Genomic DNA, 1,058,916 nt, shown 5'->3' on the forward strand with positions numbered 1-1,058,916 from the left:
TTTTTGATTTAAGTACCAAAGTACCCTGCTACCTAAAGTCCAAATAGTTAAAGATAAGGGTGGGCACGCCTACAAAGCCCTCCTAGAATTCTACAATCAGTTCTATGTGCCTTTGGCTACAATTAAATCCCTCTTTGGATAACATAGCATGAATAGACTAGTTGGAAACAGCAGGAATCTATAGCCTTCTGCTTTTTTTTTTTCCTTTTCTGAAAAATGGATAGCCTGGTTGGGAAACAGGTGGCAGTTTGCTACTGGTGTGTCTGTCTCTTCTGTAATTATCTTATTTTGGCAGAAGCTCTCTAGGGCACATCAGGTTATTAAAATAGCCAGTGATGAACCATGAATGGTCTCTCTCAAATCATTCTTTGATTTCCATAAAGCAGAAATGGGAAACATCCAGCCTGTCTGTATAAGGCCCACAAAATCATTTGCTAAGGCAACTGCAGACAATGAGCTGAAAGGAAGGTACAACAATCTCCCACTGCTTGAGTGCTATAAGCTGATAATTTTGTATGGCCTATGAATGATATTTTTAAAATTCAAATGTCCCTTGGTAGAAAAAAAGTTTCCTCACCCCTGCCATAAAGGACTTAGAAAGAATACTTACACAGGAGACAGACTTCTGAAAATATAAACTTTTCCTGTTGTAATGGGTTGTTTTTCTGCAAAATTCTTTTCATTTGCTTGTCAATTACCACATTCCCATAAGGGTAAATTTATAACTAGAAATGAAGTATTTACAAAACTGCTTAGAGGGTCATGGATTTAGAGCTAGAAGAAATCTTATAGGTTATTAAGTTCAACTACCTCATTCCACAAATGAGGAAACAGAGGCACAGAAAAGTAATACAACAAAATCTAAAGCAATATTTGAACCTAAATTTCCTTTCAAATTTTACCTCCAATATTTAATACCTGCTCAAAAAAGGAGTGAAAACACCATAAAAAGAAGGTGGTCCCTGACATCTCAGGAAGGGAGATGAAAACACCAAAGGAAATAGAAAATCAAATCAGATTAGTGGGTTCCTAAAGGGGTTCACTTGAAACAGGTACACATAAATCCATCAATATGGGAGGCATTATACATAAATACATAAAATACATAAGCACATAGCAATATAACACAGGCTAGTAGTAATGTAACAAATAACATGAATCAACATGAGAATTTATACATGTCCATAAGTCCTAGAAATAGTCCAAAAGGAACCCATTGTCCATTAGCTCATGTGCCAGGAATCTAATAATTCCTGTAAGCTTTGAAGTAAACAATTTTTCATAACATGAATCAACATACAGAATTATACGTCCATAAGTCCTAAAAATAGTCCCAAAGGAATCCATTGTCCATTAGATCATGTGCCAGGAATCCAATAATTCCTGTAAGCTCTGAAGTACTGCAATAGTCTCATCAACAATTTTTCATCTCAAGGGAACAGATGGACAAGTCATACAATTTTCTTGAGTCTCTCTTTCCTCATCTATAAAATGAAGAAGTTGGAGAAAATGATCCTTTATAACTCTCAATTTATACTTCTATGATTTGTTATTATAGAATGCTTCAGAAAGTCTCACTTAAAGTTTGGGGTATGTGACTTACTCACTGACACATATCAAGCTAGTTAATCTCTCTTTGCCTCTGTATCTTCAACTAAAAAGCGAGGGATTTGGAAGAAACATCTGCAAAATATTTTCCAGTTCAGTGATCGATGATTCTATAAAGCTAGGACTTGCTATGTCTAGAAGTGGAAAATTAAGATGCGAAATATATGTACAAAAATGCTTGGCTACCCACCAAGTCACAAAGTGTCTCAGAACTTCTAGACTTCTAGAGCCCAAAAGTAATTCCTCAAAAAAGTCTTTGGCACTGAGCTACCCTGAGAACCCAGGAATAATGCACACAGCTGAGAACTTAACAATATTTACAACCTAGCAAGCTGCCGATGGTTATAGTACATGTGGTATTGCAGGCACATGCCCACTCATGCTGATCTCTATCATTTCAAGTTTCTTTGCATCTCACAGACATTTTATATTTTCTCAATTAGCATAGACTCAAAATTGTACAATCCAGATAAGCCACATCTGGCAGGGCTCTTTTATTTTTGTTCCCAAAATTTGAATGAACTTATAAAGAGACCCGGGTAAGCACATAATCTCACTAGTACAAATTAGGAGAAGAAGGGAGAAGGGAGGAATTTATGACCAAGGAAGAACTAGAGAACATTATGAAGAGCAAAACAGACAACTTTGATTACATTAAATTAATTTTTTTTGCACAAACAAAATCTACAGAGATAAGATTAAAAGGGAAGTAAAAGGCTAGGGGGAAAAAATTTACAACCAGTATTTCTGATAAAGGTTTCATTTCTAAAATAAATATAAAGAACTGTGTCAAATTTGTAGGAAGATAAATAGTTCCCCAATTGATAAATGGTCAAAGGACATGAACAGTTTTTAGAGGACAAAATTAAAGCTATCTATAGTCATATGAAAAAATGTTCTAAATCACTATTGATTAGAGAAATGCAAATTAAAACAACTCTGAGATACCACTTCATACCTCTCAGATTGACTAAGATGACAGGAAAAAATAATGATAAATGTTGGTGGGGATGTGGGAAAACTGGGACACTAATGCATTGTTAGTGGAGTTGTGAAATGATCCAACCATTCTGGAAAGAAATCTGAAATGATGCCCAAAGGGCTATAAAACTGTGCATACCTTTTGACCTAGCAATGTCATTACTGGGTCTGTATCCCAAGGAAATCATAAAGGAGAGAAAGAGACCCACATGTGCAAACATGCTTATAGGAGTTCTTTGTGTAGTAGCAGAGAAATGAAAAATGAGTAGATGCCCATCAACTGGAGAATGGCTGAAAAAGTTGTGGTATATGAAGGCAATGAAATATTTTTGTTCTATAAAAAAATGATGAACAAGTTGATTTTAGAAAGGCCTAGAAAGATTTACACAAACTGATACTGAGCAAAACAAACAAAAATAGGAATACATTTAACACAATAGCAGCAATAATGTGTGATGATCAACTATAGAAGACTTGGTTCTTCTCAGTGGTTCAATGATCCAAGGCAATCCCAATAGACTTTGGATAGAAAATGTCATCTGCAAACAGAAAAAAAACTATGAGATTGAATGTATATCAATATACGCTATGTTCACTTCTTTTTTCTGTTTTTTCTTCCTTTCCCATAGTTTTTCCCTTTTGTTCTGATTTTTCTCTGCCAACATGATTCATAAAGCAATATGTATTAAAAATAAATTAATTAATTTAAAAAAAAACAATGTAAGTAGGAACCATATGTTTTCCCACCCTAATTCTCCACCCTTTCTATATTTCCTATTTCAAAACTCACTCTGGGGGTAAACACAGTCCCTACATATCAAGATCCCCCAAAATATCTTCAAACCACTTTTACTGTTCATACTCTCTCAGTATCCACAGAATCATGCTCATTATTATTCTTCTATTCTCATAGTAATATTATATTTTTATTTTCCACAGCCACTCAATAACAGAAGCATAGATGGCCAGTGATTGCCTCTGACAACTTCTTAACAGATCTGGAAGAATTAACAACTTACATTCCTAAATATAAGGCCCCTACAGAGTCTGTAATATAATTATGCACTTTTTTGAATTAGATTTATGATTTATTGGTATAGGAAATTTCTATAAATGCAGATCTGTATGTATCTATAATAGATGAAGGGAACAAAGTTCAGAGAGATTAAGTAACTAGCCAAAAGTCACACAAGTAATAAATAGTACCAAATCAGAGATTCAAAGCTAGAGCCTTTGATTCCAATCTGACCCTCTTTCCACTGCCCTAATTTCTATGATAGATTTTTCACCCTCATATTCAGCCCCCAGTACAACTCTGACAACCGTATCTATAGCATGGGACCATTTAAGAACACACACACAAAAAAAAAAACCACACATGGTAAATTTCAAAAAACATTTCACCCAAAAACAGTTAATATTTTTTAAAGGTGGTATGGAAAGCTTCAAATATGCAGAATGTTTGTTGATTCAGAATGACATTTTTGAGGATACAAGATAGCTGAGATTTTTACCATAGTATATAATGGCTAGAATGATGGACCTGGCATCAGGAAAACCCAAGTTCAAATTTAGCCTCAGAAACTTATTTATGTGGCCTTTGGCAAGACCCAAACTGCCTCAGTTTTCTCATCTGTATATGGGGATAATGGGAACAGCTAGATAGTAAAGTGGATAGAGTGCCAGACCTGAAGTCAGGAGGATCCAAGTTCAGATGTGGTCTCATATATTTACTAGCTCTGTAATCTTGAGTAGGTCACTTAATCCTTTTTTTGCCTCAGTTTCCTTGCCTATAAAATGAACTAGAGAAAAGAAGTAGCAAAACTACTCCATCAGTTTTGCCAAGAAAATCCCAGTTGGTATCACAAAGATTCAGACTCTATTGAAAAACTAAACAACCACTACTAACAACAACAAAATGGAGATAATAGGTCTTACCTCCCAGGTTTTTTAGAATTATTAAATGAATAAAGGATTAAGCTCTTTGCAAACTTAAAATGCTATGTAAATGCTAGCTATTATATTAGTAGTAGTGATCATAATAATTAATCACACAGTACAGATTTAAAAACCAAGAAAAATTTCATAAAAAAGCTCTGAAGAATAAATGAGTTGGATAAGCAAAATGAAGAGTATCAGGAATATATGAACTGAGGAGGGAATAAGGATGGAATATTGACTTTGCAATCTGAAATTTTTATCAGTTCAGGAAAATTCCCAACAAGTCTTCAGAGTTTTGTTGAGCCTGGTCCAACAGAAATTTTATTTGACTTCAACAGTTTGCCATCTTGATTCTATATCCTACCAGCTATGGCAAGTTAAACTGTCTTTATTTTTTGTCAAAATATTTGAGAATATTGCTTCTTGATATTTCGACCTAAATAATGCAAACTCCAAGGAACTGTATATGTTTGGTGGGGGACCAAAAAGAAAAAAATAATAATCAGCCATTCAAGGTTAAAGTGGGACACCTGTTGGGTCTTCTTATTCCTACTACATCCTGTCTCTTACCCTGGGCAGGAACCAGACTGAGCAAAGCAGGTAAAGAGACAAGCAAATTGCTACTACTGAGCTTTGCAGGGAAGTAACAGCTGTCAAGTAGAGCAAGACAGGTAGGAGTGGATGAATAATGTCTGGCCCAGCATTGAATGGGTGGGTGTGCTGAAAATGAAAATTAGGTAAGTTGGAGAGGGACAGCAGGCAGGCGGGGCAGAGATCTGAGCCAGAGCCAAATAAGCAATCAGCAATAATTAAAATATTCCAACTTCAGCAACAGATATAGGGTTCTTAAGGACCCTCTTTGCTAATAATTAAATTATAAGTTTGCTTTTAATTCGTAGTAAAATTGACTGTGTATTAGAGGAAGACCTTACCTGTTAACAAAGAATATGGAGAGGAAAAAATCTGATTTTAGTGGCGTGCATAAGCAAAGATGGTGGTATGTTTGGACTAAGAAAAGTAATAGAGTTGGGTGATATCCAAAGCAATTGCAGTAATTTAAAATACAAAATTGTCTAGATATATCTAGCCAAGTAGATGAGATACAAAACAGATAAGTTACAAATGCAGTCTTACATAGGTAGAAAGAGGCAAGTGTGAAGATAAATTGCAGGAAGAGTCTTTATGGAGAGAGAGTAGTTGTGTGTGTAATTATTTAAGTAAAGACTTATTTTTTTTTCCCTCTTCACATAATTAAGAGGTTTATCAATACGATTTTCCAGTTAAGACAAGGACTTCAATGAAGACAAAAGATAGGGCTACAAGGGAGCAGGAAAAGATGGTTAAGAAAACAAATGGACTAAATAACTTAGGAAGATACATTTTCAGCCACTGTACAAGAAATCTTTTAAGTAAACATAGGCCACTTTAATCAAGACAATGGAAATAAACAAGAAAAGGAAGACCATATTGCATAATTGATTGCAACATCTAATTTTAGATCCAGAAGGGATCTTTGGGGAAAAAAAATCTTGTTTAACTCTTTTATTCCCAAATAAGTAAAGGCCTTAAGAAGTCAAATGAGCAGCAACTACAAACCAAATAGGCCATTTCCTGGTCTGTCCTATCTACCATAACAAAATTTAGAATTTCTCAATTGGAAAAGACCCTAAAAAAAGACCTAAAGAAGATTAGATTGGGGGGAGGGGGATGACTAGTATAATGCTCCTGGTAAAATAGTCATCCACACTAAATGTGAAGACCTCTAATGAAAGGTCTTGTTCACTTGAAGCTTAGGAAAAAGTATTGGACTGACTTAGGAAAGGTTTATATCAACACCCTGCAAGTTAAGTGTTATCCAAATTTTACAGTTTTAGAAACTAAGACAAAGTGAGTTTAGTGACTTGCCCTGGATCAACTAAGCTAACGGATATCTGAGACTGGATTTAAACTTCTTGACCATAGGCCCAGTGCTCTGTGGACCATATTACCAAGCACAATCTATTTTTCTATTATTCCCATATTAGTCATGTTGTGAAAGAAGAAATTGAAAAGGAAAAAAAAATACTAAAAAAAGTGAAAAAAGTATGCTTCAATCCACATTCAGTAGTTCATTTTCTGGATATGGATAGAATTTTCTATCATTTGTTTTCCAGAATTGTCTTGAATCATTGTATTGCTGAGAACTAAGTTAATCAGAGTTAATCATTGCACAATGTCACTTACTATTTACAATGTTCTCCTGGTTCTGCTCACTTCATTCAGCATCAGTTCATATAAATCTTTTTTTTTTTTTTTTTTGAAATCCATCTGCTCACTATTTCTTACAACACAATAGTATTCCCTTACATTCATATATCACAACTTGTGCAGTCATTCTCCAATTGATGGGCATCTTCCTCAGTTTCCAATCCTTTGCCACCACAAAAAGAGCCACCACCACCACCACCACCTTTTTACAGTCTCTTTGGGATAAAGATTTAGTTGTAATATTGCTAGATCAAAGAGTATGCACAGTTCAAGATTGGATCACCTCACAACTACATTAACCATGCATTAGTGTTTCAATTTTCCCATATCCCCTTCAACATTTGTCATTTACCTTTTCTGTTGTATTAGCCAATCTGAAAGGTGTAAGGTAGTATCTCAGAGTAGTTTTAATTTGCATTTCTCTAAATCAATAGAGATCTAGAGCATTTTTTCATATGACTATAGAGACTAGGACAACTTATTAATGATCATTTGGGAAAAGGATTCAAAATGACTAAAATAAGAGGAAAGGACATACATTTAAAAAAATAACTCGAAGGTATTAGCTTCACCCATTAAATTACCTTGGTAAAGTATTAACATTGTCAGGGCTGTAAGAAAGTGGGTGTGCCAATTTACTGCTGATAGAATTACGAATTTGTCCAATTTTTTGTTCCACATTTTTTGTTCTATTTTTGTTCCACACTTTCCCATTTTTGCACTATTGCTTATGCTGTTATCTCTGTGTAGTATACTCCTCCTTTAACTCAATTAATTTTTCATGACTGTATTTGGGGGTTTCTTGGCAAAGATACTGAAGTGGTTTGCCATTTCTTTCTCCATTTCCTTTGGCAGATGAAGTGGCAAACAGGCTTAAATGACTTGCCTAAGGTCACACAACTAGTAAGTGTGTGAGACTACATTTGAACCCAGAAAGATAAGATTTCCTGACTCCAGGTCTGGTGCTCTATTCGACTTTGCCACCTAGCTTCTCCCCTTTAACTCTTACTGATCTTTTAAAACTAAACCACAATGATATCATCTCCAGAAAGTTTTTTTTCTTTGATCCTCTTTTCTTCTATTCATAATGAAACACATAAATAAACACAATTCATGCAATACTTTCCAGTATACTTACTTATATATAGTTAGGTAGATAAAGAGCTAGAGTCAGGAAGACCTAAATACAAATCCTGCCTCAGATACCTACTAGTTGTGTGACATTGGACGAATCATTTAACCACTGAGTCTTAGTTTCTTCAGCTGTAAAATGAGGATAATAGCACCTCACAGTTGAGAGGATCAAATGAAATAACTATACAAAATTGTTATAAGTATTTCATAAATGCTAAAAATTATTTTTGCTAGCAATGTGAGAGATAGATGATTGGTTTAGCTTCTATGCCTTACTCCTCTCTACTAATCTTAGAGATAGTGGAAGCAGTTTCAGAATTAAGAAACTGAGACTATGAATTTTGTTAGTTGTTAGTTTTGTTAGTTTTGAGAAAGCACATACAACATGATGAGAATTAGATAAGAATTATATTCTTGGAACAAAAAAAACAAGAGTTTTTATGGTGTGCTAAACTAGAGTAATGTATTTGACAGAGAGACTCAGGTTTCCTGATCAAAAAATATATATATATATATATATTTCAAAAGATAAACTCATCCTTGAAAACACTAGGTGTGACTATAAATTTGATAATGAGTAGGACAGGCCTCTTTCATCTTTCCTCTCAAATTTGTAAGTCAAAATCAGCGAAAGCAAGGATTTCCAAAGGAGGCTAGCAAAGGCTGGGGCTCTCAGACCTCTTGCCAACTATATGCCTCACCTCTCATACATGGAAGGGCATTTTTCTCTACCAATAAGGAAAGAATCCCCTTAACAATGAGTTTGGGAATAAGGGCTAGATGTATGTATTGATGTGTATATACATACTAGTTCTTGAGAGAAAAGCTGGGAAATTCTCCCTTCTCCTCCCCACCTTGGACTTATGTTACTTCTATGGCTAAGGCAAGGGCTCCTGCTTTTCTAAAAGAGCTATAAAGACAATGCTTTTGTCTTTGAAATGAGGGTATATGTCAAAGTCTTTTTTTTGATACAGAAAAAAAACACTATAGTGAAAAACTTTAGCAGAAAAGAAAAACTGACAACAAAACCAACAGGATCATCACTGGAAGCAGCTGGCAAAGACATCTCTAATAGAAGAGCATTTGATTGTGACTATGAACCCAGCAGGTAGGATCCAGCCAACCAAGAATCCATCAGAGCAGTCTTTTGAAGACAACACAAAAGGTCAGGATTAGTGGGGAGCAGCATCAAATAACAATACTCAATAGTGTTAGAGACATGTGTCACCCTTATGTATGTATCCTAACCACAAATGTTCCCCTACATATTGTATCTCTCTAGGCATCCTCTCTTCCCATTGGTGGCTTATGTATTTGCAGCAGAGTATGCCCCAGGCTTGTGGAGGAGGGGAAGATATCTTATTGTTATGCAGTCTTACTATGCTATTTCATTAAATAATCTTGCTTTGGACTGAGAATATCTTCTGAATAAGTATTGAACACATTTGTAGGTTCAAAGGGATAACTAAAAAAAAGTGCTTGACAAATATGGAGTAAACTTTTTTTTTTGGGGGGGGGGGAGAAATCCACATTACAAGATGTAGCAGTCCCCCTGGTCCAACATCTTACATTACATTGTAATTATTTGTAGTTATAGAGCTAATAAACTCTATATCCTCATCTGTACAAAATATGTTGTGAATACAAGTTTTGAATCTAACCTTTGGAATAATTTAAGAATTATCTGATGCAATTTTAAAAAGAAAATTTATACTTTGTCCCAAACAAAAACAAAAAATTCAGCCCTTGGTTTAGTTATCTCAAAAAGCAGCCTCTGGTTTTAAATATACATATATGGATACATATATAAACACACATACAGTTTGTAGCAGCTCTTTTTGTAGTGGCAAAGAATGGAAAATGAGTAGATGCCCATCAATTGGGGAATAGCTGAATAAGTTATAGTATGTGAAAGTAATGGAGTATTATTGTTCTATTAAAATGATGAACAAGTTGATTTTAGGAAGGCCTGAAAAGATCTACATGAACTGAGGCTGAGGGAAACAAGTAGAACCAGGAACACATTGTACACAATAACAGCAAGATTATTCCATGATCAACTATGAAAGACTTGGTTCTTCTTAGTAGTTTAGTGACCCAAGGCAATCCCAATAAGCTTTGGATAGAAAATGCCATTTGCATCCAGAAAAAGAACTGTGGAGATAAAATGTACATCAACACATGCTATGTTCACCTTTTTTTCCTGGATTTTTTTTTTCTTCTGTCATGGTTATCCCCTTTTTTTTCTGATTTTTCTCTCCCAACATGATTCATAAAGAAATATGTATTTTAAAAGTTAATATAAATGTAATATGTAGAAAAACAAAAACACACACATGTATATTTGCATATGTGTATATGTATATATGTATAAAATTTGTGAAAAGTTTCAGTCCCCTTTCTATATGCTATATACATGCAGAAATAGAAATACTCCTACTCAATTCAAAAAAAGGACTCTCTAAAGATAGGGGGAAAATTAAGAAGAAAAAAAGTGCTTTTAGTATAACTGTTTATGAAATTTACATCATTGGTAAAAAGATCCGTTATCTAAGGGCAAATTAATTAGATGCATCTTTAAATAAGGAACCCATACTGTCACTGGAATATCCTTGCTCTTTGGAGAAAACAGTCTGTACTATTCAAAGATTTTGAATCTGACTAGTTGCTTATTATAGCATAGTAATGGGGAATCAAATCTGATGAGAGTAGGAAAGGAACAATTTCTCTGGGCTGATCTAGCAGGGTTTAAGTAGGATTCAAACTTACTTCATTAGACTAAACAAAGTTCTTCAAATTCAAAATACTGGTCAAGGGGGAAAAGTAAAAGATAAGGACTAAAATAAGCAAATAATATGGAAAGACTAACTCCTGGCATAGTTGCATAAAATTGTTGTCAAATAGAGATAATAGAGATAGAGATTATTCCCATTTTAGAGGAGATAAAATTGAGACTCAGGAAAGTTAAATGACTTTCTCCAGTCATTTAATCTTGAATGCCTATGAGTCAGTTCTCCCACTACACTTCTATTTAGTACTTACACGTCTGTATTTAACTAATTTATAAAAACTACAAAATAACAGGAAAGAAATCTCTACAGCAGCAAATTCTCAATAACTTCCAGCAAGAAAAATCATCAAAGACTCAGTCCTCTGAAGGACTTATCAAGACAAAGTAAGTAAAGTTATAGACTTAGGAGCTAAAGAAGGGAGAAAGAAAAGAAAAAAAATCAAGAATCTCTAAAGCAATAGGAGGGGGGAAAATTTGGAGAGTTATAATGAGATAGTCAAATGGACTCATGTCTTAACATGTAATTTTGGTAAGTGGTCCACAAAACAAGGACTTTAAAAAGACTATTTTTTTTTTTTTTGCTTCATTGAACAAAGAGTTAAGCTGCACATGGGACAACTAGGAAACATCTGTTCCCTACCCCCTTCTGTGTTAGATTAGCATGCTTATGACACATGTGCACTAAGCCGCTAAATGTCTTTGGCTTCTTTAGTATTTTCTCTCCACTTCTTTAGTCAGTGTGGTATCTCTAGGTTAGCATGACATAGTACTAGCTAAAAGAGGGAGAAAAGAAATAATTGGGGAGGATGAGAAGTGTCAGAATCCTTGATACAATGCATTGCCCAACTTCATTCAAGAAATTACAGATACTATCTCTTATGGGAAGGCTTTCCTGACTTTTAGTTATTCCCTCTCCTCAAATTATTTTCTATTTACAGTACTTATATATGTACAAATTATATCCCCCCACAATAGAATAGAAGCTCAAAAACAAGGAGCATTTCATTAATATCAATAATAGTAACAATAATAACTAGCATAGATATAATGCTTTTAAAGGTTTGCAAAGAACTTTATGATCTCAGTTGAATTTCATATTACCCAAGAAGATGAAAAAAAAAAATCAAGGCTGAGAAGTTAAATGATTTTCCACCAACTAGGTGAGCTACAAAAACATTTTTAAGCCCTGACTAATTGTTTGGCACTATGCTAAGAGCAAAAAGAACAGTCTTTGACCTCAATGAGCTTACATCTACTGGAGAAGATGAAACTTCTAGAACTAGAAATTGCAGGAAAGTATGCCATCAGAAGCACAGCTAAAAGAAGAAAAAGGGAGGTAGCCCTGAGTCTATGGTCCAAATGGAGCCTTCCTCCCTCAGGAATTCACAAATGGAAAAAGTAGGCCATTGTGGTAAAGTTCCAGTGTGAAAGGGCATCATTCATGTGTCTTTTTTTTTTTTCTGAAAACATACCTTTCCTCACTTATTCAGCAAAATATTTCATCATAGTTATATACCATGTCATCACATCAGGCACCGGAGGAAATTCTGGATTTGAATTCAGATTTATACTCTCCAAGTCCAGGACTCTATCCACTATGCCACCTAAATGTCCTTTGTCTTTGAATCCCCAACCAGTAGATTGGTGCTCTGAATGCGGTAGTGAATTAATAAATGTTTATTGGGTTATTTATTGAGTTATTGAATTCCCCAGGACTGTACCTGAGACTAGAACACCACAAAACAAAATGCTGTTTGTGTTCAATTGTTTTCATGTATTGAGACACTGATGCTGGACAGTGAAAAAGACTAAACTTTGGAGTCAGAAGACCTCAGTTCAAATCCTGACTTATTCTTAATTCTTGTGTAAGTTTAGACACTAGACCTCCATTTGTTTCCTCAACTGTAAAATTCAGGGGGTTGGACAAGATAGGGAAAAAATATATATATATGAAAGATTTTAAGAAGTAAAAAGCACCAAAGAACTTTTTTTTAAGTTAAAATTTGAATGGATGTTAGATATTAGAAAGACAACTGCTTCATTTTACAAGAAAAATGATAGATTTGATCAAATTTAACCAATTAATTAATGGAAGAACTGAGAATGAATTCCAAATCTCCTGGATCCCAAATCTATTTTATTTCCTCTATCATTTATGTTGATTTTTTTAATCAATAAGCATTTATTAAGCTCTTATAAAATCAATAAGCCTTTATACTGCTCTTTAGTGGATGGTTTCTCAAGTTGTCATGAATGCACAAAGTCATCCCTTGTGTATTTTAAGTTCTATTATTGAGGCTCTCAGGACTTAGCCAAGCTGATCTTCACATCATACATACATTCCATTAATATCTCTTACTAGGTAGGATTTGCTAGAACTCTACTAGTAAAATAGATCACATACCTTAAACTCCATGTCATAATAAGACCCTTCAGAAGTACCACAGTGAGGTTAGATTGTTGGTAGTCAGTATCAAATGAATAAAGTGTCAAGCATGGAAAGAAATCTTATTGAAGGGCACAGGAGTAAATGAATGACATTATGATATATGAAGGAATATTATTTTGCTGCAAGAAGTGAGGAAAGACGTTTCAGAAAAACCTGGGAAGACACATGAATGATGCAAAATGAAAAAAGCAGAACCAAGGATGCAATTTATATACTAATCACATTTAGAGAAAAATCAACTTTGAAATACTTAGAAACTCTGATTAACCATACTTCTAAAGTACTCATGAAAAAAAACATATTATCCATATTCACAAAGAAGATTGAAGGATATATTATTTTTCTTTTTTCTTTTCTTAAAAACATAGCTGATGAGAACATTTGTTTTCCATAACTATGTATATTTATAATGGCTTTTTTTTTTTTTTTGCTTTCTCAATAGAGAACAAAATAAAGAAGAAAATTTGGAACTGAAAATGAAATAAATTTGAATATTTAGAAAGAATGGAAAGGATGAAAGTTGAGATTAGCAGGAAGAGAGGGAAAGAGAATTTCAAGTATCTTTTCCCAGTGTATACTCTATACCCATTCTGAGTTAGAAAGAAATGAATGCTTAGCATGAAGAAGAAAAGACTTCAAGGTAGGAAGCAATATAATTGCCTTCAAAAGTTTTAATTTGTCATGTGCAACAATAACTACATTCGTTTTGCTTAACCCAAGAGGGCAAAATTAGGAGCAATGGGTAGAAATTACAGCAATATAAATTCTGGCTCAACGAAAAGAAAAATTACCTTTTAATTAGTGCTGTCCCCAAAAAGTTAAATGGACTATTTTAGAAGTAAATAAATTTCTGTCTACTAGATGCATAGCAGCATAGACAGGATTATGATTTGGGCAGCAGTAAAATTAAAATATCCTCTGGACTATATGATCAATTCCCATCCTAAGATTGCATTTATTTTGCCCTTCAAAACCAAGCTGTAACTTTTTTTGAAAATAGTAGGCACATACTAAGCATTTCCTGATCACTAATCATTATTCCAAAGGAATTTATATTGGTATGTGATATGTGGATCAGTATATATCCTATGAAGCTTAATACTCAAGAATGTATTCCATAGAACTATTGATTCATGGGAGGTCAAGCTATGGGTAAAGACAGATATATCTATGCTGAAGACCTTGAATAAGGCAAAAGGGTATAAAATGTCAACATCATTGATAATGTCTCCTGCATCTTTTACAATCCAGCTAGCAATAAATGTGACTTCCAATTATTTTTCTGACTCTAATAATCATCATTATGCTTTAATACCCATTACATATCTAAAAACATCTATTTGGACTGTTCTACAATTTTGAACTGAAAGAACCACATCTAAATTTTTTAGGTTATGATGTCACAATGGGATTTTATTGGCCCTGGGACAATGCTCACATTGACAAGATAGTCAAATGATATAAAGGCACAATCCGCAGGGATGGGGGAGGAAACATATTCATCTACTACCCACTTTATTTTCTTCTCCATTTATTATGAAAAGCAAGTATATCTGCTGAAAATTGAGTTTAGCAAAATTTCTAATTTTTTTCTTCTATCAAACTTACGATGAATCATGAAGCACAATAAGTTGTGACATTTTCAGTTCTACCATCAAGACTGACTGACAATTGCGCTTTCCTATTATATCAACCCTTTTTTTTCCCACCCAATGTAAAAATGACTCCATTTGTAATAGCTGTAGGGGAGTTAGACCCTGACACCTCAGGGATAATTAACAATTATGTTTCAAATGGGAGGAAAGTCAGTATTACTGAGGGAGATAAATAGGAAAGTAAAATTTTCTGAAAGAGCAGGAGGAGGTGGCAAGTATTTTATAGAGCTGTTAAGAGCTTTTTAATGGTTTCAAGAAGAATGGTACATCATAGAGCATCTTTTAATACCAAAAAAAAAAATCCTTTGTTACTAGAAAGAATCAAAATGGTCACTAGACAGTGGATTTTTTCAGGAGTCTATTCACTGTTCCAAAAACTACTGCTATTTAAAAATTGCATTTGTCATACGATTCCACCATTATGAGAGCTGAAGTCATTCAAACACACTCAAATGCAAATTGACCAAACAATTCAGAGTTATCTAATATTTGGCAATCTTTCCCAACTTCTCAAAAAGAACACTCTCTCACCAGTTAGAGGTTGTTTCCTATAGATAATACCAGAACAATTTGAAAGTAAATGAGATTATTTCTTTAACCTGCTACTTTTAGAGCAAAGTAATCTGAGTTATATTCACTAGCTTTTCTACACACTAGTCCCCTACAGGAAAAGGAAAACAAAAATGTTTGGTAGTTTTGTGAGTTTGTTTTTATCTTTTAAAAATTAACAAATATTAACAAGCAAGCCTCTGAAACAAGGAGATACTCACCACTTACTTCATAGATTAGTAGTCAAAATTTATTCCCCTGGATCTTCCTATAATCTTGTTCAAAATATCTAAAAAATTTTAGGTGTGTTTACTTTAATATATCCAAATTGTTCATCCAGAATAAAACTGAAGAGGAAGTTTCTCAATTTTCTATTTTTATTTTTGCTCACACCATAATATTAATTTCTGTTGTATGGAATTAAGACACACTGCAAGAAAATCAGAAGACTAAGGATGTGATTGTTATTCAAAAGTTCCATATTATTTGAATGATATTTAGAAAAGGTTCCCATGTCAGTAACTATTATATACTCTTTGAGGATGACTGCCTTAAGAAAAGTATGTGGCTTCTTGCATAATATGTTTTAAGTAGAACTTGCTCCATTGCATTTTCTGCAAAAGTTTGCCATGATATCATTATCCTTTCCTCTCTGTCTGGAATTCCTATCTTTAGTTAACTCTCCTGGATGAAACAATAAATGACAAAAGAACATTGCCCACAGAAGAAGACTAGTAAATTGTACCCTTTACCAAGGCTCTCCCTTTAGCATATTAGCAAGATTAGTTTATCAGAATGTTGGTTGACATGTTTGACAGAATATTGATCCTGTGGGAAGTAACTACCAAAAAAAAAAGTTAATTCATTGTAGAATGAGAATGGTAAGGAAGCAGTCAGCTACCATTACTCTTACTTTAGAGTTTCTCATACACACACACTATATATACACACATATATATATATACATACATATATACATATACATATATACACATACATATACACACACACATACACACATATATATATAACTTTCCAAAGTGCTTGAAATTGATATACTATTTCAATGACAAAGTCTTGTACACCCAACTCTTATTTTCTTGACCTTGTAGCCTTTTGGCTACTTAGTTTATCTCTTGTAACAGAACCCTCTTTCATACTTTCATTCAATTAGGCTTTGAGGAGGACTCCAATTAAATCTTAAACCTAGCTATATTGTCAAGGGAAGTTATATGGATAGAGCAGAGAGCCTTAGTTGGTCTTATGTTTTTGGTTCACTTTGCAGAAACAAATGTTTCTTTTTTCTTTTTTTTTTTTTTTTAATTTTAGGGGGCTAGTTGGTAGAATTGAGAGAGAACTAGGTCTTTGTTAGGAAAAGTTTAGAGACCTCAGATTCTTATTAGCTACATGGCCCCAGGCCACTTAACTTCTTTGCCTCAATTTTTAAATCTGTAAAATGGGTACAATAATAGTGTATACCCTCAGGGTCATTATGAAGATTAAATAAGATAATAACGGAAGTTCTTAGCACAGTGCATTGTAAATATAAAATAAATTCTAATTATTCACCTACTAGCTATAATCTACAGCTTAGTTAGGGGTCCTCAAACTATGGCTGTGGGCCAGATGGGGCAGCTGAGGACATTTATCCTCCTCACCCAGGGCTATGAAGTTTCCCCACAAAACAAAGTTTTTGTTTTTATTATAGTCCGGCCCTCTTTGAGGACCCCTGGAACTTAGATTAAGTCATTCAATCCCATAAGAACAGCATCACTGCATTTTAAATGACATTCATTAAACACATTCATAAAAACATTTGGGATGTTTAAATCACACTACAAAACATTTGCACAGCACAGGGAAAAAACAAAACACTTTATGATTACCAGTCTTTGAACATGACTTTGAAATACCATATTTTTCTTTGGCTTACAGATTTCAAAAATTTGTCAGGTTGCAACTAAATCTTGACACTTTTCTAAACATTTTGTGAGCATTTGACAATGTTCTTTTATTTTGACATTAGGTCTGATCTCTATAGCTAACATTTATAACTTCCAGAAGAGAGAGAGAGAGAAGAAGAAGAAGAAGAAGAAGAAGAAGAAGAAGAAGAAGAAGAAGAAGAAGAAGAAGAAGAAGAAAGAAGAAGAAGAAGAAGAAGAAGAAGAAGAAGAAGAAGAAGAAGAAGAAGAAGAAGAAGAAGAAGAAGAAGAAGAAGAAGAAGAAGAAGAAGAAGAAGAAGAAGAAGAAGAAGAAGAAGAAGAAGAAGAAGAAGAAGAAGAAGAAGAAGAAGAAGAAGAAGAAGAAGAAGAAGAAGAAGAAGAAGAAGAAGAAGAAGAAGAAGAAGAAGAAGAAGAAGAAGAAGAAGAAGAAGAAGAAGAAGAAGAAGAAGAAGAAGAAGAAGAAGAAGAAGAAGAAGAAGAAGAAGAAGAAGAAGAAGAAGAAGAAGAAGAAGAAGAAGAAGAAGGAAGAAAGAAGAAGAAGAAGAAGAAAGAAGAAGAAGAAGAAGAAGAAGAAGAAGAAGAAGAAGAAGAAGAAGAAGAAGAAGAAGAAAAAAAGAAGAAGAAGAAGAAGAAGAAGAAGAAGAAGAAGAAGAAGAAGAAAAGAAGAAGAAAAGAAGAAGAAGAAGAAGAAGAGGAAGAAGAAAGAGGAGGAGGAGGAGGAGGAGAAGGAGGAGGAGGAAGGAGAGAGAGAGAGAGAGAGAGAAAGAGATGGCATAACATAAATTAGCTGTTGCAACTATAAGCCTAGAAAAAAAAATCAAAGATGATCTGAGGGATCATAATAATCCTCTTGGTAAAAAACAAATGTAACCTTTGTGCCAGAAACTTTCATGAGCAGTGGATATAGTTTGCAGAATTTTTAACTTCTTTGGCTCATAAACCACTTCCATTCCCTGGAAATTTGGGGAAATTGCTCCCTGCTTGCTGACACTCACTATACTGACACTAATTCCCCTTGCAAGCCAACTGTTCACAGTATTAAAGAATAGAATTTTTACTGAAATCAAATGAAAACCAAATAGAATACTTAGAAAACAAGTAGAAACCTAATAACTAGCAATCCTCAATTCAATATATACTTAATGAGCACTTACTGTGTCCTAAATACAATATTAAGAAAAGGAGGTTTTTTTTTCCCCCCTGAGGCAATTGGGGTTAAGTGACTTTTCAGGGTCACACAGCTAGGAAGTGTTAAGTGTCTGAGGCCAGAGATGTTTTTAAAAAAGGCAAAAGATTGTAAATTCCTTGAAGGCAAGAACTATCTGAGACAATATGCACACACACACACACACACAAACACACACAAAGCAAGCAAGATATAGGATAAATAGGAAATAATTAAGAGCTCTCCCCAAAATTTAAGCAATAGCAGCAGTCTCTTCCAGTCCAAAATCTACAAGTTCCTTATTCTTTATGGTTCTTAATAGCTTCTAGCAGATATGACTGAATTTCTTGATACCTCAAAAGAAAGCCAAAAGAACTCTGAGGGAAAAAAAGAAAAAAAAGAAACACACACACACACACACACACACACACACACACACACACAAAACTTTATGATAATGGTCATGGATTAAAACACCAAAAAAAGAAAAGTCTCAAAGTATTGTCCTATTTTTGGCAGATGATATGTGCTTATTTATTGACTTAAGGACTGACTGTATCATAGCTCTAGTGATAAAGTTCTAGACCAGGGACTTGTTCTTAAATAGGTTTTTCATTTTATTCTACTCTTGCCATACCACAGCTTACCTAAGAGTACCATACATTGTATTAATAAAACTAATTAATTTAGACTGGTCCTCTAAAAACTAAGAAACTTTTTTTGAAGCCAACTCCCACAAGAATGTGTGCCAACAGTTTGAAGTTAATTCTACTGTCAACTTTAATGCTTTTAAGGGATGTTGCTAAGATCAAACTACTACAGATATAAGGCATGCCCCTAAAATATAGCCTTTATGGCAAAGAATCTAATGAAACAGAAGGCTTAAATATGACTACTGTTTTTTTTTTTCTATTTCTTGAATCCATCCCCAATATCTAGGGAAAATCTACATCAAGTTAAATGGAACTGGGAAGTCACAAGACCTCTACAAAGGGGAGGAAGAATATCATCATAGAAGCTTACATCAATGGCAGAAAAAAAAAGATCTTCCATAAACTTCAGAGGAGTAAAGAAAGAGGAGAAGCAAAAAATATAACAAACCTGATGCTAAAATGTTGGGACCAAAATCAACCATGTAATATTGTCATGCTTTTCTCTGAGGGCATTAGTGAACCAGCTTCTGTTGCATAGTTCACTGTTTGTTCATACCCACTCTGTAATTCTCCATTGTTCTTTGACTCTCAACCTCAATTTTTGGGACATTAGAATATCTCACTGTTGATAGCCATGTGAAAGAAGGAGTTTTACATACATGCATACATACATATATGCTTGTTCACATACAAATGCACATACATATACACACACATTATTGGTTGACAGTCACAGAATGTAATCATACATGATAAAGTTTTAATACTTTAAAAAGTTTCATCCACATACTTTAAAAAAATGATATTCAAACACCCAAGTCAAAAAGGGAACAAAATGATTGGCTAAAAACAGAATAACTATTATTAAATATTATTACTAGTTATATTATTAATATATAATACAAAATATTAAATATTATCATTACTATCTACTACATTATATTTAGTACTAATTATTTAATACTATTAGTCTGGGAGTATCTAAAGTCGCTTTAATAACTAAAAATGTTAAGTAACTAAAGCCTGAGGAGCTCAAGGCAGTCAAAGATCAGAATAATTAAGAAAGAAGACACCAGAAAGGAAGGGAAGATAATAATTTGTGAGTTGTCCTCCTTTTCTCCCCATTCCCTGCATCATGATTCTTGGGATTTTATCAGCAAAAAAGGACATCCAATGTAATAGTTCAAGATTTCACTGGTCTGAAAGAGCAGATATAGACCCTCCAGACAAATAGAGAGTCAACCTGAGAGAGGAAGCAGCTTCAAGGAATATAACTGGCAATGGAGAGTCAATTCCTGGAGATAAGCAGACTCTAAAAACCTAGTGCAAGTTCTGTAGAAAGAGGGAAAAGGACTTCTAGTCATTTTAGCATCAGGAGTTGTGAGTAGCTTTTCACACATGTATCCTACAGAGATATGTGTCTCCCTAAAATTGTACTTTCAATTTGAAGCCACTCCTTCTGAGGATGCTTTGTGTACTTGTGAAACAACATTTCTCAGTTTAGAGAAAGAGCATTTGTAACCACTGTCCTTATTATACCATCTTAGTAAATGCATTTTCTGAGCAAATTGTTTCAATTGGTATAACTTAATGGGAAGCACACTAAAAGAAGCTTATGAGATATACTGTTAGAAGTTTAAATCTACATTTTACCACTTAGACACTAAGGTAGAAGCTGTTTCTGGGTACCTAACCAATGAGTATGACTCCAGATTAGAGAATGGGTAAAATCTAAATAGAGCTCTGAAGGCTCTTTTCTTTAAACTAAGACAGTTGATCAGACTGTAATTTCTATGATGACATTCTTTTTTCAACAGATTTTAGTATCAAAGGATTTAGAGTCATACGAGCCCTGGAACATCATATAATCAAGCCTCCTGATATTACAAGACAAAGAAATTTTAACCTAGGGAAATTAAGTGATTAGGTTGGCAATCACAACTACAAACCCACACCCTCCTACCATTCGATATCTAGCATTTTTTCCCCATACTAATGTTTTCAACTGGTCATATACACTGAATAACCAAATATCAAAGAGAAGATTATTATAACTAAGGCCAAGAAAGATGTTTCTATAGTTCCCTTATGCTATATATAATTATTCTGTGATAGTATTGTAAATGACATACTAACTTACAAAAAAACCACATATTTGAAGATGGCTCTATCTGAATTAAACAAGCAGAGAAAATAAGTACATTTTTAAAACAATCATAAAAACAGCTAAATCCAACAACCTCGTTTTGCAGATGGGGAAACAGCCCCAAAAATCAAATAATTGATTTGGCATACCCAAAATCTAAATCCAGTTAGGTGGCAGAGTGGATAACATGATGGACCTAGGGTCAGGAAGAATCATCTTCATGAGTGCAACTCTGCCCTGAGTCATTTACTAGGTGTGTGAACCTCGGAAAGTCACTTAACTCCATTTGCCTCAATTCCTCATTTGTAAAATGAGCTGGAGAAAGAAATGGCAAACCACTCCAGTATCTTCACCAAAAAAAAAAAAAAAAAAAAAAAAATCCCAAAAATGTGGTCATGAAGAATCAGATATGGCTGGAAAATGATTGAGAAACAAATCCAGTCATTTACTTCCATTTCCAATGTGTTTCCTCTATGACATGTTGCTCCTGCTCAAAAACTGTCTAATTTATCACAAATTCAAGTTACATATGTGTGTGTATGTTCCTCAGTTCCAATATATAGACATAATAGCTAAAATTAATCTTTATCTGAATCTTTTTTGAATAACAACATATAAAATGTAAATAGATTCCCTCAATTGTTAGTACACTCCTGTCACCAAAAGTATTTTGTATATACTTAATAGCAAGCATAGCAATTAAATAGCTCTTTAAGATTTACAAAGTGCCATATTAATATCATCTCATCTTATACTCAACAACCCTGGAAGATAGGTGCTACTATTGTCCCTATTTTATAGATATGGAAACTGAGATAAATGTTAAGTGACTTGCTTTTCAGCCACTTAATACTCATGTGAGCTTGAACAAGATGCAAACTCCCAGAGCTTTAGTTTCTTTAACTGTAAAATTACAGGTTTGGGTCAGGTAGCTGCCTCTGGTCCCTTCTAGGTCTAGCTTGGATTTTATCATTCCTTGTGATCTCTTTTTATAGCAGAGGTTCTTAGTCTTTTGCATGTAATGGACCCCCTTTGGCATCACTTCTTAGAAATTTTTTTTTTCCAATTCACAATTAAAGGAAATGCTAATTCACAGTTAGAGACTAGTGGAAATAAATGGATATTTTTTACCTATATTAACAGGGAATCCCTGAAATCTATCCAGACCTTTTGACCTCATAAGCCCCAAAGTCAACACGTCCTGCACAATAGAATGCAAGCTCCCTGCGGACAAAGACTTTGATTTTTGTGTTTCTCCCGTGCCCAGCACACAGCATACACTTAATAACTGCTTATAGGCTGAAGGCTAATTTTTTTAAAGGATCATTAGCTGTTGGGCCTCCTAGACATTTAGTACCAATTCCAGAAACAAGCTTGAAATTCAACTAATGCACTTAATAGACTCTAAATAGCAATCATTTGTCAGGACAAGAGCAATGAATTAACGGCATTAAGCAGTCACCAGATTTATATATACATTAATGCTCTAATTTATAAAAAACAAATTTGTATGCTAAGAAAAAAAGTGAAAGGTTCTTCTTAATTTGTTGTCATGATCTCATTTACCTTTTTAGTATTTGTTTTATTCCATAAAATTAATTGTTTTCCTTTTTGTTCCGTGTTTTCCCTGATTTGCATGAAGGGAAGACAGCTGTGCTCTTCTAGGTCCTGAAAGACAAAGTAGAATAGAGTTGACTGAAATGCTGACTAATGGTTTAGTGCTGGTAAGTGCCGCAATTTCCCCACACAACTCTGTCAAAGAAACCAGAATCCTGGCGGAGAGGCAGATCTTGCTAATCTCCTGAGCAGACTGACAATTTGTGCTAAATTGTATCAGATTTAGCGATCTGGGCAAATGCCCACCAAGGACCAAGTTCAACTCACCTGGCTTCTTTCAGTAATGGAGACATGCAAGTACAGATGCTCTGGTCTCCAAAAGAGATGAGAAGTGAAATCGACATTTTCCTACATCCCACATTTCTAAAACATTATTGGAGGGATGAGGCAAAGTGACACGGAGAAGAGACAGTGAAGGGATTGAATTTTGGACAAAATTAAGATTATCCATCCATGTCTCTAAAGTTTTTGTCCAATTTAAAAATAATTTTGTCACCTCTTGTCCTGTGTAAATTAAAGTGTCACTCTCATTTGAGCCTTACAACAATCCTACAAAAAAGATATCATTTATATTAAACCCATCCTATGAAGAAAGAAACTGAGGCTTACTCATTCAACAAATATTTATTTTATATTTTATATAGGTATGCTCAGAGTGGGACAAAGATAAGCAGGCAATGGTATTACCATAATCAATTCCACAGCTAAACACACACACACACACACACACACACACACACACACACACATACATATACACACACACACACACTAGGATAAGTTAACCATTTCTATATGGTCCAATTTTTCTGGTTTTCTTAGTACATAGAGTTGTTCATATTTGTTAATGATTTTCTGGTTCACGATGAAAAATGCAAGTTTTAAGCCTTTATTTTGACCCAGGTACTCGGCAAAAGTTAAAGAAACAAAAATAAAAATTAAATAGTTCCTGTCCTCAAAGAACTTATATTTTGTTAAGGAGAAACAATACAAATTTAACATTCAGTTAGCATGCACACACACATACACACATGTAAAATCAGTAAAGAGAATAGATATAAATAGAGATCATGAATAGAGAAGTTCACACAAGGGGAATGAGTAAGAAAAGGCATACACTTAAGGAATACTTGTAGCCAAGACATTTGAAAGGAAAGATAGTCATATCTCTGATGCTACAGGAGTACTAATGTCCTCAGTCTGCTGGAAATGATGTGGTTCTCTCATGTCTGTTGAAACATTGCTGCATTATCACTGCAGGTCATTATGTGATAAGACCAACAATTGTCTTATATATGTTTATTGGTTTCCCATTAAGAGGTAGAGAGACTTTGGGGGCATGATTTGGGACATCATCATTGGCTTGGCTTCCTTTCTGTTTTTAGAAGCACAAGAACCCCAGCTTTCAGAGAGTTTTTATCAGAGGTTTTAAAATAATTTCCATTGGTGGAGAAGAGGTCTTTCTCAACTAGTACAGCCAGTTGCTATGATGAATATGGAGGAAATTAGGAAAAGCATTTTATCTAAATTAGTATCTTTTTAAATTTCAAGAATTGTACTCTTTTCAACTTTATTCTATATAAAGCTTTTTTTAAATTGTAGGATATAGTTAAGTACCCCAATGCATTTTAATCCTAAACCTGAATCACTGTAAGCAAGGTATAAGCTATAATACATTGGTTGTATTCCAACACCCCCACTTTTTGATTCAGCAAAAATCCTCAATAGTTGTGTGCGGTGCAGGAACCATGGAGAATGTCTTCTTTCTCCAGGGATAAGAAGCCAACAATAAATAAATATTCTCTTTCTAGAAGATTTAGAACTTGAACTCAAGTGTCAAGTTATTCCCCAGGGCAAATTTCAAGCTAATACTGCCTCAGAAATCTCTTTTCTCTGCTGAGAGAGTAGTTTCAGGATCATGCTATCCAGAGAATTCAATGTCTTTCCTCCAAATATATAGAAGGTTATTGTTCAGTTGTATCAGACTCTTCATGACCCATTTGGGGTTTTCTTGGCAAAAATACTAGAATAGTTGCCATCTCCTTCTCTGACTTATTTTTATAGATGAAGACCTGAGGCATTAAATAGGGTTGTCTTGCCCAGGGTCACAGAACTGGTAAGTTTCTAAGGCAAGATTTGAACTCAGGAAAAGGAGGGTTCCTAATTCCAAGACCAATGCTCTATGCATTGTACCATCTAGTTATACTACATTGAAATTTAGAATTCTGGAGACAAAAGACCTAGAATTGCCCTCTCCAGTTACATGTAGGCATATTTCTACAGCTTCATATTTCTGCTATAAGATGCCTTTGCAAATATAAATGCAGATGGTAGATAAAATGTCTTTGACAGAGACTAGCAAGAAGGCCATTTTGTAGGAACTAAAGAGGTATGAGTGGCAGTAAAGTGCAATAAGCTTTAAAGGTAAGCTGAAGCCAGTGTGGAGGGCTTTTAATGCCAGAGAAATTTGTGTTTTAGCCTAGAGGCAATGGAAAACTATGGAAGTTTAAGTCACCTGTCCAAGGCCATACATTTAGAAGTCTTGAATTTGAACCAGCACCTGCAGTACTTTAGTCAGGCTGCCACTCAGAAAAGATCACAAGACTCTACTGTATGTTAAATATTCATTCAACACTTTTCTATATGGCAACAGCAACTGAATGATTCTCATCTGTCTTAAAAACTGAATTGTTATTCATTTGACTGTTTAGTGTTTACATATTAAAAACTGAAAAAGCCCAAAGGAACCAAAACCGTCCACTCAGTGACCCTCTCCAGACACAGTTTGTCTCATAAGGTTTTTGGTGGGTAAAAAATTGCTATTTCCACTTAATAAATTGGTCAAATGAAGCAATTGGGTGAAATATTCTAAATTTGCTCCACTTTAGAAGTATAGCTAAGACTAATGGGTCTAAAATAAACTCCAACTGCTGGTTACCACTCCCATATCTTCTAGAAAAGGCACAAATCATTTTGCCCTTTAGCCCATTCAAATATTGACATGACTTACTTGGGAACTGAATAAATTACCTACATGAGAAACTTGATGAGGCTAAAATTATTGATCAGTTTCAGAATTAGAAGGCAGAATGGTGCTTTCCCCCCTGTGTCTTTAGCACTGATATGTCCCAGGAAAATAGTGAACTTTCACTTGCTGCCAGCAGTTAAGGATTTTGTGAGCACCTCTCTAATTATACTCTAAGATGCATATATGCAAAATGACCTCTTCTGACCACATCAGAAGCACCTGTCTCATTTTCAACCTCCTACTTCTTTAAAGAAACATTTATGAGAAGAAGTATACATCTTCATGGTCCCTCAATGTATCTCAGGAAACTGACAGGGTATAGCATCTTCTATTCTTTTTTTTGTTTTTGTTTTGTTTTTTGTCCCAATCCCAACTCCTCCAATCCTCTTTCAAGACTCCAATATAAAAGTCAACTGATGGCATTTAGTTTTCAGCCCAGAATCTGGTCTGTTATGATCTGAAATTGGATTTTTCCCTGCCATGTGAAAATCCCATGGGATTCTATTGCTACATCACTTGAGCATATGTTAAAACACCAGCAGCCAAGGATTGAGATAGTAAGAGTAGCAGAAGCAATCTTTCTTGGAATATATGCATCAAACAAAGCCACGAAGCCAAACTATTCTTGGCTACTGGTTATATAGAGATCTATTCTTTGTTAAAATATATGGCATAAGGTTTAGTGTGCACCCAGACTGCTTCCTTATGTACAGATGGAGAGGTATTTTGTCAGCATTTGAGATGTGTTTTTAAAATGTGACCATATATTATATATTTAAAATATGATCAGATATTCTATATATGCTTGCATTTTCATTCTGACCAGAAATATGCAAATTGTATGTTCATCCAAGGAAACAGAGAGGCAAACATTGTACATGGAGATTGGAACACTTTAGGTATTTTAGGCATAATGCTAGCAAAATAAAATCTCTTTTTAGAGAAGCATAAGAGATTGTAGGGAGTTTTGCAAAGTGAGTATGCTTGGCGAATGGAACTCATAGTGTATAGATGATTCTTTGGACCACTTAACTTAAAAAGAGGCAAATGGGGAAAGTAATCTCAGTTGAGGATATTGTTCAGTTTTTCCACTTGTGTCTAACTCTATGATTACATTTGGGGTTTTCTTGGCAAGAATTCTGGTTTGTCATTTCTTTCTCTAGCTCATTTTAAAGATAAGGAAAGTGAAGCAAACAGGGTTAAGTGGGATTTGCCTAGGATGACACAACTAAGCATCTAAGATCAGATTTGAACTCAGAAAGATGATTCTAGGTCTGACATTCTATCCACTTAACTACATAACTGCCCTAGGTGCAGGGTGGGAGGAGTATGGGGGGAGGATAAAATATAGGAACTCATCAGTACGATTCTAAAGTGTCATCAAAATACTTTCATTCCAAAAATGTTCACTTTCCTGTAGTAAAAGACAGTTTCTACTCTAAAGTCTCCTGATCAAATATATTTCTTTCATATATTATCTTTTAAACACTGGGAGTCATGCAAATTTTCAATCCCGAAGGAGTAGTAGCAATAAAATAATTTCTGCAAAGTTAACAACGGTTGACAAATTGATCATACTGCTCTACCCATTTCTGATTATCTTGGAGAGGACAGGAAAAGATAAGAATGTTGAGTGGGTCATGGTGCCAGTAGAGAGACAGAAGGGGAAGATTCTGGCATGATTTTAATTCAGAAGCAGGTGAGTGGTACAAAATCTTAAGAAAGAAAATGGATTTCTTCTAGCCCCTCAAACTTTGAAGCAGATAAATAAGTGGAGAAGCATTTACAGCTTTCTTACAGCATTCTCATAAACACCCTCTACAGATTTCACCTGTCTCTCTCCTATCCCCAGGTTTCTAGATCTCCCTAAATGTCCTTTTCTCTCATCAGAATGTAAGTTTGTCAAAGGTATTTTTTTGCTTGTATTTCTATCCTCAATCTTCAACACAGTTCCTGACACATAGTGAATACACAAAAGCTTTTTTTTCTCTACATTTCTAACTATCTATCTAGGCTAACCTGAAAACACTTGTGAGCAATATAATGTTAACAGACAGAAAGTAAGCTTCATCATCCAAGATGGCCTAGATTCAAGTCTCTGACTTACAATGGCAATGACCTAGGTCATGGCAACTTCTCAAAGATTTCAAATTCTCAGTGCCCTCAAAAACAAGTTATAAAAGTTGCTGACCTGTATCAAAAAAGAGATTTTCACCACCTAGGTGCTCCCTATATCAAGGAAATCACAGGCACAGCACTCCCCATCTCCATCCCGAAAGTTAGATTATTTGTTGGCTACAAGATGGATACATTAATTTCATAAGGTGTTTAAATGAAAATAAAATACTCTTTATATCTTAGAGTACTTAATATGTTAACATGTGCCAACTCAACTCTGATCTATCAAAGACAGTAGCAGCCTTCTAACCCCCGCCATATCCCACAAAGAAACCCTACTATAAAATGCCTAACAAGCAGTTAGATCTTTCACTGAAAAAATCTCCAATGATCACAGCATAGTGTTTTCACTTTTGCTGTTTATTTGTTTGCTGGGTTTTTTTCCCTTGTTTTTTCCCCCTTTTGATGTGATTTTTCTTGTGCAACATGATAAATGTGGAAATATGTTTAGAAGAATTGCACATGTTTAAATTATATTGGATTACTAGCTGTCTATGGGGAGGAAGAGGGAGAAAAATTTGGAACATAAGTTTTTGCAAGGATGAATGTTGAAAACTATCTTTGCAGGTATTTTGAAAAAATAAAAAGCTATTATTATTTAAAAGTCAGGGGTGAGGGGAAGAGAGAAAAATCTCCAATGAAGGAAAAAAACTCTGTCATTTCAGGCAGCCGATTCTCTTTTAGAATAGTTCTAATTATTTTTAGGAAGCTTTTCCTGGCAGCAAACCTGAATTTTACTTTTTGCCATTTTTACCCATTGCCTCCCATTCTGCTCTTTGGAGTCAGACAAAACAAGTCTCATTGTTGACCCACATGACAGCTCTTCAGTACTTAATGACTTAGAAGCTATCATGTTCCTGTGTCTTCAACTAATCCCTGTCATATGGTCTTCAGAGCCACCACCATTCTGCTTGAATGTTGCATACCAATATCTTTCCTAAACTGTAGATCCCAGATCTGAACACAATCCTACAGATATGACAAGGGTAGAGAGAGAGAGATCATCACCATATTACTAGCATCTGTGCTTATGTCTTATTGCAGGCCAGCATCTAAATGATTTTCTTCACTGCTACAATCACTGACTCATATTAAACCTTCAGTCTACTAAGATCTTCATATCTTTTCTAGACATAGGCTACATGTATGGCTACATATATTTTCCATCTTATGTTTGATATTATGAATCCAAGTATAAGAATTTACATTTTCCCCAGTTAAATTTTGTTAGATTAGGATAAATGCTTTAGTCCAGTGGTATCAATCAAACTGAAATGGAAATAGAGGCAATAAAACTTATATAAGAATCTTTCTTGGCTGCATATCTACTTAGAAAACCCCATATTGACATGTTATTTGTATTGTGTTTTTTTAGTTAAATAGTTCCCAATTATATTTTAATTTGATTCCATTATGGCCACAATGATCAGTGAACAGAGTAGCCTGTCAAGAAAATGGTATATGTTGTCATCTAGTAGAGTATCTATACCTCAGTGTTTAATGTCATTTGGCAATTTTATAAGCATGCTACCTTACTTAATCTAAGTAATTGATAAAAATTATTAAAAAGCTCAGAACCAAAGATGAATCCTTGGGATGATTATTAGAGGCTTGCCTCCAAGTTGAGATGGAACCATTCTAACCAATTCTGAATCTATTTAACTCTATATAGTGTCATCTATTGCATTTCACTTCATTTTATCCCAAAAATAGCAGGAGATATTTTATTAAATGCCTCTCTTAAATCCAGATAAACTAAATCTATAGCATGTCTTTTTTTCGAGATGTAATAATCCTGTAAAAAAAAAAAAGGAAATAAGTTTATTCTGGTATGACTCATTATTGATATATCTATGATTACTGTTTGCTTTTGTAAATGTTCACCAGTATTGTCTAACCTCTGTAATAGTACATTTTGGTATTTCTCTGGTAATCAAAATCTAACATTTTCTTTAGCAAGAAGACAAGACCAAAAGAAAGATAAAATGTTTTCAGATTCTAATGAGTTGTGTTCTATAAATTAATTATAGGTCTCAGGAAGCATACTCAAAACTAATAGAACTTTCCAACAGGTTTTTTAGAGTCTGAAGGTTGAATATATAAGGAGCCTATCATTCTAAAAGAGTGTAAACTTAATCTCTCAGCTCTAAGTGGGAAAAAAAAAAAAAAGGAAATGGTTAATCACTCTGTTGGAGAGAAGAGGACTCCTCCGGAAGGCAAGTGGGTGGCAATAGCAACAATAACTCATGAGAGGAAGAAAGGCAAAATTGAGATGTGTTGCTGACATTTCCAGCAGAAAGCAGTGGAGATTCAATGCCTCATCAAGAGTAGTAGCAGTATTGTGCCCAGTAGAGAGCAATGTTAATGACTTCCACAAAAGACATTGGTGGCCTTTAGAGGTATGGATTATGCTTCTGAGTAAGTGCCCTGGCCACATGTGTTAACTCTATAAGAATATCCGAACAAGCATATATCCCTGGTAATCATTAGTTGAATGTGCTCCCTAGTCCTATGGATGTTCAATATTCTTAATGATGGAGGGAAAGGTTTATGAGATACATGAATTTTTCCTTTTCTTATTAAACCATTTTGTAAAATATATTTGCTTTGAACTAATCTTGTCTTGGCTAACTTGTAAAAAGTGAAAACATTAATAGAAGCTTATAAGCAATGGTCTTGAATGGATACAGACTCAGAGTGCCTTGAGCATCACATGTGAAAAGGGCTGCTTTGGGTGATATAATTTTCAATGTTTGAAAACTTTTAAGATGGAAGAGGGATTTTAGAAAGAAACTACTTAGACCCAGAAGCAGAACTATAAACCAAAAGCAGAAATTTCAGAGGTAGTTTTAGGTGTGGAGTAGATAAAAATTTCCTAAAATTTAGGGTAATCCAAAAATGAAATGGACATTTTTAGGATATATTTTTTTCCTTTAAGAAAAACCCTTTGAGGCAACTAGATGGTGCAGTGGATAGAGCACCAGCCCTGAATTCAAGAGGACCTGAGTTCAAATCAGGTCTCAGACACTTAATACTTCCTAGCTGTGTGACCCTGGGCAAGTCACTTAACCCCAATTGCCTGGGGGGGGGGGGGAACGGGAGGAGAAGAAAAACCTTTTATGTGAAGACTTCATGACCACTTATTTGGGTTGTTATAGAGGGAATTCTCCTTCAATCAAGTACATATTAGATTAAAAAGACTCTGCAGTCCCTTCCAAGTAAAATTCTGTAAATCTAGGTCTAGTACAAGCAAGGAAACAAATCTATCTTATACCTCTCTATTAGATATATCTACTGACCCATAGTTTCTCTGAAGAATTTATAATGTAGAGTTTGTATTAAAAAAAAAAAAAAAAAAGATCAGAACAGTAATTCAGCTCTTCAAGTTTAATGACCTGTGTGAAGATAATATAAGAGAGAAAAGATCTTGCACCCAAAAAATTTTAATTCAAGATTGAATTTCAAGGGAGCATACTCAGCAATTAGATATACCATTTACCCATTGAGCATTTCCAAATAATTCTATGAACTATGTTTCTGAGGACTAAACCTATATCCATAAAAGTTAATGTTGAATAATAATAACTAATAACCATATAAAATCAAAGAGCACCTAAATATTTAACAAAATACATTTGACATATTTTAAGGAATAAAATATGAGGCTTTTCAAGTATATATTAGGGGTAAATGCCAAATTGGTGTCCTTACCAATGCCCAAGGTTAAAAGACAATAGCATGAGTAATGTGAAAGCCAATATGTCCCATCATTATGGCGGATAAAGTAAAGGGGATAATCCTCACAATTAGATAATATAGCTTTTTCATAGTTATATAAGTGGTTTTTTTTTTTTTTATTTTGGATATCAATCTATGGTAAGCATAAGCTGAAATAGTAATGGGGCAAGTAAACCAAATAAATAGCATTGTGTTATTTAATCTCAAAAAAGGTTTAATGACCTTTATCTGATTATAAAAACATTGCAAGCAACTGTATTAAATAAATAGGACATTTTAAAAACTGCTAACTGGTAAGCAGCTTGAAAATATCCAAATTAATGTGTTTTTTAAATCAAATTTAACAGTCTCTGTAGTAATATTAAAAGGAAAAGATGGATATGACAAAGACATTGCCAAATATCTACAATTAGAAGAAGAGGTAATGAGAAGCTCAGAATAACAACCAGTAAAGCAAATTGCAAAATGAACGTTAAACATGCATCAAACTTTAGTCATTGCTTGTTCCAGATGCGTTAGTATTGGACCAATAAACATGAGAAATATTACAATATGCTTTTAGCTTCTTTGCACGCTGTCCTCATTCAATAAACAAAACCCTTTTGCCTCCAAGATAAAATAGAAAATCATCAGCCATTTAAAAGCCCTCCACAATATGAGTTCTAGCTCCCTTATCAAGCTGAATTCATGCTACCTCTCCATACAACACCAGATATTCCAATCAAACTGGTCTACTAATTATTTTCACTACAGATAAGTCACTCCCAATAGCACCTTTGCTCAAGTGATCCCCACCTTTCCAATGCTACCCCTTCCCCATCCACTCAGCCCTACCTTATTTCCTTAAAAAAAAACAGCTGGAGGGGGGAAGTTGGGGAGGAGAATTCAATTGCTGCCTCCCTCAGGAGAAGGCTTGCTTCCCCATTTCCCAAGCTGCTATCATTTATTCTGCATGCAAATTGTTTTGTATTTCTTTATGAAAATATGTCCCCCTCTCCTACCACCTGGTAGAATATAATAAGCCCTTTGAGGACAGGAATTCTTTTATTTTTGTCTTTGTACACTCAATACTTTACACATAACTGGCATTTAAAAATTGAATTTGAGAAAATTAGTTTTTCTAGAATTAGTCATTTTCATGCATAATAGGAGTTAAATTGCATTTAACAAAACTAGTTTTTTCTAGTTGGTCATTTTTGGTCATTTTTTGGTCATTTTTCCTGAATGTGCTACAGTCATATGCTAGCAGGGTCCTCAATTGTTATTTACTAAAACTTGTGAAAAAAAATCCATCCAAAAATGGCCCCTATTGAGACATTTTGTCCTTTTCCCTTTTTATCCTTTCTTCTTTTCTTCTGCAAGAGTCATATTTACCAGATAAATCTTATATTATAATTATTGTCCACATTTGGTGGAGGGAAAAGGATGGAAGATAATCTTGTTTGTCTCTCCTGAATGATTGTCTCTTTGATCTTAGATATGCTTAGACATTCAGGTAGAGAATAGATTAACTGCTTTTATCAGGTATTTTAGGAGAGGCTCTTGTTAATGAAAGCATTTACAAAGTACTTTAAAGTTTGCAAATCACTTTATATAGATAACTCATTTGATCCTCACAACAACCAGTGCTTAGCACAGTATCTGTCACATAGTAGGTGCTTAGTAAATGTTTATTAATTGAAAAAAGCGAATGCTGGTATGATCCTCATTTTAAAGATGAGAAAACACTGAATTCAGTAACTTACCTAAGGAGTGTTTGATGTACAATTCAAAATCAAAGTCTTCTTGACTATTCCCATGCACAGAGTTATTTCATCTATAATCAAATGAGTTAATATATTCAAAGAGTTTTGTAAACCTTAAAGTATCACATAATCACTATTACTTTTGTTGTCATATGGTTGATAATATATACAATAAAATACTAGGCATGAAGTTCATAAGCAGGCTTCCTACTAAAGGGAACTTTAGTCAGAGATAAAATTAATCCATCTGGCCCCATAGTGAGCCAGATGCCCATGATGCTGGGTAGGTAATTTAGACTTATGACAACCCCCTCTAAGTAATGAATTTTTACATTTTTTGCATGTTTAGAAAGGCTGCAAGAATTAATACTATCATGAAGTCAGGTAGCATGGCATGTAGTTGTTGTTCAGTCATTTTCGATTGTATTTAACTCCTCATGACTCCATTTAGGATTTTCTTGGCAAGATACTAAAATAGTTTGCCATTTCCTTTTCCAATTCATTTTACAGATGAGAAAATTGAGGCAAACAGGGTTAAGTGGCTTGCCTAGTCGCCTATTTAGTAAATATCTGAGACCAGATTTTAACAAAGGTCCTTGTGACTTCAGGCCCAACACCCTATCCACTGTGCCACCTAGCTGCCCATGCTATCATACCCATGATCACATCAAGTACGTAGAGTGAAGGACTGCAATCATTTCTATCTCTAGCAGACTGTGACAAAGGAGAGGCTCTCAACACAAAAGATGGGGAAAAACATTCTGCCATTTCCAAGGAAAGAGCAGGCTCATAAATTTTCTTCTGATTAGTTGGAAAGTAGGGAAGAGGCTTTGCCTCAGAACAATGAACTTAGAGGGTACGAGTAGTCCTCCAGTAGTCTAGAAATAAGAGAACCAGCAGCTACTTAACAAAACTAAACAGCTAAAATAGAATGCTGCCAAATACAGTGAGTGGGAAAGTACTTGTATCACCATATCCAGACACTGATGTCTACATGAGTGGTCCCATCATGGATTTGGCACAGTGGATGTTTTAAACCTCCAATTAGGAAGGCCAGAGTTCAAGTCTAATCTAAGGTACTTACTAGCTATGTGATGCTGGGCAGGTTACTTATTTCTGCCTCAGTTTGCTCAATTACAAAATTAAGATAATAACAGCATCTTCCTTCCAGGGTCACTGCAATGATTGAATGAGATATTATCTGTAAAGTGCCTAGCAAAGTGCCAGGATCATAGTAGACACTTCCTTCCCCTTCTATTCTGGTACTGAGTTTTTCATCTATAAAATAAAGAAATTGGACTAGAAAGTCTCCTTTGTCCCTTCCAGCTCAATCTATGATCTTTCATTCATAGCACACCTAAAGGACATCTTATCATCACCATGCACACATTCGTTGCAACCCCTCCTAGTTGGTCAACTTAATATTTCAGCCAGGAAAAGCCATCTCCATTATATTCTGGGCAGTGTAGAAATAAATCACTGCACTGAGTGGAGTGAGTAGGATCATATATTGATATGAGAAAATTAAGGCATTCCCCCAGTACAACAATCTACATCCAGTCCTCAAGTAACAAATGTCAGATTCCTAACATATCTCCCACCTCCTCCTTCCAGAAAAGTAGAAAAGATCTTAACAGAATAATAACAATAAGCAAAGAAGAAACAGCAAACCTCAGGCTTACCTGAATTGCTACCTCCTCTGATGACTGTTGCTGCTTTATCACTGCTGGTGCCTGGAGCTTTGTCCACTCTTCATAGGTCCCCCTCCCATCTGCTACTGTCTATAAACTAGGATAACACTATCCCATTCACCTTTACTGTAAGGCAATTGTCCATTTCACCTCTGACCCAGCTACTTGCAGGTATTATTAACTCAGTTACTATTTTCTGGAGAAATCAGTTAAATAGTTAATTTACTAAGCAAAGGTAGAAATAAACCTAAGATTATCTTATATTTGGTCACCCAGTCACACCTGCTTTCTCCTAGCTCTTTTCTTCTAAAAGCAACCCTCAAGTCTTAAGAAATCTTATAGGGATGGTAGTCTTTACATAATCTCCACCTAAATGGCCTGTACCTGGTTTTCAGTTAAGGCTGTGAGGGTGAAAGATAATTACCTCAAACTGTTTTGAGTCCACATCATAGTGTCCTAAAATACTTGGGAAATAAAAGAGTTATCCTTGCTGGAAATCATCAAATAAAGGTTGTATGATCACATGAAAGTGGTACCATAGATGACATCTGTGTTTAGAAATAGGATGAACTAAATAACCTCTGAGGTTCCTTCCAACACAGAAATTCTGTGATACTTTATTCTGATGATTACAAAGGGTTAAATTAAAAATGGCTTATGATGAACTGGAGAGTTCAGGTATATTTTCTCAAGTTGAGAAATGAAGTGCAAATGAGAGCAGCTGATTGAGGCAAAAAAATGCAGAGTCTAAGATAAGGAAATTGTAGTATGTTTATTATAGATCATAGGATAATAGATTCAGGGGGAAGAAGCCTCAGAGACGATATAGTTTTCATTTTATAGATGCAGAAAGGGAGGGCCATTAGATATGAATTAACGTGTCCCAAGTGACCACAGGTGTAGTAAGTAGCAAAGGAGGGGAGGGTGGGACTAGGGAAATAGTGCAGATTCACAGAAGGGATATAAAAACTGATTTCTGGATCAAGACCTAAAGGGAGAAAAACAAGTATGAGCATACAATAGGATTTCATTGTACTGTAAAAACTGATAACAAGTTTCAGAAGAAATTGAGATTTATGTTAACTGATGGAAAATGATCAAATGAACAAGGAGAACAATTTCTATTATAACAAAAACTTTGTAAAGTTTCAGAACTCTGATCAACACAGCCTGCCTCGAGTGTCTCCTCATTCCAATCCATCCTTCATTCAGATAACTAAAATGTAGTGTTTTTTCCTAAAATGTAAATTCAATTATCTCATTCTCCTTCTCAGTAAATCTATTGTCTTCCTATTGCCTCCAGGAGTAAATATAAAATGATCTGCTTGATATTCAAAGTCCTTCATACCCTCCTACCTCTCCAGTCTTTTTTACACCTAACTCCCCAACTCATACTCTTGGATCCAGTGACATCAGTCTCCTAGCTATCCCAATAACAATACAATCCATGTCTTGAATCAAGGGCGTATTCTCTGACTGTCCCAGATGCATGGAAACTTCTCCTCAACTCTGAGTGTAGGCTGGCTTCCTTTAATTCCTAACTAAAATCTCACTTTCCACAAGTACCTCCACACAAACCTTCTTAATTCTAGTTCCTTCCCTCTTTTAATTATTTCCTATTTATAGCTCATTATGTACATATTTGTCTGCATCTTGCCACCCCCTTCAGAATATAAACTCTTTGGGAATAAGAACTATATTTTGACCTTTTTGTATCCCCACAGTGTTACCACAACGATGAGTACATAGTAAGCACTTAATAAGTGTTTATTGATTGAATGACCCATGAAGAAACCTGCTACATACCTCCTGACAGACGATGGAGTCAAGATCAGAATGAGACATTTATTTATTTACATGAATAATGCAATAATTTTTTTAATTTAATGATGCATATTTGTGACAAGGGTTTTGCTGGGGTTTTGTTTTTTAGTGGGGAGGCGAGGCAAAAGGGAGAGAAAATAAATTTTTGTCCATTAAGAAAGAAAAAATTAAATTAAATAATCAATGATTTTTTAAGTCTAAAAAGAGATACTGTACTTTTAAACTTAGATAATTCTTAACCATAACTTAAACCAATCCAACCTTTAGATAATAAAAGATAAAGATTGTTATGTTATTATGAAGATTGTTGTTAGCAAAGGGATCTAGGTCCTTTACACAACTTTCAAAAATGTAACTAAATAATTGTTGTAAATTTGGAAGATTTGTGGTGGCTTTGGCAACCTTGGTGATGGATATTGTGAGAAAATGTTGGTCTAAACCTGTGATTGGTACAGGGAACTCACAGTGAGGAGATTAACTCTACCAAAGCAGTTCAGTAACTAATCTGCAATTTATAGTCTTAAGGAATTGCCCTCAGATCACTGAATATCATAAAATTTCTCTATTTTAATGTCATGTGAATTTAATCAACAGTACTCAGTTACCAGGTGATCTGATAATTTCTAGGCTTCTTTCTGATAGACTATGAATGGCATTTTCTTAAGATGGTCCTTGCAGAATCTATACTCTACATTCTTGAATCTGTAAAAAGTATTAGAGTAAGCCTCTGCAATTGGAGCAGAGATTTGTATAGTTGAACTGATCTGTAAATATTAAGGAGCATGCATTTCCTGTGTTCTCCTGACCCTCTTAGTAAAAGCTCTCAGTGTATTATGGATAGCATTGATATTTAATGATGCTCTTTTAATTTCTGTGACCTGCAGTTAAGTTCACAAGCTAAGACGTCATCACTGACTTCTCTATGTAACATTTCCTTGTAACAGCTCATATTTCCATAATACTACAATATTTAAAAATACTTTCTTCATAACAATGCAAATAGTAGTGTAACTATTAACTACTAACAGACAATAGTGAAATTATTGTTGCCATTGTACAGATGAAGAAACTGAAACTCAGAGAAGCTATATGATTTTCCCATAGTCAAAGCTAGAGTTAAACCCAAATATTGCTTTTTCCAAAATTTGAAACTATTTAAATATTAGCTGATATTAAGGACTTCATCTAAAGAATCCCTAAAATTTCAGTACTGAGACAGAAGACACAGTATATGCTAGCAGTAATGTTCTCATGAGGCTTTTCATTTAAAGTAACAATTATAAAGCAATAATTGATGATGTGAAAGATGTCCTTTCAAAAGCCACACAAATTCATTGGATAGTTTATTTTTTATATAAAGCAGGAATCATTAGAGATAATATTGTGGCATATATAGTCCCACAGGCTGCTAGAAAAGCAGTATGTTTCTATCCTTTTTGTTTCAAAATAGAAGTACAGTCTCTCTACCTAAGAATTAGAGAAAAGAGATTGTCAAATCAGTTTTTACTGTGCCCTTAAATAACCCTTTTTGAACATAGAATATTTTTAAGTTCTAAGGAAAAAGTGGAAAGCTTTATGTTTGCTTGTTTTAAATCAATTGTCTATTAAAATATTTGACGAGCAGATGACATTATCTGCAATTATCTGACTTTGCCAGAGGGACAGACTCATTGAAAGAAGGAATGAGCAGGGTGAGTATTGTAACAGGTGAGAAGTAAGCTTTTAACCAAATGAACTTAATTACTGCAGAAATTAGTCTGAGATCACTACAATGTAACTATGATAATTCAAAAAGTATGTACGAAATACTGAGTACCTCAAAAGGAATTATCATACAATATTTCACCACAAGCATATACAGACAAGCTTTTCTCTACAAATTCATCATAGCCTACCCTTTACAACAGCAAGTTAGACATTCAGACTAGAAATATAGTGTGTAGGGATTTTGCTTTGGTTTGCTCTGTTTGTGGACAGGCAATATGTGATAACATCCCTTCCAGGAGCTTTATTGTACCTTCAAATATGAGGAAAGTCAGAGAATATTATACTGGATTTGCAAAATATTATATACGATTTCAATTTCCCAACCAACATCGAAGAGACTTCTAGAAAGAGGGGCAATGACAGAAAGTCAGTCAACAGGTGGGCCTGGGTTTTTTATTCCCAGTTTCATTAGTCATTCCTTGTATTATTTTAATCTCTCAAATATCACCTAAAAAAGCTTTCAGGGATATATATATATATATATATATATATATATATATATATATATATTAAGTTCCACTGTAGAATGCTAGTTCAGAATAAGTTCCTCATTTAGTAGGTACCACTCTATGAACACCATGAAAAGGAGAATGGTTTTCTATAGGGCAAACCAATAGAAATATGGCACATGTGAATTGCTTCAACTTTACCTTAATACAAAAGGCAATTCATGAGAGAAAAATGTAGCAACCATACCAGCCATGTGTAACCAATGCTTTGTACCGGGCTAAGATACTGCACTGTTATTTTTTTTTATAGTAAGCTTATTTTTAATACACATTGCTTTATGAATCATATTGGGAGAGAAAGATCAGAGCAAAAAGAAAAAAACATAGGAGAGATGAAAAAAGAAGTGAACATAGCATGTGTTGATTTACATTCAGTCTCCTTAGTTCTTTTTCTAGATGCAGATGGCATTTTCTGTCCAAAGTCTATTGGGATTGCATTGGACCACTGAACCACTGAGAAGAACCAGGCCTTTCATAGTCAATCATTGCCCATTCTTGCTGTTACTGTGTACAATGTATTCCTGGTTCTGTTTGTTTTGCTCAGCATCAGTTCATGTAAATTTTGCTAGGCCTTTCTAAAACCAGCTTGTTCATCATTTTTTATAGAACAATAATATTCTATTACCTTCATGTACCACAGCTTGTTCAGCCATTCCTCAACTGACGATGATTTATTCCATTCCAATTCTTTGCTACCACAAAAAGAGCTGCTACAAACATTTTTGCACGTATGAGTCTTTTTTCCTTCTTGTATGATTTCCTTGAGATATAGACCCAGTAATGGCACTGCTGGATCAAAAAAATAATCAAAAATTATAGCCCTTTGGGCATAGTTTCAGAATTGTTCTCTAGAATGGTTGGATTATTTCACAACTCCACCAACAATGCATTAATTGTACCAGTTTTCCCATATCCCCTCCAACATTTATCATTATCTTTTTTTGTCATCTTAGCCAATCTGAGAAGTGTGAAGTGGTACCTCAGAATTGTTTTAATTTGCATTTCTCTAATTAATAGTGATTTAGAACATTTTTTTCATATAACTATAAATGACTTTAATTTCATCATCTGAAAATTGTTCATATCCTTTGACATCAATTAGGGAATCACTTGTCTTCTTATAAATTTGACAGTTCTTTATATATTTTAGAAATGAGACCTTTATCAGAAATACTAGCTATAAAGATTTTTTTCCCTAGTTTTATCCTTCCCTTTTAGTCTTGTTTCTGTTGGCTTTGTTTGTGCAAAATCTTTTTAATTTAATGTAATTAAAGTTGTTCACTTTGCCCTTTATAATGTTTTCTAGTTCTTCTTTAGTCATAAATCCCTCTCTTCTCAAGAGATCTGATAGGTAAATTATCCCTTCTTTTCCTAATTTGTTTATGGTATCATCCTTCATGCCCAATCATATATCCATTTTGGTCTTATTTTGGGATGGCGTGTGAGATGTAGGTCTGTGCTGAGTTTCTGATATTATTTTCCAACTTTTATCAAATAGTGAGTTCTTATTCCAGAAATTGGAATTTGGGGGTTTAGACTGCTATAGGCCTTGCTTATTCATGTCATGTGTATCTAATCTGATCCACCACTCAAATTCTTAGCCAGTACCAAATGATTTTGATGACTGATGCTTTATAATATAGTTTTAAGTTTGGTACTGCTAAGCCACCATCCTTTTTTTTTTTTCATTAATTTCCTTGATATTATTGACCTTTTGTTCTTCTAGACGAATTTTATTTTTTTTTCTAGTTCTATAAAATATTGTTTGGCAGTTTGGATATTGTATTATTTCAAAATCAACTCTATGTATTTCTCAAAAAAAGTGAATTAGTCTTAATTCACATTATTTTTCAAATTCAGTAAAAGCTATACAGCACTTTGTAGGAAGAAGTAAATGTGTTGGGAAAATAATATAATGAAGTTGGTGCTACAGTCTTCAAAGGAATTAGATTCATTATTCTATGCCTTGGTAGCTGAAAAATAGCTGGAATCTTCCTTTCCTCACCTAGTTGACAATTACAGATACAATGCTAAGAGAATATATGACAAATTTTGAGTATCCTATGACCTACCAAAGTATTTGTTTGGGAAAATATAAATGACAAATAGACTCTTAGATTAATAGCTACCATATTGGTAATGTACAAATCACTCTTAACAGCCACTATTACTTTAGTAAAGAGATGCTTGCTAACTGCTCTTTAATTAAGTACACTTAATGACCTTAAGGGGATTAGTAGTCTTGTCTGATAATCAATAAGCATGGCAAGATTGCTGCCTCATAAACTGGGGCAAGAGAACTAAATTAATCTGCAAAGATTACTTTTACTTAGTTCCTTGTGTTTCTTATAGATTGTTTTCATCTGACTCTTTGAAACATAATAAAACATGAGAAAATAGTTACTTGTTTGACTGGTGATGCTCATTTTAAAAAACATGATTAAATAACAAACCATACAAGAAGGTTCATGGGATAAATAATAGCCTTCCTCCTATAAATCACTGGCTCAAATAATGTCCAAATGAGATTCTTAGCTGCTCTATGTGAATAAATTGACTGACATAGAATGGTTAATGGAGTATATATACACAGCCAAATCTTGACTATATGCAAGTGAACTGTCCATTTTGTGAATTATCTATCATAAACATTTAATCCCAAGCCAGTTTGCTTGGGACAGTAAGTATTCTTCTGGAATGCTTCTTTGGTGGTCACTTTGTACTCAGAGAATAATGACAGTAGTGGAAATTATAGTTGAGCAGTAACAAAGCAGAGCGGAGACAAAACTTTCAGCAGAGCAAGTTTGGGAGTGACTATGAGGCTAACTGAACAACATCTGGCAGAGCTTTCATGTCTAACTGAGCAACATCCAGCAGAGACTATAAGGCCAGAGGCCAAGGGAGAGTTGTGTCTTCACGTGTTTTCCATGTCCACCCATGTGGTTGTGTCTCTCTAGGAGCTCCACTCTTATTACAGATATTGCCTATAGTTATGGGAGAGTGCCCTATGTTTATGAAGAAAAGGTTTTACTTCTTCTTTTCTTACTATAACATTTCAGCAGACGTACTTTGAACTGAATTTGTCTTCTAGATAATTCTTGAAATACCTGTGTGCCATTAGCTTTGATTTTAAGAGTCCTTTGTTCTGCCACCGGCCTTCAATGAGCTCTCCTTTGAAGTTTATAGCATCAAATCCAACCATTCTGGAGAGTAGTTTGGAATTATGCTCAAAAAGTTATCAAACTGTGCATACCCTTTGATCCAGCAGTGTTACTACTGGGCTTATATCCCAAAGAGATCATAAAGAAGGGAAAGGGACCTATATGTGCATGAATGTTTGTGGCAGCCCTCTTTGTAGTGGCTAGAAACTGGAAACTGAGTGGATGCCCATCAGTTGGAGAATGGCTGAATAAATTGTGGTATGTGAATATTATGGAATATTATTGTTCTGTAAGAAATGACCAACAGGATGATTTCAGAAAGGCCTGGAGAGACTTACACGAACTGATGCTGAGTGAAATGAGCAGGACCAGGAGATCATTATATACTTCAACAACAATACTATGTAATGACCAGTTCTGATGGACCTGGCCATCCTCAGCAATGAGATCAACCAAATCATTTCCAATGGAGCAGTAATGAACTGAACCAGCTACGCCCAGAGAAAGAACCCTGGGAGATGACTAAAAACCATTACATTGAATTCCCAATCCCTATATTTATGCCCACCTGCATTTTTGATTTCCTTCACAAGCTAATTGTACAATATTTCAGAGTCTGATTCTTTTTATACAGCAAAATAACGGTTTGGTCATGTATACTTATTGTGTATCTAATTTATATTTTAATATATTTAACATCTACTGGTCATCCTGCCATCTGGGGGAGGGGGTAGGGGATAAGAGGTGAAAAATTGGAACAAGAGGTTTGGCAGTTGTTAATGCTGTAAAGTTACCCATACATATAACCTGTAAATAAAAGGCTATTAAATAAAATAAATAAATAAAAAGAAGTTTATAACATCAAATTAGGTTACCTTCCTCTAATTCTTTCTCACTCAAAGTAATTTTCTGTCTCAATAACCTAGAATCTGGATGAGTCTTTTTTCCATTTCATCTCTTGTCACCCACCCTCCTTAGGAGTTTGTTGGAATTTCAATAGTCACATGGATAATTTTGCTAATATCATAGCCTCAATTATCATGACTTCTGTCTTTTCTATTTCACCAACCTAATATCTCACCATCATTTAAAATTGCCATCTTCAAGAACTCTGAAACTCTATTTAATAGCCATCATTTCTTATATTTCTAGTTCTGGAACTGGACTCAAGAAAATGGGGTTCAAATCCTACTTCTGGCATTTACTAGTATAATGCCGGAGAAGCTGAGGCAAGATAGAGATTAGAGAGTTTTTTTATATTTTATTTATTGGAGAGCTTAATTGATTGGCTGGATTGGGCTCTCGTCTCAAACTATCCAGTAGCCAATGTGAGTTTCCCATGAAATATATATGGCTCTAAGCTCAGGTAGATAGACAAAGGCCAGAACAGAGTCAGAACACTGAGAGCAGGAATTTCCAGGCAGGGACCATCAGTTTGGTTCTGACAGATTGGGGGGTAGGACCATAAATTCTTATTGATTGGGAGTTAAGGAGGTGTCCAACCAGAGCTAGAAACTCTAGAGAAATAGAGGTAGAGGATGTCAATTAGGTATCTGAGATAGAACATCTTGGAGTCTTATCTTTTGGAATGTCAAATCTACACAGTCCTAATTATCTCAGTCCTAATGGTCAGGAAAAAAAAAAAGGGGAGGGGGGTTACAACCAGGAGGATTGAAGCAGAACAATTCAAGAAACTGAGGCAGGACAATTTAGGGAAACTGAGCCAGAACAATTTAGGGAAACCGAGGCAGGACAATAAAAAGGAACTGTGACATAACACTAGCTCTGTAACTGTGGGCAAAGCACTTAACTTCTTTGAGACTTAGTTTCTTTGTCTGTCAGATAAGAATAATAATATCTTTTGTACCCACTTTGCAGTGTTGTTGTAAAGTTAAAGAACAATAAGATATGTAAAGGTCTTTGCAAAATTTAGAATACTGTATTTCTTTTATTAACATTACTTTTTTAGAAAAAAAAAATGTCCATCTCTGCTACTCCTTGACTTTCCTGCTCTTTACCCTTGTTATGACCTGTATTCATTAGGTCTATATTTTTTATCCCAATCTAGACACTGTCTTCTGACTTTGCTCCCCTTTCCAATATAGTTTTAATGTAATGATCAGTCATTTCAGCCTTCTTCTAACACTGAATACACTGAATCTTTACCTCTTGTCCCTCTGTCACCCATACCATGATAAACTCCAACTCTGAGTAAACTACACTGTCTCATCACCTCTTATTTGTACAGTCTTCTCTCTTTGATTCCCTATTAGTTTCTCTCACACAGCAGATGTGGTAAATGGCCTCCCCTATACTCAAATCCTCAACTCCAGCTTTTCTTTCAGCAAATAACTTTGTTTCCTATTTTAATGTGGGAGGTTTTTCTTGGTTTTCCCAGGACTTAGCATAGTGCTTTGCACATAATTGGTGCTTAACACATAGTTGTTGATTGAACTTACTGAAAAGTTCATGGTTATCGAATGGGAGCTCCCTGAAATTTCCCTCTTGAAACTTCAAAAGCTCTTTCTGTCTTCACTTATCTTCCTTTCCTTTCCTCTAGTCTTAGAACAGGGTTCTCAAAATGTGTTTCAGGAATACTTCGTCACCCCCAAAACCCTTTAGAATATCTGTGAAGTCAAAACTATTTTCATAATAATATTAAGATACTTTATTTTCTAATAACTATCTTTATCTATTGATATGCCTATCTATCTTTACATAAATAAGAGTCCTTGGGAGGGGTTATCAATCATTTTTAAGAGGATAAAAGGGTCCTCAAAAAGTATGAAAACTGCTGAATCAGAGGTTGAGATAAGATCTCCTTGCCAAAAAATTCTATACCAATGCCCTTGATTTTAATATATCTCTCTTTTAGAACCTCAGACTTATTCATCCCTTCTCTCTCATTTATCTGCAATGTTTCCCTCTATATTGGCTCTTTCCTTTCTGTCTACACACATACCCATGTATTTCCATGCTAAATATAATAATAAAAATCCAACAAAGCAAACATTAAAAACCAAATCCTTCTGCTGACTTTGCTATTTCCTAAATCTTATTCTATTTCTCCCTTTCTTTTCATTTTATTCATGAATTTATTCATTCATTAAAAATGTATTAAGTGACTAATAATAATGATAATGAATAATTTATTAGTGAGTGCTAGATGCTAGGAATGCAAAGTCAAAAACTAAACAATCCCTGCCCTTCTGGTGCTTACATTTTATTGGGAGGAAATAATATGTATGCATATTGGTAAAAAGATGATAAATATATACAAGATAAAAGCAACGTAATTAGAAGAAGAATAGTTGCAAAATGAGAGGAGGAAGACAAAAATCAAGATAAGCTTCCAGCAGGAGATAGCTTTTGAGCTATTTTAAAAGAATCTAGGGATTCTAATGTAAAAGGCCTAGATGATGAGGAAATACATTCCAGGAATCTAGGATAGCTTGTGTAAAAGCTTAGAATAAAGATGTCCACTTTTAAAAAATCACTCATCCTTCAATTGCTTGGTATCTGACTACCAATCTCAAAATTAGATCAAAATTGCTCTCTCCAAAATTACTAATGAACTCATCACAGAATCCACCCCACCCCCCTTTTTTTTTTTTACAATTCTCATTTTCTTTAACTTCTCTGCAAAACTTAACATAATTGGCCACTTGATCATCTTAAAATTGCTTACAACCCCCATGGAGTCCACAAACACCTATTATACATTTAATCTGTTTGGTCCCTTCCTGTTTCCTTTCCTGCCTTTCTATTCCTCATCTTTTTAAATATATATATAGGGAATCTATATATATTTATATATATAGATATCTTGACCTTCCTTGACCTTCCTCTCTTCTACCTCGGAAGTCTATCTTTCACTCTGAGAGCTTCCATTTTCACCTCTTTGTAAATGACCCTCAAATCTATATATCTAGCCTTAAACTTTCCCTTGAGGTCCAGTCTCATATTTCACTGCCTGCTGCTCCATCTGGATACATTGTCACTCCTCGAATTAAATATATTCTTTTAAAAACTGAACTTATTTAGGAGAAGAAGTCTGTAATTTATTCTTTAGATCTTCTTTACACTTATTAAATGCATACCTCAAAATGGTCTTCTTCCTAAAACCTGAAGATACTTCTGACTTCTCTTGTTTTAGTGTTGAAATTATACTTTTCACCTAGTCTTAAATTTCCCATCTTTCCTTGTCCACTAGTTTATTTTCTGCTTATAAGCATAGCTCTGCCTCAAAAAAAAAAAAAAAGAATTCTTCACTTTATCCTGCCATATGCACAAGTTCCAATACTATATGTTCCTTTACTTTCAAAACTAAACTCTGGGAGGAAAATTATAACTATTGCTTCCATTCTGCTCACTTTCAACTTGTTGTAAATAAACGGGTTTTTTTTCACTTAACTGAAATTGAATTCTTTTCAAGATTAACAGTGACCTATTAATTGACAAATCAGATGTCATGTCAGTTTTCTTGATTATTTTATAGCATTTAATGTTGTTGACCACTCCATCCTCCTAGACACACTATTATCTGGGTTTTCATGATGCTTAGCTTTCCTGGTTCTCTTCCCACCTGTTTCAATGTTACACCTCACATATATTTGCCAGACCTTCTTCACTGTCCTACCTCCTATGTGTTTATTACCTCCAAGCTCGTCTTGGACTTATTTTCTTTTTTTTTTTTTCATAAACTTTTTCTCCTGATGATTTCATTATCTCTCAAAGTTCCATTATCACTTCTATGCAAATGATTGAGAACTATATATACAGTCTCTTTGCTGAACTCTAGTCTATCATCATCACCCATTTATTGTACATTTCAGATTAGATGTTCCATAGGCATCTAAAACTTAACATGTCCAAACAGATCTCCTCTCTTTATAGCTCTCCTATTTCTCTTGAGGGTAGCCACCATCTTTCTAGTCACTCAAGTTCACAAGTTCAGTTCTTCCCTGGATCCCCCTGGACTTCCCTGGACTTCCCTGGACCTTTAACAATCAAATGACCAAGTCTTGTCCATTCAACCACCATAATTTATCTCACATTCAACCCCTTTTCCTCTATTATCATAATCACTATTCTACTTTAAGTCCTCATTATCTCTTGCTTAGATATATATATAATATACATATATATATATATATATATTTTTTTTTTAATTTTGGTTTTTCTGCCTCCAAGCTCTTTCTTTGCTAATCCATTTTCCACTGTATATTAGGAAGAATGATGAATTTGAAGAAAGACATAAATTTGAATTAAAATTCTTCTACTTTATACTTGCATGACCTTTGTCTAGTTATTTCATTTCTTTGGGCCTTCATGCCCACATCAGTAACATTAGAAGGTTAGATTAAATGACCTCTAAAGTTCTTTCCAACTCTCATCTACAATCCTATGATCAATGAATCTTTAACACTCATTTTTCTACTATGAATACCTGAAATTTGATACTGTTCTTTGCCAGCATATGACAGCTGGTTTTGTCTTAGGCATCTTTGAAATGTCTCTTTTGTCTACATTGTTTTCAGTACTTACTATAATAGTAATGGTTTGGGGAGTAGCATCCTGAAGACAGTTTTTATCCCAGGGGAGTAATATTATAATCCAACTACTGACATTCTCCACCCCAAAAAGTAGATAATGTGCCATTAGTGATCCTATCCTGCCAATTCAGCTTTAAGATAACCTATAGAAAGGACTATTAAGACTACCAAAAAAACTCCATTATCATATGCCAAGTTTTCAGAGGAAGAAATTTCTACTGCACAAAGAACAATCAACTTGATGCCAAGTTGGCATTGCATCCTGTCTACATTTCTCCCAAAATAAGCACTAGTCTATTAACAATTTGTATCTATGATGACACGCTAACTCTTGCTGGACAATCATTATTATTTTAACTGATCTGTTTTTCTGAATGTCTGAGAACTAGAATAGAAAACCAGAAAATTGACCTAAGTTTCCATTAAACTTTTCTATCAAGCTTTGTAAGTCAGAAGATTTCACATATGTTTTTACATATATGAAATGTCACATGTGTTTTTACATATTTAAAATGTTCAGTAGATCCCAGGGATAATTTGTTGAGGTGGAAAAACTGAGAAATAGAGGATTTAATTGACTTCCTCAAGATTACATAATAGCCCTACAGTGATCTTATTGTGAAAACATAGTGACTTTCAAAAATACATTGTCTTGTGTTCCATGCAAATACTATAGACTTTATTTATTTATTTATTTATTTTTTGGTACTATGGACTTTAAAAATAGAAAAAAAAAAGATTTTTTTTTTTTTTTAAAGAAACTGTCTTTTTGGATCTTCTTGTGCTTGCAATAAGTCCTATTTTCTACAGGGATTCCTAATTTCTCACAAAATGTGAGAAGCTTCCCAGATCTTGAAATCATCATCAATAGGATAATAGGAGAAAAAAAGAGTTTCCTGAGAAAGACAGGGAATGGAACACTACTACTACAAGCTGGCCTGCTTGGTTAACCTTCTGAGAATTATTGAATCATAGAATCACAGATTTCAGAATTGAAAGAGGCCTTAGAAGCTATCTAATCCAACCCATATGTGAAAAGGAATCCTTGTGCAACATATATTAACAGTCATTTATATTAGACCTAAGCTCTCCTTTCAGAAATTTCTTTACACACACACACACACACACACACACACACACACACACACACATACTTGTGCAATAATCTGCTTTTTCTGGTAAGATATATAGAGTATGATCAATCCCCATTGTTGTTTTGTCATTTTTCATTAATGTTCAACTCTTCATTACCCCATTTGAAGTGTTCTTGGCAAAAACATTTCAGTGCTTTACCATTTCCTTCTCCAGCTCTTTTTAGAGAAACTGAGGTTTATTGCTCGGCTAATAAGCATATAAGACCAGATTTAAACTCAGAAAGGTGAAACTCTCCGCTCTCAGGCCTGACACTATCCACAGCATGATCCAGCTGCTAGATTTCCCCAATTTAACTGATAGACCTAGGGAAGGCTTTTCTACTCATTCATGACTGAGGGTCTGGTATTATGTAGTGATGAAAAACCTTCTAATCAACTGTAAAAGTAAGAACAGATGGTTCCAGCCTAGCTAAGCAAGAAATGAATCTACATATAAAAGGCTTGATGTGTTAATATGTCAGTCTCTTTTTTCCTGCCTACTAATGAATGAGGCAAGACTATTTTGACCTGCTGGGTTGGTGGGGAAAAAACAGCCAATCATATTCTCTCTCCTCATTGCCAAGTGTCCATAAGCACATGTCACCTCTGTTTTATTGTGTATTTCTTCTTTCCTGATCTTAGATGAATGATTATTTCAATATAGATGTTACTAAGCGATCTTATGGATTCAGATCTAGAGATCTGTTCAGAGGTCCCTTCAATAAATCAAGCAATAAACATTTATTAAGTACCTACTCTGTGCCAGAAGCTATGCTAAGCACTGGAGATACACTGGAGATTACCCTCAATGAATCTACAATCCAATGGGGGAGGCAACATGCAAACAAATATATACAAAGGTATGCAAAGCAAGTTATACATAGGATAAATAGAAAGGAGGCACTAGAATTGAGAGATTGGAAAAGACTTCTTGTAAAAGAATTTTAGTTTGGACTTAAAGGATGACAGGAAGGTCAATAGGCAGAAAGGAAGAGGGAGAATATCCTAGGCATGGGGAACAGTTAGACAACACATCTAGAATTGAGAGATGGAGTGTCTTGTTTTGGGGACTGCCAAAAGGTCAGTGTCACTGGCTCAAAAAATACATGTCAAGGAATATTATGTAAGAACTGGAAAGTAGGAAGAAGTTTGGTTTTGAAGAGCTTTGATGCCAAACCATTCAAAGAGCATTTTATGTTTAATCCTGGAGGCAAAAGGGAGCAGTGACAAGACTGTAATAGTACCTGCTAGAGATATAAAGAACAACATCAAAGGAATTACCTGAAGACTGGTGAAAATATAGAGAGAAATGTTGTCTTGGACTGTATAAAGGCCCTAACTCTTAGACCCCAGCAGAAAGCTATATTCTCCTACCTAAATAGAATATCATGTGTAGTCCATGAACAGAGAGAAGGACTTCCAATAATCAGGAGTTTTGAATTTGTCTCTTTGCCTTTGGAGGATACCTTATATGTTGGCCCCTTTGTGATTCTTTGCTCTCATTTACATATAATCTTTACTGGAGAGATGCTTCACTTTACTCTAATATGAGAATAGGCTAAATCATCTTGACCTGGTATAACCTTTATCTGCCCCAGTGTCTTAGAATTATCCTCAAATTAAAAGTTAACTACTCTTTGGAAACCTCAAGCTGTAAATGCAGGTGCCTAGTTGTGGAAATGATCCCAGAGCAGGTATATAATTTTCCCCAATAGAAAATAAGTTTTTTGAGGTCAGAGATTATTTCATTTGTGTGTGTGTGTGTGTGTGTGTGTGTGTGTGTGTGTATGTGTGTGTGTATGTCCAGCACTTAGCATAGTGTTTAGTCTATTAAAAGTATTTTATAAAGGCTTGTTTAATTAAACTGAACATTATCTTCTAAGAAGCAAAGGGTTATCCTACTAAAAACCACAACTGGCACACAATAAGAGCTTAATAAATGCTTGTTGACTGACCGACAGCAGCATCTACACTGGCAAAATCATGAATTCTTAAAGCATTGGACTCACTATGAAATAGGCATTATTATGTCCACTTGGCAACCTCCAAATCAAACAACTGTGCAAATTCCAAATACAATTAAAGTCAAATCTCAATTATTCAATTTAATTCAACTCAATAGGCTGAGCATGAACAAATCTACAGATAATACAAGCAGCTCATTTTAACCATAAGGTTAAATAGAGCTAGTAACTAATAGCAAACTGAGCTAACAGAACTGGTAGTTGATTCCTACAGTAGTTTACATTTTGCTAGTTGTAAACATGTGTGCAAAACAGCAAGTATCCATATAGATATAGCTACATGTATAAGTAGGAGAAATAGAGAGGATTAGAAAATACATAAATTTCTTATTTATATAATTTAATTCGCCCATCTGAACAGGTCTGATCTTATTGGTCAACAAAGGCAGCATGATCTAAAGGAAAGAACAATGGATTTGCAATCCTCTGATTTGGGTTTGAAGGGAAAAGAAAAGAGTACAAGTATTTATTAAGCACATGCCCATGTATCAGTTGCTTTCCTAAGGGATTTACAAATATCTCATTTGTTCTTCATAACAATCCTAGGAGAGAGGAAGTATCATCATACTAATTTTCCAGGTGAAGAAACTGAAACAGGCAGAATCTAGTCAGTGTCTGAAGCTGGATAGATTTCCTGTCCAAGTGCCTATCCACTGCACCACCTTGCTGCCTGGAATTACTACCTATTTGACTATAGATACTTGATCTTCTTTGAACCCTAGTTTCTTCATTTGTAAAATGAAGGGGTTGGACAAGATCTCAGAGTTCTTGTCAATTCTAAAAGGACAAAGTACAATTTTGGAAGTACCAAAAAGACCAATTATCCCAAAATATATATTCATCCTTCTAGTCTCCTTGGGTCAAATGATACCCCAAATACCTACAATTATTTTGGGTTAAGGCATTGTCTCCAGCAGAACTTTGCTTAATTTTTTAAAAATAACACTCATTGACTAATCAGCATGTTTTAATTTATCAACAGAAAACAGGACACAGGAACTGGACATAGGACAATTCAATTTTTAGAGAGAGATGGAAAGAATCAGAAAATGGAAAACTGCTCAGAGGGTCTATAAAAGTAGAGAATGAAACAGGGCAGCTACAATCACTGAAGACCCAGAAGAGAAAGTTCTTCCCAGCAAAGTATTTGGAATTGTCAAATGGTTCCATATCAAAATAAATGTGGTTTTATCAATGGGAAAGACATCAAAGAAGAAATGTTATCATCTGCATGTCTTAGCTTCTGAAAACCATTGGGCCTTTCCAATGAACTTGCAACTGAAATTTTCTACATGGATTGTATTCCCTCTTAAAATGTGAGTTCCCTGAGAGCAGACACAATCTCTGTTTTTTTCTCTTTAGATTCACTGAGCGTAGCACAGTGTACTACATGCAGTTAGTACTTTATGAATGCTTTTTCTTTCTTCTTTTTTTTTTTTCCTGAGGCAATTGGGATTAGTGACTTGCCTAGGGTCACACAGCTAAGAAGTATTAAGTGTTTGAGGGCAGATTTGAACTCAGGTCCTCCTGACTTCAGGGCTGGTGCTCTATCCACTGTGCCCACCTAGCTGCCCCATTTATGCTTTTTCAATCATTCATTCATTCATTTCTTTTTTTTTTCTTTTTTCTGGTAGTAAGTTTCTTTTTATTAATATACATTGCTTTATGAATCATGCTGGGAGAGAAAAATCAGAGTAAAAGTGAAAAACCATAGGAAAGATTAAAAAAAAAAGTGAATAATACTCTATAACCATATTCTTGGAAAATGGCCCTTCCCACTATCCTGTGCTGGCTCGATAATTGGTGTATACAGAGAACTGTAGGAGGGACTATGGGATGGAGTAAGACTAGCCAGGGTAAAACTAGCCAGGGTCACTTCTGGGCGGGAGATGAAGAAGGAATGTCGTGGAGATTCTGTGTCCATTCAATTCACTCCTACCTCTAAAGACCAAGAATAAAGACCAAGGAGTTTTGCTTATCCTGACTCTGGCTGATTCTTTTTTTTATTTATTTTTTTTTTATTATTTTTTTTAATAGCCTTTTATTTACAGGTTATATGCATGGGTAACTTTACAGCATTAACAATTGCCAAACCTCTTGTTCCAATTTTTCACCTCTTACCCCCCCACCCCCTCCCCTAGATGTCAGGATGACCAGTAGATGTTAAATATATTAAAATATAACTTAGATACACAATAAGTATACATGACCAAAACATTATTTTGCTGTACAAAAAGAATCAGACTCTGAATTATTGTACAATTAGCTTGTGAAGGAAATCAAAAATGCAGGTGTGCATAAATATAGGGATTGGGAATTCAATGTAATGGTTTTTAGTCATCTCCCAGAGTTCTTTTTCTGGGTATAGCTAGTTCAGTTCATTACTGCTCCATTAGAAATGATTTGGTTGATCTCGTTGCTGAGGATGGCCTGATCCATCAGAACTGGTCATCATCTAGTATTGTTGTTGAAGTATATAATGATCTCCTGGTCCTGCTCATTTCACTCAGCATCAGTTCGTGTAAGTCTCTCCAGGCCTTTCTGAAATCATCCTGTTGGTCATTTCTTACAGAACAGTAATATTCCATAATTTTCATATACCACAATTTATTCAGCCATTCTCCAACTGATGGACATCCATTCAGTTTCCAGTTTCTAGCCACTACAAAAAGGGCTGCCACAAACATTCGTGCACATACAGGTCCCTTTCCCTTCTTTATAATCTCTTTGGGATATAATCCCAGTAGTAACACTGCTGGATCAAAGGGTATGCACAGTTTGATAACTTTTTGAGCATAGTTCCAAACTACTCTCCAAAATGGTTGGATTCGTTCACAACTCCACCAACAATGCATCAATGTCCCAGTTTTCCCGCATCCCCTCCAACAATCATCATTATTTTTTCCTGTCATCTTAGCCAATCTGACAGGTGTGTAGTGGTATCTTAGAGTTGTCTTAATTTGCATTTCTCTGATTAATAATGACTTGGAGCATCTTTTCATATGACTAGAAATAGTTTCAATTTCTTCATCTGAGAATTGTCTGTTCATATCCTTTGACCATTTTTCAATTGGAGAATGGCTTGATTTTTTATAAATTAGAGTTAATTCTCTATATTTTGGAAATGAGGCCTTTATCAGAACCTTTGACTGTAAAAATATTTTCCCAGTTTATTGCTTCCCTTCTAATCTTATCTGCATTAGTTTTGTTTGTACAAAAACTTTTCAGTTTGGTATAATCGAAATTTTCTATTTTGTGATCAGTAATGATCTCTAGTTCTGCTTTGGTCATAAAGACCTTCCCCTTCCACAGGTCTGAGAGGTAAACTATCCTGTGTTCCTCTAATTTATTAATAATTTCATTCTTTATGCCTAGGTCATGAACCCATTTTGACCTTATCTTGGTGTACGGTGTTAAGTATGGATCAATGCCTAGTTTCTGCCATATTAGTTTCCAATTTTCCCGACTCTGGCTGATTCTAAGGTATCCAGGGTGCTAACTCGGTCTTCACATTTGGTGCCCAACGTATGTACCAAGGACCCTAATCTCACTAAAGAAGTCCCCAGTGATCAGGAAATAGGGTGAGTATTTTAATAGACAAACAGGGAACTTACTTTGTTAAGGGCTAAACTAAAAACCTTTTCTAGCTGAAATGGGGCAGATATTAGGAAAAGATTCTCTCCTGGCCCCAGCCCCACCCTCACCCCAAAGAGGCGCTCAAGAGACAAGGCTTAATTATAACTTGGTTGCAGATCACTAGACTCTTGGGTACATTAGAACACATATCCCCTTGGTTCTTAAATAGGGCTAGATAATTGGAAGCTGGTAGGAGATCAACTATGTGAATAATGATAAAGGTCCTCATTCAATTTCCAAGGAAACATTCTGTATATAAAACATAATACAATTGGCCTTAAAGAATCCTGTAAGTTATAGAAAAAAGAAAAAATTTAAGAACAGCCAGATGAGGAAGTGTGAGGAAAAAGAAGAAGACAAAGAACAGATTAATAGTGATATCACTGGAGGGCATGAGGAGTTAAGTGAGGATGAAGGGCATGGCGAAGGGCATGGTGATGCTCACTCTCACAAAGCAGCTTCAACCCCACCTAAACAGGAACTGGTTCTTTACATGCCCCCATCAACTTCACCTTCCAAGATGGAGGGAGGAGGAGTAGGGGAGAGGCAGTGAGTGATACCACCAGCACTTCCCCACCCCCACCCCCCAGCAATCACCCCCTCCTATGATTTGATTGCAGAAGGCAGTACTTAAAGTCACAGAAGAAGGGCTGGATTTAGCTGATTTGAAAGTAGGAATGTATCCTGTGATTCAACAGTTTGACTCTTCAGGTCAAGAAAGTAGAAGATATGTTCCTTTTGACATAGAAATCCTCAAAGACCTGAAAAAGGCTTGCACTCTTTTGGGGGCTACATCAGCTCATGTTAAGATGTTGTTACAGAATTTGGCTTATAAAGTCTTAACCCCTAGTGACTGGAAATCTATAACAAGGACATGCTTAGCACATGGACAAAACTTGTTGTGGCTTTCTGAATATAGTGAGCTCTATAGGATACAAGCCCAACAAAATAGTCATAGTGGAGTTAATCTTCCAATCACCTGTAACCAACTAACAGGTATAGGTTCTTATGCAGAAATTCCAGTACAGATTAATTACCCCATAGCAGCATATGAGCAAATTGCTGCTGCTGCTATCAAAGCATGGACTTTTCTCCCCAGTAAAAACAACAAGGGTGATGCCTTCACAAAAATAGCACAAGGGCCAAATGAACCCTTTGCTGATTTTGTGGGACATTTGCAGATAGCTGTCATACGAACTAATGGTGAAAATGCAGTAATGGACATTATGATAAGGCAACTTGCTAAAGAAAATGCTAATGAGGTTTGTAGAAGAATTATACTAGGACTGCGCAAGGATGCTCCTTTAAAGGAGATCATAAGACGCTGTGCCACAGTGGGCACAAATGCCTTTTATAGCCAGGCTATGATGCAGACTTCCCAAGATCCGAACATGGGAAGACAGGGTCTCTTTTGGCAAAGGACTTCCAAGGATACTCGTCAATGCTTCTAATGTGGTAAAGTAGGGCATCTGAAAGCTCAATGTTGGCATAGAGATAGAGTGAGAAAACAGGGTGGGAGAACAAGACCCAATACCCCATGTCCAAAATGCAACAGAGGCTTCCATTGGGCATCAGAATGTAGACTGATTCAGGGAAATGGGATGAGGGGCCCAGCCTCAGGGCCCAACACAAAAAATACTTGGGGCATGACGGCAGCATCATGGATACCCAGAGAGTGCCTAGAAGTTCAGTACCCAGACATGACCAACCAGCCAGAAAGCAATCTGATGGGAGAAGGGGATTACAATAGGGGAGAATAGAGTTATATGCAGTGGGACAACTGAGATACAACCTGAAGAGGTGAAATCTGGATCCCTTGCCTCCAGGCACAGTAGGGTTGATCATTTCACCTCCTGAGTGTACTTACAAAACAGTGTCCATCCACACACTGATGCGGAAAATTGGGGAAGGTGTAGATAACATCCCAGTCACTAATACAGGTAGGCAATGTGTGACTTATCAATCAGGAGAAGTAGTAGCATCAGGTTTACTGATACAGACTCCCAATAAGCAATCTGGTGATAGTTGCCCAGATTCTGGCTCCAAGCAACAAAATCCAGGAATATACTTGACAGCAGCTGTGACAGCTGACTGACCTATGCTCACTATCTATATAAATGGCATACTATTAGAAGGATTGGTAGACACTGGTGCAGAGTCATTAGAGGTGCCAACTGGCCCAGTCACTGGCCAAAAATTAAGGCAGACACCTACATGTCTGGTGTAGGAGGATCAATAGCAGCTGAAGTTAGTGCTACCCCTTTGAGATGGATACCTGAAGGTGAAACAGGAGTTTTTACTCCTTTTATAGTTGAAAAAATCCCCATCAATCTGTGGGGAAAAGACATTTTACAACAATTAGCATTAAAAATGAGTACTTCATTTTTTTGTTTGTTTGTTTTTTAAGCAGGGCTGCTGTTGAAGGCCTGCCAACACTTTTACCTGTTCCTATCCAATGGAAAACTAATACACCAGTGTGGATAGAACAGTGGCCCTTAGGTAGCAATAAAATTCAGGCCTTATTAGATATAGTACAGGAGCAACTTGACCAAAGACACTTAAAATCTTCTCTAAGTCCTTGGAATTCTCCAGTATTTATTGTAAGAAAGAAATCTGGAAAATGGAGGATGTTGACTGATTTAAGAAAGGTAAATGAACAGATAGAAACTATGGGAACTCTTCAGCCTGGGCTTCCATCTCCTACTCAATTGCCTAGAGTATGGTCTCTTTGGGTTATAGACATTAAGGATTTTTTCTATTCTATTCCTCTAGATAAGGAGGATATGAAAAGATTTGCCTTTTCAGTGCCCAGCGTTAACTTAGCTGAGCCTTATAAAAGATATGAATGGACAGTTTTACCACAGAGAATGAAAAACAGTCCTACTATGTGTCAAATGTATGTTGCTGCTGCTCTTACTCCAGTAAGAAAAGCATTTCCAAAAGTAATGTTATTACATTACATGGATGATATATTGGGATGTACACCTGAGGAACAAATGTCAGAAGCATGTCTACAAAAGACCATGGAAACACTAAGGAACTACAAATTGCAAATAGCTCCAGAAAAAAATTCAAAGACATGCTCCTTTTCAATATTTAGGATATGAAATATACCCTAAGGTGCTTACAGTACAAAAATTTTCCTTAAGAACAGAGAAGCTAAACACCTTAAATCACTTTCAGAAATTCATAGGAGATATTCAATGGATGCGTCCAGTGTTAGGCTTGACTACCTATCAATTACAACCATTATATGACATTTTAAGGAGAGACAGTGCTTTAAACTCACCATGCCAGCTTACAAAAGAAGCTCAAGAGGCTTTGAGAGAAGTTGAACTGGCTTTATCCAATGTGGTTGAAAGAGTCTCTCAAAAAGCTTTGGAAATATCAGTTTTTGTTACACAAGAGGCACCCACAGCAGTCCTTCATCAAGGAGACAATGTGATAGAGTCATCTCTAGCACAACCAGAACAAAGCCTTACTCCTTACCCAGTGCTTGTGGCTAGGATTTTTATAAGACCTGACAAGATATACACTTTTTATACTAATGCACAAATTAATGTATGCTGTGAAATCATCCCAGAGTGGCAAATTTTATTAGCCATGGCTCCAAAGTGTACACACAGGTCTCCATTAAAGATAACCAGATTATTACATAATTGGTAATGGATTCTTGAAGAAAAGGTTTCTAAAGTTGGTCTTAAAGGACCAACTATCTTTACAAATGCATCCAAACATAATATTTGTGCTGTATACTCTCGTGACTTAACTATAAAGAGAGTAGTCAGAACTCCTTTTCAGTCCACTCAGCAGAATGAATTGTATGCAATCATTTTAGCTCTCTCTTATTATCAAGGATATATAAATATAATATCTGATTCGACTTTATTCAGTAGGTGTGGTACAAAGAATTGCCACAGCCCAAATAAAATTTGTAGCCTCTAATATATATCAGCTCTTTAAGGAACTTTAAGAGCAAGTGAGAAAGCATCCAGGTAAGATTTATATCTTGCATGTCCACTCTCAAAGTGGACTTCCAGGCTCTACTTTTCTTGGTAATTCAAAGGCAGATAAGCCCCTAAATATGCTGGCCAATACTCCTTTATTTCAGGAAGTCCAAGAATATCATTTTAAATATCATCAGGCTGCTTGAACTTTATGTTTAAAATTTGGAATAACAAGAGAGGAAGCTAAGAGCATAGTAAAAGCCTGTACAGCTTGCCTTCCTTTCCATGCTCCTACACTGCCTCCAGGGAAGAACCCTTGTGGTTTGAGAATTTGGCATTGAAATTTGGCAAGTGGATGTGACCCATTATAAATCTTTTGGTCGTCTGTCTTTTATCTATGTTGTGGTAGACACTTTTTCAGGATTCACTTTTGCAATACCAGCAGCAAAAGAGACAGCCCAAGTGGTCACTGAATTCCTTATACAAGCATTTGCAATTGGGGTTGGGCCACAGGCAATAAAAACAGACAATGGACCTGCATATATTTCTAAACATTTTGCACACTTTTGTGTACAGTATAAGATTTTACAAACCACTGGCATACCTTTTAATCCTCAAGGACAGGCAATAGTAGAGGAGAAACAGAGACATTAAGACCTTCCTCCAAAAACAAAAGAAAGGGGGAGCCACAGATAACTCCAAAGAACTAAATTAGCTCTTTATACTATTAACTTCTTGATTTTTGACAAAGATGCACTGGCTCCAGCAGACAGGTTTTATAACCCACCGGAAAGGCAGTATCCAGTGCGAGTGGCTCCACTATCTTTAGATAATAACCAGGTGGTGTAGAGAGATCCAAGAAGTGGTGAATGGAAGGGACCAGATAGGTTAACTGCTTGGGGGAGAGGGTTAGCTTGTATCTTCACAGATGGAGAAGGAATCAGATGGGTGCCAATGAGCCATATTTGGCTTGTCCATTGGAGACAGAGAAGACCCTTGAAATGAAGGAGAAGACCCAAGAAACATTGGGTGGTTTTGTTGCTGACTGTACCCACCACTGAAAGAGCATGGCAGTTATGGAGTTTGACATGGACGTCAAAAATTGTTGGACTTCAAAACCCTCAGGAATCATTGGATTCTCTGAGAAATGATAAGACTGTTGCAGGACTTCAAAATCTGATGAAATCATTAAATTCCTTAATACATAAAAAGACTGTTGCAGAACTTCAAAAACTTGCTGGGATCATTGGATTCCCTGACACGTGAAGCAATAGACAATAGATTGGTTTTGGACTATCTCTTGGCTGCTGAAGAAGGCGTATGTGTGACTGTTGGTTATATACCCTCCTTCTAGGACTTTTGCAAATCTCTTATAATACCATATTGATTTATATTGTTTGTTATACCACTACTTGCATGTACTATTCATTTTTGTTACACTATGGGGAGGGTCACCACTAATAGCTTGTGCGTTGTTGCTATGTGCTTGTAATATATGCTGATGGGTTTGTGCATACCTGTTTCTTTTCTTTTTTTTTTTTAACTTTTTATTGACAGAACCCATGCCTGGGTAGTTTTTTTTTTTTACAACATTATCCCTTGCATTCACTTCTGTTCTGACTTCTCCCCTCCCTCCCTTCACCCCCTCCCCCAGATGGCAAGCAATCCTATATAAGTTAAATATGTCACAGTGTATCCTAGATACAATATATGTATGCAGAACCAAACAGTTCACTTGTTGCACAGGAAGAATTGGATTCAGAAGGTAAAAATAACCTGGGAAGAAAGACAAAAATGCAAGCAGTTTGCATTCATTTCCCAGTGTTCTTTCTTTGGGTGTAGCTGCTTCTGTCCATCCTTGATCAATTGAAACTGAGTTAGATCTTCTATTTGTCGAAGAAATCCACTTCCATCAGAATACATCCTCATACAGTATCATTGTTGAAGTATATAATGATCTCCTGGTTCTGCTCATTTCACTCAGCATCAGTTCATGTAAGTCTCTCCAAGCCTCTCTGTATTCATCCTGCTGGTCATTTCTTACAGAACAATAATATTCCATAACATTCATATACCACAATTTACCCAACCATTCTCCAATTGATGGGCATCCATTCATTTTCCAGCTCCTAGCCACTACAAACAGGGCTGACACAAACATTTTGGCACATACAGGTCCCTTTCCCTTCTTTAGTATCTCTTTGGGGTATAAGCCCAGTAAAAACACTGCTGGATCAAAGGGTAGTACATACCTGTTTCTAATAAGACCCTTCAGCCCAGAAACCCACTAGCAATCCCCAGTTCCCTTTGGCACTTTTCATCTCCCTTCCTGAGATGTCAGGGAGGTTCATCTTCTTTTTAGTGCTTTCACCTCCTTTCCTGAGAAGTTGGGGGGGGCACGATCACCTCCTTTTTGGTATTTTCACCTCCTTTTCCAAGAAGTCAGGGAGGGTGTGATCCCCTCCTTTTTAGGGTTCTCACCTCCCCGAGAAGTCAGGGATGGTATGACCATCTGTGTTCTAAAACAAAAGAAAGTGGGAGATGTAAAGGGCCAAAACTCTTGAATTAATACACTGAGGTTGGACAACCAAGCACTTAAGGCTAATTACCAATTGGACAATATTCTATAAGCATATGCTTGGAAAATGTCCCTTCCCACTATCCTGTGCTGGCTTGATAATTGGTGTATACAGAGAATTGTAGGAGGGACTAGGGAATTGAGTAAGACTAGCCAGGGTCACTTCTGGGTGGGAGATGAAGAAGGAAGGTCGTGGAGATTCTGTGTCCATCCAATTCACTCCTACCTCTAAAGACCAAGAATAAAGACCAAGGACTTTTTCTTTTCCTGACTCTGGCTGATTCTAAGGTATCCAGGGTGCTAACTTGGTTTTCATAATAGCATGTGTTTATTTATATTCAGTATCCTTAGATCTTTTTCTGGATGCAGATGGCATTTTCTGTCCAGTCTATTGGGATTGTTTCAGATCACTGAACCACTGGAAAGAAACAAGCCTTTCACAGTTGATCATCACACATTTTTGCTGTTATTGTGTACAATGTATTCCTTGTTCTGATTGTTTCACTCATTATCAATTAATGTAAATCTGTTAAGGCCTTTCTATAATCAGTTTGTTCATCATTTTTTATAAAAACAATAATATTTCATTACCTTCATGTACTACAGCTTGTTCAGCCATTCCCCAATCGATGAGCATCCACTCCTTTTCCAATTCTTTGCTACCACAAAAAAGAACTGCTACAAACATTTTTTGCACATGTGAGTCCTTTTCTCTCCTTTATGATTTGTTTGGCACCACTGAGTCAAAGAGTATGCCCAGTTGTATAGCTCTTTGGGGATAGTTTCAGATTGTTCTCCAGAATGGTTGGATTTTTCCACAACTCCACTAACAACGCATTAGTTTCCCCCTCCCCCATCATTTACCATTACCTTTTCCTATCAGCTAATCTGAAAAGTGTGAGATGGTACCTCAGAGTTGTTTTAATTTGCATTTCTTTAAACATTAATGATTTAGAGCATTTTTTTCTTACAACCATAAATGGCTTTAATTTTATCGTCTGGAAATTGTCTATTCATACCCTTTGACGATTTATCAATTGGGTAATGACTTGTAATCCTATAAATTTCACACAGTTCTTTATATATTTTAGAAATGAGACCTTTATCAGAAAGACTGATAAAGATTTTTTCCCCAGCTTTGTACTTCCCATTTTAACTTGTTTCTGTTGGTTTTGTTTGTGCAAAAACTTTCTAATTTAATGTAATCAAAGTTGTCCATTTTGCCTTTTATAATGTTTTCTAGTTGCTCTGGTCATAAATTTCTCCCTTTTCCAAAGATCTGATAGGTAAATTATTCCTTGTTCTCCTAATGTGTTTATGGTATCATTTTTTATGTCCAAATCATGTATCAATTTGGACTTTATTTTGAGATGTGGTGTGAAATGTAGGTCTATGCCTGCTTTCTGACATATTATTTTCTAGTTTTCCCAGCATTTTTTGTCAAATAGTGAATTTGCATTCCAGAAGCTGGAATTTGGGGATTTATCAGACACGAGGTAGCTATAGGCCTTGATTATTGTGTCATGTATATCTAATCTATTCCACTGATCCACCACTCTTTCTTAGCTAGTACCAAATGGTTTTGGTAATTATTGTTTTATAATATGGTTTTAGGTTTGGTACTGCTAAGCCACCATTCTTTGCTTTTTTTTTTTTTCATTAATTGCCTTGATATTCTTGACCCTTTTGTTCTTTCAGATGAATTTTGATATTATTTTTTCTAGTTCTATAAAATAATGTTTTGGCAGTTTATTTGGTATAGCACTAAACAAGTAGATCAAGTTAAGCAGAATTGTCATGTTTATTACGTTAGTTCAGCCTAGCCATGAATAATTGATATTTTTCCAATTGTTAAGATGTGATTTTATGTGTGTAAGAAGTGTTTTGTAATTGTGTTCATATAGTTCTTGGGTTTGTTTTGGCAGGTACACTCCCAAGTATTTTATTTTATCTACAGTAATTTTAAATGGAATTTCTCTTTCTATATCTTGTTGATGGGCTTTGTCAGCAATATGTAGAAAAGCTAATGATTTCTGTGGGTTTATTTTATATCCTGCAACTTTGCTAAAGCAATCAATTGTTTCTAGTAGGCTTTTGGATGATTTTCTTGTATTGTGATTTGAAAAGTATACCCCTGTATATACTTTTGTTCTTTTTCCACCCAGTCCTTAGTTGTATTTTTTTTACCCACCCACCTACTACTTTATCTCCTATCACTCCTCCCCCTTGTCTTGTGTTTTTTTTAACCAACCCCATCCACTTCCTTATCTCCTATCACCCTTCTCCCCTTCTCTTAGTAGTGTTTTTTTTTTTTAACCTACTCTACCCACTGCCTTATCTTCTATCAACTCATCCCCCCTTCTCTTACCTTTTTCCCTAGTGGTTCCACCCTTACTTCTATCTTGTTCCTCCCTTTTCTTTTCCTTTTTCTCCTCCTACTTCTTTATAGAATCAGATTAAATGTCTATACCCAATTGAATGATTAAATTATTCCCTGTTAGTGCCAAAACTGATGAGATTAAGCTTCATACAATGCTCATCCCCCTTCTTTCTTTTCCTCCATTGAAATAGGTCTTTTGAGGCCCTTGGTGTGAATTAATTGTCCTATTATATCTCCCCTTTCCTCTTTTTCTAGTACAGACATTTTTCTGTACCATATTATCTTTTTTCCTTGATGTCATCACATCAAAGTCCCCTCACAACCATACCCTAAGTCCATGTGATATCCCCCCCTCTGTCTGCCTCAATGTCAGATGCACTTCTCAAGAGTTATAGATATCATTTTTGCATTTATGGATGTAAATAGTTTAACCTTTAATTATATATTTTCCCCTGTTTACCTTTCTATGATTCTCGAGTCCTGTCTTTGTAGATTAAATTTTCTGTTTTGTTTTTTTTTCAATAGAAATCATTGAAAGTCTCTTACTTCATTGAAGCTCTATCTCCTCCCTAAAAGATGATGCAGAATCTTGCAGGGTAATTAATTCTTGGTTGTAACCCCAGGTCCTTTATCTTCCAGAATATGGTATTCCAGGCCCTCTGACTTTTTATTGTAACTACTGCCAGATCCTGGGTAATGCTGACTGTTACTCCTTAATATTTGAGTTTTTTCTAGAGAACCAGCCCTGAAGTCAGGAGGACCTGAGTTCAAATCTGACCTCAGACACTTAACAGTTCCTAGTTATGTGATCCTGGGCAAATCACTTAACCCCAATTGCCTCAGCCAAAAAGAAAAAAAAAAAAGATTTTTTTAAACGGCAACTTGTAGTAATTTTTCCTTGAAATTGTAGATTTAGAGTTTTTCAACAATGTTCCTTGGGGTTTTCTTTGTGGGAGCTCTTTCCAGAGGTGATAGATGGATTCTTTCAATGAGTATTTCCTCCTCTGTTTCTAGAACACTGGGGCAATTTTCCTTAATGACATTTTGCAGAAAACCATCCAGGCTCTCATTTTGGTCATGGCCTTCAGATAGGCCAATAATTTTTTTTTTTTCTTTGCTGAGGCAGTTGGGCTTAAGTGACTTGCCCAGGGTCACACAGCTAGGAAGTGTGACAGCAAGAATCAGTCAAACAAACTAAAAAGAATGAAAAAATGGAAGAAAATGTGAGTTTTTCCTTCCAATTTTCCTTTTCTAGTTTTTTAATATGTGATTTTCTTCATTTATCTTTTCTATCTCTTTTTCCATTTAGTTCATTCTACTGTTTAAGTAATTGTTTTCTTCATACTATTTTTTCCTTCCTTTTCCAAGCTCTTGACTCTCTATTATTTCTTTTCTCATTTTTTCTATCTCTTTTATTTGTCTTTTAAAGTCTTTTATGAGCATTTCCAAGAAGACTCTTTGGGTTTGAGACCAATTTATCTCACTCTTTGAGATTTCCTCTGTGGACATTCTGTCTTCATCTGAATATGTGTATTGGTCTGCCCTGTCACCATAGTAGCTTTTTATGGTCAAGGTTCTTTTTTGTTTCCTGCTCATTTTCTTCCTTTTCTTTGGTATTTCTTCTTCTTCTTCTTCTTCTTTTTTTTTTTTTTTTTTTACACTTTTAAGATAGAGCTCTGCTCCTGGAGTAGAGGGCACTGTGTCAAGCTTCCTGTGCAGCTGAGTCTTAACTTTGAGTATAGGGGCCCCTTGTGTTTGTAAGGGGTAGCTTTGCCTGTTCTGTTCAGGAAACAGTAAGGTTTCCCAGAGTTTGCCTTCTGATTTGCTCCTCTACTGAGCCAGAACTGAGGGTCTTAATTACTAATTTGCTGTGATTAAGGCCCTCTCACCACTTTTCCCCAGAGTCTGTCTGACCTGGGATAAGCACCCTTTTCATGCCAGTGAGACTGACCTTTGTTGAAGTTTTTCAGTCTACCTCGAGCTAGAGAGTGGTTTCATTCTAACATATTCTTTTCAGAGGGTTGGCTTCCCGACTTTATCCCACCATCTTGACTCCACCCTCAGAACTCCCTAATGGACATTTTTTTTCCCTCATTCATTCATGAGGGTATCAAAGTTGGCATTTAAAAAGTCTTATAAAAATGGCCTTCACATTTGAACCACACACACACACACAAAAATCACTAACTCAAAACTTTCCCTAAATAATTAATCATGCATGGGGGCCATGATTTTTTAAATTAGAAACAAACAAGCCTTCCTTAGAATTGCATCAGGATTGGTTTTTTTTATTATTATTTTTAACTTTTTAGTGATAAGATTCCTTTCCCAATCCACTAAAAAATCCTTTCTCATCATTTCCCTAAATTCTCATTGCTTCTTGTTTCCTACCGACAGGATTGTGTAAGTGAAGTAAGTGTGAAGGAAAAGTAAGTGATGACCATGGTAGCCTGGGGCATGTTAGGAAAATCAGCCTGATCCCTATTTTCCCCTTGAGTGTATTGGCAAAGTACCTGGGAACCAAGCTGGTGGGCCTTCTGCCATGGATTATCAACAGAGGGACAAGCTTATGAAACTCTCAGCAAAGAATATTCGTTTTACCCTTTTATGGCCCACAAAATGCCAGGAGAGTTTCCAAGTAAGAGCAATCACTGTTAAAGAAAATAGGACATAAAATAAACTGTTATTACCTGCAAAACAGTTGTATTTCCTTTCCTTTCCTGAGAAGCACATAAACCCTCTGTATAGTCTGACATGAGGAAACATAATAGAACTTTTATTTCTGTAAGTGCTAGGTATTGAGACTTTAAAGGTGAATTCTGCAAAAAATGTAAAAAAAAATTATTTTTATTCAGAATTTATCAATTTGATCCCTATGATCACTGAGCCATAGAGTTAGAAGAGTTCTCTAGAGGCTATCTGAGCCCCTCCCCTGCCTCAGGTTGTTCAATACCTAAAGAGTCTACAACAAATGGTGACCTGCCCTATTTTTTAAGGATCTCCAGGGGAAAAAAGCCCCAACAGCCTCCCCTCTGTAACCTCTTCCAATCCTGAATAATCCTTATAGATGAAAAATTCTTCATGTCAAATTCTCTCTTTCAAAAAGTTCAGAAAAAAGATAGTATGATCCCAGAGCTTGAGCCTCTAAAAAGGAAGACAGCTCCAGAGAGATGGCAGGCTCTCAAAAAATGAAATTCTGATGTTCATTGCAAATGATCCCATGGAGCAAGAAAAAGGCAAATCATCTAAAGAGACTGGTGCAGTTGAATGGGGAGTTCCCCAATGACCTCAGCTTAAAAGGGAACATGTACAAAAGTTAGAAAGAGGGGCACATAGTCCAGGAAGAAGAGAATAGAGAGACATATCTGTAAAGATAATGTCAGGAAGGCTAAAGACCATAATAAACTGCTGTTAGTACAAAAAGTTAAGGACAAAAAGGATTTTGTTCAATAAGCACAGAGGTGGAACATTTAGTCCTTGACCATTAAGTTACATAGCCATCCTTCTTGGGGTGTGCTGGAACCAGCTCGAACTATGTTGTAGCAACTTACTGTTAAATTGTCATTGTGAGTATTTGTCGTTGAGTCTTTTTTTAGTTGTGTCTAATTCTTCATGAGTTCATTTGGGATTTTCGTGGTAGAGATACTGTACTGGTTTTCCATTTCCTTTTATAGCTCATTTTACAAGTGAGGAGTTAAGGCAAATGGTGTTGTGATCTTCCCAGAGTCACATGGAAAGTGTCTCAGGTTGGATTTGAACTCATGAGTCTCTCTGCCGTCAGGTCCAGGGCTTTAAGCACTGAGCTACTAACCAGTTCTTGTGAGCATTTAAATTTCAGAAATCAACAGCAATATAAATCAAGACTTGGTTTCCATCATGCCCTCATTCAGCTGTTTGGCAATGAGGCCTTGTTTCTGGGAATTCAATATTTAGGAGTTTAGTTCCTGGGGCACTAGAGACTAGCTAGGGACTATAGATTGTTATCAAGTGCCTTTTGTTTTAAGGGTCTAGAATGGGAAGGTGAGTTCAACCTAGCCCCCAAGGACTAATCACCACCTGGTTCCTCATCAATAATGGGGTTCTAAGACTAATATCTAAATGGGGTGTCTAAAACTACTGTTCCATTGTGTCTGTAGGAGTCAAAAGGCTTATACCGATTCAATCTTCAATTTATCATGGTTCCCAGAGAGTGGATTACTCCTATCAACTGGAAATTTTTTTTATCCCATAACTGGCAGATTAGAAGCTCCCTTTATCCCTATGCTTCAGAGTCAGTGTCAGCTGATGGAAAAATGCTCTCTCCTTCCTTTTTCTTCCTGAATTCTCATCCTCATTCATCTCATCCCTACTCCTCCACAGTCCATAACCTCCTCTACTGATCCATTCCATTGTGCCTTCTGAAATCTTCAATCAGCTGTTAACTAACTCCATTTATCCTGAATCTCCTCTCTTCACATACATAGGAAAGGTCATAGAATCATAGTTTTAGAGCTTGAGGGGAAATTAGAGGTCATTTAGTCTAACTCCTTCATTTTCCAGACTAGATTCCCAGGAGTGGTTAAGTAGTAGTTAAAGATAGAGGCAGTATTTGAACTCACATGCTCTACCTCTAAATCTTGTATTCTTTCCTTTGCACCCTGTTCCCTCCTCAATCTTAATCATTTTACGAGAATAAAAACCTGGCCAGACACATTCATGCACCACTAATGGAGCTGGAAACTGATAAAATTATACTAGATAGCAATTGGAAACAATTCCCACAAAGCCATAAAACTGCATACATTTTAACTCATTGATATCATTATTAGAAATATTACTCTAAAAAGATTAATGAAAGAAGAAAAGTAGCCACATGTACAAAAACATTTAGAGAGAGAGAGAGAGAGAGAGAGAGAGAGTGTGTGTGTGTGTGTGTGTGTGTGTGTGTGTGTGTGTTTTAGGAAAAAACTTAGAAAATTTGGGAGGTGCTCATCTGAGAAATGGCTGAAAAATGTTATATGATGGTAATGGAATATTTTTTGTACTATAAGAGATGACAAAATAGGTTTCGGAAAAACTGGGAATACTTGTATAAACTAATGTAGATTGAGAAGACCTGAACCTGAACATTTTATAAATTAACAAAAACATTGCAAAGACAGATAACTTTGAGAGATTTAAGAACTTTGATTGAAGCTATGACCAACTATAATTCCATGATACTGATGATACAACATCTACTGATATACGTGATAAACTCAAGGCTCAGATTGAGACTTTTTTCCCTTTTCTCCCTTAAGACATGAAATAATTTGTTTTGCTTAACTATGGATATTTATTCAAAGGATTTGCTTTTTTCTTTCTTTTCAGCTTGGGGGGGGAAGAAGGAAGATAAAAATAAGGTAAATTTTTATTAATTGAAAAAATAAAATTTAATTTAAAAAGACATGAATTAAAGAAAAATGAAGCAGAAAAGAATAATTTATAAAACAATAACACTATAAAGAAAAAAGACTTTGAAAGATTTAGAACTCTTATCATTAGCAAGCAATTGATAAGAGTTCATTATAATGAATGAAGCATTATCTCAAAGGACCAATAATGAAACTTGCTATGCAACAACAGAAGTGATAGATTCAAAGTGCAGAATGGGACATCTATTTCTGCACATGTCCAATAAGGGAACTTGCTTTGCTTTATTATGTATATTTGTTTTCCTTTCCCCCCCTTTTTTCCCTCTTGTAAGAATCTCTTCTTACTTCAACAGAAGTGAAGTATTCTCACATCTTGGGGCCTCTTCCTCTGATTCACCACTTCCTCCCAGAACCTGCATTTTAAGGATACCCAAACCAGCCATGTTTTCATTTCTCTCTAGGCTGCTTTCCCACACAATTTGGGCTTTCTCTACCACATCTTTTACTTTAATTTCTTTAACAATTACCTTTCTCCTTCCTCCTTGTCTTCCCTCACTAAAATGTAAATTCCTTGTGGACAGGGACTTGCTGTTTGAATTTCTATTCTCATTTTACCATAGTACCTGAAATATAGCAAGCACTTAATAAATGCTTTCTAACTTGACTTGAGTTGACTTTGTTCATTTTGGGTGGAGGGAGTGGGAAATATAAACTCAAAAAAATCCATTCATTAGTTAATATTAATATAATAATAAATAATAATTAATTTTTTTAATTTATAAAAATTTTAAAGAGCAGAAAACTGGGGCATCTAGGTGGTGCAGTGGATAGAGCACCAGCTCCGAAGTCAGGAGGACCTGAGTTCAAATCCGATCTCAGACACTTAACATTTCCTAGCTATGTGACCATGGGCAAGTCACTTAATCCCAATTGTCTCAGGAAAAAAAAAGGAGCAGAAAACTTCCATTCCTTAAAAATCACTATATGCCTAGTTTCTCTAGAACTGGGAATCTCTTTCTCATGACACCTGAAGTTCTGATCCTAGGAACAGAGCAGATATGCCTTTTTCTGCAGACTGTTCTTTTCCAAGTATTATTCAGGAATCTCTCTTCTTTTGCCTTTCTCTCCATCATCTTTATTATCCTATCCAATGATTTAGCATCATTATTGACGACCTAGGTCATGTCTCCTCCTTTCACAAGAAGTTCAGTACCATGTCCAGAATCTTTCTCTCCACCAGAAACCTGCATTCATTATTGATGACCTCAATGGAGATGAAAACTCTGAACTTCAATTCATCAACCTAAATAATAATGACAAAGAGAAATAATTTCATTTCAATGATCCAGAATTTTGAAATTCCCTCTCTGACCCAAACTCCTATTTTTTCCATCTTACCTTCTGTCTCACCCTGCTAAATCCATAGTATTCTTAGTCCTTATAATGACCTCCAGTTTATTAACCTCTCCTTATTCTTCCAAGTCATTATTTCTATTCTTGTTTTTCACTTTCTTCATAGTCTTGACCAATTTAGTCACACATAAGCCAGCTACCCTTGAATCCTCTGTCCCTTATGACCAGTCAGATTTATAGATCAATGGACCTTTGACTGGGATCTTTGGATCCCTTTTGACTTGGGAGCTGTCCCCAAGAAGAATGAGTTAGATTAGGCTTATGGAAAGATCAAGCTTGTTGGGATGAAACCCAACCGTTTTGCTGGCCCATAAAAGTGAGCCATGATGGGGAGTTTCTGAAAATGGCATTTTGTATGTTACAGTTTAACATATACAGCTATCCCTTCTACATCGTACTTTCCCCATCACATTTTTGATGTGTTACAGGTCAGTTTAAAAAAAAAAATTAAATGGGAATTTTGGAGGAGTTTTGAAGAGGTTGCAGATGACACAGTAAAAGCTTAGAAACTCAGAAATGCATAAAATATATGTATAGTACCACATAAAATAAAAGTATTTTATCTTTGAATACCATAATAATTTGTTCTTATTCTCTGGTATGAAAGGAAGGCCAAAAAAATGTTAGTTGTATTTTCCAATTCACAGGCAAGGAGGGCACCCCTAACCCTGATGATATGAAAAGAATGACTGTAAATGGAGTATGTTTAATGAGGTCAAGTAAAAATACAGTTGTTTAGAATCCCACAAATATAGGATAATACATCTGAGTTGTCTATTATAGCTAGATTTCCCCCTATATTTCTTATCTAATAAAACTTTAGAGGCTGACTGTTCTGAATGCTAATCCTTATCCCTCCTCTCCCAATTCATAGATTAGCAGTTCAAATACTGGATCTGTTACTTATTAGAAGTATGACCCAGACCACTAAAACTCTCTGGGTCTTAGTTTCCTCATCAGTGAAATTAGGAGGCCATACTAGAGGACTTGGGAAGTCCCTTTCAGACCTAAATATATGATGATAGAATATCTCTGGGCACTGGATTTTTAGATCAGAGATGGCAACATACAGGAATAGTCTCTTGAAGATTTCCTCCCTGAATTTCAGTCAATCTCTGCAACAGGAAAGAAACTTCCTTTTACAGTAGCAGAGAAGCCAGAAGGTTTGAGCAGAAAAGAGCATGAGATCCTGATTAGCAAACATCTCAGAGGCAGTGGGGGACAGGACATTGAATTTAGGGCACCAGTCAAGAATTGTTGTGCCCACAATACATGCTGACTAACTCTTTTAATGAATCAAATCCACCTCTTCCTCGCATTATTAGAAAGTGGAAAGTTTGTGAAAGATCTTCAATGCCTGTCTCTTTCAAATCCAAAATGGGATAATATCAAGCATTTTGATACATAGTATTTTAAGGTCTGCAAAGCACTCTTTTGATTCTAAAACAGTCGTGGGAAATCAATGCTATTATTGCCCTATTTATAACTAATGAAACTGAGTCCTAGTGGTCATGTGACTTGCTTGTGGCTGAGATATGATTTGAATGCAATTTCTTGATGTCACAGGAACCATAAAACATGATCTTCCAACTTAAAAGTGGCAGAGAAAACTGAGATCACAATAATTTTTGAATTTCTGAAAAAAAATTAGTACTCAAGAATCTTACATTTTGTTGATGGTCAAATAAATATATAGGTTTCACATGTGCAAAAATGTTTGTAGCAGCCTTTTTAGTGGTGTCAAGAAACTGGAAACTGAATGGATGTCCATCAGTTGGGGAACTGCTGAATAAGTTATAGTACATGAATTTAATGGAATGTTATTGTTCTATAAGAAATGATCAGCAGGATGATTTCAGAAAGGCTGGGGAGATTTACATGACCCGATGCTAAGTAAAGTGAGTAGAACCAAGAAAACATTGTACAAAATAACATCAAAATTATATGATGATCAGCTGTGATGGATCTTTTCAGCAATGAAGTGATTAAGGCCAATTCCAATAGACTTGTGATGGAGAAAGCCTTCTGCATCCAGAGAAAGGACTATGGGAACTGAATATGGATCATAACATAGTATTTTCACCTTTTGTTGTGGTGGTGGTGATTTGATTGCTTTCTTATTTTTTTCTCCTTTTTCGTCTGATTTTTCTTATACAGAATGATAAATGTAGAAATATTTTTAGAAGAATTGAACATTTAACTTATATAGAACTATTTGAAATCTAAGAGAAAGGGAAGTTGGGGAGGGGAAGGTGAAAAATTTGAAACACAAGGGTTTGCAAAGGTGAATGTTGAAAATTATCTTGGCATATATTTTGAAAAATAAAAAGCTACTATAAAAAATATATCTATTGATAACCTACCCTTTCTAAATTCTTATCTTTCTAGACTTCTCTGTAGCATTTGACATCTCCTCCAAAATACATTCTCTTCTCTTTTTGTGATAGTATTCCTTAGTTCTCTATCTATCTGTCTTGCCTCTCTCCTCAATCTTCTTTGAAAAATTATCATCCATCTCTGACTTCATAACTTATCATAGCTCTATCTAAATCTCTGTCCTGGGCCCTCTTTTCTTCTTTCCCTATATATGCTTTCTTAGTTACTCTCTAAGTTACTTAACAATCATCATTTCTATGCAGAAATATTTCTATAGTCCCAAAACAATACATTTAGCCTTAATATCTCTCTAGAACTCTAGCTCTATACCATTAAATGTCTAGAGACATTTCCAACTAGAAGTCCCAAAGGTATCTCATTATCTTTTCCACCAAGTTATCCTATTTGTCCCTAATGCCATTATTTCTATCATGGCCACCAACATACTTTCTGGCACTATCTCATTCTTATCCCTACTTCCATTATTTCATACCCATTTCCTTTTCTCCATTCACAGGAACAACTACTGAGTTTAGGCCCTTTTTAAAATTAAAGCTTTTTATTTTCAAAAAATATACATGGATAATTTTCGCATTCACCCTTACAAAATCTTGTGTTCTATTTTTTTCCCTCCCTTCTCCCCATCCCCTCCCTTAGATGGCAAATGATCCAATATATGTTAAACATGTGCAATTATTCTATACATATTTCCACAAATATTATGCTACACAAGAAAAATCAGATCAAAAAGGAAAAAAAATAAGAAAACAAAATGCAAGCAACAACAACAAAAAGAGTGAAAATACTATGTTATGGTCCACGTTCAGTTCTCATTGTCCTCTCTCTGGATGCAGATGGCTTTCTTCATTACAAGATCACTGAAAGTAGCCTGAATCATCTCATTGTTGACAAGAGCTATGTCCAGTAGAATTAATCATCATATAATCTTGCTGTAGCTGTGTATAATGATCTCCTGATTCTGCTCATTTCATCTGGCATCAGTTCATGCCAGTCTCTCCAGGCCTCTGAAATTATCCTGCTGATCATTTCTTATAGAAAAATAATATTCCATAACATTCACATACCACAACTTATTCAACCATTCTCCAATTTATGGGCATTCACTCAGTTTCTAGTTTCTTGCTATTACAAAAAGGGCTGCCAAAAACATTTTTGCATATGTGGGTCCCTTTCCCTCCTTTATGATGTCTTTAGAATACAAGTCCAATAGAAACACTGCTAGATTAAAGGTTATGCACTGTTTGATAGCCCTTTTGGCCTAGTTCCAAATTGCTCTTCAGAATGGTTGAATCAGTTCACAACTCCACCAACAATGTGTTAATGCCCCAGTTTCTCACATCCCCTCCAACATTCGTCATTATCTTTTCTGTCTTCTTAGCCAATCTGAGAGATGTGTAGTGGAACCTCAGAGTTGTCTTAATTTACATTTCTCTGATCAATAGTGATTTAGAGGACCTTTTCATATGACTAGAAAAGGTTTTAATTTCTTCATCTGAAAATTGTCTGTTCATATACTTCAACCATTTAACAATTGTAGAATGGCTTGAATTCTTATAAATTTGAGTCAATTCTCTATATATTTTATAAATAAGACCTTTATCAGAACCCTTGAATGTTAAAAAAAAACAACAACAAAAAAACTCCCAATATTGCTTCCCTTCTAATCTTGTCTGCATTGGTTTTGTTTGTTAAAAAAATTAGCTTAATATAATCAAAATTATCTATTTTGCATTCATTAATGTACTTGAGTTCTTCTTTGGCCACAAATTCCTTCCTTCTTCACATATCTGAGAGGTAAATTATCCTTTGTTCTTCTAATTTGTTTATAATATCAGTCTTTATGTCTAAATCATAAACCCATTTCAATCTTATCTTGGAATAGGGTCCTCACTATCTTTTGAAAAGAATATTGTAATAGTTTGGGAATTATTCTCTCTCCCTTTTGTCTCTTCCTTATTCACTCTGACTTCCACACAGCTACTGAATGATATTTCTAAAACATTGATGTGACCTTGTCATGTCCCTGCTCAAATAAAAATGCGTGTTTATCTTTTGAAGTCCTTCACTGACTGACTCCAGCTTAACTTTTCAGGTTTATTGCATAAAACCCATGGTCTCTAATCTATATAGACAAATTCACAAGGTACATGTTATAAGCAAGGTCATGCAATCATTTTTAGAGCTAGAAGGGACATTAGTGTTTTTGTAGTTCAACCCCTTCATTCTACAAATGAGGAAAATGGGCCCCAGGGAGGTTAAGTTGCTAAATATCATACAAATAGTACGTGATTGAATTGGAATTTGAATCCAGTTGATTGACTTAAAATCCACTACTATTCCATTATATCATACGTTCTGCCAAGGTTTGAACTAGAGATAGAAGAAGAAGGAAGAGGAGAATGGAAGGGAAAGAAAAGAAAGGGAAGAGGAATAAGAAGAGGGAGATGAACAATAACAAGAAAAAGAAGCATATTTGACTTAATAGGTATCTGAAATTTGATAGGATGGGATTCATCACTAGAATATGGCTCTGGAGAATCATCTACATTTTTTAAAAGAAAAAGGATCTGAAAAAAGAGATTGGAAGAATTGTGGTTAGCATTAAATATTTAAAAGTTATGATTACATATACACAAAATGCCCTAATGTAAAGCCTTATCAAGAATTAAGGGTTTCAAAGGTTATATGATGATAGAGAGCCCAGTAGGAGGAGACTGTACCAACTTTCTGAAGACCAAAGTATAAAGAGACTTGTCATCATTAAGCTGGCCACATAGTGAGAAAATTTTTGGTCATAGAAACCCATGCTACAAAAATACTGATGTTTTCCACATTGGTAGTAATTGAGAAACTGATTACAATTCCTGAAAGTTCCAAATCTCTACTCCATTTGCAGAGAGTAAATTCTAGAAGCTGTTATATACTGACCTTTAGGACATTTCTTTTCTTTCCTCAAGTAATTCAGTGGTTGGCTATAATCTTTCCTCTCCAACTCTTTCCCTCATACTACGGAACTTCAATATATGTATTAATATTTCCTCAAATCCTCTTCTCAATCCCTCAACTTATTTCCCATGATCTATTTCTATATCTCACCTCATCTGTGTGCAGTTATGCACACTTGATCCTATCATCACTCAAAAATGGAGTGCTTCCATCTTCATGAATTCTAAAATTTTCTTATCTGATCACAACATGTCATCATTCTACCCTTCCCACCATTGGGAGTTTAAGGTCTTTCATAACTTGCCTTTCCCTTTCCCCTTCACCATTTTTAGTCTTTTTGCATTTTACTCACCTTCATATATTGTGAAATCTAATCATGCTATCTTCCTCCTGTTCCTTTAACAAGGTACTCCAATTATAGACGGCAAGCATTTTTAATGGCTGTTTCCCTTGCCTGGAATTATTTTATTCCTTATCTCTACCTCTTAATTTCCTTAACTTCCTTCAAATCCTTCCTTTAAGACTTTATTTTCTATAAGAAACCTTTTTCTTTTTTTCCCTCCTCTGAAGATTATTTCTATTTTATCCTGTCTATGTCATGTTTGTATTATTCAGATCGTCTCTTCAATCAATTGTAAACTCCATGGGAGACAGTTTCTCTTGCCTTCATTTGTATCCCTAGAACTTAACACAATGCCTGGCAAGTAACAGGTGCTTAATTGATATTTATTAACTGACTGACTTTACCAAGTTTTTCCCAATTGAAGTCATGAGTATTTGGAAGAAGCTGAAATTCAAACTATCATTGGAAAAATAGGAAGCTGAGTATTCACCAGAACTAAAGGCTACTAAGACTATCTTTTATGTTTATTTCTGTTATAAATAAGTGATTTTACATTCCATTGTCATTTGTTTTTCTTTATATCAGTCAATTAAACACTTTGAAAATGAGCTAATTAGATATAGTTCCCATAGTTTTAATATCTGGGGTAGGGCCAAAGTAAACCAAAGAAGAATATTAATTTTTGAGAATGTTGTGAAAGTAATCTAGTCCTACAATTAGATGTTAAGACCTGACACTTAGGTTACAATGAAGTATAAAGTGCAACTACACCTGTATCTGGTTGAAGTAGGCAACTACGTGGCATAAAGGTCAAAACGCTGAGTTGAAGTTAGAAAAGTACAAGATTGAATCCTGCCCCAAAGATTTGCTGTGACCCTTTGCAAGTCACAATTTCTCTGGGCTGCAGTTGCTTGAATATAAAATGGAAATAATAATTGCACTTACCTTAAAGCATAGCTGTGATAATCACATAGAGTAATATATATGAAGCATTTGGCAAGCCTCAATTAACTATCTTAAAATTCTAGTTATTAGAATGGAAGAGATCAGGTAGTTGATGAAATTGATGTACTTGTAGGAAAGAGTTATAACAGGTATTAAGATGCAGTAAAAGAATGAACCAAAGAATAAAGATATGGTATCTTTGGGGGAAAGCCAGTTTCAGGGGTCCCAGAAGATGTAGTGGAAGAGAAAAAGTTCAAGGCTGAGAGTATGTTAATGATAAAATAATGTTTCCACTGGGTACAATGAGAGAAACAAGCTAAATGCAATGGGATTAAAGGGAAGCAAGTTGAAAGGGACAAAAAAAATTTTGAACTGATTCTTTAAGCATCTTATTATATGACATAGTTTGAAGCTTTATCCTTCTTGTCTCCCTCCAGACATGGCCAATTCTTCTGTATGGTACTGTAGAATGATTCTTTATCTTCTGTTTTCTCCTTCCCTTTTTTTTTAACTTTAATTTCTCTCCTTTGTTGCCTTATCCTGTTTTTAAGGGCTTGGGTTCTCCTTTCCTATATTTAAAAATCTCCTTAAATCAATGTCAAAGAAACCCTAATTTTAATTTAAAAAATAATTTTATATTTTTTTCAGAGTTTGGAGGTCTTCTTTCTTGGGAGAAGAAAATTTTAAAATCCCATTAATGAATGTCATTGGTTGTGTTTTAAAAACATGCTCCCCCCCCCAAGACTGGGAAAGTGCTTGTTTTCTGCAATGTATTAAAAGCCATTCCTTTTGGGGTAAGTAACCTAACCCTTCATCTCTTTACCTGAATGAGTTTGAATGGACACAGATAAAGTGCCAGACCAAGACTTCACTGCTTTCAAGAAAATGTTTCCTGCTTTTTTGCCTAAATGAAATGAATGTAAACTCTCTGCTGGAGGGAGGAAGGAAGGAAGGAATAAAAAGAGGAAGAGAAAGAAAGGAGGGGAACAAGTTAGCTTCATGGATCTGGCACAAAGCAAATAGAAGCAGTACAGATGGTACCCAACTCCTATAACTGAAGAAACCTCTCTGGAACTGAGGAACTTGAGGCTGAATATGGTTTGGTGAAGATCCTATGTTGATTTTTGTGAAACTTCATAACAAAGTAGTGGAGGCTCTATGACTGAAGTGGAAGAATGGGATGCAAAGATTCTCACAATATTCAAAGAGCTCATCTATCCATCCCTCTGTCTATTTATGTTTCTTACTCCACAAAAGATTTTTTTGGATTGTTCTTGATTGAAGGGTGAAGGGAATAGTATAAAAAAAAAGGTGCAGCATAGAGTACCAAAAGTTACATAGCGTGACATAGATGAAGAGCCAGCAAAAAAAGACTAAATAGGAGTTTCTAGCCAAGAAGAAGGAAAAAAAGAGAACAATGCCTTGAACCTAGAGAGAAGAGAGTAGCTAGAAGGAGAAGGTAGTCAACAGTCATATGTTGCAGAGAGGTCAGGTCCAGAAGGATGAGGACTGAGGAGTCTATTGGATTTTAAGGAGACAATTAAGAAGTCACTGGTAACTTTGCAGAGAGAAGTTTCAGTTGAATAATGAAGTCAGGATCCAGATTAAAGGGAATTTAGATGAGTGAAAGAAGAGGAAATAGAAACAGTGATTGAAAGCAGCTTTTCCAAATTATTTGACTAAGAAAAGGAAAAGACATATAGGATAATCACTTGTGAGATGGTAAGGGCTAATGAGGATTATTTAAGGATAAGGAAGACTTGGGCATGTTTGTAGTGAGTAAATTGGGAGGAATCAGGAAACTGGAGAAAGTTGAAGAGAAAGTAATTTCAATTCAGTAATGAGATTGTAAACCACATTATAAGGAAATGAGAACAGAGGAAGCAGATGCAACATTAAACAACTTTTTTAAAAAAGTTTCTGAAAGAGAAAAGGAATGTAGCTTGAGGAGATGGTAGAGACAAATGAGGGTTTTTTAGGATCTTGAAGATCTGGGCATTTTTGTAGGCAGCAAGAAGGAGCCTATAGATAGAAAGAGATTGAAAATTAGAGAGAAATGGTATTAATAGTAGGCAAAATCTGTTAAAAATGGCAGGGGATGAAATAAAGAATACAAATGTGGGAGTTATTTAATTGAAGAATCATGCTTTGATCCAACCATTCTGAAGAACAATTTGGAATTATGACCAAAGGTCTATAAAATTGTGCATACTTTTTTTTTTTTCTTGCTAAGGCAATTGGGGTTAAGTGACTTGCCCAGGGTCACACAGTTAGGAAGTATTAATTGATCTGAGGTCAAATTTGAACTCGGGTCCTCCTGAATTCAGGGCTGGTGCTCTATCCACTGCACCCCCTAGCTGCCCTGAAACTATGCATACTTTGACCCAGCAGTAACAACTACCCAGGTCTGTATCCCAAGGAAAACATAAAGGAGGGAAAAGGACTCACATGTGGAAAAAATGTAGCCGCTCTTTTTGTGGTAGCAAAGAATTGAAAAGTGAGATGCCCATCAATTGGGGAATGGCTAAACAAGTTGTGGTATATGAAGAAAATGAAATATTATCGTTCTATAAAAAATGATAAACAAGCTGGTTTTAGAAAAGCCTGGAAAGATTTACATGAATTGATGCTGAGCAAAACAAGCAGAACCAGGAATACATTTTACAGAATAACAATAAGAATATGTGATGGTCAATTATGAAAGACTTGGATTTTCTCAGTGATACAGTGATCCAAAATAATCCCAATAGACTTTGGATAAGAAAATGCCATGTGCATCCAGAAAAAGAACTATGGAGATTGAATGTGTAAATCAACACATGCTATGTTCACTTCTTTTTTTCTTTCTTTCTTTCCTCTCTCTTCCATGTTTTTCCCCTTTTCTTCTGATTTTTGTCTTTTAGTGTTATTCAGAAAGCAATGCATATTAAAAACAAATAAATAAAAGAAGTTAAAAAAAAAAAAAAGAATCACGCTTCCTTTGAAGCCAGAGTATAAAAAAAGGAGAAAATGGGGGAGAAAGCAAGAGGAGGGTTTAAGGGTTTCGAGGTAGAAATTAATAAAAAAAAAATGTTAACCGAGAGGAAGCTAGTTGGCAAAATACATAGAGTATTGAACTTGGAATCAGGAAAACGAGGATTCAGATCCTGATTTGTATATTTCCTAGCTATGAAACTCTCAGCAAATTACTTAATAATTTGTTTCATTTTCCTCAATTATAAAATGGAGCTAATAATATCACCTGCCTCCCAGACAAAATGAGATAGTATTTGTAAACTGCTGCATAAATATTAGCTATTATTATTATTATTTTCTTGGGAAAGAATGAGGCAGGATTCTCTACTGAGAGGGAAAGGAGCTTGTGTGGAACAGAGGGATCAAATGCAGGGCTCATGTTCATATCAGTCTTAATGGGGTCAAGCAAGATTAAAATATTAAAATGATGTTGTAAATATCCAAATAGCTGTTGGCAGTAAAAAGGTTCCTCACTCTTGGACTAAACAATAACAATATAAGAGAAGGGGATGAAGAGGGGAGGGACAGAAAAAGTTTTTGAACTGGGTAGGACCTTTTGGTGAAAAAGACGAAGAATGGCCTGGATCTAAGAAATTACAACTGGGAACAAGTTATACCTATTCCTTCTCCTTGTCCAGCACATAAGAAAAGAAAGAATAATTAACAAATGGGCATCTAGTTATTGAAAAGATAGCCAAGGAAGCTTTGTCTTCTTTAGCAACATAGGTTTCATTAAGAGCCAAAAGATGAAAGAATCATGGAAGGAAGGAGTTTAAAGTGAAGGGAAGTTTATTGGCATACAATGAAATTCTAAAGGGTAATTTTCAGAAAAAGTGATGATCCCATTGTATTCTGTCACAATCAGAAAACATCTAAAATATTTTGTTAAATTCTGGGCAAGACACTAATAAAATAGTATCCAGAGATGAGCAAAGAAGAAGGTAAAGACCTTAAAGTTCAGGTGAAAGAGAAACTTATCTTGCATAGAAAAGCCATAAGGATGGAAATAATAGTTGCCTTTACTGCAACAGTACTAATGACATGGAAGAGGGTTAAGATTTTATTTTCGCTATGAATATGTTTATAAAATGAATAAAAATTAGACTTACCATTAGGAAACATTTCCTAATAATTAGAGTTATCACAAAGTGAAATGGGCTGCCAAGAATGATAGTGGCTTGCTTCTTCGAAAAAGATTGGGTAACTACTTATTTTGAAAAAGGGGTCCATTTTTAGCCATGGTTTTTGGATGAGATGATTCTATTATATTGTTCAAATAATAAAAATAATTTCCATCTTTGGTTATATTTAACAAAGATTTACTTCTTTGGTATAAACCTTCATTTAAAAGGACAGTTCATTCTTATTTTTAGGAAGGTAATAAATATTTGCAAAAGTGGCCATTTCTACTTTAGTCTTTCTTGATGGTCACAGGATCCCAGCTCCAGACTTGAAAGGGAAGTTAGATATAATCTATTCATCATTCCTTTCATTATACACCTGAGGAAACTGAGACCCAGAGATTTAGTGACTTGCCAAAAGTCATAAGTGTCTGGGCCGTATTTGGACTAAGGTCCTCTGAAACTGAATACAGCTGGTATACATTAAGACAAAATTGCAAAAAGCTCCCTGATCTGAATCTAGTACATGTTTAAAATAGATTAGAAAATGCAAGTGGCCTCATCCACAAAGTATTTTCTTCTCTTAAAAACAATGTTGAAGTATTCAGTAGAGGAATGAGTCTAACCAGAGATTACTCAAGTCATATTGCCAGTTACACTTTCTCATTCTGTGACAAGAGCCTAGCAGGGGTTTTATTGCTGTTGTTTGAGAGGAATACATTTCAACCCAATCTCAATTTAAAATTTTAGGAACAATTTATGCCCCTACTTTCTCATGCCCAAAGTTCTGTATATTTCTCTCCAAATCTGTAGTGTCATGGGACATTATTTTTTTTTTTTAAGTTTGTAAAACCAGTGGAAGAGTTCATTATTCACTTAGCTCGTCTCTAATGAAGGAGGGAATTCCAATGCTGTTAGGCCATGAGTTTAGTGTGTAAATCTCCTTCCTGGTACCATAGTCATGAAAATATTCCTGCAGCTATGTTGTCATCTATTGTCATTTTTCTGCTAATAAACAAATTTGAGCTAGCCAGGAATCTTGAATTTTGAGCCTAGTTGTTTATTTCAAATATACTCCAGAGAAATAATAATACAGTGCTGCTTTGAATTTAATTTAAACGGGAACAGGCAAAACAAATCTCTATGGAGGACATTTGACAATAATAAAATATTTCTCCCAGCGGGTGAGCTGGTAGCAATTGTATTGTTGCCATCGGAGCTCACGTTTCAGCAGGTCATTACCATCATAACAAGCCCTTGGACCAACTGGCATGGACATGCAACATTGAGCTCCTGATGGGCACATTATTTCAGACCTTTAACTTCATGGAGAACAAGACAAATACCCCTGGGAAAGGAGGATTATATTTTGAAATTCCTTTCTTTTCTATTTTGCTTAATAAGATGCTATGTGTAATCAATCCACAACTACTTGTTTTTGTGTTGTTTCTCCCCATACTACCAAGAACCATCAGAAACTCGATGTGGGAAGTTTAATCCTTTAGAAATATTGATGAAAATGTAGGACTTTGAAAACTGTTGAACTTCTGAAAACACTGCACTTATGATCAAAGCATAAAACTTTTAAAAAGTCCAATTTTTTTAGGGATTTGAACCAATATCAGTTGGGAGTGGGGAGAAACATGAGATACAAAAAAGATGTCTAGTGAATGGAAAAATAAAATGCATCTCTAAAGGACAAGACTGAGCAAAACATTTCACTTTAAGCCCCCAAAAGAGCAACATATTCAGCGAGAGTCACTACAGAAAATGATTCAAATTTACTAAGATCTGTGCTCAAGCTTGCAGGGAAAGGGATTTTTAGCCATTCCCATACTGCCTTCAAAGAGCTGTCAACGGCCAAGTGAAAGGGAAAAGGTTGGGGACTGAGAAGATGAGGGGGGTGGACAGGGTGAAGAGTGAAAAAAAAAAATCACTTGCTATTCTGCAGACCACGTCTGTGAGCTGGCATCTCTGTTTTTATTTGGGATATAACCAGAAGATGCAGCTTGGGAATCATGAAATAAAATGTGCTTTGTTGGGGGAGGGGAAAGCGGAGGTCAGTAAAGTGGAGGGCAGTATTTCACTGGATTTGTGATTTTGAGTGTTCAACTTTTTTTTTTTGGCCTTTTTCTTATAGTTCAATAAGTAGGGACAGTTATATGGATAACCCCCCCCTTTTTTTTTCTAACATACTTGTATTTGTAAGCAACCCCAGCTATTAAGATTACCAATTTAGAAACCAGTAAAGAAAATTAAAAAAAAAAAACTTAAGCATCTTAGAAAGTAGACTATTGTTTATACTTGGCAAACTTCAATATGCTAAGTCTTCAGAACCAGTTCTTTCAATGATGCTTTCCCCCTCAGTCTGAGGCTGCAGTGATCCCTTCTGCTTTACTGGGAAAACTCTGAACAATACCTCTGTATTTAAGAAGAAAGATTCAGCTAGACAAAGTTTGATAAACTGTCAGTGGCATTCTTGCCGGGGAAAAATTGGGATTTCATTTGAAGATTTCATGCATGATTGCCCTTTTTAGAGTTGTCTATCATACTTTTTATTTGAGGTCTTCTCAAGTACCAGTAAAATATCAAAGGCAAGAACTGTTACCTTCTATATCATACTTTAGTTTTGCTGTTCAAAACAAAGCGAAATAGAAGGGAAGGGGGGAAAAACACAATACACTAAGTTGTCTCGGTAGCTAGCAGGCTTTAGTGATTTAGGTAATTTCAAGTCCCTGAATGCCACTCAGTTTAGTACTCTTTGTGTCATCAGCTTTCTTCTCCAGAGAACCAGCTGCCACTGAAAGGTGAGAAATATACTGGGCAAGTACAATGACAAAATACTATCAAGATAGGCTAAAAAGGCAAGGAAAGCACACATTAGCACTTCTGTGATGGCTCCAGAAGGGTCCACTGGAAGAACAGCTTGACCCCAAGCAGCAAGGGCTTCGACCTTTCCAAACGAAGAAGGCAAGGAGGGGGATGGAGGGGGAGTGAGGACCAGTAACTGTGGCTTTAAGCTGAGCTATTTAACCCTTTGAAATTCGAGGACAGCTCCCAATCGTAATGAACAGCTATCTATAGGGCTTGTTCCGACTCCCCATTCAGAAATGCTGGCCAGACAGCCATCTCTAGCCTATCTACAAAGCACGTGTGGGTTTGCTGACAAGCTAAACTCAAGGGTGGGGGCTGGGGGATTTTAATTGTTAATGGAGGGAAATAATAGGTATCTCTAGCAGTTTTAATATGATCTTAAAATAGGAGGAAAGTTTTCTGTTATGACATTGACAGAGGCGATGATTTTGAGTAATGCAGGTTGATGTGGAGATGCTTTAAGATTAAATAAGAGCTATATAAAGGCTTGTCAGAATGAATTCTAATGTGCCAGGAGACATTTTGCATACTCTTAAATATGCAAAATGTCTTATGGCACCCTGGAATTCATTCTGACAAGCCTTTATATAGCTCTTATTTATACTCCTACTTTATTTTAAGGGGACAGGTACCCTGAGCTACTCTTTGAATTAAAGTAACAAAAAGCAATGTTTATTGATTTGGTTCTTTTGTATAAAAAAAAGAAAGAAAGAAAGAAAGAAAAAGAAAACAAGACACAAGAGCAACCAAAAGTGGAAGCTTGTTTAATATTGCTCTACCATCATCCTGAAAGGCATAATAATTTGAGTTACACATCTGAACTGATTGGAGTTACAGAATCATATCTCCTTTTTGCATTTAACAATATATACAATATAAAATAAATACATTTACACAAATGGACATTTTTTGGAGCACACGGTATGATACACATCACAAAAATATACAATTGATTGCTTTACAGATGTGAAGCCCATCTACAGCTATAGACATGGTTTTTTGTTTTTGTTTCATTTTGTTTTTAACTACTGGCTATTATGCAACTCCTGGATTATTATAAGCAGTTTAAATTTTTTGTCCTTTTACGATCTTTGCACATAAGACTGCCATAAAATGTTATCCTAGGCAGGTAAACAGAGACGCTTAAATAATTAAAATACAATCACCGACACCCATTTCCTCTTCTATAAGAAAAATAGCAGTTTTAAATTTTTTATATCTTTTATGTTATCATTTAAATGCAAAATAGTGGAATAAATACAACAATCTGATCTGATTGAAACACAAGTGTAACTTCTGGGAGTCACACAATCATATTGCTTTAAATAAGAAAAAAAAATAACTGAATCAAACATAGAAATCAAAATCATCATGGCTAAAACATACACTTTAAAAACTCTCCCAAACTTCACATTCAGTAAGTGGTCTTGATTGAACCTTGAAAAAACTGTCCTCCAGCATGGTTTAAGATGAGCTTTTACCCTACAAGTCCACATGGTTCTTTTGACCAATTTTGCTTCGGAATCTTGAGACAGTTGTCCTTTTGTACGGCCAGAAGTCACTGAAAAAGAAAACTAAAATTTGCACTGTACTCCTTTAATACATCTCTATCTCTTAGGTTGTTTGGCTTTTGACTCTGAAGCCCAGGTTCTTTAATGTGATACAGTGAAAACAATGTTTATATATTAGCTATATTACATATATATTGTAGTATATATATGTAGTTGAATAGTAGTTAACTTAAAACCAGCACAATTCTTCTGGAAAATAAACATTATTATTATTATTATTATTATTCTTTTGTTAAACACTTATAATATATATATATATATAAATAATCTTATAGAATCAGCACCTTTTTTTCCCAGGAGTTGTACTTTTTTTTTAAATCTGTTATTTTAAAAGGGATGTGCCAATTTCTGAACTCCTATCACAGCTATAAATTTCAAGTTATTGACCATCTGAATGAATTGCTAATGATGATTTATCTAGAATCACACTAAGTCACTTCTCTACTGAGAAACCACAATCTACAATATAGTCCCATATAGCTAATGATAGATACACAGTATTTCTAGCACAAGGCTGATGAACATCAGCCCCACGGTATTTTGTTTAAAGCACACGAAGTAGCAATAGTTTTGGAAACTTGTCCGCACCAAAAAGTTTTGCAACAACACAGAGTGAGTTAATAACAACATCTGAGAGATGATTGAGTAAAAGCCATATTTACAGCATTTAAAAATTAGACTTATCTATATTCTTGAAATATTCAAAGTTTTATTTCTAAGCTATACATTGGTATTCTATAATAAACTGTTACAGAAATTATTCCTTGTTTTGAAAATATTATGATTTCGATGTGTATCTGTTCATAATGAATACTTGTTTGGAGTTTCAATCTCTTAATTATTATTAGGAAGAACCTTATTACCAGTAAGGAATAGAATATACTACTGTAATCTCCTGAGGAATTGTACATCCAATATTGTCTCTAATTCTACCCTGTGTCTAAAAGCACACACCACAAGAATCCAAACACCACAAGAAGAACAAGACAACAGTCTTTGAATGCAACATAAAAATTCAGAAAAGCACAGCAAACATGAAACATTGAAAAGCTGAACTACATTTCTTTTGTTTGTTAGGATTACAATTTTAATTACATCTGTGTACATAGAATAAGAATGTTCACATAATACAGGGAGCAGCTACTAACACTGGTACATTGGTATAGCATTGGATGGAGGTTATTGTTTATTGGTTATTTAGCGACTGTAGTTTTCTGGGGGCATCTAATTGATTTATACATTAGATTACACCTCTTTAACAGTCTTGAACCTGACTGACTTTCATGCTGTGACAATACTGGTTGAAAAGCATGTAGTCTTATTTTGCTATTGGTAAAAGAAAACTGCCATCGAAATCAAGTCCCAAAAAACAAAATTTTAAATGAATAAACTCATACGAGTCTAATTTTGGAATTTGGTCAGGTGTTTGCTATCATTATCAATTTCTGCAAATTTTGGCATTTAACTTATTGCCTCTAACAAATATTGGCTCACAGCTCCTTCTATGAAATGTTCTTAACTTTGCAAACAAGCAGTATTTCATTTCTTTGTCACTGTTATAGTTAGAAGTCAAATGACAACTCTACCTCTCAGGTACAGATATGCTCTTCTAACAGTTCTAGAGATGTGTGGGGTATTCGGACTATTCAGAGCCCCTGTAGGTGTAATCTAATCCCTTGTGCAAGTGAACATTTAGCTATACTGGAGCTCTTGTTAAGAAATTGGATATTTGGGACCAGACTGGCACACAACATAAATTGCATCCGTGATAATATGCACCTTCCCTTCAACTATTGCTTGAATAAGATAAATTTCCACATTATTAAATGGCTGAAAAGTGGTAAAGCTGGTACAAAAAAATCTCCATTTGTAAGAAGAAACAAAACATTTTAAAAAAATCTTCCTTCAGGATTCATTTGTCCTTCATTATTGTTCATCATTGTTCAAAGCCAGCACAAAAATGCAGTATTTTTCTTTCTCTTTAGTATTGCATGAATGAATAAAGCTTAAACTATTCCCTGAAAAAGTTACATAGTAGCTAAACCTAACAAATTGGAAGACTTGAAAAAACAATTAAGGAATCAAATGGCTGTAACTGATCTAGATGGAAATGCAATGGTAAGAAGCAGCCGATGCCACGTTGCTTAAGTCGCCTAATTAGAGACTGCTCCTATGAAATCTAATACTGCATTGAGTCAATTCATTGTGTTATATTTTACTGTTAGGTACGATGGTTCTCTCTTTGATTCCTTTGTCACTGGGGACATAATGGTTCATAATAAGTTCACTGGCATCCATATTATGGATCTCCATCCTTTGGCAGGGCCGGCTTCCATCTCTTCAATTAGAGACCTCTTTTTTTAAAAAGTTCAGTGGAAGGAAGGAAGGAAGGAAGTTAGGAAGAAAGGATAGAAGGAGGAAAGGTTGATGAGACAGAAGTAAGGAGAGAAGAGAAAAGAGGAGAAGAAGGAAAATGGAAGAAAGGGATGCGAGTAGGAAAGGAAGGAACAAAGAAAGGAGGGGAAGAAAGTGAACATCAGGATAAGAGATAAAGTAGAGAGACTGCATCAAAAGATACAGAGGAAGTTGAAAGCTGCATCACAGTCTTGCTGCTAAATGATCAGTGCAGTCATTTTGTTGTTGTTGTCATTAAAGTTTCTTTGTCATTAATTTTCCGGTTTATTTTCCCCTTTTCAGCGTGCATGATGGGAAGGCCTAGGGTGCTTTTAGTCAAACCTTGGCCTCCAGCATTTCCAAAAAAAGTTTGTGCATAGGGACTTTGCCTTCCAATTTGATGTTGTAGAAATGTTGCACAGCCTTGGTAGAGGTTTGCCTCAGAAGCGGGAGAGTCATCAGCATCTTGCCAGCCCGACGGGGGTCTTCCATGTGTTGACCAGCTTCATAATCCTGAAGAGCCTCATGTAAGACATCTTGGAGTTTTTGCACTGCTTCAACATCTTCTATGTGCATTGAATCTGTAAAACAAAGATGTAAAACATGTTTTTATCAGAATACTAGCAGAAAAGTATTACACTTTAGTTGATCAAAAATATTAATAGGCTATAAATTATGACTGTTCCATTACTTTCAAATCAACTTTACAATTAGACATTTAAAGAAATGTCTAAAACTGACAAATAACAGATAATTTCAAATACTGCTATGTGGAGGGAGGAAGGGTAAGAGAGGAGACTTAATAATTGCGTCTTTCATTCATAAATTGTTTCCTTAAAGAATCAAACAAATGTTTAAATGTGACTATAATCCATTGGTCCCACAAGTATTTATTATGAGTGAGAGATGCTTTTCAGAATACAGTGTGTGCTATAGGGAAAGGTCACTTATCTGGGAAACAGAGAGCCTGAATTCTGCCCTAGTTTTGCTACTAACATGATGTGTAATCTATAAAAGTCACTTTATTCTGGAGTGTCCCTATCTGGAAAATGAGGGCATTGGACTAGATGATTGGGGGAAAAAATCCTTCCAGCTCTAAGTTTCTATGAGATTTTTATATATTTTTATAAAAAAGTATAAGACTCAGTCTATTTTGATTCCAATTGAAAGTTAGCCCAGTACATAGGAAAGAACACTAACTGTGGAGGCAGAGGTGTTGTAAGATTCCACTTCTGGCTTTGATGCTAACTAGCTACATATTGGCAAATACATCATTTGACTTTCTCTGGAACTATATACTCTTGGGTAAAATGGAGATAATAATATTTGCACTACAGAACCCAGAGATTTGCAGTGAGGAGAGTACTTGACAAGGGTTATGAACATCATTAAGAAGTGATTCTGATCTGAGATAAGGATAAACACTAAAGTTGTGACACTTGTTCATAAACTTATAGAAATCACAATAGAATACCAGGGTCAATAGTACTTTTAACAACTGGCTAATATTATCAGCATCCTACATCACAAAGGGAAACGGTATCATCTTTTAGAGAAAACTTCCTTAGTATCTCAAAAATCCAGTTACAGCAAAAGAAGGGTTAAAAAGGTTGGCTCAATGATCACTCTCAAAAGAAATGTGCAAATGGAAGGGGGAAAAAAATAAAAGTTACAGCTCCGGCTCTAAAACAGACACTTAATTATATACAAGTTTGAATCATTTAGCACGTTTTATTGATTCTGATGACAGTTTATCTGTTAATTACACATAATGGAGTCCTCTGGGGATTCTACATGTTTAATAATTCTGGTTCTTGGTGAATGCAGGCCCTAAGATATATGCAGTTAGTCAAATCCTGCACACAATTCAAAGAATAGAATGTTCAAAAATGGCAATCTTTAGTTTTCAGAAGATCAGTGCTTTTTAAAAGTATAATAAGTAGTCTAATTAAACAAAAGGAAAAGGTGTGCCACTACAATTTTTTTACAGTCTAATTTTCCTCTGTGCCTTGTTCTTTATAATATCATCTTTTCCCTTTTGGTCACACTATTGATAAAGCAGTAACAATTCACATTAGGCAGTCATGGATGAATTCCCTAATAGGGTTCTAAATAATGTGTAAGTGTTGTATGAACTTTTTAAAAAGAAAGTTCTGCAAGATAAGGCAGTGTGCTCATAAGCTTTTCCTGACATAAGGTTTCTGCAAATCTATGAAGGAATGCTTCTATGACAAAGTTAGACAAGCTAAGGTGGTGAATGTCAGTATATTCTGCACCATACACAAATCTTTATTTCTTATACAAGCTTCTCTTTTTTCATTCTCTTTTATACACTTTCATCTACCTTATCTTGGCTAATTTTTTTTAAACTTCCCACCCACTACTTAAAGGAAGAAAAAAAAAAAAAACACCCTTGTAACAAGTATGCATTGTTAAAGAAAATAGATGTTTTACTTGGTGATGTTGTCTAGACTATTTCAGAGGCCAGCAGGTGAAATTCACCAGGCACTATTAAACCCAAAATTGGTCCTTAAGACCTTTCTAACCCCTAAGAATGCAAAAGAAACTTTAAAAAAAAATTATAACTGTTTAAAAAGATATAGATAAAAATAAAACTAAGGGGGACTGAGAACTCTAGAACACTAAATTCTGTGACTTGATGGATCAGATACTTTTGTTTAGAGTTGAAAGTATCCTTAGAGGTCATCTGTCCAAACTTTAACATGATACATGCATGCACATTCTCAATAACAATTCTAGTCAATGAGCATTACTTTTTGGATACTTTGGGTAAAAGGCAACTTAGTCTCTCATTAACAGTCTGATCTCAGCTTTGACAGAGTTCCAATAGTTCAAAAGTCAAAAAAAAAAAAAAAAAAAAAAAAAAAAAAAAAAAAAGATCCCTCCTTACATTAAGCCAAGATTTGCCTCCCTGTAATTTCCACACTTCAGGTATGAAACCTCAAAGAATTAGTTTAATTCCTCTGCCACATTGACAGCCCCTCAAATATTTGAAGACAGCCTTCCCACCCCCGCCTCAGTTCCCACCCTTACCCTAAGCCTTTTCTTTCCCCAGTCTTCTTATTCCCTAGGAGATATATTGTAGTATGTCATAGGAAATGAGGCGAGAACAAACAGCAGAGAGATACGCTCACAAATAGCAATTAAGACTTCAAACTATTCTTTAAAGGCTATGATTTAGCTTGAAAGATTTTAAAATGATTTAATCAAATTACTGTGATAATTTAACTTCCCATTTACAGAAAAGATTCTAACTCATTTCAGCTATACCCATTCTTGATTCTGCTAATACTTAAATGCAAACTCACTAAATCTGCAAGATTTAATTAGACTATGATTCAGCTGACAGGCTGCTGGGGAAAATATTAATCTCCATTAGGGATCCTGGTTCAAGTTCTAGTTTTGTAGTTTTGTTCTTTGGGCTAAGATTAAAGGTTTGTGCAGAATCAATAAGAAATAAAAGTAGCTATTTTTAAAAATAGAGTTTCTGTATGCAGTGATGGTGACCAGGCTGAATTTAGCACATCTACTGTAGAGACTGTGAGGCAAAGATAAAAATGTAAAAGGAATGAGATTTACTTGAAAAAAAAAATACATGTAGTTATTCAGATTTTAGGATCACAAAAGATAAAGACTAAGCAAGTTTTCAAGTTCAATCTCCTCATTTTACACAGGGAAAATGAGAAGAATGGTTCAAAGGGACTTGCCCAAAGTCAAAGTGTTAAGGGCCAGAGTCAGAAATCAAACCCAAGACCTCAGATTTCAGATCTAGCACTCTTTGCATTTTGCCACAGGGCTTCCTGATCTTGACAGTGGCTGACCTCCCTTGAGAACTCAGAAAATCAACTAAACATATTGTTCTTAAAATATCTTGAATCTCTCTCTTCATCTATTTCATGTTTTTTTTTTTTTCCTTTTAAAGGAACGTGTTAAACGTGTAACAAAATTAGAAAACAATAAACAATATTAGAAGACTAGTTTTTTGTTATTATTTTTCATTCTGGAGGTTTTTTTTTTAAATCCTTCTGGACACAGCTATAAGAGATAAATTTAATTTACAATTTGAGACTTTAAATCCACTCAAATAACAATTACAGAATTATTATGTGCCAGGAATTGAAGATAAAAAGTATCCTCACTGGATTATATATATATATATTTTTAGACAGGAGGGACTGTTATTTTGTTTTCTTTTGGCATGATTAGGGGGTGTTTGCTTTGTATCCTCAGCAATTAGTAAAGTAGCTGTTTTAAAAATTTTTGGTAAAGAATTGAAAAAGAAAATAAAAGAAGGGGCGGCTAGGTGGCACAGTGGATAGAGCACCAGCTCTGAAGTCAGGAGGATCTGAGTTCAAATGTGACTCAGACACTTAATACTTCCTAGCTGTGTGAGTCACTTAACCCCAATTGCTTCAGCAGTGGGGGGAAAAAAAGAAAAAAAGAAAATCCAACAGAGTGAGCTTCCATTCCAAATTCTTTCATAATGCTAAAATCATCAGGAAAGACCAATAAGTTTTTAATATATGTATAACATATAATTATATGTAACTGATTATAAAAAGAAACATAAATAATTGCATTAGATAACAGTAAGATCTCTTCTAGCTCTAATATGTTATGTATTTATGAGCAAGATAAATATCCATCACTAGACAATCATTAAAAAGGGGGGGAGGGGTTAAGTAGGGGTATATGAAAAGATTTCAGGGAATCTATGAATGTTGATAAGGAAAAACAACTTTATGTCCTTTGTAATTCTATATTTTATTTTATGTATTTATAACTATTCCTCTGAGAAGGATTCATAGACTTTGCCAGCCTACCCAAGAGATCTACAATACACAAACACACACACACACACACACACACACACACACACACACACACACAGTTAAGAATTCCTCCTTTATTTAGGAGGTTGCACACTTACTGCAATGATGCTACATTTATTTGAAACACTACTTGGATCCTTTCTTTGTCTAGGTTTCAGTGCTAACGACTATTTATCCTTTGAGGACATGCAATTTTTCAGAAGCAGCAAAAAAGGATCATTCAAAACCAAACAAGACAAATACTGGTTTAATTCCTCTATTCCCCTTCTTTCAAGGCTTTCCTCAAATTTGCAAGTCTTCAAGAAAGATGATGTTAAAATCATCTATAGTGGTTTTGTTCTAAAAGCTCTTTCATATGTTCTTCTAAATGTCAATGGCTTCACCTGTATGTTTATTTCCTTGAGTACTGTCTGAGCCATACAATAAGCTTCCTGAAGGTAAGGTAGAATTCTAGCGACAGATTATAAAACTTTTTTGATAGGCCACAAGTAGCAAAAATCATCAGTTGTTTTGAAAGGTAGCTATGTGACATGTTAGTTGCTATTATAGGATACAAAATGACTTGGGGGAGGAGGAGAGAAGGATAGTAAATTTCTTGAGACAACATATTTCAAGTCTCAAAACAACATGGTAATGAAACAATTTTTAATTATTATGTCAAAAGAAAAACACTTAGGAAGTAGGATTATAAAGGAAGTAAAGCTTATTTGATCTAAAGATGAAACAATAGGAACAACTTGTTAGGATGAAAGACTATTTATAAGTACCTTGATATATAAACATTCCAAATTCTGGAAGGTGATTTAAAGGTTAAAAAAATAATTAAATAAAAATAAAATTAAAAAAAAGAAGAAGAAGTAATTCCTCTTCTGACAGGTAAGGAGAATTGAGCCTTCAAAAATTTTACTGCAGTGATACAATTTGAATAACTTGGTTTCCTCTTTTTAGTAAAATAATCTGAAACAACTGCTAGTCTGGAGTTCCATGGACTCTAAAATAATTGGATAGGGAGATGGGTCAAATTCTTTTAAAATAACCAGGTCAGAAGATGAAGGCACTACACTCCTATTTTGATGATTATTTGTGATGTAGTAGCTGAAGTTGAACTCTCAAAGGCTAGGTTTGCAGAACTCAAGCTCAGGCAAGCTTTGCCAAGCAAAAAAGGCTTCAAAAATAGGGTTGGCGATAGACTCAACTGTCAAAAGATGGATATGGCTATGCTTGAAGAAGCTTGTCACTAGGTGGGCCAGAAGATGAGGAATTTTGGCATTCCTGCAACTCTTAATAAGCATTTAACTAAGGTAAAACTAAGGGGTTGCAATCTATGCTTATATTTTGGAAGCATTCAAATATACACCACCAAAGACTTTTGATACTTTTCATGCTTCAGAAGGTATGCCAGGGGACCAGATTATTTAACCTAGAATGGCTTCAAATACTTATCCTGAAACAAATTCCATGTTTGCTCACTGAGGATCTTTAAACAAGTTTTAAGAGCTTTATTATTACCACTTTGGTCATAGGGTGATGAATTTGGGGAGCTAACCACTCAATGATAACTACAGAGTTATCTCACAGGAGAAAGAGAAGATGTATTTCCATTATTTAAAGAAAAATTTTTTTTTAATCACAAAGGACAAATCAATTTTTTTCCCCCAGGGAAAAAAAAAGATAATAAAAAAGACAGATAGACTGAAGTGGGGAAAGAGTTCAGGTATGGAGACCAATTAGGAAGGTAGTCCAATAGTACAAGGGAGATATGAACTAAGAAGATGGCTGTGTGAGTAGTGAAAATAGGCTGAGACATAAGACAGGTTGTGAGGGCAGAACTGGAAAATCTGGCAACTGATTGGATCGATGAGATGAAATGATATAGAATCATGGATAAAGATAAGATTAAAAACATAGGAGACTCAAGAATAATGATGTGCTTGATAGAAATAGGGACATTTTGGTATAGAAGTATGTTGAGGAAGAAAGGTTATGAATTAGTTTTTGGACACATTGAGTTTGAGGTTTCTTTAGTACATCTAGCTTGAAATGTCCAATAAGTAGTAAGAGATATGGAACAAGATAAAGAAGGGATTTAAATGCATGGAAGCTGATAGAAGGAAGGAGAGAAGAGAAAGGGGGAGGGAAAGAGGGAGGGAACGAGAGAGAGAGAGAGAGAGAGAGAGAGAGAGAGAATATAGATGGAAGAGAGTAGAGGACTAACCCTTAGGGAGTGTCTACAATTAAGGGATATTATATTGAAGATATAAATAATGACCCAGCCAAAGGAAAATGAGGATAAACAGGAAGAGAACCACATAATCTTTCTCTCTTTCTATTCTCATAAACTCATAGAAATTTAGAGTCAGAAATAGCTTTATATAGCAATCCTCTCATTTTATCAAGATAGAAAATTAAAATCAGGTTATTTACCTCTATTACCACCAGTAACGTTAATAAATTACATTCATGTAATAGTATAAAGCCTATAGAGAACATTGCAAATATTTCATTTCAAAAAAAAATTTTAGGCAACCCTTCAAGTTAGGTTGCAAAATTAAAATTATCCCCATTTTATGATTGAGAGTAACTAATAAAATTTTCAACTTCTTAGCTGTGTGCTTTGGAGGCTATTGAGGCTTAAATCAAGTAAACTTGCCATGGGCACAACAAACTAAATATCAAGCTAGCATATTTATTTTCAATTCAAATAAACCAATATAATATTTTAGTACTTGATGAGAGAGGATATTTGCTGAGATTTATTACAGTGCTAACTCAAAGCTTCTACATAACTGTGTAGAAGAGTGAATAGGGTGTTGGGCCAAGAGTCAGAAAGACTGAATTTCCTAAATTTGAATCTAGCCTCATACACTTACTAGCTTTTTGATACTGAGTAAATCACTTAACCTTGTTTGCCTCAGTTTCCTCATCTGTCAAGTGAACTGCAGAAAGAAATGGCAAACCACTCCAATACTTTTGTCGAGAAAACCTCAAATGAAGTCATGAAGAGTCAGACATGACTGAAATGATTGAACATTAGTAAGATATGCAAAGCACTTTCACATTATCCATTATCACATTTGATTTTCATAATATTTCTGTGTGAAAAATAACCATTATTATCTCCTTTTTATAGATGAGGAAAGTGAGATCCAGAGATATGACTAATGTATCCACAGATAACATCTAACAAGAAGAACATGAACCAAGTCCTTCAACTCTTAAAGATTAAATACTACTCTATTTTCTCTTCTCCATAAAATAGGTGCTCAAAAACATTTGTTGAATGAATTTTGGCATCATTCAGGTAATAATTGTTCAGAAGGCTATTTACATAGAGGAGAATAACAGGATGTAGCAACTAAAATACTTAAGAGACATGGTATGAAGGCTCTGCAAAAGCCATCTTAGTGTATCCTTCTCATTTGAAAGTTTTCTTTCTAACAAATTTGTAGCAAGTTTTCTTCTAACAAAAATAAAATCATGGTCAGGGGACTTTCAAAGTTGTCTTAATATGTGGAAAATAAGGTAGGAGCTTATAATAGACTGGTTCCTTAGCTCTAAACCTACAGATACATTTCCAACCAGGTCCCAGTTTTGTAAGTAAACATGTACTCATGCATTCATATAGGAAAGAAATGTGGCTACAGAAAATATGGCAGCCATTATCAGGGAGCCAATTCCCTGTTTCCCAAGCATAAACACAGCATTTATTATTATTGAACAAAGCCAGATGTTTAAAATAAGCTGATAATTTAGATGAATGCCATATTAGGAAGTAATGGCTGTAAACATGCTACAGCCATATAGGGAAAGCTAAAATGCCTGTTTAAATTGTAACATAGGTCTTTTATATATAAATTCTCTTCTATTCTCTCTAAATACTAACATGACTTTAAAGAATTTTAATACAAGCATGAAAAAGCTTTAAAAAATTACACTGGAGCTCTAAGTAAGGTTAAATCTATAACTTTGTATTGCCTGAATAAGGGAAGAGAAAATGGAAGGGCAGAAAAATTCACTGACACAAATAATCAATAGAAAACCCTTTTTTGTATATAGTTTGCCTAAATCTAAAAACTACCTACACAATCTTTAAACTGTATACAAAGGTTGGAATTCATTTGAGGTTTAAATGTACTTTTTAAAAAATAATATTCAGTCTTGCAAAAAAAAAAAAAAGAGAGAAAGAATTGAAAAGATTTCTTAACCTAAAAATGCTGTATTTTTTTTTAAGTTAACTAGTTCTCAAAATAAAGATTTATTACAATAAATATGTCTAAAAATGAGACAACAAGCCTTTTAAAATTGAGTCTTATGGATTTTAGGATTTAGAGACTAAAATTAACAAATATCATTTTTAAATGCTGCACACAGAAGTCACATCACTTAATATATTAATATTCTCTGATAATATAGTTTGCAAAAATATTCCTATTTTTTTTAAAATAAAGTTACAGTCTTGTTTAGCATTATCCATAATTATTACATTTTCAAGGTAACTTTGTACAGTAAGAATATAATATTAAGTATCCCTTCTTAGTTTGAACTTATAACCTCTAGAAATGTTACAAATTTAAGCAATTTTATAATTATAAGATGTAAAAAGCTTCCCAGAGCAGACCTTTGGCAGTCTGCATCTTGAACATATATCAACTAAGAACCTTTATAACATGGGAAGTTCAGAGTAGGCCCAATCAACTTTAACAGAATACATGGAACAGTAGATTCCAAAAGGTGTTGTACCCTGTCTTTTTTTTTTTTTTTTTTTTCTTTTAAGAAATATATTATATTCAATTTTTATTGAGAGTTAGGAAAGAGGGACACTGTGAGGCCATGTTCCCAATTAAAAGTGCAAAATGCTAAACTCCATTACAAAGACAGATAGGAAAGTACAACTTCATTGTTGAAAACAATTTCCCTTCTATCAGTCCAAGGATTCATGCATCAATATTGTAGATGAACTGTTAATTACAAAATCAATTAAAATTATTTCTAAAAACAGTCACGCGTCCCTGGTTCTCAGGGGGGCAATTTGGGCAGAAGGTCTCATCTCACTAGGACCGCGCCAAATCACAAAGTCGTCATCCACAAGTAAGCAAAAGCAATCTGGTTTTTCATTTTTCAGCGCGGCTGAGCCCAGCCTGAGATTGATCGTCACATATGGCCCCAGAAAACAAACTGTCAATACCTTGAATGCTGCAGAATTTGAACAAATAGCCGTCCGCCCATTCAAGCCACTCATTGCATCCCATTTAACAGATTTTATTGACAGTTTCCTTCTTGTAATTAAAGGGAAAACTACTGGCCAGCAACCAAGATAAAGTTCAAAGATAGGGTCAAAACAAAAGCAGATGGAGGGGCACGGTGTGACTGTCAATGGTACATAGCATCAGAGCATGTTATTGACACACAGGTATCTAATGATCGGCACGTCATTAAAGAGGGATCTATCCTGAACTTTATGCAAATGCTAAAAGGGACTTAAGACCACAATAAAGCATTAGGGGAGACACAAAAGAAAAAACAACAAAGCATCAACGATTTTTACTTATCAGACATTGCTTCCTGCTTCAGCACTTTTAAGTTTAAATGTAGAAAAAAAAATTCTTTCTGTAGTTCTTAACCCTTTCTGCATAAGTAGCACCTTTCAGAGAAATATACCAAAAGAATACATGATTTTTCAAGCTTGTTTTTTGTTTAATTTTAAAATGTTTAAAACTCCATTTCCAACAAAATGGCAAATGTGAGAATAATACATCATTTTTTTCCTATGGCAAACAGTCAATACGCAGGCAAACAACCACATATACACATTATATGGGTGGATTATGAAACATGTGATCATGGGAGTAGTAGTGGGATATTAAAAGATTATCTAGTCCAACTAACATTTTATAGGAATTGTAAAATTAAAAAATGAGGAAGAAATTGAAAGCCCAGAGATTAAAGTGACTATACCAGGATCATAGAACTAAGAAGCAGAATGAGGATTTGGAACCATTTCTTTTGACTCCAAAAACACTGTTTTTTGCATTGCACCATACTGCTTTGTGAGCAGACAAAGCTAGGTTTGTACTTATTCTTGAAAATATCTGCTTGATGCGGCATCTAAAAACATTTTTGCTTTGCAACTCCCCAAGTCTTTCTGGAAACAGTATGCACTTTAAAACTGTCCTCTAAGTAGACAAAACAGCAAATTTTGTCTAGAAGTTGAATTTTCCATTCCTAGTTTCTTCACAATTTCCCCAGCTAATTGGAGCAAAACTATGCAGAAGGAGCGAAGGGAGAGGGGGGGAAGGTGTGGGTGACATATATGAAAAATGTAGCAACAATTATGCCATTCTGCCAACCTGAATTAGCAAGCGCTATAGCTTTGAGGGTGACAAACTCTTCTTTCTCCAGCTTCATGCTCTTGTATTTCTTTACCAGCTGCAGGATGGCATTGTTGAGGTCAAGGAGGCCTGCTAATTTGGACTGATCTTCATCCATAATATAATCTTCTGCATAGACAAGTTCATCCTCAAAAGAAAGTGATCGGTATACAACACCAAGGATTAAAATCTCCATCCAAGCACTTTGCAGAAGGCTCATCTGATCAGCCAGAGACAAAGTAGAGAAACCTAAATGGGAAAATGAGCAGAGAAAGTTACTTAACCATGTTCATACAGGTCCATAACTTTGTTATGCAATATTAATTTCATATGCTATGATGATTTTACTTCAATACATTATGCAATTAAAAAAACCTTTACATTTTAATACAAAACTTTTGAAATAGCAAAGTAAAATTTACTAGCCAGTTTATAGACACAGCAGATGGGAGGGATATGTAATAGAAAGAAAAAAAATTTTTTTTTCATATTTTCATATGAATAGAGGATCCCCTTAGATCTTCAAATAAAAGGATGTTTCAGGGACACTTGATTCTTGGCCAGGAAACCTGACACAGCTTTCTCTGAAGCCTCATTTCTCAAAACCTCTAAATTCTATAGCTACTGAAAGTAATATGAAAGAAGGGAAGGAGCAGTATCAGCTGTCTGGAGGGTTACAGTTAGGGTTAGAGTTAGGAAGGAGGGTGGGGAGGAGAGAAAAGTATTTTGGTTCAAACAACTCCGTAAAGGTTGAAATTAGGGAAAAGAAGCCATATTGCCCTGGCAATTTTATTCATGCTAATAATGATTATGAAATAATTAATTCTGGGTCTCTATAGTGTAAATTATGGGCAGCTAACTGGCACAGTGGATAGAGGGCTGAGTCTTCATGTCAGGAAGATTCATTTTCTTGAGTTCAAATCCAGACTTACAACTATGTGACTGTTTAGCTCAGTTCCTAATCTGTCAAATGGCAAGAAGAAAATGGCAAACCATTCTAGCATCTTTGCCAAGAAAACCCTAAATATGATCACGAAGAGTCAGATATGACAGCAAAACAACTAAATAGCAACAACATTATTACTTGACACATTTTTTAAATAAAAAATACTATTCTGATAATTGTTTAAAATAAAGTGTTTAAAATGACAGTATATAAGAATCTAAAGTAGTTTCTCTGATCTGAAATATCTGAGCTTCCTCTATTCTCTACTTCACATTTGTTCAAGTTGACACAAACTTGTTGCTTTTCAAATAAAGTGAGAATACATAAAAAATTTATTTAAACTGGATAGAATAAAATAACAGACTTAAGAATAAGAAGCCTATTGTTGACAGTAATTATATTTTAGGAGGAATACATATAAAGATTTTTAGAGAAGATAATTTGATCAATAATCAGATGCTAGAATCCTAGAATAGATATGTTCCGCTTTAAATGCCACTGTTATATATGATGTTTTCAGGAATTTGACAGTAAATAGCACTGTATATTGCAGATATAATAGAATTAAAAAAAAAAACAACAGAATATTACAACAATGAAAATGCATTTAACTCCTTTTTCTTGACACTTTCCAAGAAAATCACGACAGAAATAACCCTATGGATCCTTCATTTGCCACCAAGTTAATATTTCTTGCCAATGCTCTTTTTTTATATGAAATTGGTAGTATCCTCAGTGATTTATAGAACAATAGGCAAAAACAAATGATTTCTTGGCTGTAGTGAAAAGCCTAGCTGTTTGCCCTTGGCACCATTAACCATAAGTACTTAATAAAAGCATCAAAGGGGATTAGTCAAGCTTTTCTTAAGAGGAGGTCTTAAGGCATGTATAGAGCTTTTATTTGCTTGTTTATGAAGCTTATGTGTGCTTTGACAAGGAACTTTCTCAATTGGTTGAGTGCGTCCAATTTTCTTTTCTTTTAATTTGGGGTCATCCCTACTCCAATAAATTAATATATCCGACCTTTTAACCACTATTTTTAAGAGAGGAGTCTTCAAACAGACTGTTTTAAACAGGGATTCAATGCACAGGTACATTTCCCTCTCTGAAACTGACCTAATACCACTTGGTTTCATTTTTCACTGATTGCCAGACTCATAAAAGGTAACTCATTCCCATCTATCACCCACCAAAAAACATTCTTAAGGTTCATCCAATATCTAAGAGTAGGAAAAGAGCAAGAAGGTTAAAGGCAGTGCGTATTTTGATTAAGTGGCAAGAGAATAGATGATCCACAAGGTTATAAACATGAATAGAAATTTACATCGTCTTCCTTTTCATTGTCCCAAGAACCAGATTTCCCGCAGCAGCAGATGGACAGAATGTAGCCTGCAGCACCTTCTTGTGACAGCCCTATTCTCCCTCCCAGACACTGCTGTTAGTAAATAGATTTACACATTCTCCAATCTCCACACATCTTTCTGCCGAATAATTAAAAGCAGGATGATTAGTTTATTGAGTGGAAGGAGGAACTTTTTTATTGAGGTCCATCCACGATTTTATCAGGGCCAGCACTTTTACGGTTGTCAGGAGGGTGCAGGCATCCAATTTTTCTTATCTGCCTGATTAATACAAACGCTGTTTCAGGACGCATTAATTAACAGATACAAATCTACGTTCTCATGGAAGGATCAATACAGAGAAGAAAAGAGGCATCAATGTGAATTTAGTGCTGATGATGGAGAAGGCACTCTATTGACATTTACGTGCATGGAAACTTTAAAGTTGCACTCCAGCCTCTTTGTCCCTGTGATTTACAAATTAACAATTTTTCAGCTATAACAATGTTTCACACATTTCTGTTGGGTTTAATTAAGCAAAAAGCAATAAAATCAGTTTTGATTTTTTTTTTTAAGGTGAACCTATAATGTCTAGTGTCAATAGCTGTTTTTCTCTGCTCCTGAAAACTTAGAAGTTTCCCTTTTGCTGCTCTCCTACCGCCTCCTATTCCTCTCTGACAAAATCAAACAAAAAAAAAAAAAAGAGGAGGTGTATAGGAGGAGGAGGAGAAGACGACGAAGAAGGGAGAGGGGAGAAGGGGAAGAAGAAGGAGGAGGAACTTTTGCAAACACAAAACTTCCCAGAAAGAGCACTAAGTATTTCTGTGCCTGACTAAATAAAAGTCTATAGGTTAAATACTCTTTGGTTGGAAATAATATAATCTTAAACTTTCATTTTAACCCTTTAACATCATGCCTCTGGGAGTAAGAATATGTTACAGACAGCACTCCTAACTGTCAAAAGATGATTTAGGGGTACATAATGGGCCTACCTAGCAATAAAAAAGACCTTTTGCTTAAACAATTGCTACATGCCTCTGTCACTAGAGAGGTTAAAAATGTATATGAGTTTTGATTCTAAATTTGTAGCTCTTTTTCCATTATTTTGCACAAATTGGTATATTTGATTTCAAGTAAAAGGAGAGATTAAATAACCTTCTTGTGAACAGAGCTAGTGAACAGACAGACAAGCTAGAAGCCTGCAGTATAGAGAAGAATGTACTTCTTAAGTTCTGTCAGTTGTATTCTTACTGTTCCTCAGAAAATGTGACTATTTTGACCAAAGATAAATGTTTCAAGAATGTTAATTACACAGGACATATTTCACAACATCTGATAGTAGATCAGAGGTAACAGGCTACAAAGTTCAAGAACATGATCACCTAAAATATTTGCTTTCTATGAATAAAAAACCAAGTGCTTTTTTGTGGCAATGGCTGAATTTTATATTTTGCACAGTACCCTATCTTAATCTTTGGCCTGTGACAGGTTATAGTTTTAAATGTTCAACTGTATTACAGTTTTTAAACAATTTTAAAACACACTGATATTGTGGCACATTTCTTCTTCCCCAGCAATGGACCATTCCATGCATATTGGTGACAACTCTGATCTCTCTTCATCTCCTTCCTAGAGTCAGTGCCATTTAATGTATCTCAGGCATTTTGCTACCAGAATGACTCTGTACCTTGACCTGCAGTTAAATAGCATGTTTATCTGCAATACAGTGTGCTCCAAATAAACCAGATGACAGTTGGGAATAACGTCATTTGGAGGGATTGAAAAGCTTCTCAAGAGTCAGGTACCCCTGAGGTAATAAGCTTGAAGGAGGCATGTTTTGTGCCAACCCTTCTACCATCTTCTAGTAGAAGCTCATGAGCTTGACAGTGATGCCATGGGCATTTGTCAAATACATTTTTTTTTAGCCTGGCAAACTGATGCACTTTGCAGTCAACTTACAAAAAAGGCTAAGCATTTGAAAGTGTGAAGGGCAAAAAATATCTGACGGCTAGTCTTCAAAAATACACTTTCATTTCAGAAAGCATAAATGTTTATTTCCTGAGCTGAGTGTTGACAGAAATAGGCTGCAGTGGAGGCATATGAGTTTAACCCCTGCTAGGCATTCATTCTTTGTTGCTTTCTTGAACTAGAGTGCCAGCATTTTAAATCTTCAGGGTGTCTGCTAATATCATTTAATCATGCATTGATTTGCCCATTCACAGTTTTTTAAAACTCTAGTTTCTCTGTTCCACTAAAAATTGACACTTTCCAACAAATAGCATATCATACTAGAATTTTAATTATGCTGTAATGACTCACGAAGATCACTAACGAAGTGCATTGAGAGAGAGAGAGAGAGAGAGAGAGAGAAAGAGAGAGAGAGCGAGCGCTGATTGAACATGATTCTTTAAATAAACCCCATCCAAATAAACCTGATGTTTATAAGAGTTTGAAAGAAAAGACAATGGCATTGCAGTCTGTTCATAGCTACTGTGACATACTCTGATTCAAATGGACTTAAAGGTTCTTCAAACCCTAGTTCCAGATTCAGCCTGCCTTTCAAAGCCCGTTGCTCTTTTCAAATATCAGGTGATGTACCACTTCTGGTCTCTTTCACATAGTGCAAAGTTGTGGACTAAGAAGGACATAACATTTATTTTCCTGAAGACTCTTCCTTTCCCTTTCCTTCATTAAAATGGACTTCATGGATTCCAAGTCACTAGGGACTAGAGTTAAGCAGCTGCAGATGGTCAAGTGCCAAAATGAGAGCTGCAAGAATATACACAGTGATATGAAAAGTATTTTATATCTAAAAGAACAACATCCAGAGTCAATGACTATTCCAACATAAATTATTTTTGCTCTTGAGCATTTGTGACATACCACCCAAGCCACTCCTTGAATCTTCATTCTCCCAATCTGACTAATCTGACTATCTAGATTTCATGCATTTAGATTATGCATTTATAACTTACAATTGGATTGTGTCAAATGTAAGCAGAACTGATAAAAATGAGAAGCTGTTACCTTTTAAGATAATGTGGCCCGCATATGGGCCATTTGTTGATCTTATGAGAAATTTGTTGCTCTCCTGATTTAAGGATAAACTATTCCAAATGAGCTTTATTTGCATGTTGCAGTGTATTTTAAAGTTTAAAACAGGAGCTACCAATTGTGTGATATTGATTCAATATGAATTTTAAAAGATTGAAAATTAGAAACCAAATTTGAAAACACAAAAATGAAAGTGGATGAACTGACCAATTTCTCAATGCTGTTTATAGTCAACAGATGAGAGAGAGAGAAGTGCACTAAGTGACAGTAGTCACAGAACTGGATCTGATCTTGAATCCAAGTTCTGGAATGAGCTCAAATCTAATCTCAGATACTATCTGATCCTGGACAAGTCACTTAAACTCTTTCTGCCTCATTTTTTTCATATGGAAAATAGGAATCATAACAGCACTTATCTTCCAGGGTTGTTGTGAGAATAAAATGAATTCTCTGTAAAGCAATTATCATCTATGACATTAGATAGAAGGGAAAGGAAGGGAAGGAGGGGAGAGGGGAAGGAAGGGGAAAAAAATTTGGTTGGTCTTTCCTTCATTGCTACTACAACAGTGAGTATCACAGGGCTGTGTAAAGTATCTTGTATTCTGTTCTAGGAGGAAAGTTTCTAAATGACAACAAAGTTTTTCTCTCTTATAGGTGACTTGGGAACCAAATTATGAAAAAATTTAAGCTTAGGAGAGAGGAAAATTCTTACTCAGTTACATTTTTAACACTAAAATCTATCTCTATTGCTCACTGTAGTTCTCCTTCCCTCTTCTCTATCTTTTACTTTGCTTCTTCCTTTCTTCTTGCTTAAACTATGTAAGTTTACTTCCTACCTTCTCTGCTCATCTGAAAGGTGAGAAATTGGAGATAAGGAGACACAAGTTTATATTCCAGCTCTGGCACTTACTACCTCTTTGGAAAGTTTCCTAAACTCATGAGTCTGAATCTCCTCATCAGTAAAATAAATAAATTTATAAAATTTATATAAATTTATATATATATATATAAATATAATATATAATATATAAAAATTTTATAAAATTTATAAAAAAGCTATAAATTTATAAAATAAAAAAGCAATATTTAGAGAATTATTGGGGAGAAAAATGGGAATTTTTTTAAGATGGTATGATTCTTAGCCTAGTTGCCAGTGTATAACATTTTAGGAAAAGATGAATACTGAACATATAATAATAAAAGTTTTAAAATCACACTGATGAGATGAATAAGTATACTTAAATCAATTAGACCTAAGTTTTGATATCAGAAAGAAGATTAATGCAAAATGACAATGTAGTAAAGTGGAAAGATTCTTAGACTGGGAGCCAGCAGATATGGTTCTATCTTTGATTATACAAGGCCAATATAATATGGACACCCATGAGTAACTCTGGAAATCTGGTACCAATTTCTACTTATCTGGATATTTAAAATTACATGAACATGCTAAAGATCTATGACTTCTTATTGAAGGATTGTTAATATGGGAAACGACTTCTATCACTGTAGATTGTAACCCACCTATTTGTGACTTAGTAGGTTAGTGGTGGGCAATTGCTAGAGTAATGGAGAGATTAAATGACTTGCCCAGGGACATGAAGCAGTTAAATATCAGAGGGAAAAAAATGAATTTTTTTTCAGAAAAACAATGTTACAGAAACATCCCATCCACTGTGATTTAAATTGGAGCATTGTAGTTTAGGAAATTTAGTGAAAAACAAAACATACAAAACCAAAAATGATTATTACCATCATTTAAACTATTCATATTTTCACTATGTCTATTATGCACTGCTTACTTCAGTTACTAAGATGTTGTTTTATGTTTTTAATAAGTTGTATATTGTTCCAAGGATATTTCATGTATATGTATATGAGGGTGTATTATGTGTATATATCCCAAAGATATATCCCCAAAAGAATTATAAGATCAGTTCAAACTTTTACTTACTTTCTGTGGTCATTCTGTCTTGCCTTCAAACATATTTCCCACAAAAATTTGAAGTCCGTTTCCCCCCCCACTCCCCTTGCTGATTCCCATCTATATTTCTTAGTAGAATCCATTGCATTAAGGTCAAAACAAATCGTTTGCTTACTGACTAACTAAAAGGGAAAGAGGAAACATAGGTTGGAAATCAAAAACCATATGGGAGCAAAAACGAAAGAACTCTGAACACAGATAGTATAAAAAACTCACTCCTCCTTTACAAATATAAGTTATATAATGGTTATGCCAAAGGCTTTGCACAACAAACAGCCTTTTTCCTATCCCTACCAATTCCAACTTTGATCTTCATAATGAAAGTCAACAATTTAATCATATAACCCAGCTGGTTTTCTCTTAAGACTTACAAATACACATTCCCAAAAGATTTTTGGTAATGTCTGAAAAAAGTGGCTTTTTAAAACTATTTAGAAGTGTCTAAAATTAATTTCTCCCAAATGTTTTTTCAATTTGACACTATTTTGACAGTATATGCATTCATTTTCTCTAATCAAATTTTTTTTTTCATGAATGGAGCCCAGGGAAAAGTGAATTTTATTGTGCTGACATTTACTCCTTGCATTGAGTAATACAAATCCACCATCTACAAAACATAAATTTGGTTTGAATGAATGTATGAATACACACACACACACACACACACACACACACACATACACACGAGATATACCTTTTAACCTAGTACTCTCTCTCTATATATAAAATACAAAATGCAAATGCCTTTGTTTTAAAAGAAATATTAATTATTAAATTGCTGGTTGTGATATTTTTCACACCAATCTCAAAGAACAAAAACAGGGTGAGCCAAGCAAGCAGACTGAGAAATTTCTATCACAATTATTCTTACCTATGAACTAACATCAGATAAATGGTATAGCAATAAAAAGGCATTCACAATGAGTATCCATTTTGATTCATTAAGAACAATGGATAACTAAGCAAATACTCACTTGATAGAAGTATTTATTTTCAACACTGGATTCATTCCGTAATAGTAAATAAGTGTGGTGCTTGGCAATTTTAGAGCAGCAAATGAGACATTTACAAAAAGCAAAGATGGTGCTTGTCTGTTCTGACCTTTTACTGCAGCTGTGCAAAAAGGTGTTAATGTAATTTAAATGCCATTTAGACATGTTTGAGGTTTTTTAAAACTGGTTTGTATATACAACTTTCACATAATAATCTTTAAAGGAATGATTTCTACCTGTCATGTGTTTACAAGCATAGTTATCTTCCCATGACATTATTGCATCTGAGCAAATCAGAACATGCTTTATTCTAAGAGAAATCAAGTAAAACCTATTAACATGAAACTGAAGAGATCTCATTTATCTTGAGTTTTTCTTTTTTTTAATGAAAGATGGATATACAGAAATGTGGATGTTGAGAGGCTTTTTTTTGGGGGGGGGATGTATATCTAAAATCATTCAAATTACTAATATGGGAATAAATATAGAAAAGTATAATTTATACCTTTTTAGGACCAAATAAATGATTTTTGCAGACTTTTGAAAAATCAGTTTGCAAGATAATCATTGTGGCTATCCACAGATGGCCAAAAGGGATTCAAATACTCTGCTTTACCATGACCTGAACCTAAAGAATACAGTAAAACTGGTTTTAAGGCTAAAAAACTGAGGATTCAATAAATGCCGGAATTTCCGGCTTCAAAAGAATACCAAAATAATGGCAGGGATAAAAGGTAAATTTGTTTCATGGATAAAAATTACCACATTTTAAAAATGTTACTATTTTTACACTCCTAGTAGCAAATTGACTCATTTATGCTTTATTTGTTTCTTCTTTCCACCTATTTAGAGATGGTTCACTTCTACGAGTTTACTCTATACTCTACAGAGTATAGAAAATACTGTATAATTAAAGAATTCCTATTGGAAAAAAAGAAATTGTTTTCTATTGCCAATACCTGAAGAGGTTCATGTTACAGTATTGGGAGCCTTTCAAAGCTTTAAAATTCTAGCATGAGCTAAATTAAGAGCAAGCCACAATATATAAATGATATGCTTTAATTAATAATTTAATTAATTATGTTGGAAGAAATTTAAAAAGAAATGTTTCCCCACTCCTGATATATTCTCACTGAAGGTTAGGCTTACTATCCAATGATAGTACTTATATGACTACATAATGGAATTTGATCCTAAAGTAACTCAAGTGGCTGTAAACGGAGAGAGAAAGAATTGTTTGCATTCATATCTCAAAGAGTTAAATGCCTTTGGAATCTGTAGGCAAAGGCAGTTTCACTCAGAAGGCTGAGAAATAAACATATATAGTTAGGAAGAGACTAATTCAGGTACCAGTTGAACATGAATCATTTCATTGTATTTTAGCTACAGGCTTTGAACTTATGTACAAATCTCTTTGTAGAACAAAGTACTAAGAACTCATAGCCTCACATGTGATACTGTGTAAATGATCTGAAGAAATATTATCAGTGCTCCTTGGTATCTCTTGTGTGTTTTGGGGGAGTTAATAATCAAAGGTCTGGAGGGCCAATTGGAATAGTAACCCACTGGCAACTTATTAATTAGTTTAGAATGAACTGCCTGGAAACCAAATGATCATTTCAAATCTACCTCAGAAGTTCACTGATGTAGATGCAAACTTTACTCAGAATGAGACATAAAAGTACATAATTATAAGGACGAATGAATTACACATACTTTATTTTACAAAATAAAAAAAATAATTTTTTGATCGATCTGGGAGCCATTACTCCACAATTCCATTTAACTGATCCATTCAGCATAAATTTTATTCATTCCAATATTAGGTTGTATTTCAAATCATTTCAATGTCAACTTTTGTGTTGACAATAATGTCATAATAATAATGATAATAATAATATCAATAATAAAAAAACAACCTATTCAGGAATATTGAATCCCAAGTCTAGTAGCTGTGCTTGTTGGCTCATATAGTGATAAATCACTACTATCTGGCACTGGCTTGTCCGACAGTCATTTTCCTCACTTAGGAGGGAAGGAATTTCTTGCTTTTAATTTTTCTTTCTCATACTACTACTCTCTCCACCCCCAACCGATCTTTCCATCTGTCAAAGTAAAAACAAACCACCACAATGAAAACCCTAAAAAATTTCCCGAATATACAAATGCAGCCAGTGCCAAAAATGTATTAATGAATTGTCTGCTTTGATTTCCCACATATGTATACAAACAGTTATCTAGATACATGTATTTATCTGTCTTAAGCCTGTGCCTCCTACTCTACAAGCTCTCCATTTAAATGTACAAGTAGGGAACAAGTATGGTAGCTCTCTGAAAAACCTCTTCTAGCCATCACTCACTTTGCTATCCAAATGGAAAGATTATATCCCAGAGAAGTACCTGTCTCTTTAATTTTCTAGCTTTGATATATTCTAAAGGAGTAGGGATTTCCTTAACTAGTTTGCCCCGCAACTTTATGATTATATTTCCTGACCCTTACATAACGGAAATCCTATAAATAAATTTACATATTACAAAAGATTGTGCTGTTCTCACATTGGTGAAAAGAAATCAGCAAATGAAGAGACATCTGTCATCTCCCATGCATGAATTTATTCAGAAGTTGCAATGTTTCCTAACTCAGTTTGAGCAGCATTAAGACTACCTCTGGAGGCAGTGTCTTAAGTCTGCAACAGTCCAAAAGGAAAAAAAAAAAAAGCTGCCTGATTCTAATACACCTAATTAGCCATCGGCAGACTCTTAATTGCATACATTAGGATGATTCCATAGTGGAGATTAATTCTAAATATACCCAAGCAGCTGGTTAAGATGCCATGGATTACAGTGTGGACTGTACTTTTCCACTTAATTAGATATCAAAATTAAGCAGCAACAAGCATTTTGACATAACGGGGATCAAGCCGCTGCTTGGCATCCCAGAGCTGCACTAAAGTGACCGCTAAACAGAGCCGCACAGATGGAGAGATATTAAATGCCGCACTGGAAAGTAATTTCAAATAATAAAATATCAATATTTACATTTTAATTACCCCTACTGAGAGCCTCTCTGTCATTTTCACTATTGCCGACGCAGCAAGGGGTAGTGGAATGACATTGCGGCTCTGGCTGCAATGACTATTTTGTTTCCATTAAAGAATGACAAGTGTTTTAGAGGCAGTGACACTCAGTGTGTGAACAAGAATGACAGCAGATCAGAAAATTCCTATTAAGGGAATAAATGCTTCAACAAGAAAATTTACTCTGAGTAGCAGCTCCTCCTTGAAGAACATAATCCTTTCCAAATTTTCTGCTGAAAGTTTAATAAGGGATGCCCATGGGAAGTTTTAGACTCTGATGAAATATTAAGATTTGTAAAATGGTATATGATGATTGCCAATTTAAAAACAATAATGTTTAACGTGACCAAACATCTAGGACACACACACACACACACACACACACACACACGCGCGCGCGATGTTTAGGAAATATTATTACTGTTACTGTGATATCAACAGTATCATTTAAATTTCTTTGAAACACATATTGTTAGAAAATCTGCACCTAAAATAATAAAAATGGGTTTATTTTTATTATATTTTCATTATTTTTATTGCATTTGGCATAATAAATATTGCTCACTCCATCTGGATCTCACTATTCTAGACATGAGAAACTGTGCCAAGAACTGATGGCAATTTCTACATATATGTGTGGACAGGTCCATAATATATTCTCTTCTGATATTGTATCTGTTACTACTCAATAGTGTCTCCTACCTTTACCCACCAAATTTAAGTATTCTTTATCAGATTTGAGTGTGTGGTTATGAAAATAAAAGGGGGATGGGATAGGAAGGGCATATATTGCATCTGACATATTGCATTCACAAAGAAAATAAATGAAAACAGTAAAAGTCTTTCTTTGGGGATGACTGCCAAAGTGAAAAGATCTTGAAATAATTTTAATGCCTCAAGATATGAGAGAGTGCATAAGAGAAACTTCTTGGTCAGTGTACTATACTGTGCAGTTAAGTGATCCCCCTATCTCATAGCCCGCGTTTATTTAATGTGTAGAGATGAACAACCATAAACATGACAAATGGCTATAGCAAGAGACTGAATAGAATTTTCTAAAGGTTGGGGGAGAGAGGAGGTTGATAACTGGACACTTAGCAATTTCTTTGCCAAGGAGTGTTTTTGAGAACTCAATTTTTGAAGTCAAAGTACATTCAAGAATATATGAATGTTACAATAATGCTGGTTACCTAATTAGTAGATATTTCTCTTTAAAAAGAACTATCTAGGAAGTCCTTCCTAAGCATCCCTAATGCTTTTAGGACAAGACATTTCCCCATTTCTCAGCCACTAGCACCTTTTAATTTCTGAAAGAGCTACGGTTGAAAATCTTAATTAATTGTTCCATACTGCTTCAGGATCATTATGCAATGTAATAAAGGCCGTGTAATTATGAAATTTTACAGCCATTACCAAGGCTGATGGCTCGTATTTCATCCTCAGCTGGACCCAATGGCTTTTAGGCACTCAGCTCCCCTTTGATGAACTACAGACAGATCTATCAGGCCCAAACAATATCCAGGCAAGGCGGCTATAATAGCTACCTACAGATGAAGCCATAGATAAAGATAAACTATAAATCTACACACAAATACAGGCACACTGCCTCAAGATGACAGAGGGGAGAGGATGAGGCACTTGGGAAAGGTAGCTGCTTACATGAAGGCATCGATGTGTTGGATTTCTGAAAGGATGTGAAAAACCCTTCTAAATGTCTCTTTCTTCCCGCTAGCTAAAAAATCAAATGAATGATGGAGGTAGAATGAAAATACATGGGCAAATATGTGTGTGTGTGTTGGAAATAACATTCTTTAAAGGGTAGAAATTGATCACATGTCCTAACATTAATATCTATGAAAATATGGGCAAGGGAATCTTGCACATCAACAAGTTAAGCTCTTATGAGTCCACAATTAAAAACTTTGAAGCAAAATTTCAACTCATGAGCATTTTCATCACAAGAGATAAAATGGAGAAAATCGACTCTCGAATCTAAAACAAAATGAGGAAAACACAGATGGATAAATCCATCTATCCCTAGCTATCAAGGTTTCAAGTTTGAAAGCATACTTTGCAAGATACAGAAGAATAATGGTTTCTTAAAAGTAGTAAAATTAGAATTAGTACAATGTATTTCTACCCCATCTCATCTCCTGATTTACTTAAGTACTTTTTCATAGAAAACTAAATTTAAAGAAGCAGCTAGAGATTCATTTGATAACAGTAAATGAGCCTTGTTAGCTAGTGAAACTCTTTCAGATATAGCACAAACTTCTTGAAACTATTACTTTTGGTTCTGATGCTGCCATCAACCACATGCTGTCTATATTAAAAAAATAATACCAGGTAGCCAGCTTGTAGGAGTAATTCACTTCACTGATCTATCACTGTATTTCCCTATTACACAAAGAGAAATGGAAAGTGCCATACTTCAGAAAGGCTGAGGAGAGTGGTATCTCTTAAATTGAAGGAATTAGTGATAGTGATTGGACTTGTGATCTCATTGATATAAGCCAGGGAATTCAGAATTAGATTAGGGAAAGTAAATTAAATGTTTAAAAATATCATTGGGAGTGTAGGGAGAATTTCTTTTTTTGAATGGGCTTATAATTTCATTAGAATCTATACTGGGCCTGATGAAAAAAAAATACCCTTTAAAGGTTAACATCTGATTGCAACTTAGAGTTGTATGGGTGCTGAAAGTCTGTGATTTGCTCATGTTCAAAGAACTTATGAGTCAGGGTTAGGATATGAACCCAAAATTTCCTGACTCTTGAGGTCAGCTCTCCAATTGCTATGTCATAACTGCTTTTGGGATACTGAATTGAAAAAAAAAGAATTAGAGAATTAAAAAACCTAATTTCTGGCTCTAAAATTATATCGCCATGTTCTTTTATGTACAAGGGAAATTTCCTTTAGATACTGCCTTCCATAGGCCAGGACTCTACACAGGACCCTTTTTTAAAAGATAAACTAACACAAGAAGCAATGGACTAGGAAGGAAATAATTACAAAGCAAGGAGATCAGAAAGAAGAAATAATTTTGCTATAGTATTTCTAAGCACATCCATTGACATGAAATGAAAATCTGTATGTGAATTTCCTTGGGAGGGATTTGAATACTGTTCCTCTAACTACAGTTACCTGACTCTCTTTCCTCTGACACAATTATGACTGGCTGAGGGCAGGGAACAACAGCAACAACAACAAAATTGTATATGCACACAAAAACTAATGACTCCAAAGAGAAAGAAAATGCCAAGAGGGGAAGATGTTAAAACAAAACAATACAAAAATCAATAACAAAATAACATTTTAATGTACATGATCAGGGAATTAAGGATAAAAAACAATAAGTATTATAAGGTTCTTAGCATAATGGCAAGAACTCTGAAGCCCCAAATGAGCTGAGTCTTAAAAAGAATGATACATTTTTATAGTAGCAAAAATCTGGAAGCAGAATGGGTGGCCATCATTTGAGGGACAGGGGAAAAAATGCAGTAACTGAATAAAATGGAGTATTATACCATATGAAAAACAATTAGGAAGAATTCAAAATAACTTGAGAATATTAGTGTGAACAAATGTGGAAGGAAGAATAACAAGGAGGGCAATTTATATAACAGTAATAGTAGCTATAATAGCTAACAATTAAATAATGCCTACCAGATGGCAGGGACTTTACAAATATTAAGCATTTTACAAATATTAAATTGTTTGAGCCTTACAAAAATTCTAGGAGATAGGTACTATTATTATCACCACTTTTTAGAAGAGGGATATGAAGTAAGTAGCCCAGGGTCACAGAGTCTGTAATTGCTTGAGGGTGGATTTAAATTTCAGGACTCTAATCCCATAAAGTCATCTAGTTGCCTCAATGTAGTATTACACTGGCAATTGTCAATGCTGTAAAGTTACCCACACATATAACCTGTAAATAAAAGGCTATTTAAAAAAATGTAGTATGATACTTAGTTGATTGAGAAGAGGCAGGAAGGCCACCATAAAGGAAAAATATCTCATTTTGTCTTCACAATAACCCTGGAAGGTACACACTATTATGATTCCCATTTTTTAGTTTAGGAAACTGAGGCAGAGGTTAACTGACTAGTCTGAGATCATACAACTACAAAGTGTCTAAGATCAGATTTTAACTTAGGTCTAGTTGACTCCAAGATCAGCAATCTATTCACCATGTCATATGACTATCCTATATCTCATTTCTCAAACAGCAAACTGAAAAACTTTTTAAAGTACTTAATTTCCTTTTTTATGACAGTATCTGTGGCATTTTCCTGATGTACCAATTAGTAGTACTCAAAAAATGAACAGAGTTTAGTATTTCTTGCTTTTGACTCTGAGAACATAATGCTGGACTTGGAATGTTCAGGATTCTCCTCTGACAAATGGGGATAATAATACCACCTATCTTCAAAGGTTTTTGTGGGATTTTGATGGTGTAACATTTGTAAAGCATTTAGCATAATGGCTGGCACATAGTAGGTACTATGTAAATGCTAAATATTATTGTAGTTATAATTATTGCAAGACTCAGGAGGAATAAGAATCTAATTAAGAGCAGGCAGCCAAAGAGTGTTGATTAATGGATCAAAGCTACCTTAGGGAAAAATCTCTGATGGAGTACCCTTGGGCTCTCCTTTACTCTCCTGCTCAAAATCTGAATGGTCCCTTTATCAAATCTGAATGATCCAAACATGACAAGGATGGATAATACATGGAACATTAGACTGAGAATATACAAATGCCATCAAACAATTAATAAAATGTACTGATTCTAACATGATGATATTTAATAGTGATAAATATTTAGATCTTCACTTGGGTCCAAAATACAACTCTTTCACAGATACAGAAATGATCAGTAAATAGTTCACACGAAAACAAGCAGAAAGTTTATCACTTCACAATTGAATGTGAATTAACAAGGTGGCATATCAACTAAACAGGCTAATGGAATCATCAGTCATTGAAACTAAATGGACCCTGTGCTGATCAGGAACAATCTGAAAGATGCTCTCCCAACAGAATACATGTTTAAAGGAAGAAAAGTATTTTTATATTTTACTTTGTATCTATAGTATATAGAATGAAGCCATTATACAAAATGACCATTATAAATAAAATGACTGTCGATTTTAAATTCATGCCAAATAATAAGAAGGATATTAACAAGTTAGAACATGTTTATAGCAATGGTGACCAAGATAGTGAGAAGATTTCATATGACAAAAAAGTACTATTGAAGCAAATGGAAATATTAAACCTATAGAAGAAATATCTTGGGCAGGGCTAAGAGATGGCAGCTGCCCCATTTGAAGGGTTACCATTTGAAAGAAGAATTAACACATAATTTTTTTCAAAGTTGACCATCTTTATAATATTACTATCTTTTGATAAGACTAAAGTGTAGACTGAAGCACTCACCTTCCCTTTTGCTACTCCTTTCTTTTTTGGAAGACAGAATTAAGGTAGATATTTGTTCTGCATGACTTTACAGTTTTGTAATGAATTTTGTTTTTCTGGCCTTTTTGATGGGGGAAAGAGGAGGAGGAGGTGAGAGAGAATTTTGAAGAGAAAACAAAATAAAATTTAATTTTAAGAAAATAAAAAAGATTAGACCTCAATTACTTAGGTCTAGATGGTAGAAAAGAGCAATAAATGGAAGTTGAAGAACACAAATTTCAGTGAAACATAAAGACAAGAGTTGCCCAAAGTGAAATGAAGTTGTGAGTTTCCCCTTATTGAAGGTTTTCCAATTAAACTTTATGACATTTTATCAAGGAGAATGGAGAGGGAAGTTTCTTAGATCATTAAAAGTTTAAATAGATGGTATCTGAAGTATGTTCAAACTCTGATATTCTAATATCCTCAAGTATAACTGCTAATTGGTGTAACCAATGGAATTTTCCCCAAAGAACTTTGAAGAATAGGAAGCAGTTCAAATACAGTGGTTACACTTAAGTCATTGCAATTGTCATATTCTTCAGATTTACTACATTTTATACTTTTTTTCAAATAAGTTTTTTACTTCTGGGGCATTAAAATTTCTTCATCTTATAAAATTAGGTATGGCATATAAAGCACTCTATAGACCTTAAAGAACTTTTTAAATGCAATTTGTTGTGACAGTTGTTTGCCACAAAACAAGTTGGCCTTGTTTTTATAATGGAATTTAAACATTTCCATTAGAAAAATTTAATAACAAAATTAACTGCCAAACATTGGCATTATTATTTAGTAAAAGCAAAAAGATGAATCAAACTTTTCATATTTTGTGGCTCTTTGATTTTGCATAATGATCATATGATAATCAACTTTTAGAATGTGAGGATATATTAGAGATCTAATTCTTCCCCTTTTCATAGGAGGAACTCAGGTGAAGTTGGGGAATGGTAAAGAAATCTGATAAATAATGGATGAGGCACCTGTCTGATACAGTGCATAGAGTGTCAGCCCTAGAATCAAGAAGTCTTAATTTCCTGAGTTCAAGTCTGGTCACTGACACTTACTAGCTGTGTGAACTTAGGCAAGTCACTTAACGCTATTTCCCTCAGTTTCTTTATCTGGATTCTTCATCTTCATTTGTTAAAATAAGCCGGAGAAGAAAATGGCAAACTACTTCATTATCTTTGCCAAAAAACAAACCACAAAAAAACCATATAGGATCACAAAGAGTCAAAGAGAACTTAAGAACAACATGATGGATTATATTAATTGAACAGTTCATTCTGGAAGGAAATCTTTTCTAAGAAGACTTACTTGATATTCACCATTTCTTGGGATTCTTTATTCTGTTCACAAAGTTTTCATTTGTTTAGTACATGTTACATCAACTTCCAACAGAATGTAAAATTGTCAAAGGAAAACTTTCCTTTTTGTCTTTTTATTCCTAGAACCTTACATAATGGCTGTCATAAAAATAAGCTTTAATAAACTTTCTTGTCAAAATTTATTTCCATTCATATAGAAAGAAAATTTGTATTAAAAAAATAATATATATGTGTATATATATATATATATATATATATATGGTGTGTGTGTGTGTGTGTGTGTGAGAGAGAGAGAGAGAGAGAGAGAGAAAGAGAGAGAGAGAGAGAGATATTTAGCATTTCTGGGGGTTGTGGCAGTTTTTCAACATCTTACTGTTTAAGCTCATTTTCCATGGGATTAACTAATCGGCCTATATAAAAGGATTCATAGTGGAATTTGGTACTTTTGCTAATAAATACTGAAAGACATATATACAAAAAAAAATTTAGTCAAATAAATATCACCAGTTTCTAAAGCATCACATTCCTAGAAAGAATTAAGTGAAAGAAATGTTTTTGTTTTTGTTTTTTTTAAGAATGGGACCTGAATCTTGAAAAAACAATATCCTCAAATACAGGCTAATATGAGGGGATATATAACAATATCTAAGATTTGTCACTGAAATTTTTTTTTCAAATGTACAATTCTTTAACCAAAAAAATCTACACTAAAGTTTATAATACATTATTAACTTCTTTCCACCCACCCACCCACCCCAATTTCCTGAAGAAAATTAAGTTTTCAAGTGACCTCTTTACAATCCCGAATGAATGGTATTTCCAAAAGGAATGAAATTAAGAGATTCTCTTTTGGAGTAGGCAACTCTAGTAAAAAAGATATAGTCCAATGTCTCAGGTTTTCTTCTACCCTGAAAAGCATTTATTCATTGGATTATACAAGATATTTACTAATATTTTAGCCTACAAAAATGCACAGCACTGGAAGTAATTATTAAATATATCAGTTCCTTTATCAACTTGGCAGACACAGCACCCCAAAAAGGTTTCTGATTATGATATTTTTTCGTGATATTTTAATTGTGCATCTTAACCTGGTAAATTAAAAACTACAGGGCAATCTCCCCAGATCACAGAGGAGATGCTATCAATTTACAACAAAATGTAAGAATACTCCTATCTGCTTTAATTACACCAATAATTTAACAGACAAATTCAATAAGATCATAAGAAGTGAGCAAGATGCTATCATTTAGCCAATGGTACTATCATATCCTGTATGTTGTTATACATTATTGAGTTTATTATGAAGCTCTGTTTAATTATAAGTTTGGGAAGCATATAGATAAAGAAAATTATATGGCTCCTCTAAGAAATTGGTGAACAAATTTGTGATCAGAGTCTCTATATGCTTTGGCCAAAAATGGCATGGAGAATAGATGGTAATTTTCAGGACACAAAAGAAAATATTGATGTGTGATACAGTTTCAGATTTTCATAGATTTAATGTGGTATTCCCATAAATTTCTGGATATAATTTTCAACTAATACTCCTTTCCCCCAATGCTTTAGCTATATTTGTGACTGTTAGTGAGAGAGAGAGACAGAGGGAAAGACAGACAGACAGACAGACAGAGACAGAGAGAGATGGACATAGAAGGAGGTAGAGATAGGGAATACTTTCATGTTAAAATTCTTTCTTCAATTTTTTTTAAAAAGGGAGATAGATCACTCTCAACAAAAGAAATAGAAATATATAACAACATGTATATGGAACTAATCTGAGCTACAAAGATAAATACTGAGACATAGATATGTTTTTGTCCAGATATAAATACAGTTAAAAAAAAAAAGTTCATCTCTCCCCAATTTACATCTATTATTTTGCATCTTTTATATTTGGTTAATTTCTACTATGAGAAATGATTCCCTAGACTCCAAAAAATGTATTTTCTTTCCTGTCCCAATCTTGCACTATTATTGATTCAAATTACTCTTTCTCTTCACATGTCTCAAACAGTTTCTTTTAGGATCTAGGCAGAACAACATACTTGACTATATTGCCTACAAAGTCAAATGGTTTGGTAAAAAACTTCTAATGAACTTTTTCAATTTTGTTTGTTTGTTTTTTTACTTCCCTCCCTCTACGAATCGTGTCCTTTGGACAGAGCTGCAAGACGTAGAAAAGTAGATGGATTTGCAGAGAGGAATTTGGCCCCAAATCCAATTGTGATACTAGTTGTTATGACCTTGGTTTACCAATCACTTAAATTATCTGAGCATTTATTTCCTTCTCTATACAATGAGATGTTTAGGATAGATGGATTCTAAGGTTCCTTCCTTCCAGGTCAAAAACTCTCAAATTATAATTCTCTTCTTTGCTCTTCTCTCTCCCAAACATACATTCTAAATAAGACCCAGAACCATTTGTTTTCTTGTGTAAGACAATCCTTTTTCTTCTAGGTTTCTTAAAAATGAACTCAAATTAGATATAATGATTTGTCATTTTTAAACATCATTATATCAAAATAATCATGGACCAAATGATTATGTTAAGTGAAGATAAGACTAGATGACCCAACAATGCAGGCTTCATGTTTTATACTAATTGACTTCAGATATAGGATAGATGTGTGGGAAAATAAAATATGGATGACTGTTAATAACAGAAAAGCAGAGAATTAATTTTTTTTATTCATATGGGGAAGTCCCTAGAGTGGTATATCCCTTTGGACCTTCTTTGCAAATGGTCCCTAGAATGCTGAGAAATTCTAAATAACATCCTTAGGTTCAAAGGATCAGTATAAGGCAACAGACAAAATTAAAAGTGAGGTCTTCTTGGTTTTAAATAACTCACTATTCATTAAATCTTGTTTAAGAGAGGGGAAAAAAAAGAAAAAGAACTTTTTAATAAAGAAATAGTTGCTCCTTCTTTTCCTCACAAAAGTTCTATATTACCTCTTTCATTATTGTCTTACTGTGCAGTATAAAATTATGCAATTCAATATTTTATATTCTTATGTTATAGTCTTGAAGACCAGGGTTGTTCTTATAATCCTTTGGATTCTTTAGAAGACCTTTGGATTTTGCAGAGCTCTAAACTAACACAGGCTAAATAAACATATTTTGCTTGGATTCAATCTGACTTGATTTCAAGGTTTGTTACCAGAGTAACCCTAACTCCCTGAGAAATAAGAATAGTAAGATAAAGTTAAAAAGTTTTTGTGTTCATTAGAATCTGGATACTAACAGCAAACTCTGCATCAATGTAAATTTCCAAACAGATCTCTGACATAATAGAGAACAAGAAAACAAAATAGGGAAAGAATGGACTGGGAATCCCATTTATAGGAAAAGTAACTACTGGTAAGCAGAGGAAACAAAACTAGCAATTGGGTTTTATAACTGCTGTGTATACTGGGACATCAGTTGCTACAATTCAATTCCTAGGTCCAAACTTATCTCTTATCCATATAGGTGCTCCAGAATTTCATTTGATAGCTGTGTTTCCAAAATATTTCATGAATGAAATAAAAAAAAATTTTTTTGCTATAGAATTTTCCTCTGACAATTAAACAGTAGAACTTAGCAGAGAGAAATAAAAACAGAATCATCCAATGAATTTCCTTCTTCCCTGAGCTTTATAAAGACTTTCTTTCTGTGTCCCTCCCATCTTCTGACAGTTCAGGAAAAGCAATGACTTTTCTTGGAGCCTAAACTTGGAATAGCATGTTGGCAATACATACTTAGTTGCTACCAGAATGCCAGGGCAGCACCTAATCTTGTTTTATTATCTTAATATTAATGTTTAATTGTTGCCTCTTGGTGACTTACTATTAAAATTTTGGCATGAAAACACAAGGCAGTTAAATTTCATTATTGTCATTCTTTTACAGCTCTGTTGCTTGACTAACAAGATACATTTAGATTTGTTGGGTATTCTCTTAGTCATGTTAATCAGAAAAAAATAATATTCCATTTTCCTTTGGTGATTATCTCCTAATTGTCTGGTGCTTCTAGGGCCAAGTTAAATTTTCATAAAACATTAGCTTTTGGTGCTTACAAAATGGCCAGAGGTAAAGATAAAATGGTGAATTTTTATATAAAAGATAAAGAGAAAATGAAAATACTTCCAAAAGAAAGGATTACCTCCTTTATATAAAAAGATTTCCATATCATAAAATGTTTCATGAATGAATAGCACAAACAATATTGTGAAACTATTTCATAATATAACAAAAGGTATAATCATTGTTTTCATTTTGTCCTAACAGTTAAATAAAGACAAATTATGCCTCATTTATCGACTGGTTAGCCTCAGGGAATGAGCTGTTTCATCCAAATGAATTTTTGGTCCTAGTGAAGCTTACTTATTTTTAAGTGAAATAGCATTTAAAAAAATGTTTTGATTAAAATATTTGATTAAAAAACTATATAGGATGCTTTCTTGTTTTCTAATTTAAAATATATTGAAAATAACTCTTTTTTTTCTTCCTGACTGAGAATCAGTATTATAAACATTCATAATTCCCCAAAGATTGTTAACCTTTAACAATTATTAGTAACAGATTGATTACAAAGTATTTTGCATATATGATTTCATCTTATCCTCCCAATACACTTTGGAATTACATGCTATGGGAGTAACAACAGGAACTCACCTAACCTCTCCTCCAAGAGCTCCAAATGTCTTTAAATAAATACTCTATAAATAAAACTTTAGAGCATCAGAACACCCAAAAAGACAGAGTAGAACATTTTCCAGCTGATGGCAACTTAGAAGGTCAGCAGAAAAGGTCTGTGGAACCAGGGTAGGAGTCCAAAATCCCAGTACAGTACAGTCCCCACACTGGTCCCAGCAGGTCAGCGGAAAGGGTCTGTCTGACAATAGGGTCCACTGCATGAGTCCCAGCAGGCAATCCCAGTGCAGCCCAGCCTAGTATCTGCAAAACAGGACTATGCTGCTTTAGCACACTAAAATTTACACCTACATTGAAGCAGGGACACTCCTAATAGCTCAAGGACAGAAAAGAATGCTTGTGGTCAGATTCCTAAAAGGATCTCTGAAAATAGCTGCACAAAACCCTAGAAGCTTGGGATAGCCCTCGACCCTGGAAACAGAGTCCTACTTTAACAAAGAGTTAAAAGCTGAGTAATAGGCTAGGAAAACAAGCAGACGACAACAACAAAATTCTGACCTTTGAAAGTCACTCTGCTGACAAGGAAGATCAAAACACACACTCAGAAGATGATAAAGTAAAAGCTCTTATATCCAAAGCTTCGAAGAAAAATAGGAATTGGGCTCAGGCCATAGAAGAACTGAAAAGGTATTTTGAATCAATAAGAGAAACGGGGAAAAATTAGGAAACAAATGAGAGAGGTACAAAAGGAAATACAAAAAGTTCAAAAGGGGAAGAATGCCCTAAAAGGAAAATTGGCCAATTGGGAAAGGAGATACAAAAGTTCACTAAGGAAAATATTTCCTTAAAAATTAAAATTGAACAAATGGAAGCCAATGACTATGATAAATCAAGATACAATAAAGCAAAACCAAAAAGAAGAGGAGGAGGAAGAGAAGAAGAAAAGAAGAAAGGGGAAAAAAAGTACCCACTGTTATCTACAGTTTACATTTAAGGAAACCAATGTCATGTGACTTGTCCATAGTCAATAGTTAATTTAAGTCTGAACTCAGTTCTTTCTGACTAAAAGTTCAAGATTTTATCCACTAAACTATACTTCATTCCTTATTAAAGTCATATAGATAACTGAGTGGGCAGTGGATAGAAACTGGATTTTAAGTCAAGAAGACCAGAGTTGCAATCCAAACTCAGATACTTACTAGCTAAGGGATCCTGGGCAAACCATTAACTTCTGTTTGTTGAAGTTTCCTTACCTGTACTATGTGGCTAATAATAGTACCTATTAATATATACCTATAACAACCAGGATTGTTATGAGAATCAACTAAGAAAATATTTGTAAAATGCTTAGTCCAGTTCCTAGAGTATAGCAGTAGATGTGTAAATACTTATGTCCAACAAGTCAAAGATTTAAAGGTATAAAGAACCTTAGGGGTCAAATAATAGAAATGATCTAATTTTTCAGAAGAAACTAAGTTCAAGTTGGTTAGGTGGTTGAGAGGCAAGATTAAACTCATGGACTTGGACTAAAATTCTAGGTTGTCTTCCATTACTACAAGGGGCACTGATGTCATCAAATTAGAATGACAGAAAAATGAATCATGTCTTCCCAAAAGTCAAGGGCCTCTGCTAGAAAGAATGAATATCAGGTTTTATACACAGCCAAGAGGCCATCTGTTTTTAATTGCTCAAGATTTCTTTTTTCTTTAGTGATTTTTACTCATGTACAAAATATTTGACGTTACCAAAAATGAGATGTTACTGGATTAGCATAAAATAAATTTTTGTTGTAGCAGTAGCGAGAAATATGTATACAATATATATTATCTGCTTATTTTTGACAGTATACAAAATGGATAGGACAATCAAAGTCCATCTTCTGGTCCAACTCTATACTAAGATAGGAAATGGAAGGCCAGAGAGGCAATTAAGTTATTGTCCAAGGTCACATACAGCAGTCTACTAAATGTTAGAAGTAAAATCTGAACGAGGCTTCCCCATAAAATACAACCTATACTTTTTCCATTGCATATAATGCCTTCAGGAGAACTTTTTCCCCTTCTAAAATGACTGAGAAATTATTTTAAAAATGAGACAACATTAATGCAACATGAAAAGAAAGGTATGCACATTATGTAAGTAGGTAAGTGATGTTTGAATAATGAGTGAAAATGAAATAACAAATTATATTTTATTAACTTCCTGTATAATTTAAATGAATGAATTTCAAGGTTATGACAAAATATATCCACCAATAATTGAAAATTTCCAAATTAATGCTGACATCTTTGGAGTCATTATCTGCTCTACCATACTCAAGCAAACTTTAAAAAAACACATACACAAAGAAACCATATGGAATTTTAAAATTACTTCTAAAAATATAGAGTGTATTTCCCTTGATAGGCTGGAACATTTATCACTTCTATATTTATACTTAAAAAACACATTATTGAATCAGTGGTTAAGAAGAACGGGAAAAAGCTTATATGCTCTGTTGAATAAATACATATTTATACATTTGTTAAAACACATATTGCTTACCCAATGGACTGTAATGGCTCCATCAGAGCCATTATATATAAATATGTAATTAGCCACATCATAAAAATTCCTATGAAATTTCCCAGCAAAGCTGTTACTTCAAATGTGTCACTGCCACTTCATAGAGTCTACCATCCCTGAGATAAAACTTGCTGTTTAGTTACAAGAGGTAGGAGGTACACAAGTATCGAGGGATTGCTCAATAAGTATCTATTGATCTCGCTGCTATTGATAGTACTTGTGAAACCTGGGTCTTTTCTCAGGAGTATGACTATCACATTTCTTTATTTCTTCATTTATTAGGTTTCTTAAATTGCACATTAAATTCAAAAGCCTTATGATGTAATTGATTTAGCATATCTAGTATCAAGGCAAATATTTTTTGGTTCCTAAATAAATGTTCATCAATAATATGAAGGATGGTGATAATAATTTGGTCAAAGTGGTTCCCTGGATCTGTATTTTAACATTCTTGATAAAGAGACTTGAAAAAATGAATTTTTTCTAAAGTGGTTCAAGGAAAACACACATACATACATTTAGGTTCAACTCAAGTACTATATCTTTGGGACTTTTCCTGATCAGAACTAGACTCCCTTTTATATACACACACACACACACACACACCCTTATTCAGGTTCAACTCAAGTACTACATCTTTGGGACTTTTCTTGATCAGAACTGGACTCCCTTTTTAACACCTCCCCATACCTATTCTGATTATCCTCAAAATTTCCTGGAATAATTTGTTTGGAATCTCTCCGATCATTCCCCGACTTGTTTTATGAATATTTATGTATAATTTTATATATTTCCAGCCTTTAGTAGGATGTCAACCTCTTCAAGGCAGAATTTTTGTTTTGCATTCTCACTACTTAGTAAATCACTAAGTGAACTCTTGAAAACAAAACAAAACTGAATGATGCTTATTTCTCTCAGAAAAAGATAGTATGATCCAGGTGACCTATAAGGTATTTGGAATATCGTGACTAAAAACCCATTCCAGTCACCAATGAGATGGTATGCCATTTCACTGTTATCCATTGCAGAATTTTCAAGGAAAGCTTCTCAGATCTATGCTTTGCACACTTGGATCACAACAAATGCACATACAAATGTTTCTAACCCTTGTTCAAAAAAGTTTCAAATCTTATTTTTTTTTTTTTTAAAAAAAAGGTTGTTTAAATATTGACTGAAACGTAGAGTCTCTGGCCTAAATTTAAAACCAGAATTCATTTCAATGGATGCTAATATTCCAAAGGAAGCTTCGCATGCAAGATTGCTGACATCACCCTACCTCTATGGTGCAAGTGTGTGCGATAGTACATTTCATACATTAAAGATGTAAATTATATTCTCCAAGCTGAATGCCAGGTGATTAATTCTCATAGCATAGTGATCAATTGGTGCAGATGCTCCACCTGTATTAATGTTTGTTTTTGTAAGCATTACTAGCAGGAGCACACCAATAACACAGGTGTCTGCCACAGAGCTGTGTAACATTCCTGATAGCCTGCAAACATTGAGAGCAGTAGTTAGGTTGTATGTAGTACTGCCAATTTTTTCAATTAGACCCATTATTGATTTGATGAAAAAGCAAATTAAACATACCATGGTGGTATGTAAATCGGTTAAGCAGAGCATAAGGTGGTGGTACTGAGCTTCAAAGAACACGCTATATGGTTTTCATCAGCTGTACCTCACAGGGGTCTCTGGCAATTGCTGATGCATATGGGGTTCCTTGGATTAGATATACGGGCTAGTATAGCAATCACATGGAGAGACCAGGTCTGCATTTTTAAGGCCTATGTCAGGAAGGATTGTAATAGTATACGGTTTTGGAGAGAGGAAAATGTGCTGGAAACCTAGATTAGAGGGTATAGGGAGATGGAGAGTAGTATTTGAAATGTGGCCAATCAGCAGGAGAAGTTGTTTTAATAAGGTGATTATGTATTTCAATCTGCCAATGTATTTGGAATGTGAACTGCATACAATAGATATCTGTGGGATTTAATAATCTAATTCACACTGACCACAGAAAACATCACCACTATTTCATGTACAAGGCATTTTTTCAGTAACAATGAGGAAGAAGTCACCCATCAGTTCCATGGTCACTGGGACAAAGGTATCTTATACACTAGAAAGTATGTCCAGAGGTCTGCTAACTGAGAATGAAGGCTAATTAATAAGGGCAGGCTCATTCTGCAATGTGCAATTTCTTTTAGGATATAGCACAGTATTAAGCACAAAGTAAGCACTTAATTTTTTTGTTCTACTCCTATAAGGTTTGGCATAGGATTTTCCTTTTTAAAACCTGCCTTCATTATTAGGAATCTCATTACACTTATTTTTTTTCAATGTAAATAAAGGAAATTAATGGGTCAAAAACAATTAAGCCCCAAGTAAAAGCCCTCAATCTAGTAATTTGGTTTCTAATAAGAAAGAACGAGAAGTATCTGTCAAGCTATGACCCTTTTACAGATAAGAAAGCTGAGGGTCTAAGAAGAGCAAGGATTTATACAAGGTCATATAGGTTTTAAGTAGCAGAGCCAACATTTGAACCCAGCTTTTCTGACTACAGAAGCAATTCTTATACAATACAAAAGGATGAGCAAATGAATGTTTTTGCTGGATTCTTTGGTAATGGAAACATGTCTCAGAAAAGAGGTATTATTAAGAAAGCTAGGTGTGTGGGAACATGTTTGTAGATAAGGAAAGTAAAGGAGCAGTGAGGTGTTCCAGGGAACAAAGTGCAGTTTATGGAGTCAGGAATCAGACATTTATGACCTGTGTGACCCTGGGCAAGTCACTTAACTCTAATTTGGTTCAGTTTTCTCATATGTCAAATGAATTATGGAAGGAAAGGCAAATCACCAATGAAACCCCAAATGAAATTAATTGAACAACAGAACAACAACGAAGGAAAGTACAAGAAAAATTACTACCTAGTCAAAAATAGTGAATAGAAATGAATGTAAAGAAAGAGAGCTATATTAGTTCTAGGAATAAATTTTGAGGAATTAAAAAAAAATTTAAAAGTTTAAGGAATAACTAGAAAGGCAAAATGTAAAACTTGAGAGAAAAAATAAGATTGAAGAAAATGTATCTTTATATTTCAGTTTTAATCCTATAATCCTTCCTAACATTTATAATGAAATGTAATGTAACAACTTTCAAATACAAAGTTAAATAATTATTAACAAATTCCTTCAAACCTCAAATAAAAAAATTTGAAATGCATCATTTTGTATTCTCATGGAATGTATTTTTTCAGGCCTAACCAAACATTGAAAAAATCTTGTTAGATTACCAAGAAAAAGATCACTTTGCCAGCTAATTCCCCTTATCCCCCCAAAAGCAAGCTATGAAATGGAGGGAAGCAAAAATGCTTAAAAACTAAAAATGACTCAATGGACTATTCTCCCCCCACTTTCCTGAAAGGTGAAAACTATTCTGGAGAAAAGGGAAAGGCATGGGAATAGGACAACCCCAAATTTCTGTTTTATCTGTAGAAGCCAGGAGATGGCATAGTCTATGGGCTCTAAAAATAGATGGTGAGGGTTTGCTTGGACATGCGCTTCTTGTCATAATAACAGAGAGGAAGATCCCCTTACCTCAAAGTTTGGTTGTTAGCATGGAGATGTTAGAAGTTTAAAAAAAAAAAAAAAAAAAAGCAATGTCCATTTGAAGCTTGTCTGTGAACTTTGCATGAACCGCTAGGAATAATGTAGTGTGATGACAAGCCAGTTATACCTTCCACTAAATTTGCTGTCTAGAATGAACTGAAATAGTGTTTGGTTTGTGTAATTACGTCCATCTATCTTTATATTCCAGCGGCATATCGCAAATTGAAAATACTAAAAATTGACTGTTGGTTCTGATATTTAATGATTGCCAAAGACAAGACGATGATTTATTGGTTACTTACCGATGTGACACATTTGCATCTTATTAGACGGAGATTACTATTCCTTAAAATGCGGACGAGGCCTGATCATGTCTGATGGATTGATTTGATTTGCAAATGTAATCAAACTAATAAGAGGGAAAAAATGAGCAATAATGCCTTGTTTTTCAACTGGCAATCACTCCCCTGCCAACAAGGCTGATATCCCTGACTAAGCAGCCTTTTACACAGTCTTCCTGTCGCCTCAAATAAACAAAGGGATGCTAAAAGCTTGATAAGAGGATAACAAGCAAAGTATGAATGCAACATGAAACCTACACCACCTCTGAATGTATTGTTGCAGCAGTAAACTGGGAAAAGTTAACCAGGGATAGATGTCGTATGAACTTTAGAACACCAAAAAACAAGTATAACTAGTATCAGGAAGTCCCCAGGAGACAACACAACAGTAACAGAAGAACAACTTGTTTTTAAAAGAGAAATCTTGACATTTCCTTTGAACAAAATTATTTTTAGATGTAAAAAATTGGCTTCCAGTTCACAGACATGCTGTTTATATATATATATATATATATATATATATATATATATATATATATATATATATATATATATAAAACTAACTACCTGAAATTTAATTTAATAAAAACAAAACTGAACTGATAAAGAGACAGGCAAGTAAAGAAATAATAAGCTACAGGGACAGATAGGCATTGGATGGAACACAACTGGTATTAAAAGTATTAAAAAAAACTGTTCATAAATTTGGTTTGGTTATAATATATTTGGTCTTAGAACACTCCTAGTATAATTATTTGCTATTAGAAGGGGAAAGGGGGAAGATCACAAATTGGAATGAATTTTTTAAAAAAACTAGTAGAATTCACAAAAATTTAGCTATTATGCTAAACAATTTTAGATTCAAACAAGTTCTAATAGTATCACAGATAGTTTCTTAAGGACAAAAACTTGGAATAACCTATAATCCACTAGCCTTAATTTTGATTTGTTTAAAAAAAAAAAAAGACAGTATCATGTGTCTGGAAAAGCCAAGCTGGATTCAGAGCTAATTACCATATTCAACTATCTAAAACATTTTCATAATTTGGGCTCTGCAGGCCAAAAAAATATTTGTTCATTCATATAAAAACATTTTCATGTGTGGCCAAATTTTGATTAAGTGATAACTATTCAACTTTGACTACATACAATTACATTAGAGTTTTAAATTTTAGTAAAGGTTTACTCCAGATGTTATAACATTACAATCTACCCTTGATAATTGTGCACAAACATGGATAGAATGAAGAAATTCAATTGAATAAACATTTATTAGGCAATGCGACATAGTGGAAAGAGAGTCTAATTTGGAGACAGAGGATTTGGGAAGGAGTCCCTCTGATACCACCTACTATTCATGTGAATTTGGGCAAGTCATTTAGTTTCTTCAGATTATGCTTTCCTAATCAGAAATGAAAGGAGTAGGATTAGATTATGTCTAATAATCCTCCAATTATTAGGTCCCTTCAATCCCTAAATCTAGGATCCAATGAGAGAATATGGCTACCATCCTAGGCACTGCAAATATAAAGAGGAAAAAATAATGAAATCTCTGTATTCAGGAAACATATAATTTAAAAGAGGAAAGACATACATTTATGAAAAAAGTTGGAAAAGGATGAGGAAAAACAACTTTGGCATGAGAGATTAAGAAATAGATCATTTCTAGTTTAAGAGACATCACAAAAGATGGCTGATAGGCTTTGAAGAAGGTAAAGGAGGAGACTGGATACAGAGATGAAGACGATTCCCTAGGTTAAAGTATGAATGCAGAAGGCAAGGGAAAATGAGAAGTCAATTTGCCTGGTGATCATGGACATTTCAGTGAAGTGCCAAAAATATAGTTGGAAAAGAAAGCTGGAACTATTATATGAAGGACTGTGTCAGTCTGGATAAAGAGATTTTGTTTGACAGACAATAAAGAAAGACTTGTGCTTTAAAATTTTATTTTAATTCAGATCTGCATTGTACTATGAATAAGGCATTGATGGAGAGAGGAGAGGAGGATGGAGACTGAGAAGCTAGTTAGGCAATCAACGTGGACCACAGGAGAAGTATTAAAAGCCTGAAGCAGAGTAGGGGTAATTAAGAGCATAAACAAGGAAATCGATATAAGTACTACTACAGGATTGACAGCTGATTCTATAAGGGGACTAAGGGAGAAGATCAAGGCCTTTGTACTTTGAAAAAAGATACTGTCATTAATCAAAATAGGTTAGTTAAAAGGAGAAGATGACAAATATTACACATACACACAATTTGTGTGTATGTGTAATGTGTATGTAAACTAAGAGAAATGATTCACTTTTCACAAGTGCTTATTGTGGAAGAATGAAGTTATAAAATATTAACTCACATCTAACTTCTACTCTTTGTTCATGTAAAACAGAACAATGCTAATCCTTCTACAAGATGAACTTTCAAAGACTTGTAGGTAACCAACTCCTATCAATCTTCATATCTTTAATCCATCCTTCTTGCTCCCTGGACAGTCTCTGGCTAATCAGTATCCTTTCTAAAATTTGGTACTTCAAAAAAGAGCATTATAAGATTAATATAGTAGTCACATCATTAGAAAGTACAGTTGTATTTCCCCCTTCCTATATAGCTCTTCAGAAGTAGATTCTGCTTTCATGACTATCCTATGAAATCACTAGTTATCATATTGCTAGATCACATTATTGAAATCACTCTGAATTTATCACAATTAGTATATCTTTATCTGAAAAAAAAAAAAAACAACCAAACAAAAAACACTGTCTAGATGCCCTTCTTCCATTGTCCTTTCTCCCCCTGTTTGTGAAGTAAAGTTTTCAATTCCAGATTTAAGACTTTACATTTGTATCTTTTACTATGGAATCTTATTAGATGTAGCTTTTCAAGGATTGGAAGTAATCAAGGGATTTTGAAACTGTTCCAAGGGAACACAAGCTCTCTCCCAGGTCCTGAAAAGCCAGAAAAGCTTTGAATATACAGCTAAGCTTCAACAGGTACCTCACAGGTTTTTCCCATCCTTGCGTCCCAATTCCTAAAAGATGCTCCATGAGCATCCAGAGTAATCTTCCCACAACACAATTCTGATCACTCAAGTGTTCAGCTTCCTGAACAAACACTTTCAATACTTATCCGTAAGCTACTGAATAAATGAACAAAAGATACAACACTTTCTTCTCATGAACTTAAAAAATAGCAATGGACAATTAACGATACAGAAATAAAATAACTGAACTAGAGTGTGATACAAGCCAATCAGACTAATAACAAAAGCCTGATTTTATTTACAAACTGCTGACAGCATTTATTTAAAAGGAGTCAGTTTTGCCATTAGCACCCAGATGCTCCTTTTCCCTCTCTTTCTTTTCAGCTGGTCACCATGTGCCCTGCCTCAAACGTGCTGACTGGATAAGGGAGCCCTGCACTTCAGGTAATTAATCCTTTCCTAATGTAGGTTAAACAGGTGTGAAGCCTACTTCATTCAGAGAGAAAGTAGCAGCTCTTTGGAGACACCCATGGAATTACAGTATTTAATTGGACTCAGATGACTTCCAGAAACAAGCCCAGGCTGTGCTGCTGACCTAATCATATAGGAATACAACATTTTTGCTCTAAATCTAAATGGATTTTATTATATCAGCAATCCATAGTTGTAAAATTTGACTGCTTAACCAACACACCTTGACATCCACTTTTATAAAAGATATGTTAGCTGGTTAATGGGACTCCGAATTTCAGGATTAGAATGGTTAAAAAGGATTCATTTACATATTTATTCAATAAATATGACAACTTCCCATACTTAGATATATCTGAGAAGTCAGAGATGAGTACTCCAATGGTACAAATATAGAAATCATCCATACTTCCTCATCTTGTGTTGCCCTTGTCTACATTGTTCAACCGGAGATCCATACCACTTGCTCTGGGATTCCCTGTAGAAGTCATACTAATAGAACATGTAGACTGTCCACTTGTTATCTCTCACTTCTACTACATGAATGCCACTTTCAAAACTCATACGTCTTGTTAATTTTCTTTATATGACTTCTCACATGCAAGTCAGTGGTTGAATGTCAACAGAGGGAAAAACGAATAAGGTAGTGAATATGGAATCAGGAAGATGAGTTTAAACCCAATCTTAGATACAAAAGTATCAATTGTGTTACCTTGAAAAATAATTTGTTTGACCTAGTTCCTCAATTGTAAAATGAGAAGAATAGCAACTACCTAACATGGTTGCAATGAGAATCAAAGAGAAAAATATTTGGAAAGCACTTAGAGCACAGTGCCTGGCACATAGGAAGTATTTAATAAGGTTAAAAAAAAATCACACCTGGCTTCAATAAGCAAGGAACACACAATAATGAAGGTGAATCTTGAAGACTCTTGAAGGAAGGAGATAGATGAGGAATAGTAGAACAGGTAGAGGGAATAGTATGTAAAAATGTAGACAGGCAGATGTTTGTGTATCAAATGAACAGTATGGATGAAATACACAGAGTGTGTAGAAAACAGTACAATTAAAAAGGAAACTTTGAAAGTCAAAGTTTGATCACAGAGAAGCCTAACAGACATTGTAAAGAGTTTGGATTTTATTCATCAATCAATGGTTTAAAATACCAACATTATGATTTCAATACTTTTCAAGTTAATTTCAATATACTTTACAATTTAAGCTTCCTTCTTTCTTTCTTAAGAAGCCATGGAATACAAGTCAAGTATGAAATTAATATAATAAATTCTGAACTCTTTCAGAGTTTAGATGCTTATAGAGTCTAACTTGAAAGAATTCTTACAGAGAAATATCATGGTTGTTGACTGTCTCTTAGTAAAATCCATAGTCTTGTTTTACCTTGTAAAAGAGTCTTCTCAAGTTAGCCTGGCAACCAGTGGAGCTTCTAGATCTATATACTACACAGCATAAACTGTTTAGGAAATGTAGTTGTTAAAGATGATTTCAGCAAGTTAAATGGTTATTTTATAGTATTTCCCTAATTAAGAGTCATTTAAGATGGCTGGAAATTGCCCTGAATTAGAGGAGAACAGCATGATTTTAAAGAAAATATATGCCAATAAATTCCTGGAATGCTTGGGAATATCTGGTACAGTAGTGTAAGTGCTATCTGATTTGCAAAATACCACTACTTCTATAGTCTTGGGTCAATTTTGAGGTCAGTTAGAATTGAAGCTTTCATATTAGATTTGTTGAAAATGAAGAAAAAAGGAAGAGGATAATTTTTAAAAAGTTAAAAGGAGAGAGATGGTGAGAATATATTTGGACTCATTCAGGTAATGAGATGATTTCTTACTAAATTCGCGCTAAGAAAATTGTAAGCAATCATATAGTTACCTGCATAATGCTATGCAGAATGACAACCTGTAGTTGACATCACAAAAGTTATCACCCTGAAAGTTCTCTTACAAATTAAAGAGTAAATTAAGACCATTTGATACATTTTTATTGTTGGATTTTACAAAATTATAATGGATGCCACTTGGAAATTTAAAATAGCTGGATCAAAATATAGTTATTTTTCAATTATGGTGTGTACTAGCCAAGAAGTCTTTATCATATGTAAAGTACAGCAGTAGTGACAGGGCCTGTGATTTCATAGACATAGAACTTCCTGGTATGGAAAATCTCTCTACCAAGGTACAGTTGTATCTTGGAGGTTAAGTAATATTGCAAAAGTCATAGATTCAATATATGTGAGAGGTGGACCTTGAAACCAGTTCTTCCTAACTCTGAGGCTGTCTCTCTACCCCTTACACAATACTGGCTTTATTGCCACATAGAAAATAATCTCAAAATAAGAAACAATTATCTTCAGCATCCTTGGATCAAGGATCTGTCCTATGGCACACTTTCAAAGTAATATTCAAATAGAGAGGAATTTCTCTTTTCGTTCTTCCTCCCTTTTCACAATGTTTCAGCATATAAAACATTAAAAGCCAAAAAGGTGTCAATGTCAGGAAATATTCCTATATTCAGCCTATATTTTGCTATGATTTAACCTTTTACTCCATCTGACTTGTAGCATATCATGACTTGAATATTAGCTTCCTTCTCTTTGCCCAATTCTTCAATCACACTACTCATTTATTTCTTGCATATGAAAATCATGATTTTATACCTCAGTTCCAAGTAGTGACTTATATTTTAGATTTTTAACCTGATAAGGAGGGAGGCAGAATTAGTCACTCCTCAGATATAAACAAACAAAAATCTGAAAAACTTATTTAAAAAAAATTCTGGGGTTTGAGATATGAAATAATTAAGTCAGTAAGTCATTAAAATATAATAGGTCAAGTATTAACCGCTTCTTAAAAAAAAATACAAAAAAATGCAAATGTTCTTGACTTGAAGATACTATATTGTACAGGTTGTTTTTTAAAGTAATCAGAATTGTTTTATAAGGAAGGGTGCCTGATATTTGACACCTTAACATAGATTTCCAAAAACAATACCAAATTTAGTAACAGAAGTTCTGTGTTCAGAAAACTTACTTCCCACCCCATTACCAAAATAAATCACAAGAGTATTTTCTGAAGAAAACATCTCTCCCTTGTTTAAACTGTGTATTTTCAAATTATCCTATATTATATAGAAAAATATTTCTCTGATGCTTGAAGTCTCCAGCTGCCACACAATTTATATCTCTTTCCTGTCCTCTTTGTTTTTCAGCCATTTTCCCTGAATGTCAAAGTCAATTTAGTGCATTTCACTTTGCTGAATAAATCAGAGGCGAAATCCTTGCTAAAAGTGAAAATTTGATTTGCTAAAAGGAGCTTAGGGCAACTATTAATCAATATATCCAGAGTGTCAACGCCAAGGCCATGATAGACATGCATTCATTTGGAGATTGGTTGAGGCAGATAAAGGGGGACGCAGGGGAGAAAGTGCAACCAGACCACGGGAGGGAGAGATTAGGGTTGAAGAGAGGGTCAATAAGGAGTAAAGAGGGAAAGGAAATGCACTATAATCTGTGAAAGTTGGCCTTAAATATCATAAAAAAGGAAGTTATCTCAATTCTAAATTTGGCAAAAACATTTTGATTTGAGAGTTAAATATGCATAGATTAAATAAATTGGGTTGGCTTTCAAAAAGCATTTTTCTGAGGACATAATGATGATTTAACTTAATCTAACAGTCCTGAGAGGTAGTTAAACACAAAAGAAAATCATTACATTTTGTAGATAGTATGATCAAGGCAGAAGAAAGGGGGTTTTAATCCGTATGGGTACTATTGCTTTAAACATGGGTTAGGATGCTGGGAGAAAAGTAGGATACAAAGGTGAGAGAGAGGAGGGATAGGATGGGAAAGAACTGCATAGTGCTATACAATTAACTTTATCACCAGATGATAGAGCTCATTCAGACATCTTAAAGACCACTGTCCAATAACTTGATTCAAGTTTTAAAAACATTTCTATGTGCAAGGAACTTTAAGCATTAGAGATCCAATAAAGAGGTACAGCCCCTGACTTCAAGGAGTTTTTATTCTAGCACCTTAACTGAAAATGACTTAACAAATACAATTAATTGAACTGATAATTAAATTTACTTAAAGAGGGCATAGAATACTAAATGACTAATCTGTTCTCCAGTTCTAAACTAAAGGTGCTAAAAGAGACTTGAAATCAGCACATGTTTTACAGAAAGAAAACTGTATTCTCCAGAAGATGGAGAATCTAGTTACTTTAATTCCTAAGTAAACATAAATCAATTGTTATATATTATTTCATATATCACATGGCAGAGAAAATATAAATATGACTACAGAAAAACTTCTTTGCTAAGTACATGTGTTTAATCAAATGCTTTTTTGAACACCTACTGAGTGCTAGGTTTTATACTGTTTATCTAGCTTGATTCTAATCCACACAGTTCCATGTTCACCATTCAATATATGCACAGTCTATTCCTATCACACACATACATGGGCAAATACCCTTTGCATTTGATGTATACTGCTGAAAACATTCCAAGTGATTATTTCCACCACATTCTTTATGCTTTTTCTCCATGTCATTATCACACAGAGTGGTGCTACCAGAAGTTCATGATGAGGAAAGGGCATTTTAAAAAATGACAACTCTGCAGCAAATCATGTTCTTGTTCAGTTTTAGAATGTTAAACTGCACCCAGGAGAGCTGCTTTAGAAAGGAAACCTTAAATATTGTGCTCTACAAAGAGTGTGCTGAAGCAATAATGTTTCATAAAACATTAACATTAGCACTAAAATATTCAAAACATTCCTGGATTTGCTCCATCAGAACTTACACCCTAGTGTAGCACAAGTTTTTATCCATAGTTTTTAAATAGCTTTGTCATTTCTGGTAAAATCTGAACACTTGTGATGGGAAGCTAACCAGCCACTTTTGGAAAGAATCATGTAATTTACTGTTTTTGTCTATACTTTTTTCCATGCAAAGTGGATATGAATATAACCAATATTTTTTCAAATGTGCTCATTTCTAAAGGAATAGTTAATCCAATGATGCACTTAAAAACAAACTTGGATATTTCTGGACTCCAGTAAAGAGAAGCAAATATTGTAAAATAATCTCCTCCCTCCCCTCAAGCATCAGAGATACAGTTACAGTGTAGGAATGGTGAGCAAGTATTCTCAAATAGTAATCAGACTTCAGCAGAATTTTACCTCTTAATGGACAACAGACTGTTTAATTTGTCATATTCAAAAGAGACACATGACCCTGCAGCTCTTGCAAAAATGGAAATGAAAAAATTTCCCATGTGAACTGTTTATTCCTCTAATACCTAATATTCTTTTCAAGAAAGGTATGGAGGAGGATCCATAAATATATTTAAGCCACTTATATAGGTCAGCTAATATGGGTGATGTCTTTCCAAACAGCATATGAAGCAGCATCAGCATCTGACTAAGCACCTTCAGCATTCTGCTAACGAAGTTACAGTACATAAGAATATTTTAATCTGGCACAAAGAACAATAATAGATCTGACTGCTGGGCCGATAATCTTCTTATCACACCCTGTGAAACCTAGCTCTAATATTTGACTGAGCCTCCATTACTAGGCAGCCCATTCTCAAAAGGCCAACAATGGAAAGAGAATGAAGTGCAATGTGCAAGTACCCCCATATCTACATAAAAGAGATTAGAGGCGACAGCATTCCATTTTACAGCTCAATCATATTGTGTTAGCATGCGCTTATCCGAGCGCGGACGAAATTGAAAGAGAAATAAAAAAAAGAGTCAGGCAGATAGGAACCAGAAAAGCGAGGCATGAGCAATTTCCAAGGATATAAAAGGATGCTAATGGCGGGGCCCTGTCATTCTTAAGAAGGGCTATTAGGGCACCATCATCTGTTCTTGTGCCCTTACGCTCCCCTAACTAAAGTCAAGCATTTCCTAATGCCATTTTGATCTTTTTCTTCTTGAGATAAGGCATGGTTATGTTTCATAACAACACACTTTCCATTTATTTGATTTATTAACACAAGTCAACTAATTCTATCGACTGATAAAAGTCATTCCTTCCAATACAGTCTTTTATTCAATTCTTTACTTTTTTATTTGGCAAAATCAAAATGTGGAATTTATTCCTAAGAGTTGAGAAGAGCCCTAGAATTTACCATAAAGCTGAGCTTAATTTTCTATTGAGTCACTGTTTATGAATCTAAGATAGTAGGAGTATAAGAAAAAAAGATGGAGTTTGCAGTTTTCTGAAGACTTACAGCAAAGATGTTGTACTTTATACTGAAAAAGCTCATGTGGATATTAAATAATTAAAAGTTAAGTTTTGAGCTAGTGTATTAAGTTGCAAATAGACTTAAATTATCAATCTAATCCTGTTTTATTGAGATGTGTATAAATGTATGTGTGCATGCATATAAAGATACAGATATACACACACACATGTATATGTACACACATATAAAAACTTTCAATTTTATATCCCTATATTACTTTATATTTTCTTGAACATTTGGTAATGTGCTGTTGGTCTTGAACAGTGCCTTGAACTGTCGGGTGACACATGATTATTTCTCAATTCAAGAAAGTTATCTTTTTTTCTCCTAAAAAATAGTCCATGCCATTTTAGCAAGAACTGTGGTATAACAGAAGAATTGTGGAATAAAGAATCAAGAAAGCCAGGTTACAGGCTTTTATTATTATTATTATTTTTTTAAATTCTCACATTCATGTGAGGTTGGCAAATCATTTAGTCTCTCAGGTTCTAAGTGCCTCCAACTTTCAAAATCAGGAAATATGTTATTGTGTGTCTATACTATCATTCATTTCTAATAATATGTGTTTATTTTTCAATTAAAAGGTTAATTCTTGTTTTGTTACCCTGAAATTTTATCACTCCTTTGATAACTCAGTATATATTGAAAATATACCAAAGTCTCAACTGGAGGTCATAAATCTTGAAATCTATCAATAAACTCTCACAATTCTCCAAAAGCACTAGTTTCTGGCTCAAAATCAGCAACATTTACTCATGGTGAAAGTAATTTCTATTCCCAACACCTATTACTATTTGTCAACAAGGCTTTTAGAACAGATGTATGAAAACCACAAGATACTGGAGTGAGGATCAAACAGATTTATATGTAATGAGGAAAAGTTTTAACCAAAAAAATGTATACAACACATATAATGCAAATTCATAGTTTTCTAAGTTGGTAAATGTTGTGTAAGGACCCATTTCTATTTCAATTTGACACCACAAATGAAGTAGAATATAATGCTTCCACACAAATTTTCATCATCAGAAAATTTTAAAAAATTATTATTTTTATTTTTTACTTAATTAAGAAGAAACAAACATTTCAGGATGGCTTCCTATTCTGTTTATAGAACAACAAATGATTGATTTACTTGTAGTTCTTCCATTAAATTGACTGACTTTTCAATATTTACTGACTAGGGACTGCCCTTCACAGCTTTTTGTTTCTCCCACATTTAGAACAGTGTGTGGCACATGGTAGACTCTTAATAAAGGCTTATTGACTATTAAACAGTTGGATTCTTTTGACATTATATAACTAGAACCCATAGACAAATGGTAATCTTAGCTTCTTCTGATTTCAATGTAGCTTATGAAGACTGTTGGTGCAAACTTCACCCCATTACCTTTACTCCCCAAATCTCTTCAATGTCTGTCAATTTCAAATTATTTTCCATATAGACTTTCTATAATTAGTTATAGCTTAACATTTAATAGGTTTCTCTTTTGGCACTGGGGGGCAGGGGCTCTAAAAACCCACCAAATTTCTCTTTCTTTCTTCTCTTAAAGCCACAGACATGACGTTTCAAAACAAATGCCTGAGCAGTCTTGTGGCTGAAATTTCATCCTGACTCTGCATTTAATAATCCATAAGTTGGTATCATCCAAAGAACAAACTCTCAAGCTCACCTATTTAACTACTTTTGACTTAATTTGGGGTGCTTTATTAACAAACAGTGTAAGACAAAGTAGCTGGTATAATACAGAGTGATGTTTAAATTAGTCTACAATTTGCTTGGGCTCATCTAGAACTGCACTGAACAAAGCCATTCAGAAATGTCAGCTGTGTTCCTAACCACTGTAACAAATTGTTGCCTGAATGCTGCACACCTAATGACTTCAAATTAGCTTCACTGCGATATTGCCTGACAGTTCGTTACGACTGTTAGCAACATAGCTGGCGTATCATGACCAATAAATTGGTTTCAGTGTGGGCTGGGAAAGGGACTTCCATCAATTTGATTAAAGAAATTACTGTAGCATTCAAAGCATAAAGACAAACTAGTTTAAGGAGACAGAAATAAGTTAACTGTACCAGAAAAACATGGCTCATGATTCAAAAGCTTTTTATAAACCATTTGTGGTACAAAGTTCATGGGGAAAAAGATCATTTGGGTCCAATGTTGACTATCCCTGAAATTGTAGTTTATTTGATTTTCTACTTAGGTAACAAAATGCTTTTCATGTGACAAAAACTGGGAAATTAAAATTTCTCAAATAAAGTCAGTAAAAAATTTTTAATATTTATATAATTCTTTAATAAATAATGATGTTTTTAAATATTTCGTCCATAAATTGTGATACTAATAGAAACTAAACATTTCATCATCAAACCAGAACATTGAATGAGAGAAAGTGTGTGTGTGTGTGTGTGTGTGTGTGTGTGTGTGTGAGAGAGAGAGAGAGAGAGAGAGAGAGAGAGAGAGAGAGAGAGAGAAAATACTTACTACAGATGACCCAGAGAATGAAAGAGGGTAAAATTGAGGCTATTACCAGGAAGTAGTAACTTTTTTTTTTTTTGGGGGGGGGGAGTTCAGTGATTCCAAATCCTTTATCAAAGAAATTTTTAAATATTTTGCTTTTTTGATGCATTCTACCAAACTTTTAATAGGAAAAAAAAGAAGGTATTTAATTACAATAAAATCAAGTTGGTGCAAATGTATCAGTGTTATCTTAGCAAAATGGCAAAAGCTTTCAAAGAATCATCAAAAAAGATCAGGACATTTATAACTTTTTATCTTTAAAAGAAAGCCATCAAGTACAAAGCATTTCATAAATTAATAATCACATGGTATTGCATGAGTTATGAAAGAATTATTAGAATCATATTTCTTTTTATATTGTAAAAAGTCTGAAAATGGAAATTTTGAACATGCCTGACTATTGAACTACATGAAGAAATACAGAAATCACAAGACCACAGAATCTTTTTTAAAAGCTAATAGATTCTGTTGGTTTTTTAAAAGAGTTTGAAAAGTCAAAAGTGAGGGTTTTGTCTTGTATTGTTCTTTCATTATGTGTTTTTACTGTTGTTACTAGTATTGTTCTTAATGTACCTGGAATATGCTTAGCCCATCCAATGATGACCACCAGTTCTCTGTCAGCCAGGTCACAGAGGGTAGTGAGAGCTTTGATGTCACTGTCTGGAACAGTAGGGTCAGGCATGGCATAGATCTTCTCCGGTTCAGCCACCAGCAAATGTGAGACAATCTTGTTATCTGCAGGAACGGACCAGAGCACTACAACATCACTAGTAGTATCATCCTGTTTTTTCTCAACCATAAAATATTCTATTTTCCTAAACTAACACTAAATAAGGTATTAGCTAACAAGTACTCACATTAATTTGAAAATATATTTCTTCTAAGCAGACCTTAACCTAACCCAATCAAAAATTGTGCCAATCAATAAAGAATGGAATAAAACCAATTCTTATTTTCCTTGTTGGACAAAGAGACTTTGTGTCTTATTATTTCCTGCAAATAAGTAAAAAGAAAGTGCTGTTTTATATGTGTTGTCATTATCAAAAGCCCCAATGCTGTACCAGAAAATTATAACATTTTTAAAGGAATACTCAAAATAATGCAGGTTAGAGGTGACTGCCTATAAAAATCATAGATACCAAAGTCATTAATTGTCTTAATTCCTTTAAAAAGGGCAAAGGTTATAGTACTTCTGCCTGGCTGAATAAGTGATTATATATAACCTCATCTCATGAGATGCACTAAAATAGGAGACTGGTTTTACTCTATATCATAATTCCCCACCTGATCAAATGAACACACACACATATACATAATTCCCCCCTGATCAAACAAACGAACACACACACACACACACACACACACACACACACCAGTTTTCCAAATAAAGCAAATACCACAAGGAGAGAATATTTTAAAAAATTCTTTCCTTAAATGTACATTTATTTCTTCAGTTCTGGTTTCCATTTCTATAATTCTGTTTAAGCTCTTCTTTTGTCTAATGCTTTCTCTCCTTCATATTTGTGCATCTGGAAGTTGTGATGTATGTTTTTTAAAAATCGTACATAAAATACACCAGAGCCAAATGGAAAGCATCACATCAAATGTGTTTTATTGCTTTGGGGGATGTGAGAGTTTATAGAAGGGGTTGTAAAGCCTTGCTAACTGAATAATTTCTGGCTGGCCCAATTTTCATTCCCTATGAGAACCTCAACATCTTTTCCATGTGTGGTTTACATTGAATTCAAAAGGATCAATAGATCAGTGGAAAAAAAGACACCACCTTGATATTTGATTATTACTTTCTTAACTAAAAGCCTAAACAAAACTAACATTTAAAATAAACATTTTGTTTTTGAAATAAAAAGAACAGCCATTATTTCTTTTCATTTTATTGACACATGCTTTTGCTAAAATAAAGAAAAAAAATGTGTTTTTTTTCTTTAGCTTTAACATCGTCCCTCTGTCACAGATATGAAAGACAAATTTTCCAAATTCATTATCATCTTAGTTATGATAGTGCAAATCATCATAAATATGGACATCATCAGTGTAACATTTATAGAAGAGAACACTTATGAGAAACTAGGACTGTAGTTAAGGTTGTGAAGAAACATAACTGCGTACTCTGGTTCAATTTTCTTTCTTTTTTAAAAATTCCTTTCCTTCCCCTCATAATTTAAGGAAAATATTATTCTTGCCGAGTCACAGATTTTACAAAGAGAACTGGTTGTTTTTAGATTATGTAGGGAGATACATGTATCATCAAGTATATTCAAAAAATTTCAGATTTATTTGTTTTGATAATATAATTTGAAATCTTTGGGCAGGTCATTATAATCTGTGGATTAAAGAAAAATTACCAATAAAAAGTAAAAAGTAAAGTGGATGAAAGTTGAGTACTTTCATTGCAGAGCAAAGTACTACTTGTATCAAAAGACACTTATGTTGAAGGGATAGAGAACTTGGTTTGTGTTTAAAAAGGCCCATCATTCAGAAAATTGAATAGCCATGAGCACTGTTTCTAGGTAAATCTTATTTAATGTTTCCTAATTAGAATCAATACAACCCAATTTTCATTCCTGTGCCTTTGTACTGCACAAACGATCAGTCAGGGTCTAGAAAATCTCCCAGGCTACTTTCTCAACAAAACAGATTCCCTGTCTCTTGACACTTATCTGACACAATCTGAAAATTAAGTTTTATAAATGTTTGTTACAAAAACACACTAATTGGATGAACTAAGGAAAATTAACATACAGGCCTTTAGATAATGAGTAATGATTTATTAGAAGGGTAGTTTATTTCAGACAAATGAGGCTTGCTGAAATTGCTATAAGCTTCTTAAAGGTATTGCATCCCATTACTTCCCAGGATTCTTAGCACTGCACAGTGATCCTGGGAAATTGCCTTATGATTCAAACTTTAACAAGGGCATGTGTTAATTTTTCTTTCAGAAGGGAAACTATCAGTGTTTTTTTAAGTGCATGTCAACATAAAATAAATGAGAAATAGAAAATCTGTACAACACCGACTCCAGTAAAACTGGAGTTGTAATTAAACTAAGCATTAGTGTTTTTTAGATTTTATTATATTATTAGAAAGTTTTTATTATAATGCATAAAATCTGCTTAATGTAGCCCCAGACTATATTTATAGAATATTAACAGCTTATAGAAGCTGAAGAAAAGATGCCAGATTGACAATTGAAGGCATAATCAACATAATGTTTTTTTGGAAAGGCAAAAGGAAACTATGCCATATGTTCGCTTAAGCTACAATTTCATGTAAAACTGGTAGTTTTTCTTTTGACATGGCTAAAATGCCCTTCTGCTTACAAATCGAGGTGTTTTATTTGTTCCAAAGACCTCTCCATTCTTCATAGTAATGTACACAGTAGTGACCCCTCCTGGAGACTATGAGTTTAAAGAAAATGCTGGGGAGTGAGGAAGGAAAGGAGGAAAGATGGAGATTTGTAAAAAAAAAAAAAAAGGCTTGAATGTGATTTTTGAATTGTAGAGACAAACTCCTTAGAATTGTGGATTCTGTGGACTTTGTGGATTTTGTGACTATAACAACTGAACAGGAGAATTCTATTATCAGTTTTCAAAGCATTCTATGACTGTCTGATAGGAATTCTGACTTGGCACCCTAAAATTGAAACTTGTTACACTTAAGTTATTTTTAATTAATAAAAGAAAATAGTTTGCCTTTTAGCAATGCACCAATGAACTGTAAATTGCAACCTGGAATTATAAAAGCATGGGCTCTTTTAAAATAATTCACAGTACCCATATGGGCATTTTAAATGGAACTGCCAACCTATGCTTGTTATTAGTGTGGCACATTTTTGTTTTAATCTGTTGCTAGCTACTGTGTTAACCTTCTATGTCTCCAAATTAATGAGGCCCCTAATGTATTTTCTTTGGGAGAGTTGAGCAGTAAAACTCATTTAGTTAGTGAAAACTACAAAAATGACTTTCTTGTGAAATCTGAAACTAGCAACTACAATAAGCTAATGATCACAGATTGGCTTATTTTATGTACCAGTGAAAATAAGGACAACCTGTAAATGTAAAATTTGCACTAAATAAACTGTGTATTAATAAACTTTAAAAACAAGGCGGGAAAAGGTGGGAAACTAACAAAGCTTTTGACACAAAAATTCTAATTAGCCAGATTATATCTTACATTCTTTTTGTAGCAAATCCACTGGTAATAAATGCTATAGTCCTTAAGGAAAGAGAATTCCTACTAAAGGCAGCACTGTGAGCTGATATGCTAAGTCAAAAGAAAAGCATTTGTATGCTGGGAATTCCAATATATCTGATGTACTTACATGGCTTTTTGGCTGGCTGAACCAGCTGAGGGTTCAGGTATGGGCTATTCTCTGCATCTATTCTGCGTTTGTATTTCTGGCGACCTCCACGGACTCTATCAAGACGCACCCCTAATACAAGAAAAAGAAAGATGCTGTTATACTGGTAAGGTATTTTACTCAACAAGAAAGAGTAAATGAGGAGTATCTGGGGGGTAGAGGGGAGGAGAGGGTATCTAGCACAGAGAGAGAAATGCATAGTAATAAGAGGGCTTAGAGCACAGTGGAAGTTACAGATGAAAAGGATGGAGTCAATAAGATTGTTCTGTTCCCTGAGTGGTTCCCCCCTTTAGAGAGTAATTATGATCTAGTGAACTGGATGAAAGAGAGTATAAAGTTACATTTTTAGGTATCAAAGTAAAGGTAGATCATCATTTTAGATTCTTGAAGCTGTTGTGTTCCTATAGATTAAACATTGAAATTTCTATCATCTCTGTAAACCATAGGCATAAGATAAATGCAAACAAGAAGGCAATTCAAACACATTAAGAGATATTCAGATAAATCAACCATTATCCCCTTTAATACTCCTACCAGCCAGACATTAAAAAAACAAAACCCCAAAACCTAAAAATAACACTACTAATACTGTTTACTACAAAATATAAAAAAGTATGAGGAAAAGAAACACATTATCTATATCCTGGAATAAATAATTTAAACAGACCCGTTTCTAATTCAGAATGGGAAGAAAGAGATCATAATTAACAAGGATAATGATTAAGCCTATGATTTCATTAAAATGAATCTCTTGAATGGGAGAACATTCTCAGATATTCAGTTTGGGAGATTCTTAGCAACTTGGGGACTTAGAGAATACCTTTTTTCATTGAAAGATTAAATGTTATACTCATGGTAGCATGTGAGAAGAGGTGATGCTTAAACCCTGGTCATCCTGCCTACAAAGTTGGCTCTTTATTTACTAGGTCAAAGTACACGTTTTGTCTTTCGTCAGAATGAATTAGGAAAATGAAAATCCTGGGCCGGTGAGATTTTAAAGGGAGGTGCTAAAGTAAGTGAGTTGGAAAAAAAGACATGAAAAAATAGAAGAACAACAATCTTGGACAAGTCACTTGGACTGAATTTCATCAATTGTAATTAAGGGATCAAATTAGACACTTTGTTGTTAAGTACCTTTGTAACTCTAAATACAACAATTAAGAGTTTGAAGTCATATATTCTAAATTTTACAATTGTGGCTGACTGTTTACAGTCACTGAATACAAAACCTACAGGGACTATGACCTACAAAGGCAAAGTAGGTTATTGGGATGTTTCAGAAAACAACAGATTAAACTCAGTTGAAGTAGGGAAATATATTACAAAAAACAAAACAAAACAAAAAACAACACAACTGTAATAACAATGTATGTTTCTTTCTTACTTTGGGGGTAATATTGTCATTTTTATTTGCTGGTACAACCCAGTCACGAACATTCCCATAGCAATTTAAGTCAATATCTATTATTTTATTTTCCAATTCCATAAGAAAAAAAATTTTTAAACATTTATTTCTTAAAATTCAGTTCCAAATTCTTACCCCTTTTCCTCTTCTCACTGAGAAGGCAAGCAATTTGATATGGGTTATCCAAAAACATATGTTTTTAATGAATTATCAAAGTACTGGTAGGTAATAACTGAATTGAATATCATACTTTTGTTACTTAATTAAATATCATACTTTATTAAATCCTGAGCCTTTTTTTTATTTTTTAAAATTTAATTTAATTTTATTTTTTAAATAATTATAACTTTTTATTGACAGAACCCATGCCTGGATAATTTTTTACAACATTATCCCTTGCACTCACTTTTGTTCCGACTTTTCCCCTCCCTTCCTAGGCAGGCAGTCCTATACATGTTAACTATGTCAAAGTATATCCTAGGTACAATATATGTGTGCAGAACTGAACAGTTCTCTTGTTGTACAGGAAGAATTGGATTCAGAAGGTAAAAATAACCCGGGAAGAAAAACAAAAATGCAAACAGTTTACATTCATTTCCCAGTGTTCTTTCTTTGGGTGTAGCAACTTCCGTCCATCACTGATCAGTTAAAACCGAGTTAGATCTTCTCTTTGTCAAAGAAATCCACTTCCATCAGAATACAATCCTGAACCTTTTTTTATGCAAAAACCAATGAAAACACAAAGTGTGATAGGATTTTAGAATTTAATATGACCAATTGAAAAGTTCACACTGGTCTTTTAGAGAAAGACAAATAATTTTCTGCAATCTAAATATAAAAATAATTTATATGTGCTCTAGACGTTTAGAACCCTTTGATGCTATTGTTCTCTGCTCTCCAATTACCTCCACCTGACTGGAAAATTAGACTCTACTCCTGGCTTCCTAGCTTCTAATGTGTAAATGTTTTGCTTTCCTGTGCCAGGCATGGGGTTCAAGTGCTAGTTCTTTCAGACATTTTGCAATATTCCTCTAGTTACTTTCAACTTGTTCTTCAAAAACTCCATTAAAATGTAAATTCCTTGAGTTAAGAAGTGTCCTAATTGCTTTTTTTTTCATCTAGTATTTAAGGTCTGCAAAATATTTTATAAATATATTATCTCTAATTTTATTTTATTCTATTTGAATGTGCTCTCTCTTTCTCTCTCTCTCTCTCTCTCTTTTTCTCTCTCTCTCTCTCTCTCTCTCTGTCTCTCTCTCTTCCCCCCTTCTCTCCCCAATCAACAAACATATATATATCACTTTTACCCAAATATGAAAGAAAGAAAATTTATTTGATAAAAGAGGATGTCAAGGTAAAGTCTAAATCTGTATAGTTTTCCAGGAACTAAACAGAACAAAAAAAAGTTGGTGGAGAACTGATTTTTGATTTCTGGCTCAGGTTTTTTTTGGTTTTAATCAATGACAATAGCCATCTAATTCAATCGCTGGAAAAGTGGTCTCTGAATTATAAAATGGCATAGAAATACAGTAACAACTGATAGCTCATGTGCTCCCATGTCACTTGCCAATGTCAGGAAAAAGGGAAGAACTTGCATTTTGGTTGAAATGTACTTGGCTGAAATTTGGTGAGAACAAAGACATGATGAATCCCAGAAGATGGATAGGTATGGACACAATATTCTTTATATTGTTGCTGGGAACTCTTTAATTGATGACATCATAGATCTAGTTAATTATTTGAATGTGCAAAGGTAAATTATTATTCCTAATAATAGCAATGTACTAGATGCTTGAGTAACTGTAGAAATAAAGTAGCAGTTAGTAGTAGTAGCAATAGTGGTGGCAGTTTAAAGCCATAGCACTAAATAAATAATAGTTTACTTTAAATCCTATTTCCATTTAACTTCTAGTTCTAGTTTAAAAATTGAAGTTTATTCTTAAAATTCATTCAAATCTTATAAAAACCTCAATGAAATTTAAAATTATTTTGGTTGGGATTTGGAGACAAGGGTATGAAAATATGGTTCTATTTTACAAATAATTTGGCAGTTTCCTTTTTTTTTTTTTTATTAAATTTCTTTTGCGTTTCTATTCTGAATTTAAAACTTACAAAAGAAATGTTACACATTACCAGAATAATAAATACAAGTATAAGAAGGCATAGAATTCTAGAACTAATGGATATGAGTGACCAAATAGCCATCAAAATGACCATTTTCAAATTTGGGATCTAAGCAGAAATAACCTTCCTACTATGGTTGTCATTAAATGAGAAAGAAATTTAAAAAAAAAAAAACCCGAAATCAAAAGATATCTAATATATATTTGTGGAACAACAAAGTGTATAACAAGAAAAAGGAAGGGCTGAAGTCATGTCATATGTGAGTCTTTTTTTGGGTTCAGGTGTTTTTTTTAATATACCTTGTAATCAGATTGTATTATAAACTACTTCAAGCAAAGAAGTAGGGAAAACTATCAATTATGTTCCTTCAATATGTCGGTATAAAGGACCATATTATCATAAGGATTTTTTAGGAATTAGTTCTGATGTGTTCACTAAAACTATATACATATGAAATCACAACAATCAGTTCTGTCAATTCTGTAGAAATATATCCATAAAAACTGCCATCATGTGGTCAAAATAAAGAACTTATCAGCAAAATGAGTTATGGAAATATTAAGCTTCCTTTCTATAGTTGTACTGAAAGTAATCCAAGAAGAATCCTATAAATCATAGAGTTATCATCATCTTCACTGACTTCTCACCAAACCTTGGACTTGATTTCTGGAATGGCAGGTTCAGATGTAAGTTTTTGTCTTGTGAAGTCTGGATATGGGATATCTTTTCATTTTTTGGCTATTTCCAAATCACTTCATTCATTCCATCATTCTCACCCTCCACCTTACTAAAATATATAGCTCTTCCTATGGAATGCCAGTTCTGAGTATTCTCACTTCATCTTGCCCAGAAGTTAGCCTCCACATCACTTCCTAGATAACTGCATCATATCACCTTTTCCTCAATAAGGGAAAGAAACTCTTGTTTTTTTCAAAGGTGAGTTTTTACCACTAAAACATGATTTAACTAAAGTATTTAAGTAACTTTTATTAATTAAGGGTGGATTATAAAGGTAGTAATTTTTAGATTTACTGCCTCAATAAAGTGTTTTGATTGTATATATCTAAATGTTGACATGTATTAATTGGGATCAATTTCTCTTCTTTTCTCCTATCTTCTCTCTCACCTATCACCCCAATGCACAAAGCTCAAATCATTGTATGTTTTAGAATACCCATATTGTCTGTACAAGTACACACACACACACACACACACACACAATTAGTCGCATGAATGTCAAATCTCCACATCTTCTGTGAAGACAATAGTATCAACAACATGGGCATCCATAAAAACCTCTGGCTTGTGCTTGTTACCAAGTTAAAAAAAGTTTTAAAATAAAAATTTCTCCCAAGAAAACAAGGTCCCTGAAATACTGTTTATTTATAAAAAACTAAAGTTAATTAAACTAACTGGCTATTATTCATGTGAAAAGTCATTGTTACCTTTAAAAAAGGGGGGGAAAGGAACTTTAATAGTACATATTACCAACCTAATAGAGCACTTCATATTGGTTCCTTTTTCAAGTACTACATATGCCTACATTGCCACAAGGGAAATACAAATCTTATATACTGTCAGAATTTACAAAATTGGGATAGCAAGGATAGACAGAGAGGCCAAAAAAAAAAAAAAAAAAGAATGCTGTGAGGCAAATAAACATAGAAAGTAAACTAGTTCAGCACAAGGTCTTCTTAGGTCAGCTAATTTTAACACTACAACCCCTTTTTAAGACTTTCTGCTCTAATGTACAAATTTTGATTAATTTTAGATGCTGCCAAAATTGAAAAGTAAAAATACTTCTTGATTGTCACAAATAAGTTCTCCCTTTTAATGAATTAAATAACGGTCTCCTTTAGCCAGGTTTGCTTAATTTAGAATAAAGCATATATGATGATGTTCCTGAACAAAGCTCTGTTAAGAACATTAATTAAATGGACTCTTAGGATACTTCAAGAGAAATGTAAGTGTTTATACTGAAAAGGAATTGATATCTAAATGCTTACCTCCTAGGTTATTAAATATGTAAACAGAATAAATGGTCTAAAACACAATTTGCAAAAAAAAAAAAAAATAATAATCCTATAAACACTTTGGAAAAGCAGATATCTTCTGAATACAGAGCATTAAGAGAAAGACTTTATACATAACTGTGTGGTCCCCACATGCAATAGGGGACCATGAGGGGGACCTCATTCTCAATTCTGAGAATGAGGATATGTAGTTTCTTACAATGTCCTTGAATTCTCCTGATATTTTCTGGGAGAATTATCGAGAGGATATTGAAAATCTCTGAGTAGTAGCAGAAAGAGAAGCAAGGGCAGATTAGCAATATCAAAAGCAGTAGCAGGAATTTTAGTGGCAGCCTCTGATGGGGTTTTCCTTCGGGACAATATCTTGATAGAGTGTATGAGTTTGCCCTAGACAAGTTGTGCATATTTATAGGCTACTGAGTAAAGGAATGAGTGAAAATTTTATGCATTTACACTTAACACCAGGGAGTGAATATAACATATTGCTATCATCAGGATGCTAGAAGGCAACCCAACAACTCAAGCCCTGAAAGCTACTTTTATCCCTATATCCCAAAATATAGAGCTAACCTTTTGAATATCCCCAAAGGTTTACCTCCTGGGTGACCATTTCTAAAACAGTCACTGACTTTTTAACCCCAATTCCTTCCTCTTAGCAATGTCTTATTACATTATAACAACAACAAGGACCCCTTACATTTAGAGAGAGCTGCATAATATCCAAATTTTTCACATACATTAACTCATTTTTGTATGACAGTTGGCTAACATGTTATAAATTTATTTTTACAGATGAGAGCAAGAAACATACTCTTAACTATGAAGTAATTCTGAAGATAAGAGACTGAATTTAAAGCTAAGTTGTCTGATGAAAAATTCTTGATTCTGGCTACTACATCAGGCTAAATGATTTTGTTAATTAAGAAGTAGAAGTTCTGAGACCATAGGAAGATTTCTTCTGTGAGCTAATTTTCTCTTTAGTAAAATGAGAACAAAATTTGCATTGCCCTCTTCAAAAGATAGGTGTGGGGGCAGTGATCACTTAAATGGTAAAGTTGAGCAAAAGTATGAGTTTTTATTCTTTGAAATACTTCAGCATAAACAAACTGTTATCCAGGCAACTTTGGGAGGAAAGGAGAAATCTAAACTGTGCTTAGAAAGCAGAAAATTATATGAATAAGGCTAGCATCCCCAAATATACAGTAACTACTAACACCCCTACCCCCTCAAACTAAAACACACACACACAAAGCTTGTGAAGAGATGAAATAAATTTGTCTAATAAAAGGTAAAAACAATAATTTTGGATATATCAAAATATTTAGCATTTATCTTATTTTATTCAGGTTAGAAATAAAAGTGATTTTTGGTAGGGATATAAGTCATTAGAATTGCCATAGGTTATGCTAATATTCAAAAGCTGAGAAGATCCCAAAATATCAAAGGCATTGTCAAAGGATGAGATGCAACAAGTTAGAATGAAACATAAGATCACAGGCTTTACTAATGGACCCTTAAATAATCTCAGTAATCATTTATCCTAACTACCCAATTCTGCAAATGGGAAAATAGACATCCAAAGAAATTAAATATCTCGCTCAAAGTAACTGAACTATCAGAAAAAAAAAAAAAAAAAAAAGTACAAGAACCTAGGCCTTCTTACTTTAGAGAGCGACGTATTGTCTACTAGATTAGATTCAAATTACTCAAATTACAGTTCTTAGAAGAAAAAAGATATAAAGTTCTCCTGTCCTCAAGAGAGCCAAAAGTTAAATTCCATCATGCATATAAATAACTGAAATAATGCCCATGATTCTGAGGACTCGATAGGGAAGTCATCTGTTGGCTTACAAGACATATTCTTGAAAACACTTTTATCTACATCAAAGCAAATAAGGAATGTTTTAAGCAGAAATACAAATCAATCAACAAGAGTTTCAAAATCCCTAATAATAAAGAAAACACAAATGAAAACAACTATGAGATTTCCCCCAACACTGAACAAAATGTCAATTATGATTAAACATTAGTAAAAGTAAATGTTGGAGGGGCTATGAGAAGAATAATACTTTAAAACATTGTTGATGGATCTCTAAAATGGATTGACCATTCCACAAAAGATTTTTGACTTAAAAATGTTAAAAGAACTAATCTTTATAGTAGCAGAAAATAAGTGCCCAGCAAAGATGGGATACCTGATCTAATTGTTCTCTATCAATGTAACAGAGTATTGCTACCCCCTGGTGAAAGAACAATGGGAATTCACCTAAAGATATAATAACTTACATAAAGGGAAACTCAATAACTACAAAAAAAATTAATAAAAGTGAAGGAAAAACTGAATGGGGAGAATGGTAAAGAAATGGTGATGATCTTTTTAAAAGGTAACAAAAATTTCAATGTTTCACACCAAAAAAATTAATAAGGGAAAATCTCTACTTTTGGTCTCTAAATGATTATAAGGAATGAAATTCATAAGATATTCATTTCCTTCAGAATCAGGCATTTGTATTTATAGGTTTCAAGGTAAGCAGGTAAGAGGAAAAGGCATGGCTTATTCAGGGTTACTTTTATTCTGTTAATATGATTGTACATGTATAAGTTATATTGCTTGATGTCTTGGAAAGGCAAGAGGGAGGAAGAAAAAGAATTTGAAGTCACAATCTTGTAAAATGAACACTGAAAACTATTTTCACATGTAATTGGGGGAAAAAACTATTAAGTAGGGGAAAGGAGGGGGTAGGAGCTATGACTGAAATGCTGGAGGGTTGGGGAGGTAAAAATGACAATAAAGAAAATATTTATTCTGAAAATGGCTCATGAAGAATAAAAGTTGTTCTCTCTGAAGCATGGAACCCTAATCTGTGACACATACAAATACAAATTAGGTCATCTGCAACAGGTGACAAGTTTTAATTGAATGTCTTCTGTCTGCAATTCTGACAAAAGGTGAATGGAAATAAATGAGTCTGGCAAGACAGCCCAGAGCCTTACAATACCCAATATCTCATTATTTTTAAACAGCTATCTATAAACTGATGCTGACAAGCTTTGAACCTTTTATTTCTGCTCAAGATGTGGTGGCTGTGAGGAAAAAAAGAAGAGGGATATCCAGAATGTTACATTAAACATGCAATACCAACCATTATCATCTACCCAATGTAATTAAAGGAAAGATCCTATTCAAAAGGCACTATTTCTTACTTTCATTCCTGTCCAAAAAAAAAAAAAAAAAAAAAAAAGAGCGGGGGAAGAGAGAGGTCTTGGACTACACTTGCGAAACACAAGATCTTTAAAGAAATATAAACAACCTTCCCCTTGCCTCTTTTGACCAGTAACATTTCTCATGAAATATTGGCAAAATTTTCATTGCTGGCAAGTTGCTCATCTAAACCCTCATTTTTATGGTTACTTCATTCACATGTGAAGAAAGTTATGAATTAGTTAATGCCAAGCAGAGTTATATATTAACAGAAGAAAAAGCAATCAAGTAATTCACAATTAAATGTGGCAATAACACCACTAAGGACAAAATAATAATAAAAGAAACAATATAATGCACCTCATGGGAATGTTCTGCATAACCTGAGGCATAGATATTATTTATGTAAAATAATAATTTTATGCAAAAATAATTGGATATGAAAGTAAAGAAGCAAACTTTCAAGATTCTGATTTAATTTCCTTTCATGGAGACAAATATATAGGTGTGCCTTGGTCAAAATAATATGCTTAAATAAAAATAAAAGTAAAAAAAAATGAAAAAATAAGACTAGTGAGATTAAAAATAATTTAACTTCTGCATAGTAATAACTAGATCAGAGTAGAATTTATAATAGTTCTTATAAGAATTATCTGAAGTTTCAACATGTTTGCTTTCTTGTCATAAGAAGATCAAAATAAAACTACATGATAAAAATTTGGTTTTGAGGGACTGTTAGTTTGCAACACAATACTAATATTATTTTCCAAACTGTTAATAGGACTAATTCTTTTTTTCCAAATAATTAAGGAGTAAAAATTTATGAATAAATGCTGACTTGTAAGATGTTATTGAAAAGATACCATGAAATGACTTTATAAATGAGTTATGAGAGCAAGAGAAAACTCCCCACTGGTGGCCCCAGGTATTAAGAGAACAGTTCATGAACAAAGAAGAGGATCATAGAAGGAAAAAATGGACAACTTTGATCATATAAATGTACTTTAAAAATGAAACCAATGTAGCTAAAATTAGAAGACAATTAACTAAGGAAAAAAATCTTCACAGCAAGTTCCTATTGTGAAATTTCATTTCTAAAATTGATAGGAAACTGATAGATTGAACAAATTGTGGCATAATAATATATAGTGAAGTAAAAAATGATAAAAAGTAATTTCAGAGAAAACTGGAAAGCTGATATCAAATTATGAAGTGAAGCAAAAAAACTAGAATAACACATAGAATAACAATATTAAATGAGGTAAACACTTTTGAAGGACTTTAAGAACTTGGTTCAATGCAATGACCAACCAACATTCCAGAAATCAAAGTATGAATGCATGCCACGTCTGTCAGCTATTCTTTTCCATCCTTTTACAGGCAGTTATTAATATCTTGGATTTCTTCTTTAGAAAATTGCCTGTTTATATTCCTTGATTTCATTTGTCAAGTATAGAGTATGTTTTATTCTTATAAATTTGAATCAGTTCTTCATATACCTCAGAAATGAGAATCTCATCAAACTTGCTACAACAAATTTTTGTGTCTTCTGTTCTTATCCTATCATCTGTTTTCGATGGTTTAATTATCACCTCTGTATATGATATCCAAATCTATAGATAGGTTCAGCATACTATTCTTCTTCAAGCTTCATTCTCACATTTATAACAACATCCTGCATATAATAACAGAGCTTTTTTTTTGCTACCATTTCAACTCAACGTACTCCTAAGATTCTTAGCTTAAAATCTTGTGATCCTCCAAAATTCTGTCTTTCTCCAAATGATGCTTTTCTCCCTTCTACTCAAGCTGAAAAAGTCAGTTATTTTTATATTTTCCCCCTTCATCTACCATTCTATATAATTGGTGGGTGAATCCTGGCCAAAAAATATATATAGTTCTACCTCCATGTAGTTTTATCTTTACTAACCATTAAATCAGTGAACAAGCATTTCATTAAGTGTTTACTATGTGCCAGGCAGTGTACTAAGTAGAGGAAATAGAAGAGAAATAGTGAATGCTCTCAAGGAGTTTATAGTCTCTTGGAGGAGACAAGATGCAAATAACTATGTACAAATAAAATCTACATAAAATAAATTGGAGGTTATAATCTAGATATCCTTGAGGGAATGCTCTAGGATAAAGGGGGATGAGGAAATGTTTTGTGCTAAGTGAAGGTGGGATCCTTAGCTTAGATTTGAAAGAAGCCAGGGAATTAAAACACCACATCAGTTTAGATGGGATATTGAACTGAATTCAAGATTACATGGCTAACAAATAGAGATTAAGAATAGTGTCTGTGGGTTGACATTACACTCAGTTCCAGTTTAAGGTTCAGAAGAAAGAGTGAAAAAGAAACAGAAGGGAAAATATGACAAACTGTGTGTTTCTGGTTCATCTAGCATGAAAATGAATGTAAATTTCTGAATTTCTGGGTGTAGATAGCTCTTATCATCACAAGCTCATTGGAAATGCTCTGAATCATCTCATTGTTGAAATGAGCTAAGTCCATCAGAACAGATCACTGTATAATCTTGTTGCTGTATACAATGATCTCCAGTTCTGCTCATTTCACTTAGCATCAGTTCATGTGAATCTCTCTAGGGGTCTCTGAAATAATCCTGCTGATTATTTCTTATAGAACAATAATATTCCATAACATTCATATACCATAACTTATTCAGTCGTTCTCCAACTAATGGGCACCCACTCGGTCCAGTTTCTTGCCACTACAAAAAGGGTTACTACAATTTTTTTTTTTTTTTTTTTTTGCTTATGTGGATCCCTTTCCCTTCTTTAAGATCTCTTTGTTATATAAGCCCGGTAGAAACACTGCTGGCTCAAAGAATATGCACAGTAAAACTACTTTTCTTGTGTTCTAGAAATATAAATGAGAGAATGAGTTTGAATTACTAAGGAAAAGCCAGATGCACATGGCAGATGTCCTTATGATGAGGCATTAAGGTATTATTTTAAACAAAGCATTTAACAAATACTCGTGTCACACAAGAAATTTCTTATCCTAGGAAAATCTTACTAAAAAGTTTATTCATTTTGTGTTCTGTTACATGGAGACAATGGATTATTTTTTGCAAGTCTTTTTAGTGCTATGATTCCATGAACAAATTACAGTAATTCTAGGGATCAAAATGACCTGTTACAAAGGATTTGACAACTACACTGTAAACTGGACATAAAAACCGACAAGCTTCAAAATTTAAGGGAAGATATAAACAAAAGATAGTTGTTTGGTGTTCATAAAGGACTTGCATTTCCTTCCAATTTAACTTTGCCAGATGAATTTGTCTCTTCATAGTACATACACTTAAGAAGGCAACAAATGGAAAAAAGCTCCCAGAATATAACGGCTTTCACAAATACTTGATATTTATTGTAGATTTGCAGAATAAAGAGAAAAATAGGCATAATCTCAATTGTATTTGGGGCAATTTATGTTTGATGGCCAACACCTGAGTTATGTCTACATATGCAAATCAAAATAATATATAAATAGCTATTCGATAATTAACTAGTAGCTTAACTAAATTAATTGAAATGTTTTTAAAATACCTGGTTATTTGTTAGAATTTAATAAGTTTACCTGTAAATATAACAAAAATTTCTCTCCCTCTAAAAACTATTTTATTACATTCTGTAGAAATCACTGATTTTATAAAGCTACTAAAATTTCTAGTTCAATATTTTTTGATAGTACATGTATCTAGAGAAAATAAAAATAAAAATCTCATTTTAGGATGACATTTTAATGTAATACATGTAATAATCAGAGCACAGAAACAATGGGAATCCTTGAGAAGAGCTTAGAAAAAGCCCATTTCAAAATCTACCCAAAATATTTCTTCCTCCCTTTCTCTTTCTCTCTAGCTCTTTTTCTATCTGACTGTCTCTCCACGTTTCCTAATGATGAAAAAGTGCTTTTCTGAGGACAGAAAAGAACCATATAGGAGGAAAATTAATGAAAAACTTGATAACTGACAACATAACACAATAAGAACTGCAAAATACTTTGTATGTGTAAAAACATACACATGTATGCATTTATGTATATGTACATATGATTTTATTTTGAGAAAAGATAGGAAAGAAAAAGGGGGGAGCAAAGAACAGAAAAATGAGAAAATATAAAAGCCTCTGAAGGAGATGTGTGAGAAAGTTTGTTCAAGTTCTCTAAGTATCAAATGATTTGGGGAGGGAAGGATTGGGAATGCGATAACTAATATACTTTTACAGAATTTAAACTGAGTCATCTCTTGCATATTATATTCTCATGTATTTAAATGAACATAAATGAGCTTTAAGTTTTCTGATTATTTTAGTAATTACAAAGATCAATAAAAGTCTCACTTTGAAATGTTATGTAGTAGGCCATAGGTACAGTGAAGATGTTTTAAAACTTAAAATTTTTTCCCAGGACTTACTCTTCAACAAAGGCAAGATTTGAAACATTGACACTATACTAGATACTAAAACATTATGGCATATTTTCCTGTAACAAATTCTATAAATTCTATTTTGCTAACTCTGTTTCACACATATACTGAAATTTCGTCACAAAGGCTTTCAAACTGTTCAATTGTCATTGCCAAATGTTTTCATCTATAACCAAAAACACTCTTCTTTAGTTTTAAAGCTCACTAGAAATATTTGTTCAGCCAAACGAAAGGCACTAAAATTTACTAGTAAATTCCTGATTTTTTATTGGCACTGTCAATCACTAAGTTGAAAGAAATGAATCATACTTTAGGCATGACTTAGTAATAACCACTACAATGGAAGGGCCCATGCTTTAGAATCTCAGAAATCATCAAATCCAACCCCATGATTTTACAGATGAATATGAGGTCTAGAATAGGAAAATGCCATGTACCATTTAGAGGATGAAGCACCACACTGATAGGTATATAAAAGTAGAAAATGACAATGACAGAAGATCTGAGAAATAACCAAGAGAAACAAGTTCAAATATGTCTTTTTAAAATTAATTTTGCAATATTCTGTTAGTAGGTATACTCTTGAAAGTTGCTCCTTGGCAGGAGCAACTTGAGAACATAAATCAAAGCAGCAATGGTGAAATACAAATAATGCATTCTTGTAGAATTCTATAGGGGGAGGAAAAGTTAATTGAAGATAGTTATTAAATGAAAAGAAAAAAATCCATTTAAATCTTTCTAATCCCATTAATGAATCTAGTCTTATCAAGATAGTTTTAAATGTAGAATAAACAAGATGGTTTACACTGTTTGTTTATCTTTGGGTGAATAGGTAAGATCAGTCATCCCCAATACAGTCTATAAGTAAGGTTAGTCCAAAGGGATAGGGAGCCCAAAGCTAAATGATTTCAGTCCTACATACAATTGAAGATTGTAGTTAGAGCTAATCTCTTGAGAAGAACTATTGATAATGTCATCTGAGCAAAGGAACTGATAGGAGACAAAAAATTCAATCCAGAGCAAAGAGAGACACAACATAATGTAAAAAAGAACTCAAGGAGGATGCAGGTTTAAGTTACATGACCCTTTGAACAAGAAATAAAAGTCAACTATAGACTCAAAAAGAAGTCTTCCAGACACAAATGTGTTACCTCACTCTAAGCTAAGTCTAAATTCACTCTTGCCCCAGACTATCTGTATATTTATGAAGATTAAGTGTCCCTGGATTTTTATTTACTTTTTTGTTGGGAGGTGTATATGGAGGGGCAGTGAGAGAAAGTTATGAGGAGGGCTGTTTTATATCAACGGTTTTTTTTTTTTTAAATGCTATCATTTTATACATATCCTTTCTTCTATAAATTAAGTTTGGCTAGTAATGAAATGGAGAGCATCTTCAGTGGTAGCCTAAGATTGAGATTGATAGATATTGGAATGATTTTTAGGGATGGGGCTAGAATGACAGGGAAAAGTAATTTTCTAAATTTTAATAACCTGAAAAGGGGAGAATTAGGAATATTAGTTATGGTGTGCTATATAGCTGCATAGAGCAAGAGTGTTTTAGGCAACTTCTATAGGCATGCTCAGTTTCTGTCCTGAGTATCTGCTTTGTAGGGAACTGAAACAAATGTTGAAATCAAACTCAAATCTTTTTTCTTTCAGATCAGGAATGGCAGAAAATGTGCAAGTTGAACAAGAAATACATTCTAATTTCACAATTAGATTTTAATCATCTATTAAAAAGGAAGATGTTTGGATTTCACCTAACAGCTTGTATTTATATAGATCTCCCATACATGAAGTATGTAATAGGAAAATTATAGGTCATTTGATTGTTTTAAAATACTCTTGAATATCCTAATTTTGCAGGTTCTACCTAAATCTATAGAAACCCCATGACATCCTCTTCTATTCCAGTTCAGGTACATACAGAGAAGGTCACACGTTTGATCTTACCATCACCCATAAGTGTTCCATGTTCTCTTTGAAAACTCCGAAGTTCCTTTATCCAAATATAGTTGTTTATCACTCCGTATATTCTCATACCTTACTAATCCTAAATCTATGTATTACTCTCATCATTACTTTCTATCCATCCAACTCCAGTTTTGTCACAGGTAATCATTCTTGTTTTGGCAATTCTCTCCTTCCTTCACAATTCAATTCCTTAGTGAAAGAATTAAATTCTTCACTGCCTTCTCCTCTCAAAATGCCTTGCCTTCTAATCCTATTGCTGATCATATCTCGCTAAATCTCAAACCTGACTCTATTGTTCTTATTTATGTGTTGGTGAACAGAGTTAGAAGTTAGTCAATCACTGTGAATGGGTATATCAGAAAATTTTGTTACCCAATTTCAACCTTCTACTCCTTCTCTGCTTATTTTCAAACCTCCAAAAACATCTCCTATTACTATGTTGTATGGCAAAGGATCTTGACTTTTCACTAAAAATGAAGCCATCTGTCACAAGCTGTCTCTCATCCCCTGTTCATCTCACATCCCTCTGATAATTTCCATGATGTGGTCCTTTTATTCTGTAATGAAGGTAGCCTTTTCCCATATCATGGAAAAGCATCGTATATGCACCCTGAATCCCATTCTTTCCTGTCTTCCTCCAGCAGATTGTCCCTAACTATTATTCCATCTTTCTCTTTCTAATCTTTCTAATATTTCACTATTTACTGGTTTCTGCTCAGTGACCAGAAAACATGATCATGCATCCTTACAGAATCATTCTAGATTCTATCATTCCTAATAATTAACACTTTTTCCCCTTCCCACTTAAACTTTTATGGGGAGGGGGGGTTGGAATGAGGGAGAAGGGGGAAATCCATATTCTGTTCCTACCTCTCATGACAATCTTTTAAATATTTTACTAAAATCAATTGTTTTGGGATATAATCTCAAAATACAGATTCCTTCAGACCTTAAAGTCTCCTAAATTCTTAAATCTTTCCAAATAAATACCTCTCTTAGTAGTATTGCCCATCTGGTACTTGTGAAAGAGATTTCTGAGATGCCAATTAAAACTTTACAGTTATCACTATTAAATTTCATCTTATCAGATCTTTGGGGATCTTGACTGGGTTATCTAATATATCAGCAGTTCTTCCCAGCTTTATGTCACCTACAAATTTGATAAGCAGAGTAGAGTGCCAATGGACAAATCCCTAGGATCCTGATATTTACTAATAATTAAACTATCTTTCTATTATAAAAGACTTGCTTCTTTAAACCATTTTGAAAATGTCTTTACTTTAAAAAAAGGGAAAAAAGGGAATTTGGACCATGAGGAAAGAGTTAATAATAAATGATGGATTTTTAAAACAGGCTAGATTAAGTCATTGTGAACTTCTAGTCTTATAGTTAAAAAGACGTCTATCAAATTGCTTATGAGGACAAATTTATGGAAAATATCCAAGAGTAAAGCTTTGTTCTTATTAAGATGCATGAATATGTATGTAATTTTAGCCAGACTAAATTAACCCAAAAATGAATAAATAAAAAAATAAGGACAATAATTGTTGTCAGAAGAGAAGCTTTCTGAAAACAGTTATGTACAATGATTCAAAAAGCTCTTTAATAAGATGGTTGACTATAGACCAAAAGAAATTATAAAGGGAGAAAAGGCATGAAATTTCAAATCTTTTTTTTTTTCTTCCTTCTTTGCTTCCTTTCTCACTTTTCATGGAAAAATTAAAGTGAGCAAAAAGATAAGCAAAGTATGGGGGCATAATTGAAAGAAGCCAAAAAAGTTATTATGAAAATATTATGTTAAGAATGAAATATGCCCATTTCTAATTCATGGCTCTCTATCTGAAAGGTCTCATTCCTTTTTCTTTTTCTTCCCTCCCCCATTCCCTGGTAAACACCTTAGCAATCAAGATTGGAGCTATCATGACATCATTGACTCCAATACAGGAGATTTTATAAGATCTTGATCAAACTAGGCAATATTTATTCCAAAACAGAATATTAGTGGTGATGGTAGAGGAGAAATGGAATATGATTTATGATTTCACTGATATAGGGAAATCAGAAAATAATTTTTTTCTACAAATAGAGATTAGTACAAAGAGAAACTTTTGGTTTAGGAAAAATACCAAAGCAGTAAAAGATTAAGTGGCTTGCGCAAAATCATTGCATCAAGGATAGAACTTGAACAAGGGTTTTTGGCTCAGAAGCCAGATCTCTTAAGCATTGTGCAACACTGCCTCTCATAATGGCAAATTCACAATAAATTTATTTAAAATGGAAAGGACTACTGTGGGAAAGAGAAGACTGAGAGTATATGAACATTCTTATCAATTACTGAAGGGTTCTCCTGTAAAAATAAAATTAAACTAATTCTTGCATCACTGCAAAAGTCAGAACTAAAAGAAAAAGGTGAAAGTGTCATGGTGGGAGGTATTGGCTTAACTTTCTAGCAACTGAATCTACACAGTAACAGAAGAAGCATCTTCATAAGATGGTGAGCTTGATACTGATGCTTAGCTATACTTAAACATAGGAATAAAGGATTTCTTGGATGCTAAAAAGAAGATTCCTTTTAAATTAGGAATTCTTAATGCATAAACTAGTTTTTTATTGTTTTTATTTTTTAAAAAAAATTATGGGGGCAGCTAGATGGCACAGTGGATAGAGCACCAGCCTTGAAGTCAGGAGGACCTAAGTTCAAATCTGACCTCAGATCACTTAAACACTTTCTAGCTGTGTCACCCTGGGCAAGTCACTTAACTGCAATTACCTCAGCAAAAAAAAGAGAAAAATTATGTATAATTGAATGTCAAAGAGTTGTTGCCTTGGTAAGCTTCTATATTTATTTTACGCATTTAATAACAATAAGGAGTTCATAGGCTTTATCAGTCTATCTTAGTCTTCCATGAGCTTGTGGTGTGCTAATTATTTTCTTCAACCCCCCTAAGCAAAACTTTTCTTCTTCTTACTCTTCTATTATCATCCAAAGAATATAAGGAAGAGCTGTTAATGGAATTCTGACAGTAGATGGTGAATAACCAAGTGGTCCACCCAATATTCTACCTGTAACTACTAATGATAGTTCTTTTCTGAATACTAATTTTGGCTCCCTATGCCTTCAAGTTTTGAGATCTAGTTATTGTTACCACATTATTCCCTTATGGCAGGATGTCAAAGGAAAAGGTAGGGAAAGCAAGATGCTTGGCTTAACTTCAATTTCACAACATTCCTTGGAAGGGCATGTTGGTGTTATACAATTCATACAGTTTTGATTCCTGAGATACAGTTTTTTGTTAAGTCACAAGATAATAATTATCCATGATACAATTAGATAAAGTAGAAAGGAAATAAATGAAAATTATTTAAAAGGCTAAATATTTAACGCTACCAACAATTCACAAAACAATTTTCCTCATTAATTGAAAGCTACAATAAAAAGTTACACCTCACTTTTAGAGAAAGACATATACATAAAATGAAGATAACAATAGCATCTGCCTTCCAGAGTTGTTGTAAGAACAAAATAAAATGATATTTGTAAAGTACTTCACAAATCTGAAAGTGCTATATAAATACTAGTTATCATTGATGTTGTTATTATTGTTATTCAGAGGAAGCTGATTTTTTCCTGAAATCTCTGGTATGTGGAAGTATGTATTTGAATCTATATATTTGTAAAAAACAAATGATTTACTGACTGCTTTCTTCCTTGAACAACCATAGTTTTCCATCTATTATACTAATTGGTCACTGGACTATGGTGATTGTAGAAATGAAAGCAAGGAAGGATTAATCAATAAGAATAATAATTAAGTTAAGAGAAAGGAAGGAGTAAAGGGGGCTTGTTTCCTCTACTTAGCACAGTGTTTAATAAATGTTTATTGATTGATAGAGATCCATCCTACTCCATTTAAGTCCTTCTGTAGTACCTAATCTTTTTTTGATAGGATTCATAAGAAACAATCCTAATGCAAACATATTTGTTTCACCAATATTGCTGAAGTAATAATAGGAATTTTTCTTATGAAAAGATGAGAAGGGAAAGAATTTAGTTATACATGTGTCAAGAGTTCCAAACTGACCTTCTTCCTCTACTTTCTGAAACTTGGGGAAGGAATACCATAGCAGCTATTAAAATAAATGCAATAAATTGCATGTTACTTACAAAAAGCATCAGTATGTATAAAGGGCTAAAGATAACCACATATTTACTGGGAAAAATCAAAACTGATTATTGCAGGGTCAGATCCAAAGAGGAAAATCTTGGGCTCTTAATTGTGAATCTTATTGATCTGTGACCTGTGGAATCTAAATATTTTAAAATTATCTAAAGCCAGAATTAGTGAATGAAAAGGAAAAAAAAAAAAGCAGGACCCACTTAAACCTTTCTAACTATCAAAAGAGGTTACATATAGTAGCACAGAGCCTGGCACATGGTAGACACTATTTAAATATGTAGTCTCTTCCCTTTCTTTACTAGAGGTAGTAGTAACACCATTTATTTCTAATAATTTCTAATCAAGATCTTAGAAATCAGCAAGTTCAACATTTATTCTATGCTAGGCATTAAACTTTTTTTTTTTTTACCCTTAAGGAGCTTATACTCTAAGGGGAAACAAAAAGATGTGCAGTTGCAGATAAAGTAAATCATTAAAAAAGATGAGATGAAAATGTGCAAAGGTTGGGGGAGGAAGAAGAAGCACTTAGAGAAATCAGAATAGAGATTTTAAGAGGTGAAGCTAAAGAGGGTATAAATCCTCTGCAGGGGGTTTAGAGATGGGACATTAAATATTCAGCATAAGAAATATCCCAGAAGATCAGCCTAGCTGACCACTAAACAAGCCATAACTGAAGTAGATTTTATATAATATACCTGGGACAGTACTGTGGAGTCATATTTTGACTGCAACAAGAGGTGGTATTGGGTGTCACAGGTAATAGGGACATACTGAAGTTTCCTTTCCACTTTTCAGTGAATGAACCCTATCAGTGTGCCATTCAGGTTCCTTTATTTAAATTGAACATGTCCAGATAGAATTCCTCTTTTCTTCTAACCCTTTCTAAACCACTCTTTCCCATCTTCCACTCCAGATCTCTAACTTTCCTAGTTTTGTGGAGAATATTAACAACCTTTCAAATCATACAAATTCTCATCTTTAGAACAATCCTGTTCTTTTCATTCTCCCTCACTCTACATATCCAATAAATTATGAAGCGTTTCCAATTCCACTTTCACAAGATTCCTTATATCTTGTGCATATATATTGCTTATATCACTTGAACTCAGGTTCAAGTCATCATCATGTATCATTTACCCCTAAGACCAAGTCTCCTACATCTTCCACACATCCTATGGGAAAAGGGATTTTGCTACTGTACAACTATAAGCATATCACTCCATTTTTCAGCAAGACTTCATTCTCGTCCTATTCCCTCCTCTTCCATAATCATAAAGGCCCTAAGCAGAAGATGAAAGATAATGAAGTCAAAAGGGTAGGAAAATTAAAAAAACATACTATAATAGAAATGAGAGAAGTAACCTTAGAAACCATCTAGTTCAAATAAGCAGGATGATTTCAGAAAGGTCTGGAGAAACGTATGTGATGTAAGTAGAACCAAGAGAGCATTGTACACAGCAAAAACAAGATTATATAAGGATAAATTCTGATGGACATGGCTCTTTTCAACACAAGGTGATTCAGGCCAGTTCCAATGATCTTGTGACACAAAAAGTCATCTGCACCCAGAGAGGGGACTGGGGATTGAGTGTAGATTACAACATAGTATTTTCAGTTTTTTGTTATTGTTTACTTGCATTTTGTTTTTTTCCTTTTAGAACTGATTTTTCTTGCATGGAAATATGCACAGAAGAATTTAGTTACAATTATTAAATTAGAATTTAGTTAAGAATTGCACATATTTAATATATATTGCATTACTTGGCATCTAGGGGAAGAGCTAAGGGGAAAGGGAGGGAGAAACAAATTTGGAACACAAGGTTTTCCAAGGGTGAATGTTGAAAACAATGCATATGTTTTGAAAATAAAGCTTTAAAAAAGAAAGAAATTATCTAGTTCAATGTCTTACTATGCAAATAGAGAAATTGGGGCTCAAGAGATAAAAGATTTTCTCAAGATGAAATAAGTTATAACTTGTTTCTTTTGTTTTGTTTTCTTTCTTCTTCTTTTTTTTTTAAGTCAATTGGGGTTAAATGACTTGTCCAGAGTCACATAGCTAGGAAGCGTTAAGTGTCTGAAACCAGATTTGATTTTAGATTTTCCTGGCTCTAAGACTAGTGCTCTACCCATTGCACTATTTAGCTGCCCCAAGTTGTAAGGTTTTTAAAAGTTCTGAATCACAGATAGGTTGGCTAAAACATTTAATGCTTTGTCCACAGTTACCATTATTAAACAGTTTTGTGTTTATTTTCCCATAATTTAAGTTGTGGCTTAAAGTGTGTGGGCTAATTAGCATATAAATGGAGCACACAGATCAATTTTCATAAATGCATAATACCTTAAAAGTAGATATAACCAGTGAGAGATGGGGTAAGAAAGAATGTCAAGAAGTCAGGAAAACACAAAATCCTGGAATAGAAGGCAAATCTATTCTTATCACCAGTGGCTACTTTCTTTTTAAATAAAGAACTTCTAATATTGCAATGTTTAAAAAAAAATGAAAGAAAAGAAATTAATCAGATGTAGGGCTGCCACAGAAATAAAGGGTTTTGTTCAACTGGCTCAAAATGAATAACAGTTCTTTGGCCATCTCAATTAACATATAGAGACTGTAGTGCTCCGTCTTCTTTTTCATTGTTATTTTTCAGGTCTTTGACCAAAATGGACAGTGCTTCATTGTTAATTGTGATTTTCAAAAAAGAAGAGAAAAGAAACGGGGAAATGGGCCAAATCAATTACAGTCCTTAGTGAATTCTTCAAGTCAAAGCACAACTTTAGTGTTTTAATTAAATGGAAATATAGGTCTTTTGTTTAAGGGTACTAAAAAGGCAATTCAAAACTTCCAAGGAAGATTTTTTTTGGTGGTTTTTATTGTTTTGTTTTGTTTTTTTGTACTTAAGAGCTAAAGACAGCCAATAGCAAGCATATCAATGGGTGATTTGATTTTCAAAGCAACCATAAAATTTATAAGCTACCAAGTAACAAAGATCTACTGAGTCTCCTTCATATCTATAAACCCCCTTTAAAAGTCCATTTGACAACACTTGTAAGACTAATTTTTTTATAAATGCATGCATATTAATTAAAAGGTACGCTACTGCCTCAAGTCATGTTCAAATTCTACTATGTCAGACTTCAAGAACCTATACAACCAGTAGACCCACTTTCCATTCATAAATCACATTAATGCCATCACTTGGCACAGAGCAGAAGTGCTTGGCTCTGGAGTCGGGATCCCTGTTCAAATTTGACCTCAAAAAACTTAATAACTTTATGACTCTATATGTCACATAATGATTATGTGCCTCAGCTTCTTCATCAATGAAATGGGGAAATTAATAGCACCTGCCAGGGTGATTGTGAGAATGAGATATGATAATATTTATAAAAAAGTCTAAATTACTTTATATAGGGCCTGGCACATAGAAAGTTCTATGTAAATGTTAGCAATAATAGTTTTCTCATTTAATCCTAAAAATATCCTTTGAGTTGTTATCCCATTTTAGATTCAAAGATTATTGAAACTAGTCAACTAGTCCAGAATCACATAGTTAGCAATTAAGTCTGAGGCATATGGTATTCCTCAACTAAAACTGGTTGAGAAAGTAAGAACTACCTTCTCTCTAGAGAAAACCTTACTCACACACTTAGAGCCAAACTGAAATCATGTCTCTTCCATTAAGCTTTCTCTGATCTCCTAATCTCAATGGTTCATGACCTTTTCTTCTCACTGATAATCTCTAAGAATCCATATCATATACTATTGTGCACCACAATAATCTATTGATGTATAATTAAGGCTTAATAAGACAGCAAAGATAGTGTCTTCCAATTAGTGGTTCAACAATTGGACACTGTAGCTATTTGATAAAAATGTGTGGAAATAACTTAAGTATTTGGAATAGGAGGTGGGAGCCACATTGTGAACAACATTAAATACCCAGAAGGGAAGGGAAGTTTAATAATATTAACTGTGAGGAAAATAGGAGAGAGAATGGAAAGTTTGCACAATTTCCAAACAAATCTGTAATAGTAGATATTTCAGTATCTTAGTAGGAGAGAAAATTTTGCACAGAAGCATTCCTAGATTATGCCAAATATTACCATGGGGGTTTATGAGTTCATATGGAAGGGAAAAAATGTCTTCTTCCTCTCCTCCCCATAGAGGAAAGAAATCATATTTTTTCCCCACCAATTAATGATAGAACAAATGGTAATATACCTAGGAAAATCAGAAGTGAGCAATTGGTTTGAACAGAACATTATGTTACAGTTCCCCCTTCCCCCCCCCCAAGAGTTTTGATTATAGAAAACATCATGCATTAAAAGTCTGGTAACATTACTTAGAAGATCTTACCTAATATTTAATAACTCTGCAGCCCTTATTTCTTATTAACTGTAGTCACTTTTAGAAATTGTTACAATATTTATAATAAAAACTACTCTGAAAATAGTTTAAAAAGGGAAACTTTGATGTTACATAATTATATTCAAGCATTCAATCACAATTACATTTTATTTTTCTTTCAACTTAAAAAAGATGTGTTCCAGAAATTTTTTAAAGACAGATAAAAAGAAACTGTATTATTTTAGATAGCATAGTTAGCATAAAAGTCAACTGTAATATGCATAAAATATTAATCTGTTAGAAGTGCAGTACACATATTTCTATCATACTGTAGTGCATTTTCTCTACTTTGAGAAACAAGCAAGTTTACATAAAGACTAATTAGCTGTCTAAGCACAACCAGGTGGAAAAGCTAAGTACGATCCAAGATTTTTAAGCAACATTTCTGTTCCTTTAAGCACAACTGAAGGAACCAAAATCCTTTTGAGTGTAGGGCATTCTCTGGGATGGGGATATGAGAAATTACTCAGAATAGAAACAATTTTTATTCACTAGTGGTGCTTTTAGAAAAAAAAAAAAAAGGCACCATGTTTTGAAAACAAAACTGCAAATCTCTCGAGTCATCCCAAAAGGGCAAGGAGATCACACTTTATATCCTGTTGTTTGTTTGACTGATAATGCCTATAAGTTTGAATGCAATGAATTATCAGAGATGAACAGCAATTCTACTTTCACTGCACAATGTGTATCCCATATTGCTCTGCATCATTCTTGTCTTGTACAAGTGGCACTTCCCAAGGGTCACTTGATTTACCAAGAAATCCAGATGAAGAACAACATAAAACATGATTACTCTTCTAGTTTTCCCTAAATGCTCTAGGTATTGGTCACTTTATCCTGTACATACCGCATTCCATTACTGCCCAACCTAATAAAGACTTCTGTCACTGTGATAGCTTTTCATGTTCAGAGCTCCTTTCTCCTCTCCTGATAAGACTGCCAACTCTACTCTCTGTAAATGAGCTCATGCGAACACTTTATTTTCAGCTTGTGAAAACAAAAAGGGCCTGTGCTCTGTGTCAAACCTTAGAGGGGTGGTATACTATCTTCAAAGTCAGAGCAGGTAATTTGAAAGGGTTTAAAATTGAGCCGAGAAATCTGATGAGGAATAAGGGAATTTGCCACTGAGCCATTACAATCACCTACTAGTCTAATTTTTTCCTTTTAAAGTTTCTGAACAAACTTAATAAGTAATAAAATGGCTACCTCTAAATTATTTCCTTTGTAGGCACTAAACATTTGCATTTGCTTCAGCCAAAAATGATCGCCAATATCAAATACCGGCAAGAACACTTGGGCTGAACATTTAACATGTGGGACAGATGGCTAACCCATCACAATGCAGTCAATTCAGAAATAAGTGAATCGCAGCTTAGGTTTTCTCATCCAAATAGTAACTAAATTTAATTTTTTTGCAATCAGTGGCATATGTTTGCATCTGTCTACAATATGACTTGGGCCAAATATGAACTGGCAGGTTCTAGGCAGTGGCACCCAAAGTATCATGGGTATACAAATCTTAGTATCATTTTTTTTCTGTCTGCAAAAGGCAGGGAGATACAGGTTAATTAAGAATATATCTTCCTGGATGTTTTTTGTGGTTATAAAGGTAAAGACGGATGTTAAAACTGTTAAATATTTAAAGAAACATTCCGCTATTATTTCTAGGAATTTTTTTTTACCCCAATTCCTAAAATAACAGTAACTGAAATATATCATACATATGGCAAAGTGAAACTAAGGTCATTCCCCTGTAAATATAGAGGGGAAAGAATACATTGTTCAATGTAGCAAAATATTACCCTCCTATCTCTTAAGTCTCAAATCATAAGGAATAGTAAAGAGTCAAGGAAAAGGGTGAAGGGAAGGAGAGAGAAAAAAAGAGATGCAGGCAGACAGACAGACACAAAAAGGACAAGGAACAAAAGAGATAGAGTGACCAAGAGATAAAGAAAAAGACAGGGACAGAGATAGAAACCTGCTTTGTTAAATTATACATGTGGAGTGTTAAAGCACCTAAATTGTTTAATCTTAAACATTATGGACTTACAAGGATAAGACAGTGAGTGTCCTTATCATACATATATGAATTGTGATTCTTGTAAACAGAAATATCTCTGTATACAGTTAGACTGGTATATAACAATAAGAGAAAAGTAAGAAAGTTCAAAAATTAAAGGCTGATTTTAGATAAAAATGATTTCAAAGATTAGAAATATACATAAGACATGAGAAATGTATAGTCCTCTTTAATATTTCCTTCTCTGGACATCTTCAAAATATTAGACAACTTACTCCTCAAATCTGTGCCTTACAATTTGTAGTTTCTTCTAGCCCACAGATGTTTATTTCTACAAAATTGTACTTACAAACCAGTATGACTCAACATTAGATAGTATTATAAATTATTAGCATTAAAATCCTCTTTTATTTCAATACAAAAGTCAGAAATTATTTCAATGACACCTTGAAATTTGTGAAACTAGTATATTCAATTCAAGTTAGTACAGACTAAATGTAAAATACTGGGGAAGATATGGTTCAGGTAAAACATGATTCCAGTCCTTTTGGAATTATATTCTGTGATTATACAACAAATCATTAAAAGACAAAATAGTATAAAAGGATTGAGAAAGGTTAAAACTGCACATAAGATTTAAAGGGTTAAAGCTTCATGTGCCATTCCAAATGCATACATTTCACCTACATTACCTATTTGGTAAAGAATAAGGAAGGCTTGGTATAAGAGAGTGGCATTTGAAATGATCTTTAAGGGAAGGGTAGAATTTATATTGCTAGAAGACAAAAAAAAAAAAAAAAAAAAAGGATGGGACACATCAGACAGAGAGAACAGCAGGCCTTGGGTAATTCACAATGAAAACTCAATTTCCTCATGAGTAAAATGCCATTAACAGGCTGTATAAGGCCTTGAACTACTCTACAGTGTAGGGGATTGAACTTTACTCTTTAGGCAGCAAGAAACTACTGAAGGGTTATGAAGAGACATGACAGGAACACTTCTATAAATAAAGAATATCAGTGTGAGACTGATATGAAGGCTGTTAATAGAAGTACTGAGAACAGGTAGAGGCTTGATTATTAAGTCAATAATAAGTAGAGTTTATATAGTTGTTGTTCAGTCATGTCTGACTCTTCATTAACCCTTTTACGTTTTCTTGGCAAATATATTGGCATGGTTGGCCATTTCTTTCTTCAGTTCATTTTACAGATTAGCAAAATGAGGCAAGCAGGATTAAGTGACTTGTCCATGGCCAAACTAATAAACGTCTGAGGTCAAATGTGAACTTGGCAGATGAGTCCAGGCCCACTGCATCACCTACGTGCCCAAGTTTTATATACTAGGGTTGAATTCAGTATTGAGAGATTGGGAACAATATGTAAAAGATGACAATAAGGGTGCTTGTCATCTATGCTTGCTTGAATGGTTGATCCCAAAAATATAAAAACACATTTGTTTTGCAAAAAGAAATGAGAGAAAAAAGAATGAAAGGCAAGACAAGATTTCAAACATTAAATAGTTCTTCTATTTCTAAGAAAAATACAGAGGTTACAAAGAGACTTTTTTTTTTTTTTTTTTTTTGCATATAAATAACTGGTTTGCCATATGATGGAATTTGCTTATATCAAGACCTCCAATACATTTACCATACTTTATTCCTATCATCCAGGTTAATGATCACTTGACTTTCTACCTAGCTTTGACCCAATGATCAACCATCTCAATATTATTTATGGAAGCAAATTTAGTCCCCTGATCTTCAAATGACCCCTCCACCTACTCCACTGAGATGAATTCTTTGCCCATCTATCTCCTGTGAAATCTGGTGGTTTCCATCATTTATTCTTTCAACATTTGAATGTCACATGAAGACAATGAAATCAAAATATCTGCAATAACAGTTACCTTCTATTCCCCAAAATGTGTTCGTCCTTATGAGTTTGCTATTACTGCAATTGCCTTTTGAGACACACCAAAAAGTTTGGATGTGAGGAGAAAAGGTAGGAATCACAATAAGACGATAGTGAATTGTTAAGCATATATTTCAAAATCAGATCTTCAAAAATCTGCCCATTCCTTGCCAATTCCACTTACAATCACACTAATGAAAGCCTTCATCTCTATTTGCTGAATATATATAAGGAAGCACAATTACCTATGGGGTATCAAGGCAGAAGTACATGGACAATCATTATTATAAATGAAAATTCCTCCCAGAAAGATACTTTGCATCCTGGAAGAAAAAACAAAATTGAATAAAGTAGCAACTAACTGAAGTGGAACTTCCAAGCTAATGTACTAAGTATGAAACCAAATTATACTTTGTAGGGAGAAATAATAATTTAAGGGGGCTCAAATGACAGCAGCGGTAGAAATTGCTCTACTTGAGAAAGTGCAAGACAGTTATGGCACTTGGAATGTGTGTTTTGTGCCGTGTGTGTGTGTGTGTGTGTGTGCGCGCGCATGCATGCATGTTTATTAAAGAGGGTGTGTGCTATGCTTGTCAATATTGGCTTAAATTGGGATTCTTAACATGGGGAAATAAACAATTATTTCAGCTTATGATATTTTAGCTCCACTATTACCAAACCCTAATGAATGGGTCCAAAAAACAAACAAACCGGGAAGAAGACTTATGTTTGTGATATCTAAGAACTACAGCAATAATACTTTAACTGCCTATCTTTTCTTAATTCCACCTAATTATCCATGTCACTAAGAGACTAATTTTCTGAAAGGATGTCTCTGATCATAATTCTTCTACTCAAAAACATTGAATATAACCTAAGTAATAGAAGTTCAAAACTCTTTTGTTGGGGTCTTAAAAATCTGACATATCTTTTCAAAATGATCTAAGACTAGTTCTATAATTTCCATCCAAATCAGACTATAAACATCATTTACTATATTCCCCCCCCCCCCTATGTCTTTACTTGCTAGTCAATGCACTTCCACAGGCCAAGAAATCCCACTTCCTCAAATCTCCTGACAGCCTGAAATTGGCTCTTTCTTCATATTCAGTCTTCTACAAACTCTCAACCTAGAATGATTCATTCATTATTTGAACTCCAAAGCATATTATATTATTTCTACTCTTATGCAGGATTATTTTAGTTAGTCTTGGTATATTTAATACCTAGGATTGTGACTTAACACATCTCAATTTCCTATGAACGTGTGATCTGAAAAGGGTGGGGCTAAAAAGGGAAGAAATATAACTAGTTATAATTAGATCCCAAAGATGACAGAAAATTCCATAAAACTACACAGCATTTCTCTAAGAAGAAAAAAACACAATCTCAACTAGAGAAGGCAAATAGAAAAAATGAAGAGAAAAATCAAATATTTGATCAAATAATTAATGTTAAATTCTGGCTAGAAAAAAGAAAAAAATGGTAAAAAAGAAAAAAAAAAACCTGTTCCATATAAATTCATAATTGTATTGAAACTATGATGTTTTTCATTTCCTAAGTATAGAGGAAAGAAAGGAATACATTTTTAGATATTGATATTTAGAAGTTTAATCAATTTATTTACAATTTCTAATGCACTTAATGGATTGTTTCCCATAAGTAACACTGAAAATCATCAGATCTAACCTTAATAAAATAAATCATTCCACATAATGAGGAAAAGAATCCTTTTTCGGTTTTTTACACAACTGCTATAGTTCTCGAAGTATTCCATATTTTCAGCTATTATCCCTTTCTTACAAAGAGCCCACTTAATAATGTTCATTCTAACAACCTCATTTATTTTCCAGAAAATTAACTCAGTTTCAACCCTGATTAATGATTTCATCTAAATGAATCAAATTAAAAATTGAAAATTATATTTCAAAAGTCAAAGGAAAAAAAAATTGACCATTTCCAGTTAACAAATGATCCTTTCAAATATTAAAAGATGACCATGAAGAGTGCGTGCTAGTAATGAAATCTAGCTCAGGCCTGCTGCTTATCTAGAGTTCATGGAATAAGAGGAGGAAAAAAAGGAACCCTATGCATTTTTAACACTGAAATCTCTTGGGATTGCAAACTGGCTTCCACTTAGTCGTTGCCTGTAATCAGTGTACCAAAATAATATGAGAATTTCTGTGTTAATTAAAGCTGGTAAGATTCGAGATGCACCACAGCCGAAGGGGGATTAGGAAAGCATACATACACTAATCGCTTCTGTTAACAAAACCTAAAGCGTGAAAGAATGCACTATGCCAAGATCTATTCTCTGCAAGTTGAAGGCATTACAGAAGGAAATGCAGCAACTAATTAGGGAGAAACTTCTTGCTAAATATATTATCATTTTTAAATTGACAATTCTTTTTCTCAAGGAAAATGGCATATGTGTCATTTGTATATATAACAAAAACTCTTAATAACTATAGAAGAAAGTAATTCTCCTATCTTTCTTACAATTGATGTACATCAGGGGCAAAATTCAGTAAAAGAGGAAAATAATTAGCTTTTGAATACGTTTTTAAAAAAAAACAAGAATATGTCTCATGAAATATAACTATGGCATTATCATATGTAAGTTATAGGTTGTACCCTGTTTCATATCCCAACATTCATCCAGATGTGAACTTCGGAAGAAATGGTGCCGGGGAAGGTGCATAGAGGGGCTGAGAGAGTTAGCTGCTGCAAATCTCCTAGATCATTTCCTTGAATCTGACCTAAGGTAGCATAGGGGCATTTCCTTCTGGGATAGAATAATACAAAGATTCATACTTCCATCCCAAATACAAGTTCATGCATAACCCCCGTGTGGCAATGGACAAATATAGTAGAGAAATGCAAGGTTAGAAAGAGATATCTGTTAAGTAAAGGGGAGTTCAATCATGGTTTCATCTAAAAACTTAATCCTTTACCTTCCACTTAGAGACCAAGGCTTGATTAGGCAAGTCACCTCATTGAGTCAGAAATATGGAACACATGGTGAAGCAGCAGGGAGTTTCCCAAAAAACATAAGCTCGCTCATTGTATATGATATAGTTTTATGCTGAACTTTCAGGGTGAAAGTTAATGAGTCTTTTATTAATATTACTTATAAAGATTTTAATAACAACTACAATGCTTAGTGGATAGAATAGAAAACTAATTCAAAGTAAAAAGCCAAGAATATATCTGAGGGTGATTTTATAAGTATGGATTAGTATAATGATGCTGTCTGCGTATTTTCCTTATTTCTTTTTTTAAAATTTATTGTCAAAATCTCTTATAATAGGCCATCCTTTTCCTCATTCTCTCACTCATCTACCAAATTTTTAATGGAGTAAATGGAAGAACAAATGCTAAGTAAATCTGAAGTGCCATTGAGAACACATAGGCATCCCAGGGCCGAAATACATAGATGAAGCCATGATTTTTAGGAGACATAGAAACACCAGAAGAATTTACAAAAACTTAGTCAAAAATTGAATCATAGTGGTTCCCAATAAATCATAATTTTTCTAGCACATTACCTTGACTCATGTGACCATTTACAGGGGAATTAATTAGTCTTTGACCTTAAATTAAATCAAGATATTGTGATGAAATTATCTTATATGCTTATGGTAACAAGTAGGTTACCTCTCTATTCATACTAATATAAATAGTTTGAGGACTCATTGTATAGATAAAACATCTTATGGAAATCATGGATGCAGGTTAAAGGGTAAGTAGATGACAATTCCTTTCTCATAGCCAGGAATTATACAATAGTATTTATTTGCTTTCTTTTTAGGATGAAAGAATTTCCCAGTTATAGTAAGCATAATAAAAACTTCTGAATTATAATGTTAGAGACCAATTCTAAATATTTTTGTAGTTAAGAAGACAAAATCTATAAAATGTTCTCATGCATTTTAAAACAAATAATAAGGTAGAATAGAAAAGAAATAGAATCACATCTACCTATCTATCTATATCTTGTTCAATGCTCGAAAAACATTTTTACCAAAACTCTCAACATAAATTTTCACTGTACTATAAAATAGGGATCATTCAAAGATTTTGCAAATTATGTATGTATATGTACACCCATCCCTCTCCTCCACATGACCCTCCCTCCACACACAAACATGTTGAATTAAACAACTTTGCTCTGCTTCATTTATCCCAGATTTGTATTCTATTTTTAAGTTGGCCCACCTATTTCTGGAAATTTTTCCCTATTAAGATATCCTGTTCCCCTATATTCCACTATATGCAGAAATTCTTAAGGCATTTTCTCTCATAAATTCATTAACTCTTTTCTAGACTGGCCTAATCTATTACAAGCATTTGCATTTTGCTAATGTAATGTATTATAACCAATATACTTGAGTCTCTGAAAATAAGTACTCAAAAATATCATAGAAGCCATACCTTCAGAACATAAGACATCACTTAAACTAATAATCTCATTTTGCACAAGAAAAAACTGAGACCCAGAAAGGATCCTTGCCCAGTTTCATAAAATATAAATGGAGGAACTGAGGTATTATTATTCCACATTCTGTACTCTTTCCACTAGAACATGGTGCCTCTTAATAAATGGCTGTTCACCTAACTCAATATCTTAAGACTATCTGAACAAAGGAGTCCCACAGTGAAATTCCACATTTGGGGGAATGGGGATAGGAGAGAAAATGATCAACTTTCCTATATGTTGTAGCAAAATGTTGAAGAAATATATGAATTTAAAAAAATTACTTCCTGAAATAATTATGATAGGAATATTCTGAGAAAAAGAATAAAACAAAAATGGGTCCAGTAATTTAGATGATTAAGCTGTAGAACTTCTTAAGCCAGAAGAGAATATGGATAAGATTACTTTGACCAACAAAGAGCTACATATACCAAAAAAAAAAAAATCTTTCTGTTTTCTGTTGAGGGGTTTTAGTGATAAGTGTTTAGAAAGGAAATAATAAAGCAAAGAAAAAGCATTTATTAAGTACCTATTATGCAAGAGGGACAGTACTAGATGCTGGATATGCAAAAACAAAAAATTAAAGTCTTTACTCGAGAACTTTAATTTCTTCCAGAACTCTGAAAATTTGTTCAATGAATTTTTTAAAAAGTGAGAAGCATGGACCTAGATATCTTCTATCAACCCACTCAACATATTTTCACAGAAAAATGTATGATCTTTCTAAAAAAAAAAAAAAGTGATGATTTGCTGTGGAAGCAATGAACTACATTATGTAAGTATGTAATACACATACAAAGGCTTTTCATTTTTAGTTAAGGACATTTTCATTGCAAATTAAAACGGAACATTTCCCTATGAAAGTAAACATACATTTTATTGGTCTGGTCTGGCCAATTGTTTTTAAGGACTCACCATTTTTTAAAAGCAGAGAACTAAAGGGGATAGGGAAGGTGAACAGAAAAATTCTTTCAACTCCTTTTCCCCATTTTGTTTTATGGGGTCATCAAAATGTATTGAAAAAGAAAAAAGTTTAAATTGTTATATGTAAACATGCACACACCCTCAAAAGTTCTTTTAAATGAAATTTTAGAATCAGTAAAAGCAAACAAAAACTGCCAAACCACCATAAATTTAGCCACTTTAAGAGTAAAAGTCTCTGATTCCAAAAATTAGGTTTGGCAATCAACATTATTGACAGAACAAAGGGGGAAAAAATTGATATCATGAGATATCAAATAAGGGAAGGGCTTTGCTATTTCCATCCTATTTTTTGTCATTTTTATGTGAACTGGGAGAAGACACATAACTGGGCACCAAAACATACTCAGAAAACAGAACTGAAGATTGAACTGCAGGTCTGCAAATTTATTTATTTATTTATTTATTTTGCTTCTAAGGGTATTGGTCAGATCCTTAATGTTATTTGAACATGGTTTTATGGCATGCAGTCCAATTTACTAAACAAATACCAGCTGTACTAAAACATCTGTTGGGGAAACAGGAAAAATAAACTCATAAAAGCAAATGAAGGTATTTCCTCGCTGTAGTTTCACATATATGTAAATACTAGGCATATGGGGGACTTCTTAAAAGAAATAAATCACTCCATTAGAAACCCAAGTACAGAATTTGTATACGAATGGATTATGTATTGCAGACTGGCTTATAATAGAGGATGATTTTAGAGGAACAGAATACATGTACACACATGTAGGTGTACACACACACACCCCCACACACACGAAGAAAGGCAGCAGACATACTTCCAGTAGATGAGATTAGGGAGAAATTAATGATTATCATCTGTCAGTTAAAAAGAGCAGTTCTCAAAATGTAAAAAAAAATTGTTTGTACCCATAAATGATTCTGTATGTATATGTATAGGATTATGTCTATTCACACAAGTAAATATGTAAAATTTTCTGCAAACCATGGGAAAAATAACCAGGGTATTCTACCCTATGGCACCCTACTAGTAGTATCCAACTGATTTGAAAAGGATGGATCACCTAAAAGAGTCTAATGAACATTTCACTAAAACTTTTAAGTATATGACTTAAAGGGACAGATAGTACAATGGATAGATGTACAGTGGATAGAGTGCCAGGCTTGCAGTAAGGAAGAATCATCTTATTGAGTTCAAATCTGGCCTCAAACATTTACTAGATGTATGACCCTGGGAAAGTCACTTAACCTGTTTTAGTTCCTCATCAGTAAAGGTGGAGGAGGAAATGGTAAAGCACTCTATTATGTTTGCCAAGAAAATTATAAATGGGGTGATGAACAATTGAACAACATATGACTTAAAAGAACATCTAGGGATCTATCCAAAGTATCCAGTTTAAAAAACAAGAAAAACCCACTGAATATGTTAACTTTTTTTTTTTTTAAGGCTTTGAACAAATTATTGATCTCTTTATAAAAACATAAAAGTAGATCCTTTTGTTCCTGATGATTTGGGTTATATTCTCGCTCCTATATATACTCTCTCTCCTTTCTCTTTTCACTTTTGAGATACAGAGTTTAGGTTAAAATGAAAGATATAATGCACATAAAACCAAATTCACATCAGCAGTATAAAACAAATCAGGGAGTGGTGATAAATGTCAGAGTTGGACCAGCAAAGGCAAGCAGCTAACGTGTTCTTTGAAAAAATATTTTTTTTTATCATACTTAAAAGTGAAATACCTAGCTGTTATCTTGGTGCCTGCAGAACCTCCCCATTGTAGATTCAATAATACAAGAGGCTTCTTATCAGCAGCCAGGGTGACTGATTGGAGCTGTGATATGTTTAGACAATGCACTGTATTTAACTGAATTTACAGATGCCCCAACTCAGATGTGGTAGTAAACGCCAGGGACTAATAGGAAATTAAACATGTACAATGGACTAACTCCATTTGCTCTCATACACTGTAATGTGTTTAGTTAACTTACTCAGTCACACTTTATCTTTTTCTCCATGGATTCTCTGGGATATGTTTCAAAATAGAGATAGATTAAATCTTCTTTTCAATTTTTTTCCCACAATTTTATTGCTACTTTTCCTTATTATTGGCTACTCTTTCTCTTGCAGAGATAAGCTAAACAAGATGACCCCTGGTACTCCCACCCAACCCAATTATCAGATAGTCAGCAAGTAAAGCAAGGGTGCAGAAGATTCCATGATATTAATATTAATATAACATGAGAGGAACAAAAATCAGTCACTTATTTGAAAGCAATGGTGTATTTAGCTCATTTGAAATTTAAATGTGAATTTTAATGTACCTGGTAACACATACACAGAAAGAGAGAGCTGGAGAAAGGAGAGTGTGAATAGGTCAGTTCAAGAATTATTTTAACTGCTTGTTGTTTAGTATATTTGCTAGCAAAACAGCTGTTAATAGGCATGTGTGTACAGGAATAAGCAGAACAAGTATGGCAGTGGGGGGAGGAAGAAAGATGTCATGGTCCTCCAGAATTTCCATCTAGATAACAGAGAAAGATTATTTATCATTAGATAAACTCAGATTAATCTCTAGATCTTCTAAGAATTCTTTGAAAAAGGCCACCCACAGAAGAGATTCTCATTATATAATAAAAGCACTCAATCCATAATAGTTTTATTATCCTTATAAAATATAAAAGCCTGCTATTGTTTTGAATGCAGGTAAACCAGACAGTGTATAAACAGCTGCTATTCTGCCCTTATCAAAGACAGATACATTTCCCAAAGGCCTAAGAGCTTAACTGTTATGAAATTAAAGCCTAAAAATAAAAAAAACACTGATTTAGATGTATAGGTATTGCATAAAACAATGGATGGTAAGAGCCAGGATGATAAAGTATGAGTATAATTATTCCTGCATTTCTTGTCAACATGTTTTATGTGGGACAAAAAAAGGGAGAGAACGTCTCTAGCAGATTAATTTATAAACTATTCAAATAATAAAATCAATACCATGTGTGGTGGTGATAGAAGTTAGGACAAGGTGTTTTTTTTTTTTTTAAATATAAGTTCCCAAAATGACTAAGATGTAATTGAAATGCTTACTAATGTAGAAAGTCTTCTGAATTAAGTGAGCATGAAAAAAGGGGGAAATTTTTTTTTAAAAGGTGGGGATTAAATTAAATTATAGAAAAATAAATGAACATTTTCTTAATTCTAAAAAACTAGGCTGATGTAACACATCAAAACACAGATGAAGAAAATAATGATTAAGTTAATAATAGAGCTAGGGCTTTTATGATAACTGTGAACCACTACAGAAGAATAATCCTAAACTTAGCCGATTATCAGAGCATCTAGTCCATATGGAAAGTTTGAATCTAATGATCCATTACAATGTGTTACTTCATACATATCAGAGTGGGCGGATTGAAAAGCACTGGATTTAAAACTGTGAAGACCTGTACTAAAATGCCTTTTCAGACATTTGCTTCCATTGTAAATAATATAATCTCATCAAGTCTCAGTTTCCTCATCTGTAACAAGAAGAGGTTAAATTTGATGCCATATAAGGTCCCTTTTAAGCGCTAAATTAATGATCTGATGATGATCCCATAATCAGTGTGCATAATCACAATCATCATATGCATTTTTCAAAAGTATGCTTCTTTTTTAAAAACTACAAAGAACACAGTAATGTATAAATTTGATGTAGTTTCCTTCCACAAAAACAAAAATAACTCATGCTTTAATTTTTCCTAATTTTTATGAAGTTAAAATATAGGACAGAGTGGTATCATAGCAGGTGGTTAAAAAGAGAGAAAATCTGATCATAATAAAATAATAATATAAAATAATAAATAAAATAAAATATCCATTACCTAGTGAAATGGATTTCATATTAATCAAGCTCTTCTACAATAGTGTAGTAACAATAAATGTTACTTCTCTTAATCAGTTTTGATTGGTATTTGTTATATGACAGACAAATCTTTGACCAATCTTTAATTAGTATCACTGATGAAATATTTATTCTTTTAATCTGAATTTAGAAAACCAATGGAGTCATGTTTGCATCTTTTAACAACTAAAATCTTATCTTTTATTTGCTTTCAAAATAAAATCCAGCAGATTTTTTAAAAATGTTCCCCTGAGGAGAGAAAGAAAGAAAGAAAGAAAGAAAGAAAGAAAGAAAGAAAGAAAGAAAGAAAGAAAGAAAGAAAGAAAGAAAGAAAGAAAGAAAGACCTTTGATACATTGATAGTTGCCCAGGATGTACTTCATTTTGTGCAAATATTTAATATAGACATTTGGGTCATAAATCAATTTGTCTTTTTAGGAGGATAATACAGACTTCCTCTGTCTAAAGAGAATGGTAAGATACGTTAAAATAATATAAAATATACCTAAGATTCGCTAAATCACAATATAGCCCTATCTGGTGTTTTAGGTGTACTAAAGGTGTATATTATAGTACTTCACAAGATGACACAATAGTCTTAGTGCAGTTTTAAGATTTCAGAGTCATATCACTGATAATCTTTCACCTAACACCAAACCTATCTTCCTAACTGGAAAGACCATTTATAAGCACCAATTTATAAATCCTTCAAAATCCTTTGTAAAATTCATTAACAGAAATGACCAAAGAACATTATAATAACCAAATAATTAAATTCAATTTCATAAAGCTTTAAAGAAACATATTATTAACTGGCTATTGCTTGTAATGAAAGAAGCAGGAAAAAAAATTGTTTTAGTTCACAAATTGAACAAGAAAAAATGAGGAAATAGTCTGTGCTGAAGACAAATGCCTGCCCTTTCCTTATATCCAAAAAATTCAGGTACTTATTTCTATATGATCTGATTAATGCTCTTGCCACTTCTCTTTTTGGGATCTCAGTAAATCACTGACTGAATAATTTTACATGGTAAATAGTTTGCTGCTTTCTTGTTGCCTGCAGAACAAACTGTGGATGTACTTAAGCTTTAACTAGTCTATAACTTCCTATGGATACAATGCCCATGAACAAACAAGTGGGAAGGAGAGTGGGGGCGTTATAATATGAATGCTTACACTTCAAAATAATTTTTCACACCATCTCCATGAAATTACACTTCTGTGATCAGCTTTCTTTCAGAAGATGCTTTGAAATGGCCAAACTTGAACTGATCTAGAAATAGTGTCTTTCAAGTAACAGTTTCTGAGAAGCAACAATAGATAATAAATTTACAATACTGCTTCTTGTTACTTAAAAAACAAAAGACAAAATGAATACTGGATAAATTATTTATTCCTGCGTCTTGTTCATAAAAGAATGTAAAGAAACATTCCAGATCTCAGAACTTTGCATTCACATTAATGACCCCACTCTAAATAATAAGGACTGTAAATTCTAGTGGTAGACACTAATTCTAAGAATACATACAGATGATCTTAAAATAATCCTATGAAGGGAAAAATGGAAAAAAGCATCATTGCTCATAGTATGTACAGTATCAATTCTCAGAATTTTCATCAGTAAGATAAAAGTTGAAGGAGAAATCAAGCAAAAAAAAAAAAGTATGTATTTTATATGTTATTATTTTAAATATATTTTACAAATTTAATCATCACTTAAAGGTATGACTTGTGCCAGTGTTAGTGAAAGAAATTGTTTCAAAACATCCACGCCTTCATTAATTTACCAAATAGATTTTTTTCAGGTGCTTACTAAGTATATAAAACAATTACATAAGGCACAGGAGACAAACAGAAGTAACTAAGGTAGAGAGAGTTCTCTCAAAAAGTTAAAACTTTAACATTTATTTATGCTCAAATTAGTAATTTTCAGTATTTTATAGAGTGGGGTAAAACATGTGAAATAACCAAATTTTCTTTCCTTCAGGTTCAAGAATATTGATAATGCACATTTAGATAATTTAAGGTAATATTAAAGTTTTCACATGTGAGATCTCACTTCAACTTCACAACCAGTCTTTGAGACATGTAATGTAGCAGTTATTATCTTCACTGGACAGAGCGGTAAAACTGAGTCTCAGAGAGATTAAAGGGTTTGGTCAAGTCCAACATCAGATAAATATTGGAAGGATTCAGGTCTTTTTTATTCCATATGCGGGGTTATTTTTTTTTTAAGGAATATTATAATTTACCAAGATGGTATTCTACTGTTGGCAGAATTTACCTTTTGTTTTAAGATGATGGTAGCTTGGTTTGTTACCAATGACCTACTTATATCTCTCTGCTTATGACATTCATCACCTAGTTGTTGGAGACTGCACCAAAACAGCTTTAACTGGATTAAACTGGTACAGTTCTCTAGAGAATTTCCAAATGGACAATTTAAAGCAACATATTCAGGTACAAGGGCCACCTTATCTCTCTTTTTAATGGCCATAATAAAGCTTTACACTTTTACTATGTGGTTCATCCAGTTCCTCTAAGCCAAACGCAAAGAAATGCCTTAACTTCTAAAACTCCTCATAGAAAAAGAATAACTATAAGATCTTTTAATATTCTGTGCACCAGTGTGAAGTTGGCAAGCCTCCCCTCGCCCCTAAAAAAAGTGTACCTTCGTTTATGATGAGGCAGTATCAATCTTTCATGAGAGTTACCTACATGTAGCAGAAGAAGCCAAATTCTGACTTGACCAAGTTTGGCATTAGGTTAGAAGGAAATATTTTTCAGGCTTATTTGGACTGAATCAAAATTTAACAACTCAGAATAATTTTCTTTTAAAAATTCAGAGTATTTTAGGATTGTGAATAGAACTGTTATAAGAAAATCAAATTACTCATCATCATTTCTATGAATTAATGAGGCACCAACACTGATGCAGTTTTTCATAAACAATCTAAGGTTTTATATGGAATTGCAAGGGGTCTATGGAGACACATTTTTTTGTCCTTTAGTAGCTTATTATTGAAAGAAATATAAGTTCAACTTTGATTCTGCATCTCTCCTTGTACCAAGAAATTAATATAAAGAAAATAAGTTCTACTGAAAATAGTCAATGAAAGATAAGAATGAAAACCAAATGACAAATGATGTCATTAATGGTGACAGTTTTATTCTTCTCAAAATGGATACAGTATTTTCTTTTTTCCTTCCTACTTTCCTCCCATTTTGTAAACCTATGCTTTCCATTTCTTCTTTTTTTTTCCCCCTCCTACACTTGCTTCTTGCCTGCTTTACAATGCCTCATGCCTAGAAAGACTCAGAACTCTCTTCTTTAAGGGTTATTCATGCAGATGAGATTTTTGAATGAATTATTTAAGTGACTTCTCCAGGGACAAGGAGAACTTTTAGAAATTTTTAAAGACTGTAGGTCTTTTCCTAAGACTATTCAATCTTTTGTCTCTAATTTTGATATTAATTTTAATTTAATATTTAGTTAAATATTAATTAAATAAATAAAACTTTATTAATATGTTTATAATATTTAAAAAATCTCCAAATAATATAATAATAGAGATTGAAAATTTTGTGATGAGTAACAAAGAAATAAAATATTTCAAAAATATTAATGCATCATATTTCTTTGAATTATTTTTTAGGAACTAATCAAGACAATTCATTTTTTTAAAATCCTAAACAATACAATGTATTCTGGGCAATCTAAAAACAACAAAATCACTTTTGAATGTAATTAGATTTAGACTTTATATCCATAATATGATGATGTAGAAGAAACTTCTACAAAGTATATATTTTAAAAATTCACAAACTTCTTTGGTTTCATTTTTAAGTGCATGCGATCTCTATGCTGTTCATTCAGATTTCATATCTCTCTGCATGTGTACATTTGTTTCTGCATAACATTCAATTATTTCTTTTTCATTTCACTTAAGGATACTTTAACAATGTTAATGTTTCAAAAGTAGTGACATATAATAATCTCTTCAAAAGTTCCATAGACTATAATACATCCAGTCCAAAAAAAAAAAAAAAAAAGGCATGAATAACAGGGTATGTTTCTCTCCTTCCTCCCCAGCCGCTACAGTAATAAAACATTTACTAGAGTGTGCAAAAAGACTGTACATCTGCAAGAAAGTTTCATAAAAATCACCCCCAAAAATTTGTTAGTTCTGGATACTTTTATAAACAAGATTTAAAAATATATGTATTTCAGCAAGAAGGCTGTTATGGCAAAAGTTAAAAAAAAAAAAAAGTAATACACAAAGAAATCAAATTTCAAAATTTGCTGAGGTTTACTTTTAATTAATAAACCTCTCAGACGTAGGGAACAATTTTCAGAGTACTTCCTAATTGCGGTAGGATTTTTCTAGGCACAACTGGTCAGGGACAGCTTCCCATTCTCCTGCATTATCTATCTGAAGGAAGAGCCAAGGTACTACTTCCCAAATGACATGGTGTATATACCTGTAACCAAGTCAGTAACTTAAGTGACCCTTTGTAGAATTCAAAACTCACAATGCAGAGAGTATGTCCACCCCACACTACCAATTACTTAACCACTGGAAAAGAGAAATCTGTCAGAAGTTGGAAAAAACAAACCAACCAACTTACAGAATACAGACCTGTACTCTACAATTACCTTTCAGGACAACCTGAACTGGCCCTTCAAAACCTAAATAGGATTTCAGGAGCAGATTTATACTTGCCTAACTGCTCTTAAATCTACTGAGACATACTAGATGCTCTATCCCAGACAGAGCTCTAGCTCTCCTTGTGGCTAGAGCCTGCTGAAATGAGGGTTCAACATACAATGAAAGCAACTTCAAAGGAAGCTTAAGAAAAAGTGATTTTTAAAGGAGTTTTACTTCTAGGCCCTGACTAGTTATGCTTAGGAGCCAAGGATTTCTGCATCTCAGATTTATGAACCCCAATTTATTCCTTAGAACACACCCATTCATGAAGAAATCCTTAAAAACAAAAAATCTCTCATCTCTTTCATGATTCATGATTTTGCAACACCCTCTATTTCATTGACTCCTCTTGCATTTGAGTGGCTCAGACATAACAAAGTCATCTGTCTTGTCTGTCTTCAAGTCTGTCTTGCTGTTCATCTAGTTGTCTGCTCTGCCATCTTTCTTGCTCTTCATGGGCAACAAGCCTCTTTCCTGTTCTCTCCAGTATGACTGTCATTCTCAAACAACTTTTCTCATGTTGAATAACAACATCTGTTCTCTACATATCAGTGACCAGTTCTCAATGCTGGCCAAGCTTTATGGATGGCATTATCCATCACCATGAAGGCCATCTCCATGACATAGAGCATCACCATAGAAACTACTACTATCGCCATGGCTATGGCAACTACTATCTTGGTTCCCTGGCTATCACTTTCTATTCTGGTTACTACTAATATCACCAGTTCCTTCTTGGCTATTGCTCCCAGAGGTTGTGGTGTTGATATCTTGGATCCCAATAGTTGAGTACTCTTCTGGAACACTGCTAAAGTTCCCAGGACTGGAAAAGCCCAGGATGCTCTTTCTTGGCAACTGTGACAATGGGCACTGTCAGAACTTGCATGGTTTTACTGGATTGAATTTCTTGAAATGGTATTCAAGCTCCCTGGACTGGTCTGCCTACCTGTTCCAGGAGGAAAGCCCCCAACTTTGTTTAAAATGGCATCGAAAAAACTGGTTTTTGTACAACAACTGGAAAGCTCCTTTCATTGCAATCAGAAGGTCTCCCATGGTCCCTCTAGAAGGGTTGTAGGTCTTACAATTACTCATCATGCTGTTGTTTTCCTGATCCTCAGAACCTAGTTCAATTCATTCACTGAAGCTGAGAACTCCACCACTGATGTTCCTTTCTCTCCTGAAACAAGGTAATTTTTCTCCTGAAACAAGGCATTCTGCACTGTTAAGTTCAGAAGTTTCCAAGTAACATAGTGATTGGACCTTTCCATGTTTTTGACAAGGTCGCCAGCAAAAAAACTGCTGTCCTTGGAAGTCAAGAAAATTTATATCAAACCACTTTCGCCTATCTAGTCAATTCCATGTATGGGTGTGCATGTTCTGAGTCATCTCATTTACTAATGAGAGCCTTAATTGAATGACAGTTTTAAAGGAAGGAATGTCCAAACCATAGACTGTAACATCTATAGCCATAAAAATCTGTATGCCCTTTCTCTTAAAAATCTTAAATGATCTTATTCCTATCACCTTGATCCATGTCCCTATGAAGTAACCTCAAATTGTGTCCTTTCTGCCTGAGGTAGTTAGCTAGTTCATCAAAAATAGCTTTCTTAATTCAAAGAGGACATTTCCTAAAGAAGTAACTTCTACTAAAAGGTGAGTCAGTTCTATTTATTGGGTCCAGAGTAAAGAATTTCTATAATCTGCATCATATTTTCATTTGCCTCTCCAATGTCCCCCTCTACCACTAGGAAGGGGTCAATAAGGATATCTCAAGACAGTTGTGTTTTTTGTTTTTTTTTAATATTTTACTGGAAAGTTACACTAAATAAGAGATCAGTCTATCAGGACAGACATGACTAGCTATGGATTACATCTGACATTCAAAACCTATATCAAACAATTAATTAATGAGTTTCATAAAACAAAAGCTAAGAGACTCTGGAGAATTGTAGCTTTCTTCTTCACAGGATGAATCAGTCAACCTAAGGTACAGACACCAATCTCAGCCCCTTATTGGGCCTGCTCCTGCATACTTCTTCCTCCAAAAAAAAGAATGCAGAAAATTTTATGTTTGGGGATTTTTTCAAACCCCTTATATTCTTTATAGATCTCCCCTGGATCCCATTACTTCTGATCAGCATGGGAGAAAAAGATTGACATTCTCCTACTGCCTGTATTGGCAATGACAAATATTGTCTTTCCCACATAGCACCACTAGAACATCCTGACACTGGGATGGAAAATATTCAGATTTCTGCATCAGATGCATAAGTTTCTTCTAAAATCCCAAGTGAGCAAATCTACTTCCTGGTCTGGGAAGAGCAGCAGCAGAGACCAGAATATTGAGTTTATGTCAAAGATCTATCACCTGCTAGAAGTGAAGCTGGTTACCTCTTCATGCTCATTGAGCATGGAGAATTTCTTTTTTAAATGAGGGAATGCCAATCATTGAATGATTAATAGGAGGAAGGAGATCAATGACTTTTTTGGAGGGTACAATGGTCTTTCCATCCCTGTCATGCTCCAAGTTATCTTATTCCCTTTCCTGATCATACAAGTGATAGTTTTGTTTTTGTTTTTTTGCCATGCATTGAAAATAAGCTTCTTGGTCATCTTCCTCTTCAATGTCATCTCAACTATCCTTCACACTTTTTTCTTTGCTTGTCCCCTCCCCCCCCTTTCCACTAAGTCTCTTTATGTATCAAAATGCTGGATCCTCTACTTTAGTACTTTAATACTTCCAGGAGATCATCATAACTGCCAGAGTCTGCTGACTTAGAAAAGAATTTCCAGCAATTCAATAAGAATAAGGCAAATAGACATTGCTAGTCTTCTTCCTCACCTTCAAAATAAACATTTTCTTCATCAAAATGAGTTCACTTAGATCCAGTTTTATAGAAAGAAGGGAGCTGTGGTGGAGCTGAATTCCCAAATCCTGTTAAAGAACTGACAACCACAAAGCATTATGGGAAGATCATGGGATCTTCCGTTCTTCCTTTTTTTTCTAGCAGCAAGGACAAATCCACCCAATTCAGATCTCCTCCTGGTGAACAGCTGGTTGCCCCAAAAGGCATTAGGGAACAGTTATGGGAGCTTTAGTTCTTTTTCCCTAGCAGCAATAGCAAATCTACCAAACCCAAATCCCCTCTTGTTGCCAGGGCCACCTGTGTTCCAATTCATGATGTAGATGATTTACTGAACCTCTGTAACCACAGATGAATATCATCACTTGAGATTACATGCAATTGGTCTCTGTTCTCCATCCCAGTGGATGCTTTTCCTTTTCAAGCTTCAATCACAAACAATGCCTCAGTCACAGAAGGCACTTAACCAGTTGCTGGGAAGTACAAGATGCTTTGATAAAAGAGAAGACATAGTAATTTGCAATCCCCTTTCAGATTTCTTTACTTGCCAAGAAAGTACTTTATTGATCAAGGTGTAAAAAAAATAAATAAATAAAACCTCAAGTCACTAAGTTTTTTGACAATGTCTTATGATTTCTGTCACCCTAACCCTCCTCCTCTCATCCCAAAAAGGATGTCATATTAAGGTATTGAAGGGAATAACTCTTCGCTTTACAACTGCAGGAAAACATAGCTTCAGTCTTTAGAAGCCTACGTTGTACAGGGTACACTAAATTGAGAATCTGATCTCCCTGATTCCACACCCTGCTTTGCAAAAACACACCATTTGCAGATCAAAGGGAAACAATTTATGCTTTCATCCCAGCTGACGGACGATTAAATTAAAACAGATCAGCAGTGCGGTGCATGGGCAGGTGGCACTCGAAGCCACAGTCGGCCTCAGAGCGATTAAATTGCGGCGGAGATGGAGGGCCTTCCGCTCCCATTCCCGCACTTACAGATCAAACGGTGACAAATGAGATGTTACTGCTCTTGTAAAGCAAGGCTACAATCTGTCAAAATCCAACATAATTTGTGACCCTCTGTGACATCCTCTTTTTCTTTTTTTTGACATTTGAATACAGTGATTGTACTAGAGTCAAGTCCATTTAAGTGAATATAGTCAATTCTATCTAAAGGAATAGAGCCTGTTAGCTCCAACATGGTAGCTGAATATATATCTGGTGAGTACTCCAGCGACCCTTTGTGTTAAGTGCATACCATTAACAATGAATTCTGATTTTTTCCAAGTTATATAATTTGATATCTTGACAGCCCAGACACTTAAAGCACTACTATTTGTTTTAAATGGCTTTATTTTATTGTTTAAATGTCAGTATCAAAATAAAGTAATGCATATAGTCTTGTCAGTTCCAGTACAGGGGGAAGTGTTCCTGTTGAGAAGAGTATTGAAAGAGTTTGCTCTAAAAATGGACTCAAAAGTCAATTATAATGTCTCTTGGCTGAATCCTTAAATGACTCATGAAACGTATTTATACTGCATTTTCTGTTTAACTGGTGAATTTAATAAGGTACTGAAGCATAAACAGCCAAGTGAATACAACATCTTAGTTTAAAGAAGTTGGAAGTATTGCCAAGTTAAAATGCAAAACTGTTACATCATTAAAGACAACTAAGAAAGGAAGGAATGAACCCTGGCAAAGGTGAATTATCAAAGATGATCATAAGTTAATGTTTTATATGATTCAGAGAAGTGAAAAGTTTATCAAAATCGAACCATGTATATAGATTGGTGATTAAGGGAAAGAAAACAAATAGATTCAAAGGGCTGATTTTAGAAGATAAACAAATGTATAATATTTAACATATTTGGTATTTTAGACTAAGAATTTTAAGCTTTTTACTTCAAAAACTGGTAAAGATTTTATCCCAAATCTCTGGACAACTAAAGACTTTTAATCCTGAAAATGACAATCTCTGGAGAGGAAAATCATTTAACAATACCTTTGTAATTTTGCAAGTAACATGAAAACAAAACAAAAAAAATGCATTTAAAGTTTTACAATATTTTGTGCATTTTTTGTTCTCAAGTAACTTTTCTGCTTAATTTTATAATAAAGCATATTTTTATAATACATATATAATCAACATATATGATATTTACATTTAAAATACTTTTTCCCATCTTATGAATGGAATATTACTGATTTGTTTACACAAACACATTAGTCTGCCAATCAGTTTCCAAGCCTAATCTTTCAGAAGAGTCCACTGTGAACATGAAAGCTCCTCCATACTTGGAATTGTACACTGATGTACACTAATCCACCCTTATCATGATAGACCTTATATCCTGTCCAAGCTTCATGACTTGTCATCACCCCATTATTTCCCGTGGTTTAAAAAAAAAAAAAAAAAAAAAGGAAACCATGACCAACAGACTCCAGAGTAACCTCTCAACCTTGCCTATTAAAGGCAGGGACTCAGCAATTGCTTCATATGTCATAAAGGTCATGTATTTGGCTTACGGAGGCACTTCACCCCCACAAAAAGAAGGCAAAACCCTGGGGTCATTAGGGCTCTGTCAGCAGTACATCTGAGGTGTCTCATGCAGCTGATGACTACAGAAGCTCCTACTTTGGATCCTCCACTTAACCCCAGCATATGTAGTATCACATGAACTTGGGGATATCTGTAATCACTGACAACAATACTGAACGGCATGATTATAAAATAAACTATCAACCTTATGGTCTTAACTAAGCAATTCAAATTGAAAGAAGGAAAATTGCTATTTTCTTTATTCTTTTTCCTTTTTGTTGGATCTAGGGCACATCCAGGTTTGTCTAATTTTATCAATGAACTAATATACCACAGTAAAAAAGAGTAAGATAATTACTCAATTTTTAGTTTATTTTCTCTTCACATTATTTAAAAATGTAAAATTTTTAGAAACTATTTGAACACCTGTATTTCTATTTACATGACAAATAGTCACTACAGATTATCAACTAGTCCATGTTGTAAACAGATTACTTTTTTTTTTAGAATGAGTTCAGTATGGATTCATTTTTTGGGTAAAGGCTTTTTTCTCATTTTATAGGTTGCTACAAACCACTTGATTGAATTCTCTCGCTCCTTTTTCTTCTTACTCCCTTCATTCTGATTTTGATGTCAATTCCCTACTAGAAATATAAAATATCAGACAGGTTTTCATATTTGAAAATAAACAGAAAGAAAAGGAAAGAATAAGGTCCAATAATATTAAAGTTTCCAAAATAAGAATAAATTGAGATAACCAAAATAATTCTTCCATAAAAGTTTTGTCACTACAAGGTTTTGCCTTTTAAAAATAAATAAATAAAAAAGGGAATGATACATTCCAGTTCATAGAAAACCTTTCCAAACCACTATATCATGCTCGGCAAATGACATTCTTTTTCATTATGCAAAAACTATTAAATCTAATTCTTTTTTATATTTGCCATGTAATATCAATTAATTCTTTATTTCCTTCATCCAAGCAATTTGTCTGAATGTCATTAATGGTGGTAGTTATATGTTATATTATTCATTTAACTTCCCAAAAAATGTAATATATAACAGGATATAACATAAGTACATATTAGTCAAACTATTCCCTACTTAAAAGGGGCATTAGCTTAAAAACCAAGCAAATAAACAAAACAGCATTTGATTATAGATTGATGTAACTATAAAGCATAACCAAAATATTTTCTGACATAACATAAAACTCAAGTAGTTGTATTGTGCCAAAAAATCAAAACAAAACAAAACAAAACACATAAACAAAAACAACACCCAAAACAAAACCTATCCATTTGCTTACTGCGGTTAGAAATAGTACCATGACACAAATGTTGTGAATGTCCCTCCTACTCTTAAACTAATCACAGATAAAGTAGATAAGACACCTATTAATTGCTTGTAAGTCTTCTTAAAAAAATGGGGGAAAGCATAATGAAATACAATATGGTATCGTGTAGCAGATTGAAAGTGAATTCCAGGTGGGTTCAATGTCTAGTGATGAACACATACTGTATGACTCATGACCATCAACAACATTTTGATTTCAAGAATGTTAAGTTCCTGGTCTTAGTCACAGCCATCACTTGTTACTACACAAGGAGTAATGTTATTTCCATATTTAAGTAATGCACATATGTGGAATGAAAAACTTTTTTTGAGTAAGTTTCTGCAAGTCATTTCAGCTAAATTTGAGTGGTTATTCATTTTAGGAATAGGAAAATTCTGAGACATAAAAATGATTGCAAGATTCAAAAATGTTTTAAAGAATATTCTTCATATAGCTTGAGCCAACCCTTCTAAAAGCAAAATGAAGTTAAAATGCTTATGTTGGTGAGTTAAAGATGAAGGATATTAGTTTAAATAATTGTAATGATATATCTTTTCCATCAGCTAAGAAGTATGTTTAAACTACATGCATATATTCCATGCAGTATTAATAATTGACAAAAAATATTTTACTGTCACATTTCAATATTATAGTTTTAATTTATCTTCATATATTAAACTTATAGATGCTACTGGACCATGAAATGATACATTTGTGAAGTTATGATTATATAAGAAAAGATATAATTTAAGGTAAAATAATTAAAGAGATATGGTACAAAGGGAGTCATATTAACACTTTATAAAAAGCTCTACAAAAGCTGACCATAAAATGGGACAAGTGAAGTGAGTGGGACATTCAGGTGCTGAAACTGTAACTTTTAGCTACAATTAATACAAGTTATATGCTAATCAGTCACTAGAAAACAAAACATTTGAAACTTTCATCTACTTTTTTCTTTTCAGAGCAGACATTTTTCCATTTCTTAAGGATGGCTACAGCAGTCTGAATTACTTATAAAAACAATCTTCAAAGTAGTTTTTTTCCCCTAACAAATTAATTTTCTGAAAAAATGTTGAAAAAAGAAAAAAACTAAAGGCACTAGTATGTTTTCTACCAAGACTAAAGAGTTCACAAATGGAGCAAACAGAAATAACCCAGAAATATTTACAGAAATATGGAGGAACTCCAAAAGGAAGCATTACCTGTGATAAACATAAAGTTTTTAATGACTCATAAGACAATGAAAAGTCAGTTTGACTAACCTGAACAATGACTTCACTCCAGATTCCTGATAGCCTACTAACCTATAAGACTTTAAGCTTCATCAAATAAGGAAAATGAACTCTACAAACTTATATAAGGAGTAGATATTTGTGTATGCCAAATATACATTGTGGGCATATCTTGTATCAAATTAATATTCATTTTATGTAAGTAGACTTCAAAAATTCATAAAGATGGAACTAAAAAAAAAGATGTCAAATAAGGAATATACAAGGAATTTTCTCTAAGTTTCTCAGATATAGAAGGTCAAAACAAAGATAGCTTCAACACATTATTTTTAAAGATCTCCATAAGTGAATAATAATAAGTTTAAGGATTTTCTGAGAATTGTTCCTCCCCCCCCCCCCCCCCCCCCCCCCCCCCCCCCCCCCCCCCCCCCCCCCATTATGCCATCACTATGGCCAAAAGAGAGAGAGAGAGAGAAAGAGAGAGAGAGAGAGAGAGAGAGAGAGAGAGAGAGAAGAGTATAATATATATATACACGCTATTGAAGGAAAGAGAAATGATCATTGTTCAAATTTTTTGAAATGCCTATTAAAAACATCAACCTTACTAAAGTCTAGTCTAATATTTTTTTCTTTACCTCATGCCCATTCCTTCTTATTCCCATGACTCTCTAACATAGAAGTCCTAATTATTTTATGCCTAGATGTTATTCCTTATACCCGAAATACCCTCTTTGCCCATAATTCTTGCTCCTTCTTCTAAAACTCCTTTGTACACTATTACATAATTATAACCTATCCTTTTCTAGTACTTTTTACACTGATTTCCATAGTTCTTTCACTCCCCATTTTGTGATTTCACTGATATAAGGTATTCCTAGAAGAATTTACTTTAGTCTTAAGAACTGCTTGTAATAGCACAATTTATAACTTTATTATATGAAATTCTAATATTTATCTACAAAACATAGTTTTGTGTTAGGACATTTCATATATACAGAGAGAGAGAGAGACAGAGAGAGAGAGATCCATATGCCGGATGTAATCTGGAAGATAATCTGCTAAATTCAGAATTACATGGTAGGAAGAGACTAGATTGGATGACAGGTGGTCTTTATAGACCAAATGATACTAATCTCATTGTTTATACAAAAATCCATTTCCTTAAAGTCATACACCCTCTCTGTCTCTGTCTCTGTGTCTCTCTCTCTGAAGGATATTACTAGTAACCTAAAGAGTGATGGAAAAAAACACAGTAAGTACCTTATTAAGGTGTTGACTTATCATAGGTGTATCATTAAAAAATATAAATATAAACATATATAATCGAGTAAAAAAAAAAAGAAACCGAGATAAACATGCATACAAAAGTGAAATATTAAAAGAGTCAGACCTTCAGCCAAGCAGAATGACATCTTTTCTGAAATATTTATATAAAGTTCTAAAAAAAAGGGCTGTAGGTACTGCAACACTCAGCAGAAGAGAACATACCCACAGCACTAAGATCATGGTTGCATCAAGACATCATGTTAATCTATAATAGTGAATTTATACTAAGGTGTTACTCCAATGCCTTATCAAAACAAGGAAGTGATTCTGGGTTTCTGAAGGCTATGCTACAAGAAAATATGCTAAGAAAGATTTTTATCAAATTGTATTAGAAGTATCAGGTATCTTTAGAAGTATCAGGTATCTTTCCTGTCTAAGTGACAGTTGAAAAACTCAGGAACATTAGGCTACAAGGTGAGAATTTTCTTATTGACAGGAATATAAAAAGTATGGATGTAGCTATGAAGAAAGGATTAGTTGAAGGACTGAGTAATCACACCAAAGAATGCACCAATCTTTATAATAGTGATTCAACCCAAACCAAACATCGTGACAATTTTGAGGGGAAAAAAGAATTGTAAAAAGGGAGGTGAAAAAAGACTAATTAGAAAGCTATTCTTCATCATTTACTCAACTGTCAAACCCTATGATCTAAATGTAAGCCTCCACAATTGTACTGAATCATTTCTAGTACTAGCTACACCTGCTCTTCTATCCTCCAAGTCAACATCAGTGATAGGAAAGGCAAACATCTTCTCCACTGCCATTTCTGGAGTCTCTCTACCATTATGAAAGCAACAGTTCAAGCTTAGAGTTTCACCTCTACAAAGGTATCACCTAACTTAGAATCTGGTGTCCATTATGGACCAAATTATTCTCCCTAATTCTCAAAGACTTCAGGACAGTACCTATCAATTTAACTCTACAATTTAACTATTGTGAACTAGGAAACTTCAATGTACAAGCTGATGCTTCCTTAAAAATCCTAACAGTTTCCCCATTTATTTAACTCCTCTGATTTACCCCTTCATTCTATTTTTGCCACACAAAGGGATGCATATTAATTTGACCAATAAGTATTCTGATTCTATGATTAAAAATTCCAAGACTTCTCTGTCCAAATACCTTATTTTCGTATTTAATCTTTCTATGTCACATTACTTCTAATTCTATTCTTAGTTGTACTATAATTTCTAATCCCTTGAATATTTTATATTTCCCCAGGCCATTACCACTACTGAAACCATCTTCTTCTTTTCCAATCTTCAAGTAATTCGATAATCAGTTACACTCAACATTTCTATAATTATAACTTGACTATACTTTTAAATCCTTTGTTTCCTTGTCAATTGACAAGTATAACCACATAAAACACCAATCACTATTTGATTCCTTCCATTCTACTTATCTGCTGCGGAATAACTATGGAGGAAGTCATAAAATCATAGTGTTTGGGTTCACTTAATAAACTTAATAACAATTTCTATGGTAATTATATAGTGTTTTAATATCTGCAAAATGCTTTACAATAGCATCATATTTTAATCAAAATACAAATCATAGGAAGTAGGTGCTATTATTATTCCTATTTTACAGGTGAAGAAATTGAGGTTAAGAAAGGTGAATTGACTTCCCAAGAGCTATAAAACCAATAAGTGCTTAAAAGCTGCATTTGAACTTGTCTTCCTGTTCCAAGCACAGCACTCTAGATATTGTACCATCCATCTGCCTGAAACAAAGTTATTTAACCAAAATTGCATCCTCAAAACAACAGAAGAGTTATTCTATTTCTCGCTAATTGATTGTATATCTTCTCACTAGAGTGAATATTTCATACTGGGGAGCTATATAACCTACATCATTGAAGAAAAAAGAAACAAAACAAAACCCTGAGGAGGAACAGCTAGGTTGCACAATGGATAGAGCACTAGCCCTGGAGTAAAGAGGATCTGAATTCAGATCAGACCTTAGTCACTTAGTCCTAACTGTCTATCCTCCCCCTGGAAAACAAAACAAAACAAAAACAAAAAACACCCAACCCTTGCCTCTGATAACTTTATAAGTTATGAGACCATGAATCGAACTCTTCAGTTTTTATTTGCAAGCAACTATATATGACTATGTAGTTGCTGACAAGCAACTGACTAGCTGTATTGATAAAGAGAATTTCTACAATTGGAATTGTGAATTAGATTTAACATTTGTGTGTTTTATGTTCTGTTTACTTTTAAATTATGAGAGATAACAGTACTCCTGTATTCTGCATTGGTCAGAACCCATCTAGAATAGCATAGTCTATTCTCGAAACTAACAAAGTATTATTTATGGGAGCAAAATGTATGAAAACCATATAATTTATGAGATTTCAATTATACAACTATAGCATTTTATTTACATCTAAGGATACATATCTTTGCTACTAGATTTTTAACATTTACATAGCACTTTAAGGTTTCAAAGTGATTTCCTTATATTTAATTTATATAGTTGATAGTTCAAGTATTATCATTCCACTTTAAGATGAGGGAAAAGGCTGAAAGGTTAATTAACTTGCCCAAAATCACAATGTTAACAAATTCTAGAACCAAGGCTTCAGTAGAGGCTTACCACCATCAAATCCACTGTTGCCTGCATCTCATAGAATATAGTTAGAATCAAATTTATATTCAGTGCTGATAAAAGTAGGAAAAAAAAAACATTGCATTGTAGCTAGGTATTTGTATTTATTTAAATTTGTTTCTACGTGTTTTGTCAATTTGTTGAACATACCTCCACAAACCTGGCAACCAAGTAATACTAAGTTGCAGTTTCCTCAAAATTTCTAAATTCTCAATTCCTCAATCTCCTGAAATTCTATGGCCAAATCCCACACTTCTCCTCCGACCCATATAAAAATAAATGGACATGCCCATATAAATTGGTCCTCAATTTCAACTTATGGCATTCTATCATTTCAACTCTTTCTTCTGAAGACTTCTTCACTCTTATTCTGACCTTCAATCTCACTATTCCCTACTTCTTTTTCAGACATTATCCCTGCTCTGAAATTACTTGCCACTTTTCCTAATCTTGACTAGCTAACTATATACACTATTCAAATCTCAAATCCTTCTGTCACTTTTCCTACTGGAAAACTCTTGTAAAACTCCAGCCCAGGATTATTTCCATCATCTGACTCTAGGTAGAAACCACAGCTAAATGGCACAACTGTGCTGACTGGATATACTTTATTTCAAATGATCTAACTTCAGCCTCAATTCCTACCTAATCAATTCTCTAAGTCACCATTATCTGTTCGAAACTTTCTCCTTTTTTTGAACTTCTTACCTCAATCTCTTGGCTCACTTCCTTCTTCTGCCTTCATCTTTATTGTTTATAGCATCATTTGCCATGCACTCCTTTCTCCTTTTTCTCAGTTTTCCATCTCCAACCACGTTTGTCTGTTCCTCATACCTGTAATGGACTCTATCCTCATCTCAGCCTGATGAAAACATTCTCTCTTCAAAATACATTTCAAGCATTCCTTTCTACAAGAAGTGTCTGTGATAGTGCTCTGCTCCATGTGACCTACTCAGTTATATAAATCCCTTGTGTTGTACTAATTATATTTATTCTATATATACTTACATTTATAATTATTGTTTGTCTCTTAGAGTACAAATTGTTTCACTTCTTGTATTCTTTCTTCTTTTTATAATCAAGACACTGCACAATGCCTAACATAATACATGCTGGTATGTGAATTCATCGATAGGTAATTAGTACATACATTCTTTTTACTTTCTTAAATTAAATATTTTTAATAGAAAAAAGCATGACTAACTATATCATCTCTCTTAGTTGTCTATATATGAAGAAGGATCAAGTAATTGGATTCATTTGGCCAAAATGCAGAGCACCTAATGCTCATCTGGAGGCAGTTAATGGATATTGGAAGGATAATACTTTGGGGGGAAAAAATCTTCCTGTTAAATCATTATATATATTTTTAAAAAGTTAAATGGCAACAACTTAAATTATTGCCGCTTACTGTTCTTACTACTGTGGCACAGTGGATAGAAAACTACTCCTGGAGTCAGAAAGACAAAATTTCAAACTTAGATGATTACTAGATGTATAACCCTGATAAAGTCATTTAACTTCTACTTGCCTCAATTTTCATATGCAAAATTGGAATGATAATAATTGAAGGGTTGTTGTACAGTTGCAAAAACAATTCTAACGTACTTCACAGGGTGCCTAGCACATAGTAAGTGCTATAAAAATGGACATCATTTTATTATTACTGTTGTTGTTATGTTACATGATAGGCATGATATCTATTTCTAGAAAATTTATATAAACATACAAATCCATGAGAAATGATTGCACTATTGTAGAAAGATATAATACTTTTTCAAATAAAGTCTCCAAACTATGACTTTATGAAATAATTAAGAACCTTTTCCCAATGTCCATTTTTAATCAGAAACATACATATTACATGTTTATCTTGTAAAAATACATCTTTGAAGAAACAGGGAAATATGAATGTGAAAAAGCAAATGAAAAGCCTAAAGAAAATCTTTTTTTTCTGAGTTTTAAAAAGAAAGGAAGATTAGAATCATGGAAATATCTGAACCAGATTAGTTTGGCATTTCTAAATTGCCACATACACAAAAAATGAAGGTGAAATTTAATGAAAATAACAAATAGTACCTTGGCTGTCAAGTCATTAATTACGTACTGACAACTTTGCCAATAAAAAGCACAAGTTTGCCTTTTGAGCATGCTATACTCATTTCTAATAAAACATCTTGTTCATTTTGTACTCTTGTTTTTAAGGAAGTCCTCTACTACTTCTTTCAAGTAGTGAATTAAAGGGATGTTCTAAAGGGTTAATAAAGTTGGAATAGATATAATGGATTATTTTTAACGTTATATTCAGGAACAAAAGATTTTAAGTTTTCTTTTCAGTATTATAATCAATCAATATATGGCTAAAATTTAAATATTTCCAGAATAATTTTATGTGACTTTAATAGAATATTTTTTACAAGAATACTTATTTTTTCATAACCAGATATTTGGAGGCTTAAGTCAAAGTCATCAAACTAGAATGAATGGCTGAACTTAAATGCAAAGGAAAACAATTGTAAATGACAAAAAAGATGATTTTAGAAAACTTGAGAATATTGTATGAACTGATGCAGAGTAAAGTAAGCAAAATTAGAACAATTTATACAGTAATAATATTGTAAAGATAAGTATTTTGGAAAAGACTTTTAGAATTTTTGTCAGTGCAATAAACATAATTCTGAGGACCAAACATGAAACATGCTATCTACCTCCTAATAAAGATAACTGGCTTAAGGTTAAAATGAAAAATCTTCTGTCAAGACAGAAATTTATTTTGCTCAATTATGTGTATTTGTTAGAAAGACAATGTTATTCCTATTTCCAATGAGAAAGGGGTAGGAAGCATCAAGTGGAAAAAATAGATTTTGTAAAACAAAATAAAACAAAAATTTAACAGAAGAGTGAACAGGGTTTATTTGCTTGTATTTTTAAATAATTTTAGGCAGAAATTAAAATGCAAAGGGAACTGACCAATGTGTAGAAAGCATCCTTAATTGTTTTATTCTCTCAACAACCTTCTTATAAGAATTTGAGTTTGTTTATATAACTTAAATTGATGTGGAAATGAAAGCCTATTTCATTATGAAATAAAGGAAATAGAAAAATCCACAACCATCTAAATAATTTAATAGTCTCTTTTTCTTAAGTTTTGATTTAGATGTATTACTACTTTTGCTTTATTCTCAAGATCTATTTTTTTTTTTGAGCTTAAATCACATTTGGTTCCTACCTTCTTAAATAACAGCCATATTTGTCAACTTATCCAGTTCTGGCTTAGTTATTCCATTTCTACTCTGCTCCATCTAGTGGAGTATTGATTTTTTTTTTTTTAGTGCATGCCACCCAAATAAATTAATATTCAAGTCTGCTATGCAGGGGCAAGGATTAAAATACAGGAAGATCACAAGTGTGGGCCTTTGAGATTGTTTTGGCTTTATAGTTATACCAAATTAAGTTACTTACCTCTGTACTCAGACTGGACTAAAATAGTTTGGCAGCATATTTCAAATGAATAGAAAAATGGTATTATTTAATTATAGTTTTCATATTAAACTAAATAAGAGGAAATAACTAATTGACAGGTGGTAATTCTCATTCTTTTCCTAATGAAGACAGACTTTCCTAGGTCAGCTATATATATAAAAAAAATTACCATTTTAATAATATTGAGATTCACACCCCCCCACATCAAAAACTAATTATTAGCCATTTTTTTTCTCATTATTTGTAAAATATAGGTTGAAAACATGGCAAAAAGAAAAAGAAACATGGGGGTTTTAAAACTAGGTTGTGTTTATGCTATGCTGATTAAGTTCCTACTCTAATGTCTTATTATGATTTAAGAGAGGGTAATCCAAGGAGCCTGAAAGCAAAAATGACAAAACAAAAGTTTGACCAAGATGAAAAAGTTTCAGTTATGTTTCCAACATATGTCTATATTCATAGCACATACGAGGCAACATCTGGGAAAATATATCACTAGATTACTCTCAGGTTTTGGCCACAATGATGCTATTAAATTAAAAAGATTGTGATCTACCTTAGTGAAAAGTGGAATTAGAAGGAAGAAAAAAAAAAGAAAGTAGAATTAGTGAAAATACTATACTTAAAACTAAAATACAGGCAGCTACAAAGCTCAGTGGATAGAACACTGCGTCTGGTACCAGGAAGACCCGAGTTCAAATTTGGCCTGAAATACTTACTAGCTGTATGATCTTGGGCAAGAAACATACCAATGTTTGCCCTAATCTACTGGAGGAGGAAATTGTAAACCACTATTTTTGCCAAGAAAACCCTATGGACAGCATTGTTCATAGGGTCATGAAGTTGGACATGACTGAACAAGATAATAGAAAATGCCCTAGATTTCATTTCCAATCACAGAGATTGACCAATTTTTCCCCACACATGTGATAATGGAAACACACAAGGGAACAAATTTGGTGATTCATTCCATAAAAAAATTTTGCTATTCTCCTTAGAAATTGTGTAGGTTCATCACAGACCAGAAACTATATCTGGATGTTTTCCCGTCTCACACAATGTCATACATTTAACAGTTAGATAGAGACACAGCTCAATATAATCATGCAAACATTAAAAAAGACTGTGGTGAATTTCATGAGAAAAATTAATTGCTTTGGTAGTAGGTATGCATAAAATATTCAACTTGAAAACTGATAAGGTAGTGGGTTTCACCTCAACTAAGTGTTGATTTTTCTATTTTTTTGAAGTTCGAAAAATTCATAAAAATCATTGATATGGAGATGAGAAAGAGATAGAGTATAATGCATCAATAGCATTTAAGTTGTTTGTTAATGTGATGTGATAAGGCAAATAAAAATTCCAGTAACACTGGGTCTTCCCGTGGAAGTTGAATATAATCAATAGGAATCTATGAAATATGACAATATCCAAAATGTTTTCTTATGTAGCACTCTAAAGCAGTAATGATAATATATGACCCTTTTAGACAAAGTTTAAAGTCTACAATCTATTTACTAAGTATATATGGAGAACAAGATATTATAGAAGAATTTTGAATAATTTAGGAAAAATGACTGAAGTTAATGTGCAACTGTTCCCAAAGGGACTCTTACTTCCTTAGAGAATAATACAGGCAGTGACAGAAAAAACTTTTCAATTGATAACACATCAGAAGAAAACTGAAGTGAGGATATGTATGTTGAGGACAGTGGGAAAGTTTAAGAGACAAGTGATGGACAGTAATAATGATGCAAAAAATAAAATGTTAAAAAAGTTATGAGTTAAAAAGAAATGTCAAAAATGTTTATTTCAAATATAAAGAATTTTTAAAAAAAAGAACCTAATTAATTTAACATGGTGGTAGAGAAATGGGGAATAGTACACAATACAGTTTTCTCAGTATAGTGGTAAATGTAATATGTGCTTTAAAAATGAATTGTAAACAATTGAGTTTCATATGCTACTTTTTCTCTTCTTTGTATTTCAAAATGTTCATGTTTGATAGCATATTAATTTTTACATTAAAAAAAGGAAAAATAAAACACTCAAGAGTATCTACAACTCATGGCCAAATGTAAACACCATGTAGACAATGAGTTCAGAGTTAAAATGAATTTAGCAAACTGACATTGCTCTTTGTCTAGATGGATGGCCTACTATTTCTTGTAAACTTGTAACTTGACCATGCTTATTACTATGTTCCTCTCCTAGACTCTATCATAAATGTATTTTGATTCTATTTCCATTTTATATACTAAGTCTTCTACTCTGTCTTTTTCTGATACACAAATGCTTTATCTTGGTTTCTTCACACAAAATCATGCTCTTTTAGCCACAGAAGATTTTCTGGGTTGTTACATAGGGGAGACACTGCAATTGATATAAGAAAGGATAGAGAGCAAATCTATTCTAGTCAGTACTTAGAATACTTCCTTTATTTATGTTGGAGTTATTGATAGGAGTTAACTCATTTTGCCCATGGTGTATTATAAATGCTATAATTCACAAATGCTACAATTCCCTAAATAGCCCACTTGAGTCACTGTTTCATCTGCTTCCTTATCTGCTCAATAACATTAAGAAATGAGACAAAATAAGGCTCTTATTTTTAAATGATGCAGAACTTAAGGAGAAAAACTAAAAAGTTCTCATCAAAATATGATGCATGGTTTCTGTTGCAGAGAAAACTAAATCTTGTTTTTAAATTCCCTGTAGGGTTAAGACTTAGGTGAAGAACAGAAACACATAAGGTCACTTAAATGAGGAAATCAGACCAAATTCTGCAAAGTGAAAAGATATTGGTCGATTCCAAATGCTTCCTAATCCTAATTTCCAGTGAGCTCAGTTTCTTTAATACTCACAACTATCATATCCAAAATCCTTGTGCTATTATAGATCACTTCCATTTTCAGAACCATAAGGAAAGCACTTTAGGATGACATATGTTAATGTTGAAAATATTGCTTCTTTTTTTCCCCTCTCTCTCTTTTTTAAGTATCTACTATGGTTTGTGATAAGCTGCTTCCAAAATCCTGTTCTCTTAAAATATTGGATACACATTTTCTGCATTCAATTCACACTTAGATACTTGAAGATAGAGAGTTTACAAAGCACTAATTTGATAGCAGGCACCAGTAGCTTGAAATTCTTTCTTCTGTTTACATAGAATTATTATTGATTAAATTAAGAACCTAAAACTGCCTACTTCCCTAATAAACCTTATTTTGGTATTTTTTTTTTCCCACTCTTGTATTACTAATGCTAACGCAGACACATACACACATATACATACATTAAGTCTTATAAGAAGAGGACTTTTACCCCTGCCAAATTTCAGCTGGGAACAATTTTTATGGCCAGCTAATAAACCTGCTGAAAACAGAGGTTGATAATGGAAACCCTCACGAGTCCTTAACTACAGTGTGCTCTGCTATAATAAAAAGAATTAATGCAGTCAATTTGTACCACTGTTCTCTGAACAAAAAACCCTATTCCAACCACAGTCTTTTCAACAGCTGATTGGCAGCCCTGTCCATTTCTCCTCCACAGTGTTGTCAGTAGTCTTCAACATGATAATGAGCCTGTCACCATATTCAAATAGCCCTGTGACAGCACGTTTTGTGAGCATGACGTCCACTGCAAAGGGTCTGTCAAAAAGCACCTTTCAGAAAAATGAAAAGAGAATGCTTTTCTGATGATAAACCTAATTTCTCCACAGATAAAAGAGAGAGATTTTCATCTGATTTTGTCAGTGTTGTGTTGCATTTATCTCTTCAAATGTTCCTGTTTTCTTTTTCTTAAGTCACATAAATTTAAATTTGTCAGTGAAACAAAAAAAAAAAATTAATAATGATGCAACATATTTCGAGTTCTAGGAGGATTGAGTCCATTTCAGCCTTAAATATACAAAAAAAGGATTGTTGGCTTTTCTCTCAAATTAAACTCGAAAGACAAGAGTAGAGATTTGCTTGTCACCAATAGCTTAATATACTTGAAAGAGTAGATCTCATATTCTGCTCACTTAATTCACTGGAGGCAGTTCGTTACCCAAATACAGGAAGTTTACACGCCAAGGAACTGTAGTGAAATCCTAAGATAGCACACATAATCAACAAAATGAAAATTTGAAGGAAGAATTCACAAATGTTGTTATATATAACCTTAGGGAATGGGAAAAATCATGAGTTAATGTGTCATGGGTCAAGAGGTCACTGTTAAAACCTGGTATCCATCCAGATGTCACTAACTGGGACTAAGTCAAAGAATGTCTGTTGGGTAGCTAAGATGTATTGGCTCAGGTTTTAAAAAAAAAAAATGGAAAATGACACATTATGTGGTTGAGAAATATTTTTTACTCACCTTTGTGTCATCCCTAGTATCAAGTCTCAGCACCAGTAAACAAAAAAGAAAGGCAGATTGAATTGAAATGGAAAATTCTGTTCCTGTTGTGAGAGTTGGGAAGAAAGCATGGAAATTTCTAAGGAAGGTCTTTTAGGGCATTCTTATTCAGAAAGTCTATGCACCAACTTCATTAATAATTACGTTCTTAGCCTTATACTATTGTGTTTTTTTACCAATATAGAAAGAGTTGCAACAGTTTACATCAATAGGAAACTATATATAGAAAATGATTCATAGTTTATATTGTTTGCTTTGCATGAATACTATTTCAGTTTGTCTCACCTATAATTTATGGATATTAAGAATTTCTGTTGTATAAACTCCAATAATTCATCTATAATTTAGTCTTAAAGAGCTATGTTGACCACTTTAAGCAAACTGTCCATCCTTGCATAACTAGGATATGTCAGAAACACTACTTGAGCATGATTCTTCTTGACTCCAAGGTTGGTAGGCCTATTTACTACCCTACACTGTCTCATAAGAGCCTCAGCTTCCTTAAAATGTTGAGAAAATTTTATATATAAACTTTTATATATAAACCTTCACTAACAGGGATGAGTTTTGCTAAAGTTTTTTTTTTTTTAATTATAAAGGAATGATCAGAAAAGAACCACAAGAATGACTGTGAAATGAAAGGGAGAAAAAAAATCAGGGATGTAAAAAAGAAAAAGAAAAATGTCTTAAATCAATACTAATAGGTTTTTCATTTTGTTGAACTCAGTTCTAACCTATCCCTAATCTGGAAAATTGAACTATTTCTCACCAGCTATAGCATGGGATTAAAAAAGGAAAATACTTTTAAAAATAAGGTGGGGGGGGGGGGGTAATCAGAAAAAAAAAACATAAAAATGTATATGGAGATGAAAAGGAGAGTGGATATAAGTTCTAAAACTAGTATCTATTTCATAGTTTTGGTGTTCCACTAGGTATAAATCATATTTTAGGAAATATGTATTTTATATAATTTATGTCACTGATAATTTTTATTATCTTTAATAAAAAGTATAATGTAAAATACAAAATAGGATACAGTACCTGATAACTGAAATTTATTTAAGAGGCAGAAGGATAGAGATTCTTATTTCTAAAAAGATATTTCTTCTCTACACTCTGTATTTATAATTTAAGTCAGAATAGTGATCCTTAAGTGTTTTTGAGTTTGTGAAATCCACAAGTTCCAGAAATATTTCTCAAAAGTGAAATTATCTTATTTGCTCATTATCCAAAAGACCTTGATATATAGAGAAAATTTATCTTGGATTGGAATTTTGTCTTCATTTTTTAGAAAATGATCTTAAATAAGTATGGACAATGAGGACATTGATAGATTTTTTTAAAATGCTTTCATTTTTTTTAATACAATGTATACAATAAACCTGGTATCCCTGGAGATGAGATAGTATAAAATTAAAGTTAATAAAATTAGTATTTGGGAGAATCAGGGAGGGTATAGGCACAGGAAGAATCCTACCACCATAGTGGAGGTGAAACTGAATAACAAGAGATCAGTCCTGATAGCTACATTTTCTACAGCAGTGGTGTCAAAGTCAAATACAAATGGGGTCACTAAGTTCTATGTAAAAAATCCTCTGGGCTACATATTGACTTAGAAAACCAATGTATCATATTTTTTAATATTTCCCAATTACATATTAATCTTATTTTTGGCAACACTCAAGAATATTGTCATATGCAACGAGGATTGGTATTTGACATGTGCTAGGACCCAGCTTCTTAAACCGTGGGTTGTGATCCCTTATGGGGTCTCATAACTGAAAGTGGGGGGTTGTGAAATTATGATTTATTATCAGTAAATGTTTGATTTGTATACCTATTTTTATATACCTATATACCCAGGTTCACATAAATTTTTTTTTCATTTGAAAAGAGGTTGCAAGTGGAAAAAGTTTAAATCCTGCTCTACAGTACATGAAAATGTATAGTACCATAGATAGGTTTATTTTTATTTTCAAAAATATGACTATTACAATTAACCAAAATTAGTGAAAATAAAAGTAACCAGATTAAATTAAAAAGACTACAGTTTTAAGCAAAAGAAAAAAAAAACAGACTATTAAATTCAAAATACTTAATTTGATTGATTTTTTAAAAAATAATAATTCAGCTGGAGGGAAATATCATAAGACCAATAAACAAAGCTGTAAACAGCTGGTTGTATGTAAAAAAAAAAAAAAAAATCATTCTTTAAGTGTTCAAACCATCAATTCCTCTAGGATTTTTTTAAAAATCCTGAAATCTTGAAGCTAGACCAAATAAACAAGCATACAAAGCAAATTTCTGATTCTTGAAGATTTTCATTGTCTCCAAAAGTCATTGTCACCACCCTGATTTCCTCATTAAAGCTAAGGAAATGCTGGGATGGCATTACAATGAATGCAAACCATTTGCAGCAATCTTGTGCTCCTACCATCTCCAAATGAAGGCAGGCACATTGCATAATCCAGGCAGCAAGAGCTCCTGACAGGTGGATGATTTATGCTCATAGTCAGAAGAATTGGAGAGCCTGTGGAGGAGACAGCATGAGCAAGGTGGTGGCGAGACAGATGCTCTCAGTGGGCTTGCAGGGGCTGGCAGGCTCCAGCTAGTTCAGGTGCATCCTGAACACTTTAGTACTGAATTCCTCTTGCCTAGATTCCAGCACAGAAAGACACTGTTTACAATCTTCTATGTAATATATACCATGTCGAATCTAGGCAAACTGTATACAGTTATCTGTGCATGGTAAGGACATAGTTCTCTCATGACTTCAAGAAAAGCATTTGGGCACATAATTGTGCTTATATAATTCACAAATAAAAATATGTGTAGTTTGGAAATATTTTACACTGTGCTATAAGGTGATGTCATCTGTCCTGAATTCCAGAGACTGTCATGATTTCTTAAAATTAGTATCAATATTAAAAACTGAAAAATGGGATTAGGAGAAATAGGCCTTATCAAGGACAAATTTATTCTTGTCAATAATATTAATTACCACTTACAGGCAATACATGATCCCATGTCATTTGACTTTGTTGATATATCTATATTCCTATTATTTGACATTATATAGAACATTGTTTTAAAAGATTTTTACAATCTTGTTTTCTAACTTAAGCTCTCAAGCTTTAAACTTCTTTTGTAGAACTCAGACACTCAAGAATCAATTTATGAAACTACTCAAAGAAAAATGCTCATCTAACCAATAAAGCTAAAGCATATTCACATCCAGACAGGAACCATTAAAAAGTGGTATTGGTTTGTTAACATGCTTTAAAAATGAAATTTCATAAGAAGCACCTCTTCTCTTTTAATAGTTTCCCAAAAAAAGGAAAAAATAAAAAAATAAAAGCTGTAGTATTGGTTAAAAGGTTGGTTGGGGCTAATTATAGATATTGATGACAAATCTTAAAGGACAGTTAAAGTATTAACTACCATCTTCCTGGTCAGCAGTAAATGAACAACAGAAAACACAGACCATATTTTTATGCTTAAGCAGGAAGCTGAGTTTTGAGTATCAAGGAAAGGGTTAAAATACTCCAATACAAAGGCCTCAGGTTACTTGGACAGAATATGGGACATTGCTGACTCTTAACTCCTCTGCACTTTAGCAGATAAGGTCAAAGGTGGGACTGCAGATGAGAATTAAAGACGGGTACAGCCCTTTAATCAGATAACAGCATTCAAAAGACTTGCAAATTCCCAAGAAGCCACTTTCCTGGCACTCAACTCAAATTTTTTTTCCTCCCAGAAAACAAAGAAATGAGAGAAAAATGAATAATTCTAGCTGACCAACTGTAAAAAGACCTTCAAAATTTTAAATAAATAAATGAAAATAGAAACAAATTTAAATTAAAAACAATCTACCTTAGAGAACAACTTTCACATTCTTGAAATCTTTACAAAACACTTTTTTTTTCTTCAAATTTAATTAAATGTTAGGGCTTAAAACAATTCAAAGTACTGAATTGTCCTAGCAGACTAGTTACCTAAATAACAGTTTTACTTTCTTCTTTTCTTCTGTGTTACTCTCACTACTCTTTCTATCTCTGCCTCTGGGGATTAAATAAATGTTATTGGCAGGAAATCTACTGTTTAGGGAAATTGTCAGCAGTTGTGATTATGGCTGTCTATAACAAGCAACTGAGAAAATATATATACATGAGACAGCCCATGATGCAAAGGAGAGACCCCAAGAACTGGAATCAGGTTGACTTTGTAGTTCTAATTCAACCTAAGTGGTTTGGCCCTGAAAAAAAAAAAAAAATAAAACAAAACAAAACAAAACCAAAAAAAAAAAAACCAAAAAAAAAAAAAACCCACAAACTCCTTCTGTCTCATTTTCTTCATTTATAAAATGAAGTTACCATCATTATCACATTTTTTATCCCTACTTTGTATGGTAAACACTTTGTACGGTAAACATTTTGTACAACTTAAAAGCACTTTGTAAAAGCTACCCATTATTTTTCTATATGGTCAAATCTATTGCTTCATTCAGGGTAAAATAAGCATAGGGTAGAGGTGTAGAAGCCAAGAAACATACCAGAAAAAATTCCATAAATTTATTCTTTGCTTCTCAGGATAAACTAGATGCTGACTATGAAGAAAAACTGAGGTCAATAAAAAATAAGAAATCTAAATCTAAATTGTATAGATATTAAAGAAAATTGTTATTTTTTTTTTTTAAATGATATAGCAGTTAAGATATTTAAAACAAGTCAATTTGTTTTTCTCAGTTTGGACTATATAATAAAGAACAAAGAATGAGGGAACTAGTTTTTGTAATCTTAAACTTGATTAAACTATATCTGTGAGAACTATAGCATTGGTGCCTTAATTGATTCCTAGTTTTCTGATTTAAGGATTTGAGAGAGAAGGCTGCTGACAGACTTTCCAAGGCTCCTGATATGATATTCCTATTTTACACATAGGTGATTCCCTGTAATTTTTGGCAGCTTCTGTTGACCCCGTCTGTCACCTTCAAATCTCTTGCAACTGGGCAGTGGTTTGAAGCTGGAATCACACCGAAATTATGGATCATCTCTGACCTAAGGAAGTCATGGAAAGCCAGAAATTTGAGCATGAATCAGAATAAGAGCACAGGCCTACTTGGTGCACATATACATGGAAAACATGGTAAGGAATGTTTGAAATCAAGAAGAGTTTTCTATTGGGCTTAAGATAGAAATTCCTTTTCCATAGAAGAAAGAAAACTTTAAACTGGCATGTATGAATGCATCCAATAAGAACCAGGAAAAACAAAGCCAGTACAAAATCATTATAGATAACTATTTAGTGATATTTTTTAATTAAAGGATTATGAACAGGTAGATTTCAAAGAGGAAAATGAGCATAAATAACTATATTTCAAAAATCTCAGAATCACTAACACAAAAATATGCATTTAGAATAACTTTTCTGCATTATACTGTGTGTGTATATGTAGTAATATTAATAGTAGTAGTTTTTACATTATAATAATTAGATTGTCAAGCTGACAAAAATGAAAATGTCAATTACTGCAGGACTTGTCAAGTGCTCCAACCATTCATAAAATCCATTTGAAATATATCCACTAAAACATGTACACTTTGAATTAGCTATAACACTAATAGGTATATATTTAAAGAATTCAAAAACAGAGGGGAAAATACACACATATGTGTATGTGTCAACAAGAAAGGGAAACTGGAGAATGGATGAAAAAAATTTAGGGTGTTAATCAGCCAGAATGACAGAAAATATTCAGAGAAACCTGGAAAGACTTAGATGAACTGTACAGGATGATACACAGTGAAGAGAACAGAATTAGGAAAACAATTTATATCTTTATCAGAAAATTATTTTTTTAAAAAGAATTTTGAAAGAACTATGAATTGTACATAACCAATCATAATTCGAGAAGCCTAATGATGAATCATTCTTTCCACATCTTTGCAAATAAGTGATAGCAAGAGGCTTAGAATAAGACATTTTTAGACCTACCTAATCTATGAGTATTCTGCTTGTCCTGCACTTACTTGTTTTAAAGGAAGACTTCTATTTAGGGAAAAGGGGAGTAGGTGGTGACAATGATGTCAAAACAGAGGGGGGGAAAGTGTTAATAAGTATGTAAAAATATTTATAAGAAAAAAGAATTTAGAATTGGGCAGAAATAATCAGGGAAGTTTTGCTACCACTACATGCTAAATTATACATATATATGTTTAAAAAAAACCTCATGTAACAAAATTAATTTTATATACAATTCTGCTTTTCTGTTCTCTTTGTGAATGTGTGTAATTAAATTCATATTAAAAATACATTCTGTAAATCCTCATTACCAAGCCATACTTCTTGGATACAACTGTAAAATTCCATTCATAAGTTTATTTATTTATTTTATATAAGCACTATTAGAATTTTATAATATGAATTAAAATAATTAATAATTTTATATGACTATTGCTCATCTTTTCCAAGGCTTAAAGCACATTAAAAAATTCTCAGATAAGCAAAAAAGGTTTGTTTGTTTTTTATGTGAATTGGGGGAAGTGGTGGTATGAGAAATTAAACCATGCCAATGTCGTGTTCAAAATATGGAAAATGTTTCAAAATATTTATTTATTAAATTTGAATCTCTAATTTTCCTGCCTCCAAAGGGAATCTGAGTTAAAAATTCAAAAGGTAGAATATCAAATAGTAAATAAAAATAAAATCCCCTCCAAAAGAGTTAAAAGTAATTAACTTTTTATCAATGGCTTCTCTTAATATGATCACAAGAACCCAGTAGATATACTTAAACTAACCACTACTTCTAATGCCCCATTAGTTGTTTTCCAATGTGCAAATGATTTTAGTCTCAGAGGACTGTTTAGGAGTTCAGCTGACTGCAGCACTGCCTTCTTTCAGGTTTATAGTTAAATCAATGTATCTACTGAAGCTGCTAGTTGGAGCTTGCAACTGCAAGTTGAGAGAGAAAGGACAGGACAAGGAAGCCAAGGGGGATACGTGTCTGAAGGTCAAAAACTCCTTGACTTGCCTGTCTCAGGTAGCCCACAATAAGAAACAAAATCAGGATAACTGATCTTTGTTTTCTTCCTGCGGCTCAAAAAGAAATTTTTATAGATCTTTCAATAGATCTTTCTTGGACTTTGAAACAAATCAATTTATGATATTAACAAAAAAGTTTTCCTACATGTTTGAAGGAATTTGATACTCCAAATAAAAATAGGCATCAGATAATGACCTGAAAGGAAACTGTAAAATACAGATGTTATACAATAGGTAATGTTTGTTTACTGAAGGAAGAATGCAGCACAAAAATGTGCACGGGCCAATCAAATATTACTTGAATCCATTTGTAGAATAAAACAGAAAGGATCTACAAGGGATCTTTAAGGGAGAAATTGTGGAAATTAGAATAGTATGTATATAGATCAAGAACTGAACTATTATTGCAAAGTCCTACTGATGGAACAGCAAGAAAAGAGGTTCAATGAAAAAAGGAAAATAATTTTGCAACTTGGCAACTCTCTGTTCAAAAATATAGCTTCTATCATAGAGAACAATAGAGTCTGTGTAAGAAGATTAGCATTTCATTGATCAAAATATCTGGTAAAATTTACTATTAAGCAAGTTAAATATCATTCCAGAACTATAAACAACCACAATTCAGTCTGTGGAAACACAGACCCCAAAGTCTGTTGGCACATAAAAGTCAGGTTGGCAGACACCTTAGATCTTGTTAGGAAAATGAAGAGAGAAATTCCAAAAGGAGATAAACATAAAGGGAGTGAATATTTTCCTTGTTACTGAAGATGCTTTGGCCTGGGTACAACAACTTTACTTTGATGAAATCAAAGTGTTTGGTAAAAATAAAAAATAAATTTAAAAAATTGGAATCTCAAAAGAGAATCAAGGAATCTTTGGTAAAATCCAAATAGAGGCAATTAGATAGTACCATTGATAGAATATCCTGTAATATCCTTGAGTTCAAATCTGGCCTTAGATACTTGTTAGCTGTATGAACATGAGTAAATCACTTAACTCTGTTTCCCTCAGTCCCTTATGTAAAATAAGTTACCTAAGAAAATGGCAAAACCATTCTAGCCAAGAAAATTCCAAATCATGAAGACTCAAACCAACTGAACAGTGCAATTATCTACCTGCCTGGCTAATATCCTGCTACATCCTCTATGTCTTGGGGGGAAAATCTGTCCACCCTCCATTTGAACATTTCAAGGAATATGAAAATAACAATTTCACACAAGCTTAGATAGCTTGTTAGGTAATTCTTCAGTACATTGAATTGAAATAAGCCTCCTCACAAATATAACCCACTTGTCCTAATTCAGCACTCTGCATGAAAGCCCTTTGCAGATAATCATATATCTTTCTCACTAGCAAATTTCATCAGGTAAAATGTCTATACTATATTACAATTACTCCCCAAATCATATAATTTGAATTCCCTTCATCATCTTGATGCAATTTCTATCAAGGCTAGTTGAATGACTGGTTGGGCAACTATTTGTCATCATTTTCATTAAACTGTCCTGCCCAGATCTGGATAGAATATTCTGGATGTAGTTTGAACAAGGCAGAGTGAGACTAATACAATCCTCTATAAAAGAGAGAAAGCAAAACTAATGCTACTATACTCACCAAAGGTTTTTTATTGTTGTTTAGCACTGAAAATTAAATGAGATGCTATCAAAAGCTAAATAAGAGATATCATATAAATGAGGGGTATAATAATACTAAATAATACTAAATAATAATTAGCCTTAAACTCATATTCCTCCAATAAATTCCTCAATTGGACCTAAACTTATTGCTAGAGATAGTGGAGGATTGAGAGAGGCAAAAAAAGAAGGCATTTTAGGAACAGAAGAAACAAAACAGATTGAACATCCACATCTTCATGGAGCAAGGAAACATAATTAGGAAAAAAACTAAGTCTATCGGGGTCTTAGAATTCAAAATGTTTCAGAAATCCTAATTTTCTTGATCATATTCTGTTCTGGAAAGCAGAGTGTGCTAGGCCTTCTATTTTATTAGGATGACTTCAAGACCCTAGGGTGACCTCAATTCCAAAATGAAGCAGCTCAGTCAGCTTCAGATTTGCATGTTTTCTGAAGACCAACATAGTTAAAATAAGGCTCTTCACCAGGGTATCCATGTGTAATATATTTTCCAGAGAGAGAAAACTGTCAAATACCATAAACTGAGTTGTAGAAGGTTTATACTTTTTACTGGAAGAGGGAATACTTATATACCGATAATATAATAGCTGACTTAAATACTGAAGGATAGGCATGTGAATTCTGAGAAGACACAAATGTCACTGAGAGGTGAATGATTCTATAATAAAGGTTATGGGAAAACCCAAGATGGAAAATTGTTAAGTTTGTAGTTATTATGTTGGCATGAAGTTATATAGAAAGTTTAGATTTTTTAAAAAGTCCCCAAAAGCAATGTAATAAAGATAATGATGAAAAGACTTCTAAGAATTGAGGCAAAGTCAAATAAGCAGGATTAAGAAAATAATATATGTAATAGTTTTAATATTGGAAATGGAAAGAACAAAAATAGCACAATGAAAGAAACATAATGCTACAAAATTATAATAAAAAACCTTAAAGAAAAGAAAAAAGGCGACAACTTTTCTCACTTCTCTGCAGAGATAGAAGACTGAGGAGTGGAATATTGAATATAACATGAGAAATGTCTTAATAAGCTGCTTGGCTTGGCTATGAAAATTTGTTTATTATAAAGGAAGGATGAATAAAGAGATATGAAGTTGATATAAAATATTAAGATAGCAATAGCATTTTTTTTTAAAGTAGCAAGTGAAAAAGCTTTATATCAGGAGAATTAAAGTTCAGAGATTTGGCGCTCATGCTGTGTGACCAAGAACAGGAAAGTTATGATAAGTTCTATGAGCAGAACAAAGAAATAACTTAGAGCAGAGAAAGAAGTTTTGAAAGGGGATTGATATGTGGACATTGGGCCAAGACCAAAGAGATTGTACTATGCAAGTATATAGGTTTGAACTGGAAATTGAAAACAATGTAAGAAGGCTGGCCTATTTATGCACATATGCCAAGGTGAATAAGCAACTTGAGACTGAACCCCTGGAAATTAATTAATTTATATATATCATATAAAGCTTTAGGTTTCCCACAATCTGCAGTAAAAATAGAAATGGCTTTCTGGGATTGGTCCTGGGCCCCAGTTCAACACAAAAGTGAAGAGGAGAAATTTTGATTATAACTGAATACTTACATAAGTGGATATATTGGCAGACCTGATAAAAATCTTTATAAACGTATCAGAAGATTAACTGCTACCTTGAGTATTTCTATAGTTTTTTCTTTTTTAATATTGTAAGTAAATGATGAAAATTTAATGTTAAATGTTAAAAGGAGCAAACTTGGGGGGAGTAGAAAGTTAGTTGTAGCATCTATAATATGCAACCTTAGGGACAGTTACAGTTGTTCCTGAGCGAAACATGTTAGGGATAGAAGACCAGGTCCCTGATGGGCTTTTCCAGCAGCCACCAAAGCCATGTTGCCTCTCAATGCAAGACAATCTTCTATTCACTCAAATCTGTTTTTGTTCTGAGAAGCCAAAAAAGATGGACTCCCTACTAGTGCCATCAGGCTTAGGGATTTGGCTAGCACTGGGCACCGGAGGCTTCTGCCAGCTAGTTGGCTTTGGGGAAGCCACTGACCTACTCTCCACGGTGTAACTTTTGTGAACCTGGAATCCAGCCTGCCTCTCATCGTTGGTCAACCTTGGCCAAGCCAGCTGGCTTGTTCCTTTTCAGACAACTTGCCTTAGGGAAGCTAGGTGGTGGCTTCCCAACCTACTAAGCTAGAGAGCAGCAACAAGACTATAAAATAATCTCTAAAGATATGACTAATATTTATCTTACTTGAGCTTCAGGGGTAAATAGGCTTGTGTGATATTTGATGTCCTATAAATGCAATGGAATCCCCTTTAGCTAAAATAAGACATACATCTAAATAACAGAATTGGCAAAGAATAAGGGGGAAAGGAGGTCGAGGTGAGATGGAAGGAATATAAAACTGATGAAGCACTTTACAAAATGGCCCTTATTCAAATGTAGAGCAGGACCCCTTTATATTAAATTCAAGTACTTTACAACAAATAGTAGTGCCATGTTGATATATGTGTGCATGGGTGGCCAGGAACAGGGACAAAGGGCTGCTATTTGTCTGGGGGCTCATGGGGAAAAAATGCCGTATCAAACACAGTTCTACATCTTTCAGGCCTGTCCCCATCTCCCCTGAACACTTACAAAGCTGTCATTGTACTTCCTGTGCACAAGCAAATGAGGAAACAGCTTTCTCAGTACCTTAGCAGCAACTACCACCTGTTCTCATCCCTTGAGGCTAAATATATTGAGAAAAGAAACAAAAAAAAAAATCATCATCATCATTGTCATTATCATCTGTAGAAAATCGGGAAATACATTGGTACAGAGTTAGTAAATATTCTTTCATTATTTAAAAAAATGAGGAATTAAATGTTAAATGGCAGTCTAATTAAATATGAAGGTGAATCTTTTTAACCACATTATGGTTTCAAAATATTGGGGCTTTTAAGTCATATAAACAAGAGAACAATTTAGTTCAAATAACTTTTATTGCTATGTAAGGTTACTCTGGAAATGAGACCATTTAATCCATTCCCAATGTTACAATAATTTTATTGTTTATTTGTGAAATTAAAGTTAACTGAATGACAAAGAAGCCATTGAAAACTGGGAACTCTTTCCAAAAAAAAATATTGATTATTTGCAACTATTTTATCTGCTATAATTCGGTTTCCACATTGGAGAAATAAAGAAATAAAAAAAGATGACAACCTGTGATAATTAGCAATGAGATTAAAAACTAAATTGATTAAAATGGGGATTAATATCCTCATCTGAAAAAAAAAAGGAATGAGTTTATTTTCTACAAATCTTAGATGGAATGAAGCACTTTTTGAAAGAGTGGGAAATATGCTTTGAGTGAAAGCACATTTGAGATGGCCAAGAAATCCGAGGAGTCAAGGAAAATCTAAAACTTGAAGATAAGAATTCAGAGAAGACTCAGAAAAGGAAGAGACCCAGTAGACTCTTGGGGATAAGTTAACAGATTTGTGGCTAATTCTAAAGAGGAGTAATAGAACACGTAAGTTTGACTTTAGTAATTTTATATTGGTTAGAAGAAGAAGAGATGAAACCTAGTAATTAAAATACCCTACTAGTTAGAAAGATTCTACAGCAAAAGTTATGGAAAAGATAGATGGAGTAGTCTCAATAACTAAATTCTAAATGAAAAAAAAAAAAAAAACCTAAATAAAAATTCTTAACAAAAATAATTGATTTAAGACATGTAGAATTGCCTTAAATGGCATTCAGAGAATATGAAATCAAGGACAGATAACTGCATATAAATACAAACTAGTTACGTGGTCTTATTAAAGTAAGGGGAGGATAGCCATAGAGTACTGTCCTGAAGTCAGAAGGATCTGAGTTCAAATCTGACACTTACTAGTTCAGATGCTTAACACTTACTACCTGTGTGATCCTGGGCAAGTCACTTAATTTCAACTGCTTCACCAAAAAACAAAAAAAGGTCAGGAATAGAAAAGCCTAGAGTGGTACTGGTTTTCACTGAGAATGAATAGAAACAACAATACAAACTCTCCCTCTCTCCTCTCCCCCCAGTCTCTAGTATTAAAAATTGGTTTCCTTTGTAGTCCTTTGAATTTAATTTTATGCATTAAGTACATTATTCTGAAAAGGGGTTCATAGGCTTCAAACTACCACCATTTTTCTAGTCTGTCCTACATGTTGTTTCAGTTCCAGGTTTGTGAGCTTGGCACCATACTGGGCATTTCATTCTCCCTCTGCCCTCAAATTCTGTTGACAAATCACGCCATTTCTGCTTCTACAACATGTCATTTTCTTTAGTAGTGAAAGCATGTGCTTCATGCAGATGACCTTTAGATCATTTTCAAGACCAGTCTACCCCAGAACTTCAACGCTACAATGTGTATTGGAAATTTCAAATTAGATAACCCAAGAGACATCTCAAATTTATTATTATGTTTTTTAATCAACTCCCACCCTTCCAACACCCTTCCAACCCAACATTTCTGTGTAAAGTACTGCCATTTTTCTAGTCTGTCCTGAACATCACCTTAGCTCTAATTTTGTGACCTTGATACCATACTAGATACTTTACTCTACTTCTGCCCTCAGACTCTATCTGTTGCCATTTTGCTTCTCAATATGTCTTACATACAACCCTTTATATTAACAGACCTATCACTTTAGCTCAGGCTTTCATCACCAGTGACCTAGATTATCGTGACTTCTTTCTATGAGGTCTCCTTTTCTCAACTCTCTGTCCAATCTCTATCCTCCACAGAAACGAAGTTATTTATTTTAAATGCAAACATGACTACATCACTAGCCTATTCAGAAAACTCTAAGGGTTCCTTTCTTCCACTCAGATCAATTATAAACTCCTCTGTTTAGCTTTGAAAAACAAAATATTAGGGGAAAAAAAAAACTTGGATATGATGACTAAATAGCATAGTATGTGAGCTTTCAAAAATTATGGGAAAAGGCAAAGGTGCTAGAAAATAACAGATGACTATTTCAGGAGATAGTAAGTTCTCCACCACTGAAATTCAAGTGAGAAATGAATAGCCATTCTTAGAAAACTAAAATAAGCTCAGACTTCTAAGTCTGAATAGGTGACTTGTAAATTGTCTTTCAAATGAGATTCTAGGACAACAATTTTCTGTTCCTATGTAAGACTTTTTCTATCTTACTTTGTTTTATTTCTCTAAATTCTGAGGTGAAAAATATAACAAATCTGAGCCATCTTCTGTGTGATCTATCCTTTCCAATATTGAGGACATTTCTCATGTTCTATAAATACATCCTATCACAAAGCCAAACCTCTAGAATTATGGAGATTATAGATATTAAAGCAGAGAGTCCTTTGAGGTCACCTCATGTAACTATTACACATAGCTCTGTATTATAGCAATGTCTCTAAAGGAAGGTGGGGCAGAATAAACCCTAAGAATTGAGATAAAATCTACTTGATTGAAAAAGACAAAACTTAAAAGATCAATAAAGCCTTATTATCTAGTTTGTCAAGAACTTATGACTGTTTGCCCAAGTATTCTAATGATCTCTGAAAGAATTTCATGCCCATGTCCAAGTAACATTCAGAGATCTGTCATTCCAATTTCTTCAACTGTAGGAGCTCATTGTAGCCATTCTATCAACAGAAATTTGGAATGTCAGATTAGTGCAATAGCTTCAGTAGACAAAAGGACAAAACAGCACTGAATGCTCTAACCTAAGAAATCCCAAAGAAAGTTTTATATACCCATTAAAAAGTGAGTCTTCTACAACATTCTGGGGTAGACAGGGGCTAAAAGGCATTGCTCATAAAATGACAAAGAACTTATTAATTTAAAAAGGAACAAAATAAATCTATGTGCATGAACCAATACAGAATATTATAATTGTTGTAAGACACAAAGAAATTCAGAGAATCGTGAGAAGCTCTCTATGAACTGATCCAGAGTGAAGTAAGCAAGCAACATTGCTAAAACAAACAAAAAAATATAAAACAATAAAAAGAGAACAATTAAAACTGAAAGAACAAAAGAAGGAAACTGAGCAGCATCTAATTATGACCAATTGACCTCAGAGAAAATAATCTTCTGTCTTTTTTTGCAGATATTGTAGATTATAGTAGTGAAATAATAGATACACTGTCAAAACTCATTTTCTGAATTGCTTTTCATATTTTGTTATCTGTTAAAATTTAGGGGCAAGAACCGGCTGATTGGGTATGATAAAAAAGGATCTATTTGAAAGTGAAAGTTATAAAAAATTCATTATTTTTTTAAATAAAAAATTATCATTTAGCTCTTAAAGACATCTTCATTATAACAGATATAACTCCATTTTCTGTAATTTGAAAAATGTAACACACGCAAATTGCTAAGCAATAAAGCAGGCATTGTACTTGCAATCAAAACTTTTTTATGACACATTAAAGGGCCCACTCTCACAGATGGCATAATGTCAAGAAAACCTTCTAAAAGAAGATACTCTGTTATCACTTGATAGTACAACACAGGAGCTTTGTTTAATACTCTGCATTAATGAAGGAGCTCCTTAAGGATAACATTACAATAGAGAGCACAAGAAATACCACTGAGGTCAATGCAGCTCTATTAACTGTCATCTGGCACAGAAATATTTTCCTTGAATACCATTAAAGCTTTTCCCCTTCTCTTTGTTCTGCTTTTTGAAAGCAGTAGGAACCCAAACTTCCCTCACAATAATTTCTGTTTTCTACTTAGCAGCCTAATAATATGAGGCTTGAAAAAGAAATTCACCTTGGCAATGTCTTACTCACAGATTTGTTGAAAATATTTGGTGAAGAAATCTAAGTGGGCTCATTTTTATTTTAGCTTCAAAATATGTGATCACAAACCTGTTTATTAGAAAATGTCCAATGTTCCTTGAAAAGTATTCTAAACAAAACATATTTCCTTAAACACTTTACCTACAATTCTCCTCACTGCCTTTTAGCTAGTATTTCATATTTAAAAAAAAAAAAAAAAAAGGAAAAACACACACACACACACGAAAATAAAGGAGGCATGGGCACAAGGATAGATAGAAGGAAAAGAAAGATTAGCTTCAGGCTGTCAGGGCAAATTCAGAGAACTCCCAGGACTTCCATCACTATTTATTCTGCAAGGCTTGAAGAAAAAAAGCAAAAACAAAAGCAAAAATCTGTTCAAGGGAAGGCATCCTTTAGATATAGAATACTGTTACTTGGCCACAAAAGCATAAGGAACCGATTGAGGGAATTATATCAGAATGAAAAATATAAGAAAAATATCATTCCTCCTAAAAGACTGGAAGGGGGAAAATTATGCTTTGAAACTGAATAAATCAGGTATATGTACATGTAAGTAAACTGTCTAACTCTGGAATAGATGTGGAGGGATAAGATACCTGCCCCCCCAGCCCTAACACAACCATACTACTAAACTGATTGAGAACAACAAGAAGTCTTTGAAATTCCCAATTAAATAATATGAGTTCCTATGCCATCTTCATCTGGTCTAAATCTTCTCTTTTAATCTTTTTCCATATAGTGTATACTTTTGTCAGCCTAGTCCCATTATATTAATTGTGACAGTATAAGATAGCTGATTGCTGAAATGATCTTTCCCCTTGTGTAGCAAGCTTCCTCCTCAGTTTTATACCTCATAGTCCATCTATTAGTGGTTTTCTCAAGAGCATCTATCAGTTTCTCAAGACCATCTATTATTGCATTTCATTATTTTCCACAGTGGTACCTTTTGTCTCCTCTCCACCAATAACTCCTACACAAAAAATAACCTATTCTTTACCTTAAAGTTCCATTCTAGCTACTTATAGTAGTGTAGCTAACATTTAAAAACACTTTTAAAGTTGCAAAGGAAACTCTTCAAAACAATTTTGAGAGGTATGTAGACAGAGGTAATTTTATATTTCTCATTTACACTTAGGAATCACATGAAGTGAGCTCTTCCTGATTCTACCACTGGCTAGGTTTCTTTTATTATTTGAACATCACAGATTTTTTTAGACCTTGAAGGCACTTCTTGAGCTTACCAAACTTAGTCCTCTTATTTTTCAGGTGTAAAAATTAAGGCCTAGAAGCTAAAAATGACTTGCCTAGAGACTAGAAAGTGTTTGAGTTAAGTCTCCTGTTATTTCTTACAGTCAGTCAATAAGCATTTACTAAGTGTTTAATATGTGACAGGCACTATGTTAATGTACAAACATATGGGCCCTATTCTGGAGAGCTTGTGTTCTAATAGATGTTATGTATATACTCACCATTATTCTTAATCAAATATTTCTCCTCCCTATGTCTATAAGTCTTATCCTATCTTACTTTTGCTCAAGTAAGTTATGATGAAACCCATAATGAATCTGGGGAAAACCCTGATCCTCACTGCCTGAGAATTAGATGGATATGAAGAAACAGAAGGACTTCATTCTAATATTGGAGGTATAGCAGGTATTCCTGGCACCCTACATTAGATCTTGGAATAGACTTTCCTATAAAAATCTTGTTATATATCATAGGTAATGAAGCATTAGCAACATATGGATTAGAGAGAATCTTCTCAGATGACACAAGAACCAGACCTTGTTTTCTATAAGAAAATATGTTACAGATTCCAAGTAAACAATTTGCAAAAAAAGCCTTGGCAGAAACTCATTTGTAAATCAGAGCTGCACTATACAAATAAAAATAGTATTAAGACCAAGAGTAGACCCAATACTGATTTCTCTGTATTTTCTCAAATAAAAAAATGGATTACTTCCTATTTATTTTATTTTCCATAAACCAATGGATTAAATATATATATATTTGATATATATGTTGTTATGGAGAGGTTGGCTGTCTCCATTTTTAAATTTTTACTTATGGAATATAATTATTATATTTCTCTGTATCATTTCATTTAAAAATTCCTGAGGTAGATAAATAAAGAGATAGCACATACATACAGAGAGAAAGTGGCAGAAATTTCATATAAACAATTTCATGAAACAATCTACAACTCTGACTTTTTAAACTGAAGATTCTCCTTCCCAGGTGCCACAAAGTCAATGGATAAAGAATCATAGGACACTGGTGAATTCTGGAAGAATCACTTCAGTATATAAAATACCAAAAAGATAGTTTTAAGAAACTATAAAAGTAATATTTCTTTTTTTTTTTTTGTAGTAATATTTCTATATTACATTGCCGTAGGCTAAAACAATTTTCTGATGGATTTAGCTCAGTCTGGCAAATCAATCTATTTTGGGTTAGATGGGGTGTCTGAGAATGTAGAGTAAAAGATTACCATTTCAAATGACTTGCAAATTCATAATAAACTGGCTCTACCCTCACTTTCTCATGGGAAGAGAGGCCTAAATTAAAAATACAACTCTGGTACATAGCAGGTGATTCTGTTGCTTCACTTGCAGGAGTCAAGCAAAAGGCTCAGTTGCCAAAGATCTGACCTACTACAGGTTAAATTGTAACAAGCTCAAGGAATTCTCAAAATTCTTTTTAATGAGAAAATAAAATATTAATAATTGCTTTAATAAAACTTCCCTCACTACTCTTGACATATTAACAAAATGTTGATGATATCCTTAAAAAAAAATAAATCCAGACCAGATATTTTGGCTAACTTTGATTAAAATTTGGGTTTTCATTCAAATGAACAATACCTTTGGAAAAAAACTAAACAGAATTAGTGATACCAGGTATTTTATAATTGATGGGCCTTTGATGACGTACAGAATGGTATCAACATTTGTAAACATCATTAGTATTACTTTCACACATATCCACACACATTCAAGCTTTCCTTTGCTCCAAAGTGCTTCCTCTTGAAGGGCTTATTTGGCTGTCTTTGAAACCTAAATGCTTCTATTCCATCTTTAGTACTCTCGGCTATAAATTTGTTTTTACTTTAAAAGTACAATATAAAACGTTCTAAAATAATTTGGGAACTAGTAAGAAGGTAATATGTTTTAATAATAAAAAACTCACAAAATCACAACTATATACTCAGTCATACAAATCTTTCCCTCCCAATACATGCATACATATGTGGCATTTGAACATGCTCTATAAAATCCAGAGAGAAAAAATTAAGCAAAGCTATTTTGCTATTTGAAAATAACAAGACAGATAGAAAATTTTTACTTCTTTTTCTTTTATAAGAATAAAGTACAGTTTTATGACATACCACCAATAAGTATAACTAAGGAATCCAAATCATCACATCAGGTACAGATCTTTTTTTTAAAAAACCTCTAGTTCATTACTTCTTAGACAATCTATAGGAAGCATTCTATGGGGAGGGACAGAATAGGAGAGTCAATTGGATAAGGAAAGGAATTGATACAAAGAAAACAAAACAACAAAAAAAAAGATCAATGAAATATTATTTTAAGAAATACAAAAGCAAGTAAAAAGCTCAAAACCAACCAAAACAGGGCATTTTAAAAACTACTATGCTAAATTAAATACAGTTTAAAATCTACGTAAGAGAAGCACAAGTTTTCATATACCACTCTCTTTTATGTGGTTTTCTTTCTAGAAATGTTCCTTCATATTTATTAAGTTAAAAAAAAAGGAAAATTCTAAAATTGATACTGCTGATTTACTTTTGGCATCATTAATTAGAATGCCATGCAAGATTACAAGCAGGGTTAATTAAAAATTATGAAAGAAAATAGTTTATTTTGCTATTGCAATCCAATTTTATTTTGTGGTCTAGAAATGATTTCATTTATTGGTAAAAATAATTTTTGTCTTGCCAATTTCTAGGCCTACTGTGCCATCAGGCTGTATGGACCACTGTGGTCAACGTGGGGGTTGTAGCAGCAAATTTTATTATATGCTGGTAATTGAACTGAACAGGTTTACATTTGAATAGATTTACTGCATCATGATCTCTGACATACTGCAAGGGACTGAAATCCCTCTCCATCCATAAAGATATATTTAAGACAATATTACTCTCTCCAGGTACCAAAGTCAAATTTAGTGCCAAGGGGATAGCCAAATGCAATGCAATATGTAATATAATATTTCCCTGACATTTTTTGTATAAAAGCAAAGGAATACAAAGTATTTTCCATATAATCAGTCCTAACATATGATGTCTATTTTACCATTTAAATGGAGGCAAGATTGAAAGTATAAAAATTACCTGATTATAACAGAAGTGTTCCATTCCCTTTTTAAAAAGTGAACCTACTGAAGGTTTGATAAAAGAAATTAAAAAGGTATGAATTAAATACTTCTATTTGCCTTAAGCAAACACTTTATGCAAAATCATTCATAACTTCAAACACGCTTATCAAGCTTTCAAAAGTTTAGGGAAAATGCTACAACATATTAAAGAGGGAAGAATTGTTTTAAGGGAAAAAATAATTTTCTATATTCAATATCAGAAAAGGAAAAAAAATATTTAGAGGTAGCAAATGAATAATTAAATTAGTGTTTTTCTCATACACACACACACACACACACACACACACACACACACACACACCCCTCTGAATATAACTGGAAGTAGCATCATTCCTTAAAATGTTCTCCTAAGTACTGAAAATATCACAATTTAATAACAAACATAAATTAAATAAATATAAATATTATCTTTATAAGTAAATAAATAAATTTAAGAAAGTAAACTTCTATTGATTGATTATAATTTATTCATTAGTTATATCCTCCTCCCCAATTAAAAAAAAATCTGAAAAAATATTACCAAAGTTCCTCTAAAAATCCAGTATCTAATCTTCTAAAATGGAGATAAGCTTTCTCTCTAGTACCTTTATAAGGAAACATCAAATTAAGAGAAAGGACATTTTATGCAACATATGGTTTGATGATTTAGGAGGTTTCATTTTCAAAGACTGACAATGCAAAAGCTTCCTATGGAATTACACCAAACAAATGAACAAAAAAATCTACTTGCAAGAAATGGTGGTATGTTGGCATTCTCATGACTCAAAGAGAGAATGTCACATCTCAAGGGGACTCTGAGTAGATTAATTTTGATACTGAAGAACTCGGCTTCTATAAGCTTAAAGTTCTAGCATTAAAGATGATTTTTCCTAGGAAGGATTTCAATTTGACAAACGTCAGCATCCAAAAAATACTAAGCTTAACTAATAAGCTTCCCAGAAAAAGTTTAATTCCTTTTTTTCTTACTAATTCAGATGCTGATAATCTTTCTGCCTTGTCTTATTAGTAGAACTCTTGTGTTTATGGGTATTAATGTAATATTGTAGGGGTGAAGTGAGGGTGAACTTGGTTGTTGGTTTTTTGTTTTATTTTGTTTTTGTTTGGTAATTAGTTTATTATTTGGGGAAGGCAGAAAGTGACAATAGGATTCATAATTATTACTGAAAAGGGAAAATGAAAAGTATGTTGTGTTCCTACATAATAGCTTCATGAAATTAATTTGACGAAGTGAAGGGTAATAAAAAATAAATGAAAAGGGTCTTTATTTGAATAACTAGACAGAACTTGAATTCTGGTTTCTTATATGAAGCTTATTCCTTCTAAGCAATTATTTTACATACCTATCATACAAGTCAATTGCTGTTCTGTATCAGAAAAAAAGAATTTCCTCAGTGAGTGTCCTGTAACTTAATGAAATCTCAGATCAGATCAGAGAGAACTCCTACCTCCTTCCTCCCCCCACACAGTTACATAATCAAAGTTCTACATTTTCCTTCAAAAATAAAAAAAGAACTGTTTTTGTTTTTCAGCTTGGAATTAGGAGAGATGCTAAAATTTAAATTAGCAAATAAGGAAACTACTCTAAGGAGTCAGCAAAATCCCAGGTCACATCTAGGGAAGAAGATATTCTTATTAGGTAAGAAAAGGAAGTAATTATTTATCTAGCTATGAAACATAGTATCTAACTTGCCTATCATTTTTATTACTAGGGTTTGTTTCCACCCTTGCTCTTCCTCATAACTGATGAATGTATTTATTTAAAACTTTTGTCCCAAGATCTAAATATACTGGGATGATTTTATTTTTTATTTAGAATGTGCTGATGACAAGAGTAGAATCTAAATGTAAATATAAAATAGTAACCACATACATACAAAATAATCAAGTTACATGTGGACTACAAGAAGCCAGGAATAATTTCTCTATTACCTCAGATGAGGCAGGTTCATTTTTTTTTTTTTTTTAATTAAGATTTTTTCCTTTGATTTGTTGCAGATCAAAGATCTTGTTTTTCTGAAAAAGTTATAGAGGAATTTGAGAGCATGAGACGAGAATCAAGATGAGGATTTTTCCAGATCATTTAGTTTTTTCTCAAGTTCCTCTTATTCAGAAACCAATTCAAAGAATGTTGGGGAGATGGGGATGAAGGGGAGGTGGCCAACAGCAATGGAAAGCCAAGATTAAAATATGAATTTTCATGCAAATCAGCACAAAGTAATAAAGGAAGAAAAGGCTTGATGGCATTGTCACTGGTACAAAAATAGCTCCTTTTCTGAATTTAATCTTTTGCCTGCTGGAATTTGTAAACACAGAATAATCAGAATCAATAAAGCATACCTGGTGATTTCTGTGGACTATCCCAAGTATCCTACTTGGTATTTTCCTTGAGAGAGAAAACACTTTAGTTGTGTACTATCAAAATATTCAAGAGTAAAGGGGGAGATTTTATTTATTCCCCTCCCTCCCCCCCACTATGACATTTATACTTACCACTGTACAATTTCTTCCAGTTTTCAAGAAAACTATAATGTTGTTAAACCAACCCACACTTACCCTTTTGAGTAAAAATGTAGAGCTGTGGAATGAGAAAATTCTTACCTTCCTTCAGCATGCCAACTTTTAGACACTTCATGAAACGGCAAGCCTGGCAGGATTTGCGTCTGCGTTTTGTGATTTCACATTCATTTGTGGCTGGGCAGCTGTATTCTATATTACCTGCAGCACAGTAATGGGAGAAAAAAAATGCCATGAGCCAAAATTTTGTGGGTAAAAACATCAATATCCCAGAGGAAATGCCAAGCAAACAAAAAACCCTAACACATGGAACCAAAGCCAACACTAAGACTACAAAGAATTCACTAAGAAATATAAGAGGAATAAAGAAATAAATGACACAGGGAAGACTAAGATTTGTGTTTGGTCAGAAATATGAAGTAAAAATGTAGGATGGGGGAAGATATGAGTTGAAGTTTTAAAAATAAAAATTGATATCTACTTAAAATTAATATTTTTACCATATCCATGCAAAGTCTCCTTGGCTCCTACCCCTCCAAAATCTTGAAATAGGTAATTTACATGATTAAGAGTATGAGTGTGTGTGTGTGTGTGTGTGTGTGTGTGTGTGTCCTTATTATAAAACTATTGCTTTGGTGTAGCTTTCTGGTCATTATTGACAACTAAAGCATTCTTATAATACCGGTGAGATTACTAAAGGTTTTTGAAAACATCATCAATGTAGAAATAAGATTGTTTGGAAATTAAGGAGATTCTTAGAAAAAAATCACAATCATGCTTTTTGATAATGAGTTGAATTATATATCCTGTGCTTCCAATTTATAAATCTAAATTCATATCTATAAATTTTGAAATTATAAGTAAATCAAGACAAAACTCCCAAATTCATGAAAGTTTACACACAAAAACAAATGGTTAAGAAATGCTATTTTCTACTACTTGGATTTATTTGTTACCTGTTATAGTTTAATGTATGGTTTTATATGAATTTTAGATGAATTCTCTTTGCAGTGAACATTAAAGCCTCTTCACTCAAATCTTCAATAGCATTTATTTACTTAACTCTAATAGATTTATTGATAGCATGTTCTGTAGTTCTATGTACTGCTATTTCCTTTCCCTCCTCCCTATATTCCTTTCAATGGAAACTCCTTTAGGAAGGGATTTTTCTTATTGAAACTTTTCTTCACCCTCTGGTGTTCTGTCCAAAGTAAGATGATCAATACATTGTTGTTACTCACATAAATTGTCCTTTCTGTGGCTAGCAGAGAATTCTAAATACAGCAGGCCCTCAATAAATATTTGTTCAATTGTTCCTGAGCAGTAATGCATTCAATTAATAACAATGCTATTCAACAGGACAGTTTGGGGCTACCTATAGCCCAAAGAAACTGCCTTTAAAATAAAGCATCCTTCCCTATCAACTCTGTCACATACCGCTTTAAAGGTCTCTTCTTTTTCCCTAACCCTTTCCCCCTGTTATTAAGTACATTAGTATCTTAATGAAAATGCATTCTGTTTATTGTCCTCTTGGGAAGGAGGAGGTCATCACACCAAATGCATAAATTGTCATCAGAGACAGTCCGAGCATAATTGCAATTTTGCTGCTCCGTGTTTGCAGCACTCAGGGTCCGTCAAAGTCCCCTGAAACATGCGCAGATTCAAGTAATTAGCATAGAGTCTGCCTGGGACCACAGCATTGATGAAATATTTCAGAGTTAATCACACTTTGTAAACACTGATTTATATTGACTACCTTTCTCCAGACTGATGTCTCCTCATTAAATATCACATTAGCGGATTGCAGGCCTGCACAAAGACTCAAAATGCTCTGCAGCTACTAATTCAACAGGAAGTAATACTTAAACCACTTATACCTATTGAAAATTCGTTAAGTATTCATGATAAAGAGACCTGAACAATATAACCTGAGATAAACCCATCAAAAAATCTTTTACTAAATTAACACTAACTTAAAGCATTTCACAAAACCAACTAGCTTTCAACATAATAACTGATTTTTTTTCAAAACAATACTAATAACAACCACTGTAATAAACAAAACCAACAGGTTTTACACCAGGAGGATAATGGAAGGAGTCCTCTTGGAAAATCAAATCAAAAGAAAAGGATATTTCTCTTCCTACTTTCATTCCCTTCATGATTTCTCCCACAGGGGAGTGAATGTAAAGCTAAAGATAAAAATCTATTATTTTTGCTTTATTTTGGTCAATCATTCTACAATCAAAAAATCTAGACACTTTTTGTGACCCCATTTAGGTTTTTTTTGTTTTTGTTTTTGTTTTTTGGCATAGATACTGGAGTGGTTTGATATTTTCTTGTCCAGTTCATTTTACAAATGAGCGATCAAGATACCTGAGGTAAATAGACTGGCTTGTGTAAAGTCACATAACCAGTAAGTATCTGAGTCTAGAACTGAACTTTTGAAGATGAGTCTTCCTGATTTTAGTTCAGTGCTCTATCCACTGCATCACCTAATTGCTCTGAGGTGGGTTGAGTTACACCACCAAAACATACAAGTCACACAAACTGGTGTGTGGAAAATGGTGTGTGGAAGACAAAATGTAATTGATGGCTGTAACAATCTGTTTATGAACAAAACCATTAAAACAGAACATTTTCTTAAGGGGTTAATACCTGAAAAATTAGAATGAAAAAGCATGTTTCACTTCCTCATAAAAGGCTCAAGTCCTAACATTTTTTTTTAAAAAATATGTGTTGGATATTTCTAATTGGCTATTCCATCCTTATCTCAAACTCAATATAGCTAGACATTCCACCTTTATGGCCATGACTCAACTTCCTTGAAGTCACCACATTCTTTAAATATTTTTAATAACTCTATCCCTTTCCTTTTTAATATTTTATAACATTGGCATCCTAAAGTAAGTATATTATTTTAAAGAATGCTGGACTTGCCCCATTAAGACATAGAATTTATAGAGTGAAACCAAGACTCAAAGCCACCCTTCTTGATACCTAGTCTAGTATTATTCAGTAGATACTCTTTTCCCTCACAGTTGTCATAATTGTCAATAGAAATGTGCAAAGAAGTAAATGGTTCAAGTAGCAATTGATTCTTGCTTTAAAGACAAACTTCTAAAAACTGTTTCATCATTATTGAAAGAATATATTCTAAAATTAATCATCTTTTAGTGAGGTGAGGTAGATTAATGTGGGTCTCAAAGGATCCTTTGAGTTAGATTTGAACTAGATTTGAACTCAAAGGATCAGAGTTCAAATCTAGCCAGTGATTCATTAACTGACTACCTGTACTGAGAAAGTATAGGCTGAAAAATCTCTCAGCATATACAAGTAACTTTCCCAGACTCTAATTTAGAGATAAATTGCCATGGGAGAAATATCTATTCCAGGAACTCCGGACACCTAGACAATAGCATCTTGGACTACCCATATACACATATATACCTTAAATCCAAATAAATATATCCTTATTATCTTAAACTTAGCATGCAGAGAATAATTCAACAATTTCAGAAAATAAAAATCCTTCTTATGGACATCAATTACAAAGGGTAATAAAATGCCATCTATTTTGGCTAATGAGGGACACAAAACTATAAGGTCCTACACTAAAAGCCCCAGGCTAAGTTTTTATAAAGGAGACAGATTAATTTATACAAGCAGAGGTTCAGAACTGAGATCCAATCGCTGTTCTAGCAATACTTTTCTATGTTTTCCAAACTTGAACAAGTATGTCATTTAACTTTTCCTGGCATCGGTTTCCTAATTTAGGGACCTTTCTTAAAGAAACCTTAATAGTTTTTAATGTTTTATTTTTTTTTTTTTAATTTTTGAGTATCTTTGACTTTAAGGTGTTTGCTGTTTTTTTAGACTAGCCATCTATCTAAGTCACTAATTGAGCTGGCTCTAATTTATTACAGGCTGGGGAAAACAAATAATCAAAACTTGTTACAGTTGTGTACAGAATAAAGCCAGTTATTTGTGCTGAGTAAAGTATATTAGCTGTGTAATAGAGATTTCAGTTGTTATGAGACATAAGACATTTTCTTAAAAATGTTTTTCCTTCCTTCTGGGTTCATGGCTATATTCTAAATACATGAAACTACTGAAAGGCTAAATCTCCAGATAATTGGGGAATTACTGAAAGGAAAAAGAAAATTACAAGAAGAGCTTGTTATTCTTTTATGAATCAATATTAAAGACACAAGGAATGATCATTTCAAAATTATTGGGGGAAAAATATGGAAAGTTGAATAACAGAGGACACTACAAAAATAACTTGAAAACAAATTAAAGTCAACACAAAGTCAAGGGCAAATTACCAACAAGAGAGCTAAAAGGGAAATTAAAACACACACACATACACAAAATGCCACACATGTAAGTCAAGGGTATAAGGAATATAGAGCCATGGAAAGATCTACATGAACTGATATATAGTTAAGCAACCAGAGCCAAGAATTGGTGACTACACCAATGTAAGAGGAAAGTACAATGACAGCAAAAAAAAAAAAAAAAAAAAATCAAAAGTATAACAAAATTATATAGATCAAATATGATTCAGTTGCAGATATGAGAAGATAATTTCAACCTATCCTTTTCATGTATGTGGGAAGACTCCAGGTATTAACACATTGCACATTTTTGGATTTTTCCAACTAATTGTACTGATTTCCCCCTTCCCCCCCTTTTTTTTTCATTCGTCTTAAAAGTATCATATTATTTAGGATGGCTTTTTAGGTGGGAGAGGATGTGGGATACTGAAAATAACTTTGATGGTGTAAAAAACACTAGACAACAATAAGTATATCATAAGATTCATAGAAAGGATATTTAAAATCATTACATCCTTTCAATTTTTGCAACAACCCTTTGACTGGTTACAAATGTATCCACTTTACAGATAAGGAAAGTTAGGTGCAAAGACATCTTTAAACTGTCAGAAGAAGGTCTTGAACAAGGCTTCCCAATTACTAACATCTAAATACTTGCAAATTCAATGAAGAAATGAAGTCTGTCAACAAAGGAGAAGCAGATTCATATTTGGAAATTGAAATTGTTGTCTATTTTAAATAACTAGCTTACACAAAAGAAAGCCTCTCCAATTCCCACTAATTCTCTACTCCTCAAATTAATTATTTAGATCATTTCTGGTTGGTTAAAAGATAGTTACTCAATGACTTTTTTAGATACTGTCTGGGTCTATGAAATTCTGCCCTTGAAAAATCTTCCCTGATGCTTTTTTTCTTTTTCCTGTTCAACAAGAAAATGAATTATACTAAAAATGTGCTGTCCCAAGCACCTGTGTAACATTGTTATATATACTGTGGTAACAGTTCAAATGTATTATACCCAGCGGATCACAAGATCTCTAGAGTCCACTTGCTTTTCTTGAATGTACTAAAAACTGGAGAAGAGACAAAAATATTTCCAATAGCAAATGTGGACACCTGAGTTATTAACACTGGACAGTCATTGTTCAGAGAGGTATGTGTTATTGTTCATACAATAGGCTGTCAATTTCAGCTACAGGATTTATTTGGATTATAGCTTGCCATTTTCTGGGATAAATTTGTTTGATGACACCAGGGACTGAATTGGGCAGCTACTAATGACATGACTGGAGTTTACCCAGTTTTGTCACTAAATGGCTGGGGAAGTTACCTATGCTGCACAGGGAACCAGATCAACATGGAAGCTCTGGTTTTGGTTTAGGTTTTTTAACCATCCTGACAAGAGTGATAAAGCAATTTATAATATCTCCTGGCTGCTTTTCAGAAAGGACCAGACTCTGATTACTTATTTCAGAGTCTTTTGTACAATTAGTTTGCAGGCAATATAATTTTCTCACTTACTGCTTAATAGAATCTTGCAGCTAGCTGGCGGACAGAATAACAGGGTATATGTTAAACTCTTGCCTGAAGTGCCAGTGGATAATTTGTATATTCCTTTCAGTCACTTAATGGATTTTTACAGTTTGGCACTGAAAGGACTGAATGATGTGAATTAGCAGGGATTTTCAAAATAAAAATATATGTCAAATCTTTACTCTCTATTCACATCACTCCTACCCTGAAATAATGCATACATATGGACATCATAATATTAAAGCCTATTTGAAAGCATTTGTAATATTTCCTCCAATTGTTTTAATTTTATTAATAGGGCCAAATGGCTTGAAATGACCCATGGGGCACTCCAAGTGGGGTTTATCCAATTGTTTTTCAAACATTAAGTGATTTACAAATGATGGTATTTGCTTGAGTGAACAATTATGGGTCATTAAAAACATATGGGCAATAATCTCTAGTATTTGTTTTAAATGCCCTGAAACATTAAAAAAAAAATATCTCTCCAAAGTGGTTGATTTTGCATTCTTTTCTCTTTAGAAGGGTAGTCTCTAAAACTATCATTAGAAAAAAAGAAAATTTTAATAAAATAATATGATCTCAAATCTATGTAAGACCTTGTAGAAAATTAATTATTATCATCTGTAGAATTAATTTAATTTAATTTAATAAATAAATTAATAATAAATTAATTAAATTAATCTTGTAGAAAATATTACTATAAAGATATTTTCTTAAGCAACACGTAAGAGAAAAATACATGCAATGGGGTCAGTATGAAAAGCAGTATTAATCCAAAGACCATGCAATTTCTAAGAATATTTTGGAAATCTTATTTTGAAATGACCTTCACAAAAGCTAGCTAAAAAACTAAATCAAAATATTTATATCAAATAAATCTCTTAATGGCCAAAGTAATAATCTTATCCCTCTTCAAAAATTTCAACTTCCTTCTTGTTTTCATCTTAATTATTAAATTATGCAAATGCTTAAGATCATAGATTGAAAGGGGTTTCAAAGACAATATAGTAGGAAGAGAAAAGTGAGAAACTGGGGTAGGAAGCAGAGGAAGTTGGGGGAAGATTCAATTAAAATTTCACGAACAAGATTGCATTTGAATTAAGTTAAAAATCTAAGAGATGGAGAGAAGAGAAAACATTCCTAGCTGAGGGAATAACCTGAGCTGAGAGATGGAAGATGATGTGGGGGTTACAAAAAGATTACTTTGGCTGGACTGTAAAGTTTATGATAAAAGAGTAATATTGTTGTTCATCTATCCTTTCTGAAGAAGACCAATGAGATCAAAATGTTGTGGTATATTAGTGGATGAATGGTGATGTTTTGACTTGAATATGAATTGGACTTCATTGAGGCAGAGTTGCACAAAGTCATCTCTTCGATCAACCAAATCATTTCTAATGGAGCAGTAATGAACTGAACTAGCTATGCCCAGAAAAATAACTCTGGGAGATGACTAAAAACCATTACATTAAATTCCCAATCCCTATATTTATGCACACATGCATTTTTGATTTCCTTCACAAGCTAATTGTACAATAATTCAGAGCCTGATTCTTTTTGTACAGCATACTTATTGTGTATCTAAGTTATATTTTAATATATTTAACATCTACTGGTCATCCTGCCATCTAGGGGAGGGGGTGGGGGGGAGTAAGAGGTGAAAAATTGGAACAAGAGGTTTGGCAATTGTTAATGCTGTAAAGTTACCCATGTATATATCCTGTAAATAAAAGGCTATTAAATTAAAAAAAAAAAAAAGTCATCTCTTCCAATCATAGAAATTCAGTGACAAAAGAAAAATCAGGATGACTGGCAATGGGTGGGATACAGTGGATGATCTTGGCATTTTTGATGTCTGATCAATCTATGAATGCTTCACAGAATCTGCTTCGATTGCCTTCCTGAATTCTGGGGGGGTGGGGGGGGGAAATTACATTTGCCTATTCTGGGAAGTCTTCATAAGCTTGGGACAAAACTCCCAAGTACACCAAAAGTTTGATGTACTCATTTCACTTGAGGCTCCAAGAAGCAGTAGCATACACCGAAGCCACACCCCTATGAAACTTTCTTGGCAGATGAAGAGGGATGTAATTGTAAGGAAATGTTTTTAATCCCAAACAAAGACACATGCACTTGCTGTTCTATGAAACTGGGAACTACTATAATTTATGCAGTGGGGAGAGACAGGACCATACTTTTGAAAATTTCATTTTGATAGTATGGTTAGGATGGAAGGGGAAGTCAGTGACATTTACCCAAGCAAGAGATGAAGTGGGCCTGGAGTCTCTCTATTATGAATGGATAGAGACTCCAAGATTTCTCCTAGCTCAAGAAGGGAATGGATATCAGTGTTGTCAGGGAATTAAAATCCACAATCTCAATACCTAAGCTTTGAGAAAATTAAAACTCTTTTTCTCCTAGTATGTTTCTGGCCAAATTACTATATTACTATTTATAGTGAAAAAAGTTTTGGCCTGAAGGCTTAGAAGAAGTGCAAACATTTGAGCTTCTTACAAATTTCCCTGCTTCTCTAGGAAACTAGGAAGACTAGAAAAACAGATAAAAATCCTAGCTGTAGAAATAGGAATGACTAACAAAAATTATCCTGAAAGCAGGGATTAAAAAACCATCAAATATAATCACGATCACTATTTTATATTTGCATAGCAACTTTCATTTATTTGGAGCTCTTGTACATATATACAATGTATTTAATATGTATAACATCCTTTGGTGGAAATTAAGGAGGCAAGTAATACAGAACGAATGTAAAAGTGTAACATGTTACTCTAGGAATAATGTTAGAAATGCTAAAGCAAAATTAATTTGGTGGAGAGAAAGCGAACGACAATAAAAACTTTCATTTATTATTATTATTATTGTTGCTATTCTCATTTCATGACCCTGTATATTACAAGTATTTCTATTGTATTTAGCAGATTAGAGAGGGAGTTGAAATATATAGAACTTTAGGGACATCAACAGTATCATACACCAAATAATAAAAGAGTTAGGTGTAGAATTCAGGAATACTAACTCCTAATCTAGTAGAGTATCTCCATTCTACCGTATTGGAGAACAAAAGATGGAAAGAAAAGAAACTAAAAATAAGTTCTCTACCCTGTTGAGAACTAACAGGAAACACTATCACAGCTTAACTAATCTGATTATTTTATAGTTGAAAATTATTTTTCCATTTAAAAAAAATGATGAGCTAATTAATGAATAAAGAATCATTAATGGGGGGAAAGTGTGTTAGGTATTCAAATGATGTTATTCTCTATGGTGGCTTTGTGGATGCATACCTAAAGGATTGTTAAACTAGGCACATTCCATACCAATGCCTAGGACAGATGCATTGTGACAGAAATTAATTATGAAAGGAAAGGTTAATTATTTCTCCTCCTCCTAATAAATTAAAAAAACAATGGAAGGGTATATTTGGGGAGAATTCAGAATAACACTGAAATTATTACTTTAAAAAAACTTATTTTTTTTAGTAAAAAAAAAAACACTGCATTCTTGCCTCTTTCTTCCATTATAACAAAAAATTTGAGAAAAGAAGAGGAAAAAAAATCTAGGAGAATCTCAATATGACTCCCACACACACACACACACACAAAATTGACATTCTATTACATACATGTAGAAACTGTACATCTACAAAGTTGGGAGGAAATATTTTCTCATGTCTTTTATTTGGGGTCCCACTTATTCTTTATACTTCTGCAATACTCAATTTTGACTGTTTTGTGGTTTTTATTTTTTTTCCATTTACATTCCAATAATAATTGTACATATTATGAGAAGCTAGGTGGCGCAGTGGATGGATCACCATCCCTGAAGTCAGGATGACCTGAGGTCAAATCTGGTCTCAGACACTTAAAACACTACCTAGCTGTGTGACTCTGGGCAAGTCACTTAACCCCAATTATCTCAGAAAAAAAATTGTATATATTGTTTTCCCGACTGCTTATTTCACTTTGGGTGATTTCATATAAGTTTCCCTAGCTTTCCCTGTATTCATCATATTTATTACTACTTACAATGCAGTAATATTCTATCTCATTCATGCACTACAATTTATTTAATCTAAATAGATGGGTAACTATTGATTTTGTTTCTAATTCTCTGCTACTGTAAATATTTTAATATTTATGGAATGGTTCTTTTTTTCAATAACAAATGAATTGTAGGCAGATGGGTAAAGTCTGGATCAAATACCATAGGTATTTAGAAACTTTATGTGCAAAATTCCAAATTGCTTTCCAAAATGGTTATGCCAGTACATACCACTACCCAGAAAAATATAAGTAGGATTCTTTAAGTTTTTAATGAGTAGCATGGAAGAGAAAGGTAACAGAATTTAAACTATCAAGTATTGTCATTATAAAGTATGATTAATTATTTGATATGTTAATACAAATTTTTAATTTACTTCATATACTAATTGTGGGTTTATTTGGTTATGTGACCCATGAAGGATTATATATAGAGTCTGCACTGGAAGTAAAGAATTATATCAAAATTTGCAAATATAAAGAATTAGAAGAAATCCCCAAATCATAACAAAGCATAGCTACTTTCTTCTTCACCATGAATCATTATCCTTTGAATTCTTAGGTAGAATATATAATTCTGGGATGATTTTAATGTAGATTTAGAAACTAATCAGCATTATAAACATGTATTACAGAATTGAGCGAAATTTCAACTTCATTAAAATAGATTCAGTTTACAACATACATTCTTAGGAAAATCATTTAAAATATAATAGAATGACATTAAATGGATAAATTATTGAAAACTATTCGTTTCTTTTTTAATGTCCATGAAATATCTTAGTTTTCTTTTTGGAAATTTAAACTTTAGAAATTAATCTTAGATACCATCTCATCCTGCAAGTATTGTCTATTTTTCAGTGATTTTCCTAAAAGAACTATGCAAATATTCCTTTAAAAAATAAGGGAAAATGTTAATAGGTAGGACAACAGACAAGATTTAGATTAAGTCTAAACATGAATAGGATCCTCACTTTTAAATATTAATTTTTTTGAAGTTTTAGGACACCAGTTATTTTTATTTTTTCAATAAGAAATTCCCAACCTGTTAATTTTCCCCAAACAAAAAATAATAATAATAATTCAGTCTCTTTTAAAAAGGATCATTTAGACAATCAAGATATATATATTTTTCCCTCTTCTCCATTAAAGACATTATCATGTCTTAATTCCCAGTATTGAGATACTATTGTAGTATCTCCAAAATTAATGCATGGGGGACAATGCTCCTCAAATATGTTGAAAACAGTAAGAAGTCTCTTCCATAAAATATCTTTAAGCCTTAAATTCTAGAAAAACACAAAACCTAAAACAGTCATACCAGAAATAAGTATGTAGGTATTTGAAGGACAGTAGTCTCAGGGACAAAGAATAAATAATATTAACAGATACAAGCCAATAGACATCTTCACCATTTCAAGAATGGTCTGAAATTGAACAAAAAATAAGAATAAAGGGCATTCATGAGTCAACTGTTGACTAATGTCTCTCCTGACAAGCTTTAATACTACTCTAAATGTAATTTTTTGTTATCTTATTTAATTCACAGTTATAGAATCGTCTCCTAGATAACTTTCATTTTTCTAATTAGTAGTATTTTAAAGTACTTAAATTCATAATACTATAATATTTTCTATTATGTCAAATTTTGGAAACTTTAAAACACCTGGAATGAAGTAATTTTTCCCCATTGTGAACAGAATATCTAAAAAAAAAAAATCACAACTTTTATACAAATTCTATTCAATAAGCATTAGAAGATTGATGTTATATGACAACCAATACCCTACACCAAGGCCCAGTCCTAGTTATAACCTTGAATGTCTTCAGATCTTCTAAGAGGTAGGATGATATCACAGAAAGTGGAAGATCAGAGTCAAAGAAACAAAAGGGAATTGGAAGAGAGAACCTCTAAGAGATCTCTACTAAACCTAACTATAATTTCATCTCTTTTAACGTAAGGTATTCTTATTTCTGTAGAATATTAAGCTTCTGGAGCATAAGGGCTATGTTGCTTTTGTCATTTTATACCCAGCATCTATTCCAATGTTTAGCAGATAACACTTTCTTAATAAAGGCTTGATGAAATTAATTTAGTTTTTTTAAACTCATGAAGTACAAATCACCTTTTGGCTCAAAGGCACTCAACAAAAACTGACATGAAAAAGTTGGTCATTTTCATTTTTTTATTGTTTCATTTTTTGTGGATTTACAACCAATTCTAATTGATTTAGAATCTACAAATTTTGTTAGGAATAAAGGGAAGAGGTGGTGAGGGTGTAGTTAATGGAAGCTGTAAAAGTCAGAAAAATTCTGCATTAATCTGAAAATGGACTGTATGTTTGTTACCCAAGTATTAGCCTAGCAAAATTCAGAGAAATGTAACTCCAGGATGGCTGTGAAGTGATGACTTTTTTAGCCACAGCAGCTGTCAAAGATCATATATTAAGTCATAGAGATTGGAGATCACCTCTATGATCTCTAGTAATCATAGTAATCATTGTGAAGGCAAAACATTAAATTATGTTGAAATTTCAAGTTACAATTCTGAGAGTAGTTCTTCCCACAAGCTATCACCTCAACTGCCTAAAAGAAAGATGCTGTCATAAGCCAGAAATAATTAATTACTAAGAATCTTATGAGAAAGAAACAGAATTCTAAAGCCATTTTCACTATCATCTACTCAGGTAACATTAAGGGAAAAAATAAAAAATAAAAAAGCTTGGCAACTTGAAAATACAATATACTGTCCATTCAAAAATCCAAACAAACACATTTATGAAAGTCAGTCCTGATAAAGGGTGGGAAAGGAAAAGAAGAATGAAAATCTAGTAGGAACCATTTCCTCATATGCTTCTCAATTATTCCGACATTTTGCTCCTTTGCTTGAGTTCCACAGAAGCACTATAAGCCAGTAGAGACTACAAATGTGTTAGAGCTGGCCTGTCTGACAGGTTCAGAAGAAACAGAAACAGGAAATTATCATTATTCCTTTAAAAAGAAAAAAAAAAACCCTCAAAGAAATGAAGATACTCGGCTTTCCTTTCCATGAAGAAAGATGAAGGAATAAAGTATGTTAGTTAAAATTATATGGCTTTTATTTGATTTATACCATCCAGGAAGTAAAGGAACAGGAAGGTTGGTGTACTTCCACCCTGAGCTCCTAAGGCTAATTTCCAAGTTTGCTTAATCATGCCCAACTAAGGCTTGATTAGCTTGCAACAACTTAAATTTTTAGAAATAAAAGGTATATTTTTAAAAATACAAGAGAGACTGGTGTAAAAAATACCTTTTTGAAAATATTTTTTTTCAATAAAGAACAGAAATTAGAAAGAAATAAGGAAAAAAGATGCATTAATCATAGATTAAAAAGTGAAATTAAATATTCCTTTGTCCTTTCTGATACTATCAAACACATTTACTAAATGAAAAACAGGTGTCTTCTAATGTGAAATTGTAAATGGATCCATTGGGAATTCATCTGCTTTGATAAAAGATTATTATAAATGCAATCAAAATAAGAATACAGGATTGGATAAAACAACAAAAAAGAGTAGGATTATCAACCCTTGTCTTCACCTCCCCCCCCAAAAAAAACCCCATTTTCAATAAACTTGTTAAAGTGAAACTTATGCTGATTTTGATAGTTTACTATGTCATTTGTTTCTCTACTTATTTAATTTTATATTGTATTTAGTTAGAACGAATCAGGGATATTTTACAACCAAAAAAAATGAAAAAATTAAGAACCAAAGAAGATTAAGAGCAAAATTTTACAAACACAGAAGATTCACAAAATAAATTATGATTAAGCAATGAGTGTAAAATAAGAACTATCACTGCATCAATGTCCCTAAATTTTAATTGGAGGTAATAGTTTGATAAAAATACTAAAAATGCATGCCAAATTTAATAATTTTTTTAAAATCTATAAATTTTATCAACTGTATCTGAAAGGCCACTGTGATGCAGAGTTCCTAATCCATGCCTTACTTTACTTCTAAACTCCAGGGATAGAAGTTATCCAATGAAGTATAGATTTTAATTAGTTTGCCAAAATGTGTTGTATTTTAAATATGTTAAAAATTTTGGAGTCCCCTATGCCTAGGGGAACATTTACAAAAAAAAAAAAAAAAAAAGTCTCCCTACCCCTTAGGCAAATTAGCCTCCTCCCATCTCAGTATCGACAAAAAAGATAAAAAAGTAAAAGAAATGCTGAAAGTTTATTGTGTTTTTCTTTCCATATACAAAGATCACATGCCAGTCAGCAGAGAAAAAGCAATCAAACTTTCCAAGCCAAACAGATCTCCCTCAACCTCTGGCCCGGAGGCAACTTTATCTACCATTCTAAATGTCACTTTATCTTAATTTACATAGCTACTTTTACTTTTCTGATTACCTAAGAAATTAAATGAGATGTTTACTTCAAAGGGTTCACAGATTTGTATAACAAATTGGCTTGCAATATATAAACAATGAAAAATCTAATCATTAAAGGGTAAATTGGGGGGGGGGGGGGGGGGGGGAGAACCAACTTAGTCATTGCCAGCTCAGTTTAAAGCAAAAAAAATGCAAATTAAATGCTTGGCAAATTGCAAGGGAAATATGTAATATTTTAAAATCTGAAAACTAAACTGGAATAGAAAATGGGATTAATGGTTTAGTCTAACCCTTTATAAAATACAAGATTAGTATACTCACAAATTATTTCCAGATAAATAAACTCGAGAGTAGGGTCCAAGGAAATAAATGAAGTAATCCCAATTATTCAAAATTTTGGGATATAGGATTCAGTTTAAAGAGGTAATTGGTAAAATAGCTACTACACATTTAATTTCTATTCCATTAATAATGTAGCTAGAACCAAATTTTATTTAAGGTAAAAGCTTTTAAAAATTAACCTGGAATACAGTCTAAAGAAAGTAAAAGAGTAGAAACAATACAAGTAATTATATTCATTAAAATACTTCATAAGTCCTTTTTTAAAAAGAAGTAAATTGGATTTTTATTGGTATCGATCAAAATGACTGATATTAAATCTAAAAAGAACTCTAAAAAATAACATATTTTCAATATTTTTATATTGCCTGTTGTCATTTTTCCAGTATTAGAATAAATTCTATATTAGTCTTATTTTTATTTTTTTAATGCGTACAGATTTTGGCTTCCTTATCTCTAAAATAAGGGAGGTGGAGGTGGCAGCACTATACTAGACTATGATAATAATTAAATTTTATTTTGACACGTTTAAGATTCACAAAATATTTTCTGTAGAATCTTGTGAGAGAAAGCAAAAAAAAAAAAAAAAAGTAACATTATCCCTAATTTATAGAACAGCAAACTGATGCTGAGAAAAGTTACTGACTTTACAAACAAAACACATTAGATCTGAGTTCAAATCTAGCCTCACACACTTAACACTTTCTAGTGGTGTGACCCTGGGCAAATTACTTAACTCCAATTGCCTTTAAAAAAAAAAAAAAAGTTAATGACTCAACCATGATCACATAGCAGGAAGTGGGACTATTCTAAGAGGGTGCTCTTGCTCTACAATTTTGCAATTTTTTAAAAAGATACCTTTCCTGCACTGACAATCTATCAATCTCTTTTTTAAAATCCATGTATCTGGTCCCTTTTTTATTCACAAACTCTAAATTCAAAGCCTTCTCCTCAGACACTTTACTAGCTTTGTAATGCTAGGCAACTCACTTATCCTCTCTGTGGTTCAATTTCCTGCATTGTGAAGATAAAATGAGATAATATTTGTGAAGTGTCTAGCACAATACTTGGAACAAAGTAAAGACTTAACAAATGCTTATTCACTTCCCTTTTCTGCTAATTACATGATTTAGACTAACAGTACAGGTAACAAAAGATGTCAAAAGCACCATTTAAATAACATTCAAAGTTGCTTATACAATAAAAAAAAATTTTTTGTTCAAGGAGACTGTCCAGTTTCCTGGTGGCAAGAAGATGGTCTTAAACTTTAATAGGGAATGATATCTTTGGCAAAGATCTATGGGTGGATATCCTAATTTTTAATAGGCCTTTTTTTCTGAAAAGGTAAAAATATTAAAATGATGCTGTTATGATGTGAATGAGCTATGAGCATGTATTCTTTATGATTATTTTGGCTCAATACAAGTATTCATATTTATTGAGCCAAAGAGAAAATATTAGCATTAAAAAATACATTAGATTCCAATCAGCAAATAACATTTAGTGAAGACCAACTGTATGCAAAGTACCAGGGTGTGATCATTCACTGGAGGCAAGAACATAAAATGTTTTCTACTGTTAAGAACAGATGTGACTTCAGTGCTGAAGAGGAACAACTACTGTGTAAATGGGCTGACCTGAGGAGGCATTTATCTAATCCCTTTCATAGTTGGAGCTAGGGCAAGCCCCCCTTTGGTACTTGCCTAAGTGATACATTATTTGTAAAAATAATCCGGTGATGCTGTTAATTTCAACAAATTTTTCATTTATCATCCGATTAAACTATGAGTGGAGGACTGAAGGATAAGTTTACAAATGTAGTTTCAAATTGAATATGCAAAGACGTTCAATTTAATCCTCAATATTCTTTCCCAAAGGGGTCATGCATTAAAGTGCAGTCTAGTGGGTAAACTGAGCTCTAATCATTGTATTTTTCTAATACCAAACATAATGATTATATAATAAAGACCTTAGAGATTATCTAATCCAACTAAAACATTTTTAAAAACAAATTGAAGTTAAGATATAGTCATGGTCACATAGAGACAAAGTTGAATGGCAAAACCAAGACTTCTTGACCACTTGGCTAGTGCTCATTCCATTGAATCACACTACATTTTTTCATATTTTATTAATATTTATAATATAGAAGCAGCTAGAATACCAATTGAAGCATGCTATTTTCACTTTGTTTTTTTTTTTTTTTGTTCTCATGGTTTGTGGCTTTTTGTTCTCCTTTCATGACTAATGGGGAAATATGTTTAATATGATAGTACTTATATACTATCAATACCAGATTGAATGCCATCTTGGGAAGTGAGAAAAAAATAACTGGAAATCAAAACCTTACAAAAGTAATTGCTGAAAACTGAAAGAAAAATTTGTTAAAATTGGGCGTTTTGTGTGTGTGTGTGTGTGTGTGTGTGTGTAAGGGGGGGAAAGAGACGGAGGGAGGGAGGGAGTGGGAGATAGAGAGAGAGAGTTTTTTAAAAATCCTACTTATTTGAGACTGAAGACAACTTTTATATAGAACAATGTAAAAGTATTAAATATCTGAATGAGCAAAGAAAACAATAAATTAACCTGTCTAGAAATACAGTATGTAAATGTGAAGGTCATCTAAAAAGCTCTACTCTATTGGAGCAAAAGCCTGACTTTTACTTAATTTTATATGCTGACCCATTAGAATACTTTTCCAACAACAGAAACATTAAATAAATATAATACCCTATTTAGATTGACTTTCACTGAAATCTGTGATTAATTGCCTTTCAGAACTGAAATACCACAATTAGTTTTGAAAAGAACACTTCCTATCCATATGTGTTATTTTGCCTTAAGGAGTAAGTGTTCTTTTGTAGGCCTTGAACCTGTTAAAATTTAAAAAATAAAATAAAATACTTAACAAAATGTTTGAAATAAGATAGAGATGAGAGAAGAACTAACTACATTCCCCAATGGCAAATGTCTTTGGATGTATGTGTTCTCCAATGAAGTCAATGGAATTTGCTTGGGTTTATAAAATAAGTGAACCAGGTCTTCTTTCACTAGCTCCCTCTCCAAAAGGAGGGGAAAAAAGTATTCTGTGTTTACAAAACTTCCTAGCTAAAAGGGGAATTAGACCCCAGAAAGGCTAGTTCTCAGGGGATATTTCATAATATCCAATCCCCAGAGAACATGAAGATAGTATACAGCAATCTGTCAGACAAAGTTTACTTGCAATGCTGTCTAAAGGTAGGAGAATGGACTCCAAGGACTTTAGGGTCTGTCTAATTCTTTGATGCTATCACATCCCAATGTTTAGCCACTTTTGACATTTAGAGTATTCTTGTCATTTGTTATTGTCACTATTGCCATTGACAAGAAAATAATTTTATAATCTGTTTCATAATTACCTTATTAATTATCACATTCCTCTTTCACAATTTTAATCCCTTTATTTGCCTCATTGCATTTTTTTTGGCTCTCTGTGAACTACAGAGTGATGCCTGCTGATGTAGCTAGCAGGATATCCTTAATAAAAGCTGCCCAGCTGCCAGTTATAAGTACAGCCAGTTGGGCAAGTCCACAGAACTAATCTGGACAGTGACATCTCTGTCTTCAAGTGACTAAAAGTATAATGTAAAACTGGGCATTATATACATATGTACATATATATATATATATATATATATATCTCACAAAACTTGATTCAGTTAAGTATCAGCAGTTCAAGAAAGTTAACAAATTATAGTCATCACACACAAAAAATTCAATTGTTCCATTTAACTTATTGTCAATTAAATGTCTACCAATGAACATATCACCTTTTTAAAAATTTACATTTTTACTCCTTAAAACAAATTGTGTCAAAAATGTTGGTACAAACTGGACTTGTATACCCCCCATTTTCTGATTCCCAATAAACTACAGAAGACCTATGTCTGGATTATTGGAATCCCTTAAAGACTCAGCTAAATTCTTATATTAACTCTCTGGAAAACTTTATTTGTGTATGCCTTATATCTTATTCTGTCAGAATCAACTGATATACCTTGAGAGTATGTTATCAACTTTCCAAATTAGGCACGTGTTTGTATGTGTGTGTGTGTGTGTGTAAGCAGGAAGGAGGGGAAGTATGGGTTTTCTCATGTATAATTTTATTATAATCCTTTTTTTCTCTCCAGTGAAATACTTCTGGAATTGGTGTCCTATATGACCGAGAAACTAAGTTTGGAACATAAGCAAGGGTATAATAATTATCAATTAGAACAAACAAAATACAAAGTATAACATCTTACAGAAAAAAAAAAAAAAAGGCATCATACCAAAAGATTGACCATTATATAATACTCAATATCCAGAAAAACTTGAAGTTGGTCTTTTCATTTAATATTTATTTACTTACTTATTCAATCATTTTTAAATTTATTTTGGTGGGGTGCTGTTTGAACCAATATAGCATGAATACTAGAAAATGACTCAAATAAAAGAAGTATGACAAAATTTGAAGAGTTTTAAATTTTCATATAAAACTGTCATTTAAAAAATAACTGAGAATCCCAACTTTGCCATGAATTAGTACTACTAAAAAGTAAAGTGATTTGTTATTTTTTTAAAATAATGATATTTGCTTTAACATATAAAATGGTGTTTGTTAAGCCTCAGAATCTAGAATTATAAATTTAATTATCTGGATCACATCCTCCATAGAAATCATTCTATATTGTAAGGAAGTGAAAGAAGGGAATAAGCATTTGTTAAGCACTTGCTATGTGCCAGGCACCATGCTAACCATTTCACAAATATCTCATTTAATCACTGGATAGACACATCCAGGATTGGGAAATGTCAATTTAAAATCTAAAATACAACACATTAGATCTTTTCTGCTTCTAATATAGGAAACAATCTATTTACAAAACATTGCCTGTAAAATGTTAATTCCTTGAAGGCAAGAAGTTATTTCTTTTTTGTCTGTTCTCCAATGCCCAATAGAATGTCATGCAATAAAATGTTTTTTAAATTTGCAGAAAATATTAGGAAAGTATTTGCTAAAGTTTTGAGAAAGGTACATAGTAAGCATTAGAAGTGGTAGAATTCTAAACTTCCTAGATTACTTCACAAGGAGTATAATCTAACAGATATTTGCTGAATCTGGGTGAGAGTAGTTACACTATGGAAGGTTCTTAAAGGTAAATGGACAGTAACTAAGGTACTGAAGTATATCAGGCACATATGCTTTATATCTTATAAACAAATTATCCTCAGAAAAGAATACAATAGAATAAAAAATAGATTTGTTTTTGCAATGTAATAGTCATGGTTCTATCGATATAAGGAGAAAAAAATATTTTGCACACAATTTTTACTTTCATATCACAAGAAAGTGAAATAACTAACTTAGGAAAACAGAAGACATAAAAAGAGAGGTCACGAGATGACCATGGAATTATACAAGTTTAGGTATTTATTTATATTATATTTATACAGCCAACAAAAAGACTATTTTTATGTTTGTTCAAATGTTAGTGACAGAAAATGTTCCTAACTGCTATGTCAATTTTTGTCCCATGCAAAGTTTCTTATCCTTTTCTTATGAGTTGCCAAAAAAATGAGGGTTGAGATGAGCATTTTGCTCAAGTTTTTTCTGTGCATCATTTTCCTCACTGCTAATTAAATTTAACTAATTCCTATGATCTAGTCAAGACTGTCTAATGAGCACGAAAACAGAGAAGAAATGAAAAAAGTCAGGAGAAGTTATGGGAGAATGAACAGTTCCCACCTGAGTGGACAATATGCAGATACTAACCTTGAATTGTCCTCTTGAAGAAGGCCTTGCAGGCTTCACACGAAGCTACCCCATAGTGGTACCCAGACGCAATATCACCACACACCAAACACAGTCTCTTGGGCATCGAATTTAGCATGTATTCACACTTGGTCTGTGAATCTTCTGCTATGGTGCTGGAACAATCATCATATCGTTTCCTGACAGGCCCGTTACCTCCAAGGACAGGGGCAGAAGGATACAGAGGTGGTGAGTCAAGTCCATTCTGATGGCCATTCATGGTGGAACTATAGCTCCCGCTGGCGTCTGAAGAGCCACCGGGGCTGTGATGGTTGATGCTGTCCGTTAAGGAGGCAGGGCTTGAGGGTTCCGTCTTGATATATGACGAACAGCTAGAATCAATGTGTCGATCTTTGCTTGACATTCTGCAGAGAAGCCTAAAGTATAAGGGAAAGGAGAGAGAAAATAGGGGAAAGAGAAAGAAAAGAGAAAGATGAAGAGGAGAGATACAAATACAGAAAGATAAAAGGAATAGGGAAGAGACAGACATAGTAAAGGAAGGAAGAGAAAAAAAATTCACATATTAAAGACTATGCTCTTTAAGGGTGCCTTTTAAGGGCTAAAAACATACATCATTTATTCATTAGTCAATATTTCTTGTTCAACATGAAGGTGATCTGCATAAGGCCATGACAGAGCTATATCAAGAGTCCTGACAGGAAGAGTCATTTCCACTACCCACCACCACTAAAAAAAATTCTCTCCTTCAAATCTTGTCAATTTTAAGTCAATTCTCTGAATTTAAAAATAGTGAAATGAACAGTTGGGGATTGTCAAAGTCCATTTTATTTGCAAATTTTAATTTATGGCCATTGTATTTATACTTGCACCTTTTTTTCAAGCCATAAATCATATGAGTAGAATTAAACTTTTATCTAATTGATAAGTGATTGCTTGGGTTTGTGATTATTGTTAATAACTTCCAGAATTATAACTTTCTTGACTATGGAAATATGCATTCAACTTTTTTTCTTCACAAAACAGCTTCATTTTCTGTACATTCATATATACATACATATCCACATAGGTATTCACACACATATACATAAAAACACACACATCTAATACTACAGGTGTCAGATATACCTGAGCTCATTATCAGGTCTCCAATACTCACTTACTGAGTGACCTAACAAAAGTCACTTAACCTCTGTTTGCCTCAGCCTCCTGAACTGCAAAACAGGTGTAATAAATACCACTTATTTTAGAGGGTGGTTGTTAATACTTCTACAATGCCTAGCACATAGTAGCCACTATATTAATACTTGATCTCTTCTTCATTACAATTAAATTTCTAAACAAAAAAATCAAGGTAATGCTTAAGGTATTTCCCTAAATATATTTTCCCTCCCTCCCTTTGAGTCCACAAAAATCCTTTTATAAAAGAAAATTGATGAAGTACTGCATTGAAGAATTAAATTTCAGTTAAGAGTTCCCATACCTACCTTGTCTTTAAAAACAAAACAAAACAAAAAAAATTAGCTTAAAAAGCAGCCACAGTATTTCTGTTTTATCTAGGAAAAAAAATTCAACCAAATTTCATCTTTTTATCACCCCATCCCCAATTCCTTGCTCACCAACAGGGTGAAACCAGAAAATGGATTACAACTACCTGCCTCCTCTAAGAAAAGTCTTGAAACTTTCCTTTCTCCAAACCAAACCTCATTGTCCATTGCCCAATTGCAACCAAGCACAAGACCATCATTGTCAGCTGGATGTCGATGCCCTCATCCACACCTATGCAGGAAGTATCCCAGATGTACTCCCCTGTGACCCCTGGACCTGTTAGCTTCTTGGTCAGGAACCATCTGCCTTATCACTTCTCCCAAGGTCCTTAGGGCCCTACCATCTGCCCCATTTCTTTTTCCTGCCAGAATCTAAGTATTACCTGGCCCTTCCATCTGCCATTAACTGAACATAAACAAGAGAGCTCTGTCATGTGTTGTTTCCCCCAATTAGAATGTGAGCTCTTTGAGAGTAGGAATGGTCTCACTTCTCTATTTTTATTCCAAGCATTTTAGCATACTGCTTTGCACATAGCAAGTGCATATGAATAAATGCTGCTCCATTCCATTCTTTCTACTCATCATGAACCAATGAATTTTTAAAAAGATTAGATGAAAAGATATAAGTACTCTCCATTTGCCTCCCTTTTAGAGAACTTTCAGAGAAATTAGAGTGAAAACAAGTGGTAAGTCTATAAAGAACTTAAATACTTTCCAGAAGAGGCTACAGAAGTAAAAAAACTTTAGAAAACCACTGATACAATATAACCAAAATTAAATAATACATTTTTAGCTAGAAAACTAAGATTCTGCAAGTTCATCAGTTTGGTCTTCTACTACCTCTCTCAATTTCCCACACTTTTAAAAACAAAAATCCCAGGCTCTATAATTAATGCTTACTTTGCAAATGTCAAATCTATCAGGTCTACTTGAGATGCCAAACACCATGGAAAAAATTTGCATCTCAATAAATATATATATATATATGTATGTATGTATGTATTTTTCCCCCTTCTCTTCCCTTCCCTTTTTTTCTTTTTTTTTTTTTTTGGGGGGGGGGGAAGGAGGAGGACAAGGCAAATCAGTATCATAAAGAAAAAAGTGAAATTAAAACCCATAATCATAATTTTCTTTTGCTTCCAACCACCCACTAGTGTTGTCCTTTCCTCAAGAACTAGTAGAAGAAAAAAAAATATTCCTCTTGCCAGACTGAACTAGCTCGTCCTTTCCCTTCTGCATCTGCTGCCTTGTACCCGTCACTGTTAATGAGCATTGTAATTAATAGATAGCTCTCTCTTGTCTCCCTGCTTGCACTCTGGGCTAAGCACTTTTCTCAAGTCAACGTTTGAAAGAAAGCGGGTCGGCACTGACTTACAGCAGCCCTGCGAATTCCTTTTAATTTAGAGCACTTACACCACCACTTCACTTATTACCTTATAATTACTGGACTGCTCTCACATACATTATGATCTTAGACTAGAGTTAGAAATTATTAGGGTACTAAAACATGGTTGCTCTCCTTTCCTCTCTCTGGCACTGAATTTTCCACAGCTATGATTAAAAATATCAATTAACTCTTTCACCATCTGCCCACAAGGTAGTTTTTATGGAGTGTAGTTGCTATAAGATGCTTTATCGTCAAGCGCATGATTTTTCTCTGGCCTTTCTCTTGCTGATACTCTTTTTTTTTCTCCCCTGCAAATAAAGCTCACCATTACTATGAGGAAAAAGGCTTTATCATCACATTCCTTATTCTTTGACCTAAGAACCTTGCTTATGAGTTTTCAGTCATTCAAGAAACAATTTCTTAGGAAACAAGCTCTGATATTGTATTTCTAATCCCAGAACAATTACTTGCTACAACAGACCAAGTCAACAGCTAATTACTTGTCAAAATACATGTTTTTTCCTATCCCTTGAAAAACCTCATTCAAACTTGACAGAAATCAAAATATTATCTCATAACTTTGCCATACCTAGAAGTGTCCATAAGAAATAGGGGAATATGGAGACAATAGCATCTTGAATGTTTTTTTCCTTAATCAAAGTCTAATCTGTCTTCACAGCAATTGAAGCTGAGTAAGCTGAATAACAGGCAAGTTTTTTTATTCAAACATTCATTTCTTTGTAGAGGAAGAAAACCAAAGCTTATGACGAGGGGATAAACTTTACCTTCTTGTTTTCCCAAAAAGACACATCTAAAAAGTGACCAGGAATATGGCTGTTTTTCAGCCTTCTGCTTAAAGGAAAGAGACCAAAATGGCCACCCACACCTGCTGCACATTGGCCTGTGTTGAGTCACCCTCACCAATGTTTGGAATGAAGCCGAAATGAAATCTTAGTAAGAGCATAGTTGCCTCCTAATTACTACTTAGCTCATTACACTGAAGACTTCCTAGACACCATTACATTATATCCTAAAACTACAGTAGGGTCTTAATTCTCTCCCTTTCTGTCTCTGAAAGTCTACAGCTCTATTATTCAAGCCTGAAATATTCACAACTATCTATAAATTCAATTGTCAGCTGGTGGGTTTTATTCTAGACCTCACTTCAATCTAAAATTAGAGGCACTAAAATTCACATTAACTCTAAGAGGAATGTAGTGAATAAGACTTTATTTCAAAAGAACACCTTTTTGTCAGAAAGAGCCATTTTCAAAATGATGGCTTTATCTGCAGCCAAAGAGAATAAGCCCAATTCCACAATGTGCTGTTAAGGCAGAATTTTTAGGTCACATTGGATTAATAAAAAAAAAAAAAAAAAACTAAATTTAGTTAAGGATTATGAATAGAAATAACATGTGTTGAATAAATGCAGGCAATATTTATTTTAAAGACTTGGTGTAGTTGTTTCTATTTTATTATTAAAGGAAAAATGAAAAGGAAGCAGTGAGCACTTCCTGCTTTCAAACCACTGTTTGAGGAATAGTTCACATTCATATAGTGATTTGTGATTTATAAAGCTCTTCTCTCCCAACAATCTAAGAAGGTAAGCACACTTAGGATAAGCCAAAGGAAAAGGGTGGCACTGGGCATAGTAATTAATTGCTGACATTTTATTTATTATATTAGGGGAGGGAGAGAGTGAAGAGGGAAAGGAGAGAGGGAGAAGAAGAAATAGGAAAAGGAAAATAAGGAGGGAGGAGGAAGAAGGGGGGAGAGGGAAGAGAGCTGGAGGAGAGGAAAGGGAAGGGGAAGAGGGAAAAGAGAAAGGGGAGAGAGAGGGGAGAGGAAGGAGAGAAAGGAGAAAGAGGAGAAGGGGAAGAGAGGGAAGGGGAAAGGGAACAGGGACAGGGAGGGGGAGGAAGAGAGAAAGGAAGGGGGAACAGAGAAAGTGAGGGAAAGGAGAGGGAGGGGGGAAGAGTGGGAAAGAGAAAGGGACAGGGGGAGGGGAAGAAGGAGAGGAGAGGAGAGGAAGAGAGAGGAAGGGAGAGGGAGGGGAAGGGAGAAAGAAGAGGGAGGGACACCTTTGCACACAGTGATAAAAAGATTCAAAAGAAGGCCTATAGTTCAGCTCAAATTATCCATATGTACAATTCTATTCCTGACCTATACTAAGACTAAGGCTGAGACTGAGAAACAATTAGATCTTAGACATTAGAAACAACATCATGGAGAAAGAATACAACTCATTTATCAAGAATGTTTAATTTATGAATAGTGACATGTTCTGCTTTAAGATCATTCATAATTTTCTGAATATGTCTGAACAGCCTACATTCTTCACAGAGGTAGCCCAACTTATGTAAATAGTAAATGTAAATTAAGTAATGTAAATTACTTTTATACACCAAACTTTTATCTGCAATCAAAACACAATATCTTAATTTAATAAAATGCTAACTTTCCCAATGACAAAGGGAGAATTTTTAATTTATTTACTGTCATCATTAAGAACCCTTTCATGAATTTCTTACTACATAAAAATCACCAAATAATTGTAGAAAGTTTTCATATGTATCATAAATAATCTATGGAAGAATTCTTAACTGGGAAGGTCAACTCATAAATAGAATTAGGATAATCGTTTTATGAGAGAGAGAAAGAGAGAATGTGTGTGTGTGTGTTTATGTACTGACTTCAACAAATAGCAGTGGTGATATATTAATGAAATAGATTAAAAATGTGGTTAAAGTTGTTCCTTTTCCACTTAATCCATGTAATAATAATGCATATAACTTCAGACTCTTATTTATAATCAAGTGCTTCTCATTGTATCTGTACCTGTATTGCTTTGTAAAAGAAACTAAGGCATATAGCAATAATGAAGTCAGTAGTTAATAAGCATTTATTAAATTCCAGGAATGACACTAAGCTCTAGAAATATAAAGAAAAACTGGGGCCTTGTTCATCATATTCAAACATTAGACACAATATATAATTATCTATATATGTTTAAGATATACAGTAGAAAATAAGGTCATCTCAGAGGGATGGCACTAGCAGCAGAAGAACCAGGAATGGCCTTCTCTGGAAGGAACAATTCAAGCTGAATATTTTAATTTGTCAGATAAGTTAAGGACCTAAATGAGGGAAGGATTCCAGGGACAAGATATAGATGGTGCAAATGTTTATGTGGGGAAACATAAATGAAGCATCTTTGAGGGTAAGAGGATCAAGGAGGCACTATAGGTTAGTAGACTACATATTCTGCTTACAGAGGAATAAAATATAAAAAGACTAGAAAGAAAGTCCTGTTGAAATGGGCTTTAAATGCCAAATAGAAAAGTTTAAGTTGAGGATCTTGACTATCCACCTACTACTTAAATTACTATTTAAAGCAAGAAAAACAGTGGGGATGGCAATGGTGTCATATAAAAAACAATCAGATAATTATTTTTTAGCATTTATAAAAAGATTTATAGTAGCCTGGAGGTCTGACATAGTTGGATATGATCTTTTGATTTCTACAACAAATTCTCGAATAGGGGGAAATTTAACAGTCTATCTTCCCCTTAATATACAACCCCAAAGATTATCATCCCACCAGCTCTTGTTACTGAGCTGAGTTACAATTTCAGGCAAGCCACTTTACAATGAGCATTTTCTCTTCTGTTCTAACTAATTGCACTCTAGCAAAGTGGCGAAATGTGAATCACTTAGTGGGAAAATGGGCAACAGCTGCTATTGTCAAAGAATGGTGATGCTGAAGAAAGAGAAGGCACTGAATGAAGTGTCATGTCAGAAATCAACGGTGCAACGTGTGATTTGAGAAAACATGACTACTTTACAGAGACAGGGTGTCATTATGGCATCACAGTAATACGATGCTTTGACAACTGCTTGGTCTAACATATCATCATTGCATTAAGGTACACTGGCTTAGTTGGGGAAGGAAGAGAAAGGATTTTTTCTTTTAATAAGAAATATCTTAAGGTCTGACTAGTTAACCTAATGGAACAGATCATTAATTATAAAATGGAGCATTGCTAATCCAGACCAATATACATGCATAAACCAAAATTCAAAAACAAAAAACAAGAAGTCCCAACCCTATTGTTACCTATCTAGATATAGACAGATGAGAGAGAGAGAGAGAGAGAGAAAGAGAGAGAGAGAGAGAGAGAGAGAGAGAGAGAGAGAGAGAGAGAGAGAGAGAGAAGTGAGAGAGGAACCCCAATCTAATGAGAGATATCCAGTGCAAGAAGAGATAGTCATTTGGTGACAATGCTTCCTAAATTTCAGTTCCCATTTCTTTTCACTCCACTGGACATCATTACTCTTATTTCATTAGGAAAGCAAGAAATCAGACCCCTGTTCCACCATCCATAACCCCACGCCCACAACTGGTGTCTAACACATCAACAGAAAGATTTGTATATGCAAAACTGGACAAACAGGTCAGCACTTGCTAGGGTGCAAACCCAAGCCTGAAAGCTATCCCTACTCTGCAACCAATTTAACCCCAGCTGCCTGCTTCTCTAGTGCTTACAAGTAAAATGAAGCATTTCTGATACATTTCCTTCCATACATCCAAAGAAAAGTTTCCCACGACCTGTAACTACATACCTATTAACAAAAACATGATGAACAAAGGTCTTGATGAAATTTTAAATTCATTTCAGTGATGCAATAATGACTTATAATCCCATCCCAATTTTGTGATGATGCATGGAAAGTAAGAACCCAATTTAACTAGAATCAAGACAACGAAAAAGTGGCAATCAGCCGCTGAAGAGAACTCCAGAATCTGAAACTCCACAAGAAAATCAAGTATGGTTAGAAGATCAGTCAACTTCTAATGATAATGTATGGGAAATGCCTGTGCATGCCTTTCCATGCAATTGTATACATGTGTGAAGACCCCAAAGGATCACGAGCATCCCATATTAACAACTCATAGGCTTAAACCTCCTACTGATATCCCCATTAAATTAATTTCGATACAGAGAATTGTCGTTGCTTCTATTTACATTGCATAGTGATTTCTTATGCTCCCTGGCTGATAAACTTTATTAATAGGAAAGAAATGGTCCTGTGATATCACAATGTGTTGCACATTATGATTGTTGACAGTTTCTCTATTTAAGGATTCGATCTGATGCAGAAAAGCTTAGTAGTGTAATTTATCCTTAGCTCATTTTCTTGGACCTATTTCAATTTAGGGGTGAGCATCTTATGTTTATAGCTTTAAATATTGTAAATGAGGAACTAGCAAATCAATAAAATTGTTAAATGCATAATAATACTGGGTAATTGCATACATGATGTTTTGCATAATTAACTGTCTAAAGTGTTCCTGGATATAATAGGTACTCACATAGCATGGAGTAACCTATGTCTATAAAATATATGCACTTTATATGAACTGAGAATGCACGGAAAAATCTCAGTCATCATCTAAATCGGGCTAAAGAGAGAGAGTTATCCTTTATAGGCAAGTCCAAATCAATTCTTATGGAATTACATTATAACTAACATGGTATTTCACTGATGATCACTATTATCTTGATTACATTCAAAGAATGTTATCAAAAGAAAAATACAGATTAAATTAAACAAACAACTGGCATTTAATCAATACTATTGAAGCAAATTCATACTTTTAACAAATGTGTATACATACACACCAATGCACCTATAATCAAATATTTGCTAAGCACAACCCAACTGTATGACATCTATCGATCTTGAAACACAAAACTTCAGAGTGACAAAATGAGCACGAGAATATTTCCTTTCAGTGCTATTTTTAAAAATTACTCTCTGAGATCAAAAGCTTTATAGTATAACTTATACCCTAGAGTCAACACACTTGGTCCTGAGAAATTTCTAACAGCAAAGCAGGTTGGGGGAGAATTGAAAAACTGCAGAGGAAATAAATCATCAAAATTTAAGCTTCAAACAATAAAACTAAGTCTAACATTTATTTCTTTCTGGAGATTTACTTCACAATGAGCAGAACTCCTCTACTTTCTAGAAAAGAAAAGTTCTTTGAATTCTACAAGTCTCCAATTTTCCAACAGAAATACAGATTAGTAAATTTTCTTGTATTCAGACTGTTCAGATTCCAAGAAACTCAAGAGGTGATATCTTTATTAAAAAAAAAAAAAAAAAAAAAAAAAAAAAAAAAAAAAAAAAAAAAAAAAAAAAAAAAAAAAAAAGCCTGAATGGTAGAGAAATTTTTCATATACTTTTGCATAACAGAAAAAAAAAGGAGAAAGAAAAATCCAATCCATACACGCTACCTATTAAAAACCTCATATTCAAATTAAATACTAGTTCATTCTAATTTCTTTGTTACTTCCAGCATCCCCCACCACTTCCTGTAAACACTAAGTTTATCATCAAGCCTAGATGTTCGGACTTTTACAATATTCCTTCTCTGATAGAGACATATTTATAAATATGACAAATATATGCAAGTAGAAATATTTGTCTATATCAATCTATATATGTATGTTTATATGCCATCTATAGATATGAAATATTGTCAAGATTCCAATATCATTCTGAAAAATGTATAGATACCGTATCTATAAAGTGCAAGTATGTATAGAAACACACACACACACACACACTCATTTCAATTTTCAAATGAACTATCAAGTCCCAAAATATGCAGAGTCTCCAAAATTAGATTCAAAAATACTCAAAAGAGTTTGGTTAACATTCCATTTGGAAAAACCAAGTAGATAAAGAAGATCTTGTTTATGATGTTTTGTGGTTGAATGAACAGCCCACTGAACTGAGTCATTAGTACAAATGTAATGGACAGACAGTAGAGAAAGAAAAGGAGAAGAGTCCAAAATTAACTAGAAGGATGAGGATGGACTGCACTACTTTTGAGAACTTGTAGAATGCCTTCAATGAATTCAAGTTTCTGCTTGAAACAAAACCATTTTTTTTTTTCCTATCCAAGTAAACCTAGGGATACTATATAGTAATGAATCATGAAATATAAGACTATCCAAATAAGTGATTTAACTTTCAGAGGCAAAAGGATAAAGATGATATATTCATGGTGAACATAAAGGTTATAAAATACTGATGTAAGTTTGATACAAAATGCAACTTTAAAAGACATCCCATAAATGCACTAATATAAAATAAATTAGCATGGTCATATAACAAGAGTAAAGGTTAATAAATGGAAACCCATTGCATCGCACCCAGAAATTAGGTCATATTAACAATTTATAGGAGAATAAGGCCACAGGATGAAAAGATGTTTGTTTACAATTTGCCTGTTGAAGGAAGTATCCAAAGTAAGAAAAAAATTAAAAATTAATCAATCTTTTGATTTCTTAAAGATAGCAGAATTGGGGCTGATTCATGTCATCCCAGGATATAATATATAATAATTTTGAAGACAACTGAATTGTGAATACATAAATGCCAGGAAAAGAATACAAAAACTAAAAGAAGCATATTGGGAAGAGTACAAAGAAAATTCACAGTTGAAACTAAAGGAAATCAATGTTGCACATTTCATTATTAGGCTATTACATAGGCTATTATGACATGTGTTTTCTAAAAACATTTTACTTTACAATATCAAACATCTAGAGGTAATTGTGAATATTACCTATAATACTGACCGACAATTATACTCTTGATACCTTTGACTCCACAAGCAAAATATAGAGTATAAAAATAGACTTCTAATTGTTATTTCAAAAAATTGTTATTTTTTCAATAAGGCACTAATTAGAGAGAATATACTGTTAAACATATATGCCACAATTTCCCCCAAAAGCAAATATATATGTGTGTGTGTGTGTATACACACACACGTGTAGATATATACAGTATTTATGTATTGTGTGTGTATGTATGCATATATGCACACGTGTGTATATGTAGGTATGTATGTATTCCTGTAACACCCACATGTTTGGACTTGCAACAAAGATATAAAAAAATGGAGTCTGTGAAAAAAATCAAGGATTTGCTCTGAAGCACAATGAATTTTCTCAAAACAGAATAACTTTCTATCAAATACTTGCACCGGGAAGAAAGCAGTTGTGTCACCAGAATTTAAGAATAGTATCTATATCTATATCTTGTCTCAATGTCTTAAGACCTGTCCTTGAATAAAAAGTACTGGACTAGAATTTCAGAAAACTGAATATGTCATTTAACCGCTATAAAATTAAGAGATCTCAGGATCATAGATCTAAAGCTGGAAAGGACCTCAAAAGCCATCTAGTATGACACTTCTCTTTTCAATAAGAACATGAAAATGTAAGGAGGTTAGGCAACCTTACCAAAAATTGTCAGTTTAGATTTGAACCTAGTTCCTACTCTATAGAGTAAGTTCTCTTTCCACTACAAAGACCCTTTTATTTCTAAAATTTACTATAAAGTAGAAATAGCACTGGCTCTATAATGTACATTGAAATATACTGTCATGGTCAAATAATATTCAAATTTCACTTTCATAGATTTTCCAGGTTAAGTAAGGAGCTGGATTTGCTGGTGTCTATATAAAAACCTATGCTGTCCAGTGTGATCCCACCAAAGCTGTAACTTGCTCTATAATTGCAATATAATGAAAACAACAGGAAAAACACCCAACTGGCAAACCAGTTCTAGTTCCTTCAAAAAGGGGGGGGGGTAGACATGGGGGTGATATGTGAGGAAAAAGAAATCAAAGGAAATAAGTAGGACTCCTGTGTTTCCCCAGAAATGGCCATTCTCTGTTCCTTACCCCTTTTTGGAGGGAGGTATTAGAAGGGAATGGCAATTCTCTGCAATCAGCGTTTAAGTGAATGTTTGTCCCAATGTGTTACACCATGCTGTCAGCAAACAGCAGGGAGTCGTGGAGTTGTTACTACATTTGATTTGACTGCCTAGTAGGATGCTTCATTTCTACCAACTGTTAGTTCCCAGCTCTGAGAATCTTCTCTTCACTTGTAGGTATTTTTTTCCCCTTCCTCCCATTTTCTTCTTGTTTAATGTTGGAAGCCCAAACAAGTGGGTGTGTAAATAAATGGCAAACATAACACTTGTCTACTCCATCTCAGCCAACTTGATAGTCTCACCGTGAGAAGTGTAGGAAATTGTGTTCTACAAGTCTGGTCTCTCTCTTATTGATCCTTCTACTTTAAAAGGCTGAATTTTAATTCTGATTTCTCTTATTTCGAGTATGTAGATAAAGAGACAAACACAAACCAGCTGAGGAAGTCTTTGGAAAATGACCCTAAAATTGCGAAAATCTGTCGAAGTAGAAAGAGCAATTATTTTCAAAGCTTTTATGAAGAAGAGAAAAAGGGAATTTCTACTCAATTCTTCCTGTAATACTGTCAGAAATGCTATTTAAGTATTTCCTTATAGTATATTTTCATTTTTTTTTCTTTTTTTGACAAGTTTAACCATCACTTGCAAACCTTTCTCATTACCAATAATGGTTTTGATAATTAGGATCTCATTATACTGAATCTGACAATAACTTCTAACAATGAAAGGCATCTTTGGAAAAATGAAAGCATATGCATGAGTAAAGGGGGGTGGGGGTGGGGGGAGGAGGAGATGGATTTTAGAAAGAAAATTCCTGAGAGACATTCTGAAAATTCAGGCTAAATAGAAAAGTAATTAAGACTAAAGAGCTAAAACTGTAATTAAGGAAAATTTCATTAAAGGAAGGCAGGTGAGTCTGCTTTTCTAAATATGACAAGGTGCTATATAAAAATAAAATAGAGGCTGGTTTCAGTGAGTGGAGCAGGAAAGCCATGTCTTTAACCAGATCAAATTCTTGAAATTGGCTGTCAAGACAGGATTGTTGTGATTTATACCCGTCTATCAAGTGCATGAAAGAGAGAGACAGAGAAAAGAGGCAAGCTGCTGTCGCTTCCATTCGCAAAGAACCTTTAATTTCCCCAGCACCATCTGTTACCAAATCTAATTCACATTCCCCCTTAATCTGGTTTAGTTCTGTAATACTAATTCTGCCCTGACCCTTACGAACATGGCCCTCAATAAAAAGCTTTGGTTCTTGGTTAGTAAGAAATTGAATATTATACAGTTAAGGTTCTGGCGACTTAAGTGAAGCATGCTATCCTCCATTAAAATGTATTCCTGGTAAAGGGATTTGTTTCCAGCCAATGCAGAGATATGAAATTGCTCATATTTGGGGTAAAAAAAAAAAAAAAAGTGATGATATGAAAGTAGGCTGGGGACATGAAAGCAGGAGTTGTCATAAAATACAATTGTTGTCAAGTTTAGTCACTTTCAGTACTGGCTATAAAATCACTTTGTCATGGTTTTCACATAGAGAAAGCCTGAAATTGTATTTTTGTTAAGGAAACTGAAGAAAGATGTATAATATTCTGAGAAGGAGGAGGTCAGGAAGGAAATGGGCTAAAAACTGGGTAAGTAAAAATCTGAAAAAAATATTTTTTTTCAAATGATGAAATGCACAAAAGAATGCACATTATATTATCTGGCTTTGTTGTAAATAAAAACAATTTTTAACTAACACTTTCACAGAAAATCTTTATAGTTCTTGGCTGTCATCTAATCCAATTTAAAGCAGAAGATCTTTCCACATTAGATCTAAAAATGGTCATTCATCCTTTGTTTCTTCTTCTGACCTTAGTGATATGGTTGCTGCAACTTTACAAATTTACAACTTTGCTAACTGGCAAAGCTAAATTACACTTCCTCGAAACATTCATAAAGTGGTCTTCTTTCTGCCCAGTGTAATAATTACGAAGAGCATCAAACTGATAGTATCTATTATGTTTCCTCTCACTCTTCTCTTTTCTACACTAAACAAACCATCCCCTATTTTTTCAAATAGTCCTCTTAGCAAGAGTTTCAAAACTTTCAATTTATCTCTTCATCATCCCTCTTAGAATTAGGAACCTAAAAAGAGGAAAATATGTAAGCTGGGTACCACTTGTTATAAAAACAATAAACATTTTTTAAGTTTAGTTACTTTCTCTATTATCCTTCTTGCCTACCAGTGAAAAAATAAATGGTGATTCTAAAGTACAATAAAAATAGGAAATACTTTCTTAAAATAAAAGAAATATTATACTATGTTCAAGTGCAGTCAATATTTTATTGCATTTTATTTCTCTGACAATTTTTAATTCAGGAAATTTCAATAAATACATAAGCAAGAATCAAGAGTTCTACGTAGCTATGATTTTAGTGATTCAGTCATTTAAAATACTTTCTTGCATTCTAGTTGTTTGAAAATATGTAATCATGGGGGGAAAATCACAGAAACTTGTATATGATGTGTGTATACACACATATACATACATGCATATGTACATTTGTGTACAAATACACGTGGACATATATGTGTGTATATAATCTCAGAAAATAGATACAGAAGAATCAAGGATTCACATTCCATGACATCTATCACCAAAACAGATGAGTCACTCACTAAATTAGGTCCCATATTTAGTTCCCTGGCTCAAAATATGATTTAACTTTGAGTTAACCTTTAAGCTTTTGCTGTTGTTTAATTGTTCCAGTAATGTCCAATTCTTCCTGACACAATTTTGAGCTTTCTTGGAAAAATATTAGAGTGGTTTGTCATCTCATTCTCCAGCTTATGTTACAGATGAGAAACCTGAGGTTAATAGGAGAAAGTGACTTGTCCAGGATCATACAACCCATACTCCAGGAATGGGGCCAGATTTGGACTCAAGAAGATGAGTCATCCAAGTCTAGCATTCTATCTACTGTTCCACCCTAAGTGTCCCATTCTTTAAGTTACTAACCCAGAAATATAAAAGAATAGCAAGAATCTACCCATTTACACCAATCTTAGGAAATCTGAAGAGATTATAATGGAGATACCTGGCGAGAGATACACTCCTTAAAAACAAAACAAAACAAAACAAAAAAAACACATTCAAAATAGTCATTTTATCATAAGGTGGTTCTTTTATAAAATATTTTTATATTTATAAGCAACTAGGAACTCAATTCAAAACTATTCAATATGTTAAATAAGAATCTTTTCATTCTAAGGAAGTTCACTTCAATAACCAGGATGTATTACCTTAGAAGAATCATTTCCACATCTGAGTCTCAATTGTCCTCATCTGATATACATGAAAGACTAAATTAATTTTAAGGTCTTTTGTGATGTAAATATTCAACAAATTAAAGGACTATAAAATGCCCCCTCCAAAAAAAATTGTCCATAATTAAAAGCTAGTTAGTTAAAATACAGGAAGTCAAGATATAAAGCAAAATGGAATTTAAGATTAAAACACTTCATGAATGATTTTAAGAATGCTGGATAATGGGCAGCTAGGTGGTGCAGCGGATAGAGCACCAGCCCTGAAGTCAGGAGCACCCGAGTTCAAATCCTAGCTGTGTGACTTAACCTCAAATGTCTTAGCAAAAAGGAAAAGAAAAAAAGAATGCTGGATAACTTTAAAAAAAAAAGCCTTTTCTGGAAGGTTGGATGAGTTATATGGCTTTTGTTTTTAGCAATAACTTCTTATAAAGAAACAAATCTCCAGAAATAAAAATGATGCTGGACTAGGAGATGAGGGGAGTGGGGGAAAGGAAAAGGAGAAAAATGAAAATGTAGGAAGAAAGAGTAACCAAAGTGTTTTGTGTTTGTTTTTTTTTTTTTTTTTTTTTTTTTTTTTTGCAAAGAACAGTTATGTAAAGTCCTCACTTTATAAGCCAGAGCCCAATTTCTTAAAGTGTGGGTTGCAGAATTATGATGTTACTGGTAAATATTTGATTTGTATACCTATTTTATATACCTATATACCCAGGATCATATAAAAATTTCTTGTGCAAAACAGGAACACAAGTGGAAAATATTTAAGAAAGTCTGGGTTACAACCCACAATATGAAGGCACAAGTAGGGGCAATTATGGTTTCATTTAGAGCCACAACCCTAAATATGGAGGATCTTAGACATAAAAGGTATTAAAAATTGAAACGGATGGATTAAAAGGGTATAGAATACAATATACCACTTTTCTTATAATACATTAGATATTATCTTTAAAGAAGTGGACTTCAACTTTGTCATGAACCCCCTTAGCAATAAAACTTATAAATGGATGTAAATGCAAATATATATATATATACACATATATATGTATATATATGTATATATATATATATATATATATATATATATATAATATTTTAGATTACAAAGGAAACCAATTTTTTGATTTAAATAGTTCACAGACACCTGCTTAACAAATCATGGCCTCTCACATGTCAAAATTATAGACATCAAGGAAAAATAGTCTCCTTTTTATAAATACTGAAGACAAAATATACTGACCAAAGTATTTGTCAATCAAAGAAGATTTCTAGTACAAAGTCTAGGATGGACCATAAGGAAGTAGAATACTAAATAATTTTCATAGAGCTTTCAAAATAGTTGGGATGAAAATTCCACCAAGACAAAATAAGTTTATGAAGTATGTTCAAAGGATAACCTCTTAATTAATTTGGATAGGTCACATTCAAGTGTGGAGGGTAAGAGAGAGAGTTCAAGATGATCCTTGGTGTTCTCTTCCAGCTCTCTGTCTATGATACAATAGTGCAATGATTTGTAGGTACAGGACAGAGTGGCTCCATCAGTACATAGAACTGAATAGTCACTTGGCCTGGAAAATGACTGGGACTAAACTGAATAAAAAAATGAGAGCTGATTGAACTGCTTTTGGGAAACTGAATCATCTTTTAATGATCCAAGAAAAGGCTCATATTTTTCTCGTGATGCTCCATGACTATGCATCATGTTCAAAGAATTACAAAAAGGGAATTGCAGAGGCATTATCCCTAAATATATACTCTAAGACATTACTAACAAAGAAGTGAAAGAACCATCCTGAAGGTTGTCATCAGATAGATAGATGTCCAATAATGGCAGTTCAATGATGTCAAGATAGCAAAGAACAAAATATGAACAACCAGTATATTCCACTGATAAACTACGCAATTTTTAGACAAATAAATGATGGTTAACAATGCAATGGATAGACCCTTCATATCATAAAGAGTTTGGAAAGGGCAGAAGATACACAGATAAGATAGCATGAGTGGTCTGTATGTATGTGGTAGAAGAGTACCTGTACCAATGTAGTCACACTGATTCACTGAATTATGGAAATATTATGGAAATACCAGAATGTTTAATCTATATACTACAAACAAATAAAAGACAATGTAAAAAAGTTTATCAAATTCACAACAAAATGAGACATAGATATCTATTAGCTTTGATATATATTATTTCATTCAACAATCAATTATTAAACATATACTAAAGCAATCCATTATGTAAATTGTTTTAATTAATGTTTCTGCAAAGCTGTTAGGGAAAACTTTATAAAAAAGTAATGAATGAAATATATGGTGGTATTCTATTACCTGACTATCCCATTAATCAAAACACATTCCCTATTCATAAGGAAAAAAAAAAAAAACCTCATCATGATATAAAAAAGTTAAATAATCTGGCTTTGCAAATTTAGTGATGGGACCTTGTGGAAGTGTTTTAACTTATGCAGTCTTACTTTTTCCTCATCTGTAAATTGGGAATAATACAAATTTACCAGGAGATTATAGGAAAACAAGTGTTTTGAAAACTACAAAGCATCACATAAATAAATGTGAGCTATAGTATGTATGTTCTTGTGGACATTTCTAAATCACCCAATGGATCACTTGAAGATGTTCAACATGACTCTAAAGATCAAGGTAAATTTTATTTTTATGATTGCAATCAATAATTTCCTTGGACTCCAATAAATTTTCCAGGAGTAAAATAAAATTTACATATACAAAAATGTCTTTATGTACTACTGACACATGTAACTTTCAAATGAAGAAAGCAAATATGACTTTCACCATGACTAACAAAACCAAAGCATTTAGTGAAAACAGCTATGGCAAACGAACATGCTCATATATGAAAAATGTGTAATTTGCTGCAGGTGGCTTGTTTTCCTTTATGATTTATAATGTAGGGGAAGAATAAAATTTTTTTGTTGTTGTAGGCTAAAAAGAATGAAAGCTACTTGAAAAAAATTCTATAAGCACAAGTTCATTCTTTTTTCTACTATAGTGTATTATGAAAGATAAATCTAAATATAAAAAGATTTATATTCCATCTCAAAATATGGCCTTTTTTTGTTGCATAAATAATAAAATACAAAAAGTCTATCTATCTGTACAACTTCCACCACTACATAAGTATATAACACAAAAAGGACAGTAGATTTAGCAATAGTCATGGATTGTCCAGTTAAAACAGGCAAGTGATTTGTTAGTAAATAACTAAGTTTTGGGATAATAAATGTATGTAAACCCATGGATTCATAGACTAAAAAGAAAAGATCCATCTCTGTTACAATCCTCAAAATGTCCTATCATTAATTTCCTTATTCAGGTAAAATTTCAAATACCAGTCCAAAAAAAAAAATCCCTTTAATTTAATGTTGCTTTGTGATTTGGATATTCCAGCATACTTTATAACCCGTATTTTACCCAGTCTTCATGCCTTGCTCTAGGACAAAAAAAGACCTAATTTATTCACTATTTGGAACAATTTCTTCTTCCTATTTTGCTTTGTAAATTATGAATAAGAAGGAAATGGGGAAGAGGGAGGGGAGAGTACTGCTTGATTTTTTCCCTTCTTTTTCTTTTGTTAAGATCAAATGCCTATGCCTTTTCATTGTCTTAAATACTTAAACAAACACAACCAGCACACACACAAATGTGAGCTATTCTTGTAATTCAAAGTTATTTAAACAACTGATTGTGAATTGCCACTGCATATTAACTGCATACTGAATATTAACTGCAAATTCAGAAAGAAGTTAGTATAAATGACTCTCTTTTCCAACTTCTAAAACAATAATACTCAGTTTGTATGAAGAGTAAGTTTCTTTATGTCATCTTGCAATGCCATGACTGTGCTCCAAAACAGGGGAGGTAAATTTTGTCAGGGAAGTTGTCATAAAGAATCAAAAATTATAATTTGAGAACATATATTTTTAATTGAATTTTAGTACAATCACTCTTTTAGCAAATATTAGGACATTAAACTGAAGAAGGGATAAAGTTTAAATAGTACAAAGATCATTTCTTCAAGGGACTTATAAAATCTAATGACAGATATGATTTTACACTTTGCTTATTAGAAAGGCTGTGGTATGCAACAGGCTGCAAAGTTTTCAGATTGCTCAGGGTCTTCAAGACAAATTGACTATATATGGTATATAATGGTAGGGTTTTGATCAAGAGTGACAGATCTCTGTATAAAGAAGATTAATCTGGCCAAATCTGAGTTTAAAAATTTATGCCTAAAATTATAGATTGATAATATGACTTGAACAAGGAATGATCAACCACTGACTAGCTCACATGTTCCAATAGCATTCTCCAGAGAAAGCAAGGAAGATGAAATCTTTATGGCAAGTGTTGGAAGGAATGGACAAGAGTCTATGAGATGGTGAGACATACAGAAGCTGTGATAAATTTCTTACAATGGAGTATGAGTATCAATGAGTTCACAGATCTATGTGAATCATTTGGAAGTGTGAAGGATAGATGGAAGGAGGATATGAAAAGAGACAAGAAAAAAATGGAAGCAGTCTGAAATGTCATGGGTAATATTACAGAAAAATAAGGTAGAATATTATTTCATTACACATGAGTAAAGCACCTATTTTTGTTTATTATTGTGCTGTAAATAACAATGGATGCTTAGGTGCATAAAAGAGAAACAGAAGATCAAATTGGCCTTGAAATTTAAAAAGCTAGACAACAAATTATAAAACCCCAAATTAAATACCAAATTTGAAATTCTGAAAAAATGGGAAATGAATAAAACAGAAAGTAAGAAAATACTGAATTAATAAAAAGAAAGTGTTGCTTATATGAAAAAAAAAATAAACCTTTAGTTAATTTGATTAGAAAAAGCAAAGAAGAATACAGAAAAACGCATAAAGTCATGCAAAATGAAAGAGAAGCAAGTATACAATATCCACAAAAGTATAAATAGAAAAAAAACAACATAACAAATTGAAGTTTAATGGTCCTTAATTTTATTAAATATACAAAATTTGGCACCAAAAAAGATATGAGGCAACTCTTTTATATTAATGAGGGTTTACAAGATAGGAAACTGCATATAATGCCAGACTTTTCTTTATGGCTAGTTTTGCTGAACTTTTGAAATTCCTTATTATAAGCAGTGGCCATCTGGGAGAGAATTAACTTGTGGAAATGTAAGAGGAAATGAAGGTGACATAAAAAAAACAAAAAGACATTCATAAAAATCCATACAAAAAGAATCATTAAAACTTATAGACTGATTCTTTGTAGGTGCAGTAGAAGGAAAAATTAAAGATTCTAAGAAAAGAGACTGAGCAGATTATTTCTGAAATCCACAGAAATAAGCAAGTCCAAAAAAAAAAAAAAAAGGATTGGATTTCTTTAAAAAAAAATGATGATTTTAGTCATATTGTGTTTAAGAAGCCAATGAAGCATCCAACTGAAGATACTCTGAAAGCAGAGTTCTGGACGTCTGGTGAGTGGTAAAGAACAGAGATACAGATTGTTCAAATATCTTAGCAGTAGTCATGACTCCAATTGGCAAAATCTGCCAGAAATTCTAAGGTGTAATATTTCATTCTGTAATGGCACTCTAAAAATAGCATTAGTTTACCAAATGTACTCCAGACAGAGAGGAATCTTGGGGTAGCTATTAAAAAAAAAAAAAAAAAAAAAAGTGGATCAAAAAAGATATGACTTGGCTTCAAACAAGCTCTTTCACTTACGATTGCTGTGATTTTCATTTCACTTCAACTAAATAAACATATACTAAAATCATTGCCAAATGACAAAATAATAGTATTGAAATTTTTTTAGATTAGCACTCAAAATTTAAATTCTAAAGGAATTTAAATTCTATTAATGTCATGGGTAATACTATTAATGACTTTATAAAGCACTTGATAAGTATTATTTCATTTTTATCCTCATATCTACAATGTGAGTTAAGTACTATAAAGGTTTAACAAAGTGCATAGCATGGTACCTAAAATGCTTACTAAATGCTTGTTGACTAATTTGTCAGTGGTCACACAACTCTGAGAACTGGAATGTGACCACAAACCCGTTGTCATTTAACATAACACTAAGCCATCTCTTTTGACCTTAGTTTCATTATTAAGTGTACGGGACTAGGATTCTTGATCCAAAGGAACCCTAACCTTTGTTTGGGCTCTAAGGTTCTTAGAAAAAAATGTTAGAAAGGCCTGGAGAGACTTACATGAACTGATGCTGAGTGAAATGAGCAGGACCAGGAGATCATTATTTACTTCAACAACAATACCATATGATGATCAATTCTGATGGACATGGCCATCTTCAACAATGAGATGAACCAAATCAGTTCCAATAGAGCAGTAATGAATTGAACCAGCTACACCCAGCGAAAGAACTCTGGGAAATGACTAAGAACCATTACATTGAATTCTCAATCCCTCTATTTTTGTCTGCCTGCATTTTTAAAAATTTCCTTCACAAGCTAATTGTACAATATTTCAGAGTCCGATTCTTTTTGTACAGCAAAATAATGGTTTGGACATGTATATTTATTTTGTATTTAATTTATACTTTAATATATTTAACATGTATTGGTCATCCTGCCATCTAGGGGAGGGGGTAGGAGGAAGGAGGGGAAAAACTGGAACAAAAGATTGGGCAATTGTCAATACTGTAAAAAATTACCCAAGCATATAACTTGTAAATAAAAAGCTATAAAAAAAATAAAACATGGATTTTAAGATTTTTATTCTGCAAAACAAATTACAAAATCAATGAAAAAAAAAAAGGAAAAATGTTGAAAATATAACTAAAAAAAGATTTGGAGACCAATTGCAAATTAAGCCCTACTTGGTAGTCAAAATTTTTCTTTTCCAGGTTATTCCATATTACCTGTCTTCCAGCACTGTAGTTTATAGCAATGGGGAGCCTCTAGAGTTTTTGAGCAAGACAATGTGAACATCAAACTTATACTTCAGGATTATTAATTTTGCGTCTATTTATAGGATGAACTAGAGAGGAGAGAGACTTATAGTAGAAAGATAAATTAGGAAGCTTTTGTAATAGTCCAGGTAAAAGAGGATGTGGGTCTGCTCTGTGGTGGAGGTATTAGAGAGGTAAAAGATATCTGACAAGTAGCTGCTTATGGAGAGTGGCAGATGAGGGGGAAGAGGAGTGAAGGAAACTGGTGTATGACTTTGAAGTTATGTACTGAATGAATGAATGGATAAAAGAATATTTATCAGGAACTATGATTGGAAGAATATTGATAAAGAAATTGGAGGGAAGGGAGTTGTTGGGCACAGAAGATAATGAATTCTCTTTTGAATATGAGTTTGAGATACCTACAAGACATCGAGTTTGAAATGTCCAAAATGGACTTGGTGATATAGGATTAAGAGAGATACCAGGCCAGGTGTAGATCTGGGATTTATCTGAGGAAAGCTGATAATGAAACGCATGAGATCTTAGGTACTGAGAGTATAGAGAAAAAGCCTAGCACAGAGCCTTTAGTAACATAGTTAGATGGAGGACATAGATGACAATCTAGCAAAAGAGACAGAGAAGTCTGAGAGAGTTATACAGATTACAGGATAAAATTAAGTCAGCAAAGTCAAATGCTGAAAGGAGTACTGATAAATTCAGAAACATTCTAGAAAGAATTTAGAGGGGAATTTTTTTCATTTTTATCTTTGTACCCTCAGCATTTAGTACACTGGTAGATAACAGGAATATATTTGCATTGAATTGTACTGAAATTCTAAATTGAATTGTTGTGAGTATTCCCTGCCCTGAAATAGATTGTAATGCCTTTTTTTTTTTAAAAAAAATGTTTTTATTTTTCAAAATACATGCAAAGATAGTTTTCAACATCAACCCTTGTAAAATCTTTTGTTCAATATTTTTTCCCTCCTTCCCCACCTCCCCCTTCCCCATGACAGCAAGTAATCCAATAAACTACATATGTGCAATTCTTCAAAACATATTTCTAAACACGCACAAGAAAAATGAAAGGGGAAAAAATGAAAAAGAATAAAAGCAATCAAACAAACAACAATAACCACAACGAAAAGGAAAATATTTTGTTGTAATCCACATTTAGTCTCCATAATCCTCTATTTGGATGCAGATGGCTCTTTCCATTAAAAGTCTATTGGAACTGCCTAGAATCCCCTTATTGCTGAAAAGAACAAAGTCCGTAACAGTTGATCATCACATAACCTTGTTGCTGTGCACAGTGTTTTCTTGGTTCTACTCACTTTACTTAGCATCAGTTCATGTAAGTCTCTTCAGGCCTCTCTAAAATCATCCTGCTGATCAGTTCTTGTAGAACAATAACATTCCATTACATTCATATACCACAACTTATTCAGCCACTCTCCAACTGATGGCATTCACTCAGTTTTCGATTCCTTGCCACTATGAAAAGGGCTGCCACAAACATTTTTGCACATGTGGATTCTTTTCCTTTTCTTATGATATCTTTGGGATACGGGCCCAATAGAGACACTGATAGGTCAACATTTTGATAGCTCTTTGGGTGTAGAGGGCCAGGACGCTGGAGAAGTATACTTGAAACAAGGTGGAATTGATGAGAGGATGGTTCTCTAGTTCACATACATATATATTTAGTACTTAGTATGGTGATGTAATGGTTCTCTAGTTCACACATATTCAATATGCTGTAATGATGTAATTGTAATAGGGTATTTAAAGACTGAGAAAGACTGGAAAAGAGACATTCTATGACTTCTCCATTAAGACCAGGGACTACGGGCTGATGCTGAGGACCTCCAGAAAGCTAGCCCAAACATTACATTTGGGCATAGTTCCAAATTTTTCTCCAGAATGGCTGGATCAGTTTACAACTCCACCAACAAACAGTGGGTGAGATCAATTCATAACTAAGAACAGAAGAATGATTAATCAAAAATATATACTAAGCATTTTTTGTCTAAAATACAGTATACACTAAAAACTAATGAAACATTTATCATTAGAAATTGTAGTAAGTTCCAGGAGAGGTACAACCACTATCAAAAGTTTAGCTATTATTTAAATTGTGTAGAAAGCAGTTAAAAGAGGAAAGAAACAAAGATTCAAATGGAGTTTAAAATCTCATCTGGGACCTGTATGTGCAAGAATGTTTGTGGCAGCCCTCTTTGTAGTGGCCAGAAACTGGAAACTGAGTGGATGCCCATCAATTGGAGAATGGCTGAATAAATTGTGGTATATGAATATTATGGAATATTATTGTTCTGTAAGAAACGACCAGCAGGATGATTTTAGAAAGGCCTGGAGAGACTTACATGAACTGATGCTGAGTGAAATGAGCAGGACCAGGAGATCATTATTTACTTCAACAACAATACTATATGATGATCAATTCTGATGGACGTGGCCATCCTCAACGATGAGATGAACCAAATCAGCTCCAATAGAGCAGTAATGAATTCAACCAGCTACACCCAGCGAAAGAACTCTGGGAGATGACTATGAACCACTACATAGAATTCCCAATCCCTCTATTTTTGTCCGCCTGCATTGATTTCCTTCACAGGCTAATTGTACACTATTTCAGAGTCCGACTCTTTTTGTAGAGCAAAATAACTGTATGGACATGTGTACATATATTGTATTTAACTTATACTTTAACATATTTAACATGTATTGGTCAACCTGCCATCTGGGGGAAGGGGTTGGGGGAAGGAGAGAAAAAGTTGGAACAAAAGGTTTTGCAATTGTCAGTGCTGAAAATTACCCATGCATATATCGTGCAAATAAAAAGCTATAAAAAAAAAAAAAAAAAAAAAATCTCACCTGGGCCAATTCAATTCCAAAAACCTTTTATGGAAAGTGGACAAAAGCAGTTGCAATCATCATTCCTAAGAAAGTTTAAATCTTTGAAAATTCAGATTCAAAATATGGGAAGCTGATTTGTTTGGGAAACATTTGCTTTACTTGCCAAGCAAAACTATACCATTAATAATATAAAATTCTTTTTAAATCTTATTGGATGACAGTGGCAGAAGATTATGAACAATATTGCCTCATGAAAGCAAGGAGTGATGTGGAGAATACCACTGCCTCATAGGGAGGCCGGGAGGGAGTAAAGAAGAAGGGAAGAAGGGAGGGAAAGAGGAAGGGAAGAAGAAAGGGAGTAAAGAGGGAAGGAGGGAGGGAGGGAAGAAGGGAGGAGGAGAGGGGAGAGAAGGAGGGGAAGAAGGAAAGGAAGAGAGGGAGAGAGGGAGGAAGAGAGAAGAGGAAGGAGAGAGGAGAGGAAGATCTAAAGAGAGGGAGGAAGGGAAGGAGGGAGGAAAGGAAGGGAAGAAGAGGGGAGGAGGAGGGAAGGAGAGAAGGAGGGAGGAAACATTAGGAAATACTGATATGAAAGATAAACTGGAGGAAACAGACAGACAGCTACCCATCCTTACCTAAAACATGAAGCCCAAGTCTGGTAATTAAACTGATGTGTTTGGACCATGATTATGATATAGTTTCATCTCAAATGAAAGATTTTTTGTGCTTCCAGTGACATAAGGATGATTCAGAACATATGACCTTGTCCAGAAATCATTTAAGCTGCTTTCTCCATTGATATTTAGATTTCACTATTAGCTGAGTGCTAGATTTTTTGTCATATATGTTAAAATACAATTAAAAAGAATTAAAACTAAATCTAAAAAACAAAACAAAAAACAAAAAACCACCAAGAGTTGAGAAATCATTACTGCAAAAGAACAACTTGGAGAGGAACCTGACTGTTAGATGGACTATCATTGATTTCTGCAGGAAGCATTTTTAATGTGAAATCTGTTATTTTTTTTTCTTTAAAAACTTAGTAACTATTTCAATAATTGATTTCCTATATATAATCTGTATTTTACCTGATGTTTTTAAGAATCTTATTCTGAGGTGTTTATTTATAAGGTTTACCAGATTGCCTGATGCCTAAAGGGATACATGAAATATAAAAGATGTTAAGAACCCTTATTCTACTGTGAAATGTGGAAGTAGAAAAAAAAGTTGGGAAATCAGTAAGACTAGGGTTGGGAAAAATCAGCTATCAACTAATACTATGGAGTAAAAGGGGAAAAAATGCTTTTCAAAGGCGAGACAATACAAAAACTGGAGGACTGAAAAGTGTAGAGAAAATGATTTTTATTGAGGAAACTCATTCTTTTTCATACAGTTATACCAATACTTATCAGAAAAAAATCTCCTAACTTTTTGGGCCACGTTTATCATATTCTACAGTTTCCACCCCTTTCAAAGTTTTAGGAATTTCTAAGTTTCAGTTGGTTTAGAAAGGTTTATTCCCATGGAAGGAATAATAAAATACAATATATGTTGAGAAAAAGATGGATTCTATAAAAAAGAGAAATTTCCAAATTGGCATGGTATGGGAAGCACAACATAGTCTAGTATCATGTGAAAAAACTCAAACTGAATAAATTTACTAGAGAGATGGATATACCCTTATTTCAATAGCCCATGAATGAATTTGATTTAAATCCAATTAATAAAAAAAAAAAATCTCAGGGCTATAATTAGCATTGGACAGAAAAAAATGACTACTTTTCAGAGGCAAACTTAATATCTAATGTGATAAATGTGTGGTTTCATGATGAATTTTAAAATGTGTCAAAATATTGTGAAATCAATGCTAAATCACATACCAATGACCACAGCAATATTTTACACATCCAAAGTTTATTAAACATGTGAAAAGTTATAAGGATTACTAAACTCTAATACATCTAATTCTTTTAAGTTTTTTCCCCCCCAAGTAATTTGCACACCACTGTAATACATGATGTGATATCAAGCAAATCATTTAACCTCTTGAAATTCAAGTTTCTCACCTGTAAAAGAAAGGAATAAATTGGATCTCAAGTTTAAGCTCCCTTCCAACTCAAAATGTAACATCCCTTTCTTTGTGTCGGGAAATGTTACTTCCCTTTAACCCACTCCCATGCTTCCCATTGCCAAAAGTCCCTTACCATACCCTCTTTTCCAGGGCTCCCATCCTCAGCCAAAACTCCTACTCAAGAATTCAGTTCACAGATTAGCAGCCTAAAATAACACTACCAGGTGCTTGGAACTTTATTCATTCATCTATCCATCCATCCATGGAACCTCACTAAGCTGAGGGCTGTGTGCTGAGGTCACAGTCAGCACATAAATAAGGTCACCTGCTTACTTCCCTGCACTGCTGTATCAAACACGCTGTCAAACTTAAACTGGAAGATCTACAAAAATATCTGTCATGAGAAAACAAATAATGAGTGTCAAATAATGATGTGTGATTGGTCAACTGTACAATGTACACAGGGTTGTTACCCTCCCAATTTTATTAAATATGAGAATAAAAGATTTATGTTATGGGTGATAAGGCCAAGAATGCTATGAAAGTGAAAAAATATGGCAACAGTATGCTGTATATCACCAATGGGATAATTATTTATACAAAAAGTTGGCATTTTTGGTTTCCAACATGCAGTATATGAAATTCATATATTCAAAGGAGACATCATAATAACCTGCAGGCTGGTAATGATGGATATGTTTTTAATCCAAATGACCACAATCTTCAGTCTACCTGTCACTGAAGGACAGGAAAAATTGGAATTTTCCTTTCATAATTCTTAAGTATGAAAGAGAAAAACCTAGAAGCATGATAAGTGGCTCATTCCATTGGACAAATGGACAGGCAGTAGGGAAAATGAGCATGAATAAAAGGCATCATTCCCTACCTAATGCTATTTTCACTCGTTACATTCAAAAACTGAACAACGGATTATGTTAATGTGCATTTTTTGTAGATTACAAGTTAAAATGTGACTAAAAAGGGAGACAGTGAATTCCCACCATGTGAGTTAATAAATATAGCATTAAATTAATCAAAGAGGAAAAGAAGGCTGCTATGATATTTAGCTATTGACTAAAATGTATTATATAACACAATGAAAGAAGAAGTGCTGCTGGAGTGTCTTATTGACTAAAAAACTCTCACCTATGGATTTCCTCTTTTGAGGTTTAAGGGAATTCCTATTTCTCATTTAGAGTCTATCAGAAAAGATATATGACCTGTATTTTTTAATTTATATAAATTCACTCAGTCAATCAGCCTGGGCTGAAATTTAATGGATGTATCAGTCACTGTTGGTCCAAAGAGAGAATAAGGCACTAGTTTTACTTCTTCATTTCTGCTTCTATTCTGATCCCTCCCTTTTTTCCTCTCCCCACCTCAGAGACACCCACTCCTCATGGGCAGTTTGCATTATTTGCTTTAGAGAGAAATAAAGAAATCTAAATTAAAATGGACTGGTGAAAATAGACTCTTTGCCTTCATTTTTTAAAAAAGAATCTTCATTTTCATATCATTGTTATGGCAATTTTATTACACACTCAGCAAATTTACAGTAACAAGATGTTCCCCTGACAAATTAATCACTTTCCAAGCATTTTATCATATAAATAAAATATCACCTCAAGAGGGGGAAAAAAAATCAGCTCAATTGCTGATTTAATTCATCTTTCAGGGAAAACTCCCTTGAAACAGAGCTGGGACTTGGGCAGTTCCTCTTGGAAATCAGGCTTATGTCCTTTGCTTGCCTTAAAAGGATGTCTATAAGGTTTGCTGAATGAGCACAGAAAAGAACATTCGCCTATTCACTATTGGAGTTGAAAGGTTAATAAGCATCTTGGAAAGAGCTGTAAAGTGTGGTACACAATGCAACCCTGTTGAAATGCATTCTTTATGACTATTCTTATGACTATATCTTATGATAACTATTTTAATAGCATGATCTCAATGATTAATAATAATCATGTAAATTATAGCAGTTCACAATCATATATTGCTTTAAAGTTAAATACTTGTATTATGCCCATTTTAATGTTGAGGAAACTAAGATCCATAAAAGTAACTGAATTCATCAATTTTAGTGACACACAGTCAAAAATTGGTAAGTTTCTCATATTGAATTGGAACTCAAGTCTTCCTGACTCCAAATTCAGTGTTCTATCTACAGTGTCACCTAGTGGCCACAAATGTTATCTTTTATTATCTTCACAACAAAATTGTAAAATATGTGCTATTATACCCATTTTACAGATAAGGGTGAAGCAGACAACTTTCTAAGTGTCAGAGGCTCAATGTGAACTTGGTTCATGTGGAAATCTCTATCCACTGTGAAATCTTGCTTGGTTCCTGTCTTTCCTTTACTTTCCCTTCTTCCCTACTTTTCCTCCTGAAAATGAACTGAGCAATTATTTTTTCAAAATGGATTTATACTTACTGAGGTCTCAAAAGCAAGGAGTAAGTTCAATTCAATCCCCCTCTGACTAATTCTTATTATGATTCATTTTGGGAAAAGAATTTGCCACTTGAAGAAACAAGTAATTTGGTTGCAGAAATGAAAATCTCATTCCTTGACATTTCTGTCAGTACTCCCCATGGCCAATAACTACAGGAGTGGGAAGAAAAGAGAATAGCCCTTATTTATATGTCTCTAACAGTATCCTTTACTCGTGTCAGTTTTTTGATGTATACAGGTATTCCTACTGTTAACTGCTATCAATAACAGCCCTAGGTCCTATCTTAACTTTCATATGACTAACTACTTTGCCAAAAATGGCTATATTTTAATCTATATGACTTTAAAGGAAAAGGGCCAGATGTAACATACCAAAATAAAACTGACACCTTCATGTATCACAGATTGACTATTAGAATACAATATAACAGTGTTCTGTTGTTATACATCCCTGTCATGTGACCAAAGTACAGTGTTATCCATATTTTGGGGCATTTCTAAAATGTTAACTTTACCTCCCCAAATATTAACAAATTAAAACACAAATGACTTATAATTATGGTACTTTTTCATGCTGTAGATAGGGGTAATGAAATACTTCATAGGAAGCTATTAAGAAGCAACATAGATGCTACTTTTTTCTATTTCTCCCATATAATTAATATCATAAATGCCATAAGACACTAATATTAAAAGAGCTGAACCTTCTATAAATATAGTCCTTTGACTGAAATGTCAACTATAAATTTTAAGAAGCACTAAGAATAAATTTATCTGGTAACTACAATGTGTCAAGAAGATGCAGAAAACTTTAATCATATTTTCAACTTTATGTCATTAATTTTGATTAAAATTAAATCAAGTTTACCCAAAAACTATGCAGGAGTTAAGAGGTCAACTTTCTTTAAAAGTCTCATTTCTTTCTAAGATTCTTCCATCTGACAAATTATAAAATCTTTCAACCTTCTCCAGTGTCAAATTACTGAGATAGGATCTATATTTTATTTTAAAAGTGGTTTTCCATTGCTTTCAAGCATCACATTCAATTAAACAGAAAATCAAATAAAAATACATTCAGCTTTAAGAACAGTGACTCTCTAGCCTTATGATAAAAAGGGATGAAGAGAAGAAAAATGCAAGCCACAAAAATACTGCATATTTATATCAAGAGAAAAAAATTATTACTAAGTTTTGGTTGTCATTTTCTTCAAGCAGTCTAGCCTCCCATCAAAACACAAACATGGAACACATTGTAGTATGTTACCAGCATCACAGGATAAAGTTACTGCATATTCCAGACAAAGTAGAAATGACTTGTACAAATTATTCAGTCTAAAGTGGTCTCTATTTTGATTATATCAGAAGTCCTTGTAATCAGCTAAGAAATAAAAAGACTTCTGCAAGAAGGTAAAACAAATTTTAGTAAAAAAACTTCACCAATTAAACTTAAACAAAAAGGATTTAAAATGTGTACAAAAATCACCTCTTTAATAATTCCTGATCTACATATGATGCTTTAGCAATTTTTTTTTAATTCTCTTATATTCTATTGAAAAGCAGTATGTTACAGAAAGAAAAAAATGTGGGATTTGCAATATGAGGAACTGAGTTCAAATCCAGATGCTGCTACTTACTTTGTGGGTGACTTCCAGCAAAGCATTTATAATCTGTCTGGACTTCAGTCTCCTAATCTGTAAAATGAGCAGGTTGGACCAGATGATTTGAAGTGCTTTTCAGCTTTAAATCTAGGAAATTATGAATCTAAAAATTATCATTAACATGTATATTAAATTGTACTGTGATGTAGAATAAAGAGCACGGGCTTCAAGCCAGGAAACCTTTGTTCAAATACTTAATCACCATGTGACCCCAGTCAAATCACTTAACTATTCTCTAGGTATAAGACTTTCCTTATACTATAAGGCTTATAGTATTCCCATTCCTAAGTGGAATGAAGATACTAATTCCTAAATATATATAATAATACTAGCACTATTGACCTTTTAAAGAAAAGTGCTGTGTACATTTTAAATTGTCATACAAAATGTGGAGTTATGAAAACAGTTCCAGTGCATTTTAAATGAAACACATCCCAAATGCAGTTCTTATATTTAGCAATTTCATTCTCAGCGCTTGTATCACCAGGTCTGGTTCACTGTCTGACATGTAGAAGGTGCCTAATAAAATACCTGTTGATAAACTGATTTGCACATCCTTCTAATTAAGGCATCTTTGCTGACTTTGTACTAATCTGCCTGCTAAAAATATTCAATCAGTATTACATGGCATCAAAGTGACTTGATTAAGAATTTAAAACATTTTATAAAAATGTTATTTCAGCACCAATGCTATTTCAATTCAACCTCACTAACACGAGAAACAAATCTAACCTGTACTTATGATAGAGTTCAAAGATTTTGGGGGGAGGCAGGGAGAGATCAAGGGAGTGACTGGGAATAAAAGTGAAAGGGGAAAAGGGAGAAAATGAAATTTAAGGATTTCAATTTATTTAATTCACTTACAATGCTTTTTTAAAAAAATGATAACTCATTTGAATTTTTTTTCAGAACAAAAGCTATCTATTTAGTTAAAATACATTTTTAAAAAAATCTCTACTTTTGAATAAATTATTTAATTTAAAAGAAAAGAAAGTAGATTACTGGTTACTTCAATGAATTATGGACCAAATGATGGCTAATCTATTTCAAGGAAAGGATGCAAATTTAATAACATTAAGAAGGTTTATAGCTTTAAAGTTTAGGCAAAAAAAATTGCTTTAAGGACGTGCGTGTGAAATGAATGCTAATAAGTTTAATGTGGTCTAAACTTAAATAATTTAATATTATCAAAATGTTTCTAAAGGCTTTAAAAATCTTTGAAATTAATTAATATACTTAGAATGCTAAATGCTAGGGGAAAATATCAAAAAAATCAGGAAAATAGAATTAAAGACAATTTCTTTTAAGCAAAAAAATTTAAAAAGAGCATAGCACTACATTTTAGTAGTGATAATAGAGGTTAGTTTGTAATAAATATGGGAAACTGGAAGAGAAATTGATACTTATGAACATTCATTTCTTAAAAATTTGCTTCGGAAGCCTAGAACAGATATCTTTTAAGTAAAATTAATAAGTCATCCATTCCCTCTCTCCAAATAAGTAATAGTCAAAAAGGACTTGTTTTTTAAAGTTTGGAAATTCTTAATAAATCATTCAAGTTATATTTTTGCTTTCAAGTGACAATTAGATATTTGTAATTATATTAAATAAAGCTTTCCTAGCCTACCACTACAAATAGATTTAAAAAATAAACAAATCTTTATATCCCTATTATTCAAATCTACCTTATTCATTTCTTTAAAATTCTCCTATTAAAATAATTTATCTGTGCACCTTTTTTTCCCATTTTCTGGATATTGCGTACCAATTGTGTAAGAAAGAGGAAAAAACAGCCAACACATATATATAAAATCGGACTCTTGTTTGTATAATCTTATTTCTTTCACAAAAAATGTTCTTCACATAGCATATATTTAATAAGTCCAATATTACATTTGTAAAAGTAAAATTTAAAAACCCCAATTAGATTTGTATCCAAGATCAAAAGGGAGAGAAAACAGGAAGCACAAATTGTACAAATATATATTTTAAAACCAAGTAGTTAGCCCCTCACATGAAATAGTTAAAAATTCTTGGATCACAAAGGGCACATAGTTCTTAAAAGAAATATTTTATTTCTGCTAAATTAATGCTTAAAAACATTACATTTCATCAGTTTCACTTATGTTAAAAGTCCCCAAAGATTCTCCTCCTGTAACTAGTCATATTTTATGTGCAAAGCAGGATGAGAGCTATCTAAATCTAGATAAAACTCATTGGCTTGTAATCTTCACAATGATCTATACATCTAAATCTATATGCAAATCAAATGCTTTCATGCATTAAAGCATTCCAAAGCATCCAAGACTAAGAAGGCAAAAGGTTCTACCAGTTCCTCCTCCTGTTATCTTTCTCTCTTCCCTGTCTTTATTTACACTAGCAGCCTAAATAATTCACGCAGCCTGCTTTTCAGCCGGAATGTTCTTCTGTGGAAGCCTGCAATGAGCTATTGCAGGAACCAGATGGACACATGAATGCAGCAGGTGGGGCAGATGGCAGGCCGCCCTGTCTGACGCTGCCTGCCTCGCCATGGACGGCCTTTTCCTTCCAGGTACATTATCATCATTGGAACAGAAAGCAGTATGGAGTAATTTGAGATATGAGGGGAAGAGAGGGGCCTAGAGAAATGGTTTATATAAAAGTCCTATAAGATTCATTAACATCATCTGCATCACAATTCAGTTATTAAAATCAACTTCCTTATATAACACAAAGATGCACTTTCATATTAATTAGAGGAAAAAAATATTCCTTTAATGTGGCAGAGTAAAACTCCTGAAAAAACAACTATTTCTACTCTATGCCCTGTTTTCTCAATAATCACTATTACTGAGCATAAATTTTCAATGTGGGACTCATTAAATGCATTTTTCCTTTAGCAGTAACAATATGGTTCAGGATAAGCTTTTTAAAATCTGTTGGTGTTTAAAAAAAGACTAAAATGACATAATTCAGATGCTTATAATTCTAAGTTAATTTCAAAAGAGGATCTTTTGTTGTTGTTGTTCAAAAGGGCCATAACTCTCTCATACTATAAGATATGGAAAAGTTATATGCCTCCTTAGCAATGGAAACTTCCAAGTCATGATGAGCCAAGCTGTCATAAAACTAATAATCTAGCAACACATAGGATTCATTTAAATTGAGTATAAACACTTAATTTAAAAAAAACACTTAAGATTTTTGCTATTATTCTTATTGGCACTGCTACAATGCTTTAAATATCTCCATGAATCTTTTGTGTCTAACTTTACTAATCATCTAATTATAAATGTTCAAATGCCTGAGTGGCAATAATTTTGATGATTATAAACCCATATGTCTCTCCAGAAAAGAAAAAGCTCAAAATGCCTATGTTAAAAATAATATCACAAAGGTGTTGAAGCCTATTTAAGATGAAGTTAGGAATTCAGGAGTCAAAAATTAAAGAATTTGGATACCTGTATCATAAATACTATTCTAAGATATTAGTTGAGAAATGAATTATTCTGGGGATCAAATGTTGACATATTTGGTTATAATGATTACATGCTTCATTTGGACTACCACTTATTTTAGGTCATTTATTTTAAAGGAATTTAAGCATTTCCTTCACAGTCAGACAATATGAATATGAATTCTGTGCTTGAGTTCAAATTCATTCTCTGTTCTCTGAGAAGCTTTAAAAAAAAGTCTTTAATCCTTTTTATTTTCTTTCCTGCCAGAACTGAAAACAAAATGTCTTCTATATAATAAGGTTACTAATAGTTTATGGAGGCATCCCCAAGTGTTTCATATAAGCAGTATGGCTCCATTCTATAATTAAAGGAACACCAGCACGACTACATATAACTATTTTTTGCAAGTCACCAGAATTATAACATGATACCTTGAGTCCACTAGGGATAGTTAAATAGGACCTATAATACTAAAGAACCAAGTAATCAGATTAAAACCCAAATTGAGGTTTCATGCATGATCTCAGTGGTTTTCTTTTAAATAAATGTGTTTTAAGTTTTGAGGATAAGTAGTAAAAAGTTCTACTTTCCTTTAAGGAAAAAAAAGTATATTTCATGGATTTCAAAGTTAAAAAAAAAAAAAAAAACTTTACTACCAACAATCAGAAAGCTATTTTAAATAATGAAAATCTTACAATGGTAACCTCTTAATTCCTGATTTCCTGAGCTATCCTTAAGTAATTAACCTTCAGTTTAATTAACATACACAACTAAATGCTTCTGGAAAGACCTAGATAAACAAAATAAAAAACAGACCTTTAAGTTACTAAAATCATAATTGTAGAGGTAAATGCAAATGTGGGGTCTTTATAATTCTTAATTTGTTTCTCTTACATTATCCAAGGTACTGTCAACATTGTCACCACAAAAATTTGTAGCAAAAAATTATCTGTAGCCTAAAATTTAGGAGACACTCTGAGTTATGTGACTATTCTTTTTTTAAAGCATTGTGAATCAGGCATATGGGAGGTAGGCGGCACCGTGATGGACCTGGAGTCAGGAAAAATCATCTTCCCGAGTTCAAATATGACCCCAGACACCTACTAGCTGTGTGACCATGAACAAGTTGTTCAATCCTGTTTGCCTCAGTTTCCTCATCTATAAAAAATGAGCTGGAGAACGAAATGGCATTCCAATGTCTTTGCCAAAGAAACTCCAAATGGGCACATAAAGAGATAGACATGACTGAACAATAAGAACCATGCTTATATTGATAAAGAGTCAGCAGATAGGCATAGTGATGAGTAAAAAAAATGTATACATTTGAAAATAGTGCCAAAGAATCAGAAGCAACAGAAATTCTTATCACACACACACACACACACACACACACACACACACATTTTAAAATTTGACTACCAGAGTATTTGTGACCAATTTACTGGCTTCATATTCATTTTGGGGAAACTTGCACTATTCCCATAAATCTAAAAGTGAATAATTTTGAATGTATTTCTAAGTACTATGGCACTAACACTATTTTAGAAGTAATCTAACACATGTGGATCAAAGAAAAAAGCAAAATTCATCTTTGTTTAAATGTAAGATATCTAACTTGGTGGAATTTTTGTTTATTTCTTCTTTTCTACTACCTATAATCAGAATGTGACTAAGTGCTATGGCTTCCAGAAGACTCTTCTGTAGTGTATTGTTCACACCTGCTGCTACATTGTGATGGAGGTTTACAAAAGCCTTAAAAATAATGCAATCCTTGAACATACTACCCTAATAAATCAGATAAGGTGAATTTACTGGGATAATTAATTTCCCTAATCGCTTTTTTCTTCTTTAAAGAGATCATATAATCATGGTTCCATGTTTTCCACTGAGATGACCGCTAATAAAAAATTGACTCTGCTAGTGACGTAGCTTCTTTCATTATACATATATACATATGTATGAAAACAAACAAATTTTAAAAGCTAGAATGAACTGGGTTTTATTTTGGGTATTACAGAAAATTTTGTGTGGAAAAAAAAAAATGATGCTGCTGAGTCAACTTTCAAATGAACCGATTTCTTCTTCCTTCTCAAAATGTGTCAATGGCCATTTTTTCCCCATGAAATTCATTCTTTCAAATCTCATTTTAAAATAAAAGCTATGATTGGTTTCCTTATAATTATTCTAAAAGGAGTATATAATAATACTTCTTAGGAACTGAACACAGCAATTTATATAGCCCATTGAACACTGTTTAGTAAACAAGGAAAGTACTGAGACATAGAGGGAGTGACTTCTATCTTAAGAGTCCAGGCAGTCCTTTTAAAATCAAGGCAGGGGTTCTGTTTTTAGTACACACTTTGGTTCAGTGTTAATCCTGTTTTATGTTGTTCACACCTGCTGCTGACCAGCAGCCTGCTGATGGGCTGTGGTTCATGCTGCTTAGAGCGAATCCCTCCTAACTGAGAGGCTGGACAAAAGCTACTACATACTGTACCTAACTGGAAACAAAGGCTGTATAGAATTAGGAATATGATACAAGATCCTTAAAATTTCAGTTCCAGTATATTCTGTTTACCACCTCATTTTAATTGTATACTAATACCTAGTCTTTTTATTTAAATAAAAAATGAAATTATATTTGGATATATTCCTTCTCTTGTTTTTATGCATCTTTAAAGTTGACATAAATGTAGTAGTTAAAAAAAAAAACTTTTCTAAAAACTTTTATTTACAAATCAACCATTTCTGGGTACCTCTACAAAATGAAAAGACTCATTATTGAACTATTTTAAAGTCAGATTTTCAATATATATTATTTGAAATATGGGAAAACATAAATAAATGGAAAAAATATTCTGCCATTAGTGAAAATGTGGTAAACAGGACAGTGACTTTTATGCTAAGACAGATCTCCTTTGCACTGCATGTGCCTAATAGCAAACATCAAAAGGAATGATTTGTTTTTTGATCTTAATACCAGCGATAAATCAAATTCAGTGCCACAGACAGGGGGGAAATCTACTACTAAGGGAAACGATCCAAGATTGACAGTGGTACAGTTTCAGACATTAGCTCACCCAAGTTACAGTAAATGATGCTTTCCCCAGTTACTGCCTAGTAGGGCCTTACCCTTCCCTAAATAAGAACTAAGCTCAATTATGTTTATATGGGAGTGAGCAGAAAGACTTCCCCAATTCTGATGCAATTCAAAGTCAAAAATGCATTTGACAAATGCAAAAGACATTTGCAGATGTCTTTGGTCCCTTCTTCCTATTTATCAGGCAAAGTCAATGTCCTCTCAACACAGCAGCCAAATTTTGCCTCTAGCTGGGTAGAGTTCCTACTGGCCCATACAGAAATAGCACAATGAAACACACATCTGGGAGGAACAACCTGGGACAAAACTGCATTAGCAAATAAAGGACCTGCCTTCTGTTGTCAATGAAAAAAGTTTCACATCTGTGTAAACTGCAGTGAAGCACAAATAACAGAGTAGGATTGGGGTGAGGGCAAGAAAAGAGCTAACAAATATTAAGGTCCTCTTAACAAAATAATATTAGTAAGGATGAAAAGATACGGGGTCAGCATCTAGCTTTCATCATATTTTTAACAATTAATTGCACAGTCTGAACAATTTTCAACTGCTGAATATTCTACTGATGAGTAGCTTTCCTTGAAGAAAAGTTTCAGGATAGCTTTTGTATATAGAGTCAAATTCTCATGATATCTCTGAGGGAGCCTAACTACCCCCTGACAGATGCCATGATGATGAACATCTGATCAGTGTACTAAGTCACAATTGGCTTAGCATTTTAAAGAATACATAGGATTAAAGAAAATGCATTACAAAAGGAGCTATTTAAAAAATTGAGGTACTGTTTAAGAGAATAGAACTTCCATAATTATGACAAAAAGTAACAAAGTGTCTCCATTTTTTTCACGTGGGTTTATAGATCACCAAAAAAGCAGGCATAAATTAAACTCCATGAAGAGCTCTTTCATCACTCACCTCCCTTAAACTCATGAGTTACTCAAACATCCTGGAGAAACATCCAAGTCTTGTAATGGAATTTTCTGAATCAAAATTTATAATTCTTCATTGTACAAAGACCATTCTCCTCACCATGCTCGTGCCCACCTCCCACACCCAACTAACCTCTAATTTTGGAAAAAGGGGGGAAATGACTCAACTAGGGTGTTTTTTAAAAGCTCTTCAACAATTATAATATTCTTCTTTGTACAGATATTGGGCATGTTAAGATGGCACCTCATTTTTTTTTAAAATCACAGAATTACGTCAAATTCAGGGTGGTTATTTGCTTCAGTTGTATAACACCTGAAATATTCCAAAGAGAAATGCATCATTTCTACTTAAAATTGAAGTAAACAATTTTGGGACTCACAATTTATATATATACACACAGACCTATCTCAGGTATAAAGCTTGTACAAGAACATGCTAAGTGATGAGAAATTTGACCCTTCCGGCCATTAGTCAAAATGCCCCGAAATAGGGCAAATGCATTTTTTGATAGCTAGTTGGTAAATTTGCTCAGAACAATACAATTCTGCATATTTCTAATGGAACAATTTTCAGACCACATGATAGTTTGCATGTAATTCCAGTGCCCTCATGTTAAGTGCCTTCAGACATGAAGAAATAAAAATAAAGAAGCAATGTGCCTGACCAACTCTCTACCTGCTGCCTTCTAGCACTACTTCTCAGTATGCCTACTTCTAAAGAAAGTTAAGACTATTTTATTTTGATTATACTGCTTTCCCCAGGCAGGAATTTTTATTTCAGTTTGAATCTTAAACCATTACATTTTCAGTGATGCATTTTTATGTTTACAGTTGACATCTTCATAGAAGAATGAAACCTTTGAGTAACAGCTCGAAAGCATGAAGGTTGCCTGCAGTAAGTACTTAAATTATTTTACACCTAAATGGAGCCAGTTGTTTTTAGTTAAAATTTAATAAACCTTAAACCAATGACCTTTCTTCCACAGAAAGGCCCAGAGTTGCAAAAACGAACTTTCCAATGAAATATATTTTAGCGAACTAGTGCTGAACAAAGGACTATTTAAAGCTGAATGCTTTGTCAATTTATCAGCTTGTGAACATTCTGTTCCTGAATTCCCCACTGCTGCTAGATGTATAGAACAGTGGTGCCTTAGTTAATCGAATACTATTGATTTGAGTGTGTCACAGTGATTTCATTGAGAGTAATCAATAGTAATCCAAAATCAATCAATCTGCTCTTGCACTATCATTTATCAAATCAGAATACACCAAATTATTTGCCTGAATCAAATTACAAAGAAAGGAAAATGGTAAGATAGGGAAAAAGTTAATTGCTTACAAAGAGCAATACCAATGCCATTTTAAAAGAGACGAACTTGAAAAGGATTAACAACTTGAAAAAATTAACTAGATTTTAGACAGTTCTCCAAAACTTGTCATGACCTACTTGCTTAAAAAAAAAAAAAAAAAACCTGAATATACCATTTAAGGAATTTTATATAGATTCATATGATGTGGTCTGATTAAAGGCTTAACTAGGTTCCAACATATAGGAGATGGGGATTGATGAGCTGAACATCAATTGCCTGTCACTTGTTCAGTTTAAAAAAACAAAAACAACAACAACCAAACACACACACACACACACACACACACACACACACGGAAACTAAGTTAAGAATAAGTGCATCTTCTAATACTAGATATGATAGTTAATGGAATTTAAGAGTGAAAACTGCTGAATTCCAGAGAGAACAAAATGGAACCACTTTATTAACAACAGGAGTCTTACTATTGCCTCTAAAGTTCCTTTATCAACATATTCACCTCTAATTTGTTGAAGGTAATAAATCCTTTTTTATTCATTAGTACATTTAAAAAAAAAAAAAGACTTAACTATTATTTAACCTGGGGGGAAAAGGCACAGAAGTGCCTAAAACATTTACTTTTGCTAATGTAAAAGTGTAGGCATTTTATTTCATTCCCGATAAGCTGGTGCCAGTGGAAGTGATTATTCTTTTCTTATTCAAAGCATATCAGCATTTGGAAAGCTCTCTTAATCTTATCAGGTGTATGAACAGCACAGTTACTGAAAACAGTTTGTACAGCTCCTCTCTCTTTCTGCCAAGCTATCAGATAAACCCCCAACTAACTAACTGTATTTACACACAATCAAACATAAGCGGTATCTTCCATGCAGTATAGACCTATACCAGTTTGCCACAAGTTTTCCTGCTTGACATTAACTTAACAAAAATGTCAGCAGTATCCCAACCTGACAACAATCACAAAAAAAATTATAAAGGCACTCAACTAAGGTACTCAAACAGAAATGAAAGAAAACAAATGAGATATTAACAGTAACCACTATGGAATTCAGAGTTTTCTTTTCCCATTAAGCCCACAGATATGCTTATACATATTATACAAGGGTATAATTCATATAATACACATGCAAGCACAACAAATATAAGATTTATCATGTGCTTAGCTTGGTAAAGTAGACAAAAGCAGGTCAGGATCTTCTAGTATCTTCATCAGAAAAGCCTTTCATTTACTTCTTATACTTGAATAAGCTTTTCCATATTTCAGGTGATTTTAGTAAAGAGATTAAAAGTCCCTGATAAGCAGAAATATAAGGTGGACAATGTACTGAATTCACTCAAAAAACTGCAAACAAAATGAAAAACAAAGTTGTTGTCATACACAGTAACCAATACTTAATATAGTTTTTGAAATCATTAAGAACATTCAAAATGCACTATGCATTAAAATTGGTATCTGAAATCACCGAGTGGGAGTTTTCATCTGAGGTCCCTTTCTGCGTTAGATCTATGTTCCTATGACCTGCTCAGTGAAGACTTAATTTTTTTTCTCATTTGTTTGACTATTCAACCTATAATATCAAAGAGAAAGCAAGACAAAGCAAAATATCCCAATCTAATTTAAATCAAGAAGCTTGACTTACCTTTTTTTCTTAAATTTGTTTAAATATAAAGAACGATAAGTAAGTATATTTTTATTGGTAACTTTAGTGGGTGCATTTAAGAAAGGGAAAAAACCAGGAAGTTTGAATTTCTAACTACTTAAGATTTGGTGCAAAAACTCTTCATTCTTTCCTCACACTCCCAAACTGAATACCTCTGATGGAACAGAAAAGGCCAACCACGTGGCACCACCTGAGCCGATCCCATTCTCTGGTCTAGACTCAGGAACAGAGTGAGCCACCCCCTAGATTTAAAGAACAATGAAATGAGTTAAAAGGCAAGTGTGCAAAGCCCTGCAATTCTGGTGATTGGTGCTTGTCCATCTGTGACACCTTGGTCTCATGATTGATGGGACAGGTGTCATTCATGTTAATGTAAATCACTGACAGTGTTGTTCAACCAATTTAATACAATCTAGCATCAAAATGGATATACTAACTTCCTAATAGGAAAGTGATGTGGTTTCCATAATCCTTTTATCCAGTTATCAAAAACACTAACTTCACTTCTTTGTCACTCCGGGGAATAATTAATTAAATGCAATATTTTATACCACAGACATCTGATCATGAAAGAAACTGCCAGAATTTACTAGAGATTTCTCTCACTGAATGGGAGGGAAGTAATGGACATAATTACCACAACCTATACAAATTAAAGCAAAATAGTAATTTTGGGTAAAATGCCAAATATTTGGGAATATCAGTATTTGATTTTGAACTTCAAATAATTTTCTAGAAACATGAAGAATGTCATCTCAATTCCCAGTTTTACATTTTCAGATAATTACTAGTGCTTAATTTCTATTTTTTTAAATAGATGTAATGAATATTTTCCCTTTTCTCCCCCATGCAAATATCTCAAAAATATTGCCAAGAAAACAAGCATATTACTTAAGAATATGTAACTTTTGAAAAGTATTCTAGTTCACACAATAGATACTGAAAAGAATGAAAATTACAAGTTTTGCTTTTGATCTAAAAATAACAGAAAAGAGGTGCCCCTCCCCACCCCCCAGGAGAAAAGAAGTAATAGTTTATACCTTAACAAGAAAAAAAAATATTTCAGAGAACAGTCTATAGTGTCATTTGGTTATTGTTTCAAATTATACCTTTTTTTTTTTTTTAACATAATCTTTAAGTTTCTCTCTGAAGGAGAAAAGGAAAAAAATAAGTTTGCTTTTCCCAGAAAAATGGAAAAGCCAAAATCAAATATATTTTCAAGTAGGGATGAATTGATTTTCCTGACTAATTGGGAAAAAAATTTCAAGTATACAAAAAACAAGTCACTATCACTGTTTCAAGCAGGTTTTTAAAAATCAAATTCCACTTTTAATATAGAATTAAAAATTTAGAGAATTTTGTTTACCGATTCTCATCTACTGCCATATCTGGATTCCTGGAGTTCCTGTTTTAAAGAGTAGTTGCAAAGAGGTATCCCCTAACTAAATTATGATTATTTATTACATAAATCAACTATCTAATTCTATTATAACTTTGTGATAACTTCCAATGTTTCTAGCACAAGACTAGCTAATTACTTGAAAGAAGACTGCATAAAGGAGAAGATGAGAGAGTATGCTAAATCAACACAATTGTGATACTTCTGTTGTTTCTCAGCATGGCTAACATTATTTTGTTGTTGTAGTTGGCTAGGTAAGTGCTGCCAAAACACATTACATATGGTATGTAGTTCCATTTTGATTTGTACAATTTCATTTCATTCACAGCAACATGAAAAGCCACAGAGCAATATGTATGTTAAGAGTTGACTTTTAAAGTAATAATCAAAAGAGAGAACATACATTTGTTTTTAAGTTTTTTTTCTCAGGATATAAGCCTTCTTGTAATGTAGTACCTTTTAGTGTATAATGTCTCTGCTATTCACAAACATATTTAAATTTCTTCTTTTTAAAAAAATTAGATATCACGAATATGCGTTATTTTGAAATAATTCAACACATTTGTATTTCCCTTATAGAATTGCCTGTGTTACATGATTTTTAGGCTTATGGATATATTCATATACTTATTCAACTACATAAGGATAATAAAAGAATATAACAGATTGGAAGTTTAAATAATTTGGTTGAAGCATACACTTATCTCGCTGTGATATATTACTTAATCACTCTCCAAATACACAAGATGATGTCTAAAATCACAAAAGTTCAAAAGAACTTTTAAAAACACGTTTGTCCCAAATATGAAATTATATGCACACAAACATCCACATGCAAACTAGAGCTTAACATTTTTAAATTAGGCTTTATTTCAGCTCTGTAAACTACATTTGAGAAATACTGGTAAATGTAATGTGATCATAAAAGAAAAGAAATACCTGTCACCAATTCAATGATAATATAGTTTAAATAGCTCTTAAAATTAAGAATTTCCTAGAAATGACAACTTTCTTTAAATGAATTTTAAAATATCTGAAATATGAAAACTTAAAATGAGTTTGAGTCAGTATAATGTGAGGAAATCCTTCAGACAAGAGTAAAAGATTAAGGTGTTAAATAAAGGAAGTAACTTTTACCTACTATACAGGCTCCCCCCCCAAAAAAAATTAAGAGGAACTAATATGTATCTGAATATATGTAAGTTTAATTATGCTCCAAGATTATTTTTAGGGATGTAACCCAAGATTTTAATCATATAACCCACACCACAGCATTTAAACTACTACTGCCTTTCACTTACATCTCATTATTTGACTAAATTATATCACAACAGTTACCCTCTCAAAATAAAATTCACAACTCTGAAGCCAGAAATTCCCTTTTTGGGGGTAGGGAAGGGGAGAAGAGGGAGGAAAGAAATCTTGTATGTCTTCTTTATATAAAAAATTAAAGAAGGTGGGTTTATATAAGATAATTGAAATTAATGTTTCTATGTTTTTAAAGCCTATCATGTTGTATATAAAATGTATCTTAGAAGAACGAAGAGAAAGCTAGTTCAAAAAAATGTTTCTGGGACACAGGACCCAAATCATAAAATTATGAACTTAATATCTCAATGCAATTATAATCTCGGACATGAACATATTATTGATTAATACGTGAATGAAGTAACAACAAATATTGTAAATGATTAATATAAAATAAAATCATTTCAGGATTTAATTAAGAAGTTACCTGTCTTTTGCAGTGACTGAACCGTCTGATTAAGATACATTCCATGCCTGACAAATACAGCAAAAATCTGGCATCCAATATTGAACACACACACACACACACACACACACACACTTAAAAGTAGATACATAAATACACACACACACACACACACATATATGATCCTTAAGAGCCTGAATTTTCTTTTCTCTTCATGTATATGATTTAGGAACACGTCTTCATGAGTCTGATTTGAAATATACATACTTATATGTATAGTTATATGTAGACATAGTAGAGTTAACTTGTTTGTGGTCTAAAATATGTGAATTACAAATTTATAGTAGTAAATATACATACATATTTATATACATGTGCACATAAAACAACAATCAACTCTAAAAATGCACAAAATATAAAATAACACTTAATAAGGACATCGTTAAGCTGCAGAAATTGTTAGTGTCATCCTTGCACTATCAAACATACATATAAGTATGATTGGAGACAGAGGGGCTAAATATTTCACTGTCAGAGCTTGTTGAAAACTGCAATTAATTTCTATTTCATGTGCTTTAGGACAATGATAATTTAATACAAGGACAGTGGATGTAAAAGAGGTAAAAACTGAACAAAGTGGGTTTGTGTAATCACAGAATTTCTCCAGAGAGCTGGATGGAACTGCTCATAAGCACTTATAACAGATCAACATTTTATTGTTTTTTTCTTCCATGAATTTTTCTGTGAAACAAATTCAGAACTCATCTGATTCAAAACTTCAGTTGACATAACTAAAAGCTCTTTTCTTATACTTAGAATCTGATGATAAAACTAGAAATGGCAATAATATTAATTACCTTCATAAAAATCACTTCTTCTGAAAGCCCATTTGTTTGAAATATTAAATTTTATTTACTATATGGCATATAAGCAAAATCCTAAATGTCAAAGGGTGTTGTCCTTTAACATCACAAAGAATCATTCAGGTTTATTATTATCTTATTTAGTCACTATGTTAGAAAACTGTTCAGGGTATTTTCCTAAGTGATAGCACTTGAATGCTATCTACCTTCAAAAACAATAGTCTGCTCTTTGTTTCTGGCGCTTGTTGGAATGAGGTATGGTGAAAGTACTGTTAAATAGAATCAGAGAAGTTACCTGCTCTGTTTGATGAATAGCACCATGGATCTGAAATTAATTGCAAAAATAGGACCTGGCTAATGAAAAGGTCCTTATCTTTCCTCAACATTGGAAGCACAAGTATTTTTCTGTTAGCTCAATATTTTACAAAAATTCCCAAAGAATTATTAACTAACTTAAAACAAACACTCCAAACAACAAATAAATAAACTGCCTGATATTTCTAAGGTCTGAAAAACTGGAGGTAAAAATTCAGATTTCTGATTAACTTATTTTAACCACTTTTTTTAAAGGGGGAAAATATGCTCTTCTAGACCTATTAGTATTACAAACAGACTAAGTAATAAATAGAAAACTAGTTGGAAATGTGTAAATTATAAGAAGGATTATAAATAAGCATACCAAATGCCTTTAAATTGGAATTTTTAAAAATGTTACTATATAAAAATTTTTTTAAAAATACATTCAAAATAATTAATGGATATTCACAAGGGTTTTGATAATAACATAGGTTAATTACTGCTGAAGCGCACTAAAGCTCACTCAGTAGTAAATAAAAGAGAAGCGCCATAAACACATTAAAATGAGAAACCATCACTATAAAAGGGGCTGGTCAAAAGCCTTTCTCCCCCAATCCTCACCCTTAAGAAATAAAAAACTGCCACCGCTTCAGAAGCAGGATTTTTAAAACTTTGACCCAAAAGTATCCAGGAATGCAATATACACACATACACATACACACACACAAGCACACACACAAGATGAAACACATGCACCTTATTTACCATCCAAGGAGAATACAAAATTCATTTTATTGGCTCAAGGACACTACATGACTTAATTTGTAGAGGAAAATTTGATATTATGTAATATATTTGGTCTGCTTACCTAAGCTATAGAGTTATGGAATTTGAACATTGGCTGTTTAATTCATTTATTTAAAAAAACAGTTCTGATCCTTTTTATATGTAGAATACTTGTGATATTCAATGATATAAGACACTGAACCTTGAAGCCAACTCCAGTGATATCTATTGTCATTCCCACTAATTTACAACCTTTCTTCAACACTCCAGATCCTGGAGAGGAAAAAAATGACCACTTCTTCCAAGTCCCAAAATACTATCACTTTAAGTTTGCTGGTATTTTCAATTTAAAAAAAAAAAAAAAAAAAAAAGGCAAGTTAGTTCCCGTGCCACTTTGACATTAAACTAATATAATGTCCCAGTTTGGACTCTGAGATGATTATAATTAAAAAAATAATATGACAATATCTGCTCATAGTTCTCATATCAAGTACTATCTAAATGACTTAAGGCAAGACCTTATCTATCTTTTTTTATCTAGATTGCACCCACTCTGATTCAAGCTTTATTTCTAGTTCATTTATGCATTTTTCTTCCCTTTCAGTTTAAAAAAACATCCTTGAAATATTTTTGGGCATCTGAATTTTTATATATTTTGATTTGGGAAAGAAAGGCTAGCAAAAAAGCAAGACTGACTGAGATGTAGGTAGATAAGAAAAGTGAATGAAAACAGAGTAAACATGACTAAACTTGCATGGCCCAAAGCAGTTAACTCAAATAAACAAGTTATGTTCGATTTTTTAAGGTCTTTAATTCAGCTCTCATGTATAAATTTACAAAACAATCTCACCCCTTTCCCTGTTTTACAGTATCTCACGGCCATATTTCATTGCCTCTTCCAACAGCTGGGACAGCTGTTAAAACAGTCAGTAAAATTAAGTCCGCTTTGTAATCCTGTGGTCAATGTTACATTTTAATCAGAGGTTGAAAGGGATTTCGTGTGATGAACACACTCATTTAGAATGATTAGACTGACACATGTCAAAATGAGTAGATACATTATTTTCCTGTATTATAGTGTTAACTATTATTATTATTAAAAACATAAATGGAAAACAAGGTGAAAAGTATTGCATTCTTTCATATGCCCTTTCCTAAAATCAAAGAAATTTAATAAGAGGCTAACATTTCAGGCTCCTTTAATCTAGTCATATTTTAAGTATTAAATGTCTCTCTTTTTTTAAACAAAACTCAATGTTGAAATTTTCCAGTATTTTCATTATAACTGCACAACTCTAGCTTGATTTCTGTGTATATACACGTGATGGGGGTATAGCCCAAGTACAATTACTATGAATATTAATAGCATGTATAAATTCTGTGGTTTATTAATTGAGACAGAGAGGCAGATGTGTTGCTTAGCATTAGATCTTTCTGTCTGTCCAGTGAACCACATAACCATCAGAACTGCATCCAGATAATAAATCTGAATTTTTTTAAAGATGACTTTTAATTGAGCCAAAAAAGAAAGCATGAGCTACTTTGAATCTTGCACCACAGCCAAAAGGACATGTGCCCTGATTTCATTTAACTGCATCTACTTTAAGAGGCTTATCTAAACTAATTATTCAAATTAGCTTTAAGACGATAAATTCAAGAAAACTAAGTAAAAAGACTCCCTTTTAAGGTCCCATTAAAGTTTCTTTTCTTTTGCTTATTTGTTTTTGAAAGAAAGTTCACAATATGAGCGAGCTTTTTCTGGTAATCTTTTTTTTTGCCTTTTGGGCCACTATGAAAACATTTTATACTCTCTTATTCAGTCATTCCAAGTGTGCTAAACTACAAATCACATCTTACTGGACAATCTACCTTTGTTTATTTTGTGATTTCTGAACCCTTACTATTTTAAAACTGTTTTCTTATTTTAAATTTTAAACTGAATAACCTGACCCCCCCCCAAAAAAATTCCTCTCTTTCTGATTAAGCCCAACTCTTCCAGTGTATTTTCCAGGGGCACACACCATGCACACGCGTGCACCCATACGCACGGTTATGCATATACACACACACTTATGTCTAAAATCACCAACATACAGGATTGCAACTGCAAGTCACTTTTCATCTCTGGCTTAATTACAAAGAGCAATGCAATATGCAGTCACTAAGGACAGCTAGTGGACATTTACCTATAATACACTGTCTCTTCAACATATCCTTATATTCCCCCCCACAAGCCACAGACACAGTGCTTACTAAGTGCACCCTTTTCAAAATTACAACATTCTGTATTATTATAATATGAAAGAAAAGAAATATAACAACTAACTCAATAGAAAGATGAGCCAGTGACAGCTCCTGCGATATACTAATATTTTATCCTGGCTGTGGGATGAAATTAAGTTTATGATCTGCTCATCTACACCAGAATACCTAATTTACTTCCTCATCCAACCTCTCTCCCTCCATTTACTCTCCCCCTTTGGTAATCTCAACATGAATTGGCTTGTACACAAAGATATGCATAAATACAAATTAAACTGAGGGTAAAAGCCAAAGTACTTTGCTGTATCTTGTGGAAACAATAAGTGAAATAACTCTACTCTCTCGGTATAACCCATTTGAGTGTAAAATATTAAAAGTCAGATTGTCTTTAGATTTTTTTTGGTGGTGGTGTTGGTGTTGTTAATATTCAGAATGTGTGAAAATCCCCAGTTAGTTAATGGATTGATTTGTCAGCTAAGTGCTGACTTAACGCTAACCATGCAAATAACATTATTCTCGACCTGAATTGCAGGAGGCTAGTTTTAAAATTGTTCTCTGAAGGAGAATTAGCAAATGTGCAATTTTCCCTCTAACTCTGTGAGGTACGAAATGACAGGGAGATGGAAATATCTGTCAAACTGCAAATACATAAGAGGCACTCAATAGTATAAATCATTGCTGAATATTATATTTTAAAACATTTTTTTTTCCTTGGGAAAATGGGTCCTAGTAAAAGATGCATTTTAACAGTTCAGTAAGCATTGGTGCCAAGTGCCTATTCTTAGCACCTGAATAAGAAGTGACTGTCACACAGCTGTTTTACTGACAGTTACCGAGCCTCGCCTCAAAGGTAACATTGTAGTCAGAGAACAATTCTCGACTTACTGAATTAGGAGATCGCCCTCAGCACAAAAGGCACAACACAGACACAAACAGCCACTCATGCACACAAAATACACAGATCGTTACCTGAATCAGGGTGCGAATATATATATTTGTATCTTTTCAATTTAAAAAGAAAAAAAAAAAGGTACCTACTCTTCTTCGTAGTGCAGGGAAAAAGATTCAGGAATGCAAAGTTCTACCGAATCCATGTGCGACCGGCAACCATTATTTGTGCACCCCAGCTATAAATCAAAGTTTCCTTGACAGAGCCCCGTGCAATTAACACAAATGTTCTCCTGGTGACAAGCCTATAGGCACAGCCAGTTGGGACCAAAAGCTCTCACACTCTCCTAATCAAGGACTTAAAGCCCCGATTGGAGCTTATTAATATGAAGTAGGGCTTTACATATGCAGTCCCACTGGCCCAGGCGAGCTCTAGATTGGAAGAGCTTCCGCCAATCAGAGGGGAGGAGAACCCAGGCAGCACAGATTGAGGAGAGCCAGGCAGGTAGAGAGGGTGGAGATAGAGAAAGGGGACTGAAAACAGTGGGCAGATAAGGGAGGGGTGGAGGGAAGAGAGATTTAAATGCTACAAATATTTTCTGAGAGGCTACAAAGGAACATAATTAACTTAACTCTTTAGGTACTGGAAGGTTTTTTTTTAACCTAAAGTACAGTTTGCCTGTTACCTTCAAAAAGAAGAACATGCCAGACTCACAGTTAATTTGGGGAAGAATTCTACATAAGGTAGAGAAATAAGTTTACGATGCCATTGTCTATATTCCATTACATTTTTGCCTCATTATTCAGTCTTCTACTTTCTCATTCACTTCTTTCTTATAGCTCTTTATTTTTTTTTTAATTTGTAGTGGGCATTTCAAATTTAATATTATTCTAAGATGCTTAATAACTTTGAAAAATTATAATTGTTTATTTTAGGTAGCAATGATTGCATAAGTATGATAGTATAAACAACTAAAACAAAAGAATTCATTCCTGAATTTTATATGCATATAATTTATATACTTATCACTTCCTCTTCTCTTTCTAAACATGCTCAATGCACACTTTCACAAAATGAAAATAAGCAACTAAAGAATCAATCATTTTTCCACTTGCTGAGAGTAGGGCAGGAAGAAGTGATCATAGTACTTTAAATCTAAACAAATTTAACTAGATAAGGATTGCATTGTGGAAAGTTGACATTGTTAAAATTTCAAATGTAAATATTTTTAACTTTATACTTTCTCTTTCCCTCCCCCAAAAAAATGCTTACCATCAGAGTGGGAGACAGAAGTACAGATATTATTTTGACACCAGTGCTTATTTCATGTCATGTGTATGTGCATATGTATTTGCATACATGGCACATTTCAAAATTAAGTAGGACTCTAGACCCAGCAAAATATCATCTTTTGTAACTCAGACACCTGGCCTCTCATTAAGACAAGTTAATGAATGAAGCAGTTTGAAAAGTAAGATCATTAAAGTAGATTAAGAAAACTAAAAGAATAAATAATTATGAGTTTGCTTTTGACTACTTTTTAAAACATGTAACACTAGTATCAGGAAATAATATTTATTTTTCTGGGAAGCTATATATTTTTATTATGTGACACTGGAATAGATTACAGATATTCATGGAGCAAAAAGAAAACTGCAACCTCATTGAGAATTTAACACAATTTTGTAATTAATATATGATATTCACAAAACCTTCTGAACCTGAAAGCCTTACATGATGAAAATAACAATCTTTGATATCAAAGCCAATCAATCAGTACACATGCACAGAATGTGTTAATAACAGTAAATCAGAACTCAAAGCACCCTTCATAAAATCTTCTGCTTTCTCTGTATTAAAATAGAACGACCAAGTCAAAGTCCAGAATAGAAAAAGTGACAGACATGTTTTTTTGTCCTTCCAAAGGAGAAGGCAATTTCCTTTTGCCATGCACTTAACCAGACTTAAAGTGTAGGCCTGGATACTTATATTTGGGGTCTAAATGCATGCAAGTTTCTATATCGGAACTAACATAGCAAAAACTATGTCTGTGACTACTGTATAAAAGCAGGTAGTAAAAGCTTAATTACCAGTAGCATTATGCTGTCTATATTGTTAAATGTGAACTCTGCAATTAAGATGTAAATTTGGTTGTGAGCAGTGAATTAAAAGAGCTCTGAGATGTAGAAGAAAATCCAAGCACTCTGCAGACAGCAGAAAGACAAAAAAAGAATTGCTTTTATCAAATCTAAATCAAGCTACTGAATCATTTTAAGAGTTTTTTTTAAAGTAAAAACCCTTTCAAAGGCATTTTGATTTTAAAAAAATTCCTAAAAATACCAGAACTTCATTACTAGAAACATACACATAGTAAATCATACAAATTTTGATTTCTGAGTAACCTAGAATTATCACCATTTGCTGATTCAATCGCAAATATTTTCTCGGCATGCAAACAAAAAATTTCAATGTTCAGGAATCCTTCTGATAAAAAGCAATGATCTCAAGTAGTCTCAAATACTAGGTTAAAAGGCATCTATATGTCTGTCTCCTTGCTGTATTCATATTCTTTTGCATTATCATGCTGACAGTTCCGCGTTTATTACTCCTTTGAAAGAGCTATTCTAAAGAAAAGAATCTCTACTCAAATTTATTATTACTGGCTGAAGAAACCTAAGTTATCTCATGTTTTCAGTATTTTTAAATTTACCTTTATATTCTTTATACTTACTTGTCTGCAGAAATGCCTATTTGGATTTTTGTGTGGTATATTTCCTTAAGCACACTTTTCATATTCAAGTATGAATTCCTCCATGTTACATGCACACATACACAAACACATTCTGAACACACATTTTTACCCTATTATGCCATCACGACTTTTCCACCAACCATCTTTGATCCAGGCAAGGAGCTCCCTCCACTGCAATCCCTGCTCCTTGAATGACCAGAAGTATTATATTAGACTTCATACAGTAGTGTGTTTTCTTCCCCCTGGGGCCAAAGTGTCACCTCTACGAGTCAAGGACCTAAGATTACTCCTACTGTCTTGAATTCAGTTTAACCAATTTAAATTTTAAAATACAATCTATTGCACTAAACTTCTGGGACAGGTTCCAGGACATTTCATAAAGAAACACAGTTAAGTCATCCCAAGAATCTTTCCTATTCATAAAGATTTCCCCACAATAGGGGGGTAGAGAGGTAGAAAAGGTGAAGAAATGGGTCTGTTAAGACAGATTGGGTTGATTGTATAGAGAACAATAGATTTATATTTTAATTAATCTAGCAAAAAACCATGATAGACATATCAACATTCAGGCAATCAAATCTACACATTATAAAACCTACCAAAGCAGGAATAATGGAGTCAAATAAAAGAAGCTTTCTTGACTGTCTCTCAAAGAACATTAATGAGCTAAGTCTATATCAGACCATCAGACTGTGCATATAATTATCCCTATGTAAATCTTTCAACATCTTCATCTTTAAACAAGCCAGTAACTCCTGAATGTCTAAACAACCTTATTCTTAAACCACAGCTAACCCAGGGGCCACAAGGTAAAGAAGATGCTTCCTTCACTTTAACATTTTAAAGAACAAGTACACTCCCACATATTCCCCTAGTCCCTGCAAGTAAAAAAGTAAGTTTCTTTCCATATAAATACATACCAGTTTTCTTTATTTACATACTGAGATTGTATATTTGAGTCTCTGGGTTCTCCAATCAGAATCATATCTTAATTCCTACAACCTTACAAATGAATTCTTATGTTATCTTTAAAGCTGGCCAAAAATTGCTTACTCTTCTTGAATTTTGAACGGCACTTTGAAAGAATCAAATAAATTACTATTTTCAGTTTCCTTCTCAACACTTTAAAAGGTAACTGGAATAAATTTTAAAAAGCACACAATTCAAATATATGTTTTACGACTGAATGATTAGAATTAAAATCTTTATGATTTTCATGCTACTTTTGAGTCACACGAGTTTTTATTTCATATTGTCATTTTTGTTTTTTTTTTCTGTGAAAAGCTAGATATACCTTTAAAACTATAAGAAGCATAATAAATGTTGGCTTTAAGATTGCTTCTTAAACTGGCTAAGCAGATGTTTCCCCAATTCTATAATGCTTAGAAAAGCATACTATGTATTTGTATGACTTATGTTATCTTTTATCTAGCATTGATCAGAGATAATTATTATTATAAAAAAAATTAAGTTGAGCATTAGCTAATTTTTTCTTCTCAAACCCAAACTCTAAAATATACACTTTTAACTTTCTGTAGAACATCAATCTGCCTCCTGAAAACAGTGCAGATTGTCTTCCTTCAGAAGTCAGAATGATGGAAATACACTCATTATCAAAACCTCAGCAATTCAATTGATATTTAAAGGGCTAAATTTAGGGGAATCAATGATTTTTTAAAATTTTTCAAAGTATACAAATATATTCAAAAGTCATCCTGTCCTTCCATTCTAGACCCAAATTGGGGGATGCAATTAGCTAAGGTATATTAAATTGCTAGTTGCATAGTAAATCACATCTAGCTGCCACACTTTCATTATAACCCATCAAACCCCTTTCCTATGTAAGCTTGTTCAAAGGGAGAAAACGGGGGAAAGTCTGTTACTGTCTAAAATGGCTCAGATAAACTAAAGGAAGGAATTCCATTACTCTGTTTAATTAATACAGGATTATTTTCACTTTCATTTTGTGAAGCTAATAATATGACTGCTGGAATGTCAGTAAAAATTAAATCATAAGCTAGTGTAATACCAAAGGGAAAACTTACTTTAGTTCTAGTGTATTCCCAAAAGAAATCTTGAAATCCTCAGACATTTACTCTATTAAAATAGCAAATGCACTTTTTTTAGTTGCTGCAAGATTTCAAGCATCACTATGGTTATATTTACAGAGTAAGAGTTAACAGTTTGAAATTACAGATTAATAAATGAGTTGGTTATATTGTTTCTTGAATGTTAAGCACTACAAGCTAAATGCAAAAAAACATTCAAGGTCAAGGTCCCATTTTAGACCTTTTCAGGCAGCTGTGATATTATGATAATCATGCTTAAAATATTCCTATAGAAAGAGTAAATTAGCCTTTTCACTTGAAAGATGATTATGATAAACAACAAACCTAAGAGGAGATCAAATCTCTACTTCTTTTCAAAGCAATAAGTTGTTGACTCTATCATGACTATGTTATTATTGTACAAAATTAGGAAAAATCCAATACTACTTTGATATTTTTCCCTTCCTGTTCCCAAATCTGGGAATATTTTGAACAGACAATTAAGAAAAACAGTTTTTGTGGTACATATTTAATATTCAGATAACAAATATGCTAAATTCCTCATCTAGTAATACTTAAAATACTTTTTTTTTTTAAAGTTCTCATTAATTTCCCTTAATTGGTATTAAATTTTTAAATCTTACTAACTGGAAAAAATAAAGAGAGGAAAGGTGGTTTGTTTGTTTGGTTTTTTCCTCTCCTTTGGTACTTGAACACAAGAAAAAAATTGAAGTACAAATATTCCCCCAATGAATATCAATGATCTTTACTGAGATGACATAATTACTTTATTTGTTAGTATATAATGACTAAATGAAAGGTGGGGTAGAGTGGGAATGGGAGAAGGAATATCATGTTTAAATAAATTTGCCTGCCTGAGGACAATCCTATGAAATTATTTTATCTATAGCTGACCGACTGCCCAAGAAAATCTGTGTATATGTGTGTGTGTGTGTGTATGTTTTACGAAAGAGAGGAAAGGAAGAGAGAATGAATGAGATTCCAACACATAAGCCTATCTTCTATCACTCTTAAAACATCTCCTTTCAACTTTTCTTTGCCTCTGAATTTCAATCATTAATACTATTGTTCTTATTAACTGTTTCTACCATGAGTTGATCAAAAGGAAATGATTTAATGTTTGAAGGCTAAATTTCTTCACACATTGTCAAAAGACATGAGTTTGCTGTCACATTTACTAATAATATTGCACAATAATGCAATCCTCTACAATACCAGTGGAATTGAAAGCAGGGAAAATTTACACAGAATACTTTCTAACTGTATATTAAACCCTTATGCAACTTTCCCAACAGTACTAACTAGAATAAAGTAAAGCATGAATACTTTCATGTACTAATCTTCCTTGTCATAAATGAAAGAGGTGAGTATAAATGGCAAAGGAGAAATTATAGCAGTTTTCTTGCATATCTCCATCCATTACTTCTGACTTTTTCTTCCCTTTATTAGTTATGTTTTTAGTTACTGACTACCACTTGTTTTAATGACACAACTTTTGCTGATTAAAGAACCTCTCATGGCCTGCCCAAATTTTCTCACTTTTAAGAAAGATCTCCAAATTTAAAAGATTACTGAACCTAATCGAAATACATATTTCTTTTCAGTATGGAACAAAGTGAGTTAGACATATTTTCAAGTAGAGAAAGGCAAAGGTATAGTAGGAAAGGAAAACCAATAATAATAATTATTATTATAAAAGCCAGGATGGGCAATGGATAATATTAATTATACCTATGCTTCATTGCCAAGATGTCTTTCTCTTTTTTCTTTGTTCTCATGTTCACTGATTAACAAGCAGCCACATCATACTGAACTAGCAGGTAACATTGCCTTGGAAATCTTTTCCACCTAGACTCAATGCCTGGACTATTACCTACAAGGGTTTACAGGAATGTGTTGCCCATCTGACCTGTAAATAAAAGTATGTCTGCTTATTGACTACAATGTAAAACTTTCTTAAACTAGGTATTTTAAACATGTTTCTTTTCATCAGTATTATCATTGCTAAACAATGAAAACAAAAGCCCCAAGGGGACTTGCCATATGGCATTCTCTTCTGATAACCAATTTCTACCAAGAGATCATAAATACTATAGAATTGACTTCTTTCACATATGTAATGTTTGCCCTCACTTTATGGAGGAAATGGAGCAAAGTGGAAGAGAGTTAATCAGTGGCAAAGAATTAAGCATCCATCTGCATTTTGCTCATTTTTCTTGGAAATTTCATTCTAGGAGAAACACTCTATTCAAAATCCTAGGAAACAACAGTGTAATTTATGGGAGGGAAAAGTGATTCTAACCCAAGAGATATTAAAAAAAAAAAAAAATAGAAGAGCTTTTACTCCTTTTCCATCTCTGAAAGAAAAGACCGAAGGAGAAGCCAAAGCTAATTAAAAGTATCTGAATTTAAACCAAGATCTGAGGTTATTCACTGAGGTATACCTGCCACTTCCCATGATTATTACCTTCTCTCCGCCAGGGTCTTTAACCCGTTTGTAGTTTATCAATATATGCACAACTACTTTGTATTGTTAAGCTTCCTCCAATCAAATTCTATGTTGCAGAAAAGCAAATAACATAATTAAAGACTACATTTTTTTTCAGAGCTCAGTTACCACTTGAATTAGAAAACTAAACAAATCAAAGACAATTTTCATCAGTGATGAGAAAAAAAAAAACAGATTAATTCACCCTTCACTAAATTAGAACCCTAAATATTAAAGTGGTAAATTTTAACAAAGGCTGAAGCTATTTTAACCTTTAACTATTTCTTCAGACTGCTTGCCAAGGAGCATAGCTGTTTGGGAAGATATTTGGTACAGGAAGACTTGAACCAGTATTCATACTTGCAAAAGAGTACTTATTTTCAGTTTTAAAAAAAAATTAAACAATTTCCCCTAATTCACAAATCATAGCCATACAAAAATGGAACATTTTCACACTATTGCCATTATTTTTAAAGAATCTGCCACATCCTAATTCCTGGAATTATCTAAATGATTTTATTAGTGAGAATATCAAATAATCCTGCATCAATTGGGAGGATTTGAGGGAGACAGCATTTGTGAAGGAAAATGAGCAGAGATTACAAGATAAATGTTCTGCATGTCTGTTGTACATATTTATTGTTTTAGGGTAAAGTAAACTTCCTTCTGTTAACTAGTCAATGACTTTGGAGTGTCTCATTTCATCCTCCCTAAGAATCAAATCTGAACTAAAACAGTGCTGGATTAAAACTGCCCTCAATAATCACTAAAATGTTCATACTCCCAGAATTCACATTCTAGCTCTGCTACTTACTTTTACTGTTGAGTAGTTTCAGCTCATTTTAGAAATGAGGAAACTGAGGCAAGTACAGGGTTAAGTGACTTGCTCAGAGTCATACAGCTAGTAAGTATGTGTCTGAGGCTAGATTTAAATTCAGGAAAATGAGTCTTCCTAACTTCAGGCTGGGTATGCTCTACCCACTGTACCACATAGCTACCCCATTCCCCCCACTTATTACTAGTGTGATACTGGAAAAGTCACTCTCCCTTTCTAGAGATGTTTTCTCCCATATAAAAGATTAGAAAAGAAAGAAACATTTAAATATCTACCATGTGCCAAGCACTGTGCTCAGTACTTTACAAAACGACAACTCTAAATGCCACAATTTAAAGCAACATTTTTCCATCTTCTTGCCCTTTTCAAAAATTCTTGCCGAAATTCTGACCGAAACAATGATTCAACTACAACTTCAAGTTCTGTCACTTTAATTCACTGAAGAAAGATGGGTAAACTCTCACTTCTCTTGGGGAGTTCAAGACCCTATTAACCATTTTTTTTCTGTTCTTCATTGTACTGTAGAAACAGCAGATGCAAAATAGAAGTTTAGTAGCTCTTTTGTCCCTGGTAGCTATCATAAGACAACAGTTTCTGGGTATTTACATTATTGACTTTCTTAACTGGAACATGACAGTCTTAATCCTAAGTGCTTTAAAAAAAAAAAAAAAAAAAAAAAAAGAGAAAGAAAGTTCTAGGAGATATTTGGATAGTTAAAAATCTGTCTTCACTTTTAAGTCATGCCTTAAAGCCAGTTTCGCATCTGCGTTTGTAACTCATCATTCATTTCCTTCTTGAGTCCAAATGGCTGGTCCAGTCTCCTTTGATTCTCCTTACATATTTCTCATAAATTGTATCTATTCCTTTTCTGTTGTATCTCAACTACAACAAAGGCACTGACAATTTGGCTCCCAGATCCGTGACTACTTTCTAGGAGGTTATCCTGAGGGGGTGAGGGTTGTCCATTCTAATGCTAAAAGTTCACAAGATCCCACTAATACACTTCCAGCTGTGATTATCAGTTGATATCAATTAGTTATCCAGACTTAATTAGTTTTTAGCTAATTTCTAAGTTTCTTACAACAGTATTCTATATCCTTATATGAATCACCAAGAGTTGGTAATAGTTGTCAGGTATGACAAGTCATATCCTGGATCCTTGCTCTTGGAAGAAAATATACCACCTGTTCATGTCAAGTCAATACAAGGTCTACTCAAGATCTCTCAGCAGGGAGATGCCAACACCCACAATTTGTCTCCTTTTCCTTTGATTAGTACTAGATGACCACTGTCATGGCAAAGCATGCAGATATCATTTCGCCGAACACAATCAGGTGCTTTTTCTTTAGAAGGTATAGTTCTACTATCTCTGAGAAACTACTAGAAATATTTTTTAAACTAACAATTTAATGATTCTTTTTGTTTTCAGGCTCTGGAACTTAATTTTTCATCCTCTAATTTCCTAACATTGTTTAGGACCTACCCTAGACCCTTTCAGTTTTTTTTTTTTTTTTCTGCTTTACATTCCTTGGAAGCACTTTTTTTGTATTATTTCATGGGATACATTATATTCTTCTTGATATGCAACAGTAGAAAACTGAACATTACAAAACCTCTACAAATTACACTCCCATAACCTTCCATATTTGTTGAAAATGAATTTCTTAGGGCGATTACTATTAAGCCACAAGGATTTCTTTTCTTTTTTTTTTTTTTTTTTTATGCCGAGCCTTTTTCTTTTCTTTTTTTGAAATGGGACTATTTTTTAAGAGGCAACATGACATACTTTGTATAGCCTCCTGGACTTGTGTTTAAATCCCACCTTAGCTATAAACTTGATATGTGACCATAGGCAAATGACTTCTCTGCACTTCAGTTTCCACATTAGTAAAATGTATACACCCTACTTATCTCACAGGTTTATTCTGGGGACCAAATGATATGATGTAGGTATAATAATAATAATAATAGCAACCTACTAAAGAAATGTCATTATTATTTCCCAGATCCATTTAATCTGAAATCAGTAGATTCTTGCCAAGGCTTCCCAAAACTAAATTATTTGGGAGATTTTTTTTTTTCTGAAGCAAATCTAACTTCCACCTACTTCCTTTTTATCTCTTCTCTCCTTTCATTGAGTAATCCAACAAGAATTTATAAAGCCCCTATTCTGTTCAAATTGCAATCTTTTGTCACTAAGGCTATGACAAAAACAAAATAAACTTTGTCCTCAAGGATCTTACAGTCTGCTAGAGAATACAAAATACAAGTCCTGTAAATAAATAAGAGCCAATTGAAAGATAGCCAGCACTTATACTGTGGGAATGGCTTCTAAACTGAAGGGGGAGGATGCCCTGGTACAAAAAGTATATTCCAGGCATAGGGAATGGATCAGAGTCCAGAATGTGAGGAAGAGTAGGTAGACCTATTTTTGGTGGGAATACTGGATACACTGAAGAGTATATGAAGCAAGTATGAAAAGGCAAGTTAGGATCAGATTGGACAGGGTTTTAAATGCCAAGACTAGTGAGTTCTTACTTTACATTTTTTCATTTATGAAGTAACATAAACCAGCTATTATTTTAGAAAAATTATTTTGCAAGCAAGGTAGAGAATATATCATAGATAGAAGTAGGAAACATAGAAACAAATTTAGGATGTTCCTTCAATATCCAGGTAATAGTTAATAAGGGATTGAATGAGCTAAGGCAGAAAAGCATCATGTATAGAGAGAGTGGTTTGGAAAAAAACAGTACTGTGAAAGCAAAATGGGCAAGAAGGACACTGTGGGTAGCATAGGAAAGGAAAAAATGAAACTCCTAGATTGTTCCATCTAGGAGATTTGGAGGATGGCAGTACCTTTCAACGGAAACATGGAAGGGAAGAACAGGTTTGGACAGGAATATAAAGAATTTCATTTTAGACACATTGAGTTTAAAAAGCTAAGAGAACATCGAGAGGATGATACCCATTGGGCAGTTTTTAAGGAAGCTTAGACTTTAGAGAGGAACTTGGTCAAAGTATTGCACCTTTCCCCTGCTCCTCATTTTTGTCCTGTCTTTAAACTTCAGTGAATGAGAACTGTGTCCCTCAGGTCTACCTACCTTATCTGGATATGCCATAGTTAAGACAACTGGGAAAGACAACTGGGAAAGTTCACAATTTCCCCCCACTGTATTAACAAAGATTATTAAATGAGACATTATTATCCTAATGTAATATTTTTGTGGCTAGAGCTTTCCATTACTGTCTGAGTTCCTGTTCCACTATCAGTCTCATTCTTATTGATCAAGCAGTTAGTCTTAGTCAATTATTCAATCATAATCAATATTTTAGATGTATAGACACAAATATTTGGCTAAATCTTTTAAGATTTGATTCATATTTTTTAAAATAATTTGGGAAGATAGTTCTATTTTACTCTATTTAAATGAGACATGATTGTCTTTAGTTTTCTATTGTGCTCTATCATAACTCCATCCTCATACATTCTGCTGCAAACTACAGGAACACAGATCAGAGAAAGGTAAATTAGCAGTATCCTTGACTGAGATATACATAAAGAATCAATTAAAGTGAGAGTGACCACAGACTCACTGAATGTTAGGGCTAGAAGGACTTAGCACACTACTTGATCCAAACCAAAACTCTCTTAATACAGATAAGAAATCTGAAATATTGAGAGTGACTTTAACTAAATTCAGTGATCATATGGGCCATATATTAGGCACAGGGAAGCTATAAAGGTCAAAAGAGAACAAATTTTACTCTTTAGTAATTTGTCATTGGGTATACAACAAGAATATTTGAGATCTCTGATTATTTCAATAAAATGTACTGCTATACCCACAACCATATTTAAAGTCCTGTGAACAATCTTTCTATTTATACAACACCAACAATTTCATAAACTATCTTCTAAGATTTCTGGAGAAAATTCTGTGAATATCTGTTATGAGAATAACACTATTTCCATTATCTACTCATATAATGGTAACTAATAAAATTAAAAATTAATTTAAATGTTTATTATAGTAACTATTTCTCCTCACTTAAATAAACACTATATACAAATATGTTTTGGTTTATAAGTAAAGCATCCAGACATAAGTAAAGGAAAAGGAAGGCTAAGGTTTTTTTCTTAAAGGTACTGAATCAATAAATATGAATTGACTATATTCTAGAATATTTTCCATTTTTTCTCTTTTGAATTGAAGGAATAGTTTCATATCATCAAAGATGGATTGGAGAAAGACTGGACGATATATTTGAGCATGTGTTTTCTTCAATTTTCTGAATTACAAAAATCCCAAGTAATCTCTTACCAGTATCAAAACACTGAAATTATGCTCAAAAATGTATCAGCAACCTTGAGTTGCCCAAATTAGTCTCCCTAAAGTACTCCTTCAACAATGCCTCTCTCCCTCCTTCCCCCCCTTATATAGATACACATCCACCCTTTCAGAGGAGATATGACTTTTTGTTGATACTTAGATTTCATAGTAGAATGAAGTGATCATATATACTATAGAACTTTTACTTAATTCAAACAAAGGGGTGTCTGAATATCCCAGGAGTCAGTATGTTTTAGACTTTAATTTAATTTCTCCAGTCTTCACAATTCAAATCAAATAATCTTCCCCTTTTCTGATTCCTTCAACTGAATTTTTTTTTTAACATATCAGATCTCTTACTTTAAAATTGAACACATACACACACACATACACACACACACACAGGTATGGCTCCTAAACTTATCATCTGTCCATAGTCTTATGTTTTTAGACAAAACTAAAAGTTTAGAAATATAAGCTATAACCCCGCTGTTGTTGCTAATTTTTAAGTAATTACTGTTAGGATTTATTTAGCCAGAGCTAAAACCAAATTATAACCTTTGTTAAATTCCTGGATTATCTAGAATCATCCTTGGGAAAAGAACACTTTAGATGACATTGAGATCTATTTCCTTGGTTTTGTTTCAGAGTTGACTGTGTTGGAAATTTTTACATGTGGGCCACAGGATTGAATATATAATTCTTCTATTAATTAGTAATATTAACTTACATTTACATGTCCCTTCAGTTGTATAAGACACTTGTACATTCATGGTTTCATTTTATATTTACAGCTGACTTGTGAGTACTATTATCTCCATTTACTAAAAAAGATATAAGGACAAAAATACTTAAAGTAACTTGCTCAATTAGTAATACGAGTGATAAGGTTTTTCCGAGTTCTGATTCTGAATTTTTCCCCACTATTACCAACCTGCCAAAGATGAAACCAAAATTTGTTATAAAAGATTAAGTTCATTCTAATTCTAAAGATATGATGAAAACTCCTATGAAATAAACTTTGCAAATAAGATTATAAACTAAAAATTCAGACAGGGATTGGGGTTGGACCAGCATTGCTATAGGAAACCCAAAGGAAAACCTTTGCTGGCTCTACCAATAAAGATCTGTACTTTCTTTGAATTTCATCACTTAGCACTTAAATCTCATCACATTATAATATAAATAATATACTGTGTGCATAAATATCTTGGGAAAATTCACTAATAAAAGAGTAATGTTTGCAAAAACTCTAAATGCCATGTGTACCCTTTATACAGTAAGTAAGCTATGGGATCACATTAATTCTACTGAAATCTGACTTAAAATCATGTTAAAAGTCAGTACAGAAGATAAGGAAATGCTACTCAAAAAAAAAAAAAACTGATGCCAGATTTTCACATTTTCTTAGGCTTCATGTATAATTACGCAAAAACCAAATAAATAAAGTGAACAAAAAAAAATTAAGCATAATTCATTTTCACCTCATGGTATTTTTTAACACATTACTTGACATTAATCATATGCATAGTGATTTAGAGCTTAAACTGTTTTAGGAGCAAATTTCTAATTCTGCAAGTGCATGCTAAAAATTCAATACATTATTTTAAAAATTGAATAAAGGAAGGTATGAACGCTCTTTGTGATTCTTACTTAAGCTTAAATGTAAGCTCCTAGTGGGGAGAGACCATGTCTTTAAAATTTTTATCCTATACAATACCTAACATATAATAAATAAAAATATTTGTTGAATGAAGGGACACAAAATCTCTTTATTGACCTTATTTACTCCCCACTTCAGTGTAAAGGCTTAACGCACCAACAACCTCTCCCAGTCTTGATGAATCTGTTTTCTTCTGTTGGGCTTAACTTAATATGTATTCTGAAAATGCTAATAGGCTTGGTCCTATAAAGGACTTAGTCATAAAATGAGAACCATTTCCATTCCTAATTTCTTTCTTTTCTTCTCTCTTTTTTTCTTTAAAGATTCATTCTCCTAAATCTAGCTGAGCTGGAGAATTTCAAAATAGAATAAAGCAGTTAAACTGATCCATATTTTTATTCTCTTTTCACTCTCAAACCTTCCTTCTCCCCTTTACCCCCAGTTATTAAATTAAATTTAGTATAAAAAGGGAAGAATACTCTTTCACATAGTATGTGCTATCAAACTCCTTCATTCCCCCCTCCTCCCCCCCCCCCCCCCCCCAGTTTTCCCTCTAGATTTATTTGTAAATCTGGCTACAGCCACATCTAAAGTCCTCAGTCTGATTCCTGACCTCAGTTATGTTAGTCCTTCCCTGTTGAAGAACAACCCCTTAGATCACTGACTTGCTATTATTCTATGGTTAATAGGCCTGACCTGTGCAATATTTTTTATCTGGCTACATTCCTATCTCTAAATTCTCTATTTTGAATGAATACCGATTTTGTGACATGAAGTCTGCTATATAATGAAATGCAAACAATGAAAAGGCTAAATCAGTTTACAAAAAATCTATTTGTCAAACAGTGTGGAGATGCTCCCAATTTAGTCTGGGCAGTTCATGCAGCTCTTGATAAGGGAGTTAAAAACCGAGCAGTGTCACTGAATGAAAATAAAGGCATCTACACCAGGGATGCATTTTCCTTGGCAAAGTCTTTGCTTTAACTTGTAGTTAATTAAGTGCTTCTGCGTATATGTGCTTGTGTACCTCTGTACACACACTGGCAAAATCTTGTATTCCTTAGGAATTTTCTTATAAGGGACTGCACAGTAAGAGAAAAAAAGCATCAAGATCTTCCCAAGCACAGCCCCTTATGTCACATTAGCATTTCTATGTAGTTTCATAGGCCTGACAATAAAGCAAATGGGGCTGCCTTATCTGTACAATTCTGGACAACAGAGATTTCTAAACCATACAAAGGAACAAGCTTAACATTCAACATTCAAAATGCTTCCCAGTAGAGCACCAACCATCATCGATGATATATAACTTGATAAACACCTGTCCATAAGGATGGCTGAAGGTTCAGGTTAATGACAAGGAAAAATTACCAGAACTTCAAAGGAATTGTCATTTTATTCCTTCCCTATAATAATATGCAAACCTCTTGAGGATATTTTAAGAATTTCTTTGGTAAGGTTATGGTTTAGAGGTTTAGAGGATAAAATGCCCATTAGTTGAACTGAGTTTTTAAAATCAATATACTTTAATAATTCTACAGGAAACTACTAGAAATGTAATGGTACTACCACTAAAGTCCTGAAATTTGAACTTTGGAGAGCAGTTAACAGGAAATACAATTTTACTTATATCTACATGCAAATCTAGAAGAAGAAAATGTTACCTTCTACAAACAATATTACCTGGAATCCATAGTTTCAAAAAGCTAGAACTGACCATCTAAGTATTTTAGTCTATCTGCCACCCTGAATCCTCTACTTTATTTTACATGTGAGGCTAAGTGATTTGATCAAGGTCACACAGGTAGTAAATGGCAAAAAACAGGATTTGAATCCAGATCCTGACTCCAAATCCAGAATTCTTTCTACCATACTGTAGCATCTTAAGCTGGAATATTTCCCAAGTCTTTCAAGCTTGGACCAAAATTCAGAAAAAAAAAAAAAATTAAATGGTCATCATTGTTTCATGCTTGATTGTGCATATATACCAGAACTAAATGTGAAAAATAGTTAAAATGTGTTTACATTGCCCTCTGGTGTTGGACCTACCAAGACAACAAAATCCCTACTACTACAACCTCAAAAGGAGATTCTCTCTTAAAGAAAAGGTATTAAATGGAAAATACATTTCCCAAATATGGATTTGAATTACTATTAGTTGAATTTCAAATTCCAACAAATATTGCTCCAGAGTCAAATCCTTTTTATGCCAAGTCACAAATGAATAGCATTTGTAATTTTTTAAAGAATTTTAACCTCACAAAATGCAGTTACTCTCTAAAGGTATGTAAAAGAGATGTCTCCATTTTAAGTACAATTTCTGAGTTTTCACATTTAAGAACCTGAACCTCAAATCACAGATCCAAAGTTACTGGCACAATATGTCCATCATGGTCCTTTCCAATCTCCCTAGTTTGATCCAATCCTATATAAAGACTGCTGAAAATCATCAAGTTAAGTAAATGGCAGGTCACTTAACTTATCAGGTGACTAGGAAATAAATTAAATACTCTTAATACAATATGGTATCCTTAAAATGAAACCATTAATCCCAATAGCTGTTCACAGCATAACTAAAAGGCATTCAGAAAAATGTCAGCCTTGGGAACAAAAGGATAAATGCAAAAACAATTGATGACTTTGTCAGATGTAAAGACATGGAAGGCAGTAGCCTCGATCCTGTTTCTTAGCAAGTTTTAACTATCACCATTTTGTTCTATTCGGTTCCTACCAGAGGGAATGGGTATCATCCATCAGACTTTGGAGCAAAATCATAAAGATTACTCATAATCTATTAATGGCTAATCAGAGATAGTCCAATATGCTAAGTGACATTTTAGGATCTTAAAAAAGATAGTACTCTTTAAAATATTTTACCATTTGTTTTTAAATTTTTTTTATTTCAAATTCTCTCCTTTTCTTTCTCTGTACCTATGCTTTCCCTAAGACAGTAAGCAATTTGATATAGTTCATACATGAAGATAGAATTTTTTTTAAAGCACATATCATAAGGACATCTAGCAACTTGAATCTTGAGAAGAAACTGATTTAGCATTAATTAGGGCCCAGCTTACGACAGATAATACACAGGAAATTTATTTATATAGTAAAATATAAACTATATTGGCATCTTTATGTCTTTAGGGGAATTTAATCTGGGCAACGTTCTAAACTTTTTCATAAGTTTTTTTGAGTTGTCTATAACAGGTTCAAGACTTTAAACATAAATTTGGAAAAAAAAAAAAATATATATATATAAATAAAATCAAGCCCTAGCATTTTTTTCTCATAGAAGTAAATTAAAGCATGTTGATAATTCCTTACTCCTTCTTTAAGCCCAAGTCATCTGAAAATGATATAAATGTAGACTTGAGGTCTCTCATACTTCTAACCTCTTCATTTAGATAGATCCAACTAGCTGATACTAAAATTAATCAGTATTCTCTACCACTAGCATTTTTTTTTAAAAGTAAGGGATGAGAAGCTCCAGGTTACAGTGATGATGTTAAGGGAAAGTTGGGTCACGTACTGAAAAATGTAGTATTTTTAAAAGAAATACATAAATTTTAATTCTAGATTATATGCTCCTCCATTTGTTCAACCCTTTAGCAGTCATTCTGGCACAAAGAATAGCCAGAGACACTGTGGAGAGCATCAAAAAGAAGACAGTTTCTGTCCTCATGGAATAACGTATACTTGGCGAGTCCTTCGTGAAACAATTCAAGATAAAGGTAAACTGAGGCTTCCAAATCATCTAATCAAGAAATTCTTATAAGAGACTTGTGCAGGAAAGAGCCATCTACATTAAGAAAGACAACTGAATGTGGATCAAAGCATAATATTTTTACATTGTTGTTGCTGTTTGTTTGATTTTTTTTCTTATGTTTTTTTTTCCCCCTTTTGATCTGATTCTTCTTGCATAGCATGAGAAATATGGAAATGTTTAGAAGAATTGCATATGTTTAACCTATATTGGATTGTTTGCTGTCTAAGGGAAGGGGGAGAAGAGAGGGAGGAAGAAAATTTTGGAATACAAGGTTTTGCAAAGGTGAATGCCTAAATACATCTTAGCATGCATTTCGAAAAATAAAAAGCTATTATTTTTTAAAAAGGGGAAAAAAAGAAAGACATCTTATACATATGTAAAATATATCCGTGCATAGTTATGATAGTTTACATGAATTCAGTAGTACTTTGATCATTTTGACTTCCCTAGGGAGACTTCCCATACATGAAAAATAATAAAGAACTGACTGTTTTATATCCAAAAAGCTCTTTATTAAAACATACTAAATGAAGGAATGAAATCAGGTGAGACACACATAGAAAAGTTGCTATATAGGACGTATAAAGGTTATTTGCTCATCTTACCATCTTTTTGTTTCTGGCAATACATGCTGTGTTACCTATGAGTAGTCTCTTTTTGGTTATAAATGTGTCCCATCTTCCATCTGTTTTTCTAGCAATATTTCTGGCCTACTGCCACTATAGCTACTTCAGCCTTCACGATATCATTTGACTTGGACTTCTTTCTCCATGTGAGATCAGGAATATAAACTTTTCTTCTTTGTCCAGATTTTAATTTGGGTGCTATCTTCTTAGTAAAAGCCTACATTTCTGCTCTAATTATCAGAGCTGACAGAATATACTTTGCAGGTGTCAGCGAGTCTGCAATTCTTCATGAAACTATCTTTGCAGATGTCTAAGGATTTAACACTGAGCCTCAACTTTCCTTTTGTGATCTGTATCTATGTGAAAATTTTAGTTAAGTTCCTTAGAAGTATTTGAATATTAAAAGTTAACAACCTCCATGGTTTCCCATATTATCCCATAATTTGGAAGTCCTAAATTCTCAATTTGGAATACCACTGTCATTCTGCTTCAATTTTACGTCAGTGTCTTATTCTAAAATGTAGGACTTATTTCCTCATACTTAAACAAAGAAAAGTTTAGTTTTGGCTTGCTATTGACAATAAAATTCTGTGGATATTGATGCTAAATGTTACTATTCTTATAGTTGACTTTATGTATATAGACATATTTTAATAAGAGAATAATCTCAAATTGATTAAAATATACATTTCAATAACAAGCACTAATTCAATAATAACAAAAATCACATTTACAATGGTGCTAAATAAAATGGCAAATTCTGGCATTAACAGTTTTTGCACACAAAAAATCTCTCCCTACTGCAATCTTTAAAATTTTCTAAAGTTGTTCATCTTCATAATAGCTCTTATTCTTATGAAGGAACATAAATAAACCTTAGCCTCATTAAAAGGAGATCAAAATTCACTCATCTTTTGAAAGTGCAATACCAATGTCAGATCATTTTTACTAAAAAATGCCATTAGTAGGGGCAGCTAGGTGGTGCAGTGGGTGGAACATCAGCTCTGAAGTCAGGAGGATCTGAGTTCAAATTTGGCCTCAGACACTTAACACTTCCTAGCTGTGTGATCCTGGGCAAGTCACTTAACCCCAAATGCCTCAGGGGGAAAAAATTAATTAGTACTGAAAGTTTAATATTTATCTTGTAGTAGAGATTTTTACTTGGATTTTGTCTTCAATATAGTCAAAAGAACTTGGATACCATGTTCTACAAAATCCTTGATTAGAACACTAGTGTTACAGAAGTATTGCTTCTGATGTTCCTGTCATTGAAGAACTAAAACAAAAAGGATTGCAGAACGATGAAAGGGATTATGAACCTAAAACTTGGCAAGGAAAATCTAATTTGGAAAAATGTATATAGCATGAAACAAAACTGACAAATGTTTATAGGGTTTCTCATCTTAACATAAAGTTATGTTGGTTCTCTTCTCCCTCCTCCTAAATTATGTATTATAAAAACCCTGCCTATTAAATTAAAAATCCTATCTATTAAATTCATTTTACCTCCAGTAAAGGCCTACTCCAATGAGTCATCCTATCATGGAAGTGAGCTCACACTTTCAAAGGCTCTGCCAGTGAAATACAAGTTCCAGCAGGTCCTAATAAACTAAAAAGACCAACTGTTGAAATATAGAGTAGGGCAACAGAGTTCATCCTAGCTAAACTCAGAGATGGTTTTTTTTTTTAACAGTGAATACGCTACCAGATGATGAATTTCTTAGTAACAACTTATGAAGACTGAAACAGTAATTATATGTCAGAGGAGAAAATAGCCACACTGATCACCTCATTCAGTTCTTTACTGTAAAAATGAGTAAATGGAGGGCAAAAAATATTTGTCCCAAGTCACACAGATAAATAGAAAAACCAAAACCACAGTCCAAGTCTTTTGACTTAGTCCATCATAATTTCAAGTATCTCACTTTGCATCTCATGGGTTAAATTATAATTAGATTATAAATAATGGCAAGATAGTTTTATTTGTGTTCCTCTATGAACTACAGGGACATCTCTGATCATAGCATTAGAATGGAATATAATGGTGTATCTTAAATCACAAATCTAAATTAGGGACCTGTACATTCTGAAAACAAGATTCAATTACTCTCTCCCTTCTAGCTTTAATTCCCACAAAACACATAATTGTTAATGCTTAGATGATGCTGATAAAATTCTCCAAGAAAGATACTACTGAACATAGACTTATTATTAAAACGGAGTAATTTTGTTTATATAGATTCTGCTTGACAAAACTTGGGGGATAGGCTTTTATAAGAATAGGACAGCATTAGAAGCTGTCAAATGGGCTTGATAACTCTTTTCTTTAACCTGGGAATTTACTGCCTGAATTAAGCCCTGCTTATAAGTGGGCCTGCCAAATTCCTTTAACAAGTGCCATGCTTCAGAAATCAAGTATTGTTTCCTGATGCACATGACTAAGACATTGATGGGTATGAATGTTTTCAATGCTTGAATTAAGAAATGTTGTCTATTCTTGCTAGGTCCCAGTTGATTTCCAATGTGATATGACAAATTACGTAGCAAAGTAATAAGGAAAATACAACAACCAGAAAATGCTGTAGCAAATAGCTGTTGCTACTAATTATGATAACAGCCTTATTATCTTTGTACTTTATTGAAGTATTTCTTATCCAAGTAACGCATTCTCCCATTCTCCCTCCTCCCCCACCCCCCATACTTCTTCTACTAAATTTATTGCCCAAGTCTGTCAGTTTTAACTCCATTTCTTTTCCTGGACATTCCCCTTTCTCTCCTCTAACATGGAGACCATCCTACTGAGGCTCTCTTCTCCTTATGGTTGGAATGTTGCAATAGCTTGCTGATTCTTCTCCTTATCACAATATCTCCCTATTCTAATCTACTCTCTACTCAGCTGTCAAAGCAATTCTGCTAAAATATAGGTCTGACTATGTCATTCCTACCTACACCAATAAACTTCACTGACTGTCTTATTGCCTCCGAGATAAAATATAAAATCTTATTTGCATTCAAATATGTTATATTTGAATTAAATACAATAAATATTCATTATAAAGTGTATATTATTATAAATGGTATATTTATTATAAAAGGTATATTATAAATAAAGATAATGGAAGGCCATTCATTACCTTTTCAGTTTTCCTACAGTTTATACCCCAACCCCACATGCCCTGTGATCAATGACAATGGCCTCCCTGTTCCTTGAACATGAGTACATTCAGTGGGTGCCTCCATGCCTGAAATACTCTCCCTCTTCATCTCTACCTCTTGGTTGCCTGGTTTCTTTCAAACTCCTCTCCTACAAGAAATCTTTCCCATTTTTCTCATAATTCTAGTGCATTTCTTTTATTTATTATTTCCAATTTATTTTCTATGTAGTTTGTACATAATTACTTGTACATAGTTATATTGTCTCCCCCATTAGGTAGAGATTAACTTTTACCTTTCTTTTCATCCCCAGAAGTTAGCACAGTGCCTGGCACACAGGAGGCATTTGATAAATGTTTACTGACATCAAGGCAAACACGGGACTGAATATATCAGTCATAGTTGGTGATTATATTTTGCAAATAGCACTAGATTTGGAGTTTGAAGAACTGGATTCAAATTCGCAGTCTGTTAATCACCACCGTGTGATCCTGGGCAAGTCTTTTAAACTTTCCTACTTGGTTTCCTCATTTTTAAGATGAAGGCATTGAATTAAATGGCCTCTGAAGTCCCTCGTGACTCAATCTGTATCATAAGAGGTAAGCTGTTCAAACGGCAAGAGTAGAAGATAACAGGACTGTCCATCTGTGTGCTGCCCTGCTACCCACATAATGTCATGAGAGTTAAAGGCAGGCTCCCTGGCATGCTGGGCAAACTCTCTGTCTCACAGAATGAGAGGAAAAGGAGAGGTCCCTCTTTGTACTATTAGAGAGAATCCAAACATCAATAAAATGAGGGATCTCTCAAAATTACATAGAAATGACCGATTGAACTAGGCACTAGAGATACAAGAGATGAAATGAAACACAATCCCAGCACTTAAGAGGTTCACACACAGCCTAATAGTGAAGGTAGAAGATAGAGAAGAAAGAATTAGAAAGACACAATTTAGATACCAAAGTCATGGTGAATCTTTCTTTGTTACTGCTGAAAGAAGAAAACAGAAACAGATAAGAAAGGATGCTGGGAATTAGGAGATCTAAGAAAAAGATGAAGTTTCAGATATAATCTAGCCTTGGAATCCTAGGGAAGGTCCTTATTTTTGTACCTTGGTCTCTTCTCTGAAATGATAAAATGTATAGGACTTAGAGGATCACAGATTTAGACCTGGAAAGGACCTCGCAAGTCCTGTAATCCCACAGAACTTTAGTTTTACAAATGAGAAAAAAGAGACACATAGACATAAAGAGACTTGTCTAACAACTGAAACCTTGGGCTCTTGACACCAAATTCAGGCATGATTCCACAGTTAAACCTACATGAATTCTCCTTCCAGTTCCTTGACTGCAGGATATAAATAAAACCTTTATTTAAGAACAGAAAAGGTTTTGAAGAGGGCTTCTTCAGCCAACTTTTCATAAACTATCTCATTCTTCTAGTTTTAGTTTGTCATGTTGAGGTTAGTGACCCAGAGCATGGCACGGCTGGAAAGGATGCAACTTATTAAAGAGCAGATCAGCAAGAGAAGAAAGTGGGCCACACAAACAGGAAATAATCATAAGACATGGCAGATGATTGTGGTACGCTGGGATGCACTGCATACCCTTGCAGGCAAGGACAGTGCAAAACAATGACCCATCCAATTATTTCTATGCTTATTTTTTTCTCACCCTTCAGTTGACTATTTCAGGAACAGGAAAGCACCCTCTTAAATCAAATCTCTCATCCATCCCTTTTAATTCTTTTAGGCATACTCATTTTATTCTGATCTACTTTGTTTCTGGCAGAACAGAGAACAAATCAGCAGACACAGAAGAATCCAGCAATTTGTTTATAGGGTGCTTACAGACATAGGTACTATATTCTCTCCCCTCGCTTTCCTCACCCCCAAACATTTCATAAGGTTCAATTACCCATCCCCTGTGGCAAGCTGCTAGTTAGCATCTGATGCCATCATGGGCACCAGGACAAATCAAATCCTGTTGACCACTGTTCCTCAGTTGTTTGTGTTGTCTCTCAGGTTCCACAAGTCTATACCGATGGCACCTGTTAAAGCTGCTTCAACTAAGCTGTTCTGCATTTGTCTGGCTGGATTTGGACTTCCTGGATCCCTGACTGAATACAAAGTGATTAGAAAAACCAGTGTTTGGCAACAAGCACAGTGGGGAGTACACTGTGTGTTGGTATACAAGAGCACAATGTGTTCTTCATAACATCTCTAAGGAAGCTTGCTGCTAGAATCTCTGTGCTGTTGAGATCAAAATGGTCTCCTTTGTTGTCAGCTGTTTAACAGCAGCTGTTTAATGTAATTCCAAATGATCCGCTCGAATGAAGTTGTCATTCTTGCAGTTCACTTTAATGTTTTTTTTGTTTAAAAAGCACAAGCATGTTATTCTGATTTTTTTTAAGTTATATGCATTGTTGTTGTTTTTTTTCCCTAAACAATTTTTTTTTTTTAAATCATTGTTGTCAAGAAAAGAAAACCATAATTACTAGGGGAGAGATATGTATGTGTGTGATGAGTGTGTGTGTGTGCGTGTGTATATAGTTTTAAAAGTATTAATTATCTACTTTTGCATTTTATAATAGATTACTTAAATACCAAAATGTTACTATGCCTTTATTCTCAGCCCAAAGAATCAATTAACTAATTTTCCTAAAGGGGAAAAATTTGCTCTATTCTATAACTATCCTTATTTCTATTCATGTTACATAACTGATAAATGATTTCTAATTTTCATATACTTTCTTTTCTGGAGTACTTACTCCCTATTATAATTTACCATGTTATCCTCAAACAACTTATCAAGTAAAAATAAGTATGTATTAAATATGTTATACCTTTTTAAAAATCCAAATATTAAGAAATTATCATGGTTCAAAGAAAACCCATAAAATGATTTAGTATCCCATTTCTATTTGCCAGTTATCACCATTTATTGTAATTTTAAAAAAAAGTCTGTTTGAACATGGTCAATAACGCAGGAAAAGCTCTATGAAATTTTTGCAATTTTCTTATGAACAATAGAGGGCACTAATGCTTCTAATCTGACAAAAGTATCACATCAGAAAGAACAAAATAGTAACACTATTTGTGGAATGCAATCCAGCTCATTTACGTACATATACATTTAATTTAATCTAGAATTTTTTCCTCTACTAAAGTTATCTTCATCACTTCTTTATCATTAGCTTGCATTCAATTTCCAGTTTTCAAAATACTACCTTAATACAAATTCAATTCTATAATGATGGATTAATGTTTTGGTTTGTTGTGCTTTTTCCCCTTACTCCTGACTTTTTGTACATAAGACTGTTCTCAGGGCTTTCCTTCTTGCCTTACAGTTCTTCTTCCTCATACTAATACTCTTTCAATGCAAGTCACTCTTGGTATTTGCTCTTCCTAGCCTCTTGCTTTAAAAAATTAAATTAGAAACTGTGTAGGATACAGCCACTGAATTTATATCCCAGTAGCCTTCTCACCAATGACTGTGGTTACCAAAAATCACAAATAAATGTTATTAGTCCCCCACCAAAAAGAAAATCTGCTATTGGTAACATTCTTTTACAAAAGAGATTTTGTTTTCTTTTTACTTTTAACATAACTCTGTAACAGTTTCAAATAAGATGCATCATCCATTTCCCTGATGTGCTTTCAATTAAAAAAAAAGAAAGAAAGAAAAGAGGAAAGGATTCACATAAAATATCTTAGGAAAGTGTTCTGTGTTTAACCATTTTCTCACCATAAAAGCTAAAATCACCTAATCAGAAAACACTTTATCATTTTATACTGAATGGTTCATACGAACATAAAACTCCATTTAGCACTGCTACCAGCTATCATCATCTACCCTTTTAAAATGCTTACCCATCTTCCTCATTGCTATTCAAAGAAACAGATTTATTTCTCACCCTGGATTTGGGAAATTTGGCAAGCTAGATTTAAAATGTATCCAGCACCAGCCAGTGGATAGGTTTATTCTTAGATTCCTGACATGACTGTAAGAAAATGGGGCAGTATATTTCTCTAAAACAAGAAAACTTCTTTGGAAAACAGTTCAACTCTATCTATATTAAATAACCTAAGCCCAGTAAAGTAGGGAAAAGTAAATGTAGATTCAGTCAACAAGAGTCCAGATCCTCTACTGATTAAGAGATACTTGACAAATTTGGAGGGAATTTACTTCTACCTGGACTTCCATCTTCTCATCTGTAAAATGGGATGCAGGTGTTCTATTAGATCAGGCAGCTTGTCAAAAAGCAATAGTGACTAGAGTCTACCAGGGGTCCTCAAACTACAGGCCAGATGCAATAGTTGAGGATGTTTATCCCCCTCACCCAGGGCTATGAAGTTTCTTTATTTAAAGGCCCACAAAACAAGGTTTTTGCTTTTACTATAGTCCGGCCCTCCAACAGTCTGAGGGACAGTGAACTGGCCCTCTATTTAAAAAGTCTGAGGACTCCTGGACTCTAGACAGTCAAGGGGCAAAACCTTTTGAATACAAAGACTAATATACAATTCAAGCTATTTCAAGGAGCTTATACTCCAACGAGGACACAAGTAAATAACTATATAAAGGCAATATCTAGAGAGGAGATGGAAAATAATCTCAAAATTCAGAAACTAGGAAAGAAGCCAGAAGAGCTCTATGTAGGTGAGGAAGGAGAGCATCTAAGAAAGCAGACAGTTGGTGCAATGGAAGAAAATGGACATGAGTTGTTTTGTTAGGGAATAGCTAAGGTAGGGCCATGTAACTAGATCACTGAGTACCTAAAGGATAAAGTACAGAAGGATTAGAAAGGTAGGAAAAGGTCAAATTATAAAGGATTTTAAATGTATCCTTCAGTTAAAGGGGGAACCACTAGAGTTTATTAGGGAGAGAGAGTATTGAAACATGGCAATTGTTCACAGAATGGAATGGAGATTTCAGGCAGTAAGACCAACTTTCTTTCAGAAGACTAGCATTATAAGCCAAGTGTGATGGCTTGTAACAAATGACATGATCTAGTAACAGATTGGATGATTATGAGTCTAAAATTGAGAAAGACATTGAATTGTGAGCCTGGGTGACTGGGAAAATGCCAGTACCCTCAACAGTGGTAGGAAATTTGGAAAGTGGGGGAGGACATAATGAATTCTGTTTTAGATATCTGAATTTGAGATGCCTATGGGGCATCCAGTTCAAGATGTCTAAAAGGCAATTGGTGATAAAAAACAGCTCAAGTGTGGGACTGGGGCTATATGTATAGATATGAGAACTATGTGCATATATCTTGAGCCCAGAAGAGCTGATGAAATCACCAACAGAGCTAGTATTCGGACAAGAAAATTAGGCCCAAGTCTGAACCTTGGGGACAGGAACCATCAGTGAGAGGGCCTGGAAGCTGTTTCTTAATTCAATAATTTCAATTAACTATGGAAAAGGTACCTTCACCAATACTAACAGAACAAAATACAAATAAAGGAAAGATAAAAAAGAATATTAATTGAATTTAAAATTAGCAGGGACCTTACATTCTAAACTCATTTTACAATAGGATTTGGAGAACTGTTGTTCATATCAGTCGTAGGTATGTCTAACTTCCCAGAACCCAGTTTGGGGTTTTCTTGGCACAGGTACTTGTGGTACACAGTGGTTTGCCATTTCCTTCTTCAGTTCATTTTACAAATGAAGAAACTGAGGCAAACTGAGTTAAATGACTTACTCAGGGTTGAATCCAATTTCAGGCCCAGCACTCCATCTAATGCACTATTTAACTCAGGGACTTTGTGAAGAATTAAGTCAATTCCCACCCTAGAGCTCACAGAAGTGAGGACAAACAAGAGACAACATTATTTAACCAGGAACTCAGCACCCACCCACTCTCAGGTTCCATAGGCCTTACTTCAACTAATCAAGACAACATTATAATTACTTCAGAAAAGGGTGTGTCAACAGAGTAAAACTCCACTTATCATTTTCAGCTCACCCAAGCCATCACTTCCCCCCAGAGTAGTCACAATTAGAATATAAACTGTGAAGAGGGCAGGGATCAGCTATCTCTTTTGGGGAGGGTTGCTTAATAATCAGAAATCCTAAACCTTATAAATCCTTTTTCCTCCATTCATTTACTCATGTGACTTGCCTCAGGCCCTACATCCCAGTCTTGGGATTTCAAGACCTAAAGCTTTTCCTACTTCAGGGCAGGAGGAAGGAGAGTTTCATATTCATTTGTTGTCATACTTAAGTAGATACAGTTGTGTCCTACTCTCTGTGACTCCATTTTGGGGTTTTCTAGTCAAAGTGGCTTGTCATTTATTTCTCAAGATCATTTTACAAATGAGGACACTGAGTCAAACAGGATTAAGTGACTTTCCCAGGGTCACACAACTGTCTGAGGCCAGATTTGAATTGACTTTTCCTGATTCAAGGCCCAGCATTCTATCCATTGTTCCATCTGACTGCCCCTAATTTCATTAAGGTCTTAATTTTTTTTTTCAATTATGAAAAATTGTGCTAGTCTTTTAACCATCCTAAAACACATTTGGAAATTTATGTCAGCTTCTCATGGCTTTCTTCCATTTCTCCCTGTTCCTGTGACTCCCCTTCTTATTCTCCTTTATCTTCTAGTCTACTATTTTTTTTCCTCTTTTTTTTTTGAAAGCGCTTTGTAGACTGGCTGGCATGCCTTTAGCAAAAAAGATTACTTTCCTTGGAGAAAGAGGTCATATCAAACATTTTCCTCTTCTGATTTGCTCCAGTGTATATGTGTGTGATATAAAGGGAGATGCTCAGACACTTGGGCTAGAGAAAAGATTTGGGGGTTTTCTCTCCTTTTTGGAGGAAGCAGTTTACATCTTTTGTGTTCTTCAGCAGCCAGAAGAGTTTTAGATTAGAGTCTACTTCATAAATTACAAGTCACCAGAGTGAGAGTCATTATGTAGAAAAGAGAACTACCATCTGGTCATCTACCCTCAACATGATAAAGGCTTTTCACATCATCTTTGCACAGTGGTTTAGTTAATTTCAAGGGAACCACAGCCATAAGGCTAAAGGAAATGGCTCATTTTTTTTCAATTCTAGTTATCTTGTTTGATCTTTTAAATTCTAATATAAATCCCTAAAAATATTGTTATTCCCATTTTATTGATAGACATTGAGGAACACAAGAAAAAATTTTTCTGTATACCATACAAAAAAAGGTATATTTAATTCTTGCTCAAAGAACCTTATTCTAATAGCCAGGATTTAATCCCCTTTTTTTTTCTTTTTAAGAGAATTTAAATGCATTTTTTTCTTAAAGAATCTTATCTAGTAAATTTTGAATACATCTAGTACTTCCTAAATTGGTGGCTACTTTGCAAGAATTAATTCCAACTGCCTTTAGGAGGAAAAAAAACTGTAGTAAGAGGAGTCTCTACCATAGGGGTAGAGAGCTATACCATCCAAGTCACCATCAATAAACAGAATAAATCATCTTTTTCCTACCTTTAGAAAAATTTACTAGACATTGGACAAATCAAAGGAAACAGTGTGGTAGGAATTCAATAGTATTTGGTTAGTTAGTTATCTCACAGTTATACTTTTTCCCCCCTATTGAGAACTTCTTTGGTTTGAGAATTGATTTAGTTATCTTTCCTAGATTAGAAATGAAAGGGAAAAGGGAGATGAAGTCAAAAGTTCAAAGGTGATATATTGAGATCCATGAGATCTTAAAATTATGGATACTCACTCCTGCTGCACATTGCTTTTTCATTCCATGAGGTTAGCTATTGTCAAGGATACTTCTAGATCCCCAATACAGAATTTCTTTTCCCCTTTCTCCCCTTACCACAATGTCCTGGGGTTCTTCTTGACATTTCAAGAATATTAGTGGAGGACAAAGGATCTCCATCATTTATTTCTAACTCTCATGGTTAGAGTTTCTTTTTGCAGGTGCAGATAGATTATACACAGGCTAAAACCCTAGGCCTGAAATCAAGAAGACCCAATTTCAAAAATAGATTCTAGACACTTAGATGCATGACTCTGAACAAGTCATTTAACATGCTTGACTCAATTTTTTCAACTGTAAAATGAGATTACACTACACTGCCCTTCCAGGGTTGTAGTAGGATCAAATTTGCAAAAAGCACTTAATATAAAATGTGGCACATAGTAGGTGCTATATAAATGCTCATTCATCTTTCTTTTCACTTCTCTTCTGTTCATCTCTCAACTGACATTCTTTATGTTAGATGTTTTTCTCAAAAGAAATATACTGTAACCTATTCATAGTTAACAACTGCCTCTTTTTGTCATTTGCCACAGCTTTTGCATTCTTCCATCACCACAGAAGACCTGCAAAAACTACTGGATCATGTGGGTTTCCCATTAGGCTAGTAGTTCCTATCCATCTTTAGGTAATTCTCAAGTTCAGTTTTTCAAAAACTATAACATTGTAAGATTCAACAACCATTCATCACAAGAAGAATATTGGCATTAAAAAAAACAAAAACAAAAACAAAAACAAAACAAAATAAAAAGTCTTTGTTTCAGGAGTAGATACTATGCCATTAAAAAGCACTGAATCACTTACTGTTCCTTTTGAATTCTAAACTCTGGACACTGACCATTTGCAGTTAAGGTCCAGTTAAACAATCAATACACACTTATTAAGTACTTACTCTAGGCCAGACACTGTTGGGCAATGGAGATGTAATGACATAAACACAATAGCCCACGACCTGGAGAATCTTACATTCTTTCAAAGAAAATAATATATATTTTAAAAATTCACATATGTCAAGTTAAGAATCTCTTCCTGTTCTAAACAAAATTTCTTCAAAATAAATCAAAATCATAGCAAAAATGGATATCCACAAAATTCAGTCCAATGATATTGAACTTACTTATAATGAAAAAAACTTAGGTTGATAAAATTAAAATATGATAACATTTGTTTTTGACAATCTCTTTCTATGGAGGGTCTATTTTGAACCTAAAGTGGTTATTTGATTTTTAATCACAGACCTGGTTTTATATTTATTGCCATCCTATATATGGATAGTGAATCCCAGATATTTTACGCACCATTTAAAATCTTTTTTAGCAAGGGTTAAAGGCAAATCTAAGTGCTTAAAATACAAATATTATCTTCAATACCAAAATAATTTAGGAAATGCATAAAGAATAGTACTATGGTATCAAATTACTTCTTTTAAAAAAAGGATTGAAGTATCACTGGGAAAAGAAAGGAAGTGTGTGTATATATTTTTCTACTACTTTTTTGTCTTCAAAACAGAAATAAAATCAGTCACCAATGGTCTTCCACGCAACATAAACTTAGGCTTCCTGGGTGTGCATAGCTCAGCTGTGACTACTCTCAGTATTATTACTCTGCATGGCATTTGGTTATCCCTACTATTGTTGCTTCCAGGCTTTAACTCAAAAAACCATGCTGCTTTTATTGTCATTTTTCCCCTTCTCAAATCATGAGTTTTAAAAGAAAAATTTTATTAGGATGCTTTTAAAAAAATCTACCTTCTCAAATATTCTGAAGCGTAGGAACAAAAGAAAAATCAGCTTATGCGGTTTCCTGGAGGTACCTGGCACTAATCAAATTCAAATCTCCCCTCCTAAACAAAAATATTCTTCTCTAGGAATTTCACCATCACAAAAGGTATTCTGAGAAAAGAAAATATAAACCTCCACTGCCTGCCTATTTTCCTTTATCCCCACCCAAAAAAAAAAAAAAAAATTCCACTACCTTTCCATTTGGATTTAAAGATATCTCTACTTCTTCCTCCTCTTTCAAAGGATAACTGCCATTCTTTTCTAGTTCATAGGGGTTTTGCAGCTGAAAAGGACCTTAAGAGCCCATATAGTCTGGAAGACCAGACACAGGATCTGATGAGGTCCCCTTACTCCAGAATCAATATTCTTTCTACTGACTATGCTACTTCAGATGGTCCATCATCTGTATCTATGTACATTGAAGATGAATATTTGAATTTTTTAACACATTGAAACACAAATGATATCATGTTTTCCTTCCACATACTGTAATAATTAATTTGAGACTGAATGGAAACATTCTTATGACTCTTTAAAGTTTCTTAAAATGAGATTCTACTTCTGATTTATTGATTTGATGGAGGGGGAGGTTGAATTTACAGATAATACAGAAACCTTTTCTGAGCCAATTGTTTTGAACCTTTTATCCACAAAACTTTTTTTAACCATATTTCCTGAAAAATGAGAAAAATGGTTTAGTTTGAATTCTAGAAACCTCTTCTGTCTGCTTCTGGTGGCTCTCCGATTTAGCTCCTAAAGAGTAATGAAGTGACTGAAGGTCAGAGAGGTGAAAGGAGGATTCTGGAAAGTCCACAGGGTAGATAATTAGCCTTGAATCATAGACAGATGGCCAAGACCCGTATTCACACAGTACAGATGTGGTCTTAGGAGGCTTTGTTAGGACTGTGGCAAATGTTCATATTCAATACACATTGTGCTTACAAAAAAATAACAAATGGGAGAGAATGTTTGTTAATATCAATGGCTTCCTATAACCTCAAAAATAAATACAAACTTCTCAGTCTATTATTTAAAGACCTCCACCAATTTGGCTCCTACTTTTCAGTCTTAATTTATATTATTCTCCATTCTTCCATTCCCATTAAATTGACCTCATATTTGTTTCTCACACGACATTCCCACTAAACCTCCATCTAGATACCTGCAGAAATAGTCTAATGTCTGGAATTCACTCTTCATCTCTGCCTCATGGAACGTAGAGATTCTTTCAAAGAACAACCAAGGATCACAACCAAGGTGAAACCTTTTTTTACTTGCTTCATCCCTCCTTTTACTGACCTTCCTTTCTAAAATTATTTATTGCAGTAAAAAATTGGTATTTACTACTATGCTCATGTTTGATATATATATATCAATCACCTTCCTCCCTAACTCATCATTTAACCCCCTAAAGATAATGTCCTCGCACAGAGGCAGGAACTTGTTTGTTTTTATTTCTACATCTCCAGTTACTAACATAACATGCATATACCAGGTACTTCTTACATTAAGTTATGCTGAACTGAAGCAGAAATTATAAATTGGGACTTTATGCTCCTATGAATAACTCCCATTTATGTAATGGTTTATGACATACAGATCAGTCTCTTCATAACAACCTGTTGCTATACATAGGTAATAGTATAAATATTAAAGTCCCCATTTTATAGGTGAGAAAACTAAGAAAGAAGTTATATGATTTAATTTTTTTTTTCAGTAGATGGACAATTAGAATGTTGCAAACATGGTAGGAGACCTGGTGATTTGTTTTGTTTGATTGTAAAGGAGGGAAAGGATAGTAGACTGCTGTATATCTGAAGATGAAAGTAATGATTTAAAAAAAAAAGGACACTAATATATGTTGGTAGAGTGGTGAACTGATCCAACTATCCTGTTCTAAAGGTTCAAAAAGAAAAAAAAAAGAGAGAATAGAATGTCTAAAGGGCAATCAAACTGAACATATCCTTTGATCCAGCAATATCACTACTATGTTTATATCCCCAAAAGAATTATTTTATTAATGAGCGGGGAGTTGTGATTAGGGAGGAAGGACCTACTTGTACAAAAATATTTGTAGCAGCCTTTTCTATGATAGCTAAGAATTGAAAACCAAGGGGCTGCCCATCAATTGGGGAATAGCTGAACAAGTTGTGCTATATGATTGTGATGGAATATTATTTTGCTTTAAGAAATGACAAGCAGGATAATTTCAGAAAAACTTGGAAGGACTTAAATGAACTGATGCAAAGTAGACTCAGTTTCTTCATCTTACAGATGACAGTCCTGGACTAGATGTCCCCTAAGGGCTTTCTAATTTTAAAACCTTAGGATTTTATGTATCACTATTATAGGTCTCACATGAAACTTGTGACTAGAAGAGCAGATCTCTTTCCAAGGTTCTATATCTCAGAGTAGCAATAATGCCCAAAGCACAAAATACTTGGGAAAGACCATATTATCAGCCTAAGCTTAGATATGGTAATGTACAAAGCTACATTCCTAGGTTTTGTCTCCACCCAATGATAAGACTATACATAGCTTGATTCTCAGGTAGGCCCCTTTACCTCAGGCATACTGAAAAACAAATTAAATAGTTGTTTATGTATGAACATGCATTTAGCAAAAGTCTTATATTCTTTAAATAATAATACTTCAATTTTAACACAAAAAATTTTATTAACTACCTATAATGTACAAGTACAGTGCTTTAAGTGCTGAGGATATAAAGATATATCAAGCAAAAAATTCATTCTGTTGCAAGCAAAAGAAATCGGAAATTAAATACAAAATACAAACAAATTCATTTCTAGGGAGGGGCACTAGCAACAGGAAAACCAAAAGAAGTTTTCCATAGGAAATGGCTGTGAAGTAAACTAAGGATTCTGAAGTGAGGCAGTGGTGAAGAGAAAATGTATTAAGGAAATGGGTAAAGAAAATGTATTAAGGGATGTGGAGAGAGAGTGCAAAGGGTATGGGAATAGGACAGGGAACATCAAGAATAAAATGAAACTAAATTATGAATAGTAAAGAAATGCATATAGTATAAAGAAGAGTATAAAAAAAGAGAATAGTGGAAATAATGGAAAGAGCTTTGAAAAGTCAAAAAGATTTTGTTTTATCCCAGAAGCAAGAGAATCACTTGTTTAATTTAGCAGAGGAATAACATGGTTTGGCATTTCATTGTTAAAAGTATCAATTTTCCAGATGTTTTAAAGAAGGGAAAGGATGGAACGAGAGATAGGTCAGTTGGATGGGCCACTGTGGTAACTCAGGGAAAGTTGATGAAGGCTTGGATTAGATTGGTAGTCATGTGAGTTGGGAGATGTGTGATTGTGAAGACAGATTCCATAAGACTCATTAACTAAGGAGACTGTGCTTGGTGAGGAAGAGAAGCAAGAATGAAACACAGTATTGAGGGTGGTTAACTAGGATGTCTAAAACAGAAGCATCATGAATAGAAAGAGATATTAGGAAAAGGGGAAAGATTCAAAAAAGGGTAATTAATTCTGTTTTAGACATGTTGGGTTACAGATGGTCAATAAACAGCTATTGAGTTGGATCTGGGGTTCAAAGTAAATACAGGGATAGAATATATAAATCATGGAATCAATTACATGGAAGTAGGTCACCTGTGTAGAAAAGACAGCTGAAATTTCACAATATGTGGTTTGAAAGGCCTAGAATGTGAATCACCACAGGAAGATGGAGTTTTTGGCCAACACAATTTATAAAGTCATTAACTAAAGTTTGGAGAAATTAAAATCTTCATTAGGAAGGGAATTAATCATGCAAATGAACTCAGATCCTTTGAAATATTTATGTGTAGGTCTCCCCAAAATTCATTCAAATGAAATTTGAAAAAAACACTACATCATATTGAGAATATTTAACAATGTATGTGTATTCACACAGAGCTATGGTATATACCTTATCTAAAGGGCAAAATGCTATTTAAACAGACTGATAAATTCACAGGTTTTCTATACAGTTAACTGTAGCTACATCAACAAAGAAGTTTCACTAGGCTATCTGATGATACATGGAAATTACAATTACACAGAAAATGTTAACGAAGAGAAATGTTTTCACAAGCAGAATAACCAAAGAGACTTAAATACAATTAAAAAGATATTCATTTTTGTGTATGTCTAGCACAATATAACAAATCCTTATGTGGCAGTAAAGTGGAATAGAGCCCCACTGGACCTGGATTCAGGAAGACCCAAGTTCAAAGCCCAACTTGGGACATTTACTAGCTGGGAGATCCTGGCCAACTATGTGTTCCTTTCCTTCTAAATCTACTATCTACATAGCACCTACTTTGCAGGTTTGTTTGTTGAAAGGATTAAATGACAGACATATAATTATAAAGGCAATTGTAACATATCAGGTGCATAGTAGGTGCTACATATATGTTTATTCCCCCTTCCCTTCTCCAGGAAGATTTTTCTGATCCCTATTTGTTGGAATCTTTACAAAGTGTTAAGCCACTAGAGTTGATAGAGACAATAATTATCTAATTTAGCATGGTTCAATATGATTGATTTGATCTTAGAAGGAGATATTTTGGGCCAGAACTTGAAACAAGGTACTAAGTACAATTGATAGAGACGATGCTTGTGTTCACACCTTTAGAGAGCTCATAGAAGCAAGAACTACTTAAGTACTCATTGGAGTTCACATGTTTGAGAGATTTCAGGGTTTAGAAAGAGATATCTGAATTCACACCTCTCATTGAAGCTCTTAGAGCCAGAGAGCATGCTGGGAGATATCCCCCAATCCCACTCTCGGAGAAGCTTCATAAATACAGCTCCAGTGAGCCACTCGAGTTAGTTATTTGGGAACATTCCTAGGGGTCTGAGAGGAGCACTCTGGGAGGAAGCCCACAAGCCCTATCTTCGAGGCAAGAGAAATTCTTTGCATCTTCCAACTTGGTGCTGGCTGGAGGCTGAAGAAAGCAGAGGCAGAAGCCAACGACAAAGCTGCAAGATCTCTTGGAACCAAGCGGAAGAGATAGGCCTGAACTAACCGGGCTATACTGAAGGACACAATAAAAAATCTGAACTTTTATCACCTGGCTGTGTTTTGGAAAAAGAACACAACACCTATTAATGTTAAGTCTGTCTCCATTTAATTCTGTCTCTATAGTTGTTTGCATATTGTTTCTTTTATTTGACTGTGATCCTTTGATAACAGAGATTATATTCACCTTTCTTTTTATCTCAAGTACTTACTTGGAAGTGTCTAACACATAGCAGACTTTTAAAATAAATGCTTGTTGACTTAATGTATATAAAACTAAAACTCAAGATTTCAAAACACTACATTCCAGACATGTACCCTTGAGTTCACAAACTCTAAAAAACCACAAAATCTATAGAAACTAATAAGAAATCAACTTCTATATTGATAAAATGCTGCCTGAATCAGGGGCAAGAAGTCGAGAGTATCCATGTAAGCTCCAACTCCACTATCAATTTGCTTCCTAATCTTACACATCTCCTTCTCCATCTATAAAATGTATATAATAAAACTAACTGACATTACAAGCCTAATGTGCATTGCACAGAAAGTATAATACAAATTCTCAATTCAAGCACTACTTGAATGCAATATAATTTGAATAGAATGTAATAAACAGAAAGCAGTTTGAAAATAAGTATAAATAAACCCCGAGTACTGCTAGTATTCTTCCACTAAGATCTTTTTCTGGTGTGTCCATATGATATAGCCATTGACAATGGGCTTTTTAAAGGCTCAGTCCAAAACAAAGAAAAAGCCTGGACAAGATCTAGCATGGTGAAAAGATAACAGACATTTCTCTTGTACAAGGCATGGCCTGACCAATTCCAGGGAAAAAAGTTGATGTAAGCATTTGCCCTATAGCAAGATGAGCAGCTGATATTAAATCAGAAGAGAGTTCAAATCTCATTCTTTGGCACTTAACCATGTGCCAAACATTTGGCATATATCTGAAGTCAAACAATTACTTCATCTTTCTTGTCCTCAGTTTTCTCATATTATAAAAGGGTTGGGATCTATGACTACAAAAGTTCGCTTTAAGCTACATGATCCTATAATCTCTGAAATACTGTTTACAAAATGCAAAGGTAAGCCATGGACTCTTAAAGAAAGAATTAGAAAATTATAATATGGTAGACTCTTAAAATATAGTACCTCTAAGGTTTCTGCTGTGAGCATGTTAAAATTTCCTACACTATCCTGAAAATAGTATTCCTCCTCTGTTGCCCCCAACCCTTTTTCTTGAATAAGTCTTTTTTTTCTTAACTGGTAAGACACAAATAGCAGTAATAACTCTCATTTATATAATGTTTTGTATTTTATAAAATGCTTTCTTTAAAACAGATGGCTAGAACAAATATGATTATATCCATTTTACAGATGAAGTTATTGTTACCCAAAGAGGTTAAATTAGTTTGCCCAGTTTCAAGTAGTGTTTGAGTTGGGACTTAATGGTCTTTCCACTCTGCTATGCATTTAATAAAACAGGAGCTATAACACTTTAAATCCCTCAAATCTGTATCTTTTATTCTAACACCTGTGCCCTCCAATTATTTTCTATTATCTAAAGGTGGAAACAGTACCCAACTGCACATGCCTATATTAAACATAAAAATGATTCTTGAGAATTTGAGGGTAAAGACCAACTATTACTAAACAAAATAAAGAAAAAAGACAAATGCATTTCTTATTAGGAGTATCCAAAGCCAGAAAATAATCACAAAGAAATACAAAATAGTTACAGAAATTTGGAAAGAGAAATGACCTCTTGTTTCTCATACATACATACATACACACACACACACACACACACACACACACAGGAAACTATTCCAGTTCCAACACTTCTTCATCTCTAATCAAAAGATTATCTTTGCAACTTGATAGTACTTCTTGCTTTAATCAATTCAATTATATAGTTTTATGATACAAATTTCCTTCTAATAGGAATACTCTAAATGGAATGATTTATTTGCCATGTATGTGTTTTGCTTTGAATTTTTTTTTTTTTTTTTTGCTGTTGTTACTGGTTTATTTATAAGATATCTGCTCTTAGATTAGCCCTGCTTGAGTGGCATCATAAATGGCTCCATTCCCCAGCAGTACTCTCTTTCTGATGGGAGACTGACAACCACTACTTAGAATGTCTTTCATGGTACACAATGAAGTGTAAAACTGCTATGAAAAAGCCCATGTTTCAAAACAAACCATCTCTATAATAAGCCCTTAAAACACTTTTCATTAATATATTTCTTTGTGTATAAAACAAAAGCTTAATACTACAACCATGTGCTGTGACATTTTTCTTTTAATAAATATCATTCAACTTTTCAGCTGGTCTAAATTTAATTATTTCAAATAAACTCAAAGTAAGGCACGATTAAGGTTTTCTAATACCCACTCCCTTACTGAAGCTTAAAACTATGGAGTTTTCAGCTAAAATATTGCAAGCTCCATCAAAATCCAAAGTAGAAATCCTAAATTAGTAAATATTGAATCTAACTGCTTTATATCTCAGGTATTAGCAAATACCTTTGGTCTACAGAGATACAGCTCCTTCTAATCCTTATCTGAATTTGCAATTAAGACTTCAGAGCTATAGATATCTGTACACAGCTGTGTACAGAGCTCTACTCTCTTCATATTAAATGACTGGACCCAAATCAAATCAGTCTTCAAATGCACTGAAAAGTAAATGTCCAATGTCTAACTGAACTAATAGATAACACATTTTAATACTGTTGATGTTCAGCACCAGACTCAAACTGTCAGGGAGGGTGAGAGAAACGAACAGTTTTGTTTTGTTTTGTTTTGTTTAATTCCCAAGCCTCAATGGAACTGTCATTGCATCATGGCATAAATATCAGTCCAAGCAAATATGTATTGATTATTGTCTTTTTGCAATCCAAATGTTTTTAGAATTAGATTCTTGTTCACCTCAATTAATTGTCACCTCCAATAGGATATTGTTAGAGCCTCAAAATGAAGCACTTATGGGTTTTCTTTTCCAATCTCTTGTGGGCTTCTCTCAGTTTATCGCAAATGAACAATCATGTTGGAAGGAGCTCCGTCTGTTTAATGTCATTAGCGATTGTTTCATAAAACAAACAGCCGCTCTACCATTCTGCTGCAGTTAATCTTAAATCTAAATGTGGCGGCTCTCAGGGAGGGCCTCAAACATGGTTTGTTCTAACCAATGCAGGTTTCTTAATCTACTGCAAGTCAAGGCGCTTATCTCTGCTCAGCTTGGAGCAATGATTTCTTTGTCCAAATACTAAACCAAACCCAGTTAATGTTGTGTTTCCAGTTTTTCCTGGAAAATTAAAAAAAAAAAAAGCATCAGGGGGAGGGAGGTAGGGAAAAACTACCATGGACCAAAGCCCATAGCAGTTATTGACTGCACTCTTTTACAAATATTTTCCCAATACCTACAAAGTCAAACTCTATTTCAGGTTGGCGCCCAAGAGTCGGCCCAATTGGTGAATTTGTTCGTCCTGATAAATGGCTAAACTGGCTACAGAAAACATCTTTAGAGACAAAGAAATGATAGGTAGTTGAAAAGTCATTGGCTTCAGGGAATTATAAACTCATGTATTATAAAGTTTGGACTACTTCTACATAGCAGATAAGGCACAATCCCATGGTATCAGGCTATTAATTACCACAGACAGTATGTCAGCTGTTTTTTTTTCTATCCAGGGAAGAAAAAATGAAGGTGACCTCACAGTTCCACAAGAGAACCACCCAAATTACCTTTATGGTAGATGAACAAGAGGTATAAGTCAAGTCCCTCAACTTAGTAAGCTTAGGAATAGAAAGCCTTATAATCAGACTTCTTTTCTTTGAAGTCACAGTACTCATTCTCTGTATCATCCATTTACCACAAAAGCATATACTAATTTGTGATACTATCTGTGTGGTACTTATCTCATGTATATTAATATATCATACTGTCAATTAAGCCCCACTCCAATGCCTCTGTGATTATGGAAATAATATTTATCTATCACTGGAAGACCATCTTAAGTTTCAAAGGAATCATCATGACAAGGCTGGTCAACAAGTCATACTTTTTGGCCACAGTAAACTCATAAAGATGATTATTAAATGGCTTCAATCTTCATCAGGGAAATGAGTACTTACAAAGATGAAAATATATATATTTTTAGAATTATTCAACAATCTAGAGGGTAGGAGAAGGAAGGAAAATATGTTGAATACAATTGTTTCCAGTACATATAAAAATTCAAATGAATATCACCCAGTTCAAATATTTCAACTTTCTAAAATGAAAAAAAAAAAGATAGAAAAAGGGTTGGATTTTAATAATCAATTTCTTTTTGAAGAAGAGAAAGGAAAGCAAGTAGAATAGGCCCTTTTTGTTACAGGAAAAAAAATGTATGCAATGGTTTACATAGGGATCAACAGATAGTAGCCACTTTTAGAATTACACAATATGTAAAAGCAATTAATCTTCCATTTCTATTTTTGTTCTTACATATGATTCCTTATAGTGAGGAAATTGTGGTCTTGTTCAAAGTAATAGGTAGTAAAGGCTAAAAGGAGGTTATGAATCCCAGGTCCTTTGACTCCCAGAGCAAATAATGTTCTTTCCACCAGAGCTAGTTGGTTTAAAAGAGATTATTAAATGATTTCAACTGTCATACATTTAATAAAGCAGGTATCATTAGCCAAATTTGAAAACAAATCTTCCTGAGTAGTTATGGACTCTACTCACTATTGCTTCTTCTCACAATACAGAAATACTCAAAGACAAGTAGCTATCACATCTATTCTAAATCCTCTTAACTCTAGACTAAACTTAACCAACACTACAGGATTTGGTTTTCAGTTTTGGTTCTTCTCCAGATACACTCTAGTTTGCCCAAAACTGTGCAGAGTACTCCAGAGTAATCTAGCATCTGCTATATATGCTGGGACTGTGCTCCAGGGGATATAAAGAAAAAAAAGAAAAAAGAAAAGTTTTTGGCTTCAAGGAGATTATAATTCTGTACTCATACAAGTAGAATGTCTAAAAAGTATATGCAAGGTAATGGGGGGCAGGGGAGGGAGAGAGGAGTAGTAATAACTGAAACATTCTAGAAAGCTCTCATGTAGAAAGAAGGTGGTATTTAAGCAACATTTTGAGAGAAGCTAGGGATTTTAAGAGAGGATCTGTGCACTCAATAAGCCCTGATCTTGTGAACTTACATTCAAATGGGAGAAATGACATACATGCTCATCAGGTTTGCAAAAGACAGAAAGCTGTCAGGGACAGTCAACACAGAGGCCCTAAAAAAGCTCTTGACAGACTAGTATAGTGGTCTCCAAAGCTGAAGATCCATAGAACATTAGGGACACAATAGTAACAAGGCCATAATTTGATCCCAAGGATCCACTCATGAAAGAGTAGGAAGATGGGTGACATTTTATTATTACTTCCAATCCAATAATAGGCTTTTCTTGAATCTAATTCCCCTCCTTGTAACACTAACCTCTTTCAGGCTATCACATCTCTAGCATCCCAGATTCTCAGGATTCTTAGGACTATTGACCAGATCCAATTACTCAAATCTGAGGAGGAAATTCCTGCTCCTTCCTTTCCACAGCATCCCTATATCTAATCCCAATCTTATCTCCTAACTGCTCCCACAAATCCCTCAACAGTGGGTTCTGGATTCTGGGCTCCGGGGCAAATCTAAGCCCTATTTCCCTCCCCTCCCACAGATATATATGGTTTTAAATTTATGTTGGGAAAGACTATCAGAATAAAGAAGCATGGCTAAGTAATCTTTACTCATTTATTTTCCAAACTTCCTTATTTCTTTTGAGAGCATCACTCATGATTTTTTGACTAGAAGATTGCGCTGAATCTACCAAGAAGAAATTCAACAACAGTAAATGTAAAACAACACAATTTTTATTTTTTTATGTTTTAAAATTGTAAAGTAAAAAAGGTCAAGTAAATGGGTTTTTTTTGGTTTGTTTTTAAAGCACTTCAATAAATCAAATAGTTGTTCAAGTATATGACAGGAGAAATCTGATTAGACAGAAGCTACTCTGGGGGGACTTTTCAGGAGGTTTTTTTTAATAGACTATAAGTTCAACACAAGTTTGAGAGAAGTACTCCTTAAGAATAGGAACTCTTTACAGTTGGTGTTTTACCCTCAGAAGCCGGACAGGGAACCTGTTTGCCTCAGTTTCCTCATTTGTAAAATAAACTGGAGAAGGAAATGAGAGACAACTCCACCATCTTTGTCAAAGAAACCCCAAATGGGGTCACAAAGAGTTGACAGCAAAATGACTGAACAACAAAAGCCAGTGCTTAATAAGTGCTTATTGACTGATCTTTCCAACAGCCCCAAAACATAGTTGCTTCCACATTTTATTCCAGATTTTACAGATGAGAAAACAGGCTTAGACAAACTAAGTGACTTGCCCAAAATTTTATAGCCGACTTAGTATCTGAGGTACAATTCAGGGCCAAGTTTTCCTGAAAATCACTCCAAACATTCTCCCATACCAGATTGCCTGGTGTGGATCTTCTGGGTACCTTAGTCTGGTAACACAGTCTAAGGTGGCATCACTATTTTTTAGATGCTATGTCACAAATGATGAATAATTAAATTTGCAGTGTACTAAAACCCTGAAACCTTTTAAATATGAATTGTCCTAGCACAGTTATTATGTGGCTAGATAACAGCACACAGAAATAGAAGTTTTGATATTTTTAAAAAAATTAAAGTGGGGTAGAAGGAGAATTTTGATTTGGATAATAGGTTATAGACATTCAGAGACCAAAAAGTTTAATGAGTCTGGGTGGCCAGAGATAAAGGAGCATGAGTAGAAGGAAAAGACTGAAAGGGAATTTGGAAAGGTTGATATAAAAAATAAGTTTTGCTGATTTAATTGTTTTATCTAAAACTCAGAAAAATTATTAAATGAATTGAGAATACTAGAAATCTTTACCCATTCAACCCAGCCTCTTCAATACAAACTCCTCTCCAATTCATTATTTCCTTATAGAAAGAAAAATAAGGAATACCTCCTTCCTCTTCATTATCAGTATTATATTTCCTGTACCCATGGGATTTACTTACTGCCAAGTGCTAAACCTGCCAGGATAGTCTATATTATACAATGAGAGTTTGCTGCTACATCGAACTGGAAAACAATCTGATACACTTGATGCAGAAAGTGAGTATTCTTTTCCTCTAGGTACAAGGAAGATGGAAGTGGGAACTTATTCTAATTGGGATCAGTGAAAGAATAACTAAGACTAGACATAAATTGTTAATCTTTGTTTTCTGTCAAAAAAATGAAGAAATTGTAAAGTAAAATTAATAAACAATTTTTGTGTAAGATGTTTCTCTCTTCCCATATTCTGAGGGAAACTTTAATATCCCAGAGGATTAAGACCCTGATACAAAGCAATCTCTCAATTCTATTAATGGATCTCTGAAAAATTCAAAATTTATTTTATTAATTCATTCTAAATAAGTTCACCAATTCAACAGTAACCCAGGACAAAACAGTTAATCTCCTCTTTAAAAGATTTTTATCAAGTGCTCTATCGAGTTTGGGGAATGATTTAGCTATTTAGGCAGCAAGTTTTTTGATTAGTTGATCAATGAACAAAAATATATTTAAACACCTACTAGAGTAGGTACAGGGGACTATGATGCCTGGGAATCCAAAGACAAAACCCATTGAATCCTTTGTGTTCCTTAATATATTGAAGAACTTATCAGAAAACACAACATATATACATAAGTAAATTAAGACATACACAAGTAATTGGGGACTGTGGGGATGGGAAATACCAAAAGATGGAGGAATAATGGAAAGTCTCAAGGAAGCTAGGGATTCTAGAGATAAGGCAGGATAAGGAGCTTGAATGCATCTTTGGCATAAGGACCAACAGCAAAGAGTAGAACATAAATTGTTATAAGAAAAAGTAGGTCAGTGTGCCTAAAATGCTGAATGTATGAAAAGCTATGATGTGTAATAAGCCTGGAAAGGTAAGCTGAAATCAGTGTGAAGGGTTCTGAGAGCCAATAGAATTTCTCTTTTTTATCCCAGAAGCAAGAAGGGAGACACTAGAATTTCTGAGCAGAGAATTAAAGACCATAGGTAAGACCTTTGAGTTTTGGAAGCCTCTTCTGTAGCTAAGTAAATTATGTATGGAAGGGGGTCAAGACTTTAGGCAAGAAGGCAAATCTGAATAAAAACAGCCAGCATTTCTATAGTGCTACTTATGAGGTTGACAAAGCACTTTACATGTATTGTCTCTTCTTATCCTCATAAGAATCCTTTATGTTTTTTATTATCCCCAGTTTCCAGAAGAGGAAATTGAAATAGAGAGATTGCCCAAGGTCCCCCAAGAAGTAGTTATCAAATGACAAGTTTGGCACTCTATCTACTTACTACTCTATCTTTCAAAGTTGACTTTTTTTTTTTAAATCAATAGCATTTTATCTTTTATTATTATTATTATTATTAAAGCTTTTTATTTACAAAACATATACATGGGTAATTTTCCAACATTGACCCTTTCAAAGCCTTCTGTTCCAAATTATCACTTCCTTCCCTCCACCCCCTCCCCTAGATGGCAGGAAGTCTAATACATGTTAAATGTTAAAATAGGTCAAATCCAATATATGTATACATATATTTTATACAATATACTATATACTATATATATATATATATATATATATATATATATACATATACACAGTTATCTTGCTGCACAAGAAAAATCGGATCAAGAAGGAAAAAAAAAACTGGGAAAGAAAACAGAATGCAAGCAAACAACAAAAAGACTGAGAATGCTATTCAACATTAATTTCTGTAAGATTCTGAGTACGAAATTTTTTTCTCCCTCTACTCCTTACCTTCCCCCTCTCCAACAAAGCAAACAATATATTAGTTATAAAATTTGGTTGCATAGAGAAGTTTATCAGTATAGAATTTCATTTTGGCAGACTTGCCCAGGTTCTGGACTATAGACAATGATCTCAAGTTTCCCCAGTCACCAGAAAAGAGAAACAAAACCATGTGTTTATTCCCATGCTTTTTAGCATGATATTTGCAGCAAACGCCTTCAGTGAGAACAAGCATGACATCAAGGCCATTAATTATAGTAAATTCTTCAACTTCAAAGGCTACAAGACAAAATTAAAATGGAGGGAATGTTGGTGCATGATTTTTTGTTTGCAGATGATTATTCACTCCAAAGCTCAGATGCAACAAAGTATGGATCAATTCTCTGCTGAGAATTTTGGGAATTTTGGTCTAACAATTAACACATACACACAAACAATAAACAAACAAAAAACCACAGGTATTCCATCAGCCAGCATCACAATGTCAATACATGGAACTATTGGTTACAGCAAAAAGAGAAGTTTTGAATCAAATGAAGATGGCCTAGCTGTACCAAATCTAAAACTATATTATAAAGCCGCAATCACCAAAACCATTTGGTATTGGCTAAGATATAGAGTAGTTGACCAATGGAATAGGTTAGGGTCACAGGACAAAACTGTCAATGACTATAGCAATCTAGTATTTGACAAACCCAAAGACCCCAGCTTTTGGGATAAGAATTCACAATTTGACAAAAACTGCTGGGAAAATTGGAAACTAGTATGGCAGAAATGAGGCATTGACCCACACATAATACCATACACCAAGATAAGGTCAAAATGGATTCATGAAATAGGCATAAAGAATAAGATTATAAATAAATTAGAAGAACATAGAATAGTTTACCTCTCATTCCTGTGGAGCAGGAAGGAATTTGTGACCAAAGAAGAACTAGAGAACATTATTGATCATAAAAGATAATTTTGATTATATTAAGTTAAAAAATTTTTGTACAAACAAAACTAATGCAGACAAGATTATAAGGGAAACAATAAACTGGGAAAACATTTTTATAGTCAAAGATTCTGATAAAGTCCTAATTTCCAAAATATATAGAGAATTGACTCTAATATATAAGAAATCAAGCAATTTTCCAGTTGATAAATGGTCAAAGGATACGAACAGGCAATTTTCAGAGGAAGAAATTGAAACTATTTCTAGTCATATGAAAAGATGCTCCAAATCATTATTGATCAGAGAAATGCAAATTAAGACAACTCTGAGATACCTCTACACACCTGTCATATTGGCTAGGATGACAGGAAAAGATAATACGGAATGTCGGAGGGGATGTGGGAAAACAGGGACACTAATACATTGTTAGCGGACCATTTGGAGAGCAATTTGGAACTATGTTCAAAAAGTTATCAAACTGTGCATACCCTTTGATCCAGCAGTGTTACTACTAAGCTTATATCTCAAAGAGATCTTAAAGGAGGGAAAGGGACCCACATGTGCAAAAATGTTTGTGGCGCCCCTTTTTGTAGTGTCTGGAAATTGGAAACTCAATGGATGCCCCTCAATTGGAGAATGGCTGAATAAATTGTGGTATGTGGATGTTATGGAATATTATTGTTCGGTAAGAAATGACCAACAGGATGATTTCAGAGAGGCCTAAGGAGACTTCCATGAATTGATGCTAAGTGAAATGAGCAGATCATTATACACTTCAACAATACTCTATGATGATCAAATCTGATGCAAGTAGCTCTCTTCAGTAATGAGAAGATCCAAATCAGTTCCAATTATTAAGTAATGATGAGAACCAGCTACACTCAGTGAAAGAACTATGGGAAATGAGTGTGGACCACAACATAGCATTTACACTCTGTTATTGTTTGCTTGTATCTTTATTTTCCTTCTCAAGTTATTTTTACATTCTTTCTAAATCTGATTTTTCTTGTGCAGCAAGATAACTCTATAAATATGCATACATATAGTGTATTTAACATATACTTTAACATATTTAACATGCATTGGACTGCCTGCCATCTAGGGGAGAGGGTGGGGGGAAGGAGAAAAATTGGAACAGAAGGTCAACAAGGGTCAATGATGAAAAATTACCCATGTATATGTTTGTAAATAAAAAGCTATAATAAAAAAAAAAAAATGTGTCTTCATTGAATCCCTAGAATTTTCAGAATAAAACATGTTTGCAAATAATTTAAAAAAAAAAAAAAGAGAGAGAGAGAGAAAAGTTTTGAATGCTATGGGTAAGTTCATTTACTTTGGCTGTATACTTTCCAGGGATATATACATTGATAGTGAGATTGACACACACGTTGCCAATTAGCTCAGTGTTTGGGAAGTTCTAAAGGAAAGTATGGGAGAGAAGAAGTATTAGACTGATTAACAAATTAAATGTCTACAGAGCAGTTGACTGACTTCATTGTGAAACCTGTGAAACCTGGACAGAATACCAGCCCCATGCCAACAACCTTAATCACTTCCATTTGAATTGTTCAAACTCTACTGCAAAGAATGCAACTCTGTTAGGTTGGCCACACTATTCAAATGCCAAATGTAGGCTTGCTAAAAATACTATGTTATGCAGAACTCACACAAAGCAAGCACTCATAAGGTAGTCAGAAAAAGTGATACTAAAAAAGGTGGACACTAAAGTCTCTCTTAAGAACATTACAATTGATTGTATGAAATGGGAAGCATTGGCAAGAGAATCACCTAGCATGACATGCCCTCCTCAGAGAAGGTACTATGCTCTATAAGCAAAGTGGAATTGAAATCAGTTCAGAAAAAAAAAAAAAAAAAAAAGTGAAACGCACAAAGTTAGAGAATTCACCCCAAATGTTCATTTGGACTATTTATATCCAACCGGTGCTAGAGCATTCTGAGCTCAATCTATTAGTTTGATCAGCTACAGTCGTACAAATTAACTTGACTCTAATATAGTGACATCATTTTGGTCCCCTCTGAAAATGAAGGACAACCAAGCAACAAACATTTTAAAAAATTCCATATTTGTCATGTTGCAAAGAAAAAATAGGGGAAAAGGGGAAAGAAAGAAAAGGCAAAAAAAAAAAAAAAAAGGTGTGAGGGAATTATGTGAAAATAGTATGCTTCAATGCATATTAGTCTCTATAGTTCTCTGGATGCACATGGCATTTTTCATCCCAAGTGTATTGTAATTATCTTAGATGACTGTATTGCTGAGAAGAGCTAAATCTATCACAGTTAATCATCACACAATCTTGCTGTTACTGTGTACAATGTTTTTCTGGTTCTGCTCACTTCACTCAGTTCAAACTTTCATTTAGTTCAAAGTAGACTTTTAAAGACAATTGTCACAATTCAGAGGTCCAAAACTACATTATCAGAATAGAAAAATACAGAAACTTACAAAGATTTGCCCAAATATTTTCCTGGGATTTATTTTTTTAATTTAATTTAATTTTTTTTATTAGAACTTTTTATTTTTCAAAACATATACATCCATAATTTTTCAACATAAATCCTTGCAAAACCTTGTTTTCCAATTTTTCCTTCCTTCTCCCACTCCCTCTCCTAGATAGCAAGTAGCCCAATATATGTTAAACATAGTAGAAATATATGTTAAATCCTTTTCCTGGGATTTAGAGATGCGGAAGATCTTAAAGATCATCCATCCCAAATGCTTCCTTTCACAAAAGAAGAAACTGAGACACAGGGAAGTTAAAATGCTGTCCACAGACAGCTAGAGGCAGAACCAGGTATTTATGAATCAGTACTCTAATATCTTAAACACATTGGTAACAAGTTTTGGTTTAGTTTGATTTGGTTAAGCCTAATGCTAATGTATGACTGGGAATAGTATCAGATAGAGATGCGGGAAATGGCAGAAAGGTAACAAGCAATTAGGCATATTATAAAAAGGGGAAAGTGACTCTTTGCATTCATTTTAAGTTTATCTATACTCCCTTTTATTTTTTTATTATTGAAAACAGAAAATATTTCTTATTGTTTCAAGAATATACATTATTATATTTTCTAGTTTCCAAATTTCCATTATATTTTAACTATGAAATAACAATTTTTTTATGATCCCTTTTTACATGTTTTTCCCACATCCTAGGTATTGAAATCATTTCATGATTTAAGCTGGACTCAACATGCTGAAGATAGCGCTATTGTTACAATCAAATACAGTTTTATTGATTGTTGATCTTTTTTGGCTTTTAAGCTCTTAACTTTTATATCAGCCAACAAAATAAACAAAAATTCTAACTATTTCAAAGCAGAGTAGATAGAAACGGAATGGAATAGCAAAGCAATCTTAGTAACAAGTAATCTTTTAAAGCAAACTCATCTTTCCTTGTTCTCTTCAACCAGTACATTTGTACTAACAAGAATGCACTCCCATAGAAAATTCTTCTCTACCTCCATCTTGTAAAACATTCAAAGAATCTAGATCTTATCTTATGTAAAAATAGGAACAGAAAAAAATTCTTCCACAATTCCCTTCAGCATTTATCTAGCAGATAAATACTTGTAAAGGATTTCCCCATTATTCATTCATCACAATGACAAATGCTGTGATGGTCAATCAAAAGCCATGTGGGTGAAAACTGTCCCTGAGTTTCTTCCTTTTCTTCCTATTACCTCCAATCCCCACATACATCTAATGTCCGAGATCCTTAGTGACCACTTAGTCTAGTCTTCACAATAACGTTTTCTTAGCACAATCCTGACTTTTCCTGTTTGCCAGTTTTTAAAGAGTGTAACATTTGGAGTCTGAAGAAACACAGATTTATTTAGTTCAACCCTCTCCTCTTCCTCATTTTAAAGACAAAGATGTCTAGAAAAGTGAAGTGTTGAAGTAACTGGGGGTTGGGGGAGAGAGATTTGGGATCAAAATTTTAAGAAAGGGGGAAAAGTTGTATTTATTTCAAAGTATATTGTTTGGTGTCCTTTCCTCTTCCCAGTATGGATAAAAAAATTTTTTCATCTGATTTTTCCTCTCACTTTTAACATTTCTAATTGAATAATTTAATTCATTTATTGTCTTTATTCCAAATAGGACACAGTGATTGGAATTGAGGGATCCAAAGATGAGTAAGATGTAGTACCTAACCCCCAAGGAGCTAAAGATAGATGGGCAGATAAGACAGCAAGGAAAGATAAAAAGTTCAAAATGTGATAAGCATATCAGGTAGCATAAGATGACACAATATCAAATCAAGAAAAACTGAGGAGATATAGTTTTTGAACTGTCCCTCAAAAGATCCACTGGATTTTGACAGATGGAGGTGGAATAGAAGGAATTTGATAATTTGGGGGTTTACTCTATCTTATATATTTTTTGTAGCAAAGAAAGACAGGATTCCAAAGCTTGGGCTTGACCATATGACTACATGATTTGCCTGTCCTCATTTGGGAACTCCTCAAATTTCAAATAACACTACAACCAGTCAACAGAAATTTCTTCCCAAGGATAGCCGAGATTATAACTGTTATAGTTAAGGACAATCCCAAAATGTCACACAAAAAAGTAGATAATTATTTGGTGGTTACTACAGAACAGAAAAGAATCCCTCAGTTTTTATAATTTCATGTTACCAAAAAAAAAAAAAAAAAATCTCAGAAATGACTTATTCTGAACTCTTTTTGAGGCGAGGAGGTAAAGTGATTTGCCTTATATCACACACCTGCTTAGGGATGGAGCCACTTCATAAATATTCATATTTGTTGAAAATTTTCCTTTTTTCTTTTCCTATCAGGAGATTGCTCATGTAATAGAACCTCTAGAGCTACAGGAAAACTTGAGGGTGATTTAACTGAGTAGTTCTCAAATTTTTTATGTCAAGGAACTGCTTGGTTGGGGCAGATTAGAGATTTCCTGAGGATCATAACCATTTTAAAATTAAATAACAAATTATTAATTCATTATAGAACTAAAATATTACCACTCATGATCATTTAATAATAAATAGTGCCCCCAGACACACCTATTGAAAGATTGTTGAGACTATGACCTACTGTAGTCTCAGGAAAGAATTTCTTCAAGACAAATAGTGGGCTATCTTTTTATTAAAAAGATCTTGAACCTAAGAACAAAATTCATATAGAATAATAAAAGGTTGAGAATCTTAAGGGAATTAATGAAAAAAAAAAAATCAAATGAAGATGGCCTAGCTGTACCTGATCTAAAACTATATTATAAAGCAGCAGTCACCAAAACCATTTGGTATTGGCTAAGAAAAAGATTAATTGATCAGTGGAACAGGTTAGGTTCACAAGACAGAATAGTCAACTATCGCAATCTAGTGTTTGACAAACCCAAAGATCCTAACTTTTGGGATAAGAATTCATTATTTGACAATAACTGGAAATTAGTATGGCAGAAATTAGGCATGGGCCCACACTTAACACCATATACCAAGAAAGATCAAAATGGGTCCATGATTTAGGCATAAAGAACGAGATTATAAATAAATTAGAGGAACATAGGATAGTTTATCTCTCAGACTTGTGGAGGAGGAAGAAATTTGTGACCAAAGATGAACTAGAGACCATTACTGATCACAAAATAGTAAATTTTGATTACATCAAATTAAAAAGCCTTTGTACAAATAAAACTAATGCAAACAAGATTAGAAGGGAAGCAAGAAACTGGGAAAACATCTTCACAGTTAAAGGTTCTGATAAAGGCCTCATTTCCAAAATATATAGAGAATTGACTTTAATTTATAAGAAACCAAGCCATTCTCCAATTGATAAATGGTCAAAGGATATGGACAATTTTCAGATGATGAAATTGAAACTATTACCACTCATATGAAAGAGTGCTCCAAATCACTATTGATCAGAGAAATGCAAATTAGACAACTTTGAGATACCACTACACACCTGTCAGATTGACTAAGATGACAGGGAAAAATGATGAATGTTGGAGGGGATGCAGGAAAACTGGGACACTGATGCATTGTTGGTGGAGTTGTGAACAAATCCAACCATTCTGGAGAGCAATCTGGAATTATGCCCAAAAAGTTAGCAAACTGTGCATACCCTTTGACCCAGCAGTGCTACTACTGGGCTTATATCCCAAAGAGATACTAAAGAAGGGAAAGGGACCTGTATGTGCCAAAATGTTTGTGGCAGCCCTGTTTGTAGTGGCTAGAAACTGGAAAATGAATGGATGCCCATGAATTGGAGAATGGTTGGGTAAATTGTGGTATATGAATGTTATAGAATATTATTGTTCTGTAAGAAATGACCAGCAGAATGAATACAGAGAGGCTTGGAGAGACTTAGATGAACTGATGCTAAGTGAAATGAGCAGAACCAGGAGATCATTATATACTTTAACAATGATACTGTATGAAGATGTATTCTGATGAAAGTAGATTTCTTTGACAAAGAGACCTAATTCAGTTTCAATTGATCAATGATGGACAGAAGCAGCTACACCCAAAGAAAGAACACTGGGAAATGAATGTAAACTGTTTGCATTTTTGTTTTTCTTCCCAGGTTATTTTTACCTTCTGAATCCAATTCTCCCTGTGCAACAAGAGAATTGTTTGGTTTTGCACACATATATTGTATCTAGGATACACTGCGACATATTTAATATATATAGGACTGCTTGCCATCTAGGGGAGGAGGTGGAGGGAGGGAGGGGAAAAATCAGAACAGAAGTGAGTGCAAGGGAAAATGTTGTAAAAAATTAACCCTAGCATGGATTCTGTCAATAAAAAGTTATAAAAAAAAAAAGATCTTGAACTTAGGTGAACTGATGCTAAATGAAGGGAATAGAACCAAGAGAATATTGTTCAAAACAACAAGATTATGTAATGATTATGATAAACTTGACTCTTCAATAATGAAGTGATTCCAGCCAATTTCAATAGACTTATAATGGAGAGAGCCATCTGCATCTACAGAGAGGACTAAGGGAACTGAATGTGGATCACAACATAGTATTTTCACCTTTTTTATTGTTTGATTTTTTCTCATTTTTTTTTCCTTTTTGATCTCATTTTTCTTGTACAGCACGATAAATGTGGAAATCTGTTTAGAAAAATTGCACATATTTAACCTATATTGGATGACTTGCTGTCTAAGGGAGGAAGAAGATACAAAAATATGGAACACAAGGTTTTGCAATGGTGATTGCTGGAAACTATCTTTGCATGTATTTAGAAAAAATAAACTGTGTGACTCCAGGAAAGTCACTTAACCCCAATTGCCTCAGCACCAAAAAAAGAAAAGAAAAGAAAAAGAACAAAAAAAGAGAAAAAGATATTATTAAAAAAAATAAAAGATCTTGAGTAATAAGTTCCACGATTCTCCTGGATCTTATATTCCAGGGTCTCCTGAACCTTAGGTAAAGAATTTCCCAAGGAAAATACTGATCTCTTCTCTAACAGTCTAAAGTGTTTTTTTTATTTTTTTTTTCCTCAGTGGATCCAGTATTTACTATCAATCATAAAGCCTCTGAAGATTTTTTTTTTTCACCTTGGCTAAATGCAGCTACATTGTACTACAAATCAGACTTAACAGTGTTAGAAAGCTCTAAAATAGGCTTGCTTATTAACTCAGCAAACTGTACTAAAACTCCTCTGCCAGTCTTCCTTTCAAAATCACATTTGACTCACAAATCCCTTAAAAGAATTTTTTAAAAGGCATGGGTCTTGGCCAAAATTTCAAAGACACAAATGATTTATTTCTCAACAATGAGATAAAAGTTAAGTTAAATCCTTGAACCCATTGCCTAAAATGCCATCCTGATACGATAATCATAATCTAATCATGTACAATGTTTATCTGGATTATTTTCAACAATGAGTCTCCAGTCATTGTTAGCAATGATAGCAAGATATGGAGGCTTTGTCAGAAATAGCTAGCCAATTTCCAATTTGTTTTATAATAGAAAGTGCAAGTAACTTTCAATCTTTTAATTGCTATTAGTATAGTTTTCTTAAAGAGATACAATGTAATACATATCTAAGCAGCAGTAGAAAGTCCTGCTCCTAATATTTTTATTATAGATACTATGAGAAGACTTTGGGAATCTCCTTTCTATCTAGACCTCCTCATTTTAGCAAGAAAGTTTCATGGCACTATTAATGTAGAATTAACATAAATTAATAATCAGAAAAGTTTTGTTAATTAACTATAAAGTATAAAACACTATACTGGGCACTGGATGTTGTATCCGTATCTTCGACACATTTCCTATCTTAGAGGAGTTTATCGTCAAATTGAGAAGGCAAAAAAGAGCATGTCAAAAGCCAGCAACTAAATGTATCTGGTATTCCTTTAAATATTCTATTTAGCAGCATAGGTGCAAACTGAATTTCATCATGTACTCAAAGGATATCTGCCTGAGTTACTTCAGTGTACAAAATTCTATTAAATATTTTGGAACAAATCATAGATAACAGGAGATCCCATCCCTGCCATTGAGCATCTTATAATGTAACTAATTTAGGAGGGGGAAAATGTAACTACAAGAAAGTAGTTAAGAGTTCCAAGTCAACATTTAAAGAAAGCATGATACAGTCAAGTGCCCAGAAGTGCCTACAGAATTCAAAATAAGGGAAAGACTTTTATAGGAAAGTGTAGTGCATCAAGTAAACAGAGGGAGAAAGGAAGTCAGATTTGGATTAGCAGAAGATGAAGTCCTCAGTGTTTCATAGTCTTTTAAAGAAAAACCCTAAATTTACAACTTAAAAGATAGGGAAGCAGCCATATCTTCACTGTATTTTGAAGTGGGACTCTGGTGGAGGTGAAAGATTGGTATTTTGGAGAGGAGAAATTATATGGAAACAAATAACTTTAAAAAGATAAAGACCCCATTGAATACTGCTTTTCTTTATAAATGCAATCTTCTTTACAAATTAGTTGCTCTAAGAGAACAAGGGCAGAATCACCTATTTATTCAGCATCATCAGTACAACACTCAATTTGCAATAAATGCCGAGTCAAGTGATCTTTACCCACAGCCCAAATTCCTGCACATATAAAATATAATTATCAATCAAAATGTTAAATTTTAAAAATGAAAAAAACAGCATTTTTTTTTTAAAAGGGAGACTATAACTACTGTAGTATGATGATACCAAGAAAGGTCTCCTGCAGAAGAGTTTGCATGGTTTGAAGCAAGTCAAAAATTCTAAGAGGTAGAAATGAATATCCCAAATCTAGAGAAAATTCAGGGGTTATTTGGTCCCAAAAGAAAAAGAAGGATAAGAGTATTTAAGTGACTTGCAGAAAGAGGGACAACATTTTTGTAAGGAATAAAGGAATGAAGAAATAAAAAAGCATTTTTATGTGTATATAGAGAGAGGGGATGGAGGACAGCTATAGAAGATACAAATTTCTAACTATCTTTGTTAAGCATATATGCATGTTTATTGAAGTATACATATATATATGTATACACATGTGTATATTTGTTTGTCATATGTATTCACACACATAGATAAACACTTGTACATTGAAGAAGTTCATAGTTTCTTGTGTCCTCTTTCCTATTCTTGTCTTGAAATAGTTGATTGCTAAATTCATAATAATATGTGTGTGTATATATCTATATCTATCTATATATATATATATATTTATATACCTATCTATCTATCTATCTATCTATATCATTTGTATGACTGGATGCATATGGACAACTTCTTGGCTGTTCCACAAACAAGACATTCCATCTTTCATCTCTGAGCATTCTTTCTGGCTGTCCCCCACGTTTGGAATACTCTCTCCTCTAGTACCCTGTACCTATTGATCTCTTTGGCTTCCTTTAACTAAAAACTGAAATTCCATGTTTTAATGGAAATCTTTCCCAATATGTCTTAATTCTAGAGTTTTCACTGTTAATCTTTTCTTGTTAATTTTGCATATCATTTGCCTCACATATATTTGTTTGCCCATTGTTTCCTGTTTTAGATTATAAGCTTCTTCAGGATAGGGACTGTCTTTTTGCCGTGTGCGTGTGTGTTTCAAGTATTTAATACAATACTTGACACATAAGCATTTAAATGTTTATTGATTGTGTGCATGTTTGTGTGTGTGTATGTGTGTGTGTGTGTGTGTATGTGTGAAAGAGAGATTCCTTCTATTGATATTAGGAAATTGGAAAGTTAAATGATTTGCCAAACCATGGTCATATATATATATAGCTAGTATGTGTCAGAAGTATAATTTTAACCACACCTTTTTGAATCCATAGTTTTGAACTAAATACATGTCTTCTCCTAGACACCAAGGTTAGGGCGTCTCAATCTTATTTATTAATATTAACTTAACATTATTATAGAAACCAAATGCCATTTTTAAACAATACAGAGTATAATTTATATTTTATAAACAACATATACAATTGTTCAATTGTATCTATCCATACTGAACAGATTATAATGGACCTCCTTGAATCCCTGCTACAAAGAAAACAGAGATAAAACAATAGTTCCATCTATTAAAAAAAAAGTTAACAGTATCAAAAGCTGCTTTATTACTGATTATTAATAGGAAATATTTGTCAGTGGCATCATGGTTCTAAATAATTATTACTAAGAATTATTTTTTAAATAAATAATAACATGTTTAACATTTATTCTGATTTTCCTAATCTGATCTTATGTATAAAATTAGATTACTCAACAGTTGTTGAGTAAGTATACTTAGGCACATTGTGCTATGTGAAAAAAATTCACTTTAGAAAGTAGATACATTTCCAAATTTATGTCTTAATACTCTTTTATAGAATCTATACAGAATTATCCAATAAGTCAATTATTTTGAAGAAAGGGAAGCCCTGCCCTAAGGGACTATATTATATATTCTAATGGTGTGTGAAATAGACATCTAAAGTCTTGATTCATCCTTATTTTTAACTAAATGGTATTTGAAAATATGTTCCATTCTGGCCTTAAAACAAATTCACAAAAATTTCTTTACTCATGTTTTCTATGGCTACTGAATTTTTTTATATACACTATACACCTAGAAAAACAAATAACAAAACTATAACTTGATTAGTAATTTAGGAAATAAAAGTACTGTGTCCATGTTTCCTTGTTGGTTTGTTTTTGGAGACTAAGATTTTATTTTAATTTTGTGTGTGTGTGTGGGGGGGGGGGGGTTGAGCTACAAATAATAATATTAAGTTTATACTCAAGATAGCTACTTCAATATTTCCTAGGGATATCTCCTTTCCTCTGAATTCCATAAAAAAAGTATACAATTTTGAAAAGGAAACTAGGATATCAGCTAGGAATTCTAAGTTCCAGTTTTTTTTTCTACCCCTCTCCATAGCCTAATCAAGTCATTTAATTTCTCTTTGGTTTTAGCAACAGAGTGATGAAACTGATACCTCTAATTAGAAGACCTGGGGATTATGCTTAGTTGTGTGGCAGGTCATTTCATTCCCTTACCCCACCACCACCCAAGTCTCAGTTTCCTCATTTATGAAATGGAGATTGGAAGTCAGATGAGATCATATAAGATGCTTTAACCATAATGCCTTATGCAAATATCAACTATTAATATCAATATCAGTCAAAAAAGAAAATTGTATATATACGTATATATGTATGTATTATGGCAAAAAAAAAAAAAACCAAAATCAAAATCTATTAACTACACATTTTGCTTTATAAATGAATGCACACAATTATGTCAGTCCTCATGGAAGGGAAACTGTCTGAAAATAATGAATAGATGCACACTAAGAAACCTTAATTTTTTTTTCAATTTAATATCTTTATCTATAAAATGGGTATTGTCAGCAAGATCGGTGATTAGTGTAAGGTCCCTTTTCAGCTGTTAGAATCTTAATTCCTCTCCCTATACTGCTTAAAACAACATCAGAAAATGGAAAATTCTTGTTGTAACTACTGAAATAGAATCTTGTAATCTTCCAACCTTTAAAAGCTAAAGCTTAGTAGTGTGAGGGAAACAACAACAACAACAACAACAACAAATATGTTATATGTAATGTTAGTTTGTATTTTTTTCCAAGAGTACTTTTTGTATCTAGAGAAACTCACAAATTGAGATCTGGAAGGGGCCTTAGAAATCATCAAATCAAAATTACTCTTCCCAGATTAATGGGTAAATTAAATGCCCAAGAACACACAGTAGCAAAAAATATGCAGCCTAGAGGATTCTTGCTGCTACTAAGATAGATTATGGATATGAGCACTTTTTATAGGTCAAAAAAGTCCTGCTTTAACTTGCAAAAAGTCTGGATAAAAGTCATAAGATGAAGGAATTTGACTTTTTTTTTTTTTTAAAGTAAATTAAATGGCAAAACTAAACTATGAATAACTTGCTTTGGCTTTTAAATAATGGTCAGTGCTCTTAGATTTGTGGGATGGCTGAATGTTTTCCAAGCCACTGGGATAACATAACAGGAATTTCAAAAGTTAGCACATATTCTAGGCTATTTGAATCACAAATGTCTTCTTAAGCCTAGTGAGCTTGATCTTTTAGCTTCAACACTAATTTAATTCCCACTACAGACATAATGATTTAAGTTAAGTACCATCGAACTAATCGAATCCATGGGAGTTGTGGAGACCATCAAGTGAAATATCAAAATAGACTATAGAAGAGAACTTTAGTGGATACTCAAGGGTAATAAGCATATCTTGGATGAAGATCCATCAAAGGAGATTGCCAAGGAGCCGTCATGTAGATAGAACCAAACCATGTCAAGAAAATCTAGAGAGAAGAAAGTACTCCAAAGGTGTTCAGCAGTGTCAAAGAAAACAGAAAAGTCAAGAAGAATGAGGATTGTGAAAAATCTAGCAATTAAGACACTATTAGCAACTTTGGAAGGAGCAATTTCAGTTAAATTGATGAGGACTGAGCCAGACTGCAGAGAATTTAGAAAAAGAGCAAGAGGAAAGAAAGCGGAGGCATTTGCTTGCATATGGCTTTCTCAAGTAATTGAATTACAAAAAGGGAAGCGAGAAATATGATGATAGCTAGCAAGAATGCACACATGAAGTGAGTTTTTTTTTAAAAGACTGAGGGAAACAATTTGTAAGTATCAGGAAAGCAGCTGGGAGACAGGAAGGGAATGAAAATTAAGAAGAACGAGGATGATAGAGCAATCTGCTAGAGAAGATGGGATGGAATGGGATCCCAAGTGTCTATGGGTTAACCTTGTCATGGAGAAGAGCCACCTCTTTATGTACGATGGGTGAAAGAGATAATGGGGAAGATATCTGAGTGATATGAATTAATGAAATTGGCAGAAGAGGAAGAGCTTGATAAATAGCTTCAATTTTTTCAAGGAAAGTGGTAGAGAGTTCTCGGTTTGGATGTTGGAGAAAGGAAGAACTACAGGAGGTTTAAGAAAGGAAAAAAACTTTCAAAAAACTATGACAGTGTGTGAATGGTGGACAAAGGAGAAAAGAATGGCCACACTACAAAGAAGGTCCCATTGAGATAATGGAACATAAATTTGTAGTGGATCAAGTCACCATGATTTTTCAATTTCCTCCAGCTCTATTCAACAGCATGCAAATAAAAACAAAGGCAGCTGATGAGGGAAATAATCAAAGATTGGGGCTTGTCAAGGTGTGACTGGTATAACAAGGGGACAAAGGATTTGAGTTGAAAGATGGTTTTAAAGTTGAACTAATTCACAGAGGAGTCAAGAGGAGAATTTTAAAAGTACGTAAAAGGGTGATTACATCACTAAGAATTAAGGGGAAGAGAAAGACTGCTAGTCATGGCCCAATAAAGAATAAAGGGAAAAGATGGAATGATAAAAGATCATAAACATAAAACTAAAAGGGACACTTGTGGTTGATGGAGAAGACCAAGGGTATGACCTAGGTGAACACCTGGGGTGGAATTAAATCATACAAAAGGAATGCATTTATTATTTATGAGTGGCTGATCAGTTGATCAGATTTTTTCAGGTATGTCTAATGCTTTGTGACATCATTTGAGATTTTCTTGGTAAATAAAACTAGTTTGTCATTCCCTTCTTCAGCTTATTTTACAGATAAAGAACTGAGGCAATCAGGGTTAAGTGACTTACTCAGGATTACACAACTAGTAAATGTCTAATAACGGTGTGAACTCATGAAAATGAGTGTTCCTGACTCCAGACTCAGCACTCTATCCACTTCACCACTTAATAAACTAAAGAGCTATGTCCATTATCGTATTTGAGGAAATATCAATAATGTGTATTGAAGTTCTCAAGAATAAGAGCAGAACTTGGTGAGGAAAAGAAAACATAGAGCCAGTATTGAATTCATTTTATAAGGAAGAAAAGTATTTTTGTTGGTAGATTAACAGTTACCAGAATTTTGACAGGGTGACAAAAAATAGAATGAACCTCAAGGGTGATCAATGCTTTAGAAATATCACTTTGAAAGCTGTGTGGAGGATAGATCACAAAGGGGAGAACCTTGAAGCAGGGAAACATTCAATAGGAGGCTAGGATGGGACCACTTTCTACTGTTCAGTGTCTCCCCATTAGTGCTTTTCTCTCAATGGTAACAGGAGCCAAGGCTCCTATTAGTGCTTCTCCTCAATGGTAATAGGACTCAAGGCTCAGGCAGTGCTTCCTCAGATGCAGCTACTTGGTCGCCTCTGATGAGAGGCAACTTCCAGATTACCTAAAGGGCATTAAAAAGGCCAACTCAAGGGGGGCTTAGTATCTTTAAACTAAATGGATCTTGCAAGATCAAATGAGTTAGCACAAACAGAAAACCAAACTCCTTTCCAGATGGAGCTGAGGAAAGCTTTGAAATGCAGAAATATTCTAGTTGAACATCCTTTCAATGGGGGCAAGTAGATAAAGCATATACCTGCCTTGGAATCAGGAGGACCTGAGTTCAAATTGAGCCTCAGAGAGTTAACAGTAGCTGGGCTACCCTGGGCAAGAGGGAGGAAGGAAAAAAGGAAGGGAGGAAAAGAGAGAAAGAAATTATCTTCCTTTAAGTATGCCTTTCCTCCAAAATTCCTTTTTTCTATAGAGATTCACCATCATTCTAATAACCTATAATCATCCTTGACTCTTTTTTCTTGCATCTTTCATATTCAATAAGTTATTATGGGTTACCGATTCTTCCTCAACAAAAATCTCTCATATCTTTCACCTCCTGTCTACACCTAATTCCATGATCTACATATCTTTCACTTAGACTATATCAGCCATTTTTTTTCTGCCTAGAGCCTAACACTATGTATTATATATTGTTCAAGCTTAGAAAATGAATATGCCGACTTCAGTCAAAATGAATATGTTGACTTCAATCACCTCCTCATATTAAGAAATATCAAGTACAATGGTCTGATAGAAAATTTCATGTTTTGGATATGGATAAACTGGACTCCATTCTAAAGCTGCTTAATCTAATCTTACTCTCTGATCAGAAACAAAAAACTGGTATGTCACTTATTACTCGTTCCATCTTCTATAACTTTTAATTCCAACTATTAATGAAAAATTAGGCTGGGGGGGGAGGGACAAAGGAAACCATCAGGTTGGAGATCAGAAATATTAGATGATAACTTGCCTTGTGTCAGAGGATTGTGATATGGGAAAGGTTTAGCCGCCAATAGATGTCAATGACATGGAAACACAAAATGTTGAATTACAGAGTACAGTCCAAGGTTTTGAATTGAAAAACCAATGATACTCCACATTTAATTCTCTGTTACAAAGCAGTAACATTGATATTATGCTTTTTTCTCCTTATGAACAAAAATCCTTGCATCTAACAACCTTGGATCTAGTTTGCTTCCCTGTTTGTTTTTTTTTTTTCCCCAAAATAAAGTATATCTTTCTAAATTAGTGGTTCTATTTCTAAAGGAAATTGTTTATATGAATTATATTTTTTTTCTCCCAGGAGTTTTATTTAACATTATCAGAAAGAAAGTATACTATACACTCTTCCTCTTCCTTTTCTACTTTCTATTGTTCATCTGTTCATCATACAAACGTTTAATAAGAAAAAAAGGGGTATGTAAGATACAAACACTGACCCTATCAAAGATCTAAAAATAACAATGGTAGAGAGGCAGCTTTTTAGAAAACTAGAATATATTGGTCTTAGGAAGTCCCTTACATACTAGGAGGGGAAAAAAAAGAAAGAAAGAAAAGTCGCTAAGTAAAAAAAAAAAAAAAAAAAAAAAAATTAGGAACATGGAGAAACCCAGCAAGGGATTAAAAAAATAATAATAACATCTTGCAAAAGGTAATGGAGAAATGAAGATCATGGCAGCAACTGATATCTAGGGGAAAATAGAAACATGGTCAGCAAGAAGGGTAGATAAAAAAAAAAAAAACAATAAAAGACTGTTGTGCAGTTAGAAGAGGTTCTTGGGAAACAAGTAATCATCTAAGAAATATTATAAAGGTAGGAGAGAAGAAAAAAGAAGAGAACTTCTATAAAGGCATTTGAAACTGAAGGTTCTTATGCACAGCCCATCATCTCTGAACCTTTTGAGATACATCTATCATTGCACTGGATTTATCTTCTTCTGCCTTGCCAGGTGCTACTGGCATGATCGATGGTAAGGGGCATAATTCACCAGTGTAGTTTGCCTATACAGGCTGTAATCAGCAGTGAAGTGTTTTGTGACATTTCTGTATAAAAGATGACTAACATAAATAAAATGCATTGTATGTTATGGGGTAATAGAATATAAAGCACTATAGATATACTCACCTAGCAGTAAGGGTCTGATTTAAGCCTGTGAGAGAAAGCACTTTCAGAGTCAAGGCTAAAATTTTTACCTGCAGCCCATCCCATTGCTCATATTATAGCAGACAAAGTATGGAAGCCTTCCTGATGGTTAATGAGAAACGTTCCATATATCTCTGGCCTTAAATCAAATTTCCAGGCTGCTACTTTATTTTCCTTTTTGCTTGTTTTTTACCAGATTGGGGGGGAAAAAGGAATAAAGAAAGAAAGGTCTTTTAAATCCACCATGGACTAGACTGGGCTGTTAGCAAACTCTTTTACCTAATCTCTAGAGGCAGTCAGAAACAAAGTAAGATGCCAAAGACCAGCTTAGATCCATAAAAGCAAAGTCTTCTAGGGAGTTCAGGTTGCTTCTATTATCTCTGCCACCAAAGACTCAGTCTCTAGCAGGAGAAACTTCTCATCAAGGACATTAAATAAGTGTTAACTATAACATAATAACAATGCATCAACCAAACTGTGAAGAAAAATGTCTTTGGCACTATATCTTCGCATCCCAGAGGAAATGTGATGACTTGGAGATCTTAAAATCTAAATCTTTAGGGAAAGGTCAAGTATGTTTAGGTAGAGGAGGAGTGGAAAAACGCTTTTCTGCCAAGGACCATTTGGATATTTATAGCATCATTCACAAGCCGTAAAAAATTATCAACTTATAGAACTCAAGCAGAGGGAGATTGTTGTATTTACCTTTCAGTTCATCATCTCCTGAAATTGCCTTACCAAAAGACTGCATAGCCCGTGGGCCAGACATAGGCCAATGCTCTACACTTGAGGTAGACTAACGCTCCCCAACATTTTCAGAACTCTGACACTCTACCATTGTTCATTTAATTTTCAAATATCTCTCATCTTACAAAAATAAACTTAAAATTACTATTAATGTTAATATTATTTGTTTTTATTAATTTTTAGAATTTTTTATTGTTGTTCAGTTGTTTTCAGTCATGCCCAACTTTCTGCTTACTTTTTGCGGGGTTTTCTTGGCAAAGAAACTAGAATGATTTGTCATTTCCTTCTCCAGCTCACTTTCAAATAAGGAAACTGAGGCAAATAGGGTTATGTGACTTTTCCAGCAGTCCATAGCTAAGAAGTGTCTGAGGCTGGATTTGAACCCAAGAAAATGAATCTTCCTGATATCAGGTTCAGCATTGTGTCAACTGACCCACCTAGCAGCCCAGCTTTTTAGAATTTAGCAATAGCCTTTAAGATAAACATCCTATAATGTTAGAAAACTAAGGATATGAACTATCAACGAAGTCCTTGTAAGGAAAGTACTCTAGATTTGAATTTGGAGAAACTGTTTAAATCCCCATCCTTCGGCTTATTTAACTGTGTGACCTTTGACAAGCCAAGTAACTTCTCAGGGCCTCAGTTCCCTTATTTGTAAAATGAAGAGGTAGGAAAGAATCGCTCTAAAGCTTATGCTAGCTTTATGATCTCATGACATTGTAAAGATAAAGAATTTAGGAAACACTACCTTACTTTGATAGTGTACTTTGGGCATCAACACTATTGTGGGTCTAAGAACACATCAAATAATATGAAACAAAATTTTGTTTCTATAACAGATCTATAATGTTGAACGTGCAGTGAAAGGGCTCATGAAAAATAATTGTTGCTCACATTCTACTGCCAGTGATTAAATCTTAATACATCTTGACAGTTTTAATTTTTATATAAATACCACAAGGGCCTATCATTCACATTATAGATTCCAAGCTTAACCCTATGTCATTTGAAAACAACAAAGCTGTTTTTAAAGGAGCTACTGTCAAGGTACTGACAAGTTCAAAATTGAAAATGTCCTAAAAATAAGATTTGAAGAAGAAAAAACCCAATTTTCCTCCTTGTCCTACACATTAGGTGTTATGAATGCCTCAACTCAGCTTTAAGGTCATATATTCACAGTACAAGGCAGATTTTTCATGTAATCACAGAATGTCACAGTTGGGAGGAACCTCAGAGAGAACGTCTAATCCAAGAGTCATATTTTTCAGATGAGGATATTGAGGCATTAAGGAGGCTTCTGATAATTATAAAGGAATTGTCAAAGAAAGAGCTGAAACTTCAAAGTAGGTCCCAAGTGTAGTGCTTTTCTGAAATAGTAGAATATAGGCTCCTTGAGGGAAGAGACATTTTATTTTTGTATTGTGTCTTTGTCCCCAAGCATCTGAACGGGCTTTATACAGTGTTGATGCTAAATAAATTCTGTGAAAATTGAATAAGAATTTAAAACCACGCTGCCTGCATGGTTTCTGGATTGTAGCTTCAATTACATATACATTAAATGCCTCAAGTGAACAGACAGTGTTGGCTATGTAAAGAGTAAAATTAACTTGAGGGCAGCCTCATTTACAATTGGGGATAAAATAGGCACACAAATATTAATATGGTGGGGGCAAAGAAGAAGCTTAAAGTACAATGAGAAATTTGAGAAGAGAATGTTCACTTTTTTCCCCTCTGAAAGTAGGGAAACATAATTGGGGAAGGTTTCAAGGAGAAAGTATCACTACTCAACCTTTTAAAGGAAGATATGACTAAATAAATTTGAAGCAAATTTTCCAAGAAGGAGACAATGCCAATATAAATCTACAAAACTAGAAGTAGACAAAAAAAGATGGGAAAACTGCTAGTAATCCAATATTCCTGGAACATAGAACGTACAAGGGGCAATATGGTATATTTAATTAAGAGTACAATATAGGACTAGGAGGAAGGAAGACCTAAGTTCAAATTCTGACTGTTCCCATAGGCAAGTCATTTATCCCAAACCTCAATTTCTTTACTCTAAAGTGGGAATTATACTCCACAGGTTGAATCAAAAGAGAATCCTTTCCTCTCCAGGTTTTTATGATACTTCTCCCTCCTGTTCATTTACCTATTCAAAGTTTTTAATCTTTGCTGATTCATCATCCAAGTCCCACACATTAAGTGTGAATATAAAATGTCTGGGGCTCTCTTTTATCCCTATTATCTCTCTCTTAATTACCTCATCAGCTTCCTTGGATTCAATTACCACCTTTATGCAGATGACTTACGCCCAGATCTATATTTTCAGTCCTAATCTCTCTCCTGAGTTTAAAAAACAAAACTGCCTATTGGACATTTCAAACTAGATGGCCTATAAGTAACACCACCCCAACAAGTCTAAAACAAGACTTTTTATCTTCCTCTACTCAAAAATACCATCACCATGGCAAGAGCACCATTCTTACAGAATCCAGGTTTGAGCCTTTATCATCCTCAACTTGTTATTCACTCAGCCCCTATACTATGGAAGAAGAGACATACTTTGGTGACAGATCTAGTGACTGGTAAGAGAGGGGTAAAGGTAAACCTACTGACCACCCACTCCTTCTGGGTACTCTTCGCCCCCTCTGGGTTTTCATAACATTTTTCTCTTTGTTCCCCTCCTATCAGTTTCTCTTCAATCACCTTTTCTGGCTTATCAGGCCCCTTAACTCTAAGTGCTCTTCTCCGGGATTCTTTCTGATCTTTTCTTTTCCTCCTTTTCTTCTTCAGGAACATGGGCAGTAATCTATCCCCATCCTTTAGCTGGGTAGTCACTTTGGAGACCAAGTAAATAAATCCTGGAAATTTGCCTAAGACATATAGTCTTTAGGGGTCTTGTCTATGGTCTTAGAACTAATTATCAGAGATGGGATGTTGAGGTATGTTCTTGACTTCATTCCTAGCCTTCTAGTCACTCTGCCTCTACGGAGTATTGTTATTATTTTTGTTATTATTCCCATTTTACAAATGAGGAAGCTGAAGCTTGGGAAGGATAAAGAATTTGCCTGGATATAAGGATAGTCTTTCTTAGCACTGCCTCTTAATGTGGCTACCTGGACATAGTCTTATATATATGAGGAAGAGATTATAGATTATAAAAAATAAGGAAGAAATTATGAAAATATTGAATCAGAATTTTGACAATCACAAGATATCTCAGAGATCATCAAATGTAAACAACCCATCTAAAATGAATGGCAAGAATGCCGAGAGCCAAAATAGAGAGAAAGAATGTTGGATTATGTTCTAGGCTACCTCAGATATGACTGGTGTGATTCAAGGCAAATCACTGAAGCTTCTTTATTGTCTCTCATTTATATGTAAAATATGTAAAAGAACCAATGACCTCTAAACTTCCTTGTAATTCTAAATTTAGAATTCCATGATTCTAGAAGCATGAATACTGCTCAAAATAGCAACGTTAATTTTTCTGTCCGAATTCTCCAGCAGTTTCAAGAGTAGGACCTTTTCTGAGATCATGTCCACTGCAAAAGCAAGGTTGGCTAGACTTGTGTTACAGACCAGTACAGAGATAGAAAATATGCAAATGCTGGATTTTCAAGGTCACAAGCTTTTGATTGAAACCTAAGGAAGCTGATAAGCCTAGTTTGCAGTCAGTCTCTGGGCCTTGGCTATCACCTCAAGTGACTGGAAAGAAACAGAAAATAAACTTTAATAATTAAGCTTCAAAAACATCAACCCCTGTTTCTGACTTACCCTATTTTCTCAGCTTAAAGAAAAAGAAAGCCTTTTCAAATTTCATTTTGCTCATAGTAAGACCTTTGAAAGTGAATATTCACAAACCAATTACAAAGGCCTTCATTGACTAATGAAATACTGACTACTCTTAACTATTGGTTGTGCTATCAGATATTACTTCAATCCTTTTCTGTATGTTTTTTCTGGTCCGGAGAGGGATATTTGCACTTGTTACAGGATGACTGAGTAACTCACTCATGGCATTGCCACTTATGAATAATGGCACGATTCTCTCATTCTTTGAGTGTTAAGTATTTTTTCTCTGTCTCTGCCTTTCCCTGTATATATTAATATCTAATTTCCATCTTGGTTATCAAAATGCAGGCAAACAATTCCTACTGTTGCTCAAGAGAAAGAGAAGGAGGACATTTTAGAAGCTCTGGAAGAATTAAAGTCTCAATCATGCTCTAACACATTGATTTATGTGAATCAATATGCATTTTTGCAAACTCTGTTTGCCTTAGATTTTTTTTTTTAGTTAGTTCTTAGCTACAGAATTAGGTCAGTTTCATTAGATCCTCTAATTAACTAGTTCTTTATTTAAAAGAATAGGAGTTCTGCCTTCAAGAATACTATAACATGTTGTCAATAGAGTTCAGAACAGGGCTAATGATTATCATTAACAAAAACCCATTGTGATTTTTGAGAAACTCATCTCCCTATATTTTTTCCTTTTATCAAACAGTAGAATTCTGGAATAAATTGGATTCAAATAAACATTCTTTTTTTTAAAAAAATGACTGGCTCAACTAAAGGGAGAGGAAACATAATATGGTTGAAAGTGCAAGCTAAAAATTGAAAGTGCAAAAGAAAATTTTAAAATTCCTATTAGTTAATTCCTCAGGCTTTCTCATTCTTTGTCTCAAACATTTCTGTTCCTGTCCAGCGTACTGGTTATTTGTGAAACTGCCTGAAAATAAATTGAGAATAAGGAAAACCTCTAGTTGCAAAATACTTTAAGAACTGTTGCTAAGTTTTCCATCTCTTACTCTATGATAATCTTGACTCCTTCCTTCTCCCTTCTGAAGACAACAGGCAGTATGGACATTTTGAGACCATGTGACTATGAGTAAGTCATTGAAATTCATGTGCTCCAAGCAACATTCTAAAACCACAAATTCCAGAACTGTAGTCAATTTGTGGATGTTTAGTCATTTCTTGGCAGAGACAGTGGAATTGTCTGCCACTTTCTTCTCCAGGTCATTTTACAGATGAGAAAACTGAGGCAAACAGGATTAAGGACTTGGTCAGGGTCATACATGTAATAAGTGCCTGAAGCCAGATTTGAACTCAGGAAGGTAAGTGTTCCAGACTTAGTTGTCTATTTTCAGTGGTTTCCCCCCAGATTCCCCCCCCCCCAAAAGTCCACATTTAAATTCCTTATAACAATGAAATTACAAATTCATACTAAGAAACCAAAAGCTAATGGAGTACTACAAAGACAAAACACTACTATAATGTACAAAATACTTAAATTACCATATTCAATTCTATCTCCAATTGGACTGAACTACTAATGAGCATGTATTTCATTGCCTTCAGATATTGTTTCCCATAGGCAAAATTCCTCCTTAATGCTACTACTTTCCTTCTACTGATTATATATAAATTTATCCTCTTCATATCTTGTTTATACATAGTTGTTTGCATATTGTTTCTCCCATTAGACTGGGAACTCCTTGAGAGCACGGACTAGCTTTTTGGTTTCTTTGTATATGCAGTGCTTAGCACAATGTCTGACACACAGGAGCTGTTTATAATAAATATTTGTTGACTGAGTCACTGATTAATAAACCCTATGTTGAGAGTCCACCTAACAAAAAAAAAAAAAAAAAAAAGAAAGCATTTTAGTCTTTAAATCAAATGGATAATGGGTTCAACTCACACCATATACTTACCAGCTATGCAACCACGAACAAGTCCCTTAATTTTCAGTTGCTTTCTGGAGTAGTATTCTCTTTTTTTAAAAGAATCTTATAAATAAATGTTTTTTTTTTAATATTTATATCATTTACCCATAGAGTTGTTCTGAGTGAAGAATTTTATTAACTTTAAAATGCAAAAGATTTATTGGATAGTCTTCATCATAAATTCTACCTCATTTTTTGAATCATAGCTGGCTATGTAGCCATATTTCTCCCCAAAAGGGCAATCAGAAGTCCTTTAATTTGCCTAAAAAGAATTTTGAATGTAATCTACCTTTATATTCCCTAATAGTGGTACCTTTGAAAGATTGTAGATGGTTAGTTTGTTGAAATTATAGCAAACACTTAACACTTCCTAGCTGTGTGATCCTGGGCAAGTCACTTAACCTCAATTGCCACAGCAAAAAAAAAAAAAAAAAAAAAAAAATATATATATATATATATATATATATATATATATAGGAAACATTTATTTAAATTTTAAATTGTGGAAAGCCTTGAAATCTAAGTGATATTTGGACTTCATTTGGTAAGCAAAAGGGAATCGATTGAAAACTTTATACTTTAAATTTTTTTTTTTTTGTTCTATGGTAAGTTTTATAATGTTCATATTTTAATATGGTAGTACATCTTTGTAATTTATAAGTAAATATACAAATAATGGGGGATGTACTCCAAGTGTTTCTTTTTTGCTTTATTGAGAGGGTAAGTGATCAAAAATGTTTGGAAACCACTGTTCTGCTGCACACAATTGAACCAATTATAATCTAACTAGTTTTCACTCACCAAACCTACAAATGTAATATTCAATTTGTTCTTTGTTCCATGTCTAAAGGGTTGGCAGTTCTCTTTATCATAAAGAAACTTTCTATTTCTCTATTATATTCCTCTAAGAATTCCAATCTCAATTACTTAAAAATTCCATTTCATCTAAAGCTTCCGGTTTCCTTCTTTTTTTCTCTCTCCAGTCTCACCTCAAATCTTTGTCATCCCCATTCTTCCCCCTCCCAGTTTTTTTTTGTTCACTGCTAACTTCTCTGAAATTCATGGCTACACAGTTACCCGCAATTTCAATTTTCCCTTTTCCAGGTGAAAATGAATATTTTTGTTGAGGTTTGAAAATAATTTTTTTAAGACTGCTATTCTGTGACATTATTATGAAACAATTAAATCTTGGGAGTTAACTAATGATAAAAATTTAATTTGCAGAAACACCAAGAGTGTATGATTCAAGCTTCTACCGCCATATTGGGTTAAAATCTTGAGCTCTGTCTGGTTTGGCATGAACAATAAAACACCAAGATGATACCATATGACCTAAAAACAGGAAAAGGCTAATGACTTTCCCTGAAGTGTTCCATTTTTCTTATCTTCAGAGTAAAGAATTATAAAACAGATGATTTTTATCAATATTTTACTGAATTCCCTCCACTTCAAAGAGATGAATAAGATACTGTTTGATTGCATTTTGACCTTTGCTTCCATCTTTTCTTTTCACAATGCCACATCACCCCACCCCACCCCCATAAAGCTTACCAGCTGGTTAGTCTCAGTGCTATTAGTCTGAGGATATGCTAGTATTATTTAACAATAAAAATAAAAATCACACTCAAGTGAGCACTGAATTATTCATGTGTTCTGATTTTACATAATTTGGACGTCCCTCTTTTTATTGCTATTTCGGTTTCTATCACTAAACAATTCTTTACTAGGTCCACCTTGGATTCCTGTGAACAAGGAGATAACACTTTCAAAAATATTCCCTGGAAGATGATGTTCAGAGCTGATGTCCAAATATTTACAGCCAAAGCTTAAATTATGAAAACAGCAAGGAATACCCTTCAGTGCCAGAAATGAAAATTATAGCATTAACTAGACTTTTTTCCTAAAATCAAATTTCTATGGAATTTACAAATCAGGAATGGCACATAAAGGGAACAAAATTGAACCATCAGGAGAAGAGACTCGTAAGATATACATTGTCACTCCATATTTTCATTTTATAAGCACACACAGCACCAGAGCATCATTTAAAACACAATTAAAAGAACTTAATGTGATTCAGACATTAAAAAGTTAGTAATGAGAAATGTCAGCTACCTCTGTTCAGTAATAAGAGGAAAGGGGAGGGAAGGAGCCAGCTTTGTAGTGAAGGCATCCATGTAACTGGCTCTACGGTAATCTGTATGTGGGATTGGTGTGCATGATCAGCAAAGTGTCAGATGGGCAGGATGGCTGGATCCAAGTCATTACAATATTAGGCCACTGACTGTGCTATCCAATCTCAGTCAGGATGCCCACTGAAATGGATAAGAATCCTGACTGGAGCAGAAGAGTCAGTTTTGAGAAGAGGGGAAAAAAAAAGAAACAGAAAGAGGGAAAGTGTTACCAAGCTATAAACAGTCTTTAAAAAAAAAAAAAAGCCTGTACAAGTGAGAAAAGAGTTTCCTTTTTTTTTTTTTTTTTAACACTGTTTATTATTTTGCTCATCTCCAAAATATAGCATTTAGCAAGTCATTAATGCTCGAGAGCGAATGTGTAAATGAAACCATTGTGGTAACATTCTTCAAATGTTCAGTGTAAGTGTGGGAAGAGGGGGGAAAAAACACAGATGGAGAATACTATAATGAACTGACATGTTCTATTTAAAAACTGTTTGTCAGCTGTAGTTAAGTTGACACTGTCAGCATGGCAACTAATCATAACATTTTGCATGTTTTGCCGCATGCTTGAAGCAACTACCATGGCGCTCAGATGATAGGACTGGAAGTTTAAGGGAGAGCACAATCAAGGGGACTTTTCTGATCCTGGATCCTATTAAAGTCCCCAACAATTCCAGAAGAAATTGCACTCTACACTCTGTTCCTTTGTTTCTAGGAAAGAAAACTACTAGATGCCAAAAGACTCAGGTGGATTGAAAGATACACAGTTCATCATCAATTGTTTCCCTGAACCACAGAATCACATGCTATATAGGACCTGATTTTGAGCCAGATAGAGTTAGAAAGGACTTAACATCCCTATGAACAAGGAGATAACACTTTCAAAAATATTCCCTGGAAGATGATGTTCAGAGCTGATGTCCAAATATTTACAGCCAAAGCTTAAACTATGAAAACAGCAAGGAATACCCTTCAGTGCCAGAAATGAAAAGTATAGCATTAACTAGACTTTTTTCTAAAATCAGATGTTTTTATTTCCAAGATGGTAAATACAGATATAACCTATATTAAAAAAAAAATTTCTTTGGAGGTCCTCAACAAATTTTAAGTGTTAAGGGGTCAAGGGATCAAAAATTTGAGAATTGTTCCTTAATTCTAATCTAATCTTTTACTTTCAAAAGATGAGGAAGCTGAGGCCTAGAAAACAAAGACAAGGACACAGAGGAAGTTAAGAGTAAAGTCAGGTTTCCGCTCCATAGCTCTTTTCATCTAGCCAAGATGTCTTGCAAGGTTGAAAAACCTGAATATTAATTTACTCTAGGATTGAATCACTTCTTTCTTCAGATTTTTATCACTTGCAAAATGAGTTAATCCAAGGAAATAAGAGAAATAAGAAATGAGAAATACAAGTATGGAATTAACTCAATGAAAACATTATTCAAACTTAAATATAAAATGAATGAAAAATAATCTTGAGTACCAACATCCAGGCACTTTGTGAGTTTACACAAAAATATAAATCCATCGTCTTTTATGGGATTTTCCATCTAGAGAAGATAAAAAGACACAGAGTGACAAGTGGAATGGTAGGTAACTAAGTGCTAAATGTTATATAAGGGCAAATAATAGCAGGTTAGTTGTTGTAAGAGAAGGATCACCATTTTTGGAGTCAGAAAGATCTGAATAGAAATGCTGGACCAGATATTTCTAAGTTGTAGACTCTGGGAAAGTCAAGTTTCCAATAGTATAATAGTCAAGATTATAGTGAGGATTATGAGATAACAAGTATAAAGTACTTTTTTTTTTTTTTTTAAATCTTAAAGTCTACATAATGGCAATTATTAAATAACGAATGCAAACATGGTTATGATTTTTTTAAACCAGCAAATCACAGAATTTGGTATTGAGAGGGACTCAGAGGTCATTAAGTCCAAGCCCTTTTCTCTACAGGAGAGGAAGCTGAGACCTAGAAATAGAAGGCAACTTTCTTAAGGTTCCATGGCTAATAACAAAACTGGCATTCAAACCCAGAACCTTTGACCCCAAATCTAGTGTCACTCTAACATTAAAAAAAAGAAGCTTATTTATATTAATTTCTTCATTTTGTGGATGAAGAAACTGATGGAAAGTGGGAGAACCACATCAGCTGAAATATAGACTAGGACCCAACTCTCAATAATCAGACCAGTACTCTTTCTATGAGCTGTTAGATGGCACAATGGGCTATGCACCAGGACTGGAGTTAGGTACACTCATCTTCTTGAGTTCAAACCTGGCCTCAAACACTTATTAGCTATGAAACCCTGGGTGAGTCACTTAACTATGTTTGCCTCCTCTGTAAAATGAACTGGAGAAAGAAATGGTAAATAATATCCTTTTCAAGAAAACCCTAAATGAGGTCTTGAAGAGTCAGACAAGAATGAAAAGGACCCATAAATTTTGGAGCAGCTCTTTTTGTGGTAGCAAAGAGTTGGAAAATGAGTAGATTCCCATCATTTGGAGAATGGCTGAATAAGTGATGGTATATGAAATTAACAGAATATCATTGTTGTATATTAAAAAAATGATTATCAGGCTGATTTTAGAAACGTCTGGAGGGATTTACATGAACTGATGCTGAATGAAACAAGCAGAAACTGGAAAACGTATACAGTAAGAGCAAAATAATGTGATGATCAATTATGATAGACATGGCTCTTCTCAGCAGTTCAATGATCCAAGGCAATCCTGATAAACTTTGAATGAAAATACCTATCACATCCAGAGAGAGAAATATGGAAACTGAATGTAAATCAACACGTGGTATGTTCACTTTTTCTTTTTTTTCTCTCTCACATTTTTTTCTTTTTGTTCTGATTTTTCTCTCCCAATATAATTCATAGAAATATATAAAAAAAAAATGAAAGTATGTACATAATTTTTAAAAAAAGCTTTATACATAACTGGGGGAAATGAACATTTTTTTTAAAAAAAAGAAAAAAAAATCTTTTTATGTTCTTTATTATTTCAATTAGTTCCTTTATCCCAGGACAAAAAATATTAGAAGATTTCTCCCAAACTGAAAACACAGGCCACATTTTGGGGGGAGGAGAATGGGATAAGGGAACAGAAAGTACAATCCATCCCAAAGATCATATTTAACAACAGAACATCCCAATAAAGATAAGAAAAGTCAGTTCTTAGTGAATACTGACAAAACATTTTGTCAGAATTACTTCTGATCTCTATGGTGAAAAATGGCAGATGATTTGCAAAAATTTTAGTTTCTTGCCATATCTGTCTATTCACCCTAGATTCATTTCATAATAAAAATGCAATATTAAACAATATTAGTTAATATTACTTAAATATTTAGGTCTAGAATCCTTGGTGTTAAGTGTGGGATTAAAAAGTAAGAATAAGTTTTTTGACTTTCTCACTAGTTTCTCCATGCTGCAAAGTATTCTGCCAGATTAAGGAATAGGTGGAAAGAAGAAACAGCTAGGTGCTATTTGGGAATATTGATAGCCCTCAAGGAGCTTTCAGAAACAAACATTCTAAGGAAAAGGAAGGAGAAGATAATTACTGAATCTCTCTAAATCTGAAAAGAAAGGGCAAGAATGTACACAGCCCTCTGGTGCATTTTTAAGGTTAAATAAATGCCATTTAATAATAGACTTCTTCAAGTAAAATCACTCATTCATTAAGGGTAGACTCATATAAAAGATTATGGCTTCAATCCAAATCAGAACTGATTTTTTTATATTCATTTACAAAAGTATTTCTTCAAATACTTTGCTGCAAAACCTGAGTCAATTTCATCATCATCGTCATTGTCATCCCTAACATCTAACATACATCTATGGTTTTCTAGGTACTAGGCACTGTGCTAAATTTGATCTTTACCACAACCTTGGAAGGTAGATGCTATTAATTACCCCCATTTGATAGATGAAGAAACTGAGGCAAACACAGATTTGTCCATTGGTAATACTTGTTCAATAAGAACAGTTGCTCAGTTTTAGTACATTTTTATATCATATTATATCATAGGGGGAAATACAGCAGAAAAGTGAGCCAAATATATCTTTTTTTCAAAACTATGCCTTTGCAATTTTCAAAAAACAATGTAACCTCTTGAAGAATTCCTTTGGGCTACCTACCTTCTTCCAATCTCCCTTCCTAGATTATAAACTCCTAGAGGGGCCAAGGTTATGGATTGTTTTAATTTATATTTTCCCCCTAGCAAATAGTAATCACATGATAAATTTGTTTTAAAGAAATACAAAATGACTCCAGAATTTTTTCCTAAGAATTAAGTGAAGTGGCTGGACAGTAGTACAATGGGGAGACAACACTGTGCCTGGAGTCAAAAAGATCTGAGTTCAGAATCACCTTTAGGCACTTACTAGCTCTGTGATCTTGGACAAGTTACTTAATATCTGCTTGTCTCACTCTCCTCAACTGTAAGGGTAGGGATAATAACAGGATGAAATAAGATAAATTTTTAAAAGCACTTCACATACTGTAGATGTTTAATAAATATCTATTTATTAATAATAACAATATAATCTGAATCACTTCCTGTTTTCTTTCACTGTAATAACCAGGGAATATTTTTCTATACATTGTAACTAAAGAAATAGGGAGTAAGGATTGGAAGGGAAAGAGAAAGACGAAAACATTCTGAAATGAGATCACCCTGGAAAAGCTTTTGTTATCTGGGGAGGGGAGGAGGAAAGGGGCAGCTCCCACCATTAAGAGTTCAATATAAATGTATAAGTGTCTCAGTGAGCAATTTAGAAAGGCTTGGCCCCTTGCCTCTTATGCATTCATGATTACTAACTAAACTTTCTTGGCAGCAGCAATGAACACAGGACAGCATGATAAAATAAAGTCTAGCATATATCTAAGCTTTGGAGGTTAGTAGGGTTGTGACCAATACGATGTGGGGGAAATTTTCAAAGCATAATTTTTCCCTTTTTCACAAACCCAGAATCCAAAATATTCTCAGGCGAAGTTCAGTTCCCCAGGAGAAGTAGCTTGCCCTTGCTCTAAGCAGCTGCACATCTCCCCGCAATGGCATATTTCCATGCACCATGTGAAGTATTCCATGATCTAGGAAAAAGCAAGACTCAGAAAAAACAAACATACAAAAAAATCTACAATATAAGAATACCTGCTGTGAAGTGACGGGAAATCAGGAAACGTCTTGGAAGATTTCTGGAGCGGATGAACTCTATGAATACTTTCTCAGAAGTATTCCCTTTCCTAGACTCCTCTCCTCTCCTCTTCAAAAAGGAGACTGGAAGTGACAGAGCCTATGATTTTAAAGGAAAGTGATCACCTCAGAGCCGAGAGTGTAGAAAAAGTATTTTTGTGTGGTGAGGGAAAAGATCACTTCTGGGAGAATAAAAAAGAGCTGCATAAAATTCTAACTAAAAAGATTAGTTTTCTGCTTTGTTTGTGATATACCCTGAGGCCTATGGTCATTTGTAAACAAACAATGGGATCCACCTCTTTCTTTCCAGCCTGGGGGAAGGATATTTAGTTGGAAGAAATCCCCCATCCAGGTAGCTGCCACCATTTAGATTAAAAATCTAGGAGACCAGATTCTTTTATTTTTTTCTTTTGCACCATTTTAAAAATCATTAAAATATTAAAATAGAAGAGTCTTTAAAAAATTGTAGCAAGGAGATCTTTTAGTTGTTTTTATTATTATTATTATTATAGCTTTTCATTTACAAGATATATGCATGGGTAATTTTTCAGCATTGACTCTTGCAAAATCTTCTGTTCCAACTTTTCCCCTCCTTCCCCCTATCCCCTTCCCTAGATGGCAGGTAGACCAATACATGTCTATTGAGTATAAAAAGGTGTTTAACATTTGTTGAATTTTAATTAATAATTTAATTAATAAAATGTTAAGGAACATCTTGGTTGAGTAAACAGACAGTTGGTCTCAAAACCAGGAAGTCCTGGGGTTAAGTCCTAACTGACATATATGTTCCAGAATACAGACCATATACCCATATTAGCTAATCATATACTAAGACTACATGACTTTTCAAGGAAAATAGATCTGCATTGTTTCAGAAAGTTTCCTTACCTCGGGATTCCTTATAACAATGAAATCACAGGTACAGGACCTACCTTTTGTAAACTCCTATCCTTAATTTCTGTTTATACAAAAGAGATAATATGAACTAAACAGGCCCAGAAATCAAAGAATTGGAAATTCAGAGATGGAAGGGACTTTAGGAATCTACTCCAAACCCCTCATTTTGAAGATGAGGGAACAGGTTGAGAGGTTAAGTGACTTGCTGAGAGTTCCAATGTAGGTCACTGTTGGGATCTGAATACAGATCTTGCTTACTCTAATGCTTTTTCCACCAAATAAAATAGCCTATCACAGAGATATAGTATAAAGTATACAGGAATAGTATACTATTATAGTAGACAGTATATTTTTGACAGAGATGTGAGCTCTCTAGAAAGAATTCTCTCTTTAATCCGTTTTTCATTTAGTCTGTCCACACCCTACCCAGGGCAACTAAGTTGCACAGTGGATAGAGCACCAGAACTGCAGTTAGAAAGACCTGAATTCAACTATGACCTCAGACACTAACTGTGTGACCCGGGGCAAGTCACTTAGCCCCATTTACCTCAGTTTCCTCATCTATAAAAATGACCTAGAGAAGAAAATGGCAAATTATTCTAAGTATCTTTGCCAAGAAAACTCTTAAGTAGGGTCATAAAGAGTTAGATACAACTTAGCAAACACAAACAATCAAAACAACAATAACAAAAACCTACCCAACCTCACAGTCCAATTCAAGTCCTATCCAGTTCAATGCCATATCTTCCTTGGCAACAGCCCACCCCACAAAAATCTATAAATTTCTAGGACCATCTCATTCACTACCTTGGAATATTATTTCATTTTAAATGTACTTTTTTTTTTTCGAATTAAAGTTAGGATCTTTCTGTGTTATGTACTAAGTTAGACTTGCAACAATATTTGTTGGATGAAGGAATGAATTTAGCCTAAACACTCAACCTTTTCTTGTATATATGGTATACAGTAAGAAACTAAAAGCCAAATTCTTTCAAAAAATTTTTTTAAATGCAGCATGTTGGCAGGTCTGGATAAAATAGATATCACTTTTAAGAGTTGTATTAATGTCTAAATCTCAGGGAAATTATGACAGGGAACATTCTTAGGTAACCTCGAATCCATCTCAAGCCTAGATCTCTGAAATTCTGATATTCGTAACATTCTGAGAACTAGAAGGTTATTATTTTCACATCAACAGTAGAGCTAGTCTCAATACCTACTAATTAACTGTGACTGTCCTGAGAAGTTCAGTAAGAATCTGAGGGACAACTCAAGACAAATACAGACCTAGTTTTAAATGACTATTCCAATCAGCCAATGGAGGGCTAAGGGTGAGGGGGGTGGGGAGAGGGGCAGTGCCTGGGGTTGGAGGAGAGAAGAAGGACACAGAACCAGGATGAGATGGCAGAGTGATAAAATAGGAGAAACAAAGGAAACACAGGTTTAGAACAGTAAGAAATCTTAGGGGTTACCTAGTCTCCAACTTCTTAAACAAGGTCTCTTAACTGAATGTGAGGGTCACAAAATTATGATTTAGTATCACTAAATATTTGATTTATACATCTATTTTATATACCTATATATGTGGGAGTCATATAAAAATTCCTTGGACAAAAAGGAGATTGTGAGTAGAAAGTTTTAGAAGCTCTAGTCAGGCTCAATATACCCATTTTATATGTAAGATGAAGGTTTATTAGCAGATCAAAACACAGCACAAAGTCGGGGGGTTTTTGTTGTTGTTGTTGTTTGTTTGTTTTGTTTTGTTTTCTTAGTTTAGGGGGAGTTTTTTACTGTTGCCATGTACAATAAGGGTACAGGCCAGGTGGATGTCTATAACAGAAACTACAATAACAACAATAATGATAGCTAATATTTATATAGCATCTACTGTATACTATATATTGTGCTAAACACTTTACAAATACTGTCTCAGCTGATCTTCACACTAACTCTGGGGGTTAAGTGCTATTATGTCATTCATTTTACAATTAAAGATGCTGAGGCAAACAGAAGTTTGAGAATTTAACCAAGGTCACACAATTAGTAAGCTTCTGAAACTTGATTTGAAATTTGCTTAGAACATTATTGTTCAGTTGTTTCATGATCATGACTATTCATGATCCTTTGTTTTTTAAGGGGTAGGAAGGTTTTTGGCAAAAGTACTAGAGCAATTTGCCATTTCCTTCTCCAGCCTATTTTTACAGATGAAGAAATGTAGGCAAACGAGGTAAGGAGTCCCACAACTAGTAGTGTCTGAGACCAAATCTAAATTCTGGAAGTCTTCTGGACTAGAGGTCCAGAGCTTTATCTACTATGCCACCTAGCTGCTGACCTGAAATATAAAAGGTGCTTAATATGTGTTTACTGAATTGAATTGAATTGACTCCGGATCTGATGTTCTATCCACTGTACCAACTAGCTGCCTCAGTGATTTTTGTCCCCTTTCCTTAGATTTCCTTCTGGTTCAAATTTATTTGCATTCCAAGTCAGAGAAGATCTGGAAAATATCTAAACCTAGTTAGAAAGCTAACTAGCTAAACTTGGGAGGAAAAAAAAAACTATTATTCAGCCCTAACTTAAATGAATGAATGAATGAATGAATGAATTGATAAATAAATAAAGGAAGGAAGGAAGGAGGGAGGGAAAGAAGGAAGGAAGGAAGGAGGGAAGGAAGGAAGGGAGGAGGGAAGGAAGGAGGGAGGGAGGGAAGGAAAGGGGAAGGAAGGAAGGAAGGAAGGAAGGAAGGAAGGAAGGAAGAAAGCAAGGAAGGAAGGAAGGAAGGAAGGAAGGAAGGAAGGAAGGAAGGAAGGAAGGGGAAAAAAGAAAAGACTTTATATTTGCCTGGTTATTCTGCCTGGTTTTTGCTAGCTGGGTAAGGTAGCTTTAGCACTAGCTAGTGACTGAGTTGTCAGCTTGCCTTTACCAAGGAAAGACTTTCCATATACTCTAATGTAACAGAGAGAAACTAAATTGGACAGCTAACGCTCCTAAAGAGATGAAATTCTCAAGTTGATATCAAGGAGAAGCTCAGCTACTAATTTGAAAGCCCAGCAGTAGTACACCAGCATTCATAAAAGCAGCAGCCACCCAGAGACCCTTAGCCACAAACCACCCAGCAGAAAGCTGAAACATGTTACCCCGTGAAATTCAACAAAGAACACTGTGATATCACTAAAGCATAGAAGTAACCCTTCTATATTTTACTTGCATTCTCCTATAAATGATTTCTATACATGTCCATTTTCTTGAACAATAGTGTATTGAGAAAATGTGCACTAGTCTTTTTGGGGAAATGTTAGTTGGATTTCTTTTGCTTTAAATTCTTTCCTCTGGCTGACTAGGAACAGTAAAGATGTATACTTCCATAGTTCCATAGTTCTAGGATATTTTTTCTAAGGGACTCATACAAAAGAGAGCAATGACCCAAGTGCATTTAGAAGAGCAATCTAAGGAGGCCTACTTAGGTTTAGTAACTTGCCCAGTTATATGGGTAATTAAGCAAAGAACAGCAGAGTCAATATTCTAATCCAGAACATTTATGTAAAATCCAATGCTCAATGATTCAGGATGAAATAAATGGAAAGACCACTAATCCTCCTCCAAGAAAAGGCCAAGTGTATTTGTATTTTAAATTGGGACAGTGCATAAAACTCTGGGCCTAGAGTCAGGATGGTTCATCTCTCTGAGTTCAAAACTGACCTGAGTTCAAAACTGGACTAAGACACTAGCTATGTCACCTGGGCAAGTCACTTAACTATGTTTGCCTATTTCCTCATCTGTAAACGGAGCTAGAGAAGGGAATGGCAAACTTACTCCAGTGTCTTTGTCAAGAAAACCCCAAATGGGGTCATGAATAATCAGAACTGAAGAATGACTATACTAGCATTCTGCAGAAAACAGGCACTCAAAAAAGGTTGGTAACTAATTAAACCTCTCATATTTACTACAACAGCCAAAGCCAAAGGGCCTGAGGGTAAAGGGGGAGAATTTTGTTCTCTTCAGGTAAAAGTACTATTGTGTAGATAAAACTGATTTTGAATTCCCAAATGTTTAACATTCAGAATCACACAAAAATATTTTATCTTACATTTTTTTCCTGTTCATTCTACTCTTTCTTCACCTACATTCCTATGCCTGTGCCTTATCACAGTGAGGTGATAATCGTAGGTTCCTGAAGGCTATGCCAGTGGAAGGAAACCTGGGAGGTCTTTAAGAACTGGCCCCACAATGGACTGTGTAGCTGCTGTCTATATTGGGACAGTCCCATTTGGGAAAAGTAAGTTACCTCTCTCAGTCTCAATTTCTTCATCTACACAATGAAGAGATTGAACTTAATGGCTTTTAATGTCCCTTCTATCCCAGCTTCAACTCTGCGATTCAACTCCAACAACCAATAGAGCTAAGTTTGCAAACAGACACTAATCCCTAGAAGACTGGCCCAAAAAAAGTGATAGTTTAGTCACAACTAATGAATGTCATCTTCTTAGGCACATAACTATGAAAGTGAACAAACCTGGATTTCTAGAACAATAAAGTTTTCTGTTGATTCTGCCTGCCACTCTTATTTAAAAATAACTCTTCCTTTACTCCTCAAATTTCTGAGTTCTTAGGAGAGATGAGGGAAACATCCATACCATTTAAGTCAAGTACTCTTGACACAGACAAATTGAACAGTGAAAAGACATATAAAGGAGGGGAACTTTAATAGTATGGTTTTAAGTAAGCTAAGAGAGTAAGGTTTGAAAATCTAACTATGAATTTTGCTACCATTTTTGTCACATTTGTACATGTGACCACAGGCATTTTTACCAATTAGAGAGTAAACCTGAACACTCCTAATTCCTTCCCTTCTAGTTGAACTGTCACCCTAACACCAACATTCCTACTGCAGTATTAATGTTACTCCTTCACTCAAAAATCTTTACTACTTCTCCACTGACAACCAGAGTTTAAAGTTTTTGTTCTCATTTAAGACGCTAAGAAATTTGGTTCTGACTTTTCTAACTTTATCTTTTACCTTCCATGGATTCTACACTGCAGATGAACTGGGATACTTTTTGCATCTTGTTTTTTTCTTGCCTTTTCTTCCATTTTTCTGCCTCTAGATTCAGCCCTGAGCTTCTGTCTCATATTACCAATTGCCTCCAAACATTTAGAAAAGCATGCCTCATAGCTACCTCAAGCTCACTACTGCCAAAAGAGAGGCTCTACTCCCAAACTAACTTATCATCCCAATTTCCTAACTACTATCAAGGATATCACTATCCTTCTGGGCATCTAAGCTTTTAACTTCTATTTCATCTTTAACGAAACTCTCACTCATCCTAATAAGCTGCCAAATCTTATTTTTTTTTTTTTTCTCTCCATACACACAACCACCAATCTGGGATACTACCTTGAGATCGGTGTGGCTTATCATCAATAGCTTTCTAATTGGTATCCTAGATTCAATAATCAACATAGCTATCCAAATTATCTTCCTAGTCTATAAATCTGACCATATCCAAACCCTCCTCAATAAATGTCAGCATGTCCTCATTATTTCAAGAACCTACTATAAATTCTTTTACTTGGCGTTTAAAGTTCTTCACACAATTTTGTCTCTTTCTGTCTTTATGGTCTTTGGTACATTACTAACCTTCATAGACTCTGGGCAAGTCATTTAATCTTCTTTGCCTGTTTGTAATCTGTAAAATGAGCGAGAGAAGGAAATGGCAAACTACTCCAGTATCTCTGGTAAGGAGTCACAAAGAGTAAGGCACAACTGAACAATAAAAATCATTCTTTCTTCTGACACTGCCAAAACTCTGGTCCTAGCCTTCATCAACTCAACATTTGGATCTCTGCAATAGCTACAACATGTCTGCCTGTCTCAAGTTTCTCCTCTCTCCAAGCCATCCTCCATTTAGCCACCAATATGATTTTCCTAAATCACCAGTCTGATTATGTCACCCCTCCCCTACAAGAAATAGATTCCAATAGATCCCCATTGCTTCTAGGAGCAAATATAAAATGCTGTTTAACATTCAAAGCCCTTTATCACCCAATCCCCTCCTACTTTTGCAGTCTTCTTCCACCTTATTCTTTGAACCAGTGACACTGGATTTCTGACTGTTCCTTACATAAGACATTCCATATCTACCAGAAATGGTCTCCATCGTCATCTCTACCTCCTGGCTTCCTTTATGTTCCAAATAAAATCTCATCTTTTACAGGAAACCTTTTCCAATTTCTCTTAATTCTAGTGACCTTCCTTTTCTAAATTCTTTCCTATTCATCCTGCATGTAGCTCATTTGTATGAATTAGTTTGTATGTTAGGTCCCTGATTAAACTAAAAGCTCCTTGAGGTCAGGGACTGTCTTGCCTCTTTTTAAATATCTTCAAGCACTCAACAGGTGATTAGTAAATATTTACTACTACCACTACTGCTACTACCACCACCACTATACTACTACATTGACAACATGGCAACTATTGCTGCTGCTATGAATGCTGCTGCTACTACTACTCATGGAAAGGGTGGTGCTAATGGATGATTAGCATTTATCTTACTTGCAATCCAAGCAGCTTAGTCTAGTTCTCACAGCTCCCTCTGGTGGAAACCTGGCAATACAACTGGGTGCAACAGAATGATACCTAACTCTATAGAGGTTTGAAGAAGAGGGAATGAAGAAAGGTTATAGTATTTAGTAAGGTTTTACAAAGGAAGTGCTCTCAATATTTATTTTCAGGCCTTCTCTTTGCTATTTTTTTTTCCTAAGGCAAATCTCTCTACTTGCAGAAATGATCCCATTTCATATCATCTTCTCCAGTTGACTGACTCTTCTCTCATCCCCCTTCTCTCACTTATCTTCAATTTCTCCCTGTTTACTATCTGCTTTCCTACTGCTAACAAACATGCTCCTACCTCTGCTATCCTCAAACAACCTTCACATGATCCATCTATCCCCACGAGCTTTTGTCCCATATCCCTCTTCTCTTTTGCGGCTAAATTCCTTGATAAGGCTGTCTACAATAGGCGCTTCCATTTGCTTTCTTTTTACCCTCTTAATGCTCTGTAGTGTAGTTTCTGGTATAAGGCACAGTGGACAGATCAAAGCCTCAGTTTCCTCATAAATAAAATGGAGATAATAATAGCACTTACCTCTTTGGGTTATTTTGAGGATGGAACAAGATGATATCTATAAAGCACTTAGAGCACCATTCCTGGCATAATCCAATTATGTATTTAATTTAATTTAAAAAATAATAATTTAAAATGCTTTCTCTCTAAGTTTATGGAACACTACTCTCTCCTCATTTTCCTCATCTGTCTGACTCTTTATTTTCATTCCCCTTTGCTGGATCTTTATTTAGGTTACACCAGCTAACTATGAGTGTCCCACATGGCTCTGTCTTGAAACCTCTTCCCCCTCTATATTATTTCACTTTGTGAATTCATGAATTCCCATAGATTCAATTATCATTCCTTGATTACATTTATTTATCCAGTAACCTGTCTGCTAACCTCCAGTCTCATCTCCAACCACCTACTGGACATCTCAAGTTGGATATCCCTTAAACATCTTAAACAATATGGCTAAAACTGAAGTAATCATCTTTTCCCCAAAACATTCCTCTCCTCCTAACTTCCCCATCTCTCCTGAACGTGTTACCATTCTCCCAGTCACCCATTCTGAGATTCTATGTGTTTTCCTGAACTCCTCACTCTCATTGCCAAGGTAACAGATTTTATCTCCATAACAACTCTTGCATACTTTTCTCTCTTCACTGATATTAATACTACTCTGGTACAATCCATCATCACCTCACACTTAAACTATAATTGCCTATTAGCTGATGTCTTGCACAAGTGTCTCTCCTCTTGAGTCCATCCTCCATTCAGTTATTAAAATGATTTTCCTAAAGAGTAGATCTAATCATGTCACCCCCTCTACTCAATAACCTCCAATGGCTCCCTATCCCCTGCAGGATCAAATATAAAATCATATGGTTGGAGTTCGAAACTCTTCATAATTCGGTCTCTCATAACTTTCCCAGTCTTCTTCTTTATCCTTCAATATATTCTGCAATAAAGTGATACTGCCCTACTTAAAGTATCATCTCCTGCTCTACATTTTCATTTGCTGGCCTCCATGTCTGTTATTCTCTTTCTTTCTCATTTCTATGTCCTTGTTTCCCTGATTTCTTTCTAGAGGCAACTAAAAATCTATTTTCTATAGGAAGTCTTTCCCTATTTCCATTAATTCTAGTGGCTTCCTTATGTTAATTAACTTGCAATTTGTTCTATGTCTTGCTTGTGGATAGTTGTTGGTATGTTGTCTATTCCATTAGACTGTGAGCTCCTAGAGAGAAGAAACTACAAGTTTTTGGTTTTGTGGTGTTTTTTTTTTTGTTGTTGTTTTTGTCTTTTTTTTTTTTTTTTTTTTTTTTTTTTAATGTAGGTTATGTTTACTGACTGACTGAATGACATCTTCTGGATGAGTATGTCCTAACTGACTGACCAGTTACCAGAAAAGCATATACTCAAAATCCTACTTATGCCTTCTTTTCTAGAAACCCACAGTGGAGAAAACATTATTAAGGTAGAAAGAGTCAAATATATTAGGATAAACTAGAGAAAGACAAGTAAACATAAAATAAAAGGCTAGCAAAATCTCAATCAAGAAAATAGAATTTAGCCACTAGCAATACCATAAGGATTGTATTTGCAGAGAGTGCTTCCTCAAGAAAAATACAAACTAGAAACAGTAGAAACAAGAGCATTGCAGACAATTCTATACAGCTCTATGAATTCACCCCTGACAGGACATAGAAAATTTTTCACTTGCTCATAATTTTTGGATATTGCTTATATAGATACTTCCAGAACCTTAAAATGTCATCTGGAGTAAGAGACTGAAGAAGACTGTATAAGTAGTATGAACAATAAGAATATAAGCTGTTAAATTTGTTATAACAAAGGGGAAAAGAAACATTTAAAGGGGATCTTACTGTTTTTTAAGTGCAGCGATACAAGAAAAAAAAGCATGTCTAGCAAAAGTAACAAATCCAGGTATCTAGAGATAAATGAGGTAATACTGTTTATATGCTATAGCTAAGATTAAAAAAAAAATATTACAGAAAACTTAACACTTCCCCACATAGGTGTCTGCCCAGTCAGGAACCCATTAGCATCTTGTCACAAGTGCCCCAAGCACACCTATGATATGAATTTTAAAGACAATGTTGAAACACAAAAGGCAGGCACTACCAAATAGCCAATGGCAAACTAGCATCCTCAGATACCCACTTAAGTTCTACCAGAAGCATAGGACTCTAGACTCAGAATCACCTGCAAAGAAGGTAGAGCACAAGTTTTAGGGGTAAAGAAAAAAAAATCAAAGTTGACATTGAAAAACAAGAACAAATATTTGATGTGCCAGATTTAGCCACTTAAGAAACACTCTTTCAAATAGGGAAGGTGATAAATTAGGAGAGAAAGAGAGACAGTCCTTGATGATATTATTTCAGTAATGATAAGTTACCACAGAACCTATTTTTAATGAGAAGGAAATATTTTTTTCTCACTATGAAGTGGTAGAGAAACATACTGTAAGGCCTCTGGAGAACAAGAATTCTAAGATCTCAAAACATTACAAATCTTACTATTGATTATTCTGAGACTGATATCAGTCTTGTGGATTATTCAGGATATCTGTTTTTCCTTTTGTCTCCTATTATATACAATTTGGTGATTTCATGATACATTAGTATTCCACCAGAAAAATCAGAGGGATTAAAATCAGCCAATTTACACCAATAATTCTGGTAATTGGCCACTCAACAAATATTAATTGAGTGTCTTACAATATATGCTATACTCCCTGTTACTTTAAACTAGTAAAAATTCTGTTTAGAAGAGATATACATATATGGCTAAAATCAAACTTTTGTATTATTAGTGGAATTCTATTTTCATTTATTCAGGAGAGATTCAAAGAATAATAAAACACTATTCTTCCCATAAAGAATTTTAAATTAAATAGAGGATATAAGAACGTACACAAATAAATATAACACAAGATGACATGTATTCCATTTAGCTAACTAAACATTTTAATCATATTTGTAGTTCAAGTAAGAGAAAGAGGAAACAATGGTTTCAATTACATTTTCATTTAAGAAGTAAAGAAATGGAATAGCTTCTCTATAGCTAAATGGTTTGAGATTCTCCTCAAAATGACTCCAAGATCATCTCAAGTGATAAGTTTTCAACAAGGAACAATTAGCAAAAAAAGAGCATAAAAGTTTGGTTTTCAAACAGATAGAATCAAAACAGTCAAAGTATCTTTCTCTATCAATACTGCCTCAAGTCTCAGATCTTTCAACTATCCTTGTTCAACTGCTTCTGATTTTTTGTGTGATTTCCTTCAACTTTTACTTAATACTAGCATGGATTCTACTCATCTTAGTACTATTCAGCCACATAATTATGAATTTCTCATATTTTTAACACTCTAGCTTATAGTAGGTTTATTTATGGGTAGTATCCAGTTATTAGAATATAAAGGCACAAAAGGCAAGGCCTTTATAATTCCCATTTACATAATATCCTCTATCTAGATGATTAAAAACTTGGAAGTTAGAGGTTAGGGAAAGCTAGGGGTTGAGAAAGTTAGGATACTAAAAATTTTTATATGTGATTCAATTAAGCAAACCCATATTAAGTACCTGGCAACTAGGAAGCACATTAGATAGAGGACTAGAATCAGAAAGACTCATATTTACAAGTTCAAATCTGGCCTTGAACACTTTCTAACTATGTGGCTCTGGCCAAGTCACTTAACTCTCTTTGCCTCAGTTACCTGTTAAATGAGCTGGAGAAGAAAATGGCAAAATACTTTAGTATCTATGCCATGAAAACCCCATAAAAATGGGATTACAAAGAGTCAGATACGACTGAACTATTCAGAGCGCAAGTGTAACACAGTATGCTATATACCTTGGAAATTAGATGACCTCTAAACTCCCTTCAACCATCTAAATCTTATGATACAAAATAAAGTAAGATGTACACTGACTCCAAGAATGTGCAATAAAGTGACTGACAAAGAAGACAGGACAAACAAACAAGTAACTATAATATGACAAGTGCTCAGGGCAAGTCTGAACCAGTGACATGAAAGATCCAAGGGAAGACTAACAGCAAGGAGGATCAAGAAAGAATTCATATATCCCTTTCTGTGCTATTCACCTAATAGGGAGTCAACAATTATTTAATTGTGTGCTTAATCATTGAGATTTAGACAGGATAAATTTATGGATACCCTTGAAGTGGGAGTATAGTAATAATTCACATTTTAAATTTAGAAATTGCTTTTCTCACAACAATCTGATATGTGTAATATAAGTGTTATCACCTCCTAGTCACAGATGAGTAAACTGAGGTATTCAGAGGAAAAGTGACATCCAGCATCATACTTCCGGATGCATTAAGTCAAGCCTTCCCATTCCAGAGCAATGCTATTTCTATAGTTTGCCTCTTTTTCTTAGGTACATGCAAAGCAAACCGATACTAACATTTTGCCATCATAGCACTTAAGTATTTTTAATAAACGTTTTAGTCCATTTTAAAAATAATCTTTACTTAATTTGTTTATTAGCTTTTAAGGATGTATTTCCAGTTCCTCCAAAGTATTTTTTTAACTGTTAGTATTAGTTCCACTCACACACCCTTGTAGCTCAGAGAGTTATGTGATTAATAACCCTGCCAGTCTTTCCCATTTAAAAATTCTTTCTTTAAATCCTTTCTGCCCCTCAACCCCCAATTTTTTCTGATCCTTATTTTTCTCCACTATAAAAATTACCTTTTCTCAGAACTTTCTTCCTCCGGCCAGCACTCAGTAACTTCACTACACTATATTTTTGTCCTTGGTAGCTTTTGTTGAACCAGACAATACAAAGAAGACTAAGGTAAATGAGTAAATGACCAAAGCAGTCATGTCGTTAGTAATCTGCTAGGGCTTCTCTTTCCAGCTTAAAATTAATCCACAGCTTTGAAAAAGTAGGGGAGGAAAGTATTTAAAGAAGGCTGCCCACGTTCCCACAACAAACCAGCAAAAATGGTTTCCAAGCCCTGCTTCTGCACAGCAAACGTAAGTTTTAAAAATTATTCTGTCAGCCCCATGACAATTTTATTTATTTATTTTTTTATCTAGTTTCTCAACTCTGTTTAGTTGTCTCGTCAATATCTCATTCAGGTGTAGCATGGAAAAGTCTAACAACCCTGGGCTGGCAGCCAAGCTTACCAGTGACTGACGCTCGCTTAACTGAGCAAAGATTTGCTCTGTACCAAGCGGGAACTTGACGACACGAGAACCAGTAGTGACAGCAAGGGTACAGGCTTGAATTCTAACAAAGCTGTTTCCAACTTGTGCTCAAGCAAGTGGAACTTTGGCGCTTAAACTGAATGCTAAGGGGCTTCAATCTTGGGGCTTTTTCATCATTTACCTTTCTGAATAAGCCCTGGATGTTAGAGGGAAAGCAGCACATTAGCACAGTTATATCACAAATCCTCGTGCGTTTCAAGCCTTTAAAAAGGGTCATTGCTGAGTTTTTCACGTGTATGAAGGAATGTTTAATTGCTTACTTGTGCCAGCACCACACATGGATCTGCATACCTATGCAGATGACCATATGAATATGAGGCACACACATATATAGACATACATACACAAAAACTCATTTTTAATGGCCAAAAATCAACCTAGAACATAAATCTCTTCTTTAAAATCCCAGCTTGAGAATCATTTTTTGATGATTTGATGAAAAAAAAACAAAAAACAAAAAAAACAAGAACAGAATTGAAATTTCACTTCCCTTCCACCACCCCCAAAATTCCCCCAAGATGCCCTCATATGTTGGATCAATTAACTTCTAGGCCCAAATTGTCTCATTATATTTCCCACCCCCCCCTGCAATTTTAATGAAATACAATATCTCAAATTGAGTTAATATTGTAGTACTTACAATTTTGGGATGTATAGTACAGCTGTCTATCTTTTGGGAAAAAAACAGTATGCGTTAATGTACTGTTGTCCTTCTTGTTCAGAGATAATACCACTGGTGATGTGGCTGAAGATATTAGTAAACAACAAAAAGCCCTTTCCCCATCATGCCTATGTGAAAAGGATTCTTTTAATTTGAGCTTTTTGCAGAGCCTATAGTAGTTTGTGGCTGTCTCCTGGACTTAAAGTTAGCCCAAAATTGAGGGGCTTATTATTATCCTTTCATGTGACATCAGAGATTCCGTCTGTTTGCATTTGTCTATCAAAAATTTTGAGTCATTATTCACGACACATACAATACCCAATACAATACAGATGAATAAAAAGACAAGACCTGCCTCTCACCTATACATGTAGTTAATTGTATATGGCAGAAGCTGTATTTACACAGCTAAGAGGCTTCAGAATCTGGGCTGAGAGACAGTGCATCTTGGTTTTTTAAGTACTGGACGCCTCTTACTTGGAAAAAAAGTGCTCTTTCCATTGCATCAGACACCGTGTAATAAGATATTATCAACGTATGCAAGCATCAGAAGGCCAGGCTGATCACAAGTGAAATTCTCTTAGTTGCCAGCTGAGGCTGACATGTGTTGGCGTCGTAAAGATCACACTGTACAATTTGGCCAAATTGATGGTCTCAAGCATAACCAAAGGTACAATCTGCAGAATTGGAGTGTATTTTCAGAGCTGACCTGGGAAGCTTCTTCATTGTTAGCTTACTGAAACCCTGTGGATTACAACGTCCTGCTTTCCCATTACTTAAAATAAAAAGGTAATTTTGATTAAAATAGGAGTTGGACTAGAAGCAGGTGGAAACTCCGGCACTAATAAACATGAGAACTAGAAACATGAATACGGGATGGAGTCTTTCCCAGATTAGAGCTTCCAGAGTTCATAATGCCAGCTGAGCTGCGAGATCCAAAAGAGAAAAAAGGTTGCTGGGAAGCTGCCCTTATAAGGTTCAGGTAGAACCTGAGCACAGTTAACAGGAAAATGGCTGTTTTCATGACTCTTTCTCCCATTCCTCTATGGGATTTTTGAACCTGGATGTTATAATTGAAAGCCAGTGTATTAAGCATAACGCATCAAACCACTGTTAACACCCAGCCTCCCGCAAGGCTGAATTCTAACAACTCTGTTTTCTGCCTACAGGATGTGCAAGCAAGTGGAACCGTCACCCTCACTGCATGCTAAAGGCCACAGCCTTTGTCTTCGGCAAGTTCTGTCTATTTCAGAGGCTAACATGCAGCAATTAGTCTAATTAATGTGAAACAATGAGCTGTGTTACCACTTATCAAATTGATTGTTCCCCTATCAAAACAAAACAGGCTGGCTTTTTGATGTAATTTCAAGAGATGATTTGAAATGTCATGTTGCTGCAAGCCAATTACCTTCTGACTAGAGTCACGGTCAACAGAATACATAATTAGCTGGAGTTTGGGAAGGCTGCTTACTGCTAGTATGTTAATTAACTGTCTTTTGTCATAAAACAAAAAGGTTGTAGGGAGGGTTTCGAAATAGGTCTTTTTTATTTACATTTCTTTGTGCTTATCAACGTGAGGCATGACAATGCAAAAGAAAAGGAAATTTTAATTCCACTACTTCAAATTAATACTGAGCTACAAGGTCAGGCATCTCGGGCAGACTATAGTACCAGTCAACTCCCTCTAGTTGTGTATTATGGGACTGGCTAAGTAAACAGAAGTACTTGATGAAACTCATATGGAAGAAATACTGAGCCAGACACCATAAATCCTCTCATGACATCCAAGCAGGGCTTCTTCTGCTTTTCTCTCCTTCAGTCACGGAACTCGAGACAGGCAGTGTGACTGCCGCAAGGACTAAACTCAAGTGTCCTCTTCCTATTTCAGTCTGGAAATTTGGAGAGAATAAGCCCATTGCCAAATGATATTATGATTTTTACTTCACTGTAGTATAGAGGGAGTGCATAATGAGCATCTGTGGTGCTGTAAAGAAATCCTATCTGTGAGGCCAGAGCTTCATAACTCATCTGTAGCATCCTCTCTTACATGATAAGCTGGCAATTCCACATACTCACTGGTGGGATAAATTCTGAGTTCCTTGGACCTTAATGCATTCGGTAGGTAGCCGGAATCAGTGAATCATAACTAACGATCAAGTTAATCTTAGTTTTACTCCATTTCTAATTCAGAAGCTTATTCAACTTTTAGTATGGTCTGAATCAACTACAGACACATGAGTTGGGGAAATCCATTCTCTGGAGAACCACAGGGATATGAGCATAGACATTTCTAATGGTACCTTTATACCACCTAAATCAAGAGACCTGAACCATTATTCCCACTCCTCCTTGTAAAACTTCTGCTACGTTGCAAATGCTCAAAGAACTTCTCTTCCTTTCCCCTAATGAGATATTCTTTGTGTTTTCTACATACTTGACAGTGGTCACTAAAGACAGTACAGAAAAATAGAGCATATTAAAAGGTGGGCATAGCTACTCAAATCAGCATCTCTTCTCTGTATCATCTTGGCTTCCAGTTTTCTAAAAGGCATCTCTGTCTCTGCAACATAATAACTCACTCATACCTACAGCTTGATGGTTTGCAGAACTCTTCTCACAACAACTCTGTGAGGTACATGGTACAAATATTATTATCCTCATTTTATGAATGAATTAACTGAGGGATCGTGAGAGGTCACCTAATTCAGACTTCCTTTCAACACAGAAATCCCTTCTATAAAAATTAAATGACTTTCCTTATGAATGTCAAGGCTGAGAATTGAACCAATGGATCTGATTATATAGGTACAGTGTTCTTTTTCGTTATACTATATCGCACCTGCCATATGCACTTTAAATATGTTTTCGGAATGTAGCACAAAAGATTAAATTGAGAAGGATCTCACATTTTTTTTCCCTTTGGAATTGTACTTTTTATATTCTGGTGGACATAGACAAAGGGACTAAGACAATGTAGCTATTGGGGCAAGTAGGTGGTACAACAGTTAGTTGCCTCTGCCAATAAAGAAATGTACTTTGGGAGACAGGAGATATGTGGGACTATATGTGTACATGAGTGGCTGTGTTTTACAAAGCAAATTAAGCACATTTTTCCTGAAGAATCATAGAATCTTAGAATTGGAGGAAAGATCTTTATAGGGCATCTACTTCAATCTACCTTCCAAAGTAGAAACCCTCTTTATAAAATCCCTGCTAAATGGTCATTCAGCCTGAAATGATGGGGAACTTGATGCCTATAAGATGAGCCAGCCTATTTCATGGCTGAATATTTCTAATTGTTAGAAATACTACTGTGATATAATTAATCATGGAAATTGAAGCATGAAAATTTTATCTGAAATAAAATAAACCCATAAGTCATGTGAAAACATGCATTTCTTCTGGTTTTGTCATTGACAAATCACAGGACCACTCATCTTATTTCACTGGCAAAAACAAAGCCTAATTTGAAAAAAGATGACTAAGAAAGAAGTAAGGGAAATACACCCAATAAAGTAATCCCTAAAATTTAAACTTCTAGTACCATTTAAGGTATAGGCATGAAGCACATTTAGTAGATAGATAACCAATGTGAGGATCCTAAATAGGAAATGGTTACCTCAATAGAAAGGTAATACAAATAAATATCTAACATTTAAAAATACTGATTCAAGTCTTATGTCAGCGTTTCCATTTCTTTTTTTTTCCTATAGCACTTATATTACTATTAATAATATTAGTGCCAGGGACAGCTAGATGGCACAGTGGATAGAGCACCAGCCCTGTAGTCAGGAGAATCATAGTTCAAATCCAGCCTCAGACACTTAACACTTCCAGGTGTGTGATCCTAGGCAAGTCATTTAACCTCAATTGCTTCACAAATAATAATAATAATAATAACAGTACCTTATACTTAGTACACTGAATACTTCAGAAAGCATTTTCACATACATCAATGATCCATACAAAAACTCCGTGAAAGAAGATATTATTTGTTTTGTTTTTATAGATGAGGAAAGGCATACTCAAAACAGCTTAAATAATTTACCCAAAATCACAAAGTCAAGAAGTGGAAGAGATGAGTAGCTACCTTAGTCTTCTGAATCTTAATCCAAATGGTGGGCTTACAGACACATGTGGGGTTAGAGTCCTATTTCCTATCATGAAGAGTTCATGATGAGAGTAGGCATTTTACATTTAAGCTATAGAAACTATAAAGTTCATATCTATCCCCAAATAAAATAATATATAGAAGTTACTGAAAATTACTGTTTTACTGTGGTATTAAAAATGGAAGACAAAACTTTTTATATATTAAAAGTTTTTGCTTTTTTTAACCTAAAAGTAATTGCTATTTCAGAACTTAAAAAATTTTTCTCCCCATATTCCTAATTTGACTAAAATTGGAGTTTTATTACTACATTAAGACAAAAACATAGCAGTCCCACATGCTGTGAAGGATCAGTATATCACATATAAAATTTCTTCATCTAAGAGATTAGACTATATTGTTAAGACATAGGACAGTAAAGCTAAAAAGGGGGGAAAAGAAAACATTGACGCTTAAAAACAAAAGATCTTCTATTAAAATATCAGGTCTACAAAGTTAGAAGAGTCTTAATCAACCACAAAACACCAGCTGAAAATTGTGACTAGGTATATTAGCTTTCACTAATCTCAAGTAAATTTCGTATAGAATTTAACCTCAGTGCCAGTAACAATCATCATCAAGTTTGCTTTAATAATTTTAGATATAAACTATGTGTGTCAGTTCTTATCTGAACCATTATCCAATTTAAAAAAAAAATGTGAAACAATAAATGAAAATCACAGAGAAGCAGATTTTGATTTGATATAAAAATTAATTCATAACAATTAGAGCTGTCTGTAAATGAATGAATTGTTCACGGGAAGTAATTGATTTCCCTATCAATGGAGGATAATGTCCTTTATGAGGAGAGGCTAGATGACCACTTGTCACAGATAATATAGAAGGATGATTGTTTAGGTATGAGTTGACTTGGATCAAGGATTCCCAACCTTTTTGAATATGAAAACCTCCTTTTAAGGTGAAAATAAATTTCATGAACTCTCACATGATATAGGTGTACTATTGGCAGTCATTGAAGAAAATACTGATAAAAAGCTATTTTGAGTAAAGTAATGAATGCTTTTTTGAATGAACTTGTAATTGAATAATCACAACAACCTCTGAATACATTTCAAAATAATAAAATAATGTGTGTTGAATACTTATTCAGTCTACAAAAGATACATTTGTTAAACAAAACTAAAAATGGCAATGAAATTATAGGCCTTTTGTGTATCATATGGGTCTGTGGTCCACAGGCTGGGACTTGGGGAGATGCCTTCCAATTCTGAACTTCCAGGATTCTAACACACTAAAGGTTGTGTAGTTGTTAGTTTAGAAAGTTATTTGATTCTTCTCCAACTACAAATTCTGTATAAGAAGAGGGAGAAAGGTTTCAATAGTAAATATGAGTCTGACTTAACCATAAAATAGCCTTTTATCATTATTGTCAATGTGTCTTGGGTGTCTACATTGGGAATAGTATATTGATTGGTATGAGCTAAAGGCATTTGAATTTGGTTTTTGAGAAATGCTGAGCAACTTTGCTGGGTTCATAGCATGTTCTTTTAAAAATTATTTGCTTTATTTAATTCCTTGCTATGCTATTACTCAGTCCTTTTTAATGTAAATGAAACTCAAGTTTATTTTTAAAAGCAAACTAAAATCACTTGAGATTTATTCTTCACCCCCCAAAAAAATTTCTCAGGAGAGTTGTCATTGGATTTTAAGGAAACCTGATATGTTAGTGAAGAAAACAAGTGCTAACCCAAGAGTTCTGCCACTATAAGCCCTGTCTAACAAGGTGTTGAGCACCGAAGCCCACGGGACTGTTGCTCTTCTCACTGTGAAGATGAGACAAGAGCACTCACAAAGGACACAGCAGGAATATGAAGGGACATGAAGTGAGCAATCCCAGCAGACACACTGTTGAAATGTCAGTCAGGCACTCTGCCTCCACCACCTTTCACAGAGCTAAACATCTCTTTATGTCAGAACAAATTGGGCGATCCTCAAATCTTTTTTTCTTTCCTCTGACTTCAATGCAAAGAGCATGGGGAATGAGAGAGAGAGAGGAAGAGAGGGGAGTGTGAAGAGACAGTTCAGTTCAGTTCCCATGAAAGCACTAGGACACAAATACAAGACTGAATACTGTTATTGGCAACTCTTACAATCTTATCTGAGAGGTAGGGCAGAAGCAGAAGCAGCAGACAGCTGACCAACCACACACCTTCCTTTAGTCAGATTATATGGGGTTATTTTGGGCTTCAAAAATTTTTTTAAACAAGATTCTTCAACACACACACAGACACACACACACACATCATTATCCTTGTGCAAAGGTCAGAAACATAAACGTGGCATTTACCAGTTTACCAGCCTACCATTTTCCACATCTTTTCTTGCTGCTGTCTGAAACCTGCCAACACGTTCCAGCACTTCAATTTTATTTAGCAATACCATTCATGCCTTCACTGTGGTGGATACATGCTGATGCTTCTATTTTTTAAGTTCCAAAGATAATACAAAAATATAGAAAGGATGCTAGGTATGCAGCTGGGAAAAATATGGGGAAGCAGATGTATGGAGGAAACACGAATTGCACAGATAAAAGATGGGCAACCATGGTCTACACATGATTCAGGAAGAAAAGATTGTGAGGTCATAATGGGCCACAAGTCGAATGAGAGTACTAGTGTGTCTATTAAAAAACAATAAACATGCAAAATACTAGAATGCAATAAATAGGAAGAGAAATGTATAGAAAACTAGGAATTAATTCTCTTTATCATATACAGTCCTAGTCAGAATATACTTGAATACTCTGTCCAATTTTGGAAAAGCACCGAGAGTTTTTAAAGAGAGTTAAACAATAGAAATAAGTAAAAGATGGGTTACCTAGTCTTTTAAAAGGTGAGGGGAACCCACAAAGACACATGAACTTTTATATTATTAAAAGAAGAAATTCACTATTTTGACAAAAAACAAAATGAAGTGGTATACATAGGAGGGTAGAAGTTATCAAGTAAAATGGAGTTTTTTAAAGATGTGATTTATTTAAGCAATCCCTGTTCCCCATTACAATGAATGACAATTATACTATATTTATTATAATTGGTATACACATACATATACATACACAGACATATTCACACACATATATACACACATATATGCATATATATGTATGTATATATTCTTATAATTAATAAATGATGATCAGTCACTTGCATTTGCAATAAGATTAAGACCCCATATTTTAGTTGGCATTAAGTTCAAAAAGACCCTTCCAAGAATTTAACAAAAGGTAATGCTGAATGCTTTTAGGTGAAAATAAAAATGATTACCCAACATAACTAACCAGTCTCTATCTGACCCACCAATCCTATGCAGTTTCTTGGCCATTTACTCAGGTGTGTTCATTTACAAAGAAAAGATTATTTCTGCATATTCATTATAGAAGGGACTGTTTTTTTTTTCTTTTTAAATCAATATGAGAGTGAGCAAAAATCTTTTGGGGGATTAGGATCCAATTGGTTGAATTTCAACATCAACCTGGCAATTTTACTATTAAGTCAGCAGAAGTGAGTGTTCATACAGTGTGCCACTTGCTACCCGAGAACACCAAGCAGAGGGGAAAAACACGCTAGAATAAATTGTGCATTATTTCTGGCATTAGTTAAAGGAACAGAGCATTATAAGGGGAAAAAATACAGTACCATTGATTTTTACAGGTGTTTAATACAGATAAGCTGAAAAAAGGGTTTCCATTTTAAGCCCAGTGATGGCTAAAGATGCATTCAAATATGTTCAAAAGCAATCTAAAGTCTTCTAAAGTGGTGTTTAAACTATTCAAGCAAAACGTAAATAGTTTTTGTCATATTACTGAGGAATGTAGAACAAAAACACAAGACTCACAAAGTCTGAGGAGCTGACTCTGGCACACTGCTGTCCATTGGAAAACCATGGGGATCATTAAAACAGAGGTAATACTGTTTATCCATTACATGATTACAAGTTAGTAGGAAAAACAGTAAAAGGTTGTCCTTGGACAGTAATGAGGTACAATTTTTCTAGTGGTCTCCCCAATTCCAGTCTTGAGTACAGAAATAAAAAGTAAAGAGAAATATATTTTATTGTTTAATGGAGTGTTATTGTTACATTAATAAGCCAAAAGCCCAACATCAGCTTTTAACCCTCCAGTTAATAGAAGGACTAAAGATTCCAATATTCAAGAAGAAACCATTTCAGCTTCCATCCAGCCTTAGCTTTGAATCAGTTCATTCAGGTACTTACCAACACACACACACACACACACACACACACACACACACACACAAACGCATACGCATACGCACTAGAAACAAAAAGGTTATTAAACTCATTGGTTTTTTTCTGTGGATTTTTTTCCCCTTACCCTTTATTTTCTGCACAGTTGACTTGTCAAATAGCTGCTCTGATTAGGTCATGAGATAGTCCAAAAAATCCTGACATTTTTGATCATATAGTCACTTTCCTCAATTAATTAGAACTTCAAGCAAACACACACCTGACACATACTTAAACACCTGAAGCACTGCAGTCTGCATATTTGTTAGAGGTGATTTTTTATCGCAAATAGCCCCCTCCCTGATGTTTGTACAACTTAAATATGAATTCTCTAATCCCTAAAATAGAATATGGTTTACTTAAAGGTACAATGGTCAGAAATTCAGTTCATAAACATGTATTTAGGGAGCTAGGTGATGCAGTGGATACAGTGCTGAATTTAGAATCAGGCAGATCTGAATTCAAATCTTCTCTCAGACATTTCCAAGATATTTGACCCTGGGCAATTCACTTAACCATGATTTACCTCAGTTTCTTCATCTATAAAACAAGAATAATAACTACCTACCTTGCAATGTTGTTGTGAGAATAAAATGAAATAATATTTGTAAAGCACTTTTTGAGCTTTAAAATGCAACACAAATATGAGCAATTAATGTTAAGTGCCTTCAGCAGACCATGTAATTGTATAAAGCAGCCTTATATAGACTAGAAGTTAAAAGCATGGTGTTATTTGACGAATGGTAAGAAAGATGCTGGGTAGGTAGGTGGTGCAGTGAATACAGCACTAGTCCTGGAGTCAGAAAATTTAAGTTCAAATTTGACCTCAGACACTCACTAGCTGTATGATCCTGGGCAAGTAACTTAACTCTTAACAACTGAATAAGGAAGATGCCACACACAAATCAAACCAAGTTCAGAATAATTCTAAAATATATCTTTAGTTAGCAGCTTATATTGCTGGGGGAAAAATACTCAGAGCAGGGTGGGTTTCGGGCAAAATTGGCTTATTTGTGTTCAATGATAATGAAGTAGGGTACAGGAGAGAAGGGCATAGCTAGAATATAGTTACTTGTAAAATCTGTGCTGTCCTCTAGGTATCAGACTTCAAGGTAGGGAGATAAACACAAAGGCTAATGAGACAATTGTTTCCAAATTTTCTTTCTCTGGCAGGAATAAAGTCATCATTTTGGCCTTAAAGACAGGATCTCTCAGCAATTAAATTTCCAAAACTGTAAATACATTGGGATACCTCTTTTAGGGGACAGTAGAAACATTTACCTAGAAGCTCAGCCTTTACCATAAAATGTTTCAATATTTCAGGGAATTATGATTCAATCTACAATATAGCCAAATCTATATAATGATGAACTATGTCAAAATCCAGCCATTCAGTTTAATAGACATTAAGGGACTACTGTGTTCAAAAGCCGTCATACGTGGGGTAAGAAGGGTGCTTTTCTATTCATCCTAACATTAAGTTCTATCTTGCCACACAGATTACTCACTTAATAAACAAATTCACTCAATATTCTTACTCTTATATGAAGAATGGTATCTTAGTTACATTAACTGAAATTTATTAATTTATTATGAACCTCTACCATAGCATCTGATTCACAATAAAGAGATTAAGCACACTAATTTGTCATTTATTTTCCATTGCCTGCTTTCCTGCCTGGAGCACCACTAATATCCCAAGAGCTCCTCAACCCAATTATTTTCCATTTCGTGCTGCTCACCTAAAGTAGTGCTAATGTGCCCAAAAGGCTCTGCTCCTTTGGTGACAAAAAATACAATACTTGATAGTGCACATGGCTGTTGTTATTTGCCATAGAGAAGCTCCCCAGGCCCACTGGGCTACCTCAAGTAATGAAGTCAAATTAACAGCCTGAGACCTGTGTTTATGTTGTGGGTGAAGAGAATTCTATCGTTAGAACAAGATGCAAAATTTGAAGAGTTGAACTAAATACACAAATGGGGAAGTGCTAAATCCAGTTAAATAACCAGTTATTGAAATAGTTTTCCCTTTTCTCCCCTATTCTCTTTGCATTAGCCAGTTACAATATTTTAATTCAGTGATTCATTTTTAGATTAGATGGTAAAAAGAGGCTCAATTTATTGTTCCTAAAGCCAGCAGCAACAATACTAGGTTATTTTTTTTTTTAATTTAGTCTCATAAATGAATTTGAGCTTAATCATATTATCAATCTTTAGGCAATGTTTTTGGGAGGTTTGTTTTTTTTTTTTTTGGGGGGGGGGAAGATGGTGGCTTTTTCCAAAGAAGATCAATGTTGTTTAAAGGGAGAATGCCTGATAAATCTTCTAAAGGAACAACTTTTAGCCATAAACATATCTCAACCTTATTTTTTCCAGAAAAAAATCCACATACTTTTCAAATATCTGTAGATTATTTTAGAAACACAAAAAATATTGTAGTTTTTCTTTTTTTTTAAGCCCACAAATTTACCTAGGAATTGTAAATAATTTAGAAAAAAAAAACAATTCTATGACTGTCTAGTTGGAACTCAAATCAAATATGATCAAGTTCAAGAATGAGATGCTGAAAATTAAGTCAATTTTTTGAAGTTACTCTCAATCATCATTTCCTTAAGTCCTACTGTCAATTTAATTAGGACTAGGAAGTTTAAGGTCCTGTTATCAGGAAAATGAATAGCTCCATGAATTTTTCTAGAAACACCAGTTCCACTCTTGCTTGTCGCTTCCTGCTATTTCCTGTGTGATATAGGGTGAGTTAACAATTTATTACTTGTCTCCATATTTGCAAATTGGGGAGAACAGCACCTACCTCAGAAGAAAACCATCAGAGCTGGCACCTGGGAAGGGCTTTGAGGAAGGGTATAGACTACATGCACAATCTGGCCAATCTGGAGAATGGGAACCCAGAAAAATATGCCCGGGCTAGGGCTCTGCATTCATCATCCCAAATCCACGGGGAGCTGGCACTTTCTTGTCACCTGAACTAGAAAGGTAGACCACCCGGGACTCAGAACTCTTCTGGCTTGATTGCACCTGGCAGCCCCCACACACTGCAGTTGCAACACACAGCAGTGCTTTCTCTGCCAACTGAACTCGAGACATTTGTGTACGCTTCAGTGCAGCTGGTGGAAGGAGGCTCAGATTTCCGCTGAACACAATGAAGGTACACTGTCACACGACCATTATGAAAGCACATGCTCACTTGCTAATTTCTCTAACTTAAGTGTGTAACCTATTTAAAAGTAGTCTCCCATTCTGAAAAGCTTCCTTAGGGCTAAGTTCATTTAGGGGATTGTCAAGCACATATTTACTTGCTCCCTTTTTTCCCCCTAAGAGGCTAAGGTGGAAGGGGAGGGGAAGGTGGAGAAAGTAAAAACATACTAAAACTTGCTGACAACTTGTATACCAAAAGGCAGACTTGCAAAATGTAAGGGAGCAAAACTATGAATGAATTCTGCCTTCAAATCCAGTCTTTGCTGAGGTAAAGCCAACTTGGATTTATCTTAATGCAAATGAAATGACTTTCCCACTATCATGTTTAATCTTAGGTCATCAGAACTGACTTGTTGAAAAGAGGGCAGAGGCTAAAAGATCTCACTCAACAGATCAGATTTTCCTGGGTATTGTATGGAGCATGGTTTTAAAACTTGTCATATTCGAAAGGGACCTGTATGTGCACGAATGCTTGTGGCAGCCCTTTTTGTAGTGGCTAGAAACTGGAAACTGAATGAATGTCCATCAGTTGGAGAATGGCTGAATAAATTGTGGTATATGAATAATATGGAATATTATTGTTCTTTAAGAAATGACCAACAGGATGACTTCAGAAAGGCCTGGAGAGACTTACACGAACTGATGCTGAATGAAATGAGCAGGACCAGGAGATCATTATATACTTCAACAACAATACTATATGATGACCAGTTCTGATGGACCAGGCCATCTTCAGCAACGAGATCAACCAAATCATTTCCAATGGCAATAATGAACTGAACCAGCTACACCCAGAGAAAGAACTCTGGGAGATGACTAAAAACCATTACAATGAATTCCCATTCCCTATATTTATGCCCACCTGCATTTTTGATTTCCTTCACAAGCTAATTGTACAATATTTCAGAGTCTGATTCTTTTTGTACAGCAAAATAACGGTTTGGTCATGTATACTTATTGTGTATCTAATTTATATTTTAATATATTTAACATCTACCGGTCATCCTGCCATCTGGGGGAGGGGGTGAGGGGTAAGAGGTGAAAAATTGGAACAAGAGGTTTGGCAATTGTTAATGCTGTAAAGTTACCCATACATATAACCTGTAAATAAAAGGCTATTAAATAAATTTAAAAAATAAATTAAAAAAAACTTGTCATATTCATAGATGAACATTAGGACAGATGGTCATTTGGCAGAATGTTGCCTTGATTACAGACATCTCTGATTGCCAGAAGTATGCTATGAACTAGACAGTGAATAGGGAAAATAATTTCTGTTTAATACCAAGAAAACGAAAATTTCACACTTCCACGAAAGGACTGACACTTTGTTTCTCTAAAGTATAGGTGTGAAATATACTAAATTATCTTTTCTGAAACTCTGCGCACAATTATACACAACTGCTTTCTTATTATTTGTATATTTCAAAGAAATGGGTCAGGGAAGACTGATACTAATATCTAAAAAGAGTTTAGGCACTGAAAATAGTCTGTCTAGGACAAGGCCAATCAAAAAAAGGGAAATAGGCAGCAAATCGATACAAGCAAAGATTTGTTAATAAGGACAGCAAAATACCATTGGGAAGGACTAATTAAATCAGCTGAGAGCTTTCTAACACTCCTCCTTAACATACTTATATATATGTTCCACTTAAAACTTTTCCTTGCTCTTTTCATATTTAAAACTTCCCTTTTCTAACACATTAAACTGCTGCCTTCATCTATCTGCTCAGAAAATCAGAACCTGACTTGGATGAAGCAGAAAATAGAACCGATTGTTATCAGTTATTATTTTATGAAAAGGTTTGTGAGTAAATGTGGAACTTCCATTCCTAGCTTCCAACTTTCCACCACTACCCCAGCACCCCAGCTCCTCCAAAATGAAATTGTCTAAAGAAACCATTGTTTTGAGAAAGAGTTCACATCTAAGATTAAAGGTGAGGGTTGTGGAAAAGCTAGGAAGCTGACTAAACGCTTCCTAAGGTTGAAAAATGCAGCTCTGGATGCAAATGAATTGCTAAACTCAGTCCCATGTCTTAAAATATATTTCAACAAAATAGCTAATAGATAGTACAAGTATGTGTGTGTGTGTGTGTGTGTGTGTGTGTGTGTGTGTGTGTATGATGTAATGGTGTTCTGAAAAAATGAATTAAGAACACATTGTTATCAACTCCAAGAAAATAATAGAAGCAGAAGGATTAAGTGCAAGTATATATTTCAGAACTGTAAAATGAGTTTATAGGTCTTCTAATAACAACTTTTACTGAAACCTTACATAAATAGGCTTAGATGATACAAATATTATGTGGGCTATATGGAAACTACAAGGTCCCTAATCATGTTTAGGGATTACTTGACAGAACAGAGACATTTCATTCCTATTGGGCCTAGGGATTACAGCAAAGAAACATCTAATATTCCATTTTTTAATTTCATGCATTTTTTATTTACCTTTAATGATGCTGTATATATTCATCATCCTGAAATATTAAAACAGTATGAAAAAAGTAATAAATTGGTGGAAAATTTAAGGAATGGGAATGCAACAGCACGCAAATCATACACTATCAAGTGCTTGATACACATTTAAAATTACTGCCTAGTACGGCAAAGCCAAATTCCTGGCAGATTTCTGAAGCGCAAAGTCACAATAAGAAGATCAGCAGAACAGAGTGAAATAATAGAATATTCATCCCTCTAATCCATATGCAATTCTTTAGGGCTTTTTTTTTTTTTTTTTAACAATGCATATGAGGTCTGACTGTATTCAGGATTTAAATAAGTTGTCTCTCTCCTCTATTTTGTAAAAAAAAAAAATTGTATATACAGTTATCATTTCTGCACTGCTGCACCAACGATGACAAGGTTAGCACATTTCCTCACACCTCAAATGAAACAATAGCATTTTTAAACAACAAAAGTGTTAAAAGAAATACATTTATTCATACCACTAAAACCTCCTGAAACAGCATTTTGGGGAGGAGGAAGAAGATGAAGGGTTTTGAAGTCATTCATGAAAGAATTGTAATGCTTTTTTTGTTCATCTAATTCTCAATTAACAAGTGGATACTTTAATATGATTTTGTATTTAAATAGTAGTAATAAGCGCTAGAGATTGGCATTTAATCTTTGAAGATACATGCCTTCCTTCCCAGACAGATGTGATTGTCTATCGGGCATTATTAAGTACTGTATTAAGGGAGTCAGACTTGCAGAAGAATAAATCAACATCAGAAAAAGTGAACTTGGTGCCAGTAATAATGATATGGATACATGTCGGCCTGCCTGTCTGATGAACACATGAAGCTGTGGGACACTGCTTTTATTGTTCTAGATCTGGTGAGCCCAGGTTTGATGGAGATACAGAATCCCAAAAGAGCAAAGAGGACTTTGTATAAACAGATTTTGCAAGAATAACCTGATGATAATTCAGTAAAAATGATTTCTCCCCCCCCCCCCCCTTTTTCATCATCAGAATTCATTGGTTTTTAACTGAAAGGCTGGGTCAAAGGACTTGCCAGATGTGAAAGTAGACACATCCTTTCCCATCATGAATTAAAAGGACTGAAATTCTCACTTTTGTAAAAAAGTGTGAGAAAACAAATGTGTTGTAATACTTCCAAATTTTCCCTAATATGAATACATAAATGAGCTTGCCAAATCATAGCAACCCCAAGAGAAATAGTAGTGGCACTAATTGTAAAGTCAGAAACAAATATTCATTGTTACCTTCGAGGTAGGAGACAAGTGGGGATGAAGGGTGGAAAGGGACTAGTTCTCTAGGAAAGCTAGAAAAATTCAGAAGAGGAATTTTTAAAAGGTTTGCTGGGTACTAGTTTCTTTGCCAAATTTTAATAAGGTTACATATATGTATCAACATATGTAAATTAGCATTAGTATCAAACTATAACTTAATAAAATATTGAAATGAAAAACAAAACCAGTATTAGAAACATGAGTTCCAATCTGATTCTTAGACCTTAATTAAGGTATAGTTGTCTCTGCCATATGCCATTTTATTTATTTATTAATAACTAGATATTATTTAATATTTGCATATTTTTCTTTTCTTTTCTTTTTTTTTTTTTTTTTTTTTGCTGAAGCAATTGGGGTTAAGTGACTTGTCCAGAGTCACACAGCTAATTAAGGTCAAATTTGAACTCAGGTCCTCCTGATTTCAGGGCTGGTGCTCTAGCCACTTCACCAACTAGCTGCCCCATTGCATCAACTAGCTGTCCTATCTGCACATTAAAAAAAAATAATTTTATTCATTTTCTTTTTATATCGTCTTACTTTTCAAATATATTGTCCATTTCCCCCTAAAGAGAACCATTCCTTATTAATGAATAAAAAAGAGAGGTAAAGAAAAGCAATTCTACAAAAACAAAAACAAAAAAATCTTAACTGAGACAAACAATATATTCTATATTTCTCACCAAAAGTCTTATACCTTTCTAATGAGCAGAGGGATTGTCTGTACTTTTCTTCAGAGCCAAGTTTTACAGAAAGCATTGGGTTGCATTTTATTATGGTTGCTTTCTTTTAAATTACATTTTAATAGACATTGCATACCTCATTTTCCTGGTTCTACTTCTTTCACTTTGCATCTAGTTAAACTTTTCCATGCTTACTTTAAACCAAATTTTCTGAGAGAGTATGAACATATTTCTTAGTTCCCTCTAGCAAATATGATAAAACTTGAGAGGAGACTAAAACTATGAATTGATGATTGAGAGCAATAGCTTGTTAAAATAATAGCCTGATAAGGCAGCAAGAGTATATTAAAATAAGCTACCACGTTATATCTGAAATCTTTTTACATCTACTTAGGTTTGTGTTAGATCAGATAACATTCAGATCCAAATTAGGACACACTGTTCTATGACATTATTTTAGGAAAATAAGTTTTTATTCTTAAGTAAGTAGTTCTTTTAATTCTGGGAAAGCCTACAAGTAAAATTTAAGAGAGATTTCAAGATTCTTGGGTGAACCAATTTTATGTAATCAAAATTGTCTGTTTTATTTTCTGTGTTCTTTTCTATCCCTTGTTTTGTTGAGAACTCTTCTCTTCTTTATAATTGTGAAGGGATTTCCTGTCATTGTCTTCTAATATGTTTATAACATGCCCTTTAGATTTAGATTTTTTTCCTTCGTTTTTTTCACTGAGAGTCAATTAATTACTGGCAATTCTGTAACACATTAACACTTTGAAAGCGCTTTGTACATGTTATCACATCATATCCTTATCATGATTTTATGAGATAGAATTGACAAGTGAGGAAACTGAGACAGAGAAATTATGATTTGTCCAATGGTCATACAATTAGGAGGAATGGAAATCTAGATGCTTTCCAACTCAAAAACACAGCCTTTTTTCTAGTATACTGCATTAACCCTAATAAAATGTTCAGTGAAAGCTTGTTAATATTTTCAAAATATAAATATTACACAGTAGAAACCTAATATAACAGAAGTTTGGATTATATAGATTCAGATATTATTTGGGTCAAATCATAGTTAGACCACATGTTAAGTACTGTGTCTAATACTCCATTTTTTGGAGGGATATTAACAAGCCAGAGTACATTCTGAGGAGAAGGGTGACCAAAAGCACAAACAGACTAGAAATGATATCATATAATCAAAGGCTCCTACATTTAAATCTGAAAGTGACCAGTTGAATGAATTGAAGACATGTTTATTTTATATTAGAAAAGTCTTAGGGAGAGCTATATTAGTATAGTATTTGAATTGTTATCACCAGATGGGAATCAGCATGGTTTAGTAGAGAGAAAGTAGGTCTTAGACTCAAGAAAATCTTGAATCAAAATACTCCTCTGAAACACCACATGACTCTGGGCAAGTCACTTAACTTTTTAGGGTCTTAAGCAGCTTCGTAAATCTCTAAAATTGCAGAACAATTGCTAATTTGCCAAGATTTTTCTCACCAGGTGTAGCTTCCTACACCAAAGAAATTGCAGGTTTGGATCAAAAAAGAAAAGGAAGGAAAGGAAGAAAAAGAAAAGGAGGAAAGGAAAAAGAAGTGAAAGAAAAGGAAGGAAAAAAAGAGAAGGGAAGGGAAAGGAAGAAAAAGAAAGGGAAAGAAAAAGGAAGAGAGAGGAGAGGAGAGAAGAGAATAATGTAAATGAAAGATTATATCTGATTTACTTGACCCCTGAAGGCAGAAGTAGGAGGAATAGGTTAAAGTCACATACTGGCAAATTCCAACTTTAGATAAATAAAATTGTTTTATCAATTAGAAAAGTCCAAAATATGTTTTGCATGACTACACATGTATAAGGGGAGGGAGAGAATTTGGAACTCATTTTTTTAAAAATATTTTTTAAAATGTTAATTTTTTTTTTTTCATATACTGAGGGGTGGAGGAGAATTTTTTTTTTTTTAAGGAAATGTCCAGAAATGGATTGAGTTAGTACAGAGGCAGGGAGTTCTCTATTATTGAATGATCCCCTGGTTAGTAATATATCAAATGAGAGTATCTTCTCAGGTATTATGAGTGACCTCTGAATCCCTTCCAACTCAGAGATCAGATGATGCTTTATAAAAGATATCCAAATGGTATAACATGTATTCACCTCCTGACATAGAGGTAATAGATTCAAAGTGCAGAGTTAGATGTTTTCAGACACAGCCAATGTGGAAATTTATTTTGTTTGTTTATGTATATTTGTTTTAAGAGTTCACTCCCCACAACTACCATCAGTGAGTTAGGAGAAGGTGGGAAACAGAGAGAAGTGAGCAACAGAAAAAGAAAAGAAAAAGAGTCATTATAGCATTTCCAAAAGAATACACAGAACAGAACAGAAGGAAAACACAGAAAAGTAGGAAATCTTTTAAAGTTTTTTGTTAAATTTATTTTATATTTAAAAGGAAAACTAAGGATTATGTAATAGAGATTCAGAGTTTCATATAGAATGATTTTTTCTGCATTATTTTTTACATAGAAATGCATATTTTATTTGGCAATTATTTTCATAATAAGAAAAAAATAAAAGGTACCTAGCCAGATGAACATTAAGATCTGTTATAGCTTTAAATCTTTTTTCTTATGCAAGCAATCTGTAGTATGTAAACTGCTTAAATCCAGGAATTATTTTAGCTTTGTCTTTGTACCTCCAGCCTCAGGCAGTATATGGTATAGCTGGACTCAAAATTCGAAAGACAAAGACTAAAGTCCTACCTTTAACCAATGTTGTTTGTATGACTGTGGGCAAGTCACTCAGGTCTTCAGTATCCAAGGCCACTCTGAGGAAGCTTTTTTTTTCTTACTTAAGCTTACTATACCAATGAAATCACAAGTCTAGACCAAAAGGAAAAAAAAATCTTCTGAATCTAGTATTTTTATTTTTTAGTATAGTACTTTCAATCAATGTGTGTTGATTTGAATTAAGCTGAATATTGCAGAATTTCTATCATCACATATTCTCTTGTCTCAGGTTGAAATAGAGTCCCAAGAATAATCTCCATCTTGAAAATAAACTCAGTACATTCCTGCATTCTCTTCCACTTACCACTTGCCATTTAGAAGAATTCTTACATTTGGGGTCACAATCATATCAAGTCCTTAGTTTTTCAAAATGATATTTTTTCCCCAGTGAATTTCAATCTCTGTCTATGTGTAGCTAAAAAAGCCTAGCATTATAATAATCCCCTGACTCAATTCTCTCAGATTCAGCCTACATTCAGGCTACAGCACATTGCCATTTAACAAATGTCTAAGGCTTACTATTGCTAGCAGGATCAAATATAAACTTGTCTACATTGCCGTATCCAACTGGCTCCTTCCAACCTTCCCAAGCTTTTTAGACTTGATTCCCCAATTCACACACTTCAATGCAAATACAACAGCTTATTTGCTGTTCCTACCCCAGACCACTCAGGTGTTCATGTCTAGCTGTCCTCCATGTTTCCTTAATTCTGTCTCTTACTTTCTTGAACTCCTTTACGAATCAGCTCAAATTCCATTTTATACAGGATGACTCTCTGCACTAGCCTTCTCTCTGAGATTACCTTTCTTCTATGGGGAGACATCACCAAGATACTGATTTATGTCTATCCACTGGACTCAGATGACTATGGGGGGTAGGAGGGAGACTGGAGCTGATGACTTTAAACGGTCTTACTTCTCTTAAATCTAATTCACTTGCAAATCAAGATATCTCCCTCCAGAAACTATTGTTCCTCTTAAAGAACAATGGATGGATACCACCACCATCTGTTCTCTGTGTATATCTTCTATGAACATTATTATTTACATGTAGGCTTTCCCTTTAGAATGTGAGGTCCTTGAGGATAGTAACAGGGTTTTTGCCTTTCTTTTCAACCTCATGTTTTAGCATATAATGCTAAAATGCTATTAGGAACAATCTTTTTCTATACGCTCAGGAGTACATATAGCCTCCAAGCAAGGTAGATATAAGCTCTATTTCATAAAATCAGCATAATAATAGTGCTGTACTTGGGGTTGAGGGAAGGAGAAAGAATGGCTATCTAAACATGCACCTAAATGGAATTGTAGTTAAGAATAAGGACTTTGGGAGCAACCAATTATTAACCAAAATAACCAAAAACTGTCTCAGACGTAAATGGGCTGCTGCAACAGCACTACAAAATACATCAACTGGAAAATGAGCTTTGGGGTCATGGTTCTTTTTAGCAAAAAGATTACAAATCAGTAACTTTAAAAAAAATCAACATGAACTGAAAATATAAAATACATTCTTTCCCTTCCCTTCTGACTGCCAACTCTTCAAAACCCATCACCTCATATACACCTGTTGTTTCATAAAGCATTTTAGGCAGGTGTGTTGAAGGCTTATTTCAATTCATGGAGGAAATTTTCTTTCTTAGGTAAAACCAGCTGCATCTGGGTAGCATGGGAGATCAGTACATTTCTCCTTTTGTTTATATAAATGGGCCAGTGGCTTTTGAGCCACTTCAGAGCACTCAACCAAAGCAAACAAAGCACTTGAACTTTAAATATTCAACAAGAGCAGCATTTGACAAGGAGGACTTTGCTTAGCAAATCTCAAAATCATTTAGAACCTTAATGTAAGTCTTCCAGATTCTCATGTTTAAAAAAAAAAAAAGAACCACACGGTTTAGGTTCTTAAGTGTCTTACCTGATAGGAGACAAAATTCTCTAACAGTATTATTGCCACTGATTCTATGTGTGTATGTGTCAAGTGGAAAGAATCCAACTATTTATACATTGGGGGAAAGTTATTCCTTATCTCTTGAAATAGACTCATGCTTTCTGAAAGACCTCTTCATCTCAACCCACCCTTACTCCAAAAAACTAAATTTATTATAATTGCAAGAGTCAGGCAATCATAGGAAAATTAGATTCTTCTATTCCTCCCTAAATCCTACTAACTAGCACTGGATAAGGTAATTTAACAATCTTAAGCCTCATTTTCCTTATCTGAAGAATGAGAATTTTGGATTAGATCATATACTTTAGTTCTAGAGGCATATAATTCTAAAAGAGGTAACTTGGCATCGTGGACTGAGAGCTTCATACCTGGAAGGATAGCATCTACATGTTTTTATAAGTGATAAAGGGCATTCTGAGGGTAATAGTGGAATTAAGGTGACTCTTCAAAGTTTTACTTGGTATTTCATTAAAATTTTAGTCCCTCACTGATACATTGTTGGTGGAATTATGAACTGATCCAACCATTCTGGAGAGCAATCTGGAACTATGCTCAAAAAGCTATCAAACTGTGCATACCCTTTGATTCAGCAGTGTTTCTACTGGGCTTGTATCTCAAAGAGATCCTAAAGGAAGGAAAGGGACCCACATGTGCAAAAATGTCTGTGGCAGCCCTTTTTGTGGTGGCAGGAAACTGGAAACTGAATGGATGCCCATCAATTGGAGAATGACTGAATAAATTATGGTATATGAATGATGTGGAATATTATTGTTCTTTAAGAAATGACCAGAAGGATGATTTCAGAGAGGCCTGGAGAGACTTACATGAACTGATGCTTAGTGAAATGAGCAGAACCAGGAGATCATTATTCATGGCAACAAGACTATACATACGATGATCAATTCTGATAGACATGGCTCTCTTCAACAATAAGATGATTCAAATCAATTCCAATTGTTCAGTGATGAAGAGAGCCATCTATACCCAAAGAGAGGACTCTGTGAGCTGAGTGTGGACCACAGCACAGCATTTTCACTCTTTCTGTTGTTGTTTGCTTGCATTTTGTTTTCTTTCTTAGTTTTTTTCTTCTTGATCAGATTTTTCTTGTGCAGCAAGATAACTGTATAAATATATATATCCATATATTGGATTTAACATATTTAACATGTATTGGACTTCCTGCCATTTAGGGGAGAGGGTGAGGGGAAGGAGGGGATAATTTGGAACCGAAGGCTTTGCAAGAGACAATGTTGAAAAATTACCCATGCATATGTTTTATAAATAAAAAGCTTTAATTGAAAAGAAAAACAAAACAAAACAAAATAAAATTTAGTCCCTGCCACGGTGGCATTTCATCTAAATGCCTAAAAGAGAAAAACATATACTCATAGCCTTTTTCTCTTCCAAACATTTAAATTATAACTTTATTTTTACAGCTATTTCTTATATCAACTAACTGTGAAACATCATTTCAAAATGAGCATCTACTAATATACAGATACTCCATACCAGGGATACTGATGATGCTTACATAAATCCAAAAATAGAGTTTTATCAAGGCTGAGTGAACACATTTTCATCTATGAAATGAAGAAAAAAGTTAACAAACCAAAGACCACACTGAGTTTACAATACCAGTTTTCATTCAAAGTTTCATTCAGTTAATAAGCATTTATACTGAAGCACCTAGTATGTGCCCAATATTGTGCTAATCTCTGAGCATATAAAGAAAGGCAAGTACTTGCTCTCCAACAGATAAAAATCTAAAGAATGAGTCAATGTTCAAATAACTACATAAAATGAGCCTGTAATATATGCAACATTTTAAATTGGGAGTCATTTCAGAGGGAAGTCACCAATATGAAACAGAATTGGAGAACGCTTCTTTGTAAAATATAGAATTTTAGCTGGGAATGTCAGGAAACCAAGGAATCTAAGAGGCAAAGCTGAAGAGAGAGAGCATTCCAGACATACAGCACAATTACAGAAAATGTATAATGTCTGGAGATGAAGTTTCTTAGGTGAATAAAAATACTATCAAATATTTTTGATTATAAAAAAGCAATTATTTTATTCACATGTGTATTAGTCCTCAGAATAGTAAATAAAAAAGGATAACAGCAGGATATTGACTTGCTCCATCTGGACCCAATTGGGAAAAAAAAAGATAAGAATAAAGAGATAATAATTCCCTTACATGCTACTTTAAGAGTATGAAAAGCACATTCCTCACATAAATTCCAGGATGTAAGTAGTCCAAATATTCTCTCAATACTACAAATGAAACTCCACTGATGAGGAAACAAGTTCTGAGAAGTCAACTTACTCATAATCACATGGCTAGTAAGTATTTTAGCTGGGATTCACAATCCAAAGCTATTTGTGTCTTTTGTGCGAATTTCAATTCTTCCTAATAATTTCTTTATTTAGTAAGGACCTAAGGGATCAGACTAGAAGGAAATCCTGAGGTTGGTTCAAACAATTAATGACAGTAGGAAACCTATATAACATTTATTATTTACGAACATTTTAATTTATTTGATCTCACAACAATCTATGAAATAGGGAAGACAAACCACCATTAGGAACGTCACCAAGTGGAATACTATTGTTCTATAACAATTGATGAGCAGGGTGCTGTCAGAAAAACCTGAGAAAACTTTCATTAACTGATGCAAAGTGAAATAAGCAGAACCAAGAGAAGATTGTACATAGCAATAGCAATGTTATATGATGATCTACTGTGAACAACTTAGCTCTTTTCAGTATTATCAATATAATGATGCAAGGCAATTCTGAAACACTTATGATGAAAGGTGCTGTCCATCTCTAGAGAAAAAACCAGTAGAGCCTGAATGCAGATTAAAAATATTTTTTGTTTACTTCCTTTATTTTTCTTGTGATTATATTTTGTTTGTTTTTGTTTTCTTTCACAGCATGACTTACATGGAAATGTGTTTTGCTTACCTACACATGTATAATCTATGTCAAACTACTTGTCTTCTCAATGGGGTGGAAGGAGAAGAAAGGAAGGAATTTGGAACTCAGAACTGCAAAAAAAAGAATGGAAAAAATTGTTTTTATATGTTGTAGTATTCTTTTCTAAAATATAATCATTCTCTGGGAGCAGGTTTCTTGGGGGAGCTTCTGGAAGCAGCTCAGTTCAGTGTAATAATCACCTCAAATGCAGTCAGCTGTTAAAAGTTCAAATCATTTATTGTCTCTTCCAAAATAGTCTGGTTAGCTTTCTTAGAGGTCCATCTTTCTCCTTGGTTCCAAGAGCTCTTGCAGCTTGTCCTTCAGCCTCCAGCTCTTTCTGAATCTTGGTTCTGAATCTCCCCGAGTGCTTCCAGTCTGAGGTTCTGAATATTTCAACTGAATTCTGGCTCTCAATCTCCTCCACTGACTCTGGCTTTCTCAATCTCTCAGTCTCTGGTGCTTGTCCTTTTATATGCTCTTTTAGAGGTGTGAACTCAAAAGCTGATTCCTCCTCTGAGAGAGTGGGATTGTGGGTTCCCGACTTGTGAATATCCTGGACTTGTGAACACTAATGTGTGAGCTAATGTGTGAATTCTCAAAGGTGTAAACTTAAGTATATAAGCATTGTTTTCATAAATTCCAGTGAGTTAACACTTTGTAAGGATTCTAACAATATGTAATTTGGAAAAATGAAAACATTAAATTTAAAGGAACATCACCAGGTTGACCTCAGGATGATTAATTTATCAGCTACAACTCCTGAATTTCATCTCCTAAAGTACAGAAGAGATGTGTTTCCACTAATAAAATCATATTCTCTTAATTATAAAGATAATGTAGAAACTGAGATACAGAGAGATTTACTTACGCAAGATCACACAGTTAGTAAGCAGAAAAGACACATTTTGAACCCAGATCTTTATATCCAATAGAGCACATTTTCTACTGCACCACAGACAGTTCCCTGAATTATAGCTTGTTATTAATAAACTGGTTGCTAATAATAATCATTTTATATGGAAGTATGCTTTTTGTGTATAGAGAAGATCTGTGTATAGAGAAATATGTAAATACACAGGGTCAAAGCCTTATTGGTGCCTCAAGATGATTATTAGCATTAAATTCTTAAAAAACTTCACACTTGTCCCTTCGGAGGGATAGCCATGTGCATACCTGACCATAAAAATCCAGTACTGAAATTTATAAAAATGAAACTCTTCTGCCGGATTTCTCATAGGGCAGTACCTGATGCCTTGTCAAGTGTCTTACAGTGCTTTAAGCTGATTTTTTGAAAACCCTGCATTAGGAAGTGTGAACCACTGAATGATAAAATGTAGTTTTAGGCACAGATCCTGCAGGAAATAGCTTTTGAAATTCTCTGAAATACTCTCTAAGTTATAATTGGGTTTTAATGCATAAAACGGCTGAGTAATTTAAATGTTTAGAAAAGAAAACAGTCTTTCCTAGAGTTTATGAAGTGGTAAGCCTATTTCTTATAACGATTAACTGTGAATCATCATTTCAAACATGAGCATCCACAAGCATATGCTCCATACCGAGGATACTGAAGGAACGCACACATTTACCAAATTAGAGTCTCATTGTGGTAGACTCTGAACACATTTTCATCTGTGAAATGAAGATGAAAAGTAACAAACCAAAGACCACACTGACTTTACTATCCCAAAGTTTTTTGCAGAAGAACTAATTTGAAAAGATGCTCAATATTTGTCTGGGATTTGATCTTTCTTCAAGCTGGGGGTGGGAGTTGGCTAGATGGAGGGTTAGCAACCTATGAAAGGTCTGACAAAGATGACATGCAGACTAATTTTTCAGTGGCACACTCTGCTAATATTCTCCCCTCCCCAGGTTCACAGATATTGATGGCTTTCCTTAATACTTCAATGTGTATTCAATTCAACAAATATGTATTAAGCACCATCTATATGCAAGGCAGGCAATCTGCATAGCAAAAAGAACAGTAAATTCATGGCAGGTGATATAGAGAAATCAGGTGTCTGGTTTCTATCCATAACTCTACCAGTATTTAGTCAATGGCAGAGGACATGTGCAATCTGAGGTCTTCTGATTCCTAATCCATAGCTCTTTTTACTACCACTACATCACCTTTTGTCTTTTTAAATTTTGCATCACTCTAACTGGTCTTGTGACAGTGGGGCTGTCATAAGTTTGAACTGACCATACAGAGTCTCCCTGATCAATGATTACTGTAATTAAGTCTATAAGACAGTTTCAGTGGGAGAAAAAAAAGTTCTCTGGGAAGTTTGGCAGATTTAACTGAAATGATTAAAGTAAGAAATGGTTTGGGTAGTAATAATTAAGATTTACATAGCATTTGCAATACATTCTTATGTAGTTCACATGTCAGTCTTATGAAGTGTATTCATGTATTATAAAGAAGAAACTGATGCTCAAGGAATTTATGTGATTGGCTCATAATTACATAGTTATTAAGGGTCAGAGGCAGGAATTAAGTTTCTCCTGACTCCTGGTCCATCACTTCTTCTAGTTATTTTTTTTACATGCTGCCTTTCTGGTAATATCTATGTAAAATCCTGCTGAAATCCCCTTCAACTCTAGAATAAAGCAATCTGTCCCATATATACAATTTTACATATGACTGATTTGCTGACCACTGGCTGGACTATGTTCTGTCCCAGGAAGCAGCTGTGCTTCCAAAGTGAGAGATGTGTTTTTTTCTGGCATATTCACTCTGAATAATTATGCCACGGGTCTGGAATCTTTATCCTTGAGGTCATATATATAATAACATTAATTAAAAATAATTTTTCGGGGAGAATTCACCTAGATGAATAGCCTAGATTCTAAGGATAGTTCTGCTTCTTATACTAACTGCGTGACCTTAGGAAAACTACTTTATTTTTAAGTTTTCTCATAATTAACATAAAAGTTTAGATAATTTCTAAGGTCTTTTCATTCTCCAAAGTCTGTGGATCTAAGTTTATTAAGGTTTTCTGATTCATAGTTCCACTGTTACTGTTATTGGCCCTAGGCAGAATTGGAAAGTAAATTATATTTGCCTTTGGCATTCCTCATCTACTGAATCAGTGCTTCACTTCTCCTACCTCCTCTTCCCAAGTTACTTAGTGTTCTCATGGTGCCCTAGTTTCTCTTTAAGTTCGGGGTCTATAACTCTATTATTTCCAGTATCTAAATTTATAGAGTTAATTTCTCAGGATACCATATACTTCCCCAGCTGAAACTTGGAAAATAAATTTATAAATTAATTTTCAATTCTTGAGTTTGTATCTGTACATGGGGGAAGCTGGGGGGTATAGTGGACAGAGCTTTGGGCCTGTAGTCAGGAAGACATGAGTTTAAATCCAGTCTCAGATACTTAATAGTTTTGATATCCTGGGCAAGTCACTTCAGCCTGTTTGCCTCAGTTTGCTCATCTATAAAATCAACTAGAGAAGGAAATGGCAAATCAATACAGGAATTTTGCCAAGAAAACCCCAAATGAAGTCAGGAAGAGTAGATCAAGAATGCAAAGACTGGACAACAACAACAATCTGAAAATAGTTTATGTGATGATCAAGGTGTATTTGTATGCTAAAAGAGGAATCTCAATTAGAGAGTGCCATATAATAGGGTGCCTTTACCAAAGTCTCTAATTTTGGAATTTCAGACTCTGGAAGGCTGTCAGAGAAGTTATCTAAGAAGAATGTTGTTAAAAGAATGAGAAAACTGGAAAGAAAAATCATCATTCTATTTTTTAAAAAAATTATTCCTAATGTTTTGAATAATACTATATAAATGGATTAAATATATATGGATTATATAGTATTCCACACTCTGTCCATAAAAAATGCTTTTTTACAGCTGAATAAAAGCATCAGAATGTAAGTTTTCCCACTGTAGACTCTTCAAAATATCTTTAGCACAATTTCAGTACCAAATAATATGACAGGGATAATATGCATTTTATCCTTTTCCCATGTGATTTTGTTTTTTTCTTTTAGGTCTCTTTCATTCCATGCATCTTAGAAATTGCAAGCATTGGCTATGGCAATATCTATTAAAATATCTTTAAATTTTTATAGATCAATTCAATGTCTGGGTGATTATGGGCCACAGTTGAGCCTGTGATTTTAGGAAATTGTTTAATCCTCAAAAATATTTTGAGTTTTGTATTTGTAATACAACAATTTTTTAATTGTTAGTGTATGAAAGAGATTGAATTTTCAACATATAATTTTAAGAACTAGTTAGTGTCTTTGGAGTTTTTGGTGTCTGCTCAGTTTTTGTGGCCTGTAACACTTAAGGACAAACGATCTGTAATGTTTGTGCAGCAATGACCTGGTCTTGAAATTTCCATTATAAATCCTCTCGTTTTATAAACCAATCTGTATGGCTTATCATTTGCACAATGCTTTTTTGTCAACACATTATTGCTTGAATTCTTGAGTGTGTTCTCCATCATGGGTCTCTTGATTCCACTTCTGAATCTTAGCCTGAACCTAAGCTCCATTCAGAGGTAAAGTGTTTTGGGTTTTATTAGAAATATCCAGTGCCATGTACCTATTTCCAGCCATTGCTGTTACCTTAGTAAAGTGATGTTTGTTTGCATCTAAAGCATTTCTATGTTTTTAACCTATTTATCATGTACTTTGAAAATGCCTATCAATTAATTTTCTTTCTAATTTTTGATGAGGAAGTGTTAACCTTTCTATATCTAATTTAGGGTAATGAATTTGTGTTTTATTAATATTGTATGGGTTTTTGCTAGTATATTTTCAAAATCTTTTTAGACTTTTCATAGTTCTAAAAGTGCATATTAAATATTATGATTGATCTAGTAAGGGAGGAATTCTATGTTCCAACAGGCTTATCACCAGAAGATGGAAATTCTAGCCATAGGAATTTGTGAAACCATCTATTAAAGTGGAAAGAGATTGATACTATCTTGGAGGAGAAAGTATCCCTATCCCTTAAATCATAGATAGTTTGGAGCAGAGTGTCAAATATGGCCTGCAATACTCCTGTGTGCAGTTCAAACTAGATTAAAATATAAGTGGAAAATGTCTAACAAAATAAATAAAAATGTAATTAAACACAAATAATGTTAAATTTTAAAAATTAAATCAATATACTACTCACAAAGATCCTTATATGTGAATTAGTGGTCCCTATTTCTATTTGAGTTTAAAATCACTGTTTTAGTCTACTCTAGGAAAAATGTATTTCCCATTAAAAATGGCCAACTTCTAAGTTTCCCCATAGCAAAATGAATCCTGACTCTATTCTTTACTCTTAAGCTCAGTTATTATCTTAGCTCCTCCACAAAACTTTTCTTAACTGTTCTAGCCCTTATTAATAATACTCCCTCTACTGAATTCCTCTATCTCACTCTTGCTCTCTTGTGCTTTCTCATGCTTTTTCTCTCACTCTAAATCCCTATGTTTACTCCTCACTGCCATACTGTGGAACATGCAGCACACTCCCCAAGAACAATACTGTCCAGAGAGTTTAGAAATGTCTAATAGGTTGCAAATGACAGAGAGTGATTATATTTTGCACCCACACATTCTTTTTTGGATATAACTCCAAAGGATAAACTCAGATTCTTTCTGGTGTATCTCTTAGAAATGTGTAGAAAAGTTTTATATCTGCTAGAAATGAAGACTATATGATTTAGCAGTTCTTTTCTTCAGTTAGGTAAAAGTTTTAATTTTGTGGGGGTATAATTTTTTCCTTTTTTTCTAATGCTAAAATGTAAAGATTTTATTATATTTTTTCCTTCTCTTTTTTATTATAGCTTTTTATTTACAAGATATATGCATGGATAATTTTTCAGCATTGACAATTGCAAAACCTTTTGTTCCAACTTTTCCCCTCCTTCCCATCACCTCTTCCCCCAGATGGCAGGTTGACCAATACATATTAAATATGTTGAAGTATAAGTTAAATACAATATATGTATATATGTCCATACAGTTATTTTTCTCTACAAAAAGAATCAGACTTTGAAATAGTGTACAATTAGCCTGTGAAGGAAATCAAAATTGCAGGCAGACAAAAATAGAAAGATTGGGAATTCTATGTAGTGGTTCATAGTCATCTCCCAGAGTTCTTTCACTGGATGTAGCTGGTTCAGTTCATTACTGCTCTATTGGAACTGATTTGATTCAAGTCATTGCTGGAGATGGCCACGTCGATCAAAATTGATCATCATATAGTATTGTTGTTAAAGTATATAATGATCTCCTGGTCCTGCTCATTTCACTCGGCATCAGTTCATGTAAGTCTCTCCAGGCCTTTCTGAAATCATCCTGCTGGTCATTTCTTACAGAACAATAATATTCCATACTATTCATATAGGGGGTATCATTTTCTAACAGACATTTATTGAGCATCTACCACTATGCCAGACACAATTACACACACACACACCCGCAAACTGCTTCCCAAAGTAAACTTTAAGTCTCTTAAGGGCAAAACAATACTTTATGTCCATAGTTCTTAGAAAAATAATATGCAACAATCAGCAGACATCTTTAAAGGTTTTGAACAGTTAGGGACCTCAGAGACTCAAGACTGTAAAGTTCAAAGTCAGGCCATAAACACAAGGTTTCAGTTCTAGTTCCAAAGTTCAGTGACTTTGTGGACTCGGTATTCAATATAAATCAAGTATCTTTTGGAAATGACTTTTAATTTGATAAATAAAAATCCCTGAAAATATTCCAGTATACAGATTCATTTATCCAGTTCTTTTTCAAAGAACTTACTTAAGTATGTTTATTAATGTTTCCTGATATTGTCAGCAAAATTATTTGTTTATCCTCTTAGATGTGCACATATACCCAACAAATCCCTCTTCTTTACCATTTTGGTCTTCTAAAGTAGTCCTAGAAAATGACATAGGTTATTTCTTTACTAATAATTATTAGTGAATTTTTACTGATTCTCTCTCTCTCTCTATATATATATATAAAATATATAGGTATATTCTATGTTTATATCTATATGTATATCAATTTGTGATTTTTAAAGATGAGTACATTTGTATTTTTTTGCTCCAGATAATTTAATTACTGTTATCTAATAATACAGATCCCCAAAGGAGATAAATGATGACTTTATTCCTCATCATGAAGTGAAACAAAACTTTGGATTTCAAGGATCACTTTAAATAATAATCCATTTTTCAGTGAAGCTAAAAATCTACAGTGAAAAAAAAAGATCTACCCCACTTTCTCATTCTTTTACCTTTTACTTAACCTTTATAAATTCACTATTCTCTTCTACCTGTTTTCAATACCTACTACATTATAAAACTTGATGATGGTATATTTGTCATGGCCAATGAGCATCCATCAACCAGCTAATGTCTCAGTAAACATCAAAGACTACTGACATGTCTACCATTTGAAGAATTAACCTATTAGATACATAGTCAATACGTGGAAATGTGCTCCTTTTTTAGTTACATATGAATGATGCACATATATCTATACACAACTGCTGTGTATCACTGTCCTTCATTTTTTAAAGATGAAACTAGTATCAGTTCTTTGAGGTCAGGGGTGATCTCTTTTTCTTATTTGTATCCCTAGTGCCTATTAGCACAATATCTGACAAATACTAGGCAATTAATAAATGTTTATTAAATTGAATTAAAGTAAAAATTATATAACCAACTGAAAGATTCAAATATAACCAACAGTGTACATAGATAATGATTATTCTCTAGTTTTCAGCTACCTGAATAACAATACTAATTTTGTCATTTTGCTTGGGTGCACATACACACACACACACACACACACACACACACACACATATTCATCAAACACAGGAAAAACTGGTGAAGGTTCAGTACTACTTTTTTATAAATGGAACTCAAAGATTTTTATGGCATTCTAAGAGCAAATATATACACAAATTTCGACTAATGTAGAATGTAGTATTAGTGAAAGCCTTAAAAAACCATCTTTCAAAATGCAAAAAGATTCACACATGTTCTTGTGTGCACATGCTAACATGCTCCCACAAACAAACAAATACACACACAGGGTTTTTATTAACATTTTCTCTTGGCTGAAACTTTAAAAAGAAGCATTACCATGTATTCATTGCAAGATGCCATTAGGGCTCTGCTCACTTACAGTGTTACCAATTCATGGACAGATTAGAGGGCACATTAATAACATAGTTAATATGAAGTGTTTAGAGCCTTTACATCGGTGACAAATACGACTCAGCCAAATTTCCTGACCACTAGGCCACGGAGGAACAATTTGGTAGATTTCATCAACAGTTCTAATTATGTTCCTGTCAAGTCGAGAACAAAGTAATCCATAACTGGGGGGCTGTTCAGAGACAGTGGTACGGAAGAGTAATTTATGCCCAAGACACAGGGTCTTTTCTGTAGTTAGTGTGCACAACGCTTGACTAACAAGTGGGTTCAAAAAGGAATTTATTAGGGAAAACATAGCCCTCTAGCTCCAAGTGGCTTGTCAGGTGCAAGCTTATGAGGAGTTATGAGGTAATGACTTCTAGTAAGTCTTGTTTATACAAGCATCTGGAGTTCAGGCTCTTTGCAGCCTCTGAAGCTGCACATTGTAAGATGTAGGATATCAGCTCCAAGCCTCTTTCGGACCTTTTTCAATCGCTTATTTTTGAGCCATGTCTCTTGAGAGGATTTGTGGGCAGACTTTTAAATGTGACAGGAGGGAGAGAGAGATGGTGTTATGTGGTGTGACAATGGGAAGTCAACTTATGGAATAGATTGTTGTTTTTAAAAATAACATTTCATTATTAGGATAGTGTCATCATAAGAGACACAAGGATAGTTTTTTTTCCTTTAAAGAGCCTTTTATGAAGCTATAAATAATACACTAATGGGATATGCAAAGGGATTGGTGGTAGCAGTGAATTGAAATGTCGCAATGCCCCATGCTTGTTTCCTTCTGCAACTGAACTATGAGACAGACAATTGGAAAAGAGTGGGGGAAGGGAAGAGAAAGATGATGGGGGAGGGAAGATGTCATGCAATTTTGAGTGATTTTCCACTGAGATCTATATTGGGATACAGTTCCTATTCTTTCAGACAGGGTAATTTTATACATGGCATTCTTATTAGGCCTTCCAAAAGGAGAAAACTTGCTTCCTGTGCATTTAAAAGGAGAATAAAAGGGTTAAGACTGGTAATGTTCACAGTTGCCTGGTTATTAATACCAGTAAGTTGTTAATTAAAATAAAATGAAGCTTTTTAAACTTCAATATAGTATTTCAAATTATGCAAAAAACACAACTAATTGCATTATTAGAAAAAATTACATTTAAAAATAGCTTCACACAAAGAACTAAAATTATCTAATCTAAACTGGCTTCTCTAATATGTAGCTTAACAAGACAGAGCTCCGTGGGTGGGTACAGGTTTTTGTTTTTTTTGTTTTGTTTTGTTTTTTTTCCTTTCCCTTTCTATCATTCATTCAACAAAGGAAAAAAAAACTTCACTGCCAAGATTTTGGACTAGTGGAAATACATTAAGTAAAAGCAAAATTGTTTCAAATTAAAGAACAGCTGCAATTACACAATGAATGAAAGGGTTTCTCCAAGAGAAGGATTAACCAGAACCTTTGCCCTTAGCCATCATACATATTTATTGAGGGTTCATGATGTGCTAGGTACATTAAGATTAAATAAAATATTCAGATAGTTATATGCAAGATATTTCACATATGTCTATGCATATGTTTAGCTCTTGATCATCCTATATGTATATAATTAGCATGCTGTAGATTATCTGAAGTCCTGAACCCTGTCACCAAAAGGACTAATACATCTTGGACTCAATGGAAGAGCTAAGTCAGAAGGGAAGCACGGATGATTAGTACTAAGTGTGTCTGGGTAAGTGCATTAATCTATGATTAACTGGGTATACTGAACTATATTCTTCCAAAAATGATTTTCCCCTCTTTCCATTAGATCTGAGAAACAGCTAGTCATACCAGATAGAATAGTGGACTTGGAGTCTAGACATATGAATTAAAATGTCATTTTGGGCATTTAGACACCAAGTAACCCTGGGTGAGTTACTTAATCACACCAAAACTCAGTTCCTTTCTTCATAAAATGGGGATAATAGGAGTAGAGAGTTGTTGTGAGGAATAAATGAAATAACATACGCAAGTGGTTGGATCACCCGGCTTTTACTTGAACACCCACTTCTAGGAAAAGGGAATCTACTATTTTCTGAGTCGGTCCATTATTGTTTGGACAGCTCTGATTGTTAGAAATTTTGATTCAATTTCAGCATCAGTAAAATGGGAATATAACAACTGGAATAGCTACTGTCACAGAGTTATTGAGTGGTTCAAAGGAAATGACATATGAAGTGCATTTTAAAAATTTTTGTAAGAGCTAATTTTCAGCTATTATCATAAGATAATGGCATTGAGAGCTGAAAGAAGCCATCTAGCCAAAACTACCTCAATAGGTGCTAAGTTGTATGACCAAAGTAATTTCAACCTGGCTAGGGCTTGCAGCTTCAGTTTCAATTATATTTCCACTGCTCCATTTGCCTCATCAGCTGGTACCATATACATTCTTAAAGAGAAGCATTTCTGGTCAAAACGAGAACATAGAGTAAAGAATAAAGGGACATTTGTTATATACATTCCAGGGAATTCTTTCTTGCTTAGCATAACTGAAGCACACCTAAGCTGATCATGAAGTTCCTTTCATTATTAGTTTTGGCTAGGGTCCTCTGGTAGCCATAGAAAACAAGTATTATTCTCCTAATCCAGGAGAGAGAGAGACACAGGTTATATACTGAAATGTTATACTACCTGATGGTTATGTTATATAACCTTTTAAATAAACAGCAAAGGCATGATGAACATTTTGCATCTAATACCTTTGGAAATCAGAGCTGGCAAAGTAATTTGGTAATTTATCATACCTCTAGTTTATCTGTCAGGTATAAAACAGTTACATTTGCTAATAGGGTAAACTGACCCATCCATATATTATCAAAACACATCAATGTCTGCTAAGAAACAAAAGCTACCACCACTCATTATGCTTTTCATTAACTTCTTCACTGGCACCCTCACCAATATATTTTTCTGTAACACATCTGCCAAGATTTAGTAGAGGAATCAGCAATTCTGACCATTAAAAGTGACCAAAGAGTGATATTAGCAGTAAGAGCCCGAGTGCTAGAACAATGAGTCCCCTTCTGTATAGGGACAGGCTGAAGTCAGATTGTACACAAATCCCTCATTTCCCCCTTAGCTTTTATTTCTTTTTTTTTTTTTTCTGGTTAGTGTGAATCTTTTGGGGGATTCATTCAACATGTAACATGGATTTTTTTTGCATAGAATGAGGGACTTACTGAATGATTTGTTCAAAGGTGATACATAATATCTATATTTTCCTCTTCTTAGTTCCCCAGTAAAAACCAACAATTTTACAACTAAAAAATTTTAAGTGAATTTATATATATATATATATGTGTGTGTATGTGTATGTGTTATATATAACATCTCATAGAGATACTTTAAAATTATATACAGTTATATTATTCAGGCTATATGGCAATATGGGAATCTGTAGAAAACAAAAAGGGAGGAAGTTACTTTATTATAAAAAGATTAATGAAAAACCCACAACATATGATATACAAGTCTATTGCTATATGTTTTATTTCTTACACCTAATTTTTACTTTGTCCTTTTTATCTAATGATTAAGATTCATTATAATTGATGAATGTGTGTTCAGTCTTTTCTTTATGGTATTTATGTGGCATTTCAAAATTTGGGCTAATTTTTTTTATTCTCAACTTCAAATATAATTTTCTACAAAGAATAACTTCATTAGCATTCTTCATTTAGGGTTCTTTTTTTCTCCTCACATGAAATGTGAGGTAATATAAATAGGCTAAACCTGAGGTATAAGGCTAAAGACCATCCGTTAAATACAGTATGGTATAGAAGAAAGACCAGGGGATTTGAAAATCAGAAGGCTTCATTTTGAATTCCTGTCTGATACCAGCTAGCTGTTTGACCTTTGAACAAGTCACTTAATTTCTGAGACTCAGTTTCCACACCAATAAAATGGTGATAATATGCTAAGAGGTGCTATGGCATAGTAGATAGAACAACCTTGGTATCAGCATGATCTGGGTTCAAGAACCACCTCTAATATATGCTAGACATGTAAGAAAAAACAAGTCACTTAACCTTTCGGTATCCTAAGCAAACCTAAGACTCTAAGTTATAGAAAAGATAATGCATTAATTGAGTGAACTTCCATAATTAGAATTCCTTACACTTATTAAATCAAAGGCTTTGTCCAAAACATATTTATACTTATTTACCTTATAGTATTGTAAAGGCCAAATGAGAAAATGGATCTTTTTTTTTTTTTTGCAAACATTAAAACACTTTATAAATCTAAGTTATTATTAGTTCAGTTACCCAATTTCTCTCCCTCTTTCCCCCATCATCCAAGTGCCCTCAAGTGACTCAAGAGCACAAAAATGCTGGGACCTTCCTCCTAGCTGTGTAGATTCCTAGAAGAATCCTGGAGCACGTTTATGACTGACCTGACAGCATTTTGCTACCCATACTATTAAAATCACTGACTAAGCAGAGACATATTCTTAAAAAAAAGGGTTTTGACATTAGAATAATAATGCAGAAGTGCTGAGTCTCTATAATGTGGACCTATCACCCTTATTCAAACTTACCTCTCCCTACCCCCCCAACACTAACCTTCTACTTCTGTCTTGCTCAGCAACCTCCAAACACATTATACTCATTTCAGCATCCAATCCTTTGCTCCTGCTGTTCTCCAGTGAATAGAAAGTCTTGATCCTCTGATTAGACACATCTTATTCTCTTCCTTCAAGGCTCATATTAAATCTCACATCCCTACTTAGCTGTTCCTCAGGAAGTTCAGTGGTAGGATATCCTTTATTTTAGGTCTGTGGACAGAGGTCAGATGACCATTTGTAGGAGTTGTAGAAAAAATTCTTTATCAAGCACAATTGTATTAAATTTTAGCCACCAAGGTCCCCACTGGAATACTCCAATACCTACTAATGGCCACAGAGGTCTCTACTTGTTTTGAGATTCTATATATACTCCAAACTCCACTGATAATGCCTTTTAAAAATGTGTATAGTATGTGGATTTTTTCATACAATTTAATTAAGTTGTATCTTAAAGGTTCCAGAATTATTTTTAGGTATACAAATGTTGCCTCAAATAGAATATCAGCTTCTTGAAGGTAAAGACCAAGCCAAAGATTTCAAGTGTGTGTCAACAGTGTCTAGATTAATTCTAGGAACACAGTAGGTATTCAAAATATGCTGAATGATGGAATGCTATTGTTTTACAATACAATCCAAAGGGTTTAAACAGCTTATTATATTTCAACATATCCCACACTCCAACCAAAACTTTTCTTTCTGCTATTTGCCATACATATTTCTTACATTACTGCCTTCATAATACTATTTTCTATAATTTAAATTGTCTCTTCCCAACCTCCTACAAGAAACTTTTCCTGCTTATCCTTAGTCAGAATTAATTCCTTCCTACTGTCACCCATCAGAGTTTATCATTTGGACTTCATTTTCCTACAGGTAGAACCAGAAAGTGGCATGGGTTAGTCAGGTCAAAATACCACTACACTTCCCCTCAGAATTCTGGCATAAATAAGATACTGTCCATAAGAACTCCTGACCACTATTCTTGCTTTTAGCCTGTACTATAGCCATAGCCCAAAGGAGAAAGCATTGTTCATAAGAAACCTTGCAGCCACCTCATAATACTGCAGTTCCTATCTCCTCAGCAGCCACAGCTACTAAAGACTCAGGAAAGAGAGTTCAATGCTGATCAAACCTTTAAATACTCTAATATTAGAAACAAATATAGTTTTTTCAGTGGAACTGATGCTAAAGAAGATGCATTACCATCTGCTTTGCCACTGAACCCTAGGGACCAATAGGCCTTTCTATTTGACTTTCAATTGAAATTTCCTTATACATGTTTTCTTCCTTAAAAAAGGCTATGCTTTGCTTTTTCTATATGTTTCTATACATATCTCTAGCATTTAGCACAGTACTTTGTAGCCAATAAGCACTCAATAAATTTTTCTTTTTTCCTTTTCTTTTTCCTTCCTCCTCTCTCCCTTCCTTCCTTTCTCCCTCCTTTCTTTCTTTCTTTCTTTCTTTCTTTCTTTCTTTCTTTCTTTCTTTCTTTCTTTCTTTCTTTCTTTCTTTCTTTCTTTCTTTCTTCTTTTTCTTCCTTTCTCTCTCTCTTTCTTTCTCTCTCACTTTCTTTTGCTTTCTCTTTTTCCTTCTCTTTCCTCTCTTCCTTTCTCTCTTTCCTTCTTTCTCTCTTTCCTCTCCTTCCTTCCTTCTTTTCTTCCTTCCTTCCTTTCTTTGTTTCTCTCTCTCTCTCTCTTTCTCTCTTTACTCTTTCTTTTTTCTCCTTTTTACATGCATCATTAACAGGCTTGGTTTTTGCAGAGAGAGTTATCATGGCCATATGCATATCTAGTTCTTTCAGAAATAATGAATGCATATCACTGTCTTCTAGTCCTTATTTTGCAGTTCAACACTACAAGCTTTCTTTTGGCCAGTCTGTTGGTTAAAACCTCTAACAAGTAAACTTTAGGATGGGGAAATAATTCAATTGCTTTCTCACCAGTTAGTTAAAACCTACCAACAGTAAGTCATTGAATTTAACTGCACTTTTTTTTAAATTGTTTTTATTTCTGAAATCACAGGAACTATCCAACCTAGCAAAACTGTAATCACTCAGCAGGAACCTGGCGCGAGCACAATACAACCACCAGCAAGGCAGCAGAATAAAAAAAAAAAAAAAAAAAAAAGAAGGAAATCTCTCTCTTCTTACCTCTCTGTTGTTTAAAAGAGGCTCGGTGTGAATGAATCTTCCCGATAGCTACCAACAATTTCTTATTCTTTTTGAGCAATCATCAATTTCAGCATCAAGTGGTTCCAGTGGCTCTACAACTAGTAGTGGCAGCCGAGTAAGCCCAGCATGCAAACATTTTGGCTAATTTAAAACCCTTGTGCAGCTGAATCAAACATGACAAGACGATGGCAAAAAGAGAGGCTATTATCCCAAATGAGAGCTGGTGGATGGCTGAAATTGGTTTGAGTGGCAGAGACAAAAGAGGTGGAAGGAAGAGGAACAACTGAGAATGATAATCCCAGATAAAAACAGGCAGGCAGATATACCCAAGCACACACACATGCATAAATCAGAGGAGGAAAAAGCTAATGTTTCTTCTAAGTTCTATGGCGAGACAGACTGAACACACTGCTGCAATACACTTAAAATGGATACAAAATAAATTGGTACATGATAAAACATTTGCCCCATGGGTAAAAGAGATACTTAACTTACAAGAGATGTAGCCCTTTCCATAGAAAACCTAATGTTCAGAATACTAAAGCTGTCATTTTCTGCCTGAATTAATGTCCTGCTGTCTAACTCTCATTATCATGAGGTGAGAGTTGGGACAACACTGATTTAGGACAGACAAACCTCCTCTGAAAATAAGCCACTATGTGGAAATTTGTAAGGGAATCCCTCTTGCTCCACCTGGCAAGACCTGGAGAACACTGGATTTCTCTGGCTAGTGAAGATACGGATACTTTGAAAGGAAAGGGAGAATTCAAAGCCAATAGATTGGATGTGATTTTGATCCATGAACTTTGTTGGTGGCTTACAGCATGTAAGTATGTATGAGATCAGGACACAGTAAGTTTTCCTTTATAAGTTTAACAACTTAAAATCTTTTAAATTAATTTTTTTTAATAGTTATGGGTACAGATTGTCTTACAAAGGAGGTTGAGAGATCAGCATGCCTTCTGTAGTTTCTTATAGGAATAGATTAAGTACCTTGGAGTTAAAAGTTCTAAAAGACACAGATGCAACCAAAAGCTAGAATTTCTAGCACAATTTGGATTTGGGTGATAGCCATTTCCATTGTATCTTCTTCATAGGACAACTCCTGAATAAAGAATGAAATGGAGATAAGAGTCCAACTTATAACCAAAGTCACCTGTATGGTTGGTTCTTACATTACTGCTATAACTTAGTGTAATTTCTTTCCCTTGCTTTAGACACATCCTTAGCTAAGCACTCAAGTTTGCTTTAAGCCACTATGAAATAATTTTGTAGTAGTTATATTATACTCCTCTAAATTATCAATTTTTATTATTGTTCTATAAGAAATGCTAAACAGGCTGATTTGGGAAAAGTTTGGAAAGATTTACCCAGACTGATGCTGAGTGAAGTGAGCAGAACCAGAACACTGTATACAATAACAACAAAATTATGTGATGATAAACTATGATAGCCTTACCCCTTCCTTCTCAGCAATGTGATGATTCAAGATAATTCCAATGAACTTCGGATGAAAAATGCCATCAACATCCACAGAGAGAACTATCAATACTAATTGCCCATTGAAGCATGCTCTTTTCACCTTTTTTGGTTATTGTTTGTTTTTGTCTATTTTTGTGGGTTTTTTTCCCTTTGTTCTGATTCTTCTTTCACAACATGATTAATATGGAAATATGTTTAAAATGATTATATGTGTATAACCTATATCAGACTGGGATAGGGAGGTGGTAAGGGAGGGAAGGAGAAAACATGCAGAACTCAAAATCTTAAAAAATGAATGTTGAAAACTATCTTTAAATGTAACTGGAAAAATAAAATATTATTGCAGAGTCAAAACAAAGGGGAAAAAAGAAACTATCATTCTTCATCACCATCAAATGAAATAGGTCTGACAATGGTAAATGTGGATTGGAGAAGTGTGTTTAATTTATGATACATTTGGAATGTAGGCAGATTTTTATTTTCATCATCCTAAATAGCTACTATTTTTTATATATGAAGATAGTAATTGCCAAGGGAGCACATATTTTGAGTTATTTTTCCATACATAGTGATAGTTTTGCATCTTCCTTTGATAACTGTATAACTCAAGGCAAACATTGAAGAGGCAGCAGATGGAATGAGAGTTGCACTTTGTAGCAATGGAAGAAGGAGAGCTAATTGGCTTATGTGATTATAAATAAGTCATCACCTTGATATCCATAGTACTACCTAGTCACCCAGTTATCATCCAGCTCAAAGGAATATGCCCTGATGGCAACAGTGGACTAATGATAACTAGAACCAGTGGAAGAAAGTTAAAGGGACAAACATGTTAGTCAATATAACTTTCTATCAGATTGGTTCAAAATGGACTTCGATATATCATGAGGTTAAGGTTCTTATCACTGGAAATGTTCAAACAGAAGCTAAATAGCCACTTGACAGAGATATGGTAGTGGGGATTTTTATAGAGGGTTAGAGCTTAAACTATATAATTTCTAAATTGTCTTCCAGATCTGAGTCCATGATTCAAAAGTTGCATGTGATTATAAAACATTGTATTTCCTAGATGATATTATAGCATACTGGAATAATTCAGGGAAGGATGAGTTCCCTGTGGCTGATGCCTCTACCTACATTTCTATGAATTACATACATTCTCCTTACATTTGTACAAGTAATCAACAATAATTGATACAAATACAGGATATCCAAAAGTCTTGGTGCAGTTTTACAAATTTAAGTTTAATAGCTTAAAACTATACAAACACTTTTAAAACGTGTAGCACTGGAGATTTATAAAGCATTTCAAAAATTGCTATGGCTCACCTTGAGGTCAGCAGGGTGATTAATTTCTTCAAACTTAACTCTCTGATTCTCAAATAACCATATTCGAATCTGTCAGCAGGCCCTAACACAAAGTCATTCTAGTTTAGTAGCTACTAGATGCTCTATAGACTACACCAGCCTGCTCTTCAAGAACTCAAGAGTTTTCTTCATACTAGAACAAGGTACCTTGCATCACAACAAGGTGTTTGGAAGGAGATATGAAAGGGAAAAAGAAAGAGAACCTGAAAGAAACTCAATAATAGTAGCTAGCCCTCCAACAGATCAGTTAAAGGACTTCAGTATGTCTTCAAGCTTCTATTTTTTTCTATAATCTTTTAACTCCAGGGAAGAAGATGCTCAGTAATAGTCTGTTCTTGTCCTAGGGAATTCTTCAGGAATTCAATCAGGAAGGAAATTCTGCAGGGGTACACAAGTAGTTGGCAAAACAGCTGCCAACTCCATTCAAAGGGGAACTTTAACACGAAGAGAGAAGGAGCAGGAGCATGCTCTTGCCTATCCTAGAAAGCAGTAAAAAATACCTCCCCCAGGCCACAGAAAGGCCAGGTGTAAGCCTAAAACAATAGGGCAGATAGAAGATGGCAGGCTTACTTTATCATACTAGCACCTCTTAACCTCTCCACCACCCTGAAGGGGCAGATGTACCTTGCAATTTAAAAGAAATAAGAAAAGAAAAAGGCAAGCGTCTGGCATCCGACTGAAAACCTTATGGAAATCTATATGCCAGTTCATGCAGGCTCAGCAAATAAAATAAATACCATTCCTTTATTAATGTTTATGTTTTGAACGCACGAGAGAAACATCTAGGCACAGGATGGCATATATATGTCTTTTTTGTTTTGTTTTGTTTTTTTAAGGATCATCTTGTATAATAAGGATCAGTTTTAATGTCTGATTGTATTTCTCAGGGTCAAGCTAAGTATACTTCTAGGCTATTAGGTTGTTCCATGATTAAAGAAGAGAGAATTTAATTTGTCCGTGAACTTGTCACTGGTATTAGACAGAATGAATCTAGAGGAGAATTTGTACTATTTCTCCATCTCAAAAGGAGATGGAGGTATATTTAAACAAAATTCTCGGAAATAAAATGAAATCATTCTGAATGCACTAATTAGTCAAATTCAGAAACACTGTGCTATGTACTCATTCACAGTACCTTTGCTAGGGAGAGTTCTTAGCTTCCTTTTTCTTTTTTTAATCTCAAAGTTGAATTCATATCTTCTTATAGTTCGAGGGAATCCTGATTCAAAGTTCAGTAAGGCACTGCTTAAAAGGAAAGCCTGATGCAGGTCTTTAGGGCATATCATCCATCCTGTGCTTGGATGGCACTCACCACCAAGGGACCCCATTAGGAAGGAAGGGCAAACTGAAATCCTAACCCAACACTGCCTGAAATGGAGCACCAGTGTGCTGGTTGTAGCAGGCACGGATGCAATTCCATTTGTCTTCAAAGCATGAGGCGGCAATATAAGCATTCTATCAAAAACTCCACTTTGCTTTCCAACCTTGTAGTGCACTTAAGGCGAGAGAGAGATCAGCTTTCTACCTGGGGATGAAGCAGCAGCTGGAATGCCACCCAAGACTCTAATTAAAGAAATGGTGACACACTCATAACTGATCCCAGACAACAGACCATGCTGAGCCACATCATGGAGTTTTAGAACTATTGATTCAAATAGGTGTGAACAAAGTTTAAGATCCCTTACTTTGTCTCTTTGTTGGACTGGAGACATCTAAGCCCTGACACAAGAGACTTTGGTATAATTAGGGTAATTAGAGTGCTTTCACTGATGGTTTTGGCAAAAGGAGAAAAAGAAGGTTAGTGAGTTTTGGAAGCTGAATTTTTGGCTTACCTGCCAGATATTTTGAACTGTCAGGATTTCACAAGTACCCACTAAGAATTCCAACTCTGAGGCTATCTAATACATACCATGTAACAAATAAAATACCAGATCAACCATTTTATCCCTTCCCCCCCTTACCCTTAAAATTGCAAAAACTTTCTTCTTGCTTTAACATGCGCTAAGTATATTGTCAGAAGGTAGATCTAAATAATGGATATTATTTCTCCATAACTCAAATATAGGAAAGCAGTTTACAAATGAGACACATATTGACTTTGTTTACCCCATTTTACCTTTTCAACAACATCCTGTCTCCAATAATAGCAGAGGGATATGTTCAGGTTTTTTGGTTGTTGTTTTTTTTTTTTATTACCAGTCAGATAATGTTTTTAAAGCTGTGTTCTATTTTTTTTTAAAGTATGGTGAAGGTTTTGGTTGGATATTGTCTTCTAAGCACCCATAAAAAGAAAAAGATAGAAGAAATTTTATTTTATTAAAGAACAGAAGATAATTTGTCTCTAGCAATTCCATCAGCAGAAGTGTTCAGTTAGAGACTAACTTTTCCAAGGTATTAAATTAAAAGATGTTGAATTAAGTTAAACATCTCACATTGAATTGACATTTTCCTTTTTTAATGCAAGCTAAGATTGATGAAAAATACCACTTATCTACATTAAGGGTCAAAATATCTAGCAAAAGAAGCCTCTGGTTCAACACGTCAGAGCAAAGTCAGTCTTATATAATCCGGGGACCAGGACGCGGATCACATTCTGATGATCCAATTAATGGTGGGATACTCTGCAATCAGCCAGGAAGCAAGGCCCCTAACAGATTGTGGGGCTGTAACATCAATTTCTTAAGTGCATTTAAAGGATTACAAATGTTAGTCCTGGCTTGAGATTGAAACACCTATTGAGGTGCTCTGAACCACATTACTGTAATTGGGTACCTGAATTAATGCCATTTCTTCTGATGGGGAGTTGAATATATTGGAATTAAGGGTTTCTTTAGCTGTATTTCACTTCCTTATTCTTTCTTAATTTTTTTTGTTTCCTTGGAATATAAATCTGAACCTCTTTTAAAATTTAGATAGCTTTAATTACAGACCTCCCAGAACCCAAGTATTGCCCTAATTTTGTCTTACACATTGTTTGGGTGCATTCTCTTTTGTGCTTGTTATCCTAACATGCAGAGATTCCAAGATGAAAATAAAATTCTGTTCTGAAGAAAACAAGTAGAATAGGCTGGGGTAGGGGTAGGGTCAGGGAAAAAGAAGAAAAGAAGAGAAAATGAGAGAGCTCTGTCCAAACAAGGAAACCTCTATGAATGCATCAGATAGCAATTACAATGGTTTCATGCTTCTAGAAAGGTATCAACCAAGTTTGTCTCAATTAGAATTCCATGCCTTCTGAAGTCATTCCAAATAAATGTCAGGATCCTATGACAAAAGCAAAAATCCTATCTAGATATTGCATTTTATTTAATACATTCAAAGAAATCATGGATGAGGGATAAGTTTAAATTGAGGGGAGAAATATAACAGTTCTCTACATGAAATCTATTAGAATACTTAGTTTCTTTAAAAGCTCATGTGATGACTTTTATGGAAATGTTTTGCATGACTTCACATATTCCTTAGCAAGAAGAGGGGTTGGGTAGGGAGGAAAGGAGAGATTCTGGAACTCAAAGTTTTAAAAATAAATGTGATAAATTGTTTTACATATAACTGGGGAAAAATGAAACAATAAATAATAATAAATGTTCATGTAAAATATGAGCTCTTATATGAGATTGTTGATAATTTCTCCAGCTATTAATCTTTCTCTTTCCTGTCTTCATCATATGGTATTTGCAACAGATAGATTGATAGAAGGACTTAATTTCCTTCCTTCCTTCCTTCCTTCCTTCCTTCCTTCCTTCCTTCCTTCCTTCCTTCCTTCCTTCCTTTCTTCCTTCCTTCCTTCCTTTCACTGTACAATTGCAATTGGAGTTAAGTGACTTGCCTAGGATTGCACAGCTAAGAAGTGTTAAGTGTCAAATTTGAACTCAGGTCCTTCTGACTTCAGAGTTGGTGCTCTATCCACTGTACCACCTATCTGCCCCAAGACTTAATTTTCTATATATGTTATTTTCCTTTCAAAAGAAGATGGGTTCCTTGAGAACAAGAACTGTTTCCTTTTTGTCTTTGTATTCCTAGTAGGACACCTAGCACAGTGCCTGGTGCATAGTAGGTGTTTAAACATTTGCTGAATTGAATTAATTTATTAAAATGAATTTTCAAATGTCCTTTTCTCTCAAAACCCTATTATCAGGTTACTACATAAACTGTATGTCACAAGAACAAATTAAGATGAAGATCAGGATTCTGCACAAAATAGGTATGATAGTTGAATGACAATTGAAAGAATGAATAGAACTAAAAATCTGTTTTCTATACGTTTCAGCAAGAGTTGAGTCTTCTGGCAATGACTTCTTGATTTTTCGAAGTGACTCAGAAAACACTTCAATTAATATTTCTTAAAAAGCTAATAAATAGAGCTAGTTCTGTATTTTACTTTCTTTGCAAATCCTCTTGAAACAGTGGTCTGCACACAGTAGACCCAGAATAAATTTTTGTTGGCTGTTTAAGTAAATCAGGCTAAGACACTTGCTATGGTCAAACAATCAGGGCCATCATTAATAGATCTATCTATCTTAACTCTCAGCATTTGGCTTATACCAAAGTCCTTTCAATGTTAGACAATTCAACTGTAATATATGGAACATCTATCTGTTGTTTAAAACATGTAAGACAAAGGGCAGTTAATTTTTTTATTTTGATTATTCTTAGGCAAAGCTTATAACACCAATTATACTACATAAATGTATATTGTGCATTATTTTTTGAACTACAACTTTGAATTATGAAAGTTTTTAAAAGTATGTGAGGCTGTAAATGTTGCGTCTTTAAAGTTTCCAAGCAATATTTAACATTTTCATTACAAATCTATTGTAATATGGTGTTATATTCTAAATTTTACTTGTACTTAATAAACTGTACACAAGGGGGGATAGCCTATTAGCTATATATCTTCATCCTTAGCAGAGAGGGAATTTCAATATATATGCCTTAAGGGAGTTCAAAAGGTATCATGATTTAACTGGAGTAGAAAGGAAAGAGATAAATTTTAATTCTCTAATATGACTCTCTCCAGTGGAAGATGAGAAATTTTCACATTCTGTCATGTTCTCTTTCTAACGATACAAATACATCCTTTTCTTCCAACGAATCACAGATGATGGGGCTGAAATGAATCTCGTGAGTCATCTAAGTCTAACCCCCTGCATTGACGGAACAGTTTTCATTATTCTTCAGCATATTGTCTTTCTAAATTGGGCTTCTTTAGGGTTGTAAATCTACTCCATTACAAAGCTGCATTAAATTCAAGGAAAATGCTGTTCATTCAATACATCCTATCAAAAACATCTTAACTCCTCAGCTGCAGAGAGCTTAGACAATAAAAAGAGGCATCTGCTGGGTAAGAAATGCACTTGTGACCATTCTTCTCTTAGAACTCTAAAACCCAGAACACTTTCCTGAAGTTATGAAAGAGACAACCTTTCTCCCATAGCCCTATTCAATTTCTCTTCTTCCCACATTCTCCAGCAGCCACTAGCTAATGATTCAGATACTCTCTTATGACACTTTGCATGTTGTATCAATGTCTAAGTAGAAGGGACCAAGAAAATACCTAGTAACATATAGAGGACGTTTCAACCCTATGCAAGGGCCAACACATTGTCAAGCATGACTATTCACCTTCAAAAATGTGACAAGCAGAAAGAGCATGTGCAGAATGATTATGTTTCTCCACATGAAGGACAGTCAGGAGTTCTCTGACCACAGACAGTATGGATGGCAGGCTCTTCATGAGCTTTTATGACCTTACCCCGTGACCTGCAGGTTGTAGGAGCTTGGTCCTTGAGTTCAAGAGTCTTTACAAAGCTAAATGTGAGTTTCCTGGCTGTTTTTGACTCATTAGGTGGCTCTGTTCAAAATGATTTACATACAGATAATTAAAGTGTAAGCCCTAAGGACTAGTTAACTGTTTAGCAGTGTATACATATCATATAACCATTTCCATACATCTAGTTTTAAATTCATTAACAAAAATTAATTGCTACCCAGTGCTCTACATTGCACAGCATGTTGCTATGGTGCGCTTGCTAAATTACCCCTTTCTATCACTCCTCTAGCGATGTTATAGACAGTTAAACTTTGCTAGGCTGAAAATGTTGCCTACCAATTTGCAGCAAAGCTCATATTTACTATATTTAGTGTGAATCATTGACTGTACTTCAGAAAATATTTGTCTCTTTTCAGTGTGCCTCAGTAACATTCCATCAGCTTAGGAAAGAGGTCGATGCAGTTTTCTCTCTTAGAAAATATCAATGAGAAGCCTTTAATAGGTGACTTTGCCTTTGCATATGTATGGGATATATACATTTTGTTAATATAACTTACATTTTAAAGCTCTCCTAACTACACTTAATTATGTTACATTCTCTAGCTACTGGCATATTCCATGAGGACAAAATGTCTCTCTGATAACCCCTTAACTTAAAAGTGTATATCTAGATACTGATGTAGGAGGAAAATGTTCTCTTTACAATAAATATAGCTTTATGTTGAACTATGTTTCATAATTTTTCACTTGGTAAAATCTTTGTTTTCAATATTTAGCAGTTGCAAAAATAATCTTCACCCCCTGTTTCCATCATATTTTACAAATATTTACATTGTACACCTCAGGTTTGAAAAGGAGTCAGGGTGAACTAATTCATTGTTTACACTCAGAATCCTAGGTGGCCCAATCCCATAAGGGTAGTACAATGCACTGTATCTTTCGTTCTTAGTACTTATCTTAATCTTAATAACTAGCCAGACAACTGACTCCAGAGTCTGGGGCTTATCAACTGGAATTCGTCACATGCATACAACAGAAGACAAGAAATGCATTATATAACAATGCTGTACAAATCATTATCTTTCAATATTTAAAAGTATGTATTCAAAGGCTGATATGAAACTTTTTTTTCTGAACTCAGTTTAATGGTTATTAAATTTGATAGCAATTGAACAAAAATGGATTCATTTCATGTATGTGTACATATATGCAGATAGATCAAAAGGACACATCTTACGCCATTTTAGCGTCAGTTATCAGAGGCAATCTCTTTTCCAAATAGGCTTTGATATTGAAAGATTATTTGGGAGGAAAGTTGAATTTAAAAAAAATCATGTTTCTCAAATATTAGGAAATAGCCATCAAAGAAGCTGAACATGCCCTGATTTTATCTATAGGAGATTTTGACAGGATCCTTTTTAATAAAGCTTATACAGACATCAAAAGAGTGATACCACCCTAATTCTAGTCATTTCAAATCATGTCATGGCTCAAAAATAGGATGACTTCTTCAAATGTATAAAATGAAAATGCCCCTTTTGGTAATCAGGATATTTCTGATATCTCCTCCTAAAGTACAAGGACTCATTAATAGCTCTTTCTATTAGGTATGTGAAGGTACATGGTATTTTAACTTATAACTCTTAAAGTAGCTACAATTCATGTATTAGCCAATAAAGGACATTTTGTGAAGTCCACAATGAATTAAATATTTTCTAGCAAAACTTCAGATCTATTATGAGTTTATAAACTGGTACATTTATTTTGCCTACATATATACCTCTTATTGATTAAACATAATAGCCTTGTATATACTCAGTATCTCAAAAATTACAGTACATGGATATTTTTCTCTAAAACCATACTTTTCCTGATTGCATTTTTCCTTGAATTAAATAAATCACAAAGTTATTTACTAAATGGCAAGTACTGAACCTCATCTGTAAAATTAGTTGGAAAAAGTGGCAAACCACTTCATTATCTTTGCCAAGAAAATTCCAAATGGAATCATGAAGAGTTGGACATGTTTGAAATAAATGAACAACAAAATCTCAGTACCTAGGATAGTTCCTGACATATTAAGGGCTATATGCTTGTTGATTGATTGATCAATTGATTATTCACCCAAGAGAAATATAATAGAGATCAGATATCATTTGCACCAACTTCAATCTAGAAGGGAACCCTGTTGGCAGTCATCACAAGGCTTTATACCTAAAGATTTATCTGCTTCTTTGAGTGGTTGCTCAACTCTTGTAGCTAAGTACATGTCTGGTACTTATGCTCAGCATTTTGCACACAGCTCTATTTTATCCTTTGTATTTATTTAATTCATTAATTATTTTTCCCCTGGATTACTAGCATGCTAAGGAATTTCTAAAATCCTTTTTTACACTATGAACTAGATAATCCCGGACCTTTAGATTTAAATTTCCTACCTTCTCTTGCAATTTTGAAACATAAAATAAAAGCTTCATGTCAAATCAAGGAAAGGCCAACTCTGATTAAAACTAATGAGAGAATAATGACAAATCTACATTTCTCAGATTGCTCTTCCCCAAATGGTCTACATCTATCAATCACTGGTCAGAAAACTATGCTACGCCTATATGAGCAAAATGATTTAAACAAACAAACAAAAATAGCTAGTTTTTTTTTTAACCGAGTTCTACCGTTTTTAAAATGAAACAAATGATTACTGACAATTCAGGGACTGATTGAGAGTTGGCATGGCTTGGTGTCAGGAAGATTTAGATGCAAATCTCTGGGTGATTTGAAGAAAGTTGCTTAACTTCTTTGTGTCTCTTTAAAACTCTTTCTGCCTCTGTAAAATGGAGTCAATGGTCTTTCTAGTTCTGACCCCATGAGTCTGTAATTGCTAAAAAGAAAAACAAAATAAAACAATTATACAGTTTATATTTTTACTAAATTCTCCTCCATATGTTCCCACCTATATTCCCAACTACCTTCACCCAGAAGTTGTAGTTGTATAATGCAGTGACAATCATTACTGAATATTATTATTCAATTTGTAAAATATTTATTAGGAAGGTTTAAAAAATTCACCAAGGACAGGATTTTAGTCCTCTGAGCCAGTGGTGATTCTACCACATCATATAACAAGGACTCTATCAAAAAGCTGTCCAAGATATTCAGTAGCAGGATTCCTTCTGTTAAAAGGTACTACTTGTCAAAGTGTCATTCTTTTTAAAATGTTATACAGAATGCTACACACTGATAATTTAGTCTGCTTTGATAAGTGAAGATAGACAAAGTTTTCTCTCTAGTATGGATATTCATGTCGAGAAATCTAACAGTTTCATTTGGTTAGACTGGCAGAACTACTTAAGTATCTTATTTTAAGACATTATCAGATGCCTAATGCATGCCTCATTCATGAAAAAAAAAATTTGTTGCTTAAGTGATCCCTAAAAATTTTCATCTGATATAAGAGTAAGGAACATGTGATTCCCCTGTCTCCTTCCATAGAAACTGGTCTCTGGTGCTACTAAATAAGACAGCTGTTTTTCTACTTGCTAACTTTAAAGGAAAGATTTGAAGAAGCAAGTTAGAAATAGTGATGCTCATGTAGAAGTACAATTGACTATATCTGTACTTATTTCCCAAAGGTAAGGGAAAAAAACCAAAAAGGTGCTTATATATTCAATTAATCATTTGGGCCTTTAATGTTATCAGTACAATTATGCCTGCTGTATTAGTAAATCACTGGAACTTCTGATGAGATGGTTTATCAAATAGGGAATAGGCATATTTTTACAATTTGCTAGGAAATGACCATGAACAACGTATACTTTCTTACATAATAATAATATATAGTTAAACTGAATTCCTTTCTCCTATATTTTAAAGGAGGTTTTTAAATAACTTTTCCAGGTACCCCAAAAAGAAAGGGTAGCCTGTTAATTAGAAAAAAAAATGAAGTGAATCCAAATTTTTGTATTTTACAGACTTCAAAACACTATATAAATTCTACAACTACTTATCATTTTTTTTAAATTGCAGGCAATATATTATTGTCTCCCTCATGAGCTATAACTATTCTAATGATTGTTTCATATATATAAGGGTATGCTAGTAAATGTTCAACTATCAGATCTACAATAATACAATGCACTTTTTTTTTGTGGCTGACACAATTGGGGTTATGTGACTTACCCAGGGTCACACAGCCAGGAAGTGTTAAGAATCTGAGGCCAAATTTGAACTCGGGTTCTCCTGACTTCAGGGCTGGTGCTCTAACCACTACACCAACTAGCTGTCCCTAATACAATGTACTTTTAAGTTAAATTTAAATTATTAACATTTTTTCTATCATTGTCTTAAGTCTAGACAATCAAACAACAACAACAACAACAACAACAATAAATCAAGAAAGTCAAATCAATTTGTGCCATTTGCCTAATTTCAAGTATAAATGCTTACACTGAAATTTAATAATGCTTCTAGGAAGCCAGTATGAACTAGTTCCTGTACATTCTAGCATATATACATATATACATATATATATATATATATACACACACAGATTTGAAGAAGAAAATGACTACCTATTGATTATTGGTCTTAATTTGTGTTTTTCAATTTATTTGAAGTGTTTTTGTTTTTTTATTTTTTTTTTTTTAGAAATGAAAAGACCAACATAAAATAATATGGCCTCTTACTTAAGATGCATTACTAACATAACTATAATTTATGAAGAGGGGGCAAGCCTGTAGAATTGATTCTCTTTGGAGAAATCAGCATTACATAGCTATGTTTGATGGAAAATTATGCAGCATGATATATATTTACACATTATGCATTTAGTCATTTAAATAACATTTATGTACTGGTTTTTTACATTAATAATAGTTCACATATAAGGTTTGTAAAATGCTTTCTTCATAACACTCTCACACAAGGTTTTTCTCCAATATTACCCATTTTATTTTGTGTTTTATATATTTTCATTGAGTCTATTTGTATTTCCCAGCAGGCTTAATAAGAAAGGTAAAATACAATGTCTAACTAGAGGAAGCAATCTTAATTTTTTTTTAAAGCTACAATTGTTTTTTTTTTTTTTAAGTATACATGACCAAAATGTTATTTTGCTGTACAAAAAGAATCAGACTCTGAAATATTGTACAATTAGCTTGTGAAGGAAATCAAAAATGCAGGGGGACAAAAATAGAGGGATTGGGAATTCTATGTAATGGTTTTTAGTCATCTCCCAGAGTTCTTTCTCTGGGCATAGCTGGTTCAGTTCATTACTGCTCCATTGGAAATGATTTGGTTGATCTCGTTGCTGAGGATGGCCTGGTCCATCAGAACTGGTCATCATATAGTATTGTTGTTGAAGTATATAATGATCTCCTGGTCCTGCTCATTTCACTCAGCATCAGTTCGTGTAAGTCTCTCCAGGCCTTTCTGAAATTATCCTGTTGTTCATTTCTTACAGAACAGTAATATTCCATAATATTCATATACCACAATTTATTCAGCCATTCTCCAACTGATGGACATCCATTCAGTTTCCAGTTTTTAAAAAGCTACAATTGTTAATGCTAATTAAAGATTTAGAGTTTGAAGAAACCTTAAAGGTCATATAATGACATGACTGTTGGCTACCACGATTAAGGGGGCTACCATCTCTTACTAAACTGTGCTGGGGGAAAGAACCAAAGCATAATCTATTGAAAACAAAAACTTACTGTACTCATGGAGAACTCAAACATTATAGCAATTTAGGACATCTTTTCGCAATTCACCCATTTAAAAATTATGAAGAATTTCAGAGTGGCTTAGACAAAGAAAGGGAATCATAGATCAAGATTTTTAAATTCTGTTCAGATCAAATAATTATGCATAGAATGAATAGAGTGATAAGAATTATATGGCCAACTGAGGAGGACTAGAAGGGTCAAAACCTACCTTTGTTTTCATTAGTTAACTTACTTAATTTCTTCTAGACATGTAAAATCAATGGGGTTTTTATCTTTTCTCTTTTTTCCAGGTCTTGCTGAAACATATTTACTTTTAAAGAATTAAGTAAATACAAATAATGAAATCGTGCCCTTCTAGCAATGGAGGAGACAATAATGATATTGGAGACAATAATAATATGTGCTGTACTATTTGAACAATCTTCCCAAATGGTATAAATAATGAATAAATCTCAAATGAAGATGAAGGTGGTGATAGCAACGGTGACAATGAAATGAAAGATAAATAAAGGTGAAGAACTACTGAGGAATCAATTTGGATTAAAAAATATAGTTGTCCCAACGGGTTAAATAGTGATGGAAATAAGATCATAAATTAGTAAAAATGATTCTCTGTTTTGGTAGGAATTGTGTATTACTTTATATGATAGGGTGCTAATATCTAACATAGTGCCTTGTATATAATAAGTGGTAAATAAATGTTTGTTAAATAGACAGATGAATGGATAACAAAGAATGATTTCTATTTACCGCCCCCCCCCATCAAACACCTTATAACCTATAATACAAAGACTTAAAATAAAAGAGAAATCACCTTCCAAGGCCAGATGTTAAGTTTCTATACTTTAATATTGATTTCCTCAAATTGTTATGATCACTGAGCATTAGAGATGGGGAGGCAAAGAGGATAATGTTATATATTGATAGTACAAGACACTGATAAGGAAGTTCTTGGGAATGTCTGTTTCTAAATCTCAAGGTCTGAAAATGCCATCACCTGCTAGACATATTCCCCTTTCTGATAGAAATGCTTTTCCTTACTAAAATGTCTACAAGTATGAAAAGGGAATCCACATCACAGAATCGCAGAATTGATAGTAACCCTAAAGGTCATCTAGTATAGTGGGTTACCTAAATTAAGGAATCGTGTTTGAAGAAGTAGTCATCTTCACATTTGAAGATGTGAAGAAATGGTCATCTAGCTTCAATGACGAGGAACTTAATCTTTCCTGTCCATTCCATTTTAGGTACTATTCTAATTGTTAATTTTTTTTCTTATACTAAATCAACATTTCTCTACAACATTTACATTGTTTTATCCTCTGAGCCTTAAAAACAACAACCACCACCACATACAAACACAAGGTCAATTCTTTTATCACAAGACTACTACAAAGACAGTTTGAAAAGAACTATCATGGACCCCCAAGTCTTCTCCAGGGTTTCTTCAAATACTCTTGTATTTAATTTGTCCTAGTCCTTCCACCATCTTGGTCATAATACAATTTGTGAATGTGCTTTCTAAAAATATGGCATCTAAAATGAAACTCTGAAAATGATCTGATCAGTTCAGAATGTAGTAGGACTACCACTTCCATTGCTCTGCACACTATGTGTTGATTGACACAGCTTATCACCATATTATCCTTTTTTTGGTTTCAGTGTCAAACCTTGACTCATGATGAATTTGCAGCCCATTAAAACCCCTAGGTATCTTTAACAGAAAGTGTCATCTAACTACTCCTACCCCATTTTATACTTGAGCAGTTCATTTTTTCAACTTAAGTAGAGAGCTGCAGATTTATTCCTAATAAATTTCATCTTATTAGATGCATCATTCTAGCCTGTCAACATCTTTTGGAAACCAATTCTGTCATCTTGCCTATTAGTAAACCCTCCTAGGTTTATGTTATCCACAGATTTGATAAGCTTGTCATCTATACCTTCATCCAAATCATGGATAAAAACGTCATACAGCTTGAGGCCAAAGTCTGATCCTTGAGTCACTCCATTCAACATCTCCCTCTAGGCTGACATCAACCATCTAGCCTGAGTCCCACAGTCTCCAGATTATCATCAGTTCTACCTTCAGACTAGTCTCCACAGCCATCAAGAGAGAAGCAACCTTTGTGGAAAAGGGGCCTGGGTGGTACAATAGAGTGCAGAATCTGAACTCAAAAAGATCTGAGTGCAATGCCTTTCTCAAATATCTAATATCTATGTAACCTAAGTGAGTCATTAACTTCTGTCTTAGTTTTCTTATCTGTAAAATGAGAATAATGATTGCATGTTTTCAAGGGGATTAAATGAGATAATATTTGTAAAATGATTTATAAACTACAAAGTGCCATACAAAAATTAGCTTCATTATTATTATTCTTAAACCCATACACTTCCACCAATCAACTGCCACCAATAAGCAAACAAGCAAGCAAAGCCAAGAGGCCTTGGGATAACATCATGTATCAGGATACCAAGCCTATTTCTAGATTTCCACCTAGGATCACAATCCAGGATAACAAATTGTGGAGAAGGAGACTACCATCACCATCAATTGTTGAACAACTGTTATCAATGTAGCAGGCAAACCAGCTGAGTTTTAAATAGTAGGGCAACCTGAGCAAGAGGCAGGGGGTGATATGTACCAGGTGAATTAAAATAACCCCTGATTGCGGTAGAGACAGCTTATAATGCAAATCTCTGCTTCCAGTCTGACCCCAACAACCATCATAAATGGGAGAAACCCTTGGAGAGCTATGAGTTGGAAATGGCCTTCTTAAATGATGATCTTGTCTCCTCTTCAGCCACAGCAACTAAAGGCCAATAAAAGAAAATTCTGAAAAATAAGAACTAAAGTTTTTGTCTCTATCAAAGGTTCAACTCCAGAAAAACATGGCTTTATCACTGAACATTTCCATATGACTTGTGGTAGAAACTTTACATGTATTATGTTTTTCAATTTCCCTTCATGTTTCACGCTGTTCCTGAAAGCCAATATGGTTATGAATAAATACTAATTACCTATGTCCCAATGGCTAACTCCAAACTGGAGGACTTTTTTTTAAATGTAAATTGATTCACCCTTGATTTTCTTTTGGGTATTGAAATGTTGTAACTAGGCAGTTAGGTGGAATGTTATTTATTTTGTGACATCAGTGACCAGCTAATGTAGTCTTGATTTTTTTTCCCATTCTTTAAGTGTCATCTAATCTATTTTTTTTTTACAACAATGTTGAGGTGAATGACTTAAACAATATCGGCACATAATGATTAATAGATATCTATAGGCAAAAAAGCTGTAGTTGAGCGAAAGGTAAGGTGTTTGGTGATTGACAGTTATCTGCCCCATGGTCTTGATAAGGACAAGATCAGTTTTTTATGTAAAATAAGGATATTGTCCTCCAGTGTTCAAAACCTTTTTTTTTTTATTTTCCATGATATTAAAAAAATAGCAAAAATATTCTAGCCATCACATCTCCAAGCTATTCCTTTTTGTATAAGCTGTTGAAATGGGAGTAGCTGATAGCTATATGACTGCTAGGTTGACATATTGGGAAATCTTGTCTTATATAGGGGATTGTTAAAAAAAATTCTTGGGATACTTTTTTGGAAGATACCTACATATACAGATTCCAAAGGAATGTCTTCCTAGAGGAAGTTCCAGTTTTATAGAGCAGCTGAAGAAAAGAAAGACACTAGTAAAGTATAGGAATGAAATTAGCAGAACAAGACCTATAGTTAACATTTGTTTCCTGGGATCTTCATTTTCCACATCGAGTAATGAAGTAGCTGATATGTCATCAGAATGAATCTTCTTCATTAACAGATGTACTCTTATTTTTTAATATTGTTCAAATGGACCTGTGTGGTCTCACAATATAATACAATGTCCATTATAATCCACTTATACATACTCATCTTGTGTGATTCTTGTCCATATTCTCCCATAGTTTGCCACAGGGGGTCCATTCACTGTGTGATCTTCCTCTCTTTTTTTTCTAAAATCATAAAGTACCAGTGGAGCACTCTTTCTATTCACTTCTCATTCCTTGGTTTTTACATGTGCATCTTTTCTTCCCTTCAAACACTTTCTTGAAGATACCCCTTATTCTTTCTTAGGGTATATACTACTCTTCTTTACCTCTAAGGTTATATGTTGCAGCCTGTTCACACTTAGCATGTTTTCCCTCTGTGTGATATTCATTTGTGGTCCTTCAGTGGCAGTAGTGTTCCATATATCATTGCTATATAGCAACAACAGTAAAAGATTAATATTTTACTTATTATTTACTTACTTTACTTAGTAAAGATAAGCCTTTGCTTTTATGGGAAGCATGACTTTAATAAAGAAACTTTCCAAAACAATTAAGACTACTCTCTTCTTCTTTTTCAATTCTAAGCATGGCTCATCTGTGCTGTCTCTGCTAGATATACATATTGTTGTACAAATTCTATGGGGTGTCTATGCAAATATATGGTGAAATTCAGGCAATAGACTTCCTTTATCCACTTAATCTTGGAAAGATAGACCAATCTCTTTTGAGTGATTATAGATCTCATTAGAGAGGCTCTGTCATGGAACTTGGGACAATAAGCATTATGAAATCCACAATCAGAAGCAATTAAAAAAGTCATCACCTATAGAAATTCTTTTATCACAATTACAAATATCTTTAGTGACTATATATTTCTTTGTTTTGTGAGTAGGCTGATATTTATTATGAGAGAGTCAATGAACAGTGATAGTCTTGTTGTTATGTCTTCAAAACAATCTTATACAATCTTGCTGTGTAGGTGAGGGACACTTTGATATAAAAAAGGCTAGAAGCCATCATTTTGTTCTCCTGAATCAAAATCTTTTTTTATAATCAATAAACCAAAAACACAATGAAATATTACAAAGTCTTGTTAATTTCAAGATAATAAAAATGTTATCCATTTTTGAAAATTACTTGAAAAAAAATCTGCTGTGTTCTACTCATTTTCTTTTTAAGGATTCCCTGAGTTAATTTATAGATGTCTTTTATACAGATGTATAGATGAGACAGGTGGCACACAGATCCTAGTTAGATATTGTTGTTCTCTTGGTCACTTAAAAAAGAATTAATAAGGCAAGAAATATTTTTCATATTTTTAGCATCTTAATTTTCCACAGAGACCAAGAATATGGGGATCCTCAATGTTCCCACAACAGTTTTGCCTCCAACATTAATCCTCTCTCTATAATCTTAGGTAAATTTAGCTGCCTTTCCTGTTTTTGTTCTCTTAGTGACATTCTTACATGCTCCATAAATACCTCAAGGCCTATAATATTAGGATTTCCTCATTTTTGATTGAAGAAATTTTGTTGAAATATGTATTCTTTGCAAATTTTTTCTATCTTTTTTTCTTTTTGCAGTCTTCTTTCCATTTTTATTCATGAATACCTTTGGGATAACCTTGCTTAGTTGGCTATTTTATCAAGCTTTCTTTAAACTATTTTTCTCTCCATTCCTTCTCTCTGATTCTAACTGAGTGTTGCCTTGGGCAGCCATCCTTCTCTATCTGTCAAGTCTAAGATGCTTTCTCAGATCTTTTGGTCTCTCTGTGGCAAATAATTTACACTGGTTAAACTTTTGGATGAAATTATTGTCATTAATGTTGATAAACTTTTCTATTGTCCATTTCCTTTTTTAATTATTGAAAATTCCTTTCAAGTAAATATTTTTATATATACAAAACCCTTTATATACATTGCTAAATGAAAAAGGAACATTTCTTTAAAATGGTGATAATTTGATTTTCTCCTTAGAAATTATGTAACCAAAGGAAGAATGTGTCATGGTCTAGCTAATATTTCTAACTTATTACTTAGGGAAAAAAATTAGTGGAATTATTCCAAAATGATATATATGTTTCCTTTAACTTATGTCTAAAGACTGAGCTAACCAAAGAAGCAATAAAGCAGAATGACATTACTTACAGTGGATAGACTTCTCTCTGGGAAACATCAGTAGGTAATTCTACCCAATGAGTTTCCTGCCTTCCCGCTCACCAGTCAGCAAGCAAGCTGAAACACCTGTGTTCCAAATAGGCCCAGCTGCAAATATACTACTGCCAATCCATCTGCAGAATTTTCACATGATCATTTGATTGTTGTTTAACTCTAAAAACCCAGTTTAGTAAAAAGGGACCATCTAGGGGATTGTAGAAAGTTGGTATATATGTATATATATATATATGTGTGTGTGTGTGTGTGTGTGTGTGTGTGTGTGCATGTGTATGTGTAAGCATAAATGTTTTTTCTTTCCAATACCTTCCTTTGTAACTTTTCATATTCCTGGGTTTTATCTCAATTCAGGTTTTGGCCATGGTTCTGAATAAAAACGAATTTCCCCTACAAAGAAATTCCCTAGTAGTTTTAGCCAACACTGAATGCTTGGGATATCGGTCTTTTTATTATTATCAAAAGGAGTATAATAGTACCTGGGGCATTTTGTTGGCACCTATGGGTAACAAGAAGCTCAAGTATTTTATGTCTCCCTGAAGCTCCTCTGCTATTTGCACTCCAGATCTACATCTAATCTTTCTCTTCAAAACTTTCAATAAAGAGAAAGTATGGAACTAATATGAAATGAAGTATGCAAGAGGAGTATGTTTCAAAGATTGTCAAAGCACCTGTTGTTTAATAGGAATATAGAAGTAATATAGAGGAAACTTCCCTAGGTTCCCACTACATGCATACACATTCAAGAGAATATATACAGACACACACAGAGACACAGACACAGACACAGACACAGACACACACACACACACACACACACACACACACACAACAATTCAGAAAGCACCATCCTTTGGGGAACAGAGAAACTGGTCTGAATTCGAAATCTCTTATAGTACAAGTCAATCTCACACATGAAAACAGTACATATCCAACAAGACATAAATCTAAGCAATACTCTAACAGCTTATTTAAAAACCAAACTTGCTCCTCATTGGAAGTGAAGAGATTTGAAGCACACACAAGTAAAACTAATTTAACCTTTAGAAAGTTCTCTCCAGAGGGGAGAGTCGAAATCCCTTTATAAGATTTTTAAGCACTGCAATTATTGACGAGGACTATATTACTTCAGTTTTCTCTGATCAGAAAAGGAAAAAAAAAGAAAAGCCACAAGAGACATCAGCAGCTGTCAGGCTGTTTTCCAACTGCAATGAGGTAGTTTACAGTGGGCTTGTGCCAGTCTCTTAAGACCCAGTTAAGAAGCCTTTTTAAAATGCCTTAAAAAGCCAACTCATACATTAATCAAGTTGAGCCCTCATCCATACTTACTGCAATACATCAATTACCATGTCTTTCTTTCTTTTTAAAAAAATAAATTCCAGTTGACAGCAGACACCTTATTAAGGCCCACTAAAATGATACAATAAGTAAAAGGCTATTAATATTGCTCTTCTCCCCCCCTTACTCTCATCCCCCATCCTCTTGCTATTGTCTTGCCGCACTGGTCTGCAAACAAATTCAGGCTGCATTACAATTAATGCCAGTGGAACTCCATCTAACGACTTCCAGCTTGCTAATTTTTTACGCTAATAATAAAAAAAAGGCATTGCTATGCAAGAACGGCCCCCTTTTATCATGCTAGCATGGCACACCAGAGAGCGCCTGCCATTGTTCACATGAAAGACAATTAAACCCCTGAACATCAAACCTAAAAATGACAATCTGCTAACCAGCACTGGGTATTGCTGGATGGTTTTTCTCTATTTTCTGAACTGATAGAAAACAATTCTCTAAAGACAAACTTCTCTCCCCTCCTCCTCAACACCCTTTGGGAAAAAAAAAGTTTAAAAAATACCCTTTGCTGATTTATGCATCTCTGCTCAGAATTTATTAACTGTATATGGCCAATTTCACTTCAGTACTCCTATAGCCTCCAGGTTTAAATTCTGGACACATAAAAAGAAATGCACCAATATCACCCGTATAGTTTCATATTTAAAAATAAACATAAAAAGAGTCCTTTAAAAAACACGCACAATATAAAAGTGAGAAGGAGAAAGAAAAATCTAATTTTGCAACAAGTTTATATCTCAAAAAATCCTTGGGGACCACAGAGTCATAAGGTTTTCTGAAAACTAAGCATAAGATCTCTTAAAAAGATATTCTTCTCTTTCAAGGAATATATAAATTTATTTTTTTTAAAGAATAATCAGTTACTTTTTTTTAAAAAGAATAACCAATTAATTACTATACACCAGAATTCTGGAACGAACCAAAACATTTTCATGAGCTCCTGATGTGAAAACTCCCTCCATCTAACAGTTACTATCTAAGACACAGTGAGATGAAGTGATATGAATTGCAAATATGCAGATACTTAAATGCAGTAGACCTTGAACCCAGGTCTTCTCCTGACTTAAAGTCCACTCTCTATGTATAATGACATGATTCTTTTTTAATTTTCTAGATGTAATAGGTTGGTGCAGTTATTTCAAGTAAAGAGTCATCATGTAATAATCTCAAAATATTTTCCAAATACTAATTGAGTCTTGTTAGTCTGGGAAGGAAATGTGATTCTCCATTTATTTTTTTTCCTTAAGAAATAGGTAAACTATACTTATCTGTTTCACCAAAGTCATAGTAAGACCACAAAGATCTTACAATTTGTTAAGTACTTAGGGAAATGAGTCTCAATTTTAATGATTTTCTAAATCAGCCCAAGTGTTCTGCCATTTGGTAAATATAACAGAACTTAACTGAGATATAATGTCTGGCCTCTTAGAAAGAGTTAAAATCTGTTAAGGAATTAAGAAGACTTGAACACAAGAAACAATTGGTGAATAATCTTGATGTGGCTATAAAAGAACCATGTTTTCACAGGACATCCAAGAATTTATCATCCTAAATTAAGTAACATTCCCTTCTAAGTATTTACTTATTCCAAGGATGCTGCTGTTTGACCAAAATTTTTTGGGACTGGCCTTCAGAACCAACAAGAGACTCTTCTATCTTCAACAATTAAAAAAAAAATTTCCTTTGAAGATGTGTCTGATCTTTCGAAAAAGCCAAAAATTATTTCAAATCAAGTCTGAAAAAAAAAATAAGGAACATATATAAGCTAGATAATCCTCTATGGGGTAAAAAAAAAAAAAAAAAAAAAAAAAAAAAAGACATAACTGTAATGTAATGACTGCTTTTTTCTCATTGACTTTCAAAGTGATTCTCAGAGTAATTTCAAAAGCAAATTTACACACACACACACACACACACACACACACAAAGTGAATTTACCAAAAAAATATTTTTAAATGTAGCACTAGAATGGCATCTTAATTGTCCAGATTAGATGTTACCTCTTGATGCATTTGCATCAAAAAATAATTCTCATTTGAATGTATAAATTCCAATATATTTGCTTGAAATAAATAAGATAAAAACCAAATATATGGAATCTTATTACTTTGCAGTGACGTGTCCAATAATGTACTTTATACAGATATATAGTCCAATGTACTTTATACAGATATAAACATAAGCCAAATATAGAAGGAGAAAAGAGAGAAGGAAGAAAAGGACAACAGAAGGGGAGAGGAGTGAAGAGGAGAAGAGAGAAGAGGAGTTATATTTTTTCCAGTTATATTTTATCAGATATTAGATAATAGTAAAAGCCAAAACAAAAGTATAAAAAATAAAGCATTAACGTGAACTGGAAATATTCATTGTGAAGTCTTTAGTACCAGAACAAACAATGTAGAAAACAAATGGGGAATTGAAGGGTAGATTTTAACAGTATCCAAGTAGATACCCCAGAGATTAACTAATCAAGCATTTTTCTCATGGCTCACAGAGGAATTTGCATCTCCAGAGTATGGAGGGAAGTGGCTTCAGTGGCCTACTATCCATAGAAAACTCTGCCTCCCCATCCGATATTTTGAGAATTTACCCAGCTTGCTTTGCAAATGTTATCTACCCTTGGCTATGATGAATCAAAATTGTAAATAATGAGTACCATTTATGGCTGCTGCCTGAGGAAATGATCTGGTGTCTTACAAAGTCAAATAACTCTGTGAGCAGCAGTAGGTGACATGCCTTAGAACATTCCTATAACATTGTCCCAGCACTATATGAGGTTGTATGGACTACTGACCTCAATATAAGAGGAAGTGAAGTGGAAAAGCTTTTGCAGCTCAAATAGAGAAATGGATTTCCAGAAGGAAGTAATAGCTTTGCTTTACATGTCTCTCAATGGATCTTAATTTTCATAAAAACAAAAGAAGGATCTTCTTAACCCTAGAGTTACAACAAGGAAATTGTCTGATAATGTTTCCAAAGGAGTTTGAGGTTTTAAATCTCAATGCAGCAAAAACATTATCAGGAAGGAACAGTGAGAATCATCCAAAGAAGTTTCATTGTCTGTCACAGCATCCCCAGTAGCTCGGTACTTCCTTGAGAGGAAAGGACAAAGTGGCAGTTTGCTCAGCTTAGATCATTTTGTGAGAGACTCATATGTTATTTTAAATGAACACTGCTCAAGTAGTTAAGTCTTAAAAATCAACCATCCTTGACAACTGTCCAATTCTTTTTTTAAAGGTCTTACCTTAAGGATTTCAGAAACACATTTACATAGTATGCTATAGTGGGAATCACCTAAGCTTCAGATCTCATATTACTGTAGCTATCTATGGTCAGTGGGTCTTTGTTCTCTGTATCTTTGAAAACTTAATACTACAACCAAGTAGAAAAAATGTAGGGAATTGAAAAATGTAGTTTAGATGCTCAAAAAAGTACTGAAAGTGAGATCTAAAAATTCCCAAAGCTTCTTAAGGTACAGCAATATAGCAAATCAAATTTAGGGAGTTCCTTTTATTTTTAATGTTTTACATGTAATAGTAAAGTTATAATGTTATATATGTTGTAGAGTTAAATAATGTTACAAAGGGAAATATTATTCTAGTGACCTGGATATATTCTTTATATCAACTTTCCTTTCTAGGAGTTTACAAATGACTGAACAAAGGTAAAGTGCTATGCAAATCTTAAAATGTTATATGCATGTTAACTATTATGACTCTGTCAGAATTAAAGGAAATGCATGGGAAAAGAATCTAAAGCTCTTTCTAATTTCAATGAACTGTCTCTATGCATTAGATATTAATTAATTATATAACAATATATAAATATTTAATATGAAAGGGCATAATGTGTGTCATTGGGTAGAAACTATGGGGTTTGAAGTTCATTATAATGCCATCAGAAATGTTACATAAAAGTCTCCTTATTGGAAGGCATGACATTTTGCAGAATATCTATTTTACCTTTGGAATATAGCAGACAAAATTGGCACATAAGGAGCTTCTTGGATCTTGATGTTAACATTTTACCATTGGGCATTTCTCATCAAAAAACTGAAGATGATTAAATCTGTGAATGTAATTTTTAAGAGCAAGAAATATTGTTTAACATTTTCTACCTCTTCCAAACTGAGTGGATTCCTGGTTTACCTACTTCAGACATTTACTAGTCAAGTGACCATGCACAAAACACCTCCTCTTCTCAGACTCAGGCAATTTTCTCAATTTGTATGGACAAAATGGCAATATTATATAATTTTTGAATAAGGATATGCCTATATATGGGCAGCTAGGTGGCAGACTGGATAAAGCACTGGGCTTGGAATTAAAAAGACTTCTTCAAGAACAGCCTCAGATACTTAATAACTGTGTGACTCTGAGCAAGTCACTTAACACTGTTTGCCTCAGTTCTTTTATCTATAAAATGAGCTGGAGAAGGAAATGGCAAACCTACTCCAACATCTTTGCCAGGAAAACTCCAAATGTCACAAAGAGTTGGACATGATTGAGCAAAAACAACAAATGCCTATGTATGAGTTTAGTGTATAAGCCTCTCTGTATAAAAAATATACAGATATATGTGGCTATATATCTGGTAGATAAATATAGATAGATAGATAGATAGATGGATGGATAAATGGATACATAGATATGCTGAACAAATCCATATACACTTATATGAATCCTCATTTCCCAAGTCATTTCCAAACTAAATTCTAGTCATTTTTCTCAATCTTTTCTCACTGGAACTTAAACTCTGTCCTTGAGATCGTAGGTTCCAAGATGAGATTTTACCTTATCCTTCCCATGAAAACTGGTTAACATGTCCTTTCCCAAACATTTCTAAGCCACATCCTTACATGTGTTCTGCCAAACTCACCCCCAATTTTCTAGCTCCCCTTTTATGCCATCATCTCTCATGAGAATATAAGCTACCTGAGAAAGAAACACTGTCTTATTTGTTTTTATTTATATTCCCAGTGCTTAAAGTTATACCTGGTACATAATACACACTTATTAGTAAGGCTTTGGCATTCATCCATCCATTCATCATTCATTAATTCATTCATATATGTATATGTGAAGATCTTAAATATTTATGCTCATGTGAATATATAATTGGCAATATGATAATAGCTTATGTTTATATATAGCTTACAATGTACCAGGCACTGAGCTAAAAACTTTATAATTATTTTATTTGATCCTTAAAATAATCCTGGAAGATAGATACTATTATTCTCCATTTTCCAATGAGGAAACTGAGGCAAAAGAGATTAAGTGACTCTGTGTTTCTTATGGACCAGGGGTCACTGGATGTTACAGAAAGGAGGATACAGGAAGTTCCTAAGGCTGGATTTGAACTCAGGTCTTTCTGATTCTGGTTCTCAATTTAGATGCCCAGTACTCTATCCACTGCACCACTTAGTTGATCCAGATAATAGATTCAGTTTAAACTTTGTTTAATTCAATATTTCAATAATCCTTTTTTTTTCTTGCATATACCAGCACTAATATCATTTTATATGCTATTACTCTGTCTTCATAAATTGATGTGGAGGAAAAAAATCATTGCCTAGTAACTAACCTTCTTTTGATAATTCTCTCCAGCCTTAACTGGAACATTCATATCTTATTTCCTTGCCTCACATGTTGTAGATTCTATTCATGCTTCTTCATGTATCTTCAAAGATTATGCCAGTGGAATACAGGATTTCTTCTTTTTTTTCCCCTGTTTTTTGGGAGGGACAGTTAGAGTTCAGTGATTTGCCTAGCATCACATAGCTAGGAAGTGTCTGAGGTCAGATTTGAATTCAGGTTCCTCCTGATTTCAGGGTTGGTGCTCTATCTACTGCATCATCAAGCTGCCCCAGAATATAAGCTTAGTGGATCCACCAAGCTAGAAAGATTTCTACCTCTGACAATGGGCTGTGTGTCATCAAAGCATCAGCCAAGCTAAGCTTCTTTAGTCTTAACAATTAGGAAACAGACTATGGAATCTGACAATAAAATAGACTTACTAGCAATCAGTCAGTCAATAATAAAATATATGTATGGAGTTTTAAGGTTATAAGGTGCATTTTTAACAATAATCTCATAAGGTAAGTGATATAAATATTATTATCTCTACTTTTACATGAAGCAAAGAGACTCATTGAAAGTCACCAAAAGATACCAAATGGATGTGTGCTTTGAAACGTGTCACACTGCTAAAAAAGATCTCCTGACTCTGGATTCAAAGTTCTATCCAAAGAATCAAAAAAAAAATTAAATCAATTTCTTTCTTTCCATCTTTTTCTCATAGTGGTTTTTCCTAGACTATCTTTTTTTTTTTTAAATAAATGCTCTAATTATAATTATCACTTTCTCCATTCATTAGTTTCCAAGTTATAAAATGGGTAGACCATCTTTATTAATCATAATAATGGTTGACTCTATGAAGTGATTCAACAAAAAAGAAAAGACCTTCACTCTGTAGTCTTTTATTCTATAAGTAGAAAAGCAGCCTTAATTAATGAATCAATATGAGACATATAGTACATGGAGTGCTATATTGAGGAGCCAGGAAGACTTAAAACTTAAATTGTGCCTTAGTTATTTATTAGCTATGTAAAGCAAATCACTTAACCTTTCAGTCTCAATTTCCTTGTCTGTAAAATGGGAAGAAATAATAGTATTGACCTCATGGGACTAGTGAAGGGCTCATATGTTACAGCATCTGTAAAGTTCTTTCCAACACTAAAACAATTTATAAATGCAAATTATTATTATTACCTAGTCAGTAAAAGGCACTGAACTAAAGAAGCTAAAGACACAAAAGCTCCTGAACTCAAGACATTTCAAATCCAGTTTATTAAGAGTAATATTTTAACTTCACATGATGATTTCAGGAAATTTAACTTTGTTAATATTTAGGTATTTTTAATTTACACATAAAAAAATCTTACTAGTCAGAACACACACAAATATTTGCCTTTTTGTATTGCTTTTTTAAAAAAGTAATATGCCTTTAATTGAATTGAATTGAATTTTTGCATACCATGATTTTTCCAATGAGGAAATAGACATCTTTCTTTGTGAGAGAAGCAAACCTATAATTTTTTAAATTTAATTTACAAATAAAACCTTAAAAAACCTTAAAAGCTCAAAATTATATAAATCACACATCATCTTATCTAGTAGTAAAGCCAAAAAATTATTCTCAATTGTTCCCATGATGGTGAAGGAGTACATGATACTGGCAGCTCCATCTAAATTTTGATGCCTTTGGAGCAAAATGGTCATACTACCCTTGTTATAGCTCTGTATCATTCGTATATTATTGAGTCATTTTGAGAAAAGTGTGAAATAAATTTAATATGTAATAAAGTAAGTAAATGCCCCTCCTATGTGATGATCATAGATTTATATCTGAAAGGTACTTTAATACAACCATTTCATTTTATAGATGAAGAAATTGAGGGCCAGAGAAAGTAAGGGTTTTGCACAATGTGATCCAAGCAATAATCATGGCAGAGCTGGAAATCATCAGGCTCTCTAACTTCAAAACATATGCTCTTTCCACTACTCCTGGCTTGCTGAAGGTCATGCAGGTAGAAGAAGCAGCCATATAGATCCTCTGACTCTAATTTCCTTCACTTTTAGCACATTATCTCCACTGAGTCTTGTTCCATGAGAAACACAGCTTGGGTTTTATTACCAGCATAAGAGAAAAGGGTACTTGCCTACACTATAATTAAAGGTAGAAAAAAAGTCCCACCTATGAATGAAATGTTTCCTAATCATTTGCCATAATAATAGAAATGTCTATTTCTAGGCATTCCTTTGAGCTGACATTTTCTTTTTTTCTTTTCATTTATTTGAAAAAGTTTCAATTCACCAGGATTAATTTTTTACTCCCTCTGATTCAAATCTCAATTTAAAATTAAAAAGAAAAACAAAAATTTAATTTGTATTTTTTAGAAAGTATTATTCAAACACAAATATTACCTTAAGAGACTAATGTTCTAGAACCCTAGAAGAACACAACCCCCCCTTTTTAACTTCTATCTGCATCCAATACAGCTATAGCAAGTGCTCATCTGGAGGAGAAGGCTTAGTGATGAGTCATTTACATGTTCTCATTTGCTCCCTATGGTCCATTAATGAATTACGTAGGTTAGGGCTAAAATGTTGGTTCAGGGCCAGGCAACAGCTTTTCTTTAGAGCAAAAGAATTGACCTTGACCAAGATGCACAGTCACTTTTCTGTCATCATCTCTAACTAAAATCCAATAGGTTAATTGGCCTAGATGATATGAGTATGAGACCAATGATGATGAGGATGGCCACTGAAATGGAAAAAGGGTAAACTGGATGACCTTTTAAGGATTCTCCCCACATGAAAATTCAGTGATGATAATGATAATGGTTGTGATGATGGTGGTAGTATTGGTGATGAAATGATTTCTTATCAGAAATGCTAATGAAATTTAAAACAACAACAACAAATACAACTCTCAACCAACCAATGTCATGCTTTCTTTAGGCATTCTGCAAGTATTTATTGAATAAATAAAGAAATAAATGAATAAAAGACAATATATCAACTGAATCAAAGACATCACTTTAGCATTAAGCACACATAATTTGCCTCTAAAGACAAACTGCGAGACAGTAGAACCCTTTGTGATCAAATCCATTTAGGTATTCTTTAATAAATCTGCCCTTGCCATCTGTCCCAGTCTCTAAATAACTTCGAGTTCAAGAGTTTACAGAAGCTTGTGCTGGAATTCAACTTTTTGGCAAATGGTGTCTCAGTTTTGATGAAAGTAAATACCAAACACAGACACTTTGTCACTCTTCAAAACAAACAAACAAACAAAAAAATGTTGAATGCACACACTGCAATTCATCTCTCTCTGAAATTGTCATGGCAGTTTTCCGATTACTGGTATTATTATCCCCAGAAGACGGTTCATGGAAAGTTGTGTCCCCTGCTAGGCTGTCCCAGTTTTATAAACTGCAAATCTGGTTAGCTTACTCTACAGGGGGAAAAAAAGCCCTACAATACCATCACCAACAAAAATGCTGTTTAAAAAAAGAAAGCAGCTGCTGCAATGCTGCATTAATGCAGACACAGCAGAGTAAGGGCAGTATGTTATTCTTCTCCCCGTCCCCCTCCCCGGTTTGTGACAATATCACCAGAGGGTTAATGTCATGAAATTTTCTAAACAACAAAATGGCTGCCCTCAGTAATTGCATCCGGTCTATTGCAGTTTTCTTTACCGAAGTAAGAAGGATTTAGCATTATGGTTCTCTTGTCCTCATGCTGCCCTACCTACTCTTTCACAACTTCAAATGAAGTCTATTTACACCATTTTACTTTTAATTAATAAGACATCTTTATTGTCCAGTCTAATGTTGGATTGATTACATTCCCAGAAAATAATTAATATCCCATAAATTTAAAGATTTGTGATACCTGAGATCAGGACAAAACTTTCTACACAATACAAATTAATGGTGTATTCAAGATTGATGGAACAAATTTTAAACTACTTAAGAAAATAAATTTTCTCAAGAATGCTTATTTTTAAAAGGCTTTAATGATGACTGTTTTAACAAATCATTCACTCCTGAATATGCTCCTCTCCTTTTCATACCCAATGAGAAATCCTTGTAATAAAGATTCTTTTTATAAAGTGTACAATAGAATCTGCAGAGGCAAGAGCTGCTTCCAGAGCTCTCAGCCAAAAAAAAAAAAAAAAAAAAGATAGCTCAAACAATTGATCAGAAAGAGTTTACCAGAGTCTCTTTGCTAGCACTGAGGCAGAACTATGGGTTGCCCATCTTCCAGTCCAGGATGCAGTTCTGGGGGACAGTCTTAGGGAGAGGAGGAGCACTAGCCTTGTAGCCACAGTGGAACAGGGATCCTTCTCACAATTTTAGGACAAAAATGACTTTTTGTGGTCACTCAGAGACCAGAGCATAGGCTAGGAGAGCAGTAAACACCTCCCCTTATTTCATGTCATCTTTGAAGAGCTGCCATCTAGGGAAGGGGGTGGAGGGAGGGAAGGGAAAAGTTGCAACAGAAGTGAGCAAGGGACAATGTTGCAAAAATTCCCCTTGCATATGTTCTGTCAATAAAAAAAATAAGTTAACAGCATGGTAAAGGAGATGCAAAAAAATACTAAAGATATTAATATCTTAAAAAACTGACTAGGCCAAGTGGTAAAAGAGGTACGAAAAGCTAATGAGGAGAAGAATGCTTTAAAAAGTAGAACTAGCCAAATGGTAAAGAAGTACAAAAGCTCATTGAAGAAAACAATTCCTTACAAAATAGAACTGAACAAATGGAAACTAATGACTATGAAAAATCAAGAAACAATAAAACAAAATCAAAAGAATGAAAAAAAAATAGAAGACTGAAATATCACATTCTTACATGGGAAGATGATACTTGTAACTCATAATAAGTTTCTCGTTATTAGGATAGTGAGAAGTATATGTAGAGGGCACAGATGTGAGCTGAATATGAAAGGACAATATCTTTTTTTTATTATAGCTTTTTATTTACAAGTTATATGTATGGGTAATTTTACAGCATTGACAATTGCCAAACCTTTTGTTCCAATTTTTCTCCTCCTTCTCTCCACCCCCCTCCCCAAGATGGCAGGTTGACCAATACATGTTAAATATGTTAAAGTATAAATTAAATACAATATAAGTATACATGGAAAGGACAATATTTTTTAAAAATTAAATTAAATTAAGGTGTGAGAGAGAAACATACTGGGCAAGAGGAAAAGGGAGAGGAAGTAAATTGTCTCACATAAAAAAGGCAAGAAAATAGTAGAGGGGAAGAAGGGGAGCAGTGAAGGGTATTGAGTGAACCTAACTCTTATCAGAATTGTTTCAGAGAAGGAATAATATACATAGTCAATGGAGTAGAAAAATCTTTCTTATGTTGGAACTTGGTAATACTATTTGTACTACCATAGCAAGACATCAAATTCTATAATTTAAACTGCTTAGTATGACATTCAAGGCTCTCTACAACTTGACATTTTACTATATTTTAGTTGTCTCACCTCACCCCCCTCAATATTCAATTATATGGTATTTAAACTATAGGCAGAATAACAGAGTAGAAATATATATTGACTTAAGAATCAAGAGGCCTTCATTCGTGACCTGATTCTGCATGTAAATAGGAGAATAATGTATAGATTTAATTTATGATAAGATTTCAAATTTATAAATTGAGTGAATTGCAACAGGGAATTATTCCAAAGATCTCTTCTAGTTCTACGACTTATATACTCAGTCTGTCTATAACAATTCAACATCTTTTATACCAATCATTCCTTGCCCCTATTCCCTAAACCTTATACCTCATCTCTGTCTTTTGAAATTTTAGCCTTCTTTCAAAGGCATTTAGTTGCTTCAACCATGAAATGTTCATTGATTCCCCCAATCAGAAATTATATTTTCTTTCTTTGATCTTGCATAGTACCTTTTGGAATTGGAGTCTGCAGATCTGTGTTCAAATTTTGGCTCTGATATTAACTTTGCGACCACAGAAAAATCATATAACCTCTCTAGACTTCAATTTCAAAATGAAAAGTTTAGACCAAATGGGCTAGCTCACTTCTAGATATAAAATTTATACTTTTATTATTTCTCTTAGGGATTGACTAAGCTCCTACTAATTACCTGGGGAGGGGGTGTCATATCCATCCTGTATTATAATTACTTTATCCTTATTGAACAGTATTACATATTAATATAGCTATAGCTCTCTTGCTAGTTTACAAGATCCCTAAATACAGTGACTATGTCTTAATTATCTTTCTATCTCCTCCACAGTTTGCAATGAACAGAGGAGACACTTAATAAACGTATACCATATGCTCTGGGGCTCACTCTCCCAATTCCCACTTGTATTGGCAGTCTGTGTCTCCAGAGAGCAGCTGGATATTTATTTCCTCAGTGTTCTAGAGATTATTTTAGGGGATTGGGATGTTGATGTGTTTTTAATGTTATTGCTCATAAGCCCCCACTAATGGGATTCCCTCAGTATCAGTTAAAAGTGATTAGCTAGCCAGACTTAACTAAGTTTTAGGAATGAATATTTATTAAAATGATATAAGAAGAACAGTTGATATAAAACATAAAGCCAAAATGAGGGCTCTTCCAAAAGTACATACAGAATCCAGAAAATGTGGGGATAACCTTAGAAAGTACATGTGCAAAAGGTATAATTCATAGCTCTCTTTTGCTGGAAGACCTTTTTTTTTCCCTTGATGATATCCTAGGAATTTTCCTTAAGGCATGGTGTAATTTCTTGCTTGGCTCTTTATAGAATCCTGAAACTATTTCTCCATGATAGATCTGGTTGGTCTGATGTAGGTACTACCATCAACCATCAACTTCATAAGCTAATGAGGCACTGACCTGTTCAGCCCTGATTAGAAGTCCAAATTCTCTGACCCTCCAAGTATATAAGGTTATCCTGTGGCCAAAGTGTAGAGCAGGGAGATAGACTCTTCTCTTCTCCTCTCACCTCAGAATTCTTTCACAGAGGTCTGGTTGCCACTTCTGCCATCACGGACGGAGCTGGCCTGTCACACAAAAGCTAAAATCCAAACTGGCTTTCTATTTTATATGAGATCCAGAGAGCATGACTAAAGCTCTTCAGTCAATTCTAATAAACTTCCTATGTATCAAAATTTCATTTCATCCAATGGCTGAAGCACTACTCCTTCCCAATATGATTATCTAACTTGTTCACACTCAATTTAATGTCTTCAGTTTATTGATTCAAACAATCCCAACTCTTAGGACAAAGTAGTGTTAGATTCTCTGAGTAGGCACCTGTTTCCCTAACTTTATTGGCAAATTTAAAAATGAAAATATGTCAACAATTCATAGTGAAGAACATAAAGGACTTGGGGGAATTTTCAATAGTTGACAAGATCCATGATTTCATTCTTGTGGTTACTTATTCCTCTAATCTCAATCCCCACGAAAGCATACTGCAATGTCTCCATGGTTTAGAAAATAGTTTTTATGAGTTGTTGGAAATTTCAAAATAAAATCATTAGTAACCAATTATCCTTTTAGAATTTAGGTAGGCTGGCCCTTTGATACTCTCTCTCTCTCTCTCTCTCTCTCTCTCTCTCTCTCTCTCTCTCTCTCTCTCCCCAAGTCTACCACCAAGTCAATATTTTGAACAACCTTTTTAGCTTGGTAGAGTTTCTAGAGTTTAGGTCTTTCTACCATAGACTTCTAAGGTTCAGGATCAGTTCCATGCCATAATGAGGTATTACAGCAGACCTTTAGTTGAGGTTGAGGACACACCCTTAGCACAGTAAATTAAAGGTAAATCAACAACCACTTGGAAAAAATTGTAATTTATCTAATCAAACATACACAGAGTATTTTAATTTCCTCAATAAATTAACAGATAAAGTCCTCAGGAGAATGGGGGAAAGAGTAGTTGAAGGGAAAGATTTGGAATAGTTTCTGTGGAGAATAAGAAATGAATTAAGGAAGAATCAAAAGCGATTTTCTTGCTGCAGTGATGATACACTTAATGTCAGATACTATGAATACATAGTATAGTTGTCTGTCAATCACAAAGCATTTATTAAGTGTTGAGTTCACAAAGGCAAAAAGCACAGATCCTGCTTAGAGATCACATTTTAAGGAAGTTGAAAACAGATTTTAAGAAGTGTATAAATAAGATATATTCAGTATAAATGAAAGGCTTTAATGGAGGAGGTTGGAGGAATGGCCTTCACTGGAATAAGACAACCTGAATTTCAAAGGAATCCATGAACATAAATGAAAGGGGAGAACATTTCAGGTACATGGGACAATAAAAACGCACAGTGTTGGAAGTGTTGGAAGGTGGAGTGTCATGTTCAAGGACAGAAAGAAAGTCAATATTGATAGACCACAGAGTATGTGAAGGAGAGTAAAATATAGGCAAGAAAGGATCAGGTTATGAAGGATTTTAAATACAAAATAGGAGTTTACACTTGATCCTGGAACTGGTGGAAAGTCAATGGAGTTTAATGAGTAGGGGATTGATGTGATTGGATTTGAACTTTTGAAAAATCACTTTGGCAAGTGAGGGAAGGTTGAATTGGAGTTGTGAGGGATTTGAGTCAGAGAGAGACCAAATAGATACCTATTACAATTATCCAGGTATGAAGTGATGAGCATCTCTACCAGAATGGTGGCTATGTGAGAGGGCTACATTTATAAGACACATTGTAAAGATAGAAATGACATAATTTGACAGTGGACTACATATATGGGTGAATGCAAGTGAGTAGTCAAGTATGGTACATAGTTTGCGAGCCTCAGTGACAAACAGAATGGTGGTACTCTTGACAGTAATTAGGAAATTCACAAGAGTGAAGGGTTTGGGAGGAAAGATAATATAGGCTTTTGTTTGAATATGTTTGAAATAGACTATGTTAAGTTTTAAGTGTCTGTGTATTATACAGTTCAAGATGTCGAAGAAGAAGTTGGTTTTGGCAAGACGAGTTCAGGAGATTAATCCTGGACATACAGGTGTGAGAATAATCTTCATAGAGTTGATAATTGAATTCATGGGAGAAGTCACCAAGTGAGATAGGACAGAGGTAAATGAGAGTACTCAGGACTTATCCTTTGAGGATAAACATAGGATCTGGATGAAGAACCAGCAAAAGAATCCCCCAAAAGATGAACAGACAAGTAGGAGAAATAAGAGAGAGCAACTAACAACAAAAATGTCTCAAAAAGAGAGAGGGTATCTAGAACAGGAGGGTTGATCAAGAATGTCAAAGGTTATGGGAAGTCAAGTGTAAAGACTGAAAAAAGGATATTTTCTTGGTAATTAAAAGAGTACAGATAACTTTGGAGAAGGAAGTTTCAATTGAATGAGGCCAGACTGGAGAGAGTTTAGAATGGAGTAAGAGGAGTGACTTCAAATACCTTTCCCAAGGAGTTGCAGACGAGTTCTGAAACATAAACAGAAACAGGAGGAGACTGGAATAATTCAGGATTGAGGTTTGGCAAGGGATGAATGCCGACAGGACAACAGGGCAAGGATTTAGAGATGAAAACAAATTGAACTGTCTATTAGGTACTAAAGCACTGTGTTAAGCAATAGATATACAAACAAACCTCAAACAGTCCCTGCCCTGTAAAAACTTACCTTCCATCAGGGAAACAATGTGTAAACATTTAAATAGATGCAAAATGTATATAAAGTAAATAGGAAGTGTTGAAAGAAGAAATCAAGAAAGGCTTGTGTGTCTGAGCTGTGTACTGAAACATTCAAAATAGCTACACAGCATTGGTAACCAAACCTATCAAGATCTTCTCTTCTCCTTTAAAAGATAAAACTTGAAGTTCATACAGAACATAGATTCTATAAAAGCTATTTTTTAAATTATAATAACTTTTTGTTGACAGAACCCATGTGAGGATAATTTTTTACAACATTATCCCTTGCACTCACTTCTGTTCCGATTTTTCCCCTCTCTCCCTCCACCCCCTCCCCTAGATGGCAAGAAGTCCTATATATGTTGAATATGTCGCAGTATATCCTAGATACAATATATGTGTGTAGAACCAAACAGTTCTCTTGTTGCACAGGGAGAATTGGATTCAGAAGGTAAAAATAACCCGGGAAGAAAAACAAAAATGCAAACAGTTTACATTCATTTCCCAGTGTTCTTTCTTTGGGTGTAACTGCTTCTGTCCATCATTGATCAATTGAAACTGAATTAGGTCTCTTTGTCAAAGAAATCCACTTCCATCAGAATACATCCTCATACAGTATCGTTGTTGAGGTATATAATGATCTCCCGGTTCTGCTCATTTCACTCAGCATCAGTTCGTGTAAGTCTCGCCAATCCTCTCTGTATTCATCCTGCTGGTCGTTTCTTACAGAACAATAATATTCCATAACATTCATATACCACAATTTACCCAACCATTTGTCAACTGATGGGCATCCATTCATTTTCCAGTTTCTAGCCACTACAAACAGGGCTGCCACAAACATTTTGGCACATACTGGTCCCTTTCCCTTCTTTAGTATCTCCTTGGTGTATAAGCCCAATAGGAGCACTGCTGGGTCAAAGGGTATGCACAGTTTGATAACTTTTTGGGCATAATTCCATATTGCTCTCCAGAATGGTTGGATTCGTTCACAACTCCACCAACAATGCATCAGTGTCCCAGTTTTCCTGCATCCCCTCCAACATTCGTCATTATTTTTTCCTGTCATTCTAGCCAATCTGACAGGTGTGTAGTGGTATCTCAGAGTTGTCTTAATTTGCATTTCTCTGATTAATAGTGATTTGGAACACTCTTTCATATGAGTGGTAATAGTTTCAATTTCATCATCTGAAAATTGTCTGTTCATATCTTTTCACCATTTATCAATTGGAGAATGGCTTGGTTTCTTTTTTTCTTTCTTTTTTTTTTTTTAATACATGACCAAACCGTTATTTTGCTGTACAAAAAGAATCAGACTCTGAAATATTGTACAATTAGCTTGTGAAGGAAATCAAAAATGCAGGTGGGCATAAATATAGGGATTGGGAATTCAATGTAATGGTTTTTAGTCATCTCCCAGAGTTCTTTCTCTGGGTGTAGCTGGTTCAGTTCATTATTGCTCCATTGGAAATGATTTGGTTGATCTCATTCCTGAGGATGGCCAGGTCCATCAGAACTGGTCATCATATAGTATTATTGTTGAAGTATATAATGATCTCCTGGTCCTGCTCATTTCACTCAGCATCAGTTCATATAAGTCTCTCCAGGCCTTTCTGAAATCATCCTGTTGGTCATTTCTTACAGAACAGTAATATTCCATAACATTCATATACCACAATTTATTCAGCCATTCTCCAACTGATGGGCATCCACTTAGTTTCCAGTTTCTAACCACTACAAAGAGGGCTGCCACAAACATTCGTTCACATACAGGTCACTTTCCCTTCTTTATAATCTCTTTGGGATATAATCCCAGTAGTAACACTGCTGGATCAAAGGGTATGCACAGTTTGATAACTTTTTGAGCATAGTTCCAAACTACTCTCCAAAATGGTTGGATTCGTTCACAACTCCACCAACAATGCATCAATGTCCCAGTTTTCCCGCATCCCCTCCAACAATCATCATTATTTTTTCCTGTCATCTTAGCCAATCTGACAGGTGTGTAGTGGTATCTTAGAGTTGTCTTAATTTGCATTTCTCTGATTAATAATGACTTGGAGCATCTTTTCATATGACTAGAAATAGTTTCAATTTCTTCATCTGAGAACTGTCTGTTCATATCCTTTGACCATTTTTCAATTGGAGAATGGCTTGATTTTTTTTTATAAATTAGAGTTAATTCTCTATATATTTTGGAAATGAGGCCTTTATCAGAACCTTTGACTGTAAAAATATTTTCCCAGTTTATTGCTTCCCTTCTAATCTTGTCTGCATTAGTTTTGTTTGTACAAAAACTTTTCAGTTTGGTATAATCGAAATTTTCTATTTTGTGATCAGTAATGATCTCTAGTTCTGCTTTGGTCATAAAGACCTTCCCCTTCCACAGGTCTGAGAGGTAAACTATCCTATGTTCCTCTAATTTATTAATAATTTCATTCTTTATGCCTAGGTCATGAACCCATTTTGACCTTATCTTGGTGTACGGCGTTAAGTATGGATCAATGCCTAGTTTCTGCCATATTAGTTTCCAATTTTCCCAGCAATTTTTATCACAGTAAGTTCTTATCCCAAAAGCTGGGGTCTTTGGGTTTGTCAAAGACTAGGTTGCTATAGTTGTTGACTGTTTTGTCCCTTGAACCTAACCTATTCCACTGATCAACTGATCTATTCCTTAGCCAATACCAAATGGTTTTGGTAACTGCTGCTCTATAATATAATTTTAGATCTGGTACAGCTAAGCAACTTTCATTTGATTTTTTTTTTCATTAATTCCCTTGAAATTCTTGACCTTTTGTTTTTCCATATGAATTTTGTTATTATTTTTTCTAGGTCATTAAAATAGTTTTTGGGAGTCTGATTGGTATAGCGCTAAATAAATAGATTAGTTTAGGTAATATTGTCATCTTTATTATATTTGCTCGTCCTATCCAAGAGCATTTAATATTTTTCCAATTGGTTAGATCAGACTTAATTTGTGTGAAAAGTGGTCTGTAATTTTGCTCATAAAGTTTCTGATTTTCCCTTGGCAGATAGATTCCTAAATATTTTATATTATCAGTAGTTACTTTAAATGGAATTTCTCTTTGTAACTCTGACTGCTGGATTTTGTTAGTGATATATAAGAATGCTGATGACTTATGTGGGTTTATTTTATAATCAGCAACTTTGCTAAAGTTGTGGATTATTTCTAATAACTTTTTAGTAGAATCTCTGGGGTTCTCTAAGTATACCATTATATTGTCAGCAAAGAGTGATAATTTGGTTTCCTCATTGCCTATTCTTATTCCTTTAATCTCTTTCTCGGGTCTTATTGCCAAAGCTAGAATTTCTAATACAATATTAAATAGTAACGATGATAGTGGGCAACCTTGTTTCACTCCAGATCTTATTGGGAATGGTTGCAGTTTGTCCCCATTACATATGATGCTTACTGATGGTTTAAATAGATGCTGCTGATTATTTTAAGGAAAAGTCGAATGGCTTGGTTTCTTATAAATTAGAGTCAATTCTCTATATATTTTGGAAATGAGGCCTTGATCAGAACCTTTAACTGTGAAAATGTTTTCCCAGTTTGTTGCTTCCCTTCTAATCTTGTTTGCATTAGTTTTGTTTGTACAAAAGCTTTTTAATTTGATGTAATCAAAATTTTCTATTTTGTGATCAATAATGGTAAAAGCTATTTAAAAAAAAAAAAGCTAATGGTTTTAGACTTCACTTGATATGCTTAGTAACTATCTATATCACACTTCATCTTCCTTGAGAAGAAACTTATTGCAGGGAAAGGGCACCATACTTGGAACTGGAAGACTAATGTTCAGCTCTTGCTTTGGTCATGATTGATATGACTTTAGGCAAGTCATGGAATTTACTCAGCACTGAGATATAAAATGGGCATAATATTGCTTGTAAAATGGATATAATATTATATGCATTGTTTCTCTTATAGGCTTTTGATGAATTAAGGAATTCCTTCACACAAACCAGGATTATAATTCCTTTGCAAAACATGTTAAGGTAGAGGGATAAGGAGTGTCATCAAACAAGAGTGAGCAGTTAACAACAACAACAAAAATCTCAAGAAAGTATCCAGAAGATGAGGCTGATCAAGTGTCAAAGAAGTCAAGTGTAAGGATTGAGAAGAGTATTTTCTTGGTAATTAAAAAGAGTACTGATAACTTTGGAGAGGAAAGTTTCAGTAGAATACAGATCAAAGTTTTGTTCCTTAAAATTTTCAAAGTTCACAGTTCATAAATTAAGGATTAGTCTTGCAAGATAAATTTAAATCAAGAAATATAATCTACCACCATAATTATATTTTGATCTTATTGAAGCCAGATGTGTAGAAGATATCTGAATTATGTTTGTATATAGATAAACATATATATTTGTGTATTCATATTTGTATATACACATGAATATATCTGTATATATGGATAAACATATTTGTATATATACACATGAATATATCTATGTATAGATATAGATATAAATATATCTATATCTATATCCAATTTGGGTATAAGCATATATACCCAAATATATAGGCAAACCCATATTTATATGAAGGGAGAGTTATGGATACAATCTAGAAAATGTTTCAAGGGGAAATGCGGATTTATTGCACCAAACTAATAAGAGAGATGGGTTGTGAGCCATCTGGTGAGTGACTGATATAGCACCATTCATTAGCATCTGTTGCCGTGTTTTCAAAGTACTTCAAAAACCATCATGATGATTTTACTGAATGTAGATTACTGGTTATTCTTTGGTTTAAAAATTTTTTAAGGAAAAGTACAAACTTTACATTTCTTAAGGGGCAGTGGAATTTACTCAGTACCACATCGGCTCTACTGGCATTTGATACAAGCATACTGAAACATTCTGAGTATACCATCACTCTATCAAAGTTCTTAGCCCTTTACAATTGACACTTTACATTTACAGCCTTACCTCACAATGTCTCTTCCCTGTTCCCTACCCCCAATCATCATAACTATTATGCTAAAGAGAAACTGGATAATTCACTGAACTTCAACTTCATCAAGTCTAAAATGAGAACACTGGACTATAAGAACTCCAGTTCTCAGGTTCTATTTTTCTAATCTTTTCCCCAAATATTTCCTACCCTTTTACAATGTTTCCTGTAATTTGCATACAGCTAGGTGACCCAGTGGATAGTGCACCAGACCTGGAATCAGGAGTTCTTGAGTTCAAATATGGCCTCAGACACTTTCTAATCATGTGACTCTAGGCAAATCACCCATGTTTCCTCATCTATAAAATAGGGATAATAATAGCACCTAATTATCAGGATTGTTGTGAAGGTTAAATGAGATAATATTTGTAAAGCACATAGCACAGTACCTGTCACATCATAATCATAATGCTATACATTTAGTTATCATTATTACAATATTCATTTTATGATCTCCTCTTAATATCTTACTCATTCTTCAAAATTCATCCTAAATACCATCAGAAAAAATTTCCTAGTTTATAGAAACTGGCATTATTCTCTCCCTTATATGATCTCATAGCATTTTTTCTAGGTACTTGTCATATTCTAATTTGAATGATATTTAATTTAATATTTGTCTTGTTTCTCTTACTATATTTTAAGCTATTTTAAGAAGGGAACTATCATATATCTTTATATCTTCTTGGAATTTAGAAAGAATATTGCTCATACATAGGTTGTAGATGTCTTTTGAAATGATAAATATTGAATTTATAAATCAATCAATTACAAATCCCTAGTATCTGCAAAAACATCATAATGGGCATTATGGGAATAAATAAGTATAATTTGAAATTGCTGCTTTTAAGAACTTAGTTGAGTAAATTTTTAAGAAGGATTTTTAGTTGGTTAGGAAATACAATTAACCCATATTAAAAATGTGAACAGTGCAATGCCACATGATTAAATACAACAATAGACTCTATTCTCTGGCTCTAAGTCTTACAGACATGTAGAAAAGATCAATAAAATCTATAGTGGACAATGGACAATGTATATGATATTCCATTTTCAATCTCTGTTCCTTTGCCTCGGCTGTCTCCCAACCCTGGGATATTCTCCAAATTCACATTCATCTCTTTTAAATCCAGCTTATTTCATGACTTCAACACTTAAAGTGTTGCCTACATGAGACTTTTCCTTTATAAAAAACCTCTAGTTGCTGGAAAAAAAATTTTTTGATTAAAAAATTATGAATAAAAAATCATTAGGAAATATGATTTCTATGCACAAAGAAGTCCAGAAAAATGTAGAGTGTAATACAAATGCAAATCAACACCATACAGCTTATTGTTAATCATTAGTTGTTAGTTCCTCTCCTACTCTATCTTCAAGTGATCTTATGTTTACTCATCTGTGTATCTATTTCATAGTTCTCCATCAATAGAAGCTACAGGATTGTTGTTGTTTGTTTAATTTTTAATAGTATTTTATTTTCCAAATACATATAAAGATAGTTTTCAACATTTGTTTTTGTAAGGCTTTGTGTTCCAAAATAGTCTCCCTACCCTCTCAAAGTTCTCCCTCCCAGATAGTAAGCAATCTGCTAGAGGCCAAATATGTGCAATTCATTTAAACATATTTCCATATTTATCATGTTGGGCACAGGGTTTTGTACATAGTAGGCATTCTTGAGAGCTCTGAAGTTGGAATTCTTTGTATATATATATATATATGTATGTATTCAATACATCCATACACATATTCAAATACATGTATTCAGATATTGTCTATGACCAGCACTTCACACAGTGTCTAGCACATAGGATATAATGGGCTGAGGTTTGAGTTGATGCACTGAGGTCCCAAGTATGTGAGGCTAAATAGTAATTGGGCTATTCTCTATTGATATACATGATTGGATAAAGAATGGCCCCCACCGACTCTCCGTGCAAGTCCTGATGTGTTGTATAGGAAATGACGATTTTGGTGGGTGGAGGAAGAGAGAGACAGGAAGAGAAGCTGGGAGAGATTGGGCCTGGGTTCCATACTCCTAGCTGCTGGTCGTGTGGCTGCTGGTCTAACTAACTTCTTGACTCAGCTGCACACATTGCTATTGCCCATTCTCTTCCACCTCCAATCTTTCTTCACTGAGAATAAAGACTGACGATTTTCGCGCCCTAACCTGAATTCCTGACTCCAGATGATTTTAAAATACACGGTCTTCACAATAGGAGGTGCTTTAAAAGTTTGTTAAATGATGTATTAACAATTTTTTGCTGAATTTAATTGAAATAATTGGGTGGTATAATTTTATTCTTAATGAACTGAAAGAAAAGGGAATATGTTTATAGGAATAAAGTCAAATCAAATAGTAACACAACTAAATAAAAGGTATAAACACTGGTTAAGAATAAGAATATATTTCTTTTATCTCTTCATTGGTGTAAATGAAATGTCAAGCATTCTAGTCCTTCCTCTAGGTGCTTAAGAAAATGGCAGATAAAACCGTTTATTAATAATTTGACCACTTAAAAGCAGACAAATTTGAAATCACCTAATAAAAAAGCAATAATAACAATGAAATGTTTTGGTAAACAATAATGAAAAGAAAGAGAGTGCTCCCTAAAATTGTTAAGTCTGTTTGCATAGGTCTGTCGCTATCCTTACTTAAACTCTGAATGGAGTGCCAATGACATGCTAGGTGCTTTGCAGACTTAACAGGATATTCAATCTTGCTGAACAGGGTCGATTCCTAAAATGCACCACTCAAGTTGATTACTGGTGACACACATGCTTAAAATAAAAAGCTTGGGTATGCCAGGTTATAGGAAGAGCAGCCAGTTAGGAATTGAGAAAGACATTCAACTGGCTCCAGTGGGGCTAGTATCTATTGCTATGAACCATTAGTTCACAAAGTGGACAAAAAGGTCAAGTTCAATGTCTGTCCAAACTCTGCTCCCTTTCATTAGGTACAACTGCTTGCTTACATGAGGCGCCTACAAGATAAGACTTCTTAGTCAGAATGACTCATTAACAGTTTCTCTCCCACTAATATCCTCTATTGATGGTTGCACCACAAAGAAGAAGATTCAATGGAATGTCTGTCAAAGTAGCAGAGTTCCAGGTAGTTATCAGTGAAGAATATCATTGTAAATGAGTAGCAATGTCCAACACCACTCTGGAATAGTAATTTCTTAATTCTTATTCCAATCCAGCAGGCAAGACAATATAACTTTGATCTGAATTGGCCATGTGATCCTGATGGCATCCTGTTAATGGGCCGTTCACTTAATTTATGTAATTTAAAAAAATTAAATAGTCATATTTTAAATCCCCACTGCAGTCCTTCAGATGTAAAGTACATGTTTAAAAGTTATAGTATCTTTATAAATCAGCATTATTAAACTTCTGAGTTTGTTGACTACTGTACTTTCTCAAAGTTTTACCTCTTCTTGGCTCCTCTCTTCTCAGATATTCTCAAATCCCACCCTTGAGTTAGTTAATGCATTTTGCTGTGCACTACTGAGAGAAACTACATTTGTCAATTCTATTTTGATACTGAAAATGTCTCAGTTTTATTATGTTTGGGCAGGAGTAGCCAAAAATTTTGTGGTTACAGAAATGTAATCACCAATCAGGACAAGTACCATGACCATAAGCAAAAAGGTTAACACAAGTCTATATATGATATCAAAAGTAGCTAGAAAGAGGGAGACTGCAATATAGGCCCCCAAAAAGCAACCCAATTTTGTTTAACTCAATTTAAATATTAATAACAAATAAATAATAAACAGGTAAAAATTTTGCTTTTTCCTCACAAAATCAAATCACTGGACCAGCAGAGGGAATTCTTCTTCCCAGAGACCCAGGCCCTCTGTCCCCAAAGCTCTCTTAAATCTGGAGCTATTCAGCTTTCTCCAGATGTGCACAAGAGATTTGACTCTTGGACCTGTATCAAGGACCAGAATGGAAAGAACAACAACACTATATCACATTAGGAAAAATGGATAACTGCACATGCACTGCTTTCTATTTTGGGCTCAGTTATAAGCAGAGCCAGAGTTATAGAAGCTTTATTTGTGGTTTCCAAAGAAGTTGCTTCATAAAAGAGGATGACAACATTAACTAAAACTTTTGGTGACAGCCACACAATACAGCAGTAAATAAAAGAGCTGGCAACCCCCCAAAACCGGCTTCACTTCCATAGGTTTCTAAACATACTGTTTTTTTTTCCTTCTGGTAACATCAGGTATTAGAATGAAGACAAATGGCTTTGCCCTCAGATACAAACATAATTGGAAGAGAGAATCATAGAATTTTAGGGTTGGAATAAACCTCAGAGGTCACCTAATTCAATCTCCCACCTGGAGTAACCACTCACTTTTACAATATCCCTAATATGTCTTCATAACCAAAAACCATTTCCCTCTAAATGGGAAGAGAGAAAAGGGGATGGAATAATTCTTTTAAGCACCTACTATGTGGCAGGATGGAATAATTCTTTTAAGCACCTACTATGTGGCAGGGACTGTGCTAAGATTATGGACACTAGTTTCCTTGCTGTTTTATGAACAAGACTTTAAGTTCCAGACATTTTCACCAGCTCGAATAGCTTTTTCTCCTCATCTCTACCTCCTTGCTTCCCAGTTCCTTCAAATCCCAACTAAAACCCCTTCTTCTACAAGAAACTTTCCCCATCCCCTCATTTCTATTACTTTTTCCTCTGTTAATTATTTCTTATTCATCCCATATGCAGCTTTTTTGTAACTTTGTAACAATTGCTTGTTGTTTCACCCAAGACTGAAAACTCCTTGAGGATACAGACTATTTTTTTTGCTTTTTTGTATCCTCAGCACTTGGCACAGTACCTGGCAATTAAGAAATCTTTACTGACCAGACTGACTTCTTTTAGTGCTTTATGAATACTATCTCATTTGGTTTGAGGAAAACATGACACATTGATCTACTGGTATCAAACAAGGTTTTAGGAAATTAGGAAAATATGACAAAAGGTTGAGAAAGGGATTATAGAATCAATAGATCAGCATTTATTAAGTATCTGTCATGTATTAAGCAATGTGTGGAGATATAAAATGATCTCCATTGTGTGGCAATAAAAAGACAAAAGTAAACTAAATAGTCCTCCTCAAACAGCTTATGCTTTGCCAGGGGATAAATACATACAAAATATTTTGACAAAATAAGGGTAGAAATTAGATTTGTGGTTTTACCAATAGTGGGACATCCCCCTACCTGAGATCTCTACACAATATAGTTTTAGCAAGTTTCTTAAGAGTACTGAGAGGGTTAGAGTCAATCCATTATGCATTGCTTCAAGTTAGCTCATAAACAAAATATAAATAAATACAAGGTAATTTATGGGGAGGAAAGCAAAGGGCATATAGTACATCAACTGGCTTTATTATGGGGGTTTAGAGTGGAATGTGTACAAACTGCTGGGAAGATCAGGAAAGATTTCAGGTGGAAGGTGGAACTTGAGCTGAATTTTGAATGAAATAAAGGATTCCAAGAGAGTGAGATGAGAAGAGAGTGGATTACAGGGACAGTCAAGGCAAAAACTTGGAGACTGGACATGAAGAGCTACATATAAATGTAAGGGAAAAACCAGCAATAAGACAAATCTGGATGGATCACAAAGGGTGGAAAAGGGAAGAATGTGTAACAAGGTTAGGAAGGTAGTGGGCCTAAGTTTTAAAGAACTTTAAAGGGCAAAGGAGTTTATATATGATTCTGTAAGTATAGGGAGCTATTAGTTTATTAATAAGGTAGTGCCTTGGTTATATCTGTGCTTTATGAAAATCATCTTAGCATTTTTGTGGGAAATGCATTGGAGTAGGGAGAGGTTTCAGGCAGGGAAACAAATTAAAAAGCTATTGTTATGATATAGATACAAGGTGACACACTAAAGTGGTATCACATAAAGTGAATAGATATGAAAGATGTTGTGAAGGTGGAAATGACAAAATTGGCAACATATGGGATGACACAGAATGCAAACCCCAGAAAATGGAAGGATGGTGGTACTTTCACCAGAAATACGGAAAGAGAGGTAAGTTTAGATAAAAAGATAAATCATTCCATTTGGAACATCTTTGAAATTGAGATATCTATGACATCCAATTTAGAAGGTACAACAGATAATTGGTGAAGTATATAAAATTGTGATTGAATCTCAAGAGAGATAATACGGTTGGATATGTAGATCTGGGAATTATCTACATAGAGATAATTAAACCCACAGTGATTGGTAACATCACTAAGTGAGAATGTAGATAGAGAAGTGGTCACTAATCAGAGCCTTGGAATGTACTCATGGTTAGGCAGTATGGTATGGCTGATGATCTCACAAAGAAGACCAAGAAGGAGCAGTCATACAGGTAGCAAGCGAGCAAGATGCCAGACAAGAGCAATATCCCAAAAACCCAGAGAGAAGTTTCCAGGAGGAAAGGACAGTCCAGCAGTATGAAACACTGCAAACAGGTTGAGAATGATGAAGACTGAGAAAAGATTGTTAATTTTGAAAAGAACAATTTGAGTTGAGTAATGAAATCAGAAAACAAGTTGTAGAGGATTGAGAAATGAATGAGAGAAGAATTAAGACAATGATTATAGAGTTCTTCCCTCCCTTCCCTCTCCCCGCCACGTCTGTAAGAGAAAAAATAGGTATTTGAGAGAATGCGAGAATAAAATGAGTTTTTTTTTTTGTTGTTGTTGTTGTTTTTTTGAGGAACAAGGGATATTTGGGTATGTTTGTAGAGAGTAAGAAAGGAATTAATAGTTAAAGAATGGTTGAAAGGTTACAATACTTTTGGGGAAAATCAGCTAGAAGAAAGACATGGTATGTGCTCTGAGAGTTTGACCATCAGAAATTGAAATAAAGAAAGAAAGTAAGATGGTGTCAGTGGGCTTTAAAACATGAAGAAGGAGAGAAGCTAATTAGAGATCTCATTCTGGAAAGATAATCTTAGTTCAATAGTTCTCATTTTTACAGCTAAGGAAAATAAGGTTTGTGGCTTGCCCAAGGAAAAATAGGTAATAAGTTTCAGGTGTCAGAATTTAACCCAAGCCCTTTGTTGCATAGTCAATGTTCTTTCTACTATATCGTAAAGGAGTAAAGGAGTAAAGGAATTCTTAGTATCTCATGTTAGTTGTTTTTAATTTTTAAATTTTCATTTTTTTTGGCAGGGCAATTGAGGTTAAGTGACTTGCCCAGGGTCACACAGCCCGTAAGTATTAAATGTCTTGAGGTTGAATTTGAACTCAAATCCTCCTGACTCCAGGGCTAGTGCTCAATGCATTGTGCCACCCAGGGACCCCTTCACATAAGTTTCCAAAACTATTTTTTCCAGCTTATATTCCCACTTTCTCTAAATATAGAGAATAATTTTAAACATATATTTTAAACACACATATATAATTTTAAACATGTTTAAAAACATATGTAAGTGTGTCTAAAATGTAATGAAACTATTTCTTTAATATATCTTGGATAATTTGTAGGTTTTTAAAAAAAGGTTTCATTAATATCTTTTACTTTTACATTAGAAATATTTACGGATTGCTCCTACTTCCTGTAACAAAGTAAAATAAGTAAAACTAATAAGCTCATCTGCAAGTACATGTACATTTCACACATTAAGCAATCTCATCTATTTTTTAAATTAACATAAAGTTATTTTCTCTCTATTTCATCCCTACCTCATTTAAAAAAATCTTGCAAGAAAATAATACATATAGATGTGCCTATGCATATATATGGGTGCAATACATATAATCAATCAAAAATTCCTTCAATGACTATATATGACATACAAATTCATAGTCACATTCTGCATGCTAAAGTCATAACTCCTCTGTAATGAATAGAATGAATCATCATTGACTCTCTGTACTCAACAATGGATATTATATTAATCATAGTTCTTGTACTTCCAAAGTTATTTGTTTTTACATTGTTGTTATTGTATGACTTGGTCTCTCTTTATCAGTTTATAAAAATCTTGAAAATTATTCATCTTTGCAATGTTATGGTATAATATAAATTTGCTTTTGCTTACTTCACTCTGCATCTGTTCATGTCTTTCTGAAATGACTCATTTCCTCATTTCTTACAGCACAATAGTACTCCATCACATTCATATATCACAATTTATTCAGCCATTCCTCAACTGAGGGGAATACATTCCATCATTTTAGAGTTATACAGATATCTGCTTTCCAACTACAGAGGCAAAAATGATTGTCAGATGACCAGATTAGAGCAAAAATTGCAAAGTAGTCAAAGTTTGCCTTTAGAGTCATGCCAATTTCCATTTTACAATTCTTTCTCAAGAGTCTTACAACTTCTCTTTTACCCCACCAGATTTGCAATGCCCTGAAGTTTTTCAAAGTTTCTTACTGTCAAATCCCACCAGCTCTTCTCCAAAATTAGCTCTCCCTTCTCCCAATCAAAAAATACCATTCTCTTTAGTGCAACTGAGCTCAGCTAAGTATCTGAAGAAAAGCAATCACATTAATGTAATTCTCCATAAGGTGTGAAAGACTAATAGACTAATCTTCCTAGGAAACATTTGCATTTTAAAGAAGATTCTTCATTCAAATGAATCTAAAATTGGGAATTTGGGAAGAGAGAAAGATGTTCCTGTGTAGAAGTGCTTATCAGAATTTCCATCTAGAAAATGAATCAGCAATTTGTGGGTGCATGTCTCAAAAATCATAATTCATGGTATTTTACACAAACACATACACACAAAATAAATCTATAACTACCAATAACAAGAGAGCAAAACTACAGTAGCGATCTAAAAAGTATTTAATGTAATGTATGTTGCTAACTGTACTTGATGACTTTAGAAGCTCATAAGAAGAAATAAAATTAGGAAAGTAAGAAAACTCCCATGATTTCCCAGCTCTATTACACAATGATTTTTTTCATATACACAAATATACCTAAACATCTCTATCATTGTGCTTCTCTCTCAATTTCTCTGTACGTTTGTCTCTGTCTCGATTTCCTTGTCACTCTGATTTTGTCTCTTGTCTTGTTTTGTTTGTTTGTTTGTTTGTTTGTTTCTTGAAATGAACTAAAAACTCTCCTTTGGAACAGAGAATGTCTTATTCCTCTAATCCAACATTTTGTCTAACAATGCAAAATGCATTAATGAATACAATAAAATTGCTGACATTTTTTTCTCCTTTCATTTACACAATTTGGAGTTCAAGACACAACCACAAGAATAGAGCATCTAAACTAATGAAAATAGTTTAAGATTAAGCAATTTATTGATAGGATTCGGAAGTGTTACCTAACAGATAGATAAAAGCCAAGAAGTTCAACTATAAAGAAAATGAATTTGACAATGACAATTTATAAAAATATTACCTCAGTTTCTCATTTCATTTCATTTTTTATTGCTACTTTTGTTTTTATATCACTTCAGTTTCCAAAAACAATCTTCTTTTAATTCTGTCTCCTAATAGACTTTTTTTTAAAGAGAAAAAAAAAAAACAACTCGGCACAATAAAAAACACATCAATGTCTCACAGTATATGCAACATTTTACTCCTACTGTCACTCACTGTCTCTCACTTCCACAAAGAGAGAGAGTAGTTCACCAATTTAGGTCATTGTAATAACATACTTTGGTTTCATTTATTGTGTTATTATTCTTCATATTTACATTGTTGTAGTCATTATTTATATTTTGTCCCTAGTCCTGTCTCTCTGCATCAGTTCAATTAAGTCTCCCTGCACTTATCTAAATTCACAAGTGATTTCTTGCTATTGTTCATTCATTTCAGTTATGTCCAGCTCTTTGTGATTCCATTCAAGTTTTCTTGGTAAAGACAGTGGTTTGTCATTTCCTTCTCCAATTCATTTTATAGATGAGCAAGCTAAAGTAAACAAGATTAAATGACTTGTCTAAGACCTCACAGCTAGTATCTGAGGCTAAATTTGAACTCAAGAAGACTCTTCCTGACTTTAAGCTCAGCACTCTAGCCTAGCTACTTTTATTATATTCCTATGCCATTATTCCTTTAGCCAATCTCAAATCCATGAGTACTTACTTTGGTTCCAGTTCTTTGCTAAGACAAAGAATCTTTCAGTGAATATTTTTAGTGTTTATAAGATCTAAAAGATCTTTTTTGTCTTTGAAAGAAAAGAATAAGGTCATTTAAGTCACTTTTTAAAATCATAATTTCAAAATGCTTTCCAAAATGGTTGGGCCAATTCACAGTTCAACCAATATTATATTTACTTTGCTTGTCCTCCAACAAGAATTTCTCTCATTTTTGTCATCTTTTCCAATTTGCTAAGTGACAATGAGATAAAATTTCACAGCCACTTTGATTTTCATCTCTCTTATTATTAGTAATTTCGGTATGCTACCTTTTTATGTACATGTTTTTTAATCTGAAGGACTACAATACTAATTGAAAATGACTTAGTTTTGAAACATCATAAATTAATCAATAGTTAAAAATTGGGGGGGGGAAATAATTTACTTCCTTAAGCCTCAATTCTCTTACCTAGAAAAAGTGAGAAGATGGAGGAAGTTCTATTAAATTATTTCTAAGTTCCTTTGTAGCACTAAATCTTGTAATCCTACTTCTGGGTGTTAAGAATTATTTTCATACTGACTTTTGCTATTGAAGTTCCAAAACATTTTCAACTTTGGTACATAAATAACTGTTTACTTATATTTATGAAACTCCCCCCTTTCCCAACAGTGTATTACTTCACACTTGTCTCTATTATACTCAAAGGTATACATAGATCTTTCATCATTAATCTTATCTCCAGAGATGCTTTAATGAAAAATAAATAAATAAAAATAAATAAAAAGTATTATTTCAAAGTAAAAATAAGAAGCATTTTCTGTAAGTGGAAATGCTGGTTTTCAGATTCATTTTTACAAAAGGGGCTTGTCCTTGCATCCAATGAGATTCTATTCACTTTGAGTACTGATTATTATGGTCTGCTTCTCTGCCTGATTGGTTAAAGAAGACAACACAATTTGTAATTGATTTTTTTTTTTTTTACCACTAAACAACTAATTTTGTCTTCCAAAAAAAGCTCGAGGGTTTATTAACTGTGCAATCACAATTTACCGAGGACCTTTCATCAAATTAGGCCTGCAACAATGCAATTTTTTCCCTGATTTTACCTCTATTTCAAGAAAGGCTTTCTACCATGGTTCTTATTAAGACAGACAGTAGCTCTGCCTCTAATTTAGGTGCTTTTCTCATGGTAACAATTCATTATTATAGGTGTGAAAACCTTTTTTTTTAATCCATTTCTCTACTTCCTTTTTCCTCCTTATTTTCCCCAAACTTCACCACCATTCTACTGTAATAAAAAGTGGCCTCTTTAATAATCACAACACATAGTTAGTCTAAGGAATAGTTTGATAGCACTATTGAAAATTTTAAAAGTATTATATATGGTTAGGTAGAAGGGATCTTATAGAACATTGAGTCCAAAGTATCTATTTTATAGATGAAGCTGAAGCTCAAAGAGATTAAGGGACCTATCCCTAATCAAGTTTCTGAGACAGCATTTAAACCTTGGTCTTCCTGGTTGCACTGAGAGTTTTGAATTCAACAATCAATCAACCAATCAATTAATAAACATTCAATAAGTACTATGTAAGTGCTAGGGATTCAAAAAAGAGGTCAAAGACATTTTCTGTTTTCAAGAAGCTTATAATCTAATAGAGGATACAAAAATGTGACTAAATGTATGCAAAACAAGCTCTATACAAGATAAATAGGAAATTCATTTTATCGATGAAGAATCTGAGTTCCAGGAAGCTTAAGTGACTTTTTCAAAATCACCAAGGGAGTAAGAAGCATAAACTGGATTTGAACTCAGTTCTTTTGATTCCAGAGTCAGTCTCTACTGTATTACATATCTTGTCTCACTTTTTTTTTTTTTTTTTTTTTTGGTATTTCAATTGTAATTTCCCTAAGGCAAAAACTGTCTTTGTTATCCCAATACTATGTGTGATTAAATGACTAATAAATAATCTTTAATTATTGTAAAAAAAAAAAAAAGATAAATAGGAAATAATGAACAACAACAAAAAAAGCACAAAAATTAAAAGTATTTGGGGAAAGCTTCCAGTAAAAGACAGGATTTTAGTTGGGATTTAAAGGAAGTCAGGGAGGTTGGTAAGAAGGAGGAAAGTATTGTAGGCATGAGTAGTAGTCAGAAAAAAAAGGCCTGGAGTTAAGAGATAGAGTGTCTTGTTTAAGGATTAAGCTTGTCTTTTCTACATCTTTCAATTTATATCCCTTCGTTTCTACTCATGCAGCCACAATCCCAATTCAAGTCCATATCAACTCTCTCTTGAACTAATGGAAGAAGAGCCTGTTTGGTTTCTATGCCTCAAGCTCGCATCATGCCAGTCCATCTTCTTTAAAAACAAACAAACAAACAAACAAAAAAACAAGAAAACGATTTTCCTAACGAGCAGTATAGGTCATGTCATTCTCTTGGTCAATAATTTCCAGTGACTCTATGATAAAATATAAACTCCTCCATTTGACATATAAATATCTTCACTACTTAGTCACTTTCTAAATTCCCTTACTTCCTGATTTCTACTACTTCCCTTCCTAGATTCTCTTACAAATTACTACTACAATCTAGCTATACTTATCCATTTTAAAGTTCCATGCATACACTTACAATCCACCTCTGTTCTTTGTACCTTTGGATAAGGCTTTTCCTTATGCTTAATATGAATTCTCTTTTCACTTGAATTTCTTGGAATTCTTGGTTTCTTTTAAGACTCAATTTAAACACAATCTTCTACATGGAATCTTTTGGGAGCATCCCAGTTGCTACTGCAATTCCTCCCTAAATCATCTTATATTTATTATGTGTGCTCATAGATATATATGTTACCTATATTCAAATGTATGTTCCTCAAGTGGCTTTTTATCTTCATATCCTCATTTGTTTAACCCAGTGCCTAGCATATAGTATTAGATGCTGTTGACTGATTACTTCATTGGTAATCAATTATATAAAAAAAATTTGAATCCTGGTAAATAGATAGACACTGCAGGAAAGAGTATAAAGAAAAAAAAAAGATGAGTGTCAAGGACTTTCAAAGTTTAGTGAAAGCTTCCTAGATTTTTCCCCCCTCATTTTATTACCATAAACCTATTCTTCTTTGTTTGAACTTACTATGATCAATTTCAAATGAATGACTATAGAAAAAAGATTTTTAAAATTTCTGTATATTCTCTCTAGTCTTCCCCAATTAGGTAAATCAGAACCTGACCATATGAATGCAGACAAAAATCTAACATTTTGCTTGTTTAATGTATAAGTCAACACTAATATCAACATAAAAACTTGTTTATTCTTTCTCTGAATTCAGTAGAAATGCCCCTTATCTAGTTCCCAATATCCAGGTTAACTCTTTCTCCTCAAAGGAGCATCCAACATCCAAAGCATCAAGTTGAGTGAATGGAAATCCAGAAATAGAGCCCTATAGATCAATAGATTTGACTGAGAAAGCGTTTGTATTCTCAGGGGTAGAGATTACTGTGTTTCTAAGTGGATCAGAGATACGATCCCTGGACACTGTGAATGGAATGGAAACTAGATACCATCAGAGGGAGATACAAGGGCTAATGTGGTGAGGTAATGTGGTAAAGAATACAACAGTCAAAGGAATGAAATGCTGTCCTGAAGAATCTTAAAATAAGCTCAAACTAGCATCCTGATCCTCCAAAGGAGAAAAGGGAAAAGCAGGATTTCAGCATTAAAACCGTTTGAAGCAAGGGAGAAGAGTGAACTTTTAGTTCCTTTGCCTACCAGCTGAAGTTACACCCTGAGAACTTAGAGAGTTATCTCAGCATGTTTTCCTTGGAATATAATAAGCAAAAGATTGCTGACATCTTCCTGCTTTGGTGGGAGGGAGGTTAAAATGCTGACTCTTCACACTGAGAGATATCCAGCAGAGGTGGCACTGACACATGCACTGACTGGACAATTCTGAGAAGGTTGCTGAGGCACAATTTTGAAGCCAAAATGCCTGGGAAATGGTCCACGTAAAGGGTTTCTGCACACGCTAGGCACACTGCAGTAGCCTTCATTGCTGAGCACAGTTCAGTATCCTGTCAATCAAATGTCCTCAGGATGATGAAATATGGACACTTTCTCTTGCCCTTGCCTGGGACCCAAGGAGATCATAGAGGACTGAAAATGACTGACATTGAAACCATCTAAAATGAGATACATCTATCTATTTCTTAAGATTAGGGATTGATTGAAGAATTTCTTTTTTTCTGGATAAACTTCTATAGAAAATAACTGGATTTTGAAAGCCTAAGATTTTATGTGTGTCTGCTTTTAACAAGTCTCTACAGAGGGATCAATCATCTGACCCTGGAATAGTTTTAAACCTTCTTCATATGCCTCTGATAGGGCAAGATATCTCCCTAGACCATTCATTTTGGCTCATGGAGTAGTCACTATCCTAAGCTCTCCCTGGAATTTCTTCCTTGGTGAAAGGTGGTGTCAATAATTCATTGTCAAACAGTCAGATGATTTTCTGTTTATAGCTAGCAACTATTCTACTTAATTAATGGAGGAAGCAGAGTACACTAGTCAGGCTTTATTCCATTTCTTTTATACAGGACTCAGAAAATTTAGACAAAGGCAAGATAACACACTTCAAAACAGACCAAAAATTTTTTTAAATCACAAAGTCAATTTCTTTTCTTTGAGGCAAGGTGATTTCTTTTAAGAGTTGAATTGTGAATTTTCTGGATGGCTACTTTACATTTTTTTTTTAATTCTAGAGGACAAGTACAATTATTGGTGATCGATGTTTCATATTATTTTCCTATTTTCCCCTTGTTCCTAGAAAAGCAACAGAAAATGATAATTCCATAGTCATTCAATATCTACTCCATATTGCTAAAGAAGAAGGCCATTTTCTGAATTCTTGTTGACTTTTTCCTTCGGTTTTGTGACTTACAGATGCCTAGTACTGAAGATATAAATATATTTGTTAAATATATTTTTTCAGTGAGATGATATAGTACGGATGATGACTGAAATCACTCCTTGGCTGAAATTGTAAAATAACCCTCTACCTTCCAGCTGGGACACATCAAAAGGCCATGGACATATAGATATAATGTGGTCTTAAAACAAAATGTCACTCTTTACTAGGCTTGGCTTTAATTGCATTAGATGAAAAATATAGCATGCGTACTATACAGGATTCTGTAAAAGCTTGAAGGCACAAAGATTGTTAAGACATGTTCAGTTTGCACCCAATGTTCTTGTTGGCCTACATGAAACAATTGCTGCCATAAAATAATCTTGTACTCAGACTTTTTTTAATCCAAACTACAGGCCAAAATATCTTCCTTCAAGCCATGTACTACTGCTAATAATAGCTAGCACTTATATAGAACTTTGAGGTTTTTAAAGCACTCGACAAACATTATCTCATTTTGTCCTCACAGCAACCTAGGGAAGTGGGTGCTATTATTATCTCCATTATACACATGACAACTTAGCTGTTTTTTTCCATATTACAAAAGTCAGCCCTTTCTCATATCACAACAATCAATGCTTTTAAATGGACAAAGAGGTAACAAAATCTTTTTTCTATCCCATTTCTACCCTCAAAATGCATTTTCGACCCCAACTCATCAGTTATTAATATTTCCTTTTTGGTACTACTATTAAATTTCTTTGAGACATATATGAAAACATACTTGAGGTCTTGCTCTGTTGATAGTTGTATCTTCAAAATTCAGGTATCCTTGTATCTGACTATTACTGATGCTGGTGAATAGAATACTGAGTTAGTGTCCTTCAGGAAATGATAGCAGTCCTGTGGACATAGCTTATTCAGCCTCTCCTCAAAATGCCTTACTTCTGCATCAAATATAGTACATATTAGTGAACCTGTTTGAAAAAGCTCTCCTATGCCAGGAAATTTCAATTGCTGAGAATCTCTCACTCTAGCACACTGCACAAATGCCCAAAATGAACCATATTGTTTTTTTAAAAATAGAAAATTTCCCCATGGCATTGATTTTTTTATGCCTATAATCTAGGCATAATCTAAGTATGTGAAATAGTCTATTTACTTTTCCCTGAAACCCTAAAGTATTACCTTCTAGGAAAGAAGAAATAATAGAGAATAATTGCACTATTTTATTGGGGGAAAAAGCTAACATATGGGTATCATGGCCAAAAATATGGATTCTGTGATAAAACATATGGACATCCATATGGAAAAAAAAAGGTTTCCTGGACAGAAACTCTGCTGTTGCATTTTTTATCCCTATATGTATGGTACATTTTCCCCCTTCTGCTGAACAACGCTGTCTTCCAATAGATTATAATGTTATAAATTCACATGCAAATTTCACAAAATGCTCCACTGTTATCATCTTTATTAGATTTTTTTATTCTCCTAATCCCTTTCATCACTTAATAGCTCAAAAAGTAATGGATTTTCGGTAAAAAGGAGAGGCTTATTACAATCAATCCTGTTGCTGTATCTCTCCTTGACGCTCAACTAATGAAACTTATTTTTCTCTAGAACTTCAATAGGAAATTCTTTCGTTAGAAAAAAAGAAATGTTCATAATAGTTGGCTGACTTATATTACTGATTATAGAATCTTTCTCTGTTTCAGATAGTCATTCCAAGTGTGGTAACTGCCATGAATGACACTCACTTCATTCAGTTCTATTTCAGAAAGGGACATAGAGTTAGTGATGTTGTCATCACAAATTTGAAGCAAATTTAGCAATCAGCCTTCAGTAAAATTCCCTAGACACTCAAATACTGAAAGCTGATGTCCTTTGTTGGCAGGTTAAACAAAAAAGATTTCTAGAGTGAACAGGAGACCCTGGAGGAGAAAAAAATGATTAAAATGGTGCCATTTCAATCAGGATTGGGTGTTTGTTTATTAAAGTCATGTAAAGACATCACCTCTTCCTGCAACCTTCTTAGAGAGCCTCATGGGTAGCATCCGGATAAATGCTGTAAATATTGTACATCAGCTAGAATAAGACCTGGGAAAGAAATTCCATCTTCACAGGATTGCCCACAAAGGAAGGGAACCTTCTCTCTAGGTGATGTTTACTTTGCAGTTAACAAAGGTTAAGGGGGACCTTTTTGAATTTTTCCCTTGGGGTCCAGAATTTAAACAAGAGCACTGCCAGGTACCTTCTGTCCTGAGGGTTCCCGAAGGGCTTTATAAAAAATGTATAAATTACTACCACCAGGGGAAGGTAAAGCTGGGGCCTGATTCAAGAGAAAGGGCAATATGGAAACTTTAGCTGTGATGACAAAGGTTATAAAATAATACTTTAACTGCTTCCAACCCCTTTAAAAAGGAGTTGGGAGTTCAAATTCATAAGGGAGCTTAGGCTATATAAATTGCAACAGTTGGATTCACTCATACATACACATATATTGTATGCTTGTTTTTTCCTTGAACCACTTTGGATTCTTTAAAGAGCAAGAAATAAAATAAATTAAATTGAATTACACTAGTTAACATTTATATATATATATAAACATATTTATAAATAAACATATATATATATATTACATAACATATTAATATATATATTTATGCTTACTATATTCCAGTGTTGTGCTAGCTCTTTTACAATTATTCTCTCATTTGATATCCACAACAATACTGAGAGGTAGATTCTATTATTAACCTCATTTTACAAATGAGGAAATTGTCATGAGTTAAGCGATTTGCTCAAGATTATAAAATTAGTATCTGAGGCCAAAATCTGCCTGACTCAATTTTGCCACTTCACTATATCTATTTGATAAAAATGGTCAAGTAGCTGTATAAAGACAAACAGAGCAAATAGAAAAGTGTCTCAATATACTATAACAGATTTTAGCAATTACAGTAAACACATCTGAAGAATTAAATATTTTCCACTGTAATATGCTTAAAGGAGCAATCCAACTCCAACAAAGTTTTTTTTTTTTTAATTCTTTGGGTCCTTACCCTTGGATGGACCCACAAATTTCATTTATTTTGGTATATTGTGCTTTTTTATGATCAAATATTAGCTGCACTTAAAGTAAGAAGCAAAGACTTGATACTGATCATCATATCACAAAATATTATAGCCAAAGAATAAGAAAAGTTAAGTGGCAAAAATGAATAAAGCGGGGCGGGGAGAGACTAAAACTGTGACCTGAACAAGCTTCTTGTGCAATGATTGCACCAAAAGGATGAATTTGAGGAATCCTGGCTTTATGGTCATGTTACATGATGTCAATGTGGTAAAACATAAGAATAAAAGAAAATCGAATTATTTTCTAAAAACTGAATGCAACATTCTCTATGAATTAAAAAAAATCTATGACCAAGAATTGAAACCAAAATATTAGTTATGGGAGAAACTTTCCCAAGATATTGCTTGCTTAAATTTTTGGTAAAGTTGACCTTTTTGATCATCAAGTAAGATAACACATATAATTTGTAGTAGATTTTAAAACACTAGATCAGTGCTAGCTATTCTTTACTTTGATTCAAACTGTGCTTTTCTCATAGCAAAGACTGGGATGTCAACTTAAATATGCTGTTTCCATTATAATCTCTGATCTTCTTGACAAAGCTGGGTTAACTACAGCTTCCTGATCTTCTTTACCTCTGTATTCCATTAAGCAAACTCAGAGAACCTGAGGATTGTAAATCTTAAAAAGTCAAGTGCCCTACAACCAATGGTTTCTTTTCCTTAAAGGCCTTGGGTCATAAGCCCCTAGGTCAGTTAATTTGCACTGCTAACATCAAGGAAGAGTCTGCCTGAATCAACACAAATGACAGAAGAGCCCAGCCTGACAATTTCTATGGTAGCCTGAGATCATGTGTATTTACAGAGCCCCTCAATCAAACTCTTGTGTATAGTGAGCTGTGTTTATTACCTTTGGCTTAAGTTTAATATGTCTTTTAAATTTTTTCCCGAGGAAAAAAAAAAGCAAAGATTAAGAATTTAAGGCTACTAGAGTTATGTTGTTCACCCCCGATCCCCAGTCTTAAGAGGAGGCAAAGATGGGGGTGGGGGGAGGGGGGGAAGAGAACAGGGGATGGTAAGCTATTATTTTCCAAACCAACCCATGTTCACATAGAAGGTTCGGTCAAGTGGTCAGGAGCAGAGCTGATGTTAATTAGCAATGAAATGAGGAATGAACCAGCATTAGCCCTGAGACTAATCAATGGGAAAATCACTCCAAGCAGGCAGCTTTAATGAAGTACTGTACAGTTGTTTATTTTTAGTCTGTTTTAGCCTGACAACAAAATCCCTATTAATTAAAAATTTTCCCCCTAAAATATATCTTTTCAAAGCCTGGGTACAACTCTGATTTATTTAGTTATTTGTTATGTCTTAATTATTATCTATCAATAACTCTATCAATTTTTGGTCAAACTTAGAAAGTTAAGTGGGTTCAAAAGGTTGTACTTATACTGGAAAATGTGATTGTCTTCCTCATTACATTTTTCATGCTTACATTTTGTGTGTTTTAAAATATTTAAAGTAATTTCTTGTTACATTGTTTAAAGTGGAAGAAATCCAACTATCTAGAAAAATAAAAAGCACTTTGCATTTACTTGCAAACATTTATGGAATCATTTCTAAACATTTTTTAAAATCTCAGATTATCTACTTTTAAGAATATACGTAGTTACATTTTAAAGTAAAAGTACAAAACTAAAGATCCATCAGTCTTTTTTAAAAGACAGCTAAATGGCACAATAGATTGCTGGAGCCAGGAAGACCAGAGACCAAATTCAGCCTCAGACACTTTCTGGTGGTATGGTCCTCCCTCTGTTTGCCTCAGTTTTTATAAAATGCAAATGGTAATACCATGGACCTCCCATAGTTGTTGTAAGGATTAAATCAGATAATATTTGTAAGGCACTTCGCAAATCTTAAAGCACTATACAAATTCTAGCTATTATTATTATTACATGCTTTGATAAGTAATGGTATGTATCATGATCAAAACCCTAGAAAATAGAAATAAAAATTTAAGTATATATGAAACATTTTTCTTCAATAAGGTTAAGTTGCATCACTTTAACTTTTTTTTAAACTTATTTTTCATTGTTTCTAAGGGATAAAAATGACCTAAGATTTTGTTTTTTACTTATATTGATAGCAAGAAAATGGGAAGTCTAGTTAAAGTATCATAGTCCCTTCTGAGGATTTCTGGCTTTCTTTTAATCAGGAGATACAATTATCCTTTGAAAGATATGGATATTTTTTCTTGACAAGATCTAAACAAGGACTAAGATCAGCAAAATTCACAGGTTTTAATTTTGTCAGAGACAGTCTTATAGTCAATGTTCCTCCTAAAGACAGATATATTACAGAAAACATTCCTTAAATATGGCCTGACAAATATTGATGGAAATGTATTATCTTGGGAGGGGAGAGTGAGCAAGTAAGGAATCAAAGAAAATATATCGTATGATACAGGAAAACTTATTTTTAAATAAATTTGGAAGTTGGCAATTTCTCAATACCATGCTAAAATCAGGGGTCTAAATAATGTAGCAACAAGGCCCAAATGACTACTGACAGTAAGAACAAAATCATTATTCTGTCTCTTGAATTAGTGTGATTTCAAGATCTCAAGTATATGTGAAACTTTTTTCTTTCCCCTTTTATATCACTTTGGGTTTTCTTAACTTATTTTTTATTATTTCTAAGGGAAAAAATGACAATTGATCTCAAGTATATGTGAAACTTTTTTCTTTCCCCTTTTGTATCGCTTTGTGTTCTTTAAACTTTTTTTTTGTATTGTTTCTAAGGGGAAAAAAATGACAACTTCTAAAAAGATTTGATTGAGAGCTATTTTTTTTCTTTTCTTGTTCAAGAGCTGAAAACAACAGTTACAAAATTTCCTTGCAGAAAAAGTTCATATTAAAGCTTGCTCATTCCTAAAAAACCCCTCAAGGATAAACTCAGAATAGTTCTGAAATTCAGTTTATTACTATTATTTGGAGAGAAAGAACTGGATCATGACAAAGCAAGCAGCCTCTTTACACTTCGAATGAGCGACATGATTCTGGTTCATGGCAGTGTTTCAAACATACTTGGTATAAAACAAACCATCTTGGAAAAAAAACAGATCCACAACTCAATGCCAACCTGGGGAAACAACAGCATCCAGGTAATCCCCTTTATAGACTGATTTGATAGCTCATGGAAATCTAAACAAAAGCACAAAGCTATGTAACACCAACAGCTGGTTTGAAAATTGCTGCAGATTGTTAGGAAGAGCTGCAAACTAGAGATAGGCAATGAAAAGGTTAGAAATGATAGTTAAAAAAAGACAAATTACTCCAAAGACCATATTCTTTAAATCGTTGAAGCAAAACATGTTTATTCGATTTGTTTGTATGCCTATTACAAAAATGCTACTTTGGGATTCTAGGAACCCAGTCTGTCAATTTTTCAGTTTCTGCACTTCCATGCTTGCTTAGAGCTGCTTAATGCAAATACACTTCCAATAAGAGATTTCATGCCCCTAAATTACACCCAGTTAAAGGCGAATGAAAATGTAAGGTAAATAACTATAATCAGCCATATTATCTTTCTCTTGGCACCTCTCACTTTACAGGCATATTTAAAGGCATCTCTGGGGTCCTATCCTTTTTAACAAGCAGCAGCGTATTTCCTGGAATATTACTTAAGATGCTGTGCTGTGAACATTACACAGGTTAAAATGTTACCTAGAGACCCAGAAAGAATTGCATCTGTTGCAGAGCTATGCTTGTTGCCACATTTAGGAACATCGGAGAAGATGAAAGGACGTTTTCCACGGCAGGAATGAAGAAGAGAGTAAGAGAGTTTAAGATGGGCTTTCATGTTTGATTTTACTATCATCAGTGGTGGGGAATGTGAAGTCTGTCAAATCATTCTAAGGAAGAAATGGAAAAGGTAGAAGAGGGTTGGGGAGGAGAAGCCTAGAACACATACAAATTAATTGTTTCTAGAGCTGCAAAAAGAGGCTGCATGAAGATGCTCTGCCTCTACCTTGTTTTTAAAAGGGCTTGGGATGCTACAATATCATTTTTGTTGAGCTATCCTTTCTTAGGGTGATAAGAACATAAGCACTGGAAAAAAAAAAGTTAATGAATGCAATTCACAAAAGCCTTAGTTACAGCCCATTTACATAGGCTTTTCCCAGCAAAGTGTAAAATGATGAGATATAATCAAACCTCCAAGTGCCTGATCAACAAGGAAACAGGAATGGGCTGGGTGGGGGTTGAAGGGAAGAAGATGAATGGAAGTTCTTTCAAGGTTCAAATGTGTCAAATAATCTTTTTCATTCCAAATAAAAGGTATTATTATAATAGTCATTTTAAAGTCATATTACCTCAGTTCACCAAAAATTGATTTATTTTTGTATGAGTTGGAGAATGGATTCATTAAATTTTATTTTTTTTAAGTCCCTGTCCTCTGCCTTCCATCTCCTCTCCCCAACTTTAACAATGACTAGTAAGTTTAGTTTTGTTGTCAGGTGTAGGATTCAAATTTCCCCATTATCATTATCAGTGTTCATTTCCTTATACAATCCATATGATTCACTATCCATCTTTAATCACTTTAAAAAAATCATTAAGATTTGGGAGAGGAGAAACTTTATAAATCTTTCCTGATTATTCTACTAGTACCCCAAGGAGGGAAAAACATTCTCTTTTCTTCAGTTGGATTATAAATCATTTGCAAGTTAAGAACGCCACTAAAGATAGTAGTTCAGTTCCAAGATAAGCTCCCACAAATATCCAATTAAACCATGATATTGCCAAAATTTAGCATTAATAATATTATTGAACCTAACAGTATGAATAACAGCTTCTATGAGAAAATGAATTCAGATTTTTAATTTATGCAACAGGATTGTATCTATATCCACTTCAGCCCTATGGCAGAAGGTCACATTGACACCAGAGCTTCCCTTAACCTCAGAAGGGACTACCATAACTTTAATCTGATGGATTTAGGGGGCAAGAGAAAAGTTCTTAAAGGTATACACAATAAGGAAGGAAGATTTTGGAATCTGGAAGAAGAGAAAGAAGACAACAGGTTTTTGTTTGTTTTCTTTTTGTTGGGGGAAATACACATTTTCTGTGTAAGTCTTTCTAAATTAGGTGTCTGGAAGTCAGAGATTGCCTATAAAAGCTTACAAAAGGCTAATAAGTTTTCCTACAGATTTAGACAAGTGCCAGAACTGAGAATCAAATTATGCTAAATCTTATGCCTTGGTTCATACCACTAGGCTTATCCATAAACTAGCTCCATTTTACTTACTCTAATTTTGTTTCTAAATGAGTCTTTAATCATATTCACTGGAAGTTCTCACAGACATAACTGGAATATATTGTCTTTAGAAATATTCCCACTAACCCTGAACTGTGACACATAACATGAACAGTATTTTTGTTACTCATAACCTTTCAGCTATGATTTAACAGGAGCAGATTTATCAAAGTGGGCTTTTAATTTTGCTCCTCAACTTACTGTTTTTACCCTTAAAAAGCAAATCATCTAAAGCCATCTAAACAGGTAAAAGTTGCCAGCTCCCCTCCAATGAAAGCCACTGAGAAGAAAAGCAAGTAACATTTCTTTCCCTAGATTGAGGGGAGGGGCTAGGGAGAAAGACGGGGGCAGAAGAGTCTTTTGAATTGCCACAAAAATGAGCCCAGACTGAAACTACAGGACAGTGAACTCTACTGGCAATCTATCATCCTTTTATGTGTTCATGCAACTTTGCCTATTTCATATACTGAGAACTTATAAGGACAGAGGAAAAATTTGCCTTTATTATAAGTAATAAGGCCAATGAAAGTGGCAGATGTCAATGAATCCATCCATAAGATTGGAAAGGCTAGTTGCCACTTTTTATGTATCAGACTGCTGAATGCAAATATTTTTAGCCACAACCATTATTTTATCAACTTAAAATCTATTCTAGATTACCTCACCTATTTTGTTTATGGGAATTTAACTTCCCAAATAGGACTTTTGTCTACCATCTCTTCTTTCCTTTCCATATGGAACGAATGGTCTTGCCCAAAGCAGACTATTTTTCTTTTCTCATCTTAATCCAAAACCATTAAGCAATTCAAACTTTCTCATTAGATCTAAGGAATAAGACACATAAGAGCTCGATAAGTGTTTTCTTCACTCAATTTAGGCTTTAAGAACAAAAAAATATCAAAAAGTATCAAAGGAGAGAAACTAGCTTCTTCCTAACAATACAGCAGTATCTTCCAGTTGTCAGCCCACAGCTCTAGATGCTTGTGTGTTACATCACAGACAAAAATCTCAATACTTCCATGTCAGTACAGCAGGCTTGTTTATTTTCTTGGGAGGAACAGCTACTGCCTATACAAGCTGACATTCAGAATCTTGAAGTCTGAAAGTTTTCAGAGTATGAAAAGTAAAGAAATCATTGAACAATTATGGAACTTAGTATAATTAGATTGTATGTGTGTGTGTGTGTGTGTGTGTGTGTGTGTGTGTGTGATTCAAAACACCTTAATTTGGGTCTCTTAAAAAGAATTCTGAAAGCATACAAATGAGTCAGAACTTTACAAAATTTTAACAATGCAAAACTTTGTACACAGTCTCCTTCTCTTCCCTTTTTCCTCCATCCCACACAACACAAAATTCATTCAAATATCTATGTTGTGATTAATGGCCCCAAGTCAAAGGAATTTGAGGGTTTAAGAAGTAAAGGAAAGGAAGACTATTTAATGAAACTCTAAACCTAGACAGCTTGATCCCTTCTAGGTACACTAGATACTCCTAGATAAAAACAATTCATTTGATATATCTCTATGTTTTAAATATCAAAGTGTACACTGAACAGAAATTCATGGACATTTAACTTCTATCTCAGAATTATATCCCAGACTCATAGAGCTCAAATAATAACTCTAAGAAGAAAGAGTATAAATTGGAAGTATATTAAGGTTGTTTTGTTGCAAATTAAATAAATTTCTAGAATGTTTATTCTTACAACTCAAATTTCATAAACAACAGCTTATTGCTGGTGACCAAAAAAAAATCTAGGCTTCCAAACGTCAGTAAACCATAGCTAGACCATGAAAAGTCATCTTTAATTCACAATACAACATTTCTGTGTTTTTGTTTCCTGATTCTATGATTAGGATATGGCAACATAGCCTGAGGGAGGGTCCTTCTAACTTCAAAATTCTATGAATTAAGCCAATAGAAGTACATTTGGAAGAGAGAGCAAAGGAGTAGATTGGGATGGTAAATAAATGGCCACTTGTGCAAAAGGAAAAAGAGAAAGCAAAAAAGTGTAAAGTTTAAATAACCTTGAGTCCAATAGTGTCAGCCTCAAATAGAAATGGAGACCACTAAGCAAAAAATAAGATCTTTGGGGTGCATAGTGATCCTAGAGATCTCATCTCCTCAGTTAAAAAAAAAGCAGCAATGGTTTACACCATCACTTATATAACTTTCTTTCAGAGTCCCAAAGATATTTGGCATTTTCTTCACTCAAATGGCTCTCTGATCTTATTTATTTTTTTATTTATTTATTTTTATTTAATAGCCTTTTATTTACAGGATATATACAGGGGTAACTTTACAGCATTAACAATTGCCAAACCTCTTGTTCCAATTTTTCACCTCTTACCCCCCACCCCCTCCCCTAGATGGCAGGATGACCAGTAGATGTTAAATATATTAAAATATAAATTAGATACCCAATAAGTATACCTGACCAAAATGTTATTTTGCTGTAGAAAAAGAATCAGACTCTGAAATATTGTACAATTAGCTTGTGAAGGAAATCAAAAATGCAGGTGTGCATAAATATAGGGATTGGGAAGTCAATGTAATGGTTTTTAGTCATCTCCCAGAGTTCTTTTTCTGGGCATAGCTAGTTCAGTCCATTAGAAATGATTTGGTTGATCTCGTTGCTGAGGATGGCCTGATCCATCAGAACTGGTCATCATATAGTATTATTGTTGAAGTATATAATGATCTCCTGGTCCTGCTCATTTCACTCAGCATCAGTTCGTGTAAGTCTCTCCAGGCCTTTCTGAAATTATCCTGTTGGTCATTTCTTACAGAACAGTAATATTCCATAATTTTCATATACCACAATTTATTCAGCCATTCTCCAACTGATGGACATCCATTCAGTTTCCAGTTTCTAGCCACTACAAAAAGGGCTGCCACAAACATTCGTGCACATACAGGTCCCTTTCCCTTCTTTATAATCTCTTTGGGATATAATCCCAGTAGTAACACTGCTGGATCAAAGGGTATGCACAGTTTGATAACTTTTTGAGCATAGTTCCAAACTACTCTCCAAAATGGTTGGATTCGTTCACAACTCCACCAACAATGCATCAATGTCCCAGTTTTCCCGCATCCCCTCCAACAATCATCTGATCTTATTTATTTGGATGTTCCTTCTAGTAATACTTTTCACAACTAATCTATACTGTTCATCTTCTGACTCTAGGGACAATTATATAGTGCAGTGGATAGAACACTGGCCTTAGAATCAGGAAATCTCATTTTGATGAGTTCAAATATGGCCTCAGACACTTGATAGCTATGTGACCCTGGGCATGTCACTTAACTCTTTTTACTTGAGTTTTCTCATATGTAAAATGAACATGAGAAGGAAATAACAAACCATTCTAGTCATGAAGAATCAGAAACTACGGAATAACAAACTCTTAAGCAACATTTGTCCATCTCCTCACATAAGTTTGCCACAGAAAGTTCATTCAGCATACAAATAACATAGTAAAAATGCCAGTGAAGCACACAAGTTATTTGTATGTTATTCCCTGCTTTTGATACATAACCAGCCTATCTCGTTTTTTGACTATACATTGATTTGGTAACACTATTCCAAATCTTTGTAGTTGAATGTTAAATGGTGAAACAGGTTCACATCTATCCTCTCATCCATAGGTTAGACTAAAGACCCCTTAAGTTTTCTTCTGTCAAATTCTCTGATTCTGTGACTTAATTTTCAGCAAGGGACATTTAGGTTGGAATGTACTTTAAGTAATGGATAGTATTATATCAATATGAACTCTTTGTTGTTATCATTTGGAACATCACCGTGAAAAATGCTTTTCAGCTGGTAGATTTTTCAGCAGAAAAGTGGAGGGCATTAGCGATGAAAAGGAGTAGCTTCCCTCTCTCTGACTATCTCCAGCTGGTAGGGATGATCTCAACATCCTTGTTCATAGCTGAAGCATGAAATGAGGAAATTAGAGAAGGTTCTTGAGAGATTTAAATTATACTTATGAAGAAAGTTTTCCCTTTAGTAGACTAAATAAAAAATACCAAGAACTCCATCAATCAAAAAGCATTTCAGCCACAACTAGCTAAAGAATACTATCATTCAGTAAGGAAACATTTCTTTACTGAATGAATTACACCTATTGTAATACAGAACCCAGGACTAGATGCCAATTATATTGTACATTTTTTTAAATTCTAAAAAAGCATCTTGCATAATAATATTCTTTTCTACATACTTAATGAAAGGTGAAAAATTACTTGTTTAGTCTTTAATTTTACTGTCTCTCAATATTACTTTGCCCATCAATAAGTGTTTAAATGGCCTCTCAGAATATAGAAGACTAGAATATAATATGCTTCTGTGTGATAAGTGACATAAGACATTACCTTGGAGCCTGTGTTGCCTGAAGTAGGCTTTTAGAGAATACATGAATAATTCACAACAAATCTTCTATCTTTCAACAGAAGGGAACATGGAATAGTAGGTTAAATCCTGGATCTGAAGTCCAAAAAATTTGGGTTTCATGCTTAAGTCTGACAGTTACCAGATGTGTGACCAAAAGAGGTCATGATCTCTCTTACTCTCTACTTCCTTATCTATAAATTGGGGATAATAATACCAGGAATGCTTCCTTTTACAAAGTTGTTGTGAGACTCATGGGAGAAAATATATGCAAACTATAAGAAGCTAATATATAAAATATCAGTTATCATCATTCAAATACATTTAGGCAAAAGGAAGTCTATGATTATGGAGTAGTGAGGGCAAAGGGAAAAGATGGTGCCAGTTTAAAGCAATATTTGATTCCTGCTCTTCCATTTATAATGACCTAGAGGGAGCAGCAGGGAGCAGAACATTGAAATGATAGCTGCTCTCCTATTAGGAGACCATAAGATCCTGGAAGACTTTTTTATAATTCCTCCAAGACCAAGCACAGAACTCTTCCAAAAAAAAAAAAAAAGCATCATATTAATGGTACTAGGTCTTATTAATTTAGCAGTGAAGGATTTAATAAATGTTTCTTGTTTTATGCCATCAAAATTCCTTTAAAGTTGATTTGGGTTAGTAGTCTGGAAAGTAGCTTACATATTTTTATTTTTATTTTTTTTACCTTTTTTATTATTATAACTTTTTATTGACAGAGCTCATGCCTGGGTATTTTTTTTACATTATCCCTCTCACTCACTTCTGTTCCAACTTTTCCCTTCCCTCCCTTCACCCTCTCCCCCAGAGCTCACAGATTTTTAAGAGAGAAAAGACCATCCAGAAAAAAATGAGAAGTATCTTAGGGAATGAAGATTGAAGAAAGTTCATTTAGGAGCCAAACTATTTCTACTTAGGCATTTAGATTTGGGGGAATCCAGATGTTTTAATTAAATTAAGAGTCATTACTAGACTTATACATTGATATAAGGAATTTTAAGGTGAGGAAATACCCTCCACTGATCCAGTTATAGTCTTGGAGAGTGGCTTAGGGCAACTGAGAGATTAACTGATTTATCCAGTCATATAGTTAATAACATGACTAAGGTGGTACTTGAACTGAGATCTTCCAAGCTTAAAGATCAGGTCTCTATTAACTAGCCATAATTTAATTTAAAACTACATTTAAATACAATTCACACCAGAGTACACAGCGTTGCTACTCTCCTAAAGACAGAAGACATTTCACTAAAAGTATTTTACAAAAAGTTTCCCTGTGTAAATTTACATAAAATCAAATTTTATTGCTTGAATACAGAAATTTGTTTCTAGGCAAATTTTCTCAATGCAAAATTCTCTAGGCAAAATTTCTGAGAAAAGAAGACAGGAGGAAAAAGAGGAAGAAGAGAAGGAGAAAGAGTAGAAAAAGGAAGAGGACAAAACAAATATAATTATCTTTAGGATCTAATGTAGCATTCAAAATCCTTTTCTAATTGATTGTCAGTAGAATTTAATTCCTAAATTCTATTGACAAATAAAACCTACATATGTATATTTCTCACAAATCTTTTTTATTTCAATTTATACTCTTGAAAACATCTATCTGTAGACTAAAAGGATCATGGCAGAGTAGATCAAATGCAAACTAGGAGAGACAGATGGTTTAATTTTAACTTTTATTCAATTTCAGTTTATATACTGTTTGTATTCTTTAAATTCAACATGAAGGAACTAATATTAAGTAGTTAATAAAATGCATACCCATTGTCCCTTATAAATAAAAACAGCTTATTTATTTCCTAATATCTCTTCCTTCCCTTTATGCCTTCTATCTTTATCTCTTCATCTTTTTTTTGAGGGGAGGAGCCCAACTGCTAAATTGAAAAGAATTTTGGTTTTACTTATCAGAATGAGCTCAGGAAGCCCTTGGAGGGGCAGCAAGGCAAACAACAGAGATGAAGATTCCCAACAGTGAAATCTAGAACACTGCTTAATGTCAGTCACCTCACTCCCACTGTCCATTCCTCACTGACACTACCCTAGGATGACTATTACATTCCAAGAATTTTTGAAACATAAATGGTTTTCTGTGGCATTTTATACCCCAACAATTTCCAGGCAGGATTGGATATTTGAAGGTTTATGTCACTACCCACATCCTGAGGACAAAAAGGTTTTTAAGATCCCAAAATCTAGCAAAAACTGAGATAGAATTAGGGTAGTTGGAACTAAATTGTAATTTTCTTCTTCCCCCATAATTTCTTCATCCATAATGAGATTAACAGCCACCCAGTCAGTAAGGCAAAAAACTTTAAGGGTACAATATGGGCCCAGGCACAATGCTAAGCCACACACAGTAAATTATGTATGATAATGCTATTTCTCATATGATTTTGAGAAGATCACCTCCTTACATAAAGGAAATTTTTATTAATTCAGAATTCAATAACTCATAAATTGTGATAATTCAACTTAATTTGAACTTCACTTTTTAAATTTTATAAGCTTAGATGTAATGGGGATCTGGCAAATGCAGTGCCCTATGGGGCAGAGGTGAGGAAGTTTTATTCTGTCAAGGGTCATTTGGATATTTATAACATCATTCACAGGCCATACAAAATTATCAATTTATAGAATTCAAGCAGTGGGAGATTGTTGTCCCTAGCTTTCAGTTCATCATTGCCTGTGATTGCCTTGGAAGGAACAAATGATTTTGAGGGACTTAAACAGCCTGTGAGCACTGTGGTCCTCACCCCTGCCATAGAAGAATCTGGGAAGATGGTTTCTAAGAGAATAATGATTACATGAAAAGAAAATCACTTATAGAGTTCATGCTGCGTGTATATACCTTCTGTAATTCCACTTAAGTTAACCGTGTGTTTGGAAAGATCTTTCTTCTTTTTTTCTTTTTCTTTTAAATTTTTTATAATAGATTTTTTTGGGGGGGAAGATCCTTTTTTTTCCTTTCTTTCTTCTTTCTTCTTCTTTTTTTTTTTTTTTTTACTGAGGCAATTGGGGTTAAGTGACCTGCCCAGGGTCACACAGCTAGGAAGTGTTAAGTGTCTGAGATCACAGTTGAACTCAGGTTCTCCTGACTTCAGGGCTGGTGGTCTAGCCACTGTGTCACCTACCTACCCCTAGAAGATCCTTTTTCAACTGATTGAGAATCCAGAACTTTTTTAGCATCTTTAAAAGGGCCTGAATTAACTTTGGCCAATTCTCCCTTTTCTCTGTTCCTAACCAAATGAGAGAATGTAGAGATTGCTTATTTCACTGACAGCATCTTGTGAAAGACTATTCTGTAATGTGAAAGGCCATTAGATCTTTTCCCCCCCCTAAATTTACATAGTCCCCTCAAAATAGACCAGTTGTTGGCTTTTGCATTCATTCATTCTTTTCCATGGTAGGTGCACAGAGTAAAGTCTGTAACCATGGGAGAGTGAACCATAGATATCTAGAAGTCAAAATGCAAGCCAAGTATTGCAGCCAGACCAGAACCAATGCTCCAAGGGACAAAAGCATCCTTAGGAGTGAACTTCTGGACCATGTCAACAAAAGCTGAAATAAGGATTCAATCAGAAGTATTAGGAACTTAGTGGAACCAATACTATTTTAGTAACTGTGCTAAGCTCAGAGACCCAAGAGGTATAGGGGACATATCAGTACGTATTAGGAGAAATTTTTGTATATCTGTTCTTGCTATAGCAAGTCAACAAATAAATGTTCAAATGAAAAAGGTAGAGTGGTCAAAGGTCCCCAAAATGGGGGAACACCATAGGATGTAGCGCAAACCAGTGAGGGGAGGAGAGAGACAAAAAGACAGAGACAAAGAGATTGAGAGATAGAGAGAAACAGAGATAGAGAGAGAGGGTGAGAAAGAGATACTATGAAAACCCCTCATGAGCTCTGGGAGAAAGGTCTAGAGATAACTGCTAGATAAGGAACTTATTTAACCTACTTAACAGAACCAATTGTGTGTATTTTAAAGATGGGAGAACAGTACAGGCAAGTAGATGCTAATTGCAAATTATTTTGATTTGTTCATTAAGGCAGGCAGAATTAAACTAGTACTTTAATATTCAGTGAACTATTCCATTCAAGTTAACTACTGAAAAGAATTCTATTAAGCAACTACTATGTGCAAGCTACTATTCTAGGAAATTTTTCTTCAAAGATGGAAACAGCATAGTCCCAGATGTCAAGGCATTTATGATTTAATAAGGGGAAGAAGGGCGGGGAAAAAAGACATATTTTCAAATAGACATGACTGTAATAAGGACCCAGTAGGGGTCTAGATAAATTGGTATACAAGATGAGGCTTTCTGGCAGCAGATAAAGGGAAATAGTTCAGGAAGGGGGTAGCACTTAAGCTGGACTTTGAAAGAGAAAGATTTTAGCAGGCAGAGGATGTCTTTGTCATGAAAAGCCTAGGTCTAGACTCTGAAGCAGAAAAGGATAGGACAAGTTCAACAATCCAGTTTATTTGCTAAGGATCAAAAAAATGCTTTTTGTTAGCACAGGAAGCCTTAGTCACAATATTCCTAACAGAAAAATCATAAAACCACACTCTTTAAAGAATCTATGATTTGAACTTTTTATTAATTCTCAGACTGGTTTTCACTCCAAGTCTTGATTATATTCCCAAGGCCTATAAGGCTGAAGTTGTTAACTCATTGCTATTTATTCACCCTGACAGAATAACTGGCTTGCTTAGACTTGGTAAATGCAAAAGGAAAACAAGAACATAAAGAAATATGTAAATACCCAAATATCTGTACCTTCTGGGCCTTAGGAAAAACTCAAAATGGAAAAAAGAACAATAGCAAGCAGAATTGGCCAGCAAATGTGGGATATTTTTAGGGCATCAGTTGAGATCTAGGGAAGCTCATCTGAACAGTTGCATCACTGATGGCTGATGTTACATAAAAATTATTATTTTGTCTTTTCTTAATAAAATGGGAGAACATGAAATACTGCCTCTATTGACTATCCTTAAATCATCTCATGATTATTCTGTGGATTCTGTGATACCTTGCCTAGCACACCTTCATTCAATGCTTTTCATCCAACTCTCCTTACTACTTATTCCATGAAGTCAAAGTCAGACTTGTTCTCATAAAGATTAATACTCTACAAACAAATATCTTAATGGAGAGATTATAGCACACGCTAGAGATCAACCTGAACAAAGCTACTTCCTTAAATCCGGATGTATAAGAGAAAAGGGAAGAAAAACAAGAATTCTAAGAAATTATTCCAATGTATAATACTTAATATTATGGGGTATAATACTTAATACCCCAAACCACAAAGTGACAGTTGACAAACTCTTTGTTATCCCTTCTCTCTTTTTTTCCCTTTAAAGAGAACAATGATGAGCCACTTCTTTTTTTGTATACATAGAGCAAAGGAACTCGTATTTCAGGAAGAAAATAAATGAACAAAACATCTGAGCAGTGATTTCTTTATGGAATAGAGGCAACCATTTTTTTCTCCTGTGATAGTCTGGTGAATCCCTTCTCAGAATATAAAACATAAGATTGTATATAATACAAAATAAACCAATTGTGTGTGTGTGTGTGGGGGGGGGATGTGCACATGGTATCCTAAAAATCTTAATGCAGTTTTAAGCTACAAAAGTCAATTTAGTAGGTGTCTCAAAAGTTTAAGCTGCTAAACTTTTAAATTGCACTAAGACTTTTGGGAAACTCTGTATATATGTGGAGGGTATATACACACACATATATGTGTGCACGTACACACACAGCAAACATACAGTATATACACACTGTATGTACACACATAGACACATGAGAGACAGAGAGAGAAGGGGAAGGTGTATACATGTGCCCTATCTCACTCATGCTAGAAAATGCACGTGTAACTCCTGGGCCCAATCTCATTACACATAGTTATATGAAGTTTGATCAGAGGCAGCTCACCCTTCCTTAGGCAATCTCCTGGCCTCCCACTCCTGGAGACGCACTATATTAAGACCAAACTTAATTCAGACACCCAGATACAAGAAGAAAAGCAATTTAATTTAAAATATAATTACCAAAATCTACCAAGCTCCTAGATCTCTGCTTTATAGAATCCAGTGACAAAGTAGACACTTAAAACCTCTTTTTTTGTCAGTGGATGCATATGTATTTATATTTATGTGTATATGTGTGTGCACATATTAGTCTGATGTTCCTACTCAACCCAGAGAAAGTTGAGATAGAGCCTGTCATGTTAAGAGAATCTCCTACAGCTGGAACATTTTGAGTAGGTAGCACACTCCATGTTGTAAACTGCTCATGCAGCAGGACTGAGAAAAAGGCATCTCCTGGCCACCGGCTGTTCCTAACTCCAGGAAAATGAAAATACAGCATCTCCGCACCTGTTCACCTGATGGTGAAGGAAGGAAAAGCCATTACCGAGTGACAGGAGACAAAAAACCAAAATCCACTTCAGCAACTCATCCCAGCGCTGGTGATTAATCTCACACTCCCACAGCCTGATGCACATTAACCAGATAATTAATAATTTCTTTAGGGATTCCGGCTCGGCAACTGTTTTATCAACCTGCACAGCATTAGGAGGGGAGATGCTGCATTTGTGATCAAACGGCTGGAACTGAGAAACCGTTGTGGAGGAATGGAGAGCTTTGCTGCAGTTTGTGAGCCTGCTTCTAGAACAGCAAGTGTGGTGCAAGCTAGCCATGTTAATTCTCTTTCAGTATAGTTAGCTGACTTGAATATTCAAGGAATAAGCTCTTCTCTGCTACCTTCTACCCACTTCATTGAACAATTGGATTTTCTTCTCAAAAGAAGACTCCCTAATGTTATTATAGCATTTTAGAGTCACAGAGACATGGGGTTCGCCAGTGTGGATATAAATGATAATAAATGAGAGAGAGAAAAATTTCCCTGAAGTAGAATATATAAAAAATAAAATAAATTGACATGTTGCCAGAACCCTATAACCTAAGGCTTTCAACTAATTGGGTGAACAGTGAGATATTCCTTAGCATATTATAGTACTTGCTCTCAACTTTCTGCTGTTTCCTGTTCACAATCTTACTCTCAAGGACATAAGTCATAGAGAATCAAGATTACCCTGTCCAAATGCTCTGCACAAATTCACCACTCTAGTTGCATGTTAAAACTAGCCCATAGGACAAAGTCGTCTTTTTTTTTTTATTAAGTTTTTAAGACTGTGACTAAAATCCCAAGGAGAATAATAAATCACAAGGAATGCTATTTAAAAGGCTCAGCATTAAGCTTTCACCTTATTCATTTTCTCCTACAATGTGAAAAACACTTTATTGAAAATATTACTTAAAATTTTTATGAAGTTTATACTGAATGCTATTTGGAAAGAAAAGAATTGAGAATACAATTAAACCTCACAGAATCATCTTAGGAATTTGTGTGTGTGTGTGTGTGTCTGTGTGTGTGTGTGATTTGTACTTTGCAAATTAAATCATAAATAATTTTTAAATGATAACTATGTTCTTGTGACATACCTCTCTATTATAATATAAACTAACTCCACGAGGGCAGGAGAATTTTATCTTATTTTCCCCTTTAGAATCCATGATAATGTCCAGCACACAGTAATAAAATAACTTTTTTTTTAATTGAATAGGTTCAATATTGACCTACACAAACCTGAATAGTCTAACTATATATTCTTTCAGCACTGTTCCCTGAAAGAGAAGTTGAACAGTCAAACATGCTGGGGAACCATCTTGTATGAAATTACCAAACTGGATCTGTCCAACAAGCATACAATTCCAAAAGGATAAACTTTGTTCTCTGATGGAGATACTGGATAAATCTTGTTTCTTTGTTTGTTTGTTTTTTGAGCAGCAAGAGAGTCTGAATAGATTTGAGCTTTGGAGCCAGTTAAAGGAATCTGTATTGTACAAATATCAGATATTCAGGTTTGCTGAAAGCTGAGTAGTGAGAGTAGTAAAAGCACTGTGGAAATAAAGTTCTGTGGAAATACACATGTATCTAGAATCATGGCTTTTTTTCCCTCTCTCTTTTTCTTCTTTTTCAAAATGGCCCGATGCCAAAGCAAACTCCATGAAGAGCCTTACAAAATGGAAATAGCATTTTAAAATAACTATAAACTATTTCAACCACTAATTGTTTTTAAGATTTCACTATATGCTACTAATTGAAAATGTGTAGCTCTTTCCATTCATTAGCTTTATTACAAGTGCCCCAATGAATTAAAGGAAAATCTGTCATAGACATCTTCCTTGAAACTTTCACTAACCTATGCTAACATATGCTTGGTACAACAGATATAATTCTCATTAATTCAGCAGAAGCCACTAGCCTGAACAGAAGATGAGAATGTGGGCTTTATAATGACCAGGCCACTATCAATTCATGTACACACAACTTCATTACAATGCCAGTGTCTGAAGACCAAGATAGCACTACTTTATATATTTAAAGTGAGACAAATTGTACATCGCTGATTACACACAACACACACATATATATATATATAACATATGTATACATGTCATACATATAACACGATTTTTACTGTTATCAGACACCAGTTTATACTATAACTGGTTGCTATAATTCACTGCTGCATGTTGTAAGATATGCCAGAGTTATTATCTTCTAAGAGTTTATAATATTAATTAGTACATATGTAAACATAAAAGGGTATAGTTCAAAATACAAGCAAGTGTTTCAACATATGTGTATCATGTCTTTAGCTATGTTCCATATAGAGCTTCTCTCCTAGAAGTTCTAAGATGGAAGATCAGGGATAATAATTTCTATCATTAAAAATGTTTCTATTTTTTTCTTTTTTTACAAGCGCTTAACAAACCTATAATAGATCTATATAAGCTCCTCAATGACGACTGACAAATATTAATTAAATTCAACAAATATTTATTATGTGCCTACGACTGGCCACTATCTGAACTATAATCTACTACTACTTACTACTACCATGATTATAATTATTAAGAGATGAACTTCTTGAATTTTGGAATGTTATTATAGAATTAATCTTCTAACTGTGCTAAAGAATGTGATATGGGAACATTGTTTACTTTCATGTTTCCATTTAGACCAGATCTTGGTTTCAATTGATCATAACATTTTTTAAAACATTGTCTATAAAGTACATAAAATTTTAAATTATTTTCTATGCTATAGGCAGGAGGCAAGGCAACATAAATTAACAAAAAGAACAAGTGTCATTTTATATGAGTATAAGAAAAAAGTTGAATTTTTTTTTTAATATAGGCCTTTAGGGCCCATGGTTACACCAAATAAAGAAAAACAGAAAAGAACTGGGATAAATGTTCTATTGTTCTATTGATAACAATTTATAAATTTATTTTTATTATTAATCTATTATATTTCTCTGTAAACAATGAAAATATTCTAAAAGGTACTGAATAAACTTTCTTTCATAGATCCTGATCAAATAAGGATGGAGAAATCAGTTTTCATATCAGACTCGCTCTCCATTTTTACTTGCTTCTCTGTTCCCATCCTTTTTTCATCTTTAAAAGATAAACTTAGCAAACTAGTAAGCAAAACTATGAGTTTTAATCATAGGTATTAAACAAGATACTAATAAACCAATTGTAATATTTTCTGAGGAAATTATTCATTTTGTTACTATTTGTGCAATGTAGGCAGGCTTTCGTTGTTCCTAATTCAAACGTTTAAAACTTCAAACTTGTAGTTTCTCTGTGATTCTCACTGGAAAAACCCTTGAGGAATGGAACTCCCAAGGTGCGTTGGGCTTAAATTTTTAAATCATGTTAAGTGCCATAGACTAAGACCTGCCACAAAAAGGAGAATGAGTGAGAACTGACTAGGAAGGAGAAAGCAGTTCCATGGAGAAAACTCATAAGGATAAAGACTTAGAAGAAAGTAGCCATAAGACTTAGATGACAAAAATCAACAGCAAAGCTGTTAGAGTCATAAGAAACAGGCCCATTATGTGGCCTAGCCATTATAGCCAATTTTATGGCTTTGGTTCTAAAACATCATTTGTTAGTAACACTGGGACTTGAGAGAAAGAAATTCAAAAGGGAAGTAGTTTCAGATCTTGAGTTTTTCTCTGAGTGCCAACAGTCTTAATTGATGGTGTTCTCCTACTATGGAAAGAAAACAGAGGGAATAAAAAGGATTTGAGTATAACTTGCTAGAAGTTTGGCAAGTAGCTAGTGACTGCCATTTTTTGTGAGTGGTACTGAGAAAGTTTGATTTTTGATTGAATTTCTTGTTATTTGTCTTCAAATTCTCCCATAATTAAAGGCTTCCTGCCTTTTATTTAGCTGAAAAGAGATATATTGCTAGGGAACTGGGAGTAAAATTTTGCATAGCTGATAACCTCAAACAACACAATGAATCTAGAAAGTAGCACAAGTGGTCTCAGAATCATGTGGGGTCCAGGATTACATTAAAATTAGAAATGTACTTGTATATGAACCTGACCCCCACATAGCAGTCTCGTATTATTATTATTATTATTAAATAGGTTTCATTACATAAATCTAATAAAACTTTATTCATACATTCACTTTTTAAAGCATTTCCCTACATCATTTCTTAAGTCATGAAAAGTACTGTAATTTTCTAAAGTTTTCAACCTTTGTCAATAGAGGTAAATATAGATATGAATTTGAAAAGAGCTTCAACCATGTAAACCAGTGTAATTTCCAGCTGTTTGAAAACTCTTGGAACAAAATTGGTTTAAAGTGCATTCTTGTAATTTTAACATCTTTGTATATAAATGTTCCAAACACTCTTGCAAGTTTCTCTCAGTTTGTCATTCCCATATTTTCATTCTTAGTGTATCCAGCAGGTATTGTGACAGAACTATAGCCAACAACTTGTCTATACATGCACAAATGTAACTTGTCAGATGGATGGTAGCAACAGTACTTTACGAACAAAAAAGATAATAACCTAGTCATCAGGCAAGTGACAAGAACTCACCCTTTCAACTCTGGGAGTCTCCTTCTCTATCCTCTTCTGAGTATTGTAGGGCTCCCTGGAAAACTATAAGCAAAGAAGAAGTATAAGGAATAGTCAATTGTGACGCCATAACCTATTGAATAGATGTATCTGATTGCATATAATAAATACCACAGTTGTGCTTCCCTCAAATTCCCACTAGTAAACATATTGTTTTATTCACCATTATTACATATTGGCTCTAGTTTTCTCTGGCTGCCTCTAGAGATTGAAACTGTCTTTCAGAACCATATGATCAAAAAGTATACTGCATTCTTTTGTACATAGTAGGGATCTATGAACTTGCACTTTTAAAAAACATGTAAGTATGGGGATCATGGCAATGCAGAACTACACAGACTCTCTTGAGTGAGAAGGAACTTTGTCCACCTCAGAACCTGAAACCTCTTTGCTCAGAGGTGCTCTTAGGGGTTCCAACTCACAGTTTTAAGAAACTGGACTCCAGAAAATAATACCTACTTGTATTATGTGTGTCCTGAATTCACCTTATCCCTGTCATGACTGCAGAAGCAAGAATATGTTGGAATATTAAAGCCATACAGCTTCCATTTTGCCCTTACAGAAAAAAATGCATTTTTTCCTCTTGCTCACTCCCCTCCATCCATTTCGAATCAATACAAAGGTTTAAGCCAACCCAATCTCCAAATCCAAGTAAGAACCAATATAATTTGTTGTTGTTGTTGTTGTTATTTTTAAACCTAAACCTGTACTCCCTTTGTACAAAGAAATATGAACTACTGTTCCCATATGATATCATCTCAGGAGGTAAGGGCATATCAACTCAAGACAGTGTCAGAAGGAGATTTGGGGAAAACATCATTGTTAACCATATGAAGGTAACAATGAGAGAAGAAATCAGCAAGGGCTATTTTCTATAGATCAGGAGTTTGACTATGTCTTATGGACTAGACGTGCTGATCATACCACATGCCCTTTCCCACATAAGGCAACATCAAAAGCTTTCAAAAGAAACATAGAGCGACAGTATCCTCATTGGTATGCAATGTGACAGTTCAGATCCAAACTCTAGGCTACCTTTTGAACTATCTGTCAGGGGAGGAAGACTGTTATTTTCCTTTATCTTTTACTTTTAAGAACTTTTAGCACTTGTGATTCTCCCTTTGCCTGTGCTCCCTCTCTGTCGGTCTCTCTGTATGTGTGTGCCCCACTCTCTCTTTCTCCCTTTGCTTCTCTCTTTCAGCCTAGATTCAAGCATTAACCTTTGATGTAACATTTTTGCTCCACATCAGAATGGATAGAATGAGCTTCAGAGAAGCAATTGAGTTGAGAGAATGAAAAGGATGACATCACTTCAAACGTGGACTTTCCGGAAAATTATCCTTTCAAGCATTCCCTTGCGCTGTCTACTGGGGACACTCTACTCTCCCTGACCACTGCATGTTGCCGAGGTTTCATTTGTTTTGATAACCATTTGTTTTGTGTCTCTGTTCACAACTTTTGAGTGTGTATGTGTGTGTAAGAGTGTGTGTGTGTGTGTGTGTGTGTGTGTGTGTGTGTGTGTGTGTAATTCAGGCTTGAATAATTTTTCATTTTCTGTATTCACATTATAACTCCCAAATGAAAGACAGGAATTCATTATCATCAGTTATTAGTTTGATAATTCTAAATAAAGTCAATATAAACATTTACATGGCCAACTGCCCAGGAAGAACATTAGGAATGAGAATATGTGACTATGTAACTAATATTCTCTCTGTTCTTGTGCATATGGTGCTACACACACAAATAAGGTAGAAGGAACAGAAACTTCAACATTGGTTGGGTTCTGTTATTTCCTTTGTATTCACTAATTTTCAGCAGAAGGAACAGAAATTTCAACATTGGTTGGGTTCTGTTATTTCCTTTGTATTCACTGATTTTCAGCAGAGATCCTTCTTTTTCTCTTCATAATGAATGTATTTCTTCCCAATCTCAGATCCTGACCATTTAGATAGGTATTCAGTATAGATCCCTACCAATATGCCACTGGATTTTTCTGCCTTCTTCCAATGCACTGGGTTCATCTATATAGAATGTTCACTTTCATTTCACTTGGAGAAAGATCAGGCTATTTTCTTAGTAGGATTTCTCATATTTTAATAAAAAGTTAGTTAATTCAACACCAGGAGCAAATATAGTGATGTGAATTTGTTGTTCAACTTTTTAAAAATAAATGTACCCTTCTTTAAATTCCTCCTCCCCCCCCAAATATTTTGTCACATTTCCAAACCTTCAATTTTTAAACTTGTGAAGTCTTAAGGAAAATGTAATCCATATGTCTATGATTCATTTATACTCAGTCCATCAAAATTCTGTTTTTGTATTAAATGTCAAAATGCCTTTTATGTCTCTATTTATGAACTTTTAAAAGTCTTTATTTTTAAATTATAAGAGAACAGGTTTTGCCAAGTTTAAAATCTACAAAGACACTCAGAATTCTAGTCTAAATATCAATTTCTGGGAGAGCTAATTTTGTTTACTCCTGGGAAACTTCCTGTTTTAGGAAACATACGTCCAAAATTTATTTGAAATAGTTACAAGGTTTTTAGATATATAATCTCATATCCTTCATTTCAGAAGATGTGCTGACTATTCAAACTACTACTAAGGAATACATGGGTGATTTTGATAATTAGTGTGAATCACAGTCCTTTTCATAATAAGAGATTATATGTGCTAAATGTCTGCATGATCTGTAGAAATTTAACTATACAATATCTAATCCTTAAGATTAGGAGAGAATTCTGACTGCTTTGTTATTCATGTATGAGAGTGCACTTCTTAGAACTTGTAGCCTTTCCTTTCTATATCAGCAAACTTCTCTGCTCAGCACTGCACATCTGCTTTTTCAGACACAGAAAGCTCATTGTGTTCTTTAACTCTTACTCAATCTCCCATTCATTTGTTTCAAATCAACTAAAATTCTGTGAGGTTAAGTGCGCAAGAAGAATAAATTAAAATTTATTTTTTTTAAAGCTTATTTCACAGAAAGCTAAATCTTATTGGAATGTACAGTTCCAAATGAACTTTCTAAATACTAGGAGTTACCAAGGGAGTATCAAAGGCACAATGAAGAATCCTGAATAGGGAGGAAGGAAATTTGGGTTCCAGTCCCCAATCTGTCACTCAAATTCTTTTGGGAAAACAAGGAAGTAGACTGGACAGTCTCTAAGGTCCCTTCTCATTTGAAATTTGTCTTACGCTTAAGTTTTAACATTATCTTTACTTAGTTTCATCAAAAATTTACCTATTCATCAGTTTACAAGAAGACAGTCTAAATGAATGGCACCCAGCTCAGGTAGCTCACTGATAAGATAAACTATGCAGAGCACAATGAGGATGGTTAAAGGCCTTGAGTCTATGATCTATGAGAAGCAATTGAGGGAACTAAAGAAGTAGAGCTTTGATAAAGACTCAGGAAGAACTCATAGTTAATGTTTATGTGAAGAACTATCATGTGAAAGAAAAGATTAGGCTTGTATTTTAGTCACAGAAAGCAGAAGCAGGATCTCTTTACTCCCAACCCCTAAGTTTTATGGCAGTCCAAAGGAGACCTGGTATTAGACCCATCCCAACACCTTTATTGAATTGGGAATGGATGGAATTTTTCTACAACCTAGTAATAATGGAGGTTTCTCCACTATAGTCTCTTTCCTATGGCTCAGTGCCCAATCCACTTAGATATAATCTCCAGTCACAGAACATTTGGGGACTGAGCAGAAATTATTATATTAATATATATAATATTATATATATATATATATATATATATATATATATATATATATATATATATATATATATAGTTAAAATAACTAAATGAGATTCTCATCCCTTTAGTCAATTTGAATGTCCATCCCCAAGAAGCTAAAGCATATACTCAAGACACTGACACTGTTAATAGTATAAACAGGCAAATTTAAGTGAGACATCAAGAGAGGAGGAGGGAAGTGTTCTTAATCATTAGAATAATCCCAAAGTTGAAATGGACAGTGTTAGGAGGTAGTAAATTCCCTATATTGAAGGTCTTTAAGAAACAGCTGGATGAGGACTGTTTAGGGATATTATAGGGAAAATTCCATTTTAGATATGTTAGACTAGATTGTCATCACAATTCTATTTACGTTTCAAATTCTATGAATCTGTGAACTCGAGATACCTTCCCTAAAAGTTAATTTCCCAAGTTTTCAAGCATGAGGAATATCAAGTCTCAGTTTTTAATTCTCATTGTTTCAGCTACCTTTCTCCAAAAATCAAGACCTTACTGAACTACAGCTAATCTCTTTGCACTCAAAATCTATTAGAGAAGCGTTTGTGTTCATCCCCTAGCAATATAAAGCCATGTTTGAGTACATCACTTTTGGGTTTCGGTGAAAGATGACTTGTTGTAAAGGGTTTAAACAGGGGATAGAAAATATTGATAAACTGGCAATGTGAATACCTACTAATCTAAATTTGTTGCTATATTAAAAGTGTTTTCAAGTAAACAAAAGTGTTTTTGTTATGTCTTCAATACTTCAAAAAATCTGTGATTTTCTTCTATCTGGATTCTCCCCAACCCAGTACAAAACATAAGCCTGCAACATCTTAGTATATGGTTTCATGACTTTCTGTGGCCAAAAATAAACATTACCAAACAGCCAACTATCTAGTGATGAGATTCTCTGAATTTAGACAGGCTGGTCTGTCCTGTATTATCTAGGTCTTTTAAATTCCTCAATAAGAATTGTCAGAGCTTACCTTCTATAGGCACAGCTTTAAAAAATCCAGAATTAACTTTATTCCATCACAGTAGGACTTTAATGAAAATGTCTCTTAATCCTTAAGACAGGGTGAAATTTTTTTAAATTTTAAATTAAAGAAATACAATATAGTCTAACGTATCTAAAATAGAATTTTCACTATAACATAACTAAACAATACTCATTCACCTTTTGCTTAATGACCTCCAATATAGGGAACTCACTACCTCACAACACTGTTCATTTTAACTTTTGGATTCTTCTAATTATTAAGAATGTTTCCTTCTTCCCTCCTTGATGGCTTGCCTAAATTTGCCTGTTTACACTAGTAACAGGGTCAGTATCTTGAGAATAAATAACTCCACACTGCCACTTCTTGCTGCTGTTGGACTCTTTCTTTGGTGAATTAGTCCTGTGTAGAAGAGTCTCATCATGCTTCTATACTGACCTATACTTTAATTTGAATTTTAAGCAGAATCAAGTATTTCCTTAGTTCCACCCACCTGTCAGCATATAGCTGCATAATAAGATAACACTTTCATTTGATTTTAAAACACTAGACACCTTCAGAAGACTTCCATGGGAAATGAAGAGAACAATTGCATTAGGCTTTGTTTTAATAAGCCCAAGATTCAGTGTCTCTGGCATCATGTTATGCTACCATGAGTAAATGCCAAATAAACCTTCTGTAAGGGGAAAACTGCTATGAATGACAATGTCAGAAATACGTGGAAGCAAGGCTTTTTTTAAAGGAAGATTTACTGAAATTGTGCCTCATTCAGGGAGTAGTTTTTTGCTACTTAAAAAAAAGAATCTTGGAAGAGATGGCTATTTAAAGAAAAAACTTAGGAAAGTCACATTTGTGTTACTCAAATTTTTAAAATTCAGATATAAAGAAAACAGAGCCAGAATTTCTCATTCACTTTTAAAGTGATGGTTCTTTAGAAAACATGGAATGTCTGTTTTATTTAACTTGCTCATGCTGTAACTTATGTATCACTATCACCAGATTTGATCAAAATCACCCATGAAACCTGGAAAGCAAAGTGAATTCTGTGAGTGTGTGCACATGCATACACACTTGTATATGTGTCCGTATGTGCACGGACACATATGCACGCATGTACATGCCTATGTATCTGGCTTTTATAAAGTATTACATCAATTATAAATATTTTATAATGCCTATTTTTTATGTCTTATTGGAAAAAGACATGATAGATATTTAAATTAATTTTACTCAAAAGTAGAGTTCTATAGGATATTCTATAAAATTTAGATGAAAAAATTCCTGAACTAAGAAAAAGGAAATATGAATACAGTGCCTCAGTCAAAAAAATACACCCATTTCAATTGCGTCATTATTTAGAATTTGTTTTCTCCCAACAATCCTATAAGGTTCAAAGTACAAATATAATTATCATCCTTTTAAAAATCAAGAAACAGGTGCTCAAAGATTCAAAATCACTTAGCACATGACAAAGCTAAAATTCAAGCCCAATATTCTAATATTATAACAATTGCTTTCCTTACTATACTATAGTATTTAATGACTGAGAAAGTATGGTCTAATACACTAATGGTATATGATGTGACAATGGGCTGACATTGCTCCAGAGAGTTTTGCGGCAGTTTTCTAATGGCATGGGGAAGGGATAATTTATAACTCCCCCCCAATCTTGTATCAAATGGATGAAAACCAGGGAAGAACAGCAATAGTTTATTGCTCTTAGAAACTTTATGCAATGGATTAACAAAATTGCTAGCTGACCTGCTTAGGAGACGCCAAATTGCCTTACAGATCACATCTTAAGTTTCTTACTTTATTAATAATATAAAATACTCCAAGTGGTTGATCCAAATAAACAAAAAATAATGGTACAATCTATGTATTTGAAAGCTATTATCTTAAAAATAAAATGTTCACAAAAATCAAAAAAGATATGTTATTATAATTATTCATTTATATGTATGTGTATATGTACATTTCTAATCTCTTATGAATTAGGAATGAGGAAATGGTATTATAAAGTCAATAACACAGATCACATCTGTAAAGGAGTTATAGTTTGGGAGCCAGAGGACAGTATTTTAACTTTTCTATTCTATTCTTAGTCTTAACATAACTCACTGTGTGACCAATGTTTTGTGACCTATGTTTCTGCATCTAATGTAATGTGAAAACAATAATATCTACCTTAGAGAGCAAGAGAAAATACTTCTCATGACACACTTTGAGATCCTAGGATAAACTATATAGCCTGTTCTTATGAAATTAAATATTCAGTATGATTTAACATACCCCAGAATGATGATAGCTTTATAAGTTTGATATTTTCTATCTGCTAACAACTGTGAGTTATAAAAGCCAGCTTGAAGAGTTTCATCAACAAAATTTCCTTTTCCTAGATCAAATTTAAGTGGCAATGAATAGTAGGCTCCTCTATGGCTTTCTTGGAGAAATTTGGGAATAAACATGTCAGCAGGGGACAAGTAATTCTTTTCATTAGTGTATAAAGACTCTGGGAAGAATATGGTACTTGCCTTCTCTGTTCATTATCTGGATGGAATTACTTCAGCTAAAAGGTTAATAATTACACAAATAATTTACACTTTCTCAGTTTTCATACTGTAATCTTATAGTTGCAGGATTTCAACTCTGCTTCCAGAGTCCACTACAAGCTGAATGCAAAATAACGAGTCCAATTGGTTGAATAGCTTTTGGATAGAAGGGCAGGAAATGAAGGAAGGATGATGGTTCTTAAACATTTACTTAATGAAGCTCAGCAATATGATATTAGCAGCACCAGCCAGTTTGCTTCACTCTTGTACATATTCACTGCTTTTTTGTCACATTGCTGTATACTATGTAGGTCTTCAATTTCTCCTATTCTCCCTCTAACCTTTCTCTGCCTGCAAACAGGGTGTCATTGTTTATTAAAGATAACTAATGCCCTAAGTCTTTATTTACTTCTGTTTATTGCTATTTTAGCAAGAGTCACCAGAGAGCAGCTATGCCTCTGGTCCACTAGGGTTCTTTAATCACTGTTAGTAGGTAAAATCATCTGTGACAACTAATCCAAAAAGCAGATTATATTTATTTTGGCTACAGTGGCTTGCAATTCGTTAAAATCAACAAAGCCTTTTCATTAGCCCCCTGCTGATGTCCTAAAAACAGACATTTCAAGGGTCTCAAAGCACAGAGCTACACATATGCAGCAAAGCTAAGTCTGACAGATTTGCAGTACCATTCTTAACATAAAATCTTATTAAACTAACAAACAAGAAACCAAACCTCTCTGCTTTCATACAAAGGCTTAATTAACTGCCCTAAAGAGCAAAATCAAAATCATATATGCAAGGTTTCCTGAATTTGGAATCAAGACAAACAGCAGCTGAAAATTGTATCATTTATGAAGGGGGAGGGTTAACAAGAAAAAAAAGCTAAACAAAACTGGATTATTATTTTCCGTATGGCAAAAGATTTTTTTTTAAATTGGGGTAAAAATAGTAGGAGGAACCTGAGTATGGAAGGCCCTCAAAAGGGAAGATTTAATAAACTAAACTGTTAGTGAAGTCAGCAAATCAAATGAGCTGATTGCCAAGGACTCATCCTAGGTTTTACTAGTGGTTAGAAACATCTGCCAGAGGTTAGAGTGGGGGCAGAGTATTTTAGGGTTTTCATCACCCCATCAGGACTTCATTTAACTTCTCTTTTCTCTTGTATGCAGTAATAAGACCATTTCCTTTTCTGTAGTATTTCCCTCATTCCCTGCAGTTATGCAGGATAAAACATAAAAGAGGAGAGCTTCTTTATTCCTGAGTTGGATCATTCGACTCCAACTTCAGAAAAGGGGGCATTGCTGAAGGGAAGCTCATAGCAGTGATTCTGCCCAACTGCCATCACTATGTCACCACACAGCAGCCATAATTAATGAACATATCAAAAGGTCTACTCAAGGAGCAGGAAAGGTAGACAATGATTTATGTTTACCTACAGGGAAAATTATTTAGCTTCGCCACATCTTTCAGAATAAAGAAACCCAGAAAGATTTCAATATGGCATGGTATCTCCTAAACCTGGAGGGGAGTTCAGGGAGAGAACCCTACTGAAAAATGAAGAGAAGAATAAACCTCAATGGAAAGAAGCTACTTCTACCAGAATTATTCTTATTTGTTTGTAAACATCTATGATTTGACTATTACCATGCTCTATGAATTACCATGGCTGAGAAAGCAGTAGAATGAGTTGCTTGTTTCCCCTCACATAATCCTGAACAATGTCAAGGATGATTACTAGATGACACCTCATGCAAGTTTTTACTCTAAAATCCAGATTTCTACTGGAAGCCAAAAGCAGTCCTTGTGAGCAAGAGCCCTCTGCTCTCCTCTGTGCACTTAAGTGACTGGTGCACCAGGATGCCTTGGAGACAAAATGTCCAGTTTGTCATCTTGAAGACCATTGTCCAGCAGCCTCTTTAGCCATTTTTTTAGTTTCTTTGGTTTAGACCATGAGTAAAACAGGCTGTCTGTAAAAGTAGATAATAAAATCCAGCCTGGAAGGAAAATCCACATACAAAGCTTCTCTCAAATGTCTAATCAGAGTTTTGTCCACAGGGAAAACTGAGCCACATCTGATATACAAGTTATCATTTTGGCTCTCCATAATTAAAACTATTGTTGCCATGGCAATTCAAAGAGTGTTGCAAATAGACACACAGTTAATGTCATGCCTTTCTTGTTGATACAATTTGCAGTCCCAGTCTGGGTTTGTGGTAGGACAGAACAAATGTGACTTTGGCATACCACAGTATAACACCAGCTGACGTGAGGGGACTGGAAACTATATTATGCACTGCAGGTACAGGATTCAAGTGTTTTCCCCCAGATCTAGCACTCTTTTATTAGAAAAATTCTTAATAAACAGACAAAACCTGACCTGTAGTGGTGGGGTCCTGAAAGACAGATTTGGGACCAGTGAAAGAATCATGTTCTCGGAGTCAAAAAAGACCCATCCATCGCTCTTTGCCTTTTCTCAAGTGAATCCATCTATTGAGCTGAAGAGAATAACTCTGACACAAGCAAGTGACAATAATGTAAATAGAAAAAGTAGACTATGTAAATATCTAATAAAAATAATTTCACATATATCATAACACATTTTTCATCGAAAAATCTTTATGGTTCAGTATATTTAATTTTTGACAGTGAGGAAAGGGTTGATTGTTTTCCCTGTAGGAGAGAAAGAATTTGATTTTTACTGTTTTTAGGATTGTGGTTATAAGTCTAGTAAAAAGATCTGGTTTCTTTTGCTGGCTGGAGAGTGACTTTACAAACCAGTAATAGTTTAGAGATCAGGGGGAAAAATGGATAATGTTTCGCTTAATGCTGGGGACAGTAGCTCAAGATGTTGGAAGTAGCATATAATGTTTCCCCTGGGGGGATCTGAAGGTAGCAGGGTAGCTGACAAAAAAGCCAAGAGGTCTTTGTAAGTGAAGGGAGCTTTCATCCTGGCAAATAAGTAACGGGAGTACATGGAGGAATTTTGAATGCTGCATGCTGTCACTAACCCAGCTTTCTCTGCAAGAAGAATAGCTAAACACAGCACCAATTACTATATTTCATGGCCACTCTGTCTCACTGGGATACAACTTGTTGTGGGATTAGTGTCTAGAGAGAAATTCTCAAATAAGTGGTTATGGTTACTAAAAGACTATATGCTCAGCCATGTCAACCTTCTTTTAATTTCAAATGTGATCCCAGCCATAACCCAATAGCTCTGCCCTCTGATGACAGAGTAAAATTTAACGCTGTGCCTGAAACTTTATAGATACTTAGGTCCATAACATATATACAACACTTAAAATTAAGCCTCCATTTTTCTATCTTGCCAGAAAAATAAGAAGGGCCTATCCTACGAGCAAAAGTTCTTTTGTCAGGGAGACCTTCCCCTAATCAAATATGATGACAAGCCAAAGAAAAAAACCACTTACCACGAAGGCTGGAGGATGAATGAGAACAAAGTTATGAATGCTGACTTGGTTTAAGAGAGGTCTAGTAAACTGACAGACAGGAGTCTTTGCTGAGAGCAATTCAAGGATCTGGGGAATTTCAGCCAAACGCACAAAGGAAACATGAAAAGGGCCAATGTGCTGAACCTCTGTAAGAGAGGAAACAAAACCCAGCTGCCTTAATGGCAAAACAAACCCAATTCAAGGAAGTATGTTTGTCCTCTTCTGTACCTGAGGTGAGCAGGATAATAAATGGGGCAGCTGGTAGCAACCTCTTGTCAGAAATACTACAGATATATTGGGGTCTTAAAAATCAAAACAGAAAGAAGTCATATACCTGCATTGTAGAGGAGTGACAAAGTGGGAAGATACCATCAATCTCAACAACAATTCCATTTATTTAAACAGTGCTTTGACTCAAGACTTATATATTTCAGATCTGAGAAAGTTTAGAAGTGATGTTCCACAGGGAAGGGAGAACTAATAATGAAGGTTAAAGGAAAAGAAGACTAAGTATAATCTTAATAAAGATCATTCTGGAATATGCAAAGAAAAAATAGTAGCAAAGATAACATAAGATGAAATGGGCCCCAACTGAAGCATGAAAAGCTTGAATTAGTTGTAAGGGAAAATATTTTGCATGTAAACTATAATATGTATGTGGTTTTTAAAAAAAGCTAAGATGTGATGTTGGGAAAGAAAGTTAATAATTGGGAATTAGTTTTATGTAAGCATACAAATATACACATATTCACAAATATACCTACCTATTATTTCACTGATATAGAGAACTCCTAGCAAGAAAATAAGTTTGGGATATGAACAGTTAGCTGAGGAGGAAGTATATGATAATGGCATTTGGCTTTTTGGACCACAGTTTATAATACAGGGTTGACAGAATACTGGCTAGAGATGAAGTATATACCTAAGAAAGAATAGTAAGAAGAATCTGTTTTCAGGATGTCTTCCAATTTAATTAAAAGTGTTTTGAACTGAAAAGAATGGAGATTATTCATATATATTCCTTAAGTCAGATAACCTAGAAAAGAATAACCATAAAGAATGAAGAATTCAAGCTGAAATACATAGGAATTCACAGGAGAAAAACTGAAGGAGATAGTAGGAAAGGTATAGCATCATCTACAGACACACAAATGCCCAAAGTTTAGACAACAAATAAGAAAAATTAGAGATTCCAATGCAAGATGGCATTTGGTATTACAAGTACCACAGAGATGTTATAGGATAGAATCCATGACTGGACTACACATCTGGATGAATATAACTTATTCCAAATAACTAATAATAATAATAACAACAATAAAAACAGCTTACATTTATATAGCACCTACTAAGTGCCAGACACTGTGCCATTTGCAATTATTATTTTATTTGATCCTAGGGAACAACCCTGGGAGGTAGGTGCTAGTATCTCCATTTTACAGATGAGAAAACTGAGGCAAGAGGTTAAATGAATTGTCCAAGGTCACACAACTAGTAGCTAAGATCAGATTTAAACTCAGTGTACTATCATGGTGCCGCAGAGATGCAAACAGGATATGTAAAAGGGATGGGGTGGGGGTGGAGGGGATAGCAATGTATGTTGAGAAAACATATTCATCTAAGGAAATCTAAGAACTGTGTATGTGTGTGGAGAGGACAGGGAAGCATAAAGGGGAGTATTCTAGCGAAACTAAAAGAAGGGAGAAATGCAAGTGATTTAGTCACTAGACTATACTACAAAATACTTGGACTGAAGATGTTAGATGAAGAATGTAGGAAATAGATGGCTAGCTTGGAACAGAAAGGTATGATGGGGAACTTCAATTATCCAGACATCTGTGGAAGCTTTCCTTGTGCCAAAATCAGAACAGCTAATTACATCTTTACATATCCTAGTGATAATTTCATCCTTTAAAAGGTAGAAGAATCAACAACTATAGGAGATTCTTTTCTGGAAATGAATTTCACTAGGAGGAAGAATATGGTTGTTAGGGTGGAAACAACGGAAACACTGGGGAAGAAGTGCCTAGAAGTGCCTACTTTATCCTCAAATTGATGAGTGAAGAAAGGAAATCTGGTTATAGTCTGACGTATACTCTAAGATTCTGGGAAAGAAGTTATCAAAAGGTCCATAGGAAAGAAAGATAGACTCTCATGGACTAAAATGCTTCAGAAGAAGTCAGTGTAGGAGAGATGGGAGAAGATGTATAATTTAATTCCAAAGACAGAAAGAGAAACAATTCCAATGAGGGGTAAAAAACGGGGAGGGAACTTATTAAAAAAAACAATATAGATACATAAGGAACTCACTAACCAATTTAGATTTTTAAAAGATATGTACAGAAACAGAAACAAAACTAGGGAAGAGAAGATAAATATGAGTAAGGTGTTGAGCTAGTAAAATGTCAGAAAAATTAAGACTCAGAATGAGCTGAAACTGGCAAGAGAAACTGAGAACAACCAAAAAGATTTTTGTTTGTTTTAAATTACATTGAGAGAAAATAAAGATCAAAGAAGGGATGGGCCCTTTGCTTAAGGTGGATGTAACAATGATAACTGACGATAGAGAGAAAGCAAATTTTACTTGCTCAGATCTTACTTAGTCGCTAAGATTTTAACTGAAGAGGATAATAACCTTTATATGGGAAATGACAGAATCAAAATGACTAATAGGGCAAATAAGGGAACAACAAAGGAATAATTAGCTGACTTTGATGAATTCAAGTCATCCTGGCCCAGATGAACGACATCATCAGTTTCTGAGAGACCTAGCAAAGATGATGACCAAAATGTTGTTAATGATATCTGAAAGATCATGGAAAACAGGAGAGGTACTAAAAAAACTGGAGAAGGGCATATGTTGTAGCTTTTTGTTTTTTTAAGTAAGAGTGATAAGATCCTGAGAAATTTTAAGAATGTCATTAAAGAAACCGGTGGCAAACAGTTTTAGGAAGTAAAACGGTCATTGATTATAAAGATGAAGCATAACTTGACAGGATAAATAAATTAGTAGATAAGGAAATGCTGTAGATATAGTTTACTTAAATTTTAACAAAATTTTTTAATATAGTATCTCATATTATTCCCATGGAGATTGTGGGAATATGTGTATTAGATGATAATCCAAAAAGCTAGATTTAGAATAAGATATCTATATACAAAGACTTGATGATTCCACACCAATGTAGTGGGATGTCTCTAGGGAAGCACCCCCAGCAATCTCTAGTTAACTTGTGTTGTTTAACATTTTTGTCAGTGACTTGAATAAAGACTCACCAATTTTAAGAAGATACAAGTCTGGGAAAAGTAACACAGATGACAGAATTAAGATGTGAAATAATCTGAAGAAGTTATAGGGATCATCAGTCTCTAATTTCCACACTAAATTCAATCTTATTTACAAATGGAAAAACCATTCTTAGTTCAGAAATATACAAAAAGCAGATTTGACCCTCAATCTATACTTTGCTGACCCCTAGGCTCTATCATTGAGCCAAATATAATAAGATGAAATTTGATGGGAATAAATGTGAAGTCTTGAACTTGAGAACAAAAAATTAACTTCACAACTATAAGATTGGAGAAGCCTGATTAAAGTGAAATTGTTTGAGAAAATCTAGGAATTTTGAGTGTACTGTGAATGTGATACGGGTACTATCAGCGTGATGAAGCAGCCAAAACAGCTAATGTGATTTTGGGCTACTTTAAAAGAAGCAAAGCTTACAGGAAGAGGGAGGTAAGAGTACTTGATCCATCGTGCAGCATTTAGTTCTGGGCATCACAGTTTAAGAGGGCCATTGACAAACCACACAGTATCAGAAGAGTTCAACCAGGATGAAGAACAGTCTGAAGTCCATGACATAGGAATGACTGAAAGAAATGGACATGTTTAATCTAGAGAAGAGATGAGTCAGCTTGGACATGATAGCTACCTTCAAGTACCACAAGGCTATCTTGAGAAGGAAGGATTAGATTTGTTCTGTTTGGTTTCCAGGGCAAAATCAAAGACAAAGATCATAAGTCAAAAAGAGGCAAATTTAAACGTGAAAGGAGGAGAACTTCTTATTGATTAGAGCTGTCTGAGGGAAGAATAACCTGTCTTTCCTTCTGGAAGAATATCTACTACTAATTAATAAAGGTAAATGAATCTTTAGAAGCACTATGAAAAAAAATACTAAGATACTAAGGGCTCCATGAAACAAGGATGTTTGGGAACCTCTGCATTATTGCCAAAATATCTTTACCTCTAGTGGAGCTTCTTAAACTTTTTCCATTCATGACCTCTTTTTGCTGAGAAATTTTTACATGACCTATAGGTATATAAAATAGGAATTCAAATCAAATATTTACTGATAATAAATCATGATTTTGCAACCCTCACATTCAGTTATGTGATACCATATGGAATCATAGCCCACAGTTTAAGAAGCTTTGATTTATAGTATGAATTTTTAAAAAATAATAAAATAAAATAATTCTTTTACCACATATAAAAGAGACTATAACGTATAACTTTTTTATAAAGGAAATTAAATGAATGTACTCTTGCAGTTATGTAATATATAAACATATGGAATGTCCTTTATAAAAATAGCAATCCTGAAATTGCTACTGTGACATCTTTGGGAATGTATGTATGTATATGTGTAAGTGTGTGTATGTATATGTGTATATACATACATATATATAATACACTTATATATCTATGTTTAAACATATAGATATAAATGTACAGAGCTACAATGTACAAATGTACAGAGATCCAAATAATTTCATTAGAAACAATAATACTTTTAAAGAGAATTGTTTTTACTATTGATTACTTCTTCATAGGACAGTAATTAATTTTTCTTACTAGGATCTAAAGAAATGTGGAAAAAAATAAAGAAATTGAGAAGTATTAATATACCCACAGAAATTTAAGAATTCTACTTTACCAGTTGATTGTAAGCACCAATATTAAATTTTAACCTATATATCAATATCATAGATTCCAAGGTAAGAGAAAGGAGGAGAGGGAGAAAGCCTTAACTATTTGTCAAAATTTTAGGATTGGGATGATGGGGAAAATGGAATATATAGAGAAAAACTAAATATAAGCTAATGCTTAATTGTGCACATTAATGGAGGGGAGCAGCAATATATACAATACGAAACATCAGATAATCCAAAGATCAATTATTCTAAATCGTGTCTTCCCCTCAGCAAATTTACCTTCCTAATTATGATTTGCTGACATTTATATTAAAATTAGTTTGTATTCCCAAAGCACATAACAACTCATAGTGGGGGAAAGGATTCCCCAATAAAGAAGAGAGGCATATGGAAGCCATTCTGGCATGAATAATTTTCTATGAATTATCCATAAAGTGAGTAAACAACACATGGATAATTGAGAGTTGACTATATATCTCTTATTCATCTGTCTACTTTAAAATACTTTTTTTCTTTGCATAATGACAAGTATTTTTCAACCAGCAAGTTTAAGACTGGAATAACCAGAAGCTTTGATAAATCCTTCCAGCTTTCAGCTAATTCTCAACCATAATAAGCAACATTGACAGAGATATTAAGGATATGAAAGTAGTTACGAAAAGCAGAAACAAAAATTGCCTTTATAGTACATTTTGAGTTGCAAAAAGATACTGAAATACAGTACAAAAATAGATCCAAGCAATTTTATTTAAACTAAACACAGCCCAAACTGAAGAAAATGGATCTCATGAAGTTTTCATTGATTAAGTGATTAGTTTACCAGTGAATGATTATTAGTCAGAGAGGCTAGAATTAGTCACTTCAGTCCTGCCTCCCATGAATAAAATGTGGGGAGTGCTCTCTCTCCCACCCTCTGTGACAGATGATATCTGTTTTCTCCTGTGAGTTTGAATTTAAGAGCCACTGAAGCTCAGCAACAGTATATTCTGGCTCAAATGAGCTGAAAATTGCATTCAATTTGAATTTCAAAACTGGAGGGGAGGAAGGGGGGGAAAAGCTCAGCACCCATCAAGACAGTACTTTTCAACTACTTCCTACTGCTTAGCTGTATTCAGGCTGGCTGGAGACTTGAAACTCAGTATATGATGTAGGGAAAGAGCATTGTTGGACTATTGCCCAGTCTGAGTTTAAAAATAAACTTTTAATAGTCAGGATCAAAGCAAACCTTCATTTTATGTACATAATGCACAATGCATCCCACCCCTGGAGAAACAGATTTATCTTTTCAAATCTCAAATTGCATTGGTTTCACTCATATCCTTTGGTTTTTAAAGACAAAAATGAACTCCCTGAAGGACTTTGGCAAAGCAAATTTTGTCCATAAAATATGTTAACCTCCATTCAACTTCCTTAAGTCCTTTGATTTGCTATAATCAGAATCTTATTTGGTTTTATTGTGCCCCTTTCTACCCTCTTGCTCTCCAAAGGCCTGCTTATCACATCTTTTATCAACAGCTCATCGCCATTTTTGTAAAATCTATCAAGCTCATATCAGAATGTTATATAAGGTATATAAAAGGAAACCAATCATATTGAGATGCATTTATCTTTTTTTTACAAACAAGTATACAGAACTCCCAAGTTAAAGATCCCTGACTTAGATATGATTAACTCAAATTATATAATAGCCAAAAAAGTTGAGTGAATGTTCTTTTTTTTTTTTTTAACCAAATGATTCTTTAATTGAACTATTAAGAGATTTATTCCCCCCCAACCCTAGATCAAGCACAGGCATTTATTTGAACATTTATTTAGAGTAAGGATTGATGTATCCTATAAGTGTCCTTCTTAAGGGAAAAATGTCTTCAGTTCTGATAGACCTGACCATCCTCAGCAAAGAGATCAACTAAATCATTTCCAATGGAGCAGTAATGAACTGAACCAGCTATGCCCAGAGAAAGAACTCTGGGAGATGACTAGAAACCATTACATTGAATTCCCAATCCCTATATTTATGCCCACCTGCATTTTTGACTTCCTTCACAAGCTAATTGTACAATATTTCAGAGTCTGATTCTTTTTGTACAGCAAAATAACGGTTTGGTCATGTATACTTATTGTGTATTTAATTTATATTTTAATATATTTAACATCTACTGGTCATCCTGTCATCCGGGGGAGAGGGTGAGGGGTAAGAGGTGAAAAATTGGAACAAGAGGTTTGGCAATTGTTAATGCTGTAAAGTTACCCATGCATATAACCTGTAAATAAAAGGCTGTTAAATTAAAAAAAAAAAAAAAAAAGGGAAAAAGGTCTTAAGAGGGTATTATTGAAAGGATCCTATTTTGAAACCCTTTATAAAGCAAAGGATGTATCCATAATAAAGATACTTTGTATGTTTGGAGAATTCGGATTTTGGCTCATAAGGTTTTCCCTCATCAAGCTACACCTATAATCGACAAGAATGCAAAAGTAAAGTTACGTGGATAAATTTTGGTGTCTGAGGATCTGCATTCAATCTCATTTCTATTCTTTATTATCTTCAGTATTACTTTCTTTATTTTTCAATTACTTCATGGGTAAAATGAGAAGGCTGGAACAGATAATCTTTGCCTTTAACAGATAACCTTTTTATTTTTAAATCATATGCACTTAATCTAAATTCCACTCCTAGAGTAGATTGAAACCAAATAATGGCATGAATATTGGTCCAAACTTGGCAGTTTTACATAAAAAGACAGGGAAAAAAATTCAGATTTTTTCAGTGGCTAAACCAGCCATAAATAACAAAACTTTAGAACGTGTAATTAACTGTTCAAAACTACAAAAGTCCAATAGTGCAAAGTGAAACAATTTTACTGAATGGTACTGAGAAAATAAATATAATAGTTTTTTTTTAGGGAGCATTGTGAAGATATTTGATACTATATACGTTAAAAATACATTGGTAACTTGACATTGAGTTTAAAAATAAACTCAATATCATTAAAGTGAACTGTTATTATATATATATATATATAGTATTAATAAACTATAATATATTATGTATATTTTATATACTTGAGACTCAGGTTTCATGGTAACCAGGAAAGTTAGATAGCACCTCCTTTAGTTTTCAAATGGCACAAATTCCCATAAGATTTAGGGAAATGAAAGAAAGGTAGGCAAGGACTTAATACTCTAAAGAGTAGAGGGATATTTTATTCATAATTTGTGGCAAAACAAAACTTTTTATAACTTTTACCTAGCGGTAGATAGAGGAAAAGGAAATATCAGTAGCTTGAGAGGTTGGCAGAATAGTGTTGGGAAAAAAATACTGGATTTTGGGTCAGAAGACCTGAATATGAATCACATCGCTGTTCCTTCATACCTTTTAGAAAGTTATTTTCTCTCTCTAGGCCTCAGTTTCTTCATCTGTAAAACAGAGTTTAGATTGAATCCTAGAACTCTTTTAGTTTTAGATCCTTTTACTCAAAATGTGAAAGTTGCTGGAAAGTCTGTCTATGGCAAATAAGAATTTTTTCAGGCAATTTTATAAAAGTAATCTTACCCTGAACTGAGGGAAAAGGACTTTGCCTCATTGCAAAGTATTCCTCTCTCTCAAAAGAAGGAATGGAATCCCAATGGACCCTAAAAACCAGTAGAAAGAAAGGAAGAATACTTGTTTCCACAGAAATAACTTTTGGAAATCCAAAGCCAATACATGAAGTTGAATGATTACTACTAATCACATTAAAATTTTTTTATTTGCCTAAACATTCAATATTATGATAAAATTAAAAATAAAAGTGAATTTCCATATTTTTAATAAGTTGATAGGAAGATTAATTTTGTGTCTCAAAGACATTTATTTACTAAGTGATTTGTAAATCACTTAGTAAAGGAAGGAACATGTGTTCATGGTTGAACCAAGTTGAACCAAGTGTTCAGTGATTATCACAAATATGATTATCAATGATAATCTGACAAGTGTTATATCTGTCATATAGCACATGAGGAACAGCTTACCTTGCAAACTTCAACAATGTATGGGAATTTTTCTTACATCTTCATAATTTAATATTGTTTTGTTGATGAACCAATAAATTGCCAGCTCTATTCATTTATATGACATGAAGAAGGATCCAATCCCCCTTCCCACCAAAAAAAAAGGAAAGAAAAAAAAGTAAGGTCAGTTTTCTTGGCCATTACATTTAATAAAATCTCCCACGGGTTAAGCACACATTAATAGATATGACTTTGGAGGGAGACTTTGGCTTTAGCAATTTTTTTATTTTTCTATATCCATATCCAGCATTGTATTAACACTCAAAATAAGCTAGTCTTTATTGTTTTTCATTTTTTCCTTCTAAAATTTGAGCTTTATTAATATTCTGTTCCTCTTTAATTTATAGTTAATATTCTAAGATTTTACAGCATTTTCCATTATAATCCCCATTTATAACTTTCAGAAATATTCTTTGATCAGAGGGTCAAAGGATTTCTTATTTGTTATACACTCGTCCCAAATTTACGCATTTTTTCCCAATGTAAGGTGCATTTTTCTTTCTTTTTTTTTTCCGACAGTATTTGGCAAGATAAAAGAAAAGGTAAGATCAACTGTTCTGCTTAGAAAAAAAAGAGAAGACTATTTTAAATACCTCCATAGTAAGAGTTAAACAAATGAATTTTTAAAAATACATTTCAGGTAAAAATTCTTCCTAAGGAAAGCCTGGCTTCTCTAAAGCTAGCTGTACTTTTTCTCTCATGAATGAGTACATTTTTGGAGTACCAATGGGATCCTTTGACATTTCAGAGTACCAATGGGATCCCTTTGATGTCAAGGGGAGCTCTATGCTCAGTTCCTGGCAGTGGGGTGCCTGCTACCAAAAGAGCAGCTGATAGACCCCCTAACAGATTAGCTTGGTGAGTACACACACGGTTCCTGAAGTACAACATGTGGGAAAACTAATTAGCAAAGTGGCACAAGGCCATTTTCCATCACACCCTTGAGGCCTACTTGTGGAAACTGTGTATTTTTTGAGAGTGAGTGCTTCAAAGAGGGTTCCATGTTGTGATTAGAAGATTCTATGAGAGGCTCGTTAACAGTTTTCACCAATGCACACCTTCAAACCCATTTTTTTTGTTTTGCTTTTTTTAATAGAGAAAGTAAGGTTAAATAGTAAAACAACAATTACATAAAATACAGGTTGCAATTTTTCCTTTCCCTTACTTTTCTAAAGTAGGAAATCAGAAAAGAGAGTTTTCAAGAAATCTTGACAAATCATTCACTCTAATGAAAGATTAATAAAAGTAATCTTAAAAAGAGAAGGCATTTTAAAATTCAATGATTAAAAACAGAGAGATATGTATGAAAAGCCTCAAAGCCTACTATCTTGTATAAACTGAGACTGTAAAGGAGTCTTGGATCAGGGAAGGGAATGAGGTAGGTAGGAAGTTGGGGGGCTTTTTTTAGTTCATGAACATGTGAAAAATGGATTTTACCATGTGGAAATATAAAAGTTGTCCCTGTGTGGAGTAGCAAATAGGGAATATTTAGCATCTTTGCACAGGAAACACACAATGAAATATTAAGAAACATTAAAATCTATTATTATCTATTTATCTATCTATAATATTATCTATTTATCTATTAATATTGAAAGAAAAGAAAATAGTGCCAATTATTAATAAGTTTGGGATTTTAGAAGTGCAAGAGAAAAACTTGCATGAAGAAATTCTTTTCTTATGCGTACTATATTAGAAATGTTATTTTAAAATAGTTCATCTCTATGTAACATCATCCATATAATGCTGCCAATGGCAAGGAAAACAGATCATTTGCTGCATGACAGTGAACTATAACAACATAAAAAAATAAATTGCCTCTACTCATCTAAAGAAAAAACTTTAAATAAATTCAAGGTAATATTGTATTATAATGGCAATTGTCTGGTCCATTTCTCCTTCTGACTCTAAGCATATAGCCATTTCCCAATCACCATTTCTCAATATCTGAACATTCCATATAACATATATAAATAGCTGGCCTATATATGGAAAGAAGCTAATCCCAAAATTCAGGACTTGCTTCCTTCAAGTCATGTGCCAGGCACCTAATGGTGTAATAGGGTTTGAAGAGGTAGAAGTGAAATATGTTCTTTGAAGAAATATCAGGGAAATAAATCTTAGGAGGAAGATCCTAAGGGAATGATCTGAGACAGTGTTTCCAAAGTTCCAGGACCAAGTGACTAGATAAAAGATAAGTTGTTGTTCATCCTTCATTTTGAAGAGAAACCAAAAGGATAAGTAATCAAGAACTGGACAACTTTATTGATTCCAAGTCTCCAAAAATGCAACTGCCTCTCACCTACACTGTTTTCCCTGGTAGCTTCAATTTCCAATTCTCCCATTCTTCTCAAGAATTACAGAGAAGGGGAATTAGGAAAAGTACATATTATTTTGTGATTTCTACACATACTGATGTACCACAGAATGCAATTTCCCATAGAATCAGTTATATATAGTAATAAACCTTACAAGCTATTCCACAAACATCTACTTAATCTATATAATGTAACTAAATTTTTCCTTACTATTTGTCACTTCCACATGTGAAATCCCTGTACAATAATCAAGTGGACAGATCAATAAAGATATGGAATCATATCAATTGTGGCATTCTTACTATAACTGAAAAATAGAAGATAAAAAGAAATTGCAGCCAAATGGAACAATGAATCTTGGATTCTCCTCAGGGAGGCAAATAAAAGAATTGGTAGCATTGGTCTTATCATGCATTCAAAGGCAATCATTTCATGAGACATTTGGTCATAACATAGTGCAGTGCTTGTGCAAAAAGACCACCATAAAAATAACTGCAGCTTATGAACCAATATATCTGTTGCAGAGAATGGCATGGTAGAGAAGCACTCAGATGGACTTGATAAGATTCTCTAAAACTCATTCAGTGACTTCATTATCTAATAGATAGCAAACTATTAATAAATGATTGTTGACTGACTGACCAAAAGTGTGCTTAGGCAAGAACAGCAAAAAATACATCAGAAAATATGGTCCAAAAGTAGAGAAGGTAAGAGGCTCCACTTTTTCCCATCTATAGAACTAGGTATAATATGGAATATTTTAAAAAGCAGATGCACAGAAGCAAAAATTCAGAAAGGAAAAATAATTCACTTCTATGCAATTTTAGGGTTTGAGTACACAGTAAAGTAGATTGAAAAGAAGAAAGGCATTTCTCAACTTTTCTGTCTATATATCTATATCTATATCTATATATACACACACCACATGTAGTTAACTGGGTTTTATTATTTATCAAAATGAGGATGCTTTGATTTCTCTGAAAATATATAGTACTTAACTCCAACCTAATTAATATATAGCTAAGCTTGTTCATACTCTCAAAGGGAGATAGGGCAAGGCTGAGAAAATAGAAAAAGCATGAGAGGATCAAGAGGGTTCTGTCCAAGAACAGATCAGTGCTTTATTGGGAACTCAGAGGAAGGGTATTATTTTAGGCTCAGATATTAATTAACTAAAGTGCTGCTTGTCCACAAGATAGTTGCAATCTAATAGAAAGACATCTTTTACATCAATCAATTGACGTAATCATCAATTGCAATTACATTCAATTACAATATAATTGTATCAATATTCAATTACATTGAATCATTTAAATCAATTACAGTCAATAAATATTTATATCAGTAGACTGAAAGAAAAGGGAGGGGGCAGAGAATATGTAGGTTAGAAAGTAAACTACATTTTTGATACTATTTCTTCTAATCTAATCCTTTTAGAACCTTATTCAGATAATGTCATATGCCTTCAATCCTCCCCTCTCATTTCATTTCATCTATAAGATTTTCTGTTTTCCTTCTGCTTTCCTTTCCTCCCCTTGGAAAAAAACGTGTTTCTTTGAACCTGCTATCAATTTAATCTATGGTTCTATTTATCTCTTCCTTTTAAATTCCACACTTAAAGAAAAATGGTTGACATTGAGTGCCTTTACCTGGAGAGACTTACACGAACCGATGCTGAGTGAAATGAGCAAGACCAGAAGATCATTATATACTTCAACAACAATATTATATGATGACCAGTTCTGATGGACCTGGCCATCCTCAGCAACGAGATCAACCAAATCATTTCCAATGGAGCAGTAATGAACTGAACCAGCTACGCCCAGAGAACGAACTCTGGGAGATGACTAAAAACCATTACATAGAATTCCCAACTCCTATACTTATGCCCACCTGCATTTTTGATTCCCTTCACAAGCTAATTGTACAATATTTCAAGCAAAATAACGTTTTGGTCATGTATACTTATTGTGTATCTAATTTATATTTTAATGTATTTAACATCTACTGGTCATCCTGCCATCTAGGGAAGAGGGTGGGGGGTAAGAGGTGAAAAACTGGAACAAGAGGTTTGGCAATTGTTAATGCTGTAAAGTTACCCCATGCATATAACCTGTAAATAAAAGGCTATTAAATAAATAAAAAAAAAGACATTGAGTACCTTTATCACAATGAACCTTTCCAAAGTGAAGTGCATAAAGGAAAAATCTAGGACTAGGGAAAGAGAAAAAAAAAGTCATCAACAAACATTTACTAAGCACCTACCATGTGCCAAAGGCAGCTAAGTGGCATAGTGAATAAAGCATTGAGCTTGGAATCAGGAAGACTTATCTAATAAGTTTCTTCTCTGATTTTTACTAGCTGTGTGACCCTGAATATTTAAATCACTTAACCCTGTTTGCCTCAGTTACTCCTCTATAATATGAGCTAGAGAAGGAAAAAGAAAACCACTCCAGTATTTCTGTCAAGAAAAACCCGAAACAAGGTTACAAAGGGTCGAATACAACTGAAAAATAACTGAAGGACAACACCACCATAGCAATATTCTAGGCACTGCACTAAGTACTGGGGAAAGAAAAGCAAAGCAAAAACAATCCCTGTTCTCAAGGAGCTCACAGTCTAAAGGAATCCTTAAATAAGAGTGTAAACAAAGGCTTAGGCAAAAAGAGCTCTTGAAAGCAGTCTGTACATTGATCCACACCTAACACCTTATGTATAAGATCGAAATGGATTCGTGATTTGGACATAAAGAGTGGTATTATAAGCAAATTAGAAGAATAAAGGATAGTCTACCTCTCAGATCTGTGGAGAAGGAAGGAATCTGTGGCCAAAGAAGAACTAGAGTTCATTATTGAACACAAAATAAGATAATTTTGATTACATTAAATTAAAAAGTTTTTGTAAAAACAAAACTAATGCAGACAAGATTAGAAGGGAAGCAATAAACTGGGAAAACATTTTTACATTTGAGGGTTCTGATAAAGGCTTCATTTCTAAAATATATAGAGAATTGATTCAAATTTGTAAGAATTCAAGCCATTCTCCAATTGAAGAATGGTCAAAAGATATGAACAATTTTCAGATGAAGAAATTGAAACTATTTCTAATCATATGAAAAGTTTTTCTAAATCACTATTGATCAGAGAAATGCAAATTAAGACAATTCTGTAGTATCATTACACACCTCTGATGTTGGCTAAGATGATAGGAAAAGATAATGACGAATGTTGGAGGGGGATGTGGGAAAACTGAGACACTAAGACATTGTTGGTGGAACTGTGAATGGATCCAACAATTCTAGAGAGCAAGTTGGAACTATGTATGCCCAAAGGACTACCAAACTATGCATATCCTCTGATCCAGTACTGTTTCTATTAGGTTTATATCCCAAAGAGATCTTAAAGGAGGGAAAGGAACCCACATGTACAAAAATGTTTGTGGCAGCCCTCGTTGTAGTGGCAAGAAACTGGAAACTGAATGGATGCCCATCAGTTGGAGAATGGCTGAATAAATTATGGTATATGAATGTTATGGGATATTATTGTTCTATAAGAAATGATCAGTAGGATGATTTCAGAGAGACCTTGAGAGATTTACATGAATTGATGCTAAGTGAAGTGAATTGTACATGGCAAAAATAAGATTGTACAACAATCAATTCTGATGGATGTGGCTCTTTTTAACAATGAGATGATTCAGGCCAGTTCCAATGATGTTATGATGAAGAAAGTCATCTACATCCAAAGAAAGTATTGTAATAACTAAGTATAGATCACAATATAGCATTTTCACTCTTTGTTATTGTTTGCTTACATTTTATTTTCTTTCTCATTTTTTTTCTTTTTGATCTGATTTTTCTTGTGCAGAAAGATAATTGTATAAGTATGTATTCATATATTAGATTTAACATATTTTTACCATGTTTAACATATATTGGATTACTTGCCATTTAGGAGAGGGAGTGGGGAAAGGGAGGGAAAATTGGAACAAAAGGTTATGCAAGAGTAAAGGTTGAAAAATTATTCATACATATGTTTTGAAAATAAAAAGCTTTATTAAAAAAAAAGAAGGCAGCTTATTAAGAACTCTTGATACAAGGGGAAAAAACTTATTTCATTCTCTTATGTTCTTTGAAAGTACTGAAGATATTCCCAAAAAACATTGTACTCTGTAAGAGCAATATAGTAAGAATTGTCAACTAAAAAAAAACCAAAAAAAACCCAGCTACTCTGAACTGGACAATGATCCAAGACAATTCCAAAGAACCCATAATAAAACTGCAATCTACTTTCTACATGAGAACTGATAAGCTCTGAATACAAATTGAAGCATATTTTTTTCACTTTGTGAGTGTGCATTTTTTTTTGCAACATGCCTAATATTAAAAAAATGTTTTGTATGACTTCACATGTATAACTGATATATTGCTTACCTTCTCAAGGGGGCAGGAAGGCAGGAGAGAATTTGGAACTCAAAAATTGTAAAAGTGAATGTTAAAACATTCTAATATAATTGACAAATATTTAACAAAATATATATACATATGAAATTAAAAAAAATTACATGCACATATATAAAGTATAAAAAAAAACTGAAGATATTAACAGGTTCTAAAAAATCACTCTGGCCAGTAAGACTGATAGCAGATTCCATACTCCTCCCCAAAAGGAAAATGGTTTTACTGTAGCTGCCTTTAATTACACTATGGTAAAACCTACAGGAACAATTAGAACTGGTTAGTCCATGCAAGAAGTCACCTGCCTTCCACTGAAACATGAACCCTAAGAAAGCTCCCTATAACAGAGATAACCAGTTAGCCCCTACCTCAACTTTTTACAATCAGACAAACCACTTCTGATGGTGATTAAGGCATAACATTTCTGATGATTTATTAAGAGCTCTTAGTTACATCAGACAGCTTATAATTAACAGCTTCCCCTTTCTCAAATAAATAAATAAATGAATGAAATGAGAGCTGCTAAGTGCTGGGCTGCTCCAAAGCCTGGATGACATCATCGGCAGCTGCCAGTCACCAAGAGGGCAAATATCACAGCTAAAGGGAGTGTTGGAATTGAGGATGCTGAAAGTGGATGAGAGGGAAGAGAGTGTGGAGAGAGAAGAGAGAGGAAGGAGGGTATTTGCTCAATCAGTACCTATTTTCAGAATTTCCTTCAACCTGGCTTGGACTGAAAGTCATCAATTATTTAAAAGATGTAACATGATGCTTCCTTTGTTGAGGCAAATCTGCAAAGCAGACCCCAAGAGAGAATAAAAAATGAATTAGGCAGAATTTATTAGTGTGCTTGAAGAAAACAGAGATTTAGCCACCGGGACTGGCTCTAGTTTTAAAAATAGTATATGTTTGCCCCTGAAAGCCACACAGAGCTCTTTCCCCCTCCTTTTAATTTATTTATTTTAAGCAGGGGATAATACTGAAAGAGGAATCAATCATTTCTTAAACTTCTTCTTTCTTTTCTGACTCAGCCTGATGTATTGTCTTCATTTAAATTACAAATACACTAATCTGAAACACTGTTTACCGAGTAGCATATTAAATGAAAGATACAAGAAATTGCATCACTCACATTTTAAAAATGACTCTCGACTTGAGGCCTCATAAAAAATAGCCGACAGTGTTCTCTGCCTTGGATGCTATATTTCAGTTCTGGTGAATGAAATTCAATTAGTAGGCTTTGTACTTAGGACATTACAATGCTGATGGTTGGTCTGATCAAAACCAAAGTGCCAAGGCCTCAAACTGCTCTTGGCAGACCATCATTAAGTAATATTTCAATGTAATAGATTGGCACTAACAAGTTTTTTTGGGTACAAATCAATCAAATGAGATAATTTTTATAAAGTGCTTAGTACAATGTCTGGCACATAGTAGGCACTATATAAATGTCAATCATCATTATAGTATTTTCACAATGATTAGAAAATAGGAAGAATTTAGGAAGGATAAATTTAGCAAATAGGAGGTAGAAAATAAGCAGCATGGGAAAATCCATGGACTAGCTGATTTGATTGAAGACTACTATCTACTGTTTCATATCTAAAAAGTCCAAAATGGAAAATTAAAATTAAATATTGGGTGGTAATGGGTTATTATTATTATTTTTTGGTCCTTCCTATTTTCCTATCTAAGATAGCTGATTCTTTGGAATCTTCAGTGAAAAATATTGTCAGATAGCCTTGCAATGATTCAGTGACACTCCTGTTAACTAGATCTGATTTTGATCAAATTCACAAATCAAAGATCTTTACTTTCTTCCATGACTTAAATGGTAAATCTTAGAGAGTGACTAGAAGCACAGAAAGAGTTACAATACTGGTAAGTAACTAGTAAATTAATATTACAATACAAAACTAGTAAGAAGCAGAAGCAGAGTCTTTATCTAAATCTTTTTAACTCCTATCTACTAAATCAAAATGAAGCATCAAATATACAGGCTGCAACACTCTCCAGTGCAGCAGGGTCAGATTAAAATGTAATTGGTAAGTATTTATCAAAATAAATAAAATATAATAAAACATAGATAATGTTAATATGTGGTTTTCCAGGTCAATATGTGGTCCCAGAGGAAATTTCATATACCATTTAGTGACTACCATTTCTCTTTAACAGTGTAGCACCAAGCTACAATATCTTTCATAATATATATGTATGTATATGATTAATTTAAATCAACCATTGGATAGAAACAAATGTTGTCCTTAATAAAATCTTACTTAATTTATCAAATTTTTCTCATCTTGTCTTCTAGGAAAGTAGATTTAAGGAACATTTCACAAATATCCATGTCATCCTTGCACAAGGGCCATGCTAATCTTCTCAGTATTGTTTCAATTTAGTATGTGTGCTGCCGAAGTGAGCATGGATAGTAAATTTTAGATCAAATCTCAGTAGCTTCCTTTTGGGGAATGAAGTAATACTCCCATTTTTTAAAAAGCTAGTAAAAATACTCTTTCTTGTGCAAAACAGAAATATTCTCAATTTTCATTTAAATTTCATTCAAAAGTTGATGCACTTTAAAAAATCTCTTCAGTTATTGATATTTAGCAAAATAACTGGACTGAAACATGATAAATCAGATGTCTCAATCATCTGTTGTTTGGATCACTATATAGATAATCTAGCTACACCATGTTAAGATAGATTAGGGAGGGTAGGACAAACCATATGGCTAACTTCATTTGATTGAAGACTTTTATCTGTTGTTTCACAACAAGAAGATTTAAAAAATGGAAAATTAAAATTGAATATTGAGCAACAATAGATTAAATGAAAAATTTTTTGGAACTTCCTTCTACCTACTCAGGTGAAAACCTGATTATCACCAAGAGTTTCAATATTCTTCCTGAAGCTAAGAATTCATGGAAGGGCATTTTATTATTATAACTGCCCAAGAGTCTCTGCTAAGTAAATGCCAACTCTTACAATGTTTAAACTAGTGAGTGAAACTAAAGGGAAAACAATGCCAGTCATGCCATGTGTTATGGAAAAGCTAGTGATCAAAGAATTTTCTGTAAAGTTCTCTTTGACACAGCTTCAAATGTAGTTATCAATGTAGCCCTGTTTGTCTTACATTGCATATTTCCAAAGGCTGCCATCCTAGTTGCTGAATTTTTAAAGCTGTGGCTGATGATTATTTGATAATCAACAACTCTGAGCCTAATAGAGCTTTCTTTTTAAATATATATAAAATATATATTTCCACTTTAGTCATGTTGTAAAAAAGGAATCAGAATAAGAGAGAAAAACCACAAGAAAGAAAAAACAACATAAAAGTGAAAATAATATGCTTCAATCTGCATTTAGACTTCATAGTTGTTTCTATCATTGCAGCATTTTCCATCATAAGTCTTTTACAGTTGTCTTAGATCATTGGCATTGCTGAGAAGAGCAAAATTTATCAAAACTGATCATACACATAATGTTGCTGTTAATGTGTACAATGTTCTCCTGGTTCTCCTCACTTCCCTTAGCATCAGTTCATGTAAGTCTTTCCAGGTTTTTCTAAAATCCACCTGCCAATAATGTCTTATAGAACAATAGTATTCTGTAACATTCAATTGTTATGAGCAAACTGTGTTCGGCTTTTCCTAATAGAGCTTTCTTTGAAACAATCATGCTTTGCTTTCCTACAAACCAATATTACTGAAGGGTTAAAAAAAATTACACATGCACATCCCATTCCAAAACAGTATTTAAAGAACTGTTTCTTTGGCAGGAATTGGGGCTAACCAATCATCATTATTCACAAAGTAATAGATAGATGAAGAAACATACAGGCAAATATTGGAATTTACAAAAACAAAAACATTATGAAAATATATCATTCTAGTTTGTGGCAGCCCTCTTTGTAGTGGTCAGAAACTGGAAACTGAGTGGATGCCCATCAATTGGAGAATGGCTGAACAAATTGTGGTATATGAATATTATGGAATATTATTGTTCTGTAAGAAACGACCAACAGGATGATTTCAGAAAGGCTTAGAGAGATTTACATGAACTGATGCTGAGTGAAATGAGCAGGATCAGGAGATTATTATATACTTCAACAACAATACTATATGATGATCGATTCTGATAGACATGGCCCTCTTCAACAATGAGATGAACCAAATCAATTCCAATACAGCAGTAATGAATTGAACCAGCTACACCCAGCAAAAGAACTTGGGAAATGAGTGTGAACCACTACAAAAAATTCCCAATCCCTCTGTTTTTGTTCGCTTGCATTTTTTATTTCCTTTACAGGTTAATTGTACACTATTTCAAAGTCTGATTTTTTTGTACAGTAAAATAACTATATGGACATATATACATATATTGTATTTAACATATACTTTAACATATTTAACATGTATTGGTCAACCTGCCATCTGGAAGAGGAGATGGGAGGAAGGAGGGGGAAAAATTGGAACAAAAGGTTTTGCATTTGTCAATGCTGAAAAATTACCCATGCATATATCTTGTAAATAAAAAGCTATAATAATAATAAAACATATATCATTCTATAACAATTCCAATCCCTTTTGTCTAGCCTACTCAAAGAACCTAAAGAGACATCACCACCTAAAGTTACATGGTACCATTATTTTGATGTGTGAGTTTACAATTTTTGATATTTGAAAGGAAGCACACTAATATTCCTTTTCAATTCTTCTTGTACCACCTACATTCCAAATATACATGAGAAGTGTTTTAACTTAAATGTAAAAAATGTAAAAACAATTGATTTCATTTTATTTCCCTTCTTTGATAGCAACTATAGGAAAATTCACAACAAATTTTAGAAAAAAAAATATTGATCAAGAGGTGAATTCTGGCTCCTTGATTTATTCCTCAGGCAGCTGTTGCAGTTTTAGAATAGCCCAAGGAAATAACATGATCAAGCTTTAAATGGATAGGTTTAGCTTTTGTGCCCTTCTAAATGACATTTTTCTTAGATATTCCCTTCATCAAAGAATTCAAAGAATTTTTGTTAAAAATTCTGTCTGCATGTAAAAATATGCACTGTTTCCCTACATGATTTGTAAAATAAAATCACATTAATGTTATGATGAGATCACAAACATTACCAAACACCCCAAGCCAGAATTTAATAACTAAAAGAAATGCAATGTAGTACAGTCAGGAAAACTTCTGTATTTGGAGTCTAAGAATGTAGGTTCAAACTTCAGGTCTGCTACTTATTACCTGTAGGACCTTGAGCCTTTCTCAGCCTCAGTTCCTCATCTGAAAAAAACAAGGAGGCTACACTAAGCAACAACTAGCTATGCGTTCAGCTCTAGTCTATAATTCCTATGATCTTTTTATAAATCAAACCCATTCTACACAGCACATCCAATGACTGGTTAGTACATTCAGTGTTATGCTTTAAACTGTAGTGAGTTAAATACATGTGAATTAATATTATAGGTTTGTTTCCCCTAGCTTTTGTATATTCAAATGTGCAACCACTATTTGACATTTTTAAACAATTAATTTCTTTTTATAGTCTTTTCAAAAGAAAAACTACATCAGTGTGGTGTTAATATGAACACTTTTCATTGATGGCCCTTTCAGTTAGAGAACAATTCAGTCCTAGAGACTGTTAATAATATCCTCATTTAAATGCTCTTTGTGGACTCTTTCCTTGAGTTAAAACATTAAGTAAGGAAAAGTAAACTCACAGACTCCAAAGAAATGGTCTAGACAGGGATAGGTTTTCTTGGGGTCTGAGGTACAGTGAAGAGCTTTAGTCCACTCTAATTCTAAGCAAAGGAAACGAGCTCCCGACTGACCTATATAACATTTTTCTTTTCTTTTCTTTTCTCTCCTCTCTTACTTTTCTATTCCCTTGAAGTATCTTTTCTTCTCTCCTTCTCCAGGTCAATCTTAGCACCTTCCAGAGCTGGGGACTGGTTAAGATCAGGTAAAGGGAACAAAGCATACGGGTTTGCTTTTCTTCCCTCACATCACACTTGACAATTCTGGCATTTTTGCATATAATTAGTTTGTTCCAACAGTCACCCACAAGGAAATGTATTACTCCCAACTCCCTGCAATACAGACAGTGGGCAACTCATCCTACCCTCTTCAGTGATGTCACCTGAATGAAGTCTTCCAATCTATATTCATTTCCTCTTCAGAACTATATAAAGAACCTAATCCATAAGCACTAAGAGCTGTCAAGGAAATTAACTACAAAAAAGGATGTCCCTTCCAGCAAAATGAAAATGTTAAACATAAACCATTTGACTTCTCCCCCCCTTCACTGACTTAGTATTGCTGGAGAAGAGAAACATAAATATATTATTTTCAGATACCCCAAATTTTCCAAGGGCAGATGAAAAGGAATTTGTCTTCTTAAATATATGCTACAATAGAAGAACTTTTACAATAGGTGTAACAAACAACAATAAGGAGAATTTTTCTTTTCTTCCCTGAACTATCTCAATAGTTTTAATTGATTTAGTTGGTTTCTTAACTTCCAGTCTCTTCCCAATTCCTCTTCCACAGTTTCTAATTTATATTTTTAATGAATAATGTAATTATATCACTCTTCTGCTCAAGAAAATAAGTGTGTGGTTATTCATTTTTCAGTCCCGTCCAACTCTTTGTGATCCCATTTGGGGTTTTCTTGGCAAAGACACTGAAGTGATTTCCATTTCCTTCTCCTTCATTTTACATCTGAGGAAACTGAGGCAAACAAGGCTAAGTGACTTACCCACGATCACACAGTGTCTGAGGTTGAATTTGAACTTGGGTCTTCTTGACTACAGGCCCAGATCTCTATTCACTGCAACACTTAGCTGTCCCTCTATCCTCTCTCATAAGATACACACTTCTCTGGCATCTGAAATCCTTCACCATCTGCTTCAATCTGCCTTTCCAGGTTTACTATTCATTACTCCCCTTTATGCACTCTATGTATCAGCCAAACCGGCTTATTTGCTGTTTCTTATACACTACAATCCATCGCCTGTCTCCATGCCTTTGAATAGGCCTCCCTGCCTGGAAAGCACTCCCTCCTTGCCTCTGCCTTATAAAATTGTTAGTGCCTTCAAAGCTCAGCACAAGCATTATTTTCTATACAAGTATATTCTGATTCCACCCCAGATATAAGTGCTTTTCCCCAGAAATTTCTTTGTATACATTTTAATTTAATTTTCTATGTACCTGTAAGCATCCCTCAGAATACAAATGCTTTATTTTAGAGTATACAATATATAGCATCCAGCATATTGCCTAGAACATAGTAGACTTACTGAATAAATGAATGATCTTACACTGCTAACAATGTGGTCTTAATATATTATAGAAGTACATTCTTCTCCTAACTTTATGAACCTGACAAGAGCATATCTCAGAGGCAACTAAGGAACATAATTGAATCAAAAACTAAATTCTACAAGTAAAATATCTATACAACTATATGTATTTAAAGAGTCTATTTGGTTTTTTTTTGTTTGTTTTGTTGTTTTTAATTTTACAATCAGAACTGAGGCTTAATCACTTGTATGTGTTATAGGACCAGATGGTTTAAGTGGGTGTTTATTTACAGGCTCTCCTTGTTCAAGGATTTTAGCCAATTTTGAGAGCAAAGCTTAGAATCACCAAAATAGGAGGGAATAAAGAGGAGTGACAAAAGGAGTAGAACTTAATGTTTTGGGCCATCAATCCCTCTCTCATCCCACCAAATGTAGTCAACCACTTAGGGTCAAAAAGACAGTAATGTATGAAAAAAAGCATTTTTAGCTTTCTATTTAAAAGACATATGAACATGGTTATTAAATGCAAAACAAAAGGTCTTTTTTTAATAGTTCCAAAATATCCAGCCCCAATATATCTGGGCTTTCAAATCCATAGCCTACTGAACATCTACCCTTGTTTGTTTTACCAGTATGTCAAACTCAACAGAATGAAAGCTGAATTGGTATTCAGTTCAATGACAAATATCCTTTAGACAGCAAAGAGGCAAGGCAAGGATAAAATGTATCTTAAGTCTCAACAGTGAAAAGAGAAAGGAAGATGTAGCAGAGTAGAAAAAATACATTTGGTTTCATTAGACTTGACTTTGAGCCCTGGCTCTACCACTTACTTCCTGTGTAACCCTGGGAAACTAACTTTTTTTCCTGGTCCTCAGTTTCCTCCATAAATGAACTAAATGATCTCTAAAGTCCCTAACAATTCTAAATGCTATTCTTCTATCAGAGGGTTAAAGTGCTAAGAGTTGGATTTATATATAAGGATTTTTTTGTAGATAACTGAGAGCAATTGTTGTTTGTATTTGAATTTTGGCAGAAATCTAATTAGGATCAACTGATATTAAGCTAGAAAACAAAAGAAAAAGCCTTATTTAGTAGCCCCTGCTGACCAACCCCCTTGGTTCAGTGATCAGGCACAGCAAACAGACAGTTTGCCATGGCAGTTAGCCCCATGAGTTAATCACATGATTGACAAATAACTGAGGATCTCAATTATAGCAAGTATGGAGAACATGGGTAATTTTCAGTGAACTGTCAGGAATGCACTGTTTCTACTAGTGCCAAGAAAGTTGTATGGTAACAAACAGTAAGTAGGATGGTTTCTTTCCCAAAGAAAAAGTTGAAAGAACTGGAGGAATATCTATCTACTCTCCATGTTAGCAGAGGGAATGCAGTATTTATTTATTTATTTATTTATTTATCTATTTATTCATGGGGGAGAATGCAGTATTTATTTATTTATTTTTGGGGGGGAATGCAGTATTACTTGAAATAATAAGAATTGTTTCAGAAGAAAGTCATAATGAGAATCTGAAAAAGTTAACCTATAGAGGAAGAAAGAATATGAAGCAAGACAGAAAGAATGAGGACCACTCAAACTTTGGAACTTGGAAAAGGTAATGAGAAAGAAAAAAATGAAAGTAGCATTATATATTAATAACATACTTACGTAAGAAAATCTGTGAACAAGAGTAGGATGACATGGTGAAAAGGATTTGGGTTAGGATTAATGAAAAAAAATACACACAGAAATAATATTGTACTGGGATAATACTGAATGCCATCATGCCAAAAGGAAGGAATTAATGATGAATTTAGGAAACAAACAGGAGCATAATACAGTAGAAATAGGGGACTTCAATTATCCAGACAAATTCTGGATTTCATCCTTTCTTTTTCTTCACTGAACTATAAGTGATAAATTCTTGACAATGATAATTTCATTACAAAGATGGAAAAGGCAAAAAAGTTCAGTGAATCAACTAATAGGATCCTACAGTCTAAAATTCCACAACATGGAGTAGTGACTGGGCTTATATCCCAAAGAGATCATAAAGAAGGGAAAGGGACCTGTATGTGCAAGAATGTTTGTGGCAGCCCCCTTTGTAGTGGCCAGAAACTAGAAACTGAATGGATGCTCATCAATTGGAGAATGGCTGAATAAATTGTGATCTATGAATGTTATGGAATATTACTGTTGTATAAGAAATGACCAGCAAGATGATTTCAGAAAGGCCTGGAGAGACTTACATGAACTGATGCTGAGTGAAATAAACAGAACCAGGAGATCATTATGTACTTCAACAACAAATACTATATGATGATCATTTCTGATGGACGTGACCCTCTTCAACAATGAGATGAAACAAATCAGCTCCAATAGAACAGTAATGGATTGAACCAGCTACACCCAGCAAAATAACTCAGGGAGATGAGTGTGAACCACTACATAGAATTCCCAATCCCTCTATTTTTGTCCGCCTGCATTTTTGATTTCCTTCACAGGTTAATTGTACACTATTTCAAAGTCCAATTCTTTTTGTGCAGCAAAATAACTATATGGACATGTATACATATATTGTATTTAACATATACTTTAACATATTTAATATGTATTGGTCAATCTGCCATTTGGGAGAGGGGGTGGGGGAAGGAGGGGAAAAGTTGGAAGAAAAGATTTTGCAACTGTCAGTGCTGCAAAGTTACCCATGCATATAACTTGTAAATAAAAAGCTATAATAAAAAAAAAACATCATGGAGTAGTGAACTAAGTCAATCATTCCATAGAGAAATTTGAAACTATGCCAAAAGGTTATAGAAAACATGCATACTCTTTGACCCAGCGCTATCACTGCTAGGTCTGAATTCTTAAGAGATAAAGAACAAAAAGAAAGATGACTTATATGGACAAAATATTTAGTGCAACTCTTTTTGAGCTGGCAAGAAATTGGAAATTAAAGGGATGTCCATCAATGGAGCTAAACAAATTGCAGTATATGACTGTGATTAAATACTATTATGCTATAAGAAATGATAAGCAGAATGGTCTTGAGAAAAATCTGGAAATATTTCATGAACTGATGCAAAGTGAAATGAGTAGAACTAAGATAACACTGAATACAGTAAAAACATTGTGAATGTGAATGATTTAGCTATTCTGAGCAATATATAATTCGGCAATATATTATTCTCAGACTTATTATGAAAAATGCTATTAGTCTCCAGAGAAAAAAGCTGATAGAGTAGGATTGCAAATTGAAGCATCCTTTTTTAAAATAATTTTCTTTTTTTTTTTAGGTCTGCAATTTCTTTTACAACATGACTAATTTAGAAATATGCTTTTTATGACTACATATACATAACTGTGAAACTGTGCACATGTATATCAAATTGTCTTCTCAGTGAGGAGGAGGGAAATAGGGATGGAAGGAAGAAGACAATTTGGAATTCAAAATTAAAATTTTGGAAGAAAATATAGTATTAAATAAATAAAATAAAATGAAATTCTATAATGGAAACCAGCTCAAAGAGAAAATTCTCAGATATAAAATTCTAATGATATAAAAACAACTAAATCTGACAAAAAGTTCATTTAAACAAAGATTTATGTATATACTATACACAAAAGAGAACTTTCTAAAGCCACTGATGTAAATATTTAAGATACTCACAAACTCAGACTTCTTTTTAAAAGAAAAACCTAGAGAAGGTGGATACAGAAGAGTGACATCATCCTGTAAGGAGAATGTTAAGAGCACTGAAGTTCAGAATGCATTAAGTTTGGTAATAAATGCTAAAACATAAAAAAGGCCTTTTTAGTTAACTTGAGAATAAGACCTCACTAAGGTGGACCCAGAATTAAACTGGAAAAAGAGAGCAGTCTAGATTGCTTTTGAAAACTGGAGGATTCTTGTAATAACCACAAGCTTCTCTCTGAAACAAAGGCCCATTTGTTTAATAGTAATATTGTTCCAGTAATTCTATATGACTGTAAGTCATGAAACAGTACAGTCTCTAAAGAAGTGATGATGAAGATCACCCTAAGGGAAAAGGAGAAGTATGTGGTGGGCATGAACAAACTGCAACACATTACAAATGAATTTTTAAAAAAGGTGAAGTCATTTAAAAGATGTCACCAGAGAAATGTACTAAGGAAAAAAAAAAAGATGGGTCATAGCAAAGGACAACAGATGAACAGCTCACATGCTCTACTTGTTTCTTGGCAAAGTCAGAAGTAAGTGAGAAAGCCCCAGACAAGTTGGGTGGCCCCCTCTGGTATGTTTAAGGGAGGAAATGAAGGAGAATAGTATAGGGTGGACAAAAAGAGATGGATTGTAATTTGATCATTGGAAAAGAAGATTTACATACATGAGATTATAAATCTATTAGATTGTTGGAGTAGCAAGAGGATGATCAAAGAAGGGAGAGTTCTACTGTTCATGCTATATTAATTATTATCAATGACAATCATCTTTGATTCTTCTTTCTTTCTTCAATCAATGGGAAAGTCTCTGTGCTCCTAATTTTAATAACCCTGATTCAAGTCTTCCTCAACTTCATTTAATCAGTCTTTGTCATTTCTCCCTTTTCCAATTCAGACTTCACATAACTGTCAATTTAATCTTTCTAATATACAGATCTGACTATATCATTCTCCTGTATGAATACCTTAAAGGCTCCCTATTGTGTAATGGGGCATCTAGGTGGTGCAATGGATAGAATGCTAGGCCTAGACCCAAGAAGACTTCTATTCCTGAGCTCAAATCTTACCTCAGGCACTTCCTAGCTTTGTGACTCTGGGCAAGTCACTTAAACCCTGTTTGCCGCAGTTTCCTTATCTGAAAAATGAGCTGGAAAAGGAAAATGTCAAAGCACTCCAAGGTCTTACTGAGAAAACCCCAAATGAAGTCAGAAATGACTCAGTAACAATTGTTTATAGGGTCAAATAGTATATAAGGTCCTCCACAATCTGATTCAGTCTATTTCATTTTACAGTGCTCTACCAGGAATTTAAATTCAAGGAAAGATAAGAAAGCAAAATGGCACCACAGTGTTCTTGCTAGATCTTGCCTTTGAGTACCATCTTCTTAGGCACCATGACTGAAAAGATAGCCATGCTATTGAGTCATTTCAGTCATGTCTGACTCTCTGTGACCCTACTTGATGTTTTCCTGGCAAAGATATTGGAGTAATTTGCCAGTTCCTTTTCCAGCTCATTTTATAGATGAGGAAACTGAGGCAAACTGGGTTAAATGTTTTACTCAAAACCATACAGCCAGGAAGTGTCTGAGGGCAAATTTGAACTCAGAACCTCCTAATTCCAGGATGGCACTCCATCCACTGAACCACTTACCTACCCTCTAAAGGAGAGAGCCATATCATGAAATAATTTGCAATGTTCAACAGCAACAAGACTATAGATAAAAAAGAACCAATTTCAGGAGTAGATAAAACCCAGATACTACCATAATATACTGGACTATGGCCACCAAACTCAACATCTTAGTTCCTTTAACTGAATGTTCCTTAGCTTTGTCTATTTGGTCTATTAAATGAACTCCTATTGGCCACATACAACAACATTTGCCATATTTTTTATATGAATGTCAAAAGATCCCTTTTAATATAATGAATGGGAGGCTGCTCTTCCAAAGGTAATATTTGCCTATGATCCCATTCTTTACTGCATACATCTTGCTTTCATGTCCACTATCTGTAAAAATGCTGAGGCTCAGGCTTTCACCCAAATATGAAAACAAAAATGCAAAAGTGTTTTATAAGAAGCCAGCATGCAAGAGTTTCATCTAAATCTCTTACTTTCTGTCTGAAAAAAAGAGAAGGTGGTGAAAAGGAAAGAACATTGGATTTGTAATCAGAAGTGCTAGGTTCTTGTTAATTTGCAGCTGGGTTATCTGCATGCGAATTAGCCAAATTGACATTTCCCTTGTCACCATCCAGTCAAACCTAAGCCCATGATATTACTACTGAACAAGGATAGGTTTGGAATAAGACATGCACAGGTCTGAGTGAAGGGAGTCTTGCAAGTATTTTATTGTGAACATTCAAGTGTGTTTCATAGAGAAGTGAATTTCATCATGATCAACTGTTTTATAATCTGGTACCTCTTTCCCTTTCTCCTACTAGAGAATGAATTAATAAATGATGAAAAAAAAGCATAATAAGGATTTACTCTGTATGTGGCAAGCATCATACTTAAGGCTGGGGTTACAAAATCAAGTGATTTTATGGAACCTCCTCTTAGGAAATTCATTCTCTAACTGGAGGAGATAACAAAGTTTAGCTGCACTGCAGAAGGAAGATTTGGTAGTCTTAAGAGTATAACAGCATTGCATATTGCAAGACCCAGGAATCCTTAGTATATCAGTAAATCAAAAATAATGAACCTCTATCTATATACTTTCTTTTCATTATCTTAGCTGCATTGCATTCCCTCCCTAATCTAAAAACAAAGTCTTTTGGGCATAGTTCCAAATAAAAACAACATTTCTAACCCCCTTTCCTTTAACATCTCTGCAAAGATTTGAAGACAACATGATGTGCTTCTTCTCTTCTTAAGGTTAAACAAGCCTAGTTCTTTCCACCAAAACACAGCATCCTCTAGAGACCTTTTGCTATCTTTGTTGCCCTCATTTGCACAATCTCCATTTTATTAATGGTATTTCTAAAATGTGGCATGGAAAAAATGAACATAATTCTTCCAAAATGGGTTGGGTAAAGCATCACCTCGCTAGTTTGGAGCTATATAACTTTTCCGAATGCAGTCCTAGATATTTTTGGCAGTCAGGTCACAATGTAAGATAGATTTATAATTCACTGAAAGACTTTATTCAGATGTACTTCTTTCTAGTCACCTATACTTGTGAAGACAATCTTTTTTTTTTTAAATCCAAGTGGATTAAAAGCTTGGACTTGGGTTTAGATAAAAACAACTTGTTTTAATGTCTATTTTTAGTACCTCATGAATTTAATCTTATTCAATTTGGCCCAGTGGTCTCTGCTGCCCAGCTTTTGAATCTTAATGCTGTCAAATTATTTTCTTAGTTTTCTTTTCTAGTTTGGAGTCCTTTGTATCTTGCCTCTATCTGACTAACCACTCCTCAGTTTCATGAGTTGCCTCATCATGCACACCCCCTAACTGTGGGTTTTCCCCAAAATTCTGTCCTGGGCCCTTTTATCTGCTCACTCTATATTGTCTTTCTTAATAATCTCATCAGCTCCCATGAGACAACTAAATAAATCCTGCTATGCAGAAAATTCCCAGGTATGTGTGTGTGTGTGTGTGTGTGTGTGTGTATACTCACACATTCAGCTCCAGTTCCATTTTTGAGCTTCAATCTCAAATCATCAGTTCCAAGTAGATGTCACATAGATATCTTAAAGTGAGCATTTTAAAAGAGAATTTGCTATCTTTAGCCCAGAACTATTACCTCTTCAAATTTCTCTATTTCTGTCATAGATACCTTCCAATCAACCAGGTTCACAATCTTGGCATTTTCTCAAACTCTTTACTCTTTCTCTCACTTTACATATCCAATCAACTCCTAATTCTACCATTTAAATCCCATCTCTCTCTTCATTCATACATTTATTGGGTAGCTTAGTTCAGGCCCTTCAATAAACTACATGGACTCTCTTTTACTTCTGTGATAAAATATAAACATTTCTGTTTAGTTTTTAAAGCTTTCACAACTTGGCCTCAATTTACCTTTTCAGTTTTATTAGATATTACTTTCTTTATTATACTAGATAGATAAACCAGTTTTCTTACTGTTCCTCACCCACACTGGTCTTTTTCAGCAATGCCCTATTTCCTTCTCATAAAAATGGTTTTTCTTTGTGTTTTCAAAATATCATCCTTGAGAGTTTTTAAAAAATCTTTTCTGGATTACTTTGTAGAATTTTCTTCCTTCTTTGAACTGTTCTAGTCTTCTTCCTACATTGTTTCTACTTTCTATGGTAACTAACTTGATGGATACACACATGTATGATGCTCTTTTTCTTCATAACTTTCCAGTTTAACAACTTTTGATTAGATCTGCAAGAAACTAGGGAAATACATTTATTTCTATTTGGTATACTACATCGTTGGTCAGGAGCATGGCATTTCTATATTTTAAGCTGCAATACAGAAACCCAAATTCCATTTTCAGAACCCATCTATCTTACATAGTTGTTCATTTCCTAAATCTATCATTCACTTCTGCATTCCTTGCTTTCAAGGCAGGCTGTGACAAAAGACCCCCATGTCTATAACATCTCCAATTTCTCACATGATATGTTTTAATTTTTACCATTTTTTTTTGTTTCATATGGGATCAGAGATATAAAACTGACCTTCTAACTTAACTTTCTTATTTTAAAAATGAAGGAAACAGGTTCAGAGCCCTTAGGTATCTCTTCCAAGGCCATAAATATAATAAGTGGATTTCAATTCAAATCCTTTGATTCTAAATCTAGTGTTTTTCTATTCTGGAAGTATCGTTTACATCTCCTTATGTCTTGAGAAGGAAGCAAGGAAGTGGCATAGTGGATACAGTGTTGGACCTGAAGTCAGGAAGAGTTCAAATCAAGCTTCAGACACTTACTAGCTCTTTCTTAACCCACTAGAGAAGGAAATAGCAAACCACTTCAATATTTTCCAAGGTTCCTGGTACTGGTCAGGATTCCCCTTAGCTTTTTCAGGTCATTTTGTTTTGTTTTGTTTTGTTTTTCTGTCTACACAATGAAGTTCTTCTGTGTTGCTATGGCAGGAATTCAAATATTACATACTCAGCATGGGTAAATTGAAAAATTTCCCCTTCTTTTTATGGAACAGATCCTGGGATCTTCTTTTTCCTTTTTTCTAACTCCCCTATTAACATTCTCCATATCTCATCAGAACCTCATTTATACTTTGATCCATATAGCCAAGTTCTTTTCCCTTTTCTCTCTAACCTTTTACTTTAGTTTGTAAAGTATCTTATTACTTTGCCTTAACAACTACCTTCTCATGCTACTTCTCTTCTTCAACTCAAACCCTTGCTCTCTTGCACTCATGCTGAAGTATTTCTTTTCTTTATTATTAACAAGCATTCATCAAGCCTTACTCTGTTTCAATCATTGTGCTAAGTACTGGGGTACAAATAAAAAGAGCCTTTTTTTTTCTTCTCAACTTTAACCACCATCACAAAACTCTCCAAAGACAGACCACAAGATGAGTTCATTTTAAACATTCTTTCTCCATCTTTATGTGTTTCTCCTCTTCTTCCCGCAATTTTCAAAATTAAATGATTTTACAGATCATCTAGTTCAAATTCCTCCTTTCACAGATAAGGAAACTGAGGCTCAGAATGACTTGTTCAGGCTTACATAACTAGTTAAGTGTTAACTAGGATTTTAATCCAGATCACTGCAAAGTGCCAAAACTTTTTAAAAAGATAGTTGAAAGAGGGGAAAATATTTACCAATTGTACTGATTTAAACAAGGTCATTCAATTATTGTTTTCTGCTGTGATAATGAGCTTTGATAAATGAAAACGTGTTTGGTAAAATTTAAACATGGTTTTGAAATTTAGTATTTCATTTCATATTCTTTAATTGAGCACCTAATATGTGCCTCACCCTTAGTTAAGCCCTAAGGAAAGTAAGAAATCAGACAGAAAAATAAATCAGGTACTAAGTGCCTATTATCATGCCTTATACTTAGAACACATTCAATAAATATTTATCAAATAAATGTAAAAATGAATTAGCAGCTCTGAGAAAGACATTAAATAATATGCTCTGGGAATGTAGGTCTAAACAGAAATTTAATTAATATATTTGCAAATTGTTATTCCCTTACTTTGGAATGACTGATAAAGATCAGTAATGGTAACATAAAACATTGATCCTTCTATAGAAATGCTGAACATGTTCTGTTTATTCACATTTGAATATATATGAAATATACTTTCACAATATATAGTACCATTTAACATTTATAAATCTGAGAAAATTATCAAAACACTTGAAACTGTACTAATTTATAGTCATTTAAAATGAGAATATTTGAAGATGAGAATATTTAAAACCAAGATAAGGCTTAATCTAACAATTCCAACTCTTCACTATATACTTCATCTTAAAATTCAAAAAAGCAATTTGAATTATGTCACATGTACTCAGATGTAGAATATGGTTTTTTGAGTAGAAGAATCAGATACAATAGCATTTGTATTTATGTATGTTTTATATACAATCAGCTATAACATAGTCACTAGACAAATTTCTGAGGACTTAGATGATGCACTAAGTGTCAATATTGATGGTACTATTTATAGCTCTATAAACTACCTTTTGAATAGTACTGGTAAAGGTAAGTTTAGGTAACACTCCTAGCATTAATACCTTAATTCAGATATATTGCTATAAGTGTAGTTTACAGTGTGGAACATAAAAACAAAGTCAGTGTTACTAATAAATCACCCTCGTGACTGCTTAAAAACATATTGCCAAAATGGGCTTTAAGCAATACACAATAGAGCAGACAGCAGTGATATATATATTTAAATTTTCCATTTTTAAGCTGTCACTCAAAAACTTTTCATACTTTTTTTTAGATTATTGATCTTACTGGCTTGTGATAAGACTGCTTGGTTGGGCTGTTTTTAGCTTTTGCTTCTTATTAAAAGAGCTAAATCAGGAATCATAAAATGCTACCAATTTAGCCCTTTTCGATAGAAATGACTGCTAAAAACAGCACCAAACATTGTAATGCTCTTCTCAGGTTGTGTGTGTGTATGTGTGTATGGTGTGATGTGTATGTGTTTGTTTTTGCTTCAGAATCCCAGATTTAACTATAAATGTTATAACTTGATAAGTATAGTTCAAATATGTCTAGTTTATATACATATATGAAGATAAATGGGCATTTATTAACCACACTTTAGTAAGTTTTATATCTCTGTTTCTTTCCATTTAAAATTTTATAGATAATTTAAAAAAATTTTAAATACAAGGCTTTTGGTTACCCTTTACTATATACAGGGGAATGGTGTTTTAAAAAAATTGCTATTTAAATGACAATCAGTACAACTGAATTGTTGGGGGTGATTATTTAATCAAACATCTCTCTCACCCCACCTCATTAACATTTAGCAGTAAATGACACCAACTAATTAATCACAAAACGTTCAGACTCCAATACTGGGCTACAAGAACCTCTGAAACTTGTGTTGGTATAACACATTCTGCTCCCTCAGACCTTGTGAGAACGCCTCACAGATGTGTGATTTGTTTCTCTTGAGTGTTAACAAAAAAGTTCAAGATCTAGTATTTAGTTCACAATGGCACTCTGAGCTAACAACTGCCCATGTTATGCAAAGGGTTGTATGGAAGAAGGAAGAAACAGCCACAAAGGTCATGGTAAATAAGAAATATTCCCAAGACGAATGAAGAGTGCTTATAGTTGTGGATATGAACACTTCTGAATTTTATCAACTCTCATTCTCCAGAGCATTTTCTTTCCCCTCATGAGCAACCAATAAACACCAATGAGATTTATTCCTTACAACAGCAACTGGATTTCCACAACTATTAACCTCACCATTTGATGTTGCTGATAGGGTTAGATACAAAAATTAAAGAACAAGACAAGAAATTTTTTTTCCTTTTCCATTATTTCTCATTCCCAGTCTCTTCATAATCATCCTAAACATCTTCTTTTTACCTGCCTACTTATATTTCCTATTGAGATTTTTCCCTTTTTGTCAGTCTTTTAAAGTGACCCTTCAAAGCTCTTTAACCCCTTTCTGAAGCAGCTGGACATTAACATCAGCTGCTGATTTAGAAAGTGACAACATAGTGCCCTCACTCTCTAGTTTCTCTTTTCCGGAAATGCCGCTGTTTTTTTGAGTGTTATCTCCCGATTTGTTCAAAATGGACCATCTTGGTTTGTCTGCAATTTGCATATGTATATATGTTGGTGTGTCTGCACATGCCCACTTAGATGCCATATTTAAATTCTGCTTCCCCTCCCCCACTCCGAAATCAAATGATGAATTGGCTGCTTATAGTTTTCCTGACAGCCGGGTGAAATAGTGGCTACAGTGGCCAAGGGATGTCCTGGTTCCTCCTTGCAGAAAGGTATTCAGCGCACGTAATAATTATCCATCCATCTCGTTCACACTAAAGGCATGGCAATGCAATTTTAGCCTTATAATCAAGACCATATGACAAAAACCAAGGCCATTAGGGACCAATTTCAAGTATTCTCTGCAAGACAATGATTTTCCAACTGCACTTACATATGCTGAATAGTTACCTCTGCACGACCGCACCTGCTCTCATTTATGTAACCCCTCTGTTTTCAACTCTTTTTTCCTAGTAATGCAACAGAGGAAAGTTTCAAAGGCTCACTGGATTTTTTTTTCAGGGAAATGGATTTTTTTTCCATTTCCCAATGCACACTATTAAAATGCTGATAGAAGAAAATCTGCCTGTGCCAAAGTCTATATTTCAAAGATGTACTTTGCTTTTTTTTTTTACCTTTAAACCTCATCCACTCTACACTCCTTCCATCCCTACTCTCTGGTCTGTTTGTTTTCCTTGAGCTGAACCATGTCTTTTAGGCCCTTAATTGCTTCATGTGTACTTCTGACCTTATCATTTCAGGATCAGTGACATAATAATGTTGTCTCTGAAAGGATGATGATGTCATCATAAATCACAGAACCATAAGGTCAAAGGGGAAAAAATGTCAAAATTATTTTTAAATTACATTTAAAAATAGCTTAAAGATTCTTTTATCTTCCTTTAAATGCTCTTAGAGCAAAATTCATGCTCTTTTTTTGGAAATAATTAAATTAGATGTAATTATAAGTTCCTTCATTAATGAATGATGCAACCATCTTTTAGTCAGGAAAAAAAAGAAATCATAAAATTAGTTACTGGGAAAACATAAAAAAGCCAAAAAATAAAAAAATGAACCAAGACTGACATTTTAGTCTTTTTTATTTTGAATTTTCTATATGCTCCCAATTTTCTCCTGTCTTTATATTTCAGGGAAAAGAGAAATTAACTCTAACTAACTAGTAAATTATCACCTTGGTATTTTATCTAAAGCTCACAAGTTAAACTGCTATATAATCTCTTATGACTGGAATTTTTAAAAAGCCTGAGCTAATGGTCTTGTTAATAAGAGTTCTATAGCTATATTTTTTTAATTGCAAGGTTCTGTGCAGATTAAAAATGTACTAAGTTATAATTTAGTGTAATAAAAATAGAGAAATCAATACAAATCAGTCTCTCTTAGCTGTAAAAGTAATCAAACATTCCTTTTGGTCTCTTTCAGAAACCTCCTTGAAGGGGTCCAAGAAGAACCTTGGCACTGGTTCCCCTGGTTTCATTCCATCTAACTATTCACTGCTTCCATCAAAACCAGACCTTTTTTTTTTTACATTCTTAGAGATTTCTGAAACACCATACTATTATTAATTATAATTCTGCCTCTTAGAGTAACACAATAATAACAATTAGCAGTCATGTTGTGCTTTTGGGTTTACAAAGAGCTTTAATAATATTATCGCATTTGATTCTCACAGCAACCTTATGAGGTAGATCCTATTGATTATGTCATTTAAAGAGGAGGAAACTGAGGCAGAGCATGTCAAATGACTTGCTTAGGGTCATATAGATAGTTTGTGTCAGGACTCAGGCTCAGATCTTCCAGACTGATAACCTAGTTGCCTTACAGCATTTTGGTGTGTACAACAATGCAATGTTAACAGTTCTCATACAGAATTTTCAGTACATTGCAATTACAATTAAAGAAATCCACAATGATTTGTATTGGGGAATATCCCTCTCTTTCCTCAAGATATAGCTCAAGTACCTCTTTCTACACAAAACCTTTCTTGATCCCCTAACTTTTAGCATCTTCTCTCATAAAATACTTCATATTTATTCTCTTTGTTCTGTATATACCTATATATCTATTTATTCTCTCCTCTATTAGAAGGCAAGCTTCTTGAGGGCAAGAATTATTTTATTCTTTATATTTGTATCTTCAGCACCCAGCACTTGGCAAATAGTGAATACTTGAAAAATATCTGTTAATTGATTGATGGACTGATTCCAGTCTCTCCATCCTTCTCTGTTGTCAAAATTCCTACACTGGCCTTTTTTTCTTCCTTTATATTTGTGGCTCTATGGTTGATAAGTTCAACATATATTAATATCTGATCTTACTGGCCTATGGTCCACAGATTTTATTCTCTTATATTAAAAAAAACTGGGACAAGATTTGCCCTTTTCCAATCTTAAAGTCTCTCTCTTGTTTTCCCACGATCTTTCAGATAATACCAACAATGGCTCAATAGCCATGATTGTTCTTTCAGTACTCAAGGGCATAGTTCATTTGGACTAGGTGACTTGAATTCATAAAGAGAAACTAGGTGTGCTCTTGCTATCATGCTTATAATAATAAAAAAGGAGAGAGAAAAGTTCTGCAAAACTGGTCAACGCATCAACCAAAATCTGATATTATATGCAGTGCTTTGAATGTTCTTTTTTTTCACTTCTTTGGCACCAGGCATAGTAATTACAATTTAAAGGCATTAAATTTTGATCATTTTTAATGATTAATATTCTATTCTAATACTAATGTTAATACTAATGTTAATTAATAATTAATATTCTTGATATTTTCAATTACATATCTACCATTGTAGTCATTGTGTATATTGTTTCCCTGAGTCATTTTATTTCATTTTGCATCAGTTCATATAAGTCTTTCCATGCTGGTTTGTATTTATCATTCTAAAATGATAGATTTTAGATAGATTCAAACCTCCTAAAATTTTTAATGTTTTTGTTACTCTGCACTTAAAGATTATAAAAATATATGGAGTGCATCCTGGGTACACAGGATGGCCACTGTAAAGACAAAAAGATGGAGTTTTATGTGAGAATAATAGAAAGAAGGCAATTTACCTGAATCATGGAATGCAGGAAGGGGAAACTAATAAGGCTGAAATTACTAGATGGGGTTAAACTATCTACAATTCTTCTTCTAAATGAAACATTTTCTGATTCCTCCAATTACTAGTGCCCTCCTCAAATTATTTTTTATCTAAGTATCTGGTAGATATTTGCACTTATTCATATTATACTTATGCCATACAAATTTTATGTGTCCCTGTGGTCTCATTCAAATGTAAGCTTATTGCAAGTAGGAACTGTTTCATTCTTTGCACTTGCATCCTCAAAGCCTAGCACAGTAACAATATGCATATGCATAATATAAAACTTGGTGGCTAGTTTCCCACTTCCCAGTCCCTCTAATATATCCTCTAGAAAGCTATCTAAATAAAATTCCTAAAACATGGATATATTACCACGTCACGCCATTTGTCTACAATGGCTTTAATGGCTTTAGATTTCTAGATGCTATTTTAATGGCTGACTTAAGACTCCATCCACAATGAATACAATCCATGTTTCTGGACATATTTCAAATTACTTTCCTTCACATATTATATATTCCATATTCTATATATATATACTCTATATTAGATCAAAGAGAAGGAAAAGCATTCTGAACTTAAAATGTCATTTTATTATCAAGGGAAGTGTTGGGATTAGTATTCCTCATCCCTGAAATGTACACCCTCCTCATTCGTGCTTCTGGTTTCTTTAAAGACTCAGGTGAGAACTGCCTCCTATACTGTTGCCTTTCATGAGATTGGGACTAGACTTCCACTTGTATTGGTTTATTGAGTTCCTTATGAGAAATTTCATCTACTGTTGAAAACTAGCACCTTTATTGAAATTGGGAATCTTCAAATAATGAGAGGCTTAATAACTTATCCAGATTATATCAGTATATATCAAGAGACCCAGTGATCCTACTCTTAGACCAGCTTTACCAATGAAATCTCTTTTCCTCAGAGTGGTCTTGCATTTACTAATCTGTGTATATGATATATTCTCCCAATAGAGCATAAAGCCCCTAAGCAGAGAGAGGCCTGTTTAATTTTTTAATCTCAACTTGCAACTGAGATCACAAAGCACAGGGGTGCTTTATACATAAGAAGCATTAAAAAATTTATTAACTTGTATGTCATGGAAAATATAGGGGTACTATTACACTATAATCTCAGTAAATTGATATCTGTGTATATACTTTCTAGGGGAAGAGAAAGGAAAGAAAGGGGAAATGAAGAGATAAGCATTTACAGAGCACCTACTATGTATCAAACCTTGTGCTAAGAATTTATTTTATTTTATTTTTTTACAAATATTTCACTTGATTTTCACAACACTTTGAGGTAGATAAGGGTTATTATCATCTCCATTTTGTAATTTGAGGAAACAGAAGTTATTGACTTGCCCAGGGTCACACAGGTAGTTACTATCTTTAGTCATATTTGAACTCAGTGGTTCCTGACTACTATCCACTGTGATACTGGCCACCTTTATTTACACACACACATACACTTCAATTATTGTATGACATGATTTGCTTCAATGAAATAATGGAAAGAAACCTGAATTGTAAATCAAATGAAAGTAGCTTCTAATCTTAGATATGTTCCTTATTACCTATAAATCCTAAATATATCATTTAATTTCTCTGGGTCTCAGTTTTTCTCATTTGTAAAATGAGGAAGCTGGACCAGGTAGCCCCTGAAGTTCCTTGAAGTCCTAAATCTGTGAGCTAAGATTAGGATGACAGGATTATAGATTCAGAACTAAAAGGGACCTTGGAGGTCATTTAATCCAATTCCTTCATATTACATATAAAGAACTGAGACCTAGAGAAGTTTCATGAATTGCCCAGTCAGTGGAAGAATCTGTATTGAAGCCAGGGCCTTTGACTCCAAAGGTAACATTGTTTCCACTGCACCATGCTCCCTCCTTTCTCTGACAGTAGATTATACATTAATTACTATAAATAAAGGAAAACACATATATATTTACTGATATATGTTTGTGATTGGCTTACAATTCTCAAATTTTTCTACTCTCCAAGTGGATAAAAGAGACTGGGGATTTGGAATGTTTGCAAACTTAAGCTGCATGAAGTTTCAATCTTCAATTAAATTTCTCTGGAAAAGGTTCCAAGGAACATTAGAATAAAAAAGATCTTACCTTCTCCCAACTAGAATTCCATTATCTTGGGAATGGGGCTGAAACAACTAAAATTTAAGGAAAATAGGTGGAAAAAATCTTAAGCTATTATGACAATTCAAACTTGTTAATATTTTATTATTTTATACATTCTTTCTTTTTCATGAATATTGGTACTATCTAACCTTAAAAGTTAACATAAGGATAATATCTTCTATTACTTTAGCATTTCTTTCTCTATTTTAGAGAGCAAATCTTCAATAAATGCTATTAACCTACAGATTCACATTGGCCTGGCTTGTTTTGGACTTGTCCGTGAAAAATAGTATCTGTAAAAATCTATTTTGTTGTAAATAAAGGCTGATCAAAAAACATTTATTAACTGCCTACTGTGTGTTAAGCTTTGTATTGGTATTGGGAATTCAGCAACTACAAATGAAAAATTCCCTCTTCTCAGGGAGCTCCCTAACTAATGATGATTATTAAGCCCTTACATTGGCACTGACAGGCCTCACTCCTGTTGATCTGATTTTTTACTCATCATTTATCTTAACTAAGATCTAACTTGCCTTCAGATTCCTCCCTTTCGTCTATCTCCTTCCTTTTCTTCCATGTTTCTCCCTTTCTTCACTCCAAGGAGATAAACCTTAACATAGCAGGTGGCAAAAAATAAAAAAGTTCTTGTTTCATGACAGCCTATTTTTTAAAGCATCCATCCAGGAAGGGTTTCAAGGGATAATAATAGGCTACAAGCTGAATTGGCAACGTTCTTGAACTGGCTATCCTATTGGATTTTAAGCTTCCTCAGGGCACAGACCATGCCTTGTATTTCCTTTGTAACTCCCCAGGAGAATGCTCTGCACACAGCAGGAATCCCATTAATGTTACTGACTGACTGCTTGACAAAGAAGGCCTGTTGCTAAAAAAGCAAGCGAAATACTCAATCGCACAAACAGGAGTATTGTGAGCAAGAGACATGAATTCTAAGCCTTGATAGTCTTTTATTAAACTTGTATTTACTTCAGGACCACACAACCAAAGTGAGATGTTGAAACCCCAGAAATGAGATGAAGGCACTGAAAATGAACAAAGCAGTAGGAAATAAGAACTGAGAAAGACTATGATTTGTAGTGATTTAACCCTGTGGAGACAAGCCAAAGGAGGAGCTAATTAGAGCATCGCTCTTCTAACATTTAAGGGGCTAGTATATAGAAGAAGGTTAGAAACTCTTCTTTGTTCTCCCAGAAAAAAGAATAAGAGGGGACAGAATGTTTAAATTGCAGCAAAAGTAACTTAGATCAAAGAGAAGGAAAAGCATTCTGAACTTAAAATGGCATTTTATTATCAAGGGAAGTGTTGGGATTCCTTTTCATTGTAATTTTAAAATAGCATATACTACCATTTATTTGATATGAGTAGGGAAGTCTTTCATAAAAACAGAAGAAATAATGCACTGACCTCTCAAGGTCTGTTGGAGGCCAAAAGTCTTGTTGGAGGTTAATAAAATATATTAACAAGAGAAATTTACTGTGAAGCACATATAATATGCTTCTTGGGAAGTCCCTGGATATCTTGGGGTATAAAAAAATAAATAAAATGAAAATTCTTTGCTTACTGTTTCAAATTAGGAAAAGATCATACTTTGAATATACTATCCATAATAATGGAAGGTTATTTTAAAAGACTGATGAACTAATAAGAATAGTTTATTTGGTAGGCTTACACAAAACTTGGCCAGATATACTCCTGTTGTAATCTACCCTTTAGCATATAGGAAGGAATACAGAGTAGCAGTGTATAGGAAGAACACTTTCTGTGTTCCTTTTCCTCCTGACATTTTCTCATTTTTATTTTAAAGTTCTATTCATTAGAATTAATATTGAGGAGAAAATGCTATAAAAGGATCCATTTAGGGATATATGAGGAAGACTAGAGGAACCTTTTTTGCTGTTTTGTTTTGGCTATAGTGTGTGGAGGTGGGTGCTTGATGGCAGGAAAAGTAAGAGGAGGTCATGGACTGATAAAATGCTTAGGTATTCTTCTTCCCTGTCTCCTCCTTTCAGCTGCCAATCTGTCACTACCCAACAGTCAGCAGTATGAGAGGTTCATTTTGGAGAAGCATCCTGATTTTCTGTAACAGATTTTTCTATGACAAGATGCTCAGATTTATTCTTGCATATAATGAGGGGTATTTAATGATAGGAAAGAATGAGTGTGGGCACTGAAATTATATCAGAGAATTAAAATCGAACAAAATTAAACAATCTACCAAATCTGATTTTAAGATTATCCATTTAACGCTAAAGGTAAAATACCTAAAAAGTGAGAGTGTACAAAACTAGCTCCCATTGGTGTAGTTACTAGAAGAAGACACTATATTATATAGTTTTACTGGTGCTGTATTTATACAAGAAGAGAAGGGAAAAAAAGAGACAGGGAAACAATACCAAAATGTATGATACACAGAGGCCGCGGGAAGATATAATGTTATTTTACATATTTGATATAGAGCCTAAATTAAGCTGTAGAAAAGAGGCCATGAATCTTCAAAGCCTCATTATCAAGCCTCCCTAAACCTCAAATACAGAAAAATACATTTCATAAACAAAGACCCAATAGGATTTTAATAGTACAATAAATTTCATAGACACTTGCACTAATCACACTTCATTATGTATTTTTTTTAAATTAAAGTACATGCAATGCAGATCTAGATTTGAAAGAGAAGCAACAAGCATATGTTACTCTTACTTTAGCTCATTTTTGACTGAACAAAAGAGTTTAAACATTTAAATATGGACAACTTGAATATTACTATTCAACTGAAGGTATAATGAATTTTTTGGTGTTCCCGTGTCAAGTATTCACTCAGTCAACAACCATTATTAAATATCTAGCAGATTCAAAGCACTATATATACTAGAATGAAGATATAGAGGGAAAAAAAGATAATTAGAATACAATCCCTACTTTCATAAATGATCAGAATAACAATACATATTGAAAAATACACTAATATAAGTCAACAAACATTTATTAAGTATTTTCTATATGCCTTATTTCATCTGGCTAGATGATTGCAAAGCTATCTAACTAAAGTACATTAAAAGGAGTATGGTACAACAATTAACAAAGGAAAAACCAAGTGAATTAAGTCTTATTAAGGTTTTCATACAAAGTTAGAAGGAACTTATAGAACTTATCCAACAGTACATATACCATGCATATATATCCATGTATATATATGAATATGCATATATACATCAGTACATATACACATATAGACAGTGAATTAGACCAAGGGCCATACAGGAAGGAGGAAGACAGATGGCTGATTCCCACAATTTGGGAAATTACACAATGTTTTTAATGACCCTAAACTTTTCCTTGAAACAAAGGTTGGTCATGTTTGACAAACATTCTTTCAGCAATACTGTTGGGGCTGAATGTAACATTAGTCCCTATAGTGGTAAGAACTGCTTATTAAAGACATTATTTTGGCAGCTATATCAAGAATGAATTGGAGAAAGGAGAAATTGGGAAAAAGAAAACCAATTAAGAGTCTTTAACAGGCCAAGTAAAAGGTGATGAAGTTCTTAGACTTCAGAAGAAAGAAAACAGATGTAGGAGATGCTGTATAGTTATTATAAATTTGTTTTCAACTAATATAACTATTAGAAAAATACAATAGCTATATAATAATCTTAGAGAAGAAAAATATAATAAAAGCACAAGTAGAGCACAATTGTTAAGTGAGGCAGCATGACTTATGAGAAGATAGGTATACTATATGGAGACCTATAAACTGTGGATTCATATTCTAACTTCCCTAATTAACTGTGAATTTGGTCAAATTTTTTTCAATGGTCTCAGATGCCTCATATGTAAAAAAAAAAAATGAGAGTTGAACTAGATGACCTCTAAAGGTCTCAAGAGCTAAAAAGTTCTCATAAACTCTATCACTAAATCATGAAGAAAGAAAGATCATTTCCAATTAGAAAGATCATTTCTGATTTGGAGTGTAGAACAAAGTTTCTGGCTAAAAGTAACTTTCAAGATGGGGTCTTAAAGAAGAATCAGTGAGGTGGGGAAGGCATTCTTGGCAGATGGATCAAGGGATGGTGAGAGTAGTCTAGTCTGGCTGACATTCAGAAAAAAACAACATGAAACCAGAATGTAAAGGAAGAAAGTGTCAGATTGCAGAGGAGCCTGAGAATGGCAAACTAAGATGTTTGCACTTTAATTATGGTCACTGACCAATTCATTCCTGAGCCATCTTAGAATTAAAAAGTAGATGTAAGTTAGGAAAAGGAAAAATATTAATCGATCATCACCTTTTACTATGCTACCTCAAATGGACATATAGCAATTTCAATACATTCCTCCTTATTCCCAGATATGTATTACTGCCAAATCTGGAGGAAAATTTTGGTCCATAAGAATGACTCATATTTCAACAAATTAAAAGGCTTGAAAGAACTACCTAACCCTAAAATTTAGGCCTTTTTTCCCCTACTGGGTAGGGATATTACAAATTTCCCTTTACATTGGATAGTTGCCAGTTTCATTATATTGACTGTCTTTTCACCATGACACTATAAAACTCCTTAGAGCAACTGAGTGGCTCAGTAGATAGAGCTCTGGACCTGGAATTAAGGAGCCCTTGAATCATATATATAAACTTGGGAAAAGTACTTACTAACCCTGAGTCAGAAAAGAGTCTAGGCTCATAGAAAATTAATTCTCTGAAGTCAAGAAAATACTTGCAATTTTACTACAGATACTTGGTTTAGACACTAAGTATTTCAGTGACTACAGGCAAAATCTTTCTCCTTTCTTTGTCTCAGTGTCCTTATCTGAAGATAGTAAGAATAATACCTACTTTTTAGGATTGCTGTGAGGATCAAATAATATCTGTAAAGTGCTTAACACAATGACTGGCATATGAAAGTATTATATAACTGTTAGTTATTATTATTATTATATTTCTACTGGATTTTCTCCACAATTCAGGGGTAATTTTTGGGTATTGTAGAGAGAGTACTAAACTTAAAGTTAGAAAGACCTGAATTCAATTCCCATTTTAGATATTTACTAACTTAATCTCTGTCTCAGTTTCATTGTCTGTAAAATGGTAAAAGTACTTATTTCCCAGAGTTGTCAGGATTCAACCAGATTACTTAAACATTATTATTATCCTTATGCAAAGAACACAACAGCCTCCTATATACTTATTTAGTAACAGTTTGACTTTATTGTGTACTTATTTATTGTTTAGGTATCTTATCTCAGCCAAAGTTAGACCTTTTGATAAGTCTATCAATTTTAAGTAATCCCAGACTGCATGATGATTTCCTCCACAATGTGAACTCCAAGGAGACATCCAACATTTCTGCAATCTGAGAGCAAAATAGTAGGTAAAGATAAAAAAGGGTAAAGAAATTGCATCACTACAATCTAAAGTTTTCAAAAGCTAAACTAATTTGAATTAGGAACATTAATTGAAAAACGGCATGACAAACTATTTTCCTGTTAAGACCAGGATATGTTGAAGGCATTTTCAATATTTATTCTACATCAGTGAAAAGCTGCACATATCCCAAGAATGTAAGGTTTTCTCTATCCTTACCTATCAGATTTCTAGTACAATGGCTGCCAGAATATCTAGCCCAAATGACCTTTAAAAATTATGTGTCAATAATGACCTTGGTTTATCTTTAAAGTCTAATAAAGCTCAGCAAGTGTTAACAGTGTTAACCTTTCCATTACTTATATTCTTCCTTGGAACTCCCAGCTCACCATGTTTCTCACCTTGGTTTGTTGGACAACTGATAACATTCATATGTTCTTAACCATTTGAAAGGACATTCTAGATGAAGGACTATCCTTTTGAAATGCACAAATAGTCAAATATGCTTTCAATTGCTTGGATAACTTAGTAGTTAGTCTCAAAATTAGGGCAGAGGTGACTGCTGGAAGCCAAAATTGTGAATTCTGAATCTACAGGGAAGGGAATATTTCTGGAACATAATACCCTGTTGGTGTACAATAAATGTTTATTAATAAGCCCCATTCTCTGACCCAGGAATGGAGAATAAACTCCAGCAAGGAATATTATGCAAATTGAAACAAGGTCACTTAGCCCTATTTCAGGGTGTGGCCCAGGGTGGGGGTAAGATCATGATTCATTCTGGTGATAGAACATTCTCCTGGGTGTAAATCAGTGACCTCTGCAAGTCCCATTTAAACACTTTCCAACACCATTTTACTGTGCAGAACTGAGTTCCAGCCAATGACTGTGGAAATTGCCAGCTGAAAAAATGTAGTTATCTCCTTGGACCACATATATGTAGGCTTGAAAAAAGAACTGACCTTGGGTCAGAGAAGATTCCAAGTTCAAAGGAAAACTGATTCTGTAGAGTCAAGAAGAAATAATAAAAAAGAACCAATTTGGATACTACATGTAAGAATTGTTATCAATTTTGGACTTCTATATTATTACAAAATCTGATAAGATAATTTTGTATCACACGCCAGGATAAGTCTTTGGTGACAATATAACTAAATAGAGAATATGAGGCACAGAACATAGCAAATGAAAATTTTAAATAAGAATTTTCACTTCATTTGGTTAAAAAAGAAAATCCACAGTAAGTAAACAAAACACAATTTGACAGCTGTCATTAAGTTTTGTTTTGTTTTAAGTCTGGCAGACAAAACAAAAATTGCATTATTTTTAATAAGATGTTTATGGGTACTTCAGGGAAGTATTTTTCTGAGTTGCTTATGATCAAGGAAACTGAATTAATCTGACTTGTTCAGAGCTATATTTATAAACTTAAATAACAGCCAAACACCTCAAATACAAACATTTCTAGTATCGAACTACCTTTGAGAGAGGTTCTTTTCTTTTAATTGAAATTTCACTTGAGGTCAATATCACTCTTCCTTTCAGATTCTCTAACTTCTTGCCCGAAGGTCTATAACTTCTGAATTATTTAGCGATCATATTTGTGGCTGGAAATTGATTTCTGAGAGAATCCATATTGATTGAGATATTCAAGACTAATGAGTTTGAGGTTGAGGTATTTAGATATCATTACCTCTGAAAGTCTTGAATTAGTAGCTATTTCTATTATTGTAGATGATATTATTGCCTTCCATCAATACTCAGTTCCATAAAACAGTTTTGCCTCCAGTGCATCCATCAAATAAAGAGATGAGGGTAAGTAAGCATTTTAAGCAACCAGTTATTCTGATAAAGTACACAACATGCTGAAGTCATCAGTCTCATCCATATCAAAAAAGAGATGATAATAGTTCAGTTGATTAAGGTAAAATGCTAATGAGGTCATGAGTTTGGGTACTGTGTGGACCCATTAGCTTTGCTGCTATTCCAAGGCCACAGACTGAATCTCTACATCTGGGCAATTGTCTCATAATTGTATGCCATGGGTCATAAGGACACTGGATGCTATAATATGCAAGAATATGTGCAAATCTACCTTAGCTACTTGAAAAATAATATAAAATACATGCTTTTCATAGAAATCTACATCTGTACAACACAGTAATACAGATGATACAAGACATAGACTCAAATCTCATAAGCGGTCATTAACTTGGATACCATATTACCATTCATCACAATTTTGGGGGCACATCTATTGTTTCAAATTAGGTTTCACAATCATTCCTTGTGGCAGGATAGCTTACGATCATCAATTCTGCAAATTCTGCAAATGACTGCAAATAAATTGAGTCAAAAAACAAAAATGAGGAGTTCATAGCAGTTAAGTTTTCAAAGAGGCTACTAGACCATTCCAATCATTCAAGATTTTGAAGATAGTCTGATGGGTCCAGAGGCAGACCTATAGGATTCTAACTTAAAGCTGGCAACCTTAGCTGTACCAAGACTACTATTCTATATACCTATAAATCAGCAAAGATAAAATGAACAATTTTAGAGACAGGAAAACATTCCACTAATTGCTTAGTTCACTTCCTGTAGAATTTTTTTTTTCTTAATGCCCTTTATAAAGATCTTCCTATCCCCTCACACTCCCCAATCTTTCTTTGTGAGAAAAAAGCCTGTATCCTTTCCTGGAATTTAGTGAGGGTTCCAGTCTCCTCATCACACTAAAAATCAACGTTTGCTTATTTCCAGAATTGGAACTGCCAGAAAGAATCAGAAAAACATAAGAGCTGTTGCTACAACTTGCATAATTCCTATCAGCACTTCTGTTCTTTTTACTTAAAAGACAAAAACAGTTAAGTTCCCACTGTGCTCACTGGTTTTCAAGGTGTTTTTGGATTTTTTTTTAAACCATTAACTGGCTTGAGCTGATCAGAAAGAACTTTCTGCTTTGAGAACAGGACTTGACACTTAGGGATAATGCCTGCTAGGCACCCAAAGGGCATATGTAAGGGAAAAATGCTCCAAAGCTTGCATAAACTGAGTCTCATAACACTTCTGCTTTTGACCTCAGTAGTTAGTCTCCTTAGTTCCTCAAGAGGAAAAGGAAAGGAAAGGGGGTGGGGGGAAGACAGGTTTATAATTTTTTAACAGAAAAATAGACAGTAGCACTTATACTTTCTCAGTTGGAAAGAGATATTTTTGGTCAGTGGTCTATTTTTATTTCTGCTCTGCTCTTTCTTGAAGAGCCCAATGACAAGGACCTGTCCTTCAAAGTTTAAGACTGTGGGCAAAGAATTAGCATTTTCAATTACTTTCCCTGGGTGAAATATACTGATTTTTTTTTTTTTAAACTCTGAGGACAAGGAGAGCAGTTTCTGGGTTATCTCACCTCTTTTTTTTTTTTTTTCCTATTTTGTTCAATGAGCTCCAAACATCTTTTAAAAAATAATTTATTAAAAGTTTTTTTTAAAGAGTAAGAGATATGAATAGAATTTAAACACTTATGATGTATGTTTAAATTGTTGACTATCTATTTTAGTTTACAAATTTGTTTTGTGTCATTCTTAATCAGCAGACGTATATTTTTGTTACTGGTATTGATTCTGCAGCCATGCCAGTTAATGCTATTATACTGAACAGTATCCTCAGAACAGTTACCTTTACAGACATTTTTAATAAAAACAAACATCAATTGGGGACTCAAATGAAATCAGATTGCTATATGAATCTATTTCATATTCATCTGTCAATGACCTATCCTTTATCTACCTTTTATCAGCACCCTGAACATATCAAGGACAAAAAAGGCAAGGGCAGAGAAACAGAAGCAGTTCTAGTCTTCTTTTAAAATTTTGGTGAACCTGGTCTTCTAAGAGAGAGAAAATTGAAAAACAAAGATGGGGCAGAAGCAGAATTGTGAGTTTAGTACAGCATTGGGGAGGCTCTGATTTCTCATTTCTGAAGGCCTGTTTCCAACTCCGTGTGTAACCTTGGGGTCTCTTTCTTTAGCCCCGTATTGTGTCTCAACGTCTACATTGCACAATAGAGGCAATAATGCTGACAGAGCAATGTTGTGAGGAATAACTAATAAATGAGTTTCAAGCACTTTCAAAATACAAAGTGCTTAGCAATAAAAAGCAACTCACAGCCTTCTGACAGTCTACTTCAATCTCATCCAACACCATTTTATATATTCTGCTTCTGGCTTTCCAAGTTACACAAGGAGGACAGCACAGGAAGCCAAGCAGGACCCTAAACAGCCTAGAAGATCTAAGTTCTAATCTCAGCCCTGCTCCTTACTAGGTGACCCCAGATAAATGCCTTCAAATATAAATTCTTATGAATTATATAATTGAGTGAACAATACAAAAATATAGATGATACACAATATTGCAATGGTCATCCAGATAAAGTCCTCCTCTCCTCCTGGTACCAAGTTTCTTCTGTAACCCAAAAGCAATCCAAGTCTAGAGTTTAGAGCCTGGGTTTGAGAATATGGGCATCCTATTGCCTTTCAGAAGTTCATGGACCCTCCAGTGATTATTACCTCCAGGATAAAATATAAAACCCTCTGTATGATTTTTAAAGCCTTTCATCACCTAGTTCCTTCCTAGTTAGCCACTCTTCTTAGACCTTACTCCTCTGCAAATACGCTGAGATTAAGTAACATTGGTCCCCTTGTATCTCCCAACTCTGTATATTTTCATTGGTTGGTTTCCATGCATGGAATGATTCCCTCATCTCCATCTTCTTACTTCCCTGCCTTCCTTCAAATTTTGCTCAAGTTTCACCTTTTGAAAAAAGTAGCTCTCTTTAATCCTATTTTTTCCTTCCCTCTGAGATTATCCTCCAATTTATTGTTTGTATTTTGCTGTTTGCATTTTGTCTTCCCATTGACTATAAATGCCTTGAGAGCAGAACTTCTACATAGTAGGCAATTTGTAAATAACAGTTGATATTGATTGATCCGAGGAATGTCCCAGATCAGTACAATTCTCTTTGACATTACTTAGTGGTCTCAATCCAGCCCAATTAAAATCTGCAAATATTAATTAGGCACCTGCTTGATATGTCAGATAACATTTCAACTACTCCAACATATTTGCTATTTCATTAAATATAAACTTCTAGTTGAAAATCTTGGTAGAGAATTGTTTAATAGAATGCTGTTTAAGTGCTGTGCCAAACCAAAGGGCACTGCCCTATAAGCTAAATATTGATGTATAAATATGTAGTATAAAAATCAGAATCAACTCTTCAAATTCACATTGACTTTGATCAATGGAACTTTAATCCAATTTTTCAAAGGAGATGACCCTAAATCAATTATTTTTTCACCACAAAACACTTTTTCCTAATTTAAGAAAAGAAAATGGTGAGGATTGGGAGTTTCTTCTGATTCAGTAAGCCTTCTGACCTGTCTGATAAAATCCAAAACCATATCAGCTCCACTGGCCATTTTATGAAGTTTACTTTTAGCAGGTATAATCTCCATAAACCAGTGGTCTCCAGAGGTCTGACATTTATATGACAATACCTTTTTTTTTTTTTTAAGCTATAGCTCTCCATGTTAAAAGACTCTTAATAATGAGCTCCCATTCATCTCTTCATCTCACAAAGGCACATCAAGGCAATAGTGGTGGCAATTTTTATTTGTGGGAAGCTAGCTGCCAGTCAGATTCATTTTTTCCCCTTCAATAATGGAGTTTGTGTTCTGTTTTGTCCTTAAGCAATGGATTGTGTTCAAATGACTCTTTCTTTTCTCCTTATTATTATTCTGGCTTTTAGAAGGTTGGAGAAAGAAAAAGTGTGTGTATATGCACATTTAGTTCTATATTCAGCCTTAAATCAAGGGCACTAGAGGGGAAATAAGTAGTTCCTGAGTTTCCCCTCTTTCCTTATTAGTTTAATCATAATGGTGGGCCCTAGAGTATGGTGAGATTCTAGAATGGAGATAGATTCATTTTCTTTCTATCACAGGTAAAGTCAGTGTGCAGCACAGGGCTCAATCCTTTTATAAGTCTTCACTCATAAAAGGGGTTAAAGCCAATGGAGCCTCAATTTTTATCCTTCATGTCCATTATTTGCATGGTTAGGAGAAATCCAGGGAGCAGTTTTGAATGAAGAAATTATATTTCTATTCCATTGTTATCTTTTTAATTTTTTTTTTTTTGGTACAGAAATTTCCTTGGACTGTCCCCTAAATTAGTGTTTGGTTTTTGGTCTTACTAGTGTACCGGACGTTATCAATTGAGTTCTGTTCAATTCTCAATGTAATGATACACAAAGAATCTTCCAAAAATGAGGAAGCCCTTGGCCATTATGAAAAAGTTAACAAAGTTATTGGGCTGCAGTCAATTGGGCAAAACATATTTATTAGGAGCCTATTCTGTTCCAGGCATTGTGCTAACTACTGAGAAAACAAAGAAAGGTAAGATAATTCCTCCTTTTGAGTACCTTACAGTAAAATACTGAGAACTTATATTTTTTTCCTAAGAAAGTAAAGAAACTTATTTGCCCAAATCAAATTGTAGGCTTCACTAAGAATATTTTATGGGGGAAAAAATCACATAGTATTTCTAACCTTCTCAAATGTCTTTCACATAGCATCATAAAATTTAAGATCAGAGAGATAGTTTAGAGTAATTCTAGCATTTTAAAGATTGGGAAAACTGAGGTCTAAAAAAACAGAAATGATTGATTTAGGATCATATAGCTGCTAATTAATGGCAAAGCTAGAGTTTAGAATTCTTCATTTTGTGTCCAATGTTTCTTCCACTTTAGCTGTATTTTAAAATTCTATTTACAGAAAACTTTGTAAGCTAAATAGGTGGACCAGGAATCAATTATATTTGACAGAAAAGAACTTGGTTATACCTCTGAGACCCTGAATTCAAATCTTGGTTCTGTTACTTCCCATGTAATTTGGGTCACTTCATTTAACCTTCCCAGGTTTCAGTTCCTCAACTGGAAAATGAGAGTATTGGACTGCTTAGTCTCAAAGCCCCCTTCTACATCTAAATTGATGAACCAACATAGAGATTTAAAACAAGCTATATAAAAGATAAATAGGAAATAGTTAAGAAAAGGAAAACACTGGAATTAAGAGGGGTTGGAAAGGCTTCCTGTAGAAAGAAGGTGGGGTTTTAGTTGGGACTTAAAGCCTGGGAGTTCAGTAGTCAGTAGTAAAATAAGAAGGAAGGAAAAAGTCCCAGGCATCTGTCTATTGAGTAGAAACCTCTTGCCTGAAAAAGCTTTAGACAAATACAACTTTTAAGTATTCCCTGCTTTGTATCTCTGCATTGTGCTATATAGAGAAAGGTTTCTAGGTGCCTGATGATAGGGCTTTGTCATAGTAGCAATAGAAATAAAAATTTGATACAAGTGTTACGCTGTCCCTGAACTATTGTGAGTGCAGTGATCAGACTACTTTCAGTAACAGGACTTTGATAAAACTATAATCATCTGTAAACCCCTAGCTCATTTTTTCTTGGATTTCTAAACTGCCTTTAACTGAAGCAACAGACTTTTATCCAATAGATACAGGATTTAGACTGGTACCTTCCTGTAAAAGCCTCTCTATACTATTACATTACTGTATGTGCACATGTTCTCATTCCAGATGAATCCCTGACTTCATTCTTGCCATTTCTCCATTTCCTTTTTTAAAAATCCCAATTCTAAATTTTCTTCAAGATCCACTTCAAAAGTCCCCTCTTCCTAGAAGTGATTCTGGATTAACCCCATCCTTTGGTGATTTCTCCTAGTCCTTATCTATGTTGTCTGTTATTAAACTAGGCACCTGCTTATATATCACCTTGGACATATTATCTTGTTATTCCATGTAGCTATGCTATGTCTCCCTAATTAATCTAGATTTTTTTTATAGGTGGGGGGAGGGGGAAATTCTGTACTCCCTTTGTATTCCCTACAGTCCTAATGTGGTATTATATATGTGATTGACTTTTTAAAAGCCTCCAACTGATGAAATTCTTAACTCTAGAATTCTGAGCTGATCTCTCCAATTTGTTTTGAAACTTGGTTGCGTTGAAAGAGTTAAGAAACATTTTCTTACCAAGGTTTGTACACTGGGCATGGGGGTGGGGAAAGGGAGTGGTACTGGTTATGGATGTTAAATAAACAATTTTTTCTTACAACAAACCCCTGGCACCCTGTTCTCACCATGTCATGGCCTGTGATGACTTAGTGTCTTCCAAGCATGACCAAGCGATTAGCAGAGCTGTGTCTGTGTATCTCGACAGTAATGGGAGCTCTCTTTCCATTTGCCATGTATTGAAACCTCAGCGCTCCGCTGGCTTGTGCATTTTCAGCTTGATGAATTCATTATTCTCCATCTTTTTTCCCCCTCCCTTCTTCAGAGCAAACCCTTTCCCCAAATGCCAGGATTTTTTTTTAATAAGAGTTTCATTTTTCAGTGTGAAGCTTTGTCACCAAGTTAGCAACTGACTCATCTATCCTAAATGTCAATTCAAGAAAAATGCTGAAATTGAAGGTACTTCAATGCAAATAACTCTTAAAATGTTGCCTTTGGTGGAAAAGAAAACACAAGTCAAATGTTTGGTGCTACCTGTAAGAAATACTTTTCAATCTGAGAAGAAATATATAAAAGTCATTTGACCTAGTCGCTAAATGATATGCTATTCTTAATGGCAATTCCAAATGCTCATTTCATACTTTTCCCATGAGATCTCAAAGAATCTGACTTAAACTTGAAGTATACTATGACTGCTCTTACAGAGTTCCTCACTATCTCTGCTTTTTACTAACAGCAGTAAATTGTATTTAGAAGAGAATTGACAGGAATAATTTCTGTACAAATCATGAGATAAAACTCCTCCCCCATCAAAAACAAAACAAAACAAAACAAAACAAAAAGTATGTGGATGTATGAAAATTATCCTAACAACAACAAAAATTCAATCCTTTGATGTTCAGATTTTAACATTCATTAATCATATTACTTGATTGCCTCTATCAATGGCAAAACTGATTGTAGCCAACAGGCATCAATACTACACCAATGACCCCTATATTGCAGGAAGGAAGGTATGTTTATTTTTCAACAAATAAAAGCTAAGAAGCCTTGAGAGAGTCTTACTTCCATGTCTCATTGTGGTGTGGATGTAACTTTGGGTCCTTGAAGACAATGTTTGCAGATCAGAAATTCTGGCAGATTTGACTATGCTGGAAAAATTTCAAGTAGGGTTCTGGCAACAGACTGTTTGCTTTCTTGAAGGCCAAACTAGCTAAATATAGAGAGGCCCATTACAAGTAGGTTGGCCACTAGATGATGAATTCTTTGGCCGTGACAATCCATGAAACAAAGCAAAATTCAAAATGGCCTTTGGTCCCGTGGCAATCCCCTTTCACTTCAATGGTGACTGTGGCACAATGGCAGAAAATAGAGCAGAGGGGACTAAGAATAACAAAGTATTAAAATGGTCTATAAACATTTGCTTAACTTTTAATACTTTAAATGTGAGCTCTTCCTCCAGTGACCCACAAATGAATATACTAACACAGAAGGTGTTCTTAACCTAGGATCTGTGAATTTTATGCATATTAATAGTTAAATTTCAATTACATCAAAACATAATTATCTGTTATACTATGATTTTTGTTTTTTAAATATCTAAAAATATTTTGGTAACTATTTCAATATAATTGCCCTTTATTTTAATGCATTTAAAAATATTCTGTGAGGAGGTCTCCAGGTTTCCTACAATTGCCAAAGGGGGCCATGGTATAAAAAAAGTAAAGAATTCCTTATATTTGAGGAATTCAATCATTATATCTTGACATTTTTATCATAAATGAACAAAAGAAAAAAAACAAAATGGAAAATTGTCCATAGGTTTTCACTGTAACAATATCGACAGTTAATTTTATCATATATTCCAATGAATTAATCAACAAATATTTCTAAGCACCTACTATATGCTAAGCACTGTTCTGGGGTTTAGGGATGCAAAAACAAAAATGAAATAATTCCTATCACGACAACAAGGGTTACTTTTAATGATCTGAGAAGACACTCCAAGTGAAATCAACAACTTTAATAAAAGTGATTTCAGAAGACAAAATGGAAGACAAAAAATCGTTGTAAAATATGGTTTTAGAAATAAGAAATGAAAGAAATCAAAGATTTATAGACTACACAGAAGCACTACACCTTTATAGATATATAATATATACATATATAATATATCTTTGTATGATGATTACTGTCCTTAAGAAATAATTAAACCGATCCTTTGTTAACCAAAAGAAACCAAACAACAGCTACATATTTATTAACCAGGTATCATGACAGGTAATGGGGATATAAAGGAAAAAAAAAATGGAACAGTCCCCTCCCTCAAGGAACTTCCATTCTATCAGGCCTCAATAGTTCTCAAACTTTTGTTCTCAGTATCTTCATACTATTAAAAATTATTGAGGATCTCTCCAAGAGTTTTTTTTATATGGGTTATATTTGTAGATATTTATCATCTTAGAAATAAAAACAAATTTTGAATTTGTTGACACTCTGAAAGGGTTTCTGAGACCCCACAGAATTCTCTGGACCACATTTTGAGAACCACTGTCAGGTAGTCACATCTATTTAAAAATATATGTGGAAAATATATATAAGGTGACTGTGGGGAAGGGAAAGCACTAGTAACTGGGGAGGTCGGGAAAGACTTCATGCAGAAGGTGTTCCAAGCAGAGATTTTCCAGAGACTAAGGTTTAAAGGAAGTAGAAATGAGAAGGGACTGAATTATAGCCATGAGAAATGGTCTGTAAAAAGTCACAAGTTCAGAAGATGGAGTATTATTGTGCAAAAGACAAGAAGACTGGTTTGACTAGACCATAGAGTTCAAGAAGAGGGTGAGAGTGAGTTTAAAAAAGGCTTTCCATGTCAAATAGTAGAGCTTATAGTTGGTCCTAAGGGTAACAAAATGTCATTGGTTTATTAAGTAGAAGACTAACATGCAGACATGTATTTTAGGAAAATGACTTGGAGTGTGGGTGGGAAGATACCAATTATGAGGCCATTGAAATAATTTTGGCAAAGGGTGAAAAGGGTTTGGACTAGGATGATATCCACATGAGTAGAGAGAATAGGATATATTTAAGAGGTATAATGGAAAAGCAAACAATAGGCCTTGCCAATTATTTGGGTATGTGAGATAAGAAAGGGAGGGGGAAAAGGATAAGACCAAGATATTTTCAATAGGAATGTGGAAATTCAGAAGAGGAACAAGTTGGGGGAAGGGGGAAGAGAGATGATGAGTTGTTTAGGATGTGCTGAATTTGAAATATCTATGGAACAGAGAATTCAAAATAGCCACAAAACATACAATGATGAAGTGTTGGAAACTAAGGCCAGATATAGAGATCTGGGAAGGAACTGCATAGATATTATATGACAACTAAACCCAGGGGAGCTGTTTTAGTAAACAGGAAAGAACACAAAAATAGAAAAAAAACAGGCTCAGGAGTGAACTTTAAAGCATATCCAGAGATAGATAGTAAGTCTGATATGGACAATGATGAAGTGAAAGAGACTGAAAAGTGATTGGATATCAATGTCCTAAAAACTCAAAGAGAAGAGAATATTTAGAAAGGGAGGATGGTCAACAAGGTCACTTTAGAGAAAGTTCAGGAATGATAAAGATTAAGAAAAAGTAAGGAAAACTATCATTTAAGAGATCATTAATAACCTTGGAAATTCTAGCAGTTGCAGTTGAGTGATGAGGTTGGAAATGAGATTACTACTTATTATAGTAAAAATAAGAATAGCAAATCAAAAATAAAATGAAAAGATATGTGAATGTAAAAATGTCAATCTAAATTATTTAAATAAATTGATGATGCAAAAAATAAAAATAGACGAAACAGACAGTAACGCAGACTATCACCATTTCTTAAGCAAGTTAAACCTACATTTCTTAGTCACAATAATGAAATCAAAAGAATCCAGAAACCTCTTTAGCCATCAGATACTTGATCTCTTTGTGAAATGGAAAGCTCTGACAAGCAATTGTAATAGCAATTGAGAATGTTAAATTTATTTCCAAAACCACTGAAAGAAGACAAGTGAAGATTCTGAATAATGGAAGTAAACAATCAGCACTTTATATTTTAGTCAAATTTAAACATTTCTGCTTCAAGAGAAGTTTAGATTTCCCACTGCCAAATAGAAAACCCTTCATCCTCAAACAATTTCCAACTTATATTTTATGGTAATCATGAAGCAAAACATGAAATTCCATAGCAAAATAAAATAAAGATGCCTTATTTAAGTTTGCAGTTTTGAATTTGATGCCTTTTAAGGAAATCCTTTTCAGAGACCAATTGTTTCCCTTTTTACCACTACCTCTAAGCATTTCCTTTTCAATATGGACACAAGTTGAACAAAGATATACATCTTTTAAAAAAGAATAAGGTATTTCCACTCTTGGTTTGGACACCATAAACAATGATTTTAATTTCAGAGAATATTATTGCCTAAAATGTACTATCTTCTATTAAAAAAAAACTAATTCATCTTTGATTCAAGTGAGATCATGGACTGGTTTCCATCAAGGTTACTTCATAATATTATTTCTTAATGCTGTACAATATAACTGAGGCTTATAACTTACCACAGTACTGGCAAATAAAACAGGAAGAAGCAATAAAGTAGAAAAATAAATTTAAAGATACCTTGGCAAGAAAACAAAGAAGACATATCAATCCAAGAGCAAGAAGACAAAACTAGAAGGACATAAACTAACAAAAAGTAGAAAAGATCTGAAGTTACTATAACAAAACATTCTTTACATAGCTTCATTACCTTTTTATATACATAAAACAATACTGTATCATCATGCTCTTATGTGTGCATACATGAGTTAATAAATTTATACTAAAGAAGACAAAAATGTGACTGTCAGGCAAAGTATATACAAAGGTCCATGTTAAAAGCAATATAATTTTGAGCATCTTAAGGGAAAAATTCTCAAAACATCTAAAAGATGAAAGAGAATAATGCTTGAGAAAAGTCATGGGGATTTTTATTGCCAAACATAGATCATCCATATTCACTGACTAGTGTGACTAATTTCCCATTTCTACAAAGTCTTTATGACAATTATCTATATACATATTAAGGGCACCCTTCATATATCATATATAGATATAGATATAGATCTATCTATCTATAGATAGATAGATCTATATCTATATCCATATCTGTCTATCTATATAAAACAAGGGAACTGCACAAACATTCCATAGTAGAACATTAGTCTTTAGAGTAACATATAAAAAATCCTACTATGTTTATTGTTTGACTATAAAAATATATTTGATTTGGCAGAGCAAAATTTCCCTTTAAAGACTTCCCATCCAAAAGGATGTCTCCTCTACGCAGAGGAGACCAAATTTATATTTATAACCAAATTTATATATCTATCCATCCAACTATTCAGTGAGCATGTATTTAGCTCTTGCTATGTTCCAGGTATTTCAGTAGGCACAACTGAACTCGCCTGAAGTAACTTGCCTTCTATTAAGGAAAAACACAGAGAAGTAACTATTCAAAGCAAATTTCCATGGGAGAATATAAACAACCGATGGAAGTGGTGGCCCATGAGCTGAGCCTTGAAAGAAACCAGGGATTCTCTAAGGTGGAGTTGAGCAAGGAGCATTTTCCAGACATAGGAGACAGCATAGGAAAAGGCAAGAGCACAAGAGATGGAATTTCATATACAGGAAACAGCATCTAGGGTAACTTGGCTAGAATGTCAAATGTGTGAAGGAAAGTGATGTGCAATATAGTTAAAAGAATAAGTAAGGGCCAGATTGTGAAAGACTTGAAATATCAAAGAGTAGACTTTTTATTTAAAATAGAAGCAATTTAAAGCCAATGGAGTTTTATGAATAAGGGAGTAATGTGGTCAGACTTGTGCTTTAGTAATATTAATTTGGTAGATTAGACAAAGGGGAAACTTGGAAGCAAGAACACCAATCAAGAGTATACCAAAATACTCCAAAGGAAGGAGTTGATGAGCATCATAAGTAGGATGACAGGTGAGCATGGATACAAGTGCTGCTGTGGAGGTAGTACCCATTATGTCTCTAGTCTTTTTTTTTTCCCCCGACACTGCCATCATCAATTACTTTAACTCCCCACCATCCTGGTTGCCTTTGTAAGGCCAGAATGACTGGAGCTTTGGGACTCATTACTAGATGCAACAGCATAATTTTGTTTGACAATCCTCTGGCATAAAACGACAATGTGTGCTTGCCAAAGGTGTTTGCCACTGTCATGGAGAAATTCCAGTGCAGAGTTCAAGAGAAAGAAGAATAGGCAGATGCTCTTATCTGCAGATGGCATTGTGATTATTTTTACCAATCTCTAGAATATTGTGAAGCCTCCTAAATGAGAGCCATAATCATTCATAGGAGTACAGAGTAACTCTACTCATAGAAAAAATCAAGTTGATGAATAATACATACGACTCAGTCTATGTTTTTTTTTTTTTTTTTTTTAAATTTAATAGCCTTTTATTTACAGGATATATACATGGGTAACTTTACAGCATTAACAATTGCCAAACCTCTTGTTCCAATTTTTCACCTCTTACTCCCACCCTCCCCTAAATGTCAGGGATGACTAGTAGATGTTAAAATATATTAAAATATAATCTTAGATACACAATAAGTATACATGACTAAAATATTATTTTGCTGTACAAAAAGAATCAGACTCTGAATTATTGTACAATTAGCTTGTGAAGGAAATCAAAAATGCAGGTGGGCATAAATATAGGGATTGGGAATCAATGTAATGGTTTTTAGTCATCTCCCAGAGTTCTTTTTCTGGGTATAGCTAGTCAGTTCATTACTGCTCCATTAGAAATGATTTGGTTGATCTCTTGCTGAGGGATGGCCTGATCCATCAGAACTGGTCATCATCTAGTATTGTTGTAGAAGTATATAATGATCTCCTGGTCCTGCTCATTTCACTCAGCATCAGTCTGTAAGTCTCTCCAGGCCTTTCTGAAATCATCCTGTTGGTCATTTCTTACAGAACAGTAATATTCCATAATTTTCATATACACAATTTATTCAGCATTCTCCAACTGATGGACATCCATTCAGTTTCCAGTTTCTAGCCACTACAAAAAGGGCTGCACAAACATTCGTGCACATACAGGTCCCTTTCCTTCTTTATAATCTCTTTGGGATATAATCCCAGTAGTAACACTGCTGGATCAAAGGGTATGCAGTTTGATAACTTTTGAGCATAGATCCAAACTACTTCCAAAATGGTTGGATTCGTCACAACTCCACCAACAATGAATCAATGTCCCAGTTTTCCCACATCCCTCCAACAATCATCATTATTTTTCCTGTCATCTTAGCCAATCTGACAGGTGTGTAATGGTATCTTAGAGTTGTCTTAATTTGCATTTCTGATTAATAATGACTTGAGCATCTTTTCATATGACTAGAAATAGTTTCAATTTCTTCATCTGAGAATTGTCTGTTCATATCCTTGACTCATTTTTCAATTGAGAATGTAGCTTTTGATTTTTTATAAATTAGAGTTAATTTCTATATATTTTGGAAATGAGGCCTTTATCAGAACCTTTGACTGTAAAAATATTTTCCCAGTTTATTGCTTCCCTTCTAATCTTGTCTGCATTAGTTTTGTTTGTACAAAAACTTTTCAGTTTGGTATAATCGAAATTTTCTATTTTGTGATCAGTAATGATCTCTAGTTCTGCTTTGGTCATAAAGACTTTCCCCTTCCACAGGTCTGAGAGGTAAACTATCCTATGTTCCTCTAATTTATTAATAATTTCATTCTTTGACTCAGTCTATGTTAATATTGGGATGGACAACCCATAAAGGCCTATCTATCCATCAGTATCTATATTTTGTAATGACACACTGATCCTAAAAATGAGTAAGAGAGGAGTGAACTGGATTTAATTTGTGAAAGTTTGCTGTAGTCTGAGGCAACTAGATGGGTTAGAGGATTTAGCACTGGGTTTGGAATTAGGAAGACATGAATTCAAATTTGACTTCAGATATTTACTACCTGTGTGATCCTGGGCAGTCACTTTACCTCTGATTGCCTTAATCTATTGAAGAAGGAAATGGCAATTTTTTTTTTTTTTTACCAAAAAAGTCCATGGACAATGTAGTGCATGGGGTCACAAAGGGTCAGATACAACTGCAAAATAGCACCAACATTTTATCCTCAATCGGCTCCTTCATCTCTCTTACAGCCGTAATTCTTATAGTATTCATTATCTGAGAAGCATTCGCATCCAAACGAGAAGTATCTTCTGTAGAATTAACTACTACTAACATTGAATGGCTCTATGGTTGCCCTCCTCCATATCATACGTTTGAACAACCAGTCTTCATCAAAGCTTAAACAAACAAGAAAGGAAGGAATCGAACCCCCAAAAAGTTGATTTCAAGTTCTTTAATGATACAAAGCTTCTTCCTAAAATACCAACTTTCTGAACATATTAATTTTTTTCATGATATATGGCTTGCATGGAATACCACAATTTTCAAAAAATTTAAGTTACAGATCATAAGGGCCAGCATACATGGGCATTAATAGACCATATCATGGCTTAAATTTTTTCCACTCATGACCTTTTTTCACTCAAGAAATTTTTATGCAACTCTGAGTATAATAACACAAAACAGGTATGCAAATCAAACATTTACTGATTATAAATCATAAACAACTTTTAAAATAATTCTTTGGTATAATATAATTTTACCATTTAAAATAATAAAGCAAATTTAGATACTAATTAGATGGATGCGCTATTTATTTTTGCATAAAGAATTACATCTTGGTATTTGATACTTTTTACTATTGACAAATTTTTCACATATGAGAGGTACCCTACATGAGGTCATGTTTAAGAAACTTTGAGTACAGCACATTACTTATAGAAGGGTCATCAAAGAAATAATATGATCACAAAAGGAAAAAGACCAGTCATGAAGCAAGAGAGAGAGATAATCCATGATCAGCCTATGTACTTTACTGATACCCTGAAATGTTACCTGACACAATGGTTGTATTGCTTGTGAATTTATGGAGACAGACAATGATAAGAAGGTGTATATTAACTGCATTGTTTGAAGGAATACCTATACCCATTAAAATACAGATATAGCAAAGTAGAATCAAAAAGACATTCTTTCCTGTATGCATTAAAATTTAGTCTGAATTTTCTTTTTGTCTTATCAGAAGATGGCTTTTCCAAATTAGAAGAACATAGGGCAGTTTACCTCTCAAATCTGTGGAGAAGGAAGGAATTTGTGTCCAAAGAACTGGAATTCATAATTGAACACCAAATAGATAATTTTGGTTATATTAAGCTAAAAATTTTTTGTACAAACAAAACTAATACAGACAAGAAGGGAAGCAATAAATTGGGAAAACATTTTTACATTTAAGGGTTCTGATAAAGGCCTCATTTCTAAAATATATAGAGAATTGACTCAATATATAGAGAACTGACTCAAGTTTATAAGATTTTAAGCCATTTTCTAATTGATAAATGGTCACAAAGGATATGAACAATTTTCAGATGAAATTAAAACCATTTCTAATCATATGGAAAAGGTGCTCTAAATCACTATTGATCAGAGAAATGCAAGTTAAGACAACTCTGAGATACCTCTACATACCTCTCATATTGGCTAAGAAGACAGGAAAAGATAATGACGAATGTTGGAGGGGATATAAGAAAACTGGGATACTGATACATTGTTGGTGGAACTGTGAATGGATCCAGCCATTCTGGAGAGCAATTTGGAACTAGGCTCAAAAAGTTATTAAACTGTGGATACCCTTTGATCCAGCAGTGTTTCTACTGGGTTTATATCCTAAAGAGATTTTAAAGGAGGGAAAGGGACCCACATGTGCAAACATGTTTGTGGCAGCCCTTTTTGTAGTGGCTAGAAACTGGAAATTGAGTGGATGCCCATCAGTTGGAGATGGGCTGAATAAGTTATGGTATGTGAATGTTATGGAATATTATTGTTCGATAAGAAGCGATCCTCCATTCTCAGGAGGATGATTTTAGAGAGGCCTGGAGAGACTTCTATGATCTGATGTGCTAAGTGAAATGAACAGAACCAGGAGATCAATGAACACGGCAACAGCAAGATTATAGGACAATCAATTCTGATGAATCTGACTCTTTCTAACAATGAGATGACTGATAACAGTTCAGTGATCTTGTGATGAAGGGAGCCATCTACACCCAGAGAGAAGACTGTGGGAACTGAATGTGGATCACAACATAACATTCTCAATCTTTTTATTGTTTACTTTGCATTTTATTTTCTTACTCATTTTCTTTCCTTGTTGATTTGATTTTTCTTGTGCAGCAAGAGAATTGTATAAACATATTTATACATATTGGATTTAACATATATTTTAACATGTATAACATATATTGGATTTCTTGCCATCTAGGGCTGGGGGGGGGGGGAAGGAGGATGAAAATCTGAAACACAAGGCTATGTAAGGGTCAGTGCTGAAAAATTATTAATGCCTATGTTTTGAAAATAAAAAGCTTTAAAAAAAATGATGGCTTTTCTCAGCCTAAAAATGATCTTTCCCTTCTAGATATATACAATAAAATATCTCAATTGAATATGATAATAAATAATGATAATACGTCTATATCTTTGATCCTTAGTCAAAGATACCCATCAATATCATAGTTGTAAGCCAGGGCTTTTTTTCTATAAAACTATGAAAGAATGACTATCATGTTAGTTCTTAAGACAAAATATTACCACTCCTAGAGGATATTCCTCCAAATGGATAGCATCTAAAATGAATTGTCAGATTATCTTTACATGTAAGGGAGACACATTTACTGCAGTCATAAAGCTGACTTTTGAATCTAAAAATAGGGAGGTTGAACAAGGAGCTCCTGTGTGCATATTTGGAGGGGAGGGGAAGAGAAGAGATTTAGGTGGGAAGAAGGGCCCAAAAGGGAGAGTAGGGGGAGCCTTATGCAATATAAATAGCCAAAGAGAGCACATGATTGCATTGAGAGCTCCAGATACATGGGATTCAAACAAATCATATGCTTTGTTTAAAAACAAAAGAAATCAAGTCTATGGCCAGGTATTTCTGGCCCTCTGGCAGGATTGTATTCTTTTTTCTATTGAGCAACCGAGGGCTTAGAATAAATCCTTTCACATAGTTTAAAACCTTATTTTTTTCGCCCTGGATTACCTGGTGTTTCAATTAGTCTTTAGCCTGCCCATGTTAGTCTTTCTCCAATAATCTATCTATAGCACAAGTTTTGTCTGGCATACTCCTATCAACCAAAATGTATTTTTTAGTTAAACATATTTATAATTTCACCAATTTAAAGTTGGATGCTTTTAACAATGTTTTGGCAAAAAAAACAGCATTAAAGCTAGGGAATCTGATCATTTAAACCATTACTATAAATGAGAAAATATGGATAAGATGAAAATTTTATGAAAATTCCTTTGCAATCGGGATGGTTTAGTTATGTGGGTTTGGGGGAGGGGGAGGAAATCTACTTGGAAAAATAGTAATATTTCTGTAAATCTCTGGACTTGTTTCCCCCAAAATCACAGCAGGGAATAGTCTACATAAAGAATTTGTTAAAAGAACCAATAGATATTATTTCTGTAATCCTTGGCTATTCAGAGCTAATATTGGGCTACTAATAAGCATTCCTGTTAAATTGAAAGAGTAGTCTATATGCATGTAGGTTTGTGACAGTCCCAAGAGAAGATTAGGTCCATAAACCAGTGAATGAATTACATTAATCCATATATGTGGCTTTTTCATCTGTGACATCGATGATATCCTTCACTTGCCTATTTCAGCATATTCTTTATTTAATAATAAACTCAAGAATCATTTCATAGAAATCACTAATGCAAGTAACTAATATTCCTTGGCATTAGTGAGGGCTTTCAGCCCGAAAGGCGAGGGCAAGGAGTGAGGAACTGGGTTCACAAACCATAGCAATATTTGCTAACTTACAGTATTGTAATGGTAGGTCTGAATCCTGTGGATAGTGTCACACGGCAAAACCTGTGACCGAACTTAGAAGGAGATGCTATGAATAATAATAGTAGCTTACATTTATATAGTATTTTAAGCTTTGCAAAGTGATTTATATGCATACATGTGTGGGTATGTATATATGTATGCATATGAAGATCAAATGATCTTCAAAATCTACAGAGCCCCATACTTAGAAGGATTCCCTTCAAACCCCTAAAAGTTCAATCTCCATTTGTCAGTAGCCTCACTAGGATGAATCAAAGGATCATTAACAAAGAACTGGTAGAAATCAAATACCATCTAAATAATTTCCTCACTTTAAAGATGAGGAAATTGAAGCCTTAAGTGACCTACCAAAGTTCCCATATCACAGGTAGGATCCTACCAAAGGAAGGGAAAATGTTCTCCATCCTGGAAATGAGTTGGGCCCATGCTTTGAGGTAGTAGTACACTGAGTATTTCAGCTTAACTTCAAAGAGAGGAAAAAGAAGAAAGGAATGAAAAGAGCTCTCTACCAAGTGCCAGAGAGGAGGAAGAGAGGAAGCAAATAAGAGAAATCTTACTTTTCCCTGGGGATTCAGATCTAAGCAATGAATGTAAACACAATGTAGGTGAACTTGATTTGGACATGCATCCAAAGAATTTCCAAGGAATCTCCCTCAGAAATATCACACGTGCAACTGAGTTTTTCTGGGTTCATTTTCACTGAGATCTGTTTGGACAATTTTCCATAAATTTGTTTTTGAAAAAGATAGGTTTGGACTCTGTTTTCATTGATAGAGAGAAGAAGCAAAATGTCTCCCACTCAAAAACTCTTGGATGTAGATCAGGCTTGTGAAAAGTAGAAACAGAGGCTAACTTTCAATATTAAAGGGATTCTGGATGAGATTCAACAAGTTCACAAGTGTAAGCAAACAATGATTTTTTTCAATAGGAGCAACTTCGTACAAGAATAACTTATGCTTATAGAAGATTTTAATATTGCAAAGTACATCCTTCAACACAAACTTGTGAAGTAGGTAATACAAGTATTATTAATCCTATTTTATAGATAGGCACATTGAGACTCTGAAAGATCAAGCTTTTGATTAGGAAGTCAGTCAAAGCATTTATTAAGCACCCACTGAGAAAGGAGTACAATGTTTAAGTCCAAGGGATACAAGGAAAGGTAAAAAACTAAGGTTTTAGATCTCTAGAAGCTCATAATCTAATGAGGGAAACAACAAGCAAGTAATTATGTACAGACAAGAGATGTACATTCTGTCTGTCTATCTGTCTGTCTATCTATCCATCCATCCATCCATCCATCAATCTATCTACTCTGTCCCTGAAGAATTTTCTTCTGATTGTTTGATTCTTCCCAGAACTTCTTTTGAAGAAAAGTGCCTAGGCCAGCTATAGTTTTATTCTTCTCCAGGGTCTAGTCTTGACTATCCCATATTTCTCCACCATGCTGCCATGAGGATACCTGTTCCTACCTCCCCCTTTTTTCAGCTCCCTTATATGTGTAATTTTCCCCCAATGGAATGTAAACTCCTTGGGGACAGGGACTACCTTTATTTCTGTTTATATTTGTATTATCAGTGCTTAGTCCAATAATTGGCACATAGTGAATACTTGAATAAATGATTGCTGCTTTGACAATACAAATAGATGGTAATATTAGAAGGAATGACTAGAGAGGTAGAAAATGGGAGGTGGCTAAAAACAGAGTTAGTAAGTATCTTTGATGCAGGGTTTACTTAAGTCTCTTGACTTCAAATCACCATTCTTCAAGATATCAAACTGCTTCTTATAACAGATTATCCACAGAAATGGGATTGTTGGTGGTGGTTTTTTTTTGTTTGTTTGTTTCTTTGTTTTAAATAAATAAAATAATATGAGGGGAATTCTAGGATCTTTGTTTTAAATAAATAAAATATTTAAAATAAATAATAAAATACAAGGAGAATCCTAGAATCCATGAAGCTCTTGTTGTTTACATTGCAACTATCTTGTTTAGTCTCATGCTTTTCACATTTCACTTGGGCCACATCCTGCAGGTCACAGTCCATGTGACTGTCAGTTTACATGTCTCCCCCTCTTTCTTGCTGAACTGCTTATGACACAGGATTCTAAAAGTCTGATTCACAAATGGAGTTGTATATAGGATCTTTTTCATATTTCATAAAACTGAACAAACATCAAAGCTAAGAAAGAAGTATTTCCCGCTCTGGGCTTTACAGATCTTTGTCAGCCTTTAAATCTCACTTAAAAGTTCTATGTATAATTTCTGAAGTATAACTATAGTAACGTGAATTTCAAATTTACAAATCGATTTCATTATATTCTATAAGCTAATTAGCTTTGTTGGTTTTTCCTTTAACAATCGTTGGCTAATTCTAAGTTATGCAGCAATTGAAATAATGCATTTTGCATAAGTTTTAGCTATATAAAATCTTCACAAATTAATTTAACAGTTTCATGAATCATAGAGGTAGAAAGAAATTCACAGAGGATCTTTCTAGGTCCTTCAATTTACCTCCTCACCTCTAGGCTTAACTAAAACCATTACATACAAATAGTTCACCTTAGTGTTTTTAGGGCAAGGGAATCTCACTGCTTCTTTTAATTAAACAGTCTGAAATTCAGTTAGTTGGTACGAGCCAAAAATTTCCTCTAGCAAGCAGAACTGTATTCCTTATATATAGTCCTCTATAAAGTCACCAACTTGCTGGTACCTACAAGTAGTCTCTGATTATCCCAGTAACCTTTCATCATTTATAAATCTTTCCTATACATAGGAGAAACAATGTGATACATAGGACCTGAAGTTAGGTTAAACCCTACTGCAAAAGTTTACTATTTGTATGACTTTGGCAAATCACAACCATTCTTGCCTCAGTTTCCTCATTTGCAAAATGAGGGAGTTGGCTTTCTCTAATCTTAAATCACAATGTCACCATCTATATTTAGCTATACAATTGGTTCAACAAATATTTAAATATTAAGTATGTTATATGAATGATGTCTACTGTATATATTCCTGTATCTTTTTCAAATTGGCTTTTTTAATATTACCAGTTCCATATAACCATTAGTAACTATGTCTATTATTTCCTCTGTAAGGCTTAAGACAGAGATATCAAAAAATACCTGGGCCATGATGTCAGGTATACCAAGCCAGATTAAAGTGTAACTGGGAAATATTTAATAAAAGAAATAAAAATGCAATCAAACATAAATAATATTTTTAAACAATATGTGGCCAGCAGGGATCCTTATATATGGATTAATGGTTCTTATTTCTATTTGAGTTTGATACTACTATAAGTAATATCTGTGTAAGAGATGTCTCTGCCCAGAAGAAACTTTCAAAAGAATGTTGTGGACTCGATAGAATAATCAGTAATAGTCACTATCCTACATTTTATGACAGTTTCTCATATGTGACCTAACACATATCAGATTGCTCAATAATAAGTGCTCAATGAATAAATGGTTCTGAGGAAAAAAAAACACACAACACCAAACAGTGCATTTTTCACATCCCATATTCTGAGGAGATGAATGACTTCTCTGGTTGATCAGTGAGGAGAGTTAATGAGCACTTCTCATTCCACATGATATACTTTGACTCATTTATTTGCAAACACTTAAGTGTGAATACCCACTTATTTAAACTTTGGGAATCATACAGTGCTCTACAATAATGAAGCTCTTTGTGGAAATAATAAGATATAACTTAATTACCTGGAGAAATTCTGCAGTGTGGACATGATCTAAGAAACTAACAATTATCAGAGAAGTTGAAAACTATGAACTCACCCTGTAAGAATGGCTGATCCAAAGGTACAATGATGGATTTTTCTCTACTGCAGTCTTGCCCATTTGCATCCAAGACCCTCAACCTCTGTGGTACTTCACCGAATGACTCACTCCTGGCTACATTTTGAGCCTCAAAAAAATATTGGGTAGAGATTGCGTTCATTCTGGCTCCTATTCCACAGTGATCTCACCCTGGCTTCTAGTCCATAATGATGAGGTTTTGCTTGAGTTATAACCTGCGGCAGTTTTAGCTTTCTCTCCTTTGATAAAACTGTATTTTCCCTTCTTCAGGCCCTGTTATCACCAGGTAGAGCTGCCTTTTTTTTTTTTTAATCTTATTATACAACGATTCTATGGGGCATACAGGAAGAAGATGGGTCAGCATCTTAATTATTCCAATAAAATAAATCACCTCTTTGGTTCTCATTTTACTCCTTTCAAATGCATTTGGAAAATCTGGGACAGGGAAGGGAGGATGAGATTTCTGAGAGTTATTAAAATGAAAGCATTTATCTAAGTTTCTTAACTACATTTACCATAGTAGGTCATTTAAAATGTACCTCCTAAAGTGGATTAGTATTCTCAGGGGACTTGGTAATGGGATACGAGTTAGTTACTTTTGGGTCATCAGTTCAAATTTGGTCCAGGCTGTATGTGATTTTAAAAAAGAATCATTACCTACTGACAAGGGTTTGGCTTACTTAGTGGATGGTGAGGTAGTAGTCTCTGTCCAATTCCTAGTTTATGGATGTCTAACAAAATGCTACCATGCTCACATATGGCATGAGTAGAAATTATTCCAGAGATAAGAATACTGAAAAGTTATGTCTAATATACACAAACCAGTATAGTTGTTTTAAGAAAATAACTCATCACTAATAAGTTAGAATCAGATTATCATTTATTTATAAAGGAATCAATTAATTCAATTCATGCTCTGAAATTTGTTTGTACATGTATATACAACCTCTGATCTATCACCTACTGTAGCTGTCTCACAAGATCACAGACAAGAAAAACTCAGAAGACAGCTATTCCCAATTGTCTATGGGGAAGATGTTGAAGATGTCCTCAATCTTCAAGCCCATTATTCTGGAAACTTTGTAAAATAGGAAAATTCATTTATGTAGTACAGAGGAATGCAAATTATTTTTTTTCCAGAAGTAACATCCCTATAACGCATTGTGTTGCAGGTCAAAGAGACAGTGGAGAGGAGGGTTTGGGGAAGCAGGTCAGATATTTTTTTTAGTAGGCACTCTCTAACATTTCCTAATTTCTCTGTCTGTATTGCTCCAAACCTAATCTCACGCTAAATCAGTCCTATATCCTGATCTTGCCTCCAACCTAGTGTGTCTTTGTCCAAGCCGTCTCTGTGTGTAAATAAGGGGACCAATGAAACAGAAGACAGGATATCTACCCAAAAATAACATGGTAAACCTAGGAATGAGCTTAATAGGAAGTTGTGAAATAATATAAACAAAACCTCAAACCTCAAAGCTAAGCTACGATCTGTTCTCCCTGGAATGATTTAAGTATAATTCTCCCTAAAGACCAGGAAACAGATTGATCATTGCTTATCATACTATGCTATGATTTCAATCATATGGTTTCATAAGGAATCTCTAGGATGGGGCTGGAGGTTGGGATAAGTGGTAGAGAGAGTATGGAAGACTTGAAATGATTCTGCTCACTTGCTTGAATCTTTGATAGGGAGAAAAGAAAAAAAATGAAAGAGGAGTAGATGAAGATATGGTAAAAAGTAGAAAAGAGAAAATAGAGATAAGATACCTCAAGAAGTAAAGAAAAAGGAAAAAACAAGAAACAGAGGGAAAAGAAAAAAAGGGAAAGAGAAACAACAATAACTTGTACTAATGATATAATACTGTTTTATTGTGCACTTTCATCACAATAATACGATGGTGTAGTCAGTCCTAGTCTAAATTATTCCCATTTTATGAATCACATGGAAAAGGAGACACAAAAGCTTACTGAAGAAAATAATTCCTTAAAAATTAAAATTGTGCAAATGGAAGATAGTGACTCTATGAGACATCAGGAGTCAAACAAAAACAGAAGAAAGAAAAAATAGAAGAAAATGTAATTGGGAAAATTGGGAAATGTAATTGGAAAATACATCCAGGAGAGATAATTTAAGAATTTCATGTTCAAAAAAAAAATCCTCAACAGCATGGAATTATCAAAGAAAACTATCCTGCTAACCCAGAACCAGAGGGTAAAATAGTCACTGGAAGAATCCCCAGATTACCACCTGAAAAACAGGGGATTTTCAAATTTTCCAGATGAAAAGACCAGAGGTGAACAGAAAATTCAATCTTCAAACTCAAGAGAAGCTTGAAGGTAAAATGACGGGAAGATGACACTTGTAACTCTTGAGAAATTGTATCTCTATTAGGGCAGCTAAAAAGAGTATGCATAGTAAGTGGTATGGGTATAGGTTGACTTTGATGTGATATAGGAAATAAATTAAGAGATGAAAAAATATTGTATTAAGAGAAGAGGAAAGGGGGAGGCAGAATAGGGTAAATTACATCATAAAATGAGGTACAAAAAACTCATAGTAAAGGGAAAGTTGGGGAGGATGAACATTGTTTGAATCTTACTGTCATTGAGTTTGGCTCAAAGAGGGAATGAAATACACATTCAGGTATAGAAATTTAGCTTACATTAAAGGGAAGTAGGAGGAGAAAGGGGAAAGAAAGAGGCAGGACTGACAGAAAAGAGGGTAGAAATAGGAGAGGAAAAGAGAAAGAAAAGGAAGAGTAACTGATAGAAGGGAGGGAAGCAGGGATCAGAAGCAAACATTGTTGAGGAAGGACAAAGTAAAAGGAAACGGAAAAACATAAATAGGAGAAAGAATAATATGGAGGGAAATGCAGTTAGTAATCATAGCTATGAAAGTGAGTGGAATGAACTCTTTTATAAAATGGAAGAAGATAGCAAAGTGGATTAAACTAGTCCTACAATGTGTTGTTTACAAAAAATATATATGATGCAGAGAGCACACAGAGTAAAAGTAAAAGACCAGAAAAGAACATATTGTGCTTCAGTTGAAACAAAACAAAACAAAAAGGCAGGCAGGAGTAGCAATCTTATAAAACAAGAACAAAAACAGATCTAATTAAAAGGGGAAAAGAAGAAAAACACCTTGCTAAAAATTACCATAGACAACGAAGTTATATCAATACTAAACACGTATACACCAAGTGGTATAATGTCAAAAATCTTAAAGGAGAAATCAAGTGAGTTACAGGAAGATGTAGATAGCAAAACCATACTATAAAAATGATACTAGTGAGGGAATTTGATTTTTCCCTCTCTCAGGACTAGATAAATCTAACCATAAAATAAAGAAGAAGAAGTTATATACAATAGAGCTCTGGAGAAAATTAAATGGGAAAAGAAAGGAATAGACTTTTCCCTAAGTGGTATATGACACCTATACAAAAATTAACCAAGTATAAGTCATAAAAACCTCATGATCAAATGTAGAAAAGCAAAAATATTAAACATTATCTTTCAGATCATTGTTGTAATATAAATTATGTGTAATAAAGAGTCATGGAAAGACAAATTAATAATTAATTGGAAACTGAATAATAAAACCCTAAAGAATGAGTGAGTCAAACAACAAATCTTAAGACAATAATTTCATTACAGAATGACAATAATGAGACAATATACCAAGTATTTCTTAGGATAAATTTTATGTTTCTAAATGCTTACCTAAATAAAATTTTTTAAAAGAGCAGATCAATGAACTGAGCCTGTAACTTTAAAAAAAAAAAAAAACCTAGAAAAATAATAAATTAAAAATTCTCACTTAAATCTCAGATCAGAAATTATGAAAGTCAAAGGAGATATTAACAAAATTGAAAGTAAGAAAACCATTAAATTAACAAATAAAACTAAGAGCTGGTCTTATGAAAAAGCCAATAAAATATACATATCTTTGTCTAACTTGATTTAAAAAAAATTAAGAAGAAAACCAAATTACCAGTATTAAAAATGAAAAGGGTGAATTCACCACCAATGAACAGAAAATTAAACCAATAATTTAGAACTATGTTGCCCAATTGTGTGCAAGTAAGTCTGCCGTCTAAGTGAAATGAATGAATACTTACAAAAATATAAATTGCCCTGCTTAACAGAAGAGAAAAAAAATCACTTAACTATTGCCATAAATTTAGAGAAAGAAATGAAACAGAACATCAATGAATTACCTAGGGGGGAAAAACCCCGAGGGCCTGATAGATTTACAAGTGAATTCTACCAAACATTCAATGAGCAATTTATTCTAATACTATACAAACTATTTGCAAGGAATCCTAAACAAATTCCTTTTATGGTACATATGTGTTGTTGATAGCTAAACCAGGATGAATTTTGTTCTGATTCTTCTTTTACAATATGACTAGTGTAAAAATAACTATTCTCATTTTAGAGAATAGAAAATGGAGGTGGGGGGGGGGTTTGGGATAGTGATAGAACTAATAACTATCAAGGCAATATTTGAACTGAGGTTTCCAAACTTTTAGGCCCAACATTTTTTCCCAATGAACTATCCAGCTATTCCAAAGAACAGGGAAGATTCCCAGGATCCTTCCAACTACTAATTCCTATCGTCCTATAAGCTTAAGAAGAAGATAAGAAGCAAGCAGCTTATTGCTTTATATATAGCATGAGTTAAATAAATATTTGTTGAATGGATGAATGAGGGGAAAGGAAAAGGAAGAAATGAGCTGTACCTATTCAGAAGTACAGAAGAAAAATTAGAGCTGCCAAAAAAACTGAGGGTTTTTTTTTCTTTTCCAAATGTCCCATTTCCTCAAGCCTTGCTCAGAAAGCCTATGCTTATGATAGGTTTGTTGAATGTAAGTCTACTCTACCTCCAGGATTTATCCTAATCTCAGGGGGAAAAAAGGCTTGGAGAATGAAAAATATAGAAAATCTCTAAAATTTCAAGTTTGATAATCACTGAAGTATGATTGAAGTGCATAGTATTATATACCTTCAGACCCTGATTATCACTCCCACTGAATACTATGACCACATGTTTTAGTTGCAAAGAGAACCCACCACTACCACTGAAAAATTCCTAATGATTCAGATGCTGGTTATTTGAGGAGAGAAGGAGGGTGGGGAGGAGGAGTTCTTTTAAAAGATCTTATTAAAAAATAAGAAAAAGCATTCATTTCATGTAGAGTATCCTTCAGAATCTGTAAGAAAAATATTAGAATCAGAGGTAGTATTGTAGTGCTTGGCCAAAAGCCACCAGGAAACAGGAGCATTCTTCTCAATAGAATTAGATGACATTATGACATGTACCCATTTAGAATGGAACTGCAAATCATAAAAATGCCAAAACTGAGGAGAAGGAAAACATTAAAGGAGCTAACAGCAGAATATTAAAGACAGACATAATTAAAGAGAGAAAGGCAAAATAAATACAGAGTACTTTAAATTCTCTTTGTCATAGGGCTATACTGCAGTTTGACTCTCAACCCCATTAAAGTCATTCTAAATTGATTCCCTCAATATAATGAGTCCCTCTCAAAAATACCAAAATACTTGGCTTCTCAAGAGCTCCTTAAAGGCAATCCTTGTAGTACTTACCACCAGAAAGATAATATTAATGCCACCAGAAAGATAATAGAGCTACCCACTGCACTGTATACATAGGCAGACCTGCATATAAGTACAGATCTCATTCGTATTCTATTTCTTGTATTTATCACAGTGGTAGAAACTAACTAAACCCCTTCTCATATTGGTGTATTTATACATGCATCTTTCGTATTTTTCATTTCCAAATTGAGATTTTTAGATCCTGAATACTTTGGACTTCCCATGTTATTTTGTTGTATTACATATAGAATGGGAAAAAAGTAATAATGTTTTATTATATTTAGTCATTACATACATATCTTGCAATAAACTTTAACCATTCACCTAACTTGAACAGAAAAGGGAGATTTTATTCAGTGTAGTTCAATGATGGGTGATATGCTAATTTATTTATTCTGCAGATAGAATCGATGGACTTTAGTCCATATTGGACACAAGAATAAGACAAAAAAGAATTAAAATAAAGTAATACGACCATCTAATATAATGAAAAATTTGGGGTGGGGTGGGATGGGGGGGGGAATAGGGTATCTCAGCTGGATTTCCAGAAAACGTAGACTTGAAAGGTTTTCATTTCATAGGCTTAGAAATGTTAATAAATTAGGTGGCTAAAATTCTTGCAAGAATTCTTCTGATTTAGGCACCAACAATTTACTTTTTCAAAGTTCTCTTTTCTTTTCTTTTCTTTTTTAATCACTAAAGGAGATATTGGCATGAAACAGGATCATTGCTTCCTGAAGATTGGATCTACTGCTACTGCTGCCACTTCTTTACCCTGGTGACAACATAGTTGCTGCTATAGAATTAATTTTAATAACACAAAGGATGATGATTTCAAGTGGAAGTAGATAACCTCTTAAGAAACAAAGACCTAGTTTTGAAGCAACTGTCTATTAAATAGAAAGCTGGGGGGATGGAGGTGGGGTGGAATTACTCCAAATGCGTAATAGGTATTTTATCTGTAGAATTCCTCATGGACAGATTTTCTGTGTTTGTGGTTCTTCACTTTACAGAGCTATAGGAAGTTTGGACAAAGGAAAAGATAAAAGAAATTGAAAATGCAAAGGCAGGATGGTATGGTGGATAGAATACTGGATTTGAAATCAAGAAATCTGAGTTCAGTTTCTACCTGTTCTGCCACTGTTTTGTAACTTTGGAAATATATATACACATATGTACAAAACATATGGTATACTATATTATAAAAATAATATAATATATAATGTGAAAATTGTATATTTTACAACTAATATAATAATAGTTCTGACCTCACAAGGTCATTGTGAGGTGAATCCTTTGATTAGCTTAAGTTCAAATATGAGCTATTGCTATTTTTCTTTTTAAATTTTCTTTTTAATTTATGGAATAAAACAAGCACTTTCATAACACTGCAATAAAAAAGGATGATTGCACATAAAACTGCAAATCTACTATGTACAATTTGCTATTTCTTTCAAACATATGACAAAATTATCTTGTAAATTTCTTTTCCTTTTAACCTCCCCTCCCCACTTAATCTACTTCTATAGGACACCCACACTCACAATGTGTTCCTTCCATATCTCCCTCCTCTCTACTCCCCACCCTCACGTTTAAATTCATTCTCTTTAAGGTCTAGCTCTTCCATAAAGCCTTTCAGTAGTACCTTTAGTTGAGTGTCCTCTCTTCCCTCATATTTATTATAATATTTCTTGTCTGGACCCTCTCTTTGCTTTTATGAAGTCAAATCAACAAGGATTTATGAAGTACCTAACTATGTGCAAGTCACTGTATGGTAATCCAAAGAAAGGAAAAAGACAAACCCTGCTCTTAAACTGTAGTCTAATGAGAGAAACAAGATGCACACAATAATGTAAAAAGATAGATATATATCTAAATGTAAATTATCTAGAAAAAGCTACATTTGGACATGTATCTATCCCTACCTCTGTATCTATCTCTATATCTCTTTATCTCTATCTCTATACAGATAAGGGGACATTAGGCATAAAAAAATTTTGAAAAATAATAATCCAGGTAATGAAAGTCTTTAAAAGCTAAATGGAGGATTTTCTATTTGATCCTGGAAATAATAGGGAGTCACGGGAGTTTATTGAAAGAATATGTGTGCAGTTGGAGGCAGAGCGTCATACAGTTATACCTATACTTTAACATCAGTTTGACAGCTGAATAGCAGAAAATAGACCAGAGTGGGGAGAGACAGGAAGCAGGGAAACAAATAATCAGGCTGATGCAACAGGATAGGCATGAAGTAAAGAGAACCTATGTCAGTGTGATTGTAGAGTCAAAGGAGAGTAAAGGGGGTATCTCAGAGATGTTAGGTGGAAACAACTGGACTTAGCAACAGATTGGATTGGGGGTAAGAGATAGTAAGGCATCAAGGATGACATCCAATTTGCAAGCCTGGGGAATGGGAAGGATGGTGAACTTCAACAGAAGTTCAGAAGAAGAGAGAATTTGGAGGAAGAGATAATGAGTTCATTTTTGGTCCTGCTGAGTTTAAAATATCTATGAAATATCCAGTTTGCGATTCTTAATAGGTAGTTAAAGATGTGAGAGTGAATGTCAAGAGAGAGGTTAAGGCTGGACAAATAGGTCTGAGAATTATCAGCATAGAGATGACAATTAATCCATGAGAATATCACCAAGTAAAACGATATAGATGAAGACGAGACAGCCTTGTACTATACATTCTACTTTGTACAATGCATTCATTAATTCATCCATCTATCCATCACTCAGTCCAAAAGCATTTATTAAGTATCTCAACATTGTGCTAGATCCTGGAGATAGAAAGATAAAACTGTGTCTCATATAACCAAAGAGATTAAAAAGTACAGGATTGTGTTACTCAAAAGCTAACTCCTAAAGGTAATTTCCAGATAGAAAATCTCCCTCTTCTCAGGTTACCACGTGTATATTTATATATTGCTCCCATCTCCTTATTTTGGTTCCATATCCCTAATACCTGGCTACAGTGTAGGAGCTTAATGAGTGCTTATTTCTTTGCATTATTTTTATCCATTTCCCTGCTTTAGCATAGTTCCTTCCACACGGGGGCTTTAAAATGTTTGATTAATTTAGTCAAAGGTCAAAGAATCCTAGAGTCATATGGAGTCATACATTTAGATTTGGGACATTACTTAGAAACTCTTAGTCCAATTCCCTTATTTTCACTGCACCCCTAGGGTCCATTTCAGAAAGATGTATAGGGATCAATCTATCAATAAGCATTTATGAAACATCTACCATATTTAAAGCACTGTGCTAAGCATTGAAGATACAAATAAAGGCAAAAGACAGTCTATCCTCAAGAAGTTCATAATGTAATGGAGGAGACAACATGCAAAGAATGTATAATCAAGATATACAAAGGATAATTGAAAGAGGGAAGCCAGTTATGTTAAGGGGAATTGGATGTTTCTTGGGGGAACCAGCCAGGATCACTGCAGCCAAGAACAGCCTCTTCAACCCAAATTTGTAAAGAGAAATAGAAAGATTGATAAATTCCATTTGCCCTGATTCCATGGAATTCCAAAAGACTTTTCTCCCCAATTTTATACCAATCTGATCTCCATCCAATAAAGTGCTAAATAAAATACTATTTATTTCAGACACAATCTACTTTGTTATATAATAACTGTTTAGAGTTCAGTTCTATAAGCTGAGAACAGTAACAGAGTAACAGTAACAGCACTAAGCATTATCCTTACCTCTGTGAAGCATATCTTGATTTAATAGAGAAATAAAATGATATAAGGTCATAAGCTAAGACTATCATAAAGTGCAATGCAGGCACCCTATACTTAAAAACTCCCAAGCTGCCTCTTAACTCTGAGTGAAACAATTTGCCTAATGTCTATAGAAGTGACTCAATTAATTTTCTCCCTTAAATAATACCAACCTGTCCCCTGAAATGCACCTTGGTGAAAATGTTTTTCCTTTCTTTTCCTATTTTTTAAAGACCTTCCTAAATGAAATATTTTCTAGGGGAAGATAGTGTTGATTTTGAATAAGACAGAAAATCTGCTTTATGAATAAAAAATTCACTACCATCTTTAGAGATCCTTCCTAAAGTACAAGCACCATTTTAAGATAATGAGCCAAGGAAAAGACACTCAGTGGATGACACTAAAGTTGCCTCAGTTGTAAAAAGCAGCCTCAGCATCTTCCTACTTTCCTTTCCTGAGAAAAACTTTCCAATCAATCTTTCTGCCACCATATCAAAACTGAGTTGTGCCACTTTCATTGCCCATAGGCCAACAGAACAGAGAATATACTGTTTAAACGATTTGTATTCTAGTTAATATACAAAGGAACTGCAACCTCAAAGAGAGCATGTCCTTAGTATTTAGGGACAAAGTCAAGAAAATTATACTTTCTGAAAGTAAAACTTAACTATCAACAAAAATGGATTAGATTAACCAGATGCTGAAAAGTACCTTAAAATAGTTAATGGGTCACTGACAACATAGGAATAGTTGCCAAATCTGATGAAGGAAGCCAGGACTAGTTCCCTCCTGAAATCCCACTGAGGGAAACTAAGCCTCAAAGAGTGATTTGTCCCAAATAAGAGAACTCTTAATTTTAAATTTATCGAGAACATTTACCTTTTGAATAATACTCTGATTTTTTGAAGGCATCCAACCACAAAGAAGGGGTCTCTTGGATGAATGATAGATTGATTACCCTTTGTAAGTTATAAATCAGCATTCTGGCTCATAAATTAGTCTTACATGAGTTTGGTTAATTATTTGGTATTTACTTCTCTAACTGCAAATTTTCTCAAGAATCTAAACCTGAAGTGCTGTTTTCAATTTTTAATTTGTATCCCTAGTCAATCATTGTGTGGCAAATAACAGATATTTAATAAATGCTTTGTGGAACTGAATGTTAATTCCAGTGAGTAAATTCCAATGAGTAAAGTGATAAAACAAAGTTTTTGAACCTGCAAAGCTGAGGACTATCTATGCTGTGCTTTTCCATCTGCAGTAGCTGAGATACCACCTGATAGATTATAACTATAGGCTGTCCATCCAACTTCTCAGCATTACTGGGACAACAGACATTGTATCTCCTGGTGAAAAATTTGACTATGGAGGCAGAGGATGTAATTTTGATTTTAGCTCTGTTATTAATTTTGTGATCCTGAGCAAGGTCATTTGTAGATCTAAATGTTTCCACAAATGTGGCTAGATCCTTCTGACCATTTACAAAGAGGTGTTCATATGAATCAAAACAAAGTCATTTTTATGTCAAGAATGTGAAACCTTTCCCTGCCCAGTAAATTCTACCTGAAAAAGTCTATAAAACTGTTCAGAATGCTTATACTTTTACCTTTACAGAATAGCTGCTATTCTTCATTTTGAGAAGATTTATAGTCATCAGTTGCAGTCTTCATTAACACATTCTAAACTATAGTGATTATTAATAATAGATGTCTTAATCCAGACTAGTTCAAGTAGAAAACTTATTTACAACTCAGCAATTCAATAAACTTAATACCTTTCCAAACCTGCATCACACTATACACTCTCATGTGCCCTAGGCTCCAAACAAATTAATTTGTCTTTCCCTGTCTCTTTGCTTCTCTGAAAGCAGAGATTATTTAATTTAATTTTTTTTTTTTTTACTTTATAACCCCAATGCCTAGCACAGTGCTTGGCACATAGCAGGTGTTTAATAAATGTTTTCTGATTGATAACTACTTACATTAGTTCCTACATCTGGATGATCTCTTCCCTACCTTCCAATAAAATAGTGCTTGTCTTTTAAAGAATAAGCTTAAATGTCATCTTCACTACTTAGCCTTTCCAGATTTTTCTAGTTGGAAATGATTTTTTCCCCATCCTGCAACCCTGAATAGCACTTTGTACTTCTCTCTTGAATTTATCCAATCCATTTGCTATTATTTATGTATTTGTTGCTTCCCCCCTGATAACTATAGTCAATGATTTTGTTGCATATATATTTTCATATCTTCTTCAATGTCTGTTTAGAGCAATTGTCAGCACATATAATTCAATTCCATAAATATCTGTGTAAGGCACTGTACTAAATACAAAGAAAAAATGAAAGTCTCTACCCTCAAGGGGCTTATATTCTATTGAAGAGATAAAACTCGAACATAGATCAGTAAACACCAGATAACATGCAGAATAAGAAAACACCAACAAGTAGGGGAATTAGAGAAGGTTTCAAAGAGGTATAGATAAGGAGGAAGTGCTTTATAACCATAAGACATGGCCAGTGCAGAGGCCCAGGGATGTAAAATAGAATGTCAACTTCAGGGAACACTGGCTGTAACATAAAGCATATAAGGGGGAGTAATATAAATAAAAATGTAAAGTCGGGTTGGAGCAGGATCGGGGAGTTTATATTTTTACCCCAGAGACAACAGATTTTTTGAACAACAATAAAAATAAAAAAACCTCATTGGTAATCTTTGGGAAAGCAGTTTCAATAGAGTGGTGGATAGCAGAAGCAGATTACAAGTGATTGAGAAATGAGTGAGTGGTGAGGAAATGGAGGCAATGAATATAGATCATTCCTCTTGTGATTTTATCAGAGGAAAAAGAAGAGACACATAAGATGACATTAAAGCTTGAGGGGACGACAAGAACAATTGAAGACTTTCTAAGATGAGAGAAATCTGGGCATGTTTGTAGATATGAGAGAAAGAAAAACTGAGGACAGAATGATTAATGCTTTCAAAAGCAGTTAGAAATGAAATTAAAGGCACAGCCTTCCTCAAAGAAGGAAGAGCCTCTTCATCTTCGGAAATAAAAGAATCAAATGAAAAGAGAAAGGTCACAATTTAGAGAGGTTTTGAGTTGGAGAGTAAAAAAAGCAAGATTAGGAGAAGATTTCAATTTTCTTACTGAAGTAGGAGATGCCATCCTTAGGTCAGAGACAATGAGTAAGGGCTGAAAGTAGAGATGGGGACTTGAAGACTTGAGGAAAGGTCTGGAATAACTACAGCAAAGAGTGTGATAGTCAAATAGAGAGCATCAAGATTGCTTTAGCAATGAAGTTCCAGTTGAGATGACATATTTCAAAATTACATATAATAAATTACAGTAGTTCCAGTTGGCAGAGTTTCCCAACTTCCTCTGAGAGTATTTAGAAATAGAAGTGTTAAGGCAGATGGAAGGAGGTGGTGACCTGGGGCTGGGAATGGCAGATCACTAGGACAAGGAGTTTCCTGTATCACTGAAATCACAGAGTCCCCAGGCCCTATCATGTTTAGCATATTTTAACAATTCAATAAATTCAACCTAACAAATATTATGTAACCCACTACATGTAATACACTGTACTATGTAGCTGATTATTATCATATAATAAACTAAATTGTTATAAAGGAGGCTTTTTTTTACTGTTTTATTTTATTGTCATCGATGATAAAGCTAAAGCTTTCCTCCAAATTCATGATAAAGCTCCTTATCACCACTTTTAATGCTTTTAATAACTACTGTAATTCTGTGTGATTTAGTGCTTGAATAATCCTCCAGGATTTTCCTCTAGATCTTTAAAAGGACTGTAATGTGTACAGAGGTGTCATAGTGATTAAATTTATAGGACACTCACCAAAACAGTGATAAGAAAGAATGTTTAATTAACACATATACATCAAATTATAGTGCAGTAGTATTGAAAAAATGGACAGGACTCCATGATTGAAAAGGGTGTGTTGGGCTAAGGCTGAATGGTGTGGGAGGCAGAGGAGGAGAGAGGAGTTTGACTATGGTTTCAAACTAGAAAATTTAAGAAGAGCATATTCAATCCATTAGGAATATGTTCTCAAAGTATCATTTAAGGTCTTACACCACCCAAATACTCCTTTTGGCCTCCTCTTTCAAAAAAGGAAAAAAAAAAGGGAAAGGACAAAATTATCCAATGATATTTTTACATTAAAGATAGGAATCTTGGCATCTGGACTATCACCAAATAGTTCCTGGGTCTTAATAACAGCTCATGATATCTTCAGCGTCAGAACCTGAAAATATCAGAACTTTTAAAACTCAAAGATAAGACAAGTGAAGTTACTTCATATTTAGAGATTAAGAAGTGAAGAATTTAAGTCTTAAAAACATACCTATTAAGCAACCTAAATGTCCAAAAATAGGAGAATGGTTAAATAAGTTGTGGTACATTAACATAATAACATATAATAATTAAGATGGACAAGCATGTAGATTACAAAGACATATTGAAAGATTTTTATGACATAAAAACAAACAAAAGCAGATTTTAAAGAACAGAAAACACAATATTCTCCTAGGAAAATAAATGAATGTAAAGTAATGGACAGCAACATCTTATGGAGATGAGGGAAAACCTGGAGGAGGGGGAAATGTTATGACACTTTCTGCATTAAAAAATTCAATTAAATGTAGCTATTAAGCAAGTATAATTGTTAAAATATTTCATGTTGTTTTTAATTATGTATGTGTGTATATATATATATATATATGTATATATGTATCAACAAAGCCCCACATATCTCTCCCCCCCCCTTTTTCTCTCATATTTTTTTACTTGATATTGAATCATCTCACATGTCTAAGAAAGAAGTTTCCGTTCAGGATTAAGTGATCAATAGTGATCTTGAGTATCAAAGCACAACAAAAAGTAGTTAGAATTATGTCTCAATAGAAATCAAAGAAGAGGCATCTCTGAGACATTAAAAAAATCCATTAGCATCTTGACAATAAAATGACAAGATATAATACTAGTATACTAGAATATCCAATCACAGAGAATGTCATGCATTCCAAATGAAGAATGATGATATTAGCAGCATAGCAGGGAGCCAAGGACAGTGAATTCAGAGTTAGAGGATCAAGGTTCGAAACTCAGCTCTGATATTTATTACCTTTAGGAGTATTTAACCTCTCTGGGTTTCAGTTCAATCACCTGTAAAATAAAGGAATTGTTCCCTTCCCATTTAAAGTACATATACTCAACCTCCTCTTTTTCACCTATATAATAGTAATAATAATAGTAACACATAGTTTATCTCACAGGCTTGTTTGAAGAGAAAGTATTTTGCAAAACTTAAAAGTCAATATGTAACTAAAGTTGTTTATATAAGATTGTTATATAAACAATTCAAATATATATTCTATTCTATGATTCATAAAGTGCTTACTCCACAATAATCCTATGAAGGACGTAGTACAAACATTAAATTAGGGATTACACCTGTGATTTAATTAATTTCAAAAACTCCAAATAAGGCGATTGCTTCTACCAGTGCACCTTCTTGGTATCAGTCTTAAAGAACTGCCTAGACCAGTGGTTCTCAAACTTTTGTTCTCAGTATCTTCATGTTGTTAAAAAACTATCGAGGATCTGTTCAAAGAGTTTTTGTTCACATGGGTTATATTTATAGCTATTTATTATATTAGAAATAAAAAATAAATTTGAATTTGTAGACCCCCTGAAAGGATTTCAGAGATCCCAACAATTCTTTGGATTACACTTTGAGGACCACTGCACTATATAGCATGAAAGGATTAAGTGACTTGTGAAGGGTCACTCTGCCAATGTATTAATTTAAGACTTGAAACCAGATTCTCTTGATTCCAAGGTACTGGCTCTCTATCTACTAAGCCCCGGCTCCTTAACTTTTTTACACTCATGACTCCTTGTCACAAGAGATATTCTTATGTGACCATGGGTATGAAAGTATAAAATAGCTGTACAAATCAAACATTTACTGATAATAAATCATAATTTCACAACCCTCACATTCAGTTATGATCTCCTATATGATGTCACCAACCACAGATTAGAAGCTGAAAGTATTATTTTATTAATAAGGAAAATGAGGTTCAGAAACCTTAAGTGATTTGTCCAGGATAGCACAAGTAAGTAATAGAATCACAGCTCAAATTCAAGTCTCTCAGACCCAAACTCAGTGTTCTTTGCAATGCTGCCTCTTTAATTAACATAACATCATGTAACCTTTTAAAACACCCTAAACATCAGACATGGCAATTCAACTATGTGACAATGCAGTGAAAATATAGTCTAGACAATAAATCTAATTGTAAAGCCTCTGTACATAAGAATAGTGAAAAAGGTAGAAAACATGTATTGGCCAGGGAATCCAGAAAAAGTCAAACACAAACTTGATTCAGCAGTCATATATCACAGTACATCAACCTTAGCTTCCAGGAATTTACAGGTCTTATTTTATTATTCTTTTAAAAAATATATACATATTTTATTGATTTTTTTTTAATTTCATAGTTATAAGAGGTGCTTCCTCTCACTGAACCTTCCTTGAAACAAAGAAAAACATTTATGCCTCATTTTATTATTCAGGGATGATAGTTCTTCTCCAATTATCAAATATTTAAGTCCATAGCTCCCGAGGTAATGCATTAGGGTCCAATTAACAGGCCCCACTTAATTCAATGTGACATTTTATGGGGACAAATTCAAATGGACCACCCTATTCTTGTAAGATATATTCAACAGGATTTTATAGAAATTCCACTAATTATTCTTCTCAGCAACAGAATTCATTGACCAGATTTTTTTTTAAAATCAAATACAATTGCATTTTATATATTTAAAAATTTAGGATGATATGCAGTTTTCTGTCAGCAAACAGTGGTCAATTTCTGATATAATATCTGTAAAAATATCTCCCACTTTAACCATTTATTTAGAAGCAGGTATAACATATCCAACTCCATAGTGCATATAACTTGCTTTCTGTTTCTTAAAAAGCACTAAGTTCATTCCCACTTTAGCACTTTTACTAATGTTTTTGATTCTGGTTGCCTTGCTCTTCTCCATTTAAATCTTATTTAAGACCATTATTTTCTCCCTCTCTGTGAATGACAGCCCCAAGTTCCATTCCAGGCTTAAAAACTCTGACTTTTTTCTCTTTCTCATTACACTCCATCCCATCCAATCAATTGACAATTTCTGTCTATTCTATGTTTAATGCGAAACCTAAAATAAAAAAAATTCTAAAGTTTTTAAGAACAAATCAGAATTTGGGGGATTTCTCAGTACTCATAATCCTTAGAGTATGTTTACACTCATTCAGGATTTCCCCTGAGAACTATGCCAGAAATTGTCTTTTGTCCTTCAACTCAGGGCCTTCAATTACTAGTTAAACATGAAGGCCAACTTGTAGTTCTCAATGTGAGGGTCTGTGAACTTGGTTTTATTTCTTAAATTTTGGATTGTAAAACAAATATATTTTCCTTTGTAATCCTATTGTTTATTTTTACTTTTATTTTTATTTATATACATTTTATATTTATATATTTTTTCACTTATATTGACCTACTATCTATTATATATTTAAAAACATTATTCAGAGAAAGGGGATGATAAAAAAGATTAAGAACCTCTGATCTAAAAAGTGATCAATTTTAGAACAAGCTTTTATTTAACCCAACAAAAGACCCAAAGAACTTCTACTCAAGCATATAAATAGAAAAGATAACTGGGTTGTTTTTTTTTTTAATAGAGCTTACTGTAGGGTTAAGTCAAGAGACTTAAGACAAGAGAATATCCACAAGGAGTTTAAATTCTTATAAGATGATTAAGATAGGTACACACATAATTATGCTACAAAGAAGTATGTGAAAAAACATCTGACAAATTGCTTTATTTAGAGGAGGAAGAAAACACTTTCAGGGTGAAAGATCTGGAGAGACATAACACTAAAGAAAGAATTTCAATGGACAGAAATATAGAGGGAAAAATGAAGTGAGATAACATACGCAGAGCAGTTTGTAAACATTAAAGCCTTATATAATGCTAATTAATAGCTACTATTACTCTTATTGGAACTATGTTTCAGCTATGGGAATAGTTTAGTTAATCTCTAGCCCCTAAATTCTATGATCATGGTTTAAAGTAGGTAAACTTAGAGGAGAGCACTATGATAAGATTTTAAATTTTGAACCGACTTACAAGTCTACCTTTGAGGAGGTCACAGAATATAAGTAGACCTAAAGCAGTTTATTCTGCTTAACTAGAAAATATTCAAAATGAAAATGGTTCAGTTAGAAAATCAACATGAACCTCCTGACCTTTTATGAATATTTGATACCATGCAAGCCACTACAATTAGAATAGCTCATTGTTTATTGTTAATGGTGTTTGTCATTAATACTGAAGAACAGGAAGTTACCAAGAGTGTTGGAATCACCACCACAAAGTATCTCATGAACTTATTCCCATTGAGAGTAGTCATCAAGTAAGTTTGTTTTTTTATTTTTTTTTAAATATTCTTAACATATGCAGAGAAGAAAAATCAGGTCTGCTATGGATATCCTTGATTTATGGGACACCACTATGGGATTTCACTGTAGGTGGAGACATTAGCAAACCAGAAGAGCAGAGATGATTCCAGCCAGTCTGAAATGAGAGGGGCAGATGCAGTCATTAACATGGTTTCCAATGAATAAACATACCCTTTTTCATTATTTTCATGTTTGCCTGTTTTTGCATGCTGTGCCTCTTTGGCTGAGGAGAGCTAGTATCTGTCTCTGAAAATGGCTGTTAATCACATTTTTAAAAAACATATTTTAGCAAGGGATGAAAACACTCACAAATGCAGCTGGAAAAAAAAGGCAGCCGCCCCTGCAGCCAAAACAACTCAGTATGGGAACAGGGTAATGTTGTCACATCTTTGAAATCCAACTGATTTGTAAAATCATCAGAAATGAGGCGGGTGACTCTGATTACCATTGTGATTTGGGGTGTATTTATCCTTGGATGGAAAATCTGCTCAAATGAACTCTCCAGGATAAATACCATCTATCAGCCTACATGGTGTCAGTAATCTTTATAAAGATCTGAGTATTTTTAACAGTGACCTTTCCATTCTGGGGTTCAGGTGGTGGTAAAATTAGTTCATCTCACATTTTATCCTATGAAAAGAAGTCAATGGATGAATCTACTAGAGAAATGAGGAGACTTTGTGGTAAAATAAAATAGAAGAAGACACTAGCAAAAAAAAATATGGTTCACAGAAATGGTTGAGGGGGATACATAGTATGGGGGAAAAGGGAGAAATAAAGGAAGGTTGAAGAAGCAGTTGGTTCTCGTGGCTTGAGCTGCTTCAGCATCCCCTCTGCCCTACCCATCTATAACAGTGAATTAGCCCTAAAAATGCCTTTAATCTGCCATAGAGAATCTCTGTCCCTAATTGGCTAAAATATTCATGGGCACTGGCCTGCAAATATACATATATGAACTTCAAATAAGGTGCATTAGATAATTAGATATACTGATGATTCCAAGGTTACTCACTAGACACTGGCAACTTCAGATTCCATATGATCTGCTTACTATGCAAATATCTCCATAAGTGCAAAGTCTTATTATTATAAATAACTCGTTTCCCAGCTGCATACATATTCTATGGAGAAAAATGACACATTGCCTGACTATCACTACAAGAAGCCAAATAAGAATGGTGTCAAATTCTGGTCTCAAAACCTGTTTCTCCGGATTTTAGGTTTTGTTTAGAATGTAAAACTAGGCCCAAAGTAGGGTAAAAGCTCACTATGTTTAGTAGTGAGGGCCAAACCACCTAATAATACGTGTATTCCTCCAGAAGATATAATAACTGACACTGAAATGGCGCTTTAACATCTACCAAGGGCTTGACATACATTATCTCACTGAAGTCTCACAATACCCTTCTGGGACATGTATGATTGGTATCATTATCCCCATGTTAAAGATGAGGAAATTGGGACCCCACAAATAATAAGTATTAAGAGGCAGAACTGGACCCTTATCTTGATGACTCCAGGTATAGCACACCATTTATTCTACAATATAGACTCTCTAGGTAAGTAGGTATTTTCTTAATGGCCTACAAAGTAATCTAGATAAAACATGACAAAGATGGCTGAGGTAAGTGGGAACAATAACTACTAGCTGTTGACCATGTGCCCACAGTCTTATTTCTTCGTGATATTATTTAAATTAGATATTGTCGGATTTTGCCCTTCTCTCTGACTTTACACTGCCCATTTCATCCAAATAACCTGAGACATCTTGGGAGATTCCTTAGTTTCAAATCCCTTCTTCTGAATTCTATATCTTTCTTTGATTTCCATCACCTAGCTTTAGTCAATCTATCCTCAGGTATTTATTAAACATCTACTGTGAGTCAGATATTATAAATACTGGGGACATGAAAAAAAATCTCTGCTCTCAAGAAGATAGAAGGGCACTCCCTTAGTGAGGAAATGAAGAAAGATTAGGAGATTACTTTATGTAGAAGCTCATGCTTACACAACATCTTAAAAGGAGGTGAGCAATGTGTAATCAACAGAGAGATCATCTGGACTGGACTACAGAATGCAAAAAGGGAAATAATGTGCAATGAGGCTGGGAAAGACAGCTTAGTCGTGAAGGTCTATAAAAATCAAAACAAAGGAGTTTACATCTTTTCCTAAAAGCAATAGAGAATCACTGGAGTTTAATGAGGAAAGTGTCAGGATCAGATCTGCTCTTAAAAACCCCACTATGTCAAATATCTGGAGGAAAAATTAGGGGGGAGGGAACTAAAGCAGAGAAACTAGTTAGGAGCCAATTATAATAGTGAAAGGGAGAGAGATGATGAGTGTCTGAACTGAGGTGGCAATTATGTAAATCACTCAATCAATTGATAAACATTTATTAAACATCTATTATGTGTCAAGTGGGGCAGCTAGGGTGAAGAGTGGATAGAGTAGCAAGCCTGAAATCCAATTGGGCAACAGACATTTACTAGTTATATGACCCTGGGAAAGTCATTTAACCCAGATTGCCTCAGTTTCCTCATCTGTAAAATGAGCTGGAGATAGAAATGGCAAACTATTCTAGTATCTATGCCAAGAAAACCCTGAATAAGAGATCATAAAGAGTTGAATACAACTGAAAACAACTAAACATCAAAAATCTAGTTCTATATTGAACTTTGGTTTCTCAATATTTCTTGATTCCACCCTTGAACATCAAAACTTACTGGAATTTCACCAGTGGTATATCATTACAAGGACCTGGCATGTAGCTAAGTAACATTAAACCAATTCTATAGCCATCCTTTTAATTTGAGCCCAAGCCATATGAATATGGAAAGTCATGTTTTAACTGCTCTTTAGAATTTATTAAAAATGAAAATCCATATGCACATATTGAGCACACAATACTAGTAGAGGCTTTCAATGATAATGCCTTTTTAACTCAATTCACATCTGCTAAGAAAGACAACAAATCATGGGAGTTTTATAGAAGTTCTACATGGACATTACCACTGAACACTCAGCAGCTAGGATTTATTAGAAAATTCGAATTATTAACACCACTGGAGAGAATATGAATTCAAACTAAAGTTCCACTTTAGTGGAACCACTAATTTTGTGACTACAGTAGACAAGTGTTTTAGCTTTTCTCAGCTTCAGTATTCTCATCTGTAAAATGGGAATAATAAAAACAGATTTATCTCTTGATCCCTGTAAGCAACAAATGAGATAACATGTAAAATACTCTATAAACCTTAAAGTTCTGTACAAATGGCAACCATTATTATTATAATTATTAGATTTAGAAAGAACCTTAGAGACTATCCAGTCCAGTCCTCTCATTATTCCAATGAAGATGCTGTTCGATCATTTTTCAATCATGTCTGACTCTTTATGACCTCTTCTGGGGTTTTCCTGGCAAAGATACTGTAGTGGTTTGCCATTTCTTTCTCTAGCTCATTTTAGAGATGAGAAAACTGAGGCAAATAAGATTAAGAGGCCTGCCCAAGATCACATAGTTAATAAATATCTGAGGTCAGATTTGAACTCAGAAAGATGTCTTTCTGCCTCCGGGCCTGACACTCCATAGATGAAGATACTGAGGGCTAAAGAGTTTAAGTACTTGTCCAAGGTCATACAGAAGATAAGTATAAGATGAAAAAATGTTGTTATAGTCAGAATAAATAAATTTTTAAAAATTACCTTTGGTGAACCATGTGATAAATCCCTTTGAATTTAGATAGGCAAATCTTTGCACAATTGATATACAATTTCTATCACCAGACTTTCTTTAAATCTTTTACATCTTAATGGGACCTTACAGATTTTGTGCTCTACTGATACAATTTTTTGAAAATCCATGTTCATCTTCATGCCATGAAGAGGCATCAAAACAGGGCTTTAGTCAATTCACAACTTGATAAATTAGGTATCCTGCTATCCTTCTTTGTTTTTTTGAATTCCACTGCATTTTGTCCTTGGATGTTATTGCAAACCATCTTTATTAGGCACTTGGAAGAAGGATGCTTGGCTAAGGTGACTGTAAATACCATTAGCAAGTTTACGGAACAAATGAACATAACCCTTCATATGCCAGAGCTCTGTTTGAAGGGTATATTTCATTAGCAGGAAAAGAGAGGTTTATGGTTTGAGTTGATGCCAAGTGCCAATTACACTAAATCTGGCTGAAGATTTTAATGGACAGAAGGAAAAAAAGCCCCCTGTGAAATGGCACAATCATTGTCATTTTGCTTCTAAGCATGTATGCATTTTAACAAGTTAACTCAACAAGTTAGGGAAGGACAAGCACTCTGAAGTTTTTCTAATGGCTGTAATTCGTTAAGACGCTTGTCTGCCAGCTAACTTAAAGAGGTTCATAAAAAAGGGGAAGTCATCTCAGATGACTTTCTACAGGAGCGTCATGGTAGGAAAGCGTTTTCTGGATAAGAGAGGGAAGAAAAGACAGCAAGTAATACATAGAACACTGGGGACTTCATGTCCAAGATGGCAGGCAAGCCCCTTGCTACTACCATCTCCCTCTGTGAGATCAGCTCCTGGCAAGGAGAATTATAGCAGGTGACTCTTTACTAGCGAGTCGAGTGGGGAGTCAGATGTGTACTCTGGCAGACTCAAAATCAGCACCGTGTTTCCCTATCACTGGCACAACAAAATAAAGGGTCAGAATTTTGGCACTACATTTGAAAAAAAACTGCTGACACCTGAATTAAGGGAGCCCCAGAGAGAGAATATGGGGAGGAGAGTTTTAAGAAGGAACGCTAGCATGGAAAACATGAGAAAAGAATAAGAACAGTTGTAGGTGGTGTGTCCATAAGTGTGTGACTGCTTGGCTCAGGTGATGATATAGATGAGACTCTACTTACTCCTTTGAGTCTTTAGATCTATAAAAAGAGCACCTGATTGTTGCCTGCTTTGCCATCCTTTCCCTGCCTTTCTCAAAATTTTGTGACTATTGAGGGTATTTGAGGTGTTTTTTTAATTTTAATTTATTTTAAAGTTTGATTTAAATTTGGAACCTGCCTAAGACTTTTGACATTTATTTCTGGGGGTGTTTTCTGAAGCTAGATAGAGTGGGTGTTGAATGACAGTCAGGTTGCTATGGAAATATCTGTCAATGCAGAGACTAAGGCTTTATTTTACACTTTCCTTTTGTCAAGCTAAGGTTTGTGGGGTATTTTTAAAATAGTATACGTGCCCCAGAATTAAAAGCAAACTTCACAGTGAGTCTCTTCTCTAGCATTCCCATCATACCCGTCAAATGATTTTCTTTCCATTCTATACTGTACTGTCCCACATATATATGTATACATACATATATTTATGTTATATTAATTCTGTTTCCAGAATGATAAAGTACTTTTCAAACTGTCTTATTTCATTGGTCATGTGTCTTCAGTTTCCCTTCGAAACTCAGAATGTCTATTCAGCAGATAAGAAAGTTGAACAGACAAAGGTTATATGGTCAGTTTGAGGAAATCCCCATATTAAACCCAAAGCTAAGATTTAGGCAACCTATGTACAAATCCCATTATGGTTATAGCTACTAGATGATTTATTGATATTGTTACATTTGTCGAAAAAAATCAGGCCATAAAGATACAAACCTAATATTAAAAGATGAGCAAATGAGCTATCTACCCTCTAGAGACTAAAGTTGGGTTCTGTTGTTCGTTGTTAAAATTATTCATTATTTTCCACCTTTTACTAGCCTCCTAGAAAACTAGATATAAGATTAAAATAAGATATAGGCCCTACTCACCAAAATACTAATCAGGCCTCAATTCTTCTGGTTTTCAAGGCTCTCATTCTCCAGAAATTCATTACAGGAGACAGCCAACAATGCTACTGAATGCAGAATACTTTCCCAACAGCACTAAAAAAGGAAACACCATTGAATAAGATGCTCTACAAATAATGAAGAGTGACCCTCTTCTAAACTTAGCTCCTATGAACCTAAATCCAATCATCCATTTTCTTTACACCAACCACCTTTCTATGCTACTCTAAATAACGAGAGGAAGTAGCTGCACTGCCTTATAGGTCAGCCCTTGGATTTCAGTAAACAGTGCAATGGCTGATTGTTTGCATTACTTTGTATTTTTTTCCTCTGGCTGCAGTCAATTTCCAGCATCTCTTTATTGGTCTTGTTTAGCTCTCTTTTATATGAATGTCAAATTTTGCATTTGTTAGGGACTATCATCCAGACCCCTGCTGGAAAAGAAAATTTCTCCTCCTTGGTATTTCATCAGATTTAAGACACCTGAAGTTGAATTAAATTCATAGTTTGGGGAAAGTAAAATGCACAGAACCCATAAACTTACTTTCTTAGAACTGGCTCAATCTTCTAGCTGCATATAATTTATTTTGTTATTCCATGCAACATCCTTAAAAGTCTCTCTCTTCCCCCCACTTCCCAGTAAATATTACGTCTTCCTGATTCAATTTTATAAAACTTTTTTTCAACACTTAGTATATGCAAGATGATGAAGATACAAAGACAAAAGATGACATAGTCTCTGCCCTCAAAAAACTTACATTTTACTAAGAGGGACAGAGCATTATTAAGTATAATCCAATATATGATGTAATGGAGGCAAAAGAGAGATCTATACAGCTCTAAGAGTTTCAGAAATGGAGCAAATAGTTTCACCTAGATGGGCATTTCAAGGAAAGTTTTTCACTGTGGAGGTGATGTCTAATGGAATTATCACTTATTAATTAAACTAATATGTACACATGCACTAATATATAATTAACAATATATAAACTAGACTAATATATATACATTTTTGCTTATTAAGCTAACATATAAGTACATATAGCACTAATATAAATATATAAACCAAATGAATATACATATATGTTAATTATATATTCATTCAATTTACATATTTCTTAGCTATATATATGGTACATATATTGTATAAATGTATGTCATATAACATACATTATAAATATATATTTACATGTTAATACATAAATTATATATAATATAAATAACTAACATACATTTATTCGTTTCACATATATTTATTTTCTCTATATATTAGTGATATATACTTATATGCAAATTTTGCAAAAATATAGCATATATATTTAATTTACATTCTTTTTAACTTATAAATATTTATGTATATATACATACAATTATGTACATAGAAGTATTTTCTTCCAACAAACAAAATGATATATAAAATATAAGAGGTCAGTATATGCAAGTAAGTATAATTTTATATTCATTGTTCATCTTATATTGTCTAAGAGCAGGATAAGAGGGCCTGTATTACCTTTTCCTTCCTATGGCCCGAATTAGTTAATTCAGAAATAGATTTAAGAACTCAATGACAGAAAAACTTCACTATTTCTACTTTTATTGCAATGAGGGTAATGTCCTCTTGAGCCCCCATTTTGGGCCACAGAAATGACTAAGGTATTAATAGAGTGTTGTTGTTTCATTTTTTTTTCTTTTTTAAAGGAAAGAGAGAAGGAAAGAGAAGAAGAAAATAAAGAAGTCAGCTAAGGGGAGGGGGAAACTTTCTATTTAAAGAAAATCTTAAATACAGAGATACTAAGCCCTATTTGCATCTCAAATGATTCTTAATGGCAAAATTTCTGTTGCATTATAGAGACTAAAAATATAGGGCTAAATACAGCACTACCAAAACCTTACTATAACTACAGTTGCTCTTTTCTTTTGGGAAGATTCATGCTATTACCAGGGATAGGAATGGGAATTATGGAGACCTCACAGCATTTGCATACCTACTAATTGAAACAGATGGCTTCAGAGTTAGGTTTACCTTATCTTCCCTTCCAAGTTACTACATTGAACACAGGCTCCCAAATGCTAGTTATCTTGTCATTTTATTCCATTAGGAACTAATTTGATTAATGTCATTAAGGACACAAAGTCTTCATTCGTGCTGCATATTTTTCAGAATCCATTTAGAAAAAAAAATACTATATTCTTAGATACTTAATACTATAGAATCAAAGGATGGTAGGAAATAGAAGTTAGAGATGGGAAAAGCCTTAGATAACTTGGTTTTATGCTTTCATTTTACAGATGAGAAAACCAAAGTCACAAAACAGAAGAATATCAATTGAAAGACATTTTACAGGTTGTTCAGTGCAATACAGGCTTGAACAAACATTTGTTTTACCACTTCCTTACAAAGTTCAGCCTTTGCTTGATCCACTAATGAGAAGTTCCCTACTCATCATCCCTTTCAACATATATAACATTTAAGAACAACTCTAATTGTTTCAAAGTGTTTTTTTCTTCATGTCAAGCTGAACACTATCTTTGAAACATCCATTCTGTTCTCAATTCTATCTTTTATAGTCAGGTATAGCAAGACTAATTCCTCTTCCATATGAGAACTTTTCAAATATTTGAAGATAGCTCTCATGTCCCCATAAATATTATCTTAAGCGATACAAGTGCAGCTCCTTTAGCAGATCTTCACTTGGCTTAGATTCTTCTCTATTTACTTTCCTCATCACTTACTTTCCTTTGGATATTCTAGTATCAATGTGCTAATGGCACCTCTTTGTTCCTGTTCTGAATTCAACCAATTCTGAATCTACCTAATTGTACTATCATCTAAGCCATATTTATTTATCTTATTCATAAGGCTATCATGAGAGAATTTGTCATATAGCTACAGAAATCCAGGTTTTCAATTTCCAAAAGCTGCACTCCTCTCTCTTTGTCACCATGAATATTAGAAGATTGTTTCAGAACTGGAACTCATATCTCAGAGGATCCTCTGTCCCTGGGGTCCCCCTCTAAATTAGATGGTAGAAGGCTCTGCTCAGAACCCCCATTTATCCAAGTATACTTATCTTCCCCCATTAAAACATAAGTTCTTTGAGGGCAGAGACTGTTTAATTTATTTTTCCAATGTCATACTAATCAAATTACCAAAAAATTACTCATTAAAAGATGAAAAAGTTTTTTTTTTAACTTGAAAAAGTTAAACAATAATTGTTCCTCAGCTCCAGGCATGACTCCTGGATTATTTCTCACTAACTTCATGTCTCTGTTCTTCTCCTCTCATTAATGATTTTGTTTCCAGAATCTCCATTTGAGGAGATGCCATCTATGTTCACTTCAAACCCCATTAATCTCATGATTCTCAAAAAAAGTCTTTATTGTCTTCCCCTAGGCAACTATAAGCTCCTTGAAGGCACAGACAATATTTCCTTTTGCTTATATTTATCTTCCCAGCACAATGTCTGGCACATCGTAAACATTTAACAAATGCTTTATCCATTCACTCATCAATGTAATTTTTTTTCTTCTCTGGGGTGGGATGGCACTCCTATCATTATCTTTTCCTTCCCAATCTCTTCTATGAGAGAGAAAGAGAGAGAGAGAGACAGAGACAGAGACAGAGACAGAGAGAGAAAGCGCCAACCTAAATAAAGCCATACATTGGCCCTATCTGAAAATATATTTCATTGTATGTTTTGTAGGCAGTCTTCTGGAATTCTGGTTAGTTGTTTATACTATCTTTCATTTTTTTGCTTTTTGTATTATAATTATAAATTGCTCTTCTGATTCCACTCACTTCCCCTTCTATCAGATCAATTAAATCTTCTCAGATTTCTCTGAATCTGCCCCTTCAATTCTTATACTTTATGAATTCTATTATAATTATCTACCATAATTTGTTCAGTGATTCCTCAATTGGAACACTAATTCTTACTAAACTAATTCTTTTTTTTTTTATTTAATAGCCTTTTATTTATAGGTTATATGTATGGGTAACTTTACAGCATTGACATTTGCCAAACCTCTTGTTCCAATTTTTCCCCTCTTTCCCCCCACCCCTTCCCCCAGATGGCAGGATGACCAGTAGATATTAAATATATTAAAATATAAATTAGATACACAATAAGTATACATGACCAAACCTAAACTAATTCTTAATTTACAGGCTTTTGCTATAACCAAAAAGTCTCTTAAGAATATTTTTTTCTACATATGCTTCCTTTCCTTCTCTTTTACTGCTTTGGAGCACATGTCTAGAAATGGTATTTCTTAGTCAGAGGGTAGACACCAGTTAACAGCTTTCTCAGTCCAGTTCCAAATTCTAGAATAAAGCCTGTCATTTAAAATACAAATGATAAAGAGATTTATTTTGGGGGTAGTATTAGAATTGAGTTCAGCCAAAAGTCTCCCAATTTTTATATTGCTGGCATATAACAAAGGCAGATACGGGAAATTTGAAGGCAGAATCTAATTCCTCTTGCAATGATCAATGGAAGACAACGGGATAATTACTTTGCTTTATACTTCTCTAAGTTCTTATAATACTGGTTCTAGAGGCAGCTAGATGGTGTAGTGGATAGAGCACTGGCCCTAAAGTCTGGAAGACATGAATTCAAATCCAGCCTCAGGTACCTAACACGTATTAGCTGTATGACCCTGGGCAAGTCACTTAACCCTAAGTGCCTTGCCAAAAATAAATAAATTAAAAAAAATACTGGTCCTGTCAGATTCAGAATATGGTCTGGAGAGCATTATTAGTCTGAGGGTTTTCCATTAGTTAGTCTTTCATGTTAAAAGAAATGTTTAATCTATGGTAATATCTATACTTTGGTGTCTGACGTGAATTAGTAATTTATCTACTCTAAAAAAACTAGTCATTAAGGAAGACTATTACTTAAATAAATTATTTTAAAATAAATAATAATTAATTAAAAGTCTTATTAATTTTATGAGAAATTTTTGGTAACAAGTGAGAATGGATGGGATTGGAAGGAAAAGGTTGGAAATGTTGGCAAAGTATCCTCGTTTAAGAGGTATAAAATTCCTAATTTTTAGAATTCAGTTACTGTATTGATTTTCAGCTGTTTAAAAAACTCAAGAATTTCATGCTGTAGCCTTCTACTAAAATGCAGATTCTAAAGGTCCATAAAAAAAGAAAAGAAATGCCTAAAAGACTTCTTCTAAATTGAGGGGGAAAATGAAAAATTCAGAATGAACAGTAAGGTTTTCCTGCCAAAGTTTCCATTTCCTAACCAGCTCAGTGTTCAATCTGAAATGTCCCCAAAAGACAATTCACTGGCTCTTGCTGCATTACCATGTTCACTAAACTAATCTCATCTACTCTTCATGAGGCTTTCTTTGTCAGCCAAAACAGAGACTAGCATTTTAGCAAAGGATTCCTGCTTTAGAATATGAAGGAGTTGGGAGGGAGAAGGAGAGGAGGGAGCGGGGACACAGGTACATAGAGTTCTCTAATAGCATCTCATCCCACTTGGAAGGAGTTTTCCTTAATCAGCACTCCAGTCTTATTCAGTATACATGCCATGTTTACAATACAGGGGACCTGTTTGAGTCCAATGTCTATGGAAAGGATATGACCTGTACAAAGCAATGCCAAGAACAAGTAAATGCATTTATATTGTTGATATGAGGTCCTGCTGCGACCAAAACAAAGACCTTGGTGGACTCAGACTATGTTCTTCTGAGAACTTTAAAATTTTTAACTTGATAAACACAAAATAAGATCAGTATATCCATAAATAAAGTGGAATAAAAAAAGATAATTGTAAATGAAGCCAGAAATCTCTTATTCTCAGCTTCTTTTTCCTGTTAAATATATGACAAATTCCACATGTAACTTTCAAATGTGTTTCCTTCCAGTTTTCTTTCTGGTCTCATTTGTTCATTAAATAAGTGCTAAAATGATGAAATCTTCCCTGATCATGATGGCCCAAGGATTGAAATCCACTGTTGTGGAAGGATCTCTGTAATTCCCCTCATAGAAATAAACATTAATAATATATGATTCTTTTTATTTACACATGCTCTTATATACTGTTCTGATGCAGACTCAAACCCTGGATTAATACTTATAGAAAACTTCCCAAGATAATGAGGTAGAAAGATTCCTATCATTAATGCCAATAAAGAGATGGGATTGTCACATATTGTCACCTCAAAAATCTTACAGTTCAGTAAGACCCACATTGTCTACCATGAAATAATTTGATACATGTTCAAATGGCCCAAGAGTCCTGAATGCCTTTTCCCCATTCTCACTTGAGCGGAAACACCATAAGGGGTTAGAAGAGGAAAGCGTGGTTTGACTATGTGAATATTCCACTTGGCCTACAAAAACAGGGGCATACAGTCTTCAATCTCTTTATGTATTTATTTATTTGTAAGAAAATGAACAAAAATCCATTTTCTCACCTTCCCACTAGTTCCTCTCAATTAGAGGAGGGAAACTCTCCTAACAAATATGAATAGTCAAGCAAAACAAATTTCCACATTGGCTGTGTATGTGTTATTCTGTACCCTGAATCCATACTTTCTGTAAGGAGATAGGCAACATGTTTCATCATCCATCCTCCATTTATTTACTTCGACTTTCCCAATCAAAGTGCTATCTAGTCAGGATGTGTCCCCTCTTGCTATACTTTTACCACTCCCTTTTCTCTTATGTCTCTTCTATTTTAATCCTGTTCCACACAGAAGAACACACACAGAGAGACTAGCCTTGGAGGCAGGAGAACAAGCTAGCTATGTGATCCTATATAAATTACTTAACCTCTCACTGCTCTAGGTAACCCCGCTCTAAGACTCTTTAAGTTGCTGAGGTGTTGAACTGAAATCAGGAGTTTTCCCACTGAGTGTTTCCTGTAACAATGAAATCACATGGCTAGTCCCTATTTCCTTTCCCCATCATTTCCCTAGCTATAATTAGATTGAAGGTATAAGATTAAAAAATACAACTGTTGTTATGCCTGTAGTAAAATATTGTGCTAGGCCAGAAGAAACTGGACAATGCTTTTCTAACCCTCTACCATTCATTTCCAAATTTTAAAGGAGGTAATATATCCTGAAATTACAAATTGTCCTAAATTAGGCCATAATAGTATTTTCTTTTCTTTTTTATTTCTGTTTATTTATTTGTTTATTTGTTTGCAAGGCAATGGGGTTAAGTGACTTGACCAGGATCACCACAGCTGTTAAGTTTAAATATCTGAGGTCACATTTGAACTCAAGTCCTCCTGATTCCAGGGCCAGTGCTCTACCCACTGTGCTATCTACTCCCATAATAATATTTTCAAAAGATAAAAAGAAACTACAAATAAAAATTGTCACCAGTTTTTAAATGACAGCATTTAATTTATGAAGATTCTCCTGGTCCCCCAATTCTTTTCTTCCTCAGTTTTGGATATTTCCTAACTATTGAGTAGTCCATTCTCTAATTCAATAGTATTTTGTTGAAAACTACAACAAGAAAATCCTTGCCTGAAACAAAAGAATTCCATTACTAGAACATCCACTCTATTAGGGACCTTTGAAAATTTAGACCAAGGATTTGTAACCAAAGGTCCATACACCGTCCAAAAGGTCTTTGGGGAAAATTACACATTTATTTCAATATAATTAATTTCCTTTATAATTCTATGTTTTATTTTATATGTTAAAACCCTATTTTGAGGAAAGGTTCATAGTCTTCACGATACTGCCAAAGAAATACATGACACATACAAAAAAATTAAGAATATCAGACTTAGATGCACAATTTTAAAGCTGCCAAGGGCTTTAAAAACAATTTGCTTGTTTGTACATTTGTTTTCCAGATGAGGAAACTATGACTTAGGTAGTAGCTTACCCTAATTCATGATGCTAAAAAGAGTATTATACCTACTTCTCCTTCATATCAAAGCTTTCTTAGCAACTGCTGACTTCTTTACAAAGGGAAACCCAGGAAAAGGACTTCCCCAACAAATCAAACATATTCACAACTGACCTACTTCAGAGATGTTAGTAAAGGTCACTTCTTTCAATAATATACCCCAAAATGAATTTGATTTTTGTTTAGGTGGAAAACCTGAGAATGGGATTTGAAGAAGGAAGAAAGAAGATGGGAGAGGAGATTCTCCCTCCCCTCACTAGATACCCTTCCTCCCTCTATCTCCTACCCCCCAAAATAGCCTTAGCAAGGTACTGTTGCAGAAACCTACAGATAAGCATCTTAAATCATGGTAAATTACACACCGCATGCTGGTGACTCGGTCATGGGAAATTATGAAGCTACGTGATGTCTCATTTGTTGTGCTGAAAACAAATGTAAATAAATTACTGGGAGAATCTCATTTACATTTAGAAATTCATCCAGATGCATGACATGACTGCTGATTTTTTTTAAAATGACACTTTGAAAAGAAGTGCCACTCATTAAAAAGAGATCATGAGGATCGTAGTATGAGTTTGATTTGATGCAGGCCTTTCAAAACAGGAAGAACCTTCCCATTAGCAATGGAAGAAACAAATGATGGGAGGTGGGGAAACATTATTTGGCTGATGGCTTTGTCTCCAAGAAGGTAATGCTCCTCATATATAAAGATGTTCTTGAAGCCTCTCTCAGTTAATTTTTCCAGAGTAAGCATGGATTTTTGTTAACCATTTGCACATTCTTGCTCAGTTCTCCTTCACTACAGTTACTGGGATAATCAGTGGTTTTGCTGAATTCTCAAGAGCTCATATCTATGAGTAGTCTCTTTAGAATTCTGCTTTAATCAAAAGATCTACAAGATATAGGATTCTCTCAGAGAAAGAATTGATCATCAACTATCAGAGACAAACCTCAACTGAAAGGCCCATGATCTAAAAAGGAAGAAATAAAAAAATTAAGGGATAGATAGATTGGAACAAAAAGCAGGAAGGGACTAGAATCTGAGGTGGCTGCAAAGCTTGTTTCCATGATTTGTTCCTCTTTGTACTAGTGTCATTCAAATGATCAAAGATATGAAAAACAAGGGATGGAGATAAAGTTATATTCTATTCAGCTAAATAAGAAAAATTCAGGAAAGGCACTATCCAAAAGTTTGGGGAGCTGTCATCTGCAATCCAGGTAGTTATAGCTACAAAGAAAAATCCTAAAATAATATACATAACTTTATTATAGCATATGCACAACAGCAGCTTATTATTTCCATCAAAATACTGCCTTCTAATGTCTTCATTTTGAAATGAGAAACTCAGATATATACTTTTCTACACAGGATCTTAGGATTATAGATTCAGGGCTAGAAGAGGCCAGATAGTCCAACCATCTCATCTTACATATTAAGAATTTAGTAACCCAGGTCATAGTGCTGAGTTTTGAAATCTTATCCTTCAACTCCAAACCCAGACAGCTTTCCATGCTACCATGTTGCTTCCTAAAGACTTACCATATTTTAGAGACAGAAACGACTTAATAAGATCATTTAGACAAAATCCTTCATTTCACACAACAGGAAACTGGGGCTTAAAAAGGCTAATAAATTGTCCAAAGTTATAAAGATGATAAATAACAGGGGAGATATCCAAACCCACTTTGTAGCTAATATTTGGGACTCATTTTGGGGATATTTTCCCCTTCTAAATGTTTTCCTTTTCCTATCTAAAGAGATGTCTTTAAAAGTTGTGGGTCTCCCTTTCTCCCCCCACAAGGGTAAAATATAACAGTTTCCTAAATGGGGATATTATAGTGTTGTTCAGCCTCATCCACAGCAGCATATTTACATAAGCCTGAAGAGGTCTGTGAGTTTATTGGTTAAGGGACAAATAAGCAGGCCATGAAATAATTATTTTTCATTGTGCCCTGCCAAAGCCATCCAGCCAAAGGCTAAATTGAGCTGCTATTGTGATTATTTGAACTGTGGAGCCAAAAGTCTTCACTGCAAAGCATCCCAGCTGTCCTAAATTTTGTTCTGATGGCTAGTTTTCATTCTAACCCAAACCCTGCCAAAAATGGTCCCCAAAATAGGCGGGCAGAAAGGTTGCTTCATCCAGACCCATATCAATTACCGATTTAGGGCCGTTCAGAGAACTTGATTATTAACAAATCACTTCCTGAAACCGTTATGACAGGATTCCCATATGCAAATGGCAAGCTGCTCATATGCACACAATGAGGCAAGAAAATTAAAATCAAGATTTCCCCCCATTTATTGATGGTTATTTCTTTTAACGCTGATTGTGCTTTACTGCAAATGAGTTCTTCTCAGCTGCATTCACAGTGGGGTTGCTGCCACCATACAAAGCAGCATTAGTTAGCTCAGCCAGCTTGACCAGCATTAACCCTGTGCTCACATGACCTGCACCTCTACAGGTGGGTCTAATGGCTGCAGAATGTCACACGATCAGCAGACTGTATAAAACTGGGCACCCTGGCACATTATGGGACGGCTCTCTTTCCTTCTTGACAATCGATCTGTGTCCTAAAAGGCTAAAGTGCTTTGGAGTAACAAATAGAGTATTTTCTTAGTTTAACCTGCCACTCCTACATGTGCTTCATTGTGTGCCGGGGTGAAGGGTACTTGAAGAACCACTTACTATAAGAACAGACCTAGGAGAGGAGTAGAACAGCTTTATCAAATACTGTGCAACCCAATTCCAATGATGTATCAAATCAAGTCTCACTGACCAAGATCTTTCCCGAACTTTCCCATATATGTGCCTGAAAACTCCATTTTATTGGAGACAATATATGAAACCAGCCTTTAAAATCACAAAGCAGATAAATGAACAATAATCAGTGCAGGTCCTAACAACCTCATTGGGTTTTTTCTTTGATCTAATTATTCATCACTGAAAGTGGAAAGCAAATCAACTTTACCTTTTGTAATCTAATAAACAGAAAAACATACACATGCATTAGATGTGTAGAAACAGATGTGCATATAGATACAAATATATAATAGGAGCTAACATTTATATAGCATTTACTATGTGCCAGATACTGTGCTAAATGTTTTATAAATATAATCTTATTTGATCCTTATGACAACTTTGGGAGGTGCGTGTTATTACTAGCTCCACTTAACATTTGAAGAAACTAAGACAAACAGGTTAAGAGATTTGTCCAAAGTCATATAGCTAATAATAATAAAAAAATATTGTTGTTATTGTTATGTCCGATCCCACTTGGGGTTTTCTTGGCAAAGATACTGGAGCGGTTTGTCATTTCCTTCTTCAGCTCATTGTACACATAAGGAAACTGAGGCAAACAGAATTATGTGACTTGCCCAGGATCACATAGCTAGTAAGTGTCACATTTAAAGACCACATTTAAAGAAAAAAAAATATATATTCATACATTACATTGTATCTTGTATATAATATAATATAATCATAGCTTAACTTTGCTGGTGGTCCTCAAGACTAATGAACTAATTATAATACTAAGGGAAAATAACTGATCATAGATTGCAAGGGTTTGGAGAGGGAAGATATATATATATATATATATATATATATACACACACACACATACACACAGATAAATGTACTTTATTCATAGAACTTTTTTTGCATTGTCAATGTAATTCCATGAAGGATCACAGGGTTTGAGATCCAAAAGAGGTAAAGAAATGATTTCTGAGCACATATCCAATTTCCTCATTTAACAGATGAAGAAATTAAAAACCTAGGGAGTTTAAGACTTACCCAAAAATGACAAAGGTAGCAAGTGGCAGGGGTAGTACTTGAATTCACCTCCTCTTAACTATAGACTCATGGTTCATACCATTGTACCACAATGTCTCCCACCCATGGATTTGAATATTATATATTCTGTTATTGTATTAACATAGATATTTATATCTACATGTGTAGATATAAATAAGATATTTATTAAACATAAGGAAAATGTACCATTTTCCCCCTAGAAAATGGATAGGAATTATTTGGTATGCATATCAGAGGAAGTAATTTGCCTTATTTTTAGTAATTAATGTAAAATAAAGTCTTGATGGGAAATATGCTTTCAGTATTTATAACAGTTTTTAAATAATTCTGAAAAACTCAGAATTTAATCAATGAAGAATTATCTATTTCAATTTTTAGGGCTGATCGATGGCTTTGGGTACTAAGTATGTGTGATCCATAGCCAAATCAATAATAACACATGGTCATGGGGAACTGGAAAAGTAAAGCAATCCACTGATCATCCAAAAATCTCATTTTAGTCAGGAGTTTTAGTTTCTACTGCCTACCCTTCTTTTTCTCCAAATTAAAAATCTTCTAAAGATATTACTGCTTCCAAGGTTCACCTCCTATCTCTGCCCATCCTCTAGTAAAGCTACTAACAAGTAAAAAGTAGTGGTCATCTGCTCTTTGGGAGAGAGGAGATGTAAAGGGCACAGGTAACACACAAACAAGAGCCTGTTTTATAGCTTTTCGAATACATTGTTCTTTTATTTCCACAAGTATGACAATTTGATCTCCTATATCTCTCTTAGTTTGTACATAATTATTCCTATCTAGAATATTGTATGACAGGTGATAGAAGAGGGAATAGCTGATAAAGAAGATTCTTGTTAAATGATGAAAGCCAGACCTGTGATCCCCAAGAGAGATTCACCTTTGCCCCACTGTCCCCCACTGGGGTTGGTCGTGCATGGTGACTTAACACCTTCCCTTTGGATGTCTGACCCTTCATCTGAACTACTGAGCCCCACGGAACTTTCTGCAACTCATGATTTAATTCCTGCCTGAGCCAGGAGCACGGAGAGAGCACTGACCTGTGGCCTGCACCAGAACAGCTTTATCTGCTGACTAGATCCCCACCAGGATCCAGTCTGCCAGCTAAACTAAGAGGAACTGTACATCTTTCCCTCTAAGGCACAGGAGCAGAATGCCAGAAAGCCTGCACTGCCATTCTCCCATGTATTAAGTTTTGCTTAGAGATGGCATCCAATCTGTCACTCTCTTATTGGGTGGTCCTGCAAATGGTGGAACTTTAAAGACATCATTTGCTTTTGATGAAGCAGCACCAATAGACCTAGCCACTCAAAAATGGACAGCCAGAAATACAAGGCCCTTTTGGGGAAGGAACTTTTTTTTATAATCTATATTGTTCTTGTATATCAGCAACAAAGATGTTGGTAGGAGAGGTCTTCAAGAATAATTTAAGGACCATTGGCCACTTAGACTACCCTGAAGTTGGCTGAAATTGTGTAACATTTACAAGTTATAACACATACTGTTGCCAGCTCAATGAAGTCTGATTTGGAGTGCTATAAATATGTTTGCCCTTTCTGTTGAGCCTGCCTAAGGGATTAGCAACCCCCCCCCCCAAAGTTCAGTTGAATATTAACTGCATTAACTTTGCAGTCTGTAACATACTGTTACACACAAACAGCCTACGGTACCTTATGGATGACTTGCTTATTAAAAGTCATTTCTGTACAAAGCCCCATTGCTGAATTTTTTTTAAATGTGCATTTTCAAATACCTTCCCTCCTTACCTAAGTGAAACAAAAAAATAAAAATAAAGGAACCAAAAATTTAAGCCAAAAAAATCCAGATCAAAGTATTACTTGCTTTTTATATTTGTCTATCTTTCTCTGACTAAGCAGCCCCAACTTTCCTGATGATTCCAAATTCTCCCTAATCAAGGAGATTGAAAAAAAAAAGTCCTGTAGGAAGAAAAAAATTGCTTTAAAAATAACATTTTCTTAAATAGGCAGATTTTTCATCCATGGCCAAGATTTATCCTTCCCAATTGCAACTTCCTAACAACTCCAATAATGGAGGGAAAACACAGGTAATGATTTGTTACCATATGAAGTCACTGGAAGCTAATGAATATAACCCACATTATAAATACAAGAAACATTCACTAACCTGCCACCCGACAAAAGGCGCTGCCTTCAAAAAGCCCAGCTCACCGAAAGCCCATCCGGAATTATCTCCCTCTCTTTTTATACCCTGGTTCTTTGTTACATACAAACACACACACACACACACACACACACACACGCTCACATGCACACATGCACACATTCTTCAGCTCTAGCAAACCACTCGTACAAAGAGGGCTCAGTGTAATTAGAAATCAAGTCAAATCTTAAGGCCTGGAACCTTTATTTCTTCATAATGCTGTACACTTAATTGCTCCTGCCAGTTACCAAAGCAATTATGTTGTCTAGAAATGGAGACAAACAATAGATTTTAGTATTTAAACAGGAACTGAAACTGCAAGAAGAGTGCCACAAACCACACGATTACACTGGAATTAAAGCTGTATGTGAAAAGATAAAGTTTCACCCCCAGCAATCATCAGCCCACCACCAAAAAAAAAGGGGGGGGGTTGGGGGTGAAAGAAGAAGAAGCTACTCACAGATCAGAAAGGAGACTGAACCACTCTTGAGTCAGAGCTGGGATTCCTAGGCTATGGATGGAATTTTATTACAACTTAAAGCACACCAATAAGCAACGAAAACATCACAAAAGCATAAAAACCTGGGTGAATAAAGTTTTCAATTTCTCATTCAAGTTTTCTATATACCTCACTACTTTGAAATGTGCCTTCTATACTTCCTACTTAAAATGACAAAAGACAAAGGAGAAGGTTCTTCCTCATCTTTCAGAGCAGTAGAAATGGTGGTATCAGTCAATTCAATATCTCTTGCCATCATAATCCCCAAACTATCAGAGATATAATAGCATAGGGACTGATTACTGCCAGTGCATATCTTCGATCCAATTTCATGTCAAGTCTACTAGTTAGTTGATGACCTCAACTGGCACCAAAGTTTGAGGTCAAAGTTCTTCAAGAATGAAAACTTGCTTCTAGAATCAGCCAAATTACTTGGTTTCCATCAAATGAAACTTAAACATGTGTCAGGTGAATTTATGCCATTGGAATCTCAAATTTGTGAGGAGGTACTATTTTCTTTAACATATAAAGACATGATTTCCATCAAATAAACAAACTGACAAATCTTTTTTTCCCTTTCTAACTTTTAGGATTTTGTATAAAATGGCCATAAATATATATTTATTTAATTTGGAAAAGATGCTCCTTATTGAATAGCATACTTCTCCTATCAATTATATCCTCAAAGATTGACTCTTTATGATTATAATTCAGGAGTTTATTACAAATTCTGGAATTCTATACCAGAAAACACCTCAAAGTACCATCTACTCTGTGCTATCAGTAAACAACAATGTCTTATGTCATAGTCCTGACAAGTAACCACTCAGGCTTAGCTCCAGGATATCCAAGGAAAGTCAATTCACCACCTCCTGAGATAACCCATTTTACTTTGGGGTAGTCCTGATTTTACATATATCAAACCCGAATCTTCATCTCCCTTTGCAAATTCAATCTAATGCTCCTAATTTTGCTTTCTGGAGCCAAACAGAATAAGTCTCATCTGCTCTCCACAAAAAAGCTATTCATATACTTGAGTATAGAATCATGTTCCACTCTTAGAAGTCGTCTCTTTTCCAAGTAAACAGCACCAGTCACTTCAGCAGATCTTTTAACGGCATGATCTGAGGCTTTTCACCATTCTGTCTGCTCTTTTATTAGATCCCCCCAGGTTTATTATGTCTTCCTTCATACAGTTATCCATAGCTGATATGGCCCAACTGTAGAAAAATACAACAGAATTATCATTACATAGAGATGATGTTTTTCTTACTGCAGTCTCAAATTACATTATTTTTTTTTGGCTACCATATCACATTGGCCACAAAGTCATGTTTCGGTTGCAATTCACTAAAAATACCAAATCTTTTCCAGATGAACAACTATCTAGGATGACTCCCTTCTCTTCACATCCATCTCAAACATATTGTCATGATGCCCTGCCTGATATTCTCCTCCTCACTTGGTATGCCCTGACCAAGCATCCAGAAATAATGTCTCCCTGAGTGGGTTAATCTATTCAGCCAAATAAAACTGTCATGAGGCCATCCTGACTGGTCAGTGAGGGAGTCCAAACTCACCTAATCTACTAAGGAGCTTAGGCCATACTTCCCATCCCCCTAGACATCTTATTGTTTTCCATTAATATTGGAAAGGAATTATGTGACAATCAGTTGCCCTATGGCTCTATCCCTATCAATTCCATGATATTACCTTATTTAGTTACTTTACTCCCTTTTAGATCTTGTTTCCCAAGCTCCCTAAGGGCAAGGGTTATTTTACTTATGTCAAATATTTTGATGAAACACATGTTTTATTTCTGTATCTTCACCATTTAGCACAATGCTTAGTATATAAGAAACTAAATAAATGCTTTTTTCATTTGCTTATCAATTTTTTAAAAATTGTGATATTTTTCTTCTCCTAGGCCTGAAGTATCTTTTCCATTCTCTACTGTCTTTCAAAAAAACCAATGAGACTGGCTCAGAACCTCATCTACCAGTACTTCAAGCACCCTAGAATATATGCCATCTAGACAATCTGACTTGAATTTATGAAGAGTAGTTCAGTGCTTAAATTACATCATATCTTGGGCAACTATCCTTCTAATTCATCATTTTTGTTCTGTCCTTTACATTTCAAATATCATTCCTTTTGACAGAGAAAAACCATAACAAAATATATTCTGAGAAACTCTACTCTCTCTCTCTCTCATCAGTTATCATCATCAACTGTTCAAGGTTATCTTCTTAATTGACTTTCCTCTTTGCCCTGGTATAGTAGGTCTTTTCATTAGTCTCAGAGGTTCACTCTAAAAATCAGCACTCCGACATGTCCAATACAAAAATATAAACTAATACAAACTTTTCATGGAGATACTTGAATGACAGCTACCAAAGAATCACTATTTTCAATGACTGGGTGCTTGGCTTTATAACTAGTCAGGGACACAACCCTCTGATGTCAGTTTCTTTGATTCACTTGAGCAGTTAAGTGGTCTAAAGTCAAAGACCCTAATGCACACACCACCCAAGATGGCACCAGGAGCAAGCTGAATGCTGAATTTGGCTGATCACATTGTCTAGCTGCTTCTTATGAGTTTAACAACCACTTTAATGTAGCAATGCCTAGTCAATATTCCCTCCTTTCTGTAAAGCAAGGGTGATACCCAGAGGTCACAATGACCACTACAATAATGGATTATCCAGAAAATATTTTCTCTCCATGTTACCTTTAATTCAAACAAAGCAATTTTGAAGCACTAGAGCTCAGAGTTTTAAAAAAAAAAGCTCTCTCAAAAACTTGGGGAGGGGAGGAATTAATTCCAACCCTTACCTTTGGCATCTTAAAGACTTTTGGCCATGACTTACCTGTATAAATAGAAAGAACTAATTTACTACAGAAATGCCCATGGGCGAACATGTACTAGCTAATGAAGTGTTCAGCTTTTGCATGATTAACCAGCTGGTGGGGGTAGTATAAAAAGCAGAGGGCAGGAAATAATAAGAAAAATTGATTAAAAGTTCTCTTTTAAAATACTACATGAATTTTTTTTCTCCCTCCTCTTCCCCTTTTTAAACTTCACTAGGTTGGAAACTGACTTTAAGGGAAGATAAACTTGGATGACTTACCAAGAAGCGAAGCAAGAACTATGTCAAGTGTCCCTTTATTCAAAACTCGGTTAGTAGGAGGCTTAAGTGAGGAAAAGAAGAGTTATTAACCAGCTCTTGAACTGACTCACATAACAGGTCCTGCCAGTTGTCATAAAGTTAGTTCTCTAATTTATTGCAAAACACATTATATAAAGGCAAAATCATGTCTCGGCTTTGAGTCTGTTCATTTTTTTTCTGGTACTCTCAGCTAGAAGATCATACTTGGCTTCAACTACAACAGAGCCAATTTAATAATAAAAGGGACACAGTCTTGAGCCAGAATATACTTTCCTCAGGAACAATCTAATCTAAGGATATTTTCCCAAGCTGTAGGCACTTGGGATTTTCCTATTCATAAAATCTTTCAGTTGGTCTGCAGCTCCTTTCTATGAGGAGAGATGGAGCCAGATTCAAAAAAGGACAAAAGGTACACTTAGCTATAAAGGAGTAAAACCCAGCCCTATTCATTTATACCAGGATTGTTTGATTTGAGACTGCTTTAATGGGTGACAAGGACTTCTGAACTTTCCATTTAATTTTGTTCCACAATATTTATTTAGCTCACTTCTCTTTGTACAAAGGAACATGTATTTCTCAGATAGGGGAGAGCAACATCCACAATCAACATCCAAATTCATTTTTGGATTTTGTTCCTCTTCATGGCAAAAGAGAGAATTCTTGGCAGGCCCCATGTCTAAAAACTCCGTTGTATGAAAAGTGACCAATATCTCTGTGTCCACTTAATTCTAGTGATTAAAGCATTGTGTGAAAGAATGAGGTCAACAATGAAGGATCAATATTTATAGAGATCAGTTAACATTAATCTGTTTCATGGCTACAGAATATGTTCCTGGCTCCATTAAGTTTCACTAGTATTCATCATAGATACCAAGGAGAAGCAGAAGGGATTCATGGAGGGACTTTAGAAGTCATAAAGTCCAACTCCTTTGTTTTACAACTGAGGCTCAGAGTTTAAATGACTATCCAAGGTTATACACCTCTTGTTTATGGTAGCATTTGAATTCAAGTCTTTTTATTTCCAAATCTGGCACTCTGTCTCCATAAAAGAAGCAGATTCAGAAATAATATGTAAGTCAATTTAGCTAATGCTTACTAGAAAGCTAGAGGTCGATAAATGGAACAGTGGATAGAATGCTAAATCTGGAGTCAGAAAGACTTTAATTCAAATCTCGTTTATTTTGTAGTTAGACTTATCCAGTTTTGAAAGGGGAAAGTTGAGGTTCCCCACTAGTACATTTTTTTTTTTACTGTCTATTACCTCATTCAACTTCTCCTTTAAAATTTGGATTCTATAGCCTTTGGTACTATAAACTATATATAAACTATAAACTATATGTTTAGTATTGATACTACTTCATTATGAGTTCAAATCTAATCTTAGACATTTGCTAACTATGTGTCTCTGGACAATTCACTTAACTTCTGTATGCTTCAGCTTCCCCAGATGTAAAATAGGGATCCTAAGTAGCACCACTTCTCAGGGCTGTTGTGGGGATAAATGGCATGACCTCTAAAGTAAAATGTCATATACATTTATTAATATTATTATATGCCTATTAATTCACAAGATTTTAGAACACAAAACTAAAAACAAAGCAATCCATGCCTTACATTATCTATCAAAAGGGCTACATAAGAGATTAAAATAAAGTTAATTTTATGAGCAAAAATACAATCACAATTCTCATTGGTAAAGACTTAATGGAGAATGTGGCACTTGAGCTGAGCCATAAAGATAAGGATTTAAAGTACTGACGATGAGGAAGGGATATATTTCAGGCAGGCAGGCAGGTACAGGTAGAAGATGGAAAACTCAGTGTGGGGTACAGCTAGGAAGATGAGTGTATGATGAAGCATAATGTGCAATAAAGAGCCAGGCTGTGGAGGCCTTCAATGCCAGGGAAAGGAATTTCATTTTATTCTACAAGAAATAAAAATTCACTAAAGGTTTTGTTTATTGTCTGTTTTAGTCAGGAAATGACAAGGTCAGATGTGTTTACTCAAATATATAAGTGGATGTGTGACACTCATCAATGTAGATGAAAATCTCTAACATTGCACGTTATAAGATATGTCCATCCTATATGTTCTCATATCTCAAATACATTAGAGTTGGCGTAATATAAAATGATGGAGGTTCTCTTTGCTTTAATCCTGGCATGACAGGAATGCTACTAGAGAAAAAAAGTCATACATTTCTTTACTTCACTTACTTGAATTCTACATATTCCTTATTTGCTCAATGTTGCAGCAGGAACACTCCCTCCATGCACACACATATATTCACTGCCCTTTGATTGATAATTCTTATCTAGAATTCTATGTAGTGCATTTAACAATGTGCATATTATTGATAAAATATGAGACATAAAATAGAGAGAAGCATGCTTACTCAAGGTGTAAAAGATAAACTCCAGAGTAAAGTTTAAGTTGAACGGGAATTCTCTGTGTGCATGAGGGCCTCCAAGTGTTCCCTGGGCCCGGACATTTCTGAGGCTACTGGATAAAAGATGGATAAGAAAGCTTAGTCTAACCATCCAAACAGAAAACAACAAATGGATGAAAAAAATACTCATTGTTCATATTATTCATATAGAGTTGATGCATCAGTATATTGTCTTAGACACAGCACATGACTGCACTGGAGTCAAAACTGAACAAGACTAGGAGAGAGGGCAGGAAATGGGAAGTTACACTTTATTGATGTTTCATTTCTTTCTGAAATGAAAACCCATGCTTTTAAAAACAAAATTCCATTAGATTTATGCTAGAAGAAAATTATTCTGGCAGCTATATGGAAGATTGTTTAATAGAAGGAAGTAACTAGAAAAAGAGAGGTTAATCAAAAGATTGTGACAAAAGTTTAGGTAGAAGATGGTTAGGACATAAACTGGGGTGCTGACAATGTAAATGGAAAGAAAAGGATGGATATGAGAACTGGATAGAGGTGAATATAATGGCTCAATGCAATATCCTTCTTACTCTCTTGTTCATATACATTCAAACCATCTACTGTCTTGTCAGTGGGGTCTTTACCTAACAGAAATGCCTCATGATATAGGGAAAAGAGTACTAGATTGGAAGTCAGGAGAGGTGAATTTTGGTAGTCATTCTACCATTGACACAATATAGTCAGGAATGACCAATATGGAGATCCATTAGAATATCAACTTTAGATTCCATGTTCTTTGTACTCAGTAAAATCCAATGCAGGATCACTGAGCACATGAGTGCTCAATAGTTGCTAATGGGATTGCATTTCATGCACACGCATGAAAGATGATTAAACTGAGAAGACATCCTATTTAACAATTAACTGGAGAAAACTGAATGAACTGGATTTTAAACAAAAAAGATGTGAAATAAGTCTTTCGCTGAACACAAGTATATATGAACTCACATACACAGACATATAAAATCTGCTTATTGCTGTGAATCTAAGTATATCAATAAAATTATTTTTTAAATCATGCATGTTAATACACAACACAATTTTCATAGGCAAATGAAACGTTTTTTTAAAAGGGATAAATACCCTTCTCCCTAAAGGTGCAGAAACATCTTCATTGTTTAAGAGAATATCATGTAATTCACTGCATATTAAACACACATTGTCTGTGTTTCATCAGGGACGCTCTACTGTGTAATAATTGGTCCCCATTGTTACATGCACAATTTGGCTGCTCAGATGTAAAAGCAAAACCTCTTAAATAGCTATCCCCACTGATAGCCTCAGGCTTAGACAATCCCCTGGGGTCATGTGTCTGCAAGTACTCTTGTCTGGGACCTAATGGGGAAAAGTGAAAAGAGGGGAGCATCTGTGTCCCTATATTTATACTACAGGTTTCATGCAACCTACCACTAGATGAACCCATTATATAACAGCCCAAACAACACAAGTCAGTTGATATAATTCAGGGAATCCTCCTTAAGGAGGATTGTTGAAGTAAAACCTTCTTCCTTCCTCCAACAGAGATATGACAATTTTTATCTTCTCTTTAAATTTCACAAAGAGTTTACCAGGGGTTCTATGTATATTATTACATCTAAATATACAAGGCCCAAAGGTGATCTATTCTTAACTTCTTCATTCCCCATCCCCACCCCCACCTCACCCCTTCACTAATGTGCTTCAATATGAAGTCTTCCCAGAGTTATTGAAAACATCACTACATAAATCATGTTTCTCTCATTATTAATATAGTGCCTCCCATTTAAACAATTTTAAAGAAACTTCAGAATTCTATGGTTTTCTTCTATTCTTTTATACAGGCTGGCATGTGTGTATGTACGCATGTATGACCATAGATAGCTCTTTTTAGAATATTCCAGACTTGTTTCTGGAACACATTCTAACAAAGTTCTCCCCTTCGCTTCCCACCACCCCTGACTTCAGTTCATATTTATTGAGTGACTCTGTAGAGCTTCTATTATACTGAAAACCATAAAGTCAAATAAGGATATCATCCCTTCTTTTGATGACTTTACAATCCTATCTACCAAGTCAAATATTGTTTCCCTTAAACCTAAAGTCTATTTTCCCCAACAAAGCCCTTCAGTACAGAGGAGTAGAGGGTATAGCAAAGAAAGTGAAAAAATGGAAGACAGAGATAAGTCATCTCTCAAGACTCTTCTCTTACAGTTTCATTCTATGGCTCAGAATAGGAAGGAATCTTTAGCGAGATTTTAATAATACCAAGTATACCATGGAATAAATGTTAATTAAAATAGTATGAGGGAGCTGCTCATACAATTAAACATTAACTATAGAGTGCCATGAACTAGGACCCACTGAATTATGTGCAAAGGATGGAAAGAAAAGAAATAATAGTAATTCAAGTTTACCTAATTCTTTTTTTCCCTCTCATATACTGAAACAGTTGGAAAGAAGTTTTCTAATTAGGTCTCCGGACCTCTTCACTGGAGTTAGGGGCAAATGTTGTTATCCCTGCTTTACAAATGTGCTACCAGAGGTAAAGAAATATCAAAGTTTTGAATATCTGGTCAATTAAAAAAAACAGAAATCAATATCTTAATTTTAGCATACAAATATGTTTTGTTTTGTTTTTTTTTTTTTAACATGAGTCAACTCAGGATGCTTGCAAGGGACAACAGAAGTGACACCCATTGACAAAAACAGGTCAGTTAGGTTTTGAATACTTAACAGAATATTTAGGTTTAACTTGAGAGATGAAAATCTTAAATGAAGCACTCAAGCTCTAATAATTTTATGGTGATATCAGCAATTAGTGGCAAAGTTGTTCCAAAAAAAGCAATGATATCAGCACTTGGCTTGCAGCCTCCCTTTCCTCTTCACTTCCTATCATTATCCTTGGCAACCTCAATGTTCACAGTGATGACCCTTCTAATACCCTGCCTCATCCTTAACCTCTTCAATTCCAATAGCATTCATCTGTTATCTGTCCACTCAGTAGCCACATTCTAGACTTTGTTATCAATTAAAACTCCTCAATTCAAGATCTGAAATTGTATCAGTGATCACAATTTCCACTTTCTCTATCTCACTTCTCTTAAATCTGTTCTTTTCTCTCTCTATGACCTTTAGTCTCTCAATTCTCTTGATTCTTCCAGCCAATGACCTTTATTCTTACTGACCTATGGTTTCCCATATCAGTTATAAACTTAGTTCCAAACTACTTTCAAATTTGAATTCTTTGTCCCCTTCACCTTTTGTCCATTACTGTCCTCTTTTCTTCTCTTGACCAATAAATGTGGCCATCTCCAAATCCATTTTTATCCTCACTTCTACATTCACTCTGTCTTTTTGTAATCTTGTCTGGTTCCAGTGAAACTCCCAATGCTGACAAAACATCCCTTCAAAATCAACATGTTCAAACCAACTTATTATTTTCCTTTAGACTTCTTCCCTCCTTTGATTTGAATTTTTCTGTTAGTGACATATTTGTGACATCTGATATTTATTATGTCTATGGCATTACTAGTCACCGAATCTCCTATATTCAAAACCATAAAGTTATCTTTGACTCTTTCCTATTCCTCACCTTTCATATCCAATCAACCAATAAATCAATGAACCAACATATATTAAGGATCACTATGTGCCAGACACAATATCGATGTCACAATATCTATTCAAGAAGTAACTTGCAGCTTTGGAGCACAGGAAGAAACCTCTGAAAGTTTTCTGCCGCTTCAAACCCAGACTAATCCTTTAATAGTTCATACTGCCAAAAGCTGTCCCAAGGGCAGAGGACTAGCCAACTCCCACAGCTCTCAATCATGCAAGGTTAGTTGTCCCATCTAAAGAAGGCCAAGATTCTACCATATCCTATCTCTTAGTGGCAGGGTTCCAAAAGTTTCCTATGGGACCTTCTATCATTAAAATAATCCCCTAAAAACTGGAGAGAGAATTTAAACAAGTAAGAACTGCCCCGCCAAAACCCCCCCAACATAATCATTATAAATAATAGGGAAGCTATAAAAGGTTAAACAAGCAAGAATTGCTCCCTCCCCAAAATCCCCCAACATAATCATCATAAATAATGGGAAATGATAAAAGGAATAATTCATAAAAAACTATTTGGGAAGATTACTGACACATATATTGATACAGACATCAAAAGATGTGCAGCAACATTGTGTGTGATAGAATTGTTAACAAGTAGAAACACATCTATTGAGGAATAATTAAACTGTAGTATATAAATATTAAGAAAATAAGCATTTATTAAGCACTATTATGTGCCAGACAATAAGTTAAGAACTTTACAAATATTATCTTATTTGATCCTCAAACAACTTTTGAAGGGCCATGCTATTATGATCCCCATTTTACAGCTAAGGAAACTGAAGCAGAGGTCAAGTGACTTGTTCAAGGTCACACAGTCAGTGTTTGAGGTCACATATGAACTCAAGTCTAACTGTCTTTAGGCTCGGTACTCTATCTACTAAGCCACCCATGCCAATATATAAAGGGAGATTCATGTGCTGTAAGAAACTAAAACCATGGTGGAGAGAGAGAAGTATGGGAAGCTGTACATGGACTAATGCAAAATAAAGCAAGCAGAATCAAGAACAAGAAACATCAATGACATTCCTGGAATGCTCTACCTCCTCATCTCTATGTACTAACTCTCTGGCTTTTTTTATGTCTCAGATAAAATCCTATCTTCTATAGAAAGCCTTTCCCAAGCTTTCTTATTTTTAGTGCCTTCCCACTCTTAATGTTTTTCTATTTATCCTATAAATAAAATGTTTATCCAGATTTCTTTGCTGGTTGTTTCTTCTTTTGAAGTGAGAGCTTCTTGGCAGCAGATAATGCCTTTTAGGGGGATATGTTTTGTTTGTTTTATTTTCAATAGTATTTTATTTTTCTAAATACATGCGATGATAGTTTTGAACATTCACCATTGCAAAACCTTGTGTTTCAAATTTTTCTCCTTTCCCCCAGAAAGGAGTGAGCAATCTAAAATTGATTAAATATGTGCAATTCTTCTAAACATATTATCCTGGTGGACAAAAAAATCAGATCAAAAGGGAAACAAATCATGAGAAAAAAAAAAGGCTAACAAACAATAACAACAAAAAAGGTGGAAATACTACATTCATTCTCTATAGTTCTCTCTCTGGATGTGGATGGCAGAAGTCTATTGGAGTTAGCTTGAATTACTTCATTGTTGAAAAGAACCAAATCTATCACAATTGATCATCACATAATCTTGTTACTATGTACAATGTTCTCTTGGTTCTGCTCATTTCATTTAGCATCAGGTAAGTCTTATCTACATGTAAGTCTTTCCAGGCTTTTCTGAGATCAACTTGTTCATCATTTTTTATAGAACAATAATATTACAATATATTCATATACCGTAACTTAGCTATTCTCCAACTGATGGGAATCTACTCAATTTCCACTTCCTGGAAAGGAACAAAAAGGGCTTCTACAAACATTTTTGCACATGTGGGTCTTTTTCCCTTTTATGATAGGATACCTAGTAGAGATACTGGTGGATCAAAAGGTATGTGTGCAATTCTTTTAAACATATTTTCATATTTGTCATGTAAGTACAAGAGCAGAGAATGTCTTTTGCTTCTTTTTATATCCAGGGTGCTTAGTATAGAGGCTGTATGTAACACAGTAGGTGCTTAAGAAATGACTGATTACAAAAATGTAAATGGCAAGAAGAATCACTCAAAACAACTGAAAGTGAACATTATAAAGAATAGATAAGAGAAAACACCTTCCCCCATTTCACTGCAGTTTCTTTGCAGTGGGGTTAAATGTTTTATCATTTTTTTCAATGTCATCAATTAGCTTTTTTCCCTTTTCTTTATTTATATTAATAATAATAGTTATTATTATTATTAGATAAAAAAGTATCAGGGAAGAGCCAAGTGATCTCACTAGTAGTTTATAGAGCTGAGACAAGCATCTAGTCTTCTGAAAATCTCTTTGTGGACGGCCAGTAAGCAAAAGACCGGGTCAGAAGGTTTCTTCTTCCAACTTGATATCTACCCTGCTTATTTTAATTCAGCTTTCCATAATATTGTAAAAATCTGGGCACTAAAATGTGTGATTGGTAGCATCCTTCTATGAAAAGCTAAGTCTATAAAGTCTATAAAGTGTATTTAAGTGCTTTATGGTTAAAGCAACCAATCATCGAACATTTATCAAACGTCTTCTATGTGCCAGCCACTTGCTAAGTGGTGGAGATATAAAAAGAGGCAAAAGACATATTACAGTCTAATATGGTAGAGAACATGAAAATAAATATATACAAAGAAAGTTATATACAGGGCAAACAGGAAATAATTAACAGAGGAAAGGCTTTGGACTTAAGATCGGTTGGGGAAGGCTTCTTGTAGAAGGCAGGACTTAAAGGAAGATAGGAAGGTCAACAGAATGAAGGACAGAGTGCATTCAGGGTATGGGGGACAGTCAGGAAAAATGAGTCTTAACTTTAACATGCAGACCATGAAAAAGAAACTTTCTTCTAGGCCAGGGCTGGCATAAATACTGTATTTTCAATGATTTCAAAACCTCCACTGTCTCTATAGAAAAGGGGGGTGATCTCTTCAAGGCTTTTACTAGACCCACAGTTTTAGATGTTTCAAGTCTCATTTTTCCTTTTAGCTCCCTCAAAAATCAGCTTATTTCCTGAGTTTTGGGAACCTCTCCTTAGTTCAATACCCCTAGACATGCCCTTACTCTTCTGCCCTAGTACTTACATACTCAGTTATGCAATGGTTAATTTGTATTTGCTCTCATGTTACTTTCTAAAAGTTCTCATCTTAAGTTCCTCCTCTCTAGTGAGACCCAGAAGGTTCTCAGGGGCTCAGGCTGTCTTCTAGCTCTTTTGGTTCCCTCCCTCCCACCCAATGCCTAAAAGCTTTCTAAAAATGGGGGATGTCTAATAAATACCGACTGATTTTTCCTTAACCTTTTGGAAGCACTGCTCCATGGGAACACTTGGGAAGGTAAGCAAAGGCATGATACAAACAAAAGAAAAAAATGTCGGGGCTGGAAAGGAATGCTAATCTGTTTTTAAGGTAGCAACAATTCCTAGAGTTAACAAATCACTGCTTTCTACTGGTCTGTTTCTCGAGAACCATAATGTAAGTAGTGACATGATACTAAAGATTTTGAAATTTTACGGACTTTAAATGAGTTAACAAGGGCCAAACTAAGTTGAAGTTTCTTCCTTGGATACATTACTGTACAATATGGAAGAGGGCACAATTTGAGCTATTAATGGACTGGTTTTCTTCTATCCTGTGTTAAGCCCTTCACTGAGGTTGTTTCTCATGTGGGAGTTATGGGAGGGTTTAGAGAGGATTTGAGGAGAGGTGTGGTGATGGTTACTACATTCCAAAGTATTAAAAAGGAGACAGTGAAGGTGGAAATGAAGGACGTGATAGGGCAAATTTAAAATGATATTTAATAGAAAAAATGATATTAAATGATAATAAGTAAAAATATTAGGAAGAAAAAGCCAGATGCTATTCAAAAATTAAATATTTCTATTGAATAAATTGGAATATTCTATTGTGAAAATGAATCTATAAAACTAAATATACAAAACTTTAAAGAAATTTCTTAGTTGAAATCTGAGTAATTCAACAAACAAACATTTATTAAATATCTACTTAAGTGCACACCCCGAATCAAGCATATGTAAGATACTAGCTACATGACTGAAGGAAGAAAAAAAAAGAATCTGTCTTCTTGTCATAGATCTGAGTGCTTGTGATAGAAGAAAAAGCAGTGATATACAATAATTAGAACACTGCAACTGAACTCAAAAGACCCTTAGCAGTTGTATCAATCAAAATATGATGATCTCACTTCTTTAACTGATCTGTAGTTTCCTCAATTGTGAAATAGGTCAGATAAATTCATTTAGAGTAAATTATACCTAAGGTTCCTTCTATCACAAATATTTTATGAGGAAGGGAGGGAGAAAGAGAAGGAGGACAGAAAGAAAGGAGGAGAGAAGGAAAGAAACAAGAAATGAAGAAGGGAGGGAAAAAGAAGGGAAGGAAGAGAGAAAGAAAAAAGAAGGAAGAAAGGAGGGGAAGAAGGAAGGGAAGATTTGGGAATATTCCAGAGAATAAGTAGTACTGGATTTTTGCAGAAATCAAAGTATAGAAAATTTCTCACCTCACCCATCACACAAAAAGAACCACTAGTAAAGCAACTATAATTACTTTGCATAGTTTTTCACATAGTCACTTAACTTCTCTATGTCCCAGGAAAATCTTTTCAGATATAAATTGTAGAGCCCATACTGATGTATTGTGGTAGAGGGTGTTTCCTCACTGGATTTCCCTGTGTCAGTAAAATCACAGGACTGACTAAATGAAAATAAATGATCAACAGTAGTAAAACTGCTACAAAACAGCAAAACTGTTCTGTTTTGCACCCTGAATCACTCTAAGAGAATCCAAGAAATTTCCTGAACAAAAGAAAAGGGGGAAAATGCCTATTTTGGCTAGGTAATATTGTTCATTTAAAATAAGTAGAGATCTGTTATATTTCATGGCTTCTGGAAAATAACAATTGGCATCTATAGAACACTTAAAGCTTTACAAAGTAACTTATCTCATGCAATGATTACAATAAGTCTGTGAAATAGGTAAAATTGTTATTATTATCCCCATTCAACAGAGGCTCAGAAAGGCTAATGACTTGCCCACAGAAACGCCACTGCTAAGTGCCAGAAGCAAAATTCAAATACACATCTCTTCAAGTCCAAAGCTCTCTCTTTGTCAATATCTCATTGACTTTCAGTCTCTTGACTTAAAGTTTCCAGCTAAATGTAAGCTCTCAAGGCTAGGCCTCTGTCTTTCAACTATTTTATTCTTCCCTCTCATTCTATCCCCATTTCCTAATACAGAGCTTTGTACAGAGGAAGTACTAAGTCCCCTTGTTTATTAACTGAGAAGGGTTTTTCATCCCATTTCAAAGACAGAAGAATAAAATCAGGGACTCAGGATTCTCTTCAGCTAGAAGACTCCCATATAAGGAGATGCCATAAAAAGACCACAGCTGAGACAAGAGTTGGTCAAAACAACCAGCTTGCAAGTTCTGCCAAAAGTCCTTTTTCCCTATTTAATCTCTCATCGTTCTCCTAGTACCAGACAGTAAGTGCATCAAAATTCTTTAAACATTCATTGCAAGCTAGAACAAAGGTAGTACATTTAAGAGTTGAGAATATGTATATAGCTTTAAAAAGGAACCATAAGAAGGAACTCTTAAAATAGCAGTTATATCTGACTAATCCTGTATATGACAATAAAGAAACCATCCTATTCTACTATACTTGGCTCAGATGTGAAGAATAAATTTTCCATGCTTTCTTTCTCCAGAAATGTCAGTCTCTCCAACAAGCCCTGCATACAATATGTGTTTATTGTTTCAGTCCCATCTCTACTTTGAGGTCACTGAAGTTGGGAGCCAGACAGACCTCCAACTATTAATGATGGAAAATTCCAGCAGATTGCCAGTAGTAGATGCTCCCCACAAATATTCAGGATTCTGCCATCCATAACAGTCCTGTTCTAATCTATTCTATATAACCTGTTAGGAATACACATTCTATTTTCTTTATTCATTTGATTCTCAAGTTTACATTCAAAATAACTTAAGCATTCCGTGAAAAGCAGGACCATGTTTATCCTAGCAAACATTGGTGATAAGGTCCAAATCAGTAAGAATCAGGTTGCAATACTGTCTCTGTAACACAGCATCTTGTCAGCAGCATCATTTTTTGTACTCTCTGATAGTATTCAATTTCAGTTGGAAAGATCACTTAAAATAGGTATCACTCTCCCTCTAACCATAGATATTTCTTTTAGTTTAGGTAAAATTATTTATATTATGGATGGCAATCTCTACTCATTTTGCTTGAATCGATCAGCTAAACAGTCTGCTGAATGATATATAAATATAGAAGTCATGGAAAAAAAAAGAGAGAGACAATTTTGTCCAATGCAGATCTCAAGCTGCTAAAATTAGTCACCAGAACTTCTCCCTTGGGTGTCATTTTTAAAATCTAACCTTGTCCCAAATAACAACTGACCAACAAATCCCTTTGATTCTAGGGAAAGGAGAGCCCCGCAGTGTGACGCAGGCACATTGTGCCTTTGTTGCGTGGGCCTGGAGGCACTCACCCAGAAGAGAAGTTTAAAAAAAAAGAAAAGAAAAAAGAAAACTGCATTTGCTCTGGTGTCCAACAACTGTGGAAGCAGACTGGAGTGACACCCCCTCCCATCCTTTTCCCCACCCCCTCAACCTTCCTGTCACAGGCCCATTCTGAAACTGCCAACACACAGTGTTACTGCAGGTGTTTGTAAACAAGTAAGTTTAGAAATGTTTCTAATTATAAGCTGCCATGGCTAAAATTAGATACCCGATCTGTTCACTTAAAAAAAAAAAAGCTTTCCAAAAGGGTTCATTTAAATGAGAGCAGCCAATAAGCCTTGATGGGGGGGAAGGGAGAAAGTGGGGGAGGGTGAAGATGAACTTGGGTGACAGAGCCAGAGCTCTCATTTGTCAGTTCTTCCTCTGTACTATGAATTATGGTTCCCATTTCCTTGTGAAGAAAGCCACAATTTCAGTCCATTGTCATGTTATGATACCATATTCTATGGCATGGGATATTAATGATACACCCATTACTCAGTAGCCTCCTATCTCCCCTGTATCCTAAAAAACACGTTAAAATATACTCCCATAAATTCTCTATTCCCCTTTGCTTCCAGTCCCAGTTCAGATTTAATGCCAAACATTAAGCATTTCTTGGCATTTCAGAAAAAAACCTACAATGACCCACATGTGGGTGCTTAAGCCCTAATACTTATTAGGAAATTCAGCAAAGGAGGCAAATTTTACCTGTATAGGGCAGTAGCATCTGACACAGATCGAGGGAGCAAATAACAAAAGCATGATGCCTTCACCTGATTGCAAGTGATTTTGATTATAAAAAATGTTCTCATAAAATAAGGAAACAATGGTGGGTTCATCTGCAGGAACCCATGCAAGGAAGACTTTCTCTCCCTTTCATGTGAATGACATAAAATTATTGCCCTCTACCTGTAAAGTTTTTAGTCCTCTCACAAGGTTTTAATGGTACTTAAAAGTAAATAATGACTACTGACTGACCTTCAATTAACTATAATATTCAGTTGAGCAAAGCATCTCCTTATTAACTCTTTCTTTATTCTAGAAAAATCAGTCATATTTCCAAGAAGTTCCAGAAAGAATTATGTGAAAATCTACTTTTATTAAAAGGTTACCATGTCTTATCTTAAGAGTTTTTTATCTTGTATGGCTTTATCTTTACACTTAAATTGGCTCCTGAGTACAGAAGCAATGAAATTACCTTTGACTGCATCCCAGGACTCACCAACAAGCACATACAAACCCTCTTAGTCATGTTTCTGAAAATAAACAACAGAGTTCCATCTGTAGATTATGTCAATACAAGCACAATGCAGGAACTACATAGCTAAGTGATCTGTGATCAGTGGGAGACAGGGAAAATACAGACAGTAGAAATTCACAGAAAATTTGAAAAGTTCATTCCCTCACACAAACTTTTTTTTTGGCCAGAGATGAAGATGAATAAGATTTCATCTTCATTTGTTTGTCCTCTCCTTTTAAAGAAAACTATGGCAGCAGAAATAGCCAAGTGATAGCTGAAAGTAGTAAAAGAAGTAAGATACTCAGTCAGTCCTTGAATAATCAGCAGGAAGCCAGTTATTTAAAAAGAAAAACTGAGAGTCTGGGGAGTAGGTCCTGTGGGCCTTGTCTTTGAGCCCTTTAGGACTCAGATCTTTAGTGTTTTGTGCTAGACTTGTGGAGTTTAAACATGAAGCCATGTCTAGATCATTTTCCAGATGGCCAAGATCCTCTCCATGGTCCATCACTTTCATACAGTCCTCACTAATCTTCTAGACTTCTTTGCTCCTTAACTTCCTTCCATGTTAGCTCTCAACCCTAGATCATACTCCTGTCCTTTCTTCAAGGCTAATGAATGTAGCTGGAGAAAAGCAGAGAAACATTACAGATCCACACAGTCTAACATCAAATGGGCCTTCATACTCTTCAACAACCCTTTTATGGATGTCTTATTGATTCCCTGGCAGGTTCATCATCACAACCATTCCAAACCTTCTTCACTCTCCTAAGCCTAGCATTTTAACCATCCCAACATTTCCATATTCCTCACCCACTTACATAGGTCTGTTTTCCAAAGAAAATAGGCACAGGAGTCCTACAGATGACTTTGCCCTGGGGGGCATAATAGGCTGAGTACAAACCTAAAGTCCCATGTTGTTTTCAAAAGCATGAGATTGGACAGCTTATTTTCTCACCAGCATTTCTTTTAAAATTAAGTTTGAAGGGGTATTCTGCTTCCAGCCGAAAAGCACCAGCAGAAACAAACACCAAAACAATTTGCAAACGCTCATATATTAAGACCATGACAGGTACTACTTAAGTTGTTGGGAAATTATTCATGCACATGTGTATACCTTTTGTATACACACACACATACATATACACACAGTTTTAGTAAGTACTCATTAAGCTATCTGAGGTATTAAAACTAATCACTGCAGTTTTCCTTTAATGTTATCCTCAGCATAAAGAGAAATGAGCCCATTGTCATTTATTTCAAAATCATTCTTTATAAAAAATAGCTAATCTCCAGAAGCACACCTGGTTTATTGAAGTGAATACAAAGATGCAGCATATAGCCTTAATGTGCTCAGCTGGGAAAATATATTTTTTTAAATGAGCATTTGTTAGGGCTTTATTTGCAAATGCAAAACTATCCAAGACATTCTTTGTGCTGGTAGGGATTTTTCATTTCAAAAACCACATTAATATAGGAGGATTCACATCAAGGACTAAAAGCAGCAAGGAAAATTAACCCATGCCAGATTGGAGGAAGAAGAGAAAAAAGCTAAGCTATTGGATCAGAGAAAAGTGATACATCCAAGAAACACTGAAACCAACCTGAAGTAAGCTTGAGAAGGCTGGAAAAACAGAATCTCTTTCTAACACACTCTCTTGTCCAAGACAATCGTCTTATGGTGCAAACACAAAATGTAAGGATCTTGCAACTTGACCTAGGTGATGAAAGTGGCAGAGGAGGGGGTCAACTGGGTTAAATATTAGAAGTGGTAAAAGATGAACAATTAACTCTTCATGGGAAGCTCCCACTGAAAAATAAGCAAGAGCATGAAGTATTCCCTAGCCCATGAAGATGGTTAGATCACCATTTAAAGACACAAGGTTTTTCCAGTTACTGAGAATGGGCACTTGGATGGCCTTCACAGGAAGGCCACGTGAAAAGTGCCTGTGGCACTTGGCCATGCTGGCCAGCTGTATTCTAGATATGATGACAGGTGGAATTTTTTTTTCTCATTTGATCAGGGAATGTAATATATCTTCAAAACAAAGTTTATCTCAACAGGATAAGCATGGGCATATAAGCTATATCCCTCCAACTATGAAAAAAATTGCAAGCCATATCCACATCCCTCTGTTCCTTTCAGATGTAAACTGCCCCATGTTTCTTTCAAAAGATTTCATCCTTGTAAAAGTCTCTTTCTGGCCATAATGGAGTTTTTCCCTAAGTTTTTTTCCCTTCACTTGAAAATAAAACTAAACTCTCTAGGAAGTAGATTTTATTCTCAACTAGAAGTCTGAAAAAAATATGCCAAAATCACACGATGTACACACAAGATAAGAGTAAACAAATGGCTACTTATTTAGAGTTCCATTAACCTTCTTAAGACAAGGGGTCTATTTAGTATACTGGAAGACACAAATGGAACATATTAAGCACTGTCCCAAAAGGAAGAAATTCAAACCCAGAAGTGAAGTATCCAATTCTATTCTATGTGCTCCTTTACAAACCACTTAAAATCAGGTGTCTCTATTTTCCAAAAGTGATACTACCATATAACAAGGAGATGTCTTTGGTTTATCTTTTTTACAACTTCGAACATCCACTTATCTTTGCCATCTCAACATAGCCTGCATGGTACTTTGTGCATGGTAGATACTCAATAAAATATTTGTGAGTCATGGAATACTTTAAAAAATTCATTTATCAAGGTCCTACTATGCACTGAGGGAGAAAAAATTCAATTTAATTCAGCACATGATTATTAAGTATCTATTGTGTCCAGAGTCTCATTCTAGGCACTAAGGAAATACATAGCTTAGATGAGGCACCGTCTCTAAAGCTTACTGGTTCACTGTTATACATGAGGGGAGGGAATGGAGAAGAATTACCAATACACAAATAACTATTCTTCAAAATAATAGTATAAAATAAATGGATAAAAAAGATGAAAATGTTACACAAGGCAGAAACATTATCACCTATAGGAGAAAGGACCTGTTATTAAATAATTGATATTCTAAGAGAACAGATCAGAATTATTGACAAGTTCAAATACAATTTAGGACTTAATACCTGAATTAAGTAAGAATTGTACCAAGTTCTATGAGATTTCAGAGAAAGAACAAAGGGCTTGCAATTGGAGAATGACAGTTGGCAAGACATAGGAGAAGAGGTAGCATCTGAGCTGGGCATGATAGGATGCATAAGATATAGGTATAAATAAAATAGTGAACATTCAACAAGACAGGGATGAATGGTGTTGGGGAAGGTAGTACTGGATAAGTTCAGGAATATAGTTCATTTTGGTCAGAATACATAACAAGGAAAGAGGAGAAATGAATGATAAAGCTAGAGAAAAAGGTAGGAGCCAGGGAAGAGGTCTTGAATATCAGATTGAAGAGCATTTTTTTTACTTTTTTTTTTTGAGCGAAAGAGTGTCGATCATAGTTATTCCTTAGACAAATTAATCAGTTCTAATCACTCACAAATTAACCATGTGACACAACGGTTGGATCAATAGAATTGTATGTGTAGTCTAGTGTGTTTTCAGAAGACATGATTCACAGAATCAAATCTCAGATCTTTTAGTTACAACTTTGTGGAGAAGAGAGGAGAGAGAAAGGTGTTGTTGTAAGAACAACAAGCTATTTACCTTCTTGGGAGGTGATTAACTGTCTACTGGGAAGAAAATTAAACAGTGAATGGTGTGCCTGCCTTTCCATTCCAAAAGATCTGGGGGCTAAAAAAGAAACATTCTCAGTGAGCAAAGCTCATGCTCTTTCCAGCTGGCCAAGTCCCTCTGCAAAATTGTAAGGTACATGGCTGCTGACCGAGCTCCACCCGTGTCATGCCCTTATCAGAGCTGGCAACAACCCAGAGAGACAGGCCAGTGTTCTTCATGACAACTTGACAGAAGTTCTGGCAGCCAGGAGAAATAAGCTAGGAGAAACGGAAATGGGCTCAAAGGAAAAGCAAATAAACAAAGAGCTAATCCCTCTGTGCTGCCTGACCTGCTTCACCTGTGTTGGAACATTGGGAAGGAACTCAGCTCTTCCAAAACTGTGGCATTCATTATTATAGCCATGTAAGGGAAAGGTACAATGGGGCAGCTAGATGGTACTATAGCTAGAGCACTGGGGCATGAAATTAGGAAGACTCTGAGTTCAAATTCAGCCTCAGCTACTTAACTGTATAACCTGGGCCATCTCTTAAGCTTGTTTGCCTCAGTTTTCTCATCGGCAAAATGATCTGGAGAAAGAAATGCCAAACTACTTCTACCTCTCCAAGAAATTCCCTCATCCATCTCGGGGTCATGAAGAACTGGACACAACTGAAACTGCTAAACAATAACAAAAAACAATGGTAGATATGAGTGACAACTTTAGATTGGCTTCTCACTCTAACACAAACAACTATAAGGCAGTTTAGCCTAACAGAGGAAGTATTAGACATGAAGGCAAGAAAACCTGGGTTCAAATTCAGCTTTTATAGTTCTGTGACTAAGGATACATTATTTAACTACCCTCAGCCTCAGTTTTCCTCTTCTGAAAAATTGGAGGAAGTAATACTAGTAGGATTTATATAATTTATATGTGAGGATCAAATGATAAAATGTATGTAAAGTACTTTGCAAATATTAAAATGCTATGCAAATATCAGCTACTATTATTAGAAAGCATAATCCATTCTGAGGTAGATCTGTCTTGGTTGTCATTTTAGAGAATTTAGTTTTTAGAAAAACCAAAAGAACTTTAAGGCTTTCTAATCTTCAAGGAAACCCTATGATTTGTATCCCAATAATATATATATATATATATATATATATATATATATATATATATATATATATGAATAAAAATTTCTATGAAATAAGGTCAAGAACTTTTAAAAAGTATTATTATTTATTATTGGGAATATTCTCATTTTGATATAATTTGGAGTTGCTGCCCTGCTATTATTCTATGAAATTAATGTTCTGCAGACTATTATATAGGTAGTTAAAATAACTTCATTTTGTAATTTAGTAGAATATACTTTGAAATCAAATTCATCTTCTCCAAAAGCATCCTTGGTAAAGCTCTAATGGTAGACAGAATAAGTCATATAATATGTACCTCATCCCATTCCCATTTGATTTAGATTTTTTTAGTTAGTTCCACTTAACTTGGAGATTATAAGCATTTGATAAAGATGAAATCTATTAAAACAATTTTTCTTTAGATTTTATGAATCATTGTTATATGTTCAGGTGACTGTGGACCAGACGTTGGTCTGTGGTAATGGGTTCAATTTTGTATAGATTTTGGTTGAGTTACTGAAGATTTTTTGAGATTTTTATTTATAGTATGGGGATTTGTCAATATTCTTCCTCCTTCTTGGCAAGTATTATTAGTAATATTAACATAGTGATAATAATAATGGCTTTTGGACAGATAAATAACCTTGAAATAAAGAAGACAATGGTGTTTGAGCTTAGTTGAAAATTAGTAAATTATTTTCATTCATTTTTTCTTTTAGGAAATTCTCTAAATTGTAAAGCAAGTGCCAATTTGGATTGGTAGAAAGAATTTTTTTTCATCAGAAAAAAATATATGTTTATGTATATATATGCATATATACATAGAAATATATAATTTTATACACACATCTGTTTTTGTATATGTTCACAATCAGTGAAATCACAGGCCTGGTTCCTCTCCCTTGGCCCCTCTCTCCAAAAAAAGTAGGGTGCTATTATGTTTGATCCAATGATAAAACAGAATCTTGGGCAACAATGTTTAATATCAGAATTCTTTGGGAAAACTACTAAATCAATTATAGACCAGAACCTGAAAAAAAAAATCTGTGATATATAGCCCTTTCCTAGGAAGCTCCAATAAGGGAAAGGTTGTCTATACAATGACAACTTTTCCAGCTGGGGTCTAGGATCGCTTAGGGATAGTCAAAATTTAAACGACAGAGGGGTCAGACAGCATGTGAATACTCTCAGTCTGTGTCAGCAGTATGGGAAACATACTTTCTGTTTAAAATAAAGCTTTAGACATTGTTGGGATATTATAAATCTAATGGGGAAAATACTATCTTAATGTAACTATGTCCTAATGTAACTATATTTAAGGAAAATACTTTATAAATTATAAATGTTTATATGATAATAAAAAATAGGCAAAGACAAGAAGGCAGAAGACATGATACAATTAAGGGAAACCGTAATGTGGGGAAAAGCCAGAGTCTTGTGGTTTTAAGGGCCAGAAGAAGGATTAGGAGCCAATACTAAAAATGCGACTTCTTAACAAGATTGGTATTTGATTCCTCACTTATTACAGCCTTTTCTACAACTTGAGTACTCAATAGCTTTCTCAAATATACTGACTTTATTAAAAGATCAGACCAGTTGGTAAAAACTACCAATTTGGGGATCACTGCTCTAGGTGAAAGACTCTGAATTGTTAACGGAGACAAAGTAAGGTAAAGTTTTTGAACCAATCTTTGGTAGAATATGTGAAGAACAATGTCTCAATGAGGGAAGAGAAAACGTTTCCTTGGCTACATAAATAAGAGATGTGTGTCTGTGAAGGTGAGGGAAGAGAAGAGTGTAGGAAGTGCAATCATGAGAAGAAACTTTTATGGAGGATTTCCCTCCTTCATCTCATATTCAGGCTCCAAGAAGCAAGCACTGGCCAGAAAGCTAAAGTCAGCAGTTATATGTCCTCAGGTAGTTCTACAGACAAGACAGAAAAGGAGTGGGCAATGAGGAGAAGAATAGGGCGTTTTGAAAATGCTCTACTTGAGCCTAGGAGGGTTTCCCCTTTGGGTATTATCCTGAAGAATGCTCCGGGCAAGCTTAGGTTGATTCATCACTTGTCACATCTAGAAGGAGAATCAGCTAATGATTACATTGGCTGATTCTCTGCTCATGTTCAGGTTCACATGCACCTCCTAATTAGGGAAAACTTCAGGTGGCAAAAGGCCAAAAGAAAGCCAACAATCCACTTTTGCTGTCACTGCAACATTCAAATTGTTTTCCATCTACCAGGGTCTGAAATTAAAGGTTTAACAATTATGAGTAAACATAGTCGTCATTCTTTGCTTCTGTTCCTGAAGAATCTATTTATGTTTTCTCTGAAAAGAGTGAATGAGGAATCAGACTACCTAATATAATGAGAGGTGTTCTAGGCTGGAAAATAGGACAACTGTATGCTGCTTCATGTTTTGTCATTACCTAGCTATGTCATTTACCATATCAGTAAATCTGTATCTAAATCTGTAAAATCTGTGAAAAGAAAAGAATAATCCTTTCTCCTACTTGTCAAATGAGCATCCTATGGAGGAAAAGAAAAAGATATAAAATAAAAGTATTTTGCAAAAAGGCAGAATCTGAACCTAAAATGGAATGGGATTTGAGGGCAAAGTAAGTAATTAAATTTATTAATGTACAATATGTCTTACAACTATTTTTGTATCTTTAAAAATATTTAATAAGCAATATGCCCTTTTGCTACAAAATCAAAAGTTTAGAAAATTCTGAACATATTCTTTAATTGTTCATCATAAAACTATACTTTTATGATATTGGATATAAAACATTATAGTTGATTAATAGTCTGTTTTTCCAAGGACACGTTTAATTATAGCCTATAAGTTTTCTTTTCTTCTTTTTTGGTGGTGAACATTATCTTTATGTCATTGCTAAAAAACAAACAAAACTCCCCTAAAAGAGCCAGCTTGTAGAAAGAGGAGGAGCATGTTTCTATTGTGAGCTTCACAAGATTATTTGAGGAAAATATTTTATAAATTATAAATGTTTATAGGATAATAATAAAAATGGTATTTTTTAAAAGGAAAGAATTAGATGTGATCTAATAATATAGTAGGGTCCATAGGTTTTCTAAAAAGTTTAAATCAGTTGATTACATGGCATATTGAAACATGTTTATTATTTTTCTTAACTTTCTATGACATATGGCATGGAACAACATCATATTGTAATATTCCATCTCAATTTTCCTAATTCTAGAACAATTTTACTTCTTACTATGTCCAAAATTTATCATAGTTCCCTCAATGGGAATAAGGCTTCCAAGTCCACTGGAAGCAAAAAAAATTCCCTAAAGAATTTTTGGGATGAATGTTTTACAATCTATTTGAAGATGCTCAGATCTTACAGGCTCACCTAGCCTTCTTCTGACAACAGTTTGGGCATATAGAAAAAATATGTTTCATCAATAAAAATGACCTTTTCCCAATCTTCAGGAGTCTAGTCTTTGCATTGTCTTGCTCATAACAAGTGTTTTTTTCTTCATAACAAGAGTTTGCAGTTTGTTTGCTGGTCTCCTTGATGATCTTCCATTTCCAAAAACTTAAGTGATATAAGAGGAATCAATATCAATTCCTCCAGCTGCCAATTTCCTCTGAAGGTTGTTGATGTTTATTTTCTACAGATTAGTTAAGCTATTTTGCACCAATTTGTCTGTTCTTTGCATTGTTTTTGTGCTTTTAACCAAACTTTTTTTTTAAGCTTTGGCATAGCGAATCCTATATCCCTGTGGTCCTGCCTGATCTTAAAATGCATGACCTCACCATACAAAGAGCTAGTGCAGTATTGAAGCGTATTCTTTAACAGTGACAACTTTTCAATGTCTCCTTGGAGTAATATGCTTTCTTAAAAAAACAGAGCAAAAGAGAGCAATGAAACACAAAGATGTGGCATGAAATCCAGTACACAACTGACAGAGAAATAACTAAAGTTGGGGATATCAGCTCAAACTGGGTCAACTTCAGACATTCTAAGTCAAGCTAGAAGCACACAACATGCCCACTGCTGTCACAAAATAAAACCATGTAAAAAGAATGGCTTGTCCCAAGTAATTGACACAACACTCTAGGTCTTTATAATTCTAACCAGCATGTTATCCATTACCCCATGCTTCCTCTGGATTAAGAAATGGAAATATATAACCCGATGTTGCCAATATTGAATTTAAAGAAAATATACCAAAAAGATTATATCACTAAAAAGAAAGAAGTGTTGTAAATATTTAGAAAGTAAATTTATCATCATAGATTGTATTGGAGGATCCTAGAACAACAGCTCAGTATTGAGCTTTACTAAAGGAATATGTCCCACAATTGCCCACAGACATGATTGGGAACCTTCAAATAGGTGCTGATATAAGTTTTAGTTACTATGAAAAACAAACACAAAAAACAGTATTTTTAAAAAATCAATTCTATAATAATCTTACTAGTCACCTGAACTTTACCTGAAAAATCATTCCAACTAAAATGTTCAATTAATGCAGTTGTGGTAAAATTCCATTTATATAAAATGGTAGATGTATTTTATATATGTATGTGTATATGAAATATATACATTTAGGTGTATATACATGCATAAAATATGTATACATTACATAAAATTTATGTTTGCTTAGATTGTGTATGCATACGTGTATATGTGTGTGTAATCTCCCTATTACTTTACTTCTCTAAAAAAATACTCAATGGGGGGAGAGTCATGAGTTTCAGAGGCTCATAATTAATGTCTGTTTGTGAGATAATAGCCACAATTTTTCCAGCCAACTCCACCACAAGTTTCTCACCAGCCTTCTCAACTGCTCCAAGCTTTGTCAGTCAACATTTGACAAAGCACTTCTGGAAAGAGATAAAGTTTCTTTTTCTTTGGGGATGGAAAGAGAACTGGTGGAAAGCAGGTTTACAAAGATAACTGACAATGGACCATTCTTTAAATGGTTTTGGAAACAAATGACCTCTAACAATTTTTTAAAGAATCTGTTCTGTCTGCCAACTGTTATCTATAGAGGTAACTACATTTAACCATGGCTTAAACTATCAGTCAAATTAACTCTGATTCTTGAAGATCAGAGAAATGTTATAAAACTTACGTGGAAAAAAATCTGCCAGCTGAGATGTGAAGATAGAAAAGAGTCTTCCTTGGTCAAATCATCCCACATATCTATGGTGGCTAATAATGCTTTTGAAAAATCTACATTTTTCTACAATCAAAAGGTCACAAAATACTCACTCAACCAATTGGTCATTTACCAAAGTATACAAAAAAAGAGTTATCACAAAAAGCATTTGTCTTCTTGTATATGTATTCCAAAATATTTCCTTCAACTAAAAATATCAGATAGACTGTTCATCTTGTTTTCATATAGTATTTTTTTCTGCTGCATCAGACCCAACCCCAGAATCCCTTGGATCTTTCAAGAATAGCAGTAGGCTTGACTGTGGAAATTGTTTGCTATTGTAAAATGGTGTGAGTAATAATAAAGAGGTTGGCGCCTCTCTGTGACCCCAAGGAAAGGGATTTAGAAATGACATGGTGGGTTCCAACAGAACACAGGCCTTTGTGTGGGGTATCGTTTTACGAGGAAGGCTTGGCGTCTTCCTTAGCAGCTGCGAAGTTGTCAGCAGAGCATTCTTTATAAAACAGGGTAGCTGTTGGGTGCTGACATGTTCACTTCTGAGCTCTGTAAGAGAAAACCTCCCTGGAATGTTGAGCTAGGCAAAGAAAGCAGATGCCTGGAAAGAAAGAGCCCATCACATATCAGGTGCTTAGAAACCTTCTGGAAGCTCTTACATGGAAACACAAAACAATCTTTTCCTCCCTGACTAGCTCTTTCCTTACTATTTAGGGAAAACTAAACTAGTCTTCAAAAATTAAATGGTTTCCTGAGAATTTACTAGGTCTCCACTAGTTGTGTGTCTGGACTAGAAATGTTCCAAAAAAGTCCAATGTTTATATTTCTCATTATACAACAAAGACACAGAACTTGGAATCAAAGACAGGAATAAGTTAAAATCTGATTTTTACTTATCACCTGCACAAAGTTGGGCACTTTGAGTGTACACACCTTTGGAGCAATTTTTTGAGAAGGATAAGGTTTACAGTCACACATGATGTGTTAGTGCATGTATGTTTTAATCTGCAACAATGAGGAAACTTCTACATCAATGAGATCACAGATTCATGAGTACACACTGACTACATCAATTATCTACTTCAGGTATTAGTCTGTAAATGAAGAGAGTGGACAAGATGATTCGGTCCCTACCAGCTCTAAATCCACTGAAAAACAGATCTGATTTTGAATGATGAAGTTGCTTCTCAACTGACTATGTAATGATAAGGAGCTTCTTGGAGGCTGAGTCTCCACACTTGTAAAATGAGGACATCTGTGTCCAAATGGTTGTGAGAAAAGCACTTTGTAAACTACCAGTAGCTATATAAACATTAGACTTAGTTATTGCCTTTATTTCTGTAAGTCACATTTAGGGTTCAGAAAGACCACAACAGTTACCTACCTTATAGGTCCATAATCTTTTGTGGCTTTACAAAAACACTGGTAAAGTGAGACTTCAGATCAGGAGAGTGATTAAACATGAATTCAAGGACCTGCAATCACTTCTTGATATTTATTTAATCCAAAAAGAAGAAGGGGACAAGAAAGCCTTTGGGAATCTTTTTAGGCAATGAATGTAATCAGAAAACAGCACAATGGAATTCTCAACTAAAGGGACAACAGAACCAATTCCTAGCTTCCTAGGATCAGACCCTGCTGTAACAGAGACTATTTAAACAGTAATGATCTGAACAAAGCTAAATGTATGGCAACTGTAGTTATCATGAGGGTGCTTGGCAATAAAATATCATGCCTTAGCAAATGAAGAGACATAGGAGGTGCAGAAAGGTCAGGTAAAAGAACAGAAAAGAAATCAATGTCGAAAGAGGTCATTTTATGAGCTTCAGAGGGAGCTATAGTCATTGATTATAATATCACTGCAACAACACAGGCCTCTCTGAGATCTGAAATTACATTTCCAGCTTAAATTTATAGAACACTCTGCAGACCTTGATAGAGTCTGTGGGGTGCCGTTGGGTGCTTATATAAAGGGTGCCTTGCAATTTCAGGGTTTGAGGAAAGTTAGTATAAGAAAAGATGGTGATACCTTGTTTGAGCTAATTCTACTTGTTAACTCAATCACTTGAACTGTAGGATTCTAAAGAGGTTTAGATTATGGGTTCAGTTTTCACAGGGTCAATTAACTGTATAAATACAGTGACTAAAAACAAAACAAAAAACAAAAACCTTATAACACAATATATACACATACTCCTTTCTAGGGATACAGAAGAGATATACCTCTAAACCTGGTTACCTGTTTTGCATATGTGTAACAGGTAATAAAGAACAGTAAGACAAAAGCTAGCTCAATTCAGCTCCTAAACTACAGGAAATGTGATGAAAAGAACATGGCAATGGTTGGGTTGGTGCCTGTGGTGGGTGGGTTAATAAGATGGTGGTTAAAATAGAACAATATCATCAAAGAGAGTAATATTTATTATGTATGTGCTTTTAATTTTTCTCTGCTTTCTTATATAGATCTCAATGCAATCATGTTTCATTTTGCCCCTTGTTTTCACAAAGTTGTAAAAAACATCAGGTCACAAAAATTATATTTGGCTTATATATTTTGCATTACCCCTACCCACAATGATCAATGTCACCCCCTCTGCTTCCTCAACATTCCCATTTTTCTACAGCTCTCCATTCTATAACCCAATAGCCACAGGCCTCTGCCTTTGGGCAATTCATTCAGCTTTGATCCAACCCAGATTCAGAATAAAAAAAAAGGTACAAAAATGGATGTTTATTAAACATAGTCAATTTAACAGGCAAACTACCTGATTTTGGGGGGAGATTAGTTACATGGACCAATGTTTATTTCCACAGCTCCTCAAAAGATCTGAGGTATATTAAATTGTACTAGCAACTTTTGTTCTGAAAACAAGTAAAAAAGATAGATGCATATTCCATCATGTAGTAGAACCTTAGTAAATAATTGTTCATCAAATCATCTGAAAAGTTCATTTCAAATTCTAATTCTACTTCTTCCCAACTAAATCCTTTAAAAATGTTGGGGTGAGGGTAGGGTAGCGTGTTACAACAATCCTACCTAATAATTGGTACATTTCTTTATTAACTTTTAGATTCTTTCTCTTCTCTGCCATATATCAAATAAACTTTGGTGGACAGGTTATCTCCTCTAACAATCTAATAATCTAAACCAAGTTCTAACAATTGGAGGGATACTTAATTAGAAGTTACTTCTAAATCCTCATATAGAACAGCAGATTTTAGTAGTTTGAAGAGATTGGGCTAGAGTTTTTAAATTCTAGTGAGATTCTGGCACCAAGTGATACAAAATCCAATTGCTTTCCAGATCTGTGACTATGGGAGACCATCTGAAGCACTTAAGGTCATCAGGAGAGGAGGCTAGAATAAGGATCTAAAGCAAAAGTGTTTTGTGTAGTATTTAAAATACAGTGATTTGTGTAGGAATTGTTCAGAAATTGCTAGTCCTTGTAGTAGTCATTGTAGTACTTAATTCACATAAACACATATTATTGATGACAGTAATTTGTATTATTAATCTGTATTAGAAACCTCTATCTAATATCCCCATTTACTCACAACTCACTCACCTGGTTCAGCTCCCTCATCAGTGGTCTTTTTTAAATAGGAAACTCATTTGAGATTATTTATGATTCTTCCATCTTCCAAGATAATTGGGGGGGAGGTTGAAAATCTTTATTTAAAAAAATTACCAGACTTTAAAAATACATTTTTTTCAAATTAAAAAATATCTCCAAGTAATCTGTTTGCCAGTCTATTGAAACTAAGGTCAACAGTTATTTGGTTATCAAATGCCTATTTCTCAGTCCTCATTTTCTTTGATATCTCTTCAATTTAGAAACACCTGGTCACCTCTGTATTTACTGTCTACTGTCCCTTTCTCATCTACAACAACTGTATAATCTTAGTTTTCTGTCTTTCTACCCATTCTATGATTCTTTGATTAGTTCCCTTTTCTTGCCTTATGTCCTGAAGAGAAATACCTTATAACTCTTTTTGAATTCCCTTTTTTGGGGAGTGGGAAAAGACAATGTCATAGTTAAGATAAAAAGATCTGCTAATCCCAAGAGTTAAGTCCCACACTGTACATCTTACATACTAGCAAATCACCTCAATTTCTTTTGAAAGCAGACAGAATAAACTGACAATACTAATGCAAATAAGATAAATAAAGATAATTCAAATGCATTGTACACTGCACTATTATGAAATGGCACAAGTGATACAAATCACATAGGGTCCATTTATTTTTCCATCTTTTCCAGGACTCTTCTAAAGTCTCCACTTCAAAAAAAATTGGGCTCACTCCACCTTAAACATGGAATAAAAATGACAGCTGAACTGGACTGGAGAGGAGAAAAACCAAAATCCACAAATTTCTGTTTATTAAAAACAGGGAAAGGTCAGTCTTCTTCCCCCAAAGAAATGTCCAGAGCTTGTAGGAATTATTACTCCATGATAGTTTCTTTATTAAATTCAGTGTACAGAAATAGAAAGATCGGTTGGGGAGGGGGAAAGTGAAGAGACACAAATAAGTCCTTTTAGTCTAGTGGAGGAATTGCCACAAACTCAAAACAAAACATAAGGAATCAGCCCACTCTTTGTCATGTCTTTAGGTGAAAGCTTTTAAAGAGTCCAGGAAATTAAATCCACAATAAACTCAGAAAATAAGGAATTAAATAATCTACTAATGGCATATGGAATATCATCTTTGCTTTCTCTCCCCTCCCCAAAGCAATACCACACACCCACATACACACAAGATAAGTCAAGCTGTGGGGGCTTATAACAGTTTCACTAATAACCAAAGGGCATGGAACATACATCTACTTTTTAACCCGGATCCGCCTCTAGTTAAAACCAAATGTTAGTTAATAAATTAGTTTGAGTGAATTTATAGATTGAGGGCGGCTCCAGCACTGCCTTCATTAGCAAACATTTTTCACCATGGGCAGTCATAGGGAAATCTCCAGCAGAAGTTAAGTGCCCTCCTAAAATGGATTCCCTCCCAAGCCCTGGCATGTGAATTAATTCTATTTGTATTAATATTTGGAATGTCATGCAGGATGCGGTGGTGGCTGGTTCTGCATGAAGCTCCAGTTCAGTTCTCTCTCTCTCTCTCTCTCTCTCTCTCTCTCTCTCTCTCTCTCTCTCTCCCTTTCTTCTCTTACCCCTTTCCATCTACCTGTTCCTGTATCTCCCTCTCATTCTTTCTTTCCTTTTTTTTCTCTTCCTCTCTCTCTTCCCCATCCCCTGTCCCCTGCCTGAGTTATCATTATAATGGCCATATTATCAAACTGTGGTTCACTGTACAGCAGATTGTATAGGAATAGGGACAATGAAAAGCTGAAAATTTCTCCCCTGGTCTGTCTATTAGCCCTCAGCTTGACAATAGCAGGCCCCATTTTAGTGTCAAGGAACAGGGTGTTGTATTCAATTTCAGTGCAGTGAAGGCTTTAGGTAACCCTGCCTCTTTACGTTTCAGATCTCACCATTTGCAGAAAATTCAACAATATTAAGCATTCAAAAACAGACACTGAAGGGTGGATCATATACCCAGCACTCAGATGCACCAGAGCAAAAACAAAACTTTAAGTAGTAGAAATGAAAATAATAGCTGGCGTAGGAAATCTAAGCCCATGAGAGAAAGAGAAATGACAAGGGTTAAATGGCTTTTCTTGGTAATTATCTTATAACCAGCTCTTTATGGTTCATGTTGTAACAGGAAAAGGATTTGACAGATAAATGAAATTCATCTATAGTCAAAATATCTCAATTTTGCCTGTTTCCCTCTTCCATTATCAAATCCTTTTACATCTTCCAAAGTCATAAAAGATTTGGTAATATAGCAATGAGAACTATGTTTTCCAAAACTAAAAAGGTTATATGATACAATGGGAAGAGTTCTGAGTTTGGAATCAGGAGACCTGGGTTCCAAATCTGGCTCTGACTCTTATTACTAATATCTCTGTAACTTCAGCAAGTCATTTAAACCCAATGGGTCTTAACACGTCATATGTAAAGTAAAGATTCTGGTTTCAGAGGCTTCTATATTCCCTCCCAATTCCAAATCTATAAAAGACAAAATTAACTGGCTTGATTTTTTAAAAAAAATTATTTTCTAACTTTCTGGGGGAGGTAAAAGGAAAATGAAACAGCTTCACGACGAGGAGAAATAACCAAAGGTACTGGCAATTCCCCTAATACTAGACAATAATTTCTAAATAAATGACAGCAAACTATAACATCCATCCATTTAACTATTCGTTTTTTCCTTAAAATGAGATCTACCATCACAATGGATATAATTTCTGATCTGGTACCCTAGATTTTGTGTATCACTACCTTGCTGTTCATGGGAATGTGAGAAACTGTTGGAGACTACATTCTTCACTGGAAGGGAAAGGGGATCTGCTCTACCATATAAATTTAAAAACTTCAAAAAGACCATGATTTTATCAATGAGGGTACTTCTTCCATCAAATCAAAGACAGACCTTAGTGGACAGTTGCATGAATTTCTGTGGCCAATTTTTTTTTAAATCACTACTACTAAAAAATGTCTCCAAATTAATTAGGCTGGTCTTTCTGGCAACTAATACCAGCCTGTTACTTGAAGTTTTGCCAGCTTGGTGGAACCTGCCAATGTCAATTCTCTCCTAGCAGAGCGTAGGACCACTAACATGCCATGATGAAGCATCTGAGAAACCCTGTTAGAGAGGGACACAAAATTGCTAAACATATACAAACATATCTATAAAAATGTAACTCACAAGAGATGACTAAATTCTTGGAAAAAGTAATCTAACTGACTCTAAAGAGGGCTACAGGAAATTGGCACCTTCTGCAATCTCCCACTGTGAAGTAACAGTATCTAGGTTACAGATATGTTTGTAAAACCTTTCTATGGCATAGATAATTGAGTTAGCAGCAAACTGGCTACAAACTTTGAAGTGGGGATGTTCTTGGTATACTAACCTTTCTTTCACCTGGTAGGGTAAGCCCACAATCCTCTCATACATGTTAACAATTTTATGACCTTTACTCCCTCCTCATTATCACATCATTTATGTTAACCAATCCTAGCAGCCTTGATATAAAAAGAGCTAGTTATAAACAAGGACAGCCAGAAGTGATTTAATAAATTCACTGCTGGGGCTCAAAGCCAACCTTGGCCAGAGAAAGAAGAACATTCAACTAAAGGAATGAAATACTCAACACATAGCTCTCTTACTTTATTACAGGGAAAGACAACCTCTACAAAACAGACTGTGGTTTTCATTAGTCCCAAAACTGGACAGAGTAAATAGAAACCGAGGCTCCTGCTGCTCTCCCTTCTAGATTAAAAAGATTAATTTGTGGTTATACTGTTGTTATACTTTACCATGCAAGTATCCTTATGCATGTTTTGCAGATGAAAAACAATGAAATGAGAAAAGTTAAGTAATTGACCTTCATAAATAGTATGGGAGGAAGGATACAAGGAGGAAGGTACAAAAAAGTTAATTCCACAAGCCAGTTCACCTCTTACAGCAGGAATTAGCAAACTTTTTTGTGTCTTAAACAAGACACTTGGGGATAGACATCTGAGAATATTTTTTAAAATGCATGAAATAAAAGGAAATTACAAAGGAAATTAATTATACTGAAATGTAGTTATCTCTCTATTAATATATGTAGACATAGATATAAACATAGATATTTTAAGCCTGGTTAAGATGATTTAGTTAAGAAGTCCTGTTCCAAGGCATAAAGGATTAGCAAATTGTTTAGAGTACATTAATTTTGGAGTTAAAGAAATTGGGTTCAAAATCCATGCCTGACATTGAGATGACCTTGAATCAATCACTGTAGACCTTTGGATCCCAGTTTCCTTATCTTTAAAGTGAGGTGGTCGAACCAGATGGTTTTTCAGATTTCTTTCAACTCTTAAGTCTCTGATCCTCTTATTCTCTTCACTTACTTCTTAGAATTGACAGTATTAGAGAAGCACTAGATTTACTGAGTAAAATAACCAGAAAGCATTACTGGGTTCATGGTTTTAGCTATATGACTAGTACTTCTTTTCAAGTTTTTGTATTCTTCTGCCAAGTCAGGAACGTGAACAAAGAGCAGGGAAATGGTCAAACCCTGGTCAGAATTAGGTCCAGATCACTCAACTTGAATTTGGAGCCCTCAACCAATAAATGGATGGATTGGATCCAAAAGGTCTTTTCTACCTCTGAATTGTTTTACTGAATGGATGTTGCCTCAGACAAGATCTTTGACTGAATTCAGGGCCATCTCCAGTCATCAAGACTACTGGAGCCAGATGATTCTGGAAGAGAGAATAAGACTGATAACTTTGTAGAACTTTACCTCACTTAAATCTAATTTGTTTGTAAGTCAAGACACCACCTTTCTAATATCATTGGCTCTCTTCAATATATTCTCAAAGGACAAACAACAATTCTATGATCTTAAGATGATTCCATTGGAGCTTAGCTATTAATACATAGCACTACAACCTTTTCCCCAACTTGGGCTAGGTTCATGATTATTAATAAAGTATACATTAATTTAGTAATAAATATCTACCATGTATATTAGAGCATACAACAAGGCAATAAAAGAAATATAAAGTTTATATAAATTTTTACCATCATGAAATCCAAAGTCTAATAGGGAGTTAAGACAAATATCTAACTATAATATACAATGCTATGGAATAGATAATTCTATGGTAAAATACATAATTTTATTGGGTTGGTATAAAACAAAGTACTGAGGAATAGCTAAGCAGAAGGTTACTATGGATGATAGAGATAAGATTATGGAATCAGAAAGACTTCATAAAAATGGCAACATCTGAAATAGATATTATAGGACAGGGAAGGGAAGGAGGAGATTTCTGGCATAAGCAACAGCATGAAAATAGGCAAAAAGGGTAGAGAATGCTTATGTGTTACTGAAGGCAAACAATAATCTAATTTGGTTGGACTATTCCATATGTGAAATAGGGAATTGGGGGACAAGACTGGAAAAACCATGAAAAAAATTTTCCAAATTGGCAGAGAATAAGCAGTTAAGCCTTGATAAGGAAAAAAGAAATTTAGAAAAGAAAAAAGTCTTCTGAATAATTGAAATTCACTCAACAACAAAGGGAAGAAATTAGAAGTGTCAAAAGAAAAAAAAAAGAATATCATTCCTTCCCCCCACTCATCTAACAAGCATTTTTTGGGTTCCAGGACCATTCTGTAGTCGGGAAACTAAAGGTTTTACTAAACAATTACAAAGCACTAATTATTTAGTATATGTATGATGTTATCTATCCTTTGTAGGTATCTGAAAATATAGTAAGCACTTAATAAATGCTTGTTGACTGACTAATCTGGCTGTACATGCAAACTTATACATGGGCCTGGGGAACCTATAGTTCCTTGATGAAGAATTCCTTTTATAACAAGACAAAAAACAAAGGTGTTTCAACTGCTACTAGGAAGATAAATAGCCTGGACTATCCATTAGTGCCCCATAAATTCTACTGCTCAGAATGCTGATATATTTCTAGTGATTTGTGATGTTTTCCTTTCCGGGTTTTGATGGCAACCTGGGTTTAATACAATATACCAGTTTAGTAAAGGTAAAAACCCCTAGCTGGAACAAACTTAAAATCTGCCTAGGAATTCTTAGAATATAGGAGGACAACAACTCCAGCTAAATTCTAGTTCCCATAGAAATCCCCTCTGGGAATAAGACCTTTCAATGTGGCATTTGCAAGGGAAACTCCATTTGAAAATGTGTTCCTGCAGACTCTCCCCTGAGGCTTCCTCAGAGAAATTTCACCTGTTTTTTTTTTCCTTGAAAGATAAGGTCTTAATGGGGCAAAACCACCCCAATGATGAAATCCCTGCAAGAGAGCCATGTCTCCACTTTCCCAATGCATAGTATGAGGATGATACCCAAGGGAACACGAACCAGGCTGGGGGGCACAGATGTTAACAGACCGCTTTGCATCTGCAAATGTGATGTGAACTGGAAGCTTATCCCCTGTAATTTGCAGAGAATCTTTAGGCTAGTTTAGGTAAGATTGGTTATTTTGAGACGTTATACATGGAAGCGGGTCACAGAGGTGAAACTTGCAAACGTCAAAGGAAATCAACGCTTTTTCTCTTCTTAAACAAAAACGAATCTTCTCAAAGATGATCATCCTGGTTTCCATGGAGAAATACAATATTCTTCTCATAGTGGTTGATCTACAATGGATCTCTGATCTCATAAATATGGCTAGATATAAACCACAATCCATCCATGTCTGCCCATGCTATGTGACTCTTGTTCATAAGTTTATCATAGAGGTTTACTTACTGTGCTGAAAGCCTCCTTTGTTTTCTCATTAAAAATAATATTCGTATTCATATAATTATCTGTCTAAGTTGGAAGGGACCCCTCACATTGTCTAGTTTGAGCCCATAATTTTATGTATAAAGGAACTAAAGCCTAAGGCTTCAGACATGGTAACATGTCCAAGGTCATATAGATTAGAAGCACTTAGCACTAATTATCTCCAAAATCTGCATTCTTTTCATTGAATTATACAGCTTATCCATATCTAATCCAGCCCATGAACTTTGAAGCATCTTATTGTCTGTTGGCTTCCTGCTCTCTTGTTTTCCTATCGTTTAGTCAGTATATTTCTAGACCCAGGACCTGATTGGCAGGTTGCAGGTTATGACCTTGGTCAGCATATAGTAAGCACTTAATAAAAGCTCACTGACTGACTGCTATAGTCCTGCTAAATCTAAAGTTGGAGTGGGACCAAGCAGTTCTCCATACCCTCCTCTCTCCTCCTCCATTCCCCAAGTCTGATCCCTAACAAAAAGCACATTTTAGATAAAGGTTCATTTAGATTTTGTCATCTTTATTTAGAATTTCATCAGGTCAGCCTGCCAGCATGGAATAGTAGCTAATAATAATATGCTAGCATCTATACAGTTTTAATAGTAATATTATCCTATTTGTTCCTCACCCTGGAAAGCAGGTGCTGTTACTATCCAATTTTACAGTTGAGGAAACTAAGGCAAAGGGAAGTTAAGTGGTTTATCCAGGATTACATAACTAATTAAGTGTTTGAAGTAATATCTGAGCTCTGGTCTTTCTGATTCCAGACCTAATACTTTATTCGCTGTGGCTCCCAAATGCCTCTTGGTGACTAGACTTTATGTATGATATGTACAATGACATGATCATCACTTAACTTGTCTCAGTGACAGTGACCTCATTTAAAAAAATAAAGATAATAATAGGGTGTTCCTCAAGAGGGTTGTTGAGAAGGTCAACCAAGACAATGTATGTAGAATGTTTTATAAGTGTCACCTATTTATCATCATCATCATCATCACTATCATCATGAGTTTAGATCCATGATTTCTTCAGTGTTGGAGACTTCCAAGGAAGAAACTACATTATCCAGTGCAAATAGGGATATGTTCTGTAACTTAGGAGTCTAACAGAGATGCTGGGAGCACTGAGAGATTAAGAAATAATAATGATGACAGCCAGCATTTATATAGAGTTTTAAGGTTTGAAAAGTATTTTTAAAAATATTATCTCATTTGATCCTCATAAATTCTGGGACAAAGGTGTCCCCACTTCATAGGTGAAAAAACTGAGGTGAGCAGAGTTTAAGTGACTTGCCCAGAGTCACACAAAAGGACTGATATAACACAAGCTATATAATCACAAAACCATCCATTAAGAAATAAATAACCCTAAAGCACCCCTGGACATACTTTTCCTCTTACCTGGACAACTTCAGGAGGGTCCTAAGCCACTTTCAAAGAAACCAGCAAACTACAGGTGCCCCTTCTCCTCCAAAGCATGCTCTGGCACAGAAATGAGGCAGTGGGCGTCAGGTAGGGATGTCACCTATCTCCGTCAGGGCAGGAAAGGGAAGCCCAGGACCTGACAGGTAGCCAAGAAGCCCCACAACACAGAGAGCTGCTGGAAGACTAACAAGCTATGGTGAGCAAAAAAGTCCAAACTTCCTCACACATGCAAACTCAACATTTAATTTTCTGCAAGATTACCCACAATAATTACAAAGTTTCTGAAATACTGCCTTAAAAGCTGGGAACTATAGGATCCGTAGGAATCGATCTTTTATCTTTCACCTTTACTGTGTCCCCGTGTCTATGAACTCCATGTGTCACACGCTATAGTGAAGCCAGGAGATATTTTCCTCTAATTTCTAGGGGTATTAAACTGAAACTTAACCACAATTAGGTTGATTATTAAATAACCCAATGAAGAGAATTATATAGCGAACTTCCAGCATACAAATAGCAATAAACAGAGAAAACCTGAGAGTCTGTTTTGTTCAGAGGTCTACATTTCTGGCCAGCCCCCATATTATTGACCAAGGACCTAGGGTGGTGAGGACATCCACATTACTGTAACTTGTACATTCTGCCAATCAATTTGAGGCAACAGGAATAGCTTGAATGGACTTGGCACTCGTGAAATCGCGAGTCGAGTGCTGACTAACACCAAGTCATCTCAGAAGGATCAAACACATGGTCTGAGGAGTATAATTCTTTGTGGAAAATGTATCCGTGTGTGTCATGGTCTTAGAATAGAACATGTTAAGCCAAGAAATCCACTCTAATACACATGGGTAACATGGAAAAGTAGATCTTGTTTGCCTGAGTTAACAAGATAGGTTATAGCAAATGTTTCTCAACGTGAGTCCATGAGACCTTACACTCTGCTACATCACTGAAATCAAAGGGACTTGTAAAGTTTGCACATTCCCAAGGGGGCATTTAGTCACTTATTTAGTCACATATTCAAATAGTACATATCTATTCCCATGTGGTATTAGTTGCTTTGATAAGGGAATGTAGCACCTCTCAATCACATGTTGGCCTTTGATCATTCTTCGTCTTTTAAGATGACACTTCTGACAATGATTACTATTCAATTATTTGGCAGGCTGAGTAGGACTCCTTACATGCAGATAACCATTTTTCCAAGCATAAGGTCATGTTTTCTCTTGTTTACACCTTCCTTCCTCAATTTAATTTCCTACAGGTTCAATAACCTCATCACTGTTTCTTGGCTTCCTGCAAATCTCACCTTTTGGAAGAAGTTTTTCCTTGTCCTTCTTAATCTAGTGCTTCCTTGTAAAATTATGTTCCATTTTTCTTCCTAATATCATTTGTATATAGTCATTTCCATGTTGTCTACCCCTTAATTTAGTGCTTTCCCTTTAAGATTATGTTCCATTTTTCCTGCATAATATCATTTGTACATAGTTGTTTTCATGTACAATAGATTGAGAGTTTTCTGAGAGCAGGGATTATCTTTTGCCTTTTTTGAACCTGTGGTGCTTAAGACATGTCTAGCACATAGTAGGTGTCTAATAGATGTTCGTTCACTTGTCTTTGAGCTATATCTTAGCTTCAAGTAAGATGAAGCAAAAATCAGAAATCTACATCTTATTCTTACTTCTATCACAAACATGACCTTGAAGAGGGCACTTTTCCATTCTCTATCCTGATCTCTCCAGTTCTGAGTTGAGAATATCAGTATCAACAATTTGAAACACAGCACTCAAGCCACTGTGAGTTTCAACAATTTCCACTAAGACACTCTTTTCAAAATAATTTCATTTTCTCCCTTTTCTGTCATGTCAGCTTCAGACTTTGGTATTCTATTTCATAAAGTTACCTATTTTCAGAATTGGATTAACCTAGAGGCAATGGTTCATATGAGAAAAAGGAAAAGGCAGATATGCATGTCATTTCAGTGATAAGAATAAGAAGAGCCTTCACTCCCTATTCTCAAGCCCTCACACATTATATTCAAGGAAATCTGGGTTCCTGAAAATTACACCAGAAGAACAGAAGTTTTGGTAAATCTTTCCAAGTCAGAAAGGCTTTGAGTACAATGGCACCTGCCATCTGAAAAAAAGACTACCTTGAAGGACCCACTGCTGGAAGACTGGTCACAAGATGATTTTAAGCAAAGTTTTTTGGGACTTAATAATGCAGAAGGACTATCTGTTTTGCCACTGAGCAGTTGATGACCTCACTGGATTTCATCCACATCAAGGAAATTATGCATCTTTTAGAAAACCAGAAATAATGAAATAGCTGTTTGTCAATAGGTAAGTGGAATCATATCATACTGTTTTCTATACACTCTTCTATATAATAAATTTTTCACAACCCTTTTAGTATAAAGAGCTCAGAACTTTACAGCTAATTCCTTATTTTCCATCAGCTGGTATGTTTCATTTCAGCTCTATGAACATTATGTCCTTGCACATAGGTACTATACATCTAACAACTCCCCACAACTTTTAAACTTTCTTGTATATTTTTTCCTCTTAACAGATTATAAGCTCTTTAAGGGAAAGGACAGGGATTGTCTTTCTTTTTCTTATCTGTATTCCCATGCCTAGCACATAGTAAGCACTAAATAAATGTTTACTGACCATTGTTCTTACTTCTCCCAATCCAAACCACTTCTCAGATGGTAATGAAGCATTCTTAGTTTTTTCACTTTAAGGTAAGATGTGTGGAAAGGAGAGGCTTGGAAATACTGGAAATGTCTGACCTAAGGGGAATTTCCCAGACCACTGACCCTATCTCCAACCTTTTGGTTGAGGGGATTTCCAGGCTTATTGCTTTCTGTTACAGAATGCCTCTTTTGTCTCTAAAAAGAGTCTGAGACCAGTGACAGACTGTCCACTAATTTGGCATCAACCTTCCCTAGTAAAAGTCCAATTCTTCAAAACAACTAAGAAGAGCAGAGAGTACCTCTTGGATCAGTGCTCCATCTGTTCTGCAAATAAAGTGCCAGTCGGACATAGTGTGAGAGCAGCAGGCAACAATCTGGGGAAAATACTACGCGTCTGGTGGACCCCAGGAGACTAGAGCACAAGAAAGTACAAGATGTTCTCAAGTGCCTAGTATGAAGTCAAGAAACCAGGTCTTAGGCCTCAGGAATAGAAAGGAATTATAAACCATGTCACCTTCACCTTTCCTAAAAAAGGGCAGATGATAGCATAAGTTAGAATGCCAGGCCCCCAAGGAAACTCTTGCCAGAAGACTTCCCTCCATCTTTCTGTCCCCAAAATGTCCTCACTATGAATTCTGGTGGGTTCCTCCTTCTATAGTTTCTCCAGTTCTTCAGAAATTATATCTGTACCATCTATAACTACAGACCCAAGTTGTGGTATAATGGAAACAATCAGGATCAGAAGTGAAGCTAACTTTAGTTGGTTTATCACTACCTTACTATGTGACCCTAAGCCATTCATTTACTATGTCTATGTCTGTTTCTTCCTATGTAAAATAGGGCGCATAAAACCACCTGCTCTACAGACCCTACAGGATGATATGAAATTAAGTAATAGTTTACAGAGTCAATTTACAGTAGTAAAAAGCAGTATTTATTTCATAGAACAAAACACTCCCTTAATGGCTCTTTTCCAAAAAAAAAAAGTCTCCTATTCATATATCAAAACCATTCAAGATTAGCTGAAAGATATCACAACAGAAAGAACCCTATTCAATGACCCCTCTGATCATAAACATCAAGCAAAGGCATAAAACAGCAAGATGTATGTTCACCAAAGGTGTTTGCCAGTGTGATAGAGGAGATACATAACACAGTCCAATTGACAATCTCTGTAGATTGTTGTGTCCTCCGATGCTCCTGTTTACATATGACACTATCCCCCATGCCTGAAAGATTCTCCCTCCCCACCCCCCCTGCCTAGCAGAATGTTTGTTTTTGCCAAGACTCAGCTCAAATGATGCCTTCTCCATAAGGCCTTACCCATTCCTTCCAATAGTTCTCAGACTTTTTGATCTGAAGATCCCTTATACTTTCAAAAATTACTAAGAACACTAAGAGATTTTGTTTATTTGAATTATATATATATGAAAGTACATATATATTTTTACCATTCTAGAAATAAAAAATTATATTAAAATATTCTATTAATTCATTTACAATAAAATAATGAACCTGTAATTGGAAATTGAAGGGATGCCTATCAATTAGGGAATGGCTGAATAACCTATATTAATGCAATGGAATATTACTGTTCTATAATAAATGATGAACATACTGATTTCAGAAAAATCTGAAAAGACTGAGTGAAGCAAGCAGAACTAGGAGATCATCATACATAGTAGCAGCAAGATTATGTAATGACCAATTATGATAGCTCTTCTTAGCAATGTCATCTACATTCAGAGAGAGAACTATGAAGATTGAATGTGGATCAAACATACTACTTTCACTTTTTTTGCTTGCTTTTTCTTTTCATGATTTTCCCCTTTTATCCCGTTTTTTTCTTTCAGGAAATAACTTAATATGGAAATATATGTAAAATGATTGTACAGGTATTAATCTGTTATCAGATTGTTTGCTATCCTGAGGATAAGAAAGAGAAGGAAAGGAGGTAGGAAAATTTGGAACACAAAATCTTACAAAAATGAATGTTTAAAACTATCTCTGCATATAATTGGAAAAAATTAAACACTACTGGATTAAAAAAAAAGAATCTATAATTTTAATTGGTTAGGCAACTCCTTCTGAGGAAGCTCTACCAATGTTATCTAGGACTTACTTTTCAATTTCTAGTATTTGAAAGATGCCTAGGAAACTGAAAGGTTAAGTAAGATACCATCGATGTAGTTCCTGAAGACTCTCTAAAAGGCTGTCAGGGATTCCCAGAGGTTTATGGATCATACTTCGAAAATGGCTGAGCTAAGTTTATCTTCCATACATTCTGTATCTGATACATACATATTGGTATGCATATTGTCTCTCCCACTAAAATAGAAGTTTCTTGAGGGCAGACATTGTTTTTGCTTTTTCTTTGCATCCCCAAAATTTATCTTAGTGCTTGTTATACACTTAGTGAGTAAGCAACTAATAAATGCTTGTTGATAAACTGGTTGATTATATTGGTTGCATTAAGTCTCAGAACCTTAGAGGGCATTTTGAAAGAGATCCATAACCAATCAAGAGTTTGGGCTGAATATTCACACAGGGAAGATCAAGTAGATGAGGAATATATACTAACCAGACTACACAATGTACATGGTTGGATGATCTATTGGGCTTTTCTATAATAACAATGAACATTCAAAAGGGGTAGCTGGTCAGAGTACCAGCTCTAGGGTCAAGAAGATCTAAGTTCAAATCCAGCCTCAGATAGTCACTAGCTGAATGACCCTCAACAAACCTCTTAACTCTGTTTTACTTAATTTTCCTCGTCTATAAAAATGATTTGGAGAAAATGATGAACTATTCCAGTATTTGGTCAAGAAAACTCCAAATGGGGTCATGATACACACACACACACACACACACACACACACACATATATGTTATCTCATACAACTGTATGAAATAGGTACTATATAATCTTCATTTTACAGATGAAGAAACTGAGACTTAATAAGACTTGTCAATTTCTAAGGAGGGATCTGAACTCGGATCTTCCTGATTCTGAGTCCAGTACTCTAGTTATTTCACTTAGATGTCATAAATATCTGTACCAGGAATAGGGCATACAGATGGGATAATGAAGTAGGCTTAGAGTTGAACTAAAGAAGAAGAGCAAGCTGGATTGCCTTTTGGAAATCATAAAGCTCCCTTAATGCAAATGTAAATATTTAATTCTTATACTCAACAGTCCCCAACATCCAGACAGATTGGGCTTGTGGATCAACTCCATTTTTGCTTGCAGTATAGGCTTTAGGAGTGGATAGAATGCTGACCCAGAGATAGAAAGAACTGAGTTTTGCCTCTGATACATACTGGTTATGTGACCTTAGGCAGCCTACTTAAATCTCTCAGTTTTCCCAGGCAACCTTCAAATACTGTTCACTGCAAAGTATCATATCTGCTTCTTTATTCAATCAGTTGTGACAAGTTATTTTGATTGAAATATATGAAGAAAATTGGTCTCAACTAGATAAGTAGTTGGAAAAGGAAGGTGTATTTTAATTATAAAATAACATCTTAATATTATTAAGAAAATAATTTTGACCTTGTAGACACGAAAGGGTGTCAGGGACTCCCAAAGGCCCTGAATTACATAGGTAAATGGAACTTCTGCACAAGGAGTTACCTAACCTATGAAAATCATAAGTTCTCTTCTCCAACCCAGCTCCCTCCCATCCACCCCACCCCACCCTCAAATGGCTTAATGATGGACTGTGTGTCTGTTGTCCAAGGACCCGCCTAACTAAGCATGGAGAAGCTCATCAAGGATACCCATGGGAAAATGAATTTTTCAGCTCCAGCAACTCTTGAAGACTGTCTACTAAGACTATCCATCTACTCAGGAATGATGATCTGAGTCACTGGAGGGAACATCAACTCTTGCATTAATTATTGTATTTATCAGGATCTGTTTTTTCTATTCTTTTTTTTTAAATGAAAAGAAATTTTTTTCTCTACCTCTCCCCCTTTTTCCATTTCCCTTTTCATCTCTTACCCTTCCTCTTTATCTCTTTATTTCAAGACATCAAAACATAGAACTGAATTATATACATTTTTTGCATTATTAACTGCATTTATTTAAGACTATTCTACATGCCCTATAAAAGAAAATGAATATAAAATTTTGCTTCTCTTTCCTTATTTCTTTTCTTCTCAAATCCAAAATACCTAAATTAAATTGTTCCCTATCCCTCTCCTCCCTTCCTCATCCTGGCCCAATGTTTTAAATTCTCTAAGTTTTTTTGTTTGTTTTACATAAGAGAACCCCCCCCCCAAAAAAAAAGTTTAATAATCCTATCTAACCTATGTTATCACTTATTATATATCCTAAATCCCTCCTACTGCAAATGAATATTTTATCTTTTTTTAATCTATCCTATGACAAGCAGGATGCTTAGAAGAAAAACTATGGGACTGATGCCCAGGAGATCCAGGTTCCAGTATCAACTGACAAATCAGCAATATCATCTTGGATAAGTCACCAAAAACTCCCTGAGTTTTAGTTTTTTCATTGGCAGATTATATGATCATGAAAATTCAATCTAAATCAAGGAATTATTAAAAAGTGATCTTTATGCACAAAACACTGTGCTAAGTGCTGGGACTATAGAGATAGGTATATAGATCCTGCCCTCAAGGAATTTACTATCTAATTAAGCAGGAAGGAACTACATGTACTTCAATAATGATGGCACAACAGACAGGACAATCAATATAAAGAATTACAAGTAATTTAAGAAAGGAGAGATCAGCTTAAACGGGGGTGGAAGTCTGGAGAAGGGTTTATTGGGGGAGGGTGACATCTAAAGAGAGAATGTATTCCACATAGTGAGAATATGGCAACAACAGGACAGAATTAAAAGAGCACAGCATAAAAGTAGAGTGGGTAGTTAGTCCACTTTGGCTGAAATGCAAAGTAGGAGGGGAGCAGTATGAGATAAACTGGAAAGATTTGGAACCAAAGTACAGAAAGATTTGAATGCTGAGCCCAGAAATATACACGCTATTTATAAGGCAATGGGAAAAGGTTTTTGAGTTGTAGAATGATGCAATTAGGAAGACTATTTCTTACAAAGTGTGAGTAAAGGATGGTCTGTTTTGAGAAAAAAATCAACACAGGAAGACCAGTTCAGGTCCTGAACACAGGAGGACTGCCTGTGAAGGCAGTCACAATTAAAACTTAGGTGAGAATTAATCAATCAACAAGCATTTATTAAGATATGACTATGTTCCAGACACTGTGCTAGGTACTGAGGATGCAAATGAAAAGGATGAAAACTGATGAGGATCTCAACTTGTATATGGTTTCAGTATTAAGGAAAAGAGGGAAAAGGAGTATATAAGAGATTGCCAAAGTAGGATCAATGCATTCTTTCCAGTTCAAATATTCTATGATTTTCCTAGAAGCATTGATCAGATACTCCATGTCACTCATACATTATCACATCATATTACTGACTTTGTCAGTAGTTTTAAGAGAAAGTTGAGAAGTAATATGAAGTTTATTGCTTTGATATACATGATGTCCCCAATGCGGTTTTTTTAATATTTAAAAGTTTTAAACTGCACAAAAGCTTTTGAAACACCCTGAATATGCTTTTAAGTGGCCCCTTCAGATGGGATGAGAAATTTAATGCTGACAATTCTAGTTCAAGAAGAAAATGAACAAGAGAAGGTTAAGGGATTTGTCCACAGTTATACAGGTGAATGGCTACAGCTAGATTCAAAACCAGATCTCATTTCCTTAAATCCAGCATATTCCCCACTGTACCATGCTGCACTGCTGTAAGTCACCCATTTTGCAGCTGTCTCTGACTTCACAGTACCATGTAAGGGACACATAGAATGTAGTTTCTAGAGATCCCTCTTGGTATCTTCTCTCCATTCTTCTCAAAAAGGAAACATTGGGGTGTGATTGAGATGTGAATGTACTGCCTCCTACACATTACAACCAAAAAATCAATTGCTGACAAAATTAGTTAGGCAAACGCCCTTAACTGCTCTGATACATCTCCTAGAAGAGTTTAGTTGGGTTTGCATATTTATGTTCACAATATCCATCACATTGTCTTTTACATAATAAGTGCTTAATAAATGTGTGTTAAACTGACTTGGGGGATGGGGTAGAGAAAAAATATCAAATCATCTGTACCTTCTGTTCCAGTTTGCTGTTTCATGGATTTCACTATTAAAAGTGTCGACTTAGATACTTGATCTTACTCTGATAAAAGGCCTTATCCTCCCCTACGTTTTTCATATGAACAATCAATAGATGCTCATTTAATTCTTGAAGATTTACAAAATGATATACACACACATATATAGAGAGCATATATAAAGTACTTTTACTTATGAAATATATGTATATAAAATATATATACTTATGTATATGTATATGTATATACACACACAGACATAAATGTCTCTGTGTAAGTGTACACATATGTATATGCAGACATACACGTCTGTGTGTAGGGCTGTATGTATGTGTGATTTTCATAGCAGTCCTGTAATGTGATGTGCTATATTATCTTCACTTTACAAAGAAGGAAACTGAATCTGATAGTTCATGAAGAAAATAAGCATTTAAAGTAGAATGTGAACCCAGGTTTTCCTGTCCCAGATCCAATACTCTCTCCACTAGACCTCAGAAATATTTACTCTGTTATAATTTATTAGCTATCCCAAGAATTTCCAAAACATTTTATTTGTCCTTCAAAATGACCAAAATCAGGGGAAATAAAAAGTGATTCTTTTCCTTTCCTTGAAATTTCAGGTAATGATAATAATCTAGTAACATTTTTGTAAAACACTTCATATTTTATGAAATGTTCCACATAGATTATTTCACTTGATTCTATAACAGTTCTTCAGTAGTGAAGATATTATCTCTGTTTTATAGAGGAGGAAAATGAATTTGTGTCAGAAAGGGGAAATTATTTGTCCATAATCTCTGGTTTTGAATGTCAATTTAAATAATACTAAGTATGACTATAGAAAAGTCATTTAACCTATCTGACTTAGTTTCCTCATCTATACAGAAATAAAAATGGAGCACATAGGACACTACCTACTTGACAAGGATATTGTGAATAAACACTTTGTAAAATTTAAAGCTCTATCCAAATGAATTATTTTATCATTACTATTATTATAAGAAAATGTCAGAACTAAGTCTGTAACCCAGGATAATGCACTTTTCTATTCCATACCCTTCAACGTGCCAACAATCTAAGTTCCAAAACATCTAAGTTCTTTTCCTCCACTCCTTACTTTGTACTACTTTATGACTTTTTGGGTCTCCTCACATACAACATGTAAATATATTAGAAATTTAAAAGTTTGTCCAGTCCTTGGATTTCAAGAAAGCCCATGGATTCATCCTTCGAACCTCTAACATGAAACCTCATATCTTTTTTTTTTTTGTGTGTGTGTGTGTGTGTGTGTGTGTGTGATCATATCTATGGTATTTTCATAATTTTAATTCTTGTATGTCTTTTAAAAATCACATGTTGGAGAATAGTCAGTATTCATATGTTTGCTTCCCCACATTTTGGGATCTCATTTAGGAGGTCCCAATAACACTGAGGAACATCTTTCTGCCTTCATCTATACTACCTGAATTAAACTTAAAATTTACATGAAGCCTACAAGTCACCACAAAGAAGTCAGCTCCTCCTGATTCTAGGACCAGTGCATTATCCAGTACACCATCTAGTTGCCCCTGAAATTTGCTCTTAAGCTGAGAGAGAATGTTAGCACAGAATCTAAATTGGAAAGAAATTCATGGGCCACCTAGTCCAACCCTGACCTATCCAAAAATCTTCACTCCAACATCCCTACAAATTGCCTTTGTCCAGATCTCAATTGAAGATCAATTGAGGGGGAGTTAACTACTGTCTCAAATAGCCCCTCACACTTTTTAGATAATTCTAATTTCAACATTAGCAAGCTTTTACTTTAAAAATATCCTAAACCTGATTTTAAGTTAGAGGTACTGGTGGGAGAGACCACAGTGGACAAAAGTATTAAATCTAGAATCATAAAGACCTGGGTTCAAATCTGTTTTTGGACTACATTCACAGCAGTCCTCAGGTTCCCTTTTATTTCATCTGTAAAATGGGGATAATAATAAAACTTATCTCTCCCAGGAGATCAAAGGAGAAAATATTTGTCAAGTGTTATATAAATACTCATTATTAATTTATGCTTTATAGAACTCATTGATTGCATTTATTAACAATGAAGAACCTGCAAAAACAAGTTTGCATATTAAACCATGACTTATCCCTACACCTCTTATGCTTCACTTGTAGCGGACATAATGTTGCATGGTATGATTTACAGTGTAATGGGAAAAATATATAATATCCATCTATAGGACCTGATTCTACTTTACTTTGCAGTAAAGGAATCTCAGGTGCAAAAACAGTTTTATTCCTAATCTTCTTACTGAGAAAACTAAGGCAAGAAAAAAAAAATCAAACCAATTTGTTTAACTTGTTAAAGTCTTTATTTGAATTGAAGGTTTTTATGTCTAATTTCTTTTATTAAGCCTGCCTCCCTGCTGACCAACAGGGCATTTTTGGATCCTCTAGTAAGGAACAACAGGAAGGTAAGATAGTAGAGTGGTAAGGACATTGATTTTAGAGTCAATAGATGTGCTCTTAAATAATAGCAGCAATAATTTCTAGGAAGTGTGACTTTGGTATAATTATACTAAGTCATAACTAGTTTTATGACTAATTAATGACCAAGTGACATTAATATAACTAGGTAACAATAATAACTAGAAAGTATGATTTTTGGGAGCCCTATTGGCACAGTGGGTAGTGCAATGATTTGGGGTCAGAGCTAAAACCCAATCCAACTTCAGATACTTAACCTTTATCTGCTTCAGTTTCCTCAATGAGAATAATATTACCTACTTCTCAGGGCTGTTGAAAGATCAAATGATATATATATTTTTTTAATGTACAGCACAGTGCCTGGCACATAGTAGGCACCATATAGATGTTTATTATCTTCCCTTCCCTTTAGCCAATCTGCTTTAAAAAAAAAAACTCCCTGAGACTCAGTTTCCCCATCTGTAAAATCATCATAACCATACCAGTACTATCTATCTTATATGAAAACACTTTGTAAACCTTACATCATTCCATAAATATGAACTTTTATTGTTATTAGTATCTTAATGACTATTTGGTAGACTATCAAACCCATTTGGTAAAGTAATACCAAATAATCAACAAGTGTTTATTAAGCACTGTTTGGTTAAGGATGCAAGTGCAAAGAATAAAACAACTTTTACCCCCAAGGAGCTTACAATCTAATATATAATCAAATGTGGGAGCTAGCTGGATTTGTCATACTTCCTACAGTGCAGTGTCTGTGTAAGCAGGAAGCCCTCTCTTCTGCTATTTACTTGCTTGTCACATTTATGTTCATTCTTCGAAGTCAGGCTAGCTGTCCCCAGTGTTTATGGAGGGGGCTGGTGCTATTACATGTTTGCCGAGCTTCAAAATTATAAGTCAATGTTTTATGCCTGTCATTTGCTGATCAGTCCTAACAGGGTGAAGATAATAATAGAAAACAAAAAGGCTGACTGAAAATCTATTACACAGTATGCATCGCTATATATGGGTATATACAGACCCATAAATATTTATATGTTATATAGCAAAGTAACATATAAATATATCATTATTCTTTGTTGTCTAAGATGATGCTACTTACTATCTATGCTATCTATTCAAGGGATAGCTGGGCATGAAAAAACAAATTCAGGGTCAATATCCATCTTTGGTTCATGAAATCTCTTTTCCATATTGCATATATCCACAAAAATGGGTTCTTTCTTTTGTGAAATACTTGTGATGTCTATTGTTTGTGATTCAGATTTCCAGATGCCCTAAAGCCTGTGGCCTAAAACCTCTTTCTCAACTCTAATTCTGGACTGCTCTATATGCCAGGTTGATATTTCTACCATAGAGCATATACAAAGTGATAAATTATGTTTCTGTTCACTCTTCTATTGCCAAATGAAATGTTGGAATTCAAACACACACTTTTTAATATACTCATATATCATAAGGATGCAGTCATCAGATAAATAAACAAACCATTAGGCTGAGAACTGAGCTGTTATTATAAGCACAAACCACTAATTCGATCTTGGTTAAAAGCTATTAGGGAGTTCACAAATTTGTTATATGCTCCCTTGCATATATGTATGCATTATTCTTCATTATCTTCTTTTTTTTAAATTTTTTATCTTCTTCTTTTGATAATACTAACTACTATTGCTTTTGGGGTCCTTGGAATTTGGAAGTCTAATATTCGACCTATATTCCCTGTACAAATGTAAATCACAGGAAGCAAGTCTTTTTAAGTTATGAAAGAATTGTAATTTGTATAGGTGGAAGAAGTTTACATATAAGGAGTTCTCACACTGATAAAAATCAAAGGCCCAATGATGAAAAACAAGTTTTTTAAGTAAATGTAAGAATGAATAACCAGGAATTCAGATACCACTAACTGCCTGGGTGCAATGAGTTGTTGTAAACAATACAAATGAGCCAGGAGAACAGAAGCAACCAGACATGAAAAAATTTTAATAGAAATTACAGCAAAAGGTCATGTACTACTGCATCAGCTTATATTGAGCATTAAAGAAAAAGTCTTTTTGTTGTTGTTGTTGTTTATTTTTCTTATCTGGGTCCATTGGAAGTCTGGGTTCAAGCCTTGCCTGTGATATATATCTAGTACTACTTTTGTTACATTTGAGGTGATTTAGGTATTTGGAAGGGCTAGATGCCCTTTTATGCAGATCACGAATTCCTTTGTTGGAGAACTGCTAGAATTTTCAAATATCTGACCAGCCCTGGTTAACACGGAGGGGCTCATCATTACCACAGAGCTGCTTGTCAGGTGCTGAAATATTCTGATCACGGTCACTTCCAGAGACCGTCCATACCAAGGTGTGCAAATGAAGCCATCGAGTCTAAAAGAGAGGACTTCCTCAAGGTCACCTTGCTAGAAAGTGGCAAAAACCAGGATCAGATCCTAGATCTGTTTCAAGTCCAGTGTTCTTAATACTACCCCACTATAGAGAAAAGCCCAAGTTTTGTGTTAAAAATCAGCTTCATATAAGTCAGCAAAGAATTGGCTGGACGAGAACCTTGAGGTGAGACAGCAGCGGTCATGTGATCTGCATGTGCCTATTACCATATTGCAGAGGTTGACACTGGGGGATAACAATTCTCAAGAAAACACAGATTGAAAATTCAACCCAGTGTTTTAAAGAGGTTCAGGTCAAGGAAAAAATCACTCTGAAAACCTAAGGGGGCAGAGATGACCTTTCTTATGAAAACACTAAAACATAGCTTTTACAATTAACCTTGGCTTCCCTTGAAGGTAACCATCCCAGAGATAGAAAGATTTTCTTTTCTTTCTAGTAATTTACGTACTTCATGGAAATCCACAAGTTACCAGAATTTCCTCAAAATTACTTTTGCCCACCCTCTTCCAAGGATGCTCAATGTATGGAGCTGCCAAGTTTGTGGAGCTATCCACTTCGGATAGAACTGGATGGTTTAAAAACAACAACAACAAACAACAATAACAAAAATAAGAAGACTTTCCCTTTAATACTCAACATAAGCTGATACAGGATCACATGACCTTTTACCGTAATTTCTATTAAAATCATTTCATGTCTGGTTGCTTCTGCTCTCCTGGCTCATTTGTATTGTTTACAACAATTCATTGCACTCGGCAGTTAGCGGTGGCTGAATCCATGGTTACTCGTTTTTACATTCACTAGTTAAATGGAATGCAGCTCTTGTGTGGGTTTCAGGGAGCAAGCTCTTAAGAAACCACAATCCAGCTATCAATCAGGCTAACCCAGGAGAAATTAATATTATAAACATAAGTATTGTTACATATTAAACATCGATTGTAAGAGAACTCAAGGCTTTTATTATCTGGAGTTGCAAAAGTGGACAGGTAGAGAGATTTGACTTAGAACCTGGGACGCTTAGGGGCTGTGGTCTACACTGAACAATCATGCATGTTGTACATCCATAAGCTTTCAAGGGTAAATAAAACTATCCTTTTCTAAGTACCCCACTATCTTTAAAAAAAAATCTTGAGTACTTGTTTTACCCGGATGTGCCTAGAATATAAATAGTGCTTAAATACAGGTTTAACCAGACTGCAATCCCAGCAAAGTAACTTAAACAGACAAATACAAGATAGTAAAACACCAAAGAGACAGCACTGGGTAGAATTCAATTAAGACAAAACAATACTGGAATGCTCTTTACTGGTGAATTAAGGTTGCAAAATTAATATATTTTATTGGTAAGAAAAATTATACAAATTCATCCTCCTGCCTATTTATTTATTTCTTGGATGTTACCAAAAAAAAAAAAATCCCCAAAGCTAACTTATTTCTAGACTGGACATGACCAACAATTATAATTCTTAATACATTTTTTAAAGTTCTTTCTATAGTTTAAGGATGGCAAAGATGGTCCTATCAGTCACATTAAAAGACAAACGAGAAGAGCAAATAGTTAAATCAAACATATTACAACCCCATCTACTGCAAAGTCACTGTATCAGAAGCTAGAATTGATTTGTTTCCTCAGAACGAATTGAAAATGAAGGTAACATAACGTTGGAAAAATCCCTCCTGCACTGCTAATCGGATATTGTATCATGGTTGATTGCAGCTTTGCCCTGTACTATTTATTGTTGCCTAAATCATGCATACTTACAGGTTCTGGGTTCTTCCAAGAGTTTGGTGCAGTTTCAAGGACAAATATCTTAAGGAAGCCTCTCTACTGTGCAGCAGAGATCCTAGCTCTCTGATCTGATTACAAGAGCACGGTGCTAAGTCTGACAATAGAAAAAAAGGAAACTTCCTGGGGGAGGAAGAGATCTTGGAAAGTCTCGGGGTTAAAAAGGCTGCTTTAAATGTGCCGGTTGGTTTGTTCCCTAGTTGTGTATACACAGTAGCAGCTGATCTGAGTGTTTGCAGCCCTGCAGAAAGGAACCTTTACTGAAAACCAATGGCATCACATTTCAGTGGGGCTGGTGCCAAGCTCTGGAGAGCAAAGCAACCTTTGACAACTTCACACAATTCAAACCAACGGGACTTACACTGGGTCAGGGAGGAGTTTGGAAAGTGTCTAAGATGTGGGGTTGAGTGAGTGGAACTCAAGATGCGCTTTATTTCAGCAGCAGTCTTTATACCTGAAGAAATGTGTGGTACTTTGGAAATGGAACCAGGTGGGTTACTGGGGACTCTGACAACAGCAATGAATTGAGTTTGTCCTAAATTCATTCTGTGTCAGTAGCATCTTGACGGACTGGCCGCAAGTCAGAACAGTATTTTGTTAAGTCTAAATTCAATAAAATGAAGGGTTTTTTTTTCATTTTGTTATAGAAAACTCATATACTTCAAGATCAGAGAATTTCAGAGCTTGGATGTGACCTCAGTGGCCATCTTTTCCATCTCACACTTGAATAAGAGTTCCTTCTACAATATACCTGAGCAAATATCATTCAATCTTCCTTAAAGACCCCCCAGAATGGGAAAATACACCCCCTTCCAACACCTTCCATTCTATTTTAAGACCACTCTATTTCTCAGATAGCTTTTTTGCTCATGTCCCAATTTTTCCTTCTTGGGCCAAGCAAACCTCATCCCATCTCTCTCTACCAAGTGACAACCTTTCAAATACTTCAAAATATCTATTGTGTATCCTCTAACTTTTCTCCAGGCTAACATTCACAGATCCTTTAGCCAATTGTCATAGGCCAGCAATTCAAGGGCTTTCACTATTCTAACTGCTTTCTCATGGACACTCTCAGTATCTCTTCCTTAAATATGGGACCCAGAATTGAATATAATGTTCTAGATATGGACAATGGTCTAGATATGGACAAAGTCAGAATACTTTATTCCTGGTCATTCTTCCTCTCTAAATATGGCTTAAAATGGCATTAATTTTTCTGATAGCCATATCACATTGTTTCCTCTTATTAAGATAGACTTTCAAATTAGGAATTAGCAACAATTGTAACTACTTTGGTCCCACATTCTACATTCATTCTTATTCTCATTCATTCATTCTCTCTCTCTCTCTCTCTCTCTCTCTCTCTCTCTCTCTCTCTCCCTCTCACCACTGCCTCTTGTCTATACACCTCTTGACCCTCTCAGCTGGGACTCCAAGTAAGTTCTTCCTTCCTTCCTTCCTTCCTTCCTTCCTTCCTTCCTTCCTTCCTTCCTTCCTTCCTTCCTTATCAGATGTGAATTTGCTTTTGTAAGCCACTCCTAGTGTGGAAACTCCTTCCACTAATGCAGATCTACAACTGGTCTATAAATTCTCATCTTGAAAACCTTGGGGGAGGTGCTAAAATATTAAGCAATTTGTTTGAAGTCATTTACCTAGTACACAAATCAGAGGCAGAACTTGAACCCAGATCTTGATGACTTGGAGATTGACTCTCCAACTACTACATGCTTTGTTATTGCTTCTCATTTTTATTATTATTATCTGTAATTCAGTTACTGCTGCTCAAACTTTACTTCAGTTAATGTTTGAGTAATAACTACGTCAAGGCTACTCTCAGAATACAACAGAGTAAGGGAAATACCATTCTACAAGAGTTTTCTTCTGGATTACTTCCCGTAATATGGGGTGGGATAAAAAATCCAAAAGTTGTCAACTCTTTAGGTCAGAATAAACTGTCCCCCCCCAAAAAAAAAACAAGAATCAAAGTGGATCCCAATGTCCACAATAGGCTTACATCATTACTGATTCATTACATTTGAATCACTTGCTCCTCTTTTTTGTTTCAGTCACCATAACAGGTAAGTATACCGTCTAGGATAGAATTTGGCATTCTCCATTATAATTCATTTTCCTTCAAAGGGCAGAAAGGAAAATTGACAGTTCCACCAAAAAAAATGTATTAAAGGGATCAAGCAGTACACTGAGGTTTTCATCTATAATATCTAACACTGCCAATTCTCAATTATTCAGGGGCTGATTATTCAAGGCCTCTGTCTCTCATTTTGACCATACCATTGATGATTAGTATCTTAATCAAAGCCATTTTTTTTTGGATAAGAGTGGCTTCTGAACTAAGTTGACTGTTTCTTGTATGTTGACGTTTCTTTCCTCAATAAGTCTAAAAGAACCAAAGATGGGACTTATGTTTCTTTTATACCTACACTCATGCTGATCACATGATCATATATTAGAATATAAGCTCTTTAGTGTGAGATCTTTTATTTTTGTACTTATATAATCACGACCTAGCCTTGCACATGACAAAACCTTAAATATTAAAAACATTTGATGAATTGAACTGACATAGTGGGAGATATAGTAGACTGAGGGAGTCAGGTGCTTAATAATAATAACTAGTATTCCTATAGAACTCTAAGTTTTGCAAAGCACTTTATATGTGTGTGTGTGTGTGTGTGTGTGTGTGTGTGTGTGTATAAAATGTCATTAGAGCTTCACAACAACCCTTTGAGATAGGCAGGGGCTATGATCACTCTCATTTTTAAAAATGAAGGAATTGATGTAAAAAGGAACCAAGTGTAGTGCTCTATTTACTGAGTCAACTAGCTACCTAGAATTAAGAAATGGTTCTCCCAATTTTGTGACCTTGGGTATCTCTTGATTTTTTAGTTTCTTTATCTGTCAAATGACACAGGGGAGAAAGATGATTAGAGGGGCTGCATTAAATTAGTTCTAACAGCTCTTCCCCTTCTAATTATTCTATATCTTTAGTAGATGTTCAATAGATAGTGACAAATTAAAAAGAAATGTTTAAAAAGTCAATTTTGCAAAATGTGAGCATCATGGAGGTATCAAACTAGGGCAAAGAGTGGGTTTAGGTTTCAAATATCCATGTCTTTTCCATTACCCTCAAGTAGCTGAGCACTGACTGGAGGACACTTATTAACTTTCAACAATGACTTATAATAAATCACCTCAGAGATTGTTTATTTTATTTATTCAAAATCTACTCAGGTCACAAGGCACTTTGTGTGTCTTGGAATAAAATCGACTCAATAATGAATCTAAATTACAAAAAGAATTTTCAGAATACTACCTGATTCCCCTGGCATAAGCTAAGTTCAACATGCCCCACAAATTGAGGTTTAGCCAACAGCCAATCCTGGAGAGGCCAAAAAGTAGATTTTTGGATCTGTATTCCTGTGGTTGGCTGTCTGAACAGTCCAAATTTACTGGATTACTGCCAATTATGTGTCGAACTTTGTCCTTTGAAGAGCAGGCCAGAATCTGACAATATAGTTGGATCCATTTCAAGAATAAGAACTGGTTAGACAGATAGCAATCCATGAATCACATATATAAAAATTAAAGCGGCCTTCAATAGCATTTCATATAGCATGCAAAATTGAAGAGTTCAGTTGATGTTCTATTATAATTGGTGATCTAATATTATCCCTTAAAATTACAGCAACAATGACATTTGGATTGCTACTTCTCAGTGCCTAACTTAAAAAATACATCAGAATCAACTCAAATTAAAGATGTCAATCAACCTTTGTTGATGCCATAGGACAAATTTTGGCTAATACCTAAAGCAGGGAAGTACAATTATTAAATTAATAATATTCTGCATAAACTTTAGTTTCCAAAATTAATACTCTTTAAAAAGTTGAAGCCACTAACAAGGTATTCTTTTCCTCCCTCACTCTCTCTTTGAAATATTTGCAGGTTGAAAATAGCCCTGTTTGGTTGATTTTGTGAAGAATGGTGCTCATAAAGTATCTGTAGCAAAGAAAAAAAAAGAAAGAAGGAAGGAAATAATTTATTAAGTGCCTATTACATGCCAAGCATTGTACTAAGTACTTCACAAATATTATCCTTAAAACAATCCTTGGAAGTCGGTGTTAGGTAGGTGTTATTATTAGTCCCATTCCCATTTTATAGTTGAGGAAATTGAGGCAGGCAGAGGTCAAGAAGTAAGTGACTTGCTCAGGGTTGGATCACTAGTAAATGTCTGAGACTGGATTTGAAGGAAGCCCTTACTAACTCCAGGCCAAACACTGTTATCTATGGGGCCACCTAGCAGCCTCTAGGAAAGCTAAAAGATTTTCATCACAGATTTAGAACTAGAATGGGAAGGGGTGAATTTTGATGAGATCTGCTCTGTCTCATTTTACCGATGAAGAAATAGAAAGTTGCACAAGTTCACAAAGCTAGCTACTGACAGGGCAAAACTGGAATTAAGGATCTGAATTTAGCTCTCACAATTTCAGATCTAGGTGTCTTTTAGCTAAACCATGAATGAAATCAAGAATAATAAAAAACCCAACACCTCTGATATCTTAAAAATTACACAAGATCCCACTGAGAATTTTCACAGATACCTCCATAGATCTCTTTCTAGCCAATGCTAATTTTTTCAAACACTGAAACCAGAGTTCCAGAAACTGGAAACCAGAGGCATCATAAAGGATAAGAATGCATGATTTGGAGTTAGAATATTTGGGTTTGAATTCTGTTCCAACCATTCACTGGTCCCAAGATCTCCTAAATTAGGGTCAATTAGGAATTAGTTGCAAGTCCTTTAACCTCTCTGGACCTTCCTCTCTCCATCTGCAAAATAAGGGGACTGAACTAAATGATTTCTCCCAAATCTAATATTTTGATTAAAAACATTGTATTCAATTTCATTTTGTCTTAATTACTAATACTGTGAATAGTGTTCAATTTTCCAATATTGTTCCCATACTACAAGTTGATTGGGTACAGTCTCTCTGTAAGTTAGAAGAATCGGTCAGTCCATAAACATTTATTAAGTTCCTACTAAGTGCCAGGCATTGTGCCAAGTGCTAGGATATAAAGAAAGGCAAAAGACATCGAGTTCTTGTTGAACATTCACGTTAATGGGGAAAACAACATGAAAATAACTACATACAAACAAATCACATAAAGGATAAATTCCACAAACGATGGAAGTAGTCATCAGAGACAAAGCATTAGCATTAAAGCATAAAGGCTTCCTGTAAAAGATGAGATTTTAGTTAGGACTTGAAGGAAGCAAAGAAAGAAAAAAGGAAAAACATCATAGATATGGGGAATAACCAGTGAAAACCTGGAATCAGGACATGAAGTCTCTTGATGAAGAACAACAATGGATCAAAAAATCCATGGCAGACACAAGGCTAAGATGGGATGGGGTGGGGGAGGCGGGCTTTAGATATAGGAATTTCTGAAACTTAAATTTATTTCCCATTAGGCACTTAGGCTAGATTCACACTTTTGTGTGTCACTATCTTTAATGAGAGAAGTATAAACAGAGGCAAAATTAATAAATTTACTCACTACTCTTCTATATATATTTGTCAGTGTTTGACTTTTAATCACATACTCAATAAAACTGTCTAGGTTATTATGTCTTTTTAAATATTTGCTCTAGAACTTGTTATTGAGTTGTTTTAAATATTTGGTCTAGAACTTCTCCAGCTCATTTTTACAGATGAGGAAACTGAGGCAAATAAGATTAAATGACTTGCCCAGAGTCACACGGCTAGCCACATTTGAATTTAGGAAGATAAAGTACTCTATTCCCTATACCACTCATATCTATTATCGATTATTTATTAGCCTTATGTTAAATGCCAAATTGTAATATGAACATTAAGTCAGACATTGTCAATGATAAGGATTTGAAGCTAAAAATATTACTTTTCTGTGGGACCATATCTATTGTCTCCTTAAATTGGTTACCTTCTACCATTTTTGCAACAGTAGGAAATTAAGCCATCCATTCTAAATAGAAAATCAATTCCTAATAACTAAGCTGGACTATTAAAACAAAATGTGAGATTTGGATATCTTCTCACATAAAATAACTTGAGAAATATATGTACAGCCTGTGTTTACACTGTGTGCAATACTGTAGCTACAGACTCTAAGAAGAGCTATAGCTCACTACAATTTCCCTGATTTATGTTTGGAAATATACAGGGCATGAAATGATGTCTGCAACCTTACATTTTCCTCAAGAACATTGGTGGAAAGGAGATATATTCCAAGCATCATATCAGATTCCTTGTTATGTCTCCTTTTTAAACTAAATGTATGAAAATCAATTATACATGCTCCACAAGCAACTGCCCCTAGATTCCCCCAACAGGAAAAAAAGAAATCCAGATAAAAAGTTGCCTTTTCTTTTCCCCATGTAGCTACATTATTAACAACAATAAAAATTGCCTCCTTGGACAAATATACTTCTAAAATACAACTTACACCAAAGTTTATCATTTAACACTTTCAGGAAACAAGCTACATAATCTATAATTATGCTAATAAATATGAGCAAGCATGCATATAAATATTATAGTCCATAAAAACCAGCCTTGTAAAGTGAGGCCTGGGGTAAATGCTAAGTTCTATGGATATGTATTCTGATACTGCATCTCCTCTATTTTCAAAATAGCCATCCAAATGATAATATTCAGGCTTTGCTATTCTAAGATTTCTATTTCAGTTTTAGTCTCTAAAACATTTTTTAAAAGCAATAGGTTTCATGTATGCATATATGTGTCATAACTAAACTCCCCTACAGTCCTCAAGTACAACTTATTAATTATTAATTAATAATGATTACAATTAACTTATTAGTTCATTAACTAGTATCCTTTTTATACTTCTAGGGAGTGTGAGGGAGAAAGGAATTTAATATGTAAACAGATCTTTGGATGCCACAAATTATTATAAGGCATTTGAATTTCTTATGTCTCACATTTCACAACAGGGATCCAAAAATCAGTCAATCACTTGAAGATGTCTGTGATCAATATCTTGCTTAATTCAGAAAGGATTGTGCTCTATTAGAACTGAAGTAAAAACAATTTGGAATCACGAATGTCTTAACTGTTCTTCCCTACTGTGGATCTTACAAATATACCCATCATCACAATCAAAATAAACAGTTATATGTCTGGGTACAGTGTGATGCTAGAAATAAGCTAAGGAAGCAGCAGCCACTTATTTTCATAGAGATAGAGAGTAGACCTGTAATGTCACTGGCACAGAGACCTCCACAAAAATGAATTTTCTACCAATGTCAGTTTTCTTTGTCATTTTTGATCTTGGAAGATTAAAGTTTAAGTGACTTATCCAAGGTCACACAAGCTACACAGTCTTCCCAACTTCCAGGGGAGCTCTCTATCTATTATCCCACATTGGCTCTAATTCATTTTTGAATTTGAGATAATTAGGAGTAAAAAAAAGTTATTTTTCTTGTGATACGGTTTTGTGACCATGTTTTATAAACCAAAAGTTAGTATTATAGTCTGACAAAAGATATTGGTACAGATTAGCATGCTGCATCTGAAGTCAGAGGATGTATGAGTTTGTCATTAACACCGATATGATCTTAGTCAAATCATTTAATCTTCCTGGGTCTCAGTTTCCTTGTAGGTAAGATGTTGAAAGGGACAGCCTCTGAGGTCCCTTCCTGATCTATGTCCATGATCCTAAGATCATGACTTCTTTAAATGGTACTGGGTATACTCAAAAGATAAATGTGACTGATGTCTTCATGTGCGCTCAAAGAGAAAGTCATTTAATATTGGCCTAGCCCAGGTGGCCTCACTCCTAGTTCCTTGCTTCCCCTTCCACAGTCCATTTCCTCTGTTTAGATGGCAAAGACAAACTCAAGAATAGAAAACAGTCTCATGATTTCACAACTTTCATATGAGGGTGACAAAGGAATGCTGCTTTCTTTGATCAAGAGTATACAGTATATTATTTAATCTCAACAAAGACATTTGAAATCAATATAAAATCACAATATTAGGAAACTTGGTAATCATTATTTCAAAACGGCAACCTCTCTTGTTCATGGGGAAATCTTCAGTTAGTTTTTCTCATACCCATGGTTCAATTGAAAGATTCACCAACTGCTCCCCAGAGAAAAACGGAGATCTACATTTAAATGGAGATATAGTATTTCCAAATGCACAGTACCTAGAAGGCATATACTGTCAAGGTTTCTTAGTGAGAGATCTTGAATTGTATTAGGTACATTTCAATGCTATGCCATTCTATAGGAGTGGGGCTATTTCCACATGATTTCCCCCCCTCTGCTCACAGTTTGTAAGATTTGTCCTGATAGGTTAAAATTAAACCTTGCTCTCAGCTGACAAGAAGGCCGTCACATTAACAACAAGCAATTACTACCTTACATATAATTTCTGATGTGCACTGACAAAGACCACACTAGATTCCCTGGTCAGAGATGTTAAATAATTGAAAAGCATAATGACTTAATAGAGTAGTAAGCTTGGTTTACAATGCAGCCAATTTAGAACCATAAAAATACTGTGTAAAATTTTTATCTCGTGGTTGACCATTACATATCCTATCTATTATTCAAAAGTATTTCAATAGTGTTTTTCTTCATTAATGTGGCTTCTGGCATTTCCCTTAAAAATTCCTTTCCTCTTAGTTTTCTAAACATTTAAAAACAAGATCCTGAAAAATCCTGTATTTATGACTCACATGTCACTCATTGGGCTAATGAGGTTTTCGTATTTAGCTGAAACCAGTTTCATAGGTCATCTGCACAGAACACAAAACCTCCCGAGTTATGATTTGTTGTGAATCTAATAGAGTTAAACATCTAAGACACTGAGGGGGTAAAAGACCACTATAGCTATTCTTACTTACTATAGCTGTAAACACCAGAAGAGACTCATAAATAACTTCTTTCTTTTGACACACAGATCTAAAGATGAGTCTCTTAGAAAATGCCATGAGGCTTCATGGAAAGTTTTGCCCTGAGTGTGCATTTAAGGTACATAGAGTATCTTCAGAAGGGACAAGACAGACAGACAGAGACTGAGAGGGGAGGGAGAAAGGATCAATTTTAAATGCAAGCCCATTAGTTGTGGAAGTGCCAAAATTCTGGTCACAACTGAAATGTCCCCATGAACAAGGTTAGCAAATACAATCCAAGATCTCTCCTCAGCACCACCTTCCCTAGGAGTCTTCAACTGGCTACTGAGTTTGTTAGAGCTTATCTTGCTTGCACTGCCATTCTCATGCTGATTCAAATTCAGAAATCAAAATGAAAAATGAAATATCTTGAAGATCACTTAATATTGAAATACTGTTGCAGTAATAAGTGGTGCTCAGTTGGAGATAGGGGCATGGTACTCTAGTGGTAGCCTTTTAATTTCTGAAAAATTGTATAGCATAAATTGAGTCCTGCACACATGGAAACCTAATTGATGGGTCTGCTCTATTTTGTTTAAGCAGCACCCATCAGAAGGCTATCTTCTCCCTTGTATATTTAAACTGTACAGTTCGTTTAAAGAAGGCCTGTCAGATTTCTGTATATAATATGCATAAAGAATTAAATGCAATACTGACATGTTAAAGACAAGGAACAGTCATTTCACTAAATAAATCACTTCACAATAAACCAGACCTGTGAATATTTCCATGGGCACTATAATACAAATCTCAAAAGCCATATTTCCAATATTATATAATGTGATATAAAGATATGAATTTTAACTGAAATTAACAAAATTAAGCATCAGAGGCAAATGCATTTTTTCCAAAAAAATCCGGGAAACCAAACTATCTTTTATCAAAATATGATACTTTTCATATTTGAAGAAAAAGGAAAAAAAAAACTCTTCAAAGCCTTCTCATTTCCATTATCCCTCTCCTCTAGCAATTATTTCCCCTTTTCCCTGGCTCTAATTTGAGAAATGTTCAAATTTCCCTCTTTCACAACTGTGCAAACCCTTTCTTGTGTGGACGAACTCACTTAGATAATATCTAAGGGCAAAATCATAAATGACCCTGAAACTCTTCCAATTTCCTCTCTTTTTTCATTGAGATCTCCCCTCCTTTTTGTTTCCTGATTTTTCTGAATCTGGATGTCACACACACACACACACACACACACACACACACACACACACACACACCACTTCTCATTGGATCTGTGGATACCTTGAGGTTAAAAAAAAGTCTTTTGAAAACAAGAGAAAATAACTTAGTTGCCCTTATGACACATGGAAATATCTTTAGGTCTCCTGCTCTTAAAGTATTAAACGTTTTAAAATAGCAGACAGGTAATACTTGGAACTAACTGCCTCTCATAGTACACCCTTAGAAAGTGAAATTTACCACCTTTTAGAAAAGGGGAAGAGGGAATGAACAAGGTGAGACTTTCGATGTTGCCCTCTCTAAGTTTGTGTTTGCAAAATCATTGGCTTTCTGTGTGTGTCTGTGTCTCACTGCACGGCCACTGATTCTACAACACAAACACAGCAAACGTGCTCCCCTAGCTAAGCAGACCCATGTGGCAAGTCACAACATAACCGAAGCAAGCACAATAAATACATACATACATAATAATCCACACCACTCAGGCTAGCGGGGGTTTCACCAGGCCCATTTGACTCTTCCTGAATTGGTCATTAAGATTCTGAAAGAGGAGGGAGGAAGAAGGGGGTAGGGATGGCGGGAAGGGAAGCGGGGGGAGCTTTGCCCTCAGCGTCCCTGGGAACCTCCAAGGAGCCCCGGCAGGGCTGGTTAGACCCTCCCGGGCGTTCTGATAGACTAGGGCAGGGGGTGGGGAAGTGGGGGGGAGGGAGAAGGAGCTAGTTCCAGCGGCCGCCGACTGATCCGCTGAACTTCTGAAATTCCCCCCACTCCTGGAAGGGGAGAGCTTGGGGAGGGGGTGGGGGAAAGGACGAGAAGGAGACACTTAGGACAACAGCAGTAGCAATCACGAGAAAACTGCATCCACATTCGGGGACAGCAGTTTTTAAGTCCACGACATCACTCTTTCCCCCTAAACATCCCTTCTCCTCCGCCACTGCCAAGAAGCCCAGGTCCCGTAGCCTTAACTCTGTCCCTTACTCCTTGCCACTTTCAAGTGTCTCTTTGGAAAAGGGGATGGGGATGGGGTTAAAGAACATATCTTGATGGAATTAGGATTTCTCTTACTCCTCACACACATACATACACACAGATTTGCAATCACGGCAAGTCTACAAGAGGTGGGGGGAAGGTTTGGTTGTGTTATGGGGGGGATTGCTTTTTTTTTTTTTAAGGGACTCTAAGCAAGTGAAATTGACGAGGTCTGAAGGTGGTAGGGGGGAGGGGGTGAAGAGCAAAAAAGATTCCAAACCGGGATTTCAAATAAAGAACGCCCCCCAGATGCAAAATGTCTTGTCTCCAGATGTTGATGAGAAGGGTTTGGACCAGTTTACCTTGGCAGGGTCAGAACTGCAGCAGGTTAATCGGGTGAGTCGTCAGGGGTTGGATTTTTTTTCTTTTTCTTTCTCTCTCTCTTTTTTTTTTTTTTTTTTTTTTTAAAGAAGCCGAAGCCGGTTTCTTTGACTATGAAAGTCTACACCCCACCCCCCCAAAACCCCCATGCAGGAACCTTGCACATCTTACACACGCCTCCTTTAAGTGGGCTCCCGCGACCTCAGCCGGCGAGGGGGTGCTGGCCGGCCGGCGACCAGGGCGGGCAGCGCCGGCCGCTCTGCCCACACGGGCGCTCGGCCGGCCTGGCAGCTCGGGGCTGGGTCCCGAGCGGCGCCGCACTCACCGGTCGGGGCTGCGAGGGGCCGAGAGGCGCCGGCCGCTAGCCCGAGCTCTGAGGCGCCTCCCTTTTCTCTTGGTAGCGTCGGTCCGCACTCCCTGTGACCCGGGACGTCATGATGCCTGTCTGTTTTCTCAATGATAACTTGGCAGAAGAAGAGAGGAGCTGCCAGATTCTCCTCGGCTGCCTACGTGGTATGTGCACGTTTCTGTTTGCATGGATTTCTCGCTTTCTTTTGGAAAAATAAATAAATAAATAAATATAGACATGCATTTCTCTCTTCTCTTCCCCCCTCCCCCGAAAAAAAATTCCAGCTCGGTCATGATTTGATTGCATTACCGCGTTTGCATAATTGACGCTCGTGTGTGTTTGTGTGTGGATGTGGATGTGTGGGTGGATGTGCGTGTGATGTTTGGGGATTTTTGTTTTTTTGTTTTTTCCCCCCTTTAAATCCTGCTGCCGCCGCCGCCACTGCAAACAGAAAGCAAGCATGCGTTCATCTTTTGTCTTTCATTTTACCTTCAGGGTGACATTCAATGCCAATCGCTTTCTTTGACCATAGCCAGCCCCACCGGGGGCAAATAAAAAGAACGAGTAGGAGGGGCGCAGGAGAGAGGGGAGGAAATCCCCCCCACTTCAGCCCGGATGTTACCCCAGACCCGATTTGTTAGGGAGCTTAGACCCAACCCAACAACTTTTCCCCCCCAGATTCCCAGCCTCCCCCCCCAAAAAAAATCCATTTTCTCTTCTACCCACCGGGCCCAAGCAGAGAAACAGCACCCAAAACGGCCGAGTCGCATCCACACGGAGTCTCCCCTAATGTTCTTGGCTTGCACTTGCTGACTTGTCTCTGTGGCGGACCCCAGTGTGTAGGCCTCTCACAATTGAGGCTATTTTTGTCTCAGAAATGTTCTTTAAAACCTTTTTAGAAAATGGGGGAAAGGAGGGGGAGATGGAGAATATTGAGGGGGAAGAGGAAAAAAAAAAGCTCAACCCTCTATGGAGGGGATCCACTGGAACATTATGAAATTTAGGGAACTGCTGGTATGTAGCCCAGTAGGGAAGATAACTAGTCATTTAGGTTATTTCATACCAGAAAAATATCTATGCAAGAAAAAAAAAAACTCAGTCTAATTACCCTTGACCATACATGAACAATTGTAATATTTATTATATATTGTCATAATTGTTATAATCAGATTTTGTATCTAATATGATGTCAAAGCCTTGAGCATAAACCTAATGTTTGCTCTTGGGAACATGGGGAAAGTGATGATATGGCCACATGATAGAAATAACATATGTGATTTTATTATCCTTAGGAGTTTAAGCTAGGGCTAAGGATGGAAGAATCAGAGATTTAACATTAAAAGGCACTTTTAAAAATCATCCAACCCAATCCCTTCATTTTACAGATATGAAAACTTAGGCCTTCAGGGGGTGACTTAACTTGTTCAAGGTCACCACTGACAAAAATGATAGTCAGGATTAGAATCCAGTTCTTCTGTCTTCAGATTCCTAGTCTTTTCCACTTGAGCAGCTAATTATAAGTTATATGGCACATCTACATTCTGTACATTAGTGCTAAATAAAACCATACTGTGTTAGCAGATATAAATATTTGGTGCTTTGCATTGTTTGTAAAATTCTTACCTGCACTAAGTAACTTGTCTGTTAGGAAGTAGAATTGATTTAAGGATTTCTTCTCTATAGCATAATATTCCAGACCATAAAGATCGTCCAAGAACTAACTACTCCCCACAGAACTCTCAGAAATAAACCATGCAAGAGAGCAGAGTATCTGAAAGGCAAAACTGACTGGGGTAGAAACTTCTAAAAGGTTTCCAAGCTAATATACAGCTATTGTAGTTTAAAAAATAATTTATCAATTTGAGAGTTTAGTTTAATGGAAATAACAAAAGTAATTTGCTTGGTCTTTCCTCAATAAAGTCACACAGCCCAGGAATCACTAGTAAACACTAGTTTACTAAATCACTAGTAAACAGCGATTATTTGGCAATTATGCAGGTACCAGAGTATTCTGTTGGAAAAGCTCCATGTCTCTAAAAGTACCTAGAGAAAAGAAATGTTTGCTGACTGTGGCCCACTAGCTAGATAAACTGACTTAAAGGTTGTGCCTTTCAGTCTTTTATATTTTTTTTTAATGTTTCAACTTTGGTCCTCTGTTTTTGTGCAGGATGAATTAGTTCATATTTATAGGATGCTCCGATTTCCCCAGCATCTTAGAAGAAGCTTCTTAAAAAAGGGAAAGAACCTTTTATCCAAATGTGATAGCCAGTTTTTCAGCTTAAAAATAGTACCATTCAGGTGAAATAGTCACAAACTAGTTTAAGAACATTTAGAAAGGAAATAGTGATCACTATGGGTCATCATGGGTTCGTTAAGAACAAGTCATGCTGGACCAACCTCATTTCCATTGTCATCAGGGTTACTAGACTAGCAGACCAAGCAAACACCTTGGAATGTCCCTGGATTTTTAGCAAGTGCCTCGGGATCATCTTAAGGACAAGATGAGGAAATGAGAGCTAGATTTTAATGTAACTGGGTGGATTTGCAACTGGTTGACCTGGACGCAAAGAGTGCTGGTGATCAGACTGCAGAGAGAGTACTAGAGGGATGCTGTCCTAGGCTCTATTTTTTCAACTTTTTTTTTTAAATCAGTGACTTGAATAAAGACACAAATAATATACTTGCTAAATTGTTTGAATACACAGAGCTGGTGGGAGCTAATTGACAACTGGTGGAGGCTAGGCTCTAAAATTATTTTCAAGGGCTACAAACAATGAATTCATCTAATAGGAAAAGTCAATAGCAATCAATGGAAATTTCTGTCCTATGATTCAAAAAGTCAATTATGTAAGTGTAAGCTAGGTGGCCCGATAGAGAGGTAGGCATGATGTCAGGAAAATTCATCTTCCTAAATTCAAATATGGCTGGCCTCAGAGGCTCATTGGCTGTGTGAGCCTGGGCAAGTCACTTAACCCCTATTTACCTCAGTTTCCTCATCTGTAAAATAAGCTAGAGAAAGAAATGGCAAGCCACTTCTGTACCTTTGCCAAGAAAATCCCAAATAGGGTCATATAGAGTTGAACAGAACTGAACAATAACAGTTTAGGTAGAAAAAGATAATGTGAAAAATATCTGGTGATTAAGTTAAGAAACAAATCAACACAATGTCAAAAACAAACCAACCAACCATAGGCCCTTAGATTACTTTAATAGAAATGCTATTCAGAACAAATGAAGTTATAGTCTTACCATAATCTTGCCCTGAACAGACCAACCATGTTTTAGAATATTTTGTTCATTTCTGGCTGCCACTTTTATGATACACTAGAGTTATCATAAGGAAAGGACTGGCATGATAAGAAGACTGGAGACCAGTAAGATAAGTTGAATGAACTAGGGATGTTTGAACTGGAGAAGAAAAGACTTAGGTGGTAGAGGGACATGAATGCTATCTATTAAAGGCTTGTCACTTGGAGAGGAATTTGACTCATTTTGTGTGACTAAAAACCTAGGACCATCAGTTTAATGTATCAGGATATCAGTTTAATATAAGGAGCAAGGTGTAGTGCATACCCACCAAAATCAGAAAGAGTTGAATTCAAATCCTGCCCATGACATATATTAACTGTATGTCCCTACTCAAGTCACATAACTACTCAGTACCTCAGAAAACTCTTTAAGACTATAAACTGCAGAGCAAGTACATCGGTAGAGAAATTTTTCGTATCCTTATGCAGGTTTAATAAAAATCTAAAATAAAAAGGTAAAATTACAATTGTCCAAAGTAAAATAGGCTGCCTTCAGAATAATAGTGAGTTCTACTTCACTGGTGATATTCAAACAGAGACTAGGTGATCACTTGTAGGGAATATTATAGAAGAAATTTATGTTTCAGCTAAAGAATGTCCTGGATGACCCTGAAAGGCTCATCCTGCTCTGAGATTCTATGAGCTATCCCTAGTTATCTATTTGTTCTACCTACTAATATTATAACTTAAAGAAATTCTGAAAAAAATATATACTGTATAGTCCTAAATTTGTGACAGTTTTTTACCTGATTGAAAATCCTAATTTATTTCCCCCAATACTATTTGTCTTAAATCTAAATCCATAGCAAAAGCATAGCATCCAGGCAGTTGCAGACTGATATGGGAAAAGAATATCCAAAAGGTTGCCACAGAGTTGCAATCCTTATTTTCTTATATAAGTTGGGTTTTTAAAAATAGTATTCTAGTATTGCCTTTCTTCTTTTATCTACCCCTATATTTGAATTTTTGAGCTCCTAATAAAAACATGGCACTCAAGCATAATATGTAGCTCTTTATCAACAAGTAAAGGTCTATGCCTGTATTTGTTTTATCTTCAGCTTGTTGGAGGTTTCTAGAAGGGGATTTTAGAAATTAGGAAAAATAAAAAGACATGAAATTCTAATTATTGTTCAGATTAGATTAAAAAGGGAAAATTAACTCATTAAAATTTAAAAGGATACAATATTTTTTGTTATTCCCACATTTATGTTGATAAGTAAATGATAGAAGAGAATAGAACAGCAAAAGCCTAATAAATTATTGTACCAATAATTTTAGATCTATAAACCTTTATTAAGTACCTACTTTATGCATAGGAACCCTTGAGCCTTTACTTGTTGATAAAGAGCCACTGTGGATTCTCATGCAGAGTAACATATTTTTGCCAGGAGCTCAAAAATTCAAATATGGGGTAAATAGAAGAAAGACAAGACTAGAATACTATTAAAAAAACCCAAAAAACTCTGATTCTCCAATCCATTGCTCCTTCTATCTTGGTTAAGTATTATGAATACTACTTCCAACAAAAGTTTATAGTCATCTAGATCAATTCTGAATGGCAATTCTGAATGATTTTGGTTTGTTTGGGAAGAAGCTATTACAAAGTATGGGACAGCCAGGTGGCAAGACACCTAGCAGGCAAGGACCATAGTCTCATCTAAGAAGTAGGAAGCAGTGATGTGGAGGAAGAATGAAAGAACAGGGGGAAAACAGGGTGGCCAGCTGGTCAATACTCCAGAAGAAAGATCACAAAGTCCTGAATTAGGATACTGGCCACGTGAGTGGAAAAAATGGAATGGATGTGAGAAATGAGGAATCTCCTCAATTTGATAGCTGATTGTATAAGGTAAGGGAAAAGTTGAATATGACTTGGACATTTCAGTAGCTGCAAAAGCACTTGCAGTTTTTGTTTTAATTAAAATATATACTTGCTTGAAGTTTTCCTGTTTTATAAACTGGTTTGATTTCTCTTGGGTATTTCCCTTCCTTGGGTCTCAGATCTAATTTCATTTATCTAAACAATTAGGTAGCATAATGTATATAGCACTGAATCTGCTATCAGAAAGGCCTGAGTTTAAATCTAGCCTCAGGCATTTCCTACCTATGTGACTCTAGATAAGTCCACTGAATTGACCACTATATGCCTGAATTTCTTTATTTTTAAAATGACGATAATGTTAACACTTATCCTCCAAGATAGCTCTGAGGATCAAAATGATATAATATTTATATAGTTCTTAGTATGGTACACAGCACATAGGAGGTCCCTAATAAAAATTTTTCCCCCTTTTCCCTTGTAATTGATGCCTTCACCCAGCTTTTCTCAAAGCTGTGGTGTATGTGGGAAAGGGTGCACCTTGAACTGAGCAGAATAATTGCGAGAATGGCACTTCTAGATTTTTTAGATAATGATTTAGGCTGGAGCTACTCAATCTAGTTGAAGAAGCACTGACTTGTATAGCTAGTTCTATAGATCAAGAACTATATAGACAAGAACTAGATACAATATGACCTTGAGTTGCTGATAATCATAAACATTATACAGGAAAAGAATGTTATCTTTATAGTGAAAGGATCAGGGTTCTGATTCTACCTTTAAGAATATGAGCAAGTAATTAACCTACATTTAGTAGTTTCAATTTCCTCAATGTAAAAAGACTAAATTAGATGGCCTTCCATTTTGATATCACTTTACATGATATGTTACTTCATCTCTGTGTCCATTTCTTCATCTACAAAATTGGGAAAATGACAGTTCTCCTATTTTATGTGCTGTGTGTATGTGTGAAGGTAAAATAAAATTCTACTAGGTAAAAGTACCATAGAAACACAAATATGATTTTTGGTACTATTACTGTAGGGTGTGCCTTGCTTTATTTTGTTGTCATGTTTCTAAAACAAACTGTGTGTAAGAGTAATTTTAAAAATAAAATTATCTTCTCAGCTGCACTAAGGGACTTTGTATTTAAAGGAATTCTATTGCACATTGTAAAGACTCAACTTTCTGATTAATTTTTTTTCCCATTAAGCCTGATGTACTTATATCAAGATTATTTAAAGCAAAGTACCTTCTGTGTTAAAAAATCAGACAGAGCCAATGACAGAGGGCCTTCTGGATAACACCAATTCAACAAAGATTTACTACTTGATAAATTGGACATTTATCATGATGTCTAAGAGAAAGGCAAAGTGCTAGTCTTTGAGTTAGAATGACCTGCATTCAAATCTCATCTTTGAAACTTATTGTAAGACCATAGGAAAGTTGTTTTGGTTTTCTTTTTAAATATTTGTTAGCCTCAGGCAACTAAGATTACCTACTAAATTTAGGTAGTTTTCAATCTGAAATACACTGGGAATCCACCAGACTGGTTGATCTGATAGCCAAGTTACTGTGGCTGACACAAGGGGTTTTCAATTTTGCAAGGGGAAAATAGTTATAAGCCAAGCTGAACAATAAAACTTGGATCATGGAGGAACAAATAAGAAAAATCAAGAAGAAAAATGGACTGGGAGGGCAGGAGGCAGTGGTTACTTGCTACCGTTCAGCTGCTATTCATCTACAAAAATCATCCTAAGTCAAGACCTGAAAAAAGAAACTTGACTGAGCCTAAGAGAAAGTAAGTTTGGGCAAGAAATCTTTTTAATAAAACTAGATTATATAAGACCCAGGGTAATAAATTCTCTTCCAGTTACTGATGAGTTGTCTACATCATCATTGTTATTATACTTAAGAGTGGACAATGAAAGAAGTGTTAATAATCTTATAATGGTACAAATATTATATTATTTATGTTTTACTGGTTTTTAAAAATTTAATGATAAGATCAAAAAATCATGGATTTAGAGGTAGAGGGATAAGGTCATCAAGTCATACATTCTAGTTTTATGGATGAGTAACTGAAGTTCTGAGATATTAAATGACTTTTTTGCTCATGGTCACACAAGTTAAAAGGGAAAGAGAGGGGATTTGAACTTCCATCCTTTGATTCTCCAATCCATTGCTCATTCTATCTTGGTTAAGTATTATGATTACTGCTTCTAACAAAGGTTAATAGTCATCTAGATCAGTTCTGGATGGCATATTTTGGTTTGTTTGGGAAGAAGCTATTACAAAGTATGCGACAGCTAGATGGCTCAGTGGATAAAGTGCAGGGTCTGGAGTCAGGAAGACTCATCTTCTAAAGTTCAAATCTGATCTCAGACACTTACTGTCACTCTGGGTAAGTCATAATCCTGCTTGTCTCTTCCTCATCTATAAAAACAATGAGCAAAAATAATCAGACTACTCCAATGTCTTTGACAAGAAAACTTCAAATAAGAACAATAAGAGTAAGGACATGACTGGACAATGACAACTCCAACCACAAAGTACTAATATATATATATATAAAATTAGAAAGGGAGAAGGATGTATGTCTTTTGACAAGAAGGCATCCACATTTGAATTGCCCTCTAAATCATTCAAGGTCAAAAAGTAGAAAACTGATGGTTGTTTGGTAGCCTGATGGTTTACATCTTTCCTTGGTGGGCAGAGGTCTGAATCACTAAAACGAATTATGGCAGTAATTACTCTTATTGGGAGTCTAAGAACAAAATGATCATTGACACCAGTTTTTTGCCTTCACAGTTAGGACATGTTGCCAAATTTGGATTAGGTAAAATAATGAGTCTCTTTCCCAACAACAACATCCATTTGGAAGGCTTCTGAGCAATTATCATTCTTCAACACAAAAATTCATTTTAATCAACTTTGTAGCCTTCTGAAATTAAATGTAGCAATGCATTTATAATATTTGGTGTACGTAAGCAAGATGTAGCATAGGAGGAAAAGTGTAAATTGAGAAGAATCTGTTCTTTAACTAGGCTATTGTACTTTTATATCAATGGCAACACTAATAATATATCTGGCAAGCCCTGAGTATGGTGGACATTACTGATTTTCTCATGTCAGGAAATCAAATAGGCCTATTAAAGACTAGATTATTATTAAACTCTCTCCTAAATTCAAGTTTGAGAAGACTCTCTAAAGTTATGAAGCACTTTGTATAGGACAGCATTGCTGTAGGCAACTACTCTGACTGAGGGAGGTACCTACGAGACATTAATCAAAAGACAATAAAAATATTTAGCTTATGATAATCAGTGGAGATGTTTCAGGAATATTAGCATCATTAAATGTTAGAACAACAAAGTATTTTTAGAGATTAGCCGGTCTAACTTCCTCATTTTGCACTTGGGGAAACTGAGACTTGTCCTTATATCACAAGTATAAATAGTAGCAAAACTGGAACTAAAATTCAGTTCTCCAAACTTCCTGCCTTGTCCTTGTTTCTTTTTCCATTACACTATAGGAAATGCAATTTATTGTGCAGAAATCTAACCTTTCTATACAGCTTTCATTATAATAGGTAGTATTTATTTAGTGCTTTAAAGTTTCTGCCATACACTTTATACATGTTATATCTTTTGAGCCTCACAATATAAGTGATATTATCATTTCCCCTTTTATAGATGGATAAACAGCCAGGTGTCCCAGTACCAGTTCTGGAGTTAGGAAGACTCATCTTTCTGAGCTCACATCTGGCCTCAGACACTTACTAGCTGTGTGACCCTGGGCAATTACATAATCTCATTTGCCTCAATTTCTTCATCTGTAAAATGCACTGGAGAAGAAAATGGTAAGCCACTCTAGCTGGGATCTTTGCCAAGAAAACCCCAAATAGGGTTAGGAAGAATCAGAAATGACTAAAATGATTCAACAACTCAACAAAACAGCCTGAAAAAGGTTGTGACTTACCCATTCACAGATGGTAAGAATCTGAGGGAGAATTTGGACTCAGGTCTTCATGACTCCAATCCCTTCTTCCCCTAGTTGCCTCACCATGTGTTCTTCAGAATAACCCTGTGAAGTTGGTCACGCAAATATTGCTCTCAGTTGACATGAAAAAAAACAAACCCAAAACCTAAGTCTTAGGTTAACTTAGGTTAACCTGACTTAGGTTAAATGAAATGAATGTACATTCTGCAACCCACTCTCAAATCCAGACCTTTAGTAACTTAAAATTCAGTGCTCAGATTTAAACACAATCAAACTAGTCAGAATGCTCAGTTTTAACAAAGTATTTATTATATGAAACATTTCATAGGACATCACAAGAAAACAAGCTTATATATGGAATTTCAAAAAAAAAAAACAACTCTCAGGGAACAGGTTAATATAAAATCAACTGAACTCAATAGTTCATCTCCCAGGCCTCATGTGCCTTTGCAAACCTCATATGCCTTCTTCTATAATACGTAGATATTTTCTGATCCATTCTTCCTTTCCCACACTGCTAGTGCTCTCCTTCCCCAAAGTCTCTATATTTAAGCACCTCTCATTGACATTGATCATCACCAAGGGTAACATTTTCAGACAAGAAAGATAATTTCAGCATACTATCTTCCTAAATATAGGGAATCATAGTAATGCAGTTGAGAAGAATTTCAAAGAGAGGAATGAAGAAGTGTTTTGAAGTTAACTTTAAGCCAACCAAAAATTCTGCTGAACAAAGCATTCCAGTTAATGGAATTTTTATAGAAAACTTAATAGTTTGGCACACTTGATCTCAAAGAAGAAAGAATGGTCAATATGTTCTTTGCAGAAGTGAGATATTAGGAGTGTGGCATTATAGGATTTGGTTGATGTTTTGGTTAAAACCAAGCTGCTTTTCCCCCTCTTTTTTATTATAAAAGCTATCTGTCTGGGTAAAAGAGAGTTATACTGAGAAATTAAGATGTTCTGAAAGGAAAAAAAATTAGCAATAAAGAAAGAAAACATGAGTTTGGAAACAAATGACACAATAATGGGCAAGATATAAGCCACGATCAAGTGAAAAATGAAATAATATAAATAAAATTATATTTGATTTTATCTGTTCTTAAAAGCTTTTTTATGTCCATACTATAAATTTCTTACTCAAAATCTAGGTTCTTTTGTTCCCACTCCTCCTGAAAACTTCTAGAGTCTCTCTTTTAGTTTATTCCTATTCTGAGTTTTGGAGAGTGTGATGCCATAGTTATCTGGGCTTAACAGAAATGAAGTTCTTTCCAGACTATTTCCCAGTATTGTAACTTTCTATAACTAAAGACTAATTGAAGTTATCTGAAACAAAGCAATTTCTCCAGTTACTTTTCACTCTTGAAACACAAAAAATCTTTGGGCAGTAATTAAAATGAGTGTTTGCCTGTTCCAGTTTCTTATCCTGCTTCATATAGAGAGCTTATTTTATGCATAAGAATAAGGCTGATGAATGAGAAAGTCAAGATCAGGCTTTGATATAGGTAGTTGAGACCACCATGTGGTCCCATGAGGGCTAGGTCTAGAGTTAGAAGATCTGAGTTCAAACTCATTGAACTCAAACATTTGCTAGCTTTATGACTCTGGGCAGTCACTTAAGTGCTGTTTGCCTCAGTTTCCTCATCTGCAAAATGGGGATAATAAAAACACCTGCCTTCTAGGGTTGTTATAAGGATAAAATGAAATAATATCTGTAAAGCTATTACCACAGCTCTTGCCACAAGGGTAGAAGCACTATATAGATATTATATATGTTTACTATTATTAGCCATCTGTGTGGTATGTTTACATGATGCAAAAAGACCTTGGTCTTCTGTAAATATCTTTCCCGCCTTTTTTTTTTTAATGAATCTGGAAATTCTTGGGATGAGGTATGAAATCTATCTTTAGTTCTTTGATAAAGTTGAAAGTACAAATGCCTGCAGAGAGAGGGGAGACAATGCTTAAACTGACACTAACTCATAAGTGATTGATGAGGGGGAAATGGAATATTAAAGCTGGAACCTCGGAGAGGTCTAGGAAAACACCATCTTGTTACAAGTAAAGGATCAAAGGTCAAGATCACATACCTTGTTAGTGATAACTTGGGACTTGAACTCTGCTCTTCTTACTCCATATTCCACCACTGTGTCTTTCTCACCACACTGCCTCTTCTCTACCAAAAGACTTTTGAGGTTGCTAAGATGTTGTAGTGGACAGAGCACAAAACTTAAGAATCAGTATAGACTCCTGAGTACAAATTCTGGTACAAACACTTAATAGCTGTGTGTCTCTGGGAAATTGATTTTGCTTCTTTTCATGTCAGTTTCTTCATCTGTAAAGAAGAAATAATAATAGCATCTACCTCACGGGATTGTTGTGACCATCACAACAATGAGATAATATTTGTAAAGTGCTTAGCACAGTGTTTGACATACAGCCGGTAATATATAATTGCGTTCCCCCTTCCCTCTTCCTTTTAATTCCCTGTGATTATGGAGGTAAAGCAAAAACAGGAGGAGTTTCTTCTGTTCACAAAAACATATGGATGGCCAGTCATTTCTACAAGGCCAGTAATTCCCCAATGTTTTCTGCCAGAAACTATTTTACCATCTGTTAAAACCAGATTAATCTGAGATACAAAAATAGCACTATACTGTTATAGCTCTTTTGGTCAACAAGCATTTATTCAGTACCTACTATGTGTCAGGCACTGGGCTAAGCACTGAAAATACAAAGCTAGGCAAAAAGACAATACCAGCTCTCAAAAAACTCACAGTCAAATAAAGGGTGTCAACATGCAATCAAATAATAATGTATAAACAAGGCATATTGGATATCATCAGATATATTTGAGATAATTAACAGAAGGCAATCATTAGCATTAAAGGGAATGAGGAAAGGCTTCTTTCTCTTCCTTTTTTCGAGGTAATTGGGGTTAAATGATTTGCTCAGGGTCACACAGCTAGGAAGTGTTAAGTATCTAAGGGTGAATTTGAACTCAGGTTCTCCTGACTCCAGGGCTGGTGCTCTCTCTGCTGCAACATCTAAGAAAGACTTCTTACAGAAGGTGAGATTTTTATCTGAGGAGGAATTCCAGGTATGGAGAAACAAGAAAATAACCCAAGTGGGGAGATGGAATTCAAGAAAGTTGAAAGGAACTTCAAAGAGGTTAGGATTCATGAATTATAGAGTATATGGGTGTGACTGAGCTACAGCAAGAAGGGAAGGTTAGGAAGGAACTAAATTATAAGGGCTCTGATCACCAAATATAAACTTCTTTTTGAACCTAGAAGTCTAGAGAGTCATTGAAGTTTATTGAATATTAGAGGAGAGGGTAACATAGTCAGACCTGTGCTTTAGGAAAATGAATGTGACAATGAACTGGAGTGAGAAAAAGCTGGGAGATCAACCACTAGACTATTGTAATAGTCCTGGTATGAGCTGATGAGGGAATGTTAGAAGAGAGAAGGATAAGAATATGTGCATTGACAGAAAAAACAAGACTAGACTCCAGATTGGATGAAGCTAGGGGTGATGAGAGAGAAACCCAATTTGATTCTTCCTCCTTCCCCAGATGTTAATGCCCTCTTTCTGGAAATTACTTTATATGTTTATTTTTCTCTGTTCCTAATGTGTAAGCACCTTGAGGCTAGAGACTTTGATTTTTGTTTTTGTATCCCAAAATCTAACCCAATTCTTGATATATAGTGGGGATTAATAAATGCTTGTTGAAGTGAAATCTTTCCATTGCTTAGAACACTTATTAAAATCTTCTTTGGGGATTTCCCCAAAGACATTTTGTAAGCCACATTAGAAAACTATTATTAATTTATATCTAAACCTTAGTACTATTATGTAATCTTCAGCCAATGGAAATTACACCATCACATCTGTGGTATTCCATCATGCCTAACTCTTGTCTATGGACTTCCATTAATTCCCCATAAAAGATCTATCCCATGGACTAGAAACCTTTGGGACTCTCTTCCTATTTAATGGGTGCCAGAGTAGCGTGTGGGCTGCACATGTCATTGTCCCCTCCCTCATGCTATCTGCAGTCACATCTTTTCCTAATCATGTATGTCCTTGAAGATTTCCTCTATATCACTTCTCTCTTGCCAATCTTTGTTATGATGCAGCCTAATTACATTCACCATCTTTCTTTCCATTGCTGAATTTAAGACTGTTCTGAAATCATAATATTCTTAATACTAGAATTTTGGATGTTCCTTAGAGCCTTATGATTGGTCTTCCTGCCTCAAGTCTCTCTCTATCCCAACCCATCCTCCACTCAGCTATTAAAGTGATTTTTTTAAAAGCATAAGTTTGAAATTATTATGCTTCCTACTTCAATAAACTCCAAAGGTTCCCTTTTCTTTCTATGATAAAATATGAAATTCCCTGTTTAATATTTGAGTCCCTTTGTAGTTTATCTGCTTCTTAACTTATCATTGTTTTTACATTCTGCTCACCTCCAAGTACACTATAGTATACTATCTGGCCTATTTAGTATATTATATATATGACACTTCTATTTCCCAAATCCTTGCCTTTTCTCTCTAGTGTCCTCCTTGCATGGAATACTCTTTCTTTTTCATTTGTATTTCCTTGGCTTCCCTGACTCTTCCAAAACTCAGCTTAAATGCTACTTTATCCAAGAGGCCTTTCCAGTACTTCTGCTTTGCTATTACCTTCTCTTTGAGATTTACACTGGAGAAGGAAATGGCAAATCAATCCAGGTTTTTTTCCATGGAGACTGGAGTCACCTAGAGTTGGACACAACTGAACAACAAAACACTTTGTACATTGTGTATGTACATAGTATTGTGCAGTCTGGTTATTAGATATGAGCTCCCTAAAAACAAGGCATTTTTTCCCTTTCTTTGTATCTCTAAATTTTTACCTCGTACCTGGGACTTAATAAATGCTTTTTGAACTAAGTAACTGGTGAACTAGGCTAAAGGAGTCAAAATTCACATACTTTAAAAAAAGACATTTTAGTTCTTTGCTCATGATTACTATGTTATAGGTAATGAGCCTTTAGCTGGTGAGCTCATTCTCTTCTATGGACAAGTCTTGGGTTAGATCTTCCCAGTGATTAACTTTGCTTTGTTCCATGACCTCACTACAGAGTGACAGAATTGTAGACTCTTCCAGGTTATCTGGTCCAAAGAGTCTCCTGGTTGTGCAAGAAGAAACCCATTCTATCCTCCCTCCATAAGTGGTTATCCAGTATGTTTAAGCAGTTATAGTGATGGAGCACTCTTTTTTCTACTTTTTGAACAGCAATAATTCTTAGAACATTTTTTCTTCAGTTGAACTAAAGTATACAATGATTGTGAAAATATCATGCCATTGATATAATAAGGGGCTAGGTAACAGTGGCATAGTAAATACAATATTAGGCTTGGGTAAAAAGTTAAAAAGTTAAAAGATCTGCCTCAAATACTTCCTGGCTAGAAAAGTCACTTAGCTTATGTCTGCCTCAAATTCTTCATATATAAAATGGGCATGATAATAATATCTACTTCCTGGGGTTGCTGTGAGGATCAAATGAAATAATATATGTAAAAGTGCTTTGTAAACCTTAAAGTAATCATATTATTGTTGTTTAGTAGTGTTGGACTCTACATATAAAGCCTATGGGGTTTTCTTAGCAAAGACCCTGGAATGGTCTGTCATTTCCTTCTCCAGTTTATTTTACTGATGAGGAAACTGAGGCAAATAGGGTTAAGAAATTTGCTCAGGATCATACAGTTAAATAAACATCTGAAGCCTGATTGAACTCAGGAGTCTTCTTGACTTCAGGCTTGACATTATCCATCGTACCAGCTAGTTCCCCTAAAGTAATATATAAATACTAGCTATTTTGACTATTATTACCAGTAGACATCTTTCTCTGCCATTAGTAAATGTATGAACCTTTTGAGAGGAAGTCAGTGTCTGGAATAATTTTAGAGATATGAAGAATAGGGCAGCTATAAGGTATGACTTGATGGGTACTGGGAAAGGTCTATCACCCTGAAAATATCTTTTCCACTGGTTCAGCCCCATAGAATTTCTAATTTCCTCATTACTCATAAATTTGAGGGTGCATTATGTGTCACATATTTGGCAACTTATCATATACTATCTTGTGCTCTACTTTTTTTCCTCATATACGTGGCATCTTCCTCAGCAAATTAAAAACAAATATTGAGAGCAGGAATTATATCTTAAACTTCTCTTGTAAACCTAGGCACATAGTATAAACTTTTAAGCTGACAAAAAATTCTTGCTGATTAGTTGTTTGAAGAACCAGAAGTCACTATCTGTGAGGGGCAATGCATTAAGCCATCATTAATTAGTCTTTAATACTTTTAGCTTGAATTTGGTTATCAAATTGGGTAAGGCTTAAGAGGCCATAGGACTCTTAGGTTGTAATGGCAGGGAAAAGGTTGGAAAGGATACTGAATAATAAGGTAAGGTGGGTAGGAAGAAAAGTGGGTATGATGGGAAAAGACCTACACGTAAAGTCTAATCCCATCTTTGTAGTTTACTATCTCTGTGAACTTCAGCAAATCCACCTCTATAGAACAAATTTTCTTTATATGTAAAATATGATGCTTGGATTTAACAATTACTAAGATTCATTCTAGTCCTAAAACCAGGAACCCATTCTTTTTAGTTAGTTTTTAGGATTAAATGATAATACATTTCTCATTATCCTTAAAGCAGAAATCAAGCATTTTGCTATGTAAAAACGGCTTTATTGGCATTAATTAATAAATGAGTTTCATCATCAAGATGTTTACCCTTCAAGGATGATGCTTCTTTAGTGATCAGTATGATGATTAACATAAAGCCCTTTCCTGAAGTTTATTCCTTGTAGACTTTCCCCTAAGGCAAAGATGAGGCTAGGGCAATTGATCATACATTACTTACTACTACATACCCTAGGTTCCAGCCAAACTAGTCAACTTCATGTTCACTGTGCATAAAATCCATTCTCTGCTTTAGCAGAAGATTTCCCTCATACCTAGAACGTATTCCATCCTCCTCTCCATCTAATAAAATTCCTATCTTCCTTCCCTGCTCAGTTCATGTTTGATCCAATAAGAAGCTTATCCTGAACCAATCCCCCACCCACACCCCCAATTGCTAATGCTGCCCTCCTGAAAATGATTTTGTATATATTTTGTGTTTTCTTTCTGGTGTTCATGCCACTTCTCTCCAATAAAATCTAAACTCCATGAAGACAAAAACTGTTTCTTTCTTTTTCTTTTCTTTTCCTTCCTTCCTTCCTTCCTTCCTTCCTTCCTTCCTTCCTTCCTTCCTTCCTTCCTTCTTTCCTTCCTTCCTTCCTTCCTTCCTTCCTTCCTTCCTTCCTTCCTTCCTTCCTTCTTGATTTCCTGCCTTCCTTCTTTTTTTTTTTTTTTTTTTTTTTTTTTTTTTTTTTTTTTTTTGGTATTTTAATGACAATACCTAACACAATGCCTGACACATAATAAATCCCTAAATACTTGGTATATCAAGAAAACTGGTGAAATTATGGGATGCAGGGGGACTTCATTGGTCTATAGTTAGGTATGAAACTTAAAGGAACATGAAATGCTTAAACCGTTTAATGGGACCCAATGAAATGCAAACCAATTCTGTATGTAGCTAAACTAAAATAGTGGAACACTGAAAAGTCAGTGAATATGGTTCTCCACTAGTCATCATTAACTAAGTCTCCATTTCTATAATCCCTGCAATAGGTTTCAAGTAGAAACTATGTCATTAAAGATAAAGATTTTGATATCAAAGAAGTTAGGATCCCTCCAAACAATCAAAGATTTCTTGTCTCTTCCTCTAACCTTCACCATATAGGTTTAATACATTGGAGATACTGGAAGACATCCTCCCCCCAGAATATAATATTGGATTAATTTTTTAAATTAAGTATTATTAGAATTAAGTTCTAATTAAGAATATAGTACTTTGTTTATATTCAGATAATACAGGCTTTTTCTGAGTGTATAAAATATGTTCTATTCTTGCCTTCTTGAAAATTTGGTGGCCATTAGATTATTTGACTTTGAATTTTGCTTAGTCCTAGTCTATTATAAACTGTATTGGTAGTCTGTCACTACAATACTTATTTCTTACTTGACTCAACTTACTACTAGTTTTTTATTGACTTGTGAGAGTTGTAACATTGGTAACTAGATATTCTCCCTAGTTCTGTGCTGTTACAGTAACCTAGACTGAAGTGATCACCCCGACTTGGGCTTCATACTTTAAGTAGGTCCTTTAATTCTACTTAGCCCTCACCAGACTCATTATATGCATCCAAAATAATGATCACAGCAATTGATCATTGAATGTACCTGTAATACATCTGGATAAGCTGACAAAACTCAACCTGCTAACCAGGTTTTTATGTGATAATAATCATGATCAGTAGTGTCAAAATCTAGATATAATATTACTGCAAAAGTCCAAACTCTAGATAATGCCAAGTGTTGCTGGATAATATCAATAGTCTGGGAAGTACCAAACGAAATTCCCAACACTGTTATAATTAAATTGGTATAATTAAAAGCCAGAAATTGGTTGCTCTTCAAGTACGTGCTAACCCTTCTCTAAGTCCAGTTAATGAGCAAAATTAGCTGTAAAACTAATACCCATTTTGCTTAGTATTAAAACTAATCTTGACATTAGCCATAATATAACAGAATGTCAAATGGATTCTCAGTAGAAAATGTTGAGTAATTTTTGATCATCATTTTCTTCTAACACATAAGTAGATAGTATTCCTTTTTCTGGGGAGGGTTAGTTTAATAATTATGTTTTATTAGGTAATAGATATAGGAAAGATGAAACACAAATAAATTATTTTTAATAGTTTGTATTTTAATGCATATATGAACATCTTATTGTGGATAGTGGGATGGAAAGTTCAGAGAAAAGTTGATAATCAATTATTTGGGCCATGTTTATGTCCGATCGGTTGGCTGTAATATATGCAAAACTCCCCCAAAATTCAATGGAAGCTACTTATGCAAAAGGAATGTAGGACTGACTTCAATATTATTATTTAAGATGTTTTAAAGAGTGTTTTCCATCTTTCTTATACTTGGAAATAGTTAGATTTTATTACCATGTTGTCAGAGCCAAGAAATGTAATTTTAAGCCATAAAATACAACCTTTTCCTTTGGCTATGGAAATTTATATGTACATATTTATATGTATATATATAATATGAAATCTATATAAACAGGGTGGCCCACTTAAAATAAAGTCCACTTAAACCCATACATCATTAAATAGGGTCTATTTCTGGTACAAAAACATTTGGAACATATATGAATGCAAATATTGTTTATATATAATTATTTATGGAACTTGACCATATAAAATATATATACATATATAGGAAGAGGAGAGAAAGTTGATTGCCTTTAGAAAATTGTGCAATGTTCTTATAGAGTAATCCCTTTCCCTGAGAGGAAAAAAAAGCCCATCTTTTTAACATCAATATTCTTCCAGTAATGCTATAAGGCCACAAGTCACAGAATATCACAGTTTCTGAAGAATTAAAGTTATGGGTCACCCAGAGGTCAATGGAGAGGTAGGTGTGGATATAAGTGCCCTGTGACATATTACCAACAAAAAATTGTATAGGAGAAATAATATGAAGAATATTATCAGAAAGACATATACCTGACAAATGTGGTTAAGAGCAAGCAATAACTAGCAGAAAGTTCACATACTCTACTGGTATCCATGTAATGTCAGAAGGAAAAGATCCAGGTATACTAGGTGGACCTTTTGGTAAAGAATTGATGGAGGACTTGGATAATAAGATATAGATAGATTATAATCTTTGCCACTGGAGGCAATAGCCACATCTATGAAATGAAAGATCTATCTATCTAAGTATTTTTGTGTCTACTTTCTTCTTTTTGTATCTATGTATCTGTAAAAATATAGATGTATACATTTGTGTATACATATATGTATACTCATATATCTATGTAGACATCTGTTTAGAGAAGCCAAGTGAAATATAGGGGCTAGAAGGCTGGCATTAGGGGCAGGAGGATCTAGGTTCAAATCTTATCTCTGACACATAGCAGTTATGTGATCATGGTCTAGTCATTTAACTTATCAATATCCTGAGCAACTTTTAAAGACCCTAAGTTACAAATAAACTGCTAACCTGCAATGAAGTGGGGTCAGAGGGTTTGACTGGGTTTATATATAGTATGCTACTCAGAGCAGTTGAACACAATGGTCATTATCAAGATATCCCTCCACTCAATATTCAATTATAGAATTTTTCCCATTTCTGCTATCCCAGATTGCTAAAACTATTTAATATAGGGTGTTCCAAAAGTCTTAGCGCAGTTTTAAAGTTATAGTAGTTTTTGAAACAATCTAAATAAGAATAGTATCTAGAAATTGTTTAGCTTTAAGCTTTTTTTTAAAGTTAAAACTATTAAAGTTCAAAACTGTGCTAAGACTTTTGGGATACCCTGTATTTAGACAGAAGGGATAAAAGAGGGCAAAATACAACCAGGCTCACTTATAAATGTTTGCCTTGCTAGTACCCTTCACATATGCAGGGACTAGGATTGCTGTGACAAATTGGACTGATAGAATCAAGCCAAAGATGGTTTGCAAAGTTTAAGAGAGTATATGCAGAATACTTAAGAGAATAAGATAAAAGTTGGTTTGTCAAAGAGTGAATTCAAGGGAAATAACTACAGGACTTTTTCTCCAACACCACACCATTGAAAAGAAGAAAGAAAAAGACAAAAAAAGCTTTTTTTTAAACACATATACATAATAGTGAAACAAATTTTTTACATTGATTGTGACCAAAAACTGTATGTCTTATTCTACACCTTGAGTCTATCATCTTTCTGTTAGGAAGCGGGTAACTTGTTCCAGTTCCTCAGTGTTCCAGAATCCTGATTGGTAATTGCATTGACAGAATTCCTACAGGTTTCAAAGTTTCATCATTTGATATCACTCACTATCTTGATTATCTTCTAGTATAACTCTCTGGCTTGTTACTGTCTTAGGGATTCCAAAAATGAACACATTGTTCCAAATATGATCAGAGCAGATTACTCTCAGACACAAAGTATTCAATTAAACATGAACATAATTCTCTACATAGAATGTAATATGCTCCCTGATAACAAGGCCATTTTATTTTTGATTTTGTATCCTTAATATCTAATGCAATGCCTGGTATATAGAAGATGTTTAATAAATGTTTGTTGATTGATCAATGCTCTTTATAAATTGCTCTGACCAAAAAATAATCATCACTGTGGTTATGTGGTCATTTATTACTTGTGAAACAATGGGACAATCATCTAACCTCTGTGAATAGTCCATCTGTAAAGTGAGAATAATACGCATGATACACAATTCACAAATTGTGAGTCTTAAAAGGGATAATACAAAAAGATTTTCAAAGCTTATTACAATCACCAGCCCTGAAGTCAGGAGCATCTGAGTTCAAATCTGGCCTCAGACATTTAATACTTCCTGGCTATGTGACCCTGGGCAAGTCACTTAACCCCAATTGCCTCGGCAAAAAAAGCTTATTACTGAAGGGGTAATGGGAAGAGAACTGGATATCCTGGCAGTCCACATTCAAATCCTGCTTCTGACACATATTGGCTATTCAGTCTCAGACAAATCATTTGATTTCTTCTCTCTCAGGTAAGTCTCTAAGACAGGGATGGGGAACATTTAGTATAAGATCCCCTGAAATCATTTGCTAAGATAACTGCAGGTGATGATGAGCTGAAAGCTGAGTATAATAGTCTCCCACTGGTTGAGTGCTATAAGTTGATAATTTTGTATGGCCTGCCAATGGTGTTATACATATCCAAATGGCCCTTGGCAGAAAAAAAGAGTCCTCACTCCTACATTTTGACCATAGACTGTATAATAGCTGCTAACCTGTAATAGTAGAGGAAATTATCTTACTAGAAGCTTTCTATATAGGTACTGCTAAAATCATAGTTCTAGGTTCCTGTCTTCCCTGCCCTTCTCCCAAAGGTTATATATGAAATGGATATAGATTCATACCTTTCTGGTTTATCACTATAAATCTCAATTAATTTTCTTGAAAGAAATATATAAGGCAAACATCATAAGCAACTGATTGCTGACAAGCTGTAAGTCTTGTTGACATGTCATTGGCAATTTTCCAAATACAGTATCAGTGTAATGATTTCAATCTAATACAAATAAAACTAACGACCACCAAATATTTGTCTGATGTCCATGGATAGATTACAATAATAAACCAGTCTGCACCAACTATTGTGCTGCTGATATTTCACAAAACAAACAAATCCTGAGTATCATGGTCCTAATATTGTCCATTTGGTAGGCCATCCTGGATTTTATACATGTATAGGCAGAAGATGACACAATATTCCTCAGTATTTTGCAACCCTCATCTGATGGGAAACTCTTGTCTTTAGTCTAAATACTTCCTGTTGAATTTTTGGTGTATTTGTTCTTTTTGATCATCACTGAAATTGGTTATCAGGTTGCTGCTAAATAATTGCCATGTAGTCAAAATTATACATATAGAGCTGGAAAAGAATTTTTAAATCATCTTGTCCAGTTGTGTCAATTCAAACCAATGAATCGCTGCATATTATAGACAATCACAAATTAATATTTTTGTGTATTGTATTGTATTTTTATTTATTTTCTTAAAACATTTTTCATTCACATTTTACTCTGGTTCATAACTTCACTCTGGAGTTTTGCTAGCCTCATGGCTCAGACTTTAACATCTCTGGTCTAGACCCAAACTCTAGTTTTACGATAGAATAAACACAGGTTAAGTCACTTGCCCAAGATCATACAGCTGAAGCTGTAGTCAGCTGGAGATCTGAAAACTGCAACCAAGACTTTTTATTCTAAGTCTATGTATTCATACTATTTGCATTATAGTTGACTCTCCTGTTTAATTATCTAGTAAAATTCTAATACTCATGCCTTAGTCAGACAGGAAAGATAGGTTTTCATTCTTGCTTAGTTAGTCAAGTAGAGATGGAGGAATCCATTGCACAGGCAGTGGGCCAGGTGATACCAAAGACAAAGTAGGGGAGAAGGGTATTTTGTAGGGAGTAAAAAAATTTGCAATGACCTTCTTATAATTCCATAACTCTGTTTCACCACAGACACAAATAGATGAGTGCATAATTGCAATTCCTTAAATCTTCCCTCCTTTATCATTTCCCACCCTTTCCTATATTCAGAGATATGTTAGAGTCCATTGGTGTGGGTTGGCTAAAGCCCATTGAACTTTCAGTGTGAGCACTGACACCTCAGAAACTGTCAAAAGCTACAACCTTCTATTCATTTTTTTGTTGATTGTCTAGATTTTTTAAAGGGGATGGAAAAATGGTAATGCAGATTAAACTAGACTTTTCTGGGATCTGGTTGTTAAATGTTTACCGGCACACCATATTCCTCTTGACTACTGCCATTCTCCAGAAAAGCAAACAAATCTTAGGGAGTAAAAGTTACTTGAATGACTTAATGATGAGTGGTTGGGTATGAATTTCTAGGGACTAAGGCAATGCTTAGGTCTGTGTTGATGGTAAGCCTCCATCCTTTGACTTTTATTAACACTTTGTTTTTGAATAATAACTATTAAATGAATATGGAGTTCTTTTCACTTAGTATTCCCTTCATTTACTAATAATCATGTTCAATTAAATGATCACACTGTCTTTAAGCTCAACTCAAATGAACACATGTCTTGAACTTCTTTGAGATTGATTTTAATTTTAGCGCTTTCAAAACTTTTAGAATATGTTTCAAGTTCTTGAGAAAATCTTTTGAAAAGACATGTAAATTATAATGAGATCAGCCATTGGAAAAAGTAAAATCAAAAGAGTTATTTGATAAACTGAAAAAAATGCCAAAAAAAACCTAGTCACTCACTTACCAAGACATCTATATCAAAGACCTAGGCAATATTTAAGAGCAAATTTCTCTCTAATTGAGTTCCTATCAAAAAGATTTTTTTACAGTGGACTATGACATTTGACCACCTTGAATATTTTTATGACATTGTCTATAAAATAGCAAGTTGGTTCAGTAATATAACTGGTCGATTAAGTTTTAAAAATTAGTTGAACCACTTATTCTACTGAAATGACTGGTTAATTTGGTGAAATCAATCAGAGTGACTATATGTATCAGCTTCATTGCAGGTGTTTTGTTTTTAATCCAGCTCTTCCAAATCCTATGAATTTCCTCACACTTTCCTCCAAATCACTATGCTACAGCTGGAAGCAACAAAGCACATTGGACAACATGGCACTTGAGTTAACCTGTACCATTCTGGCCAAATCACCTAAAAGCTTAGTTTCTTTATCTGCAAAACAGGATAATAATAGCAGCTTCCATGTAGAGTTGGTGTGAGGATTAAATAATCTTGTGCATGAAAGCAATATCTAAATGTCAGCTATTGTTATTGTTATTTAATAAACATTCATGGCCAAGGAATCTACATACCATTTGGCATATATCTGAATTCTCTAGGAAATTGCTGACATTCTGTTTTGTACTATAGAGACCTGACCTGAGATTTTGTGGCTACAGTTATTCATATTTGCCACAGCTATCCAGAAAAATAAGTATGAATTGCCAGAGCCCTATCAATTATGTGATGATCAGTATTGATTTTTATCATTAATAACTGCAGTTACAACTCATAAGACTCAGATGAGATATACCATAAGTCCATTTTGCCAAGCCAACTCCCCAGCCCTATACAGTATAGATGTGAGTTATTTTTACATACTATGGACCAAAGGTTCTCACACTGGGGTTTATGAACTTTGATAACTATCTCAATTTAATCGATTTTCTTTTTAATCCTATGTATTTTATTTTTTGCATCTAAAAACATTATTCTAAGAAGTGGTCCTTAGGTTTCACCAGACTATCTGTGGGCTGTCTATGATGCAAAATGAATAAGTAAATAAATAAAAGTTAAGAAGCCTTGCTCTGGACAATTAATAACCAGGAACAATAAACAGGAAATACTTATAATGACAAAATACTAATAGCCTCAATTTAAAGGGACAAGGTCCTTAATTAAATCTCTCTCTCTCTCTCTCTCTCTCTCTCTCTCTCTCTCTCTCTCTCTCTCTTTCTCTCTCTCTCTCTCCCTCTCTTTCTCTCTCTGTCTCTCTGTCTGTCTCTCTGTCTCTGTCTCTCTGTCTGTCTCTCTGTCTCTCTCTCTCTCTCTCTCTCCCTCTCTTTCTCTCTCTGTCTGTCTCTCTGTCTCTGTCTGTCTCTCTGTCTGTCTCTCTGTCTCTCTCTGTCTCTCTCTCTCTCTCCCTTGATAATCAGAGTTAAATGACTCCCCCAGAATCACACAGCTGGTAAGTATCAAGTCAAATGATGTCAAATTTGAACTCATATCCTCCTGACTCCAGAGCCAGTGTTCTATCCACTGTGCTATCTAGCTGACTCTTCTATCTTCTAATATTAGAAAAGAAGAAAGATATATGCAAATCTAACAACACTAGTTACTATGTGCTATTTGTCCTCAGATGACTGCAAGAAGGTACTTGTATAAGGCAGTTTTAAAATATATTAAATGAGACAATAATATGTATAAAACAAACTTGAGTTTGTAAATTTATTAGGTTTTACTATTTTAGGTTCAGACAAAGCTTAATCAATATAGATACATGCATGTGTGTATGTGATATATGAGTATATGTATAGTATATTTAGGCATGGCATAGATAGGGAGTGGCTTCCTGGTCAGGATTTTATACATATTGGCAATGTGACTCTGGGTAAGTGACCAATCCTTCCAATACCCCAGATAATGTGCTTAGACTTTAAGTTGAAAGAAATGTTGATGTATTCAGAAGGAAAAATTTCTTCAATGATAGTTCCCTATACCAACAAAATCACAGGTCAAATAGACAGACAAACAGACAGATAGACAGACAGATAGATAGATAGATGGATGGTAGAGTTATAAATGCATATATATTCACATATTTACATATATGCCCACATAGATATTTATATTTGCATGTATGTATATATGACTATAACTGATTTGAATTATATCAAAATAGCCTCTTCAACTTTCTATGTCTTTAGTGGATTATAAATGACACAAGGTCAGACACCATTTAATATTTAAACTTTGACTTTCCACTGATATCTAGTTCAAAGTTTCTACATATGGAATGTGCTAAAGATAATCATAAGATTTAAAGCTAGAAAGGACCTCAGAGATCATCTGGTCCCACAGCCTCATTTTACAGAAGAGGAAGTTGAGGTCCAGGGTCATGTAGCTAGTAAGTAGCATATGATTCAATCTAAATTTCCTGATTTCAAATCCAAAGCTTTATTTTATTTTTATTTTTTAACAGCATACCACCCTGCCTCCAGCATTTGTTGAATTGAATTGTCTCGATGACACAGTGGGGGCTCATAAATACCAGTCTTCCACTTACTCATTGTTAAGACAGCGCAAGAAAATTGGATACATTAAATGTCAATCCCTGTCAAATTGTGTCATAAGCATGGAGACCTAATCATAGCTTCCCACATAAACCTAACCAAAAGAAAGTTGAAGGAAGTAACAAAGGTTGTTTCATGTCTTTTTCATTTACTATCTTACTTTCCCTTAGGCTCATTCTAATTTATTTTAGACCCTCCACATGTGGGCATGAGCTAGTTTTTATAACTAGTCTCTGTATTTTTCTTATTCTTTGACGGCCTTTGATTTACTGAGTGGAGAAAGTCTCCTGAGTAAACACAACATAATTTTTAAAATAACATAAGCATTACTTGAAACAAAGATTGAATTGGATGGTAAATGTGAACTCAAGGCTTTGATTACATTGGCTTCATTTTAGATTTTTGTACTTAACAGATATCTTCCAGACAAACACAAAGAAGGGCTGTGTCTACACATAATTTAGATGATTGTCCAGATAATTTCAGAGTATGAAAGCTTAATTTTCTCTCAGCTTGTATTTCAGATGAATGTAACTTTCTGACAAGCAGAATCTATCATGTCTATATAGATGCCTCCCTATGACTACATCTACAGCTTCTCTCTTAAGTTCTTGTTCCCCATTTCTGATTGCTAAATAGATAAACTTAGATTTCCCACTGGCACCACTAATTTAATATGTCTAAAATTGAATGCAATAATCTCCCACCAAAATTTAATTCTTCCTCCTGATTTTCACTATTTCTGTTAATGGCATTACATCCTCTTTTGTCACACAGATTTGAAACTGCTGGATTATAGTTTATTCTCTCAAGCCCATCCATTCAACATGCAATCATTTACCAAGCCATGTAAATTTTACTTCTGAAAATATATTTTTTTGTATTTTCTTCTTCTTTCTAGTCTACTTCTACACGAAATCAGGTGAATTTCATTACCTTTTAGTTACCATAATGTATTAATTTCCTAACTTTCTTCCACCATTTAATTCACTGCACACCAATGTCAGATTAATTCTTAAAGCTTGGCTCTCTGATTAAGGCATTCTCTTGTTTCAAAATCTTAAATAGTTTTCAGTTGTTTATTTAATAAAATTTGGATTTCTTTAAAACTCACCATGAGCTAGCTCCAACTTTCTTTTTCAAGCTTATCTCCCACTACTACTTTTCACAAAACCTAAATGCCACTTAGAATGATCAGATATTTGGTCACTTTGGCTTTCTCAGTTCATGCTGTCCACTTCATTTGTAATACTTCCCTGTCCTAATCCACAAATTTAGTCTCATCTAGCTTTCAAGGTTCAGATTAAAAGTTATCTCTTTGAGAAAACTTTTTTTCCCCATTCTTCCCTCTCCTCCCAAGCTAAATGTAATATCTTCTTTAGAATTTCCATATCACTTTTTTTGGCAAGCTGTAATTGTTATTAATAATATTTCTTATAAGTAACTAATCTATATTATAAATGATGTACATTATTTATCATTGGCATATTATTGTTAATATTAAAGAGGAATTTAAAATAATAGTCATAACAAAAACTCTTTTGTAGTACTTAGTTTGCAAATCACTTTTCTTATAGAAACAGGTAGAATTCTCAAGTATTACCTCTATTTCACAGAAGAGGAAATTATAATTATACTTTCCCATTTCAATTTATGGCTTGTCTATCATTCCTTATCTATTACATTATTATAACTTCCTTAAAGACATAGGTTGGCTGAATTTAACTCATTTTTGTATTCCTTCATGGTTCTTAGCATAGTGCCTTACACAAAGTATTTATCATAGTGCCTTACACAAAGTATTTATCTCTTTAAAGAATGGAAACTAAACATATAGTACCTTGAAATGTTTCAACATTGAAGAAAAAATTAAAAAAATCTCAAGAATATGTTTTAAGACAGTAGCGAGAAGAGAAAGGGAACAAGTATTTAAATGCCATTATGCACTAACTGCTTTATTAACCAAGTTTTTTTTTTTTTTTTTTTTTTTTTTTTTACAAATAACTCATTTTAACTTCAAAGTAACCCTTTGAAGTAGGTGATATTATTAATATTCACATTTTGCAATTGAAGACACCAAAGCATACAGAATTTAAATGATTTTTTCAGGGTTACACAGCTAGTGAGTGTCTGAGGTTCTTGACTCCAGGCCCAGCATATGTTCTACTATTCTATCACTGTATTATACCATAAGAAATGGTTATCTGACAATTCTTCTGGAAACTTGAAGAAATCAAGTCCATCAGGGAAAGTTGACTGAAATTATATGGAAAATACCCCCAAATTCCTTTGTGTCCTACATCTTTAGCTATTGCTTAAAGCTATCAAAATAATGTGAAACAATGAACAGAGTATGCTGTGGAAACCTGGGTCATTTGTTATCATATATCCTCCCCACATTGGACTACAACAGTGTATTTTTCACTTTTCACAATTGTATTGAAATTGGTCATCACCATATTTAGAGGCAGAGGTCTCTCAAGAAATGTTGGGGACTTTATTAACTTTCTTTTTTTATATTAGAATAATTCAGGATCCTAGAATTAACTTGCCCACTGTTTTGGAATTCTCTGGGGCTAAATCAAAAGATTAAATTCTGTTTTTCACTAGAAGAAGTCTAGACTGCTTTCCCCTGCTGCCCCTCTAAGTCTGGAGCATCTGTGCAAAGCTGAGAATATACAGGCAAGTATCTTCAGGGTGTTTTTGTTTCCCCTATGCCTAGCACAATATCTAGCACGTAGCAAAGTGATTAATAAATGATTATTGAATGATGGATTCTTTGGTGAGAGGCTGTACCCTGATGGATGTATATTTTGGATTTCACCAGAATAGTGGACATTCCAGGTATCTCTAAACCTGTAGATTTAATGGGACTTTTTAGGAAATAGGGACAAGAGTTACTGTTCTTTAGGCTTGTGGCATCTTTCCTATCTCTATGACCTAAAGATCACAGAGCAAAGACTCAGCAATTCCATCTGCTAGTTGTCCTGAGATATAGTTCATGAAGACCTGATTACTTGAATCCAACCAAAAAAAATCCTTATTATCTACTGATCAATTCAACTTTAACAATTTTGTTCTGCCATTTCTAGTAGTAAAAAAAGAGACTGATTTTCTATTCTGTATCACCCCAAGTAACTTGAACAGCAGTCCTATTCTTTGTCTGAGTTTCCTATTTTCCTCAAAATGGCTTTAAATAAGCCCATTTTTATTGTTCTCTGTATGCCATAACTAGTCTTAGCTCATTCTGGGTTATATCATTACTGAACTTGTTCTTAAGGTGTCTGCCATGTTTGTTGTTTTTTTTTTTTGTTTTGTATTTGACCTCTTTTATCTACTTTTCTTTCTAGCTTCTATATTTATTCAAGATTCAAATGGATCTGTGATCTCAATGTAAGAGTTCCTTTCAGTGATACAGACAACCCATCCTTGTTTGTCCACCTAATGTAACTCCTGTCTGAGTCCACCCAAAAGTTCACCATGAGGTGGGGGAGCCCAATATGTTACGAGTCTTGTTTATTTTTTTTCTAACATTGTGAGGGTACCAATGGACCATTCATGTTGTCTTCCCTTTATCCCACATTCTTACCAGGAGGTCAGCCTATTTTCCCTGCCTATTATCATATATTTGATAATTTTTTTTAGACTTGTCCTTCAGAGTTCTTCATTGGTTATAGATTGCTGTCTGCTCACAACTACTGTGTTCCTGTCCCATGCCCTCTATGTGGTATTCATTCTTCAGGGGCAGTTACATTCATATTGATGTATAGCAATACTGGTAGAATGTTAGTATTGAAAAAAAATGGAATTTTGCTTTCATGGGAAGCTTAGGGCCAATAAAAAGATTTTGCAATTTCCCAAAAGAAAGCCACAACATTATTAACTACTCTGCTTTTGTCAGACAAAGAAATACAGCTGATGAATGTCTGGATAAATGAAGTCCTCTATCAACATCACATTCTGTGTCTTTGAGTTTTTTTTAAAACCAATTTCTAGAACTCATCTATTTCCTCTTTCTGACAGACTAGTTTGTAGCATGTTCAAATGATAGTATTGCTTACCTTTCTCAGTTGATTTTTATATCAACATTCTCTATCATACCTCACTGACTGGTTTCTTGGATTTTCTTACATGAATCCTGCTCATTAACACACTATGTCATACCACTTCACTTTATCTATATCATCTTACATATGTAGAAAGTTAAAGGGAAGATATCACTCTCTCCAAACTCAAAAGTCAATTCTGACTCCTTTATCACAAATTAAGTTACAAATTGGAATCTTAATTTGACATCACTAGGAATGTGTCTAGTTTGGCATTTACTATAATCAATCATTAAGTCAACTTGCATTGGACCTATTATGTGACAGGCACTGGTAAATACTAAGGATATAAAGAGAGGCAAAAAAATGTTCCTACTCTCAAGAAGCTTATAATCGAATATAGACAATTATGTACAAATAAGATATATGGTAGGGGAAAAGGCAATTTCAGAGGAAAGGCACTAAGATTAAGTAGGTAAGGCTTCTATCAATAGGTGAGACTACAAAGAAATCACAGAAGTCTGGGGGTAGAGATGAGGAGAAAGAATTGTAGGCATGGGGGGGACAACCACGGAAAATGAAAAAAAAAGTCAGGACATGACTAAGGAATATTAAGAAGACCTACATTTCTAAATTGCATAGTATTAGGAGGAGATGAGGTAAAAAACAGATAAGGTAGGAAAGAGCTAGGTTACGAAGTCTTTTATAGGCTCAACAGAGAATTTTTTATTTGATCCTCGAAGTTCAATAAACACTAGAGTTTATTGAAAAGGGGAAGGGGAATGATATGGTCTGATCTATATTTCAGGAAGATCTATTTGATGACTGAGTAGAGGATAGATTGGAGGAAAGATTGGAGCATATAAAGGAGAGACTTGAAGCTGGGATACCAGTCAGCAGACTACTGCAAGAGTTAAGATATGAGGTGATACATGTGCCTTCTCAAGGTGAGAGGAGAATGGGTAGGGAAGAAAGGAGAGAATCTGGAACTCACAGTTTGCTTGTTTTTTTTTTTTTAATGACATTTGATTTTTCCAAATACATGCAAAGATATTTTTCAATATTCAACTTTGCAAAACCTTTTGTTCCAGATTTTTCTCCCTTTCCTCTCCTTTCCTTCCTCCCCAAGAAAGCAAGGTTAAATGTATGCAATTCTTCTAAATGTATTTCCATATTCGTCATATGGGAGCAAAAAAAGGGAAAAAATACACAAGAAAGAAAAAAAAGCAAGCAAACAACAACAAAAGGTGAAAATACTATGTTGGGCCCATATTCAGTCTTCCTAGTTTTCTCTCTGGATGGGGATGGTATTTTCCATCACAAGTCTATTGGAATTGCCTTGAATCACCTCATTGTTGAAAAGAGCCAAGTCCATTATAATTGATCATCACATGATTTTATTGTTACTATGTACAATTTTCTCTTTGTTCTGCTCACTTCACTTAGCATCACAGAACAAATATAAAAAAAGTTTTATATGTAACTGGAAAATTATATACATATATTTGTGTATATATTTGAAATGAAGTGATAAAGGCCTTTACCAGGATGGGGGCAATGTTGAAGAAGAAAGAGATCATACAAGAGAGATATTAGGAAGGTCGAAATAACAAGACTCAATAATCACAGGGAATCAAAAATCTTTTCCCCATTTCTAGCACTGCATCCACTCTCCCCGAGCTGTACCTAAATAATTAATAGAATTAACATTCTGTTCTATATCAAATAACCATTTTCAAAGTTTTAGATGAATGTTTCCTAAGCTATATCAGTGTGAAAAATATTAATTTTTAAAAATTAGGCTAGAACACTGTAAAACCTTTTTCTACCTTTAGATGCAAAATACCTGAGTTAAAATCCTTCTTCTGTAACTACCTATGTCACCTCGGGCAAATAACTTTATGGTATTTTGGGCTTCATCAGTAAGATGAGTGGGCAGAACTTGATCATCTCTAAGGCCTCTTTCTGGACAGTGGTTGTGCTGGAGCCAACTCAGAGTTGTTCAAGAGAGGTAGTCATTTGTTAAATTTTTAACATGAGCATTTACACTTTGGTATTCACTTCAGTTCAGTTGGTTTTCCCTACGTCCAACTTTGGCAAAGGGGACTTGAAGTGGTTGACTTTTTCCTTCTTGAGATTATTTTATAGATGAGGAAATTGAGGCAAACAGGATTAAGTGACTTGCCCAAAATGACACAGTAGTAAGTCTCTGAGGTCAGATTTAAATTCAGAAAGAGGTGTCTTCCTGACTTGAGACCTAGCACTCTATTGACTGAAACACCTAGTTGTTACCAGTAATCAGTAAATGCTACCAATCAGAATTTGATTTATTGTTTTGCTGATGGTCTAGACTTAAAAGAAAGCAATAGAAGAAATGTTAATAATTCAGATTAAATCAAAAGTATGTCATAAATTCATTTTTTTTAGATAGCTGGTTGTTAAACACGTACCAACCTATCACTGCTTCCAATTCTAGCTCTGATCCTATATATTAGAGTCTAGATTTTTAAATAAATCCTTGAAATGGGCATGCATAATTGTCATTTGATTTTTACTCATAATAAAAACTAACTTTCCTATAGTAGAATTTTCATATTTATAAACAGCTTTCCTTACAAATACCGTTTGAAGTATGTAGTCAAGTATTTCTATTGTTTGTCTTATTTTTACAGATGACCTTTCTAGGTAAGAACTCTGATACATGAAGAGGTCAGGGTATCTAAAAAAAACACGGGGATCATGCATAAAAAGTAGTGGGTAGCACTAGCAGGCACAGGAAGCAAAACATGGACAGAAGTAGGGAGAAAAAAGATGACTCCTTGCAATAATCCAGCCATAGTATCCACAAAGGGTGGATACAGGGATAGAACACTGGGTCTAGAGTCTGAAAGACTCATTTTTGTAAGTTCAAACCAAGCCTTGGATATTTACTAGTTGTATGACCCTGGGCAAGTCACTTAATCTAGTTTGCCTCAGTTTCTTCATCTATAAAACGATCTAGAGAAAAAATGGCAAATCACTCCAATATCTTTGTTAAGAACATTCCAAATGGGATCACAAAGAGTTGGACATGTCTGAAAAATGACTGAACAAGAGGAAGCATCCACAAATCTTAGTGGTTCATTACATCTGGTCCATGATTATTCCATAACCTAGGCCAGAGCTTTCTGTTTTTCCAGCCACCCCAAAGAAGTACTGAATGATAGTGCTACATTTTATCTCCCACCAGAACTGTGAATTCTAAAGTGGCTGTGTCTTGGGAGTCAGTGAAATGAAAGCAAAATTAGAGTGTAACTCACCTGGATATGCAAGCGGATATATAGGTGTTTGCATCCCTTTCTATATGGATATGTTATACCTGTTATTTTCCTTTGTTATTTATGCTATTTCACAACTTAATTAAATATTTTTGCTCTTTGATTTATGCATCTCAGGTATGCCTAGCAATAAAGTAATTTGCCAGCTAGAAGTTGAAAAGCTATTGCTCCATTGAATCTGGGAGTAGCTAAACAGTGTGTTACAGGTGAGTGGAATATGGTAAATGATCCACATTTCCTTAACCTCTCTAAGGGTAATGAACAAAACCTCATTCTTAATCCACCTCTGTTTCAGGAGATCAGATAAGTTGATTGATGGGATATAGATAGGTTTGCTTCTCCTAAACTTGCCATACCATCGCCTATTTCAGCAGGAGTCAATATGTACTTGGGTTTATTCTTTGCTAAGGCTTTTTCTCATGTATTTATCCCATCTAACCTAAAACACAGGCTTAAGTTTTACTCAAGAAGCTGAGTAGTACTCAGTGGGTAGCTTCCTGTGTGTGATTGACAAGCCAACTATACTTTTAGATTAGCCGCAGTAGCAATAACCTGTGGTGATAGGGTTTTTTAAATGTGGCCTTTTAAAAAAGTTGTTTATGAATATGTCTGTTCTGTATGAATATGTACTATTCCTGTGCACACAGACCATTCTGGAAGCCAAAAGATTGGGTTGAATTCATATAACTGCTCTGGGGGTTCATTTTTTCATCAACTTCTTCCCCTCAAAAGTGATATATGTTTGTGTAGACAGAGTATTAGTCCTATAATGTTCCTCTATCTTGTTGTCTTTTGACAGAATTATCGTGTCTAGAATATATTAAAACAATCTAGTATCTCCTTTTCCAGGCTATACACCGACTTTTCTTGTGGTTTTCCCTTTCCTTCCAGGAATTTCACAAAGAAGTCACTTGAGGTTTATGTAGGCACGTGTCTGCACTTTGAATGTGAGAGACTCCTCTGTTCAGATCATATTGTCAGCCTTTCCTTTTGATTTTCCTGGTAGTTGTTAGTTTAAGGCAGATCCTTAATGTTATTTAAACATAGGAGGCCTTTAAATTTTATTTACTGGTAGATTAATGTGATTAAAAAAAAAAGCCAAAACACCACCCACAACCTCTTGAAATAAAAGATTTCATTCACTAGGATTGACACTTATCTGAGTTCCTTAGGAGTTTTTCTCATTGAGGGTAGTTAAAGTCATTGAACTGCTTCCTTTCCTCAAATTACAGCAGTAACTTCAGGCACACATTTACAATGGCAATCTAGGACAATGTCTAATAAAGTACATTTAATAAAATGGAAGTTTCAGAGAAATAGAAGAGCTCTCCTTACTAAACCCCTACCCCATCAGTCTGAGTATCATCAGTATGAGTAAGGAATGTGTGTGTTGTACCCCCAAAAGCATCATACCCTTACAAAGTCACCCTTCAGTGCTAAGCACACAACTCAAAAAACCTTTCAATGGTGAAAAATGCATCCCAGAAGACCAGTGACAGACAACTTTTCCTTGATTAGTTCCTCGATTTAATTTTGCCCTTACTTATTAACCCTTTGTTCTTGAATGGCATTTTCGGTTTGTCATTGTCTAGTTTAGTTTGCCAGAAGAAACGTCAACTTCTCTAATGCTCTTTCTCTGTTCCAAATTTGCACTGTCAGCATTTCAGCTGATTTAGCCATTATTGATTACTGTATTTGTGTAGGGAAGAGTTTCCCCTTGTGAATTGCATTGAATAAGTTTTACTCAAATATTACAGCACATTAATAGTTCTGGTGAGAATAGTAATATCATTTATCACATGTCAATATATTTACTTGAATATAAACTAGCAGCTACCAACCACAATTGTTTCAGTTAAAAGAATATTTAAGAAAAGGTACAGAGAAGCACTTCAAAGACCCTTATTTATTGTCTAATTCTTTCTTTTAGGCTAGTGGTCTCAAAAATACCAAGGAAGATAGCCTGAGGAGCCAACATGACCCGAACTGTTGTGGGATTGGTCAAAAAGGAGGTGTCTTTGAGGAATAGACAATAGTGGGGCTTGTCTAGAATATAACCACCTATTGTTATCCTCCGACCCTCCTCCTAATTGACCTCTCATTCCACTTCCAACTCCCATTTTCCTTTTTTCAACCAATTATAGACTCCTCAGGACAATGACAACTTAACCAACACCTTTTCACTTATAGCAACAGCTGTGAAAGTTCCACTGAGAAATCTGTCCCTCCAAATATCCAACAGATCCAAGTAATCACCAGATCACTTGGTAACTGGAGCTTTGCTCCATTGCAGGTGAAGTTCTGTGCTTTAGGGCAATGCCTTGGTTAATAAGAGCCCATACTACTTCCCTTTACATTTTGGGTGGTATATGATACATCTCATAGGATGAGCAGGCCTAGATAACATGACTATATCTCATTATAAACTTTCCTATCTCCCTCCTATGGGGGGCACCATCATTTATTTGCAAACTCACAGTCAGTGATTCATTACTTTCACTCACTTCACTTATTTAATAAATTGTCAGACCTTGGCAATTTCCACAATCACAGTTTCTCTCCCATCTGACTCCATCTTTTTTATTTCAACAGCCTAGGTTCTCATAACTATTAGCTTAGACTATTGAAACAACTGCCTCATTGGGCTCTCAACGAGAAGGGGCTCTTTTCCCCTTTTTCAACCCATCCTTCACACAACTGCCAAAGACATTTGAAATTGTAAATCTGAGTGGATCTTTCAATAACCAATACACTCCAGCAACTTCCTGTTGACTTTAGTAGTGTCCAATATAATTTCATCTATCTCATTCATTTTTAATTTCTATTTTTATGAAATTTTATAATATGTATATATTATATGTATAATTGTGTGTATAATTATAATGCAGTAGAGCATGTACATATTTAGTGATAAGGACTGGGCCAGTGATTTCAAGAGGGAACTTCCAGGAAGCTTGCTACCCAAGTAGGTCAGCACCTTCTCTGCTACTTAAAAAATTTAGAGAATTTCCAAGGGCACAATGAGATTAATAGATTTGCCCAGGGCCACATAGCCACTAGGTTTTAGGGGCAGGTCTTCCTAGGTTCAAGGTTAGCTCCCATTCCATTATGTTCTGAGATTTAACATAAAACATAAAGAGTATATGCTGTGTATTGTATATATATTTTAGGGATGTATGCTCATTTTTTTTTTACAGATAGGGTGAACGGTCAAATAAGTTTGGAGGCTTCAGTTCTAAATAATGAAACACTTTCTCCTGAAGATATATATTGTTGCTATTAGTATGATACAAATGCACTATTGATCCAAAAATTGGGGAAGGGGATAACAGTAAATATATTAAGTATGGAAATTATTTTCCTGTTGGAGAGAATGTGGAAAATTGGGACACTAATGCATTGTTGGTAGAGTTGTGAGCTGATCCAACCATTCTGGAAAGCAATTTGGAACTATGCCCAAAGAGCAACCAAACTGTGCATATGCTTTGATTCAGCAATACCACTACTGTGGTATCCTCAAGAGATCTTAAAAAGGGAAAAGGATCTACATGTACACAAACATTTTTAGTAGCCCTTTTCTTGGTGGTAAAATATTGAAAATCGAGGGGATGCCCATCAACTGGGGAATGGTTGAATAAGCTTTGGTAAATGAATGTGATGGAATATTATTGTACAATAAGAAATCATGAACAGGCAGATTTCAGAAAACCTGGAAAGACTTGTATGAATTGATGCAAAATGAAATGAGCAGAATCAAGAAAATACTGCACACAGTCTGTATTAGCAACATTGTGTGATGATCAACTATGAATGATTCAGCTCTTCTCAGAAACAAAATGATCCATGACAAGCACAAAGGATTCAAAAAGGAAAATGCTATCCATATCCAGTAAAGAACTGATGAACTCTGATGCAGATTGAAGTATATTATTTTTACTTTTTTCATATTTACCTTTTGATCCGTTTCTTCTTTTACAACTGATATGGAAATATATTTTATATGATAGCACATGCATCAACTGTATCAAACTGCCTATTATGTTTGGAAGAGGGGAGGGGAGGGAGAAAGAGAGAAAAGGAAAAAGAAAAATTTGGAACTCAAAATCTTGTAAAAATGAATGCTAAAAATTTTCTTGACATGTAACTAGGAAGGGGAATATATATTATTAAAATATTTTCCTTGCGTAAGAAAATAGTAAGCATTTTCTTAACATCTTTTAGTCTAACAAGAGATGGGGGAGGTAGAATGGGAAAGTATGGTAGTATAGGAAAGCCCACCAAACACCCAACAAAAACTATGGGGAAATTGAATTAAAATATCCACCCTTTGTTTTGGTGAATGAATGGACACATTCACGTATTTTAGAAAACATAATTATTTAATGAATTTGACACAATTCCACTGAAGTTCTGAGAATAAATCAAGCAGTTAGGAAAGTTTGAATATTTTTGCATTTCCTCTGGTGCTATGTTCTTTGCTATGACTTTAAAATAATCACTAGAAAAATTCAGCTTGAAAAGTTTTCTGTTTGTTTTTCATGACATCTCATCAAAGTGAAAGCTACCATGTAGGGAATAAATCTACTTAAATGTCAGCCTGATCCATTTATACAATTTAAGGGAAAAGAAAGGGTTATACAGATATTTTGATGATGTAGATTAAAAATCTTATACTCCTCTTAAATATCTGTCTTTTTTTAGATCAAAACAAAATTTTAGGCTGAATTCCAGAAGAACTGGAGTGTCTCAATTGTGAGCTTCAATGTATGCATATTTGTTTTTATTTTTAACAATAATACTTTAAAATCAAATCAATTAAATAATTGTGTCTAATTAAATAACTTAAATTTAATAACTACTACTTGCATAATCTTTTTCAGATATTATCTCATTTCATCCTCACAACAATCCTAGGAGGTAGGTAATACTATTATCTACATTTTACAGATGAGGAAACTGGGGCAGACAGAGGTAAAATGACTTGGTCAGGCTCACACAGTAAGTAAATGTCTGAGACTCAGGTCTTCTTGACTCTGGGTCCAATCCTCTGTCCACTGAAAGCCTCTGTTTTGGAGAAAAACACAAACTGAAGACAATCTGTTGTAGATGAAGAAAAACTTGATGAACAACAAAAAAACTTAATTCAGAACAGGAGACACTAATGAGGATACTCAAGATATCTTAGTACACATGGTCACATTCTAAAAATAACCATTTGAAAAACTGAGTTCTGATGAGGAATAAATACACAAAGTTACAATTGTCTGACACTGTCATCTTTTTAGTTAAAGAAGAAAATTAAATTGAAGGGGAGCTATATACAGGTCAACCAGAGAAGAAGAAAGCCTATTTATTTCACAGAGTTATTAACATTTTTAATGCTCTACTCTGAACACTTACTAATCAAGTAAAATCCTAGAAGAAAAATTTCCTGAGTTTCTTAGTACCTATGTTTTTCTCATGAAGATCTTTCATGTTCTTTCCAAAACTTTAAGAATTAATTCTTACTTGGATACTATGAACCTGTCTTTGTTGGTATGAATTATTTCTTTACTACTTTCCCTTCTGAGGGTTATAGCAAGACTTATGTACATATGGTTTGAAAATATGGGTCCTCAAATGGTACCTGGAGATTTGGGACACGAGAGACAAAATTTAGCCTTTTTGAAAGTGGCTAGAGAAGTTTTTGTATATTATACCTATTGAACAGGAATTCTTAATCTTTGACCTGTGAACTTGATTTTTCTAAATATTTTGCTTTTCAATAAAATTGTATTCTGCTATTATTTAATATATTTTATTTAACACATTAAAGCATCATTCTGAGAAAAGAATCCATGGGTTCCACTGGACTGAGAAGGGATCCATGACCCAAAACATGTTAGAATCTGTGCTATAGGGAGTGAAATTGTGGATCAATTTAGATTTCCGAAAAATTACTAAACATTTAAATAATCTTGTTCTGTACTTGTTCCTGATTCTTTCCTGGAGAAGAAGAAAATACTCAAAGATTTCATCATTAGAGGAGAATAAGTAATTAATGAGAATGGAGAATCCTTTTTCAGTTGATGAACATCAGAGTTGCCTACTTGGTATTTACACTGGCAGGGGAGCTATCAGGATTAGAGAAGTAGTAAGAGTATAACTTTTCCTTAATCTTGGCCATTCTTGTATTCATTCTGTACTTCAAGTTTCTGTAAATAAACAATAAATCATCCCAAATTCAGTACTCCAAACTAGTTTGCCAAGCAGTTAGAAAAGTCCCTCATTTAATTGCTGATTGTTTTAATACAGGAACAATTTCTACTGTGATTTACTTTAAAAGATGTTTTTAAGAAGTGCTGAGAAGTGCAGGTAAAATAAGTAGCTCTATCCAGTGAGCCTGTGATAACTTCCTTCCTATGCCTGGTTTATTAATGTTCAGATCTATTTTTGAAAATTTCAGCTAGGACATTATTTTGCTCCATTGATAGATACTGCTTTTCATTCCTTTTTTATTTCTGGGATTATGGAATTTCCCCCTCCGATTCCCAGTTTCTTGCTTTTTAAAACTGGGAAACAAGGGGTTCTACAACCCTAAAAGAACCACTCTTTTTATGGCTATAATTTTCTCTTATATTTTTCTTCCTCTATTATTCTTTTCTCTCCTCCCCTTCCCCTTCATGCCCTTTGCAAATTTTGACTGTGGAAATCTCATCCCAAATAATTTGGTCAAAAGTACTAGTACTTTCTATCTATTCTCCAAGATAGGTCTCAAGGTTCAGCTATGACATAAAGCAAGAGAAAAGTTGTGACATTAGAGAAGAAATAATGGAAGGATAATTGAAGGGATGGAGAAAATCTCCAGCAGGTTGGAAGCTTGCTATTCCAAATGCTGTCTATTCTTTTTTTTTTCCCATTCAGTGCCTTTTCCATATTTTTTTTCTTGTATTCCTATTTTTTCTTCCTTTTTCTTTTTGGCCTTCCCTCAGTGCAGGCACCTAGGAAAAGCTGAATCTTGACTTGTCTTGTAACAAAAACAGAAAAATAGATTTCTCTCTTAAGATAGCACTAAAATAGAATCCAGAGAGTTCATAGCTTCTCTTAGCTAAAAGGAACTTTCCCTTTCTCAAAATCTCCATTCGTAGGAATGAGAAATAAACCCTTGTTATTCAATAGGCTATGAATATTAGATATAAAAACTTAACAGAATAGCACTAATATTTCTTGCTCCTCTCCCTTTACTCGAACTTACTGTCTGTGATCATTCAAACATGAACCTTTTAGGGGAAAAAAACGCACCATAAGTCAGGCATTAAGAATCCTGGTAGTAGAAAGTGTATCTATGTACTTTCACACTCATCATCCCCTCTCCTGGGGTTTTAGATAACATGGCATCCCAATAACCTGGGGTGTTTCCTATAGGTTATGTGTGGCATAAAAACAGGGAGAAAAGGGAGACAGAAAAAGAGAGAAAGAAGAGAGGACAAGAGAAGCCTTGCTATTATAAAAGAAAAAAAAAAGAAAGACAGAAACTTGTGCTTCAAGTTAGCAAGAGAGTTTTCATTGTGTTATCCTGTTTTGCTTTTCTTCCTTTCTCTTTTTCCCCTCTTCCCCTTCTAATTCCCAGAGGAAAAAAGTTCACTGGAAAAGATAAGGGGCAACAGCAACAACAAAAAATCTCAAAGTTGTGCTTCAGTGAAAGGGCAAACGAGTTTCTCCCTAGCTTCCTCCTGTCTCAAATAGAAATCTGGGGGAATGGGCGATACATTGGGAACTTCAAGAGGGAATCTGTGAGAGAGATAGTCTGCCCTTTTCCAGATCTCCCATACCTCTGGAAAGCTGAGTGACTTTTTCTCTAGCCCACATTCCCCACATTAGGAAGCACAGCCCCAATAGCTGCAGGAAATGAAAGTTTCCTCAGCCCTTAAGTTTGAGGACACATCTGCCCTTAGCCCTGGGGTCCCAGAATGAACTCAGATTTCTGAAAGGTGTATTCCACGGCCTGCTGCCAGTGAAGGGCCCTAAATCCCGGTACCAGTTCTAGCCAAGCAAAACCCTGTCAGTCAGTCAATCCCTCTTACTCGGATCAGCCACCACTTGAGCACTGGAGATAAGCTAAAAGAAAAGAAAGCTAAAAACAGACCTCACCCTCAAGCAGCGTAAATCTAACGAGGAGTGTATAAATTCTTCGAAAGGCACCGAGATGTATGCTTAAGAAGGGGAAGCAAGGTTATATTCTACCTTTTACCTGTAATGATGGATTAATTGAACCAATCATTTGTGGCGGCAACGCCCTCAATCGCTTTTATAACTACTTTAGGCACAATCATCCTAGTTTTTCTGGATCTTAATTCATCACGGGGCAATAAGATGGCCAGCTCAGGGCAGAAGTGCTAGCCAGGAATGATGCTGGTCTTTCCTCTCCAAAGGCTAGAGAAAGGACATTTCCCGTAAGTTTCTCTCTCCCTGAGAACTTGGTGGTGGACTGTATGGGAAAAGGTTAAATACCCGAAGTTCGTGCCCGGGAGATGGGAAAGCCGAAGGGTAGTCTTGGAGAAGCATTAAAACCACCTGTCCTTATCTCTGCTCCCCAGCATTTTTTTTTTTTTTTTTAGAGCTTTTCTCGCATTTTCTCGGTACCGGTGTGAACAGATTGCAAAATCACACACACGCGCGCACACACACGTAGGATCCCTTTGCCTCTTTATCCTCAAAACCTTTTCTCATTTGGAAAATTTCTTTCTTCCTCTCCGGGTCACACATCTTCCCTGCTCCCTGAGCTGCGGTGCACAGAAAGGACCATATACCTAAAGGCCTCCTCTTGCTCTATCTTCCCCACTGTCCTTTATAGGCGCCAGAAGCACAGGTATCTACAATAGCACATATTCCTTCCACCCATCCGGTCCCCTTCCCATATGTCAAGAGTCAGGGCAGATTTCAGGCAAATCATCCCACACAAGTGCAAAGATTTCTGTTTTGACCTCTGATTTCTTAAACACACGTTATCTTTATCTCTGGTGCGACTGGTGTAAGGAAGGCACGCGTCACAAGTTAAGTCCCTGAAATCTTCCCCAGTCCTCCATCACTTCAGATGCAGGGACTCGAAATGTAGTCCTATGTGTAGTGAGAAGAAAGACACTTTAAACTCTTTTTCTTCTTCTCTGTCTAGGGATTGCAATTTAAGTCTTCGTCTGTTCTCTTTCCACCTCACAAGTCTACCTCCCCCTCCCCACTTATTACCCTGACTGATTGTCTCTCGTTGGGTTGTGATTTAGCCAGATCAATGCTCGCATTGCTGAGGGATTGTTCCGATGGTCCGTGCTACAACGCCACTGCCCCTTTGTTACCTGCAGGGCCAACTCATCTCCAAGACTTTGAGGCAAGACGTATATCTGCACATGTAACCCTCACTCCCATCTCCCACATTTACTCCTGTGCATTGGGGGAAAAAAAAAATCCTTCCCGCCACCTAACCGGCCTGTGCTCCCAGTCCTCCCCAGCCTGGTTTCCTTTTATCTCTATTACATTGATTCATGCTTTTTCTCCTCTTTAAAAGAAAGTGTGGCTTGCTTTTTTTTTTTTTTTTTTTTTTTTTTTTTTTTTAAGACGCAAACTGGACAGAGTTGAAATCGGAGTGGGAGGGGGGAGAGAAAGATCAGAGAATGCGAACCAGCGGAGATGGGGAGTGAATACAGAAAGAATGAGAAGAGAAGAGTGAAGCAAGGTGAAAAGGGCAGAGGAGGAGTGGGAGAAGCAGGGAAGTGAGCGGGGACACAGACAGGGACAAGGACGAGTGCGCATTCACTTGCGGCTGCTCTCAGCCTGCCTGTGCGGAGTGTGTCTGCGGCGCGGACTCACATGGTTGGCCTGCCTGCAGGATCCGCTCTCTCAACAACTAGCGAGTATAAGTCTGGCTTCGGGATCTTGCCGCTTTCTTCCCCCCTGTAGATGGTAGCAGCTAGGGCAGAAACAAAACAAAACAATTCACCAAATAAAACAGTCTCTCTCTCTCTCTCTCTCTCTCTCTCACACACACACACACACACACACACACACACACACACACACACACACCCCCGCTACGGGGAACGCTTTCACTTCTCGCTGGAAAACCGACAAGCCAGAGCGCCGAGATTACTCCCGCCTGGTGTGTGTAGCCTATAAATAGAGAACTTTTTGATGGAATCAGCTAACAAATGAGAGGAGAAGGCGTAATTTTGCGCTGGAGCCCCCCTTTCCCAGGGAAGACCGGACTCCCCCATATGCAGCTGCTGGAGTGAAAGTTAGGGGTGGAGGAGAATTAGAAGTGAGGAGGGAGCGTGGAATTTGATTTTATTGCAATTTACCGGAGTTGTGTTTGTTTGACTTTCGAGGTTGGAAGAAAGGAGGAAGAGTCCCTTCACTCTTGTGTCTCCACCCTTCTTCCCAGTACCCCTCCTGGTCCTCTTTCCAGCCTCCCATCAACCTTAGCCGGCAAGTTGAGGGGACGAGTCATTGGGGGAAAAAATCGCCAAGGAAAGCGGAATCTAGTTAGCTCTTAGGTTAATAGGGGGAGGGAGGGGTCGATTGGGGGAAAGGGGGAGTTAACTTATGAATGGCTAGGGGATGGTAGTGGGAGAGCTGGGTCTATTTTCATCTCCAGTGCCGGGAAGAATAAGGTGATCAGGTTGGTTGCGCATTCTGGGGACACTTCCAGGATTCTTTTTTTTTTTTTCTCAGCCTTCTGAAAAGGGAACTTAAAGTGGGGTAGCTATTTTCAGAGGGAAAGAAAAAGTGAGATAGGAGAGGAGAGTTTGAATGCGTCATGAAAGGTTGATCCCCTGATTTGCAGGTCTCAAAACCAGCGATAACCTCCTCATCTTTGGCACAGATCCTATCTTTAAGTATGGGTTTGAGATATCAAAGATGCAGAAATGGCTCGGTTTAGTGCCGGGATTGATGGATGAAGTTAGTCTATTCAGTAAGGAACTCTCTCGGTCCCTTCAGGAAAAAGAGTGCGGCCGCTCTGCAGAAGCCAGTTTCCTAGAAGCACTCTGAGGGCCTAGTACAGTGCGAACCTTCTTTTGACTCAGTGATTCCAACTTAATTTTGACCTCTGTCCCCCTCACTCTTTTCGCTTCTGCTTTTTTCAGACCCGCGGTGTTGCTGTTGCCCGGATTATTTCGGTTGTAGTTTTCGATAAGGGCATTCCTTTCTAAAAAGGAAAGCTTCAGGACCTAGCTGTATGCGGTTAGGGGGGCTATTCCTCCTCATTGTTTTCTGCCCTGCTCGGAAAAGCAGGAGAGTAGCGCTCTTGTGAGCACCAGTGAGATTGTGCTCAGGTAGAAAGGTACAGTTCCTCAATCTTTGTCCTACATAGGGCATGTCCCTCAAAAGATTAGTGAAGGCAGCAAAAAGTTTCTGTTACCGAGGGATGGTAACCTTTTTGGGTAAAATTAAACAGAAGGGAGAAGAGCAAATGGCACTCTGATGCACTCTTTTTCTTGAAGGTCCAATTGCTAGATGAGGCCTGACCTGTCATCTCCAACCAAGGAATAGATACCTGCTGGAAAGGGTAGAGAGTGGAGAGAAGGAAGAAAGTAGCCTTTCCTTTCCTCTATCCCTTCCCTTGAGCATTAGTGACCCAGCTACTTTCCTTTTATAAAGAAATGGGAAGGTTTCTCTCCTTTTTTGTCTGTTCTCTCCTCCTTTACCCACCCTTTCCTCTAGACAGAAGTTTCCAAACCAAGAGAAATCCAGAAGGGGAAGAACAAATACTGGTCGGGGAGGAGCAGGAAATTGGCTATACTCACCGGTAGCTCCAATATTAAAGCAAAAGTAATTCTTGTTTAGGCCCAGTGAGTCTAGATCAGCATAGCAAGATGTGGAAAGCAGGGGGAAAGATAGAGGGATAATAGAATCTACATTTCTTCTCTTTACTTCCCTTCCTCACTCTTTTCCCCACTCCCTTCCCCATATTCAGGCTCTGTTCGGGACTTAGGTGTATTTGTCTTTATTGGAAAACCAAACCAGCTTTAAGCCAGCTACAGATGTGTCTCTGTAACCTGGCCATTACAGAAGTCCTGGCATTTTTCTGTTGCCTTTCTCTCAAAATAACAATCCTCTGTCTCTGGAGACATGGGTGTATAGTTAGTTCTCTGTCAGCTTGGCTGCTAAAGGTTGTTCACAGCTGGGGAGTTGGGAGGTTCGCCCCCTCCCACTTGCCCCATGGTCCCAGGCCACATACCTGTCACGGCAGTCCTGCTGGGAACAATTGACCTATCTTGGAAAACAGAGATCGGGTGTGCTTTCCCTCTCCCAGTCTCTGACCCCACCCTTCCTCCTCCCTCCCTTTCCCCAAGAAAACCAGGCCAGAAGTGGGACGGTCTCTTACTGGTCATTGGCCTTTCCTGAGTGTTTGGAGCCCCAGGAACTCTTATACCCCTTACACCTTTAGTCCAGTCTGTAGAAACCAGTTGGCTAAAACCAGTTACCATGATCACTGTGAGCTATCCTGTGATTGTCACAGTTCTTGCCACCACCATCACCTCAATTTTCAGGAAAATGTTTCAAAACTTTGGAAATATTAAAACAAAGAGGGGCAGGAAATTCTTTGTATAGGGAGAGGGCAGTGTTTCTTGGGAGAGGGAACCTTAGATGTACTTCCAGGAGTCTTAAGGACTTATTTGGGGGAACAGCTACTTGAGAAAAAGACAGAGGAAACCCTTTCCCATTTCACTTTCTCCAGATGCAGCTCGCTTCTTTTGTTTTCTGCCTAAGGGAAAGCAGCCGGGTGTGATGGATCTTTTTAGATCCCATCAGCGGCAGAAAAATCCTGGTGATAACGATTATCTCTCGCTCTCTCTATCTCCCCATCTCCCTAATTCATCTCGCTCCTGCTTCAGACCCCCGGGAAGACTGAGTAGGGTCTGGGGTTGTTTCTCACTGAGTGATCCCACTGGGACTCTGCTTTTGCTACCCTGGGCGGAAGGGCGAGGGAAAGGGAAAGACACGATTCCATCCCTTTCTTTCTTCTCTCCTCTGGACTGGGGAGGGAGGACGCAGAGCGTTTCTTTTCTGCAAAGCCCTGCGCTCCTCTCAAGTGATTTTAGTCTGGCGCTTCGGTCTATCCATATACATTTCCAATCTCATGGCTCATAAACTATTAGCAAAATGGTTTCATTATTCACCTTCTGTATCCTACAAAAGAGAGAAAGAGGGACAGACAGGAAAGAAGAAGGAGGGGGTGATGGTGGCGGAGATCATGGATGACAATGAATCGGTTGGCGTTTAAATCATAGCTCAGGCTTCCTTCTCAAACTGACATTCAACAAATCTGGTCGGTTTCCAGATATTCTGTAGTCTGTCCCTGAGTGTCTCTGTCTACCAGAGCCCCCCTCCTCCCCTTTCCTTCCCTCCCTCTCACTTTCCTTCTCCCTCTCCCTCTTCTCTCCCAAACAAAGATCTGAATGAATCAACACGATAAGCCAACTTCATTATTTCTTTTGTTATGTTTTGTCAATTAGTCATTTTAGTTTAGGAAAATAAAGATAAGTGGTGATTAGTACTTTCCCATTCTTTTGAGGTAGTGATGACTGGTGGTAGTGATTGTGGTGAGATCCCTACTTCCCAAAAGAAATTGAAGTTGATGGCTTAGAAATTGATTGAGTTGTAAGATTAGAGGAAACCGACATGTCTGGTGAAAAAAAAAAACACTTATCTAGTTTTATGTTTTGTAAGAAATCTGTACGGGAACTTGGACAGGTTGGAAAAGGAGTGAGGAAGGAGTTGAGTGTAGTTGACTTTTTTTTTGGGGGGGGGAGGGAGGAAGAAGGAGAGAGACAGACAGACAGAGACAGGCAATATATGTATGCCTATATGTTGATAGATGTCTTCACTTGGGGTCTTTTTGGGGTTAGATGAAAACAAAAGAAACATGAATAATGTGATATAACCCAAATAACCCAATGAGAACAGTGATGGTGAAGACAAATTGCTGTGAAGGCCTGAAAACAGAAAGCAAAGCCTGCCTGTTTCATTACTGCAAGACACAGTGGATGCACCATTACAGCTTCAGACAAGTGGTATCAGGAACTGCTGCTGCTTCTCTCCAAATTACAATTGTCTTCACTATTTCCCAATTTATATAAATTTCTCTCTCTCTCTCTCTCTCTCTCTCTCTCTCTGTCTTTGTGTGTCTGTGCCTGTCTCTTGTGTGTTTCTCTCTGTGTTTCTATTTCTCTGTCTCTGTCTCTCTCTGTATGTCTCTCTCTCTCTGTCTCTCTCTGTCTCTGTCTCTCTGTCTCTCTCTCTGTCTGTCTGTCTCTCTCTGTCTCTCTCTGTCTCTGTGTGTGTCTCTCTCTCTGTCTCTCTCCATTTCTCTCTCTCTCTCTCTCTCTCTCTCTCTCTCTCTCTCTCTTTCTCTCTCCCCCCTCCACTTTTCCGAAACTATAATGAACAGTTTGGAAGTTAGAGCGCGAGATAATTATCCCTAGATGTAAAAACCAATCTAGCTTAGAGAGAACCTCTTTGCAATTCTCCGCTGCAAAGCCCCATATTGAAGTTCTGGCGAAAGTAGGAACTGCTGGGGAGGTCAATCAGCAGCGAGGGACGCGGTTTTCTCTCTGTTTAATATACATGGTGTGGGAATGGAGGAGAAACAGATCCCATGCCTTCTCGTCCTGGAGAAAAAAATCAATTTGCTATTTATTTTTGAAATATATAGATTTGGGGGAATTTTTTTTTAAACAGGACACCCTTCAAGATCGGCAGCCCACATTTAATTATGTCTTTTAATGACTTCCCCTCTCCCACGATTTGCCATTGCTCCTCCATGTTAAGGGTGGTGGTGGGGGTATGTGGAGTTTCTATTGGGGTTTTCAACTCTGGTATCTTCAAAAAGATTTGCCTTATGTGTTAATTGCATGCTGTTAAGCACATCTGGGACTGTGAGCTGACCAACTCGGACCAACTTTTAATTAACACGTTGACCCAGCGAAGAAGCAGCGGCCCAGCCTCCTCCTAGAAATATGTATATTACCCAAATAGAAACCCTCTCCGTTTGCGCAGCCAGATGCGTGCGAGGAATTGCCTGCGTTAAGGGAAAGGAAAGCGGTGGGAGGGGGCAAATTGGAATCGTTTAGGCTATTCCAACCTCTAGAAAGGGGGGAAAAGTCAATGATGTTCCTCGGGGCTTCTCTCTTCCTTTAAACTTTCCGGGTAAATTGGGGAGCGGTGGAGTGGGGGTAGGGATGATGGGGGGTAAGGTATATCAGGAGGGGTCTAACAATGCATCCTACCCATCTCAACTAAGTTTCTTTCTCTCTGTCTCTGTCTGTCTCTCTGTCTGTCTCTGTGTCTGTGTCTCTGTCTCTGTCTCTCTCTCTCTCTCTCTCCCTCCCTCCCTCCCTCCTCTCATCTCACCCCCCTTCCCCTCTCTCTGTCTCTCTCTTTAGCAGTATCTGATCCCGGATCTTCTACTGTGTGTCTGTGGCTGGGGGGGGATGAAAGGGGGTAGGAGGCGACAGCAATCTCTTCCCGGAATTAAAATGGAAAGATCAATTCCCTTTTGCTTTTTGTCCTGCCCCCTTCCCCCAAGTAAACCTAGAGACATGTAGGAAAGAGTGAGATTGGAAAGGTTGGGAATGAATATTAGTCCTCCCTCACTGCCTTTCGCTTTCACAAGTCAAGGAAACAAACCCTGTGACCACACGCAGGAGGGCAGAGATTTCCCTGCATGGGAGAGCGTTAAAGTCAAACGCAGGGATTGGTAACCCCAGCTGCGGTTTAAGTAGGAAACTATAAAGCCTTTCATGACCCGAGGCTATTCAGAGGCAAACCAAGCCTGAGTTGGAGAAGTTCAGGGGACTAAGAAAAACTGGAACTCGGTTTGGACTGCTGTCTAATTTTACTCTAAGCAATTGACTAACCTAGAAAAATATCAGCACTGTCTATTCAAAAAACCCAAAGGCGTTCTAATCCCAGACTACATATTCATTTTCTTTTCTTTTTTTTTTTTTACATTATTCCCAACTCTCTCTGTTTTCTAAGTACTTAATACAGCTCACAGCCCTATAAAAAGTGGAAAATTGATATTCCCACTCAACTCTAATGAAGTCGAGTGAATTATTCTCAAGTTACTATTTAACTTTCTCTTCCAGGTAATAGTTTGTGTTTCTTTGACATCTTTCATTCCCCCAATCCAGAAGTTTTCCATAAGGAGAAGGTACCATTATGCAGAGAATTATATATCCCAATAAATTCACAGCTAAATGAAAAACTCCAAATCCACCCTTTTAGAAAATGTCAGATGGCAAAAATTTCTCACTCAATTTACTCCTTAATTTTTCTATTAATTTTTTTTGTTTCCCTACTTTTCCCTTTTGATCTTTTTTCTTGCTACCTACCAACTTATCAAAATATCTGCAAGACTCAAATATGACAAAAAGGGTAAATGGACACAGATGAGGGTTCTGTTATGCTCAGCATTCCATTGCTTTCTACAGATCTTTGTTCTGTGCATAAAAGGTGTAAACAATCCACATTTTATTTAGGCAGGGAAATATTGGTGAATGACTATCTCTTCTTTTCAAAGACAAGGCTTTTGTGAAGAAATCAACAGGCATTGACACCATAACCTTCTTTTGAGGTTTAGCCCCCCAGAGTTATTCCAGTTTCACAAATTAATCCGCAGAACGGTAGCTCACACACCTGACATCCAGGGAAAGACAAGAGTTGGTTCTCTCCAGCTGCCTCTCTTTTTGATTTACTTTGCCTGGAAAGATGTATGCTGTGGTGTTTTGATAAGGGGGAAAAAAAGGAGTCAGCAGTTTGATTTGGAAACTCTTTTATTGCTGAATGCGTTGCAGGTTTAAACTAAAGAATCTGTTTCTGCTGGGGACATTTGCATGACACATCCATATGCATTAGCAGCTGCAGTGTTATATCATCAGTTCCTGTGAGCGTTTATCTTGTGTTTTTTCCTCCCTCCTTTCCTCAAAGGAAGTAGGTAAGTGGCTTATAGGAGAGCAGAATGGACTTGAAATGAACAGGATTCTTCCTGTGTCCTTCAGGTCCCCAACACCTAATAGGCCCATAACATCCTACCTCTTTCTAGTTTTGGGGAATAAGTGAAGCTATTAACTCCCTGGTAGAGTTATTACTGATAATAATAATGGAGCAATAGTGAACATTTTCTTCAACTGCAATGGAGTCTGTAGTGGAAGAGAAACTTCAAAGCCAGAGGAGACTGGTTTGATTCAGTTGTGGAATAGGAAATAGAAGTGATAGCTTGTCTTATGGTCTTTCCTCTGATTTGCTAGCATGAGTTTAAATTACTTTGGATGTCAAGTCTCAATTGATTCTTGCTTTATTTTATGTTTTCTTTGCTGTCAAATGGGACTTATGCAGATGCCATAATAGTAAGAATAATGACAATGACACTTCTTGAGAGGCAACTAGGTGAAGGGATAGAGAAAGCAGGAAGACCTGTCATTTACTGAGGTCTGAGGCTGGATTTGAATTTAGGTGAAACTTACATGTATGACCCTGAGCAAGCCATTTAATTTAGGGTTACCTGTTTTATGTGAAATAGAGATCACAATAGCACATACAACATAGGGTTGTTATGAAGATCAAATGAGATAATCTTTATAAAATGCCTGACATATAGTAAGTGCTTAATAAACACTGATTCCCTTTCCATTCCAACAGAGAGAGAAAGAGAGAGTATGTATGTATGTATATGAATATGAATATTATTATGGAGGGAGGAAGTTTGTCCAGAACTGTAATTTTATGTGAATAGGAAATTTCTGGGAGTGGAAATGCCCTCCATCAATGCAGGTTGAAAACTCATGACATTGTTGTAGGGCTTCCTGACCACTGAGAATTTCATGGTTATACATAATTTTTGTCAGAGGCAAGGCTTGAAAATTAGGTCTTCTTGATTCCAAAACAAGACTTTTATCTCACTGTGCCATGTTGCCTATATTTACTATGAACAATATTGTTAAATATTATCATCTGCGACAAGATATAATATTATACTTCATCAGAACCCAAATACTGCCCAGAAGCAAAATTCCTTGATAGTTGCTTTAGAATTCCCTTATTGTATAAATTTCTTTTACTATTGAATTAGTGAATAATTTTGACAGTTGCTTGATTGGCAGAACAGGGAAATTCCATACTACCAATAACTCACCTTTCTATAAATAGTAAAGGGCATTCCTAGTTATGGAATGATCCATTGAAGGAATTGGGGATTGTAGCCTGGAGAAGAAAAGACTCAGGAAGAACATGAGCATAATCTTCAAGTTTTTGAGGGTCTGTCATTTGGAAGAGAGTGTCACTTTATTCCACATGATCCTGGAGGAGAGAGCTAGAAAGAATGTGTGTAAGTTTCAGAGATCCAGATTTTGGCAAGCTATAAAAACAAACTGATTAAAATCCAATGCATTAGTAAGTTGGTCTTCCTCAACAATGAATGAATCCTTCAAGTCAAGATTCAATAAGCACTTGTCAGGGACATTGTGAGAATATTTCTGTTGAAGTGTAGGTGGAATCAGATGACTTCTGAAGTCCCTTCCAACACTGACATTCAATCAGAGAGATTGAAACGGCTAGATGGCACAATAGAGTACCAGACCCAGAGTCAGGAAGACTTATCTTTCTGAGTTCAGATCTGACCTCAGATAATTCTAGTTGTGTGATCCTGGCCAAGTCACTTAAACCTATATTTGTCTCATTCCCCCCCCCCCCCACTGTAAAATGAGCTGAAGAAGGAAATGACAAATCATCCTTTGATCTTTGCCAAGAAAATCCCAAATGGGATCATGAAGAGTTGAACTCAACTGAAATGTAAACAATTACAAAATCAACAAGGGACTTTCTAGTACTAATATTCTAGAACTCTATAGATAAATAGTACCCTTTCTAGTAAATGGTTAAAACTTAATGGAAACGTTATGACACATGAACATATGAAACCTGCATTTTAAATGAAAGCATATTAAGCTCATAAAAAGAATACATATCATAAAGGAATTATATTAATAAGCACATAAACTACATCATAAATTTTGGAGCAGGGCACTAGGATTAGGAATCTTGAAGTACCTTTAAAGAATCTGCTTAATTTACAAGTGACTATATTTCCCCCTCTTCTTGCTTTGTTCCTAATAGTTTTTCTCTTTTATCTTAAACAAAACAAAACAAAACAACAAAACCCCAGCATTTCTGATTTATGAGGTTCAATGGCGCTTATTCTGTCAATGTTTTACTCTATGGCCTGACCCAGGTAAAATTCCCCAGCTACCTCCAAGAGGGTTGTCCCACTTCACCTTAGCTGTAATCTTCCAACTCAATTAATTTCAAATCATGCTCTATAAACATGTGCTGGACACTGAACTGTTCATTTCATTCCACTCAGACCATTGTGATCATAAATGAAACCATTCTATTTCTATCCCTTTTCCTTTAGTAAGTCAATAAGCTCAAACCTCTTTCCTCAAACTTGCAACACTACACCAAACCTCCTGTGTCTCAATAAATGACCTTATCTCCTACTTTACTGAAAAAAACAAACAAACAAACACAAAACTAAGGTTATTCATCCAGCACACATGCTCATATCTTCTACTCAATTTTTTACAGTGTCCATTTCAAAGGCTTGCCAAAGCTTAGCCTTCCCCTTATTTCTTGTACCTTGATGCCATATCCCTTTCTCCTTTGGGAACTTTCCCATTGATCATTTCTTCTCTTCTCATCATCAATCCTTCCCTATTTACGGAATTGTTTCATGCTGTCTACAAACATACTCAGCCTCTAGCTATCTCAAAAACAAAACAAAACAAAATTTAAAACCACCTCACGTGATCCTGTCATCCCTCAAACTCTAATGCTATATCTTTCCTATGTTCACTCCGAAACTTCTACTACTAAGTTTTTTTTCAGCTTTTTCCCCCCAAATAGGATGTTTTTTTCTTAAACAATTTATGTTTCTGGGTTTTTGAAACACAAGGTTTTGAAGTTTAATTATTTCTAATTATTCCTTTGTTATTTTATTGATCTCATTTTCCATTCTTGAACCAGTAGGGAATGATTTTGATGATTATTGCTTTATAATATAGTTTGAGGTTTAGAAACACAATTTTTTCATTTGCATCTTTTTCACTATTCCTTTAATATTCTAGTTCTTCTCTGCCTCCATATGATGTTATTATTTTGTTTAGCTATGTAAAGTATGCCTTTGATAGTTTGATTGGTATAACAGCAAATATGTCATCTATTTTTGTTAACATCTTCCTGCATGGCCCACCTATAAGTATTGAACATTCCTCTAGTTATTTACATTTTTCTTAATTTTTTTTTAAAAAGTAGTTTTTTGTTGTTGTACCTATACAGGTATTAAATGTTTCTTGGTAAATTGACCTATATTTTATGCATTTTGAAGGCATTTTGGGTGCAATTTTCTTTTCTATTTTTGCTCTTGGATTTTGTTATTACTATATGGAAAAGTTGTTGATTTTTATGGGTTTCTTTTACAATGTGAAATTTCACTAAAAGCCATTATCTTAATTAATTTTTAATGCTGATTTCCTGCACTTCTCTAAATAAATTGATATGTCATCAGAAGAAAGGATAGTTTTATTTCCCCCTCTTTGTATATTTATGCTTTTAATTTCTTTCTTTTATCATCATTTCTAGAATTCCTAGAACTATGCCAAATAATTGCAGGGTAAGGGGGCATCCTTGCTTTATTCCTGCACTTATTGGGAAAGCTTCTAGTGTATCCCCATTACATGCTAGATTTTGGTTTTAGAAAGAGAAACTTTTTGTCTATTAAAAAAGATCTATTGATATATTTTGGAGTTTTTTTTAAAAAGCATAAATGAATATTGTACTTTTTAAAAGGATTTATAGATTTAAAAGGATTTATTGATGGTTCAAAAGCCCTAGATTTTTGCTCAAAATGTTAGTTTGTTCACATTCTTTTAGATTTACATTATTTTTCTTTGTTCTTGATCCCCCCCTCCCCTCCACTATTTCATGAAAGGAAAAAAAAAGTCTCTCAGTTTCCCTCTCACCACTACAGTTACAGACCTGTGACAGAATATATAAAATCCCCTGCAGGTAAGTGAAAGCCTTTGTTTTTTCTGGCAATAGGAGCAATAGAAGCAATTGAAAGGATAGCAATTAAGCAAAAGGTTAACAGATACCCAGAAGATGTGCCCAACTTGAAAGAGTCAAAGGTGAAGAAAAATGTTATGAGTGCAAAAGCAAAAATAGCAACACATAGGCATGTTGAGGTAAAATGGTAACCATAGTGGCAACTGAGTCAAGTTACACCCTTTCCAATTCATGCCCCTTTCAATTTGAGATATAAAAATTAGACTGATGATTAAATATACATCTTAGGTTAATCCTTTACTTTAGCACACTGCTAGGTGTTAAGGACAGGTCTGACATGAATACCCTGTTCAGATGTGCTGTCCAGACAAAATGAGGCTCTTAATTCACTGAGCAATTAATTAAATGAAAATTACTTAATCCTAACATAAGGCAACAATGATACAGTAGAATTTAGTTACTAGGAAATAACTACATCTCTATATGGAAATAATCTATTAAGAAAGGGAGTGCTATCTTGCTGAGTCTTCTAGCATCTACTAATTTTGAATGACACTGATAGTGCCTTTTATACCCCTAGGAAACCAGGAAGTCATATTAAGAGGGCCAGATGCCTTCAGGAAGCTGGATCAGGAGAGACACATCTTGACCTTTCCCCTATTCCCCTGGTCCATTAAGTCCTATTGACTTTTATGGAAAATCTAGCTAAATCCATGGTGGGGGAAGTAGAGGGTGAGGGGTATACTAATATATATCACTATCATGCTAGGGTAAATTCTTGTAATAGTGATATTATACACATTTGCAGATATAGTTAGTATATTATTGTTATTGTTATTATCTCTATTTTACAGATGAGGAAAATGAGACAATAAAGAAAACTGAATTGCTCATATCTGCATAGCTAAGTAAATGACAGATCTGAAGCTTGAATCCAAATCTTCTGAATCTAAGGATGAACTCTTATCACTATGTCATGCTTACTCTCCCCTAAAACTATTTTTTTGATGATGGAAGAAAAAAATTAGGAAAATATATTTTAAACACTTTTTTTTGGTTGAAAGAGTGGGTTATAATCCAGAAATAAATTATGTAAAATTGTACTTCCTCACTTAATAAGTCAGCTTCTGTCGTATTTATACTTAGTACTGCTGAATCAGTACTAAGAGCTCAGACCACAAGACAATAAAAATTGGCACATTAGTTTAGGCCAATGGCATATCCAACCCAGAAATTTAGTCTTTGTCCCTGGCATCAAAGAACATTTTATAGGAAAAAATAAAAGCCCTCTATGACATTGATCTTAAAATTTCTATAATTCTATGGATCCATGATTCCATCGGAGTATCTCCTATCCTACGGATGAAAGTCCATCTCTTCTTGCTCTATGATATTCCTTGTTAATACTTTCCTATCTATGTACTACTGGGAGTCTACTCAATGTGTCAGTCAAAAGACTTTCTTCCTGGTGGGTATCAATAAAGTATAAAGATTCTGTTTTCTTTTTCTAATGCTATATTACTAGTTAACATCTATATTTAACTGGAATAAAAAAAAACAGATTTATGATTGAGTTGAATTAGACTGCTATCTTAATGGTACCATTATACATACACAAACCACGATTTAGAATCAAAATCAGAAATAAAATATAAGTTTTGGTTCTCCTCACTTAGGTTCAATCTACTTTAGATAAACAAAATAGATAAATGCTCTAGCAAAAAAATTTCAGGATTAATTATAATCACCAAAATTAGGAGTCTAGAAAGGAGAATGCCTCTTTCTTAGATTTATGTCAAAGTAATTTCTTGAAATTCATCAGAAAAATAATTTCATGATTTTCCTATTAAAGACATTTTCAAATTGAGTTAAATAGGAAACACTACCAAGCTATATCATCATATTTTTTTTCTGAGTCAAATTTCAGAGTAAATTGTACACAGCAAAATTTGGTAACAATTGGATTTAGCATCACTTGATACTTATTTAAGACACTATGGATTTTTTTCATTTTGACCAAGGCTGAAATGGAACTGAAAAAATGTAAAAATGCTAATAACTTTATTGTTGAAGAAATGATGTCTTTCTTTTAAAAAAAGGTGAATGAAGCAAAGATGCAAATGTATAAAACTGTTGTAGCAATTAAAATATACAATATCACAAAATGTCAGAGCTGAAAGGAACTTCAGAGCTACATAGTATAACTCTTCATAAAAGGAATTCTCAGCATTAACATTTTAGACAAGTGATCACTAATCTTCCAGTGAGAAGAACCCACTATCTCTCTTGGTAGTCTGTTTCACTTTTAAACAACTCAAATTATAAGAAGTTTTTTTTTTTTTTTATCGAGTTTAAAATGTTTTTCCTAACTCCTTCCCCTCCATTGCTTTTAAGTCAATCCTTTAGGATAAACCAGTCTAATTTTTATTCCATGTTTTAGCTAGCCATCATGTATAATAATAATTAGTATTCTATTTCTTCACAGTCTGTGCTGGTCCATATAACCATGAATTGACACAATCCAAAAGAGATTTATAGAAAGTCATTTGCCAGTCATTTAGATTGAGTGAACAAAAAGCTATACTTCAAGGAACATTTTTTGGGAAACTCCTTTAGAAACATCCTGATAACTTAACTCAAAATTCAGTATGAAAACAGCTGCTATTTGAAATCTGCTGCTTTAAACCAGCTGCTTGATTCGGGGTGGGGGGAATTAGTTTCGTCAATTCTCTGGCATCACACAGTCAACTGAATGTTTTGGTGGTAACTAAACATAGCCAGTATCTAGTTTTGTTAGCTCAGTTTGTTAGGCTATGGTGCTGATGAAGTCAAGGTCACACCTTTTACCTTTTTGTGGATCATTTCTTTTCACCAAGAAGTAAAATATGCTGTATCATGTGGAGAAATTCTTACCACCAAGAAATAAAATATGCTGTATTGTACCCTGCTTAGTTCTGTAGTGAATGTGTGTATGATGGTGACCAAATGAGAGTATGAATATGGAGCAATGGAAGCTCATCTCCTCTACTAAGGAAAATAACTCAAGACATACATTCTGTTGTCAATAGGTTATTAGTATCATATATGGAGGAAAGAGCTTTGAAGCCTGCAGTCCAATGGATCCTCTAGGGTGAAACATATCAGCAGAGTTGGGACAAGGAGTGAAGAACACTATGCATTACCTAAATGAGGCTATAGGGAGAACTTAAGTAGGAAGAACACAATTACCTAAGTTGGAATTTGTCCAAGAATTGAAGCTTTCAATAGTAGAGATTCCACTGGTTAAAGGATACTGAAACCTTTATCTTTATGTCAAAGAAGGAAAGGGAAAGGAAGATTTTGTTTGATGAATTTTCATCTCTCACTGTGATTTTGGTATTGTGAAAATTTAAATTTAGTGGAGATGTTTAGAGTTAGAAGTTGATTAAAAGCAGCAGATTTCTAATAGCAGTTGTTATGTATTGGCTTTGAAGTTTAATTTGGGTTAAGCATCAGGGCTTTTGGGGGGGAGTTTCCCAAAAATGTTCCTTGAAGTGAATATTCTAGTGTTTAGATTTAAGAATATTCAACTCAGCAAACATTTATCAAGCATCTGCTATGTGTTTAGCACTGTGCTAGATAAAGGGAATACAAAGATAAAAATGAAAATAGTCCTTGACCTCGAGTCTTGAATTTTACTGAGGGGAAAAATACATACAGACTAATTATGGGGAGATTCAATGTTTACCTTTTGTCTTTCTTTGTTGTAGGAGTTTAATGTAGTAGGTGCTTAATAAATGCTATTTGGTTGACTAGTTCCTTTAGAGATCTCTTTCCAAGCTCATATAGTTCAATTAATCCCTCCACAAAATGGTCATTAAGTGGTTATTCAGTTTTTACTTGAAGGGGGAAAAACATTCTTCTGAGAGTTTGTTTCATTTCAATATTTGGGAACTTCCCCCCCAACATAAATTTGTTTCTTTGCTACTTTCACTCACTGATCTCCTTTTTGGCTTGGTCCTTTGGGACTAGCAAGAGATCTACTCCCTTGATAAGCCTTCAAGTTATTAAGAAGGTAATAATACCTCTGTACTCTGCCTTGCTTATATCTCATCTAAAGCAAAGCTTCTCAAACTGTGGCTCACAACCCCATAAAGTGTGTTGCAGCTGAAAGTGGGGTCAAGAAATTATTATTTGTTATCAGTAAATATTTGACTTGTATACCTATTTTATATGTCTATATACTCAGGATCATAGAAATTTTTTCTTGGGCAAAAAGGGAGCCTGAATGGGAGAACATTTAAGAAGCCCTGATCTAGAGCATAGTGTTATGTCTTGGGTACCATATTTTAGGGGGGAAGCATTGATAAATTAGTGAGCAATCAGGATGTTGAAGGGTCTTGAAATCACAACAATAAAAACATAGTATTTTACATCTATTTATTTTATTTGAACTTCAGAATGACCTCATAAGGTAGATAATATAGATCATCTTAGAATTAATGATGAAAAGAGAAGGTTTCATATTCTTCATTTCTGTCTGGAGACTTGGTAAAGTTCTCAAAAGAAATCAAATAAAATTAAAGTCTTAATGAATCTCAACAGTGCATTTGCCATTAAAAAAAAACAACAACCCAGCTTTGATTATAAATAAGTCTGTGACTTTCACTGGGTTAAATAGTTCAAGCAGTGATGAAGCTCAGGAAGTATAATTGTTCTTGTCACCCTACACTTGGCTGCAGTCAATATCTTTTCATCATATACATTTTTAATCACATATTAATAAACAAGAGGGTGTATTTTATTGATGGTTGGATTAGTTTATTGACCAACTCGACAATTTCACCTACAGTTTCAGAAAATATAAACAAGGTCAAAATGTAAAGATCAGGTAAAGTACATGGATGACAAAGCAAGGCTTTTTCTCAATTCCTCAGAGAAGTTTCTCATAAATGTTGGTTCCCTAGACATTGGATTGATTTCCAAAATATTGTTTAGAAATTGTAAGAAAACAGATCTTTGTTTGGTAGTCTTTGGTCAGTGGATAATAAAACATTTAAAAACAATGAGTCAAAGCTCATTTTAAACTCCAAAAGACATCTCACATTTTTTTTGTTGTACTGGAGTTTTGAATTAAGTGAAGAATCAAGCTGGCACTTGGAAATATATATATTTTAAATTTTATACGTTAATTGGTTGTACTTGTATTTGACCAACTGTAAGGAGTTCACTGAGGAGATCATGAAATCTGGACTGGACAGGAAGCTTCTGTCTAGAGTGGGGACTACCTCCTTTCTTCCTGGGGTGGCTAGGTGATGCCATATAATGCACAGAGGGCTAGAACTGAATTTAAGAAGACATCTTGAATTCAAATCTGACCTCAAACACTTCCTAGTTGTATGACCTTAGGCAAGTCACTTAGCCCCATTTGCCTCAATTTCCTAATATGTAAAATGAACCGGAGAAAGGCAAACCAGTTCAGTATCTTTGCCAAGAAAACTTCAAATGGGATCACAGTCAGTCAGACTAAACATTTCCTTTTCCCTCCTCCTTCCCCATTCTATCATTAAACTAAATAAACATACATTATTACTGTTGACATTTTAAAATGAATTTCCATATATAATTTGTCCATAATAGTTTATTAGATATTCCTTTTGTTTCCCCTTCTATTTTCTTTATTCTTTAATTTTATTGTAATTATGTATACATTTTCATTTTCACATATTCATAGTTGGCACATTTATTATTCTTTACCTCTTCTTCCTATGCATTACTTCATTTAACTTTTGGCAAATGTCTTCATGTTTCTTATTTATCTTTGAAATGGCATTTAATATTCCATTATATTTATGTGCTACAGTTTAATTATCCATTTGCCAACAGTTGCACATTTAGGTTATTTTCAATTCTGCAGTTCTAAATAACGTTATCTTTTTTTTTAGAGTAGGCAATTGGGATTAAATAATTTATCTAAGGTGACACAGCAAGTAAGTGTCTGAGATTAGATCTGAACTCAGATCCTCTTGACTTTAGGTCCATTGCTCTATGTACTTTGCCACCTAGCTGTCTTTCACTTAAAAGTTTTAATCTGAGCAATATACCTCTGTGAGTCTCCTGCAAAATGATAATAATAGCACCGATCTTTCAAGGTGGTTGTGAGGATCAAATGAGATGATATAAGTAAAGCGTTTTGTAAGCCTTAATACATTATATAAATATGACCAAGGGCAACTAAGTGACAGAGTGGATAGAATGTTGGAGCCAGAAAGATCTGAGTTTAAATTCAACCTTAGATACTTACTAGCTGTGTGAATCTGTGTGAATCTGTTTGCCTCAGTTTCCTCACCTGTAAAATGAGCTGGAGAAGGAAATGGCAAAGTACTCCAGTGTCTTGCCAAGAAAATTCCCAAACAAGGTCACAAAGATCAAACTGATTGAATATGACTGACTGAAATGACCAAACAAGAAAAATAATCTCCATTTAATGGATGTAAGGGGGTTTGGCACATGCCTAGACCACCTAAGATTGCATCATTCTGAGTGTTTGGGAGATAGGAGTTCTTACGTGGATATTCTGAGTTGGACTATCATGAGGCTGGCAGCAGTCTTTTCCCCACTGGCTGCATATCCTGAGCTGTGGGTATCTTTAAAAGGTCTTGTCTCAGCAGTGGTTTGTTACATTCCAGGCTAAGGGTAAAGGGTTTCTTCATTCACATCATGCAGCAAGGAGGGAGGTCTTAGAGGTTCTAGGTCTTTGACACTTTAATTTGTTTTTTTCTGTTCTAGGTGCAGGGTGCAAAGTCTCTGATCTGTCTCAGGAGCACCAGCTCTGAAGATCTGCATCCAGGAATCAAGACTATAGAGTTTTCAGCTGGTCTACCAGTGATGCTCTCAGGGTATTCCAGCCTGGAAGTGGCCAGCACTGCTGCCCTTGGACTTGAACTCTGTAGGACTAATGCTATAAAGTAATTGAACTAAGTTGGGAGTCAAATCCACATGCCTCTGCCCTATTGAGCCCTCAATATGTTGGGGGAAATTCATTCTGCCATATCCATAAAGTAAATATCTTTGTAAAAGCTAATATAGTATTAAATGGTTAAATGCAATTGAGGTGCCAAGCATTGGATTTCTAAAATAAGAGGAGGGGAACACAATTGGAAGGGGTATGAGCCAATTGTAGAGAAAAGTATATCCCCAGAAGTGTACCCAAAATCAACGATTTTATACAGATAAAGCAAGTGAAGCTGAAGAGGTTAGGTAACTTACTTGCCCAGGATTGCATAGCTGATGTGAGTTTTGGGAAGAATTCAAATTCAGGTCTTTCCAATTCCAACAGACTATCCACTATGCTACCCATTGTACAAAATATATATACAGTATGTTATATAATAGGCAAGGTGGGTAGTGGATAGAATTTGCAATCTGGTCTCAGATACTTACTAGCTGCGTGACCTCAGGCAAGTTATTTAACCCTGTTTGCCTCAGTTTCTTCATCTGTAAAATGAGCTGGAGAAGGAAATGACAATTCACTCCAGTATCTTAGCCAAGAAAATTCCAAATGGGATCACAAAGAGTTGGGTACAATTGAAACAACTGAACAACAAGAATAACATATAAGTTATTGTATAATATATAAATATAAGATCATTTGGGAAGGACAGCAAAGGAGCATCTGAAAAAGCTTTATTCAGAAGATGATGCTTGAGGTGCATCTTAAGAGAAGAGATCTATGAGTCAAGAGTAAGGCAAGAACACATTCTAGGCAGGAAAGATATCCACTGCAAATGTTCAGAGACCGGAGATAACATTCTGTGTGTGGAATAGAGAAAAGGTCAATGTGGTTGGATTTCAGAGTTTGGGAAGGGGAGAGTGATGCCCAGTGAAAATGACCAACTAAATTGAGACCAACTTGTATGGGACTTTAAAAAACAAACAGATGTGCTTCTGTTTTATAGTCTAGAGGCAATAGGAAACTGATAGAGTTGGTTGAATAGAATAGTCCATGGTTAGAACTACATTTTAAAAAATTACATTGACAGATTATAGTATGGATTGGACTGGTAAGAGATCTGAGGCAAGGAGGCCATATAGGAGGTTATTTTTATAACTAGGCAAGAGGGCCTGTATTAAAGTTGTTGAGTTGAGAGGAAGTTGTTATTGTTATTTAAATAATTTTAGTTGTGTCCAACTGTTCACGACCCCATATGGGGTTTTCTTGGCAGAAGACTAGAATGGTTTGCCATTTCCTTCTCCAGCTTATTTTACAGATGAGGAAACAGAGGCAAATAGGGTTAAGTGACAGGGTCACACAGCTAGTAAGTATCTAAGGCCAGATTTGAATTGAGGAAGAGGAGCCTTCCTGATTCCTATTTTCTGTGCCACCTAGCTGTCCTGAGAGAAGGCATTGAATGAGCTACAGTGAAGGAAGAGATAATATTTGATATTAATTGGCTATATGGGATAAGGAAAAACCAGAAATCTATGTTGATGTCAAGATTATAAAGGTTATGTTTTTAACAAAAATGGAGAAGTTTGGAGAGTTTTTGAGGAAAGATATCCAGTTTGATATGTTCAAAGGCAATTGTTGATCCAGGATGGAAGTTTAGGGATGAGAGTAGAGTTTCATATAGAGATCTAGTAGTCATAGAGATAATAATTAAACCAATTATCTAGTTTGGCTTGAGTGTAGCATGTGTGCAATATCTAGAAAAGAATAGCAGTGCAAGCAGTGTAGGATTTTGAGTAGAAGCAAAAGAGATGAGAGGCAATAGGGAGCCATTGAAGATTGTTAACTAGAGGAGTCATAGCTATTAAGTATTAGAGCTAAGAATCAAACTCAAGTTTTCCTAACTCCAAATGCAGTGATATTTCTATTCTGTTCAATAATTTCTTTGTAATTCTTTATAATTTGTAAAGTCAAACTTTATTTAACAACCCAGATCACCACTTCAAAATCAGACAAGGAAGGCTTAGTTTAACTTTAACCTCTTCAAGTTCACACAGTACAGAAGTTTTATGGATAAACCAAAGTTTAGTCAGGGAATATGAAATATTGGTTTGGCAGGAATTAAGACAAAAAGTTTCTACAACTCAGATAATATTGGGATTTTCCTATAGACAGCTCAGCTAGGAAAGCCTGAATTTAAAATCTCCATAGCTTTCAGTCCACCAATTGAAAGTTTTGTCAACATGGCAATAAATACTTTTCCAATAGCAGAAAAATATTGATTTTTCTTTTCTTATAAAAGCATATCTTTGTGTCAACAGTTACTTTTTTGTAATAATTTTTAAGATGAAGCAGTTATTCAAATTATTCTTGGTAATAAATTTATTACTCACCAATTATTTACCCAATTTGATCTAATCCAACACAATCAGATCATTTATTAAGCATTTAACATATTCAAGTCACTGTGCTAAGAAGTATGCATACAAAGAAAAAAATGAAAAACCTTTGCCCTCCAAGAGCTTACATTCTATTAGGGGGAAGAGGATAAAAGACATAATTTTATGAAAAATTCTTATACAAATGCTATCTTACTTCAGACCTACATAGCCAAATGAATATTTTCAATCTTTTAATATCTTATGTGATAAAATTAACCTTGGTGATTAATTTGGCAAATTTATATTTGTAAACTATATTTGAATAAAACTCTGACTTGAATGGTGAAATCACAGATTTTTGTTTGTGTTTTCTCTTGCTAAAATCAAGCCTCTAAAAATATAATATTACATCATTTTAATCTAGATATGGTTAGATCTCCAAAATAATTTCCTATTTCTGGAGGATTTAATTATCTCGACTGATAAATCTGTATATAATTTGTGCTGTGATAGCATCAATGACTTAGTTTTCTAAAGATTTGAAAAAGGAGTAGTTTGTAGCTTCTAGCTTTAATTAAAAGAACTTTTAGTCAGAGCCAGAAGCAATGCTTTGGACTGATTTTTGTACAGAATGTTCTCAATTAAAGATATTTAAATGTGTAAAAAAAATGCTCAATTAATTTGATCATTTTGGCCACACATCTCATGAAATTGGTTATGTCTCCATTTTGATTATCCTCTCATTGATGACTTAGATGTAAATCTGTCTGGATAGAAGGGGAAATAATAAAATAGAATAACCAGATGAGCCTCTCAAAGTCTCATACAACTTAATGAATCTGAGGCTACCTTTTTTTTTTTTTAACATATAAGGATAATGTACCTCCTTTGACACAGCTAACAAAAAAACATATCCACAGACAGCCACTTGTCCAAAATTTTTATCAAACTAAATGTCTTCTTTAGAGACCAAATATTCATAGAAATGAAGAAAAACCCTAATAAAAACAAGAACCCTTTTTGAACTTACATTACTCATAAGAAATATTTGCTTTTTTCATTCTCATGTAAAACCTTTAAGGTCACCTGTGTGGTTATTTGCATTCATTGTGCCATTGACAAATATAAATTAAGCCACCTGCAAGAAAAAGAACTTTAAATCTAGACAATGGGCAAAGACTGTACCCAAAGGACCCATTCCTTCTAAATGATGCTATAAAAACTAAACATGACCTAAGCATTCTTCTGCCCTCCAAAACTCCAGAGTAAACTCAAGATGATGGCAAAGCCAAGAAAACATAGTAATTAGACGAAGAGAAAACGATGTTTCATATGTATCTTTAACCTGTGAGGACTGCATCATAAGCACCCTACTCTTCCAGACATCTGTTGGTTTGACTATCATGGATAGAAAGTCTGGCCAGGTGAATCACTGGCTCAACCCAATATGATACTTTTTATGTGTCTCAGATATTATGTGAATAGGAATATTTTATATTCCATCTTTCAAATATTATGTGAAAAAAATTAAGACAAAGAAAAAATAGTCAAACCTCATGTGTAAAATGAATTGGCACCAAGTATGATAAAAGTAGTTAATAATTAGAGTAATAAAGCAGCATAACTTAAACTAATCGTAATAGATTTAGTATCTGTAAACATTTTATGTATAAGTTAACATTATGGGACTTCTCCAGCCCTTCTTTTAATTAAATACATGAGTAGAATTGGAGAATCCCATTATGAGCAAATTTTCACTATGAGCCAGGTGATATATATAGATAGGAGATACAGTTAAGATTTGGACAAACAAGATTATTCTGTAGGTGTTGTATTATAAAGAGGAAATTGTAAGAAATAGTAGTCAAGAGGACTTGGCTCTCAGTCACAGTCCCTGCATTTATTAACACTGGGAAAATTACTTGTGCATTCTGACCTTCAATCTCTTCATCAATAAAACAGGGGTAATAATACCTATAATACTTCACAGAGAGTGGCTGTAGGGGAGGGGAAAGCACTTTGGAAACTTTAAATCATTACCTAAATGTGGGTTATTATTGTTATTTATTTATTATCTTATTTATTCCTGAATATTCTTTCCTTTTTGGGCTATGGAATGGGTGAGACTGAGGCAATAACATCTTTCACTTGAAATTTTAGGAGCTACATAGGAGTTCTCCTGGGACCCAATTTTCTATGAAGCTATAATAGCTACATTTTTGGAAACTGGTGATCCAAGCTCACATGGAAAGGGCTCTTACTTATTTTAAGTTTGTTGATTTTCCATACAGAGACTTCTTGGAATCCCTAGATTCCTTCAAAGCTCAAACCAAACAAAGAAATCTTTTTTCTTCTATTTTTAGATGAGAGGTCTGATCTTTCCAGCTTCTTGTGTCCCCAAATTAACTTTACATTTGTTCTGTATATACTTATAAATATACATATTATCTCTCCCAATGGAACATGTTTGATGGCATGGATTTTATTTTTTGTCTTGTTCATTTTGTTTGTCATCTTTCCAGTCCCCTTCTACTTTTCCAGTCTTCATATACCTTACTCACTGGCATGTATCCTTCAATTCAGAACATTAGTGTCCTTGCTCTTCACCAACAATACACTCCATCTCATGACTGTGGGCATTCTCTCTGGCTGTCTCCCATCCCTGGAATTCTCTGCCTCTTCATTTTTGCCTATTGGTTTCCCTGACTTCCTTTAAGTCCTTTCTAAAAATCCAACTTTTTACAGGAAACCTTTGTCAATGCCTCTTACTATTAGTGTCTCATCTCTGTTAATTTGTCCTGTATATAGCTTGTTTGTCCATATTTATTAGCTTGTTGTCTCCTCCATTAGATTGTGAATTCCTTAAGAACAAAGACAAGTTCCTTAAGGACAAAGATTATGAGTTCCTTAAGAATAAGAACTCTCTCCCTTCCTCTCTCTCCCTCCCTCTCTCTCCCTCCTTTTCTCTCTGTCTCTCTCTGTCTCTCTGTCTCTCTGTCTCTCTTTTTCCAGCACTTAGCACTGGCACATAATAGGTGCTTATTGACTATTGAAACCTATGTTCCCAGTGCCTACCCCATAGTGCTAAATACATTTTTGTTTACCTCTTTGGAAAGAACTAAATTTCTTTGCATTCATGGTGCTTCAACAGTGCTATACTCAAATCCAGGAGATTTTCCATACTCCTCACCAGCCATATCAAAGAGGCAACAAGAATTGCTTGAAATGGTATTTTTTTATTTGAATACTTGCCATAGTCTCCATATGATGTGAAGGGACCTGAAAGAGTCTTGGTATCGTGGCTTTTATAGCATGGTGGCAAACCAAACTGCTTGAAACTTGCATCAAAGGCAGATTTTCCTGCCAAGTAGGTAGTCCCAATCCTTAGATTTCAAAATGAGAGGCCAGATCTCTGTGTGTGGATTCTGAAATGGAAAATTTTAATGGAGATAAATGATCTTAAGCATAGAATTTTAAAACTGAAAGAGCACTTAAGAGAGTATCAGATCACCAATAAAAATTTCATCATGGTGCCTACTATTTTTAATAATAATCATGAATTTTGATCACTTTCTTCTTTGTAAATTACCATTAAGTTCAAGTATAACAACACTTAGATGTGAATTTTTATATGAAATGATGGCCATTTGAGGTTCCATTTTGGTTTTATCTTTTCCCCAGGCAGGAAGTAATGCTTGTTAGTCAGGGAATCAGTTGGACAATCAATAAGCATTTGTTAAGTGCCTACTATGTGCCAAGTACTATGCTAACCAATGGAACTCTAAAAGAAGACAATCTCTGTTCTCAAGAAGCACATGATTAAAAAAGGGGAAAATATTACAATATCTGTGTACAAAAACATTAATTGTAGATATTCAAGAGAGAAAGGGTGCTAGCATTAAGGGATACCAGAAGAGGCTTCCTGTAGAAAGTGGAATTTTAGTTGGGAATTAGGGGAAAACAGAAAAGCCAAGAGACAGAAAAAGGAGGGAGAACAAAGGATAAAGAGCATTCCAGGTATGGGAAGACAGCCAACAAAAATACTCAGAGTCTGGAGATGGCATGTTTTGTTCTAGCAAAGATGTGCTCTTAAATGTTTAACAATCAGCTCTCTAGGGAAAAAATTCTGCATGACACACAAGTTTAATCTGCAATATTAACATTTTCTTTGTCACTTTCTGAAGTCTAGACATTCAGATTTCTGAGGTGTAAATGTTCATATAATAAGCTCTCATGATCCTGTTAGAGCTGTTTTTACCACATCCCTATGTGGGATAAGAAAGCCAGTGTTACTGGATCTCAGAGTACATGGCAGGGAGCAGGGTATTAAATAGTGGGGGATGAAAATCTGTGAGAAGACTGAAAGGTAGAAAGGAGTCAAGTTGTGAAAGACTTTGAATATAAAAATAGGGGATTTTATATTTGATTCTGGAGGTGAGAGGGAATCATTGAAATTTACTGAATAGGTGTGTGTGTGTGTGTGTGTGTGTGTGTGTGTGTGAGAGAGAGAGAGAGAGAGAGAGACAGAGAGACAGAGAGACAGAGAGACAGAGAAAGAGACAGACAGAGACAGACACAGAGACAGAGACAGAGAAGAGAGACAGAGACAGAGAGAGACAAAGAAGAGAGACAGAGACAGAGAAAGGAGAGAGACAGAGACAGAGAAAGAAACAGAGAGAAAGAGAGATGATCAGATCTGAGTTTTATGAATTAATACATTTACTTAAGAAGGAATCTAAGTGAATTAGTATTCATTTATATGAAAAGTATAATAACATTTTGCATTTTCATGGAACTTTAGTTTCTTCTTTCCCCCCATTTCTACCTTGGGAAGTCATCTTTTTATTTTATTTTATTTTATGGTAATTCTCAACACTCCAAAAGATAGTATTATTTTCTTTTCCAAAGGAGAAAAATGAATACTAGAAATCCTGTGCTAGATGGTATATTGGATAGAGCCCTGGATCTGGAGTCAGGAAGACTCATCTTCCTGAATCCAAATATGGCCTCAGACATTTATTATTTGTGTGACTCTGGGCAAGTCACTTAACCCTGCTTGCCTTAGTTTCCTCATTGGTCAAATGAGTTGGAGAAGGAAATGACAAACCATTCCAATATGTTTGCTAAGAAAATTCCAAATGGGATCAGGAAGAAATGAACACAATTGAAATGAACAATTGAATAACAACAACACCAATACTTCAGAACCTCATATTTGTAGAATCTAGGTTTCTTGACTTCCAAACCAGTTTTTTTTTTCTGGTAGCTACACTAACTCATTCCATCAAGTAGCTTTAAACATAGAATCAATAAATATACATTAAATACCTCCTATGTGCTAAGCACTGTGCTTGGTGCTGAGAATACAAGTGCAAGCATACCCCTGCTTTCCAGGAGTTTACATTCAAATGAGGGAAGACAACACATAAGAGGGAGTTGAAAGTGTGGGGAAGGGGGAAAGTTGAGATAAAAGTATCTGGAATGCACCATGGGAAACATGTTCTATGAAGAGTCAGGAGCGAAATTTGGAGAAGAACAAAAACATGGTTGCTCTGGGTTTTTTCCTTAAAATGGAGGTTATTTGAAGAACTAATCAATAGAGAAAGATGCCTCAGCAATAGGGTTGGGGGAGGGTGTTCTTCCAATGAGTGAAGTAGTACTGGTGTTTAGTGATTGAGATTCCAGAATTAAAGGATTCTATGATATGAAAGCCAAAGAGGAAAGTTAGAAATTCAGTCTGGAGAGGAATTAATAGGGATTCATTAGATGTCATTCTTTTCCCCCTCTACATTACTTCACTTGTTTATCTCCTCAGCTCATTTGGATTTTTTTTTACTATTTGTCTTTTGATGATTCTCAAGTCAATCTATCCCAAACTTTCCTTTATACTAACCTTTTCTTTAAAAGGCTTTTTATTTTCAAAACATATACATAGTTAAATTTCAACATTTACTCTTGCAAAATCTTGTGTTCCAAAATTTTTTCTCCTTCCCTTCCAGTTCATCCCCTCCCCTAGATGGGAAGTAATCCAATAAATGTTAAGTATGTGCAATTCTTCTATACATATTTCCAGAATTACCATGCTGCACAAGAAAAATGATATCAAAAAAGAAAAAAAAAGATGAGAAAGAAAACAAAATTCAAGCAAACTAGAAAAAAGTAAAAATACTATGCTGTAATCCACACTCAGTCCCCACAGCCCTCTCTCTGGAAGCAGATGGTTTTCTCCATCACAAGACCATTGGAACTGACCTGAGGCACCTTACTCTTGAAAAGAACCACATCAATCAGAATTGATCATTATATAATCTTGTTGCTGCTGTGTACAATGTTCTCCTGGTTCTACTCATTTCACTCTCTGCTAACCTTTAATCTCACATCTCCCACTGACCTTCAGATATCTCAAATTCAATGTCTAGAAGATATTTTAAACTTAACACTTACAAAACTAATTATCTTTCCCCTAAGTCCTCCCAACTCCCACCTTTCCTTTTACTGTGGAAGACAATATCCTCCTCTAGTCCTTCAGTTTTCCAGTCTGAATCCTTCTGAATTCCTCACTATCTCTCACCCCATTGCCCTACCCGCTAGTCATGTCCATATTGTCGCCAAAACCAATTGATTTAACCTTTTCAACATCTTTTGAATATATCCTCATCTCTCTTCTAACATTGTCATACCTCATCATCTAACACTTGGGACAATTACAGAGCCCTGCTGGTGGTTCTGGTTACCTCACATCCCTTCCCCATTCCAGTCCATTGTCCATCCATTCAGTCACCATTAAAGTGATCCACTTTTCCATCCACCATTAAAGTTTGATCATATCACCCCCTTTCTCAATAAATATGAGTAGCTTACTATCATCTCCATAATCAAATGAAAAATCTTCTGCTTGGCATTCAAATTCCTTTGAAAGCTATCTCCCTTTTATTTTCTGGTCTTCTTATACCTTGCTGCCTTCCACATACTCATGGATCCAGTGATACTGGCCTTTTGGGGATTCTACAAATAAGATACTCCGTTCTCTTAGCTCCAGGCACTTTTTTTTCTGGCTACCTCCCATGGCTGGAGTGCTCTCTTCATCTTTGCCTACTAGCTTCCCTGGCCTCCTTTAAGTCCCAATTAAAAATCTTACCTTCTACAGTAAGCCTTTTCTAACTTCTCAATCTAATGACTTCTCTCTGTTAAGTATTTTTTATTTATCCTGCATAGCTTGTTTGTTCATATTTGTTAGCTTTCTGTCTCCCCATTATGGAGGAGTCTCCTTGAAGGCAAGAACTATCTCCTTTTTGTATCTCTAGCACTTAGCACAGTGCCTGGCACGTTGTAGGTGTTTACTAAATATTTATTCAATTATATTTATTGAAATATATTGCAAAATTTAAATATCACCGTCCAGCAATCACCCATGTTTAATATAATATAGCCACTATTAATCTTTTCCTCTCCCTTAGAGCTCAATCTAATCAGTTGCCAAATCATATCAATCTATCTTTACAATGTCTCTCATATTTATCCCTTTCTCACCATCACAGCTTCTCCTACATTGGATCAGACTCTTATCATTTCTTGTCTGGACTATTGCAATGATCTCTTCTAGTCTTCCTATTTCTAGTCTCTCCCCCTCACCTACTGATCCTCCCTTAATACAATGCCAACATAAAATTCCTAGAGCTTAGGTCTAGGTGTCATCAAGTTATTTTTCTGCTCAAAAACTTTAGTAGCCCTATATTGTCTCAAGGATAAAATATAAACTCTTTAGCCTGGCATTTAAAGCCCTTAACGACTGACTGTTCTACTTTCCTGGATTTATATTATTTGTCCTTATGCATTCTCTATTCCAACCAAACCAGCCTGAATTTATCTAGTTTAGCACTTCACATCTCATTTCTATGTCTTCTCAAAAGTGGTTCTTATGCTTAAAAGGCACTTTTTCATTACCTCTGCCTCTAAGAGTCCTTACCTTCTTTCAAAGCTGAGATCATATAACATTTCTTCTGGGAAGTCTTTGCTCATCTCCTAATTGTTAAAGGCTTGCTTTCTCAAGTTATCACAAATTATCAAATTATACTTACACGTGTACATATTGTATCTCCTAATAGAATATAAGCTTCCTGGAAGCAGGGACTACTTACCAATCTTGTTTTTCTATACAAAGTACACAGCAAAGTGTCATGCACATGCTAGGGACTTTGTAAATATTCATGGGATTAAATTTAATACAATTTGCTTTTTTGGCCAGCTAGCTCTAGACTTACTGAATGATATTTATTTTTGTGAGGCAGAATTTTCAGATAAGTCCAACTCCATGTGAGTTGTACCCACACCCCAGTGAAACCAGGGAACTCCACAGAAAATTTGGGCTTAGATAGTTATCATGTTAACAGAAATTTAGGCAAACAACAGTACATACACAGTTGGCAAAAACATTTAATTGAAACAGAAAAAGGAAATTTTTTTGAACGTTTTCAGCAACCACTCCCCAAATGAATAAATTTCCCCTTTCTTCTTCCCTAGAACATAACAGAGAGGAAGTTTCTTTATAGCTTATAAATCAGAGGAAGACAGAGAAATGCTTGGTAACTGTGAACCCTGCTACCTAGTCATTCTCAACTCAACCCTCTGGAAGAAGCTATCTATGTGTTATTAAGAGAACAATACTCTAATACCTTTTATTTGAAGGAGAACCAATTAATAAACATTTACCAGCCAGCAATTGGTATAGCATATATTTAAATCAATATGTACATTCACATATACATGCTTTTGTTAGAGACAACATTGCACAGTATGTAGAGGAATGACTTAGAGCAAGAAAGTTTGGGGTTCAAGCCCTGCCTCTGATATCTACTACCTGTGGGACCATGGGAAAATTATTTAATTTCATAATAATCTAGTTAACTTTTTAAGATGAAATATTGCTGATCTGCTTTGATAGAGGGGTTTTCTAGGGTTGACATCACAGAAACACACACATACACACACATACACACACATACACACATGCACATCTGGTATCAACCATCAGAGATGCTCTTGCTGCCACTGTCTTGAAGTCCCTGAGATATTGCCTCCCTAAAATGTAATTTGCTGGCTTGATGCTAGACTCTGATGACAGGGCAGAGGACAGAATCAGAAAGAAGCCTGTGCATACATTTATTCATAGTTTATTCATAGATGAGACCCTAACATCTTTTGAAGCTCTGGTGCTTCCTTCACCTACTCATGGTTAGCAGCCCAGTCAGAAGTCAATTTAGCTGTTTATTCCTGTCTCTCCATTTTAAACATTTCAGAACTCTCTTGATGTATTTGGTCTTCTTTTCCATGTGGCTTCATCTGAGTTTCTTCCCTTACCTATGATTTTCTTCTCTTCCCCTTAATGAAAAACCTTAATGAAAAACTTTCTGCCTGAGCTTTAACCTAGTGGGTAAAGAAGCTCTAGTTGGATGGGCTAGTATCTGCCCCATAGAACACTGGGAAATGTAGGCATTCTATTGTTTGACCCCTTGTGCCATAAATAATAAATTATGATTTATATTTATATTTATTTTAGTTTGGTTGGTTCAAAAATCTGCTCTGGATCCAGATTTATTGAAAGAGCTAATTTTTATTCTGAATCATGCTGTTGTTATAATTACCATGAATTTTTTATGGCACAATAGAATTCTAAGAATTGCCCACGGGGAAAGTGGACCCATTAGAGCAGATTTACAAATAAGAACAGGCAACTCTTCAAGACACAAAAATTTTATCAGCTTATCCTTCTTTTAAGAAGGATACCTGCTCTGGTAGCAGAATATACTCTCAAATTGATTCTACCCATTCTGTACAATTCTTTTTTTTTTTTTTTTTTTTTGTTTGTTTGTTTGTTTGTTTGAAGTTTTTGTTTCTTTGTTTGGTTTGGTTTTATTTTTATTTATTTTTTTTTATTTAATAGCCTTTAATTTACAGGATATATACATGGGTAACTTTACAGCATTAACAATTGCCAAACCTCTTGTTCCAATTTTTCACCTCTTACCCCCCCCCCCCCACCCCCTCCCCTAAATGGCAGGATGACCAGTAGATGTTAAATATATTAAAATATAACTTAGATACATAATAAGTATACATGACCAAAACATTATTTTGCTGTACAAAAAGAATCAGACTCTGAATTATTGTACAATTTAGCTTGTGAAGGAAATCAAAGATGCAGGTGTGCATAAATATAGGGACTGGGAATTCAATGTAATGGTTTTTAGTCATCTCCCAGAGTTCTTTTTCTGGGTATAGCTAGTTCAGTTCATTACTGCTCCATTAGAAATGATTTGGTTGATCTCGTTGCTGAGGATGGCCTGATCCATCAGGACTGGTCATCATCTAGTATTGTTGTTGAAGTATATAATGATCTCCTGGTCCTGCTCATTTCACTTAGCATCTTATCCGTAGTCTTCCATAAATTTGCCACAAATACAATGCCAGGAGCCTAGATTTCTGCTGACATAGGGAACATGCTGACATAGGGAGCATACTCATTGACTCTCTGTCATCCTTCTTCCTCCTCCTGTGACCAGCCCATCTTCTTTACTTTTCATATAATTCCTATATGACAACTTTAATTCCTGCTTTTTTTTCTTACCATAATTCCTCACTGGTTATGCTGTACATTGTACTTATTCACACCTATTATTTGTATTTCCAGCACTTAGCACAGTGCCAGGGACATAGTAGGTGATTAATAAACTTTAATTGATTGACTGACCTATCATGCACTTTTCTTTTGCCCTTTGTGTGAAAGACATGTTTATTCTTTCAGAAACTTCTATCATCCAAGTTTTGCTTCTATATAGCAGCACAACTAGAATATTATTATTAAGAAGACAAATGCATGAAACAAAACAGAACATACAAAAGTCAAATTACTATAACGATTAACTGGTTATTAAAATAATTTTGTAGTGTGAAGGAGTGGAAAGAAAGCCAGCTTTAGAACCAAGAAGATTTGAGTTCTCTTCCTGCCTGTAACACAATGGCTTTGCAATCTGGGGCAAGTGAATTATCCTTTGTCTTCCTCAGTTTCTTTAACTGTAAAATAAGGATAATAACAGCAGCTAAATCATTATGGACTAGAAATATGCAAATAAAACAACCCTAAGATATCCTTTTATATCTTCAAAGGCTGCTATGATGATCAAATGAGTTAAAATTTGTAATGAACTTAGTATAGTGCTTGAAGGCACACAGTAGGCATTTAATAATGTGTGTCTCCTTGCTTCCTGCCTCTCAATACTGTTTAAAAAGAAGCTGCCAACCTCCATTGGTAGAAAGGGTCTTCACAAGGAGTTCCCTATACCAGTAAAATCACCGGTCCAATTCTAATCCCTGTCCTACAGCTGGTTTATGCTTGGGTCCTTGAGTGAGCATCTTTATCTTTATTCTGACACATACATACTCATAAAAGCACATATATATATTAAGGATGAAAATGCCATGAGCATAGAAACTAAACATTTTCTGGAGGGTTAAGTTTACCCCAGTAGGCATGATGTTAGACCTTGCTCCTTATAAGACTGGGGGGAAGGGTAAAGCACTGATGATTGGAGGTGATTAATGGATATCAAGGGAGAGAGTCCTTCTAGGTAAGGTTTACTCTAAATCCTAAAACAAGAGGGTAAACAGATGGGCATTCCTAACTGAAGAAGAGTTTACGAAGAACCTCAAATAAATAAAAGTAGAAGTCAAGGAGGTCATATGTATTGTTCAAAACTGGGAGGGTTGGGGGAAATAAGGCAGTACAAAGTATTGTAAGGAAAATACTATGATAGGAGGAATACTAGGTAGGAATTATCAAAATACTGATTTGTCTTATGCTCAAGTAATATTATTAATTTATGGCATTCTGATTATACTCTAGACACAGGCTATGTCTATATGAGTCCAAAACAAAAAAGAAAAATGCTTCTGTAGATTCAGGCAAAGATATCAGTGATGACAGTGATGGGGGGAAAAAAAGGAGAAATGAGCTATATGTTATATAGATCAGTTTATTAATTTAATATTCACTTTCTAGTTGATTGTCTTAGTATCATTTTACACACCTTTACCCAACATTCATTAAACACTTACAGTGTGTTAAGAATATTATACCAAGCAATATAGGAATAATACAAAGGAAATTGTAGGCATTCTGTCAAACTGTCAAGGAATTCAGTCAAATAGCTATTTGCATCCTACATGAGCTCAGGGAAGTCATATCCCCTCTCTGTGTCTAAATTTCCACATTTGTAAAAAATGAGAGAATGGAACTAAATCACCTTTAAGGTCCCTTTCATTTCTAATTTCCATGATCCAATGACAGGACCCAGAGCCTTGACTACTGGCTAGAAATCTTGTTACTAGTTGCTTTCCTTTTCATATTTAGCACAGTTGATATCTCTACTAGCTTGGGCTCTGAACAATGAAGACATTTAGGATTTTAATAGGCCAAGGAGGAAATAATCTACTGGAATGCTTAAAACAGAATGACAGAAAGCTATCAATATTGCCACTCAGCTCAAGGACTAGGGAGGTCTAAAGGAGAATTTTTTTTATTCTTTTAAAGTTTAATTATACATATATATCAATATGCATAAGCACATACACATATATACATGCATGCATATGAGTGGGTATGTAGGGGTGTGTAGGTCTGTACCTTATACATATCTATAGTGTTCTTGAAGTCTTAGTGCAATTTTTAATTGGGGATACCTCTCTGTCTCTCTGTCTGAATCAGTCTGTTTTTCTCTCTTTTTCTCTTTCTTTCTCTTCCTCTCCCTCTCTTTCTCTTTTTCTCTCTCTCTTCTGTCTGTCTGTCTGGATCTGTTTCTGTCTCTTTTTCTCTTTCTTTCTGTCTTTTTTTTCTTTCTTTCTTTCTCTCTCTCTCTCTTTCTTTTCCTCTCTCTTTCTTTCTCTCTTTCTTCTGTCTATCTATCTTTCTCTCTCTCATACACACACACACACACACACACACACACACACACACACATATACCTCAATTCTATTTTTTTTTCAATACAGTACCATGAAGGCAGGATCCTCCTATGGGAAGACAATATAAGTTGGAGTATTCTGAAGATTGGCAAAGTTTTCTTGCAACAATCAAAGGTAGAAAGATAAGGACGCTCTGGCCTGACCCAGTTGATGACTAACCCTGCTGCATGAAATTGTTCCAGCACAGTTCCTTCCTTACCCGAGTGGAGACTTGTCTGGCTGCCAAGGACAGGGCGGTCTCAGGTTATACATCACCCACGTGCCTGTCATGTGAAGCAAAACTACCTAGACACCACGTTCCTGGGAGGGTTTTTCCTTGCCAAAAGGGTGTTAGTTTGAGCCAGCTTCTCTTCCTTGAGCTATAATCTACCCTCCCTTCCCTTGGCATTTAAGAGTTCTCTCTCAAGCCTCCAACTGTTTCATGGGCCAGACCAAAGGAAATTCATGGAGCCAAGATGAACCCTACATCTCTGTCGGCAGGACAATCTCTTCACAAAGCAGTCTGGGAAAGTTTTCATGATGTCAGATCACTAGACAGAGTTTGCAGTGTCTTAAGTAACTGCTACTTCTTCTTTTTTATTTTTTATTTTGCCTTGAAGAGCCAAAATATATAAGGCATATTTCTTTTTCAGAGAAATCAAGCCAACATGGGAGGAGTGATAGTCAAATGTTGGATCTGGAATTAGAGAGACAAAGAAATTCTAATCCCATTTCAGTTACTTGCCAGTTTAATAGCCACGGACAAATAAGCTTTTCTGATTGCAGGTGCTTTGCAAACTTTAAAGCACTATGTAAATTTGAGTTGTTATTATTCAGTCATGGTCATAAGTTAAATGAACTATCTGAGCCAAAGTTTTATGGTTAGCTCCTATGAAAAACAAAACAAAACAGAAAAACAAAACTTGAAGGTCATATTATTTCACAGGACCTTCATAGGGTAAGTGTTCAAAATATCTTTGTTGATTTGATTTGAATATGGGGTACCACATAAAAAGATTTCTAATATTACTAGGTTTGTAGGATATGCTTTAGATTTTCCTTTTCTTCACTCTACTTTGCCCAAATAGCTACTGCTCTTGAAAAATGCTGCCATTATTTTGGCAAGTTTGTAGAAAAAATTCTTCCAACACTATAGTTGGGGATCACTATATCAAGACATTTTTTACTCTTTCCTTGGCTGTTGGAAAAGTATAGTTAATGACAGTTTGAGGGGGATATTAGTTAAATAGAACATTGAATTTCTTATATTTTTTCTCTCTTTTTTATTATAGCTTTTTATTTACAAGATATATGCATGGGTAATTTTTCAGCATGGAGAGTTGCAAAATCTTTTGTTCCAATTTTTCCCCTCCTTCCCCCCACTCCCTCCCCCAGATAGCAGGTAGAGCAATACATGATAAATATGTTAAAGTATATGTTAAATACAATATATGTGTACATGTCCATACAGTTATTTTGCTGCACAAAAAGAATCACACTTTGAAATAGTGTACAATTAACCCATGAAAGAAATAAAAAATGCAGGTGGACAAAAATAGAGGGATTAGGAATTCTATGTAGTTGTTCACATTCATTTCCCTGAGTTCTTTCACTGGGTGTAGCTGGTTCAATTCATTACTGTTCTATTGGACCTGCTTTGTTTCATCTCATTGTTGAAGAGAGCCACGTCTGTCAGAATTGATCATCATACAGTATTGTTGTTGAAGTATATAATGATCTCCTGGTCCTGCTCATTTCACTCAACATCAGTTCATGTAAGTCTCTTCAGGCCTTTCTGAAATCATCCTGATGGTCATTTTTTACAGAAAAATAATATTCCATAATATTCACATACCACAATTTATTCAGTCATTCTCCAATTGATGGGCATCCACTCTGTTTCCAATTTCTAGCCACTATAAAGAAGGCTGCCACAAACATTTTGGCACATGTGGGTCCCTTTCCCTTCTTTAGTACAATCTCTTTGGGACATAAGCCCAGTAGTAGCAACTGCTGGATCAAAGGGTATGTACAATTTGATAATTTTTGAGCATAGTTCCAAACTGCTCTCCAGAATGGCTGGATGTATTCACAATTCTACCAACAATGTATCAGTGTCCCAGTATCTTATATTATTTTTAAAGGAGGTTGTAGACTGTCCTCTGGGAAGATTGAAAAATAAGTCAAGTTTATTAGTCTGTGACTGAGGTATGAATCTGCCTGGAATCAGGAAAGTGAACTAGTAACTTTTCAAGATTCCTTCTAGACCTAATAGGAAAATGTTCATCCTTGTGATGTCAAATGACAGTTCCATGATGTTTCACAGATAATTTTTTTTTCACCAACAGATGATTTCTATTAAAAATGTTAACAGAATTTGATGCCTAAAGATACTTCTAATATTATTGAACCATGAGTTAATTGTGAGTGTATATATTTAAGCACAATTATGAAAAAGACAAGTTTTGCCTCTTATTTTCTGAAAACTTTTTCCCTCTCCTCTTTTTCATCTTTTGACTTTCTTCCTCACTTTTAGGAGCACAGAATCTTTAAACATTTTTCCTTTCTTTCAAAACCCACGTCTTAGGAAGAGTCAATTATCAATTACTTATATTTTATCATGAATTTAATACACTGTATTATCTCTCTATAAAGCTAGAGAAGGGGATAGGGATTTATTAAGCACCTACTATGTATCAGGCACTGGGTTAAGCATTTTACAAATAGAATATCACTTATTTTCTTTCTGAATATTATCTTAAAATTTAATTTCTTTTTTGAAATGATACCAGTATTTATTTTTTTATCGGAGGATGGTAGTGATTTGAATATCTATTCCGACAATGAATAGTTACTCTAACAGAGTTGAAGATGATATAAATGATAACTTATCATTACATAGAAATTTAAGGATTATAGGCATCTTACATATAAATAAGAATCTTATTTGATCTTTACAATAATCCTGTAAAGTGATTTTTATTACTATCTGTATTTCAAAGATAAGAAGGGCCAGGAAAATTAAAAGATTTACCAAGATACAGCAAGGAAATATCTAAGAAGGGATTCTTTTCTTTCTTTTTGTATAAACTACATCCTATATACTATCTATTTTTATATGTGCCTGGAATCAGGAAAGTGAAAGTGAAAGTTTTTATATGTGCATCTCTATCTCTGTCTAATCTTTGTCTTTCTCTACCTCTATTAAACTGGTAATTTATATCTCTATTTATACCTAAAGTTCTATATCTCTGTAGCTATCGCTATATATTTATATCTATCTATACTTATAATCTATATTTATACTTATACCTATACATTTGTACATATATCTTTAAATAAAAGTAAAGGCATATGTATATACACGTATATATCCATTCAAACTTCAACATATAACATTTTACATGGGTTTAAAATCTATGTTTCTCAGACTTAAAATGTATTTAAAACTATTTGTTTTAGGTTTCCTGAAATTTCTCACAATTAGTGCCAGCTTTGTATCTAGAACCTTTTCATGGCTGACTTGATGTGCCTGGAAAGTTGTGGTGTCCATGCCTGGTACAGATGTTACTCCCTGTTATTTGGCCAATGTAGATGAAATATATTAGATATCTAGTATACACCATTTGATTTTAAGCAAATTTATTTTAATGTGATTTAATTTGTAATTTTATTTAACATATAATTATAATATATGTATATGTGTAATATACAAAATATGTAATATGAAAATACATGCACACATACACACACACACACACATACACACACACACCCTTTTTCTTGGAAAATACTTGAGGTTAGCCATCTCCATTCTCTAAAGGCACAAGTTAAGATTGTGAATCCATTCCTTAGCTTGGAATTTCAGTAGAAATTTCAAATTTCATTCATGTTAATATTTCTTGTCAACCTTTTTATGTTTCTCTTGAGTTTTGTATTTGAAAGTCAAATTTTATATTGTTTTGATATTTTCAACAAAAATGCTCAAAAATCCTCTATTTTATTGAATATACATTTTTCCTCTGAAATACTCAGTTTTGCTGGGTTGGTGATTTTTGATTTAATCCTAGATCTTTGTCTTCTGGAATATCAAGTTCCAGGTCCTCAAATCTTTTAATATAAAAGTTACTAAATATTATGTTATCTTGTCTATGATTCTACAAAACTCAAATTCCTTCTTTCTAGCTGCTTACAATATTTTCTCCTTGACTCTGGGAGATCTAGAATTTGACTATAATATTTCTGGGAATTTTCATTTTGGGATCTCTTTCAGGAAATGATTGGTGGATTTTTTCAATTTCTATCATATCATCTGGTTTTAGAATATCAGAATAGTTTTCCTTGACAATTTCTTGAAAATGATGTCTTTCTTGTGATGGAAAGAGCCATCTACATCTGGAGAGAGAACTATGGAGACTATATGTGGCTCAAAGGATAGTATTTTCACTTTTTTATTGTTATTATTTGTTTACCTGGGGGGGGAGTTGCTCTTTTTTTTTCTTTAACCTTTTGATCTGATTTTTCTTGTGCAACATGATGAATATGGAAATATATTTAGAAGAAGTACACATGTTAAACCTATATTGGATTACTTGCTGTCTATGGGAAGGGGTTTGGGGGAAGAGAGAGAGAAAAATTTGGAACACAGGGTTTTATAAAGGTGAATGTTGAAAACTGTCTTTGCAAGTATTTGAAAAAAATAAAAAGAATTTAAACAAAAAAATAATTAGAAAAAGAAAAATGATGTCTTTTTTATTACACCTTTCAGGTAGTCCAATGATTTAAAAAACTGTTTCTCCTGGATTTATTTTCCAGGTCAGTTGTTTTTTCAATGGGATATTTCTCATTGTCTTCTATTTTTTTTCTTTTTTTTTTTTTTGGTTTTGCTTTGTTGTTGATTTCCCATAAAGTCATTAGCTTCCAATTTCTGAATTCAAATTTTTAAGGAATTTTTTTTTCACTGAGCTATTGTACCTCTTTTTCCATTTGTCCAATTCTACTTTTTAAGGAGTTTTTTTCTTTAGTAAATGTTTGTGCCTCTCTATTTTTTTCCAATTGTGCTTTTTAATCTCATTGGCTTTTTATACCTCATTATCATTTGGTTTAGTTTGGTGTTTAAGATTTTTTTTTCTTAGTATTTTGTGTGTATGTGTCCATTACTAAGCTGTTGACTTATCTTTCACAATTTTCTCGTATTGATTTCATTTCTCTTTCTATTTTTCTCTTATTTGATTTCTAAAATCCTTTTTGAATTATTCCATGACCTGATTCTTCTTGGAGACTTTAGATGTAAGAATTTTTAACCTTTTATCTTATCTGGAGCTTGCATTTTGTTTTTTCTTGTCATCACAGTAACTTCCTATGATCAGAATTTTTTCCTGTTGTTTGCTTATTTTCCCAGTCTATTACATGACTTTTAACTGTTAAAGTAGGGCTCTGTTTCCAGGGTAGAGGGTACACTGTCCGAAGCTTCAGGGATTTTGTGCAGCTGTTTTCAGAGATACTTCTAAAGATCTGCAAGTTTTTACTTCTTCTAAGGTGTTATGATCTAAGATTAAGATGGGGAACTTTTTTTCTGTCAAGGGCCATTTGGGTATATATAACATCATTTGAGGGTCAAACAAAGTTATTAACTTATAGAATTCAAGCAGTATAAAGTTGTTCTATGTAGCTTTCATCTCATCATTGCCTGTAGTTGATTATGCAAATGGTTATTATGCAAAATGATTTTTGCAGGCCTTATGTGGTGATGGTCTGGATGTTCCCTATCCTGATCTAAGGAGAAATGTTTACTATTCTCTTGTTCTGTACTTTGACCTCTGAATGACCACAAGCACTGCTTTCTGCCCTGGAACTATATGGAGGATCCCAGCTCCACCATGACCACAAGCTCTAATGTGGTCCCCTCCCTCTGGCCCTGGAAGTACCACCCAGGATTGCAACCTGGATCTGAGTAGGATCAACAGAGCCTTGCCTCAGGGCTAGAAAAAAGATTTCTGTAATCCCCCTCTGACCAGTTGTTTGATTCTGTTACCATTTGTGAGTTGACAGCTCTGGAAGCAGATGCTTCTGCTACTGGTTCAGTGCCTTCCAAGGTCTGCTCCTGCTCTGTGGTGGCCCACTCTATGCTGGTTCAGCCTGCCTTGGACTGCACTCTAGTCTTATTCTACTATAACACACCTTTCCTGTTGATCCAAGTTGTCTTTGACTCTTGTGAGCTGAGAGGTCTGGAAACCCCCACTGCTGCCACTGATTCATTTGACTCTAAACCTAATTTCTGTAAAGCTGAAATTCTGTTCTCTCCATTTCAGGTATATCAGAACAGCTTGGAAAGGTAACCTGTTGGGCAGAGGGATCTTAATCTAGGAAAAGGAAATCATTCCATATAGCGTGCTTTCTAGTCAGATTATGATCAAATAAGATAATAGTTCCTGGTATACTGTAGATACTTAACTTAGTGCCTGGCACACAGTAGGTGTTTAATGCTTGTCCCTTCCTCCCTCCTCCCTTCTCTATAAAGCCAGCTCTGCACATGGAATCAGTGAGCCGAGGTACAAAAATCTGAATCAGAGAAAAAGCTCTTGTATGTTTGGAAGGTTTAAACAATGCCTTTTCCTTAACCTGGAAAATCTTTCCTTGGTCCTTGAGTTTAGAGGATCATCAATTAGAGCTGGAACTCAGATGGCGAGTAGTCCAAATTCCCCATTTTACACCTAGGTACAGGTGGATAGAATGGCCTGCAGTTTGGAAGACCCGAGTTGAAATCTGACCTTAGACACTTAGCTATGTGACTGGGCAAGTCACTTAATTCTGTTTGCCTCAGTTTCCTCACAATAAGTCGAAGAAGGAAATGGCAAATCATTCCAATATTTTTGGAAGAAAATCACTAATGGGGTCATAAAGAATGAGACACAACCAAAATGACTGAATAACAACAATTTGAACGTGGGTCCTCTGCTTCCATAACTGTTGCTTTTTTTAAGACAATTTCCGGGTTACAATAAAGTCTGTGTCACTTCAGGGTTCTGTGGCCCAGCTTATGTTTGGGCATGGAATAGACAGAAGTATCCTCAGGGCCTTGGAAAACCCTTGTACTTTATAGTAAATCACTTTTCCCTTATATTTTCTGGGGGAGAAGGGAGAAGGGAGGGGGAAGGTGAGTGTGGAAATCAAGCTGAAGCTTAGGATGAGCTGCACTTAGAGAAGCATCAGTGGCTTTGTGTGTGCCCCACAGGGAAGTCAGTTAACCCCTCTGTTCTTTGGTGTTCTAATCTGGCCCAAAGAGATAATCATTATACTTAGCGACCTCCTGGATGCCCTGAGCATTAATGAGACAATGTGAGAAAATTATCAAGTGCTGTGCTGATGTTAGCCCTACTCCTGATTACTATAAGGCCTCTCATTTCCATTTTAGGATATATTCCTTTAAAAAGGAGGGAGTGGGTAAAATAGGAGCTGAGATGGAAGAAAAAGATTGGAATGGTGACTGAAACAGCTTAATTTCCTTTTCAAGGAAAAGGCATCATTATCAGAACCACAGATCTAAGTCAGTGAATTGCAAAGTCATAAAATCTCCAAATGGAAAGGGACTCCCAAATCTCTTGAGTCCAGCCTAGAGTTCAAAAAAGAATCCCCTCCACTATGTATATCTGTTCCCCAATTAGATTTGCAGATCTCTAGTGAGGAGAACCCTCTACCTCTTAAGGAGGCTTATCTATCCATTTTTTTAGATGGTTCTAATTGTAAGGCCTTTTTTTCTTACTTCAATCTTAAAGTTGCCTCTTTACATCTCCTTCCCATTGTTCCTAATTCTTGACTAAAGGTTAAGCAGAAAAAATAAGATCCTTCATCTATCTGCCAGCCTTTTACATACTTGAAGACTGCTATCTTACCCACCAAGGTCTTTTCTTTAGGCTAAAACATTCCCCAGTTCTTCACCTGTTTCTCATAAAACAATCTCGAGGCCATTCATCATCTTATTTGTTTTTCTCTGGTTGCTCTTCTCAGAAGCAGCTAAGAGATACTAACAGAGCCCAGGGCTGGTGTAAGGATGATCTAAATCCAAATTCTACTTCAAATCTTACTTTATGACCCTGGCCAAGGCAACTAACCTTTGTCTGTGTCAGATTCTTAAAATGTAAAATGAAGATAATAATGGCACCCACCTTCCAAAGGTTTTGTGGGATTTAAATAAGATATTTGTAAATTGCTTAATACACACAGTAGGTACTGAATAAATGCTTGTTTTCTTTGTTCTTTCCTGCTCTGTATGTACTTTCTAACATATAGCATATAAAACTGAATATCAAACTGTGGTCAGATCTGGCAGAATATCAGTCTCTGTTCTGTGGACTATCTAATTTTGGTTTTAATATCTCCAGGGGAATGGGTCTTTCCTCTAATTCTTCACAGTCAAAATGTTCATAGTGCCACAGAGGAAGTAGGACAGAAGAACACAAGAAGATAACTGATCAACTGGAAAATGTTCATAGTGCCACAGAGGAGGTGGGACAAAAGAACACAGAAAGATAACTGATTATTTGGAAAATGTTCATAGTGCCACAGAGGAGGTGGGACAAAAGAACACAGAAAGATAACTGATTATTTGGAAAATAAGATGGTACCATAGGAAGTGATATGGGCAGATATTACCCTAAAGATTTCCCTGAAGAGGAGGGGAGAGGAAATGGACACTAATGCATTGTTGATGGAGTTGTGAACTGGTCCTACTATTCTGGAAAACAATTTGAAACCAAGCCCCCAAAGCTGTGAAATTGTATATACCCTTTGACTCAGTTATCCCATTACTAGGTCTGTATCTCAAAGAGATTAAAGAAAAAAAGAAAAGGACTTATTTGTTTAACAATATTTATAGTAGATCTTTTTGTGGTGGCAAAGAATTAGAAATCAAGGGGTTGCCCATCAATTGGAAAATGACTGAACAAGTTATGGTATATGATTGTGATAGAATACTTTTTGTTCCATGAGAAATGAGGAGGAAGATCATCTCAGAAACATTATATAGATTGATGCAAAGAAACCACTGTACACAGTAATAACAATGATCAATTGTGAAAAATTTAGCTACTCTGATCAATAGTGATCCAAGAAATGATGGAAAATGTCATCTATCTTTGGGGAAAGAATTCTAAACTCTCAATACAAATTGAAATATATACATATATATTTATATATATATTTATTTTTATTGTCTTTTTTAATAACATGGCTAGTATGGGAATGTATTTTATGTGATTTAACATGTATAATTAGAAACTGGAAGAGAGGGAGAGAATTCAAAACTCAAAATTTTTAAAAGGATGTTAAAAATAAATAAGTAATAATTTAAAAAAGAATGTCCCTGAAGTCGCTTAGAATTGGGCTTTTGACTCTCTGTACTTGGACTACTCAGAAGGGCTTGGGAAGGAAACAGACATTCTGAGAACTTGTTATCAGAAGACTTGAGTTTGAATTCTGTCTCTGTTATTCACTAGTTCTCTGACTTTGGATAAATCCTTTTCCTTCTCTGCATTTCAGTCTCTCTCTCTCTCTCTCTCTCTCTCTCTCTCTCTCTCTCTCTCTCTCTCTCTCTCTCTCTCTCTATATATATATATATATATATATATATATATATATATATATATATATAAATAGATGACCTCCATGGTCACTTAAATCTATTGACTCATACTGAGCCACAGGCTATTAAAATCTCTAGATCTCTTTCGGAGGAAATACTATCTACATGGGTAACATCCATCTTGTTCTTGTTAAATAGATTTCTTTTCTCTTTTTGAACCCATGTGTAAGACTTTTATCCTTATTAAGTGTCATTGTATTAGATTTGGCTCAATATTCTAGTCTACTGTACTTCAATTATCTTTTCAGATAATGACTCTATCATCCAGGTTTTTGTTTATTCCTTTCAAACTTTGTGTCATTTGCCAATTTGATAAACTTGCTACTTATGCCTTTATCCCCTTAATTAATAAAAATGCAACAGGTGAGAAGACAGGTATCTGGCCCACTCCACTATAGACTTCCTTTCAGGTAGGCATAGATCCATGATTGTGCTTAGTAGAGTTCCTGTCATATAATAGGTACTTAATAAATGTTTACTAACTAATTGAATGATTAATATTATCTTTTGGGTTGGTTAATAATAATAATATGAGCATTTATATAACACTTTAAATTTTGCAAAGCACTTTCATTCCTCACAATAACCCTGAGAGGTAAGTGGTATTATTATACCCAGTTAACATATCGGAAAACTCAGACTGAAAGTTGTTAAATGACTTCTTTATCATCCCACTACTAATAAGTGTCTGAGGCAAAATTCTGATTCACATCTTATTAAATCTGGGACCAGAATTATAGCTACTTTTATTGCCTTAATTGACTAGTCAACAATTTCTGAGTTCACCTAACTGACTAACCTACATTTGTTCATTTAGTATGCTAATATGAAATACTTCATCAAATTCTCTACTTAAATTTAGTTAATCTGTAGCATTTATTCTATTTTTTTGGGGGAAGAGTGAGAGATTATCTAGGTCTGAGTTTCAGTAAATTATCAAATATTTATTAAGTGCTTACTGTCTACTAGACCCTGTATTAAATGCTGGGAATATAAAAAGAAACACTGTCTTTTCCATGCTAATGGGGACGAGGACTACATGAAAGGAAGCTGCGAAGATTGGGAGAAGGGGAAAGAAGGCAATCTCTTCTTCAAATCCCTCCACCATAACTGATCAATTTATAAATGAAAATTATAGTCTTATAGAATTTTTGAAGTTTCTGAGAGATCAAATGAATTGCCAACTTCACTTAATGATGAAATGATTTAGTTAGCATACGTAAGAGGTAAGATTTGAATCCTGGATTTCCTTTCTTTAAGATTTGTTCTTTTGCTCATTATACCAGGCTGGCATGATCCATCAATCTAATACCAAAAAAAAAAATGAAATGAGATTTGGCTGGCATGATTTATTTTTGATAAAACTATGCAGGATCGCTATGATTATCCCTTTCTTTTCTATATGTTTAATAATCATTCCTTTAATTATAAATTCTAAATGTTTGCCTGGAATGGAAATCCAGCTCAGCAACTTATAGTTTCAGACCTTACTTTATTCCCTTTCTTAAAAATTGGGGTAATGTTTGCCTTTTTCCAGTTCTGTGGCATCTTTCCTTTGATCATCTCAAAAACACTGGTAGTGATTCAATAATCATTTCTACCAATATTTTCTTCAGTCTGGGATATAATTCATCTAAGTTTAATGACAAACTTATCAAAGAGCTCAGAGCTTCCCACTATCTTCTTCATTATTTGTGCCTTCAATGTCTATTAGGCATTTTTATTCTTTCTTTTCAGTTCAAACATTATCCTCTTTGGTAGATAAGGCATTTCCCAAGGGAAGGTCTTCCCTCTCAGAAACCTGATAAACATTATTCAAACAAAATGGCTAAAATGTCCATATCCTTTAATCCAGAGATTACACTGCTTAATACATGCTCCTAGCCTCTATACATAGCATTATTTCCCTGCTTTTATACCTAGCCCCTATTATATATTCAAATAATTAAAAAATGGGATCATTAAAAAAGGTTCCATACATATTAAAATAATTTTAGTAGGATTTTTTTAAGTAGCAAAGAACTGGAAACAAAAAAAAGAAATCCATTAGTTGGGGAATAGCTAAATAAATGTTGTACATTAATGGAATATTAGCATGCTGTAAGAGATGACCAATATAATGAGTGTAGAGAAACATGAAAGGTTCACCTGAACTGATGCAAAATGAAGTAAATACAGCCAAGAAAACAATACACACAAAGACTTTAACAAAGCAAATAGAAAGAATAGATATGAAACAATTGAAAAAGAATCTTGCAAAATTACAAAGAACAAGATTGCCTCAAAGAAGAAATATAAGAAGATAATTTCTTGTGGAGATGGAGGTTTCCATGATGTAGGACATTATATATAATGTCAGGTTTTAAAAATATTTCAATTGATTTCACTGATTTTTTTCTTAATATATTTGTTATAAGGAATAGTTTTTGAATTGAGAAGGGGAGTACAGAGAGATGCATTAGAAAATTTAGGTGACACAAAAACACATGATATCAAGTATATGACTTATAACCAGTGAAGAATTCAAGAAAAGAATGAGTAAAAAAGGTCATAAGGGAAATTGATGCCAGTAATAAAAGATGGCAATCTCTCAATTCTAGGAGAAAATGATGGTGGCATCTTGCATGTTGAATGGACCTTGTGAGGAGTTTGCAGAAAGACATGAATAACAGGATGATTCAATGGACTAGGCAGGTATGAATGAGTTTTGATTTATAGATTTACTATGACTTGGGTTTCTTCTCTAAGTCACTTGGAGTAAGCTAGGATTAAAATCCATCTTCACTGAACCTGAAAGAGGCATGAAAAAATTAGAAATACTAAAACTGCACTAGAAAGTAAAGGGTAGAAGCAATCCTGGCTTTGGATTCAAAACACCTGCATTCAGTTCTTCAATCTGTTGCTTACTACTTACTACTTGTGTGATCTTGACTCAATCACTTAACTTTTAGTTTCTTTATTGTAAATAAGGGAATCAGACTGAATGAATTCCAAGTTCCCTTCTAGCTCTCAAGTTATAATTCCTGAGATCCTAATATAAGGTGGAAAACTTCATTTACTTGTCTTTTACCTGGAACTTCTATGGCTTTGTTTATATCAAGAGCTTTAGCATGGAGAGACTTACACGAACTGATGCTAAGTGAAGAGAACCAGGAGAACATTCTACACAGCAATAGCAAGATTACCCAGTGATCAATTCTGATGGACCTGACTCTTTTCTTTCTTTCTTTCTTTCTTTCTTTCTTTCTTTCTTTCTTAGGCAATTGGGGTTAAATTGCTCAGGGTCACACAACTAGGAAGTGTTAAGTGTCTGAAGCCAGATTTGAACTCAGGTCCTCCTGACTTCAGGGCTGGTGTTCTATTCACTGTACCACCTATTTGTCCCAATGTGGCTCTTTTCAAGAGGAAGGTGATTCAAGCCAGTTCCAATGGTCTTGTGATGGAGAGAGCTATCTGCATCCAGAGAGGGTCCTGTGGGGACTGAATATTGATTACAACATAGCATTTTCACTTTTTTTTGTTGTTGTTTGCTTGCATTTTAATTTCTTTCTCATTTTTTTCTTTTTGATCTGATTTTTCTTGTGCAACAGGATAATTGTGCAAATATGTATAGAAGAATATGTATAGAAGAATTGCATGCTTAACATATATTGAATTACTTGTCATCTAGGGAAGGGAGAAAAAAATTTGGAACACAAAGTTTGGCAAAGGTGAATGTTGAAAATTATGTATGCATAATTTTTGAAAATAAAAGGCTTATATATAGATATCTATAGCTCTATCTATCTCCAGAGCTCTAGAGAATTCCAAATGAACCAGGCAAAGACTAAGTAGGATTCTAAGGACAAAAGGATACTTCATAGCTGTGGGGCAGCCAAAACAGAAGGATTTCCTGTCCCAGTTGATCAGAGAGTTATGAATCTATTAAAGAGGAAAGAAAACCTCATTGAACTTTCATCATTGAACTCAGATATGAATGCCATCCTTTTTATAGTGTGGGGTGTTTTTTTTTTAAGTTAGAGGTAAGATACAATCCCAGAACAGAGGTGTCTGTCAAAATAGGAACGCTAGAAAACTAAGTACAACTACTACTCATGGTGATGTATCCTGACTCAGAGGACCACATCTGACTACTCATTCTCATAGGGATGTAATAACCTAAGATAGGGCAGAAAGAAACACCATATTGTAGGAGATTTTAGACTGATCTCATCATCCTGTGCATGATTTCACTAAGTAGGTGGATAATTAAGTGGGAACACAAAGAGAAGTGAGAAGAAAATGTATGCAACGAGTCAGAACTGCCAAGGCAGCCTAGGGTTTTCCCAGGTGCTTTTTTCATGCATTTCTCTGTACTCCTGGTTATGACATCTGTTGGTTAAGAGAAGGCATGAAGTACATTGGGATTGGGTTATTTGTGTATCTTCAGGGTACCGTCTTATCTATCTGTGTTCATGTTGACAACATCTCAGAGTTTGAGAATAATAGGAACTCAAATGTACTCTACCACATCTTGCCTTCTACTTTATAAGGTTACAGGCTCATAGTATTTAGAGATAGGAAAGACCCTAGAGATGTTTCTGCTAAATCTCATTGTATAGATGAGGAACTGAAGCCTAGAGTGATTGTGATTAATCTCAGGTCACATATATAAGATTGTCAGAGGTAGGGTTACTGCCCCTCCAACTGCATCATCTTTGGGTAAACCCATAAACAGAAACCTAATTCTGCTATTTTATTTCTATTATCATGGTTATGTGTAATTTTGAACCAGTCCTATGATTTCATTGATTTAGGGGACTTCTAACAAGGAAACTCTCTCATGGCATGTCTGTATCTTCTTGTCAACATATAGTCTTAGAGAATTCTCTGGGCTATTGAGAAGTTAAGCATCTTGTCCAGGGTCATACAGCCAATAAGTATCTAAGATCGGAGTCAAGCCCAGGTCTTCTTGACTCAGATACAAGCTCTCTCTCTATCCATTCTTTTGTCCTTCCTGTTATCTAAATATTTCTTGTGAGTGTCACTAAGTCCACTAAGCCATATACTTCTTGGAACAAGGGACTGTGTATTATTTTCTTCTGTAACCCACACAAAGCCAACAGAGGATTCTGCTTATGATGATGGTCAATAAAGGCTTGTTGAAAGAAAAAGTGGTCTCCATGACTTCCCCTTTGATGGCCCTGAGGATTCCTGACCTTGTTATTTAAGAAACACTATTTTACAAAGAGAGAGGCAGATATCAACTTTTATATTTGACAGAAGAAAAAAATTAAAGACGGATCTTTGGCTAAGTCAATTGGTAACATATATTATAACCCAAGGAAGGATTGAGATGCCCTGGCTAAACCACAGCATTACAAAGGTCTCTGGATATCTGTGTGTTTGATGAAGACCAAGAGAGAGCAGCAGTAAACTGATTGGGTTGCTGCCAAGTTCACTGCTCACAGATGGAACTGGAGGCACAGCAGTGGGAATGGGGAAGTCTACAATCTATAAATCATATTAGCTTGCATTTATATAGCTCTATATGATTTAAAAGGTACCTAATTCAGGGAGTTCAGACTGTCTGCTGATGTTTGCAATTAGGACTTGGGGTTCATTATCTTAGGAGATAAGATGGATAAAGGGAGGGTGGTGAGAAGACCTTAGCAGCTCAGGAGGATAGCTTCCAAAATGAGGGGCAGTTTTAGAGAAATCTGAAAAGACTTGTATGAACTGATTCAGCATGAAATAATCAGAGCCAGAAGAATAAGTTGTACAATACCAACATTAAAAAATGAACTTTGAAAGATTTAAGAACTTTGATAGTATAATGACCAACCATGATTCCAGAGGACCAATGATGATCTATGCTATCCATTTCCTGACAGAAAGGTGATGGATCCAAGAAGCAGAATTAGAAAATCAATTTTGGACATGGTTAATATGTGAAATTTTTTATGTGACTGTGTTTTTGTTACAAGTGTTGTGTTTTTCTCAAAGGAGGATTAAGTTAAAAGGGAGAGAAATATAAATGCAGATTAATAAAAAAGTTAAATGTTTAAAAAGTGAAACTTAATGCCTACTTATCTAAATGCAGTTAAGCCTCACCTATTCTTTTAACATGTCTAATATATGTAACATGGTGCCATCATGCCTCTGGACCTCAATTTATAGAATTATTGAGTTTAGAACTAGAAAGGACCTTTACAGATCATCAAGTTCAATCCTCTCATTTTACAAAAAGAGGCATTGCTGTCTTTTTTTTCCATTTTAAAATATTCTAAACTTAAAAGACATTGAATAAAATGAGAATTTCCATTTTCAAAACAGAACAGAAAAAGAGAATGGTATCTGAATTCGTAAAAGGACCTTATAGATAGCTGGCTTTCTTTTTAGGTATATAATAAGTTGAACTCTTAACTTCTGAAGCTGTCTTGCTTGTCTTTTGTTTCCTTAAGGCCTTCTTTCTATTCTCTTCTGTGCTATTAAAATGTTACTATGGCTTTCTTATTTTTTTTTTCGTTTTTGGCAACCCGGTCCTGGATTCTCTTTCCTGTCTCTTCCTTACTTCTCTCCTCCCCCATAAATTGAAAAAAAAAACCCCACAAAAGACAAAAAAAAACACCCAACTTCTTTAAACAAATATGTATAATTAAGCAAAACTAATTTCCACATTGCCTGTGTCTGAAAATGTATGTTTTATTCTGCACCATAGGTCTATCACCTCTTTTTCAGGAGCTAGATAGTCTATTTCACTATTTCTCTGGAATGACAGTTGCAAACACATCTGTTCCTTATTGAGTGAAAAGTTGAAATTGGTTTCTTTCTTTGAGAAACTTTAGTCTTCAAAGTTGAGACAAAATGAATTAAAAGCAATTTGGTTAAAATATGTATTCTTTTCAAAACAAAGATTCAAAAAGCTAAGGGATTTTTTTCTCCAATAATTCAAGTCTGCAACAAGTTAAGTCAACAAGCATTTATTAACCATTACTATATTCCAGACATTGTGCTAAGTGTTCAAGATAGAAAGAAAGGGGAAAAAAAAGTTCCTATACTTAAGGATTGCACAATCTCATGGTGGACAAAACATGCAAACAACTATGTACAAACAAGATGTATACAGGATACATATAGAATTCAATTCAATAAATAATTATTGTGATTTAAATGTACTAAGCACATGAACAAAATTATTTAAATCACTCTTTTTGTAGTGGCAAAGAATTGGAAACTTGAGAGGTGATCATCAAGTGGAAAAAGGCTGAATAAGTTTTTGTATATCAATGCTATAGAATAATATTATGCTATGAGAAATGAGATGTAGTTTCAGAGAAATCTGGGAAGACTTGCATGAAGTATAACTGAGTGAAGTGAAGAAAACCAGTAGAACAATTTATAATATAATATTAATGTTGTAATAAAAGAACATAATGTTGTAAAAAAATCTTTCCAATTCTGAAAGATTCAATAACTGTGATTAATGTAAAGATCAACTATATTCCCAGAGGATTAATTGTATAGAATGCTTCCCACTTCATGACAGAAAAATGATGGGCTAATAGACAAGATGTAACACTTTTTTGAGGGGGTGGGGTGAAGATATGGCCAATGTGGGAACTCAAAATAAAAACTTGGCTATGTATATTTGATATAATAATTTAAAAATTCAGTAAGGGTAGGGCAGGTAGAAAGAAGAAAAAAGTTTCATAATTAGAAAAAAATTAAAATATAACTTTAAAAAGAAGCTGGAGATACAGACCAAAAAAAGAAGCAAATGCTGCCCACAAGGAACTTTCAACTCATGGGTCTAGTGATGAATTATTTTATGTTTTTGTACAAACAACTGGGAACTTAAGTGGTGACCATCAATTGGAGAAAGGCAGAACAAATCATTGTGCATGAATGTCATGTAATAGTATTGTGCTGTAAGAAATCAAGATAGAGTTTAATAAAAACAATTCAATCTACATACATGGCATTGCATATTATGTATAATATTGTATCATATTATATTGTGTTTTCTACATTATAATAATGTGATCCTCATGTCCCATGCAAATTTTGTCTGTACCAATTTGATTATACATGATTAGAGTTTGAAATTAAATGTTTGCAAAAGGAAATTTCAGTTTTGTAGGTCCTAGGTCTCTGGGATTACAGTGCTATCTCTTGCCTATACTGGTTTTTGTTGGGCCATGGGATGTAAGACTGGGATTATGATTTCTCTAGACCCTGCTCCTACTTTTCTGGAGGCAGGCACACCACTATCTCCTGTCTAGAAGTAGAGCCTAAAGACAGTATTCCTTTCCTCATTTCCTTGTAGGAACAGGAAAGAATGAGGTTGAAATGGATGCTGAATTTTAGCTGTGTTTTTCTCATATCAAAGCATCATTGAATACTTATTGTACACTTACAGCTGGATATTCTGTAGGTATCTCTAACTCAGCATGTAAGAAATGGAACTCATCTTTCTACATTAACCCTACCTTCTTTCTAACTCCCCTTTTTCTGAGGCTGGAACCTTTCAGCCACCCTGGAGTTATACTCTATCCTTTGCTCTTCCTCCCTTCCAATAAATTTCTAAGTCTTTTCCAACATCTTTTTAAAAAATGATATTTTTGATTATGAGTTTAATTATCAATAAATATGACCATTTTAATATATAAAGAAAAATAAAGCCCTTTTTAAAGGAAATTATGAACTTTTGTTATTTACAGTTTGGTTTTTAAAAATATTGTTATACATATCTAAATAGCACAGACACAAATATATATACATATATGTATTCATGTATGCATATATGTATGCCTGCCATTCACTCCACTCCATTTGAATGTAAAAGCCCCTGACTTCTTTATTGAACTGATCAATCAATAAATCAGTCAGAGGTATAAACTAGTTATGAAAAAGTCCCAGACCTTTACTGAGTCAATCAATTAAACAATCAAAGATATAAGGTAGGTTTGAACATAGGAAATATCACTCCCTGTGGGGCATAGATTAGAAACAGCAAGCTAGTTGAGAACTAAGATTCCAGTGATGGACTACACTAGTAGTGGAGGAAGTCCTAATAATACAGAATCACTTGAAGTGACAGGAAAAGTCTCTCTACCTTCTCCATTCCCCCCTCTCCAGCCCCTTCACCCACCTGCCCCTTCCAGTCGTTGGCCAGAAGAAAAACTTTTGAACTTTGACAGGTCAGAAGATTTGGTGCCATATGCAAAGGCAAGCCTGTCACCAGAACAGCAACATCAGCATCAGGAGCTGAGAGACACATTGAAGACAAGTTGACTCCCAGAAGCTTCAGAAGAAAGCTAAGTCCTTCTGAAGGGGAGCTTCAGGAGCATCTCACGGACAGGACTTCTACTTTCTACCTGTGCATTATGCCTTTGCCACAGGGGAGCCCTTAACTCGGATCCACTTTCCCCTGGATTCTACATCATAAACTGTGCTTCCTATCTAGGAGAATGTTTGTGCCGAGTGATTGTATAATATTGCCTTGGTAAATATTTGTTTCTAAAAGCTAATTAAGCATGGCCAAATAATTAACATAGGTTGATCATCAATGGGAAAGAGAACATAGGTAAAAGGTCTCATGAGCAAAAATGTTAGATAACCACCGACTCTCAGAGTTAGTCCTAGAACCACAAAGAGCAAAATAGTAACCATCCTATTGAGGACTCAATATGTGCCATTGTGAGTAGGAATTGAGAGAGTGAGCCCAGACTCTTTACTTCAAAGACAAAGAAATTCACACATACACACATACCCCTTAATACACACAATTTTAAAGGTATTAAGAAAACTTTTCTATTTGTGTTTATTCACTTTTTTGTTTTCTTCTGGCCATTAAAACATTTTATTGATTTATTTAACATGTTTTGCACATATGTATTACAACATGCATTTGCATTCTGCTCTCCATTCATACTCTACTTCAGACATTCATCACTTCTTGGGACAATCGCAATAATTTCCTAATCAAATTCCACATTTCCAATCTATCCCCCACACTGTCACCAAGATGATTTCTACTTCTCAAGAATCTCCAATAGCTCCTTATTGCTTTTCAAGACTTCTCTGTTTGGCATCTATAATTCTTCATATTCTGGCTCCAGCCTCTATTCTCAGACTGTTAGCATGCTATTCTCTTTACATTATGTTTTATTCAAATCCACCTTCTTGCTACTTCCATCCCATTTACTGATCCTATAGTTTTGCTAAGGGAAAGAGAGAAGAGAATGTGAGAGATAGAGAGTGAGAAAGCCAGAGAGAGAGAGAAACATATAGACTTAGAAAATGTGTGTGTATGAGACAAAAGAAAGAGTATGAGAAACAGACTGACAGAGCCAGAGCCAGAGAGAAACAGAAAAACAGTCAGAGAGAGAGAGAGTTTGAAAGAGAGACAGAGACAAAGACAGAGAGGGAGACTGAGACAGAAAAACACAGAGACAGAGAGATGTGATCTTTTGACCCAGTGCATAATTATCTTATAATCATTAAATGAGACCTAGAAGACAATAAAATTTTGTAAGACTGGGAGGGTTATGGATGGAATGAATGAAATGAAAAAGCATTTATTAAATTCTTACTGTGTGCTGGGTGCTGTGCTAGATGCGGGTGGGACAAAAATTCCTGTAGAGAGAAAGAGGGTCGGGAAAAGGGAGAGGTGAAAGGGCATCCACAACAATCTTTACTAACTTGACAATTTTTCCAAGTGCTGACTCTGCTCTGGATAATTCATTTTCAGGACTCTGGACCTTCTGATTGACTTTGCCCTTTTATCTGAAGTGCCTATAGTGTTCTTGACTCTGGAGCATCCCAATGATCCTTACTCCTTTGGCCCAAACCAGGCTGCTCTTGCTCTCCCATTAATTTGTGCACTGAAGGGAGTCCTGGGGAACTCTGACAGAGCTGGCACACCATGCATTTCTAGGCAGCCTGGCTGTAAGTGTTGTCCGTGAGAGTGGCAGGGAGCACCCAGATTCCAGGGGCTACCTTCCTAAGATCCTGGGGACAGATGCTCAAAAAGAAAGCATTAAAACAAAGACTCTCTAAAGAACACATTTCATTGATAATCCTTTGTTCTGAGTGACAAAAATTAAAATGTACACTAAAACAAACAAGTGGAGGCTTTTATTTTTACAGCATAGGATCAGAGTCAGATTTAGTTTCAAAAGAAATTGAGTGAATCACAGAGGTTTTTAGAAGACTTTCCCCTTACCTTTCTAGAAAGTCTTTAATGTGACATCTGTCTCTACACTATCAATGATTTTAAAACTAACAAATGCATGACATATAATATAACATTTATAAATTAAAGAATTCCTCCTCTTTTAATTAATATTCTTTAAATCTCCATTTCTGACAGTCTTACTATTTGCTCAGTAACTGTAATAGGCGTATTTTTCAGAAAATAGTGAATAAAAACTGACAAGCTATCTGGGGATTCTGAATGTATAATTGATAGGGGCATAAATTAATATGATTAGGGCTTTATTGGGTGCCGAGGCTGCCAAACCTACAAAAGGGGCATGAAATAAAACATGGCTGTGTGCTCTGAGCTGATAGACATCAATATGTAATGCATATTATCTCAAGCTTTCTCATGTAGTCTGCTTATGACAGCACTCAACCTAATTGAAATTTTTATCTTTCAGTTGCATACAGACAGTTTTGGCCAGCCATTTCCTGGGAAAGGAGGAGTAAATCCAGGTGACCCCAAATCAAGGTTTCATGATGGAGATCTTAGCACAAATCACTTTTTTAAAATGGCATCTACTTTGGCACTATGTAAAGTCACTTATAGAAGATTGCTCAAAGCAGGCTTCTGAAATTTCCTTTGTACTACCTTTCATTTCCTTCAACCTAAAGAAGCATTCTCAAGTGAAGGAATAACAAAGCCATAAATGTATAATGTAATACTATTTGCACAAATGGTCAGAATTTTTCATAAACTCATGCCCACTATTTCAATCTTCATCCTTGACTTTTGGGGGTCTGAATCTATGATTTTATCAGTGTAGAAAAATTAACACACTTTACAGAAAAATATTTTTACAAATGCAGAATGCCAACTTGTCTGTACTTAAAAGCTATGGTCCTAGAGAGCTGTCTTGGGTATCAAGAGACTAAATGACTTCTTCCTGATCCAGACTTACTGTGTCAGAGGCACATGGACTCCATCTAGTATTTTATTCACCATATTGAACTACTTTTCATTTCCACCATCAAATAAATGAATGTTCTTTCTCATAGACTATCCTGAAGCTTTACATTTCACTCTCATAGGATCATACATTTTAGCTGGAAGGGAATTTAAAGGATCATGGACCTTTCATTTGATAGGTGAGAAAACTGAGGTGCAGAGAATTTAAATAACTTACCAAAGGTCACACAGATGGCAGAATTGAGATTTGAACCCAAATTCTATCAATACAAATCTAGCTTATTTTCCCAGGGCTCCACATTGTCTCTTTGTTATCACCAGACATTAAAATAATTCTACTCCTTTAATACATTTATAGACTATAAGATATCAATCTGAGATCTGAAAAAGACTTTAGAAGTCATCTATTGCAAAAGCTTCATTTTGTTGATGGATCTCTGAAATTTGAAATGAGAAAATCGAAACTCAGAGAGAGTTATCCTCATGGAACGTGGTAGATATTAGATCCTGAACATCTCCTGTTTGTCTTTTTTTCTGTTAAAAGAAAACAACAACAAACAACACTTCCTAAAATGCATGTCCTTTAAAGATCCCAGTGACTGCTTTTAAGAATTTCATTGACAGTTTCTGGAGTTTATTTCAAATTTTAATTCTACAGATAACATTAAAAATGATGAGAGCTAAGTCAATGATGATGGAGAGTTTTTAGAATGACATGTTGGGTCCCAGATTTCAGATGTACCTACACCTGTCGTTTTCCTGTAATTTGTCTATTTCACAGTGTATAAAGTACCAGTCCCATTTTATATCTGCCCTTGGCAGTAATAAGTTTAAGATGCAAAACAAGCTCAATATGATTTTGGGGAACATTTGTGTACTGAAACTAGAAAGGTCAGCGTGTTTTATGTGCTTCGCTATAAAAGTGAGTGTTGATATCTAGGGACTAGACAATGAAAACTAATGGGGCATTGGAACTTTCTTGGTGACCTCATGAAGCAATTTACAATCCTTTTATCACCCCTAATATGAGATTGTCATAAAAGTGATCTTTTAATTAAATGTAACAGGAAAGCCCCGTGCTTCTCATTGGGAATGTTTCTGGTACCGACTGCCCTTAACAGGTGAGCTAATATTTTCTAATGGGATTCTTTTTCCATCTCATATTAGTCAGTCAACAATCTTGCATTTATATAGTGCCTTTTCTTCTAACAATGTCAAAGTATTTTCATATCTATTGCTGAATGGGCCTTGAAATGGGAAAAATTAGGAATTGAAATATTTTCCCCCCCTGAAAATAGGAATGAACTACAAATAGCTCTGAACTAGGAAAGCAGAAGATCTGGCTTTTCCTTTGAATTCTGCCACTAACTAGCTTTGGGACTTTGGCCAAAGCACAGGAAAAAATATCCAATAATAATAACTAGCATTCATGTAATGTTTTGTAGTTTGCAAAGCACTTTATGGATATTATCCCAGTAAAACAATTATCTGGAGTAGGTTTTGCAAGCTTTATAATACACATTTTATAGATAAGGAGACTGATTGATCAATTTATTTTTGGCAAAAGTCATAGAACTCCTATATTTCAGATGCCAGATCTGAATCCAGATCTTCTTGTTCTAAACTCTAAACTAAACACTTTGTTTATCACTCCACCCCAAACTATAAATACCAGAATATCACTTCCAAAATAACTCTTTTGGTCCATGAAGTTGCTAGCACTCTCCCCTTGCAAAGATTAGGGTGGATTTTTGTGTGTGTATGTTTTATGTTAACTTATCTTAGGTAAATAGTGTTTCTCTTCCAATAAAATGGAGGCTTCTTGAAGACAAGTCTAGTTATTGTTTTTGCAACCCTAGAGCAGCACATTCACTCACTCATCCAACAAATGTATTTTCTCTTTGCAGAAATCTATGCAAAGGATGGGAGAAGATGGAAAATGAATCGAGCCTCTTAAAATCTAGTAGCATAAATGATTTTAGAAAAACCCATCTGTCATTTCCATCAAAAGTCTGGTACATTGTCTTGGTTAGAATGTAGTGTCTTCACCTCCTAAAAGAAAGTAGGGTCTAGTGTTAAGTGACGTAGCCTAGAAATTTGGAAACTTGGATTCTACTACTTTATCTACTTCTTTCTGACTCACTTAATCTCCTTATACTTAAGTTTCTCCATTTTTAAAACAAAAGTAACATTGGCCCTCTCATTTTATTGTAATGTTATAAAGTAGTTAAATGATTGTTTTGATTGGTATCAAAAATACATTTGCCATGTACGCATGGCAAATGATTGATTAACTGAAGTTTTCATTTTTCCACAAGCTATCTTCATATGGATACAGATCAGAAGCAAGCCAATTATTAAATTTTTAGTGTGAGCATTTATATATTGGAAATTGGCAAACACAAACACACCAAATTAGAACCTAATTTATTTTTTTTGACTGTCTTAAAAAGGTGAAGAAAAATATTTGTAATGCAGATTAAACTTAAAAGTGTGTCATACTTTTTTTTGGGTGTGGGGGGGGAGAGTTAAGCATCTACCAACCTACCTCTATCAGGGGTATTACCTCTTACTTAATTGTCCCAAAATGTTACAGTAAAATGAGAAGACCAGCATTGCCACCTCTCTTTTAGAGATGGAAAAACTGAGAAATGAGAAAATTAAGTGGTTCAGAATGAACTTTCCTATAGATATCCAAGTTTCCAGTCTAGGTCACTAGACTCTACTTTATTTTAGGATATGGGAACATCTCATATTTCCAACCAAGAGAATGTACCAATTTATCTCAGGGTCAAAGGAAATGCATTAATGAAACTTTTACATAATAAGTCAGTTTAAAGAACTGTAATGGATCTAACTTTTAATTATCACAGACTGGCTATAATCTTCAACACTTTTTTAATGTCAAAGGCAATTCTATTGGGGGAAAAAACTACAACATCAAAAAATAAACAATCTAAAGGATCAGCACTGTTCTAGGTTAAGTTAGGGTTTGATATCTTTTTTTGGGATTGAAAATATTTTTCATAATATTTATATTTATACTGTCATGTTTTATCTATCTGTATACATATTTTTATATACACACATATGCATATTTATTCAAATAATGTCTGGGAAATTTTATGCCAATCTCATCTGTATTGATTTGTACATTATTATTTTATTTAACTTTATTTAACAAAAGAAGGACTCTAATAATTATTAGCATCTCTAGAAGGGCCCTCTTTGTAATATCCCCATGTGGTTTAGGAACTATAAAAGATAGAACCATAAGAAAATCCAGTTGTCTTTTTCCATCAATTTTATATTATGGTGAATTGATCAGATTAACTGATTGTCACTATGGAAGGCAAGAAAACCTTGACCTATGGGAATCTATGGGAAAGCAAGTGATAGAGGTAAGAAGAAGAGGAAAGCCTGGTAACAGCAAACCCTATAGGAGAAGCAGGGTAGAGAGTTGTTAAATCAAAGAAATGAGAAGAAGCAATTCAACTGGGCAAACCAGTGATGGTACAATAGGGTGGAAATAGCACAGAACTCTCTATGCTTGAATGTTATTTCCTTCCAACGCTATTACTTCATGGTGCTAGTACTAAAAACATTTACATATTAAGGAATGGAGTTCATGATAATTATTTATATTTATAATTTTTGTATTTACTTAAAGAGCAACATGCCCTTCACTAGCCATTGATTATAGTCTCAACAAATCAATCAATAAACATTTATTGTATCAGCTATGTACCAGGTATTGGTGCTTGATACTGGGAACTCAAAGACAAAAAAATGCATCAGCCTTTGAATGTCGGGAGTTTACATTCTACTCTGCATTAACTTGCTTTTTTTTCAGTTTATTATTTTATTTAATGGAGATTTTTCTCTTCTACTATCTCTTCTTTAATGTATACATTTTTACATCCTCCTTTTGCCCTCTGTAAAATTCCATTGGATCCTTTCTGCTTAGGTGACTAAAACCTAGCTGGATTTTTTAGGAACCATTGGTTTTTGTATCCTGTAGATTTATGCTCTGAACTTATGATAAATCAGGATTTTTTTACATGTTTCTGAACATTAACAGTATAATTGTAGGAAATTGACTCATACTCATCAAATCCTTGGACAATTTTTATATTCATATAGGGGGATACTGAGAAATGTTTGTATTCTTTAGTATTTTATGGAATAACTTTCAATGGGAGTCCTTAATAAACTCCACTGGATCAACTGTGGCCACCAGAGATCAACTGAGTATGAATAATTGAAAATTACAGCTAATGCCAAGTTTAATGTTAACCAACATGTTTAATATCCCTTTTCACCGTCCCTTAATAACTGCTAGCATTCATGTAGTTTACATAATTTAAGATTTTTTGTAAACTTTTTTGGTGCATTATTTCATTTGATCCTCACAAAAACACTGTGATATATTAAGTGCTATTATTATTTCTATTTTTACAGAAGAGGGAATCAAGGCTGAGAAAAGTTAAGTGACTTGTGAGGGCTAGTGAGTAGGGAAGGTTTGAACTCAGTCATTCCTGACTCCACCAAATTATCGTCAATACTTATAATAGAGCTGCCAAAAAAATACTAAGTACCAAGAAGTGGTTTGAATACTCACTGCCACACCCTTTCCTCCTTGAAATCTTAAAGTACTTTATCTTCTAAAACTTCCAAATTTTGTAATCAAAGACTTTATATGAGAAAGAGTCAGTTTGCATAATAGATAAAACAAAAGTCCAGTATTCAGGAACTGTGCATTTGAACCTTGTTTCAGAAAGGTTTTAGCTATGTGATCACCAACAAATTAGTTTCAATTTTGTCATCTGTAAAATGGGAATAATAATGTTTACTCTACTTATCTTGTCAGAAGTTATAGAATGCATGCTGGGAATATTATGGTGAGGATTATAATATAATGTTTTTGTTTTGTTGTTTTAGGTTTTTTTGTTGTGTTTTTTGCTGAAGATTCTGCAATCATTAGGTAGGTATAGGGCATGTTTTAGTGATGAATTCTTATTAAGATATGGGTTGAATTACAAAATTCTAAGATTTGAAACAGAGCTTTAGAGACTATCTGTTATAATCTCTTCATTTTGTTAACCTAGAAACCAAGGTAAAGATACTTGTCCAATAACACACAGATAGTAAGAGATTTTAACTCCTCTGACTTAAAATCTAGAATTACCTCCATTGCATCACATGGCTCCAATTGCCCAAGAAATATTTGCTGAATGAATACATGAAATATATTCTTTTTTAAAAAAAAATTTAATAGCTTTTTATTTACAAGTTATATGCATGGGTAATTTTACAGCACTGACAATTGTCAACCTTTTGTTCCAATTTTTCCCTTCCTTCCCCCCACCTCCTCCCCTAGATGGCAGGATGACCAATACATGTTAAATATATTAAAGTATAAATTAAATACAAAATAAGTATACATGTACAAACCGTTATTTTGCTGTACAAAAAGAATCAGACTATGAAATATATTCTTAACAATTTTTTAAGAAATACTATTACGATATCAATCAATGATAATTTTGAGCCTTCAGGTTCTGCAGAAAGTGTGTACCTAATAAAAGATTTTTGAGATTACTCCTATCCTTCAAAGCATTCTGGAAAGGTCTAGAAAAAATATTATAATAATAATTGCTATCATTTTTATACTGTTTTAAGTTTTATAATGCAATTTACAAATATTATTATATCTTCAAGAGATAAGTACTATTATCACCCCATTTTAGAGTTGAGGAAATAGAGATTATATGACTTATCCAGGGTTGCTCAGCTAGTAAGTATCTGAGACAGGATTAGTATTCAGGTCTTCCTGATTCCAGTTCTAGTACTTACTCACTTCACTGTGCAATCTAGCTATCTCTAATTTTGAACCATATTAAGCAATATTTTTCCCTCAAAAGATCTGTATCTTTATGGCACTGCCAAATGCTGCTCTGTCTTAGGAAATTATTTTCTATTGGCTTTAACATTAATAACAAAATTCTTAGAAAATGAGTTTAATGGATTTAATTTCTCTGATGTTTATGAGTTGGTTTTTTTTATTTTGTTTTGTATTTTGTTGTTTTGATTTAACTTTTGTTTTTCATCAGTACACTGAAAACAAATTATATCCAACCTAATATTATCACTTTGGAGTCTGTAGGGCACAACAAAATTCATTTCATAGACTATGTAAAACCTATTTCCAGTGCTCCTTCAGTGGCAGGAAGACAAATTGTCCCAACCACTATTCACCCCATGAAGGACAGACGCTTTCTGAAGGGTTAGAGTTTACTGAATTTCCTCTTATCCAAGGAGGCTGAAAAATTGGACTGATTGATTTTCAGGAAGCTATGGAGGAGACAGATAATGCCCCCATATTTCACTGGCTTTGGCAGACATATTTCTTTACATAAAAGGATACATTTTTTGCATCTTAATTTAGCAGCCCATCTTGAAACCCTTTTGATGAGGTGATGGTGTTACTTTATTTTTATTCACTAGTTTCTTCTGATCCTTCTGTCATCTGCTGTGGCTTCCAGCTGGTTGGCTGCGAGGAAGTATGGGAGCTGTTGAAAGAACTCTGGATGTAGAGAAAGTGGAGCTGGTTTGGAATTCGAGCTCTGCAACTTACTAGCTGTGTGATGTGGAATAGGTCACTTCTGTTTTCTGGCAGTCGTGCTTTTGTTTTTTGTTTTTTTTTTTTCATGGATTAGTTGATCTCTGGGATCTCTTCTAGCTTGACATGATGATTAGATTTTTTTTTTTTTACTGCTAAGGGTTATAGTGGATGTCCTTATTTCTGCATTTCCATTGATGGCAGTAACAATGTGATTACTTTAAAGACATGATGTATACAGCATTATACAAAGCTCTTTGCATATATGACTCATTTCATCCTCATAACAGCTCTCTGAGGTAGATAATACCAAGACTATTTTTTCCTCCATTTCACAGATGAGTTGTCTGAAGCTCTGAGGGTTTAAATGATTTGTCTAAAGTTGCACAACTAGTAAGAATAAAAGTCAGAACTTAAACACATAGATTTAGATGTGGCAAGGACCTGAAAAATAGCAACCCAAACTTCTTCAATTGACATATGAAGAAACTGAGTCAAACAGAAGAGTTAAGTGACTTGCCAAGACAAGATCTCAATCCAGATTTTCCTAACACTGAAGTCAGAGTTCTTTTTGCTGTTTAATGCTGCCTCCTAAACCACTTGGGTTCTTTGAGCTGAATTGATCCAATAATTTAGTTTGAGATAATTTGCTAAATTCTGCAAGCAATTCTTTATTTTTGTTCTCTGGTTGTTCAATAACAGGTTTGATCAATGGCGCAAATTTACACACCTTCAGGCATGCTTTTGCCATCTACTACAGGGGACTCCTTTTGGGGAAAATGCCAAGCAAAGAGGTAGTCCTTGATGATAGATAAACTTGTAGATTTGATTAAACTTTCAAATTTTCTAAAGATTCCCTTTGACATTTTATGTCAAATTTAAAGGGTATAGTTTTCATAGAGCTGTCTATATTTTAACATTTGTTGGGTATACCCCAATATAGACAGCATTTATTCTAAATGTGATAAAGGATTTACTTAATTAATTTTTACTCAGACTAATGTTAGAAAGAGAATTGTTCTGCTGTGAAAATTCTGCTTTAAGCACTTATTAGGTATAACTATAAATAAGTAAGTTTTTTAACTTTAAGAAGTCCCAATTTCCTCATCCACAAAATGGGGGTGCTAATACTTGTACTTTTGGCAAGCTAGTGATTTGCAAAATTTTCAAGTACTATGTAAATCTGATTTTTTTAATGTTATCGAGGGCAAAATTCTGTCTAATATTTTGAGATGGTATTTACTTTTTATTATATTTAATTTACTTTCACTTTTTAGATGGTCTTTGCTCTTGTTAGTTTGATGTCTTGAACAGAGGAGAACAATTTGTATTCACTAGGTAATTAGGATTCAAAAATCTGTAGAAAGACCTAGAGAAATTGGGATCAATGTCAGAGTTGGGCATATAAATGAATTCATGAGATAATGGTAAAACCACAGAAAATATCCATAAGAATGAATTGAAGGAACTGATTGTATTTAGCCTGGAGAAAAGAAGACAGAATGAATGGGGAAACTCTAAATATTTGAAGGGTTGTTATGGAGAAGGGAATTCTGCTTAATCTCAAAGAGAAAAAAAGATACAGGTTGAAAAACCAATTTGGGTTTGTCATAAGGAAAAAACCTTACTAATAATAAGAAAGGACCAAAATTAATCTGTTGTTGGAAACAGTAAGTCCTCTCTCCCTAAAGATTTTCATTGCAGTGTGTGGTCAGGTGGAAATAGGCAGAACATTCCTATTCATAGTCTAACCTGATACTTTTGCATATGTGTGCACAAATTTCTTGTGTGTTTGAATTGAAGAAAATAGCTCAAATGTCCAAAATACCCACAAAGACCTTCAGGCAGTAATTGGATAACCATTTGTTGAGGATGGGGAAAAGGAATTCTTGGTCAGAGATGGATTGAAATTGATAATTTCTGGAGTCTCTTTTAATTCTGAGATACAGGAGAAAGAAGGGTTAAACATTTGTGCAATGCAGCAGCCACTGAGCTAAGTACTTTGCAATTATCTCAATTTTATCCTTTAAACCATATTGTGAGGTAGGTGCTATAATGAGTTCAAAGTGAACTGTGCATCCACGTCAGGGAAATAACTAAGGAAGTTGTTAAGATGACATCTAAGAGTAATGTCAGAAGCAATCTGGTCATTGTAGGTATCAACTACCAATATGTCTGAAAATAGGGGAAAGGCAAAAACAGAGACATGACATTAGCTTCACAAAGTAGGTACCATTCTTACTAGAAGAAATTCTTGGTATCTTTTTTCTTTAAGTTTTAATTTTGTTCTAGAAATTTGGTACATTGCCAGAAGTCCTAGGTTGGAGTCTCCCCTCTACTATTTATTTTAGGAAAAATTTTTCTTTTTCTTTCTTTCTTTTTTTAAATCTCATTTTCCTCATCGCAAAATGAGGAGTTTGGACTAGGTGACTTTTAATGCCCCTTTCATCTCTAATTTGTGATCTTTATCTTAGATATAATGCTAAGTTTATGAAGTGAATATATTTTAGAATGATGGCATCATAGAGTAGTAGAAATCCAGGCAAGCAATTAGGAAAAGTTGGGTTCAAGTCCGACTACATACTGGCTATATGATCCCGAGTAAGTCTTTTAAACCTTTTAGTACACCAGCTGGATAACTCTTAAGACTATAAGATGTTATAACAGTTAGCAGTATTCTATAGCAAAAATAGACTGAGAGTTTCCATACTAATAAAATCATAGTCTGGTTTAAAATGTCCAACCCCACACACATACACACACTTTTATGTGCTTAACATTACCAATCCTTGAGAATTTCTGTGGACAAAAGCCCTTCAGGATGATTTTCAACATATTCTGCACATAAGTACATATATTATATTTATTATTTAGTGAAGTTTTACATTTTCAGAGACCCTTTTCGCTGACAAGCCCAAGACACTTACACATTCATTGCTTCCTTAAGTGCCATCATTTACCCAGCCTACCTGCGATATTTCAACATGAGGTTAATTGCAGCTAAAGAAAAGTTTATGATTAGTCCAGACAGGTATTTTTCTTCTTCGTCTAATACCATAAATCCATTAAGTTCCTATCCATCTTGTCATCCTCTCCTTGAAGAGTTAGTTATTTGACCTGGAATACTAGTTCACTTTTTTGATGATAATTGTGATTGGCAGAGAGCTCTCTACGTCGCTGTAAATTCTTCTACAGGCAGTAGGGTTTTGTTTCACCCCAAGTCTACAGTGGAATCTGAATTTTTAACACTTGGTATTTACCCAAAGGTTGGCCACAGTATCACATGCAAGAAGGAACTAAACTAGCTTTCAGTGTAAGCTAGTTTATAAGATTTATAAATGATATACCTCAGTGGCAAAGGGTTGAGAAAGCAGCTTTTGGTGCTGTTTTTACTGAATTATCTTATATTTTTAAACTCATACTTTTCCCATATGTTTGGATTGAGCTGCTGACCTGGAATAAGTCTTCACAGTGAACAGACACCCATGCTTAAGGTCTGGGTCATGGAAAGGTAACACTGCAGGAAATGTAGCCAGGTGGAATAGGCAAAACATACCCATCCCACTCCCCACTCATCCTTAAATCTGCTACCTTTTGCATGGGTATGTGCAAAATATCAACTCTGCGTGTGTTTGCATTGAAGAAAATAGCTCAGATGTCCAAGATACATATATTCCTCCTTGAAATTTTAGTTGTTGTTGACATGCTAGAAAAATTGGGTGCGTAAATTACTTCTGCCCCTAGGCACTTTAATGGGAATGGCCAGCACTTATTCAATTGGCCACCATAGGTCTCCCTGTCCTTGGCAGCATTACAGAGGCAATATTTTTTATCATGGATGAACAGCTCTTGAACAATTTCTCCAATGTATTAGGCATGAACAGGCTTTCCTTCAACATCGGGTGTGCATGTCTTCCTTCTACATTTATTTTTCTTCAACAAACATATTTATTGTGGCCATTACAAGAAAAATCTCCCTCTCCATAAATGTTTGTCTTCCCCTCTGTCCCTTTTATAGGATCATGAAGAAATGAATGATGGAGAGTCTTGTTCTGTGCTCATGTGTGAATGTATTTTTCAAGGGAACTCCCCTTTACTTCCACCATTATCATGAGTCTGTCTTTAAGAATTTCTGGCCTGTGATCTTAGGTAGTTTGTTGTGGTGTAAGTGAAAGTTGACTGACAATATATGGAATAAATAGGACTTATAGATGGGCTTAATGAGTGAATCATTTGCAAATCTGATACTAATCAACCCCCTTTTTTCATTTTCTAATTGAGGGTTTTGCTACCACTTATGTCAGGGGTCCTCAAACTTTTTAAATAGGGGGCCAATTCACTGTCCCTCAGACTGTTGGAGGGCCGGACCATAGTGAAAACAAAAGCTTTGTTTTGTGGGCCTTTAAATAAAGAAACTTCATAGCCCTGGTTGAGGGGGATAATCATCCTCAGCTGCCACATCTGGCCCACAGGCTGTAGTTTTGAGGATCTCTGACTTATGTAGATGAAGGATCGGTCTGTTGACATTATAGTTTTGATTAAATCGACTGACCATTCTGTTATCAAATATCTGATTAATGAGAAGTGAGAAACTGTTAAAAAGGTTTAGTTAAATAACTAGTGGAAAATTGAGTGATTTAGTCAAAGTGGTTGAATAGATTTGTGTGCACAGAACACTGAGTCAAGAAGTTAATAATAATAGAGATATCTCATAATGAATGATTTTGGCTCTGTTGCCTAAATTTCAAGGATTTATAACATTTTGTTACCTTTTACCTCTTGCTTCATGAGGCAAATGTTTTATTCTGAGGAAGTTAAGTGACTTCCTCAGAGTCACACAGTTTATTATAATGGGAAAATATTTGGTTTCGGGTCAAGTATTCCTAATTCAGATCTTTCCTCAGACACTGTTTGCGTAATTTGGGGCAAATTATTTGACTACACTGAACCTTAGTTTTCTTATCCATAAAATGAAAATAATAATAGTTCTTGCCTCGGGGGCATTGTGAAGTTTAAATGAGAAAATAATATAAAATTGTAAAGTGCTTTGCAAAATTTTACAAAACTTTAGTAGGAGTAATAAGCCATAAAGTCAGAGCTAAAAAAGAGCTTCTATGTCACCTAACCCAAATCCTTCATTTGATAAGGAAATAGACCCAATTTCAAAATTATTTTTATAATTAATAAATTATATTTTCACTCATTATTTTTTATAATTTAGTAGCAGAGTCGGTATTCAAATGTAAGACATAATTATGGCTTATCATTATTTTTACAAAAATTAGTAGTAAATAGCATTTATACAATGCTTTAAGTTTTATTAAGTGTTTTATGAATATTATTACCTCAATTATCTCATTTGGTTGTTATAAAAACTCTGGGAAATAGGTGCTTTAGATCTCCATTTTGCAGATGAGAAAACTGAGGCATAGTATGGTTAAGTGACTTGCCCAGAATTACACAATTGGTAGATAACCAACTGCATAATCCCGAATTGGAGAACATCTCAAAAGCCAAGTTGTTTAACCTGTGCTAGGACCAGTAAAACCTTTAGACTAATCCCTACAAGTGGACATCCAGTCTTTGTTAAAAGATCTACAATGGCTGTGCACAACTCAGAATCTGACAGATCTTTCAGATTTGATTGTTAGAAAAATTTTCTTTACCTGGAGCTCAGATCTGTCTTTGTGATTTGCTTGAACTAGGGAGTTCTGAGCTACAGAGGACTGAAGATGACCAGGTATCTATACAAAGTCTGGCACCCACATTGTGAGTCCCTGGAAACAATAGGCAAAAGAACAGGTTAATGTGCCAATTAGCCATGGAATTGACTCCATACTCCAACAGATAGATACCATGTTGTTTCCTAGTTCTTTGGATCATAGTACTACAATCACTATTTCAGGATATATTGAACTTTTTTTCTGTCTTTGCAACCAAGTATTGGGATTTCTGGGTCAAAGGGTTGGACAATTTAGAAAATGTCCTTGAATAATCTCAACTAAAATTCAGATTGGTTGTATCATTCATAATTCCAGCATTACTGTATTGCCACACTGGTCTCAGTTTTTTTTTTCTTTACTAATTATTTGCAGGGAGTGAGGTATAACCATAAAGCTGTTTTAATTTGCTTTTTGGAGCATGATTTCAGCTACAAATATTCCATGAAAAGGGAGTAGTTTAAAAGAAGAATTGATTTATTCCCATTTACTTTACATAAAGATTTCCCAAATTTCATAGACTTGTTCTTGGGTAGGGATGCTGAGCTCATATGCTGGAGGGTTAGTTGTATAAGAACTAGGAACCAAAATATATAAATGATAAATACATGCAAATAATATCTAATGTTTACATACCACTTTAAAGTGTGCAAAGCATTTTTCATACATCATTTTATTTGAGCCTCTAAAGTTGTGATCAACTAGGTGAATTGGGGACACATTTTCCCCTTGGACACTGATGTTTGCAATCACACTCTGTCAAGTTTGTGAAACGAGTAGATAATCAGAGTGCACTCCTTGGGAGATGTATTTCTGCATCAGGAAGCCAATGACCTGATTGACCCTCTTATTGGCAGCCTCTGTGAAAACCACGGAGACCAAATGACCCACTTAGGTCTTCAAGGCAGCACTAGGGAGGATGGGAATGAAGATCATTCCTGGGCCACTGATGCTGTGGCTGCTGCCTAGGCAAGACTATTTCTAGGGAGAATGGGAAGTATCCTTCTGGAACCTTTCCCAATATAATTTATAGCACACAAAAATATTGGGCTAATATACATGAATTAAAATTCTGAGCCTCCAAACAAAACTTTGTAAATAACAGCATCCTATAGTCCAATATGTGGGGATTAGTTTGTAGAGTTCGAATTTCTTGGTTTCAAGCTTAGTTACTGTGTGACATTGGGCAAGTCATTTAATCTTTCAGAGACTTTAGTTTCTCCATTTGTAAGATGAGACAGCTAGAAGAGATGACATCTGAGTTTATTTTCTCCTCAGAAATATACCCCTATGATCTCCAGAAACAGGCTGATCACTAGCTTGCTGCCCAAAGTAACTTTTTGTTTTCATGTCCCCAAATACTTTCTAGGCTTTTGGGACATTATTAGCTTTTCCTGTAGGTCCTCTTCAGAGAACAAGTAGAGAACCAGTGTAGATAATTTATAGGGAAAAGAAAATACTATCTATTATTCTTTTAATTTCTATAGATATTGGGATGATTAGTCTGTTTTCAAAACAACATTTGCCAAAAGTTGTCTATATTTAAGAACACTGGACAAGATAATATGGTTAGGAACAAAAGAAAAAAAAGGTTCAGTACCTGCCTAATTAGATATATAATTTTCTCTATTAGAAAAAAAATTTTTTTAAAACCTTAACACTTCAATCATCTTTTACCAAAAGAGTCATTTCTTGTAACAAAGACTAAAAAAAAATAAAGAAAAGAAGATGGGAAAAATCCATTTCAACAAAACTAATCAACATGTGAATCAATTCTGATAGTGTGTGAAATGTTCCACATCTATATTTTCCCACCTGTATAAATAAGAAATATAGGAGAGTACATTTTCTTTCTTTTTTTGTATTTATTTATTTATTTTTATTTAATAGCCTTTTATTTACAGGTTATATGTATGGGTAACTTTACAGCATTAACAATTGCCAAACCTCTTATTCCAATTTTTCACCTCTTACCCCCCACCCCCTCCCCCAGATGGCAGGATGACCAGTAGATGTTAAATATATTAAAATATAAATTAGATACACAATAAGTATGCATGACCAAACTGTTATTTTGCTGTACAAAAAGAATCAGACTCTGAAATATTGTACAATTAGCTTGTGAAGGAAATCAAAAATGCAGGTGGGCATAAATATAGGGATTGGGAATTCAATGTAATGGTTTTTAGTCATCTCCCAGAGTTCTTTCTCTGGGTGTAGCTGGTTCAGTTCATTACTGCTCCATTGGAAATGATTTGGTTGATCTCATTGCTGAGGATGGCCAGGTCCATCAGAACTGGTCATCATATAGTATCGTTGAAGTATATAATGATCTCCTGGTCCTGCTCATTTCACTCAGCATCAGTTCGTGTAAGTAGGAGAGTACATTTTCATAAATCTTCTTAAGGATTAAGCTTGCTCAGTATAATTAGATAATATTCAGTTTCTTTTTTGCTGTTGTAAGTTACATTTACATCATTAAAAATAACTTTGCATATTGTTGTTATATCGTTTCTGTTGTCTTCACTTTGTATCAGTTTATATAAATCTTACCATGCTTCTCTGAATTTGAATTCTATTTTAAACATTAGTTCCTGATCTCAGAGTTACATAGGAAGACTGAGGTTTTTTCACTGGCCCAAGTGTAGCATCAAAATAATGAGACTTTATTTTTGGCCAATGAAAAACCTCTTAGTCTTCTTATAGTTAAAAAATGGACATGTATAACATGATGGATAAGCCCTATAGGCTGGTGTAGAAAATATAATATGGGTCTCATTCAAATTACTTTTGGCCTCATGGCAGCAAAGGAGAACTCAGTTTTGCATTTTGAAAGTGCGTTGGAGGAAAATGTTCCATCTATAAAAAGTGTCATTATAGTAGATTGATATATCTGAAATAAACTGATAATAAATTTCCTTGGAGGGGATGGAGGGAGGGGAAGAGAGGGTGGAGAAAAGAAGATGATAAGTTTGGGATAGTCTATTTCAGCTAATAGCAGAGGAAAAAAAAATCCACTTTTCTCTCTTCTCTTCTCCTGATGTGAGGACAAAGGGTCAAATTAATGGAGCTCTGAATAAAATGATAGTCTTTTTCAGAGATGACTTCACATTCTACTAGTGAAGTGAGAAAATCCCGAGTTGAATCCTATGGCTTTCCAAAGTGTGGAGCTGACATGTTTCAAAATTTTCATATTACAAAAGCTGAAAATACACTGTTTTAAGATACTCCAGCTATATAAGAAAATGTACATTGTTAGAGATTAGTACTAGGGGAAAATCAGATAGCTGTTTAAGTTGGATTATTTGGAATGGCTGCTTCTGTGGATTTTCTTTTGCTGCCATTCTATAAAGTACATTTTCATGGCCCAATTACCAGACCAATTATAGTTTTCTCTTTTTATTTGTTCATTTTTATTGCAACCAGGAAGGGTGGTGATGGAGGTTGTGTGGGGGGAGGTACATTGTAACAGTCTCATTTATAGAAGGCTTTCAATGGTAATGATTAGAATGCTCTTTAGCTAGTCTACTTTCCAGTGATGATACTATAAAAACTGTCTTTCAGATTAGAATCTTCATGACAATGGAAGTGTTTCCCACTAATGGAAATATATGGATGTGAGCTGCCTCATGAGTGAAAGAATATAATAAGGGCCTTGGTCCTGGACTTCACATTTGTAAAATCTTCATCAGGGATCTGATGGATGGAACATGCTCATGGATCTTGCAGAAAATAAGTGACTAGGACACAGGATCAAAATTCCAATGGTTTTGGTCCTTTAGGTATAATGAACCAGATAGTGCAGAAAAGCAAGGTTTGCCTTTCCAAATTGAACCAGAAGTTCAGGAAGGAAGATCTCACTATCGGAAGACCTAGATTCAGTCTCTGTGAGATTCTGTTTTTCATTCTGAAAAATAATATTTTCACTACTCACTTCAAGTTCAAATTTGGCAAGCTTTTATTGAGTATCTAACAAAGTTAGATAGTTAGCTGCTGGAGACACAAACACAAAAATGAAATTATTCTTCCCCTCAAGAAGCATATGTTAGTAGGGGTTTGGGAGGATGATGGTGGGGGGGGGGTGGAGTGATTACAGCAAAACAATAAAGGCATTAAAATGATTATTATTAGGCAGCTAAGTGGTTCATTGGAGTGGGGCTTGAGTTTGAATTCAGGAAGATTTGATTTCAAGTTCAGCTCAGATAACTGCTAATTCTATGGCCCAAGACAAGTCATTTAAGCATTCTCAGAGTCAGTGTCATCACCTGTAAAAAACTGGACGTGGTAACCTCCAAAGTCCCTGTCAGCTCTAAATCCACTAGATATGTAGCAAAGAAAGATGAATTTTGACCATGCTATTTTAAGGCAGATGGAAGATGAGAATTGGCTTAAAAATAGCTAGCACTTACATAGCATTTTAAGGTTTGCAAAGCGTTTTCCTAAACATTATCTTATTTTTCCTAACAGCAAATCTGAAAGGTAGGTTTATCATCTCTATTATTCCTATTTATTATCCCTGTTCTATAGCATTGAAACAAATTGAGATTAAATGACTTGCCCAGAGTCACACACACAAGTAGTGTCTAAGCTTAGATTTGGCCTTGGCTCTTCCTGATTCCAGTTTAAGAGCTATAGCTGCCATCTTAAAAAGGCAGCCTAATAATCACTAATAGTTGCAGAATAAATGAATGAATTAATAAACATTTATTATGTATTTGCTATGTGCCAGGAATGAAGTGATGAGAAACCCACAGTTGTGATGTTCAAGGAAAGATAAGTATAGGGTAGTTTCTCCAAGAAAAAAAAAAGGTCATGTGTATAGTATTTAAAAAAAGATAGAGGAGGCATTAGAACTCCAAATTGATCTAGGGGTGATCTGTTCACATGGTGTGATAAAACAAATGTGAAACTTTTGTTCCGCCTTCTTTATTCTGCTGTAGTTTGATCGTCAAAGAAAACTAATATGATCTTTGGCTGAACTGAGAAAAGCTTAGGTTAGAAGGTTCATGGAGGTGTTAGTCCCACTGTATTTTGTCTTGGCCAGATGCCATCTGGAGTAGTTACTATGATTATCTCTGACCACCATATTTTAGGAAGCATAGAGATAATCTTGAGAACACCCAGAAGAGGCTGATCAGGATGGGAAAGGGCCTCAAGGGCATGTCATATGAGAATTAGCTGATGGGACCAAGGATATTTATCTTGGAGGGAAAAAAAAAAGACTTGGGGGGGGGGAGGGACAGAATAGCTCTCTTGAAGTATGGGAAGGCTGTCATATGGTAAAGGGATTAGATTTGTTCTGCTCTATTCCAGAGGACAGAATCAGGAACAACAAATAGAAAATAGAGAGTCATATTTAACCTTTTGTGCAAGTTAAAAAAACCCAAACCTCAACACACACACTCCTAAAATTAAAAACTATCCAACAATGTAATGAGTTGCCTTGGGGAGTAGTAGGGTCTTGTAGAGTGAAGGTCTTTAAACAAGGAATAGATGTAAAAGTGTCAGAGACCAAAATACAGATGTCAGCTCAGCATAAAAGTTTACTTCTATGCTTTTCATCAGTGGAATCTTTAAACAGGACACAGGTGACCAATTGCTATTGTGAGGAGTCTTTGAAGGCTCCCTGTTTTCCCAACGTCCTCACTTCTACTTCCATAAGCTTATCTCTACAACTGTAGCAGAGGTCTACTATTTTAATCTTACTGAATGGAGGAACAATCACTTGTTAAACACATACTATATACTAAATATTAAGTATCAAATGCTATTGATACAAATAGAAAAGTAGTCTTCGTTTTCAAAAAGCTTACATTTTAATGGTTGGAAGCAATACAAATAAGGTAATGATGGCCTGGGAGAGACAATTTGGAGGGTAATCCATAAGGAAAGTAGATTGATGTACTCTTTCCAGAAGCAATGACAGAATTGATCTAATTACCAACAGTAAAAATAGGATTTAGGAGAGGGAAATCTGCTAAAAAACATACACCTAGGAGATATTAATCTATCATTAATCATTTACACTTTTATTAATTAAGGCCCTGAGATAAAATTTTTACAAGAAGGGAAGAAGGTTAAAGGGACAATAGGCATCTGAGGTAGGAGGGACATCATTAAAAGAAGAATAGGCTAAGAAAAGGGTGACTGACATTATTAAAGATTTGATTCACTAAGTTCATGTCTTTGTTAAGGCAAATAAAAATGATTGATTTATTGAGTCAATAAGTATTATGTACCAGGCACTGTGCTAAGCTCTGTGGATCCAAAGAATAGCAAAAGAAAGTCTCTTTCTCCCAACCCTCACTCTTCCATCTTGAAGGTATGAAATTGCAGCTCATTTGTCCCTCATTACTTATGCAGACTAGTTCTACCATTACTTAATTCAACTAAAATCCCATGGACAATATTGGAGTTCATGGGGTCCAAAAGGTCATGAACAGTTGGACGTGGCAGAATGTCTGAAAGACATTACAACAACCACAATTAAAAACCTGGACAGCTGATTTAATAGCTACCTTCAAGGATTTAGAAACTATCATTTGGCTAAAAGATTATAATACCTGTTCTGCTTGGTCCCAGAGGGAAACTTAGATGGTTAAGAGTGACAAAGAAGATTTAGATTTGCTGTGAGGAAAAGTTTTCTAATAATTAGAATTATGTTAAAGTAGAATGAGATGCTTTAGGTAGCAATAGATTTCTAGCTACTGGAGAACTAGTTTGAAAGGAGTTTGGAGGGCCACTAACTTGATTGGAATGTTGTAGAGGAAATTATTGGTCAGTATTGGGTTGGAACTAGTTAAGATCTCAGGTTCCTTTAAGTCAGATTCTATAACTTGCAACTTGGTTATTAGGCCAATTCTGTTATAATTGGACTTATAAAATAAATAAAAATAATATAATTAATAATAATAATAAAAAGTAATAATAGTCTTAGAGGAAAAAAAAGAGCTATGAGTTTGTGAGGTCAACAAAGGCTAAGACAGAAGATAACCTGGGTCTACTCAGACTTGGGGAGATCCCAAATTTTAGTTTATGGACCTATTTGTACCGGAAAGTCTTGGTAAATATAACTTCTTTTTCCTGCTATACTCTTTATTCTATTTCTCACAACACTGCTTCTAGGCATTCTGTAATTGAGGAACTTCCCAAAAGGGGAAATTTCTTTGATGGCCATCTGGAGGGATTTATGCCCAGGCTATTTCTTGGCGGGGGTGGGGTGGGGGGGTGGAGGAAGCAAAAGAATACAGTTCTCAAAGTGCCATTGCCTTTCTCAATAAATTTAGACTGGAGCCCCTTTCTGGCGAAGGGAAGAAGAAGCACAGGAAATCAGGACACGATTTAGTGTCCTCACCATAAAATCCTTAGAAAGCCAGGAAAATAATTTGGGGCTTTGCTGTGCTCCAGGGCTAGGTAAGGTGTTGCCACTTAGGATTTCTCCCTTTAGAATTCCTACATCTTTCTCCTTTCCATAGACCTTTAGTTTGTATCATCTGAAAGTACTCATTTCCTGATCATAGCCTACTCATATAACTACATCTCACTGATTCTCTGTTTCTTGGGGGCATCCCATTTCAAAAATGCTGTTAAAAAAGATGTGGGTGATTTTTATATTTAATTTGTCAGTAGCAGCTGCAGCTTAATATAGTGTAATATTATGGTATAATATTTACAAGAAGTAAATCTTTTGATTTACTTCTACCTATGCCCTTTATGGGCATTAACAAAATTTGATTTTGACCACTGAAAACAAGGGAAATGGTGTGGTACAGTGATCAGAGGGCAAAATTTGGAGTCAGAAAATCTGGTTTTGAATCCTGGACTTGTCACTTAATATTTGTGCAATTTAGGTCAAATTGTTTTACCGCTCTGGTAAAAATAAATACATCCTTCTCCATCCAGGAAGTATAGTAGTCACTTATGGGCCTAATCCCAATACTGACTATCACTGAAGCTTTAACTTATTCTATTTTTCTGATTTTGCCCCTCCTTTGGCATCTTGGTAGTCCTATGCTCCTAGAGACTTCCATGTTATATGTTGTGCATACTTTAAATATTCAACAAATTTTAACCCTTTTGTTTAAAAAAAAATAGACAAGATGCTACCTAAGGTCTTTTTGATTCCAAATTCATAATTCTATGATCAATGGGAATTCATTCTCTTTGCATCTCTTCTGAAAGTCAAGATTTATGGTGACAACCATTTCTATAGAATTTAAGATTACATAGATCATAGAATTCAGAGTTGGAAAGATTATCCAGTCATATATTATGTCTCTGTGAGAAGGGTATGTCAGCTGTTCTTAACTGACCCAGCACAAGTATGGGTCATCAAGTATATTTTTTTAGTTCTATCATTTTCAGTTGTGTTTGATCCTTTGTGACCTCATTTTTGGGGTTTTCCTGGCAAAAATAAATACTGGAGTGGTTTGCCATTTCCTTCTCCAGCTTATTTTACTGATGAGGAAACTGAGGCAAGTTAAGTGACTTGTCCAGTTCTACACAGATAGTAAGTATGTGAGGTGAGATTTGAACTCAGGAAAATTAATTTTCCTCTTTCCAGGTCTAGTACTCTATCCACTGGGCCACCTAGCTGTCCTTCAAGTAGGTTTATTTAGCTTATAAGAACACACAAAATAAAGATCAGGGTTACATGTTGTTAGTATTGGGGAATGCTGGTTCTTCTCTATACCTCCCTTTTTATTCCTCAGAATAACATGCTCAGGTCAGTGCTTTTTATAGCCTCTGAGGAGGTGAGGAACCTGCCAAGTGTGAGATACCCTGCGCTTCCCTCATTGGATTCTTTTATATGCCCATAAAATTGCCACTGTGACCAGTGTAAAGCTTTCCATTATTCTTGAACAAAGAAACCTTTGTGTTCTCCCTGCCTATTTAGTAGGATTGGTTCAGTAGTGTTCCCTAGCCCTCCTATGTCTTGAATTTCTTCCTGTACCACAGCCTAGGGTTTTCCCCTTTTGAAATTCTATCTACACCATAGAGTCTGTTCCCTCTCTCATAATGTGACAAGGCACCATAGCCATAGCCTACCATGCCAATCCATACTGATCCCAAAATTCATCCTACAACTCAGCAGACAAGTAGATATCCAGTTATCTAAAAATATCTCTAATAAGAGAAAAAAATATCCTAAGTCAGTCTAATTAATACACTCTTGGATAACTTATTTGTAAATGTTTTCTAACTTTGATCCTAAATTTGCCTATCTAACTTCCACCCTTTTTTTCTAATTCTGCCCTCTTGGACAAAACATTGTATACCTCCATTTTTATAAGACAACTTTTTATGTACTTGAAAACAGAATACATCATTTATCCAAGTTAAACATTTCCAGTTCCTTCAACTGATGTTCATATAGTCCAGAACCCCTTTTAATTCCAGTTTCGGATGGAAAGTGGATGGGATGGGAAGTCTTCTCTTAATTAAGGACAACCACTCTACATGTACTAGATAATAAAAATAATAATAGCTAACATATTAAAATGATATTTTATTTTCATGCAATTATATTGTAAAAGCAATTTTAGTATTCATTCCATTTTTTCTTCAAGTTTTAAATTTCAAATTTTATTCCTTTATTTTTTCTCCTCCTTCCATGAGATAGTAAGCAATCTGATATAGGTACTACATGAGTAATTATGCAAGACCTTTCTATATTAGTCATTTTGGGGAAGAAAATGCAAATAAAAAAGAAAGGAATAGTGAAAAATAGTATGCTTTGGTCTATCTGGAGGCAGATAGCTTTTTTCATCATGAGAACTTTGGGATTGTCTTGGATTACTGTATGACTGACAAAAGCTAACTCAGCCACAATTCTTTATTGAACAATATTGTGAAAGTACTGTTATTAATGTCCTTTTGGTTCTGCTCACTTCACTCTGTATCAGTTCACATAAATCTTTCTGGTTTTTTTTTCTGATATCATCTTGCTCATCATTTCTTATATTTAGAACATAGCTAGCAATTATATATAGTGCTTTAAATTTTCCAAAATGCTTTATACATTTTATTTCCTTTGACGTTCACAATTCTTGTCAGGTATGTGTAGCAATGGAGGTAGCTGCTAGTCCCTGATGTTGGAAACAGTCTCTTAGAGGAACAATAGTGAAACATATCTCCTTCCTTTCGGTAACGGAGGTAGATGACTACAAATACTGAATGCTGCATACAGTTTCACATATAGTCATAGCTTCAATTGGCTTCATTTAATGATCAATACTTCAACAGATGGGACATGGTGGAATATGAGGAAATATCTATAGGGTAAAAACAAAAGACATAAATAAAACCTAAAAAATAAAAACTGGCTATATTTTTTAAAAAGAAAAAAAACCCAGTTACTTTAATGTAGTACTATATTTTGAGACATTTTTCTGACTATCCTTTCTACCCTGTCTGACACTGTGCCAGTACATTAAATGCCTCTTCCAAGACCAGATATCTGAATTGTTTGGCAGAATTCTAGGCCATGCATGAATATCTCTTCACACAAGTACTGTGATCTCAACTCAGGAAGCAACCGTTTCATCCAGTTTATCAAATACAAATTACATCCACAGACTTTGGCAAATTCTCAGTGACTTGGCTTATTGTTGCCTGTATCATAAAACCAGACCAGTCATAATATGGCCATTTTATTAACATGGATGGCACAGTTGCTTCCCAACAGCTGACATGAATAAACATGAAATTTCAGGGCTCTCAGTAGCTAGATTGCTGAACTGCTGTTTTCAGATAGTTAATGATGTCTTTGATGGGGGCATTAGGTGAAATATGATTCACCTGTCAGCATTCTCATGTAAACCAAGACTTGTTTTCATCAGGTGAAGGATTATATCAGAATGGGCTTTAGCCAGACACATCTGCTTGCCAAGTGATGTGTTTTTTTTTTCTTTTTATCCTCCAGTGCATAGAACCCACCAGGTATGTACTAAGTACCCATTGGGTTCAAGGACAATATGGTAGATGCTAGAGATACAAGGACAAATACAAGGATGATTCTTGTTTTCAGGGATCTTAATATTCTGTTAGGACATGGGATGTGGTATATATAGGATGATCTGAGGCAGAAGAAAGGAATGCAATTGAAATGAACTTTAAAGAAGGCTTGAGATTCTAAGAGAAGGGATAAAAAGACAATACATTCTGGGGGCCAGGAATACTTTATACTATACAGAAGTAGGGCACCGAATGCAAAGTTTTGGGGAAAAGAAATAGGCTATCTTGGCTGAAATGAAGGGTCTGTGAAGGACAGTAATAATGTTTAATAAGCCTGGAAAAGTAGACCAGAATAAGGTCATGAAGGGCTTTAAAAGTTATGTTGAAGAGTTGATATTTCATCTTAGCCCTAGGGAGCCAACAAAAATTCTTGAGGAGTCACATAGATTTGTACTTCAGGAAGGTTTTTTTGAGCAGATGTGAAGAGGATTGGAGAAAGAAGAAATAAGCATATGAAGTCATTAAGTGGCTTTGCTTAAATACTTCCAGTTAGGGAGAAGTCATTTCCAGAGGTGATAAGTGCCTATATTAGAATGGAAGCTGCACAAATTAGAATTCCCTTCTGGTGTAACTTCCCTTTTCTTTTAAGCTAGGGTATATGCCTCAGCACTTAGTATTTCCCTCCAATAGGAAATTTATCCTAACTATAGTCTCTTAGTATGCCCTCTTATATGTTGTTTCTATTGATTTTAGTCACCTCTCAAGTAACACTTGTGTGGCTATGCTAAGGCTGCTGTGTAAAAATAAGGCCACTTGGCTTCCAGTGTTAACATTCCAAGACGCTCTGACAATTAAATGAGCAGGGCCATCTGCAAAGTGGTAGATGGAATCAATTAAAGTGCAAAGAAAAGTGATTCAAAGCTCAAAAAAACACATATTAAGTTAATGTTTAAAAATGCCACATTTAACAAATTAGGAAACAAGTTGAAAACATTGAATTAAGATGGTTAAAAACAAATTAAATACTTCAAAAAACAAGGAAATTTTCTTATTAAGCTAATTTTTGAACTCTTTTTATTCAATTAAAAAATAAATTAATTTCATTTAGTTTTTAAGTACTAAATAAAGGCTAAATCATGCCTATTAATTTCCAGGTTGGTCCCTTTGAAATCCGTTATTAATGCACACAAAAGTCAAATCATACTACAGCTATTAACATTGAGAGAAAAATTTAATAACAAACAATTTCACCTTATCTGTCATATTACAAATAATATTTTCGAACAACAAATATTCTAGTAATATTTAATAATTTTATGGAACCTTGATTTAATCATTTATGGGAAATTCCTGGTATGGAAAAATCTCCTCATATATTCACATCAACAATTCATTTATATTACAACTGCTCTCAGAAAAGTTAGCTGGGGACAGCATGAAGAGGATAAATGGCTGGCTAAATGTTTCATGGCAAGTGTGTATCAGAAGTTGTACTTGAAACAAGGTCTTCCCTCACGGAGCTCCTCTGCCTTTTATACCAACATTTCTTAAACTTTTTTCCAATTTAGGACCCTTTTTTGCCAGAGAGATATTTTACATGACCCTGGGCATACAGGTATACAAACAAGGTATACAAATCAAACATTTATTGATAACAAATCATAAAGAAATTTATTTTTAAAAATTCTTTGGCTTTTACCATTTATTAAAGACAAAAGAAAATTTGCATGCTAATGAGATGATTGAACTCGTTTATTTTTACATAAAGAATTAAGTCTTGGCAGATTATTCGATACCTTTTACTGTTGCCAAATTTTTTATGATCCACAGTTTAAAAAACTTTGTCCTATATAATTTTTAAAAATAATTTCATTGTTATTCAATTGTTTTAGTTGAGTACAACTTTTTCTGATCCCATTTGAAGTTTTCTTAGCAAAGATAAAGGATTCATTTTCTACTTCCTTCTACAGCTCACATTACAAATAAGAAAATTGAGGCAACAAGCTTAAGAGATTTGCCCAGGGTCACAAGGTAGTAGTGTCTGAAATGGGATTTGAACCCATGAAGATTTAGCCTGCCTAATTTCATGCCTATTTTTCTATTTGCTGTGCTACTTAGCTCCCCCTTTAATATAGTATCTTAAAAGTTTATGAATTCCTGTCCTGAAGTCAGGAGGACCTGAATTAAAATATGGCTTCAGCCACTTGCTAGGTGTATGACCCTGGTCAAGTCACATAAACCTGTTTGCTTCAGTTCCCTTATCTGTAAAATGAGTTGGAGAAGGAAATGACGAATCAGTTCTGTATCTCTGCCAACAAAACCCCAAATAGGATCACAAAGAGTTGCATTGAAGTCATATAACTAAACAACAGTGGTACCTGAACCAACTTCTCTTGGTTCTACCCCTCAGGTTTCTCCTCTATCAGGCTATGTCTCTTTAGTTTAACAAAAGCTAATTTAATCTTTTAGAGATTTTTTAAAAATATAATAAAATTTTGTTTATCATCTTTTATGGTTGCAGAAGGTCATTATCTATATGATGCCAAACATTAGAATAAAATGAAAAATCAGTTATCTGAATTTTTAAGATATCTAATTGGTATATTGTACTTTTTACATGATATATTGTACTTTTAAGTTTTGATCTGGATGTCTGGTGCTCTGTGAAGGAGACAGGTTTAAGTGATGGTAAATAGCATTAGATCCAGAAGCAGAATGGAAACTTATGCTTAAGTATTTTTTTAAATCCAGTCTGCATTGGGTTTCTTTTAAAATTAGATTTAGAATGGAAGTTTCCCACCTGTACTTTTTACACCAGACTACACTGGGTTTTTTTTTAAATTAGGTTTCTTGTTAAGATGATGCTTTCCAATAACAAATCCTTCCTTTTAATACAAAAATACTGATGAAAATAATTTTCTTTGAATTACAATTATGCAACTTAATGAAGCCTTACAGATAAACTGAAGACATCTCTCAGCCTGTAGGATTTTTTTAAACTAGCTTCCAATATTCTCACACTAATGTCATAGTAATGAGGCAGATGATGGTCCTGAGTATTAGTATTGCTGCTTGAAATCACATTTCTAATTTCCATTAAAATTCTTCCTTGTCTGTAGCCTGATTTCTTTTGGGTTTTGGACTTTGACAAAGGTTGTACCTTTATGTAAACTAAGATTTGATATTTCCATTATATAGGCATGCTTTTATTAAATGAGATAATATTTTTAAAGTACTTAGCACAACATATGGCACAAAATAGGTGCTTTAAAAATGCTTATTTCTTTCCTCTTTTCTTTTGCAGCATAGCTGAATCTTACAAGTTTGTCCACCCAAGGCAAAAAAAGTATGAAAAATTAAGTAAGTGAGCCAAAATATTGGAGTATTTGTTTGCATATGGCTCATTGAAAGAATTTTAAGTTTTTCTTCTGACTGTTTTGGTTTATGTTTATACATTCCCTTTTTCTTCCCTTTTTAGACTGCATCTTCTTTAATTGTCAGCTTGAACTTTTCTGGATCTATTGTAGAATCATAGATTCCACGAAGAGATTTTAGAGATTGCCTAGTTCAATCCCTCATTTTAGATATGATAAAACTGAAACCCACTGGTGAAATTATTTCTACGAATCACACCGGTTTTATGTAGAAGATTTGGTATTTGAACTCATATCCTCATTTAGTCAATTAGCCTTACTCCAGGAGTAAGCTCCTGCAGATAACTTGCCACTGGATCCAGGTGGCTCTTGAGGAGAACGTAAGATTGGTGACTTGGCACAGCTCTCTCTCACTCAAATCCCATTGACTTGCATGTAGTTGCATCACCTCCCTGATTGTCTTTGAGAGTGAAAGACAAACAACAACAACAAAACAAGTAAACCTGTATTATGGTGATATGTGGATTAAAAAGAAAGACAAAAAGTCTCTCCTCTCAAGCAATTCAGTGTTTTATAGTATTTTATATCTCTAACTACAAAATCTACCACTCTCTTTCCCCTACCATGTGGTCCTCACCTACATAGGTTTCATAGTTTTAAATCAAATCAAGCGGTCAAGATCCTTAATAGAGATCCAAAGACAAATGGCTTGGATTAGCATAGATGGCTCCAGCTCATTAGTTTTATGAAAATCTGTAAAAACCTTCTGCTACCTCATAGTAGACAACCCATTAGCTCATAGCTAATATTGTGATCTTTCCTTGTATGTTCTCTTTATATATCTACTTCCCTGTAGGTAATTTCCCTAACCTGTCCTGGGCACTGTCATATTGGGTCCCCAGAAAGTTTCTGCTTTTCCTAGATTTAAGGACACCCTGTGGATCTGCATGTCAATATAATAACAGTAATAATTATAATAATATATTTGTATAATACATACTTTCATATATAATAATTATTATTGTCCTTTACAGTTGTAAGATTTTCAATACATTTTACATGTTTTATTTTATTTGATCTTCATGACAATCTCAGTTGTCCTGATCTATATTTTGTCACTAGACCCAGATGGTTCTGGAGGAGAAAGTGAGCCTGCTGGATTTGCACAGTCCTTCACTCAAATCCAATTCATTTGCATGTCATGTCATTACCTCCCTGATGTCATGGTCCCCTTTGAGAATGAAAGACAGACAACAAACAAAAACAACCACAATCCTGAGAAATAGATGCTACTATCACTCTCATTTTACAGATGAGAAAACTGAGATTACTGGTTGACTTGTCTTGGGTCACACAGCTAGCAAATCTGAGGAAGGATTTGAATTCAAGTTTTCCTGGCTCTAAGTCTGGCATTCCATCTTCCATACCACCTCCTTGTCTACTACTTCATCTAGCTGAGTCTCATAAAGAAGAGACATGAAAGGCAATAAAGATGAAGAAATGGAAACCTGGAGAAGAGATGGTATATCCTTGCCCAAAGTCCCATCAATTTCCTATTGGCAGAACTCAGGTTTTCTTGACTCCTGTTCCTTCTACCAAATCAGATTTTTACATATTAGGTTATAAAATATCTGGGGTTATGATGGGAAGGATTCTTCTCTATTTCATAGTATTTGCAAAATATTCTTTGTCTTCAGTGTCATTAGAATAAATAAATATGTAACAACTATAGCTAGATGGCTCAGTGGATAGAGCACTGGTCCTGAAATCAGGAGGACCTCATTTCAAATCTGGCTTCAGTCACTTAGTATTTACTAGCTGTGTGAGCCTGGATCAATCACTTAACCCCAAATGCCTCACCAAAGTGGAGGGAAAAGAACCATAGTATATATAACAAAGCAACTGATATATTTCACACAAATGTTTAATAACACACATGATTGATCATTGACCTTTTTTGTTCCTTTGTGGTGCCTAAGTCTTCATGACCCCATTCTTGAGATTTTCTTGGCTGAATAGTTTGTCATTTCCTTTTCTAACTCATTTGAAAGGTAAGGAAGCTGAAGCAAACAGGGCTAAATGACCTGCCCAGAGTCAAACAGCTAATAAGTGTCTGAGGACTGCGTGAACTCATAAAGATGAATTTTCCTGATTCCAAGTCCAGTGCTCTATCCACTGTACTACCTAGCTGTTGGATCATTTACTGGCTCTCTGCTAATCTCAAGTCTCCAAGAGCCAACATAGAGACCTAAACAGGTGGTATTTTTTTTCAGAGAAGTTCTAGGTACAACTGGGGTTTCACAAGGGAACTACACAAACCTAGATTTCCATTGAGTAAAACAAAACACCTAATTTCACTTCTAAAAGAAAATTAGCATAATAAAAGAGAAGACTTTGCAGACACATATCTTCTAGAAGTGATACTTTTAAATTTATATGTGAGTGTGCATTTTTCAAATGACCCTGAATAGTCAGCATGATTTTCTATCCATTTTTTAAAAGCTAATTTTTTGGTTTTGCTTTAAGACACATAAAATGTTCATTTTTATCATCGTTTGTCACTTTTACAGTGATTCTAGAAAAGATCTGGTATAGAAACAAGTCCCCTAACAAATACCTACTCCCAGCTTTGAAGATTTCACTCTTCAGATAGAATAAACCTTCAAGACTATTTGAATGGTTACCAAATTTCAGTGAAGTTATCAAACCTGTGCAGTAAATGACTTTCTTTACTCCTCCCTCCAGTCAAGGTTCTGCTACTGCTAATTGTGTTTTTTTTTCCTTGGTTCTGCTTTCATTTTTCAGGGATTTCCCAAAGATTGTCATCTATCACTAGCGATTCCAAGTTTGTTATTCCCCTTGCTAAGAATCAACTTTATTGAACTGGAAATCTCACCCTCTAACTATTTATTAATATAGTTTTAAAGGAATTCTCACATTTTGGTAGCTAACTGCTCAGTAGGGTTGAAATGTGATGCTCTTGTTGGCCCGTCTGGCCCATGGGGACTGCAGAGAGACAGACTTACTCAAGCTTCACTTGAACACAGAAATGAAAATCAATAAACAATTTGAACTTCTCAGAAGAGAATTTTTCTCCTCTAATGAATATACAAGCTTGGTTACAGCTTAATTTAAAGATGGAATTTAGTGTGTGTTTTTGCTTGCACCGTAAGCATGACAAACATAAGCTTCAAGTGACATGTCCCTGAGGGAGACTTATTTTTTTTAAATCATCACACATCCCTTCTTCCCCCTGTAGACAAGAGCAAGCTAACACAAAAATGAGATGTTTCATCTGTAATAATATTTATTCAAATTATATTCTTGGCAAATGGTCCAGTGTTTTAACTAACAATTGTATCTATTTACCAAAACTGGTTTAGAAGATAAAAAACCCACCCAAATAGCTCAATTATTTTGAATAATTTTTAATGGAGGTAGCATGGTGTGGTAGAATACTGGTTTTGGAATCAAATTCTATCTCTATCCCTTACTGGGTAGATGATCTTGGATAAGTTGCTTGTGTTTTAGACATATGAGTTGAATTTCAGACATTTACTTATCTAACTAAATCATAGACCATGGGTCTATATTAGTGGAGATAATTTTCATACTAGGAATTCCTTGCATTGATGAAGAAAAAAATCAAAACAAAACATCCTTTGAGTAATGCATTAATTTTCAATTTGACAAACATGTATTTAGTACTTGCTAGGTGCAAAATATAGTGCTATTCTTAAATAACTGATGATTGAGATGAATTAAAATCCTTTTGTGTCTTTCCACTTCTCCCAATTATTTTATAAGTATAGACATTTACATGTAACAAATTAGATTGCTTTGGTTCAATTTATCAGTACATTTAGTGTCTTTCTATGCATACAATTCTTTTTTTATTAAAGCTTTTATTTTCAAAGCATATGCATGGATAATTTTTCAACATTGATCCTTGTAAAGCCATGTGTTCCAAATTTTCCCCTCCTTCCCTCCATCCCTTCCCCTAGATGGCAAGTAATCTAATATATGTTAAATCCAATATATGTATACATATTTATACAATTATTTTGCTGCACAAGAAAAGTCAGATCAAAAAGGAAAAAAAATTAGAAAGAAAACAAGATGCAAGCAAACAACAACAAAAAGAATGAAAATGATATGGTAAGATCCATACTCAATTCCCACAATCCTCTCTGTGGGTGTAGATGGGTCTCTTCATCACAAGATCTATTGGAACTGGCCTCAGTCATCTCACTGTTGGAAAGTCATATCCATCAGAATTGATCATTGTATAATCTTGTTGCTATATATAATGATCTCCTGATTCTGCTCATTTCACTTAGCATCAGTTCACATAAATCTCTCCAGGCCTCTCTAAAATCATCCTGCTGATTGTTTCTTATAGAACAATAATATTCCATAATATTCATATACCACAACTTATTCAGCCGTTCTCCAACTGATGGGCATCCACTAAGTTTCCAGTTTCTTGCCATTACAAAGAGGGCTGCCACAAACATTTTTGCACATGTGGGTCCCTTTCCCTCCTTTAAGATCTCTTTGGGATATAAGCTCAGTAGTAACACTATTGGGTCAAAGGATAGGGACAGTTTGATAACTTTTTGAGCATAGTTCCAAATTCCCTGTCCAAAGACAGGGAAAGAAAAAGACCATTTACTAACAATCTGCTAATTGTTTTCTTTAAAAACACCTACTCATTTGACTGAGTTCAATCAGATTTTTGCATATATGTGCGTATATACAAATGTGCTCTATACACAAAATATTGCAGAATTGAAGTGCTATTTATAGAATGACCTCATCTGTCATTCTTGCAAGTGTCATTTACACTATTTAAGAAGTTTGGTGCCATATTGAGAATTATCCAAAATTTGTTTCTGATACCCAGGAAGAAAAAAAAATGAACAAAATTGGTGAAAGACACTATGAAAAGAACATAGATAGAAAGATACAACTATACAAATACTGAACTGATGCTGTGGGACTAAAGCAATTATTTGGCATACCAGAAAAGTCACCAAGAGTGACTTTTAGTGAAGATTTTTGAGTAAACAGGTATCTATTCAAATATTACATGTTTTTTAGAAAAGTTTTATACTTCCCTTAGAAATCTATTCCAAAGGCTCAAAATGCACTTGATGGATTAATAAGTCTAATTTCCCCTCCACTTTGCAGGGGAAGGCATTATGACTTCTTTGTTGAGGAGAGAAAACACAAGACCATCTCCCCATTTCTACAATCTTGTTCCAATCAAGGGAGGTCAGGCAGTGGATAGGGATGAATTCTTTCAGTCCGGTATAAATCAAAAGAAAACTCCCTTTTGCGAGGGTCTATGACAGGGCCAACCCATGTGTCAGAGAATTGGGCTGAATAAGATTCATGTGATGTGTTTCAGGACAATATAAATAACACATTTTCCTACTCCAAAGGGAGAAATTCCATACTTCAGTCTTGTCCGATATTTTCTCTTTGAATTAGATCTATTGTAGTCATTTAATTGTATTCTGTACTACTATCTATGTGCATCTTAACTGTCACTGGCTTCCCTCCCCAATAAGCATGGTACCCATTTACCATTTCCCTGTCTCGGCTGGTGCTTTTCCTTCTGCTAGTGTTTTTTCCTTTCTTTTCATTCTTTTCCTTGGCTTATGTAACCCTATTACTTCTTCAAGGTCTTCCTCTGAGATTCAGAATCCAATTCTCACTCTGTAACTAGATTCATATGGTAGACCATCTTAAGGACAGGGCTTATATTTCTTGTGTTTTCCCATGGTGCCTAAAACAATGCCAGGATCACAAGTGCTCAGAGAATATCTATTGAAGGCTCTATTTGAGGAGAGGTGCTATCTCGGAGCTGATGGTTAGTTAGACAGTCAGTCAACAAGCATTTATTTAACTATTTTTAACATTCATGTTTTAAAATTTTTTAATTCTAAATTCTCTCTCTCCCTCCTGTCCTTCTCCCACTCGATGAGAAAGCAAGCAAAAGGATATCAATTATGCATGTGAAGTCATGCAAAACATATTTCCACATTAGCTCTTTACAAAACCCACAATAAAAAGTAAGACATAAAAAAGTAAAAAAAAAAAAACCTGCTTCATTCTGCATTCAGAATACATCAATTCTTTTTCTGTATGTGCATAAATCTTCATCACAGGTCCTTTGGAATGCCCTAGATCATTACATTGATCAGAGTACCTAAGTCTTTCATAGTTAACAATATTGTGGTACAATGATCTGCTCACTTCTGCTCACTTCACTTTGTATCAGTTTATATGTCTTCCTATGTTTTTTGAAATCATCTTGTTCATCATTTTATATAATATAATGATATTCCATCACAATCATATATCACAACTTGTTTGACATTTCCCAATTGATGGGTATTTCCTTAATTTCCAATTCTTTGTCAACTACAAAAAGAGCTTATATATCTTTTTGTCATTTTTTCCTTTGATCTCTTAAAGGATTTAGACTTCACAGTGATATTACTGAGTCAAGGAGTATTCATAGTTTATCTTCCTTTGGACATAGTTCCAAATTGTTCTCTAGAATAGTTGGAACAGTTTACAATTCTACCAACAGTGACTTAGTGTCTATTTTTCCACATGTCCTCCAATATTTATCGTTTTCCTTTTTCTTTCATGTTAAGCAATCTCTGGTAGGTTGAGGTGATGACTCAGAGTTCTTTTAATTTTCACTTCTCTAATCAGTAGTGATTTGGGGTCTTTTTGGATATTTCTTTGATAGCTTTGATTTCTTCTAAAAATTATCACCAACAAATTCTTATAAAACACTTTCAGTTTGGTAAGCAGCCTACCACCTCTTCTCTCCCACATTTTCTTTCAAAGCCTCTCAAACACCGAGCTAGCTCTGGCAATGCATGTGTCAACCTCATCATCTATAATGACATTTTTGGAAAATATACTTCCAAGGTAAGGAAAGTTAACCATAGAATTCAAAATTTCATCATTTACTGTGACTAATGGTTCCACTTATGATTGGTGCAGTGCTGGCTGGTGGTGGACCTCCATCAGGCCAAAATTGGCACTAGTGAAAGAAAGGATGGGAGAAAGATGTTAGGTTACATACCAAACTGAAGGACTACAGAGTCATTGTGCTGATTTCACTGTTTTATATACTTGTGAAACCTGGCCAATATTCCAGCACCATGACAGGAACTGAACTGCTTCCATTTGAATTGTATTAGGAAGATTCTGAAGATCACCTGGCAAAATAAGGTACCAGATACTGAAGTCTTCTCTGGAGAAAAACTGCCAAGCATTCAAACTCTACTGCAGAGAGTGTAACTCAAATGGAACACATAAATCTCACTGCTAAATGCATGCTTATTTAAAAATCTATTTTACATAGAACTCAAAAAAAGTCCTCATACCATGGTTAGAAGAAGCAGTACAAAGACACTTTCAAGGTCTCCTTGAAGCACTTTGGAATCAGATGTAAGACATGGGAGACACTGCTTATCATGATGTGATTGCATCAAAGAAGGTCCTGTAAATGTACTCCCAGAGCAAAGTAGAATAGAAATAGCACAAATGAAGCATGAGCTGTAATATAGCTGTAACAATCCAAAGATATTTCCATCCCAACTGTTCTAATGCAAATCTTCTTAAACTGTGGTTTGTGCATGTAATTGAGTGTGGGGGTCATAAAAAATTGGCAAAAGTAAAATGTTCCTAAATACTCTATGTCCTGCAGAATCAAGTATATCCCCAAAATAAACAAGCACATCCATCTCATTATCATGCAAATTTGTTTTCAAATTTAACAAATGGTACAATTACACATATACCAAAGAATTATTTAAAAATAAACTTCTTTACAATTTATTATCAGTAAATTTCTGATTTGCATACCTAATGTATTGCATACAATACATTATTGTAAGTATGCAATAATGTAAGATTGCATACTTACAATATAAGTATGGGATACTTATATACCATAAGTATATAAGTATATATTATATACTGGGGTCTTATAAAAATTTCTTGGGTGAAAAGGAGTCTAGAATGGAAAAAGTTTAAGAAGACCTAGTCTAATGGACTACTTTTACCCTATTCCAGGTAATTGTATTCAACTGATCAGACACAGACAGCCTAATACACTGTATATTATTGGTCCTGTTTTGAGTAGGAGGACAAGCAACAAAAACACAAAGCATCAACTGTTTGCTAGATACTGTGCTAAATGCTGGGCATAGCAAAAAATTCAAAGAGCAGCCCCTAATTTCAAGGACTTTGCCTTTCAGTGGTTTCCTTGGAGATACCTCAGAAACATTTTTTAAAAACAAGGAATTGTTTGCATCCTAAACTTTTGCTAGTTTGCATCTAAACTTTGAAGATCACTGACATCATGAGAATGATGTCTTGAGTTGCTTATAAGTTGGATTTGAGTAAGAAACAGCTGCACAAAGTCATCAGTTTCACTCATTTAAGTTCATAATAAAGAAGGGTTGGTTCAGAACTATAGACTTTTGCATCCAGCCTTGTTTCTCCTTCCCTCCTCATCCCCTTATGCTCTTCTTTCTCCCAGAACTGCTCTGCTCATGTGAGAGGCCTTGTATAGAACTGCTAGGCAGCCAAATGCATTTTGTTTTGTTTGGGTTCTGGTAATTACCTAGCTCAAAAGGAACTGAATGTATTTTGATGGCCAAAGTAGGTTGTTAGTAATTTATGAAGTTTTAAATGATTAGGGCATAGTAGAGAGAGTGTGGAAGGTCAATGCTCAAGCTTTGTTTCTGGCACATATTTTATATATATATATATATATATATATATATATGTAAGTTTATTACAATATATAGTATCATGTTGAGTATATTATTATTGTGTGAATACTATTGATATTTTATGTTGGGGCAAGGATTTAATTGGAGTTCATGTCTAATAGGGAGCTATTCTCTTGAATTTTCCAGAACCTTTCAGAGAATGAATTTGATCCCTAACACTGACATTGAAAATATTATTTAAAATTTGTAAAGCACTTTAGAGACATTGTTTTGTTTGAGGTTTACAACAACCCTTGTTTATACCTTAGGTATTATTATTATCCTGACTTTGTAGATGAGGGAAGCAAGGCTCAGAGAGTGAAGTTGTGACTTGCCTATGATGTCAGAGCTACAGAGTTTTGAATTTTTCCTTTCTGTCTACTTTCCCTCTTTACCACAGATAAAGAATTGGTCCCATTTACTTGCTTCCTAGGCAGTTAGGTGGTGCAGTGCAGAGCACTGTATTGGGAGGCAGGAAGACTTACCTTCCTTAGTTCAAATCTGGCCTTGGCCACTTACTAGCTAGATGATTATGGGCAAGTCACTTAAACCTGTTTGCCTCAGTTCCTCATCTATAAAACAAACTGGAGAAAGAAATGGCAAAACACTCCAGTGTCTTTGTCCAAAAAAATCCCCAAATGGGAATATGAAGAGTTGGAAATGATAAAACAAGAACAACAAAAATTTTGTTTCTTCAGTCTTTCTTTGCTTTGGTGAGATGGGGGGGGGTGAGGGAGAAAGGAGAGGGTGTTAAAAATCACAATTTTTGATGGGTTGGCTCCATGTGTTTGTGAAAGGCAAACACATGTCCATGTGAGGTCAGAGAATTATTACTGCTTCACAGGACACAAATTAAACCTCTTTGCTGCCTTGGGGAAGAAAAGCAAATGGTGAGCTGATCACTTCACAAATGGTTTATGTAAGAGAGCATTAATGCCGTGAGAAAGATCTCTATGCATTCATTTTTTCCCCAGACCTTTCTGCTTGAATTTGTTACTTTCAAGGATGCAGTTACCCTAATTACTATCCTACACACACTATAGCCCACTCTACAAGATAGCATCTTTGGCAAGTGTAAAATTTCTCAGCGGAGAAAGTGACAGATAAATTAGATAACAAGATTCAGATACATAACTGTGGAGCTAGGCAAGGCAGAAACCATTTCGTCAATCTATAGAATGGATGTGACCAAAATCTGTAGTTCCATACTGGGTGTACTCAGAGCTATCTCTTCTTAATGTCATCCAGAAAGCATAATTGAGATTAATGTAAATGTGTTCAATGAAAATATGCATTCAAGGGTATGTATTATCACTTAGATTGCTAAGCCACTTGGTGAGTAAGAATTCCTAGCCAAAAGCCAAACTCAGACACATGAGTATGACCTGTCATGTCTTTCATTTTTACCTTGCCCATTTATAAAGAGGCAGTGTCTATATTATCTTAAAGAATATGGAGAATTGAGGCAATTATTCATATGACTCAAATTTAAAAAAAAATTCCAAAGTCTCCTTCTGAAATAGCCAGCAAATTGAGTCAACAGACGGGTCCTTAGGTCTGTATTATTCAGACAATTGGCTCAATTCTTTGCTTCACTTTGCATGTGTGGACACAGCCTGAGACACTTGGTTCTCTTGGGAAAGTTGCTCAGAGAATCAATTCTAAAGAAACACCTGGGGCCCATCATTTGAGGACTCCAGCAGTAATGATTTTCTAACATCCAGATGTTAGAAAACGCATTTGCACACACTGATGGTGCCTGCTACATTTTAACAAGCCTGTGCACGGAGAATGCTACAAAGTAAGTATGAGACCTAGAGAAAGAACTAAAGATCGTGTACCATCCATTTAAAATATTTGAGCACAAACATGTGGAAACATGTATAAATACATACATCTGTTGCATAAAATTGGCATAAATTAAATAGGGGTTACATAAATTATATTAAATAGAAGTTACATAAATAACATTACATAAATTAAATAGGGGTTATGTCTATGTAAACATACTCACACATATGCATTTGCACAGACACACACATACACATCTTGTAACCCCTATTTAAAAACTCATCAATAAGGTTTCCTATGAAAAAGTCAAGGGAAAATTTTATTCCTAAAATAACAAAAACAAACCAAAACTGTGTTTATGCAGTTTGAGGTGGGCAGAGGAAAAGAGTTGAATTCAAATGGTCTGTTCCTAATTGCTTGTTTTTGGAATTCAAGTTCTTGGAATTCAGTTATTTCTTTTCTAACTGGTTTGGGGGTGAAAATATATGCAGAAGCAGCAGTATTCTGTCCAAATGTGTCACTACAGCTCACCATTTGATAAGGTTTCAGAATCTCCTCCTGAAAGCTACTAAGTAATTAAAACACTCAATTCAATAAATGTTTACTTCTATTTACCTATTTTGGGTTAAACATGGTGCTAGGTACAAATGGTCAAGTAAAGAAGTGAAAAACAGAATCACTGACCTTGAAAAGCTTCTAGTTTCATTGGAAAGACAAGATATGCACATGCAAAAAAACCAATAACTTACAAAATATGATAAGGGACAAATAAGTAGCATGCAGAGCTGAAACAATCAATGGTGATTCAAATGGCATTTTTTCCCCTTTCGGGGTACCAAATTTAAGGGGTACTGGCAGCCCTCTTAGTTATTCAGAACCAAAGAACTTTATAGATGTTAACATCTAGCAAGATAATTGGTTAAAATAAAGAGCTCAAGATGTGCGTTCTTCTTCCATTCTAATGTTCTCCCTTTCTTCTCATTCCACTGTCCCAAGGAAATGGTTTGTGATCCTTGTTAGGTGCAAAAATCTTACACTTTAACTATAGTGGAATGGACATTAAGTGCTATTGGAATTCAGATGAAAAGAAATTTCTTTGAGAATTATCTCATTCTCATAAGAAAGGTTAGCATTTGAGCTGGGTCTCAAAGGATGGATAGGATTTGGATAGATAAAAAAGAGGTTAAACAAATTTCAGGTAGAAGAAATAACTAGTTCCTGCCCCATGGCATATTTGGACTCCCAGGGAGTGTGCAAATCCTGTTTCCGTGGTATCCCATTGTTCTGAGATGAATGACTATTGATTGATATAAGTGAAATGAGTCAATAATCTCAATTTCAGTTCTAGGCAGTGTCAGTAAACCAACAGAAGGGGGAAAAACAAGGAAGATTCTGTTTGTTTTACATGTGGGAACTATATTTTCTAAACTAGAAATCATGATTCATGGTAAGATAAATTTTTTTAAAAAAGAAATTCTAATTAAAATATACTTTCTTTTTTAAAAAATTGGATTGTCCCAGAAAATCTGGGAGGGGTATAGACTTATAGTCATGGGGCAACAATGTCCAGACCAATGTCCTCATTCACTGTCTGCCTCTGATCAAAAGGATGCCCATTGACAGAATCAGAAAAAAAAATTTTTAAAACTCTGACCATTTGCTAATGGCCCATTAAGCTAAGCAAATCAATTTTATCCATTTTGTCCTTGTCTTTGCTCTCATTTCTGCAGTCTTATTTACCTCATCCTGACTGGAGGATGGATCCTTTTCCCTTTAGGCTGGTTTAACTTTCCTTGGTTTGCTTTCAGATTTTTTGAAGTTGATAGGCTCATCTGTTCTGAGTTTTTTTTTTAATCCAAAACCTCCAAGAGAAGCTGGGCTATTGATTCCTGAGTAATTCCACTGGTGTGAGTTCATAGATGGGGTCACTTGCACATCCATTTGTTTCCTTGAGCCAATCCATTTGTTTATGTAGGGTTGGGGAATTTGTCTAGCCCCTACAGGAACAGTCCAAAGAAAGGTTTTCTCATCTGAGACTCCCGAGGGACCATTGTTACCTTATATGAAGCCAAAAGAGTCTGGAAAGGATCTACAAATCCTGAAACCTTATATCTCCTGAACCTGAAATGTCAGGCAGGTTAGTAACTCTTTGGAAGGCAGAAGAGGCATTTTCACCTATACATTAGAAGCAGTTCTGAGTTCATATTCCTGACTTACGATAACCAATAGTGGATACACTATATGAGTTAAGTCAGCCTGAAAGGTACGTAGCTTCCTTTGAAAAAAACAAAGCATAATTGTTGCTTTATATCCTTTTGAGAATCTATCTTACCCCCAATGAATTTCCCTTTGTAACCTAAGCCCACTCCAGTGGCTCTAAAGCCATTTAGTACTTCTCAGATTTGGAGTGCCATTTTGGTTAATCAATTATTCAAGTTCACAGCTCATGAAATCATATCTATGGTTCCTCTATTGCTAGATATACTAGAGTCATCTAAATGAAATAAAATTGTTAATATATGAAGCTCTTCTCAATATCTTTTGCTTTCCTGTCAGCTCCCAATCATGGGCCTTCTTAAGCTTCACTCTTTCAATTGGTGATCTCAACCACCAAAAGTATGATGATAAACTCAGTGAGAATGATCATTAAATCTAGTTATTCAATCCTTACCTTTCTCTTAAGTTTGGGTTTGGTTGATAGAAAGTCCTGAAAATCTGCAAGTTCATTGAATGTCCATATTTTTCTCATTCAGGATCATAGATAATTTTTACTGGATATGATATTTTTGGCCACAAACTTAGTTGTTTTGATGCCAGTAGATATGATTCCAGAACCTGTGGTCTTTTATTGTAGCTACTGTTAAGTCTTAAATAATTCTAATTGTAACTCTAGCATATTTGAATTTTTGTTTTTTTTTTGTTTTTTGTTTTTTACAAAATCTTCTCTTTGCTCAAGGAGTTTCCAAATTTGGCAATAATATTCCTGTGTGTTTTCCACACAGGATCTCTTTGAAGTGGCGATTTTTTTCTATTTTCACTTTCTCCTCATGTTCTACCCCTTTAGGACAATTTTCTTGGATTATTTCCTGTATTATTGTGTTGAGGTTCTCTTTTTGGTTAGAATTTTCTGGTGGTCCAATTATTATTATTTTCTATTCTTAATCTGTTCTCCAGATCTGTTGTTTTTCTTATAGTTCATATTCTGTTTTATTATCTCCTGGTTTTTCATAGCTTTACTGACTTCCCCTTGCTCAATTCTAATTTTCAAAGCATTTTTATCTTTGAGATGCTACCTCTTTTTCTGGTTGGTTAACTTTTTTTTCATAAGCTTCTTGTTTTTCTTGGATGGTTTACATTTTTTCTTTAGTTTTTCCTCAGAGTCTCTCATTTAGTTTTTGAATTCTTTTTGAGTTTTTCTACAAATTCTCTCTGAGCAGGGAACCATTTCAAATTACTTTGGGGAGAGAGATTTTTTTTTAACTAAAGTGTCTTACTCGGAAGATGAATCCAGGTTTTCCCCATTCCTATAATTATGTTTCAATGGTAGGGTTCTTTCTTCTTTGCTGGTTCAATTTTTTAATAAGAAGTATTTAATGATCATGGGGTAGGGATGTGATGGCTCAAGCTTTTCTTCATCTCTCCATTCTGATTAGGAATCCCAACCCAAGAGCTCCACCCTCCTGCAAGTGCCCAGGCTAGCAGTACTCCTGTCACACTGTTTCTGCATTTACCCAGGGTCACATCAGGGGCACAGCTGGGCCCAGTGTTCCCAATCAATTGGGATTTGCCAGTCTTCCCAGACTCAAACCCGGACTCCACAAACAGTCGGAAAGTCTCTATGTTCTGCTGAGGCTTCAGCATACACAGCTAGCTCTAGAGGTTCCAGCTTGATGCTTCTTCCAGCTAGCCTGGAGGTGTTTGCACTTCAGACAGGTTACTGCTCAGCCCTGGGCTTTTCTTCTGATCTTCTCAGGTTGAATCAGGAGGACCCCAGTTCTGCCCCAAGTCTTCTTGATTTTTCACCAGTCTATGTTCTGTCTGAGTTGCAAATTTGTTCTATTTGTGGGGGTAATTGAGAGGACTTGAAATTTACCAACCTATTCCACCATTTTCCCAGAATCATTCACCAATCTTTCTCTTGAGCCCCAGTCTTGCAAATGCCTATTAGGCATATTTAACTGCATGTCCCAAAGGCATATTATACTCATCTTGTCCAAGATAGAACTACTCATTATCCTTCCCTTCAAATCTTTTCCTTTTCCTAATTTCCCTTATTGATGAGGGCAATACCATCCTCCATGTTACCTAATGCTCTCAGTGTCATTTGCACTCATTTCACTTGTTCAAATAATCTATTGCTTAGTCTTATTCTTTCTACTTTCTGGCATATCTTAAAAATGAACTCTTTTTTAGACTCATACAACTATCATATTGGTGCAATCTTTTATCATTTCACATTTGGACTGTTGCCTTCTGGTTTGTCTCTTGGATTCAAGGCTTTTCTATCTCTAATCCATGGTTCATTCAATTGTCAAGGTCATATTCCTAAAATTCAAGTCTGATAAACTCCAGGGATTCTGCATTATTTCCAGTATTAAATATAAAACCAATTGTTTCACTTACAAAGCCCTCATTTCTTCTTACTTTTCTAATCTTATATTTTACTCCCAATCATGTTCTTTACTATCCAGTGATACTGATATCCTCAGTATTCCTTTTCCAATTCCATGCTTTTTCACTGGCTGTTCTCTATTCCTGGAATACTCTTTTTTTTGGGGGGGGGGTTGGTTCTTGATACTTTAACTTCCCAGGCAATATTTAGAACTTTCCTAAGACAATTCGAATGGAAATGATTCCATTTCCTAGCTTGACCCTGGTGTACTGACCAGGTTTCACAAACATACAACAATGAGGTCAGTACACAGGCATTCTGGATCTTGAGTTTCATAGGCAATCTAATACTTCTTTTCCACACTTTTCTTTAGAGTGTCCCCAGTCAAACTGAGACCTCTTGAAGACCCTAGCTTAAAAAGGACAAGGTCTTCCATTGTATCCAGGGCCATCTCCAGGCATTCTAATCTACATCTGGCCACTGGACCTGTATGACTCTGAGAAGGAAAAGTGAGAGAGGTGATCTTGCCTAGTCCTCCCTCACTTAAATCCAATTCATTTATATGTTATGGTATTATCTCACTGATGTCATTCAAGACTGAAGGACAAACAATAATCCAAACACTGAGCAGTGTGTACATCAATCTCATCACCTGTGTGTCCATCCCTGAAAAATGAACTGCCAAGACAAGTGGAGTTATTGAAAATATTCACTATTTCTCCATTTTTTGGTAACCAATGGTTTCCCGTATAGTGATGCAATGCTGGCTGGTGGAGAACCTGTGTTTTCTTGGTGTCAGATTAATTGTTAAGCCAAAATTAGCACAAGCAGAAGATAATCAATCCATACTTTGTTGCATATCAAGCTCTGAGGCTGCATTGAATGCACAATCATCTATGAAAGAAAAATCATGCACCAACTCTCCCTCTACTTTTAGTCTTGCCTTATAACCTTTTCAAATTAAATAGTTTACCATTAATATGGTAGCAGAACTTGGTGCCATTTTTGTCCTCATTGAAGGTTTCTGACAATGTTACTGAAAACATCATGATAAAAAGCATGTGAGTAAGTATATAACCCTGTTTTACTTCTTGGTGACTGGGAAAGTGTGAGACCACTGTCCATTATTCAGAATCTGTGCAAGCTTGCCATCATGAAAGTGATGGACAATTCCAATGAACCTCTCTGGGTAACAAAATTCTCCTGTAGTTTTCCACAAGCTCTCATGACTGACAGTATCAAAGACCTTGATTAGAATGATGAACATTGTACACAGATCTCTGTTCTATTCCTGGCATTTCTCCTGAAGTTATTTGGCAACAAACACAGTATTAACTATTCCTCAACCTTTTCTGAAGCCATGCTGGCTCTCAGGTAGATGACTATCTTCCAGAGGACTCTGGCAAGGATCTTACCAGCAATGACTGAGAAAGAGAGAGATTTCATTGTGACTGTCATGAGGCAAACTAAATTTTTTTTTTACCTTTATAGGGCTGAACAATGGAGGAATGCTTAAATTCCTGGGGGATAACCTCTTCTTGTCATGTAATGCAGGAAATTTTAGTCAACTTTTGTATGAGCAGTAAACCCCCTGCCTTATAAATCTTAGCTGGAATGGAATTAGTAATAGGTCCTTTGCTACATACAATAAGAGATTAACAGCATTCAAAACCTCTTCTTCAATTGGAAATTCAGCCATAGATGAATTGACTTCAACCTGAGGTATACAATCAGTGGCTTCAGCATTGATTGATGATGGTCTGTTGAAAACACTATAGAAATATTCAGCCTTCTTTCCCAAGATCATGTCCTTATTACTAATCAATGTGGCTCCATTAGTATTGAGTGGTTGAGATGCACCATAGATCTTTGGCCCACAAATAGCTTCAAGAGCATCATAAAAGTATGTTAGATTGATACTATCAGTATAAAACTGGATTTTCCTCTGTCTTCTTATTGAATAAAGAATCCTGCATCTCTCTAAGCTTCACTTGTGTTTAATTTTTGACAGAATTAAATAGTCTTCTTTGAAATGGATGAACATCCTGGTAAAACCTATGGAGTTCTCATTTTTCATTTAGCAGCTTCTGAATTTCCCCATCATTTTTGTCAAACTAGTTTTGATGTTTGCAAGTATTCTGGCCTAGATCAGTAAATATTGTGGTGTATACCAAATCTCTGAAAGCTTCCCACTCCATTACTGCTCCATTATTGTTAATTATGTGTTGACTCAGCTTTCCCTTCAAGTTAGCAACAAACTATTCATTCTAGAATTACTCTAATATATTGATATTAATTCTTTTGGTAGTCATTTTGCCGTGGGGTCACTACTTTGGCTGAATGTGAATAGTTATCTTGGAGAGCATAAAGTCTATAAGTCTAGCAGTCTGCATCATACATCATCATTATGCTCACATTCTGTCTTTTTCTTCTCTTTACAATGACATAGTCTATTAAGTGGCATTTTTTTTGCTTCAGGAGCACATCCGTAATGTTTTCTTGTGTTTAGGTAAACAGAAACCAGTGTTGTTGATGAGAAGTTCATGAACTGCATGAGTCTTCAGTAATAAGTGACTGTTATTATTTCTGACTCCATTCCTTCATTCCTACCATGACTGGTAGTCTCTCCCTGCTCTTACTATAGTTAACCAAATCTAAGCTTCTCTTCTTTTAGTACATAAATGATCAAGATCTCCAAGTCTTTATAAAACTTTTCTTTGACCTCATCAGGGCTCATCATGGTGGTAAAATGCACAATGATGTTGGTGGTATGGCACCTTGCCATAAGTGGCAATCACATAGTTATTCACTACTTTTGGTAAGCATTATAAATCTATTGGTTAATTAGTTCTGATTGCCAAACTTAGGCCATAGGTGCCCCCCTTCACTATGATGACTTCAGAAAAACAGGAATCCAGTTTTGACTTCAGTGAACTGGCCTTTGTTAACCTTGTTCACTTAAGGCAGCTATTTGGATGAGTTCTCTCACAAAATTTGTTTCAGATCTTTCATTTAGATCTTTCAGATCTAAGATTTCGTGTTGTCCATAAGTGTGGACACATTCTGGTGAGTAGGATCACATCCAAATAATTTGTGCATTGTGTGTGTTTCCTACTCTGGTAGGATCCCTTCCTGCCATGGGTGAAGCAGAAAAATTTTAGGGTACCTTATTTAGCCCTTTCCTCACATCAAGAAGTTAGCAGTATGGTCCTTAAAGGGCTGCTCAGATACCTAGAGGGCTGCTGATCCTACTCCTGATTCAGTCCAGTAAGAAGACAAGCCATAGGGTTGTTTTGGATTGCCTGTGTGAGGACTGTGACTGCAACGTCCAGTGTATCCACACTTGATACTTTATCACTTATCTGTTGCAACAGGACTTTGAGGTAGGTTAAATGGTAAAATGGTATCAATGGTATCTTTTGATTTTGATAAACTAGATTTAAGTGAAACAGAGTTGCACTAAGTTATTTGGCTTCAATGATAGTGACAAAGTCAAGATTCTTGGTGATGGTTTGGGGTGGATCACTCTGGCATCTTCAATATCTGACCAAGAGCTAATCACTCCGTAGCACCTGCTTCAGCTGCCTTCCTGGACATTAGAAAAAATTCTTCTCATCAGCTCATTTCACTAGGGGAAATCTTCATTGGGTAAGTCACTTAATCTCTGCCTTAGTTTCTTCAACTGCAAAATGAGGATAAAACGAATGTCTACCTTACAAAATTATTGTGAGACACTATTTGTCAAAAGACTTCGTCCGATGCTTGGCCCATAGTAGTTGTTCTTTTAATGTTCATGCTTTTCTTCTCTCTCCTTCACCCCCTTTCCCCTGCTAGGCTGGCCCACTCCAAAGGATATTCAGGAATTTTCCCTGTGAGGTTTTCCCTGAAAATCAGTAATGATTAGTTTGACTCTGCCTACTATTGCCATTCAAACTAGAGGAGACTATCTGTTTCTGAGGAATGACTTCTTTTTCTCGAAGTCCCAATCACAGAAGTCATTCTTCAGAAACAGTTGTAAATAGATTGGGGCCAATAGAGTTTTATCCCTGGTTAGAAAGCTCAGAGGGAGCTACAATGCAGCTTCATTTTGAGTATTTTTTTTCCCTCTCTTGAAGGCAACTAGATGGCCTTCTATTTAAAAAATTTAAATGAAATTTATTTTAAAAATTAAATGAAATACAATAAACCATAGACATAATTACATTTTAAAACTAAGTTAATATGTTTCCTGGTTGGATTAGTAGTCCCTATTTTATTTTACTTTGATACCAGGGGTTTAGAATACTAAAAGCTAAAATCATTTGTCCAGGCTTACATAGCCAACATAGGTTTAAAGTAAATATTAAAGTTAGATTTTTAGATTCTCAGGCTAGTTCTCCATTCATTATGTCATGCTGCCTCTATAATGTGTTAGCTGTGGTGGTGGTTGTTTCAATTATTATTATTATTATTCAGCAGCTTAGAAACACTCATTTCCCCTTTCACTTGAACCAGATGCAAAAATTTCTAGTAATAGCTTCTTCTGGAAACTCTATTTACCAGGAATCCCACACAATGATCTTGTAGTTGGAGAATTTATCCTTTCATGTAGGCAAAAGTAGACTTTTTTGGAGTTTGTGTATTCTCTTTCAAACTCTGTTGTGACCTCATTCTTTTACTGTATGTCAGGAAAATCTAGTTAGTTTTGCTATTTTTGTTGATTGTTAGTTCTATTATGGATATTAGTATTGGATCCCAAATTGTAGATGGCAGGGGGAAATTATGGGCCAAAGTGATAAACCATGTCAATGAATGATACAATCTCAACTGTTGAGATTTCTTAAAATGTCTCCTTGCTTGGGGCTATGAGATGTTAGTGTTACTTTCTTGGTAAAACACTAAGAAACATTGAACAGTTTTTAATGAATAAAACAGAAGAAAACAACATGCTAAATGTAACCTTGCTTTGGGGAAATCATTTGTCTGTCAGATCCAAATTGTATTCTTAATTTAATGAACATTCACGGATTGCTGAGACTTTCAGGTGGATGAAAGAAAGGCTTTTGAGGAAGTCAAAAAATAAACTGCATCAATTCTCCAAATGACATTTTATCTCAAATGGAAATTGAAGTGTCATCAAGGGTAGGAGATAGTGTGCAAAAGTAGAATCAATATTGGATTTGGACTCAGTAGAATTGGGTTTAAATCCTGACTATGTCACTACAACCCATGTGACTTTGGGCTGCATCTCTTAAACTTTATGGCCCTTAGGTATTCATCTGTAAAACTAGAGCGCTAGATTAGATGAGGTCTGAAGTAACTTCTGGTTCTAAATCTATAATGATAATAAAGTCTAGAGGTTAAAAAAATTACATCTAAAGTTATTCCAGAAATATCACTAAACTGACTCCAGTCATAATGAATCCATTCATGAAACACTCTAGCCTTCATCTCAACTATACTTCCTACCCACTTGCTTCCACATTCATTTCATCTTACTTTATTAAAGAAGCTTTCCTGGAGGCAACCAAAATAAAGTGAACAATCCCAATGAGCCCTCATAGAAGGAAGTTTCCCTTTTACAATCATAAGTTTTCTTTTTCTTTCTTTCCTTTCCTTCCTTCCTTCCTTCCTTCCTTCCTTCCTTCCTTCCTTCCTTCCTTCCTTCCTTCCTTCCTTCCTTCCTTCCTTCCTTCCTTCCTTCCTTCCTTTCTTTCTTTCTTTCTTTCTTTCTTTCTTTCTTTCTTTCTTTCTTTCTTTCTTTCTTTCTTTTTTAGTAATTACCAGTGATTTTTGGCATGCCCTTGCAACAATAGCAATGATACATACTCTCTTAATTCTAGGCTTCTTCTCTGTTAATTCATCTTGCATATAGCTTGCTTTGTATATATTTGTTTGCATGTCATATTTCTTTTTTGAAGTTGCCATTAGCTACCCATGTGACCTTGGATAAATCATTAAGCTTCACCTGATGAGGTTAACCTATAAGATCTGACCTCTAAAATTTCTACTGACTGTGACCCGAATGACAGAAGCATTTTGATTGTACTATGTAATTTGGATATTGATATTTCACAGCTAGTTTCATAATTTCATTGATATTATGTTGTTCAATCGATCAGTCCTGTCCAATTCCTCATGAACTGTGGACTCTAGCACATCAGTGCTGAGCATGGAGTTTTCTTGACAAAGATACTGAAGTGGTTTGTCATTTCCTTCTCCAGCGGATTAAGGCAAACAGTGGTTAAGTGCTTTGCTCAGGGTCAATGTAAATGTCTGAGACTGCATTTGAACTCATGATGTCCTGACTTCAGGCTCAGAGCTCTATTCAGTGATATTCTGTATTTATTCCTATTCCTCATGTCAGATTGCACTTATCCTTGCCTTATGAATGATCAATTAACTTTTTGCTTTAGAGTTTTTATTCTGCTGTATGTCTAAAACAGGTTAGTATTCATGTTGTTTGCTTTTAATCACAAGTTTCTAGAGGGCAAGTATTCTATACATCTAATTATTACTGAATGGTTCCTAGTAATGCACTTTGTAAGATGAGTCACCTAAAAAGATTTTATAATTATTATTAATGTACAGCTTTGTATAAAAAATACATATTAGACATCTCAAACTGGATATCCTAAAACTTATACCCTTAAACTCAACATTTCCAAAATTGATTTCATTATCTTTTCCCCAAAACATTCTGCCTCCCAAACTTCTCTTTTATTGTAAAAAGACTCCCACTCCTCCAAACTCACAGCCTAGATGTCTTTCTCAATTTCTCATTATTTTTTTCCTTTCTCCTCTACATCCAATGTATTGCCAAGGCCTGTTGAATGTATCTTTGTAATACTTCTTGAATATATCCCTTTTCCTTCTCTAATGTTATCACCACCCTGGTGTAGGCGCTCATCACCTCACACCTGGATTATTGCAATAACCTACTGGTTGGTCTGCTTGTCACAAGTCTCCTTCCACTTCAATCTATCCTCATTTGAGCCTGGGTCTTTTTTCCTAAAGCATGTTACTTTACCCCACCCCCAGACTCTATATACATTTCATTTCAATTCCAGTGACTCCCTGTCATCTTTAGAATCAAAATTTGTTGTTCAGAGACCTTCATAATATATATTGCCTCCCCCAACACCTCCCTTTTTAGTCTTTTTATACTTTATAGCCTTTCATGTGCTCTTTAATCCAGTAACTTTAACTTCTTTCCCATTCCTTAAAAAGCACACTCATTCTCTAGACTGGACATTTTCTGGCTGTCCTGGAGTGCTATCCTTCCTCATTTCATCTTCTGGCTTTCCCAGTTTTCTGCAAAACCAGAAAAATTCCTGGTTTCTATAATATGCGCTCTCTCTTTGTGTCTCTTTCTGTCTCTGTCTCTTTCTTTCTTTTTCTCTTTCTCTTCCCCTTCTTTTTTCTCTACTTCCCCACCCCTTCTGTATATATGTATACAAATATACACTTACATGCAGACACACATGCACACACATCCATATACACAAACATAGTTGTTTGCATCTGGTCTTCCCCAATGTATTATAAGCTCCTTGAGATGAGGGATTGCTTTTCCCTCAGCACAGAGCTCAGCACAGAGCCTGGCATTGCTTAAATGCTTACTCAGTGAGTGAAAAATGATCCAAATAAACAGTATGCACATTTCAGAAGATAAACTTTTCAGAGTTGAATTTTCAAAAATAGCATTAATATTTGTAATGAAGAGATTCTAGAAAGAGTTTTGGGGATTCCATTGAGTTCCCTTTCTACTTCACAAATCTTAGACCTTTTAGTAAGTGGCTAATGATATAATTCTCATTCAATAAAAAAGTTATGACTTCCTACCAATCTGCTCTAGATGAAAGTAGTTAATGAGGACTGATAAGCTTATGGAAATTGATACTTTTACAGAAATGTACATCTATTTAAAAATGATATTTTTGTATTGAGACTATAATTCTTAAAATCCCCAAAGACATGGATCCACAAGCATTCATTGAAGTAGGATGGAATTAAATTCAAATTAGTATATCTTCTGGGGTTCCATTAGACTGGCTTATTTGACATAGGTCATTCAGTCAAGCCAAGAACACACACGCACACACACACAGAGAGAGAAAAAGAAAGAGAGAGAGAGAGAAAAAGAGAGAGAGAGAGAGAGAGAGAGAGAGAGAGAGAGAGAGAGAGAGAAAGGAGGTGGAGGCTGGGAATAGGTGAGGCAGACAGAGACAGAAAGATAGAGAGACACATGGAGAGAGCACAGTGACAAAAAGATGCAGCCTTTGGAAGGGAACCAAAGAGAAAAGAGCAATATCTGTTTCCAAGTTACTGTTCTGCCCTTTAGAAGAAAAAGCCATCTGTAATTCAATCAATCAAGCATTAAAAAAATGTTTACTATATACCAGGGATTGTGCTAGGAGATAGGGATATAATAAATAAAACAAACATTCCCTAATCACAAAAATCTGTTATTTTAAATAGGGAAGAGGGAAGAGGAGACAATAAAGACAAAATAAAAGTATCTCTATGCATGCATATATACATATATCTGTGTGTATAATACATATAAAGAGAATAAATTAATAAATGATGGATCATTTTTAGACTCTATCTTGCCTCCTAAATGTTGGAAACAAAAACCCTCAAGTTCCCCTCTCTATCCCAAAAAACCCCCCAAAACCAAATTCACTCTTTCTACATTTTGAACTCTGGGTCAAATCTAATCGTCATTTAGAGAGTGTTGTCCCTTTCAAGGATCAGATCAAGCATAAGTTTGAGGAGTTCCAATTCTATTAATAGAATTCGATTTTACCAAGTAACTCTATAGCACCTCCTTTTTCTCTCTGGAGATATCTGGGGAGTAGAGAAAGAGGAAAAAAAATAAAATCTTATGTCCTTCCAAATAGATAGAAAGTATTGAGATAACTATGGATAATGATGATATTGCCAAAGGAAACTAAACAAGCACAACACTGGCATACTAATAGCTGAAACTAGGGAAATTATTATCGTCACTGTTGTGTTGTTTTAAAGAGCAGTCCCAGGATTTGAACTGCTGAGAAGGGGAGAGAAATATAGCCTTTGCTGGCTTTAATGTTAAATCAAATACTAGTTGAACTGCCACTGAAACCCTAGAGGCTACAACTACTCATGACCAACAAGGGATTAGTGAGGCATTTAAATTGTATTAACCAGGGGCTATACTTTCAATGAGCCACAATGGAGGCCAAAGCTATTTAGGACCCACTGGCAAACTTGAAAATTCCAAAATGTTTCATGGAAGCACCATAGACAAAGATGGACAAAAATAGACAAAGTTAGGCACAAAAACAAAAAGTTAGGAAGGCATTTGGTCCCAAGAGTCCTACCAACTGGGATCTGTCAGGGTCAAAAGATGCAAGCCGTACCCTGGGCAGACTAAATTTATAAGCATACACTTTGGTTGAGCAAATACTATCACTCAAGGAAGGAAGGAATCATCATGCTCATCATGCTACCTAAAGCAGGAGAGAACCAGGATACTGTGCTAAGTACATTGAATATGTCTACTAAATGTCGGTCCTAAGCTGTGAATTTGGCAATCTCATACTTAGGCCTCAGTTAACATTTTCTCAAATTCCCCAGTAGACAGTTTGTCCTAGTTGGCAACCTCCTCAGAAGAGACCCAGAAACACATTGTTAATTCAGCTAGGAAATCCCCAGAAAAGATATTCACAGAGAAAATAATGTCCAGGGATGACTTGAAGGGAGTAGCTATTGTCAATGGGCCTCCCACAGCAGCTTAGGTGGAGGAAAGCCAGTCAGACATAGGTCTATTTGCATAGACAACAATTCATCTTGTCATTGGTAGAAATAGGCTCTTCAAAGGCATAATCTGAACAGAGTGACTAGCAACAGAGTTCGTGGCAGCTCAAGCATATAGTAAATCAAAGGGCTATTAGGTATGTAATAAGCAAAAGCCACAGTAATACCAGGTGCCAACTTAAGAAAGAGCCAAAGAATGACAGAGCACTGAAAAGTCTAATTATGTAAAAATAATAGACCTCATTGGCCAGATGGCAGCTTTTAAGCCATTGGAGCTCCCTATAAGAAGTCAGGGCCAAACCTTTAAACTTGAGTCCATCTTATTTTAGACCACCCCTTACAGAGAGTTTCTGGACATAGAATATTAGTTGTGAGTTGCCATAACTACAAAGCCATTGATTAGTTCAAGACTTTTATCCAATCTACTCTGGGGAAGGGAAGAGGAAAATGGGAGGGAATTAGAATGTGATAATTCTATACAAATCTAAATGAATGAAACAGGAATCAAAAAGTTTAACTATATGTGGAGTGTATTCAAGGAGGATTGACACACCTCTGATGTCATCACATCACCTCACATCAAAAGGGCTTGCCAAGCCCTTCTCAGGATTGTTCATCCTTCTTCTGTGTCCATTTATCATCAAATTCTTTCCTGCAGCTCCAAGAAGCTGCAGCAAATATATGTATACAATGGTCATACTCCCATATACCTTTTTGACAGATGGATTAAACCAGGTTAAGGTTAAATGACAGGCCTCAAACCCATAGGTGAGTTAGGAGAATGTCTGTTCTGAAAATGTGAAGATTTTCCCCAGTGGAATTGATGAATCAGAATCCAAAAACCACCAAAACAGCTGAAGTGGCTGTGGAGTTTGGTTAGACATAGAAGATATTGAGGTCATCCATTGCATCCCAGGCCAATGCTACTTATTCTGACTTTTGTCTTGTTACTAATTTTTGGTGACTTTAGAAGAGAAAGTGAGGTTGATGACTTTATGCAACTCTGCCTTACTTAAATCCAATTTATACACAAGTCAAGACATCATTTTGTTATGTCACTGGTCCTTTTAGAAAACAAAGGACACAAAACAACTACATTTGTAGTAAAACTTTCTGTGTCTTCCTGGTTCCTGTACAAACTTCTTTGTCTGGTTTTCAAGATCCATTATAAGTTCTCCACACTCTATGTAATAAACCTTTTCCCTCAGGGTATCCCTACATGATCCCTTTGCTCTAGATAAGCACGTGTCCTCATTGTCTCATGAAAGCATAATGCTCACTCATCACAATATCCATGTTATTCTCATCACTTGAAATGTTCCTTTTATTTTTCTGTAGAGGTTGAGTAGCTAGAGTGTTGAATCTGGAATCAGGAAAACCTAAGTGCAAACCTTGTCCCTATAAATGAATCACTTATATTCTCTGCTGTTCAGATTCTTTATATAAAAAATAGGGATGATAATAATACCTCTAGTATATGTATTAAAGAATATCTATGTGCTAAATCAATGTTAGTTATTATTATAATTATTATTACATCTTGTTTGTTTTAATCTTATTCATTCTTTCTGGGCCAGAGTTGGTTCTACTTTTTTCTTGAAGCTTTTCTGGAATATTCTAACCATACAGCTTATCGAGTAGACTGGAGCAATTTGGCACATAAAGAATATATTTGTATTATTTGTTTCATATATACCACATTAATCCCACAGCTAGATTACAGATTTGCTGAAGGTATGGAGCTAAACATATTTTTTCTGTATCTTTCAACAATGAACAGCTAGTGGATGGTCTAGTTTTTTTTTATTGATTAATTGATGATGAGTTCCCTGAAATTCTGTTTTTTATTCATTAGCATTAAGATTAAAATGGTCTCCTGAAAATTAGATCAATTTGATACCTATATAACTCCATTGCTGATTTATCATAGTTAGATTTAATGAAAATAGCCTTTTCAAAATTTAAAAATGTTTGTTGTTTATGAAAAAATATCATTATAACTAATACCATAGCTTTACATTTATGTAGTGCTTTAAGATCAATAAAGGGTTTTGCGTACATTAACTCATTCCACCAGCACAATAACCCTATAAAATAGATATTATTGTTATTCCCATTTTACAGATAGGAATAATAATCTTAAGGAATCAAATATTCCACATAAAGGAAGAATATTTCCTGAGCAAAATAATTGCCTGCAACTTGCATCAACATTTTGGTTGATTATTTTACTTCTTGTGAGCTTTCAAAAGAAAGACAAGGAACCCCCTAAGAATCATAATATATTAGCATCTAAAAACATGTGACCTAACATGTACTTCAGTGGATAGAGTGCTAAGCTTGTAGTCAATTCAAATACTTCCTTAGAAGTATTTGCTTATTAGCTATTTGTCTAGGCAAGTCATGTAAGTTTTTTCTTTTTCTTTTTATTTATTTAATAGCCTTTTATCTACAGGTTATATGTATGGGTAACTTTACAGCATTAACAATTGCCAAACCTCTTGTTCCAATTTTTCACCTCTTACCCCCCCCACCCCCTCCCCCAGATGGCAGGATGACCAGTAGATGTTAAATATATTAAAATATAAATTAGATACACAATAAGTATACATGACTAAACTGTTATTTTGCTGTACAAAAAGAATCAGACTCTGAAATATTGTACAATTAGCTTGTGAAGGAAATCAAAAATGCAGGTGGGCAAAAATATAGAGATTGGGAATTCAATGTAATGTTTTTTAGTCATCACCCAGAGTTCTTTCTCTGGGCGTAGCTGGTTCAGTTCATTACTGCTCCATTGGAAATGATTTGGTTGATCTCATTGCTGAGGATGGCCAGGTCCATCAGAACTGGTCATCATATAGTATTGTTGTTGAAGTATATAATGATCTCTTGGTCCTGCTCGTTTCACTTAGCATCAGTTCATGTAAGTCTCTCCAGGCCTTTCTGAAATCATCCTGTTGGTCATTTCTTACAGAACAATAATACTCCATAATATTCATATACCACAACTTATTCAGCCATTCTCCAACTGATGGGCATCCACTCAGTTTCCAGTTTCTAGCCACTACAAAGAGGGCTGCCCATGTAAGTTTTTTCAATCCCGCTTTTCTTTCCTATAAAATGGGAATCTAAAAAATAGCACTCTCCATTTCCCTTTTATCCCATAAGCTTGTTGCAAGGATTGAATGAGATAAATATGTAAAGTGCTTTACAAATGTGGAAATGCTATATAAATGATAGTTATTCTTCATATACCTTTACCAGTTTTTTGACTACTTTCTCAGTTGGGGAATCACATTTCTGCAGGCATCCTCTTTCATTTTTGTTTAGTGATCGTTGATAGGAAATTGTTTTTTATATTGAGCCTAAATCCAACTCCTTATAACGTCTATCCATTGGAAATGCAAATTAAAGCAACTCTGAGATTCCATCACATTCCATTCAGAATGGTAAAGTGACAGAAAAGAAAATGATAATTTTTCCAATGAATGGGAGAAAAAGTCAGGTTGGTTAATTATTGGGGGGGGCTGTTAATAGGTCTAACCATTCTGGAAAGCAGTTTGGACCTATGCCTCCCAAATTACAAAATTTTTCAAACTCTTTGATTCAGCAATATCTCTCTAAGATCTATACCCCAAAATCATCAATGAAAGTAAAAAAGGACCCATATCAGTAGCAGGTTGCAGTGGCAAAGAAATGGTAACTAAGAAGATAACCATCAATTTAGGAAACTACTGAGGAAATTACAACATGTAATTAATGGAATATTATTGCTCTATAAGAAATGTAAAGGAATTGAAGGGATTAAGATAGCATATAGTAATGGGAATTGAGTGAACTACACTGACTTCATTTTAGAACTCAATTCTGGAGTTAGTTTGGTTCTCTTCCTATTCAATTATAGGTCTAGTCCAATTTCTGTCTTGTGATAAGACTGTATTCAATGATGGGAATTGTGAGAGGACTTTGTTGTATTGTTTGAACATACAGCTGCTTGACTGAGAAGCTGAACCACCTCTCCCTGCTGCTTAGAGATGCCTAAGGACCTGCCTTGTGTTGACCAGAAATGCAATCAGATCCAAAAATTGATGCAAGTTTTCTTAAAATTATACATTTCAAACAACGTCTATGTCTTATCTGATCATTGCTCTGTAGTAATCAACCACTTATTATTTTCATATTCCTTTGATTGTTCACAAACATTTGGGGGGGGAATGGGACACCTCTTTTTTCTAATTTCAGGCTGTTGCATCTGTTCACTCTGCTACTCTCAACTTGGAAAGTCCCTAAGCTTCCTTCCAATTAGAAATTAGATTACTTAATGTATCCTGGTTAATTATTTTCTTTTCATTAATTGACTTTTTATTAATTGTTTTTAATGTATAAAAATTGCCTCTCCCTGTATTTGGGGTTCAGTCCTAAACTGGGGAGTTCTGGTCTCAATTTGTTATGCAATTGGCATGTATTGTATAATAAATTACTAAGCTTGGAAACTTGAATCTTTGTTTCCTCAATTCATCTTTCACCTGCCACAAATGATAAATAGATGGTTTTGGAGGAAACTTTATGAACTGATAGAGAAGTGAGATGAACCATAAGAAAAATTTATATAATAATCACATTGTAAAGATAAACAACTTTGAAAGACTTACGAACCCAATGAACCCATCATGACTCCAGAGGAATGATTAAGCATGATCCCCACCTCCTAAAAGGAGAGGTATATTCTCAGAGGACAGAATTTTATATATATATATATATATATATATATATATATATATATATATATATATATATTTATAGCTTTTTATTTACAAAATATACGCATGAGTAATTCTTCAGCATTGACGATTGCAAATCCTTTTGTTCCAATTTTTCCCCTCCTTCCCCCCATCGCCTCCTCCAGATGGTAGGTAGACCAATACATGTTAAATATGTTAAAGTATATGTTAAATATATGGTTTTTTTGCTGAACAAGAAGAATTGGGCTTTGAAATAATGTACAATTAACGTGTGAAGGAAATTAAAAAATGCAAGCAGACAAAAAACAGAGGGATTGGAAATGCTATGTAGTGGTTCACACTCAATTCCTAGAGTTTTTTTTGCTGGGTTCTATTCATTATTGAACAAATGGAACTGGTTTGGTTCATCTCATGATTGAAGAGAGTCACGTCCATCAGAATCGATTATCATATAGTATTGTTGTTGAAGTATATAATGTCTCTTAGTCCTGCTCATTTCACTAAGCATCAGTTCATGTAAGTCTTTCCAGGTCTTTCTGAAATCATCCTGCTGGTCATTTCTTACAGAACAATAATATTCTATAGCATTCACATACCACAATTTATTCAGCCATTCTCCAGTTGTTGGGCATCCACTCAGTTTCCAGTTTCTAGCCACTACAAACAGGGTTGCCACAGACATTTTTGCACATAGAGGTCCCTTTTCGTTCTTTAACATCTCTTTGGGATGTAAGACCAGTAGAAACACTGCTGGATCAAAAGGTATGTACAGTTTGATAACTTTTTGAGCATAGTTCCAAATCGCTCTCCAGAATGGTTAAATGCATTCACAATTCCACCAACAATGTATCAGTGTCCCAGTTTTCCCACACTCCCTCCAACATTCACCATTATCTTTTCCTGTTATCCTAGCCAATTTGACAGGTATGTAGTGGTATCTCAGAGTTGTCTTAATTTGCATTTCTCTGATTAATAATGGCTTGGAGCATTTTTTTCATATGGCTAGATATAGTTTCAATTTCTTCCTCTGAAAATTGTCTGTTCACATCCTTTGACCATTTATCAACTGGAGACTGGCTTGATTTCTTATAATTTGAGTCAATTCTCTATATATTTTGGAGATGAAGCCTTTATTAGAACTTTTAACTGTAAAAATGTTTTCCCAGTTTATTGTTTCCCTTCTAATCTTGTCTGCATTAGGTTTGTTTGTACAAAAGCTTTCCAATTTGATTTAATCAAAATTTTCTATTTTGTGATCAATAATGATCTCTAGTTCTTCTTTGGTCACAAATTCCTTCCTCCCCCACAGGTCTGAGAGGTAAACGATCCTGTGTTCCTCTAATTTATTTATAATTTCATTCTTTATGCCTAGATCATGAACCCATCTTGACCTTATCTTGGTGTACAGTGTTAAGTGTGGGTCAATGCCTAGTTTATGCCATACTAATTTCCAATTTTCCCAGCAGTTTTTGTCAAACAGTGAATTCTTATCCCAAAAGCTGGAATCTTTGGGTTTGTCAAACACTAGATTATTGAAGTTATTGACTATTTTATCCTTTGACCCTAACCTATTCCACGGATCAACTAGTCTATTTCTTAGCCAACACCAAATGGTTTTGGTGACTGCTGCTTTATCATATAGTTTTAGATCTGGTTACTTTCTAGGTTACCTTCATTTGATTTTGTTTTTCATTAGTTCCCTTTAAAGCCTTGACCTTTTGTTCTTCCATATGAATTTTGTTGTTATTTTTTCTAGATCATTAAAATAGTTTTTTGGTAGTCTGGTTGGTATAGCACTAAATAAATAGATTAGTTTAGGTAATATTGTCATCTTTATTATATTTGCTCAACCTATCCAAGAGCACTTAATATTTTTCCAATTAGTTAGATCCAACTTTATTTGTGTGAAAAGTGTTTTGTAGTTTTGCTCATATAGTTCCTGACTTTCCCTTAGCAGATAGATTCCCAAATATTTTATACTATTGGCAGTTACTTTAAATGGAATTTCTCTTTGTAACTCTAACTGTTGGATTTTGTTTGTGATATATAAGAATGCTGATGACTTATGTGGGTTTATTTTGTATCCTGGGAGAGATGAAGAACATTCCAAGCATGGGAGACAACCACTAAAAAGGAACATAGTCAGATGATGGAGGAACAGTAAGAAGGCAAGTGTCATTGGCAGAGTAAAGTGTAAAAAACCTAGAAAAGTAGGAAGAAGAAGGCTGTGAAAGGCTTTAGAAATAGGAAAAAGCAAGTTCCATTAAGGAAAAAAAACTGGCAAAATCAGATAGATATTGAGGTTCACAGATCAATTCAAACAATCTTAGAGTTGACATTGGACAGAAACAAAATGACTAAATTTCTATGTCTCTGGCACATTCATGTTTGTAATCTCAACATTATACTCAAAGGGATATCAAAAGCTTTTCATTTAAACTACAATTATTCTTTTGTCTTTTGGGAACTCAGTGTAAAGATGATGTCCTGTGTGCAAGGGGCAAGCTAGCTGAATATTAATTAATGAAGCCTTTTTAATATGCAAAAGATGAGGAGCAACCATCAGTTCTGAGCCCTTATATATTAAAAGCAAAATCATTGTTATTCCAAGAGGCATCATGAGGCCAAATGCAGGTTACAACTAGTTTCAAAAATCTCCCATAATTATGAAACATGAAAGTTTGGTCTTTTCATTATAAAGGCTGTATTGTGAATATAAAAAGAACCATTAGATGGTGGGATGGGATAGCAATGGATAACACTAGACAATAATGAAAGATGACGAATGGGAATTGGGGCCATTCATCTAATTGGAAGTTTAAGGGACAATGTTGATTTTATTTCAGGAGGAAAAAAAGAAAGATAGGGAAATGTAGTAAAGAAAGTTGTTTATATAGTTTTTTTTTTTTTTTGTGTGTGTGTGTGTGTGTGTGTGTGTGTGTGTGTGTGTAAGGGGAAAAGGAATGTCAAAAGACTTGGTTCCTTGTCCTAACTCTGTCCTTGGGTCTTTGTGTTATCTTGGACCAATAAGTCACTTCACCCCTCTTTGTCTGAATCCTTTTCAATAAAAGAAAGATAAAAAGGGTTAATAAGAGTTCTCACTTCCATACTTATTACACAAGTCTTTGTGGGAATACAACAGGCTACATAGTGAAAGTATTTAATATCAATAGCAAAACTCTAAATACATTCTCAAAATGCAAGGTATTTGTTAATGTTGGGGTGGTAGGATCTATACATAATATGACCTGAATAAGTAGTTGCTGTTTTGGAAATTTATTTTTTAGATTATTTCTTGTTCATCCATCAGATTGAGCTATGTACCTGTTTCTTCTAAATTCTAATGCTTTGTTAGGCTAAATTAGGAGAAGGTAGGATTAGCTAAAGATGAAACCTTTGCTCTCTTGGAGTTTACAATTTAGTCTATAAATGGAGATTTTGTCAGGTGCTCCTGTATTGTCTTTTACGATCATGGCATAAAAAACAACTCCATATTATTTGGTATACAGAAACTATTAAGCAAATATCTGTCTCTAGATGGACATAATGGACTGAAGATATCTTAATTTAGCCCATAAGGATGATACATTTGGCAGATAGAAGCTTAAAATTGTCTTTCCATGAAAAGAGTTGTATTCTTTTTACCAGATCATCTTAATTTGCTCTCAATTGAATTAATGCATTAGTTAATTAAGAACTTAATGCCATTTGTTACCTATGAATAGAATCACTAAACTTTAAATTAACAAAAGTTTGTAAACAATGAATAATAAGAAACATTTCTCTGAGCTGACACAAAGATCCAAGTTGTCTCTCTATGAAACTGCTCAGTTCAATTCAGTCTGGGGAATAACAAAAAAATTTTTTTTTTTAAATAATACAGTTTCTGCCTTTAAGGATCTTAGAGTATGTCATACATGCAAACTTTACATATATCATCTCATTTGATTCTCACAAACAACTTTGGAAGCTAGGTGCTATCATATTCCATATTTTATAGATAAATGAAGTAGCAGAGTTTAAGAGGTTATATTGCTACTGTGTGAAGCAGAATTTTAATAATAATAATAATAATTTGTTGTTATTAACTTGTATCTGACTCTTTGTGATCCCATTTGGGCTTTTCTTGGCAGAAATACTAAAGAGATTTGTCATTTCCTTCTCTAGTTTTCTAGTTTATTTTATAGATGAGGAACTGAGACAAAAACGGTTAGTGATTTACAGAAGACATATATATATATATATATATATATATATATATATATATATATATATATGTATAGCTAGTAAGTATCTGAGGCCAGATTTGAACTCAGATGAATATTCCTGACTCCAGGTCTATTGTTTTATCCATTGCTTAGTTACCCCTTTGGAACTTTCAAATTGATCCATCATACTTCTTAATAAACAAGCTCATATCCTCAATAGTATATTTAAGTGTATACTGGTTTAATATGGTTTAATATAGTCTCATCACCATTTTGGTATAACCGGGGATGTTGCCCCATTTAGTGACTCCTGAGATTTATCTAAAATCCACGGTTTTCTCTCTCACACATCCCTTAGCTATAATGGTGCATACATTCATATATCCATAAAAATTTTGGATCTTATTAATATGAAAGTCACACATATGTCTACTTCTGGTTAAACTCCCATATCTTTTTTGTATAACCAGAGAAAGCTAAAAATTATGAGGCAGCTAGGTAGTCCAATTGATAAAGTGTTAGGTCTGAAGTTAGGAAGAAGATTCATCTTTCTGAATTCAAATCTTGTAATGTTCAGGCTAGCTTTCTGGAGGACCTTGGAACCAATCTTGAGCTTAGTGGAGGAGTGCAGGAGGCAGGAGAGCCATCAGGAGGATGGTCAAAAATGGAATTTTTCATTTACAATCCTTCTCAGCCCTTAAATTACTTGGTATGATTACATCATTATAGCACACTATGTATTTGTGAACTAGAGAACCATTACATCACCATGCTAAGTACTAAGTATATGTGAACTAAAGAACCATCATCTCATCAATTCCACTGAGTTAACACCTTGTTGTAAGTATTCTTGTTTCAAATATACTTCTCCAAGTTCTAGTCCTCAACAAAATCTGACCTCAGACACTTAACTAGCTGTGTTATTACTGGACAAATAATTTCTCTGCTTGCCTCAGTTTCCCCATCTGTAAAATAAGCTGGAGAAGGAATTGACAAATCATTCCGGTGTCTTTGCCAAGAAAACCTCAAATAGAGTCAAAAAGAGACATCAAAGAGCAGCAGCAAAGTTAGCTTATAGTTTACAAGCTGATTTGGTGTAGATTAGAAGATTTGTAGCAGTCCCTTTCTTTAGTCCTGAGACCTAAATTGACTTTTAAAGAATATCTTTCAAAATAATTTCATTTGGACATGTATATGTCATATAAAGATTTTCTCTTTCCTTTCTTATTTTGGATGCAGATTTACCTCCAAATCACTTGTTTAGTGATTCTTACTAAATGTGGGAAGTAAAATGGGTAGGAGAATGTGGTCAGTTCTTTTTTTTTTTTTTTTAAATCAATCGCCCTTTATTGTTTTTTTTAAATAGCTTTTTATTTACAAATTATATGCATGGGTAATTTTACAGCATTGACAATTGCCAAACCTTTTATTCCAATTTTTCCCCTCCTTCTCCTCCCCCCCTTTCCCAGATGGCAGGTTGACTAATACATGTTAAATATGTTAAAGTATAAATTAAATACAAAATAAGTATACATGTCCAAACAGTTATTTTGCTGTACAAAAAGCAACTCTGAAATACTGTACAATTTCCTGTGAAGGAAATAAAAAATGCAGGCGGACAAAAATATAGGGATTGCGAATTCTATGTAATGGTTCTTAGTCATCCCCCAGAGTTCTTTCGCTGGGTATAGCTGGTTCAATTCATTACAGTCAGTTCTTTTATTGTTGTTGTTGTTGTTTGAAGAAAATGCTAATTCCATGTATAGGATTAGCCTCCATGTCCATATTGACTATATTATATTAGGTGCTGTGTTTGAATTTTTTGAGGCATATTTGTTAATGATATTGGTTTATAAATATCCTTTTCTGTCTTTTTTTTCTGATTTAGGAATTGAGACTATATTTGTCCCACAAAATGATTTTGGTAGATTGCTTTCTTTTTCAGCGTTTGAGAATAATTTGTCAAGAGTGCTAATTGATCTTTAAGAGTGTAATAGAGAGACTTACACAAACTGATGCTGAGTGAAACGAGCAGGGCCAGGAGATCATTATATACTTCAACAACAACACTATATGATGACCAATTCTGATGGACCTGTCCATCCTCAGCAATGAGATGAACCAAATAAGTTCCAATGGAGCAGGAATGAACTGAACCGGCTATGCCCAGCGAAAGAACTCTGGGAGATGACTAAGAACCATTACATTGAATTCCCAATCCCTATATTTTTGCCCACCTGCATTTTTGATTTCCTTCACAGGCTAATAGTACACTATTTCAAAGTCTGATTCTTTTTGTATAGCAAAATAACGGTTTGGTCATGTATACTTATTGTGTATCTAATTTATATTTTAATATATTTAACATCTACTGGTCATCCTGCCATCTGGGGGAGGGAGTGGGGGGAAGGAGGAGAAAAATTAGAACAAGAGGTTTGGCAATTGTCAATGCTGTAAAATTATCCATACATATAACCTGAAAATAAAAGGCTATTAAAATAAAAAAATAATTTAAAAAAGAGTGTAATAGAATTCTCTCATGAATCTATCAGGGTAGGTCCCCACCTCCTTCCCACCTTTGGAAGTTTCATTACACCTGGATCTATTTCCTTATCTGATATTGGGTTATTTAATATATCTACCCAGTCCTTCTGATGGTTTAGAAATTTTTTTTTATTTTATTTTAGATATTATTTTCCCTCTTTTGTGTTCTCAGTTTTGTTAGCATATAATTGTGCGTATATTCTGATGATTCTTTTTATTTCTTCTCATTTTGTTGTGATACCCTATCTATGTGCAAGTTTATATTTATTATCTTGTTATTGTGTTTCAAGAGACATGGTTTGACTTGCAGGATAAGTAAACTCTAGAGACAGTATGGGATAGTGGATAAAATGATGAGCATGGATTCAGGAGGATCTGAGTTTAAATTTTATCTCTGATAGATAGTAATGTTGTGATGCCAGGTAAGTCTCTTAATCTTTGTGTACATTCCCTGGATTCACTAGATCATAAATTTAGAGTTGAAATGATATAAACCAGGAGGTATTAGACTTTAGAGGTCATCTGATCAGTCAAATAGCATTTATTAAGTGTTTGTGTCCTAGGTTCTATATTTGATTCTGAGAATCAAAAGGCAAAAGTGAAACAACTCCTGTCCTCAAGGAACTAAGCAGGGAACAAAACACAAGACAGATCCTACTACATGCAAAATAAATACAAGATAGTTTTGAGGAGAAGCCACTAAATACAAGATAGTTTTGAGGAGAAGCCACTGTCCTGGAAGGATCAAGAAAGGTTTCATGTTTCAGGTAGCACTTGGACTGTCTTGAAGGAAAATAGGAATTCTTAGGGTGAGGAGAAAGAGTCCTTTAGTGATGGCGGATAATCAGTACTAAAGTTGGAGATGAGAGATAGAATTTGCTGGGTATGAGGACAGTTTGTCTAAATTAGGGGTTCCCCGAGACCTTATAGGGGGCCAAGAGTTCAAAACTATTTTCATTACAACAATAACACATTATTATTTCTAATATGGTAAATATTGGTAGACATAATCTATATTTTCAAAATCTCTTTTCAAAAAGAAAATGGATTCTGAGACCAAAATAAATGAGAACTAATGTTCTGGATTTAGGTATGCATGATTAAATCACCAAACATTTAAGTGATTACTATATTCTGGTCAGTATGACAGTTACTGAGGAGAACATAAAAATGATACAATCCCTCCACTCCAATATTTTATATTACTGAGGGAGATAATATGAATATGAGCCATTCAAAGTCACCCTGGTAGTAAGCAAAAGTGTTAGGAATTTAAGCCATAACTTCTCACTGTGAATTCTTCCACTTTTTCTGTTGTACAAAGGTATATTGGTATTGGAATTTCTACATGGAGTTCTCCAGGCTGAATAAATCCAACAATTTAATTTGACAAGTATTTATTAGATACTTACTATGTGCCAGACAGTATGTTAGGTACTAGAGATAAAAAGACAAAATTGAAAGCGCAGCTACTTGTATTCCTATAGAAAAGAACTGTATTATAATAATCCTATATTAATACAGGATTCTACTTACTCCATAATCCCCAATACTGAACTGTAAATATCCAGGCTCCAAAGACTAAGAGAGCAGAGGTGTCAGTGAATTAAGGAAGAAGAGGAAGAAAGAAATCATTTTTTAAATGAATGAGGGGATAAGAAAAATAACAAGTACAAATGCCACACTAACATCCTCCTGGGGATTTAATTTTTTTTTATTACTTTTAAGATTAATTTGAAAGAAAATCTCTCATATGCACACATAGCAATACATCTGCCCCTAATAATCCCTGAAATCACTATTCATAGACATCTAATATGTTGTTGAAATTAAACATAATACATGAAGAGAAATTTTGAGATATGTTTAGGGTTTTCTTTTTCAATAAATGTACCACAAAGGGAATAAAGAAATTCCTTCCCCAAATTAATGGTGAATTATTTTGTCATGAGAGTAAGAGTTTATATCCATTTAAATGAAAGCATATAAATTGTTCTAGACAAGAAAAACAAAGCTAGCCCAAGGCAGTATTTTCATTATAGAGAAAGGCACATGTCCATGAATATCTAGTGTAATATTAACAAAAATCGTTCAATTAGCTATGCATGTGCCCTTGTTATGAATATTTATTTGCGTCTCTTGCTAAGTAACAGTGATACCTTATATTCACTGGTTCAGAGATTCAAATGATGTGAACATTACCCTTCTTTGCCCTGTTATGCTATAAAGAGATTTCCATGCCAAAGAAGACTAGTGACTACCCAGCACGAAGGCTTCACCTTTCTTCAGAGATCTTGTCTACTTTTTCAGAAAACTTTACTTTTATTCCTCTTCTCAAACTCTTTGAAAATGAGTACTCCATCCACCCCCCAAAAAATTCCAGAGGTAGCTCTAGAGCACCAAAGAAAAGAAGAATACCCAGAAATCTAGTGGCTCTGGATGATTCAGGCAAACAAACTCCAAATCCCAGCCATTGTTCCAACCACTCTTGTCAGTGGTATTTTAGCATTATTAATAATAGTAATGGGTGACATTTATATAGGACTTTAAGATTTACAGAATGATTTACAAATATTATCTAGTTTGATTCACACAACAGCCTTGGGTAGTAGGTATAATTATTATCTTTATTTTATAGAGGAGGAAATCAAGGAAGACAAAGGTAAAATGATCCACTCAGGGTTATACAACTTATAAGTGCTTGAAGTTGGATTCAAACTCATATCTTCCTATGCTCTATTGACTGTGCAGCCTAGCTGTGTATTTTGGTAAAGCTTTTAAAACCTCCCTTCATTTCTTAGATGAAAGTTTCCAACTCTGTTTCTATCTCTGTCTCTGGGTCTGTCTCTCTCTTTCTCTCTCTCTTGACTCTCTCTCTCTCTCTCTTTCTGTCTCTCTGTCTCAGTCTCTGTGTATGTCTGTCTAGTCTCTCTCTGTGTCTCTGTCTCTGTTGTCTGTTTGTCTCTTTCTGTTTCTGTCTCTCTGCCTGTCTCTTTGACTCTCTCTCTCTCTCTTCCTCTCTTTATATATATATATATATATATATATATATATATTTGTCTCTCATCTGTTACTTTTTTCCCCCTTCTATTTCTCCCTTCCTCATCTTTCTAGGCTGTACCCTTGCCCTACTAAACTAAAATAAGTTCATACAATTATTCTTATGCCTAAGTATCTACTGTAAAGAGTCTTACCTTGTGCTTATGTCCAGATTGCCTAACTTGGAAGCAGCATCATGCTTTTCTGTGTTCTGCCATGTGGGTGGGATTAAACTCCTTGGGTCTTGAAAACTGGCCAGACTAGGGTAATCTCTCTCTTTTCTTTTTGTTCTGTCCCATGTACTATTTCCTGTTATTTCTAGAACATGAAGATCACAGTTCACCCATAGCCCAAGTGCCATGAACTGAACCAGGAGGGAGACTATCATTCCTTCCTCTTCCCTCCTTTTTTGATTGGGCTCTGAAATGGGTCTGGGAGTATTTGTTTCTGTTTTGTATCATTCATTCTTCTCAATTTAAGATGCCAGTGGTGATCCCTACTAGACTGAGAATTCAAGCAATGGTGAGGCAGAATATTGCTGCTAACTGGCAGGGAAGCTTGGAGAATCCAGAGCTATTGGGGACTATGGATTTGGAACCTGAGCTAAGCTCTATAAGAACTGACCTTTATAGATTTAGTATCATACCATTGAAGTAAATGTTTTTATGGAAAACAAAATTTAGATTTGAATCTGTTAGTAGTTAAATGGAAGTGGAATGGCAATCTTTCTTACACTCAAGGTAACATCATTTGGACCTGGAACCATTTGTAGAGAGCCTAGACATCCTCTGATGTCTCTTAAGGTTACTGAAGAACCGTAGGGGAAGGGTAAAATTCAACTAGACTTTAGGAGACCAGAATAGTTAGTTTTATCCTACAGTTTCTCTTCTCTAATAAACAAGAATAAACTGTAATTTAAAAACTGTTTAAATTTTACCTAGAGATACAAATTCCATTACAACAAATGCCATTAGAAATAAAGGTTCAATGTAACAGAGCTATTTTCATGTCTCAGAGTAATATAGTGTTTGTTGATCTGGCTGTGACAAATTCCTTCCCACAGACAACAGCTGAGGGCATCTTCTGTTTGCTTTAGGGCTTCTGCAGGAATTTGTCAATTATAGAACAAAGGCAGCTGAGCAAGCTGGGGTCACATTGCAAGAAAAGGTGGGAAAGCCCTCTATAAATAAAGCTTCATTCAGGAGTTTCCATCAACTGAGCTCTCAATATGGCCAACAGAAAAATGAAGGAGAGAGGAATAAAACATAGAAAAAGAAGGAAAGAAGAATTAAAACCACTGAACATTTGAAGTTAAGTAATAGAGGTAGCAAGTATGGTGAAGTAGAAAAAGAACAGGTTCAAATTTTGCCTCTTGTGAATATTGGCCACATGAATCTAGGGAGTCAATCTTTTAGCAGTCTAGGAAATTCCTTAAAATTCTAAATTGAAAAGAATTTTTCTTCTCAGGGAAATCCTTTTACCAATGAAATCATAGGTTCAGTCCAGTCCCAAGTCTTTTCCTAGAGATCTCTCCCTCAACAAGAGGGCCCTTTTGGAAAAGAAGCAGCTTTTTCGTAGAAGAAAATGCTTCTTGTACTCCAAGGAATATGGTTGCCACCTGAAAAGAGAAATTCCCCAGTACTAATCTAAGAAGTAAGAGTAAATGAATGAAAAAATAATTTATTCCATGCTTACTATGTACACCAGGTGAGAATATAATTATGAAAAAGCAAAGATAGTTCGAGCTAACAAGAAACTTATTTTTCACTTGGGGAGACAACATACAAAAGGGAGTGGCAGACAGAGGAACTCTGGTCAAGAAAGTTACTAGGATATTGAGTAGGGCCATATGGGGATGGATCGCCATAACCCTATAGTAATAATGGCAGAGCTGATTTGATCAACTGAAGCAGTGGGGAAGTAGGGAAGTGTAGGCTAGGTGGCTGCTGAGGCTCTTCCCAGGAGTGAAGAAAAGTATGGCTGGACTTTTCTGAAATAATGGTCTGGGAAAGGCAATCACCAATGAGGAATATGGCTGGTATTGGTGATTCCCTCTTGTGCAAAGACCTGATATGAATGATAGTAATGTACACATCCTTTCTTTGGCTCATATCTGGTGTCTGATGGAGAATCTCTGAAAACTTGGCAAACAATGATTGTTATTTCTTTATGTGATTCATGTGGGAATTAATCATATCTAATAATATCAACTAAAGCAATCTAGAAAGCAGTGCTGGGGGTTTTGAAGATGTGTGCAAGAAAATGAGCACCTTAAGGGCACAAGTTGTCCAGTTATGTGCTGTCTTCTCACTTTCACAGTTACCTTCTCACATTAAGTTCTTCTCACTTTACCTTAGGCATTTTCTTCTCACATGTGAAGACTACTTAATACTTATAACTATGCTATTCAGATATTGCGTCTGTTATAGTTTGGTAATTATTGACTCCAGATGCTTATACATCTATCAGCAAGGCAATTAGGAGGGCAATAAGTCTTTGGTCTACATGCAGACTCAGGGCTCAAAGGACCATATGAGTATCTCAATACAGTACAGTATGGTACAATACAGAAGGTTTAAGAAGTGAATAGCCAGTTATATCATTTTTTTTCTCTCAAAATATTATTTGTTATATAAGATAGCTCTCTGTGAAGAGGTAGAAGGATACTTGGGATTCCTATGGTGATATAAGAAACTGAAAAGTCAATAAAAACTTAATTTTAAAAAAGTGAACAGAGTATTTGGGAAGTGAACATCCTGTTAAGAAGATGATATCTGATTGTATTTCTGAACAATGATTAAAATATCAGAATTATAAGCCTTTGTCAAGAAAGAAATGCAGCTAATGAGGACTGGTAAAAATGTTCTTTCTTCCTCCCCCATCCTGCCTTGCAGTTCTATCAGTTCATTTAAGAAATTTTTAAAATGAAAATGATAGAAAAGTCAAAAAATGACTGTTGCCAGAGAAAAGAGCAGGTACAGTATAGTTAGAAGAATAAAACTGAGAAGACTGATAATTCACATAATATAATAATCAAGAAAAAAGCCACTAAAAAAGCCAGTGAATTAACATCTCCACATATAAATGCCAAAGTATTGGCAATAAGCAAGCTGATCTAAAATTCTTGATGCAAAAATGTAAATGTGACCTGAAAGCTATCACCAAGGCTTGTTAGAATAGATCTTGTAATATGCTGGATTATGTATATGAACGGGTAAATCTTATTTAAAGAGAATAAACAAGTAAAATGGAAATTTAAAGAGCTTTAAATATTAAGAAACTAAACTCATGTGAAGGAATCCATGAACTAGAGAAATGAAATATAGTTGAAAGAATTTCGATGAATATCTATAGTAGTGAGAGTATACTTCAAACCACTTGATCAGAAGGAAGAAATAGTCGATGAGTTTAGGATATAGATTACAGTTCTGCCTCAAATTCATGATAGTAATGATAGATGATTCCAAAAAACTGGATAACTGATGACACTTTTCTGCTAAGAGCAAAGTAGCATATAATTAGTTTGTCTTAATAATAATTTCATTCTCCAAAAAGAAGAGGAAACAAGAAAAAATTGTTATTCAGGACTTGATTCTGAGCAATAAAGCATATTTTAGTTGCTTAAATATTAGGAACTTAAAAATGCTTTAAAATGATAGGAACTTTTGGAGTAATGACCACTTCATTTTAGAGTTAATTATGGAGAAAGAAAGGAATTGACATAGTTTGATGGGCCATATAGATTTTGAGAGAGTGCAATTTAGATTTCATTGAAAGAATAGGTAGAAATACACTGTGGTTTACAATTCTACATAAGAAGTTATCCTAAAGTGGATGGGGAATTATGAGGAGTGAAATTCTAAAGATACAAACATAAATGATACTGATAAGAAATAAAAAGAGATCTAAAGAGACTATGCTTAATGTATAGAGAACTCATAGACAACCTAAATTTTAAAGAGATACATATTGAAGATACAGGAAATGAAGAATCAACATAAAGAATGTTATGGTTCAGTGGGAATATTTTCAGAGGTACTAAACTCAGAATTAAACTAAGGATGGTAATAAATGTTAAAAGTGACAATAAATAAGCTGTTTGTTTTAACAGACTTAGAGCAAGAGGAAGATCAAAGAAGGAAAAAGTCTTGTTGGATGGTAAACAGTACAATGGAAATGGATAGCAGAAAGAAGGCAGAATTACTCAACTCTTCTATTTTTTTTCTACAAATGAGAATACTTTTCTACCTGAAAAATAGAATACAAGTGGTTAATAGGCAATTGAAATTGAAGATAAGTGGGGGAAATAAGACAATACCTAGCTATTTTTAATGAACTTAAGCCAACAAGCCTAGATGAATTATGTTCATGAGTATTGAAATAACTGGCAGTTACGATGCTGAGCTGTAGCTAGTGATGTTTGAAAATTTATTGAAAATAAGAAAGGCACCTTAGAATGAAAGACATAAACATTATCTGGATATTGAAAAAAAAGAAAATTCAAATTCTTCTTCAAATTATAATCCAATGAGCTTGACTTTAATTGCTGGCAAAATATCTAGAATATATTTTTTCTTTAAGTAGTTTATCTCATTTTTATTAGTTTCTTTTGTTTTCATATCACCTTTATTTTTTAATATATTGTCCTTTCCTCCCTTATCCAATGAGTCATCCCTTGTAACAAAAACTGAAAGGCTGATGTTTTTTGTTTTCCTTTCTTCTTCCCCCAACAAATCATAGCCTTTTCTCTCTTTGTTTTTTTATGAAGACCATTGGGACAAAAGCACTTTGCAATCCTCACACTGCTATATGTAAATGTGATGATTACAATTGTAATTATTATTACATTCATATGATAAACATAGAAAAAGATCCAAGGAAGTAGTATAAAAAGTTCCTTTAGGGAAACATGACTTCTACCTTAAGAGATCAGAGAAAGATTGGAGAGGAGGTAAGACTTCAGCTGAGTTTTGAAGAAGGGAAAAGATTAAAGTAGAGGATAATGTTGTTCTGTTGTTTCAGTCATGTCCAACACTTCATGACCCAATTTGAATTTTCTTGGCAAAGATACTAGAATGATTTGCCATTTCCTTCTCCGACTCATTGCACAGACAAGGAAATAGGGTTAATTGACTTGATCAGGATCACACAGCTAGTAAGTGTCTGAGATTGTATTTGAACCAGGGAAGAGGAGAATGATGTAGGAAGGAGAATCACCCCTTTAGGGGTGAGACTGGTATATGATTAGCGCACTGATTTGGATGGAACATAGAGCCTGTGAGGGGTAGTAATAACAAAGCAATAAAAATATATTTCATTTGATTAGTAATAGGTAGTCATTGATGACTTTTTCTTAAAACAGTGGAATATATGATATATTCATTAAAATAATTATTCTGATGAAAGTGTCAAGAATAGATTAAATAAGGGAGATCAGAGATAAAGAGATTAGTTGGGATATTACCATAGTTCACATTGGATTTTATGAAGGTAGTCATAACAGGAGTAGAAAGAGAGGATGCATAAGAAAGTTGTTGTAGAGTGTGTCTAAAGATTTTGGCAACTGATTAGATATGGTATACAAGGTTAAGAGAAGAGTCAAATCTGATTGAAGTTTTTAGTCTCAGGGTCTGGGAGCAAAGTGATATTTAACAAAAACAGAGAAGTGAGTAAGAGGGATGGGTTTGGGGGAGAATGTGTTTTGGGTTCAGTTCTGGTGATGTAGGGTTTGTGATTGGACATTCAGGATGGTTATCTAACAGGCAGCTGGAATTTCTGACTGGAACTGAGGGGACAGGTTATGGATGGATGGATATATTTAAGAGTAATCTCCATAAAAATGATAAGTGAAGGTCAAGGAACAGTTATCCCCAGTGAACAAGTGTAGAGAGATTCAGGACAGAGCCTTGGGGGAGAACCACATTTAAGGGGCAAGAGGTAAAAGAACTGGCAAAGAAGATAGCAAAGGAGCAATCAGAGAGGTAATAGTCCATGGTAACTCATTTATATCTGGTAAGTCATTTATATCTGACCATGTATTATGTTAATACAATCATAGAATTTTAGAGAGAAGGAACCTCACTACAGTTAGACCAACCCCAACTTGTTAAGTTATATTAGGGAGACTCAAAATCAACTTTATCTTGAAGTCTTGGAAAGGAGAAGTATGATTTTTTAAAAATGTGCTTGATTATGATAGAACATTGTGGAAGGAAGAAAAATAGTGGATTAAGAACTAAGACTAGTTTTAATCTTGGCATGGCCACTGATAATCTCTGTAGTTTCAGGGGGAAAAAAGGACAATCTCTCTGAGACCGAGTTTCCTCCTCTTAAAAATGAAGGGATTAGATACCTGGCTTTAGACTATGATTTTAAGATGAATTGGATTTGTTCCCTGTACTTAGGATTTTGACAGGTTAAAATAGCCATGTAAATTCTTAACCAAGAGTACTACTTTCCTTTGATGAAAGGTATAAGATTTAAAGTATCTCCCTAAACCAGTACACTAACTAGATTATAAACTCCTTGAAGACAGGGACCTGTATGTATTGATTTGGCACATGAGCCACCTTGACTTGGAATTAAGGACTGAATTCCTGCCACTGACACTAATGATCTGTATCATTCTAGGCAATGACTTAATTGTTCTCAGCCTGATGGTCAGTCACAAGAGAACAAGGGCACTGGTCAGAGTTCCAGCACTCGTGCCCTTATTGTGGTAGGGAAACTCTTATGATAAGGAGGACATAAACAAGGGTGGGGGATTTTAACCTTACTCTCATCAGAATTGGTTCAAAGAAGGAAATATATATTGGGTTTAGAAATAGGAGGAGAAGGGAATAAGAGATATGGGGATGGGGGAAGGTTGATAAAAAGAAAGGAGGATTAAAGGAGACAGTGATTAAAGCAAAATGGACTTTTGAGGAGACATATACAATAGATAGGAAAAAATGTGTCCCTCTGACCTTTTCTTGACTTTGCTGCTACAGAATTTGATTTGAGGTTTTATTTTGAAGCTGTTTGGAGGAGAATGTTGGAAGAGTTCAACCTGGTCCCCTCCTCTGCCATCTTAACTCCTAGTTTCTTGATGGACTGAAGTGATAACACTGTGCCTTTCTATTTCATGGGGTTGTTGTGAGGATCAAATGAGGCAACACATGTAAAACACTTTAAAAACCTAAAAGTAAGTCCTTTATAAATGCTAACTTTTGTCATATATGTTATATAAAAGGACATATCTTTTGATCTAGTCTTGGGATCTAAAAGTATATATTGACTAAGATATATACATTTCTCCTTAGTTCAGAAAAGAGCAGGAGTAGCCTCAGGAAGAGAAAGGTTACCTCTAGGCTTAGCAGACTCCTCTGGCACCTCTGGTTCTCTAGAACTGGTCCATTCCAGCCACTGTCCCAAGCCCAAAGCAGGACTCTTCTGATGACTCCAGAGAGGAGTGGATCATTAGAAAGGTGTCAAGCCTGAATCACACTCTGAGGGTGACTTTGAATCTTGAACTTGCTCAGAGTTCAGGAAGTACAGGTAAGGAACAACCTCATGACCTAATAATATTGATTGGGGGCACACCCAACAGCTCTGCAATGCCATCCCAGCCCTATGCCTCAAATCTCTGTGCCCCTCATCTAATGCAGGACTGTTACACTCCTTTAAATGATCCCCTAGTGGCCCCAAAGTGCTGATGCCCTTTTCACAAACAGCTAATTTAGAAGGAGGGAATAACTTAAGCAGTGGGAAAGTTGTGTTCTTTTGGCCTCAGGTTTAAATTAGCCTGGATAGCAGAGGATCCTTAATAGAGCATTTTTATTTTTGGTGGGCATCAAGGGAGGACGTTGGGATCCTTGCCCTCAGTTGGTGTGGTAGGAAGGCGAGTCAGGTCTTTATTTTAACCATTAAAGTCCTAATTAAGTCTGTGTCAAGTACTGGGATTCATTATCCTTCTCCTATACAGCTTGTGAACCAGCTTGTAAATGACATTACTGTTCTAAGCCTAGGAATACAGATGATCCACTTCTGTCAGCCAGAAAGCAAATCCTGCAAAACAGAGACATTATGTATATTAATATGCCCCCTTTGAACGAAAGCAGAATGTCTTATCTAATCAGATTCTCCCCTACCCTAATATTGACTCTTGGTTTTTGGGGTAGTGGGGATGAAGGGAAGGAAGGAAAGTAGTCTATGGAAGGACAGGGAAAGAAAGTAAAAGAAAGGAAGTGACTTTACTTTTCAATGACTTGGTCAACACTGTCATTGGGCAATAAACATTTATCCAGCCTCTGCTATGTGTGAAGAGCTGTGCTAGCTTCTGCATATACAAAGATAAAAACAGTAGTGATAAGTAGCATTGAAATGGACCCTTTCAGTTTTGCCAATTGCTTAGACACACATTTTTTTATTCAAGTAACATATGTTCTAGTGAAGAGGGACAATAAAAACAAAGTCCTTTTGGGGGAAGGTGATGAAGGGGAGGGGATGGGAAAAAGTTCTTGTCTAAGCTTATATTTTGCAGATCACTTTACCATTTATACTAATAGAAAGAATTTCTTCCCTGAGAGGTGGATTAAATTAAAACACAAAACAAAACAAGATAGAACTCTCCAAACTATAAAAGCTTATGAGTTCTAGAAGAAGACTGATTACTTTATATCCATTATCGGATAATTTTTGAATAGGCGATAAGGAAGGGCAATCTAGTGAACCATGCTACATTTCAGTCCTGACCTTCTATTTCTTACTGTGTCACCTTAGATGAGTCACTTAACTGTCATGCCTCATTTATCCATCTATGAAGTGAAGAGAATAGTAGTCATCACCACATATTTACTCTCCCAGTCTTCCATACTTAACTAGAATAGATCTACTGCTCTCTTAGGAACATGGCATTGAGTCCAATCATTTAGACAGCATATATTTAAACCCATTAATATAAAGTAAAGTTGATTACTGAAACTAATGGAGGAGAGTAACTGCATATATGATGTGGGGCTGGTCACTTGACTTTTTTGAGCCTAACTTTACTCATGTGTTATACAAAAGGAACAAACTCACTGATCTCTAAGAGCCCTTTTGGTCTTAAACCTATAATCCTATTATTCTATTTATTGAGGCACTAACTTATTATATGTAGGGGCCTCAAGGATCAAGATTTTTTGTGGACCTTTATATGTATAAAAACATAGCCCCCACCAGTATGTTTATTCTTCACTAGTTATAAAGAAGACCCAATTAGTTCAAAGCAAAGGCATTTAATGAAATAGTACAGAAAAGAAAGCTGCAATAAAATAATCCTTCCTTTGCCCTCAAAAATAAAATGACCCAGAGTATGTACTAAGTGCATCATTAGTGGATCATGGATAAAGTTCATGTGTATAGGTAAGACTTACAATAAGGACCCAAAATAGGAGGGCCAATTCATGCTTCTGAAACTATAGTACCATCTGATGATGTTATTTTGCTATTTTTTATTAGTATTATTATTTTTTATTATAGCTTTTTATTTACAAGTTATATACATGGGTCATTTTACAGCATTGACAATTGCCAAACCTTTTGTTCCAATTTTTCCCCTGCTTACCCCCATTACCTCCCCTAGATGGCAGGAAGACCAGTGCATGTTAAATATATTAAAGTATAAATTAAATACAAAATAAGTTTCCATGTCCAAACCGTTATTTTGTTGTACAAAAAGAATCGAACTCTGAAATATTGTACAATTAGCCTGTGAAAAAAATTTTTAAAAATATGGAGGCAGGCATATTTTGCTATTCTTACTGAGCCTTCTCCACAGTGGGTATCATAGTTCTTCTGGGTGCATTGCTACTCTGATGGTCATCTTTAAACATATGGTAGCCTGGTGATTGTTGCTATGATGGTCTCAAATGGTCTTGTGGTGGCTGTTAGTTATCCATCCTATGATGGATGATGTTCTCTACTACCATCTTCTGAGCTTATTTACTTAGAACTACCAGCTAGTCATCTTGGCTCTAATCTAATAAAACAGTATTTCCCAAAGTGTGATCTGAGAATACCGATGGGTCTCCAAGACCCTTTCAGGAGGTCTATAACAAGGTCAAAACCAGCTTCATAATAATACTAATATTTTAATTTCTGTAATAAATAACAACAGATACAACCTACATAAAAAAAATTCCTTGGGAAAAGGATCCTCAATAATTTTTAAGAATATGAAGGGGGCCTGAAATTGAAAGTCTGAGAATCTTTATCATAGGGTATAGTAGCTAGAAGTTCTTTCTATAAGAATAGACTCATGGCTCTGTAATCTTGGCAGCAGTGTGTGATCCAGATTGATATTAGCAAATACCGGATAATCCAGAAAATATATAATTAGCATATGTATAATTTGGAATTTGATTCAATCTTTTCAACTTTCTGCCTCCCCAAGAGAATTTTAGAAATTCTCATAACTTGTGAAAATCTATTTTTTAAATGCAAATGCTAAACGGAAAACTAGGAAGGTTAAAAGTCATGTCTCATCATAATGAAGTAACAAGCAAGGAACTTTTCTAATGATTTTATTGTACCTGAATTCCATTGTATGAAGCTTTGGTTAAAATAAATGTAGTATCAGCTAGGCCTTGGGCATCACAGATTAGATTAACAGAGATTTTCATTGTCACAAATTTCTTATAATGGGACTTAATCTGTAATCTCACTAATGCTTATTTATAGTGTAATGGAATTTAGGGATATCAGAGGATTCCCAAATATCCTAATGGCATTTATAAAATAGTTTATATTAAGTATAACCTCAGGTCTTATCAATGAAGATGCCTTCCCCTAAGAATCATCTCACTGCTACAAATTAGTTTTTGGGTAAGGAATACCATAGCTCTCCAGACCAGTTCAAGTCAATCTGCAAGTTGTGAAGACAGACCATTAAAAGTGATGGGAATTATTTAACATGTATTGGTCAACCTGCCATCTGGGGGAGGGGGTGGGAGGAAGGAGGGGAGAAGTTGGAACAAAAGGTTTTGCAATTGTCAATGCTGTAAAATTACCCATGCATATAACTTGTAAATTAAGAGATATATAATAATAAAAAAAAAGTGATGGGAATGTTCCTAGTTCAACCTTTGCCCACCAAAATAGGCAGAATCCATGGCTGCTACATGAACTTCTCAACAGCTACTTCTAATACTCCACTCACTATTAGGCCAATAAGTAATGCTCAAGTTTTTTTTTTTTTTTCTGTGTCAGTCAACAATATTTGGTTGTAAATTTTAAAAGTAGTGTGTTTTTTCCTTCCTCAAAGTCATTTCACAGGAAAGTAAAATAAAATAAAAATCCCCAAATGGGAAAGAAAAATTTGCCCAACTGGTTTGCTACAGTTTAATATGCATTTAGAGAAATCCTTTTTGACTGAGGTTTTGCTTTTCCCTCATGAACTACATCCAAATGATAGGATTCTAGGATGGAAAATGGAGAGCTGCAGTGATAAAATATCAAAGATTAAAAGCCCATTTTATTTTAGCCCTTTGGAATCCACTTTAACTCATTAGTATTTTATTTTATATCTTTCTCCAAAATTGCCTGGTGCCTGATCATTTCAAGGAGAAAACAAAACACTTCTTGGCATCTCATCTGAAGCCAAATTATTAGGTAGATTTACATTCTCCCATAATGTTGGCTTAGAGATATGTATATCTCCCATCAAGCTCATATAACCTTCGCTCAGATTTAAACTACAGGTAATCAATTCCGTGGCATAGGAAAGAGACCCCACCTATTTCTTTGAAAGGACTAGAACAAACAAATGTTTGGCCGACCACAGCTGTATTAATAAACATGAGAAAGCAATAGCTAGTGTTATTCTACTGAAATGAATGAATGAATGAATGAATAAATAAATAGACTCTAAGCACTTTATTCTTCTCACATAATTTCTTCTCAGTGACATTATTGAACAGGCTGTTGAAAACAAACATCGTTAAATGAGAAAAGAAGAGCGGCAGCCTCTCCAATTCCCCACTGCAACATTTTCCAATGACGAATGCTCCCTAAATGGATTTAGCTTTTTTGAAAAGAAGTCAGAGAGAAATTTGATGTGGCCCCCTGACCCCTGGTAAGCACATGTATCTTCACCTGTCACATAACACACTAGTACTTGCTTACTTTTCAGCAAAGACTATTGATTTTGCTTATTGGCTGCAGGCAAGTCCATGAAGAACAAATTACAAAGTCAGAGGTCCACAGTTAGCAATTGCTTGCATGATAACAGGGGACTTAGCACGGCTCCAACCATGCACCATTAGCATCCTCACAAATGGAAGGATGGGGGGCAGGGAGAGAATTCAAGATGGAAACTGCTTTGATGTTTCTACAGGTTACAGGAGGGAATGAGATGAGAGGAAACAGGATTAAACTGGTAACAGGAGCTTATTAGAAATGGGAAAGAATTTCTTGAGGGAGACCTGAGGCTAGGGGAGGTGGTTCCCTCTTTGGGGGGTCTTCTAAAGCTGAAGATACTATTGCCTCAAATGGCTAAAATGACTTTTTTTTCTGAATGAAGGGGTGTGTGCTAGAGAGGTTCTTTAGGTAACTTCTAGTTCTGAGATCCTTTGATTTTTTACCAGAAACTGGAAGTCAAAGTAGAATGTGTCATCAAACCCTGGGGATTTAGTCTTAAAAACAAATATGAAATGGGCAAGCAATGATTTTCTTCTTGTCATTGACTGCTAATTTCCTGTTATTGCTGGTCATCTTCAATGACACAGTAGAATTAGTATATAATGTAGGAATCTGTATTGTCTAGCTGTTTCACTTGAAAGCTCTTTCCCTATGGAATTAAAAAAAACACTATTGTCCAATTTTTTTTTTATTGCTTCTCTTCTTAGCCTTAATAAGTGGGAGAAAATGGATACCCCTTGGAACCACAGACACTGGAAAATTCTGGCTTAGAGTTCAGATTTAAATTCCAAAAGAGACTGTCTTGGAATCCCCAGATCATGACACTAAGGATTAAAGTGAAGAGACACATCGCAGTTTTAAAAAAAGACTTGTCATAGAACTAATGAATCATTTTCATAACATGTATATCCCTCAGAGGGCAAATGTTAAGTACACTAGTCATGTACTGAAAATTTGGGGCTTTTGACAGACATAGGGAAATAGAATAAAGTTACTCGGATCTTTCATATGGCTTAATCAGGAAAATAAATATTTGAGACACCTATCTGAAAATTAATACTACATTATGTTGGTTTTGCAGATGACCTTTTGTGTGTGTGTGTGTGTGTGTGTGTGTGTGTATGTGTTGTGTACACCTAGGGACTAGAATTTCTCAGTAACATCTTTCCATCTAAGCAGATGAAAAAATTCTTTGGCATCTTGGTCTTACAAAATTTCCCATGGACACAGAATTTAAATAACTTTTCAAGAGTCCTACATATACTATATGACAGGGAAGATTTGAACCTAGACCTTCCTGACTCTATGACAATCCCTATTAGCCACTATCCTGTATAGTTTCTTAGATGATCAAATATGTAGGACCATGTAGTCCTGTCATATTAAATCAACTGGCATTTAAGCACTGTGCTTAGTTCTGGTGATTTAAACAAACAAAAAAAGACAAAAAACCAATCACTGTTAATAAAGACCTCACATAGTCTCTTGGGTTACCCCATTAGGATTATATGTACTTATCCCTTGTCCTATAACATAAAAATAAAGATTTGTTTAGCTTCCCCACTCATCTGCTGAACCTGACAGTCATTTAGTAGATTTGAAGGGATGCCATGCTAAGGAGATAGAGGAATGAGCCTTAAATAGCTGCCCTGTAAGGAAAACTTCTAAATATACCTCTCCCCACACGACATGGGACTCTTACAAATATTATTGTGCATTATCATCAGTTTGACGGAACTGCTGAGCTAGGTTGCTGGTTTAAGTGAAAACTAAATAAAATCCTGGTCACTTTATTTTCGATGACACCACAGAGACTCCTGGTTAAGTTTCCTCTGGAGATATTTTTCAAGGAATGTTTGGCTATGCAAATCACTTGCTCAAATGGCTTCTGATCTAAAAACTGATAAGAGAATTGCATGTACTTGGAATGAAAGAGAAATGCCTTTGACAAGTCCAGCTTGGAGAACAAGGTGTGAAGCCCAGCATTGGAAAGGGGATCTGCTGTCCTCTTTTAGGTCCTAAAAGCTCTCTTGGATTTCAGGTGGGGAAAAGTCTCAGGCATCAGAGCCAAACTTTGTTCCCTCCCCTGACAAGGTGGTTTGCTTATTTTATTTTATTTTTCTTTCCAGTCTCCTTTAGCAATACTTTTAGCATTACTCTTTCTTTTGTTTTCTTTTCTTTCTTTCTTTCTTTCTTTCTTTCTTTCTTTCTTTCTTTCTTTCTTTCTTTCTTTCTTTCTTTCTTTCTCCCTCTTTTTCCTTCCTTCCTTCCTTCCTTCCTTCTTCCCTCCCTCCCTCTCTCTCTTTTTCTTTCTTTCTTTTTCTCTTTCTCGCTCTTTTTCTCCCTCCCTCCTTCCTTTCTCCCTCCTTCCCTCTTCCTTCCTTGTTCTTTCTTTCTTTCTTTCTTTCTTTCTTTCTTTCTTTCTTTCTTTCTTTCTTTCTTTCTTTCTTTCTTTCTTTCTTTCTTTCTTTCTTTCTTTCTTTCTTTCTTTCTTTCTTTCTTTCTTTCCTGTGGCAGATAGATGGAACAAGTTTGTTATCATTTGTAGCTAGTAGTAACTGTGAACTGGTGGTTGAGAAGGGGAGGGGGAGACAGGAAAAGGTGGGAGGGAAGGAGTCAGTATGTTTATGCACTTCCACAACTATTGCTGTTGCTAATTCTACTGTGGAATATGTAGAGCATCTGGAGAGGGAATTCAGTAAAGTGTGGCCAAAATAGCACTCGCTTTATGCCCTAGCTTCTGGCAGCCGTTTAAGACAGCACTGAGACAGATCGTATGACCCTAGCCCTTGCAAGACCTCATCACTTTTCATGGGAGAACTGGAAAGTGCTGATCCTGAAGCGTTTATGCTGATGGAACACAGATAAAAATCTGCAGGTGTAACTTTTTAAAAATTTAGTACGTGAAGCATAAAAAATATATATCAGTACCTCTATACATCACCCAGATCCAACTGCAACACAAAGTCCTGGGGTTGAAAAAAATTCCTTTAGTTAAAGACCACCCTTTAAAAGCACACACGATTGAAGCCCTGTAGATGTAAGTTTTCCTTTTGTATTATTTCTCAAAGAAAAAAGGGAGTGTAGTATGTTAATGGCAATAGGTAACATTTATGATGTTTCCTGTTTTAGGAAATTCAACAAAGAACCCAGGGATAGAGGCAGTATGAACACAAATATCTCTATTTTACAGATGAAGAAACAGAGACTCAGAGTGCTTAACTTACAGATCCAGGTTATAGACTGATTTCTGGAAGGTCCTTAGAAATCACCTAGTTTAATTATATCATTTTATAGATGAGAAAACCAAGCTGAAGAGATCAAAAGAATGGCCATTTTCGAGAAGAGCTCTTTAGATATAGTGCTCTTTCCATTGTATTATACAGCCTTGAGGCATTGTGATTTGCCCAAAGTTATACTAGTAAATGGCAGAACCCAGATTCTAAACCAGGTCTTCTGACTCCCAAGTTTAATGTTCTTGTCAATGTCTTCACACCATGTTTTTGAGATCTTATTATATAGAATGTTTGATAGCATTTTGACTCCATTTGTGTGTATATTGTGGTTTGTTGTTCAATCATTTTAGTCATGTCTGACTCTTCATGACCCCATTTGGGATTTTCTTGGCAAAGTTATTGGAATGGTTTGCCATTTTCTTCTCCAGATGTGTGTGTGTGTGTGTGTGTGTGTGTGTGTGTGTGTGTGTGTCTATGTGTCTGTGTGTTGAGGCAATCAGAGAACAGAAATATGGGACTTTGGAAGCTATTTGTTGGACCTGGAAACAGGTATATTGATTTACTGAAATATAATCCATCTACTCTATATATATCTTGTATCTACCCCAACTCCCATTCCAAGTTGGGTACCCAGAACTTGGCTAACTACATCTATCCTCAAAGGTCAGGGGAATTGCTGAAAGGATGTGGAAGTGTCTTTCTTTATCCCATTGGCTTGAGCCCCCACTGGTATTCTTTTCCCTAAGATTATCAGCTTCCGTCATCCATCCTTAAATAGCTTTTAGAAACAGTTATTTAATAAGGAGACAGAGTAAGAAAAATTAATACAAAGCACATATCTCCAAATTTTGTGACACGTTCTCCCACAAGTACATACAGAGTTCAAGGAAAGTTGATTCAAGCTTAGAGAATACAGGTGGCAAAGAGATAATTAGAGCTTCTGGTCACTTGGAGTCCTTTCCTCTTATTTGTTAGGTATTCATAGATCTCCCCTTAAGCATAGTGAATCTGTGTCCAATCTATCCTAGGCTTCTAATGCAGAGGCAGACACAGCCCCAGCCATTGCTTTCCTGGGGATCAGTGCTAGGATGTCGATGAGAAAATGGGAAATTCTAAATCCTCCAGTCTGAAGCTTAAAGTCTCTTTATTCCAATCTCTTTTTCCTCAAGGGTATTCTGGAATACCCTTTCTTCAATTTCTAGAATTTTAAAATTTCACTTAACTCAATACTTTTATGCAAGACCCAGTGGTCATGATGATATCTCTCAAGCAATTAAAACAGATTTCTTGTTTGTTATCATTTCATTTTATCAAGTGACTGACAAAGAATTTTCACATCTAGTTAAAAAAACTATGATTACAATTACTGATTGGGCATTTTATAATTTTCTTTAAATAGAATTAGGCTGAATAAATTATTAGTCCTCATTGGTACACTTTAAAGTATCTAGTTACTAGATCTAACTAGATAGTTACTTCATAAGTATCTGATATCCTAGTAGGCAGGAAGAATGTTGACTGACTGACTAGTGGTATTGATATGTGCTGTTATTCGACATCGGAACATATGTGGAAGTCCTCTCACATAGTTGGGAAACTTACTTAGAACTGTAACTAAATTGTATTAACTCAAACTTTGTCCTCAAGATACTGAAATGTAAGGTTTGTCCCAGGGTGTCAAAATTGAGATATTCAAGATGGCACTGATAATACTTGTAGTCCTACAATTAATTTCACTTAACACCTAGTTAGCAAGAATAATTAGTTACAAAAGCTTGCTACCACATGTCATATTTTCTTCCACCAGTCCAGCTGGCCTTGCTCCCTTCAAAACCTGCTCAGCTGAATTTATCTTAGAAAGTTGATTTATTTTATTTATATATATATATATATTTATTTATTTATTTATTTATTTAATAGCCTTTTATTTACAGGATATATACATGGGTAACTTTACAGCATTAACAATTGCCAAACCTCTTGTTCCAATTTTTCACCTCTTACCCCCCCAACCCCCTCCCCTAGATGGCAGGATGACCAGTAGATGTTAAATATATTAAAATATAAATTAGATACACAATAAGTATACATGACCAAGACGTTATTTTGCTGTACAAAAAGAATCAGACTCTGAATTATTGTACAATTAGCTTGTGAAGGAAATCAAAAATGCAGGTGTGCATAAATATAGGGATTGGGAATTCAATGTAATGGTTTTTAGTCATCTCCCAGAATTCTTTTTCTGGGCATAGCTAGTTCAGTTCATTACTGCTCCATTAGAAATGATTTGGTTGATCTCGTTGCTGAGGATGGCCTGATCCATCAGAACTGGTCATCATCTAGTATTGTTGTTGAAGTATATAATGATCTCCTGGTCCTGCTCATTTCACTCAGCATCAGTTCGTGTAAGTCTCTCCAGGCCTTTCTGAAATCATCCTGTTGGTCATTTCTTACAGAACAGTAATATTCCATAATTTTCATATACCACAATTTATTCAGCCATTCTCCAACTGATGGACATCCATTCAGTTTCCAGTTTCTAGCCACTACAAAAAGGGCTGCCACAAACATTCGTGCACATACAGGTCCCTTTCCCTTCTTTATAATCTCTTTGGGATATAATCCCAGTAGTAACACTGCTGGATCAAAGGGTATGCACAGTTTGATAACTTTTTGAGCATAGTTCCAAACTACTCTCCAAAATGGTTGGATTCGTTCACAACTCCACCAACAATGCATCAATGTCCCAGTTTTCCCGCATCCCCTCCAACAATCATCATTATTTTTTCCTGTCATCTTAGCCAATCTGACAGGTGTGTAGTGGTATCTTAGAGTTGTCTTAATTTGCATTTCTCTGATTAATAATGACTTGGAGCATCTTTTCATATGACTAGAAATAGTTTCAATTTCTTCATCTGAGAATTGTCTGTTCATATCCTTTGACCATTTTTCAATTGGAGAATGGCTTGATTTTTTATAAATTAGAGTTAATTCTCTATATATTTTGGAAATGAGGCCTTTATCAGAACCTTTGACTGTAAAAATATTTTCCCAGTTTATTGCTTCCCTTCTAATCTTGTCTGTATTAGTTTTGTTTGTACAAAAACTTTTCAGTTTGGTATAATCGAAATTTTCTATTTTGTGATCAGTAATGATCTCTAGTTCTGCTTTGGTCATAAAGACCTTCCCCTTCACAGGTCTAAGAGGTAAACTATCCTGTGTTCCTCTAATTTATTAATAATTTCATTCTTTATGCCTAGGTCGTGAACCCATTTTGACCTTATCTTGGTGTACGGTGTTAAGTATGGATCAATGCCTAGTTTAGAAAGTTGATTTAAAAGCACATTTGCCCAATTACCAAAAAAAAAATTGGCTAATTTTGGTTCTGTGTCCATCAGAAAGACCAGTTCCCTGACATCAGACTCTTCATATTGAACATCTGTTGAAGGCCTGCAGTTCCTAACTATATCCTTTGTACATGTAGCATGATAGTAAAGAAAAAGAACTTAATAGTCACATGTGAAAATCATTTTTATTACTTTATATTCATACCTAGAATTTGTCTTGAAATTTTTAGTGCACATATGTTAAAAAAAAAAAAAGAAACTTCAGCTTGTAGTATTCCAGAAGCTCATTTTTAAGACAGTTGTGCAACACTGGACAAGTTATGTACCCTCTGTCTACCTGTTTCCTAAACTTCAAAATGAGTGCAATAACAGCAGCACCTTTTAAAGTAATTGTGGGGATCAAGGGATAATATGTGTAAAGTACTTAGCCCAATACCTGACATATAGTAGGTGTTTTATAAATGCTTATTTCTTTCTCCTTCCTCATCTTTCCTGAGCAAGATAGTTTCTTTATGGAATTTGTGGAATCCATTCTTCTTCCTTGCATGGAATTGTTTTTATTAGAATTTCATTTCATTAACTGGCTTGCTCTTAAGCAGTTTGTTACTAAAACTGACCTCAAGCAGCCATAAAATAAGTGATACTCTCCTAAGGATGCTGAAATAAAAACTGGGCCTTATGAAATTCAGGATTTGAAGAACCATATGCTACCAGCTCCACAGCAACTGAATAAAGTTGATTGCTTACTGACTATTCCCAGTATTGGGAAAAAATATTTTACTTTAGTGTTTTATACACTTTTGCTTAAAAGAACTTGAGATTTTGCAGCTAGTAAAGGGGAAGCAATTGTGTCTGGAAACCCTTTTCTTGAACAGTGTTCTGGCAGTGTGCAACATGTACTGAGGGTATAGGGGAAAACATGGATGGCTTGAAAGTGCAGTGTACAACTATCAATTCATATATATGTGATTTTCCCAGATTGTTTAGATTTTGAGAAGTATAGATATATTTTTCATACTTTTTCACCAATTTTTCTCCTGTGATTGTTTTTAATCAAGATTTTTCATGTAATCCTTTGGGACAAAAATAGCAAATCTCGTAAATTCTTCAGTTCTTTTTTTGGGGGAATAGATACTAATGTTGACCTTTGGATTGGAGGTTGGACATTAGTAAAGAAAAGTCGTACATTTACAAGAGAAAATAAAAGACTCTGATGTCTCTCTGGAAGAATAAGGGAGAGTTCCCCCCCTCTCTACTGGCTCCAGGGAAAGTACTACAATGCCCAATGGAGCTAGAAGGGAAGAACCTGGCTGATAATATCTAAACCAAGACCATCCAACTTAAATAATACAAAGCACTGAAATGTTTAGGGGCATCTTTAAACTTGTTATTTCTTCTGTGTTTCTAGTCCACCAAGAAAGAAAAGTGAGGGAAAACCTGGTGTTTTTCAAATAAAAAAAATATGACCTAAGGACATGGCATACTTTGTGCTCAATAAGACATTTCCAGAAACAGAAATTTCTTACCTTCAGGGATTCCAATTTGATTCAATTCAGCTATTTCTTCAATTCAGTGGTCAAAATGTATTCATACCCACCTGAGATTTTTATTAGCGCTTTTCTGCTATCTGAACTCTTCTCCAACCTGTGAATAACGTTTGTAGCTTTATTGATACTAAAGAAAAACGAGCTTTCTTTTAAGTAGTTGTTTGAAAAGCAATCTTTTCAAGAAACAGATTTCTTCTCTCAACTCTTAAAACTCTTAAAACAGATCTATTACCCTACACATTTTATCCCATTCTTCAATACAAAGAAGTGCATCATTACAGAGGGAGCCTCCCTGTAGATCCTGAGGATATTTGTGTATGTCTAAGACTGTGGCAAATACTCAGAAAATAGGTTTAAGTTGGTATGAACAGCCTCCCTGACAGCTCATCCAGTAAGACATATATGCTCCTATTTATGGGATCTTTGCCCCAAACAGAGATCAATTATCTCAGTTTGAGAAGACCAATGTTCCTTTAATTGGGCTGGTCTCCTAGTCAGACCATGGTTTCTGGCAAGAATGCTCTCCACTTTTTTCTTCAGCTCTTTCATCAAGGCCATATTCATCTCTTTACCCTATGCTCAGGGCAACTAATCAATAGGTAATATTAACTTTCCCAGAGAGACATCGGCGACAGTTGGTCCTGAGAGATTTCTGTGATGTTACTCATTTCCCCATCAGTCCTGGGTGCTCCAGTCTTACCTGACACAACCCCCTTAGAGTTGATGAGTCTCATAAAGGAACTGCCAAGATTCCATTCCATTAACAGGCTTTTGGCATTTGCTGCTAAGCAAGTTGTTACCAAGGCTATGCCCTAAAACTCACAAGCAAGTCATGCTCTCCTAAGGATGCTTACAAAGAAACTTGGCTCCGTGAAATTTAGGATATTGGAACCACATGCTACCAACCATACAACAATCAAGTAAGGTTGATCTTCTGTGATCTTGGGGAAAATATTCTCCCTCTTTGAAGCAAAGCCTTCATTTAATTGAAACAACTATTCCTGGGTTCATCAGTAAGGAACATTAATTTTAAGTAAATGTTGTGTAATTTGATGATTTCATATATTTTTAACAAGCATTTATTAAGTGCTTATTATGTGCTAGGAGCTAAGCTAAACCCTGGGGATACAAAGAAAGATTAAAAAGATTTTCTCTGCCCTCAAGGAGTTTATAATCCAATTGAAGAGATAAAATGCAAAGTTATGTATGTATGGGATATATACAGATATGTATATATCTGTATATATGGGATATATACATACAGGTGATCTTAGAGAGAAAGCTTTAGCAATGTGGAAGGAGGTGATTAGGGAAAGCTCCTGCAGAAAGCAGAGGAAGAGAGGGAGAGGAAGGTACAAACATTTGTCAAGCTCTTAGACTATGCCAACTTTTATAAATATTGTTAGATATTTTAAAAATGTTATCTCACTTGCAAGGTAGAATTTAAGGTGAGTTTTGAAGGAGACCAGGGAAATCAGTTGACAGAGATGAAGAGGGAAAGCATTAAATATGAAGGACAGTCAATGAAAAGCTAGTCGTCTCCCTTTATAGATACTTACCAAATATTTCTTATAGTTTGTCTGGCATTCGAGGCCCTCTACAATCTGCCATTACCCTTCTGTAGTCCTATATCATATCCTTCCCCTCCTCATATGTCACACTCCAATTAATGACTACTATGATCCTTGAATTCACTCAAATCAATAAACAAACATTCAGTAATAATCTACTCTAATTATACCATTATTCTAGATACTAGAAATATATATATATATATATATAATCTTTCTGAGGATAGAAAAGATTTTATCATATATAGCATATGATATGATATAATTAATATTAATATAATTATATTAATGTAATTTAAGATTTAATAAATATAATTATATTGAAATCTAATAACATTATTTTTATATATAGTATAATTATCTCTCTATAAATCATCTATCTCTAGTATACTAAACATAGTATAATATATATAGTATAATCATTTTTCTTTAAGAATCATCTCTTTTTCTATAGTATACTATATATAGTATTGTATATATTTATATGTATATAAATAGATATGTGTGTGTGTGTGTGTATGCTTGTTGAATGAATAAAATAATGGACTCACCAAATTGACAATCTTATTTTTCACCTTTTTGTGGTACTCCCCTCTAACCTGAGCTATAAACATCAATCAGTTCTGGCTAGAGAGATCCTTCAGAAAGATATTCTGTTTTCAATAAGACATGATAATACCACTGAAAGACCTTCCATATTGCTCTGACAAATCTTGGACGAGAGGTCTGTTGCATGTACTTGTTTGAAGGACATGTCATTATTGTCGAGTTGGCCTTCCTATGTGTGCCTATTGGTGCCAGCTCCTTGACCCTTTATAATAATAACTTATAAAACTGGAAGCCAGCTAGGTAATATTAGAATCTAAACCAGTCATAGTCCAAAGGGCAAAGCTTCTACATCTTAATTCCTCAGACTTCCAAGATTTCAATTGGGTGATAAGATTGCTGTGTGGACAGACAAGTTGTTTAGGAGAAATAAAATAACTTTGCTAACCTGGAGCTAAGACTATATCTCTGGGGATTCTAGATCCTGGTTCTTTGTACTTGTTTAACTGAAATTATTTCTAAAATATGAAACATTCATGTGAAGATTAAGAAAATCATTTAAAAATGTGTATTTTTGTTTGGTCATGTCATGGCCTCATTTGGGGTTTTCTTGGCAACTGGAGGGGCTTATTTCCTTGTCCAGCTCATTTTACAGATGAGGAAACTGAGGCAAACACGGTTAAGTGACTTGCTTAAGGTCATGTAGCTAGCAAATACCTGAGGTTAGATTAGAATTCAAGAAAAGGAATCTTCCTGGCTTTAGACCTAGCACTCTATCTACTATATCAAGGTTTCTTAAACTTTTCCCACTTGTGATCCCTTTTTGTCTAAGAAAATTTTACATGCCCCTGGGGGATATAGATATATAAAACAGGGATATAAATCAAACATTTATTGATAATAAATCATAGTTTCATGATCCCCTAATTCAGTTATATATGGGATGGTGCATTATAGTTTAAGAAGCCTGCCACTATATCACCTAATTGCTCCTTAAAAATCTATCTTTTACTCTATAGTTTGCCAAGAATATATATATTTAGTAATATTTGAATTTTCTTCCAAATATTTGATGGTTCAAGATTACAGATTTATTTAGAGGTTATCTAGTTCAGTCCTCTCATTTTACAAATGTGGAAACTGAGGTCCAAGAAATTTAAATGACTGGCCCTATATCATGAAGATTTGAACTCAGATATCCTGATTGTAAATTCAGTCCTATTTTAATTCTACCTTGCCAAAGACTTCATTGTGATGGTTTTGATTCTTAACTTTGCATTCTCAAATCTCAACTTTTTGGAATCAGTTCCTTTTGTAAAATGTGGAGAGGTGGGGAAGGAGGAGTACCCTATCCACTGAATTTAGCTTGGGTTTTCTTTTTTGTAATTTATATGAAAATCATTCTCTCTAACTTGATGTAGCTGAGCTGATTCAATATTCTGCCCTGGTGACTGTGGTCCTGAACCTGCCAAAGTCATCCACTGATGCCCTATCTGAGTGGCCTGACACTGACCTCCACTCTTGCTTTTCCTCCTTTTCACTCTACCGTGCACTTCAAACCACAAACCTGCTTCTCCTGGAGGTATTTATTGGCAAGGAAAAAATCATACTTATAGAAATAACCAAAATTACTCAGGTCATCCAAAGGGCAGTTAAGATTTCTATCCAATCATCACACTGAATAGCACACAAGCTTTTTGATCTCTTCTGATTAATTAGCATTGCCTCAAAGAGACTGTCCTGTCCTTTCCTGGTGGTCTTTGAGGTCCCAGAATGACAGCATCCCACAGTCCTTTCAAAGTCAATGACATCTTTCTTCCCGAAGGAAGATATTTGACTTCCACTCCCAATTGGTGGGTGAATCTTTGGAGTTAATTCATTTAAACTGCAATTCCAGGTTTACCTTTAGCCAATCAGGGAATCTTTTGATTGACTGTGGGCTTTTGATGCTCCAATCATACCTGTCCACTTAATCATTAAGTAATGTCAAGTTCTATTCCTGGGGGAAGAGTATCACATTAGCCTTATTGTGGTTTTTGTTTTTCTTTTTGTTTTTGCCTCTTTCAATTCAACCCAATAAGTATTATAAGCATAATAAAAATAATTTATATAGTTCTTTAAAGTTTGTAAATTGTTTTACAAATTTGATGTCATTTTATCCCCAAAACCACACTGAGAGGTAGGTGCTTTAATTATCTCTATTTTATAGATAAGGAAATCGAGACACAGAAAGGTCGAGTGACTTGCCTTGTCTCTAGTGTGTGTTTGCAGCAGCATTCAAACTCAGATCTTCCTAACCCCTAGTCCAGCATTCTTTCTACTGTGGCACCTAGCAGCTTTCACTGACTGACTAACAACTATTTGAAAGGCACCTATGCTAAGGGTTTGGAAGGGCAGAGTACTTTATGACAGCTTTCAGTTAAAGAATAAGCTGGTTTTGTGGAACAATATATGGTCCTAATTCTAAAACAAAATGCCAAACACTTTATCCCTGAGTTTGGGGTTAAGTAATAGATCCCAGTGTCAGCTCTAGCTTCTATTATCCATCTGGAACCTGGGGGTAGTCTGCTAGCAGTTTTAAGCTGCAGAGGGAAGTCCAGAACAAGTTTACAGATGCTTCCTAAGGTCCCTGTGTTATTTTTGGCTCAGAAGCGAGCTGCTACATAAATAGTTTTTGATGAATTGATAGTGTTGCCCAAACCAACCAACCACAAAGCACTCGGGGGTGGGGGAGTTGGAAGGAAAGGAAAGGAACAAAAGAAAGGGAAGGAGGGAGGGAGGGAAGGATTGAGAAAGGAAGGGAAGAAAGGGCAGAGAGAGGGATGGAGGGAGAAAAAGAAAAATGGAAGGAAAGAGAGAAGAAGAGAAGGGGGGAAGAAAAAAGAAGGAAAAAGGCAGGAAGAGAAGGGAAAGAAAAAGAGAGAATGGAGAAATAAAGAAGGAAGGGATGGAAGAAGGAAGGAGGGAAGGAAGAAGGAAGAAAGAAGAAGAAAAGGAGAAGGAGGGAGAGATGATGAAGAAAGGGAAGGAGAGAGAAAAGAAGGGAATGAGGGAGGGAGGAAAGAAGGGAGAAAAGAAAGAAAGGGAAGGAGGAGAGGTGATTGATGAAGGAAAGAAGGGAGAGAGGGAGAGCAAAAGGGTAGTGAGGGAGAAAAGAAGGAAGGAAGGAAAAAAAAAGAAGGGAGGGAGGGGACACAAGGCAATTGTCAGATAAAAGTTCCTTCCATGATTGTCTCGGCCAATTCATGTAGTTCAGAGAGGATGGAAATACATAATATCAAAACTCCATTTCTTATGACACTTTCCCTCTTTGCCACCTGACTTACTGACTCCTCTGCAGCTGGTTTGACTTGTTTTGCAATTTTTATTTGGGAGGTATCCCTTCCTTCTGCACTTTGCTGCTTTCTTGTGACTTCACGTGAGAACTTATTCTCCAAGGTGACCAGATTGGTAGAATGAAAAAAAAAATGGCTATAAAGTATTGAAGCTAATTCTACAACCACCCAGAAGAGTAGTTTGGTTATTTTAGGCTATTTTCTACATATGTAAAGTACAATCTTCTATATAGGTCTCCCCCCACCCAAGCCCTGAAGCACAGAATAATAGAATTTTAGACTTTACATATAATTTAGTCTAACCCCTCATTTTATTAATAATGATAATGGGCAACTGTCAGGGTCCACTGCTAGGACTAAAGGGGCTTTGCAGACTCATTAGATTAGCCAGTCAATGCTGAAAGCATTAGGCCCTTTTATTTGGCACATTTAAAAGAATTTAAGAGAAGCAATGTAATGAATCATAAGGTGGTATAATGGAGGGGGAGCCAGCCTCAGAGCCAAGATCTGGGTTCATATTCCACCTCTGACACATTCTAGGTGAGGCACAAGTTCTCAGTGTCTTAAATCTATAAATTGATAGCCATTTGCATTGATAATTGTAACTAGATTTTTCCTTACCGGAAGTTCCTCAAACTAATAGAATCAAAGATCTAGTTGCTCACAAAGTAGACTTTTGTGTAGCTAAATTAGAGACAGGAGGGGAAGGAAAAGAGAAAGGGGGGAGAGAGGGGGAGGAGGGAGAGAGGGAGGGAAAGAGAGAGAAAGAGAGGGGGGAGGGAGGGGGAGGAGAGAGGGAGAGAGAGAGAGAGAGAGAGAGAGAGAGAGAGAAGAGAGAGAGAGAGAGAAGGAGAAGGAGGGAGAGGGAGGGAGGGAGAGAGGGAGGAGAGAGAGAGAGAGAGAGAGAGAGGGAGAAGGAGGGAGGGAGGGGAGGGAGAGAGGGAGGAGAGAGAGAGAAAGAGAGAGAGAGAGAAAGAGAAGGAGGGGAGGGAGGGAGGGGAGGAGAGAGAGAGAAGAGAGAGAGAGAGAGAGAGAGAGAGAGAGAGAGAGAGAGAGAGAAGGAGAAGGAGGGAGAGGGAGGGAGGGAGAGAGAAGGAGAGAGGGAGAGGGAGAGGGAGGGAGGGAGAAAGAAGGAGGGAGAGGGAAAGGAAGAGAGGGAGAGAGAGAGACAGACAGAGACAGACAGAGACAGAGGCAGACAGAGACAGACAGAGAAAGAGAAACATAGAGAGATACCCCCACAGAGAGAAGATGGGGTGATATCTCCAAAGCAGCTCCTTATATTGGGGCTGGTAAACCTTGAAAGCATGACTGGGAAAGGGTACTCTGAGGGATGTTGGCAGCAAGGTTCTCTGATGATGGCCTTCCAAGTAGATCATAATCTTCTTGAGATAGGCTGTTTCTAGGACTTGAGACATGGGTCCCTCAAGCTCTTTCTGGTATTCTGGAGTCCATGTTTCAGGGCAATTTATTGAACTTGGTTGATGCAGCCAGGTATTTGCAGTCACAGGCAAATAAGGCATCAAAAACTAAAAAATGTAACCTCCTGACTGGAATGGAAAATTCCAGATACAGGGTTTCCAGAAGGAAATGAGGAAGAAAACAAGCATTTTTTTAAGCACCAGCACTATCCTAAGCACTTGACCGATATTATCCCAGTTGATCCTCATAGCAATGCTAGATGCTACTATAATCCCCATTTTACAAATGAGGCAGAAGTTAAGTGACTTCTCCAGAATCATGCAGCTAGTAAGTGTCAGACTGAATTTGAACTCAGGTCTTTCCAGACTTTCTCCATTTTGCCACCTTACATACCTCCAGAGAAGAAGCAAGGAAAGAGTAGCAGGGCATGGGTTGAGAACAGTCTTTCTTGAACCTCTAGAGAAAAAGTAGACCAGAAAAAAACCAGACTAGAATAATGATGCATGAACTTTAAGGTTTACAAAATACTTTCCATAAATTATCTCGTTTAATTTTTTGTTACATCCCTATGAAGGTAAACACTACAGGAGTTTTTAATTTTCCTATTACAGATGAGGGAGCTGGTTGTTGGAAAGGGCTAACTAATTTGCCCTTGGCCAGCTGGCTGATAAGAAATCAAGATTTAAAGCAAGGTCTCTTACTGCAAGTTCAGCCCTTTTATGTTAATCTCTGGATGAGAGAACTGAGGTTCAGAGATTTTAAACCAACTGCCTTATCCAGGGTCACACAGCAATGAGACCACTAAGACAAGATCTTAGATGTGTTGCCTTTTAGTGGCTTTCTAGGGGTCACTGGGATTATTGACTGAAAGAAGGAATTTAGGGGCTCAGCCAAGTCCAAGATTCCCCTCTAATAAGATGAAGATATTTGGTACAAATGTATTAAAAACACATTTAGCCTATGATTTCATCAAGACAATGAAAGATCTGCTCATTCTGGAGGGTCCAGTGTAGGGCAGTGGGTAGAGAGAAGGACTTTGAGGCTGGGACTTGCTACCTCTGACTCAAGTGGGATGTAAGACTGAGCAAATAGTTTAACTTCTCAGTTCCACTCTCTGAGACTTTAATTTCTAGAGAAACAGCCAACCATCATTGGGAGAGTTTCCTCATTTGAGAGTTCCCTATATTAATGAAATAACAGATTCATTCCCAATCCCTGGTTCCTGGACACTGCAACACACAGATAATCCATGCAAAAATAAATTGAAAAAAATTAGTTGAATAATTGCACAAGGGGAAATTCATTGGCTCTCTTTTATAGAGGGAGAACATTTGGAGTTAAGGTCTTGCTGTTGATTTAAGGGGACAACTTGTGGTTTCATAACATGATTTTTTGAGATGCTGGAACAAAACATTATAAAAAAGGAAAATTTAGCATCATATGCCCACTTTTTAAGCAAGGAATCAGGGCCCAATAAGGATTGAGTTCCTGTTTAGAGCATGAAAAGCAGCTCTATTTGGGAGAGCAGTTGTCTGAGTTTGGGGCCCAGAGGCTTTATCCATGGCATCCATTTATGGTATTGATTGAGGAGTTAATTTGGCCTGGGATGTACTTAGGGAACTGCTCCCATGTCCTGTCCTAACGCACTCTAGGGTGATGTCTGGTTCCTGCCCAAAAGTGCCTAATGTAACATGACTCATCAGAAAAGGAACATGACACATCAAAAATAAATTCTCATGACGAGTGAATTAGGCAGCAAATTAAGGCAAGTACATTGTATTATTCATGTCTAGATAATATTCATGGATAATTCAGGATCCCCAAATCTCTAGAGATGAGGCTTCTAAGGCAAATACACGGTTTCTGTGGACTTTGCGAAATCAAACCAGATTGTGCTGCATGATACATTTTCATAAAAATACTTGAAACTTGTATTTTATAAATAGGCCTAGAAGCCAGAGACATTTTTAGTACTTAGAACTCCAAGTTCTATCCTTTATCCCATATCAGTGATTATTCATATAAAAAAAATCTCTATTTCAGAAGAAACTTCAGAAGAAGTTTCCTTTCCTATTTACTTTCTCATTTTGGGTTACCATTTTCTGTGGAGAAAGTCTTTAGTACTTCCCCAGACACATTCTGCTTCTCTAACAAAGGAGTTCCTAAAGAGTAGACAGATAGATCTAATGTTCTTCTTGATTTTTGTCTTAGAGTAAATCTTATTTTTTACTTACTTAACTTATCATTAAATGCATGGAGGGGAGGAAAGTATAAGAAGCCGCGATAGGTAGGAATGGGTCAGATTAAAAGGGGTTTTTAATTAAAATCAAAGAAAGGACTTTATATTTGATTCTGGAGGTAATATAAGGAGCCATTGGAGTTTATTTAGTAAGGAAGAAACCTTCCTTTCACTAATAAAACCATCTTAGTTTCTTATATTGAACTATTTGACAGTTTCATGGACTATAGTAGACATTTTTCTTTTCAATAGAACTGAGAATTCTGAGAAAACTGCTTGGTCATTTCTTTAGAGATTCCTTCTTCAAAAGAGTTTCATAAATATGGGTTCCCATACAAGGTACTATTCAGCAATGCCTTCTATAGGCATTCTTCTTCTATAGGTTAGAATAAGCTAACAGTGGTCAAAGAAATCTTATCTAGAAGATTATCTATTAAGTTCTGGACATCATATTTTAGAAAAGACAATAGGAGAACATTCAGAAAAAAGTGGTGAAGGTTGCCTTTAGATCATGTCACAGCAGAGGCTGAGGCTATTTTAGTATTGTGGAAGACTATTTGCTCTTGTTTCTTTTTTAGCTTCTGACAAAAAAAATTGTCTTTGACTAATAAAATGCCTAGTAGGGAATTGATAACTAAGATAAAGAAGGAGAAAGTCAGAGAGCATCTAGGTACTCTGGATGAATTCGAGTCAGCTTCCCAAATGACTTAACTTGAACAGTAGAACAAGCTAGGTAGCACAGTGGATAAAATAATGCACTTAGAGTCAGGAGGAACAGAGTTCAAATCCTGTTAGACTCTCTGTTTTATGACTCTCACTAATCACTTAATCTTTGGACTCAGTTTCCTCATCTGTCAAACAGGAGTAAAAATAGCCCATATTTCATAGGGTTATTGTGATCAAATAAGATCAGATATGTATAGAACTTTTTGAACCTTAAAGTGCTAAATAAAGTGTTAGCTTTTTACTAACGGTCTGATCTGGATAAAATCTTACTAGCTCTTGATAATAACTTTTTTTTTCTAAATAATAAGTTGTCCAGGAAATTGAAGTAAAGCTCACTGGTCTATAGTTTGTAGATTTCACTTTTCTTCCTTTGAAATTGGGATTAATCTATGCTGATCTCCTATCTTGTGAAATTTCTACCATTCTCTTTGAGCTTTTAAAAATTGAAGTCAGTGGTTCATTCATCAAAATCACTAGTTATAATAGTTAACATTTATTTATTATTTATTTAGCATTTTAAAGTTCACAAAAAAATTTAAACATATATAAGATCAATTGATAGATCTATGGGTAGATTTACAAAATAAATAAATAACAGAAAGAAGGCACTAGAATTGGTTGGGAAAACCTTTCTGGTTTTTAGTTAGGACTTAAAGGAAGCCAGTGAAGTCCTTTCTTTAAGCCCTAACTAAAATTCTGTCTTTCTCTATCTATCTATGTTTGCCTGTCTATATCATCTATCTAAGTCTTCCCTAGATATATCTTGCTTTGAATATATTTGTTTGCATGTTGTTTCCTACATTAGAATATGAGCTCCTTGAGTGTAGAGACTATATTTTGCTTCTTTTTGTATCCCAGTGCTTAGCCCAATGCCTGACACTATTAAACACTTGTTAAATGTTTATTGATTCACTGAGGCATAGAGGAATTATTCATGTAAGTGGGACTATATAGCTTCTGAGGTGCCTTTCAATTTTTAATTCAGGGAGCTTATGACAAAAATGTTCTGAAGAGCCAAGGTTAGGGAAGAAAGACAAGAGGAGCTGAAAATTGTTTCAGATTTTAGCAATGCACGTGATCAACTTGAGGATTGCAAACATTGTCATTTAGAATGATTTAAAAGCATATGTTTGGAATAAAAGAAAAGTACACTCCTCATTACCAGCTGTCTTTTGTTGTTGCTTTATTGTATATGCTTTTTCTTTTAAAGGAAATGATTCAAAATAACTTCAACAGAAAACACAATTTTCTACTGGTTTGATTATCCATGGACCTTTCCCCACAATATTTACCAGAACATTTAATTTTTCACTCTGCTTTCCTCTCATCACTAGCTAATACAATTTTTCTGTTAACATTTTTTTTCTTGGCAATCGATACAGCTTGATACTTAACAAGAAGGATTCTTGCGGCAGAGTGAAGTTGAAAGACAAACTTAACATCTGTCCTAGAGGAATGTAATGCATCAAATATGACATGTTGAAGGAACAATGTAGAAAATGATCATAATGTGCTTCAAGAATGAACATCATTACAACAAATATATTTAGTACTACAGGTCAATTGTTGGTTCAGTGATAATGACTTGGGTTCTACCAAAGATGTCATTACATGTAGAACATTTCTTTTCTTCTTTTTTTTTTTATTCAAGTTTTTTTATTTCAAAATATGCACATGGACAATTTTAAACATTTACCCTTACAAAACTTTGTTCTAATTTTTTCCCTCCTTCTCCCTACCCCTTCCCTTAGATAGCAAGGGATTCATTATATGTTAAACCTGTGCAATTCTTTTATACATATTTCCATAACTATCAAGCTGCACAATAAAAATCAGATCAAAAAGAAAAAAAACTGAGAAAGAAAACAAAATGCAAGCAAACAACAACAAAAAGAGTGAAAATGGTATGTTGGAAGCCACACTCCGTTCCCACAATCCTCTCTCGGTGTGCAGATGGCTTTCTTTAACACAAGATCACTGGAATTGTCCTGAATCTTCACTTTATTGATGAGAGCCAAGTCCATCAGAACTGATTATTGTATAATCTTGTTGCCATGTACAATGATCTCCTGGTTCTGCTCATTTCACTTAGCATCAGTTCATGTAAGTCTTTCCATATCTCTCTGAAGTCATCCTGCTGGTCATTTCTTACAGAACAATAATATTCCATATCATGGAATAATAATATTCCATTCTTATACGATAACTTATTGAGCCATCCTCCAACTGATGGGCATCTATTCAAGTTTCCAGTTTCTTGCCACTACAAAAAGGGCTACCACAAACATTTTTGCACAAATAGGTCCCTTTCCCTCCTCTAAGATCTGTCTGGGATATAAACTCAGTAGAGACATTGGATCTCTGGACATTGCTGGATCAAAGGGTATGTACAGTTTGATAGCCCTTTGGGCATAGTTCCAAATTGCTCTCCAGAATGATTAAATCAGTTCACAACTCCACCAGCAATGTCTTAGTGTCCCAGTTTTCCCACATCCACATGGAACATTTCTAAAAGCACTTTTCTTTTAAAAAAAAGTGAAGCAGGAATCTCTATTGATAAAATCAGGAAAGAAATCAAAGACTATGGATTGGTACACATGGGAGAGTTTCTTTCTTTCTACTTTGCCTGATTATCAAATCAGAAAAGTGGAATCTCAATATTAGAAGGAACCCTAGAAGTGTTACAATTTATTTATCTGACACATAGATTGCATCTACAGAGTGCATTTATTACCTAAAAGTAATCCCTGACACTTCCAATGGGAGAAAATTCAAGAACTAAGAGCAATCTATTCCATTTAAGGATGATTTTTTTTTTTTTACAAAAACACCTTTGTAAAATTATAGATTTTCAGAGTCAAAAGGGATTTCAGCATTTTGTCATTTTGCCTAAAAAATCCGAAAAAAATATTCCCATTGCAGTATATTTTGGGATATCTAGTTTTTTTCTTTAATACCCCTAATGGGAAGGAACACATTATTTCCTAAGGAAGTCTTTGGACTTTTGGATAGCTCTGATTATGAGAAATTTTTTTAATGCCATAAAGCCTGTTAACTTCTTTGTGACTTCCATCCATTATTCCTAATTCTTCCCTTTAGTATCAAATAAAGAGAACAAAAGGGTGCAGGAGAGGAGGAAAAAAATAAAGTACATGGTATGCAGCAGAGAACAAAAGAAAACCTGTTGGTGTTTTTCTTTTTTAAAATAATAATATGAAAATTCTCTCTGGGAGCAGGTTTCTTGGGGAAGTTTTCTGGAGGCAACCTTAGTTTCAGTTACAAGTATTAATCACCCAAAATGCATCCAGCTGGTAAAAATGCAAATGTTTATTTTCTCCTTCCAAAATATCCCGGTTAGTTGAGAGACCTATCTCTCTGTTTGGTTCTAAGAGCTCTTGCAGCTTTGTACTTTGCTTTTGCCTCTGCTTTCTTCAGCCTCCAGCCAGCACCAAGGTGGAAGATGCAATGAATCTCTCTTGCTTTGGAGAGAGGGCTTGTAGCCTTCCTCCCAGAGTGCTCCTCTCCAACCCCTGGAAATGTTCCCAAGTAAAAAACTCTCGAGTGGCTCACTGGAGCTGCATTTATGCTGCTTCTCCAAGAATGGGATTGTGGGATATCTCCCAGTGTGCCCTCTGGCCCTAAGAGCTTCAAGAGAGGTGTGAATTCAGATATCTCTTTCTAAATTCCGAAATCTCCCAAACATGTGAACTGCAATGAGTACTTAAATATTTCTTGCTTCTATGAGCTCTCTAAAGGTGTGAACACAAGCATCATTTCTATCAGTTGTACTTAGTACCTTGTTTCAAGTTCTGGCCCAAAATATCTCCTTCTAAGATCAAATCAATCATATTGAACCATGCTAAATTAGATTATTATTGTCTCTATCAACTCTAACAGCTTAACAGTTTGTAAAGATTCCAACATCACCCCTTTTCTTTTGATTTAGAACATAGGTGGTCATGACCTCCCTGACTTCTCAAGGAGGTGAGAACCCCAAAAAGGTGATCATGCCTTCCCTGACTGCTCAAAAAAGAAGTAAAAACACCATAAAAAGAAGGTGGTCACGCCCTCCCTGACATCTCAGGAAGGGAGATGAAAACACCAAAGGAAATAAAAAATCAAATCAGATTAGCAGGTTTCTAGAGGGGCTCACTTGAAATAGGTATGAAACAAATAATTACATAAGTTCATAGCAATATAACACAGGCTAGTAGTAATGTAACAAATAACATAAATCAATATGAAGAATTTGTACATGTCCATAAGTCCTAGAAATAGTCCAAAAGGAACCTATTGTCCATTAGTTCCTGTGCCAGGAATTCAATAATTCCTGTAAGCTTTGAAGCAAACAATTTTTTATAACATGAATCAACATACAGAATTATATTATAAATGTTGGTGTTTTTCTCTTCTTTAAAATAATAAAGGTTATTTCTGGGAGGGAGAGAGGGTTTCTTGGGGAGGTTTTCTGGAGGCAGCTCTAGTTTCAGTTACAAGTAAATAATCACCCAAAATCGCAGCCAGCTGATAAAAGTTCAGATCTTTTATTGTGTCCTTCAATATAGCCCGGTTAGCTCAGAAGCCTATCTTTCTGCTTGGTTCCAAGAGCTCTTGCAGCTTTGTCCTTTGCCTCTGCTTTCTTCAGCCTCTAGCCAGCACCAAGGTGGAAGATAAAAATGAATCTCTCTTGTCTCAGAGAGAGGGCTTGTGGGCTTCCTCCCAGAGTGTTCCTCTCTGACCCCAGTCAATGTTCTGAAGTAAGACTCTAGAGTGGCTCACTGGAGCTGTATTTATGCTGAGTGTAAAGGCTGATTCTGCCTTCTGGAGGTAGGGATTAAGGGAGGTGTGAATTCAGATATCTCTTTCTAAACCCTGAAATCTCCCAAACATGTGAACTCCAATGAGTACTTAAATATTTCTTGCTTCTATGAGTTCTCTAAAGGTGTGAACACAAGCATCATTTCTATCAGTTGTACTTAGTACTTTGTTTCAAGTTCTGGCCCAAAATATCTCCTTCTAAGATCAAACCAATCATATCGAACCATGCTAAATTAGATAATTATTGTCTCTATCAACTCTAATGGCTTTACAATTTGTAAAGATTCCAACAAAAACCTACAGGAAAAATGGGACAGCTTGAAAATAATGTGTATGTAGTATTTATTCTATGGGTTTTCCTGAAATGGAAATGTATTGCTTTATTTTGAATCTTCTCTTATATTCTACTCTGTACATGACTTGTTTTCTTTTCTTATTTTGTACTTAAGTTTAAAACAAGTTAAAAAAACTTTAAAAATAGAAAAATTAAGAAAAAGAAGAATCCCATTAATAAAATCCCATTATGACACTCTTCAATACCTAAAGACAACTATCATGCTCTTTTCTTTTTTTCTGCAGGGTAATTGTCCCTACTTCTTTCAACCAAATCTCATGTAGTATGAACTTGAGGCTTAAAATTTTTTAAGCTTATTATAATTAATGTCTTTCATAAAATGTGACTTTTAGCTTTAGTTTTCCACAATGCCGGAGAGGAAATCTGACCTAGGCAGAGTGAAGCAGGACGTCCTATCTGAAAGACTAAAATCAGTCACTTGATAACTGACTTTGCAGTCAGCTTTGCAAGTTACAGAAGGATGTCTAATCTCTCTTCCACATGACTGTCCTTCAAATATTTGAAGCATAATAATGTTCTCTGCTCCAAGCTCCTAAGATTCTAATCCTACCCTTCCCCTAGAATGACCTTGGCCTCTAACCTGCATATGATGGGAATTCCCTGTTCTCTATTCATCTACTGGTTAATTGTTACTTTTCTGTTATTTGGATGTCCTTCATATATGGACCCTTATTCCTATTGTCTTAGACTTAAGATTCTAAGGTAGTTTAGCTGTAGAAATTATTTTAGCATGTTATTAAATGCAATTCTATGTTGAATAAAGGCTGCACTGCCTTTAAAGATATACACAGATTTATAAAAGACATGCACAGAAAATCATTCCTTATTTTAACCTATCATCTAACTTTCTGTCTGTCTGTCTCATCTATTTATCTATCTATGCACATACCTATATATCATATTTAAAAACTCAGAGACAGAATTTTTGGGTAATTTAATCATTTTATTGATAATTCCAGCATTTTAATAAGAAAATGGTCATTGTCCATCTTTCTCTTAGACCAAAGAAATCATGGTGGCAGACTCATGACTTATATTGCCCCTTGGAAGAAGGATATTATAAAAGGGATTTAGAGTGAGATCATGTGAAAGAGACACTATCCTTAGACCACCCCTGCCTTGGGCAACTTATTAAAGGAATTTATCCTAACCAAAATCTAAATAGAGCACAATGGCTTTGCCAGGTGTATGGGTTTGAACAAAAATGTTAAGAAAGTTAATCCAGTCTTATTATCAATAATGTCCTTAAAAAAATTGAACTTTTGAAATTAGGACTTTAGGAAAAAGGGGAAAACTTTGGCTCCCTCCCAAATCATTAGCTATTAATAATAATTCCTCTCATACCTAATTTTATCTATCTATTGATTTATCTATATATCTATCATTTATCTAAAACTCAATTACTACTTGCCAATCCACTGGAAGTAGAAGTAGAATACTGAGTAGCAACCCTGTTACAACTCAAGCCAAACTAAATTGTTCATTATGTTCTAGGAGGCTTTAAACAATATGAATTGGTTCTTTCATGAGCCTGTTTTTAGGAATCCCAACTTCTTACAAGAGCCCTTGGAGTCATTATTAAAATTGTGAGTCTGTCTATAAAATTGATACTGGGAAATGAGGACATGGATGTTTCAATATTTATTTTTTTCTGGCTTAAATAACAAACATATAAAATTTTCTTGCCAAACGATGAGGGATTTTATAAACCAAACCCACACTCCCCTTTTTTCATATCATCAGTAGGATGGGAACAATTAAAACAAGGCTGCCAAAAGTATTTCTGAGTCTTGAAGGGAAATAGGGTTTAATTTGGTTGTTTTGAAGATATACAGGTTCTTTAGGCTTTGTGATGCCAACAGAAAAACAAAGTTCTGGATCTCCCAGGGGACCTGGGTTTTTGTCTCAGCTCTCCTACTTGCAAGACTATAAACTCTAAAAGGGTGAGGACCTAGTCCAGTGTTCTAAATAACTAGTATGTACCTATTAAATATGTATTAAATTAAATAGAAACAGCTTAAACAAGTCACTTGACAATTCTGGGTTTCTGTTCAACTGTAAAATGAAGGAGGGAGTTGGATAATTTCATTTATTCAAGTAAAATCCATTAAGCACTTTTATTGCAAGGTATTGTATGAGACACTGGGAATAAAGAGTCAAAAATGAAATAATTCCTTCCCTCAAGGAACTTGTTTTCTACTGAACTAGATGACCTTTAAGGTCCCTTGTTAAACCTTTAAAAATTTATGATTTTTCTAAAAGAAAGCATGCTTTGGTCATAAGAATTGACATATATGACAAAATGCCATCCACATGTAAAGGACATCAGGAGATTTCTCATGACAATCATATTTTTCTAACTGCAGCCAATGTTTGAGCTATAGGGATCACACTGTGAAAGAACCACATTTACAGGAAAAAAGAAAAGGAAAACAGTGAAGCAAAAAACCATACACTCTTAAGTCATGGCCCCATAAAATGGGGCCAACTAATGCAAGAAGTGGGTCCCTGCTGCTTTAACTGCAGAGTTATCATAACTTCCAGGGGCTAGGTGATAACCTCTGGAATAGACATTCTAGTCATCATTCAGTCCTCCCACTAGACATTTAAGTGAGGATTCTTAACTTTTTTTTTGGGCCCTCATAGCCTTCTAATAGACTTCTTCTCAGGATAATGTTTTTAAAGTCAAAAAATAAAATATGTAATATTGCAAATGAAATAACTTAATTTGAAATTGAGATTAATAATAACATATATTGTGTATAATAAAATTTATAATATATCATAATTATAAATTATCATATATACTGAAAATTATATAATATTATAAATATAAATAATAACAAATAAATCATTAATGATGATGATAATAATAATACTTTACCTTTTATAGTGCTTACTGTGCACCGGGCATTGTGCTAAGCACTTTACAATTATCATATTTGATCTTCAGAACGCCCCTGGGAAGTGAATGCCATTATTATCCTTTTATTATAGATGAGGAAATGGAGACAGACAGAGGGGACTTGCCCAGGATCACAGAATTAGTAAGTATCTGAAGCAGGATTTGAATTTAGATCTTGGAGCTCTGGAAGCCTAACTACTATGCCATCTAATATAAAAAGGTCACAGACTCTAAGTTAAAAACCTGTGATCTTAAGAAAACATGCACAAAGCATCTCTGGAAAGATTATTATAGATCATGTTTATATTACTGAAATAGCAGAACTAGGGTGTAGATGACTCAGTTATTTTGTGCTCCTTCTTGACAATAGGCTTTTGCTCAGATTTTCTCACTTTTTTTTTTAAAAGGCAGTTAGGGTTAAATGATTTACCCAGGATTATACAGAGCTAATAAGTATAAGCTTCCTAGTGTCTGAGGTTGCATTTGAATTCAGCTCCATCTGACTCCAGGGCCAGTGCTTTATCCACTGTACCACCTGGCTGCCCTCAGTTTCACTGACTAGCACTTTGCCCTCTGCCCCTTTATCCTCCAAGGGTCACATTATTTATATATTTAACATATATGTGTGTGTGTTTGTATATTATAGATGGAGAGATGTAGATATAGATAGATAGAAATATATGTGTGTGAGTAAATGCGCACATACATATATATATATGTACACACATATCTATATTTATGTATCTATGAAATATAGGATGACAGTTAAGTAGTTAATTCCTCCATTTCCTCTCTTTTCACTCCTTTAAACCCCCTGCAACCAGGCCCCATCATTCAACAGAATCTGCTCTCTCCAAAGTTATCAATAGTCTCTGAAATGCCAAATCTAAGTGTCCTTTAATTAGTCATCATTCTTCTGGACCTTCAGCAGATCATCAGCACGATTGATCACCTTTTTTTCATGGACAATCTTTCCTCTCCTGGACATTATTCATTTTCAGTTCCTCCTACCTGTCTGCTCCTTCTCTGTCTCCTTTGCTGAATATTTATCTTTATGATGCCCAATGTGATTGTTCCTCAAGGATCTCTCCTGGACCGTCTTTTCTTTTATGTCTAAATTGTCTCAGTAATCTGATCAATTCCTATGAGTTCAATTAAGGCAGTCAGATGGTACAGGGGCAAGAGTGCTAGACTTGGAGTTATGAAGATCTGAGTTTAAATCTCTGGTTACATACTTGCTGACCACATGATTTTGGACAGGTCATTTTAATCTCTTTTTGCCTCAGTTTCCTCAATCATAAAATGGGTATAAATAATAGCACCTGTCCTCCAAAATTTTTGTAAGGATCAAATAAGACAACAATTATAAAGTGCTTAGTGTCTGGCACATAGTAAGTGCTAGTTACCATTATTATTATTTCTATGGTGATTATTCCTGTATATGTATATATGTATTTCTCTTCTCTCTCTCTCTCTCTCTCTCTCTCTCTCTCTCTCTCTCTCTCTCTCTCTCTTTCTCCCCAGTTCTAGTTTCTTTTCCAAGTTCCAATTTCCCATTACCATCTACTTACTGGACACTTTTAAAAGGATGTCCTATGGACATACCAAACTCAACATATCCAAAACAGAAGTCACAGTATCCCTCCTCAATTTACTTATTCTCACTTCCCTATGATTAAGAAGTATACCATCCTCATCATCCTCATCACCATCACCATCATCTCAGATTTACAACTTCCTTGTGACTCTTGTCTCCTCATTTCATTTATCCTTCATGCCCAATCAGTTGCCAAATCTTGCTATTTCTGCCTCTTGCAAATTTCTTGCATTTGTTCTACACAGATACAATCACTACCCTAACTCTCCACACTCACATTCTCCATGTCTCTCCTGACTGCTGAGTAAACTCCTGATAGGTTTCCCTCCTGCAAGTCTCTTCTAGCTCAAGTCCATCCTAACCCTTGCCTTCAAAATGCTTTTCTGAAGTTCAGGTCTCTGTCAAATGAATCTCCTCCCATCTTCCCACACCGCAATAAACTTCAGTACTTCCCTCTTCCCTCTAGGATCAAATGTAAATGTTTTAAGACAATTTACATCCTGCCCTTGTCACATCTTTCTTTCCAGACTTCTTATGCCTTTTCATTGTTTATGTACTCTGTGGTCCAGCTCTGCTTACTGCTTTGCACATATGTGATCCTCCATACTGTTGTCCTGGCTTTTCCATGTGCCTAAAATGCTCTCTTTGATCACCTCTATCTCTTAGAATTCCTGCTCTTCTACAAGTCTCAATTCAAGATGCACCTTTTTCAGGAATCTTCTCCTGTCCTATTTTAATATTCCTTCCCCACCTCAACACATTTTAGCTCCTTTCATTTTAAGGTTTATTTCTTTATTTCCAGCTAATCTGCATGTATTTATATTTATTTATTTACATCCTTGTTGTTTTTCCAGCTAGAATGTAAGCGCCTTGAGGCTTTTTCTTTGTATCCTGGGTGCTTTGTTTTCCTGCCTGGCACAAAGTAAATACTTAATAGATGCTTGTTGATGGATTGACTGAACTCTTTATTATTCTTCACCATTTACTCCATTGTACTCATTGCTTAACTGTTTCATGTGTATTCCTTATCTCTGTAATTAAAATATAAGTTCCTAGAGGCCAAGGACCATTTATATTTGAACTTAGTATTATGAATACAGGTCTTTTGAGACTTTATTGTTTCCATTGTTGTCCAAATAGCAAGACTATTGACCAGTTCCATTGAGATTCCAGCTCTCTGGCAGCTATATGTTACTTCATGGGACCAGTTATTAAGCCAGGCCATGGTAAGGATGGACATCATGAAGATGAAGGATTTGAATTGGATCTTGAAGACTGGGTCTAATTTAGACACGCAAAGGGAAAGTGAACAGAAAGAACATCATCAACAAAGATTTATAATCAGAAATGAATATGGTGAGTTTGCTAAGGGCAGTATAGCATGCTGGATTGAGTGTTAGACTTGTGTTAGAAAAGGACTATGTTTAAATCTCACTTTAGTCATTAGACATTTAGTCATTTAAGCTTTAGGCATTTAATCACAATTAGTCATTTTAATCATATTAGACATTTAGTCATTAACTTGAGCAATTCACTTAAATTTTCTGAGCCTCAGTTTCCTCATTTGTAAAATGAAGATAATAATAGTATTTAGGTCATGGTGAGTCTTGAATGAAATAACTTATGTACGTTTTATACAAAGCACTGTACAAATGAACTATTATTAGCTGATCTATTATTTTCTGAGCTATATGAAATGTGGTAGGTGATATATCTTATCTTTCTTCTAGATTTGCTTCATCTTTTTCTTTAGTGCTATACCCAAAAAAATTACTCATTAGATATTTGTTGAATGAATAACATTCATTGTGGCTTGTTATAGTTATTGATTTTTATGGCTATTTCACTGAAAATCTATCCAAAATCCCCCACAAATCTGCTATGTTAGAAGTAATTCATTCTTATTATATAACCTGAACTCTGAATACTCTAAATCAGGGATCCTTCATTTTTTTTTGTCTGGTGATGTGTAAAGGCCCATTCTCAGAATAATGTTTTTCTTTTAAAAATCAAAATAGAAGAAAATGCCAAATTTCAATTAGAGATCATTTAATAGAGAGATTCAATCCTCTCCCCATCCAAGTTCATAGATGTTCTAAAAACAGGGAGTGAGGGAAAGTAAGAGACTGTGGATTCCTGATTAAGGGTCCTGGCTCTAGTTTACGTAATTTTTAGAGGAGTTTTTCAGGGTTTTGTGACATCAGCTTTTCATGTTTTTAATCTTTCTTCTACTGAAGTCTCACTCAAGAGTCAGATGGTGACATGGACATGACTTTGAACTCTTGAAGTGATACTTGGTGGGTACTATCAGTCTGGAAAGTTTCCAAACAGACTTCCCAGCAACATGCTGTGCCTGTTTTCATGAGATCAGCTTGGGTAAGTATGAGAGATTTATTGTCAGGAAGTTGGTCATTAAATGATAGGTTCTTGGGCCAAGATGACTTATGAAATAAAGAAAAATATAAAATAGTCATCATTTCTGTGAAGCCCCTTTCCATTTCTATAGTGATAGTGATGGAAGAGGAAAAGGGATTGGAGGTTTCTATGAATCACACAATTTTGAGACCACCTGCCAACATTAATTTAACTGTTGATACTCTAAATGTGAGCTCTTTGTCTCAAAACCAATGTGTTGATATGCTACTAAAGGAACTGAACCATATAAATATTGGCATTCTTACCATAAATGAAATCAAAAGATATAAAGAAATTGCAACTAAATTGAAGAACGGCTCACAGATTCTCTAGTAAAAAGAAGATAAACAAGTGGGTGGAATTGCTTTTTATTGTGTGCCCAAAGGCACTCTGCCACATCATTTCATGGACTACTTAGTCATCTTGCCTTGCAGTGCTCATAATGAGCAGAGACAAGAAGACTACCCTAAAAATAGTTGTAGCTAATGTGATGTTATCTCTTGTAGAGGATGAAGAAGTAGAGAGATTCTACAAATTATTTGACAAGCCAATTAACTATATGCCTTGATATTACTTAATTTAGAAGGTGGGCATGGTATATATGAAGTAGAATAGTTGGAAAATATGGCCCAGGACTAAAAAATGAAAAAGGTCTACTCAGGAGTTCACACCTGAATATCATGAGTATATTCTTCAAGTGAGTCAGAGAGTCCTGAACATGATAAATAATGAATAATTGCACATAATAAAATTGATTATATTTTACCTCATAATTTGTAATGTATTATTGATATGAGCCACATATCAATAAAGCAAAGCATATTAAACTGGTTTGTGACCCCATATGGGGTCACAAAACTGAATGTGGGGGTTGTGAAATTATGACTTATTATCAGTAAATGTTTGATTTGTATACTTATTTTACATACCTATATACCTGGAATCACATAAAAATTTCTTTGACCTAAAAGGTTTGTGAGTGGAAAAAGTTTAAGAAGCCTTGACATAGAGCACCACATAGAGCAAAAGTTAACACTAACATCAAATTAGAAGAAAGGAAGGGAATGAAAAAACAACAACAAAACCCTATGGCTTCAATTATAGTAGGTACAACCTGGCCTTTTAAAATTAACTATTAACTCTGAAAAATGGAAAATGGATAAAAGTAAAGATGTAGAATCCGATCATTTTAATTTCTTAGAAGCATTTGAATAACAAAATGGTTGTCACAATAAGGAAACCAAATGAGTATGCAAACCATCTCAATCAACAATCATTTGATACACTTGCTAGATAGAAAGAGAACAATCTCAGTTTAAAATACAAAATCATATATAAAACATAATGGTAGATAATTGCAGAAGATAATAAACAACTTTTCAGTGTCAGAACACTGAGAAGCAATAGGAGAAAAAAATGAACTTATAGAAAGTTTAGCATAAGATCTAACCAAGCCTAACCATTACAAGAATATTTATTAATGGAACTGGAAGATAAACAAGTATCTGGAAACAGAACTTTTCCAGGATTTCTCTAGTAATCTATTATCATTAGCAATATCATTGGAATCACAATTCAGAGTCTTAACATTGAAACTGTGGGAGGAAATGCCATGAGAATGGACATGACAATTAAGATGATGAAGTTCAGGAAGTGTGGCTTGACCAGACAAAATATACACTGGATAAATCCATGCTGAAGGCAATAAATACACTTTGAAAGCGGGCATCAGTTTTTGAGATATCTTAAGGAAATATTCCAAAAGAATGGAGGATAATAGGTATATATTATTACCAAATAATATTGGTTGAGAAGGTATTGATTTTTACTAATTTGGGTTTTTTGAGTAAAATGTGGGATTGGATGTAGTGCAATATAGCTTTTTTTATTCAATGACCCTATGATGACTAATATAAATTATGCACAAAGGTTCATAGACTTTCTTATTTTAGAGGTGTCAAGAAATTGAGACCCAGAAAGCAAAGTTTGCTCAAAGTCCCAAAGACAGCCAGCAGCAAATATAGCATCTAAGCCAAGTTCCTTTTATTCCATATCCAACATTCTTGCCTCTCCAACAGGAAGGCATGCTTTTCAAAGTTATTTGTCATTTTTTACTGCAGAATCTAAATGGAAGAGGATTCCATATAAACAGGTGAGAGGATCTTCTAGATGTCCATTCTACAAATAAAGTTTCTTTCATCTATATTAAATCCTAGAATACTAAGGTTCCTCAATGAGATATATGACTACTCAAAATAAATCAACCTAGGAATCCACAAAAAAAGATAAAGGGCAAGGAGAATAAATACTGTCCAGATAATAGCATGCAGTGGGATGGGCAGTCTATTACATGAGTGTATTAAAACATTTATTATGAGTAGAATTTATAGATGGCCAAAAAGCTAGACCTAGAATTATATACAAAGAAGAGAACCAATTAGTTTGCAGTTGAGAAATTGTTCATTTAATTACCCCAAAATGTTTTCTAACACAACTTCCCATTTTTTAAACTCTAGGATTCTTATGATGACATGCCATAACTTCAAAGCATCAAAAGGATGGGTGAGCTAAATGCAAAAATGTTTGGTGAATGTGAGTCAGAATATGACCAACAATAATTTTTGCATAAAAAACATGATTAAAAAATACATCATCAAGGAAATGTATTTTTGGAAAAGGAAGTGGGTTGGTCATGTTTCAAAAATGAGAGATGACAGGTAGATGGTATTATTGCTGACTTGAAAACAAAAAAAAATTAAAGTCTTAGAATGAGACCTCTTGGGTAGATTGGGTAGTTGGGTAGATCCCTTATGAGAGATTTATGGGAAAGAAAGGACAAGAATCACTGTGCAAAAGTGAGAATAAATCATGATCTTTGTTAGTGGAGGAAATACTCTTAAGTATTCAATCAAGCAATAACCAATACTTTATTAATTTGTCTTTTATGTGAAAGGCATTGTACTAGATTTTAGATTATAAGAAGTATTAGAATGAGAGGTTTTAATTTATAGAAAGTAAAGTCAGTATTTTAATCTTTAATGTGTTGACAATAATAACAGCTGACATATATGTACATACATACCATTAACAGTTATTATTACTAATATTTGCATATATACATATAATAGGTATTCCAAAAATCATAAGTTAATTTTAAGTTTTATTAGTTTAAATAACAACATTTCACTAAAACTTTTGGGATATTCTGAATAACATATGCATCTATAATGCTTAATATACATTATTTTATTTAACTTGCCCAACAATCTTACCAGTTATTGTTATTATTATCCTCATTTTGCAAGAGCAAATTGAGGCTCAGAGAAAGCAGATTATTTGCCTAGTTACACAATTAGTAAGTGTTGGCACTCAGATCCTGGGGCAGGATTTGATTCTAGGTCTCTCATCATTCTTTTCATTATACCACCCTGTCACTCAGTAGTAGTAAGGAATGCTGACCTGTCCAAAGTCAATGGTAGGACTATGGATATAGGTTTGTTTTGAAGACCAAGCCAAGAATCTACATTTAAACACCTGCCCAACTCAGCTTTACCCTTGGGTAGCTCCACATGTCTAATTTTTCAAGTAAGAATTGGGATATTAAAAAGTGATTAATTCTAGAAGTGATAAAGCCAAGGATTTTACCAGTTCATCCTGCACACATCTCATTCTCACCTAGCTCTCCTAGGAGATATAGCCAAGCTGTGTTATATAAGGAGACTGAGAGAAAATAGAGCAACCTTGTGTTATCCAGTGGAGACAAATCATAGGAAAAATAGGCATTTCTTTCATTTTTTGTATGTGCCAGATATAAAGTAGTTGCTGTAATTTTGTACTTCATGTGCATGGAATCTTTTGCATTTTTAGGTTCTATCTGGAAAGGATACAAGTGAGCTGGAGAACCTCCAGAGTATGACACCTACAATGGTGAAAGACTTTGACTTTATGCCATTTGAGGATCATCTAAAAGGATTGGAAATGTTTAGCCTGGAAAAGAGAAGACTTAAAGTGGAGAGAAGAGAATGAAGAAGGCACTGGGGCTGTATGCCCCATTCCCTATGCCAAAAAACATTTAAAGGTTTGTCAGGTGGTCAGAGATTAGACTTGTTTTGTTTTGCTCTCAAGGTCAGAATGAGAAGAAATGAGTTTACTCTCCTCCACAAACTTTATGATCCAGAGTCACTGGTTTACTTCTCATCTCCTATCTTTCTGCCTTTTCACTAACTGTCCTCTGTTTCTAGTATGTTCTCCCTCACTTTTGCTCTTTAGTATCTCACTGACTTACTGAAAGATGGCTAATATCCAACCTACTGCAAGAAAGCTTTTCTACTGCCTCTAGCTTTCAGTGCCCTACCCTAATTACCTTTTGTCTACTCTATTTCTTTATTATTTTTAAAATTTAAGACTAAATTTTATATTTTTTGTACTCAACAAGCACTAATTTTCCCTTCTGTCCATTTTCTTCTCTTCAAATGAACAGAAAAAATATATAGGCTTCATGACAAATATGTATAGTTAAGCAAAAATTCCCATACCAACCATGTCTAAAAATCTATGTCCCATTCTACATTGTAAGTCTATCAACATTAGGCAGTAGGTAGCAAGATTCATCTTCTGCATTTTGAAATCATGGTTTGTTGTTATATTCATCAGAGCACTAAGATTTTTGAAGGTTGTTTTTTTGTGATGTTGTCAGTGTATAAATTATTTTCTTAGTTCTACTCCCTTCACTTTTCATCATTTCATAAAGATCTTTCCAGTTTCCTATGAAATTGCCATCTTTCATGATGCAATAACAATCCATTATATTCATTTACCAAAATTTGTTTAGAGGGGCTCCAAAAGACAGATTGCTTAATATCAACAGTGCATTAATGCATTAATGTACTTGTTTTTTTCATAGTCCTTCAAACATTTTTCATTTTTCTTCTTTGTCAATCTGATTAATGGGCATAAAGAAGAACTTTAGATTTGCTTTAATATTCATTTCTCTATTATTTATTTGGAATATTATTATTTGTAATGTTTTACACGTGGTTATTAAAAAGTTGAATTCCTTTCATTGAAAACTGCCTGTTCCCATCCTTTCATCATTGAGGAATAGCTCTTGTTATAAATTTGAATCAATTCCTCTTATATAAGACCTTTATCATAGAAATTTGCTGCAAAGATTTTTTTCATTAAATTGTCTCTCTATTTTAATTATATTAGTTTCACTTGTGTGAAACTTTTTAAATGTTATATAAACAAAATGGTCTATTTTATCTCCTGAGCATCTGTCTTTCCCTTGTTTGATCATGAGCTCTTCTTCCATTCCTTAGACAAATTTTTTGCTTTTCTAATTTTTGTGACTTTTTATTTTGAAGAGATGTATTTATTTAATTAACTAGTCAACAAGCATTTATAAAGAATTTGCTATGTGAACATCTAATAAGAGTGAAAAATATAAACAACTTTGTATCTATAGGATACCTTAAAGTAAACTGAAGGTGATCTAAGAGAAAAAGGCAGGGTAAGTGGGTAAGGCTTCTTATAGAAGGTGAGATTTTAGCTGAGATTTGAAGGAAGCTAGAGAAGTCAATCTAGGGAGACAGAAGTGAAGAGGGAGAGAATTTTTGGCATAGAGAACAATCAATGAAAATGAATGAAGTTTAGGGATGGAATGTCTTATGAGAGCAATAGCAAGAAGGACACTATCACTGGATCCTAAAGTATGTAGAAGTACAAGAGAAATGGAAAGGTAGGAAGGACCCAGGTTGGAAAGGCTTTAAAATTCATGCAGAAAATTTTGTATGTGATCTTGGAGATAATAGGAAGTGATTGGAGTTCATTGAGTAGGAGGGGTAGGCATAATGTGGTCAGATCTGTACTTTAGGAGATCACCTTGGCAGCTAAGGGGAAGATGGACTGGATCAGGAAGAGATACAAGGTAAGGAGATTTACCATCAGGCTATTGCAATAATACAGGCACGAGTCAATAAAGACCTGCACTTTCATGGTGGCCATATGAGAGGAGAAAAGGGGATGAACATAATGCCTGTATCAGAATTGACAGGCTTTGGTAATGGGCAGACTATGAGAGGGCAGAATGAGGAGTGGAGGATCATGTGAAGGTTATGAGTTTGGTGACTTGAAGAATGATGGTACCCTTACCAGTAAGAGGGAAGTTCGGAAAAGAAGGGTTTTGTTTGTTTGTTTTTTTATTTATTTATTTTTTTAAGGAGACAGTTTTGAGAGAAAGATAACAAGTCCAGTTTGGGACATGTTGAATTTAATATGGCTAAAGAACATCCAATTTGAGAAGTCTAATAGGAAGTTGGAGATGTGTGACTGGAGGTCTGAAGGGAAGTTAAGGCTAGAAAAGAATCATCTGCATAGTATGGATCCATAAGAATTGATGAAATCACCAAACAATATAATATGAAGGAAGAAAAGAAAAAGGATCTGGATAAAACTTCAGGTGATACCCCTGTTTAGTAGGGTGTGACCTAGGTGAAGATCCAGCAAAGGAACTGAGAAGAAATGATCAAATTAATAGGAGGAGGACCAAGGGAGAGCAATGTCATGTATATAAAGAGAAGGGCATTAGGTTGCAGAGAGATCAAAGATCTTAGCATATAGTGTGTGTTGCTCTAAACCTAACACCTGCTAGACTATTTTCAGTTTTTTTCCATTACTTTTTTGTCCAAAAAAGAGACTTTACTTCAAAGACTAGGTCTTTGTTATTATTTGAGTATTAGGTTTCCAGATTTCTTTGCTTCTGTATGACATGTGACTAAACTGTTTCATTGATCTTCTACCTCTGTTACTACTATATCACTTTGATGACAATAGCTGCATAGTATAGTTTGAGAGCTCAAACTGTTAGGTCCCCTTCTTGACCATTCCTTTTTTTTTTTTTTTTTTTTTTACTACTACTTCCCATGAGATTCTTGATTTTTTGTTCCTTCAAATGAATTTCATTGTTGTTTTTGCTCTATAAAATCATTCAACTGTTTACATATTTTTATGTCTCTTATTATTTACCTGCCCACTCCCCCATTAGAATGTAAGCTTCTTGAGTGCAGGAATAGTTTCTTTGCTCTGCTATACTTTTGTATAGTGCTTGTCATGTAATGAGTGCTTAATCAGTGCTTGTTGATTAATTGACTGACATCACAAAGAGGAAAGTTTAGGCTTGATGTCAGTAAAAAAATCCTTAAAATTAGAGCTGTCCAAAGAAAAAACAAGTTCTCATTCACTGGTGATCTTCAAAGACTATCACCTTGAATCTCTCCTTGCTCTAGTCTGTTCTCCATTCAGCCACCAAAATGATCTTCCTATATACATCTGATTGGTATATTATACTGGGAACTCTTTTTCACATATGGGTTGAACTAGTAGTTCTAGTAGTACTAATAGTATGAAAATTATATGTAGTTTTTTTCTATCCATTTTCCACAGAAGTACTAAATCAATTGTACTATACTGGAAATAAATTTTCAAATGCATTGTCAGCTGTAGAGATGTTTTGATGTTTTGAGAAAATAATTATAGTTCACATTTATGAATGAACTTATATTCTATAAATTTTTTCCTTACAATTCCATGAGGTAGATAGCCCCCATATTATTGTGTCCATTTTATAAATGAGAAAACTTATAGAGAGACTGTGATATGCTCAATATCACAAGATTAAGTGGTCTGGGATTAAAACCAAATCTTTTGATTCTAGGCTCAATGTCCTTTCCATTATTTGTTTTTTTTTTAATTATCTAATTTTTGACAATTTTCATTTTTTACATACCATGTTATTTCCAAATATATACCTTCTCTTTTCATTGATATGCCACTTGTAACAAAGATTTGAAAAGAAAGGAAGAAAATAGTTCAAACTTCCCCCCCAAAAATCCAACAAATCTCAAAACCTAACTAGTTAGAAAACTATCCAACACAACAGTCTTGTCTGACAATATATGCAACAGTCCACATCTGTTGTCCACCACATTTGAAATTAAGGAAGATGCATTTGTGTAATTCTTCCCTTGGGAAGAGCTCAATCATTCTAGTCACATAACATTCACTTTAATTTTTCTCTTCTTTCCATTTATGTTGTCATTGTCATTATGCAGTTTCCTTGGTTCTACTTCGTTTTTAATCAGTTCACATTAGTCACTCTATGTTTCTCTGAATTCTTCATATTCTCTATTTCATGTAGTATAAAAAATGTTCCTTTACCTTCCTGTACCATAGTCTGTTTAGTCATTCCTCAAATGATAGGGATCTATTTTACATCCAGTTCTTTGCCACCAGAAAAAAAAAACAAAACGTTGTTAATGCCTTCTCTAATCCTTTGAGAAAGTAAGGGAATTAGGAAAAACAATCCTAAATATAAAATAAATAAGCCAGCCTTGGAAAAGTAAAAATATGTTATGAATTTCTAAAGTAATTGTGTTGGGGACAAGAAAGGCAGAGCTATCTAACAATATTTCCAGCAGCTCTTTCTGACTGCATTCCTTTCATGAACTGAGAGGTGCTCATCAGCTCACATTCTTTATCCCACATTTACAGGAATGGGAGCAGTTAACTGGGCTGATGTGCTCCTTTCACTAAACTAGGATTTTTCACCCTTGCATTATTCACAGCTGGCTACAAAGATTGTAGATTTCATAAAACACCCTTCCTCTTTGTTCACATTCGCACACATAATTGAAATCAATACTATCTTTAAGTTAGCTTCTTGTTTAGAGTCAAGGTACATAAAATAAGTGTTCTGTGTGTCTTTTCCATGCTCAATCTCTTGGGGAGTTAAATAAGTCTTTACTCCAAAGTATATTTATTTTGTAAAGATATCCCCTTCCTCCCTCTCTCCCATTCACCAATGAGGGTAATAAAGGGGCTTTCACCCGCCCCTTATTCATCTGATTTCAAGCACAGGCTACAATTGAGCAGCTCAAAAAGAGCACACAATTAACATTGACTTTTAATGGACTCAAATACGTGAGGGAAGGAGAGGGAGAGAGAGGGAGAGAAAGAGAGAGAGAGAGAGAGAGAGAGAGAGAGAGAGAGAGAGAGAGAGAGAGAGAGAGAGAGAGAGAGAGAATAGGGAATGGTGGTTATACTGAGAGCTAATAAAATTGTGAAGTAGATGAGGTTTGTCTTCAGGATCCTACTCTGCCTCTGTAGATCTTGTGCCCTTTCTGTTGCTTCATGTCTGACTTTTTACGATCCTATTGATCCTCCAATTGGTTCTCCAATCCAATTCTTGTTCCTCAATCCAGTTGGTCTTCCAATCCAGTTCATGGTTTTATAGATTCAGAAGAGATCTCAAAGATTATATAATTCAATTTCTTTCATTTTGCAGGTGAAGCCACTAAAATCCAGAGAGGTTAAAGATAATTGCCCAAAGTCACACTATGGAAAATAGTGGTTGCAAGGTTTTAACTGGAGAATTCCTCCAATGACTAGAATCCTTTCTTTCTTATCATCCTCATATAATTTTACTTTTCCTTTGTTCAATTTGTTCCTTTACTTTTCCTTATCCAATTTCTACCTCATCTATTAAACTAATTCATGATAGAAATTAAATGTTGATGTTGGCTTTTTATGCTCTCTCTTTCTCTCAGGGGATATAACTAGAAGAATCCTGGGTTTAGATTAGTCCCCAGCTGGAAATGTTGTCTCCTGATTCAAATTGACTTTTGTCCATTATCATTTTCTGTCCATATCACAAAGGCAGTATAGTATAGAGAGCATGATACCAAAGTTACAGCTAGGGAATTTGAAATTGAATCTCAGATTCATGATTTATTAACTTTTGACTTTGGACAACTAATTCATTGAACTCTAGGCCTCAACTTTCTCTGTAAAGTGAAGGGAATCTAGTTGTCAATAAAGTTTTCAAGTCACATACTATGTGCCACATAAATGTAGATGTGTTTATTTAATTGCTTTTCTTCGTTACTAAGTAGAGGGGAATTGAGTGGAGGTGGGAGAAGTTTTGAATTATGATGTAAAGAAAAAAGGCATCAGTAAAATACATAAAATAATTAATAAATACATAAATAAATAAAATAATAGAATCAGACAAGAGGATTTCATATAATAAGCATCCTATGATGCTACTACTAATTTTATACATATTGTATATCCTTTATTAGATTGTGAGTTCCTTGAGATAGAAACTGTCATTTTTTTTACATCTCTGATACCTGGCATAGTGAAAAGCACATAATAGGTCTTTAACAAATGTGTGTTGAAATGAATTCAAAAGGCAATACTTGTTTATGCTCAGCTTATGCCTTCATTTTCAAGAAAATATCCAATATGGCTAAGTAAGTAGGAGCCATATCTGGAAAACCTTATCAAAAAGATATCTCTTGAACAATATTTTAGCATCAAAGGCCACAGTCTGATGGGTTTAACCAGAGATATGAATGTAATCATCTTTACATAATAGAAAAATATTAGTTTAAAATATTGGCATCTCCTTCTGGAGATAATGATCCTAATAGCTGACATTGATATAACACTTTAGGTTTTATAAAGCACCTTTCTCAAAATAACCCTGAAAAGTAGCTATTGGAAACATGATGATACACAATTTATAGAAGAGGAAATTGTTGAAGCAAAAATTAACTCACTTATCTAGGGTCACACAGTTAAGTAATTATTTACTTAGTAGTTATTTCTAAAATGATGAGCCTTTTGAATTAAATTTCATCCTCCTCCCTCTTCCCAACATATTTATGCTATGTTTGAAAGGAAAACTTTAAGAGGGATCAAATTGTGTCTGAGTTTTCAAGTCACCATGGGTCTGCTTATTTTTGTGCTTGAGAACCAGTTTAGAAGACAGAGATTTGACCAGTGTGGTAGAACAAAGCTACTGGGAAAGCTGAGGTTGGTGGATCATTTGAATTCAGGAGTTCTAAATTCTAAGCTCAGTTTGTTAACTCAAAGTCCATCACCAATATGGTAAGCTTCCAAGAGTGAGGGGGACATTAGGGTGCCCAAGGAGGGGCAATCCAAACAATCCAGGTTGGAAACAAAGCCTGTGACTGGACTGTGAGTGGTCCTGTACTTCTTATCTGAGCAAATAGGGAGGAGAAGAGAAAGAAGGAAGAGAAAGAAAAAAAAGAAGGAAGAGGAGGAGAAGAAAAAGAAACAAGAAAAATAGACTGATCCATGGATAGATACGTATTAGCTTATTAATTTGTGAAGTTATTATATACCCTTTATCTGTTAGCATGAATTGCTTTGGGGACATCTTATTGAACAGAGCATAAGGGCTGTTGGGAATTGGAAATAATTGTGTTTTTTTTTAAATGTGTGTTTTTTACTATAGAGCCAAGTCTTAGTTTCTTTTCATTTAGTCAGAAAAAATATAGATGTCTTGTAGGTACAGCATATTTTGAAGTTTATTATTGCTATCTTACCAGATATAGTTCCCATTTTCCAATGTAATAAAAATATACCGGATAGAGGCTAGGGCTAGAGGTTCAAATCCCATCTCTGAACGCTTACCAGCTGTGTGAACATAGATAAGTAGTCATTTAACTTCTCTGAGCCCATTTCCTCATCTGTGAAATAAGAATAATTTTACAGTTTTTAATTCACAGGTTGTTGTGAATTGCAAGTGTTATAATGTATCTAAAGTATTTTGCAAATTTTTAAAGAGCTATATTGTCAGTGGTAGTAATACCGAGAGTAATTATGGCACAAATGGAAATATGGAAATTTTTTTTCTTCTATATATAGATGGATCTGGGTTCTCATTGATGCAGTTTTGTCTCAGTCTCAATCTGTCCTTGCCTGCCCCTCCTGACTGTGGGAATACAATTGCTAATTCTGCTCAAATTTTGTTCATGGCCTGCCATAGATTTTGCCCAGACGATCTACCTAGCATCCAGGGAGTTGTCAACAAATATATCACATAAAACGATTGACAACCCAACTCTATTATTTAAAAAAATAATATTCAATTCAACAAGCATTTGTAGGTTTCAATAATGTTGAAGGTTATTGCTTTATGTAAACTTTTAAGCATCATTGATAATTTACCTAATCTAAGAAAATCTATAGTTGAGGAAAAACAGGGAATGTATTTCTATCTCTCCAGTAATTTCAATATGTAATATAATGTTTCTTCAATAGGAACTCAGATTTTACTAGGACATCCAGTCAAAATCTTTCAAATACTTTGTCAAATGTGTTAGCTTCAATTATTTTATCAAACTAGAGACTTACAAAATGTAAGCCTCTTGAAGGCAGGATTTTTTCCTCCTTTTGTTTCCCAGTGCCTATTAAAGTGCCTGGAACAAAGTAAGCCCTTAATAAATGTTTCTTGATCAATTATAATGGGTAGATTTTCTATGGATTTGCATAGGATCAGAAAGCAGATTAGAGTGATGATTTGTAATTAAGAAGTAGATTCATCAATCTATGTGTTGATATTAATGTGTCTCAAATTAATAATAATGATAATAACAGTGATAAAATAAAAATGATAATTTCTAGAACTTATGTAGCACTTTTAAGGTTTGTGAAACACCTAAAATATTGCCTCATTTTATCCTCATAATAACCCAGGAAGGTAGATAATTACAGATGAGGAAACTGAGACAAACAGATGCCATGTAATCTGCCTAGAGTCATATAGTTAGGTAATATCTGAGATAGAATTTGAACTCAGGTCTTCCTTACTCTAAGTTCAGTGCTCTCTTCACTGTACCACCTGGTTCTTTCACAAAGTATAAGACTGTATTAAAGTATATTGTTCAATATTCATTGGATTTGTCAACAACATTTATAGTTTCTGCAAAAAAAAGAAATATGGGAAGATCATCTCTGTTGTAGCATCAATAAACATATATTATTACCTCAGAAGCTTCAGAAGCTAAACAATATTGTGAGAATACACCATCACTAGGAGGCTGGACTTAGCAGGCTTGTAATAAAGAATAGTCAGCTATACTCAGGGTCAGGAAGACCAATCCTAATTCTATTTTTGCTCTTGGACCTCTTTAGTAAATCAAAATGGAGAAGAGAGGAGGAGAAAAGGTTAAAATTGAGTACCATGAATACTTCTTTTACTTTTTTATTTGAAAAAAATAAATTGTACCTGTCATAAGTTAATTACATAGGGCCTGTATGGACCAAATGGTATTATATTGACTACAGTGGGGCCTTAGGCTAGTTTCTGTCAAGTATTTTTCAAGTAGAAGTTAAAATATTATTCTTGCATTCTAACTCAGTCTTTAACCGGGGAGCAAAATCAATGCCCTCTCCATGACAGCAAATTATATTTCACTTTTGTACATTATAGCACTTTTTCTGGAGTTGATAAATAAAGAAAGAATACTGATTGTAATTTAACATAGTAGAATTTACTTAAATGAGCTGCCAGAAAGAACAGAACCCTTAAAATAATTGATTTTTCTCCCCATCAAATGAAAAATGTACAATCCAGGGCAATGAAGTCCTTTTAAACAAAAGTAATTTTCTGTCCATTAAAGGAAACATAAAATACAGCATAGAACAGAATTATCCTAGAGAGTGAAAAAAGACTTTAGTAGATACTTAACTTGTTTTCAGTACAAGCTTTAGCACAGATGTCTTAAATAGTGTCCTAAGTATTGCCCACTGTAGTATACGAGGAGAAACAACAACAACAACAACAAAACATTTAAAACCAGGAATAGTTGCTGTCTCAGTGTTTTTGCCATATGCTGATGCGTTAAATTTGCTGAATGTATGTAAGTGATTTGAAAATGACAACTATTTCCTGACAAGCAATGGCAGGAGAGAGACTTTGAAAAAAATCTATACCGACCTCACCTCTGTGCAATTCCTATTGACAGTTGTCACTCAAATGGTGATATCACATAAACACTTTCCGATCTGCAGCTTAAGTTTTCATAAGAGGGCAAAATCCTGTTAACTTCTGACCCACCTCTCAGACATCCATTCTGTTGTCTTCATGTTTGCAAACCACTGACAGATTTTCCTATGCAGAGTATCTGAAGCCTACAGTGTTTCAATGATTCTAAGGCTTTGTTTCTTCCTCCTTGTCCCCTTTCCCCCCAAAAAAGAATCTCCTTGAGATCCCTCCAAGTCTTATTTTAATGATATATATATGTAATTTTTAAAAAAATTATAAAACAATCAGTGTTTAGCTAACCATCATCCCTCTTACCAATTGAAACATTATTTATATCTGAATTATACTTTGAACTTTTCAATTTTTTCTGTTTGTGTCAAGGAGGAATTACTTAATTGTAGGATGTCCTTGAAATACGAAAATAAAGAAAAATTTGTTCTGCTTTTAAAAAAATAAACGAGTTAGTTTTATAAAAATTGTCAATTTAGAAAATATAGAAAATAAGGCTGCATTCACACAGTGTGCATCTAATTGACTGAAAATTTTAAAAATTCTGTCAATTAAGTCATTGTTTTCTATTTGATGTCAATTACTTGGTTTGATTGTTTTGTTTTTCATTAAGCTGACTGATTCTGGTATCAATATAAACATATACGTCATACTGTAAGTTTTGATGTATCCATGACCTTATTGATGTGGACACTACCTTCAACTTATCAAAACCCATCCTTTTTATCTTGGGTAACACTTGTACATTTCTTCATAGAAACACTTTACAAGGAGACCAACCAGCATACTTGGGGGAGTTCAATCAGCATGCTTGGGTGCTTTCTCTTGTTTCTTTTGATATCATATGGGTACCAACAGAGCAATAGGGGCTATTCATTTCCCTTGCTCTCAAACCCATGTCACTGCCTTTGTGTGGATAGTCCTCATTATTTTCTATCTTGTTATCAGTTTCTTTTGAACTAAATTTTCTTGGGACCTGATTGTGGCACTCTAATGCATAGTCCTGAAGTTGCTTAGATATTGAACCAGTAACCAGAGATGAATGGGAGAATCACTTTAACCCCTACAAGTTCATTAAGATGTTTTGGGAGGAATCCAATTGAGCATTATGATTACTTGTTTTATTTTTTTATTTATTAAAGATAAATTTAACCAAGTCCCCTATAGAGTTGAGAAATGACTTTATTGTCTATGGGTACTTTCTATTTTAGCAAAATGTAGTTTTCTTCTTTATTGATCTACTTTTTACCTTTTCTGAGCTCATGATCACTACCCTCACTTTTTTTTACGTCACTTAAAATTATTTTCTATTCTAGTCCTTTATTTTAATGCTATATGTCTGTTTCAAGTGTGCTTCCCGTAAACAAGATATATACTGGATTCCAATTTCTAATATTTTCTGCTTGTGTTTTATGGGTGAGTTCATCCCATTTACATTCACAATTATAATCATTAACAGTATTTATCTCCATTCTATTTTCTTCTGTTTATTCTTCTCTTTTACTCTCTTTTTACTCCATCCCTTTTCACAAGATACTTTTGCTCCTGACTATTGCTTCCTTTAATCTGATCTTCCTTTTTATCATTTTTCTTATTCCCTTCCCCTCCTACTTACCTGTTGGTTAAGATATATTTCTATATCAAATTTAATATACACACACATTCTTTTCTCTTTTAACCAATTCAGATGAAAGTGAGGTTCAAACATTTCCTGCTTCATCATTTCCCCCTTCATTGTAAAAGTTTTCCTTAAGCATCTCTTTTTTAAGATAATTTTCCCCACTGTTCTCTCTTCCCTCTTCTCTGAGTGAATCTTTCTTTTTTCCCATTCATTATTTTTGGAAATTTAACTCATTCCTATATTTTCTTTATAAGGTCCTTCTGACAATTCTAATAATGATGAAATTCTGAGGAGTTACATGTATCATCTTCCTATATAGAATTATAATTAATTTATTCTGGTGATTTCCCTTTTATGTTTACTCTTTTATTCTTCTCTTGAGTCTCATACTTCAATGTCAAATTTTCTATTCAGCACTGACTCTTTTTATCAGGAATGTTTAGAAGTTTTCTATTTCATTAAATATCCATTGCACCCCCTCCCCCCGAAGAATACACAGTTTTACTAAGTAAGCTATTCTTACTTATAATCCTAATCATTTCAGAATTTCAGAATATCATATTTTAATCCTTTCACTCCTTTAATATGGAATGTATTAAATCTTATGAAATCATCACTGTGACACTGTGATAATTTGAATGGTGTCTTTCCGGATGTTTGTAGACATCCTTGACCTGGAGGTACTAAACTTTGGTTATAAAAGTGCTGGGAATTTTCATTTCAGGATCTCTTTGAGGAGATGATTGGTAGATTCTTTCAATTGGTAGTTTACCTCTGAAGCTAAGGAATCAGGAGTTTTCCTATATTTTATTGAACTATAGTATCTAGATTTCTTTGTGATCAAGGCTTTCAAGTAGTCCAGTAATTTGCAAATTATTTCTTCTTGATCTATTTTTCAGACCAATTGTTTTTCCATTGAGATATTTCACATTTTCTTCATTTTTTGACTTTGTTTTATTTTCTTGATGTCTCATGTAGTCACTAGTTTCCATTTACCTAATGCTAATTTTTAATTTTGTAAATTTTGTAAGCTTTTATACTTCTTTTCCTATTTGGTCAATTTTGTTTTTGAAGGAGTTCTTTTCTTCAGTGAATTTTTGTGCCTCTTTTATCATATGGTCAATTTTGGTTTTTTAAATATTATTTTCTTAAAGTATCATTTAAAGTATTTTGTGACTTTCAAAAAACCAAACTGTTAATTATATTTTCCTAATTTTCTGACTTCATTCTCATTTATTTTCTCATTTTTTCATATGTAACAATCCTATTTCTTATATTAACTTTCCCAGAAATTCTTTTTGGGGCTTGTATTCAATTCACTTTTTTTTCTTTGAGATTTTGCTGCTTTCATATTTTTGTAGCTATTTTCATGTTGTTGTCTTCTGAGTTTCTGTCTTGATCTTCCTTTTTTTTACCATAATAACTTTTCATGGTTAGATTCTTTTTTTCTTCTTTACTCATTTTCCAAGCCTATTTCTTCACTTTGAATTTTACATTAAAGTTGGACTTTGCTCACCTAATGTTGGAGAGGTCCTGTCCCAAGCTTCAAATTTTTCTTTTTATTATTTTTCAGAGCTAGTTCTGAGGCCCTGTAAGTTTTTTTTATGATTTTAATCTTGAGTGAAGTATGGTTATTGCTCTCCTACTCTCTGCTCTTTATCCAGGAAGAGCCCCAGCACCTCTGCAGCCACAAAGTACTAATGCTTCTTTTTGCCCTTGAACTATGACCAGTTTTGCTAAGAAAATTATTCTTAGTTATAATCCTAATGATTTTCAGAATATCATATTTTAATCCCTTCACTCCTTTAATATAGAAGGTATTAAATCTTATGAAATCATGTGTGGTACTATGATATTTGAATAGTTCTTTCTAGATGTTTGTAATATTTCTTCCTTTACTTTCTCTAACTTTAGAGCTTTTCAGATTGCCACTGTTGCTGCAGCTATCTTAAAGGCAGCTGGTACTGCCACCATATGTGCTCTGGTCTAGTCCCTATCTTTCCTAGTTGCCTCCCAAATTTCCTTGAGCTGGAAAAATGTCTCATCCTAATTCTGCTGTTCCAGTTCTATTCGATGAGTTATTTTAAAGTTGTTTGGAGGGGAATGATGGGAGCACTGAGTTCGATTGCTGTCTCTACTCCACTATTTAGGCTCTCTCTGTCTAGGGCCAAATCTGAATACTTGTTTTTAAAAAGTGCTTTATACTCTTTGAAGGAAATGTTCCTCAGAGAAATACTAAGGTCAATGGGTATGTAAAACACATTTAATTAAAATGGACACACAAGAAATTTTTTAAAAGGAAATTAATTTATTGAATATTCATAAGATTAGAGATTATAGCTAAAAGGGACTTTGGAGTCCAAAGGAATCCAAATTCCTTATTATTATGAGACACAGAAAGGCAAATAACTCGTCCCAGCTTACACATCTAGTAAATCTAGACAAGATTCAAACATGGGTCTTCCTCAGCCCATGAACAGCAATTTAACTATTGCACAATATAGCAGCCTCAGTTATAGTCTATTATAAAGAATATCACATTTTTACTCATTGAATAAACTAAAATTTTAAAATCTTCATTAAAAGTAACAACTAAACTTTACTTTGAAAATGAGACACAAAATACCAAGTTTCCTTTAAGACATCAGGGTGCATCTGAGTATATCTAGCACACATTATGTACATGTCTGGCTCAAGTCCAGTTAATATTTCCTCAAAGAAGTTCAAATGCATAGGCATTTAATTTTGTAAATACTTAATACTACTCTTTTTTCCTTTAAGTTTTTTTTCTTTCTTTTTTTTTTTTTTAACACTGCCCACTCCCCTTAGAAATGGCGTGTTGCCTTTCTTTAGGAGCATAAACTCTTATAGAAAGTGGGTTTTACATTGTGCTGCTGCCATGTTGATGATGAGAATTGAAAACTAAGATCTGGTCCTTGTGGCATGCAGCTGCAGATATGGATCTATCATGAGAGGATGTCCTATGAAATTAGAGATAGATGAGAGATATGGATTTATTCTTTAGGATGTGTTCCTTCCTGGATGTCACATGCCATTTGTCACACCCTAGATTTAGCTGTCCATCAAGATCTAGGTTAAAAAGGTGTTTCATAGCTTAAGGAGTTGCTTGATGGAAAACCTTTTTCCATGGGGAGGAGAAGAAGGGAAAGTAGCCATCCTTTTAAGAAATTTAGAAATCTGGAAGGATTCATAATAGTATTTATTCCAAAATATCATTGTTTTTTTTTTATTCTTCCTGATCTCATATGAGGTTTGCTTGACAAAGATATTGGAGTGGTTTATCATTTTCTTCCAGCGGATTAAGGTAAACAGAGAGATGAATGACTTCCTTAGGATCACATCGAGAGTGTCTGAGGCAGGATCTGAAATCAGGTCTTCCTGACCCCAAACCCAGCGTTCTATCCACTGAGCTATTTAACTACATAGAATATATATATATATATATATATATATATATATATATATATATATATATATATACACACACATATATATGTAATATATATCATATCTTATATTGCATATATCATATATATAACATATATAATACAATATGACAAAATATATGATATATCACATATTATGTAAAATATATATATAGATATACTTATAGATAAGAGAATCCAGATTTCACTCCCTTCTTTTGTAAGTAATATCACCATTCAACTATTCCTTAGATACCCTGTTAATCAACATACTAAGCTCAACATGTCCAAAGTAGGACTCATTTTACTCTCCTTCTACCTCAACTTATTCTTCTTCTGAACTTTGTGTCAAGGGCCCTACTATCATTTTAGTCACTCAAGTTTTCAATGTTAATGTCATTTTCTATTCTTCCTTTCCCCTCGCCCTACATATCCAATCTACAACTAAATTCTGTCATTTCTATATTAATAGCATTTATCATATCTTTTCATTTCTCTATATTTACATGGTCACCATATTCTTTTAGGCCCTACCAGTGGGCTAGCTTAAATCAGTCTTCTCTTAGGAGTCTTTATGAATTAGGTAGTATGAATATAATTACCAGCATTTTCCAGATGGGGAAACTGAAGTTCAAAGAATTAAAGTGATTTGCTCACTATTATATAACTATTAAGTGACTGGATTCAGTTCTCTCTCTCTCTCTCTCTCTCTCTCTCTCTCTCTCTCTCTCTCTCTCTCTCTTTCTCTCTCTCTTTCTCTGTATATAGAGGTACCAGGGAGGTATTTTGAGAAGCAGATATTTCTCCCTGCTCATTTGCTTTGAGGTGGCTGCTTTGGACAAGGGGGACTTTAGGATGATATTGAATTGTGGTTAAATCAGACAGATTGAAGAGAGCTAAGGGGAGGGTCTGATTTTGGAATATAAAGTCATAAAGAAGAAGACTTTGAACCTAAAGTGGAAAGATGAAATACAGGAGAGAAGAGAAAGGTTTGTCTCACTAGAGCAAAAGAAATAACTAGGAAGGTGAAACTTTTTTGTTGTTGTTACTCTCCCTTGTTATAAGAATCCTGGTCTAGATTAAATGTAGCCATAAAAGGAGGAAAAACCCAGGAAGCTATTCAAACAAGATTAAATGGGAGATACAACTGAGTGAAAGAAGACCATATTATGGAGAAGACCCTGAATTACAGGCTGGGTACTTAAAGAAGATGGTATTTCTTCTTTTTAGAGCCATCTGCAACTAGGTTGGTAGCTACATCAAAAGCCCCTGATAGCAGCAACCATCCTGCATTAAGGAACAAAGTGCTTGATTTTGGCCCAAGGGACACACATCCCTTTATTCTACTGTCCCTTTTCTGCTTGCCTTGGGGTAAGAGTGAAAAGCTGGTGCCAGCACACTGCTGTTTTACTATGTGGATTCATGTAGGGCTCAGGGAGGAGGTCAAGATCACCTGAACTCATTTCATTTGTGAACTTTCCCATCCATCAGCTTCGACTGGCTCATGCTCTGCTGAAACTGCCTGAAAAAGATGTAAAAGCTCATCTGTTACAAGGCTGACTGACCCAATGAAGCACACCTGGGTTGGAAAAAAAAACCTGAGACTAAGGTAAATATGCTTGAGTGACAAAGGCTTGTGAGGTCTGTGGTCTCATGTACTAACATGTAGTAAAATTAAAATACATTGTGTGTGAGAGAGAAGCAGACAGAGAGAAACAGAAAAAATCAGAGAGTGAGGAAGAGAGAAACAAACAGAATCAGAGAGAGAGAGAGAGAGAGAGAGAGAGAGAGAGAGAGAGAGAACCAAAATGAAAGGCAGAGAGAGATATTTAGAAATAGTGAGAGATAGAAAGAAAAAAGATGAGAAGAAAAAAGGGGAACACAGAGGCAGAAACAGAAATAAATATAAAGTTATCCAAGATAAGTGATTTTTTTGTGTGCGTGTTAAGTACCTACAAGACATATAATATAGACACATAGTCCCTCTTCTCCTGTGTGAAGGAGAATATATATGGTCTTTGTGCTCAAGGAATGAGTCATGGGACCAAAAGTTATTTGCTTTTCTGGAAGTCACAATGGTAGGCAAAACTCTGAGGCATTTTGTTTCAATCTATGAGAAGTAGCTACATTGCAATTAGTAGTGCACTTTAAAGATAATAGCCATAATATCTAAAATGGGATAAATCACATTTGTAAAAAATCTTTCACATTAACAGTAAATACTAATTTTTACTTCTTCCCCCAAATAAGCCCATCTTTCTAATTTTGTGGTCCTTGGTAATTTTGCAAAGAGCAATTTCAGTTGAGTACTAAAATGAAGTCAGATTGCCGAGTTAAGAAGTGAGAATAGAAGAACATAGGGACAATGAATGTAGACAGCTTTATAAAAGGAGATTTGAAGGGGGGAATTTGGGTGGGGAATGGGGTGAGATACAGGGTGATATCTGAGCAGATAGTGGGATCAAATAAGGATTTTTTGGTTGTTGTTTTGTTTTGTTCTAGAATAATCTTGGATTAGCATCTTAAAATGATATTTCGTTGACTTGTTTTGCTCCACCTTGAATTTTCTCTGGAAATAGGGCTTATGCCTCGGGTCATACTAAATGTTAGGAAAAGAGTCTTCTACAAAAAGTTCACAGAAATAATGTATAGATTACTTATAGATAGTCTTGATTTTATTCTACTAAAAAATCAGAGAAGAAATAGATGACTCACAGTAACTCATAATGCTTTCCTTTTGGCCAAGTTCCATCCTCCTTCCCAGGGCTTAACTGGCCCTTAAGACTTCCTGGATTTAGGGGCAACTAGATGATGCAGTGAATAGAAAATCAGCTAGAGTCAGGAAGACCTGAGTTCAAATTTGACCTCAAACATCTAATACTTATTCTAGCTGTGTGACTCTGGGCAGGTCACTTAACACCAATTGCTTCACCAAAAATAACCAAACAAACAAACAAAAAAAAAAACAAAACCTCTTCCTGGGTTTTAGACTCCTAGAAGCAAAACAGTCTTGGGATTATTAGAGAAGCCAGCTGTTCAGTCTTACTGCCACATCCAGTCTGTCCCACTTTTTATCCCAGTGATACCTATAGGCCTCCAGCTTTATGATAATGTTTGCCCTAAGGGTATAGATTTCTCAGGGAAGGAAAACTAATTTTGGATTGCTAGAGAAGCCACCTTCTCATCAAACCTCTACTGTCTGAATAATTTATAATAAAAGCAGAAAAATTCCATAGGTTTTGCTATTGGCACAGGGTCCCAGAACTCTGGAACTTGTTTGCTCAGGGGCCCACAACAAGGCTAGTTCTATTTAGTGATTCTGAGGTTCACAAATTCTCAAGGCTGCCTCTCTGTAACTGGCACAAAGCAATCAGGGTCCCCAAACCCTCTTCTCTAGCCATGAGGGTGCGAGCCTAGACAATTGTCATATGCCTGTAGGAATGAGAGGCTGTGTCCATGCTTTTCTCATCTCACTGTGCAAGAAAGATTCTTAAAAAATTAGGTTTTACCTACAATAATCTGAGCCAGTCTATGTATCCTGTCCTTCATCCTCTCCAGAAAGTTGTCAGTGGGTTTCCACAGGAAGATACCATCAGTCTCAAACAAAGGCTTGTTACCCTGTTATAAGCTCATCAAGTTATTAAATGAATTTTTCTGATCTATTTTCAATCTTTCTGTCTCCCTGTCTCTGTCTCTGTCTGTCTTTCTCTCTCTCTCTCTCTCTCTCTCTCTCTCTCTCTCTCTCTCTCTCTTTCGCTTTCTCTCTCTTTCTGTCTCTGTCTTTGTCTCTTTCTCTTTCTTGTCTCTGTCTTTTTCTGTTTCTGTTTCTATCTCCGTCTATCTGTCTCTTCCTATTTCATCTCATGTATATGTATATATCTACATTACCTAGGAAACTAAGTAGCATAGTAGAGAAAGAGCCAGTCCTGAACTCAGGAAGACCAGACTTCTAATTTGGTCTTACACACTTACTAGCAATGTGACCCTGGGCAAGTGATGTCACCCTCTATTTGCCTCAGTTTTGCCATCTGTAAAATGGGATAATAATAGCACCTGTCTCTCAAGGTTATTGTGTGAATCAAATGAGATAATTAAAAACACTTAACCTAGCACCTACCACATAGTAAGAGTTATAAAATGTTAGCTATATAACCAATAACTTCCTCTTCAACTTTTGTTAAACCAATCAGCACCAGTCACAGATTGTCTATGCATTCTTTATAGTTTGTCTTTCCCAAAGCACTTTGCTTCCCTTATTTATCATCAAGATCTCCCTATAATTAGTTCCCTAAAGTCCTCCATGTGAAGAGCTGCCATCATCTCCCTAGCTTCCTACACAGAGACACCGTAAGAGGTATTCTAATCATGTGCTATTACATACACACATATATATTATACAAGGTTTCCCCCCAAAAAATCTTAGTACAGTTTTACATTATTAAACCTAAAACTACATTTTAGATTTTTGGGATACCTTATATGCATGCATGCACAAACGTGTATGTACACACATATATGATTTATCATATAATACATATGTGTACACATAACACATATGCACATATATACAGGAGTCAAAATAATGCACATAAATATAACATATAAACATATATGAATTTATATGCATAGTTACATACTTAAACACAAATATTTAAAATATATTTATATAGAATTGACAATATACAGTCATACATGTTTTATTTTGTAGTGAAATGAGTGGTATTAGTACTATGGCAGGAGTAGTATAAAGATAAGAGTTTTTTCCCCAATTCTAATTTTTTCATTGTTTCCCTTTTTCTGACTATACATGTACATTATTTTTTTTAAAAAAATACACATTTCTTTACAATTCATGTTGGGAGAGAAAAATCAGAACAAAAGGGAAAAACCACAAAGGGAAAAAAAAGAAGAAAAAGAAAAAAGTAAACTTGACATAGATTGATTTACATTTATTCTCCATAGTTCTTTCTCTGAATTCAGATGGTATTTTCTATCCAAAGTTTATTGGTTACCTTAGATCACTGAATTGCTCAAAAGAAACAAGTTTTTTATAGTTATCATTACACAACCTTGATGTTACTGTGTACAATATATTTCTGGTTCTGTTTGTTTCACTCAACATCAGTTCATGTAAATTAAAGGTAAGATTTTAATAAAAATTGTTTGTGGGGTAAGTCAGTTCCAAGAATTCACAAGTCGCACTTTTCAACTATGCCTCTAATCTAATGGATTTGTTAGCCAGTGGAGAGATAGCTGAAAAAGTTTCTGTGGGAAAGGAAGCTGAATTTTTGAGAATGAAGAGACCTCTCAGTTCTGCCATTTATTACCTGTATGACCTCAGCAACTTACTTCACTCTCTGAGCCTCAGGTTTCTAGTCTATAAATTAAGAAGAATTAAATGACCTCAGAACTATCCATAAAAGAGCCCCTTGGTCTTGCAATGTGGGAACCTGGGAGTTGGCTCTAGTTCTGTCTCAATCTCACATTATGACTCTGGACATGCCCTTTTCAATAGCTAAGAAACAGGCAGTTGCCCATTCTCCTCCCCTTCCCCCCAATTCCTTTGATGGAAAATTCTATCTACTCTCCTCCTTCCCCTGATGTGCCCAAATGTTTGCAAACAGCTCTTTTACTGTGAGAAAGAAAGGAGTCATTGCTAGTGTGTATGAATTTTAATTATAGGGGTATAGCTTACAAATTGGGGAAATAAATAATTTAAATTATTGATGAGTATGAATGAGGAAAAATATATATATTTTAAAACAAGCACAGCCTAGCAAGGTTATGCTATATGATAAAAATACCATTATGTTTGGATCCAGAGAACTTATATTTGAATTCTGACTTGGTGCTTGCTAGTTATGTATGAGACTTTGGATAACTCACTTTCTCTCTAGCTGATTTTCCTCACAAGTAAGCTCAAAGTTCATTTCTCACTTTAAATTTATGATATCACTTTAAAACCCATAGCAGAACTCAAGCTAAGCTAAAACAGAGTTGTCAGGGCAAAATTCTTCCAGGCCTTCTCTAAGAATAATTAGAGATCATTTTTAATGAGAATGCTCATCATTTATATGTAGTTGAATATAGAAACATTTCCTTAAGGAAGTAAAAGATTGTCCATTTGATCATGTAAACTTTATTGCACATGCTTTCATTTTCTAAAGGTAGAACAAATATGTTAACCTGGCTCTGTTAAACTCTGGATTTAGCAAGATTCTGAATTAGCGATTTTCAAGAAGTAGGAACAGAGGATTAAAAGAGAGAAAAGTCTGAAAGTTTCTGACACTATATCTTAATGACTTTTTATATACAATTAACTCCTCCTTCTCAGGGCCTGTTAATGTCACCAGCACTTCAGATTAGGCAATTGTGTTGAAGAAGATTTTTTTTTCCTGAGGAGAAAGTTTATTTATCATTGAGCATATAAATTACTAAGGGCAGCATTAAATCTGTGGAAGAAAGTATGTGTGTGTATGTGTTGACTCAAGAAAATGATATGTTATTTATTAATAATGAATAATGAATGTTAAGTATTAATTAGATTGATAGAAAATTCATAAATGCTACAAAAATACATTTATATAAGAAACACCAGCAAAAAGAAGATAGATATAATAAAATATAATACTGTTATAAAAAGCATAGATATTTGTACGTAGATATATAGCTTCAGTATAATGTGAATATTGAACATTAGGAAAAAAATAATTAAAGAGACTGCTATTACAATTCACAGGGAAAGGATTTCTTTTGGAGCAAAGCTTAGGGAAAGATAATACTTACATTTTCCAAGCCATATAAGTGATCATTCCTACTTTATCTACCACAAGAGGCTTGGGAAGGTGAGTATATATGGTTTGAGGGAGAATCCCTCCTTTCCTAATACCCCTAGGAATTTATTTCTGAGCTCCTGGTTGCCTTGACTATTACTTTTGTCCCTGGGGAAAAGCTGAAACAATAGTGCTGACAGTCTAGCAGAGTGGCAGCCCATCACTCAGAGAGTGATGGCTGACTAGGCACAGGACACTGCTTTCTGACTGGCTCATCTTCAAAGCCCCCAGCCTTCCAAGTCTTTGAGTATGTCTGGAGACCAATTATGAGGGAGAGTCTCTGTCGATAATCCTGGCTCACCCTGCACTTAGGGGCTCCTCCTTTAGTTCTCCCATCTACCCCAACAATAGTGAGCCTGATGGATGGGGGAACTCTGGCTGTGGTCGCTGTGTGAGGAGAAAATACATTTTCTCACAGCTGAAAAATGGAAATAGAGAAGCATGCTGATGTTAGGACAAAAGCAAACAAGTCTACAATGTCACTATATGTGGTTAGATCCTTTTTCAGGGTTCAGGTCAGTACCATATCTAGATTTAGTCAAAGCAGTTAGAAAAGTGCTGGAAGACAAAATAGAGTCCACAAAAGAGTGAGCAAAATGGGGCAGGGGGAGCTATCAGCCTTCCGTGGCTCATGGTCTACATGGTGATTTTTAAGGACATTTAGAAACCACATCTTTCTCCCTGAATCTTCCAGAAGCCACATAATTGAATTGCCTTGTTAATGATAACTGGAATTCTACTGTTAGTGATTAACTTCTTTGAACTAAGCATTGTCCTTCTCCTAGGAAGGGTTAACACGTAGTCAGTTCACCTTTGTGAAACTTACCATATTAGGTCACATTTCTCAGGGATAGTAGAAAATACGAGAGTAGTGTCTGTGAGACCTGTTTAAAGGAGGTAGATTGAAACCCAAGTAGAACTGGGGAGACATTATGAGGGGATTGATGCAGGACTTGGGATATTTACAGAAAGGCTGTAATGCGCATCAGTGAAGGAAGTAGCCAAATGAGGAAATCATGATCCTTCAAGTTATAACTGTCTCTCCCCAGATTTCTCGTCCCCAGCCTGGATAACCCCAATTCCTTTCACCTTTCCAAAGGGAACATACTTTTCACTCTTCTAACTTTAGCCCAAGATTAGACATCTGTTCTCAGATCCCAGAGTCACAGAAATGTCAGGGCCAAAGAACATCAAGTTTGGCTCCTTCACTTTTCAGAGAAAGTTGGAACTTAGACTCATGAAATGTTTGATTCTGTATTACCTAGATAATGGCAGAGATGGTAATCATACCTGGTTTTCTTAGTATATCTCTCTGTGTTTCTCTCCCTCTCTTTCTGTCTCTCTCTGTTTTTGTCTCTATCTCTCTGTCTCTCTCCGACTCTCTCTTTTTCTCTCTGTCTCTTTCTGTTTTTCTCTTTGTATCTTTCTCTCTTTGAGTCTCTCTGTGTGTCTCTCTATATGTCTCTTTGTTGCTTGTCTCTCTATCTCTATCTCATTGTCTCTGTGTTCTTGACTCACTTATTGTGTCTCTGACTCTCTGTCTCTGTGTATATCTCTCTATGTTTCTGTCTCTCTTCATGTCTCTGTCTCTTTGTCTGTCTCTGTCTCTGTCTATGTCTGTCTCTCTGTTTTTCTCTCAACAAGGGAACTTCTAGCTAGGCATCCCCAACTTGGGTACAGTCCTACTTCCGAAAGCCTTGGACCTTGTCATGACATTTAGGTGGCACGATGCATAAAGCATTGGACTTCAAGGTCAAATCCTGCCTCAGACACATATTCGCAGTAGTTCTTCCATAGTTCAGCAGAGGGGAGGGCTGGTTACTTTGCAGATGGGGCTCCTTTAGTCTAATTGATCCAGTAGGATATAATGATAATAATTGTAATTAATAATAATAATGATAGCTCACATTACATCTCATTCTAAAATTTCAAACCTACTTACATATATTCTCTGATTTGATCCTCAAAATTATCTTGATATGGGCAATATCATCCCAATTTTACAAATGGGGAAAAGGAGACAGAGAATGACTTTTGTCAAGTCACTCAGCTTCAGTTTCTTCATCTCTAAAATGTGAAGGTTCATCTCAAAGACTTCTAAGGTCCTTTCTACTTCTGGGTTCATACCAATGCTGGCACTTACTAGCTATGTGACTATGAGTAAGCCTCAGCTTTTTTTTTCTTTTAAAAAATGTCTTTTTTAAAACTTAAATGCAAAATAAGAAAAAAAGAAAGAAAAAGAAAAGACAGGAAAAAGGAAAAAAAATTGTCATGTCCCCAGCAGAACATAAAGGAGGTTTCAAAATAAGCTTCATTTTTTTCTCATCTATAAATGGGATTGAAGAAACCTTTCACTGCCTATCTCAAAGATTTATTATGATCAAAATACTTTATTTATCTCTTCTATAGATTTCAAATAGAAGTGGTCATCATTATCATCATTCCAACTGCTTTCCTATAAAGGAAATGGTCTGGTTAGAAAGAGCCAGAGACTTAAAAAATTGAACTTATTTCTAATGAAAGTTAGAAGGGAAGTTGGGTTGCTCATCCTTTAAATATAAGTTGGGAATTCCACATTACAGTTGAAGCAGGGTGCAAATGGCTACAAGGACGTTATTTGGCAATATTTTCCTTTCCTATGTCACACATCAAACTGATGAATGACTTTTTGCTTTTACAATAATGAATATGTCTGAAATTTTTTTTAAAAAATTGAGATCTGAGTGAGCTGAAATTAAGGTAACTTTATATGCAATTGAAGGAAAAATAAAGGATTGTATGTGGTCACGGGTATGGAAAACCTACAGTGCTCATGGGGGGCTTATGTTTTCTACAGATGAGAGAACTAAGTTAGGGAAGCTAAGTGCTGCCTATGGGAAAATCTTTAGCTGAAATTTCCAATAAGCAGAGCCCTATATTAGCCTCTTACATTCTCTGAAAGGGGTAATGCCAGTTAATAACCAATGAATCCATCTTTTTTCAGAGTCAGAAGAAGATGTTTGTGATTCACATGACCCCCTTTTTAAGGACTTCAATAGGATCTTAACATAATAATACTTTATTGGACTTATAGTCAGAAAGGCTTGGATTCAAATATTATCTTAGACACTGACCTTGGGCAAGTCAACAAGGGCTATTATGTAGATGCCAAACATGGTGCTAAATTCTAAGGATTAAAATAAAGGGGGTAGAGTAAGCAATCTTTGTCTGCAAGAAACTCACATTCACTAAGAAAGATAATATATCAATAAGCTCCTACCATTAGATTATATGTTCCTTAAGGGCAGGGACTGTCTTTTGCCACTTTTTCTATCCACAGCACTTAGCACAGTGGCTGTTACAAAGTAGCAGTTAGGTGGCTCATTGAATAAAGCTCTGGACCTGGAGTAAAGTTCATTTTACTGAGTTCAAATCTGGCTTCAGATACTTAGTAGCTGTGTGATCCTGGTTGAGTCATTTTACTCTGTTTGCCTCAGTTTCTTCATCTGTAAAATGATCCAGAAAAGGAAATGGCAAACCACTCTATTATCTTTGCCAAGAAAACCTCAAATGAGGTCACAGAGTTAGACACAACTGAAAAATGACTAGACAACAAAAATCTTTATTGATTAATTAACTTGGTACATAAAAGATATTTACAAATAGATGGAAAGTAATTCCCAAGGGATAGGCACTAGCTATTGGTGGAGGACCAAGAAAAGCTTGCTGGGCAATTAAACTCTGTTTCAGTTTCTTTATCTGTAAAATGGGGGTAATGATAGCATCTATGTCACAGAATTGTTGTAAGGATCAAATGATAGAATATATATGAAAAGCTTTGAAAACCTCGGAATGAAATCTGATGTGAGGTATTATTATCATTGTTATCCTTAGTGCGTCAATTAAAACAAGGAAGCACAAAGTCACTAGCCTGCTACTGGCATTTTAGTATATCACTTTAGGAAAATCTGCAAGCCTATTAAAATCTCATGCAAGAAACAACAGTGGGAAAACAACCCTTTGAAGCTGGCAGCATCTCTTGTTATAATCAATGTCAGACAAATTTTTAGGCTGAAAACCATCATGTAGACTTTCCAGGACCAGAAGTCTGCTGTTTCTATTACCCCAAAACACAAAGAGTACCTCTGGCCACCAGGAAAATGCTTAATTGTCTCCTTGGAAAGTCCCACCCCTCCTGCAATGGACCCAGTATCTGTCAATATGTGGAGGTGAGTAGAGTTAGAATCTCCACAAGGAATGATATTTTGTAAAAACTATAGGGAAGAAATTTTTGCAGTTAACTTGGTTGTCTTTAAAATGTTTTTCCTCCTCTCCCTCCTTTCATATTCAGTTATCTCAAATAGTGGATCGACTCGGGAATGGGCATTGCTCTTCAGGCAGAGGAAGTCCTACAGGTTGCCATTAGAAGTTGACTTGTTCCCTTCCATCAGTTTCTAGGCACTTGGCCTCCACATGGGAAGGGTTATGTACATGCTTTTTGATCTTTCAATAAATACCATAACTAAAGTGTTTAATGGTTTCTTTTTATTAAGGAGGAAATATATGCATGGACATTTCTCAGTGTCTGTGTATACAAACACTAAAATAACATGAGAGAAGAGTTTGGGAAAATTAAGTAACATGAGAGAAGAGTTTGGGAAAATTAAAAATGTTTGGTTTATTTGTTCCATTTACTCTGTAACCACACCTCTTGTGTGTGAAATGAGAAGAGATTTTAGTCTATGAAAGTGCATCTAGGAACAAGACCATGTTTGGGCCTACAAGGACTGGAGAAATTAAGATAAATGAGGTTATTTATGGGCTTGGCACATCTACTATCAAAATATTGTCATTGTTTATTGTTAATGAAGGCTGTATTTGGTGCATTATCTCATTCTCAAAATGAACAATTTATAATCTAGCTTCCACTGAAGCTTAAAAAAATCTTTGTTCTGGAAACTTAGAAACCATATAGCAGAAGAGAAGAGAGACCATTGGGCATATCAGAAGGCAGGTCAGGGAGACAAGGAACACAGGTTAGTAAAGCTGAAGTCACATCTCATGCTGCAGATCACATGTGATATATGGCTCAATCAATAATATGCCCTGTACATGCCCTGGAGCCTCCCTCCAACACTACACAGTAGGAGTAGAGGGAATCAGAAGTGAGTTCCCAGTTCCAGGTCTACTATTAATTGGATGACTTTGGATGAGTCACTCTCCAAAAGCTTTTTTCCTCAATTGTCAAATGGGGATAATGTTATCCTGACTATTTCAGAGTGGTGAAGACTAAACCAGATAATGGATAGGAAAATATTATAATCCATGAAGTATTTTACAAATGCAAGATATTACTGTGCATTTTGCCAGAAGACCTGGTTCTCCTGGAATCTGTCTGAGAGGATTGTTTTTTTTTTATCAAAAGTGTCAACAATGGTCAAAAGATATGAACAGACAATTTTCAGATGAAGAAATTAAAACCATCACTAGGCATATGAAAAAATTCCCTAAATCATTATTGGTTAGAGAATTGCAAATTAAGACAACTCTGAGATATTATTTCACATCTCTCAGATTGGTGTGGGAAAACTGGGATACTAATACATTGTTGGTGAAGTTGTGTTTTAATCCAACCATGCTGAAAAGCAATTTGGAATTATGTCCAAAAGGCTATTAAACTGTACATAGCCTTTGATCCAGCAGTGTCTCTACTGGGTCTGTAACCCAAAAAGATCATAAAAAAGGGAAAAGGACCCAAGTGTGCAAAAATGTTTGCATCAGTCCTTTTTGTAGTGGCCAGAAACTGGAAACTGAGTGGATGTCCCTCAGCTGGAGAATGACTGAATAAGTTTTGATATATAAATGTTATGGAGTAATATTGTTCTATAAGAAATGATCAGCAGGATGATTTGAGAGAGGCCTGGAGAGACTTAGATGAACTAACTGATGGTAAGTGAAGTGAGTAGAACCAAGAGAACATTGCACACAGTAACAATAAGATTATACGATGATTGGTTCTGATGGATGTGGCTCTTTTCAACAGGAAAGTGATTCAGGCCAGTTCTAATGGTCTTGTGATAGAGAGCTATCTGCATTCAGAGAGAAGACTATGGGGACTGAGTGTGGATCACAACATAGTATTTTCATTTTTGCTGTTGTTGTTTGCTTGTATTTTGTTTTCTTTCTCATTTTCATTCTATTTGATATGATTTTCCTTGTGTAGTGTGATAATTGTGGAAATATGTATTGAAGAATTGCACATGTTTAATATAGATTGAATTACTTGCCTTCTAGGGGAAAGGGTGAGGAAAGGGAGGGAGAAAAAAAAGTTGGAACACAAGGTATTGCAACAGTGAATGATGAAAATTATCTATGCATGTATTTTGAAAATAAAAAGCTTTATATATATATACATATATATGAATAGAAAAACAACATGTAACTTCAAAGTAATGCCAGTCATACAATAAATTCTAAAAATTTTTATTGAAGCTTTTTATTTTCAAAACATATTCAAGGATAATTTTTCAAAATTGACCCTTGTAAAACCTTGTGTTCCAATTTCTCTCACCTTTCCCCTTAACCTCTTCTCCTGGATAGCAAGTAATCCAATGTATGTTGAACATGGTAAAAATATATGTTAAATTCAATATATGCATACATATTTATACAATTATCTTGCTACACAAGAAAAATCAAAGGAAAAAGGAAAAAAAATGAGAAAAAATAACATACAAGCAAACAATTCTAAAGTTCTTTTAAGAGAGACCTTGAGAGTAGTCCTTGTATTGCTTTTTCTGATTACCTTGGAATGCTCGTCCTGTGTGAGTTCTTCATAAAATAATCTTTTTGGTACATGCTGCTGTTATCCCATTTTACAGATGAAAAAATCAAGACAGAGGCCTTCCCAGGATAGTAAATGAAGGAAAATTTGAACTCAAGTCTTCCTGATTTGAGATCTATTGGAAGTTTTATCCATTAAAACTTCTTTGAGGGACATGGACTAGAATTATACAGGATGAAAAAAAAAAAACTTAGGGTTAGGTTTAAGTATACATCTTTGCAAGGAGTAATCACAAGATCTCTGTTTATTGAGTTATTGAAGAAATATCTTATTCATATACCTCTTATAGATCTAGTGCCTAAACATGCCTAATTACCCTTTGTCTCTGTCATGATCCAGGATACTATTTCTTCTTTCAGGTTATGTTTTAGAGTTATTGGGAATTGAGTTATGCAAGTTGCAATGATCAACTTGACAAATACCCACCTGTTGATGCCTTCTCACCTTTTGTTCTTTCAAAATAGAAAATTCTGACCCTTTCTGTTAGCTATTAACAGAATACCTTGCAAATAGCTATTCTCACACTTTTCCATTCATGACCTCAGGGCGTGTCCCCATTTGTGTCTCCCTAGAGAAGGCAGAGATGTCAAAATGCCCTGTGAGTTAACTAATGAGAGCTAAGTCTGCCACTGTGTGGCTAACTCATTAATCCACAGGATCTGAAAAGGATTTCTGAAAGGGCCAGGTTCAAACCTCATCTCTGAAACATATATACATATACATGAGCATGGCCAGGTGATGTACTCTGTTTCCTTCTCTATAAAATAGGATTAATGTTTTCTTCAGTATCTTCCTCTCTAGGTTGATGTGAAACTCTAATGAGATAACAAATATAAAACGTTTTGCAAACTTTGAAGTCCTATATAAATATCAGTTATTATCATAGCATGTTACATCTGGTTGTGAAATTAGAAATCACCTCAGCTAACCTGTACCTTGCTTCCTTTTTCCTCCTCTCTTCCATTTTATGGATGAGGAAACTTGAGCTCAAAGTGGTTAAGTGAAGCTTTTTAGGTCGAGAAAGGTGCATTTAATTTTGGCTCACACTCTGGTTTTAGTTAAGTGTGAAAATGAGATTAGCCATCACCAATGTGAAAATGTTCAACAACTAGGGAAAAAGGCTTAGAGATGACAGATCTTTTCTTTTTTATCCAGAATATTTTGTAGTTATTTACATTTTTTTTCTCCTTCAGACTGTTCCTGAGGGCTAAGCTACAGTTTTACTAACAAATTGAATCAGAACCAGCATGGCAAGTGGGAGGGGAGGTGTTGGTATTATTTATACAGTATGATTTAAGGGATGCCCCCAGTAGTGCTAGGCCTGGAGTCAAGAAGACTTTATTCCTTAGTTCAATTCAGGCCTAAACTAGATTTGTGACCCTGGAAAAATCACTTAGTTCTGTTTGCCTCAGTTTCCTCATCTGTAAAATGAGCCAGAGAAGGAAATGTTAAAGCACTCCAGAATCTTTGACAAAAAAAAAGCCCCCAATAGGGTCACAAAAAGTCAAACATGGATAAAAAAGACTCAACAACAAAAACTACTCATCCCCAAGTTTTTTTACTCATAGGCTTGACAATATGTTTACTCTTCCTACCTAGCCTGAAACTGCAGCTTTGAATTATTAATAGAATAGAAAAGTGAAAGGAGGAAGGTATTATAGTTTCTCTTATTGTTCCTAACTAATGAGCAAGACTGGTGAAGTAGATAAAGAAGTGAGGTGGAGACAGGAAGACTGGGTTTCAAATTTTACCTCTAACAAAATCAACCAATATTTACTATGTTCTAGACATCAGGGTTCCAAAGATTATTCCTATCTTTAAAAACTTTTATGAACTATTGGGAATGTCAACACAAAAACTTATAAATAGGTCCAAAATAGATGCAAGCATACAAGACTGGATATATTATTGAACTTTTCATTGCCTCAGGAACCTCTCAATGACTACAAATTGTAGATATTGCCAATCTGCCAATTGAGTCTCCTTAACAGAGAGTTTTCTGTATAAATCAACTGGTAGAGTGTTTAATAAGATAGTCTATGAAATACATATGTAATCTGGTTAGTTCAGTGGATACTAACCATTTGATCATAGTGCTAAATCCCAGTAAAGACAAGATTTCAGGCTCTTTTTTCCAGGAAGTTGTTATTTGCTTTTAGATGGAAAAAGCCATTGTCTGGGCTCTCTATATACTCTGACCAGGTTTGATACAAGTAGAGGAATTGGTTAAAAAAGAGAGACATGAAAATTAAAATCATTCCTTGTGCATTACCATTAATTATTGGATAACTCATTCTCTCTGTCTCTGTCTCTCTCTCTCAAGATATATATATATATATATATGTGTGTGTGTGTGTGTGTGTGTATCTTTTTTTGAATGAATAATGTTATTTTCTTTTTTTTTTGAGTACTGTCATTTTCATATCTGAAAGATAACATGTATGAAAGAGGAGATAAATTCAGTAAAATCTAGATAATAAACACTCTTAGGACAGAGATAAGGTCTTTTTCATCTCTGTCATGCCCATAGCACATTGGTACATACTAGGCATCCCAGAAATATTGATTAAATATTTATATTTAAATAATAAATTAAAATTAATTTGTACAAATTAGAGGAAAGTTAGTCTTTATAAGTGAAATTTTGAAGTGCGGAATTTTTTTTTAAAGACCACAGTTATATTTGAGGTGAGTATTGTTAGTACCCTAAACTTGGCTTGCAAAATTTTTAGGAAGTATATGTTGATGAAGGGCTGCTTTCATTCATTTAAATTCTACAAACATTTAAAAACTACATACTAAAAATCCAGGTACATTACAAAGATTTAAAAAACAAACAAATAACCTATTCTTAAGGAGCTCCCATTCTGCTTTCTCTCAGTTCATGAATTAGATAAAAATGATCAACCTCCCAATTGATAATATGCAAAGACAAAAAATATTATATACAATTGTATGTGATAATATACAAACATAAAACATTTGAAAAACAATTTGATATTTTCAGAATCCTAAGTTTACCCCTACTATAAATTATTTTATTTCCTTCCTTTAAGCACCCTCTTCTACATAAGATGTCCTCAACTGCCAGTGTCTTCCCTCTCAAGTCACATTATATTTAACCACTTTATTCATTTGTTTATTCTCTTTATGTCTATTATTTGTATATTATAAATGTTTTCATAAGCCCCTGCTTTAAAGCAATTTAGAACCAAGACCAAAAAGTCTATACATGCCTTCTGATCTAGCAATAGGTACACACACTCTCTGTCTTGTCTCCCTGTCTCTGTTTCTCTGCCTGTCTCTGTCTCTGTCCCTCTCCCTCTCCCTCACCCTGTGTCTGTGTCTGTCTCTGTCTGTCTGTCTCTGCCTGTGGTGGCAAAGAACTGTAAAGTAAGAAGCTACCTATCAGATGGGCAATGGCTGAACACATTATACTATGATGTAATGGAATACTAACTATTATGCTATAAAAAATGATGAAAAATGGATAGTTTCAGAGAATCTGGGTAGACTTTTGTGCATTAGATAGAGTGAATGAAGAAGACCAGAAGAACAAATTATACTATAGCAACATTATAAAGAAATCCAACTTCTAAAGATTTAAAAACTCTCATCAGCACAATGATAAACCACAAGGTTTTTTGAAAGGATTGATGATGAAGTACCCTACTTAACTCCTGACAGAGAAGATCGTGCCCAATAAGACATTTTTTGCACTTAACCAATGAAGGAATTTATTTTTCTTGAGTGCAAAGTAAAGGAGAGGGGGTACTGGTGGAAAGGAAAGTGAACTTTTTCGATTAAAAATTGATCTAAAATAATTCAAATTCTTTGTAAATAGGACTTATTTCATTTGTACATATATATTCTCAGAACCTAGCAGTGTCAGATATATAGTAGGTTCATAATAAATAGATATTTATAAATTGATTTTTTTGGCTTGGTAGATAGAGATAATCCCGGATTCTAAATGAATGGATCACAAATGACAGTCCACAAGCTATATGTGGTAGGAAAAGTATTGGGCTAGTGTAGGATCCTACATATTGTCTTTGGAATATAAGAGAAAGAGGTGAGTGATGGGGCTCTCCTTGGGAACCAGCTTTCACAGAGGTATAGTAAGGGCTACAGACAAGTAGTTGATTAGGATGGGGATAGGAAAGGAAAACAAGCAGTTGCTGGCCAGACTGTAGAAAGGAGAGGACAGCCCATTCTGCTGTGTTGTCAGATTGGATCTGAGTTGTGCACTGAAGAGATAACTGTGAACTAACTGACAGAAAGTGTTTACAACTCAGGCAGCAAGAAGACAACAGCCTAGAATCAGGGCTCCTTGGAGCAGCATACAGCAGGTCCCCGAAGCAATTAATCCGAACCAATGGGCTTTGGCAGCGAATGGCTCACATGGGAGAGCTGAGTTTCACTGTGAACAATTGTTTAAATCCAGGCTTAAGGTAGTTAAGTGGTCTGTCCTCAGTCACATGATAGTGGCTCTTAGTTTGATGAGGCTGAGACTGCCTAAGGAAGAGCTAAATGCTACATTTCACCCCAGAGCTTTTTAGAATAATGCCCCATTATAGTTACATCAATTAGGTGCAGAATAAATGTTCCTGTTTAAATTGTGCTTTTCTCTCAGAAATTAATTTCATTTATTCTTTTCTTGCCCCTTAAATTATTTTACCATTAGTAAGAAAAAAGAGTAGGATCCAGAAAAGTTAAGTGACCTATATAGGAACATACAGCAAGTCAAAAATACAGCTTAGGCAGAGTCCAGATATTCTAGCTCTCTCATTCTTCCAATCAGATTTTTAAAGGTTATTTCACGATCCCCAAAATATCCAAAAACAAATTTTTATGCAGGGCTTCTTCATCTGGGATGTACTAATCTATGGATAGATTTCAAGGGGTTCATGAACTTGAATAGGAAAAAATATATACCTTCATTTTTACTAACCTCTATTAAAATATAGTATTTCTTTTAATCACGAATTAAAACAAAACAAAAACATGATTTTGTGTTTCACCAGACTGGCAAATGATTCCATGACAAAAAAAGTTAAGAATCTTTGTGCTAGACAAAAACAAAACAAAACAAAAATAAAAATGCTAATTCAGAATAGGGCAATTCACAATGATAGAAATGCTGATTTAGAGCTACTTGGTACAAAATTAAAATTAGACTCTCAATTTTAACCCCAAAACAACATTCCATTTCTGCCAAGCAGTAACTATCACTGATCTTGCCCTGGTAAGAGCCAAGATCTGTAGTCTACCAATTTGCTTTTAAGAGATGGAGAATGTGCTTAGAAAACCAAGGAGGAGAGAAAGAGGAGGATTAGGAGGAAGATGAGGAGAAGGAGGCTGTACTATTCTGGGGGTGCCTATGGACATTGCTGGTTGTTATTCTCTCTCCTGGATGTCTCTCAGCCTCATTTTCCCACATTGAAAAAACTGACATTTGGGCTGACTCCTGTTCTGAACCCACCTTACTGTAAAACTTGTGTGACCAAAGGCCTTTGACACAGCCTTCTACTGGGCAGTGATAGTGACATCAAGTGGATATAAGAGTGAATTAAACAGCTGACTTTACTTGTAAGTAGTATGGATATTTTTAGCTGCCAAAGGATTATCCTTTTGGAAGTACCATCTCTTTCTGATACAGAATTACATTGAAGGGCCTTACTTGGCTCTGCTGATTGACCTTCTTTTACCTACATGTTTCCCCAGCAAAATCACCCATAGGATATTAAAGTTGCCCCCTCTTCTTGGTCCACATTCAAAACACATTCTGTTTCATTGCTTTGAATTGTGGTTTATTCAAGTCATTTCTGAATATTGGAAGAGGAAGGGGAACAGAAAAAAATTGGTTTAAGTAATGCTTTACGTGGATTTGATTCAAATTTTCTGGGTATGCTCACCACACAACTGCAAATGCATAACACCCAAGATTCCATTGTATTATAAGTACTATATTCCTATTCCCATTTTGGTGCTTTCTAATGTTGCTAGTTTATATCCCTATCTTCTTAACCAATCAATAAACACTTATTAGGTGCTTACTATGTGCCAGGTGCTGTGCTAAGTGATGTCTCCTTCTGCCTTTCTGCCAATCTTTGACCCATGGTTGTAACCACAATCAGAAAGGAAGTCAATGTGGCCATTGATCCTTCTCATGGTGTCAGAGTTTCTTCCTTAGGTTTCCCATAACCAAATGATAAAGGCAAGGCTAGTCTGTGATTCTAAATGTGTGTTGCTATACTAGTTATTGTATTATAGAATTGTGTCTTTAGGAGAAAAAGAGCCAACTGAGACCTCTGTTTCAGAATAGTGTACTTCTAAGGAGTCTTCCTCACTGGAGATGTGTTATTTTTGCTTTGTATGGGAGACATGAAATTCTTTTCAATCTGTTTTCCCTTGCTGCCTCTCCCAAATCTCCTAGAAAATTCAGAAAGTTTGAAAATATCCTTTATGAGACCTAGTCCTTTGCAGCCATAGGTCTTTGATCCAACAACTCCATTCATTTTCGTGCCATTTCTGTGGTCCCAAAGAGAAATCAGAATGTAAACATCTAAAAAAAATAATTGCCCAGCATTTTCTCACAGAAGGAGTTCCTTGCTATCATTTAATAGTAGATTACAACAAGATATTTAAAAACAGAGTCCCATTTAGAGTGGAAAACACACTGGAAGATGCTAGAGAAGGGAACAAGGAAAACTTATTGGACACGCCTGTGCATGTTAGTGCACAGTGAGCTGATAGTGTTCTCCCTGTTTTATATAGATCTCTTCTCCATACCATGCCAGCAATAGGGCCTGGTGATTAAAACAAAATAAAACAAACAAACAAACAAAAGATCTCGAGAGATATCAGAGATGTCAATGGACATCCTGCTGAGTTTTCAGGAGTAGAAAAACTTTCCCTTGACTTTTAATCATGAAAGGCAATGCCTTTGTCAGGATGGAGGTTTGCCATTGTTTTATGACTTTGATGTTAGGATAAGGTATATCAGAGCAATTCTTGACATTCTCTACAAATGACCTCTTCACCTGTTTTCTCTTGGTAAAAGTAAAGTTGAAAACAGTTGAAAATAGGAGTGACTGGGGAAAGCTAAGATTTCCAACCTTACTGGGAATTGTGGTCTGGGGTATACAGAAGCCTTAGGATTACAATGCATTCCTCCACAAGAATTTTCTAGCCTATACTCAGCTAAAATATCTAACTTGTGTTTGAATAGGATTACATTTCCCCCCAGTTATATGTAAAAATAATTTTTAGCATTTATTTTTTAAACTTTTGATATCCAAATTCTCTCTCTTCCTTCTTCCTCTCTCTTTTGAGATAGCAAACAATCTGATTACATGCAATCATGCAAAACATGTTTCCATATTAGTCTGGTTATGAATGAAAACACAAACCCCTCAAAAAACTATGAAAAAAATAAAGTAAATAACAGTATAGTTCAATCTGAATTCAGACTCAATCAATTCTTTTTCTGGAGGTGTTAGCATTTTTCATCATGAGTCCCTTGAAATTGTTTTGGATCATTGAATCACTGAGAATAGTTAAGCCATTCATAGTTGATCATTGTACAATATTGCTGTTACTGGATCTAACCCCACAGGAATGTTTTGCAGAGCAGATGAGATAATTATGTAATATTTTGTAAAAATTGAAAATGTTGCATAAATGTTACCTATTACTTTAACACAAGGTAGAATATGATGAATATATAATAAATGTATAAATGTGCTTGCAGAGGAGAGAATGATGCTTTCCTCTGAAGGAATCAGGGAAAATTTCATAAAGGAGGCAATTTTGAATTGGGCCTTGAAGAACAAGTAGAAACTCATTAAGTAGAGATGGGGGGAAAATGGCAGTTCAGAAAAGAAGGAATGCTATGAACATGGAAACAAGAGGCAGAGAAACAAAGAAATTTTTTTAAAGTATTATCACTGTTTAAAACATAGGTTATATAAAAAGAACCAGTAAAAATAAAATTTAAAAGAAAGGGTAGACCAGAGCATGGAGAGCCTTGAATGTCAGACTAATGAAATTGATTTACTAAGAAGAGAGACATAAGGGAAAAAATGAGAGGAAGATGATTGTGACATCAATGTGTTGCATACATTGTTGGTAGTGGGCCAGACTCCAGAAACCAGTTAGGGAACTATTGTAATAGACAGGTAATAAAGAACCTGAATTAGATTCACTAATGGAGTTAGAAAAGAACAGATTGATAGAAAATATATTCTGGAAGTAGAATCTCTTAGACCTCATAACTAGTTGAATGTGAAGGACTAATGGAGTAGGTGGGGGAAGGGAAGAGTCATAGATGACTCAATAATTTTGAGTCTCTGTATCTAGGAGACTTGGAGCTGCCTTTTACAGAAAAATGGAAATCAGAGAGAGTAACTGGTTTAGGGGGAGAAATAATGAATTTTGGTTTTGGACATGATGAATTTAAAGTGCCAGGAGAATATCTAGGTGGAGATAACATCAGGCAGCTGGAAAAGTGGGACTGGAATTGATTTCAATTCAAATCAGTAAGTGTATGTTATGGTGAAGTAAATGATCTTTACAAGGTCACTTTCCTCCTACCTATAACTCATTTAATATCTTAAGTGCCAGCATGATGTGATGTTTCCGTTTCTCAGCACAAACATGAACTACATTTGATCCAAAGTGAACAGGGTAATTAAATTTTCCTTTAAACTTGGTAAAAAGAAAAGAGAAAAATAGTTTCAATTCATTTTTAGGTCTCCATAATTGATTATTTAATTCAATTTAGCTCAGTTCAATGCAACAAGCATCTATTAAGTGCTTATGAGGCACAAGGCACTATGCTATTTAAACTCTGGGGATAGAAAGACCCCCACCACCACCACCCAAGATTTAGTTCCTGCCATCAAGGAGCTTGCATTCTCTTTTGGAGGGGAAGAACAATAGAGACACAAATAAGCAAATGCAAACTATATAAAAAGTAAATGCAAAGTAGTTTTGGGATATAGAGAAAGCACTAAAAGCAAGAAGAGTAGTGGGAATCTGAAAGGACATTATAAAGGAGAAAAACACTGAACAAGAACTATAGATTGCAGGAGAGAAGAGTCAGGAGACAGAGCATTCTTAGCATAGGGGATAACATTTGAAAAGGCATAGATTGGAGAGATGGTCATTTCTTGGTAATGTTTCGGTAAAGGTATTGCTCTAAGTTGTGAAATAACATATCTGAAGAATAGGAGTTAAAGAGTACCTAAAGGGCAATGGAGAGGCACATGGTAGACATGAGTAGGCAACAATATGTTAAAAAGAGGAATTGTGCAGTAGTGCTGGGTAAAAGATGTTACCAGAGAAATGTATAATTAGAAAAAAAAAGATGGATTGGAAACATAGTCAAGAGTGAGTAAAAATCAACGAATCACCTATGTGCCCTATTGGTATCCAGAGAATACACACACACACACACACACACACACACACACACACACTATATAAATATGTGAAGGTCTTCAGCATCCTTGGTAGCTTAATTATGGTAGATTGTCTACATGAAGGAAATAGACAAGAATTGTACAATTTATGAAGAGTGATACTGAAATGACCATCACTGGAAGGAACCTCTATTTCTATGGGATAACGGATCCACTGAAGTTTTGAAGGATGGATTATTGAAGTTGCCTATTTTATCTTTTTATCTGACCTTTATTTACATTTTTTCTCCTCTTTGAAATGGTAAAAGATGGCTTTCGATTTATATTTAATGTTTTAACAATGTGATAATTGTATTTTGTTTGTCATCTATTTAGAATTTATTATGTTTTAAAGTGTAAAATGTTGAATTAAACCTATGTTTATTATACTTCTTTTCAAGTTTCTCAGTAATTTTTACAGGATAAAGAATTACTTTTACAACTGTATATTGTATATTATATAGTGCTTGTGCATGTGTGTGTGTGTGTATTCTCTGGATACCAATAGAGCACATAGGTGATTTGTTGATTTTTACTCACTCTTACATGTAATTAGGAAAATTGACTAATTATATAGATATTTATTTTTAAAAATTTCTATTTATTTTACTATAATTTTCCTAATTACATGTAAAAATGTTTAATCTTTTTTAAAATTTTGGGTTCCAAATTCTATTTCTTCTTCTTGTATCTTTCCCTTTTTTAAAAGTCAAGAAATATTAATTATGCATTTGTAATCATAGAACTCATATTTCCATATTAATCACATGACAAAAGAAAACTTTAAGAGAGAAAATAAGAAAAAAGAAAGATTTTTAAGTATGCTTCAATTGGCATTCAGAATTCATAAATTCTCTTTCTGGAGGGGAATAACAATTTTCACCATGAAATTTTTAGAAGTGCCTTAGATCATTGTCTATTTGAGAGTAGCTAAGTATTTCACAGTCATTCTTTTAATATTGCTGTTACTCTGTATAATCTTCTCTAGTTCTACTTACTTCACTTTGCATGAATTCACATAAATTTTCCCAGATTTTTCTGAAATCATAATGTTCATTATTTCTTATAGCACAATAATATTACATTATAATCATTTACTACAATTTGTTCAATTTTCTGTAAAAAAAAAAACCATTGTTGGAGTTTAGTTTATATTCACTACAATTTACCTCCATTCTATTTTCTTCTGTTTATTCTTCTCTTTTTCTTTTTATCCTGTGCTTCCTCTAAAATTTTTTATTTATTTATTTGCTTCTGACTATTGTCTTCTTTTATCTGCTCCTGCTGGGTAAGAAATATCTATTGCCAATTCTATGCACACACACGCACACACACACACACACACAAATCACACAAACACATATGTACAGATTTTTGTGTATATATATTTATACAAACCCATACACATTTTTTTCTTATTATTTTGAACCAAATTAGATGTTAGTAAGATTCAAATATTGCTTGGCCTTCCCCTTTCCACTATAAAAACTCTTCCTTGAATACCTCCTTTTAAATAAGATACTTTCCCCAATTTTCTTCTCCCTTTCCTTTTCTCTCTGGGCATCCCTCTCTCTCACCTATTCATTTTTTAAAAAACATCATCCCAACACAATCAACTCATTCCCACAATTTCTTTCTATGTAAAATCCTTCTAACTGACCAAATAATGATAATTTTTTAGAAGTTACCTGTATCGTCTTCCTATATAGAGAGGTAAACAATTTAATCTTATTAATTCCTTTATGATTTCTTTTTTCACGTTTACCTTTTGATGCTTCTATAATAAAAGACCAGAGTCTTATATTTGAAACTCAAATTTTCTTTTTAACTGGTATTTTCATCCGGAATTCTTAAAACTTTTCTATTTCATTAAATATCTTTTCCCCCCTCAAAGGATCTTCCCAGAATATCATTTTTGAAGCATTCCTTTCTTTAAAGTATTAGTTGCTAAATTTTGTGTGATCCTGACTATGACTTCAAGGTATTTGAGCAGTTTCTTTCAATTTGAAATATTTTCTCCTTGACATGAAAGCTCTGGAATTTGGTAATAATATTTCTGGGAGTTTTCATTTGGGGATCTCTTTCAGATAGTAATAATGGTGGATTCTTTCAATTTCTATTTTACACTCTAGTTCTAGGATATCAAGGAATTTTTTCTTGATTTTAATTGCTTTAATTTAAATTTTTTTAAAAAATCATGGCCTTTAGATAAATAATTCTTAAATTCTTTCTCCTTGGGCTCTTTTACAGGTCAGTTGTTTTTCCAAGGAGATATTTCACTTTTTTCCTATTTTTCCATTATTGTAACTTTGCTTTATTATTTCTTGATGTCTCATGGAATCATTAGCATCTTCTTGCCCAATTTTTAATTTTTAAGGCATTAGTTTCTTCCTGAGTTTTTACATCTCTTTTGACATTTGGCCAATTTTGTTTTTTATGGTATTTTTTTCTTCAGTATTTTTTGTGCCCTTTTGACCAAACTCTTTTTTAAAATAAATATCTTCTTTTGTTTCCCCTTATTTACCTATTTTTTTCCTCTATCATTTTTATTTGATATTGAAAATAGTTTTTGATTTCTTCTAGAAATTTTTTTTGGCCTTATGTCTAATTCACATCCTCCCCCACACACAACCCCATACATACACACACCAATGTTTTGCTTTTAGATGTTTTAACTTTATTTTCTTCTTCTGAGTTTGTTTTTTTTAATGTAGTAATATTGTGGTCATAATAGTAATATTTTGTGATGAGGTTCTTTTTGTTGTTATTTTCTGTTCATTTTTCTAGCCTATTTCTTGATTTTGAACTTTATGTTAAAGTTGGGCTCTCTTCCCAGTTCAGGGGTGGGGTGGGGGAGGAAAGGGCATGAAGCTTCAGGCTTTTTTTGTATTGGTCTTTTCACTACTTCTGTAGATTTGGAAGTTTTCAGTGATTTCAAAGTTGTGAAATATAAGGGGGAGGTGTAGCCACCACTTTCCTCATCTATTTTGTGGTCCTTCCCCAGGATGTATCTTAATCCATTGAGATTTAAATCAATATTGATCCTTACAGCCTCTCATCCCTTGGGACAGAAAATGATATTGTTCCTCAGGGTCTCTTGTGACCAAAAGTAATACTGCTTCTCGGGGCTTCTGTGTCCTCTTGACCAAAATGCTTTTCTATACCTCCAACTGTGACACAGTAGTGAGTACAGGTAATAGAGTTGCCAAGTAGCATCTACTCTTTTGTCCAGTGTTATGTTAGAGGTCATCTTTAATCTAATCCCTTTCTAGCCAAGTTCTAAGTACCCTTACCAATTTGGGCTTCAGACTTCATGAAACTATTGCTACTTCTCTCTCTCTATCATTCTGGCTGACAACTGATGTCACTTTGATCTTTGTTGGCTTTTTTCTTTGAAAAAATTATTTGGTAATTAATTTACAAGGCACTTATAAAAGACATACAAATAAAACTTTAAAAAAGAGTTTGTTGTTGTTGTTGTTGTTTTGGTTGTTTGTTTTATAGAAATGTACTTCTTGACTTCCAGGGCTAGAGTTAAAATGGTAGAATAAAGAAAGAATAAACTAAGCAAGCTCTTCCAATATTCCCCTCCAAACAACTCTAAATAATACTTCCAGTTGAATTATGCTGTGGCAAAGTCAACATAGATCCAAGTGACATATTCTTTGAACCCAAGACAATTTAGGAAATTGAAAAAAGAGATCTGTGACATGAAGGCGTAGAGGTTGACTTTTGGATGAAACAACATGCATCAGGCCAGGATGATAGAGAGAGAGAAGTAGCAAATGGAATTCCTTTCTCTGCCTTCTCTGTTCTCTACTGGACACATTACTATGCTAGTTTTATTACCATTGCTAGACTTTTTTCCTACTATCGGATTCTAGGCTTTATCTTTTCCAAGTCACCTAAAGATTTTCTCATCCCAAAAAGCAAGCTTTGTAGAAATTTGACCTGGCAACTGCTTTTACGGAGACTGAAGTTTCAATCTCCTCAGCAACCACAGCCACTGAAAACTAAGAAAAAAAAGTTCTCAGCATCAAAGTATCAAATAATTCAATAGGAGAAGCAGGTAAAATTTTATCAGTGGGAACTATATTTTAAAAAATTACATCATAATCTGCTTTCCTACTAAACCATAAGAAATACGTGACATGCACATGAATCTTCCAATATGCATTGCTTCTCTTTGAAATCAGGGACTTTCTTTACTTCTATATTTGTATCCTCAGCAATTAACATGGTGTTTGGCATATAGTAAGTGCCTAATGAATGTTTTAAAATTCATTTTTAAGACAGGATGACACCTCTTTATTCATAGCAGAAATGAGTTACCATGCCCAATTAACAAAAGAAACCCTTCCCAGACATCACTCTTAGATTTAGTCTTCCCTTATAACTGAAATAATGGTCCTTTGTTACAAATAGTAATCTGATTAAAGGTTAGGAATTCCAAAACTCTTTTCTGACTTGGCACACAAATGAATTTAAGCCATGACAAAAGATAGACAGAGAAAGTAAGGTCATTATTCCATATGTACCTAGCCAACATTCCTATACTTATTATTTATTACTCTCAGCATTAATATCCCTAATTTTGGTGCTTTAATTTTGTTTAGCAAACAAGGTCACTGACTCCCTAAGATTTTATTAGCTTTTAAAATTAAAACCCATTGTTTTGCTAAAGAGTTCACTAGACTTTTTTCAATTTTTTTAGTTCTTCAATTTTAAAATTTTTATTATTTTATTTCTTTTAGAATTAGCTGATGTTCTGTGCTTTTTTAAGATGAGAAGTCAATTCATTGATTTTATCTTTCCTAATTTAAAAATGTTTTACTAATACAATTTATTTTTTACATCTTGTTTCTTTCATTAGTTAGATTTATCAAAGTTTGAAATCCTCAACTATTTCTTTCTTTCTACATATGTCATCTTATAATTCTGTTAACTTTTCCCTTAAGAATTTTAATGCCATGCCACTCTAACTCTAAATACTTCATATTTCCATTTCCTTAATACCAATAGTATTTTTAAGCATAATATGACTTACTACTTATTATGTAGCAGAGAAAGAAACATTGATAAGAGTTTCTAATTATTAAATAAATTCTAACTGAAGGCAAAAGGGAGATAGAAGACAATTGAATGAACCAATTTCTTTTGAAATCAAGACTAGATGAGATCAACAACCTTAAACTTCGCAAGAACTAGGGATTTTTTTCCCCTCTTAGATACAGGTCTCAAGAAAAAGAGAATAGGGAAGATTGCAAAGAATTGCTGAGACTGAGAAAGTTAAGTAGGAAATCTATTCATTTAATAAGAGACTGAGGAATGAGGGCATGAAGAAAATGAAAGTGCCTTGTAATACATAGTATTGTTAGTGCTTAGTGGAGGAGAGGAGGGGAAACTTTTCTTTTTTGCTTTACTTTGAAAATTAGGAAACTGAAGCTCTTAGGGGGAGCAACTGGGGGAATGTGTACTTTGGACTGGGTCTTTTAGAAAGACATTATAGTTTGTTAACGGTGCCTCAATAAAATCAATCTGTGCATTCCTCTGGAAAGAAGACTTCTTATACACACTGACCCACATTTCATAATTCTGCCAAGTCTTAAATCTCTTCTGCTCTCTAGACTGTCCAGTGTTATTGATAATGCTGATGCTTTAGTAAGCAACCCCATTCTTCTAAGTCAGCTTGGGACCAATGCTTCAGTGAGGGTGCTTCAAGGAATCCAATGCAGCTGCCAAATGGATGGCCTAGCCACTTCTGATTCCTAAAGACTCCTTGATACTTCTCGCAAGATTGAAGCCATTCTGTTTTCTGGCATCAATCCTAGTTTGCTGGCTAAATTCCAGCCTGTGTAATTACATTCTCCCATCCTCAAATCCCCCAAGGTAACTGATACTTTTGTACATCTTCTTGCCGTCCTAATTTTTGTGTGGAGTGTTGTTCTTGACACAGTACAATGCCCAAAGGATTTTGTGTCTCAGTGACAGGGGCAGATATGTGTACTAGAGTTCATATATTAGGTATGGAAGAGCTATAGGAAGGAGTTAAATGTGAAGGAGGAAAGGTGATCAAGGCATCAGTAAATATGATGCATGAGCATCCTACAGCTGGCTGAGGTCTTAATGCCATTTTGCCTAATCCTCTGCTTTCAGGCTGGTAAAAGCTGACTATTTATTACCTTCTTGAAAGTTTTCAAGATTAAGACTTCATATTTTCTCTTGAGAGACTAAGCAATTTCTACTTTATTCAGTCTGTTGTGGAGCATTAGTCATGTTTAAATCTACAAGCCACATGATCAGAACTGTGTTTTAGGAAGAATAATCTACAGTGACACAGAGAATGAATAGGAGACAGGGAAAAAAATCCAGACTTTTAGAAGACTAGTTAGGAGGGTGTTGTAGAAATCTATTTGATGAAGCTCTCGATTAAGCGGTTGACAAGTCAACTTTCCCCAATATTTTTCCTTCCTTGCCTGTCAATAGTCTTATCTTCATCTAGCATCTTACTTTTGATTTTTAACTTTTTCTTTTCCTTTTATTCTCTATACATTATGCATATGCATTGAATATACTCCTTTGTTTCCATTACTACTACCCCCATAGTATTATTGATTAATCTAATACCAATACACAGATAAGTATATAATACATATGTATATATCATTCTAAATATATACATTTATATTTATTTTTTCTATCTTTAATCTATCTCTTTATCTGTTCCATCTATTTATCTCTACTCTCTCTCCTCAATACCCATTCTGTATTAACATCTACCATTTGGAAGCAGTGTATTATACTGTGAAAGAAGAATGAACTCTGAAAATAGAGCATAAGACTCAAATATCAGCTCTAATATTTACTACTTGTGTTATCTCTGGTAAAGAGCTTGATCTCCCGGGCCCTTGGTTTACTCAACTGTAAAACATTTCCTTTGAAGTTCCTTTCAGCATTATATTGTTGATCCTATGATATTTTCTCTAATGTCTTATAGGGAAAGGAAACCAAAAATATACAAATTGAAGTAAAACTGTCTTTCCTTTAAACTTTCCTATTTTTTTAAAAGAGAACTACCATCTTTCAAATTATCTGGGTTAGTGACCTTGGAAAGATCTTTGTCTCCTCTTTCTTTCTCAATATACAAGAATCATATACAAACAGCTGTTATGTCTTATTAATTATAGTTTCATGTTTTCTCCCAAATCTATCCTTTTTTCTTCATTTATGATGTCACCATTCTAATTGAGGCCTTCATCCCTTCTCACCTAGATTACTATAAAAATCTGTTGAATTATCTATCAGCTTCTAGTTATTGTTGTTTTTTTTCTCCAAACCATATTCTACACAACTTCCAAGGTAAGTCATAGCTCAGGTCCTGTAATTCTCTTACTCAAAAACCTTTAATAGCTTCCCGTGTCTCTAGGCCAAAATTTTTAACATTTAAGCATACTCCCCTCTCCCCAACACACACAATTTGAGTCCCACTTAACTTTCCAGCTTTATTTTACTCTATTCTTCTTTACAAACTCTCCATTGCAACTGAACTATAATAGTAGCTTCTCTCTGAATTTGACACATCATTTCCTGCTTCTTTGTATTCACAGAAGGCACTCTTAGTATGGAAGGAGTGCTGGATTTGTACCTAGTTGGCTATGCCTTAAATTCTGTCTTTATTATATTATCCATGTAAAACTAGGGAAACTAACATAAATTCCCTATGCTTTAGTGTCCACTTGCATTAAATGGAGAAAGAGGAGGATTTGGATTAGATGACCTCTAAAATACCTTCTAACTGTAAATCTATAATCTATGAGTAGCTATGCCTCTTTTTCTTTGTTTATTTGTTGTTTCTTTCTTTGTTTCTCTCTTTCTCCCTCTCCCTTCCTCCTTTCCCTCCCTCTCTCCCTTCCTTCTTTCCCCCTCTCTTCCTTCCTCCTTTTCCTCCCTCTCTCCTTTCCTATTTCTTCCTTCCTTCCTTCCTTCCTTCCTTTCTTTCTTTCTTTCTTTCTTTCTTTCTTTCTTTCTTTCTTTCTTTCTTTCTTTCTTTCTTTCTTTCTTTCCTTCTTTCCTTCTTTCTTTCCCTCTTTTCTTTCCAGACTTTATTCAGGTGCAATATTCTCAGTAAAAGTTTCCCTAATTTCACTTCTTCCCTCCAAGTATTTTCCCTCTCTTTAAATTACTTTCTTCTATTCTAATATTCTTTCATGTTGCATGTAACTCCTTTTTGATTACACAGGATGAGGGGGTAAGTGTCTGTGAATTCAAAGTATGCAGCACTAAAGAAAGTACCTACCTTATAGAGATCCATATACATAACCTCAATATCTAGAAGAGTGTCACATATGTAATAGAACCTTAATAAATATTGAACTGGATTTCATAAATGACTGGGGGAATTTCTTAGCCATTTTATTCAGTTGTACCTGACTCTTCATAACCCTATTTGGGGAATTTTTGGCAAAGATATGGGAGTGGTTTGTCATTTCCTTCTCCAGCTCATTTTACATATGAAGAAACTGAAGCAAATAGAATTAAGTGACTTGCCCAGGATCACACAGCTAGTAAGAGTTTGAGTCTAGATTTGAATTCAGAAAGGTGAATCTTTCTGATTCTATATCTGGCACTCTATTTACTGCACTCCCTAGCTTCATGAAGAACGTAACAGGGAGATTATAATCTGAAAGTGATCCTTGAGATGTCATTCCAACTTTGTAGGATTTCAGGAGCTCTCCATGTCAGTATTAGATTTAATTGTGGAGGCAACTAAATGGTACAGTGTATAGAGCACCAGAAGCACCTGAGTTCAAATTTACTCTCAGACACATAATACTTCTTAACTATGTGATCCTGGATAGGTCATTTAACCCCAATTGCATCAAACAAACAAATAAAAAATCAAGAAAGAAAATAGATTTAATTGTGAAAGCAGCCCAGTGTATAAAATAATATCTATATTTCCCACCACTCTTGAGAAACTCTTTCCCTCTGCCCCTAGTCAGATGACTTCAAAGTTTCAAAAAAGCTCCTTAATCTTCCTATCACCACTGTCATTTGGTTTTCTTTGGCATCTCCTGAAATGTCTTTCCCTGCATTCCATTTGGTAATGAGGAGCTTTAGAATGAATGGATATTCTTAAGGCATCATTGGACTGTATTTTTCCTAGTTATGAGAGAACTCAGAAATATCTATAATAATAAAGACATACTGCTTCCATTACTAACCTTTTTTCATACTCCCACATTATTTCTCTCCAGCTACTCTCATTAGTCCCTCAATTTTTCCCACCCACAGTATTCATTGTCACACAATAACATACAATTCCAAATGGTTATCTGCCTAGTATATGCGAAGGTCAGGTGTCATCAGAAACCCCAAGGGCTGAGACATCCCCCAAGGTTTTCTATGCAAAATAGAATTCTTTCGGTTGGTTACACAAGTATTCTAGGGGACAGGTATTCATACAGTTATTTTAAGATAGAAACCTAGAATGAGTTAACAAGCACCAATGCATTTGCTCAGATGAAAAAAAAAATATATTTTGTTATTGTGTGGCAATTGGTAAAGAACTTATTAATTAAGGATATAAGATAGAGAGAGATATCCCAGGAGGCTAAAAGCCATTACAAAGACATCATGCAACCAATCTAGCAGTTAATGAAATACTCAGAGGTTCACTTAAAAAAAGAGAGAGGGGGCTGCTTTTGCAATACAATAGTTATCATCAGATTAGTAAATCCAGAATTTAGGAAGGAGCTCATAGAAAATATGGCAAAATTTAAAAAGAAACCACAGATAATTCCTTAATACAGATCCACTTTCTTCTCTGACCTCTTGATTCCAAATACACATGCACATACACAGGCACATAAACACATTCATGTGCCCATGATGCACGTGCACACACACGCCCCACAAACAATGGTGGCAGCAACAACAATAGTTCAAGATGGAGAAAGAAATAAAACTAGTGCTGCAAATGAGAATTAATAGTGTGTTTACTTATGCCTCTTCTGAGACAGGGACAATAGAGGCAGAATAAATAACTCATTGTAATTGCCAGTGAGCTCTTCAATCAAAAGCTAACCATTGAATAAAAGAGAAAATGCCAGAATTTCCTTCTCTTTCCTGCTCTTCTCCTCCTCCTTAAAATATAAGATTTTCCACAGATCATCTGATCTTATTAAAAGAAGTATAGTGTATTAGAAAGGGATTTGGCAAGATCAGCTAAACAGTGAGGATTAACTAAGGATTGGTTCCTATAAGGGGTGATGATGAGGATCTTACATACCTATCCTATTAAGATGCTTATCTTGGGCTGCCTGTTGGAGCTTCAACCCTACAAACTGCTGAAGCAATCCCCACTTCCCCCACCCACAATATAAAGTCTCTCACAAACCATGAGTACAACTCGACCCTGCACCTTGATAGGGTCAGCGTGATGTGTCCATCCAACTCTTTTAGTGTCAAAACATCTGGAGCAGAGATATAACTGTTTCAGAGGAAAGAAAAATAGATTTGGACAAGAAATATGGCATGGAATATTAGAGGTATGAGCTTCTCTGTGCAAGTTGGGTATTTGGTTGCCTTAGGGTTAAAATCTTTTCTGTTTAAATCTCCTCTATGGGAATGATAACTTAGGAAAATATGATTCTGATTTCTTTTTTTCCCCCTAAACATAATTCAACAAACACCGACCAATCATTTACTATGTGGAAAAGAATTATGTTAGTTGCTGTAAAGCAAACAAACACAGTCCCCCAAACAAACCACAAAGATGAGAACATTATATAGTTTTAGCTTTTGTGGATCTTGTTGTCTTATAGGGGAGATAGATCAGAGACACATTATGATAAGTGCTCCAGATATAAATACAAGAAAAAGGGCTTGTGGGGGGAAAAAAGCACTTGGGCCATCAGAGCAGTCTTCCTAAAGGAGGTTGCATCTAACATAGTAAATTCTTACCAATCATATAGTTATTTCACTTGTTTTGAAGGAAGAATCAAATAACCAAGAAGTGCTCAAATCAAGAAATTCAAAAGTTTGACAATTTATAAAATATTTTAAATCATCAATATTAAGAGAAATGAAAATGGAAATCTCATACCTATCAGTATTCGCAACATTTATGATAATTAGTGGTAGAAATGAAGAGAAAACTGTTCTTTTTTTTTTTTTTTGAGAAAACTGTTCTTAAACTGTCCATCCTATCAGTATGTTAATTATCTAGCAGATTACAAATGACCTAATATTATTGGCAAGCATGACAAAAGAGGAAAGACCATAATAATTGGAGAGGTTTTAAGAGAACAGGCACACTAATGTATTTTTTCTTCTATTTTATTTTGTTTTTTTATGCTAATGCATTTTTGGTGGGAATGTGAACTAGTTAAAACAATTTAGAAGTATATTTCCAAATTCATTCTTTTATATTTTTTATTAGGTATATATTCCAGGGAGATCAAGAACTGAGAGAAGAGATCAATATGAAATGAAACTGTTTATAGTAGTATTTTATTTAATTTTTTTTCCTGGAGTAAATAATTGAAAACAAAATAATTATCAGTTATTCTATAAATAATTGCATATAAATGCGATGTAATATTTATTGTACTATAAGAAATGATTTTGAAGGATTAAGAGAATTATGAAAAGTTCTATATGAACTGACTGATACACAATGATACTGACTAATATATATTAATTATATACTCATTGATTATAACTGTAAAGGGTAAAATTGAAAGATCTTAGAAATTTGAATGAAGCAATGACCAGTCATGGCTTCAAAAGACTGATGATGAAGCATACCTTGGTAGAGAGATGATAGACAAGAGGTTCAGAATCATATATTCATTATCAGACATAGCAAATGAGTTGATTTGTTTTGCTTGACTACATATTTATTATAAGAAAGGGCTTCTCCTTAGAAAGGGAAGGGATGTAGTTAATGTGAAGTGATAAATGGAAAAAAAGAACATGAACAAAACATTTTTAAATGCACAAAAGGAAACTAAAATAAGTGCAGAAGAAAACACAAAGAAATTTTGTTACCACATTGTCAAATTTATTATAGATAGTAAATTTAGATTTCCTCCTTAACCCTGTTCCTGGTTCCCAAATTTCAAAGATGTGTCTTAACTGCTATCTCATCTTGGAAATTCTATCTATACCTAGACTTCCTTGCCTTAGAATATCCAGCTGTCTCTTTGATTCTCTTAATCTGAAATATTCCTGCATAGGCCCAGTCCCTTATGCATTGATGAGTTCTTTCTGGGACCTCCATTTTGTGGAGAGATCCAGACTGGCCTTGATTTCCCTACCACCCCTGTTCCTAGCTTCTTGACTTCAAAACCATGACCTGTTCTGATGGACGTGGCTTTCTTCAGCAATGAGGTGATTGAGGCCTTCTATACTCAGAGAGAGGACTATGGGAACTGAGGGTGGATCACAACATACTATTTTTACTCTTTTTGTTATTTGCTTGCATTTTGTTTTCTTTCTCATTTTTTCCCCTTTTTTTTGATCTGATTTTTCTTGTGCAGCATGATAGTTGTATAAATATGTATGGATATATTGGATTTAACATATATTTCTAATATGTTTAACATATTGGATTACTTGTCATCTAGGGAAGGGGATGGGGGGAAGGGAGGCAAAAAGTGGAACACAAGGTTTTGCAATCAGTGTTGAAAAATTATCCATGCATATGTTTTGAAAATAAAAATAATAAATAATAAAACTTTTTAAAAAGAAAGAAAAAAGGAAAGACAAAAGGAAAGGAGGGAAAGAGAATTGGGTTAGCTAAGCAGATAGAAAAAAATTTTTAAATCTGAACATCATAGCTGATAATAAACTGTATCGAAGTCAACAATAAAAAAAAATAAAAACTATGAACTGATGCTTGGTACCTTCAAGCTGCCACCTCTCCTTTCCCTTCTTTCTTCTATGTAGCTTTTCCCATTAGAATATAAGCTCCTTGAAGGCAGAGACTTTTTTATTTATTTTATTTTTATCCCTAAAACTTATCACAATGCCTGGATAAGCACTTAATAAATGATTTTTTAAACTTTTCTTTCCTTCCTTCCTTCCTTTCCCCCTTCCCTCCCTCCATTCCCCCTTCCCTTCCTCCATCCCCCTTTCCCTCCCCCTTTCCTCCCTTTCTCCCTCCTTTCCTTCCATCCTTCCTTCCTTTCCTTCCTTCCACCCTTTCTTTCTTCCTTCCTTCCTTTCCTTCCTTCCTTTCCTTCCTTCCTTTCCTTCCTTCCATCCTTCCTTCCTTTCCTTCCTTCCTCCTTCCTTCCTTCCTTCCTTCCTTTCCTTCCTTCCTTTCCTTCTTTCCTTTTCTTCCTTCCTTCCTTCCTTCCTTCCTTCCTTCCTTCCTTCCTTCCTTCCTTTCCTTCCTTCCTTCCTTTCTGCCATCCTTTCTTCTTTCTCTCTTACCACCTAAGTAACAATTTTTTATACAATTCTTTCTTGTTCTTTCAATATCAAAAGGTCTATGTTCATTATTATAATGAGAAAGAAAATGAAAAAAAAATTAAAAGTTTTTGTTGATGGTTATAACATTTGGAGTACATTTTAATTTTTATAAAATACATTTTAATAATTATTTTAATGAAGAATTCCCAACATTTATGTAATCAGTGATGGAAATGAAGAGAAAACTTCTTAAAACTGGACATCCTATCAGCATGTAAATTATCTAGCAGATTACAAATGACCTAACTTTATCAAAAACAACAACAATAACAATAACAACAAAGCTCTTCAGTTACAAAGAATTCAACTGACCAGAACCCTCGATAAATGTTTTTAGTTGTACATGGTTTTTAGAAAAGACAAAGAATACCACAATAAAACAATGACTTTAAAAAGAAGTCACAGAAAAAAGAAACTTTCAAACACATTTCTTTATCTTGTCTATATGATATTCTGATAAAGTTTGTAAAATATTTTTCTGACTTTTATCAGATTTTTCTGATTAGTTAATAAACTCAAAAAAGAAATTAAATTAATTTGTACAAGTGAGATAATATAGAGGGAAAAGAGAAGAATGGTTAAGACAAAGCCACTAACTTCTGGGATACCCCCAGTTAGTGAGCATTATATGAATGGAGTCTATCTAGTACAGGAGACTAAGGAGGAGGGTCTGGATAGATAGAAGGACAGTCAGGGGAAAGTAGCATTATAAAAACCTAGAGAAGAGAAATTATCCAGTAGTTCATCAATAGTGTCAAAAGCTGCAGAGAGAGGTACAAAAGGATGAGCACTGAGGAAAAGCTATTAGATTGGACAAGCAAGAGATCACACTTAACTTTGGAGAGAGCATGTTCAATTGAATGATGAGTTCAGAAGCCAGATTTCAGAAGATTTAAAATCAAGTGAAAGGAAAGGAAGTAGTGGCAGAGTTTAGCCAAGAAGGAAAGGAGGGATATTAGACAATAGCTAGGATAGTCATATTGTGTGTGTGTGTGTGTGTGTGTGTGTGTGTGTGTGTGTGTGTGTTTTCTGTGTGAAAGAGGAGAAAGAGGAGGAGGAATAGAAGGAGAAGGAGAAGAAGGGAGAAAGGGAGGGAGGGATGGCCAGAAGGAGAGCATTCTGCTAAAAAGGATGGAAAGGTATGGGATCAAGGATGCAAGTAAAGGAATTTTCCTTGGCTAGAAGAAAGACAACCTATTTTTTCACTTAATGGTATTTTCCCCCCCAATTTCAGAGCAGGGAGTGATGGCTGAGGGTTGGAGACATTGGGAAAGACTTTATGGGGGAGGTGAATCTTTGACTAGCTCTATATACTTTTTAAGTATATACACTTGAACAAATGAAGAGGTGTAGGTAACTTGTGGGAGCAAATGTATGGAGGTAGGAATGTGTGTGATCTGATAAGTAAAAATGGTGAGGACCACAGTTTGGTATAAGAAAGGACTTGTTTAGTAAAAAGGAGAATAATTTACTAAGTTACAATGTGACTAATGTTTAGTTAGAAGATAGGCACTTACCTAGTGGTCTACTCTCAACATATGACTCATTTCCGGGTGTTTTTTTGCTAGTCATTTTTCTTTCATGGAAGACCCTGTTATCTTCTACATCAAGCAATTTATCCCTCTGAGGACTCCAGTTTTCTCACAGATAACACATGGAGGCTGGATGGGATAATATTAATGGCTACTATTTCTATAGCACTACATTTTAAAAAGCAATTTGATCTTTCCAGCACCTTGTGGTTGATTGTCCTGTCGGAAAGTGAGGCTGAGACTGTTTAGGGTCCCACAGTATTTGAGGCAAAATTTAGCTTGAGTCTTACTGACCTCCACAACAAAACCTCATAGCTCCTAGTGATCTTTAGGCTCAGAATCAATGATCCTCTGATTCTCCCTTGTCACAACTGTATTCAAAACCCACCTCTCTGAAGCCTTCCCTAACCAATTCCTCTAAACCAGAGTTGCCCCAAATAACTGTGCAAGTTATTTGCTTACTAGCATTTTCTTTTCTTCCTCTTGGGATTGCAAGATTCTCAAGGGCAGAAACTATTTCTTATGAATCTCCCCCTTGTGCCTGTTACAGTTCTTTCCAATTATCATCATTTGCTTGGGTTCAGACTTGTTCCCCTAGTGGGTGATATGGTTATCAGCTACATTTTACACAGAGGAAAAGTCAGCAACTTTTCAATATTGATGTCCTATTCACGACTGGTACTTACAACTTCAGATTCCATGCAAAAGAAAGAAAATAAAACAATGTTAGAATGGGAAGGGACATTAGAGATCATTTAGTCCAGTGCTTTCATTTTCCAGGGGAGGAAACTGAGGCCTTGTGAATTAAACTGACTACCTTTGTTATACACCTATTCACAGAGCCAGAACTAAAATACAGATCTCCTGACTCCCTGGTTCAGGGATCATTCCTATATATCAATAATAATAATAGTAATGACTAAAATTTATGTAGTGATTACGATGTGCCATGTATTTTACAATTATTATCTTATTTGACCTTCACAAAAACCTTGAGAGGTGGGTGTTCTTATTATCCCCATTTTACATGTGAGGAAACTAAGGTTAAATGACATGACCAGGGTCCATTCACCTATTAAATGGTAGAAGCTAAATATAAATTCAGGTATCCCAGACTCCAGGCCCTACAGTCCATTCACTGCATTCCCTAGCAGTCCTATTGTCTACAGAGATAGTTTAAGGCTAGAGTTAGTGGAAATTATTAAGAAGGAAGTGAGAAATCAGGTATATGTAGATAGATACTTAAAGTAGAAATGCATCACAAGGGAAACAATAAACATGAACTTAGATCCCTGAATTAATAAAACCCAAATATAATAATGCTTAATTATTCTTTGTTCACTAAAATAAAAAATTCTTAGCTTGACATGCAAGGCTTTTCATGATATTCTCTGTACCTAAATACTTTCCCCCTTTTGCTACCGCTACTGCTTACATGAATCCTCTTCTTATTCTTGAAGCAAATTTTTATATTTATCATTGTGTAGGTATTCTGCTAGGGATTCTCAAGGAGCTAGTTTTCCTTGAGAAGGGAACAAAAGTGAGGACATGTAGCAAGATGATAATATAAGGTAGTATATGATGGTAGCAAAAGAAATATCTACTTACTCACAAGAAGATTTGAGAAGAAAGGATGCTATTTCTCCAGGAAAACTGGTCACTCACTTTTCCCCAAAAACATTTCTGTACTAGAGGTGTATTCAGTCTCTCTTTCTCTCTAACTCCTACTTGCTTTTTGAGGCTTTATACAAGTGTCACATTCCCTGTGAAATCTGACCTCTTTTCTACAGATGACTTGCTATCATACTAGTCCAACTTTAGAGGCAAGAGATTAATTTAGGTATTCTTGGAAACTAATGACTCTGGAATCAAGATGACTCCAAAGTCAAAAGAGACTTCAGATATTTATGCTAGCTGTTCTTCACCTTTGTCTGCCTCAGTTTCCTCATTTGCAAAATGATGGTCATAAAGACAACTATCTTTCCAGGAAAGATTAAATAAGATGATAATTATAAAGGGTTTAGCAGAGATCCTGGTACATGTGTTCTATAAATGTTAATTATTGTTTTCTTTGTTTGAGAAACCACTTTTTAATATGAATTCCTGTTCTCCATCAACTACAAATGTATCTTATTTCCTAGATGTGCAATGATTGATGCCATGAGGAAAGTATGACAATGCTAAATGTGTAAAGTGGGAACAGCTAGGTGGATCAGTGGAAAGAATGCAGGGCTGGAGTCAAGAAGACTCACCTTCCTGAGTTCAAATATAACCTCTGACATTTACCAGCTGTGGTTCTGGGCAAATCACTTAACCATGTTTGCCTCAGTTTCTTTATCAGTAAAATGAGCTGGAGAAGGAAATGGAAAATTACTTCAGTGTCTTTGCCAAGAAAACCCCAAATGGGCTTTCACAAAGAGTTGCACAAAAATGAGAACAACAGCAACAACAGTGTTGTAAGAAAAACAGACACCTCAGTATATTCTACTCCTTCAGCTTTCATAAGATCAGAGATATAAAGGTGGAAGGGACCTTAGAAGCCATTGAGTCCAATCTCCTTATTTACCCAGGAATTTGCCAAGAGTCAGATAGCCGATAAGTATCCAAATAAGCATTTGAACTCAGGTCTTCCAAACTTCATTTTGGAATGAAAGTTTGGAATTTAGACTGGAAAAACTCTGTCAGTAGATAAAGATATATGTGACCAGATAGGAATTACTTAGTAGGCAAGACCATTTATCTTGCTTATCTATAATTACTTACTTATTTTGAATGACTTTATTTTTAAAGAACTAGGTAATTAAAAAAAAAGCAAAGATGATTTTCTTTCAGTTCACACACTATTTTCTTTAAAAACAACTGAGAATTTTAAAGAATCTGTTTTATAGGGTGCTAATTATAATGAAAGAAGGTGGAAAAAAATGTTGCAAACCTCAACAGGTCACCTATACCATGCAAATATTTGTGCCTCTGGACAAGAATATGTCTTGTTTTAAGAGACAAGCTTATTTTCTTTAGAGTGGGGCTGCTATCTGTTTTGGTCCTTTTATGTTGGGCTTGACCTTTCTGAAATGAAGCCATCGACATGTGTGTGTTGGGAGGCAAGGCAGCATGAGAGTTGTACAAAAAGAATTGAGAAAAGAGCAAGGGAGAGAAAATGTGTCACATCCTGACTACAGGGAAACAGTGCAAAACATCTAATCGCAGCAGTGCCAGGGAACTTGAACCTGTCCAAAAAGATCCCAAGCTCTCAGTGTTTAATTGCTACTGATGGCTGCTGGTCAGTCATGCATGACAATGCGTGTGTGTCACGCTGCTCCCTGCCTGTGCTCATTTCTGTCAGCCTTCACTCCAGGTGATGAACAAGGGCTCCTCTGATATGGTGAGGGTGGGGGGTGGGGCGAGTGGTTGGAGGAAATCCGTCACTGAAACAAAGACACTAGTACCCATAACCCAAAGAAGAGGAAGGGAAGGAGGGAGGGAGAGAGAGAGAGAGAGAGAGAGAGAGAGAGAGGAGACAGAGAGGAAGGGAGGGAGAGGAAGAGAAACAGACAGAGACACAGACAGAGACACAGAGAGACAGAGACAGAGACACACAGAGAAAGAGACAGAGACAGAGATACACACACAGAGAGCCAGAGACAGAGAGAGGAAGATAGACAGAGAGACAAGGGAGAGACAGAGACAGAGACAGAGAGGAAGGGAGGGAGAGGAAGAGAAACAGAAACAGAGATAGACAGACAGACAGACATACAGAGAGAGACACACACACACACACAGAGACAGAGAGAGAGAGAGAGAGAGAGAGAGAGAGAATGGCAGAGAGAGAGAGAGAGAGGAAAGATAGCAAAGGAAGAGAAAGAAAGGGAGGGAAGGAAGGAAGGAGACAGACAGGGACAGAGACACCACTAGGAGTGAGAGCATAGATTCACTTGCTTCTTTTCTCTGAAGAAGTCACACAAATGTTTTTGTTTTTGTTTTTCTTAAGAAACACACACAAAACAGGCCACAGCGTCCAAATATGTGTAGCATCTGTGACCCCAAGTATTCCAACTGGCAAGATTCAAGTCTCCTGTTTGGTTGATTATATGTCTGAGCTCATGCTTGCCAGGGTAGAGAGCAATTTGAATCCCATTGAATAGTAATGAGCATTATCATCTTTGGTGAATTGGAGCTTTTAAACCACTTCCTTCCACTATGCAAAGGAGAGGGGGAGAGAGATGACAAAAAGGATTTTTGTAGTTGTAGGCAATGAGTAGTCCTTCTTGGCTGCCTCAGAAACTCAAGTTATTCAGGAAACTCTATCATCTGTTAGAAAGCATTGATGGTCATTTGGAAAAGATACATTTAAAAATTCATTGATTCTTCCTTATAACCATGTTATTCATTTTTAATTTTTGATAAATCTAGATTAGATTTAGGGTTTGTGAGCCAAGAGCATTCCACACAATGACCAGGAATTGGTAGAAAACTACTAAGTTGGGAAAGTCAAGTATGTACCTAGATGAAGATGTCTGAAGCTGCCAATATTTAATAATGAAGGAAATTATTTTATATTTTAAAAATCTAATTTAGAATGTCTGCAATAAAATATAGACTCCTTGAAAATGACTTTGAAAATCATTGATTAAATTTAATGACCAATCTTGATCTGGGAGAAGTGATGATGAAACATACTTCCCTCCCTTCTATAGTAAGGTGGGAGATAATCCTGAATGTTGCAATATGGTGTCAAATATGGTTTCCATGTCCATTAATTTTTCTTAATGGTTCTTCTTTGTTACAAGGGAAGATTAAATGATGAAAGGTGGAGTATGGTGTAAGAACAAAAGGCATTAGTAAAAGTCCTTACATGTTATTTTCCAAAATTTAAGATTCTAGTCAGTCAAGCATCATTTACTTCTTTTAAGTTAACAAAAGTACTACTAAACTTAATAACCATCACAATAGCATTCTCATATATGAATAAAAAGAAAAGAAAAAAGTGTGCAAAATACTAATTTCCTTCATTCAAGTCAATAAGCATTTATGATGTACTAGGTACTGTACTAAGTGCAAGGAAAAAAAAAGAAAGGCAAAAATTAGACTCTCCCATCAAAGAGTTCCAAGTCTAATGAGGTACACAGCATATAAACAATTATGTACAAACAAGATAAAATGGAAGTAATCTTCAAGGAAAGTTAAAACTACTGTAATTGTCTAGATTTTGTGGTCAAAGACATTTCCTGGGCATATGGAATAGATTGCAGAACTCTTCAAATGACAGAATCACAAAGACTTCCTACTCTTGAGACATCTCCAGTCCTGAGTGAAAATAAATTAGAATACACAAAAACAGGATAAAAAGCTAAATGTCCAAAGTTCAATTCAGGGTGAATAACAAGGACAGCAAAATGGGACACCTTATGCTCAATTTATTTTATCAGCTTCCTATTTTTCCCATGTGTGACTTTTCCCCCTTTTTCCTTCAGTACTCTGTAAAGATTATTTTGGTAGCAAGAATAAACATAGTTGGTTTGTTTTACAAGATCATTTTGTTCTTTATAGCTAAAGCACAAAACTCATCTCCTTTAGAAAGCTACCATTTATCAATCTATACCAGTGGTCCTCAAAGTGTAGTCCAAAGAATTGTTGGGGTCTCTGAAACCCTTTCAGAGGGTCTACAAATTCAAAATTATTTTTTATTTCTAATATAGTAAATAGCTATAAATATAACCCATGTGAACAAAAACTCTTTGAACAGATCCTCGATAGTTTTTTTAACAACATGAAGATACTGAGAACAAAAGTTTGAGAACCACTGAATTCTATACCCAATTTTGCTCTTTACTCAAGCCCTTTAGGAGAGAGGTGATCAGCTTGCTAAGAATGAATATATTAGAAATTTCTTGAGTTTTTACAAAGGCACAGATTTGTCTTTGAATAGAGATTCTCTCTCCCAAGTAGACTGTAAAACTCTTCAAGAGCTGAGACTATCATGCTTCCTTTTAAGAGACATGTGGATTTTTGGAATGATTCCCATGAGCTCTTGAGGAGTTAATCAGATTTGTAAATTTTAAACAACAAGGCCAATAGTGCACTCAATGCTATTTTTCTGGTCATCTCAAACAACACGTCATTGGTTATCTAAAAAAACTTCTATCTTCATGAAGACAACTGAAAATACTAAATGGACCATATTATAACCAGTCCAGTTATCTTGTATAGGTACATATGAAAATTAAGGAATCTTTGATTTGGAAAGGACTTAAAAGATCACTGTGTTCAGGCCTTTTATCCATAAGTGAATGTCTTTATAGCTTCATGACAGGTGGTTATCCATTGCTAGCTTGAATACTTCTGGTGATAAATAGTAATAAGTATTATTACTACTTTGTAATAATATTGACATTCCTTAGATTACTTATGTTACTTTAGAAATTATACTTTCACTAAAGACTCTCACTGTAAGTCATGGGATACTATAGTATCTGAAGAACTGAAATTGTGAAGACACACATATACACATAAATGTATACATGCATATATATAAAATACATTTTAACATATATATATATATATATATATATATGTTATCCAACAATCATTGGAATTTGTTTTACTTGATTATGCTTGCTTGTTACAAGAAATTATTTTTAATTTTTTTTAAATAGATATGGAACACACATGAACTTTCACTTGAGTTGACTATATGTGACTTTTATATAACAGTTTTACTTTATTACGGGAGACTTCTCATCATGTGGGAATAATCTATAAATTTAATGTAAAAACAAAATGCCTCAATAAAATAAAAAAAGGAAAGAAAAGAAAATCAACCAAAAGGAAAATTGTTTTTAGACAGGCCATAAAACATTACAAACAAGTAATTATGGAGAAGTGAAATAAAGGAGGTTATTGGGGAAATATATGAATGGGAAAAAATATGGGCTAGTCTTGTATTATAAGTGAAAGAAAACTTTTGGATAGTCTGAGTGATCTGTTGGCATCTTTGCCATGTCTAGAGGAAGTAAGGAAGGCTCCCAACAACTTATAAAACTTATTGGATGACACAAAGTACCAATTACAAATGGGAGCCAGGCATGCATGGGCTATGATCTCAGGAAAGAATATTCAAATCCATGAAATCCTTTATCTATTCCAGTATTTGAATACTACCCACCATTGAGAGTTGTTTCAAGGAATAGATGAGGTAATGTCTACAAAGCATTTTATAAGCAGAAAACGCTATCTAAATTCAAATTATTAAGCAAGAAAAAATCATGTAGTAGAAGGAGCTTTTCTAACTTGGAGTCAGAAATCCTGGATTAAAATGTTAGCTCTGACAATAGCTAGTCATTTAAATTCTCTGAGCCTCAGTTTCCTCATCTGTAAAATAAGAACAATTATGCTTAAACTACCTACTTCATTGGGTTGTTACTAAAAAGAGTATTATACTATCCTTAAAAAGGGTTTTATAACTTATTAAATGCATGTGAATCCCTTATAGCAATAAAAAGGATAGAAAAATCTAAGCTGCTAGTTAGGGTTTGATGACATAAACTATTTGATACAATAGATTTCAAACTTGTTAAGAGTCTAAAATGAGACTCTTTGGGCATTCTAAAAGTGTTAGGATCATGACAAAATAGATTTGGAGTCTGGAAGAACTGATCTTGAATCCTACCTCAAATATTTACTTATATGATTCTGGGTAAGTCATTTAACTTTGTTGCATCTTATTCAGTAGGGATATTATCATCACCTGTCTTATAGAATTGTTTTGAGAATGAAATAAAAGAACATAAATAAATATGAATATATATAAATAGTATATATGTGCATATGTCATATATTTTAGAATACATGTACTATACTTATATATATATAATGTTTATATATGTATATATATGTCTATGTATACAAACAAGATGTTAGTGGTAATCATCATTACCATCATCCCATCATATTCTAATATTTGTAGTTTTGTCAAATTGAGTTTCATACAACATAAACAAACATATTATCTGTCTTTTGTAATATTATCATTGCCTGTGGCTACTAAATATATGTTCATAATTTACATGATTATGCTGCTATGACATCTTGATATGTTGTCAATCATTGAGGGTCTATCTTAAACCTTTCTACCTAATTCTAAAAAAGAACTCCTGAGGCACAGTTCTGCACATAAGCCAAAGCCATATTTTGTTTCACTTTCTCCTTAAGTTCTCCTTTCCCTTCAATTAATTGCTAAAAATGCACAGAGCAGTGAAATATGCCCTTACTGAGGCTTTTGAGAACCAGAAGGGAGATTATAAATGGAGGAAGAGGGGCGGGGGGGGGGGGGGCTTGGCACAGAGCTGTATTTCTTTAAGTATTTTATCAGTGATCTTTTGGTCAAAGCCTAAAAGGAGAAAAATTGAAATGTTATATGCATTTTTTTTGCACTCAGAAAGGAATGAGTGATATTCAAAATTGGATCATCTGGAGGTAGCAGTGGTTGATAGAAGAATTGAAATAAACTGAGTTGTCAGCATTTCATTGATTTCTAAACAGATTCAAAGACAAAGATTTGAAACAAGCAAATTTCAGCATTATAAATAGTCTTTTTATATGTCAAATATGATTTCAGAAAAGACTTTTATTTTGGAGCCTTCGGTCAATAGCTCTTTTGGACTTAACATTTTCCAAAATTTTACCTCTTCTCCCTTTTTATAATATTCTTTCAATTCTTTTTAGATCATTCACTTTTCCTTATAACTTTTTTTTGTAGTAATTTTTTTTTATTTAATAGCCTTTTATTTACAGGATATATGCATGGGTAACTTTACAGCATTAACAATTGCCAAACCTCTTGTTCCAATTTTTCACCTCTTACCCCCCCATCCCCTCCCTCAGATGACAGGATGATCAGTAGATGTATAACTTTTTCTTTATAACTTTCCTTATAACTCAGGGTATTACCATCTCTATCAAAATCTCCCTTGTATCAAGTACAATCAAACAAAATGAATTAACATATTGACCATGCTTAAGAACAAATGCCTTGATATATACATCCAATACATCTCTACTGAGAAGTGACATGAAAGCTTCTTTCGAAAATCTTTCAGTACTGTTTCCTTTTACCCAATTATGCTCATCATGTGAAATATTCTCTTGATTCCTTGTTTCATTCTTTATCAGTTCAAATAACTGATTCTTTTTTACATTTTTCTAGATGTATTTTTAAGTAGCTAGGTTGCATTATGGATAGAACATGGGACTTCAAAGAAGAACCAAGACTGTGTATCCTGCTTCATACACTGGGATACTGCTCTGAGACCCCAAGCAAGACATTCAACCTCTGTCTAGTTCAGTTTCAGTTTCTAAAATTGGGATGATAAAAGCATCTAGCTTCCAGAGTTGTTGTGAGGAGTAAATGAGTTAATACATTTAAAATATTTTGTAAACCTTAAGCTGCTATATAAATTTTTGACAATTTTATTCCATATGCTTTCTATAACACTAAATAAAGCAATATACAGGGCCAAGGCTCCTGTTTTCAAACCTTGAACTTCTTGTCTTCTACTACCTATCACTTTAAGCTTTAATGTTGATTTATTTAGAATATTTATTTTCAGCAAGTTTTTTGTTGCATAGTAAATTGAGAACTGGCTTTGGAAGGGGGAAATCTTGGATTCCTATGGTATCTCTGACACATAATGGCCATGCGACTCAGAACAAGTCACAACCTCTCAGTACTTTTGGCAAGTCTCTAAGATGAGGTTGTTAGAAAAGGTGTCTATTTCACTAGGAGAGGAAGTTTCCTCATTCAAGAATTTGTTTTGCCAATGAACTCTCAGGTCCAGTTCCCATCCCTTATTAATTCTATAAATGACATATTTGTTACTATTTTTATGTTTGTTCTCTAGCAAGAGAGAGTCCTTATAGGGCCTTCACAGGATGCTAATTTAGAACATTTATTAAACTACTTTATGTAGTATCATCTGAGCTCATTCTTTCAAAATACTATAGTTCAAGGATCTGAATAACTAGGTGGAATTGGCAGAGAAAGACTGAAATATTGATGGAATTACTCCTTGAGGCAATCAGGGAAGAGCCGTGGTGGGGATCAGTTTAATCTTATTATCCCACCTTCTGTGAAGGTCATGGGTAGCCCCACCTTGCTATGTACAGTTAGAAATCTGAGTTGTGTCTAAACCCTAAGATTAAATTTTCCTTATAAATTTGTCTATAGCCTAGACCATCTTTGCTGAATCCTTTTGGATTGAGCCTAACATGGAACTCTGCCTCATGGTGTCTTTCCCCTCTTCCCTTCCCCATATCAAATAGTGTCTTTCATCACCCCACTTTGCCTCTTGGTGTTTTTCTTCTTATTTCTTACTAACTCTTTTAGGGTGCTAAATCCCTTTTAGGACTTAGCCTTCCAGTTAAGGGTATGCTCCACTTCATGGAGTATTCCTTTTCTTCTGGTTAATTGTGAGTTCCACTAGAGAATTTGTCCTTTCCATTGTTAATTGTGAAAATCCTTTTCCTTGCAAAGAATATGTTCTTTCCTTTACTTCTGAAGATCTTTAGGTTGCCATTTCAGTGTCTCTATTACCTTTTCTAACCTTCAACTTTACTTAAATACTGGACCAGTTACTAATTGGGTACAGTCTCAATTTATACTTAATAGTGAGACCTGAAGAATTAGAAGGCTGACATTACATATTTAGATGTCAAAATCCAGAAGACTATCTTCTTGAGTTCAAATTCAGCTCAGACACTAATTGTGGGACCTTGGACAAGTCACTTAGTCCCACTTGCCTCAATTTTCTCATTGATAAAATAAGCTGGAAAAGGAAATGGCAAACCACTCCAGCATGCTTGCCAAAAAAATAAAAAAATCCAAATGAAGTCACAAAGAGACAGACACAATTGAACAACAACAAAAGTCTTACTGATTGTCTTACAAATAACTGGTCCAACTAGAAATTCAAAATGTGATTACTTTCAAAAGCTGAAAAAAACAATTTTATCTGGGAGCTCAGAGAATTCTGAATGGTTGGTCTATATCCTTTGACTCTTGCTGTTATGAAGCCCCTGACCTGACCTGCTGCTAGGGGGCAGTTCCAAGTACTGCCCTTCAGTGTGAGAAAAGGAAATTGCTTATTTGATCCGGGGATAAGAACTGACAGATAAGTTAAAGGTGAGATGGTTTTGTTAGTAATAAACTCTGACAAGTTGGACCTCATCATTCCATGCAGCCTCAGGTGAGAGAAAGCCTATGTTGAGAATGAAAGCAACTCAGAAACTGGAGGCAAAACTTTTGACATGGCCTGACTCAGTTCATCTGTCACTGTTATATATAGAATCACAGAATTGTTGAATTTCAGAGCTGGAAGGAACCACAAAGTTTATCTCCTAAAACAACCCTAATTTAAAATTTGAGGTAACTGAGTCCCACAGAAAGAGGCTTGACTTGCTCAAAGGTTCACTGATACTGAAGGTGAAACCAAGATAGAAGCCAGGTTTCCCTTTTTAACCTGACATGAAACACAATACCTCTCGCCCATCGACTTGGTCCATTCTACTTTTCTAAGTCCAGTGAAGTACAGAAATGTCAAATGGTCAGATAACTTGATTATCAGGAAGTCTAAATAATTTAGCTTTTAAAAGCTATTTTACATTTTCCCATTCTCTTCCTCCTATGAAGACAGAACTTTTTTTACCTTTGTATTCCCAGTACTTAATACACTACAGGGCACATAGTAAGCACTTGGTAAAAAACAAAACAAAACAAAAAAAAAAAACAGGATTTATCAAGTTGTTGACTAATAAATGTCTGTTGCCCTTTGTGGGTAAAGTATCAGTGAAGTTTGAAGTTATTCAATGAATACTAAAATATTTTATTAAATGTGTCCTGTGAAATAGGTCCTGAGAAAATTATTTGCTTTTAAAATCTTTATTCTGATCTCAAGAAATTTACAATCTATTAGCAAAGATAAAACAGATACACAAATAGATACATAATAAAACAAAAAGTAAATTTAGTCACAGGTTCTAAGAAGGTCTTAAGAGAGAACATTTAGTCCTGGGATTATTTCATTAATTCAATCAATATTTTTTTTATTTAACTGTATTATAATATATGACTAGCACTGTACTAGACAATATAGGGAATTTTAAAAAATATATGAAGAAAAGTTTCTGACTTTAGTAACTCATAGTCTAGGTGGAAAATATGATTAAGAAAAATATGTGATGCATGAAAAATAGAGAATCATACAAGATAATGCATAATTGTAGCAAGTATAATGATGCTACAAATGATAAATACTATAAGTATTTAGAGAAGAGATAGACCACTGGAGTATAGAATAGCCAGGAAAATTTTTTCTGACAAAGGTAAAACCTGACCTGAACTTTTAGGATGGATAAAAATGAAGTGAATGGAGAGAAAAAGAATAGAGTATTTCAGGAAGATGAAGAAAAGCACAAAGTGGACATAAATGTTGCATGCAGGAATCCCCTTGATAACATCTGGGTAGATGGTAATCTCAACTCTGTTTTGCCCCTTCCAGTAAAGATCAATATTCTCAAAAATCAAATGTAAGAGGTGATATATTTAATGACATACTATTCCATGCTGAGTGGCTCCAAGTGTTAGAAAGTTCTTCTTTATATTTTGCAGAAATTTGATTCCTTGCAGCTTCCATCCATAGTTATGTCTTATGGAACAATATAGACTAAGCTATGATGCTTCCATATGATCTTTTCCTTGCAACATTTGAAGTCATTCACTTCTTCCTTACAAGTGAAATATTCTAAATTCTTTCAACTGTTCTTTTACAATTCTGATCATCATCCTAAGGACACATTCTAGTTTGTCATATTACTGTATTTGTTGTCACCTTTAAAATGTTGACCCTACAACTGAACACAATAGTATATATGTAGTCTAAACACTACATAGTGAAATGAGTGGGACTACTGTTTTTTCCTTTGTTTAACTACAACTCCCCCACAAGGTTCTACCCTGTCCCCTCTCAAATCTGAATGATTTTCTACTAATACAGCTTAAAATTATATCTAGTTTTGTTTTAGTAGCCGTGTCACTAAGTCATCCTGAGATTGTTGATCAACTTAAATCCCAGGTCTGTTTCATATTAATTGGTGTTATTAGGTTTTCACCATCCTATGTTAATATACCTAATTTTAAAATTCTAGCTTCATTGCTTTAAATTTAGTATTGCTAAGTTTTGGTTTCTGCTTATCATTCTAACCTATTAAGAAAAAAATTCTTAATCTGGATTTTTGTCATACCATTTGTATATTTCCTGCCATGTGTCTGTCATTCAGTAAGATTCTAAGGAAACCAATTCTCATGGAAGGCACATAATGGTGGATTTTGATAACATTTCTTGTCAATTTCTATCTTATGAGCCCCCTTCTAGTAGTTTATGTGCTCAGTGGGTTCATATGCATTAGCTCACACTACTGACAACTTTCTAGGTATTAATGGTCCCTCTAAGCTTGCACGTAGTAGAATCTGAATAAGTATCTGTTGAATTAATGAAGATCCACCTGCACTCATCAAATTAACCACATGATTGCCAAATCTCCACTTCCTGTTAGGCTGGATAATATAGAAGTTGTAAGGGAACAGGTCTAATGGTAGTTTGGAGGGCAGACAGGACCCTGAATGATAAAAACTAGCCTATCTCCATGCAGATTTAAATGGTATCCATATTAGAATAAGTAAGGGCAATGATCATCAAGATGATTTAGAGCCACTTAAATCAAAGGCTATATTAGAACCTGGATCCCAGAGGTGAAAAGGCTGTTATTAGTTCACTGAACCACCCTGATCCCTAGACATTCATTGCTCAACTAACAGTGAAAGATTCAAGTGCAAATTTTATATAAGAAAATCCTCCTTTGCAAAGATCTGTCTTGTAAAGGAAGGTAATGGTCTGGGGAAGATGAAAAGAAAGGAAAGGAAGAATTTCAAGACACCACTGCAAAGAGAGAGTAGAATTCCAGGGAAAGTTTTAAAATATCTTTAAATGGCAAGGAGCAGAATAGGACATGGGTTAATTGAATTGTTACAGAGTTTGAGAATTGGAAGGGGATTTAGGGTAACCATCTAGTGCAGCTGTAGGAAGGCATGCCTGATAATGGCCATCTGAACTACACTTGAGGACAAGGTCCATTGAGGTAGAACCTCTCACCCCTCAAATTGGTCCATTCTACTTAGGCCCTTTTCTAATTGTTAGAAAGTTTAGCTCTTGCTACTCTCTTCCATGGTTTCTGTTTCTGCTCACTGGGTGCAAATAGAATAAGTTAAATCTTTCTTCCATGTGATAGACATTCAAATACTGAAGATAGTTATCACATTCACCCGGAGTTTTTCCTTCTTTGGGCTAAATATTCCTAATTCCTTCAATAATCTTCATAGAGTATGAACTTTAAGGCTTCATCATCCTGGTTGTTCTTCTCTGGATGTTATTCAGCAATAACCTATTTTATAGCAATATCCCATTTTAATATGTGGAATCCAGAATTGAATGACAGTTCTCTAAATGTGGGCTGACCAGGCAATGACTGTCCAAATACAGTTCCTATTAGTTTTGGATCAAAAACAGATTTAAACTTGATTAAAGAAAATCATCATCAACATGGATATATACAAGTCAAATGAAAGCATAAAATATATATCTTCTAAGAGTTACTGGGATGTTAATATATCAAGCTGAAATCAGGAAAGCTTGCCTTTCGTTCACAGAGCTGTGTAAGCCTGGGGACTTATTTAGCTTTTAGGCAACTCATTAGGATAGAGGGAATTATCATACCAGGAGGTCCTTATACTGTTGAATTCATAGGACTTTGAAAGGAATATCTTATAAGCTTCTCAGAATTCTTCTTGGTCTATTAAAAAAGTGGGGAGAAAGTTAAGGAGACGCCATGGGATGTGGATACGTAGCTTAGATTTTTCTTGAACAGAGTGTTGAGAAAACTTCATTCTCAATTTTAATTCCAATACTCTGCTTCCTAAATAAGTCTGGATTTCCATTTGTAACAAATAAAAGACATGGGTGAGATGTGGAAAATGTGTTGGGTTAAACAATTTCTGATAGTTTTCTAGTAGAGGAGAAGTTTATTAATTTAAAGATGTCATAGATTCTTCAAAAAATTCTTTTGGCCAAACCTTTTGTATAGTGGACAATCTGCTATATTTGAAATCATGGGACTAGAGTTTGATCTCAGATCTATCCCTTACTACTTATGTGATCATAGGAAAGTAACTTCATTTGTCAGAAATTCAGTATCTTCTGTAAAATAAGCAAATTGGATTAAATGATCTTGGAAGTCCCTACAATTGAGGAAGATCCAAATGTTCCCCACAAAAATGCTGGCTTGATTGTAGTTGCTAGGGAGAAGGGAATCTTCATTTTCTAAGAGGACCAATAATGTCATGGGTGATGTCTTGATTTTTATGTGAATTGGATTCAAGTGAGGCAAAGTTGTGCAAAGTCATCAGCCTCAGTCTTCTTGAGTCATCAAAAGTCAAGATGACTAGTGATGACCTTGGCTTCTTTGATAAATTACCAAGTTCTAAGCCGTCCATAGCATCTACTTCAGCTGCCTATCTTGTTATTAGAACATATTCTCTCATCAACCCATTCCATTGGGAAAGTCTGCTTATGCATCACATAAACATCCCTCTAATTTATCGATGGGTTTGAGACTTGTTGGTTATCCTTAATCAGGGTTAGCTCATCTACTGAGATGATTTACCTATGACTGTGTGGTATGAGTTAGGTGAGTCCCAGGCAAAAAGATGGGCATTTTCTAGGTTTAACTGCCTAGTCTTACACATAAAGAAACATTTTTAATTTGAAGCAGAGGATTTTACTCATACTGCCCTATGAAATTCAGAATTTATTTTTCCTTTCCCCATGTTAACACTTAAGACTTTTCTGCTCTTTTGGTTTGAAATACATGCAATAAATACTGTTTTTCCTATATTGTTTTCACCATATATTGTTGCTGTTTTAGTCAAGTCTGACTCTTTGTAACCTCATTTGAGTTAAGGGGTTTTTTTTTTTTTGACAAAAATACTAGAGTGGCTTGACATTTCCTTCTTCTGCTCATTTTACAGGTGAAGAAACTGAGGCAAATAAGTAACTTGCCCAGAATCACATAGCTAGTAAGTGTCCGAAGCCAGATTTGAATTCTAAACTCAGAAAGATGAGTCTTTTAACTCCAGGTCCTGCACTCTATCCAATGTACTACTCCCACCTTGATTATATTTTAAGTTAATTCAAGATACCAGAAAGCTACTTGAACAGTTACCAAAACAGTGCTAACCAATAAATCATGCTGTCTCCATCTCAGTCATATTCCTTGGAAGGTAAGGGGGAGAGAGAAAGAAAAAAGACAGTGGCTGGCATGGTGGTGGAACATTAACTCTTGCATGTTTGGATTTTATTTCAGTATGATTAGGTCTTTGAGACAGGGTTTCCAAAAAGGATTCTAAAGGGGCTTCATTATTTTATGACTCAGGTAAAGCCAAATAGGATGGGTGTTTTTCAACCTGGAATCACCTTCAAGTTACAATGATCTTTCTTAAAAGCTAGCTTTAATATGAATGGCTAACATAAGAGATGAATATACTTCATAATACAAACTTTTAGGTGTCATAAAAAACTGAATGATAAAAAAATAAAGCAGTTTGTAGTAGGTGAGATGAATTACAACCTCTATTCCTTAAGCAAGTGGGTGAATAATGAGAGAGATATAGCTAGGACTGCTCACTGAAGTTTTGTACTAATAGACTCCCACAAAGAATTATGGGGCATGCAAAAGAAGCCACTGCTTCCCCTTCCCTCTTTCAGCTAATATCCCTGACTGGCCCACCTGTCCATTAGCATCAAGCCAACCAACTATGGTTTTAATTGGTTGTAAAACCAGCACTGATGTTTAAAGACAATTTATCTGGCCAATGAAAGGAGAAACAGGAATGGTAGAAATGACTGACTGGATCCTGATTCAACAGGCATCTGGAAGACCATGCGATGTGCCATCAAAATTTAATCTTTTTTTTTTTTTTTTTAAGATTTGGGACGTGCTTCCTGATGGTTTGTCTTTATTTAAATGTAGAGCTTTTGTTTGATTGAAAACTTAGCATTTTCACTAGTATTGGGGGAATTTCTAGCAGGAAGTTGAGTGATTATCCTAAATAGGGTAAATTCCCCCTAATGAATCAGGGTATTTAGATTCTGGACTTTTTACAAATTTCAGTTCAGTTTAAGTAGAAAAGTCAAGAAAGGAAAAATGACCTAGGAGTTTTTGTGAATGGAATTGTATTGCTGTGGTCACTCAAAGAAGACTCATTGGAAAGAGCCAAAACATGTCCTTCACTATATAGAGAAGAATTTAGAAAAGGAAAGTAACGAGAGGAACAGCATATCAGATTGCAACCACAGGAGAAAAAACTTTTGGTTATTGCTTTTGAATGCAGCTGGGGAGTTTGAGAAACACCAATCCCTCTGATTCTTTGACTCTCCCCAAGAGCAGAATCAGTTAATGATTAGACCCTATAAAATGTTCCATGTCATGTGCCTTTTCCCCACTAGGCAATAGAAAGTAATTAAGAATTATGGGAAGCAGATTCGGTGAGAGGGGAGACATGCCTTTCTAGGGACAAGCTCCAAACCCTAACGAGGTTATTGGCACAGGTGTCTCCAGCAAATAAATTAATAGGGAGGCAGATCCAATCATTAATCTGTCATCCAAACTTGGTGTTTAGAGTCATTGGGGAGAAGGAGATTCCTTTGCCCAACCTTGGCTGGGTCTGGAGCAAAGATTAGAAAGCAGAGTGATTTCATTAGGATAACAAGGCAGTTAAAGAACAATCTGGCTCTTTGGATGGTATTTATAAAACGTTTCAAAGAAACTGTGTTCTGACAGCTGCTATCAGTCTCTCACATAGGAACTGGGGTGATTTATTGATATGGCAAGGGAGTTGTTAGCAGTGTTATTTGCAAAAGTTTTGCATGTACTAGGGATAAGTCTGAGATACTTTGAAGCTTCCCAAAGACAGTTGTAGCAAGTTAGCTTTTTTAGTTTGGACTGATGTAAGATTTTCTTCTTGTTGGAGATGGTCAATTTTCTATTGTCTGCATGTAGATTATCCATCATCCCAAATTGGCTTTCTCTAGCCTGAGCTATCTCCCCAGGCTGTCAGTCAGTGTATGCTTGGGGAATACAGACTCATTTTAATATCAACCACAGCAAAATATAACCATGTTGGCAAGAACATAACATTAGGAATCTTACTGTGCATTATGATGTGAACTTATGGGTGAATTTTAGATCAATTGGTATTTTGGAAAGATTATCCCTTACTCTTAGAGGGCTTCGTTAGTTCAGTGAACTACTATTTATAATATATTTAGGTCAAAATTTATAGTTTCAATTCAGTTTAGTTCAGTTCAATTTGATTCAACAAATAATTTCTTATTATAAGGCTGCAATTATAGAAAACTATACTAGATACCGGGGGAAGCATAAAATTTTAGGGGGAAGAGTTTCTGATTTTATGGGACTTATCGTTGGTAGGGAGCATGAAAAACAAACAGATAGCTGTAATATAAAATAACATGACAAGTGTATCTTCTCAAATAAGTTGAAGTTAGCTACTTTGTATGGATTTGTATTTATATTTAAACTATATATAATATATATATACATAATTTCAACTACAAAACACTTTACAGTGTCATTTTTCTGGTTTACAGCTGCAAAATATTTTAATATACCATCTTTCTTTATTCCTGCTATATAAGGCTTCCTTATTAATATAAGATTCTTTCCAGTACAGATTGATTCTTTATTTGTACTTGTGTTCCCAAAGCCAATCAAAGTACCTGGCACATAACTAGGTGCTTAATAAATAAAAAATTCAAGTATACCGGAGTTATAATTAGAATTGTATGGGACTTATCAGCAGCCACAATAAAGACCACATGTCCTGTAATCTACCAATAATCAAAACTAACCTCAAGCAAATGTGAATTCTAGTGCTCTGGCAGGCAGTTGTCTATAATCTGTTCATTGTATGGCCTTTTAAATCATAAAATTTTTTTCTTGATTATTTGCACACTTGTGATTATCCAATTCCTTTGTATCTGTTCCTCCCTCTGGATATCTGGTACCTGGGCACTTTACTGGGCATTAATAAATCAACCAATAAGCATTTTTAAGTGCCTATTGTGTGCCAGGCACTGTCCTAAGCACTGGAGATGCAAAAAGAGGCAAAGGATTGTCCTTGTCCTCAAAGAGCTTACAATCTAATGGTGGTAAGGAAAGACAGCATTGAAACAAATATATAAAAAGCAAAGGATACTAGAATGAAGAGAGTTTGGGAAAGAGTTTCTCTATGTAGAGGGTAAGATTCTGTGGTTGTTCATCTTTTGTTTTCAAAGGGACCAATGACATCTATGGGCTTCAAAATATACAGATGAATCATTGGATTTAAGTTTAAACCAACCTCCTAATTTTGTAAATAAAGCAATTCAGACCCTCTTCATTTAAGAGAATTCTAGAATTATCAATAAGAGTTTTTTTGAATGAAAAGGAAGTGGTGATTGCAAAGAATCTGTCTAGTTTCATCAAGGCATTCAACATTGAATAGAATCATGGAATCTCAGAATTGAAAATTGTCCTCAAGGGTCACCTACATCAAATTCTCATGTCAGACTAACCAGATTTCCTTTTCTGAGTAGATTATTAAACCAATGGATGAAAATAATGAAGTATCTAGAGTTTACCAAATATTTTGATAAAGTATCTCATGCTCTTTTTGTGGAGAAGATGCAAAAGTGTGGACTAGAGAATAATAGAATTAGATGGATTTATTTTGATATTGAAAGAGTACTTAAAGTGTAGTTGTTAATGGTTTAATTTCAACATAGCAGGAGGTTTTCAGTGGAAGATCCTAGAGAGCTATACTTGGCTTTGTGCTTTCTAATAATTTTGTATATGTCTAGGATAAAGGAATAGATTGTGCTGTCATCAAATCTGCAGATAATGCAAAACTTTGGGAGAGGAGGTATGGAATGGCTAACCCACTAAATAGAGAATGAGGATCCCAAAAGATCCTGATAAATTAGAGGAGTGGGCTGAATTGAATAAGATGCAATTCAATAAGGACAAATAGAAAGTTCTAAAGTTGGATACAAAATTCTTTTTCACCTATACAAATTAAGGAAAGCATAGATGGGAGTTTTTCTGAAAAAACATCTTAAAGTTTTTATGGACTCCATGATCAATATGAATCCCTTAGTCTGCAGTAGAGAAATATAACCCTAAGGAATAAGGAAGTGATAGTAAAACTGTATTTTGTCCTCCTATGACCTTCTCAAGTGTATTGAGTCCAGTACTAGAAGTTACAGCTTGAGAAGGACATTGATAAGCTGGAGAATTCTCAAAGGAGGAAAACCCAAATAATGAATGTATTGAATCATTATCCTATGAGCATTCTGAATCTGGAAAAGAGAAAATTCAGAAGAGACAGGGTAGGTCTTTTCTAGTACATGAAGGGTGGCTATGGGGAGAAGGGATTAGATTTATTTTGTTTGACCTTAAACGATAAGACATGGAGCAATGGATGGTTGTCTCAAAAGAACGGATTTAAGCCTGATGTCAGGAAAAGCTTTTTGATGATTAGAGGTATGTAAAAATGAAATGGGCCCCTAGGAAGTGCAGTGGATAGAGATTTGGGGCTGGAGTCAGGAAGACCTGAGTTCAAATCCAATCTCAGATACTAACTACCTGTGTGATCTTGAACAAGTCACTTAACTCTATATGTGTCAGTCTCTTCATACATAAATTGAGATGGAGAAGGAAATGGAAAAACTCTCCAATATCTTTGCCAAGAAAACCCCAAATGGGGTGATGAAGAATTGGACATGACTGAACATTATGGAAAAAATTTAAAAACAATTATTCCTTCTTAGAAATGGACCATCATAAGAAGGAGTAGCTTCTGATTCCTAGAAAGTCTTCAAATAGAGGTTGACAACCCCTTTTTGTGTAGGTTAATAGTGGAGAATTCCTTTCAGCACTAGTTAGAATAGTTAGCCAGTGAGGTGCCTTCCAATTCTTAGATTCTGTGACTTACCTAAGATCACATGGGAAGTTACAGAGATGAATACAGGGATAGTGGATATATATAGTAGTAGTGATAGATATATATAAATACATGACCTCTTTGAGCTCCACCTGTTAAGATTAGTGTGTTTAACTAAATGATTTTTAAGATTCTTTTTATCTCTAGATTTATGATCCTGTGATATATATTCTGAATTCCATGCTTTCCCTGCTATACGTATTTATATATCTACCGTACAATTCCTGTTAGAATGTCCTACTTTGCAATTTCCTATTGTCCTAGTTATTCAGGATTAGCTCACATTTCATTTCTGCAGAACATCTTTGAGCTTAGTCATGGAAAAAATTTCATGATAGAATAGTAAAATATGCCCTGGAATTGATATCAAAGGATTTGGGCTCAAATCCCATTTCTCTTATATACTTAGCTGAGTGATCTTGGGAAAGTCACTTCACCTATGTATCCTTGGTTTCCTCATCTGCAAAATGAGGTAAATGCACTAAAATGATTTATAAATTATCTTCTGGCTCTAAGCTATCTGGTCTTACAATAAGGATTATTATTTTTAAAAGCAAAAATTTTGATAATCAGTTTGGCTAAGCAAATTAGAAAAATGTTAGATAGTTTTAGGGGAATCTTCCCTTAGGAAAATAGTATATAATTTTGAAATATTTTAGAGAAAAGGATGAATAATACTTTATTATCTGGGAAACATTTCTCTTATTTGATTAATGGCAAGCTTGCTAATGAAGCCAATTTTTTTGCTAATGGAGGCTAGTTGACTGATTCTCCCTCCCCTCCTCTCAGTACTGTTTTTCCAGGATTGGGGGAAAACATGAGATAAAAATGGAGGACCAAGATGAAAACATGCATGATTGCCATTCACTCCTCATACTAAGGGAGCTATGGTGCATGCTACCATTCTACTAGAAAAACCAACTTGAGAAAAATCAATGACTATAAGCCGCCCAAGGATACATTGCAGCTAATCCCTTAACATTTCAGTGTGTGAAACCAAACCAGTACCAACACTGTTCTTGTTTTCAGATAAGCTGCGGAACGAAATGCTTCTTATCAAAAGTTTTGCTTGAGGTTTTCTGTAACAAAAAATATCTCAGCAAAAGACCTACTCCTAGAAAAAGACATACACAGTAGGTGAACACAAATACTCCATACATTCTATTCCTGTCTTTAGTGATTTAAGTAGAGGTATAGATGTAAAAAAGATGGCCCAACATCCCACAACCTTTGGGCTGAAATGAGCTGGTTTCAGTCTTGGGGAAAACTCCAAAATTCATTTTGTCCTCCCTATCTCAAGTATCCCCATGTAAATATTCAAGGTCACAATTGCTATTGAATATGAAATAGCCTTTATTTCATCCCACAGGAAAGGCAAAAAACATATAAAGGCAACACAGAAAGCCATATAATCGATTTAATTATCCTTACACTCCAGAGAGTAGCATCTCACTCTCTCCTCCTTCACAGGGGTCTGTGTAGTTTTCTACCCTTTTATGTAGTACCCTTCTACAATTTATACTAACCTAATAAGGGAAATAAATATATGGTTGCTTGAAAGTAAAGCATTTCCATGGCATACTGAAGAGTTCTACTTTCACCTCAGGGATTCAAACAGATCTCCTACTTTATGATACTATATCCTAAAGACTTGGTCTCAGGCTGGAGGGAAAATTAGCTAGACATTGCCAGAGTGGCTACCCTCTTCCCATTGGACTTGCATTGTCAGAATAATTTATGGTAATAGAAGAAGGCAATGTACAGGGCTCTTGGTTCCTTGCTCAGTCTTTAGTTGCTCTTTCATCAATGGAGTCATGTGTATACTCTTTTTTCCTTGAAAAACGATGCTAACAACAGTTGCTGCCCTCCTTTCCAATAACCTCTTCATTAGGAAGCTAGATTCCAGGATCATCTACTTTCTTTAATCTCTTTTTCTTTTCATTGCCAAAGCTAACATTTCTAATACAATATTGAATACCAATGGTGGTAGTGGGCAGACTTGTTTCACTCCTGATCTTATTGGGAATGGTTCTAGTTTGTCCCCATTGTATGTGATGCTTGCTGGTGGTTTTAAATAGATGCTACTAATCGTTTTAAGGAAAAGTCAATGTATTCCTATACTCTCTAGTGTTTTTAATAGCAATGGGTGTTGAATTTTATCAAATGCCTTTTTTTGTATCTATTGAGATAATCATATAATTTTTGTTAGTTTGGTTATTTATATAGTCAATTATGCTAATAGTTTTCTAATATTGAACTAGCCTTGCATTCCTGGTATAAATCATACCTGATCATAGTGTATTATCCTGGGGAAATCATCTGTCTATTAAGAGATTTATATGGCTCAGTAAATTCTCCTTACTGTATTTAGAAGCAGAATTTTAGAACTCTGGGTTTCTAGAATTAGCCAGTCAATTAGTGTTTATTAAGTGTCTACTTCATGCTAAGTGCTAGGGATACAAAGAAAAGTGAAGAAATGATCTCTGCCCTTAAGGTGTTTATAATCTAATGGAGATAATTTCATACTTGTGCCATTTGGAAACTCCTTTCTCTTGTTAAAATCTTCTCTGAGAATTGTATAAATATGTTTATACTTATTGGATTTAACATATATTTTAACATGTTTAACATATATTAGATTGCTTGACATCTAGGGGAGGGGGTGGGGGAAAAGATGATAAAATCTGAAACACAAGGCTATGCAAGGGTCAATGTCAAATTATCTATGCATATTTTTTAAAATGAAAAGCTTTATAAAAAAAAATCTTCTCTGAGAGAGAATAGTCCTGTCCAGGACCTCTCCCTTCTTTTGCTAGAAATATGGATTCTCAATTTCTCTAGGAATCCATCTTTCTAGCCAAATGGCAGTCTCTACCACACAACAGTTGGAGCTCACCAATTTATCACACATAGATGAGCTACAATTAAAAGTCCCCAAAAAACTTCTCCTACTACCTTCAAACTTATTGAATTACTTTAAGAACTCCTCTACAGTATGTTGAAATCTGAACTTGAAACTCTTCAAATAATATGAACTGCAAAAATGTCATATAGAAAGTAGAAAAACCTTAAAGAGTTAGAAATACTTCATTTGGGATGATCTGTACTCATGGTGAGAATCAAAGAAATAAATAGTCACACTAATACAAGTCATTTTTCCCTATTATTAAGAGACATGACTAGTAGAGTCAATACCCAGGGAGACATTAATAAAGCTTAATAATAGCTTAATAAAGTTGTTTCTCCTCCCATAATTTCCCCAAAATTTCACTACTCCATTGAATCAATTGGTTCAAGATTAGACTTCTAATTCTAGCATAGTCTTATAGCTGCAACTAGACTTTTTCTTTTCACTTGGGATGATGGCATCTCAAACAGTGATGGGAAAGTAGTAATGTGCAAAAGTGTTCATTCTCTAATTTTAAAAAGGGATTCATAAGGCAGGATTAGTCTCATGTCAGCAGAGTCACCTTCATGTTGTGATATGTTTCAGAGGCAGCATATCTTGATTTTTTGGGGCAGTGAGAAGAGATTTGGGTTAAAGGACCCTCCTTTAGCACCTCCTTTGTGGAGGGATATAGATTTGCCTAAGGTTTGAAGAAGGTAGATGATTTGCTTTTTGTCACATAGAACTTACCAAGCAACACAGATAGGATTTTAAGAACTTCCCACTATTGAGAACCATGTCAGCCATGTCAGAGTACAACAGGTATCTCAAAAAGTGATGGGCTCCCTCACCTCCCCCAGTCCTGGAGGTTTCAAATCAGAGGCTGAATGATCACTTGTTAAAGATTGCATAGGGGAAATTTTTATTCAGGTGGAGTTGGAAAAGATGACCCTGTTTGAGGTCCTTGTCAATTCTGAGATGCTGAGTCTATATATGGATGAGATAGTAGTTTTTCTTGAAAAACTTGAAATTCTGTACTGTTCATTATGTCCTTCTTCACCCTGGAAGATCATTTTGCTCTGAAATTTATGCTTTGGAAGCATTCTTCACCTTCACACATCATTTATCGCCCCTACCCCACCCCCTTGATTGGAAAACTCCTCCCAAAACCTTCATTTAAAGGGGGCTTCCAGTACAGCCATAATTTTATTTCTCATAAGACTGTCCTTAAGACTTCTCCGTCATGGTGGCATGGTAGGTACTTCCTCCTGTTTAGTTTCTCTTTTAGGTTTTACTTTTCCCCAGTAGAATGTAAACTCTTTGAGCATAAGTATTATCTGTTTTCAGCTTATATTTGTATCTCCTGAACTTAGCACAGTGCCTGACACATAATATGTGCTTAATAAATGCTTGTTGACTCAAACCTTCCTGACTCTAAATTCATTCACTCAACCTCATGCTTTATATAGCATGAAAAGATGTGAATTCTGTTAGTCATTTATGAATTTATTAGATCTTCTCCTAAAAGTAGATTTTGATAAGTGTAAGGGAGAGAGGACATGAGTATCTGAAGGATACTCATCAGAAGAAGAAAAGGTACTACAAAGAAGGAGGGCAAGATGCAGAAGCCGGTTACAGAGGTGGGAGTGTGGAAAAAATAATCTCACCTACTTCATAGTCCTACCTACATCTGGTTCTTGTAATTGAATCCAAGAAATATTTGGGTAGGGATGTGATATAGTAGACAGAGCACTGGACTTGGAATCAGAAGGCCTTACGTGCAAATTCTATTTCAGACACTTACAAGCTATGTGACCAGGGCAAATCATTTAAGTTCTCTCGCTTTAGTTTCTTTATCTGGAAAATGGGTAGTATAATATTTACCTTATAAAGCTGCTGAAAGAATCCACTGAAATAAAAATATGTAAAATGTTTTGTAAAACTTTAAGTGCCATATCAATGTTAGATGTTTTTTGTTATTATTGTTGTTTTGTTTTGTTATGAATACAGGCACTGGAGCATAGTAGAAAGAAAGATGGGTTCCATTACTACTTGTGACTCTAGCAAGTCAGTGAGCAAATCACTAAACTTTCTCAGTTTTAGTTTTTTTGTCTGTAGAATGGGGGCAAAAATAGATTGTTTTGAGGATTGTGTGAGGTAGCATTTGAAACATTTTGCAAACAAACTGCAATATAAGTGTTAGCTATTATCAATCAGTAAACATTTATTAAATACCTATTATGTTCTAGGCATTGTATTAAGTACTGGGAGTACAAAAGAGGGGAAAGTCAGTCCCTTCCCTCAAGGAATTTATAATTTAATGGGAAAGATAAGCAAGTATATACAAAGTAAATTATACACAGGACAAACTGGAAATAACATCATTATACTCATGGCAACTCTTTAAGAAATAGGTTGCAGAGAAGATGCCAGGCTACATGGTAGAGGGAATTTCCTCCTGCAGGAATTCTGCATGCTAGTCAAATCACAGGTCCAGACTCTATCCCTATTATCAGCTACTCTACCAGAAACAGCTAGGTGATGTCATTGTACATAAAGTCCTGGGCTGGGAGTCAGGATGTCCTGAATTCACATCCAGACTTAAACATTTACTAACTGGGTGGCCATGGCCAAATCACTGCCTCAGTTTCTTTAGCTGTAAAATGGGTATGATAATAGCAGTCCCTGATAAAGTTGTTGTGAGGATTGAATTAAGATCATATATGTACATCACTTAGCTCAATGTCTGATGTGTGATGGGCACTATATAAATGGTTATTCCTTCTCCATCCCTATTTCCCTACTATGTGCAAAGCACTGAATTAGGCACTAAAGAATACAAAGATGAACAAGACATAGACCTTACCTCAAGGATTTTATAATCAGCCAGGGGAGATAATTATATATAAATAGATAATGATGATTCAAATAGAATATGATAATTGTATGTTACTATGAGTTTTCAGAGGGTGGAATGGTCTAAGTAGGACTCTCAGGAATAGTTTCATGAGGAAAGCAGCATTTGAATTAGCTCTGTTTAAGTATAGTTTGAATTTCAATGTGCAAACATTGGGGAGGAAAGTCTTCTAGATGTAGAGATCACCATGAGTAATGGCACAGAGATAAGATGGTATGGGATATGTTTGGAAAACATTAAGTAGTCTGATTGAATGAGAGGCACAAAATATAGGAAAGCATACTAAGGGATAGTGTGAGTGAAGGTTGATAAAGCAAGACTGGAGTCATCCCAGAGAAAAAGTATCAACAAAGCTCGCTACATCTTCCTCTAAAAGGTAACTGCTTTCCTTCTCTTCCTGGATGTCCATATCAGTTCTCCTGACAGCTCATGACTGTCCCCATAACTAGAGAAAAGAAAATTGACTCAACAATAATTATAATAATAAATGGCAAAATTCACTTGAGGTTTTGCCTATCAGTCAGATGTCACATTTGTCATCGAGTTTCTAGACACTGATGTGGCCAATGTCTTAGATCAATGGACACATGATGAGAATATGAATTATTGTGACCACAAATGTCAATTTCATCCTTTTAAATGCACATGGTGTCCTATAGATAACCCAAAAGGTCACATCGATAGTTGCCACCTGCTATGTTTTTCATTTTTAAATGATAGCAGATAATATGGCGATTCTAGAATAGGGACAGGAGCAGCAGCCAGATATTCAAAGCCAATCAGGCTGGTCAGTATGTTATTGTCTCAACTGAGTCATTGAATTTTCATAACACTTAAAGAAGGGCCCAATGAGGAAGTCTTTCTATTTACTCCTATCTGGGAGTGGGAGGGGTGGGAGAGGAGGAAATCCTTCCAAACTCAGATGGTTTCCTGTATCTTACAATTATTAGAACAAGGTGCTGACATTAATAACACATTATGCTGCAGTTGGAGGAGCAGGTAGGAATAAAACTTTTTTAAAAGTTTACTAATGACTTTTTTTTTTTTTACTTCTAAAAGTACTTTACTTCTTGTTTGTTTTTTACCACTCATTTACCTCTGTCTCTACATGCCTCATCTCTACTCATTAAACCTTCATTCATAATAAAAAAGGGGGGAAAATAAAGCAAAATCAAATATCATATGAGTTGTATATTCTTTTGTAGCAATCTATAACTTGTAGCCTTTCATCTCTGCAAAGAAGAAAAAGAGGTTCATTTCCTTACCTCCTCATTAGGACCAAGATTTGTTATTTTAATTCTAGGACTCCATGTCATAACGTTTATCTTTTTCTTTTTATCTTGTGTATGCTGTTTTCTTATAAAGTTTGTATCAGTTCATACAAATCTTCATATAATTGAATTCTTATTTATTGTTACTTACAGCTCAGTGATATTCTACCACATTTATGTATTATAGTTAGTTTAGCCTCCTTGCTTGGTTTCCAGCTTTTTCTTTCACAAAACGTGTTACAATGATTACTTGGTGTGAATATTGAACATTTCTTTTTCTCCTTCACCTCCTTGGAATATATATTTAGTAGTGGGATCTCTGGCACTGATGGACATTTTAGTCACTTAAAAATATGTATGTATATGTACGTATATCTATCTATACACACACACACACACACACACACACACACACACACATAGATAATTCTAAATTGTTTTCCAAAATGGTTAGGTCAATTAATAGCTCTACCAACAGTGTATTGGAATATCTATCTTCCTTCATTCTCTTTAACACTGACTATTCCTGCTACATTTGTCTATTTCAATTTACTGGATGTGAGTTTTAATCTCAAATTTGTATGCTTGTTTTCTATGTACATATGTATATGTATGTTTATATGAATGTGTATTTTTTAATAGACTTATGATTTCATCAGTATAGGGCATACCCAGTAGGAATTCCCTTTATAAATGCAGAGTTTTAACTGTTTGTACTTAAAAGAGTTGCTGGGAGGCACTGAAAGTTTAGATAATTTGGCCAGTATAAGTATTAGTATGTGTTAGGGGCTCAGCTTGACCCCAGGTCTTCTTGTGTCACTTTGCCTCTCAAAATATTTTCAATTCTCCTTCTAAAAAGTTTGTTTATATCACTTAGTTATTTAGGGAATGGCCCCTAATTTTATTTGAACTAATTCTCTCTGTGTATATGTGTATATTTTTTATATTTATATATGTATTATGTATTTGTACACACACATTATATACACACAAGTATGTATGAATTTATATATCTTGGATAGTAGCCCTTTAATAGAGTTTAGGTATCTTTGATACAAAGATCTTTTCATTTTTCTGACCATGGTGCCCCTCTTCCATTTAATACAATAAATATTTATTAAACTTCTCTTGTGTCCTATGCATTCTTCTAATAGCTGGGGATACAAAAAGAGGCAAAAAACAGCCTCTACATTTAAGGAGCTCACAATCTAATAATAACCAGTGGCTCCTGGTTGCCTTAAGATCAAATAAAATCTTTTTGGCTTTTAATGCCCTCTCTTATGTGCCCACTTCCTATCTTTTCGTTCACTCCTTAAATTCCCAGCCCTCTCTGCAATCCAGTGGCACAGATTTCCTTGTTCTTTCTTGACTTAGACACTCTATTCTCTGACTCGGGCCATTTTCATCACCTGTCACTCAGACCTAGAACTCTCTCCTTTCTCACCTTTGCCTTTTGATTTTTCAGGTTTCCTTCAAGTTTCTGCTAAAGGCCCACCTCCTTCAAGCAGCCTTTTTCAGTCCCCTTTAATCCAAGTGCCTTTCTTCTTTGACTTAATTTCCTATTGTAAATTCCTTTCCTATCACAGCTACACTAATTTTGTGTGTGCAAGAAACTTTAAATTTGATGTCATTGAAATTTTTTATTTTCTGTTGTGATGTACTCTTTTTCTTATCAGGGGGAGCTGCTGGAGATTTCCAAATAAGGGACTGTTATGGTCAGACCTGTGCTTTAGAGATATCAGTTTTGCTGCTGTGCACAGGATGGATCTTGAGACTTCAAACCCCTTTCAAAAACTCATATCTGACAAAAACTGCTGGGAAAACTGGAAAATAGTATGCCAGAAACTAGGTATAGATCAACATCTCACACCATATGCCAAAATAATGTCAAAATGATATCATAATATGAATGTAATTGAATATTATTGTTCTATAAGAAAGGATCAGCAGAATGATTTCAGAAACACCTGGAGAGAATTACATTAACTGATGCTAAGTGAAGTGAGGAGAATCCAAAGAACATCATACATAGCAACAACAAGATTATGTGATGATCAACTCTGATGGACATGTGTCACTCAAACCATTTCGAATAGACTTGTTTTTTTCCCCTGAGGCAATTGGGGTTAAGTGACTTGCCTAGGGACAGCTAGGAAGTATTAAGTGTCTGAGGTCAGATTTGAACTCAGATTCTTCTGACTTCAGGGCTAGGGCTTTAATCACTGTGCCACCTAGCTGCCCCTGCAACAGACTTGGGATGGATCCAGAAAGAGGACTATGGGAACTGACCATGGATTAGAACATAGTATTTTTAACTTTTTTGTTTGCTTTTTTTTTTCATTTTTTCCCTTTTTGATGTGATTTTTCTTGTGTAGGATGATAAATGTGGAAATATGTTTAGAAGAATTGCACATATTTAACCTATATTGAATTCTTGCTGATTAGGGGAGTGGAGTTGGAGAAAGGGAGGAAGAAAAATTCTGAACACAAGGTTTAAGTAAGGGTGAATGTTAGAAATTATCTTTGCATGTATTTTGAAAATAAAAAGCTATTATTAAAAAATATAAAAAGAGAGAGAGAGAGAGAGCGCGAAAGAATGCTACCATAAGCAAATTAGAGGAACATTCAGTAGTTTATCTGTCAAATCTATGGATAGGGAAGAATTTAGGACCAAAAAAACCGATATATTAACTAGGAATTATAATATGATATATTATATATAAATTATAATTATGAAATACAAAATGGATAATTTTGAATATATAAAAAGGAAGTTTTTACACAAACAAAACTAATGTGGCCAAAATTCAAAGAAAAGCAGAAAACTAGGGAAAAGTTTTTACATCAAGTATCTTTGAGAAAAGCCTGATTTCTCAAGTATATAGAGAATAGATTAGAAGTTATAAGAATGCAAATCCATTTCCAACTGATAAATGGTCTAAGGATATGAACAGGCAATTTAAGATAAAGAAATCAAAGCTGTCTATAATCTTGTGAGGGGAAAAATGCTCCAAATCACTATTGATTAAATGCAAATTAAAATAACTCCAAGCTACCACCTCACACACATCAGATTGGTTAATATGACAGAAAAGGAAAATGATAAATGTTGAAGGAGTTTTGGGAAAATTGGGATACTAATGCATGGTTCACTATTTTTTTCATCAGTCATTTAGCCCTATTTCTACATGCCTCATCTCTACTCAATTGTGAGTTGTGAAGTTGTAAACTGATCCAACCATTTGGAGAGCAATTTGAACTATACCCAATGGACTCTCAAACTATGCATAAACTTTGATCCAATAATAACACCACTAGGTCTATACCCCAAAGAAATTTTTAAAAGGGGATGGGGTGGGAAAAGAACTTTGTAGAAAAGTATTTACAGCAGCTCTTTTTGATAACTAAAATTGAAAATTGATGTGATGCCCATCAATTGGAGAATGACTGAACAAGTTCTGGTATGTGGTTTTAATGGAATATTATTGTGTGATAAGGAATGAAGAGCAGGATGATTTCAGAAAAAACTTGGAAAAACTTACATAGAGAATCAGAAGAACACTGTACACAGTAACAACAATATTGTACAATGAACTGAATGACTTATTTGTTTTTAGTAATAGAGTGAACCAAGGCAATCCCAAAAGACTCATGATGAAAAAGGCTCTCTATCTTTAGAGAAAGAGCTGATGTTGTCTGAATATATATATACTGAAGTATACTATTTTTCAAGCTTTCCTTCCCTTTCTCTCTCTTTTTCTTCCTTCTTTCCTTCCTTCCTTCCTTCCTACCTTCCTTCCTTCCTTCCTTCCTTCCTTCCTTCCTTCCTTCCTTCCTTCCTTCTTTCCTTCCTTCCTCCCTTCCCCTCCCCTCACTTTCTTTCTCTCTTTTGGTGAATAAAATTCCAATCAAATCTCAGAGCTGATCAAGAGAGATTGGCAAATCTTCTAGAAAATTAACTCCATAATCACTGTCCTACTTCTCCTTTAGAAGAACTAATCAAAGAAACAACTCTTACTTCTTCCAAGGGAGATAACCAAAGTTGTTGAACAATATATTTGTCTGGCTCCTTTCTGTCTCTCTCTTTCTCTCTGTCTCTCTCTGTGTGTGTGTGTGTGTGTGTGTGTGTGTGTGTGTAATTCTCTGTCTCTCCCTGATTTTGCCTCTCTGTCTCTGTCTCTTTCTGCTTTCTCTCTCTGTCTCTGTCTGTTGGTCTGCCTGTCTCTGTGTCTGTCTGTCTTGCTCACTCGCTCGCTCAGTTTTTCTCTCTCTCATTATTGACCTCCCTAAAAAAAGCAGAAAATTTGTAATAGCAAAGTACTGGGGAAAAAGTAAATGTTCATTGAAAGGAAAATCACTAAATAAATTGTGGTGTATCAATGTATATATGTATATATATATATATATATATATATATATATATATATATATAACTTTTTCAATACCTAGAATATGTTAACTATTATTTTATTATTAACAAAGTGAAGTAAGCAGAAGCAAGAAAGCAATATTCAATGACTACAATAATGGAAATGGAAAGACTGCTTATATTTTCCATTGAAATGGAATGATATGCTATAGTAATAACCAAGAGGCCTGTTTGACTTTAAAGAAAAACTGAAAAACTCCACCTCAATCCTTTCTTTGCAGAGGTAGGCGACCTTGGGTACAGAGCTTGAATACATTGTCAGATGTATTCAAGAGAAGGAAGAGAAAGGAACAAACATTTATTAAGCATCTACTATGTGCCAAAGCCCTGTACTAAACATTTTGTAATTGTCTTATTTGATAATTAAGCTGTCTTCATCTTTACAGATAAGCAAATGGAGACAGACAAATGTTAAGTGACAAAGTCATATAACTAGTAAGCAGTTGAGGTCATTTTTGAAATTGGGACTTTCTGACTTCAGGCCCAAAGCTCTATCACTTAGTTGCCAAGACTCAGTCAATATGTTGATTGGTTTTGTTGAAATGCTTTTTAAAAAGATTGTTGTTACATGGAATGGTTCATTAGGAAGGAGAAAGGGTAAGCATGTTTTTGGAAGTAAAGATGATAGGAAAACAAAAATATATTTTATTAATATTTCCCCTTGTTCCCCTCAAATGAATACAGAGCATCCCTCTTATCTTAGGAAAGGTAGGGAGCTATGAGAAGAGAATATTACATTGATTGTTACAAAGAAAAGTTCAGTATGCTGGGGACAGGGAACATATCTGGCAATGTATATGAAGTAACATTGAAAATCATAAATAATTAAAAAAAAATAAGGAATAAAGAGCTTGTCTTTTAAAAAACCAATCTGCCTTTAGAAGGCTTGAGAATAGTAAGTTTGTAGTGATTAGTGGGATAATAAGTCAGAGCCAATGACATGGGGATGTAATATTTGATTTTTTTAACTCTTCAAAATAAAAAAGTCACAAGCCACTAGGTTCAGATTCCTTACAATTTGATGTTTGTTTAACATGTAAACTCACCAACGCTTCCCATTTTCTGGATTATTTTCCCTCTAATAATTGGTGTCCTCATAGGCCATGATGAGATTTCTGAAAGTAAGACTACTTCTAGTTGTTTCTTTATCAAGAGCAAATGATCACAATTCCATTAAAAATTCAAAATATAGTCCATGTTTAAGAATAATTTTTGGCATTATGAGGATTCACAGAGTAAATAATTAAGTAGCTACAAATAATTAAGTAGGCTGTCTTGGATTATATACTTGCTTTTATAATGTAGGATCAATTAGGAGGCAAGTAAATGATAAAGTGGATAGAATACTGCACCTGGTGTCAAGGAAGACAAGTTCAAATCTGACCTTAGACATTTGGTAGATCTGTGGGCAAGTCACTTAAGTTCTCTCTGCCTTAGTTTTCCCATTTGTAAAATGCGCATTATAGCCTCTATATCCCAAGGTTGCTCTGACAATCAAATGAGAAAACATTTGTAAAGTGCTTTGCAAATCCTGCCTCAGACATGTATTAACCGTGTATCCCTGGGAAGTCATTTAACCTTTGTCTGCCTCAATTATCTTATTTCTAAAAATGAAAATAATGATGACATCAACTTCTAGATTTAAAGTACTATGCAAACAAAGTTTGTTATTAATTTAACAAACACTTATTAAATACTTATGTGCTTGGGCAGAGGCAAAATCCAGATTTTGCCTCTGGAGAAAATTGTCTTTTGGGTCAAGAAGACTGAGGTCCAAATTCTGACTCTGATACATAGTCTCTATGAATGGGCAAGTCACTTAAACAAAATAACCTCAAGCAATTTTCTAAATTCAGATTAGGCTGTAAATCTGAATTCAGAATAGAAGTTTTTTTTCTACTAATGGATACTTGATAATGCCAAAAACTGTTGAGAGATCAAATACAATGGGTTCTAAGAAAAGACCAGCGGATTTAGCAGTTGGGAGCAAGGATAATTTTTTTCCAAGTATATATATTTTTTGTACCTACTAGTATCTTTCCCTCTGTAAAAAAAAATCATAATTTTCAACCTTCATTTTTGTAAGATTTTGAATTCCAAATTTCTCTCCCTTTCTCCCTAACTCTCCCCTTCTTTAAAACAGCAAGCAATTCACTATACAATAGACTACACATATACAATCATGTTTTTTAAATGTAAAAAATCCATAATTTTCAACATTCTTTTTTTGTGTTTTTTTTAAAGCTTTTTATTTACAAAATACATGCATGGGTAATTTTTCCAACATTGATCCTTGCAAAACTTTTTGTTCCAAATTTTCTCCTTCTTCCTCACATCCACTCCCCTAGCTGGCAGGTAATCCAATACACAACATTCATTTTTGTAAGGTTTTGAGTTCCAAATTTCTATCCCTTTTCCCCTAACTCTCCCCTTCCCTAAAACAGCAAGCAATTTCCTATACAATAGGCTACACATGTACAATCTTGTTAAACATATTTCCATATTAGTCTTCTTGTGAAAGAATCAGAACAAAAGGGAAAAATCACAAGAAAGAAAAAAAAATACAGGCCCAAAAAAGTTACAACAAAATGCTTTGATCTGTATTCATAATCCATAGTTTTTTCTCTGGTTGTGGATAGCATTTCCCATTACAAATCATTTGGAATTGCCTTAGAGTACTATATTGCTGAGATGAACTAAGTCTATCATAGTTGATCATCATTTAATCTGCTGTTACTGTGTATAATGTTTTTTTCCCTGCTTCTGCTGACTTCACTCAGCATCACTTCATGTAAGTCTTTATGGGCAATCTTGAGGAGGTGCAATATCTTCTGTCTTCTAGCCATACTGTCCTGGCAAGTGTTCTTCAAACTTGATGCTCCATCTCTTATTTTTATGCCTTTTTCAGGGATTGTCTTCATGCTTAAAACTTGTTCCCTTCTTATCTCTGCCTTATAGAATTCTTAGTTTCCTCTGAGTCTTAGTCCAGGTTGAACCAACTATGTGAAACTTTTTTTGAATATTCTAGTTGTCACTGCTGTTTCCCTTCCCAAATTTTCTTTTCTTTTCTTTTTTACATATTAGTGAACGTAGATGTAAAACATAAGTTTCTTAAAAAAAAAGATAGTTTGCATTGGGCACTATCTTATAAAAGTTTACAAATTTACAAGTTTGCTTTTTTTAAACAAATGAATTGAATTGAATTTGATTGTAAGAGGTGAAAATAAATATAGCAAAATAGCTTAAGAAGTCAAGTGAAGATCTTTAAAAGAGACAGGTATATGCTTGTCAACTGTGGGAAGATGATACAAATAAGCAGAGTTTAAACATGGGAAATGGAGAAAAATGAAGTAGAAAACTTCTGGAGCAGCTTAACTATTCTTAACCTAGAGGATTAACATAATGAGAATAGGATCAAAGGTACAAGTAATTATAATAATTAATAATAATAGATTACATTTATATAGCACTTATCATATTCCAGGCACTGTGCTAAGGTCTTTACAACTATAATCTCATTTGATCCCCACAACAACTCTGGGAAGTAGGTGCTGTTATTATCTTCATTTTACAACTGGGGAAATGAAGTTGAGAATTAAGTGATGAGCTCTGTTTCACATATTTAGTGTCTAAGACTGGGTTGAACTCTGCTCTTCCTAATTCCAGGCCCAGCATTCTACTCACTGTGCTACCTAGCTGCTCCTAGTAAAGGGTCTGGTCTTAAAGAAAAAGAAAGATCATCACTTCATCTGGGAATGAAGCAAAAGAAGATGAATGAGTGGAAAGTAGTGATCAATTATGAGGCATAGAGTAAAGGGAAAGAAAGAGCTTATAGTAGATAATCCATATTTTCTCAGTGAAAACAAGAGATGAGAGTCTGCTGAGAAAGAAGGATGAGAAGGTTGTATAAGCTTAGAATATGCATTCTAAACTGAATATAAAGATTGCCTTATAAAAGTTTTAAGCATAGTTCAGATTAGTTGGAAAAACTGTATGACTTTTTCCAGTACAGCAATAGGCACAGAAAAAACATGTGACATAAATAACTCAGCTTTGGGATTTAGGAAGATGTGAAAAGTAATAGGACCAAGGAGCCAAGGAATTCAAGGATGAATTATAGAGTATTTTTGACTTATAGATCATGGGACCAAGACTGTGAAGGGCGAATAGTGAGGCTAGATCAGGGGTGATGGGGTGGAAATACTGGGAGCAATGGAGGTATTAAAGGTCATGATGAGGATGAGGTCCAGGTTCAGAAGGAGTGAAGCAAAGAGAAAAAAGGCCGGAGAGGAAGCAAGTAGAATTTCAGAGAACAAGATTATGAAGAAAGCCCACTTATGAATGATAGAGAAATTTACAGTGATTATTCCTATGAGTGGTTGGGCTGGAATGAAGATCCCAGGTGTTAAGGATATTAATGAAGTAGGAAGCCAGGAAACATAAGGATTTACATATATACATATATATATATATATATATATATTGTGTGTAAAAAAAACAACCAAAGAAATATTACACAGAAATTTATCAAAAAAATAAAAAAAAACACACACACACACACACACACACACAGAAAAGGGGGAGGGGAAGAGAGAGAGAGAGAGAGAGAGAGAGATTTTTTAAGTGGGAGCTCTGGGGCTAGCTGGGTGTATGTCTGGAGCCTCAGCAGGAACCATAGAAACTTTCACCTCCTGGTCTGTTTGTGAAGTGGGGTCTGAGTTCAGGAGGACTGAGGGAACTTGGGCTGATTGGGAACACCAGGCCCAGCTGTGCTGCTGAGATGCAGCCATGGTGAGAAGGAACCAACACTCAGAGAGTGCAGAAACAGCAGCACAGAGGCACTGCTGGCTTCAGGCACTTGCTGAAGGGTGGAACTCTTGGTTTAGGGTTCCATGTCATAGGGGAGAGCTCAAGGAAACTTAGAGGTACCATCTCCCAACTCCAGGGTTAGAGGTGCTTATAATAATACTTCTTATTTTTTTAAAAAATGAACCTGCTGTAGAAGAAAGAACCCCACCATAGAAAAAAAAAGTTTCTTCTATCCCAAAGAGTAATGTGAAATGGCTTCCTGCCTAGAGAGAATTTATAGAAGAATTCAAAAAAAAATTTTTAAATCAAATGAGAGACATTGAGGAAAATCTAAATAAAAAAATCCAAGAAAAACAAAAAGATAATGAAAAAAAGTTAACCAACTAGAAAAGGAAATAAAGAGTTTCAAAGAAGAAAATAACTCTTTGAAAAATAGCATTGGGCAAGGGGAAATCAGTAAAGCTATGAGAGACGAAGAAACAACAAAATGAATTTCAAAGAATCAAAAAAATAGAACAGAATACAAAGCATAATAAAAACAACAGATCAAGAAGAGAAAATATAAGAATAATTGGATTGCCGGAAAGTTGTGACCAAAAAAATAAAAGGACTTTGACATAAAAATGCTAGACATAATCCAGGAGAATCATCCTAGAGGGATAGAACATGAGGAGAAAATAGAAATAGAAAAAAAAATCCACCAATCATCACTTGAATGAGATCCTTTGTGGAAAATATATAGGAACATTATTGTCAAATTTCAAAACTCCCAGATCAAAAAGAAAATTTTGCAAGAAACAAGAAAAAAATTCAAGTATGCCAGAGTTATAATTAAAATTGTACAGGACTTATCAGCAGCCACAATAAAAGACCACGTCCTATAATTTACCAACAATTAAAAGAACTAGGCCTGTGGACAAAAATATCACATCCAGCAAATTAATCTATAATATTGAATGATAAAAAATTGGACATTCAAAGAACTTGCAGATCTTCAGGACTTTCTATCAATCAAACCCAAACAATAGAAAATTTAACATATAAAAGCCAATATCAAAGATCACTTTCAAGGAACTCAACATGGACAAATTATTTTTTTTTATGGGAAATATATACCAATGTTGAAGACTGGTATCAGCAATAGGGTAGCTCAAAAAAAAAGACTGGGGCAGAGTTAAAGTAAAAATAGTAATCATGTCATACAAATGAGGTACAGAGGAAGAATAGGTACAAAAGCATTAGAGGGGGCGGAGGGCTCATAGTTCTGAAAACCTCACATCAAGACTAGATTACATACATACATACCATGAAAGGTACCCTCCAAAATCTATAAAGAAATAAGGGGAGAGGGATGGCCAGATGGGGAAGCAAAGGGTGAGGGAAGAAGACAAGGGAGAGATCCTTGGATGGGGGAAGATTAAGTAATATCAAGGCAATTTAGGAGCAGAATTAAAGCAAAGGATCAGCAGGAATAGGAAAAATATATGTAGGGGGTGGAGCTGTTCTCTCTCTCTGTGTTTATGTATATATATATATACATACATATATCTGTATATATATATATGCACACATATATATGCATATGTATACTATGTATACATAAATATATTCTTTCTTAATTATAGTCTGCTTGGGGATGGGAGGATGAGAGAGGGGGAAAGAATAAAGTTAAAAAGGTACACAGCAGAAAACAAAAGAACAATGTATAAGGAAGTAAAGAAAAGATGGACACTTATGAATATAATTTCCTCTACTAATATCTATGTATAACTGTATACTTTCTTGAACTGGTAATTTGTTGTTATATATTTTGAATCTTCCCTGATCTGCTGGGCACATGACAATGTTCTCTTTTGTTTAAAAACAAAAACAAATAAAAAGAAAAAAAAAAGAAAAAGGAAGGAAATAACTTGAAGACAATATATGTTAAGAATCTGGATCTGAATGATATGGGTGGATGGAGTGCACTTTAAAGGAGATGAGGTCTTCGAATAATGATGTTGGCAAAGATGGCATAGAGGAGAAAGAATTGAGGAGAAAGAAATATGTCCACTTCTCCTCTGGAGGAAAGGCATGTGTGGGAGCAGGAGGAGACATGAGAAAAGTAACATTGATTCTGGAGAGAGAGGTCAGTCAAGCAACACACATTTAATAAGGGTCTACTGTGTGCCAGGCACTGTGCTAATTGCTAGGGACCCAAGGAAGAGTAAAAACATTGTCCTTGTTCTCAAGAAGTTTTCAGTCTAATGAGGGTGACAAAATATGAACAACTAGGTTTAAACAAGCTATAAACTGGATAAATTGAAGAAAACCAACAGAGGAATGCACATAAAGTTAGAAGGCTTCTTGGAGCTCAGGAAAGGCTTCTTGTAATCAATAGTATTTTAACTGGGACTTGAAAGAAGGGAGGGAGACCAGGAAATGAAAATTAGGAGAGAGGAGGCAGGGGAACTGGCCAATGAAAATGAGTGGAGTTTTTTTTTTTTATTTAATTATATATGTGTATGTGTGTATATATATATATGTTACATATACACATACACATATACATAAAAAGTGTAAAAATGTTTCACATGATTTCACATGTATACTGAATATCATGTTTCTTGCTTTCTCAATGGATGGAAGAGAGGTAAATAAAGGAGAAAATCTGAAACTGAAAACAAATAAATAAATAAATATATTTTGGATAAAAAATACATGAAGTTAGGTCATAAAAGCTCTTCTGTTAGGAAAAGCAAGAAGGTAGGTATTGCTAGATCAAAGGTTATCTAGTCTAAGGAAACTGTAAAAGTGCGTGAGATCAGGGTATGAGGGGCTTTGAATGCCATACTCAGGGTACTTTTGCCTTTCACCCTGAAGCCTCTGGAGTTTACTGAGTAAGGGGATGGCATGGTGAGATATTCCCTTAAGGAAAATCACTTTGACGTGGGGGATAGATTGGAACATGAAGAGACTTGCAATAGTCCAGGCATGAGGTGATGATGGTCAGGAATGCAGTGACTTCTTGCAGGAGCCAATTTTCTTTGTGTAGATTGAAAGTAAGATTGTGAAAGGAAGAAGTCTAGAATGATAAGATGTTTGTTAATGGTAGAATGGGAATTCCAGAAGACACAAAGGAAGAGTTGGGGCCATCTGCTGGGTATACACATCAAGTAAGTTATTAAATCAGAAGCTATTGTTGTGAGAGGTAAATTGGTAAAAATGACCTCTTTGAATTTCCCATTTCTTCATTTTTGAAGGCCTTGGTTTTTACCTTTTAAGAACATATAAATTCCATTTAGATTCTCCCACAAAAAATAACTACTTTAACTGCTTTAAAATTATTAAAATAATAACTTTAACTTTAACTGATATTAATAATTATAATAACTATAATAGCTAATGCTTATATAATCACTACTGTATGCCAGACACTGTGCTAATCACTTTTTAATTATTGTCACTTTTGATTCTTTTAACAACCCTGGGAGTAGGTGCTGTTACTATCCCCATTTTGCAGATGAGGAAATAGGGGTTAAGGGAACAGAAATTAATGACTTGCTGAGGGTCACACAGCTAGCATAAATGTTGAAGACCAGGTCCGAATTTGGTTCTTCTTAACTCCAAACCCAGCATTTTATTCTTTGCATTACCTATCTACCTTCTGATCCTAGCAATACATTAACATTCAGTATATAAAGACACGAATTCTTAGGATAGCATCATTCAAGGGTTTTCTACAACTATTTCTTATTCTAGTCCTATGGCATTTCTTATTCATCAAGGTTTTTCATTTGCCACTCACTCACGAACACTGTAACCACCATTAGCACGAGGACTAGAATGCTATTTGAAACTAGGAGACATTCACCACTAACTAGATGTATGATCCCAGGCAAATCACATAACCCCTCTGACCCTTAATTTTCTCATCTTTAAAACAAGGGTAAAAATATTTGTATGATCTATTTCACAAAAGTAAAAATCAAATAACATTACTAATATGTTTAAAGTGCTTTATAAGGTCTAAACCTTAGAAGAATTATTTATTTCTATCTATCTCTAAATGCTTTTTAGGATCTAAACCTCAGAAGTATTATATATAATTATATAATATAATACATATTATATTATAATTATATATATCATTATCATTATGAGTAGAGATTGGTCCTATGATTTCATTATTGGAGAAACTCAAGACTAAATAACTCGACCAGGATCATTCAGGCACTTTGTGACAAACAAGTCTTGAATCCAGGTCTTGTTGTCTTCCTGGCTAGCTCTCTAGTAACCATGCCATGCTATCTCTCATTATCATTGTCTCTCATTATTTTCTGATTGCCTAGGGACTATGCTCCTGGCTTTGAGTGAACTTATAGTCTGGTTGAAAATATGAATAATGACAATTGTGAAAAGGCAATTAATTATATAAGCTGTTAAAGCAAAAAGTAATGGCTCCTTTAACTTTATCCACTTTGGGTTAAGCTTGATACAAGTAGAAACATTATGCTTCTGGGGTCTCAAAGGCAAGCACTGTCTCCTTGAGTGTTCTGAACCTGGCTTCTAGGGCACAAATTATTTTTGGGTCTAATCCACAAAAACATGACAGTTCTTGCACTCACCGGTGTATTGCAAATGGCCATCTTTCTTAATACCTTAGAGAGCTGACCTAAGTCTGGCGAGCCATAGTGGAAAGCCTGAAGAAACTATTCTTAGGTTAAGAGAATTCACTAGAGACTGATGTTATGGAAAGAGTGGGTTGGGTTTAAAAGTACAAGACAAGCCGGCCTCTCTCAATGGAGGCATTTGTCATTTCTGTACATCCGTCATTACAGACTATCTTGGCTAAGCCCTTTGGCTGAGGATCAGAGGGCCCCAGTGGGTCATTGTCATACACCTGTAGGATTCTCTTACTCGCCTGGTTATTGATTTATCCTTTTTGGAATCCCTTCTTATTGATTTATTAGATCCATGCATCTTCTGGTGGCCAGCTCCTGTCTATAAAAGGTGACTGAGATAAACTGTTTCACTATCATGTATTTTATAGCTTAGCTGATGTTCATTTACTGACTCTTCAATTTGCCCCATGTTAGTATTAGTGCTAATAGGGGCTACAAGTCAGGCCTTGATGTTTCTATGTGCATTCTTGATCCCATTTAAGAATGATGTATAAACGGCAGTAAAACATAATTATCAAACTTGCACCAGGAGCGAGGACAATTTGGAGAATATAGTCTCCCTGAAGTCTCTAAAAATAAAAAGGAGCAGGAGTAGAAATGGTTTCCTTCAGGAGAGAAATGAATGGCATACTTCACAAATACCTTCGGTGTCAAAGGGCTCCGTGTTATCTTTACTGAGATAATGATTAGCTGCATGACACAGTGATAGACCCCATGCCTGGGAAAGACATTGTTGGAAAATTTAGCTTGTTAGACAGTCTGGTTTGTTCAGTAGGATAAAAATTAAAGCAAAGCGAAGGGAAAGAAGATGGGGAATCCCTAACAACCCAAGACAAATGCACAAATTGAAATGGACCATTTTGTTAACTTCAATTTGTCCTGCCACCCATGTTCCATATACCATTCCTTGAGCATTGTGTATGCTTGGTAAATATTACTTGATAATATCTGATAGTTATTGACAATGACAGAAATAAATGTTGTTGGAAGGACAGGAGAAATAGGCAATTTTCTAAACATACTACCCTTACTGTATTGTTGTGATAGCTTCATAAAGTGGAAGGAACTTTGAATTCAAGAAAACTAAGTTCAGATTTGCAACTTGGCTATTACTAAGTGACCTTAAACAAGTGACTCATCTATTTGGGATGTTAGTTTCTTTTTCTGTAAAATATTTTGTATCATGCCTGGGCATGATGGTGCATGACTTTATCCTTTTACTGGAGAAGATGACACTACTAGATTGCTTGAGCTTGGGAGTTTTGTGTTGCATCAGGTACTTGTGGCAATATGTGAACCCTCAAGAGTGAGGTGCCACCAAGCTAACTAAGCAAAGACAAAACAGTTCAAGTCAGAAAAGGAGGAAGTCAATGGTTCCATGTCATACTAACATGGGATTTTGTTTATGATGGACCATGTGACTATTCTACTTCTAAGGCTAATGTATATAAACATATGTGTATACCTACACATATAAACATATATGTCTTTTATATATGCATATTCTTTATAAAAGGATATATAATGCACATACTATAATGTACATATGTGCGTGTGATATATGTGTATATATGTACAATCTATATAGATGTATACACATGCTTATATGGGAAATTCCATTGCCATTGCATTTCTAGGCCTAAAAATACATATGTAAATGTATATGCATCAATATTATATATTATATGTACATATGTACATATATATGTGAATACTTCTATGTACATATATTTGTATTATATTGAAATACAGTTATACCTTCCATATCATGATTTTTCTCATGGCAATTTCAATAGACACGAAATTATATGGGAATTTTGGGGGCATTCTATAAAAGTGAGGCAAACAATATGTGAAGGCCAGCAGATGATAGAAAGAGTTTAGAAACTCAGAAATGCAAATAAGACATATATAACATTTTATAATATCAACTCAAATTTTACAATAAGATATTATAAACACTCAATAAAAGAAAAAAAAATTCAGACTTTTTCTCTGGTAGGAAGGAAAGGCCTTAGATGGATTTTCTAAATCCTAGGGGTACCCTGACCCTAACCCCCACAATGCCAAAGGTATTACTGTATTTAAACATTTTTATATATTTCTTTACCTCTCTCATTGGATTATGAGAAAAGTATTTTGTAAATCTTAAACTACCACATAAATATGAGTTATCATTACTTTTTCAAGACTGCCTTTGACTTGAAATTTTTGTTTTTAGAGTTGGCTACTTGTTCTGTAATATTTCTTGCTCTTAAACAAGTGTGAACAGATGTACAGTATATAGACCACTCCCTCTGTGTTGAGTTTAGATTACACAGTTCAGAAATGAATCTTGTTGTGTTAGTGAGATAGATAAAAGAGGTGGAGGTAAGCCACAGCAGTCTCAAATGGCACTGCTTACACAATCCCTCTCTACCTGTCCTGACTGAAGCAAAATAGCATGATTCTACAAGAAAGTCATGCTATTTTGCTTAGAGTGAACGTTCATTCTGATTTTTCTCAAATTTTATGCTAATGATCTGTTTAATGTTACCCTTGACTAAAAAATGTAAAATGTGTAGAAAATCAGTCTGAGAAAGTGCCTGAACTGTCACTGAAATTTAGATATTTGAAAATCAACCATATACTCAGACATGTGTAGGCTTTTTCATTATTGGAAATCATAGAACATTTTTCTTGGTGGATCCTGGCTATCCAGAATGCACTGACCCACCCAGAAATTCAGTAGGGAAGAAGAAACTGGAATCCATGTTTGTTTGTTTTTTTCCCCAGCAGCTCACTGGATGACCCGAGCCTAACATTTTCCTTCCTGTAGTTCTTATCTATGAATTGAGTATTAGAAGAATAACTGGTCTCTGTAAGATGTGATGAGAGAATATAGCTAGAATCAGTTTCAGTGCATTTTATAACACTCATTAGTATTTTTATTTCTTTAGTGGAATACGTCTTTCATTGGCACAGGTCAAGAAGGAAACTTAGGTCAGTGGAGAAGGAGCAAATTATAGAGTCCAAGGACTCTGGTTGAATACAAGGATACTCCTCCTTAACTATCTGCATGACTTTGAGTAAGGCACTTAACTTGTCTGGTCTTCAACTATTTAATTTGAGGAAGTTGGATCAAGTGGTCTTTAAGGTCCCTTCTAGATTAGAAATAGCTAGATATCACTTCTACAATGCTTTACATAGGTTATTATACATGATCCTCACAATTCTTGTGAGGTAGGTGCTATTATTCCCCTTTCTATTGATGAGGAAAATGAGATTTAATGAACATAAAGCAATCTGCCCATGGTCACCAAAACTAATATCTGGAACAAGATTCAGAATCAGACTTTCTGGTTCTAAGTACAGCTATCTATAAACTATGACTCACATTACTGCAGACCTATGGATCTGAAACAACTTTATTTTTTCTTGTTTTTTTTTTTATTATTCTAGTATTTTATTTTTCCAAGTACATGCAAAGATGGTTTTCAACATTTACCCTTGAATAAAACCTTGTGTTCCATTTTTTTCCCCTTCCTCCCTCTTTCCTCTCCAAGACAGCAATAAATCTGATGTAGGTGAAAAATGTGCAATTCTTCTAAACATATTTCTATATCCAACATGCTGTGAAAGAAAAATCAAATCAAAAGGGAAAAACACAAGAAAGAAAAAAACAAGCAAACTAACATTAAGTAAAAGTTGAAAATACTATACTTTGATCCACATTCAGACTCCAGAGTTCTCTCCCTAGATGCAAATGGTATTTTCCATCCCAAGTCTAGTGGAACTGACACAACTTCAAAGTAACAAACACATATAAAATATTGAAGTATAGAATTTGATGTGGATACAAAGTAATGTGACTGAAAACAAAGACAAGCCCAGAAGTAGACTGATGGATATTATACCTTTCATTTTAGTCACCTAGAAGATGCTATTTGTTTATTAAAGCAATGCTGATATAATGAAGTTTCAGTAGAAAACAGTTTTGTAACTATTCCTTGGAATTGTCTTCAGCACTTATATAACAGGTCAAAGTATGCAAAAAAGTGTCTAATTTCTTCATAATTCTAGCATATTTGGGGATAAAAATTATATTCCTCAGCTTGGCCACTCACTTTATTGGCCTTGAGTGATGAAAACAATCACCATTCTAAAGGATAAAATTTGTCCTGATTTGAAAGCATCCAAAAGACTGTACCACAGGGTCTGAAGGCCAGTAGAAAAGAATTCCAAAATGGTTAAGTAATGATGACATTGTTGAAAGGAAGAAGATGGGTTCAGAAAAACCTAGGAAGACTCATATGAGCTGATGCAAAGTAAAGTGAGCAGAACCAGGAGAACATTGTATACAGAAAGAGCAATAGTGTAATGACAATCAACTATGGAAGACTTAGCTATTATGATAAATATAATGATCTACAACAATATCAAAGGACTAATGATGAAAAAATGCAATCAACATTCAGAGAGAGAATTGATGAACTTAGAGTATATATTGAACCACATTTTCTTGCTTTTTAAAAAATAATATGGTTAATGTGGAAATATTTTCCATGATCTTATATGTATAATGGACCTAGCATTTCTTACCTTCTTAATGAGTGTGGAGGTATCTGAGGAAAGGAGGGGGACAATTTGGAACTGGAAAGAAAAAAAATTAAATAAATTAAATATTATTTAATGGTTAAAATAAAACCATCAAAAATTATAAAAAAAGACACTTCCAACTGATTGCAGTTGAAGTTAAAAAAAATAAACTGTTTCAGTGAGTACTGAGTTTTTCCTAAACAAATTTAAACAAAAGCTGCACAATCATTTTTCAGGGTTATTGTAGATGCAAAATAAATGGAAAATGATGTTCCACATATGCTAAGGTTCCCTAGGTGCTCCTGTTTGTGGATAGTATTGGGTTAATTATATTAAGTCTCAAAATGCCATAAGACTTCCTTAAAGATAATCACAGTTACTCCAAAGAGTATACACACACACACACACACACACACACACACACACGCATATGTAATTATGACTTACATTTGGGTGGACAGCTCATTAAATTACTCTATATGCTTGTACATTGGTACAAAACATCTTTGACAAGCATTGAAGATAAGTAATGAACTTTACTCAGAATGGAAAAGGAATGAATACGTGAAAGAAAAAGCCTTTATTAAGTACTTAATATGTCTCAGGCATTGTGCTAAGCTCAGGGGATACATGTGCAAGCAAGCAAAACAATCCCTCCCTTCAAAAACTTACATTCTAATAGAGAAAAGAACACATATACAGGTGTCAGAATTGGAATGTAGGGAGGATGGAGGTACCAAGGGCCAAAGTGTAAGAGGCATGCTTTAGAGTTGTTGAGAAATACTCTCTTGGTTCTGGGAAAGAACCAGAGAGCTGGCTGCATTGTATTTGGAAAATTATGAAGCACTTTCACTGATTTCAAGCAGCTTCTTGATGCAAAAGCCCATCTTTTATTTGAAAAAAAGTTTTATTGATCTATTTTGTTTTCACATCACATTTATTTCTATGTACTCTCTCCCCTTTCTCGGGCCACCTCAGGATAATGGATTGAGAGCTAAAGTGTTTTATTGATAACCCCCAAATGTGTAAAGAACAAGGGAAAAAAGCACCTCCTGCTTTGAGGATATCCTTTATAGAGGAGTTATCGACAGCTAAGAAATAATCTCAATTTGGTGTAAAGCATTATACTCAGTCCTATCAGAGAGCATACCAGCATTGTTGAGAACATGATTGGTCAAACATGAAAGTAACTCATAGTGAGACAAGAGGAAAAATCAAAGACATAAACAAAGAGAAAACAAAACTATTTGCTGGTGAGATAATAATGTGCTAGAAAACCCCATAGAATAAGCAAAGAAATTAATCATAATAATTAATAACTTTAGTAAGATAGCAGAATATATTAATAAGCCCACAAAACCCAACATTTCTACATAGCAATAACACAATCCTTGAAGAAATAATATAATAGGAAGTACCATTCAAATTAATGCATAAAATATCTAGAAGCCAATCTACCAAGGCACACTCAAGACTTATACAGATATAATTTTAAAATATTTTCTTTTTAAAATTCTGACTTATTTTATTATTTTAAACTTGAAGTACATTAGCAAAATGAACATTTTCTTATACAAAAACAAATATAGTATTCTGTATTACATTATGAGTCTATTATGTACAGCTTGAATTTTTAAAAAGTATATATTAAAGGTAATATGGTGAATCTAACACAGCTCTATTTGGTTATTTCTCATTTTAAACTTCATTCAGCTCTCTTTTGCATATTAAAATGTTTTACATGGCAATCTTTTTTTCTTTCTCTTTTTCAAGGTATGTAGATGGCATGAAGATGGAATGTGGAATCAGGAATCTAGAAATGCTGAGTTCAAATTCAGCCTCAGATACCTACCTCTTTGACCCTGGACACCTTTGTTTGCCCCAGTTTCCTTATCTTAGCACCCACCCCCACCTACACAAAGCTGGGAGATTCAAATGAGTTAATGCTTGTAAAGTACTGTATAAATTCTAACTATTGTTATTATTATTATTTGATATCTTTATCACTATTCCATTCTAACTCCTTTTGCCTCTCTCATCCTCCTCTCCCATCAAAATAATATCTTTCCTTATAACACATAAAGTCATAAAAAACAAATTCACACATAGACTCTGTCTGAAAATGTATGCCTCATTCTATACACTTAAGCTATCACCTCTTTGTGAAGAGATGGAAGCACGATTGATCATTACAAGACAGTCTTTAAACAAAATAAGTTTCAGACAGGACTATGGCAGCTGGATTCAGTGGCCTTTGAGGTTTCTTCCATTTCTGATTTAATTATTTTCAATTCTGCAAACATTTCTGAAGTTCTTAAGGTTCTGCATTGGGGAAAAAGAAGTTTCTTAAGGGGATAGATTAATGATCACAATAGTGTGAGTAGACTTTTTTGAAGAAGGTAAATTTTGAATTGAGTGTGGAAAAGCAAGAATAAAAGGGCATGAAGCATCTTCCTTTCACAGAATTAAAAGTGAGCAAGATATCTGGAGGTAATTGTATTTCAAATAATAAGGCTACATCCAAGTGGAAATATTCTATAGGGAACTAGAGATAGAGAACTACCAAACAGTGAAACTCCAAGGCTGGCCATGTGTATGTGGGAGCAATTCATGTACACCAAGGCAGGTAGCTGGCGGTAATAGTGGACCAAATTCTGGTCTTGGAGGTGGTTCAAATCCAGCTTCAGAAATTTATTAGCTGGGTGATCCTGGGCAAATAATCTCTGTCTACTTCAGTTTTCTCAACTGAAAATGGAGATAATAATAATAATAATACTTACCTCCCAGAACCAAATGAGTTATTTTTTTAAGTGCTTAAAACAGTGCCTGGCACATGGTAGACAAATATGTCTTTTCTTCCTTTTCCCCAGTATAAATGAGTGAGAGTAGGGAGAACAGAATTACAAGAGAGAATGGAACTTATATTTGATAGGTAAATATAGAAATGATTTTGTTAAGTTTTTGAAAAATAAAATTCTTTGGAAAAATAAGCTTTTGCACATTGTATTACTTCAAAATTTTGCTTCCTGCATCAGGGCTAGGATTTTTGTAAAGGTGCTGATGTTCTAGAGGTAATATTTTATATATCCTAATTTAATGAGAATGGAGCAACACAGAGTTCTTTCATGCATTAAATGTCAATAATTAATCTGGTATGAAGTTTGTTTTTTGTTAATCACAGGTTATGCTACAGTTTTTTAATGGCATTTTAAAAATTCATCAATCCATGCAATCACAATTTAAACATTTACAAAAAGAATGTCTGCCTTTGTTTCTCCAGTCAAAGCTCACCCCTTGGATTGTTAATTTACCCTCCCTTCTTAGGGTTAGGCTCTTCTTTTTTATTTCCTCTTTCCTTAGACTGCCAAAATATTTCCTATGATGGAACACACAATAGCAAGACCCTTTTGTACCTCCTTTTGTCAGCCATGAGACCCCCCAGAGCCATTGATATGTGGGCTTAAGGATAGCACCCAGCAATGTCTGCTTGAATCAGAAGTAATTTTAAAAGGTCAATGGTCAAGAAGGAGAAGAGAGGTTCGAGGCAAACCGAAGCATTTAGATATTTTACTACTGCATCCTTTTAGGCCTCTTTCAGCTTATAAATATTAATTTAAAGACTACCAACAAGGACAGTAAACGGATTTAGACATAAAACTTCCTGTCGGGAGTGATTTATACCCAATAAAAGGAGAGCAGGATAGAGAAAGCTTGCTCTGCTAAGTTTATGATAGACAGAGAAATAGTGCCATCAAAAATAAAAAGGCTTTCAGTATTGTCTCCTGCTGTGTGGGTGTCTCCCTTCTTAATACTCAGCAAGGCTGGAATTGTATTGTTTCCTTTCATCCATTCTTTTGACTCCTAAGGAAAAGTTCCCTGGTACCACTAATTGAACTTGTATGGTTTTATGGGTTCGGTGCCCTCACACAAGAGAATTTAGTAGGATTTAAAAGCTAATAGTACCAGCAGGATAATTCCAGTGGTTTCGATACTCCCATTCAATTCAATAATTCAATTTGGTTAGACAAGCATCGTTGGGCCTACTCAGTGCTGGCCCTCTCACCAGGTGCTGGTGATATAAAATCAAAAAGCAAGTTATCTTAAAGGATCTATGTTGGATAAGCTGGATCTTTCACCTTGTTCAATTGCAAAAAAAAAAAAAAAAAAAAAAAGAATTAAAAGAATTAAAAAGATCTAAGATTATTTACCTAAGTGTGATTTAGAGGAAAGTATCCTGGGTTGATCCTGGGTTTGGAGTCAGGAAGATCTAGCTTCAAATTCTTCCTCTTGAACTTCATACCTTACTTAAAACAAATCATACATAATCTCAGTTCTTCATTTGAAAATTGGGCCAATGATACTTGAAGTGTTTACCTCATGGGTTGTTGTGAGGGTCAAATAAGAAGTTATGTAGAATGCTTGACAAATCTTTGGGTTCTAAGTAAATGTTAGTTATTGCTATAATAAGGGAAGCAGAGGAATATAATAGAAGCCTAGAATTAAAGTTGAAAATTGTTGTTGTTGAATTGTTCCAGTCACTTCTGACTCTATATGAACCAATCTGGGGGTTTTCTTGGCAAAGATACTGGGGTGGTTTGCTATTTCCTTCTCCAGCTCATTTGTCAGATAAGGAAACTGAGGTAAAACAGCCTTAAGTAACTTGCTCAGGGTCATGCAGAGTGTGCCTATAGAAGGATTTGAACTCAGGTCCCTCCTAATTCCAGGACCAGTGCTCTATCCACTGTGCAATCCAGCAGAGTTAGGAAGAATGGGCTTTAAGTCTTGCTTCTAGCATTTACTAGCTAGCTCTGTGACCTTGCGCAAGTCACAATTTCTCTGAGTTTGGGGCAACTCTCTAAAACTAAATTGGCAGCACAATATAGAGAATTTGTGGTGAGAGAACCTTGGCTCTGATCCCAGTGACCTTGTATACAAGTCACTTAAATTTTTTTGGCCTCTGTCAAATTAAGGGAATAAAGGAAGCTCTGTCTTTTAGTTCTAAATCTTTACTCCTCTGACTGTATCAATCAAATTGTTAAGTGCTTGGTACAGTGTTATATGCTGGGGATACAAACATAAAAGGGAAATAGCATCTATCCTCAGAGACCTTACATTTTAACAAAAACAGATTAAAATGATAAGGGGGAGAAAGAGAAAGAGGAGAAAGAACAGGAGGATGGTCAAAATTTATAAGATGCTTAAAAATTTGCAAAATGCTTAGTATATATCATCTCATTTACATTTGTCCCAGAGAAGAGAATTCCATATATGGAGATCTCTCCCTGAATTAATTAAAAGATTCATAAAATTAAATAATTTAGAGGTCATCTGAAACTGAAATTGAAGAAGGCTAAATAACTTCTCCAAATAATATAGGTAATAAGTGTCAAAGGAAGAATTTGAACCCAAATTCTTTAACCTCATAGTGCTTTCCTCACTTTATTAAGTCCTTAATATGTTCCTCTCATCCTCTCTTTCTCTTCTTCTTTCTTCTCTTCCTCCTCTTCTCCCTCTTCCCCTTTTCTTCTTCTACCTCGTCTTCACTTCCTTCTATTCTTCTCTTTTCTCTTTCTCCTATTCCTTATCCTCCATCTTTTTTTTTCTTCCTCCTCTTTTTCTTCCTGCTCTTCTTCCTCCTCCTCTGCTTCCTTCTCCTAAAAGTATCAAGAAGAACCTCCTTATCTCCTGTCCAACCTCCCTTAAGATCTTGAAGAGAAATACTCTACTGTCTTGCTAAAGCTGGGTCTTAGTCTAGTGCAGTGGTCTTCAAAGTGTAGTCCAAAGAATTGTTGGGATCTCTGAAATCCTTTCAGAGGGTCTACAAATTCAAAATTATTTTTTATTTCTAATATAGTAAATAGCTATAAATATAATCCATGTGAACAAAAACTCTTTGAACAGATCCTCGATAGTTTTTTTTAACAACATAAAGATACTGAGAACAAAAGTTTGAGAACCACTGGAACTTTAGTGCTTCTAGTTGCAGTACAAAATACCTACATATACAGAGTAATAAACAAACCTCTAATGTTTCCTAAAGATAACTCGTATTTTTATGGTGCTTTATAGGTTTTACAATAGATAGAACATGGATTGTGGAGTCAGGAAGATTAATCTTTCTGGGTTCAAATCTGATCTCAGACACTCAATAGCTATCTGACCCTAGGTAAGTCACTTATTTACTTACTTATTTTTGCCTATTTACTCATCTGTAAAATGAGTCGGAAAAAGAAATGGCAAACCCTTCTATTATCTTTGCCAAGAAAAACCAAATGGGATCACAGAGAATAAGACACCACTGAAATGAATGAACAAATTTCAGAGTTAAAATTCACAAAGCACTATTGGTAAGGCTGTGAATTGTCCCAGTCTTCATTTAGTCTTTTCACTGATGGCTTGATGTGATAAAATAACTTGCCCAAGGTCACACAACTAATGTGTGTGAGAGCTGGAAAATGAACCCAGGCTGCATATTAATCAAAGTTCAATATACTTTTTGCAATGTTTTGTTTTCTTACAAAAATAATATTCACTTTAAATCACAGTATTTTCATCAATAAATACTTCCAAATGTAAATAGAAACTGTCTAATTTGGTCGTAATCAAAATGACAAACATAATAATGACTTTCAAAATTGGATGAATTGCTGAAAACATTTTCTTCTCTTAAAGCCTTGAAAAATAAAAGAAATTTACATCTGTCTTGAAGTACTATAAACCTATCTCTCCTTAGAAGAAGAAGAATGAAATAAATTAATGGTCTCCAAATGTTTTGGATACCTCATCCTATCATTAAAAAGCTGAATAGAAGTCAGAAGGTTGAGAGCAACATGGAATATAATTGGAGAATCTTGGAATGTAATGAGTAAAAAGCTAGATATGGTTGCTTTGGAGAGCTCCTAAATATTTGATTATGGGATGGAAGGAGGGAATAAGTTTTTATTAAGTATCTATTATGTGTTGGTACTGTGTTAAGAGCTTTACCAATATTATTTAATTTGATATGGATGAAGGGTAGGATAAGAGCCATCTTCTTAATATCTGATTTGCTGATAAGACACCATTTTAGGTCAAGTTACAGACCCCTTTTTTATGCCATAGTCTCCTAAGTAATCTAGCTCCCAATTTATTGATCACTGGAATTAAAAATCTGCTGTGGCCTCTGACATTTATTTAATTATCTGGTTTATTTTGTGGTAAATTATATTTTTCTTTGGTAAACATGATCATTAACTAATTGGTAGTTTTTGATTTAGCTTAAATATTTGTAATATTCCCATTGAAGCATCTTAAAACAATAAAAATAATTTCTAACTAATTAGGTTTACCCTCTGATAATATGTCATTTGGGGATTCAAATAGGCACGTGTTTTTGGAAAACATAATGTCTAAGACTATGGAAGTGATAGTCTCACTATAATCTGTTCTGGTCAGAACACACATGAAGCATTATGTTCAGTTATGAGTCATTTTACGAATGATGCTGAAAGTGTATAACTAAGAGTGAAATTCTGAGATTATATCATGTATGGAATGATTCAAAGAAATGAGTATGTTAAGTTTAGAAAAGATGTGGCAAGAGCACTATAACTGTCTTCAAGTATTTGAAGAGCTGTTATGTGGAAGAGGGATTTGATATGCAAGTATACATTGATAATATTGAGAGTTTGGCTCCAAATCATTACAATAAAGTGAAAAATGAAGTAAGTCATACACATTTTCTTTGGTTTCCTTGTGCATATAAAAACTATGCTTACATTATATGTAGTCCATTAAGTGTGTGATGGTATTATGTTTGTTTTTTAAAGTATAGTTTATTTTAATTAAAATTTAGTTTAATTTTAAATTTAATTTAATTAAAATAGTTTAATTAAAAATACTTTAGTGCTAAAAAATGCTCATCAGCATCTGAACCTTCAACAAATTGTAATCTTTTTACTGGTAGAAGATCTTGCCTCAATATTGATGGCTGTTGACTGAGCACAGTAGTGGCTTCTAAAAGTTGGGGTAACCATGGCCATTTCTTAAAATAAGACAACAATGAAGTTGGCTACATTCATTTACTCTTCCTTTCACATGGACACTTAGAGGCCATTGTAAGATTGTTAATTGACCCAGTTACAACATTTTTATGACCCAGAGAATAGGGAGGCCTCAGGAAAGAAAAAGAAATGGAATGGTGGGTCAGTGGAATAGTCAGAACATATATAATGTTAATCGATTAAGAATGCATCAGGGCAGCTCTATCCAGTAGCTCTGAAGTCAGGAGGATCTGAGTTCAATTCCAGCCTCAGAAATTTAATACTGTCTAGCTGTGTGACCCTGGGCAAGTCACTTAACCCCAATTTCCTCAGGGGAAAAAAAAAGACTGCATCCTATATGGGAAGTTTGTGGTGCCCAAAGATCACTGGAACAATTATAATAATAATGAGAAAGTTTGAAATATTTCAAGAATTACCAAAATGTGACATAGAAACATGATATAGCCACATGCTAATGGAAAAATGGCTCCAATTGACTTACTTGATGTAGAGTTGCCATAAGTTGATTAATTTGTAAAACAACAACAACAACCAAAAAACCCATACCACAATATCTGCAAAGCCCAGTAGAGCAAAGTGTAATTAAACGAGATATGCCTATCCTGCTTTGCCAGCTCAGAAAAAAAAAAAAAAGGAATAATGGGAGGAAGCTGATAAGAGGCAGCTTGAGTCTTGATGTATGCAACAATTAAGTAAAAGATAAAATATTTTTGGTTTGTCACATAATTTCCCATTAACTTTTTTGAACATTTAAAAATAGAGATGATTTTGCTGATAGAGGCCCTTATTCTACTGATATAGACCGCACTCATCCATGCTATGGCATAATGATGGTCACAAGTTTCTATAGCTAAAAGTTTTCATCAAAGAATGGCCATCTTTCTGGTGATGATAATTTTCCAGGTTAGCTAGTCCAATTCAGATGCTGGATACAATGGAGTACCAGGTTCTCTTCTGAAGGTTTTCCAGTTTGGTAGGACCTTTCAGATGGTGTGGTCTACTAGTATGGTCCTCAAGAACTTGATGGTGTGATATTACATCTAAGGAAAAATGTACTATATATTAAAATTTCAGACTATTGCCCTTTTATAATGGATTTAATTGTAATATTTATAGATGACCTATGACTTTCTTCCCTTCAGAAATTCTATAAATAAATAAAATTATGAAGTTGAAAAAATATGGTGAATTCTACACTTATGGTTCCCTATTTATGATAGGGAATTCTTTTAAAATTGGTCAGGTTCCATCTAATTGATTCCCTCTGTTAAGACATAAGATTATTTCATTTCCAATTCAACAAATACTTTTAATCATGTACCCTGTAAAGAACACTGATTAACACTTTAGAATATACAAAGTTATGACTCTTGTCTTCACAGAACTTATGGTGTAAAAAAAGAATGATACCAGGTAGAAATATCTATAACAAAAAGGGGAAAAACGTCCTAGTGGACTCAGGACATAGTGCTAAGTGGGTGTTTCAGGTTGGGAGTCTGGGATCAGGGGGTGTTATATTCTTGTTAAGAATTCATTCTTTGCTGAAGCTGAAGCAAATCTCTTTTTGCTAACTGCTGAATGCCAAAGAATGTCTTTTTTTTTTTTTTCAAAATCAGACCCTATACTATCAGACAACTGGCCTGAGACAGGTCCAATCCACTATAAACATCACCATCCCTGTTTTTTCTCAAATTAGTGATAAAACTTATTTATCAAGAGATTTGTTATACTTAACCCCATTGAGTACAATTTGTAGATGATCTTGCTAATAACTTATAGCGATCCTCAAATGGAATGTGCTGCTTCAGGAGGCAGTGATTTCTTCCTCCTTGGAGGTTTTTGAACCAAAGTTATTACTTGCTAAGCCTATCATAGAGAATATGCCTGTCCAGCTAAGATTGGACTAGATGGTTTCTGAGACCCCTTTTAATTCTGATAGTCTATAATAAATGTCTTAGAGGTTTAAGGAAAATGTTATGTGAACTCTTGGGGAACAATGTCATTTAAGTTACATTTTAAGGTGTTCATATAATTTTAAAAGAAAAGAATAGAATGGTTTTTATCATGTATGATGAAATCATACATGTATAGCATAATTCTATCTGAATTGGAACTAAATTCCTGGTTTTCTGTACTTGGTAAAAAATAAATTACAATAATAATAAAAACCCCACTAGGAACCCAAATCTCAGATATAAGCAAGGAACAAATATTGAAAGTATTCTACAGATTTCAGGACTGATTTTTAAAACTGGATCCTTAGAACTATGGAATATGCTATGTCAGAGTGGACACATACCAAATAATGTACCTCATATGTTGGAGTTTGAATTTATGTAGAATAATTGCACAGGAGAAAAAAATCATATTAGTAAACGATGTGTATATATGCAAACACAAAGATGCATATGTATTTATATATATTTGTAAATATTTATACATATATGCACACATATATATATATATATATATATGTACACCCATATGAAGTTGATTCCCTCATCCACATTTACTCCTGCATATGATATTTTTTTTTTGACTGTAGACCTAGTTCTCTTGATTGTTGTAAGAAATAATTCCAGGACCTATGGTTGATAGGCCACATTATTGTGGCTGCTGATAAATCCTATACAATTCTAATTGTAGTTCCAGCATATATGAATTGTTTTCTTTTCCTTGTTTCTTGCAGTGTTTTCTCTTTAATTTGGATGTTTTGAAATTTGACAATAATATTCCTATATATTTTCCACAAATGATCTCTTTGAGGTCATGATTGGGGGACTTTTTCTATTTCTCCTTTTCCCTAATGTTCTATCACTCCAGGACAATTTTCTTGGATTATTTCTTGCATTATTGTGTCAAGGTTCTTTTTTTTTTTCTGCTTGCAGATTTCAGGTAGTTCAATTATTCTTATATTCTCTCTTCTTGTTCTGTTCTCCAGGTCTGTTTTTCTGATATTTCATATTTGGTGGGTTTTTTTTCATTTTTTATAATGTTTTGTTATTTCTTGGTCTCTCATAGCTTCACTGGCTTCTCCTTGTCCAATTCTAATTTTCAGAGTTACTTTAATCTTTGAGACTCTGTATCTCCTTTTGTAGTTGATTAACTTTCCCCCATAATTTCTTGTTTCCTTGAAGTTTTTTTTTTTTTTTGTTTTTTCCCAATGTCTCTCTTTATATTTTTAAATTATTTTTTGAGTTCTCCTATAAATTCTCTCCGGGCAGGGAACCATTTCATGTTACTCTTTGAGGTAGAAGAAGCTTTTTTCACTTCAATATCCTCCTTTGAAGATGAACTCAGGTTTTCCCTGTTTCCATAGTTGGGTTCTTCTTTCTTTCTTTCTTCCTCCTCCTCCTCCTCCTCCTCCTCCTCCTCCTCCTCCTCCTCCTTTAATCCTGGGATATGGGGATGGTGCCTCTGGCTTTACTTCAGATCTCCCCTCTAACTTGGAACTCCAAACCAAGAGCTCCCCACTCCAGCAAGTGCCAGCAATCAGAAGAGTCCCTGCCTCATTGCCTCTACACCCAGCACAGCAGGGCCTGGTGTTCCTGATCAGCTGAGATGCCCTCAGTCTACAGGGACAAGACCCAGACTCCTTTGACAATCTAGGAGTTGAAAGTCTCTGTCTTGCTGAGGTTCCAGCCTTACCCAGCTAGCCCCAGGGCTCCCCACTTGGTGTTTCTAGGGAGCTAACCCAGAGGGGTTTGTACTTTTTAGGGTTAATGGGATGGAGTCTTTCTTTGAATCTTCTTGGGTTATACCTGGAGGATCCTTGTTCTGTCTCAAGTCTTCTTGATTTTTCACCAGTTTATATTCACCCTGAGGCACAAATTTGTTGTGTTTCTGAGAGAAATCTGGAGAATTTGAAATTTACCAAGATACTCTACCGTCTTCCCAGAATCTTTTCCATTTACTCCTGACTTCAGAGGGCACATTGATTGTTCTATGTTATGGAACCAGAATGTGAGAAAAAAAAAGTACACTTTATTTTTTTATCAAAAAAATTCATCACCATATAAGAAAGAAAGGAAAAGAGTGAATATGCTCCTTAACAGGGAATGGACAGAATGTACAAAATATCCAAATTAATAAGCATTATGAAGTACCTATTGTGCAAGGCACTGTGAAGGGGATGGACAAACAAACTCAAAATGAAAACTGGGTCCTCCCTTTAAGAAGCTTCCATTCTACTGTGGACTCCTATTGCATATAACTTCAGTTGTTGTAGTGTGAGACTCTTATTTCCAGACATTCTAGACATCGCAGAAAGAACAAAGAAGGGTAGAAGTTTATGGAGAAGGAGACCAAGGATGCTTAAGGAAATGCCTTTCTTAAAAAGTGTGGTATGGTTGAGCAAAACCTTGATGATGGAATTAACATGAAACAAAGGCCCATCGAGGAGGATCACTCTGAAAAGAAAGAAGAATACATAAAACTTTGTTTAATTTATGGAATTTATATGCTGCTGACCAGTAAGTATAAAGTTCCATTCCCTTGGTCCTCACTATCACTCATGTATTACTTGTCAGTAAATGTGATGCACTTAGAACATAACAGCTACGGTAATATTTCTGTTCCCACTGCAGCTTTACTACACCCATGAAACTCTGTAATCTTTAAATTCCCTCACTGTTAACATCTGCTGAAACATTATTGGTCCCAGCATAGCCAAGCTGCTCTGAAATTACATTTAGCAGAGTAGTTAATGCTAACAGTATAATTCTAGACGCAACCGTGTTTGAAAAGGCCTTTATGACTGGCACCATGATTGGGCTTCCTTTAGATTTTATTTCTGCTTCATGTATCTGTTTTCCATCACATTCTCATTGGTATGCATCATGCCATTTTTTTAAAAAAAATAGTATGTTTTTCTATATAGTGCTCAGTAGACATCATGTTGCATTCTGAGTTTTTGTCTCCCATCTTCCAAACTCACTTTCACTAATGCTTTTTTAATGTGCTGAAAGGATTCTGTTGCAAGATATGATTATAAGCATTGAGAGGTTTGAGATTGGATATTAATCAAGTTTCCATAAAATGAGATATTTTATTGCCCAGTTAAGGTGTTTTGAATGTTTGAAATTCAAAGGGTCTCACACAAAAGTAAAATAAACAGGTTGCATATTGCTTTGGTTAATGAAGATGCAAGATGTATTCATGCTATGATCATAAAGTAGTTAACTTTTTTTAAAGAAATGGCTACACAGAGGGCATTTACAATCCCACCACAGAAATACTATGTTTGTTATAAACCCAGAAATGTAAACAATGAGCTGAAGTTATTTTAAAATGACAACTGCCCTCCCCCCAATACCCTAAAATCTATAGACTTGTACACGAAGTATTTTATTAGTGTAATTATTTTGTTCAAAGATGATTCAATGGGGCTAATTATCTTCTCTAGGGTGCTTTGGTTTAGCAAATGATAAAGTGGTATCTTCCCAGATGAGTGTTCTTCCAAAAATTAAACTACTTTATATTTTATAAAATTTTGTCATTAAGGAAATGCATTGTTCACTCATTTAACATTCAAATACAATTGGGTGAATATGTGTCCATAAGTGCCACTCCTTTAATTGAAGGGGGAAAAAAATAACCTTTTATATAATTTACCACTAATGAATAAAGTAAAGTTTGAGATGGGGCATATAAAATAGGATAGACGTATAATTATACCTCATTTAATGCTTTATAATAACTCAAATTTCTCTAACATTTCACATATATTATCTCATTGATCCTCATAACAACACTATGAGATAATAGGCACGATTAGTCCCATTTTGCAGATGTGGAAACCACTTAAGAGAGCTTAAATAATTTAAGGTCAAATGGCTAATAATATCAGAGGCAGGATTTTAGCCTGCCTCTATTTTGATTTGAAATCTAGACCAGACTACATCCTTTTATTTTGAATCATTTATTTTGCTTTTATATAATAAAAAATAGCCACCATTTATATAATGATTTAGATTTCTTTTTTTTTTTTTTGCAAAATTCTTTACAAATATTATCTGTTTTTATATTATCTTATTTTTAACCTCACAATAATCCTGGAACACAGATAGTATTAGTTTTCTCCATTTTATAGAGGAAGAAACTAAGACAAACAGAAATTAATTGACTTGCCCAAGGTCACACAACTAACATGTTTCAGACTGGATTTATACTCATATCTTCCAGACTTCAGGTCCTATACTCTATCCACAGTGCCAACTAGCTGCTTATTTAATTTTCTACATGTGTCAGCCTTTTCCTAAATCACCTATCCTGAAGTCACCAAAAAGATTAGAGGAGTCTTGAGGAAGATTATGTCATATAGTTTTATGTCTCCTTTAGGACCCAGCAGTATGTTAAATACTGTGTGTATATTCAGGAAATGTTCAATTGAGTTGATGTCAGAAATTACCTTTCTCTTTGGTCATTCATGCCCCTGTCCAGTTGTATATTTCAATTTTCCTTGGCTCAGGTCCACTCATACTCAGGGAATCATTTTGGTTATTGGTAGATTGCTATATGAATCTTTAGCTCAATTTCAAGATTCTTTCTTGCTGTAGACAGTGCCTTGACTTTTGGTTAAGATGTTGATCCCTTGCTGTCCAGTCTCTCTTTGACCAGTCCTTGACTTATTTCTACTTTTGTCTAGGTTTCTGTGTACCTCTACTTCCACATCTTTGCTCTCCTATTCCTGATTGACTGCTTCTTGTAATTGATCCAGCCTGGATATGATTTGTGAGAGTTTCTTGATGTTTTAAGATTTGCTTGTCTACAGGGATTTCTGTCTTATTGCTTTACTTTGACCCATGGTACCTGTCTATATTGCTGCTTGAGAAGTCCAATTCTCCTATCACCATCAACTTTTGATCCTAAGCTATCCTGTTTATATGCTTTCTACTGTTCCAAATTAATTTCTCATCCTTTTGATTATTTTAGTCTAAGTTCCTTGGTCTACATTCATGTCCCACTTGTTGCTCAAAGTCTGTCACTGATATATTCATGATTTTATTTCATTTACAATGCTTATTCAGCATGGATCTTTTTAAAAATATTATAATATATTTTTGCTTATTCATAAAATGATGTGAAATTATACACAACATTATTTAATATTTTACTTTTTATGTTTTCTTCTATCCTCGTACAAGAGTATAAATGAATGGTATCCAAGTATTTGAAATCTAAGTGGCTCATGATTCATGAGCAGCAGTAAATGGCATCTGTGCCAGCTGGGTTTCCAACATTCAAATATAATCATGCCCTGACTTCCTTTTCCTTTTTTTCCTCCCTTTCCTTCCTGATCTTAGTTGTATAATATCTAGAGTGATGACTAAGTAAGGATGAAATTCATTTGATGCTTTTAGAAATAATTGGCAAGTTAAGAATATTTATCAGGACATAATTTTGAATTTTCTCCCACATCTTGCATTATTTTGTTTGGTCTATATCAGTATTAAGAATCCTCTAGCACCTCTTCACTCATGAACCTGTGCTGAAATTTTTGTGAACAGAAGAAAATCATCTGGGTGCCCCTCTGTAATGGTATACAGTCTAAGAAGGACAATATTGACATGACTGGATAGATAGACAATATTAATATCAATGAATTATTGTGATTGTTATTTTGATAGTTTTATAATATGTAGACTTCAGTGCAGTTATGTCTCCATAATCTTTTAATAATCCCTAGTCATGTCAAATTGCATTAAAATTATAGAAAATATGCCAAATCAAAACTTTTATTAGCTACCATTTTGCAAAAACAAACAAGCAAATAAATAAATTCTAAGAGTAAGACTAAAATTGAATTGAATGCTTTATAAATTATGGTTAAAATGAACAGAATCGTGGAGGAGTCATCAGGGAAAAAATGAAAGCACGCCAAGAAATATGTAAAATTCCAAGCAATATAACTGTGATAGATGCCTCATTATATTTGGTCAGCAATACTATTTCTATACTCATTCTGAGCAAAGCTAATGGCTTCATAGTGTTATAGTCAATCCTTGTCTAACCAGAACAAGCATTTAACCTGTAAAAAGAAGTTACTTAAAGATCATCTAAACTCTATACTAGAAAAACTTTTCACAGGTAAATTAATTATTATTAAGAGATCAGGTTTGTTTGTTTGTTTGTTTGTTTGTTTTTGAGTAAAGGAAAATTAGAAGGTAGGACAGAAGAGAGAATGACTCAAAGGAAGATGCTTTAAGTAGTTGAATGAGAAGATTTTGACATGTCTCTAGAGTAGTTATTCTCTCCCTTCAAGAATCATTTCCTAACTATTATAACCTTACTCTCTGTTGATCACTCCCTTAGTGACTGATCAGTGTATCCCCTTAGTACTTGTAAATTTTATTATGTTTTGAAATTAATGAATGATCCATGGAATTAACTGATGTATTAATTTGTTAATTAATGTATCCAGTCAATAAGAATTTATTGGGTACCTAATATGAACCCAACATTGTTGTAGATATTGTCAATATTACAGAAGAAATGAAGGACATTGCCTATGTCCTTAAGAATTTACAATCTAATTTAGAAGAGAAAATAGACCTTTATTCATACTTAAATCTATTCATATCTATAATATATATTTATATTATATACATATTTATATAGAGAGGGATTATATATACACAATAGGTATAAAATCTATTTGTGTCTTTCTCTATCTTACATCTGTCTAATATATATCCAAAAAGTATATGTGTATGATAAATGGATATCTATATATCTAATCATACTATGTCTACACACACACACACACACACACACACACACACACAAAGAAGCAGCAAAGTATTTTAGCTGCTTTCCAAGCCAGGAAGAGTCAAGTCTTGCCTCTGGCATATAGTGGCTGTGTGACTCTGTTCAAGCCATTTAATTTTTAGTGTACATATATAATATGTGTGTGTGTTTGTGTGTGTGTGTGTGTGTTGTGTGTGGACAAGGTCTGTGACTTTATAGTCAAAATGGGGTTAGGTAACCCCTCTGCCAACACTTTTTATGGATAAACACTGATCAGCTTTTGGTTTTTCATACCCCAAGGAAAGTAAAAAGAAAATATGTATTTATTAAGTACCTACTACTATGTTCTAGGCATTGTGCTACACATTTTACAAATATTAGCTCATTTGATTCTCACAACAAACTTGGGAGGTGTTATTAATATCTCAATTTTATATTTGAGGAATTGAGACAGATTGAGGTTAAGTGACTTGCTTAGGGTCATTTAGTTAACAAATATCTTGGGTAATGTTTGAACTTGGTCCTTCTGATTTCAAGTCCTGAGCTTTCTCCAATGAGCAATCAAGCTGCCTTTAAGGACCAGATGAATGTTTGATGAGGAAACATTTTATGAAAAATCCTCAATTTTTTAAGGTTAAATATATGCTATTCTTTTAAACACATTTCCTTTATTTGTCATGCTGTAAAAAAAAAAAAAAAAAAAAAAAGATCAAAAGGAAAAACAAAACAAAAGAAAGGGGAAAAAACAAGCAAGCAAACAACAACAAAAAGGGCAAAAATATTACACTTTAATCCACATTCAGTCTACATAGTTTTTTCTCACTGGATATGGATGGCACTTTCTACAACAAGTCTATAGGAATTACCTTGAATCATTTCATTGTTGAAAAGAGTCAAACCATCACAGTTAATCATCACATAATTTTGTTGTTACTGTATACAAAGTTCTTTTGGTTCTGTTCACTTCATTCAGCATCGGTTCATCGAAGTCTTTCCAGGCCTGTTCTGTAATATTATTACAGAACAATAATAATCAATATATTAATTACATTACATTAATATTTACATGTAATATTTACATTACATAATTAATTACATTAATATACCATGACTTATTCAGCCATTCCCTGACTGAGGGGCATCCCAGTTTCCTTGCCACTCAATGTCCAGTTCCTTGCCACTACAAAAAAAAGATTACTAAAATATTTTTGCACACATGCTGATCTCAATTTTGCCAGTGTTAGGAACTTCCAGTGTAGAAATTTCTTCTATCATTGCAGATCTTGACCTGTTTGTTAAATAGTTAACAAGTCCTAGGAAGTTTTCTGAAATATCTAAGTAATCATTTATTTTTTTAGGATCACACAGTTAGTGAATGTTAGAGATAAGAGTTGAATACAGATTTTTCTGACTTCAAGTTAACCTTCCATCCATTAGGTAGGTAATCTGCCCCTTTTGAAATCTTGTAAGATTTAAATTTCAGAAAAGAATTCATTTTAAAATAAAAATCAAGAAGAGTTCAGGTTTTAATTCAAGTCCAGATTCCTGACAATCTTACAGGGTCTAGAGGAAGGTCCTTTGTAAATCATGAATCACACAAGAGTGAGCTGTTATAACAATCTCTGCCACTACTTACATGAACTTCTGGAAGCAGCTGATCACAGGAATTCATGATGTAATGACTGATATCATGCGTCTCTATGATAAAAGGAATCCCCACCAAAAAAGAAAGGGGAGATGGGAAAAGGAAGAGAAGGAGAGAAAAAAAGCAAAAGGAGAGAGGGGGAGAAAATGATAGAAACAGAGAAAGAAAAAAAAGGGAAAGGAGAGAAAGAGAAAAAAAAAGAGAAATAAATTGATGATAGAGACAGAGAGAAAGAGATATAGAGACAGAGAGAAGAGAGAATGAAAATTTACAGAAAAGCTCTGTGTACAGACCCTGTTTCATCAAGAGCCAATGTAAATTGATTTTTTTTCAAGCCTGGGTCTCCCTAATTTTTTAGGCTGGGTAGGAAAAGTCTCTCATGATCTTTTTTTTCTGATGAGGGCAAATTCACTCCTCCTTAGGTCTTCTGGTAGGGCAACTGGTGATAAAGTGGATAGAGGATAGGATGTAGTCAGGATTGAGTTCCAGTTCAGTTTCAGACATACATTAGCTGTGTGTGGACCCTGGGAAAATCACTTAACCTCTGTCTGCCTCTGTTTCCTGAACTATTTTTTAAAAAATGGGTATGATAATAGTGCTGACCTCCCAGGATTGTTGTGAGGGTCAAATAGATTATAGGGCTCTTAGTACAGTGCTTGGCACATGGTAAGTGCTTAATGCTTGCTCCCTTCCTTTTTTCTTGTCCATATACCCAGGGCTCACTATATAAATACTAAACCTTATGGATTTGGTAGAACTCCTGAACCTAAGAAATTGGCCTTTTTGCAAGCAGGTATTATAAGTATTTGGCACCATAATGGGCTGATTGAAATAGCTGATTAAAATTTTTCCAAAGCATTTTTCCTTTCAACTACACTACCCAAAATTTATATTAAGAATGCCAAATAATTCCAGATAGTCTTTAAATGCCACAGATTTTGCTAACCTTGAATGAGTGAATTGTAGATTCCTTCCTTATGTGCCTAGTAATGGCCTATGAGCTAAAGTAGTGGTCCCTAACCTCAGGTTCACTGGAGTCCTTGATATATTTTGAAGGTCCATTTTTTTTTTTAACAAACCTTTGGATTTTTTTTTTTTTTTTGCAACCGTAAGTATTTTATTTTACACTTTTAAAAGTATTATTCCAAGATGAACTCCATAGACTTCCACAGGCTGCCAAAGAGTCTCTGACAGGAGGAAAAATGTTAAGATCCCTTGACTTACTGAAACTTCAAACTATTCTTACCTACATATAAAGTCAGTAGTAATGGTTAAATTATTGTTTTCCTTTTTTTTTTAAATACCAATTCTCTTGATTAAAAAAAGTCTTTTTTTAAATAACAATCATGATTCCCCCATCTGTAACATTCAAGCAAAGTCAAAAGACCCCATAACCTTGTGTCACAGATTTATTTTTCAAAGAGAGTTAAAAAATAAACTGTAGTTGAAGGACTTCTTCTCCCATTTGATGTGGACAACTGGGCAGAGATTTGTCTCCCCAAATAATTTCTGGACTAAGGAATCCCCTACATTTCTACCTGCACTTTGGACCTGAAGATAATGAAGAATTATACTTGTTTTATTATATAGGGAGTGTTGATTTTCTGCCTATCAGTTTTTCCTTCTCTGCCAAAATACATCTTTGGACACTGCCCACTACAGTAGGTAGCACAACTTTTATTCTAATGAGGGTTTTGGTTATGTGGATGTAAACTCTGCCTCCTCATGGAATGGTCTCATTTACATGTTAAGTATCAACTGCCTATTAAGTTGCTGAGATATCTAAGTGATCATGGGAACAGGCACTAAAAAGGATGATTTTGCCCGAGCATGTCAGCACAAATGTGGCAGTCTTTAAAACTTTACCAGCCACCTGGAACAGAGTCCCGGGACAGCAGTATATAGATAATATCCTTGGTACTCTCCAGTAAAAGACTGGTCTTATGAAATACTTTCATCATTCCCCTCCCTCTTTATTCTCCAATCCATCAGCACTGTTTTTGACCCACCTTTATCCTTCATAGACATTTTTTAAATTGCTATATTTAGATTTTCATATTTATATTCTTTACATCTTGGTTCTGTTTCCCTTAGTGGATTATAAAAACATATAGGGCTGAAGTTGTATCTTCTCTTTATCATGATGGAAAAATCATGTGAGAGACCCTCAAAGTAAAGAATTGTGTATATATGGGCATATGCAGATTAAGAGACCAAGAATATAAAGGTCCAGATGGTTAAATTTCTTCTAGACACACATTTTGGGAGCATAACCAGATTCAAATTCTATATAAGAATTCCATTTGAGAGTTAGAGAAAGGACCTTAGGACGTATAATGTGCTTCCTTTTTCACATAACCTTCTATCTTTTCTGTAAATATTGGTAAACCCAATTCTTTTCATGATATCTTCCACATTAGAATATAAGCTCGCTGAGGGCATGAATCATATATTTTCCTTTCTTAGAGTTTTCACAGTTCACAGTAAGTACTTAATAAATATTTGCTGACTACCAATGTTGTCTCTCATCTATTAACTGTAATTTTCTTTAATAGGAAAAATAAGTAATAAATATTTTGGGGACAAAAATATATATTAAATAAGAGACAATTTTGTTTTATATTAAAAACCACTTGGGGTCCATTAGTGTGTGTGTATATGAGTACATATAATATATATGCATGTATGGTTATACATATATATACATGTAAATATTTAGACAAATACATATTCCTCAGATAGTTAAATATATTAAGTTTTAAACTGTTTTTTTTTTTGTTTGTCCAACAAACACTAATTAAATGCTTGCTATATATAAGGTACTCTACAAAGTATGTGTGTATACTCGTGAGAAATTTAAGAATAAGTAAGAATTTGCCTTGCCTTCAGGAAGCATAATAATTTAGTAAAGAGGAAGGGAAGTCATTATTTGACTTTGGGGTAGGCAGTCAGAAAAAGAAGCAAAAACAAAACACCAATAAAATTTTAAAAAATTAGTCCAGCATTCATTTTCTACATTCTTCATTTATTAGATATTGACTATAAAAGTCAGTCCAATAGTACTTATTATTCAGTTGTTTCAGCCATGTCTGATTCGTCATGACCCTATTTGAGGTTTTCTTGGTAAATATACTGGAGCAGTCTGTTACCTCCTTCTCCAGCTCATTTTACAGATGAGGAAACTGAGGCAAACAGGATTAGATAATTTGTCCAGGATCACACAGCTTAGTTTCTGAGGCTATATTTGAATTCAGGTTTTCCTAACACTAGGTGCAACAGTCTATCTGTGCTATCTACCTGCCTTAAGTGCCTACAATATACCAGGCACTGTGTTAAGTGCTATATAGTGAGTGTCAGTATGGCATTGAATGGACAGAATGTTGGACTTTTTGGACTCAGCTGAAATCTGACCTTTGATACATAAGATACTTATCTGGTCTGAAGAAGTCACTCAATCTCTCTAAGCTTCAAGCAGCTTGTTGAGATTCTAGACCATGAACAACTTGTGATCTGCATTTGTGGAGGTGGTTACCACACCAACAAAATAATAGGTCTGTATGCCCATGTAGAACATCTGCAGGATATATTAAGAGAACAGTAAACTATGCCCTGTTGTGTCCTAATGATGAATGTTAGTGCTATGATACCCACAGACTCCCAAATCTGATAAAGCCCGCTGCTGAATGTTACTGAACTTTGCAAAATATTATGATGTGCTGATTATTTATGTCACCTAAAGTTGTCAAAATCTCATTTTCCCACAACAGCAAAAAATATGCATAAGCAATAAAATATTTTCTTCCTGGCACCCATTATCCTAGGGCCCCTAATAAATGTTAAATAACTATGGCAAATAACAACAACCAGCATCAAAGAAATTCCCCAGCTCATTTTTTTGCAGAGATAGAGTCAAAATATTTGAAATTGAATTATCTAGTCTATCTGAAAATATACACACTCATTCAATCAGGCAATATGATAACCAATTTCAAGTGACTTAGATTCATAGGCTGTGTGAGACCTTAGAGACATCTAGTCCAACTCCATCATTTTTAAGTTAAGAAAAACTGAAGCCTGGAGAGACATAATTTACCCAAAGTCACACCATTAATAAATGGAAGAGCCAGTACAAAATACGCAAAATTAGAGAAGCTATCCCAAATGTTCCTAGAGATTATTTGTGTCTGACCTGTGGCAGAGCATTCCAAGCTCATATTGGTCTGCTCAGCCTCAGACACACTGTAACTCAATTCTAATATAGTGAGGTCATTTTGGTCCTCTTCGAGAATGAAGGACTGTGAAGATCGTGTATTTTTAAATCGACAGGAGACAGGAATTCAGGTTAGGGGAAAACCGTCAGTCTTTATTCTCAGTGAAGAAGGATAGGAGGTGGAAGAGAATCGGCGATAGCAATGTGTGCAGCTGAGTCAAGAAGCTAGCTCGACCAACAGCCACACAACCAGCAGCTCGGAGTCTCGAACCCAGGCCTAATCTCTCCCAGCTTCTCTTCCTGTCTCCCTCTCTGCCTCCACCCACCAAAATCGTCATTTCCTATACAACACATCAGGACTTGCACGGAGAGTGGGCAGGGACCATTCTTTATCCAATCATGTATATTAATAGAGTATAGCCCAATTATTATTTAGCCTCACGTACTTGGGACCTCAGTGCATCAACTCAAACCTCAGCCCATTATAAAGGACAACAACCAACTGGAAGCCAAAGCTTTCTGACACTGAGTCCAGTTTAATTTTCCTATAATTTCTCTAAAACAATTTAATTTATTTTAAAAACATTCTTATTTTCAATGTAACTGAGAGTTAGTAGGATGGACTTGAAGCTGTCTTTCACTAGACTTTCCTATGAAGGACTGGGGAAGAACAACTCTAATTTTCCCACAATTCAGTCACATGGACCTGTGAGCAAATCTTCCCTAAATCTTTCCCTTTAAATCTTCCCTTAAATTTGCTCCCTGTGAGCAAATTTTTCCCTAGGAAAAAAATCCCTGGGTTTTGGGATGCCTCTTCTGTGTTTGTTCTTAAGTAAAAGAGTATGGATCTCAAGATGTACATTGGACATGACTGAATGACTTTACTGAAATTTCTGTATCTTCAGTTTCTCAATTCAAAATTCTCCTTTTCTACTAGTGTTTCCACTGACTAATGCTGAAATTCTACTGTCAGAGATACTCTCTTCATCTGAAAGCTTGGATACCCATTAATAAATACATTAACTGATTTTGTAGTAGCTAAAATTTATATAATATTTTAATGATTTCAATTGTTTTATATACATGATTAAAGGAAATGTGTAGTAGTAGATAGGAAGCTGGCCTCAAACTAGGAAGGAACACTTCATTTCAAGTTACACCTCTGATAATTCGTGACGATGTGACTCTGGTTAAATCAATTAATATCTCAATGTTCTAGATAACTCTTTGAAATGAAAACTTATTTTAAAAAAAGTTATTGACCATCATTAACAGAAGGAGTTTTCTTATTTGGGGATAAGTAACTCTTGTCTCTTTCTCCTATATATATATATATATATATGTGTGTGTGTGTGTGTGTGTGTGTGTGTGTATGTATGTATATATATGTATATTATCTAGTTTGATCCTCTAAACAACTCTGAAAGATAGAGACTCCAAGTGTAAGACCCATTTATATTTGAGAAAAAAAGTGAGGCTTTTAAGGGTTAAGTGATTTGTTCATAGTCACAAAAAATAGTCACAGATGGGATATAACCCTAGGTCAAATTCAGTGCTTTTTTCACAACAGCCTTTTCTATTAAAATGATGAAAGATCTGAGAATAGATTTTGAGAAAAAAGAGATTATTGATCTCTAGGTATCTGATGGTGTTCAGAAAGTAGTTATTTTGGATTGGTGAAAGGTTTAAAAGTATAAATTTCTCCCTCAGAAATGCTTCTCTAATCCTAAAAGTTTATTGCTTCATTATTGCTATTTTTGTTGATAAATTTTATTATTGCTTCTATAATTTGTCCTTTGGTCAGTTTTTTTTTAGAATTGTATTATTTGGCCTTCAAATATTTATTTTATTTTAAGAGTCTTTTAGTGAAAATAATCTTTCCTGAATTTTTATCAGTAAATAATACTTAATATTTCTATTTTCCAACATTTTTGGTGGATTTGTGGTACTCCAATATGTAATAAATTTTGTAAAGATGTTGCTGACATCTAAGAAACATATAACTTATCTTCTATTCCCATTCAACAATCACCAGATATCTATTTCCACTATCTTTTTTTCTAAAATTGTGTTCAGGTCCTTAATTTCTTTCTTGTTTATCTTTCTGTTAGATTTGTCTAGGTTTGAGTGAGGTATATTAAAGTTCCCACTATTATAGCTTTGCTATCCATTTCTCTTTCCAATTCAATTATGTTTCCCTTAAAATATTTAGGGATTTTATTACTATTAGGGGCACATATATTAATAAGCATTGATATTGACCTTTTTCTACAATGCTTTTTATCATAATGTAATTTCCCTGCTTATATTTTACATTTATCTGTTCTACATTTATTGTAACCTTATCTGTAGTCATGGTTGTTATCCTCAGCTTTTGTTTTTTAGTTTAGCTGAAGTATAAAACTTTGTTCTAGTTCATCATTTTAACTCTATGTGAATCCTTGTGCTTCAAATATACATTTCTCATAAATTATATCTTGTGGGATTCTCTTTTTAAAATCCATTATACCATCCTTTTCCATTTCATTCTACTTATATACACAATGATAACAGTTAATTTTGTATTTTCCTTGATACTGTCCTCTAATATTTTTTCCCTCTGTTTCCCTTTTTTTACTTCTATTTTCTACTTTATAAACACAACTCTGTTAGAAATGAGAGAATTTATCTTCTAAGTGAAATGGACTGTTTCCTCTATTACAACTGTTTTTTTTTTTTTAATCTCATCTTATCTTGTCTTCCCTATTTCTATGTTCCTAATCTTTTTTCTTTTCTTTTAATATTTTAATATTCTCTTCATATTATCCCCTTCAATATTTGATCTTGTTTTATTTGTGGGTAAATCCTCACCTATTTTAATCTTCATTTTAACCCCTTCTCTTTTTATGAACTCAACCCTCCTATTTCCCTTTTGAATTTGTTTTTCTATCCTTAGATTTCTATGTGCTCATGTGTGCATGTATGTATGCATGCATATATGTAATTGTATTAAATCTTCTTTTATCCAATTCAGATGAAAGTGAGATTCACAGGATGTCTGTTTCCCCCATCCCTTAATGTATGAATCACAAAGTACCTGGTCTTTCTCCCATTTATCACATACCACTTGTAGTCCTGGACAGGCAGCTTGGGTCAATTTCAATTTTCCTGGGGCTGTTAACAGTTTCTTTCCACCCATGCTTGGTCATTGCCCTCATTTGCAATTGATTTTTAATCTGACCCTTTAATAGTGGGGAGGAAGGAAGTCCATCAGATTTATCTACAGGGAAGTAGTATTCCCTGGCTATTAGTATCTCTCTTAAAGCAATTAATATTGAGGGGTAGGGATGAAGAGACAGGCTTACAATCAACTGTGATTGCTTTTCTTTCCTTCATAGTGATCTCCTTTTCAAAGTTCTATCCCTTGCTTAAAAATCCAAATTCTCACTTTGAGTTTGGGCATGGCTGGGACAAAGTAAATTAATTCATGAAGTCTATTTTTGTAATTTGGGTTCATATTAATTAATAACTAATTGAATGTAATACCCTAGTTGAGAAAGATCTAAAGAAACGATCTAACTCAGAAAGATACAAGGATCCTTTCCTTAAAGAGATTGTACAATAGAAAGCTCTTTATATGATCATCTAATTTAATTCTCATTAACAGTTCTCTAAAGTAAGTAGAATAAATATCTTTTTAAAAAAACCTACATTACAAGTGAGGAAATCAAGACTCAGGAAGGTTGAGTGATTTTCCACTTGCCACAAAACAACTAAACAGCAATATGGCCGAATATGTGATGGAATTGAAATTGGATCATCTAGGTTTGAATCCTAGCTCTAAGTCATTTTAGATAAGTTGCTTTAATTCCTTGGACCTCAGTTTATTCAGCTGTAAAATGGGGAGGATGATTGACTAAATGGATTTTTAAGGCTCTTCTTGATCTATGGTCATTTTTAGCATTAAATCTGTAGTCTTCTAATGCCAAATCCATTACAATGTCAAACACACTATACTGAGAAAAGAATTGTAGGACCTTTTGTTTATGGAGTGGATTAAGTGTTTCTAAAACAATAAATGGATTATTCTTCAGCTTCACTTCTGAGCTAATTGCAAACAAAGCCACATTTTCACTATGATGTCACTGAGGAAGGGTTGTCTGCTAACCATTTTTCATTTCTTCCTGAGATTCCTTAGATCTATCTTCTCCTTGATGCTTCTCTTTAATTATTTTCTCTGTTGCTAAGTTTTAATGACATTTCTTCCCTAGTTTATGGCTAAAGTGTACATTAGGTAGAAAAGCTTAGATTATCTAAACTAAAGCAGAATCTGAAATATCTAAACTACCTTTGTGGTATTATTCACATCTCTATTTTGATAAGATGGTTCTTAAAAAATACACAGGAATGTTAGATGGACTCCTCCTGATAATGGTCCTGACCTTACTTGCTTAAAGTAGCAAACTGAAGCTGGTACAGGAATGGCAGTGGGACCAGCCCCTTTCAATGAGGATGGCAGAGAGACAGTGAACAAAATTAGGGACCTTTTCTTCTCTTGAGTAGTTTGAATTTCACTGCTTAGCTGCCAAGTCAAGGGGGGTATGATTAATGAAATGATGTTGGAAAGATAATTCTTCCTATCAAGAAAGAATGGATAGAAAATGATCATGGTGTATGTGCATGTGCGTGTGTGTGTGTGTGTGTGTGTGTGTGTGTGAGAGAGAGAGAGAGAGAGAGAGAGAGAGAGAGACAGAGACAGAGAGACAGAGACAGAGACAGAGACAGAGACAGAGACAGAGAGACAGAGAGAGAGCATTTGTGTAGGGGATAGAGAGAGAGAAGCAGAGCTTTTCTAGGGGAAAGAGTTGAAAGGAAATCTTTCCAGCTGTTTCTAAAATCATCAAGTTCCAAATCCTACTTTTCAAGTGTATCTATCTACCTATCCCTCATGCTCTTTGGTGGAGCCATAAAATACCTCCAGCGTTATAAATAGCAGCACAGATGTTGACAGAAAAACGCTCCCTTAATTACCATACAAACTGCTTTACTTGAGTGAACCGTTTAGAGCAGCCTCCAAAGGAAGTTCACTCAAGCAATTCCGCAGATTACAGCTAATGAACAATATTTCCTCGCGCCTATTTAGTGCTCATTAAAATGTAAAAGCCTTTCATTTTAAACAGGCACACAATAAATAATTCCCCTCTCCCTTTCTGTGTCTCTGAGAGGCTTGAAAAAAAAAGGGTGTATGTGTGTGTGTGTGTGTGTGTGTGTGTGTTTTGGGGGGAAAGAATCAAATGAACTAGGTCTTCTTAGATATCAGGGTAAGTGGGAGGAAAGACAGTCTTGGGAAAGAGGAGAGATGGGGGAAGAGAGGACAACAAAAAGTGACCACTGGCTTGGTCACCAATTTATTAACATTTTGTGAAATTGTTGCTTAATGGATAGAAGGGAAGTCCTAGCTTGTGTTTCACATCTCTAGACTGCATGTACTTCTATACATTTTATTGAAGCATGAGAATTCTGATGTCAGAGGCAACTTCTGAAACTATGTGACTTTGGGCAAATCATATATCCTTCCTATGCCTCAATTTTCTCATCAATGAATTGTGTGTGTGTGTGTGTGTGTGTGAGAGAGAGAGAGAGAGAGAGAGAGAGAGAGAGAGACAGACAGACAGACAGACAGACAGAGACACACAGAGAAAGGAGGCAGAGAGACAGGACAGATGGATAAAAAGATACAGATAGATAGACTGAAAGTGACAGAGAAACAAAAAGAAAGACAGGGACAGAAGTCTTTCCATCTCAGTCTTTCTCTCTTTTTTTTTGAGACACAGAGAGAGAGAGAGAAAGAGGAGGGAGGGAGAGGCTGAAGGAGAGGGAAAGGGAAAAGGAGAGGGGAAAGGAGAGGGAGAGGGAGAGGAAAACAGTCAGTCACAGAGATAGACAGACAGACAGAGAAACAGACAAACAAAGAGACAGAGAAAGAACCTAGGGAACAAAGAGAAACTTATGAGGTCCCTTCCACCCCTGGATCTATTGCCCCTGTGATCCCAAGGCAAGCAACTATGGTTAGATAAGAGCTATCACACACAGCAATATGAACTTCACCCCAAACATCATACAAATAGTAATCAAGGAGCTTAGAGAAAAGGGGAAAAGAGATTTCTCTCATTTAACCTCTTTTCAAAGCTTGCCCTTTTTTCATTCTTCTCCTTATTTTTTCAGGAACCAGGTTAGCATTAAGGACTGAGGACAGGAGGAAAGGGAAGTTAACATGGGGTGGGAGGGCAGGTGTCACTGACAAAAGCTTCCGAGGCAGAAGCCCAGCATGCTATAAGCTTTCACTTGTCCAGACTGTGATTTGGAATCAGCTGCCCAGCAGGAAGTTATTAAGGAAGGATTTATAAGTATTTTATCAAAATATCTTCACCTCATTCTTCTTGAGTGCTAAGCTAAGAGGAGAGAGGCAGGCTGCATATTTCTTTCCATATACATTTAGCAAACTTTAGTTTTATGAGGGGTCACCTGCTTTTCCCAACTCCTTTCCCTTTTCTCTTCCCCAGATATAAATTCTAAATTAGATTGTTGTTGTTGTTCAGTCATTTCAGTTGTGTTTGAGTCTTTTTGACCTTATTTGTGGTTTTCTTGGCCGAGATATTAGAGTGGTGTTATTTCCTTCTTCAGTTAATTTTTACAGATGAGGAAACTGAGGCAAACAGGGTTAATTAAGTGAGTTCCCCAGGGTCACACAATAATAAGTGTCAGATGCCAGATTTGAACTGAGGAAGATAAGTTTTCCTGACCTCATGGACAACACTATACCATCCAGCTGTCCCTAAATTTCTAATAATAGTTTTACCTACAGGAACACATGAGTGATGCTTCAAGGATGATATAGGGGGAGATTGTGCTAACCAAATTTCTCAGCTTAGATACACTTGTTGGAAAAATCTTTCTAAGGTAACTTGCACTTAGGAAAACATATATCATGGGGTATAAGCTGGAACATGCTGAAAAAATAATGATTGGGTTCTTCAAAAATGCTTCACAAAATTTAAATTTAATTTATATCATTAACATTTTCTCCATGACTTTCTTATATCTAGACAATTAACAAATAATAAATCAAGCTTGATTTGTAGCATTTGCCTATTTCCAAGGCATAAATTGAAATTTTAACAATTGGCTCTTGCAAGCCTATCCAAGCTAGCTTTAGCACACCCCTGTATCTAGGTAACGTTGATAGAATAGAATCAGATTCTCTCCTGATAAAACAAACAGCATTTATATGATTCAATTTGTAGTGCCGAGTGATCTCAGAGAAGCCACCAATCCTGCTTGGCCTAAAGTATCCTCTTCTGCATGATGAAGAGGTTAGATTAATGGTCCCTGAAGTTCCTTACAGCTGGAAATCTATAATCTGGGATCTTCTGAAATACTTTTGGAGATTAAAGAAAAAGCAAAGTTTTTAAACTATTTAAAGAAAAAGCATATTTTAAAGAGAAGATAGTTATTTAACGGTTCTTTTCTTGTATGAATTGACATAAATTGAAATGAGCAGAATGAGGAGTACAATTTATGCAATGACAACATTCAAGAGAAGCAACTCTGAAAGATTTAAGAACTTGGTGTTGACCACCCAAGATTCTAGAAGTGTGATGGCAGAGGGTGCTATCCACCTCTTGAGAGCTGAGGGATACAAGAGGCAGAATGACGTGTGTGTATGTGTGTGTGTGTGTGTGTGTGTGTGTGTTTTGGACAGGGCCAATCTTAAATTTATTTTGCTTAACTATGTCTATTTGTTGCAGTAGCTTTTCTTTCTTGATTAAAAAAAAAGTAGGAGGATAAAAAATGCTTATTAAGTGAAAAAAAAAAATAAGCCCTGATCTTCCCCTTCAGAAAGGAGGAAGGTACAAGATACTAAAGAAGATATTTGTGGATTTAGAAGCGGAAGGGACTTAAACAGTGACAGCTCGAAGATATGAAACTCTGACTCCACCTCTTTCTATTATATTATAAATATCCCATGCTGATGTTTATCCTAAAACAGGTGATATTGGTCCATTTGTATTTTAGTACTCAACGCATACTTGGTAATTGCTTCTTCCTGTCATTGTGGGTTCATTTGAGAAAAAATCATTGGGAGGGTGGATGGCTGAGTGGAAAGTGTCATGTGGCAAATTGTATCCAGCTCAACTAGTTTCTTGATAACATGAAGGATGAACTGGTAAAGAAAAATTAAGTCTGTACTTGGTTTTTAACTAAGGTCATTCGAAAATGGTCTTCAACACCCATCTCATTTGCCTTTTTATGCTTGCCAATTTAGTGTTGTATTCAAAGTGATTAATTAGTTTGTAGTGAAGGTTTATTAGGTAATCTTTCTGTCAATCAAAAATCACTGAGGTTCAGGGGAGAATAAAAGGACCCCTACAATTATATAAAGATGAGGAACTGACCATCATTACTGTATCAAAAATAACCACAATGTAAAAATTTGAGAGTACATAAAGGAGCAAAAGTGGATGTTATTAAAGCTGAAAAGAATCATTTGATCCTCTTGAATATTTATGGTTTATTTTCTATTTGGACAAAATTCATTTCCAAGTATGAATCAGTTCATCCTATTTAAATCTCCATTCTTGATTTAAACAGAATTGGTCTTTCTTTTCTCCTCATTCAGACCCATAAAAATGTGAGTAACAGATCATAATAGAGTAAAACACTTGGTTGTACCTAGGTTTATCTAAGTATTTGTTGTGCTAAAACTGAGCTAAATCAACAAGGTAACAGCATTCATAGGCCCCAAAGAGATTTTTCCTGTTGAAGACTGACTTTAGTTGTGCTAGCCTGAAAGCAGACCTAGATCCATTTTTAACTTGGTTTCTCTTTCCCGAAGCAATACTTCTTAAATGACAGAATATGGTTTGAAATACATATTTCTTCTTACACTTTTAGGAGATTGACTTCAAATCATTGCCTTTAAGCTAAAATTTCAGTGTATATATGTTGCTATCTCTACCTCCATTGAAAGCTTTTTTTTTCCCCTTAAGAATTTTAGAGGATTTTGTGGTAATCACAATGACCTGATATTCTTTATTTAAGAAAAAAAATGAACAAATACTTATATGAGACTGCTGTACATGACAGGCAGTCAGCTAAAATAAAAGAGACATTCACCAGACTACCCTGTTTACTTTTCTAACAATCACCTGAACCTGGAATCTTGAATATTTACTGGATTTCTTTTTTTTTTTTTTTAACTCAGAAATCGAAAAATCTAGGAGATAAGGACTGTTTAAAAAGCCAGAATGAATATATAAGCCTGAAAGAGGATATGCACTGATTAAATCACTTATTATGGGAAAGTGTGTGACTGATAATAGTATACTTGTGTGCATTTTTCTTAAAAAAAAAAAAAAAAAAAAAGGAAGACACTAGTTTACTATGAATGCCTCTTTTCAGGGTGATTTATACTTTTAGTTTGTACTGTTGCTGTTTCTCACCTGAGACAGATGGATTTCTCTATATGGGTTATGGAGCAAGTTACCTGAGATGCACCTTTCCCAGACATATCTCCTTGGAAGAGAGAGCTCCTGAGCCTTACTACAGCAAGTAGGGGGAAAAGAAAAACCTGATGCAGGAGAATCTCAAATCCATATACTTGTCATTTCTAAATTCTTTCTCTTAATTTAAGATATAAGGTTAGAATCTGAAAAGACAATGGGTAATGCATACATTTGCATAGATGACATAAATTAATCATCTCTAATGGTCATAATTACAGTGCCTTAAACAGAATTCTTCTACTAGTAAAGAATGATGTTGGTGGCTCTGGATTATATGCTCTATAATTCCTTAATTCCCTTGAATGCCTATATTTAAAAATATATATTTAATTTATTTACAAAGGCTGATATAAATATAGATATTGCTTGGCTGGGGAATAGTAAATTCAGTTTCAGGTGGGCTTCACATTCAACTGAAATGAAACTGCAGAGAGAATTTCTGAGTGTTACAAATTCTATGGCTATAGGGGAAATTTGTAAAAGATCATGTTGAAAGTCAGAGCTATCTTTTTACCAAAAAAAAAAAATGCTGCATTTCAATGATTTTTTTCCCCTTTAAGTCACAATATTCAAATGTGATATTCTCTTATATTTATCCCTTTTTTATTTTGCAGAATTAGGAATATTGATTTGTTACCATTTAAAGTTATGAGTTCATATATGTTATATGAAATTGCAATTGCCATGGGTATACACCATCTCAGGAGTGGAAGACAGAAAGAGAAACAAAATTGAAGTCACAATCTCCCTTGTCTCATTACAGGGCCCCCATCATGAAAAAGCAAATGAGTTATTTAGTAGAGATCCTTCAGAAAGATGTAATAACAAGCTTTTGGTCTATGGGCTTGCAGTAGACAGGGGTACTCCTCACATGCCTGGACTAGATGGATGATACTGATGGCAATCTAACAGGAACATCCTGCCTGAATATGAACAACAGATTTGTCAGTGTGTGACAGGCTGACAGTCCAGCTCCCAGCTGCTTGTCCACTGTTGTTAAATCAGTACCTTGTCTAAGTATTCAGCACAGAGGCAATCTGCTTCCTCCGTTTGTGGGAGGCAGGTTGCCAGTTTACAAAACAAAAAACAAAAAAACAAACTAAACTCCCCTCCCCCCAAAAAACCCCCAAACAATCAAATAGGGAATTTAAGCTCCTATACCAGAATGCATTGAGAAGATACCATTTAAACCTGTGTGCTCCTTAGGCAACACATCCTTGCACTTGGAAGTTCAGTCTCCTAGATTAGGCTTGTAAAAGAGCTAAGATGAGATCAATGTATGCCTTAGCATCACGGTTTAGCATCAATAAGTGTCTTATTGGAGCACCCTTATGAAAGAATTCATGTCTGGCCTGGGCATTGAGAGGCTTGCTGAAGTGAAAGGACTCTAAGCATTCCCAACTCAAAGCATTAACACCACTTAAATGCTTTTTTCCTAGGGTTCATATGTATCAGGAAAACACACTCTTCCAGTAAAATTTTAACAATTTGATAGGTTGCTATTTTTAATTGTTTTCTCATATTTTGTCTTTGTATTTCCAGCACCCAGCATATGTCTTGCATATCAAAAGAGTTTAATCAATGTTTCTCGAATTGATATTGAACAGGTAGACAGAGTTGATATTTGTAGGCATTCTATCATTGAATATTGATGAGCAGTAATATCAAAACTGTACGCAGTTATTTATATAACTTCTCTGTGTTAATTGTCATCAAGATCATTGTTCATCAATATTTACTAAGTATCCAGCACATCGTAGGCAGTATTCTATTGCCTGTATAAACAGTAAATAGTGCCCTGGCTAAGATGGAAGGGGAGGGAGGAAGAATATATTCAGAAAGGGAGGTGATGTTAAAACAAAAATTTTACAAAAAAAAATGGATCATTGCTGTTTAAGAGAATATTTTTTTATTTTTATTATTCAGTTGCATGTGAACAAACACATAAGTGTAAAGAGTTTTAGTTTGAATTATCTAATAAGTCCATTTCATTTTATGAAAGAGGGAAAAGAAGGAAACAAGCTCTTTCAGTGGTTAGAATTACTTGGTTACCGTCGCTGGTTGATATCCTAACTCTTTTTAGGGGAGTGGGGAGGGAGTTGAAACATCACCCATTACTCCAAGCACAGGTTCAATGAGCATGTGTGGAAGCTTTTGACAGGATGGTCAATGATGTGAGAATCCAAAAGGATTTACACCATGGACTGTAATGGCTCTTTCAGAGCAGTTATGGCCCTCAAGCCATTAATAAGCTATATTTAAGAGTCCCTAAGTACACATTTACACAATAGACCCCAAGGGCTCAGGAGAAGCCATTACAGCCTGTTGGATCAATAATGATCATCATTTTATTCAAGTCCACTGCAGAATGAAGGCCTAACCATGGGGTCCTCAAGCGTCCTTGTTCTAGGTCAAAATGTGGTTAAGTGGGTCTTGAAAATGTCCCCATGGCTTGACTTTTCACTTCCACAGGAGGCCCATGCTTCATTCACCATTTGTACCACTCATCCCATAAGCTCCTTCTTCCTGGTGTCACAATTAGCATTATAAAACAATTCCATCTCCAGCATTAACAGCTTCTTTTACAAACTTGGATTGAAATGGTTTATATGCTGCAAAGAGATTACCTATTTTTTTTTTTAGGATGAGAGACTTGAAATATAGCTTTTTCCCTTACTTAAATGTGAATAATGTGGCTATTCAATTCACATACTCCATCCTACATGAGACCTTTCCTGATGCTACCCTGTTATTAGTGTTAGATCTATAGAATTTTTGTATCCTAAACCAACAAGAAGTATTGATTAATTTCTCCTACTCATTTAATTCCCATGTTTGTTGTCAAATAACTCCCCTAATAATAATAATAATAATAATAATAATAATAATGTCTTTATGTAGTACTTTAAAGTTTATCAAGGATTTTTAAATAGGCCATCTCATTTGATCCTTACAATAACTTTATGTGGCTATTAGTGTCTAATAGATGAGGATTGACATAATATATTAGCATCTAACAGACGAGGAAACTAAGTCACAGAGAGGTGAAGTGAAACAGTTGAAGTGTGAAGCAGTATTTGAACTCGTCTTTTTGATTTCAATGCTCTTTCTCTATCCACTGTAGCCTCAAATTTTCTGGTAAATAAGCCTCCATAACAGAGTGGAGTGAAATAAAGCCCTGGTACCAAACTTACATTGAAATGAGGCTTAATGAAGAATATTTTTATAGAGGTAGGGGCAGTTTTTGAACCTCTCCAGCCTATATCTATTGTATCAAGGTGTGTGTGTATGTGTGTGTGTGTGTGTGTGTGTGTGTGTGTGTGTGTATGTGTCCACCATTTAGGATTTAGGTGAGGAGAATGGGAACAGGCAGGGCAGCAGCTCCAAATATGGCTTCCTATATTAACTTTTTTTATACATCAGAATTCCCAGCTTGGAAATGTGCTTGCCAGTTTTCTTTGCTTCTTAGAGTTTTAGGACAATCATTTTGGGGAAGAAAAATGCTATCTGTTATCCCCATACTAGAATCTACCTTTTTTGACCTTTGAACATTATAATTGGTTGATAAGGCAAAGGAAAGAGAAAAAGAAAAGGTGGGGAGAGAATTTGATTCACTGCAAAGGCTGATTTTGAGTTGATTTTCATAGAGAAAAGCACCTGGCTTTCATGGTCTTGATTAATCTCTGAGAAACTGTCTTAAACATGAGATGAGGAGGTTATACAAAGAATAAAGGTACCAAAGTTTGTTTATAGACTGGATTCCTGATTTGATTCTTTTAATAAAATAAATTTTAATTAATGTCTTTTGGTTGTTGTTTTTTTGTTTTGTTTTGTTTTGTTTTTTACAAAATCATAGTTTTCTTCAATATCTCTCTTATTAAGCTTCTTAGAAACTCATTCCATGTAACAATTATTTGAAAGTTTTTTTTGTTTTGTTTTTTTGAGGGGGATATGGTAAGGGAGATTATGAAAAATGCTTGGGATAAGTGTCTTTATAATAGCATTAAATATTTTAAAAAAAAGAAATTAATGAGGAAATTTGTTTCACAAAACCTTTTACATTTAATGATGTTTGTCCATAGGTTCCCCAAATGCATGTCCTGCCCAAATACTTAACCAGGCTCCATTTTCTGATCTGTAAAATGGGGATTATAATAACACCTATCTTACAGAGATGTTGTGAGGATCAAAAGAAATAATGTATAAAATACTTTGAAAATCTAAAAGTGTCACTTTTATCATGATCATCATCATTATTAATTATTTTATTGCTACCATTATAATTCTTGAATGATCAACCCAAGATGATCAGATCAAATTTTGACCTGTAAAAGATCAGGTCCAACCCTTAATTTTATTGTCAAGGAAACTTAAAACCAGAGACAAAAACAATATATTCCAGATTGCATAAGCAGGTAATGAGTAGAAAGAGCCAGGAATTCAAATCCAGATATGCCGGGTCCAAATCCAGCACGCTTTCCACTGAATCACAGAACTATCTGTACCTAAATCTAAACCTAAACCTATACTTACACCTATACTTTTATACCTATACCTTTTCCTATACCTATACCTATACCTATATCTATACATATATCTATGTCTATGTCTATGTCTATGTCTATATCTATGTCTATATTTCTTCCATATTCCTTGAAATATCTTTCTTCAAGCATGGGAACTTAGAACTCAGTTGAAAAAATATGGTTCTTGTTACTCATCCTTACTACCACTTCATTGGTATTATTAAGCAATGTATAAGACTAACAGCTGAACTTAATAAATTTTCCTGGACAATTATTGGATGGTCTACTAAATTATCCAAATTGGGTATGGATAGAACAATAATTTTATTTTGAAAGCTAGTTGTTGGTTTTTTCCTTAACTTTAGCAACATCTTAATAGTCAAAAGAATTATATTTGTTAATATGATATGCAAAAAATAAATATTTAATGCATTTAATTATCACCTACTATGTGCTTTAGCATTAGAAGATGGCACAATTGCTACCTCCTCAAGGAGTTTATGATCTAATTGAAGAGGCAAGATTGATGCATGTATACATATACATATATACATTATGATATGGACCTGAGGTCTGTCCCTTTATGATAGGTCAAATGTAGAAATATGTTTTACATGATTGTACAAGTATGACCTATGTCAATTGCTTGTCATCTTGGGGGAAAAGGGAGTGAAGGAGGGAAAAAATTGGAACTTAAAACCTTATAGAAATTAAATATCGGAAATTTTCTTTACATGTAACTTGGGAAAATATCATTTACATCTTTAATGGGTCATATATGACATTTACTAAAGGATTTGTAGGACTAGAATCTTCTGGATGATTCCTTGGTCTCCGTGGATAGAAATTTTTAGGAACAGCTGTCATTTATATAGTTCTCAGGCGTGTATAAAGTTACATTGCTAATATCCTTTTAAAATGATCAAGTGAAATAGGATTTCTAAAATCCTATTTTAAAAAGACCCTACTTTAAAAAAAAGATCCTACTTAGAGGAAGAAGAAACTAATATTCAGAGAAGTTGAAATGACTTATTTACAGTCACATAGTATCAATGGAGGGATTTGAACCCAAAACTGTTATGCTCCAGTCAAATTTTCTTTGTACGATATAACAAGCTGTCTCTGCAAAGCATAGAATTAAATGCTTATTGTGTAATTCAGAATAGAAACCTCAAATGTTTGCAAAGGGAAAAATAAAGCTTTGATATTTTTCATAGATAAATTATTCAGAAAAAAAGGACCTACTAGGAGGTTTTTCTTCCATAAAGATACAGGAAGGCAAATATTCTGAACATTTTCTTAAATCCTAATAAAATATCAGCTGCAGTCACAACTGAAGCAACATTTGGACCAGACACATTTTGAGGTTATTTACCAACAAAACAAATCTTTGCTTTTGGAATATTGTGTCTATAAGAGAAAAGCAAATGAGATATTTGCTGTCTATATTAAATGCATTCTTTGGAAAAGACATGCTTGTGTGTGTATTTGTGCATGCATGCATATGTGTGCATGGTCTGTTTGTCACAACATCAACATTATTAAGCCATAGCCAATTGGCAGGAATTAACTCTGGGATGTGCTTCTTGAAAATACTGTTGGAGTCAAAACAGAAACATGTCTGATTTAAATAGTCATCAGGCAGAGATTTTTTTCATAAAGAAAATCTAAGTCACCCTTAGTGAAGAAAAAAATGTAGGCCATCTCTCTTTTGCATATGCAGTGCTTGCTTTCCTTCTAGTTATACATCTATTATATTCTTTGGTCAGAAAGAAAAACATGATCTTGAGATTAAGATGTACTTGTAGAGCAATAGTCGAATTACATGACATTTAAGTAGAAACAGTGATGAAGGGAGCTAGTTAATAATTATACTTTTGTTTTTGTTCCTGGAGGATTTAGGAGAAACGTGTTTTGTCCATTCTTAAAGTGCTCCCTTTTCATACATGTATGTTTTTCTTCAGCCAAGAAAAATAGGCACGGAAAACTTTACTATTTTTAACATCCAAGCTTTTAAGATGTTCAGCAGGCAAGACATTATGAATCCTATTTAAGTATGTTTAAGATCTCTCATTTAGAGTTAAGTGATAGAAGAAAAGGCAAAATTGTCTTTGCAGATGTTGAGAAGAAATTCATTGCAGGCAATCATCATTTAATATCCAGTGCTGACTTTTTGAACAAGTGCTTTCTCTAAATGATAAATCAAATGAGTTGGCACTAACAATAATCTCTTAGAATATGAATGAGAAAAGCAAGAATATTAAAACAATAGAAACATTAACATAAAAAAATCAGCCATTATAGAGAAGGACAACATAGGAAATTAGGGAACCGATTTTGCATTTTTCATGGGCGGTGGCATCCCTGCCTGAAGCTGGAGATTGTTATTTTTAAAGTCTCAAATAGAGATTAAACGGTAAATATTTATCCATTCAAATGTGTATATGGGGTGTATGAATGAATCTAACGCGATGAATGAATGGATAGGGTATCTCTGGGCTTCAGAAAGACTACCAAAAGGAAATGATGCTTTTTTTTTTTTAAGTTAGAATGTTCAGAAAACTGAGTTGATAGGGTATGGATAAGACTTTCAACTTGAAGATACAAGATTTATATCATTATTTAGAGATGGAGATAGTCTGGTTTTGTGAAAAGAATGATGAATTTGGAGTCAAACCTAGAGGTCAACTATTGATTATGACACGTACAGCTTGTGTGACCGTGGGAGAATCACTTAATTTTTCTAGGTCTCTGTTTTTCTCATCTATAAAATGAAGACATTGAACCAGGAGCCTTTTAAGGTCTTGTCCATCTCTAAATTTATACTTCCTAGATTTCAGTCACACAAGATGTTGTTGCCCTGTGCTCTCATAACAACATAATTTTGTTCACTTCTATTCCTTTTCTTTGGAACGTGCCATTTGCTTCAACTCCCCAACTTCAGTTTGTCAAACATCAGTCTGACTACCTAACTCAAATTTCACCTGATCTTTAAAGCCTTCATTTATATAGTGTTTTAAACCACAATCCTGGGACTCACATTCCCCATTTCCCCATGGGAGTACCACATAAATTCTATGGGAGAATGAGCTGACTACTTTCCAAAGGCAACTTTCCTCTTGTTTGTACTGTATTATGTTGCTATCCCTCACCACTAACTAAATTTGCCCCAGGGACAATAATTGCTAGTTATGACTCTGGTTCTATTATATAGAAGATGAGGGTTAAAACATATTTTCTTAAATTGAGATTCTATTTTCCTAAGAGGTGAGATGAACAGTATTCTATATCTCTGTGGGGGATTCAGGAACATCTTAAGATCATTTGAGTATTGTGATACAATATTAGCTCTGCTAAGTTTCAGAGGGAGTTTTCTGATGCTAAATTCCTCCTTCTTCTAGATTTGCATGATATAAAAATATATCTGATCCCTACTCTTTGAAATAATTCCTTATAAGCCTTTTTGTACCCAGCTATGGCTTTATTTTCTTTTCTGTTATTAAGGTGTCTTTTTTGACTACCAGCTGCTTCTTTTCAGAATTTATGAGGATTTGGTAGAGTTGCTTTTTATTTCAGTGGTGAGGAGTCCAAAGATCAACCGTAGCATAGGGGTGCATCAGAGTGCATTTGTAAACTGATTATGTATGAGCCAGCCACACACCTTGGCTGTGATTTCAGTTCTATTGGACTCCTCTGTGCCCTGGTGCCCCTGGAAAGTTGCTTTTCCAGCACCTCCCAGAGTGGGTATATCTAGAGGGAGAAGCTAAGGCTTTAGGGGAAATTGCCAAATCCTATATTTGTACATCAGCAGGCAATAAGTGAAGAAGGTTAAGCATTTCATTCCTACTGTCTGGTGTCTGCAGAACCTGCAATCAAACAGGAGGCCATCTTCTGAGACAATTGTCTCCGATGACAGCTTATTATAGGAAGGTTTGGGGACCATGGAGGATTTCTGCCAATGAAATAAAATAAGAAAGTGATCTCTTCCTAATTTCTATCATGATGAACCACAATTTGGGAGATGATAGCCGAGTGCTTATTAAGATTTCAAAAGCCACTTTGTACGCTGACATCTTCACAGGGCTCCCTCAGATGGAAAGAAGCCGAGATGGGCAGCAGGATGGCACCAAGCAGAGAGCAAGATCAGGCAGGGTTTTGCTAAAGCTTCTGAAGAATCTTCCCAGCATCCTCTGCTCTACAGACACAGATAACCTATGGCAGAGTGAATTAAGAAGCTCAAACAGCATCCATTTTGGAATTAAAGTAGGGATTTATATCCTTTCCAATCTTTCAGAATAGTTTCTTAACATCTTGGATGGAAATATACTTCCTTTCACTGTCAGGTTTGCATCTTGGGTAATCCGCTGCACAGTTGTACCTGCCAAGTAACTTCCTCCTGGGGTTGAGAGTGTGTTTTCTCCTATTGTCACCCAGAAGATAATGTATTTCCTGAATTCTGTGATTGAGATTTGAAAGTTAAGGTGGTATAAAGAGAAAAGGGACCCGGTCTTAGAGGAAGTCAGAAGGAAGAATGGAAGAAAGAAAAAAGGAAAAAAAGGAAAAACTAAGGATGGAAAGGAGGAAGGGGAAAGGGAAAAGAAAAAAGGAAAGGGGAGAAGGGGGAAGGAAACAAGCATTTATTAAGTATTTACAATGTGCCAGACAGTATCTTAAGGATTTTACAAATATCAGTTCACTTGACCCTCACAATCACCCTTGGAGATAGGCATTATTATTATTTCCATGCTACAGTTGGGAAACTAAGAGAGATAGAATCCCTTTGACTAGGGAGAGAAACAGAGCTGTTGAGTGTTTAGGGTTGGATTTGAACTCAAGGTTTCTTGACTGATTCTTCAGGAAGTCCTCAGCTCTATCTACTGTGCTGCATAGTAGATGATTTGCCATGCATGAATATATAAGCATAATATAAAATACTACATAGTAAGTATATTCAATAAGTACAAAACTATTTGCTATGTGAGGCCTCAGAAGGGAAAAATTGTCAGGGATGACTTCATTGGGGAGGGGGTTCTGAATTAAGCTTTAAAGAATTAGAAAAAAATATACCAGACAATGAGGTAGAGAAATAACATCTAGGCTGACAGAAAAAGACATAGAGATGGAAATAAGTGTGCCTTGGAGATGCAGCGAGTAGCCTACTTTAACCAGAATATAGAACTTATAGAGGGGAGAAATAAAAGGCTAGACTTGAAAAGTAGATTAATTCCAGATTTTAGAACACTTTATAATGTAATATAGGTCTTTCTTCTGTAGGCAGTAAAAATCCACTAAAGATTTTGAAAGAGGGGAATAAGATGACCAAATTGATGAATAAGGAATATCAGAAGAATAGCCATATGAAGAATATAAAGGAATACAAGTAGTAGTAGAAAGATGATCCATTAGTAAGTTATTTCAATAGCCTAAGCAAATAAGGATGGGTAGATATAAAAATAGAGAAGGGGGGATGGCTGCAAAAGATATTAAGAAAAGTAGAATTGGCCAGACCCATTAACATCTTACATATGAGAATTAAATAAGAGGAAAAGTCAAAGAAAAATCCAGATTTTTGAAAATGGTAGATTAGGTGAATGGAAGAGATAATTATAGCATGAAAAAGCAGCTTGTTCAGGAGGAAAGATAACCAGTTTCATTTCAGATGTGTTAAGTTTGAGATGCAGGTGAAAAACTCCTACAGGCAGTTGAAGATGTGTATCTGGAGCTCAAAAGAGAAATTTGAAGTGAAAATAGAGATTCTGGAGGTAATAGTTGAAGCCAGGGGCATGAATCAGATTACAGAATGTTGATGGAGAAGGGAATAGCCAAGTATAAAGCCTGGGGAAACATATAGTTTAAGTGGTTAGGAAGAGAATAGGAAATTAGCACAAGAAAAAGAGGTTTATTAAAGGAGGTCAGAAAGAACCAAGAGAATGTATTCTCTCTGAAGCCAACAGAAGATATAGAATGTAGGGTCAATAGGTTCAAAAACTATACAAAACTAGAGGATGAGGATTGAAAAAAATCATTAATTTGGCTCCTGGATCATGGGCAATCTATGAAGAATATATATATAAAAAATGTCGAGTTGAAATGAATGCATTTTTTTAAATCTGCGATAAGATTATTGCATGTCTAAATGTCCTTCAACCTGATGAGATGTGAGACAGTTCAACTCAAGAGGAGTGAAAAAATAACAAACATTTTACATCAAAACATAAACCTACTGATTAACAATACAGGATATTAATTGAGATCCACCCAGAAATCCCTCATAAATCTGTGATCAATCTGTTGCCAATGATTCCTTGGTTTCATAGAAAAAACAAGCTATTGAGCTAATTAGAGCATTTCTGCTACTTTCTCTGGATTGTGGTGCATTGTTGCCTTTAACACATTCATTGAGTATTTGAATCACTTCATAATAAACTATCCTAATATTTACTCTTTTGCTTAGGAAACTATTTTTCATGAACACAAATCACCGGGTTTGTTTTCATTTTTTGTGGGGGGGTATTATTTTTTTCCTCTTATCCTATCTTCCTTATTTTATTTATATCTCAAGCCATTGCATACAAACTTTTTCTCACACGAGAACAAAAGGATATCTCTTAAATAAACAAAACAAAACAAACTATTTCTGGAAATTTATTCCTTTTTCATCCTCTGGGGGTTATCTTACCTCTTCTATAGTCATTATTTAGTGAACTCTCCACCATCCATCTCATCTGTTTTTCTTTAAGTCAGATCCTTCAGCCTCTTAATCATTTGTCTTGATTTTCTCAGAATCCTCTCTAATTCTTCAAAATGTTGGCAGAGTTAAGGCCACCAGACCCCAGGCCCTTAAAAAAGAAAAAGCCATCACTTTATTTATTCCTGTTCTGGGAAATGACACTTTGACACAAACCCAAGGTCATGATGCTATGTTGTTATCACTGTGGCCAAGTGGATTCCATATTAGAAAAGGAGTCCAATTAGATCTGGGTCCAAAAAGTCAAGAAATATGTACATTGTGATTCAGTCAAATCTCAATAATCTCACTAGTTTAGACTATGTCAATAATTCAGACATTTATTGAAAAATTTTTTTCTTTGCAGCATTAACGTTGGCTTTGTTAAAGTAATTGAGTAAAGAAAATTATTGGGAGGAAATAAACTAGTGGAGAGAATAAACTTTTAAGGAACCCAAGTAACTTGGAAACACCATTTACATATGTGCAATTAACATGTAAATTCAAAATTTATTCATTAAATCAGGTTCATCTGTTCATTAAAGTAGGCACCATAAGGACTTCTACTAAGCAACTCTTAACTAACGTAGCTTAGAGTGTTTGTGCACTTGGAAGATATAAGCTCATACCTCTTTTGAAAAATAGTTAACAATTCAGAATTTTCACAATTTTGGTTTGACCTTTCTCCTATGACTTAGTGATATTTACATCCTCTCTATAATGTCTATAAATGGTCTATAAAAGGAATTTGAATTTCATTAAATAATAGATTCGTTGAATCAAATTAATAGGATTCTCTTTATTTTTAAGTGAGGGGTACTGTGGGTTAATGGGAGGGATAGATAATAGGTTTGCAGGGAAGCTACTGAAATAAGTTCCTTGAGGCTCGATGCTGGGGTTTTTTTGTTTGTTTTTGTTTGTTTGTTTTTTTTAACATTTCTGTATCCTCAGGTACAGTAAAAGCACAGTGCTGTGGACATATTCAGTGCCTGATAAATGCTGGTAAATGTGAAGCAATTTTACATTTTTCTATTTCTAAACAACTGACTGGAGGCAGGCTGGGAGCATTATAAAGGGTTGTGACTAGTCTTCAGAGAAAGAATCATAGAAAGCAGCAATTCTTTGGCAACCAGAAATATACTCACCAATGTGATGATTATAATTGCTCACATGTGGTTACTTTACAATTCACTTGTGCTGAATAGAATGTTATTATCATTATTCCCATTTTACAGATGGGGAAATTGAGGTTCTGAAGACTTAAGGGATCTCCCTGAAGTCACACAGATAAGTATAAGGGGAAAGCATCAAATACAGATCTTTTGGTTCTTTCACCAGAGTGCTTCTCTATGATGACTCAGTATGAAATGGAAAGAAAAGACTTAAAGAAACAGTTTTCTGTCTTTTCAGAGCTATATGACTATGTTGTTTGAATTCTTAATAACAGATGACATTTAGATTGGGCATTCATATTAGCATAAAGAGACAGTGCCATAAGGAATAGAGAGCTGACTTCGAAGTCAGCTCTGCTCCCACCTCTGACCCATCCTGGCTGTATGAACCTGGGCAAATCATTGAAACTCTCAGGGCTCAAGGCAATTCTCTAAAATTATTAATTCAAGAGAAGGTGCATTTGTAGAAGGATTGTCCTCACATGGGAGTTTCCAATCCAGTGAAAGCACAGATCTATCCCTTTAAAATTGTAAAGTATTTTTTTTTTTATCATTTTATGTTAGTCTCATCTCCTATCTCATGAGGAAGGATGAAAGTTATTCACAAAATCATAAAATTTTCCAGTTGAGAGAGACCTCAATAGACAGGACTTTTAGTTCAACCTGTTCCAGAAAAAGGATCCAAGGCACAACATGATGCTAAAAAATAGTCTTCTAGACAACAAGAGGAAAACCATTATTGTAATCTTCATTTTACATAAGGAGAAACTGAGGCTCACATCAGTTAATAAACTTGCTTAATGGAAGATTTGAAGCCAGATCTTTGTGATTTTAGGTCCAGCAGTTAATTTATAATAGCATGTCATCCAGGGAAAATACTGCAAGGCATAGGTCCATCAAAATAAGGCAAATGGCTATATTCAGGGAAAGCTACAAAATAAAACATTTTATATGCATAATGTCAATTAAGCCGAATAATGACATTACAAGGTAGGTGTTACAGGTATTGCTACTATCTCCATTTTATACACTAGGAAATTGAGGCTGTGGTGAATGACATGGGGAATGACTCCAAGTCAGATTGCTAAAAAATGGCAAAGATAGGATTCAAGCTCACGTCATCTGACTTCAAAATCATGTAGTTTTCCTGCTATACAACATGGTCTCCCTGATGAATATTCAGTTTGAGACTTTCATGCCCTGAGCTAATTCATCTCATAATGTGTTAGGATTTAGAATAGAAAAAAAAAAAAAAGGAAATATAACCAATTAGTTTAAAATACTTATCTTCTATTAGAGATGATTTTATTAAAAAATTTAAAAAATTATTATTATATGTGCTATAACTAACCTAATAGATTCAATCTTTAGGTCAGAAATTGAGGCAGAATGTAATCATTTTAGGACGCTGATGAACAGGAAGTGCCCAGAATTTGAGATTGAGAGTGATGAAGGGCCTTGAAGTCCACTTCATAGTCACTGAAAGAATTGATATGTTTAGTTCTGAAGGAGATAAGGCTGGCAGAGAGGGTTGAGATGGTAGAACATCATAGTATCTTCAAGTCCTTGAAAACTGTATTTTGGAAAAGGGACTAGATTTATTCTGCTCAGCCCTAGAGAAAATCAGGATCAATGAGTATGAGTGATAAGAAGCAAATTTAACTTTATAGAAGGAAAAACTTGTTTAACAATTAGAACTTTCTCAAAGTGAAATAGGCTATCTTTAGAGATAATGGGTTTCTACTCACTGCTAAATCAGGCTGAAAGTAAATGCAAGCCTCAAACCTGTCAGTAAGTTAGGGGGGAAGTGTACCCCAAGATTTCCTGGCAGAATGGGCAGAGGAGAACAATTTGTTCCAAAAGCCGTGGAGGCTGTCAAAGCAGTTACTGTGGAATGCCAGGACATCCACTGCATCCTAGGCCACAGCCAGTCATCTTGACTTCTGTCTTGGGATGGACTTCTATGATTCTGGAAGAACACTTTATGTGCCTCTAATTCTCTTAAATCCAAATCAAGTGCAAATTCAGATGTTACCCCATGATGTCATTGTCCTTTTCAAAATGGCTGAACAACAACAAATCTTTCAGAAGAGAAGGGTTGGCTATATGCTAGGATTCCAACTTAAGGGATATCCAATGAGTAACTTTACAATTTTAAAATTTGTATATTTCTGTGTCTAATTTGATTCTGAGAAGATTTTTAATAAGGCCAGTGTCCTGCTTTGGTCTAGGATTCCTGTAATGATCTTGTTAATCAGAGTTCTGTGAATATGTTTTAAATTTTCTTTTTGGTATCTTTAAAAATATATATAATTGGTTTCTTTTGTCTTCTGAATAGTACAGAGTCCTCACCAGATTGACAAAGGGGTCTATGCCACTAAAAAGGTTAAGAACTCCTGGTATAATTTATTTTTTTCATAAAATCTCAATAACAATATTCATAGAGAGAAGTTTGCCTTAGATATTTCCAACAAAGCATCTTTAACTAACAGAATAGAATTCATCTTGAGTTAGAATCAACATGATAGATTTCTTTTTTGAACTTTGTAATTCATTCTGTAATTGTTCTTGGAATCTTGAGCCTATATAACTTGAGATTAATTGTGTTTCATCAAACAACTCCCCTTTTTTCTCTCTTTTCCCAGACAAATCTTCATTGAAGGGGATAATCTGAAATGGAAATGTGAAATTTGGTTCATAAGTATTTTATCACCATTCATTAAAATGTTTTTTAAGATTTTTTTTTTCATAAAAATCAACATGACCATGCAAAACTCTATTTAAAGCAAGTAACTGGTACAAAAGAAATGAAGCTATATACAAAGGCATTATACTGTCTCTCCTTCTGGAGTATATGGTGTGCCACAAAAGCAGTTATTCCCTACATTTCAGGTATAGAATAATTGGGAAAGGGAACAATTGACAAGGGAGAACTAATTGGTATTCTCATGTATAGTTCCATCTATTCATTAACTGTTTTGAACATCTTGTTATGGACTTATGAATCAGTGAGATATTCCCCCTCTCTTCCTTCTCAGGATTGTTTTCCTATAAAGAATTTTCATTTCCTCATCAAATTATGGTTTCAATGCAACATTGATTTTTTCTCCTGATCCATTGTCTGTCTTTGGGACTATCCGCTCTCTACAATCTTACTCTTTTTGAATGCTACAAATTCTAACATATTTCAAAACAAGGGTGAGTGATTGTTCCTTTTCCACTTAGTCATGATGGAATCCAAAGCATGGTTTTGCTTTCAATATTCCAAAAGCTTTTAGCCAACCAGTCCTGTGTAATGTCTTCAGTTTCCCCATTTGCTAATCTGTTCTGATTCTTTTGTTCAACACATCCATCTTTTCCCTCAGACTTAAAAAGTTTCTTTCACTGATTCATGGATTTGCCTACAGGGGTCCAACCCAGACAGATATTACAATACATTTGTTCCATTCTTTACATAGTCCTGCCACTCAACAAGCACATTTATTATCTCATTGGAAACCTAAAGACAATCAACTCTGAAATCTGGGTAAGGGTATGTCCAAGCCTTATTGTGAGAATTTTCTTCAGTACTACTAAAATCTGATTGACTTTGGGTGGAACAAACACAATGACTAGAGAGGATTATGTGCTGGCTGATGCTGTTGAGGAGATAACCTTGTCAGCCAGGGCTCTTGAGTCAGAAGGCCAGGTCATACATGGAGCCTGGTTAAAGCCTGAGCTAGGCCATTTCTGTCAGAAGTGATCTAGGATTGGCTTCTAGAAGCACAAACTGGTCACAGGGTTCCAAGGAAATCCTAAGAGGGGGCAAAGACCCTTCTTCTCCAGTCTCATTTATCTCAGTCACATAATATGATCCAGAAATAGAAAATGTCACAGAGGATAGGGAGAGGGTGTTTTCAGATGATTCCAGTCCTTAGGACTGGACATTCTTCCCACCCTAGCACCAAACTTCCAGCCAAACCAAGCAACTGTCATTCATTTATTTCTTTGTATTTTTTGCTTTTACACCAATCACCTGAATTTCCCCTTTTAACCTTTTCAGAGAATCATCCCACAATAATATTTTTTTTCCTAAAAGAAGAAAAAACTGAAAAATATATATGATGTTTCACACTTCTCTGCAAAGGAGATGGATTATCTTCTCATAATTCTTCTTTAGGTTGTGCTTCTTTATAATATTTCAATGTTTATTTTCTATTATTTTGTGCTTATTCTTTCTACATTATTGTAGTCATTGTGTAGACATGTGTATGTGTGTGTGTGTAGGCTCTATTTAATTTTGCTTCATATCAATGCATAGGTCTTTTCATGCTTTTCTGTAATAATTGATAAGTAGCTTTTTTATTATTTCTAATATGTGCTGGGTCTTATTAACATGTTAAGTTCTTTACAAATGTTACCTCAATTGATGCTCACAATAACTCTGGGAAGTAGGTACTATTATTATGCCCATTTTACAGATGAGGAAACTGAGGTAAATGGAGATTAACAAACTTTCTCACAGGTAATGTCTGACTCCAGTGTGCCACCTAACTGTGGCACAGCTTCTTACTATCATTCATACTTCTTACAGCACAGTCCATTAAATTCAGATAGCATATTTGTTAAATTGTATCTTTCTACAGATAGTCTCTGTAAAACGAAAAGTTACTAATAGGCACTGAAATAGGGATTAAGGAACATGGGTCTTGACTAATAAAAGCCATGGAGCACCAATTATATATAAAATTTAATAACTCAATTTATCCGTTTTAAGGTACTTGTTATGTAATAGGTACTGTGTGCCAGTCCTGACCCTCAAGGGGCTTCTGCAAGGGGAAATGATGGCTAAGCCAAGGGGCTTTGGTGTGGCAGGAGGATGGTGAATAGAGTCATAGAAGAATAGATTGTAACATTCTTGCCAGTAGCAATGGCGATATACGTTATTGATCTCTGAATAAGAAATGGAAAGAGATGAAAGAAGGTTGGATTGAGGAGATTCTTGGACAAATGGCATGGAGAATGGAAACAGGGCCATGTTGGACAGTTCCTAATGTTTTGGTGAGGGGCCGGATGAAACCCCAGAAATAGTATGAGGTTGACTAAATAAAAATTTGTGATGGCCATTTCTTAAGCCAGTTCTTAGCAATGATGTGCAGCTTCCACTTCCAACCCCCCATATGGTCTTTGGAACATGAGCTGATATTCTATGATTGTTTACTGTCATTTTATTCTTATGGTGAAAAGGGACCTTTATATTGTCTACTAGGTCAGAGTTACTGTCTTTATAAAAGATATTAGTCAACTAAAGCAATTATTCTCTCATCACAAACTACAGGGGTGTTCCAGGTATGGGAGGGGCCTCTGGTTCAGTCACCAGGAAGCTGTGAGCTTCTGTCTTTATATCTATTATTTATCTTTTTTTTTTTTTTAAATATGAAGTATAGAAGATGACTAAGATCTTGTGAGCTTCTAAATATCAGGAGAATGACTCACTAGAGATCCAGGGACTGGAGTTAATTTCAGAGCTTTCTAGAAGTCTAGGTAGGGATAGAAATAGTGTAAACCTAAGTGACCTGCTTGCCCCATTGTAACAGTGCAATGACTGTAGCTAAAATCTCCCATCCTTCAAGTAAGAGAGCATCCTATTCATTCAGAAGTGAACTTGGTTGGTAGAATGCTTTGTAGACCACTACTTAAATTTGAGCTTAATTTCCCTAAGGGTTGAGGAGAAAAGAGACTGAAATGTGCCCATGGTTTGGGGAAACTTCTTTGTAATTCTTGTTCTTGATATATCTTTTCATAAATATCATCTTAAAAAATTTATATGATTGGTCAAATTTATCGTGGGGTGCTATTCACCAAATTAGTGCTATAGAGATGTTAATTGTAACTGGTGACTGATATCTGGGATTACTCAGCAGAATGGAGGACTTGATCTGATAGCATTACAGGAAACTGCACTGTCCCTCAAGTGTTACCCCTATATGATTGAGGTTAATTTATGTTTGGATCCCTTTTGGTATTGTGACTCATCAATGTAACTGAGAGTTGGGAAAAAGAGCCCAGTCTTGACATGGGTTCCAGGTGGTTGGACTGAGTATTGATACTGTCGTTCCAATACAAGGTAGCTCTATGTCAGGGTAAGTCCTTGAGTGGGACATTAAATCTCTGACCTTCCTAAGCACTCTGTGAAATAGGTGTGGTCGGTATGATTATCCTTATTTTACAGAAGAAGGAACTGAGATAGAGAAGAGGTGGAGGCAGCCCCTGGAGAGAACAATAGAGGGGGAAGAAAGCAATAATTGGGGCAAATCTAGTTCCTAATGATTAAACTGTGTGACCTTGGGCTTAGTACTTTACCTCCTTAAATCTGTTTCTTCATCTATAAAATGAAAGAATTGGACATAATGGCTTCTGAATCCCGTCCAGCTTTAAATCCCCTGCTCACAACTCTGACCAGTTGTCTACTTCATGTGAATTTGGGCATCAGCATGAGTGGGGAAAAAGTGAGAAAGAAGAGGAAAGAAAAAGGGAAGAGGAAAAAAAAGAGCAGGGCATATTTGTTTGGTAAAGAAAGAAGGATATTCTAGAGTAGTTTTCACTTATGAAGGAATATATATTATAGAAAAGGCATCTAAAAATAGTACTGCTCTTCAACTCAAGATGGATTGGCTGAATTTTAGTGAGCATGTAGTTTGGTAAATGGTAGAAGTGGAAAGTTAACATTAAAAAGATAATTATGAAAAGAGTTGAAAATTTCTGGAATATTTGTTTTAGAAGCAACTACTAAACAAACATGAGACCTTTTAATTTCTAAGCTTTTGAAGAGCCTCTAGAAGTGGCTAGTTAATCTTTTGAACATTACACCATTTCTTCAAAATGAATAAATATCAACACAGGGCTTAGAGCTGATTCTTAAGATATCTATTAGGACCAACTGCTGGAATAAGATGAATGTCTGTCTTCTCTCATCCCTCCCTCTCTTCCTGCTACCCTCCCTTCCTCCCTTCCTTCCTTCTTTCCCTCCCTCTCTCTTCCTCTCTTCCCTTTCTTTTCTTCTTCCCTTCCCTTTCTTTTCTTCCCTCTTTCCTTCCTTCCTTCCTTTCTCTTTCTTTCTTTCTTCATTCTTTTCTTTCCCTTTCTCTTTCCCTCTTTTTCTTTCCCTCTTTCTTTCTTTTTCTTTCTTGATTTCTTTCCCCTTTTTCCCTCTTTCTCTCTCTTTTCTTTTTATTTCACAGCTCCCAATCCACTTTTTATATTGGTTCATGAAAATCCTGTTTGTGAAAATATCTTATGGCACTCCTTGAATTTCCTGGTCCTGAAAAAGGGAAGAAAAATACTATTTGCTTTGATGTAATCAGATTCTGTGGGATTTAATCCTATATCCTATTTATGGATGTGCTAGCTATTCAAAATTAAAATGAACCTTTCATCCGTGTGTATCATAAATGGGCATTTATCAGGATTATATGATTTTGCAATCCATCTGAATACGTAACCAGAATTTGTTTTCTTTCCGTTTCACTATGTAATTACCATGCAACAATAACAAAAGTGACATGTTTGAAGAACAGATAAAATGCTGTAAATTGGCCAGTAATGGTGATATTTCCTCATCTTCTGAAAAACCCATTTATTCTCTCTCTCAACAAATCAAGGCATTGTCAGCCCATACTCATCTTGTGGCCAGAGGGGCTCTACCAATTTCTGGATGTAAGTGAATCCTGGAATGCAGATGAGGCCTACTAACTAAGGCTTTCAACTCAGGCAGCTGGTCTTTGCTTGCCTCAATTTCTAAATCATCCATAATGGGGCCAAGACCTCTGAAGCACTAAAAAGAGCGAGCTGACATGCTGGACAAACTGTTAATTTTTTCCTGAAGAAGCTGCTATATTGCACATCTGTCACTGCTGGGCAGACAATTACTCACCGAGTTGGGGCGGGGTGTGGGGGGGAATCTGCTGCTTGTTTCTGGTGTAGTTGTTAACAGACCTAATGGAGAAATACAATGGCATGGGAGTCAAAACAAGAAGGCTCCTTGGTGTGTGCTTGACAATTGTGTTTGCTGATTTTGTTAAGCTGTCTTGTGATGGTGAAATAACTCAAGTATGTCAGCTCAAAGGAAATGGGACTTTGGCAATAAAAGGCTGTGTGTTCTCCAAGTTGTCAGTAACCATGATACCAAAACTTAAAATATATGGCCCATCTTCTTGAATGCTACCTAAATATAGTAACACAAAATTGACACATGGTATTTAAAAAAACATTTTCATTTCCCACCTTCAACCTAGTACCTTCATCTTCCACACCCAAAACAGACATATCCATTTTGATATTGAATATTTGGACCCTATGTACAATATGGATTCTCTAATTTTTTTTTAAATTAATAGGATTGTAAATTAACGGCTCAAAATAGACTTTTCCACTAGAGAAATATGAAAATACCCATGAAATACCCATGTAAAATATCCATCTTAAGAAATTCACTATTAGAAGTCTTAGAAGCACTTATTAAGTATTGATTTTTTAAATTTAGTTTTGAACTTAAAACCTAAAGTAAAATAAAATAATTACATTTCTAAATATAATAAAACAGAAAAAGAGAATTGTACATCAAACTGTGGGTCCTATTTTAAGAAAATTTGTATGTTTAAATATAAGTTTAAAGTCATCTTGTCTATGATTCTTTCTGTCCTTCCTTCTGTTCTCTTTTGAACATTTGAAAAATTCTTCATTGAGTCTTTTTTTTTTTTTAATTCTTTTTTTGGACCACTTTATCTTTAACTTTCCTTTATGTTATACTCTTCATCTTGCTAATGTTCATATCTGGGTTTTTTTTTTTTGGGGGGTGTGTGTGAAAAAAAATCTCATTTTTATGTTTATCATAAGAGTACATTCAAATGCCTTTTCTCCATCTTATCCCCTCTTCCTCCCCTCAAAAAAAGAAATATCAGGACATCTAGTGACATGTTTGTTTTACATATATGTATATATGTGTATATATATTCCTACTGCAAAGGCAAGAAGAATTCTGAAGTTCTTGGAAGTGAAAAGGGAGGAACTAACAGAAATAACTATGTAATTTCAGTATTATGACAATAAAAATGGTAGGTTTGGTTGAATTAAATAAATACCCACATAATCAGAAAATCTAGCATTACAAACTCTAGTAATAATAAAGGTGATTATTTTAAAAATTCAAATTTTATTATCTAATTTTACACCAAAAAATTAAGAAATAATGGTGGTGCAGTCTTATATCACACTGCAAGTGAGGTCTGTGAATCAGGAAGTGATTTATGCTGTCTGACAATTCAAAGACAGAAGACAACTCTAATGTACAGATAAAGCCAAAAGTGGCAATAGTAGATCATACTACTGGCAGTTAATGGCACTGACTTGCTAGAGACAAATCTGGATCTACTTAAAATGTCAGGTGTGTAAAGTAATGAGTCTGTGCTTAGTAGGAGACCAGCAGAAGGAGCCTTCATGGTCCACTTGTCAGTTGGGTGTATGTTACTGCAAACCTGATAAATAAATGAGTATTTAATATCTATGATGGGGGAAAAAAAATTACAGTAACTCTCATCCCAACATTCCTACTCACATTTTAGGGGGAAAATCCTAACAAATATACAATAAACCTCTCCCTCATATCACATACAACTTAGTGTATATTTCATTGAGCATTTTGAAAAGATATAAAAGGTAAAGCAGATTTATGAGAAACATGACTTTCTAGTATGAAATAAGATGACTAATGGCATATGTGACTCTGACTGATAATGCAATGGTTCATACTGAAAAAAAAAATCTCTTTTGAACTGGAGAATCCTGAAAGGAAC

General features: G+C 34.6%; 1 protein-coding gene and 1 non-coding gene across 7 annotated transcripts; both read right to left on the minus strand.

Moving 5' to 3' along the window:
- Positions 1-84,968: 84,968 nt before the first annotated feature.
- ESRRG (estrogen related receptor gamma) lies at positions 84,969-739,340 on the minus strand. 6 transcript variants are annotated; one of them, XM_031937375.1, is made up of 10 exons: positions 739,274-739,340; positions 736,906-737,005; positions 703,163-703,267; positions 509,423-509,485; positions 249,748-250,163; positions 229,385-229,501; positions 145,341-145,451; positions 141,575-141,757; positions 99,386-99,655; positions 84,969-88,766 (listed from the first exon to the last, which is right to left on the minus strand). In XM_031937375.1, the coding sequence occupies exons 5-10, from the start codon at positions 250,148-250,150 to the stop codon at positions 88,522-88,524; spliced, it is 1,329 nt and encodes a 442-aa protein (XP_031793235.1). In that variant the 5' UTR covers positions 250,151-250,163; positions 509,423-509,485; positions 703,163-703,267; positions 736,906-737,005; positions 739,274-739,340; the 3' UTR covers positions 84,969-88,521. The 6 variants fall into 6 exon arrangements, with proteins under 6 accessions (XP_031793235.1, XP_031793233.1, XP_031793234.1 ...); XM_031937373.1 differs by lacking the exons at positions 736,906-737,005; positions 739,274-739,340 and adding an exon at positions 705,274-705,624; XM_031937374.1 differs by lacking the exons at positions 703,163-703,267; positions 736,906-737,005; positions 739,274-739,340 and adding an exon at positions 693,690-695,122.
- Positions 538,291-538,395, minus strand: LOC111720436. The gene has a single exon (XR_002770119.1). It is a non-coding gene; the product is annotated as a U6 spliceosomal RNA (small nuclear RNA).
- Positions 739,341-1,058,916: the final 319,576 nt, after the last annotated feature.

This window comes from Sarcophilus harrisii, chromosome 4 (assembly GCF_902635505.1).
Source record: "Sarcophilus harrisii chromosome 4, mSarHar1.11, whole genome shotgun sequence".
Taxonomy (NCBI): Eukaryota; Metazoa; Chordata; class Mammalia; order Dasyuromorphia; family Dasyuridae; genus Sarcophilus; species Sarcophilus harrisii.

Excerpts from the sequence above, each read along its gene's own strand:
- ESRRG (XM_012547887.3), bottom strand. The coding sequence starts at position 299,648 with ATGGATTCGGTAGAACTTTGCATTCCTGAATCTTTTTCCCTGCACTAC. Across the intron at positions 141,758-145,340 it reads TCAGCCAGCCAAAAAGCCAT|TGCTCTGGTCCGTTCCTGCA; the intron begins GTAAGTACATCA and ends GTGATGTTGTAG. Across the intron at positions 88,767-99,385 it reads TATAGCGCTTGCTAATTCAG|ATTCAATGCACATAGAAGAT; the intron begins GTTGGCAGAATG and ends TTTGTTTTACAG.